Below are 1,153,433 nucleotides of genomic sequence, written 5' to 3'. Positions count from 1 at the left end.
CAAACCCAAGTATTCAAAATGAATGAGTCAGACCCCAACCCCAAATCATGACATAAAAAAAATGAATTCTTTTTCTATGCATTCTTTTTATATCCTTCTGAGACTTTGGGGTACATTTCATTCATCTTTTAAAGCTTTTCTCTGCAATCGTGTTGGGTAAAAGTTTTTTTTTCTGTGTATTTTTTTTATATGAAAGCTGCAATTCTCACATAATCACCTGCCTGTGCGAGCTGGAGCATTAAGATGACAAATGTCATGAGATGTGATAAAATCTCAGGAGTTGAAAATGATGGAAATGCTTCCTCTTTCCCCCTTTTATTCCATCAATGACCCCTTTGTCAGCTGCAGTTGGTGGGGGATGTGATGATGGAGCCACTTTGGTGGGTCTATTCCCCTCAAGCATCCTCCTATGGAGAAAGTAAGGGCAGCTTTGCAATAATAGAGTGGAAGGAGGCTGCCCTAGATCCACTGGAATGTGGACATAGGGTCAGAACCAGTAGCACAAGCCAAGCTACTGCACACAAACAGTGTTGAAATAAAAGCTAATTATGTTTTTGTTGCTATTCTGACAGTCTGCCAAACTATTACCAAACCAGGAAAGCAGGATGAAATTTTATGCACCTTAGTGAAATTAGCTATGCAAATAATTCTCCCGCATACCATGCACCAAACTGTCAATTACTAAAATCGTCACTTTAGAGATACTGTTATATTTCTTTTAAAATTCAAAAAATTTCTAACAATGAAACCAAATTTTAATTACACTAAGTTTATACAAATTGACTTTTGTTTGCCTGGGACTATTGTATTTAACTATAGGAACAAACATTTGATCTTCAATTGGCAATACAATGGAATATTTACTAACAGTAATGAACAATTCGCCTGCACATTACAGAATCCCTTCTGGTTCTGAAACCAAAATTTAATCCTTTAAACAGTGGTGGTATTATCGGCCACAAACCTCCTGGGGCTTTTAAGTGTCTGATTTAAATTAAAACCTTTATGCCACCCAAATAATTTCAAAACCAATTAAGATTAAAAATCACCTATAATAATTTCATACTTATTATTAAGCCTATAATTTTGCCTATCTCGCTTACTACTTTTGACTTAGCATTAATAACTCCTGATTAAAGGTGAGCAAACAGTCCAGGGTTTGTGGTTGTGAGCTGGTAATAGATTTGGAAAAAGGACAACCTCTTCAGGTGAATAATGGCTAGGAAAGTGAGTAATATACAGTGATTAATTGGTTGGACAAACTTAGCTTATCTTTTCTGTTCACAAGATATCTGCAGGTAGATCACCATTTCCTAAACAATAGTCATTATTTTAACTTATTCAACAGCTATCCTTTTGCATATTTTTGTTGTGTGGTTTGATCTTGACTATTCAAAATTAAGTCTGTGTTTCTTAGCTGTGACTGGTTAGAAAAGTTCCTTCATACTTTTCTTGTTTCCTGATTGGATGACTGCACAAGCATTCCCGGTATGAGTACTTACATGTGTAAATTTATGCCCTGATTCTGCAATGAGCTGTGTGTGGGCAGAAGTGTGCACTCACTGAGTCCCACTGAAGTCCATGGCCTCTGTGCAGATCCAAGCCTGTGTGGTGCTCTTTGAATGATTGGGACCCTCATTTCCAGAAATATCTGTGCCCATAATTCTATAATTTGTTTTCTGCAAATATTTGTGCCCGTAAAACTACATCACTTGTACATTTATGAGAAGTGAACAAAAATAGGGGTCAAGTGAAATTATTTTAAAATGAAAAAATATTCTAGGCCAGCTCCAGTTAAGAGTCTATGCAGTATTCACACTAACTATAACTTGTTTGTGTGTACAGTTAAGGGTTCCTCTTTTAAATGGTCTAACATCACATTCCATTATGTTTAGACTGTCACATCTGCTCATGATATGACATGACATTAAACAAGATGAAGTGAGTAATGCAGCTGATCACTGGTTGTCAACATAGGTCATGTAAATACAACTGAAAATCTTCTCAGCTGACAAAGCAGAACCTTTTATTTTCAAAGGTCCAAATGTCAGAATATGGGTAATTTATCATATTTCTTTCCATAATTTATTTTGGGTCTTAAATGCCATAGGCCAGATTCTTCCCTCACTCTGGCTCATGTATCCCCATTGACTTCTATCACTGCCTACTTGAGGTTGCATGAGTGTAAGTGATGGCAGAATCTGACAATGTGTATTTATTCAAGGAAGCAAACTACCAACATGGTTACTTTTACACACAGCAAACATTAAGAATAGCCAATGAAAACTGCAAATGCCACTTGAGTATGTCACTTGTTTTGCTACAAATATCAGTAAAGGATAAATATATGTGCAAGTGGTTTGTAGACAGTGAATCTGCTATGCATTCCAAGAAACTTTTACCATAGTGACTACAAAAATTCCTGTAAGGATGCAGAGATTAGATCTCATGTCTATACAGCCTAGAGTGGCTAACATTCCCATAGTGTCAGCAGGAGGCCATGCAAAGATGTTCCCTGGGAGCTCTGTAGAGAATAGGTGCTGCAAGGAGTAGGAAGACAGAGTGTCCCAAGGAAGACAGAGTGACAGTACTCTGCATCCCTCTGGTTGGCTAACCACCGTATTTAACCCCAGAGGGTGCTCCAGGAAGTTGTCTGGGCAACAACCCAGACTTCAGATGTGCTGTGACTCCAGATCTCACCTAGTCTCCTGATTTCTGGCATCTAGTTGTATTCTGACTGTAGCCTGGTACTATCCCCAGTCTCTGATTCCAGCCTGAGTCTGAGCCCGACTCTTGCTTATTGAACCTGGCTCTAGCGATTCCTCCGACCCCTCCTCACTGACTACTGTCCCTGACTTGTGGACTCCAGCCCAGATGTGACTGCTGCACCCTTACAATTCCACAGCAAAGAATCACTATTCAAATATATTTTGTTGCCTACCTAACTTTGTGATTTCAATGAAGATTTTCAAGAGGACACTGAAGCAAATGAATTAGGGAACACGCACAAATATTAGGGCAATGCCGAACTCTTAACAAAGAAGATTTCTTATAGAAAACAAACATTTTGAATTGTTTTCTTTCCACATCAGAAAATTAATTCCACCCACCCACTCTAAAAACTTTCTTATTTACACTTCAGCATTTGTGTTCAAAGTTGCATTATCTCAAATGAGAAAAGTTAATAACCTTCTAACTGGAGGCAATCTAGTTCTAGGTTAAACTTAAAACTGCAACCTGAGGGATCTGAGCCTCGAGAAGTCAATTAATGTTCTGCATGGGAGTAGGAAGGAGGAAGGGAGAAAAGAATGTGTGATCTGCTTCAGTCTGACATTAGTTGCAGATAGATCATAATTCAGACTTGACATTTGGGGTTACTGTGTACATTTCCAAGGCTTTTCTTTAATTAGACTAAGTTAAAGAGTGACACACTAAGTAAATCTCTTTATATGCTCCCAGCGAGCCAGAACAACCCATATTTTATATAATGAACTGAAATATAAAAAACAAGAATGAAGGAACTAGGAAAGAGGTTTAGCTGAGATGAGAAACCCTGAACTTTTGTGCAAAATTCCAAGTGAGCTCCAATCAATCTTTATGAGGTTCACAAAAATCTCATTGCAATTTGTCTAGTTTTTTTACTGTTTTCTGCTTCTTCATCTCCAGTTTCAGATGGGAACAAAAGCAGAGGTTATGAAATACCTTGAAAGAGACAGGAATTGGGAGATTTAAAGCCTGGTTGTGCATGCCCAAATTGTTTCTACACTGCATATTTTATATAGAAAACATTTGAACTTTAGGTGCCCAATTACATTACCACAGCAGTCTAAATGGGCCTTAGCCTAAAGGAGAATTTAGCCTTCAGTGTTTATCTAAGCCAGTTGAAGTCAATGGAAGTTCTGCTATTGAGTTGAAAGAGGCCAGGATTTCATACAATTCTCTAAATTCTTTAAAGTTTTCACCATTAATAATTTATATGAGAAAAGTGATGTTCTCACCAATAGCTGGGTTAATTTGGGTTCTTTTGTCAGTTTGCAATGCCTTATCTGCCTTCAGCACAAAATATTTGCATATTGTTCATGTTGCCAGTGATGAACAAGGTAGTAGACAATAGCAAAGCCTTCCCTAGACCACCAAGCAATCTTGTCTCTAAATGAACTCAGAGATCATGTAACTTTATCTTTGTAATAAAATATCTGTACCACGGGCCAGACCATTTGGAATTGAACGTAATAGACCAAAATGAGAGGGAAATGTATTAAATTCTTTGAGGTTTTATCCTCAGGCGCTAACCTCCCCAGATCTGAGTGAAGATAGTGGAGAATTATCTCCTGTTCTGATGATTGTAGCACTGCCTACTCTTCCTAGCAACTTACCTTGATCTACCCTCTCTAACTTGAATTACAGAGAAAAAACATCTTCAGACACCCACCCACCTCTCACCCTATCAATTGCAACATAGACTACAGATTTTTACAAACCAACAGCCACCCATCCCTTTTCTCCCACAGACCATCCTCTAATTTGCCTACCACTTATTAGTCAGAAATACCTGTGCCATCTCTTAACTTCCTATAAAGACCAGAGCCTTTGCCCTTCCTTATCCAAACTACACTGCATGTTCTAGAGTTCACCAAATACTAGATCTTCTCTTTAATGTATGGTGTAGAAACAATTATTCCTGCCTAAAACTCAGTCTGACCCAGCTATTCTCATTATTTGCATTTCTCTAGTTGCCTCCTTTTAAAGGTAAGAAACCCCACTGGCCAGATACTGACTGACAAAGTTTTAGGGTAACTGTATTTTTAAACTCTCTTCCATGATCCATTCCAGGAATGCTCTTCAGGTTTCACCTCTGTCTGGACAGGGACCCATATCCCACTCCCTTCTGACTGGGGGTTTTAGGCTGCAGCCCACTGTGGTTCACTGAGATATTTCCATCAAGCCAGTCTAGCTAATGGCCAGCAACTGAGGAGTTCTTTTCTCTTAAAGGACTATGACCAGTGTATTACCAGCAGTTACAAGTTACCACCCCACTTTTTCTCAGCGGAGTACATTCTTTTAAAGACCAACACATACCCAGAAAACATAAAAAATCCTTCAATTAAATGTTCTACATGCATACTAAATGTTCCAGAGATTGCCCATCAGTCCTGGTAAGCCAAAGTCATTCCAGCCCTTCACCAAGGATTGGGAACCCTAGGACCAAAGGTTCTGTCCATTTTCTGAATCAAAAAAGAAGACCTTGAGTTTGTTGAAACTCAGCCTTTTATGCTAAGACTTGCTTTGTGTCTCCCAGCCTCCTGAAACAGGTAAAAATCAGTTGTCACTCTCTCCATTCCCCAAGAAGTCAGGCTTCAAAGGCTGGATATCTACACAGCCAGCCTTGGGATTTTGCATTAATCACCTCCAGAGATTCCAGGTTCCACAGGAACATCCCTGTCTCCAGTGAGCCAGGAATACACAAATACATGTAACTAGTATTGGTACAAAGGGCTATGAATATTCTATAACTCATTCCATCTGGCTTTTTGAGGTTTTCATACTTTCAGTGTAAAATACATCATGGTCCCTCCCGAGTAGTCAATATCTCTCACATTGACTACATATTCACTTGCATCCCATTCACTGTCCACATATTGGCCACAGACATAAACATACCCTGCTTACTAAGCCAGGCCAGTAAAATACTTATTTACCATAGAAAATGTATTACTTTTTAATTAGGGTTCAGTGATTTAAAAATGTCAAAAGTTGTGTTTATGATCTAACCAAATTCTTGTTAAATAGAGTGGGAACGGTTTCAGAGACAGAGATAAGGTGGTTTGGGGAACATACAATGCCATTTTTTTTTCACATGCACATTTAAATTTTGAGATTATATTAACTAAAAAATTGTGTTTTGTTATTCCTTTAACTTTTTGTTCTATATTTTAAATGCTTAGTTTTGATTGTAACTGGAACAGATATAGACATAACAGGGACATTAATTTAATTTGACTATATTTTTTCTGGTAATAGAAAAATGTTTGATGTTTGACTGAACAATTTATTAGGTACAAATTCTGGGACTAATCCAGGAAACTGTTACTCTTGCAAGTATCCATTCAGAGTAGTCCCACTGTAATCAATGAAATTGCTTGCATGAGTAAAGATTATACAAGTGAGAAAGGTTTACATTAAGAAGGTGAAATGTGATATCAAAGTCTCATTTGTGAGACCCCTGACCCACAAATAGGCAGCTGAGCCTGCAACATTTGAGAGGCTTCAATTTTTTCCATGAAAATTCTTTGCCACCATTTGTGTGAAAAGCTGATGCAAAATTTAATGGATAATCTGTAGGGAAGATTGCATTATTTTATTTCAAAGGGACAGATAAAGTGAGAGAGGGAATCAGACACAGTGTATGCTTTATCACTGATCTGTAAGCTGTCCCCAAACATGAAGTTATGGATCGATGTTAGGAAAGTTGATGCTTATACGAAAGTCAGGTGCTGTTTCTTCACACAAAGGTTGTCTGAAATATGAAACTAATTGTCAGAACCATCAACATCAATGAGCAGCACTAACCAATTAAAGAAAGACCATTTGAAACAGAAAATCAGAGGCTCAAGTCACTATGAGGATTTTGATAGGTTGGTGATATTCTGCTTGATTTGATTTAATCCTGGACACAGAATACACCCTGTTCAAACAAATAAATATATACACATAAATAGGGTTACAGATTTCTTCCTATCCTTTAAATATTCCTGTGGGATGATTTTTTTTTAAGTTCGATGTAACAATGACACTACAATGGCACTAGTAAATGTAACTGAATACTGTGTACCTGATAAATAGATGCACTGCACACTGAGTTTGAGTTATGAGACCAAAAATTCTGCATGCACTTATACCCTGCCCAAGTCTTCTCAAAGAGATGTAAGTCAGTGCAAAATTTGATCCATTCTTTGTGTACTTGCAGGCTGGCTCTTAGTGGGAATGCCTCTTTCCAAGATCTTCATGTTTCTTGGGGAGGCAAAAGTTTTTATACAATTTGTTATTATCTCTTGTTATATCCATTCTCTGACCACATTATCTTGCACTGATTTAAGAGACTCAGTATCTCTAGAAGGGTTTTCTTAGAGCACCCATAACACAAGTTATGAGAACAAAAACATTTCCCTGCTGCAGCAGGTTGAGCCACATTAGAGATTCTTGCATTAGGTTAGGAAAGAGGAGAAGTCCCAGGAGACCATGGAACATTCTTATTGACTTCAGTGCAGTTGGACCAATTCAGTTACAGCACACTGTAATATCCAAATCTGGAGGTCACAAAATGCAAGGGTTACTGTGGCCAAGTCCATGTCTGTTAGAATGGGTGTCCAGTATGTTGGCCAGATATGGATGGATGGATGATATTTGCTTGCATCTTTGTTATCAATGTATCTATAAACAAGGAGTCCAGAGTGACAAGGAGGGGTTGTCATAAACAGATAGCTAAGGGTTAATGTCTCTTTCACTTGTAAAGGGTTAACAAACAATACCTGACCAGAGGACCAGTCAAGAGACAAGATACTTTCAACTCTGGGTGGAGGGAAGCTTGTGTGTGTGTTCTTTGTTCTTTGTCTTGTGTTCTCTCTGGGATCTGAGTGACCGGACGTACTACAGGCTCTAATTTTTTATTCAAGTAGTAAGTGCAAGTAGAAAGGCGGTTTAGTCTTTTTAATTGGTTTTCTTTATTTGCAAATGTGTATCTGGCTGGTAGAGTTCTAATGTGTATTTGGCTGGAAGTATTTAAAATTGTATTTCTGCTGGAGGAGACTTTTTCTCCAGTTTCTATAAGCTGACACACCCTGTAACTTTTACCATCTAAATTACAGAGACACCTTTTACTTTTTCTTTCTTTTTATTAAAAGTTTTGCTTTTAAGACCTGTCTGAGTTTTTTCCGCTTGTTGAGGCTCAAGGGAATTGAGTCTGTACTTAACAGGCAAGGAGAAGGGAGGGGAGAAGGGTGGAATCCCTCTGTTTTAGATTCATGGAACTTGAATCTGTCTATCTCTCCAGGAGCCCAGGGAGGGAACACCTGGAGGGGAAGAGAAGCGGGGGGAACAAACCTGATTTCTCAGTGTTGGGATTCAATGAGTTTGAATCACAGTAATCTTCAAGGGTAACCCAGGGAGGGAAAGCCTAGGAGAGGCACTGGTGAGGGAAAGAGTTTACTTTCCTTGTGTTAAGATCCAGGTGGGTCTGGGTCTTGGGGATCCCCAGGGAAGGTTTTGGGGGGACCAGAGTGTATCAGGCACTCCAAGTCCTGATTGGTGGCAGCTATCAGAACTAAGCTGGTAATTAAGCTTAGGGGAATTCATGCTGGTACCCCAACTTTTGGACTCTAAGGTTCAGAGTGGGAAAAGATACCATGACAGAGGTGAAACAAATGGCCTCTGTTCAGGGTGATGTTTGGCTGTTGCATAGTTCTTCAAAATGTTTTCTTCTTCTTCTTCAGATTTATATCACCTCCATCTTTTTGCAGGGTTAGCTTCAGCCAGCTGTGTGAAGGGATATCTGGAAAGTGGAGAAGTGCTTAATGGAAAATGCACATGGGGGAAGGGGGGGCAGAATGAAATCTGTGGAAAACCACAGGTGAAAGCTCTGCAGGTTGAGATGTAGTTTTCCATCATGACCCCTGGGATCAGTCCACGAGAAAGAAGGACTGGAACCATCTCATTGGGTTTTTATCTACCACAGCTGGTACCATGAGGTGAACAGTGCTTCATGGCTGACAAAGTTAAATGTGAGAGATAGTGGAGAGATCCTGTAGAATGATGGCTTACATTCTCAGAATCCCAAATAATATGAAAATATTCATAAACAATGTTTTTTGTGGCCCACACCAGTCTGAAGGTCAACTTGGAAGGGTCTAGGGTATTGCCAGTGAATAGGTACAGTTAGTGATGGCTCCTCACTATCTCCACAATTGTTTTGTGAAAAATGGGTGATTAAACAGCCATGAGATTCTTGTGGTATTGATACTGGGAAATACAAAGCAAGTAATTGAAGTTACAGAAATAAAATAAAAATAGTAATTTAAAAACAAAAACAAAAAAAAACCTTACAGCAACACACCACAACCAAATGAAAAAAAGGCCCATCCTATATCCTAGACAGATAACTCATTTTATGGTGTTTTGGCATTCAGTAGAGACCTAGATTAACTCCACCATTCACCAGCAAATATAATGTAGGTATTGCCCCAAATTTAATCTCCATGCATATGCCACTAGTCACATATGCCTATTTATTGTCATTATTTTAATGCACTTTAAAGATCAGCTTGTGTGATGTCATTCTATAAACTCTCCATGAAGAGAAGAAGATTGGCAAACTTATAGCAGAGAGATAAAAACTGTGTCCGTGAAAGATAGAAAGCAGAGATGGAGTCAAGTCTCAATCATTTGGATCCAGACATGACTTTTCTTAAAATTCCAGGGAAAGGGTATTTGTATCTGAGGTTTATATTTAGGGCCATTGTGACATCTAATATTTTTGAGGGAATATATTGTATTAAGTGTATGTATCACTGTGGGCCAGGGATTGTAAATATGATTGTGCTGTACTCCAGGAGAGAGGGTTACCACAGCTCCTTTAGCAACAAAAAACAGCAGGGGCTGATAAAGATGAATCACTCACATTGTAAAAACCTACAGAGAGGTACCACACCTGGGTGTGCATATATCGGTTAAAACTGGATTTCTAGAGACGAGAAAAACAAAGAAAGGGTTTTGGGCATAAAAGGATACATTTAAACCAACTCAGAGCCTTATTTCAGATCAACAAGCCTCACCTATCAGACTGATGGGCGACTTCTGGTAAGCTTTTAACATGTATTTTCTCTGTAATGCGTTACCTTAAGAACAAATGTGCTTGATTAGAAAGAGCTATATGGTGACTTGAAACTTCTGGCAATACATTTTTCATAGAACTTGGAGAGAGAACGCAAAGTCTTTAGGCAGAATGGCTTGCTGGAGATATCACAGTGTAAGGCAGGAAGTGGTGCAGCCTTAAAACCCCAGTCAGGAGGGAGAGTTGCAGGCTCCCAGCCATCAAGTATGTGCCCTTGAGGAACAACAGAGGGGGAATACAGGAGCAGTTACCCTGAAAGTGTGAGGAATCTAAGATTTCTCTACGAGAAATCAGGTGTTTTTAAACTGAATGCACTGTGGTCTCAATATTAGAATAATGCAAAAAATATATTTTTTACTTTTATACTCACCTATGTTTATTCTCTTTTAAAAATTGCTACTTAGCACATTGCTGCACCATTCCTTCTTCTATTATATATGCATCATATTTGCAGAAGAGCCTAGGGTCATGCCTGTAAGTGTATTTTTCCATTTTCAAAGCACATGCATTTGAGATAGCTCCATAATTCACATGCTAATGAAGATGATTCCACTATTTTTTTTTTACCAGCAATGTGTGGTAATGAACCTATGTTAATACAGCAATTTTGATCTCTGAGGTCTTTGCAAGCTATACAAGAGATCATTTCGTCCATTGTTAAAACACAGCCCTCTCTCAGCTGAGTGACAAACTATAATGGTAAGCAACAACATTACACAATTATTTAGAACTGAAAGTAAAGTCCAGCTTTTCTTAGTAAGGTTGGAAAGGGAAGTTATATAGATGGAACGTAGTTACTTGAGTTGGCATGTGACCAAGATAGATGGATTAACAGTCTTTTACCAAATTATCAGCAGATCTTTAAGAAGAAAAGCCTGACATGCAGATAGCATCTAGACCAAATCATGCCGTTCTTCACTGGCCTCTAAAATTCCACAAATTTGAGGAGTGCAGCTACAAGAGTTTCTAAGAGTGACGTTTCACCATCTAGAATGACTGAAACTACCAAGGTGGAGATAAATTACATTAATGGTCCTCTTCCCAGAGTCTTGCATAGGAGGGAGGTGTAGTCTCAGCCCCAGACACAAAGAAAGAAAGCTGATCTGAGAAGCAAAAAATATTGTGCTCTGAGGACACTTAAACCTGCCTTTGAACAATGATCCTTCTCATGAGGGGAACATGAATTCATTATGGATATGTCTACACTACAACAGCTACAGTGCTGCAATTGTGCTGCTGTAGTACCATACCGTATATCCTTCCTTCCTACATCACTAGAAGGGTTTTTTCCATCATTGGAGTTAATCCACCTCTCCAAGACATTCTGTTGCTCAAACTGCATCAACAGTGGGGGTTAAGTTGACCTAACTATATTTTCACAAATACCACAAGAATTTCATGGTTTAATCACCCATTTTTTAGCAGCTATGTCAATTTAGTTTTTAGGTGGAGATCAGGCCTATGACAAGGGATTTTCAGGGCAGACATGATATATTTCTTTATAATTTCATTTTATGGAATGTGTTTGCAGATGAGTCAAAAAATGGGTGTCAAATTTGAATTTATAGAAATATTTATTTATAGAAATTAGACAGAGAGAGAGTCTTTTCTTCATCAGTGGCCTAAATTCCAAGGAAATCAAGCAATTTTCTATTTTCAGTGTCAGTTACTCTATTTCATCTTTTTGATTAAAAATAAAAAACATAATTCAAAGAAAAAAAGAAAGAGGGAAGTAGTCATGGTAAACAGATTGAATTCCTACTTCCATCAACAAGAAAATGGAATTTCAAGCCCCACTGGATTTTTAGGTCTAAATTCAATACTTGAGGTTGCTTGTTTTAAACAGTATGATTTAGAAATTCTGTAAAATGTCACCATATACAGATAAAAGAGCTGCTGAAATAAAAGGCAATAAGACAAAAAACCTTCTGTTTTCTTGACCTTTTAAAAAGTATATAGTAGAGTGTATGGTAAAATTTGTTAAGGTCATGGTGCTGGTTCAGGTGTGAGTGGAACAGTCTTCAGAAATTCATCCACTTACCATTGGCCCATTTTGGCATGGACAGTTAATAAGGGGCCTTCCTCTGAACTGAAGCTCAGACTGCGTAATCAGTCTTGGAGATAGGATTTGTTTATTATTTATTTTTCAGTTTGCAGCGGAGGTAGTCTCAATTTCTACATGGATTTAATCTTAGTGTAGTTTGCTGGCTTACAACAAAATGAAGTGTAGTGCTGCATATATGTGGCATTCTGTTCAAAGAAAAAACAAGACTCGTATTACCTATCCCTCTATTAGCTGTGTAAATGTATCAAATAGTTGCAATTACTGTGTAAGTACATTACAAGGGGATATGTACTGTTAATTTAAGTAGCTGTCCAAATGTTAGAATGACAGCCCCTGAAATTTCTAAACTGAGACATTTGGCTCACTGTCCTATCTAGAGGAGCTGCAACAGTGAAGCATATGTTCATTTCCTTTTGTTTTTCCCAGGCTGGTTAATCCTTCACAATTACCTTACTCTGATTAAATGGAATTTCATTATTTTTCCTAACACAATCCTTAAAGTTTGTCCAATGCCTATTTTATTACTGTTTTTATTTCTTGTAGATTGTTGTTTAAAAGATAATCTGATTTACCTTTCAGTTGTTGGAAATGTGAAATATTTTAAAAACTGCCAGATCTGAAGGGACAAATCCCTTCACTCCTGCACACACACACACACACACACACAGAATAATTAACTGCATTGTGTAAAAAGGGGAGTTGTTGATGGCACTTAGGGGAGGGAAGAATAGTATAACTTTCATCATGTATTCAAAGCTTCCAAGCCATATTTGAAACATTTGATAAAAATCTCTATTTGCAATTTAAACACAAGCCTTCGTCTCTATTTGCAATTTTAACACAAACCTACTTCTCTGGCAAACTCAGGCTCCTTTCCAACCTGCTTGGAAGGAATATTCTCTCTTTTAATGTGTGTTTGGAGTGATTTAATTCCATTCTGTGATAAAGGATACAGAAAAATCATTCTAAGATGTAAGAATCTCAGAGAAGTAGATTTCAATACATAGCTCTTAACTTTGATCTGAACAGAGTGTTTTCAAGGTTGGAAGTGGGGGGGAGGAGGAAAGCCTGTAAGAGTGTTTTTCCACTCTAGAGAGCTTCTTCAGCTTCTATTCTTAATTAAACTCATAATTTTTCTTGTTGTGTTTCTTCCATTAGCACTTTATAATGTCACTCAGCCACATTAAACTTGTCACACATCTAGAGGGACTCCTAACGATATGCCTATTAATTCAAATTAAACTCACATATCACACACTCTCTGCAATTTGTAGTGAGCGAGGGATGCTAAAATTTTTGCTCATAATCATCTCCACATTAGCAGGGGCTTTTATTACATTCTTACCAACTTTTTCTTTCCAACTGGCATGTGGCAACTAACTCGTCCCAGGTGTTCTATGGGTGTGAAAAGGGAGTCAGGCTGTCTTCCAGTGACCTGGAACATAGTAGCTCTGGGTTCTATTCCTAGCAATGCAGTTGATCACCTGGAGCAGTACAACTTAGGTTCTTGTGCTTCTGTTTCCTTCTCACTCTGTCTTGTCTATTTAAACTGCAAGCTCTTCAGGACAGGGAATGTTTCACTTTGTGTTTGTACAGTTGCACAGAACAATGGGTTTTGATCTTGCTTAGAACCTATAGATGCTATTGTAATACAAGTAATAATAATAATAATAAGCCTTTACTATTATGTTCCTGATATGTTCCCTCTGATATAAAGCAGGAGTAGCTCCATTGAAGGCAATGGAGTTGCTTCTGTGTAAAATTGGTGTCAGTAAGGGAAGCATCGGGCCCTTGTATTCATTGATTTAGGGTAAGATAGGACATCTTCAGGAATGAAACAGTGTGTTATACCATAAAAATCACTGTTAGTTGAATTAATTAAAAAACTGCACTCTGTGCCTTAAGTGCTCCACTGAGCTGAGAGCTGCCACCTGAAGATGATATACCAGACATTTATGACATCTTTCCCACCTCAAGTTTTCAGGTTATAAGATTTATGATGAATTAGGAATTCAAGCAAGCATCTCCTACAGCAAAAACGTACAAGTTACAGGATCCTTTTTGTAAATCATGGGCCTGCTTCTTTTACCATTGAAGTCAATGGTAAATCTCCCTTTGACTTCTGTGGTACAGTCAGAGTCGGCCTGTATAATTAAAATGATTTTTGAAGTCCTTTTAGTTGGTGGAAGTTGTCATAGAGTTCAAAGATTTGTTGTAGGACAGCATCTGTAATTGCTGGAAGTTAGGTTGCTTTATGTTACTCAGATTTCAGTCTTTGTGCTTGGGAATTGTTTTAGCAACTCTTAAAAAGGTCTCCTGACAACATATGGATAGTAATAGTTTTATTTCCACCGAACAACTTTACTTTTATGTACATGTCACATAATTAAGTTAAATATGACTTTAAAAATATCAGATACACTCACTGTAAGGATGAGAACTTTGCAAGAATTGCAGGTATAGTGACTATTCAAGAGGAAGTCAAAACCTAACTATTTTCTGTCATTCAAAATGTAAAAATTACAGAGCACAGCAAATCCTATTCCACTCATTTGTCAATACTCAGCCTGAGCTGAAAGAAGAATTTTCTGGTAGGAAGCACTGTAGTACCACTTCTGTTTGAGTGGATTACTGCAATGAGCTTTGTATCAGACTGATGGTCTTCACTCTGGTGGCCCAATCCCACTTATGTGACAAGCTCCCATTATCCTCAGTGGTATAGGATCTGACCTAAAAGTCTGATACAAAGCCCACTGAAGTCAGTAGAAAGATTCCCACTGATTTCAATAGAATTTGATAAGGCCTTTAAGAGTAGGGCATACCCAACAGATTATATTAATTCAGTCTCATTTTTAAGATATAAAATAATGACCTGAAGAATGAGAACCTTTGCTAATATAGTACAACAATGAGACTATATCCACCATTAAAAGTAGCTATGGCGATTGGGGGTTTTCCTGGATGACTGGAAAAAGGCCCATCTTTAAAAAAGGGAAAAAGGAGGATCTGTGAAACTACAGGGCAGTCAGCCTCCCCTCAGTCCCTGGAAAAATCATGGAGCAGCTCCTCAAGGAATCAATTCCGAAGCACTTAGAGGAGAGGAAAGTGATCAGGAACAGTCAGCATGGATTCACCAAGGGCAAGTCATGCCTTACTAACCTAACTGCCTTCTATGACAAGATAAGTGGCTCTGTGGATAAGGAGAAAGCCGTGGATGTGTTATTTCTTAACTTTAGCAAAGCTTTTGGTACGATCTCCCATGGTATTCTTGCCAGCAAGTTAAAGAAGTATGGGCTGGATGAATGGACTACAAGGTGGATAGAAAGCTGGCTAGATCATCAGGCTCAATAGGTAGTGATCAATGGCTCCATGTCTAGTTGGCTGCTGGTATCAAGCAGAGTGACCCACGGGGTGGTCCTGGGGCTGGTTTTGTTCAATATCTTCATTAACGATCTGGAGAATGGTGTGGACTGCACCCTCAGCAAGTTTGCAGATGATACTGGGAGGAGTGGTAGATACACTGGAGGGTAGGGATAGGGTACAGAGTGACCTAGACAAATTAGAGGATTGGTCCAAAAGAAATTGGTGAGGCCTCATCGGGAGTACTGTGTCCAGTTTGGGGCCCCACACTACAAGAAGGATGTAGAAAAATTGGAAAGAGTCCAGCGGAAGGCAACAGAAATGATTAGGGGGCTGGAGCACATGACTTATGAGGAGAGACTGAGGGAACTGGGATTGTATAGTCTGCAGAAGAGAAGAATGAGGGGGGATTTGATAGCTGCTTTCAACTACCTGAAAGGAGGTTCCAAAGAAGATGGATCTAGACTGTTCGCAGTGGTACCAGATGACAGAATAAGGAGTAATGATCTCAAGCTGCAATGGAGAAGGTTTAGATTGGATATTAGGAAAAACTTTTTCACTAGGAAGGTGGTGAAGCACTGGAATGGGTTACCTAGGGAGGTGGTGGGATCTCCTTCCTTAGAGGTTTTTAAGGTCAGGCTTGACAAAGCCCTGGCTGGGATGATTTAGTTGTGGATTGGTCCTGCTTTGAGCAAGGGGTTGGACTAGATGACCCCCTGAGGTCCCTTCCAACCCTGATATTCTATGAAACACCTTGCTGAATTAGGGCCTTGATGCTGTAAAAGAAAATTTCAGTACCTCCACTTTAGTACTGATAGTAGCAGTAATATCTGTTGTTTGTTTTATAAAACTATATACAGTTAATGTCTGTGGCATTTTAAAAATATACAGTGCATTAAATGGTACAGTTTACTATTACCAAGCTATCCCTCTCTGCCTTGAGTTTAAAAATTAAGTAAATATGGAGTCAATGTTATCTATAGAAGGCCCCTTCATATACAGCTGTACCAAGGTTACCTGAAGCAAAGTCAATTTCCTTCATAGATGGTGAAAAAATAATGTACTATACTGAATGAGTTGCGTCCACCAGCATATGAATAATTGCATATTTATGCGAAAAGGAGGAGAGAAGAAAAGATAATTATCTTATGGAAATGGTTACTTCATCTCATTATTGGTCAGACCCACAAAACATTGGCACTCATAGGATTTTTTCTTACACAATTACAAATATTGCACAAATGCACTTGAACACATCTACAATGCATGCACTGTGGAAAGTTCTCATTTTTGAAGAATTTGCTTTAAAAATCCTTCTCCTTCAAATTGCATCTTGCTCTATGGAAAAAGAACCTGTTTTAAGCCTCCTGCTAGCTGGACTTGGTTCAAGCCTGACCTGTTTGACATTTTTTTATGAAATTGTTGGAATTAGTCCCATCTTTTGCATCTAGTGTATTTAGAGGGCAATGCTCTTAACTCTATTTTTTCTTCTGACTTAGTTTGTACTGGTGACTGCTGCACCAATAAGTTTGGGTATAAAGAAAAGGGCAGACAATGGTTTCCACTAGGAAAACCTGTAGAGCCAACTACAATCTGTAGGAAGTACTATATCAGGCAGGTAAGATAATAAAAATTCACTAGAACCTTCTAATAGACTTCATCATAAATAAGTGACCTTTCAAGATCTTGTAAGACTTCTTTTACTGGTATAGTGGAAATGCACAGAGGAGTCTGATTTATATACAAATACTTCAAAGATCAATGTGTTAGAAAATATAGGTGTTGTTTTTCAGGTTTAGAGTTCCTGCAGGAGTCATTATCTGTAGGAGATTAAATCTGTAAATTCATACAGAGCAAATCAATGGCTAGTTGTTCAAGTACCAGATTAAAATGATTAATGGCCATCAAGGGTTTAGTACTGTGCAGAGGCCTACAATACAATACATATGTTTCTGTTCATGCATGTTCCAGTTTTTTTACCTTAAAAGCACAGGAAGGAAGGTTAAATAACACTACCCCTATTTTTCATCATTCCTTGTGAGTACATCTTCTGGTACTTAGGAGAATTATTCTGCATGTGGATCAGAAAACCCATTTGTCTGATATTTTGATGCAATCCTAATTGTAGAGTCTTCCAGAGCTAGTACTTCTAGAAATGATATTGAATTTGTTATATCCCTTGGGCTGAAAGATACCATATTTGGAAGCTCCCAAGGGAAACAGATATTTTCCAGCTTCATCAGTGCCATTGGCTAAATCCTAACAACACCATTCTTTAATTGACAAGTAGTGAGGTTGCACAGCATGGATCTGTTACATGAAAAGGTACAATTTAGCACAAGATGAATTCCCTCTGGGGGACTTTGCAGCAGTGGCAGCATCTCTTCAATCCCTTAAACAGGGAGCCAGTTTACCAAGCAGCGTATCCATGCAGACTTTCAATTAATATTATACTATGGAAGGGGGGGAGGGTTAAAGTGCCCAGTAGCTGGTTTGTTAAACAGGAATTATACAAGGAGTCCATTATTGAGGTTTCCATAATGATGAAAAATTCTCCCAAGTGTTGTGTGTAATTATTGTCATGAAGCTGACATGAACAATAATTTTTGTGTAAACAAGGCATTGTCTTGCATTTTGCTAGTGATTACTAATTAAAATTGCCCTGTTATAACTTAAAGGAAAAAAATCATTTTGGTCCCTTGAATTGTACAGAATTACTAGAAGGTTTTCACTGGAGGATTCAGGATAGCATTAAATGATAACAAAAGTAGCTGCCGATAAGCTTTTAATTGCAAACCTTCCCATTGAAATTCTCCAGTTTTGTATCCCCCTCAGCCCATTCTGTATTAGTTATCTGTCAGTTACTTAATGCAGTCATTAATTGAACTAGAAACAAAATAAATGAGCTATTATTTCTTTTTTATTAAGCCAAAGTTACAATAAAACATTAACATACTACCAGGGCTTAAATTCTCCTAGATTATTTCCCAGAGCTCCCTATTTCCCACTCTCCTCCCCACCTCCCCACACATTCACATTCAGAGCTTGGGGCTTCAGCCCCAACCGGGGAGGGAGATGTACCATGGCTCCTGCGAGTCTAAAAATATTTACTGGAGCTCCACTCCAGATGGCTCTGACTGAATTTAAACCCTGCATCCTGCATTGTACATTACTTGTTACTTATTCAGGATCAGATTAATATTCAAAGAATCTGGCTAAATATTCTGGCTTGTTGGCTAAATATACCTCTTTCTCTGGAGTGCGCTAAAAAAGAGTGTTCAAATTTCTAAATATCTATCCTCTTTTTGGTGCTTCTCTTGAATATATATTTGATGTAAAATATTTTCCATAACAAAGATAGTCCATATTAAAATACATCACAATTCCAAAGGGAGAAGTCACATTTTTCCAATAATGTGCAATACAGAGTCTTGCTGCTAACAAAAAAGAAAAATATGTTCTGTCTGGAATGTAGATCTTTAACTGGAGCATTAAATAATCAAGTTAGGAGATCTCTGCTGTTTTGTTATAAGATGAATCTTTTTAATAATTTCATTACAAACCCACCTAATTCCCGGAAACAACCACCACATGTTCAGGTATGCTCCCCTTTCCCTGCAACCTCTCCAACAGAGCACCTACCTAGTAGTAGAAGTACGATGTATCTTAATGGGAGTCGAATGCTACACATACAATCATTTATAAAAATTTCCTTTATAAGGTAGACGAATTGGGCAAAATACAGTATTAAATGTCATGAAGTAGGAAGTCTAACAGGGTAGAAACCTAAGAGAGCCATGTATGCAATCATTAAACATTCCTGGTTAACAACCTTTGGTCATGTAGTCTCAGTGATGAACAGTGGAAAGCATAACTGTGCTGTTTACTTTGAAAAGATAAAGAGTAAGCAGAGAGAAATAAAGCAGAATGCTTAGGTCAATAACTACCATGTGTATGCTTTTAATGTTCAACCAGGCTGTGGAATCATACACCAGCTTCACACAGTCAAAGAGCTTTATGAGGTGGTTGACAGTTTGTGGCAATTGGTGAACCTAGCTGCATTCAACACTGGATTATTTTATGATTTTTATTTAGCTGATTGTCCTTAGATATGCTCAGATCAAAATCTAACAATCATTTCTCATTGGAAATGCCTAGCTCTTTGTCAACTAGATTTTATTCAGTCAGTAAACATGAGTTAACAGTAAACTACTTGTGATTTACTATTTAAACAGTGCAATAGATGCACGCAACACTTAAGGGACTATTGGGGGAGGGATAGCTTGGTGGTTTGAGCATTAGCCTGTTAAATCTAGGGTTGTGAGTTCAATCCTTCAGGGGGCCACTTAGAAATCTGGAGCAAGATGAGTACTGGGTCCTGCTAGTGAAGGCAGGGGGTTGAATGGGGACAAGGGTCCCCAGGGGTAGTCAGGAAGGAGGATTAGACAGGGTGGTAAGGGGCAGTCAGGAGTGGGGCTCCAGAGGTGATCAGTGGCTGGGACAGGGGGTGAGAAGGAGGAGGGGTTAGATAGAGGCCAGCCCCTGATTGCTTGGGGCCAAAAGTTTGCCCACCACTGATCTAGTCAGACCTCCTGCATAGTACCAGCCATAGGACTTTCCCAAAATAATTCCTAGAGCACATGCTTTTAGACAAACCATCCCATTTTGAAAGGCTACAATAATTCTGCCCTAAATCAGATTATTAGAATATTTTCAGCACCTACATCTCCAGCAAGAGGAGAGCTTCTGAAATGGTCTGATGACAGACAGTTAAACTATGTCTACACTGGCAACTGAATGACACAACTTTTGTATTTCAGAGGTGTTAACCCCCACCCTCACGTAAGACAAAAATTTTGCCACAAGTGCCAGTGTGAACAGCGAGTTGTAAGCAGGAGCACTCTCTTGCTGACAACACAAACACCGCTCATTGGGGGTGCAAGTTTCTTGTCAGCAGGAGAGCCAACAAACAGCAGCTACACTGCAACACAGCCGTGTCACTAATAGCTGTGTAGGCTAGACATAGACTTAATATCTTATTCTGCACAACATGCTTGCATCAGGAAAGATATGGAAAATGCAGTACCTTCAACATTGAAATTTAACATTGAAATTTTCTGCAGGAAAATGTTGGTAGTCTCTGTGCCTGTTTCACCCTCATTAAATGCCATCAACTGGTCACCAGTTCTTGTAGTGGATTTGTGGTGTGGACATCCATCCTCTAGGAACTGGATAGACTCTATGAGCCACCTCACACTGCCCTCCAGTTTCAATAGTTCCCTTCACAGGGCCCAATTCTGTGCTTTGAAAGACAAACTTTGTCAAGAGAAAATTCTGGTGAATTTCTAGTCATGACTAGACAGCAAAATTCGCCATAATCTGTTTTTTCAATCTGTTTGTGAAGTAGTAATAAACCAAGTTTTGATAAAACACAATACATGTTTAATGCACACACAGATCGATTTCTAATTTTTTGAATGAGCAGCCCAGAGCAGGCTTTCTAGTTAGGTCTTTTCTGGCCATAGTATAGTAACCAGAATAGTAACTAATTCCACATAACACAGTTTTGAAAAGTTGTCAGCACATCATTAAAGTGTACAGCGTTAGTGTGGGAAGCTGCTATCAAGTCCTCTAAAACATAAACTATTCTAAACATCAGTGATCTGCAGGATGAATTCAGACCCTCAACAATTGTTTGAAAGCTAACTTGGATAGATGTATGGAGCAGAAGCAATAAAGGCTCAGAAAAATATCTGTCTTTTTGACTAGGACAGGCTATTTACTAGCCATCTGCAACCCTCTAGAATGAATGGGTTCAGTTGCAACAAAAAAATGTTATTAATAAATAAGTTCTTAAAAAGCTTAAACTCTCCATTATTTATGGGAATTCTTTCCTTAGTAAAGTACAGTTTTGTTCGTTGAATTTGAAGGAACTTTTTTCTACGCTGTCATTAACCTAATCCAAGTTTTACCTTTACGACAGGTGTTCAGATTTTACAATACTATATACACACTATACTATATATTACATAGATTGCACAGGGTCTGAAGTGAGTTCAGTTACATGAAGGCACTAGTTAGTATGAATGATTACTGCATGATACTTGAATAATACTACATATTATATATTACTATTACAAAGTTCTATGCACTTTGAATCATACTGGTTGTTTTCTATGTAATTTCCCAGACACTTCTCCAAGTATATGTATGCATCATTAAAAAAAACCAAAACAAATGAAAAGATTGAGTCAAGCCAAAGCCTTGTTTGCAAAATGGAACATTTTTCTACATAATTAGCTACTAGGTTTTCTTTATATTTAACTTTAGGTGAGAAAGTTTAGAATTTAGCCAGCTTGAGTGTGAATATCTAACATAGACATTGAGATTTTTCTCTTTGTATTTTGCTAATTGCTCTGAAAGACTTTTTATTCAGAGGTAAACAATCTGTAAGACTTTTTTTTTTATCTAAGCAAAATTTCATCTTGGAGGCTAAATATGAATTATGAAGTTGTAAAGGACACAGGATGGGACTTTTAAAAATGCTTTTGAATACTAATCACTCCCTTAGCAATGGGGTTGCCTGTAAGTGGGAAAGAGTGAGGCATAGCATTCCATGACTGCAGCTGAAATTAAAAAGAACTGAACTATGCCAACTGTGAAAACCTAATGTAATTCTTATGTGGTAATGATCAGAGAGAAATTGAATTACCTCTACCTGCCTTTTTTAATAATTAGAACAGATGCAGAGATAAGGAATCTTAGTAAGTTTATACTGGGTCTGAATAGGCTGGTATTGAATTATTTGGGATAGACGCACCTACATGTCATGTGGCTTGCACTAGAAAAGTATGTGCGTATTAGTCATGTGTATTCAATATTATCTGACAGCTAACCCATAGAAGCTAGCACACTTTAAGGGGGCCCTGTTACTTCACTCGGAGAAAAACCCCAGTCCAGTAATGATCTTCTTGAGAAAGCATTTTCATATCCCTCCACCAGTAGTATTTCACCTGCTGCCTACCATGTTGTTCACTTGTCATTCACAATAAGATTCTCTACCATTATATACAACCAGGTGGAGTTTATTGTATATATCTGTTTAGTAGAAATTAGACACATGCCAGTATCATAAATGTTAAAGTCTTCTGCATAACAACTGCAACAAACCTTTCTATTTCTGTTATTGCCGCTGCTGGTTTTGGTTTTTTAAACCAGTGTTCTGGGGAGAAAGAAAGACCTTGCAATGTGGAGTTTTCACTTTTTTCCCTATGGTTGTAAATATCATTGCTCATCTTTGCCCGGTGACTAGCAGCAGAGGTAGAAGCACTAGTTTCATGCCCTTCTAATTCACTGTTGGTTGGTGTTGCTGAGCCTGGAGAACCTATTGGTAATGGGATAAAATAAACACTTTGTCTACATTTCTCTGTGGAGATTTTCCCTTTTCCTTTATATTTGAGACTAAGTTTTGCTCAGATGGCAGATGGCTAGATATATGGGACTTCATTTAAACATATAATATGCATAAGCATAGGGTAAATTGTAACGACAAGGCTGTGAGAGTAGCCTGTGATAGAAAAATGAAACACTTGATTAGACAATAGCAGAGGAGAAAAGGAGCTCAAAAGAGAGACAACGTTAAAAGTCTAGCACATTTGCTTAGTTGTATGCAGGGATGCAGAAAAAAAGACATTGTCCTTAAACTAAAAATAAAAGTATAATTTTAAAAGGAAGAATGAGAGTATATTGTATAGGAATGTGACATATTGGTAGCACAGTGTTTTGCAATTAATCAGCAACATATATAAAATAGTCTTTTCTGTAAACAAATAAATATGTTGCGACTTACCTAGGGTACAATCCAGACTAACAAATGTATCATTTTTTTGTTTTCTGTTTACATACTCCATTACTCTTTGGCAGCTTATCAGTTAAGACACTAAGCATCTGGCTCAAATTGCAAGTGCAGTATTCCAAAGACTTTATAAGATTATGAGAAGCATTAATTGTTTTAGGTCACACTTACAGGATGGGATGCTGTACTTTTGAAACCAGTGACATTGAAAAGGACTTAAGAGTCCTAGTGGGTAAACAACAGAACATGAACTCCTAATAGAATGTGGCATCTGAGACAGCTAATGCAATCCTTGGACATATAAGCAGCAGATTATCAAGTAGGAGTAGGGAGGTGGAATTATGGCATTACTGAGACCATTACTGTAGTAGTGTCTAGTTCTGGAGGCCTCACTTTCAAAAAGATGTTGACAAATTGTTAAGAGTTCAGAAAAGAACTACAAGAACAATTTTATTTCTGAAAGACCTGCCTCCTAGTGCGAAACTAAAGATATTTAGTTTATCCAAGAGAAGGTTAAGTAACAATTTGGTTATGGTCTATAACAGGTGTTGGCAACCTATGGCACACAAGCAGAAGGCAGCACACAAACTGATTTTAAGTGACACTCACACTACCCGGGTCCTGGTCACCGGTCTAGGGAGCTCTGCATTTTAATTTAATTTTAAATGAAGTTTCTTAAATATTTTTAAAACCTTATTTACTTTACATACAACAATAATTTAGTTATATATTATAGACTTATAGAAAGAGACCTTCTAAAAATGTTAAAATGTATTACTGGCATGCGAAACCTTAAATTAGGGTGAATAAATGAAGACTCGGTATACCACTTCTGAAAGGTTGCTGACCCCTGGTCTGCAAGCACCTACAAAGAGAGAAGATTTCTACTAGTAGAAAGTTCTTTAATCTAGTAAAGGCCTAACAAAATCTTATCGCTGGAAGCTGAAGTGAAATAAATTCAGACTAGAAATAAAGTGCAATTATTTTTTTTAACAATAAGAGTAATTCATCTTTGGAGCAATTTACCTAGGGATGTTGAGGAGTCTCAATAACTTGAAGTCTTTAAGTGAAAACTGGATGTCCTTTTAATAGATCTGCTGCCACTTAACCATACATTATGGTCTTGATCGGGTAGAATTCTATAGCCTGTCTTATATAGGAAGGAAGACTAGATTATCATAATGGTCTTTATTGGCCTTAAAATCTATGAATCTATTACATTTTTATGAGGCTAGGAAGGTGTTTCAACTTCTGGACCATTGTGATCTAAAAATCACAGGTTGAGATTCTAATTAAATTAACAGAAGGCATGTCTCTCAATCTCCTAAACTACCTTGCTCACAATCATACTCTTTCAAATTTACATACTAGTCACAAGTCTAATATGAGATAACATACAGTGGGGGACACCTAATATGAATGTTCTGATTTAAAAATATTTTCATGGTTTGAGACAGATTCCCAAGATGTATCAATAGAACACTTTCAAAACAAAAAGTGTGTCTGTGCTGCAAAAATCCACACATTTGATTGGGTTCTGGGGAAGAGTGTGGTCTGGATGAGAAATGAAAATGTTTACTTTGATTTATTGGCTGGCAGAATTAGTTTAGTTCCTATATACAATTATTTAATTCCAGCTGAATTAAAGCATTAATTATATATGAGTACATATGCTGCAGGGTGGTCATTACTATGCTATTTTAAGTTTAATTAATTGTTAGGGCACCTAGAGCTTTTTGTATGAGTATTTTTGCATTATTTTAATCTAAATAAATGCAATAAATACTGCTTCTTGAAAAATGCCTGTGCATGTGGAAGGCCAGAATGGATTTTATGTCAAGATATGTGACACCATGATCATATTCGCTAGACTGTTGTAGAAACAGACTCCTTGTTTCCCCTACTGAAAAGGTTCAAGATCATATCCTTTGTCAAAGAAACCTTGGTTGAGGCATTAACTATAACAAACTCCCTCAACAGACCAGGTGCACAATGGTCAAACTGAGTTTGATAGCCACCTATAAAGACAAGAAACAGGCACTTCCATTGCTTTTGTTTTAATATGGTAGCAATACTCCCCAGAGGACATGCAGGACAATGTTCATGAAGTTAAGGAGATTGCTCATAGTTCATTCCCGCATGGGTACTACTAGGATTTGTTTCGTCATGTTAGCACTTTTAAATGGATTAATATTGATATCTTTTGTACAATTAAACTGTCATTCAAAATTCTATACTCCTACTTCTATCATCTCACTGATAACGTCTGCACAGTATTGCCTTAGATCTGTCTTCCTTTACATTATATACGGTAAGGTAGGAAATTTGTGGGGGAGGGAGGGCTTGTCATAAACAGATAGCTAAGGGTTAACGTCTCTTTCACCTGGAAATAAGTATCTGAAGCACCTGACCAGAGGACCAATCAGGAAACAGGATTTTTTCAACTCTGGGTGGAGGGAAGTTTGTGTGTGAGTCCTTTGTTCTTGGTCTTCTGCCTGTATGCTCTCTCGGCTATGAGGGGATTTCTATTTCTTGCTTTCTAATCTTCTGTTTCCCAGTTGTAAGTACAAAGGATCAGCTAGTGATTTATATGGTTTTTTTTGTATTTACATGTCTATAGTTGCTGGAGTGCTTTGAATTGTATTCTTTTTGAATAAGACTGTTTATTCAATATTCTTTTAAGCAATTGACCCTGTATTTGTCACCTTAATACAGAGAGACCATTTTTATGTATTTTTCTTTCTTTTTATATAAAGCTTTCTTTTAAGACCTGTTGGAGTTTTTCTTTAGTGGGGAACTCTAGGGAATTGAGTCTGCAGCTCACCAGGGAATTGGTGGGAGGAAGAAGTCAGGGGGAAATCTGTGTGTGTTAGATTTACCAGCCTGACTTTGCATTCCCTCTGGGTGAAGAGGGAAGTGCTTGTGATTCCCGGCTGGAAACGGGGGAGGGTGGAATCCCTCTGCTTAGATTCACAGAGGTTGCTTCTGTGTATCTCTCCAGGAACACCTGGAGAGGGGAAGGGAAAAGGTTTATTTCCCTTTGTTGTGAGACTCAAGGGATTTGGGTCTTGGGGTCCCCAGGGAAGGTTTTTGTGGGGACCAGAGTGCCCCAAAACACTCTAATTTTTTGGGTGGTGGCAGCTTTACCAGGTCCAAGCTGGTAACTAAGCTTGGAGGTTTTCATGCTAACCCCCATATTTTGGATGCTAAGGTCCAAATCTGGGACTAGGTTATGATATGGTGTGCAGCGTAGTGGGAAAGATAGAATCCAGAAGCCAGTAGAAATATTATATTTTTCTTTTCTCTGCTAGGGGCTTTTAAGCAGAAACAGTTTGGGTTTAAAAGGAATCAGAGAGAATTTTTTTTTCTGCTCTCTCTGGCAGTTGTGGCTTGCATATTAAGCAAGAAACCATTAAGGAGCTGTTACGGGTCTTTTGTCACACAATAGCACTCCCATTAGGCGTCAAATACCAGCACTATATACATGCAAATAAAGTGGTTTTTCTGGTTTACTTTACATTGAAAACATTAGCTAAAGAAAGAAAGGGAAAAAGGCAATGTTGCTAGGCAGACCCTAGGAGGCAACAGAGCCTGCAGTTCAGAAGATAAACACCGGAGGGCACCCCAACACAAGAAAACAGGAACCATGCCTACCAAGACAAATATGGAGGCCGAAGAACAAATCAAAGAAGCTGAACACAGGCGAGAACTGGAAAAAAGACTACAAGAGATGGAGCTGAGAGAAAGAGAAAGAGAGGCAGCCTACAAAAGAGAGCAAGCAGCCAAAGATGCAGACCACCAAAAACAGCTGGAACTCCAGAGGGAAGCCCACCGACAGGCCATGGAATTAGAAAAGGCTAAGCAAAACACAGCCAACCCTAACAACCCTGTGCCAATGATTGTTCCACAGCACAGGAAATTTCCCACCTACAAGGCAGGTGATGACACCGAGGCCTTCTTGGAAAATTTTGAAAGAGCCTGTCTTGGGTACCGCATCCCTGAAGACCAGTACATGGTAGAATTGACGCCACAGCTCAGTGGACCTTTAGCAGAGGTGGCAGCTGAAATGCCTAAGGAGAACATGAACGACTATAAACTTTTTCAAACCAAGGCCAGATACAGAATGGGGATCACCCTGGATCATGCCCATCGGCGTTTCAGAACCCAAAAGTGGAAACAAGATGTGTCATTTCCCAAACACGCCTACTACATTGGGAAAAATTATGAGGCCTGGATATCAGGACACAATGTTAAAACCTTGGAAGAACTGCACCTCCTCATACAAATGGAGCAGTTCTTGGATGGTGTTGCTGAGGACATCACACGGTACATACAAGATGGAAAACCCAAAAATCTCGCTGAGGCGGGGGAGATTGGAGTCAGATGGATGGAAGTGGCAGAAAGCAAGAAAGCTACTGTCAAGGGTAACAAATACCCCAGGGGGCACACCGACCATAAACTCTACAACCGAGGACAGCCAAAGACCCCACATACAACCCAAGTAAAGCCACAGACGCCCTATTCTTCCACCTCACCAGTCTCCAGTAACTCACCTCGACCCAGTTTCCCATCAGATGGAAGATGCTTTAAGTGTAATGAACTGGGACATATCAAGGCCAACTGTCCAAAGAACACCATCCGAGTGCAGTTCATTAAACCACCATCACCCAAAAGATCCCCAGGCCCGGATGCCTCTCAAATACCCTTGGAGCGGAGGGAAAATTTGAGAGTGGGCGGAAAGAAGGTTACTGCGTGGAGAGACATGGGAGCACAAGTGTCAGCTATCCACCAATCCTTTGTAGACCGCAAATTCATCAACCCAAAGGCCCAAGTGACAATTTACCCCTTCATGTCACAAGCTGTAGACTTGCCTACAGCTGAACTTCCTGTCCAGTACAAAGGCTGGTCAGGAATGTGGACTTTTGCAGTCTATGACAATTATCCTATCCCCATGCTACTGGGGGAAGACTTGGCCAACCAGGTGAAGCGAGCCAAGAGAGTGGAAATGGTTACACGTAGCCAAACCAGGCAAGCTTCCAGACCCATTCCTGTTCCTGAGCCGTCCACAGACGCCCATTCTGTGTTACCAGAGACCCAGACAGAGGTAGTGGACCCGGATTCCATGCCTACCACTGAAACAGCCACAGCACCTCCAGTCCCAGGCCTGGAACTGGAACAGCAACCAGCACCAGCAATTGCAACCACATCTTCTAACTCAACGCCAGAGGGCACCAGCGAGCCAGAACTGGCAGAAGCAACATACAGCCATACCCAAAAGGCTCAGCCCGAGCCTGAAATACCCTCAGGTGCACCAGCGGAGAGTGGTTCACCAGCAACGGAAACAACCCCATCACCTACATCGCTTCCAGAGGGACCAAGCCCAAGTCCACAGTCTGAGGAAGAACTGGTGACCCCAGCCTCAAGGGAACAGTTCCAGACTGAGCAGGAAGCAGATGACAGCCTTCAGAAAGCTTGGGCAGCGGCACGGAGCACCCCACCGCCTCTCAGCTCTTCTAATCGATCCCGGTTTGTTATAGACCAAGGACTTTTATACAAGGAGATTCTTTCTGGTGGACACCGGGAGGAATGGCAGCCGCAAAAACAGTTGGTGGTTCCAACTAAGTACCGGGGGAAGCTCTTAAGCTTAGCCCATGATCATCCCAGTGGCCATGCTGGAGTGAACAGAACCAAGGACCGGTTGGGGAAGTCCTTCCACTGGGAGGAGATGGGCAAGGACGTTGCCAAGTATGTCCGGTCTTGTGAGGTATGCCAAAGAGTGGGAAAGCCTCAAGACCAGGTCAAGGCCCCTCTCCAGCCACTCCCCATAATTGAGGTCCCATTTCAGCGAGTAGCTGTGGATATTCTGGGTCCTTTCCCAAAAAAGACACCCACAGGAAAGCAGTACGTACTGACTTTCGTGGACTTTGCTACCCGATGGCCGGAAGCAGTAGCTCTAGGCAACACCAGGGCTAACACTGTGTGCCTGGCCCTAACAGACATCTTTGCCAGGGTAGGTTGGCCCTCCGACATCCTTACAGATTCAGAAGCTAATTTCCTGGCAGGGACCATGGAAAAACTGTTGGAAACTCATGGGGTGAACCACTTGGTTGCCACCCCGTACCACCATCAAACCAATGGCCTGGTCGAAAGGTTTAATGGAACTTTGGGGGCCATGATACATAAATTCGTCAACGAATACTCCAATAATTGGGACCTAGTGTTGCAGCAGTTGCTGTTTGCCTACAGGGCTGTACCACATCCCAGTTTAGGGTTTTCACCGTTTGAACTTGTGTATGGTCACGAGGTTAAGGGACCATTACAGTTGGTGAAGCAGCAATAGGAGGGGTTTACGCCTTCCCCAGTAACTAACATTCTGGACTTTGTAAGCAACCTACAAAAAAACCTCCGACACACCTCAGCCCTTGCTAAAGAGAACCTAAAGGATGCTCAGGAAGAGCAAAAGGCCTGGTATAACGGACATGCCAGAGAACGTTCCTTCAAGGTAGGAGACCAGGTTATGGTCTTAAAGGCGCAACAGGCCCATAAGATGGAAGCATCATGGGAAGGGCCATTCACGGTCCAAGAGCGCCTGGGAACTGTGAACTACCTCATAGCATTTCCCAATTCCTCACTAAAGCCCAGAGTGTACCATGTTAATTCTCTCAAGCCTTTCTATTCCAGAGACTTACAGGTTTGTCAGTTTACAGTCCAGGGAGATGATGCTGAGTGGCCTGATGGTGTCTACTACGAAGGGAAAAAAGACGGTGGCGTGGAAGAGGTGAACCTCTTAACCACCCTGGAACATCTGCAACGGCGACAAATCAAGGAGCTGTGCACTAGCTTTGCCCCATTGTTCTCAGCCACCCCAGGACGGACTGAACGGGCATACCACTCCATTGACACAGGTAATGCTCACCCCATTAGAACCCCACCCTACCGGGTGTCTCCTCATGCCCAAGCTGCTATAGAACGGGAGATCCAGAACATGCTACAGATGGGTATAATCCGCTCATCTACCAGTGCATGGGCATCTCCAATGGTTCTGGTACCCAAACCAGATGGGGAAATACGCTTTTGTGTGGACTACCGTAAGCTAAATGTGGTAACTCGTCCGGACGACTATCCAATGCCATGCACCGATGAGCTATTGGAGAAGTTGGGACGTGCCCAGTTCATCTCTACAATAGACTTAACCAAGGGGTACTGGCAAGTACCGCTAGATTAACCTGCCAAGGAGAGGTCAGCATTCATCACCCATGCGGGTGTGTATGAATTTAATGTCCTTCCTTTTGGCCTTCGAAATGCACCCGCCACCTTCCAGAGGCTGGTAGATGGTCTACTACCAGGACTGGGAGAATATGCAGTTGCCTACCTCGATGATGTGGCCATTTTTTCGGACTCCTGGCCTGAACACCTACTACACCTGGAAAAGGTCTTTGAGCGCATCAGGCAGGCCAGACTAACTGTTAAGGCCAAAAAGTGTCAAATAGGCCAAAACAGAGTGACTTACCTGGGGCACCAGGTGGGTCGAGGAACCATAAACCCCTTATAGGCCAAGGTGGATGCTATCCAAAAGTGGCCTGTCCCAAGGTCAAAGAAACAGGTCCAATCCTTCTTAGGTTTGGCCGGGTACTACAGGCGATTTGTACCACACTACAGCCAAATCGCTGCCCCACTGACCGACCTGACCAAAAAGACCCAGCCAAATGCAGTTAACTGGACGGATGAGTGTCAAAAGGCCTTTACCCAACTTAAGGCAACGCTCATGTCTGACCCTGTACTCAGGGCCCCGGATTTTGACAAACCATTCCTAGTAACCACGGATGCATCTGAGCGTGGTATAGGAGCAGTTCTCATGCAGGAAGCAACAGATCACAACTTCCATCCTGTCGTGTTTCTCAGCAAGAAACTGTCTGAGAGGGAAAGTCACTGGTCAGTCAGTGAAAAGGAATGCTACGCCATTGTGTACGCCCTGGAAAAGCTAAGCCCATATGTTTGGGGACGGCGGTTCCAGCTACAAACTGACCATGCTGCACTAAAGTAGCTTCATACTGCCAAGGGGAACAACAAGAAACTTCTTCGTTGGAGTTTAGCTCTCCAAGATTTTGATTTTGAAATTCAGCACATCTCAGGAGCTTCTAACAAAGTAGCTGATGCACTCTCCCATGAGAGTTTCCCAGAATCTAGTAGTTAAAAAGTGTTCTTAAAATGTCAGGGTCCCCAGGGAAGTTTTTTGTGGGGACCAGAGTGCCCCAAAACACTCTAATTTTTTGGGTGGTGGCAGCTTTACCAGGTCCAAGCTGGTAACTAAGCTTGGAGGTTTTCATGCTAACCCCCATATTTTGGACGCTAAGGTCCAAATCTGGGACTAGGTTATGATAGGGCTCTTGGCTTTAATGAATTTTGTTAAGCTTCATGTACACATGGAGGGATAGCTCAGGGGTTTGAGCATTGGCTTACTAAACCCAGGGTTGTGAGTTCAATCCTTGAGGGGGCCATTAAGGGAACTGGGGTAAAAATCTGGGGATTGGTCCTGCTTGGAGCAGGGGGTTGGACTAGATGACCTCCTGAGGTCCCTTCCAACCTTAATAGTCTATGATTCTATAACTCACTTTAAAGTCAACAGGAGTCCTTTTAATGACATCAGTCTGCCTCACAGCACTCAGCACCTAAATGTGCAGTAAAGCTAATAATTCATTAAATTAACTGACAATATTTTAATATATAACATCTACAAATATGCAAAGCCAAGGGCCACTCATCTGGCATGCTTTAACTAAAGTCACTTTGTGCCCTAGAATCCCATTTCATCCATTTATGTCATTTTCTTAGGCATTAAAGCTTCATATTTTCTTTCTAATAAAAATTCAACAAAAGTAAAACATCCAAACAGTGTCATTCACAACGTTTCTATCTCCTTATGCTTGACACTGCTAGCTTTATACGGATCTCCATAGCAAGAGAATTTCACTATGCTATGGCAAAATGATGAGAATATGCATTGTTTGAAAAAGAGTAAAGAAAAATGGCTTATTTTCCTATAAATTATGTTCATAAAGTAATTCATCCAAGATCATGAGTTCTCCTTGGACTGATTTTTAAAAAGAACAGATACGGAATAGTACTGTATTGGTGTGTTGTTCAGAGAGTCCAAGCATTTTTCACTTATCTAAGGCCCTGACTTTGCAAACACTAACGTAGTTGCTGAATTTTAAGCATGTGTATAAGCGTTTGCAGGATCTGGGACTAACTTTGTAATGGTAAAAAGATGCAGATAACAATATGGTGTATTGCAAAAGCTAATCCAATTTACTTTATACAGATACTGGTTGATAATTCCTTACAATATGCCTCTCTCTTTGATGGGCAGCAGGAAATACCCAGGTCTTGTTTGTTAGAAACAAGTTCAGACATATGAATATATTTTTTCCTATTATGTGCCTTTACCTAAGGTAAACAAGTCATTGTGAAATTACCTGTATTCCCGCTGCACTGTAATGTCATTTTCAGAATTACTGATTTCTAAAGATGTAAGACAGCACTTCCAGAGATGATAGAGGATGACCATGGTATGATCTCCCATTAGCAATCAAAATTATTGATGTTTACTGTAGCATAATATGACACAGATAAGTTAATATATTCAGTAAAAGATACCTGTTACAGCAGAAATATATTACTCATAAAAAGGATCAATCTAACATTCACAGTGCAAACAAGGTAATCTCAGACCATGGGGGTTTCTTTTGTGCACAGTTTTCTATGCAATTACACACACAAACTTTCTTTTTAAGGGGAGAACACTTCTGAATTATTGAGTGTTCCAAGAAAAGAAAAATGATCTTACTGATCACTGAGTATTTCACATTGATACAAGTCAGTGCTTTACAGAGCCAGGATCCTTCAGGATATTTGTGAATCCTAGATGTCGATTGACTTGTAAGGAATAGTATTACTTTATATTTACACTGCACCTTTCATCTTGATGGATCCAAAAGTACTTTACAAACTATATATTTTGCATGTAAGTCACTTCCTGCAAGCTAATGAAATGTAGTCCTTTCTGAGTTGGAATGTGACAGATGTTTAACAGCAAACAGCTACATCACAGAATTATTTAGATCAGGAAGAGTAGAATAATACCCTATCTGACTGAAATTGCAGGATACTGGGGATAGATAAAAATTATGCATGGGAAAATTGCCATAGGATCCTTAATGGCTACAGATGGTCAGGCCCCTTTTTTTTCCCCTCTGTCTCATTTAATTAAGCCATTATCAACAGCCCAGTGCCCGATCATCAGAGTAGAGTATACCTGGTGACCACCTTCGCTTCTTGCAGCACTTGGGTTTAACTTGGAGCCTTCCATCCAAGTTTTTACCAAACCAGAGCCTACCTATATGATAACATCAGTGCCCAAGATAATGTTTTCAAATACATACCCTGATTCAACAAATTACTTAAATATATGCCTAACTTTAAGCATATAAGTAGTCCCAGTTAAGTCCCAGGGTGCTCCTTACATGCTTTATCTTGCCTTGTTTAATACCTTACTGAATCAGTTCCATACTGAGACAATGATTATAATCTGAAATGGTATATATGATATAAATGTACAGTGTTCCTTTAATGTACATGCTAAAACTGAGTATGTTTTTTTTTAAAAAGATACTGTTTTCTGACAGAGCATCCTTTACTATCATGTCCAGAATTATTTGTATTTAAAATCTATTTTCAAAAGAAGTATAAGTATATTGGCTCCTCTGTTTACGTTTAGCAGTTTTTTTGTTTTGGTATGAGAAAACCACTAAAAGAACTCAGGCTCACCTCTCTTCCCTTTCTTTCTGTGCCTACTCCTGTCAGTTTCCTACTGCCTGTTTTATATGCTCACTTTCAGCATTGTATTACTGTCAAAACTCCTTTTGCAGAGCCAAGAGAAGCATACACAGTCATCAAATTCCAACTCTCCCCACCCCACAATCCAAAACTGACTGAATACAAGATGCTATGAATGCACAAAGTAAACAAACTGGGGGGGGGTGGGAGAAATATGTATCCCTCCCCATCTTTTTAAAGTTGTAGCGTCTAGCAAAAAGTAGCCCTGGTCTTGAGACAGGACTCCAAGTCACTACATCAGAGGTGGGCAAACTTTTTGGCCCAAGGGTCACATCTGGGTGGAGAAATTGCATGCAGGGCCATGAATGTAGGGCTGGGGCAGGGGATTGGGGTGTGGGAGGGGGTGCGGTGTGCAGGAAGGGGCTCAGGGTAAGGGGATGGGGCTGAGGAGGGGTGTGGGGTGTACGAGGGGGATCATGGAAGAGGGTCGGGATGCAGGAGGGGGTGCGGAGTATGGGAGGGGGGTCAGGGCAGGGGTGCAGAGAGGAGTGTGAGAGGGGCTCAGGGCAGGGGGTTGGGGTGCAGAAGGCATGTGGGGTGTGGCAGGGGGCTCAGGGCAGGGGGTTGGGGTACAGGAAGGGTGTGGGTACAGCAGGGGGTTGGGCTGCAGGCAGGGTGCAGCGGGGGCTCAGCGCAGGGGGGTTGGGGTGTGGGCTCTGGCCCGGCACTGCTTACCTGGAGTGGCTCCAGGGTGGCAGTGACATGCACTGGGCCAGAAGCGGTCAGCACCATGTCCCTGCGGTCCCTGGGGGGGGGAGGGTAGAGAGCTCCGCACGCTGCCCTCGCATGCAGGTACCTCCCCTGAAGCTCCCATTGGCTGTGGTTCCCCGTTCTCGGCTAATGGGAGCTGTGGGGGGTGGTGCCTGCAGGCGAGGGCAGCATGCAGAGCCCTCTGCCCTTCCTCCCACCTGGGCTGCAGGGACGTGGTGCCAGCTGGTTCCGGAAGCAGTGCGGGGCCTGGGGCACCACAGGGATAGCAACCCCACGGCCAGATTGAAAGCCCTGACGGCCGGATTCAGCCCACAGGCAGTAGTTTGCCTACCCCATACTACAGTAATACAAATAAATAATAATTAATAATACTTGTAACAAAGTTTTAAGATAATTTTCAGGTTGGGATTCTCATCAAGTGACATTAAAGCCTTGATCCTGAAAAGAAATATGCATGTGCTTAAAATATGCAGTATAACTTTAGTGAGGCATTTTTTTTCCATCCAGCGTCTGAGCCTGTAAAGCTCCGATTGACTTTAATGCCTCAGAATCAGGTCCCCAAGGAAAGTACTCACAGTGCACAAAACAAAGAGGTGCATACATTTTTGCACCACTGGGGCCTTAAACTTCATAGACTCTCCTTAACTGTGAGTGTCAGTGAGTCATATATTGTAGTTGGGGAAGTATTCAGTATCTCCAATATCTTTATATATATATATATATATATATATATATATATATATATATATATATATATTATAGCCTATATATATAATTAACTGCTTATATATATATATATATATATAATAAGCAGTTAATTATATATATAGGCTATAATAGTCTGATCTGGAGGAAGTGAAAATTTTCATAGAACTTACCTCCATTTTCAATAGTAACACTTCAGAGAAAACTCATTCTGTGTTCATACTGTACATTTCATCTTGCTAGACAGACTGTGAGGCAATGTTGTATATTTAATCAGTTTTCACATCATTTACCAGAAAGTGGCTTGCTGTATCTCTCCTCCTCTTATCCTTGATATCTCACACTCCACATACTTTTTCCAATTGTTCCCCCTCATTTCTTCATAAAGATTATGACATTAGCTGTAATTTTTGTAATCCAATTCCTGTCTAAGTCCACTAAAGCTTAATACGCTATAGCAATGCACACACAAAAAAAATATCCAGGAAAAACTTAATCTGCATGAAATATGAGGTTGCATAAAACAGACATTGTGTTGGGGATTCAGGCATCTGTACTGATTGTTACAACCTTAATTCTTATGGTGTGATGAAAATACTCACCACTTCACACTTCAAAGTCAAGAAAAGCTGCAATCTTGGAAACAGCAAACACTTCCCTAATTTCTAAGCACTTCAGGGCTCATTTCTGCAGATACACAGTCACATTTCACTGCGTGTCTTGTAGAATCGGTGCCCGTACATGCATATGCAAGCATCATAGCAGATTTTGGGACAGAATTTGGTTTAATATAAAGGCTCTTATACTCAGTATATCCCAAAGCAAGACATTAAATATTAGTGGTGCAGTGAGTGTAGGCATATGTCATAATTTGATGGATACTGCAATAGCTTGCACACAGCCCTAGTGTATCATATCAGTTATAGTGAGAAGGAGATGGCCAAGACACTTCCTGCTTTTTTCAAAAATACCGTAAAATTACTGAATTATTACCAGATCATGGACGGTTATAGAAACTAATGAATGGCGCTTTTGTTGCTGCAGCATCCCCACAGTTGTGCACGGCAGTCAGCAATAGGTGTAAGCCAATGTCCAGGATTTGGACGTGGAGTCAAAAATTTACACGGCATGTGAATGAGAAATGCCTCTTTCCCTGAGCTCCAAAACGAACCTTGTACAGAGCTATTGAGGAAATGTACATAAGTAATGGAGAATGTGAATTAGCCATTCACTATACTGCACACCCAAGAATGGCAAGGGTATTCAACCTTTGCAAGCAAGCAAGCAATATGTCTGATTTATGCTGTAGTGCAGGAGGAGACTATTGAAACTGTGATAAGGAATATTCTGTTTTGTAAATTTCATAGGGACCCATCCAGAAAGAATTTACAATCTGTATGGTAGCTGGAATTCCCTAGCTCCCCCTGTTTAGAGGGTTATGATTTATATGTAAAAATAGTAAAATCTAAAGTATAAAAATTATTTTAAACTATTGCAATACTATAATAATATTTTGCTCTTCAGTAACAGCAAGAGAATAAAAGCAAAAATGGAATGTGGTAGCAACATTTACAATATTTTTCTGCTATCATAAAACTCCATTATATTAGCCAAATTTCTGTCCTGCAATCAGTTTTGCAAATTAACAAAGTTCAGGTACAGGTCTATTTTGCAGTCAGAAATAGAGGTCTTCTCTCTTATTTTAAGCCACCAGTTTTCTTGACAACCTATTTCCCCTGTTTGATATTTTAAAGATTCTTTTGCACTGATAAAGTGTAATGGAGCCAGTTCAAAGTTTGGAGAAGAGAAAAAAAAGGCCAGCACTTTCCAGCTTTGGATGGTTAAAGTTAGGCACCCACTTTTTACCATTCGGATCTTTACAAAATTCGTAGTAATATTGGAGGACCACTTTGGAAGAATCAGTACCATATCATTTTCTTTTTCCAGTCACCATCACATTTTCTAGATTCACCGTGGGAAATATTTCAAGGATAATAAGGCAGTATAAACTAATTCTAAGAACATTGGGCCAGCTTCTCTAGGTACTTTGCAAGACCTGTTTAAAACAACCAGAGATCCCCCGCCCCTCAATCACCCTGTGTAGGAGGATCCTCCACTAGCATGATGGCACAGATGGCAATGGCAGATCGGCTGCTTCCTGTCCCAGCTTCTCCCCCACCTCCAGTGTAAGAACGAGGAGGAGGAAAGCTGAGGGACAGGGAAGCATGGTTAAGCCAAGCTTGACTGTGCCTGATCCTCTGGTGGCATAAGCTCCATTATGGAAGCTTACACCGGTGGTAGAAGTTAGAACAGTAGGAGCCTACTCTAACTTCCATCTGGACCAGGTGGCCAAGTATCAAGGAGTCGTAGCTCATTCCCAGCAGCTACCTACTGGAGAACTGGGGCGACTTCCTCTAGAAATTATATAAATGATACAAGCTTTTCAGCAACTGCTTTTTTTGTTTTTGTTTTTTCAGTTAATTCTATGGAAGAGGAGAAGGCGGCAGGGAGAGGTATCTTTTGACACTGGTGATGCTATGTGGTAGCACTGTTTTATTGGGTTGGGCATTTTTTATAATTCAGAATAACTCCAGAGGTGCAGGTCATTAAAGAATCTTCAACAACTTTTTTAATAGGCTACTTTGTATTTCCCTTCCTGTTCTAGATCATTAGCTTGTCACTATCTGTCCGTAGCCCTGCACCAGTGGCCATGGTACTTTAAATGTACGCTCTGAATTAAGAAGATTGAAGCTGGAGACAGAGTCTCCATAGCATGGATGAGAGTAAAGAGTCAAAGCAGGAGTAGCAGTTTCTACTATTTAAAAAAAAGAATACTTTTGTTTGGCAATGTAGCCAGTAACCAGACTGCAGACAGGGAAACACCTCAATTAGAAAAATACATAGAGACACATAACATAAATTCAGATTGCCAGATTGTCAACATATAAAGAAACTACTGTGAGGTCCCTGTTTAAGAAACCATTGTTTGATGCTGATTATACTTCTAGTTAGAGAGGGGAGTCTATTGAGTCTATACCATCACCAGTGTTAAAAGTCAACCCTGGCAATTTTTAGAATTTTCAGATTTCCTAGATTCTGGTTAGTCAGGTTTTGGAACAGGATTGGAAGTGGAAAGTGTATTGGTTGTGCTAGTCAGTGGATAATAATTACAAATTGATTTTATTTGCTTTATGAGCTAACTTTTATAGAACTGGCCATGTTTGGTTGGGGTGTCTGCAGTTGTTAATAGAGGTGGATAGAGTTTTTGACCAGTCTTGTTGATATCCATTTGGTGAGGTTCCAAAATGTAATTTTGGGCAATGCCCGTGTGCCCTGATTGTTCTTACATCTGAATACTGCAGGGGTTGATTTTTTCCACAGATCATTGTGTATATGAAGTTGTTAGGAGTGTTGGTAAGGTAATATGGTCTTCAGCATATTCACAATGCAGATGGTATTCGCTGAATAACCCCATCACATCAGGCGCAACTGAAGCAGAAGAATTAATAACCTAATATATTTGGGAAATCAGGGACTAGATGATGGCTAGCAGGCTGTGACTTAATTCATGCAAGGGCAAAATGGTCTCAGGGAGTTGCGCTGGCGTGAGTGATATGTGAAACTTGGTTGAAGAAATGCAGCTGCCATTTGTGAAAAAGGTTTGCGATGCTGGAGTTTCACTATCAAACGGTAGCTGTAGGCAGAAAGATGTTTCATCATCTACTTCTGTCTATAAGTGTGGGACTTTTCCTTTCTGAAACACACTTTTCTACCATTATCCATGCCTCTGTCACCTCCACACTAGTGTTCTAATGTGTTCCACATATGGTTGCACCAGTAAGAAGTTTAAGCTAGTGCAGAATGTGCCTACCTATCCATTGAGAGGTGCACCTTGCAGGGTACATATGACCCCAATACTCAAAGAGCAACATTGTCTCCTGATGACTTACCAGTGAAGTTCAAGGTGCTGGTTCTGACTTTTAGAAATGTCTGACAAACATGATTAGATTTATGAAGACAATTGGGTACGTGGGGAGATTGAAAAGCTTGAAACTGTTTAGTCTACAGAGAAGACGAATAAGAGCCATAATATAGATGAATAAAAATGGAATGGTACAGGAAGGCAAATTCGTAAACTAGATCCAGGGGCATACAATAAAACTGAAAGCCAATGAATTAAAAACTTTGAAAAAGAAATATATTTTTACACACGCATAATTAACCTGTGGCACTAACTGCTTCTAGATATCATTGACATCAGGAGTTGAGTAAGATTCAAACAGTGAATTAGAAATGGATTTGGATCATATATACATATAGCTACAGACATATAATACAGTATGTTAAAATTAGAATAGAAACACTCATATTCTGGGCATAAATCAACCATTAAGTGCCAGAAGCTAGGAAGAATTTTTTCCCTTCATTGACATCAGTGGAGCTGTGTCATTTTCAACTGAGGATATGGTTCAGAGGTAATATCCTGACCCCACTGAAGTCAATGAGAAAACTCCCCTTGATGTCAGTGAGATAGAATTTCACTCCCTGTGTTTAGCAAATGACAAAAGAGATTTCCCAAACCTATTGTTCTGCTGTTCTCTTTAGAGGCAACACACTCAGTGCCTATCCATACATATCGGAAAGGAGGGGGGAGAAAGGAAAAAGAGCATAGGCAGAGTGGGGGGAATCTGGGAGGTTGATGCTTTGCTTTTTTTTTTTGGCTGACACACACTCTAAGGCATATATAAATTTAAGATAACACATTTCCAAGGTCACAATGCCTCCAAGGCATTTATTTCAGCAATTCATAGCTAACTGCCTACTTACTAAATTAGATGGTCAATTTTGAAACACTTTGGTGTTTTCAAAGGGATATTTAATTTTGTCCATCAGAAATAAAAACCTTTCTTAAAATCTGTGTCCATTTCCTACTCAATTCTGCCACAATGATTTTTTTTGTTCTTGCTGTTGGTTTTTGTTTTAAAGCTTTTCCAACACTTTGGACCTCCTGTCAGCTGATCAAAATTAAAAATAGAGACTTATTAACTGACTCTCCACTGTGCAGTTCAGGCAGCTTCATTAGTGCTTCAGTTTATGGCCACTGAGCGAGCCACACTGCTGTAATTCTGACAGTCTATGGAAAGCCAATTGGGAGGCACAGGATGTGGGGTACACAATTTTGCACAGTTGCAAAGTTTTGATTGCATGAATTATGTATGAAGGCTGGGCTACTGCTGATGCTCAGTGGTGCTGGGAGCTCAACACAGGCGTAGAACAACCTACAAAAATAAAAGAAAGGAAAAGGTCATCATAATGCCAAACATCTCTCCATTATAGTCGCCCACATAATCACATAAAAATTGTCTGAGTGCTCTTCAGCTCATCTTGATTCTTTACAGGTATATTGAGAACTGAGGACGGGAAAAGAGAAAGAGATAGAGAAATCTTCAAGGCTCTGGCCGTAGATTATTGCACACATCAAGGTTTTCTCTAGCGAGAACACAGCAAGCATCTCTGAAAGCTCTCAATTTCACTTCACAGTAAGATGAGTCTCCTCTTTTCACCAGCTGTCTGTTCTGTCACACGTAACATTTTATTGAAGCTTTTGGGGCCCCTGACTCTCTGCCTCTTCAGATATGCTAAAGAAATTTCAAAAGCAAAAGGAGTGAGGGGAGCCTTGATATGATTTACAGTGTTTGCACATTATTCGAGTGACATATATATATTTTGTGAAAAGGAAAACCTTTGTTTGTTGCTGTTAATATTTATGCCAGCTCTGCTTGGCATGCTGTTGTGTAGAAAATGTAACCCTCTCCTCTGCAACATACACACCTGAATGACTGAGTTCCTTTTTTTGTCTATGAATTAGATTCTGCAATGATGCAAAGGCCAGAGTGATGTTCATTACTACTTCTGCCGATGCTTATGGGGTATGCAACTCCCATTGGCATCTGTGGGTGAAGTGAACCCATGTAAATGATGGCAGGATTGAACACTGGGATAGAAAATGAGTATAGCCATGTAACCTGCACCAATTGACTCACAGGGGGCTGATTTTCAGTTGTCCCATTCCTGTGCCTGGCATAGGGACAGAGGAACAAAAGGGTGGCTTTTGGTCACCCCAGTTCTCCTTGTATTCTAGGGCTGTGCCTGGCTCCCAGTGTAAGTTAGGGAAACCTCCACTTTTAGGGACCCTTTATGGGCCATTCTTTCTACTCATTATACCCCCTATGACATGAACTAGGAGCCGGGCTGCTGTAGACTCCTTAAATCATTTCTGCACTAGCCACAGTTCCTTGCACAGGGCCTTTCTCAGGCAACCATTTCCATCCCCTCTTTACTGTGCCAGAATAGCATCATGGGATCTTAGTGTAACTGAGATTCAGGCCACAGTGAGTGTGTGGGCTGAGTTTAATAGGAAAAGCCACTAACAAGATCATGTAAAACAAAATAAACCTTAAACTGTTTATATTGCACTCTCCTGGTAAGTTTTCTTGATTAAGTACCCTCATTATGCTCTCTCAGCATGTCAATTATACTCACTTTGCACACTTGCTGATTGCCGTATTGGCACTTGTTAGTCCTTTCCCCATTACATTGTCTTCTGACCCATTTACACAGAGCCAGTGATACCATTTAGGCCAACTAGGCGGTTGTCTAGGGTGCCAACATTTGGGAGCGCCAAAAAGTGGTGCCCCCAATTTTTTTTTAAAGTCTTTCAGCAGCTGCTGGGAGGGAGAGGGAGTCTGAGCTGCCAGCAGCCAGCCCAGGGGTTCCCCTGGGTCAGCACGCCGCCGCCGGCAGCCAGCCCAGGGGTTCCCGACAGCAGGGCTTCTGGAGCAGAGGTTAGTTGGGGTGGGGAGGTGCCAGACGGCTCCCCAGGGGCGGGGGGGCCTGCCATGGGGGAGGGAGCGCCTCAGAGCAGGGGGGGGGAAGCTGCCACAGGGGGGCACCTCAGGGCACATCTGCTGCAGGGATTGAGGGGGGCGCGCAAGGTGGCAGTTTTGCCGAGGGAGCGAAACTTCTTTGCACTGGCCCTGCATTTACACCACAATATATGATTCATAGTACCATTTACATCACTCCTGAATTAGCCCCTGTGACAGGGCAAGCTACTCACCACTCAGTGGCTCCTCCTGGCTTTTTCTGGGGATTAGCTCTGCCAGGCTCACACCCCATCCATCACTCTCTGTCTCTTGCTCACTCTGCGGCTCCTCAGGGAGCTGAAGCTTCCTCTTCACAACTTGGTCTTCAGGCCAGGTAACTAAGTGGATTCCCCTTCCAGGGTGGAGTCCTTCAAAGTCCTTCTGCTCAAGCAGCATCAGCAGTCCTCATGCCCAACAACCTGATCCTGTCACTCCTGCAGTGACCCAGGCAGTCTTCTAATTCACTGCCCCAAGTAGTACTGCTCTGCAATGGTTGGTGGGGAAACCCAGACCCACCCTCTGCTCTGAGTTCCAGTCCAGGTCCTTTACCAAGAAGTCAAGCTCTGCAGCTTATCTAACATTACTGCTCTCACCTCTGGACTATGTCTTACCTTGCTTCCACTCCTCCTAGTCAGATCTGACTCTCATAGGGTCTACTAGGCCCCAGGGATTCCTGTCTCTCCTTCCCTCAGAGAGACTGACCATTATCCTGCAATCTCTCCATTGCTAGTTTCTTAGCTTTATGTAAGACCCACCTGTTCCCTCAGAGGTGAACTTGCTTGCAATTAGTGACCTCCTCGTAGCCTAAATCTCTCCCCTGTTTGCTGCTGAATTGGTTGATTGAGCCTGCCTGGCATAATTCAGCTCTCTCAAGTCCACTATGGGGAGCCCACCACATCACAGCCCAAATCAGGAGTTTGCACAAGCTGCCAGATTAATCCCTGATGTAATTCTATTGACTTCACTGGAGCTATTCCAGGGATGAATTTAGGCCTAAATTTGTTTGGAAGATAATATAGCCCCACTCCAGCAAATCACTTAAGCACATGCATGTCAATTGGACTACTCACATGCTTAAATGTTTTGCTGGATTTGGGCCTATATGGATAAGACATGGTTTATTTCACTTAAAAATCCCCACCTTTCCTTTCCCCCTCCATAGCACTCAGTACCATCCAGAAAATCAGGTAGTTAAACTATTTGCCCCTCCTTTCCCATCTTTATTCAGTAACGATGACATTGACATCAGTTCGTATCTCAGAGTTAAGTACTGTAGCAAATTGTGTTAGGAAAGGACTGCTAAGCAATTGAGAGCTTCTAATGAAATGCAAGTGCTTCCTTAATTTCAAGACACTGTTTCAAGCAGATAACAGAGAAAAATGTCAACACAAATACACACTGTTGGAATGGGGAGAGGGTAAAACACTTGTACTTGGTCAGACTGACAACTTACTTTATGGTGAGTACACCTCTTTTTTAAAGTAATTCTCATTTAGTGTATGGTAGATTGGTCTTCTGTGAGGTCAGTCACCACAAATCCATTTCAGTGTGATTGCATTTTAGCTACAGTCATATTTCTCCTGGAAATCTTGCCAGAATCATCTGTTCATTTGGTGAGAACATCAATTTCCCTTCCTTCCCCTTCCTAGCTCCCTTTTATCTAGTATACTGTTGAATTCTGCTTTAAACCTTTCAAGCAGTGTATCCAAAGTGGTCTCTGCTGAGGAGTCAGCAGTACTTGGGAGTAAAGCATCTTATATCCCTCATGTAAAGGGATAATAGTCTGTATTCTTCTCACAGCAAACAAAAATGCCATAAATTCTGAGTTAAATGAGTTAGAAAAGTCCTTCTTCAGAAATGAAAGGCAAGAGCCACATTTTCAGGTGCTAGTTTGTCTTCTGAAGACTTATGTCTTTAAAATTCGGAGACTATTTACTGCAAATCTAGTCTTACTCAAAGCACAAAGGATTGCTTTAGAGCCTGCATTTGAAGACACTCCCCTCCCCACCACACCCCACCATGGTCGTAGGCCTGACTGATCTTCCATTCTGGGAGCAAATACAATGTGGGGAAGCAGCTATCCACCGTACTGCAGTGGGTCAGAATGGGGACAACATGCAGTAGCTTAATCTCTTGGAGGCCTGAGATATAAGAGCTTATCTGACTTCTGAAACACAGTGAGCTCGGTCTGCAGACCATTTCTGTCTTCCTTGGGATGCTGTGGTGGAAATCTGGTTTAAACAGCTAATTGGAGATTCCCCTAGCATAGGAGAATCCCTAATGACATAAAGCCAGTAAAGTTAGTTATACACCAGTTGCTCTTGCTCATCTGCTTTCATCTGCAGTGCAGGCTTGTTCTGAGAAGATAGAGGTAGAAGAGAGCATGACCTTAATGCACAATGCTCCAGTGGTTTTGAGAGATCAAAGCAGCGCCAGGAGACCGTTGCAACCAACATAGGTTCTAGTTTTCACTGAGGACCAAATCAGCGCCCAGCTGCCCCAGGGACAAGGGGGCATAAAGGTGGCATATCACTACACCTCCACAAAGCATAGCTCAGCTGTGCCTGTGGATCTGGTCTGGTAACTTTCACCGTGTTTATCTATAAGTGCCTTTTATTAATTGGAGGCATAAGAGAGCCACCAGAGAAAGGATGCCAACATTCACTGAGAGCCTTTCATTTAGTAGACAGGTTCCAACTTTTATTTAACAATTTCAGCTTTCACTTCATTTATAATAGTGTGCCAAAGCACTAACAACATTTTTGTGCCCATAGAATGAAGTGATGTGGCAAACATAAAATAGGACTAAAGAAACTTAGAGTGATATATGACTCATCAGCTTAGCCCAGTCCCTAGTGCCTAGTAATATATCTTACACAGTTCCAGGGTTTCATGTCAGAAGAGAAGATTCAGTAAGTCTGAGGTCATAACACTGACTCAAGGCAACAGCCCAGTAAGTGAAATTTTCATTAGAAGAGGGTGTAGACTTGGATGATATAAGGATAAAATGAGAAGGTCAGCAAGGCTAGGATGATAGAAAAGGATCAAATTGATAAGGATAACTTATCTTCGAGCAAGGGTTCAGCCTATAAATATAGGCAGAGTAGCTGGCTGAGGAGAAGAGAAGGAACAGCAGGAATCAACAGTAACTGAGAAGATGGTAAATTGGAACTAGAGGAGAGATTTTAAAGCAAAAGTCATATAATAATACTTTGTACATCTTTCATGAACGTGAAGCAGTTTACAAATATTAGGACTCATAACACCACTGTCAAGCATTGTATTATCCCTACTTACAAACAGGTACACCGAAGCACAGAAGTGATAAATTGCCTTCCCAAGGCTGTCAGTGAAAGAGTGAAGAATAGAACTCAGGAGTCCTGACTCCCAATACCTTACATTTCTCTCCTTATCAGTCTAGGTATTACAGTGACAGGCACATTGTAAATGTGATGGATTGATGGACAGCAAGATAGAAGGGAGTCCAGGTTGATATGAAAGCTGTTCTTTGTTTTATTTCAGCCTTCTTCACCCACCCATACTCAGAATGTGGCTTCTCTATGGACCGCCTTCCATCAGTACTTATGATTTCACAAATAATGGACTACTAATACTGTATTAAGAAAGCTCCTTTTAGGTTGTGTTCATAAGAGATGAGGCTAGGGAGAAAAGTGTTACTCCCAGCTTCAGGAACCATGGTGTTAACACCGCCACATATTCCTTCTGTAGACATCTCATAAGAACATAGGTAATTAAGGGCCTGACCTGGCACTCCTTACAAAAACAAAATCTAGGACTTTAGGAACGGGCCTTAACTATTCAATAGGCACGTACCTAAAGAAAAGCCTTTCAGGCTTATAAAACGTGGCTTTTTTATCTTAATAGGGACAGTTACTGCCTTGTACCTTGTGTTGTCATTTATAGCTGTACAAAGGGAGTGCAAATTAGCATAAATTGCTACCACTGTGATCAGATAGCATTTACACCTACCTTTGCACAGTTGTAAATGATTTTTATAATGAAAGAGGTGGAGAATTGGGCCCATTGCTATATTAACCATAAGATCTTTACATTGGGTTCTTTTGCCTATCAGAAAAGGACTACCTGGAGTAAAGGTGACTACCATTACAACAGTTTTTATTATTTCAATAATGACACATTGCGCTGACAAAGTGGGTATTCACTCATGAAACCTTATGCTCCAATACTTCTGTTAGTCTATAAGGTGCCACAGGACTCTTCATCACTTTTTACAGATCCAGACTAACACAGCTACCCCTCTGACACTTTTTCATAATGTTCTTTTAAACTTTACCCACATCTTCTCCTTAAATGTCATCTCATCTATTAATCTAAAATGTATCAGAAATATTTGGGCGTGCAATTATTGCATCTAGTAAGGATTATTGTACTTAACCATATATAGGTTTCTTATTTGGAAGACATGTTCATATATATATATATATATATATATATATATATATAAAATTAGCATTAATCAGTTATATATTAAATATGCAAATAAGATCATTGCAAGTGTCAATATTGACATTTCTCCAGGCTTTATTGGATGAGTTATTCTATCTGATCTAATGATTTTTTATTAGAATTCCTACCACCATATTAAGAAGAGGTGGCTAAATTAAAATGCCAGCCTGATGTGACCTTTCTTGATGTAATATCTGTATTATTAACTTCATTACAAGTAGAATTTTCTTGGATGTTGGGAAGTTTATAGTGAAGTTGACATACATAATGGATGATAGAATGTCACATTTTGTCATCATATTTTCTGAAGTCATAAAAAGAAACTCATAAAATTTACAATTAATCATTCTAACCACTAACAATTAAGAGTTATTTTACTAAACAAATTAGAATTTTTTCCTTTTCACCCATTTTTCCACATGCAGCATGTCATTTCGAAAAGCAACAGCTGTAACTTCCGAATTGCACCATTGTTCATGATCTCAGTGGCTGTTGTTGATTAACATCTATTGTTGCATTCTATGCTACTCTGTCCTGTGTTCTTTTCCAGATTTGCTCATCCCACCCAACTTTACATTTCCCCTCAACTCACACACTATCCTTCTGTCTCTTTCCAGCAGCATATTCACTCTGGCCCTAGGCCTGAAATTGATCATTCACAGGCATCTCATTCTGGCTGCATGGAGTCCTGTTAACTTCAGTGGGACCCTGGACAGGCGCAACAACTGGCACACTATCAGTTGAAGGGTCAAAGCCTCCCTAAGCTAGTGGCTATTCCATATCTTCTTTCTGCTGAATACTTGAAGGATAAAATTCTCCCAAAGGGTGAAAAGTTCCCTTTATTCCATGTCTTTTGTCCTGGTAACACTCTTCTTACTGAGAACTTGAACTTTGGTCCCATAGCCATTAAACATGCTGTTGTCCTTCATTCCAAACCTTCCTCCCCCTTCCCGCCACAATCAAACTTCAGTAACTTGCATACAGAATTACCAACATCCATCCTTTCATTGGAACAACTAATGTTCTCAGACACTTCATTGATGCTAGATTTTCCACAACAAATTAAATAAAATAGCAAAGGCTTTGATAACAGGTTTTACAGGGAAGTTAGCATTTGGGACATATGACAGTTTGATAGACTTGGACATTGAAGTTCTCTGTTTAACCCTACGCTAAATACACCAGGAACATGGGACAATGTAAGATCCAGTGGTTAACATGAAAGCCTGGCAGTCAGGAGCTCTGGATTATCCTCCCACAGACTTGCCTTCTTTCCTTGGGCAACTCACTTACCTTTCTGTGACTCAATTTTTCCATTGCCAAAGGGGGTTAACACCTACTTTACAGGGATGTTATGAAATAGGTTAATTAATTAATAGCGGTAAATGAGATCTTTGGATAAGATATGCTGTGGATAACAAAAGTATTATGAGTAATGCAAGCTTCCCCATCTAGTGACATCATCTATTTCCACAAGGAACCACTTCTTGGTCAAGAAGGTAGTTCATTCGGCTACTACACTGAAATGACTGAAACAAGAATGCCAGTTAAAGAGGTTATTTTTAGTGATGTGGACACATGTTCTCTAAAAATTAAAACTGAAACAACCAATCAATTGCTTAAAGGCTACAGAACAATCGTATTAATTGCTGTGCAAACAGGTGAAAGACTCCATATTTTTAAAAAGCTTGAATCATATAAGACTAATTTTAATTTCAAGACTCTTTCTATAGTTAGGAGGCCAATTCACTATACAGTCTATGTTAGGAAAGTTGGAATAAAATATGGCCATAACTCCTGAAGACAAAGTCCACTGGGGGAAGTTGTGGCAATATAAGGTGTCCACAGTGACCCTCTACCAGTGGATAGGAGGCCAGCACAACCCACATTATTAATATCTAGGCCAGCTGGGGATGAGCTGATTTGAGCATCCTCCTGCAGCAGGATATTTGGTCCCTAGTGGAGATTAAAGCTGCTGCTCCCTGATATAATGAATCCCTGTTGCTGCCCCTTGGACCTTGTTGGTGTAGTGATGAAATTTGCATCTTTGTGCAGTGATGAGGGGGAATCTAATCCAATCCCTAAACGTTACCTCATTTTTTCTTACTTCCATCCATTTTTTTATTGTCTGCAGTGATACCCTGTGTTCTGCTTCTAGGGAAGAAATATGGCTTCCCAATATACAGGGAATTATGCAAAGCAAGTAGTTGTAAACTCTACTCCTTTCCCTCTCCCTTCCCTTCTAAACATGGAAACTAGAGCTCAGTTCCAACCATGAAACTGTCACATGGTTATATGTAGGCCACTGAGATTTTAACAATGGCACATTTTTCATCACCCTGACATCCACCCTTTATGAGATGAGAAATCCATTCTTAACTACATTAACGGTGAACAACATTTTATGTACTATTCAGTAATGAGAGCTAATAGCATTACTATGTATATTAAAAGTCCATAATAAAATAATAATAATAATACCCTTAAGACTTATGAATATTAATAGAAATTTAAATCTTAATATAACCCACAAATTAATATTACTCATATTTATATCTACACCCATTTTAAAGCTTTAAAGCTCGCACAGCAATTATCCAACTAACAAAGATCGCCATTCAAAAGACTGCTTGGTTTGTAGGGCTTTTGTTGTTTTAATTATTTGCATGAGTATTTGTTTCAAGAGGAGTCCTCTGAAATAAAATTAATATCCAAATTTCATGTTTCGGGGTTATTAGTTAGAGTCAAAGACTGCAGGACCAATAAATAATCTCTGTTTTGTTTAGAAAATTTTTAAATATTTAATAACAGAGAAACAGCATGAAAGTCTAATGCATAGAAAAGAAATATAAGCAGATTTTGCAACACCTTCTACTAAAAAAGAAAAAAAAACACTTTGCACATTAACACCCAGTCATTCTGAAATTAGGCACAAAAATCTTACTTTCAGTTAAGCTTAAATGCATATGTATAATATATCAGTTCTAATTAGTTCAATTCTTCTAATTACGATCTGCAATTATAAGATAAATCTACCCATTGAGATTCATTAAACCTAGATTTTTGAACTGCAACTTCAATAATCTGCATTTAAGCAGCCCCCCACAGCCACTGACATCATTTTTCTAATCCTGCCCTGTTCCTCAGACTCACTTAGCAAACAAAACTCTTTGATGGAAGCTGTTTGGCGTTATGATAACCAGAGAGCTAATTCTTCTGGCCTCTTGCCTAATCTCCTTCAATAATTGCTAGAACTTCATATGGACTCTGCGCCAGATCTGTAGACTTACCTTGGAAAGAACATGAATAAAAATGGGAGCACACTGCCACTGCTCCTGCTGCTGCAGTTCTTTCCATGTGACATGGCTGACTTTTAAATGTGACATTTTTTCTCAGACAGCTGCAGAATAGAAGGGCATGGGTGACCAGGCACACAACCCTGCTGCTGGTATAACAGAAAGAATAAATGGATACTGTGGCCTGCATGCAGATGCATGGAAGGAAGGCATTCAGAACCTTTGCCACTCCTATGCATGCCCCACACAAGCACATGGATAATTGCAGTCCCTGTACTGAGGAAACGGTAGGGACTGCTCCTTCTATGTACTTCTTGGGGCCATACATGTCCCCAACTAGAGCTGGAAGATGTCACGACCATGAATCTCCCTTCACATGAGTCACAGAATGGGTTGGGTGTACTGTGGGGAGTAGCAAAATGATGCTGCAGCTTGAATAATATCCCTGCACACAGGGAAACATAAAGAAGTTGTGCCTCCCTTCCCCAGTTCTTCCTAAGATGGTGTGGATATACACCTCTTCCTTAACTGGGTCTGTACTCAACTTATACGGCACAGCTGTTATATTTCACAAGCTGATCAAGGTTTTGCTCATAGACTTAAAAAGGACCAAAGCAAAAGGCTCAGTTGACCTGTTTAAAGGTAAATTTGAAGTCATCTACCATGTGCCAACATAGATTTTGTTCCCTTGTGGCAATGGAAGGTATCTTGTGCTGTCTTATCTATTATAAAAGCCTATAAAAGTTCCTTGGTCCTCTCAGCCTCAATGCTTATAGATTTTCTACCTGCATCTTCAAATATGGATAAGGGAGGAAGGTGATCATGGATGGACTGGATGAACACTCAATGACCTTTGCCCAGAACAGCTCTAAAGATGTGAGCCTCTGCCATATTGTAGTGGATGCCTTCTAAGTGATACACCTGCTCATGAGCAGGAGGGACAGCCCATATTTGGAGGACACCACCCAAAGAAGAGAAACTCATAGCATTAGTGGTTCTCCTTGACAGAATGACCTTGTTTAATGTCTTCCATGCTATTCGCCCTCCATAGATGATCAGCCAATTCCATTTATCATTTTAATTAGGCAGCATCTTGCCAGTTCAATCAGGCTCAATTACTTTAGGCCTCATTAGAGACTGACATTCTGTAACAAGTGCATCTTTGAATAAGCAAGGTCAGATAGTACAGTACACAGACAGCAAGCACCTTTATGGTCCATGACAATATCGTGGATTTTGGAGAACTTTGTTTTAGAGCTATGAAACTTTCCAACTTTTTCTTTCATTTTCAGATTAAAAGAAAATGTATTCTGATTATATACCTAACAGTAACATTACTACACTTGCATTACAGCAGCTTCTACATATTCCTATCAGTTGTGCATTTAGACAGTAGTGATAAGAGGAACATCAACACTGCCTACAATCACAGGAACTATGCTGCGGAGTGGTATAGTCAATACTGGACTTTGAGGAATTGTAGTACTACAAATACTATACTCAAGTATTTGTGACAAAGAATTGTTATACTGTCAAAATTGTGATTGAGTGGGAAGAATAATTGACTGGATTAAGTATAAGTGTGCTTATCTAAACTCTGAAGCACTGGATAATATTTGAGGTTTATTCTGAAAAGAATTTGTAATAAAGTGAAACCATCTTCTCTTCCAGTGAAATAATTTTTTGTCACACAAAACAACTTTGCTATGGCTACATCTGCACTCTAAGCTAGCGCTGTGATTCCTTTGCTTGTGTACAAATATTCACACTAGCTCTCCTCAAGCTAGCATAAGTATAAATAGCAATGTAGCTACAGTTGCACTGGTAGCGGCAACAGAGGCATGTGCCAAATACAAGTCCCCAATGGCTTCCTATAGTTGTTCCTCCACGCTGTGAAGATATCTCAGATTTCCTCTCTCAGCAGTATCCATGTGATCTAACAAGTTCCTCCAACCCCCGTCAGTGCACCCAGAAGTGCTGAGCATTCCTGATTGTAGCGCCACAAGCTAGGTAGATTTCTCCTCTACTGGCTCACATGCCTGTTGCATTATGGCTGAGAAACCTTGCCAGTTTCTGCCCAGGATCACCGGCCATGAAAGGATACTCAGCACTCTAAATCTCATTCAGCTACTCTGGCCTTCTTATACCTCTAACTCTGCCACAGCCCTGTGGGTATACTAGAGTCCCTTCACACACACAAGATCTGTGGACTGGCCGATGCCAATCTATCTTACCAGACAGAAGTCCATTTCTTTCCCTTAATAAGTGTTTAGACACAATCTGTGTCATCAGGCCCTTCACTATCTGTTTCTCCAGTTTTACAGACACCACATATGGTGCCATTCAACACCGGTTTGAGGAGCCCCCACAAACCATGAACCTCGCTATAACAACATCCAGGGTAGACACACTCCTTCAGGGGACAGTCTCTTTTCACATTGGTCAGCTAAACATGAAACACACAACTAGGTTTCCCCTGCTACCTCCTGTGGGGTGCTCTCACTAGGCTGGTGAAATGACTTGGGGGGAGGGGCTCGATGTCTCATCTGGGCCCCGAAACTTAGGACTACCAGGATTCTTCCTCCTCATGTGTCATCTCTAGCCTCTGGATATCAAGATTTAAGTTCTTCCCACCTTTCTCTGGGTGATGTTCCTGATCTTGCCTACCACTCCGTCATCTGCCTCCAAATAGGCCATATGTTTTATGGAAATATGCTTATGAGTGTGAATATGATGTAACTGGAATATGATTTATGCAAAAGATCTCTTGTAAGGTATTTTCATTACAAAGTTTATAATCTACTGAGTATGTTCATCCTATTTGTATGCATGTATCATTCTTGTATCTGAAGCTAGAAATATGAAGTATAACTCTGAGAACCTATTGTGATTATGCAAAGTGTGGGCCATTAATGGCTGTTTAGAATTTTGATAGCTCCCATCAGGGCTGTCCTGGGGGGCGGGGGGAACAAGTGGGGCAATTTACCCCAGACCTCGGGCCCCGCAGGGGCCTCCACAAGAATGTTGGAGGCTCCCCCTTGCCTCCGCCTTCCCCCATACCCCTATGCCTCAGTGTGCCACATCCAGGAGTGGCCCTGGACAGCACTACAGCAGCGGCATGGCTCAGGCGGGGCCTGAGCTCCTCCCGCTCAGAGCCGTGTGGTCAGGGGGTGGGCTGCAAGCTCCGGGGGGCTGAGTGGGGGTAGATCAGGTCCCGCTGGAGTTACACCACTGCTACAGTGCTGTCCAGGACCACTCCCAGAGGCAGCGTGCTGAGGCTCTGAGAGGGGGGGAGGTGGAGATAAGCAGCATGGTAAGGGGCCGGGCACCCCTCGACCCCATCCCCCCCACAGCCCTGATCCCCAGCTCTGAGCCCTGCCCTTCTGATGCGGACACCCCCCCCCCAACCCAATCCCCTCCAGCCCTGACCCCCAGCTCTGAGCCTAACCCCTCTGAGCCAGGCACCCCCTGACCCAGAGCCCAGCTCCCCCCCAGCCTGGGCAACAGCAGCGCCAACCCCCAGACAGTGACAGCCCATTGGCACCAAACATCACCATCACCCAGCAACAGCCCATTATGTAATTGCAAATGTATACATACCATTAAAGCATTTAATATTTTTAAATAATGTATTTTGTGTATTTTCAAATTATTAAAATTAATTTTTGAATGTATTTCACTGGTTATTTTTTACATTTCCAAATACATTTTTACTATAGTTTTGCAACTTTTTTTGTATGGAAGGGGCCCCTGAAATTGCTTTTCCACAGGCCCCCTGAATCCTCTGGGTGGCCCTGGCTCCCACTGATTAGGACAATTGGTTGTAAATGGTTTATTTACCTGCAAGCCTTTCTGTGTCCGTATGAGCCAGCCCAGGAAGCATGGAGGCTGGAGTCTCACAGGACATGTGAACATGTCACCTGATACTGGAATCCATTTTAAACTTGGTGTTTTTCCATTTAGAAGGAGGGGTGGGGACCCAGAGAGACAACAGATTCCCGCCTTGTGCCAAAGCTATAAAAGGAGCGGAACAGAACAAAGGGGGAGGCCAGTCATAAGAAAACCCCTAGTTTCCACCTAAGATGTCTTCTGAAACTAACAAGGACTGTACCAGGGGAAAGGATTGGGACCAGACTAGGAAGGAGTCTAGTCTGTGAAAGAAGCTTATTGGAACATCTCTGAGGGTGAGATTTACCTGTAATTAGTTTTTTAATGTATTAGGCTTAGACATGTATGTTTTTGCTTTATTTTGCTTGGTGACTTACTTTGTTCTGTCTGTTATTACTTGAAACTACTTGAATCCTACTTTTATACTTAATAAAATCACTTTTGTTTGTTAATTAACCCAGAGTAAGTGATTAATGCTGCCAAAGACCTGAACGTGCCGTCCCAACAACAGATGGACTGATACCCCTTTCTATTGGCCGCCCCAGGCACCTGCTTCCTTTGCTGGTGCCTGGAGCCAGTGCTGCACAAGTTGGCACAGTGAGCTTTAGCTTTGTTTTATCCATAGCCATGATCCACCTTAAAGAAGCTCATCCTTTGCTTTGCTGTTGGGGGGGACAATCCTCTGAAGTCTTTCACAAATCAAGCAGTGCATTTGCATTTTTATTGTGGAAACATTATGGTTGATGTACTTAATATTCTGTTAGATATTACATTTGATGAAAGCACAAGATGAATTGTCATTAATTAAACACTAATGTTTTAAGATAAATCCTTTTGCACTATTTTTTTCAGCTCCTTGTTGTCTTAACTTTAAATCCCATCTGAGAGTTTAGTTTCGATTCATCTTCTATCCATCCCAGGTTTGTGTTTATGCAGTGTTCTTGTAAACATGTTGGTCCCAGGAAGAGCTCTGTGTAGCTTGAACGCTTGTCTCTCTCACCTACAGAGGTTGGTTCGATAAAAGATATTACCTCCCCCAAATTGTTTCTCTAGGTTTGTGTATGGTGAGGCCTGTGTAGTGGTCATTCTTATTTCTTGCAGGAATTAGTTCCAGAGCCTAGGCTAAGCTCCTGTGAAAGTTCTCTGTTTATTTGTTGGGAATTTCATGGTTCTGGCGGATCATAGCTGTTCTTGGAAGTCAAGGCTGCAGATGTACCTAGAGCCAGTCCCATGGAGGGCTTTGAATATCACTACAGAGATCTTGAACTAGACCCAATGAGGAGTTAATGCAAAGAGCTGAGTACTGGGGTGATGTGATTATAGCAACCTGTGTTGCTAGGCAGATGGATTGCTGCATTTTGTCCCACCTCAAGTTTTTCAACTAATCATTCTTAGATATCAGTTGCAATAAACAACCTGAAATTTACAAATACATAGGTCATTACAGCCAGATCTGAATCTGATTTAGTTGGTGTTCATCCTGCTTTGAGCAGGTGGTTGGACTAGATGACCTCCTGAGGTCCGTTCCAACCCTAACATTCTATGATTCTTTGATTCTATGATAAGAAGGGTCACAATTTTGCACAGTCACAGATGGAAATTGATGTTACTGCTACCATGAACATTTGGGTATCCAACGTTGCTTATGTTAAGCTTTAGCTGGCTGCTATGCATCCTAGTGCTGATTTCAGCTTGGCATTAGGAAACCAGGAGATGCTGTTGTTCTCCTTTTACATAAAGGAGAGATAATATGAGGTGTTGACCATGTACTACAGGTCCTTCATCTGGTGTTGTACTGTCTCACTCAATGGTTTCACACAGATGCTGAATAATATGAGGGAGAGAACTGAGTTTTGTAGAACTCTGTAGGTGAGGCTTTGTGAAGTTTAGTTCCTAACAACCATCCTGACAACCATCACATTCTGGAAAAAAAAAAAGACCTGTACCATTTCAGGGTGCTTCCATTCACCCTACAACCTCTGCAAGACAAGGCAGGACCATATAGTGATCAATGGTATTGAATACTGAAGAAAGAGCCAGCAGGATGAGTATGGATCTACTTTCCTTGTCTACAAACAGGAAGTAGTCACCAGGCAGAGCAAGTATTGTCTCTGTATTAGGGCTTGAAATCTGACTGAGAAGGATCCAGGATTTTGGCAACTGACAGAGGGCACTGGATTTTTTTTGGTTTTGTTTTGTTCTGATAGTAATCAGATTTACAAGGTCACTAACAGTGAGTGAGTGGTTCTTCGGTACTGATCACACTTGCTTGTATTAGTGTGATTCAGAGAGTATTTTCATCAAAGGAGAAGTTGACAATTTCAATTAGGAGAGTTCTACTATGTTCTCTATTTTCTTATACCAGGGGTCAGCGTCATAGATGCTGAACCTGATTGGCATCACAGCTTCCATGAATCCTTGTGTGACTGGGCCAGATTCTTGAAAGCAAATTGATGTGTGCCTGGTCCTACTTTTAACTTGTTACTGATGATGAAATAAGAGCCCATAGTGAACTTGTGTGACCCGCTTTGTGCAATAAACTGATAATTCCTCACAGCAAGAGAAGCTATGTTCTGTGGAGGCAAACTTAGTTTTCAAACTTTAAATTTACTTCCTCTTAATTTCATTGTATTTTTTCCTCTGTCATCACCCACATTCACTTATATACCCCATCATTTCTCACTGTACACCCCTGGATCTCTATATGACATAATTGGGCATCAATACTATTGATGTCTCTCTCCTATTCTCTGTATTTTATATATGCAATACTAAATAAGATTCGGTACAAGCTGTCTAAATAGGATTGTAAGGGAAATGAATTTAGCATTTTTTTACCTCAATCCTTAGCCAAGAGCAGATAAAAAATATATGCAACACAGCTCAGTTGACACAGTTTTTCATCTCTGCTGAGGAAATGCGCTGGAACAGATCCAGAACTAAGACTAAATTGTTTTACACCCATGAGATATTGGCTATTCCTGTCAGAACTGATGTTGTTGGCAGATGGTAGAGCAGCATGGGGAAAATTCTTGTGGAATTATCAGTACCATACCTGGAATGGGTGAAAAAACAAACAAGAGTGTGATGGAAAGAGAAAAGAGGAAAGACAGATGAAGACAGAAAGTAATGAAAAAAGAGAGTCTATTGAGGTTTACGCCAATCTTTCAATGAAACAATGCACGTGTATTTTTCTTGATATATTTATTATTTTTGTCTTGCACTGATATGTAGTTCTTTTGCACATGGACAAATTCACAAGTATTTCTGACATATCACAGAGATTTAAGTGCACAGTTGTCAGACTAAGAATATTTATGAACTATTCAGTCATAGAAATTCTTAAGAATTAGCAATAATAGTCTAAAAGTATATTGCTGCCTCTTGATGTAGTAGTAAAAAAATTAACACAAAACTTGTGCTGTTCTCCTGAGGTTAAAATTAGTATTCTGGTTTTGTGTGAAGTCTTTTGTTTCTGTGCTTCTCGTGATGATAAACTTCATCTAGTTTTTAATTACAGTCTGGAGACTAATGTTCCAAGTTTCTGTATTATCTTTAACACAAATACCATGTTTCACACTCAGACAAAGATTCAGCAACCCAAAAGTTAGTTTTAAAAGTATCCAGGGCAAAATGATTCTTAAATGGTTTCTTGTCTGCCAATTGTTTCCAGTTAAGGTGCAAGACAAGCTATCAGAGCATTTCATTTCTCGATGGTGACAATGGCTTTGGATCAAACTCTGAAGTTCGGTATCCATTTTATCTTCAGTTTTTACTGAGAAAAACCTCACATTGAAATCAATATACCAGTGATACTGAGAATCATGAGGAAGGACTACAAAATATTATAGGAGGAGCAGGTTCCTTTAGGGTCCTGCTGATTATTAATGGGGTTTTGGGTAGAAGCATTCAGCCCACTCCCCTGAAAATGATTCCTGTGGATTGAAAATAAGTGAACTGAGCTTATTCACCCTCTCCATGAAGAATTAAGGGGAAAGTCCAGACCAGCTACTATGGGAATATTGGGAGAGTATGTTTTTGAAGGGGAGGAGGGAAGGGAGAGAGTGAGAAAGGGACAGAGGGAATAATGTGATAAGAGAATAGTGAGGGATTACAAGGTTTAATGATCTCTTCAAGTGCACTCAGCCAACTACTATTAAAGTGAATGGGACTTTCACATGTTCAGATGATGGAATCATCATGTCTTGGGAATTAGGACAGGTGGGGAAAAACGAAAGACTGGAGGCTTGGATATAGAATTGGTTAAAACATTTATAACGTAACAGTGCTGATACCATCTCAATCTTTGATGGAAACCAGGTGGCTGACACACTTCCCTGACTGTTTTCCTGCCAGCCAGGTGGCAGGAGGACTGCCTGGTTCTCCAGCTGCCTGTCTGGAAAATCTAGCAAGTTGGCAGGGTCCCTGACTCTACAGCTGACCTGATCCTTGAGCTCCCTGGCTAGCAGCTGGGTTCCCTGGGCAGCTGGGTCCCCTGCAAGCCAGCTCCTCAAGCTACCCAACTGGCTGGCTGCTATGGCAGCTGGTAAGTTGGGCATACCAGGAAGCATGGGAATCCTGGGAAGAGGCATGTTTTGCTGGTTTTGCCATGAAATATGTTAGAATTGTCAATCCCTTGAAAATCTCTGTGCTTTTTTTTACTTTTTTCCCAAGTCAGGACAAAATATTTCTAAAACTTTGAATTTTTCATGGGATGGGAATTTCATTTCCTGGCCTGCTCTATCTGGAACTCAGCAGTAGAACAGACACCTTGGATTCTGCAAATGGAGGGAAGAAAGAAAAGATACTGACTAGAGCTGGTTAATACTGATCTCTTTTGTTCCCCTCAAAACTGGCGGGGGAGTTAGTTTTGTTTTAAGAATTATGAAATCTTTTGTTTTTCAAATAAAAATTTGTAAATTAAATGTCTCTGCAATTTTTATTTTGAAGTTTTTGTTTAGATTTTGTTTGTTTCATTTTTTGTGAAAAAAATCCCTCTTACAATTTATTTTTAAAATGTCCCTTTCTTTCCCCATAATTGGGGTGTAGGGGATAGAGGAGGCAGTAGAAGGTCCACTTCATTTCACTTTTTAATTTTTTTCCCACTTGACAAAAAAATGAAAGGATGAGATCTCAGACCTACTCTGCCTCTTCATGCCAGATAAAAAGGCCAAAGTGACATTAAGGGGCTTAAAAGCATCATATCCAGCCAGAGACGCTAGCCATGAGAAGGTTGCATCCTGAGCACCTCCTTGCAATCCTTTGCATGGGGGGCGGTCAAGGGGTGAGCCTAGAGACAGGAGGGCTGTGTCGCCAGAGTCAGTCTGCAGCATGCATGACTGAAGAGATTCTGGAAAGTGCAAGCAGCCCACAGGGCAGCCCAGGGAAGCTAGCCTAAATTAAACAGGCCACTAGGGCTGCCTAAGTTATGTCAGGTCCCATTCTAGCCTTTGGCATAGTCAAGGAAAGAGCACAAAGGAGACTTAAAACTGCATTTGCCAACCCCTTTCCCAGGATGGCAAGTTCTGTATAATATTCCTGAAGTGTAGGGCCGACTCCAGGCACCAGCTTATCAAGCAGGTGCTTGAGGCGGCCACTCCGGAGCGGGGCTGCACTTTCAAGTATTCGGTGGCAATTGTTCGGAGGGTCCCTCGCTCCTGCTGAACTGTTAGTAACTGTAGTGGGAGGTTGGGGGGAGGGGGTTCTCTCTCACTTAAAAAGAAAGTTTAAAAGTGAAGGTGTTACTTTCACTTCTGAGTGTCATCCTCTCAACAGCAACTCTTAAAAGTCAAAGCATTACTTTCTTTCACTTTTAAACTTTTCTTCTTCCCCCTCTTGTGCCTCCTTTCCCCACTTTTCTAGTGGAAAAATGAGACAAAAATCTGAGAGAAGATGACATAGCTCCACAATTTCAAAACCAAAAATTTCAGGATTCTCTTTAGAAAAAATTAATTTCAAATTTGTTTTCAAAATGAAAAAGTTATAAAAAACCATATTTCAATGAAAATAATTAATAGATTCATACATTCATAGATTATAGGACTGGAAGGGACCTCAAGAGGTCATCAAGTCCAGTCCCCTGCACTCATGGCAGGACCAAATACTGTCTAGATCTGATAGACATTTATCTAATCTCCTCTTAAATATTTCCAGAGATGGAGAGTCTACAACCTCCCTAGGCAATTTATTCCAGTGTTTAACCACCCTGACAGTTAGGAACTTTTTCCTAATGTCCACTGCTTCTTGCTCTATCCTTCGAGGCTAAGGTGAACAAGTTTTCTCCCTCCTCCTTATGACACCCTTTTAGATACCTGAAAACTGCTATCATGTCCCCTCTCAGTCTTCTCTTTTCCAAACTAAACAAACCCAATTCTTTCAGCCTGCCTTCATAGGTCATGTTCTCAAGACTTTAATCATTCTTGTTGTTCTTCTCTGGACCCTCTCCAGTTTCTCCACATCTTTCCTGAAATGTGGTGCCCAGAACTGGACACGATACTCCAGTTGAGGCCAAATCAGCGCAGAGTAGAGCAAAAGAATGACTTCTCGTGTCTTGCTCAAAACACACCTGTTAATGCATCCCAGAATCACATTTGCTTTTTTTTTGCAACAGCATCACACTGTTGACTCACATTTTGCTTGTGGTCCACTATAACCCCTAGATCCCTTTCTGCCATACTCCTTCCTAGACAGTGTCTTCTCATTTTGTATGTGTGAAACTGATTTTTATTTCCTAAGTGGAGCACTTTGCATTTGTCTTTGTTAAACTTTATCCTGTTTACTTCAAACCATTTCTCCAATTTGTCCCGATCATTTTGAATTATGATCCTGTCCTCCAAAGCAGTTGTAATCCCTCCCAGTTTGGTGGTATCTGCAAATTTAATAAGCGTCCAAACTTAAAAAGAATCCAGTCAGCACTAGAGTTGAGCAGAAACAGGGAGCAAGGGAAGACCATGATGGTGGTCATACAAAGATGGTGATTATTCTGAGGACAAGACTTATGCTAAACTACCAATTACTGTGTTATCCAAATTGATCAGAATTGTGACACCTAGTCTGATTCAGCCTTTTGTCTACTTCCAGAATACGTGGAAAGATTATACTGGAGCAATTGCTTCTACTTAAAAAGGAAGAAGGTTGAGGAAAGAAAATATTCAAGATTTGGGAAAACATCTAAGCTAAGTCTACATTTGGAGCTATGGATAAGATTCTCTCATAGACATACTCACCCTAGTTCTTGTGCTCTTGAGTTAGCACAGATATGTCTACGTGACCTGGGAATTACACCTTCAGCTCCAAATATATACTAAACTAGAGCAATCTAGAGGAGCTAGTTCTTTCTTGCTGCATAAGCTTGAATAGAAACCATCACTTGTAATTGAGTAAAGTTGGGTTGTTGATAGATTTATGCTGGTCATGTCAGACAGCTGATCCTCTAACCTTTCACACACACATTCTGGAGAAAAGTATTAGACCTCTGCATTCCCTAACAAACACAAAGACAAAATTAACATTGACTATATCTGTATAAGTGTACAAATCAATGAACATAAAAGATCGGTTGGACTAATATAAGAACATGAGAAAATGTATAGATATCTTTGTAAAGTCTGCAATTAAATTTTTCCTTCAGAGTTGGAAGGACTCCTCCCAATTACATGTAGATAACTGGAATCATTCTGTTCTTATGATATATAGGTGTGAAATAAGATACGTCTCCCAAAATTATATGATGGGCTCAATTTACGTAATGATGATGTGTGTGTACTCTCTATGTGTCTGCATTACTATATATTTTATGCAAAAAGAGCAAAAGCAACAAACTATGAAATACTTAGCACTGAATGCAAAGATAAGAAAGGAAGGAAAGAAGGAAATGCTCATGTGGGAAGCTGGCAGTGTTTGGCTAGAATATCCCACGTTGTTGACAGTTTTTGCACCGGCTAGGAATAAAGGTAGAAAGAGAGGACCTATGTTGTAGGTTAAACTGTCCTGAAACGGGAAACTTATGTATAACCACGCCTGGGGAAAAGGTTTGAGCAGCACTTATGCTATATTATTGTTAATGTCTGTGTTGTTAAAACCAGATCCCTGGAGGTGGGGAGATTTGTAATATGTCAAGTTGTTGTGCTGTAACCCATGACCTTATCTGAGGGTTCAAGATCAAATTATATATCATGTACTAAGGCTTATTAAAATTCTGTAAGCTAATAAAATGGAAACTATTGGAGTTGTAATGAGGGAAAAAAAACAACTTGGCAGCAAGCTAAGGGCCAGTGCAGCCTATAGTAGTTTAATAGTTAGACTGTTTTAGCAGAAGGAGTATAAGAGTTAGCATAAGCAACTTGACCTAAAGTTATAAGATTTATCAATAAGTGCTTTGTAAAAGAAAAAACAAAACAAGCTAACGCAAGAATGGCCATACTGGATCAGAGCAAAGGTCCATCTAGCCCAGTATCCTGTCTTACAACAGTGGCCAGTACCAGGTGCTTCAGAGGGAATGAACAGAACAGGTAATCATCAAGTGATCCATCCCCTGTCGCCAATTCCCAGCATCTGGCAAAAAGGGACACTTCAGAGCATGGATTTGCATCCCTGCCCATCCTGGCTAATAGCATAATAACCACAACATAATTTATTCTTCAAATAACAGATTTCTAAGGGATTTTTATTGTGTGAAGTTAACTGCATTCATGTATTGCCAACATTGGGAAATGTTTTAACACAACACTGTCTCAAATCAGAACCCCAATTATGGATACTTAGAAACCATATATGAGCAAGGGACTGACACTTAAGTGAATATGGTCACAGATAAGTAAATGTATCAAAAAGGTGATACAAAACCTGATACATTAATTACAAGTGGGACACCTAATGTAATTGAGAAGGCGGTTCAAAACTTCATCTGTTCTTGTGGTGTGTTTCCCTGACTGTTTCTTCTGTCTTTGTTTCTAATAGCCTCCATAAGGTAGTAACTATGTACATATGTCAACAATGGGGGATTGCTTTATTTTGTACCAGCCTAAGGCTGAAAGTGTACACAAGGCAAGGTGCCATTTTGCTAAACTTGTCAGATGGATAGCCATGTTAGTCTGTAACCATAAAAACAATGAGAAGGCTGGTGGCACCTTAAAGACTAACAGATTTATTTGTGCATAAGCTTTTGTGGGTAAAAAACCCACTTCTTCAGATGCATGGGTGAAAATTACAGATATAGGCATAAATATATATTGGCACCTGTAGAGAAAAAGGATAAATAGACACAAATCAGACATCAGGAATGGTAACATACAAAAGCCAGTAGGAGAACACTTCAATCTCCTTGGACACTCAATAACAGATTTAAAAGTAGCCATTCTTCAGCAAACTAACAAAAAGACTTCAAAGAGAAACTACTGAGCTACAATTCATTTGCAAACTTAACATCAGTTTGGGCTTGAATAGTGACTAAGAGTGGCTGGCTTACCTCAAAAACGATTTCCCCTCTCTTGGTATTGACATCTCCTCATCAATTATTGAGAGTGGACCACATCCTCCCTGACTAAATTGGCCTTCAACACTGGTTCTCCACTTGTATGGTAACTCCCTTCTCTTCATGTGCCAATAGATATTTATGCCTGAATTGGTAATTTTCACTCCATGCATCTGAAGAAGTGGGGTTTTTACCCAAAAAAGCTTATGCACAAATAAATCTGTTAGTGTTGAAGGTGCCACCAGATTCCTTGTTGTTTTTGCTACACTTATGATAGTTCATCTTCTTTTTCTATATTTTCAATTAAACTTGTCTGTATTAGCTAGAGCTTGTAAAGTCTCTGTGTGTTTCCTCAGTCTCAAACTCAGTAAACGTCCGATGTAGCCATCTGAGTAAAAGAACCTGTTCTTAGTGACAAATGCATTCACACCCCAAACTAATCCAAGGCTACTGCATGTTTGGTAAAAAGACTGGGAAAGCATTTGTTCACATGTAGGTAATAAGACTGGCTGAGTAAATACAGCAAAGAATGTTCATCCGTCACTGAAATGCAGCTATCTACAGGGTAGAATGGAGCTTTTATTTAGCAGCACAACACAATAGCATAGAGCAGGAAGGTAAGAAAAATTATGATCATGAATATCCACAATGACATTTTGGTGCATAATACATTTATCCCAAAGTATCCTTTAGGCAGAGTTAAGTATTTGGTAATTTCAACAATACAGTATTAAAGGCATTGCCTGTGACAATTTCTGTGTCTTAAAAGTGTCATTAAAGATGATAAGGCAAGGAAGGATATATTCAGTAGCTAAAGAATGGAAAGATGTGCTCATTTAGAGACAAAAAGGTAAGATACACAATTGCATGGTGATATTCTGGAAAAGAATCTCTTGAAATGCCGGAATAGTCTCCCACATTTTTTTCCTCCCAAATGAAATCATGTTTTTCTCATTGTCTTCATAAACTTTTTTTCAGATGTGTAAATGACCTGATTTGACAAGTAATAGGTAGTTAAACAATTTGCTTTCCATTCATCTGAACTGGTTTACAACAAATGTCCTCTGAGCATGAGAGAGGTTTTAGGAATTGATTACTTTCTACTGTACATGAATACAAAACAAGTAGCTGTCTTGTAATAATCAAGCTGGATTAAATGACCAGTCATGAATATCCAGAAAAGCATCTGCTATGTTTTAATTACCTGAATTTCAGGAAATGCACAGACTTATGGATTGATCCTGAGAGAGGCTGAGTAGATACAGGTCCTTCAGACATCCATGGGAATTGATTGTAATGAGCACCTCACAAAACTGGGAAATAATTTATTTTGAAATGTGTGTTGGTGTCAACAGTTGGCAAATATGTGGCACTGCATTGTGCCCCTTCATAATGCTGCCATGGAGAGAGGACCCTCAACTCTCATTAAAGTTAATGCAAGTTGTGGGCATTGAGCACCTGCAGGATCAGACCCCTCTGTCTCTGTTTTCCTTGACCATTAGCTCATTAACTACAATATGTGGAGACTTGTAATAATTACCTTCACTCCATAGCTAATGATTGGGAACAAGAATGGATTAGTTCAGCAATCAGCATGATAGGCTGTGGTACCAGCTCAGCCAATGACTCATATTGTGGCTTTGAGAAATTCACAACTTCTGTGTCTCTTTTTCACCATTTATAATGGGGCTGTAGGCAACAGGAAAATGTAGTGACACTGGAGTGATCAGGGGAACTCAGGAAGAGTGAAGGAAACTGTACAAATGAGAATGTAAGGAGAAGGAGGGAGCGTGGAGGAAAAGCAGGGTAACAGGTGGAAATGGGCTGAGACTCTGGGGGAGAAAAGGGTGTGGTGGGTAGGCAGTGGGGGGCAGGGGAGGGATAACAAGATAGGTTTGATATCAGTTGGTAAAAGGGTGACCAGCAGGAGTGTAGGAGATAGGCAGGGGCTGTGGAAGGAAGGAAGAAAGAATATGAAAGCCCAGGTAAAGTATAGGATAGTGAGGGTGAAGGAGATGAGAGGAGAAGAAGACTGAAGCAAAAGGAGATGTAAGGAAGGAAAATAAATTTAGCTGTGTCAAGCTCAGCCTTTAGGAGAGGATCCTTTTAGCAGCCCTGGGAAGTAAATACAAGCTAGGGATTCAGAAATTCACCTTCCAGCGCATAGTATGAAAGACAGTTCAAAAACCATGGGATTAAAAAAAAAATTCATGATTTTTCAAGACCATCTCATGATTGATTCTTTTGATGTGACTCAGGTTTTTTGGCTTCTTTGGTTTTTTGTGGGATTTTTGTTTGTTTTGATTTGTTTTACTCTTGAGTTAGGCAGTTGTGCAGGAATGTTGTGAAAATTAAATACTTAAGAGTCAGATTCTTCCACCTTTACTAATGTGGAGCACAACTTTACTCCATAGGCAACTACTCATACTATGTTTGTATGATACTTTGAAGATATAAACTGTTTAGTAATAGTAATTTCTAGCTGTGACCCTGGCCTTGACCCTGAATTATGATGGTATAACTGATAACTGAGATGGAATATGTCTACATATCATTGGTCTGAGGTGCACGATTTAATCCTGACCCTCTGAAAGGTTTAAGACCTGAAAACTGCTGATTCAGCAGACACACAAATGGGAGTCTTACAGTTTTGAAGAGGAGATTCCTAACAGGAAATATAATTTGCTGGTATATACTGAGATTTCAGGCATAAAATCTGATTTAGGGTATTTGGTAACTTCTTGGGGGTTTAAATGTATTAGTTTTCCTCTCCCTCAAAATCTTGGGCAATTAGAGATGGTACTGAGAAGCTTAGCTATCATTTTTATATCTTTCTGACTGTATAGCCATGAGACATGTAAAACTCTATCACATTCCTAAAATAGGTTTGCTATAATATTTGTAGCATATATCAAATACATGCTGCTATGGCATGGTATGAAGGGGGTGTTTGATGCTCATTTGGGATGAGCTGCATAATTCATTCATGACTTTGCCATTTCAGAGAGTCATAGATTATAGGGACACGTGGGACTATTATGATCGTGTAGCCCGAATTCCTGTATAGCTCCATAATTATTAGTTGTGAATCATTATTTATTTTATTGGCACAGCCTCTAGGGGTGCATCCACACAGTGAGCAGCAGCCTTCACCAGCAAGGTTAAGAGACTCTGGCTCAAACTGCAGTGTGACAAATAGTGGTGTAAATGTTCGGGCTGGGACTGTGGTAATATACCATGCCATACCATCTGTCAGCTAGGCTCTGAGATTCGTTGCCACTCGCTGTGCAGACGTACTCTAGGAACCCTGGCCAGTCATGGACCAGGCCTAGGTTCTGTACAAACACAGAAGAAAAAGATGGTCCCTGCCTCAAAAGAGCTTACATTCTATGTACAGTATCCTCCCAAATATTCAAATAGCATGGGGACATGGATTTTATTCAGATAACGGGGAGTTTGGATAATCAGAGGGCAGGAGTTATTCAGCATTGGGAGTGGCCTCCTCCTCATCTGAGGGCTTATCCGTCTCCTCCTCCTCATTGTCCCAGACAAGGGGCTCTGCTATGCCCAGCTCACTACCATGGCTGTAGGGCTAGAGAGGCCTCCCTGTGCTGCCACAGGATCAGTTATACCCAATCCCTACAGGCACAAAGTGTAGGGAAGGCTGTAGTCTAGGGGTTGGGGGCCACAGCAGAATTCTGGCCAAGAGCTTATGTGCCATCCCACCAGGACCGCGGGCTCCCCATTGCATAGGGTTACCAACTTTGAAATGCAAACCCCCCACCTCCCCGGCAACTCCCGAACCACCACCTGACAAGACAAGTCTGCCACAATCCCAACCACAAAGCAAGTCCATAACCCCCCTTTAATAGCCACTTGTGTTATCTCTTTAGATACTATATGTAGATAAAATTGATACCATCATTGATAAAAAATGGGTGTTTGTTTTTTCAGCACGTTTTGCCATATAGTTTATATAGTCTGTTTCATTTAACCAATTGTCATTGAATGTGTAGTTTCAAATGTGAGTTTTTTTTTTCCGGAGGTGTAATAGGATCACTCACACAATTGCCCTGATCTTCCACTATTTAATATGCCTCGCATATCATCTCACTCTTGCTTGATTCAAATCCTCTCTCAGGTACCAACGTGCAAGTGCAGCGCATGTGGGCAGACAGCTGCTGCGTTTTGATCTGTTATCCCCTAAACTGCAGAAGTAGGAGCTCTGCAGCATCTTTAGCTGGACATGAAAACTTTTAACATTCAATAACCCAGTGTATTGAGATAATAGTGCAAATCTTTAGACCAGTGATTCCCAAACTTGTTCTGCCGCTTGTGCAGGAAAGCCCCTGGCGGGCCGGGCCGGGCCGGTTTGTTTAACCTGCCTACCTACCGTAGCATCTAGTGGTCGCAGTTCACTGCTCCAGGCCAATGGGGGCTGCTGGAAGCTGCGTGGGCCGAGGGATGTACTGGCTGCTGCTTCCAGCAGCTCCCATTGGCCTGGAGCAGAGAACCGCAGCCACTGGGAGCTGCGATCAGCCGGACCTGTGGACACGGCAGGTAAACGAACTGGCCCAACCCACTAGGGGCTTTCCCTGCACAAGCAGCAGAACAAGTTTGGGAACCACAGCATTAGACCCACATAAAAAAAAAAACCATCAGAATAAATATATTTTTCTGGCAACTGGCAAATCCATTTAAAAAAAAAAAAAAAGGCCATGACGGTCAAATACTAGCCAAGTGGTAACCCTGCCACCACATGTTGTGTCTGCAGAGAGTCCTCTGCAGCTGAGTGGCCTACCACAAAGCCTCACAATTCTGGCTAAGGATACCTGCTCTAGTACGTGAATCTTTGCATTCTCTGAATTCCTTCCATGTCCCTCAGCATGAGATACAGCCTGAGAGACAAGGATGGGGTTCGGATAATAGGGTTTCAGACAAATGGGAGTATACAGTATAAGATAGGAGATAATACATGGATACAGACAGATAAGGTAGTACAAGGAAACAATGAGACAACAGCAATCAGCATGAGAGGCTGTGGTATCAGCACACCAGCTGATTCACCATTGTCAGGTTCTCTGTTGGCAGCATGGCAAAGGAGAGTTATAAGCAAAACTTCTTAACTGCCAAGGTGGTGAAACACTGGAACAAATTACCTAGGGAGGTTGTGGAATCTCCATCATTGGAGGTTTTTAGGAACAGGTTAGACAAACACCTGTCAGGAAAGGTCTAGTTATTACTTAGTCCTGCCTCGGGTGAAGGGGACTAGACTAGATGACCTGTTGAGGTCCCTCCCAGTCCTATACTTCTACGTTGTCATAAACAGATGGTTAAGGGTTAATGTCTCTTTTACCTGTAAATGGCTAAAAAGCTCAGTAAACCTGGCTGACACTTGACCAGAGGACCAATAGGGAGACAAGATACTTTCAAATCTTGGTGGAGGGAAGTCTTTGTTTTGTTTTGTTCGTTGTTCGCTCTTGGGGCTAAGAGGGACCAGACGTACACCCAGGTGTTCCCAATCTTTATGAATCAGTCTTTCATGTTTCAAAATTGTAAGTATAGCCAGACAAGGCGGATTAGTCTTATGTTTGTTTTCTTAACTTGTAAATGTGTTCGTTTTTGCTGGAAGGATTTTTACCTCTGTTTGCTGTAACTTTGAATCTCAGGCTGGGGGAGGAAGTCCCTCTAGTCTATATGAATCTAAATACCCTGTAAAGCATTTTCCATCCTGATTTTACAGAGATAAATTTTACCTTTTCTTTCTTTAATTAAAAGCTTTCTTTTTAAGAACCTGATTGATTTTTCCTTGTTTTAGAATCCAAGGGATTGAGTCTAAACTCACCAGGGATTGGTGGGGGGGAAAAGAAAGGAGGGAGGGTTAATTCCTCGTTTGTTTAAGATCCAAGGAGTTTGGATCGGTGTGAAGCTTCCCAAGGCAACCCAGGGAGGGGAAAGGAGGGAGGATGGTTTATTTCTCCTTGTCTTAAGACCCAAGGGGTTAGGGTCTTGGGTTCCCCAGGGAAGGTTTTGGGGGAACAGAAGTGTGCCAAACACTATATTTTTGGCTGATGGCAGCGTACCAAATTTAAGATGGTAATTAAGCTTAGAAGTAATCATGCAGGTCCCCACTTCTTGGACGCTAAAGTTCAAAGTGAGGGAAAAAACCCTGACATACGTTTAGAAGAAAGACAATGAGGTAGCTTTGTTAATGTTTATGGGGAACTTGTCCCATGCATGGGGGCAGCAAGGGAGAAAGCACAAAGATGCTTGCTTGATAATTTAATAAGAGTGCAATAAAGACTGGCATCACTGGCTGATTAGAGGTGGGAGTCAGCATCATAAAAGTATATGAGATGTGATAAGTAGCCATGAAGGTCCTTGAAGATGAAGACAAGTAAGCTTCTGTTTGATTTGATGGAGAAGGGGGAGCCAGTGGAGGAATGCCATCCAAACTCATGCCAACAAAATCTGTCTACCTCATCGTGCACTCTCTCCCTTGTCTGTTTTATATATGCATATACAAAACACATACGTATATTTATATTGACGTATACACACAAATCCAAGCACATGCAGAACACAAACAACAATCAAAAACTAGGATGGAAGTTGTGTGAGCATGGCTGTCATGCCTGCTAAGGACACCACACACCTATGTCTGATGGCAGAATTTAGATGTAAATGTCACTCCCTTAACAGCTCATAAATCCATATTTTGAAGTAAATACATTTCTTCAAAATATCAGAGTATACACTAGAAATATGTTTTAAACCCTCTAGTTAAATTTCTGCAAAGGATAGCATCTGAAATATTTACATTTTTTTTGGGAAAGTGTTTCACAGTACAGTAGCCACAAGTTCCCAGTTATATATTCTCTCACTGCATTTCTGGGCCATTGGGCTATTTAAATTCAATATATGTACTTTCATGCCTGTACTGAATATTAAACTGTGCTTACAAAATTACAGTTTTAGCTCCATCAAAGTGGGCTCCTTGGGATTTTTGCCTTGATAGTTTGATTCTTGCTCATTATTTGTCCATGGGAAAAGGGGGGCTTTGCACTTGATAGCTGGAGCTCAATTTACTTCAGTTAATCAGAGAGGAATTTTGCAGAATTATTTAGGAAGACATAATCTTAAACTCTGACAGGAGGGATGAAAAATAAAGATATGTTTTATTAAAATAAATGACCCTCTTTGTTAAACCGTAGTTTCAGTCACTTTCATTGTTACTTTTAATCTTTTTAAAAATAATCTTTTTGCATTTAATTAATTAGCGTTGATGTGCCCAGAAGGCCAAATATCTCTAAAATGCTTATTAAAATATTCAATATACATATAGGACTATAGCAAAGCATATCAGCCCCAATTTCTATGGGACATCAAAACTACAGATCTAAGATTGCAAAGGATCGAAACTGTGCTTCAGGAAAGAAAATTCCTGTGAGTGTTATAAGGTTCTTTTCTGCTCTTTAGGCTGTTTATTTAAGACTCAAAGCTTTTCCTCTCTGTTAACACAAACTTCATTTGGGGGCAATTAATTTATTAAGATAGAACCTACTTTAAAGTTCTTACTTTAAAAAAATCATTGCGAAGGATTTGTGTGTTAATGAAATGGCCCTCTAGCAATGATAATCTGGTGAGAACTCAGGCTTGGTCTTGTCTTTTCACTGGTTTTTTATCCCTCCTTTCTTTGTAGTGGGAGATAGGTGTCCTGAAGAGCTATCAATCACTCTGAGTTCAGCACCAGGAAAATAAAACCAAAGTCCAGAAAACCTGGACTGCCAGGAAGCTATAGGAAAAGTAGGATAGAAAAGGGAAGGCCTTCATAGCACAGCATAAAAATAGAAATGTCTGTGTTTATACATGAGGTTAGACTAGATAGTCTAATGGTTCCTAAAGGCCTTAAAATCTTGGAAGCTATTAAAATGGTTTGGCAAGAACAATCAGAGATGACTAAACATCTGGGTACCTCGGAATTAAAGGTTATACTATTGCTATATATTTACCTTCTTATGGGAGTGATAAACTCTGCAACTCTTTCTCACACATAGTCCTGTTCACTTCAGTTGAACTGTATTGCTCATTTAAATAAGGATTCAGTATCTTAATTGAATATTGTAGGATCTTTCCTATCTCTTTTTGGAGAGACTGCTTAAGGAAACAGGGTTCAAACTCACTTTAGTGGGCAGAAAAACTGTACCTATGAAAGTGGTTAATATAAAGCCACTCAAGAATCACTACAAATGTTTAGAATGTTATATAATTTAACATTATTTAAACCATATTAATAACTTGTTTGTATTGGAGAGGATACTGTAAACTGGGAAGATAATTTAGTGTCTATGAAATGGACCTAGAAGCTAGTGACAGAAAGTCCTTTTGACCGTGTCAAGAGTGCATCTAAGAACTTCCACCAGGCAGTGCCCATTGTCCTTGTAGTATTTCTCTGACATTTTCTTACATCTCCTGATATGAGGCTTTCCCTCTCCATCATCACCTTTTTATACCGATTAACCTTATTTTGGGGGGGGGGCCCGCGGGTGTCTAACTGGAGTTCTGCATTTTTTGTCTTCTTTTAAAAGAGAGGAAAAAGTGTTGTTTTTTTTTTAAATTTTAGCCTTTTGATAAATGATTTGTTTATAGGCTTCAGCCTTTGCCACTATAGAAACTTCACAGACACTTTCCTTTCTTTTATCACTAATAGGTATAATTGAAACGCAGTGGAGTAACGCTGCTTGCCAAGTAGATGTCATTGTTTCTGCTTTGCAACTGGACAGGCAAAAGGAGAATGCTTTCAGGACAAATAGCAAATTCCTGTGTTTGTCACAATCCTTGTCTGCATGGTAATACAGATATCCATGTGAAGTACAGCCATTCCCCAACATTTGTGTAACCAAAACCCCAAATTGCAAATAAATGTTCATGGAATAATGTATCTGGGACGCACTTAGATACTTCAGTACTATAGAAACCCTCAGATTGACAGAGATTATAGAGAATGAAAATAGGTTCACTGTAGCACCAGCAAGTGAGAGTAGTAGAGAGGACATAATCCATTGTGCATAACATTTTTAAAAGTGTTCATTGGAAGTCCACAAATGTTGTGAAAAAAATTTGGTAAGAAGCGCCCAGGATCCTAGAATGGAAGAAGGAACTACTTGCAACTTTTATGAGTTCGCATAGTCCAATATTAAACCAGTATAATGCTAGGTAATAGATTCACATGCATTCTAAAAAAATACATAGTAGTTGGAGGGGTAAAAGCCCCCTCAGCCAGTTTTCAGCTCCCCAAACAGCCATTGCTTTTATCGTCAGTTTCACAGTTTTTACTTTCTCCTCTGAATGTCAAATTGATAAACTCATTGATAGATGGCCAGTGAAATACTCCTGACACTTTAGGCTGAGAAGGACCTCTGAACTATGGCAGACAAAATTGTTTACAATATCCTCCTAAAACAGACTTCAGAAAATGAAAAATTATTCTGAAATGGGTTTTTTTATATCAGCCTATTAGTGCCAAAAGGAGCTGATCCTGTGCCATGCATGTGAAGGTTCCAGTCATCTGATGAAACTGAATATAGAGGCAGATACTCTTTCTCACAACATTGTAATTTTAATATAAACTTGTGAATGAAGCAAATCAGCCAATTAAGTGTGGGATAATAAAACTATTGCTATGAATTAAGACAATGAATTCTATTAGGAAACTTCACTTTGAAAATCAATTGAATGAAGATATTCTTTTGGGAATTCTTTATTTTGAAAAGGTCTGCAGTAGTACGTGGTTGGAAAAATAACTTCAGATACTTTAAAACTTCAAAGACGTTCTGATTGATGGGGATGTCAGTTTCCTCCATTTTACAATTCCCCAAATGCTTTTGTCAGTTTTGCATTAATTATATTGATTAAATTAGCACCTACTTGTACAACACATACACTCATATGCAAATACCCATGCTTATGAAAATGTAGGCATACACACGAGGGAAGAGCAGAGGCCCCCTCCCTAGCTGCCTCCAAAGTCTTTGGAAGAGCAGGGGCAAAGTAAAAGCTAGCAGCCCTTGAAGATAACTAAAGAGAAGTAAATGGGATGGGACCTGTATTTTGATGTAGGATATGATGTTTCACAAGAAGTGGGGACGTGCTCGGGTTGGAGTTTGGTTCTTGCAATCTAGTGGGTTGACAAGACAGGAATTCCTGAGTTCTGGTCTCTGCTATCGCACAGACTTCATCAGTGATCTTGGAAATCTCACCATCTCTTTTTTTCTTGGTTTTTCTGATAGAGATTATATTCCTTTTCATTCCTTTTCTGAAGTTCTATCCTCTGCTTTCTCTTTTTTCATTCAAGTGGTAAGATCTTTGTGGCAGGGAATGTATCTTACCTACCTAAAGTTCTGGATGAATTTATGGTGCTGTACAAGTGTTTAGTAATAATAACAGTCACAGGTCCAGCTGTGTTGTTCTGTTGGCATGCAAGGGAGCCAACACTACCCTTTTCAAGGTTGTCCTCTGGCAGGAGTCCACAAAACAACTGATAACTGGTTTAGGCAATCTAACATTATTTCTCATGTAATCATCTTCACAATTTCAGAACAAGAGCACAATATAAATCAACATATACTAACCAAAAGGCTTACATCTTGGGCAGATTTTGGCAGATGGAAAAAGAGACTAGACTATTCTGATATAGAGTCAAACATTATGGAAGCTGTTCTTTACCTATGATTCTGCCTAATTTTCATACTGTCGCCCCTGATGGATTCCATTAATTTTTGCCATTCTGTATTTATATTGGATATTGTCATTTATACCATTAATCATAAACATAATTTTCATAAGAACAGAAATGCCTTTTCTCAGACACTTCATTCTAAAATATAATTATCCAGACATCCTGCTGTTAATAGCATTGAATTCTAATTACTTCAAAATGAAGCCATTATTCATAAACTTCAGGCCTGTAACACATGTGTTTACAGTAGATGGGCATTATTACAGAATTTATCATTGCAGAGCACTTATTTGCTACAAGAACACATAACTGCTCCGTTCCTTAGTACTGGTTTTCTCTTATCCCATTAAGGGATGATAAAGTACCCAATTCTGTTTATTCATAAGGATGTGAGTAGAACCCTTCCCTCAATGACAATTGACATTTAGAATTGCAGCATATAAATTAACTGGTAAACTACATATATAATGATAAATAGATTTGACAACTCAAACTGGGCAACCAGGAAGATGGAACTGTTGAAAGGGACAATTTTGACATCTTTTGAAAGACATTGGTAAAAAAAGAATAGTGTTGTGCAAACATACTGACATTGCGGTGTCACCGAACTTAGGGGCTGGGAGAAGAGAAGACTATTGTCATTATGATAGGCAACCATTATGGTGCTTGGATTCTCTCCCATATCCACTCAACTTCCCAAGAACTCGGTTCGACTCTAGACTTCATCACTCAAGTGTCTTTATTTGGCTTACAGCAATGCTACGCTGAGCTGACCAGACTCAAATGTAGGCGGGTGAGTACAGAGTATACCACACATCCAAAGTTACAAAAAATCCCTCTCCTTTATATACATCACACATCCCATTACATTTACTATACATTACATTGCACCTTTTTGGATAGCCTTGGTTACTTTGCAGGAACCAATTCCTGTGCAACATTCTCTGCTCATGTATTGGCCATGTTCAACTTCCTCTTTACATCATTGCTACATTCCTAACTTGTCTGGTTCCTTGTTACCTTGTTTATAAATGGTTCCCTGCGTGTTCTCCCTCTCATCTTAGCTGGTTCAGACATCCTGTCTTTTTAGCCTAATGAGTTGTTTATCTCCATAATTCTGTCTTCAAGTAGTGAAGTTCCCCTCCATATTTTAACCACTCAGGCCAGACCTCAGCTACATTTGGCAGGTCTTTCTGCCCTACTCTTCAGTCTAGAAAATCACTTCCAGAAAAACTGTATAATTAGTGCCATTATTTCAGTCAGTCTGTGCCCAGGAACAGGGCAACTGCTGGACATTCAACTAAGTCAGGAAAAGAACAAAGCAAAAAACCAAAAGCAAAACAAAAACAAAATGTAAAGAAATACTCAAAAAAAGAACACGTAAATATATATATATATATAGAGAGAGAGAGAGAGAATGTACATATTTATTTAGAGCTTTGTGAAAAAATTCATTTTTTTTAAAAATAGGGTCACATTTTTGAGAAAACATTTGTAAACCAATTTATGCTATTTTTCAAGCAGCTTTACTCTTATTTCAGTGCTGATTGTCCTTGCTGAGTTTTTGTTTTGTTTGCTGAAGATTTTTTTGATACCTACTATTCTCTTTCTGTCTGTCTCTCGAGTACAGTAACTTGGGGGGAAAACAGGAAATAAACAAAATGTAAAACAATGGAGAGGTTATTCAATATTATTCAGTGTTTGTGCTGAAGTATAAAGGCAATGCAAAATGTGTGTAGAGAGAGGCTATGTGATCAAAGACTGGATACTAGGGTAAGAAATGAGTTCTTAAGGTTGTTCTTGGGAATTAGGGGCCCAACTCCATTAGGCTCCTTTGAAAAACCTAAATTAAGTCCTTTGCTGGATCAGACCCTTAATCAAAAAAATCTGGTCAGTACTTTTTTATTTTTAGGAAAGTGTGAGGTATATGGAACTTGAAGAACTCCATTTGGTTACTGTGCCTTTAAGGTATGGAATATTTCATGTAGCAGAGTTGCAAGAGACTTATTAGTTAAAAGTCTTTTGGATCTGAAGTTGAGGGTGGAGGCTGAACCAAGCATGGAGGGAGACTAGGTATAGCTTGCCTTCTTACTGTTCCAAATCCACTTATATTTTCTCATTTTTATTTTGGAGCAGCCTTTGTCATTTTAGTTAATTTAAAAAGCACATTGCATTCCAGGGCATATAACAAGGAGGGTGCTGTGTTAACTGAGCATTTGGGCTGTCTTATTTCAGCCTACAACAGAAACATATTTATACTGTGCACATGCCAAACATATTCCTCCTCAGTATGTTTGACAATCTACGTTACTCTCCATAAAATCTGACAAATTACCCTCAGACCTTAATTTGATTGGAATCTTTTAAAGAAATTTGCAGTTTGGAATTATCACTAAAGCCCTCTGAAAACTTCCTGAGGAATCAAGTGACATACAGTAGGTCTTTCAAAGGGAACTAACAAATATAGATAATTATAAAGAGCCTGTGAACCCTTGACCTCCATCTATTTCCTTGGAACTCTGGTTATTGACACCTAGAGCAATGCTTTCATAAAATCTTTTAAAAAACAGATTCAAAAATAGGGTTTTAATAATTGTAAAAATTAAGTAGTATCTTGAAAATATTTTCAATCAAAACAGCCTAAATCCCGATTCACATTGAGTTCCCAGTTGTGGACACATAGGTCTAATATGATCAGTTTTATCATACCATACCATCCCCTAGATGATGCTCATAAGGAAACCAAACAGACAGACAAAGTGGATTAATAACTATGGTTCTTCCTGAGTGCACAGAGAAGGAGGAGCAGATATAATGTCTCCGGCAGTAATGTCAGTAATTACTGGTTCCAGGTTAATACTTTGATTTAAAAAAAAAAAGATAGATAAGAGGTAATCTTGATTTCCTAGAACAAAGAGAAGGAATAAACTATTTTGGAAAAATACCTATAGGTCTATTATTTAAAACTAAAGAAATGAAACAAAATATGACCTTTTTAGCAGTAACACTGTCATGGACAATTCTTTATCTCTCCAGGCTCTGCAAAATGTATAGGCCTTATTATTGTCCCAGGAGACTTTTATTGGAGAGCTAAGGCTCTATATCATCATTTTATTCCCTTCATGAATCTGGTAACCATAGGGACCTGACCTACTGTATAAACTTAACATCATCAGTGTTTTGGACAGCTGAGATGTGAAAATTAATTGCTCTATAAACTTTACTTGCTTGATAGACTAAAACAGATATTCTGTGTTTATAGATATCCACATTTAAAAGGTCCCATTGTGCCACATCTTAAAACACATCCGTGAGATGAACTACCTGATTTATAGACCTTTCTGCTTGATATCAGGTACCGTACCAGGGATGGACTACTTAGAGAAAATATTTCCTGAATGTCTGCTTATTTACAGGCACTAAATTTAGCTGAACAGCACTCGAAAAAGTTCATGAGCATTTGAGTTGCCACCTCCTAACCATGTCCATTGGGCTCCCTACTGTAGGCCTGGCTTGACATGAGTAATTGGCCATGAGAGAGGCATCATTTCTTGGGAGACAGAATTAGGGAGGTCAGTAGAACAGGAGGCTGGAAACAGAATATTTGTACTAGCTAATATAAGGGGAACACTCAGGGAACCATTTGCAGTGGACAAGAGAACAATGAATAAGATAAGTCAGGAACATAAAGAGGAGGTAAAAAGTAAGTAATGCCTGGACAGGGATTGGTTCCTACAAAGCAGTCAAGCCAATCCCAAAGCCAGTGATGCAGTATAATAAATGCAATGTAATATATAAAGGAAGGTTTGCTGGGCACCTTTGTACCACCTTCCAAAGACAGTTTTCCCTTTTCCTCCCCTCAAGCTGCTCTCCCTTTCAGGTGGCATCCCCTCCTCTTTCATCGTGTAGTCACTATCATCAAATCCAAAAGAAGTCTGTTGGGTAGAGGAGGAATCTGCCCGGTCTGTTCTCCCGCCCCACTCTCCCATAGTGAAGCAGCAGAAGCAGGAATGATTACTTCCCTACCACTTTATGACAAAGGTGCATAATACTGTTCCTAGGCCAGCACCAGCTTAGTTGCCATATAGCAGGCATAGCACTAAGCACAAAGAAGGTGGCACAAAAACCTCATGGGCAGCCGTGTTGGCCATGAATTGACCTTGAGGCCACGTTGCACTGCTAAGACAGCTCAGATACTGTACATGCTATTAAGAAAGCTATTAATGTGCTCTTTCTTATGTTTAGGAACACCTCTCTTTCTTATGGGGACCCTGTCACTGAATAAAATTGGTTTTACTTCTGCAGCCAGTGACCTTAGGGTGCTTTTATCTTGGTACATCACATAACTAGATAGTGGGAAATTGCATTTTAGCACTGGTATGCTAGCAGGGATTCTCAAGGTCAGATTTCTCCTAATGGTAGGCATCTAAAATTATTCTGGAAGAGGAAACACCTAGAAAACCAAGGGCTTCAGAAATGGGCACTTCAAACTGAACAGTGCGCTGTACTATCAACATAATTGGTATAATCTTCAGGAACATAATATAAATATTTCCAGCAGAGTGCAGCTCTATTTGTTTCCCAAGTGCTGTCCTCTCTGCTTTAGCTCTCGTTCTGAGAGAATGTTTATGCTTAAATGGGGAAACAAATTAATGGATTGCCTAGTCCATCACTCTCCTATTTTCAAAGATCCCCATTACTGTAGTGTCTGAGCAGCTCACAATCTTTAATGTATTTATTCTCTTAATAGCCCTGTGAGGCAGAGAAATGCTATTATCTCTATTTGACAGAGGGAAAACTGAGACAGAGATAAGTGACCTGCCCGCAGGGAGCTCTGTAGCAGAGCAGAGAAATCCCAGCTAGTGGTCTAACCACTGGACCATCCTTTCTTTCACTAGCCCAGGCCCCTGGGACTCCAAGCTAATTCTGGGCTAAGAGGTGAAGTTTATATGGAAGCCATTTGTTAAAATATGACTCCATGTCATAGTGTGTTAAGTCACTCCCATTGTCTGACCTGCACCTCTGATGTGTGCCAATCAAGATTACGACAATGAATGGGTGGTAACTCTACACTGTGGAGCCTACCTCCTATTCCTCATTCTTGCTCCTCTCCTGTATTCCCACCTTAGTACCTGTTGAGAAGGCCATTACTCCAATGGAGTTGCAACAGATCCAAAGCTGCTTTCTATGCATCCCTCCTTCTGAGGGTTGTGAGAACTGCATAATGAATTGTGCAAAGGCTATGAAAATGAACGTGCTATCTTCACTTTTTGGAGAGTATTCCATTTTTTGTACAGGCTTTGTGACACTTCAACGTCTTCACAAACTGTTAATCAGGAAGTTGAGGCAAATTACTTTAACAGCGAGCACAGTTAAATGCCACTCATACTTCTTATTGGTTGTATCTGCATACAGCCTAGAATTCACCCATTATGTGTACCTATGGAATTATAAAAACATTTCCTGTATACTAGGTCTGAGCCACAAAGTTTATATGCAGTGTCAAACTTATCCAAAGTCTTTGGGTATTCTGATCTTGGCTTTTGGTTCAGAGGTATTGCATTAATGTGTATTTCCATTTCATTCTCACTACTGAGAACTTGACAGCATGTAGATCTGAATTAAAGTAAAATATGCCTAATTGTGCTCTTTAATAACTTAGCTCTAGCAAAATATGTAAGTCTACACCTACATAATATTCATATGACAGAAACATCCTTTCTTTCTGGATAACACTGTTTTGGGAAAACTGAGAATTTTGAATTGTTGGTTTGGAATAAAACAGAGTTTAGACAGCAAAACAGAAAATCTCATTTCCTTTAACAACCTTTGAATGAGCCTTAAGTGTAACAATTCTGATATCTCTCATCACAGATCCCATCTCTTTTTAAGCTTTTGATTATAGAAAAGCACTCTTCTGTAAACAGAGTAAGAGAAAGAAAGAGATGTTATTCTATCACTAAGATTTTTACTTTGTATATTCCATAAAAATACAGCGTTCGGGAGCAAGGGGTGATTTTATTTTTTTAATAGTTAGGCATGCTCCATCCACTGAAGCCTTAGACAAGTGGAACACCTCATAAAGTACAAAGCAAAATAGAGCAAAGATTTCACTTTTAAATCTCAGAATACCTGGATCAATAAATATACTATATTAGAACTTGCAAGATAAGTGTTATCTTTAGAAACTCTTTGTGCTTTTCAAAGTTGTATTTTTACATTCTTCTTTTATTCAAGCCATAGTTTCTAAACTTGGATTCCTAAACTTAGGCATCCAAATACATATTTAGATATCTAAATAGTGTATCCTGAATTTTCCAAGCTCATGAACACCCTCACCTTCCTCTGAAATCAGTCAGTGCTCATCACCTCTGGAAATTAAGCCTCCTATCTGAACACCTAAATATCTATGTAGCTATCTAAACTTAGGCACCCCAGTTTTAAAAATGGACCCTTATTACGTGCATACATTTACCAGAGCAAAATTACAGGCAACATCTGTTTCCTTTGATTCCATAACTGAGGAAACAGCCACCGAATTATACCTTCCTATTAACCACTCTCATCATCAGCCCATGCCTACCAAATATGCCGATGGTTTTAAAAAATATTTTTGCCATGAAATATGTTGTCAAATATATAAATACTTTTGTCTCTTTCAAAACCCAAACTTGCATTAAGTCAGATGTTAATTATTTCAGGCTCAGTTCCACTGCCCTGCCCTATGCTGAGTACTACCTCACACCATTAATGGTCTCATTGAAACCCTCCCCTTTTCCTTCCAGTGAAGAATAGAAAGAGTAAGCAGTGGATTCCATGTTAATTTCCCTAGCAGAAGGCAAAGATGGTGGTGGTCTTTAGTCTCTCCCCTTATTTGTATTTAGCCAGGTTGTCAGGTGTAGTTAGGGTGACCAGACAGCAAATATGAAAAATCTGGACAGGGATGGCGGGTAATAGGAGCCTATATAAGGAAAAAGATCCAAAAATCAGGACTGTCCCTATAAAATCAGGATATCTGGTCACCCTAGGTGTACTGGAAAATGGAGGCTGCTCCCTTCAGAGTTGGCACAGAAGAGCTAAACATTATTCCTGTGGCAGCCTGAGATCAGGTAGGTGCAAGTGGTATGAATCAGGACTGCTACACCAGCAGGTTAAGGCAGAATAGACAGGAAAGAAGAACTAGGAGCAGCAGCTGGAATATCAGTAGCTCTGGTTCAGGCCTTCAAAGGGGTCCCATTCCCTCATTAGCCTACAGAGAACATGTTGCTCACACTGGGCCTGTTGATGGCACTCATTTGTCCCCCAGCCTGATTAATTTACAATAGGATTCTCTGCATTATTTTCCATATATTATATTAATATCTTCTGAACCAGCAGTTCTATCTGTATGTATTCTTGTCTTTTATATCTTATTCCTATATACAGTCTCTCCTTCTCTGGAGTAATTGTTTAGATGAAGATTTTTTTTTTAATTTAAGTTCTATCAGTTGCTTTTACTCTGCCCTTACTCATGCAAATCCCCTCCAACTTCACAGCTGCTTCTTATATTATGGTTGTTCTGTACACAGAGGGCTTTAGTTCACAAGGCTGGCAGTGTCCTTTCACAAAATTTTTAGGAGACCTTTCAGCAATGGCCTAATAATAGGTAGGCTCAGTGGCACTTCTGTGGTCAAACTACATGAACAAATGGGTAGAGCTGCAACTCCTCTCATATTAATACAGGGGTAATCAATTATTTCTGTAAAGGTCCAAATTTCTTGATCAAGGTATAGTCAATGTCCAGATTCAAGAGAAAATAATATGAAAACAATATCAATAATGAAAAAATATTTTGCAGTCTGTTCAAAAGTGTCTGGAGGTCCAGATTTGGCCCATGGTATGCCTCTTGACTACCCTTATATTAACATATGTCTACATCTCTAAACACAATATATGGGAAGAATAAAAACTCTTTGTTATGTTTTGTACTTCTGGACACACAACTTTCTTTCCGTATGGGTACTCTGCACAGCACAATAGCTGAACAGTATTGACTGAACAGTAGTTTTGTATTTGTGAGTTTATCTTCTCTTTCAATAGGAATCTTTCCCTTTTGTAATCCCTATGTCCCTGGTATAGATCAGGGGCCAGATCCTCAGCTGGTGTAAGTCATCCTAGCTCCAGATAGAACTCTGTCATTTTACACCAGCTGACAATCTGGTCAAAGATTTGTATCCGGATGGATATCCCGACTTCCAGGTGGCCAAACATAAAAGTTCCGTAAGTTAATTGGGAGAACCACTTTCTGACACTTGTCATTATATGAAAATTACTTTTAGACAGTATAAATCCATTCACTTACAAATTAAATATCAAAATAATGGCCTTTTTATTTATATGTATATCATCTACTGATATTAAAAATGTCAGAAGGATATAGTGTCATCTCTGTACTGAAAGCTTCCCAATGTTCTAATTGTCAGCTATGTGTAACAGTGATGACCCAGGCACACTCCAAAAGTATCTAGACCTAAAAGAAATAAGAGCCAACACAATTTCTGAAGAAGTCTCAACTTAAACAAATTGCATACTAAGACTCCTGGGGCAGAATGACAATTAAAAACGTGTATTATGTACTATTCTCCTTTTGACTGAGGGATTGTGAGTTACAAGTTTTGCAATGTTGGGAATGAATTTCTTAAACTTATTTTATTTTTGTGATTAAAATACACTAATATATAACAGTAACACTATACAAACAAGTGCACATACTCACACACATACACAAAAGCCATTTTTGAGCAATTCCAGAGTTCCTGAGAGGAGACAAAGGAGGGGAAGGGAAAGGAAGGAAAGTCATACATCATCACTAACATAAATGTGAAGCTTAGATATTCACATTCATGAGGGCTTGTCAACTGAACTGAGGCAAACTCTGGTTGCCAGAAATACATTATGATATTGCAAGATGGCAAAGATGAAAACAGCACCAGAAATCTCTTTCTGATGCTATTTCATCCCTCTGAATGTCAAACAAGCTGTCTTTCGCCAATCTGCAGCTACACACATGCCATGATTACATACTGTGCATTCTGCCATGCCCAGAGGCCTCCCTCTCCCACCTATCCAGCCGTGAGGCTGCTTTATATCTGGAATGTCATTAGGTTCCCAACCAAATGGTGTGGTTTCTCAAACATATATTGTCTTTTCTAGGTGACTTGCACTGAAACTTAACAGGTATCTACTATGTGTTCACATACACATTCAGTGCAGCCCTCCCCTAGAATATCAGCAGGACTATTTCATAGAGCTCTCAATGGGTGTCCTAACAAGAGAGATCATTTTAAGATAATCTGGAAACTAGCTGGCACAATCACCACCCTGTTAACAGACCAGTGTCAACTAGGCCCAGTGTAAAGATCTACTCAAATATGGCTGCCGTTGTTAGTAGCTAAATTGGGAAATATTTGGAGTTTGTAGACTAATCAGTATAAGCCATTCAAATATGTCTGTGTTCTCCTAAAGTATCTCTTACAAAGTCATCAGTCATTTTTCTTCCCATAATCAAGACTTGTACATAGCTGATATATTCTTAAGTATAGTCAGAAATATAGCATATCATCTTATGCATCAGAATTTACACATAGTAAAAGTATTGGTCCAGAATACATAGACTAAAATAAACCAATTGAAGTTTTAAGTTATACCTTTTAGTGAGTCAAGTGAAAAATATTACCTGTCATATTTTGAGATTGTTTTCTTGTTCTTCGTTACTATGCTGAAATTGCTTTCCTAAGATTCTGAACCTGCGTTGACAATTTTTGGACAATGGCATTTACTGAAAGCTATAGAGTGGGTATTTTACTGACATTTCTTTTGAACGAGCTTTTTTTGAGGCATTAATAGAAATAATATTAATCTTTCCTCTTATTCTAAGTGCAAGCTGAGACAAACCTCAGCCTGTTTGACAGTGACACAGGCATAGTTACTGCTAGCCAATTCTTTTTTCATGTGGTCAGTTGTCCCTGGGAAATTCAAAATTGAAGTTTTTTTGGCTAATTGAAGTGGTTTCTAAATCATTTTTATATTCTGAGAAAGTTATCTCAATCTTGTATGCAGTCTTCATCTCTTATCTGCTATATGCAAGTGCAGGTTCTGTATATAATGGGATTTTTTTGAAATGCTGGGATTCTGCTCGATTGATGACAAATCAAAGGGACAATACTAGACATGGTACCTGGGTACCATTTCACATAGATAAGAGTTCAGATTACAGAAATAATTCACCATTACTGAATTTGTCAATCTCTGAGAAGATATCAGGTCAGAGATAGTCTAGAAAATGAATTTGTTGATCTGCAAAAGGGAAAAATGGACAATGAACCTTCCTGGACAGAGTTAAGTTCCCTTATGCAGCAATGCCAGAAAGTTTTCATCAAAGCTGCCATTTTCATTCATGCTTAATGGACAAAAGAGAAGAGCCAGAAGTCTTCATTTTAAACTCATTCTTACAAACTCAAACAATCCAAGATAAAATAAGGCCCAAGGTGAAATCACATAATCAAGATAACCTAGCCTTTTTCTGAGGACATATATTATCTGACAGTAAGCACATCAGCGCCAATAACATATTTATAAGAGAGTGCTATTTTGGGTTGGGCTCTGAATAAGACTAGTAAAATTTGCAAATGAAAAAAAAATGGAAAAAAATATTTGGTTCATTTCAAAAATATTTTTTGTATGAGTTAGACAGAAAGAAGAAAATGTTTTCCCCCTCAAATCTGATTTTAAACACAGCTTTAAGGATGAGGTGTGACATTTATAAGAACACTCAGGCCCTGATCCAAAGCTCACTGAAGTCAATAGGAGTCTTTCAAGTGACCATGTTGGGCTTTGAGAGGATGACTTCAGTGTTATCCTAACACTGCTCCCATTTAAGTCAATCCCCAAGAAGCTTAAGATCTTTCCCTCACTAGAAGTGACATCCCAACAGTAATTAATGTGGGATAAGAGAGTACTCATCAGACTCTGGCTGGAAAAGTTCTACAGAATTTAATAAGCCTTAAGAACCTGCTTCAAAGTTTCTTGAAGCCAATAGGAGTTTTCTCATTGACGTCTATAGACTTTGGCCCAGCATTCAAACACAAAGTCCTGTAGAAAACTACAAAACGTTTAGGGGCAAATGCTGTGCTAATGTACAGCAGGGCAACTCTGTGTAAGTCAATGGAGAAGCACTAATACATACCCATAGAAAAATTGCTCCATTGAATTTCATAGAGCAGGAATGTGACTAAGACTCAGAAATACTATACTCCATATATGGCAAATTGCAGCATATATCCCAACTGTCTAAAACTTTATCTTAAAAAATTACCTGTGTGTTAAGCAGCCCTGGTTCAGCAACTCTGATTGTAGCAGCTTGCTTGCTACAGCACAGCCACTCTCTGGTCTCCACCCACCTTAGTTACCGCTAGCCAAATGAGGCCAACACATCCCCAATCCCAATTTTTTCCCAAATCCGTCTTCCCTGAAGTGTCCAGCCATCTCCAATAAATAAAGTAATTTTGCTTCTTTGAAGAGATAAAAGCACATTGCAGCTTATTAACTTAACTGGGGTAAAACCCTCTTCCCTTCAAATACAGAACTGAATTGGTTTATTGTAAACATAAAACAAGTTTATTAACAAAAGGACTTAGGTTAAGTGATACCAGATAGAAGGAATAAAGTTAAAAAGAGTTACAAACAAAAGTAAAATACACTTCCTAATAGCTAAGACCTAACATAACAGCCTGTAGTCTTTGTTCAAAGTAGTTTATTTACCAGTCTTCTGTTCCCAGAGACTTAAATTTCCTTTAATCTGGTTGAAGGAACCACCTTTCTCAGCTTGCAAGGGCTTTGGCCCCTTTTGTCTGTTTCATGATGGAAGCCAAGATGGTGTTTTCTCTCTTTTTTTATCTTTCCAAACATATTGTTTTGTACCCAGGCTCAGGATGAGCTCATGCTCTTCTCCCCTTCTTGTGGCCTTCCCATCCTGCTACCGATTCATATGTAAATAGGGCTTCCATTGTTTTTGGTCACATCTTGTTTAATTTCACCGTAGACAGCTACATAGCTGCCATTTCTCCTGTCTGGGAGAAAACCTGTTTCTCCCTTTATTTAGTTGCAGACTTTAAAACATAATATCAGTGAGTATTCATAATTCTTCAGAGAGTGTTAATGTATAAATTTTATAATTATATTAATCAACAGTGTGTTATTAGCTTTCATAAAAGACGTAATGCATTTTAGAATACAGTCATATTGTATACATCTATTGATTCAATTACTTATCATTTGAGGTTCAGACCCCTAGAAGAGGCTATCTCCCCCATCTCACTAGGCTGAGGGCTTTCTTCACCTTTTATGTAAATGTACCTTCATTGTCTCTGCCTGATGACCAGGCTGGTCAGACAAACACACACTCCTCTGTCTAAAGCAGTGGTTCTCAAACTAGGCCGGGCCAGTTTGTTTACCTGCCGTGTCTGCAGGTTTGACCGATCACGGATCCCACTGACTGCAGTTCGCTGCTCCAGGCCTGGGGGCTGAAGGAAGCAGCATGGGCTGAGGGACGTGCTGGCCACTCTTCCTGCAGCCCCAACTGGTCTGGAGCGACGAACAGTGGCCAGTGGGAGCCACGGTTGGCCGAACCTGCGGACGTGGCAGGTAAACAAACCGGCCTGGCCCACCAGGGCCTATCCCTGAACAAGTGGTGGCCCTAGTTTGAGAACCACTGCTCTAGAGCAGACTGGACTTGTGCATTGATTGCAAAACACATTTTAAGAACACAATTCTAGCACATATCCATAACTCTTTGTACACATCTATACATATATCACTCAAAAATATTAATGATCAATGAGGTATTAGTTTTCCAGTAATATATTACATGCCACCTCTTGGGTATATATCATTAGTATATATTATTACAATAGTGTGTTAGGTATAGGGAGTACATGAAGCCTGACAAGAGTTGCTGACACAGAATAGTGAACCACTAATAGGCCTCTGTGTCACAGGCCTCTATTGTATTGGGGACCATATAAACATGACTGTCTCTGCCTCAGAGAGTTTACAAGCTAAAATGTGAGGATACTTCACAGTATAACTTCATTTTACTGCGGACTTTGCATCTAAATTCATTGACGCTCCCCTTGCTGGAAAAGAGTACAAGTTGAAAAACAATGGAGTTGAATGGAATTAAAAATATATGCTGAATATAATGCTGAATTCTTCTCATGACATACAGGTATGATTCCTGTTACTACTAATGGGAATTACATGGTCCACTTGAGAGAATACATAGTATCTGACTCTCCTCTATATTGCACTTTGTATAGTCATTTACAGGTGTGCACTCCTTTTGTGCATGAGGTTCAAGACAATGGCGAATTCAGTATACAGACCCATATTCTGATGCTTTCTTTGTCTTGAATGCTCTTTAGCTGATCCACACACAAAAATACCTGAGTAGGGCATTGCAGAATTCTCCAATCAGTTTTCTCTATACAGAGTCTATCTGCCTACTGCATCTTAACTGTACTGCCCTGTAGAATTTGATCTGTATAATCAACAAGCATAGATTCAGTGTCAACTGTAACTAGACATCAGTTAAGCTGCTGGTGTACTGAGACCACTGCCTATAATGTTGACCAATTGTTGTCTTCTTCTTGGTGATTTACAATGGTAGCCATTAAAATTCAACATTTGCCAATAACTGGTGTCTGAAATATCACCATTGATCTCCCATTCTATGCACAGGGAAATAATTGTGTCTCAGTGTTTGGTAACTCTGACTAGCACAGTCTAACTTTTTAAGATTAATTATTGTATCACACAATCTTTTATATTACCCCTACAGTTCATGTTGTTGTTATCTATTATTAAAATGTTAAGTGACTTATCTGCTTTCTTTTCATATTTTATGAGGCATATCTCTCATTTAGAACAAAATTAACTTGTTTTCAACAGAAACTGTGTTATCAAAACAGGGTTTTTTTAACTTTAAATAACTGGCAGCAGAGATGATGATTCCTAAAATACAACCCATAGAGACGGCTTTATTCAGGGTAAAGCAACTAGCCCTATTTTACTTCCCTGTCTATGTTTCTTTCTTTTAACTTTAAATATATGTTACTCCTGTTGAGAAATTGACACATTGTAAAAGCTAGCATTGCATTTGGGCCATGAGAAGTTGACAGCTATGCTTAGCAATACTGCACATATTTAACATTAGTTCTAACATTATGTCATTCAGTTAACAGTATTCTTATACTAGTATCATGCACATATTCCTAAATTAACTGAAACTCCACTGCTTTGCTGTCATGAAACAGCTCTTTCAGCATTCAGAAGATTTATGCACATAATTCCTACTAATGCTATCAGGAGTCATTCCTGTCAATCCCCTGCAATGGAATGGAAAAAAAAACCATTAATACTTTAAATCAGTTTTCATTTCATTATAACAAAATAAATGTTTAATTAGATAAATTCTCCAACAACTTGCCACTTCTTGGAGTTACATATGCTTAACAGGGTCATATAATAAACACTCTGTTTTCCCACACCCATCGCTTTCAGTAACATTTTCATTTGGGGCTGGAATTTTCCATGCTTGGGTTATATTCAAAGATGAATTATTTCAAAAAGTTTGAACAAAAATCCTTGCAACTATTTTTGATTTCCCCACAGGTAAATCTAAATTTAAAAAAAAAATAAACCCACCAACCTCTGATTCCATTTAAATCAGGTTACATCAAAAATAGCTTAGGTCTGAAACTTGAAATTCATCTTAGGGTACGCCTACACTACGGGATTATTCCAATTTTACATAAACCGGTTTTGTAAAACAGATTGTATAAAGTCGAGTGCACACGGCCACACTAAGCACATTAATTTGGCGGTGCGCGTCCATGGTCCGAGGCTAGCGTCGATTGCCGGAGCGTTGCACTGTGGGTAGCTATTCTGTAGCTATCCCATAGTTCCCGCAGTCTCCCCTGCTCCTTGGAATTCTGAGTTGAGATCCCAGTGGCTGATGGGGCAAAAATCATTGTCGCGGGTGGTTCTGGGTAAATGTCATCACTCATTCCTTCCTCCGGGAAAACAATGGCAGACAATCATTTTGCACCCTTTTTCCCTGGATTGCCCTGGCAGATGCCATAGCACGGCAACCATGGAACCCGTTCAGATTTTTTTTTTACTGTCACCATATGTGTACTGGACGCCGCTAACAGAGGCGTCACTGCAGCGCTACACAGCATCATTCATTTGCTTTTGCATGATAGCAGAGATGGTTATCAGTCGTTCTGTACCGTCTGCTGCCATTGTAAATTGGCAGTAAGATGACGGTTATCTGTCGTTCTGTACTATCTGCTGCTATCATGGGTGCCACTGGCTGAGGTTGGCCGGGGACACAAAGGCAAAACTGGGAATGACTCTCTGAGTCAATCCCTCCTTTATGGTTCCTAAAAATAGAGTCAGTCCTGCCTAGAATATGGGGCAAGTGTACTAGAGAACCAGTGTATCAGAGAGCACAGCTGCTCCGTGTCAGATCCCGCAAAAATGATGAGCTACATGCCATTCACGGGGGGTGCCCCTGCAACAACCCCACCCGTTGCTTCCCTTCTCCCCCAACCTTCCTAGGCTACCGTTGCAGTGTCCCCCCCATTTGTGTCATGAAGTTATAAAGACTGCAGGAATAAGAAACAGTGACTTGTTAGTGAGATAAAATGAGGGGGAGGCAGCCTCTCAGTGCTATGACAGTCCAGGCAGAACATTAAGCGGTGTGGAGGAGAGGAGCCCAGCATCCCGCTGCTATGATAGTCCAGGCAGTACAGAATCTTTTCTTTACACAGGAAAGGGAGGGGGCTGATGGAGCTCAGCCTCCAGTTGCTATGATGAGGACGGTTACCAGCTATTCTGTACCATCTACTGGGAATGACCAGGAATCATTCTTATTTTTACCCAGGCGCCCCCGGCCAGCCTCACCTGAGGCCAGCCAGGAGCACTCACGGACTGATGGTGATGACAGATAGCAGTCATATTGTACCTTCTGCCACCAGGGAGGGGAGAGGAGCTGATACTGCTCTTCACTGCTGCAGCATCACGTCAACCATCAGCATTCAGTAGACATAGGGTGACATTGAAAAAAAGTCAAAAAATGATTTCTTTCCCTTTTCTTTCACGTGGGGGGGGAGGGAGTAAATTGACGAGCTATACCCTGAACCACGCTGGACAATGTATTTGAACCTACAGGCACTGGGAGCTCAGCCAAGAATGCAAATAGTTTTCGGAGACTGCTGTGGACTGTGGGATAGCTGGAGTCCTCAGTACCCCCTCCCTCTCTCCATGAGCGTCCATTTGATTCTTTGGATTTCCGTTACGCTTGTCATGCAGCACTGTGTAGCCTGGAGATTATTTTCAAATGCTTTGGCATTTCGTCTTCTGTAACCGAGCTCTGATAGAACAGATTTGTCTCCCCATACAGCGATCAGATCCAGTATCTCCTGTATGGTCCATGCTGGAGCTCTTTTTTGGATTTGGGACTGCATCGCCACCCATGGTGATCAGAGCTCCATGCTGGGCAAACAGGAAATGTAATTCAAAAGTTCGCGGGGCTTTTCCTGTTTACCTGGCCACTGCATCCGAGTTCAGATTGCTGTCCAGAGCGGTCACAGTGGAGCACTGTGGGATACCGCCCAGAGGCCAATACTGTCGATTTGCAGCCACACTAACCCTAATCCGATATGGTAATACCGATTTTAGCGCTACTCCTCTCATTGGGGAGGAGTACAGAAACCGATTTAAAGAGCCCTTTATATCAATATAAAGGGTCTCGTAGTGTGGACGGGTGCGGCGTTAAATCGGTTTAACGATGCTAAAATCGGTTTAAATGCGTAGTGTAGACCAGGCCTTACACATTGTCTTTATCAAAGACCTGTCTCATTGATTCATTATGAAAGAAAATGACTGTTAATGGGACAAAGATATGACTATTTGAAATTTCATATCGGGACCAATCTAGCTCACAATGAGCTGGCAATTGTATTTAGAGTAACTTTAATTTTCCCAGTCACTCGTAGTGTGCCCCTAGTGTCCCAAGGGACAGGTGAGATTTTAGGTAAGTAAAGAAGCCAATGCAGGTTAGGATCCAGAAATCAAGTATTAGATACATAGGAATAATAGAAGATATTAACAGTGGGAATTTGCAATAATAGGAGAGAGATGCCAAGTAATTGTGTGAATAACGAAGAAAAATGATGCAGAGTTAGAATGGCGAGCAACAGTTTAAACTCAATGTGGCAGCATTAGTAGTAGAACTCTCTGAAATGTGCAACAGTATATGTATTAATTTACTCATGTGGGCCTTTTTTTCTGTCTAACACACCTCTCAATTGATTATTAGCATGATAGTTGTTAGAGTAAACTTATGTACTCCAGGTAGGGCTTTTCATATTATAAAGCATGAGAGAGAGAAAGGGAGCAAGAGAGAATAAAAATAGCCAAATAAAAACTTTACACCAGAAAACCCAGGTAGAAAAGGAATGCTGCCCTCCCAAGAAAATAGAGAAATGACAAAGGATCATAGAGAATTACACTGGCAAAGCAGTTATGCAGCAAAACATATATTTTCAAATTACAGCCAGATTTTCAAAAAAGCTCAGGTCCCATTTAGCACCTAAATGTAGTGGGCAGAGTTTTGAAACATCCTCAGCACCGAGCAGATCCCATTAATGAAAGTCAGTGTAAGCTGAGCACTATTCATAAATCTGCCCACTTCATTTTGATGTCTAAATGAGAGCTGAGCTCTTTGAGAAATGTGGCCATAGAACTGCAAATGAAATGTTCAAAACCATAAGGGCTGGATGAACAGGTGAAGCAATCTCATCAGGTATTGAACTTTCTAATAAAAAACACCAGCAATATGTTCTTCATCTTGCACCACTGAAGCCAATGAGAATTTTGCCATTGGCTTCAGTGGGTGCAGGATTCAGACCTATGCACAGAGATCAGTGAAACACAACAGAAACTGACAATTAATTAGATATAATTAAATGCAGATCCAAAGGAATAAAATTAGATGATGGCAGATGATATTAAAATAAAGCAAGAGGCCACACACACAAATATCCACTCTGTGATTCCCCTCCCTAGAGAAAACAAACTCTAGGTTGTTGTCCTATAATATATAGTAGATCATACATGTGCACAAGGAAATAAAACATAAAAAGGAAAGTTAACCCTCTGTGTACTATTAAGCAGAAAGGAACTGACTTCTGAACAACATAGAATTATGGATAAGCCCCAACTCCCCCATTCATTTTAGTTCCATGAAATTCCAGTGTATAAGAAATTATGAACCCACAATTGGCAAACAGATAGAGAATGTGGCATAATGGAAATTATGGGAAAAACAAAAATCACAGGAAAGGAAAGATAAATTGAGAAAAAATGAGAATCCTTCAAAAACTCCCAGAGATCAACTGACATGTCAGTGCAAGTCACAGCTTACAGAAAGCCAGCTAGCAGCAGAAGAGTCTTTCAGTACTCACAACTAGACCAGGAACAAGTAGAAAGATAATTAAACAATTTTAAGACTAGTGCTTCACTCCAGACCCTTCAGATAAGAATCATCATCGACAGGACAAAAAATTTTCTGTCATCTAGCAACAAAATCACCAGCTTAGCAGAGTAGCCAACTATAAACCTGATGCCTCGCTCAATCAGCTTTCTGCAAATGAAATTAAAATCAGGGCACTTCTAAGGTTTGGCAGCACAGAAGTCTTCCTATTCAGGATCTACTTACTTTTAAAAGTATTTCTTGATTTTTCTGGTAAGTTTAGAGTATCTTTGTGTTTTATCATCATATTGGTGAGAATATGTTGTCATAGGCCATGAGTGGTTCTTGCCTGCTAGCCTAGGGTTAAAAGTAGTCTCAGTCCTAAAGGTCCTAAAGGTATCTTTACATTTTAATATAAGCAAGAGGCATGAATGTTTTTTTTCTTCAAGTATAAAAAGGAAGGGTAGAAATGTTGTATGGTCTACAGCTCCCCAGAAGTTAGATGATATTTTATAAAAAGATACATCCTTATATAGAACATGTAGATTAATACCTTGTCCTGTGAAGAGAAAACTGATCCCTGAAAAATGACTAAAATTCATTTAAAATTATATATATATATATATATGAATGATTCTGTGTTTATGTGTGTGTGCATGGGCATGAATGCACTTGGTGAGATTATCTATGGGACAACCCCAGTGAGTTGAATTGTTCTTGTCAGCTCAGTTGAAAAGCTCCTACTTTAGAAGCTGGTTTATGTGAAGAAAAATTTGCTCTGAAATTCAAGATGATTTCTGTAATATTTATTACACTGCTAAAAAAGGATATCCCCATTTATCATTGGGATGGCTGATAAGAAGTGCTGTTTAACAACATCCTTTGTGATGAATGAGCATATCCTTCTTTCATATTAAAATAAATATTAAAAACAATATTCTCAAATCCTAGAAGAAATCTCTCTATGTAGTTTAATCAGAGAAGATGGAAGTCAGATTAACAATGCTGCTAGGAGCCGGTCTCAGCAGAAGCTTCATGATAGCTGTAATTATCCAAAGCACAAGTATACATTATTAGAGAGCTGCAGAGTGATTTTGCATTACAGTTATTGGTGCCAGTGAACATATGCTCCATGAATCACCCTAATGCCCTCTGGCTCTTGGCAACACATGGTCCTCTTCTTAGAAACTGGTATGAACCAGTCGCGGAGTACTACTCTGCAAGTAAGGTGAGGAGCAAGGAAGGAATCAGCTCCTTGAGGTTCCTTCCCTGTGCTGCTCTTGAAAAGGCACACCCTTGGCTTTCCTATCCATGGTAATTGTGGTAAAATTACCATCAAGCTAGTATGATGAGCCCCAAATTTGGCATCTACAATCAGCCACTCAGACCTCTGAAGGACATCACTGTGTTTAGCCCAAAGTTACCAGTGTTACACACAAATTTGGTGTCCCCTCATTTTTATTGCTGAAAATTATTTACATTAGAAATAAGGAATTTGGAAGTTGACTTTACAGAAGGAGTTGTTTGCATTAAAGAAACAAACTCTATCATATTTTCAGTTTCCCACATTAATAATTTTTGGGCATCCTGCATTTGCTAGTTTTTCCCACATCTGGGCCTTATCAGACTTGAAAAAATCCCTGCTAGCATGAAAGTGGCAAAAAGTGAATAAAAAAAGGGTACAATCGTGGTCAAAGTGAAATGTTTTTCAAAGTTACCAAACCATACCTAAGGCATATCTCTATTGTCTCCACCACCACTAGCTCTGCTCCACTGGTCAGAGTATTATGGAGGTGGAGCAGACTCCATGCTTATATGGTCAAACTGGCAGAGTAGCAGGTATGAGTTCCTACCTCTGCATACGATGATCCATAATCCAGAGTCAGGGATGTATAGAAAAGTGCAGGCTGAGGGACAGTTTTGCCCTTATGATTTAAGGATGACTATATTTTTAAAAATATATTGAGCAAAATAAAAATATTAATTTGACTGAAGTATGAAAACCAAAGTTTAACTGAAGACAACCTGGGTAAGAAATCAACAATGACTGAGAACTAATTGATAACATTTTCATATGCCTATCTGGATTAAGAATATATGTATGTTCACTGCCATGTTAATTCTATGCAAGCAGACATAGTACAAGCTAAGCACACAGTAAAAACTAATACATTCACTAAGTCTGCAGTGATGCCAAATACAAAAATGAACGTGTAACACTGTTTGGAAATTATATAACCTAGTTTTAGCCACCTTTTATGGAAACACTTTGATGTCTATCCTCCCCTCCCCAACTAGACTCTTTAACTCATCTTCACAAGCTCATAAAATGTGATCAGAATAAAATCTGGATGGGCTGCTCTTTATATAAACCCTTAAGGAACACAAATCTTTAAACAGCAACATGTACCATCTTGCTATAAAAAACCTCTGTAGGGCTCCTTTCCATGGTGCTATAAGAACTCTCCAGCTTTCAAATGACTGCATTAGCTTTAGTTGAGCAATGATGTTCTTTACTTTGAAATAGTTTGCCTCATCATTTCAGGGCCATCTATGTATAAATTAAAAGAGAATGAAAAATAACTAGCTTACAGTTGCTGTGGTGCTTGTACTAAATCTTGATGCTCAATCATTATTGCCACAAGTGTCCTCATTAAATCTCATTCATTGACATTCCAAGTAGAAACATTCTTTCCTGAAGAATAATGTCAACAAAAGCCTTGCTCAGGAGAACTACCTATGAAGAAATAACAAATGGAGATTGCAAAATTACACTGAAACTAGAGTTAAAACATGATGTTGGTCTGAGATTCAAACTGACAGACACGTCTTTGCCGGTTCAGCAGCTTGCTGCTTTTCAACTATTCAGTTGTCAATAATGAGTGAATCTAGAAATGGTTGTTGGCCCATTGGGTACAGAGAAGTCTGCAGAATTGTTTGTTTTTTTTAAAAAAAGGAAGGAAAATAAAACAAAATTGAGTGCAAAATCAGCAATGCCTTTGAAATTTGTGCGGCCTAAAAGAAAAGAAAGCAATGAATTCACTCTTCCAAAATCATGGAAGTAGAATGAGGAGAGACTCTAGAAGACATCATATAAGGGCAGAATAGAATTTAAATTGGACATAAGTGGTTTGACACAAGCATGGATTTCACCCAGAGTGAATTGCTTATAATGATTACTCTTATGTATTAAAAGATCACTGTTATTTATTATTGGCAGTGCAAGTCCTATATTTAAGGTTACCCACTGTTTCCCATTATAAGATCCTATTTTCAATTCCTCATAATCTGCCAAACTAACCATTTTGACTGAAATTTTCCATGCTTCATATCTCCCTCAGGCTTTTTTTTTTTTTTTTTTTAAACCAAGCTCTTGTGCCTACAGGCTTTGGAGTAGGGATTTATAGTTTGGTAGGATGGTCGCACTGATGTACCTATTATTGTCCACATAAAAGCTTGGCCCAAGTTATAGGCCTCAGAAAAATCTCAGTTTGCACACGTTCAGTAGGAATTGTGTGTTCCTTATTGTCTGGGTACCCAATGAGACATGCCAGGGACCAGATTTTCAGAAGTGCTGAGCACTCATGGCTGCATCTGAAATCAGTTGGAGCTGTGCTTTGAACATATAGTGTATTTTAAAAATGTTACGTACTCCAGAAAATCAGGCCTAGGTGTTTCAAGTTGGAAACACTAAATTAATGGATACTTGCAAATTTTGCCTCTTCCTGTGCCTCAGTTCCTTAGCTGTAAAATGGGACAATAAGAGCATCTACTCTCTTAGGGATATTGGGAAGATAAATTGATTAATGTTTGTAAAGACGCTATAGTGATGAGCACCACTGAAAAATTGTGGAGGAAATTATGGGTCCATTACAGGATTTGGTTGGTATAAATAAAGCCTAGGGCCACAGTCTGAATGAGGAGGGGAAAAAATATTGAATAACTACTCACTAACTAAATAAAACAGGAGTCCTGTGGAGATATGTGATAATGTAATTAAAGTATATAAATTATACTTATAATTTAAATATAAATTACTATAATGTAATTATAGTACATATGCACAAGGGGAGGGGTGAATTATGATTACCTGGGCATGCTTAAATTTGGCATATCCTAACTTTTGAGTACTTCACTTCAAAATAAAATTATTAAAGTTGCAATGTACTTCACAGAATCATAGAACCATAGGGTCAGAAGGGACCGCAAGAGTCAGGTAGTCTAACTCCCTGCCAAGATGCAGGATTTGTTGTGTCTAAACCATCCAAGATAGATGGCTATCCAGCCTCCTTTTGAAAACCTCCAGTGAAGGAGCTTCCACCACTTCCCTAGTCAGTATGTTGTAACATCCTACTGCTGTTACAGTTAGGAAGTTTTTCCTGAGGTTTAATCTAAATCTGTTATGCTGTAGTTTGAGCCCATTGCCTCTTCTCCTGCCCTCTGTGGCAAGAGAGAACAACTTTTCCTCTTTTTATGGCAGCCTTTCAAGTATTTGAAGACTGCTAGCATGTCCCCCTCAATCTCCTCTTTTCCAAACTAAACATACTCAGTTCCTTCAGCCTTTGCTCAGATGGCTTGCATTCCATCCCTTTGATCATCTTTGTTCATCACCTCTGGATCCTTTCCAGTTTCTCTAGATCTTTTCTGTACAGTGGTGACCAAAATTGGACACAGTACTCCAGCTGAGGCCTAACCAGCACTGAGTAGAGTGGTATCATCACCTCCCATGACTTGTATGCTATGCCTCTGTTAATACAAACTAAATTGCATTTACTTTTTTTGCAACAGCATCACATTGCTGACTCATGTTGAGTTTGTGATCCACTACAACTCCTAGATCCTTCTTAATAATGCTGCTGACAAGCCAGTTATTCCCCATTCTGCATTTGTGCATTTGGTTTCTCTCCCCTAAGTGTAACACCTCATATTTGTCTTTGTTGAATTTCATTTTGACAAATGTTGTTTATAGCCTAGTTCTCCAATTTATCAGGATCCCTTAGAATTGTAGCTCTATCCTCCAAGGTGTTCTCAACCTCCCTAGCTTTGTGTCATCTGCAAATTTTATCAGTACGCTTTCTATTCCTACATCCAGATCATTAATAAAGATGTTAAAAGACACTGGACCCAGAACAGGTCCTTGTGAACCGCACTCGAGACCTCCCTCCAATCTGACATCATTCCATTAATAGTTACTCTTTAACCAGTTATGTATCCACTTAATGGAAGTTCCACTGAGCTACATTTCTCCACCTCACTTATCAGAATGTCATGTGGGGCTGTGTCAAATGCCTTGCTAAAGTCCAGGTATATCAGGTCCATTGCATTCCACCAGCCACCAAACCAGTTACCTTGTCAAAGAAGGAAACCAACTGGTTTAGCATGATTTGTTCTTAGTAAATCCATACTGGCTGCTAGTAATCTCCCCTTTATCTTCCAGGTATTATAAAACTGAATGTTTTAAATATATTATAATATCATACCATCGATATATCATAAAACTGATAAAGTCAGGAGGCCTGATTTTCCAAGGTGCAGGACACTCACAAGTACAGCAGGAAATGTTTTGTCAAAACAGTTTTCCATTGAAAAATGCTCTCCTAATTAAGTTTAATTGTTTTCTAAAATCATATCTATTCTGACAAAATTTCATTTTGGAAAAAAATTGAAAAATTGTTTTGAAAATGTCTTATTTAGAAATATGTTGTATGCAGCGTTGTCATAGCTGTGTCAGTCCAAGTATATCAGAGAGACAAGGTGGGTGAGGTAATATCTTTTATTGGACCAATATGTGCTAACTTCTTATACTTATGATAAACTATCTGTTCGATCTTCTATTTATCTGTGACACTTTAAGTACCTTTCCCAGACCTAAAGAAGAGCTCTGTGTGGCTTGTCTCTCTCACCAACAGAAGTTGGTCCAATAAAAGATATTACTTCACCCACCTTGTCTCTCACTTTGAAATGACTTTTTCATTTAGAAGGTTGTATTATATTATATAATTGAAACAGAACATTTCAATTGACCCAAAATTATTTTCTTTATTTAGTTTTAGGAACATTTTTGAAAGTTTGCCTTTTTGTCCCAAATCAGGATTTTTTTCTTAATCTGAAAATTTTTCACAGGATGGAAAATCCATTTTCTGACCAGTTCTACTCAACTCCCATTGCAGTAAATAGAAGATGTAAGTGCTTCCTAGTGAGAGTAGGAGAAAGAAAAGAAAATGGCTTACTAGGTCCTCCCAAAAATATGAGAAGAAAAAAGTAAGAGTGAACTCTGTGAAGAAGACTAGATAAAGAAAGAATAGGGAAAAAAGTAAAAAACAAAACCTAAAACAGTGTATACTGTAGAAACACCCAGTCCAAAGCTTTCTGCTCAAGTGCTACAACACACCTGGAATTATTTTCTCATATCTACATTCAACTGTAAACTTCTTGTAATACATCCACCACTTGGGTATGAAGTGGGATGAGGAGCTGGAGATCCAAGTGAGAGATATTTTACCAAGTTGAAGGGACAATTCCAGAATGAGTTAAATATTCATACTAACTAAATAGAGCAGATGGTTCACTTTAAGTATATCTCAAGTCAGATAAAGTTTGCTATAGTTGATGGGCCACTTCACCTTGAATGGTCCCTTAGAATATGTATTAACTCTTACACTAAACTATCTGTTCCAACTTGTATTTAGCTGTGACACTATAAGTGCCTTTCCCAGACCTGAAGAAGAGCCCTGTGTGGTTCCAAAGCTTGCCTCTCTCACCAACAGAAGTTGGTCCAATAAAAATATTACCTCACCCACGTAGTCTCTCTTTATTACAATCACTAAGTCTCCAAAGATATTATCAGTGCACTGACTACCAACCCACAGCTTGTTGTGTTTTACTTAAACAATTTTATGGCAGCTTTGCATGCATAAAACAATAAAAAACTGTCTCTGCATACCCAAGACTCAGGATCATAATCTTCAATCTCCAAACAGCTTGCCACTTTACCTGGTGTTAACATTCACTTTAAATCAAACACAGTACTGGGTTGGGCTGGATTAAAATTAAAAGAAGTTTTATTAACAAATAAAATAGGATTTTAAGTAAGTTCAAGTATAAAAGATAAAGTTAGAAATGGTTGCAAGCAAATAAAAGTGAAAACAGGTCTAAAACATAATCTAGTATGGTACAGGCTTTGTTTAAGATAGCTTTTCTTACCCACAGTCTTCCAGCAAGACAATGGCTGATCTCTCCAGAAGCCCAAAGGTGCTGGTTCCTTTGTCTTCTTAGGTGAAAGAGAGAAATTGCTGACTTCTGCCCCTTTCTGTTATAGTCCAGTGAACCTTTGAAATGGATTCTTCTGAAGGTTACCCCTCAAAGTAAAGTCAATTCAAGCTGTGAGGATGGTGACATGGTCTGGTCATGAAGGAAAGTCCATGGCGTTTTTTTCCCCTTGCTGGTGTTTGCTAAAATGTAAATAGTTCTGTTTCCTACAATCTCCTCCCCTTGTTAGTTTGATGGTCTTGTTTACTGCCTTTATGTACATAGAGGAAAATCCATATTCCTTTGCTCCATCTCTTTTAACACCTTTATCTACGCAAGGCTGGACGTGCACAAGTCCATGGGTCCAGATCTAATGCATCCAAGGGTGCTGAGGGAGTTGGCTGATGTGATTGCAGAGCCATTGGCCATTAGAGTAAACTGAGTAAACAAAAGGAACCAGGTGCTCCAGGCACCAGCGGAGCAAGTTCATGCTTGGGGCAGCAGATTCCAAGGGGCGGCATTGGCTGCTTCGTCCGCCCCCGCAGGTTTTTTTTCTTTTTGGTTGGCTGCTCCGGCCACCCTGTAGGGGTCAGCAGTGCAGAGGAGAGGAGCGCCCTGCTGGGAGCAGTGCCAGGTCTGTAGCAAGCGCGCTAGGGCAGCTCGTGTCCTTCCCTGCCCGCCAACTAGAGTGGTGGAGCCCTCCAGGCAGGCGGCATGGCAAGCACCCGGCTGAAGGAAGCCCTGGCTGCCCTCCTTCTCTCCCCCGCTCCGGGGCGCATCTGCAGGGCCGGGAATCCCATTGCACCTGTGCTCCATCCATCCTGCAGGTTTGTTTGTCCCCCCTGCCTTCGCTGCTCTGTCCGGCCCACAGATTTGTTTGTCCCCCACCTCTTTGCTGCTCCAGCCGCTTGCAGGTTTGTTTGTCCCCCTCCCCACCTTTGCTGCTCCAGCTGGCCTGCAAGTTTGTTTGTCCCCCCACCTTCGCTGCGCCAGCCGGCCTGCAGGTTTGTTTGTTCCCCCACTCTTCGCTGCTCCGGCTGGCCCACAGTGTTTTTTTGCTTGGAGCGGCAAAAAAGCCAGAGCCGGCCCTGAAAGGAACAGATCTGTGGAGTAAAATTGTGCTTTTTTTATATACTCAAGTGCTAGTTAGAGTATATACACATTTTCAAATGTGTGTTTGTTTTTTAGCTGTCAGAATTATATAGAGAATAATAGATGAGACACCAGGAAATTACAAGCAGTTTTATTCTATTTCAGGTTCTGGCAGGTGATGTCACTAAAGCTGGATGATAGATGCCACTTCTGTTACTTGAAGCAACTTTTGTTCCTAACCTATAACTCAAAACTGAGAATTCTTTAACTGATGTCAGATAATAGATGTCTTCATGTATTTCTGCCAGCTTATTATATGGTGAAAGGAGCCCATGCACGAGTAACAAAAAAATTGCAACCAATAAGACAGATCTTTCTGAAATGAAAAATAACTGCAGTCAAATATTTAGAGGTGTTTCCTTTTTCCAGCATTCATTCAGTTCTCTCAAACCAGTGGAAAAATATTGCCTCTAACCAATAAAGAAACCAGAAGAATAGACATGTGGAAACATTTAGAATAACTGACATGCTTTAAAAATAAACATTGAGATTTTTTATCTAGAGGATGCTGTTTGGTGCTGGTGCTACAGGTGCTGACAGTGATGAGTGGTGTATCTTATAAGATGAAGATGAGAAACTATAGCACATTGAAAAGGCATTCTCAACATAAATTCATTCACACTATAGAATCAACTTAGAACCCTGATGATACACTGGGAAATGACTGAATGAAAAGCATTTATTTGTAGCCCCCAAATAAAAAACTCCAATTTATACACCCCTAAATCTAGAAGCAAGAGCTGGCCAAAAACAGGAATTTTCCTTTTTCTGCAAATGTTGATTTTTCAAAATACTCTAGGATTCCATGCCAAAAAACAATGAAAAGTTGAAATATGAAATGTTTTTACAAAGTGAAAAATTCTGAAAGGTTTGGAACTGATTTATGGAAACAGAAAATGTCAACTTTTTCAATTGAAATGACATGATTCAATTTGTTAAAATGACTTTTTCATGTTGAATCAATATTTGGAAATGAAAAATATCATTTTGTTTCAAAGCATGTGCTCAAATTGACATTTTTCTTTTCAATTGCCCTGATAGGGAAGTTTATTTCATTCAAAATATCTTGACCAGCTCTGCCTAGAATTCAGATGAATCAGACCTGAACTTTTTGGCATGGGACCATCTCAGCTTGTTTGTTGCCAAGCCAGTAAGAAGTATATGTGTACTATTTCTATTAGAATAAAGAACTATCTCATTCATTTTCTTCCATGAAACAGTCTATAAGCTCACAAGGTGAGAAGCACTTGTTACATTAATAAACTGTGAAATGTATGATTTTTTGTTTTTTATAATATTTTCATGACCATTAATGTTTCTGAACATAGGGCTGGAGGTGGCCATCTTGCTGAAAAAAATGATGCTGTTTGTTTCCAGGCTGCTTTATTAATGGCTTAACAAGCATACAAAAAGCTATAAGAGTAACAAAGACGCTGACTAGTGCATCCCTATGAAAGAAACTATCCTCATAGCTCAGATTCCTTGTGAGAACCAGCTAAACACATTATGGGGCATGCTGTGTATCTGTATATCTGTAAATAGTTAATAGATAAGCTGTCAGTAGGTAGTGATCAAGAATGTGTAGTATAGTTCCTAGGTTTTGTAGGGCCAGTAAAGCTTCTTGTTGTGCTCAGCAAATGGCTTCATCTTGCAGCTCTTAACATCAGCTGATAATAGACAGCACTTTACTACTCCTCTCAACAGGAGTACAATGCACTACCAAATAGCTGCTAAGTGTAGCATGCATGGTAGAAAGATGATAACTAAACAAGCTCCCAAAGACACTAACTACACCCTTTTGGGAATGCAGGCTAAAAGACTGAAAATTAGCTGGCCACATCACCTAGTTAGTCCTTTAATGTTATCTTGCCTTGCCTCTTCTTGTCCTGCCCCCAACCTGGTGCACTAACACAGCACAGACAAAAGATTTAGCTCAATAGTTTTCCTTAGACATTATTAGAACACATTGAGAAATGATTTACAGTCTCCTCTTTGAGCTTTCACGTGGCTGATGTCACAAATAATATCAGTTTCCCACAAAATGGCCATCCATCCCCCTAAATAGGATTAGAAATGCCAGTCATAATTTCAATGTGTTGTATAGGGAGAAATATAATTTTAATTGGGGATGAACTAAGGATTAGAGGGAATTCAGCAGGGTACTATAAATAATTACAACAAAGGAGAAATGGCTTCATGTCAGTAAAATCAAGCTGCATATAACTCAAGATACCCTATATTTTCCATGCTCTCCTGTGAATGGGTGGCTACTACTCATTCACATTCACCCCCAAACACACACACACAATGTTACCTTATTACTGTAGTACTCATATGACATTCTCTGTCCTTGATGTAACCCATTACTTCTATTTAATGATGATTGGCATCAGATTACTTTTTCTTCTGGATTGGTATAAAGATGTAATTTTATTGATTTATTACTTCCTCATTTTTTCCTCAAGCTTTAAACCTCCGTAGATGTTAATTAAGCTACCTCTATGCTTGGGAGTTTTTTAAGATTTTGTTTGTTTGTAGTTGGATTGTTTTTAAAAGAAAATGTTCATTTGTCAAGCAAGTTTCCTCAGTCTCACAGAGCTCTGCTTAATAATGAAGGCCTTGTGGAAAAAAATAGTCTGTGATCATGTAATTAAAGACTGTCTCAAAATGCACACCCAGATTGCACAGGCAACCTTAATTCTGGTGCTGTTTCCTAACTTTTAAATGCTTGACTTTACAACCTTAATAACATTCTTTCAATGCAGTTATTTTAAATGTAATAGCATTCAAAAACATTTAGGATTCATACTCCTAGGACCTGAACTCCTCCATTTATTCTCAAAAGATGTATAACTGTCACTGCCTGTACTGGACTTATCCCATACTACTTTCCAATTTACTTCAAGCATGATGTGCGGGAATCACATCAGAAGGTGAGCGAATAGTCCCAGGACTGGCTTTAAGAAAATGGTGCCTTGGGAGAACTGTCTTTGGTGCTCTTTAAGTACTGCTCCCCAAGCAATGGGCAGCAGGCAGAGCGGCAGCAGGTGGAATGGGTGGGTATGGCCCTTCTGCAGCCTCTTGACCAAGTGACCCCCCCCCCCCGCCAAAACCACAGTGTCCTAGATGGTCAACCACATCACCCATAGGTAAGACTGGCCCTGAATAGTCCAATCCATGGTTTTTTATTCTTTGGAGCAAGATTATCAACTAGGATGCCCATTGTGGTATTGGACTTTGTCATGTGGACATCTGACCTCTAGGTATTTTACTAAAACCACCACCATCACAGCTTTGGAGCTGTTATGTAATGATCTTTGATAATTTTAGGAACACTTTATGTGACTAAAGTTATATTGGCTTATTAGACTTTCCTGTATGAATGTATTGATTTAGGTTAATAGAGACTTGCTGGAAAAACAAGCAGGGAAACAACATGATGGTTATAGATAAGAAGCCTCCCAACCAATACTTGAGAGGCAATTACAAGACGATACTGGGAGCTAATAGATTAAATGGTTATAAACAGTTAAATAGTGACTTGGTACGTCGGAATGGAGGTGATCAAACCCTACATGGCTTAAGGAGTCTATAGGAAGCTTAAGCCTACGTGGATCCCTAAGAGGCAGAAGGTGAGATGCCTAATAATTTTTTTTCTGAAATACTTTGGTTCTAAATAAAACAAAACTTTGCTTTAAGAATGCCATCTGCTCGCTAGGTACCACTACATACTGGTCCTGATAAGCAGAACTGCAGGATCTGAACATAACTTGGGTCTGCTGAAGTAATCACAGTTAGTATACTGGGGACTGCAGCCTAAGTCCTGGTGAGAGAGTGGGAAAATGACATAATTTCATGAGGGACGTGAAGGCTTGTGGCATGATGCCTGAGAGGCAGGTGCACTCAGTGAAACCAGGAGGAGTCAGAGATGCAGTTAGACTGGTAACTATGACAACAGCCATCAGAGAAGGACAATGCTCAACCTGGGCTGGATTTGAAAGAGCAAGCTAGAGGTGAAAGGCCATATATACCATTAGCAATCTCCTGAGACTCATGGTGCCCCTTCAATGCTTTCTATAGATTAATGGATCTGTAGAATATTGTGAACAGATTTATGAAACATATAAAAACACTTTAATCAAGTTTCTAAGGTACTCTAAGGTGAACTTCTGGCCTCCTTGCTTTGCTAATGTCCCTTTGTGTGCTTATTAAAGGTATGTCTTTCCACTGAAAAAGGAAGGAAATTCATAGTTGAGCTTTTAATCCATTCTATAGTCTCTACTGGCTGAATGCTCAAGAGAAGTTAGGCTCCTAACTTCTGTTTAGATTCCTAATTTCCATTGAAATCAATGGAATATAAGACTAAATAGAAGATGAGAGCCTAACTCCTTGTGAGCATTCAGACCTACATCTGTAAATTAAATCACCCAACTTAGCTGCCCTTTGATAATATCTTGTTATGTTGGATCATTTCAAGAAATCAAACTGCCACTACAATTCAGACTTATTGCTGAAATTCCTGCTCCTGCTATGATCAACTTAATAAAAAGCATTAACTTTAATTTTAGATCACAGCTTTTTGAATCTTCATATTATCCTGTTACTGCCCACTGTATGAGCTTTAAAATATATAGTAAAGTCTTCTGACATATATATATGATGGGTTAATCTCTCTTTTCTGTGGTTGATAACACCATAATTGTCATAAAAGCAATGTAGTGAAATTCTGGAGTCTAGTGAAGTTGAAGGAATATTTGAATCTCTCAAATGATTGCTTCCAAACATCTGTTCTCTGGTCTGACCCTGACTCTGACCCACCTTGGTCAAGGCACTCATCTGTGGTCCCAAAGGATGCTGTGTTCACATTGTTGCTTCTCTTCACATGAACTGAAATCTCTTAATACATAGTATAAAGTAACTGACTTGTCTTTCATTGAGGCTTGAATTCTGTTTTATTTTTATGACTGGATTCTAAAATATCTTTTGCTTTTGTCCCTGGCCCCACTTCTATTTGTGTCTCCAATTGTAACAATGGGCTGTGAGAAGAGGTGAGATTGCTGCACCAGAGCCAGCAGGCTGGTTATAGTTACCCCAGCTGTAAATTTACAAGTACTTCTACTGTTTGTTGCAGAGTTGAGAGATGGGAAGTCCTTTGATCTGTGATAGTGAGAATGGGAAGAGGAGACAGGTCCTAGGAGTTTCCCTTGCCTCCATCAAACATCCAGGGCTTTTCTTTAATCACTATGGTTTAATCACTATGGAGAACCCCTGGGTGGGCATTGTTATACTCCTTCTCCTAGCAGGGTGTGTACTACTTGGAGAAGGGTGTATCCCTTCCTGCCCAGCAGTTTGTTATAGATTCCTTGAAGGTTTGGGTATGGATTCACCTGACTTGCCCTTGCTGTGTATCCCATTTTTGAGGAGTGTGATTTTTTTCCTCCATCCCTCCTTCATACTTCCCCAGTTGCTCTGGGTGTAGCAGGAGGGGAGAACAAACCCTCCTCTCTCCTCATCTCAGGTTGCCTTAAATCTGCTGCTGACCCAGGTCTGCAGACAAAAGTGCTGTTCCCTGAGAAATGGCAAAAAGGGAACATCAGTTGAAAGCTCCTAAATGTCTGAAATTAAAATTAAAATATAATATGTATGCGAGATTAAGGCTGACTTTTTACGCAGCCTGTATCATCTTTCCCAATAGCAGATCAAAGGGGTTCTAGGAAGGGAGTGCACAGAGATTCCCATCAGTTCTGCAATGAAGAAAAAATAACACATCTCCTGTACCTCAGTTAATATCATGGCATAACCAGGCATTGGCACTGTCTTACATTGAAAAGCAGCTGGTCTGATATCAGAAATTTGACTGAAGACATCATAGGGATTTATCGTTCAAACACCTATTACAATGATTTTAGGAAAAATGTCCTCATTTTCTGAAATTAAACAAAGATATTTGTTTAGAATAATTTTGACTTCATCCATTAAATGTATTTATCACTATGGTTGCAAAAACAAGCTGCCATCTATCGAAGTGTCTTTGAGCAGAATGAAAGATCTAAGAGAAGTGGAGTCACTGGCTGTATTAGATGAATGTCGGAAGAATTTGAAGAAACATGGGTCAAATAGGACAAACTGATGAAGAAAATATAATTGATATCGCTTTTACAGTATCAATAGGGATATTTATTGTGACTCAATCTACACTGCTCAATTCTACGGAATCTGTTAATATTTATACCTATCATCCTCTTGTCTACTACTAATGTATGAAAACAATGTGTGCTGTCTATAATTCATTAGCAACTTTTAAAAAAAAAATCAAAGAGTGAGATTTTGTCTGTTCTAAAGTGGACTCATTAGATCTCCATGACACTTCCGGTAAGAATAAGAATTTGTAAGTGTCCTTAGCTAGCATTTCCCCTTTATATACCATTATGCAATGTGCTGTGCTCTAGTAGACTGCTAAACTAAACCTCAGAGATGGCTGCATTTCAATGGCACTGTTTGTACATGTTATGTGTAATGCTTTTAGGTCCTTTGGAGTGAAAGGAGCTATATTTAAAACAAAGTCATTATACAAGAGGAAAAGAGTTGTTTTCATCATTTTCCTATGTGCATTTCCTCTTCAGAGATGTAGAGTTTCCGATCTCTCTTTCAAATCAGTGCATGGTCTCACTTTTTTCTCTTTTCTTTCAAATTTAGGAATCCTGAAGGTGTCTGGTTGTCAGCCCTGGGGATTGAAACCTTCTATTTATCCACACAACACAGAAACAAAGAAATGAGCAGAGCACACTTCACACTTTGCTGACAATGTTTCTCATCCCTGTGCAGTAGGAACTACCATTAAGGCTGAAAGGGAATTTTAATTTCTATGTTTATTGACTATTTTGCATCCTATTGAGACTGCCAAAATGGGTGAGAAATGTGACTGGTTTTTGTGATAACTTGCCACTATATGAGAACTGCATTAAGATTACTGAATCATTTTACACTGTCAATGGAACAACTGTCAGAGGATAGCAATTTCAATCACTACTGATTTGGGCTGGATTTGAATTTATGGCTTAGAAGTTAAAGGCTTTGTATCCCATTACCAAAAGTCACCATGGTAATACTGGGATGCCAGCATACCAAAGGGACTTCATTTCTATAGGATATTCAGTATGGATGACAGCTTTCTTTCAAGGAAAATGAATGTAAAAATATCACAACTGCTTTTTGATTAGGCCACTTTCCCCACAGTATGTTTTTTTCCTCTGCTTTTAGTCTTCCTTTTGATATCTTTACTTTTAATCCCAGATGCAAATGTAATAATCCTGGGTTTTCTTTAATCCAGAGTTGGCAACTTTAGAAGCATGCCAATGTAATTGGCAATAATTTCTACTTTTGTCATATCATGGGAATATCTCAAAGTTTTGACCATATTTTAAGAAAATAAGATATAGCCTACAAGCACACAACATGCAAGGAGAACAAAAGGATAACAAAATATATACTTGCAGACCAAAATATAATAAGAAATTCTAATATTTTTAGGCCCTCCAGCTTGACCCTGGATAATGAATGTCCCTTTAACATTGGCTGGGAGATTTATCTATTTGTTTGGTTTTCTTTTCCCCCAAGAAGTTTACTATTCTCTGCTCTTGAAAAGTGCTATTATTTTGTTGTTCTGACTAAGAGTAGACAAATGGTTATGATTTGAAGCAGAATTCCTCCCCTACCCATGACATACAATTCATTTGTGAAAAGGGACCAAGCTTCACAATACTCATATGTGATACACTGATCTATCCGTCTGCAAAATTATCACAATGTATTTATTCTTCCAAAATATTTAAAATGACATACTATATAAAGATGCTGTTATAGCATGATGTTCTTGGAAATGATTTTTTCCCCTGGATGTGTCTGTACCCCTATGTTCACCCTCTGTAGGACTATGATAAATCTTGTACAAAACATGCCTTCATAGAATCATAGAATATCAGGGTGGGAAGGGACTTCAGGAGGTTTTCTAGTCCAACCCTCTGCTCAAAGCAGGACCAATCCCAAGCCTTGTGAGGTATTATTTGAAAACTCATAATTTGCTGTTCATAATTGTTCTGGTAAAGTATGTATGACAACTTTATATGTAAAGTCATAAGAATATACTATGTGATATTACCAAGGGCAGCCACAAACCAGTTACTGAGAAACAACAGGCAAACTGATGCCTCAGCCAGAGGCCTCATACAACAAAATCACAATGGAACAGCTTGAGGTTCCCATCCACATGTCTCCTGTACCTCAGCTGGAGATGATTCTCAAAGAAGAGAGAGGCTATAAGAAAGGAGAGCAAATGCCCCAGATTATTTCTCCCCCTTTATCTCTACTCACAGCATGAACAACACTTGAAGGACAAAGGAAACAGCACTGAACTGGGGAGGAAAGTTTAGCCACTAACACGGCTAGAACATATGGTGAGAGAGACTTTTGCTTTGAATCCAATTAGCTCATTAGTTGTATTCTACCTTTATTTTCTTGTAACCAATTCTGACTTTTATGCCTCATTACCTGTAATAATTTAAAATCTATCTTTCTGTACTTAATAAATTTGTTTATTGTTTTATCTAAACCACTGTGTTTAGACTGAAGTGTTTGGGAAACTCCATTTGAGATAACAGGATTGGTGCATATTGTTTTCTGTTAATACAATGATGGACTTTAGATGAGCTTGTATCATTCAGGAGAGATCTGAGCAGTATAAGACACACATTGCTGGGGAAAAGTCTGGGACTGGGAATTTGCTGGTGTTATTCTGCAGTGTAATTCATGAGTGGCTGTCCATAGCACTCAGACAGTATAACTGGGAGTAACTTACATGCTGGAGGCTGTGTGTGAGCAAACCAGGAATGGTTGCTCTCACAGTGAAGCAGTGTGAAAGGCACCCCAGGTTGGAGAATTGAGGGGACACAGCTATTCATCAGTCCAGATTGTACCCTGAGTAATGTCACACCAGAATTAATTTGAATTCTTGGCTCAGTCTAAGGGTTCAATTATTTTTTTATTTAAATGGGTGTAGATATTCTTCAGAAACTCATTGACTTTAGTGTAGATTTACATTTATGTAAGACAGAGCAGAAGAAGGCTAGAGTCTTCAGGATAAGGTTTCCCACCTTTACTTCTCACTGGAATATGCATCTAAAGGCTATAGTACATACAAATGCAACTGATGGCCTGCATATGTTTTTGCTGCGCATTCCAGGCCAAACTTCACCCACAATGACAGCACGTACAATCCAACAGGATATTAATATTCAACAAATCAAGACTTTTAGAATGATACCTCTCGAGGCATACTTTGTACAAAACATACCATAATTATATGACAATTGTGAGTGGAGGGGTGCCAGGGTGTTGCTTGGGGGCACAGAGTGTCACACTCCTCATTTACTTCTATTCTCCTCATGATATGCTTCCTCAAGTAGTTTATTGTAGCTGGTAGAGGCAACTTTATACACCATACATTGCATTTTAGTTTAAATCTCCCTTTTCCCCATTATTGGTTCCCGGCAGCATCAGTCTGAATTGCTCTCAACTCTACACAAACTCCTAAAGGTCTATTTCCTAATTTCTGAAATAAAAAGGATACCAAGAAACAGAAGTACCTTTTCAGTTTGGATGTCAACGGAGACAAAAGAAATGGTCATCAAGGAAAAGCATTCAGTACACAGATATCACTTTCCTTGTGGGTTAAAAATGTCACATATTAAGAAGGGGAAATGTGACGACCTTAATTTCTGCAGCCGGGATGTCACTTGGTATTTTTCAGCATGCTGTGGTTTTCCCCCGAGCATGTTGTTTGCAACATATCAGCCAGTGAAAATGTAGTGTTTACAAATCAATGGTGGCTTTTAAAATACTATTATGATGCATTGAATTTTTGCTCTAATATGGAGTAAGAAGTGTAATGCAATGCCAATAATGAGGCTTAAATTAAGGAATCCTTTTTCTTCTGATTGGTACCTGCCTTTAACTTAGAGAGATGATATCTGGGTCACACTGACTATAGTGAATAGTAAGGGCACAAGCTAAATTATTCAGGGTATTCACTGAGGAGTGACTAACCTACTATTTATATACTTTCTGAATATATCATTATGTGTCTAGCTCAATTTGCAAGGTCCTATCTGAAGTCAATGGACTCCAGAGTATGCATTCTGTTAATCTAAAAAGCCTGACAACTGAAATTATTGGGTTATTGGGTAGGGTAGTTGAATAACCCAGGAAGATTTACCTACTGGTTTATGAGAATTTGGGCTACGTTGGTTAAGGAAAATATATTTATATGAAACAAGTGGAAGGAAATTACCTGGCTATATGGATTCTCTTTGCTGAATGTGCAGAAAATAGAAAAGAAGAAGAATAGACTTAAAAGACTGAATAGGGCCTGTCTTTTTATTAAGGGTCTTCTAGGATGCAAAAACAAAGCCTAAATCTTTGGGTCCCTGCACTTTTCGCCTATAGTGACAATATAACTAGAACCTCAAAGACTCTGCAACACGCCAGGTCTAAATTCTGTGGCAAAGCACCCTACTGTCTGTGTAGAGTAGTAATGAATGCTATGAGAATTCTGTGACCATTTTGATAGAGTGAGAAATCTTCTCAGAATATTAAATTTTAATGACATAACTCTAAAAATGAACCTTTATTGATGATGGCCCTGATCCTGCAAGCACTTTTGCACATGCTTAACTTTATGCACGAGTAGTGCCTTTAATGTAATGTCAATATTCATGCATGTAAAGTTAAGCACGTCTTGGTGCTTGCAAGAGCAAGGATCTACGTTAAAACTTCAATATTTTCTAATATTATTATTAAGTTTTGTCACAGTGCTTGCAGCTGTTAAAATATTGAGGAAGATATGCTCCCTGCCTCTAAGGTTAAGTGTACATTGCAGCTGGAGGTGTACTGACTAGATTGGGTAGTGTGGCAAGCTCAGGACAATTAGCTACCAGGAGAGGGGTAGTAATTAGTCCCAGAGGGGTTAAAAGGCCTCTCCCTATCCATTGAGGGGAGATAGCCACGGAGAAACAAGGTTCAGCTGGAACAGGGGTTACCAGGGAACTAATTAGCTTCAGCTGGCCCCAATTGCTGGGGACCTTTTTAAACCCTCCCTGGCAGGGAAGCAGAAAGGAGGAGAGAAGTAGAGTAGCTGCCAGCAAGTAGGTGCAGCAGGACTCTGAAACTCTTCCTGCAAGGCAGATTGCACTCTCCCTAGAAGGAGAGAAAAACTGAGCAAGGGACTGACTGAGAAGGGATCGGCCAGACCCTGTGCGACTGGGAAGGGCTTTTGCTTTGCCCAAGCCTGTGGCTCCAAGGCGGCAAGGGACTGAGCCAGCAGAGGAGAAGCAGGTACTTTGCAACACGTGGTGTCAGGAGTGGGATGCACTAGTGAGGGAGGCTCTGTGGCAAGCCATCACAGGGTAAGGTAACCCCCCACCCCCCCAAAAAAAATGGAGGACGTAGTGAAGGCATTGATGCAGGCCACCGCGGCTCAACAAGAGGCTACCAGAGTACAGGTGGCGGCCCAGCAAGAGTCAGTATGGGTCCAACAGGAGACAAACCAGCTGCTGATGAGCCAGGCGGCACAAGATCGAGCCACCCTGAACGAAGTAGTGAACCATTTGAAAGCCCTGACCATGATGATGCACGGGGCCCAGGGGACCCAGCTGCTACGGACGAGCAACTATTTACAGAAGATGACAACAAACGACGATATAGAGGTATATCTCCTTGCATTCAAGAGGATGGCACTGCGGGAGGCCTGGCCCCAAGACCAGTAGGCAGGTCTCCTGGCTCCATTCCTGTGTGGGGAGGCCCAGAAATCCTACTTTGACATGACCACAGAAGCAGCTATGGATTACCCTCAGCTGAAGGCGGAAATCCTGGCGAGGGCAGGCGTGACGCCAGCCATAAGGGCCCAGCGCTTCCATGAGTGGAAGTACCGGGATGACAAAGCACCGAGGTCCCAGCTATTTGACTTGATACTGTCATAACATAATTCCCAGATTTGGACCTTAGCGTCCAAAATATGGGTGTTAGCATGAAAACCTCCAAGCTTAGTTACCAGCTTGGACCTGGTAAAGCTGCCACCACCCAAAAAATTAGAGTGTTTTGGGGCACTCTGGTCCCCCCAACAACCTTCCCTGGGGACCCCAAGACCCAAATTCCTTGAGTCTTACCACAAAGGGGAATGAACTATTTCCCCCCCCTTCTCCCTTCCAGGTGTTCCCTCCCTGGGTTCCTGGAGAGATACACAGAAGCAAGCTCCGTGAATCTAAACAGAGGGACTCCACCCTCCCCGTTTTCAGTCCTGGAAAACAGAAGTACCGAGAGCTAATCTCTCTTCCCCCCTCACCCAGAGGGAATGCAAAGTCAGGCTAGTAAATCTAACACACACAGATATCCCCCTGAGTTCTTCCTCCCACCAATTCCCTAGTGAGCTACAGACTCAATTCCCTGGAGTTCCTCACTAAAGAAAAACTCCAACAGGTCTTAAAAAGAAAGCTTAATGTAAAAAGAAAGAAAAATACATAAAAATGGTCTCTCTGTATTAAGGTGACAGATACAGGGTCAATTGCTTAAAAGAAATATGAATAAACAGCCTTATTCAAAAGAACACAATTCAAAACACTCCAGCAACTAAACACATGTAAATACAAAAGAAAAAAAAGCAATAACCCCTATTGTTTTATGATCTTTGTACTCACAACTTGGGAACAGAAGATTAGAAAGCAGGAGACAGAAAAATCCTTCCCATAGCCGAGAGGGACAGACACAAGACAAAGAACAAAGAACTCACACCCAAAACTTCCCTCCACCCAGATTTGAAAAAAATCTTGTTTCCTGATTGGTCCTCTGGTCAGGTGTTTCAGGTTACTCCTTTCCAGTTGAAAGAGAAATTAACCCTTAGCTATCTGTTTATGACAGATACACCTTGCTCGGAAGTGGCTCCACCCCGAGACCCAAGGGCTGGAGAAGGTGGTGGAAATCCTAGTATTTGACAGGTGCATGAGGGGATTGCTGCCGGACATACGGGAGTGGGTCCGCCAAAATGATCCCTCCTCTTATAACACCTAGTTGCTCTCGTGGAGATACACTTAGCAGCCCAGGATCTTTCTCGAACCACCGGGGAAGGAAGGCGCCAGAATCGGAGACCAGCCTCTGCGCCGAGGCCCCGGTTTGCCTTAGCTCCAGGCTGGAAAATAGAGGGGAGGCAGGAGGCTGAAGAGCAGCCGGCCATCCCGGAGAGACTGGAGGACTGGGGAAGGAAGACTCGGGGGATAAATCCCAGCAGCCCAAAAAATAGGGGGCTGCCCCAGGTGGGGTATCGATGTTATGCCTGTGGTGAATTAGGGCATATTGCTGCCCAATGCCCTAATCTAGGAAAGCCTATGCAGTGTGAGCTGGGAGATATAGGAGGACCATGTGAGCTAATAAGTCTAGTCGGGGTTGCGATGGTCCCTCATAGATACACTCGGCCCGTTAAGATGAACGGCATAGAGACCACAGCCTTAATAGACTCGGGAAGTGCAGTCACATTGGTCTCAGGGAAGCTGGTCAGGCCGGGCCAACTATCTCAGGCCAAACGCTCGGGAATATCCTGTGTGCATGGGGATGTCAGCTATTACCCTACCATCCCCATACGCATAGAAGTTCTCGGAAACCCCACTAAGCTGATGGTGGGAGTAGTTCCGAAACTCCCTTACCCTGTCCTTATCGGATGAGACTTCCTGGGTTTGATGGCCCACTCCCCGGGGACAAGGGGGAAGAAAAGGAGGACCCTGGGACCCAAGGAGTGGCCCAGATAGGGGACCTTCTCTCCGCCTTGCATGAGTTTAGCCAGGATGTGTTCTTCCCACCGGGGAAGTCCCGGAAGACTCGAAGAGAACGGAGGGCGGATAAAAGGAGGGGGACGAGGATCCTGACCCAGTACCTGAAGTCTACACTGGCAGGAGAAAGAAGGGACTCAGCTGACAGCTGGACTGGGTCGGCCAACTACAACCCAACTGTTGGACCTGGTTCCCCAGAGGCTGTCTCCGAGGGGGAGACGGAGGTGGACCCCCCTCCCCAATTGGGGCAAATAGGGACTGCACTCGGGAATTTTGGCCAGGATCAGGCCAATGATCCCATATACCACAACATTTTTAAGGAAGTAGTCCAGGTAAATGGGGTCCCAGTGGAGGGGAGAGCTAGGGCCCAGGGCTCTATTACATGATTAAAAGAGATCTGCTATATAGAGTAGACCATGTTCAAGAGCAAGTCATAGAACAGCTCTTGGTCCCCCGGAAACATCAGAAAGCGGTAATGGATCTGGCCCACAGTCTTCTGTTTGGGGCCCATCTAGGGATAGATAAGACCCTCGATCAGATTCTACAGAGGTTTTTTTGGCCTAGTATTTATGCAGCCATCCGGTGATATTGTTCCTCCTCCCCGGAATGCCAAATACATGGGCCCCGACCATACTTAAGGGCCCCTCTAGTACCTCTGCCAATTATTGAAGTTCCATTTGAGCGAATAGCTATGGACATAGTAGGGCCATTGGAGAAGTCAGCCCGGGGCTATCAGTACATCCTGGTAGTACTGGATTATGCCACCCGATATCCCGAGGCCAATCCCCTACGGAATACCATGTCCAAGACCATAGCCAAAGAATTAGTCCAGATTTTTTCTAGAGCAGGGATACCTAAGGAGATTCTGACGGACCAAGGGACTCCCTTTGTTTCTAAACTGATGAAAGATTTGTGTACCATGCTCCACATACAGACCCTTAGAACATCGGTCTACCATCCCCAGACCGATGGCCTCATTGAACATTTTAATAGGACATTGAAAAACATGTTACGGAAGGTGATTAGCTGTGACGGAAAAGACTGGGATGCCCTGCTGCCTTATGTACTGTTTGCCATACAGGAAGTTCCTCAGGCTTCCATTGGATTCTCCCCCTTCGAGTTGTTATATGGTCGACACCCCAGGGGCATACTGGACCTGGCTAAACAAGACTGGGAAGAACAACCAAACCCGGGGAGAAACATTGTGGAACATGTGCTGCAGATGAAAGACTGAATAGCCCGAGTCACCCCCATTGTGCGCGAATACATGGAGAAGGCCCAAGGGGCATAACGGACATACTATAATCGTCAAGCAAGGTCCCGGAAGTTCCAGGTGGGGGACCGGGTGATGGTGCTCATACCCACAGTGGAGAGCAAACTCCTGGCCAGATGGCAGGGGCCATATGAGATAATAGAAGTGGTAGGAGAAGTCAACTATAAGGTCCAGCAGCCAGGTCGCCGGAAGCTGGAGCAGATCTATCATATAAATCTGCTGAAACCTTGGCAGGATAGAGAAGCTCCAGTAGTTGCGCTGGGGGCCCCATCCCCTAAAGGCAATCAGCCCAACCTGGTGGGAATATCCCCGGAGCTGACTCCAGAACAACAATCAGAAGTGATCAGTCTGATTAAGCGCAACCAAGATGTGTTCTCGGAAAAGCCTGGCAAGACTACTGAGGTTCACCATCACATCTTCACAGAGCCCCGAGTGAAGGTGAACGTCAAGCCATACCGGATCCCAGAGGCCAAGAGAGAGGAGATTAGGAAAGAGGTCAGGAAGATGCTGGCCTTAGGAGTCATCGAAGAATCTCATAGTCAATGGTCCAGTCCTGTGGTTTTAGTGCCCAAGCCAGACGGAAGTATGAGGTTCTGCAAAGACTTCCGCAAGCTGAACGAGGTGTCCCGATTTGACGCATACCCTATACCCAGGATAGATGAGCTGATTGACAGACTGGGAGGGGAGCGATTTATGTCTACCCTTGATCTTACCAAGGGCTATTGGCAGATCCCCCTGGCTAGGGTCGACAAGGAGAAGACGGCCTTTGCAACCCCAGAAGGACTATATCAGTACACTGTTCTCCCCTTTGGGTTGCATGGGGCCCCCGCTACCTTCCAATGGCTAATGGACAAACTGTTATGATCCCATGGGAAGTACGCAGCTGCCTATTTTGATGACGACATCGTATATAGCCCTGACTGGGAGACGCACCTAGAGAAGGTAGAAGCAGTCCTAGACACCCTGCGAAAGGCAGAACTGACTGCAAATCCCTCCCAATGTTCGATTGGGTTAGCTGAGGCCAAGTACCTTGGGTATATAGTGGGGAGGGGCGTGGTGAAGCCCCAACTCAACAAGTTAGAAACTATACAGAACTGGCCCCGATCACTCCGGAAAAAACAGGTCAGAGCATTCCTGGGACTAATGGGGTACTATAGACAGTTCATTCCCCACTTCACCACCAGGGCATGCCCATTAACGGACCTGACCAGAGCTCAGGGCCCAGACATAGTAAAATGGTCTGCTGCGGCTGAAGCCACTTTTGCAGATCTGCGGACAGCCCTCTGCGCAGACCCCGTACTAGTAGCCCCAGACTGGGGGGAGGAGTTTATCCTTCAAACAGATGCCTCTGAAGTAGAGCTGGGGGTGGTGCTTTCACAAATGGTGGAGATGACAAACACCCCGTCCTCTTCCTCAGTAGGAAGCTCCTACCTAGGGAACGGAAGTACGCCATAGTGGAGAAGGAATGCCTGGCAGTAAAATGGTCCATAGAAAGCCTCCGCTACTATCTACTGGACGGAGGTTTACCCTGGTCATGGACCATGCCCCTTTGCAGTGGATGCACCAAAACAAGGACAAAAATGAGAGGGTAACAAGATGGTTCCTATCGCTTCAACCCTTCCACTTCACAGTCCGACACAGGTCTGGAACCCAACATGGTAATGCGAATGGCCTGTCGAGGGTGCACTGCTTTCCGACCCAAGTAGCCCAACCCTGTAGCATTGAGCAGGGTGGAGGGATATGTGGCAAACTCAGGACAATTAGCTACCAGGAGAGGGGTAGTAATTAGTCCCAGAGGGGTTAAAAGGCCTCTCCCTATCCACTGAGGGGAGATAGCCACGGAGAAACAAGGTTCAGCTGGAACAGAGGTTACCAGGGAACTAATTAGCTTCAGCTGGCCCCAATTGCTGGGGACCTTTTAAAACCCTCCCTGGCAGGGAAGCAGAAAGGAGGAGAGAAGTAGAGTAGCTGCCAGCAAGTAGGTGCAGCAGGACTCTGAAACTCTTTCTGCAAGGCAGATTGCACTCTCCCTAGAAGGACAGAAAAACTGAGCAATGGACTGACTAAGAAGGATCGGTCAGACCCTGTGCGACTGGGAAGGGCTTTTGCTTTGCTCAAGCCTGTGGCTCCAAGGCGGCAAGGGACTGAGCCAGCAGCAGGTACTTTGCCACAGTAGACATATATGCTCTAGCTGTTCTTGAGTTTCTATGCTAACAATAGCAGTGTAGCCACACCACTTGGCATCGACCAACTGCCTGAGTACATGCCTGGGATCTTGGATGGGATTGTATTCAGGAGGCTTGCTATTTTTATCATGCCCACATCAAAACTGGCACAAACCGAGCTGTATATTACCCCTCAGGCTGCAGCGTACAGGGGTTGAAGACTGAGGGTCTTAAATCTTGGATTAGACATATACACAGGATGACCAGGAGAAGGTCGAATCTTAAAACAGTTCATTGTTTCAATTTTAAATATCACATACTGTTTAAATTGTAGAAAGGTTCTCCATAAGAGGCTACTTTATCATACCCCATTCCTTTAAGCTACTGTTCTAATAATTTAGACCAGGATTCTGCCATCCAAACTCTGGTTGAATAATACCTTACTCTATGAGCAATCCCAAGGATGGTAGAATCTGGCCTTCAATCCTCAACACACCTCTCCTTGCACTGTGCCTCCCACCACTCTAATACCATTGCTTCCCCCTTCCCCCCCACACTTCCTACTGTACATCTATGAATAGGCTAAAGTCTGCCAGGCATTCTCATGTTGAATAATGACTTAATTTTAGCACAGTCCTATTGAATAAATGTAGTAAAATGCTATTCAGTGAAAGTAAGGGTGACACAATCTAGCTCTTAGAGTATTCCATAGCACCTATCACATGTATACGTTCCTACATCCCTCTTATGACAGAAACCCTAGACCTCAACATGCCACTACTCCAGTCTTCCATAATCCTCTCCATTTTCTGGATGTCTCTGTGCTCTTTGCTCCCCCCACCAGCTCCTGTTCTCCCCAAACCTTTCCTCTTTGTGATGTAAGCCCACAAAGACACTACATTAAGAAAAAAATCCACAGGTGGATCCTGTTAGGGGAAGCTAATGATCTGAAAGAATGGACAAATCTAAGGGCTTGACTACACCCGAAACTCCAAAGCGCTGCCGTGGGAGCGCTCCCGCTGCAGCGCTTTGAAGTGTGAGTGTGGTCGCGGCGCTGCACATACTCCATCTCCCTGTGAGGATTAGCTTGCAGTGCTGGGAGCCGGGCTCCCAGCGCTGGGGCACTGTTTACACTGGCACTTTGCAGCGCTGTAACTTGCTGCGCTCGGGATGTGTTTTTTCACATCCCTGAGTGAGAAAGTTGCAGCGCTGTAAAGCTCCAGTGTAACCAAGGCCTAAGATGATCTACTTTGATGGGCAGATCACCACATGATTTTTGGGGCCAAGACCTTGAAGCTGAGGGGTCTTCCACACTTTTCCCCTCATTTCTCACTGGGTGGTATATCCCTGCTTCCCACTCAGTTCTGGATCATGCACACAGAAAATATTTAGCTTCCTCTTGGGCAAGTGGCAAATGCTTACATACTGAAGACAGAACCTGTGAGACAGGGAGAATAAGATGGAGGAGGCAGGAGGACAATTGTCAGAAAATCAGGACAGGGAGGCCAGAATGGCAATCCTTGTGCTGGCTGACAGAACTTGATAAAATCTCTTTATTACAAAGGGCAAGGTCCTAAACCCTTTATTCACATTAGTGAGCAGTTATTCATATCAATAGTCTCTTTGACTTCAGTATCTGCCCATCAGGGTGAATAAGAGGGTTCACAATATGACTATATATTTGTTTCCCAGACATGAAGCCAAATTGTGGGTGCCATGCACACAGAGGCCCACTCCGATGAAACTGCAGCAGGAAGGAATGCAGGGTGATTCTGGCACCTCCTACCATTGGCAGAACCCCCACGTGGCATGCTGTCCACAGCAGGAGTTGCAGAGGGCAGGCCTTAGTGACTAGATCGTGTGTTCCACATCTTTGCACATGTACATTTCCTAACCCAGCAATGAGACTTATGCATATCAATTCCCAGATTATTCACACCTCTCTCATGTATTACCTGCATCTGGATGTGGAGCAATTACTGGCAAATGAATGCACACTTCTAGAGTGATGTATATTGTACCCTTTTTGGTACGGCATGAAGACCCCACTACTGTGTATTTCATACTTCAATTTTTTTTTAAGAAAGGAAGAATATTTATAGACATTTATAAAGGCTAAACATGAGAAAGTAAAATGTATCTAAATCCCCTTATTTTATGTCTGAAAATCTACAGTAGCTATTTATCTGTTTCTTGTCCCTTGTATTTCTAAAGGTACTGCTAAGGTCTATTATGCAATTACCAATAATGGTCTATGCATGATGAACAGGAAATGATTTAAAGAAATTCAATTTTAAATTACGTGAAAACTTAAGGGCAATGTTTCCCTTCATTTTGATTGCTAACATTTATATTGAAAGTATCCTGAGAGGAAAACAACAGTTTTTGTGGACTGGACTTCCACAATTTACACATGATCTTTTCAAGATTTGGTTGTTCTCCCCAACAATAGCAACAAGCTAATAGCGTCAATGGCAAATATCCATTCCGCATGTGATAGGGGGTTAAAAACTTCCAGCAGGAAAAGCTCCATTCTGGAGAAATTGCTTGAGTTACCAATCAGAGAAGGAGCGTCTTCCATCTGAGAGTTCTTAAGAATCAGGGGTAAAAAAGGAAGCTGTAGCAGGCTGCTTCCCTTTTAGGGAATCTTTTTCTGCCCTTGCTGGTAGAGAACTTAGTTTATAAAACCTTAGGCTAGAAAAGAACTGTGTTTTTTATTTGTTTATCTCTGTGTTATTTTGGACATAGCTAATCCTGTGGGCCAAATTTACTTATCATGCCCTAGTGGAAAATGCAGTCCACATTTACTCCCTGAAGTAAAGGACTTGTTTTAGTTTATTTTCCCCTAAATGTAAGGAGTATGCTAGTTTTATTCCAGGAAATCAGGGACCTTTTTGGTTTTTGTTTCCTGGAAAGAAAGTCCCTCTTTCTCATGATCTTATTCTGTATGCTTACATGCTTTGGTCCTATGGCTCATGCTAATATTCAGATTCAATTTAAAACCATAGTGCACTCAGGCCCAATGTAGACATATATCCATATAGGGTGAATGAGCTTATTAGGCAAAATATGGTTTCTTGCCAGTACTATCAATGAATAGCTTGTCTTTCTCCATCTGATGATGCTTCTTTCAATCTTAGTTGAATTATCATATGTTAGTAATTTTCTATCTTACAGTTCTATCAGTTTCATCCTACTTAATATTAAACTCTTGAATACTGCCATTAACTCATTTAGGATTAAATCTTTTCTTCCATGCACACCCATTGAAGTCACCGAGAATTGATATATAACTATTGTTTTTAATAATTAGCACCCAATCATTGGAAAAAGCATAAAGCTCAAGTAAATGAGCAGCGCACTGAGGAAAATGTTCTTTAACACATTTTGGAATTCTCAGCCAATCCTGGAATAGCTGGTAGACAGCAGAGCCACAGATTATTAAAGAGAAGAGCAGATGTGAGTGCTGTTTCCTTCCTATTCAGTTTTGTGCTCGTACATCTACGTTGTGCATGAATCTTCTGTCCAATATTCTGCTCCCCCGACACACTCCCTCAGTTTACCCACAGTCTTTGTTTGTATCTGCCATGGGTTTAAACTCTGTACTGCAAAACATGGCGTTTTGAATTTACATGGCTAGATTGTAATCTTAGATTGCAAGCTGTTTGGGGCCGAGACTGTCTTTTGTTCTTCTCATACAATTCCTAACACAATAAGGTCCAGGTACATGATTCGGTTCCTGTATGCTGCCACAATACAAATAATTGAGGGAGTAGAATTTGCCTCTGTATCACTTCAAAGTGTTTTGGGATTCTTCTGGATCAAAGGTATGCTAAGCATACATTATTTAATTATTCTGCCTTTTGGAAAAACAATAAATATGTATCTTCTAAGGAAGTTCATGAAAAGATGGGGAAAATTTGGGAAACTATAATTTTGAAAGAGCCAACATGCATCATCCCAAAAGTGAACATTCTCATTAATGATGGCTCACTTTCCCCTTCATTTCCACCACAAAATGAAGCCAATTCCTTTAGTTCTATTTGAAAGTAATGTGAACTTCACTGTCAGGACCCCTCTAAAGAAAAATGTTCTTTTGGGGCAGCACATTCACTTGAATCTTTTTTTTTTTAATTCCTTTGTCATTGTTCCCTAGTCGTCACTACTTATTTAGAAAGACTGCCTCAGTCTAACAACCAAAATAAAAGGTACTGAACAGAATGAAAAATTATGCAGCTTTACTAAAAAGCAAAGAGTGAGTGACCATTTTGAGTGCCTACTCTGTTCCTTTGAAATCGTTTTCCAAAATGAGTTTCTTGAAGTCATCATTTTTTCAGAACTATAATAGAGGGCACCCTGTCAGCATCCTCTTCCTTTGTACGAGTTTATAGTTTTCCTTCCTATAAGCAGAATGCTAAAAGTTGTTACAGTGGACTGTCAGGGCTGCATTCATTTTAGGAGTTGGGCAAGATTCCAGGTTATTTATAAGTAACTCCAAGAGCTCACTCATGTGGAAAAATGAGTCACTCACTGTGTTCTAAAATGAGCATAGTTGCAACACATAAATGAAAACTGAGGAAAATAACATTATTATGTGACTATGCACTTTTTAAAAAATTAGACATACCAATGAATTTTTAGGTGACTTTTTTCCCCAAGATGCTATGTAGCCATACAAAATGCTACATTAAAATTTTCTTTTACAAACATTAAAGGAATGTTTATGCTTTTATGTTATAATACACTGAAATTAAAAAAAAACACCATTTGAACTGATACAAATTATACTATGGACACTTCTTTTCAGAGTATCCTCTGTAACGGATTCATGTGCTTCACATTGCAAATAAATCTTGCACATCATTCAGGAACCAGGATGAGAGCACTTGGCTTTCATCTTCAAAAATACAGGCTTCAGCCATTTGAGCTCACAGAGATCTCCACAGCTAGCAGCAGTAGTCATAATAGTAAGTTCCTTACCCTTTCTGTGGGCTAGCCACTAGAGGCAATACCACGCTTGGAACTGGTATTGTATTACATCATGCAAACAATCTTTACTCATACCATTTGTCCCATGGAAGTCATGGGAACACATGATATAAGGCTTACAAGATGAGGGCTCTTGTCAACAAAAGTGTCAATAGGAAATTCCTCCAAATAAACACCACTAAACCAAGCAAGCAAGCAAGGAATTAGATTCAAATAAATAATTTTCAACTCCTCTGAAAAAGCCATAGTAAACACAAATCTTGGAGCATGCCATGATATTTATCAAACTCAGGTTATGACTGACCATGGGGTGGAAGTGAATTCCTCTGAAAATAGCCTCTTCCAGGCATATGATGTATAAACCAGGGAGACAGTTAACTTCACTGTCCCAGCTGCTCACTGTTCTCAAGGTAAAGCATGGAGAAAATTGAAGTCCCTTAGGTATTCTGGAACTAAACCATAAAGGGCTTTATAAACCAAAAGCAATACTTTGAAATCTACCTAGAAACTGTACCTAAAGGCAGACAAGCAGACAATTGTGTTCCATGTTTATCTTGTACTTCATTTGTGAAACACGGCTAAATAAAGCCCCTGCAATTATTATTATTAGCCAAGATTTTCAAAAACAGGAGCCTAAAATGAGGTTCCTATATCCACATTCTAGCTTTTACCTGATTATCAAAAGATTTGACCATCCAACAGTTTCTACTGAAGTCAATCTGGCCAGATGAGAATTCACCTGAATACAGGGAAGCTCTCAGATAGGGTGACCAGACAGCAAATGTGAAAAATCGGGACGGGGTGGGGTGTAATAGGAGACTATATAAGGAAAAGACCCAAAAATCAGGACTGTCCCTATAAAATCAGGACATCTGGTCACTCTACTCTTAGATGGTGCCCACACAACCCCATAATCCCTTGTGCCACTCCTATCAACCATCCCTGTCTCCTGTACCATCTAGCCCTGGTATAGGAGGCAGGGAAGAATAAGGAGGTGGCATGGCCAAAGCATGATGCCCTCTGACTATGATCCCTGCATGTATAGGTCTAGTAATGCTCAGCTCAATCAGGGATGTGACCCCATTGTGCTAATCATTGGCACAAGCACATAATAAAAGACAACCTTTGTTCAAGTATTTTACAGTCTAAACTGACAAGACAGACAAATATTATTATCTCCTTTTACAAATGGAGAGTTGAGGCATACAGAGACCAGAGAAATTGCCCAAGGTGACACAGGAAGTCTTTGGTAGAGCTAGGAATTGAACCCACACCTTCTGAGTCCCAGTTCAGTATCTTAACAACAAAACTATCCCACAAAGCAGCCCACGTATTCACATCAGCATTACATACAGGCCTCTCAAGAAAAGTTCATAGGTCGATAATCATTAGTTCTTGCAAAGTACTGATACTTGCTGTTTCCTATGGAAGTTCTACTATATTTGCATGTATCCCCTATCTTGTTTCTGATTCCCTCTACTTTGCCATGTACCACATCTCCTTTTGTGCTCTCTGCTGATTTTTTCCACTAACAATTTACATAGGATCAGTTCTGGGTTGGGATGTCTCTTGACTGGGCAATTTTGCCTTGTGTTTGGATGACATCAGTTTTTCTCTGTATATCAAACCAATTTGTATTACTCAATTGTCATGGCAGCATGGGAGCATATGGCTCAATGTCTGTTGATTATCTTAATTGTTCATTAATTGGCTATTAATTGAGCCAACCTGCCCTTTAGTTACAATTGTCTGCAACTGTACTGTTTTTAATTATTTACTGAGAAATTGCTTCCCATCCTGTAAAAAACTTATACATTAAACGTATCCATTCTTTTTTTTTCTACCTTTTGCCACAATCACCATAAGACCGTTTTCATGGAAAAATGGATTAAACATTCATACTTGAAAATTACAACAAAAAGCGCAACCTTTCAATTATCAAATAAATATAATCAATGTAAAGGCAACAAACTACCTTTGGAAATCAACTTTCTGCAGGAAAATAATATTCAAGAAGCTTTGTTATTATGTTAAACAAATGCAGTGAACATTTAAAAGTTTATAACTGGAAAAATAATCCCTGAAAAATTTTGTCCTCAAAATTTGTTATGCTGTCAAAATAATTCCTTCAGCACACATAAAGAGAGGGAATATTACATATTCAGAATGTAATCACTGTAATAAGAAAAGTAAGAATTGTGAAAACAAAAGCATTGGCAACTTCACAATGAACAATATCCTGTTCTTTTTCTCTTCCAACAATTTAAGAAATTACAATATTCAAATTAAAGACTACAGGGAAAATTGAATGTCGCACATTCAAAGAAATAGCAGGATTCCAGCTGTTTCATCCCTAGTTATGTCTCTTGAGTTCCACACATAGTAATAGAATAGACCAATCAAATTCCTGTCTTTTCTTCCCATAAATTAGGTGATCTAATTGAGATGCTAGCATAGTCCTTCTTTTTTTTTTTAATTATTATTTTAAAAAGCATTCTTGAAAAGACCGGTAAAAACCTCACAAAAACATTTGTCCTGTAACATAATTAATCACATTGAGCAAAATCCTGCTTGCTTTAATCATACGTTTCCGAACGGAATCTGGATTTGGCCCCATTATGGCTCTCACGGTAAAGACATTAACAGAATGCAATATCTTAACGTATAATCATTATCGAAGATGTTGGGCTTCATCTAAAGCTGGTTGGGAGTCTTTCCATTGACTTCCATGTGCTTTGGAGCGGGCCTTAAGTCTTTTGTTTTCAGCATTGGCAGGGGAAGTCCAAACTTCCCTGCATCAGCCTGCCCCATCAGTGTATCACAGCTTAGTTCTACAGATGTCATTTCTAGGGCATGAAAGCTGAATTCACTCCTCAAATCCTGGGCCTCTTTGATGAGGGAGCCAAATGATATGGTAAAAGCTTTTTGTTTTTAATGGGGACTGTCTCAGCTCCACAGGGTATGCTATGCCTCTGACCTTTATATAGTCTCTCTGAGAGCATCCCCTTCATAGTGTTAGGCCCTGGACATCCACTTTTTACAGTAGGAAGACTCTGACACTCCAAAATTGGGTCCCTGGCATCTCTGTTTCTCATTGTGGCTCCTTCAGCAGATTCAACAGAGCTTGAATCCCTGTTGGAGATTTATCTGGTGTGGAGCTATACAACTAGCAGATGTTTGCAGGGATAGAGGACAGTCTTTTCGAAACAAGACACATTCTGCAATAAAGTATTTGGGATCTTTAGGCTAGAATGGTAAAGCAAAGTCTACCCACACATGCATACTTCCAGCACATCCTGCATCTCTTGCCCAAGTGTCCAAGGTTCAACCCTTTCTGCACTGGTATGTGCACTGTATCCATGCAGTAGGATAACTGGTACAATGTCCCTTAAAGAGAGGCATATTAAGGGACTTTGAAGAACTGGTTTGAGGGTGCACATGCATGTGCTGACCTGTGCTGCTGAGAGCAGTGAGTGTGTAAAAAAAAAATTGTTAACATAAGTCTGTTTTGTTTACCCTACCCTGTGTGTATCTCCATTCCTATGAGTAGTTTAACCAAAGACAATACAGCAGCAATCTTTTTATTAGTCTGCTTATACCTTAGTTCTTTGTTTCAAGCTCCAGTCATGTGGTTTTCACATGTCCTGTCCTCCTTGGCCAGAATCATTAAAATTAATGTTCATCCATTGGTCTTCCATTGTATTTCTATTCACACGTTGACTCTTCTTGACAGATTATTCATACCCTCTCAGACCTGTCTAGATAACTCCCATCTAGTCACTTCAAAGCTATCCTCAATCCCAGGCAAAAATTAACCCCTCCACACCCAGTAGGTAACAACACAAATTACTACCCATACTCTATAGGGACTACATACTGAAATAAATCTTTCTTGAACCCCATCTTCTGGCCTTCAAGTAACCCCTTGGCCTCTCCAAGCTCATCATCAGATACAAGCTCTCCACAGACCAGGACACACCAACTCAAAGCAGCCCCAGACCCTGACAGAACAACAGATACAAAACCTGCAGAAATTTCTCCACTGCTACCATGATCAACATTCCCCCACAACACATCTTTCAAGATCCATGGGTCCTATATATGCCTATCACAACACATGATGTACCTCATCCAGAGCACTAACTGCCCCAACAACAACTATGTGGATGAAATAAGCCAATCACTGTGCTCTCAAATGAACTCACACAGAAAAATGATAAAAGACAAAAACACCCTATCAGCTGCGGGTGAATACTTTTCACAAAGCTCTCACTCTCTGTCCCTGTCCTCAAAGAAAACTTGCACAACACCTTCAAAAGATGAGCTTGCAGCTTACATTTCATAACATGGACTGAATAGAACATGGATTTATGGTTTTTTACAAAAATCTGTAAACCACTAAACAGGGCTAGCTCTAGCATTTTTGCCACCCCAAGCAGAAAAACAAAACAAATAAACAAAAAAACAACCAAACAAACAAAAAAAAGCCGTGATCGCGATCGCTGGCAATTCTACCACCACTTTATTCTACAGCGGCAATTCGGCAGCAGGTCATTCGCTCCAACAAGGAATAAGGGACCTGCCGCTGAAGAGCCGGACGTGCCGCTCCTCTTCATTGGCCACCCCAGGCACCTGCTTGCTACGCTGGTGCCTGCTGCCTGCAACTAAACCCCTCAGCTTCCCCCACTGCCATGTCTGGAGAGGTGTTAATGGCCACTTGACTTGAACGATCCCTTAAAATAAGTATGAAATACTTACACTAAACAATCTGTTCCATCTTGTATTTAGCTGTGACACTGTAAATACATTTTCCAGACCTGAAGAAGAATTCTGTGAAAGCTTGAAAACTTGTCTTTCTCACCAACAGAAGATGGCCCAATAAAAAATATTGCCTCTCCATCTTGTTTCTCTGGGTAAACTGAGTCATACATACTTTTCCATAAAAACAACAGTGAAACTTCCCACACTCCCCACAGGGACATTTATGTTCTAGGAAATGGAATGAGATCATCATCTAATTTCATGCAGGTCAACTATACAGCCTAGTTATAATGTTGAGCACTAATGGCCGCAAGGCAGGAGGCCAGTTTTAAAATGCCAGACATACTATTGGCTTACAAATAATATACTGTTTTTTTATATATTTAGCATATGATAGAATTGACTGTGGATTAGAGGCATAATCAAATTGCAGGTATGTGTGGTGCACAGAGGTTGTGAAAGCGGTTAGTATGAAAACTGCAACAATATGAATGTAGCACTCTTTAATCCAAAACAACACTTTTCCTTTCAAAAGGAAAGAAATTTGATTCTAATAGTGTGCTCATCATTTCATGGGACAGAAACATGCCCTGTGACATGTGTATTAAATATCAGGCTACAATCCAGGCTAATGAGCAGCTGTGTTGCCCCTGCCCTGCAACACTGGTGCCTTACAATGCTTTGCTGAAGTTGCTCCCACCTGAGCGGCTCACAAACAGCCTTGCAGCATGCAAGCCACACGCTGAGTGTGTGTGTGCAACTGCAGCCTGCCAGGCACATTTGGGTTACACTCTGGATGTAACCAGCCTTTGTTATACTGCTGGGTGACACTTAAATACCCCCAGCCTTAGATTTTCCCCCAGAAATGTATGTTCTGTAATGCCCCACCCTCTCCTTGTCAATACAAGTTATATTAAATCCTTTATTTCATTAAAAAGAATAATATGCACACAACTAGTCACCCCAAATGGAGTTTCCCAGACACTTCAATTTAAACACACTGGATTAGATAAAACAATAAAACAAGTTATTAACCACAAAGACAAATTTTAAGTGAGTACAAGTAATGAAGCATAAAGGTCAGAAATGGTTACAAATAAAATAAAGATAAGACATTTACTAATATCTAACTTAACAAACTATATCATATTTAAGCAAAGTTTCTCACCATATGCTTTCAGCGGCCTTACTGACTAAACCCTGTAGGTCAGGACCCCTTCTCTCAGAGTTCAATGGAGCTGCCGTGAATGCAATGGGCAGGGAGATAGGGGAACATTGTGGGTGTTTGTCCCTCCTTTTTACAGTTTCAGTCCCTCTCTTGAAAAACATTTCCAGTTGGGCACCAAGAGACAAAGAGTCTGTGTGGAAGGATGTTCCTGGCTGCTTTTTCCTCACCTGTTTGAGCTTTCTTTGTTTCCCTCCCTGCTTGATGAGTCTGTTTACTGCTTAAATGCAAACTAAGCAGAGCACACATTCCTTTGTTTAGGGCAGACCTGTTTGCCAACCTCAGTTTGGGCAGGGCTGTGGGGTTTGGAACATGTGTTAATAATATTATACAAGAAAAGCTTATAACTGCACATACAATACAATACAATACAATACAGACCAGCAAATCATGAGTTTTCAAATGATTCCTCACAAAACATACTTTGTATCAAAATTATTACAATTGTACAGTTATTACAATAGTATGTAGGGTGTCTGTCACAATGTGTTCAATGAAAACAGCTTGAATATTAGACATAAATTATGCACCTTGAACTTCTCATGAACAAGGATACAGGCTGTGGCAGCTATTATGAACATATAAAATATTCAAAAGCTACTGTGTTGCCTTTACAATATTAGGTACCTACATGGGTTAGGGATTGTATGCTGGCTCTGAGGGGAGTTGCAGGTGTTTCCTGCTGGAACTAAAATCACTGGGGGTAATTAATGCAAGTCAGGAACTGAAGTGACACTGGGGAAGACCCCACTGGTAGGTTCTGAAGGACTTTAAAATCTGACAGGGTCTCCATGTGAAAGATGAATGGCTGCCTGGTAAGCTAAACTCTGCATGTTAGCTGTTGTTTTTAAGATATTTTCTCTGTAATGCTTTTGTTCTGAATAAATGGTACTTTGCTTCAAGAAAGCTGGTCTCTGGTAACCCTGCTATTGCCGCTAAAACAACAGTACTGAGGGTGCTGAAGTAAAGTAACACTTTCTGAGGTGATTCCAGTGAACTGAAGGAAAAATTACAGCCAAAATCCCCAGCCTAGATTGAGAGAGTCATAGAGCAATGGCTAGTGGCCTGAGACGCTAAGTGGGGTGCCCTCAAAGAGGCCGCAATGTGATCAGAGGTGCAGGTAGCTCAGGATCGGTGACACAAACAAAGAACTATTTGCAGAAATTATTTCAGGGAATATTTTTGAATAACAAGTACATTTGAGGACATTGCAATCTACTTATTCACAAAAAGAAGCTAAATTGGTTGAATAAATTATTCATTATGAATGACTAACCCAGCTCTAACTATTGTTGTTGTTAGTTTCCGAATGGATGTTTCCTTTCAAGTTAGAATCATTTTCAGATCTGTTAGAACAGCTGGGGTGAAATCTTCACTCTTATTCTGATCCCTTTAAGATGAGTAAAAGGACTGCCTTGGAGCTAGAAACTTCAGGTCTGGCTGGGAAAGGAGTCCTTTGGTACAGACACCATGGAGCACAGCCATAAAACTGCCTTCCACGGATCTCTTCACAAGCTTGGGCATACAGATCTGCTGGGGACAGGGCTGGAGGAAGGAGGGTTGAGTTGGGTCATGGGCATATGGCATTGAAGAGAAGGCTGCTATAACTTAGATGGGCCCTTAGTACCATTAAAGTTATGCCAAGGTGTCTCCTTCCCCAGATCACCCCAGGAGCAGAAGAGCACAAAGGTGGCTTAACCTTCTAACTCTGGGCTTAAATTTAGCTCCACCTCACACTTGGACTTACAGTTGGTACAACACACCATGCTAGAAAAATTCACTAGCATTCTAATATGTCTGAGAAACTACACAACCATCTGTAAAGGTATCTGAAGAATTTAACTTGAGTTGTTCCTGCAAGACCAACACCAATGATCAATATTCATGGACATCCTGTTGATCCATTGTAGGGGGGACAATTTAAGCTCTGCAGATTTCCCACTCATACTCCAAAAGGTGAAATAAGACAGTAACACAGAAGTCAAGAATATGTTTTCAAACTGAAGACTGACACTCTTGACAGGATGCACAAGGAGGAAAATATGCCCTGTAGTCACAGCATCAGGTATTCCGTAAGCAGAATCCAAAAGATCATAAAATACTCCAGTAATTGGTTGTGCCTCAGAGAAAGTATCGTCTGAACCATAGCTGACAAACACACGTTTTTACAGAATTTCTCTGTTGGATTGATGACCAACTGTTATCAATTATTTTTAATAGATAAAAAGTCATTATTACTAATACCATCGATACTGGCACATGCCATGCACAGTACAAATTTCAGGATTTGTGCAACTAAACTAAGGAGACAGGAAAGTGAAGAATTAGCTATACAGGTTTTTTTTTTGTTGCATTTATAGTGGCTATGAAAACAGCAGCTGTGGAAATGTAAGGTTTCTTTAACTGACAGCTGAGGAAGAATTTAGAAACTGATCATTAGGGTCATAGTATTATTCTATAATGTCCACCCACACAGTAATTAAATTTATTAATCAAAATCACATTGGATTAAATGAAGCAAACATTCCATATGACAACAGTATGTATTATAAGTAACACCTTCATTTTGGAAAGGTTCAATTTTTTTTCTAAATTAAAAAGGAATAAATCTAATTCCTTTTTAGTTTTATACACACACATCCACCCACACTGGATACTTGATATTTCTTATATTTTATGGCCAGCTGAAAGTCAGACTAATTGATCAAGGTAGTCCCTTGTGGTCTTAAAATCTGAGGGTGAAATTCTAGTCCCATTGACTTTAATGGGAGTGTTGCTCTGGACTAAAATGGATATAAATATGAGAACACAATAAGGAATATGTTTTGTGAAATGATACTGAAATGAAAAAGCAATAGCAATCATAGTGAAACAAACCAGTTGCCAGAGTGCTCTCTGTTAGGAGAAGTTTATAGGGAAATTTTTAATTTCTATGCCTCTGTTGCTAATGAAGTGCCTGTATGTATGTCTTGTTTAGTTAACTTTCCAGAGTCTTAGTTAATACCAAAACTCTCATTGAAGACCAGAATTTCACCCTAAGATTTTAAGGCCACAAAGAAATACCTTGATCAACTAATCTGACTTCCAACTGGCCATAACATTTAAGAAATATCAGGTGTCCAGTGTGTTCCCTTGAGTATTTGCTTTAAAATTTCATAACATTGATTTTAGGAATATTCCTTCTTATACTTCTCTATTACAAAAAGAGAATAGAAAACAGAAATGGAAAAATATCAGCACAAATGTGGGTTTGTTGTGTGAGAGTGTATGACTTGGCAATAACTTCTAAATAACCCAAATAATTCAGCATGGGGAATGTGCTACATTCTTACTATTTAAAAATGCAAGTTATTTTTTTTCATGTATTTGTTTAAAAAAATATAGAGATCCAGCAAACTGTCTGCAGCGTCTGATAAACTCTGACAGACCGCTCAGTGCTCAATAAGCCTTAGTTGATAAGTTTTCACTCAGGAGGTGCACTCCTTTTAGCCGTCAAGGCCCTGCATACAATGTGATGCATGAGAGCTAAATTATTCACCAAGACCCTAGTTTATGTCTAAGTGCTATGCTAAATTAAGTAGAAATTAAAAATTAAGTATAAAAACTGGAAATTATGAGACAATGTTAATTTATAACGAAGTCATTTGCTAACCTTCATTATTACAGAAATATTTCTAAAAATATTGCTCCAAATGAAAATGCATAACTAGTGCACATTATTTTTGCATCATAAGAAAGCCACTCCTACAGAGTTTAGGTACTCCCTGTGGGAGATGCTTCTCCCAGGCACCTATAAAAGCAGCTATTAACATTAGACATCTAAATCAGCAGGTCCAGATAACAGACATCTAATAGTTTTAGAAGAGCTGGCCAAGGAGATCTCTGGATCATTATATTTGCTATTCAATAAGTCTTGGACCACTGGAAAAGTTCCAGAGGAATAGAAGCAAGCTAATGTGCTAATATTTTAAAAGGGTAAATGGTATGAGCCAGGAACTTACAAGCCTGTCAACATGACATCGATCCTAGTTAAAATAGTGGAAAGGCTAATAGGGAATTCCAGAAACAGAGAGTTAAACGAGGTAGTGCAATTAATAGCAGTTAACATGGGCTGATGGAAAATAGATCCTATCAGACAAACTTAGTATCTTTTTTGATGAGATTACAGGTTTGGTTGGTAAAGATAATAGTGTTGATGTGACATAGTTAGACTTCCGTAAGGCATTTGACTTGGTACTGCACAACATTTTTATAAGTAACTAGAACAATACAAAATGAACATGGCACACTAAATGTATAACATCTTGCTAACTGACAGTCTCAAAATGTAATCGTAAATGGGGAATCATCCCTGACCAGATGTGTTTCTAATAGGGTCCTGCAAGGACTGGTTCTCGACTCTATGCTTTTTTATCAGTCACCTGAAAGAAAACATAGAATCATTACTGATCAAGTTTGCAGATGATACAAAGATCAAGGGAGTGGTAAATAATGAAGAACATAAGTCATTGATGCAGAGCAATCTGGATTGCTTGAAAAGCTGGGTGGAAGCAAGTGATATATATTTTAATACTGACAAATGTAAATGTATACATCAAGGAAAAAATAAATTAGGCCATACTTACAATATGGAGGATTGCCTCCTGGGTTGCAGTTACTCAAAAAGACTTGGGGGTCATGGTGGATAATCTTCTGAATATGAGCTCCGAGTGCAACTCTGTGGTAAAAAGAGTTAATGTGATCCTTGGATGCATAAACGGAAATATCAAGTAGTAATAGAGAGATTACATTACCTTTGTATTTGGCATTGGTGTGACTACTACTGGTATACTGAGTCCTGTTCTGGTATCCATAATCCAAGAAGGATGTGGACAAACTGGAGAGGGTTCAGAGAAGATCCATAAGAATATTAAAAAAATTAGAAAACGTACCTTATAGCGAAAGATTGAAAGAGGTCAATGTATTCATCTTATTAAAAAGAAGGTTAACGGGGGTGACTTGGTCACAGTCTATAAAAACTTAAATGGGGAAAATAGACAAGATAATAAGATGAGTGAGATAATATCTTTTATTGGACCACCTTATGCTGGTGTGAGAGACAAGCTTTCAAGCTTCCACACAGCTTTCCTTCAGGTCTTCTGATTCAAAGAATAGAAATTTGATATTTGAGAGCTCTTCAATCCAGCAAACAAAGGTATAACAAGATCTAATGGCTGGAAGTTGAAGTTAGATAAATTTTAGATTAGAAATAAGGTGCATTTTTAATAGTGAAGGAAATTAATCATTGGAACTACTTACCAAGGGCTGTGGTGACTTCTCAGACCGAATATTTTTCTAACAGGTTTTTAAAATGTTTAAGAAGCTTCATTTCAAATTAAATTAAAATCAGAGCCCCCCGGACTGGTGGCCAGGACCCGGGCAGTGTGAGTGCCACTGAAAATTAGCTCACTTGCCTCCTTTGGCACGTGTGCCATCGGTTACCTACCCCTGGTCTAGACTGTCAAAAAGAAAAATGCACACCTTATCAACAGAAAAGATTAGCAACAACATTTTAGCTGTGATTGTTCTTTGGCCTTTTATAAAACAGCACAAGGGTTAGCTGGAATTAAGAAAAACTGAAAGGAGTGGGTAGAGATTATTATTTATACTTATTTATATTGAAAAGAAAAAATCTCTGAATCAATCAACAAGTTCACATAGCTTGTCAATTAAATTTCATATATCTCTTACTGTTACCCTCATAATTTTCCCTCACTCATAGTGTGTGCTGTGATAAACCATCATATTTAGCATCAGGGATATGTATTTTTAAAACAAAACTTATGTTGTATGGTGAATGTTTTAATACTCTATATGTAAAGGAATGAAAAAGGCTAGGATGGCTTCCCTGTAGGGCAGATTTCAGGTGGTTTGGCTATCTTTTTTTTGAATTTGCATGAAGTGGGCTATATTGTGCCCCTAGATCTACAAACAGAAGGGACCTTCTGAATATGGATCTCTCCCCTTCTGAAGAAAAAGAGGGGAATAGGTAAACCTTTAATCACCATCTGCTTTAGTACAAGACTAATTATGGTGGACTGATTTGATGATCCCAGTTCAATGCTCTAGAACAAGGTGAAAGAACCACAGTCCTTGCCAATATGATTATGGGGGCAATTTATTCCTGACTCATTTTGTACCACAACTTGTCATAACTTTCCTACTCAGATCTGAACCTTAGAGTTCAGAACATGAGAAGCTAGCATGAAACCTCCAAACTTAATTACCAGCTTGGATCTGATATCGCTGCCACCAGCGAGAAAATTCCAGTGTCTGGCTCACTCTGGTCTCCCCAAAACTTTCCCTGGGGGACCCCAAGACTCAGATGCCCTGAGTCTCACTACAAAGGGAAATAACCCACTTCCCTTACCCCTCTTTACCTCCTCCCAGATTTCCCCGTCCTGGGTACTCTAGGATGTTCCCTGCTTCAAGTCCTTGAAACACAAGTACCAAGAGATCAAATCTCTCTCTCCCCTCACCCAGAGAGTACGCAAAGTCAGGCTTAGTAAATCTAACACAAAGAGATTTTCCCCTTCCCTTTGTTCCTCAGCCTTAACCAGTGAAAAAACTCAAACAGGTCTTAAAAAGAAAGAAAAAAGACATAAAAATGGTCTCTGTATCAAGGTGACAATATACAGGGTCAATTGCTTAAAAGAAAAAAATGAATAAACAGCCTTATCCAAAAAGAATACAATTTAAAACATTCCAGCAACTACACACATGTAAATACAAAAAAAAATATAAACCTATTGTCTTACTGTCCTTGTACTTACAACTTGGAAACAGAAGATTAGAAAGCCTGGAGATAGAGAGATCACTCTCAGAGCGGAGAGGGCCACCGAACCAAGACAAAGAACACCCACCCAAAAACTTCCCTCCCTTGACATTTGAAAAATCTTGTTTTGTGATTGGTCCTCTGGTCAGGTGTTTGGTTCCCTTTGTTAACCCTTTACAGGTAAAAGAACATTAACCCTTAGCTATCTGTTTATGACACAACTACACAAGAAACACAACCAAGTACTAGACATGCACTTATCTAAGACACCACAAGGACAACAATGTCATTTAGAGTTCCATGGACCACCAAGATTATTTTCCTACAAGGAAAAACTATTCCCTCTTACTCAAGCTGCTACATAAGACAAAGTGCCAGATGGATGTCTGAGGGTATTGAAATTACTTAACATGTGTCTCTCCACAGTACTCTGCAGTCCTAATTTTATTTGACTAGCCATAGGCCAATCGTAACAAAGAGAAAGAGAAAGATTGCTCTGCACCCCAAAACTCAGCAACTTTAAGAAGAAATATAAATGTTCTTGACTTCTCTATGACTGCTTCTAACTTTTTTATGTTTACACTCAAGTGTGATGATTTTACTTTGGCCTATGGGCTTCCTGCTTCTCTACGTTCACTCCTATTCCACACGTAATCTGTGTCATTTCTCATAGAAAAAAATATGAGTGGTGCTCCCTTTAGGCTTTACTCTGTGTGAAAGGGCATGTCACACACAGTTCTTAACAAGCTCGTGTTCTGTGCCCCTTTTATAAGTGGCTCGTTTCTCTGGGAAATTTGCTACCAATTGACTTCCCGTTTTAGTGGCTGAGTTTGTCTCTTAATACCATGGAGTTGCATTGAAAAATAGTGCCCAAGGGAATCATGATGATAACTGGGTTGAAAATCAGATCCTGTATCTCCAGCCAACCTGTTTAACAATTTAGTCGTCTTGATTGTGCAGTTCCTAGTCTGTATATTCTGGCCCTTAAATAATTAGGAATCAGAAGCAGGAAGGGTTCCAAGATAGACTTTACAAAAATAAACACATGCCCAAATGTAAATGTAAAAACTCCCAAATTTAATAGTGCACCTACAGAGGAGAGGCTTATTTCTTCCTCCTCCTTCAAACAAAATGCAGTATTATGTTTTTATTTATATTCTACTTATATTTTTTTCTTTTAAATGAAGGGGATGCTAAACCATGGGAAGGGCCAACATTTATATTTTAAAGCACATCACCTGGTACTCACCAGATACTGGTTCATTTTAAGATATTAATTTGCTGATTTATGGGGGGAAATGTTACTGTGAAGCCTACTGTGCAGATCCTGCTCACCTCTCTCTCCCCTAAGTCTGTCAACAAAGCCTTCGTTTCGTTGGAAAGATATTGAAGGATTATGGTCCCTCATGATTTGTGTTTCAAGAATTCTAATTGCAATTCAAGGATCTGTTCAACATTCTCTCTGTATAACGAAGAAGAGTATTACTCTTTAATCATTACTTGATGGATTACAATCAGCATGTCTAGACAAAGCGGGTTCATGTTTTTCTCCTAGAAAAATCAGTGAGCAACAATTATGCTGCTTGTCCATTTTTTAATTTGTATTTTGTTTTATTTTATTTTATTTTATTTTATTTTGCAAGGGAAGCTTCAGAAGCTTGAAGGCTCTCAAGAGCTAGAGATCTTGGACGAAGACAAATAGACCAATAACTCCATGCTTTAAATAGCTTCAAGCTATCTTGGAAAAATAAAACTCTTTAGCCAATGAGGTAATTACTATGGACTTTCCTTGGGTTTTTTTGCATTTGAATCCCTTTGAATATGTATGGGACATTCAAGGATTTGAGAGTCAAGAATTCCATTCCATGTATTGGTGATTACCCAGCCACTTCCATTCTCTCTCACATTCGTGTATTTATTTTGAGATGGCATAGCAATCACAACAGCTTATTTAAAAAGTCAAATGGTAGGAATCTCCATGCTTGAGTGAAAAACAAAACACATGTATTTCCTCATCTTTTGTGACATATTCCTTGATTTTGCAACTACCCAGCATCTTACTTAATAAGCTTGAATCCTCTATGTCCTATTGAACTTCAGAAGTTATAGTATATGCTGAGAATTTTTTTTAAAAAGCTTCTAAATGTACATGAGCAAACTTCTACCCATTAGTGTTATTTTTATACAGTTAGAGGCACCCAAGCTTTTGCACACTCTGAGATTTGCAATTCCTAATTTTGGGATATGTAAAATCTTGAGCAAACAACTCTGCAGGGAAATAAACTCAAGTGAACAACAGCAAATGATTGAATGCGCATATGTATAGGGCAATTTGAGATTACCTTGAAAATCTTTCCCTGTATGCTGAAACCATGACATTCACTCCCTTCTCCCATACAAATGTGAATATAGAAGCATTGTCAAGAATAGGAACCAGAATTAAAGCTGTGACCCTGGCATACCCCTCTCAGGACTAGTCTGTAGACACCAGAGCTATGAAATCACAGATCTGCTGATAATAACCTCACCTGGCCCTCCACCAACTCACTCTTAAGCCTCTCCATCTCTGTGTTACCTTATGCAACACTATTACAGAGCTACACTGCTTATATTGAAAGTTATTGAATAGCACATTGCAATTTTTATGAGAACACATATTCATTTATGTGAATTAAAATGGTACATATATTACAGGACATATACACATATATGCCAACATATGAAATATATAATATAATACATATAAAAAACACACATCCTCTCCTCTCTGCACAATAGAACCACAGTGTTCCTCTTTGTTGGGGGGGTTCTGCCTTTCCCTTGATGATGAGTGAATTTCCACCACTGAATATAAATCTATAGGTCCACAAAGAGGAATTAAGTTTCAGAAATGGGTACTTGACTTCTGCATCCTACTTTATGCATTTGTTTGCCGTGCAGTTACTGCAAATGTCATCTGGACACCTATCCAGACATTTACATGTGCACTCAGCCAATTTTGTATGTACATTTACAGTAAGAATATGCACAAATGTTTGCCCATTCATTTATTTATTTTGATATGTGGGGCCTCGAGACAACCCTGCACTTAAGGCATGGCTGTACTCTCTCTTTCAAAAAAGAAGCTATATAAGGACAGCACCTTCCAGCTGAAGAAAACATTTCCCATCATTGTTTCTTCAGAGTCATATCTGCACACTTATGTAACAAAAAAAATTTTTGTTACGTAAGTGTGCAGATATGACTCTGAAGAAACAATGATGGGAAGTGTTTTCTGCAGCTTTATTCCTGGTACAGCTTTACTCCTGGTAGAGAAGCTCTGCAGCACTGACACTCCTGAGAATGAGGGGTTGGATTACATTCTTTCTTGTACATCACCAACAAGAATTACCTACTGAATTCCTACCCATTACTTCTCTACAAAGACACTGAGGACAATGAGGTTGCACTGGTTTCACTGTAGATATAAACCTGAAAACAGTGGGGTAAACGAGGTCCTAATTTGTACCTCAGAAGCTGATGACACTGTGCACCTCAGTGTCCTATGATGTTACACAGGTACTCTCACTCATTATGCCCACATGAACCAGTTTTCAAAATGTAACATTTCATGGATTGCAAACTCAAATTAGGGTTTTTAGGAGAATTATTTCTAAACTCTGCCCAAGCTTCTGTTCTGAGGCATTCTCAGAAACTCAGCAGAATCAGAGTCCCAGTTTAGGGTCCTGCCTGTATATGTCACAAAGGATCTCCCCACTCTCATTCTCCACACAAAAATAATATTCCCTATGAGAGCAAACAAGCAAGTGAAGTGTGTGGTTGTCATTAGAGAGGGGTATAGATATCTCACCAGGCCAGGAGCTGCTAAGGACATGACACTGTCCTTACCCATTGATCTGGTCCTACAGAAGTACTGGCAGTTATGCCAGTTGGCTCACATTGCTTCCTCCTTTCATCTGTTTGGCCTTGTCTCTCTCACTTCTCCTCACAGGGATCATACTATTGCAATCACTGCTATTTTATTTACACAGCAGCATTGGGTCAATGGCATTTTAGGGGGCAAATAAAAGTACAGGTCCCAGGCCTGTGGTATCTCCAATCTAAAACATAAACTGAAGGTTCCACCCACTGAACAGAGCCTGTTCCTTATGCTGTACATGAAGACTACTCTTCGCACTTTGCATAGTGAGGATCTTTAACTGAAATTTGGCTTCTCTGTCCCCCACCCCTGCTGTGAGGGGTCCAACAAAGCAGCATCAGCATGAAGGGGCTTTGACTGGGAATTGAACCATAACACCCAAATACTAATTCTAATAGTGGATATTTGGTTGTTGGGAGGGGGATGGTGGTTAATGGTTGTTTTGATAAGTACCATTAGTTAAGAAACACAAAATAAGCTCTCATTATCTTCAAGTATTCGTGTGATGCAACGTGTTCAGTTTCTAACCTGTGACTTGTTTGCTCTGTCCACATTCAAGCTCTCAGTCTGTGGCTAAATGTTCTCAAAGAAACATAGAGTATGTATTTGTGTGTGTGTATGTTTTAAGTAGATCTGAATCAGTTTAGCTGAATTTTTTGCAAATTTCATTCACTTCATCTTCTTGGCATTTCATTATATTTTACGATCACAAAGTCAACTCTCCAGTAACAAAGCGAAACACGGCTCTTTGAAATAAATGTTGTCATTAACAAGCCATGCCAGGCACAGTGACAGATTTGCAGCTGTAATGAATAACATTTCCCTCAAAGTTCTCCTGTTTGACAGAAAAGCTGTGACATTACTGCAGGGAACACTGTTGGGAACTAAAAGATTGATTGATGCAAGCGGATAATTGAAACCTCAGTACTGTCACATGCATGTCAACCTAACAACCAAACTAGTACTCTAAGATAGCATTTATCATGTATCAGGCTCTCTGTGAATAAAAGACTACATGTAAGACTACACATGCACACATTGAAGACATGGAATATCTCTCAGTGAACATGACTTAGAGGCTTGTAGCTATGCCTTAGTCCAGCATAACAGATAAATCTTGGTTTTAAAAACAAAAATAGTTTAGGTAGCTGCTGGTGTATCAAGTTCCCTGGACTCAGCTGAAGACTTATGGTAAGAGTAAGTATATTTATTGATAGGTACAGAGATGAGTCATGCGATGAGTCATGGTGGACCTTTGAGACAGCAACTGATGCCATCATTGTCACACTTGAGTGCCTAAAATTAGACACCTTAATCCTAATTTAGTCCCCTACATGAGTGATCTAATTTATAGAGGCACTGAGCATTTGCTTATGAGATTTGCAAGTGACTAGCACTTGGATAAAGGTGCTTATGTTAGGTATCCAAAGAATGGGAATGGAGTGAGAGTTTTTTCATTGATCACACCCCAAATTTGGAAATCATGTCCTGAATGCTGAAGTCTTTTTCATAGATTCCAAGGCCAGAAGGGACCATTGTGATCATCTAGTCTGACCTCCTGTATAACAAAGTCCATAGAACTTCCCCAAAATAATGCATTAGGGAAGGGATAGCTCAGTGGTTTGACCATTGGCTTGTTAACTCTAGAGTTGTGAGTTTAATTCTTGAGGGGCAAAATCAGTATTTGCTCCTGCTAGTGAAGGCAGGGGGCTGGAATAATTAACCTTTCAGGGTCGCTTCCAGTTCTAGGAGCTAGGTATATTATCATTTATTATTATAAACCATATCTTTTAGAATCATTTTAGCCTGTTTCTATTTTTAAAAAATAACTTAACTAGTGTTTCTAACAATCCACGTGCAACTGAAATCTACTTCTTTAACATAATTTGCTTTCCTCTTTCTCACTTAATTTTGTTATTATAGGGAGATAATTACAGAAACATGGAAATAGAAGACAAATAAAAACCCTACATCGACCAATGCATATCTTCCTTAGGTCAGATCCTAAGCTGGTATAAACTCTTGTAATCATATAATTAAAGACAGTAGTATGATAATACATGTGGATGAGAGGGGCAATTTAACTTTGTATCCTCAGTTCTAGTATTTACTAACTTTTTAATGTTTGATTTTTGCAACCTTAGCATTCTTTTGACCTGTTCTGTATTTATATAAATAATACAATTTAAAGCCTTGATCCTGCATTGGTTTCCATTGGGACATACACCTCTGTCCAGATGGAATCCCACCGAAATCAGCAGACTCTGATGCAGGATGAAAATGCAACAAAGGCAGTGTGACAAACATTTGGAACAAATGTGAATGTAGGAGGGCTCATGAGAGCAGAAGTTCATAGGTTACATAAATTAAATGTCTGGATACTGTGTTGGTTTGGACGTTTTGTGTATTTTTTAATTTTAATACCTCTGCTTCTTTCTGTTTTTATTTTTATGCATCTGTCTATGTATAGTTTTGATACCTGTAACTATTTCTATCTAATATCTTTTGCCCTTTTCTGTTTTTTTGGTGGATTTTATACCTGTTTCTAATTTTTATTTTGTTATCTCTACCCATTTTTGTCTTGCCTGTGCTTATTTCTTTATCCAGGAGAATGAAGTTGGGAGCGCAGACTGTGGGGAGAACTTATCTGAAATTCAAACCAGCTACAGGAATTTGCTTTAATTAGGCTGCCCCCATATTAACATTTGATGACAGGTAGAGGAAATAGACCCTTGAAGCCAAATTCTGCTCTGTATACATTCATAAGGTAATATTTTCAAAAGCACTTAAGTGGCTTTCAATGGGACTTATTTTCAAAAGTACCTAAGTGACTTAGGACCTTTTTACTCATATTATTAGAGCTCTGTACCAGTGTGACCAAAAGCAATATTTGGCATATAGTTGGTTCCCCCTCAGTATCTTAGCAGGGATACGCCTTTCATCATGATTTACATTCCTTTTTTTTCAGGAATATCAATCCTTCTCCTCATTTCCTAATGTCTAACAGCAGCACTAGAAGTGTGAGCCCTTGATCCATTAAAATGGTAGCCAATCCACTGGACTCTTGCAAAGCAGATTTCCTCCACCTACACTTGTCAACTCTACAGTTCCCCAGGAAAGAAAGTTGGGTATCAAAGTCCCAGTACATTTCCATGTGCAGGTATTCCTCTGTACTTCTGATGCAATGACTGAATTTTTATTCAACAGTGGAATGATCCACTGACTTCAGATCAGGTGGGAGAGGTCAAGAAACACTTCTACGTCATTCTATCAGTGGTACTTATACAGCCCCACCACTGTAGTGTCTGAGCACTTCACAGTCTTTAATGTATTTATCTTCCCAACACAACAAGAAGGAAGTACTATTATCCCCATTTTACAGATGGGGAACCGAGGGCCAAAGAGGCTAAGTGTTTTGTCCAAGGTCACGAAGAGCAGAGCAGGACTTGGACCTGGGTTCCTAAGTCCTAGGTAATACCCTACCCATTGGATCAGATTTCCTCTCTACAGCTGACAGTTAAAAGTTTGACACTGAGCATCCCCCCTCGAAGAGGGATAGAGACAAAACTAAAATGGAGGTGGAGCTCTCCCCCCTAGAGCTAGCAGTTCTTCTCAACAGCCATCTACCACAGAAACACAAAATGAATGCACAAAATGAGTCTTGACCTTCTAATGTTTTTCATTAAAAGGATTCCCAGGATGTAGGAGCAATTTATATTTATTTATTTATATTTTTAATTTGATTCTGACTGCAAACTACTCTAATTAAAAAAAAAGTCCTTGGTACACTTTTGTGGTTCAAGCAGAGACTTCAGATGACTTATTTCCCTTGCTTGGAAAGAGCCAATACAACATAAGTTGAGATTGCAAATGAAATGATGCATTTATACAGTATATCTGCACTGCTGGGTAAAATGTGCTGTTACTTACAGTATATGGCTTTTTTAAAAAAATTATTGCATTAGCAGCATCTCCATGCATAATGATGGGTTTACACTTGAATAAAGAATAATTGCAAATAATGGGTCTGACAGCATGAGCGGATTAGAGGATTCAGCAACGGTTTGATCATTACAGAGAAAATACTAATTTAAAACCCAGTATTCCTTTCTTTGACTTTTATGCCTCATTACTGCAATGATGTAAAGAGTTAATTTCTGGCAAGGTTATTATTATTTTACATGGCTTTGCTAAGGATGTAATTCAGAGTCATTTATTAAGGTTCTTTCTGTCTCTAATGACATTTGGATTTTACGATCAGGGTGGCAGAAGTGTACCTAACTCTTCATTACTAATTTGTACACCGGTACCAACCAGATGCTAGGAGACTTGGAAGTCACTTGACATTTAAAGGAGTGCAAAGACTGGGGTCACAACTGTCTCTCTGCAGCTGTGTAAAGAGGAGGGCTTCCTGAGCTCTCTCCCATTCACTTGACCTACCCCATGATAGGAACATGTTATGAAATTAGCTCTTCTAATGATTTTTCCATTACCTAGTCAATCATTACATTAGATATAAGCATAGCAAATATATGGGCTCATAACAATTCTGTAGAATGAGATTTTCACTTACAATCGCTCATAAAAATTTCTGAACTACCAAGTATACTTTCAGTTTGCTATACTATTACCATTTAAAAACTATTTTGCATAGAAATTAGGAAATTAAAAGCTACTTGCTGCTCACAGAGGCAGGACTCTTCATAGCACATCCTCGTGGTCCATATAGTAGAGACCCTGTAGCTCAGAAAGCAATTCAAGGGATGCTGGTGGCTGCTTTTAGGGGCAAGAAGCACCATTTCCTGACCTGTCCCAGCTGTTATTTGTGTCAAGATCTCCTTAAAATAGTAGGCATGTAAAGGACACAAATGTATATAGATCACAGTACAATTTTGGCATGTGATCACATTCCAATACACCAGCTCAGTGGAGCAAACTCTGCCCTCACTTAACACCCAGGCCATCTCATTAATTTTCACAGGTGAAACTGGGGCAGAATCTGGACTACTGTTTATCCAATGAAATATTCACCACATCTGTGTCATACAGCTAGGTATTTTCACATCTTTGAGCTAGCATGGTAACGGTGGGCATTTCCAGATAAATATCTTGTAATACAAAATTGTTAGAAATAGCTAACTATAAAAAAATCAGCTATCTAAGGCTAACCAAATGGCTATGTTACAAGAGGACATGATGAAATGCATTGAAACCTTCATTTGAACGCTATGGCTCTTCAGTCCCCCCAAACATATAGACTGTAATTACCCCTGGTTCTTTATCCCACACAAATGAGGGAGAATACGTCTTGAATCATTCCTCCTCAACCCAGTGCCACTTTAGGAGGGAAGGGAGAGAAAAAATTGAAACTTCACTGAGAGAGGGCAACAAAAAAAAGAAAGAAGCAGGAAGACCAAAGTGCAGAAAATGAATCAGATTTGCAGACAGAGAAATGAAATAGGAAAGAAACTAAAGAAAAAGTGCACAAAACATAGGGCTAAATCATACAGCTCTTAATGAAGTCAGACAGAGCATTTCCTGAGTACAAGGAATGATTAAGGACTGCAGGAATTGGTGCACAAATTGAAATAATAGTTCAAACAAAGCTGAGAGAGAAGAAGCTTAGAGAGATTTAGAGAGGCCTGAGGGAAACTTGTAGAAAGACACATATATATGGAGAGAGAAAATTTTAGGGAAAGACAAAAATAGAAGGAGACAGGCTAGATCCTCAGCATAGCCTGATTTACCCCAGCTTAGGATCTGACACAGAGATGCAGACAGAATAATGGTAAATCAAAGATAGAAACATGACAAGTGGTAAAAAATATTTAATGTAACATCAGTAGCAGGGTAAAACCTTTACAATTGACCCAAAATATTACTTTATGTCAGGCTTTATTAGGTGTATTATTTTTAGCTGCTTTGATGAAAAATGTTACTTGGTATTTTTAAGGGTTGTTTCATTTCTATACTGCTCTAAAGGTAACACAGAGAAATTTTAAAGGTGTCTCAGAATATATTCCCATCAAATCTGCAGGTTTAATGTGTAAGGCTATGAATCTGTCATGGAGGTCACAGATTCCGTGATTTTATGAAACCTCTATGACTTCTTGAAAATTCCAATAATTCAGCCTCAGGCGGCAGGACTTGGGCTCTGGCTTCAATAAGTCCATGATTTATTGGTTATTGCCTGTGTCCTGTCCATGACTTATATTAAAAATATCCATGCCAAAATCATAGCTTTAGTAATGTCATTCCTCTTTACCCTGAATTTCTACATGTGATTCTTATCCATGTTATGTACATTCCAATATAATAATTTGTTAATGCCAAAAAAATTGATGTCCTGCAGTATGTGTCAATAAAGCTGTTGTAGGTCATCTGTTGGAATCAAGTAGACATATGGGTCAGTTCCTCAGCTGGCGTAAGCAGCTGCCTCATTTAGTGTACTGAAAGCACATGAGAGACAAATCCTCTCTTCTCAATTCTAGTGTCTAGGACTGCAGCTGCTGGGAGGAACAATTACAGGGAAAGTCCTGCTTAGCACTGGCAGCCCTGGGATAGTGCATGCTCAGTTGCTCTGTGTGGATGGCACATGCACAATCCAGTTGCAGCATAGGAGCTGGGAGGGGATGGAGCATGCTCAGTGCAGATGGAATCATAAGTGAATTAAGCTGCCAAATTCTAGTACGTTTCTCCTGAGCATGTGGGAATGGAAATTTTTCAAAGGTTTATAACAGTCAAATTTGGGCATATTTTCGCTGGGACAGCAAAACATACACCCCAGCACCAGAGCATCTTCCACATCAAATTTAATGCTCCTGCTACAAACCATAATGGCACTGAAATGGTTGTAACATTTTTTTAACGTGGGCAAAGAAGTGCAATATTCTCTAATGTTATTCTAGGAAAAGGTTGAATCATTTTATATTACATTTTCCAGAAATATTCAACCTCAGACAAACAACTGTCATAGAAAATTTCAGCCCAAATGGTTCAAGTTTGGCAAAGTTATAAGATCTAAACACAGGTCTTCTAATGGAAAGCACTGGACAATCTTAACCATAGGTTTCACAAGCTAGTCTGCCTGTAATAAACAATAGAAGTAGGGAGCTAATCTCCCAAAGTGATTTTTACAGAGCATAACAGGGTCCTGAAGCTGATTGGAGCATTTGGGCACTATTGTAATACACCTCCTAAAAATGATCATACAGCCTGCACTAATCCCTTCACCAGACAAAGGAGATAAATTGGATACGTGGAGGGCAGTAATAGATACAGTATGTTAACTTTGATATGTATCTACAAATACAGTATTAAACATGATCTGGATTGTATTTATTTTTTTATTTCTATTGCTGCAGTACTCATCAGCTTATATTTGTTTATTTTCTATAGTACTCATTAACTTATATTTATATTTTATTATGGTATATTTGTTGCTAAGCAGTTTGCACAAATTGCCTCATATAGTAGCAATGTTGACATACAAGGTATTGTTTTTAAGACAAATTGTCTTTACTGCAGACACATTTTCCATTTCTGAATTCCATTTTCTTGCATTTTGAGATGATTCAGGCATTTGTGTGTTTATTTAGAACCTATCCCTTACATGCAGGAATGTGAACTACCATCTTACCTCATGATAATACAAGATTATTTCACAGCTCTTTAAACAATGTCTAAAAAAAATTAAGGAGCATGAAATTTTTAAAAGTAATGCACAGGAAATGGGAGAAACAGCAGGAATCAAATGGAAAATCAAGGGGGAAGGAGGAATACAAACATAGCACTGAGAGCCAAGATTTCCAAGAGATGGACTTGAATGATTTATAGATGCAATTGTTCAAAATCCCAGAATTTATTTATTTGCTCCAAGAACTTAAATTGCAGGTTTTGAAAATAATTCTTAATAATTTTATACACCCATGTTGTGGACCTAGCTCCCTGATTACTCAGTTAGTGCTCATTGTGTGATAATCTAGCTTTTAGGATTTTTGTAGAAGGTATCAATATGGAAGGATTTGTCTTCTATCTGCCCCTGTGATACTCAAGTATCAAATGCTAATAAAGTTTTCAGTATATTTTTCCCTTCAGAATATAACTTCTATGTAGAAGCTATCACTCTTGTTTTGCGTAGTGGCCTAATAGTGTCGTGCACTGCTCTGCCAGTCGCTCAGAGCTGAGATCAATTTCTGCCCTTGGTCTCTGTCTCTTACATGGGCTATGAATGAGGTATCATTGATAGACTCTTAGAGTCATCTCATCCAATCATGATAGTGATATCTGCAAGGCAGGGAATGTACAGTAAAGGGGCAAAGAAAGGGAATCTCTAAGTTTCAACAAGGACAGGGTTGATGAGGAGTAACAAAGCTTCTTCCATGTTTGCAAAAGGAAAATCTTTTAGTTATGCTTTGGGTGCCTCCCACCCACTCCATTTCTCCAGTAGTGTGATTTGGTTATCTATCCTGAGAAATAAAGACATTAACCTTGTCATAACATTTTTTCCCAGATCTGGACCTTAGCGTCCAAAATATGGGTGTTAGCATGAAAACCTCCAAGCTTAGGTACCAGCTTGGACCTGATAACGCTGCCACCAGCCAGGGATTTATACAGTGCCTAGCTCACTGTGGTCTCCCCAAAACCTTCCCTGGGGGACCCCTAGACTCAGATTCCTTGAGTCTCACAACAAAGAGGAATAAACCATTTCCCTTCCCCCTCCTCCCCTCCTGGTGTTCCCTCCCTGGATTCCTGGAGAGATATACAGAAGCAAGCTCCGTGAATCTAAACAGAGGGACTCCACCCTCCCTGTTTCCAATCCTGGAAACATAAGTACCGAGAGAGCTAATCTCTCTTCTCCCCTCACCCAGAGGGTATGCAAAGTCAGGCTTAGTAAATCTAACACAAAGAGATTTTCCCCCTTACTTCTTCCTCCCACCAATTCCCTGGTGAGCTGCAGACTCAATGCCCTGGAGTCTCCACTAAAGAAAAACTCCAACAGGTCTTAAAAAGAAAGCTTTATATAAAAAGAAAGAAAAGGACATAAAAATGGTCTTTCTGTATTAAGGTGACAAATACAGGGTCATTTGCTTAAAAGAAAAAAATGAATAAACAGCCTTATCCAAAAAGAATACAATTTAAACATTCCAGCAACTACACACATGTAAATACAAAAGAAAAACAATATAACCCTATTGTCTTACTATCATTGTACTTACAACTTGGAAACAGAAGATTAGAAAGCCAGGAGACAGAAAGATCACTCTCAGAGCAGAGAGGGTACAGACACAAGACAAAGAACAAGGAACTCACACCCCAAAACTTCCCTCCACCCAGATTTGAAAAAGTCTTGTTTCCTGATTGGTCCTCTGGTCAGGTGTTTCAGGTTACTCCTTTCCAGGTGAAAGAGACATTAACCCTTAGCTATCTGTTTATGACAAACCTGTACTGCCTGTTCTTTTATATGTCTCCAAAACTATTTCAGAGGCGGGCGGAATCAACCAGTTTCTACGGTTTAACATGTCAATGCTTTAACATTTCATTTAGTGTCATAGGATAAACTGCTAATGTTAAGGTTTTCATGAGTTGCAGGACACAGCAGAGTATTTTATTATTTGTACATCTGTGATATAAAATCCTTTCTTGTAGTTATCATCCTTTCATTCACAGCCAAGCCCTGCCCCTGACTTCTTCAACAATGCTTTCTCAGAATGATGGGCTTGTTTGGAACCCAGTTATTGTGAGCTGGTGACGGTGTGGCACCATTGGTCAAGATGGTCTCCATATTGACCAACCTCCATTGACCAGAATGCAAGTCCAAAAGGACTCATAGCACCACCAGTAATGGTAAATACCCCAAAGAGGTATTATTACATTGGGGCAAGAGGGTGGCTTTCTTCACTGGATGATGCCCGGGAGCTGTGGATACAAGGATATAATAGTTGCTCCTCCTGTGTGCACGGCCCACACTTCCTAGAAACATTCTGCCTCCCTGTGTCAATAGGAATAATTCCTCCAGCAGGAGCAGCTGTTGCCAGGATACTTTACACTCAACTCGCCGTTGCCACGTTGACTGGTAAAGCCACGGCTTAGCCTTTAGAGTACTGCTTGTCATCCCACCAGATCAGATACCTACCATATTTCCAAAATCCTTCACAATGGAAACATGCAGGAGCCACCCACTATCTCATTTCAACTCTGAGGTTGCTTAGGCGAGCCATAGACCCATCTGCCATTTCAGAGGAATGGACACATTATAAATAATTCCCCTTCCCTTCCCTGGGCAAATGACAAAATTGCTGAGATACAGAAAAGTCAATTCATTTAAAATAACAAAGCAATCACCAGAATGTCCCATGGTACCTGACACAAACAGAAGAAGTCAAAGCTGAGTATCAGTCAACAGGCAGAATTGCTTATGAGTAGCTAATTATTTAAAGCGATAACAATATACACGTATTTTTTAAACGAGGCTCCATTTTATTTTTCCACTGAAAGGAGTTTGAAAATCATCTCACATTAAAATGCTTTTGTATACCAGGGAGCTGCTCACAAATTCAAAAACATTGGCAACCTCTCTACTGTAGATCTTTACCTAACCAGTCCCTAGGGAAAACCATAAACTGTAAACTGTCAGGGATGGATGAATCAAATTAATATATTTGTATAATAGCACAAATGGTGCAATTGTGTGAACTTGCTTGGGCAATACTTAACTCATGGATATTTGTCTCTCCAACACTGAATCGGGCCTGTTGCTACAGAGAAACAGTATCAAACTCCTTGTTGGGTGAGATCAACTAGGGAAGGGTCATCAGCTTGTCTGCCTTCAGCTTCCCTCTCTCTTGGCTCTTAATCTCCCCCAAAACTGTTCCAACTAGTGGAAGGAAGGGAGGTTATGATACTACTCAGTAGTTTCATCCATGGAGTGAGGGGAAAGAAGTCACTTAGATGCACCCTCCATAATGAAAGAAAGAATTAATTTTTGGGGCAGAGACCACGTTATGGTATAATCCCCCACTCTGAAACCTTAGCGTCCAAAAGATGGGGTACCAGCATGAATTCCACTAAACTCAATTACCAGATTAGAACCTGTAGCGCTGCCACCAACCAGGAATTCCAGTGCCTGGTACACTCTGGTCCCTACCAAACCTTGCCCGGGGACCCCCAAGACCCAGACCCTCTGGATCTTAACACAAGGAAAGTAAACCCTTTCCCTCACCATTGCCTCTCCCAGGCTTCCCCTCCCTGGGTTACCCTGGAAGATCACTGTGTGATTCAAACTCCTTGAATCACAAAACAGAGAGGACAATTCACCTTCCTCCCTCCTTCTCTTTCCCCCTCCCAGACTCTTCCTGAGAGAAAGTAATCCTGGCACAGAGAGAAATCAGCCTCTCTCTCCCTCTTCCTTCCTTTCTCCCCACCAATTCCCTGGTGAATCCAGACCCAGTCCCCTGGGGTCTCACCAGAATAAAAAAACAATTAGGTTCTTAAACAAGAAAAGCTTTTAATTAAAGAAAGAAAAAACAGTAAAAATTATCTTTGTAAATTTAAAATGGAATAGGCACAGGGTCTTTCAGCTATAGACACTGGGAATACCCTTCCAGCCTAAGTATACAAGTACAAATTAAAATCTTTTCAGCAAAATACCAATTTGAACTCCTTTCAGCCAAATACATATTTGAACTTCTTCCATCCAAATACACATTTGCAAATAAAGAAAACAACCATAAGCCTAACTCCCTTTATCTACCTAGTACTCACTAGTCTGAACTTATAAGAGCCTGTATTGGAGAGATTGGAGAGAAACCTGGTTGCACGTCTGATCCCTCTGAGCCCCCAGAGTGAACAACAACCAAAACTAACAGCACAGCACAAAAACTTCCCTCCCTCAAGATTTGAAAGTATCCTGTCCTCTGATTGGTCCTCTGGTCAGGTGACAGCCAGGCTTACTGAACTTGTTAACCCTTTACAGTCAAAAAGATATAAAGTACTTCTGTGCTATTAACTTTTCTTATCTGTTTATGACAGACCATCATTTTGTTCTGTTTGTACAGCACCTAGCACAATAGGATCCTGGTCTAGGACTGGAACTCCTAGATGCTGTGTTAATTCTACTACTAATACTGATCAATAATAACTTCCCTTCACCTTCTATATCTAATTCCCCTTCTCTCTGGGCTAAAGGAGATAAAGAGATGAACACATAATCTTGGTCAATCTACCAACTGAAGAGGATGAGTGGTGAAAATGTTAATCTGCTCAGTTCTGTCTGGACTTCTTATTATTGCAAAGAGGGACCCCCACAAAGAACACTCCTAGACACTTGCCCTTCTCCACAGGACTTCTCTCCAAGAAAGACTTCAACCCAACCATGCCTTCCCATAGAACCTGTTTCCGTCAACAGTCTGGTCCCTCAGTCAACCTCTGTAAGCAACTCCCTTAGCCAGAACAGTCTCCTGGGGACAGTGGTTTTGTGATCTCCTACCTTTTCAAAGCCTTCTAAGACAGTTCATTAACCTGCCTAATACTCCAATCTCCCCACCCATCTCTCCTATGGTACCTTATCATTTTGTTCCTCTTCGTGTTTTTCTCTATTTGGAATATATTCACTTGTGCTTGTATTGTTCCTGATATCAGTAACATATTGGAAGCAGCTACTGCACTAAGATATTGCTGCAACCTGATACTTTTTCTCTTATATAAAGGTCAAGAACAGACTTATTCTGTTTCTCTTGCTGACTCTTGGCTAATTACAATTCTTTACAATATTGATTCCTTGATGGGATTCCAATTACATCCCTTTAGTCTGTTACATAACTGATTTGAATCACTGAGCATCCAACTCCACAAGCACCTCCTAGGTTTATTGTAGGCAGTGGGGTTTCATGTATGTAACTGAGGGCAGAATTTGGCCCTCTTCCTTTTACACCACCAGTGGATTCCTCTACAAGTGACTGCTCAACTGTCCTTTTAAGTCACTTCATCTCTCGTTTATCCTGCTGCAGTGGAACAGAGAGGAGTGAATCTCAGGCAAGGATCTGGTCTTATAGGCTTTTAGAGTAATTTTGATAACATTTTATTAGTTCCAACCTGTTTAATGCTATAGAATCTTTCCACAAATATAGATATAAACAAATTCAACACAGGATAGGCCTCTTTTTTTGTGAGGCCTGCAGATTCCTCTGCTGTGTAGAATATCAAGGACAGACAATTTTAAGTGTTACATTTCTAGGCAGAAAGCACTACCTGAGCAAAGATCATCCTGCAATATCTCATTCCTAGAACACTATCCCTGACTGAGAGAATATGAGAGAGAGAGAGAGAGAGATTTCCACATTATAGGTTGGTGAGCCAAGAGAGGACCTGAAATGTAGGGAAAGGAAGCAGAGAAGTGGCAGAACAAATCAAGGGCTAGAGTAAATGAAGTAGTACTCCATCCCCAGAGTCCAAGTTTGTAGTCATTCCATGTACAGAAATCAATGAGAGAGCTACTTATGTCATTTCTACAGACTTAGAGCCTTACATTTAATACAAAGTACTCACTGCCTAACTTTCATTCTAGTGTTTGAGCAAAAAAGGGAGGTTGAGGAATCTCCAAACCAGATCTGAAGAGAGATGTCCCAGAGAAAAAACAGAGGCCCAGCTATTATCAAAAATAGTTCATTTAAAAGAGGATTTATCTAGCTATCATGCTAAGTGGTAAAACTCTCTCATGGAAGATAAAGTCCAGAAATAAACCCCGTTAATGCAGCATGCTTTCTTTTTAAATCTCAGTACCCTTTTCCATATCTACATTGTTCATTTGCATTTGAGTACAGATACAGGCATGGAAATCTGAAAATGCAGGTGGTATAGAGAGTTGGCTGGTGGTCCCTTATCATCTGAAAAGTGTGACTAAACCTTCTGTAACAAATAACTATTTAATCAAGTGAAACTCCTTTCATGTGGGAAAATCCTTATAATTGTAAATCTTAATCCTAATGTAGGATGGTAGGAAAGGACTGTCCCACAGAGAACTTTAAATATGGCTTTGAATAAATAATGGATTCAATCAGCTAAACCTAGAGTTACTATGGTTTCCTACTGGCCTGGTAAAGGGAGCGGTCAACATCATGAATATTATAATAGAGCTGTATTTTTGAAGTTATGGACTTTTTATTCATAGACTCATAGACTTTAAGGTCAGAAGGGACTTTCATGATCATCTAGTCTGACCTCCTGCACAACACAGGCCACAGAATCTCACCCACCCACTCCTGTAACAAATCCCTAACCTATGTCTGAGTTACTGAAGTCCTCAAATCGTGGTTTAAAGACCTCAAGGTGCAGAGAATCCTCCTGCAAGTGACCCGTGCCCCACGCTTTAGAGGAAGGCAAAAAACCTCCGGGGCCTCTGCCAATCTGCCCTGGAGGAAAATTCCTTCCTGATCCCAAATATGGTGATCAGTTAAACCCTGAGCATGTGGCCAAGACTCATCAACAGCACCCAGGAAATAATTCTCTGTAGTAACTCAGATCCCACCCCATCTCAGTTCCCATCACAGACCATTGGGCATATTTACTGCTAATAATCAAAGATCAATTAACTGCCAAAATTAGGCTATCCCATCATACTATCCCCTCCATAAACTTATTAAGCTTAGTCTTGAAGCCAGATATGTCTTTTGCCCCCACTACTCCCCTTGGAAGGCTGTTCCAGAACTTCACTCCTCTAATGATTAGAAACCTTCATCTAATGTCAAGTCTAAACTTCCTAGTGTCCAGTTTATATCCATTTGTTCTTGTGTCCACACTGGTACTAAGCTTAAATAATTCCTCTCCCTCCCGGATATTTATCCCTCTGATATATTTATAAAGAGCAATCATATCTCCCCTTAGCCTTCTTTTGATTAGGCTAAATAAACCAAGCTCTTTGAGTCTTCTTTCATTAGACAGGTTTTCCATTCCCCGGATCATCCTAGTAGCCCTTCTCTGTACCTGTTCCAGTTTGAATTCATCCTTCTAAACTTGGGAGACCAGAACTGCACACAGTATTCTAGATGAGATCTCACCAGTGCCTTGCATAACACCTCCTTATCTTTACTGGAAATACCTCACCTGATGCATCCCAAGACCTCATTAGCTTTTTTAACTGCCATATCACATTGGCATGTGCGCAGCATGTTTATTTTTAAAAAATAACTATATGTACATTAAAGAAAGATATCTATTTGACTCACTTCTTGTGGTAAATCACCATACTACAGATCTGAAATAGGAAACGCACTGCCAAGAAATATTAGGCTCTAAACATTTTAAATGAACTCCTTTTTCAGCTTTAAATTCCTCAGTTCCAGCTTAATGATCGGCTTATGGCCCATTTATTATGGTGGGCCCCTTGCCAGAGATCACTCCCACTCTGAAGTATGTATTCTGCCCACAGTGTGAACTTAAGGTTCTTTGAACCAAGTTGCCAGTTCTGTCATACACCACTGGGCATGTCTACACTGCATGCTTTTCTTGGCAGCATGTAGCATGTAGCATACATACTCTTGAAGAACAGGCATGAAGGGTTTGGGTATGTACACATCTAAAGCCATGTCTCACCAGCTACATTGTGTGACTGCAACTACATGAGTCAGTGAAAGGCTCTGGAAGAGGAGAGGCAGCAAGGAAAGGCTTGAGCAGTTCCCCACTGCTGGAGCCTTTCACTGCAGTGAGGAAAAGTTCTGGCAGGGAGGCAGGGGGCTGTAAGGAAAATGCTGCCAGAGCCTTTCCCCACTGCTGGAGTCTTTCCCTCAGGTGGGGAAGAGATCCAGCAGCGGGGAGTTGCCAGGGCCTTCCCCCCATTCACCAGAGTCTTTTCCTGAGATGGGGAAAAAGTCCAGCAAAGGGGAGGCAGCAGGAAACTGCATGGCTAAAAATAACAGTGTAGACAGGGAGGGATAGCTTGGGTGAGTGGAGAGCCATGTAGGGAGCATGTACTGGCATGTACTGATACATACAGGGGTGGCTCCAGGCACCAGCACAGCAAGCGCGTGCCTGGGGCAGCAAGCAGCAGGGGCGGCCTGCCTGTCGCTGTGAGGGCATCAGTCAGGCAGCCTTTGGTGGCACGCCTGTGGGAGGTCCGCCAGTCCCGCGGATTCGCTGCAATGCGGCAATTCAGTGGTCGGGTACGACGAAGGCGTGGGACCGGCAGATCACCAGCAGAAACGCCACCGAATCTGCGGGACCAGTGGACTGCCCGCAGGCATGCTGCCGAAAGCCGTCTGACTGCCATACTTACAGCAGCGAAAAACATAGAACCGCCCCTGGGTACATACCCCCTACATGGCTCTCCACTCACCCAAGCTATCCCTCCCTGTCTACGCTGCTCCCCTTTGCTGGAGTTTTTCCCCATCTGAGGAAAAGACTGTTGTGGGGGGAAAAGGCTCTGGCAACTCCCTGCTGCTGGATCTCTTCCCCACGTCAGGGAAAGACTCCAGCAGGAGGGAAAGGCTCTGGCAGCATTTTCCTTACTGCCTTCCCCTACCAGAACTTTTCCTCCCTGCAGTGAAAGGCTCCAGCAGTGGGGAACTGCTCGAGACTTTCCTTGCCGCCTTGCCTCTTCCAGAACCTTTCACTGACACATGTAGCTGCATTCACACTCTGGTGTGTACACAATCTGCTTTTCACTTCAGTGTGTAGCTATGCCTACACCACACTGCCAGCAATGGAATGTGGTGTAGACATAGCCCAACTGGGAATCCAGCAAGTAGCTTTCACACTGGGGACAACTCAGAGGCTAGTTCTTGAATTCATCATTGAAAGAGGAGAAGTTGTCACTGTGCATAGGAAAGGGAATCATTTATTAGGAGGGAAATTATTGTCATAAATAAAGTAAGATACTATAATATTTTTTCGGTCTAGTTTCCTATCTCCCTGAATCCTTGATATTAGAGATTCAAAAACTGGCTGTTATAGGAGAGTTCTTAGGTAAACTGATAAGTTCTGTGGAAAGGTTGGGAGCCATTGCTCTGTATACAGGAAAAAAAGCAAGATAATCTCCTTTACTGGGCTCTCTTGTACATACAGGCATCACTGCCTGCACTCCTTGTAGCTGTAAAGGGACCTGACTACAGTGGAAATATAATGGTATCACTGCACAGGGTCGGAAGCAAGACTCTGCGAACAACAGAGCTGCTCTACATGTGGGATCTTGGTATCTCAGCATGACGAGCAGTAGATCAGTAGCTATGAACATTATCAACAGATGGCTCTCTTCACTTCCAGCTTTAAACTGTTGTGTAGTGCTGCTGTGTCAATAGCTGCTTGTACTTTCTGACTCAGAGGTGTCTGCATTCTGGTGATGGAAGAATAGGATTCTCTATATGCAACTTTTAAAGCTGATAAACCATTTAGATCATACATATATGTATGGTATTATTAGTATCATCCTGGACCATCTCATCATTTCTCTCACTGCACAACACTGTTCCTTATCTCATTTGGACTCTGTGAAGAATGTTTCATAGGTCCAGAATCCACATGGAGGTATGGTCAGAGATGGGTTAGGAGAGTAGTGGGTAGATGGGTGAGTGGGGATAGTGCCTGGGGAACATGCATCATCCTTCTGTCCCCATGGAGAATTCCTAAAAAACAATACAACTGAAGAGTGCATTGTTTTTTCTCTTAACCACACACCCTATGCATCTCAGGTGGCCAAGAAGAGTCCTTAGAAGCATGACTTGAAGACACCCATTTTGCCAAGGTTAAGGAGTAAGATCAGCTGAAGAAACATAGGGCCACCAGGGTGAGGGGGGTGGTTCTTCTGAGCTATTCCAAAAGGAGCAACATCCTTTTGCCACACCCCAAAAAATGAAATGTTAGGAGAGGAACTCCATGAGAGGGTTCTCATGGAGATTTTTTCCATGGAAGTACATGATCCAGGCCAATATTTGTATATCTAAATAAGAATGTAAAACACAGGTTTTGATTCCATGGTATTTTAAAAATAAATTGAGAAGAAAAAAAATCTAGATTAATACTTTGTTGGATACTAAAGACAGTTCTTTTCCAATGTGCACAGTTCAGATTTAGATCTGGATCCAAACTAACCTATGTGTTCAAATGTGGGATTTTGTTTCAGTTTGGTCTAGATCCAGGAGCCAGCTACAAAGTCTGGGTGTAAATCTCAAGTCCTCCAAATTGTGGTTGGTTTTGCTATAAGCATTTGGTATAAATTCCTACATTAAGTGCAATAAAACTGATCACTCTCCACTACATTTGACTACTTTTTTCCCCTGGAGTTTCACTTACAAAATTAAATCTTCTGAGGAGTTATAGGTATGACAGATTACCTGATCCTTCCATATACATGCCTTTATTAATTTAGCTATCACGTCAGCTCCAATGAGCTCAACTCCATCACAATCATAAATCTTGCCTGGAGCAAACCCAATGGGACTTTTTTAATTATATCTTTACATGACACCATATATTCTTAAGTTTGCACACAACTGTTATTTTTCAGGTTTAAAAAAAAAACTAATTCCCAGGTTCAGGTTGTTCAGCAGGAGTTTAATTTTTGCTGCTCTGTTTTTCTTTAAAATAACAATCTTCATTTCCCTACCCTTCCTGGATGGTTCTATTAATATTATATGACACACTACAATAGAAATATGTCATTTCCGAATTTTTACTTAGTTCTATTTCTCCATTTATCATATTTCAATAATGACTTTGTAAGCACTTTAAAAAAAATCTGACTTAGCTAGCACCTTTCTTTCCTGCCGTCGTGTGTGTGTTTGTGAGAATTGCAATATTTGCTCGATCTCCAGCGGAACACAGAGTTACAGGTACAGCCACCAGGGACTATAGAAATGCTACTAAACAGGATGCTGCATTGCTAGCACTGTAGGTCCAGCTCAGTTGTCAAGCTTACTTTAAGCTGTGTTATTAATTCAACAAGTTTAAAAATATCAAATGTGCAACATACTGTCTTGGTAACTACTTGCTTCACTAATTAGGTACAACTGCATTAAGATAAAGCATGAAAAATGCCTTGAGCTTAGGGGACATTGTTACAAAGATTATATAGTTACTATGGAGTCCTGGAACCATAAAGCTTGTCACTCTTTGCAGGATATTTGTGATTCCTACCTGCATCATTAATAATAATAATAATAATAAAGCTCTACAACTGTCATGAAATCCACAAGACTAAGAGGTTGTATCTCTTTTCAGTGTCTCATTTTTCTTCCTGTTTACACATTTCTAGGCAGTCACTGTAGTGATTATGTTTTAAACATTCTACTAAAGTCTCATCAGGATAGTTTATGGTTTCACAAAGGAATCCAGTGCAAATATCAACAGCATGCACACACCCGCCCCGCTCCCTCCCAGCCTAAATGTCTTGGTGTTACCTTACTAACTCACATGAACTTAAGGTCAAAGCTTAAGTGTTTGTTTTGCTTTATTTTGTTTTCATCTTAAAGACTGTTTGGTGATACATAGCAGCATTATGATTTCCTGTGTTAAGACAGAATTGTTTGAATGAACTACATGTCCTTCATTTTGTCTTTAAAGGGATGATCCAAATTTCTGATTAGGTGAAAATCATTAGGGACAATTGAATTCCATTTCCATGGTAAGAGAAACATATTGGGTGGTGCTTTTTTGATATTATGAGGCTTCAATTGAACAAATATTATATATTGAAAATCAAGTGGTAGGTTTCCTTGTAATGAATTAGTTAGATTTAGAAATCAGTAGCCTTTAGAGTCTGAAATACATAATCAGTTGTACATTTGTCACAGGGACAATGCATTGCTTGTGCCTGGATGTGTGAGTGAAAGATTAGGCACACTGTAGATGAGTGGCCATCCTACAGTGTCTCTGGTGACCCAGGGTAGCCTTAAGCACAGCTTCTTGTCTCAGTTTCCCTTCTTGAATCTCCAAATAAACTCCTCACAGGTTTTTTCCAGCCCTCCATAAGTTCTGATTTATTAACTTAAACTTCAAAATTAAACTCAAAAGTCTTCCTTCCAGCCTTCAGCTGGGTATAGCCCAAACTGCCCATGTCCAGTTAGAGTCCATCCTGCCCTAATAGGTTACTCCCAACCCTTCCTAGCTGGAGCAGTTTCCTTGGTCCCAAGATCTTCCCTGCAGGGACCTCTCTCATCCTCTACAATCTCAATACAGTCTACTTGGCTTCCCCCTTCTGCAGCTACCTTCTGCTCTTTATAGGAAATTGCCTGATTCCTCTCACTTAAGGCTCATCCTGTAATCAGGATTGGTGCAATCCCTGGATTTCCAGCCCAAGAGCAAGTCACCCAGTGACACAGAGGAATGTGTGAATAAGATGCCAGACAAACTATGAAGAGGATCTCCTAGGTTACTGAGAGGAGTTGTAATCTTATATGATGCCACTATTGAACAATCAGAACATGGAAGGAAAATCATGTAAGGGAAGAGGAACAAGCAGTATACAGGCTGCAAATATAAGGGATAGATGTCTTTAGGCATAACCATGAGCAAGGAGAGCAGGAGGTGTTCAAACTGGAGTAGGCCCTGGAGCACTGTGACTCTGAGATGCAAGTTACAATGCCTCCTCTGCTTCCTCTTGGCTCCAAGGGGGTACTAGTTTATTGCTGGCCTGTACCAGCAGTTGTTTACTACTCACCTCCAGCTCAGCTTCTCTGGACATCAAAGTGATAAGTGTGGAGAAGCTAAGGTTTCATCCATTTTCTGTCCTTCTGTTCCACTCACTCTCTATTCACCTGTTTTGGGGGGCGGGAGGAGCAATGGGGTGAACAGCCTCACTTTCTATTCAGTACAGCTGATTGAGACATTTTCAGATAAATGTTTGGTGCATGGATTTGTTTGTTTTGGTTGATTGGTTACATTTGTTTGTTTGTTTGTTTTTACTTCTTTTCTTTTGTGTCAAAATATGCTGCTTTGTGTTGGCCAAAATCTTTTGCAGAGATGTATTGATTCTAATGTTTTCAGGAGGAAGGTTTCTGAGGTCCAGCACGAACTCTCCAGTCACTCCCAGAGAGAGTCAGACCAGAATGGAAAATCTGACTTTTTCAATCCAAAAACAGATGTTTCTGTGCTATTCTATTGAATGAAAACCTTCAAAAGGTTTTGTACTGCTTCCAGTCTGGAATGAAAGCAAATTTTGAAACCTTGAACACTGTGGTGAATTGGAATTGACATTTTCAGTCCACCTCTGTTCCTTGGGCCTGGACTGGAGGTCAGGTAGCCAATGTAGAGGCATGAGGGGGATTGTTACTTCCTTACTCCCTCTTCTCCCTTGTATGGGTATGTTGTCTGAGTCAGAATCTAGCTCCCAATAATCTGAACATGTTTACATTACTCTAATCTTAATGACAGCAAATTGCTCTGATTTTGTAATGAAACATTTCTAATTTACTCCCTGTTAAAATAAGACTTTGGGAGGCAGTATAATCCTGGCAATATATTTTGGTAAATGGAATCTTGGAAAATGCAATGCACCTCATGGCCATAATAAATCAATAGGAACTGTTTCAGTCTATAGGCCTATAATCCATGAACTAAATATGTTTGAAATACCATAATCTTGGAAGATTTAGATTTTAAAGGCATCAAGGGAGCTATTACAATCTAGTTTGCTAAAAACATCACTCAGATTCATCAAATTCAGGGCAATTCTATGCTAATGTGTGAATTATACTTTAACTGGCATGATATTCTAATTAGCTGCATGCTAGCTTAACTTGTAAAGGAGTATTAAAGGAGTCTATAGCCATATAGGAGTGATGGAGGGTGGCTGTGTGCTCTGCATTTCAAATATTTTAGCCCACTAAATGAGGCACGCTGTTAAAGACGGAGTCTGAGCATGAACTATGATTTGATTTGATTTTGCTGTTTTAATTTAGTCCATTATTTTTACCTTTATCTTTAAAAAAAATTAAATCATTTTAAAGCTTGGGTTTGGATCAGCTTAATATACATCTGTTTTATCAATAAGGAAACACATTTATAAATGCCACTATGGGTTTAAAATTCCTACACTACATATAATAACTGATTTCCATATCATGGTTAGTACAAAAATCCTTATATTACACTCACAATGCCAGAAGCTGTTTTCTGGAAAAGGGCTTTAAAACACTGCAATTATAATCAGGTTTATAAATTATGTTCTCACTTAATTACAAATGCTGATTATGTTTTTGTATGCTAGGCTCATTCCTAATATTATGATTTAATAAGGGGATCCATAAAAGCTATCTAGTTTACATGACCTTTATATGAGTCTGGGTCTGATATCAATATACAATACAACTATACGTACAAAATGATGGGGTCTAAATTAGATGTTACCACTCAAGAAAGCGATAATGGAGTCATCATGGATAGTTCCCTGAAAACATCTGCTCAATGTACAATGGCAGTCAAACAAACTAACAGAATGTTAAGAACCATCAAGAAAGGGATAAGATATTAAAACAGAAAATATCATAATGGCACTATATAAATCCAGGGTGTACCCAGAGCTTGAATATTGCATTCAGTTCTGGTTACCCTAGCTCAAAAAAGATATATTAGAATTGCAAAAAAATACACAGAAGGCAACATAAGTGATTAGGGGTATGGAACAGCTTGCATATGAGGATAGATTTAAAAGACTGGGGCTGTGAGCTTAGAAAGACACTATTAAGAGAGATATGAAAGAGAGCTATAAATTCATGAATGGTATAGAGACAGTGAACAGGGAAGTGTCATTGGCCCATTCGCATAACAGAAGAACCCAGGATCACCCAATGAAATTAATAGGCACAAAAGGAAGTACTTCTTATAACACAGTCAACCTGTGGAATTTGTTACCATGGGGTGTTGTGAAGACCAAAAATATAACTGGGTTCAAAACAGAATTAGATAAATGCATGGATGATGGATCCTTCAGTGGCTATTACACAAGCTATCAGGGATGCAACCCCATGCTCTGGATGTCCCTAAACCTCCAACTGCCAGAATCTGGGACTGGACAACAGGAGATTGATCACTCAAACTTGCCCTTTTCTGTTCATTCCCTCTGAGCATCTGGAGCCGGACATTGTCAGAAGACAGAATATTGGTCTGACCCAGTATGATCATTCCTGTGTACTTTTTAAAGGCCTGTTAGCTCAACCCATGTGAGTACTGTGCTCAAATTTCATTAATATTTCTTCCTCCAATCTTTGGATACTAAGTGGGGGAGAGACACAAGGCAATTGGCTCAATGTTATGGCCTGGAGTGGGGTTTTGAAGGACTGTCCCTCATTTATTTAGGATATTTTTATTTTTTTACTTAAATGTTTGTTTAGTCTACTCCAGGTACAGTGCTGGAGATGTCTGACTTGAATAGTGGAAGGCGAGAGAGCAACTTCTCTCTATATCCCCCAAACACACCTCCCTTCTCCCAGAGAGTGAATGCAGCCTCCCACCCAACAGCCCCTTTCCTGCTATCAGCTCCCTGTTTTTTTAGAAGCCCCACTTGTTCCCACAGAGGTAGACTTCCCCAAATTGGGGCTTTCCTGTCAGCCTTCAGCCTAATAGGATAATTGGCCCATCTAGCCTCCACTAACCTCTTGCAGGTGAGTGTGAAGTAGACACCCCCTCACAGGCCCTGATCCTGCAAACTCTTGTTCATCTGAGTATCTTTATTCATGTAGAGTTTGATCCAAAACCCATTGAAGTCAATGGCATTCTTCAGTCAATGGTCAGATTAGAGCCTCAGTATGGAGTATGCCCACTATACCTTGCTAAACTGATAGAGGGGCATAACTTGTCACAAATCATACATGCAACATTGGTTGGAGTTTTGCTTGTGCATTAATGGGAGATCACTTGAGACTATTTGCTCTGATGCTGACAAGTAGCAGTAAAAGGAAATGAGTGAAAAATATAAATCAATTAATATATATTACACACACACACACACACACAAACACAAATACCTAGAGTTACTTAGGGAGGTGGTGGAATCACCTTCCTTAGAGGTTTTTAAGGTCAGGCTTGACAAAGCCCTGGCTGGGATGATTTAGTTGGGGATTGGTCCTGCTTTGAGCAGGGGGTCGAACTAGATGACCTCCTAAGGTGCCTTCCAACCCTGCTATTCTATGCTATTCTACACACAAAGAATTCAAGGAAGGAAATATTTCTAAACAAAGCATGTTTTAAAAGGTGGGTTTGAAATTACAAGTCTTCTTGTACAGTTTAAAGGTCTTTAACTGATCTTATTCAACTAGCTACTTAGCTCTTATGGCAGTATTACCATAAGAACCCAGTCTTGTGAACTTCAAAATACCTCCATCATGGGTTTGACTGCAACAGGAATCAAAGCTGTTCAACATCTCATAGAAAAAAGCCCTAATAAATCCATCTTAAATAAATGAATTCAAAGTCACACTTTTAAGTTATTAATATAGTGGTAGCTGCAAAATCTTGTTTATTTTTGTTATTATTTAATATTAATATCAGGGCCTAAAGCAGGTTGGTGCTGGCCCAACTGTGGAAAGACAGCTTAGTCAGACGTGGGGAGATTACCCAGCAGAGGGAAATCCATGGGTGACATAGCATCACCACTGTATCTTCTACATCACCCTCCCTTGGCTGCTGGTGTGGCAGGTACAGCTGGTGAAAAAGAGAAATGGCTGGAATGTCCCTGTGATATTGGCAGTCCAGGTGCCAGCTCATGCCAAGGCCCCCATTACTCACTGAACACTGACAAATACATAGCTGTCTGGCTTACCTGTGGGTTAGTATAGTTAAAATAGATATTAGTCTTATAAGCATGTGTTTAATGTTTAGACTTTATGGAATGCTTGTAAGATGCTGCATGTATTAATCCTACATATAATATCTGTAAACCATGGTGTAAAGTTATATTGAGTGTTTGCATTGTACATCTTTGCAACTCATCAAGCAGGAAAAGAAGCATTCATTAAGGTAAAGTGCTCGTCCTGCAGACAAGATGGCCCACTGAAGGCAAACGAGGCTTTGTGTAGCATCAAAGGACAGAGACTTTATTGATTTCATTCCTCACTCCATCCAGGAAGGAGAAATTTGTGCATGAAGTTTGGAATCTGAGTTGAAGGGGATAAAAATCCATGAAAAGGAGAAACTTGGATCTTTATGCTATGTGAATTCTGAGGGGCAAAGATTCCTAAAAATAAGCAAGAGACCCCCTCCACCCCAAACATAAGCAAGAGATCCCCATGCTTCTTGGCTTGGGTCAGTCCTAAAAGGGGGAGGGGAGGAGCCAAAGTGCCCTCTCTGAAGGGCTGGCTGCTCCAGCAGTGACCCAGCTGCCCCTCTTCAGGCACCACAGCAGCAACTGGTGGGTGAAAGGTGTAATTGCTATACTTCCCCAGCAGAATTTATTATGCTGCAGGAGAAAAAAAATCTGCAGGGAACATGAATTCTGCACTGTCCCCTTCCCTCTGTTCCAGTGCTGGTGGTATATAGGTCCCACACGGGTAGGGTTAACCCCGCCCTCTGGCCATGTCAGTAATGCATGATTGGGAAGAGGCCTTTTAAAGTGAGGAAATTTCAGTTACTGGTGGGGAAGGAACAAGATTGCTGTAAGCTGAATGCAGGAGTGACTTCTAACACTGTGAAGGGAACTCTTAGGCAGGAGACCTTCACCCCAACCCCAAGGAGAGTACAGCGGACTTCCAGGGTAAGGCAGACAGGCTGAGTCTGTCTCTGAGACCCAGAAAGAGCAATTTTTCCAAACTTATGACATTGGTACATAAGAACGGCCGTACCGGGTCAAACCAAAGGTCCATCTAGCCCAGTATCTGTCTACCAACAGTGGCCAATGCCAGGTGCCCCAGAGGGAGTGAAGCTAACAGGCAATGATCAAGTGATCTCTCTCCTGCCATCCATCTCCATCCTCTGATGAACAGAGGCTAGGGACACCATTCTTTACCCTTCCTGGCTAATAGCCATTTATGGACTTAGCCACCATGAATTTATCCAGTTCCCTTTTAAACATTGTTATAGTCCCAGCCTTCACAGCCTCCTCAGGTAAGGAGTTCCATAAGTTGACTATGCACTGTGTGAAGAAGAACTTTCTTTTATTTGTTTTAAACCTGCCATCTATTAATTTCTTTTGGTGACCCCTAGTTCTTGTATTATGGGAATAAGTAAATAACTTTTCCTTATCCACTTTCTCCACATCACTCATGATTTTATATACCTCTATCATATCTCCCCTTAGTCTCCTCTTTTCCAAGCTGAAAAGGCCTAGCCTCTTTAATCTTTCCTCATATGGGACCCTCTCCAAACCCCTAATCATTTTAGTTGCCCTTTTCTGAACCTTTTCTAGTGCTAAAATATCTTTTTTGAGGTGAGGAGACCACACCTGTACACAGTATTCTAGATGTGGGCATACCATGGATTTATATAAGGGCAATAATATATTCTCAGTCTTATTCTCTATCCTCTTTTTAATGATTCCTAACATCCTGTTTGTTTTTTTTTGACTGCCTCTGTGCACTGCGTGGACATCTTCAGAGAACTATCCACGATGACGCCAAGATCTTTTTCCTGATTCGTTGTAGCTAAAATTAGCCCCCATCATATTGTATGTATAGTTGGGGTTATTTTTTCCAATGTGCATTACTTTACATTTATCCACATTAAATTTCATTTGCCATTTTGTTGTCCAATCATTTAGTTTTGTGAGATCTTTTTGAAGTTCTTCAATATCTGCTTTGGTCTTAACTATCTTGAGTAGTTTAGTATCATCTGCAAACTTTGCCACCTCACTGTTTACCCCTTTCTCCAGATCATTTATGAATAAATTGAATAGGATTGGTCCTAGGACTGACCCTTGGGGAACATCACTAGTTACCCCTCTCCATTCTGACAATTTACCATTAATTCCTACCCTTTGTTCCCAGTCTTTTAGCCAGTTCTCAGTCCATGAAAGGACCTTCCCTTTTATCCCATGACAGCTTAATTTATGTAAGAGCTTTTGGTGAGGGACCTTGTCAAAGGCTTTCTGGAAATCTAAGTACACTATGTCCACTGGATTCCCCCTTGTCCACATGTTTGTTGACCCCTTCAAAGAACTCTAATAGATTAGTGAGACACGATTTCCCTTTACAGAAACCATGTTGACTATTGCTCAACAGTTTATGTTTTTCTATGTGTCTGACAATTTTATTCTTAACTATTGTTTCGACTAATTTGTGCCGTACTGACGTTAGACTTACTGGTCTGTAATTGCCGGGATCACCTCTAGAGCCCTTTTTAAATATTGGCGTTACATTAGCTAACTTCCAGTCATTGGGTACTGAAGCCGATTTAAAGGACAAGTTACAAACCTTAGTTAATAGTAACTATTAGTGCTGGACTGTTGGCAGTACTGTAGACTCGTAATCCTTCCCCCCTTTTTCTTGGACCTCAAGGAGGGAGTAACCCTGAAGGCTTGGGAGTTTGTGACTGTCATTTTGATCTCCGGGCCAGAGAGACTTAAGAAGGCCCACAAAGGGCATAGCCCCTCCTTGAGAGTACTAGGGAAATAGGGCTGGTGTTATGATCAACCTGTGTAGATAACTGGGTCTAGTCAAGTTGCCCCACCCCCTGGGGGAGGAACTGCCAAGGACCCTGTTACAAATAGTCAGCTATTTTGTGACTATCTAAATGCTGTAATGTTAGCATTATTCTTTGTTTCTGCAATTGCAAATAAGATGCCCACCTCACTATGTCTTTCCCTTTAATTAGCAATTCCAGCATTTCCGATGCCCAGTGTCATGTGCAAAAGCAGAGAAAAGAATATTTTTTTAAAATCATCATATGATCTCTCAAAGGTTGATAAGACCTTTTAGAATATCATTAGCAGATCTGTCTTGGTCTGAACCATACTCAGGCTTTCTATGAACTTGGCAATTTCAGTAGAGGTGAAAAATACAATTGCTTCTAAAGAGCTTTCCTTTTATTTTTAAATGTACAGTCATTTGAGAGAATACAGATAATTTCTCTTTGCATTAAGGGAATCTGTTATTGTCCAGATTCCTGATATCGTTCATATATAAGCGTTCATAAAACTTCTTATCTCATTATACAGAAACTGGATAATCTAATTATTCTTAAACTTTTGATACAGTAGAGGAATTTGCCTGTTTTCTTGATATTAACCTCTTGGTTTTATGACTGCATTGAACTAAAGCCAGTTCTGCTAGTGTGAAAGTGAGGGCAACCCAGATGAATTAGATAATTTCCTTTTTAAGATTGAAATTTAGTTTGAGGTCTACTTAGGTTCAAACATATTCTCTTTCTTGCTGTCAGTGTCATTCCCTGTAATTGAGATGCTGATGTAGGCTCTGTCCCTGACATGAAAGTTTCTGAAGACAGGCATTAATTTATGAAAAGAAAGGATTTTTTGCATCCCATTGCCAGCTCTTTCTCTTAAACAGGACAATGCTACCCATTGACGGACATAAACAACAATTATTGTACATTCTGGAAGAAACAAATACTCTTTCTGGTAAAAACTAAGTAAAGGCATAGAAAAATATTGATCAATTCTCATTTGTTCAGATGGAGACATCATTTCAGGAATGCACTAAACAGAACAATGACAAAGTTAAGGGCCTATAGTCTGGCTCCTGAATCCATATTTAAGCACCTAAATTAAAACGATGTAATTTTTAGAGATGCTGAGCAGCCACAGTCCCCATTGAAATCAGTGGCAGCTACAGTTGCTCAGTATCTTTGAGAATAAGACCATGTGTGTTTAAGTGCCTACATGTGGATTTAGGCATACAACTTTGAACACTTTGGTTTAAGTGATGTATACTGCTGCCATAATTTGCAATGTTCTCGGAGAGGTTGTGGAAACGATCCATTGAAATGTTCACAATACAATTGAAATCATCAGCAGAGAAGCAAACATTAACTGGAACATATTTAGAAAAATCTCATGGGACATACATATATGAGCTAGACAATATACCATAATATGAACTATCATATTACTTTTCCAAGAGGCAGAGATAACTTCCTTTATTGTCACAAGAAGATTCATATGAAATACAATTACCCCCTCCTCTCTTTTCTTACTAGGTTATGACAGATGATGATTTTCTCCAAACTCCATCTATATAAAAGGTATAGAAAATAACTTTAATTTGATGATAAATCTGCTGTCAAAACCCTATGTATAGCATAGCATACTTCTTCTGTCCTCAAGGCTGCTTCACAAGGCCATCAAACCTCTTTGATTTCCACGAGGAGGTGACTTTAATATATCCAGACAGGCTGGTTTAACACAAAAATAGATGAATGATTCATAGTACCATAGAATAGACCACTCTAATCTAATATCATGAAGGAAACCAAATGTGTCATAGACAGATGATGAAGAAAACCAAGATGCTCTATGAGGTTGATCCCAAAGTAATGCAAATCATAGTATGTCAAGGAAGCTAAGGAGAAATAATTGCTTTTTAATTCTCCGACCCTTGAATTAAGGGGTTGATTAACTGTTACTCCCGACCTTGTGTACAAATCAGAAGGGAGACGTTGTACATTCATTTTAAATGGGCGCTGCACAAGATGCAGTGCAACAGAGAGCATGATCCTAGAAATATTAACGTGACAGAGAGGCATAACTATATGAAAAAGTCCATTTTAGTAGGTGCTTATATACCCCCCATTATTATAGCATAACACAATCTTTAATGTATTTACCTCACAATACTTCCAGTGTTGGGAGTGTTATTATCCTGTTACTTTATAGTTAGAGAACTGAGATACAGAGAGACTTAGTGACTTGTCCAACGTCATGCAAGAACCCTGTGGCAGAGCAGGGAATCAAATCCAGGTCTCTATATATGGCCCATTTCCACAGGGAAATCATTATTAACTAATTTACTGTGTCAAAATCAATAAAGCATAAAATCCAAGATCATTCAACAACAGCCCAGTTGGCATCTCTAATAATATTGCAAAGAAGAAAAAATATTTTAAAAATAAAATACTGTAGAGCTAAATAAAAAAATAGACAAACTACTTGACACATGAAACCTATCAAACATAAATATAAGAATGGACTATGTCTCACTCAGATGGAAGATTAAGAAAGGAAAGTGTATAGGTTTAGCTTCATTGGGAGGCAATTATGAAATAAGGCACTGTGTAAATTTAATGTTCATTAGCTATCCTACACTAGCTTCCCATGTAAACAAAATCATTGCACCTGGTAAAACCAACACCTATGTCAATTTTTGATCCAAATGAAATTCTTAGAATATGGAAATGGATTCCGAGTCCTGGTGTAAGTCTTCATTCCAGTGGGTAAATTCCAGGCCTTGCCTCACTTTACTATCCCAATAAGGAGTTTTGTGGGATATTAGCTAAACAAACAAACAGTAAAGCTATGCAGATTAAATAAAATGTGTCCCAGACTGTTGTTCCAGTTGATAGAAACTCCGTGTACTATAAAGAGTTTCAGCTAATTAAAGGAGATGCTCAATAAAAATGATGGGCGGTACATGTTTTAAAAAAATAAGGAAATGATTCATTATCTAATATAGAATTAACCTGTGGAATTCATTGTCTCAAGAAATCACCCAGTTCAAGGCCCTCATCTAAAGCCCATGGAAGCCAATGAAAAGATCCCCATTGACATCCACAGGTTTTGGATTTGACCTTGACCAAATCCTGATCTAGTAATGACTTCCATGATTAATCTGTTTACCACAGGTATCACAGCAGAGCCTGTCCTCTTTTTTTCCATGTACACAGTTACAGAATTGGCTACATCTGTCATGCAGGGTTTGCACGGGCCAGTCTAACATCAAGAACAAGACTGCCAGGAAATGAGACTTCTTGGACTAATTGTCTAATCAAGGAAAACAAGTTAACTCCTGTATTTGGTGTTAATATAATAGAAGGCCTGCATACCAAAAAATAACAATTATTTTGGGTACAATGGTTTCCACTAAAATGTTACCATTTGTCCACTTTTACCGCTTAGGGTTATCTGAGATACAGCACTCTTCATACAGCACTCAAGATGCCCACATGCAGATCTGGTCGCCCCATCTCAAATTAGATATATTGGAATTGGAAAAGGTTTAGAAAAGGGCAACAATAATGATTAGGGGTATGGAACATCTTCCATATGAGGAGAGATTAGTAAGACTAGGACTTTTCAGATTGGAAAAGAGATGACTAAGGGGGGAAATGATAGAGGTCTATAAAATCATGACTCGTGTGGAGAAAGTAAATTAGGAAATGTTATTTACTACTTCTCACAAGAACTAGAGTTCAACAAATGAAATTAATAGCAAACAAAAGGAAGTATTTCTTCACACAATGCACAGTCAACCTGTGGAACTCTTTGCCAGGTGATGTTGTGAATGCCAAAACTATAATAGAGTTAAAAAAAAACTAGAAAAGTACCTGGAGGATAGGTCCATCAAAGGCTATTAACCATGATTGGCAGGGATGATGTCCCAAGCCTCTGTTTTCCAAAAGCTGGGAGTGGGCAACAGGGATGGATCACTTGATGATTACATCCCTCCGGGGAACCTGGCATTGGCTACTGTTGGAAGACAGGATACTGGGCTAGATGGATCGTTGATCTGACTCAGCATGGCTGTTCTTATATATTGTGAAAATAGGAAATAATGGTGGTATCTCAAATACACCTCTGTGAAAACTCTTCACTGATGACTACTATACTAACAAAAGCCCCTTGAGATACATAAGGGACAAAGGGAAACTCACAATTTTTGGTCACCTTTTTTGCTGCAACAGTTCAAAACAGAAAAATGTCACCATTGTTAATAGTATAAAGCCTGAGTGCCCTGAAGCAAAAGTACCTGTCAAAATTGCAATCATGAAGGAAAAGGGTCAGCAGAAGGACATAGTAATCATATAGCAGCTCTTTGAAAATCCAGTTCAAATATGCTATAATTTCACTATTATACAAATAAATGCAATTTTTTAAAATAAGGAATTACAGCATAACACATTAGAGAGATGAACTGAGTTTACATTGAATTGAAAATCATTATACACCTGATGAATCCTGACTTGCAGTATCAAATTTGTGATTAAACATGAATAAAACCAAAGAAGAACTGCCCCTGAAGCTTACATTCCAATGAAAAAAAATTTAATTGTTTTTCTATATTTAAATTATCTTTCCTAAAAATTAAAATTTCTGTTTTTAAATGTTCTATATTCAAATTATTCATCTGATTTACTCTCCACTTCCGGAAAAATAAAAGTTGTACATATTGTCGGTACTAGCACAGGAATGAAAGAAAAATCTTCCCATGGTCCCATAAAATATAAATTAGTAGCATATGAACAGAATGTTTTCATGACTGAAAACCCTGAGGTGATCATACAATTCTGTAAACACCTTTTCACCTAAAGCAAAAGTATCCTACCTAAGCAGCCTCCCTGAGGCTGGCTGAGGGCCAGTTCAGTTCTCATTGCATTTTAAAAAAGTCTCAGTGCTACATTCTCTAGTGACTGCGTACAGTGCCCCCAAGGAGTTATCCTGGCAGCAGTGCTGCACCCACAGTTCCTTCCATTTTCTATGGCCCCTCAAAGGAGGGGAAAAGTTGGCATAGAACTGGAATAGTGTGTGTGTGTGTGTGTGTGTGTGTGTGTGTGTGTGTGTGTGCTTATGCACACATTTTTGGGGGAAGCACCATCACCTCTACAAAAGAAAACTGGGCCATAAATGCAGATGTGTTTGGCCTCATCATAAGGGGTACAAAGCTTTCTTTCCAAAGTTGAAGCCTTATGAGACTCTGCTTGTTCTGAAAAAGGAATTAAATCTAGATGTACTTTGTGAAAGTTCTTTCTGAGCCTGAAAATCTTTTACCAAAACCAAAAAGAGGCATTTATTGTTAAGTCTAGATAGGCATAACAATTTGGAAACTGTTTCATGGTTTTGTTTTTGTTCCATGCTAAAAGTTCACACCCACGCTCATACAACAGAACCTCAGAGCTAGGAACCCCAGAGTTATGAACTGACCAGTGAACCACTCACCTCATTTGGAACTGGAAGTACACAATCCAGCAGCAGCACAGACAAAAAAATAAATAAGCAAATACATGACAATACTGTGTGAGAGATAAACTACTAAAAAGGGTGGGGGGAAATTAAAAAGATTTAACAAGGTAAGGAAACTGTTTCTGTGCTTGTTTCATTTAAATTAAGATGGTTAAAAGCAGCATTTGTCTTCTGCACAATAAAGTTTCAAAGCTATATTAAGTCAATGTTCAACTGTAAACTTTTGAAAGAACAACCATAGCATTTTGTTCAGTTACCAACATTTCAGAGTTATGAACAACTTCCACACCCAAGGTGTTCGTAACACTGAGGTTCTACTGTATGATGCAAATTGCACCATAACTGTTCTGGAATTCTGATTTGCTATAGCACACATGAAAGGTCAGCTCTTACTTGGCAAAATTCAGTAGTAATCCTTCCTTCTAGCACCTACTAGAAGAGCATTTTTTAAACTGGGGATCCTGACTCAAAAGGGGCCACAAGCATCTTTCAGGGGGGATCATGGTATTACCACCCTTACTTCAGAGCTGCCTCCAGAGCTGGGTGCCTGGCCAGCAGCCTCTGCTCTCCAGCCACCTACCTCTGAAGGCAGCACCAAAGTAAGAGTGGCATGGTATGGGGGGGTCACTTTTGGAGGGGTCTTTGCAATCTGAAATATTTTCAAAGTGGTCCCAGCAAAAAAAAATTTTGAAAACCCCTGTACTAGAGCATTAGGCACTCTACAGATGGCAAGGAGGAACCAGGAGGAGCTGGGATCTGCCATGCCATATTCTGTGTACAGAGTGTTTTACATGCTGCAGACTCCTAGGAGGTGCAGCACTGGCTGTCTTCCTACTGCCAGCCTAAGAGCTCCAAGAAATACACCTACAAGATCTTCACCAAGCATTCTCAAAACCACAATACCCACATGAGGAAATAAGGAAACAGATCAGCAGAGCCAGACATGTACCCAGAAACCTCCTGCTGCAAGATAAACCCAAGAAAGAAACCAACAGAACTCCACTGGCCATCACATACAGTCCCCAGCTAAACCCCTCCAACGCATCATCAGGGATCTACAACCCATCCTGGACAATGATCCCACACTTTCACAGACCTTGGATGGCAGGCCAGTCCTCACCCACAGACAGCCTGACAACCTGAAGCATATTCTCACCAGTAACTGCATACCGCACCATAGTAACTCTAACTCAGGAACCAATCCATGCAACAAACCTCAATGCCAACTCTGCCCACATATCTACACCAGCGACACCATCACAGGACCTAACCAGATCAGCCACACTATCACCGGTTCATTCACCTGCACGTCCACCAATGTAATATACGCCATCATATGCCAGCAATGCCCCTCTGCTATGTACATCAGCCAAACGGGACAGTCTCTACGGAAAAGGATAAATGGATACAAATCAGATATTAGGAATGACAATATACAAAAACCTGTAGGAGAACACTTCAGCCTCCCTGGACACACAATAGCAGATTTAAAGGTAGCCATCCTGCAGCAAAAAAAACTTCAGGACCAGACTTCAAAGAGAAACTGCTGAACTTCAGTTCATTTGCAAATTTGACACTATCAGCTCAGGATCGGACTGATTCTGGCCTGCATATTTATACCTGCCTCTGGAAATTTCCACCACTTGTGTCTGATAAACTGGGTATTCACCCACGAAAGCTCATGCACCAATACGTCTGTTAGTCTGTAAGGTGCCACAGTACTCTCTGTTGCTTTTTACAAGAAATATTTTGACTCCTTCATGTACAATTCCTCCTAGAATTCAAATATGTATTTATCTGATGCAGAACTGAAAAATAGAAGCAATAGTGTGTAATGAGTACTTTCAATGTTTTCTTTTCCTGCTTCAAGGAAATTTTGGGCTGTAATAGGTTAAAATGATCGATCAAGGAATATCAATATCTTTGAAAGGACTCAAGTGGTGTAACAAATACTCACTATTTTTGTTTGCTTTTGATAGAATGCTCCACGTGCCAATGTCCTTCCTTAATCTAACCTTTTCCTTCTTTAGTTTCAGATTGTTATAATTATTTAGAGCCATGGTTCTTCTTAAACAAGCATTTATTAGAGGAGAAAGCAACAAACTACAAACAAAACAACCTGGCTTCCATCTTTGTTCCCAAAGACCAAAACCCTTCTGAAACTCCCAAGAAATACTTAGTGACCCAAACTGCAAAAACTGCAAGTAAATGTCACAGACTGGGACCATGGATTACACCCTTTCTCTGTGCACTGTTTTGGTAATTTATCCACTTTTTGTGTGACTATTAGTTGTATTAATATGTAAATTTCCTTTTGGAGGGGATTCATAAGAACACTGGCTTTATTTTCAGAACATGGGGGATTAGCCCCCTTTGTGTTTTCCTTGGCTTTTTTAAGTTTGTCAACTAAACACTATCAACAATGCAATTTCACCTTTTCATTATCTGTCCAGGTAAGCTTGTAATTCAATTCACAATCATAAATTGCCCCAGATTTTTTGGAAACTTGGAGCCGTTCCAGGAACTTGAACACATTTTGCCTTGAAGGTGGTCTGAGTTTTTATTTTATTTTAAACCTGCAACTAGTCCAGTGTTGTTGCTGTGGGCTGCACTGTGAACCTCACTGCACTATCTACAATACTAGGTGCTTAGATATTGTGATTAAAACACTCTGAGGCAATCTTTGAACCAGTAGGATGTTTAGTACAGGAACTTTTTTTTTCCATTTAATCCTCCCTCTCACCAACATTTCATATTCCCATTTAAACTAGGACTAGTAAATCAGGAAAATTAGTAAAAAACAAAAACAAAAATAATCCACAACCTGTTTGTGCCAGATCCTCAGCTGGTGTAAATTGGCACAACTCTATTGGTTTGGTTTTTTTTAATGATTATCTCACCAATAGATTGATCACTTGTAAATAAAATGTCTCCATTGCCTTTCTGTTTCTGCCCCTCTGCACTACGATTGCACTCTACTGTGACCAAGACTCATTATGCCACATTAGGCTTAGTACATTAATCTAATCAAGTGAGCTTCTACATTCCTGAGGATCAGAGGCTTGATGCAATCAGCATTCTTTTGAACTGCTCTTTCAGCACTTTCTGGAAGAAAAGCTGCTCTCTAGTACCTTTTAAATCTGAGACACTGACAAAATCACTAACTTGATGCTCACATGCTACACAGTCACAAAGGAAGTGTTAGTTTTGCTAAGCTTGGTATCACCTCCCATATATCACTTTTCTGTGACTCCTTTTCACAGGTGGCATTTGCTTTGTGTTGTTCAGAAGCTCTTTGAGAAAATTATCAAGAAGTAATGTCTCACTTCCTGAGCTTTTGAAGGAAGGAACAAGTGTAGCATCAGTTTCACGGTGCTAAATTACCTGCAAATCAAACCAAGTGCATCCTCTGTAAGGAAGAGTTTGACATTACATTCTGGCTGGGCCCTTTCTTTTCAGCCCAGGGGGAATGCATAAATCTATGAGAGAACTGCTGCTGGAAAAGTTTGAAAACTGTCCAGCTAAGTGATAGTTTTGTTTATATTGTATTTCAGGGGCCAGATTCTCTAATCAGATGTGGAGACTCTGTGCCATTCAGTTGCCAGAAATTGGCCTCAAATACCAGAAGAAAATTCCCATGGTATAGGGGAACTCCTCAATGGCCCAAGAGTGGCAGTTCTATGCCCTACATTTGACAGCCCTATATTTTAGGCCGGGGGCACGTCAGGAGGTGGTCACAGGATAAGGGAGAGCCTCACTCCATTGTGCCTAGCCTTCATAGGCTTAAGTTCCTTAGTGGTAGTAGCAAAACTTAGCCCTGGGATAAATAGTATCAGTGCTGGGGCTCCCTGTAGGATTCTGAATGCCAGAAATATCTCCCTGACAACCCCACTTTTACCTCTTTTAGCAGAGTGATGATGCAGAAGAGAATCTGCCTCCATAAATTTACTGTTTTGTCCTTACCTTGCTTTACATGACCAAGTAGATTTCCATGAAAACCAGATATTTGTTTCTTTGGAACATCATCTAATTTTCATTAATTTTCCATGGCTGTAACTGATTATATAAGGAGTAGGGCATAAATGAGTCAGGCCACTTGTCTTCATGCAACTCTCCCTACTAAAATGTTCTATCAAACAGGTTTATGCGTAGAAATATTTCCTGAAAAGGCTAATTCTAAGCGAATATTGCAGAATAGTTGAAAAAAGTCAATTTTGAATTAATAATCACAAGCATTGATACAGGAAACCGGATTGTAAGCTTTTCACACACATACAGTCAGTGAACAAAAATATTCAATATGACCTGTCCTACATGGCCAGTCAAAGCAGTCTGAATAACAAATATTTTAATGAATTCCCCACACGACAGACAGAACAAGAATTATTTGTATAAATGATATGGCACATAATTTCAAATAATGAATGAACCAGAGAACATTGAAATCTGCTTACTAAAAATTTGCAAAAAGAAAAAGAGGCATTTTTTTAAAGATGCATGTATTATGAGTGATTTCCCAGGTTTTCATTATCATGAAAGTGGCAAAAAGGGACAAATCCAGAGCCCTTCTTTATAGCTTCACAGGGCTCCTTTCCAAAAGAACCAAAGTGGTGGGTAGGGCTGAACATAAGGGTTGTAAATGGTGGGGCTGTTCCAACACACTGATGTGTTCTATTCTCTATTACTATTCCTTCCCAAGTTAATTATTTATTATTGTAATTTTTAAATGTGAAAAGCCTGTTTGTGCCTTACAAAACAAGTAAAAGACAAGTCCTGCTCCAAAGAGCTTACAGTCTAGGTCAGGGATTGGCAACTTTTGGCACATGGCCCATTGAGGAAATCCGTTGATAGGCCAGGACAGTTTGTTTACTTGCAGCATCCGCAGGTTCGGCTGATCGCAGTTCCCACTGGCTGTGGTTCACCATTCCAGGAACAATGGAGCTGTGGGTAGGGGTGGCCAGCACATCCCTCAGCCTGCTCCACTTCCCGCAGCCCCCATTGGCCTGGAACAGTGAACCACAGCCAGTGGGAGCTGTGAGCGGCCAAACCTGTGGACAAGGCAGGTAAACAAACAGCCCAGCCCACCAGGGTGCTTACTCTGGTGGGAAGCAGGCCAAAGGTTGCCAACCCCTGCCCTAGGTTAAGCTGCAATTGAGAGTAAATTGCAAACATTAGAGGTTGGATGATTAAAGTAAAATGAGTTGCATAAATAAGAATAACCGCTATGTTGGATTAGTCATGTACATGTATTAGTCATTCTTTAAATATACATATAATTCCAGATGATTCTGCTGAGCTTCATTTGTATGGGGAATTGAAAGAGGCAAGAGTGAAAGGCTGGCAAATTTTTGGAGAATGCACCATGCATACATATAGGAGAGAGTGCAAGCAAAATGAAATACCTATTCTACTGGAAAATTATTGGAACTATTTCATTTCGGCATAAATTTACAAAAAAAACACTCATGTTTGCACCTCCTGTTATATAAAAAATCAAAACACATTTTTCAGTATGCAATCATGGATGACTACATTCAAGCAGGTTGTAAATGTATGTGCAGCTGCATTTTGACAGATAGAAAAATCAAATATGGGTATAGCATACCAGGTATTTTTTCTATAAAACACATGCGCTTACATTAGTAGAATTAATTTAATATTTAGTTTCCTTTGATATTTAAGGTTTGCTTCACTTCTGCTTTTGAGATATTCTAATTGCATGAAACATTGGAAGTTAATCTGCTAGGGAACAGGGGTGTTTTTCTGACTATGTATATTACAATCATTGCAGTATCTAGGTGTCAGTATTTTCAAAGTACAGGCTTCAACCTGAATATATCAGTAAAATACCTGTAACATCAATAAAACTGGTCTCCTAATAACATGATGTGGAATCGTCTTTATAAACTGTGTTTTAGATGAAATAGGAAAACACATAATACTGAATGGCTGTCAGAAATCACACCAATATGTGAATATATTACCATTCAGTGATGTAGAAACTGCAAGTCTTAGAAATGACCAATATAAATAACCAACACGTTAATCCTCAAAAGGCACTTGTTCCTTGTGTCATGAAAAATTCCTTCTCTCAAGTGATGGAGTTGGTCCTGTAAATTAAATCTCTCAAGTAATGGAAGAAATAACCCATGACACTGGTGGGGGAAATTAAATTAGAGTCACTAATAGCAGGTCAGCATAGTCGGAGCAGAGGTAATGGAAGTGACCACATGAATGATAAGCAGGCTTTCACCAGCCTGTGACAACTGTCTCCCAGCGACTGTGACGAACATTTATTTATGTGGCAAGCAATTCACAGCCCAGACTCTAACATATTTGTAGTGCAGACCGACACTCCAACTGAGCCAGAGCATGTCAGTCTTTCTCAGCAGGATGTTCTAATTCCTTAATGAAGGCCATTAGGAGGAATAGAAATCTTTGATCCCCATTCCCTTGCTAAATCAATTTGCCATTGCTAGGGAGCTTTTTTTTGCTACAGTGCACAATCTTTTGAACCGGTATAAACACCTTTCTCGCACAGAGTACCTGAAACTGTTAAGTAACTCTAACTTTACCATGCAGTGCACACACACAAAACAAAAACCAACAGTACAGCCAATGGTTTATAATTGTAAAACTAGAGAGAGAGAGAGAGAGAGAGAGAGCACACTTCAATAGCACTGTGATTGCCATTGGCAAGATAACATATTATACTATTAAGCTAAAATGGAATCTTGCACTATATACTTCTGAAATTCAGTGGGTTATTTACTTCATAATACCTGGTCATGATCTCTGAACTTTTGATGTAAACATAATAACCTAATAAATAACACATGACCACAGAAAATATAGGCTTCTATAAAACACTGGGCTCTAGAATAGGGTCAGATTCTACTGTCTCTGTTCTGTGATTTAGAAACCATCCTGTTAAAGCACTCTAGCATTATTACAGAGTATTTCACTAACGGTTAACAATATGGATGGTAAAAATATGGATAGTAGAGCGATGAATAATGGAGTTCTGTGCAAAGTAAATAAATAAATATAACCTGCTGCGTATGAGCTCCTGTTTAGATAATAAAAGAGGCTGAAAGAAATGTGTGTTTACATTATCCACAGGATATATGAAATCTTAACCTTTAGTCATTATGTTAAAATAAACAGCATATTAAAATGGAAATTTCCCCAGTGTTACTGATTTGCAAAGCGAAATAATGAACTTCATATCCTTCGTTTATTCACTCTACTTGTATCCATTTAAATGGTTATTATGTTTGCTCAGAACTAATGATCATTTGGTGTTAGTATGTGATTTAAAAATCTAAAAGTACCACTACAAGAATAAAAGTCTACTAATCGATGCCAGTTGGAATGTTCTGTTTTTGTAGTACAGATTTGTGTCTGACAGTTCAAACTAATGGCACAAAACTGCTTCCTACTGCAGTGGCTAAGGCACAATAGGCCTGTTTATTTATAAGTGCTGAGCACTTCCAGCTTCTGTTGATTTCAGCAATGGGCGTTCAGCAATTCTAAAAATCAAGCCCTATGCAAAGTAACTAGAAAATCTAATGGTAACTATATGACTCTAAGAGTGTGATTTTCGAAAGTGCTCAGAACTGGCCCAGCTCTGTTTCCATTGTATTTTAGTGGGAACTTTTGAAAATCCATCATATTTGGGAATACTGTACCTGCATTTTGTATTTTTCCGTGGTCTTGATTTTCAGAGGTACTGATAACCCACAGCTCATACTGACTTCATTGTAAGTAGTAGGTATCAGTGCATCTGAAAATCAGAACCTAAGCATACAGTACAGCAGTGCTGGAGTCTTGAAAAAAACAAGTGCTGGAATGCAGGGCAGTGAGAGGCCCCAGGAGGGAACAAGTGGTCTAACTAGTGTCTACTAGAGGTAGCTGGGAGGAAGATAAGAGTAGCTGGGAAGCTGAGGGAAGCCCAGAGAAGCTGAGGGTGACTCCCTGCAGGGCTTGTCCTGTCCTGATCTCTCTGTCTGTAGCCGGTTCCTGCTTCCCATGGGAGGCTCCACTATCTGGATGGCTCCACTATGCAGCTCCCAACGTCACTCATCTTCAGCTCTTCCCTGTCCAGTCCTGCAGTGTCCCCAGCTCCCTCCACGCTGACCTGGCACTGACACCTACTGACTCGTAGGATGCTCTGCAGCCAGGGAGGGAAAGGAGCTGGTTGGCCAGTGCTGGGAGAAGTATCAAAGCATCATTCTGGCCCCTAAAAAACCCCCAGAAGAGCATTCCAGAGAGTTCTGGCATGACTAAAGCACTGCAGGTCAGACTTTTCAACAGATAAATATCCTCACAAATTTTAACCTAGCTTTGCAAAAACCTAATGAAAAGATGTATCCCACTTACTTGGCATTTGAAAACCCCTTCAGAATTGGTTTTTGGAAAGGAAAGCTGATATTTCACAGCTAATACCAGGCTGAGGGGCCTCTTTTACTCTTCCAGAAAAAAACAATGAAGAATTGCTCTTCATTTGGAAATCCTATATGAAACTTTTCCTAAAGTTTGATCTACCTACCAAGAAAACAAAGACTAAAGAATAATAAGGTGTAAAAAAATGTACATTTGTTTCTTTGTGTGAATTCTGACTTTAAAAATTAAGTAATATCTTTATTCATTGAAATAAGGTTTAGCAGCCTGGACATTCTCTAAACATTTTCCAAATCCAGCGTTGATCTAACTCTGCTACCATTGAAGTCAATGGGAGTTTTCTTATTTGGTTTAATGAGAGCAGAGTTAGCCATCATGAGCAGTTTGCAAAAGTCCCACCACCATTTTATTAACTTCATTTGCTTTTCTAGCATGAATGAAAAAGTAATATAATATTTTTAAGCTATGTTTGGATGGTTGCTATTCCCTGAGCAACAGATTCCAGATAGGAAAATATCTATCTTGAACTTAATTTACTACCATACTACTCAGTAGCCAGCAAAGCTTAATATTATTATTTCCATTACAATGGTAAATAGAGACCTCAAATGAGATGCTATGGAGCAGAGCTCAGCTGCCCTAGGGCTCATCTCCAGTTTAGGTCTTATGTTCCTAAAAGCTCATGTGTTACAGTTTCAGATAGCCACCAGCAGAGGTTAGGAGGGATTTTCCCCTTGAAATGTATTTTGGGAGTGGGTTTTTTTATGTCTCTCTTCTGAAGCTTCAGGGATGGCCAGAGCTGGAGATGGGACATTGGGCAGAGTGGACTAGTGCTTTATGGTGGCACTAAGTATTGTCTCTTTCTGATGCTTGGATGGCTGGTTCTTGCTCACATGATCATGATCAGTGTCTGATGGCCATTATGTTAGATCAGAAAGAAATTTTCCCCAAAGTCAAATTAGCAGTGACATTGGGTTTTTTTGCCTTCCTTTGCAGCGTGTGGGTGCAGGGTCACTGGCAGGGATTATCTGGGTGTCTCTCACTTAATCATTTCCTTACCATTGCAGGGGGCACAGGGGCATCTCAGTCCCTCCTAGTCTCTGCCTGCGGCACACAATAGTTTAGTTTTCTGTGGGCTGAAACACTTTGGTCTAATTTTAGTTGTTGGGTTCTAGGGGTGTTGATGGTCTGGGATATACAGGCGGTCAGATTGGACAATCTGGTGTTCCTTTCTGGCCTTAAACTCTTTGACTATAAAAGATCAGGATCCAGCTGTGCCAGGCACAGTACATATACACACAGACAGTCCCTACCCCACAGAAGTGGGACAGAGTAAGTATTATTGGGTCGAAGAGAGAGTAAGTGACTTGCCCAGCATTGCACATAGAGTTTGTGGAAGAGCTAGAAATTGAAGCCTGATTTTCTGATTCCTAGGTCAGTGTCTCGACCACAAGACTTTCCTTCATCTTTGACTATCCTTCATTAATCTTAGTTTTTAGAATAGGGCAGAGGTTCTCAAACTTTTGTACTGGTGACTCCTTTCACACAGTAAACCTATGAGTGTGACCCCCCCCACACACCCGCCTTATAAATTAAAAACACTTTTTAAAATATTTAACACTATTATAAATGTTGGAGCCAAGGCAGGGCTTGGGTCAAAGCTGACAGCTCGTATCCCCCCCTTAATAATCTTCCAAACCCCTGAGAGGTCACGACTCCCAGTTTGAGAACTGCTGGAATAGAGTTTCATTTGTCGTAAAGTGCTCAGAATTTGCCCCACTCTCTACTCCATCCATATAGAAATTCAGAACTGTCCTCTACTGAGCATATAAACAATATAATGGGCAAACTGTTCAGATCAATCTTTATTTATTATTAAAGAATTATTTATTTTTCCTCTAAAAAACTAAGGCAGAAGGTAGAAAGAGCAATGTAGAAAGAGCATTGTTTCCCTTAAGAAGAAAAGAAATATGCTAAAATTATTACTAAATGCAATACACAGTACTGGAAATCATTCTGGATAATGTATCTGCTCCTCCTCAGAACTGACCAGAAAGCACATAATTGACCGTATACTAGCTAATGGTTTTTATCTGACAACAGTCAGCATGAAAACAACTGATCAGCAGAACTTTGATGTGTGTCAAAAGGCTGTTGGGTAATATACTACAGATTACCATTGGAAAAGAAGAAATGATTATCAGGGACAAGAAAAAGGGATGAATATTGGTTTGTTTGTATTAATGTAGGCCTCAAAATTTACTGTAATTATCTATCAGGATAGGCAATGTACTCTGGCCCTCAAAAATTTAACTAGAGTTTTCTCTAAAAAAACCCTCAGAAAACAAGTGTTTGACCTGATGTATGCTCAGTTTCCAACATGAATACACCACCAAATAAAAATCAGTGGGTAACCAAAAAAGAGATTCTCTGCAATCTGACCATCTCAGGTTTTGATTGTCAGGTTACACAATCAAAAAAGACTTGGTTCTGGTCAATACCTGAGTGAAGAGAGTTCATGGAAATCTATGTGTGCAGTGGGAAGGTCTATGATTGATTCAGTATGTGTCATTCTTACCTTTGGGTCAGTACATTGAGCCAGTTCCCTGCTCTGGTGCACTTAGCAGCTCTAGATATGGAATAAATGTTTCAAAAGTGTCAAAGTGATATAAGAGCATTATTCCCATTTCCAAATGGGACTTAGGCACTGAGGGAACTTAAGTCCCAATGGCACTTAGTCTCCTAAGTCACTTAGCCTTTTTTTCAATCTTTTGCACATTGTTTTTTAAATGGGATGTATGACTAAGCTCTTGGTGATTTATGGTCAACAAGAAGCTCGTCACAATTTTTGCAGAAGTAGAGGTCTTAAATCGACGATCATGGCCAACTTTCAGTATAGGCTGTCAAAACATTAGAGCTGTCAAAAAAAATTTTAAATTGATTTTGATGGAAGACTGGTGTTTTGATTAAAGGGTTTTTTCTTTCCAAAAATGTCTGCTTTCTATGGAAAATTTTGAGTTTTCATCAAAATCTATTCAGCTAAAAACTGAAAGCTTTTGGCCAGCTAAAAACTTTGGTTTTTTTAAATTGAAATTTTCTGTGGAGAAAAAATAACACATATTCAGCTAGCTTCAGCTAGCTTCAGATTAGATAGTACCTATCCAAAAGTCTTCCTAAACTTTCCCTCAAATGCAGTATATTCTTCACCTTCTTCCCTGAACATTTGCGTAGTGTTGATTTTCACTGCTAAAACAAGTGTCACCATGTTCCACCCTCTAGAGATGGCTGTATTTTGTGGTGGAAGGTGTGTGAGGTGAAGTGATATTATATTACAGAGGCATAGTAACACCTTGACCATGCCTCCTGTTTGCACCAGGAACAAAAGCAAGCTGCACTGGGAGACATTGTGCTTCACCCTGACCCCTCCATAGGACAGTCATATATTTGCCACAATCTAGCCCAGAGAGAATGAGACAGATAATAATTAAATGAGCCACTCCTGAGTCCTGTCATTAGAGGTGGCTTCTGGAGCTGAGTGGTTTTACTACCAGAGACTATGTGTCCTTTCTTGGTTATAGAAGATTATAGCTATTTGATGACATTTAGGTTGATGCTGATGGAATGGAGAGATTTTTCAAAAATCAAGAAATAAAGCTGAAAATATAATATTTACATGAGCGGCTCAGAAGAATAAACAAAGACTGTATTAGGCACTGAGATGCAAATAAAGCCCATATGTATATATCTACCATATACTTCTAGAGATATTATGTGATTGTAAAATCTCATACTGTGTCACAGCAAAACACTAATGTTTGTTAAAATGCTATTTTGAGGAATGCTTGTGCCCATTGTAGCAGAAAAAGAGCCTGAAACATTAACCCTTGTATCAGAGGCCTGGTGTGAGGCCTGAGGCCTGAATTGAAGTATTGATCAAGCCTTGCTAATATAAAACAAAGTCAGCAAGAGACAGGTTGTGAGCAGGAATCAGACTCTGCCTGCATTCATACTCACAGAACTTGGCAAGAACAGGGCTGGCAGGGCTGGTTTTATGACCCACGAGGCCCGATTGGAATACTCGGCAGTGGTCCGGGGCTTCAGCGGTACTTCGACAGTGGGGGGTCCACTCCAGGTCTTCCGCAGCCCTGAAGGACCCCCTGCCGCCGAAATGCCGCCAAAGACCCTGGAGTGGGGCCCCCTTAGACATGGGCGCAGGGCCCTCTTCGGTGGAGGGCCTGATTCTGGGGAATCAGGGGAATTGGTGTAAAGCCGGCTCTGATGGCTGGTATTGCAAAAACACACACATTCCTGAGAATTGCTAGGCACAGGACACTTGAACAAACACATTCCAGAAAGTGGTACCAGAACACTCCGATACCAACATGCACCCCAAAGATAACAGGAACAGGTTGACCTTATCTTTAAGACAAGGTCAGGATGACAGTGTGATAGATAGAGATGTTTTGATCAAACCAACCTGTACAAGAAAGGATGTGTACAAATTGGAGAGAGTCCAGCAGAGGACAACGAAAATTATTAGGGGGCTGGGGCACATGACTTACAAGGAAATGCTGAGGGAAGTGGGCTTATTTAGTCTGCAGAAAATAAGAGTGAGGGGAGATTTGATAGCAACCTTCAACTACCTGAAGGGGGCTTCCAAAGAGGATGGAGCGAGGCTGTTCGCAGTGGTGGCAGATGACAGAACAAGAAGCAATGGTCTCAAGTTGCAGTGGGGGAGGTGTAGATTGGATATTAGGAAAAACTATTTCACTAGGAGGGTGGTGAAGCACTGGAATTGGTTACCTAGGGAGGTGGTGGAATCTCCTTCCTTAGAGGTTTTTAAGGCCTGGCTTGACAAAGCCCTGGCTGGGATGATTTAGTTGAGGTTGGTCCTTCTTTGAGAAGGCTTTTGATAGCATTCACAGGACAAGCTTATGGTACGTTCTGCTGGTATATGGAATTCCTTTCCATATAATCAATGTCATCCACAGCTTCTATTTCAACTTTACCTGGAGTGTTGATTATGGTGAGCTCAGTTTTGAAGTCAAAACAGGAGTACATCTGAAGTGTGTCATGTCTGCAAACCTCTTCAACATTGCCATCGACTGGGTAATGTGATGTACAACAGAAGACATGCCAAGAGGCATTAAATGGACACTCTTCTCATCCCTCTTCATTGTCCTATCACATACCCAACACCATATACAAGAAAAAACAACTTGACTCAACACATTCAGCCAGCAAATTGGACTGAAAATCATCTGCATTAAGACAGATATCATGACCTTTAATATTGCCTCATCATCCCCAGTACAGACAGAGGATTATGTTCTCACCAGTGTAGAAACATTCACATACTTGGGCAGCACCATAAGCCAAGATGGTGGAACAAGCCAGAACATCTGGAACAAAATCAATAAAGCCAGAAACACCTTCAGGAGCTTAAATACAGTCTGGAAATCATCAAAATACAACATCAAAACCAAAGAAGCTGAGAGTGACAGAAGGGTACAAAGACAATGATCAGTCAGGAAACCTCACCGATCATTGCCCACCAAGGTGCTGCCCTCTGTCTAAGGTCTGCATCCCTTTAATGCATCCACCACACTTCTCTGACTACCACTTCTCATCAGCTGTAGGGCCAGATCCTCAACCAGTTTAAATCAGTGCAGCTCCTTGGAAGTTAATGAGGTTATGTCAATTTACATCGGGTGAGGATCTGGATCATAAGCTATATATGCATATAGTGGTACTAGGCAATATTGAGTGTCTGCTTTTGTGTGCTAATGCCTGGAAATTTCCTGTATTACTTTGATTTCAATCATTGTTCTTTCCCCTTACCTCTTAAAGACAATTATGAAAAAAATGTTGCACAATAAGTGGTCCCATTAGGAATTCATTTGCTAGTTTTTTATTAGCGCAGATGATGATGAATTAATTTGGTATTCATGTAACTCTCATTTGCTGCCTCCAATAAGAATCCCTTTGTAATGCACCATTAGTTAAATGTAATACCACAATAAATATCCACCAAAAGAAAAGGAGCCCATATGTTACTTTAAATAATGAGCCAACAAAGAAGCCAGATTAGCACAATAAATTAATGATTGCTGTATTATGGTAAGAATATATTTCCTAGGTATCAGCTATTCAGGCTGCCACCATAACAAAACCCATGGACAACCAATTTTTTTTTTACCAATTTCATTGTCTCTGGAAAAAGCCCTAGAGCCCCAGCACCACTTCTGCACCTGGGAGATGATGTGAAACTCTACTTGTTCCATGGGTTGGAAATGCGCAGATCCAAAATGGGAGTATAAATTCAATGTTATGTTTCTGCTATTCTTCCTCGTTATTCAAGATTATGCATATTCAGGAAGGAATCTCTTGTTTTTGTTCTTGACATTTTTCATTATTTTCCCTACTGAAGTTTTTGGTAACTGAAGCTACTGAGACTCAATTTTCTATCTTATCAACCTGTACATTGGATGAATAGGGACATCAAATCCCTGATCTGATAATGGCATGCGCAAGGGGGTGGCAAGCAGGGGCACAGCCCCCTCAATCAGCAAAGCCAGAGTCCAGAACTCCTCTGGGGCAGGGAAAGCAAGCTTCTCTGGCCCCGAGAGCTGGGGAGGGAGTTCCACCTCCTATGGCTGCCACTGGAGAGCGAGCTCCACTGGACTGCAGGAGGAGGAGAGGAGAGCCAACTCCTGTGGTCCCATGGCCATGGGGGCTGTGGGGGAAGAGCCAGCTTCTATGGCCCAGGGGCTGCGGGGGAAGAGCCAGCTCCTATGGCCATGCAGGGGAGAGCCAGTTTGCCAGTTCCTCTGGTCCTGGGGCTGCACGGGGGGAAGGAAGGGGAAGGGAGTCAGTTCCTTAGGCCATGAGGGGCACAAAAGTTCCCCTTCAAAAGCAGCTAGGTTTTTATTTCTGTGCATACCACTACCAGAATCTGATTCAGTTTTTCATTCAGACAAATTCAAATTCAGAAGTGCATCCAAATGAGTCTGAGAGAAACTTATTTGGCCATTTTCTTCCCTCATACACATATAAAAGTATCACCCATTAACTCAGGATTAACACCAGCATCAGTGAGCATAGAATGGGTCACAGTGGTGCAGCATAAAGCAGTCTAATTTGTAGCTTACACTTTCTTACAAATAATGGTATTTCCATCTTACATCTGCTTCCAGTCTCTCTTCTCACAGCTAAGAAACACCTGTTTAGACACCCTTAATTTTGCTTATATTGACTGACTTAGACTCTCACTTACTTACCACCATAGCATGAATAGGCCCCCTTTGGAGATAAATATAACCTCTCAGTCTGGCTGTTATCTGAGCCTGTAACTGTTTAAAGGCTTGTGAAAGTAAAATCAGAGTAAGGTAGAGTGTGAATTGAAAGGGAATTAACTATTCCTGGTTAACTGCATGTTAAAATGTTTTGGATTAAACTAATTCAGAAAAAGCACTCTTATCCTGGAATAAAACCATGCACACATGGAATTAATCATAAATAGTTAATTAGGAATAGCTCTTCCAGAATATCTCCCTGTGTAGCCAAGCCATTAAGGAGTCTACAGCAGCATAATTCATAACCAAGAGAGACAGAAGGGAGGCGTATGGCAAGAAAAATTAACATACGAATGTGTAAATTAAAGTAACTTTACGCCTTATCCAACTTCCTAGTATGCAAGTAACATTTGCTAAGCTCCCCTCCCCAACATTACTCACAGATAGTTAAGTTGATCTGTAGTTTATAGGAATTAAATAGTATCCCATTAAATAGCTTGTGGGAACTTTAGTGGAGTTTTCTCTGTCATTTACCGCAGCAGCAGTGTATATATGTAGCTAAGTCATACGTGTTGTGTATAATTAGTAGACATGGTTATTTTGACCTCACTGTGTCAGTGTGGGTCTTTGATATTGCATTTGTTATGTAAAGAGCAAAACATTATGGAGAGACCAAATAACCAATGAAAAAAATGCTGGAGATTTATTAGAACTTAAGTATCAGAGGGGTAGCCGTGTTAGTCTGGATCTGTAAAAGCAGCAAAGAATCCTGTGGCACCTTATAGACTAACAGACGTTTTGGAGCATGAGCTTTCATGGGTGAATACCCACTTCCTCAGATGCATGTAGTGGAAATTTCCAGGGGCTGGTATATATATGGTAGCAAGCAAGCTAGAGATAACGAGGTCAGTTCAATCAGGGAGGATGAGGCCCTGTTCTAGCAGTTGAGGTGTGAAAACCAAGAGAGGAGAAACTGGTAGTTGGCAAGCCATTCACAGTCTTTGTTCAATCCTGAGCTGATGGTGTCAAAATTGCAGATGAACTGAAGCTCAGCAGTTTCTCTTTGAAGTCTGGTCCTGAAGTTTTTTTGCTGCAGGATGGCCACCTTAAGGTCTGCTATAGTGTGGCCAGGGAGGTTGAAATGTTCTCCTACAGGTTTTTGTATATTGCCATTCCTAATGTCTGATTTGTGTCCATTTATCCTTTTCTATAGAGAATGTCCAGTTTGACCGATGTACAAAGCAAACGCTAGTCAGAGATCTTATAAAAAAAAGATTTGATTTTTAGGGTGCATTTAAGAGATTCATCAGATAATGTATACTTACGAGCACTGGAAGGAAAGTTGATGGCAAAAGAACATGAGGCAGAATAAAAAGATCTTGGATGGATGATGTTGAATCCTGAGTGGATCAAAAAGATTATTCAGTAGACGATTGTGCAGAATCAAACCTCCAGTAATGGAGATGCCACATAAGTAGAGAGTAAAGAGCAAACAACACAACAGGATCCTAACTGTAGCTAAGAGAATCTAAGTGTAAGGTTACCTTACATATTATCTGAGAGTTTGGATTTGTGTGTTTTGCTGTTGGAGCACTCAAATTAAAAGAACTCCTTGTAGCTGAAGTCATATATAATGTGAAAATTTGCAGTAAAAATATTTATGGTCAAATATAGAATTTGTCACCTACATATGACATTGCCTGATTTTCAGTCAGGCTGAAATCAGCAGTTATGGCTGCTCAGTACTTCAGAAATCAAGCCTAAGTGACTAAGTTTGAACCATATTTTAAGTACCTCAATTTGAAAATATTTACTAAATGGGCAATTTAGTAAATATTTTCAAATTGAGGTATCTAAAATATGGTTCATACTTAGGCACTTAGGCTTGATTTCTGAAGTACTGAGCAGCCATAACTGCTGACTTCAGCCTGTCTGAAAATCAGGCAATTGATATAAATGCCTAAATATGGAATCAGGTATCTTATTTTGGGCACCTATATTCAAATAGGTTAGCCTGAAGCAATGATCTAAAATAGCATTGTAAAACGTTTCAGAGTGCTTTTAATCAGCAATACTCAACTTTATGATACACTCAGTTTGGAGAATACTTTGTGATATTTCTCCCATGGTATTGGATCCAGACCCACAGTGATGTCTGTAATCCACGCTCCTCTGTACATAGTGATACATGGCAAACAATAGCTGGACAAATAAGCCTACCAGCAGACTGTGAGCAGCCAGCAGCTTAGCAAAGAGCCTAAATCTTCTGCTTGATTTGCCTGGTTTTCTAGATAGTGTTGTGTTTATGTTTATGTTATTATACTGCTATGTTAATTACAGTATATGTTCCATTGTTCCTTAAAAATATCTATATAAAGAGAAGGACACTTCTGGAAGCTGCAACGGGCCATGTTGCTATTGGCACACTATGTTACAACTTAATTTGGTTTTCGATTTTTACCTGGCATGTACTAGAAAAAAAATTGATAAGCAAATCTCTCTCTCTCTCTTCCTGCCCCCATGCACTCTAGGCTTGGGGCAGGGGCAATGAGACCTAACTGAAGTCTATACAGAAATGTTCAGAAAAAAATAGTGAAAGCTGAGCCAGATCATACCTATGATGTGCTAAGCCTGTGTCCTGTGTGACACATTAGTCTTACATTATGCAGAATCAACCCTGAATTTTTGCAGCATTATCTTCCACCAGCTACTCCCCTTGGTCCACTACCACTTTGACTGGGGAGCAGAAGGTTTCTACTCTGGCTTCTGTATATAGCCTGTGGAATGCACATCTTGTGTGTGTGTGTTTCTCCTTTGTATGGTTTGTGGCACAAAAAAGGACGCTCAAGTCTGCTCTCTTTGTTCTCATGGCCTCATGCTCTGAATATAAAAAAAGGCTGGGTTTAATACATGCCTGCTGGACGTTTTAGCTTGCCTCTCAGCCTGCCATTTAACCAATGAAGGGTAACAAGCTCACCAGCATTTCCCAAGGAAGTTAAGAGGAAGCTGTTAACTAGAGCTTAACTCTCCAGCCAACAACTCACTACAGTTTCAAATTGTTTTCATTCCATAATCAGTCTGTATATATGGATCAGCCTGTGCCCCATCCATGGGGCTATTAATTTGCTGGTTGTAAAGATTTAATAGTTGGGCTGTGCTGGTGACAGCTCTGTTTGTGATACACATCCCCTCCCACAGTTGATAGAGGTCAGGTGTTCAGTCATAAAATTCAGTTCTCCTACATTTTATCAATCAGATTCTCTGTGTGAGTCAGTTCAGGTAAGATTTAAGGGAGGTAGTACAGCTTCTTCACATTAAATACAACAACTGGAAGGAGGAGTGAGCTTTACATCATTCCCTTAATACATCAACTCTTCCAGCTGATTGTTCAGGTTTAATGTTAATTCACAAATGGTACAAAAAGTAGGATACATGAAAACCCCGGCTCCTTCTTAAAGACAATAAAATAGCAAGGATCCTATTTTCTGAATCCTAGTTTTTTTACACATCATTGAAAAATGTCCCGTGGAAGTCATGAGACCATTGTGATTCTCTGTCTTTTTACTTCAGAACCAGACTCCAGTGGTTCTCAAGCCACTATGAAATCTGAATTCATTTCAGTAACCAACTCCCTCCTAGCTCCTTGGCTGTGTTTTAATTTAGTGGCCTTCTTACTCAAAAAGATTATTTTTCATACCTGGACTCATCATAAATTGTAAATTGAGTGAATTATTTCACAAATAGCAATATACAATATGCTCTGGCTTTCAAGTTTTGGTTGCACAGATTTTCTTTTCCTCTATTTTGACATATAAATATGATGGTGGCTACATCAGGGATGTCTGACAGTGAGCACTAGTTGTGAGAGACCAAGGGACAGGTTCAATGGTGATGGGAAGGGTGCTGTTAAGACATCAGGGTGTTTATTCTCCCTCTCCAAGAAAGGGAACAGAATTAGCCCACAGAGCCCACAGATCCATTTCTTCACTCCCCACTCACCTGCAGTAGTTCAAACTGCCAACCCACTACATTAAAGAAATGCCAGGGTCAGCCTGCTATAAAAAAGATCACATCAGTAGTCAAGAGAAGTGAGCTGAGCTACAAGCCAAGAACCAATAAATTCAAAACCCAGATCTTCTGCTGACTTGTGTCCTTAATATTTCTGTGTACTTCACAACCCTCATTCACCAAGGCTTCAAACTCCCAGCTGTAGCATTCACCCATTATACAGATAAAATAACCTGGAGGTTGAAGAAGGTTACTGTAAGCAAAGCTAGGAACAGAACACAGGTCCTTACCAGAACAGGCCTAATGCTTAGCCCCTTTACCACACCGCCTTTAGGTTACAGGATCATGAATTATGTGCTTGTTTAACTCACACTAATAGAGTATGTCTGTCCTCTAGTGACCAGACCACAGATCAACCCCATATAGAAGTTTATTCTCCTTTTAGGTTGAGTGGTAGAAGCTCATGCTTTTAGCTCTAGAGTCCCCAGATTCAGTCATTGCAAAAGACCCAAACAAGCGTATCATTATGCATTAGACCTAGTCTCCTCCCGGAGGCAGGAATCCTGCATCCTGACTTACAACATTCTAATATTAGTTCTCAAAGAGATGTATAACCCATTGCTAATGTATGTGTTGAGTTTCTGTCATAGAGGATAACAGCATTCCTTCCCACACCAGTTGTTCTGACAGGAGAAGTGATATGGGATGGCTCTGTGCATTTGAGGATTGAAACCTGCTGTTTACCCATCACGGTGAGAAACACCTGTAAGTTAGTGTAGGAACATGAAATAATTATTGAAATGATTTTATCTAGCAAAACATATGCAGAGGTGAACTTGGATGTTGTGTTTATATTTGTGTTACAGTTTATAACCCATACTATAGTTTTGTCTGAAGAAGAGGGAGAACAGTGTATAGGAGATTTCTGTCTGTGTACAGAGAGTGGAAAACCTGCCTGTGCAAACTCCAAAAAGCAGGACTTGATTTAATAAATGTATCTCTCCAGAAAGCAGCTTCATTCCCTGCTGTTAGCACTTATTAGGGAATGAATGCCTCAGGACACTGCCAATAAGCTTTAGAATCTTTCGCTTCTACGTCTTCATTAAGAGTACAGTTCAGTTTAATAGGGAATAAAGTCATTTCAATCTAACAAATGTTTGCTGGCTCCTGTATGAAACAGGTTTGGTGAGTCCCAGCTCCAATATCATTACTTTACTTTGCACTAAATGACAGGCTCAGCAAAGAGGCCAAGAAGTTCATGGGCCATGGAGCTTGCACTACCCCTATTACCAATAGAGGAAGTTTTGCCCCAGATGCTGGCAGGGCAGTGTGCGTGGGAATCTTGCCCTGCTACTGCTCTATAGGTGAAGAGGAGGGCTTCATTCACCAGGGCTTTGTGAGCATTGCATCCATTTCACATAATTTTTATTTTAAAGCTGGAGTATACAGTTGTATGCAAATTAGTTGCAAGTATGCAAATGCACTCATTAACATTTTTACATTAAATGTCACATGTAGAGCAGCATGAAATATGGCAGCGATTGACTGTGGCTACAGCTTTCCCTGTTTTCCATTCCTCTCAGTCCTTGCCAGCTGGTATTGCCTCTCCACTCTCACTGACCATTGCTGGGTTTTCCCCTGCTGCTGCATGAATGAGCCTGGTGGATGGGGTGGGGCCAGATATCATAACAGGAAGCACCCCTTGTTTGTGATTTGGGGCTAGATGCTATGAGGTAGCCCTAATCTTTATTTTTAAACTCCATCCAAAGTGAGTCTGCACATTGGTTGTTCAAATAGAAGATATATGGGCTGCATTAGTGAAAGGGAAGTTGTTGAGACTAAGAGGAACTTTTGTGGAAAGTGTACATGAGGTGCTGAATGACTGAGTTGCTTAGGCTATGTCTACACAACAGAATATGTCAGGAAAATTGATGTCTCTCAGGGGTGTGAATATTCCGCTCCCCTCGAACAACATAAATTACACCGACATAAGTGTTAGTGTGCACAGTGCTATGTTGGCAGGAGGGTTCTCTCCCATTGGCATAGAGCGTCTTCACCAGATGTGCTGCAGCAGCCCAGGTGTATCGGTACAACTGCTCTGCTGCAGCACTGTACATAGAAACACATCCTTAGTTTCTCACTTTTTACAGTTTGCCATGGTGGTCTGTTCAGTCCTACAAACAACTCAGAGTTGATAATGTGTTATTAATTTGTTTAAACCAACCAATTAATTAGAAGTTAATAATTTCTATTTGCATTTCTCCTGAATTCACCATGAAACCATCCCCTCTTTCCTGCCACAATGGATCAATACCTACAGCAACTGAATCAAATCACCATTCAGACCAGAAACATATCTGCTTGAAGTGCTGATGGAACAGAGTAGAAAAGGAAGAATAGCATATGAGTATAGAGAGAGAGAGAGAGATCAAACTGAAAGTTTTGTCATTTGCTAAAACACATACTACTAGATGCCAGAATAAAGCAGAGTTGTGTGATTATTATAGCTGCTTGCAGGACACCAGAATTCTCTGTAGACCCAATCCTGCCCTAAGATGACCCAAACTTCTCACCACAGTCCATGGGATTCATGTGCAATTTTGCACATACCCCAAGGGCAGAAGTGGGCCCATGGTAAGAGTTTGTTGCATGTAACTCAAAGCATATCTCAATCTTTACTTAGGTGCTTCTAAGACCTCTTTCTCAGTTATATTATAAACAATGTCTGAATGAGTTTTCCCCTGACAGCCAGTGATGAGCTGGGGAGAGAAGGCTTTTCTGCATTAACAGATTTCATTTACATGAACACACATCATTTGCCTAGGTATCCAGCGGACAGAGCTTTATTGCTAAAATGATCAATTTTGGCTGGTGTTGGGTTACAAACCACCTATTTTATTTTTCAACTGCTTGTTATTTACTCTGTTTTTCACAGAAGCCATCTGAAAAAGAGCAAACTAAGTGAAATTAATAATGTGTATATGATTGCTCTCTTATGCTTTTACCATCTTGTTTTACATTCCCTCCCACAGCTCCACAGGTCAAAAGATTCATCTCAGAGATGGTCCAGGTCTGCAACCCATATGTCAATCACTCCAATATAGAATTCTTTTCTACTGTTACACAATATAAAGTGATAGTTTGGTACTCCCAGGCATTTTCCTCATTCCATGCCCATTCAGGCTATCACCATTTAAAGCTGTCACACACAAAACTTATAGAAAAATTGAAATAAATGTTCCAATTAAAATCAAACACAGAACCCAAGAAAAATAATAGGTAGTGACGAACTTTCTGTTAATAAACTCTGCAGCTAATAAATACTGTCAGCTGTTTCTTTAAAAGACTTCTCTGAATGAAAAGCTCAAATCATGTTGCACGGCAGAATTGTAGGTCTACTATCCATCATGATAGCTGCAGCACATAGTGCTATAAACTCAGAAATGGCCATCCAGCTTGCTAGATTCTCACAAAATATGTCCAGCATCTCTCATCTGTCTCAGGCTTTGAAGGACAAATGCAGCCCATGCACCTTGGTAAAGGCAGTTGAGATGTAGGGTGCAATTAGAATCCAAATGTAAAAAGCTTTTATCTTTTGTGCATGGTGTATGTTTCTGCATGTGCACCCTATGTCATCTACGGACATTACACCTGAGTGTATTTCAGTAAAAGAGAGGAGGGGCATATTCCACTTACTACTCAGATTCTAGTTGCTCTTTTTAATAACATAGTCTAAAGGGAAATGGAGGGAGGGGATGAAGCAGCTCATTTTCATGAACCTCCTTTCCTGAATAAGTAGATGAAAATACATGCTGAGCAAACCAAGCCACAACTGCTGTTCTACTAGAGTGAAAATAGTATTAATCTGTCATCCTTTATCAAACTTTGATGATCATTAAACTAAGCAGACAATTTGTTAATGGCTACAATGCCCGATATGCCCTGAGAATATACAGGCAATAAGAGGAAGTGAACAATCCCAAATCCTGCCCCATTGCCAGTGGGAATTAATTTAATTGAGATAAACATGCTCGTGTAAGTAAATGGAAATTTCTTCTGCACAAAACCAGTTAAAAATCAACTTTTTATTTTAATTCATTGGAAAAGGCCAATTACATTGGCTGTAGTAATCACTCTTCTCTCCCTACTGATGCTTTAATAATTGTTAATATCAGCGTGTGCAAATACTAATTTAATTGGGTCTAGTTTACTCTTCTTAACTGGCATTTAGGTTTTAAGAGGAAAATGGCTTTTTAAATTTATATTGACAGTGTGTGTCCTTTGAGATTTTCACGTCCTGTTCTAGTTAACAACAAATGAAGATAAATACTGAACAAAGTCTGTCTCATATTCTTGTACTCACAAGCAGTCCTATTTACACAGTGTTTCCAATACCTTACAATTTATAAGCTTTTATTTATTTATTGTGATTAAATTCTAATTTTCTAGAGCATTTCACCATTTGCTTCTAACTTTCAGTGTATCAGCCAAAGAATAATGACCAGTGAATGGTAAATGGTATCTCAACAATTTACACTGAAGCTAATTGCTGGTGATTTGTGGGTCCAGCATGACAGTAATGACAAAAGAGGTGACAAAAAGGAATGTATTTCAACTGGCACTAAAGGAAGTATGAAAATGCCATCCTACATTTTATGTGTTTTACCTGACCCAAGTCAGCATCCCTCCTTTAAATCATTTTTTCAAATTTTATTTTGATATTTTCCAGCTAGCTAAATTAATCTGTTCAGTAAAGATAAGATAGTTGACTGTGAATAATATATTGGACATGTTGGACCAGAGATGACATGAAAAAGCATGATTACATGAAGGTTTTAAGAAACTAGCTCCTGGTTTATGAATAAAAAGTATATAAAAGACATTTAGATTTAACTAAGATTCAATGGAAAAGGCTGTAAAAGTTGAAAATGAAGTTAGTTCTGTATTATTATTATTCTTTTATTAGGTCGGAATCAGTCAGGCTTAAACATATAGTATGCTATAGTCAGCAGCTCCATCAGTGTATCTCAGTACTGACCTGAAGGTTTCAACCTACAGTGGAGCGTGCCAAGAGACACTTACAGACTACAGACTCATTCAGCTCTAAGATAACCTATTGCCTCTGAAGAGAACAGTATTGGGAATAGGTGGACAGCAGTAAAGTGGAGAGATGAAATCAAGAGGCTCATTTCACACTGAGTTCCTTGCAGCTATCTGACTGAAGGCATTTTTTTGTTGGCTCAGGTCAAGATCTATTTCAAACTCAGGTCGCTCATCAAGGTTGCAGCTGTGCAAGCTCTGAGCAAAAGAACTCCATTCACTGCATTTATCTAAACAACAGCAAAAGACTGGAAGGTGGAGTTGGACAATGCAATGGAATGCTTGTTCCCATTAGATCCTTCTGTAAATATACAGTGGGAGAGAAAAAGAGAACTAAACAGGATGCTGGAGAACCTACTTCTGCCAGGGGCTAAGATGGAGAAGTCCAAAACCTTAACTAACTGTCCAATACATAATGCTTGTTTCCTGGTAAGCCATATGCGTGATTTAGCCCATAGTACCAGAATACTACTAATGTACATGAAACTGCAGCTGGCCTGATTCTCCTCTCGCTAACACAAGTGTAAATCAAGAATAACTCCTGGGAAATCATCTAGAAACAGCAGGGAAAAGCTGGTGTAATTCACACTTGGATTCCCATATACAACAATACATTTTGTTCAACAATAATCTTTAGTTATCTCGTAAGTCCCAAACTAGGACATACATTTTGGTACTGCATTGATCTGGAAGTTGGGAGTCGGAAAAGACCCATTTCCTCCTCATTTACAGTTTTGGTCACATTCTCTGTTCTAATAAGGCTCCATTTGTGCCACTCTGTTGGCAGAAAGGGACAGTAAAGTCAGCTTAACCAGCTACTCCAAAATTGTCCTAGTATTAAGGGAGTCCCCAAATGGTCCACAATAGCCTTGAATGTAGGGGGACTGGTTCAGAAAAGGGGTCATGACAGGAATTTGTCTTTGGTCCAGCTTTTTGCAGACACTGGAAGAAATTCTTGGGCAGCACAGTGAAAGTTTCAGCAGCCATGGAGCAGCTCTAAGTTACACTCAGGACCAAATCAGACTGCAGCAGCCCTTGAATTGGGGAGCCACAAAATTAGATGTGGGACCCCTATCTGAGAAGCCTCTGAAACCTGGTTAGCCAGACCTCTATATCCTGTATGCTGGCTTGAAGAACTGCAAATCCCAAGGTGCTGTCATGGGTGCCCTCTGAGACTAGACTAAGCTTCTTGGGTCAGAGGCTTCTCCAAAGGTGGCTCCATTTTGTGTGCAGGGAGCTAGAAAAGAGAGGTGTTGCTCCCTTTGGGGTCTGGAGCAAATAAATCTATCACAGAGCCCTTTTGTTGAGTTGCCAGAGATGAAGACATGCGACTACAGTTGACAACTTGTTAGTGCTGAGCCCTAGCTCATGGGCTCCTTCTCTGCAGCTAGGCACTGAGACTAAAAACCAGAGGCTGTCGGTTGTACAGCAGATCTGACTTTGGCTTACAGACGATTGAGAAAAGAGTAAGTTAGCCCTGGATTGAAGATACAGTGTTAAGACTTACTGGGCAACTTAACCTGGTCACAATACAAAATTGCCTCAGTCCATCTTGTTTCACCTGGACTTCCTCTGTCAGACTTACAGAGTGCTGGCCTGAACTCCTGCTCACCCAGCATGCCAGCACAAGAGAGGGTCCAGCACTACACACTGAAGGGAGAGTGCACACTCAAGGGTGAGGTGTATAATGCTAATAGCACTGGTTAGGTTTGTGTTGCTGTTGAAAGCTGCAGCCATTAGCCGAACTATTGCAGTACCACCCACTGACCTGGACGGTACAGTTATAACAGTTAAGTGATATTAATCTGTTGCATTTTCCATTGTATGTTGCTAGGAAAACTTGTAAGTAAAATTGTGTTGGTTTTATTTTGGGTGTCTATTGCCTCTGTAAGACCTGTTATTTGTACTGTTGTTCCTGGGGGCAACTGAGGTACACCTACAGGTGTATACAGTGTCTGGCCTAATGGAGGCACCGCCAGCTCAGTAAGGGGACTACTGCAGAGGGATGACGAGAGAATTCCCACGTCATTCCCCATCAGAGCTGGGATCCTCAGGAGCTCCATTATTCTTCCTTCTCTTCCTTCCCTCATCATTGCCACTCCATATTCTCTTTCTTATTCACTGCAACAAACAAACAAAAGGCACTTTTAGTAATTCTTTAACTCAGCACTGAGCCCTTTCCAAAATTTCTTATTTGTGGAGCTTTGAATGCTGTGAGGTACACTTCTTATGGCCACTCTCCTTTCTCCCAGATCCTACATATCTCTTCTCTGTCCTTTCACCTGTGCTTTCCTCTTCAGGACACCAGTGCTAGGACCAAAATGCTACAAAACATTCTTTCTTCTGATTTACATTGTCTATTTACCCCACCATAGCCTCCAAATTTACCTCTCTGTCTCATTCCTGTGTCACATGGAGTTACGCTTCTTGGGAGTATGTGACTGGCTTCGCCTCACATGCTGAAAATGCACTATCTTGTGCAGGAGGGTGAGTTATTAAATAAGTATGACGCATTTTCAAAGTCTCTTTCTAGTTTTGCTGATGTGCTCCTCAAGGCTGCAGCGCCATTCTGCTCTGCTCCTGGAGCATCCCCACAAAGAGCATACTGGGAATACCACGGCCAACAATGTTCTCCGCTCCAATGTGGCACCACAGCATTTCAGCAACGCAGCATGTATAATTCTGTAAATTAAAGATGCTTTAGCAATTGAACAGAACATCATGGGAGACACTGGGGTTCATAACTCTGATTAACCTTAAACCCTTATTTTTCCCGTGTTCCTGATTTAAAACCCCATCTATGCAAAGGACTCCTTTTATGTATCAGACACAGCTCCATCCAGCCTGCCACACATCTCTAGATGTTAACCTGTATAGACTGCATATGAAATAAAATGTGGGAAAGATCTACAACTTCCCTCAGTACCTCCCCTTCTTTTCTTTCCACCATCATCCTCACTTACTGAAGATGAAGGTTACTATTAAACATTGCATTAATGGCTGTCAAATCAATCATGATCTTCTCTGAGTTATGCTAGACAGAAGCAACACACTTTATAAGAAATCAGAGAAGGGCTTATGCCAAAAGTGGATGAGATAATGTAAAATCACTTATACACGCACTCTGGAGATAGAACCCTGTTTAATATTTAATATAGTCATTAACCTGAGAACGGGAGGAAGAGGGTAATGGATGGCTTATTGCCTTCACCCACTGGACAAGGTTCTGAAGTGAGCCATCTCCCCTGGGGCAAGTATCATACATGCCTAAAATCTATAAAGAGGGTCACAGTTAAAAGAAGTTTGAACGGTCTCAAAATTCCCACAAGTTATTTCAAAATTGCAGGATGCATCCAGAATCAAAAGCAGAGAGATTAACCCTACCATAGATGGATGTTGGCTGTAGCAATCTAAATGCTCAATTAATTTATTATGGCAACAAACATACTGTAGCAGTAGAATAACCAACACAGCTAGAGAAATTACAGCAAATAATTAATTATTGAAGAAAACTACCTGAAAGAAACATTATTCTTGCCTTTTCTTCTATTTCTACTTTTTTCCCTGCTTGGATGACCCTGCCTTTTCTTCTATTTCTACTTTTTTCCCTGCTCTTGGGAATCACTTTGGAGTGACAGAGGTCCCTGAACCAAATTTCACAATGAGAATTCTGGGCTTACATTACAAAAAATAAAGACCTAAAGCAGTTTAAGCATTTAAATTTACAGGCAACCTTTTAGATACCCTGAATATTTTTACATAGAAACAATATGTGAAGAGTATGTATTCATGCAACATGTAGCTAAATTTATACTGTAATCATTATAATAATATAGACCCATCATTGTTGGCACAGGAGAGGTATAATTTGCACATTCTTGCCCCAGTGAGGGCTGCAGCTCCTATCTATTTAAGGTATTTATATTTCCCCAATTATCATGGTATCTGAGCACCTAATGTGTTTATCATCACAACACCCCTGAGAGATAGAGAAGTATCAGTATGTCTGTATTGCAGATGGGGAGCTGAGCCATTGAGAGACTAATTGATAAATCCAAGTTACCACAAGATGTCTGTGGTGCAGCAGTGACTTGAAGCCTGGTCTCCCAAGTCCAAGGTTTTCCCCCAACACTTTTTTCCTTCGCCTTTTTTTCCAATAAGGCTGGAGGAATAGGAGGTCCATAAATAAGCCATTCATCCGGTTTTGAACTGGACAGTCCTCTTTTTCTAAGTATCAGAGGGGTAGCCATGTTAGTCTGTATCCATAAGAACAATAAGGAGTCCAGTGGCACTTAGAAGGTTAAACAGATTTATTTGGGCATAAGCTTTTCTGGGTAAAAAACCCCACTTCAGATGCATCTGAAGAAGTGGAGGGGGTTACCCACAAAAACTTATGCCCAAATAAATCTGTTAGTCTTTAAGGTGCCACCGGACTCTCATTCTTTTTCTAAGGTTTTTTCCCTGTCCAGTACTGAGACGAAACCAGATGTGGTTTTGTCCAGTATCATGGATGGGGCAGACCATTCTGAAGAGTATGTGCCAGGGGGAGGAGGGGTAATGCCGTTCCTGGAAGTACTGGAATGTCCAGTATTCTGGGGATATGGCAGAGGCCACTCTACATGGGCAAGTTCATCCCAAGAGGAAGGGACGGGCAGTTTCCACTGCCAAACTTTCTCAAAGACTTCATTAAACAGAGACTGAAGTTAGGAATATGCTGAATCAGCTACCTCCCCCAGATGCCAGCACTGCTACTTGTGATATTGTGCTGGCTGCCTGGGGGCACCCTGACAGAGGGGAAATAGTAGCTATTTTCTATCACTGCAGCTTCATGATGGTGGACTCGGGTGGCTCTAGGCATTCTGCCACCCCAAGCACAGCAGGCAGGCTGCCTTCAGCGGCTTGCCTATGGGAGGTCCTCCGAAGCTGCGAGACCAGTGGACCCTCCGCAGCCTCACCTGTGGGAGCTCTGCCGAAGCCACAGGACCAGCGGACCCTCTGCAGGCAAGCCGCCAAGGGCAGCCTGCCTGCCGCCATCCCGGCGCCGCCAGAGCGCCCCCCGTGGCTTGCTGCCCCAAGCACGCGCTTGGTGTGCTGGGGCCTGGAGCCACCCCTGGATGGACTTCTCACTGCTGGGGCACACTACATCTGGAAGCTGGCATAGGCCCAGGATGCATAGGCCCAGGATGCAGGTCAAAAAAGGGACAATTTTTTTTTCAGACAAGTCTCATTTTCCTACCAGCTTTACACTGAATATTAATAGTATACTGTACACATTTACAGAATGCTACTTACAGACACACTCTAAATGCTACGTGACAACAAATAAAGTGTGATTTCTAAACATTAGGGTAAATAATCATTGCTTATTTTTCTCACAGTGAGATAAATGCCTGTTAGCTGTACTATTATTATTAATTAGTTGACAGTAGTGACCAAAGACCCTACTGAGGTCCTGTTGTGTTAGGTACTGTATACAAAACTAAACAAGGCATTTCCCTCCCTGAAGAGTTTGCAGTCCAAATAGACAAGACAGACATAAGAAGAAGGAATTAAATCCTGCTTACAAGCAGAAGTTAGGCTGATGATGGGTCACAGATTATTACATCCATCTATTGTATTTTAATGGAAGGATTCATTTGGGACCTTGGGCTATTACTGTAAGATAAACAATAAATAATCATGAAGAATGCAATCAAACTGGTGACTTAACTTGGAGGAGTCTATTTCAAAAGACCTTCCTTTCTTTAAAATCAAAAACGAAGCAGCAGTATTTTGAACACTGTAAAAAAGTCCCAAATAGAAAAAGAGTGATTTCTGACCTCCAAAGTTCAGCTAAATAATATGCATCGCTAGCTTTCAGGATATACCAAGAATCAAGCTCTGTAGGGAAAATGTCAGATTTTAAAAGATAATTAGAAATATTAAAATGCAGATAAGGTGACCAGTGGGATTTTCTATAGCCTCTGAGCACATTAGGTACCTAACTCCTATTGAAATCAAGAGGAGTAAAGCATCCTTGGTGCTTTTGAAAATCTCAATAGGGGCCTATTTGCATCTTTGAAAATCTTGCCTGATGGTCCTATTGACTAGTACATTATTTTGTTCCACCATCTCTTCTCCCAAGAAAACTCCAGCATGTTCATGGAGGGGGAAGTGGGAGGGACTTTGCTTTATTGAAGCCCAGTCCTGGGATTTGCTGAGCGTCCTGAAACCCTGTTGAATTCCAAGGGAGATGAGGTAGCTCCATGCCTTGAAGGATCAAGTCTCACATGGTGCAGTGATGTAGGATAAGGGCTGACACATCTCAGCGCTGTTTTAGCATGAGCCACTTCATCCTATCCTTATTATCACACTTATGTATTATGACTGTAGTGCCATTAATTTGTGTGGCACTTTCTAAGGAAATAAAGAGACAAGATCCCTGCCACAAGGAATCTGCAGTCTCAGTTGGACCAATACTGTAACACAAATGACAAGTAGTATGGGGAAAGGAAAGGAGGAAGCGACAAATGTAAATTATGAGAAGGGAATATTGCTCTGAAGGGAAGAATAGATGACTGTAGCAAGCAAATCAGTTTTTTGCACATTTATTGCTTACTTAGTTAATTTATTACCACAACCACAATAATAATATAACTGCTACTTGTTCTATAGAAGGTTAGGCAAGTGCAGACATTCATAATGCCAGTACAGGAAAGAAGCTGAAAGAAGAAAGTCTTTAATTTCTTGGTTTCCTGTAGAAAATATCCTTGCATTTCCTGCACGTGTTCAATTCCATTTCACCTTATGTCTCATCTAGCTCCAGCTGACATGAATTTGTAGGACTTCAGTTTACAGTTATTGGTATAACAAGATCCAATGACTGGAAGTTCAAGCTAGTCAAATTCATACTAGAAATAAGATGCACGTTTTTAACAGTGAGGGTATCTAGCTGTTGAAACAACTTACCAAGAGTTGTGGTGGATTCCCCATCACTGGAAGTATTTAAATACAGATTGCATGCTTTTCTAAAAGATCTTCCCTAGTTCAAACGGGAATTATTTTGGGGAAATCCCATGCCCTGTATTATGCTAGATGATCACAATGGTCCCTTCTGGGCATATAGTCTATAAATCTATTGATCCATTCTTTCCCATAAGTGACTTGAAAATTTTCAAATGACCATCAACCTGCCTCTAAAATTATGTCCACTGTTGTCCATAGCTAAACTCCTGTTCTGGCACAGACTCAGACATGCACTTACAAACTGAATTTGTTGTGTGCCAACCGAGTACTTTGATGTCTGCCTATTTGTGGGTACAGATCCATGGGCCAGATTCTCCAGCCTGGCCCAGCAACACTTGCTGCAGGATAAAAGGGCCAGGGAGGAAAAAATGGCTGTTAAGACACTTCTTTGCTTCCCCAGGCCTAGGGCTGGGTGTGGGTTGGTTCAGTCCCAACGTAACTTTCAGCAGCCACTATCCTGGCAATAACTGTCCCCTAGGGGAACATTTTACCGGCCAGGGATCAATGACGCACAAGTCTGTCTGGCCACATCACCCCTCCCACTGACGGCTATGTGCTTCACTGGCTTGCTGAACTTGTGGGAAGAGTGTAATTTCTGGATCTTGAATTTGATCAGATCATCAGCTGCCGTACCCTTGCCTTGCAGCAATGCTTCCTCTTTAACAAATACAAATTAAGCAACTGTTAGTTCTACATTGCGTATGGAAAACAGCTCCTCCAACAACACAGTGCCTGCTAACATCAGGCTGAGGCATTGCTTCAGTCCTAACTCACGGTTTGGCTGCACTGGTGGTGGAGGTGTAATTTCCAAATTGGGAAGATATATCCATGCTAGTTCTGATTGAGCTAGCTCGTGTACTAAAAATAGATGTGTAGCTGTGGTGGCATGAGCAGGAGGACAGACTAGCCCTCTGAGTACAAGCCCTAGGTATATACTCAGGCAGTTAGCCTATCCCACTGCATGCTAACTTGATCACAGCTAGCACAGGTATGTCTACCTGACCTGGAAATTACACCTCCATCTCAGAGTCTGATCCCACTCACAGAAGATTTCCACTGCCTTCAATGGGAGTTGGATCACTCCCTCAGAGAGCTTAAAGAATCATCTATGACTCTTCCTGCAGCATCTTGTATGTTTCCAGTGACTCTTTTTTCCACCAAATTCAACTCTGCTATTACTGCTATCTGATGCGATCACAGCCAAGGTGATACAGCTACATCATACATCTCTGTGGCAGTAGCCTTCAAATGAGTTCATTTCAGAGCTGCTTTGCTGCCCTGCTGTTACACTGAGAGTCACCTATTAGCGCTGAATATTCTGTCCTTCTTCCTAATAATGGACATTTTTCTCACTGAACTTTCAGCTTTTGTGCTTTGCTGAACTCTGCTATTTATTGTAGTAGGTATTAAGATGAGCACGTTGAGACACAGCAATATAAAAGCTATAAATCAGTTGCTAACGTTGAGAAGCTGTGGTTGAACTCAAACATTTTTATAATGGTTAAGTGAATCTAGAGTGGAAAAAAATTGTAATACACTTTTATACCTGTAATTTCTGCCCACATAAGAAAAAATGTTAAAGGAAGCTGAATTCAGAGTCAGAAGTAAAGTGGCCTTTACCATCAGGGATCGTTGCGTAATAATTTAAAAAGAAATAACACTGATGAATGATGAATCACAGCAAATCTCCCAGTAAGTTCAACATCTTTGTCCATGCTTACAGCAAGCAATGAGGGAATTTAAATGAAATGCTAAACTCTTAATGACTGGCTAAAAAAACAACCACCTCAGGGTGATATTTTAAAGCATGGCAACCAATATGGCTTGCTTTATATGTTTGAATGTTATGTTTGAAATTGATAGTGGCTTCTAATGCTGATAAAGCAGCAAAACTTTTTCGCTTGCTTTGCTATCACTAAATTTCTAAATTTAGAGTGAGCCATTCTGTGTGAAGAATTCTGTGAGCCATTCGTTAACATACTGTATAGTGCCAGTGTGTTTTTTACTCTTTTTGGATAGCAATAAAAGTACAAGTACTTTATTTTTCTAAACTCAATTTTTTAAAACTAACCAGATACTGTATACCAATTCTTACTGTAATTCAAAGCACCATCCAGTGCTTTGTATTGTTAAAAAAGGATTTCACAGCACTGTTTCCACACACCCCATTTATGTTAATTACATTTCACTGAAAGATAGTGTGGTCTAGTGGGTAGGACAACAGATTGCAACTCAGCAGAGCTGGCTTTTGTTCTTGATTCTCCCACTCATGTGCTGTGTGACTTTGGGCAAGTCACTTCACCTCTGTGCCCTTATTTAGCCCTCCCACCTCCTGTCTCTTTTATGCTGCAAATGCCTCAGGACTGGGATTGTCTCTTACTATGTTTGTATAGCTCCTAGTATGATGGGACCAATACAAGATGTGGCCTCTAGATGTTACCATAATAAAATAACATAACTGTAGCCCTTTTGGCAGATGGTGTCAGATATCTAGGATAAATATCTAGGGGTTCCTCTTAACAATTAAAAACAGAACCAGCTTGAGGCCCTACCTGGTAACCTGGGGAAACTAAACACCACCCCTAGGAGCAAGCACTGAGTCGAGGTATAACAAAAGAGCACTTTTATTAAAAAGGAAAGTGAACCCAGCATTAATTTGTGAAAACACCACAACCACAGTTCAAAAGCTTGTAACCAAAAGCAAACACCCACCCCACATTACGTTGAGCAGCATCCTTTGCCTCAGTGTCCCACCTTGTGGCATTGTGAAAGTCTAATGAATGAATGTCCCTTTACCATGCTTATAGCAAACAATGGAGGCATTAAAATGAAATACTAAACATGTCCTCTTTCCCTCCACTGCACTTAACTCACAGCTGGTTTTCCTTGGTCAGCAAAGACCCAGAGTTCAGCGGTTGCATTCAAGCAGGCTCCCCTCCCACCTCTGAAAGTAGGAGAGGGCATTGAGCAATGTTCATTGCTCCTGCACACCTCTGCACTGGCTTATTGCTACTGCTGCAGCTGTTTCCTCTGCTGCTGCTGCTTAGTGCTCACTGCCACTTCTGTCATGCTGTGTTCTGAGGTTTGGCCATTTAGCCAAGCTTTTAGTGATTTCAGCTCTCAGCAGTTTCACTGGGTGTAGGGAATCCAACTGCTAGGCAGCCTCTGTGTTGTCTTTTACTGCAACACTGTGGTTCCGTCCCCCGCCCACCCCCATCCATCTAAGCTTTTGCTTCTAGACCTGCTTATCAGTGATTCAACTCAGGTAATCACTGAACAGAAACAATGGACTCTCTATTGAGTCTAACCAGCTCTGTCCTCAAACACTGGAGCAGAGAGAGTCAATGAGTGTCTAGAACTCCTTCAGAAAAGACCACACTACCCCCACAGAAACAGTCCCCAGACCTTCTCTTTTTCACTGGGATTTGGTATTCCTATCCCTGCTTACAAAGTGAGTTTCAGTTTCCAGCATGGGACGACTCCGCAAGGGGACATAGAGGGTCAAGTGCCCTTCCCTCCCCCAGCAGCCAGCCCCAACGGGGAGTGGAAGGGGCAGAGCCAGACCTGGAGCGAAAGGGGTGAGGCCAGAGCCTCTTCTGGCCATGCTGGGATGCACAGCAGCTGCCTGGAAGAGCATCTGGCTGTGGTGTCAGGCTGCACTCAGCCCAGTCTCAGCTTCCAAGGACAGCGGTGGAGTGAGCTGGCGTTCCCCCTCACTCCCTAGCATGCTCTGAGTCAGCCCCTATCCCCAGAAGCCAAGCCTGGGCAGACAGCAGGCTGCCTCTGCCACCCCTCCCCAGCCAGGCTCTCTGGCAGCCAGCTGCTGCTACAAACAGAGCATGCTGGGAGGCAGAGAGGAGGGGCTCTGGCTAACTTGGCATGTGTGCCAGAAGCTGAGCCTGGGCAGGGGGCATGTCTACCACCACTGCCACCAGGGACTCTCTCAGGCAGCTGCTGTGCTGCACCGGGTAGCGTCTGGGAGCAGCTCAATCCTACTCCCCACCCATGCCTGGCTGTCAGTGAGAGCAACTGACTGTGCTGGGGGGGAACTGGTGCAGCAGGAGGACAGAGCCCCTCCCCCAATCCACACTTAACATCGGGTGGAGGGGGGCAGGGGTAGCGTGGGGGCCCCAAGGTGGAGGCGGGATGGGGAGGAGATACATGGGGAGGCCATGTGTCCTCCCGTTTAGCTGGTGCTCCTCCATACTGGTACCTCAAAACCAGCCCAAACTGATGATTTTCGCAAAGCTGCTCCGCTTGCTGAGCACCTAGGCAGAGTGTGTGTGCAAATATGGTCTGCTCCTGAAGTCTCTTTTCCCCAGTTTGTCAGGCAAGAGCTCGTTCAGACATCATTTTCATCACATTACATCACATTCATACAAAATGTATACCACAGAAGCAAGAGTTTGGGCAGAAGCAAGTTATAGAGAGAATGTAGTTCTATGTATCAGCCACTTTATTATCTTTACTTTTAGGGAGTGGGCCACACAGGATTCTTCCATTTTAATTTTCCATTACCATTCTCAAAGGACCTGAGCTGAAGGACTTGTCTACTCTGAGGATTTGCCTCAATTCCAGCCATTGGTGACCAGCCACTGAGACAGTTGCACTGATGCATCCTCCCTTTGGGTCACATCAAGTTAGTATTAAATTAAGATCTGAGTCTCCTCTGTACAATGCATTTGATGATTTAGTTGGTCTGTTCCATCACTAACCACTGTGATCCTATATGGAGGGCAAAAATGAGAATTCTGTACATGGAAATTGGGTTTTATACTCTGAGCCATAATTTAAGAAATTTTCCAACTGAACATATAACCAGAGTTCCAATAAATTATACTGACCTGCTTTTTATTTTGTTTCTAAACTCTGTAATGTAAATATGTGGAATACACTCAAAAGTAAGTCAAAACTAAAATGGATTATATTGTTTGTTTTATATAGTATTTTAGCCAAGAGCTCAGAGAGCTGCATAACCTAATAAAACATGATTAAATACAATAAAAAAGCATAATTAAAATACCCTCACTTATACCCAGAGAAACAAATCCAGTGGAGCAATGCAAAAGAATGAGGAATATGGGACGGATAATAAAACATGGGGCCAACAGTAATCATACTAAAAACACATTTGAATTAACATGTTCAGATATGTTTAAAGTGGGGAGATATTATGGCCCTGATTCCACAAAGCACTTAAGTAGATGCTTAATTCCATTGAAATCAAAGGGAGTTAAGCATACGCCTTTCTGAAGTGAACATAAGGTTGTGTTTAAAATTAAGCCTGTCTTTAAGTGCTTTACTGAATTTGGGTTTAAATGAGAAACATGTAATTTGATCAGTTGAACTACAAGCATGATGTATCCACAAAAGTGACATCTTTTGGCCTCAGTGAGAGATCATCTGTGTGACTGCTTAATAACCTTTCACAGATCAAATTCCAGGTGGCACTTTTAAAAATAGTCTATGTTCTGGTTGACCCAGTCTGATACACTGTCACATGCAGATTATCCCTGGCAGAGGCAGGAGAAATCTTCATCAGACTGGAGTGTGTGGCATCTGGTTAGGGTGTTAATGTACTAAATTACTTAGACCATGCCCTCCGGGCCCTGCTCTGGACTGTCCAAATCACAGAACACCTGTGGAAGAGCCTGCAAAGTGACATCTTCAGGGGCTTTGGTGGAGGTAGAAAACATAAAACACTCCTGCCTTACAACAACCCCTCCTTTGGCTATGTCTTTTCTGCCATATGCATGTGCATAACTTGCAGCCATATTTGGCCCCATAACGTTACTGAAACATAAAGGGTAGCATTTAACTTCTTAAATTAATGTTATTTATAATGGCAGTAAAATGAATTAAATTAAATTCTGTAGGTTACATATTTTAACTGTTATTATTATTTATTAATTATATAGCACCAGTAGAGTAAATGTGCTGTTTAAAATTACAGGTGGAGCTTAGGGGGGAAAGAACTCATTAACATAATTTTGTTACTTTCATGTGATTTGGATTTATTCCAGCACACTGAATGGACGTATCAAAACTAGAATATCTACAGGTAAATAAAAGGACTTCAGATCCTTCAAACACATTTCCATTTGAACTGAACTATTATGTTTCTTTCCTTTTGGATCTTGACCTGAATTGTCCCAGTTCTTCCATTTAAACCAACCTCTGTGGGGATTTAGCAGAGCATTTAATCACCCATTGACACATTATTGTATCTGCTGAGATATGCATTAAGAATAATACACATTGTGCAGAAAGCTTACTAAAATCCTTCCATAAAGGTGACATGGTTACCGCACCAAAAGGACCAATTCTAACGCCAATCTCTGTACAAAAGTACCATTAGAATGTTACTCGTGCAATGTATAATATGGAATGAAATCCATATTCAGAGCATTGTGAAATACTATAGAACTATTGTGTGTGTCAAGTAGACATATTTCAGACTTTGGAAACTGCCATTTCGACAATATTTTTGTCATAACACCAAAAGGGGTTAGTCTATGGTATAAAGACCCTGCAAAGTTCCATTCTTTATAAAGTAATCTTTTGTTAGAGAATTAAGGTAAAGAAATGCAAAACAGCATTTCAAAGCACTAATTGTACTCTTCCTTTCCTTACATATTATAACAGAAAACCAGCTAAATTTATGCAAATCAAATTCAGTTTAGAAGACACACACACACACACCACACACACACACAAAGACCAAAGTTGACTCCAGCCTGACAACTTCTAGATCATGTTGCAATATAATGTAAACAAATAATAGCAACAGACGTACAAGCACCGCTCACTATGGATATGTTAAACAGGGATGGGTGGTGCTATAAAGCAAAATTATCTATCATACTGAAACATTAGAATAATTAAGTATGAAATCATTGTGTCAGTAAAGAACTAAGGTACACAGGACCTGATCCTCAGCTTGTGTAAGGTGTCCATCGTTGCTCCATTGACTTGTACAGAGCTGTGACAATATACACAAGGTGAGGATTTGGCACATTAGGTGCCTCATGCATGGTTTGGTTGACAGAATCACAGAAGTTCCTATGATGAAATGTCCAGAAATGTGGCCTGGTTCTTCAAAAATTCATGGTCTCCAAACAGTTGCTGACCATCAGAAGGTACCACTGGAACTGATCCTGCTGCCACTCAAGGAATGGAAGAACTCCCTTACAACGAGTAGGAACTGGATCAAGCTCATGTAAATTAATAGGCATTTAGAGCACTCAACATTCCACAGAAGTGGGACTATGAGAGGATGTGATTCTACCCCTACCTGTTATGAGATAGAAGTTATATTGTAATCACACTTGTTGCCCTTCTCTCACCTACCTATGTACTCTGCTCCTCATCGAAGGTAATTAATTCCCTTATTTCACATTTAAATCCTGTTTTAAGTCGTATATACTTCTTCTGCCGTCCCTCTGCATAGGGATAGCAGCAACGAATCCTGTGGCACCTTATAGATTAACAGACCTTTTTTGGAGCATGAGCTTTCGTGGGTGAATACCCACTTCGTCTGATGCATGTGATACCAAAAGCAGTGGTTTGGCACAGTGAGTGTAATATGTGTGTGACGCACAGGAGTGCTGGTAAGAGATTCCTCTTTATTTCCTGACCACAGTCACACGACATAGTTCCGATAATGAAAGTTTATACCGTTGTCACATGACAGGAGTCAGTACTCCACTGGCTACTGTGTCAGGGTGAAATTTATCCCTATGCAGATATCAGAGGAGTAGCCGTGTTAGTCTGGATCTGTAAAAGCAGTAAAGAATCCTGTGGCACCTTATAGACTAACAGATGTTTTGGAGCATGAGCTTTCGTGGGTGAATACCCACTTCGTTGGATGCATGTAGTGGAAATCTCCATGGGCAGGTATATATAGGCAAGCAAGAAGCAGGCTAGAGATAACTAGATTAGTTCAATCAGGGAGGATGAGGCCCTCTTCTAGCAGCTGAGGTGTGAAAACCAAGGGAGGTGAAACTGGTTTTGTAGTTGGCAAGCCCACACACACAGATGGAATATAAACTGTCAGGAACAGTATCCCTGATGATACCACAGCACAACTGGTTGCTGAGCTCTGTGCCTTTATCCTCACACACAACTATTACAAATTTGATGACAATATATACCTCCAGATCAGTGGCACCGCTATGGGCACCCGCATGGCCCCACAATATGCCAACATTTTTATGGCTGACTTGGAACAACGCTTCCTCAGCTCTCATCCACTCACGCCCTTTCTCTACCTATGCTACATTGATGACATTTTCATCATCTGGACCCATGGGAAGGAGACTCTGGAAAAATTCCACCACAATTTCAACAGCTTCCACCCCACCATCAACCTCAGCCTGGACCAATATACACGGAGATCCACTTCCTAGACACCACAGCGCAAATAAGTGATGGTCACATTAACACCATCCTATACCGAAAACCTACCGACCGCTATGCCTACCTTCATGCCTCCAGCTTCCATCCCAGGCACACCACACGATCCATTGTCTACAGCCAAGCACTGAGGTACAACCGCATCTGCTCTAATCCCTCAGACAGAGATCAACACCTACAAAATCTCCATCAAGCATTCTCAAAACTACAATACCCGCACGAGCAGGGCCAGTGCTACCATTTAGGCAGCCTAGTCAATCGCCTAGGGCACCAGAATAAATGGTGGGCGCTGTTTTGCCGGAGGGGGCTGCAGGCGGCTCCGGTGGAGTTGCTGAAGTGGTGCCTGCGGGCGGTCCAGTGCTCCGCGGCTCTGCTGGAGCTGCCGCAGTGGTGCCTGCGGACGGTCGGCTGCTCGTGCGGCTCTGGTGGACCTCCCGCAGGCACCACTGCGGCAGCTCCAGTGGAGCCACGGGACCAGCTCGTGGGGCTGCGAAATTGCCATCCGCCTAGGGCGCTCAAACCCCTAGCGCCGGTCCTGCGCATGAGGAAATAAGGAAACAGATCAACAGAGCCAGAGGTGTACCCAGAAGCCTCCTACTGCAAGACAAACCCAAGAAAGAAACCAACAGGACTCTACTGGCCATCACATAAGTCCCCAGCTAAAACCCCTCCAATGCATCATCAGGGATCTATAACCCATTCTGGACAATGATCCCACACTTTCACAGACCTTGGGTGGCAGGCCAGTCCTCGCCCACAGACAACCTGCCAACCTTAAGCATATTCTCACCAGTAACTGCATACCGCACCATAGTAACTCTAACTCAGGAACCAATCCATGCAACAAACCTCAATGCCAACTCTGCTCACATATCTACACCAGCGACACCATCACAGGACCTAACCAGATCAGCCACACCATCACCAGTTCATTCACCTGCGCGTCCATCAGTGTAATATACGCCATCATATGCCAGCAATGCCCTTCTGCTATGTACATCAGCCAAACTGGACAGTCTCTACGGAAAAGGATAAATGGACACAAATCAGATATTAGGAATGGCAATATACAAAAACCTGTAGGAGAACACTTCAACCTCCCTGGCCACACCATAGCAGATCTTAAGGTGGCCATCCTGTAGCAAAAAGACTTCAGGACCAGACTTCAAAGAGAAACTGCTGAGCTTCAGTTCATCTGCAAATTTGACACCACCAGCTCAGGATTAAACAAAGACTGTGAATGGCTTGCCAACTACAAAACCAGTTCCTCCTCCCTTGGTTTTCACACCTCAGCTGCTAGAAGAGGGCCTCATCCTCCCTGATTGAACTAACCTAGATATCTCTAGCCTGCTTCTTGCTTGCCTATATATACCTGCCCATGGAGATTTCCAGTACATGCATCCGACGAAATGGGTATTCACCCACGAAAGCTCATGCTCCAAAACATCTGTTAGTCTACAAGGTGCCACAGGACTCCTTGCTGCTTTTACAGATCCAGACTAACACGGCTACCCCTCTGATACTTAGCTTTGGTATGACTCTTGACCAAAACATTTCCTGACTACAAATCTGCCTACAGTCCTCTCCACAACTTTGTCTGTCTACATCAACACTGCCTTTGATGTCGCTTATGCTGAAATACTCATTCATGTCTTCATTTCTACTTGTTGGGACTATTGCAGCACCCATCTCTACTCAACTCCCAGCTTTCTAGACTCCAGCATGTGTGAAATGATGCTGCCCACTTTTCCCACATACAGAAAAAAGTGGACTGCAGGATCAGATTACTCCATAAGCTTCCTAGTCATTTCAGGATTCAGTTAGAAACTGGTTTCCTTGTTTTTAAACCTCCTATAGATGTATTCCCCTGTACATGATGGATTGTCTTTCTCTTCACTCTCTGTGCACGTCTAACACTGGCCTCTTCTCTGCCCCCTCTACTCATTCTCATGATTGTTGGTATGGAGAACCTTATTGTCTGCATCTTCTGCCATCCGGAATAACCTTCCAGTATTTCATCACTTCTTCCATACATCAAAGATTTTCAAACATCACCTGTAAAAAAGTCTTGTTGTCACATTTACCTTTTCATTTTAGCATTTTAAAAAAAATCTAAATAAATAAATAAATCTGCCTCTAGATTTCTCTTTTTTTTCTGCTTTCTTTTCTCTTTTTTCATAGATTTATAGATTTTAAGGCCAGAAGGCACCGTTATGATCAACTAGACTGACCTTCTGCACAGCAACACAAGTTGTGGACCCTTACCCAATAATTTCTGCTTCAATTCCCTCACTTCTCTTTGACCCATTGCATAATTTTTAGAAATACATCCAATCCTTGTTGAAAGATTGAAAGCAGTAAAGAATCCATCATATCCCTAAGTACATTGTTCCAATGGTTTCTAACATTATGCCAATGAGTTCAGAGGGACCATGCACGTGAGTAAAGGCTACAGAACTGAGCTTTAGATCACTTAATAACAAGAGTAGAATTTGTCCCAACAGCTGAAACTTACTTAAAAATTATGTAAAAGAAATAATGGGATCCAGCTCATTTTTTCTTAACTGTGTTGGTTCTGCAGGGCTAATGTAAGTAAAAAGCGGGGGAAACTTTTTTTCACTCTGAAGTGAGCAGTTCACTCAGACTACACACAGAACAGAACTGGTCTCATGAATAAGAAGATGACATTTCTACAATCATTTTTCAGAGCAGAATGACAAGTAATGTGTCATATATGAATTAAAGTTAAAACAGAAACTTCCTTGGTAGGATCATGGATCGCAGAAGTTATAAATGGAAAAGATGTATCAAGTCAACTAGCTAATCCTCCTACCAATTCAGTTCCTAAATAAGGTATCTCATTCAGTTTTAATTAACTCAACTGATTGGGGGCTACAATTGGAGGGAGATTATTGTATAGCGGAAGAACCACATGGTGACTTGCCTGCCTGGTGCAAAGGTTGCAGATCTCTTGAGACATCTAGATAGTCTTATGTGTAGTTCTATGCAGTCCTGGGGAGGAGCTGGTGATCGTGATACATATAGGTACCAATGACATAGGGAAGGATAAGAGAGAAGTCCTGGAAGATAAATTTAGGTTGCTAGGTAAGAGATTGAAGTCCAGGACCTCTATGGTAACATTCTCTGAAATGCTTCCAGTTCCATGTGCAGGACCAGTTAGACAGGCAGAACTACAGGGACTCAATGCATGGATGAAACAATGGTGTATGGAGGAGGGGGTGAGATTTATTAGAAACTGGGGAAACTTTTGGGAAAGGGGGAGCCTATACAGGAAGGATGGGCTCCACCTAAACCAAAATGGAATCAGATCACTGGCACTTAAAATTAAAAAGGCCATAGAGAAGTTATTAAACTGAGGGCTGGGAGAAAACCGGCAGGTGCTGAGGAGCAAGTGGTTCAGACCGACACATCCCTTAGAGGAGGATCTATGAATGGAGATTCTCTATGTCCTAGTAAGGAAGGGAGGATGGAAGACAATAAAATAGAAGTAACAAGGAGTATGTTGGCACCTTAAGCTTTTGTGGGTAAAAACCCTCACTTCTTCAGGTGCATGGAGTGAAAGTTACAGATGCAGGCATTATATAATGGCACGTGAAGAAAAGGGAGTACCGGACTGCTCGTTGTTTTGTGGATACAGACTAACATGGCTACCCCCTGATACTTGACAAAATAGAGGTAGGATCTGATGAGAAACAGTCAAATGAAAAAAAAGTCCCATTCAATTACATCATGTAATGGCAGACAGCTAAAAGTGACAAGTTTTTAAAGTGCTTATATACCAATTCTACAAGTGTAAATAATAATAGAACACATTAGAGTACATAAGAACATAAGAACGGCCCTACTGGGTCAGACCAAAGGTCCATCTAGCCCAGTATCCTGTCTTCTGACAGTGGTCAATGCCAGGTGCCCCAGAGGGAATGAACAGAACAGGTAATCATCATCAAGTGATCCATCCCATTGCCCATTCCCAGCTTCTGGCAAACAGAGGCTAGGGACGCCATCCCTGTCCATCCTGGCTAATATCCTCCATGAACTTATCAAGGTTTTTTTTAACCCCGCCACAGTCTTGGCCTTCACAACATCCTCTGGCAAGGAGTTTCACAGGTTGACTGGGAAGTGAAAAATACTTCCTTTTGTTTGTTTTAAATCCGCTGCCTATTAATTTCATTTGGTAGCCCCTAGTTCTTGTGTTATGAGAAGAAGTAAATAACACTTCCTTATTTACTTTCTCCATACCAGTCGTGATTTTATAGACGTCAGTCATACATACCCCTTAGTTGTCTCTTTTCCAGGCCAAAAAGTCCCAATCTTATTAATCACTCCTCATGTGGCAGCCATTCCATGCCCCTATTATTATTTTTCTTGCCCTTTTCTGATCCTTTTTCCAATTCCAATATAGCTTTTTTGAGATGGGGCGACCACATCTGCATGCAGTTTTCAAGATGTGGGAATACTATGGATTCACATGGAGGCAATATGATATTTTCTGTACTATTATCTATCCCTTTCTTAATGATTCCCAACATTCCGTTTTTGACTGCCGCTGCACACTGAGTGAATGTTTTCAGAGAACTATCCACAATGACTCCAAGATCTCTTTCTTGTGTGGTAACAGCTAATTTAGACCCCATCATTTTATATGTATAGTTGGGATTATGTTTTCCAATGTGCATTACTTTGCATTTATCAACATTGAATTTCATCTGCCATTTTGTTGCCCAGTCACCCAGTCTTGGGAGATCCTTTTGTAGCTCTTCGCAGTCTACTGGAACTTAACTATCTTTAGTAGCTGTATCTCACTCCTTACCCCTTTTTTCAGATCATTTATGGATATGTTGAATAGGACTGGGCCCAGTACAGACCTCTGGGGCACACCACTATTTACTCTCTCCACTTTTTAAAGGATGTCTTTTTGGCTCTCACTGCTTCTTTGACTTTGTTGGTTAGCCACAGTGGCACTGTTTTGGTTCCCTTACTATGTTTTTTTTTAATTTGGGGTATACATTTAAGTTGAGCCTCTATTATGGTGTCTTTAAAAAGTTTCCATGCAGCTTGCAGGGATTGCACTTTTGGTGCTTTTAATTTCTGTTTAACTAATTTCCTCATTTTTGTGTAGTCCCCCTTTCTGAAATTAAATGCTACAGTGTTGGGCTGCTGTGGTGTTTTCCCTACCACAGTGATGTTAAATTTAATTATATTATGGTCACTATTACCAAGAGATCCAGCTATATTCACCTCTTGGACCAGATCCTGGGCTTCGCTTAGGACTAAATCAAAAATTGCCTCTCCTCTTGTGGGCTCCAGGACTAGCTGCTGCAAGGAGCAGTCATTTAAGGTGTCAAGAAACTTTATCTCTGCATCCCTTCCTGAGATGACATGTACCCAGTAAACAGGGGGATAGTTGAAATCTCCCATTATTATTGAGTTATTTATTTTAATAGCCTCTCTGATCTCCTGAGCATTTCAGACACTATCACCATCCTTGTCAGGTGGTTGCTAATATATCCCTACTGCTATATTCTGATTATTAGAACATTGAATTACTATCCATAGAGAGTCTATGGTACATTTGGGTTCATTTAAGATTTTTACTTCATTTGATTCTACACTTTCTTTCACGTATAATACCAGCACGACCTGGTATTACTGTATCCCATTGCTTATCCGCATTTCACCAAGTTTCTGTGATGCTTATTATATCAAGATTCTCATTTAATAAGAGGCAGTCTAATTCACCCATCTTATTATTTACACTAATAGACTGCTTACATTTTAAATATTCTTCTGTCAATCCAATTAATTCTAGTGATAGCACCTTTATTTCTAGTTATATACTTTTAAATGTGCAAATTTAAAGCAGCTAATACATTAGCTAATTCTAAGTGCTTCAGAAGGTGAGAGATTGATCATGCAGAACTGAGCCAGGCACAGAATAAACTCAGCAGTATAGCTCAGCCAGTATACTACATGTATACTTAGCATCACTCTACCCTCCTACGTTTTAATCCTGTGAACAGGGAGTGCACAGTGGCAGAATGGGTGGTGGATTTGAGAAGGAGACAGAAATGAGCACACAAGCTCAGTTACTTTCCCTGCTGTGTTCTAATGCATTTGAACCTAGGTCTCCAGAGAGGCGAGGCTAGCATAGCAACCAGTTTCATCACCTAACTTTCATTGTCAGTAGTTAAATTAAGAAAGGAAGAACTGGTAACTGGGAGACAGGTCAGCTGCATGCAGGAGCATGTTCTGTATCTGGGCTCCTGAAACACGTAATCTTCTAGCCCAGTCACGTGAGGAATCAGCCATCCATACCCACTCATTTGTGCCTAGGGAGGGGCTCCTAAAGCATGAGAACTTTGCCTGGCACTCTCCGTATGTGAGTTGCCTGTGTTTGCTGTCTGCACTTGGGGACTGACTCCTAGAGTGCAGGCTCTTGGTGATAAGCCACCTTATGATAAAATTCTGGCTCACCTCTTACGACACAAAACCAATCACATTTTTGAGGTGCCAGCTTGTTTATGTCTTGCTTTCAATGAAAATACTGGCAGTTTCCATACAGAAGGAAACAAGCATTTGTGAACTGATTGGCTCCATCAAGTGTCCATCATACAGCACTGCATAGGGGAAATAATTTCAGGAATTCACTGCCTAGGTTTCTAAGTTTAAAATTCAGCAAACAGAGCTGTAAACAGGGGAGTTTCAGAGGGAGTTCTGTTGGAGGAGCAGGTTTTTGTAGTTTGTGGATTGTATGGTGTATTGTGTGTGTGTGGAGGCTGCTAGGGGCAGTGTGCTGGGAGAGCAGCGGAGCCCTGATTAGGGGGCGGGGCTTACCTGATTAGGGGTCCTATAAAAGTAGCCAGCCAGTCAGGCAGCGGCACAGCAGCCAGCAAACAGAGCTGTAAACAGGGGAGTTTCAGAGGGAGCTTACAGGGGGAGGTTGCAGGGGAGACTAGGACAGAGGAACTGACAGGCTAGTTAAGGGACTGGGTGGTGGTCTGGTGCCTGCTGGGGGTTTGAGTTGTGTTGTGTTCCGTGGACTACCAGGCTTTAGATGGGAAGGCTATGACTGATACAGAGGTAGCAGTGAAAGACACAATGAGGATGACTGGATGTGGAAGCTGCGGCATGTACATGATCTTGGAGGGGGTACCTGAAAAGAATTTTGTCTGCATGAAGTGCCACCTGATAGAGCTGATGGAAGAAAAGATCCGAGGACTGGAGATGCAAGTGGAAACTCTAGCTGAGTTTAGAAGGGGGTTTGAGCAGATGATGGAGCACAGACACAAGGGGGCTGAAGGGATAAGCTCAGACGTGCAGATGGAAGCAGGACCAAAGAATTCAGAGGAGAGACTGCTGGGTGAGGATAGTGGATAGTGGAAGCATGTGACTAAGAGAACCAGGCAGAGGAAAAGATGGGCCAGTGAAGGAGAAATAGAACTCAGGAACAGGTTTGCAGAGTTGGAAAATGAAGAAGGGGCACAGCAGGTGTTCGCTGAAGGAAAGAGGGCAAGGAAAAAGAGAAGAGCTGATAGTCCTACAAGAGGAGGGGAGGAGTCAATGGAGGCAACACCAAATATAAGCCCCAGGAGGATTGCAAGGGTGATAGAAATCGAGAGGACTTGCAGCCAGTGGGTGCAGGGGATAGACCGGAGAATCACACTGTCACCAGGAAAAGGCAGGTCTACGTGATTGGAGACTCCTTACTGAGAAGAATAGACAGGCCTGTAATTAGAGCTGATCGAGAGAACAGAAGAGTGTGCTGTCTGCCAGGTGCTAAGATACAGGATGTGGACCTGAGGCTGAAAAGGATCTTAGAGGGAGCGGGAAAGAATCCGTTGATTGTCCTTCATGTGGGAACTAATGATACGGCTAGATACTCTCTGGAATGTATCAAGGGAGACTATGCCAGACTGGGGAAGATGCTTAAGGAAATCGAGGCTCAGGTAATCTTCAGTGGGATTCTGCTGGTTCCTAGAGAAGGGCAACAAAGGTGTAACAAGATTATGGTGATCAACAGATGGCTCAGGCAGTGGTGCTATAAGGAGGGCTTTGGGATGTACAGACATTGGGAAGCATTTACAGACAGAAGACTGTTCTCTCGGGATGGACTTCACCTGAGCAAGGAGGGAAATAGACGTCTAGGATGGAGGCTCGCCGAACTGATTAAGAAAGCTTTAAACTAGGAAGTTGGGGGAGATGGTTGGGAGATATCCAGGAGATCTCCACACCGGAATTTAACCTTGAGAGGGAAGTAAACAAAGTAAGAGGGGATACAGCCGTGGACAGAAAAATTGACACAAGGAGGAAGGGTAGTGTAGATAGCAGATTAACAGGTGATGCTGGTGGTAGAATGTCTGTGCCCAACAGGGTAAAGAATGTCAGTGAAGCCAAACGGCAAAAATTAAGATGTCTGTACACTAATGCGAGGAGCATAGGGAACAAAATGGAGGAACTAGAGCTACTGGTGCAGGAAGTGAAACCGGATATTATAGGGATAACAGAAACATGGTGGAATAGTAGTCATGACTGGTGTACAGGTATTGAAAGCTAAGTGCTGTTTAGGAAAGACAGAAATAAAGGCAAAGTTGGTGGAGTAGCATTGTACATCAATGAGGAGGTTAACTGTAAAGAAATAAGAAGTGATGGAATGGACAAGACAGAGTCTGTCTGGGAAAAATCACACTGGGAAAGAAAGCTACTAGAGCCTCCCTTGAGATAGTGCTTGGGGTGTGCTACAGACCGCCGGGATCTGATTTGGATATGGATAGAGACCTCTTTAATGTTTTTAATGAAGTAAACACTAATGGGAAATGTGTGATCATAGGAGACTTTAACTTCCCAGATATAGACTGGAGGACAAATGCTAGCAAGAATAATAGGGCTCAGATTTTTCTGGATGTGATAGCAGATGGATTTCTTCACCAAGTAGCTGAAGAACCAACAAGAGGGGATGCCATTTTAGATTTGGTTTTGGTGAGTAGTGAGGACCTCATAGAAGAAATGGTTGTAGGGGACAACCTTGGTTCGAGTGATCATGAGCTAATTCAGTTCAAACTAGATGGAAGGATAAACAAAAATAGATCTGGGACTAGGGTTTTTGACTTCTCAAGGGCTAACTTTAAAGAATTAAGGAAATTAGTTAGGGAAGTGGATTGGACTGAAGAACTTGTGGATCTAAATGCGGAGGAGGCCTGGAATTACTTTAAGTCGCAGCTACAGAAACTATCAGAAACCTGCATCCCAAGAAAGGGGGAAAAAAACCGTAGGCAGGAGTTGTAGACCAAGCTGGATGAGCAAGCATCTCAGAGAGGTGATTAAGAAAAAGCAGAAAGCCTACAAGGAGTGGAAGAAGGGTGGGATTAGCAAGGAAAGCTACCTTAGTGAGGTCAGAACATGTAGGGATAAAGTGAGAAAGGCTAAAAGCCAAGTAGAGTTGGACCTTGCAAAGGGAATTAAAACCAATTATAAAGGGTTCTATACAAATATAAATAAGAAGAAAACAAAGAAAGAAGAAGTGGGACCGCTAAACACTGAGGATGGAAAGGAGGTTAAGGATAACCTAGGCATGGCCCAATATCTAAATAAGTACTTTGCCTCAGTCTTTAATAAGGCTAATGGGGAGCTTAGGGATAATGGAAGGATGACAAACAGGATTGAGGATATGGAGGTGGATATTACCACATCTGAGGTAGAAGCCAAACTTGAACAACTTAATGGGACAAAATCGGAGGGCCCAGACAATCTTCATCCGAGAATATTAAAGGAACTGGCACATGAAATTGCAAGCCCATTAGCGAGAATTTTTAATGAATTGGTAAACTCAGGGGTTGTACTGTACGACTGGAGAATTGCTAACATAGTTCCTATCTTTAAAAAAGGAAAAAAGAGTGATCCGAGTAACTATAGACCCGTTAGTTTGACGTCTGTACTATGTAAGGTCTTGGAAAAAAATTTGAAGGAGAAAGTAGTTAAGGACATTGAGGTCAATGGTAATTGGGGCAAATTACAACATGGTTTTACTAAAGGTGGATTGTGCCAAACCAACCTGATCTCCTTCTTTGAGAAGGTAACAGATTATTTAGACAAAGGAAATGCAGTAGACCTAATTTACCTCGATTTCAGTAAGGCATTTGACACGGTTCCACATGGGGATTTATTAGTTAAATTGGAAAAGATGGAGATCAATATGAAAATTGAAAGGTGGATAAGGAACTGGTTAAAGAGGAGATTTCAACGGGTCGTACTGAAGGGTGAACTGTCAGGCTGGAAGGAGGTTACTAGTGGAGTTCCTCAAGGATCAGTTTTGGGACCAATCTTATTTAACCTTTTTATTACTGACCTTGGCACAAAAAGCGGGAATGTGCTAATAAAGTTTGTGGATGACACAAAGCTGGGGGGTATTGTTAACACAGAGAAGGACCGGGATACCATACAGGAAGATCTGGATGACCTTGTAAACTGGAGTAATAGTAATAGGATGAAATTTAATAGTGAAAAGTGCAAGGTCATGCACTTAGGGATTAATAATAAGAATTTTAGATATACATTGGGGACACATCAGTTGGAAGCAACAGAGGAGGAGAAGGACCTTGGAATATTGGTTGATCACAGGATGACTATGAGCCGCTAATGTGATATGGCCGTTAAAAAAGCTAATGCGGTTTTAGGATGCATCAGGCTAGGTATTTCCAGCAAAGATAAGGAGGTGGTAGTACCGTTATATAAGGCACTGGTGAGATCTCACCTGGAATACTGTGTGCAGTTCTGGTCTCCCATGTTTAAGACAGATGAATTCAAACTGGAACAGGTTCAGAGACGGGCTACTAGGATGATCCGAGGAATGGGAAACCTGTCATATGAAAGGAGACTCAAAGAGCTTAGCTTGTTTAGTCTAGCCAAAAGAAGACTGAGGGGGGATATGCTTGCTCTTTATAAATATATCAGAGGGATTAATATTAGGGAGGAAGAGGAATTATTTAAGCTTAGTACCAATGTAGACACAAGAACAAATGGGTATAAACTGGACACTAGGAAGTTTAGACTTTGAAATTAGACGAAGGTTTCTAACCATTAGAGGAGTGAAGTTCTGGAAAAGCCTTCCAAGGGGAGCAGTGGGGGCAAAAGACATATCTAGCTTTAAGACTAAGCTTCATAAGTTTATGGAAGGGATGGTATGATGGGATAGCTTAATTTTGGCAATTGATCTTTGAACATCAGCAGATAAGTATGCCCAGTGATCGATGATGGGATGTTGGATGGGATGGGATCTGAGTTACTGCAGAGAATTCTTTCCTGAGTGCTGGCTGATGAGTCTTGCCCACATGCTCCGGGTTTAGCTGATCGCCATATTTGGGGTCGGGAAGGAATTTTCCTCCGGGGCAGATTGGCAGAGGCCCTGGAGGTTTTTCACCTTCCTCTGCAGTGTGGGGCATGGGTCACTTGCTGGTGGATTCTCTGCAGCTTGAGGTCTTCAAACCACAATTTGAAGACTTCAATAACTCGGACATAGGTTAGGGGTTTGTTATAGAAGTGAATGGGTAGGGTTCTGTGGCCTGCTTTGTGCAGGAGGTCAGACTAGATGATCACATTGGTCCCTTCTGACCCTAAAGTCTATGAGTCTATGAGTTTAACAAATACAATTTGAGCTACAAGAGTCCATGCAGTTCTTTTGTTGCTCATAACTGCACTGCTTCAACAGTATATGGAAAGCACACATGCACTTTATGACTGAAAATACCAAACTGAGCAAGCAGCAAACATCTGTTCTCAGTTTTATCCTTTCAAAATTAATCTTGAAATTGTGAAATATGTGAATGGTATTGCAGAATTATGATGGTTACTATTAAAAGATTCAGTGTGTTCTAGTAGTTAAAACATGACACTTGGAGTAAGGAAATCTTTGTTCTATTCCTGCTTTTCCACAAACAAATGGAGTAACATTGGGCAAATCACATAACCTTTCTGCCTCAGAATCTCTTTCTATAATATAAGGATAATTCCTACCATGAGCTGTGTTTTGAGGCTTCATTCATTAATATTATTAAAGAAATTTAAGATCTTATGATGGAAGTCTTATGAGTCCAGTAACTCACCTAGAGGTTAGGGGTCTATGACAGGAGTGTGTGGGTGAGGTTCTGTGGCCTGCAGTGTGCAGGAGGTCAGACTCGATCATCACTATGGTCCCTCCTGTCCTTAAAGTCTATGTCTATAAGTAAGTCACTATGCAAGCATACCTGATACCACAATACCACCTAATGCATGTTTATAATAATAATAACTGAGTACACATTATATTAGTGTTAATAATATTGTGTACTCATTAATTAATATCAGTTAATTCATATTTGCCATTGGCTTTTATGTCAGAGAAACAGAATCACTGGTATTAGATGCTTTAAAATTCTTTCAGTAATACCTACTCAGATGGGAGAGAGAACACATGATGAAACTATGGTACCTGGGAAGTGTTACCCACAAGATATATCCGCAGTTGCTGTGCAAGGTATATTTGCAGTGCAGCTGCTGGATGACACAACATGCTTATCATGCTACTAGCAGTGTGTCTAGTAACTAAAACAAGGCACTGGGAGTCAGGTTATCAGACTTCTGTTCACAGCTCTACCAGAGAAATACTGTGTGTATGTCTGCAGTGCAATTAGATACCCTTGGCTGTTCTGTGCCAGCTGACTTGGACTCTCAGGCTCCATCTAGCAGTGTCCTAGAGCCCAGGATCCAGCCTGAACTCGGAAGTCTACACTGCAATTAAACAGCCCTGCAGCCCGAGCCCTGCAAGCCCAAGTCAGCTGGCATAGGCCACCGCAGGTTTTGAATTGCAATGTAGATTTAAGCTATGTGGCCTTGGACCACCAAGTCACTTAGTTTATCTGTTCCTTTGTCTCTTCATTTGGAAAATGGGGGTAATTATATTTATTCGCCTTGGTAGAGTGCTTTCAGATCCCCAGATGAAAGAAACTAATTAAGTGCAAAGTATTAGCATTGATTATTATTACTACTATTACATATTACAAGCAACGCACACACTTTCCCTTGTACCATGGAGAAGGCAGATTTGGTTTTATGGAGAGATAGACCAAAGTCAAGTTAATTAGCCCTATTGATTTTCAAAACATTGTCTGTCAGGACAAGCTTCCAGTCGCCAATCCTACAGTCACAAATAAGCTGCCATTTAAAATGGCTGGACCAATAAGATCATTTACACAGTGTGTTACAGTCTTCAGAACTATACCTTCTATATGCAGTATTCACTCGGGGTGAGTATCCCTTAGGGGGATTCCTTTCTGCACGCCACATTCCTAACAAATACAAGGCTAGATGAGAAAGCAATCTATAAATCCTAATGTCAACATGGCATTATTTGTACCCTTTTCTATCAAAACTATCTAATTATATACACACCAAGAAACACAATGCAGCACAGAGAGAGGGGGGAAGGGGAGAGCTTTTAGCTGGCCTTGACCCAGGCACTATCCCTATAGGTATGCTATGACCCACGCATGGAAATCAAAGCATACACTTCGGAGTGTATAGTAATTGGAGCACTAAGTAATCTGAATGCCAGTAATAGGCATGTCATTGCCTAACATAAGTAGAAGGGACTATATAAATAGGAATAATATGATATTATCCTATATACATTTTATATATGTTATTCAATGAGGCTCCAATTACCTGCACTGGAATCCCTTAGCTCCTATTACATGCATTGCTATCGCCAGTGCTCCAGTTTCTATGCTTTGCCCACTGTAAACCTTTCTGTATGTTTAATGATACAGCCCTTTATATGAACACTGCCACCACCACTGTCATCCTACCCTGTGGCTAAACATCAGATAGCTACTAAATAACTGCATATTCTGGGTGCTTCACAATTAGAGGAATGCCTGTGCTTCAACCAGATAATGCTCATTGTGTGTGAACATCTCTCACTATGACTTATTTCTTGCCTGTGTTAATGGGAAGGAATTCTAGTACTTTGGGTTGCAATATAAAATATGGGACAATTCTGCCGCATAAGGGATCAGAAACTTCTTTAGTCACTGAAATATCACAAGGAACAATTTCTCTACTGGTGTAATTCCACCCCACTTCACTGAAGTCTATAGTGAATCTGGCCAATTGTTTCTTTGTTTCCATAATTACATTTTACCACATTTTGAAGAGTGGGTAAGTATTTTTTTATGTACATTAGTTTTTTATCATTGCAAAAGGCTTTGCTAATGATAGGAAACAAATTCAAAACCATCCCCTACAAGGGAACAAAAATACAATGCATTGTAAGTGGGAGACACCCACACTGCAACCAATGAGCATCAGCAATAAGCTATGAGCACACATTATGTGAGCAAGTGAAAAAAAATGTCTTTGAGAGAATTGTAATGACTGCTCTGTTTTCACAGTATACTCATCTGATGGATCTTCTTCAGTTAGATGCTTAAATACTGTATCTTAGGTTAGTTGTTTTAGAAATGTTCAAGCATGATAACATCCATATCTAAAAGACCACTAAATTTTTATTATTAATTATTATTGTTAATAATAATAATAATAATAATAACACAAATGTAGTGGTTTGCTTACAACAAAATAAAATGGCGAATATGTAAAAATATATGCACTGAAATTTTATGACTCCCTCTTCCTGTGACTTATGGGTTTTGTGGATATTACGTGCAAAATTCCGGTCAAATTATTTCACCTCCTAGTGACTAGAATACAATGAGAGGTTGCACACTGTCTATAAAAAAGTGTTATATTACAAATACAATTACACATAAGTTAAAAAACAAAAACTTTTCTTCTTCCTACTGCTAGAAAATGACCAGCCAGAGATGAAATCCAGTACAAACAATACTTATGCACAAATACTGGTCTTCCCTGCCTAAAAGCCCAGGTAAATGGTTGCATCCTGCAAAATGCCATAAAACTAAGGCTACAGCCACACTATGAGCTAGGGGTGTAAGTCCCTGCTCATACACACATACTTGTGCTAACTTAGTGAGAGCTAACACCAGTATAAATAGCAGTGTAGCTGCAGTAGCACTGGTAATGGCAGGAGAGGCACAGATGAGCTGTGCTAAGTACAAACCTGCCTGGAATTGGTGGCTATCTACTCGTCACTGATCAGCCATGCCATTGCTGCTGCTACCAGTACTACCTCGGCTAACCTATTAGTTACACTCGCAATACATATCACCAAACTAGCATGAGGATATGTAGATGAGCAGGGGAATCACACCCCTAACTCTTAGTATAGGCATAAAGTGTGTGTGTGTGTGCAGAAGCACATGTAAGCCAAAAAATACGTATCTAGATCTCCAGGCTAGCCACTCAGAGCGGCAGCTTAGTGGAGTGCAGGGCTAAGGGTATGTCTTCACTACCCGCTGGATCAGTGGGCAACGATCGATCCAGCGGGGGTCAATTTATTGCATCTTATCGCATCTAGTCTAGACACGATAAATCAACTCCCAAGAGCTCTCTGGTCGACTCCTGTACTTCAGCTCGGTGAGAGGCACAGGAGGAATCGATGGGGAAGCGGCAGCAGTCGACTCATCGCAGTGAAGATACCATGGTAAGTCAATCTAGGTACGTCAACTTCAGCTACGTTATTCACGTTGCTGAAGTTGCATCACTTAGATCGATTCCGCCTTCCCCCACCCCTCCACGCCCCAGTGTAGACCAGGCCTAAGAGTCAGGAAAGCTGGGTTCTGTTCCAGACTCTGCTGCAAAGCTGATGTGTGACCTTGAGCAAGTCCCATCATCTCCCTATTCCTCCCAACTAGGCAAGTGGGGCTCATCAGCTGTGGCAGGCAATCTGCCTAGGAGTAGGAAAATGTCAGGCCTAGCCAGCTGGTTTGCAAAAGTTGTGCCAGTCATGTCTGCTCTATGGGTCTGCACAACTGGACTGGCTAATAAAACAAACTGAATCTCCAGTCCTTGTGCCAGCCCTGTTGAGGGGTAGGCAGGTCTCTATCCCTAACACAGACTTCCAGTTAGTTAGAAGTTTTTATTTTTATTGACTCATCCTTGAAAAGTAAAATGGGTTAAAATTACAGGATGAAAAGATATGTAACATCTCAAATTCTATGAGGTTCTCCTAATTATAAGTACAATGCATAGTCACAAACTAAACCCACGTTTACTGTGTCAGAGATTGGATGGGTTAGACCCAGTCTATTATAGATCTGTACCAAATGGGATAAATAAAAGGAGAATATTATTTTTAAGATCATTTAGTTCTATTTCCTGATTGATAGCAATCTCACCTCAATCATCAGTTATAAATTCATGTGTACCATTGTAGCGGTAAGCAACGTTATAGATTATCTGTGCAAATTTGCAATCTCGCAACAGATTTTTGAACATCCTCTGCAGTCCTCAGAGACTGGCTACTAGACAGAGCTGTTTGAAATAATGGAAATTTCCTTTGGCGGGTAATGTCAATAGTTTCCATTAACTTTTTGCTCTGGATTGGAATGAAAAATTGAAATATCCAAAATATTTGCACAATGAAAATTCCAAATGTTTTGAACTGGAAATGTCAAAACAGAAATTGTTGGCATTTCAACTGACACTAAGTATTTCAACATGAATATTTCTACTTAGAATCAATATTTCAAAATGAAATTTTCATGTCAAATAGAAATTTTTGAAATTTTTTTTGTTTTGGATTGACAGTATTTTTAAATAAAAAATTTTGTTTAGTTTCAAAATTTCACTATGAAATCAAAGTTTTGTTTTGATCCATTCATTTGAGAAACCTGAAATTTTAATTAAAAAAAAACACATTTTCCCATAGGAAAATTTTTCTTTCAAGCAATATTTACCATATCTACTACAGACCACTGTTGGCTACTACTAACCAGTTATGATTACTGAATCTCAGACATACTTCCATCTCAATGAAAACAAGAACACAGTCTGTATAGATGGTCTCTACAATAGCTACACATTTTTCTATATTACCTAATCAAGAACAAATGGACCATAAGGAAAAATGATGTTTAATATGTTCCCATCTTTCCACACTAATATATCATGGGTCAGCACCAGGTGTACTGGAACAATTTATATAGTAGGGGTGTTGAAAACCATTGAACCAAACTGTTAAGCCTGTATATAAAGGAAACCACTTCAAGACGGGGGGTAGGAGGAGGTAGCATCCCAAGCACCCCTAGTTCCAGCACCTATGGTCAGCACTGATCTGACTTGCACATTCCACTCTGGAGAATACCGTACTTCCTAGACTATCAATGAATGAATGACTCTTTTAATTCCTAATATTATCAGCATTACAGATCTGACAGCAGTTAATACTGAAACAGGAAGCAAGAAGTCACCAAAAATATGAGTATTCACTTGGGAGAACACTCTCAGTTTGAGAAGCCAAACTAAACTTAGCAGGATAATTCTATAACCTGCTCTGCAAACTAATATCTACAGTAGATGAGGAAATGTCATTTGTTTTCCAAGGGCATTATGAAGGATAGAATACTGCACAGCAAGTTGAGAAATTCTGCCAATGTTAAAGAGACAAGCAATAAGCAGCAATCACTTCTCTTAGCATGTTTCTGCTCCCTATGTTATGTAGCTGTTTTTGAATGCGGAAGAGCTTTAAGGTGGGACTTTATGTGAATATCAGAGATCATGATGCAAAAAATAGAACAGCTTTAATTAAACACTAGTCTAGGTCCAATGTATGCCCTTCCATATTTTTTTTTTTTAAATACTGTTTAATGAAACAAAAATTCATTATAATGTAGTAAAAAAATGTGGTTTTTTTCACAAAAATATTTGAAAAGTTCTGAAGATGAGATGCAAAAGACGAGATGTGGTGGTCAGGACAGAGTAGTTATACCCAATTATGCAGATTGTGGGAGAAAAGAAAATCATAGGAAGGAAAATTAAATAGTTAAGTGAACATAAGAAAAGAAAAAGATTAAAAAGAAGAAACAATTAAATGTCTGTAAACAGTGAAATAATTTTCCACACACTAAATAAGTCGTGAAATAAAAAGGATAAATGGATAATAAACATTAGGAGCTATATCAGGGATCGGCAACCTTTCAAAAGTGGTGTGCCAAGTCTTCATTTATTCACTCTAATTTAAGGTTTCGTATGCCAGTAGTACATTTTAAAGTTTTTAGGTTTCTCTCTATAAGTCTATAAGATATAACTAAACTATTATTGTATGTAAAGTAAATAAGGTTTTTCAAATGTTTAAGAAGCTTCATTTAAACTTAAATTAAAATGCAGAGCCCCCAGACCAGTGGCCAGGACCCGGGCAGTGTGAGTGCCACTGAAAATAAGCTTGCGTGCCACCTTTGACACGGCTGCCATAGGTTGCCTATCCCTGAGCTATATGAATTAGCGACAGCTCTCATTATAAATATAGGGAGGTTTCTACAAATAAATAGAAAATGTAGCATTTATAAAAAATTTTGATTGTGCTTTTAATCCTTGTGTTTGCAGGTTGATAAAAAATTAAGTTGGCTAAAACAATGAGAAATAAGAGTTAAATTCCTTTACTTTTTGAAGATCTAGTTGCTTACTATAGATAAGGAAACCACTGTATATAAAGGAAACCACTTCAAGATGGGGGGTAGGAGGAGGTAGCATCCCCAGCACCCCTAGTTCCAGCACCTATGGTCAGCACTGATCTGACTTGCACATTCCACTCTGGAGAATACCATACTTCCTAGACTATCAATGAATGAATGACTCTTTTAATTCCTAATAAAATCACTGATTGTGATTGTAGCATTTGAATTTATACTAAACTCTGTACTTTATCATGGGGGAATCTGGTATGGAAGGTGTGATCAGATTTGCACATCTCTAAAAGCTTAGTGTCTGTATTTACTATTCTTATGCCCACATACCATACAATTGGGTTATATTCTCCCTTCAGTCTTTGCATAAAATTCTATTGGCTTCAGTGGGAATTCTCTGCAAAGATATGTGCACTATACTTCAGCATTTTTATAGCTCTGGTATATGCCATCTTCTGACTGACCTATTTCAACAGGGCCTTCTAATTATAGCTTTATTGGATATAACATAAACCACCATCAAATGATACTTACAATGAACCAAATCTTAGGCCCATGAAAGTCAAGAAACTATAGAACCAAGCTGCTTATCCAAAATATTCTGATCCTAAATTCAGCGTACATAATATTTGCCACAAATATCACAACCTAATTGTGACTCTCAGTGTGTGACGTGCCTTTTCACTGCTACCACATCTCTATGTTTTTGAATTATCTTTCAGACCTGGTGTTCAGCAGGAGATACAACAAATGAGAAATGTTATTAATATTATATCTGCCACAGGTGAAGAAACATTACTTTATATTTCATTGTAATCCATTCATTGGTTTATGGACCCCAAGCCTTGAGGGAGTATTGCAAATCCATATAACACTTCTGAGTGCTAGAATTTGATTTTGGATCTCTGATTTATCTAAAAGATGTATAAAAAGCCATGTAGCCAGACAGCTTCTTATTAGCTACAACTATGAAGAGACTCAATAGACCACAGTAACGCTTCTAAGATCAGTTGTAACTTATATTCACAAAACTGATTAAATATCTTATTGTTTCAGCTGATAACAGATGTCCATCTATCTTAAACTTTTCGCAAAAGGCATCCATTTGGGTTCAAACTGGGAGCAGTTAGTAAATCACAAAGAGAACTTTTAGATTTGAAGATGTGAATATTCTACAGTACGACAGAACAATGTCTGGTTGTAATTTAAACACAGAGGCAGCTGTCATCCCTTCTCATGCTTAATTAAAGCACATTACAGTAATGTCTAGTGGATATCTGAGGGTGGAATTTGGCCCTAAGGAAGCAATGTTTGTAGTTACAGAAAACACAATGTGCAGTTGTTGCATGGTCTTAAAGACAATCTCTTTTCCCTTTACAGTCCCAGGTTTATTTCCAAGTATTTATTATTTTTATTAAAGCTACCAGCATTAGATACATCAAATCCACTCATTTCAGACACCCCTTGATAACTTGTCTGTTCCCCAATTGCCAGTCTTTCTTGCTGGGGAAGTTCTGCCAACTCAGCCTATTCAGTAGCCATCTTTATGAGTCACAACACGGCAGCTCCAGATGGAAGATAGGGCAAACTTCTCCCTGCAGAGTTATCACCAGTTCAGTTCCATCAATCAACCAGCAGCTGGGAGTGATGATTCATTCAGCAATTTGGACAGCTCACTCATGCCAAAAACTCAGTACATTATATCTTCACTCTGCCCAGCATCCATTGGGAAGGAAAAGGCTGAACCCCATCCTGGTTTTCCCACATGCCAGATCACTACATCCAAGCATCAGACCAACCTCAGGGTAGGGGATTTTTTTGTTTTATTGCTATAATTTGGCATTTTTAATTCTGAAAATGGTGCAACCATCCAAGTATGTGGCTAACATGTAAAATCTAGTCAATCCATCATCCATCCCAAGGAAAATGATGTGTTAAATTTCTTTGTATGGGAATAATAGTGCAATATTGGCAAGTCAAAGGCAAGGCTGGGGTAACATGGTAAGCAAGCATAGTGAATGCATTTGATTGCTCATACCCATTACGCGGTTAGTAGTCAAATGAGCTGGCTTGTGAATTGTGATAATGGGGAGAATCTAGTTTCCGCTTCTGTAAGTAGCAGACGTGGCAGGAGGTGACCATTCCTTGAGCCAAGATAAAAATTGAGAGTGAACAGTTGGAGCACTTTGGCAACATAGTGCTGGCACACAGCTCAACACAGCGCTACACACTGCCAGAAAAGGCCTGCTGGGCTTTACTGTCTGCCATCACCTGTGTATGTGTATGGCTGCAGAAGGCAATGCCTGAGAGGATATGAGAGTAACAAAATCATGTGCAAAACAAATAAGGACACTGAATAGTATCATATGATCTGTTCCAAACATAAGCAATAAACACCAGAGGACTTTTTAAATTGCAGTTCTGCACTGTTACTGTAAGCATTTCCTTTGAATTAATAATGCCTTTTAATGTAGCCTTAAGGTTTACCACAATAAGGAGAGCCTAGTTAACTGTGGGCTGCCACAATGGGCATTTGCATTGTAATTTTGGCATAACATTCCTACAGAACAAAATTCAAATGGGATTTCTTTATCCTTTCCTTGTTCCATAAGAGTAATCGCCAGTGTCGTAATATTGACTTTCTACTATCAATGCACCTGTGAGAATCAGACATCAGTTTAGGAATCAATTCAATTCTTTCTTGGCATTCTTAAGAGTGAAATCAGACATTTGTGAGGTAGAGGCAACTAAAATCACTGGACAAATCCAGATGCAACACAGTTAAAAAATCATGCACCATGCAAACCATGTACATTATAAGAGTCTATCTTTCATTAATATCCCATTAACTATGAAGTGCTGATCTCCTCCATCAGATTATTTCTTAGCATGCAATAGTATTGTGTTTACCTTAGGGACAGTAACTTTTTATCATAAGGGGAGAGTCATGGAGGGTGGAAGCCCTCTGTGAATAGAAGGGCTGAGGGATAGGAGGGAGAGCAAAGGGAGCTACTGAGGCTGAAAGCGGGAATCCCACTAGTTCCTACTGCAGTTCCTGTGTGGCTGGTACCCAATGCCCTGTGCTTTCCCATGCCCCTCAGCTGTTACTGCCCTGGGCACCAATGCCCAAGTTCAAGTGACTGTGTCCCTTTCCTGTTCCCCACTCCAGGCAACTGGCACATACGATCCTGCTACTCCCCTAAATGTCAATCTGTCCCCTCCGCACCCCCCAATATTTCCACTGTGACTGATTCATAAATGTATTCTAAAGACTCTATAACAGACGTGAGCAAACTCACTTGATCTTATTTCAAGCCTACTCTGACATTTGTGCCTTTAAAAGTTTGACCCAAATGTTATTCGGTTTGTATTCCTGTTAAGAGAGATGTGAAAAAGGAACAGTGAGAGGGCCAAAGAGAAAAACGTTCAGTGAAAAATAGGGCAATGTGGACAAAGAGACTATAGGGAAGTGGGGGAAAAGAAGAAAGAGAGAAATTTAAGTGGAAAACTAAATGGTGATATTTACCCATAGCATATAAAATGAATCCATTTGTGCCAGATTAGCTTCCTTGGAATTACTTTTGTCCTAGCACCTATTTAACTAGCAAACCTTGTTTTTGTGAGAAAACCTTGCATTAAAAAAAGTGCCACAGGGCTAAATTACAGGAATTAAATATTTGAGAACTTGAACTAAATTTGTAAAACCAAAAAGTATTTTGAGTGATTCATAAAACCTTTAAGTCCACAAGGTTCATTCCACTCTTAACATGGAACATTGTTCACTAGCACTAGTCCTGTGAGATGTTTTACTCACCTGGAAGTCTGGCTCCTGTCTGTCCAGCATAGTATTTTACTACTAATAAACAGGGATATCTACAACAAACATTAAATGGAAGGGCATCATATGAGGCACTAAGGCTGTGCCCTTGAAAAATGTGATTATTAGACAAGGACTTTGGACACCCTTGTACTGTCTGCTGAAGTTAAAAACCAGTAAGACCTTTGAATATTTTTTTTAAGGAGCTGCTAGGGAAACTGAGCAGACACAACTGAACTGAAACTCCAAACTCTCAGTCAGAAGCATTTAAAAAAAAACAAAAACCCTCTTTAGGATGATTCAGAATTTAACTAAGACAACTGAGTACTCCCATTTCTAAAAGAAGAGGAGGAAGAGAATACAGACTTTGTCCCTATTTTTGATTGCGCATAGCACCATTGAACAAATCTGCTTTAGTCTACTTACAAGGATCTCTTAAATTTTAATGTGTTTTTTTAAATTCAGTCTGCGTGCAAATCAGCAATGGTATGTGTTTGTTTATAGCTGAACACATTTCTCTGTTCCCACAAAACAGTGTTGTGCTTATTCTTAAGCCTTCTTCTCCCAAACCACCTGTCACAACTCAGAAATGTCATGTTAATGTTTTATGGGCAAACTCATCAGTGCCGTTTCTAGAAATGGCAGCATCACTTGAATAATTTACACCAGTATGTTTCTGCTCTACTTTTTTCTGGACTCTGTTAAGCTTCAATTGAGGGAAAAAAAATCAGACAGGGTAGACTGGCAAGTTGTCTGCCTCAGCACTGTGTGCCTTCTCCATCTCCTCCTTAACCAGAAAGATGGGAAACCCAATTCTTATCTCTGAAATCTTAAAGGCAGAGATTGGGTCAAAGACTAGCAGTGCTTTCCAATGTCTGGAAGAATCCAAGTGGGTAAAACTAGCTTGAGGAAAAACCTACTTTTCAACACTTTAGTGCTTAATATATCATTGAAAAATCAGTTCAGTAAAAACTAGAATGAGTCTACGAGGGAGTCTAGTGACTAATGCAGGGGATATGCAGCCAGGATCCTGGGTTGTTTTCCTGTCTGTTCTGTGACCTTGACTTGTACCATCCTACTCTTGGGTATGCTGAATCTACCCCATGTGTGGATTCCTTATGCAAGGGAAACCCTCAGCTGCTTCGTTAAGATTCCTTTGTGCTGTATTGTTGCTGATGCTATTGTTGTCTGACTCTAGAGCCCTACAGGCCTGCAAAATTGCGGGTATCAAAAATCCATTGTTCTGTCTATACCTAAGCAAAAAAAAAATACAAAAATCACTAAAAATATGAAGTGTAAAGTCTTGAAGAATAAAAATAAAAGGTAAAATGATAATGTTTAAAAAGTTACTCTAAAAATGTTTCCCAGAAGACTATTCAATTGGGATTTTTTCTTCAATATTGAAACCAAAATGCTGAACATGGCTAACATGGATTCCCATCTTTCTGGTTAAGAGGGAGATGAAGAAGGCACACAGTGCTGAAGCATCTGACGAAGTGGATATTCACCCATGAAAGCTCATGCTCCAAAACGTCTGTTAGTCTATAAGGTGCCACAGGATTCTTTGCTGCCATGGCTAACAAGTCATTTAACACAGAATTAATCAACCTGTTTTCTAAAGAATAGCAAACATCCTGCCAGAGAGAAAATGGGCATTTTCTAACTAACAATACTCATCTGAAAGTTGTAGAAAGTTTCCTGTGGTGTTTTCATATCCAAAGGAAGTACTTATAATGATAGTGTGCAACTGTAAATTTTAATTCTAGAAGGTAGCAGTTTAATTTTACTCATAAAATATAAAAGATAATAAAGTAGAGAGGTCAGCTGTGTTTAGCCTTGAAAAATACTACCATTATGATATAATTTTGATTTCAATCATAAGTTAACTCAAAATCAATTTGATGCTTGTACTATATTTAAATTATATTGCTGTAAAGCACATTAAGAAAGCAATGATGGAAACAATTATTCCACAGACCAACTAAGGAAGGGCCAATGCAATAAGCAATTTATAACTTTAATGTATATTTCCTGCTGTAAACTTTCAAAAGCCATTATAAATAAATCTTGTACAGTGTCTAATTGTAACTCCTAATCTAACTGTACAGGAGATTAAAGAACTAAATTATGGCTTTTCACCAATTCTTTCGGCATTTTAGATTCAGTCTTTAGAAACATTTTGTATCACAATTGATTTCTGAAGCCACGTCACTTGTCTCAAGGGAGGTAGGATGAGTAAGAAAAACTACATAGTGCTTCAGGATCTATAATTGGATGCATGCATAGATTAACTTTATATGCAATATCCACTGATTTACTGCCAGAAGCAGTGAAATCCCTCACGGTTGTACAGGGTAGGAATCAGTAAATACATATTTTCTTCATAATTGTTATAATTTGTTGGGGGGACAAGTGTCCCTGAAGTATTGCGGGTAAGCTGTTCTCAGTAGTCAGATTTTGTGTTAATATAGCCAGAAACGAGTGTGGTGTCTGGATAGGTCTGAATGATTGCTCTCAGATTCTCTCCAAGAGTTTATTGCACTTCAGCTGCTTCTTTCTAGCACTGAGTTTAGGTAGCAATCTGTGCCCCCACCTAGTGGGAAGTTTGAGAACTGTTAGCATATGAGGAACTGAGCACACTCTGTGAACACTTCCACTGGTTGCTTATTCTCTAAATTACAAAAAAAGACCCATGTCAAGCAATGTTAAAATTAGCAGCAATGTTCTAGAAAGCAGCCTTTCAACTAAGACTCTGGTTAAGATTCCCATGTCTGCTGAGGCCTAAAAACTTGAATATGCTTTTTAATAGTCTCTCAAAGAAAAAGTATCTTAAAAATGTGCACACAACCCTCAAGACCAAAGCAATTGATCTTATTGTTGTAACTTTTGTTCTCCCTTAATTTCTACCCCATTCCTATTGGTCAATTTCTCCTGAGAGGTCATGCCTTAATTTAGGTCCTAATCCTGAAAATAGTTCTGTAAATATAAGCCCTGAACCAATTCCTAATTGAAGTCATTGGGAGCTGGAGTGGGCCCTAAGTCATGCCTCATAGAAATTAATAGAACGCCATGCAGGAGTAGCTACAAGCATGGAGTAAATGTCTGCTGAGTCAAACCCTTAAGATATGTCTACACATCAAATAGGATCCAGGGTCCGCGGGGCTCAGAGCCTGAGTCTACAGACTTGGGGTTGCACTGTGGCACTAAAATAGCTATGTAGGTATTCAGTCTCAGGCTGGAACTCGGCTTTGAAGCCCACACCCTTCCCTATGTTTCAGAGCTCAGGCCCACCCCTGAAATCTACACTGCTGTTTTTCATGACATAGCGTAAGCCCTGCAAACTCGAATCTGTAGACCTGGGCTCTGTGACCTGCTGCTGTGGGATCCTGCTTGCTCTGTAGGCACACCCTCAGACAGTAAGTTTCTCTGGACAGGCACATTGCTTGGTTTGTCTGTAGGAATCCATGTACATTTATGGCCCTGTATAAATCAGAAATAAATAAACCTCTACAAAATATAAAGCCCAACACACTCATAACAGTCCTACTTAGGAACAGTCATTTTCAGAAGATTTTCAGTCTGAAAAAGCCTAATTTTTGTGTTCCAGACAGAATAAAATATTTTCCTTCTAAAACAACTTCCATATTCTTGGGCCTTGCGCACCTCTTGGATATAGTCCTAAAGAGTGAAGTTTACACCATTACAGAAGATTGATGCAATGCCTCCGCACCACTTAGGTTCTAATCCTTGTAAGCCAATCCCTTTACATGTATGCAGCCTTATTGTAGTCACCTGGTCTCGCCACAGGTGCAGGGTCCACTTTCATGGATACAATTGTAGGGCTGAGGCTTTAATGTGTAGCTAAAGAGGAAGATAAATGGAGCAGATAGCCTAACCTGGATGTTCTTCACTGCAGTGAATTTCACCCAAACTGAATAGCTAAAGAACGAAACCACTTCTTTTGTTGTTCATATCGTATCATTTGTAACTTGGTGTATCCTACATTTTTGTTGCTTGTTCATTTTAGCAACAAGTCAATAAAAATAAAATGTGAGCTGATCTAATGATGCAGCATGGGCCTCAATTACCAGGTCAGAAAAACAAGAGGATTAAAATTCAAAACATTTCATCCCTCCAGTTTTTCCTCAGAATTTGACATTTTGATAAAAATTGTTGCTGATATTTGAAAGCTTTCAATTTGTTCTATACTGAATCATGTAGAAGAGGTAAATATCATAAAGTATCTTTGGTTAGAGCTGGGCAAAATGCTGGATTTTCATATGGATCATTTTTTCCAAATAACTAATTTTTGTGAATTTTTTGACCTAGATGGATTCTCTCCATGGGTTGTAACCAGGCCCCCCCCCCCCCCGCTGCATCTACTTTTTCTCTTTTTTTTTACAGAAACTATGACGTGAAAATGTTGGGGAGCTCAAGTTTGTCCCAATCCCCGAGAAAAGCTCTCAATTCCATTTACAGACTACGTTGTTTGTAAAATTCTCTTCAAGCCTTAGCCTGAATGTGGATAGCAGGAAAAAGATGTTAAGAACCCCCTGCTCATTGTCTATGTGTAGGAAGGAGCACATTGGCTGTTTTCTCAAGTGGCTAGCCCTGGCTTGCTTCCTGTACATATTCCCAAAGCTCTACTAGCTCTTGTAGGCAGACATTGCAATGTAAACTTCATAACTCAGATTTGCTTTATTTGTGGCTAAAACTTCTTCACTCGCCACTAGTGCAAAGACCATCCCTGTCCCCCTTTGAAGTTGTTTATGTTTCATTCTGTCTGAGTCGAGAGTTACACAGATCTGCCTCTGAACAGGGACTTGTGAGGGATAAAAGCAGTTTTCAATCATGAAAGAACTTTTTTGTTTCTTCAAACATTTTGGGTAAAAATGTGCAGTTTCATTCTGAGTGCAGACTTGAGCCCTGATCTTGCAAAGACTTGTCTTACTTGACTTCAGTGGAACTACTCAAAGTTCATAAAATTAAACGGATCAGGCCATATTTTGCTCTGTGTTTCTTGTAGCATGGTGGTTGACTTACTTTCATTAGCTTTCCCCTTTTCTTACTGTCACAAATTTTATTTCCTTGTTTCTTTTTTTTTATATTTGCTTCAGTGCAACAGTAAGAAATTTTGTATTTGTTCTTGGTTTCAACTCAGGAGAATTGCTGAAACTCAACACCTGCTGTGATGAAAGTACCAGAGCTCAGCTGACGTGTAATGCTGCCTTCAAGTATTGAGCTTTATTGTTCAGGGGCTGTATTTAAGTTATCATTAGGCTTCGCTGGGTTTTAGGAATCAATATATTGTTACTAAAAATTCCCTTCCTGCTGAAATGTGATATACAATTTCTTAGGTAATGTGCTTTCCCCCAAAAAAAAGTCAGCTAGTTTTTGAAGAACACTTGAGGGAGGAAAAAAGTTTTACATGAAATAAAAAAGGCAGAACCTTTCTTAAAAAATGTGCTGATGATGTGGCTGGACCAGCTTTGGCCCATTTGGGGACAACCAGGTACCTGGTGCAACGTGAGAAAAAGAGAGATCATTGAGGGGGTGATGTAGCTAGGCTGTTTGTGTGTCATCTGAAAAGCAGATCTACCACTCCAAACCTAATCTGATATAATGTGTCTATCTTGTATGTGAGACCTGAGATAGAGTTAAAATAGGAGTGGTTCTGGACCTGCTCCCTGCTTGAGTTGTTGGAATTTCTTTCTGCAGTAACATTGAAGGTGTGCAGGCTGATTGTCTGGGTGTCTGCCCTCACTCCATGCACCGCCTCCACAGCTCCCATTGGCCAGCAACCACAGCCAATGGGAGCTGCAAGGGTGGCACCTACAGATGGGGCAGTGCACTGAGCCACCTGGCCGCGCCTCTGCGTAGGACCCAGAGCGGGGACATGCTGCAGGTTCCGGGAGCTGCTTGAGGTAAGTGCCGCTCAGAGCTTGCACTCCTGACCCCCTCCAGCACCCCAACCCCCAGTTCTGATCCCCATCTGCCCTCTGAACCCCTCAGCCCCACCCTCCTGCACCCCAGACCCTGCATCCCTAACCTGAGCCCTCACCCCCAACCTGCGCCCCAACCCTCTGTCCCACCCCAAACCCCCATCCCGCACCCTGAATTCTTCGTTTCTGGCATCACCTGAGCCTGCAGCCCCAGCTGAAGCTCTCATCATCTACTGCACTCCAGCCCCCCAATTTTGTGAGTATTTATGGCCTGCCATACAATTTCCATACCCAGATGTAGCCCTTGGGCCAAAAAGTTTGCCCACCCCTGCTCTAAACTGCAGGCCATCTGTCCAAAGACTTTTTTATAAGAATCAAAAGTAAAGTTCACAGCTTCTCTGATATTTAGGGTGGAAAATGTAATTTTAATTCTTCAGAGGTTCTTGAAGAATACGGAGCAGAACACAACTCGGAAGTCATCTTATCTGACTTGACATTTTTAAACTTATGTCAAAATGAGCTTTTGAAGGACTGCAAGAAATGATTTAATTCTATTTAAAAAACCCCTCTGAATTACATAAATAAAACATTACATAGAAAGGTGTCTCAGTACAATTTATGTGAAGTGAATTTTACAAGAGCTAGTCTATTGTAGAATAATTCCACTTATATCCTCCTGATCCGTTTATTCTATCTAAACATAGAAATCTGTCAAATTTTTTTTAATCTATTACTGTTTCTCACAACTAAATCCATTTTTTTCCCTCTATGAGCCAAGTAAAAACAAGTGCAATAGATTGCTTTGTCAGAACCTTGAACATAAAGGACCTCAAGAATCAAGTGCAATAAGTTAAACCCATTTTAGTGTGCACTGTAACTGGAAACGCTAACCTTGATGTTCCATTTAAATCAAGCCTTAGAGAAGAGCTCTGACTACAATTGGTATCTGTCATATAAATACAAATGGTTATGAAATGGATTGGATCTTCTTAGTGTATGTGCAACATGCCTCAGGTAGCACATGAACAGGATTCATCACTGAATTTGGTCCACTGGTTAGATCATTAGCTTCCAATGGGTTGGATTAAGGAAGCAATCTGATAGGAGGAGTTCAGCCAAGGTCTGTACTACACCACCACTAAGCAGGTTTGATTTCTGTCAAGGTCTGATCAACACACAAGTTGATCAGCTACATCTACCTAGCCCTATAGAAAAACGGAGGGAAAAAAATGGGTAGATGGCAATATTTTAAACTGCTCTATATTTTACTCTTTCTTTGGGGCCTAATTCTCCACTGCCTTGCACTTTCTAACTAGTAGTGAAAAACGGAGCTAAAATAGAATGGTGATGTGTCACAGCCACTTCACATAGGTATAAATGACAACAAAAGGCTGTAGAGAATCAATTCCTTTATGTTCAGTCACTTTTAGTTGAATAAATGCACATGCTTAGGAGCAGATTCTACCACTCTTATGTTGAATCCCACCTTATTCCCCCAGTAACTCATTAATTTCCATGGAATTTTTTTTATATTCAATGTGAGTAAGAGTGGCAGTCTAGCCTTTAAATATTTAGGAAGTTGCAGATTATTACATCTTGAAGAAACAAGAGTATGAGCAACCCCAAACTTTCCAGTCCATTCCAGAGCCAGATTTTATTTTGTGGTTTGGATCTAACTCTACAACAAAAAGCAAAAGGAAAAGATAAGAAGTGGTCCAATTTCCAGACTCTTACAGTCACAGGACATGGAGTGTCTGAGAAAGTGTCCCTGGGCCAAACGTGCTAGCCTCAATTCAGTGCTCTGGCTCAGGGAAACTTGACTGCAGAGCTGGCAAGATGACACAAAATCATCACTGTTCCTGGTGTGGAAGGAGCACCATCTCTTCAGAAATACAGTACAGTACCCATACCGTTACCCCTCCCACCTCAGGAGGAAGAGTTGAAATGGCCACAGCTTTGATTTTTCTAGGTTATTACACTATATCCCAGCACCTTCAAAATCCTCTGTGTCAGTCAGTACAGTTAGGGATGAAGCACACAAATTCCCTTACTAACTGCAAGCTTTAGACACCTACACAAACCCCAGGCCTACAATATACTTAAACTAAGTTAAACAAAATCATAGAAAAATATTGATTTTACTGTTTTTGATAGAAATTTCACAAATAAAAAAATCTATGTGGGGTGTAATTATACAGCAGTGAAGAAAAAACTTGTGTATGGTGGCAATGCGATATATATTCATATTTGGGGGAAGAGGATGGAAATTACAAGTTTATGAGCTCATAGCCTGTGTTGATCTAGGAACATGTTTCCTACATATATGTGCTTTTTCAGACATACTGGGTCACTCATTGAGGTGTTTAAGGATAGTATGGGAATCTGTCCATTTTAACCCAGCTACGCTGTCTAGCACAGAGGATCTGGGGCCAATCAATATAACTTTGAATTATGATAATTAATTTTTTGCGTTAGGTTTTCTTCTCTGTAAGAGAGTTTGATGCAACAGCTTCCTTGCTATAGAACTCTTGTTTATATCATTTGCTGTAAAGTTTATCTAATATAGGTGCTTTCTATAATTAAGATTCCAATAAGTCTTAAATGTCCCCTTTGATCTGTTCTTGATGATATGAATGTCCTTAGGAGTTAAGAGCCTCAAACTATGGGGCCAGTGAAGCCCAAAGCCAAGGACCCTTCTGAATTTTACACCTCTATAAGCATCAAGGGTGAAATCAGTTTTTAATTAAAATGTTTCTAACCTATTTCAGTGTCACAATCATCCTGGAAAAGCAACCTCCTCATCAGGATTGAAAGTTTGAAAGTGATTTTTTTTCTGAAAAATAATAGGCTTTCAAAAGTCAAGTTGTGCATGGGACCTGTTAAACCCATGGTTGTAAGGATCTGGGACTTGAATTTATGAGTTGGGGACTGCCTTAGGGTGACCAGACAGCAAGTGTGAAAAATCAGGATGGGGTGAGGGGTAATAGGAACCTACATGAGAAAAAGCCCCAAATATCAGGACTGTCCCTATAAAATCGGGACATCTGGTCACCCTAGACTGCCTCCTGGGCTGATGCTGCTATGGTCATCACAAGTTCCATCTGGTTGCTGGCCACTAATCAGTAGCTGAGCTTGCTTCAGTGCTGAGTAGTCAGTGTGAGCTCCTGTTACAGTGCCCAACACTATGTCCACTGTGCCTTTGGCCAAGCCATTTAAGCTTTTCTTCCTTCTCTGGAGATAGTAATGCTTTCCAACATCACAGGAATGTTATGGCAGTTAATTGGTTAATGTTGTAAAGTGCTTTACAAATGTAATTAGTATTAGGTAATGGTGGGGAGAGTAGGGTGAAAAACAAGGAAAGCAAGGAGGATAGTGAGATAAGAATACAAAGGGATGAAGAGGAAGTGGAGAAGAAACTATATTATAAAGGAAGGAGTTTTGGGTGGGCAACAGAGAATGGGGTGCATATGGAAAAGAAGAAGATGCTGCTTTCCAAGAAAAGAAGAGATGCGATAAAGAAAAGAGAAAGAGCAGATTAAAAATAGATTACAAATGAGGGGGGAAAGTGGGAGGTATTGAAATGGGGTAAATAGGCTTAATGTGGAAGGAGAAGAAAATAACAAGGAAATGGCAGAGAGAATAAGCAATGAAAGACATACAAATTTTAGGTTAGTGAATCTTTTCATTTATTTATATCTATTTTAGGATTTTCCTGGCAGACACCTTGCATGTCTGTTATTGGGAGATAGTAGTTAGATACTTATTTTGAGCCTATAGTATGTATAGTATTAATATTACAGACTACAATAGATTCTATAGTTCAATAATTGAAAATGAAGGGGAAAATATAGTTCACAATTATGCTGCACACAAAAGCCTTCAAGGTCTCGAGATTTAGCAGAAGTTATACACTTGGCTAATTTACCTAGAATTGGAAAAATTTTAAATGTTGCTAACAATGCTCAGACCCGCATATAATCAGTAGCACTCTACTTCTACCTCAGCAGACGAAGCTGTCCCTAATGTCATCCTATGCTATATAAAATAAATCAGATACATTTGGAACAGAGAAAAGAGAGAAAAGAAGCATTTTGCTGACCCTTCTCAAAAGTCGATGTATGATCCTAGACACAGTGCTGTCAAATGTGTAAGCTGAGGTTGGGAATTTTACAGAATCACTCCAAAATATTAAGGCCATGTCTATTTCATTATAAAAAATCTTTTCAGCTTCATGATTCTTAAAATTCATGGATTATAAAATGTCTCTGTGCACCTCGGTGGATAATTTAAAAAATCATTAGCATGTTAAACTTAGTTAACTAATGCTAATTGTAATTATTTCATAAGATAGACACTGCACATATATAAAGCAAAAAGTTTGTGTTTTGATGTTATTTTAATTCTTTTCCCAATATCTGTTTCATTTTCCTCTTTAGCAAAGGCATGTGCACTCCATGTACAATCAAACATTTAATATGGCTTCGCCAGCATTATAGTCACAGGATATTTTAAAAAGAAAAGAAAAGTCTCCAAGCACAGGTCCTGCTGTGCAACAAAGTAATCAGATTCCTTCAAAGCAACAAGTTGATGAGCTTCAGCAATCTAAGGAATAACAAATAACCATTCTAGCAGATAAACAGTGAAATGCAAAATGCTTATTGAGCAACAATCTCATCTGTTCATTTGTTTGGTCTACTATTTAAATAATAAATAGAAGAGAGCTCATTTTATAAAACAAACAAACAAATAATAAAGCCCCCTCATTTCAGTTTTCTTAATTTTGCAAGACAATGGCTGACATTGAAATCTCTAGTGTCCTGGAACATCACCATAGCCTTAGCAATTTATAAAATTCCTTAGTTTCATCTAATAATTTAAACTTCTCCTTCCTCATATTTTGAGGTGAAATTTATTTCACAGTTACCCTTTATACTATACTTATTTAACTGATCATTTGATTTTCTTCAGTCTCTGCCACAACATTCATTTTACAAAAGCATTTGCATCAATATAGGATGTAGAGTCCATATCATAATCTTCCAGTTTCCAGTGCAATGTTTCAAAAGTGGGCCGTCCTTTGGGCTCTGCATTCCAGCACTCCAGCATAATGTTATAGAGCTTATCAGGGCAGTTAGCTGGTTGAGGGATTCTGTATCCTTTATCCAGCTTCTGGATTACTTGGTAGCCCATCATACCTGAAATACATTTAAAAAAAGAAGAAGAAAGAGGAAATTATCAGAAAGTGGCTCAATTTTTGCATGCACAACTTTGCATGCACGTATCTCCTATGCATGCAAAATTATAATGTTTACATGAACAAAACCCAAACTGGGTGTCAAAATGGGTGTGTATGTGCACGTACAAGGACAGAGCACAAGATTAGCTATTGCAAGTGATTTGTGAGCATAAAAATGCACATGCACAAGTGGAGGGCCACATGTGAATCTCTTTTAAGACCACTTTTCAAAAGTTGTATGAATCTGTTTATTTTTTTGCAGATGTTTACCTGTGTATCAGTTTTGCTCATTAAAATGTGCATGTTTATTCCCAAAATGGCCAAAGTGTGGCTGAGTGACTAGCATATGGCCTATTGCCATCCTTTCCTTTAATATACAGGTACAGCCCATGGAAACTACAACTCCCAACATGCTAAACTGCTTGGATGAAACACACTACAAATCAGAACCTATTGTCAGTATGGACTGCACCTCTAAATTATAGTAAGAGTGGCTGCATATTACTCCTTTTGCAAATTAAATGCAGCACTCCGGCTCCTGGCAGTTACCAAATGTGGTTGCAGGATAGGGGGAAAAATAGGTGCCCCCAGTTTAATTCCTTCCTGACTTATAGTTCAGTGGGAATTTATAACATTCGCACCACACTTTCTAAAATTGCCATAAGGGCCCCTGCTAAATAACTAAAATAGTCACAAAGTTCTTCCAGTGAGAAACCTCTTGTTATAAAAGTTCTCATTTCAGAGTATGTGTTTGTTGTGTTAACACTCCTTGCTCAGTATTGCAATGTTTGGTTACGGAGAACAAGTAGTAGAACTGTTTGAAGTGTTGGTGTCACGAGCAGCCGTTGGCTCTGAAGTTTTGATGGAGGAAGCCTAACCAGCAGCTGTAAGAGGAAATGGAAAAAGAGTATGTGTGTAGAATAGATGTAAGCACCTTTGACCTGTGATGAGTGGACTCAAGATCTAAGCCGCTGGGTAAAGGGATTAGAAAAGCCATTGAGACCTACTGCATTTGGAACATTGCTTAGCATAAGCAATCAGATCATCTACTGGTTTTCATAATGACCTTTTCTCTTGACTGGCTACTGAGGAGATGGTCCTGAAAATGACATCAAGGAAGCAAACAATTATGGCACATGGACTTTCATTTTCAAATGTGAAGGTTCACATAGGCTATGCCCTTGCTAAGCATAGACCAGAGTGTGCTTTTATAAAGCAAAGATAATGGACCTTATTTTCCTTTCTATTTTCAGCAAGGGAAGTTTTTTCCTTGCTACTTGTTCCACAGAATGAAACCCATCTGTGATGGTGTGTCCACTCCTCCCAAGCCCTGAAGGGTAAAATAGGCAATGAACCTATAGGCTGCACCTGGAGGAACGCGCTAAGGAATAATTGGCTAATGAAGCCCAGCTGGGGGCAGAGATGGGCTAGGGTTATAAAACCAGAAGGCTGGCAACAGGAAAAGGCTACAGTCACTCTCTGGGAGAAGAGAGGTGTGGTTGGGGCTACAGAGGCAGGTAACTTACAGTTACTCCATCAGAGGAGGGAGTTTGGGCTGGCTAACTCAGAGGAATGGGAAGAGACAGAAGGTACAGAAGAGGCTCAGGAAAAGGGAGCAAGGAATAGGAGTGCAGACCGTGGCTGCTGACTAGAGAACTTCTGAGCTGGAACCTGGAGTAGAGGGCAGGCCCAGGTTCCCCTAGCAGCTGCTAAGGAAATGGCACCTGGGCCAGCGAATGGAAAGACTTCCTGAGACTGCTGGCAATGAGACTTTGACCTACTCCCAGTGAGGAACCACATAGTTGCCTTGCTGGAGATCCGAGTTATGAAAAAGGAGGCTGTAGTGAGAGAAAGAGACAGAGTGATGGAGTGAAACCGCTGGAAGGGATGTCGGGCTGACAAAGCAAATCCCCAGAACCACCAGAAGGCAATGCAGCCCAGCAGTGAGTAAAGCCACCCATCACACCATCAAAAAACTAAAACTGAATTTGCAAATACTCCATGCACAGGGAGCGGCAGTCTGGGATCATCTGAAATGGAAGTCATGGTGATTGAAGCAGAGGACAAAAGGCTGTGTAGGTATAGGGGGGGAATAAATTAGAAGTTCCCCTTCCTTGTCCCCTTCTCTGTCTCTTGTCCTCCTCTATGTTCTCCTCACCAAATAACAAATTATAATAACAAACTATCATTTTAGTGACACCATATGCTAAGGCAGGGGTTGGCCACCTTTCAGAAGTGCTGTGCCGAGTCTTCATTTATTCACTCTAATGTAAGGTTTTGCGTGCCAGTAATACATTGTAATGTTTTTAGAGGGGCTCTTTCTAAAAGTCTATAATATATAACTAAACTAGTGTTGTATGTAAAATAAATAAGGTTTTTAAAATGTTTAAGGAGATTCATTTAAAATTAAATTAAAATGCAGAGCCCCTTGGACCAGTGGCCAGGATCCGGGCAGTGTGAGTGCCACTGAAAAAATCAGCTCGCGTGCCGCCTTCAGCACGCATGCCATCGGTTGCCTACCCTTGTGCTAGGGTGACCAGATGTCCCATTTTTAAAGGGACAGTCCCGTATTTAAGCCCTCCTGCAGCTGCCCTGCTTTTTCTTAAAAACAGGCAAATTGTTCTGCATTTTCTGTCTTTCCCCCATCCCCATCAGTACTTGTGGGTCCTGCTGCTGGCCGGATCCCTGCTCACCAGCTGCCTACCCACCAGTGGTGAGTGGCGGGGGTGGGGGCCAGTGGCTGACAATGGGGGTTGATGCACAAGGCTGGTGGTAGGGTGAAGATGCAGCAAGAGGGGCTGGCTTCTCCTCTTGCTGGTCCGTCAGTGCAGCCCCTGCTTCGGGCCAGGTCTCGGCCAGCACGGCTCTGCCCCCATCCCATTTCCAGCCAATTCTGGAAGCAGCTCCCATCCCTTCCCTCCTGCACAGTGCCAAACAGCTACTGCTGGCCACATTCTGGTATGAAATCTGGGGATGGGGACCATGTGACTATGCATGGCCCTCTCCCCCCCCACCCCTCATTGCCTCAGAAAGACACAGTAGCAGGTACCAGAAGACGTGAGTCCATCCCAGGGTCCCAGCCAGGCATGGAGGGTGGAGACCGCTGGGCAGGGAGGGGAGGGTTGGTTGGTCTCACACACACACACTATGTGAGAGAGGTGTGCAAAAGTATGTGTATGTGTCACCTCTCCCCATGTGACCCCTTTACCTTAAAGATAAGAAGGTAAATAAAAAGAATCCAACTACACAATATTTCTTTTTAACAGGGGCTCAGTCAACTTGATGTTAATTTGAACGTTTGTACTGCATAGTTCTGATTGCTGTTGAACTCACTTGAATACGAGTAATTTTACCAGGTATCCCATATTCAGCATAGGGAAATATGGTCGCTCTACCTTGTGCTAATAATAGTTACTTTTCCCTGATAGCTACCCACACTACTAGAGACATATTCTGCTCTGATATTGTTAAATCCATTCTTGGCTAGTGCTCTTTTTGCTCAAATCCAGTCTATGCTTCTCTTTATGTGGGTTCCCCCCTGCAGTAGCCCAGAACTGGGAAAATAACAAAAACCCTCTTCTTCTCTTCATGCACTTTCTCCTTGCTGAGCCTATGCAGCATCTCATACTGGAGTATCTCCTTCCATGTGATACCTTCATAAAGATGGTCAACACAGGTCCACAAAAGCCACTCCCATTATACCTTCCAGCAGTGGTCTTGATTGGCCTGGTGTCCCAGAGGAATAACCAACAAGCTAAGCTATTGAACCACCGATTGGTACCAACTAACCAAGTCTTAAATAGCTGGAAACTACAGGTTCTAGAGAACTTTCAGGAGGTCTGGGACATCCAGCAGCTCTGAATGAAGGTCACCTAAGATGTTTTATTCCATATTTAGATTTTCAACCCTTGAATAAGCCTCCAATTCAATAAAGAAAAAAATTAAAAATAATCAAGTGTATCTAAATATTACTTTAAAATAAAATACTTACCAGGATAAGGCATCTTCCCATAGGTGATTATTTCAAAGAGAAGTATTCCAAATGACCACACATCAGACTTTATGCTGAATTTATTGGAGCGAATCGCTTCAGGGGCTGTCCATTTCACAGGGAGTTTTGTTTCATGCTTAGCTTCATATACATTTTCATTTTCTAACTATTACATACAAAACAGACCCAAGTTAGGATCCGATTCAGCAAAAGCACTTAAGCAGATGCTTAACTCAGCCCAGTTCAATCAAGCACTTGAACTCAGTGGGACTAAAGTATGTGCTTACGTCTTTGTTGAACTGAGATCTTATAGATGAGAAACATCTTTTTTCAACAGAAGCTTTTCTAAGCCACTTGTAACTTCAAGTGAGTACCCAGTATTGGAAGGCTTGTGCTTAATTATGGCCTGCTATTGTGAATTCTGAATCTGGCATGAAAGGATTCCATAAGTCTGCCAGAAATCGCAGCACAAGCATCATGTTGGCACTAGAGACTGCATGGTCAGACTGGCTTCAGGTATGATCTTCTATAAATAGAGGAGGTGATAACAAGTGCTATAATATTTAGAAACCTCAGTTTTGTGATTTACTGATGGCATTGAAGGGCTATTGACTTTGCTAATTACCACTTCACCAGTTTTCAAGCACTGAAAGACAGACCCAAACTAATTTTAAGTTGATATATTAGCTCAGTGGATGTATAAAAAATACATGGAGAAATATTTTTAGTAATGGAAGTTCTCTGGTGTTAATCCTTTACTTTCCACAGACCCACATCTACAGAGTTTAATTGCATGGACATCCAACCTTTGGGAACATTTTAGGATGTTTCCAATGCTTAAATGGAATCTAGGGCATATCATACATATCTTAGCCTCTGTCAGGTTTTTTAACATGCAAACTTGTATACAGATTATGCAGATCTTAAATAATAAATAATAACAAAAGTTGGATATGTTCTTTCCTTGCTGTTATGCCCTACACTTCTTCATAAGATTATGTCTAGCAGTTAGCATCACAGACTTAGGCCCAAACCCTCAAAGATATTTAAGCACTAAGATACCTTGAGGATCTGGGCCTTCATTCTTATCTGTATAAACAAACTATGGTTTCATTATGTTAATGTATATGTTTACTATGCTTCACTTCCTCTTAGGGTATAGAGGACTTTGTGTGGGCCCTCCTACACAAGTACTAGTATGGAACCTGAATCCACAATCCCTTGGCCTATGAATAAGAGTATTTCCAAATTAACATTATTGGGAATATCTTATATGGTGACTAGTTTAGAAATTTTCAATTTTAATACGAAATTTCAGTAACTGTTGCTTTCTCCCTCCACCTAAACACATACAGGAGAAAAATCCTTTATTAATACTCAAAATTCACATGTTCAGTTTAAAAAGCAATATATCTCAGTCTAAAAATATTCATAGTAGAGAAAAAAATGAGAAGAATACTTTCAGTGTCAGCTCAACATTTTATACCACAATAAGGGCATAATACCAGATCTTCAACCATTGCACTTGGTATGAAAACTAACTGTCAACAGAAGTTCTTTTATCCTTCCCAGAACAAAAATATAAATCAACTAAAATTAAAAAAAAAAACAAAAACTCAAAGCTTTGGATATTTTCAGCTACCTATTGAAATTCATAAAATTCCCTTTTAAACTGAAAACCATTCATTTATTAATTTACCCCCCCCCCCCCCCCCCGGCATCATGTTCAGCATGCCATAGTATAAAATTTTCTGAAACAGTAGAGAAAAATCTGATCTCTGTGAGGAACTAAGAACTCAGAGCGTAGCATGTTTGAACTGCTGAGCCCACACATAGGAATGAGAGGGAGCGGGGACGTCTAGAGAGGCCTTGCTCTTTAGTGATGGCTACCTGCGTTGCTGGGCCCTGCATCAGATGTCTGGGGAGGGAGAAGGGAAACAGCTGCCAAAGGGCTGCTACTCCCCAACCCAAGCAGGTTGATGAAGTATGGGAAGAATCTTGATTCCATTTCTGTCCATAACCCCTCCCTCACCCCGAACCTGCCACTACCCATGCAAAGGAAGAAGTAAGCTGTCAGCAAAAAATAGGCTAGCTAGCATACATAGGCACCAATTCCATGGGTGCTCCAGCCCTGGAGCACCACAGACAAAAATTAGCGGGTGCTTAGCACCCACTGGCTGCCAAACTTTCCCTCCTCCCCCAAGGGTCTCCTGCCCACTGGCAGCCCCATCAATCAACTCCTCCCCCTCCCTCCCAGTGTCTCCCAGCTGCCACAATCAGCCATTCTGCGGCATGCCGGAGGCGCTGGGAGGGAGGAGGAAGAGTGGGGACAAGATATGCTTAGGGAAGGTCATTGAAAGAGATGGGAAGGGGGCAAGGCAGGAGCAGGAAAAGGTGGGGCATTGGAGGAGGGGGTGGAGTGGGGAGGGGCCATGGGTGGAGCAGGGGCAGAGGCTTGGGGAAGGGGTAAAGTGGGGGTAGGTCTGTGGGCAGAGCAGGGGTGGGAAGAGGTGGGGTAGGGTGGGGGTTTAGGGGAAGGGCTGGGGGTCCGGGTGGGGGCGGGAGCAGAGGTGGAACATTCCCTTGGACAATTGGAAGCTAGCGTCTATGCTAGCATACCTCATTTCTCCTCAGCAAGAGGGAAGCAGGAAATGGATTGTGACTTTCAGGATCCAGCACTGCCTGCTACCCAGACTGCAGTGTATAGTTACAATCCAGTCCTAAATTAACATATCATTTTGTAAGGTATGTTTACATTGCAAAAGAGGTGTGTTGTTAAATCAGGTTAGCTATCCCAGCCATGTTAACTAACTCAGGTTAAAACAGCAGTGAAGACATGGCAATTTGGCTTTAGCAATTTGAGTTAAAACTTATAGGAGATCTTGGTTGAACTCAATCTGCTAACCAGAGCTAACAGACAAGATGCCTTGTCTTCACTGCTATTTTAACATGAGTTAGCTAAACTAAGTTCAGAACACATCCTTTTGTTTGCAATGTAGACACATCCTTAATTTTCTGAACCATTTTTTGTACAGCTGGAGTTCATGCTAATTCTCATAAATAAATAACAAAAAAAAATCCAAACTCATCCAAACCCACCTTAAAAACTCGTGCAAGTCCAAAATCTGCCACTTTGTAAACATTGTGTTCGCCCACAAGGACGTTCCTGGCCGCCAAATCCCGATGGATATAGTTCTGGGATTCAAGGTAAGCCATACCTGAGGCAACCTGAGCTGCCATGTCTATTTGTTCAGGCAGATGGATCTCTGAACCTGCATCATCTGTATCAAAGAAAAAAGGTGGGATTATTGTCAATATTTATAGTGTCTCTGTGAGTTCTCAAGTTATTTAAATGTGTCAGCTGTTGGGAAAGAATGGACCATATCTCCACTGTAAACCAAGAACATCAAGCTATGGAATAAAGTAGGAGTCCTAAAGAAGGGTAAAGGTTAAGCAATTGTCTGTAAAGGTATGAAGTTAGTTTCATGTCCCTTGAAAAACAACCCCCATTCAGCATCCAGATGGAGCTCTTTTAAAAGAGCAAATAACTAATGCAGCACTGGGTTTGAGGGTATATCTCAGATGGTTGAAGCACCTCCCAACAAAGTGGCACCTATCTATTTGTGGCAATGTAGATATTTGTCTTTCCAATAGGAAAATCACTCATCGTAAAATGTGCCTAACAGTTAATATTTGTAATCACTTTTGGCAACCAAAGATTAATGGAGGGTGAGGCAGAGCTACACATGAGAACTAGTGTCCCCAGACAAGTCTGACATAAAAATTGACTGGCTACAGTCAAGTGCAAAAGCTCCATTTTATCTTTAGAATCCACTTGAGTGGTTCTTACTGTTAGCTATGTTGCCTCAGTGATAAGGTTCCTTGAGTTGCCCTTAATGTATGTCTCCTTTCATAGAATCTTCTGAAACAGTATCTGTGCCATTTGTAAGATCAACAGCTTCCTGAAATACTAATTTAGCTCAGTCAGAGATGGTGCCCAAACAAAGTGCTAAAAGACCCCTGACCAGAGCAGGCTGGCTCAATACATTAGGGAAAGTAACCTGAATAACTGAGACCATAAATCAGGTACCAGGACATGTCATTGGTGAGTTACAAATTACAACTCAGATTCAGGCCTTTTGTAGCATACTAGGCCAGATTAACTGCTGCTGGGGGAGAGATGAATTTAGACACTTCTGCACTGAGGGTGATTAACCCTGAAGGAGAGACCAACTCATTGCTCTAGAGTCATCTCTCTTATGAGTGACATTTGAACCCAGGACCCACAGCATCAGAAGCATACACACAAATGCTTTACTGTAATAGGAAACATATCTGCATAGCATTTCACTTCTCCAAAAACATTCCAAATTTGAATAGTCCAAAGAAATGCTGCTATTCCAGTCATGGTTGGTTCTCTCTTTATATTAGGAATGTGGATTATCCTTCCTAACTGCCTTGGCATTAAAGACAAAAAAAAATCAACTGCAGTTGGCAGTCTGCTGCAGCTAATGATGTCCCACTAATTCATAGTGATAGTGGATAGCACTACCTTGAATCACTGTCTTCACTCCTGGCAGTTCATCTGCCTGAATATAGAGCATCTTGCAGCTGTGCTTTAGGAAGAGTGTTCCGCACTATGGTTTGCACTGTACTCTACGGTCTCTAAACCTTGAATTTCCTGCTGAAAGGCTGAATTTTAATGATTAAGTTAGCCCTGCCTACTTCCTCTTTGAGGTTAAACTGATTGTCATGATAATCCAACACTGAGATTATTTCCTTCTATTATTGAATCAGAAACTCTTCTCCTTCCCCACACCTGTGTTTAACAGAAACCATGACCTTTAAAACAGAGAGAAAAATTAAGCTACATGACAATTTACAGCTTAATGATACAACATCATGAAAATCTGTCAGCAGACTGTAGAACCATACAACGCAGTGCAGTTCTGCATTTCTGGATACCAACAGACACTAACTCTTATTGTTCAGTCTGTTGGACAAGAAAATAGATCCATGATGGAGTGCATTGCAGTTCAGGAGCACACGATATCTGAAGTGGAGTGACTAGGAGGATGCATGTGTTTTGGAATTATTCTATGCTTTTCTGAGAGTCACAATTCCCTTCCTCATCACTTCCAGCTACACAGTGCCCCATACTCATAGCTGATTGTAAATGTACAACTAGCCTTTGTTGATTTAGGTTTTTTATCAAGTATGTTTGAAAAAAATTGTGATATTAATGTGAGGCAATGCACTCAAACTATAGGCACTGGCAAATAAATTTACAAAACCTACCCATGACTTATTCTCTACCCTGCAAGGAAAATTTGACAGCTCCTCCTGTCCCTTGTTACTAACAATTTTAGACAAAACCATCTCTTTAATAAAGAATTTAGTACAGGAAATGAAATATTAAAGAAAGCTCAGGGATGTATCATGATCTCATCAATCAGTCACAATGTCTTATTCAATAGATAAAAGATAGGAGAGGTTCTCACTAACAGACATATTACCAGTGTGAAATTCAGTATTAAATATTTCCCCCATTTGAGACTGCAGGATTTGGTAAATCCTCATCAAATATTAAGAATGCAACAACAGGGCCACTGCACATCACAGCTGATACAAATATTCATACATTTAAGACAATTTAATTTATATCTATAATAGGAAAATATTGCTCTGTTGTGTTCCATTAATGTGCCTGGTGACAGCTCAATTAAAAATAATAATAATAAATAATACTTTTAAAGTATCCAGCAGTGTTCATCAGGAAAGATCCTGAAGCACGTTAACAAACTATGCATTAGGATTACTTGCCCATCACTAAAATACAGTCCTCTTTGTGGTAGAACGTGACAGACCACTGTGCAGGAAACACTGCACAAAATGTTTGAGGGGTGGGGAGGGGTTAAAAACAAAGAAAATGAAGAATACATTTTGAGGAAGGAGAATTTAGCCAGGGACAACGTGATCGCCTGATTTGCATTGTGCTGCATCATGCTATATTTACAACAAGATGCGGCCAGACTCAGTAACACACTGGAAATTACTGTTTTTCCTGGCTATCGAACGTCTACCGTTGTGGTCAACATCACTTCTTAAATGTTCAGGAATAGTGGGCAAAACTCTCTCCTGCATAGGTTATTCCCAAATACTGGAATGTCAATTCCATGAGTTTCAACCCAGTTTCCTTACTATTTTTCCATCAAGGATGGTGAGGTTTCACCTGCAAATACCAGCATAGGAGACTAGGGTTAGGCTTTCACTTATTATACTTGCTTATCTCAGGTCAATGAACTGAAGGCATAGGTAAGGCTGTGAGTCTGTCATGGATTCCATGACTTTCCAGGATCTTTGTGACTTCTGCAGTCAGCAGGTGCAACTGACCCCAGGGCTGCCTGAGAAGCTCAAGTGGCTTGGGGCCAGCCGAAACAGCCCTCCTCCCCCAACAACAATAGTCCTGGGCCACCCTCCATCAGCAGCAGCTGCCGTGGTTCTGGGCCCCCTGCCAGCAATGTCGGTGACAGATCCAGGCCAGCGGGGCTGTCCCCCGCCAGCAGCAGCGACGGCAGTCCTGGGCCAAGAGGTCCAGCCCCTGCCAGCGGTGGCAGTCCTGTGCTGCCCTCCTCAGCACCAGTTGCAACACCAGCAGGTGCCCCAGAGATACCCATCCTCAGCACCAGTGGGTGCCCCAGAGACACCTCCCCACAAGTACCAGTGGGTGCCCCAGAGACACCCCCAGCTAGGGTGACCAGATAGCAAGTGTGAAAAATCGGGATGGGGTGGGGGGAATAGGAGCCCATATAAAAAAAAGCCCCAAATATCGGGACTGTCCCTATAAAATCAGGACATCTGGTCAGTCTAGCACCAGCGGGTGCCCTGATGACACCCCCCCCTCAGCATCAGTGGATGCCCCGAGCCCCCCTCCAGAGCAGCAGCTGTGCCACCGGATCCCCAAGAATACTAAAAATTTTGTCACCAGGATATAGTAAGAGTCATGGACAGGTCACGAGGCCATGAATTTTTGTTTATTGCCCGTGACCTATCCATGACTTCTACTAAAAATGCCCATGACTAAATCTTAGCCTTAGGTATAGGAATCAACACAAAGCCCCAGGGCCACTATAAAGTGAGTATGACCCTAAACGTAAATTCTGTCTCCATCCTCCCCAATTACTTTTAGGTTGTTTGGCAAGTCAATGGTTTCTAAACCCTTTTCCCCCCCTAATCCCAATAAATATTACAGCCTTCATATTAAATCAGAGCACTGTACTCTTCCCCTTTGTTTAGCGCATTTACTAAACTGTAAGCTACAGTGCTATCTGAAACTAGTTTTTAGTCTCTTGCTTACTTTGAAGATATTCTAGTAGACTTCCATGTCTCATCAGCTCAGTAATAATATAAATTGGATCCTCTAAAGTGCAAACCGCATAGAGCTGTATAAGCTTTGGATGTCTAAGGTTCTTCATTATTTGTGCCTCCCTCAGGAAGTCCTTCGGATCCATTGAACCTGAAGCAAGAACAGAGAAAAAAAATCAGCTGATGTTAAAGGCCCAGCAACCAGGTGGGAATCACTAAGATTATCCTCTGTCTCTTTGTAAAGCACATCAGCACCACAAACCTTCAGTGTTACCAGAGAAATGAATCAGTGCAGCTGAAAAAAACAACTAGTAAGTGTAAAAGCAGCAAAGAATCCTGTGGGACCTTATAGACTAACAGACGTTTTGGAGCATGAGCTTTCGTGGGTGAATACGAAGTGGGTATTCATAACATGCATCCGACGAAGTGGGTATTCATCCACGAAAGCTCATGCTCCAAAACGTCTGTTAGTCTATAAGGTGCCACAGGATTCTTTGCTGCTTTTACAGATCCAGACTAACACGGCTACCCCTCTGATACTTAACTAGTAAGTGAAACATGTCAGTTGCCTGGGGGCACAGAATTCACGTGCTATGACCCCTAGGTGTATAAACGTTAAGGTTAGTCCTTATGGGGGTGGAGGGAGGGAGAAAGAGAGACATTTAATTTATAAAATAAGACACCACAGTACACGCCGTCTTGAAGAAACATTCGTGTTACTGTGCAAAAAGTCAGAGCGCTGAATAATTAAATACTGAAATTAAAGCTTCTCTCACACAGAAAACACTCAAAGACCAAAAACTGACTGTGGTGGGGTGTGTTATTCCTTTAAGGGACACTCTAGAGTTTACAGCCAAGGCAGCCTGCACATAATCAAGGAGCATCCTGCCCTTGGGGCTGTCCTCTTTAAATAGGAAAAGGAAGCTGAGCAAGGGAGAGGTAACTACAAGCTGTAGGTTCCGGGACACTAGCTTAAGCTGGGCTCTAGAAATTTTATTTTCTGAATACATGGTTGGTTGCTCTTACTCAAGGCTCCGAAATAAGGGCATTATGAACTGGGTTATGCATCACTTTCCCTAACCTGATGCCTTGGTGAAAGGGGGAAAGCCTGCCTGCCTCCTAGAAATAGGCTGGGATTGGTTGGAGTCCTTCTTAAAGAGCAGATGCTTTAATATTTTTTTATGTTTATTTTTTGTTAGTTTGGTATTTGATCTTCCCTCTCTTGGATTCTGTACACTGACTCAGGACTAAAACACCACACCGTGACTTTTGGAAACAGACAGAGTTGTCTTAAATGGCCTCTGAAATTCCTTACATGGCAAAATCAATTCAGTCTTGGAGTTTTACTCAACTTGCCATTGCTGCTGGATGCCCAAATATTAGCAATAGCTAGAAATACTTGTATCATTGTCAGTTACATAAATATTTGTGCTAGCCCACTTGGTTACAGACCTAACACCATGGTGAACCATTTGTTTATCACCTTCAGGCTACACTATTGCAACTCACTACCTTTGGAGCTGATCCTGAAGGGTATCCATTCAAAAGCTGCAATATGTGTGGCATGAGGTGTTCTGCTCTTAAAGTAAATTAAGAACATGACTCTTGTGTTTCACATTCTCGTCAGCTGCCAGTTCAATTCCAGACCCAATCTGAGGTCCCGGTCTCCATTTTAAATCCTAAAATAGATTAAGGGCAAGATAACTTAGGGACCACTAAATTATGAACTGCACTTCAGAGGGTCGCTTCACTACTACAGAGAAGTCTGAACTGAGTCTTCCCATAGGGCAAGACATGATGTTTTACAAAGGAATCTTTTAATTTAACTACTCTCATAAAATCACCCCAACGCTTTCAAGACAGCCACTGGGATCTAACCAGTTTAAAACAGCAACTGGAACAGAGATAGAAGTGGAGTTCTTCCTGCTAGAGCAGTGGTTCCCAAACTTTAACAACCTGTGAACCCCTTTCACTAAAATGTCAAGTCTCGTGAACCCCCTCTTAAAAAATGAATATTTCCAGGGATTTTCTCCTTTACCTGAGTATAAATTATAAAAGAGTGATCTTGGAAATATAAAATGTGTTTTTGTGACATGCTTATTACACACTATTTATTATTAATTATTATTTATCATTACAGTATTTTTATTACATTATGAAAATGGCAACACTCTTCCAAGACCTCACTTTCGTAGCTTGTATCACTTTGAATAAACCTGTTTAAAAGACAGGGCTCCTATGTTTCATCAAGGAGTATCAGATGTGAAACAGCATGAAGATATTTAAAAAGCCAACTCAAAGAGTTCCTCCTACACAAGCATTCAGGTCTTGAGCAGTCCAGGCAAACAACACACGTTACAAGAAAGCTTAAACTTGTGCTTCATAATAATTTTAAAAATAATACTAGCTGCCTATTTAATTTTAAAAACAGTAAAAAATATCCACCTCCCTTTCCACTTCTTATAAGGAGTCTTGAAGGTTAAATCTCCTTGGTGTGATAGATCTGCTTGCTTTGATCTGCGTAGCTCTTGGAAGTCTAGGGGTTCCGGGCTGCTAGACCCATGCTGCCCAGGGTCCCTAGGACAGCTCTCTCTGCTATTAGGGGATTTTTTCCCGAGAACCCCCTGTAACATTTCATGAACCCCCAGGGGTTCACGAACCCCAGTTTGGGAACCACTGTGCTAGAGGGATAACCATATACAGCTTAGATTTTATTTATTTTATTCAGATTTTATATATATATATATATATATATATATATATATATATATATATATATTTCCCTCTGGAATAAGTATAAATAGTCTCCATTGTTGGTTTGTCTATATATACTCCTTTTGTTTTCTTTTAAGACTTACTTCTTATTTAGAAATAACAACAAACCTTGCTGTTTGATCTCCTCAACTTTGTAACTGTTGCATTATAGTTAATCATAATAAGCAGGTAGGGATTTAGCCAAAAACAATCTGTCGTCATTAATATCCTAACTTGAGATATCTACTATAGCAGGATCAGAGAGATTGCCTGAGGTAGAAGTTAAGTGGTCTGTCACAGGGACTAGTCCCTGAGGGGATCAGGCATCCAGCATACCTGTAACAGGCTCTACTAAGGAGAATGAGCCAACTCAGATCCACTTATGGACTTAAGTAACTGGGTGACAAGGTGGCTGAGATCATATATTTTATTGGACTGGCTTCTATTGGAGAGAGACAAGCTTTAGAACTATGCAGAGCTCTTCTTCAGGTCTGGGAAAGGTACTCAGAGTGTTACAGCTAAATACAAGAAGGGCCACCCGGGGGGAAGGGGCGGGCAAGTGGGGCAATTTGCCCCAGGCCCCGCAGGGCCCCCCACAAGAATATAGTATTCTGTAATATTGCAACTTTTTTTTATGGAAGTGGTCCCCAAAATTGCTTTGCCCCAGGCCCCCTGAATCCTCTGGGCAGCCCTGAATACAAGGTGGAACAGATAGTTTAGCATAAGTCATTAGAACATATTCTAAGGGACCATTCAAGGTGAAGTGGCCTGTTATCACCCCTGTAGTGATAGGACCAAAAGGGAGGTTAGTGGGTTACAGATTGTTGTAATAAGCCATAAATCCAGTGTCTTTATTACGCTCATGATTTTTAGTGTCTAGAAAAATTATAAATTAAAGCTCACAGGCTCGTCTTTTGAAAGTATTGTGCAGGTTTCCTTTGAGAATGAGGGCTGAAAGGTCAGCTTTAGAGTGACTGTTTTGTGCAAAGTGTTCACCTACAAGTGATAGGGTGTCTTTGTCTTTTATCATTTTCCTGCGTGAGCTCATTCAAGAACGTAATGATTGTCTGGTTTCACCCACGTAAAACCTAAGTAACAGGGTGACAGTTAATTAAATATGGAGTACGTGGGCCTACTACAAGCTTATGAGGGCTCAGTCAGGAAACCTAGAAAAGAAGAACTTCCTGAGGAGAGACGCTCCTCAGGAAGCTGGACAGGAAGCTACACCCAGTGGTGTCTTCCTAGAGAACAGAGGCTCACGGAAGAAAGAAGAGGCCCAGAGAGAAAGTGTTCCCAGGCAAAGGACCAAAGCATCCCAAGGGAATGAACTAGGCCTGGGACCTCCTGAGGAGTCACTAGGGACTGTCTCAGTAAAGGACAACACATTGGGGAGGCAAGGGGGTAGAGACACTGGCATCTGGCTGAACACCCAGCAGAGATCCAAACTCCTGGCATGGAATCCAGCCTGGGAGTGCTTCAGGGCTAGAGGGACTAAAACATAAAAGTGATTACTGCAAGGGTAGAGTTCCAGAGGAGTATCTGATTGAAGCTTTCATCATGTTTCATGTTGTCGTTTCCTGTTAAATAAGTGAAACCCTCTAAAGAGGGTGCTCTTTAATATTGAAAAGCCTTCTTTGACTTATTTATGCCCAGGGTGTGGGGAAACTGAGACAGGGGCTCACCTGCCAACCACCAGAGTGACCTCCATGCTATCTACAAAGTCTCAGAAACAAAGTAAAATTTGCCCAATAAAAATAAACAGAAATGCTTGTTGCACTCAGTTTTGGTTAGAAGGTTCCTCTGGTAAATAAATTGCAATGCATTTCTTTGAGGAATATCACAGCGATTAAATATTATTGACATACTGTATGTCAAGTAGTTGGGATGAACTGAAGAAGAAATAACGAGAGAGTGTGCCAAGGAAATGGTAAAAAGAATTTCAGAAGCAGACAATTGTCCATGAAGTAGTAATGTTGTAGGAATGGTTTCAGGGAAGATGGAGGTAGCTAGCCTGAGAGGGATTATTATTGTTATTACAGTAGTGCCTAGAGGGCCCATTGTGCTCAGTATGGTATAGACAGATAGTAAGAGACAAGCCCATTCACAAAGACTTTACAATCTAAAAAGACAAAGGTTGAGAGTGGAAACAGACAAAGTGAGGTAAAGTGACTTGCCCAAGATCACACAGCAGTTCATTGTCAGAGCCAGGAATAGCAACAACATCTCCTGGCTACTGCCCTACCCACTGGAGTATACTATGTCTCAGATATCTGATGGACAGTTAGAATCAATAAGACCAGACTGTGGAGTGAATGATAACTTAAAGACTTACTGCATTCACTGTCCAAGAAGGCACTACTGTGTTCTGCTGCATCTCTGCAAGAAAGCCTGCTGAGTATGCGTTGCAACTCTTTCCCCGGAAGTGCCTAAAAAGTCACAGACTCTGTTAGGCAGAGTCAAAGATAAAGAAACATATAAGGGAGCAAATAAGGAAATCTCTGAAGAAAGAAACTCCTTCTACTACGTTTCTTTTAGAGTTGTTGTGATTACTGCTTGTTTCAACAAAATTCTGTAGTTCTAGGCCAACTGGTCTAAAGGCGAGTCAGCATAATCAGTGTGGCCTGGAAACAATAATGTGACAAGGGAACCCTTATTTCCCAGCTGTAGTGTCACTCATGGGCTGACAAAACCATAATTGCCAGAAGCCTGAACACTGCTGTTCTTGGCCCGCGTCTTGTAGTCCCTAGTGTAACTTTTCAACGCAAGATGGTTTATGCTTGTGCACCTGCATGCCCCCAGTGGACACTTTGTCTTTCTCCATACAATGTAAATAGTTACAAGAATGTGTTGCTAACACTTTCATTTGAGATCTTAAGTGACTGTGTCTTCAGTCACGCCCCAATAAACCTTCTTTATCTTCCTGTCTGTCCAAGATACATTGCCGTCTGAGATCAGAGAGATTACATTAAGAACCAGGATTGAAGTGAAAAGCCTTGACAAATGTTCTCCAGGGGTTTTATTCTTGGGCAGTACTATTTTCAGTGAATGAGGCTAATTTTGGCCAGGAAATAGATTTGCCATCTCATAGGAAAAAAAAATAAAAACAGTCTGGACAATAGCAGGGAGTGGCTGGTCAACACAGCAGAGTTGGTGTCAAAGCAGTGTATAAACAGTTGTGAAAAATAACAAGACAGCTTGTGCTGGCACCAAATAATGAGGCTGGCACCAAGTAAAAGAATTTCAAATAGTGATGAATTAATAAAAGATATTAAAGATGTTTCATAAGCCTCTGTATTGCTTTAATCAAAAGCCTCCAGTTTAAATAGGAATTTTCTGACTCTTTCAGTAAGGCTGATGGAAACCCTGTGTAAATGTAAAGACTATAGACAGATCATCTTGACATTTTGAAGGGCTCCATAATGCACCATTGGCAGGATCAGATATCAGTTTCCAAATGGTCAGGAAAAATTGATTCAGAATCCATATGGATTCATCTTCTGATCCTCCTAATAGTTCAACACCACAAGTTCTGTTATCCCCTTTAAATCCTCCCCCCTTTCCTCTGGAGACGCTGTCACTTCTTTATCTTTTATTCTATTGATAACTCCCCACCCCCCCCTCCATTACTACACAATAGATGTGTGACAATTTGGAGAATTTGTCTGTACAATTTATGAATTCTGGTTGTGTTCCAAAGTAATAATTATGAAATGATTGTATACAGGAGTTCCTCTATATGGAAGTGGAATTGACCACTTGCTGACATAGGGTACAGCATGTGCCTACCAAACCAGGGACAATGGCTAATTTTGAAACTTTAACTACTGTACTCTGACTAAACAATGGGTATGCTAAGGAGCTGAAGCTAGTTGCTCCAATTTGTCTGCATGATGTGGGGAGTGGAAAGAGTGAAAAATTCTGAAACAAGACAAAGGGACAGATGTGGTAAAGCAAGGAGGAATAAGGGAAAAGGCTTTTCAGAGGCAGAGGAAGCTTTGGGCAGGAGTAGAGTGACCAGACGATATTTAGGTGTTTGTCCCGCGTTCCGACCGAGCGTTGGTAGGGACACAATTTGTTCCAATATTTCGCTCCGCTGGGAGCACTCGACTTTTTTTTTCGTTCAGCTGGCGGATCCCCCTCCCTACCCCATGTGTCCTAATATTTTCTCCCTCTCATCTAGTCACCCTAGGCAGGAGAGAGGAAGAGAACAGGCATGCTTTCATGGAAGGGAGCTCTGGTGTAATAGCAGTACCAGACAAGGTCAGAAAATCTAGCTGCACTAGAGAAGGCTCCATGATTCTGATGAGAAACTGAGCTGCAAGGGAAGGATCCCAGATACCCCAGAGGATTCTGCACAAGCCCAAAAAACTACAGAGTGGTGAGGAAACTGAGGCAGAGAAAGTGCATACAGGTATGTTTATTATTTTATCTAGATCTGTGTATAGCTTGTGCTGTTAAATAAAGAGTAATTGTGTTTTAGAATCTCGTGCATAGTTTGTGTCTGCTTTCACTGTTGTGTACCCCTGAAGGTAAACTGCAATCCAGAAGGCTCACACCTTTGGTGGCATTCTGTGAAATACGCAGGAGTCACTGGGAGGCTTGAGGAAAATGGCACATGGGGTCCCACTGCCAAGATACACAGGGTCAGTACTGGATTGAGTTCCTAGAGGCCCAAAGGCAGGCACAGCACCTAATCTCTGCATAGCTCCAGCAAGCTACGGCACATGGGATTCAGTGTTTGGATCCTTCATCGTAGTCTGAGTATCCAGCAGGAGGAGCGTGACTGATCTGTGACATGTTACTGCACTCTTACACCCAACACAGTTTCATTCAGACTAGGGGGCCTAGGGTAAAATTTTCAAAAGTGACTTAGGAGCCTAAGTATAACTGTAAGTCAATGGGTGTTTATGGAATTCTTACCTCAAATTTTCTATGGCATCAGATTAGTAAGTGCTTTATAGACGTGTAAAATATAAATCCTTCTGAATAATTTACTATGTAAAAAGACAATTTATAAAAGGGATGATTTAAAAGGCATATATTTGACTCCACTCCTAATTCTTTTTATTGTTTGGGCATACCATGCTTAATGGCCTCTACTTTCTCTATTTTTACCATTGCCTTTTTGTCTCAGGTTTAAATGTTATATAGACATTAACAATCATTTTAAGGTTTGTCTATTTTTAGTATATACACCTGTCTGTTTAATCCCAGGCCTATTTCATTTTAACTCTGAACTAAGGAGTTGCACAATAATTCACTGTTTCTCCCTTTGTTTCATATTTCTGACCTGTAAGAAATGATGCATAATGAAGCTTGGCATAAGCTCAGTTTGGTGCTCACTTGTAGTCATCAACTGGTAGTTTATAAGTACCAGGAATAATAATCATTATAACACAAAGATAATAATATCTTACATTTATGTATCACCTTTCATCCTGCATTATTGTCCACATTAAATATTCTGAAACTACTTCCTTCATCACTGAAACCAAGCCCATTGGTGTGGAATGCAGCAATATTTTAAGACTGTGCAATAGTAGACAACAGTTTGATAGGAAGTGAGGAAGAATAAGGCATCCAACTGAAATTGCAGGGAGAATTTAGGTTGTGATAATCTAACTACCTACAGATTTTGTACAGGATATCAGCTTTATACTCCCTCTCCCCTCGCGAAAAACAAAAAACAAAAAAAAACCAGGACTTCCAGTATGTCAATGCTTGTTAACACCATATTGGGAAATGGGCTTAGGGAAAGGTTCACCAATACCACTTCCTGCAGCATTCTGGGAATTAGATTTTCTGCGGGCTGGGAAGTCTTCCAGCAATGGAAACATTTTTAAAGGATTTTTTAAAAGAATTGTTGAAAAACTGGAGTAGGCATAGAGAAGAGTCCCAAGAGTGATCTGAAAGATGGAGAAAATGCCTTACAGTGAGACACTTAAAAAACTCAATCTGTTTAGTTCATCAAAAAAAAAACTGAGAGGTGACTTGATAAGTATATAAGCACCTTTACCTGGAGTAGGTATTGGATCTGAAAGTGGGATAGAGAAAAGTTTACCAATGGCTAGAAACAGAAGGCCAACACATTCAAATTAGAAATTAGGCACATATTTTTAACACTGAATAATCATTGGAACAAACTATCAAGGCAAGCGGTAGATTCACCATCATTTGATGCCTTCAGGTCATGACTGGATGCCTTTCTGAAAGTTATGCTTCAGTCAAAGATAAGTCATTGGGCTCAATACAGGGCTAACTAGATGAAGTTTAATGGCCTGTGATATATAAGAGGAAATATCAGATGATATAATGGGCAATTCTGGCTTTTTATGCTACGTGTCTATGAAGACCATTATATCTCTGTATTCTAAGTGTGAAGAATCAGTATGTGCCCCAGAATACAACAACCTTAATGTCAAAACTCATGAACTACAGAGGCCATTCCCCGATTGCCTTTATATTAAGATGAAGTAAATTACCACATCTGGCTTCTGTTGAATTTTTATTAATACAAACTAAGCTTTTATTAATCTGATTAGGGTATTTAAAATTATTTAAATCAATACACCTCTACCCCGATATAACGCTGTCCGCAGGAGCCAAAAAATCTTACTGTGTTATAGGTGAAACCACGTTATATCGAACTTGCTTTGATCCACCGGAGTGCGCAGCCCCGCCCACCCCGGAGCACTGCTTTACCACGTTTTATCCAAATTCGTGTGATATCAGGTCACGTTATATCAGGGTGAGTGTACGTCTGATGGAGATTGCTGAAATTATGAAAGTAAGCTTTGGAAACTCAATGTGCTAGGAGATTAAAATGTGAAGATTTCAGAGTTAGGGTAGGACATTTTACAAAAAAATGTAATCCCTTAGAAAAATATGTTGTAGTGTTCTGAACACAGAATCTTGTTATCACAATACTTTGTCTTTACTGTAGAATATGATGATATTTTATAAGGTATATCAATAATAGAATCACAGGGCCAAAACCCACTCCCTGTGAAGCCAGTGGGACTCCTTCCATTGACTTAAACAAGAGCTGGATCACACCATAGAAAATAGAGATGGAGAAGATGAATTAAACCATCTCATTCATTTCCTGAGCCAGAGTAGAACAATATCTATAGTATATCACCTACGGCTTTGTCCAATCTAATTGTAAATATCAGAGGTAAAGTCTTCTAGCACTCCATACTGCTGTGCTTCTGTTATTGCCAGAGTTGCCACATAAACTATAGTTCTTTGCTAACTACAGTGTAAATTTTTCAATTTTATCTAACAAATCTGCTGCAGTTTATTTATGTGATCATCTTTTATTGCCTTATTATCTATGTAGCAATAAATGGATTCTGGGATTGATGAATCAGCAATGTGAAGCTGCAAGTGTTTAACCAATCTCCACAGCCCTTTCCTATGATAGGAACCAACCATAAACATTAAAACTGAAGCAGAAATGCCTTAGTTTCTTCCCGTGTGACAATGCGGTAGTATTGTGCTGTGTTTCTCAAGCTTTCCAGTGACACCTATTGGGAGGTAGCTGAGCAATAGTCAAGGGAGTGATCTCAGTGGAAAGGAGTAGTGTGGCTGAACACATGCAAAAATCAATCTCTTTCATGAAGGAATAAGGGCTGATTATCTGGGCTCTCACCTTCCTTGTTGTACAACGTAAGTAGTACCAAATGGAATTGGTATCAGCCAACCAAATAACTGAATGATCTATCATTCCTGATAGATTTTTAAAAAATTAGTAGGGAGAGTTCAGTTAGGACTAGGGGGACGCTGTGTTTCTATGTCGCTCTATCAGTTCTGATTCCAGGTTGGGAAGTAGTATTTCCATTTTACAGAGGAAGAGACTGAAGTAGAAAGCGGAAGGCCAAAATGTTTTTTTTTTAAACACGCTAATTTTGGATGCCCAAAGTGGCCATTGATCTTGGGTGTTCAACTTCAAATACTTTCCACCTGATTTTCAAAGGCGCTGAGCAGTGACATTCCCATTGTGGGACTGGAGATGCTGAGCATCTTTGAGCTTGGGCATTCAGCTCACTGGTCACTTCAAAGAACAGAGAGAGAGAGAGAGAGTGATTAGTCTTACTCTCACTGTACCTTAATTTTTGTCTGTGTGAAAATGGATGGCTTCCAGCATTGCCACAGAGAAAAAGAGATGAAATATTTAGTTAAAATAGTAGAAAAATCAAATATAGGGGCCACATTATGCATTCTGCTGTTAAATGCAGGATAGTGAGAGAAGTGGAATATCTGTTAACATGGCCCAAAATCTGTTAGAGGGGAGGGAAGGTAACGTGACATCATCCTCTCTTCAAACCCCAGTGAAGCTCCTTCAGGTGAATAACACACATTACCTATCTCATAGAACTGGAAGGGAACCTGAAAAGTCATGGAGTCCAGGTCCCTGCTTTTGCTAGCAGGACCAAATACCGATTTTGCCCCAGATACAAAAAAAAAGGCCACCTTAAGGATTGAACTCACACCCCTGGGTTTAACAGGCCCATGCTCAATCCACTGAGCTATTCTTGCCCCCTAAACTTGGGATGCTAAACTTGTTTTTCAATTTTGTTTTATAAGTTGCGTTCTATAAATCCTGGGTTCACAATGCAAAAGGTCCTGATAATGGATCATACTCGTCAAATAATCAGAGAGGCCAGGGTGCATCGTCAGGAGCCTACTGATTATGTGCACTTGAAGGATAGGGAAGAGGACAGACATCCCACACAGGCTAAAAATTTAAGTACCTCAATGGGACTTTCCTGAATCAGAACCATTAGAACCGCACAAATGCTTTTTGAATGAAAGAAAACATTATGATATCCCTATTTTTTTTTAAAAAAATGTTTATATCACCTATGCTTGGTTTTGTTATTTATGTGATTTGTGCCATCTGCTGGTAGATATTATTTTACAATGCAAAGGATACTTAAAATTAATTTTAAAAGTAAAGAAAAAATCAAACAGATGCCACATTATTCACACAAGGATATACAGTAGATAAACATCAGCAACTAGTAGAGTATGTCATAAATATGTAAAGTGTTATCACATTTCCAATCACTATTTAGAGTGTTTTACTCTGTATTACTGCTCTGAATAACAACAGAGATTTATACAAATACAGATTCTATAACAATAAAACTTTATAGCAATATAGCACCTATGCACCAGAAGGATTTCTACAGCCTACAGATTATAGATAAAATGATCACTTCACCTACTAATGAAATGCATCTACCTTTAGAGTGAAACATGGAATCCATTCTGTGCAAGCAACATTATATGATGGAGTGGGGAGCTTGTGTTGTGTGTGTGAAATTGAAGAACAAAGAATAAATGAAATAGCAGCAGGAGTTTAGGTAAGCAGAATATAAAACCTTAGTACAAAGTACCATGGAATCTTTAAGGATCTCAAAATAACAAACTCAATTTTACCTATTATCCAGAAGATGCAGGTCTTTGAAGATGATTAGATACTCTGTTTTTCTTTAAAGAGTTTTTACAAAACATGAAAGAGGGCTCTTGCCACAGCCTGACAATCTTAGCAATTCACAGTGATGTGTGACATACCTGGTTTTAATGTTTTGATTGCCACTGGTGTGGTATTATTCCAGAGACCTTCCCACACCTCACCAAATTGACCAGAACCTAATTTTTTCAACAATTTCAGAGAATTTCGGTCTATCTCCCACTGGTCTGCAGTTTTATATGACAAATCGAAAGGAGCGGGAACTTTTTTCTGGTGTAAAGAACCAAACACAAACATTAGATATTTGTTCAGCAGAGTGTATAATAAATCTTTGTTTAAAAATATGTCAGTTAAAGTTGCAGCTATGAGGAATGAAGTCTCCTTATAGAACACACAGATGATAAAGATAAAACACAAAAGAGAATGTAAAAAGCATCTACAAATCCACATCTTGGGTACTTCTTAATACAAAAAAATTAGTTGAGCTTCAAATAAAACTTTGAAATGAAAAAGAAGCAGTTACTTGATATTGTATGTCTTGAAAATGCTACAATTAGTCAAAGAGCCCTACATTTAAAAAAAAATCAACCCCCCTTGCAAGCTTTTTTGAACAATGAAATATTACCTGCATGAACCTGATGGTTTTGTCTTAGTAATACCTATAGACATCTAGAGTTATGAACTTGGCGATTTTATCTCAATATACAGAGCTATTCATAAATCACAAGTTGGCACATTCTTTTCCTCCAGCCACACAATTATTTGTTTAAAATGTCAGGGTACTTTATTATGAATGTGTCAGCTCCAAGAATGAAACAGTTCTGCGGTCCATGCAACTTCATCAAAGAATCAGGTTGTCATTTTGCAACCTTGCACCTTATGACTGATAACCAGCAGGTTAGTTTGAAAATATATATTTTGCACAATATAAAACTAACTTTACCTTTATACAGGGCTTCCTGAGCTTTACACAGAGGCCATCGCTGTTATTGGTGTAGTGGTCAACAAAAGCATTCAATGTTTTAAAAATATTCTTTTTGCTAAGAAAAAAGCCTTCTCCAGCCTCCTGTCGGATCCTGTAGTGTTTCACAACTGTTCCATCGAAGACTACAAAATAAATTGAAATATAAGCTCCCAGCTACTAAATATATATAGTAGTACAATATAGCTTATGGCTAACATTTTAAAACAGAGTAACCAAAGTCAGGTTCCTAAATGTATATTTAAGGACCTAATTTTCAAAAGTGCCTACCGCCCATAAATCCCCCAGGTGCCTAACCTGGAGGTGGGGACAGGGCCCCCCTCCAGCCGATGGAGACCCGTGTGCCCTTGTAATTGTTAGCACTGGACCATGTGAAGGTGGAGCCAAGCCAGAGCAGTGCATCTGACTTCCTGACCATGGTGGATCATTATGCCATATTCCTGGTCACCACACTCCTCAGGGAGATCACGGCCAGAGCAACCACAGAAGCCTTCTGGCACTACTTTGCCCAGCCCTATGGCAACCCTTCCACGGTGATCACAGACTAAGGCATGCCTTTTGAGTAACAGACATTTAAGGAATTGAGATTTCTGTATGGCAGCCACAAGCTAAGGATGACAGCCTACCACCCAAAATACAAAGCCCTCTGCAAGCAAGCCAACCAGACACTGCTAGCAGGGCTGAAGACTTTGGCAGAGATGTGGCAGAGAGACTGGCCTTCCTACTTGCTGCAGCTGACCTATGTGTATAACAACATGGTGTGCACCTGCACGTAGTACACCCCCTACTTCCTGATGTTCGGCATGCATGGCTGGCTGCCCATAGACATGGTCATGGGCATCCAGCCGGGGACCACAGGGAACCACAGGCTGGGGGGCCTCAGATTGGGTCCATGAGCATCACCGACACCTGTGTGAGGTAAACCAGATCATGGCTGCTAGTATGTTGCAAGCCCAAGACAGACAGACAGAAACAGAGCTCTGACAGACATGCTGGTGCCAGGCCACAGGTGCTGGCCAATCTGGTTCTGTTCAGCCAGCAGAGGTGCTCCAAACTGAACACAGCCTGGGTCCCATTGTCTGTGGGATCCCATACCTCAAATGGCCCAAATACAAGATTAGAGCAGAGTTAGCAAATAGAGTGGAGAAGCTGGTCCACTGCAAGATGTTCAGGCCTTGCCACTTTGAGCCTGAGCCACAAAACAGAGTGTAGGGAGATCTGAGTCCTAGTAGCCAAGAGGCAGGGCTGAAAGGAGTCACTAGGCTCCCACTACTGGGATGGCTCACATGGGGGCGGGATCCCCACTGGAAGCATCCTGCCTCTCATCCTGGTTCTGAGGCAGGGGAAGAGGGACCAAAATCTAGCCCTGAGACAAGAGAAGAGCAGAGCAGGGAGGAGTCACCTGAGCATGACTCTATGGTGGGAGCTAGGGGAAGAGCACAATGAGGCAGAAGCACCCTGAAGTCCTCAAAGATTGAGGGGCCCCCCTTCCCAACTGATACAGCAATGCTGAGGGTGGCCAAGCCACGGGGTATGACCTCCACCTGGGGACAGGTGTGTTTATGTCATGGCAGGTGTGAGACTGGGCAGAGCCCTTTCCTTTCTCCATCCTATCCCCTGTTCCCCCACACTCTGTGCAAACCTGACTGGCTGGGGGGAGTGCCACTCCAAAACAAGAACACAGAATTAATTATGGACCACCTGGGAGGGCTTGAGCCAATGAGCAGATGAAGGCAGGATGGAAAACCAGCCCTGGGAAGATTTGGAGAGAGAACAAAGAAAGAGGAGCAGGAGAAGTAGCTAGGGCAGAGTCTGAACTAGAAGCTGATTGGAGAAGAGCCAGCTGCTGTACTGGTGCTTGTACAGATGCACAGCCTGGAGCCTGGAAAGGACAGCTGAGACCATACAATTGGCTTGTCAACTTTCGGACTGAACAAAACTGAACACCTCTACCCTGCCCCGCTCACTCCATCTTCCCTGCTCCTTCTGTTGCTCACTCTCTCCCACCCTCACTCACAAGCTCATTTTCACTGGGCTGGTGAGGGTCCCTTTTCAACCGAGTGTTCAGTTGAAAACTGGAGACCTGGCAACCCTACTGTACAGCAAGACCCACCAGTCTGAGATCACATTTCTCACCAGCATCAGATTGCATGGACAGGTTGGAGTGACCCAAGGAGTGGACTGCAGTGATGTGCAGCACAGAGTCTGTATGTATCTATGCATATGGGGGTGGAAGCAAGGTAGTTTGTGTAGCCACTGCTAGAGATCCTGACCTGGATCTACTCCTGGCTTTGGCTGGGTTAGATAAAAGTGTTATTCTATTGCTAAGTGTGGTGCTTGATACAGGTGTGAAGTCTGACCCATTCAGAGGGAGAGTTGGGGTTTGTGCAGAGGCCTGTGGCTAGGACCTGGGACCCCTTCCCCAACACTTGGAAACCCTCGACCTGACACAAAGGTGCCTACCACCCATAAGTCCTCCTCAAAATGGTGCACCTTACATTTAGGTGCCTACATATGGATTTAGGAACCTAACTTCAGCCACCTGGATTGGAAAATTTCTGACCCATAGGATCTGACACATAGACATAGCAAGACATTTTTCCCTTGGTGGCTTATATTTCCCACCCTTTCAGACATGAAAGACACCAAAGATTTTCTAATTCAGCAAAGCCATTTCATCTGTTTCTAATATTTAGTTAATCAGTGTCAGCATTCCAAAGAGCCACTTCCAAATGACAGATATTTGAAAGCAAACACACACTGCATGTAAGCCAGGGATCTGAATGATTTCTCTTCTGCCATCTATTGATCAACTGGTGGAAAAGACCTCACGGGCAGACCTTATTTGCATAGACACATCTACTCTGCCTATGTGATCAATTTTGGCTGTTTTGGGTTAACATTTATTTAAGTCTTCAATGAAGGCAAGGCTGGATCCAGGCCCCAGCGCGCCAAGCGCATGCTTGGGGCTGCATGCAGCGGGGGGCGTGCTTAGGGCTAGAGCCAGCCCTGAATGCAGGGTTAATGAAATGTTGTTATCTTTATTGTATGATTAAAAGGAAACAGAGCTGTACTTAATTTGCGCCAGCTGAGATGTCATATAACCTGAACCTCACTTGTTAAGCATGGGGTAATGAGACAAATCCAAAGGAAGGAGAGGATGGGTGGGTGTTCCTATCTGATAGAGAGGACTGTTTAAAAGCTCTAGATGTTCTTTGATCCCTCTTCCCCCATGTTTAAACCCAGGGCCAGTGCAAGGAAGTTTCGCCTAGGGCGCGAAACTTCCACCTTGCACCCCCCACCCAGCTAACCCTGCCCCCCCCCCCACAGCAGCTAACTCAGCCCCCCACCTGGGGAGCCCCCCTGCAGCAACTAACCCCCTCATCCCCCCACGGCAATTAACCCCACCCAGGGAGATTCCCCCTGTTCCCCCACGGCAGCTAATCCCGCCTGGGAAGACTTCCCCCCCTCCCCAGCAGCTAACCCTGCCTGGGGAGACTTCCCCGCTTCACCACGGCAGCTAACCTTGCCTGGGGAGACCTTCCCCCACGGAAGCTAACCCTGCCTGGGTAGCCCGCCCCAGCTCACCTCGGCTCCGCCTCCTCCACTGAGCACGCCGACGCTTCTCTAATTCTCCTCCCTGCCTAGGCTTGCGGTGCTGATTGGAGGAGACTTAGAGAGGCGCTGTGTGCTCAGCGGAGGAGGCAGAGTGGAGGTGAGCTAGGGTGGGGAAGCTGTTTCCCTGTGCGCCTCCCCACCCTGTTACTGCGGGCAGCCCTCCCCGCGCGCCCCCTCACCCAGCTCACCTCCACTCCACCTCCTTGTCTGAGAGGACTTTTAGGTGCCCCCAACCACTAGGCACCCTAGGCGGCCGCCTAGTTTTGGGACTTTCTTTTTTACCCTGATTATATATGGCTGGATCATCATGACCTTTAATTGTGTCTTCATCCTTGAACCTTGTCTGTGTCCTGGACCCATATCGGGGATATTTCAAGAGCTGAATAACAGAATGCATAGGAAGACAAAAATGTTTTGCACTTCTTCCCCAAAAAGGGTTGGGCAAAGGTCTGATGAAACAAACTTAACTACGCTTATATTTATACTGATTATGCACATGCTTAAATATATTACTAGCTAATATGTGATGTATAGGTATATATGCTATCCATTAAATACATGATTAAATACATTGACCCAATGAAGCTTAGTGTATTTAATCATGTATTTAATGGACTTATTTAAAGGACCTATTAAATACCTATTTAAGTTCACCCAATCACTGACTCATCTCCTTATAAGTGACGGGAGTGAGAGGTAGCAGTAGCAGAGGCATTGCTCACCCATCCTCCCTCCACTCCCTCTCCCATCCTGGGCTGGAGATGAGCCATCCAACTCCAGACCCCCTGAAATCTGGGACTTCGCTAGCCTCGGACAACAAACCATGAGTGAGGTGCAACAGAGGGAAAGGGGGAAGTGTGGTGCTAAAGGCAAATTTGCAAATTTCACATGGCAAGGTGGGAAACTGAGGCAAAGGACTATGGCCCAAGATACAATGGCATGGGTGATTTACTTGTTGTTTGTGTACTTTTGACTCATAGTTGCTGTGTATTCTTAAATTAATGCTGTGCTCCCTCTCCCCTCAGTAAAAGTTTTCTTTTTGTTATAGTCAAGATTCAGTACTTGTGAATGGGGGAAGAATTGCCTATTAGAAGTACCCAATTTTTGGGCAGGGGCTCAAGCTGGATTTGTTCCATCATTTTAAGAAGCACCCCTAGATAGTGAACCTGACCCTACCTGGTAGAAGAGTTACATATGATATGATCTGACTTGGTGAGGTCCTAAGCACATGAATCCCCCACAGATGTCAGTGAGATTTGTGAGTGCTCAGCATGTGTGCAAATTAGCCCACTAATGTCACACTAGTTTATTTTTCTGTGGTAAATGTTTGCATTTCCATTAATAAATGCTTTGTTAATCACACTTTGAACAAAGGGCAGCATGCATTTTAATATTTTGCCTCTTTGTGGACCCTCCTGCAAGGGCTTCCACTACTCTTCAGTTGCTCTGTAAATTATGACCATGAGTTCTGAGGGTGGAAGATGATGGTGGAGGCTGTGGGAGGGTCTGTGTGTTCTATGGCACTGCTGCCCTTTTCCTAGAACCCACAGAGGACTCTCTGGTGGTTCTGGTTGAAAGGAGGAGGCGAGAGGAATGTGTAGCCTGTGTTTAGTTCCATGATTGCAGTTTTGTTCCAATCTACAGTGCAAGGAAGAACAGGGATGTATTCACATTTCTGTTTCCCATCACAGACAGGTTAGGAACTCCTTTTATAAAAGAATGTCAGTCAGCCAGGCCCCTGATCTGAGGGCGTAGAAGAGGGAGTGTCAGGGACCAAGAATTGGTGCAGAAGCAGAAACTTAACATGGATCTGCACATTTGTCCATGACCAAGACAACACTCCCTCCACTTTCAAAGAAATTATTTGAGATGAATTCTTCACGGGGGGGTTATGGGTGTAAGTCCCATCAGTAATACCACAGCTGTCAGCTACACTGTAGACATAGTGTAGTATGGTTGACCTGGCTGCCACTGGAGGATGTCCCTCTTTAATTCCCATTTGCCTGACATCCTTCTTTATCCCTCACCAAATTCCTTACTGCCCACTCCACCACAATGGGAGTGTCCCTGTTTTTTACTTGAAAAATATTGTCAGCCTGTGAGGAGGAAGGGGGAAATCAGAAATGGGTGGAGTTTCTTGCTACCTGCAGCCCCATCAGTTATTCTGGGCACCTTGCCGCTGCTAGGTGACATCACACAGTTTCCTCCCCATTAATACCTTCCCACAGAATGAATCTGAGGGTTGATGGTGGAAAAATCTGTCCGTTTGTACACTTAGTACACTTTTTAGGAACTACAATTCCAGCAAGTCAATATAATGTAATCTTGTTGACAAGTGGAGCCTCTTTTTTTTTTTAATTGGAAAAACAAATTAATATATATCTCAGTCCCTTTCCCCTCCCCTCCTAATGTGTGTACTTGTAATACAGTATATGGGACTCATCTCTAATTTGAAGATTTAAATATTGGGAAGACTCTTATTTCTCCTTTTGTCATGCTGATAAAGCCTTTGCATCATACCACACCATCATACCCTCATTATATTATATATACATACACAGGCAGGCATGTGTGTATGTTTGATATAAGTTCCTGCAATGTTAGAATCATTCAAAATGTTGTCAGTTAAAAGGTTAGCATACGGTGAGTTTTTCTCATCATTAATCCAATTTTAACTGAATAGAATATCTCCACCCGCACCCCCACACTTCCTTATGCAGGAATACATATTCGTATTGTCGCATGCGATTGCTAATAACAGCCACCAGAGGGCGCATAGATGCTGTTTAAAACAAGGGATTTTCTCTATATAAGGGTCAGAAGCAGATATATTTCCAGATCATAAAAATAATTAGACGGAATGAGCCTCAAAAATTGTTTCTTTCTAATATAGTATTTAAAATACTGAGTACATTTTGGTGATGCATAATTTGGGATCAGGTTGAAGGAAAGAACTTAAATAGAGTAATTCAGTAACAAAACAGAGAAAACAAAACATAGAAAGAGGGGAAAGAAGGTGTATTGACACCTTCCAAATACACTATAAACTAAGATCTGGGAGATGCCCAGTTTTCAGAACACTGTGGTAACTATCATCATTCACAGCCCTATAATGAGATTGTAGCGAGGATACAAATGTGACATACCAATTTCACTGGACCAGATTTATATGTAACATTTCAGAAAAGTATCATCAATCCTACTTTTATGGTTCTATTTCACTATTTCAGGGGGTCCAGAGAATGCTTTCTTGCACTGGGAAGCAAGACAATACTTTTGCCCATCCTGTTACTTTAACTGACTTCCTATTCTCTGTAGATGAAATTTGTTTTTGTGTGGAGGACCTGCATGTTTGAGGAGTTATTTATTTGTATTCTGGTAGCAAATTGAAAGCCCCAGGGTTGAGTATTAGGGTATGTCTACACTGGAAACTTCAAAGCGCTGCCACGGGATTGTTCCTGCTGCAACGCTATGAAGTGCAAGTGTGGTTGCGCACGAGTGCTGGGAGAGAGCGGAAAGCAGCAAGCGAGGGGGAGCCTTTGGGAAGGGGCAGAGTGGGGGCAGGAAGAAGCAGAGCAAGGAAGGGGCCTCAGGGGAAGGGGAGGAGTAGGAGCAGGGCCTTTGGATGGAGGGGGGGTGAAACACCCACTGGGAAAAATAAAAGTCAGCACTTACGACACCTTGTCTTTTTAATTTAAACCAAGACAGCCTCACAAATACAGACCAACAACAACAAAAAGCAACTTGGCAAGAGGACAGACCTCAAAAACTACAGCGCAACGTCTTCCCTCTCCCTTTGTCTGACCAGTCTCTTCCCCACCAATTTGCGCTGTCCTGGGACCACAAAAAAGACACATAATTGCCAAATTAACTTGACTGCTTCCACTCCCAGGACTGGGATCAGGGGGAGTCCTATGTTTATCCCTAGAAAGAGGGGGTAGGTAGCCCACATGGCCCAAGTCTGTAGGCAAGCAATAAACTCAGATTCAGGACCTCCATGCAATTTACTGAGGATAGGTATATTTGCCTTCTATAACCTAAAGTTTTAAAAGAAGGTTGTAGCAACAGGTGTATCTGAGTTTTAAATGTATGTATAGAAGTATAGCAGGTGCTTAAATGCATTGTCATTTAATGCAGTAAATCTTGCAGATATTATTATTATTCAAGAATAAGAGACAAGCCTCTTGCTGTTATTGGCAGTGACTCTCAATTAAGCTGAACACATCTAAATTATGGCTTTTAATTAAAAAGAGGCAATGCCTATGATGGCAGAGGCATATTTAAAAATTAATTTCTTTTACACCACATGCTAGACTCATCAAGATAAAATTCCTTCTGCAACATACATATTTTTAAAATATAAAAAAGATATGACAAACATCAAGCAGTTAGGATGATAGCAGCAGATCTCTATGACCAGTTAAAGTTTGATGCGATCTCAGTTTAACAATTTGTGGCACAGAAAAACCTCTCTTTAAAATAAAAAATTGAAGTTGAATTCTAACAATCTTGTTTGCCTTCTAAATCATTTACACAATGTGAGGTTTTTCCACAATGACACATTAGAAATGAAATGTGTTCATTTTAATGAAAGGCGCGCTTTTTTCCTCTTCCCGCCTGTCATCTAAATAGATTTGCCTATTAATCTCTCCTTCTTATACCTTTGGCTCCATTATATATTAGTGTGAACCTCAGATTTCAGGTTACAGGGGCTTGGGCAAAACTATTTATCTGTTTTGATCTTCGCAGAGTCAAATCCTCTGAGTTTTTTCTTTGAGCTTCAGATACAAATTAAACTCCAAACCAAAGTCAAACAGCTGAAAACACTGGGAGTTTCACATGGTTTCCACTCAATATAAATACATTTGTTGCAGGGACTCAAAATTATGTCTAAACTGACACCTCTTCTCTTGTGCAATAGTCAAATCGCACTTTGTAGAGGTCTTCAGTAAAGAAGTATTGTTGTACAATACTGAACTATCACACAATTAATAGAATTGGGTCGGAACCACAAACTTCTGAAACAGACCCATGCTTTTTTCAAAGTGTGGGGGTTTTCAGATCCTAGGCTTTGGTTCAGGGTCCTCTCTTATAATTCACTGGTTATGTATTATATGAATATAATTATGTATGTGTGTAATTATACATCTTTATAAACATCCCAAACCATAAGTCTGGGATGATCCATAAGGGTGCAGTTTCTTCTTGTTTTACACTGATCTCAATGTCTGAGCAACCTCAAGGAAATGGAAAATATCGCTATGAAATACTGGCTGGAGCTGCTGTATTTTGTTGCCTTTGTCAGCCTTGACAGGGATGTGAGATACTTTTTGATTGTGCTTTAAAGCCTAAGCTGTCTCCAGGTGACTTACCACAGCCAGAGTGTATATGGATGACAAGTTGTTCACTTTCCTAGCATCCTGACACATGCTTAAAAAATACTGCAATGTCTACTGCATTCCATTCCAGTAACAGCAAAATGCTTTACTGGGTTAATGTAATTGAGTGTGTGGAACCATCCTCATATAATGCAAGTACTGAAGAGTCACTAGATTACTCTGTGAGCAAAAACTGGGAAAGCTGCTTCCAGTACATCTCCAGGTATACAACATTATACCCCCACTGACAGTCTTCTCTTATAATTCTCTTGGCTTACATTTCTATCACAGATCTGGTGAATGGTGTCCAAGAAAATCCATCATGGGATAATATTTCATATTACCTATTAGGACTAGTGTTAAAAAGAAGTAAGGTTGGCTCCTGTAAGTAAAATCATGCTTTTCCCTATTTGCTAGGTAATCAGTCTATTTTCAGGCACAAATTTTACCAGGAAGTCCGTCACATCTCTTGAAGCCAGAAAGAGGGATCTTGAATAAATAAAAAAAATTAACCCTACCACCATAGATACAACTGACTTGTCACTGAAGATTGATCATGTGTTTCTGACATCTAGTTTTGCAAACCGATCCCACAAAAAGATCAGTTTAAAACTAAGGGTATATTCTAGAGATTCTACTGTTTTCATATCCTGTATAGATCTACCAAGTGCCAACATGTGTTTCATTTCCACTCTGAACCAGTAGGTGTACTGATGTACTACTCTAATGTGTTTGTGGCTCTTTAATTATGAAAACATTTCCCGTTTCAGAGCAGCTGGAACAATGAAAAGCAATAAGCACAGAAAGTTATTTTGAATTTTGAGCATATTAATAAAGAGCTAAAAGTTACTAAAGGCCTATGGCTCTTGCCAACTTTTATGTATCTCTTGGGAACAAGAGATTATTATAGATTTTAATTTCATTTTCATGCATGCAGTTTATTACTCTAGAAAATAAGAAAAGAAAAACAGGCCAAATGAAAAATTCTTACAATATTTCTCAAGGTAAAAAACTGTGATACCTGAAAGAGACAATTCGCCTTTTTTACTTTCGCTTTCTCGGATTAGGAAGGCTCCTTCCTGATTTTCAGGGCACAACAATTGTTTCTCTGCATCTGCTCGCGTGACTGGTCCAAAAAACCATCTAAACAAAGACAGAAAATTCTAGCATTGATTTTTACAAGTCAGCAATAATTAGCAGGAAAAACAGTTACACTGTGTCTACTAAGCATACAACATAGCATACATTATTTTTGCAAACAAGTAAAGGGAAATTTTGATACAACTTTATATTAGATTATTGAAAGAAACAAACAAACAGGACAACACATGTGGTTAGAAGATACTCTTTAAACATCTGAAGTAAAATCCTGACCACATGGCAGTCAATGCCAAAACTCCTATTGATTTCAATAGTGCTAGAATTTTATGCTTGATAGAGAGTCCTTACTAAAAAATAGATTCACCAAGATTATCTTTAAATAGCCCTTAGAAAATAATTGATGCCAAGTCTCCTTTGAATTACAGAGGGATATATGTTTTTATGATTAATCTTGATTTGTAATTTATGAATGCTAGCTGTACTGAATGAAATAAATTAATTTTTAATTAACTAAATTATGCTGAACAGATTCTTCACAATTCCAGTTCCTTGTTGATTTATGAAGTGACTAATTGGCAGTCATTTCAGGCCTGCTGCAGTGAGATAGATGAGCAAAAACAATGCCCACCTCATGTCACAGAAAATACTTGAATGGCTGACTATGTGCTATGAAAATCAGCTCATTTAAAAGCAGTTGTATAACACTCCTCCCACGCATAGCACCTCTGATTTTCATAAACTATTCAAATAACAATTCAGATAGAATGCTGAAAATGAAGTTTAGCTAATTGTGTTATTTGACAAGAATGTATCTAATGAAAAAATGAGATGACTGCTCATCAATTTCAGCTGGGATTACTGAGCTCCTAGCAAACAAAAAAAACCTCTGTCCACACTACGCTGTTAAACCGATTTTAACAGCGTTAAATCGATTTAATGCTGCACCCGTCCACACTACACTGCTCTTTATATCGATTTAAAGGGCTCTTTAAATCGATTTCTGTACTCCTACAAAATGAGAGGAGTAACGCTAAAATCGATATTACTATATCGATTTAGGGTTAGTGTGGACGCAAATCGACATTATTGGCCTCATTCTTTTACAGTAGCTACCCACAGTGCACCGCTCCAGAAATCAATGCTAGCCTCAGACCACGGACGCACACCACCGAATTAATGTGCCTAGTGTGGACGCGCACAATCGACTTTATAATATCTGTTTTATAAAATCGGTTTAAGCTAATTCGAATTTATCCTGTAGTGTAGACGTACCCCAAGATTATCACTCTCCCCTGCCTTTGATTTAAAAGGTCATGGAGTGTTATCGAAAAGTGGATTGTGTACCCTTTTGTGTCAATGTACGCAAAATACCTTGTCTGCAAATTACCAGTGAAAAGATCAGAAAGAGTCATCAACAAATGATGTTAGTACCTGGAATGCTTAGAGTAATCCAAAGGAATTAAGGAAATCAATAAAAATATATACTGAAGTCTTCAAAACAATATCATCCTGCTTGATTGATCAAACATTACAGTGTGAGCAATGTTTCTAGCATGAAGGAAGAGGAACTAAAAAAAGACATGCAGATGGGCCAGTCTTGATCTCATGCTAAACTGTATATTTGCTTTGGTTAACTATATATTGTTATATATACATTAACGAGTGTTATGTACAACTCTCCGATCATTCTAACCATCTGAAGGCCATGATATGCATTTGGAAAAGGAAGGAATCTGAATGAATAGCCAATATCTAGAATATATTAGTAAAATACTTCAATCTGTTGGAGATACAGTAATTGTTTGGTTTGATGGACCCTGGAAAAACAAATTAACCCATAAATTTGCAAATCCCCTGATTGACAGAAACACTGATCAAACCAATAAGGAGGAGACAAGGCACCAGTTCAGTTCAGTACTGAAATCCTACATTAAACGTGTGGCATCCCTGCGAAAGAGATTAGGACCACTAGGAATTCTAAATACTGGTTCCAAATAGAGCATCACACATCCAAACTGTGTAAACTGCAATTTTTAAAATAAGTAAACCCATATTTCCCTTTCAAGTCTATGGACAGTGGGATTTCACTCCAGTAAAGGTAAACAGAGCGATTAGTATTTTTAGGCAGAAAATGCATAAAAACAAGAGTTTAATTTCATATTACTTTCTCCTGTCTTAAAAAGGTGTTACATTTTGGCTGATAGCACAAATAACTACTACTATAAATCTAATGACCCCAAGATAAACACACAGCCCTCTATTGTTTATAAAACAAAATAGAACTAGAATAAACTGTGGTAATCAAATACAAACAAAATGCAATGTAGCTCTTTGGTTGATATTTTACATACAGAACAGTTAGGAAATTCAAATGGATAATCCCTAATTATATATTCTTATAGATATAAAAGTATTGAAGTAAAACGCATATTCCATAATACAAAGTACAGCAAATGCAAGTGGGATACAATTTATGGCTAAACTGGGACCCACATTTTCAAATTCCATTACACTTCTGTATGTAAAATCTCAGCCATAACATTAAATTAACATAAACCCTGCTATAGGAAAGAGTTTAAGCACATGCTCAACCTATAGCATATGTTCAAGTCCCATTAACTTCAGTGGGTTTTAAAGTGTGCTTAAAATTTAAGTGCACTTTTTGAATAGTCTTGATTTCCTGAATGGGGGCCACAGATAGTTTTGATTTTGTTTTATTGGAGTTTTTGTTTGTTTTACTTTATTGATCTACTTCTTTTTATGGATATAAAACTTTCCTATATGTGCCATTACCATAGTATATTTAATGGCAAAAAGTTGTCAGGGTCCTCATTTCAGGAATATTGATTTAAAACTTTTGATTACAAGGTCTTTTTCATGGCTGCTGGGCCACTTCATACAAAATAATATGACATCTAGATATTACAGTGAATCAGGAAATTGTAGGTGCCCATTCAATGTAGCATAATGGCAGATGGAAAGAGTCCCTCAAAGATTCAAAGTAGGCAGAAGGCAAAGGAGACCAAGAAAGTGTCACTAGAAGGGGAAATGTAACTGAAACTACTATTTTGGAAGGGAAAGCAGCGGGTACATCCCTTGTAGTCCTTCACTATCACAGCTGTATACGATTTGTTTAATGCAAATGGGAATCCCCATAAGGAATGCAATTTGTTAAAGCCTAGCTGAATAATTCTGATAGAAAGGGGGTCCAATTACAGAGTTACTGGGCATGCAGTCATTATTGTCCAGTGCCAGGCACAATATCAGGGAATAATAAGATAATCATTTATTATCCTTGCCCTTGAGATACATGTTTAGTTGTGATCCACTTTAAGTTCTTCGAAAAACACACCCAAATTCAAAGTGGCATTTTCATTTTAAATTGATGTTTAAATTCCTAGCATAAATCTCAACAGGCTCATTTAAAATGTTAGTAATGAAATTATATGAATAAAGGGTTTTAGTATTTTGCCTAGTCTACTTTTGTTCATCTTAAATTGACAGTACACCCTAGAGAGGGTATTAATGTGTCAAAGAAATTGCTTAGCACGAGCAGAGGTTATAAGGGAAAAGGAAGGTTATATCAAAACAGACCCCTTTAACAGAAGAACAAGCAAGTCAATCACTGTCAGTTATGCTCCTGACTTCAGGTGACCATTACTTTCTAGTTGCTTTAAATTGCTTTATTGTTAAGTCAAATGTCACACATCAGATTCACTGGAATATTTACATAGTGATTCATATGAAGTTTCAATCTGTACTTTCATATGGGCAGGGCTCACTGGAGGCTACCAGGTGTCAGAGGCTAGGACTCTATGTGGAGCTATAGGACTATTTTGCTGATTCAGCTGGTAACCAAATCAGTAGTCTCACTTGCTCTGATTAAGGAGAATAAAAGGTGGTGATCTGTTAAAACAGGAGAGGAAATGCAACATGCAAGTCCAAAGTAGAATTTTTGGGATGATTCCAAATGAGAGATAGTTGAGAATTTTCCAGCTAAATATTTGTTGCTGATGCTAGAAAATGCTGATTCATCAAAACAGGAATTGTTATCCAAAGAGAGTCATTTTTTATTAATAATTTGAATTTTTTTTAAAAAAGTTTCAAAATTGTTGAAATGCTCCACTTTGACATTTTCAAATGAAAAATTTAGTTTTTGGATTCAATACAACTTTTCATTCCAAAATTTTAGTTAATGGATAACAAAAAAAAAAGGTTTTAAATATATTCAAAGGTTGAAATCAAATCACAATGTTTTGAAATTATCAAAAATGAAACATTTCAATAGACCCAGTCAGAAATTGTTCTCAGATTATGAATTTCTGAAAAATTGAGATTTCAACTTTTTGTCCCAGTTTGAAATAGGAAAAATTAAATATCTGAGGACAGTAAAACTATTTCCTACCTAACACTACTATATATATCGTACTTTAAAATTTAAATATATAAATATTTAGTATTAGGTTTCAAGATAATATTATATAATTATAAAAGCTCTTGCACTGTCTGGTTTGAATAGCTTTAATACTATTAAAAATATATAACATATATACCATGATATTCAAAAAAAACTACCTTAAAAGAATGTTAAGGTTGCGAAATCAAGAATTCAAAAGCTGGAAATGCCAGAATTAGACCCCTTTGTGCACATTTGTTATGATGCCCTCTTTAATAACTAGGTCACATGTTTCCCATCTTTAGTGCACAAGGTGGATGATACTAACTGAATGAACAAGCAGCTATTGAAATATTGTTTTATTCTCATTGCTCAATGTGTGGCCCCATGCCTTCTTTACTGCCAAGCATGGAGGTGCCAAGGCTCAGCCCCAGCAAGCCCCAGCACAAATTAAGCACTGAGTTGAGTCCATCAACCCCATTTATGTCCAAAGTCCCTTACCAGCAAGGTATTCATGACCCAGAACTCTCTTCTAGAGCCAGAAACTCTTGGCACTGGCTGGGGAAAGAATCCCTCCTGTTGGGTTAACATCCCCCCATGAAGACCAAACCAGAAGGACCCAGGAGCATTCTCCCTACCTTTCCTTTGCAGGTAACCCCCCAAATTCCCCCATCCTTCCAAAAAAAAGGTCTTTTTTATGAGAACTTTCATTTCCTGCAGCCTGGGACTGTTCCTCTCCAAAGGATCCACTCTTCTCCTAACTCCCTTCTGCACTGGAAACAGGGTCCCTTTCATCGTGCCTAGGTTCTTCCCTACCCAATTAACTGGTTTCCAGTTATTCAGTGATTAATTAGTCTGAATTGCCTTATTTCCCCTTGTGGAGCCTATCAAAGATAGGCTGAGCCCCTGACCCTTCAGAGGACTAGCTACCTTCTGACAATGAGCCTTAACAACAATGATATACACACCAACATATTGGAAAGACCAAGAGCCCTGCAGATGTCCCTGTGGCAGCAGAAACTGTGTACTTCCATGGTTTGAGGTGAGAGGAGAGCTGAATTTATGTTATACAAAATTCTCTATTTTAAATGTAGTATGGAGATACAGGAGAGGGGCAAGGAGGAAGGGCGAGAGGAATGAGTTAATAATAATGACAAAGGAGTGGAGAGTGACACTGAAGGAGTGGTAGGAAGTAGGGGAGCAGATAGGAAAGAAGAGACTAAGGAGGCATGGAAGATTGCAGAGAAGCATATAGGAGGGGAATGAATGGCCTGTTAGGTAGAGGGGAGGGAGAAGGTCAGAGTTAATGGCCCGGGGGCCGAATCTGGCCCTTTAGACGTTTTAATCCGGCCCTCAAGCTCCTGCCGGGGAGCAAGTCTGGGGCTTGCCCCACTCCACCTGTGCCATGGCTCTGCAGGGCTCCGGGAAGCAGCAGCATATCCCGTCTCTGGCTCCTATGCATGGGGCAGCCAGGGGGCTCTGCATACTGCCCCCTCTCCAAGCGCTGCCCCTGCAGCTCCCATTGGCCAGCAACCATGGGGCGGTGCCTGCAGACAGGGCAGTGCACAGAGCCACTTGGCCATGCCTCTGTGTAGGAGCCAGAGAGGGGACATGCCACTGCTTCCGGGAGCTGCTTGAGGTAAGCACCGCACAGACCCCGCACCCCGACCTCCTCCAGCACCCTAACCCCCTGCCCCAGCCCTGAGCCCCCTCTCGCCTCCAACCCCCTTGGTCTCACCCTCCTGCACCCCAGAGCCTGCACCCCTAGCCAGAGCCCTCACCTCCACCCACACCACAACCCCCTGCCCCAGCCCAGAGCCCCCTCCTGCACCCTGAACTCCTCATTTCTGGCCCCACCCCAGAGCCCGCACCCCCAGCTGGAGTCCTCACCCCTTTTTGCACCCCAACCCCCAATTTCGTGAGCATTCATGGCCTGCCATACAATTTCCATACTCAGATGTGGCCCTTGGGCCAAAAAGTTTGCCCACCCTGTAATAGCCAATAGGAAGAAGGGAAAGAGTGTTGAAAGTAAAAGCTGAAGAGGTAGGCTCTGACATCACCAGTGTCTTAGGGCTCTGAGTTAATGCTGTCACTGTGCCTGCCAACTGAATCTTTGCCCTGTGCCTAGTAAGTGCTGCTTTCAGCAGAGATTTCATAGCCGCCCTGAGGGAACGATTTCATAGCATTGATTTCATTTGCAGGAAGGACATAACTATTCTCTCTTGTACTTCCCTAGATAACTCTTCTCTGTTCCTGTTGTTTACACTCTTCACATATGTGTAGACTTAACCGCCCTACTAGTTCCACAATCCAGAGCTCTGCTTACTTCAGCAAAACTAGCTACCAGTTCTCAGCAGAAGGTAGAGAAAAACTGGTTCTGAGTATGGTTTAAGCAAAAATACAGACAAGAACAGCCATTTCAGAAATTGTAATTAAAACCTGGTCAAAATATTGAAGAAAATGTTCATTTAAAATACACAAACAAGCCATAGAGATCTCTACTGATTGCTTAATTCCCATAATCAGAAACTATTTTGCCCTGAATGGAACTAGAAATTCAAGTTTTGAAGATAGCTGTTCAGGTCAATATCATTTAACCTTAGCTAAACACAGTGACTACACTCAGAATGGAAAGTGCTGAGTCATACTTGTTGCTCAGATTCATGCTGATGAAGAATGTAAATATTATGATAAATGAGAGGTATTGCTATGCATGACGTGTGGAAACTAGAGCCTCTTAGTCACTGACACCCACTGGATCTCATTGCCAAAGGAAGGTTATTTTAGTGCCAGGGTGAGGAAATACAGAAACCATGAGAATGTAGGAAGAGGCTTTGCTATTTTTCTCCCTTAACGCTGAGGTTTAGCTTTACACAGTTATTTGGGGAATAATTGTTAGGAATATGGCAAATCCATTTTTTTCTGGACACTTGGATCTTGGATATCCATTGTTAGTATGCATTGGCTACCAGATACAGATCAGGACACTCTTTTACCTTTCCCCTACCCATTGTGACTTCTCTCTCACTGCCTATACACCTCTCAGAAACTCCCCATGATGACCTCCTCCTATTCATGGTGAAAAGGAGTGCAGGTAAGAGTCAGTAGGGGAACTAGAAGATGTTTTTAACAGAATGGTATGTACAGATTGTGGTTCCCCGTTGCCCCCTAGTTAGCAGGTAAGAATTGATAAGCAAAACACTCCACTATGCAAAGACTAGTAGGTATAACCAATTGTCTGGTCTGTTTTCCAGATTGTGTTTTTCAAGAGAAAAATATTGGGAGCAATGATAAAGAAATGGATGCAAACTATTTTACCTAAAACATTATCGTTACCTTTTTGCCTTATAATACAATAGGAGGCACTGGAAACATTATACCTAGCATCAGAAAACAAACACTAAAAAGGTTCATATATGAGAAAGCATAGACAAAAAACAAGCTATGCAAATTAATTTTACCTTGAAATCTTATATCAGCAACTTCTCCAAGCCCCAGATTTGTATTAGGGCTAGTTTGTACCAGGTAGTCACAGCCATGATTAGTGAAGAATACCAAACAGCACCACCTTAGGGAAAGCTCCACAAATCTTGCCTCTTCCTCCAGCATTCACCACTCCTACTGGAGTGATGTGCACCTTCCAGGACATACACACAAAGGAAACATCCCTATATTCTGACCAAGCACTGTGCATCTAGCCCCATGCACCTGTGCTAGGATCAGTTAGAGCATGGGTCTTTATTTTGTTAGTTTCTTTTCCAGGAGGGGTTGGATAATGCAGCAGCTTTTCCTGCTTTGATTAACTGAATTGAAATGCTGACTTAGGTCACACTTGAAAATAGATGGTGATGGTTTCATTCTGTTCCACAACTAGACACATCACAAAATCAAAGCCATCACATCTGATAGTAATGGCATCTCTGCTCAGGAAAGAAAAAGGACTGAAGTAACAGGGAAGTTGTAGGACAGAGGTGAGATGTATTAACAGAAGAGTGCAGGAAAACTTGCACATTATTTGCACACAGGGGGCTAAATTCTGCCCTCAGTTACAACCATGTAGCCTCACCGAAGTCAATGGGATTTCAGAGATGTAAATAAGAGCCCAGCAGCAGAATGCAATGCAACTTATCCCTTACATTCTAAGCATTAAGGCCCAGACCCCAAAAAATGTTAAGGTGCTTAACTCCCTTACATTTCAATGGAAGTTAAGTGGCTACATATCTTTGAGGGGCTAGGCCTCACAAATATAAGGCTCTGAGGGAGAGGTATTCTGTTAGAAATCTAAGGTTTTTATTACAGATATTGTATACTCTAATACCACGCTATACCCTACATATATAAATATTCACTTTCAAATATGAGGAGGAGAACACTAGTGAAGATCAGCCTACTATACACATGGCCCTAGAAGGCATTCAATCTGGGTGTGGTTAACATGTGACCGGAGTGCCTATCCAAGGTTTATGAACCACTTAAGTCCCAGTTAGACCCTCAAAGTAGGGTTTAAATGAGAAGTGAACAGTCAAAGGTCTTGTGCGGGCTTTTTGCTAAGAGGAGTCAGTTTCATCCTATAACTGCACCACAGCCTAGTCACTGCTTTGTCAGAGGAAGTGTGTCATATTCATGTTTACACACCACTGGTTTGTAAATCAAATGAACACATCACAGAGAATTCAAACAGATACTCCTCTGGAACTGAACATTTAATAAACCCTCCACCCAGATACACCACTGACTAATTTCTATGCAGACCTTTGATATTGTTTCATTTTGGCATAGAAAAGTATTGCTCATTGCTGGAAAAAGACCCCAGAGACAGAGGTCCAGATTTTCTCATACTTACACTGTGTAGTTCCTTTCTGAACAAGTAGTCCCATTAATTCCACTACTCGCTTAGGCCTAGATCTGTAAAGGTATTTAGTCTCCTAACTTTGACTGATTTGAAGGGAAGTTAGGAGCCTAATACGTTTCAGGATCTGGGCCTTAAAGCCTGATTCTAATACCCCTTTCATTGAGTAGCATCTTATTCCACAAGTGAGCGTTTTGATTTCCACCAGACCACTTGTAATGTAAGGCAATGCTTCTCAAGTCGGGCCACCGCTTGTTCAGGGAAAGCCCCTGCAGGTCCAGGCCAGTTTGTTTACCTGCCGCGTCTGCAGGTTCAGCCAATCGCGGCTCCCACTGGCTGCGGTTCACCGCTCCAGGCCAATAGGGGCTGCGGGAAGTGGCGTGGGCCAAAGGATGTGCTGGTCGCCCTTCCTGAAGCCCCCATTGGCCTGGAGCAGTGAACCGCGGTCAATGGGAGCAGTGATCGGCAGAATCTGTGGACACGGCAGGTAAACAAACCAGCCCGGCCCGCTAGGGGCTTTCCCTGAACAAATGGCGGACCAGCTTTGAGAAGCACTGATGTAAGGAACTATTCGATATGCATTCCTATAGAGCTGTAGCAAGGCAGTCTGTCCCTTTAAGGATCTGCAGAGCCAAGGAGCAGCTAGCCCTGGCTAAGAAGAAACCCAGCAGATAAGTATTGGTAACCAGCTGATCCAGCTAAGCAGAAGATGATGATTGGCTCACACTCCCAGCTTGAAGATATATGTAAGGACCCAGCTCCTGTAAAAAATGGGGGAGAGGACAGAAAGCTAAATACTTCTTAGAGTAACTGCTGGAAGGTTACATCTGGATAGGTAGGCCCTTAGGCTGAGGAAGGGCCATGGCTCTGGAGCTACTGGAAGGTAGAGGATCCTGTGGTATCAGGCCAGGTCGATCACTGTTGTTACTTTTCCATATTGTTTGCATTGGTGTAAAAGAAGAACAAAAAATCTGCTTGAAGGCTAAAGCAGAGCTGGGTGTGTCTGATGGTTTTGTCCCTAAACTGCTGGACCCTCCGCCTCCCCAGACTACATAGGGTATCAGAATCTGGATTTGAATAAAGCAATGTTCAGTGTAAATGAGTAAAGGTGATGGAATCCGGACCTAGATAGGCGCAGATAAATATTTTTGCTACATCATTGAATAAATCTACTGTCATTGAAGAATACAAAAACTAATTGGCAGCATGGATACTATTCCATTCATATGTGTGACACCTCAGAGCTAAGACAGCAAGTTTTCCAGTTAAAAATATTTTGATGATCTCTATGACAAGCTTAGCCAGGCAACACAAGGTATGACCTTGTTTATAAGGATTATGGATGGTGAAACACTGCTGTGCCATACTTTTCATTAGCTGACAATAAAAATATATGTTGCAATTAGCTATTTAAGACTAAATTCTACGCTAATCTTCTTCACTGGGATTGCATGGAGAAGAAATCGGGACAGAATTTGGCCCTTGACATTGGTGTTCATACAAGAGTCATAACAGAGTTGTTTCTGCTGTGCTGTGGCCAGGAATACTGTTGTAAGGCCAGACTCAATCAGTATAGTTTAGTTTATCCCATTATCATCATAATTTATAGAAATTCACATATGATTCCTAGAAGTAGCAGCCAAGTCAAAGTGTCTCTTGCAACTAGTTTGAATTGGAATATTATCTTCTCCCATAAATCAATCTTGTTCTTTAAACTATGTTTGCAATCATCTGACTAATTAACAGTTCCATTCATTTTTCATATAATTCATCTGTCATTTCATGTAATTTTATTTGCTTTAAAGTCCTCACTTTTTGAAGAAGAAGAAACATTGTGTACAAAATAACACAGTATCCTTGCACAAAGTAGGGTTGGGTAAGTCACTTGTAACCTTACCAATTTAAGATAACAGAAGAAATCTATTACTGCACAGAAAAAAGAAACATCTGAAATTGGAATCTTGCATCTTAAAGGAAACTTTCAGCAAGGAACTGAGTGACTGGTACTTCGCAATATAAGATTATTTCCTATGGTATGATCTTCAATGCATTGTCCAGACTAGTTTTAAATGATTAGCTTCACTGATATTGAAATAGCTGGATTGTTCAGTTTGCCTTAAAAAGTGCAGTTCGAATTAAATTTTAATTATTAATATATGTATATTTATGTACATAATATCCTAAGCACCGGAGAATATTTACACATTCAAATATGCTGCAGTATTCAGGTTCCTATAGAGTTCATTGTTGTTGGCCCTTCTTCCTCAGAAGAGGGGTGGGGAATGAATGCCTGGATGAGGCGGCCTGGCTCCCAGCTGCCCCAGAGAGGGATGAGACCTTGCAGACGCCAAAGTGGGCGGAGCCGCAGGAGCCTGTGCCCGCCCCCCAGAGGTCAAGGTGCAGGGCAGGAAGTATAAAAGCCCAGCCCCGGGGCTCAGAAGCTGCCTGGCTGCTGGAGAGGCCAGATGCTGGTGCCCTAGCTCCCACTGGGGAGACCCCTGCCGCCTGCAACCTATCCGAGGACTGGCCGTACCTGCGGAGCCTGGATGCTGACCAGGCGCTGGAAAAGCCCCTAGGCCAGCCTGTACAAAAGGACCCCAAGGAGTTGCCCAGTTTACCCCTCACTCAGTATCCTGAGGAGCCCATGGTGTGGGACGCTGCGGAAGACACCACCGAGACAGAGGTACCGGTAGAGGAGGAGGTTGGAAGTAGCCCGGGGGCAGCCGACCCTAATCTGGCTGCAGCACACCCAGAACCAATGTCAGTGTGTTGCAGCCAGGATCCCCACTGACACAGCAGCAGGCTGCCTGCCTCTGTTAGGGCCCCGGGCTGGGATGTAGAGGAGTGGGCAGGCCTGTGTCCCCCTGCCACCCCACTCAAGGGTGGCAGTCTCCCCCTCGCCCTGACGCTCAGGCCCAGGAGCCTGGGCTTAATATACTGAACTGTTTGCTCAGCCCCTGCCTGAGGGTCTGAGCCTTGAACTATTGTTTGTTGCCCCATCCTGACCTAGGACCGGGGCTTAAAATACTGGAGAGCTTTAAACTAGGTTCAACGGGGACAGGTGAGCAAAGCCCACTGGTAAGTGGGGAACATGAAGACCTGGGAGATGGGTCAGAAACAAGAGGGAGCGTGGACTATAATGGTAGAGAGAAAGGAGGGTCAGGGCAAAACTGGGAGGCAAGATCAAACCAGTATCTTAGATGCCTATATACAAATGCGAGAAGTATGGGTAATAAGCAGGAAGAACTGGAAGTGCTAATAAATAAATACAACTATGACATTGTTGGCATCAATGAAACTTGGTGGGAAAATACACATGATTGGAATGTTGGTGTGGATGGGTATAGTTTGCTCAGGAAGGATAGACAGGGGAAAAAGGGAGGAGGTGTTGCCTTATATATTAAAAATGTACACACTTGGACTGAGGTGGAGATGGACATAGGAGACGGAAGTGTTGAGAGTCTCTGAGTTAGGATAAAAGGAGTAAAAAACAAAGGTGATGTCGTGCTAGGAGTCTACTACAGGCCACCTAACCAGGTGGAAGAGGTGGATGAGGCTTTTTTAAACAACTAACAAAATCATCCAAAGGCCAAGATTTGGTGGTGATGGGGGACTTCAACTATCCAGATATATATTGGGAAAATAACACTGCGGGGCACAGACTATCCAATAAGTTCCTGGACTGCATTGCAGACAACTTTTTATTTCAGAAGGTTGAAAAAGCTACTTGGGGGGAAGCTGTTCTAGACTTGATTTTAACAAATAGGGAGGAACTAGTTGAGAACTTGAAAGTAGAAGGAAGCTTGGGTGAAAGTGATCATGAAATCATAGAGTTTGCAATTCTAAGGAAGGATAGAAGGGAGTACAGCAAAATAGAGACAATGGATTTCAGGAAGGCGGATTTTGGTAAGCTCAGAGAGCTGATAGGTAAGGTCCCATGGGAATCAAGACTGAGGGGAAAAACAACTGAGGAGAGTTGGCAGTTTTTCAAAGGGACGCTATTAAGGGCCCAAAAGCAAGCTATTCCGATGGTTAGGAAAGATAGAAAATGTGGCAAAAGACCACCTTGGCTTAACCACGAGATCTTGCATGACCTACAAAATAAAAAGGAGTCATATAAAAAATGAAAACTAGGTCAGATTACAAAGGATGAATATAGGCAAACAACACAGGAATGCAGGGGCAAGATTAGAAAGGCAAAGGCACAAAATGAGCTGAAACTAGCTATGGGAATAAAGGGAAACAAGAAGACTATTTATCAATACATTAGAAGCAAGAGGAGGACCAAGGACAGGGTAGGCCCATTGCTCAGGGAGGAGGGAGAAACAGTAACAGGAAACTTGGAAATGGCAGAGATGCTTAATGACTTCTTTGTTTCGGTCTTCACTGAGAAGTCTGAAGGAATGTCTAACATAGTGAATGCTTATGGGAAGGGGGTAGGTTTAGAAGATCAAATAAAAAAAGAGCAAGTTAAAAGTTAGATGCCTGCAAGTCACCAGGGTCTGATGAAATGCATCCTAGAATACTCAAGGAGTTAATAGAGGAGGTATCTAAGACTCTAGCTATTATCTTTGGAAAGTCATGGGAGACGGGAGAGATTCCAGACGACTGGAAAAGGGCCAATATAGTGCCTATCTATAAAAAGAGAAATAAAAACAACCCAGGAAACTACAGACCAGTTAGTTTAACTTCTGTGCCAGGGAAGATAATGGAGCAAGTAATTAAAGAAATCACCTGCAAACACTTGAAAGGTGGTAAGGTGATAGGGAATAGCCAGCATGGATTTGTAAAGAACAGATCATGTCAAACCAATCTGATAGCTTTCTTTGATAGGATAACGAGTCTTGTGGATAAGGGAGAAGCGGTGGATGTGGTATACCTAGACTTTAGTAAGGCATTTGATACAGTCTCACATGATATCCTTATTGATAAACTAGGCAAATACAATTTAGATGGGGCTACTATAAGGTGGGTGCATAACTGGCTGGATAACCATACTCAGAGAGAAGTTATTAATGGCTCCCAAACCTGGAAAGGTATAACAAGTGGGGTTCCGCAGGGGTCTGTTTTGGGACCGGCTCTGTTCAATATCTTCATCAACGACTTAGATGTTGGCATAGAAAGTAAGTTTATTAAGTTTGCAGATGATACCAAACTGGGAGGGATTGCAACTGCTTTGGAGGACAGAGTCAAAATTCAAAATGATCTGGACAAATTGGAGAAATGGTCTGAGGTAAACTGAATGAAGTTCAATAAAGACAAATGCAAAGTGCTCCACTTAGGAAGGAACAATCAGTTTCACACATACAGAATGGGAAGAGACTGTCTAGGAAGCAGTATGGCAGAAAGAGATCTAGGGGTTATAGTGAACCACAAGCTAAATATGAGTCAACAGTGTGATACTGTTACAAAAAAAGCAAACGTGATTCTGGGATGTATTGACAGGTGTGTTGTAAACAAGACACGAAAAGTCATTCTTCCGCTCTACTCTGCACTGGTTAGGCCTCAACTGGAGTATTGTGTCTAGTTCTGGGCACCGCATTTCAAGAAAGCTGTGGAGAAATTGGAGAGGGTCCAGAGAAGAGCAACAAGAATGATTAAAGGTCTTGAGAACATGACCTATGAAGGAAGGCTGAAAGAATTGGGTTTGTTTAGTCTGGAAAAGAGAAGACTGAGAAGAGACATGACAGCAGTTTTCAGGTATCTAAAAGGGTGTCATCAGGAGGAGGGAGAAAACTTGTTCACCTTAGCCTCTAATGATAGAACAAGAAGCAATGGGCTTAAACTGCAGCAAGGGAGATTTGAGTTGGACATTAGGAAAAAGTTCCTAACTGTCAGTGTAGTTAAACACTGGAATAAATTGCCTAGGGAGGTTGTGGAATCTCCATCTCTGGAGATATTTAAGAGTAGGTTAGATAAATGTCTATCAGGGATGGTCTAGACAATATTTGGTCCTGGCAGGGGACTGGACTCGATGACCTCTCGAGGTCCCTTCCACTCCTAGAGTCTATGAATCTATGAATAAACTGGTTCCTCAGCCCCTGCCTGAGGATCTGAGCCCTGAACTGTTGTTCACTGTCCCACCCTGACCAAGGGCCTGGGCTTAAAATACTGAACTGATTGCTCAGCCCCTGCCTGAGGATCTGAGCCCTGAACTATTGTTTGTTGCCTCACCCTGATCTAGGGCCTGGGCTTAAATTACTGAACTGGTTGCTCAGCCCCTGCCTGAGGGTCTGAGCCCTGAACTGTCGTTTGTTGCCCCATGTAGTGAGGCGGCCTGGTTCCCAGCTGCCCCAGAGAGGGGCGAACCCCAACAGCGGACGTTTACACTGCACAAAAGGAGTTAGGTGTTCTGATGCTCAGCATCTTGGTGCCTGATTCTTAGACACCTAGAAAATTACAGGAACATACTGGGATTCACAAAGCCAACATTAGCATCTAGGCTCCTAGACAGTAAATGGAAAGAGATGGATGCATTAGGCCAGTAGTCACCAACCGGTCGATCGCGGTCGACTGCTTGATCCTAGAGGATCTCCCAGTCTATCACAATCTCCAGTAGGGTGACCAGACAGCAAATGTGAAAAATTGGGAAGAGGGGGGTGGTAATGGGAGCCTATATAAGACAAAGACCCAAAAATTGGGACTGTCCCTATAAAATCGGGACATCTGGTCACCCTAATCTCCAGTGGCACAGGCTCCCTGCCTACCCAGGCCCCATGCCACTTCCAGAAGCGGCCAGCATGGCCCTGGGGACCGGGGGCAGGAGTCTGCATCTGCGCGCTGCTCCTGCCTGCAAGCACCGATCCCATAGCTCCCATTGGCCTAGATCAGGTAGCTGTGGCCAATGGAAGCTGTGGGGGCAGTGCTTGCAGAGGACCAGCACATGGAGCCATGCCCCCTCCACCCTCCCTTCCAGCCGAGTGGGTACAGCAGGGGCGCGTTGGTCCTTCCGGGAGTGGCGTGGGGCCAGGGTAGGCAGGGAGCCTGCCTTAGCTTTGCTGTGCCACCAACTGGGAGCCGCTGGAGGTAAGTGCTGCCCTACAAGAGGCCACACCCCTTGGAGGCAGGTAAGGTTTTTCCCTGATGTCTCTATAGAAGAGGTACCAGAAAAGCCTGAAAGTAAATCCCTTGTGATAAAGATTCCTTTAAAACCATAAAGAGCATTTATAAGGTTGGGGGATTAAAAAACAGACGTCAACATCTAGTTGTTTAAAAAAAAAAAAGCAATACATGTAGCCAAACCCAGCAGTAGGAGCTAAGAATTATGTACATGTATGACAGTGACTTTATACACACAAAAACTGTATTAAATAATTTGTTGGGTCAGATTTTGCCATCTGTCATTATGCAGAACTCCCCTCTGTATACACATCCTTTCTAGTCTTATTTCCAGTAGCATGGACAGAGCCAGATCCCCTCTCAGATCCCACTAGAATAATCATCCAGTATATAATATGGAGGAATTATGAACCCTGGCAATCAGAACACTCCTTTTCTCATCTCTGTTATTAAGGAAGAACTGTGTAATCTGAGAATTCAAGGCAGTTCCAGTTCTTCCACCAGTCCAGTGAGTTACAGCATATTTCCTCAACTCAGTGGCAAACTCCAAACTGAGCGTAATAAGTTATCTGTTAGAAAGCAGTGTTTCTACAAGGGTGGTTTCCAGACTGATTATAGGGTTGCCAGGTGTCCGTTCTTTGACCCGAAAGTCTGGTAGAAAGGGGAACTTGGCAGTGTCCGGTTAGCAGTGCTGACACACTAAAAGTTTGGTTACTTGTGGTAACTGGTCTCTGTCTTTGGTCGGTGTGTGTGTGTGCGGGTGGAGGAGAAGAGGGCGAGAAAGCAGCAGCAGCTGCTGCTGCTGGAGAAACCATGGAGCATTTGAGATACCAGCAGTACCCCATCCCCCAGAGCACAGCTTTCCCTCCCCATCCTACCCCACTCACCTCCAACCTCGGAGTGCTGCTCTCTCTCTCCAATGTCTTGCCCCACGCCCCCCTCCACCCTTAGAGCCCTGCTCAGCTGGCAGGGGAGGGTGGTAGAGAGAGCAGCGAGTGAGAGGGGGAAGAGGGGTAGAGGGTGGAGCCTCAAGGGAAAGAGATGGAGCAAGGGAGTTTCTGGTGCTCAGTGTCCAGTTTTCACAAATGAGATAGTTGGCCACCCTAACTGATTTTGAAGACCGGCCTCCAGGTTCTCCAGCAAATAACTAACACTCCAGGTTCCCTAGCAGCTATATAATAAAAGTAAGAGAAGATTGTTTGTGGTATCTTGATATTCAAAAATGTGTGATTTGTCAGATTATTACAATGTTAAGCTATGATCAAGATATAATTGTCTCCCTGGGTGAATATTCACAAAAGTAGTAATTATCTTTCATGGATACTCAAATTGTCATTCAGGTAGTAATGTGGGAAAACAATGAGTAATCCTTTCTGGATAAATAAGCTACCTGTTCATCTGTGTTTACAACTGTTTCATATTCTCAGCTGTTAGCATTCATATTCCTGTTGGTACTTGGGAAAAGATAAAACAATAAGAAATCCTTTCACTCTCTTATTTGGAAGAAGTGTAAAGGGAACCCCCTCCCAACACCTACATTAACCAAGTCATTTCCTTCCCTGTGCCTCAATTTCCCCATCTGTAAAATGGGGGTAATGATATTGACTACCTTTGTAAAGCACTTGGAGATCCACTGAGGAAAAGCATTATAGAAGAGCTAGATTTTATGACCTCCAGACATGTCAATATTTTTCAAACTTAGGGGCCCAAAGTGAGGCTTCTAAGGGTGCTGAACACCTGCGGCTCTCTCTGATTTGTGAGCTCTAAGCACTTGTGAAAGTCATGACACTTCAATTTAAAGGCCTTGAATATGGGTTTAGGAATCTGTTTTTCAGCAACTAGGTTTGAAAAGTTGGGCTAGTGTATAATTTACAGTGCTAGTATAAGGAGATGCAGTGTCTTGGGGAACACTAATACACAACAGTTGCTTTTGTGAGGGCATATTAACTGGAATTACTGTAGGAAATTCCTCTGTCAAAGGAATGCAAATAATTAAATAGGCATAATGACTAAGTCAGATTGTGCAGTACTTTCCAGTGAAATAAATGAGATCTCTCTGCACAAAAGGACTCTGCTGTCACGTCCTGAGACTAACCAAATGTGGAGATTTAGAAAAGTCAGCCAATGACTCAAGTTCACAATTTTAACTGCTCATGACTGGGTATATTGTGTGTTACCAATACAGAGAGGTTCTTTATAATTCTACCAGGTTAAACAAATAATGAGAGGTAAGGTTCAGTTGATTGTTACCTGAAATTAGGTTTATTTCCTTTGGAAAAAATGTTTATGATCTTATAAAAATTCAAAATACTGGACTCTTCTCACTTATAGTATGGAGAATTGAGAAGCTTATAGCAATTTTCCTTCTAAATTCCTGATAATTTTTATTTCAATCCTTTGCAGTTATACTTGAATCTGAATGCTGAATATTTAACATTACTTTTCTTTTACAAAATCTTTAGGTAGTAGAATAAACTTTAACTTTAAACCATTTACCTTGTATTAACGCTTAATACAACAAAGGTCACTGAATAAAAGAGACTGTAGAATATCATTCAGTAATTACTTAAAACTGTGTTCTCTATCTTAAAATAACTTTTACATGTGTTAATGGATATCTCGCTTTTCTCTTTTTATATATATAAACACCAAGCAAAGCACTCATCTCTGCAGTACGTCCACCACATTCATATACACACAACTAAGAAATACTGATTATCAACAAAATTGAAATTATAGTTAATAATACATCTTCTCCCAGTCTATTTTCAGGTTAAAGTCCACAACAGTTTTGCAATATCTAGACAATTAAAAGGATGTAGTATGATGTACTAAAATGATTTCATAGTACCCATTAATCTGTATCCTAACTATATATTAGTACATATAATGTATAAAATGATATCTGTAAAATTACTCTCAGCCATATTCTGATCTATCCTTGGGATCTGCTGGCTGCTCGTCACATCTGAAAAATCAGCGCACTTATTTATTGCCTAAAATTTGGATTTAGGATTTCCACACACATTTTCTGAAAATCTTGGCTTGTACCCACAAGCAGGAATAAATAATTTTGCAATGTTCCAGCCAGTCTGCCTTTGGTCTTTCCCTCCTTCTGGTCTGTGAATGAGTAGGTGGCTTGAAGTAATAAACAAAAGAATGACTCTTCAGTTTCTACAGTCTCAATTTAGTTAATTTTTTCAGTATGTATTTATTCCTTGTGTTACACACACACACATCCAGAAACAAAAAACAGCATCAAAGACAAAAACTGAGTCACAGTAACTGCTATTATTCAATATCTGGCATAAGAATTTATCAGTGATATCACCCAAAATGTATTATCACTGAAGCTATTGTAATACAACACCCCGTTTCTATGGAAGCTGAAAAAAAAACAGGCAGCTAGGCCTACCAAGCCAACCTTCCCCCAACTATAAAGGGGTTTTGTTATTTGTTTGTTCCTTGAGGGACCTCTCTAGTTACATCTCTACTGTAAAAACTGAACATTTATTCCTAAACTTTGTTTCATATCTTTTAACTAGTTACTGATCCAGGAGAGGACCTTCCATCTTATCCCATGACTGCTTACTTTGCTTAAGAGTAGGATTGCCAACTTTCTAACCACACAAAACCAAATACCCTTGCCCTGCCCCTTCTCTGAGTTCCCACCCCTGCTCACTCCATCCCCCCTCCCTCCATCGCTCGCTCTTCTCCACCCCAACTCACTTGCATGAGGCTCGGGTAGGGGGATTGTGGTGCAGAAGGAGATAAGGGCTCTGGCTGTGGGTGCGGGCTCCAGGTTGGGGCCACAAATGAGAAGCGTGGGGTATGGGAGGAGGCTCTGGGCTGGGACAGGGAGTTGGGGTGTGAGAAGGGGTGAGGGCTCTGGGCTAAGGATGCAGGCTCTGGGGTGGGGCTGTGGATGAAGGGTTTGGGTGCAGGATCAGGCTCCAGGCTGGGACAGGAAGATTGGGTGCAGGAGGAGGTGAGGGCTCCAGGAGGGAGTTTGGCTGTGGAAGGGGGCTCAGGCCTGGGGCAAGGGGTTGGGGTGCAGGCTCTAGGAGGGAGTTAGGGTATGTAAGGGGTTCTGACCTGGGGCAGGGAATTGGGGTGTGGAAGGGGTTTGGGTTGTAGGCTCCAGCCGGGCGGTGCTTACCTCAGGCAGCCTCTAGTCCATGGCGCAGCGAGGCTAAGGCAGGCTCCCTGCCGGGCCTGGCTCCTCGTGGCTCCCAGAAGTGGTGACATGTCCCCCCCTCCAGTTCCTAGGTGCAGGGGCAGTTAGGGGACTCTGCATACTGCCCATATCCGCAGGTGCCATCCCCGCAGCTCCCATTGGATGGTTCCTGGCCAATGGAAACTGTGGAGCCAGTGCTCAGGGCGTGAGCAGCGTACAGAGCTATCCTCCAGTCATCTGGTATGGAGGCTGATTTACGTGATAGGTTACATACCACAGTTAGTAGTTCTGCAATTTCGTATTTGAGTTCCTTCAGAACTCTTGGGTGAATACCATCTAGTCCTGGTGACTTATTACTGTTTAATTTATCAATTTGTTCCAAAACCACCTCTATGGAAACAGCAACCTGGGACAGTTATTCAGTTGCTATATTAACTCCTTCATTATTTTGCTGTTACACACATTCACTGTAAGACAGTATTCTGTCCTGACTGAATCAAATTGTGTTATGAAAAGTACAGTTAAGTACACTATAACATGACTGCAAGACAACAGGCTTTAAAGTCATTTACAAAGTATCTATTTTAAGGGCCTTTTTCTACCACAGTCCCATTTTTATCACAATATGGCACTCAAAGCCATGCATGGTGGTCCCAATGTCAAGCGTTTCAGTTGATTGAGGACACAATGGCAAGTCACTCCCAAAGCATCTGATTATAGCTCTGCAGTGCACACCCTTCCATGCTTTATTGCTCAAGTTAATCTAATTCTTTCATGGATCTTCATCATCTCAGCTTTAAATTTGCATAGACTTTATATTACCAAATGTATTTAAAGTATGTCATCATTGGAGCAAGGGACTAAGATTTTAGAGCTTTTATGCAGTCTTTACAATTATAAATATTTACTACAGTGATAAATATTATGGGAGACTACATCTGGAATAGGTATGATATGAACACGGAAAAAAAATCATTTCAGCTCTAGAAATGTTGCTGGTCTTAGTGGCATTCCCTTTTTAAGTATAAGGCAGTGTTTTATAAAGTGTGGTGTGCAAAGGACTAGCCAGGTTTTTTGGGGAATACCGACAAGTTTTTCAAGTTTTCCGCAGTGTATCAGCTTCCATTTCAAAGAGAATCTCTAGCTGGTTTTGTTGTGCAGAAAACTTTGTGATCCAAGTCTAACCAAGGCACTAACATTTGCCTGAGTTTCCAGAGATCCTGAAACAATAGCTCTAATCTTGATCTATCCCGCACATTTCAACATTTGCTAATTCCGTTGATATGATATTTAACATTGTTAACTATTTCACTTCTCACATTGTCTAAGAAAGGAAAAGTACCATATTATGAAAATCTGCAAAATCATTTCTGAGAGGTTGCTCATTTTGGGTAAACCTTTAGCAATACAGGATGGGATTAGTGCAAGGATGCACACATTGGATTCATTATCCAGATGGAGGTGGGGGGGACAGGGATTCAGCTTTCAAAAGTTTGGGGAAAGTCAGTATAGGCAATATCTGTGGAACTGGTAATAGCTTTCAAATTGGATTTAACTTGTTAGATCTGTTCCTTTGCATGCACTTGGATTTATTTCCCCTAACATAGCACTCCGTTGTGTCTCTGGTGTTGGGATGAATGGATATAATACAATTTATGTTAGATAAATAGTGAATGGACCCTTTATGAGAAAGAGGGGAGTAGGGAAGACCCATAATGAGACTCTAGCCTTTTTCTAAGAAACAAAGGTTTCTCTGTAGCACTGCCACTCGCACGGCTTGATTTTTTGGGTCATTAAAATTAACTCTACAGCTGGGCAGTATTTGTTGTCCATAATAATTTTCACTATGTCGTTTTCTTGTTTAGTTAAAACAACTGGTGCTAATGAAACAAGAGCAGGTGAATTTGCGTTACTATGGCTCCTGTTTACAGTGCAGAAAAACAGTCAACACAGTGCAAAAGAGAGAGAGAGAATATACTCTTTGTCAGGGACATTTCTATACTTTAGTTCAGCTTTCTGGTCTCCCATCTAGAAATCTATTAAAATTGCTGTTTTCTTCTGCACAATTGACATCCAGCTTCAAGTAGGACCTTCTTTTACAAAGATAGAATAGATCTCTGAGTTTTTTAAATTTATTTAATGTTTCATTTCTTGAATTCCAGAAGAGTAATGTTCAGGGTGAAGACTTTGATCAGATAGAATAGAAAAAACTTCTCTCCAGCACATTCCAACTACAAATATGAAACCCTGGCTAGATAGTTATTTTGAGCATAGACCGAGATGCACAAAGAAGTAAAATACTGAAAGGCTTATTCAAGCACTGCAGCAGGTGACTTGTCATAGAGAGCATGCTCTACCTCGTAATACAAAGTATACTCAGGCAGAGTGAAATCCAGGTCTCAAAAAACCCTACTTTGGAAAGCCCTCTAGCCTCCTAATCAGAAATGGACTAATGATGAAATAAGCAACCAAACAAACAACTGTAAGGGCCTGAATGGGAGGAGACAGGAAAAAAGGGAAGCGACTGCATGCTCTAAACCTTGTGGATCCCTTCAGGTCACAGGACCAAAGTAGCTGATCCACTCTTCATTGGGCACTGCTTACAATTTCTTAGCAATTGTTGAAATGTGATACAATAAAATAAATTAATGGAGATATCCTATCTCCTAGAACTGGAAGGGACCTTTAAAGGTCATGGAGTCCAGCCCCCTGCCTTCACTAGCAGGACCAAGTACTGATTTTGCCCCAGATCCCTAAGTGGCCCCCTTAAGGATTGAACTCACAACCATGGGTTTAACCGGCCAATACTCAAACCACTGAGCTATCCCTCCCCCATGACTCTTAAATTTTTGAAGACTTTTGCTCATCTCCCATTAATGGATATCAGATGGCTAGCATACTGGACCATTTTGACATGGAGGGGAAATTCCACTCTGCTGTGCCCTAAACACAAACAAATTAATGGGTCGGTCCTTGTGCATTTTCAAAGGCCACATAACTAGTCAGTTTCCTCCCTTTAAAAGCTGCCTACTGCACTGATTGTTTTGTGACTCTCCAGCCAAACAAAATGTTGGAGGAATTCCCATCTTTTTACAAGAACAGGTGTTTTTAATAAAAATCAAGTGACAAGCCAAAGAAAACAAACTTAGCACTGGGCATACACATCCATATGCTAGAGGCACAGAACCTAGCAGAAATGTTAACACAAATCTCTCTCTGACTGTGAATGGGTGTCCACCTCACACTCGCCTTGAAGGATTTAATGGAGGCCAGGTGGGCCAATTAACTTATTGGACTGAAGGCTGATAGGAAACCATAATGAGGGGAAGCTCCGCTGTGTGGGAACAGGTGGAGCTGATAACAGAAAGAGGGCTACCGCTAGGAAAGGGAAGTCACCTCTTAGGAAGAGGGAGGAGGGTTTGGGAGCTGGTACTCCCAGAGAAAGGAGGGGAACCAGGAGATTTAGGAAGCAGTCCAAGGAAGGATTAGTAAGGACTGGGAAAGGATACCCATATCTGCTAGATTGAGGGTCCCTGGACTGGAACGTGGAGTAGAAGGTGGGACTGGGTTCCCCTGCCAGCCACAAAAGGCATTGCATAGACCAGGCACAGGCCATAAACAGGAAGACTGCCTGGGTCACTGTGTGGGTGACAGAGAATTGAAGGACGTACCCTGGAAGTGGGGGAAACATTAAGTAACCTGGCCAGAGGGCTAAGTCATGGAGAGGATACTGCAGTGTCTGGACTGAGAGAGGGGCCACAGACCTGAGAGATGGAGAGACAAACAACAGAAGGGGGCATCCACCTTGAGAGCCAATCCCCAGAGTGACTAGGAGGAAGCTCCACCCAAACAGTGAGTGGAGCACCCGGTGACACTAACCCATATTAACATAAAAAATCCCTATGCTTTGTTAATTATGTGATGGCAAATCCAGCACAGTACTGTAGCCATGGAAGTTCCCCTAGCTAAAGGAGCTAGTGCATTCTTCCTTCAGAAGAAGGTAAAGAGACTATTTTTGGGGGGAAATAGGGATGCATACACATTACACAGTACAAAGCTCAGCTCCTTAGAGTTGAGGCCAGAGTATCAGCCACAGTTTGGATCCTCCACAAGTGGAAGAGTGTATTGGAGCTTCAAAAGGGTACTTTAGATCTTTTTCCCCATCACTTCTCCTGCTATTCAGGCAGTGTTCCTGGACTTGGCCTACTACATAAGAAGTTTAGTGTAATGTTTACACTGCTATGCATTTAACTCCTCATGAAGTGAGATAACATAACTTATTGTACTACCAGTAGCATATGGATCATGTGCAACTACGTCTTAATAGGCATTTATTTATCTTTAACTATTTGATAAGTACTAAGCATTCCAAGTACAGCCTAATAGAACACACCCCTCTCCAAACATACCAGGTAAACCCTAATATTCCATTGATAGCAACAGAATGCTGTTAGTATAAGGAGCACTGCACATGAAGTAGAAGATCAGTAATGAAGGGGTTAAATTAAAAGGTCCATATAAAATTTAAGGGCCCCACTCTTTCTATCTATCTTTGGTATTTACATGGAGCCTATCACTACCATATTTAAGCACAATCTTCAGTGTATTTCACCTCACAAAATACATAGTCACACAGGAAGACTGTGCGGTAGGACTTAAACAAACAAAGTCCAAGGCTAGGGCACTAATCACTGGACCATCCTTCCTGTCTGTAGGATGAGAATTAATGGGGATTACCTATGTGGTAAGGTACCACACAGTATGAATAAGAGTGGCAAAGTCAATCTCTAAATGACTGTTTTAAAAAACAACAAATTTCAGTGAAACATTACGGTCATCCACGAAGCATTTGACATATAGGTTGGTGATGGTGATTATGAAGTACTCAGAGCAGAGAGGCTACAAACACAGAGAAATAATAATAAAGGGGGCTTTCAACTATATTAACTGGGTACATGTTACCTCAAGATGGAATGTAGAGATAAAATTTCTAGATGCCATTAATGACCGCTTCTTGGAACATCTTGTCCTGGAACCCACAAGGAGAGAGGCAATTCTTGTTCTACTCCTAAGTGGAGCACAGGATCCATCCAAGAGGTGAATACAGCAGAACTGCTCAGTAATAGTGACCATAATGTAATTAAATGTAACATCCTCGTAGGGGGAAAATACCAAAGAAAACCACCACAGTAGCAATTAACTTCATAAAGGCAGGGGCAGCTCTAGTCATTTCGCCACCCCAAGCACGGCAGCATGCAACAGGGGGGCGCTGTGCCGATCGCCGGTCCCGCAGCTCCGGTGGACCTCCCGCAGGTGTGCCTGCGGGGGGTCTGCTGGTCCCGTGGCTCCAGTGGACCTCCCGCAGGCTTGCCTGTGGATCCTCCACCGAAGCCACGGGACCAGTGGACCCTCCGCAGGTACGCCTGTGGGAGGTCCATCAGAGCAGCCTGCCACCCTCACGGCGACCAGCAGAGCGCCCCCCGCGGCATGCCGCCCCAAGCACACGCTTGGTGTGCTGGGGCCTGGAGCTGCCCCTGCATAAAGGGGAACTACACAAAAATGAGGAAACTAGTTAAATGTAAATTAAAAGAAACAATCACAAGAATGAAACGCCTGCAGGCTGCATGGAATTTATTTAAAAACACTATAATAGTGGCTCAAACTAAATGTATACCTCAAATCAGTATCAAAGTAATATTAGACAGACTAAGAAAGAATTTGGAGAGCAACTACTAAAAGACAGAAAAAAAATGCTGTTATGTTGTGTAAGTACATCAGAAGCAGGAAACCTGCCAAACAATCATTGGAGCACTGGACAATCAAGGTGCAAAAGGAGGACTCAAGGAACACAAAGCCATTGTAGAGAAGCTAAAAGAATTCTTTGCATCATTCTTCACTGCAGAGAATGGGAGTGAGATTGCCACACCTGAGCCATTCTTTTCAGGTGACAAATATGAGGAACTGTCTCAGATTGAGGTGTCAGTAGAGGAGGTTGTGGTACAAATTGATAAATCAAACAGTCATAAGTCAAAAGGACTAGATGACATTCACCAAAGAGTTCTTAAGGGACTGAAATATGAAACTTCAGAATTAACTGTGGTATGTAACATATTGCTTAAATCAGCCTATGTACCAGATCACTGAAGGATAGCTAATGTAACACTTTTTTTTTTTAAAGGCTCCAGAAGTGATCCTGGCAGTCACAGGCTGGTAACTTCAGTAGAGGGCAAATTGATTGAAACTATAGAAGAACAGCTATGTTGAAGAAGAGTCAACATGACTTTTGCAGAGGGAAATCATGCCTCACCAATCTGTTAGAATTCTTTTGATAGTGTCAACTAGCATGTAGAAAGGGTGATCCAGTTGATCTAGTGTACTTGGATTTGACAAGGTCTCACACCAAAGGCTCTTAAACAAAGTAAGCAGTCATGGGATAAGAGGCAAGGTCTTTTCATGGATCAGTAATTGGTTAAAGGATACAAAACTGAGGGCATAAGTAAAGGACCAGTTTTCACAGTGGAGAGAGGTAAACAGCAGGGTTTCCCCAAGGATATCTACTTGGACCTGTGCTGTTCAACATTCATAAATGAGCTGGAAAAAGGGAGATAAACAGCGAGGTGGCAAAGTTTGGAGATGATACAAAATTTCTCAAGCTGATTAAGTCCAAGGCTAACTGTGAAGAATTGCAAAAGGATCTCACAAAAATGGATGACTAGGCAACAAAATGGCAGATGAAATTCAACATTGATAAGTGCAAAATAATGCACATTGGAAAATATAATTCTAAATATACATATAAAATGATTAAGTCTAAATTAGATATTACCACTCAAGAAAGAGATCTTGGGGTAATTGTGGATAGTTCTCTGAAATGTGCAGCACAGTCTAAAAAGCTAACAGAATGTTAGGGCCTGTTAGGAAAGGGATAGAAAATAAGACAGAAAATATCACAATTCAATTGTATAAATCCATGGTATGCTCATGCCTTGAATATTATGAGTAGTTCAGGTCACCCCAGCTCAAAAAAGATACATTATTTGAAAAAGTACAGAGAAGAACAACAAAAATGATGAGGGGTATGGAACAGCTTCCCTATGAGCACAGCTTAAAAAGTCTGGGACTATTCATCTTAGAAAAAGAGATGACAAAGAGGGGATATGATAGAGGTCCATAAAATCATGAATGCTACAGAGAAAGTGAACAGAGAAGTGTTATTCGCCCTTTCACATAACACAAGAACCGGGGATCACCTAATGAGATTAATAAGCAGCCAATTTAAAATAAATGTAAGGTAGTTCTACTTCACACAATGCACAGTCAACCTGTGGAGCTCAGTGCCAGGTGCTGTTGTGAAGGCCAAAACGATAAATGGGTTCAAAAAAGAATTAGATAAATTAATGGAGGACAAGTCCATCAATGGCTATTAACTAAGATGGTCAGGGATGAAACCCCATGCTCTGCTAGTCCCTAAATTTCTGACAGTCAAAACATGGGACTTGACAACAGCTGATGGATCACTCAATAATTACCTTGTTTTGTTCATTCCCTTTGAAGCATCTGGCACCTGCCACTGTAGGAAGACAGGATACTGGGCTAAATGGACCATTAATCTGACTCTGTATAGCCATTCTTATGTTCTTAATCTGATTATATTCTTGAGCTGTACAATTTATCTAAGACTCTTCCCCTGCATACAATATCCTGAAACCCTAAGCAGGAGTCTGCTGCTAGGAAAGAAGCACAGATGGAAAAAGGCATTCTTGGCCATTCCTGCAATTTAAGCACTTAAAATAGCTGAGGCTCCCCTTTGTGAAAATGAGTCACAAAATATGGGCCAATTCTTCCAATTGGAGGAAGCGTATATAATCTCTGCTATTTCCCCTGGTTATTTACTCCAACCTAGCATCATTTCCTTAGACTTAATGGGACTGATTCAAAGCCAACTAGCTTTCATCCAAGTGCTATCTTGACTAGAATGGGAAGAAGCAGTCAACTGTATTGTCTGGACCCAGTAAAAGGGGGAACTATAGCCAAATGTCCTACTGAAGGCCCCAAAGTTCACCTAGCCTACATCTCTGGATAGTTCCGCATACATACAAGAAGGAAGAGAGAATGGAGTCTTGTGTTACCTGAACAAAAGATCTCTCGTGACAGATGTGTAATTACTCAACTCTGCCTTCTGTCAGAAATGAAAGAGCAGCACCATTTAGACTGAATTGGTCAATCTCTGACTGGGTCTATAATATGGCTGGTCAGAAAATTTCGATGTGTTGACAAAGGCTAAAACAACAGTATTTTGTAGTCAGTAATACAAAGGCTGCTGACAAATCTCAAGGTATCAGCAGAGACAATTCAATGTACTCTATACAGCACGTAGGTATATATTTTATAAACTGATATGATGGCCACGTGTGTACACACTCTTATGACACCAGAAAAGTGTCCCACCCTTCCTGTCCCATGGGGCACGAATACATACATATGTACTGCAATGTCTGTGACAGCAGAATGACACAGCAGCCTTTTCCAAATCCATACTGCCACTCAGTTGCAGTTGGTTGCTAAGTAAGGAGTGTGCTCAAGAGATATGCTATATGTTCTTTTTCCTACACTCAGACTTCTCCCACACTTCACAGGTAAGACAGATTTCTGCCTGGTAACATCTTGCCAATCTGAAACATTTTGACACCTGAATTTGTGTAACAGAAAATAAACTTCTATTGCTTTAGGTAGGGGTATCCTGCCCTTTGTCAGGAATGCTCTAAAGAATGTTAGCTATGCCCTGCAATCAGTAAAGACCAGTATTCTTTCCCTACTGCTGACATACTATTCAGACTCATATGGGCCAACCTGATAATGTAATACTGGCAAGGCAAACTTGTACTTCTCATTGTTTTTATAGAATTATCACTGCTTAATCCCCAAAAGATGTCTGTAGTTAGGACTTACACAAACAGAGATCACCTTAAAAAATGCTTCTCTTATTCTCTTTAGATGCACATCTTGCCTGAATCAAATTATATAAACTAGTTTACAAAGTTGAGATTTGAAAATACTAATCTCAGAAGAAATAATAGAAAAAGTTTAAAAAATACCCATCCGCACACAACTCCATAAACAAGTGATAGGTAAACCAGATTAAAATACAAATTAAAAAAGCTAACAAGGAAGTTAGTGACTGACCCACAACATTTCTATTTTAAGTCCTGGGAACAGAATATGTTCATATCACTGCATTTTAATTTAATAGGCATTTCATTAACCTTTTAAGCCTCACCTCTACCCCTTTTGTTTTTAAGTGAGGAGTAGAAAAAAAGTTTGCACCCTCTATACTTCTTTGTGAGATATAAAGTGGTTTGGGGGAATTTTCTGCTTGTTCTCACATTAGGAGTATCAGATCCTTGTCTACCAGTTTCTGTCTGTAAGGAGTTTTTTTTGTATGTCAGACTGGTTTTTTGGTGCTTGTTTGTTTTTGTTTTTAACTCCTACTTAACTCAAATTCTTGGCAAATATTTTGGAGGAAAGACTCTTAAGCAGAAACAGGGATAACAAAACTTGATGTTCTTTCTCTTTTGAAAAAGTGGAGAGGTAAAATTTAAAAAACAGTAAAAGAAAAAAATCTTGATACTCCAAATAAGGGCTATTCAATGCAAATTATGCATGCTGGAGGAGATTACAAAGATAAGAGGGACTTGGATAAATGAGATTCAGTTGAAAAACAATTGAAGTTGTTTTCACAGTATTTCCAGCTGTGGCAAAAAAACAGAAATCCTGGAAATCTTGCCAGAAAACCAGTTCTTGAAAGAGAGCAGAGGTCAGACTGAGCTGAATGTGAGCATACACGCACTTCTCTGATAGCCCCACACAAATGCTATTTCTGCAGATGGTCCTGAAGCGAGGCTTTTGAATCTGAATGGAGGAAGTGCTGTCTGATTGACTATAGGGATAGCAACAGTGGGCCAAATCCTGGACACTAAGGTCTCCAGGGTAGAAAGGGACCCTACACCTGTCCGAACTGGTCACTTGAGGGTTCTCCCAACATGAAAGAATCTTCAGCTGGTATAAAGCTGGTACAGCAGCAACTCAAGAGAGTTAAACCATGTCAGACTTCAAAGGTATGTTACTTTACTACTATAGCCACCCATTCTTCCTTTTCCAGACCATAGTTTAAGCCAAATTTTGAGCTCTACAGGGCAGAGATGTGTTTACACAGCACCATGCATTGCGTCTATGATGAGGTAGAAACAATCACAGATACCTTAGAAATTCACCCACAAAACATTAGGGTATGTTTAGTTTCCTAGCCTTTTAAATAATGTAGTGAGCTTGTAATTATTTAAACTGCAAGCTCTTTGGGGGCAGAGACCTTGTCATCTTACTCTTTGGAAAGCACCTAGCATATATGGTGCTTTGGAAAGCACCTAGCACTGATATATAAATAATAATCATAATAATTACCTATACCAGCTATGACCTGCCAACACTCTCACATACTTTATAAGGAGGTGATTAGGGCACGTGGGGAAGGGAAGCGATTTAGACTGAAACAAACATCTGGATACTTTGCCTTATTTTATTTATTTGGGGCTCAATTATGATCTCCTTATTCATATTAAATAGTGCCTTGCACCACTGAGACTACATGTGGAGCAAGGTTCTATTCAGTGTGACAAAGGATATGGCAATCTGATCCTTGTGTTAAAACAAGGGAAACGATTGAGCATTAGATGTGTGTTACTTACGGTTCAGCCTCAACGCTCTGATCAGGAGCTACATAGTTGGCAGGGATGTAGCCACGGAGCTTCTGTCTAGGCCGTGTTGAGGCACTGTCCAGGAGGAGGCTAGCATACCACCAGCCCTCCAGAGATGTATCCAGCACCTCTAGTTTATCTCCAGCTTGGAAGCTCAGGTCCTCCTTAGTGCGGCCCTGATAATCAAAAAGTGCTACAAACTTGTGGTGGTTCTTGGGTATGGGCAAAGGAATACCAGTTACATCTTTCTTTGTTGTTATCTGAGAAGTATTCTCTGTCTGGCAGTCATCTTTCACCCAGCCCAGGTTATCTTGGCCCATCCCCGTCTTATATCTCTCTCCCTGTCCGCCATCACTCTCTTGGAAGAGCCAAGGGGCACACTGTTCCATCCAAGTGCAATGTTTCCGGCAAAAGTTCCCCATGCTGCTCCTGTTTCTTTGTGGCTTCTTTTCTTCTCCTTATTTCTCTTTTCTTTTCCAAGTGGCAATATCTTTATACATACTTTTGCATTATCATCCGTTTAGTTCTTTGCAGGATATTTTTCCTCCTTTAGTACAAGATTAAATAAACTTTGCTGCAGCTGGAAACTTTTCTCTCCAGAGCCCCACTGAGAGCTCCTTTCAGGCAGCTTCAGACTCAGGAATGATACCTGAGCATTAAAGTACAATAGTGCATGTGGATGAATTGTTTGCTTCCTCTTCTGATTAAGAAAACAAAACAAGAAAGTGTTTGGGCCAAAATCTGGGAGCAACAGAAAATCATTGATCTTTTTGTCCTGCCAAAAGAAAAAAAATGTAAAAATAATTAGGAATCATTAGTAAATCTTAGTGTTGACTCTTCCCAAGTTGTACTGCTTCTGATAATTCTTTCTCTTGTCCCATATGGGTGCCTGCTCTGTGATCAACAGTGAACCTCTCGGCACATTCTAGCTCTTGGTAATGAATAACCAACCCGGCCAGCCTGTTGTTTTCACAGCCTGAGACGTGGCCTGCCTGAATATTTTTATTTACTTCCTCATTTGCTTTGGTTTCTCTTCTCGGAGGTATGTGAGTAGGATTCCCAGTGTCTCTCCGGTGCCCACACCTGGGAGCACAACTGCTGCTGCTTTCAACATGCAAGCTTACTTTGCTTTTACGTCAGGGCTTTAGAAATCCCCTTATTGTGCCTGAACTAGGTTTGGCACTTTACAAAAAGAAAAATAAATATTTCTTTGTTACAGTAGAAGTCATATATTTTAACTCCTTCCTCATTCTTTGACTTAAAAATTAAACGCACTAGCCCTAGAATCACGTTACATTGTTGAATTGTACCAGCCTTTCAGGATAAATAACTATTATACTAGAGAGACAAGGCAGGTAGGTAATATTTTATTAGATCAATTTCATAACAATATCCAATAAAAAATGTATATAGTGTTGTAGTGGTTGTGTTGGTACCAAGATATAAGAGATATAAGGTGAGGGGGGGGTGTGTGTATATATATATAATGCTGGTCAAATAGCAACCCCAATGGAAACAGAAAAGCTGTTCTTCCAGTTCATTTGCATTTATAAAACAGCCTTTGCCACAATATCTAGGCACTCTATGGTATTTGGACAGATTTGGGCAAAATAAGCACCTCGGACTAGATTCAGCATTGTGCTGAATAACATTTTGTGCTGGCAAAGCCTTAGAACATCACCATGTTACAGGGAATCACTGGGTAGTTTGTGCAGGGAATACAGGAATTCCAGCATGGGGAAGAGGCAGATTGGGCATGAAATGGCATAGCTGAGGTAAGCCTGCACTCCACAGTGACCAAGTAGGGGAACTGTTTGCAGCAGTCCTAGTCTGTGCTGCAGCCATCCCAGTCCCAGTAGCCCCTGAATGGCAAAGGCGGAAGATGGCTCCTGTCAGGCCCTGTGCCAGCAGTAACTAGGCTCATACATACTTCTCACATTTACCTCTGTTCCACACTGAATGTCTGATGCTGTAATTTTATTCCCATTACAAATAGTGACTAATAAACTGACAGGAAAATGAGAGGCCAGTAGGTGAGGTAATCCCTTTTATTGGCCCAAGTGGTGGGTTGTACATGGAGGTCCCCTTCTGATATGCTCATGTGACTACTGGTCAGTACTTCTATATCATGATGCCAGCTTTTCCCAAACTAGCACTAAAAATTTCCCAAATCTGGTGAAAAATTCCCAGATAAAGTTTTTTATTTCAAACTCAAGGGAACGTAATGTGTGTGTTTTTAATAACTATATAATATATATATTATATCCAAATTATTCTTATTCATTCAAGATATTTCACATTTATTATAATTTTTATACTTATAGACATGTTTTTCAATTTTAAATTTGTTACTTACACAGTAAATAAAATACTTAACACATGAGGAGTAGGATTGAAATTATAGAAAACAATGTATTTTACACAAATTTCACTAAAGTATTACAATACAGAAGTATTAATATAAAAGTATTAATAAGTACAGCATTTGCCCTGCAGTGTACTGTACATCAAAGCTCCTTTGAAAAAATAAAAAGTAAACATATGATTATAAAATAAGATAAAAAAGCAAAAAGAACAAATAACACTCTTCCATATAATTTTCCTTATTATTATAATCTCTGAGTTGTACTCTGTCAGGGGTGCTATCCCGCTGTTTTCGTTTCAACATGGACTGATCTTTGTCTGCTCCTGCGTCCTCTTCCTCTTCTCACCAGCCTTACTGGTCTCTTTATTCGTTTTTTACATTAGATAAAAAATGGAAAAAGAGTTCTGAAATAATTGAATACGATAGTTAGTATAATGTATATTTCAATTTATATTTAAATCAAAGAAGGGAACATATTACACAGTAGGCAAAGATATTTAATATCTGCCTGGCAGAAAGTGCTGTTACAAATTTTTGAACAGCCAAATGCTCTGGTCCACATTCTCTGTGCAACTGCAAGCACGAAAGACAAAATTTTAGAGATTTAATGACAGATCAAGAAACTAATCATAATCAATAAGTATTGCAATATATTTAATTATTGGAAGAAACCTTACCTAGAAGATAAATTTGATAACTACCTCCTCATTACCCACCAGCCAGCTATTGCTGAGGTTGGTTTGTTGTGAGTGCATGTGTGCACTTGTCACTTCACTTGTGCTGTCATGATATAGTACTTTGAAGCACCACCAATAGGAGAGCAGCACAGCCCAATTATGAAAATCACGTGACAAATATTCACCAATGGAAGAATGCATTTTGAGAGAAATTTAAAAGAAGCACAAATATTTTACTTTTTACGAAAACTTCCCAGAATTTTTGAGATTTCGAAAGTATTTTACTTTTTATGAAATTTTCCCAGGATTATTTAGGTTTTGAATGAAAATTCCCAATTTCCCAAGTTGAAACATTTTACTCAAAAATTCCCAGATTTTGGGAAATTTCCCAGGATATAGAAGCACTGCTACTGGTGAGCCTTGTGCTTAAGTTGGCCCTGTTCCAGAAATCACACACTTGATGATGAGTGATCGCATTTTGTAGATTAAGAAAATCAAATTGTTTAAATTATCAGCTGCCACCGGGGAGATGTTTTCCCTTATTGACTTGTTACCAAACATCCTCCCGCATTCCCAAGAGTAAGATATATACAGATAACCAAGTGGGTTAATTTTTTGTCAATTTCCCTGAGGGAAACTATATTTCAAAAACCAGTGTTACACTTCCTGGGGGTACCCAAGGCTATGAGGTACCTAGTGAGGAAGCCTTGTCTGTGCCTGCCAGGGATCAGATCCCCAATGCCACCAGCCATGGGCAACCTAAACATCTAGGCCTACTGAGGCCTAGCACTCTCTCTGCTGTTTAGCTATTGGCACACTCCAACCCCTGAGAAGAGACAGGAGGGAGCTGGATGTGCCACGGGAGCAAACACTAACACATGTGAGTGTTTCTTTCACATGAAAAGTCCTAAATTTTAAGGCCAAATTCTGTCCTGATTTTCACCTCATTTAAGCCAATTAACTTGAATAGTCACAAATAGGGCATGAGTCAAGATAGATTTTGACCTTTAATGTTTAATAACAGTAAACTGGAACATTTTTTTTCCTGATCCACTCTGAGGATTCAGTCCTGAATATGAAGCAACCAAATCCTCATCTGGAAGAATGGGTAGCTCCCATCTCTGATATCTTCAAATATAACAAGAAATTGAAGCTAATACACAGCCTTACCCACATAAGGAGGATATACCTCAGAATTTTTTTCTTGGTAACCGGTTGATTAAAAATAGAGCTATAGGATGACTTTAAAGCAATACCACAATGCCCAGTGTAACAAATGCCTCCTAACGTTTATTTGGAGACACAGAACAATAGCAATCCATATTTATATATTTAACTTTTTCCAGGTCATTCTTCCACAGTCAGAGATCTTTGGCAAACAATTAAATTCATTGTGAGTTGCAAACAGATTTTGGTCCCCCCTCCCCCCCCGACACACCCATTTGGTTTTTTTAGACAATTCCCTTTTGTGCCAAAAGGCATAGAAACTGACTTGGCTGCTTATTTATTGGCTCCTGTGAGCTATTTATTAAATCTCTCTGACCAACTGAGTTCACAAGAGACATGTTGTAGAATGATTTTTGTTACAGCATCTACTAGATTTGTTACAAAATTCTCTAGATATATTGTTTGAGGTGCCCTGGTTCAAATTACTGGCTGTAGGTCAGAACTGTCAGTTGGTCCTCAAATCTGGGTATTTCCCAAGTACATAACCAGTATATTTGGCACAATGTGAAGTTCCCTTCTAGTAACCATTTTGTCTTGGAGAGTTTATATTAGTGACTGGGTGTGTTCCTCCTGTCTTCTGTTCATTTGCATTTTTTATATAATTACATTCTGACTCCACAGCTAAGATATTATATTTGATTATATAACTGTCGAATTGATAATAAAGTATATTTGGTACTTTATCCTTAAATACCATGGTAAAAGGATACATGCAGGGATACTAGGTCAGATAATAGCTACAAGGGCAATCAATCCTCATGTTTATTATTATTATCTGTCATAAACAGTAATAAGTCACCAGGACCAGATGGCATTCACCCAAGAGTTCTGAAGGAACTCCAATGTGAAATTGCGAAATTACTGTGCATAACTGTAATATGTAACCTATCATTTAAATCACTTTCTTTACCAAATGACTGGAGGATATCTAGTGTGACACTAATTTTTAAAAAAGATTCCAGAGGCAATCCTTATACTTAGGTCAATAAGCCTAACTTCAGTACTCGGCAATTTGACTGAAACTATAGTAAAGAACAGAATTATCAGACACATAGATGAACATGATGTGTTGAGGAAGAGCCAATATGTTTTTTGCAAATGGTGAGGCATGATTTCCCATCTACTAGAATTCTTTGAGGGAGTCAACAACAAGGATGCCATTGGGAGGAGGGCCTGGGGGGCAGAAGCCTCCCTGAGTTTCATACAAGAAGTGTGCATGCTCCCACTTGGAGCTCTTAACTACAGCACAGCATTAGGCCCTGTCTACACAAGTTTCTGCACAGTAAAGCAGCTTTCTGCTTTGTAACTCCCGAGGTGTACACACTGCCAAGCCACTTAGTGCGCAGAAAGAGCAGTTGCAGGGCTGTAAAAAAAACACTCCAATGAGAGGCCGGGGATACAGCGCTGTGGTGCCAGTGTAGACACCATGGTCAATTACAGCACCGTGATTGGCGTCCGGGAGATGTCCCACAATTCCTGTTCTCCAGGGCCGGTGCAACCTATTAGGCGACCTAGGTGGTTGCCTAGGGCACTAGGATTTGGGGGGCGGCATTTTCTTCGGCAGCGACGGCGGTGGCTGGATCTTCGGCAGCCCTGGTCACCGCAGGAATTTTGGCAGAGGGAGATGGGGCAGGGGAGCGTGGGGAGGGCTACCTGCAGCAAGTAAGGCAGGAGGCGACATGCAGGGGAACTCCTCGCCTCAGCTCACACCTGTCCTGCCTCCTCCCCACGCACGCCATGGCTGCTTCACTTCTCCCACCTCTCAGGCTTGCGGCGCCTAAGCTGATTGGCACCGCAAGACTGGGAGGTGGGAGAAGTGAAGCAGCCACAGCATGCTTGGGGTGGAGGCGGAGCAGGGGTGAGCTGGGGCACGGGGGGGCTCAGGGTGGAGGTTTGGGGCAGGGGAGGGCGCAAGGTGGAAGTTTCGCTTAGGGTACGAAACATCCTTGCACTGGCCCTGCTGTTCTCACTTCTCTGGTCATCGGTTTGAACTCTACTGCCCTGCCCTCAGGTGACCAACTGTCATCCCCACCCCATAAATTCTTTGGAAATTTGAAAGTCCCCTTCCTGTTTGCTTGGTGATGCATGCAATGGTCTCAGCACACCTTTCCAGGTGCCCATGCCTGCTCCGCGCACCAAACGATGCCCTACTTGGAGCAATGCCAAGCTGCTGGACCTCATCAGCATTTGGGGAGATGATGCTATCCAGTCCCAGCTGCTCTCCAGCCATAGGAATAATGATACCTATGGACAGATTTCACAATGCATGACAGAATAGGGCCATGACCAGGACACGCTGCAGTGCAGGGTCAAAGTGAAGGAGCTGCGGAGGCAAACTGACATTCCAGTGCTGGGCCCATGAACTGCCAATTCTACAAAGAGCTGGACGCAATACTCGGCAGCACCCCACCTCCACTGCAAAGACCACTGTGGATACTTCGGTGGCTTGAGTGCCAGTCAAGAGTGAACTGAGACAGGAGGAGAAAATCTTGGATGAGGATGTGGAGGGGGAGGGGGACCCAGAGGCAGAGTATGACTCGGAGGTCAGAGATGCATGCAGCCAGGAGCTCTTTTGTACCCTGGAGAAGGATAGCCAGTCACAGCAGTCAGAGCTTGGCTAAGTGCAAACAGGAGACGGGGCCCCTGATAAGTGAGTCTGATTTTCGAAATCGCTGAAGCGAGTTGTTGGGGTAGGAGTGCAGGAGGGTTGCAGAAAGGAGGCTTGTTTCCCACCACAGTCTGAGAGGCAGAACAGGCTGTTGACAATCTTCTGCCACAGGTTCTTTGGCAGAGTTACTTTGTTTGTTTTCCCCATTAATGGTAGCTTTCCCAGGCCACTGTGCAATCGTTGCTGCACACAGGTGAGCCGCATAGGGGCCAGGGCAGAAGCTGCAGTCTTGGAGAAGACCTTCCCTTGATTCCCTGCTCACCCTCAGCAGCGAGATATCTTCCATAATGAACACATCCCATGGAAAGTGTGGGGACAGGAATGATTATCAGGCCCCCCCTACAGTGATGGCTCTTCCCTAGAGCCACGTGCCCAGTGTACAGCAGGGTCCAGGAAGAGCGATTTATGCTGCCCCAGTGGCTACTCACCATTTAGGGGGTCTTGTGGCTCAAGCATGCTTGCCAGGTGTCAGTGAATTAGTGACAGGTGTGTGAGTACTCGCTGTGTTTTAAATCACTGAATCAGTGGCCTCTGTGTTGCAAACAATACTGCTTCTTTAAAATGTTGTGTTTTAGCTTCATAGAGATGAGCTTAGGAGCCCAGCCTCCCTCTTTGTTATCGGAGGCTGAACAGCTGCGCAGAATTAGAAAGTGGCCAAGAAGAACTAAGGAGGACTTTCTGCGTGATGTTATGATGCACTCTGTGGCCAAGAAACAGGAATTGAAGGACTGGTGGGACAGTGAGAAGAGGGACCAGAAGGAGAATTTGGCATGCCAGAATGAAGCCACGAAGTGGCTCTTAAATGCTTAAACACCAAACGCTTAAACATTTCAATGCTTAAACACCAAGCAGATACACTCCAGGAGATACTAGCTCTTCAAAATGAGCAGCTCCGTGCCCACCCTCCCCTGTAGCTGCTGTCACAAAACTCTTTCCCATGCTCCTCCCAGACACCGCCAACACACTCTTATCAACATCCTGGCTCCAGTCTATACCCACAGCATTACAGTCCTCCCCCATCACAGTCCAGCACTGCAGAATCCCACTACCCTCTACACTCAACACCTATCCCTCTGCAGTTTGGCTCTGAAGTACAGTACCCACTGCAGTGTACTCCAAAGGAGAAGGTTGGATATGATCCCTGGACATACACAAATCTTTAGCTGTCCTGGGACTCCACCTACTCCTAGGACCTTCCATTCCTCCATCACCCTCACTGCTGATGTGGTTTTTTTTGTTTTTTTGTTTGACTCTCTCCTCCAGTTGTTGTTTTTTAATAAAATAATTGTGTTGGTTTGAAAGCAATCTTTATTCTATTAATTGAAAGCAAACAGAGCCCTGCAAAGCAACAGACAATTATGTTAAACCTTCATATTCCATCGTCTGCTCTAATCACAATCACCTCCTAGCATTACAAGCACAGCACTCTCAAGCATAGCAACAAATATTAGTGGCTTTCAGCTTCAGATTGCTGCCTCAAAGCATCAGGAATCCCTGATCCTTATGGCTCTGTGTTGTGCCCTGGTCTCTGGCTGTTGAAACTCAGTCTCCAGGCACTGAGCCTCAGCAGTCCAGCCCTAAGTGAATCTTTTACCCTTCCCTTCACAAATATTATGGAGCATACACCATGTGGCTATAAGCATAGGAATATTGTCATTGACCAGGTCCAGCTTCCCATAGAGGTAGCACCAGCAGGCCTTTAAACAGCCAAAATCACACTCAACAGTCATTCTGCACTTATTCAGCCTGTTGTTGAACCACTCCTTGCTTCTGTCAAGTTCCCTCATGTATGGCTTCATAAGCCATAGTATTAAGGGGTAGGTGGGTCTCCCAGGCTCAGAATGGGCATTTTGACTTCCCCTACGGTGATCTTCTGGTCCAGGAACAGGCCAGTGTTCCGAAAGATACATGTGTCATGCACCTTTCCAGAGCAACCTGCGTTAATGTCTGTGAAACACCCATGATGATCCACAAGCACCTGGAGAAACATTGAGAAATACCCCTTGCAATTAATGTACTCGGTGGCTAGGTGGTCTGGTGCCAGAATTGGAATGTTCGTGCCATCTATTGCCCCTCCACAGTTAGGGAAGCCCATTCGTGCAAAGTCATCCACAATATCACACACATTGACCAGAGTCATGGTCTTTCGGAGCAGGATGCAATTAATGGCCCTGCACTCTTCCATCAACATGAATCCAATGGTCAACTTTCCCCCTCCAAACTGGTTAGCGACTGATCAGTAGCAGTCTGGAGTAGCCAGCTTCCATAATGCAATTGCCACGTGCTTCTCCAGTGGCAAGGCAGCTCTCATTCTCGTGTACTTGCACCGCAGGGCTGGGGCAAGCTCATCACGCAGTCCCATGAATGGTAGTTTAAGGAATAACTCCACTGCCACTTGTGATGTATTGGTCAGAGCGAGCAGCATGCTGGCCAACAGTTTGGGATCCATTCCTTCAGCTCAAAGAGGCAGAGTGCGCTGTACACAAACCGTTGAAAGATGGCGCCAAATGCGGATGGAAGCACAAGGTTTGCTGGGATGTGAAGAAATGCATCATGGGGCATTGGGACAAGACCCAGGATGCCCGCAACCCACTCTGTCTTCCCACAACTCTTAGCGGCAGAAGAAGAAGAGGTTCTCTGTGGGATAGCTCCTCAGAGTGCAACGCTCCGAATACCACTGCAAGTGCCACACGTGTGAACATGCTATTGTGCAGGCAGCTGACAGTGTGAACACAAAACAGTGGATTCCCTTCATCAGTCTCTGAACAGCGCTGTAAGTCATAGTGCTGTAACTCTGTCAGTGTAGACATGCCCTTAGTGTGAAATGTAAGTTCTGCAGGAGAGATGTGCCCCTCCCTCAGGGAGTCAGTATTTTGTTTACTAACAGAGGCAGGATGATTAAGATAAGAAAGGGCTGGTGATTTAATTAAGGATCTGGAAGTATAGCCAGTAAAACAGGAATCCCTCTGTGGAGCAGGAGGAGGGGTTGTTTTAGAGATAACACAGGGGACCCAGAAAAAGTACAGTTAAGCCCTCTGAGCCAAGGTTACGTTGAGAAAAGGGGGAGATTTGGGGGCATATGTGAAAAGAAGGGGCCAAAATCTAGGAAAGGGCTAGCAGTGGTATAGAGCAGTTACCACTCTACCTATGGTACTTATGTGGCCCCATCACCATAGTATCTGAGCACCTCACAAGGTCTATCCTGTTTCTCCTCACAGCCCCTCAGTGAGGTAGAGCAGGGCTGTTATCCCCATTGTACTGGTAGGGCACTGAAGTACAGAGAGATGAAGGGGCCAGATTTTCAAAGGTATTTAGGGCACCTAGTGGGATTTCCAAAAGTGCCTAGAAGGTTAGGTGCCTTGTAAACCCCATTAGATGTCCAGCAGCATCTTTGGTTGCCTAAAAGGTTTTGAAACTATGTCCTAAAGTCATACAGAAAGTCTATGGGGGAATAGAACACAGGTCTTTCATGGCTAGCTCCCTATCCAGCAGACCAGCCTATCTCTCTGCTGAATGCTGGGGGGGTAGGAAAAAAAAAGAGGACTCTGATAGATGGGAGCAAAAACAAGGCAGTCAGTTCTCTGAGACTCCAGCAATCAATCCAAGGCAATTGGGATGATGTCATGGCTGACAGCATGAAAAGCAGCACAAAGGTCAGGAAGGATGGAGAATGAGAGCCAGATAAGAGGAGATCACTTAACCCCTGAGGGGTAGCAGGTTCTGCCCCATGCTGGGTTGTAGAGCAATGGCTGCTGTGCAATTTTACATTTTTATAGGTTCATAGATTCTAGGACTGGAAGGGACCTTGAGAGGTCATCAAGTCCAGTCCTCTGCCCTCATGGCAGGACCAAATACTGTCTAGAGCATCCTGGATAGACATTTATCTAGCCTACTCTTAAATATCTCCAGAGATGGAGATTCCACAACCTCCCTAGGCAATTTATTCCAGTGTTTAACCACCTAACAGTTAGGAACTTTTTCCTAATGTACAACCTAAACCTCCCTTGCTGCAGTTTAAGCTCATTGCTTCTTGTTCTATCCTTAGAGGCTAAGGCCTGGTCTACACTGGAGGGTGGGAGGGGGGAGATCGATCTAAGATACTCAACTTCAGCTATGAGAATAGCGTAGCCGAAGTCGACATATCTTAGATCGAATTAAAATTACTTACTTTGCGTCCTCATGGCATGCTGCAGTTCCCCCGTCAACTTTGCTTCCGCCTCTCGCCGAGCTGGAGTTCAGCAGTTGACGGGAGAGCGATTGGTGATCGATTTATCGCATCTACACTACACATAATAAATCAATCTCCGATAGATCGATCACTATCCACTGATCCGGCAGGTAGTGTAGACGTACCCTAAGGTGAACAAGTTTTCTCCCTCCTCCTGATGACACCCTTTTAGATACCTGAAAACTGCTATCATGTCTCTTCTCAGTCTTCTCTTTCCCAAACTAAACAAACCAAATTCTTTCAGCTTTCCTTCATAGGTCATGTTCTCAAGACCTTTAATCATTCTTGTTACTCTTCTCTGGACCCTCTCCAATTTCTCCACATCTTTCTTGAAATGCAGTGCCCAGAAATTGACACAATACTCCAATTGAGGCCTAACCAGCTCAGAGTAGAGCAGAAGAATGACTTCTAGTGTCTTGCTCACAACACACCTGTTAATGCATCCCAGGATCATGTTTGCTTTTTTTGCAACAGCATCACACTGTTGACTCATATTTAGCTTGTGGTCCACTATAACCCCTAGATCCCTTTCTGCTGTACTCCTTCCTAGACAGTCTCTTCCCATTCTGTATGTGTGAAATTGATTGCTCCTTCCTAAGTGGAGCACTTTGCATTTGTCTTTGTTAAACCTTATCTTGTTTACCTCAGACCATTTCTCCAATTTGTCCAAATCATTTTGAATTATGACCCTGTCCTCCAAAGCAGTTGCAATCCCTCCCAGTTTGGTATCATCTGCAAACTTAATAAGTGTACTTTCTATGCCAATATCTAAGTTGCTGATGAAGATATTGAACAGAGCCAGTCCTAAAACAGACCCCTGCAGAACCCCACTTGTTATATCTTTCTAGCAGGATTGGGAACCATTAATAACTACTCTCTGAGTATGGTTATCCAGACAGTTATGCACCCACCTTATAGTAGCCCCATCTAAGTTGTATTTGCCTAGTTTATTGATAAGAATATCATGCGAGACAGTATCAAATGCCTTACTAAAGTCTCGATATACCACATTCACTGCTTCTCCCTTATCCACAAGACTCGTTATCCTAACAAAAAAATCTATCAAATTTGTTTGACATGATTTGTTCTTTACAAATCCATGCTGGCTATTCCTTATTACCTTACCAACTTCCATGTGTTTGCAGATGATTTCCTTATCTTCCCTGGCTCAGAAGTTAAACTAACTGGTCTGTAGTTTCCTGGGTTGTTTTTATTTCTCTTTTTATAGATGGGTACTATATTTGCCCTTTTTCAGTCTTCTGGAATCTCTCCTGTCTCCCATGATTTTCCAGAGATAATAGCTAGGGGCTCAGATACCTCCTCTATTAGCAACTTGAGTATTCTAGTATTTCAGTATTTTAACTGAAAGCCATTTTGTTTTGTCATTTTTTGTTTTGATTTTGAGAAAAGGAAGGAATCAGACAGTGTCTTATATGTCTCAGATGCGTTTATGCCTCAAATTCTTAGGGTTTCATCTGTATCTTGGCCAATTCCAGAACAAAGAACAGAAATTGCATCCACAGAGTCCATAAAGTCAACGATTATTGCCATGATTCGTATTGTTCATGGGGCACCATCTATGTGCTCAACACTGTTCAGAATATGTCAGAAATGTAGTCCCTGAGCCAATGTGTATAAAATGTATAGCCTTGGATAAAATGGCTCAGATATTTAAGTATGAAGTGTATAGTTATTAAGCACATGTTAAAATCTAGGAGTGGAGGCATTGATGGCAATAAAAGATTTCCTGAATTAAGAACTAGAAGACCCTCCAACTTTCTCTCAAAAGGAATAGCTGCCTAGAGCTCCTGTGACTGTTCATTTTTCCTGCTTTCAGTGGCCCTGATATATCTCAAAGTCTCATTTTTTTCTCAACTTTAAAATGTGGAATTTTCTTGGTGTTTGGTTTTAAATATTCTCCTGTGAGAACTGCAACTCAATAACTGTAGTGTGTTGTTTAAGAGCCTTCTGGAGAGTAACTAGCCTTTAAATATAAGTAAAAGCAGTGTTGCCAGTTCTCATGATTTTGTCTTGAGTCTCGTGATAATTATTGGTTTCCTTAAAGCTCCATGAGCCAAGTGGATATGTGATTATTTCAGCCTTTATTCTTAAAGAAAAATGAAGTTTTTAGCCCTCGTGGCTGTGGAGAAAGCTTCAAAATGTGACCCCAGTCCACCCTAAAGGCTCAAAAAGCAGAAGGCCAATAAAAAGAACCCCAAATCTATTATTTTTACATAATCTCATGATTTTAAAGCCAATCTCATGATTTTTACTGAGCCTGATTCATAATTTTTGACCATTCAGGGCTGGCAATACTGTGAAAGTGACTTGAAAGTGTCAAATTCATTCCTGTTTAAGGTTACTTTCTAGTCTATTATTTGTAGAGAGGTAGCACCCCTAGAACTCCAGACAGGTGCAGTATAAACTGAAGGTGCCTTGCCCTAGTAGGATGTTTCCAAAGTTAAATGATCTATTCCACGCTGGTGAACTGCAAAAAGTGATAAAAAGTAATCTAGATTTGTTCTCAATATTTTTTGTTGTATTCAAGTCTTAGTAAAAAAGTAAGAATATACATTAAAATTTTAAACCTAACCAGTGTGCTTAAGTGACTTGACACAAGATGTGAGAACATGTTAGCATTAGAGCTGAGTGGGTATGCTATTTATTTATTTCTCTTTTTTATATGGGAATTAGATACAGTGCTCCTGTCAGCTAATTTCTAGAGTTTTCAGGTGCCTAAATAGCCCCTGGAATCGCAGTTAAAGTTGCCCCCCCCCACCAAAATCTGAAATGGCACCCGGGCAAGCATGTGGACAAGGGGGATCCAGTGGATATATTGTACTTAGATTTTCAGAAACCTTTTGATAAGGTTCCTCTCCAAAGGCTCTTAAGCAAAGTAAACTGTCATAGGATAAAGAAGGAAGTTCCTCTAATGGATCAATAGTTGGTTAAAAGATAGGAAACAAAGGTTAGGAATAAATGGTCAGTTTTCAGAATGGGGTGGTAAATAGTGGTGTCCCGCAGGGGTCTGTACTGGGAGCAGTACTGTTTAACATTTATAAATGATCTAGTAAAGGGATAAACAGTGAGGTGGCAAAATTTGTAGATAATACAAAACTACTCAAAATAATTAAGTCCCAAGCAGACTATGAAGAGTTACAAAGACTTCAAAAAACTGAGTGACTGGACAACAAAATGGAAGATGAAATTCAGTGTTGATAAATGCAAAATAATGCACATTGGAAAACATAATCCCAGTTATACATATAAAATGGTATCTAAACTAGCTGTTACCACTGAAATAAGAGATCTTGAAGTCTTTGCGGATAGTTCTCTGAAAGGCATCATTTGAAAACTAATAAATCACTGATCAATAATATCATGATAAAATGTATGTAGTAACATTATATGTAAACTGAAATTATGACTGAAGTGTGTTTACTAGACAAATCTGGGAAGTGAGTAAAGCTAAGGACAGGCTAATGCCTAGTAGCTAGGTGTCATCAAAGCTGATGGGCAATCACTTACCAAGTGGCCATTCTTTGGCAAGGAAGGGGGGCAGGAACAAACAGAACTGCATCTCAGCAAACAGCATGGAACCTCTTTCACCACCAGGCTCCTTCACTTCAAACTCATCAGGAAAATTTCATCTAGGGGAAATCCTTAGAAAAATGCATTTCAAAGGGTGACTGAACTGTAAAGGTGAGGGGCAAAAACACCTCGCATTCTCTCGCTATTCATCTCTCTCTCCTTCAGCTAAGATGACAAAAGAAACAGTGTGTGGCCTTTAGGAGCAGATCCTGACCCAAAACTTGGTCAGAAATATTGTTGGGAACCTGTGGTAAGAATTTCACCTTGAATCCAGTCTAGTTTAAGTTTAGAAAGCATTTTATTTCTCTTGCAGACATTTCTAACTTTAATGTCTTATACTTGTACTCACTTAAAACCTATCTCTTTGTAGTTAAATACTCTTGTTTTAGTCTTTAATTAAAACTAATCCAGTGTTGTGAATTGTTTGGGTAATATTATTTAAGTTATCAGACTGTTGTATATTGATCCCTAAAAGGGGCAATGGACCTAATATATTTGGACTAGACAGTGGAGAATTCACATTTTGGGGGGAAATTCAGGACTGGAAGTGTGTTGGGGTCACTCTGCAAGTGGTAACCCAGGCTGGTGGAAGCCAGAGTGTGCTGATATGTGGCTCGCAATACACAGACACTCAGAGTGTGACCTGCATGCTATTTGGCTGTTTGTGAGCAGCCCAGGTGACAGCTATAGCAGCAAGGCACTGTGACGCACCAGAGGTTGCAGGGTAAACCCCCATGGTTGCAGGGTAAATGACACAGCTCCTCACTGGGCTGGACTGTATCCCTTAATGTCATAGTCTAAACAGGATGTATACACAGCTTGCTATTTTAATTGAGATTTACACTTTAAGCATTGGTGTAACAATTTTAAGTGAGTCTCAAGTGTGGTGGCTGGGAACAATCATAGAAAGGCTGCAATTGTTGTTTTATTTGCTTATTTCAGGTATGGGAAATAGAAATAGCAAAGCATAAATATACCAGCACCAACAAAGCAGATATGAAGCTAGAACTGGCCAAGCTGGGGAGAGCAGAGTGACAAAGAGGGTGATCACCAAAAGTAAACAGCAGATATCAGAGCCAAGGAAAGGGAGGCAGGAAGGCAGCATCAGGAAGACACACACTAGCAGGCTGTGGAAACTGAGAGGCAAAGGAGGAGAAGGAAGCAGCTGCCCATCAATGAGCCATAGAGCTGAAAACCAAACAAGCCTTAGAAAAAGAGGAGTGACTGCATAATTTGGATATGATGGCAAGGCAGGGACACTCCTTTCATTCAAGGAACACTCAGCTGGGATAAGTTGTTCCCTGCATAAAAGAAATAGACTGTGTTGAAGAATAACTTACCACTTTTGAAAGGCTATGTGGGGTTCAGAAGGTTCCAGAGGCAAGAAAGTCCCCACCCTTATTGTAAAACTCTCTGCTTTAAATGTAGTCAATGAAATGCTAATTGGTGAGACTCTCAAATATCCTGAATTTTAAATAGCAGTTTTTCAAAGGAGGATTTGAAACCTGAAGTATAGCCACTGACTCCAGGGGTCCTCTGGGGCTCAAGTTTAGACATGAAAAAAAATCGTGGGTGACCAGCATGCACCAGCCACAGCTGTTTGGTGGTGCTACCAATCAACTGGGGGCAGTGCTCGTGGGAGGACAGAGAGCAGTGAGTGGGTGGGGCATCAGGGGATGGGGCAGAAAGAAGTGGAGCAAGAGTGCAGCCTTGGGAGTGGGTGAAGCAGGGGCCAGAAGGGGTGGAGCGAGGACAGAACATCTGGGGAAGGGGCAGTATGGGGATGGGACCTTTGGGCAGAGTGAGGCTGGAGCACCCCTGGGGAAAACTAAAAGTCAGCGCCTATTGCCTGAAGTGTATAGGTTGAAATTTAGAAATTTCAGGGAAAAGTGCCAGCAGAAGTCATACTGAGTATGCCTTTAAAATGTGTGACCTAATGAGAAAATGGGCAAGTGGAAAGGGGGCTAAGAACTATGATCGATTGTTTGATCTCTGCTCAAGAATGTTACCTAAGCATATGTGCTGAGAAGATCAGAGATGTATTACGGGATAAATCTTTATATTTTATTCAGGAAATAGCTGTATCCTGGCTGATTTCTTTGTGCAAGCCCAAATGTGTAATGAATGCAGGACACAGAAGGTGGAGCAAAACCTGGTGCAAGAGGGGGACCCAGTTTTATACCTGGGAAGAGGGAGGGAGCCTGGGATGGCACTCACCTCCTCAGAACCATTCTCCTCCTGGAAATCCCCATCACAGATCCTCTGCGCAGTAAAATGGCCCAGGAAGGTGAGAAATCAATACCCTAAGCTAAAAGAAATTAAGACAACACCCCATCCAGCCCATATTAATGCAGCTATCCATAATACAGAATCCCAAAAGATACCTTCATGTCCTCTGTTGCATTTTGTGGGGTCTGCCCCTGTGGGGATAGACATGGAACCTATTAAAATCACCATGGAGAATGGCAAAGAATGCAAAGGGTGGAGAGAAACTAGTGCCCAGATCTGTCTGGTCATGGAAAGCATGGTCCAAAAAGACATGTTACCTGGCCAGGAGACAAAGCTTCTGGCAATGGGGAAACATAAAATTCCTATGCCTTTTGCTAAGATTAATTTGGAATGGGAAGAATTAGATGATGACTGAAAGGTGGGGTGCTGAAAAGTATCCCTGTGGAAATGCTCGAGGGAATGATATTTTGCATATAAGATTGTTAATGTTGTAACCCATAGTAAAACAGAATATTGAGCTGGAAAATGGTAAAGACCCAGAAACTGCTAACAGGGCAGTGGAAGATCGCTCCAGCTCCACTGCAGCAAAAAGAATCAGTGTTTCCAGGTGTGGGAGGAGCTGAGGCCAGGTCCCATATAACAAAGGAAAGTAGCATGGCCTCAAGACTGGGGGTGAGGAATTAAACTGTTACTGTCCCAGTTGTCAACTGCCAGCATTTTTGCATATGAACAAAGGGCAGACCCCAATCTAGAGTACATAAGAGGGAGCTCCAGTGAGGGGAAACAGGGAAAAGTTTATTGAAGAGGAAGGGAAGGGAAACCTCTATGGAAAAAAATAAGCCCTGGAAAACTCTACAGCAGCTGGTTGTGTCTGCCCAGCACCATGGGAAATTAATGTTGCTAGCACATAGTTGTCCTTTTGCTAGTCATGGGGAGGTCGGAGTTGGGGGGGGAGGGCACAAAGAACCTACAAGATGTTTAAAAAAATTACTGGCCAAAGATACAGAATGACACGAAGAATTATTGCAGATCTTTTGAATTATGTCAAAAAAGGAAAAGACCTGTAAAGCCCCAGAAAGTTGCATCTTGCATCACATGCAAAGGACATAGGGTAACTTTCTGTTACCCTATGTCCTTTGTGTGTGATGCAAGATGCATTTTATAGGGTAGTAATGGTCATCGTGGGCCCTTTGCCACATCCCACCCAAAGGGTAAAGAAATATATCCTGGTAGTGGTGGATTTTGCTGCTATGTATCCTGAAGCAGTTCTGTGACAACATAGTGGCCGATGCTGTGACAAAAGCTCTTCTTACTATTTTTAGCGGCGTGGGTTTCCCTAAAGAAATTTTATCTGACAGTGAGTCAGATTTCATGTCTCAGCCATTCAGTGAGTTATGGAAATTGCGTGGGGGTGAAACAACCAACAGCTGCCCTATATCACCCAGAGACAATGGCCTGTTGGAAAGGTTCAGTGGAACTCTAAAATCTATGCTGAGTATTTATGCAAAAACAATATTTGCTTATAAGGAGGTGCCCCAAAATCAACCAAGTTCTCCCCATTTGATCTTCTATCAGGAAAGAAAGTGAGGGAACCACTAGATCTCATCAGAGACCCCTGGGAAAGGGACACTGTGGTAGAGGGAGAGCCAATAACTGAATATGTACAAAAGTTCACAAAATAGTTAAAAGACATGATGGGTATGTAAGGAAGTGGGAATATTCTTAAAGTTTTCTCTGAATACTGTGTGGGTGCCTCAGTTTCTCCTATGCATTTCTTAAGTATCTAGGTGGTGGGATAAGGGAGTGTGATTGTTGCAGAGCCTTAGAGGGCCAGTATGATGCTGTCTGCACAGAAAATGGCCAACACTCTGTCTCCTGGCAACTGATGGCTTGGGCCCCTCCCCGGCAAAGGTACTAACTGAAGGTGTTGGAGAACAAAGAGATCAGGTGGTCTCCTGGCCAGGGAAAGAGACAATGGCCAGAGGAGGGGCTGGAGAGTTTCGGTTTGGCGCTGGCTGGGGAGATGAAGCAGGGGCCCAGACAGGGCTCTGGCCTCTCTGGCCCCAAGATGGACCTGACTCAGGGGTCCTGTTTCCTGTACCTTCAAGCTCTGTTTTAGACCGCGTTCCTTTCGTCTAATAAACCTTCTGTTTTACTGGCTGGCTGAGAGTCACGTCTGACTGTGGAATTGGGGTGCAGGGCCCACTGGCTTCCCCAGGAGCCCCACCTGTGCAGACTCGCTGTGGGAAGTGCCCAGTGTGAGAAGGGGATACTGAATGTTCCGAGGTCAGACCCAGGAAGGTCAAAGCTGTGTAAGCTTCTTCCCCTGGAGACAGTATGCTCACAGAGGAGGTGTGCTCCCCCAGAGTCCTGACTGGCTTCGTATGGAGTAGTTCCACAGCATTGCCTGGTGACAGGGTATTGTAACGGGGTATTGTTCAAACTAATCTCAAGAGCGGCCAGTCCAAACAACCTACTTGTGAACAACCTTTTGAAATAGGGGGCTTGATGTTAGTGTTAAGCCCTGTGGAAAAAATACAAAATGCAAAACTCAGGAGCAGAAAAGAATCCTGTGGCACCTTATAGACTAACAGACGTTTTGGAGCATGCATGCATCTGATGAAGTGGGTATTCACCCACGAAAGCTCATGCTCCAAAACGTCTGTTAGTCTATAAGGTGCCACAGGATTCTTTGCTGCTTTTATAGATCCAGACTAACATGGCTACCCTTCTGATACCCAAAACTCAGGAGGACATTTTGTAGTAATAGAAGAGGTGAATGAAGATACATATCATGTTAAAAAGCCTCATGGTAATGCTACACTTTAGCTGGAACACATTGACAGACTGTAAGCTCATCACACCCGGGAAGCCACAGTAAGCATGATCTGTTGTGTTGAAGGGGAAACTGAGGCACCTCACCTCATTGATTTGATGGTTGAATGCTAAACTATCTCATCACTGAAAAGCATCAATATTTGCAGTGAGTCAACCCCAGCTGAAAAGGCAGAGGTGTTATCTGTGCTGCAAGAACACAAAAGTGTTTTCTAATAAGTCAGGGTAGACTTATTTGCTGACTCATAAAATCATTATGGCAAGGCACAAGAGCAAATTTGAACAGAAATACAAAGCATGCTGGACCTAGGATTAATTAAAGAGTCTTGGGCATTATCTGTGCTCATTAGCCATAAGAAAGACAACTCTGTAAAGTTTTGTGTTGATTATAGGAAACACAATGCTGTCACAGTGCCAGATCCTTATCCTATGCCTAGAATTGATGATCTGCTGAATTTCTGAAGAGCTGAGATACTTAGCTTTGCTTTTGACTTAGTTAATGGGTACTGGCTGATTCCTTTAGATCAGGAACAGCTAAACGTACTGACTCTCTGAGCTGCATATGACACTCTTCAGACATCCAGACAGTCTTCAGATGCTGGCGTGAGCTTTCTTGGGCTCAGGGCTTCAGCCCTGCAGGGACGGGAGCCTCAGGGCTTCATTCCCATGGGGTGCGCCTGCCAGGGCTCAGGGCTTCAGCCATGGGGGTGGAGGGAGGAATAGTGGGGCTACAGGCTTCTGATCTGAGGGTAGGTGGATCTCGGGGCTTCAGCCCCACAGGAGGTGCCTACCAGGGCTCAGGGCTTCAGTATGCCCTCCCTCCCATTTTTGCCAGGGTTTGCTGTCCCCATTTGGTCACATGGTGCTGCTGGGCCCCCTACCTGCATGGCAGCTGCTGGAACTGGCAAACTGGGAGCTGTGGGAAGTGGTAGTGGCAAACAGCTGGGAGGTGCAGGGAGTGCTGCTGCTTTTGCTGCTGCCTTTCCCCATGGAGCTAAAACCTGGGAGCTGCAGGGAAGGGCTGCTGAGGATAAGAAGGATGTGTGCCTGGGGGGGGGCATGACTGAAGCTGTTAGGGGGACCAAACCTTTAATCATGTCCCCCCACCCCCATCGTCTCAGCAGGCACCAGTTTTCTCTGGGAGAAGGTCATAGCCCCACCACCCCACTGCAGGGCAGAATCCCTGAGCTTCCCCTCCCGTCCCCCCATCCAGTCTGGTAGGTGGAGAATAGGGGTGGGAGGGGGGAGGTGAAGGGGGCTCTGCAAGTCTGTAAAAGAAGCGCATATGGTTCACAAGCCATAATTTGGCCACCCCTGCTTTAGATGATGATGTATAAAAAAGTCTGCTTTTGTCACTGATATACGACAGTGAGTTCACAATGTTACCATTTAGGTTAATTAACGGAGAAGCTACTTTTGAGGTGTTGAAAGGGTTACAGGACTTTGCAAAGGCCTATGTCAGTGATATACTGGGGTTCACCAACTCTTGGTCTGATCACAAGAAACACTTGGGAATTGTGCTGTCAAAGCTCAGAGAGGCAGCAGGCAGGCCAGATTATGAAAGCCTCTAAGTGTAAAACTGGAGCAGTCAGAATTCCTTAGCTGAGACACTGGTTACAGGGACATGGAAACTGTACATAAAAAGGGAAAAGAAAACTTGGTGGCAGATGCCTCTGCGCAGGAAAGAGGAATCTGACCTGCTGCTTCCGGGTCAGCCAGTGGCCAACCTTCCTGCAGCTTTGTAAGGGGGCAGAAGCCGAAGTGTGACTGTGTGGCTGGAAGGCTGCAGCTATACACAGACACTCAGAACATAACCTGCAAGCTGTTTGTGAGCAGGTCAGGTGGGAGCAATAGCAGGAAAGCATTGTGAGGCACCCTAGGTTGTGGGGCAAAGGTGACACAGCCCCTCACTGGTCTGGATCACACCCTGGAGTATCATACCATGACCTTCATCAACTCCCACCAGTCAAATGCATTTATATTGCCTTTTCCTCTGAACTTCAGAGGAATGTTATCTAGGTATCAGAGGGGTAGCCGTGTTAGTCTGGATCTGTAAAAGCAGCAAAGAATCCTGTGGCACCTTATAGACTAACAGACGTTTTGGAGCATGAGCTTTCGTGGGTGAATACCCACTTCCTCAGATGCATGTGGTGGAAATATCCAGGGGCAGGTATATATATGCTAGCAAGCAAGCTAGAGATAACGAGGTCAGTTCAATCAGGGAGGATGAGGCCCTGTTCTAGCAGTTGAGGTGTGAAAACCAAGAGAGGAGAAACTGGTTCTGTAGTTGGCAAGCCATTCACAGTCTTTGTTCAATCCTGAGCTGATGGTGTCAAATTTGCAGATGAACTGAAGCTCAGCAGTTTCTCTTTGAAGTCTGGTTCTGAAGTTTTTTTGCTGCAGGCTGTCCACCTTAAGGTCTGCTATAGTGTGGCCAGGGAGGTTGAAGTGCTCTCCTACAGGTTTTTGTATATTGCCATTCCTAATGTCTGATTTGTGTCCATTTATCCTTTTCCGTAGAGACTGTCCAGTTTGGCCGATGTACATGGCAGAGGGGCATTGCTGGCATATGATGGCGTATATTACATTGGTGGATGTGCAGGTGAATGAACCAGTGATGGTGTGGCTGATCTGGTTAGGTCCTGTGATGGTGTCACTGGTGTAGATATGTGGGCAGAGTTGGCATCGAGGTTTGTTGCATGGATTGGTTCCTGAGCTAAAGTTATTATGGTGCGGTGTGCAGTTACTGGTGAGAATATGTTTCAGGTTGGCAGGTTGTCTGTGGGCAAAGACTGGCCTGCCACCCAAGGCCTGTGAAAGTGTGGGATCATTGTCCAGGATGGGTTGTAGATCCTTGATGATGCGTTGGAGGGGTTGGAGGGTTATCTAGGTGTAACCACTCTCAAGGGATGTATATTGGACCCATGTTCCCAGGGAGGCACAGTGGATGACTCTGTCCTCAGAGTAGGTTCCAGGGAACTTCTGGAGTCTGGAGATCATTTCACAGGGGATCAATCCAGATGCTATCATGGAATAAATTAGACATTCTGAAAGGGTGTCCCTGCATGTCAGAAATCATGATGAGGATGGTCATGCCTAGTGGTCAGAGCCAGAGTCCAGCGCAGGGTTGGAGCAAGGCTGGAGATGGACTAGGAACAGGGCGGGAGCAAGAACAAGGCTAGAGCAGGCTAAGACTTGGGGAATCTATTGTCACTGTCAGGCAAGAGAGAGTTCCAAGCCCTGCAGTGACATCAGGGCAGACTGAGGTGCTGTTCCTCCTGTGGCGCTTATATACTTGCCCTGAGAGTCATCGGACCAGTTCCTGGCTTGTGGATTGGCTGGAGCCTAGCACAAGAGTGACTTTCAGCTAACACTGCACACTTTACCTTGAACATGCCCCTCTCTTGTAGGAATTTCCACGGGAGAGGTATGCGCCAGGGCCAGGTGAGGAATCGAAGGTATTATCCTAAAAATATCCACATCCCATTGATTTCAACTGGAATTATTGGTGCTCAAAATTTCTAAAAAAATCAGACCTTCATTCTTAATGGTTTTATACTGATCTATGAAATGTAATACTACACATGAAGAAAATGAATTAATACCCTGTTAATGAAGAAAATCTTATTTTTTTACTGCAAAAGCAAGACACAAAGTAAATTAAGTTTCATGTTAATATCTTGCATGCTCATATTTGTCAACCTAGGAAAAGCACTTAGCTTTTACTCATAAACTACTGAATATATCATAAGAAGCTGGGTGGGTCTTCGTTATATATACTTCAATAGACTGAACTCTATAGAGCATGTTTCTTGTTTCAGTTTATTTGCTTTACTGTGTGTCTCACACCACCTTTCTCCACTCCTCTCCAAAAACTGTGCACTAACTGTACTGCTCCTGGGTCTTATTTAATTAAACCAGATGAGCTAAAGATCTAAACCATCCAAAGAGATATGCTATTGGCTGTAGACTGATTACAGAAACCTTAATGACTGGTTTTATTGCTGTGCTTTATTACCAGTAGTTCTAGTCCTTCCATTGAGAAGGACAAAAACTTTCATAAAAAAGCAATTCCTTTTTCCTGCGTTCCTCTCACCCACAACCTTATTACCAACACGCGTTAGAAAGGATAGTGCATTTCTTATGGCAAGAGAGAGGTCAAAATGATCCTGTACAATCTGTATCAAACAGAATCTTCTAAACTTAGATGTTAGAAAAGTAAACAGACCAATTAGTCAAGGCTTGTTATTCTCAATTAATGTTAAAGGTGATTTCCATTTGCTATATTAAAAAATTACTTTGTCAATGCCATCAGTCATGGTATAATTCCCCACTCTGAACCTTAGCGTCCAAAAGATGGGGTACCAGCATGAATTCCTCTAAGCTCAATTACCTCCCAGCCTAAATATACAAGTACACATTAAAATCCTTTCAGCAAAATACAAATTTGAACTCCTTCCAGCCAAATACACATTTGCAAATAAAGAAAACAAACATAAGCCTAACTCGCCTTATTTACCTAGTACTCACTATTCTGGACATATAAGAGACTGTATCAAAGAGATTGGAGAGAAACCTGGTTGCACGTCTGGTTCCTCTGAGCCCCCAGAGTGAACAACAACCAAACACTAACAGCACATGCACAAACTTCCCTCCCTCAAGATTTGAAAGTATCCTGTCCCCTGATTGGTCCTCTGGTCAGGTGACAGCCAGGCTCACTGATCTTGTTAACCCTTTACAGGCAAAAGAGATATGAAGTACTTCTGCTCTATTAACTCTTACTTATCTGTTTATGACACCATCAGTTCAGAAGATGGCAAAACTTCAAAGTTTCTTTTAACACATATCCTGTATTGTGCTATAATATTCGCCTTACAAAGAATGCTCTCTGTTGTAACAAATCTTTTCTCTGATGAAAATTTCCCCTCATTCCATTAAACTAAATTCTAATTAAGCTAATATCAGCACTCCCTAGGCCTATTACAAAACAACCATGTTTAAATATGATTGTGAAACACACTTGTTTTTTTCTTTCCTGAGTGAACAGGGAAAAAATCATATTGGAAACATGTTAGGTTTTAATATTTGGTCAATAGAAAGACTAAAATACTGATTTCAGTGAGTCTGCTCATGGAATAAGGTACTATTCTACATGAGTACACATATTGGAATCTAGCTCATGTTACATTTTGGTGCACAGATAGAACTCTAGTTTATAATAGAGTCTGGGTCTGGCTGACTGTGTATTTGCTTTACCTTCTTCCATGATTGGTTCAGGCTATTAAGTTACTCTGAACCTCTTATGTCCTTTGAACTGATTATCACTGAAGTTTATCTAAGGAATTCTTATTACTACTTTGGCACATTTATTGAACTTCATGGAGTATGTACGTTGAGCACCTATTACTGTTATGTAGGGATATGGGGAGTGGTTGCCGAGGTCATTCTCCATTTTAGAAAATGGACTTTAGACTACAGGGATAAGGGAGTGAACAGCAGGCTCTGGTTGCTGTGTTATCTGATGTTTAAATACAAGTTTTCCATGCCTCACAGAAAAGAACAACACAGTCTGCATTCTGTAATTCTTCACTGGGGGAAATCAATATTCCAAAAGAATATCAGCTAATACTTCTGCATCTTTAGGCACAGGAATCAGCCAAAACTGGCACTTGAAAAGGAACATGTTTTATCTTATTAATGAAGATGAGGTCACAAAAGAATTAAATATCTTCTGGAATCAAGGATAAGATTAGTTTTCTGTTTCACATAGAGAAAACCCTCCATGTGGGATGGAAACTTTGTAATATTAATTTTTTTAAAAGGCTTATGAATGATCATTGAATAGTGTGTGAAATTAATACAAAATTACCAGTAATATCACTTTTCTTCATTTTCATTGTACATGCTTCTCTAAAGCAATCAGAGCCACCACTTTTACAGTTGTATTAAACATATTAGGTAATTTAAATATCCTGAGATAATATGCCCTCTCTCTGGAAAGCTCAGTGATACATTATGATAGTGTAAGTCAAAGAGAATTTTTAAATTTGTGGGAAGGGGTCTAGATAAATAAAATATTCAAGCAGTTTGCTATTTAAAGGAATGGAAAGATCAGAACATGTATACAGTCTCAGTTTTGTGTCTGAATTATAGCTTTAGACCACTTAATCTAGTAAACTATGTTGACTTTTTTGAAAATAATAAATATAAAATAAATTCAGTCTCATGCTTTATTATTGTCTCTCCAATTATATTTACTTTTGTCTGCCCTTCAAAATGGAATACATTTTCAGCTGCTTGTATTTCTACCGTTTTATAATCCCTTTAACCAGCACTTGCACTTTGTTCCTGTAATTTGCAAAATACCATTCTTTATTGCCATACTAAATTACACAAATAATTTTACCCCTCACAAACAAAGTAGTTTTGTCTTTACTGGTAAGTTGTTGTAATGGCAAATCTGTTTTTGCCTGATAGTCTGAAATCATAATTCCATCAAAACGTAATGTCCTCTCTGATTCAGTATTTTCTAACCTCTAAACTGTTAAGTAAATTTTCAAGAAGAAAAATCTGACCACTTCTTTCCATAAACCCTAATTCAGTAGTTAAGTGCTGTGCTGACTAGGGTTGGATTTAAGCACATGCTTAAAGGCTTTGCTGAATTGGGGTCTAAAATTGTCTGACAACATATTAACACAGAGAAATTAGGCTCTTTCAAGGAATGAGCAAATGTATGTGATTCTTTCTTCACCTATTTTTTCAGGTTGGAACAAACCCTGTTTTGATTAAATTTAATGTGAGTTTTGCTGCTATCGGGATTGGGCCACTATTTTTCATATCACTGTATGCCATTCTAAATGATATACTCTATACAATATTAAACTCTGCCATCTCAGTGATAGAAAATGTAAATTAATTTGTTGTCTGCAAAGCTGCTATACTGAATAGAGCAGTATCATCAATGGTGTTGTTCTCTAAGATATGAAATACTTTTAATCAAACCCATCTCCAGGTGGTGTAGATCTGATGAGTGGGTTGTGAGACAATCCTGGGTCAACATCACTCTGCCATTTCTTTTATAAACTTACTCTGGGCCTGATTCTGCTATGATGCTTTTATTATAAAAATGCATATCTGTGATGGGTCGGGATCGGAGAAAGCATGATGAGTTAAATTCAACCCTGGTGTAAGTCCTTTCACTTTGATGGAGTTACACAAGAAACTCATTTGGTTCAGTATCTTTATCTCCACCATTTGGAATTAGATCTAAGAAAGGCAAGCCAAAGGGTAACAGATAAAACTGACAATGAGGATGGAAGTAGGGGAAGAAATAGAGCATCGAAGAAAAATAATAGTAGTTATAGATGTGCATGAATACAGTATTTTTCCACTGACTGGAAAATCAGGATCCAGTCATGACTTTTGGGCACTTTTGGGAAGGTAGAATCTTACAAGGAACTAATAAATAGGTTATATGACAATTTGAAAGTACTGAGATATTGTATTTAGGAAGATTTCCTGCAAATTATTAAAATTAACTCAAATATAGGTGAGAAAAAAAATCCTCATCCTTAATTACCAACTAGGAAGTAACCAAATATTCATTCTTTTCTTATTTTTCCTCTGGGTTAAACTGTAGTGTTGGAAATCACTCTGCACCAGTGTAAATCATGTGTACACTAGAGTTTCACATAACTGGCTAAAACCTCATTGTAGACAAAACCACCTCTGTTTTAGGAACAGTAACAGAATTACCCATCTTCTGGAGCATAAATAGGACCTGTGGTTTAATACATGGTCATATAAATATTGCTAGCTTCCACATCTTACACAAAATTAAAATATATTAAAGTTACTTTTTTTTTATTCATAGGACCAAACCTGACTTCCGTTGTAATCCGTGGCAAAAGTCCCATGGTCTTAAATTACAGCAGGATTTTACCCATAACCCCTAATTCATTTATCATCCAATTTTCTTTTTTGATACTGGTAAACCAAGTGCCAAATCTGGGCAAGGCCATTGGCAATTAGGCATTAACTAAGAACTGACACATTCCCAGCTGGAAACCAAACCAGCTCACCTGTATGTTAGTTTTGTTCAAAATAGATATTAGTCTTATAAGAATGTATTTAGTATTTTGACTCTATGAAATGCTTTTAAATTGCTTCATGCATTAATCTCACTCGTGGGGAAGGAGCAGAGAACATGCCGTTGTATTCTATGCTATAAGGAAATCTGTTTTTCTCTAGGACTTTGAAAATGTTTGCTCTGAAGGAGCAACTTTCAAAAATTAAGTGGGTCATCAACAGACAAACGCTTTGTTAATTGCCCCCATCCACTCATGAAGAAGTATGTGCAGAAGGTCTTGTCCCATTGGTTTGCATGCTAGAAGAGGGAAATAAAAATAACTGACATGAAGATTTATCTTCTCTTTGCTGTTTAAACTCTCACAGGGCCAGAGGTCTCTAAACTGAAGCAAGAGATCTGCCAGGGTTATCCCTGGCTTTGCCCTGAAAGACATAGCAAATTGACAAATCACTACAACTCTGTCACTCTTAGGATTTAGATTGGAACTCATTTGTGCCTATATGTTAGCCTAATTTAACCTGTAAATAACTAATTTCTTTTTCCTAGTTAATACACCTTTAGACGTGTGTGTGAATGCACACTAGACTGGAGAATGCAAGGTGACTGTCTGTGACTCCATGGTAATATTGCTATAGAGATCCTCAGGACCGGCTCTAGACATCAGCAAACCAAGCACATGCTTGGGGTGGCACAATTCCAGGGATGGCACTTGTGATCTCTCAGGTTTTGGGGGGTTTTTGCATCGGCAATTGCACTCTTGGAGGTGTTCTTTGTTTGTTTGTTTGTTTTGCTTGAGGTGGCAAAAAACCTAGAGCCGGCCCAGGAGATCCTGGCCTGGTGAAATACAGTGATAGAGCATACCACCAGTTTGGAGTGTCTTCCTTGTTTATGACAGTCTGAGATGAGGAAGGCACTCACACTAGTGAGTCACTCCAGACAGCAGGATATCTTTATCAGATATCTTTGACTCATGTTCAGAACAGTCTTTACTGAAATTGTGTGAACTCATTATCCTCCTCAAATTGTTACTGGCATTCATCTGACCTCAATTTCCCCTCTGTTCTAAAGAGTTTATGGAGAATGTTTCATAAAGGAGTTTGTAAGGAGTCAAACCAATGTGTTGATATTTCTTTGTCATCTAATTCCAAATGGTGGAGATAAAAATACTGAACCAAATGAGTTTCTTGTGTAACTCCATCAGCACTGCCACACTGCCTAGCCTGCTTAATGGCCCATTGAGAGCCATCAGATATACAGCTGACCCACTGAAAGAAGGCAAATACACTTATGACTCAGTCCTTATGACCTATGGACAGAACTCTAAGGCTTTCAAGCCATGTGCTGGGCAGCTTTTTTTGGAACAAAGGAAGCACAGGCCGCATGGCAAAAAAAATATAAAAGGCAGGGGTCAGAAGAACATTTTGTATACGTGAGCAGAGTTTAAAATAAATTCTCACTGTACTGGACCTAGATGCTGATTGAGAGCCAGAGAACTGGAATGCAATACAGGGGCTGTGTTATTTCTTTTTTGCTTCTTGATAACCAGTGTAGGGATCAGAAGCACAGTTTGTGAGTGGTTGAGGAGAATAACTTCAGTGTTAGCCGCCAGTTTTGGGAGTATCTGCTCTCCCTTTTGCAGCCTGCCCTGACCTTGGCATTTCCAGTGAGGGCTGCACTGGGCACCCCGGGTCACAATGTGGACAGAACAGAGTGCCACAACTGCTCTAAAGTAACTTCATAAAATCTTTGAAAACAATGCAACATCATAAAATGTTGGGCCCTAATTTTACACTCAGTATGATCTCTGGAGCTCTCCTTACCTATCTGGTAAAATATAAAGAATTACACCCACCTATCTCAAAGCTTACCTAATATTTTTAAAAACATGTCAAAATTGTCTGAAAGGTGCTATGAATGCAAATTACTATTTTTCACAGCAAACTTTTTATTGACAGTACCCATGAGGGCAAGAGTTTGTGATATAAGAGCTATTCTTCCAAATGATCACAATGCATCTTGGGAGGAAAAAACCCATAAGCCTAGTTATACGTATATAAATATATATACAATTATACCTTAGAAATGTAGAACTCTGTCCTGCAGTATTACTTAATTTTAAGCACATGAGTAATCCCACTCACCTCAAGCCCCAATCCTACAATCAAATACATGGAGACAGACCCTTGCCCCTGTGTAGTCTCTCACTGATTTTAGTGCAGCTCCACATTGATGTGAGTTTTGCCTATCTGAATCCGATTGCAGGATCAGGCCTTTAATCTTTCTATATTTGTTATATGTTAGTTTTTCCCCTCACAAACACACACCTGGTATTTTCACAAAAAAGATTAAACTGAAAATTGAGATGGGGAGGGATAAAGTAAAACTGTCAGGGAAACCTAAAGGCATTAAAGAAGTTTGGCACAAAGATGTTTCATTATATAGTGATGCTGCCACCTTCAGGTTAAAAAAAATCATTTGCTTTTCAAACTTTGTACATAGTTATACAAAGGCCTAACATTAATGTGTGGTTGCTGAAATTAAATTTTAGACATTTTTATACAGCCCCAGTTTCTCAAATATTGTTGATACTCTCACTAACACTCCTTTTATTTTCTGTGTTAGGTTCCTAGTAAAATTTTATGTGCTTTGAAATTAATAATGTATTAAAGGAGACCATGAGATGTGCTGGAAGCAGCCAGTGTGGAAGAGATCAGTGTGTTAGTACAAAGAGAAATAAAATAGAAATAATTTAAAAAAAAGTCTTCTATCCAAGAATTTCAAATCTCTTTATAAATATTAATGAACACGTGCTCAACCCCTACAAATACTTACACACATGCTGTACTCACGTGTGTAGTCGTGTGTGACTTCACATTCTATTGACTTCACTTCAATTGAAATGGGTGCCTAACTACCTTAGGCTGTTTTAAAAATCCTAGACTAAATTCCCTGGTCAAAGATGGAGTTTTAGATAAAGGACTCCTAGAGATCTTGGGATATTTATTTATTCTATGCTCATTAAATGAATAAACTTTAAATGGCCAAATTATAATGACATTGAGATCATAGGTCAAATGCAAGATCTTATTGCAAATATAGGGAAAATTACTTTTCCAGTTACATATGGCACATAAAGGGCTGAAAGCATATTTGTTCATCTGGAATTGCAGGTTTAGTATAAAACTGGAATTTATGTGTAGAGGAAAAGACAAGCAAATCTTTCTGTGAGAGCTGTGCCCTAAAAAGCACTATGTACTTTTGGACTGAGACTTTTATCTAGCAGGATAAGTGCTATATAAGTTTAATCACATTAACCAATGGATTAAATGTCACACACTCAGAAGAGTAATTAGTATCTATAATCAAACATAAACTGATCATGGACTGAGAAAACTGCAGTCTGAAAAACTAGCAAAGAATCCTGTGGCACCTTATAGACTAACAGACGTTTTGGAGCATGAGCTTTCGTGGGTGAATACCCACTTCTTCAGATGCATCTGAAGAAGTGGGTATTCACCCACGAAAGCTCATGCTCCAAAACGTCTGTTAGTCTATAAGGTGCCACAGGATTCTTTGCTGCTTTTACAGATCCAGACTAACACGGCTACCCCTCTGATACTTGAAAAACTAGGGCTCTCATCCCTCAAGGAGCTCCATGTGGGTGGATCTTTGCATCTGTGTGGAACTCATTGTGTGATCGAGGCCTATGGCCAGAAGTTATGCTGAGAGAACATTGTTCCCATAGCTAACATTTTTATATAAACAGATTAGTTGAATTTCATATAGAGAGGTCACAAGTAAAGGGAATCCTTTTGGCAAAATTTTCCCATTTGAGCCCTATATGAACTCAGGACCCATCTGAGAAGAACAGATCATGCAGTGAGGTGAAATTTCAAGATTAACCTAAGGAGAAATAAACCTTGGGGAAAGCGAAGTTCTGAGCTGTCAGATAAAACTACAGAACTTCCTTTGAGGGTTGCCTATTACCAGGTTAATGATGTGAATTCTGATGACCCAGGTGAATACTCTGCAGCTGTATTACCTTTCACAGAACTGAAAATGGACTCCCACATTTTCTTCAAACAGACCAAACCCTAGAGATATGTTTTCCTTGTTTCTATTTAATTCACAGTTCCGTATGCCTGAAGTTTTAACTCATTGAATTCCCTTTTTCCTTTTGTTCTTAAATATCACAAGAACCAACTGTTTTAAGATCTAATGAAATAAAAGACAGTAGTGCAGTGGTGGGCAACCTGCGGCCTGGAGGTTTCCCACCACTACTCTAATGCTTTATGTTTTATATTCTGCAAGTACATGTATTTACTCTTTATATAGTCATCCAATCTACAGCACAGTGGTCCTAACATCTCTTTTGTATGGCTCTTAGACATGGACTCTTTATTGACGGCATATTGAACAGCTTGAGCAATTTCATCTGTGTTCCCTCCGCTTAATAATGAGAATTCACTGGTGGGACAGAGTGACCAATATTAAAGTCCTTAAGAGTAAACACAAACAGCATTGAGGAAATGCTATTGAGAGCGCAACTTAGGTGAGCTGGACATGACATCAAAATGGAAGACCACTGCCTCCCAAAACAGAACTTGTATGGAGACCTGAGGCAGGGCAAAAGAAATAAAGGTCATCCCTACAAGCACTTCAAAGATAACTTGAAGATCAGTCTCCAATGGGCTGGCATCAATTAAAAAAAACTCAAGCAAATGGCTCAGAATAAGACTCACTAGCCATCTCTGACAAAATCGGCATGCAACAGATTTGAATGCGACTGACGAAATCGTCTCCAGGTCGCACGTAAAAGACGCCACAGAGCTGCATTGTCAAACATCATACTGCGTGCATCAAGGTTTGGACTTCAGAGTCATATGCGTAGCCATAGATGAGAATTGGGACAATAGCAGCAGCAGCAGCGATGGACTACAGACAGCCATATAATATCTCATGCAACCTATAGATGTCAAGGAATATATATTTTTGATATCCAATTGTTCCAGTATTGCAGTGTGATGAATCTGTTCTTGATAAGGTTTCACTATGAACTTGCATATATAGGAGAGTTATATTCCTATAAGGTAAGATATTAATTTAAATTGATATATGTTGTTCAGCACTGGAAACAGTTCAATCTAACCTGGAAAACGCCACTCTTATTCTGGACCAAGAGTGTCCACATAGGGATTTATACCAGTTAAACTGTAGTGGCTTAATTGTTCTAGTGAAATTACACTGGTAGAGCTTCCAGCATAGACAAGCCCTGACATAAGCAGCAATTGTATGATGAAGTTTGTGGTGAAACAGGCACTGTGCGTAAAATCCTGGATCCCCATTGTTAATATTGTTTTGCAATTGACTGCAGTGAAGACAGGATTTCAGACTGTGTCTTTGGTAAGCAACTTTGGGAGGAAGGATGGTATTGTGGTTAAACCACAAGACTGGGACAGTTGAACTCTCTCCCAACACTTGTCACATTTCCTGTGTGACCTTGAGCAAACTACTTTACTTCTCTTTACTCAGTTTCCACATCTGTCAGCTGGGGATAATAATACTTACCTGCTTCACAGGGTTGCTGAAAGCTAGGTAAACTAATGTTTCCGAAATATGTTGAAATCCTTTGATGGAGAGTGCTATAATGTATTCTAAGGCAATATTATTATGTACTCCCATGAAAAGACTATCTCTTCCTCTCCTACTTCAATATCTAAGGCCTGAGTCTTTTTCCTGAAAACTACATATAGTTTCCTCAAACTTTTCAATCCACAGTCCAAAACATGTAGGACTTACAAGCTTATTATATTGTTGAAATTCAGTGTTTAAAGTCAGCATGTTAGTAAGGGCTTACAAAAACCAAACCAAAACTATGATTTAGTGCTAATGTACTAAGTTCTTCTCATTCACTTGCTTAGACCAGATAACATTTTTTTTAATGGCAAATAAAATACAATGAATCTTTTTCATTATTCTCAATCATTGTGGTGATGGAAAAGCTAAGGTTGTGTCTGGGCTGGCAAATTTTCACCAGTACCTTTTAACACACCTTTACAATATATCCTTTTGCACATATTTCAAAAGGTTTTTGCTTAATTTTAGAATGTAAAGGAATCAAAATTATTATTCTTTTTCCCGTGCATGGCATTGCAATAATCTTCAATTAAAAACAATATTTTCTGGCCATTCAGACCTCTTCATTTGGGCCTTGTACCTGCAAACATTCCCTCACACGCTTATAACATTTAGAGCTATGAGGAGGATAGAAATTCCATTTCACAAAACCTTTTACGTAGGGCTGTGAAGCAACTTAAAAAAATTAATCGCCATTAATCACACGATTAAAATAATTAATCACAATGAATCACACTGTTAAACAGTAATATACCATTTATTTAAATATTTTGGATGTTTTCTACATTTTCAAATATATTGATTTCAATTACAACACAGAATACAAAGTGTACAGTGCTCACTTTATATTTATTTTTAATTACAAATATTTACACTATGTTTTTCAATTCGCCTAATACAAGTACTGTAGTGCAATCTCTTTATAATTAAAGTTGAACTTAGAAATGTAGAATTATGTACAAAAATAACTGCATTCAAAAATAAAACAATGTAAAACTTTAGAATGTACAAGTCCACTCAGTCCTATTTCAGCCAATCGCCCAGCCAAACAAGTTTGGTTATAATTTGCAGGAGATAATGATGCCCACATCTTGTTTACTATGTCACCTGAAAGTAAGAACAGGCGTTCATATGGCACTGTTGTAGCCAGCATCGCAAGATATTAATGTGGCAGATGCACTAAAGATTCATATGTCCCTTCATGCTTCAACCACCATTCCAGATTATTGCCATCAGCACCTCCACTTCTAGATATTAACATGTGCTTAATAACTATACACTTCATACTTAAAATATCTGAGCCATATCCAGGGCTACACATTTTATACACATTGACTCTGGGAACTACATTTTCTGGCATATTCTGAGCACATATGGTGCCCTGTAAATAAGACAAATCATAACAATAATCGTCGACTTTATGGACTTTGTGGATGCAATTTCTGTTCTTTGTTCTGAAATTGGCCAAGATACAGATGAAACCCTACAAATTTGATGCATAAACACATCTGAGACATATAAAACACTGTTTCATTCCTTCCTTTTCTCAAACTCAGAACAAAATATGACAAAACAAAATGGTTTTCAGTTTGAATGTAAAATTGCACAGCAGCCATTGCTCTACAACCCAGCATGGGGCAGAACCTGCCACCCCTGGGGGGTTAAGTGATCTTCTCTCATCTGATTCTCCCTCTCTAGCCTTCCTGCCCTCTGTGCTGTTTTTCATGGTGTCAATCATGACATCTATCCCAATCTCCTGAGACCATTTGCTGGAGTCTCAGAGAACTGGCTGCCTTGGTTTTACACCCCTCTATCAGAGAGGCCTTTTTTTGCAGCATGCAGCAGGCTGGTCTGCTGGATAGGGAGCTGGCCCTGGGTTCTACTCCCCCCATGGACTTCCTATATGACTTCAGGCCAGTGCCTTAAGAACAGACTTTCAAAACCTTTTAGGCACCTAGGCATCTAGTGGGGTTTACAAAACACCTAAACTAGGCACTTTTGAAAATCCCACTAAGTACCTAAATACCTTTGAAAATCTGTCCTTTAGTCTGTGTGTCCCTCAGTGCCCCATTTGTACAGTAGGGATAACGGCATTGGTCTACCCCACTGAGGGGCTGTGAGGAGAAACAGGTTAGACCTTGTCAGGTGCTCAAACACTAGGATGATGGGACCAAATAACTATCATAGGTTGGGTAGGAACCTCTCTGTACCACTGCTTCCCCTAGTTTTGTGCTCTTTTCACCTATGCCCCTTTTCTGAATGTAACCTTGGCTCAGAGGGGTTGGCTGTGTGTTTTCTGAGTCCCTAAACCAGTCCCTAAACCAGTGGTTTTCAATCTGCGGGTCATGACTCAGTACTGGGTCGCGGAATGTTAGGCACTGTTCATGGTGGCTCTGGTCAGCACTGCCCATTGGGCCATTAAAAGTCCTGTTGGTGGTGCTGCTCGGCTAAGGCAGGCTTTTTCTTACCAGTTCTGACACACACTGTGCCTCAGAAACAGCCAGCAGCAGATCTGGCTCCTAGGCAAGGGGGCCACAGGGCTCCGTTTGCTATCCCTGCCCTGAGCTCCTGGGGGGGAAGAAGGGGGGAGTTCCTGACCGTGAGAGGCGCACAGAGCCACTTGCATACCTCTGCCTAGGAACCAGACCTGCTGATGGCTGCTTCCGGGGTGTAGCGTGGTCTGTGGAGCCAGGACAGGCAGGAAGCCTGACTTAGCACCGTCACCGCACTGCTGACTGGGAGCCCCCCGAGGTAAGCCTGCACTCCAATCTCCTGCCCCAACCCTGAGCCCCCCCAAACCTGGAGCCCCTTCCTGATCCTAAACCCTCATGCCTAGCCCTGAGCCTGCACCCACAGCCCAGGGCCCTGACCCCCTCCTGAATCCCAATCCTCTCCCCTAGCCCTAAGCCTGCACCCACAGCCCAAACCCCTCATCCTCAGCTCCGTTGGGTCATGGGCATCAACAATTTTCTTCAACTAGGTTGCCAGAATATTTTTTTGAAAACCACTGCTCTAAAACAACCCCTCCGCCCTCATCCCCACCCTCACCCTGGGGATTCCTGTTTTACAGGCTAGACTTCAAGGCTCTTAATCACCAGGACTCTATCTTAATCACCCTGCCTTTGTTTATAAACAAAATACTGACTCCCTGCCACAGGGGCACCTCTCCTCTGCAGAATTTACATTTCACACTAAGGGTATGTCTTCACTGGTGGCAGCGAAATGTGGCTTATGTAATAGCAGCATAGTGCTGGGAAAGAGCTCTTCCCAGCAGCACTCTTAAAAAAACCACCTCCGTGAGGGGAATAGATCCTACCAGCGGGGCACTGTCTACACTGGCGCTTTACAGTGATGAAACTTGCAGCGCTTGGAGGTGTTTTTTCACACTCGAGAAAGTTGCAACACTGTAAAGTGTCAGTGTAGACAAGACCTCCCACCTCCCCATTCCCCCAAATAGCACTCCGGAAAGGCTATAACATCCTATATATATTTTAACACCAATTTTTTTTAAGCTAACTTTTATATTGCTTGGCAAGGTACTTTCCTCTGGTTTTAGGAAGATTGGTCTTTCATGCTTTGTTATTTTACAAAGTCTTGTATATTCCCTGCAGGAAGTATGATGTTGGAGCCTGTGAGTCTCTCTTCTGACAGTCTTTCTCATGATGACTGGCACTTGGCTGTTTGGGTGGTGTAGTATTTTGAGGGTCTGTTCTGACATCCGTTGCTTGTCAGCCCTCAGGGGTGGCCAAACTTACTGACACTCAGGGGTTGGCTACACTGGCACTTTACAGCGCTGCAACTTTCGCGCTCAGGGGTGTGAAAAAATACCCTCCTGAGCGCTGCAAGATACAGCGCTGTAAAGCCTCAATGTAATCAGTGCCGCAGCACTGGGAGCACAGCTCCCAGCACTGCAAGCTACACCCGTAAGAGATGTGGTTTATGTGCAGTGCTGGGAGAGCTCTCTCCTAGCGCTGGCACTCCGACCACACTCACACTTCAAAGTGCTGCCGCGGCAACGCTTTGAAATTTCAAATGTAGCCACACCCTCAGAGCTACACAATATAATCTTCAGAAGTTCAAGAGCCAGGCATGCCTGGCGAGGCTCAGGGCTTCAGCTCAGCGGGAGGTACCTGCTGGGCCTTGGAGCTCCCATTCAGGGTGGCTCTTCAGCAGGATTGGGGCTGAAGCCCTGAGCTCCCCCACCTCAAGTCTGATAGGTGGGGAAGGGAGTGAGGGGCTCTGTGAATCACATTTTAACTGTAAAATAGTTGCATGCAGCTTGTGAGATGCAGTTTGGCCACCCCTACTACATACATTCAATGTCCTGCTGATCAAGTCTCAATGGAGTGAATATATCACCGTCCTCCACCTCTGTGTTTTTGTTTTGTGTTCCTAGGGGAAAGTACGTTTGCAGTTTTGATGAAATAACTTAGCAGTGAATTAGTATACATGAATGAAGATTTAGTTGTTCAATACATGTAGCTTAATTCAAATTGCATGATTTGTCCTGAGGAAATAGTTTAATCCTGATTTAAAAAAATCAGAAGGTTTTAAAAAATTAATAAAGCTTGGCCTTATTTTATTTTCCTTCTGGTTTCCGAATGTTTGAGGTTGCATTTAGATGACACTTTTCAAGCATTTGCAGCAGTCAGAACTAGAAGATTTCTTTTTAAAAAAAAAAGAAATTTAAGAGTGTCATCTAATCCCATGATGCCAGCAGCTGGGGCTTTAAGAAAAAACAACAGAATATTGCAAGACTCACAATAACAGGCATATTCAATATTGTTCTGGAACTGTACAGTCTGGGGTGAGGAAGGTCTCTGAATTCCTGGGGGCACTGAGACCATCACCAGTGATAGATAGGAGGGAGTAAACTCTCCCAGACAGCGCAGTGTGAGGAAGGGCCAGCCCAGCTGCGTTCCTCACCTTACAGCGAGCAGGAGTGAAAGTAACTTACAGGACTTACTGCTACTACCGGAGTCCTGAAGGAGGCATGGCCTCATCTGGAAGAGGTGTGGCCTCTCAAGATTTAAAGGCCCTGGGGCACCTGCTGTGGCTGGGAGCCCCAGGGCCTTTAAATCAACCAGGGGTTCCCAGCTGAAGAGGTGGCTGGGAGCCCCCCTGGACTCAGGGGCAAATTAAAGGGCCTGAGGTCCTGCCGTCCAGGGAACCCTGAGCTTTGCAGGGCTGGGGCAGGGATTTAAAGGGCCCAGAGCTCCTGCTGCTGAGAGGAGCCCCCACCCCTTTAAATCCTGGCCCCAGTCCAGCCGCCAGAGCTGCGGCTGGGATTGAAAGGGCTCTAGGCTGCCCGCAGTGGTGGGGAGCTCTGAGTCCTTTAAATTTCAACTGTGGCCAGGATTCAAAGGGCTCTAGGCTGCCCGCAGCCACGGGGAACTTTGCGCTCTTTAAATCCCAGCTCCTGCCCTGCCGCCGGATAAAGGGCTCTGGGCTGCCCGTCCCTGCCTCGAATTCTCCTGCGGCAATGGAAAGCTGCAGGGCGGTGCCTGGGGACAGCAGCTCATGGAGACTGCCTGTCCTGCCCTACCTAGGAGCTACTGCTAGAGGAGGTGCCCAAGGTTAAGCACTGAACCCCCCCCCATCCACTTCCAGTGCCTGCACCTACACCCCCCTCTCAACACACCCCCTCCATGCCTCCCAACTTTCCTCCTGCATCCCCCACACTCCTACCCAGAGTTTGCACCAGTCACCCTCTCCTCTACCCCGACCCCAGCCTGCACCCAGCACCCAAACACCCAGCACCCAAACACCCTCCCAAAGCCTGACCTCTCACCTCTTCTGCACCCAAACACCCTCCCAAAGCTTGTACCTGCACCCCAACCCCCTGCCCCAGCTCAGCGCCTACACTCCAGCCCCCACTCCCAGAGTCTTAGGCGGGGGGAGGGGGCAGGTTCTGTCTACTGCCTCCATCAGCCATCGCCCCTCTCAAGCTGCGTCTGAGTGGCAGTGGCCAGGCCGATCGGGAAACACCTGCATGGCCAGGAGCAAGTGAGCGCCACAGAGCAGCCGAGAGGGCGGGGAAAGGCGCAGCCGGCCTGGCGGCAGCAGGAATAACACCAGCGCCGCTTTCCTTCCCCTCGCCTGTCCCCGGAGCCGCAGCCCGGGCAGCAAAGACCCGGCTCTTCTCTCTGGCCGAGTGTGACGTGCTCAGCTTCGGCCTGGACCACACGCTGTGTCGCTACAACCTCCCCGAGACCGCCCGGGTGAGTGGCGGGGGCCGGGCTCAGCCGCCGGAGCTAGGCGGCGGGGGGAGCCCTGCCGCAGCCGAGCGGCTGCCCCGCCCGCGGGACTTCGCTGGGCTGCCCCGGGGCCAGCCCCGCGCCTGGGGACTCTTCCAGGCCAAGCCGGGCACTGCAGCGCTAGGGGAGCCGGGGCCCGGCTCTCAGGAGCGCTCCGGGTTCGTGGCGGGCTCTGACTTCCATAGCTGGTTTGGACCAAGTCCCTCGGTGTGTGGCCCCCTGCTCCGCGTGCAAGCGGCAGCTGGTGGGTTTGGCTTCCCCAGGGAGCCCACTGCCGCGCTCATTACAGAGACGCGGATTTGCTACTACGTCGCCTCCTCCTGCCTCTGAACACGCCGGAGAGAAGTGAGGCCCCGCCCATTCATTCGTGTGCTGAACGTTGAGCTGCCAATCTCAGCCCAGAAGTGGCTGCAATCCTGAGCTAGTTTTGTGCAGGGGTTGAGGAGGCTGCAGACGTCTGCTGTTAAATAGTTTTGCATTTTAAATTGTGGCCAGCTAGGCAGAATTATTTACCAGCACTTGAAGGAAGCAGGGGCCATTTTATCTCTGATAGGTTTTTAAAGCATAATAGTGACCAGGTGGGATGTACTTTGGGATCTTACATGAGACCAGCTGTACGGGGTCAGACCAAAGGTCCATCTAGTCCAGTAGCCTGTCTACCAACAGTGGCCAATGCCAGGTGCCCCAGAGGGAGTGAAGCTAACAGGCAATGATCAAGTGATCTCTCTCCTGCATCCATCTCCATTCTCTGACAAACAGAGGCTAGGGACACCATTCCTTACCCATCCTGGCTAATAGCCATTTATGGACTTAACATCCATGCATCCAGTTCTCTTTTAAACGCTGTTATAGCCCTAGCCTTCACAACCTCCTCAGGCAAGGAGTTCCACATGTTGACCGTGCGCTGCATGAAGAATTTCATTTTATTTGTTTTAAACCTGCTGCCTATTAATTTCATTTGGTGACCCCTAATTCTTTTATTAGGGGAATAAGTAAATAACTTTTCCTTATCCACTATCTCCACATCATTCATGATTTTATTTACCTCTATCATATCCTCCCTTGGTTTCTTCTTTTCCAAGCTGAAGAGTCCTAGCCTCTTTAATCTCTGCTCATATGGGACCTGTTCCAAACCACTAATCATTTTAGTTGCCCTTTTCTGAACATTTTCTAGTGCCAGTATATTTTTTTTTAGATGAGGAGACCGCAGCTGTATGCAGTATTCAAGATGTGAGTGTACCATGGATTTATGTAAGGGCAATAAGATATTCTTAGTCTTATTCTCTATTCCCTTTTTAATGATTCCTATCATCCTGTTTGCTTTTTTGACCGCCTCTGCACACTGTGTGGACATCTTCAGAGAACTATCCACGATGACTCCAAGATATTTTTCCTGATTCATAGCTAAATTAGCCCCCGTCATATTGTATGTATAGTTGGGGTTATTTTTTCCAATGTACATTACCTTACATTTATCCACATTAAATTTCATTTGCCATTTTGTTGCCCAATCACTTAGCTTTGTGAGATCTTTTTGAAGTTCTTCACAGTCTGCTTTGGTCTTAACTATCTTGAGCAGTTTAGTATCATCTGCAAAGTTTGCGCCCTCACTGTTTACCCCTTTCTCCAGATCATTTATGAATAAATTGAATAGGATTGATCCGAGGACTAACCCTTGGGGAACACCACTAGTTACCCCTCTCCATTCTGAGAATTTACCATTAATTCCTACCCTTTGTTCCCTGTCTTTTAACCAGTTCTCAATCCATGAAAGGACCTTCCCTTTTATCCCATGACAGCTTAATTTACGTAAGACCCTTTGGTGTGGGACCTTGTCAAAGGCTTTCTGAAAATCTAAGTACACTATGTCCACTGGATCCCTCTAATCCACGTTTGTTGACCCCTTCAAAGAACTCTAATAGATTAGTAATCTTGTTTAGATTAAATCTGCTATATGTATGTATGCTATTATTTATACCAACTTGGAGGCTTAAAACAAAACTACCAACTTTGGGCCCTGTCCTGTTCTAATTCAATGGAAATTTTTGCCCAAGCAAAGCAAATGGAAACCTGATCTACAATCAAAAGTTAAGTTGACCTGGCGATGTTGCTCAGGGGTGTGAAAAATCCACACTCCAAGTGACATAGTTATTTCAACCTAACCCCTAGTGTAGACAGTGCTAGGATGACAGAAGAATTCTTACTGCCTCTCATGGAGGTGGATTAACTACAGCAACAGGAGCAGGAGAACCCCTCCTGTCAGAGTAAGTAGTGTCTACATTAAAGTGCTACAGCTGCAGCATTTCAAGTGTAAACAAGCCCTCAAACAAATATTGGATGTTTTTAAACCTTATAGCTATAACACTCTTAGGGCCTGATTTTTATAGATGTTGAATACAGTGGCAGTTCCCATTGAAGGAAGTGAGAGTTGAAAAGCTTAGCATCTTTGAAATTCAGGCCTTTAATATTTTTTGATGACTTATCTGCTTATATCCTGGTGAATTCTTAGGGCCTTAAAATAAAATGTTTAGCATATGAGCATGCTGCATCTCTCTGATTTTAGCTTCAGAATCCATTGTTTTTGCTTACTGGGAGGGGTAGGTGGGAGGAATTATTTATTTTCATCTCTGTTTCATGTTGCCTTAATTCACAAACATTTTTTGAGGGTGAATTATATGTGCTGGAAAAACTCATTGTAAAATTTAGGCCTGGTCTACACTACAGAGTTAGGCCAACGTAAGGCAACTTATGTCAACCTAGTTATGTCAGTGTACACACCACTGCCTTACTCCCATTGGTGTAAATGACCTACTACACTGACATTATAATTCCACCTCCTGGAGAGGCATAGGGCTTGTGTGGATGTAGTTAGGACGATGCAGTGTCGAAGGAGACACTGCAGGTTACTTACATCAGCTATTGGCAATCATTCTTGTCAATTTCCTGGCTCCATGCCATAGCCAGGAAATTGACAAGAAAGCTGCTCACAGATCAGGCTGTCATCTCAGGGCGGGTGGGGGCTTCAGCTAGAGTTTGACTGCCGCCCATGCTCTCAGCTCCCTGTGCCCAGCCAGGCTTCTAGCTCAGAACCAGGCTGCCACTGTGGTCCTGGTTCTCCACTTCAAGCCAGGCTGCTGCCCAGACTCCCTACAGCTGGGCTTCTCACTCAGCCATCTGCCATGCTCCAGCAGGGAGCTGAGAACCAGGGGGACAGCTGGGCTCCTGGCAGGCAGCAGTGCATGGAGCTGAAAGCTCAGGCTCTCAGACCCCATACTGTCTTGCCCAGAGTGGGGACATGCCACTGCTTCCAGGAGCTGTGCAGAGTGGGGCAAGCCCCTGACTTTGCTCCCCAGCTGGAGCACCGGAGCAGGGCAAGCCCCGGACCTGCTCCCTGGTGGGAGCTCGAGGGCAGATTAAAACATCTGGAGGGCCAGATCCAGCCCCAAGGCCATAGTTTGCCCACCCCTACTCTAGGGAATGACTTGTTGAAAGTTCACCCCCCTCCCCTCGCCCCATGTACTGCTATACATGTAACACAGATGTAGCATACAAGTTTCACTAACTGTGTTCTCTACAGAGATTCAACTCTACAGTGTTTTGGCTTTAATATACTTTTGCCAGAATAAAAATGTAAATGCTTGCTGTAGAAATCTATTGTTAGAACTGAATCTGTTGTACTTAATAGAGCATAATATAAAGCTTATTTACTTAAATCTTGAAATTTCACCGTACTGCAGAAATAATGACAGTATTTTAACTGTTGCTGTGACTCAAATCATAATTATTTAGAACTCAATTATAATTAACATTCAATTTATACGCACAGGGATAAGTTGTGCTCTTCTTATATTAACTGCCTATTTTACTTATTGAGATTATCAGTAAGAGAAACTGTCCTTACTCACACCAAGTTTTTTTTTCCCCCTTCACTATTTTTCTCATTTGTAGCTTATATATGATAGTTTTGCCCGCTACCTGGTAACCGAGAAGGGTTATGATAAAGAATTGCTGACTGTAACTCCAGAAAGCTGGGACTTTTGGTAAGTATTTTAAAAGTTTTACTTTCTTGATGCCACAGTTTTTATGGGGCTGAGAAAATAACTTGTCTTATTGAAGAGACATGATTGCGAGTCCCACCAAAAGAACCTATCTTAAATTCCTAAATTATGGTTTTAAAAAGTCAAATTATATTCAAACAACAGGCTTCCAAAATAATAAATAGTAGAGCTGGTTGAAATTTGCTTAATTTCAGGCTTTCAAAAAAAATTGTCAAAATTTAATTTCTTTTAATTAGAATTCTCTCCTCTTGAAAATTTTGAAATTCTTCAACCAGCTCTAATAAAGACCTAACCCTTACATATAGATTTGCTTTCACAGATCCCAAAGTATTTTATAAAGTTTGCTAAATATCATTATCCTCATTTTATGGTGGGTGGGTGGGGAAACTGAATTGCATAGAGGTTAAGTGACTTTCTCAGATTCTTGCAGCAAGCAAATTGGGATCTTAGAACCCTCTGCATGAGTTGTTTTATCAATGTCATCACATGTGCATGTCATAAATTCCTTCCACTCTAATATTTTTCACTAGTGAACAGGCAAGATATTGACTTCTATAAAGACCTTGGTCTCTGGGCACTAGATTTGCCATTTAAAACCTGTAACGTGCTTGGATGCTCTGCAAGAACGAGGCCCACACACATTGTGAGTTATTTGGCTTTAATGAAGGTAAAGTGACACATTTGCAACGGGGACCCCGGGCGTTGCTGTCACTTTGGCGGGGAACCCAGCACCGAAGCTCAGCTCGGTCTGGGTCGGAGTCCAAAGACGGGACCGGGAGCATACAGCTATATAGACACAATACAAAAGCAACTCATATATATGCAAAAAGGGACTTCCCACAGGCTATGTCCGCCCCTTGGCCAAAGGCCAGGGACTGTCCATGGGCGGTGTACGCCCTTTGGCCTAAGGCCATACAAACTAGTTTCAACCAGTTAAAAGCAAGTTATAACTGGCATGCCGTGTCTTACAACGACTGGCCACTTAGCAAGCAGGGGCTTTCCACAAGGCCGCTGAGAAAGCGGAAATACCCTAGCTAGGCCGTGACACAGTCTTCCGCAGTCCCCTACATTACCCATTCCAGTTCCAAGGATAGATGCAATGTAATACAGATGCACATGTTGAATCAAAACAATAGCTAATATAGTAGTTTTACTTTGAGGCCTAAAAGCCTCAATAGTGTTTTCAATGTGATTTTTAAAAACGTGATCTTATTTCAGCTAAAATTCTGTTTGGTTGGTTTATGCATCTACAATGTTAGCATTTGGAGTGAGACATCTATATTTGGAGTAAGCTTTTCTTCCCAGAAATTGAAGAGAGAACTCAATTTGACAGGTCCAGGTGAGGGCAGAAATGAGTTCAGAGTCTTGAATATATAATGTATGTTAGAACTATGTACAGGTAACACACACACACACACACCAGTCCTGATGGCTATGCATGTGGTTGACCCTTGTGTCTACAAAAAGCCCCATTGACTTCAATGGGACTCCACAGAGGTTCAGGGGTTAGCCAGCATAGATCAGATTATATAGGAGGTCTAGGCATATGGTTCTACCAGATACCTTTATGCCTTAGATGACTTGTGAGGGATGAGAAGTACCAGCCTGGTATAAATACAATTTCAACATATATCCTTCAAGCAGTGTATTGCAGTCCCAACAAACCCAGCCCTCTCTTATCCCTGATATTGGTATATTAATATTGTGATGTTTCAGTATATGAAAGTAACTTGAGACTTGTTTTTATCATCTAAAAAGTAGCCAAACTGTCAAATTGGGTTCTCTCTTCAATTTCTGAGAAGAAAAGCTTACTCCAAATATAGATGTCTCACTCCAAATGCTAACATTGTAGATGCATAAACCAACCAAACAGAATTTTAGCTGAAATAGGATCACATTATTAAAAATCTGTCCAGTCTAGCTAGCAGTGAGCTAGAGTTACTACCTAATATTAACCAGTTAGCTGTTGTATTACCTTAATATTAAAAACTGGCTAAAATGCACATACCTTGGCTGTAGAAATTTGGTCTCTCATCCTCCAAACATTTATAATTTTGTTTATGTGTGGCCTCAGTGAAGTCAGTAGGAGTTTTGCAACTGACTTCAGTGTGGCTAGGATTTCACCTCATATGTTTACTTGCATATATAAAAGTTACTCACATGTGGAAATGTTTGGAAGATCAAGGCCTCTCTTTGTGTGGCAAAGTTGCATACTTGTTATAACTGCATATCATTTGGACAGTCTGATATATGCTTCATTATCTCTCAGATATAATTTCTTATCTAATCACTACTTTTCTTGTTTCTTCTTTTAAATAAAATGAATTTTAGCTGTAAAGGATTGGCATTGGATCTGGAAGATGGAAACTTTTTAAAGCTGGCTGGAGCTGGAACAATTTTGAGGTAATACTGATTAATTTTTATGGCTAGACAGATAAAAGATTGCATTCTTTTTTTAAATGCCAGCATCTGATAATTGGGACAACTATTAAATATTTAGAACACTAATCACCATATGTATTTATTTTTTACATTAGAAGCTAAGTGCAACATATGTAACTTTGTGCGCAATCTGTTTTAAATGTACATATGTAACTTTTTGGTGACCCATCCATTTTATAAATAATGGCACAATAAAAGTTGCTTTTATTTGCTAGTTTGGAACATCTCTCTTTCTTAACTGCTTAATGGTTTTGCTACTGCACTCCTTCATGATTTTCCTGCTATGTTAGTTGATGCTATCAGTGGAAATTGATGTACTACTTATTTTTCCAGACAGGACCCTGAGAGTGGGTACAGTTATTGAAACTAATTTTGCTTTGTTCGCCCAGTATGTCAAGCTACTATATTCATAGGCCCTGATCCTGTACTTACCTTTATGCACTCGCATTATTGTCATGGACTTCAATAAGACTAATCACAGTGTGCAAAGTTAAGTGCATGTTTATGTCTTTGTAGGGCTGGGGTCTAAAAACCAGTAGCATTAGATAGCTGGTGGACAAAGCCATTTGTCATTACTACCTATAAAAGTCATAGGAAAGTTTGTAATTTGAGTTGGTAAAACATAAAATGTTGCAAAACTCTGTTTTCCAAATTCAAAATTCAGAAATTTGCAAAATGTTTGCCTCCTCTACATATAATTTGTGTAAACACTGAGAATACCAACAAATAACTTTAATTGCAAATTTAAGAAGTGGGGTGAATATCCACAAACAACATGTCTTATATAATGTTAAGCTCCTCCTCCCTCCACCTACACAGTCATACACACAGAGTAATACAATTCTGATAGTTCAAAGTTAACACAGATACTACGTGAACATAAAAATGGCTATACTGGGTTAGACCAATCGTCCATATAGCCCAGCATCCTGTCTTCTGACAGTGGCCAGATGCTTCAGAAGGAATCAATAGAACGATCCATTTCAAGTGATCACTGTCCTCTAGTCCCAGTTTCAGGCAGTTCAAGGTTTAGGGACATCCAAAGCATGGAGTTGTGTCCCCGATCATCTTGGCTAATACCGTTGATGGAACTGTCCTTCATGAGCTTATCTAATTCTTTTTTGAATCCAGTTATATTTTTGACCTTTACAACATCCTCTGGCAATGAATTCCACAGGTTGATTGTGTGTTGTGTGAAGTATTCCCTTTCGTTTATTTTAAACCTGCTACCTATGAATTTAATTGGGTGACCCCCTAGTTCTTGTGTTATGTGAAAGGATAAATAACACTTCCCTATTCTTTCTCCATACCATTTATGATTGATATATTCCTTGCTCCACTGTGCCTAAATAGTTCAGGGCCTGAGGTGTGTGTTGTATGCTAAACAAGTGAAGGGAAGAATTTAAGCAGTGATTTTAGCACAATATGTAGAAGTCAAGACAAAGAAAATTTGTAAAAGACTGTCATATGTAGGGCCCTAGCAAATTCACAGCTGTGAAAAATGCATCACGGGCCGTGAAAACTGGTCTCCCCCATGAAATCTGGTCTTTTGTGTACTTTTACCCTATACAGATTTCACAGGGAAGACCAGCATTTCTCAAACTGGTGGTCCCAACCCAAAACTGCAGGGGGGAAAGGAGGAGTAGGGGGTCATGGAACTGCTTCCCTTACTTCTGCACTACCTTTAGAGCTGGGTGGCTGGAGAGCGGTGGCTGCTGGCTGGGCGCCCAGCTCTGAAGGCAGCACCGCCAGCAGCAGTGCAGAAGTAAGGGTGGCAATATCATACCATGCCATTCTTTCTTCTGCGCTGCTGCTGAAGGTGGTGCTGTCTTCAGAGCTGGACACCTAGCTAGCAGTTGCTGCTCTCTGGCCATCCAGTTCTGAGGGCAGTGCAGCCGCAGCGCAGAAGTAAGGGTGGCAATACCACGACCCTCTACAATAACCTTGTGATCCCCCTCCCTTCTCCTTTTGGGTCAGGACTGCTAGAGTTACAACACCTTGAAATTTCAGATTTAAATATATGAAATCATGGAATGCATGATTTTTAAAATCCTATGACCATGAAATGGACCAAAATAGACCATGAATTTGTTAAGGCCCTAGTTATATGGGAACATGACTCTTCTGGCACTATGGGAAGAGATGCTAGGAAAGACATTGGAGTGTTTGAGATCACAAAAAAGAGAAGTGATTTTTCTGAATGCACCTTAGCTTCTCTATGGAGAAAAATTGAGGTTTTTCATAAGCTAACTAATCAGGACAAACCTTTTACATACAACTGATGAGGATCAGAAACTGACTGTAAAAGAAGCAGTACTTCTGTAATGAATTCTACGTGGACATAGAACCTTCCTGCACTTAGCTTATCGCTGGATTAGAATCCTAAATGGCTGATCACACAGTACTGTCCAGAAAAAAATGCTGACATACTGCAGAAGGAAGAAATTGCATATTTTCCTTCAGATATGTTTGTTGGGCACAAGACATGGATTCCTGGCACTCCTGAAAATAATGTGACTGGGTCTATTATAGAAGATATCCGTATATGTTTGAAATTTAATATAAAAGATGGTCCTTTTCACCAAGGGCCTACAGGAGTGCTCAGTGCAGTTAAGAACTCTTACAAGGAAAAGGCTAGTGGTTATGATCTCAGTTTGGAGGGGCATATTACTAGCTGCAAAAGATATTGATTTTAATGGCAGAAAAATAATATTTTTTTCCAGATCTTATTCCTTTTAGTCAGACCAGAGGAAAATCATTTGTATCATTAAAGAAAATGTCCTTAGATGAAAAAGTAGATTTGGTAATCTTATTTTCAGCAAGGCACTATTGATTTATCAGAGAAATTCTGTATCTTCTGGGTCATGAGAGAATCAAGCCTGACATTTGAGAGAGACCTCTCCCTTTTCCCTAAGAACAAATTACTGAGTGGAGAGGAAATGGGAGAGAGATCAGTCACATGGCTTAGCTCAGTATTTGATTATTTATGACACACTTATGTGCACTGTAGGAAATTTGAATGATTTTAAATATTTTTAACCTTTGTCACGCAGTGCATCAATTAGGGCAAGTCATGGTACGAAGAGTATGACTCCTGAAGAGATCTTGGAAGTTTATGGCAGGAGGGAATGGAAACACTTTAAAACATTTCAGTGGAATGGTTTCCCACTCAGGTAAATATAAATAATTTCTTTACCTGAGACTTCATGAACTTGGAAACTGTTTTGGTTACTGCAATGCTTGCTGCTGTTATGCAGTTTTTCCTTTAAACACTTAAAATATTGTTAAATTAGGAAAACGTAAGGGACTGAGTGTCTTGGGGATTGCTAAAGAGATGTAATTTTTCACCTATAATTTTCAGGTTCATACTGAGTCCACGTCAAGCAATGAACAGAAGCTGTTAAGATTGACTTCTGTTTGCCCCATGTGAAACAAGTTGATGGTCTAGTTTTGGTTGTAAAGCTTTTCTTTGCGGTGGGTCGGTATTCCTTGGAGAGATACACTGAGACCACCTGTGACAGGTTAGGTCACAGAGACCCCCTTGGGACCGTCACCTGATGTGCTGAAATTACCTCTGAGCCAGGTTCCCCTGTCAGCTTGGGACTCCAGAACCCTGTCTTGTTGAGCTAGACACACTAGCCTGCTACAACACAGACCTAGGGTCTGGTCTATGCCCCCAAAGCCACAGACTTAACTGAAAACAAGTCAGCAGGTTACCTATCTCCAGCACCCAGACACCCAGTTCCCAATGGGATCCAAATAAATCCATTTTACCTTGTGTAAGCTTTATACAGAGTAAATTCATAAACTGTCTGCCCTCTATGACACTGATAGAGAGAGATGCCCAGCTGTTTGCTCCTCCAGGTATTAATCACTTGCTCTAGGTTTATTAATAAACAAAAAGTGATTTTATTAAGTATAAAACGTAGGATTTAAGTGATTTCAAGTACTAACAGACAGAACAAAGTAAGTCACCAAATAAAATTAAAGCAAAAACATGCAAGTCTGAGCCTAATACTTTAAGAAACTGATTACAGGTAATATCTCACCCTCTGAGATGTTCCAATAAGCTTCTTTCAGACTAGATTCCTTCCTAGTGTGGGCCCAATCCTTTCCCCTTGTACAGTCCTTGTTAGTTTCAGCAGACATCCCAGCTGGTAAGCAGAGGTTTTCTCATGACTGACAGACCACTTTGTCCTGCTCAACCCCCTTTTAAGCTTTGGCACAAGGCAGGAAACTTTTGTCTCTCCGCGTCTGCATCCCTCCTCTGAATGGAAAAGTATCAGATTTAAGATAGATTTCGGTATCATGTGACATGGTCACATTTCACTGTAAGACCCCTAGTCGCCATTCTTCCAGGGTTGGCCCACACCTACACAGGAAGGCTTGCAGGCAAATAAACCATTTACAACCAATTGTCCTAGTCAATGGGAGCCATCAAGATTCTAAACCACCATTAATAGCCTGCACTTTGCATAGTTACAATAGGACCTCAGTTATACTTCATATTTCTAGCTTCAGATACAAGAATGATACATGCATACAAATAGGAGGAATATATTCAGTAGGTTATAACCTTTGTTATGATACCTTATAAGAAACCTTTTGCGTAAAGCATATTCCAGTTACATCATATTCACACTCATAAGCATATTTCCGTAAACATATGAAGTGCAATGTCACACCACCATCTTGCATTATTTAGGGCAAACAGTCTGCAGATCATTACACATTTTGCTCATTGCTGACTCACTACTCTGGACTCTTGTCATTGACAGCCTCTAAGTATAAATGTAAAGGACTGCATGGGCCTAGAAGACTGAAATATTCTCTTCTCCGGGGGGGTGCTTTTTTCCCATTTCAGGAGGGAAACTTGCATTCATACCCTTTACCTATTTTGTGGATAAATAAGGGACTTCGGTCTTTACAGTCATCTATAATGTACACAAAGGTTTGATGCTCTGATACATTTTTTATTAACTAAAAAATAAAATAAACTTGGCCTCCTTTGGGAGCACTGATTTCACACAAAATATATAAGGATTTAAAAATGCTTAAGTCAATAAAATATAAGAGTTTGCAGGCTGAAGGTCATTATCTTATCCATAGTTTTACTCCTAGGTACTTCCATTTAAGTATACAGATAACTACCCAATGTGGGTAGTTATGTCTTTATATGTCTGCAGGAGTAGAGACCTGCTCCTCTGCAAGGCATAGCATGAACTCAGCCCCCAAAATGGGATTTTGATGTCTTCAAGCCACTTTTACACCTTGCATATTCTGGGCTGCTGTGAGGGCTGGAGAGACCCCCAGTATACTTAGTCCAAGATGCCCATCTGAGTTACAGCAGGCTGTCCTATGGATCACAGTGCTGCCTGGACTCTCCAAAGCACTGTAGCCTGCAGTCTTGCCCCTAACATGCCCCTACATCAGGACTTGTGAGGATGTTAGTAGTAATAAGCTCGATAGTATTCATCACAATACAAATTTTGACAGGTTTCCACGCCCCTTTTAAGGCTTATGTCCCGCCTTCCCACCCCCCGTTTCCGTTGGCGCAAGAGTGTGCCGCCGTCGGCCATTTTGAAAAAAGTGTGCGTGTATGTGTTTGACTATGGGGGAGTGTTGTGTATGTTTGTGCTTGGTGACATGAAGAGGAAAAGAGAGAGTTATGAAAGAATAGGAAGATAAAACTTAAAGAAAAAGGAAATATATTAAAAACTAGGTTGAAAAAGGGAAAGGCAAAACCTGTCTGGGAGGCCCAGGGTAAAAACTATTGACTACCCATGTAGGTTAAGAAAAAAGCTTTTAATATTATTAAATTTAAAAGAAAAATTGCCTGTGCAGTAAGCACAGGGTAAAAACTCTATAAAAAAGTGGCTAAGAAAATACAATAAAGCTCACGGTAAAATAAAAACAAAAGAGAAAATTTTTACCTTTGCAGTCTTTTTGTAAATGAGGCAGCTTTTCTGGTTTAACCCTAGTAAATAAAACACATTAAAACTAGTTAATACCAATGTAGTTTAAGAAAAAACGAGGTTTAAAAGGAAAATTGATTGATAAGCACAAGATAAAAAAGCATTGACTACCCATGTAGGTTAAAAAAAACATTAAAAACTAGGTTAAAAGGAAAATTGACTGTGTAGTAAGCACATGGCCAAAAACTATAAAAGGGTACTAAAAAAAAGCATTTAAAAAACTAGGCTTAAAAAAAGAATTGACCAAGGCAAAAACCTGTTTGGTAAGCACAGCATAAAAACTCTATAAAAAAGTGGCTAAGAAAAATACAATAAAGCTTAGGGTAAAATCAAAAAAATGTTTACCTTTGCAGTCTTTTTGTAAAACGAGCTAGCTTTTTTGGTTTAACCCTAGTAAATAAAACACATTAAAACTAGTTAGGTTAAAAAAACTAGGTTTAAAAGGGAAATTAGCTAAAGCAAAACCTGTGTAGTAAGCACATGGTCAAAAACTATAAAGGGGGTACTAAAAAAGAAAATTGACAAAGGCAAAGCCTGTTTGGTAAGCACGGGGTAAAAAAGCATTGAAACTATTCAATATCAGTGTAGATTAAGAAAAAAGAGAGGTGAAAAGAAAAAAGAGCACATGGTAAAATCAGAAGGAGAGAGAGAGAGAGAGAAGCAGGCAAAGTCTGTTTAGTAACCACAGGGTAAAAAAGTGAACAGAATCAGGGTGGGTTAAAAGAAAAACAAGCCAAGAAAAGGGGGAAAAAGGTCCTCTTTGCAAAGAGCACACGGTTGAGTCACAGAGAGAGAATTTTTACCTTTGCAGTTTTTCTGTAAAATGAGGCAGCTTTCCTGGTTCAAACCCTCTCAGGCTTGTTATCACCGCCTTTGGATCGGACCAATCAGAGGTGGTTTTACAACAGCGTCATAGAATTCATTTTCCTGAACCAATCCTAGTGTCCCAAGATTTTAAGCAAGAGCCTTTTAAAAACCGGCTATTGTCTACCAATGAGCACGTGTTTTTGTGTATAAAAACACGTGGTTTTGCGAGCGGGTTTTTTAACACAGAGAAACTAAACACAAAGGCATGTCCCTGTACAAAACACCTACAGAAGCCAAGAAGCCGGAATTGCCCCTGGGTGCACCAGTCCATGTTCAGAAGAGAAGGCCCCTTTACAGTTATTTTGCCAATGAGAAAGGGTTGTTGCCGAGCCCTACGTTTTATTCTGAAATAGAACTGAAAAAAGAGGAGCCACAGCCGTTTGTAAAAGAGAAAAAAGATCAAGTGCGAAAAAAATTGTCAGATTTGGAAAAAACAGAATTAAAGGCAGAGGTAAACCTTTTTTTTAATAACAAATTACAAAATGTTTTATAAAAATAAAGGGTTAAATATTTTTGTTTTTATAGGGGGGAATGGAAGAAGAGCCTATATATGAGGACATGGCAACCGAGGAACCGCAGGATAGCGGTGTTGAAAACCAGCCGATAGACCCCGAGTTATGGAAAGATGGCAATATTGTTACAGTAAAAGCTTTACCCGTTGTAAAAAAATAAAATAAAAAAATTATTGTATTTACACTTTTAAAAAAATGACTTTTGATTTTTTAACAGATAACCAAGCCGGGGCCATACAAGATTACTGCTTTGGTGTGTGACAAATGGCCAACAGTTGCAGAGACAGAAACACCCGAGGAGGTAAAGACAGCTTAACTTATTTGAAATATATATATATATATATATTTGTGTATGACACTAATTAAGCGTTACTATACGGTTGGTTTAATAATAGGCTGCTGAAACTATGATTGACGGAGCCCTTGCCGGAGGTGATTCAGAAACAAAGGACACAAACGGGGTGTCAATGGTAAAACCCAAAGAACATGGCGAGGTAAAAGTTACTTAAATAATTTTAAAAAAATATAAATATAAACATATATAAGAGCGGTAAAATAAAACTATATGTTTTGTGTTTAATAACAGGAAGGTGCTACGGGGTCCGACGGTGCGTCAGCTGAGGATGATGATAATTCAGAATAAGACGAGGGTACGACTGAGGTAGCACAAATAAACTGTAGGCTTTTTTATTTTAAAATTTTTGCAACAAAAAATTTAAAATATGTTTTTACAATGTTTTTAACAGACATCTTCAGAGGATAAAGAGAGGCGGCCTTTAAGCAGAACAACCGTAATATGTACCTGTTGTTTTTGTGTGAAGCAAGATGTTAAAAAAAAGTCTGTAAAAAGTAAGGAGACTGACCAGAAAAGCTGTGAAGAAGAAGAAGATGCCATTATGGTTGATATTATTAGAGCTGTTGTAGTAAAAGCCTTTTACCACTGTTTGAAAAAACAACTTTTGGAAAACTGTGCAGCCTGCGCAGTAAATAAGTCCAACCCTTTTAGTCACCCTTGTATTTTTTGGGATCGCTCAGAAGTATTTTACCAGCTTAGACGTATTTCTTCTAAACTGAACGTGGCCCAGCTTGTAAATATAATTATAGTTGAAGGCTACAAACTGAAAAAGCTTAACATAACCACTGAAACTATAACCAAAGTTGTTAAAATGATTAGGGAGGTTGCAAAAACATCTGACCCAGTTGCCTTGCTGGTAGACCTGTCAAAAGAGGTAGCCCCCGATATTGGCCGATCGGTGTGTAGCAGGGTTCGTCAAATGGATTATAAAACTTTTTACATGCAAGCTTGTGACCCTAGAGGCTTAAAAAATATATATTAATTAAGATGCATTGTAAAAATTTGTATTAGTTTTTATATTATTTTGCTTATGCGTTAAAAATGTATGTAATTGTACCATATATTACTTTGCTGCTGCTTTAAAAGTTAAATGTGTATAGACATTGTTGTGTTAAATAAAAACAAAAGCAGAAACAAACTTTTGTGTATACGTGTGTTTTAAAGCAAGACGGGGTAAGCATGGCAAAGTTGCTAAAGAAAATTTATTACTCACCCGAAAAAGTTGGTAGTTTTGGGGGCATAACACCCTTATTTCAGGCCGCTAAAAGACACCGTAAAACCTTAAGCAGAAAGCAGGTTTCTGCTTGGCTTGCGGATCAAGATGCTTATGCTTTACATAAACCAGCAAGGCTTAAATTTAAAAGAAATAAAACAGTGGTGTCTAATGTGGATACGCAATGGCAGGCAGATTTGGTTGATATGGCCGCCTATTCTAAACAGAATGACGACCGTAAATATATTTTAACAGTGATAGATATTTTGTCTAAATACGCCTGGGTGGTAACCCTAAAAAATAAAACAGGAAAAGAGGTGGCAGAGGCGTTTAAAGCTATTTTTACAATGGGGCGCGTGCCTCAAAAATTACAAACAGACTGAGGAAAAGAGTTTTTAAACAAAGCTTTAAAGAATTTGTTTAAGCAATATGGGGTACACCATTTTGTTACCAATAACGAAGTTAAAGCAGGAATCGTGGAGAGGTTTAACAGAACTTTAAAATCAAAGATGTGGAGGTATTTTACCGCCTGTAACACCTTTCGCTACATTGATGTGCTGCAGGCCTTCATAGACGGTTACAACAGAAGTTATCACAGAACTATCAGAGGGCGCCCAATTGACGTGACACAAGCTAATGCGCTAAGTGTGTGGAAAACCGTCTACTGGGGTAGTTTTAAAATAAAGACACAACGTGTAATTTTTAAAAAAGGGGATCACGTAAGAGTATCTAAAACGAAGGGCACTTTTGAAAAGGGCTATCAGCAAACATATACCAATGAAATATTTATCGTGTCAGGGGTTTTATTAAGAGGACAAAGACCGGTGTATGCATTACAAGATTATGAAGGGGAGGAAGTCGCGGGGTCTTTTTACCCTGAAGAATTACAAAAAGTAAACCCTAACCAGGACCGCGTTTACAGGATAGAAAAAATTTTAGCAAAAAAAGGTCGGGGAAGAAACAAATATTTTTTTGTAAAATGGAAAGGCTGGCTAAAAAATTTAATAGTTGGGTTAAAGCGTCTCAAGTGCACGACCTTTAATAAAAAAAAATGACTGAACAAAGTTTTTACATGACCTTACCAAGCAATGCCTCAGCGGGGGCTTTTCCTCAAAATACTAGTTCCAATTTTACAATACAACTAGCCAAGCCTTTAAATTTAATAGGGCGGTGGGATGTTGCTTTATCGGAAATTCATTATTGTCACTCTTGGAACACGCTTCTTTACGATACAGCATTTACGTTAGCATCGGAAAAAAAACTTCAAACCTACAACATGGATGCCGGCTATTATTCAAGCATTCACCATTTAATAGAAATCATCAACAAGAATATAGACAAAGATGCCGAAAAACCAAATGCCTACGTTATTTACAACCCTGTGACTAGAAGGGTTCAGTTAAAACCAAACGATGGAAAGTACTTTTTTTCCACAGGGGGTAAATTGGCAACAATATTGGGAATGCTTTCAAATCATCCGTGTAGGATAGCACCGTACCCCGCAGACATTACGGGGGGGTTTAACTCTTTTTATACGTGTACATGGACATAGTGGAACATCAGTTAGTGGGGGACTACTATGGGCCGCTGTTGCGCTGCGTTCCCATCCACGGTAGCAACAACGAATTTGTTACCATAACGTATGACAAACCGCATTACGTCCCCGTAAGTAAGCAGCATATCGGAACCATTACTATTGAAATAAAGACGGATCAAAATAAACACGTTTCATTTAGTTTTGGAAAGGTAATTGTTAAACTACATCTGCGCCCCAAAAAAGCTGAAGAATGGTGACTATGAAAAACTACGGGGACCCCTTTTTGTATAGAAACTACTACAAGGCCCAGGCTGGCTATGGCTTACCAGGATATCAAGGATTATCCGTTATGTACGGGGCAGGTTTAGGAGGGATATTTCGCAGTCTTTTTAGAAAAGCCGTGCCACTTTTAAAAAGAGATTTTGACATTATTAAACCCCACATGAAAACAGCCGCAAAAAATATAACCAAAGACGTCGTAAACCACGTGTCTAGCACAGTTATAAACAAAATAGGAGCACACATGCCACAGGAAAGTTCCAGTTTAGTGGTAATGAGAAGAAAAAGAGCAGCGTTGCGCCAGCCATTTAAAGGACCACCTAGACCCTTTAAAAAAAAAAAAAAGCTGTCAGAAGACGTCTTAGCCATATACCTAAAAGGTGTCCTAAGAAGAGGAAGCGTCGCGTTACCCGCGGTAAAAGGGATATATTTTAAAATGGCTTTTATTCATTGTGGCTCTGACGAATGCACCAAATCAGAACTGGATTTATTTCAAATAGCCCCCACACAAACCAGTATCGAAAATAGCTTTTATGTAGAGGTGCCTTCTTTGGCCGCTTTAACGGTAAACGCACCTCTTGAATTTTTTATTTCGGGACATGGGGATCATTACTTAGACCTTAACAACACGCTGCTGTACGTGTGCTGCAAGGTGATAAAAGAAGACGGGTCAGACATTGATGATGATGCCCGGGTGGCCCTAACAAACTACCCCATCGCCACTCTTTTTAACCAGCTGGATGTTACTTTAGGCGATCGTCTTATTAGCCAGAGCAACAATTGTTACCCTTACAGAGCCTTAATAGAGCTAATTTTAAACTACAGCCACGACACCCTCGCTACGCAATTTTCGACAGGCGGATTTTATAAAGACATGGCGGGGGACCACGAAAGCACCCTTTTGGTCGGCCAGGCCACTGAGGGGTTTATACGCAGGGCCAGACTAACGGCCAGCAGCAGGAAGCTGGATTTGTTGGGACCTTTACACAGCGATTTGTTTTTTCAAGAAAAACTACTGCTAAATGGCGTGGATTTAAAAATTAAACTAACACGTAGCAAAGATGTTTTTTGCCTCATGAGCGGGACTGCCAACCAGAATTATAAAGTACACATTATTTCGGCGTCCCTGTTTTTAAAGCGTGTAAAAGTAACCCCGGGGGTTCGTTTGGGGCACGCTGAAGCTTTAATGACCGCCAACACTAAGTACCCCGTAGACCGGGTAAGCATAAAGGTGTTTAGCATACCGGCCGGCAGTCGTGTCAGTAACCAGGAAAACCTTTTTTTGGGACAGCTACCCAAGCAGCTAGTAATCGGTTTTATAGATAACGACGCCTTCAGCGGCAGCTACGTTAAAAACCCTTTTAACTTTAAACATTATAACATTAATTTTGTGGCCTTGTATGTGGATGGCGAACAGGTGCCAGCAAAACCCCTACAACCCGATTTTGAAAATGGAAACTGCGTGAGGGAGTACATGCAGCTCGTGCAGGCTACTGGAAAATATGTAAAAGACCGATCGCTCTTAATTAACCGTGATGAATTTGCCCAGGGCTATACGCTGTACGCCTTTGATTTGACCCCGGATCAGGAGTGCACCGATCATTATTCTTTAATTAAAACTGGAAACCTGAGAGCGGAAATTCGGTTTGCAACGGCTTTGCCCTCTACGGTTAACATGATAGTGTATTGGGTTTTTGATAACATGCTCGAAGTAAATCATAGAAGAAACGTTCTGTTTGACTATATGTAATCATGAACACCGTGCAGCTACGAGATATTTTATCAAAGGACCCTTCTTTTTTAGATGTTTTTTCTAGCGACTTGCTTCCGAAAGGTTTTGTGTCCGGAAGACCTTTGGGGCTTATTGTTAACACTCACCCCCATAAGTTACCCGGGGAACATTGGCTGGCCCTTTATTTACCAAAAGGGGGCCCGGCGAGTTTTTTGACTCCTACGGTTTTTCCCCAGACAGTAACTTTTTTCCTAAGTCTATTATGACTTTTTTAAACCGTAACTGTGATAACGTTGTGTTTCATCAGAGACAACTACAGGACCCCCTAGCTGTAACCTGCGGTTATCATTGTATTTTTTTTTTTAAACAACGTAGTAAGGGTTTATCTTTTGATTGTATTTTAAAATTGTACACCAATGATTTACCAGAAAATGACCACTTGGTGGTGCGTTTTGTAAAAGGAAAAAGACCCGGCATGCCCAGACCAGTTTTAAACATGTTTCAACATGTTCAAACGTGTTTGTCTTGTCGTGTGTTTAAAGAGGTGCACCAATAAAACACAATTTTTAATTTTGTTTACGTCTTTTATTTTACATTGTTAACCAGTCGATTTTTCGTTTTTTAACAGGGACGTTTTTAAAAGGGGTGGTGCTACTTGTGGCCTTGACCTGCTCTAGCCCTATTTTTAGACGCTCTAAAAATTGTTTATTGGTAACATGCTCTACGACGGCCGTAGGCACGTTTAGCTCCGCCAAGGCTTTCATAAAAACATGCCACCCTTTAGGAGTCCTCTTGTTAGCGAAAGAATAAGAGCCGGTTACCCCCCTGACTAAATCAAGCATGTGAGACCCCTCAATCGCTTTCCCCCGGTACACAAAACGGCCGTTATCAGCCCAAGAAGAAACATCTTTACGCTGTTTAAGCTTATTTAACAATATTTCAGCTTTTTTTTTATAGCGAGGATTTACCCCCTCCAATACCTCCTGAATAACAAAATCCGATAAACCCCCCTGAACTTTAGGAGGTTGAAGCTCCTCTTGCTCTTGCTCTTGCTCTTGCTCGGGGGAAAAAAAGAGGTTTATTTTAGTCTTTTCCATTTCACCACGCTTGGCCAATATCAGGTATCTTTGCAGGACCCCCTCGTAGAGTTTAGCCTTTTCGTAGTTGGATAAACAGGTTCTTTGAAGAATGTCTTTCATTTCTGAATCCAATTGGTGAGTGGTTGTGGTTCTGATATTTTCCTTTATTTGTTCTAACTGGTGGCTAGGAACGAGGTACATTTTTTCAGTGTGTTCCATTATCTGTTAATTAAAAGGCTTGACAGCAGGGGGAGTGCAAAGCTTAACAAAGGGCCAATAAAGCCACCGGTTTGTTTTACAATAAGCTTTTTTCTTTTCAGGGATAGCTTTTTATCGCTTAGCTTTTTAATAATTTTTCGGGTTTTTTTAAGGATGCTTATTTGTCGAGGTTTTAGAGGAACATTTCCTTTTAAAGTGTTAAGCGCTATTTCTGAGATGGCCGCTACTAGGTCGTCAGAAGCCGTACAGAGAATAGCCTTTCTTTGAGGCGGCTTGGCTTTGATAAGAAATTTTAAAAGAGCCAGGTTTTTTTGCACACGGTTAGACATGTTTGTTCGGGTGGCGATTTTTTTTAAAATGGAAGATTAATAAAAAATAACTATTTTTATGGGTTTTTTAAAGGTGTATGCACAGGGCCATTCTAGGGGGAAAAGACCTGTTCTTAACCTGAGGTTTTCGGGCGTTGAAGTGTTTAAATCCACCAGCAGATACCCATAGGGGTTTTTGGTAGCGTCCTCAAAAGCCTCCAAAAAAACCTGTGTTTTACCAGGGTACATTTGCCGGGCCAAAGTGGTAATTTGTAGTTTATCGCGGGGGGTTTTAAAAAGAACCATATATTTAGTATTTAAATTAATTGTACGGCTTTTTTTTCCCTGACAAAACATATTTTGCACAATGTACATAATACTTAAGTTTTTGTGGTGTACGTATTTTGTAAAGGCTTTTTCAATTTCACCACTTTCAGAAGCAGACTCCATTAGATCATCTATAATAACCATATTCACTTTATTACTAGGAAATAAATGTTCATCATTAAAAGTATTAGGTAAACCTTCCAAAAATGTAATACATGAAAATTTTTGCAGCAACTCTGTATACAGTGGTTGCCAACAGCTATAACACCACACAATATTTTCAGGCATACATGATAACAGTTTATGACCATTTTCTAACAACTGCTTTATAAAATATGATTTTCCAGAATTTGAGGGACCACAAAGCAAACAGGAAAAGGGATGAACAAACTGAACATGGTTTTTCATAATAATTAATACCCGTACGGCAAAGTTTTAAAAGCCTCCTCGAGGGCTCTTTTGTCGTAAATGACTTTTTGGGTTTTTTTTAGAGTTCTTGTTTCTATTAACCAGTGTTTTTTTACCCTTACAATTCCTGGCTGCTGTATTACGATTTCTTTTGGGTCCTCTCCCTCGGGGTAATCCCAGATGAGTTCTTTTAAGCTTTCAAAATTAATTTTTTCACTGTTTCCTGAGTTAAGTGTGATTCCTTTTAATTTCATACAGGTTTTACCGCTGGACAGTTTGTACCCGTATGTTTTAGGTCCCGCGGACACAAACTCCACAATGTGTTCATCTGCGGGTATTTCGCTAGTTAAATCTCCTAAATAATCCCCTAGGGGTGGATTCCACTCCCCTTCTTTACTTACAAAAATTACAGAATCCGTATCATGATAAAGACACCGCTGCTGTAAACGATCTAACAAGTGGTAGAGCTCTAGCCGGGCATAAGCGGTGGTAAAGCACGCTATAAACACGTTAGTGTTGCTGGAATGGGTGCAGTGTTCTTTTGCGTACTTCCAAGACACTATGGCTGTGTCATCATCGATAAACTAGCACGATGACACATCGTAATAAGGTACAAAAACATACTTGAAGAGCTCGTCGGGGTCCGCTGACCAAATTTTCCCCACAAGGAATTTAAAAACAGCTTTGAGATTTGTCTTTTTGCGGGGTTTACCTTAATTTTGTTTAGACTCAGGCACACACCTTCTTTTTCACGGTACTCTTTAACGTACTGTTCTTTTTTAAATTTGTCCGTACATCAGTGAGGGAACCCCGAGGCCTCTTGTTTTTGTCTTAGGTGTGTTTTAATGTAGTCTGAAAACAGGGCATCTGAAGAGCGGTTAAAATGCCAGACTTCATAAATTTCAGCGATTCTGTACCCTTTGTTTAAAGCCTCCACCAACTCTATTGTGCACCAAGTCCCTGTTAAAGCCCTCTCCTCCTGACTGTGCCTGCAGGGGTCCTTTTGTTTTGTTTCTGCACAAAGGGCGCACAGGGGAAACATTAGTTTACCATCAACCCTGTATGGTAACACGGGAAAATACAAACCTCTTGGAGTGTACACTTTAACCTTGGCAATGCCAAAGTACTGGCAGATATCCCCAAAACCCTCATACACAATAACGGGGTGTCCCACAGGGTATTGTTTAGTTTTGTTAACAAAAGGGTAGAGACTGGTAAAATCGTAGTAATGAACCTGCTCCCCAGGCTCCGGTTTGTAATAAAGGCAAATGGCGTTTGTTCTACCACCGTAAAGGGCATCTCTAGGAACCAAAGGCTGTGGCAGCTTTTTTTCTCGTAAAAAATTTTTCACCCGGTTATCGTTTGCTAGCATAGCCTGCCACTCGTGTTCCCACACGGTCCTTACCTCAAACCCCTGGCTTTTTAAAAATTCAGCCTTAATGATGGTTCGGTTGTACAGCTGTCCGTAGGTCGCCTTAAGCAATGGGTTGTAATCATTTTCGCAATAGCAGATGCGTGAAAAAAACACCCGTTAAATTCAAAGACCGTGGGTTTACCAGCTATAACGGCGTAACCGTCCAAAAAATAGGACCCCGTTTTAAACTCGCCACCCTGCAAAGCGTGTTGAATGTAAATATTCTCAGTGTGGGCTACGTACATTAACCACTGAATGGCCGGCGTGGAATATCTCTTCTGCTGTTTGTGGTAATTGTCTAACGGCAAAAGGGCTATGGTTTGCGGTTTTAAAAAATTAAACCGGTACATGGCCATGCAAATCGAGGCTAATGTGAGGTGCTGAAAGGGATCTATACACTTAGTAACCACCTCCTCATTATCCTTTCCGGGGTTTTTAACAATTTGCTTTTCTGTCATTTTTATAACTTCGTTTCTGAACCGGTCGCAAGCCTCTCGCAAAATTTCAACATCTTTTTGACAATAATAGCATAGTTCTTTTTGAAGATCAAAGCTGTTTTGGCGATTGTGCTGGTACCAGTTTAAAAATTCCTTTTTTCCTTCAGGCATCATGTAGTCTACTCCAAAGTACTCTATTTCGGGCATAGGTCCCACATAGTTTTGATTTTTAACAGTGTTAAAAAAGTGCGGAAAGTACCCCTTCGCTTCCTCAAACCCCGTAGCTTTGGGTAACTTGCTAAGTTTCATGGGGAGAAAATTTAAAGAATCTATAAATTTAATGTCTAAGTTTACCACCATCACGCAAATAAGTTTTCCCCCTTGCATTAAGGTGCTAACAGCCATTTTTTCTTTAATTAACTGCCTAAGAATAAAATAATTATCATAACCTTTAGCGTTATGAGCAATAAAAGTGTATCCCTTAAAGCGCTTGTCTACAAAGGTTAAAACAAACTCGCTAATGCATTCTTCCCCCTTAAATTCCCAGCTAGTTTCTTTATTTAAATGCAAAGCATAAACATAATTTGGCACGTGTACCCCCGTTTCTTGCATACATTCAAAATCATAAAACACATAATCCTTTCCCTCTTCTGGAGACCAAATATTACACATATAACACTCGTGACCCTCTATGTTGTCGGTTTTTTGATAGCACTGGGGACACTTTTTGCTTGTACACTTGTGATTTTTAACCATGTAGAAGCCGCACTTATCGCAAAAACTTCTGTTTTTACAATCAACTTTACCGCTGGTCGCCAAAGCGCTGTGCCTTTCTAAACAGGCATCAGACCTGCAAAATAGCTTACAGCTGGGGCATCTCTTTTTTTCACCGGCCACTTTGAGGCACTCGGCGCTATTACACGTACGGCAGTGGTTTTTACAGGCGTGCTGGTGTTTGTGGCTATAGGGAGCGTAACAGTAGTTGCACAAATACGAGGTGCCTATAAAGGCTTTAATATTTAAAATGCCGTAATAATGTTTGCTATGTAACAAAACAAAAACAGTTTGGGAACGCTGTACACCCCCCGTTGTAAAAAAACACCAATTTCCATTTTCATAATACATAACGGTAATAGCTCTCCCCAAGCGCTCTTCGAAAGAGCTCACGTCTGTCAAGCTAATCGTTTTTTGGTCCGAAAACCCCAACTCCTGATGAAGGTGTTTGGCCCCCTCTAACAGCTGGGCATCTGTAAGTTTTTTATCTGATAGAAGACCCAGCACGCTACCGGCAAAACACAGGTTGTTACCCTGGTTATTTAAATTAATTAAATGTTTTCTTTTTTTTTCAATAATTTTACTGTACGTAATAGTTTTTAGGGGTCTTACAGACCCAACTCCACCAACCCTGTTTCTAATAATTGTAACAACCAGGCGTAAAGTTCCGGACCCCACAATCTCTGCGTTACTTTGCAACACATTAACGATGTTATTTAAAAAATCTACGGCGTTTAAATTTTCCCAAGGCCTCCGTAAAGAAAAGAGCGGGTGATTTAGCCTGGGGGCATCTAAGCGTAGCTGTACAAAATCTTCAGGGCCCACCTGATTATTAATATCATCTAGCAAATTTTGAATAGCGATGTCGATGGCCGCCATGGCTTCTGTGAACCCCGTTACTCTGTCCAAATTAGCAAAACGAAATTCTTGAAAATATTCATAAGTGTTAAACTCTCTTAGGGGTCTTATCCAGTGTCTTACACGCTCCAAATACACCTGTGGTGGTGTATCAGGAGCGGGGGAATCTGGACCTTCAGAAGAAGAAGGGGTGGGAGGGTCTATTTCCCTTTCTTGGTTGGGGGGTTGTTTTTTTAAAATAGCTTTGGCTTTTTTATTTTTTTGGCCAAAAGCCTTCTTAATATTTTAAATTTTTTCCATTTTTTTTCCAACTCCTCTTTACATTTTTAGGTTTCATGTTTAGTCACACTCTTCCTTCCCCCTTCAACGCGCTTTCCACCTTTTCAGTTAGTGCCCGGGTATCTGCTATTTTTTGGTCTAAAACCACCCTTTCTTCTGGAAAATTTTGTTTTTGAAACACCTCAAGAATTAGCTTTGAAAACTTTTTATCTATTAAACACTTTAGAGATGTACAAACACTAAACAGCTCGTTACAAGCAGCAACTGATGCGGCCAGCCCCACAGGAAGATTGTTATTTGTAGCAAGGGTTTTGCGGGTCCCAAAAGCCGGGGGGTTAACTTCTTCACCCTGCTCAAACCCACCCCTAAACACGGTTGCTTCTACAGAGTTGTTTGTCTTTACCTTTTTTAAAGCTAATTTATTTTGGGTCGGGGAGGCATAGGTCTGTTGAAAACTAGGGGCTTTAATTCCTCTGCCTCGCTTACCATGGTTCCTGGAAGTTGTAGAGGTAGCTTTGGGCGGTTCAAAAGCGGGGGGCCTGAGCCCCTTTCCTCCTGCCCTGAAAACGGATGCTGTTTTAGAGGTAGATTTTTTGGCCTTTTTTAAGGCCGGCTGGTTTTGTGCAATAAGGGATTTGGACGTGCAGGGCTGTTCAAAATCGGTGTGCTTAATACCCTTGCTTCCAACTGCAGGTGCCTCAGAGGGAAATCTTTTACCCCTCTTTAAAGGTTGCTGGCTTTGTGCAATAAGGGATTTGGACGTGCAGGGCTGTTCAAAATCGGTGTGCTTAATACCCTTGCTTCCAACTGCAGCTGCCTCAGAGGGAAATTTCTTGGCCCCTTTAAGCGCGCTCCCCTTCAACATTTCTTCTTGAGGAATAACGCTTGATAAGTCTGCCGATACACATAAACAAAATGTTTTTTAGCACGGGTTTTTTTACTAACAACAACAAACGTTCCCCAAATATATATATTTTAAAAACGTTTTTGCAGTAAGGGGGGCTAAAAACCGCGTTTAAATACAATGTACAAAATAAAACGCTCTTTTAGCTTACACCACCCTGGGGCGGTACAACGGCAACTTTTGTACAGTAAAACCTTTAAGGGTTCTTTTTCCTAACAATAACAAACAAGCCCCTAAAAATGCACACTATTTCCAACAACAGCTTTTTTTAAAAAAAAAAAAACCACATATTTAAAAAACAGTTCACACCTTCTTCTGTAATTTCAGGAAAACCTATTGGGTGGTTTTGACTTCCATCTTGTTCTAAATTTAAAAAATAAATTTTTTTAAAACCTTTTTTCTTAAAAATAAATTATACTTGTGTAGCATATTAATTAGCTTACCAAAATTTAAAGCTTCTAGCGCGGCATCTGGAATGTCAAGAAAAAAGGCCTCATCCTATTTAAAAGAAAAAATATTGCCTTTTAACTAAGCATAACGTTGGTGTAATACCTTGGCGGCCCACACAAATCATAGTAATGTTTCTTACCATGTTGTTGCTCCCCATAACGGTAGAAGTCTTGTATTAGCAATATTTCTTTAACAGCCTTGTTCAGTTTTTTTGTCCCCCTATTTATAGGTTTAAACCTGTTTTTTTAAAAAAAAGGTTTTGCGCCCCCACTTCCCAAAATTAATATTTAAAAAGGCGTTTCTTTAAAAAAACAGGGTGTGTAAAGGGCATTTTTCTAGGAAAAAAGGCGGGTGTGGGTTGGGGGGTGCCTATATACTTTAGCTTTAATGGCTAAAAATGTTATTTTTGTATAGTAAATGTGTTTAAACAGTTAATAAAAAGACTTTGTAAATGGTAATATACCAATTTACACCTTTGTAACCAAAAAGTTTTTAAAAACTGCAACCTGTATTTTTTTAATTTGTTTTATGGCCTTGGTTTTTAAAACAAAACTGCTAATTTAAAAATAAACCACGTTAAACTTTTACAAAACTTATTTTACATTGTTAGTAAGTTAAAAAATTTAGGTATTACTTTAAAAAACACATTTTAAAATGGTATTTAGCTTTTGTTACAAGGTAAAAAAAAAAAAAAAGCCAAAGGCTCTGGCTGTTTAGATAAGAGCGGAGGGGGGTTTGTCTTAGTTGGTTTTTTAAAAAAGGCGGGAAGGTTTTTGGCTACACACTTTAGCTTTTAAACTTTAATGGTAAAAAGCTTAGTTTTGATAGTAAGTAAGTTACTATGCTTTTTAATACCTGTTTTTGGCATTCTTTTGCTTTAAAAGAAGAGCTTGTTATGTTTTGTTCTTTTTATTTTTAATTTACTGACTTACAGAGGCTGTTTTTGCTAACAGCTGCTGCAAAAGCCTGCTGTTTTTACTTTAAAATGGCCCGGGTTAGCCTAAAATTAAAAAAAAACAACCTTTTTTTGTTACAACACATTAGTTTTATTGCCCTAAACTGTTTTTGCACACTTACATGTTATTAAAACACCTATGCCTAAATAAAGGCTATGGGTCTTCATGTAGGCTTGTCTTTTCAAGTGTTTTATTTGTTAAAAAGTGGGGAAAAAAGCAATCTTCTTCTTCTCTCTAATCCACTGGTTTACAAAATATGGGGACTATAAACCACCTGTTACTAAAAAACCTAGGGTGCTTCTGCATATTTTTTTATTACAACACATACAAAAGGATTGTCTTTTCGAGTCCTTATCCCTTTGTAAAACTTGATGTAACTTGTTAAAAAGCATGGGTCAGCAGCAGCCTTCTTATCTCTGATCCACTGACTCACAGAGGCTCCTTTGCTAACAGGGGCTTTGCTTCTTTGTCTTTCTAATTCAGTGGTTTACAAAATAAGGGGTTTATAAATTGTTTGTTACTAAAAACCTGGGGTGCTTCTGCCTGCTTTTTTTTATTACAACACATACAAAAATGTGTTTTATTTCTTTGCAAAACTTAAGGTAACTTTAACATGTTAAAAATAATGTATTACTAAAAGCTTGTGAATTTAACTTTTATAAAAAAAGCCCTTTGTAAAAGGGCTACATGGCAAAAAAATGCTGGGGGTCTGTTTCTTTAGATAAGAAAAAAACAGTTAAAAGGAAGGGGGGAGGAGGGAGTTGGCTCTTGTTTAAAATCTTGGGACTCTAGGATTGGTTCAGGAAAATGAATTCTATGACGCTGTTGTAAAACCACCTCTGATTGGTCCGATCCAAAGGCGGTGATAACAAGCCTGAGAGGGTTTGAACCAGGAAAGCTGCCTCATTTTACAGAAAAACTGCAAAGGTAAAAATTCTCTCTCTGTGACTCAACCGTGTGCTCTTTGCAAAGAGGACCTTTTTCCCCCTTTTCTTGGCTTGTTTTTTCTTTTAACCCACCCTGATTCTGTTCACTTTTTTACCCTGTGGTTACTAAACAGACTTTGCCTGCTTCTCTCTCTCTCTCTCACCTTCTGATTTTACCATGTGCTCTTTTTTCTTTTCACCTCTCTTTTTTCTTAATCTACACTGATATTGAATAGTTTCAATGCTTTTTTACCCGGTGCTTACCAAACAGGCTTTGCCTTTGTCAATTTTCTTTTTTAGTACCCCCTTTATAGTTTTTGACCATGTGCTTACTACACAGGTTTTGCTTTAGCTAATTTCCCTTTTAAACCTAGTTTTAAAATGTTTTTTTAACCTAACTAGTTTTAATGTGTTTTATTTACTAGGGTTAAACCAAAAAAGCTAGCTCGTTTTACAAAAAGACTGCAAAGGTAAACATTTTTTTGATTTTACCCTAAGCTTTATTGTATTTTTCTTAGCCACTTTTTTATAGAGTTTTTATGCTGTGCTTACCAAACAGGTTTTTGCCTTTGTCAATTCTTTTTTTAAACGCTTTTTTTTAGTACCCCTTTATAGTTTTTGGCCATGTGCTTTCTACACAGTCAATTTTCCTTTTAAACCTAGTTTTTAATGTTTTTTTTTAACCTACACGGGTAGTCAATGCTTTTTTATCTTGTGCTTATCAATCAATTTTCCTTTTAAACCTCGTTTTTTCTTAACCTACATAGGTATTAACTAGTTTTAATGTGTTTTATTTACTAGGGTTAAACCAGAAAAGCTGCCTCATTTACAAAAAGACTGCAAAGGTAAAAATTTTCTCTTTTTTTTTTATTTTACCCTGAGCTTTATTGTATTTTTCTTAGCCACTTTTTTATAGAGTTTTTACCCTGTGCTTACTGCACAGGCAATTTTTCTTTTAAATTTAATAATATTAAAAGCTTTTTTCTTAACCTACACGGGTAGTCAATAGTTTTTACCCAGGGCCTCCCAAACAGGCTTTGCCTTTGTCAATTTTCCTTTTAAACCTCGTTTTTTCTTAACCTACATTGGCATTGAATACTTTTAATGCCTTTTTTAGCAAATTTTTAACCTACCTTGGTATTAAATAGTTTTCACTCCCTTTTTTACCCTGGGCCTCCCAGACAGGTTTTGCCTTTCCCTTTTTCAACCTAGTTTTTAAAATATTTCCTTTTTCTTTAAGTTTTATCTTCCTATTCTTTCATAACTCTCTCTTTTCCTCTTCATGTCACCAAGCACAAACATACACAACACTCCCCCATAGTCAAACACATACACGCACATTTTTTTCAAAATGGCCGACGGCACCACACTCTTGCGCCAACGGAAACGGGGGGTGAGAAGGTGGGACATAAGCCCTAAAAGGGGCGTGGAAACCTGTCAAAATTTGTATGGTGATGAATACTATTGAGCTTATTACTACTGATGTTCACAAAAGGCAGCCTTGTGACTGTCTTCCTCAGTTCTGCACTGTGGAAATCTTCCCCCAGAAGGACTCATCAACGTTTTTAGAGCCCTGTTACATGACTCTGGCCCTTTTTGCCTGAACTGGTGAGGATCTCATCCAGAGGCTTAATATTTCTTTTTAAAATGTCAGTAATTTGCTATAGAGTAGCAATTTTCTATCGCCAATAGAATGATGTCCAGAAAAAGAGAGTCTCTCGAAAAAAATAACATGATAGTAGATTTGCCAATGGCCAATATCCAATCCCAGTAAAAACACAATGGGAACTTTAAAATTAACCATTTAAACACAAACTTTTCCCCCAGTTAAAATATACACCATAGTTTAAAACAACTTTTCTTTTTCTTTCTTTTGCAGCTAAATATTATTGCTATGATAATTATTTTGACCTGCCAGGAGCCCTTCTTTGTGCAAGGATTGTGGATTCTTTAGATAAGGTAAGAGCTACGTAATTTCAAGCTCAATTAATAGAAAAGAAAAATATTGCTACTTGTGTTAGTTTTTTCCTGTCTCTGCTCATCTCTCTTCCCTCCCCTCCCTAAACACACACAGTACCATGTTGAATAATGAATTGTCTTGACACTTATGCTAAGAAATGAAATATAAATTGGGTTGGACCTTTGCATTCCAATTTTACAGTGTATGTAGGTCTTCCTCTAAAACAATTGGGACAAATGAAGTGGTCAAAATATACTCTGATGGCACAAAGAGCTAGCATAAGAATAGTTAAGTGCTTGTCTGCCTTAGTTTTTCTTACAGTTAGAATGGTATTCCTAAAAACTAATTGGAAATTGAAATATGATCTAGTGTAACTCTTACAAGTGACTTGCTAACGAAGGCAGATAGTTAAGTGGGTTCAGAAGGTTAAATGTTCAAATTGAAAACTTTCACTCTACGCATTAACTCTATATGCTACACATATGTGTATACCTAGGAATACACCTCTAGAGGTGGAATCATTTTAAAGTTTTCAGGTGCTAAGCATAACCACTCATTAAATTCTAGATGACAGTCACATGAATATCTAGAGCTTTTTACTCAGACAAAAGTATAAGACAGTATATCTTAAATTCTTCCTGAAGGTAATGAAGAGCGCATAGAGGTTGAAGCTTGTAGATTGTTTTTAATAAAAAACAGATCCTTTCAACAGTAGAGTATGGTGGTATCCCTCTATTGCTATAGTTTAAGTCAATATGCTGGTTAATGATACTGTGATACAGGGCCGCCCAGAGGATTCAGGGGGCCTGGGGCAGGGCCGGGTCTTTGGCAGCAATTCAGCAGCAGGTCCCTCTCGAAGGGAAGGATGCGCAGCTGAATTGCCACCGAAGAATGAAGCAGTGGCGGTAGAGCAGCCTAAGTGCCGCCGACTGCTGCTTCCCCCACCTCCCCTTCACCACTTGCAGCGCTTGTATTCACTGGGCAGCGCTCCGAGGCTCCGGCAGCAGTTCAGCGGCGGGTCCTTCACTTGCTTCGAGTCTTCCGCTGCACTGAAGGACCTGCTGCCAAAGACCAAGAGCGAGTGAAGGCCTGCTGCGGAAGTACTGCCGCAAACCTGGAGCTGTCTGCCCTGCCCTCCCGCCCCCCCTCCCCCCGCAGCCCTGCTGCGATACTTAATCTCTTCTGAGCTTTATCTCTGTTTAAAGGAAGAGTACCCATTATCAGACTACCATAGTATCAGAGTGCCTCACAATCTTTGATGTATTTACCCTCACAACATCCCTGTTAAGTAGGGATGTACTGAAGCAGAGAGAATAAATTACTTGCTGTAGGTCACACAGGCGAGCTGTGGCTGAACAGGTAATTGAACCCAGATCTTGTAAGTCCAAGGCTAGTGCCCTAACTACTGGATCATTCTTCATCTCACTGTATGTGTTCACGGTATGCCGGGGAACCTGCTATGTATAATTGAGTTGGTGGTGATTATTCAGAATTTGAAATTATGTTACTTAGCTACTGGATCATGTTTTCATATTGTATATCGTTATTGGGTCAACTTGCTGAAAAAAGTCAATAAAATTCAAGTTAAAAAACTACAGCACTGAAACTTTCCAATCCCTGGAATATAAAGCCAGTGTAGGATAATGAACTCTCTACAGCAGCACTGCTCAGCTGCTGGTGTACGACCTGGAAGTGATGCATGAAGGATATCCTGATAGGTTGTAAATTGCTGGCTATCAAAGCAAAATAAATAAAAACCCGTCATTCCCCCAAGACCCAGCAGCAGACTATGTATAGGGCCCTCATGCAAATCCATGTTTGGAGTAGTAGACATTAAGTTCGTATTAACTGCCGAAGTATTGATTTTTCTAGCTCTATATAGTCCTGTAGCATTACGAATGGGTCTTTATTCCCATCTGAATACAAATTTGAGGTAACAGGTAAAGATCTCAAAGGCAGTCCCTTGAAATCTTGTTAACCATTATATCAAAAGCCATGCCAACCAAAGTGTTGAGAGGTTGCAACACTGCTACAAAAATTCATTGTTTAATACAGCAACACTATATCTCAAACATTAAGCTTTATTGAGTAGCTTAAAAAAATAAAACTATTTCAGACCATATTGCCTGCATGCCGCTGCCGTTTACCTTCTGTGACTGGTCATTATGAACATGGGAACATCTTTCCTCTGTGGTGTGTACTGACTGCTTGTTTGATTCTGGGTGTATTTCAAGGGACTAATTACAATCTCTAATGCTCTGGGATTCAGGTATTTAGGAAACTGCTTCTCTCCCTATATCCTAACATGGCAATTGAGATCAGCAGAGACACTTCTGCTGTCAGTTCCTAGATAGATCCTTCTAGGAATGGTGAGCGTATTTTTTTTTATGGGGGGTTCTTGTCTGTACAAATACTATTATCAGTGACAGCTGCTGTGACAATACTTCTGGAAATCTTTTAAAAAAGTAGTAACTGGGGTGAGAGGGTTCACTAGGATTTGAATGGAGCTATGCAAGTAGATTGTAAAGTCTTTTAGGAGAGTAGGAAGATATATTGTTTGCTGAATGTATGCTATAAAGAAAACAATTTGGTGGTGGAATGAATGGAATTAATAGTGTTAAAGAGAAGTTGTATACAGGGGCGGTTCTAGACATTTCGCCACCCCAAGCACGGCGGCATGCTGCAGGGAGCGCTCTGCCAGTCGCTGATCCTGCAGCTCCAGTGGACCTCCCGCAGGCGTGCCTGCGGAGGGTCCGCTGTGGAGCCGCGGGACCAGCAGACCCTCCGCAGGCATGCCACCAAAGGCAGCCTGCCTGCCACCCTCCCGGCGACCAGCAGAGCGCCCCCAGCAGCTTGCCGCCCCAAGCACATGCTTGGCGTGCTGGGGCCTGGAGCCGCCCCGGTTATAAATCACATTTGAAGGCTGAGTTTGGTCTTTGCAAGGATCTTCAAGCAGGAGGAGGGATAGCTCAGCGATTTGAGCATTGGCCTGCTAAACCCAGGTTGTAAGTTAAATCCTTGAAGGGGCCACTTAGGGATCTGGGGCAAAATCAATGCTTGGTCCTGCTAGTGAAGGCAGGGGGCGGGACTGGATGACCTTCCGGGGCCCTTCCAGTTCTATGAGATAGGATATGAATATATGAAGATATATCTATGAAAAAATATTTATTTTCTTTAAAGATTTGGATAGTTCCCAATTAACAAAATCAGGTAGGCATAGGAGGGGAGAATATTTTGATTTTTACAATATTGCAAATATATATTTTAATAAAAACACTGTCTTGCCTGTGAGCAATTCTTATTTAAAATCTAATGTAAGTTCTTTTATGTAAGTCAAACTCAGATAAGGAATAAGTAATGATCTTATTTCTACACTGTGGCAAATTGCCGGTACTGTTATGCTGGGTCTCACGCTTTCTCTTCTTTGGGGAAGGTTCAGGGCGCCATGGCTTGCCTCTGAACCAGTATTTTAATTACCCCACTAGTGTCCTTGAGGAGGGGAGTGGAGAGGGAGGGACTTGGGCCCACCCTCTTCTCCAGGTCCCAACCCAGGGGCCCTGAGGTTTGTGGTGAACCACTTGAACTAGCGGTTCCTTCCCCTGGGCTACTTCCCTCTCCTGTCCTTCAGCTTGTGAAGGGGCTTCTTGCCCTCCTTCTACACAAGCCAGGTGCCCCTTACCTAGAGTTTCTTTTGGATTTCTCAGCCCACCGCAGCACTCCTCCAAACTTTCCTTTTGTCTCTCTTCAAAACTGTTCTGTTCAACTCCTTCAAACTGCTCTCTGCTCCAACTCGCACACTGTCTGACTGAAGCAGGGGGGTTTTATCACATGGCTGACTGCTGGTGCTCTAATTGGCTTCAGGTGCTCTAGTTAATCTATAGCAAACCTTCCTCCCCTTGCAGGGAATAACGCTCCCTGCTAACACTCTCCTGCTGCCCTCTGGCCATGCTGTATCACATATTTCCCCCGCCCCCTGCTCAACACCAAGGGGTTGGGCTACTTGGGACGAGAGGCAGTGCTGTCGTGATAGGCCATCAGCGTTGCCATGTTGGCTTCCAGCTCTATGCTGGACCTGAAAATGGAAAGGCTGCAGAGAGAGGAACCACCTCGTCACTCTGGCTTTCCTCTCCTTGTTCCTGTGCATCCACTGGAGCGGGGCGTGGTCTATCACAAGAGTAAACCACTGCCCCAGGAGATAGTAGCGGAGAGTCTCCATAGCCCGTTTTATCGCCAGACATTCCTTTTCGGCAACAGCGTACTTTTGTTCCCTGGGGAGGAGCTTCCGGCTGAGGTACAAGATGGGGTGCTCCTCCTCCCCTACCATCTGGGAAAGGACGGCACCGAGCCCCACCTCCGAGGCACCTGTTTGTAGGATGAATTCCTTCTCGATGTCTGGGGCAATGAGTACTGGATGGCAGCATAGGACTGTCCGTAAATCTGCAAATGCTTCTTCTGTCACATCAGTCCACTTTACTATCTCGGGGCCCCGAGCTTTTATCAGATCCATTAATGGCCCTGCTCTTGTGGCGAAATGAGGGATGAATCTCCGATAGTATCCTACTATCCCTAAAAATGCTCTGATCTGCTTTTTGCGGATTGGTCGAGGCCAACCTTGTATTGCCTCCACTTTGTTCCACTGGGGTTTTACCAAACCTCTCCCTGCTACATGCCCGAGGTGTCTGGCCTCAGCTAGTCCTATCACGCACTTGAGAGGGTTAGCAGTGAGACCGGCCTTTTGCAAGGCTTCCAGCACTGCTTCTACTTTTTCTAGGTTCGTTTCCCAGTCAGGGCTATGTATGACTATGTCGTCCAGATAGGCGGCGGTATACTTGGCATGGGCTTGGCTTGCAATAACTTATCCATAAGTCTTTGGAATCTTGCAGGGGCCCCATGAAGTCCGAAAGGGAGGACAGCGTATTGAAACAGGCCATCGGGTGTAGAGAAAGCAGTCTTTTCCATGGCATCGTTGGCCAGGGGAATTTGCCAATATTGTTTGGTCAGATCCAGAGTGGTTAGGTATCGGGCCTTGCCTAACTGATCAATTAGCTCATCAATGCATGGTATCGGGTAGGCATCGAAGTGGGATACTTCATTCAATTTCCGGAAGTCGTTACAAAACCTCAGGGTGTCATCAGGCTTGGGGACTAGGACAATCGGACTGGACCACTGGCTGTGGGATTCTTCAATGACCCCGAGTTCCAGCATCTTCTTCACTTCCATCCTAATTTCTTCCCTTTTAGTTTCCGGTATTCAGTATGGTCTTATCATCACCCTTACTCCGGGGCTGGTGACAATATGATGTTGGACTAGTGTCGTTCGGCCCGGTTGTGTACAGAATATGTCCTGGTTCCGGTGGATCATTTCAATGACCTCTGTTCATTGTTCTGGGGTTAATTCAGGAGATATCTTTACCTGTCCCTGTGGGTCATCTGTCTGAGGTAGAGCTCCTCGAATGGCCAGACACATCTCTCTGTCATGCCAGGGCTTCAGTAAGTTGATGTGGTAGATTTGCTCTGGCTTTCAGCGGTCTGGTTGTCTAACCTTATACTTCACTTCCCCAATGGCTTCCACTATCTCATATGTTCCATGCCAGCTGGCTAGAAGTTTGCTTTCTGCTGTCGGTACTAACACCATCACCCGTTTCCCCAGCTGAAATCTCCATACTTTCGCCCGACGGTTGTAATATGTCCGCTGCGCCTCTTGTGCTTTTTCCAAATGTTCCCGTACTATCGGGGTTACTCAAGTTATTCGCTCTCTTATCTGTGTTACGTGCTCAATGACATTCTTTCCTGGGTTGGGTTGTTCCTCCCAATCTTCCTTGGCGATATCTAATATCCCGCATGGGTGGCGTCCATATAATAGTTCAAAGGGAGAAAAACCCATGGATGCCTGGGGGACTTCCTGTATAGCGAACATTAGATACGGTAGAAGGGTATCCCAGTCTTTTCCATCCTGTGCTACCACCTTCCGGATCATACTTTTAAGGGTACGATTAAATCGCTCGACCAGTCCATCTGTTTGTGGATGGTAGACTGAGGTCCGTATGGCCTGGATGCGGAGCAGAGCACATAAGTCTTTCATTAGTTTTGACATGAACGGGGTTCCCTGGTCTGTCAGGATCTCCTTAGGGATGCCCACTCTGGTGAAAACCTGTAGTAGTTCTTTTGCTATTGCCTTGGACGTGGAGTTTCTTAAAGGAATGGCCTCTGGATACTGCGTGGCATAGTCAAGGATGACTAGTACGTTTCGATGGCCCTGTGTTGATTTTTCTAATAGGCCCACTATGTCCATGGCTATCCTCTCGAAAGGGACGTCAATAATAGGCAAAGGTACTAATGGGGCCCGCAAGTGAGGTCGGGGGCTATGCAACTGGCATTCAGGGCAGGAGGCACAATAACGCTGGACTTCTGCACGTATCCCTGGCCAATAAAACCTTCTTAAGATTCTATCCAGGGTCTTGTCTACCCCTAGATGTCCCCCAAATAGATGACTGTGAGCTAACTCTAGTACTGCCCTCATGTGTTCCCGTGGGACTAAGAGTTGCTCTACTTCTTCCCCTCGTATTTGCTCTAGCCTGTACAAAAGATTGTGTCTGAGCACATAATATGGCCTTGGGCCTTTGATTTTTCCTTCCACAGGCACACCATTTACTTCCACTACCTCCTCCCTCACGTTCGCATATAATGGATCTTCGGCCTGGTCCTGCCCAAAAGTCTCACGTGCAGTACCGAACTGACCTAATTCTAGGGGGCCTATTTCTACTCTTCCCCCTGGGGTGCTCCCACTTGGGCTAGGAACCGCTTCCGAGTCTTCCTTGGCCTGAATTATCTCCTGGTCTCCTGAGCGGGTTTGCCTACCCACAAGGGAAGTTTTTTGATTCTCTGCTAGAATCCTGGTCCCTAATCTTTTATCTGCCCTTCGTTCTCGCCTAGACCTTTGGGGTTTTCCAGGGGATGAGAATAACTCTGGAGCAAATTTGGCAAACATTGGGGTGAGGATATCTGTAGTTGCCTCCATCTCAGCCTGGGGGTTGCTACCCTCCCCTGGCTCTATTGGGGTAAGTAAGCTCTCAAACCCGGGGAAGTCTCTCCCAATCAAAACAGGATAGGGGAGCTTGGGGACCACCCCTGCAGAAACCCTGGTAGTATTCCCCTGGATCTCAATCCGTACCAGAATTGTAGGGTAAAAATTCACGGTGCCATGTACGCACGTTACCCCTGTGTTTTTGGCCTGGGTTAGTTGGTCTGTTCCCACCAACTCCCCCGAGACCAGCGTGACAGCACTCTCAGAATCTATTAATGCTATGGTCTCAGGGAAGTTGGTGGGAACAGACCAACTAATGCTAAATACAGTTACCATTCATTTTTACTGGTCTAGTATATCCATGTGAGGTCATTGTGACCCCTACCAGGCCAATTAGGCCACATCGCTCCCCGTAATCACCCAGATTATACTGCATAGGTTCTTCCTTGTTGGGGCATTGGGCTGCTATATGCCCCAATTCCCCACACGAATAACACTGCCCCCTTATTCCAGTTGTCACCCTCTGCCTGGGGCTATTTGGCTGGCCCCCCACCTTTCTTCCCAAACCCCCAGATCCCTTCCTGGCCTCGAGCCATTCCTTGGTGTCTTTCCTCCCGGTTACAGTTCTCGACAGCCCAGGGCCTTGGGTTTGGGGTTGGCTTCCTGGATTGATGTGTCTCCCCGCCTGGGGTCTGGAACAGTTCACAGGCTGCCAGCTGTCTTTCCACGAGGGAGACCAACTCATCATAGGTAGAGGGATCATTCTGGTCAACCCAAGACCTAGTGGTAGCCCCCTCATATACCGGTCCAATACCAGTACCTCTATCTTCTCAGAGCTAAGGGCCTCAGGGCGTAGCCATTTCTGGGTCAGGTGGATCAGGTCAAACAGTTGTGATCGGGGTGTCTTGTCCTCCGTATATCGCCACTCATGGAACCTCTGGGCTCGCAATGCCGTTGTTACTCTGAACCTGGCCAGGATCTCTGCCTTCAGCTGGGAATAATCTGCTGCAGCCTCTGCAGCCATATCGTAGTAGACCTTATGGGCTTCCCCACACAGGAATGGGACAAGGATACCAGATCATTGATCTCGGGGCCAGGCCTCCCGCAGGGCTGCTCTTTCAAAAGCCAGGAGGTATGCCTCCACATAATCCTCCTGTGTCATTTTCTGTAGGCAATGGCTAGCCCGTACGGTTCGGGTCCCCTCGCAGTTGCGATTCTGCTCCATCTGGTTCACCAGGTCTTTCAGCAGGGCTCGGTCCTGAGCAGCCTGACTCATCAACAGATGATTGATCTCCTGCTGCATTCCAGTCATCTCCTGTTGGGCGGTTGCTTGGACCCGGGTAGCCTCCTGCTGGGCCGGGGTGGCTTGTATAAGGGCCTTGATCACATCGTCCATCTTAAGGATGGGAGGGTTTTGCCTAACCCTGGACTAAGTCCCCACCGCGCAGATCCCACGCTTGACACCACGTGTGGCAAATTGCCGGTACTGTTATGCTGGGTCTCGCGCTTTCTCTTCTTTGGGGAAGGATCAGGACACCATTGCTTGCCTTTGAACTGGTATTGTAATTACCCCACTAGTGTCCTTGAGGAGGGGAGTGGAGAGGGAGGGACCTGGGCCCGCCCTCTTCTCCAGGTCCCAACCCAGGGGCCCTGAGGTTTGTGGTGAACCACTTGAACTAGCGGTTCCTTCCCCTGGGCTACTTCCCTCTCCTGCCCTTCAGCTTGTGAAGGGGCTTCTTGCCCTCCTTCTACACAAGCCAGGTGCCCCTTACCTAGAGTTTCTTTTGGATTTCTCAGCCCACCGCAGCACTCCTCCAAACTTTCCTTTTTTCTCTCTTCAAAACTGTTCTGTTCAACTCCTTCAAACTGCTCTCTGCTCCAACTCGCACACTGTCTGACTGAAGCAGGGGGGTTTTATCACATGACTGACTGCTGGTGCTCCAATTGGCTTCAGGTGCTCTAGTTAATCTATAGCAAACCTTCCTCCCCTTGCAGGGAATAAGGCTTCCTGCTAACACTCTCCTGCTGCCCTCTGGCCATGCTGTATCACAACACCATTCTTGATTTCATTCAAACAATAGACAATCTTTTCTCTAAACAGTCTACAGTACTTTAATGTCGACGACATTGATTGGAAACAATAAAATTTGTAGTACTAGGTCATGATATCATGATCAATGAATTCAATAAGCTAGTGATGTCTACTCAATCTGCATATTCAAAAATGTGCAAAATTAAAGAAGCTTCCTAATACCTGAATAGCTGTTATATCAATTATTTTACTAACTACAACTATTGAGATTTCATCCTTTCCCTCTTCCTTCCTTCTCTTCCCATCTGCAAGGCTGAATCATGGTTTTGTTTCTTAGTAACTAAATCACATAGCATGTCTCTAGATAACATCATTTATTTGTAGTGTTCACTTTCACTTTATGCACAGTTGGGCAAATGATGGCCATTAATTTCACCAGAGAGACAATGTGGGTGAGGTAATATCTTTTACTGGACCCACTTTTGTTGGTGAGTGAGACAAGCTTTTAAGCTAAAGAGATTTTCTTCAGATCTGGAAAAGGGACTCTAGGATCTTACCTACCCTTGCAAGTTAAAGCCCATTAAATCAGTCCCGGGCTCTATAACTCCTGAGGTGTCCACCCTGCAGCTGGAGCGCTCCTGGTAATCCACCTCCATGAGAGCCATAGAGCTTCCAGTTCCTGGGCTGCAGCACCGGGGTGTCAGTGTGGACGATGTGTTGCATTATTGCGCTGTGATTGGCTTATGGAAACATCTCATAATCCCCTGAAGTCAAGTGGTCACTCTGGTCATTGTTTTGAACTCAGCTGCAGGCATGTGGATATCCCCTTTCAAAGCTCCATTTCTGGCATGCTTATCTCCTCCAGGACACAAAGCAAACCATTACTGTGGAATGCTCCTGCTGCAGAGACAGGTGTTTGTGTGTTTGTGAGAGAGAGGGGGCGGGGCGTGGGGGCTGATGTCTGGTTTCCCCCTTCTCCCTGCCTCTGTCTGAACTTACAAGAGAGCATGCTGACACACTTTGTCCCCCCAAACACACTATCTCTCCTCCCACATACACACAACACACTCCTTCTCACACTCCTCACCTCCTCATTTGAAAAGCAGCTGGCAAGCTAGTAGGACGCCCATGGAACAATGGGATTGCGAAACCTGCATCATGTGATGCTGTGCTTGCCCCATTAGGCATTGCAAACCTTTTCCAAAGCATGCTGCAGCCACTTGTACACTGAGATAACTACCACAATGCACTGCTTTCTGTGGCATTGCAAGAGCTGCTAATGCGGACATGCTCTACTGTCACAAGGAAGACAGTGTGAACACATGGTAGCGATTTCCCTGCTGGTGTCTCCAAGGGTCGGTTTAACTCTTGGCAGTCTACATCTGTAAGTTTAGCCATGCCCTAAGTTTAGTTGACAATCACTGACTCCTAAGTGCCTAAGTCACATTTGAAAATAAGACTCGGGCTTATAAAGGCAAGTCTACTCTTAAAATGCTGTATTGGTGCAGCTGCACAGATGTAGCACTTTAATGAAGATGCTGTAAGCTGATGGGAGAGAGCTTTCCTGTTGGCTTAGTTAATCTACCTCCCCGAGAGGTATTAGCTGTGTTGGCTAGAGAAGCTGTCCCACTGACATAGCGCTGTCTACCTTGGGGAGGGGGGGCGGGCTAGGTCAGTGTAACTACATTGCTCGGGGGTGTGGATTTTTAACCCCACTGAGTGATATAGTTATACCGATTATAGGTCTGTAGTGTAGACCAGACCTAAGTCAGAAAGGAGTAGCAATGCTGAATTGAGCAATGCCTAAATACCTTTAAAAATCTGGACCTGCGTGACTTGTCTAAGATGGCTCACAGTCTGGCAGAGCCACCTGATGAATCCTGATCTCGTGAGTCCCAAGCCGTAACACTTTGCTTTCAAATAATTGTTGTTTGTTAATGACGTTCACTTTATTTTTGCTCATGTAAAAACTGATACCTGACCTGTATGTTTGTTTGTTTATTTATTACTCTTACAGTATGTCAGACAGACAAAATACAACTTTTGGAAGGATGTGATTGCTGCTATACAGTATAACTATAAAACCTTAGCTTTTAAAGGTAGGCAAGTTAATTCAAAACACACTTACTACGGTAGGCTGAAAATATTTATAGGCTTGGCAGAATTCAATTTTTTTTAAATAATTTCACAGATAATATGTGTTTATTTTTAAGATATTTTTTAAAAATTTTGATCTAAATTTTCACAGTTGTGCAAAATTGTGGGTTTTAAGCATTTTTATTCATATTGGTTTAAATTTTCATAGTTGCAGGAAATTATGGGGAATCAGACAATAATTATTTAATGGCAGTAAATGTTGAGATTCAAAATTTAAAACTCTATAACCATTACATCACAAATTGTCAACATCACATGTAAAAATATACAAAGTAAATATTCTTAATCAGTCTCTCAATTCTCAAGCAGCATTTTACTTACTTTCCAGTCGATGAAAATCAAAATGTATAGACAGGCAAATATTTTTTCATAGGTTTGTGTCTCTATGGGGAGATCACCATTTCCTGTCATTTACCAATAAAAATCTAATCTGTCCAATCCTATTTATATATTTACTGAAGCAGAAACTTCTACATTTGCTTTGTTACTCAAATTGATTTTCATTAGAAATAAAAATGCATTCCATGGTAGAGTGGTTCTAAGCAAAATAACTGTTTAGTGTTGCAAGTGGATGATGCCAGAATGTGTTTCACAAATAATGACCAGATGTTCATAAATATACCTTTCTATATCTTCTAGCTTATATCTTCCATTGGGTGCATGATGTGATATTGGAAATTTGTGAGAACCTTTAGGGAATCAAGGAAATCTTCATTCAAATACACTATTTTCAGCAAGATCATTCATTGCAAACACATAGGAAGAAAAATACACTTTTCATTAGCTATCATACTTCTGCAGAATTTGCATTAAGAATCTTGTATTGCACAAGGCTTTGCTTCTAAATGGTGTTGATTATGTAAATTTCTGTGCAGTAGAACTTCTTTAGATAGCATTGAGCTGCACACATAAGGCCAAATTTCCAAATTGATCTCCAAAATTGTGCCTGCAAGTTACATGTTTCCATGTGCAAATACCTATTTGTGTATTAAAGTAGGGGGGCTCTGTGTACAAACAGATGAATGTACATATTTTGTGACTGAAAGCTTGATCTTTCATAATCCTATCAGTGGCAGTGTTTATTTTAGTACACACATACTTCTCTTTTACAACAGTCCTCCTTGGACTGTTGTACTAATTTAAATGAAATAAATTTAAGGACCTCAAGGAATTCATTTTGAAGCACTTGGAGGAGAGGAAGGTGATCAGGAATAGTCAACATGGATTCACCAAAGGCAAGTCATGCCTCACCAACCTGATTGCCTTCTGTGGTGAGATAACTGGCTCTCTGGATATGGGGAAAGTGGTGGACATGATATATCCTGACTTTAGCAAAGCTGAGGGGAGAGAGGGTCCAGAGTGACCTAGACAAATTGGAGGATTAGACCAAAAGAAATCTGATGAGGTTCAATAAGGACAAGTGCAGAGTCCTGCACTTAGGATGGAAGAATCCCATACACTGCTACAGGCTGGGGACTGACTGGCTAAGCAGCAGTTCTGCAGAAAAGGACCTAGGGATTACAGTCGATGAGAAGCTGAATATGAATCAACATTGTTGTCAAGAAGGCTAACGGCATATTGGGCTGTATTAATAGGAGCACTGCCAGCAGATTGAGGTAAGTGATTATTCCCCTCTATTCAGCACTGCTGAGGCCATATCTGGAATATTGTGTCAAGTTTTGGGCCCCCCACTAAAGGATGTGGACAAATTGAAAAGAGTCCAGCGGAGGGCAATGAAAATGATTAGGGGTCTGGGGCACATGATTTATGAGGACAGGCTGAGGAAACTGGGCTTATTTAGCCTGCAGAAGAGTGAGGGGGCATTTGATAGCAGCCTTCAACTACCTGAAGGGGGGTTCCAAAAAGGATGGAGCTTAGCTGTTATCAGTGGTGGCACATGACAGAACAAGGAGCAATGGTCTCAAATTGCAGTGGGGGAGGTCTAGGTTGGATATTATAGACTCGTAGACTTTAAGGTCAGAAGGGACCATTATGATCTTCTAGTCTGACCTCCTGCAAAATGGAGACCACAGAATCTCACCCACCTGTAACAAACCTCTGAGCTATTGAAGTCCTCAACTTATGGTTTAAAGACTTCAAGGTGCAAAGAATTCTCCAGCAAGTGACCCGTGCCCCATGCTGCAGAGGAAGGTGAAAAATCCCCAGGGCCTCTGCCAATCTGCCCTGGAGGAAAATTCCTTCCCAAAAACTATTTCACTAGGAGGGTGGTGAAGCACCAGGCCAATGAGAGCTGCGGGAAGCGGTGGCCAGTACATCCCTCGGCCCACGCCGCTTTCAGCAGATCCCATTGGCCTGGAGCAGCGAACCGCAGCCATTGGGAGCCACGATCGGCCGAACCTGCGGACACGGCAGGTAAACAAATTGGCCCGACCCACCAGGGGCTTTCCCTGCACAAGAGGTGAAACAAATTTGGGAATCACTGATCTAAACTCCTATAAAGCAAGCCCAAGTGTTTATGTCCATTGGATGAATGAAGAGGTAAGTGGGTAACAAGTTACTCGTCTCATAGGGATGTCTGTTCTAACACTGATGGAGATTAAGATTTCATAAAATGTACTCTCAATAGTACTACTTAATACCATTCTCCCCCTACTTTAAAAAAAAAAAGTAACTACCAGTAATTAGATTTGTGAGGTACATGCTGGCAAATTTCAGCATGTTTTACTTCAATATAAAGTAATTGCGAAACCATTGTCCGAAGATCATTTGTACTTGCCAATGGAAGGTTTCCCATATCCACTACACTGTGGCTGTTAGCACTTTCTATGGAAGTGCCAAATAAATTTAATGTATTGGCAACTAAATATAGCCTCTTGAAATGCTGGAAAGATGCTTTGAGAAGTCAAGCAGATTAATGATCTATCACAAGAGGATTACATATTTAAATCATTTGTTGTATAGAAAAGTGGTGAACCTAATTGGAATCTGTTCATGAATTATATTGGAATATGAGGAGAAAAGACCAGGCTGATTAATCAAAAAGGCCAGTGTGCGTAGAATTTTCAGTTTGGCTCAAGAGGAAGGAGAATTTATGTGGCATTTGGGTATTGTGTTTAGTGCCTATTATGTTGCCATTCAGCCTTGCAAAACTATTGTGAAAATTTACCAACACGCTCACTAAGTCTGCTTGGCCACTGTAGCATAAATCTTATTTGATTCTTCCAGAAGCATTGTTCATTGTAGGCAAAGGAATGACTAGAATTTTGCAAAGCTGTTGCATAATAATTTATTACAATTTATAAAATAATACATGTTGACTTAATAACAGACCAATTTAAAGATGAACTTCACTTTTTTATTAATACCTAAGTTTTATCAAATTTGGAAAACAAAATAGAAGTGTTTAGAAAAGAAGAAAAATAATGCTGGTTTCAAATTAATACAGTCACTGACTTTGGTTTCATAAAAAAATAACATAATCAAAAAATGGTAAAACATGGATTTTTAGCTTTTAGTAAGAGTAACACTGTCAAAGCATCGGTGTAAAAGCAACCTTCAGCTTAAAATAAACAGTAAAATCAGTTTTTCAGATTTATTTGACAAGCCTCTCTGATGCATACTCTTCTTTGAGAGCCATGCATGGACAGAAGAATCTTATATGAACAAAAGCCTGATCACATTGTTACATGGCTATTTTGTACATTTAACAACAAACAACAACAACAAAAACCATTAAAAATATTAACTTAGTTGATTTGCTCATCTATGTACCAATAACTTCCGTGCTGAGTACTGTATATTAGAATGATGAATGCTGTATCCAACAAATTAATGAAACATTAAATATACATGTGAACAGTAAATATGACAGTGTGATCTGTTGGCTGATTTAATTAGCTCTGCTAGGAATGTCTCAGATATGTCATTGAATAATGCACATTCCCAATTTTCATTAATTGGGAACTAATAATAAAGATATATGCTTTTTAAAGAAATAAACTTACTGTGCATGAAAAACAGTGTGGGTAAGAGACTGCCTCTAATGATTTCAGGTGATAAAGCTATTTTAAATTTAGTATATGCATGAATGCCTGTGTTTTGTTGCAGATCTATAATGCCAGTTTCTGAATTTATTGACAAAAACAGTTGTAACATATACTCAGAATATTAGTTAGTCTACAGCACCTTAGTTTAAAATTTGCTTTAAAATATTGCATTAGTGTGTTGCTGCAGATTATAAAATCACATTTCTAAAAAATCATTGCACAGACTTCTAGATTCACAATCTGAGTATTCATCTTTAGCCTTAAAAGCTTGGCTCTTCAGACATATAGTTTTTTTTAAATAAATCCTTCAAAAGATCACCCTTATCTAAAATAGATATTTACATTTAATTATTATAGTACAAAAAACTTGCTTCCAAAGTTGCCTTGTCCTTTCTGTCCATCCCTGTAACCTTTCTCCTTCACCCCCCTTATTGCAGAGAGCCTTTAAAGGAACAAAACCCCTTCTCTTGCAAATAGCTGGACAAGTGATTTTCTCTTTCTTTACTTCTATTTGATGAACTAATTTTAAGAGATCCCTCCAGCGAAATCAGTACCTTAGTAAGATATAAAATCCTTTGTTATGCCTAAAATCTTTGGAAACATATTTTTAAGTTGATGAAACTTCATAAACATGTCTATTGTTGTTATAACTAAGTAAAGTAGTGTTCCCTTTCTCTAAAAGCAATCTCTTGAAACATTTGTTATGAACACACTAAACTTCTGTGACTGATTAATTTAAAATAATGTCTTTGTTTCAGTGAGATAAATATGTAGTAATCTGGAATGATTACTTTCTGAAGGCTTAAGAGTACATTTAAAATATAAAATCAGCTTAGAAATACTGATTAAGAAAATGTAAAACAAAGAAGAGCTATATCATCTATTACCATAATGTTTAATGTTGTATTCAGCAGGACAGCTGACTTGCCTTTACTACAAAGTTTCTGCAAATAAAGCTCTGACATACTTCTAAAAATGCATAAAGTTACCCTGAAGCTTAATTTTGAAACAAATTCCCCTACCCTATCATCCTCACTTCCCCTTTGTGCCAGATAATTTGTATGACCAGTCATAGGTGTCACAGCATAGTCCAATTAAAATTATCTGAAAGAGGCAATATTAGCAGAGCTAAGGTGGGATACTATCATATATGAGCAAACAAGAATCCTGAAAAAGAGGAGTGAACATAATCAGAGGAATACAAGCCATTAGATTCTGCATTGGGCAACTGCAACCAGACTTGATCATTTTCCATGAGATCAATGACAGCACTTCCAGAAGCTTGGTCAAGGTATCCTTTCTTGTACTCATCATAAGTGTACATGATTGGTGAGCCATTTTTGTAGAGTGCGACCCAAACATTTGTTCCTTTTACATGTACATGGTAAGAAAAATAGTAAAGTCCTGGGATCCTACATGTGAAGATTCCTGTTCTGGGGTCATAATGTTGCTGTCTGTTGTACAAGATTTTATCAAATTTGATGGGCACAGTGGCCCCAGGGTAGGCTTTGGAGAGAATGGCAGAGAAAGCTGACACTGGCATTCCAGTTAGACCTTGATTTACTCCTGCTTTCATAAGAGGCATTCCTATGAGGCCTTGACTCTCTCCTGCTTTTATGTAACCATCTGGCATCTGTGGGAGTATTGCTTGTCCAGGAGGACCAGGTGGACCCGGAGGGCCTGGTAACCCAGGCTCTCCATTGTTGCCTCTTGGGCCTGGGAGCCCAGGTGGCCCCATAGGTCCATTTAAACCTTTTGTAGCAATGCCAGCTGGACCGGGTAATCCTGGTGCCCCTGGTTCCCCTTTACTGCCTGGAAAACCTGGAATACCTGGTGGCCCAACTGGACCTCTTATACCAGGTATTCCAGAAGGTCCCCTTGGGCCTGGCTCACCATTAAATCCTGGTGCTCCTTTAAATCCTGGTGCACCCATTGGACCAGGTAGGCCAGGTGGCCCTGCATGACCATTGTCCCCTTTTGGGCCTGGTAAACCTGGAGGTCCTTTAGGACCAGCAAGACCCTGCTCCCCGGGATATCCTGGTTTTCCCTGTAATCCTGGTAGGCCTCTGTCACCTTTAGCTCCTGGGTATCCTGCAAGCCCTGCAGGTCCTACTTCACCTTTAGGCCCAGGTAGGCCATTTTCACCCGGTATTCCTCTAAGTCCTTGAGGACCCATATTTCCAGGTGGTCCAGATGGTCCTGGTTCTCCTGGAACTCCAGCTGGGCCTTCATCTCCTTTGATTCCTGGAACACCGGGAAGGCCTTCAGGTCCTCTATGTCCTTTCATCCCTGGCAAACCTGGCTTTCCAAACCCTGGAAGACCTGGGGATCCAGGCATGCCCGGGGGTCCAGGCAGTCCTTTAGCTCCAGGAATCCCTGGCAATCCTGGTGGTCCATTTGCTCCAGGCTTTCCAATTCCTGCTGCTCCAGGTTCCCCAGGAAGGCCTTGGGAACCTGGGATGCCTGCCGGTCCTGGTGCACCTGGTAAACCCCGATCACCTTTCACACCTGGCTGACCTGGAAACCCATTTTCACCAGGCTTCCCTATCCCAGCAAGTCCAGGGGGTCCTGGGGGGCCTTGGGGGCCTGGGAGCCCTCTGTCTCCTGGGTGACCTGGAACTCCATATCCATTTTCTCCCTTTAGTCCGTTTATACCAGGAATACCTGCCTCACCTTTTTCTCCGGGGACACCCCGCGGCCCTTGTGCTCCTGGTGGCCCTTGTTCTCCTGTCTTGCCAGCAACAGAGATTCCAGCAGGACCAGGAATTCCAGGAGGCCCTTGTGGCCCTCTTGATCCTGGGAGACCAGCAGGTCCAATGTCTCCTTTTTCACCATTTAATCCTCTCTCCCCTGGTTTTCCTGGTAAACCTGGTAAGCCTGGCTTTCCAACAGCAGAAAATCCGGGTGGGCCTGGGGGCCCTGGTGGACCTTGAGGACCTGGATTTCCATAGCCTGGTGGCCCTGCTGGGCCTGGTTGTCCTCTTGGGCCAGCAGGACCTGGTAGACCAGGAGGTCCTTGTTCTCCCCTTCCCTGTAAACCTAAGACACACAATACAATCATTAGTGCAGTGTTTGCAGGTTCATAGCTTGTCAGCATTTTGGCTGACAGAGAGAAAACAAAATAGAAATGAAAATACTAATTAGTAGAATGTCTACAAAGATCAGTGTCTTTAAATTATTGCAAGTTCTAGTGGTTAGAGAACCGGGGATAAGACTCCTGGGTTCTACCCCCTGCAGAACTGATCATTTGGTGTGAACTTGCCCAAGTCACTTACAGACTCTGTGCTTCAGTTGACCCATGTATAAAAGAAACATAAAATACCTAAGGCAGAGTAGTATAGAGTCTAGACAAATATTTACCCAACCTTCCCATTACCCTCTTCCACCAATTGTCTACTATAGTGATCAGCACTGAAATAGTTAATATATCATTCCTTCCCTCACTGGAGTGCTCACTCATTAGGCTCGACAGCTAACACTGCAATGAGATGAATGGGAGGAAGGCACATGGGAGTTGCTTACTGACTCTTTGTTTCAGCCTATCTATTTGCAGGTTCATGAAGACTTCCACAGTGGTTTACATTTGGAAATTTATCGCCCCAACTGTGTGGGCTAAGAATATATTCATTCATTCATTTTTTTAAAATGAAAGCTTAGAGTCTGCATAATCTGAATATGTCAGGTGTGCTCTATACATATATTGAGCAATCTGGATTCAGTGTGTGGGCTGGGTGTTTGATACCACAGATGAAACTTGTGTGTACCACGAGCCCTGATTTCTAGCTGAGAGAGGTGTTTTTGATGTGGTTTCTGCCTTGCTAAAACATACTGAATGAGACCTATCTAAACAGACATTGTTACTAGTCTGTTTCACGTAAAATAACTTTTTTTTCCTGTGGTAGCTTGTTGAGAAGTGTGCAGTTAACTGTCTGTGTCCTATGCTACGTGTGGGAGCCAAATGAAAATGCCTCCTTCACCACTAAGAGATGAATCATGAAAAGATTTCTATCAATAAATCCTTTAGAGTGATCTTCTGACCTTAAGAATTAATAGTTCACACAGGTGATGAAATGCATAATAGGGTTAGGTCCAATTTAAAGCACACTGAAGTCAGTGGACAGACCCCCTGTTGGTTTCAGTAGGCTCTGGATCAGCCCCTTAATGATTTACAGAGGTGTAAGAAGGGACCTAAACCTGCTGAGCACATAACTTGGAGAAATAGGAAGTAAATATGTTACAGAAATTACTATTATCCATGATAGCTGCTGCAACAATACTTCTAGAAATCTTTTTAAAAAGAAGTATTCAGGGGAGAGGGAGGGGAGTTTCACTAGGATTTGAATGGAGTTATGCAAGTAGATTGTAAAGTCTTTAGGAGAGAAGGAAGATACATTGTTGGTTGAAACAACGAGGAGTCCTTGTGGCACCTGAGAGACTAACACATTTATTTGGGCATAAGCTTTCGTGGGCTAAAACCTACTTCATCAGATGCATGGAGTGAAAATTTCAGTAGGAGGTATATATATTACAGCACAGGAAAAGACTTGAGTTGTCTTACCAAGTGGGGGGTTAGCACTGACCTCCCACTTGGTAAGGCAACTCCCATCTTTTCATGTGCTGTATATTTATAATTGCCTACTGTGTTTTTCACTCCATGCACCTGATGAAGTAGGTTTTAGCCCACGAAAGCTTACACCAAATAAATGTGTTAGTCTCTCAGGTGCCACAAGGACTCCCCATTGTTTTTGCTGATACAGACTAACATAGCTACCACTGTGAAACCTGTCATTGTTGGCTGAGTCACTGTATGCTTACAGAAAACAATTTGGTGGTGGAATGAATGGAACTAACAGTATTAAGGAGAAGTTATAAATCGTATTTGAAGGCTGAGTTTGCTCTTGGTAAGGATCTTCATATCCTGTGGAAAAATATTCCCTTTCTTTAAAGATTTGGATAGTTCCCAATTAACAAAATCAAGTAGGCATAGGAGGGGAGACTATTTTGATTTTTACAATATTGCAAATATATATTGTAATGAAACCACTGTCTTGTCTGTGGGCGATTCTTATTTAAAATCTAATATAAGTTCTCTTACGTAAGTAAAACTCAGATAAGGAATAAGTAATGATCTTATTTCTACACAGTTCTTGATTTCATTCAAACAATAGACAATCTTTCCCCCAAACAGTCTACAGTACTTTAATGTCAAGGACATTGATTGGAAATTTTAAAATTTGTAGTACTAGGTCCTGATACCATGATCAATGAATTCAATAAGTTAGTAGTGTCTACTCAATCTGCACATCTGAAAATGTGCAAAATTAAAGAAGCTTCTTAATTCCTGAACAGCTGTCATATCAATTATTTTACTAAAACTACACCTATTAAGATTTAAGTCTTTCCCTCCTTCTTCCCTCCCCATCTGCAAGGCTGAATCATGGTTTTGTTTCTTAGTAACTAAATCACATAGCATGTCTCTAGATAACATCATTTATTTGTAGTGTTCACTTTCATTTTATGCACAGTTGGGCAAATGATGGCCATTAATTACACTAGAGAGACAATGTGGGTGAGGTAATATCTTTTACTGGACCCACTTCTGCTGGTGAGCCAGACAAGCTTTCAAGCTACACAGAGCCCTTCTTCACATCTGGAAAAGGAACTCTAAGAGTATGTACACTGTAAATCAACACTAGTGGCTGGCAGTTTTATAGCCCTTTGACCTGGGCCAGCCATGGGTGTTTAATTCCAGTGTGGACATACCCAAAGTGTTGCAGATTGTTTAGCATAAGTAGTTAACACATATTCCAACAGACCATTCAATGGAAGTGGCCCATTAACACCTCTGCAGTCATAGGGCAAAAAAGGGAGGTTAGTGGGTTACAAATTGTTGTAATAAGCCATAAATCCAGTGTCTGTATTAAGACCAGGATTTTTTAGTGTCTAGCAAAGTTATGATGTTAACTCCAAAGTTATGACGTCTTTTGAAGGTGTTGGGCCGTTTTCATTTGAGGATAAAGGCTGAGAGCTCAGCTATGGAGTGATTGTTTTGTGAGAAGTGTTTTTGCCCATAGTGATGTGATACAGGTTTTTTTCCTTTTATCATTTTTCTGTGTAAGTTCATCTGAGAGCATAGTGATCGTCTCATTTCTGCCACATAGTAGTTATAGGGGAATTTAGTGCACTGGGTGGAATACACCACATGTTGTGATAGGCATGTGTAGGACCCATGGATCTTGAAAGGTGTGTGGGGCAGAAGGTTGATCATCGTAGCAGTGGAGATGTGTCCAGGTTTTTTATCCGTTGTTCTGGCAGGGTCTAGTGCTGGCTTGAGTTGGTGTGCCCTGGTCTGTGGGGAGCTTGCTTGCTATGATGAGCATGGCAAGGTTGGGGAGTTGTTTTGAAGGGGGAAAAACCCTCAAATCGCACACCCCTAGTTGCCACCTGCCACCCAACACTGGAACCTATATGGAGTATCATTAAACAGTTAAAACACATACTTGATGAGGACCACATCCTGAAATATTTTTTTCCTGAATCCCCTTTTCTGGCCTTCAAACACCTTGTCGCTCTACTGTCCTAGACCAACACAGCTACAACAACACTGCAAACGTTAATTTCACTGTACTGTCATGCATAATGTAGCATCGCTTTTCTTTATTTTAGTTCCTTAGTATTATGCTTTTCTACAGAAAAGGGTTTGGTGTGTACGAATAAAGCAGCAGATGGAGCCACTCCACCATGTGTCAGATATAAATATAGAAATAAAGAGTGTTGACTCCCCAAGGTGCTGTTCGGGAAATTGCGGAATCCTGTGGGACTTTGGATGCTGATTTTTGTGGAATATCTATAGCACTAGAAATAATATAAATGTCAAGAGGATACTTCCGTGAGAAACTCCACAGTTTGCATAATGTCATACTCTTCAGCTGATGGATATGTAGATACAGAATACTGCTTTATGGCAAAAGTTGTTATGAATAGTTAAAGAAGGTGTGCAAGTAGAATAATAAAGTCCTCTGAGCAGATCAGGAAGGACTTGTCCCCGGGTGAGAACATTAACATTTGATTTGGAAAATGCTGCTAGATGGTGCATGTTGGAAGTGATCAGTGGAAACAAGTCTGAGTTCCACTGTGAATCAAAATATTTTCTGTTCGACAGTGGTGCTTACATAGTAGCTATAAATCAAATGCAGCTTAAATTTCAGCATCTTAGGTGTGTCTGTATGTAAACTTTACCTGCAATGTGTATGATGCTGTAGTATTGGAGCCTTCAAAGTTGGTAAGACAACTCCCACCTTTTCATGCTCTCTATATGTGTATATATTTCTCCTCAATATATGTTCCATTCTATGCATCCGAAGAAGTGGGCTGTAGCCCACGAAAGCTTATGCTCAAATAAATTTGTTAGTCTCTAAGGTGCCACAAGTACTCCTGTTCTTTTTGTGGATACAGACTAACACGGCTGCTACTCTGAAACCTAGAATAAACTGCTGCACAAGTGGCACACGTTATAAGTTTGTCTGGGATAAAGAGTATCCGGTATCAGACTAGAAAAGTTAGTATGTAGTCTAGAATTTTATGTGCCAGAAAACAAGCTGGAATAGGAGGGGAAAGCACTATACTGCTTAGAAGATATTTTGTGCTTGTTTGTCTATAAATATTTTCTCTTATTTAGTAATACGAAATGAAAGCATTCAGCACTTAGTTTAAAATAAAAAAATCCTTCATTCCAGTGCACAACTGGGGCATCTAAAAATATAGATGGTAAAGTATGAATCCTATTGGCAGAACAATATATAACAGGATATTGCTAGCGAATGAATAGCCAAATGGTTACCCTAGTTATATTACAGTTAAGGGGTACACTTTTTTTCCCCAAGAACTTTGCCAGCAACTTCCATTGATATAAATTAAAGTCACATAGCTATAGCCTGCAGAGCTCTTGTAGCATTTATACATAACTTTACAGCTGAATTCTGATTGGCTGTTGGGGCTTCTTTGCTGATGTTACCCATCTGTACATCTATAATGTAATCATGCGTGACATCAGCAAGTTTATGACCAGTTCTCATTCATGTAACATTCATCTGCATAGCAGTGATTGTGGACTGGGAAAAGAGTAAGAAAAGGTTATCAACAACTTTCTGGAGCTGCTTAGCAGCTTTCTCAGGGTACGTCTACACTACTCACCAGATCAGCGGGTAGCGATCGATCTATCGGGGATCGATTTATTGCGTGTAGTGTAGACATGATAAATCGCTCCCCGATCACTCTCTCGTCGACTGCTGAACTCCAGCTCGGCAAGAGGCGATAACAAAGTCAACAGGGGAGCCGCAGTGCACCGCAAGGACACGAAGTAATTTTAATTTGATCTAAGATATGTCAGCTTCAGTTATCTATTCTCGTAGCTGAAGTTGCGTATCTTAGATTGATCTTCCCACAGTGTAGACCAGGCCTTAGACTCTCTTTACTATTCCTAATGATGTTATTAGGCATTTGCCTATTTTCTTTTACCCTTTCTCTTGTAGCTAAAGCCAGAAATTTAATTTTTGTTGAGTCTTTTTACACAGATTATTTCATATCCTGAAAAACTGTTGCCCTTCTATTCTATCTTTCTCCAATCAGGTTAGAATAACTAGACCTTTGAGGTCATGTTGTAATATGGATCGCTTGCATCACTGGATGTTGTATAGAATCATAGAATATTAGGGTTGGAAGAGACCTCAGGAGGTCATCTTGTCCAGTCCCCTGCTCAGGAGCGGAGCCAGGGTTTCTGACGCCCTAGGCGGACGGCCATTTCGCGGCCCCCCGGTGGACTTACTGCAGTCATTTTGGCGGACGGTCCGCTGCTGGAAAGGCTCCAATGGAGCTGCCGCAGTGATGCCGGCGGGCAGTCCACTGGTCTAAAGGCTCCGGTGGACCTGCCACAGGCATGCCTGCGGCAGCTCCACCGGAGCCTTTAGACAAGTGCACCGTCCGCCAAAATGACTGCAGCAGCTCCACCGGAGCCTTTCCAGCAGCAGACCATCCACTGGCACGACTGCAGTAAGTCCACTGGACCCACGTGTCGCCCCCCCCCCCAGCAAAATAGCGCCCCCCAAAAATTCTGGCCCCCTAGGCCATTGCCTAGGTTGCCTAAATCGTAGTGCCGGCCCTGCCCCTGCTCAAAGCAGAACCAACACCAACTAATGCCTCTAGTAACTGTTTTTTTTTATTAGGGTGACCAAGTCAAATATTGGCATGCAAAGGGGCAGGGTGGGGGCAGAGGGGAAAAAAATAGCAGCAGAGCAAAAAAAAAAAAAAAAAAAAATCCCCCACCCCCGATTCCTCCTCCCTCCGCAAGCGCTGGAGGGAGGCCCAGGAGACTCAGGGGAGCGCGGGGCCGGGTAAGTGCGAGTGCAGCCTGGCCCCGGGCAGGCAGGCAGGCCTTGGGCACGGTACCTGGAGGGAGAGTAGGGGGTGGCCTGCGGGCCCAAGCGGCGGCTGTTCTCCTCACCTGGCCAGCAGGACTCGGGAGCAGCCGCTGCTACAGCTCCCGCTGCCGCGGGGGGAGGAAGCGGCCGCTCGCCGAGCTCGGTGGCTGCGGCTCTAGCGCCCACGAACACCCTGAGCCCAGCCTGGTGCAGGGACCCAGCGCGCACGCTGCGCCCGGCCCCTGGCCAGTCGCGTCTGGGCTGGCTGCCCAGCTGGTGTAATCCCGCGGGCGGCCCCGCAGTGGGGGCCGCAGGCCCCAGCCCCCCAACCTCGCTCGGGTCCCACAGGGGAACGAACGGGGCTGGGCTGCTGATGCCTCCACCGCGGGATTGCACAAGCTGGTCAGCCAGCCCAGACGTGGCTGGCCAGGGGCTGGGCGCAGCGTGCGCGCTGCTGGGTCCCCGCAGCAGGCCCGGGCTCAGGAGGGTTCGGGCCCGGGCGCCAAAGCCGCAGCCGCCAAGTGCCACGTGCTTGGCCGCTTCCTCCCCCCGCGGCAGTGGGAGCAGCGGCTGCTCCCGAGTCCTGCTGCCCAGGTGGGGAGAAGAGCCGCCGCTTGGCCCTCCCCGCCCCCCGGTAGCGCGCCTAAGTTTTCCCTGCTCGGAGCCAGACCGGACTCACACTCAGCCTGCCCCCGATCCCCTGCCTCTCCTGCGCATGGCGTGCTTGGGAAGAGGCGGGGATTTGGGAAGGGATCCAATGGGGGAGGGAAGGGGTGGAGTCGGGGCGGGGGAGGACGCGAGCCCTTGCGAGCTCGGGAGTCTTTGCATGTTTGTGCAGTGTCCCGGCGTAACATTGGTCCGGACGCGGGACAAACGAGCAAATATCGGGACAGTCCCGATAAAATCGGGACGTCTGGTCCCCCTAGTTTTGATGGATGCTTGATATATTAAATATGAATCCTAATTAGTGGTAGATTATTTTTTTTTCATTTCCCAATTTGAGTTTGAGTAAGGCTTTCTTCCCATCCACTTATTAATTATTTTGAACCTTTAGACCTCTGCATAATACTCGCTTAACCAGAAAGTACAGATAAATAGTTCAGTTTTTCTTCTCTAAAAATATATGACTGTACTTATTTGTAAGAGTCATGTAGGGAGAAGAAAAATCTGGTCCGTGTACAGTGTTTTTGGTATTCACTGGGCTTTGCCTTCATGTGTTGCCAGGAAAAGAGTGTTTAGCTGCCAAAAGTAAAAGTACAGTTTCTGCTTCTACATAATTACAGTGTAGTCCTGAAAAGATCATGTTAGTTTGCCCATATTACCACCTCATCATCCATTAACTTATTTAAAATAAGGCTGATGTTTTAAATCATACAAATAGAAAGCAATCTCATTACTGCATGCAGCAAAAATATTATAAACTGACACAAGTGTTGGTCTCCACTGGGAAGAGGTACTTGGAACCTGTCACTGTGACAGCAAAGTGGAGTGTACATTTTAACTGCCCCGTGCAGTTCCAGCATGCTGCTGCTGCTCTCGGGATTGCTTACTATTGAACTATGATATCCGGTAAGGTACAGTGGTAACCTGTGTTTTGAAACATAATCAAGTGATAACTGAAGAAGCAGTTCTAAGAAGAACTACATGGTATGGAAAAATCAGGAAGACTTAAGCCCTACAAGAAAAAGAAATAACCTTCAATGTAAGTTAGGTATGTGGTTATTTTTTAAACGTTACAGTTTCCTTTAATCATGGGTTAAACACAGATGGGACTAGTGGATGCAGCATACTTATTTAGTTAACATGAATTTGATACATCACAAGTATGCCACCCATGAATGCTGTTACAGTAATTAAATCCTGCATTAGGAAGGAGCATATAAGACAAATGTAATGTAAAATTTAGTCTTTTAGACTGCTCTGAAAAATTGCGGTAGTCCACCTAGGAAAAAAATTTTAATTATTCCAAAAGTGTTTCTTATGCTAGTGGGCAATAAGATATTTTCCAAACCTGCTCATATCACTGTCTTAATTGGTTAGTTCTATCTTCTTTACTCAATCTCTCTCTCTCTCCCTCGCTCTCTCTCTTTTTTTTTTTTAATCTTAAAATATACCAGTGGCTTGAGAGATTAAAAGAGCGATACAGTGCCTTTCCGTTTTAGGTCATCTGTATCAACTCAGGACAGATTTCTCACTAATGGCTGGCTGTTCAGTGCCCTCTATGATCTATTTGTGGTTACGGCCTAGCTTCTAGTGGATGTGTCCACATTGAAAACACACTTATCTTGTGAAGCAGTAGCCTGAGCAGAGGGGATATGGAGAGTGAATTATCTTTTCACCTCTAAAGGTGATCCTTCAAGATTAATGTTCAAGGCACATTGGCAGGACAGAAAGGGAGGGCACACACCGCTGCTCCCCATGCTCTATGTGTTCTGTGAATAGGGCTGTCAATTTGTCACCCTTCATGAGTAGTTAATTAATTAAAACCTATGAGAGGGTATTTTTTTAAGTAACCATAGAAATTTGAGAATCTAATACTCATTGCTTCTCTAAGTTAATATTTATATTACTTTTGGTTTAGAGATTCTAAAATTGTAGCCATTTCAGATTTCTTTGTTCTAAAGTATAACAAACTGTCAGCTAGAATGCATCTTAAATTCTATAAAACAGAGTAAGCAGAGTGAGATTGGGCATCAGAAGCTTAATTTGGAACTTCAGATTCTTTCAGTTTTACTTCTGTGTCTCATCTTTCTGTAGGGAATGTAACTGCAAGGGACACCCAGGCTGCTGTTCTTTTATCTTTTCCACCCATTCTTTCAAACTCATATATCCTGCTGTCTTCCTTTCCTGTGTTCAGTGTATAAACCTTGCTGTGACTGCAGCTTCTAACAGTGGCCAATTTGTTGCACAGAATTTGACACACAATTTGCACGGAGGTTGCATCAAGACCAGAGGCGGATTAGAGGTTTGTGTGACCTGGGGCCCTGGGCCAGAGCAAGTGGGGGCCCCTGCCGACCCCTTCTGCCTGCAGTGCTCCCCACTCCCCTCTCATTTCTGCTGGGGAAATTGGGTCAGGGCACAGGGGCTTCCCCTGCCTACTTGGCACTCCTGCCGGGGAGCGGGTTTGGGGCATGAGGGCTTCCCCTGCCTGCCTAGTGCTCCTGTGGGGGAGCAGAGTCAGGGCAAGGGTGCTTGCTCTGCCCGCCCAGCACTCCTGTTGAGGTGCTGCGGGCGCCCGAATTGGCTGGGGCCCCTGGGCATGGGCCTCAAGTGGCTAATTCACCATGATCAGGACCCTTTAGAATTATGCAAATTATTCATAACCAGATGAGGGGAAAACTGAGGCCAAAGAATAAAATGTTAACTATTGTTAGTATGGGAGTTTTATGCAGTTTCCTAGAATGCCAAAGGACAATACCTGAGGCCAGGGCTGGCGCTTCCATTTAGGCGGCCTAGGCAATCGCCTAGGGCACCAGGATTATTGGTGGTCGGCATTTTGCCAGACGGGGCAGCAGGCGGCTCCAGTGGAGCTGCCGCAGTCGTGCCTGCAGGCGGTCAGCTGCTCCCGCGGCTCCAGTGGACCTCCCGCAGGCACCACTGCGGCAGCTCCACTGGAGCTGCGGACCAGTGGACCCTTCACAGGCACGACTGCGGCAGCTCCACCGGAGCTGCGGGACCAGGGCATGGGGTGGTGAAATTGCCGTGCGCCTAGGGCGCTAAAACCCCTAGCGCTGGTCTTGCCTGAGGCACAGCAACATACACAGTTTAAAATATTGCTGTTGCAGTTAAAATAATTTCAAACAAAGCCTTAATACAAATAATTGAAACTTTCTTTAAGTGATATATATGGTGTTCAAATTATTGTTGTGCAACCACAGGGGAAAAAAAACTGGAAGTAAACCTCCCCTCTAACTACATGAATTCTACCTTTTAAATGTAGTAGAATCCAAAAAGAGTAAATTAGGTATATAAAGAGGGCAGTTTGGCAGTGTGGACTATGTGACTCTGGCCAAGTCTGCTCTCCAAATTACTCTGTAATTCAAGGAAACTTAGTGCAGGCCCACCAGGTGAAATGTAAGAGCCGAGTCAAGTGAATTTAATTCCCATAAAGGGTCAATACTCAGTTCACCGTGCTACACTTTCATACTGTGAAATCACTTTGGTTCTGTTCTAATTCTCCTTTATTTGTATAAGTTAGATGAAATAGACCCATGTCTTCACTCAGAGCTGGCTCTCCACACCCCTTCGTGGAATGTTACTTGGTTTGCTGATGTGAATCAGAACACTTGATTTTTCCATCCTCCACTCCCCTAGAGGGCCATGTTAGGCGATAGTTTACGTGGGAGCATTGCCATTCCCAGTAACAAATTCAGGTCAGTAAGTTCTGTACAAATCCTTAGGAATGATAGACACGTATCTAAAAATTGGTTAAGTGCGTCCTCTAGGGAAAGGCAAGGAATTTGTTGCCTTAAGCACAAAGTGTTAAAAAAATCAGCTTTTTGCCAGCAGATATCATTCAAGAATCTCACTTCTCCTACTCCAAGTATAATATAGGGGGAAAACTGGGATAACTATATGGCATCTGTTGGCAATTGTTGACTTTTTGAACTGTGACCAAAATACATTTCCAGTGATGTTCAGTGCACTAGCTGCATGGCAACATTTTGGCTCTTGTATAGACTTGCCAATGGAATGCTACCACTCAGGGCTCAAATTTAACCAGCGCCATCTGGAGCATAGCTCTGGTGAATATTTTCAAACCCGCGGAAGCTCTTACGTGTCCTGCATGGCTGAAGCCCTGGGGCTCCGGGAAATACTCTGTGAGAATTTAAGACTTGTTAACCCCTCACAGAATGTAGCTGCAAATGGCAATGCAATAGTTAAAGAAGGCATATTTGTGGACCCGAGAAGGTTGATATTTTCTTTACACAGAGGTTTAGAAGGGTAGAGAAAATCCTACCCCACTAAGAACCTAGAAGGAAGCAGTGTGTGCAGTTACTTCATTCATTTACACTTGTTAGGATGTTGTGTTACCCATCTCTTTGCATTTGGAGTTTGGAACATGTAACATTGCCAAGCCAGGACCTCTTCTTAAATCTAATTTCAAAATTAATATGTCTGTTTAAAATCCCAGTCCTTCTGTTTTGTAAAGGGAAGATGTATTAAATCATGATATAACAGGGCAGGTGAAAAGATTACGGGAAGCAATAGCTTTAACCAGGAAAACTGAAGTGTTGGTTGGCCACTTTTAAAAAAAAAAAATGTCTTGGCATGTATTTTCTGACACACAACGTGGTCTATGTACTCTGACCCTAGCCAGACCTTGTTTACATATCAAGTTCAGTGTGAGGAGAAAGCACAACCAGCAAGCTTGAGATTTTTTTTTTTAGAATTAGTTTTGTGGTTGTCCTCAACCAGGAATTTTGCAGACTTCAAAGTGGTGAACCAAAGTTCTGCAAATAGTATCATAATATATTTAGCAAATGATAATGCTGAACACACTCAAAAGAGGAGAAAATTATGTTCTCTGCCTGGGAAGTTGTTATGAGTGGGATTTGAAAAAAGAATTTCTAACATCGCCCAACTCTGCTCCTATTGAAGTGGATGGTAAAGCTTCCATTGACTTCAATGGGACTAGAGTTATGCTGACACTGAGTTCTTTTTTAGAATCCCACCCATCATTATTAGAATCAACTACTAAAATAAAATTATCGAGAAAAATAGTTAACACATGCCCCTTGTTAACAGATTCTACTGACCTTTGGATCCAGTGAAGGAGAGCCAGAGCTGTGGATTTTAAAAAAAAATGAGACTAGGAAATATAAATTAAGATTTACAGTTTGGGAAGGAAGAATTATCTAGGTTCTACTTCTGTCTCCTAGAAGTTAGGAGGGACCTAAACATTTGCCTCCTCCTTTTCCACTCCCTACCTTCTCCAGTCATTTTTTTTAATGTAAATTAATAGGTAAAATTTGGGGTGTTTCAGGAAAAAAACACATCTTTGACTCTGCTCAAAATCCTGAAGTTGACTGTCTGCATAGTGATGAGAAAAGTGGACAGGAATAATTCAAGTTTGCAAACAGAGAAGATGGGGAAATACATTCCAAAGGGCTGCCTAAAATCCTATTTCAAGAAGTATTTTCATACCAAAAAAAGAGTAAGGGAAGACACTATGGACGGTAGCCGATCCCTTGTTCCACCCTTTTCTGTCCTGGGACTCTCCCTACCCTACCACTCGATTCCCTAACCAAATCCCACGAAGTCCTCACCCCATGGGTTACAGAGGCAGCTCTCTTTGACCATCATGACAGATCTGTTAGAATGAGTGCCCTCCACTTGAGGAAGTGAAGAAGGTGGTCTTGTTCTGTCTTTTATCTGTCTTGCTTTTACAGGGAGAGACTAAAGATCACAGAATTGAGGGTTTCTGCTACTGAGCAGCTACTGGGATAAGTTAAAACAGAAGTGTATCTCGGGTTCTGTGAAGTAAGTCCTTCCCAACAAGGGAAACTAGCAAGACTCTGTTCATGAAACAAACAGCAAATTGAATGATAGACTTTTTATTCATTTTCTTGAGGGACATTATTATTTGGTAAGTAAATTCTACAGAAAACCGAATGACAAGTCAGTGAAAATCTGGACTGTAAACATAGCACAGTGGGTGTGTCTGTTAGTGAAAGTTAAATCACCAGCTGTATGTCTATTAATTACAGAAATTTAAAAGTCATGAGCAACATTTTTTTTGGTCAAAGGGCAAACAACTTGGTGTGTTTTGCATTTAAATTATTTTTAAAATGAGGTTTTTTAAATAAAATGTGTAAGCCACTTGGAAAAAGCAAAACAAAAACAAGTCAATGCTCAGACTGAGGGTACAGTAGCAGACAGGACACCAGTCAATACTCATGCCGAAGACACAGACTTTAAGACAACTTTTTACTGATAGCAGGAAGGATTTATGATCAAGATTGCTTTCCTGATCTCACACGACTCTTATTTGCAACTGCCACGTTCCTGCACAAGTATACAGATACATGTAGGTGAGCTATAACAAAGATAAAAACTACTCTGAAGGCACCCTTTGGTACAGTAGGAAAGAAAAGAATGGTCACTTCTGTTTTTTGGCATTTTCTGGCAGCAGAATTGAAGATCCAGCCAGGTACTAAATGCTTTGACAGGCAGTGTTCAGTACTTTCAATGCACATTGAGGATAATAGGATTTGACTTGAGGGTATTGATCAGGACTGGGTCCTAAATGATCATGTTGCTACAAGAAAGCTAGTCTTTTATTTTATCAGTTAATTTTTAGCAAAAATCTCCACTGAGGAGAAAATACCAGTGGGTAATGTGTGGAATCAATTATAAAACTTGATTTATTGGATTCTGATGATCCATTGTGGTTTTTAAATATCATGCTCATTTTAGTCTTATTCTTCAAAACTATTTGTATGTTGCATATGCAGCTAGGACACAAAACATTTTGGCATAGATGATTTAAAAAGTACTGGATCTTTGTGCAACTGCATTGACTGAACTTGCTGTTTTATCTAAAACACACACCTGTAGTAACAGTAGCATGCTCAGCAGGGCGGCTCCAGGCCCCAGCACACCAAGCGCGTGCTTGGGGTGGCATGCTGCGGGGGGCGCTCTGCAGGTCACCAGGAGGACGGCAGGCAGGCTGCCTTCAGCGGCATGACTGTGGAGGGTCCGCTGCGGAGGGTTCGGCGGCATGCGTGCTTGGGGCGGCGAAATGTCTAGAGCCACCCCTGATGCTCAGATATATTAATGGTGTTCAGTGTAGTGTTCTCATTTCATTTTTCAGAAATCATACTTTATTGAAACCAGTTATACTCTATTCTTAGTTATCTGATGTGAAATTTGTCAACAATTTGGAGAGCATTAATAGGTTAGTTTCTGCATGCTAGAGATGACTCAAGAAAGTTGTTTTGATTGTTAGTACTGAATGTTTGTTTCAATTTAACAGATACTTTAAAAAAAGAGGGCTTTCATATACCTTTTCAATAGTGATTTTAATATATATTATCTATAATCACACACTTCATACACAGGAGAGAGGAAAATACATACTTATAATAATCCCCTCAAAGTGTGTGTGAAGTGAGTTAAAAAATATATGACCTGTTCAAAAGAAGTATTTTTATAGTGCAGCTATAATTAAGCGTGTTTCAGAAGCATCTTTGTAAAACCAATTTATATTTCAAGTGTTTAAATTAGTCTGTTTTAATAAAGATGTGTATTATTCTCTAGCAGTTATGTTATAGGGTTATTTTCTTATCTCACTTCCATCACTGTAACTCAGATCACTTCAGTAAAGTTACCCTGGGTTTACAAATGTGGAACAGAGATCTAAATTTGGTCCATATATACTGAATTAATATTCAGCATTACTAGCTTTTACCATCGTTGAATTTTAAGTAAGGAAACAAAACAAATGTAACAGTAGAATATGATTGGACACCTACATTTTTGTTTGAATATTACAGCCAGCTGATTTATTAATGTAACTCCCAGTTAGTTTTTATTGCTATGTCCAGTTTGATTGCTTTTTTTAGAGCCATTTCCCAGGTCAAGAGCACTGATGAGCACTGAGCAGGTCTTTATATATGAATATATATGCTTCAAGAGTATTCTAAATGGTAATGGCAAAATTCAAAATCACTGCTGCTCGCATGCTCTCTACCTCTTCTTATTTAGTTGTACTATAAAATGGGAGTTTTCCTCTTTCTCTCATCCAGGAGAGTAGCATCTTCTCTCTCTCTAGACATGACTGTCAGAACCTGTCCCATTTCCATCTGCGGTGACATAATAGCCATTTAGAACTAAACAGTTATCACTGACAGTGAACAACAGTAAAACAACAAGAGAGATTATCTGTACTGTAATGAACACACGTAGGGTATAACTGCTTATAATATTTCTTAAAAAATATTTAACTTACCTTGACTTTTTACGTTAAATGGTAAGAAATGTGGCCCCTTCATGCTGGCTTGTTTTTGGTATCGTTCAGAAAAAAACCCATCACCGCCATGGACAATGTTCAGAGAAAGCAGCAGCAGAAAGGATATTTGTACCTGCATATTCCCCAATCTGTTCTGCATTAGAGAGGAAAAATACTTATGCAAATGATTGTTCCCTTTTTAAAAATAAGCTGATCAGTTCAGGATTTGCAGCAATGGACAAATAAGTTGTATTTAAAATACTTGACATTACAGATTCAGTACTGCTTTATACAAAACTGCTCCCAAATCTATGAATTTCTAGTGCATTTCTTAAAGTATACCTATTTTAGTCAGAGAAAGTGGTTAAATGTTTTAAATACATTTTTAAAGTATAGATATATAAAATCTGTAATCTTACCAGATCAGATTCTGTCCCATATGCTTCCAATCAACAGTTTTTAAATTGTTTATTAAATATAATCAGCATATTAAAATATGTAACAATTTAAATTCTTTTCAGAAAAAAAGTGTCAGTTTGCTATTAGGTTCTATAATGCTAGGTTTGGGAGCAGCATATCTTGACTCCTCTAGAATCAGGGAAAAGTCTCTCTCATATGCATTGCAACATGGCAGCATCGCCTCCTTCTAATTAACACTGTATCTATAAAGGGTAAAATCCTGACCCCATTGACATCAATAGTGGAATCCCCATTGACTTTACTGGGGCCAAGATTTCACCCTTAGCCTTTGGAAGTAATTTCCCTTGTGGCAGCAGGGACACTGGCACTTGCTCTTAAAGAGCCCCAGTAAACTTCTTTCCTGTATAAGGAAGGATTAGATTTTTATTGATAAATGTTGATTATGCCATACATACACAAACTGATGAAAACATATTTCCACTGATAATAATTGAAATTTGCAGATAGGCAAGATAAGAAAAATGCTGCTTGAAAACTTATCGAAGTTTGATTTAAGGATATTAACTTTGTATATTTAGAAATGATATTGACAGGTTTTATTTTAACGGTTATAAAGTTTTAATTTTTTGAATCTCAACATCTGTCATTAAATTATTGTCTGACTCTACTATTGTCTTACACTCCCCCCAATTTCCTGCAACTGTTAACATTTAAATAAATAACAATTGAAAAAAAATTGCTTCAAACTCCTAATTTTGCCCAACTGAAAATTTAAATAAATAAAAATAGGAAAAAATGAACAGAGATAATATTCATCTATCAAAATTTGAGAAAAATAATTAAAATTGAATTCTTCCAGACCTATGGTTAATTTAAATTGGAAGCCAAATGAAATGGAATGAAACCATAGCATACCAGAATAGTGTAGAGTTCCAAATATGTAGTAGCCTTTCAGTAGCCTATTGAGGTGCTCTTCCGCCACAGGTGCGCAGAACAGAAACTGTTATTTCAAGTATCCATCTGAGATATTTATACTTTTTGTTCCCTTGTTAAGTCAAGTTGCACTGTGTTTAAGCTCCTCCCTAAAAGTCATAAGCACTAGTAGGGAGAGGGATCTTGGGCAGGCATGATGGAACAGGTTGGAGTTTTTCTTACTATATGGTATTTCATGTGTCTTTGGTGAAACTATATTCATCGTGATTAACATTTTCTTAAATTATTTTATATCCCTTTTGTTTTCAGGATTGAGAGAGGTAGCACTGGGAAAAGCTTAAATTTGTAAGTGGGGTAGATACGTGTTACTTTTTAAAAAATGGATTTCTGCATACTTTTTTTTTTTTTTTGCAGATTTTTGTAAGGAAGTGTAGTTTCATAGATTGTGAACTTCTTACTATCTTGGAGCAACTACTTTCAGGGCTTACAATATGTCCCTTTTGTATTAATTAGGGATTCGTACAGTTCTGGAGCCATATGAATCACTTGTTGTGCTTGTGCATAAAAATGAAATTGAAGAAGTAAATTAATGAGAAAGTATTTATATGTGTGTTTCTGTTATGTTGTCTTAGATGTATAACACATCAAATAAATAGTCCATATATAGGGACTGTTTATGTGCAATGAAGTATCCATTCATAAAGAAACTTGAGTTATACAATATAATACCACTATTTCTATTTCCGTTACATTCAGTCTTATTAATTTATTGAAATAATTGATTTTATTGCATACTGAAAAATCAGACAAATGTAATACAAGCTTGCATTTATTTTTTTCTGAATTTTTCTATTTGCAGTAAATGACTTTTGTTTCAGGTTCTGGTTCAATGAAATGTTGTTTATGGTGCATTTCCACAAAGTTCCTATTTAATGGCTTTGTCTCATTATGTTTAAACCACCATTAATTTATTGTATTGGGTCAAATTTCATTACAGTTTAGTCCACACTTAGCAAATCTCTCTGTTTATTCAAAGTATAGATTAGCACTGGCCATACTAAGACCATTGAAATAATTTTTGCTATATTGACTATTTCTGCCTGTTATGACTTGTCTACTTGGTAAACAGTGACAGATGGTCTCACAATATTTCAGCCCCACTGACATCATTAATCAGTTCCAGATATCATGTAGTAAATTTCAGTTCCTGAATCATTCATGTCCCTGATTCTAAAACATGACATAAAAGCAGAAATAATATGGACATGAAGAAAATGACCTTCTGAATTTAGTGTGAACCTCCAAGGCTAAATGTAGCATGCAATATTACTTTTTAAAAGCATTCTTGATAAAAGTTAAATATGAACATTTCTAAAAAATCTATACATTTATAAATGATCAAGTTTTGCATTATATTATTGATTGATCTGTATGTTAATGCAAATGTAAGTAAGGAGTAGAGTCATGGATTCATGGCCTGATTCATGAGTATGCCCGGTACTGCTTATGTTTTTATGGAATGTTGCCCTCTAAAACTGTGGAGGTTATTAAAAAACAAATGCAAATAAAAGTAACTGCATTATTGTTAACTGGAGCCAAACATTCCTAATTTGATTAACTTGATCCCTTTTGTGGAGAGAGTGGAAGCTGTCTGATAGTCTTTCATTGGGGCTGCACAGCTGGGCATCCCTGCTGTGCCATCTTTCCCATTAGCACCTTCTCCGTGCTGGCATAGAGGAGTGTTCTGAGCCAGCTTGGACAGTAACTACTAGATCTATGCCTATGAGGCACTAGTAATACTAATAACAAACAGATTCAGTGAGGAGGGATCTCATGCCTGGTAGGCACAGAAGGGCTACAGCCACCATCCCAAAGGTTGGATGAAGTGGCTGTGAACAGGCTGCAGCACAGCTGCATGGCCTACACTCTACTGAAACTCAACTTCTGTTTAAATCATTGTTCTCTGCCCAGGTGACTTTCAGTCCTGGAAAAAAATAGGGCTTTATGGCAAATATCCTGAAACATAACTTACCACGCTGAAAAAAAATGATGGACTATCAAGTCTGGTATCGGGTTTGCAACTGTGCCGATATTCTTCTGAACATATACCGTTGTTGTGAATAAAGGTCATGATTGATGTAGTAAGTCATCTGATGTAGTATTATGTGGTATCCTTTCTCCATTCTTCTTCCCAGACACCCTCAAATAATTTTCTGTTCCATGTTCATACGGAAACTCTACTCTGGAATATGTCCTTCAGCATTATTCTTTATTAAGCTTGTGTGTATAACTAGGTTGGTGATTTTTAGAGGAGGCTTACATAGTTGAGTTGTTACTTCCTTGGTAAGAGCCCCCTATTTTCAGTTGCTTATAATTTTCAGAAAAACTAAATTTTGGACTGAAGTTGACCATTAAGTTTCTTATGCTGCTTAGTTTAGAAGTTAGTGTCATTGTACATTTTAGTGAGAATCCACTCAGCCATTACTCAGCATTGAGTTATACACCCAAAGCACAAGTATAAGGAATTTATTTTTCAGATGTTAAAACTGAGCAAAACCTACAAACCCTTTTTTGTTCAGGTAATTTCAAAAATAGTTTTGTTTTAAAATTTTGACTATAATAATAAGGAAGCCCTCCATGGAAAATGTTGCCAATCTGACAATATTGGGTTAAGAAATAAAGTTAGGAACATTTGGCTATAGTCCTGTGCGCATAAAGCTTCTTACATTCCCTGCTATTTTCTAGACCAATGCATAATGCTCCCCCCAGATAGGTACACTCCTTCTACAAAAGTAATATGCACCCATATTTAGCTGACAGTCTTGTTTCCTCTCATCCCACTTTACTGCCAAAAGGATGAATAATCTCTGTGTGAACACATGTGTGAATAAGGACAATTGTTGGGTGAGGAGACATACACACACATCTGTTCACTTTGGATTTATGCCAGACTCCACCCTGGAATGCTGCTTCATGGGGTTGTTTGGCTTAGGGTTTGGTTTGGTTTTTTGTGCTAGTGGAAAGCTGAGGTGGGCTTGTGGTTTTCTTCTTCTTCATGTTCCCCCTATTGCTGTGGGCTTTCTCTGGGTGCACTATCATGCCAGGATTTAGCGGTAAGCATACATGTGAAGTGTCCATATATATGCACACACTTGTGTATGTCTATATTCAGTAACAGCACATTAAACAAACACACCTGTGTTTATTTGAACACCACATCATGTAGACTGGCCACTTAAATACACTTAATGTGTATTTGCAAATTTGCATTCAAATACAGGTAACTTTTTCATGAACAAATAAGTCTTTAAAATACCAATTGAAAAGTTCGAAAAGTAAATAATTTTACTGCAATATAATATTCCCTGTTCTAAGTAAGAATAAAATTTGAATTTCCTTGGATAACAAGAAGTAATTATCCGAAAAATGCAGTTTCTTTTTAGCTGGGGATATACACTTTGTTATAGTCACATGATGTTTGCTTCCTGAATGAATGACATTATTCATAATTAAACACACGTTTATTTAAAGAAATGACCTTTATGGAATCCCCTCACAATCCATAAACCTAAGCCCATGTGTAAGTCTTTGCAGACTCAGAGTCATAGCTAGAAAAATGGTGTGGCTTTGGCCCTGATCCTGGAAGTTACTCTGTATGGATGGACCCCTGTGCCTGTTAACTTGAACAGAGTTCCACAAGGGCATGATGTATGTGTGTGTTTGACCTACTGCATCATCACTTGCAGGATTAGCATGACCAGAGGCGGATTACCATTTTGTGAGGCCCTGGGCCAGAGCAAGTGGGGAAGCCTATTGACTACCCCTGTGCTAGACTGTCAATATATTCAATATTTTTTAATTAACAAAATATAAATATTTTCAGCCAAGGGCTCTTTTTATCACAAAGTGTTGAAGCCCTTTCCTTGGTTAAAAATATTAGAAAGTCTCTTTAAAACAGGAAAACAAACTTCTAGATTATTTAGTCACACACTCTTCCTATCTGTAAACTGGTATAGAGTTTACCATAAGGAAAAGAGAAGAAAATATGGAAGTTTCTTGTTAAAATATTGGCAGCACATTGCTGGCCAAAGCTTGAGGGAATGTTGAGGCCATGCAGATGGCATGAAATAGCTGTGGATGAGTTAAGGACTTGAAGTACTTTTTAGTACTGCTACTCCTACTTTGAGCATGTCATATGTTCTAATTAAAAATGCAGACTAGCTACTTGGAAAGTGTGTGTGTGTGTGTGTGTGTGTGTGTGTGTGTGTGTGTGTGTGTGTGTGTGTGTGTGTGTGTGTGTGTGTGTGTGTTTTATCCAGGAGGATAATTTATTTATCTAACTAATTGTAAAATTAAATAGGATTTTTTCAGCTGTCGTCTTTTGCAGACTTGTATTTAATGGATGCTTGGTTAAGTTAATCTTGCAGGGCAATATTGTCTCCTCTGTTTTTAAAGCAGAACTCACCCTGGAATACCAGAGAGAGTCTGTTAAAAAAATTATGAGACTTCATTGACATATAGCTTGGTGTTTGTCATTTGTTAGATTCATGTCACTTATACTTTTATCGATTTAATTGCAGTTAACTCACACGATTAATTCAAAACAATTAATCGCAATTAATCACCGTTTTAATCGCATTTTTAATCACACAGTTAAACAATAGCTTCCCAATTAAAATTTATTAAATGTTTTTGAATGTTTTTCTACTTTTTCAAATATATTGATTTCAATTACAACACAGAATACAAAGTGTACAGTGCTCCCTTTATGTTATTTTTATTACAGATATTTGCAAAATATTTGTAAAAATGATAAACAAAGGAAACAGTATTTTTCAGTTCACCAAATACAAGTACTGTAGTGCAATCTTTTTATTGTAAAAGTCCAATTTACAAATGTAGATGGTTTTTGTTACATAACTGCACTCCAAAACAGTGTAAAACTTTAGATCCTACAAATCCTATCAGTCCTACTTCTTGTTCAGCCAGCTGCTAAGACAAACAAGTTTGTCTGCATTTACAGGAGACAATGCTGCCCGCTTCTTATTTACAATGTCACCTGAAAGTGAGAACAGGCGTTCGCATGGCACTTTTGTAGTTGGTATTGCAAGGTATTTACGTGCCAGATATGCGAAACATTCATATGCCCCTTCATGCTTCGGCCACCATTCCAGAGGACACGCTTCCATGCTGATGGCACTCGTTTTTTAAAATATGCGTTAATTAAATTTCTGACTGAACTCCTTGGGGGAGAATTGTATCCCTCCTGCTCTGTTTTACCCACATTCTGCCATATATTTCATGTTTTAGCAGTCTCGGATGGTCACCCAGCACATGCTGTTCATTTTAAGAACACTTTCACTGCAGATCTGACAAAACACAAAGAAGGTACCAATGTGAGATTTCTAAGGATAGATACAGCACTCGACCCAAGGTGTAACAATCTGAGGTACTTTCCAAAATCTGAGTGGGACGAGGTGTGGAGCATGCATCCAGATGTCTTAAAAGAACAACATTCCAATGTGGAAACTACTCAACCCGAACCTCCAAAAAAGAAAATCAATCTTCTGCTGGTGACATCTGACTCAAATAGTGAAAATGAACATGCGGTGGTATATACTGCTTTGGATTGTTATCGAGCAGAACCTGTCATCAACATGGATGCATGTCCTCTGGAAAAGTGGTTAAAGCGGTTATCACATCTGGCATGTAAATATTGTGTGACACTGGCTATGCCAATGCCATGTGAACACCTGTTCTCACTTTCAGGTGACATTGTAAACAAGAAACTGGCAGCATTGTCTCCTGCAAATGTAAACAAACTTGTTTGTTTGAGTGACCGGCTGAACAAGAAGTAGGATTGAGTGGACTTGTAGGCTCTAAAGTTTTACATTGTTTTATTTATGAATGCAGGCTTTTTGTACATAATTCTATATTTGTAAGTTCAACTTTCACGATAAAGAGATTGCATTACAGTACTTGTAATGAGGGAATTGAAAAATACTATTTCTTTTGCTTTTTCACAGTGCAAATATTTGTAATAAAAAATAAATATAAAGTGAGCACTGTACATTTTATATTCTGTGTTGTAATTAAAATCAATATATTTGAAAATGTAGAAAACATCCAAAAATTTAAATAAATGGTATTCTATTATTGTTTAACAGCACAATTAATCATGATTAATTTTTGTAAATCGCGCAATTAATTGCAATTAATTTTTTTAGTCTCTTGGCAGCCCTACTTTTACAGTTGTAATGGTGGCAGAATAAATGTCCTGCATTCGTGCTCACATGGAAGGGTGGTATGTGATTATTTTGGCACTAGATACTTGGCTAGTGATCGTTTACTTAGTCATGTAAGGTAACTTTTGACTATAACATTCCTTTTTAGCATAAGATTATTTTTAACCACGCACCACCCAGTTATATATTTATAACACTATTTCTACTAAGTCTGTTTACCTTCAGTTGTGCCAAATAACCAGTATGCAGCTTTAGGAAGTACTTTTGATAGTCTTATAAATTTAACTCAGTGACCCGAGTTTACTGGTCTCTATGACTGAGGAGGATTGCATTATTATTTAATTAATGTAATAGTGCCCAGAGGCCCCTGTGAGGTTTGCAGCCCCATTGTGCTGGGGATTGTACAGACATATGAGACAGTTACTATCCCAAAGAGTTTATAATCATAAATTAGGTACAATGCAGCAAGCGGGTGGGAGTATACATTGAAGAACGTGCTTTTCAGTATCTTTGAACACTACTGCTTGCAAGCTGCTTTTTCCCCCTTTCTGGCAATGCTGATCAAACTGGTGACTGAAGTAAGAGTTAATATCAAATTTCTTGATCTCAGTGAAAATTTTCCAATTTTGAGTTGTTTTTTTTTAAAATAAGACTTAAAAACATGCACATTGTTCAGGTAGTTAGGCTACATAACCCCTGGGTTTTTATCACTGTTACTCTGGCCCTCACTCCCACAGTAAGGCCTTCATCTGATGCCATAAACACTTTATAGGCTTAGGCCTGGTCTACACTACGCGTTTAAACCAAATTTAACCCTGCACCCGTCCACACAACGAGGCCCTTAATAGCGATATAAAGGGCTCTTTAAACCAGTTTCTGTACTCCTCCCCGATGAAAGGAGTAGCGCTGAAATCAATATTGCCATGTCGGGTGAGGGTTAGTGTGGCCGCAAATCGACGGTATTGGCCTCCGGGTGGTATCCCACAGTGCACCATTGTGACCGCTCTGGAAAGCAATCTAAACTCGGATGCACTGGCCAGGTAGACAGGAAAAGCCCCGCGAACTTTTGAATTTCATTTCCTGTTTGCCCAGCGTGGAGCTCCGATCAGCACAGGTGGTGATGCAATCCCAAATCTAAAAAGAACTCCAGCATAGACCGTACGGGAGATACTAGATCTGATTGCTGTATGGAGAGACAAATCTGTTCTATCACAGCTCCGTTACAGAAGACGAAATGCCAAAGCATTTGAAAAAAATCTCCAGGCTATGATACAGAGTCCATAGTACAGTGCTGTGTGACAAGCATAACAGAAAGCCAAAGAATCAAATGGACGCTCATGGAGGGAGGGAGGGGGGGACTGAGGACTCCATCTATCCCACAGTCCCCGCAGTCTCCAAAAAGCATTTGCATTCTTGGCTGAGCTCCCAATGCGTGTAGGGTCAAACACATTGTCCAGGGTGGTTCAGGGTATATCTCGTCAATTTACACCCCCCTCCCCCGTGAAAGAAAAGGGGAAAAAATCATTTCTTGACTTTTTTTCAATGTCACCGTATGTCTACTGCATGCTGCTGGTAGATGCGGTGCTGTGGCACTGAACAGCAGCATCCTCTCCCCTCCCCTCCCCTCCCCTTCCCGGTGGCAAACGGTACAGTACAAAAGGACTGATAGCTGTCCTCGTCATCATCCCGTGAGTGCTCCTCACTGGCCTCAGGTGAAGTCCACCGGGGGCGCCTGGGTGAAAATAGGAATGACTCCCGGTCATTCCCGGCAGATGGTACAGAACGGTTGGTAACCGTCCTCATCATAGCAACTGGGGGCTGAGCCCCATCAGCCCCCCTCTTTCATATCTAAAGAAAAGATTCTGTACTGCCTGGACTATCATAGCAGCTGGAGGCTGCCTCCTCGTCATTTTATCTCACTAAAAACTCAGTGTTTCTTATTCCTTCCTTCTTTATTACTTCATCACACAAATGGGGGGACACTGCAACGGTAGCCCAGGAGGGTTGAGGGAGAAGGGAAGCAACAGGTGGGGTTGTTGCAGAGGCACCCCCTAGAATGGCATGCAGCTCATCATTTCTGCGGTATCTGACATGGAGCAGCTGTGCTCTCTGGTTCTCTGATACACTGGTTCTCTAGTACACTTGCCCAATATTCTAGGCAGGACTGACTCTATTCTTAGATAAAATATAAAGGAGAGAATGACCCGGGGAGTCATTCCCATTTTTGTCTTTGCGCCCCCGGCCGACCTCAGGGAAGGCCAGCCAGGAGCACCTATGACAGCAGCAGACGGTACAGAACGACTGATAGCCGTCATCTCATCACCAATTTACAATGACACAGCAGACAGTACAGAACGACTGTTAACCATCTCTGCTCCCTTGCAAAGGCAAATGAATGCTGCTGTGTAGCACTGCAGTACCGCCTCTGTCAGCGGCATCCAGTACACATACGGTGACAGTGACAAAAGGCAAAACAGGCTCTATGGTTGCCATGCTATGGCGTCTGCCAGGGCAATCCAGGGAAAAAGGGCGCAAAATGATTGTCTGCTGTTGCTTTCACGGAGGAAGGAATGAGTGATGACATTTACCCAGAATCACCTGCAACACTGTTTTTGCACCCTCATGCATTGGGATCTCAACCCAGAATTCCAATGGGCGGGAGAGACTGCGGGAACTATGGGATAGCCACCCACAGAGCAACGCTCCAGAAATCGACGCTAGCCTCGGTACATAGATGCACACCGCCAAATTATTGTGCTTTATGTGGCCTTGTGCACTCGACTTTATAAAATTTGTTTTACAAAACCAGTTTATGAAAAATCGGAATAATCCTGTACTGTAGGCTTACCCTTATTTAACTTCAACAGAACTCCTTACATATGCAGAGTTACTCACATGCAAAGTATTGACCAGATCGAGGTCTAAAACTTGCATATAAATGGTAAGATTTTCAAAAGTACCTGTGATCCTAAGAGCCTAGATCACTTTTGAACATGGGACTTGCACTCCTGAGTCACTTAGGTTTTGTCTACACTACCACCTTGTCAGTCAGCAGTGTGAAAAAACACCTCCCTCCGACTGACATAAGTTTCACGGGCCAAAGTGCTGGTGTGGACAGCACTATGTCTGCAGGAGAGGCTTTCCTGCTGACATAGCTAATGCCCCTCATTGGAGGAGCTGTCATTATGCCAGCGGGAGAGCTTTCTCCTGCTGGCAAAGACCATTACATGAGAGACCTTATGGTGGCACAGCTATAGCGGTATAGCTGTGGAACTGTAGACATTCTAAGATTACAGCCCTGCCCCCTCAGATTCAGAGCCTTGCTGTCAGTTTACCAGTCTAGCACCACTAATTTGATCAGTACACCTCTACCCCGATATAACGCTGTCCTCAGGAGCCAAAAAATCTTACTGCGTTATAGATGAAACCACGTTATATCGAACTTGCTTTGATCCACTGGAGTGCGCAGCCCCTCCCCGCGGAGCACTGCTTTACCGCATTATATCCAAATTCATGTTATATCGGGTCATGTTATATTGAAGTAGAGGTGTATTGTCAGAAACAAGATGTGAAAAGATATCAGGAAAACATGTTCCTGCATTTTAGGTTTATTTACTCGCCGATTTTCCCAAAGGGAATCAGAGATTTAGTTTGTCATTCTTCTCTAGCTGTTAGGCTGAGTTCTTACATTCATTCTCCATGCTCCAGTGAGGTCTGAAAATGAAAGAAATGCTGCAGGAGAGACGATATCTAAACCTACACCCTTCTAGGTGAAAAAAATTCAAGCTACTTCCTTATGCACCACATAACTAGGGGACTCTTTCACATCAGTTGTCTGAAAACCTGGTAGCTAAAAATGATCTATTTTGCAAAGTGTATCTAGAATAGCAGGTAGGAAGCCTGCTGAATAGGTACATTTATTGGACTTTTTACCTGCTGTGGTTTTGACAACTGGCACAAATCTGAGGAGAGCTTCATGTTTAAAAACAGGTGCTGAAGTAAAACCATTTTGGGTTCAAGACTTTCTTTTAGGGCCAGAACAAATAAATGTTGTCTGAGTTTATTTTAAAAATAGAGTTTTTAAAACAGAAAAGTCAGACATTTTTAATACTGGTTTATTTTCTTATGTATAATAAAATATTTTGAAGAACTTCATTTTTGTTTGTTTTTTTGTGCAGCTTTCTATATTTTCTGTTCCTAATGCATTATGAGTTCAAACGTGGAATTTACTCATGCAAAATTCTCCGGTAAGTTTAATGGAAGTGTTGTAACTTTACACCATCAGTGCTAGTCCAGTGTGTGTGTTCCTTTTTGTAATAGAAGTGTGACAAACAAACAAACAAAAACACCCTTCCTCTCTCAGCATTGCCAACTCCAAGTAGTCAAAAATCATGAGTTGAGCCCAAAAACTCATGAGACTGGATTAAAGATCATGAGATTTCAAAAAAAAATATTTGGAGGTCTTTTCATTTGCCCTCCACATTTTGCACCTGTGGGGATTATGTTTTCGAGCATTTGTCCAAGACCAAGAAGGCTAGAAACATGTTTGTTTGTTTGTTGTAAAGGAAAGCTGAGTTTGTTTCATTGATGTGATTCCAGGGTCTAGAGCTTTAAGAAAAACACCAAATAGCATTAGACTCCCAATAAAATCATAAGAGTTGGAGACACTTTACAATGCCCAAACAAATCTCCTCTGGGGAGAGGATGAGAGAGAGAACGAACCCACAAGTGACCGATATAAGCAATGTCACTTAATGCACTACTAGAATTGTGATGAGGGTAGTATACGAAACTAGAATAGAATATGACACAAAATCCCATCATTATGAAGTACTTTCCTCTCCATAGTGCCAATGAGATGAAGTTTGGTTTTGGTTTATCCCTAGACTTTTCCTGTGAGACCACCATCTAGAATTACTCTGTCAGTGCATTGTAAGGATGAGTCATTTGTGTTTCTTGCTTGATCTTTTCAGTTGTTGTTTGAGAAGTAGTTTGCATTTGAGCCATATTTATTTCAGACTCTTCTGCCTATAGCATCTTGCTTTTGCTTATTTATACAGTAGATGTATATATGTTATGAGAATCTGCTTACAGGTATTTGACAGATATTTTTGTCATGTTATGATCATTTTCCGAAGCCCAGGCAGTGCCTAGACAGGTCCCATTCCAGCCTAGGGGATTCAGATGGTTTCATTTGTTCAGCAGTTTACTTTTGATACCAAAACACAAGAGAGTTTGTACGAGACCGAACTATATATGCTGGTTCCAATCACATAATGCGCAGCGGGAATACTAAAGTTAGGCCCTTATTGTGTGGCCCAGATGGATACTCATCAACTCCAGTGGCTACTCTTATATGCATTTAAGAGGAGTTTAGCTAATACTTGTTTTTCTGTGTGTCTCTTATACCTTTCACTTCACTCCATAGTCTCCTATGTCACTAAATGAAGTTCCTTACCCTTTCACTTGCAGCTCTTGAGATAGCCAGCCTCTGAGTACTTTTGAGAATGGAGGGCTATTAGTTTTATTCACAAAGAGACCAGGAATTGAGCGTGCTCCTTTTCCTTAATCTGCAGTGACAAAGTACATTGATGATATCTCCTTAGCAAGGCTGAGGACTTAATTTCCTGTTTAGGTTGTCTTTAATTTCTTGTTGGGGACATACTTCTTAAATATGGTAAGCAATGCATAACAATGACCCAAAATGAGGGACATAGAATTTATTTGGGAAACATGATACACTGTGGGATTAATTATTTTAGTGTAAATAACTCTTAAGTTTAATGATTCTTTATGTCTGATATAAATAATTGTCAATGATAAAAGTGAAAACTATAGGAAATAAGTGTGGAATAACGTTCTTTGAAATGAGCAATTTGTGTTGGGCACTTGGATTGTTGATGGATTTTATATGCTGGTTGCAGTATCAGTATTGTGATTTGACCATGTTACATTTAGAAATTATGGATTTAATTATATATAATTAAAATGAACTATAGGATTAGAATACTGCAGAATAAAAATTGATATTGTAATTACTATTAATTTTAAGTGTAGTTTGTGCTATTATTATTGCATTAGGATTTGGCCTCCATTGCTGTTAGGTTTTAGTGTTAAGAACATATTTATTTACCCTGGCTGAAATATTTTTATACCAAACTGAATGTTATTAACGACATCATGTTATTTACACACAAACATTACACTGTTTTTCATTGAGTAACTTCTCCTTTCAAAGCACCTGGAATGTATGTCAAGCAATTAAAAAAATAAATTGTGATTAATCATGCTGTTAATAATAGAATACCATTTATTTAAATATTTGTGGATGTTTTCTATATTTTCAAATATATTGACTTCAATTACAAGACAGAATACAAAGTGTACAGTTCTCACTTTATATTATTATTTTTATTACAAATATTTGCACTATAAAAAAACAAAAGAATTATTATTTTTCAATTCACCTAATGCAAGTTCTGTAGTGCAGTCTCAAAAGTTTACAAATGTAGAATTATGTACCAAAAAAACCCCTGCATTCAAAATAAAACATTGTAAAATTTTAGAGCCTGCAAGTCCACTTAGTCCTACTTCTTGTTCAGCCAATTGCTCAGACAAACAAGCTTCTTTACATTTGCAGGAGACAATGCTGTCTGCTTCTTGTTTACAATGTCACCTGAAAGTGAAAACAAGTGTTCACATGGCACTGTTGTAGCCGGCATCACAAGATATTTACTTGCCAGATATGCTAAACATTCTATGCCCCTTCATGCTTCAGCCACCATTCCAGGGGACATGTGTCCGTGCTGATGATGAGTTCTGATTGATAATGATCCAAAGCAGTGCAGACTGACACACGTTAATGTTCATTATCTGAGTCAGATGCCACTAGCAGAAGGTTGATTTTCTTTTTTGGTGGTTCGGGTTCTATAATTTCCTCATCAGAATGTTGCTCTTTTAAGACTTCTGAAAGCATGGGACACCCCATCCCAATCAGATATTGGAAGGTACTTCAGGTTCTTAAACCTTGGGTCCAGTGCTGTAGCTATTTTTAGAAATTTCACATTGGTACCTTATTTGCATTTTGTCAAATCTGCAGTGAAAGTGTTCTTAAAATGAACATTCACTGAATCATCATCCCAGACTGCTATGACATGAAATATATGGCAAAATGCAGGTAAAATAGAGAGACATACAATTCTCTCCCAAGGAGTTCAGTCACAAATTTAACTAACACATTTTTTTAATGAGCATCATCAGCATGTCCTTTTTATGCAGTCTGTTGTAAAACTAGGCAAATATATAGATGAGTATGTGTTCCCCTGGTTGAGAACCACTGCATTACACCATCTGGAGAGTACTTCAGATATCCGAAAACTCATGCTAAAAGAATAGAGCTTTTGTTTTTTCTGCAGCTTTTTCTATTCTCAAAATGCATTACCAAAAGATAAGATAAATCTTGCTAATGAAATAGTTGTGTGTAGACAAATGGATCCACTGTTCTGCCCTTTGCAATAGCATGCACACAGCTTTGGATGTACAAATTTGCTGAAGAAAAGGAATGATGGGCAATTATCTTATACATTTTTTTTCTCTTTCTGAAACTGGTATCTGATCTTAAACTTGCAGAGATGGACAGAGTGGACTTTGCTGTAAAGCTTCATTCTTCTATAACAATGCAGTTCATACTGCCTAAAGAAGCATTGCATTGCAGAGAGAGCACTGGATATGAATCCAAGCTTTAGGGCTCTGTGGACTTCTAGATCTGTTGATTTCTGCCAGTGAAAACCCAGGATGCTAGTTCCTGGTAGTGAAAAGTCCACCTGAAGAAGGTGCCAGTGATGCATGGTTCTTAGAACTCCAGCTTTGCCAGGGTTCTTGAGCTGTCTAGCATAGTTGCAAAACTTGAGTGGTCCTATCCAGGCAGCGGGCAAGGTGAAGGTGTCTGGAAGATCAGTTGATCCAGTGCATCTTGTGGGTAACATGTTCCAACAAGTGCACTTGTGAAACTCAGGCTGCATATTTTAAAGCTGCCCTTGTCCTTCTGTAGCTGAACCTCCTCTATAGGATGATAGTAGTGCAAACCCTACTGCTTTCTGCTTGGATTAATCACCACCTTTGAGTGCATGTTGAAAACTCACGCCTGCATGGGTGAATCAAACCTCTAATATGAATTTCCAAGCTCAAGACCTTCTGACTCAAAGGTGACAGTGCTATTTTTGAAGCCATTTTGCCATATTAGTCATCAGATGAATCTATATTATTTGCCACTAGGTTATTTCTTTGTTGCAACTCTTAATGCATAAAACTAAAAGGCTGCTGGAAACAAAAACATTTGTGTAGTGTGCTTGCAGTTTTATTACCTATGTCCCAAATAATTTATTGAAGCAAACAGTCTCCTGACTGCAGTGAAAATTAGGTGTAGGTAAGGATTGTAGGATCTAAATCCCTGGATAAACAACTCTTTCAATATATGATGAATGGGATGCAGTTAATTTGTGTACTGTATGGTCAGCTTAAATGTAAAATAGCTCAACTGAAGTCAGTGGACCTGCACTGATTTACACTATCAAAGAATCTGACCCAGAATATTCAGAATTGAGAGAAACAGGTTTGTGAAAAGAACATGAATCTTGAAAAAGGCAAGTACTTAAAAGTTATTCTGGGAATCAGGGTAGTGTATTGATTTAAGCTGTTCTCTGTAGAATCCCGACCTTATTTGTTGCAGAAGTTGGCAGGTGTGCATTGAATGAAGCAGGCAACTGTGGGAAGAGAAAAGATGGGCTCATGGTTAAAGCAGTTGAATGCTGCCATGGAGAACTGGATTCTGTCCCTAGCTGTGCCACAGAATCCCTGTGTGATGCTGGGCAAGTTGCTTAACCCACGCTTTGCACAGATGACCACTAACTGTGTGTTCCTTAATTTCTGGGTGCCTGAGTTGAGACTCCTGGGGTCTGATCTGCAGAAATTTTGAGCACTAACTGCAACTTGTCAGTGGGAGCTTTTCTCTGTACATATAAAGTGCTATATAGTGTTATGTAGTGTGCATATCAGGCCTTAGGCATCTCAAACTGCAAACTCAAAATTAGTAGTCACGTTTGACTTTAATCTCTCTGTGCCTAATTTACCTATGTGTATAATAATACCTCCTCTCTCCGCTGAAGTGTTGCAAAAATAAATCAACTAACATTTAGGGTTGCCAACTTTGTACTTGCCCAAAACCAAACACCCTTGCTCTTCTCCTACTCCAAGGCCTGCGGTGCAGGAGTGGGCTCTGGGCTTGAGTGGGGGGAGCCAAGGGGTTCAGAGGGGGCTCTGGGCTCACGCAGGGGATTGGGGTATGGGAGAGAGTGTGGGCTGGGCTGGGAATGTGGGTTCTGGGGTGGGGCCAGAAATGAGGGGTTCAGGCTGCAAGAGGGGGCTCCAGCCTGTGGCAGGGATTTGGGGTGAGAGCTCCAGGCTCTGGTGTGAGATTGGGGATGAGGGATTTGGGATGCAGGAGAGTGCTCTGGGCTGGGATCGAGAGGTTTGGGGTGCGGAAGGGGACTCAGGGCTGGGGCAGGAGGTTGAGGCACGGGGTTGGGGCACAGGCTTACTTTGGGAGGCTCTCGGTCAGTGGCACAGCGGGTCTAAGGCAGGCTCTCTGCCTCTCCTGGCATCATGCTGCGCCCTGGAAACAGCCAGCAGGTCCCGTTTCTAGGTGGGACGCCAGGAGACTCTCACCCACAGGAACCGTCTCCGCAGCTTCTGGCCATGGGAGTGCGGAGCCAGTGCTCAGGGTGGGGCAGTGTATGGAGCCCCGTGGCCTTTCCGCCTAGGAGCTGGACCTGCTGACCGCTTCTGGGGTGCAGTGCGGTGCCCCAGGACAGGTAGGGACTAGCCTGCCTTAGGCCCGCAGCATGACTGGCCGGACTTTTAACAGCCTGGTCGGCGGTGCTGATCACAGCCGCTAGGGTCCCTTTTTGACCGGGCATTCTGGTTGAAAACTGGACACCTGGCAACCCTACTAACATTTATAAAATACTCAGATTCTGTAGTGATGAGCACCATAAAAAATTCATGAGGAAATTAATAATTCTGTCCTCTGAGCACTGTTTGAGTAGCGTGCAGTAAATAAAGCCTATGGCCACACTTTGAATAGTGAGGAGAAAGCAAAATACTGAATAACTGCCCATTCAGTGAGCACCGGGGCAGGTCCATCTAATGCACTGAGTGAGACAGTGATCCCATGGAAAAAATAGTATGTGAGCATGCATCTGAGGAAGTGGGTATTCACCCACGAAAGCTCATGCTCCAAAGCATCTGTTAGTCTATAAGATGCCACAGGATTCTTTGCTGCTTTTACAGATCCAGACTAACACGGCTACCCCTCTGATATGTGAGCATGTAATTTAAGACTGTATCACAATGAGTGCACACAAGGAGAGGGGTGGGTTAATTAAGGTTCCACAAGCAACTTTAATTCTGGCATTTCCTGACTTTGAGTGTTTGACTTTGCAACCTTAATAATTTTCTTTTAATGTAACTTTTTGTGCGTAATTTCCTAGGTTTTAAAAAAAACAACTGAAAAAACAGAAATTTCATCATCTGGAATCATGTTGACATTCTGTGGCCACCAGCGGGGTTGGTACCTTCTATATCCACAACGCAAAACTCTGCCATTTGAGTAACTGATAGCAGTAGTACATTATTTATCCTCTCTATGGAGCAGCATTAGAAGCGGTTGAGGGTTCACAGCTATCTACTCTAAGCAAAGGCACTGTGAGACTCAGGAACTTTGAGTTCCTTTCTGGGTTCTGGAGGGTCAAAGACTCTCTTTCCCCTATTTCTCCTACTAATCTGACCTGTTTTTTTTTTGTTGTTGTTGTTGTCCCATCCACCTTGACTCTGTTGTTTTTCTCTCCTGACCCACCTCTAGCTTCTTAATCCAGTCCCAGGTTCCTGGTCAGGCCAGTCCTACTCTCCCCCATGAGCCTCCCTGTTTGAGTCCATTTTCCCCTCACGCTTCGCTCCCATTCTTTCCCCTCAGGCTCTTTTCCCATCCAGTGTCTCTCTCCTGGCCCTCCCAACCCTAGTTCCTTGTCCCAGTCTACTTGATCAGCCAGTCCGTGCCTCACAGACACCTTCCACCCATCTTTCCCATCCAGCTCTTCTTCCCTCTGTATTTGAGTGAGGTGGCATCCTTCTCTACTTGCTCTGGACCCCAGAGAGCACATTCAGAGCACTGGCAAAACAGGCTCCCTGCTCTCAATTCTGGTGCCAAGCAGTCTTCAGCAGCTGGGAGCAGAAATTGCAGGGAATACTCAGGCTCTCCATCCCATGGATGGTGCATGCTCAGTCACTCTATGTGGGTGGCGCATGCGTATTTGTCACATGTAGGAGATGTGAGCGATTGGAGCATACTCAGTACAGAGGGACTCATCGCCTAAATTCTCTGAAAAACTGTAGCAAGTCTCTACTGATCTTGTGCAAGCTGAGATTTTTCAAAGGCTTAGAACTTGGTGAAATTTGTGTGTTTTTTCATGGGACCGGCAAAAGGCTCCAGGATAGGCAGCAGGAATTTTTATCTTTGTACTGCACATCAAAACAGGAATTATTAAATAAAATGTATTTACTACTTGGCTGGATGCACAAAAAAATCCAAATGCATGGGTAAAAAATGCCCTATTGTTGCACTTAGTTTTATATAGCAATTTTTTATTGTAGAATTTCTCATACTTCTAAGCTTTTGAATTTCATTCTTAGTATAGCATCACCAATAACTTCAACTTAGAGTTTGAAAAACAAATGCAGAAAAATAAATCCACATATTTCTAATGGTGATTCATGGCTCACTTACAGCACACAATTAGATGGATTCCTTGGGGAGGAGGCACACTGTAAATTTCTCCTTACTAATGGAAATATCTTGCTTTTCATTTTGTGTTCAGCAAGAAAACTTAGAATAAACTGTTGCTGAGATGCTGCAATACGTGGCTGATTCCTTAGGGAAACACTTGTATACAAGATTGGTGGGAACCTTCTCTCTTTTGGACTCCATTCAGGGCCAGTTTAGAGAGACCTATAAACCCATAGCGATAGGATTTCTCAGACATACACACAGGCAGTCACTCTCTCTGCCCAGTCAAGGAGGCCCCATCTGTGGTAGTGTAATATTTAATGTTCACTCCAGTGCTGTATGTTGCTGATTTATGTGAAGCTTCAAGCTGGCTGTGAGCGCTGTGGTGATCATTTGATACTCCTGAAAAATGAGCATGTCTCCCCTTCTATGGCAGCCTTTCCTTCTAACTGTTTCCACAAATGTGTATGCAGCAGTTCTATAACCAATGTCTTGTCTGCTCATCTCGAGAACTGAAATAACCGCAGATCTTCCACAGCTGGCCTGCCAGAAGCATTTGAGGCAGGTCACACAATGAATTTAGGGTCTTGTATCTGAGACTTCTCATCAAATGGATGTGTATGATATACATATGTAGGCACCACAAGATCCTGAAAATATTGCTCTTCTCATTGATAAGCACTAAAATGCTTAAGGCTGTTTTGGTTGGCATCCAATTGCAGTTGTTAGAATACATTCACTTTGTACCCTGTGGTTTTCTCTAAATTACATATTTGGATCCCAAGAACAACATGGATTTGAGAATAAGCATGTAGGAAGCACTGGAATTAATAGTTTTTTAAATGACAAAGTCTTGCACCTTTTCAAGTACCTCACATATCATCTTGAGTAATATGTAGTAAGAGTTAAGGAAGCTGCCTATAAAGATTCTGAGACTATATATAATACATATATAAAGCAGAGTTTAGTACAAAATCTTGGGGTTTTTTCTTCTATTCAGTGAGTTTGTGGTGAGAGAGAGAGTCTCACAGTCTAAAGCCTCTTCTAAAATTTGGCCTGGTTGTTAAATTGGTAATGCTTTGCCATGTTTAAAACAGCCAAACTCCACTTTAGCAGAGTTGACTAGTCCCTAATACTTGCCATAATATGAAATTATTTTATAAAAATAATAAAATAAAAAAAGCTTTCTGTGTCCATGCAAACAGTGCCTCTACGTTTTCAAAATGGTTTATGGGGTTTTAATACTTGATTCCCAGTTACTCCAGTGGAAATATTTTGGCTAAAATCCCATGTTTGATGGCACCTTTGTGATAGCTTATTCTGTAATACAAGCATTTGAATAGGATGTTATGTAATATGAGTCAAGAGAGCAGAGAATGGTGATAAAGCCAGTTATCTGGGTGTATGGATAACAAGACAGAACTTGGGGCCCCATCAAATATGTATCTCATCCAGTTTTCTGTAGATTTTTGTTAAGAGAAGTAATATGCTTTTTAATCTTAAAATGGTAAATAATTAGTATTAATGTTGAAATAACTTGTTTTTAATGATGGACTATTGAGCATATTGTATACGATTGGAAGTGTTCAACAAAATGTAGAACAAATGTCTCATTGGAATAATTCTGTTTTTTCCCCCTAAATTCCTTTTAAGATTCCTAAATTCTGTGAGACTTTTGTAATGTGATTTAAACATGTATTTTTCAGATACTTTCTGTTTTCCTGTAGAAAAAAAAAACACCAAAGACTTTAAAATGCTGTAGCGCAGATACACTGATTCATGAACATGATAACTTAGGAATTGGAAATCTTGTTGGACAAATAAAATAGTAACATATTTATATTTATGTAATAATATAGTACGGGCAGTTTATAATGATCTTTTCAAACAAGAAATGCACCACAAGTTTAAATCTATTTAATATGATTTGTCTATTATTTGTTTATAGTCTTACTATACTATGCTTCATGGTTTTCATTACATAGTGATAGTGTGTGTGTGTGTGTGTGTGTGTGTGTGTAATTTATAGTAAGAATATAAACACCTAATAAGCAAATTATACCAAATAGATTTAAAGTTGTGGTGAGTTTTTTTTGTTTGAAAAGAGGATCATAAACTGTTCTTTGATAATTTCCCTGTTATTTGTAAAACACTTTCAGAAGTTAAAAATCAAATATCTTTCCTTCTTATTTTGCCATTTTTCTATTTAGTGTGAAAAAGAAAAAAAATTATAGCTGTATTTATATTTTCTCAGTTACATCACAAATAATATTACTGATTTTAATAAGAAGCTTTTGGAATATAAAACTGATTTTAAAAAGAAACAGATTTGTTGGGTAAGTCCTCAGAAAAAATCACAAAAAAAAAAAGGCACCCTGAATTATTTAAGAGTAGCTGTATTAAACAGCTGGAGAGTAAACAGAAAACACATTCTAATCTTTTAGAGAGTTATGCTGGCATGCAATGTCCACCATTAAGATATGTCAAGAGCAGCCAAGATTTAAAACAGTCCTCTGAAACGGAAGAATTTTAAATAATTATTCCACATAACTGTACAAATCATCATCTGTCAAGTCCCCCCTTTTTACTACTTAATTAATCTATTAGAAACATATGGTGCCATTGTATTAGAAAGGGTTTTTTTTTTCTGATTAGTCACAAGGCGTAGCTTTGTGAGAAATGATACTACAGATGTAATTTCAAGAGATATAAACTCAACTCTGAAATTCATTAGTTCTTTCTTTATGCTGCAGTTGCATTGCTTTAGCAAATGCCGGAGAATACCATAGATGAATTTTCCCCAGTACTTGCTCTGTGAGCTTCAAATATGTTCATGCTTTTAAATTGCCTACATAACTCAAAAACCGACACAAAAGTAAATAATCTGAAATATTGAAGAGTTGAACAAGGCTTATAATCTCTTACATTGTCTTTTGCTCACCCAACAGTACCATTCTCATTGTCTGTCCACTGCCTGAGCAATCCCCACACTTTCTACTGACCCGTGTATATACAATACTCTCTCCAAATTAATCTATAAAGCCACTCCTCTGTTTTCCGTCAGATCTGTCATTAAGACCCATTCTATTATGTTGCCTATGGTAAACAGCCAATGGCTAGGTATGTGACCAGTAAGAATTATTAGTATCATTACTGTTGTTTGTTAGTTTATAACTTAAACTCAGCCTACTAATTTTGTAATGATATGTTCTTGTCATTGTTACTCTGATCCTCCCTCCTGCACTCCCTCTTTTTTGTTTATGTCCACTTGCTGCAGCTTCAATTATAAACTCCTCAGGGCTGGGGTAGTCACTTACTAGATCAGGGATCAGCAACCCTTGGCACACTGCCCATCAGGGAAAGCCGCTGGCCGGCCGGGCCGGTTTGTTTACCTCCAGTGTCCGCAGGTTTGGCCAATCGCAGCTCCCACTGGCCGCGGTTAGCCGTTCCAGGCCAATGGGGGCTGTGGGAAGCGGCGGCCAGCACATCCCTTGGCCTGCACCACTTCACGCAGTCCCCATTGTCCTGGAACAGCAAACTGCGGCCAGTCGGAGCCTCAATCAGCTGAACCTGCAGACGCTGCAGGTAAACAAACCATCCCGGCCCACCAGTGGCTTTTCCTGCCACATGCCAAAGGTTGCCGATCCCTATACTAGATGTTTCTACTGTGGGGCCTGGAACCTGAATGAGGCTTTTGAGTGCTATTGTATTAAAAATAAGAATAATGAGACAATTATAAAAATGTTATTCTAGAAAATAATGAAGGATTTGAAGAGAGTTGAACTTTTGCTGTAGCATAAGCTCCAAAAAGGAAGATACTTTTACTGAAAGAATCAGTTCCAGAATTTTCTGGTAAATTTAGAACATTAACATTGCAGCCTTTAAATCTGCTCTCTGTAATCTCGATTTTTAAGGGGAGCTGCATACTGGCTCTTGTGAGTACTCTGAAATTCATTCTGCATTTGTAGCTCAGATGTTTTTACCAGTATATTTTTCCACAGAAAAAAATACTATTCTCCACTACCCGACTTCAGCAGGGTACCTAGGAGCAAGCTTCCCTTTGTTAGTGGGACTATTTGTGTGTTCTTAAAGTTAAGCATGTGCTTAGGTACCTTGCTGAATCAGGGCTTAAATGCTTCAAACTGAAATGAATATAAATTTAATTCAGAGTCCATAGCTTTATGTGGCCAAACCCCACTACTTTTAGAAATAGTTTTAATGCAGGTCTGACACAGGGATGATGACCTTTTAATACCTCTTATAGCTGTAGGTTCTTGTAGCTAAGAGAGTCTATAAAAGGGTAGGAGGAATCAGGGAGTCTCTTCCTCCCACTTCATCCATCTGTGGAAACTTTAAAATAATACTTGCATATTTTTCTTACAATTCTTTGGAGATTCATATGTGTAATGTATTCATTTTGCAGACAAACTGTTTACTTGTTTTTCAAGGTTGAAAGTATGTTTCAGTGGAATCCAGCTAACCCCCCAAAACATTAAACTTTTCACAGAAATTCTGCACTTTTAAACATTCATAAGTAAGAATGACTAGAAATGTTCCCCATTGCCACATAATCTCTGTCTTCTCACTCTGAACTCTTCTGACTTACCATGCTCCACCCATCCTTAATGTTGCTCTCTAGAATTTGCAAAGGTTAAAATAACAAATAACAATCATAATATCCTATTTTCTATTCAGGGTTATCACATCATCAGTAGCTTGTTAAAGCAAGGCTCCCGTATTGCAGATTTTATGGCATGGTGAAAGAGTGAAGTGTCTAGGGTGGGAGGACAGAAAGGGAAGGCCTTATACTGAGGAAGTTTAGGCATTTAGTTTCATCTGTAGAAATTTTTACGCATTACACTCTGAACATAGATAAATGTCTTTCTTTCACTGGTCCATTCAGTGCACTGTCTCATAATCTCTGCACCCCCTATGTTTCCTTTCCCATCCGTGACCTGCCACACACTATATCCCTTCTCCTTCCTCCTTCACAGTCTTTTATTCCAAGACTATGTAGCAGAACTCTATGCCGCACAGTGCAGATAAGAGAATGTACGTGTGCAAAACACATCTCACGTCTTGCAACTGTTAGAATTTGTCAGTTGTATGTGCAGATGTTAATAACTGATAAATGTGTCTGAAGGAGTTCCCCAAAACAAAAATGAATGAAAAGAGGCCATCTTCTGAAAATCAGGATCAATGAGAGAATGAAAATAAAGATGTGCCTTTCTAGTATTTCCAAACCTGGATATCCTCATGTGAAGTGATGTTGAGAACAGGTGTAAATAGTTGTTTTGCATACTTCATTCTCACTGAAAAATGCTTGACAACAGTTAATATTCCAAACCAATTTGAGAACTAACCTTTAAAGAGAATAATTTAAATAGAATTAATTTAGAATATTTAAACAGAATAGAATAAGGGCTTTTTAAAATGCTACAGCCAGCAAAATAAATCAACATTTTAGTGTTAGACCACAGAACCTATTGGACTGTTTATTGACTTAAGTTAGAATGCGCTCCTATAAAAAGGCTGTTTGAGAAAAAAGGCAAACAATCCTCAGACTTCAGGCAGAGCCAACATCTAATTTGAGTGCAAGTTTTGTATTTGCTAATTTTATCTTATTTCTGCAAGTTTCCTCCCCTACTCCCTGGGAACAGCATTCTCAGTCTAATGGCATAATAACACTTTGCTAACTCAGAAGCATTGGAGCTCATCTGTGAGCTTGCATTTTACTCCTGTCATGTTTGATAATAATAGAGTTTTCAATATCCTTTTCACTTTTCAGACAAAATAAAATCTACTCCTTGGATCTTAACTCTGTCATTTTCATAATTGCTCTGTGACTCAGGATTGTGATGAAATGACCCTGCAGGGATGACAGCCCAAGAATGTTCTCTGCTCTGATAAGGTCATCATTGGAATTCTGATTTACAGCATCAGGAATCTGGGAATTTTTAATTAATTCAAGCCCTTGAACTTCACAGGCAGTTTCTTCCCTCAGGCCCCAAATACAGACAGTTTATGGTCTGCCAGCAATTTCAAACTTGTCTGCAGTTGGTCAGTCACTTGATTTCTTCAGCTAGGCTTGATGTCAGTGGGACTAAAAATTCTTTTTACTGTTTGATAAACTAATACCAGATTTCCAATTGACTCCCAAAACACTTTATATGGGCCTCCAAGTTGTGCACCCCTGCACAGCTCATAGATTCAGGATTCATAATTTTTAAAGCCTGAGGGAACCAGCCTGATTATCTAGTCTGACCTGCATAATGCAGGCCAAAGGACCTCCCTCAGTAATTTCTGCATCAAATCCGTAACTTCAGTTTGAGCTATAGTATATATTTTAGACAGATAATGAGTCTTGACATAAAGACTGCAAGTGATGGAGAATCCATCACATACCAGGTCAGTTAAGTTGTTTGTTTACTTATATTTAATCAAGGGCTGGTCTAACTGCTCAACACTGTGGTTAAAAGTTCCAGAATTATTCTTGGCAGGAGAGTCTGTAATTAATCCACACAGAGGATGAGATCCCATAAGACCATTTGCTGTTGCAGGTGACATATTCTCTTGTTTGGCAGCAGTTTCTTTTCTTTTTTCTTTTCTTTTCTTAGCCAGATTCTGCACTTACACATCACGCAGTATCGTTACAGTTATTTGTTTGGATAAGGTGCAAAGAGAGCATATTTGAACCAACATGCACTGCTTGGTTTGATTTAAACATCTGCAATCTGTCAAAATGCCATATATCTGAAATGTAGAGCTTAATTCAAAAGATCACCCAATCATCACTCTCTTCAAACACCAATGTGCACCAGGAGGAAAAAAGATGATTTAGAATTTTTTGACACAACACAGCTACATACAAACAGAGTAATAGGAGAGTTAACACCTTTCCACCCCCCTCTTAGACATAACAGCTTGAAAGAAATAGAAGGAAGGTTGAAATATTCACCTTGTGGGGGGCAGGGAGTGATGTTTGGTTGGAAAGGAATGTACATCTTCCTGGAACCACCTTTTATGGGCAGCATACTCACAAGGGAAGGCTGCCAATTGGCTTGTGGCTACTGCGATGACCCTCCAGGAATACCGTCCTCTACTCTCCGATCCAGCAAAGACTGTGGTGGCCGGTGCCCTTTATTGTTTCCTAACTTCCCTGTTTTGTTTTCACACATGCAAAGTATTGCAACAAGTTTAGACTCTGTCAGAATTAGATTTTAAGTATTGTTAGGGAAAAGTGATGACCCCCTCCCCCACTGCTTTAGGCCTTTTAGCAAAGCTATGAAACTTACGAGCTTCAGCTAGGCTTGCTTTTCTGTACAAAGGGCATGCGAGGGCAGAGTGGTGCGGTCAGGGGCCCATGAAAGAGGAACTGGAATTGGATAAAGGGGAACCAGGAGATAGGACAGAAAAGCCCCGAGATCTGTTAAGTTACAACAGCTGAGCTTGCTTTCGGGACTACAGAAAAGGTGTTAGAACAGACAAACCGCAAACTTGGCTAGGGATAACAATAACAGGAAAAACCATATATGAAAAACTAATTATTAAGCTTGCTCTTGATTAAAGTTGTATTCCAAATAAGGCAATTGAAAATGTATCGAGCGCGTTACGTGTCTGCGGTTTTAGCCTTTATAAGCTTGGTAAAATTTGTTGAGAGCAGAGCAGTTTGCCTCTTGCGTGGGGCCATGCTGACTCTCCCTGCATATATGCTTGTACGAAATAAAGGAGCCTCAGGCTGTCTAATCCAAAATCAACCGTGTGGTCAATTTTCCACAACAGTATTAAAATACCTATATTGAGAAAAATAGTGACATGTGAAGAAGGGAGCACACTGTTAGTTGTCTAAATTTATAAATGAATGTATCGTCCTAGATAAATTTAGGAAGCTCTGATTTTAGAAGAAAGGAGCAAAGCTCACAGCACGTATCAGTGATGATTTCTTTTATGGACAACCCATGAAACATTCTACATTTTAAATTGTCTAATTTCTCATAATGTATTTCTTCCCTAGTTCCTAAAGTATGTCTTAGAAACTGGATTTGATGAGTAAAAAAGGTAACTACCTTAAGTAAAATGTGGAGACCTTGGGACAAATCCATTCTTTTTGTAAATGGACAGAAACTCTATTTCATTAAATGGATCTTACTGCAAGGCTGAATATGATCTAACATGTATCTGTTAGTTGTGTAACAGGTACATTAAAGTCCTAGATCTTCCATTCCCGCTAAAATAAAAATAGGAGTTTTAAAATGAAATGTTAACACATTCTTCTGAAATTAATGGGAGTTGAGGACGCGCAGGTCCTTGCAGGATTGGGGTCTATCTTGGTAGGAATTGTTTGCCTGGTAATACAAGTATATTACAATAATTTTAAATCCCACAAATCTAAATTCTGCCCTGAGTTCCTTGGGTTTCTCGGGCAGAATTTGAACCCACGTTCTTTCAATCTTTAGTAGCTTGAGCAAGGTGATACAGCAGATTTTCCAGTCTGGAAGAGCAAGTTGAAAGCAATGCAAAACCTTAGTGATCTCCGTTACTTCCATGAAGCACAAAATTTCATAATTCTGACCTTAAGCACCATTACAGTTTACAATTCTGATTATAATAACTTTTTTTGTGAGTATTTAAGTGCTTAGACTAAAATGTTTGATTTACACAGCCTGAGAAATTTATGTTTCAGGAAATGGCATACCAGTGGTAGTGACAACTGGCAAACTTATTACGCATCAGAAAATGTATACAACAGAAAGCAGTGACAGGATATTAAAAATCCTAACTCAGTTGACTTACAACGGATTTTCGGTTTTTCCTTTTTCATTATTTATTGATTTTGTTATAGCTTGTGAAATTTCTAGTATGTTTAATTGCTATATATGATGGACAGCTAGGAGGTCTTTGTCATATATATTAGTTGCAAGATATTTTGCAGGAAACAGCTTTTCTTTTGAGTTGAGTTTATCCACCATTTTTATTAACTTGCTCCTGCATTTTGGATTGTTTCTGAATATGAATGTACATTTATACAGTTAAAAGTTTAATTACATCTTCTGAATAATTTATTTAGGAAGGATAGAGTGGGCAAAAGGGCAGGTGTAGAGACACCCTTTCAAAAATGGCATTATCTGTTTCCAAGTCACTGAGAACTCAGAAGAAAATGATCTTGAATGCTTAGGGATTACTCTCCTAACATATAAAGCACAAGATAGGGTACTAGTTGGCATCTGCTACAGACCAGCAAATCACATTAGGGAGCAGAGTGACGACTTCCTTACCCACCTATCTATAATGTATAGGACAAAAAGCGGCATGATCATGGTGGGCTTCAATCTGAGTGACGTATGCTGGAGGTCTCATACTGCTAGTAGTAAAACATCCTTGAACTTTCTAGATATAATAGATGACAATTTCCTAACTCAAAAAGTGCTGCAGCTAACATGGGGGAATTCTTTATTAGAACTTGTCCTAATGGATAAAGAGGAACTGATCACAGAATAAAAAATTACTAGTAGCTTGGGTACGAGTGATCATGACTTGATCACATTTATAATGTGCTAGCAGAATTAAGTCCAGACCAGTAATATATATACTTAGTGTTTTAATAGGGCCAGTTTCACAAAGCTGAAAACAATCATGAGCCAGATAAACTGGGAGGAAGAATTTAATCAGAAAAAATTGAATAACTGCCAATCTTTTTAGAACACCTTACTAGATGCCCCAAACTGAACAACCCCATAATAGAGGAGGAAGGCCACACTGGTAAAAACCCACCTGGTTTAGACGAGAAGTGAAAGTAGCTGTAAAATTTATATATATACAATAATAACAAAGTGGGAATTGACAGTAATGAATATAAATTAGAAGTTAGCAATTATAGCAAATTGATAAGGGAAGCCAAGCAGCATAAGGCGATACTTTTTTAAATTTATTAGGAACAAAAAGAACCCTGACAATGGTATTGATCCATTACAAGATGTAAATGGTAGAATTATCAATAATAATGAAGAAAAGACAGAAGTATTCAATAAATATATCTGTTCTAAATTTGGGGAAAAACAGATTATATGCTCTCATATGGTGATAACACTCCATTCCATTCTGAATCTCTGGAGGATGTTAAACAGAAATTACTTAAGTTGGGCATTTTTAATCAGTAAGTCTAGATAACTTGCATCCCAGAGCAGCAAAGAGTCCTGTGGCACCTTATAGACTAACAGATGTTTTGGAGCATGAGCTTTCGTGGGTGAATACCCACTTTGTCAGATGCATGTGGTGGAAATTTCCAGGGGCAGGTATATATATGCAGGCAAGCTAGGGATAATGAGGTAGTTCAATCAGGGAGGATGAGGCCCTGTTCTAGCAGTTGAGGTGTGAAAACCAAGGGAGGAGAAACTGGTTCTGTAATTGGCAAACCATTCACAGTCTTTGTTTAATCCTGAGCTGATGGTGTCAAATTTGCAGATGAACTGAAGCTCAGCAGTTTCTCTGTGAAGTCTGGTCCTGAAGTTTTTTTGCTGCAGGATGGTCACCTTAAGGTCTGCTATAGTGTGGCCAGGGAGGTTGAAGTGTTCTCCTACAGGTTTTTGTATATTGCCATTCCTAATATCTGATTTGTGTCCATTTATCCTTTTCCGTAGCAACTGTCCAGTTTGGCCGATGTACATAGCAGAGGGGCATTGCTGGCATATGATGGCGTATATTACATTGGTGGACGTGCAGGTGAATGAACCGGTGATGGTGTGGCCGATCTGGTTAGGTCCTGTGATGGTGTCGCTGGTGTAGATATGTGGGCAGAGTTGGCATCAAGGTTTGTTGCATGGATTGGTTCCTGAGCTAGAGTTACTATGGTGCGGTGTTCAGTTACTGGTGAGTAGTAACTGCACACCGCACCATAGTAACTCTAGCTCAGGAACCAATCCATGCGCCATCACAGGACCTAACCACATCAGTCAGAAAGTTAATGTTGTGTCAGTTTTTAAAACTGATAAGGTGGATGGCCCAGGTAACAATAGGTTTGTCAGTCTGACATCAATCCCAGACAAGATAATGGTGCAGCTAATACAGGAGTAGATTAATAAAGAATTAAAGGAAATCAACAAGGGTTTACCCAGAATTGATCCAAAATAACATCAGAAAGATATCAAGTTATCACAAGTTTGGTTGATAAAGGTAATAGTGTTGATGTAAAATACTTAAACTTCTGACATTTTGATTAAAAAATTGAAAAGATATAAAATTAACATGGCGCATATTAATTAGATTAAAATTTTGCTAACTGAGAGGTCTCCAGATACAAGTGGAAATAGTGAATTGCCATCAAGTGTGTTTCCAGTGGGGTCCCACAGGGATTGGTTCTTGACCCTACTCTACTTAACATTTTTATCAATGACCTGGAAGAAAACATAATCATCACTGATAAAGTTTACACGTGACACAAAAATTGGGGCAGTGGTCAATAATAATGAGGATAGGTCATGGCACAAGCAAATAATATGCATTTTAATATAGCTAAATATAAATGCATATATCTAGGAACAAAGAATTAGGCCATACGTACAGCATGAGATACTATGTCTTAGGAAGAAGTGACTAGGGGGGTCTTGGGGGTCTAGGTGGATGGGTGAACATGATCTCCGAATGGGGTGCTGTGGCCAAAAGAGCAGATGAGGGTCTGGGATGCATAAACAGGGGAATCTTGAGTAGGACTAGAGAGGGTATTTTACCTGGCATTGGTGCAACAACAGCTGGAATATTGTGTCCAGTTCTGGTGCCCACAATTTAAGAAGGGAGTTGATAAATTGAAGAGGGGTCAGAGAAGAGCCATAAGAATGATTAGAGGATTAGAAATCATTCTTTATAGCAATAGACTTAAAGAGCTCAATCTATTTCTTTTAAGAAAGAGAAGGTTATGGTGTGATTTGATTACAGTCTATACGCGTCTATGTGGGGAACAAATCTTTGATAATGGGCTCTTCAATCTAGTAGAATGAATGTATAACACAATCCAATGGCTGGAAGTTGAAGCGTGACAAATTCAGATTGGAAATAAGGCATACAATTTGCCTTGTAATAAGGTTAATTAACCACTGGAACAATTTAATATGGGTCGTTGTGGATTCTCCATCACTGACAATTTTTAAATCAAGTTTGGGTGTTTTCTAAAAGATATGATCTAGGAATTATTTTGGGGAAGTTCTCCTGTACAACACAGGCCAGAGGTCAGACAAGACGATCACAATAGTTCCTTCTGGCCTTGGAATACATGAAGTGTGTTGCTATACATCACCATTCAAAAGTTAATGGATTAGAATATACTGCATTGTGTAAACTTAGGTTTTTCTTCAGAACCATTTTAGACGATGGATACAAATATAAAAATATAGAGGATGAAATCCTGATTCTTAAGATGTTAGTGTGTGTTTTGCCATTGACTTCAAGGGGGCCAGTATTTCACTCTGTTTGTTTTAAACAATTGGGTGCCCCTTTTATTACACAGCATTCAGATGTGCAGTCCTTTGGCATGTGATAGAGTGGATGTTGCCTATTTGAGAGAAAAAAGTTACATACGAACAACAGAATACTTTCTACCAGTATGTAATTGGTAGCACCTTTCTTCTTTTCCATTCCTTGAAACCCTGTCTTTTGAAATACCGAGGAAGGAAGTACATATCATTTATTGTTCTTCTTTAACATTTTTCCCCTTAAACAGGTAGCATCCTATGCCACCCCATTCTATCAGAAATACAAAAGGACTGTATGTTTGAAATACAGACGAAGGGAGTGCAGGTTCCTGCATTTATCATCACACAGTTGTGGTTTAGGGGGAAAAACCGTGTGGTTTTTTATTAACTATAACATACCATATTTAGACTACCATATTTTTTCATATTTTTATATACTGTGCATGCCATCCCAATGATCAGACATGTTTAGCTTATATGGTGGTGTTTGGGAGGAATAAAGTACAAAGACCAGTTTGTTCATTCTATGTATATATACTATTAAACAAGTCACAGCTGCTTATCTTCCATTACATGACTAGTAATGGATGAATACTCTAAATATGCAGAAGGGCTGAATTTTTCTACCCACTAATATTCCTCCAGAATTTATATTTATTCATTGGTATTTCACACTGGTGAATTAATTATTTTTTCTCTCCCTTGCAATGCTGACTGTATTTCCTTACAACGTTCAGCTAGACAACCATCTCGTAAGAAGCCCATTTCAGGCTAGAATGGTCTTAAATGGAGCATTTAAAATGGAAACTTATATGATCAATTACTTGACTCTTTGGATAACATCTCTTTTTTGTAGCTGAGTATTTCTTGTTCTTGCATATTTAAGTAATTGTAATCAAAATGCACAATATATGAATAAAATGATTGAGCATGCTTTTCCTTATATAATTCATGTGCATCAAAATTTACAAGATGCTAGCCATCTTTTTATTCAGTGTCTAGGCTCAAATTTAAATTGGACAAAATGTCAGGAAGTTAAATGACCACCATCAGTCAAAATTACATTTTTATGTGACAATTTTATACATGTGTGTGTAAGCAGAGTCAGGATAAGCTCTACCCTGACATCTGGTGGAAAGAATGTGAGAGAGTGTATTTGCATAGGCACGCCCACCCTATCCCAGACTGCCAAGCTGTGGGACTGCTTGGTGACAAATTGCTCACCCTCAGTTGGGTGGTACTGGCTAGACATGGGACATGGGTTCCAAAACCCAGTGAAGTAGAGAGGCTGGGGACAGGTATCTGTGCCTGGTGGTGCAGTCTCCTTGTGGAGCCAGAAGCACCAGTTGCACCCCCTCCTCTCTCCACTGTGGAATGTCAGAGTTGATTCTTTTTATTCCCTCAAGAATCTAAATACAGGTTACTGAGCTGAACGCACTTTGGGCTAATGGTGCACTAGCACTGGGGCTCCCCCACTAAGAGCTGAGATCACTAAGAGTTGAAATCACAAAAAAGCTGAAATGACTGAGCTGAGAGCACTGAGTACTGTGCTAACTAGTGGGGGAGCCTGAAGATATGCTGTGGAACAGAGCAGCTGGCGGAGTGGAGCAGTTGCGGGAACGGCTGGAGCGGATCACGGGACAGCTGGTGGCAGCAGAGCGGCTGGCAGAGCGGAGTAGCTGTGGGACGGGTGGAGCGGCCCACAGAGTGAGCGGAGCCGAGCAGTTTTGCAGAGCAGCTAATGGAGCAGAGCAGCTGGTGGAGCGGAGCAGTTCCTGAGGACGGCTGGAGGAGCAGAGTGGAGCAGCTGGTAAAGTGGAGCAGCTCGTGGAGAAGGCGGAAGCAGAACCCACGGAGAGGCAGGGCAGTTGGCCCTGGACCACGTAAGGTGCCCCTTTCTACCCAGGCTGGGGGGAGGGACCTCTACAGATAGACTCTCGAACTCTGGGGTGGCATTGACCAGAGACTTTTGGGTTGTTGGACTTTGGGGTGATTGGACTTAAAACCCTAAGCGGAAAAAGGACAGTGCCAAAAGTACTTGGAGGTGGGTTTTTGTTTATGGTTTGTGTTATAACCCTGTTTGTGGTGTTTCTCCAATGGGATGCCGCATTGATTCCTTCCTTTATTAAAAAAGATTTTGCTACACTCAGACTCTGTGCTTGCGAGAGGGGAAGTATTGCCTCCTAGAGGCGCCCAGGGAGGTGTGGTATGTGAGTGTCCCAGGTCACTGGGTGGGGGCTCGAGCCGGTTATGCATTGTGTTACTGAAACGGAACCCCTGGATACTGAACCCGGCCCTTGTTGCTGCCAACTAGAGGGGCAGAAGGGTTACATTTTTGGGGGCTCGTCCGGGATGCCTGGGTCAGTACCCCTCGCAAGCACTTGTTGAGTGTTCCACTGTATTGGGAAATAATTATGTTTATATTTTGAGGAAACTACTGTTTGTATAATGGCTAATATTTCGGGTTTGTTGGGCCCCAGTCCTGCAGCCTCTAGCTCAGGGGCGACAGACTCAGCCTATGATTGGGCAAAAGCACTGGGGCATATATTGGAAAAGATTGTGTTGGCCTATACTACGTCAAACTCTTGTCGTAAGTTAAGGTTATTTGATGGGGAAGAGGAGTTTGAACTCTGGTCGGAGCATACTACTGAAATGCTGCGGGAGTGGGCCGTACCCGATGTAGAAAAGCGACGATGTCTAATAGAGAGCCTTAGTGGCCCAGCATTAGATGTAATTCGCACCCTGAAGCTCACTGACCCTGAGGTCAGTGTGAAGGACTGCCTGGAGGCCCTTGATAATACCTTTGGGAGCGTAGAGGGCCCTGAGGACAGTTACTGTAAATTCATTAATTCCCGACAGCAAAGGGGTGAGAAAATTTCAGCCTATATACAGAGGCTGGAGAGACTACTTCAGAGAGCTGTTATGAGGGGAGCAGTGACTGCTGAGCAGATGGATCAGACCAGACTGGCTCAAGTTGTAAGAGGGACTCAGTATCGGAACCCAATCCTACTTCATCTCCGACTAAGAGAACGGCAGGAACATCCCCCAAGTTACTCCCAGCTGATAAAGGAGGTCAGGGAAGAAGAAGAAAGGCAGGAAGCCAGCGAGTGTTGGGAAGCCCAAACATTGGAACCAGCCAGTACGACGCCACCGCCAATGGCCAGTGTACTGATGGTGAGCACCACAGAGGAACTTGCCCAACAAATGCAGGTCCTGACAGAACGGATAGCTGAGCTGCAAAGCATCATTGACCGAGCTAAGATTTCCAGAAATAAGGAGCCTCAGACTGTGATGATAGAGAAGTCAGTATCTAGAGTCACCGTCCCACCTCGCCGAATGGAGAAAGGACACTTCTTTTGCTACCGGTGTGGTCAGGATGGGCACAGTGCTGCTAACTGCCATAAGGAAGAGAACCCCTCTTTAGTGTATGAAAAGCTGAGGATCAGTTGGGAGAGATCCAGTAGCTGCCAGAAGGTCCGGGGACGGAGACCACCTAGGCCTAGAGGATTTGAAGATTCCCCCAGAAGAGACCAACCAGCTGGGATCCCTGCAGGACTGATAGGGCCTCGAGCAGAGGTCATGGTGAGGATTGAAGGGGCAGAATGTAAAGCCGTGCTTGACACTGGATCTCAAGTGACTATTATATTTCAGTCATTCTACCAACAGATGCTTAGGCACCTGCCCATACAGCCACTGACTGGCATTGGTCTGTGTGGCCTCAGCATGGATGAATACCCTTATCAGGGTTATGTCATAGTACACCTGGAATTCCCAGAAGAGATTGCTGGGGTAAGACAGGAGGTGGACACTGCTGCTTTAATATGCCCTGACCCCAAAGGAGCCTCTGATGTGTCTGTGCTAATAGGGACCAACTCCAGCCTCTTTAGGATACTGGCCGATTACTGCAGACAGCAAGCAGGAGACCAATATCTGAATACCTTGGTGATACACACACACTGTGCCGAGGCTTACAGAAAAATTGAGGACACGAGAAAAGTGATGCCTGATTTGCCAGTCGGAGCACTGAGGTATGCGGGCCCGGTCCCTTTAGTGGTGCCTGCCATGTCAGAAAAGGAGGTGATTGTCAGGAGTACCTGCCTAAAAGGCAGTAAGGGAACATTAGCTGTGGTAGAGCAGCCAACCAAGGGAGGGCTCCCAGAAGGAGTGCTGGTTCTCAGCGGAGTCATAACCCTACCTGCTGAAGCCCAGGAGGAGGTGACGATACTGGTTGCTAATGAAACACGCCGTGATGTGTTTGTAAAACCAGGGCAGAAGATTGCAGACATTTTTGAGCCTGAAAGCGTTGTGAGACCCCAGTATGAAGCTGAAGTTCCAATGATAGATCCTGCGAAGTTTGACTTCGGGGACTCACCGCTGTCTGAGGAGTGGAAGGATCGCCTGAGGAAGAAGCTTTGCGAGAGATCCAAGGTGTTCTCACTACATGAGTGGGATGTGGGATGTGCAAAGGGAGTGGAACACCATATCAGGCTACAAGATCCCCGACCCTTCAGGGAGAGGTCTAGGAGGATTGCCCTCTCTGAGATGGAAGACGTGCGCAATCAGCTTCAAGAGCTGATCGCGAATGGTATCATCACAGAGTCACGAAGCCCCTATGCCTCACCCATTGTGGTCGTTCGTAAGAAGAGTGGAAAAATCCGGATGTGTATTGACTACCGCACCCTAAACAGGCGCACTACAGTTGATCAGTACACCATGCCTCGAGTACAAGATGCCTTGGACTGTTTGCTGGGTAGTCAGTGGTTCTCTGTGTTGGATCTTCGGAGTGGATACTACCAGATCCCTCTGGGTGAAGAAGATAAGGAGAAGACAGCCTTCATCTGCCCATTAGGGTTTTATCAGTTCGAACGCATGCCCCAAGGGATTTCTGGAGCACCTGCCACATTTCAACGTCTTATGGAAAAAGTCGTGGGAGACATGAATTTACTGCAGGTGTTAGTTTACTTGGATGACCTGATTGTGTTTGGAAGAACCCTGGAGGAACATGAAGAAAGACTTCTTAAAGTGCTCGATAGGTTGGAGGCATACGGTTTGAAGCTTTCAATTGATAAATGCCAGTTCTGCCAAACCTCAGTGAAGTATGTAGGTCACATCGTGTCCCAAGAGGGTGTGAGTACTGACCCCGATAAAATAGAAGCACTCACTACCTGGCCACGTCCCATTAACTACAGAGAACTCAAGACGTTTCTTGGATTTAGTGGCTACTACCGCAGATTTGTGAAGAACTATGCTACGATTGTAAAACCTCTGAATGATCTTACCAGGGGATACCAGTCCAACAAGAACAAATCTAAGACCCAGAATAAGCGAAGGCCTCCAAAGACTCCTTTGCAGAGACACTATGGCCCCTTCGAACCATTTGGGCAGCGGTGGGATGAAAGATGTGAGAGAGCTTTTCGGGAAATCATTACTCGCTTAACTCATGCTCCCATCCTAGTCTTTGCTGACCCAAGCAAACCGTTTATCCTGCATACTGATGCCAGTTTGGAGGGTCTGGGAGCAGTACTGTATCAGGAAGTGGAAGGCAAACGCAAACCGGTAGCCTTTGCCAGCCGAGGACTGTCTGACAGTGAAACTCGCTACCCCATCCACAAGCTGGAGTTCTTGGCCTTGAAATGGGCCATCACTGAGAAATTTCGAGACTACTTGTACGGTGCTCAGTTCCAGGTGTGGACAGACAACAACCCACTGACCTATGTGTTAACAAGTGCTAAATTGGATGCTACAGGCCAGAGATGGGTGGCTGCCTTGGCTAGCTATGAGTTCAGCATTCAATACCGATCAGGGAGGAGCAATGTAGATGCAGATGCCTTGTCCAGACGTCCGCAGGCACCTGACGTTGCTGTGATACCCACGGATGGCGTGAGAGCTATCTGCAGTGTGAGTCGCCGAGAGCCAGAGGCCCCTGAGAGCCTTCATGGATGTGTTGCTGAAGCTTTGGGCCTGCCCCCTGAATGCGTGCCTTCTGCTTCAGTGAACTATATTGCTTTGGACCAATCTCCCTTGCCCATGCTCAATGCGACTGACTGGCAGGAAGCCCAGCTGCAAGATATTGACATTTGTGATACACTACTTGCCAAAAGAGAGGGGCGAGGCCCAGCTGAGGTTGTCCCACCTACCCCAGAGGGTAAACTACTATTGAGAGAATGGACCAAACTGAAACTGATTCAGGGAGTGCTACACCGCGTGACCACAGACCCTCTACAAAAGCAACGGAATCAACTAGTGCTGCCGAAAGAGTACAGAGCCCTGGCCATGAGGGCCCTGCATGATGATTTTGGACATTTAGGGATGGAGAGGACCCTGGAGCTTATCCGTAGTAGGTTCTATTGGCCTCGGATGGCCGAAGATGTTCGCAGAAAATGTGATACCTGTGCTCGATGTGTTCAAAGGAAAACTCTGCCCACAAGGGCCGCATATCTGAAGAACATCACCAGCAACAAACCTCTGGAGCTGGTTTGCATTGATTTCTTGTCCTTAGAAGTGGACAAGAGGAATATTGGGAACATTCTAGTAGTGACCGACCATTATACGCGATATGCGCAGGCATATCCCACACGTGATCAGAAGGCCACTACCGTCGCTCGAGTACTGTGGGAAAAATATTTCTCAGTTTATGGATTCCCAGCCCGGATACACTCGGATCAGGGACGAGACTTTGAGAGTCACCTTCTGAAGGAGGTGCTGAGGATAGCAGGAATTAAAAAGTCAAGGACAACGCCTTATCACCCACAGGGTGATCCGCAGCCAGAGAGGTTCAACCGAACCCTGTTAGATATGTTAGGGACTTTGCGGCCAGAGCAGAAGGCAACCTGGAGCCAACATGTCGCATTTCTAGTGCACGCCTACAACGCCACAAAGAACGACGCTACGGGAGTCACCCCATATCTCTTAATGTTTGGACGAGAACCAAGATTACCCATAGACCTGTGCTTTGGTGTATCCGAGGATGGAGATAGCTATGACACTCACCAGCAATACCTATCCCGACTACGAGAAAAGCTGCGGGATGCTTATCACTTAGCTACATCTGCAGCTCAGAAGAATGCAGACCGCAACAAACATCGATATGATGCTAGGGTACGTCTGCAAGAGCTCCAGCCAGGGGACAGAGTCCTACTGCGAAATTTGGGTATTGCTGGCAAACACAAGATAGCTGACAGGTGGAAGGCAATACCTTACCTAGTGATGGAAAAGCTAGGAGACCTGCCGGTTTATAAGATCAAACCTGAAGAGGGTACAGGGCAGACCAAGACCGTGCACAGAAACCTTTTGCTCCCTGTGGGGGAATTGGTAGGCAGCCCTTATGAGATTGGCCACAACAGGGCAACTGGGCAGAACAAAGGTGCTGTGCCAAAGCCGCCTTCCAACGTGGACAGCCGGCTCCCTGCAGCTAACCTACCCCTACTCAGCACATCTGAGAGTGAGTCTGAGGAGGAAGACACAACCATGGTGTATCCTGGGATGAAGACAAGATTTCAGTCTCGATCCGCTGAATCAGAAGAGAGCACATCCTCTTCCGCCCTAAACCCTATGGCAGAAGTATTTAGGCCCATTCCTGACATCCCTGAGCCACTGGTGGGACCCCCGTGTAATGACTTACACAGACTATTGGACAGTGGTGACATACAGATGGAGGATGTCCAGAGCACCTGCGACCCTCCACTGTTAGAACTAGAAATGCAGGGGCCTATGCCAGTACCCGAGGGGAACTCACAGGAAACCTCCCCATCCATCACTCAAGAGGATGTCCCCTCTACCATAGCAACAGAGATTCTCAATAGGCGAGACAGGGTAATAAGACCAGTGAAACGGTTAACTTACGATGCACCTGGGGTGATTAGTGAGGAGCCTATACATTTAGCACACAGGTTTGTGAAAGCTAAAGTGGGCTATCTAATGCCTTTTGGAGGGGACCAATAAGTTGGTATAGTAGGGAATGTGATTTGTCGGGACGACAAATTCTTGGCTGGGGGGAGGATGTAAGCAGAGTCAGGATAAGCTCTACCCTGACATCTGGTGGAAAGAATGTGAGAGAGTGTATTTGCATAGGCACGCCCACCCTATCCCAGACTGCCAAGCTGTGGGACTGCTTGGTGACAAATTGCTCACCCTCAGTTGGGTGGTACTGGCTAGACATGGGACATGGGTTCCAAAACCCAGTGAAGTAGAGAGGCTGGGGACAGGTATCTGTGCCTGGTGGTGCAGTCTCCTTGTGGAGCCAGAAGCACCAGTTGCACCCCCTCCTCTCTCCACTGTGGAATGTCAGAGTTGATTCTTTTTATTCCCTCAAGAATCTAAATACAGGTTACTGAGCTGAACGCACTTTGGGCTAATGGTGCACTAGCACTGGGGCTCCCCCACTAAGAGCTGAGATCACTAAGAGTTGAAATCACAAAAAAGCTGAAATGACTGAGCTGAGAGCACTGAGTACTGTGCTAACTAGTGGGGGAGCCTGAAGATATGCTGTGGAACAGAGCAGCTGGCGGAGTGGAGCAGTTGCGGGAACGGCTGGAGCGGATCACGGGACAGCTGGTGGCAGCAGAGCGGCTGGCAGAGCGGAGTAGCTGTGGGACGGGTGGAGCGGCCCACAGAGTGAGCGGAGCCGAGCAGTTTTGCAGAGCAGCTAATGGAGCAGAGCAGCTGGTGGAGCGGAGCAGTTCCTGAGGACGGCTGGAGGAGCAGAGTGGAGCAGCTGGTAAAGTGGAGCAGCTCGTGGAGAAGGCGGAAGCAGAACCCACGGAGAGGCAGGGCAGTTGGCCCTGGACCACGTAAGGTGCCCCTTTCTACCCAGGCTGGGGGGAGGGACCTCTACAGATAGACTCTCGAACTCTGGGGTGGCATTGACCAGAGACTTTTGGGTTGTTGGACTTTGGGGTGATTGGACTTAAAACCCTAAGCGGAAAAAGGACAGTGCCAAAAGTACTTGGAGGTGGGTTTTTGTTTATGGTTTGTGTTATAACCCTGTTTGTGGTGTTTCTCCAATGGGATGCCGCATTGATTCCTTCCTTTATTAAAAAAGATTTTGCTACACTCAGACTCTGTGCTTGCGAGAGGGGAAGTATTGCCTCCTAGAGGCGCCCAGGGAGGTGTGGTATGTGAGTGTCCCAGGTCACTGGGTGGGGGCTCGAGCCGGTTATGCATTGTGTTACTGAAACGGAACCCCTGGATACTGAACCCGGCCCTTGTTGCTGCCAACTAGAGGGGCAGAAGGGTTACATGTGTATTACATGTAATCATAAAGGTGATTATACTGAAAGATTAAAGAAAGTATGCTTTTCTCATTTTTTCAGTTTTATGTTGCAAATTTGACTTGGGACTGTATATTGTAAGTTCACTGACTTGCGGATCATATATGTCCTTCTACAAGGTCTGAATGAAGGTATTTATCAGTTACAGAAGCTGTGATGCAGAAAGTGAAAGTGAAACTTAAGAGGCAGCTGAAAGGACCGTATGGAGAGAAAGGACTTGGGAAAAAGAGAGATGTTCCTGAAAATATTTCTGTTGTTACTCTTGAGTCTGCCAGCGGCCCTTCTGAATGTCACTGGGGAGAGGGGGAACTAATGTTAAAAATTAGTCCAATCAGAGGGCACTTTATCAGAAAAATCATTTTAAAAAATAGATATATAAATATATTTAGGGTTGCCAGGTCTCCGTTTTTTTATCGGAACAGCTGGTTGAAAATGGACCTTGGCAGTTCCAGTCAGTACCGCTGACTAGGCCACTAAATGTCTGGTCGGTGGCACAGTAGAGCTAAGGCAGGCTCCCTGCAGCTCTCGGAAGCGGCCAGCATTTCCAGTTCCTAGGCTGAGGGGCAGCCACGGGGACTCCATGCGTTTGCCCCTGCCCCGAGCACCGGTTCCACAGCTCGCTTCGCCCACCCCGAGCACCGGTTCCACAGCTTCCATTGGCTGGGAACCACAGCGAGTGGAAGCTGCGGGGGCAGCACCTGTGGTTGTGGGCAGCACTCAGAGGCCCCTGGCCACTCCTCTGCCTAGGAGCCGGACATGCTGGCCACTTCTGGGAGCCATCTGAGGTAAGTGCCACCCAGCCGGAGTCCACACTCTTCACTCCGTCCAGCACCCCAACCCCCTGCTCTAGTCCTGAGCTCCTTCCTGCACTTTGAACCCTTTGACCCCAACCTTGAGCCCCCTCCTATGTCCCAAACTTCTCATCCCCAGCCCCACCCCAGAGCCCGCACCCCCCGCCAGAGGCTTCACTCCCTTTTACACCCCAACTCACTGCCCCAGCCTGGAGCTCCCTCCCATGCCCTGAATTCCTCATTTGTGGCCTCACCCCAGAGCCCAATGCCCCAGCCATAGCCTTCCCCCCCTTGCACCCAACCTCCCTGTCCCAACCCGGTGAAAGCGAGTGAGAGAGGGGGAGAATGAGCAGCAGAGGGAGGGGGGATGGAGTGAGTGGGGGCGGGGCCTCAGAGAAGCGGCAAGGTCTCAGGGAGGAGGCAGGGCAAGTGTGTTCAGTTTTGTGTGATTAGAAAGTTGGCAACACTAAATATATATCAACTCTAGCCTCTTGTGTATGAATTATCATAAAATGTTTCATTATGTAACTATGCAAAAATGCAGTAATACAAATGCTAGAAATATCTAAAACAACAGAAAAAAGCTTCATATGTAAACATAGTCATTAATGTAAAATTCTTCCTCCACTTTCAGCTGGAAAAACTAATCTTCATTTTGCGTCTCCTATTATACTGCTGTGTGAAATTTAAGTAGTAGCTGTGTTCCACAGTTTCAGCCTCAGAGGTGTTGGTACTTCACTGATGGATTGAAGTGAACCCTGTTAAAATTTATGACCCATATCATCAAAATTGAGCTTTATAAGTTAGATACCTAAATCCTTCCCTACACACTTCCATGTAAATAAAGGCCTGATTTTCAGAAGTGGTGAGTATGAACTTTTTTTTTTCTAGTAAGGCATTAGGAGTTGTGGCTGCTTGCCATCTCTGAAAATCAGGCCATTTCTTTGCAAGTTTTGGCCTATGTATTCAGTTTTATAGATTCCCTGGGATGAAATCTGCCACAGAAATGTGAAGGCTCTATCATTATTTCTAAAGTAGACTATTAGAAGACAAAATGTGGTTTCTTTCTATTCTTCTTTTTATTATTTTCCAAATGGATTGTCAAATGGTCCACATCTGTCACTATGTAATGAAAGATGCTTTTCTAGTACATCCTCACCTACAACATCCTCCATAAGGTTGCCCATCTATCTACTTTCATTTCGTCCAGTCTGCTGTTTCCTAGTCCTGTCTTCTTAGTTCTCCATTCATTTATTCTTAGCTTCTTGCTATCAACTATGTATACAGTTTCCCTGTGCTCATCCACACCAAGCAACCTCCTTCTCTTTATTATTCCTAAAGTCTTTTTTATAAGCACTCTCTTCAAACAATTACTCCTTTCCTTCATATCATTAATAAAATCCCTCACTCTTCCTTTCATGCTGAGATGTCATCCTTTTTAAAAAAAAAAATTTGTTTTAGTATAGTGCAAGCTCTTTAGGCATGGAATGTCTGTTATTTATGCTTTTAATGAGATGGGCAAATGAATGGTGTTATATAATATTTTGTAATTCATTGGTGATGCCTCTGAGTGAACATGCATGGCATCAGCACTTTCCCACGTGAGGATGAGCGAGCGAACGAGAGAGAGACAGAAAGATGTATGATATAGCCTTGATACTGATTATAGACAATCTGGGTGGGACGTTCAAAAGCATTGACAGTCATCTTCACTGGGTGAATTCAGTTAGTTCATGCACAAGACTTAAAAACTTATCTCTTGGAGTAATTTGCACTTTAAAACATTGGAAAGAAACATATAATTGAAAGTATAGTTGAATGATATGCTTAAATTTATTTTGCATTTTGCAGATAAATGATTTATCTGCATCACTCACTGAAGAACAGCCTGTACATCTTTGCTTGGGAAGAGGAATATTCTGTTTTGTGCTGTTCATGAGACTTTACTTTTAGACGCCTTCAATTTTTTGCATTTTCAAATATTTTCTTGCTTTATTTTTCTTTAGAAGGCAAGCAAGTAATCTTTGATGGATAACTACAGCTGCACAACAAGCCAAAACCGTTCTCAGAATATATCTTCCCTGGCAGGACATCTTGTTTTAATTACATATTTGGTTCGGAGTTTGAAAACACAGAAAAACATTTGTAGCCAATATAAAAAGTTCTAAATAATTTTTTTTTGAAAAATATTAATTTATATATTATTTTGAATACACAGTCTCAGTTAACCCATTAGTTTTTCCTCTAAACAAGATTTTCCAGAAAGATGAGGACAAGTTGTTTCAGAATTATTCCAGGCTATTTACAGAGACAAATCACCTCCCCTACAATTGACAGGAAATAAAATGGCAGACACCCTGTGCTTTCCACCACACAGAATGTCTAGACTGACCGTTATGTTTGAGAGTATGGTCTACTTAATCATTACTCTGCCCTTATTGACAAAAGCCTTTCCATAATCAAAGGTTTCTTGTTGAAATAAAGAAGCTAAAAGAGTCTAAAGTGTACATTTTCAAACTAGAAAGTGAATTTATATAGTACAGTCTACGGCGGAAATAAAACTGTGGTAACAAAAATGATTCATTAAAGGGCCACTGTCAAGATTACTAGGCCTAAAACTTGACCTGCATTAGGTGTTGCACAGTATTTCTATTCACGGTGTTGACTGACATGGCACTGGGAAATTTTTCTGAAAGCAACCAAAACAGTTTTTCAAAAGTGGAAATAAAACCTCTTCTGTAGGTTGCCAACATATACACAAATAAATCCAAATGCAAGTTCTGTTTGTGATTGGGGTAATATTTCCCCCACCCACACTCATGTGCACCTTTTCGTAAACTTTTCATTGCATTGCTTGCAACTAAGACGGCCCGTAGACCAAATGTCACCCTAGGCGAGGAAGGTCTTTGGCACTCTCCCCTCCATTTGTTAATATTTGAATGCATTATTTTTTTTTGCATTTGTAGCCCATTTCACAACTTTGATGCATGATTTACATGCATGCTTTATCCCTGTTATGATAAGGCAATAATTTTGCATACTAGGAACTATAAATCTGTATTTATTTATGCCATATATAAGCAAATAAAAAAATGTTTCCTCTAAGCTTATAGAAACTTTTAAACTTTAAGAATAATTGAAATGTACTAACATCAAGAAATTGAACTGTGCACCAGTATTAAATAGTGTATAGTCAGTGACATCCTTGGAATGTGAACCCTTGATCCTTTAGTTCAAAAGGTCACTTTTCTCACTTTTACCCTTGCAAACTGAAGCACAGCATCATAGAGAAGCAAAGACTGGCCAATGACATTTTCAAACAATAAAATAGCAAGTGATGTCAGTCTCTCATCAGCTATCATTGATCAAAGATATGTTTTAATGAGACTGAGCTTCAAAAATCTGCACTCACCAATGATGACTGTGACCAGCATTGTGAGCAGACTCCTCAAAGCTATCCACACTTTAGGAAGAGTGTCCTTCAGCTCTACATCATGTATGAATTGTAGAACTTGGAGTTGGAGGTACTTCCCGTGTTGCACGATGTGATGGATGTTGTCCAATGTGACATAGAGGTCTTTATCATTGACGTCCAAACATTTCCCATGTGTTAGCATCCAGTGAAAGTCTGTACAATTGTTCAAGAGTGTTTTCCTATCTGCTGGCAGTTTACTAACATCACACAATAAACCCAGGTCTTTTCATGGTGCTTCATTTGTCCAAACCTTTCTTCAGTGGACACTCAAGCAGTGTCAGCAAGTGAGCAAAAAAACTCGCTCTTGATTTTTTCTTCTGAGCTTCCCATCATCTCATCTTTGCCATCGTAACCAAATTGTCTCCTCTTCTGATGGATATGAGTGTCCTTGAAGACAAGCACAACTCCTAAATTTTCTCCATTTCTTTGGCAGCAGTGATGGCATCTTCAAATCCATTGTTTCTGTAGGCCACAATGAAATCAAGGCAGCTTCTCATCAAAAGTAGTGCAGTCACGATGTCCGTCGACTGAGTTTGTAATGCCTTGCTTACAGTGTTTACTTGAAACAGCATATTGTGCCAAACCACAACTGAGACCAGAAATTTGAAGTCAGCTATCTGGTTTGCCTGACTTTGTGCCTCATTTTGGATTCCAGCCTTGGCTTTGCTCGACTGCGCCAGTTCTATCCTGGCATCATAAACCTTAGTCACTTGGTACCTCACTGGTCTTACACTATCAGTGTGGCTCTCCCAGTGAGTGTCACTTAGTGGCTTCATGGTCAGATTTATAACATTGTCCATGAGGATCTTCCACCTGATAGCTGATGCTGAAAACAGGGCGTATGTCCTTTGCAGTACTCTGAAGAGAGATTGAATCTAAAGAAGATGATGCTGCATCTGACACAACCAGATTGAGGGAATGGCAGCCACAAGGCCTGAGGAGAGCTCTTGGATTCAATACAAGGATCCTTGCCTGGACACCACCGTTTCTTCTCTTCATGTTCACACTGTTGTCGTAGCCTTGTCTGCAGCAGTCCTGAAGCTTTATTTTATTTTCATTCAGAACATTCATAAATAGTTCTGTTAGGCCTTTTCCTTTAGAGTCATTCACAGAGCAGAAACAGATAAAGTGTTTCTTTGCTTGGATACAGACATCCTTGTCATCAACAAATCTTACTGTAAATGACACCTTTTCACTGTGATTAATGTCAGGAGTGCAGTCCATTATTATGCCATAGTACTTCGGTTTGCTGAGCTGCTAAATATGTTATCAAGCACCTTCTTTGCCATAAGGTCAATCAATTCATTTTGAATTGTTTTGCTGCAGTAATGGTCCATAGCCTCTTTACAAACTACCCAGTGTAGGTGTTCACGCATTACATCATCACATTTCCCAAGGAGCTCTACCAAACCGATTAAATTACCATTACGTTCAGTGAACGACTTATCCAACAAGCCCTGGAAAGCCAAATTATTCTTTGCAAGGAAGAGGATAATTGAGATCAGATGTTTGAGCATGTTCCTCCAGTGCTGGGTTTCTACAACTGGTCTACAATTTTTGAGAAGTCGTCTGCTTCAGAGATAAAATGTGATATTTATTATGTATTTTGATGTGCTGAATTCAAATATGACAATTAAAACAACTGATTGGCTACTGTTTCTAAGATATTTAAGTTTTTACATTTTATGTCTATGTATATTGTGTAGATAGTAGAGTTTTAATCATAAATTGTAAACCTAGGTCTTTTCATGTGTTTATGGTTGCTTTACATGATAATATTTCACCTCTCCTGTTTATGTAACACTTTAAAAATCAGCAAAAAGGTTATATAAATAAAATTTATTATGAAACAAAAGGCAAAAAACTATTATGTACATAGTTTAATCCTATTCAGTGTCTTCTCGGAGCTTCTTGACTTGTCTCTTGTATTCATTAAATGGAGCATCTCTTGTCACTGTCCAGCAATAGTCTGCAAGCATTGATGGGCTCCATTTGCCCTGATAGCCTTCCAGGAGATTCCACTGCTGTAGTCTGGAGCCCAGCAGCTCTGCCTTACTCTTGGGTAGTTCCAAATCCCTGACAAGGTCATTCAGTTCACCTTGTGTTATGAGGTGTGGTTCAGAGGAGGAGGATGGGAGAAAATGTGGGTCCTGTGACATTGATGGTTCAGGACCAGGAGTTTCATCCTCTTCCTCTCCCTCGTCTGACTCAAGTGAGAATGATTCTGGTGCATCAGGAACCGGCAGTCCTTCTTCGTGGGGTACTGGGCGTATAGCTGATGGAATGTTTGGATAATGCACAGTCCACTTTTTCTTCTTTGACACACCTTTCCCAACTGGAGGCACCATGCAGAAGTAACAATTGCTGGGATGATCTGTTGGCTCTCTCCAAATCATTGGCACTGAAAAAGGCATAGATTTCCTTTTCCTGTTCAACCACTGGCAAAGATTTGTTGCACAAGTGTTGCAGCATATGTGTGGGGCCCACCTCTTGTCCTGATCTCCAATTTTGCAGCCAAAATAAAGGTGATAGGCTTTCTTAACCATAGTGGTTATACTGCGCTTTTGTGATACAAAAGTCACTTCACCACAAACATAGCAGAAGTTATCTGCACTGTTGACACAAGTACAAGGCATCTCTGCTCACTTTGGCTAAACAGAAATGTATGATTTCTAGAGCTGATATAGGGCAATTTGTTCAGCAGAGTGATGTAAGCTTCGTTACGATTGCATCGTCCATGACTTCTAGTAATTACATGATGCAATTCATATCATGTATGACGCAATACCAGCTTCAGATTGCATCATTCATTGTTTTGCCTAAAAAGCAAGTACTGTCCAAACCCAGGCATAGATTTATTCATAGATGCAGTCAAAGATGTATTTTAGTCATTTCTGGTTTAAATTGAGATCCCTTCCCTTTATAACTCACTTATCCTCCGCCATTCCCAAGTCAAGGGTCGTATATACTGACCCAATAGCATATCTTGAAAACTAGAGCCAAGCAACAATTTTAAGCATCATTTTCATTCTCAGTGACCCAGAATTAGTAAAGTTGGACTACATTTATTTCAGAAGCCTTTTGGCTGTAGAGCAGTGTAATGTGCTGGTTTTCTGCACCTGTGCATTTATTCAGATTGAGCCTGGACTCGACCTCCATCCATCTGGAGTAGATGGTAACTTTTCATGTTGCTTTAGAGCATTAGCTAAGTTATGCCAGTAATTGTACCCAGAAAGCACAAGTAACATTCTTTGTTTGTCAAGATTTGGCATTCTTGTGAAATATTTTGCAGCAAAAATGGAACAATTTTCTCATTTGATTTTGAGTAAAATAACCAACGCTGATTCAGTTTCTCACCATTCTCGAGCACTCTTTCACATTGACTTTGGAAAGTGTCACTTCTGATAATTTAGTGGAAACATCATAGCCTCAATTTTGCCTGGCCCATTCAAAATTGTACAGTCAATATTGGCAGAGTTTAGGATTGCCAGCCATAAAGCAGGATCTGATGTATCGATTTGTGTTGTGCAATTTTTCTCACTGTTTCTGTCATCATGCAAAGCTGATTCTTCTTTATCATTTCTCTCCTTTTCATGTGAGCCATATTCTTCCTTATCACTCTCCTTTATGCTGTCAGGAAAAATGGACAATACTTCATCATTTCCTTCACATTTCCATTCCTTCTCTTCAGGCAAATCTGCTAATTCCTTAGTAATAGGATTTCCATCATTTTTGCTTTACTCCTCAATTTCTTCTGCTTTAGGACAATCGCTACTGCCCAAGCCTGGATGTGTCTTTCTGTTTCAGATATTTTCCCATCAAATTTTCCCCTGGCTGCAAATGGATAGCAACTGAGATTTTCACTTCCTATACTGAGCTCCTGAAGGCTTTTGGGGGAGCATCTTTTCTTTTCTATGGGTGAAAACAGACAATGTTTGAGAGTCTATTTTCTTCAGTCTTAGAAAGATATCCAACATTACTTGTTAAGTGTGGCAAAAGAAGTAACAGTATTTCTTTTATATTGTTGTGTAGATAGGGGTTCGATAAATATCTCTGGTGTCTCATTAAATATGCCCTTTAGTCACTACTTATATTCTTCAAGACTCTTCAAGTCTTAAAACCCAAGTATACTTTCACAAATACACAATAAAAGAAGTTCACAATATTGCAGCTGGGCTCTCATTTCACTTCAGTTTGTTCTTATATCTCGGTGACTGACTGGTAACGCCCTGTCCCTTATATATCTGCAACAGCTTGGCTGACAACATTCTAGGATGTTGAAGGAAAATGTAGTTCTCAGAAAGTCTGGAAGGTTTCATGAGATTCTACAAAGGCCCAGAACATTCTAGGAGGTTAGTGAAAAATGAATCAACATATGGAATACCTGAACCATGTTACTTCAAACATTCTTTTCCCTTTTGTCACTAACAACAAAAACAATGTCCCAAGCCCAGTACCTCAGGTAGTCGCCTGGGTCACCTGCCTTTAAATCCAGTCCTGCTTGCAAGGGTAATTTCCAGTGGACTTTCTGGTCTTGCAATTTTATTGCAGTTACTGTGAGGCCATTTTGTTCCCTAGTAATTGCTGCATTACAGTAGTAACGCCCCTTAGGACATTTCCTATACTCTGTTTATGTGTCCCTCCCACTAAATCCTGCCTTCTGATATTTGCTCCACAGAGTACACTATATTCTGCAGATTATGTAGAACTGGAAATTAACAGCTGCCCAGGACACTAAGAGTGCTGGTTACTTTTAAAAAATCAAATACAGCAAAAACACATATGCCATTGAATATGAAGAGAGTGTAAAACTATTTTCAATATCGATAGTATATATATAAAACCATGTAATATGTTTTGCACCAAAATGGTGGAAGATAGAAATTTGAAAATTAGCAGAGAAATAACCCTCACTGAGAAGCACCTTTGAGTTTTTAGGTGAAAATAAATTTGGATTTGGCTGTTAGGAGACTGAAAATAATAATTTCAGTTTGCACAGTAAATTTTGAACAGAAGAAAAGGTATTTTATGGTGCTGGTGTGTATGGCAAATGTTAACTTTGTGGTGAGCATGCATAACTTATGATTTGCTTATGCAATGAGGCAGAGGACACCCTTGATATCACCTGCAGGTATCCATTACATTGGGTTTGTATATTTTCAGACCTATGTCACTGGATTAGGTGAAAGAATAAAAGATAAATTTCTCTGAAGCCATTGCAACAATAGAATTTGCCTTTCTATGAAAGTACTTTCTGTGTACCCTGTGGTCAGTCTTAAAAATTGAACTTCCTTTCTGGAGGAACCAGAGTTACTCCAGCTTTTACAGACAAGAAAGTGTTGGGGAAAAGACCATCACCCTATTGATTAGACCAGACAGCCTGAGGCTCCTTTTATTGATATATCAAAGTACAAGTGTGCACACAGGGAGGGACAGCGGTTTCCCATGCAGAGGGTAGGCTGCTCTGCCCTTACAGATTTTACTAAGCTGATAAAGATAAAAACCACAAAACGTCATACATTAATACAGCCTTATTTGGTAATTAAATTGCTAACACTGCAAACATAACTGATAATTTTCCTTATAAGGTATAACTATTGCAACTTCAGTAGAACTCTCTCACAGTTACCCTGTTATTGTTCTTTGGCAGTCAAGTGGGCCTGACTGTTCTTTTACACCTACTTGTGGTTTCTTTAGCAAGCAGATAGTTGCCACACTATAATTACTTAACGCTAAGATGGCTCCCAGGAGGCCTCTTGTCCCAAGGCCAGTTCCTTATTTTCTAGGCCATATGTCCTTATGTGCTCAATTCCCCAACCGAGAAAGGAGGAGGTTTTAATTTTCCCTATCATTCCCTCCTTTTGATGCCTTACTATAGCATCAAACTCCTAAAATTGAATATTCATCAGGTTTTGGATTTCTGAGTAAGGGGTTTCTTCCTCTTCGCGGGGAAACTCTAAAGAGGTATACAGTGAATGGTCTGGTGTATGATTTGTCAATGGAGGGGCTAATTCCCTTATAGGGGCTAGGGCCACCAGTTGCTGGGGGGCAGGCGGGGTTGATCTTGGGCGGGGACAGTGCTGGCAGCATACTTGACAGCAGCAATAACAAAAACAGAAATTTATCAGCAGTCCCCCTCCCAACAATACCCAAAGGTACCAAGGATGCTGGGAGGGATGGAGGACTTTTGTGACCTGACATAGAATATCCGTTTCTACACAGAGAGAGGTAGCTACGTGGGCAGTTTGAAAGGCATTGAGTTCAGTTTTATATATATTTTCAAGGAGATGGAATTGCTTTTGCAACTGAGAGATTTTCTGGACTTCTGGTAAAAGTGATAACAGAGAGTGAAAACAATCGGGCACTACAGAGGCCCAGTCAAAGGGGATCTGGAACTGCAGAGAAGCTTGGTATGATTTTTCAGTGGGCCAGTATATAGCGTGAGTACCTGAGTCTGTAATTAGATTAAAGGCTACATCATGTAAGACGGAAGAGTTAACATAGACACAGCTATCGTTGGCCTGCATGAGTGTTTGGGAGGCAAGGGTCATAATGCGTCCATTACCTTCCCAACACACATAATGATGGACCGTGATGATTTCCCCAGGCTTGAGTTTTCGTATGCATTGGAGTTGGGGCGGTTCCAGAGGCCAGTAGTTCCACAGGTTATCTAGTCCTATCCAGAGGTCGGGTGTCATGGCAGGAGCACTGACCAGGAAGTGGTTAGGGCCGTGGGGGGGGGTTGATTTCCCATACATCTTGGTGGATCACCCACTCCCACAAGCAACCGCCCCACGGACCCGGGAGGATGCGGTAAGTAGGGGCCCATACTCCTTTCACAGGCCCATAGGCCTGGAAGGAGCACTGTGAGCGCCAACATTTCCATCCCGAAAATTTCCAAGTGTACCTCCATGGCCATAAATCGGGCGGTACGCCTGAAGCATTAGTAAGGGCAGTGGGCCAGGTTTGATACTTAAGGTCTCTTTGAATGGAGGCAAGCATGACATTAAGGAAATCCTGTACCTCCAAGCAAGCATGATCCCACTGCAATGCCTTTCCTGCCTCAGTAGTCTGTAGGATCATCTGTTGAAGCGTGACTTGGGTGATGACACCGAGGGTGGAAATCACATGCAATTCCCCCACTGCTGCTTGCGCCTATGTAACTTGGGCCCCTGACATGAATCCCGCTGCCTGCTCCATTTTTCCTAGCCTACTTTCATGTTGTTGGGTTTTGTAAATGGTCCAAGCAGAGGCAGCGCTATTCACCCCCAGCCACAGGGTATCGGTTATATCTCTTTTCTTTCTAGTGGAACTACTCCAAACTTGCTGCTGCAAAAGTCTTAACACAGCCCCCTTGGAGCAGTTGGGATCATAGGCAGTGATTTGAAAGTGGGTTATGGGAAGAGAGAACTTAATAGTTCCCAGGGTGCCATTTAATATGGTCCATTTGAATCCTGTTAAATCTGGTTTCCCCATGGACTCATCCACAATTACTGATCCTGCACCTGGATGCCTTTTTTGGACATGGAGAAATTGACTGAGTGTGATGGGGTATATTGTATCAGAGTACAGGTTATGTTTTCAGTAAGAGGAAGTTCTTCTAGACAGCTGAATGCCACTGTAGAGAGGCAATATCTCTGAGTATCAACAGAAGTCTTGGTTACCTGAGTGACTAGAAAACATTCGGGGCCCTGTTCATCATGGGTTTGACAGAGGCCAGGAATTAACATTAAATCGACATCCTCTCCCCATCCCTGTATGAAGTAAAGGGTTTTGTGTGGGTGCCCAACATGATCTGGATCTGTAGTTATATTGACAAACGTGATGTCAACTGTTCCAAACATTTTCCATTCTACTACACGTTCATACACAAGATTCTGTACCGAGAAAAACAGCTTAGCTGCACAGTAGGAAAATAAGTCACTGGACAGGGATGGTCGAGGCCATTGCAAGATAGTGGAAATTTGGCCTACAGTAAAATGGAAGTGATGATGGGGCTTGTCACTAGTTGGAGTGTTGTCTCGGGACAGGCTTCGGGTACTAGGAATAGGCAGGGAAGGGGTCGTAATCACATGGTCTGGGTTAAGATTATTCAACAATTCCGGGATAGTTTTGCAGGAACTTGGTACCTGCGGTGGTTGGCACCATGAAGGGACAGGAATGAAACCCAAATGCCAATGTGTGCCACATTCATATTGAAATGCATCACAAGTCCCTCCTTGCCACCAAATAATATTACGTCTTTTCCATCACGGCCAATTTTTACATCCTCAGTGGTAAGGGGATTTGTTTTCTTTTCTCCTGAGATTGCTCGGGCTATCCTCGGGTTCCTCCGCGTTGTGATGACTTTTACTGCTCGTAGGGGAAGGTCTATGCCTTCTGCAAACTGACTTTCAGTTATTGGCAGCATTTTCGTGACATGGGTACTGGAACCGGTTCTCTGGGAAGTCCAGGTAAGCATAAAGGAATCATAAAAGTTGAGGAGAAACAAAAAAAACATGAGTACCGAGATAAACCAGATAGAGGGCATTAGCCACTTTCGTACCATGGCCATTTCCTTAATTTTTGCCCTAGGATCGGCCATTATAAAACTATATAGAGAAGCAAAACTTAATTGTCTTTAATGGTTGTCCCTTTTTCTGAGCTTGTATTTGGATTCTCTTCCAGGATGGTCTGATGCCACAGAGGGCAGGTTTGTCGGAACAAATGGGGCACTAGCAGGATCCAGGGGCGGTATCACCTTTTTACAGTGAGAAGCGTGTATCCAATTGGGAAGGCCCCGACACTTTACCGCAGTATACGTGGTCAGTAGGATCTGGTATGGACCCTTCCACCTGGGTTCTAAGGACGACTTGCACTGGAAGACCTTGCAGTAAACCCAATCTCCGGGTTCCAATGGATGACATGCAGTTTCAGCTGGATCTGGTAGGGCGCTCTGGACCTGTGAGTGAATAAATCTGACATGACGAATTAATGATCTGCAATATTCCAGCATAGTTTCGTCACTTAACGGTAAATCTACGCTGTGAGAGGACAGAGGTGGGGACACGGGCATTCTCATAGGCCGTGCCATGAGAATCTCGTGCGGGGACAACCCATGCTTTCGCAGAGGGGTATTTCTCATCCACATTAAAACCAAAGGCAAGGCATCCGGCCACTTCATGCCCATTTCAGCGCATAATTTGGCCAGTTTATTTTTTAAATCCCCGTTTTTTCGTTCCACCGCCCCAGCACTTTGGGGGTGGTGGGCACAGTGTAGATGTTGTTCTATATGGAGTGCCTTACAGATTTGTCTCATAATCTGTCCCTTAAAGTAGGTGCCTCTATCGCTATTTATCGAGGCAGGAAGTCCAAATCTGGGAACAAATTCCTTTAACAGTTTCTTTGCGACCGTTATTGAATCGGCTTTAGCACAGGGATAGGCTTCCACCCACCCGGAATACATACAGACACACACTAGTGCATACTCATACGAGCAGCATTTCAGCAAACTTATGAAATCAATCTGAAGTTTTACAAATGGTCCCTATGGCGGGGGATGCGCCGCCATAGTAGTTCGAACCGGTTGCCCACCGTTATGTGCCAGATAGATGGGACAGGAACGACAGTATTGTTGGGCTACGCCTGAGAATTTTGGAGCATACCAGTATTTGGCCACAGACGCAATCATTCCTTCCTTCCCCACATGGGCTAACCCGTGGGCTGCCCGGGCAAGGTAGAGGAGTAAGGCCAAGGGCACAACCAGGCAACCGTCTGGAGCACGCCACATGGCGTCTTCTGAATGCATAGAGCATCCAGACTGCTTCCAGCTATCCTTTTCCTCGTTGGTCGCTGACCTCTGCATGAGCGCCAGGTCCTGCAGAGACTCGGCTGAGGGGGAGGGCTGGAGTATACAAAAGGGAATCTCTTTAAAAGGAGCCAGAGACCCGGAAAGAGCCGCCTGCCTGGCGGCAGCATCCACCAGGACATTTCCTCGTGTAACATCGTCGCAGGGTTTCTGATGGGCTGAACACTTAACTACAGCAATAGCAGAGGGTAATTGAAGGGCTGACAAAAGGGCATTAACATACGAACTGTGGCTAATGGCCGCATCATTAGAGGTGAGAAAACCCCGATATTTCCACAGTTGTCCGTAATCATGCACTACTCCGAAAGCATACCTTGAGTCTGTGTAAATAGTGACAGAGGTTTCAGCTGCCAAGCAACAAGCTCTAGTAAGGGCATATAGTTCCGCAACCTGGGCAGATCTGGCGGTTGGAAGAGAAAACGCTTCTACAGTACCATGTAAATCACAAACCGCATAGCCCGCCACAAGTTGACCCTCCGAATTCCTCAGACATGAGCCATCTACAAAATAAACTAGTTCGGGGTTCGACGGGGGAACATCCTGTAAGTCAGACCTCGGGGCGGATAACTCAGCAGTTATGGAGAGGCAATCGTGGGGCTCTCTGTCCTCTATCGTAGGTAGGAGGGAGGCGGGGTTTAGCACTGAGCACCTAACCAAAGTAATATTAGCAGCATTTAAAAGAAGCATCTCATACTTAGTGAGCCGAGAATTGGAAAGACACTGAGTTTTGCCCTTTGTGAGCAGGGCTGTAACAGCATGGGGAACAGCCACGGTCAAGGGGCTTCCTAGTACAAGAGAGGCGGAAACTTCCACAAGTATTGCAACAGCAGCTACAGATCTAATGCATGGGAGTAATCTCGCAGCCACAGGATCCAGCGAGGAGCTAAAATAGGCAACAGGTCTATGCTTATCCCCATGCAGCTGTGTAAGGACTCCCTGAGCCAAACCCTCCCTCTCATGGCAATACAGAGTGAAAAGTTTATTATAATCAAGGAGGCCTAGAGCAGGAGCCTGAGCCAAGGCACTTTTGACCTGTAGGAAAGCCTCTTCTGCATCGTCAGACCAGGGAATGGGGTCAGGGACTTCATTCAGGGTTAAATTTTGCAAGGGGCGAACGAGTGAGGCATAGCCCGGGATCCATTGTCAACAGTAGCCTGCCATACCAAGGAATCCTCACATCTGCCTTTTTGTGCGCCGTTTAGGGATTTGGAGAATAGCTTGGATGCGTGAGGGAGACAAGCCTCGCTTGCCTGCAGAAATATCATGTCCCAGATAACATACTGCGAGAGAACAAAGCTGTAATTTGGCTTTGGATACTTTGTGGCCTTTTTGAGCTAAGGCTTGAAGCAAAACCAACATATTGGTTTTGGAGGCCTCCAAGGAGTCAGAGGCCAGCAACAAGTCATCTACATACTGGACCAAAACGGAACCCATAGGGAACCGAATGTCATCCAGGTCCTTCTTCAAGATCTGAGAGAAAATGGTGGGAGAGTCAGTGTAGCCTTGCGGCAACCTGATAGGTGAAAGCAAACAGATATTGGCTATCCTTATGAATTGAGATGGAAAAGAAGGCAGAGCACAAATCAATCACGGAAAAATATTGTGCAGTCGGGGGAATACAGGAAAGGATCGTAGCGGGGTTTCGGACTACTGGAAAAGTTGGGAGAACAGCAGCATTTATAGCTCGAAGATCCTGTACAAACTGCCAAGTTTGTTTACCGGGTTTCCGCACCGGCAGAATCGGAGAATTACATTCACTGACCGTCGGTACAATAACTCCTTGTTCAAGTAATGCAGTAATCACAGGACGAATTCCGTCCTTCGCTTGTTTGAAGAGAGGATTCTGCCTAATTTTGGGAAGGTGTTTTGCTGGGTTAAGACGGATTTTTACCAGCTGGGCGGAACCAATACGTCCAACCTGGTTAGCATGCTTGGCCCACAATGTGGGGGAAACCTTTGCCAGCAGTTCCTGTTGCAACAAGGAAGGGCTGGAGTCAGCATCCTCCGTAGTAGTGGTTTGTTCTGCCTGAAGGAGGGCCAAGACTTCGTTGTGAGCTGAATCAGGTACTTCCAAAAACACCCCATCAGGGGAATAAAAGATTGTACAATTCAATTTACATAGCAAATCCTTTCCCAAAAGGTTAACCGGAGAACACGGACTAAGGAGAAATGCATGATGGGCTGAGAGAGGACCGATAAAAACAGAGAGTGGGGACGAGACAAGATGGGGAATGGGAGTGTTACCCACACTTATCGCTGTAACCACGTCCGAAGAAAGGGGTACAGAGGGGAACTCTTGCGCTCTAAGGGTAGATCGAGAAGCTCCAGTATCAATCAAGCATGGGGTAGTAACACCATTTATCAAGCAAGAGATTGTAGGGCTGGTTTGATCGACTGATAGAAGGGGAGTGACGACGCTAGCAGTCTCCTGGCTCAGTCAGTATTCGAGTGGAGGCAGGGGTGGGTTGGGGTCTAACTGACAGCTAAAGATAGGGGCTTGGTTTGGGCTCCTTCAAGATGCAGAATGTGCTTGGGGGGGCGCGTAGGACAATTCCTGATATGGTGGCTGTCCTGCTTACAATAGCACAGCTCTTCCTATGGGGACAGTCGGTTTTCCAATGCCCTTCTTGGCTGCACATAAAACAGGCGCCGGGCCTGGACAGAGGGCTTACCTCAGACAGAGCCCTCACTCCTGCAATCCCCGGCACCGGGCCACATTTGGGAAACCGTTTACTAGTGTCCTGCATAGTCTGAATTTGTAAAGCCATAAGCTTAGACTCTGTCTCGTCCTTCTTTCCTTCCAGTTATCTGTGAAAGTGTTGTGCCGCAGTTAGAATACCGTCTAAGTCCTTTCCCTCCCAATCTACAACGTTAATTCTCAGTTGCTCACCCACCTTGGGCAGGAGACCCTGCACAAAGGCGGCTACTACGGTCTGTCTGGCAGTGCCTTCAGCATCCTCTATTCCCAAATACCTTTCAAACTCGTGCTTAAGACGTTCCATATAATCAGCGGGATTTTCTCCCTTATTCTGCTTACAGGCATTTATTTTTGTCCAATCCGTTTTCTTGGGGCAGATGGAGAGGACTTCCCTAACCAGGGCATCTCTCCGTTCCCCAAAGCATCCTGCGACAGGTTATCACCAGTGGCTGGCCATTCAGCCTTCTGGAAGAGGCGGTTAAGTGTCTCCCTGAGCAACATGGCCCTCAGGAGCTGATCCATTTCATCCCAGGAAGGGTTGTAACACCTTATTACCATTTGCAATTGTTCTTGGACTTTAACTGGATCCTCTCTAATCTTCAGAAATTTGTCTATTAAGTAGTACAGATCGCCTGGTGATCAAGGGGCATGCACAGTTACCAACCCATCTGGTCCGGGTAACTGTCGCAAAGGGTAGACACCAATACTTGGCATAGTCAGTACCTGTCCTTCCTTTAGGAAGGTCTTGAGGCGGGTGCATTGGGCGACCTGATCTGGTGATTTTAGGGCACCCTGATATCCTGGTGAGGTTAAGATATCTTTGATTATAGACAGTCTGCTCAATAACCGGCGTAAAGGCGATTGCTCTTCTTCGGGAGTCAGCTGCTCTAGATTTGCGTCCGCTCCCCGTATACCCATTGTCAGTCTCTCTGCCTCTACTGACAACCTAGTGAAATCTTCTATTTGCTCGGGCGTCAATCTTGGGCACCCAGATAACCCTGAGATTAAGGGGGAGTGGGGGGATGCAGCTGATGAGCCATCATGCAAGGATTCCTCTTGGGACGAGGAGTGGTCTCATGAGATCCCGACGGGGAGGTTCTCGGAGAATTATACGGAGGTGGGATGCCCCATTGTCGGCATTCCACTAACAGATCAATCAAATCATCGGACGGGGCCGTTGGGGCTGGTTTCGGGGCTGAGACTGTCTGGCATGGTCTAGAGGGGCAGAGGGGTACCGAGCCAGCTACTAGTGGGTTTGACAATTTTTGAGCATATCCCAATTTTTCCTGTGCTTCTTTTAATTGGACCTTTAATTTCTCCTGGGTGTCCTTAAGACCCCTCATTTGAGACTCCTGACATCGCTTTCCCATCTCATCATGCCACTCAAAATATGCATCAAACTGTCCTTGGGGCACGGCACTGGCAAGAAGTGCACCCTGCAGATGCACAATTTTGTCAAGGTCGAAACCTCCTTCTGAGGGAAACTGCAGTCTTGGGTCATCCCTGGTATACCACTTCCATTTTTTTAAATATTTACACGTCGACGGACTATGATGTACATACATATATGCAGCAGGTGTGCCTTTTGGTGAGATCGGAATCTCTTTGGATTCACCAGCCCCCATTCTCGTTTTCTGCCTTTTCGCTCAAGCCACGCACACAAAGGAATGCTTTTAGGATTACCACGGTTCTATCACCTATGGTCTCTCTGCCTGCCCTGGGCAGGGGAAATGGGAGTAGGTTTCCGCCGACCTGTACTATGGCAGGGACGTACAGGGAGAGAGGTGAAGGGTGGGGCGAGCCTTCCCAGGGACTTTTATCTTAACGGAAAGCTTGTGGTCCTTGCACGCTTCTCGTCAGCCCAGAGCACCAGCCTTCAAGCCAACGGTGCTTCTGTAGCTATCAGGTTGGTGGTACGGTTTCCCGGGGCTCCCCTCCTCTCTGAGAAGGGGAGGGAGCCTATAGCTCCGTGGGGCGAAGTAAGGGGACCCTGTGGTCCTACTGAGGACAGTGCTCATGGAGTGGTCGCAGGGTCATAGTTCGTGGAAGGGGAAGGGAAAAAGGATGGGGAACATGCCCGCACCTCAGCTAGGTAGTCACTTACCAAGGCCCGCCAGCTGGGAAGCTTCACAGTCTCTCCAAGCTCAGCTGTGGGGCTTGCTTTCAAGACACTCCTGGTCACGAGTTTTCGCTTCACAGGAGGCTCGGGGCGTCTTCCCACAGCTGTCACTCACCCTGGCCGCTCAGCCCTCACCCACACAGGCACATTTTTGGCATAGCCATCAAGGCAAGAAACCTTAAAACCCGGGTCCCCACCAATCCTGGTAGGAAGGGGACCCCCGATCAACTGCCAGGGTGTATTAACCCAAAAAGCGGATCAGGACTCTCCAGACCAAAAGGAGCGCGGTCCGTGGGTTGCCGGCTACCTTTAAGATACTTATACTTTATAATACGTTAAGATACCTTAAGATACTTTAAGATATCAGGAACCTTCCAAAACCTTAGGAATTTCAGAAAAGGGCGTCAGGCCTGTCTGAAGACTAAAGTTCGCTTCCAGAATGTGACTTACCCCAAGCTGGAGCCCCGGGCCAGTCCTCCACCACCAAATCCCAATAGAGATTCCAAAAGGTCTCTTACCTTTTAGGCGGGCCCAGGGTTTGGGCGGGGGAGCCGCCTGCAGTCCCCCGGCCCAGGGGAGCCGCCTGTGGAATCCGAGTCACGGCACCAAATTGTTGGGGAAAAGACCACCATCCTATTGATTAGACCAGACAGCCTGAGGCTCCTTTTATTGATATATCAAAGTACAAGTGTGCACACAGGGAGAGACAGCGGTTCCCCATGCAGAGGGTAGGCTGCTCTGCCCTTACAGATTTTACTAAGCTGATAAAGATAAAAATTGCAAAACGTCACACATTAATACAGCCTTATTTGGTAATTAAATTGCTAACCCTGCAAACATAACTGATAATTTTCCTTATAAGGCATAACTATTGCAACATCAGCAGAACTCTGTCACAGTTACCCTCTTTGGCAGTCAAGTGGGCCTGACTGTTCTTTTACCCCTACTTGTGGTTTCTTTAGCAAGCAGATAGTTGCCACACTATAATTACTTAACGCTAAGATGGCTCCCAGGGGGCCTCTTGTCCCAAGGCCAGTTCCTTATTTTCTAGGCCATATGTCCTTATGTGCTCAATTCCCCGACTGAGAAAGGAGGGGGTTTTAATTTTTCCTATCAAAAGAAAGAAGAAAGTGAAGGCGCCCATGCAAGTACACACATTGCTTTGACTGTGGAATTTTAGTGCTACCTCTGTGTCCACAGTGACTTGCTAATTCCTTATTTTTAAAATCTTTGGCCTGCTGTTTGTGTTCTTAAAACATGGGTATGCTGAAAGCCATTGAGACTGAATTTCTCTCTACATAAAACACCACAAACAGTGGCAATGTCAGTGTCACCCATACCAGGCGAGTATTGGATTTTGTCACTTTCTGGTGGCTGACCCTGATAAATGGATAAGAGACTACTAAAGCTGCCAGTTGGAGTTACTCCTGTAGCTCACGTGATAGAGGCTTATGTTTTTAGATCCTGAACCACATAAGTCAGTGAAGCTACTTGCATGATCAAGAGACAAAGGAAAAAACAAACTAAACAAACCCCGACATTCTCTACATTAATACAATCTTCAGGTTTCACAGTTTAAAAAAAATACAGAAAGGTGTATTTGATTTGTTTTTAAAATATGCATGGTACTATATCAGTACATTTGACAAAGAAAAACAGGAATAGAAAATTCTACAAATGTGTCTTTTGTCTGAATGCTGACTAGAGCTCTAGTGCCTGAGGGGGTTTGCTACATTTGTGTTTTGTATAAGGCCTAATTCAGAGCCCACTGATCTCAGTGGACTTTGGATTGGGCCTATAATAGAGCTGAATAAAGCTACATTATGAACAAGTCCCAGAACACTCATTTAACACTGGTATCCACTACCCAGATACACCAGTGTTTCTGATGCTTGATTTTTATTATAAATGTTCCTTCGTTTCATGTACATTGGCTTGTAACCCTTGTGGTATCAGCAAAGGGCTGAGGTTTCCAGAATAATGTGGTGGAGGTGCAGAAAATATCATTTATAATAACAATAGTAAAGCTAATAAGTATTATGTGCCTTCATAGCATAACAATTGCAATTCCTTTTGAAATGTTTAAAAATAGACTTATTAAATATCAAGTGGTATAAAAAGAAAAGTCTCTCTCTGTTAAGTAGAGCTGGTAGGAGAATGGTAATATTGTCCTCAAAATTTAAAAAAACAAACAAAAAAAGGAAACAGTTTTTCTTGTTCATTGAAAAACTGAACAGCCTCCAATGAAATGAGACTTGTGAAACATTTCTTTTTGGGGAAAAAGGTCTTTTCTCCATGTTCTATTTTTTAATTGTTTTCCTTTGATGGAAAAATGTCAACCATGTCTATTGTTAGTGAAACTCTTTGACCTCCAAAAATCATTGTGAAACCTCAAGAAGCCTTGGCATTGTGCAATTGCTGTCATTTTTATATTGAATGTTACCTGCTTTTTTTCCTACTCAAATCAGATGCCAGTTTAAAAACCAAAACAAACAAAACCTGCCCTTCAACCTAGGAAGAATTTTATAAATATTTTCCCATCACTAATATAGTCACTTTTATTTAGTTATATTTAGAAAAACTAGTACATGTTTCTTTCCAACTGGCCTTTGCTTATGAAATATAACATGTTTAGTTTGGTTGCACGAGCTTTAAAAGGATATGGTAGATAGTGGATAGACAGGATAGATAAACAGTGCCAAGCTAGCTGAATATACATATTAAACTGTGAAGATCGTCTTTACAGCAGGAAACAAAAAAGAAGAGAGCTGCTTATGCTTTCTAAATTAGAAGTATTACATTTTGATAGTTTCCTCTGATAATACAGAAAAGATACATGAATCTTATGCTTTTTTGATGATATTAAGACCTCACCACTGGAGGATGTTGATAGTTTGTATCATGTATTCATTCAGTCCTCAATCCTGTGAACACTTATGCACATGCTTAACTTTTTATGCACCTCCGTAGCCTGACTTCAGTGGGACTATTCAGATGTGTAAAGTTAAGCATGTGCATAAGTGTTTTCAGGTTCAGTGCCTAGAATTCCTGCTTTATTTAACAGATATAAAGTATTCAGCATCTTCTTAAATTCATTTCTCTTGACTTTTTTAATTCATTTCTCAGTTGGTAAAGCAGAAGTCGTAACAGTGGTATGAATATTACAGATAGACAGACTGGTTTAAAACAAAGAAAAAAACCCCAAACAACTGGCTCAAATCTAACCTGAGCTGATATTTTTATTACTGAGCTTTGCAAGAAATTAATTTAGTTTTTTTCTTTACTGTTCTTTTTCATAAACGTCTCAGTTCTTTTGAGATTAAAAGAATGAGTTCAGATTGGAACTTTCAGCAGTCCAGTTCACAGTCCGTATTGGCCTTGTTTTCTGACAGATAATGTCCACATTTGTTTCTGTGTGTGCATGTAATACATACCTACCTGTATTAACATATATATCATAGATATGTATTATATATGTTAAAATTATATTAAAAAATACATTATGTATATCAAAATTTTGCTCCTGTGCTACTTAATGCTGAAATCTCTGATCAGCTGTCAGTGCCACAACATGCTTTTGGGTGCTCATAGGATCTTCACATGGGAAGGTGAGGAAAATCTATTTTTGGTACTCAGAATAGAACTGTTTGCACACTAAATATGGTCATTAAACATCAGGCCTGTTATTTGCATGTTGGCTAATATTTATATTTGGTTGGGGATTTTTGGCTTGGGATTTATATCCAAATGCAACTATTGCCTTTAAAATCTGTTTGAGAATGGCACCTTTCTGTTGAACAGAAACCTATTTTTTTTTCTTTTCAGTCTTCTGAAGTGGACTGAAATCTATCATCACCCCAAACGTGAAGCTAAGGGCTATTAAATGGTGTGTGTGTGTGTGTGTGTGTGTGTGTGTAGGGGGGGGAATCGCTCTCTCTCTCTCTCTAATAATCCTTCATATATCCTTTATATATGGGTTCTAGCAATTCATAGCTGGATTTTATATGATGTCCACATTAAGCTCTAAGGCACTTCACTGCTAGATGGTCCTCATTCCAAAATTTAGATATGGAGAATGGTCTAGTTGTGCATTAGCTGCCATATACAAATTGTAATCCTACTCTGAACCTTCCACCAGATAAATCTAGTCTAAGAATTTTAATAGATCACTAATCTTTAGCATGTTAAAGACGTCCAGTGAAGTGCTGTCCTTCAAAATAATACAACGGGCAGTGGCTAGGGATGATGCAGAATGGTAATGCAATGATGATATAGACATTTGCAGATTGCTGTTGTGGATATATTACAGTCAAGTGGAATGCACAAAATACGTTCTGAGGGGTAGAAATGGGGATCACACAAAGGTGTTTGTGAAGTCACTGACAGGTGGAATATATAAATGGAGAGGAAGAGGTGCAGAGGAGTGGAGTTCAGTCCAAATCACTGAGGATCTCCCCAGTTCCAGCCACTTTAATTTCATTGTATTTATATTTCAACTTGTATTTATTCAATACATGTTGAAGCTCTTTATTAGGAGCAAGTGAAGATTGATTGGACCACCTCATCGAATCCAAGTTGTTGCTCCTTAGTTGTCTGCAAGTTTGCTGATGAATAGCGGTTCTTGTATCCACCCTCACTACTCTCCAAATTTGCATGTACTACTTACACAGTTAACTAGCCCCTATTGGTCTAGAGATCAAGACAGTTGAATTAGAAATGGAAAAACCCATGGCAATGGACAGCACAGTTACAGGGCCATTCATGAGTCTCTTTCTATTAATACTATGTATCTTCTCCAACATACTGTGGACATTCAGAGCCAGCCTCAGCATTTTGAGTTGTACCTGTGAAACAATTCACCCCTGCTCCATGTCCCCCATTACGCACAGGATCAGGCTTAAATTTTGGGAATGTTTATTGAGATGATTCATTGCTTCTCCTCTTCTCCTTCCTTTGTCTTTCCCCCTCCAAATATACATACCATCACAAGCCTCCTCTGCCACAGGAGAACTAAAACCCAGATGGAATTTGTACAGAGTTGTCAGCATTTAAGAAATGTCCCTTGAAATAGTTCCATGTAAGCTTGGGGGTCACTAAAAGGTGTGAAAGTGATTCTGATGAATGTTAGGTTATTATTTTTCTTCAGTTATTTAACTGGTGGATCTTGAGTAGCCAGCTCAACTAATTTAACAGAACTGTTAATAATCTATCTCTGTGACACAGCTTCATGAGCTTCCAATATGCTTTTGAGGATACCCAGAGTTGTGAGTCATTGTGTTACCTCTCTGCCTCAGCAGGAATGAGTTCTGTGCCAGCTTCCTGCCACTCTAGTCTCTTTTCCTCACCAACAAACTCCTCAAGGTTCTCCCAGTCAACTCCATGAACTCCAGTCCCCGAGCTCATCAGAGAAGTTCCTCTGCAATGCACAGACCCTGCTGCTGTGTGTTCACAGAAGATATTAAATTTATTGCTCTTTAAAGAGTCAATACATCACCGCTTATTAATTTAACTAGGTAAATATATTCCTCACTTCAAACACAGCACTGAGTTGATTTATAGCAAAAGTAAAACAAGCTTATTAATAAAAGAGCATAGATTCAGTGATACCAAATAGAGATAAAGGTAGAGGTGTTTACTAGGAAATAAAGAGAAAACAAGCATCTGGAAGTCTAAAATTTAATTTATCAAGATACAGTCTTTGGTAAAGATGGCTTCTTTTACCCACAGTCTCCTTTCCAACTTTTTACTGGCCAGCTTGGCCAGAACCCATCACAGAAATTGTATTGTTTGGTTTCTTTGTCTCCTGAAGAGAAGGATAGAGAAGGAGTCACTGTTCCTTAGATTCCTACAGGTTAGGAAAGCCTCCTGGGAACTCACTCTTCTGTGTCTCACTAGGGTGCAGGAGTTATGTTAATTTTCTGAGGGGTAGCCTTGTTAGTCTGTATCAGCAAAAACAATGAGGAGTCCTTTAGAGACTAACAAATTTATTTGAACATAAGCTTTTGTGGACTATAACCTACTTCTGAGGCTGAGGGAACCGGGATTGTTTAGTCTGCAGAAGAGAAGAATGAGGGGGGATTTGATAGCTGCTTTCAACTACCTGAAAGGGGGTTCCAAAAAGGATGGATCTAGACTGTTCTCAGTGGTACCAGATGACAGAACAAGGAGTAATGGTCTCAAGTTGCAGTGGGGGAGGTTTAGGTTGGATATTAGGAAAAACGTTTTCACTAGGACAGTGGTGAAGCACTGGAATGGGTTACCTAGGGAGGTGGTGGAATCTCCTTCCTTGGAGATTTTTAAGGTCAGGCTTGACAAAACCCTGGCTGGGATGGTTTAGTTGGGAATTGGTCCTGCTTTGAGCAGGGGGTTGGACTAGATTACCTCCTGAAGTCCCTTCCAACCCTGATATTCTATGATTCAAATGTTAATAGACTTAGAGGAAAAGTTTGAAGGATGTTTGTGTAAAGTAATGACTTTACTTTAAAACTAGATTTTTTTCCCTTTCCACAATGGGAATTCAACATTTGGGATCCTAAATATGTTAGAAAATGAAATAATCATGAAGAATCAAACAGTTAATCACCAAAAGAGTACACAACCAAAAAATCAGTACGGGACCGCTGTCAGAGGCCAATGAAAAAGGGTCAAAACTAGGGAATCAAATGACTGGAGGTTTTGAAATGACCCATAGCTGTACAAAAGTTCTAAGAGCTGTAAGAGAGATTGAGAGTTAGTTAGGGTACTAAAAGATCAATGAACTGGATCTGCATCATGTCTGAGTTCCCCAGTAGGAAGGAGTTGCAGCTTCCTTATCCCAAACTCTCTGGCAGTGTTATAAATGTTCCTCAATACCTTTCTAACTTGTGTCACCAGCAAAAGGTCCTTGGTGATCTTATGCCAGTGGTGGGTCAGGTGTTGTGGAGTTCCTCTTACATGTGCCCCCTTCTCTGACCTCCTTATGTTTTCCAACAATGCAATCCCTCTCCCTTCCCTTATACGGAGGTCTTGTGTGATAAGCTGGTGCAGGAACTGGCTTTGCTACCTTTAACAGCTTTTTGCCACTGGAGAGTGACCTTGTGCAAGAATACACCCCTTGCTGTTTCTTATCAGGTGACGTTTACTTGGCACTTCTTGAACAGTGGAAGGTGTACTTAGCAGACTGAAGAATCCAGCTCAGGGTGATAAACAGGATAATTGACTCCAAAAAAGCACCCAATTGGCTGATAAAATAACTTGTAAATTCTGATCATTCTTCTAATTTAATATTGTTAACTTAATTGAGCGATATAGTACATGGAAAATTACTTGCAACCTCTAAAAACTTCACTGATGGAGTGACCTTATACTGATGGAGTAACCTTATATCTCTTAATATATTTTTATAAATATCCAAGGTATAATGTGTGTCTTGTGTGACCTTGAATGAAAATTGTCATACAACTTTAAATATGTGCAGGTGACAGTATACATCAAAGAAGGCGTAGTGGCCTGGACAAGAAATTGCATATTTATCTTTATTTTGGTATGAGGCCAATACCTCTGGGAAGTGCATTAGGTTACAGATACAGGATAAACTGAATTTTAGGGCTTCTGTGTTCAATGATGTGGTTTTGCAGAAAATTAAGATATATGAATGGCAACTATGTTGTAAGACACGAATATACATAGCTTCCATGGTGGTGTGTCTCCTCCTCTCCCATCTCCCCATCTGACACTATTGTCTTTTTGTGCAAATATGACAAAACTGACAGCAGAAGAAGAGCCATCAACTTTGCATGACAAGCCATGCTAAACAACTTTAGCAACCTCGAAGTCTTGGGGCTTTGAATTTAGCAAGGCTGCATGCCATATCAAAGAAAAATTGCTGGCACATCCTGTTTAAAGTGAAAAGAGGCAATCCTGGTCTTCATGACAATCTGGCTGGGACTCCATGTTTATTTTCAATATTCCTGTACAAGTAAAAACTGTCTGCTAAAGATTACAGTGTGCTAGTTTTCTTATTACAAAGAGTTTGTTGTTTTTTTTTTTAATTACAGGTTGGCCCTTTTGTATGCTAGAATAAAATTTTATTGTATTTCATGGTATAGGATGTTGGGGGACTTAAGCATGAGCTGGAAGGGATGAATTTAACATAATTAAGTGCTTGGATGAATTTGGACTGTAGTGTCGCCACTCTTACTAAAGAGTGTTGCTGTCTTTACATTTTCTTATAGGTTCTCCTTTTTACTTTATTCTGGGAGTCATGAGTTGCAGGGGTGAATTTTTTGGTGACTGTTTTAAAGGTCACTATTCTTGGTGCAGGTCTCCATCTGTCTATTTAGAGACTTATGTTATGCTTATTACTATGGTGGTCTGAGTATTTCTGGAATTCTCTGTCTCATAGATTCTCTTCTCTATAAGTCTTTGATGGCTCTTTGTGACAAAGGAAGAACAGATGATGCTTCCTCCAGATCCAGTTAATTTTAAGGGACTAGCTAGGTTGGGTCATCTGATGTGGTCCCTCTCCTAGGAAAAGGGTCAGACCTTATGAAAAGAAATACTATTGCAATGATCCAATCAGTGTAACAACACTAAGAGTGAAATGTATTTTTTTGAATCACTACAGGATTAGTTGTTTTAAATAAGAGACAAAATCCAGGATCCAAACTGGAGCTCCAGTTCAACAAGGTACTTAAGCTGTGCCTAACTTAATGCATGTAAGGTGTCCTATTGAAATCATTGAGACTACTGAAACTTTTCAAGTTAGCGTGCGCTTAAGTATATGGCTGAATTGGGCCCTTGGATCTCCCTTGTGGCAGCAGAACTCATTGCCTCTGAGTCCCTCAGGCAGCTTAATTCTCCCTACACTAACACCAGAAGAAATCAACATACCCCTAGAGCCCCGACCAGGGTTATTCTATCTACTACCCAAGATCCACAAACCCGGAAATCCTGGACGCCCCATCATCTCGGGCATTGGCACTCTCACTGAAGGACTGTCTGGATATATGGACTCTCTACTCAGACCCTACGCCACCAGCACTCCCAGCTATCTCCGCGACACCACTGATTTCCTGAGGAAACTACAATGCATTGGTGACCTCCCAGAAAACACCATCCTAGCCACCATGGATGTAGAGGCTCTCTACACAAGCATCCCACACACAGATGGAATACAAGCTGTCAGGAACACTATCCCTGATGATGCCACAGCACAACTGGCTGCTGAGCTCTGTGCCTTTATACTTACACACAACTATTTCAAATTTGATGACAATATATATCTCCAGATCAGTGGCACTGCTATGGGCACCCGCATGGCCCCACAATATGCCAATATCTTCATGGCCGACCTGGAACAACGCTTCCTCAGCTCTCGTCCACTCACACCCCTTCTCTATCTACGCTACATTGATGACATCTTCATCATCTGGACCCATGGGAAGGAGACTCTGGAAAAATTCCACCATGATTTCAACAGCTTCCACCCCACCATCAACCTCAGCCTGGACCAATCTACACGGGAGGTCCACTTTCTTGACACCACGGTGCAAATAAGTGATGGTCACATTAACACCACCCTATATCGAAAACCCACCGACAGCTATGCCTACCTTCATGCCTCCAGCTTCCATCCCGGGCACATCACACGATCCATTGTCTACAGCCAAGCACTGAGGTACAACCGCATCTGCTCTGACCCCTCAGACAGAGACCAACACCTACAAAATCTCCACCAAGCATTCTCAAAACTACAATACCCGCACGAGGAAATAAGGAAACAGATCAACAGAGCCAGACGTATACCCAGAAGCCTCCTACTGCAAGACAAACCCAAGAGAGAAACCAACAGGACTCCACTGGCCATCACATACAGCCCCCAGCTAAAACCCCTCCAACGCATCATCAAGGATCTACAACCCATCCTGGACAATGATCCCACACTTTCACAGGCCTTGGGTGGCAGGCCAATCCTTGCCCACAGACAACCTGCCAACCTGAAACATATTCTCACCAGTAACTGCACACCACACCATAATAACTCTAGCTCAGGAACCAATCCATGCAACAAACCTCGATGTCAACTCTGCCCACATATCTACACCAGCGACACCATCACAGGACCTAACCAGATCAGCCACACCATCACTGGTTCATTCACCTGCACATCCACCAATGTAATATACGCCATCATATGCCAGCAATGCCCCTCTGCTATGTACATCGGCCAAACTGGACAGTCTCTACGGAAAAGGATAAATGGACACAAATCAGACATTAGGAATGGCAATATACAAAAACCTGTAGGAGAGCACTTCAACCTCCCTGGCCACACTATAGCAGACCTTAAGGTGGCCATCCTGCAGCAAAAAAACTTCAGGACCAGACTTCAAAGAGAAACTGCTGAGCTTCAGTTCATCTGCAAATTTGACACCATCAGCTCAGGATTGAACAAAGACTGTGAATGGCTTGCCAATTACAGAACCAGTTTCTCCTCTCTTGGTTTTCACACCTCAACTGCTAGAACAGGGCCTCATCCTCCCTGATTGAACTGACCTCGTTATCTCTAGCTTGCTTGCTAGCACACATATATATACCTGCCCCTGGATATTTCCATTACATGCATCTGAGGAAGTGGGTATTCACCCACGAAAGCTCATGCTCCAAAACGTCTGTTAGTCTATAAGGTGCCACAGGATTCTTTGCTGCTTTTACAGATCCAGACTAACACGGCTACCCTCTGATACTTAATTTTTGAGTGTTTCACTGTATTTCCATTCTACCTCATCATATTGGTCACTTTTACTGAGTTCGTTAGTGTGATAAGTGATTTGAATAAAGTAAATTTAAAAACAAATGTCAAAGGTCCTGATTTTCCAGCTAAAGGAAGCCCCAAGTTATGGCTCTTCTTCCGTCCTCTATCTGTCTTTCTCCCCATTAATATGGCATCATGATCACATTCAGGGATCCCTGCTGTATTATACTGCAATGCAACGGAGTACAGCTGAGAGCTATAACTATCATAGCTGTTTTGTTTTATTTTTCAGTGTGTATAATTGCTCTCCAAAGTCTACTTAATTACTCTGCTTTTTGGTTTTTTTCCAGGCTGTGACGTTATTGATATAAACTGGGACCATATAGAACATGGTTTGCAACCAAGGTCCTGTAGTGGCACCAAATCCTATGTAAAGGGGGTCATATAAGGTGTCGAAGACCAGGCTATGGGTTACTGGTTATGATTATGCTGTTTGTATGCCTGTATCATTTTGTAATTGAAGTTGTAAGTATTGGCTCTATACTGTCTATATTTCAAATTGGTGCTGCCGTTCTGGGAAACACCCCAGACAAGTTGGTGTTAGCTCTGCTTAGCCTGCTTGATGGCCCATTAAGGACCATCAGCTACACAATTGACCCATTGAGAGGAGGCAGATACGCCTTGTAACTCAGCAAAGTATGCGGGGACTTGCCCAAGTGACTCCAAACTCCATTTTGCAGTAATTTTCCACAGTAAGAACAAAGTGTTCTTACACCTGGAAGTGCCTATATAAGGCTGATGCCTCATCTCCATTTGGTCTTCAATCCTGCTTCTTACCTCTGGAGGGACTTTGCTACAAACAGAAGCTCTGCACAAAGGACTGAATGACCAATCCCAGCTGGGATGTTCTCCAGAGACTTGATTTGAACCTGCAGTTTACTCCATCACTGCTACAAGCCTGAACTAAGAACTTTGCCATTACTGTATGTAATTGATTCCATTTAACCAATTCTAGCTCTCATCTCTATCTTTTTCCTTTTATGAATAAACCTTTAGATTTTAGATTCTAAAGAACTGGCAACAGCGTGCTTTGTGGGTAAGATCTGATGTGTATATTGACCTGGGTCTGGGGCTTGGTCCTTTGGGATCGAGAGAACCTTTTTCTTTTACTGGGGTGTTGGTTTTCATAACCATTCATCCCCAGGACGGGTGGCACTGGTGGTGATACTGGGAGACTGGAGTGTCTAAGGAAATTGCTTGTGTGACTTGTGGTTAGCCAGTGGGGTGAAACCGAAGTCCTTTTTGTCTGGCTGGTTTGGTTTGCCTTAGACGTGAAAAAACCCCAGCCTTGGGCTGTGACTGCCCTGTTTAAGCAATTGGTCCTGAATTGGCACTCTCAGTTGGGTCCCGCCAGAACCGCATCATCACACAGGCATCTCCATTTCAGTCCATGTCCCAGCACTTCACAGTCAGTGTAATAAATTCTGACCCATCTTGAAAGCCCAATAGCAAGGATTGAAAAAAGAGGTGCCTCAAAACAATATTTTTTTTTAAATGCAACATATAGCCATAACAGTATAAAGAAGCCATTTATATGAGCCATTCAGTCTGTAGGATGATGAAGTGTGATTGTTAATATCAAACATTCTAATAAGTTCTTCAAAGCTGTCACAATAAAATGTTTTGTCCCGGGGTGGAGAAGGTACAGACTGTTCACCAAACTGTGGCCCTCAATACAGCTAATGACCACTCTCTCACTTTTTAATATAGAGATGAGGCCCTTAGACAACAGGTCCCAGAGTGCAGCGCTCCACCTGATCTGAGAGAAGGGAATTGTATGTTCTGACCTGTAGGATTCTCTTAGGCTTGGTCTACACTACGTGTTTAAACCGATTTTAGCAGCGTTAAACTGATTTAACGCTGTACCCGTCCACACTACGAGGCCCTTTATATCGATATAAAGGGCTCTTTAAATCAGTTTCTGTACTCCTCCCCGACGAGAGGAGTAGTGCTAAAATCGGTATTACCATATCGGATTAGGGTTAGTGTGGCCGCAAATCGATGGTATTGGCCTCTGGGCGGTATCCCACAGTGCACCACTGTGACCGCTCTGGACAGCAATCTCAACTCGGATGCAGTGGCCAGGTAAACAGGAAAAGCCCCGCGAAATTTTGATTTTCATTTCCTGTTTGCCCAACGTGGAGCTCTGATCAGCACGGGTGGGAATGCAGTCCCAAATCCAAAAAGAGCTCCAGCATGGACCGTATGGGAGATACTGGATCTGATCGCTGTATGCGGAAACAAATCTGTTCTATCAAAGCTCCGTTACAGAAGACGAAATGCCAAAGCATTTGAAAAAAAATCTACAGGCTACACAGTGCTGCGTGACAAGCGTAACGGGAAGCCAGAGACTCAAATGGATGCTCATGGAGGGAGGGAGGGGGTACTGAGGACTCCAGCTATCCCACAGTCCCCAGCAGTCTCCGAAAAGTATTTGCATTCTTGGCTGAGCTCCCAGTGCCTGTAGGTTCAAACGCGTTGTCTGGCGTGGTTCAGGGAATAGATCGTCAATTTACTCCCCCACCCCCACGTGAAAGAAGAGGGAAAGAAATTGTTTCTTGACTTCTTTCAATGTCACCCTATGTCTACTGAATGCTGCTGGTAGAAGCGATGCTGCAGCAGTGAAGAGCAGTATCCACTCTTCTCTCCTGCCTGGTGGCAGACGGTGCGGTAGGACTGGTAGCCATCCTTGTTATCAACCCGTGAGTGCTTCTGGCTGGCTTCAGGTGAGGCTGGCCGGGGGCGCCTGGGTGAAAATAGGAATGATTCTTGGTTGTTGCCAGTAGATGGTACAGAACGGCTGGTAACTGTCCTTATCATAGCAACTGGGGGCTGAGCTCCATCAGCCCCCTCCCTTTCCTGTGTAAAGAAAAGATTCTGTCGTGCCTGGACTATCATAGCAGCGGCATGCTGAGCTCCTCTCCCCCGCACTGCTTAATGTCCTACCTGGACTGTCATAGCACCGGGAGGCTGCCTCCCCCTCATTTTATCTCACTAACAAGTCATTGTTTCTTAGTCCTGCATTCTTTATAACTTCATGACACAAATGGGGGGAACACTGCCATGGTAGCCCAGGAAGGTTGGGGGAGGAGGGAAGCAACGGGTGGCGTTGTTGCAGAGGCACCCCCCGTGAATGGCATGTAGCTCATCATTTCTGTGGGATCTGACACGGAGCAGCTGTGCTCTCTGATACACTGGTTCTCTAGTACACTTGCCCCATATTCTAGGCAGGACTGACTCTATTTTTAGAAACCATAAAGGAGGGATTGACTCGGGGAGTCATTCCCAGTTTTGCCTTTGCGCCCCCAGCCGATCTCAGCCAGGGGCACCCATGATAGCAGCAGACAACACAGAAGGACAGATAACCGTCATCTCATTGCCAATTTACACCGGCAGCAGACGGTACAGAACAACTGATAACCGTCTCTGCTATCATGCAAAAGCAAATGAATGCTGCTGTGTAGCGCTGGAGTATCGCCTCTGTCCGCGGCATCCAGTACACATATGGTGACTGTAAAAAAAAAAAAAAGCTGAACGGGCTCTATGGTTGCCATGCTATGGCGTCTGCCAGGGCAATCCAGGGAAAAAGGACGCAAAATGATTGTCTGCCGTTGCTTTCCCGGAGGAAGGAAGGAATGACGACATTTACCCAGAACCACCCGCGACAGTGATTTTTGCCCCATCAGCCACTGGGCTCTCAACCCAGAATTCTAAGGGGCAGGGGAGACTGCGGGAACTATGGGATAGCTACGGAATAACTACCCACAGTGCAACGCTCCGGAAATCGACGCTAGCCTCGGACCATGGATGCACACCACCGAATTAATGTGCTTAGTGTGGCCGCGTGCACTCAACTTTATACAATCTGTTTTATAAAACCAGTTTATGTAAAATCAGAATAATCCCGTAGTGTAGACGTACCCTTTGTTGCGTCACTCTATTAAGGATAAGGGCAGCTACAGTTTGCTTGATTTAGTGTAAATTAAATCTGGCCTTCACACTCTGCAAATCTGCAAACTGCCAACATCTCTTGTAGTGCAAAGGTTAAGCCCTCCTGTGGTAGTACATATTCTGGAGGCACTGTTAAAATGATCTTAGGGTGAGTTGTGATGATTCCCTCAGAAAAGTTACGCTTTATAAATTCAGTCCCTATTGTAAATCTGTAACAGTGTTATTGTGAAGGTGCTCTGGAATCTTCATTGAAAATGTATTTTTTCTGTTCATGAGCCAATTTTCAAATCTTAAAACTCAATGGATTTTTAAATGGAGTGACCCTAAATAATTTGCTGAAAAGTTTCCACTCCAAACTAAGGATTAAGTGGTATGTAAAATTCAGTTTTTTTAAAAAGTTGCTGTTTTTCAGTAGAGCGTGATGAAAAAAGCATCTGAAACCACAGAAAGTTCCTCCCTCCCTTTTTGTCCATGTTATAAAAAAAACAAAACAGCCAAACTCATGCAGAAGAAAAATTGAAAGGAGAGGGGGAGGGGGAAAAGCTTAAATACCAATTGTCAGTTCAAACCATTTTTTAAGGTAAAATAATAAACCCTTAGAAAGGGAGTTTGTAGTTCATGGTTGGTGCATCCTTAACTTTGTGCCATAACGGGTGTAGTTTTTTTTACTCCTTTTGGAGCATTAGCATTGTTGAAGCATTTAAATGAAATAACTTGCAAACACATTGAAACATAACGGAAATTAAATAACATGTTTTCAATTAAATCTTTCAATCTAGCAGGTTCATCCCTCTTTTTGTTAACAGCATTGTACAAAGACACTTTATGTAACAAGCATCACTGAGGGGCTCTGGAATATTTTGAACCTAAGTCTTTTGAATTCACAGGAATTACCCTATGTTAATAACTCAGCAAATATTGTAATTAGGCTATTAAAAATCTATCATGTGATTAATCTGAAAGGAAAGTAGCACTGTTTTCAAATAGTCTAATAACTAGATCATAACCCATTATCAATTTGAAATGTATCCCATTGGAAACGTGAGGGGATTACACAGCAGAAATAGGGTTTTTCATTCTCTGTGTGTACATCACATGAAGAAATATTAAATGCATATGAAGGCTCAGTAAATCATTTTGCTATTCAGACACTGAATTTCAGATAAGTGGAATATTTGCTGGTATTTTTACATTTTATATTGTATTCCGAGACTTGAAAGAATGGAATGTCTTTTTCCTACTTGCAGTAACATTTATTGCTTCTTATTCAGCGCTTGCTAGTAAAGATAATAAAATGTGAGCATAAATCAGCCTATTTTAAGAGACATCTTGTTTTATATAATCAACTTAGATCAAATACATTTTGAAAGAAAAATATTGCACTGTTTTACATTCATTTCATCTGAAAATAACACAATTACTTATTCTTTTTTTTTTGTAACTGCCATGTATTTTAGTAATTCCCTCCCATCTTTCTGGATGTCTGACTACATGACTTCATTCTCATCCTACCTTTTAGCTGAGTGAAAGATGTCTTTAAATAGAGGGGAATGCCTGCTTGCTGGATGTCACGGAAAGTTGCCACTTTCTCGGAGAAGGGGTGCTCCTCTTGCAGCAGTCATGATTCACAGAATCTTTCAGCAGGCATTTCAGGAGGGTTAAAGTGAGGCAGCTCGCTAATTCAAGAGCCTTTTTTGGTAGCTTTTGGATTTTTTAACTTTTTATGCAAAGCTAAGCTGAATCATATGCTGGCTACTGAATGATAGATCTGCCTTCTGAGTCAGTTCCAGGAGTGAATAATTTTCTGTTTCCCAGCAGTTAAATGGCTCTATATGAGAGGTGGAAGGGGATTGAGGATTCTTGTTCATCTGATCCCAAGTGTTAATTTAAAGAAGAGTATGACATTTATTTTGGCATACATCTCTATGCTGGGATGGGATTAGTATGACTTGGAAAGCAAAATCTCTAGTGTTTCTAATTAATCAAAATTATTTGTATACTTTAAGAAGAAAACCCACTCTGTCATTATAGTGTCTTCCCATGTTTATTGCTCTGTTCACGTTACAGTATCAAAGTTCAGATTTCAGAATTGTTTGGATAATTCCTGGGAGGTCTTATTGCTGATTCTACATCTGTCTTCCAGCTTTGTGCTACTATGAGTTTTATATGTACAATGTCAGCCAGATTTAGGATGTACAGGAGCTTTGCCTGAGTAAAGAGTGATGGTCTTAAGAGAATTGACTATAGGTTTTAGAGTGGGACCCATGGAATAATCTCCTCTCCGGCCCCTCTTTCCTCTCTTCCCCATTTGAGCTGTCTGTTTTGGAACCCTGAGTATCTCCATTTGTCATACACTCCTCCGAAGCCCAGGTCACAGCTGTTAGTTCTATGATCAAAGAAGATTACATTGGGTTCTATTGTAAGTCCATCACCTTTTCTCCTTAATTAGCTGGAGATTGCATAGTCATATAACGCAAGGCACTTCTTTATCATCAGAGAAAGAGAGCTTTACCTCTGGAGTATTTTCAGGCTCTGGTTCTGGGAGAAAGAATAGGACCAGAAAATCAAACTTAAATCTCGTGAATGACAGTGCAGTGGTGTGCATTAACTGTGGATCACTGAGCTGATTTGGAAGTCTTTCCTTAAAGTTTCTATTTAATTTTCACATTTTTATAATGTGATGAAGTGGGCCTCATGAAATACTGCATCTTTAAGTGAGTGCTGATACAAAAATGAACCAAACACCATCGTGGTTGCTTTTATGTAGTATTACAAATGAATCATAGAAATTGCAGATGAAAGATACCATTCTTTTGCTAGTGCAGAATATTCCCTACGGTACATTCTTAGAGATGGGCCAAAACTGGAACTTCAGATCAGAATACTTGGGAATTTCAGATAGGTTTGGATTCAGATCCCCAAATTCAAACCTGCCTGCATGGTTTTGGTTTTATGTTGGATCCAAAATAGGAAGGGGTTCACTTTCCATTTCTGGTTCACATTTAGCCCAAATTTTGTCAGAAGAGTTCTGTAGAAATTCTTTTGTCCTCAGATAGAAGAAATTCTTTAAGAGCTGTTGATCTGCCTGATTGCCCTGTCAGTACAATGCCATCTATGTCAAACCCAGACTCTAGCCCTAATTCTGCCTAGAACTTGAGCTCTGTATTTAATGCAATCTAGACATGGCTTGGAACTCTGCCTTTCTACCCACCTTCATTTGAGTTTCCTTGAAAAATTATTCCAATTGGATGAATCTGAGTGGAATTGTCAATTTTTAACAAGACTATTTTGAAGTTAATGAGTGCAATCCTGGCCCAACTGAAGTTTATGGAAGTTTTGCTATACAACCTTATTTTGGTCCCCTTTTGCATATGCATTGTGGCAAAGCCTTTAATCACATGATCACACAGTATTTTATCCACATGGCACTCAGGGAATGAATCAGGGTTGGTTAGTGAATGAGGCTGGGATCTATAGGACCTTTGCCTCATTTGCTGAAGAAGTTGGAAGGTTTGTAGTAAACAGTGTGGATGGTTGGAGGAAGAGAAGGGTTGGTCTCCTGGATAAGACAGGTGAAGGATTCTGGCCCTGCTGCTATCACAGAATTCCTATGCAGAACAAGACTTTGCTCCTGATCTACTTGAGCTCAGTGGCAAAACTCCCAGTAACATCAATGATGCAGGATCAGGCTCCAAATCCTTTAAATCAAATGTGTTGCAGGTGGCAGCTAATTGTATGCTCCTCATTTTCTAAGTGCTTCATATTAACGCACGTAAGGGCCTGAGTTGTGGGAGTACTGAGCACTCACAACTGCAATTGAAGTAAGTGAGAACACTGCCCTGAGTGTATAAAGTGCCATGAAATGCTAAGTATTCTGAAAAATAAGGTCCTAGGCATCTTCAAACAGTCACCCAAAATGAGTGGACACTCCTGACCCTAGTGTCTCTGTGCCTCAGTTCTTGACTTATAGAATGAGGATGATACCACCTCATCTCAGAGGAGTAGGGTGCAGATAAATTCATTTAATGTTTGCCAAGCACACACCTATTAATTACAGTAATTAGTGTCACTGAAAAGCTAATGAGTAAATTGATAATTCCGTATTCAGAGCAGCGTGTGAAGGGTATGCAGAAATAAGACACCGGTCAGCATACTGAATGATGAGGATAAAATGAAACATTGAATAGCTGCCTATTTGGTGAGCGCCATCTGTTGTATGCACTGAATGAGGCAGGGGTCTTTTCAAAAAAATAATATTTGATCTGGTAATTAAAGTCTGTATCATAATGCAGATGAACGACAGGGCTAATTAAGGTTGCACAGGAAACCTTAATACTGACATTTCCTACCTTTTCAGTGCTTGACTTTGTAATTAATATTCTTTTAATGTAGGTTTCTTCTTTTTTCTTATTTAATTCATTTACTAAACTTTTTAAAAAGCAAACTGAAAAAATAAAATTTCCATCACATAGGAACACATTGACTCCAACATTGTGTCATCAGCAGGACTGGAACCTTTACATCCATAGCATAGATCTCTGCCACTTGAACTAGTGGAGCAATTGATTGTCATTTTATACATGGACCAGCCATAAATGGAGATGAACATGCCGTTTGCCAGTGGGATCCATAGGTATTTACTGATAGCAAAGGAATGTTGAGACTCAGGAATCCTGATTTAATTCCCAGGTCTGGTGGTTACAGACCCCTTTGCTCCCATTTCCAAGCCTGGCTCCTTCTAGTCTGCTCCCTCCAGCATGCCTCTGTCCATTCCCTCCCATCACCTGGCTCTTGTCAGAGTCTTTCTCTGCCACCCTCCCCTGGCTCCTGGCTGCTCCCATGCCTCCCTGATGTCCATATGTCTTCTCACTCCACTGCATTCCAGGTTATTTTCTTCTCCTCCAGGTTGATTGGGTGCCAGCAATTAGAGCATTGAGAGCATTTGAAAGATAATCTGTCTTTCAATTCTGGTGCCTCATGCCACTTAAGTCACTGAGAGGAGAAATTACAGCGACTTTTCAGCTTGGAAAAGAGAGAACTAAGGGGGGATATGATAGAGGTCTATAAAATCATGACTGGTGGAGAGAAAATAAATAAGGAAGTGTTATTTACTCCTCATAACACAAGAACTAGGCATCACGAAATGAAATTAATAGGCAGCAGGTTTAAAACAAACAAAAGGAAGTTCTTCTTCACACAACATACAGTCCACCTGTGGAACTCTTTGCCAGAGGATGTTGTGAAGGCCAAGACTATAATAGGGTTCAAAAAAGAACTAGATAAATTCATGGAGGATGGGAATGGGCAGCAGGGGATGGGATGGATTACTTATGAAAGTTCTGCTCAGCCCTGGAGCCTTGGGATGGAGTTTGCTGAGTTGCTCTGTGGTGATTTCAAATGTGTAGTCTGGTTGGTACATAGGAGCTTTGTGAGGATGGACTATGCTCATTATAGATGGAAACTTTGGAGAATTTTGCTGCTGAACCTAAAGAAGCCTCTACTGCACACTTGCAAACTGCAAATTAGGATAGATTTTCACTGGAATGTCAGAAAGGGCAATTCTTAACACCAGGGCAATGCCTCTGCCAGATTTCAAATCCCTCTCCAAAGCATAGCAGTGCTAGAGGTTCCCAGTGAAACAGTTGTAAAATGTTTTAACATCCAAGAGTCCAAAGTGGATTGTTTGAGTGGACAGAAGAGTGACCATAGTGGAAGTCATGAGGACTTCATGAGCCTACCAAAAACTTTAGTCATCTTTGCTAGGAAACTCTTTGCATGCAAGCACAACAGCAAAACATATATATATATACTTCTTCAGGAGGAGAGGTGCACTTATCCCAAATGCCTTCTCATTATTGGAAACTCCAACAAGAAAGTGCAACAGTGCTCATAGTGATTCCTTCTTGGGACACACAATTCTCTAACTGAGTAAGCACCCAGTGCCTGCTACATTTCTACCTCACAAGACAGGATCTGTTACCAAGGGCCTATTTCTCCATCATGAACCTGAGAGACTGAGCCTATCTGCCTGATTTTTGAGAGGAAACACTTAAATGGCTGTTCAGTCAGAGTAATCAACACTTTACTTGCTTCCACAAAGTATCTTTCTCAAAATTTTCACAAGTGACTATTGACTTTTGGACCTCAAGTTTTGGGTACCCAGTTTGAAAAACTTTAAAAGGACCTAATTTTCAGAAACTGCTTAACACCCCCGTTTGAAAGTCTAGCCTTTTTAAGGTGTCTCAGGTTGGCCATCCAATGTCACAAGCTAATTTTGAAAATCTTGGTCTAAATATGAATAAGATTAGAAAATTAATGAGGCAAAAGTCTTCCAACTTCTCCTTATAACAGTGTTGTTTTTTCCTTTGTAAAGAGTTTATTTGCGTGGAATCAACAATAGGCTCAGAACCAGACAGATTTTTAAAGTAATATATCTTTAAAATAATATTTGCACAGGAAATTAATTTGTGAGATGAGGCAAAGAGACAACAACACAGTGAGGGGTGAGAAGTAGTTGTAGAAGATGTGCCAATAAAAACACTTTGTTTCATGGGATCACTTGCACAAGCATGTGCTACCCCATTGTTTTACAAAAAAGAGTCTTCATTTCCTAGTGGATAGCAAACTGTGAACATCTACATGAAAGTAATATTAAAAGGCACATTTTCAGGGTGTTGCCTGTCTAGTTCCACTGTACTGAAAACTATTGCAGGGCTTAACCCTGGAGTCATTGAACAAACAAAACTCCCATTAATTGTCAGTGGGGGCTTTGTTCATATAACAGTTCAGCATTGCGCTATAAGGATATAACTTTAACTTGAACAGGCAAAGCAGTTCAAAATTAAGGCAGAAATGCTGTCCTTTGTTCATTTTGCTATGCTTAAGTTGCTGTTATTGAAGATTTTACCTGCCATATGTCTTGCACATCATGCTGAGTTAAGAATTAGTTTTCAGCCTTCAGTCTTGGCACCTTCTTTTGTTGGTTTATATTGGGTCCTTAATGTTATGTTGACATAGCAATTTATGAAGTTTAATTTTATTTACAAACAAATTAGATAATCATTTGTAGATTTCTATGAAGTTATATTAATGACTTTTCAGTGAGATTTAATAAGTATTGATGTACATTAACGTTAGAAAACATTAGATGTGCTAATGACTCATCTTATATCTACAAAAAGGCTGTTCCTGGTAAAAGATCTAACAGGATATATCCATATGCAGGTACCATTTGTAAGAACCGAATTTCATTAGATTATTAAGGTGTCTGTGACTGAAACTTACAACTTTAGTGAATATTGTAAGTAGCAGAGTGCCATTCCTGTGCTGTACTCAGGAGCTTTCCTCCTATCAATTCAGTTCTTTTTTCTTTTTTTCTCCTTTCTGTCACACCTCCCTCATTAATTTGGCTACTACAATACATTTTTGTCAAAAAGAACATTTTTGCGGCCTTCAAACTGGATTAATCTGATGTCTGGAAACTTGTTCCCAAAACTGAGCACTCTTGACTGATACTGTTTTAACCCTGACTGCTACATGTTCTGTCATCTGTATTATTACAGAGTAGTTGGCTGTCTTTGTGGGAATGGAAGCTTTCTGCCCTCTAGAGCCACATTGAGGGCCATCTCCTTTAGTTTCAATAGTATCGAAAGCTCAATACCTCTTGTTGGTAGGTAAACTTGATTGTTAGCCCTTTCCTTAACTTCAAATATTTTTTTTCTTTTTGCCTTCTAGAAAGGAGGGACAAACTACTAGAATCCCACACATCCTGGCCATACGTGCCAGGACATCCATTACTTCAGATCAATGATTTTTGGGTCTCTTCTCTATTCCATTGTAAAGAAGTGGCTTTGGGGTGATGGGGATTCTCCTAGCACAATGGAGCCCCAGTCTTGTTGGGGACCTCTGGTCACTACTGTAATACAAATAATAAAATAATAATTGAAAATCCATGGTAGTGATACAGGTCTACTGCATATTCTCTTCACGATACATGCATGCCACTCTACTGCCATTAAACTCTGAGGGTACTTACAGACTATCATGATGGCTTTGTTCTCTAGTGCAAGTCTAATGTGTTAGTCACAAAATAATCTTAAGTAGGTAATATCTTAAAAACTTTGGTATCACCATGATAAATAGAAAACTGAATACTGGCTCAGTCTCTATTTCTCTCATTCTCTCACTCCAAAACTTCTGTATTTTCCTTGATTCCAGAAGTCGTAGTAAGGGGAAAATAGTTCTTCTAAAATATATCAAATGTTTCATATTTAAATATACCATTTCACCAAAAATATGCTTAGACCATAGCTATTTTTTTAAAAACACTGGCTTACTTTGGAACACCATGGAACAGGCCTAATACTGTAATCATCTTGCAAAATCTTTGACTCAAAAGACATTTTTTTCTTCTGTGTGGTCTTTGTATTTCAGTGTGAAAGTAGAGAACGCTTTCCTTAAAGCAAACTTAAAGAATGCCATCTTTATACCAAGATTTTGTTTGATATACTGTACTGTAGGAAATGCTGTCAGCATTAACTTCTCAGTTGAACAAATTCTAATGTCCATCTTAACTGAAAAACACATTTCTGGCTGTTTTGTGCTGCTGAACAGCTCTGTAGAGAGTCATTGCAACAGAATGTAAGTTATAGCACCTTTGCTTCACACCTCCACAGCAGCACTGTGCTCAGCTCAGAATCAGGGCCAGGACTTCATAACTTCCTTCCTAAAATTAGTTAGGCTGATCCAAGGCTTTATATTGGTTCAATCTGCCTTCAGACTTTACAACACATAAAACTACAAACAAATTCTGAAAAATATGAGTGGAGCGGGGGATAAGTAGGATATCAGGAGGTTGTAGAAGGATGTAGATTGAAGCCGCAACGTGTAGCTGCTTAACCTAAATTAAGCAAGGTAAAATTAATTCATTCTTAGTTTCATGGGAATATCTCTTCACTTTCACTTTGGAAATGACAGAATAAAAAAAAGTGGGAAAGTTTACTCAGGAAGTGTGAAAATGCAAAATGTTTCCAAATATCTGCTCTGTTTAAAATCCTTTATTGAAACAGTACAATAGTAACATGGAAAACTTTTTCTTTTACTCATACAAGTAGGAAAGCTTATACACTAGCAAGTTTTCCTTCAGTGCTTTAAGGATAGTAAGAATTTTCCATTCTAAACCTTTCTGCCTGTTAGAAAATTCCTGCTAAAATATACCATGTGAATTAGCTTGGGTCTGTGGTTTGTTCACTTGTCAAATTGCTTATGTTTCATGACTGCACTTTCTTCCTTTCCTTTTTTTTTTAATAAAAAGTATTTACATTTCATCAAAAAATGGTAACGAGGAAAGGAAAAGTGATTCAAATCTAATACTTTTGATTTCATTAATCAAGCTGTTGCACAGTACCAAGATATTACAAAACAGAAAATACATGAGAGTATGAATTCTTTTTCATGTCACATAAGAACAGCCATACTGGGTCAAACCAATAGTCCATCTAACCCAGTATCCTGCCTTTGAGGCCTGGTCTGCACTACAGAGTTAAGTCGACGGAAGCTGCCTTAAATTGACCTGTTAATGTATGCATCTACACTACTGGGTCCTTTACGCCAATCTAAGTTGCCTCTAATGTAAACTTCTGTATTCCAGCTCTGTGAGAGGCATAGCACTTAATTTGATTTTCATGGGTCGACAGCGAGGTAGTGCAGACACAGCGTTGTATAATTTGACTTAATTGGCCTCCAGGTAGTGTTCCACAATGCTCATCTGTAACCACTCTGGAGATCATTCTCAACTCTGCTGCACTGCAGCCAGGTACACAGGAAACAGCCCCACCCTTACTAAAGCCCCAGGAACTTTTGAATTTCTATTTCCTGTTTGATCAGCATTGGGAGCATGCCAACTTGAGCACAGCTGGTCATGGAGACTCTACACCCCAAACGCACTCCAACCTGGTCTGCACAGGAGGTGGTGGATCTCATCACATGAGGGAGAAAGGCTACATGAGGGGCACACAGAAGTGCCATGTGAAAATAAAAGAACTTCACCAAATGTACTGTAAGGCAAGAGAGATGAACAGTCATTCTGGTGCTGAAACCCACATCTGCCAGTTCTGCAATGAGCTGCATGCGATTCTTGGGGATGACCCTACCAGTACCCCCAAAAGCAACATGGACACATCTCAGGTGTGTGAGTCTATGAACAACAAGGAGGACAATATGGTGGATGAGGAAAAGGAAGAGGAGGAAAATGGTATACAGGTGAGCGGTGAATCCATTCTCCCCATGAGCCAGGAAATTTTTTAACCCAGGAGCCCTGTGGATCTCAGGACATCATGGTGGCCGACCATGATGCCGGAAAGGGCACCTCTGGTGAGTATACAGTTCCAATCAAATTCCAGTTAAACTTTAGTGGGCACACACATTTGGTTTCATTGCATGTTTACTGTGAAGAAAAAGCGAGGTGCTGCAGATCTCTGTTTCCATGAGGCCACTCCAGCTGCGCAGAGGGTAGCCCTCGGAAAACACTGTTTATGAGGACTGTGATAGCGCAGGAATCCTCCATGGGGATCTCTAGGAAACTTTCATGGAGGTACTCTGCAATCCTTTGCAGAAGGTTTCAGGGAGGGCAGCCTTATTTATTCCACCATTGTAGGACACTTTCCCACGCAACTCCTAAATTAATTCTGCTGGCATCATGGCAGTACACAGCATAGCAGCATAAGGATCAGGTCTGTACTCAGATTCTTGCAGCATCTCCTCCCTTTCCACCTCTGTTACCCTCAGGAGACTGATATCACATAGGGTCACCTAGGGGAAATGGAGGAAGTCTTTATTAAAAGTACTCATACAGCAAACAATAGAGCGTGTAGACACACACACACACCCCAAGTCCAGATCGCCAAACCACACTGCTGCTAATGTACCTTTAATGTGCTCAGCATGAATCAGCATGTCATTCAAGTGGCTGATAGAAGACTGGGGTGGGCTTCCTCTGTTTTTCTCCCACCCTCCCAGAGGCCCCCCATGTGACCCATTCTTAAATGACATCCCATGTTGCTAGGGGGAAGGGTGATTTTCAAATAGCTACCTATGCTACTGACATGAGTCTTCCATAAACTTCAGGAAAAGTGCAGTCACCCCTGACTCAAGGGCCTACTCACCATGGCTGGAACAGTAAAACAGATCACTGAATGGGTAGGAATTCTGATTATGTTATGGCTTGCACTTAGTGTAATAAGGGGTTTGGATTTTTTTTAAATAAAAAAAGCTTTGCTCTGGAAACATTGTATGTGTTTACAATGGTTGCTTTCTTCTTTTCCATGTCTTAAAGCTGGAAATGTGTCCTTTGGCATGTCATCAATACCTGTACAGAGACTTTCGCTGACTAGGAGGAGGAGAAAGAGAATGTGGGAGGACGTGTTCACCAAGATAATCAATTCCTCAGGGGCAGCTGACACAGAGCTCAGAGGCTGGAGACTTTCACTGTCTGAGAAGTTAGACATGGACATAAAGAGCAGGAAAGTATCCCAGGAGCATGAGCTTGTGACACAGGATGAGATGTTTTAGACTATGAGGGACCAATCAGACACGTTTAGGCATCTGGTTGAGCTGCAGGAACAGAAGCAGGAGGGTAGAGTCTCTCTGCAACCCCTGCTGAACAGCCAGCCAGCCAGCATCACCTGGCTCACAACCTCCCTCCCCAAAAAGTTCCATGAGGTGTTGGGGGAAAGTCCATTATCCCTTGCACACAACTCAGAGGGAGGGTACAAGGAACAGAAGGTGCCCATTCACAGACCCTTGATGGTCAAGAATGCAGTGTTATGTTACACAGCTGATGTTGTTTCTCCCCTCCCAAGTTTATAACCCCTTTTTCCCAAGGTTACCTTTTTTTTCTTTTCTCTCAATTTACTTTTGTTAGTTAAATAAAATATATGGATTTGAAAAATAAATGTTGTTTATTGAGTAGAGGCAGGGAGATGGGGAAGGAGGTTTGGCTTTACAGGGACAGTGATGCAAGCAAGGTGAAGGTTTGGGAAAGCACAATGAAGACAAGCAGCTCACATTACTGTGACTCATTACTGAAACATTTTTTCAAAGCCTCTCAGACAAGCAAAGCCCCTTGCTGTGCTCTTCTTATTGCCCTGGTATCTGGCTGCTCAAAGAGAGCTTCCAACCTATCTGCCTCCATGCCCCACCCCGGCGGAAACTTTTCTCCCTTTGTCTCACAAACATTATGGAGCGCACAGCAGGCAGCTGTAACCATGGGGATATTGTCTTCAGAAAGATCCAACCTTGTTAGTAATCTTCTCTAGCACCCTTTTAACGGCAAAGGCACATTCAACCACCATTCTGCACTTGCTGAGCCTCTAGTTGAACCGTTACTTACTGCTGTCCAGACGGCCAGTGTATGGCTTCATGAGCCATGGGAGCGAGGGGCAGGCTGGGTCTCCCAGGATCCCGATAGGCATCTCAACATCGTCAATGTTCATTTTGCGGACTGAAAAGAAAGTCCCTCATTGCTTATGAACAGACCTGAGTTCCTAAACATGCACGCGTCATGCACCTTTCCCTACCATCCTACATTGATGTCAGTGAAACACTCCCTGTGATCCACTAGTACTTGCAACACCATTGAAAAGAATCCCCTTCGGTTTATGTACTCTTTGGCAAGGTGGTCTGGTGCTAAGATGGGGATATGCATGCCATCTGTCGCCCCACTGTAATTAGGGAACCCCATCACAGCAAAACCATCCACTATGTCCTGCAAGTTTTCCAGGCTCACTACCTTTCATAGCAGAAGTTAATTGATGGCCCTGCAAACTTGGAAAACAGCAGCTCCCACAGTTGATTTACCTTCTCCGAATTGATTCTCCACTGATTGGTAATTGTCTGGCATTGAAATCTTCCATACAGCTATTGCCACTTGCTTCTCCACTGTCAAAGCAGCTCTCATTTTTGTGTTGCTGAACTTCAGGGCAGGGGGAAACTCTGCACAAAGTTCTTGAAAAGTGGCCTTCTGCATTTGAAAGTTCTGCAGCCACTGCTTGTCATCCCAGACCTGCAAAATGATGCAGTCCCACCAGTCAGTGCTTGTCTCAGAAATGGCATTCAACCATATGCAGCTGCTCTGAGACTGCCAGCAGCAACTGTGAATTGTTTTTTCGAGTGGCTTGCAGCACGGCTGCTTGAAGGGCATTGCAATATTCCGCGTGGCAGTTCCTATCTCAACTCTCTAAATACTGCAGGAGAAGGTGTGAGGTGTTTGAGATGCTCACAGCAAGAGTGTATAACTAAGCATAATAAGGTGCAAAAGCCATAACATTTCCCATTGATATGAGGGAGGGAGGACAGTGCATCATGGGAGGCCAAACAATGTTCCCATTCTCCCTGTGACAATGTTTTAGTCCAATGAGGCATTGCAGAAACTTCTCAAAACACACTGCAGCAAGTTGTACTTTGGGATAGCTACCCACAATGCACTGCTTTGAGCATCGATGCAGGCGCTGCTAGTGAGGATGCACTCCATTGAGACAATGAGCATGGTATTGTAATGCACAATCAGCTAAATGAATTCGGAGGTTCGAAGTCAAATTACATAAAGTCGACTTTATTTTGTAGTGTAGACATGCCCTAAAAGTGCCCACTGCCAGGTGCTTCAGAAGGAATGAATATAACAGAGTTTGAGTGATCCATTCCTTGTCATCCAGTCCCAGTTTCTGTCAGTTGGAGGTTTAGGGAAACCCAAAGCATGAGTTTGTGTCCTTGGCCATCTTAGCTAATAGTCATTGATGGACTCCATGAACTTATCTAATTCTTTTTTGAACCCAGTTATACTTTTAGCCTTCACTGCATTTCATGGCAACAAGTTCCACAGGTTGACTGTGTTATATGAAAAAATACTTTTTAATGTTTGTTTTAAACCTGCTGCATGTTAATTTCATCAAGTGACCCTAGATGTTGTGTTATGTGAAGAGACAAAGAAAACTTTCCTATTCCATTTCTCCATACTATTCATAATTTTATATCCTCCTATAGTGTTTATACAGCTGTCTGTTTACCCTTCTGTATGTTTCTATTAAAATAAATAAATCTGGAAATAATATCTGTCATTCTGAATGTATTATAAAAATCCTCTTGTGGTGTATCAGTCATTATTCACTATTATTCTTCAATTGAGATCATATTAATTCTGAAAGCCAAGTATTTTTTCCTTAATTTATCACTTGTTTAATTGAAAATTATTTTATGGCTCATTTACAAACAAGTTGAAACTGCAATATGCATTTTTCAAGATAATAGTATAAGCTCTATCTGTATTACATGTGCTGTATTTTAAGATTCTCCAGTTATACAAGTTAATTATTATGGTTGTGGAATCCAGATTTGAGGTGAATTCTAGACAGGTATCTCTCTCTAGATTTTATAAGGCTGCTATTATCATGATATCTCAAATTTATTTCTTCCAGCCTTGATGGTAGGAACAAGCTTAAGCTTATTGAATTTTTTCATATTGTCAAATGACACTCTGCTGTAGAACAGTTTGCTAAACTCATGAATTTCAAGATGCACTTGTAAGCCAGTCTCAACATTTTTCTTTACAATTTGTTCATGCTTATTATTCAGAATCTAAGTGCACGTTTCAAGCATTTGATTGAAATCAAAACAAGTTTTAATACCCAACTTAAAACTGTAATAAATACTCTTAGGCTGAGCAAGAAAGCTACTGTCAAGGGGAACGATTACCCCAGGGGGCACACAGACCATAAACCCTACAACCGAGGACAGCCAAAGACCCCACATACAACCCAAGTAAAGCCACAGACACCCTACCCTTCCACCTCACCAGTCTCCAGTAACTCACCTCGGCCCAGTGACCCATCAGATGGAAGATGCTTTAAGTGTAATGAACTGGGACATATCAAGGCCAACTGTCCCAAGAACACCATGCGAGTGCAATTCATTACACCACCATCACACCAAAGATCCCCAGGCCCGGATGCCTCTCAAATACCCTTGGAGCGAAGGGAAAATTTGAGAGTGGGCGGAAAGAAGGTTACTGCGTGGAGAGACACGGGGGCACAAGTGTCAGCTATCCACCAATCCTTCGTTGACCCCAAATTCATCAACCCAAAGGCCAAAGTTACAATTTACCCCTTCATGTCACAAGCTGTAGACTTGCCTACAGCTCAACTGCCTGTCCAGTACAAAGGCTGGTCAGGAATGTGGACTTTTGCAGTCTATGACAATTATCCTATCCCCATGCTACTGGGGGAAGACTTGGCCAACCAGGTGAGGCGGGCCAAGAGAGTGGGAATGGTTACAGGTAGCCAAACCAGGCAAGCTTCCAGACCCATTCCTGTTCCTGAGCCGTCCACAGACACCCCGTCTGGGTTACCAGAGACCCAGACAGAGGTAGTGGATCCAGATTCCATGCCAACCACTGAAACAGCCACAGCACCTCCAGTCCCAGGCCCGGAACTGGAACAGCAACCAGCACCAGCGATTGCAACCCCATCTTCAAACTCAACGCCAGTGGGCGCCAGCGAGCCAGAACTGGCAGAAGCAACAGACAGCCATACCCAAAAGGCTCAGCCAGAGCCTGAAATACCCTCAGGTGCACCAGCGGAGAGTGATTCACCAGCAACGGAAACAACCCCATCACCTACATCGCTTCCAGAGGGACCAAGCCCAAGTCCACAGTCTGAGGAAGAACTGGTGACCCCAGCCTCAAGGGAACAGTTCCAGACTGAGCAGGAAGCAGATGACAGCCTTCAGAAAGCATGGGCGGCGGCACGGAGCACCCCACCGCCTCTCAGCTCTTCTAATCGATCCCGGTTTGTTATAGACCAAGGACTTTTATACAAGGAAATTCTTTCTGGTGGACACCGGGAAGAATGGCAGCCGCAAAAACAGTTGGTGGTTCCAACTAAGTACCGGGAGAAGCTCTTAAGCTTAGCCCATGATCATCCCAGTGGCCATGCTGGGGTGAACAGAACCAAGGACCGGTTGGGGAAGTCCTTCCACTGGGAGGGGATGGGCAAGGACGTTGCCAAGTATGTCCGGTCTTGTGAGGTATGCCAAAGAGTGGGAAAGCCTCAAGACCAGGTCAAGGCCCCTCTCCAGCCACTCCCCATAATTGAGGTCCCATTTCAGCGAGTAGCTGTGGATATTCTGGGCCCTTTCCCAAAAAAGACGCCCAGAGGAAAGCAGTACATACTGACTTTAGTGGACTTTGCTACCCGATGGCCAGAAGCAGTAGCTCTAGGCAACACCAGGGCTAACACTGTGTGCCTGGCCTTAACAGACATCTTTGCCAGGGTCGGTTGGCCCTGCGACATCCTTACAGATTCAGGGTCTAATTTCCTGGCAGGGACCATGGAAAAACTGTGGGAAACTCATGGGGTGAATCACTTGGTTGCCACCCCATACCACCATCAAACAAATGGCCTGGTGGAAAGGTTCAATGGAACTTTGGGGGCCATGATACGAAAATTCATCAACGAATTCTCCAATAATTGGGACCTAGTGTTGCAGCAGTTGCTGTTTGCCTACAGGGCTGTACCACATCCCAGTTTAGGGTTTTCACCATTTGAACTTGTGTATGGTCACGAGGTTAAGGGGCCATTACAGTTGGTGAAGCAGCAATGGGAGGGGTTTACGCCTTCTCCAGGAACTAACATTCTGGACTTTGTAAGCAACCTACAAAACACCCTCCGACACTCTTTAGCCCTTGCTAGAGAGAACCTAAGGGATGCTCAAGAAGAGCAAAAGGCCTGGTATGACAGACATGCCAGAGAACGTTCCTTCAAGGTAGGAGACCAGGTTATGGTCTTGAAGGCGCAACAGGCCCATAAGATGGAAGCATCATGGGAAGGGCCATTCACGGTCCAAGAGCGCCTGGGAGCTGTAAACTACCTCATAGCATTTCCCAATTCCTCACTAAAGCCTAAAGTGTACCATGTTAATTCTCTCAAGCCTTTTTATTCCAGAGACTTACAGGTTTGTCAGTTTACAGTCCAGGGAGATGATGCTGAGTGGCCTGATGGTGTCTACTACGACGGGAAAAAAGACGGTGGCGTGGAAGAGGTGAACCTCTCAACCACCCTGGAACGTTTGCAGCGGCAACAAATCAAGGAGCTGTGCACTAGCTTCGCCCCATTATTCTCAGCCACCCCAGGACGGACTGAACGGGCATACCACTCCATTGATATAGGTAATGCTCACCCAATCAGAACCCCACCCTACCGAGTGTCTCCTCATGCCCAAGCTGCTATAGAACGGGAGATCCAGAACATGCTACGGATGGGTATAATCCGCTCATCTACCAGTGCATGGGCATCTCCAGTGGTTCTGGTACCCAAACCAGATGGGGAAATACGCTTTTGCGTGGACTACTGTAAGCTAAATGCTGTAACTCGTCCGGACAACTATCCAATGCCACGTACCGATGAGCTATTGGAAAAGTTGGGACGTGCCCAGTTCATCTCTACAATAGACTTAACCAAGGGGTACTGGCAAGTACCGCTAGATGAACCTGCCAAGGAGAGGTCAGCATTCGTCACCCATGCGGGGGTGTATGAATTCAATGTCCTTCCTTTCGGCCTTCGAAATGCACCCGCCACCTTCCAGAGGCTGGTAGATGGTCTACTAGCTGGACTGGGAGAATTTGCAGTTGCCTACCTCGATGATGTGGCCATTTTTTCAGGCTCCTGGCCCGAACACCTACTACACCTGGAAAAGGTCTTTGAGCGCATCAGGCAGGCAGGACTAACTGTTAAGGCCAAAAAGTGTCAAATAGGCCAAAACAGAGTGACTTACCTGGGGCACCAGGTGGGTCGAGGAACCATAAACCCCCTACAGGCCAAGGTGGATGCTATCCAAAAGTGGCCTGTCCCACGGTCCAAAAAGCAGGTCCAATCCTTCTTAGGCTTGGCCGGATACTACAGGCGATTTGTACCACACTACAGCCAAATCGCTGCCCCATTGACTGACCTGACCAAAAAGACCCAGCCAAATGCCGTTAAGTGGACTGATGAGTGTCAAAAGGCCTTTACCCAACTTAAGGCAACGCTCATGTCTGACCCTGTGCTCAGGGCCCCGGACTTTGACAAGCCATTCCTAGTAACCACGGATGCATCTGAGCGTGGTATAGGAGCAGTGCTCATGCAGGAAGCAACAGATCACAACTTCCATCCTGTCGTGTTTCTCAGCAAGAAACTGTCTGAGAGGGAAAGTCACTGGTCAGTCAGTGAAAAGGAATGCTATGCCATTGTGTACGCCCTGGAAAAGCTACGCCCATATGTTTGGGGACGGCGGTTCCAACTACAAACTGACCATGCTGCACTAAAGTGGCTTCATACTGCCAAGGGGAACAACAAGAAACTTCTTCGTTGGAGTTTAGCTCTCCAAGATTTTGATTTTGAAATTCAACACATCACAGGAGCTTCTAACAAAGTAGCTGATGCACTCTCCCGTGAGAGTTTCCCAGAATTCAGTAGTTAAAAAGTGTTCTTAAAATGTAGAAGTCTGTTAGTTATATACTTAGGGGTATATGTAAAGGTGCATGTGTTGTATTAATCTGTTTATTTTCAAGTTCTAGAAGGAAATCGCCGCCAGTGAGCTTCCCCACTGTCTGCAATTTGGGGGGCGTGTCATAAACAGATAGCTAAGGGTTAATGTCTCTTTCACCTGAAGCACCTGACCGGAGGACCAATCAGGAAACCGGATTTTTTCAACTCTGGGTGGAGGGAAGTTTGTGTCTGAGTCTTTGTCTGTCTGCCTGCTTTCTCTGAGCTTTGGAGAAGTAGTTTCTACTTTCTAGTCTTCTGTTTCTAAATGTAAGGACAAAGAGATCAGATAGTAAGTTATATGGTTTCTTTTCTTTGGTATTTGCATGAATATAAGTGCTGGAGTGCTTTGATTTGTATTCTTTTTGAATAAGGCTGTTTATTCAATATTCTTTTAAGCAATTGACCCTGTATTGTATCATCTTAATACAGAGATACCATTTGTATGTATTTTTCTTTCTTTTTATATAAAGCTTTCTTTTAAGACCTGTTGGAGTTTTTCTTTACTTCAGGGAAATTGAGTCTGTACTCACCAGGGCATTGGTGGGAGGAGGAAATCAGGGGAGATCCGTGTGTTGGATTTGCTAGCCTGATTTTGCATTCCCTCTGGGGGAATAGGAAAGTACTTTTTGTTTCCAGGATTGGGAACAGAGAGGGGGAGTCCCTCTGTTTGGATTCACAGAGCTTGTGTCTGTGTATCTCTCCAGGAGCACCTGGAGGGGGGAAGGGAAAAAGGATTATTTCCCTCTGTTGTGAGACTCAAGGGATTTGGGTCTTGGGGTCCCCAGGGAAGGTTTTTCAGGGGGACCAGAGTGCCCCAAAACACTCTAATTTTTTGGGTGGTGGCAGCAAGTACCAGGTCCAAGCTAGTAGCTAAGCTTGGAGGTTTTCATGCTAACCCCCATATTTTGGACGCTAAGGTCCAAATCTGGGACTAAGGTTATGACAAATACCCAACTTAAAACTGTAATAAATACTCTTAGGCTGAGATTCTTGAAGATACTGAGGGGATTGGATGCCCAATTTGCATTTATTTTTAAATCCCATCTTCAGTCAATACCAAAATGTTAATGCTTTTAATAATTTTTTTAAGTTACTGACCTGACCTTAAATGGGTGCTCAATTGAGTGATTAAACCAATTGTTAAAAAAAAACAGCTGCTATTAATGGAAGCTAACAATGTTAGAAACCACTAGGAAAGGGATAGATCATAAGATAGAAAATATCATAATGCCATTATGTAAATCCATAGTATGCCCACACCTTGAATATTGCGTTCAATTCAAGTTGTCCCATATTAGAAGTGGAAAAGGTACAGAGAAGGACAACAAAAAAGATTGGTGGTATTGAACTGCTTCCATACAAGGAAAGAGTAAAAAGACTGGGATAGTTCATCTTAGAAAAGAGATGACTAAAGAGGGATATGACAGCCGTCTATAAAATCAGGAATTGTGTGGAGAAAGTGGATAAGGAAGTTTTATTTACTCCTTCACATAACACAAGAACCAGGGTCACACAATGAAAGTAACAGGCAGCAGGTTTAAAACAAACATAAAGAAGTACTTCTTCACAGAACACACAGTCAATCTATAGAACTTATTGCCATGGGATGTTGTGAATGCCAAAAGCATAACTGGACTCAAAAAAGAGCTAGTTAAATTCATGGAGGATAAGTCCATCAATGGCTATTAGCTAAGATGGTCAGGGACCATGCTCTGCATGTCCCTAAACCTCTGACTGCCGGAAACTAAGACTGGATGGCAGGGTGGATCACTCAATAATTACCTTGTTCCGTTCATTCCCTCTGAAGCATCTGGCAGCAGCCACTGTTGGAAGACAAGATACTCAGCTAGATGGACCTTTGGTCTGACCCAGTATGGCTTTTCTTATGTTCTTAAATGGTGTGACTAAAGCACAGGGCTAGCACAAAAGATACCAGGTTCTATTTTTGGCTTAGGAACCAATTTCCTGAGTGACCTTAGATAAATCACTTAATTTCTCTGTTCTTCAGTGTACTTACCTGTAAAATGGTAATAACACTTGGCTGCCTTGATGGGTCTTTGCAGGGATAAAATAAGGAAAAGATTCTTCGTAAGTGCAATAAGTTGTCTAACTTTTTTACATTAACTTCTTCCCTTTGCTCAGTGAGGTAGCAATCCTTATTATGGACCAATATCTGTAAATCTTTTTTATAGGAGCATGAACAAGTATGTCCAACCACAAATCTTCCATTTTGTTTTTATCCCTGTGACTTTCAAATGACCAAATACTAAACGGAAATATGATTAAGTACCTAAACTTATTCTCTTATTCTGAGACTTTGTTTGTCAATGTTCTGCCTGGATCTGCATGTCACAGTGAACATATAACCCTGTGGAAAGGTGCGTTTATAATGGAAACATAGACACAACAAATGCTAACTTCCATAGCCAGCAGGTGCCACTGTAATTCTGAATGGCATATGGTAAAATGTCATTAGTGGGATTTAATGTTTCTAAAGGGAAAAATAAAATTTTATGATTTATAATTGGCAATTCTTAACTTATATTGAATTGATTTACATTGGAAATGATTTATAATTATTTGGTGGTTATGTTGGGTTATTGGGAGTTTATGAATGTAACCCTTGTCTGAAACTTGCTAAACTGTGCTTCAAGTTGAAATAAAGACATCAGAAGTAAGTATTTGTCTCTTGATTGATTTAAAAACATTAATTTATGTTTAATTGTAAAAAGATGGCTATTTTCTGAAACATAAATTAAAGTATAGGTTCCAGTATTCATTTTAATTATGAAATTCAGGGCTCAGTGTTTGCAACAGTGAATTAAAAACATCCAGCAATATGAATGTACCAATAAAGCTTGAGAAAAAGAAGTAAGAAACTAATAATAAAGGAGGAAAACACCATGGATTTGATCTCTCAAAAACGAAAAGTTAGTAAAGAAGTAATACATCTGATCATAGTTCAAAGAAACAATAATATATTTTAAGTAGTATTTATTAAAATCACATTTTTGTAAAAATAAAAGTAAAATAAGAAGAGAGAATCAAATATTGGATTTGCTTAGATTAACAATTCCCCCCCACACACACACACACAAGAAAAACAATACCTAGGGCCTCATATTCTTGATTTTGTTTTTTTCATCAGCAGGGCCGTCTGTAGGGACTGGTGTGGTGCCTGGGGTGGAAGTGACAGATTAGTCTCTTCCAGGACCAATTGCGCCGGCCAATTGCATCGCCTACGGTGACCCCCAAAGTGCAGGGCCTGGAGCATGAGGGTCAGGGTAGAGGTGACAGATTCATCTCTTCGGGACCAACCACGCCGGCCAATGGCACGGGGCCCAGAGTGGTTGTCCTGATTCACCCTACCCAAGGGACAGCTCTGTTAATCAGAATTGATAAATCTACTCTTTCTGACAGATAACCTGTACAAATAACATTAGATATCTTGGGGAAGTGTGTTTGAAATATGTGTTAGAAATGGGATTTTTTTTTTTAAAAAAAAGAGGATAAAATTTTCCGAAGTGATTAAGACTTTCCAAAAGACATTTAGAGTCAAATTTTAAAAGGTATTTGGGCACCTAGTGGGATTCTCAGAAGTGCCTAGGCGCCTAACTCCCATTGAAATCAATGAGTTTTAAGGTCCTAGTGCTTTTGAAAATCCCACTAGGTGCCTAAATATCTTTAAAAATCTGTCCCTTAGGCATTTAGGATCCTAAGTATACTGTTCTGAGTCATAAAGAGATAACAGGCTGTCAGCAAAGTCAGTGTAAGAAAATATTATGGTACCATGACACAGTTCAGTAACAATTACAGAGCCACCGAGATAGCATTTGTCTAGGACAACTTCAATCATTTTTTATTTTCTTTGGCTGTTTGGTGTCCCATATGTAGCAGATGATGATTTCACTTGGAAGTGTGGTGGATTTTTTTATCCATCTTGAAAAGTGCCTTAGCAGGTGAACTTGTTGACCCATTTACTTTGTAAGAAGGGAGAAAAGATATAAAATTGATTAGTCATTTTGACTAACAAGAAACAAAATTGTACTACTTGTGCCTTCTTTTGTTTCTCCAAACTAATTGGATCACAATCTTAGCAGACCAAGTAACTCTGTAAATAAGCAGATCTAGTTACTAAGAATATAACAACTTTTTATTTTTCTGTAAAATCAAACATCTCTCATGTTTCCGTCGGTGACACACTGCTGCAATTTGTTGTTTCTCTCTTACACTAAACGGTGAGGAGAGGGAGTCATTTAATTGGTTCATTCAAATGTTTAGCCAGAGGGGTTTTGGAGGTTTCCTAATAAAATACCGAAGCTTATTCTCCCCTTTGCAAATATGAATGGAAGGGATGAAAATTGTGAGACAGATGGGATAAGAAGTAAGGTTATGGAAGTGAGTGAACTCCTCCCTGCTTCCATATCACACAGAACTCCTCCTGTTGTTCCAGGGAAATTTGTGAGAGGACATTCAACAGCAACTCTCTGAAGGATGCTTCCACACGCCCCTCTCAGTAGCTTGTGAGGACTCTCTGCGTCTCTTCAGGGTGCGTGTATGTTCAGGGGGAGAGATTCCAAGCTTTGTATGGCTGATGGCAGAACTCCCCTGTGTCCCATTGGACTCGTAGACTTTACTTTTGCCTTCTCTGTGGAACCCTGAAGCCCTTCCTGCGAAGGGAGCAGGTGAAGACCTGCTGGAGTTTCCTAGGCTTTCTGCTCCCTACTGTGGAATTTTCTGTGGGAAGGTACAGTGTAGCCCACCAGCAGGTACAGAAAATGAATACAGGTTCAAACCAAAGAAAAACTTTATTGGAAACCAAAACAGTTTTCAGAAAAGACACATCAGTGAAAATTGACTCTAATTTCTTGATTAAAAATGGGTTACATACAATAACATGCTTTTCAAAAGTGCAAAAAATATTTGCACACACATTTTAGAAAGGAATGACTGAGAATACTTGATTTAAGTGATTTTGAATTCTGGGTTTCCTGATATCAAAAAAGGCGGGAGGAAGGAAGAAAGAACTGAGGCCTTTGTTCCTTCTAAAGCGGCACTCAAATGGGTTTGGTTTGGTGCAGATTTCATTAATATAAAAAGGGTTTATTTTCAGTAACTGAAGCTTTTTCTATATTACCAGGGGTGCTGGAGATTTTCTTTTCATGGCTAAAACCAAGAAATCTGTCAATAGTATTTCGTATTTGTGTTTCCAGGATATTTTCCAGGTCCCTAATGGAGTCCTGAGGGTAACCACAGTTCTTGGCTATCATCATCTGTCATGTTAAGGCTGACATGAACAGAGCTTACTTTAGTGCCACTTGTAAGATGTCCAGTGACCAGGATTTCTGTGGAAACATCAGGCACTCTTCTTGCCTCTTTTTTAGGGGTCTGAGCATTTCCGCACAGTCACTACATCCTAGTCATTGCCAACTAAGGGAGCACAATTCTTGCTAGGTCTAGAATGAAGCCATTACTTTTTCTTGCATTAATGTAACTTGAAAACAGCTAAACTGCTTTATTTTGGTAAGAAAAAAATGCTGCTTAAACAAATATCTTGTTTGCTAAATTTAAGCTGGAAATGAATTATGGCCACCATTATAAACATCTGAAAATGAGGGGCATAATGGGAGCACCACACTGCTCTTAACTATATTAGTGGTTAAACAAACAACATTGAAATAAAACAGGATCTAGGGAAACTGAGGCAGCTGTCTTTTATCCTTTTTTTCAATGTACTAGCTGCTGCATTACTCCAGTTATATTTCAAAGTAAAGGGATCAACTCTGGTTTCATATTATTAGCTCTCAGAAAAATTAAGAGGACATGAAAGACAAAAAGGACCTCAGTTGTATATGTAAGATCTAAACATGTGTTAGGAACATATTATTTTCTGATGTTTTTAAAATGTGGAACATTTATGATACAATGATTAATTTCCTGACAATTGATCTCCCAGCTTATCATTACTATAGGAATTTAATCATTTGCTTTATGGATAGTAATAATTGTCAAAAAAAATCTGTAGTGAAGCCAGGTCAGTAATATTATAAAAGAATATCAAGCTGATAACTCAGATCGGGCTGTAGAAAATGATTTGAACTGCTCTGCTGGTAAATTTTGAAACAGCACGAAATAAGTCCTTTGGGATATGGGATACCTCTTGTTTCCAGCATGAAAGCCAATAAGTGGCATTAATGCCTATTCCAGAGGGAAACAGTTACTTCGAAACAGCTAATGATAACAACCATCAGATGGAGGGAGAGGAGGAAAACAAAAACAAGGAGGAGGGAGAGAACACTAAAACTGAAATCCTTTTAAGTCGCCTGTGTCTTTGCACAAACTATTTGCTTTATTAGGCTTTGAATAAAACCAAACAGGAAAAATCTTAGACCTGTGAAGATGCCAAAAATTCAGTGGTCTCTGGGAGTTTGACAGTTGAACTACTAGACCTATCTGGTATGTGAAACTGCTGGAAAGAATTGTTCCACTAAGGAGCCAGTGACGGTACTGCTGGATCTGAACTGTGTGTGCAGATTCCAGAGAGTCTGTTTCTGAAAGCTTAAAAGGAGTACGTGCAGTGATCTGAAATCTAATAAATTGATCCAGTCAGGTCAGATAAAGCTTCTTAATTATAACAACCTCTGAGAGGCTAACACTAGAAAACAAAGTCACTGCATTGATGAAATCAGGGTAGCATTTCTTCCATTTAGGCATATACTGCCAGATCCTTAAAACCCACTCTCATGGTATAAATCCCCACTCTGAACCTTAGCGTCCAAAAGATGGGGTACCAGCATGAATTCCTCTAAGCTTAATTACCAGCTTAGAACCTGTAGCACTGCCACCAACCAGGAATTACAGTGCCTGGTACACTCTGGTCCCCCCAAAACCTTGCCTGGGGACCCCCAAGACCCAGACCTTCTGGATCTTAACACAAGGAAAGTAAACCCTTTCCCCCACGATTGCCTCTCCCAGGCTTCCCCTCACTGGGTTACTCTGGAAGATTACTGTGATTCAAACTCCTTGAATCTTAAAACAGAGAGGAAAATTCACCTTCCCTCCTCCTTCTCTCTCCCCCTCCCAGACTCTCCCTGAGAGAGAAAGTAATCCTAACACAGAGAGAAATTAACCTTTCTCTCCCCCTTCCCTCCTTTCTCCCCACCAATTCCCTGGTGGATCCAGACCCAGTCCCCTGGGGTCTCACCAGAATAAAAAAACAATTAGGTTCTTAAACAAGAAAAGCTTTTAATTAAAGAAAGAAAAACAGTCTTTGTAAATTTAAGATGGAATATGTTACAGGGTCTTTCAGCTACAGATACTGGGAATACCCTCCCAGCCTAAGTATACAAGTACAAATTAAAATCCTTTCAGCAAAATACAAATTTGAACTCCTTCCAGCCAAATACACATTTGCAAATAAAGAAAACAAACATAAGCCTAACTCGCCTTATCTACCTAGTACTCACTATTCTGGACATATAAGAGACTGTATCAGAGAGATTGGAGAGAAACCTGGTTGCACGTCTGGTCACTCTCAGAACCCAGAGAGAACAACAAGCAATAACTAACAGCACACACAAAAACTTCCTTCCCTCAAGATTTGAAAGTATCCTGTCTCCTGATTGGTCCTCTGGTCTGGTGACAGCCAGGCTCACTGATCTTGTTAATCCTTTACAGGCAAAAGAGATATGAAGTACTTCTGTTCTATTAACTTTTACTTATCTTTTTATGACACCCACTTTTCTTCCAAAGACCCACATTACCTGGTGTGAGTGGAATTAAACTAATCCTGGACTGCAGACCCTGCCATCATGTCTTTAGCTGTAAGGCAGGAAAGAACATCTCAAACTTTTTTCAATTACATTTATTGTAGGTAAATGAACAGGCGGTAGTTTCCATGTTCTGCATTTCCTCTCTGTGGAAGGCATTTGGGGAGAGGGTTGAGTAGACTGAAAGTGCTGAATTAAAGCACTCGTAAGAGAGTGAACCTCTAGTTTAGTAAGTCTTTGAAAGATGAGTCCACAAACTTAGGAGCTAATGTAAGACAATGTAAGTATTAAAGATTCAAAGAAAAGGGAAATCTTATTAGTTGGTTTCCCTTCTAGGTAATTCCCTCCAGACGTACTTGTTAGGATAATCTGTCCAATGAGTGCATGCTTGGGAATATGGTCCAGTTGATGGCTGAGAAAAAGAGAGTTAAATAAAAAAAACTACTATGTAGATACTGCTGAATAAGTCAGGAGGCTGAAGAGAAGCTAGACTGTAGAGAGAGACCAAAGGAGATGAATAGTTCCATTAGGGCGGTTGAGACATTGTCGTTACTCAGTGTGTAACAAGAACCTGGAAATTAAAGTTGTATTCCTGTGACCTGCATGTAGTGAAGAACAGCTTCTAAAGCTAATACAGATGTGGCTGATAAGGCCAAATGAAAGTGAAAAATGTCAGTCTGCCATAACATAGCATGACCCCAACAGTGGTCCTACAGACCACTTAAATCATGGAACAACAAATAGGAGGAATAGATATGTGTTCCCCTTCTAAGACTTTGTAGTAGCCAACAGCAATCTCATTGTTAGTTTAAGGGCTGCTCTAACTTGTGCACAAAAATCTGGGCAGTTTAGCAATACAGCCTATCCAGTTGTCCTGCATCGTGAAAGGAAAACAGATGCCATTTTAACCATTATGTGTATGGATGATTTTGGAGAAGGGGCTGGAAATAGTCAGACACATACTGGAATTTGGGCCTCTGCCGCCAACAGCAGATTCCTAATAAATAATAATAATATAGAGTGCAGTGTTTCCCAGAGGCCATGCAGTGTTTGCCTCTGTTCAAATTTATTTTATTTTATTTTTATTTATTTATTTATTTATTGGCCATCTTGTGCCAATAAATGTCTAGGCCATCTCCTGGACAAACCACTTAACTTACTACGGCATTTGGTGGTGTACTTATATGCCAGCCTTATTTTCTTCTGCATTACTTTGAGAAAGAAAATGATATGGTCTTTAGGCAGTAAGAATTCAGGCATAATACCTGAAGCTAGGTAATGGCCAATAGGGAATTCTGATTATGTTGTTAATGTTATAAATGTTTAATTGATTCAATCCATCTGGCTGTGCACCTGGATATATACTGTACCATATGTTGTCTTTCACTGTTAACCTTGTTCAATTCCCTCATTATTTCCATTTGTTTCTGACACTGATGTTTTGCTTCTCATCTCACATTTGCTAATAAACTCTTTGGGGCAGGGACTGTTGTTTTTCTATGAGTTCATGCAGATCCTAGTAGGGGCCTCTGTGTGCTACTATAATATCAATAACACTACTAGTCAATTGCTTCTACTGTATTTGGAACACCATTAAATCTCCTTCATTTCCAGTACTGTATATTATATATTGTACAGTACTTTTCATGGATGTGGGTGGCCTGCATTCAATTTTGATCAGACATTATGCACAGGCTAGAGCACAAAGTAGTGCAGATGGTGTGCAGTATAATTCTTCTATCCTGTCAGAAGTATTCATTGCTATAAACAGTGCAAAAGCATCTGTATGAATTTCCTCCAGATATTTGTTGGTTTTGATGCTGTTTTACTTTCTAGAACATTAGATAAAGAAAAGTATAATTCCAGTCTAACAAGACACAGATGGGTAAATGTTGCTTTTAAGATTTTGGGCGGAAGAACAGAGATCAACAGTTGGCAGAGAAGTTTTATTTTTAAACTATTTTTCTGTGACGTTACAAAGTGTAGTAGATCACTGACTCTGCAAGAGTATAAGTTCTGATACTTTTCAATGACTTAATATATTGCTCATGTGAGATTTTTAGCTGTCAAGCACAAGACATCTGTGTAACTATTTATTAGATTTATTGAACCCTCTTCTGGCCAACTCTTTTAAAATTTATAATGATAGGCTGGCAGTTAAACCTAAAGTTCTGGAGCTCAGGTCTGAGGACTGTAACAAATTTGAGGCCACCAAAGACTACATTTTTCACTATGTTGTACTCTGTGAACCACCCAGAATTTCATATGACTTACTTATCTAGGTAATATTATTTTAAAAAGAGAGAGAGAGAGAGAGAGCATTTCATGAAAAATATTTAATATAAATTATTTTTTTATTTCACCTAAAATTTCTATTTTTTCAACAAAACACTTGAAACATATTTTATTTTTTCCAGATTTCATTTTGGTGAGAAAAATCCTACTCTCTAACATTTTATTTTCATTTTTTCCCACTGGAGAGAAGAAAAGGGCAATGGAGTATGTAGAAATATAGGCCCACATTGGACCTGAGTGAACTGTGGCTTAAAATTTAGTCTGGATGTTAGCATAAACAATAAGCTATCTAAACATGGTTTAAAAAAATAACAGTTCACCTATATGGTTCACATTGGAGCACAGTAGGGGCTGTAAATAGGGGCATTGCCAGCAGATCGATCATTCCGCTCTATTTGACATTGGTGAGGCCTCATCTGGAGTACTTTGTCCAGTTTTGGGCCCCACACTACAAGTGGGATTTGGAAAAGTTGGAAAGAGACCTATCAGAGGGCAAGACAAATGATTAGGAGGCTGGAGCATATGACTTATGAGGAGAGGCTGAGGGAACTGGGATTGTTTAGTCTGGAGAAGAGAAGAATGAAGGGGGATTTGATAGCTGCTTTCAACTACCTTAAAGGGGGTTCCAAAGAGGATGGATCTAGACTGTTCTCAGTAGTACCAGATGACAGAAGAAGGAGTAATGGTCTCAAGTTGCAGTGGGGGAGGTTTATGTTGGATATTAGGAAAAACTTTTTCACTAGAAGGGTGGTGAAACACTGAAATGAGTTACCTAAGGAGGTGGTGGAATCTTCTTCTTTAGAGGTTTTTAAGGTCATGCTTCACAAAGCCCTGGCTGGGATGATTTAGTTGGGGATTGGTCCTGCTTTGAGCAGGAAGTTGGACTAGATGACCTCCTGAGGTCCCTTCCAACCCTGATATTCTATGATTCTATGACATCTTAATTTATTCTAGAGGTGAAGAGCATCTCATTTAAGCATTTCCTTATTCCTTTCAAAGTGTAGGAAATCATGCCATTGCACTTTCCTAAGTGATTTCAGATTTGGCTCACACAATTTGGGTCTGAGCTCTCATCTTGGATTAAAGAAAAAGACATTTTGTTAGCAAGTGTAGGGTCTTTTTTCAGTCAAAGCACACTCTCTGCTGTGGAACTTGCTCCCTCTGGTGGCTCTTCAAGCCAGAATTTGACAGACTTCAGGACTCAAAGCAAAGTACCCTTGTGGTAAAACTTTAATCCAAGGTTCATGGTAAAGCCTATGTACTGCTAGCTTTGCTTCGCCCTACACCAAGTTACTTCATACCTTTTAAGTGTGAAGCTTGGTTCTCCCCCCTCTCTATTCATGTGCTCTCAGTTGAGAGCACACGGTATGTAGCCCCCATTTCCCTCCTATATTCAGAGCAGCAATCCAGGCTGCTATCATATGGCCATGAAGGAAGAGCCCTCCTCGTCCCTACCACCCTGTATGCCCACGGTAGGGCTAGGGTCAGTCTAGCTCAAAATTACATGAATCAACATGTTTATATTCGTTGCCCCCTCCCTGATGTCACACTGTGAGTATGTGCAAGGATGTTACTAATTTTGTGGGATGGCTATAGCAAAGAGAAGGGTTCAACATTTCACAGTGAACGTGGGCAGGCCTGTTTGTGAGACCACCCAGACTCCCCTTAGGGAAATATCCTATAGAATTTAATACTGAATAATAAACAGCCTATGTAATTTTTAAAGGGTAACATTCACTATTATCAAAAAGAACAGGAGTCCTTGTGGCACCTTAGAGACTAACAAATTTATCTGAGCATAAGCTTGGTGCCACAAGGACTCCTGTTCTTTTTGCGGATATGAACTAACACGGCTGCTACTCTGAAACCATTCACTATTATGTTACATAGTTCTTGTTAGAGTAATGTCTATATAACTCTGTTAGTTTCAATATTATTACATTCTTTAGGACTTTTTCATAAGAACAACTGTGAGCTTCTCTTGAACACTCTCAGCCCCATAGACCCAGATTAATTCAGCTGTTGTGGAAGGCCACAGAGAGAGTGTCAGTCCTTGGAATAGCCAGGGCTCCTCATATCCGGGAGACTTTTGCTTTGTCAGTTTTCCTAGTGAAATGTATATACTGCTCACTAGGTGGCAGTAACAACATATTACAGATAAAAGATGAGATTCTGAAATTCACTTTCAAATAGCTTGTGCTTGGGAAATTGACATTCCTATTTCCAATAATACATCACAGGACTGGGTGAGCAGCAGACAAAACGTTGAATAGGTACAATCTTGCACGTTAAATGTTTTAGAATCACACATACACATGCTGTGCAATGATGTAAGAATACACACACCAGAAATAGTAGAAGAGGTTGAAGGGGACATGTCTATATCTCAAATGGACAGAGACTCAAGAATGTTCAACTTTGATATAAACATTTCTGCCTATATATTTTTGGTTGCACCAGTTTTATACCTGATGGACCTCTTAGCTGATTGCTTGCAACTGAAGAAAAATACACCAGATATAGGGAGATTTAAAGGTCTCATTAGGAAATTTCACTCTTAAAATCATAGATGATTAGGGTTGGAAGAGACCTCGGGAGGTCATCTAGTCCAATCCCCTGCTCAAAGCAGGACCAACACCAACTAAATCATCCCAGCCAGGAATTTCTCAAGTCAGGCCTTAAAATCCTCTAAGAATGGAGATTCTACCACCTCCCTAGGTAACTCATTCCAGTGCTTCACCGCCCTCCTAGTGAAATAGATTTTCCTAATATCAAACCTAGACCTCCCCCACTGCAACTTGAGACCATTGCTTCTTGGTCTGTCATCTGCCAGCACTTTGAACAGCCTAGCTCCATCCTCTTTGGAACCCCTCTTCAGGTAGTTGAAGGTTGCTCTCAAATCTGCCCTCACTCTTCTCTACTCCAGACTAAATAAGCCCAGTTCCCTCAGCCTCTCCTCATAAGTCACGTGCCCCAGCCCCCTAATCATTTTCGTTGTCCTCCGCTAGACTCTCTCCAATTTGTTCACATCCCTTCAGGAGGGGGTGGAGGCAAAACTGGATGCAATACTCCAGATGTGGACTCACCAGTGCTGAATAGAGGGGAATAATCACTTCTCTCGATCTGCTGGCAATGCTCCTACTAATGCAGCTCAATATGCTATTAGCTTTCTTCACATCAAGGGCACACTGTTGACTCATATCCAGCTTCTCATCCACTGTAATCCCAGGTCCTTTTCTGCAGAACTGGCACTTAGCCAGTCGGTCCCCAGCCTGTAGCAGTGCATGACATTCTTCCGTCCTAAGAGCAGGACTCTGTATTTGTCCTTGTTGACCTCATCTAATTTCTTTTGTCCCAATCCTCCAAACTGTCAGGACACTCTGGTCAATATCCCTACCCTCCAGCATATCTATTTCTCCCCCCAGTTTAGTGTCATTTGCAAACTTGCTGAGGGTGCAATCCATTCCATCATCCAGATCATTAAGGAAGATGTTGAACAAAACACCAGCTGCCAACTAGAAATCGAGCTGTTAATCACTACCCATTGAGCCTGCCGATCTAGCCAGCTTTCTATCCACCTTATAGTCCATTCATTCAATCCATACTTTTTTAATTTGCTGGAAAGAATACTCTGGGAGACTGTATCAAAAGCTTTGCTAAAGTCAAGATATAAAACGTCCACCCCTTTCCCTATATCCACAGAGCCAGTTATCTGATCATAGAAAGCAAGCAGGTTGATCAGGCATGACTTGCCCTTGGTGAATCCATGTTGACTGTTCCTGATCATCTTCCTCTCCTCCAAGTGCTTCAAAATAGATTCCTTGAGGACCTGCTCCATGATTTTCCATGATTTTTCTTAAGCTGCTGTGCTAGCATTTGAAAAGGCAAATAGTTTTTTCTTTTTGCAACAATTGAAAATTCATATCATTTCCCCTCTACCCTCTGTCTTCTCAACTCACCCACTTTCTTCCCCTTCCAAGTGGCAGGTACAAAACATCTTGCAGAACTTCTTAATTTGACACTAAGAATGATGGATTTTAGTGTATTTTAAAGTTGTATTTTAACAATTTTGTCTCCCCTGAATTACTGCTGCCAATAGAGCCAAATAGAAAAACCTAATTAAAACGTGTGGTATGTTTTACCCATGCTGAGTAATATCAAAGCTTGTGTAGTGGCTGCATTGGTAGAATTTTTCTCTGATGGGGAAGAATGGCAAGGCCCAGGGAAACTGCCAGCAAGTACCATCCCACCTTAAACTCTGATTAAACCAAGCATTTGGCAAATTATGAAAGGTTTTTGTATCAGGAAAAGTGTAGAAGCTGCTGCTCTAAATATTTTGAACATTCAGACTCATTGTAAAGTCAGGAGGTGAGCAATCTATTGCAAATTCCCCTTTATTGTTGAACTCTTCTGGATGTTTCATATGTTTAGTAGTGTTCCTTTTTAGTTTCACTTTTATGAAGAACTTAGAAATGCCTCTTTCTTTTATATTTTCACTTTGTGATAAATATTTTTCAAAACATTATTATGGCTGTCATGGATTGTAGTTTCCTTCTCCCACTCCTTTCATTATCCAAGTGTGGACATGGCATATAGTCAACAAATTTAGGTAACAGCTGCAAAACTTGAAGTTTCATAGAAAACATCTAGAACATCATGCATGTATCTTAAGAAAGTTTGTAATTGCAATATCCAAGGGCCGTGCTGAACAAACGTTGCCATTGTTAAAATGAAAGTCCTTGGGAATGAGACAAAAATGTTCACCTGTCATAAACAGATAGTTAAGGGTTAATGTCTCTTTTACCTGTAAAGGATTAACAAACAGGGAACCAAACACCTGACCAGAGGACCAATCTTGGTGGAGGGAAGCCTTTGTTTGTGTTTTTGGGTTTTGCTTTGTTCTCTCTGGGTCCTGGAAGGGACTAGACGTGCAACCAGGTTTCTTGCCAATCTCCCTGCTACAGTCTCATATATTCAGAATAGTGAGTATTAAGTAGAACAGGCGGTTATAGTCTTTTTAATTGGTTTTCTTTATTTGCAAATGTGTATCTGGCTGGTAGAGTTTTAATGTGTATTTGGCTGGAAGTATTTTAAATTGTATTTCTGCTGGAGGAGGCTTTTTCTCCAATTTCTATAAGCTGAAAGACCCTGTAACTTTTACCATCTAAATTACAGAGATAACTTTTACTTTTTTTCTTTCTTTTTATTAAAAGTTTTGCTTTTTAAGACCTGTTTGATTTTTTTCTCCCTGTTGAGGCTCAAGGGAATTGAGTCTGTACTTAACAGGGAAGAAGGAGAAGGGAGGGGAGGGGGGTGGAATCCCTTTGTTTTAGATTCACGGAGCTTGAATCTGTATTGCCTCTGGATGAGGGAGAAAGGGGAGGGGGGGAAGGCACATTCCTCCCTGTTTTAAGATTCAAGGGATTTGAATCACAGTGATCTTCCAGGGTAACCCAGGGAGGGAAAGCCTAGGAGAGGCACTGGTGAGGGAAAGAGTTTACTTTCCTGGTGTTAAGATCCAGGGAGTCTGGGTCTTGGGGGTCCCCAGGGAAGGTTTTGGGGGGACCAGAGTTTGTCAGGCACTCCAAGTCCTAATTGGTGGCAGCGCTACAGGTTCTAAGCTGGTAATTGAGCTTAGAGAAATGCATGCTGGTACCCCAACTTTTGGACTCTAAGGTTCAGATTGGGGAAAGATGCCATGACATCACCTCATTAGGAAAATTATATGTTTTCTGTATATACTCTGAGGAATTTGTCACTTTTTTCTTCCAATAAAAATATTTAGAAAAAGTATAACTACATTCTTATCATAGTGAGTGCTTTGAAGCATTGGCTGGAGTTAGAGCTGCAGAAACGGGATTTCAGATCAGCTTTTTGGTTTGTACGCACCTCTGTTTAGAAAGGGAATAACGTAGAGTAAACAGACATATTTCTTCATGGTGAGGGAAAGATGAGTTTTTTAGTGTTTATTTAGATTTGTCGGCAAACCAACGCCCATGTTATGCTCTGGACATCCTTATATATTTTTCACAATTAATATTTAATAGAATGCTGATCTTTATCCAACAATCAATTAACACATTTGCCCCAGAAGATCTGGTAATAAAATAAATACAAACCCATCCACAACGGGTATCGTAATAATAAAACAACTTGTCCCACTCTGAGAATCAAGAAAGTCAACAAATATGGACTGTGATGTGCCAAGATTTGGCAAATTCTAGAGCTTGAGGACTCCTCATGGAGCATGACCAACCGACAGTTCTCTCTCTTCTGCCAAGGATGCTCCAGCTCCGTTGGTTCTACCCATTGTAACAATAGCAGTATGGCCTGCGGGGAGATACACCCCATATGCAACCTAGTTTTAAACTATTTAGGGCTTGAATTCTACCCTGAAACCTACTGAGCTAACAATAAATGGAATGAGAGTTTTGCAACAATTTTGTCCTATTTTTTGGTCACCAAATTTGATTTTTTTCTGACAAGATCTCCTAGGGGTAATCAGTGAAGATCCCAGAGTACTGATGTCATCTGAACCTGCAGTGAACTGCTATTTAATTCTAGAGCTGTTTGTAGCCTCAGGAGCATTTTGGCCTAAAGGGCTAATGCAATCATTGGATACATAAGCAGAAATATCAAGTAGGAATACAGAGATTATATTACTTCTGTATTTGGTGCTATTGCTCACTTTGTCCATTTCTGATGGCCACAATTCAAGAAGGATATTAATACATTGGAGAAAATCAAAAAGAGCCACGAGAATGATTAAAGAAATGGAGAGCGTACTTTATAGTGATAGACTTAAGGAGCTCAATCACTTAATCTTCTTTTTGTTAAGCTTAATAGGTGATTTGATCTGTCTACATTGGGAACAGAAAATTGATAACAGAGGGTTCTTTAGTCTAGCAGACAAAGGTGTAATATGGTCCAGTGGCTGGAAGTTGAAGCTAGTCAAATTCCAACTCAAAATAAAGTGCATATTCTTTAACAGTGAGGATAATTAACCATTGGAACAATTTACCAAGGGTATGGTGGATTATCCAAACCTAGATATTTTTTAAATCAAGATTGGATGGTGCTGCTTGTTTTTATGATATGCTCTATTTCAAACAGGAATTAATTTAGGGAAGCTTTATGACCTGTTTTCTATACAGGAGGTCAGACTAGATGATCACAGTGGTCCCTTCTGGCCTAATAATCCGTGAATCCTGTATTCTGAGGACATGACTTCTACCTGTTCCTCACTTCCCATCTTTCTACTTTCACAAACTTTTCTCCCAGTCTGCCATCATTATCAATCCCCTTCTCCCTCATTAGTGATATCTGTCCTAACCCAGGCTTCCAACATATAACCACACTTTCCTCAGCCTTCCCATCCCTGCTTCCCCTTTCTCCCTCATCTGTCATTATGCTGACATTTCCATCCTTCCCAATTGCCTTCTTTTGTTCGTTCTGCAACACCCATTCTAGCTTAAAATAAGAAAATGAGAAATACCAATAAGACTTGCACATAATAAACTGATCTTATTATGATGATCCTTGCCTCTTCTCTTTCCTATCTCCTTTTTCCCTCGCTTCCTTTCATTTCTGGTGTCCTATCTCAAAATAGATTGTAAACTCTTTGGGGCAGAAATATGTCATCTGTTTCTGCTGCAAGTTCATTCTAGCTGTTCATACAAGAGAGACTGATCTGCCACAGAAGGATGAGGTGACCTTTAGATGATTAGCAAAAAGGCCTCTTTCTTTTTCAATCCGAATACAAAAGTTCTTTGAGATTTACAGATGAGTATTGTTATTATTCATTATTACATGAAGACTTTTGTTTAAAATCTGTCTTTTTTTCTCAAATACACAAATAGCATCTGCAAATCTCTTTGTATGTAAAAATTACATAAATTGCATAAAATCTTAGTTGCTTTACAGTTTAAAAATGATATTGATAGCTAAATTATATGTTTTATGAATTGAAAGGGGGTTTAAATCACATTCCTAAATACTACTTTTAATTGCAAGAAGTGATTACCATCTCAAAAGCCACCTGAAACAAGCTATAAATTGGCAGCTCATAGCTTGTGGTATTTGGTTGAGTTCTAGAATGCATTTCTTCTCAGTCAAACCATACAAATGGTTGGTACGGTCCTTATAATTCAGTCAAGTAGCTAACCTTTAAGAACCATTAACGGCATTGAAACATATTGATTCTGAACTCCGGACTGACAGACATCCTGCCAAAAATAAATCTCCTTAAAAAACATGTGCACGTGCATTGAAGAACCGGATATAGCTGGGAGACAAGTATTATGGTTCTACAGGCCTGATCTAAAGCCAACTGAAATTAATAGGAGGGGTTTTTTTCCATTAATTTCTGTGGGCTTTTGATTAGGTCCTGAGAGGGAAATAGCATAACCGAGAACTCCAAGGGAAATGACAGTTTTTCCTCCCTCCTTCCCAACAGAAGTACTGTACAGTATTAGCACATTGAACTGGGTATCTGCACTTGCAGAATAAACTGAGCATTTGATGTCATGCTTGTAGGAGATCGAGAGTAGACTTAGGACTATGTTTGCATTACAGTGTTTGAGGAAAATTGACAAAGCTACAGTCATGGTGCATGCACATTTCCCTTTGACTTTAATGGGAGGTTTGCATATGTAAAGGTTTCAGGAACACTTATTATTGATTTTATACACCTCTACCCCGATATAACACTGTCCTTGGGAGCCAAAAAATCTTACCGTGTTATAGGTGAAACCACGTTATATTGAACTTGCTTTGATCGGCTGGAGTGTGCCGCCCTGCCCCCCGGAGCACTGCTTTACTGCGTTATATTCAAATTCGTGTTATATCAGGTTGTCGTTATATCGGGGTAGAGGTGTAATAATATAGGAGTGCATGGTGCTTCATAAAAATATATACACCCTTTAGAAAGATCTCTGCCTTAAGGAGTCTATTATCTGAGCTGCAACACAAACAAGTAAAAGATGAGGCATGAAGATATGAACAGAATCTTAACTGATCATCAATAAAGCTAAGATTGTGTCACGGATATTTTTAGTAAAAGTCATGGACTAGTCACGGGCAATAATGAAAAAATCACAGATGCCTGTGACCTGTTCTTGACTTTCACTAAAAATATCTATGATAAAATGAGGAGCCTGGGCAGCTGCGGGTGGGCTGGGAGCTCCATGGTCCCCATCTGCTGGCAGCTCCAAACTCTGGAGGTTCCCTTTGCTGCCATGGAGGCCGGGAGCTCTGGGGGTCCCTCCTGCCACCCATGGAAGGGGAGAGCTGCAGGGGTTCCCATGCCACCTGCAGAGGAAGAGCGCTATGAGGGTTCCTGCTGCCACCTGCCCAGAGTGTCTGGGAGCTGTGGGAGGTCCGCCTGCCGGCAGGGGACCCTGCAGCTCCCAGCCGGGGCTGGCTGAAGTCACAGAAGTCTTTGGAAGTCACAGAATCCGTGACTAAATTGCAGCCTTAATTGTCAGTGAAAGTTTAGACAAAAAAACCCAGAAGAACCTAGACCTGATAGAGAGATTTGAATGTGTAGAAGGAGTGCTTTATATAACTTTGGAAACACAATGTGAATCAATACAGATAAGAAATGTCTAAGTACTTGCAAATATCCTGACAATGTATTAATATTCTACTGTGCTAAACAACAGCCCTTTTATTTAGTTACATTACTATCTTTTTGTTCTTTTAAAAATGCTGTTGGAAAAAACTATTGAGAGACTGACTGTCTGGTTGTTAGCATAGCCTATATTTCAGGAAGTTAGATAAACTTGTTTAGAGACTGGAGTGGAAATTGAAAATCTGCCTTTGTTCCATGGAAACACACATTTAATAGAGGCTTTCACAAAACACTTATGTCTTTGTTTGTTGGGTTATGCTTTCTCCAACGATCACAAGATGAAGAGATGCAGACTTGATTGATTCTGATACTTCTTACTTGATTCCATTTTGTGTTATATAAAAAAAAAGGTTTTGACTTTTTTTGTGAAAGTTTTTGTTCTGTTAAAGAGCCAGGGATTGTCAGCGGGAGTTTTGGCATATTTACAGACATGTGAAAGCTATAAATAGACATCTAGGGTGAAAAGTTGGAACACATCTTTTGTTGTTGTTGTTGTCCCCACCTCCGTTCCCCTCTGACATTGACAGATGTTGGATGGGAAAAATTTTTAGGAGGGATATAATAAAATACAAAATAATCTATGTATTTTCTAGGAAACATATAGGTGATGAGCCATCATTTGCAGATCCGCTTGCACCCATTTTGAAGTAATATCTTTTTTTGGTTTTGAGCTTTGTTTCCTTAGAAGACACTAAAATTTATTTTTGACTGGGCACACATTTAGGGGTCAATCATGAGAGATTTTTGAAACTTTGACTTCTAAATGATTGTGTGCCTGATCCCAAGAGATGCACTGATGTCAATGGGGTTTATTGGATGGTCATCTCTCAGGAACAGTCCCTATGTGTCATATTTGTACTGTTTGCCAAAAGCATGGTATGACTCCCATATGCAGTGCCAATATGTTGTTTTATGTTCTCCTTTCCTTTGCTGGATATATCAAAACGTTGTTTTCTTCTCTATCCTTGTTACATATAAAATAAAATCATAACATGCTTTCTAGAGACTAAACCAACAGGTTAACCTCCTGCTTAAAGAAGTCATCCACCCAAAGTCCTTGTCAGAGTTTTCAACCAAGGTTGGCTCAAATTCCATTTTCATGAATGCATTTACTTCCTAGGTGCAAGGTGTTGTCTTTGCCTGCTAAAAATAGCCCCAAAGTTTACTGTCTTTGCTCATGGACAAGCTAATCTCCCAAGGCTTGTTTTTTTTTCCACTGTGTGCTCCCTTCCTGCTGATTTCACATCTCTTTATTAACATCTGACTTTCTATGCAAATAGGCATCTGTTGTGTTTGCTTACAATGCTTAATTTACATCCCAACAGAGGAAGAAGTGAATAAACATCTCCTGTCTAACAGAAAACCTGGTTTTCACCTCTGCAACTTGATACAGACTCTAAGACAATATTTTCAGTATATATGCATCACTCCTTACATAGTACCTGTATATACATTTCACAGTGTTGTTAATAACTACTGTGAGAGTGGTTTTCATTTCAGACCACACATAACGTTCTTTGATGAACCAGAATGTACCTATTGGAATCATAGAACTGGAAGGGACCTCGAGAGGTCATCTAGCCAGTGCTTCTCAAGCTATCTGATGTGGGGGACCAGCAATTTTTTTTTCCAATGTGCCAGGGACCGGTGCCATATTATTATCCTATTCGACGTTCTTATGAGGAAATTCGCTGTGGACCGGCAGACAATGGCTCGCAGACTGACACCGGTCCACAGACCACCACTTTGAGAAGCACTAGTCCAGTCCCCTGCACTCAGGGCAGGACTAGGTATTACCTAGATCATCCCTGACAGGTGTTTGTCTAACCTGCTCTTAAAAATCTCCAACGATGGAGATTCCACAACTTCCCTAGACAATTTATTCCAGTGCCTAACCATCCTGACAGTTAGGAAGTTTTTCCTAATGTCCAACTTAAACCTCCCTTGCAGTTTAAGCCCATTGCTTCCTGTCCTATCCTAAAAGGTTAAGAAAAACATTTTTTCTCCCTCCTCCTTGTAACAACCTTTTATGTACTTGAAAACTGTTATCATGTCCCCTCTCAATCTTCTCTTTTCCAAACTAAAAAAAAACATTTTTTTTCAATCTTCCCTCACAGGTCATGTTTTCTAGACCTTTAATCTTTTTTGTGGCTCTTCTCCATACTCTCTCCAATTTGTCCACATCTTTCCTGAAATGTGGTGCCTAGAGCTGGACAGAATACTCCAGTTGAGGCCTAATCAGTGCAGAGTAGAGCAGAAGAATTACTTCTCATGTCTTGCTTACAACGCTCTTGCTAATACATCCCAGAATGATGTTTGAGTTTTTTTGCAACAGTGTTACACGGTTGACTCATATTTAGCTTATGATCCACTAGGACCCCCAGATCCCTTTCTGCAGTTCTCCTTCCTGGGCACTCATTTCCCATTTTGTATGTGTGCAACTGATTATTCCTTCCTAAACAGAGTATATTGCATTTATGCTTATTGAATTTTATCCTATTTACTTCGGACGATTTCTCCAGTTTGTCCAGATCATTTTGAATTGTAATCCTATTCTCCAAAGCACTTGCAACCCCTCCCAGCTTGATATCATCTGCAAACTTTATAAGTGTACGCTCTATACCATTATCTAATCATTGATGAAGATATTCAACAGAACCGGACCCAGAACTGATCCCTGTGGGACCCCACTCTTTATGCCCTTCCAGCATGACTGTGAACCACTGATAACTACTCTATGGGAACGGTTTTCCAACCAGTTTTGCACCCACCTGATAGTAGCTCCATCTAAGTTGCATTTTCCTAGTTTGTTTATGAGAAGGTCATGCAAGACAGTATCAAAAGCTTTACTAAAGTCAAGATATACCACAGCTACTACTTCCCTCCTATCCACAAGGCTTGTTACCCTGTCAAAGAAAGCTATCAGGTTGGTTTGATACAATTTGTTCTTGACAAATCCATGCTGGCTGTTGTTTATCACCTTATTATCTTCTAGATGTTTTCAAATTGACTGCTTAATTATTTGCTCCATTACATTTCTGGGTACAGAAATTAAGCTGACTGGTCTGTAATTCTCTGGTTTGTCCTTATTTCCCTTTTTATAGATCGGAGCTATATTTGCCCTTTTTCAGTCTTCTTTGATCTCTCCCATCTTCCATGATTTTTCAAAGATAATCACTAAAGGCTTAGATATCTCCTCAGTGAGCTCCTTGAGTATTCTAGGATGCATTTCATCAGGCCCTGGTTACTTGAAGACATATAACTCATCTAAGTAATTTTTAACTTGTTCTTTTCCTATTTTAGCCTCTGATCCTACCTCATTTTCACTGACATTCACTATGTTAGACATCCAGTCTCCACCAATCTTCTTGACAAAGAAGTCATTAAGCACCTCTGCCATTTCCACATTTTCTGTTATTATTCCCCTCCAGTTGAGTAATGGGCCTACCCTGTCCATGGTCTTCCTCTTGCTTCTAATGTATTTGTAGAATGTTTTCATGTTATCCTATATGTCTCTAGCTAGTTTGATCTCATTTTGTGCCTTGGCCTTTCTAATTTTATCCCTTCATACTTGTGTTATTTGTTTATATTCATCGTTTGTAATTTGACCTAGTTTCCACATTTTGTAGAACTCTTTTTTTGATTTTTAGATAATTGAAGATCTCCTGGGTAAGCTAGGGTGGTCTCTTTCCAAGCTTCCTATCTTTCCTACGCAATGGGATAGTTTGCACTTGTGCCCTTAATAATGTCTCTTTGAAAAACTGCCAACTGTCTTCAATTGTTTTTCCCCTTCCATTTTCTTCCCATGGGATCTTACCTACTATCTCCTTGAGTTTGCTAAAGTCTACCTTCTTGAAATCCTTTATTTTGCTGTTCTCCCTCCTACCATTCCTTAGAATCAAGAACTCTACCATTTCATGATCACTGTCACCCAAGCTGTTTTCCACCTTCAAATTCTCAACCAGTTCCTACCTATTTGTCAAATCAAATCTAGAATACCCTCTCCCCTAGCAGCTTTCTCCACCGTCTGAAATAAAAAATTGTCTCCAATACATTCCAAGAACTTATTGGATAATCTGTGCTTTGCTGTGTTATTTTCTCAACAGATGTCTGAGTAGTTGAAGTCTTCTGTCACCACCAAGTCCTGTGCTTTGGATGATTTTGTCAGTTGTTTTTATAAAAGCCTCATCCACCTCTTCTTCCTGGTTAGGTGGTCTGTAGTAGACCCCTACCATGACATCCCCCTCATGTTTTTACCCCTTTTATCCTTACCCAGAAATTTTCAGCAAATCTGTCTCCTATTTCCATCTCAACCTCAGCCCAAGTGCATACATTTTTAATGAGGAGATACCCCTGTGTACCTCCTTGCCAGTTGGCATTAAGAAGTTCTTGGGTCACAGCTGAATCGAGTGTTGATTAAACTTTTAATTTCAGAGATAGCCATCAGACTACACAGCAGTCTAAAAAGGATTTATCGTGCAGTAACTACTTATTAGTGTACTGTGAAAAAGAGTGTCATGTTTAAACACCCTCACAGTCTTTCTTTTTTCATCAGCGTATATTTCTTACATAGAAGCAAGGAACTTCTTTTTCTTACTAGCAGCCTAATAGCAAATCCACAGATTAACTAAACATCACAGAATTGTCCTCAGAAATCAAAAAAGGATTTGGTAAGGGACAAAGAAAATATGTGCCAACAACATGTGATAAAACAGGCCTATTTACCTTAGAGAGAGAAGGTAATAAACTACTGTTCATATTGGACACCTGCCCTGCCTCTCCCTCAGTAGACTGAGCCAGTACGGGGCGGAATGTCATATAAGCATTTCTCTTGGGTCCCCATCAGTTCTTGCGTAATGATGCTTTCTAAATAAAAATGAAAGGGGTGGATGGCGGCTGAGCTGTCATATAGAGCACAGTACACATTACTAATGAAAGTCCAAAAAAATTACTTCATCTTCTGCAACAGAAACCTCAAGTTTCTTGTCCCCAACAGCATCCACACTAAAGAAAATAAACATTCTTTGGTAAATTTTTGTTTCATCGAAAAATAGTGGTCTTGGCTAGTTCTTAAATCAATACATAATACAGACTGCTGGAATGTACTTGTGTAACCCTTCTGCGCCTCTGAGTTGGCAGCAACAAGGGCCGGGTTCAGTATCCGGGGGTTCCGTTTCAGTAACACAATGCATAACCGGCTCGAGCCCCCACCCAGTGACCTGGGACACTCACATACCTCACCCCCCTGGGTGCCTCTAGGAGGCAATACTTCCCCTCTCGCAAGCACGGAGTCTGAGTGTAGCAAAATCTTTTTAATAAAGGAAGGAATCAATGCGGCATCCCATTGGAGAAACACCACAAACAGGGTTATAACACAAACCATAAACAAAAACCCACCTCCAAGTACGTTTGGCATTGTCCTTTTTCCCCCTTAGGGTTTTAAGTCCAATCACCCCAAAGTCCAACAACCCAAAAGTCTCTGGTCAATGCCACCCCAGAGTTCCAGAGTTTATCTGTAGAGGTCCCTCCCCCCAGCCTGGGTAGAAAGGGGCACCTTACGTGGTCCGGGGCCAACTGCCCTGCCTCTCCATGGGTTCTCCTTCCGCCTTCTCCACGAACTGCTCCACTTTACCAGCTGCTCCAAGCTGCTCCTCCAGCCGTCCTCAGAAACTGCTCCGCTCTACCAGCTGCTCTGCTCCATGAGCTGCTCCAGTTCTCTCTGCAAACTGCTCGGCTCCGCTCGCTCTGTGGGCCGCTCCACCCATCCCACAGCTACTCCGCTCTGCCAGCCGCTCTGCTGCCACCAGCTGTCCCATGATCCGCTCCAGCCGTCCCCACAACTGCTCCACTCCGACAGCTGCTCTGTTCCACAGTATAGCTTCAGGCTCCCCCACTAGTTAGCACAGTACTCAGTGCTCTCAGCTCAGTAAATTTCAGCTCTTTAGTGATTTCAACTCTTAGTGATCTCAGCTCTTAGTGGGGGAGCCCCAGTGCTAGTGCACCATTAGCCCAAAGTGAGTTCAGCTCAGTAACCTGTATTTAGATTCTTGAGGGAATAAAAAAAATCAACTCTGACATTCCACAGTGGAGAGAGGAGGGGGTGGAACTGGTGCTTCTGGCACCACAAGGAGACTGCACCACCAGGCACAGATACCTGTCCCCAGCCTCTCTCAATTCACTGGGTTTTGGAACCCATGTCCCTTGTCTAGCAAGTACCACCCAACTGAGGGTGAGTCATTTGTCACCAAGCCGTCCCACAGCTCGGCAGTCTGGGATAGGGTAGGCGTGCAAATACACTCTCTGAAATTCTTTCCACCAGATGTCAGGGTAGAGCTTATCCTGACTCTGCTTACACTTGTATACCCATGGCAAAGCCCACTGCGCTTTCTCACCCAGATTCCATAGAGAATCGGAGTGGTAACCTAGTTATGACTTGAAACTTTTCTCTAAGAGGTTTTCCTCAGTAGTAGTAATCCACATTTGGAAGAAAAAGCTCTCCATATCATGCTGCTGAATTAAGTAATTCTGTCTCTTCTCTTGTTGCTGTGCCAGCTAAACATAATCTGAATCTGTTGCTTTAAAAAGAAAAAAAGTCTGTAGAAGGTTTCAAGTATCAGAGGGGTAGCCGTATTAGTCTGGATCTGAAAAGCAGCAAAGAGTCCTGTGGCACCTTATAGACTAACAGACATATTGGAGCATGAGCTTTCGTGGATGAATATCCACTTCGTCAGATGCACGTAGAAGGTTTGAGTACATAACAATTATGAAACAGTATTATATTTAATATTTTATCTTTCTTTGAGACTACTGTTTTAAATATACATGTTTCCTCTCTCGTTAAAAGCTCAATTTCAAGTGGTTTAAATCTTTTTTTTCTTATTTTTTTTAAATGAAAAAATAGCATTACTCACATACCACAAGTCTAAATAGCGTCTGGCATTTATTATATCATTCGGCAAAGTTGACTACAGATAGTTCCATATAGAACAAAATGATGGACAACAACTATTCTTGTATTGATGATGATTCCAGGAGACATACAAACTGTGTGTTAAACTTTGTCTCATTCATGCCTCTTTTAGTAAACATTTCTATCTTAGAAAAACTAGCTTTGGCGTTTTTTGGTAATGACTTGTGTCTGCAGTGCATGAGCATATAGACAATATATTGTTTTAGGAAACTGTAGTAATGAATAAAATAGGTTAATGATAATGGTAAATTGACATAAAACAAGAGAAATCTTTGTCAGTCAGTCACATTAATGGATGGGCTAATTCTTAATAACTGATTAGTGTTATTTTCAGCGTCCAATATGCTTTTAGATGCATATGTTCAGAAGAATATGTTTGCCTGTAAAGGCCAAATTCTGTTTCTGTTACATCCATAAAATGGGTATTCATAACTCTACTAAGAGCAGAGGGTGGATTTGTTTGTTTATGCCTCCAGTCAGTGTGCAGTACATCAGCTGAGTAGCTCTCACTAGATTGGACTCAGGGGACCTGGGTTCTGTTCCTAATTTTGCCATTGGCCTGCTGGGTGACCTTGGGCATGTCACGTCATCTCCCAGTGCCTCAGTTTCCCCATTTGTAAAATGAGAATAATGATACTGGCCTCTCTTTGTAAAAATCTTTGAGATTTTCTGATCTGAAAAAGTGCTACATGAGAGCACAGTGGAATTATTATTATCATTAAATATTGTTAGGGCTGTCAATCATAGTTAACTCAAGCAATTAACTCAAAACAAATTGACACTATTAAAAAAATTAATCACTATTAATCACTGTTTTAATCACACTGGTAATAATAGAATACCAACTGAAATTTATTATAAATATTTTTGAATGTTAATCTACATTTTCAAATATATTGATTTTAGTCACAATACAGACTATAAAGTGCACAGTGCTCACTTTATATTATTTTTTATTACAAATATTTTGCAATGTAGAAAAGATAAAAGAAATAGTAAACAATTCTCCCCAAAGGAGTTCAGTCACAAATTTAATTAATGCATTATTATTTTAACAAGCATCATCAACATGGAAACGTGTCCTCTGAAATGGTGGTCGAAGCATGAAAGGGCATACAAATGTTTAGCATATCTGGCACGTAAATACCCTGCAACGCTGGCTACAAAAGTGCCATGGGAACACCTGTTCTCACTTTTAGGTGATGTAAACAAAAATTGGGCAGCAGTATCTCCCGTAAATGTAAATAAACTTGTTTGTGTTAGTGGTTCGCTGAACAGGAAGTAGGACTGAGTTGTCCTGTAGGCTTTAAAATTTTACATTGTTTTGTTTTTGAGTGAAGTTATGTAAAAAAAAAATTCTACATTTGTAAGATGCACTTCCACAATAAAGAGATTACACTACAGTGCTTGTATGTGGTGAATTGAAAAATGCTAGGTGGGGTTTGTTTCTTTTTTACATTGCAAATATTTGTAATAAAAAATAGTAATGTAAAGTGAGCACTGTATGCTTTGTATTCCATGTTGTAATTGAAATTAATATATTTGAATATGTAGAAAAACATCCAAAATATTTAAATAAATGGCATTCTATTATTTTTTTAACGGTGTGATTAAAACTTTGATTAATCACAATTAATTGTTTTAATCATTTGACAGCCCTAATTATTATTAATCAACTTTTATCAGATAAAATGATGACATGCATTAAAAAAACTAATCTGAGAAATAGTGTCATTGATACAGGAATGCTGTTACAGATCAGTTGGTGCTAACTGCAAGTTTTAAAAGTAACTGTAGATTTTGAGTGCTTCCATTTTTTGGTCTCCAAACTGAGATATCTTAAGATCTCTGATTGTCAGGAGACAGGTGCTCATCACTTTCTGGACACTAGGTCTATTTAAGTAACCTCAAATTGAATATCCAAAAATTGAAAATCAATACAGTGATATCTCATACACAAACCCTACAGTGCTTTTCAGGACAATAATTCATGATTTAAAATATGTGGGAAAACAAAAAATAAGAAAGGCAAAGCTGCGAAATGTATGTAATACCAGAGAGAGATAATTACATAATTTTTTTTGCTATTACGTCACATTGCTTTCTTTTCCTTTTTTTATGTAAATCAAGAATTAAAGCTCTGTACAACTTTTAAGATTTCTCTGCTTTTTTTATATCAGTCTTTTACATTTTATTTTATTATCTTTTATATTTTTGTTTATTTACTTTTGCCTATGGAGTGAAGGAAAAATTGTAAATATAGTTTGTAGATTGGCTGGTAGAAGATACTTATGTTTTTATTTTTCAGAAAACTGTGGGCCATATTTCCCAGAAGTGAAAAATGATCCAGTCAAATATTTACAAAGTTGCCCTGAGTCTGTAAAAAAGTGGCTGAGGCAACTGAAAAATGCTGGGAAGGTCCTGCTGTTAATTACCAGCTCTCATAGAGAACATTTCAGACTCCTGTGTGAACACATTCTTGGTTAAGTGTACTGTTGATCTCAGTTCATTTCCAGTTAGACCTCCCAGAGAGCAGTAGCCATGGTTAGAATTAGAGATGGCCCTGAGCAGTAAGGATAGAGGTTTGAACTTTCTCAGATGCAAGGAAGTATTTGGATCTGGGGTTTTGGTCTGGATCTGTTTCTAGTTAGTGTTTCACATTATCTCAGAACTAGGAGACCAGTAGTTTTGGGCTGTCCTTAAAACTATACATTTTTATAAGCAGTATTTCACATTGAATAACCAGTTTTTCTAAAAATAGGCCTTGTGGCTAAGGCACTGGCCCTTATTTCTTTATTAATTGTATTATGAATGGCCTCAGATGCCCAAATCTGGATAGGAGCCCTGTTATGGTAGGCACTGTACAAACATATGGTGAGAGGCAATTCCCGCCCTGAAACTCTTACATTAATGGCTATTAGCCAGGATGGGCAAGGATGGTGTCCCTAGCCTCTGTTTGTCAGAGGGTGGAGATGGACGGCAGAAAAGAGATCACTTGATCATTAATTGTTAGGTTCACTCCCTCTGGGGCACCTGGCATTGGCCACTGTTGGCAGACAGGATACTGGGCTGGATGAACCTTTGGTCTGAACCAGTATGGCCATTCTTATGTTCTTAGAAGGGAGGAGACACTGAGACACAGAGATGTGAAGCAACTTACCCAAAGTCACACAGCAGGTTATTGGCACATAAGAGTGGGGCCAGATGTGTGCACAGGCCTATAGGGCTATGCCAAGGGCCCCATCTGCTGATATCTTGCAATTGTAACAGAATCAAGACTTCCATTTTTTAAATAAAAAGTAAGTTTCTAGCCTTTGAGGTTGTGAAGAAAAGCTTGAAAGTGTGACCAGGGATTAACAGGTGCAGTGGTGTCTGCTTGAGTCTGAAACACAACCTAGAGATATAGTTCTGAGAAGTGTGAATGACCCCATGCATCTCAATAGGGTGTTAATTCTGAGGCCCACTGCTCTTGTAGGCCCTACTAACATCACTCCAGCAGAGGATTCTGTATATGACAAGAGAAATAGATTGCAGTGGCAAACCCTCACCATCCCACGCTCCCAAGGAAATATTTCCCAGTTGCTTGGGTATATAGTAAGGCCACTTCCTGCTGCCATCTCTATCTCTCTGGGAAGGGCCCCTGTTGCTCCTGAGGGGAGAAGTTCCCTTGTTGCCACTTTGGTAAGAAGGGGACCTTTTGCCACTTTCCTGCCTCTCTGGGAGTGTGTAGGACCCTTTATCATCATCATTCCATGTGGAGTGCAAGGCCATAGCATGGGGATGAGGCCACAGGGGACCTCATATCATGATATATCTAGAGGACCAGATTGCTTTACTCTTGTCCCAGGTCTCCCAACTCTCAATCCTTGAATGTATGTGAGCTACTCAGATACTATACAATAACCTTCAGAGAAGAGCCTATGAATAACTTATCATTTTTCTTAATGCATGGTTGCCAAAAAGATAATTGTGCACAGAAAACATCTATTTACAGTACTTAGGCAGAATAGATAATTTCACACACAGATGGTTCACTGCAATTAATTTGAGATATGCAGCTGCCAATGATGGCACCTATTTGTATCCACAGATTTTTCAAGCTAATAATATTGAGAATTTGGCTGGATAAGCCAAATGCCACCCAAAGTTAGTGGGCTTAACTCCCACTGAAATCTCTGGGACAAATCCATAAAGTTAATAATGGTGTAGGTTAAACACTGAGTGTAACTTCATTAATAAAACAGTTTTAGGTGGCAGCATATTGTAACTATTCTGCCTGTCAGTGGGTGTGCACCCAGTGAGTGTATTACATGTAGAAATTGGGTAGAAAAGAGATGATGCAGCAGGAAAAGCACAACTGATATAAAGACACAGCTGCATCCCAACAATAGCACAACTCATGCCATACCATTCACAGTGCTCCCAGGACTAAACAGAATCCTGGCAGCAACAGCTACAACTCTCTATCTCCTGCCACCCCTCAAAAATGAAAAAATCAGTAATACTCAAATGAGTAGTATAGCCAGGGACTGATTCTCTACTGCCATGCACTTTCTGTAGTCATTTATATCAGTGCAAGCACTCCCATCCATGCACTGATACCTGTGCCTCCCTTTAATTGGGTATGTAATGCTCTAATAGTTCTCTGCTGGTGTGCAAGAGATCTTAAAGACTACATGGCGCAGTGAAAAGCCTGCTACACCAACACTGCCGTACATAGCTATATGTGTCAGTGAAAGGCTGTGGCCGGGGGGAGACAGAAAGAAAAAGCTTTGGTAGCTCCCCACTGCTGGAATCTTTCCTTGCAGGGGAATACTACAGCAGTTGGGAGCTGCTGGAGTCTTTTCCTGGGGATGGGAAAGGCTGTAGCAGCAGGATGATGTGCTGCTAAAAGTAGCAGTGGAGAGGGACAGTCATGGCGTGGCTGAATAGAGAGCTGTGAAATGTATGTACTTGGGTGCATACCGTCACCCTTCAGATATGTCTTTATTCACCTGAATCATGCATCACAAGCTACAATTCTATTTATACCTATGCTAGCAGGGGCTATGCATGTATGTACTCTTCACACCACTGAAAGACCCGTGCAGTATAGACATACTTTACGTTGTCAATAGGGGTGATTTCCCTTGTTAAGCACAGCCCTCTTGAAAAGGTAGAGATTAGAAATGGAAGAACTCTACTAGGTCATCTTGTCCATTTCCATGCCAATGTAGGATTGTGGCCTTCAGTGTTTATCACAGTCCTATTTTAAATGAGTCAGGGAATGTGACTTCCACCACTTCCCTTGAGAGTCTGCCTGTTCCACAATCTACTCGATGCTACTGCTAAGAATTGTTTCCTCCTGTTCATCTGAAATGTTCCCTCGCTCTAGTTCATCGCGTAACTCCTGGCTGTACTCTTTGGCTTTTCAGTTCCCTCATCGTTGCTTGCACTGTAGAAACAAAGCATTTATAAATGGTTACCATGTCACTCCCTTAGTTATGATATAAAGCATATTTGTTCTTGGCTTCTGTTCTTGTAAATTGATCCTCCCCAACCCCTAGTATTCAGGTATCCAGAACTGTGTGTAGTATGAATCAGATGAGAGCCGTAGTACACAGTGAGCGTGATCTTGAGAGCAACCTCAGCTGAGTCTCACTCTTTAGTGGCACCTATCAAGTTGTGAGTACAAATGTCATTCAGACATCTACCAGTAAGTGCTATACCTGACTGCATGTGCAAATCAAGTATAGTGACTTCACTTGAAGTTTCTTTCATTTTAAGAGAGAGAGAGTTCTACCAGCATTCCCCATTTTAAGTATAGGAAACATATCTCCAGCCACTAGAATCTTTGAAAAAAGAAGAAAAAATTTAAATGTGTCCATTGTGTTATGTGATGTTGAATTGAACTCACAAAAAGAGAGCTAAAATGCTTTATAGAGACAGTCACAAGCTACAGATGAACAATTTTCAACATTGGTCATACTTCCTGCAGGAGGTTTTACATCTTGGACATGCAATGATAAAGTTTTTTGGCTTTTTTTTTTAAGGTAGGAAACAGAGAAGCAAACAAAAGCATAAAAACAACTAGAAGTCCGTTGGCACCTTAAAGACTAACAGATTTATTGGGGCATAAGCTTTCATGGGTAAAACACCCACTTCCTCAGATGCATGGAGTGAAAGTCACAGATGCAGGCATTGTTCTACTGACACCTGAAGAGAAGGGAGTTATCTCACAAGTGGAGAACCAGAGTTGACAGGGCCAATACAATAAGAGTGGATGTAGTCCACTCCCAATAACAGATGAGGAGGTGTCAATTCCAGGAGAGGCAAAGCTGCTTCTGTAATGAGACAGCCCCTCCCAGTCCCTATTCAAGCCCAGATTAATGGTGTAAAATTTGCAAATGAATTTTAGTTCTGCTTCTCTTTGAAGGCTGTTTCTGAAGTATTTTTTGTTCAAGAATAGTGACTTTTAAATCTGTTAGAATAGCCAGGGAGATTGAAGTGTTCACGTATTGGCTTTTGTATGTTACCATTCCTGATGTCCGATTTGTGTCCATTTATTCTTTTACATAGGGACTGTCCAGTTTGGCCAATGTACATGGCAGAGGGGCATTGTTGGCACATGATGTCATATATAACATTGGTAGACGTGCAAGTGAATGAGCCCTTGATGGTGTGGCTGATGTGGTTGGGTCTTCTGATGATGTCAACAGAGTAGATATGGGGGTAGAGTAGGCAACGAGGTTTGCTACAGGGATTGGTTCCTGGGTTGGTGTTTCTGTGGTGTGGTGTGTAGTTGCTGGTGAGTATTTGCTTCAGGTTGGGGGGTTGTCTGGAAGTGAGGACTGGCCTGCCTCCCAAGGTCTGTGAGAGTGAGGGATTGTTTTCCAGGGTAGGTTGTAGATCATTGATGATGCGCTGGAGAGGTTTTAGCTGGGGGCTTAACATGATGACCAGTCGTGTTCTGTTATTTTCCTTGTTGGGCCTGTCCTGTAGTAGGTGATTTCTGGGTACCCGTCTTGCTCCGTCAATCTGTTTCCTCACTTCCCCACATGGGTATTATAGTTTTAAGAATGCTTGATAAAGATCTTGTAGGTGTTTGTCTATTTCTGAGGGACTGGAGCAAATTCAGGTTAGAGTAAAAATCTCTCTTCTTTTTTTAAAAAAAAAACAACCTTTGAGTTATATTCAAAACAGTAGTTCTCCCTAAATCTGTTCCAGATGCCTTCCTTTGCCATCTACACTTGATCACATGTATCTGACACACTACACTGTCATGTTTGTTAATAAGATTAACATACATGAAAATCAGAGAGCGGAAAGAACTGTGTCAGATTTTAACTTCAGAAGAAACCTCTACATATTTCTATTGCATCTCTCTATAGTCATTTATCAAATCCAATCACTTATCTGATAAACTCCACTGATAGTTAATAATCTAAAGCATATGTCTCATAACTGTTGGAATGCAAATCTACTTTTGGAAAGCCTCTTATGATACATGTCAAAGGTCAAGTAATGCATTTTTTTATTCAGATCTGTACATCTGGTATACAATCTGTCTGATTCTCCTTTTATATTTGTTAGCATTTCAGCTCATTATACCCTGGCTGTACTTACTACTTCCTTCTTCCAGAATAAGGCTATCCAAGAATATTACTACATGGTCCCAGTTCGTGCAATATAATAAAAATCACCTCAAAGAAACATTCTAATAAAAATATATAGCATGTATATGCAATTTTTTAATTTGCTACTATATTCCAGCATTAAGATATAACTAGGTTTGGCAACATTTTTCCATTTATGTACTACTTCAAACTACTTTATATTTTTATAACCTCCTTCAGAGACTTTTAGAGAAGAATTTTTAACTCCATTTTACAGCTGAAGATAATTTAGGGACTGATGTGAAATGATTTGCTCAAGGTTGTAGAGGGAGCAGGGCCGACTCCAGGCACCAGTCAAGCAAGCTCATGCTTGGGGCAGCAGATTCTAAGGGGTGGCATTCCACCCAATCCTAGGGCTGCACAACTGCCCTATTTTTATTTTTATATTTGCTTTACCTCCGGGTCCAGCCACCCTGCGCCCTGGGTTTTTTTGGGTTTTTTTGCTTTGCCTCTGGGTCCAGCTGCCCTGCACCCAGGGTTTTGGGGTTTTTTTTTTTTTTTTTTTGCTTTGTCTCTGGGTCCGGCCACCCTGCGCCCTGGGGTTTTTTGGATTATTTTTTGCTTTGCCTCCGGGTCCAGCTGCACTGCGCCCAGGGGTTTTTGTTTTTTTTCTTGATTTTTTTTTTGCTTGGGGCGGCAAAAAAGTCAGAGCCGGCCCTGGAAGGGAGCCATGCTTGGAGTTAGGAGTATTACTCAGAAATATCTGGCTCCCAGTCTTGTACTAAGACCATTAGACTACATTTTACTGTCATCACTTTCACCTTGAAATAAATATCCATCCATAATGTATGCCAGAAGTATGGGACCAATAGCGCTAATAACAAATAGTGAGTTTTGCATGGAGGTGATATAAGTACAGATAAGTAGCTAGAAATAGCAAATGTTTCATTTAATATTATACCTGTCCTAACTGAGAGGGAAGCCACATCAGAGAGAGGAAAATGTGCCTACTAAGGGCCAGATTTTCAAATGTATTATGATGCTTAAAGATGCTGATAGGCACCTATTGGGATTTTCAAGAGCACCTAGTGACATCAATGCAATAGGCACCTGGGTGCTTTAAAAACCCCACTGTGTGCCTAGTGCAATGGAGCCTAGTCATGAACCAGAACTCCTACGTGCTATGGTAATGCAAATTAATAGTAATAATAATTAATATAATTAATAGAAGGATTCGGTCTGATAGGCTGTCTATCCAACATGCTTTCACTGTGATATATTAACTTAAAAATGGAAGAAAATGTGTGTGGGGAAATAGCATAAAAATCCCTATGCAAAGTGTCATGAAAAAATGTTTTACAGAAAACTGTTTTGATGGTCAGTCTTATCTACATGGCTTTATTTCCTTTTTTTTTTAATTGTTTCAAAGCTGTTTGACTTTTGTTTTGTTATTTCAGGAATGATTTTGCAGAGCTTTTCGATATTGTGATCACAAATGCATTGAAACCTGGTTTCTTCTCTCAGGCACCAAACCAAAGACCTTTCCTAACCCTTGGTAAGACTCAGTAACGTATACATCTCTTTCTTACACAGTTAGATCTAAGAAATGGGGGATCCAGTCTAGTAGATCTGCGGGTTAAAACTCTCTGACATAATCAAGCATTCAAATATCAAGTGGAAGGGAGAAGAGGTTCTAGATTGGTAGATTAGTTCAATTCCCAAGGCAGGCTACTTGGAAAGGTTACTGAGGAAGTAAAATTTGTAATGCTGGAAGCAACCTGCAAATATAATGAAAAATGAAGTAAAACAGAGGAAAAAATGTCAATATAATTTTGGGCTACATATATTGAGGTATTGCATGATTGGGCACAATGGTGAGTCATTTCTCTGCATTGCATAGGCAAGATCGTACACAGAATACTGCATACAGTTCTGGGACAATTCATTAAAAAAACATTTAAACAAATTAGAGGAAATTCAGAAAACAAACAAATACACCTACAAGGCTGGAGGAAATGATTTATGGGGAAAGTTTGAAAGTATCTAATATATGTAATTTGGCTCAGTATTGACTCACAATTAGCATACCATTCACTTAAAAAAATAAAAACAATCCCAAACTTTGTCGCAATGTAGTGAATTAGGTTATTAGACCAAGGCATTAAGGAATGGAGTGTACAAAAAAGGAAGGGCTTGTTAATCATCAAATGTGAATAGACATGTACAACAAGTCAAACAGTTTTGACTGCTTTTCATAAACATCCTCATGATTTGGTAACATTCTGAAAATTAAGCTTATGTGCAAAATAGCAGATTGGCCCAACTTCTAATGCAGTGCAAATCAGAAAAAAAAAAGGCATATAGAACTGTATTTTAGCATCTGATTTTGGAAAAGACTGTCACTCCAGATCCAAATTAATTTTACCTTTCAAACTCTTAAATTAAAACTGCAATGGCGGAGTGGCAACGCATAGGAAATACTTTCTAATGCCATATCTATTTATGAAGAAAAGTAATAAAAATTATCTTAAATATATATATTTTAAAAGAATGAGGTCAAATAGAAAGCTGTCAATTTGACAGTTTGATGTGAAATAGCACAGGAAGGAACTCAAATAAAATATGAATGAATAAGTAAAGACTTTATAAGTGGTAAGCTGTGAAGTTTAAAAGCATTTTTGCTAATTTATCTTGATGGAAATTGAAAATTAAGTATAACTCAGTTCAGATGCTTTTAAAATCATCAGTCTTCTCATGTCTAGAAATGGGAGTGTCATTCCCTGAGCCTTTGATGGTGGTGTTGTTTGTTTATGTTATACTAGTGCCAAAAGACTCCTGTCAGGATCTGGGCCTTATGGCAGTAGCCATTATATGAACACAGAATAAGAGTTGGTTCATGTTCTGCAGTGATTTCAATCTAAAAAAGACAGGAGAGACAAAAGAAAATAGACAATCAACAAATGAGTAATGTGCCCAAACTACAGAAGTTACTAGGTACACATTCTCCAACTTTTGTTTGCTTTGCTAGGGTTGTTTTTTTTTCCCCCCTCGTTTGACTTGATCTCAGATAAGAGCAAAATGGCCTCATCTTCAGAATGATGAATCAGAGTATTGATGATACTGTAATGGGGACAAATATTTCTAAAAATAACTTTGGAAATTTTAATAAAACATATTCTGGTGCTATAAATTGTTAATAATCTAAGATACTCTGTAGTGTTAATCACCTAAATAATGACTAGAAAAAAATATAATGTTTTTGGTTTTCTGATTAAAAAGTCAAAATTTTCTGCAGGATAAAAAACCTTTCTGAAAAGCTCTAGTGGAAGTCAGTTGGGCCTTACCAACCCCTTTCCTTCTGCCTGTGCTCCTTGGATGGGTTGCCTGAGCTCAGGTGGCTTCTGCCTAATGGCTTGTTCCTGCAATAAAACACCCCTCCTAAAATTTGGTAACCCAAGTAACTGCCTGTCTACCCTGTACCCAAAGTTGCTGGTTCAATGGGGCTGAGGAGAGGAAGATGATCAGGAACAGTCAAAATGGATTCACCAATGGCAAGTCATGCCTGACCAATCTGATTGCCTTCTATGATGAGATAACTGGTTCTGTGGATATGGGGAAAGCAGTGGACATGATATAGCGAAACTTTTGATTCGGTCTTCCACAGTATTCTTGCCAGCAAGTTAAAAAAGTATGGATTGGATGAATGGACTATAAGGTGGATAGAAAGCTGGCTAGATTGTTGGGCTCAACAGGTAGCGATCAATGGCTCAATGTCTAGTTGGCAGCCAGTATCAAGCAGAGTGCCCATGGGGTCGGTCCTGGGGTTGGTTTTGTTCAACATCTTCCTTAATGATCTGGATGATGGGATTAATTGCACCCTCAGCAAGTTCACAAATGACACTAAGCGGGGGTGAGAGGTAGATATTCTGGAGGGTAGGGATAGGGTCCAGAGTGACGTAGAAAATTGGAAGATTGGACCAAAAGAAATCTGATGAGGTTCAAAAAGGACAAGTGCAGAGTACTGCACTTAGGACGGAAGAATCCCAGGCATTGCTACAGGCTGCGACTGACTGTCCAAGGACCTGAGGATTACAGTGGATGAGAAGCTGGATATGAGTCAGCAGTGTTGCCAAGAAGGCCAATGGCATATTGGGCTTTGTAGCAGGGTGCTGCTTCAGACGCAGCTCATTAGCCCCTGCTCAGCCAGCCCCAATCAGGTGAAATGGATTGGGGCTGGGGAGAAGCCTGGTGCCTGGCCTCTGAATGAGCTGCACCTGTGGGCCTGCAGGCTCAAGGGCCATAAAGACTGACTGGCAGCCAGAGGAAGGGGGGAAAGGACAGCCAGAGGCACGGCAGTCTCCAGGCTGGGGTAGACTCCCTGTAAAGGAGGAGGAGGAGAGTAAGACCTGTAAATAGAATCACTGGTGGTGGGAACAGTGTTTAAATAAAAAGCCACGGGTGCTGCATCCAGGAGGCTCAGAGTGCTTTGTGGAGACAGCAGGGTGCTGCAGCAAGGGGGGCAGAGGAAGAGACCCGGTTACAGGCTGTATTAGTAGAAGCATTGCCAGCAGATCGAGGTATGTGATAATTTGGCACTGGTCAGGCCACATCTGGAGTATTGTTTGGGTCCCCCAACTACAGAATGTGGACAAATTGGAAAGAGTCCAGCAGAGGGCAATGAAAATGATCAGGGGGCTGGGGCACATGACTTAAGAGGAGAGGCTGAGGAAACTGGGCTTGTTTAGTTTACTGAAAAGAGTGAGGGGGGATTTGATAGCAGCCTTCAACTGCCCGAAGGGCGGGTCCAAAGAGGATGGAGCTAGGCTGTTCTGAGTGGTGACAGATGACAGAACAAGTAGAAATGGTCTCAAGTTGCAGTGGGGGAGGTCTAGATTGGATATTAGGAAACACTATTTCACTAGGAGGGTGGTGAAGCACTGGAATGGGTTACCTAGAAAGGTGGTGGAATCTCCATCCTTAGAGGTTTTTAAGGCCCAGTCTGACCAAGCCCTGGCTGGGATGATTTAGTTGGTGTTGGTCCTGCTTTGAGAGAGGGTTAGGCTAGATGACCTTCTGATGTCTCTTCCAACCCTAATCTTTTATGATTCTGTGATTCTATGATTCTACATTTCCCCATCCATCAGAAAATCTAAATTTGTCCCAGTTTTCTAATATTGCTGAGTCAATAGGTTTGTCCTGTTTCAGTGGGTTTCCGTTCAAGGTGGGCTCAAGTTACAAAATGAGAATCCTTTTCTTGATTTCAAACTCTGCTTTCCCCCGCGCCCCCTACCCCCGTGCAGGGGTGTTGAATCAGGTTCTTGATTGAGCCCCTACCTCATTTACATGTGGTGCTGTAGTAGTAGTTTTTGTTTCAAACTCTGGAGGAAAACCTTTAAAGAAAAGTTTTAAATCTGTCAGTCTTTCATTTTGAAGGAACCACTGTGTTCTATAAATATTTGAAGGAAGAGAACATAAAGAAGTTATTATCGGCAGTATGATACTGTATGAGCTGCAGGAATGATTTTTCAGTAGAAAATAATTTTAGAACTAATCCATTTGGAACCATGAAAGTTAATTTTGATTGTGCTAAACACGCACCATTACCTCATTTGTGTGAGTTTCAAAACATGCATCAATCAAAACGGTCAGAACATTGTATGCATCATTGCAAGATTTATGTAACTTTTTTTGTTAGAACCAAGGAACTAATTGTTGTTATAACAATACATTTTTGTTTATATAGTTCTTCAAAGAACTATGCTATAAATACAGTAATTTAAAAAAAATAAAAATCAAAATCATATTGACGGAATTTTCTTATGAAAATTAAAATCTTTAAAAAAACTCTTCTGTATTGATTTTAAAGCATTTATACTAAACTATACCTAACAAAATATGAACAAACAACAAACAAATAGGTTTATACTGCCATGCAGCTTCAACTCCAGAATACCTCTTCAAGGATCTTACATATGTCTGACTTGCACATCTATATTTCTTTGGATAGGAAAGAAATTGCTTGCATAGTACATGAAATTCACAAATTTTGACATTAATCTTATAAATGAAGTCTGATCCTCAATTGGTATAAACTGACATAGCTTCATTTAAATCATTACAAGTACCTTTATTTACAACATCTAAGGATTTGTCCCAAGATGTTCATGTAAAGCAACGTCTGCCATGTCAACACGCCCATCTTTTGAAAATGGGATATAAGAGCTTTCCATCTTTTTGAATGACTAAGGTCAGCTTAAATGAATTTTTTTTAAAGATTTTGTAGTTCTATGAATTGAAGAAAAACCATGGAGCAAATATGGTTCGGTCTCACCTGGTAATTTATGATGTCATACTACTTCAATAACATTGAACCACAAATTTATGATATCAGTACGTTGCTAATTAATATGTGCCTAGCACTAGTCCTTGAACAGATGTGCATGAGCCCAACAAATTCTTTATTTTTATTATTATTTTTCTCTTAAATTAAAAATGTCACAGATAACGCTGATCTCCCTGAGTAACTTCTATAAGTTTGTGCTAATGGGCATTTCCTTCATGGACCTAAATACTGCCATTATGCATTTACATTCAGTTTGTGGAACTCTTGCAGTTTTAGCTCTCAATTTTTCTGTTTTTCAGGTAATTGTGTGACTAAAAGTTGTACTGTGTGTGTGTGTGTAAATAAGATATAGATATGTATTGACTCTGGAAAAATGTTTCATTTTTAAAATTTTACTATACAAAAATGAGATGATATTTATGTGAAATATTATGGAATCATCCTGTGATAGATTTATTAATCATGCATCTTTGACTATCCCGCTCTCCTCCAACCAATCCATGTCAACCATGACTTTTTCTAGTTCTCCATACCTCTGAGCATCTTCAAACAGCTGCCATTTTCTAAAAGACCATCACCAAATAAACTTTTATTCTTCCCCAGATGTGGAATTGCTCTCTTAGATCCCAGCATTACCACCATCTTTCAAAAAATTTAAAGGTCCTAAAGGCCAGGACTGAAAAGACACTTTCTTGGGAAAGTCACAGTTTTTCTCTACATAAAAATGCACAAATTCAAAGGCCAATAACAAAAAATTGAGAAGGGGTATAAAACTGTGTTTCATTGTTTAAATCAGTCTCTAACTATTAGGAATTAGGATGAGACTTTCATGGGGAGCAGATTACCCCACATATACCTTGCCTTCCTCTGCAAGGTGACCATCTGCAGCTGGACACTGTCAGAGACAGGATAGTGGACTAGATGGACCCTGGTTCTGATCCAGTATGATAATTCTTAGGTTTTTGTGTTCATGTAGCTCAGGGGTCAGCAACCTTTTAGAAGTGGTGTGCCGAGTCTTCATTTATTCACTCTAATTTAAGGTTTTGCATGCCGGTAATACATTTTAACATTTTTTAGAAGGTCTCTTTCTATAAGTTATAATATATAACTAAACTATTGTTGTATGTAAAGTAAATAAGGTTTTAAAAATGTTTAAGAAGCTTCATTTAAAATTAAATTAAAATGCAGAGCCCCCCGGACTAGTGGCATATTGTGGGGCCATGCAGGTGCCCATAGCGGTGCCACTGGTCTGGAGGTATATATTGTCATCAAATTTGAAATATCCCATAATATACCAGTGCTAGAATCAATTTCTGATTCCAGTTGCAAAGCACTGTATCCAGTGCTGTAAAGGGATAATGTACTTGTTTCCATACCTAGTGGTTCATGGGGATTTGTTTCTGACATGCCTCTAATACAGCATGGCATTTTTCCCATCTTACCTTTTTGTAGCAAGTAGTTCGTTGGGTTCTTGGTGGGAAGCAGACTTTTAACGGTGGCTGTTTGATGTTGCACTGCACAGAGGCTTTGAAGCGGCTCCAGAGAAGATGGGGGATGAGAGTGCCAGTGAGGTGACATACAGATATGTATTGTCTGTCTGATCTATGCAGTATTCGTTATTGAAACCAAAAAGGAGCTTTACGGAGATGCTTCATAAAGACAAACTTTTGAAGTTCACAAGCTCTTTTGACAGTATGTATAATGTATGAGCACATGTTCTAAAATCCATTTGAGTTTTATATTTTCTGACATACACCAGGACAGGAAGGGCTGAATATGGGTCTTGTATACAATCTATATTGAACTCATTACATGAAAAAAAAATTTGTGCACAAACACATCATACACACTTAAAAATTCAGAAGAGGCTGCCAAAATCTAGCATGCCAGGCTCTCTGACAGTGTGTTTTTTTCCCCTCCCTTAGTTTATCTAAGATGAGCAATAAACTATTCCATTCACCATAGGGCAGCTGCATAGAGAGCTCAGTGTTATCCACAACAGCCTATCATGCTTTACATGGCAGTGTAAACAATTTACTCAAGGCCTTCTGGTTCCTGAAATAAGACAGGTTGTACATGCTGTAGACAAACAGTAAAAGACGAGGTGTGTATTGTCTAATGATTGAGGACATTTGCCCAACAAATATTTGTTTAAAATTGTTTGATGTTACGGGATAATAAAATTGTGGAAATCAACAGATGTTTGGGAAATGAGAACTGGGAATTGATAAACATCTTTCCAGTGTATGTTTGGTCAGTGATGATGGTCAGTGCATCCTTGCAAATAACCATGGGATAAGTGGGAGGGGAGGGTGCATTCAATGAATGAAAGTTAAATCCTTATGTTCTATTGTTTGTCAAATAAAAATTGTCTTAGTTACAATATTACTCTAATTTGAAGTCTGTTTATACATACACAGCGTAGACATTTAAAACATTTACAACTGGGTGAAATAGAGCTGGACTGGCATGTCCTCACATTCTTGTATAGAATTGTTGGCTAAAATACTTGATGGAAAAACAACCTAGTTTTTAAGAGAAGGTGTTAGGAGAAAGTGTTTCCTGTGTGCCCTGAAGCTTAAGTTGTTTGAACGAATGATCCAAAACGTGTGTGTCATACATAATCATGGAACGTGGTTGGTGGCCATGGTTCATAAAAATAAAAAAAAGTACATATTGAATACTTTGTTTACATTGTGGAGATAACAAATTAGTTACAGTAGAAGTCAGAGTTACAAACACCTCAGGAATAAAGGAAGTTCATAACTCTGAAATGTTGGTAACTTTGAACAAAACGTTTTGGTTGTTCTTTCAAAAGTTTACCACTGAACATTGACTTTATTCAGCTTTGAAATTTTACTATGCAGAAGAAAATGCTCCTTTTAACCATCTAACTTTAATTGAAACAAGCACAAACACAATATCCTTACCTTGTAAAATCTTTTTTCAAGCTTTCCCTTTATTTTTTAGTAGTTTATGTTTAACACAGTACTGTACTGTATTTGCTTTTGTTTGTTTATTGGCTCAGCTGCTGCCTGATTGAGAACTTCTGGTTCCAAATGAGATGTGTGGTTTACTGGTCAGTTTGTAACTCTGGTGTTCCTAACTCTGAAGTTCTACTCTAGATGTTTGTGGAAGTGGAGGAGAGGAGAGGGTGAAAGAAACAAAATACTACTATGAATATAAAGAATAACTCTAGATTACTAAATTCAGCTAAATCAATATAAGCCCAGTTGTAAAATAAGAGTTCCCATACAGGACTTTTGCATCAGTTTAAGTAACTCAATTTTAAAACTAGTTTTAGTTACATTGTTGCAAGTCTTGTATGTAGACAAGACCTAATAGTGTTACTGTGTGGTAGGGGAACCTTCTATCACAATATGTACTAACTGACACACTTTTGGCCATCTTAGAAGAGATACCAATGCACATTGAGAACACCGTGATATATTTCTTCTAGAATGGGATAGAGGAATGTTGATTCAGCAGTACTGGAAGGTCGGAGTCTCACTGCTTCTAATCTACCTATTCTCTGGATCAGTTAAGTTTCCAGTGCTGTTACTCTGACATTTTATACATACTAACTTCAATTTTTTAAAAAGTGACCAATTTTTTTTAATTAAAAAACTTCATGTTTTATTAGAGAGTGTCCAGTCTTTAAAAAAACAGATGTCGTGTTTTAGTGTTAGTTGTCAGTATCAAAATTGATATTATAAACTGACCCATAGATGGCATTCTCCAATGCTTATTCTTCTGTAGAAGGGAAAATTCAAGTAAATGTGCCAAGCCAAGTGTTTTATATTTGTTTGTATAGTGTTCAAAATAAAGATAAAAATTTCTTCATCCAAAAATCCAAACAGTGAAAAAAATAGTACAGTATTTTTTGCATAAAGACAGCAGGGGTTGCTTCAGCTGATTACCTTTGATATTCAATACTGTGTTTGGCACTAAACTGATAAGAAAATTACTCTAGGCTGATTTAAAAGATAACTAAAACTGCTGCTTTCAAAGGCTGGATATACACAATATTCCTTTTGTTAAGGCTGGAAAACATTTTTGGAATAAATTGCCAAGAGCTCTGAAAATAACATTAGTTCCCCCTGAAAAATGTATTTCTATACTGGAAGAATCTGCAGGATCAAATCATCACTATAGCAAAATCCTGTTTATTATTATGCATTATTTATATTACACTAGCTCCTAGAGGCCCCTGTCAAAATCAGAGCCCCATTTTGCTAGGTGCTATACAAATACATGACAAGAGCCAGTCTCCGTCCACAAAGAGTTCACAAATTCAAATAGACAAGAAAGAAAAAAAGTTGAGAATGCCGATTCACTGAAACTTGTTGTGGAAACTTTAATTGGGAAAGTTTCTCAGGTCCAGGATGGAATTTCTGGGAGGCATGAAGGGGAAAAAGAAGAGAGGCTAACAGACCCTCACAATAGTCAATAGACTGGTTTAAGTCAATACCCAGGATTAAGTCCCTGCTCCAACTCAGGCTGGTCTAACTCACATCCCAGATGAGTGCCCTAACCACGAGGACATAGAGTCAGTCTCTCTGGCCCAATAACTATTTAATTATTTATACGAAGTGGAACAACTCCCATGAGAGAGATTGAGATGAGGGGGAAGGGGTTATTCTATAGCCCAGCAGTTAGAGCTATTTGCTGTTTTGCGAGAGGATCTTGCTATTTCTGCACTGGAACCAAACCAGATTCTGACACCTCAAAATTTATTGCAAAATGAAATGATTGTTTTCTGGGCAGCTCTAATTATTACCCCTCTCACAGGTGGGAAACTGAGGCACCGAAATTAAGTGTCATACCCAAAGTCACATAGGAAATCCTGTGGCAGATCTGGAAATTGAGCTCAGTTCTCCTGTGACCTAGTCCAGAGCCTTAACCACAAGCCTAGCCTTTGACATGGAAATACTGCTGTGTTGAGGTGAAATATGTTTTCTCTTCTTTCCTCCCTCCAGATTTATATTTGAAATAGCTAAAAAAAGAATAGATTTGATGCTGGGATAAATAAAGAAAATATAACAGCAATTACGTCCCTAAGATCTTCTTTCTATAATGAAGTTATGGACCATTATTTTCTTTACACTTATGTACCATTTCAAAAATGTATCTACAAAAGATTGCCTGTTCTGTACTAAGAATTATTTAACCTGAATTTATTTGAAGGTGATGGCCTTCTTTGGCAGGCTTATTAGCCTAATGGAAGTGATGAAGCAGAAGACATGATGTATTTTTAAATTTAGTCACACTCTTGACCGTCCCACATGACACCTCATAAGGAAACTAGGGAAATATAGCCTACATAGATTTACTATAAGGTGGGTGCAGTATTAGTTGAAAGACCATCCTCAAAGAGTAGCTATCAAAGGTTCGCTGTCAATTTGCAGATGATCCCAAGCTGAGAGGGGATGCAATATCTTTGAAGGGCATGATTAAAATTCAAAATGACCTTGACAAATTGGAGATTTGGGCCTTGGCTACACTTGAGAGTTACAGCGCTGGTGGTGGCTTTACAGCGCTGTAACTTACTCCCCATCCACACTGACAAGGCACATACAGTGCTGTAGCTCCCTGGCTACAACGCTGCATGTACTCCACCTCAACGAGAGGAATAAAGATAACAGCGCTGGTGCTGCAGCCCTAGGGTGCCAGTGTCTTGGGAGTCCATCGATCCGATGATGACAAATCTGAGCAAATCGTCTCTTGTTGGTCTCATGGTATGCCCTCTTATGGCTATACAAGCCAATTCTAGAGGTGCACATTTGGCTGCAGATGGTGCATGGGAAGTTCGCAGTCAGTGGGTTGTGCGCTGCTGGTGCTCTGTGACGTTGTTCGCGTGCTCTTGTAGACGCTGGCAGCGGTCTTCCTCAAAGGCGATGCAGGTATTCCTGACTGTTGCACGCCACTGTGTTCTGTCACTGGCGACGTCCTCAAGGTCCCTGAGTTTGATACTGCTATACTGCAGATTGTCTTTGATGGTGTCCTTGTAACGTTTTCGTGGATGACCTATATGCCGGATGCCCTGGGAAAGCTCACCATAGAGAAGCTGGGGGGGGATTCTGTTGGCATCCATGTGACTGACATGACCGGTCCAACGTAGTTGTGATTTCATGATCATCATTTCGATGCTTGTCATCTGGGATCTCTCAAGGACTTCAAGCTTGGGCACTTTGTCTTGCCAGCGGATCTCCATGATGTTGAGGAGGCAACGCATGTGGAATGCTTTGAGCTGCTTGATGTGATGCCTATATAGTGTCCATGTTTCACACCTGTACAAAAGAGATGAAAGAACAGCAGCTCTGTACACAAGCAGTTTTGTTGACATCTGGATGTTGTGGTGGTTTAAAACTTTGACACGCAGATAGCCAAGTGCCTGGCTTGCTTTGGATATTCGTGCGTTGATCTCATTATCCAGAGATCCATCACTGCATATGACACTACCCAGGTATTTAAAGTTCTCCACTGCTTTAAGCTGAGTGCCATCAATGGAGATACTTGGGACAGAAGCATTTGATCCAGGTACAGGTTGATGGAGAACGTCTGTCTTTCCGAGGCTGATAGTTAGTCCGCAGAGTTGCGAGGCCTCGGCAAACTTGTTGACAATGTGCTGAAGATCATTTTCAGTGTGAGCCATGAGGGCACAGTCGTCAGCAAAGAGTGCCTCAAGAAGTAGTTTCTGGACTGTCTTAGTCTTTGCATTCAGGCGACGGAGGTCAAAAAGTGAACCATCGTGCCAGTATTTCAAATATATACCTCGATCCAGATCTTTCACTGCATGGTTGAGGACGCATGCAATGAACAGGTTAAATAAGACAGGAGCGAGAACACATCCTTGTTTCACGCCGTTGGTGATGTTGAAGGGGGCAGATGTGGCTCCATCAGACAATACTTCATCTGTCATGAAAAAAGCGTATAATCTGGACAAATTTGCCAGTGTAAACAGTGATTAATCTTACTACGCTGTAAATGACCTCCGGAACCTTTCCATAATGCTTTTAAGTAAAGATTACACTCTTTTTTTTGTTGGGATGCCTCTGTTTGTTTTGTTGTGAACTCGGGGCTCCTGGAGCTGCTTATCTAAAACACAAACACAGCTACTGTTTGCTCAAGCAGAGGCAGGCAGGGGGATCCTTTTGGAATGTTCACAACTAGTGTTTGCTTGAGGAGAGAAGCAGCACGGGGGGTGGGAGAGGGGGATCTGTTTCGGAGCAGCTGCTTATCTAGTCTGTGAGGAAAAAAACAAAGAGGGCTATTTGCATTTAGTGAATGAGAGCGGGGTGGGGGAAGAGGTCAGAACTTGCAAGGCAGGGAGCTGACACAGTGTCAGCTCCAAAAATCCACTCTCTCTGTCTCCCCCACACTCCCTGTCACACTCCATCCCATCCTCCTCTTTTGAAAAGCACGTTGCAGCCACTTGAATGCTGGGATAGCTGCCTATAATGCACCGCTCCCAGTGCCACTGCAGATGCTGCAAATGTGGCCACGACAGTGCGCTGATAGCTGTCAGTGTGGCTACACTGCAGCGCTTTTCCTACACAGCTGTACGAAGACAGCTTTAACTCCCAGCACTGTACAGCTGCAAGTGTAGCCATACCCTTGGTCTGGAGTCAACAACATGAAATTCAGTAAACACAAGTGGAAAGTACTGCACGTAGGAAGAAAAAAATCAAATGCACAACTACAAAATTGGGAATGGCTAGTCAGTAGTACTGCTGAAAAGAATCTAGGGGTTGTGGTGGCTCACAAATTGAATGAGCCAGCAATGTGCTATGCAGTGTAGCTGTAGCTGTGTCAGTCCCAGGCTATTAGAGAGACAAGGTGGGTGAGGTAATATATTTTGTTGGACCAACTTCTGTGGTGAGAGAGACAAGCTTTCAAGCTACACAGAGCTCTTCTTTACTCTAGGAAAGGTACTCCCAGCATCACAGCAAAATGCAAGGAAGAACAGATAGTTTAGCATAAGTAGTTAGCACATATTGTAAGTGTGTCTAAAATGACATATTGTAAGGGATCATTCAAGGTAGTGTGGCCTGTTAGCGCCTCTGCAGTCACAGGACAAAAAGATTAGGTTAGTGGCTTATAGATTGTTGTAATAAGCCATAAATCCAGTGTCTCCCTTCAGTCGATGATTTTTAGTGTCTTACAGAGTAATGAATTTAAGCTCCCAGGCTCATTTTAGACACATCTCGGATAAAATAATGTAGGTCACATTTAAAAGATGGAGGACTGGATGCCTCCTGAAAAGAAAAAAAAAATGCAGTATCACATCACTATTGTATAGCATGGTACCAGAAAGGTGAAGGATGAGTTTACAGATTTAGCCACCATACCAAGACACATAATACAGTGAAAATCTGTACAGATTGGACTTGATGGCTTTTTTTTTTCAACACGTCATATAATAATCCTTGAACAACTGCCAAATTCCACATGAAAAGATTCCTTGGAAGAAAAACAAGTTATTTACTTCATAAGGGAGAAAAATACCATGATTTGTGAAAGGAAAATACTGCTTTGACGTGGACAAAATCTCAGATAACAATTAATGGGAAAAGTTTGGTGTTATGATTTTACTTTATTGTGTAAGTGTTACTACAGGGACCAAAACCAACTGGGTTATTTGGCAAAGATACTGATAAACAGACAAATCACTATTTAATTATATTTAATTCATTTCAAAACTGAGACCATAGCCATTTATAATAAGGCAAGAGTAAAAGTTATATATGATACATTCCTGGAAGATTCAGGATTGGCAACAACTGCAAAGAGCTTGCTTTAGACAAAGTTTCCATGAATTTGCATGTGTTGGTTTTCATTAAAAAGCTTCAGAGTTTGCTTGTGTGTTCTTCCAAAAAGTCGGGCTTTTATTCAGTAAAATAAATTATTTTTCACCAAAAGCACTGTAGGCAACAAGTCTGTTACTTAAAGGAAGCTGTAATTACAGTTTCTTGTCATTTTTCTGGGAGTGAAAGTAACCTCTGAGGAAGAGAACTGTATTATAGTAGTGATCTAAGTACACAAGTAGGAATCATGAGGAAAGCCTGGATCTGCTCCTGGCTATGACATGTACCTGCCTTTATGTCCTTGGTCAAATCACTGAATCTCTGCCTCAGTTTCCCCATTTCTAAAATTGAGAATTAGCTAGTGTTTGTAAAGTGTTTAAGAAAAGGGGTCAGATCCTGGGCTATGATTCAGAAGCACACAAAGGCCATGAAGTTGGTGAAAATGGGAGGTGAGAATTTCTTGAGCATAAGAGAATCCCCAGTTGGTGTAGAACTGGCATAGTTGACTCTGTAACACTACTTCTAGCTTTCCCATCCCAATATAAGGGATATGTTTGCTACGTATATGTGCTTTTAAACTATTAATGATAGCTATTTAATGTTTGCTAATAGAAAATATATTTTACTAAATATTATGTGCCACTATGATTCCAGTTTTGAACTAAAATTGTGGATTTTCCTTTTTTGCTATTATAAACAAACAGTCTTGAGGATGAATGAGCCACTTAAATTTTTTTTGTACAATGTATAGGAACACAGGACTGGAAGGGACCTCCTGGGTCATCAAATTCAGTCTCCTGCTATCACAGTCAATCCCATCTCATAACCCTGTTCATAAATGTATCAAACTTCATCTTAGCACTAGTTAGAGGATTTCCCCCACTACTCTTGTTGGAAGGCTATTTGAGAAACTCACTCCACTGATAGTTAGAAATTTTCTTCAAATTTCCAGCCTAAATCTGTTCTTGGCCAGTTTATATCCATCTGTTCTTGTGCCAGCATTGTCCTTTAGCATAAATAACTCTTCACTCTCCCTGGTGTTTTAGCCATTGATGTATTTATAGAAAGCAATCAGATCTCCCCTCGGCCTTCTTTTGGTTAGGCTAATCAAGCCAAACTCTTTTGGTCTCCACTTGTATTTTAGGGTCTCTGTTCCCTGATCAAGCTACTACCCCTTCTCTGCACCTGCACCAGTTTGAATTAACCTTTCCTGAACAATTTCTTGAACAGAATTGTTCCAGGTCAAGTCTTGCCAGTGCCTTATACAATTGCATTAATATTTCCCTTTCTCTTCTGGAAGCATTTTAATTGATATACCTTTCTATATATACCTTTTTTTATTATTCCTTTTCTAAAGACAATTTAGATTTAAAAATCTTTAACATTAGTGACAATTTTAAATTTATAATTTAATGAGAGTTCCTGGGTGCTATGTGGTAAGAAAAAGCGTCAACAAGTAATTAACCGACAAGCATTAATGTTTTCCTGAGGAAGAGGGCAGAAACCTCTCTCAGTAGACCCAGATGTTAGTTTTCAGTTGTGCAAGTATCAACAATTATCAGGTTTCCTAGCTTGTTTGAAAGAACTTGAAACAAGAATACTGCACAACCTATAAATATCCAACCAAAGATTTAGGGATTTAGCCAAACTTTCCGGTTGTTACTCTTTTAGAACTTTCTGTTCTTATTTTTTTTTTAAGGGAACGAGGAAGAGTTCTTTAAAAATCAGTTCCAAGTCTGCATTTACTAACAGTTAAAACAGCAAAGTTGTCTAACTTTGTTTCCTTAGCTGCTTTGAAACCACATATTTTCCAGATAAAAGGTAAGAAACATTTCCCATATTCCCTCAGTAGCTTTGTTTCTAGACTTTGAGCATTCTTCAATGATACTTTAGCAGGCTGTTTCCCTATCTTGCTAGAATCAGCAGCAGTAGTACTTAGTGTACCATTATGTATTCGGGTGTGGATACTTCCTTTTTAATAAATGAGTCAGAGAACAGCATGAGCGGAAGTTAGCATGAACCAAAAGAAAACATAAACATCCCAACTATACATCTGAAATGGTGGGGTCTAAATTAGCTGTTACTACTCAAGAAAGAGATCTTGGAGTCATCATGGATAGTTCTCTGAAAACATCCACCCAATGGGCAGTGGCAATCAAAAAAGTGAACAGAATATTAGGGACCATTGGGAAAAGGATATAAAAATGCATGGTACACCCACACCTTGAATTCCATCTGCAGTTCTGGTCACCCCATGGCTATAAAGATATATTAGAATTGGAAAAAGTACAGCGAGAGGCAAAATAATGATTAGAGATATGTAACAGTTTCCATATGAGGAGAGATTGAAAGTAATGTGACTGTTCAGCTTAGAAAAGAGATGATTAAGGGGGAATATGACAGAGGTCTATAGAATCATGAATGGTGTAGAGAAAGTGAATGAGGAAGTCTTATTTACCCCCTGCACATAGCACAAGAACCAGGGGTCACCCAATGAAATTAACAGGCAGCAGGTTTAAAACAAACAAAAGGAAGTACTTCTCACACAACACACAGTCAACATGTGGAGCTTGTTGCCAGGGGTTGTTGTGAAAGTCAAAAGTATAAACACAGTCAAAAGAGAATTAGATAAGTTGATGGAAGATAGGTCCATCAATGGCTATTAGCCAAGATGATCAGGGATACAACCCCATGTCCTGGGTGTGCCTTAACTTCTCACTGCCAGAAGCTGGGACAGGAAGACAGGGGATGTATCACTTTGATAACTGCCCTGTTCTTTTCATTCCCTCGGAAGCATCTGGGACTGGTAGTGTGGGAAGACAGGATACAGGGCTTGATGGACCCTTAGTGTGACCCAATATGACTGTTCTTATGTTCTGACAAATTACGTTTTAGAATTATTGTTAAATTATTCTTGAGTGCACAGATTGTGGGGGGGAAAGCGCAATACATTTTTATTTTCATGAGTTTTGAATGGCCACAGAGCTATTTCCTGAGCAAGAGAGGCAGAGCAATAAGTTATATCAATAGCTCAAAATAAAGAGTGATCTTCCTCCTTCTGCTGAGAGAGATTTTACTTAAACCACTTTGTACTGCTGTTTCCTTTCTCTTCAATAAATTCTCTGCTGCCCCTTTTTAAGTTAATGGCTGTGCTGGCTGCCCAGTGTGCTTGGATGCATACCAAACCATCCCTGTTAGATACGACAGTGATAGGCAATCTGTCCCCAAGTGAACGGGGAGAGATTTTCACTCAGCTTTTGGCTCCTCAATAAACTCCCCTAAGTAACACTGCATGCTGTTTCTGACAGAGCAGTTGAAAGATATTTGGGGTTAGGGATGGGGGCGGGATGGCCTATGGGTTAAGGAACACGTCTGCACATTTCTGTGTATCGAGTGTATAACACCTTCCCTTTTCCCCCGTGTGCACTGATGAGTCATGCTTCTTGCAAAAAGAAACTACAAGGAACTTCTTAAATGATTAATTTCACAGTAAAAATTGCACAATTGGCCTTCCTCGTATTTCCGGACATCACTTTTTCCGATAACTAAAAGCATTTTGGAAACATATTTTTCACTAATCAAGCTATTTCTGAGATGTTAGCAAATTAATACATTGAAGTAACGTTTGAATTAAGGAACTTTCAAGAAAAGGAATAACATATACATTTGCATTCCTGTAATACAGAAGTTGGAGAAGATTCTAGGGAAATGACTTGCTGACTTAGGTAGAGAAAAGGCTTATTTTCTTATGAACAGACAAAACCGAGTCTTGTATTTATATTTCCTATTGTCTTGTGCATCTGATCCTTGGTAACAAGGCAGATTTGCATAGGAAACCTGAGTTCAAGTGCTTGATCATGTCCATTCCATATTAGGTGTGTGTGCTCACCACATGCTCCGGTAACAGAAGTTTTTCCCTCAGCAGTATCCATAGGGGACCGACTCCAGTGCCTTCTGGAGCGACGTGTACATACCATGGTATAAGGGGTGCCGCCGGCTCCCCTCACCCTCTGTTCCTTCTTGTCACTAGCGACACTGCTGGTACATCTGCTGCTTCGGCTATCGTTCTCGTTCTCTGTTCAAAAGAACTCTGTAGAACTTGTAGTATAGTTGTAGATAGTTGTTGTAACAGTTAGTTAACCTTTGTAGTAGCTCTTGAAGTTCTCATAGTCCCGAGCGGGACTCAGCCAGGAGATGGGGCATGATCAGGTCCCCTGGCTTTAAGCCCTGCGATGGCTGCAAACGGCCTGTGCCCATCCACGATCCGTATACCAGCTGCCTACGGCACATAGGTGAGGGGCACATAAGCAACAAGTGTCGTATCTGCCAGTCCTTCAAACCTACGAAGAAGAAGGAGTGCAGTATCCATGTAAAATTGCTCCTAATGGAGCTGACACTCACTACAGCACTGAAACAGCGGTCCGACTCCACACTGAGCACCACGGCCTTCATGCGCAGTGCTCAGCTGGTGCCATCCATGAGCCGAAACCACTCTCCCTCCATGGTGCCGGTCAAGAAGCCGAACAAGACTGAGGAGAAGATCTCCGACCTCCCGCAAGGGAAAGGAGTGGGCCAAGGGCGAGCCAACACTCCTACCGGGCAGCTCAGTGCCCCCTTGGGAAGTCGGGCCCCAGCTCAAGTCGAGCGGTGCAGCCCATCCCATACTTTGCCTGTGACTCCAGATAGCAGTGCAGGCCTCAGCCAGCTTCAGGTGCCATCGAGGCCCGAAGCCCTTCAAACAACACAGGAGATCCTGATGCTCCCAGTGCTGCCCACAATGGCTCCTGGGGTACCCCGGTCTTGGGGAAATCCTGCGCTGGGACCTATGTGTGTGTCCCCTCCTCAGCAGCACCATTCCCCATCAAAAAGGACGTCGCGCCATCACTTGCCCACGCAAAGCCATCACACCTCAGGAGTAGAGATGCAGGCTCAGCAGAGCCCTCTTTGGTCTCCGCACCAGCAGCACCGATTGAGGGATTTGAGGCATACCTCGCTGGTAGATTGGAACAGACCCTTTGATGTATATGCCACCCTGCCAGATCTCTGGGACCAGCCCTAACCATCTCCAGGGGTCCGGTACCAATCACAGGACCACAGATCGCAGGGCCGACATCACCCATCTGCAAGAAGGAGGTTACCCTACTCCAGAAGATCCTTCCAGCATATGGCCTGTAATAGCTCCTGGTTCCATTCAATATTCCGGTACCAGTGGAGTAACATGAGACGTGGATTGCAGATCCGCCAAATGCTGTCGGTCCCTGGGACTCCGACCAAGACATCTATCTCGCTCAGGACAAGTTGGCTTTAGGACGCAGCAACTGGCACCGGTCAGACAAGAGCCACCACTCCACCCAATTCTGGTTGGCCGCTACTGACCACTCCACATATAGCTCCGGCAAGGGAGCGAGGTTCCCTGACTGCAGGACAAGCCCTGGTAACTGCTGTGCCACCTACATCATCAGCACCAAAACCAGTCCTATGGCCCCAAGTGCAGTGGCCGGCGCCATGGTACCCGTGGAACCCTTGGGGGTTTACCCAACCTTCCCAGGCCACCTGGTCAGTGTTGGGAGCCTTGGAGAAGCCAGCAAACTCAGTATCCCATCCCCCTCCAGTGCTCGAGGCTTCAGGGGTAAGACCCCACAGGTCCAGGAGAACCCAGGAGAGCAAGCTGCTGGACCATCAATGGGTGTGGAGGTTCCTGCGGCACCAACATTGTCCTCATCATCACCAGATGAAGCTATAATAGGGACGCTCATTCAGTTCCTCAGGATGACGCCAAAGCGCAGCAGGAACTTTTGAAGAGGGTCGCTTCCAACCTGGGGCTTCAGGCAGGGGAACTAGAAGAGCCCTCAGACAGTCTGTTTGACATCCTATGCTCCTCAGCTCCTGCAAAGGTGGCTCTACCCTTTCAAGAAGGGGTTTCCAAAATCCTAATGCCCTGTGGCAGACTCCCTCTTCCCTGGCCCCTATTTCTAAGAGGGCTGAACACAAGTACTTTTTGCCAACCAAAGGGCATGAGTACTTATACTCTCACCCAACCCCAATTCCCTGTGGTCAAGGCAGTTAACTACAAGGATAGACAAGAAAAACCTGCGACCACCCCCAAAAATAAAGACTTGAGGAGACTCAGTGTCTTTGGACGTAATGTTTATTTGTCTTCCAGCCTTCAGCTGAGAGTGGCCAACCACCAAGCCCTCCTTGGCCGATATGACTTCAATCTATGCAAGCCATGGCTGAATTCGAAGGTTCACTCCCCAAGGCTTCCAAGAAGGAGTTTGAGCAATCCTCAATGAGGGCACGACCAGGGCCAGGGCGGCCCTCCAAGTGGCTCAGATGCCACTGATGTTGCTGCCCGCACCATAGCTTCCGTTATCTCCATGCAGCGAGTCTCCTGGCTGCTCTTCTCTGAGTTGTCCACCAAGTCCCAGCAGTCAACGCAGGACTTGCCCTTCGATGGCCAAGCCCTACTTGTGGAGCAAACAGACAGCAAGTTGCATGGCTTTAAGGACTCCCACAGCACCTGAAAACCCTGGGTCTCTACGTCCCAGTCCTGGCACATAAGCAGTTCAAACTGCAGCAGCCTCAGGGCCAGGAAGCCAGCCTCAGCAGGACCAGAACCACAAACGAGCCAAGGGTTACAAGCGCCACCTGAGCCACCTGCCTCCACCCTTTGCCCAGTCATGCACAACCCATACCAAGCAAGGGGCCAAACAGTCATTTTGAGGATGCGCCCGCGGGTAACCTACCAGCCTATTTCCCAAATCCATCTTTCTCAGTGTTCTCCAATCACCTTTCCCTTTTCTTCCCTGCTTGGACTGCTATAATTTCAGACCACTGAGTCCTCAGCACCGTGCAGCAGTGTTATACTCTCCAGTTCCTTTCTACCCACCTTTTCAAATGACCTTTCCTGTCCCTCTTCAGGGACTCTTCTCACAAGAGTCTCCTCATGCAGGAGGTAAAGGGTGTACTACAACTGGGTGCAGAGGAAGAAGTTCCTCTCGAGTATAGGTACAAGGGGTTCTATTCCCAGTACTTTTTAATCCCAAAGGCCAAGGGCAGTCTACAGCCCATCCTGGACCTGCGAGACCACCAGTACCTAAAGAAATTAAAGTTCCCCTCCCTGGATCCGGGAGACTGGTATGCCACCCTCGACATGAAGGATGCATACTTCCGCATAGCAATCTTTCAAGGACATAGATGCTTTCTCTGGTTTACAGTGGGGCCCCACCACTACCAGTTAGTGGTCCTCCTGTTTGGTCTGGTGATATCTCTGAGAGTGTTTATATGTTGGTGGTAGTGACTTACCTCAGGCACCGGGGTATCCAGATCTACCTGTACCTTGATGACTGGCTGGTCAAGGGCAGCTCCAGGTCTCAAGTCCAAAGGGATATTGTGGTGCTTCTGTCATAAACAGCTAGCTAAGGGTTAATGTCTCTTTCACCTGAAGCACCTGACCAGAGGACCAATCAGGAAACCGGATTTTTTCAACTTTGGGTGGAGGGAATTGTGTCTCTGTGTCTTTGTTTTTCCGTCTGCCTGCCTCTCTGAGCTTTGGAGAAGTAGCTCTACTTTCTAGTCTTCTGTTTCTAAGTGTAAGGACAAAGAGATCAGATAGTAAGTTCTATGGTTTTCTTTTCTTTGGTATTTGCATGAATATAAGTGCTGGAGTGCTTTGATTTGTATTCTTTTTGAATAAGGCTGTTTATTCAATATTCTTTTAAGCAATTGCCCTGTGTTGTATCATCTATACAGAGAGAACATTTGTACTTATTTTTCTTTCTTTTTATATAAAGCTTTCTTTTAAGACCTGTTGGAGTTTTTCTTTACTTCAGGGAAATTGAGTCTGTACTCACCAGGGAATTGGTGGGAGGAAGGAATCGGGGAGATTTGTGTGTTGGATTGCTAGCCTGACTTTGCATTCCCTCTGGGGGAATAGGAAAGTACTTTTTGTTTCCAGGATTGGGAACAGAGAGGGAGATTCACTCTGTTTGAATTCACAGAGCTTGTGTCTGTGTATCTCTCCAGGAGCACCTGGAGGGGGGAAGGGAAAAAGGATTATTTCCCTTTGTTGTGAGACTCAAGGGATTTGGGTCTTGGGGTCCCCAGGGAAGGTTTTTCAGAGGGACCAGAGTGCCCCAAAACACTCTAATTTTTTGGGTGGTGGCAGCAGGTACCAGGTCCAAGCTGGTAACTAAGCTTGGAGGTTTTCATGCTAACCCCCATATTTTGGACGCTAAGGTCCAAATCTGGGACTAAGGTTATTACATGAGTAGCAGCGGTGGGATATAGACAGAATCCAGAAGCCAGTAGGAATATTATATTTTTCTTTTCTCTGCTAAGGGCTTTTTAGCAGAGAGAAACAGTTTGGTTTTAAAAGGGAACCAGAGAGAATTTTTTTTTTTCTGCTCTCTCTGGCAGTTTGTGGCTTGCATGTTAAGCAGAAGTCGTTAAGGACTATTAACAGTCTTTTGTCACACAATAGCACTCCCATTGAGAGTCATACCAGCACTATATGAATGCAAATAAAGTGGTTTTTCAGGTTTACTTGACATTGAAGATTAGCTAAAGGCACTGTTGCTAGGCAGACTTCAGGAGGCAACAGAGAACCTGCAGTTCAGAAGATAAACACCGGAGGGCACCCCAACACAAGAAAACAGGAACCATGTCTACCAAGACAAAAATGGAGGCTGAGGAACAAATCAAAGAAGCTGAACACCGCCGAGAAATGGAAAAAACAACAAAAAGAGAATGAAGAGAAGGAAAAACAGAGAAAACATGAACTGGAGTTGGCAAAAGCTGGGCTGCCTGTGCCAGCCAACCCTAACAACCCGGCGCCAAATATTGCTCCACAGCACAGGAAATTTCCCACCTACAAGGCAGGTGATGACACCGAGGCCTTCTTGGAAAATTTTGAAAGAGCCTGTCTTGGGTACAGCATTCCCGAAGACCAGTACATGGTAGAATTGAGGTCACAGCTCAGTGGACCTTTAGCAGAGGTGGCAGCTGAAATGCCTAAGCACCAAATGAATGACTATAAACTTTTCCTAACCAAGGCCAGATACAGGATGGGGATAACCCCAGATCATGCCCGTCGGCGTTTCAGAAACCAAAAGTGGAAACCAGAGGAGTCATTTCCCAAACACGCCTACTGCATTGCAAAAAACTATGAGGCCTGGCTAACAGGAAACAACATTCAAACCTTGGAAGAACTGAACCTCCTCATACAAATGGAGCAGTTCTTGGATGGTGTTCCTGAAGACATCACACGGTACATACAAGATGGAAACCCCAAGAATATCGCTGAGGCGGGGGAGATTGGAGCCAAATGGATGGAACTGGCAGAAAGCAAGAAAGCTACTGTCAAGGGGAACGATTACCCCAGGGGGCACACAGACCATAAACCCTACAACCGAGGACAGCCAAAGACCCCACATACCACCCAAGTAAAGCCACAGATACCCTACCCTTCAACCTCACCAGTCTCCAGTAACTCACCTCGGCCCAGTGACCCATCAGATGGAAGATGCTTTAAGTGTAATGAACTGGGACATATCAAGGCCAAGTGTCCCAAGAACACCATGCGAGTGCAATTCATTACACCACCATCACACCAAAGATCCCCAGGCCCGGATGCCTCTCAAATACCCTTGGAGCGAAGGGAAAATTTGAGAGTGGGCGGAAAAAAAGGTTACTGCGTGGAGAGACACGGGGGCACAAGTGTCAGCTATCCACCAATCCTTCGTTGACCCCAAATTCATCAACCCAAAGGCCAAAGTTACAATTTACCCCTTCATGTCACAAGCTGTAGACTTGCCTACAGCTCAACTGCCTGTCCAGTACAAAGGCTGGTCAGGAATCTGGACTTTTGCAGTCTATGACAATTATCCTATCCCCATGCTACTGGGGGAAGACTTGGCCAACCAGGTGAGGCGGGCCAAGAGAGTGGGAATGGTTACACGTAGCCAAACCAGGCAAGCTTCCAGACCCATTCCTGTTCCTGAGCCGTCCACAGAGGCCCCGTCTGTGTTACCAGAAACCCAGACAGAGGTAGTGGACCCGGATTCCATGCCTACCACTGAAACAGCCACAGCATCTCCAGTCCCAGGCCCGGAACTGGAACAGCAACCAGCACCAGCAAGTGCAACTACATCTTCAAACTCAACGCCAGAGGGCGCCAGCGAGCCAAAACTGGCAGAAGCACAAGACAGCCATACCCAAAAGGCTCAGCCAGAGCCTGAAATACCCTCAGGTGCACCAGCGGAAAGCGGTACACCAGCAACGGAAACAACCCCATCACCTACATCGCTTCCAGAGGGACCAAGCCCAAGTCCACAGTCTGAGGAAGAACTGGTGACCCCAGCCTCAAGGGAACAGTTCCAGGCTGAGCAGGAAGCGGATGACAACCTTCAGAAAGCTTGGGCGGCGGCACGGAGCACCCCACCGCCTCTCAGCTCTTCAAATCGATCCCGGTTTGTTATAGACCAAGGACTTTTATACAAGGAAATTCTTTCTGGTGGACACCGGGAAGAATGGCAGCCGCAAAAACAGTTGGTGGTTCCAACTAAGTACCGGGGGAAGCTCTTAAGCTTAGCCCATGATCATCCCAGTGGCCATGCTGGGGTGAACAGAACCAAGGACCGGTTGGGGAAGTCCTTCCACTGGGAGGGGATGGGCAAGGACGTTGCCAAGTATGTCCGGTCTTGTGAGGTATGCCAAAGAGTGGGAAAGCCTCAAGACCAGGTCAAGGCCCCTCTCCAGCCACTCCCCATAATTGAGGTCCCATTTCAGCGAGTAGCTGTGGATATTCTGGGCCCTTTCCCAAAAAAGACGCCCAGAGGAAAGCAGTACGTACTGACTTTAGTGGACTTTGCTACCCGATGGCCAGAAGCAGTCGCTCTAGGCAACACCAGGGCTAACACTGTGTGCCTGGCCCTAACAGACATCTTTGCCAGAGTAGGTTGGCCCTGCGACATCCTTACAGATTCAGGGTCTAATTTCCTGGCAGGGACCATGGAAAAACTGTGGGAAACTCATGGGGTGAATCACTTGGTTGCCACCCCGTACCACCATCAAACCAATGGCCTGGTTGAAAGGTTCAATGGAACTTTGGGGGCCATGATACGAAAATTCATCAACGAATTCTCCAATAATTGGGACCTAGTGTTGCAGCAGTTGCTGTTTGCCTACAGGGCTGTACCACATCCCAGTTTAGGGTTTTCACCATTTGAACTTGTGTATGGTCACGAGGTTAAGGGGCCATTACAGTTGGTGAAGCAGCAATGGGAGGGGTTTACGCCTTCTCCAGGAACTAACATTCTGGACTTTGTAAGCAACCTACAAAGCACCCTCCGACACTCTTTAGCCCTTGCTAGAGAGAACCTAAAGGATGCTCAAGAAGAGCAAAAGGCCTGGTATGACAGACATGCCAGAGAACGTTCCTTCAAGGTAGGAGACCAGGTTATGGTCTTGAAGGCGCAACAGGCCCATAAGATGGAAGCATCATGGGAAGGGCCATTCACGGTCCAAGAGCGCCTGGGAGCTGTAAACTACCTCATAGCATTTCCCAATTCCTCACTAAAGCCTAAAGTGTACCATGTTAATTCTCTCAAGCCTTTCTATTCCAGAGACTTACAGGTTTGTCAGTTTACAGTCCAGGGAGAGGATGCTGAGTGGCCTGACGGTGTCTACTACGACGGGAAAAAAGACGGTGGCGTGGAAGAGGTCAACCTCTCAACCACCCTGGAACGTCTGCAGCGGCAACAAATCAAGGAGCTGTGCACTAGCTTCGCCCCATTGTTCTCAGCCACCCCAGGACGGACTGAACGGGCATACCACTCCATTGATACAGGTAATGCTCACCCAATCAGAACCCCACCCTACCGAGTGTCTCCTCATGCCCAAGCTGCTATAGAACGGGAGATCCAGAACATGCTACAGATGGGTATAATCCGCCCATCTTCCAGTGCATGGGCATCTCCAGTGGTTCTGGTACCCAAACCAGATGGGGAAATACGCTTTTGCGTGGACTACCGTAAGCTAAATGCTGTAACTCGTCCGGACAACTATCCAATGCCACGTACCGATGAGCTATTGGAAAAGTTGGGACGTGCCCAGTTCATCTCTACAATAGACTTAACCAAGGGGTACTGGCAAGTACCGCTAGATGAACCTGCCAAGGAGAGGTCAGCATTCGTCACCCATGCGGGGGTGTATGAATTCAATGTCCTTCCTTTCGGCCTTCGAAATGCACCCGCCACCTTCCAGAGGCTGGTAGATAGTCTACTAGCTGGACTGGCAGAATTTGCAGTTGCCTACCTCGATGATGTGGCCATTTTTTCAGACTCCTGGCCCGAACACCTACTACACCTGGAAAAGGTCTTTGAGCGCATCAGGCAGGCAGGACTAACTGTTAAGGCCAAAAAGTGTCAAATAGGCCAAAACAGAGTAACTTACCTGGGGCACCAGGTGGGTCGAGGAACCATAAACCCCCTACAGGCCAAGGTGGATGCTATCCAAAAGTGGCCTGTCCCAAAGTCAAAGAAGCAGGTCCAATCCTTCTTAGGCTTGGCCGGATACTACAGGCGATTTGTACCACACTACAGCCAAATCGCTGCCCCACTGACCGACCTGACCAAAAAGACCCAGCCAAATGCAGTTAAGTGGACTGATGAGTGTCAAAAGGCCTTTACCCAACTTAAGGCAACGCTCATGTCTGACCCTGTGCTCAGGGCCCCGGATTTTAACAAGCCATTCCTAGTAACCACGGATGCATCTGAGCGTGGTATAGGAGCAGTGCTCATGCAGGAAGCAACAGATCACAACTTCCATCCTGTCGTGTTTCTCAGCAAAAAACTGTCTGAGAGGGAAAGTCACTGGGCAGTCAGTGAAAAGGAATGCTATGCCATTGTGTACGCCCTGGAAAAGCTACGCCCATATGTTTGGGGACGGCGGTTCCAACTACAAACTGACCATGCTGCACTAAAGTGGCTTCATACTGCCAAGGGGAACAACAAGAAACTTCTTCGTTGGAGTTTAGCTCTCCAAGATTTTGATTTTGAAATTCAACACATCACAGGAGCTTCTAATAAAGTTGCTGATGCACTCTCCCGTGAGAGTTTCCCAGAATTCAGTAGTTAAAAAGTGTTCTTAAAATGTAGAAGTCTGTTAGTTATATACTTAGGAGTATATGTAAAGGTGTATGTGTTGTATTAATCTGTTTATTTTCAAGTTCTAGAAGGAAATCGCCGCCAGTGAGATTCCCCACTCTCTGCAATTTGGGGGGCGTGTCATAAACAGCTAGCTAAGGGTTAATGTCTCTTTCACCTGAAGCACCTGACCAGAGGACCAATCAGGAAACCGGATTTTTTCAACTTTGGGTGGAGGGAATTGTGTCTCTGTGTCTTTGTTTTTCCGTCTGCCTGCCTCTCTGAGCTTTGGAGAAGTAGCTCTACTTTCTAGTCTTCTGTTTCTAAGTGTAAGGACAAAGAGATCAGATAGTAAGTTCTATGGTTTTCTTTTCTTTGGTATTTGCATGAATATAAGTGCTGGAGTGCTTTGATTTGTATTCTTTTTGAATAAGGCTGTTTATTCAATATTCTTTTAAGCAATTGCCCTGTGTTGTATCATCTATACAGAGAGAACATTTGTACTTATTTTTCTTTCTTTTTATATAAAGCTTTCTTTTAAGACCTGTTGGAGTTTTTCTTTACTTCAGGGAAATTGAGTCTGTACTCACCAGGGAATTGGTGGGAGGAAGGAATCGGGGAGATTTGTGTGTTGGATTGCTAGCCTGACTTTGCATTCCCTCTGGGGGAATAGGAAAGTACTTTTTGTTTCCAGGATTGGGAACAGAGAGGGAGATTCACTCTGTTTGAATTCACAGAGCTTGTGTCTGTGTATCTCTCCAGGAGCACCTGGAGGGGGGAAGGGAAAAAGGATTATTTCCCTTTGTTGTGAGACTCAAGGGATTTGGGTCTTGGGGTCCCCAGGGAAGGTTTTTCAGAGGGACCAGAGTGCCCCAAAACACTCTAATTTTTTGGGTGGTGGCAGCAGGTACCAGGTCCAAGCTGGTAACTAAGCTTGGAGGTTTTCATGCTAACCCCCATATTTTGGACGCTAAGGTCCAAATCTGGGACTAAGGTTATTACAGCTTCAAGCCACTAAATGCTCCCTGGGCCTCCTGGTAAATGACTAAAAGTCGACGTTAGTTCCAGGGCAGAAGATAGAGTTAATCAGAGCGGTCCTCGACTCAACCTGTGCCAGAGCGTTCCTGGCACTAGAAAGGTTCCAGACATTGACAGACCTCATCGTGGAACTCTCCGCATTCCCCCAACTATGGCCAGAGTCTGTCTGCGTCTGCTGGGTTACATGGCAGCATGCATGTATGTTGTCCACCATGCCAGGCTCCAGATGTGGCCCATACAGCGATACCTGGGGACAGCCTATTCCAAGTCCCGGGACACCCTGGAAAAGATTGCTACTATTCTCCAGGCGATACTTACCTCGCTGCGATGGTGGACCAACCACAGGTCAATCCTGGAGGGAGTTCCATTTGACAACCCCCCTGACGCTATCGTATTGGTGTCGGACGCGTCGGACCTCAGCTTGGGGTTGCATCTCGATGACCTCCAGACACAGGGGATGTGTTCCCCAAAGGAGGCAAAGTTGCACATAAACATCAAAGAGCTCAGAGCAGTCCGGCTGGCATGCTGAATCTTCCTACCCCACCTGTCAGCCAGGTGGTGTGAGTCCTGATGGACAACACAGCCTCGATATTCTATATCAACAGGCAAGGGGGAGAGTGCTCGTTGGCTCTCTGCCAAGAGGCACTCCATCTACGGGACTTCTGCATCAGCCACGAAATCCACCTGGAAGATTATTACCTTCCCAGCATCAAGAATACACTGGCAGACCAGCTCAGCAGAGACTTCACCATGAGTGCTCGCTCCACCCAAAGGTAGCCTTTATGATCTGCCAGAGGTGGGGAACTCCTCAAGTGGACCTGTTCACCACCAGACAGAATAGGGAGTACCATCGGTTCTGTTCTCAGCGAGGTCTGAGCAGGGGATCCCTCTCTAACACCTTCCTTCTGTCATGGTTAGGGGCCTGATGTACACATTCCCACCGATCCCACTCATCAACAAGGTACTGATAAAGATCAAGAGAGACAAGGTGCAGGTTATCATGATTGTCCCAGCATGGCCTTGCCAACACTGGTTCGGCATGCCCATGAACCGGGCAGTGGCCCCTCCCTGACCCCTGCCCAACCATCCAGACCTGCTGTCACAGGACCACAGTCAGTTATTGCATCCCAAACTCGCAGCCCAGCACCTCACAGCATGGATGCTGCATGAATAATCCCTGAGAACGGACCTGTTCAGACGCAATCCAGCAGGTCCTCCTAGAGAGTAGGAAGCCCTCAACCAGACTGACTTACCTGGCCAAGTGGATGAGATTTTCCCACTGGGCTTCCGAGTGTGGCATCTTTCTCTTCCATTCTTCCATTCAGTTCATCCTGGACTACCTGCTTCACCTGAGGAACCAAGGTCTGTCACGCTTCTCCATTAGAGTACACCTCGCAGCCAACTCTGCTTTCCATCCTCTGATCCAGGGCCAGATGGTGTTTTCTCATGATATGATGGTCAGATTCTTGAGAGGCCTTGATAGACTCTTCCTGCAGTTGCAGACCTGTCTCACAGTGGGATCGTAACTTGGTCCTCTCCAGGCTCAGGGGCCCGCCCTTCGAGCCGCTGGGTTCTGCTCCCTTTCCCACCTGTCATGGAAAGTTGCTTTCCTGTTGGCAGTTGTGTCGGTGAGAGAAGTTTCTGAGATTAAGGCCCTGACCTTGGAACCACCATACGCGGTCATTTACAAGGACGAGCCTCAGTTGCGGCCACACCCAGCCTTCCTGTCAAAGGTGGTATCTATTTTCCATAAGGGGAGGGATAGCTCAGTGGTTTGAGCATTGGCCTGTTAAACCCAGGGTTGTGAGTTCAGTCCTTGAGGGGGGCCACTTAGGGATGTGGGACAAAATCAGTACTTGGTCCTGCTGCTGAAGGCAGGGGGCTGGACCCAGTGATCTTTCAGGGTCCCTTCCAGTTCTGTGAGATAGGCATATATTATATGAACCAGGACATCTTCCTTCCAGTACTCTGTCCCAAACCATGTAAGACCAGCAAAGAGAGACATCTCCATTCGCTGGACGTCCAAAGGGCATTGGCCTTCTACCTAGAGTGTACCAAGCCCTTCCAGAAATCAACTCAGCTTTTCATCGCCACAACAGAAAGGATGAAGGGCCTTCCAGGGTCCTCGCAGAGGATTTCCGAGTGGACAACCTCTTGCATACGCACCTGTCCCGCCACCGCCAATACTCAGAGCCTACTCAACTAGAGCTCAGGCGTCCTTGGCTACCTTCCTGGCACATGTACCCATCCACGACATTTGCAAGGCTGTGACATGGTCCTCTGTTCACAGGTTCAGAGCACATTATACCATTACGCAGCAAGCCAGGGATGATGCTGGGTTTGGCAGAGCTGTGTTGCAATCTGCACATCTGTGAACTCCTACCCACCTCCATTGGTACATCAGTGTGTGAAAAATATTTTGTGAAATTTGGGGTGACAGGTGTTATATCACTGTATGTTTTTACATCAGTGTATGTTGCTGTTATGTATGTTTTCTTACTAATGAGCATTCATGAGTGCCTTGTTCAGCTTTTAGGAGAGTATGCTAACGGTGCATGACAGCAAATCTAAAATTAAAAATTTTCAGAAGTGACTAGTGATTTTGGTTACAATCAGTTTTTGGGTTAGTGAAGTCCTATGGTTTCGGTAAGGGGCATGAAGAGGGGCCAGAGTGGTGTCCTCTTAGTGATAGGAATATTATCCATGCACTTTTCCAATGCATGGGATTGGCTGAATGATACTACTTGTGGGTCTTTCTTCCTCCAAATGGGATTTTTAGCTCCATCTTCATTCCTGGGGTTGAGATGTTTTGTCCCTGTCAGCCAGGTATACATTGAATGGCTCATGGTCGTCAATCTCAATGATGTCACTCAGCTGGAAAGAAAAAACATTCATACCCTTTTGGGTGGCATCATTTTCCTTGATACGTCCCGGTGTTCTGACTGTCATCTGTAGTAGCTATATAGATGGAGTTATGTGGTCTCAACCCAGGCTTGGGCAGGAGGTTGGCTACATGGCCACGTCTTGGGGTAGGGATGCCCTGAGGGATTCTTGGAAGTGCTCATAGCTTCAGAGCCGTGCTTTGTTGTGGAGCTGTGTTAGGCTCTGTAGAGACTAGATTTGACATCTTGTTTATATTATTCACCAGTAATTGCAAAATATCTTTTTCAAATATAAATAAATGCTTCTTTATAGGGGGATTGTGTAGAACCTCAATCCAAAGATCAGTTTATCAGGAACCAATTCCCAATCGACTAAAAATAAAGTCACAATTTGCTCAGTTTAGCTGAAAATTAGAGCGCAAAGATCATAAATCCAATTGAGAGAGCAGCTAGTTTGAAGAAATGTCTCCTCTGAAAACACTTTTTTTCCCCTGTGTGATGCCTTTTAACTCCTCTCACTTTGAATGTTAACATTATATGCTATTATTAATTCGGTAAAATATTTTTGGGATACAACTTTGAATTAAAACAGCCGTACTAACTACAGCTGTATTAATACTCATGACCTCACTAAGAATTCCTTTGGGCAAGAGGCTTCAAATGTTTTTCAGGTGGGAGATCTGTGACTTGGCTGAAAGTTAAAGTGTAGCAGGTACATTTTGAAGCACATGATGGGGTCAGGGACCCAAATGGCCCCTCCACAGAAGGATGTTCACCTGCTTATTCAAAAAGGGGTGACTTCTCCACCTGCACTCACACCCCTCAGAAGCCCCTTCATTGCAGCCGTGTGGAAGAGGCTCCATGGCATTTTGGTGCGGGACATTCTGAGACTCTATTATGCACTAACTCTCAGATTTCTGAGGTGTGTTCATTTCATCTCTGTGTCCTCCACCACTGCTGCTGGACCCAGCCAATGTCAACATAGCTCTGGAGAAATCGTGCTGCTGGTTGAGAAAAGGCCAGAAAAGTGGTTTCTATATGTATGGATAATGTCTGCCTAGCTGATCCCCTAGGCTGTGATGTCTTACACTCTGCAGACTTATAAGAGGGCCACAGCCCTTCCTCACGTGCAGATGTTTTTTCGGAAATTCCACCAAAGAAACCTCACAAAAATTGCCTGCCTTTCAGGTTCCCTCCCATGGCTTTATCAATGGGAAGAAGTAATTGACCCCAACGTTTTTGCTTATTCTGTACTTTCCATTCAGCACTTTAAAAATGTATGTTGTGTTCCTGTGATTTCTTCCTCCTTTGCCCTCCACCCCAAAATGAATGTGCATGCTATTTTTAAGGGAACTGAAAATTAGATCTAGATTCTGCCTGGAGAGAAGGAACACTGCGAAATTCAGTCCGTAGCATAGCAAATGTGTATTATTACTACTGTTATAGAATCATAGAAATGTAGGGCTGGTGGGGACCATGGGAGATCAGCTTGTCCAGCTCCCTGCACCAAGGCAGGAACAAGTAAACCTAGACCGTCCCTGACTGGTATTTGTCTAACCTGTTGTTAAAAACCTCCTTGATAGGGATTCCACAGTCTCTCTTGGAAACCTATTCCAGAGCTTAGAACTACCCTTCTAGTTAGAAAGATTTCCTAATATCTAATCTAAATCCCTCTTGTTGCAGATTAATCCCATTATTTCTTGTCCTCCCTTCAGTGGACATGGAGAACAACCTATCACTGTCCTTGTCAAAACAGCAGTTAACATATTTGAAGAGTATCTGGTCCCCCTTCAGTCTTCTTTTTACAAGACTAAAACATGCCCAGGTTTTTTTACCTTTCCTTGTAGGTCATGTTTTCTAAACCTTTTCTCGTTTTTGTAATTCTCCTCTGGCCTCTTCTTAAAATGTGGCATCCAGGACTGGACACAGTACTACAGCTGAGGCTTCACCAGTTCCAAGTAGAGCAGGATGTTTATCTCCCATCTCTTACATTGGACATTCCTGTTAATACACCCCAGAATCACAACCTTTTTCACAACTGCATCACATTGTTGGCTCATATTCAATTTGTGATCCCTTATAACCCACAGATCCTTTTCAGCAGTACTATCAGCTAGTCAGTTATTCTCCATTTTGTAGTTGTGCATTTGATTTTTCCTTCCTAAGTTCCTTCCTTGTCTTTATTGAATTTCATCTTGTTGATTTCAGAATAGTTTTCCAATTTATCAAGGTCCTTTTAAATTGTAATCCTCTCCTCCAAAGGGCTTGCAGCCCTTCTTAGCTTGGTGTCATTCGCAAATTTTATGAGCATACTATGAACTCCATTGTCCAAGTCATTAATTAAATTATTGAATAGTATTAGATCCAAGACAGACCCCTCTAGGGCCCACTAAATATGTCTTCCCAGTTTGACAGAGAACTTTTAATAACTACTCTTTAAGTACATTTTTTAACCAGTTTTGCTCTTCCCCCTTTATAGTCATTCCATGTAGACCATGTTTCCCTTCTTTGTTTATGAGAATGTTATGTGGGACTGTGTCAAAAACCTTACTAAAATCAAGATATAGCACATCTACATCTCCCCCCCGTCCACTAGGCCAGTAACCCTGTGAAGGTTGGAAATTAGGTTGGTTTGACAAATCCATGTTGGCTACTACTCATTACCCTATTATGTAAGCACCTGAGGTGCTTACAGATTGATTGCTTAATAATTTTTCCAGTATATTTCCAGGTGTTCAAGTGAGGCTGACTTCATAAATTCTCCAGGGGCTCTTTGTTCCCCTCTTTAAATATAGATACTAAATGTGCCTTTTCCAGTCCTGTGGGACCTCACCCATCCTCTGTGAGTTCTCAGAGATGATTGCTAATTGTTCCGAGATTGCTTCAGCTAGTACTCTAGGGTGAAATTCATTAGACCCTGCCCACTTAACTGCATCTAACTTATCTAAATATTCTTTAACCTGTTCTTTTCCAATTCTGGCTTGCGTTCCTTTCCCCTTATTATTATGAGTCATAATATTTATTATTTGTTTAACAACAGCATCCAGAGTCATCAGTCAGAGCCTCATTGTTGTCAGGACTTTACAAATGTGTAGTAAGAGATTTTTCCTTTGCTGAATAGCTCAAAGACATTGAGGGGGAAGGAGGAAAGATAGCTGTAGCAGTGATAGGAACATTTTCCTACATAGACTAACTACAGGCACAGTTAGGTCACCCTTATCCCTAGCCATTTTTATGTGGCATTTTCCTGTAAGCTGCACAACGGTAGAGCATTTTCACGAGCAATTTGAAGGAAGAAGGAGTTGCTTTACAGTCTGATTTAAGACTCCAGTGCAGCTCTGTGCAAGCCCAAGAGTTTGCCTCTGCACTTATCCTGCAGGCCTGAAGCATAAAGAAGCAAAATGGGACCTGTTTGTGCTCTGCACCCTGAAAAATAAAACCACTGACTTATGAGCCTAAATATGGTTAACTGTAGGTGCCTAAGACCCCATTTTTTGAAAAATTTGACTGAAGGCATTTGCGGGAGTTAGGTTAACCCACATTAGTTAAATCGGATTTGAATTGCTGTGAAGGCAGGGCAGCTTGGCTTTTAACTCAGGTTGGCTGCTCAAATCCAACTTCAGTATCCCCTGTAGGCTTAAACTTGAGCTGCTAACCTGAGTTAAAAGCAGAGTTGTCCTGTCTTCATCACTATTTTATTCCATGTTAGGTGACGTGGATTAGCTAATCTGAGTTAAGAACACACCTTTTATTTGCAACATAGACATACTCCCTGAGTCCTTATTCATGACCAATAAGCAGATGACCAGCATGCTACCTACACCTAAAAAGGAAGGTGTAATACTTTCCTAGAGAGCATAAGATAGTATTTTACCAAAGTAAATCAACAATAGCAGTCACTTAAGTCAGACAAAGAAAAAGCTTTGCTGATTCTTCTCTGTCTGTTCTCAGCTGGAGAAATAATGCCAGATGTTCCTCATGCAATGTCATAAACTTGCGACTCAAATTTCAAGGCAAAGTAGAGAGGGCATAGAAGTCTCCTGTGAGAAAGATGTTAAAAAATAAACTAAGAATACTGATTTTGTGAGTGAATTTGTTTATTTGAAATACACAAGTACCTGCTTACAGTGAATTTAGTAAAATTGTATTTTAAGTGAATCAGAATGAACTTCCCCAATTGTTACAATGCACTGCAATCGGCATTGCTATTCCAGTTAGTCAAGTTTTTCTGTAGATAAAAAGTGACTTTCATATAGGAAATTTCCACTGAAGTGATATTCCTCTAATGATCTTGGTGGGGATGTGGTAGTTACAATTTACAAACATGGTTTCCTCTTCTCTATTTATTTTGCTAGACTGGATACCTTTACACTACTTGTCAAGGCATGTATTATAATATGGAGCTAGGAATGTATGTAGCAGTGATGTATTAGAGACTTCAAACAGAAGTGAGCTGTTCTATCTAAATCACCTGAGAAATTCTTTCTGAGTTATCTGGACTGTTTGAAACTGTCAGCGCTTCACTCCTCCAGGTTGTAAGAATGCTTTAGCAGCATTAGCATCGCCATCTTTATATGACTTGCTTCCTGCTGAGGTAATATTTATAGCATTTCTGACCTTTGGATGAACTCCCAGGTGTTAGTAGCAACCAAATGAGGAATTTTCCTCTCTTCTCGTCTTGGGATGAGTTAGCTGCTGCACGTTCACAATAAGATACAAAGGAGACAGTTACAGTAACAAAAATCTAGAATACTTCATTTTTTTAAGCCTCCAGAAAATGAGCAACATTCTTGAGCATGGTCAAGTTGAAGCTACTCTCTAAAGGAGCACAGTTCCACTGTAATTTGTGTAATTAATCTGTTTAAGCATTTCAGGTTCAGATCTCTTATTCCTGAAACACCATCAGAGAGAAATTTTCATAATACTTTGGATTTCTGCAGTCCCTTCCAAATTCAAGGATTTCACAGTGATACGTAACTATGAATGAATTAAGCAGGGATAGCTTGCGGGGAGGGATAGCTCAGTGGTTTGAGCATTAGCCAGCTAAATCTAGGGTTGTGAATTCAATTCTTGAGGGGGTCATTTAGGAATCTAGGGCAAAAATGTGTCTCAGAATTGGTCCTACTTTGAGCAGGGGGTTGGACTGGATGACCTCCTGAGGTTCCTTCCAACCTTGATATTTTATGATTCTCCTTTAAAATAGATACATGTTGTTATTCCCATTTTACAGATGGGGAAACTGAGACTTAGAATTGAAGTTACTTTCCAGAGGTCTCAGAATGAGTCAGCAGCAGAGCAAGGAAAAGAACCCTGGTCTCTTACCTTCCAGGCTTGTCTTTTAACCAACATAAACTCTTCAGGGCAAGGACTGTCTCTCACTGTGCTTGTATAGTGCTTAACACAGTGGGGCCCTGATCTTGGTAGGAGCCTCTAGGTGCTCTGTAATACATATAATTAATAACAATAATACTTTCTCCAAACAGTAATATATTATCAATTATTGCTATGATACCAACACTGCTGTATTTGATAAGCATATTCACCTCTCTTTTTTTTTTTCATCAGTGTTTTAATGATTCAGCTGACAGAGAAACACTTGACTGATCCGCCTCTTATTGTTTCATACATACATCAATCCTTCTGGAGTTTCTAAGAATTCTCCACAATGGTAACGATAACTAAAAACAATGGAATAATTGCTATTAACCACTCTACTGTCCACCTCATTTTCCAGATCATTATACACTGAGCCACACCAATCTTAATACCAGTCACTTAGCCACCTTTCTGTTAAGCTTTCCATTTTGAAAAATGGTTACCTAGTTCCTCTTTGCTTCCGATCACTGAGATACAATTATGTAGTTCACTTTATTTTTACATGGGAAGGTGTGAGAGAGCCTACTTTGCCTACTGCTGTAGGTACTTGATTGAACTTGCCAGAACATTAACATGCAGCATGGATTATTTTGAAAGCTTTCTGGATAAAGAGAAGAATATTTGCAGAAATGTGCCCATGACTTAAAGCAATTCATAGAAAGCACTATCTCTTAAAGTAGTGGTGGGCAACCCATGGGCCACACATGGCCCATCAGGGAATCTGCTGGCGAGACAGTTTGTTTACACTGACCGTCCGCAGGCACGGCCACCTGCAGCTCCCAGTGGCCGGGAATGGCAAACCGCGGCGACTGGGAACTGTGGGGGGCCGTGCCTGTGAACAGTTGATTTAAACAAACTATCTCATGGCCCGCCAGCAGATTACCCCGATTGGGCCGCAGGTTGCCCATCACTGTTTTAGAGAGGACGTAATCAAATTCAGTTTGGATATTTAGAGTATATAAAAGAAGAGTATCCATATTATCTTGTTAAAAATGAGATTGTTTATTATTTTGCCATTTCAGAAAATGTCCATTTAACAAAATATTAATCGATTTGATGGCTCTCTACTTGCAGACTGTCTTATGAGTAGTTTTCGTAAATATGCATTTTGTTCTTGTCAATCTGAGAAACTCTTCTGGGGAAAAATCTAAAACCCTTGCTATCTTTAGACAATTACGTGTCTGAAATTTGTGGCCTCCCATTCAGCCATCCCTGCAAATATGTCTAAAAATATGCAGAAAAAAAAACAAATTTCCATAAGCATGACAACAAGATAGTGTGTCTAATTTAAAAAGTGTTTAAAATCTTCCAGGAAACTGTGAGGGCAGGTCAGGGTGAAAGGAGGATATATGGATAGTTTTAAAACAGCAAAAGCAAATGAGGAAATTCAGACAAATTGTTTCAACAACATTAAGGTTGAGTCACAAACCAACAATCAAAAGCCAGGAAATGCAAAGTGAAGGATAACATTCCACCTTTAATACATATCATTATATTTCTTTGGTTTTGTAGGGAGGATGAGAGGGAAACTGTTTCCACATGAATTTGAAGCAGAATGATGTTCTTAATTTTGGATTTCCTTGCTCAACCCAGTTTCTAGAACATCCCTTCTATAAAATTGTTTTGTCTGGGAATAATCATGTTTTTACTTAGATTTCTGGACCCACAACATTTGAAAAACATTTGCAGCCTCTCCTCATGTTTCTCTTTTCCCCATTACTACCTCTTTTTGTCCTCTCATCAGTGTACATATTATCCTGTTGTATGCACATTTAATGTTTTTTTAAACAGCTTTCCTTCCCCTTGCTCTACTCTGTCCCAAAAGTTTCACTTCACTCTGTCTCTGCGGGAACTGCTACACCCTGTAACTCTATAATGTTTGCTCTGTCTGTTCTAGACTGCTCTCTTTCTCCTGCTCTAAGGTATTTTGCAATTCTCAAACAATACTGTAGCAATAGACTGTATAGAATTACTGCTGTTCTAGATAAACCAGATCAAAACACTATATTGGCCTCTTTTCTTCTCTCTCTCTTTATTGTATAAAAAATATGGTATTGGGGCTGAGAAACAAAATAACCCCTTTGCTTAATCACTTCAGTAACCAATGCACATGCACTGTATTAGACAAGTTCACTTTCTGATGAGATTTCTATTTACAGTTTTGCAAAGGTCAGCAAGTTTGCTCCAACGAGAAGCAAAAAGATATAGTTGGTAATGACATGCTACTTAACAGAGATTTACACAAGTTTAGCTGTACAGACACCAGGGCAGGTGTCCAGAGTGGCTGGAGTTTGGGCTTACAGTCAGATCAGCTAGGGGATGGTGACTTTCATACTCTGCTAAGACTCTTGCTTTGCATCTTACTGTGAATGCACGGTGTGTAGATAGTTGCCTGGTTAGGAAGCACATATCACCTGTAGCATTTGCATCAATTTGTTTCTACACACTCTGTCCCTTGAGCAGGATGTCCCTTGACTGGAACATCAGGCATTAGTGCAAATTTTAGATATGAGATTGATGATGTTCACCTGTATGCACAATAGTTTATCACTTTATTTGCGCTCAGGAAGGATTTTTTTTTTCCTACACAGCATACTAACCTTGGTGTATAGAGTCAGCATTTAGGGTTGGCATTTAGTTCTGTCTCCATAGGTAGGTGTTGCTGTTATCTTTCCCTGGAATGCTGTAGCAACTGCCATAGAGTAGCTGATGACCTCCTCAATATTGTTTGTGTAGTTTTCTACCTCCTTCACTGCAACTTTTGGTTGAAGCATCTTGTGGTATGTTTGGATGGGCCTAATCTCTATCCCAAAATGTGGGTACCATTTTGGGAGCTGGTAAAGCTAAGGCATGAAAGGGGAAGGAGGAGAATAATTGTCATGGGAACACACCTCTGTCAGATATGGTTTGATCTCCCTGATCGAGAGTTTGGCTACATATTTGCAACTCCTCCTTTGATGGTAAAATAGGTTGAGGACTGTTCTGTAGGCTTCAGGGCATTGGTGGATAATTGAGCATAACATCAGGCATTATGGATAACATTAAGTCTGAATGAAAATCAATGCAGTTGCAGCCTGAGGCCTTTAAATCTCAAATATCTCTTTTGTTGGAACCACCATGCACAGCAGTGACAGTGAGCCATGCTCCCCAAACTTTCATCAGGTCCTCTACTACAACCTGACCTAACCTGAAACTTCTGATTAGTACCTTAACTTGAACCTCCTGCCACCTTCCTCTCTCCTGGATATGTCCTTCTTAGGCCTTGTCTCCACTAAGGGAGAAATTCGATCTAAGCTACACAGTTTGAGTTACGTAAATAGTGTAACTCAAATCGACGTAGGTTAGATCTACTTACTGTGGGGTCCACACTATACAATGTCGATGGAAGACACTGTCCCGTCGTCACCCCCTACTCTTCAATCCAGTGGAGTATAAGAGTTAACGGGAGAGCGATTTGCGGTCAATTTAGCAGGTCTTCACTAGACCCGCTAAATCGACCGCTGATGCATCTATCGCTGCTTATCGATCCCGTGGTAAGTGTAGACAAGTCTTTAGTGTCAAACTAGAATTATCATGGGTAAATAGGTACATCTTGTCATGCATCTCTTAAACAGTACCAGAAGAGTAGGGAGTTTTCTTATTGCTTTCACTAACAGTGGGAAATCTTGTTTTATGATTTCAGAGAATGATGAGGAGCAGGAGGCTCTGCCATCTTTGGACAAGCCTGGCTCGTATTCCCAAGGTAACGCCACCCATCTTTATGAACTGCTGAAGAAGATGACAGGCAAGCCAGAACCCAAGGTATTAAGCAAGAGAGGGGCAAGTTTATTTTAATAGAGCCACTTACTACCATTGATCTATTTATCACCAAATGAGCGTGAATTAGAACCTTATTACTGAATGTAGTGCTGAGTAATCCCATTGAATTTCCATGGAGATTACTTGCCGTACTTTGTGCTTCACCTAATAGTAAACATTTGAAGAAAATGCCCAGTAGATATTAAATCTGGGTCCTATTAGTTAATTTGCACCATAACTCTCCTAGTGCTGTTGTTGTCTGCATGATTATTTGTTTAGCAGTACCAATGGGCTTGTGTACAATACACAAGAATACAGTTCCTTCCTGCAGAGCAGGCAGTCTAAAAGATAGATATGTGCTGGGAAATCCAGTATTGAGGATAAAATAGTGGTTCTTGTATTTATTAATACAGAACAGCAAGGGAGAAGTTGACTAGTTACATTCAATTTCTAGGAATTATAGATATTTACTGCCTTTCTCAAAAAGAAAAAATAAATGTGGTACAGAATATATATCTGATTATGCATGCGTGTGTATATATCTATTCTGTGTGCACGTGTCTGTAATAAAACCTGTGTAATCTTTTCCTGTAGAGAAAACAGATGAACAAGGTTCCGTAAATAAAAACTTGGACCATTGTGTCACCCCATTCAATGGGTGAAATCCTGACCCCTTTGAAGTCCATGAGAGTTTTGCCATTGACTTCAATAGGGCCACTTTCACCCAATATATAGGGCTATACATGTGAGTACAACACAGAAGGTTCCATTCAGAAATAAAGAGAAATGATCAGAGTTTTCCTTTGTTTTAAATATTTCCCAAATGTGTTACATTTTTTTTAAAATTCTGTTTTATCTGCTTCTCAGTTTTACTTCACTGCTGTCTAATATGCTAGTTTAGTCAACCAAAATGCCCTAGCAGTGTTGTCCTATGTGCCACGCATATTGCAGTGTTCAATTGTAATGTCAGTGGAAGGCCAGGGCATGGAAGGTATTCAGAGGCAAACCAAGATGGAGTGAAAGGCCTGCAGTGAGGAGGCTTTTTTATAAAAAGAAACTAGATTTTAATAAAACATCCATTTCTTGTGTCCAGATAAACCTAGAGAAATTTTTATTAGGTTGTTTTTGAAGCTTTCTTTCTCTAGCTCTGAAACACAGTTGCTTGTGTTTTCCTCACACACATAGCACTTTTAATTTGCTGCCTCACTTTTAGGTTGTTTATTTTGGTGACAGCATGCATTCAGATATTTTCCCAGCCCATCACTATAGGAACTGGGAGACTGTCTTCATCTTAGAGGAGCTTAGAGGGGATGAAGTTATGATTCCTGTGGAGACTGAGTCTGAGCCCTTGGAGAAGAAAGAAAAATCTGAGATAAGGGTTTCTTGCAGCTGTTTCCTCGAACTAAAAAAAAAAATGAAAAAGAAAAGGTTAGAAATAATTATAGGACCACCTGAACTAAGTAGAATAAGAAGAAACCTACTAGTAGTGATGCAAGTCTTTTGGCAGTGCCTACATTTTTCATGCCCATTCATGGCTGTATCAAAATTGTGCTATCATATGACAACTAGACATCATAAGGCCTCTGTTTACAGCAAGGCAGCACTAGTGCCCTATGGGCTGCCATTTCCTGACACTAAGCTAGCTGAACTGTGGTTCAAGAAATGTGGGCTTTAGATTTTCATTCACATGAACCTTCCCTGCTCCCATGAGCCAAATCTCTAAACCTGCTTACCTTCAGCTCTTGCAGTGGAAGCCAGTCTTCTGAAATGAATTCAGGTGTATTCCACTGTGTATTACCACAGTCTGCTGATGTTTCCTATTCACAAAGAGAAGCTTCTCCGAGGTTAGTCAACTACAGCCCCTTTGACAATGATCTTAAATAAATAATTAAAAAAACACTTTCTAAGTTAAAGGTAGCTGGGAAGAAACTCCATTGATCCATGCCAGCACCATTATCTGCCCGAAACTCATCCAAAGAGATGCAGGGAGGATTGGGCTGTGGCCCCTTTCTTCTATCCACTGATCAGCAGAACTGCCAGGGAAGAAAGAAAAGAGCGTGCCGAACCTATGTAAAGGGTGGCAGAGCTGCACCTGCAGCATACATCCCCATGGAACTGCAGGAGGTCTGCTGCAGCAAGGCTCCTCTGGGTACCTACCCCTCCTGAACACAGGCACAAACTAGCCCTATACTTTAAGTGGGAGTGTGCCTCCCAGTCTGGGTAGAGAGACAGATGCTAGCTCTGCTTGAGCTGGCAAACTAAAAACAGCAGAGTGGATGTTGCAGTAGCACAGATGTCAGCACAGATTAGCCACTTGAATACAAGCCCCCCCAGCCCCCTGAGTCTTTATTTATTTATTGTGCCACTGCCTGTACCACAATGTCCACATGCTATTTTTAGTGCTCTAGCTCCAACAGAGCTAGCTTGTGTCTATGCCAGAATGGGAGGCACCCTCCCAGTTGCAGTGTAGACATGTCGTACTGTTCTAATATTCTCTTACGTCTTCCTTAGAAATTGGTGAGGTTAGAACTGTTTAGCTTCTCATGTTATAATCTCTAGCAAATGGGAAGACAGCGCTTCTCCATCTTGAGCTCAGATATCTGGAATTAGAGCTGTCAGAAAGTGGGGAAATAATTTCACAAAAAATGGTGAAATTTTAAAATTGTTTCCATTTCAGAGTTCAAAAATGAAGCACTCTCATTTGTGGGGGGGATATTTTAATCTAAATAGTTTTTTAAATGATTTGTTTACCTGCCTGAAACCGAGTTTTTACTAAACAAAACATTTCAGTGACAATTCCAATTTTGCAATAAATTTCATAGAAAATTTTGCAAAAAAACAAAAAAAATTGATAATACACTTCTACCCCAATATAACGCAGCCCGATATAACATGAATTCGGATGTAAAGCAGCACTCCGGGGGTGGAAGGGATGGCTGCACAGTCCAGCTGATCAAAGCAAGTTTGATATAACGTGGTTTCACCTATAATGCTGTAAGGTTTTTTGGCTTCCGAGGACAGCGTTATATCGGGGTAGAGGTGTATTTTTGAAAAGGCCATTTTTAATGAAAAATCTGTAAAAAAAAATTTCAACCTGTTCAGTTTTGAATGTTTCTTCCTTTGATATGTTCCTAAATACATCAGTGATACCCTTCTGACTGAGGATAAATAATGTTTTGTTACTTTTTGAAACTATTTTGTAGGGAGAAGTATTTCTTGCTATTCAAAATATAATTTGAGATGGAGACTAATACCAGTTCAGATATCTTTTTGTTTTTAATCTGGCCATGTTGCATATTCAAACACCCATCCACCCCCATTTTTGTTACATTTTGGAGGGAGAACGCGGGGAAAGGGTGTAATGTGAAAAGTAGATACTGAAATATGAGTTTGAGTGAAATGGAGTAAAAATAAGGATTGTTTCTCCACATGCAGTCCTTTTATTATAAATATCAAATATATTCCTCTGAACTACACTGTTTTCTAAACTGAGTTCAAAGAAGGGCATCAAAGTCAGTGAATAAGTAAAAAAAGTCATTAAAGTTCAGGTTCTTTCCTGTTTCACAGAGAGGCAAGAAGGAAGGCAAACACAATCTTAAGTCTTCTAGCAAGAGGAATGCATTACTTAGTAAAAAGGAAAAAAGAAAAAAGTCATAGCTCTTTGTATAGGTTGTTAGCAAAATATGGATTGCATTTATATTAATAACGTTTTTAAAACTACAAGCTTTACTGCACAAATTCCAGCTGTCTCTTAGGTGGAAACTCTGATTGCACTAGTTTTTCAAACTAATCCTTGCAGCTTTTTTTTTTTTTTTTAAATTCACCACAACTAAGACAGTAACTGCTTAGTAAATGGAAATTACTAGTGATTCAACCAAGTCTTCTCAAATATGTTAAATACATAGTTGGGATGAATCAGAGATTGTACATTTACTTCATCAAAACAAAGAGCCAACACTTATTCACAGTTCCTCTTCCTGTAAGTTTCTCGGAACCATAGCATAGGAAAAATTCTTAGTATGCAAATAAATTTCCTAGCATTGTATGATTTTTGGCTTTTATTTATTTGCACTGGATAAAAAGCATCTGACCTAACATCTGGTTTGTTCGTCAGAAGAAGCGCTTTCTCTGTATTTGCAATTATCAAGTAGGAAATTGAGACTTTTAGATAAGAATTTGATGTTTTGCTAAGGTGTAGTATCTGTGATAATAACATGCAGTGTCTCAGTCAAATGCCATCTCTCCGACACCGAATCTATGCTCAACTTATATCCACTGCTGGTGACAGCAAGTAAGCAAAGGCAAAATGAATTGTGTTGATTAAAGGAATCTGAACTGTGGGGGCCCATTGAAGGTCACTGGTATTATTGAATTGCCGTGCTGTTCACAGGGGTCTGAACAACAGATCACTTCCATATCTCTGCAATTGACTGCACAGGACTAACTTAACAGGACTTGTTCAAAACAATTCCCCTCAGACTCCTAAAAAGGTGGTGGGATTTTTTGGATTTTTTTTTAACTGTCCTAATCAACCTCTCCTATTAACCTTTGGGTGAAATGGGGAGAAAAGCTGATTCAAAGCTTTCACACAAATTCAGTTTGTGTGAAAACTGTGTTAAAATAAATTGTTGCTTGTAATTAATAAAATAATAATAATAATAATAATAATAGTTTTGGAGTAGTACCCACAGTGTGCAACATGCTGTATACACATATAACAGAAGGTGCATACCCTGTGGCTAAGAGCTAATAATCTTTACAAAATAAAAATGTTCTTACTTCCAATTTAAATAAACGTGGCGACTTTCCCCAATTTTTAGGTGTTTACATGAAGTTTGTAATAGTTGAGGGAAAACCGTTTTTCTAAATCCGAGGTTTTGATCTAAGACTGTCATGGCTTCTTTAAGGGATGAGGAAATTAATGCAAGGAATTTACAAAGCCACTTTTTCAGGGAACAAGAACAAAAACTTATTCTGTGGCCTCTTTTTTTTTTTTTTTTCCTGCTCTCAAATGACTAACGTATTTTTGGACCAAAGTAGTTTATGCCTGTTGTCTCCAGTATCTTTTTTTGCAGGTGCTCAGCATCTAGCAGGATCAGAATTCATGTGATTAAGGAAATTATTGTAATGTTACATCTTCTTTTCATCTTGGTTCACTCCCCTTATATTCTTTATAGAGACTTTGTAAATGACGTTTTGTTTATTTCCCATTCCTTCCTCTTTCTGTCTTCTCCTCTGCTGATCCATCATACTCTGGTGGAAAAGGCTGGTTCCTACTGAAATCCTAGGAAAAACACTAGCTGCAAGTATATTCACAAAGAAGATACAAATTTAATGAGTGCTCTTTTGTTTCCAGTTATATATAATGTTTCATCATTAAAAGAGTTAGAAAATTAAACAAAAAATACCCATCACTCACAACCTCAGCAGCCAACAACTTCCATTTTCATTAGTTATTTTGTCTTTATGCTCGTAACTAAATTTGTCATGCAAATCAGATGTAAAGTTGTGGTAATAGTTGTAGGTTTTTCAAGTGTGTGTTATAACAAAATTAGCAGTTCAGCTGCAAACAATAGACATTCTTCATGCAGCTCCTCAGTCAGTTCCAGCGTATCACAAATAATTAGTGTGTGAAATTAGGATGTCCCTAGGTTTGGGAGGTTGGCTGGTCGGTATGAGACTTTCTTTTTTCTCTTTCTGTATTTTAAAAGTGTGGCAGACTCCCATCAGTGAAAACTCTAAAGACAATTGGAATCTGTCCCAGAATTTTGAAAGAAATGAACTCTCAGCAGTTCCTCTGTGTGTAAAAATCAGACTATCTGACTATAGGAACGCATGTAGTGACAGGAAATTACTGACAGATATTGTGGACACCAGCAGTGAGCAGGACCCTGGAAACACTCATTTTACAGAGAGGTTGTCTAATAGTTAGTTGGGATTGCAAGCCGGGTCCCATGAGTTTTATTCCCAACACTCCCTCTGAGTGACCTTGGAAAAAATCACTTAATGTCTCCGTGCCTGTTTACCTATCTTTATAACGAGTATAATAATATTTACAGTAGCCACCTGGGTGGGATGTTGTAAGGCTTAATGAATTTATGTCTGTGAAGCAATATGATGTCCTTGGGTGAAAGGAATTATTATATTAGTGCATAACTAATTATTTATTGGACCGAATGGGAATTTTGTTTTAGAAATATCTAGTTATAGTTGTCACTAATCAAACACCTGATATTTACACAGTATTAGGGGCTTTTTCCTGTGTTTTCTAGGCCCACATCCCACTGCTGATCTCAATGGTCTGGCCTGCAGGATCAGCCTGAGAAAGCCCAAGAGCAGGCCTCCCTGCTTCAGGCAAGGCCTTGGGCCTGCCTCCTGTATCTCATCCACATGCCTTTAGTGAGCCCTAAACTTGGTACTAAGTGTTTGGAGAATCAAGCCTTTAATGGTACTGTAAGGCTTAATCAAGGACTGTAATGTTAAACTGATGTCTTTAGACTTACATACTATGGACCTGATCCTGCACTTAGCCCTCTCAGCTGGTGTAAATTGTCAGAACTCCATTGAAGTCAGTGGAGCTCTCACACTTTACACCAGCTGAGAATTTGGCTCTTTGCACTGTACTTTGAGGGCAATGGGACTATTCACAGTAGTAAACACTATGCTCAGTATCAAGTGTTGGTGGGACTAAGCCCTATGATGGGTAAAAGACAATGGTGTGGCATAAACATGGATTCCATATTTGTTAACCAAAAAATTGACACAGCTGGGAAATAATATTACTAAAAGATGTAATCATGGTACGTAAACAAGATACCTATAGATTTTGCTTTTCTAAATGTTTGATTTTCAGTTTCATTTTTTCCATCATTCCCATTCTCCTTTTTGAGTGTTTATATCTGTTTTCTTTAACTCTTCACTATTCTGACTAGAAAAAACCCCTACAACTCCGCTCTCTTACTGTTTTTATTTGCTAATCTACCATTTACAGATTGAGAAGTTAATGTTTCACCCGTGTTTTAGGACTGGTTCCCATTCAGGTCTTTCATATCACTCAGACTTTTGGCCATGTTCATCATGGACTAAAGACATCTTACTAAATATAGGGCCAGAATCTCTTCTGCTATCTTCTCCTTTTGACTAATCAGTTGATGCAAAGCAGCTGTAACTAGTCAGATGAGAATCCCCCCAGCAGTGAGGTGCTCTCAGCTGGAGTACAGCAGGTAGAGTTTGCTCCTGCATCAACTGCTCTCAGCCCCCAGTATAGAGGGCATGTTTGGAGAGGAGGAGGACAGGGCAGAGAACAGCAGCATTCCACCAGTTTTGGCTGACATATTATTCCTTAGGGAACCGTACAGAACTGATATAATTTCGAGCAGACCCTGGGCTGCTTCAGCTCAAGACTGGGGCTGGAGTAGCTGTGTTTTCAGAATCAGGGATCTGTAAACAACTTTCAGATTCCAAGCAGATCTTAGCACAATGAGAATCTAGTCCAAAGGCCTCTCCATTTACTCTTTTCATTTTAATATATAGATTGTAGAAAGAGCGCTACTTTGTAACTGCAGTTAATAAAGGCAAATATGATAGTAAGCATTCAGGAAGCTTTTCAGACGTTTGGGAAAAATAAATGTCTTGAATAAGCAGTCAAGAGGTCCTGTCAGAATTATTGTAATCAATGGTGGAATAGTATGGCGCAGTATTTTGAGGAAGCCTGTGAAAGACATGACCAGCAATCTGTATTTGGGACTTTGAAGGTCCTAGCTGGATATTCATTCTCATGGCTTCTGCCAGTTAAGGACAAAAATGGAAAATATTAATATATTGATGCACAACTTGAGCACTGGCATGAGCATTCTTGTGAATTAATAACTAAATCCCCACCAAGATGTAAACTACAAGTTAGTCCAAAAATGAACCCAAATGAAAATAGGCTGGTAACATTAGAGGACTTGATATTTGTAGCTGAAAAGTTACAGAATGATAAAGCGCCTGGTCTTGACAAAATTATATCGAACAGCTGCAGAGTGGAGGCCCAGATTTAGTTCACTGGTTTTACTGAGTTGCCTTAACAGCTTGGGAAACTGGTCACTTTCCAGAAGGTTTGGAAAGAGGCTGCATCATCATTTTTTCAAACAGTGATCAGCTTGCTCACACAATAGAGGAATAACATCGCTGTCAGTCCCAGGGAAGGGGTTTACAATCATACTACTGAACTGACTGAAATACTGTCCCAACCCAAAAATGAGAGACGACCACTGTGGTTTCCATACAAACCACGCTATATACGTTCTGTGGGATGTTATTGGCAAGCCAGACTGACAAAAGGAAGTTAACATTGCATTTATAGACTCAGTGCATCAACCACTGCTGTGGATATTGCTGCGCCAGTCCAAGGTGCCTCAGGACTGAGTGTACCCAGTGGAGGAAATGTACCATGGTTGCATTACAGACTTGTTTTCAGTAAATCAGTGGTACGTCAGGGATGCATTCACTCAGCAGCCTTATTTCCTATTCAAAGAGACTATCTGACCACAAAGTTGATTTAAGCCAAAGTAGGAGATGGAAAGTTAAAGATTCTTTAGAGGATCTCAAGTATGCAGATGATATTGCCTTACTTGGAGAGATTACTGACCAACTACAGCTAATGCTGGAAGAGCTGAGAAAAAATTAGGTCCTTGCAGCTGTGCCTGCTGAGTCTCCTGATAACCTAATGAGTCGGCCAGGCTGCCTGCCGGATGCCCTGCCTGATTGGCTGAGGAAGTCAGCAGGGTGGTTTTTAAGCCCGGCAACAGAAGTAGGTCATTGGCTGCTCAACACACACGTCCATGGACTCTCTGCCTCTCTGTGCTCTCCTCACTCCAAGCCTGCTCCTGCTTTGCTCCTTCAGTGCTCCAGCTCAGATCCTACCCTGCACCCAGCCTTTTTCCCATTCTTTCTCAGCCCTGCTCCTGCCTTCCCTGAGTCGAGGTAATCCGGCCATGTCCCGCGGCTCTGATTCCTGGCTCAGACTCTGTCTCGACCCTTAGCTCTGGCATTCGGAGTCTGACTTATGTTCTGATCTTCAGCTCTGATCCCCAGCTCTGATTCTGCTATGAGTTTGGACTCTGGCCTTTGGACTCTGAGCACTAGGCCAGACTCCTGTTCCAACCAGTAAGCCTGATCACCTGTGACCTGATTCCCTGACAGACTCTGTGGGACTTAATATCCTTATCTGTGGTGATAAAATAAAAGCTGTGGATGCCTCTTATAAAACAGAAAAGAGTGATCTGCTGACGTGCACCCAGATGCAATAACATTGAATGGATGAATAGTTTTACATTAGGAGGCTCTATAACTGAAGAAATCACATGTCAGATCAGTCTTGCATCAATGACAGTTCAGTATCTTCAGAGGCTCTGTGTGGTTGGCAGGATGTCTGCGTGATAACTAAGATATGAGTGTTCAGTGCAGTACTGATGACAACCCTGCTATAGAGCAGAAACATGGCCATAAAAAACAGCTGAGGAGAGGAAACTAAACAGTTTTCAGTTCAAAAGTTATGGTGTATGTTAACATCCATTGGTTTGATTTTGTTTACAAATGAGGAGATACTTAGACAATCCCAGAAAGTTGCAGTCTTGCACCAGTTGAGAACAAGTAGACAGCAACGGTAGGGTGTCAAGGTTTTTTCCCCCACTTTGAACTTTAGGGAACAAAAAGTGGGGACCTGCATGAACACTTTTAAGCTTAATTACTAGTTTAAATCTGGTATTCTGCCACCAGCCAGAATTTAGTGTCTGGCACACTTTCTGTTCCCCCAAAACCTCCCTAGAGAACCCAGACCCAAACCCCTTGGGTCTTAAAACAAGGAGAAATTAACCATCCCCCTCCTTTCCCCCCCAGACTTTCCCCTCCCTGGGTTGCCCTGAGAGGCTTCACACCGATCCAAACTCCTTGGATCTTAAAACAAGGAGGAATTAACCATCCCCTCTCCTTTCCCCCCACCAATCCCTGGTGAGTTCAGACTCAATCCCTTGGATTTTAAAATAAGGAAAAATCAATCGGTTCTTTAAAAGAAAGCTCTTAATTAAAGAAAGAAAAAAAGTAAAAGTTATCTCTGTAAAATCAGGATGGAAAATGCTTTACAGGGTACTCAGATTCATATAGACTAGAGGGACCCGCCCCCCCAGCCTTAGATTCAAAGTTATAGCCAACAGAGGTAAAAATCCTTCCAGCTAAAAGACACCTTTACAAGTTGAGAAAACAAACATAGGACTAATCCACCTTGCCTGGTTACTACTTACAATTTTGAAACATGAAAGACTGATTCAGAAAGATTTGGAGAACCTGGAATGATGTCCCGTCCCTCTCAGTCCCGAGAGTGAACAACGAACCAAACCAAAAAGCACAAACAAAGACTTCCCTCCACCAAGATTTGAAAGTATCTTGTCCCCCTACTGGTCTTCTGGTCAGGTATCAGCCAGGTTTACTGAGCTTCTTAACCCTTTACAGGTAAAAGAGACATTAACCCTTAACTATCTGTTTATGACATAGGGTCATGTCCAATGTACAGAAGAAGGTACACTTTTACAGTATGTTTATAGAGGTGAGGTGAAAGGAAGGAGAGCACAAGGCTCTGAATGTAGACCATGAATGTAGTTGGAAATGCAATTTTTGAGAGTTTTAAGATGCCTAAAACCTCCCATATTGACTGTTGCTGAAGGAAGAAGACTTGCAAGGGATGAGTCAAGATGGAAATCCTTTCCCCACCATAACCAAGTGGATCTGCTGCTGCTTCTTAGGATTAGAGGCAAACTGTTGCTGTCCATATGGCTTTGGAGGTCAGACACTGGTTCTTAGAGGCTGTGGGATTTTTGCTGCCCAAATTGACATAAACAACATCTAAGTTCCTGTCAGTGGTTTACTAATATATTTAACTGCAAAAGTGAATGAGCAAATCTTTTTACTGCAGAAAAAAAATCTTATAATGTTGATTTATCTGGGATAAATGAGGGGTGAGTATAAATTGCTAATGTGGCACCTCTTCACTGTCAATCTTTCCTAAACACTCTTTTTTGGGGGGGTGGGGGGAAGAGAGATAAATGGGTGAGTGTTTTCCTGAAGAATCTTCTGTTTTACTGCATGAAGAATATAGGATGGTAATGAGTGACAGGACTGCAAACTATTAGCCAGGTTCTGAATAGTACAGCCCATGGATATCAACCAGAAATCTTTCACTCTGCAGGGGGAGTGTGTGGAGCAAAAACATTTCTACCCCATTCCCACTTCTACCCCCCCCACCCCACCCCACCCCACCCCCCAAAAAAAGACTGCTGAGAAGAACTATTCCTGGGCAGGGGGCCTAAGAACAAGGCATGCAGGCAAAAATTTTTACGCATAATCCATTGGCTGGGCGATGATCCTGTCCTTAGTAACCACACACAATACTCATGATCGTGCTAAGACTGCCTGTACATTGAGGCTGTGTGTGGGGCTGCAGCAGGTCAGAGTATGGGTGCATTCTAATGCTGGTTTTTGCCTCCAATTTTTTGAACCATATGTGGGGGTATTAGTTACTAAAGGGTGTCCCAGATTCACTTAGCAATTAAAAGTTCAATTGTGACTTAATCACAGCCCTGTCTTCTGCACTGGAAGGCATTGTACTTTAGGAAGGTACAATGCCTTCCAGAGTTTGCTGCCATATAAGGGGAGCAAACCCAGTGTTTACATTCTGTAAGGGTGTGCAGTGTACACTACTTAGAATGGATAGGTAGCTCCATTGCCAGATGCTGGTGCTAGTGAGTGCTAGCAAGAACAGCCCTTGTGTACAGGAGAGTGCAGGGATTGGGATTGTGTCCCATCTGTGTGCAACAGACACAACCATGTTGGAGGCTCTTGGGCCTTCCTCCCTTTTGCATTCATGTGGAAGCCTGACAAAATCTGCTAGAGCTGGTTGACTTTTTATTTTTATTTTTCAATTCTTTTGCAACAAAAATCCCTTTTTACCAGCTTTAATTAATTCTGTTTTTACTTAATGATTTTTTTATTCATTCAAGATTTAGCTTTCAGATGTTCTTGTTGTTCTTACTATAGGGTTTACAGGGAATATCTGTAACTTTGCAAGAAAGAAAGAAAGTCTGGGATTGTCTCTGGAGCGAAAGCTGACGTTTTTATCTTATTCATACTGGTCCCGAGAGATATTAAATGTGAAGAATGATTCAAATATTTAACCCACAACCTGTTGCTGAAGAGGATTTTAATTAGGCATTGCAGACACCTGTCTCTTCTCTTATCCCATTGCTGCTCTGTGATCTGGTTTGTTTGAAATGCATTGCTGTCATCACTCTTGTAATGGGTGTGCAGGTGTGTTTATAACATAAATTACTTCCAGGTCTAGTATTAATGAAAATGAAAATGTTTGTTGGCAGTCCCAACTAAAAGACTGAAGTATGAAGACTTAACTACTCTTACCCCCTACTGCTGGTCACTCTAGGTCAGATTTGCGGGCACACTGGTGATGTGGTGAAGTGAAATCCTGTCTCACTATTGCTTTCTGCTTTCCTGTTCTATAGTTAAGAGGATTTCTCTCTCCAGGATTGCCAATCTGGCATTCTTCACAAGCACAAATAATTTTTAAAGTCTTCATGGTTATTGGCTAATAGAAACTTTGGGAAATGTAGATAGCTGGGTTTGTGATGACTGGGAGAACCGTATGGTGACTTGTCTGCCTGGTGCGAAGGTTGCGGATCTCTCGAGGCATCTACACAGACTTATGTGTAATGCTGGGGAGGAGCCGGTGGTCTTGGTACATGTAGGTACTAATGACATAGGGAGGGGTAGGAAAGATGTCCTGGAAGTCAAATTTAGGCTGCCAGGGAAGAGACTGAAATCCAGGACCTCTATGGTGGCACGCTCAGGGCCAGGTAGTCAGGCAAAGCTTCTAAGTCTCAATGCGTGGATGAGATGATGGTGTAGAGAGGAGGGGTTTACATTCATTAGGAACTGGGGAAACTTCTGGGATTGGGGGAGCCTATACTGGAGAGATGGGCTCCACCTAAACCAAAGTGGAACCAGACTGCTGGCACTAAACATTAAAAAGGTTGTAGAGCAGTTTTTAAACTAGGAGATGAGGGAAAGCCGACTGCTGCAGAGGAGCATGCGGATCAGACACAGACTTCTCTTAGGGGAGAGTCTGATGATAGAGAATCTCCAGGTTATAGTCAGGAGCAGAGGACAGAAGAGGATAATGTAAGGGCCGGATCAGATGATAAACAGTCACATAAAGAATCTCGCACATCAGAAAAGGGCAGACAAATAAACGGGGACAAGTTATTAAAGTGCTTGTACACAAATGCCAGAAGTCTAAATAATAAGATGGGTGAACTAGAGTGCCTCGTGATAAAGGAGGATATTGATATAATAGGCATCACAGAAACCTGGTGGACTGAGAGCAATCAATGGGACACAATCATTCTGGGGTACAAAATATATCAGAAGGACAGAACAGGTTGTGCAGGGGAAGGAATGGCACTATATGTGAAAGAAAATGTAGATTCAAATGGAGTAAAAATCTTAAGTGAATCCACATGTTCCATAGAATCTCTATGGATAGAAATTTCTTGCTCTAATAAAAATATAACGTTAGGGATCTATTATCGATCACCTGACCAGGACAGTAATAGTGATGATGAAATGCTAAGGGAAATTAGAGAGCCTATCAAAATTAAGAACCCAATAATAGTGGGGGATTTCAATTATCCCCATATTGACTGGGAACATTTCACTTCAGGACGAAATGCAGAGATAAAATTTCTTGATACTTTAAATGACTGCTTCATGGAGCAGCTGGTACGGGAACCCACAAGGGGAGCGGCAACTCTAAATTTAATCCTGAGTGGAATGCAGGAGCTGGTCCAAGAGGAAACTATAGCAGGACCGCTTGGAAATAGTGACCATAATACAATAGCATTCAACATCCCTGTGGGGGGAAGAACACCCCAACAGCCCAACACTGTGGCATTTAATTTCAAAAGGGGGAACTATACAAAAATGAGGGGGTTAGTTAAACAGAAGTTAAAAGGTACAGTGACTAAAGTGAAATCCCTGCAAGCTGCATGGGCACTTTTTAAAGACACCATAATAGAGGCCCAACTTCAATCTATACCCCAAATTAAGAAACACAGTAAAAGAGCTAAAAAAAGCCACCGTGGCTTAACAACCATGTAAAAGAAGCAGTGAGAGATAAAAAGACTTCCCTTAAAAAGTGGAAGTCAAATCCTAGTGAGGCAAATAGAAAGGAGCACAAACACTGCCAACTTAAGTGCAAGAGTGTAATAAGAAAAGCCAAAGAGGAGTTTGAAGAACGGCTAGCCGAAAACTCCAAAGGTAATAACAAAATGTTTTTTAAGTACATCAGAAGCAGGAAGCCTGCTAAACAACCAGTGGGGACCCTTGACAATCGAGATACAAAAGGAGCGCTTAAAGACGATAAAGTCATTGCGGAGAAACTAAATGGATTCTTTGCTTCAGTTTTCATGGCTGAGGATGTTAGGGAGATTCCCAAACCTGAACTGGCTTTTGTAGGTGACAAATCTGAGGAACTGTCACAGATTGAAGTGTCACTAGAGGAGGTTTTGGAATTAATTGATAAACTCAACATTAACAAGTCACCGGGACCGGATGGCATTCACCCAAGAGTTCTGAAAGAACTCAAATGTGAAGTTGCGGAACTATTAACTAAGGTTTATAACCTGTCCTTTAAATCGGCTTCGGTACCCAATGACTGGAAGTTAGCTAATGTAACGCCAATATTTAAAAAGGGCTCTAGAGGTGATCCCGGCAGTTACAGACCAGTAAGTCTAACGTTGGTACCGGGCAAATTAGTCAAAACAATAGTTAAAAATAAAATTGTCAGACACATAGAAAAACAAACTGTTGAGCAATAGTAAACACGGTTTCTGTAAAGGGAAATCATGTCTTACTAATCTATTAGAGTTCTTTGAAGGGGTCAACAAACATGTGGATAAGGGGGATCCAGTGGACATAGTGTACTTAGATTTCCAGAAAGCCTTTGACAAGGTCCCTCACCAAAGGCTCTTACGTAAATTAAGCTGTCATGGGATAAAAGGGAAGGTCCTTTCATGGACTGAGAACTGGTTAAAAGACAGGGAACAAAGAGTAGGAATTAATGGTAAATTCTCAGAATGGAGAGGGGTAACTAGTGGTGTTCCCCAAGGGTCAGTCCTAGGACCAATCCTATTCAATCTATTCATAAATGATCTGGAGAAAGGGGTAAACAGTGAGGTGGCAAAGTTTGCAGATGATACTAAACTACTCAAGATAGTTAAGACCAAAGCAGATTGTGAAGAACTTCAGAAAGATCTCACAAAACTAAGTGATTGGGCAACAAAATGGCAAATGAAATTTAATGTAGATAAATGTAAAGTAATGCACATTGGAAAAAATAACCCCAACTATACATACAATAGGATGGGGGCTAATTTAGCTACAACGAGACAGGAAAAAGATCTTGGAGTCATCGTGGATAGTTCTCTGAAGATGTCCACGCAGTGTGCAGAGGCGGTCAAAAAAGCAAACAGGATGTTAGGAATCATTAAAAAGGGGACAGAGAATAAGACTGAGAATATATTATTGCCCTTATATAAATCCATGGTACGCCCACATCTTGAATACAGCGTACAGATGTGGTCTCCTCACCTCAAAAAAGATATTTTAGCACTAGAAAAGGTTCAGAAAAGGGCAACTAAAATGATTAGGGGTTTGGAGAAGGTCCCGTACGAGGAAAGATTAAAGAGGCTAGGACTCTTCAGCTTGGAAAAGAGGAGACTAAGGGGGGATATGATAGATGTATATAAAATCATGAGTGATGTTGAGAAAGTGGATAAGGAAAAGTTATTTACTTATTCCCATAATACAAGAACTAGGGGTCACCAAATGAAATTAATAGGCAGCAGATTTAAAACAAATAAAAGGAAGTTGTTCTTCTCGCAGCGCACAGTCAACTTGTGGAACTCCTTACCTGAGGAGACTGTGAAGGCTAGGACTATAACAATGTTTAAAAGAGACCTGGATAAATTCATAGTGGCTAAGTCCATAAATGGCTATTAGCCAGGAAGGGTAAAGAACGGTGTCCCTAGCCTCTGTTCATCAGAGGATGAAGATGGATGGCAGGAGAGAGGTCACTTGATCATTGCCTGTTAGGTTCACTCCCTCTGGGGCACCTGGCATTGGCCACTGTCGGTAGACAGATGCTGGGCTAGATGGATCTTTGGGCTGACCTGGAACGACCGTTCTTATGTGAGGGTGTAATTTGAATCCATAGCCAGGGAATCTTTATGTGGTTTCAGTAACATGTAAGATCAATAACATTGACCTTTCCAAGTATCAGAGGGTAGCCGTGTTAGTCTGGATCTGTAAATGCAGCAAAGAATCCTGTGGCACCTTATAGACTAACAGACGTTTTGGAGCATGAGCTTTCGTGGGTGAATACCCTTGCATCTGAGGAAGTGGGTATTCACCCACGAAAGCTCATGCTCCAAAACGTCTGTTAGTCTATAAGGTGCCACAGGATTCTTTGCTGCATTGACCTTTCCTTAACTGCAGGCTGAGTCTCTTCCTAGTCAGATCTGGAACTCTGGTAATCAGGCATTTGGGGATGAGACTGGGAGCTTCTTAAGCATATTCACAGAGTAACCATGGTATCTTTTTATAAGGGTACAACTGAAGGACAAAGCTTGGGAGTTCTCAAATTTGAGATCAAGGTTTGGTTTTACAATCAAGGCATCCTTTTCATTTGGAGATTACCACAATGGGAAAATAATAAAATATGAGAACAAAAAATCCCCTAATATGTGGCATGAAGGCAGCTATTATATTTAACAACTTTTGTTTTGTTTGTTTTTGTTCTGTTAAGAAGTTTGGGCTCTAACCCTAAGCCTTGTTTTCTCCCTATAGAGCTGTACAAGGGAGAAATTCCAACTTCAAGATGGAACAGTTCTCTCGCTTGAAGAATGTCAGTGCATTTCCTCAGATTACAATTTAAATTGCTTAGTGAATCCGGCATAAAGATCCACAGAGACAGGAGTATGATCTTTTCCCCCTGCCAATAAGCAGGGCCCTGACCTGTATACAAAGGCTTGTATGTGCTTTTTTGAATAATCAGCTGGATAATTGGTATGGCCCTCGTGTGCTTTTTGCACCTTTCCTCCAGCTGGAAAGTGAATTTTCATTTGATAGATAATCTAAACTGAACTCTAAATTTCCCTTAAAGATTTTCTTGGAAAGATATTATTTGTGTACAAAGCAAACCAAAAAAGCTGTCTTAATGAGTGAACAAAAGAAGAGCTCAGCTTCTGAGTGACCTGCTATATTTGAAAACTAAAAGTGTTAGCTATCTCTGCTCATTCTCGGCAACAGAGAGAAACAAATATCTAGATCTGAATATGCCAATCAAACTCATTTTTTTCCTGCAAAATAGATGAACTTAGAGAAAGTAGCACCAAGGAGTGCTAAAAAATTATCCTGGTTTGCTGAGTCAGTTTAAGCTGTTGAATCAATAGATTTATCTTGGTCAAAGATTGTTGATGTCTATCGGTATGTCTACACTGCAGTTAGACAACCGTAGCTGGCCTGTGCCAGCTGCCTCGGGCTCACAAGGCTCAGGCTGTGGGGCTGTTTAATTGTAGTGTTGATATTCAGGCTGGAGCCCAGGCTCTAGGACCCTGTGAACTGGGAGGTCCCAGAGCTCAAGCAGCCAGAGCCCAAATGTCTGCACTGCAGTTAACAGCCCCTCAGCTTGAGCCCTATAGACCTGTGTCAGCTGGCACAGGCCAGCTATGAGTGTCTAACCGCAGTGTAGAATATCCTGAGTCTGTCTTCTGTTGTGGTCTCAGTGTGTATTGTCAAATTTCTTATCTCCCATGGTTAATTGCAATGAGAGATCATCAGGGGTCATGACATAAATGTATCTGACATGACCCCTGTTGTGATCAACAGTTATTCCAACATGTTCCAAAAATTGTAAGAAAGCACTTGAGTGTAAAACGAGGTGCAAAAGTTCACAAATCTGGAGGCATATGTTGAGTTGTCTGCTGTTCTCTGCTATGATGGTCTGAAATTATACTTTGCACACAAATGGCTTTTGCAGATTTATTGTAGTGTGGTTTGCAATTTTGCTTAACTTTTTGCAGAGGCCTGCTGGAGTCTTTTCTGACTGCTGTGGTAGAATATGGCATCTCTGAAGGTGAATTGCAGAGCAACAATAACAATAAAATCAGAAAAAATGCTTAATACACCTCTACTCGGCTATAACACGACCCGATATAACACGGGTTCGTGTATAGCACGGTAGCAGCGGGGCTCAGGCAGCACTTTAAAGGGTCTGGGGCTTTGGCTGCTGTGGGGAGTCCTGAGACCTTTAAATCACCGCTGGAGCCCTGTCGCTGCTACCCTAGGGGTGCGGCCGTGGGGCTTGCCGGCAATTTAAAGGGCCCGGGCTCCCCGCAGCAGCTGGAGCCCGGAGCTCTTTAAATCACCGCCGGAGCCCTGCCACCCTTACCCCGGGGCTGAGGCAGCGGGGCTCGCCGGTGATTTAAAGGGCCTGGGGTTCCCCACAGCGGCTGGAGCCCAGAGCTCTTTAAATCACCGCTGGAGTCCTGCCGCCCCAACCCTGATATAATGGGGTTTCAGCTATAAAGCAGTAGGGATTTTTGGCTACCCACGACTGCATTATAGCAGAGTAGAGGTGCACATGTTAAGTCTTTAAGACTTATATATAGAGAGAGAGTATCAGATCTTCACTTTCTGTGAGAGGACCTGAGTAGTAATTCCCAAGAGCAGGGAAGGATGAAGGAAGGATGCTGAATCTTAGATAATCAAAGTAATATTTTCCCCGTGGTTACTCCAACATTCAGCATACACTCTCTCCTAAAGTGAGAGAAGGCAGAATGGTAGCTGAGGTTACAGCCTCATGCATCATGATGTCTCAGGTCCTCCAGCAAAGAGCGAGAAGTAAGGTATTCATATTACCTTAGATGGAAAAACAAATTGAAGAAAACAATGTTTAAAGCAGACTTTATATGTCATAGAGAACCAGTTAAGAGCAAAACTGAAAGGTTTGGGGCGGTTTTGGTGTTTTTTCCCAGTTTGCTTTTTCAGTCATGTTGCTTGTAAGAAATAATAGTTTTATTAAGAAAATAGTGGATAGCTTCAGAACTTCTTAAAATAATATTTGTGGGATAAATAGAGAAGGAAGATACAATATTGACTAATTAGAACGATTGAGTTTATGTTGGGGTTTCTAATTTTATTTATTTATTTATTTAATTTCAGGGACATCACCCAAAAGCTCCTTATTCAGTATCTAAACAGTGGGGCTCTTTGTGGACAGCATCTCAGGATTGGAAAGTGCCGAGGAAACCTTAACTAACACATGGTCTTGCAAATGTATCAGCGCTTATAGCACTACTGCAATTCCAAGACCTGAAACAATGTCAGATAAGGAAGACTGTTCTTATTAGTGAATATTTAAAGTGTCCAGAAGTAATGCTTTTACACTGTAGATACTACCTTGAGAGAAAATCTATTTTCAAAACTCATCAAAACTAATTTTCTTGATAACACTCAACAGTAAACGGCCAGTCACTATTAATTATTTTGATGGTTATTTTCATAATAATTGTAGGCTGAACTAGTTTGGTTTTCATAGGTGCCTTTAAATATTCAGACTTCTATCTGATTCTCTTTGGTTTGACAATGGGGCTGGATCTTTACTGAAGGATTTCTTCTATTTCTTGTTTTTTGCCTGGTCTTTCTCACAGAATTTTGCTACATCTGCTCTTAGTGCAGAAGAAAACTAGGAGATATAGACACAAGCTAAGTTAGCCTTTAAAAAAAAGCCAAAACTATTTGTTTGAGTTGATTTATCTTTTCTGGATCAGTTCACTTTCTCTTTATCTGCAAAACAGGCCTGTCACCAGCAGTGGCAGTATGTTTTAACCCTCACCTAAAAGGCTCCCTCTCTAGAGATGAGAGGCAAGTTCAGAGTCGAGGTTCATTCAACCATCTGTCTGTCTATTGAGACTGCCAACAACGGTGCCAGTTGTGGTGGATTTTTGATATTATCACATGCCTAACAGAACCTGGACTGAGACAACTAACTCATTTCATTTTGTTAACCAAACAGCATCTTATATGAATAACTTTGCATTCACAGTAGACTTGAGCTGGATTCAAAAGATTGATGACTACTAGTAGTGGTGAAGAGTTCTGCTTCCATTATCAGTCCTAGTCTAACCCATTCAATTTCCATGCTGAATACCCTTAACACTTCGTATCTTAAAGGGATACATAGGTCATTGTATAAGTGTTATGATTAATTCAAAAAAGTGCACCATTTAAAATCCTCTTGGCTCAGTGCTGTCTATTTCATGCATAAAACGAAAGAATAACTAGTCTGAGAGAGAATTCCAGAGTTACCAAACAAAGTTAATTCTACAGCCATTGCCAGCACAATAAGCTGAATTACTACTCACACTTACAAAGGTTGATAATGTTTAGGAATCAGCTAAAGATACCACTGAATAGTTCTGTGCCACTATATTCTGAGAACGCAGCTACATTATAAGGATATTACAAAACAATTAGCCTACTACAACATAACTTAATTATATTCTATCCTTTGATGCATGGCAAAGTTTCTGTCATTCCAAAGGTAAGTGGCCCAATTACCTCTAGCCATGAAAAGAACTAGGGGAAAGGAAACCTCCGTGAAGTTCCCCTCACAGCGTTTTCCCTGATTCATTCTAGTGGGTAGGGTTTGCATACCCTTTGACAGCATTTTTGTCTTTGGATGCAATGGGTCCTGGGGAAATCTGCAGGGTCAGCCCTGTTTTGAGGCTACTTTCCCCACTCCAGTTCCCTGAAGACACAGCTCTTTTTCCTGGGCTGGCAAAGTCTCGAAGGGAGATTTCCCACTTCAGAAGGTGGGGGATAGCACAAAGGTTAAGGCTGCTTTGCAGGCCTTAGAGGGCAGTGCATTGCACTGCACACTGACTCTCCCTCTCCTAGTCCTTCTGCACCTGTGGATTCTCAACACTGCAGAGGGCTGCATCCTGGCCACATAGGGCGAAAGGATTGTGTGTCATGGAGCAGTCCCTCAATGTGATACATTTTAGGGAAATGACGACTCTGGAGACTAAAACGTAACTCAGGCACATGAACTAAGGGAAAGATCAAAATCAACATTTTTAAACTTTTAAACTGCACATTATAGTAGAGGATAAGTAAAACTGTATGAGAACTTTATACACTTCTTCAAAGAGAGTTTTTAAAAGGTCCATTCATTATTTGATGTTGGGGAGGTTATGACCCCACTGCAGTGACTTGTCTGACTGACTTTAGGAGAAGCTGTGTAAGTCTTGTTTGTCTTGGCTGGCCTAACCTTGATTTTTTTGGCAGAGATTGTAAGTTCTGGCTTTGCTGCATTTGTTTTGGAATAACTAGCTAGACGACCAGCTAGATGTGGTTGATGTGCTCGATGTGCTCTGGAGTGCTTTCTTTTTCCCCTCAGGTATTCTAAGTGCCAACAGTATGCTTGGTCCTGTCATGTCACAAACACATTGGCCATGCCTGAAGGACATTATCATTTAAAAGCAAAGATCTGACAGAAATGTTCATGGAAATCCAAAGAATGACTTTATCACAGGATGGCTGGCCTTTAAGGGTTCAGCCTGTGACAGATCAGCTAGCCTTCCTCACCGCCAGCTGATCCTAATTGCCTGGAGATCATGTGGCTCAACTTAGATATCAGACCCAGCTGCTGGGGGAGAGCTGGAGATTTCCATAAAGAGCAAGGTGAGCTTAGCTGGAGTCAGGATACCCAGAAAAGAGGAGATGGGACGTGTCTTCTCTCTGAGAAGCAGCCTGAGGGAAGGCTGAGAAGTGGAAAGGAGAGAGGAGCAGACAGGGTGAGCTGGAAGCCTGACTGGAGACAGGTACCCGGATGAGCTGCAGCCTGTCTGAACTCCTGTGGGAGGGGAGGAGTGGGCCAGCTCCTGGCTATTGGGGTTGTTTGAGGCATAAGAGCAAATGCTGAGTCATGGGAAAGACTATGAAGGCTGAACTGTGCTTGTGAGGAAGACAAGGCCTGTTGGGGCTAAAGATTCAGTTCTCATATTTTCAGTTGGATTTCAATAAAGAATTTTGCCTCCCTGGAAGGAGCAGGACTTTGCAGAGTGGTCTGGCTGGAGGGATAGAACACTTGCAGCTGGAGTAGGCCAAAAGACATGGGGAAATTGAGGTAAGGGTTCTGCAATACCACATCTGGCCAGTAGAGGACAAACTGAAGTGGCAACTCTACCAGAAACTTGTGGACTGTTTTTTCATAGGTTCATAGATTCTAGGACTGGAAGGGACCTCGAGAGATCATCGAGTTCAGTCCCCTGCCCTCATGGCAGGACCAAATACTGTCTAGACCATCCCTGATAAACATTTATCTAGCCTACTCTTAAATATTTCCAGAGATGAAGATTCTACAACCTCCCTAGGCAATTTATTCCAGTGTTTAACCACCTTGACAGTTAGGAACTTTTTCCTAATGTCCAACCTAAACCTCCCTTGCTGCAGTTTAAGCCTATTGCTTCTTGTTCTATCCTTAGAGGCTAAGATGAACACGTTTTCTCCCTTCTCCTTGTAACAACCTTTTATGTACTTGAAAACTGTTATGTCCCCTCTCAGTCTTCTCTCATCCAAACTAAACAAACCCAATTCTGCCTGCCTGCCTTCATAGGTCATGTTCTCTAGACTTTTAATCATTCTTGTTGCTCTTCTCTGGACCCTCTCCAATTTTTCCACATCTTTCTTGAAATGCAGTACCCAGAACTGGACCCAATACTCCAGGTGAGGCCTAACCAGTGCAGAGTAGAGTGGAAGAATGACTTCTTGTGTCTTGTTTACAACACACCTGTCAATGCATCCTAGAATCACGTTTGCTTTTTTTGCAACAGTATCACACTGACGACTCATATTTAGCTTGTGATCCACTATAACCCCTAGGTCCCTTTCTGCCATACTCCTTCCTAGACAGTCTCTTCCCCTGTATGTGTGAAACTGATTATTCCTTCCTAAGTGGGGCACTTTGCATTTGTCTTTTTAAAATAGTGAGTATTAATCCAGAACAGGGACAATGTTTTAGTAGAATTGGTTGATACGTCTTAAACAATTTCTTTTCCTTAAAAAATTGCTTTTTTTACCAAAACAAAATTTTCCATCAAAAATTTTCAGCATTGTTGAAATTTAACATTTTATCACAAAAGCTGTTGAGGTTCTAAATTTTCATCAAAAACCCTATTGAAAATGTTATCAATAACTGGATTTTGTAAATGAAAATTTTCCATAATGTTTTTTATCATTTTTAATTTTTAAAATAATTGGGGAAAACATGAAAAAATGGGGGAAAATATGGGTGTGTTTTGAAAACTTTGAAACAACAGCAACTTTGAAATTTAATTTTTCTCATTAAAATAGGTTTTCAGTTTTTGACTGGCTCTACTATGCCTTTTAGGAGTTATACCTAAAGATTTTACATATATAAAAGTAATAGTTCAGTACTCAGTTAGCAAAATAGCTACATTACTAGAGCCATTTATTGAAAAGTATTTATAGGAAAGGTCTTTTAAAGTAGGTGATGCTGTGAGAGCTTTTGCTTTATCCCATACAATCAAAATATAAAGCTAGTTGCATGTTTTAATAGGTAAAATGAGTACTTTGCTGAAGAAAATAGTTTGGTGGCATCTTTCAGTGATGGTGTCATATCTCCTTCAAAAAGAGTTTTGCTTCATCTCTATCCCCATTTTATTATAATAATACTCTATATATAGCTATCTTTCTATTTCAATAAAAATCATTGTTCTTTTTACTTCACTATCCTCACTTTCAGAGATATTGAGGTTTTAAATGACAGCGACATGGTGTGAGTTCAACAGTGGGGACAGAATTCTAAATTCTAAGCTTGGCTGTGGTACTGAGTATGTCTACACGGCGATAAAAGACCCATGGCATGGACATGGCTGGCCCAGGTCAGCTACTCAGGTTCTCAGGGCTTGGGCTGCGGGGCAATAAAATTGCAGGGTAAACTTTTGGGCTCATGCTACAGCCTAGGGTCTAAACGCATGACTACACTGAAATTAAAAAACAGCAGTTGGCCCATACCAGCTGACTTGGCATTGCAGGACTCGGGCTAAGAGGGTGTTTAATTGTGGTGTAGACATTCGGGCTCAGGCTGGACTCAAGCTCTGGGACCTGCTCCCCTCACAGGGTCCCAGAGCTCATACTCAAGCCCAAGCCTGAACATCTACACCTCAGTTAAACAGCCTCTTAGCCCGAGCTTGAGTCAGCTGGCACATGCCAGCTGCAGATGTTTAATTGCAATAGACATATATAAGACTCAGCAAGGGGAGAAGGTCTCCGAGTCCAGGCCCCAACCTGAGCCTGAACATCTGTGCTGCAATTTTATAGTCTCACTGCCAGAGCCCCGCAAGCCAAAGTCAGCTTGCCTGGGCTCTGAGACTTGGTTCTGTATGGTTTTTATCATGGTGTAGACACTCCCACTGACTCAGTAGCTCGTACCCTCAGTTTCCCCATCTGTAAAGTAGGAATTGCTACATATTTTTATTATGTATAAATAAAATGTTACTTAAAACATTTCCTTCCAATTCAGATACCTCTCATCCTCGTTTCCTCTCCCTTCAACTCTCCCCTTTTTTTCAGACTAGCTTTTTAAGATGTTAACTTTAATTAATTAAAGTTAACTTTTGTTTTTTCCATTCTGTTTCCCACCACTTGTACCAGCTTCAATGTGGAGCATTTTTGGTTGCTCCTCCAATCATCTGGGTGAAAATGACAGCAGATAATAGTATGACCATCCCATTCTCTTCAGCAATAATCTGGGTTGCTCATTGGTTAAAAAAGAAAATATTCTCTTACTTTGGATTTTAGCTGATTCGATCATTGCCTCTTAAAATAGGACACCTGTCTTATTATTCCTTAATCATAAAACAAAGAATCATAGAATATCAGGGTTGGAAAGGACCTCAGGAGGTCATCTAGTCCAACCCCCTGCTCAAAGCAGGACCAATCCCCAACTAAATCATCCCAGCCAGGGCTTTGTCAAGCCTGACCTTAAAAACCTCTAAGGAAGGAGATTCCACCACCTCCCTAAGTAACCCATTCCAGTGCTTCACCACCCTCCTAGTGAAAAAGTTTTTTCTAATATCCAACCTAAACTTTATTTATTGTTAGAATTGCCCAGAGGACCAAAAAAAAGTATTATGTGGTGAGCCCCAGGTATCTTCTTTAATTTGCAATGAAACTGAAATAAAACTGTGAAAGTGTTATTTTAAGATATTATCATCTTGACTTTTAAGCATTTTTAAGGAAGTCTTAACTAAACAGGTGAGTAGCATTCTGAATTGTACCTTTGATAAAATAAAGGGGAACTGAGATAAAAAATAATTATATTTATATAGCAGCTCAGCTCAAAGGGGCAGAAATCACTTCTATGAGCTAATTCTCACTTGCTTCCCCTAGTAGGTAGGGAACTATTTTGAAGATTTGGAATCTGAATCATACAAAGGTTAAGTGGCTTGCCTGTGATCTCACAGAAAGTGAGAGGCTGGGAAAAGAATAGGAACTGGATGCCTTGATTTGCAGTCAAGTCCCTTAACCAGGAGGTGAACCCTCCAGTCTGTGCTCTGTCTTTATATCTTTCCCCAATTTCAATTTCAGTCAGTTTCCATTCACATTCTCCAAAGAGAAGAACAGTGGAGGCCATATTTTCAAAAGCAGCCTCCAAAATTATATGTACAGATTTGCATGCCAGTTTGTACGTACAGATTAGTGGCTTTGCATGTCTGAGGTTTTGCATAAATCTGGGTGTGTAAAATATCACCTCCTTTTTCAGAGGCTGGGTTTCAGTCACTTAGAAAACATGGCTTTGACATCTTGTGTGGTGTGAGGAGTCTCTCATTCTCACTTTTTGCTGTTGACTTTTGATCATGTTACCTATTATCCATTTAAATATATGCGTGTCCTGTTCAGTGTAGCTATTCCATCAACAATAGCTGGTATTATATATGGAGGATGTCAGGTCTAAACAATATATTACTTTCAAGCAAAGTATTTTCTTATTTCAAAAAGCCACTAAATGCCAAACCATTAGTAGTGCCAATGCCACTGTTTTAAATTTTGACCAGAAGACTAATATTTTTCTTGGTCCCAAGGTCTACAGCAATGGTATAAACTATCATGATTTTATTGTGAATCTCCCTGCATTTGATGTTTATCTTATAGCCCCAGCTTCCAGAATCCTGTGATTATATAAGAGTCTGAGACTGAGTTCTCTCACTCACTCACGCTTTTTAAAAAATTTCTAGCTCTCATGGTTGCAGAGAGAAGCTTGAAAATGTGAAACCTAAAGGCCCCAAGCCCAGAAGCCAAATAAAAAGAACTCAACATTTATTAGTTTTTACAAAATCTCAGAATTTAGGCCAATCTCAAGATTTTGGGGCCTGTCTCATAACTGTTGAATGCTTGAGGTTGGGAGTACTGCTATAGACAAGGAACAAGAGAATGAGCCACCTGGAAGCTTTAAAATAGTTGTGGTTTAAAGAAGAATTAGTGGAAAATCTAGATATTTTCTGGGTGTAACCTTAATTTTACATTTTATAGCTGTTCTTTTAAAATGTGACCATTATTTTATATTAGACACACGTTTCAAATCCATTCTCATTTGGGTTTAGGAGGATAATGCGTATGTTTGAAAATCTAACAAACCATCTAAAATCCAGTCATGTTGTGCCCATGTAAGTGCATAAGTATTCCTTCATGCCTTATCATTATTGCAATAAACTGATGGAAGAGCAAGATCCCAGTTGGTGGTATAATTTGTCAAAGCCATCTCTTTAAAGGTGCCGAAGAGTGTATATTCTGTCTCCCAAAATATACAAAAGGTCTAGGGGGGGTCACTCTGCTTGTTGTGTAAATGTGATGATAAAATTGCCACTGAACCATGTCAAAGAAGCTCATGTTTCTGCTTGGAGCTGCAAATTATGGGTGTGATAGAAAACAGAAGACAGATGTACCTGGTATAGTAGAACTATTCTAGATTGCACCTCAGACATCTGCACAATTCCATATTTTGCACCAAAAAATAACTGTCCCACATCTCTCCTTCAGTAAATATTTAATAGCTGAGTAGTCTCGAGAGATCTCATATTGCTAAGAAGTCATTAATTTTACTATTTATTTACTGGTATACTAGTGCTGAAAACCACAATAAACTGCTTTTTGATAAAAGCAAATGTACATTAAAACTGGCTTGTAAAGAGTCCATGGGTCACCTTATTAAAGAAAATTTTTGAACTATTTGGTATGATTCTTTGAGAATTACTTTGAACATAAACAATAGGTTTCCTTTTGTTTGTATTATGATTTATTAAATCCTTTTGGCCCCATACAGATGTATTGACTTGTGCCCCTGGAGGTCTTGTTAAATCATGCATAACCCTAAAGATTACTTCCTCGCCACTGACTGACAGAAATGTTCCTGTAATCTTTCTTCTGCACTGTGACATGTCAAAGCATAGCCACCTCTAAACGATTAAAGGGGTAAACATATGGGCCACTCATTAAGGAGGGAGAACCACTGAGTTATTTCCACTTTAATGTTATCCTTTAACTCAGGCAGTATAATTTCATTTTCAGGCTGTAATTGGGTCCTGACTGGATCCCAGAGCTGTAGGATGGTGCATATCCTTTAACCAGACTTGAAGAATTGTTTTTCTCAGTATCCTAAAATGTTACTGGGAATGGTTACAGCCTTTATCTCGTCCTATCACAGAATGTACATACTGTGGGTTGGTGTACAGCTCACCTCTCCTTGATTAACAAGATAACTCAAAACAACTCCAGGACAAAGCTTCTCCCAGTCATGACTCTTGTTTAGGATTTCTCCCTTTATGGCTTCTCAATCACAATCTAGCAGTCTCCTCCTACTTCCCTTATATCCAGGGTAGCATTAATGAACCACACCTGCCCCAATCAGCATTCCTCTGCAGGGTCCCAACTCCTGCTGAGAGGGTCTGCCACTCTCTTACAATTACTTTCTACAATTAAGTCTTCACTGCAGACTTAACTCAGCTCATGCTCAGCTACTGTTTTTTCTCTTAACATGCTCTGTGTTCACACATCCACAGCCTATCAATGCCACAAGGCAAGGCAGCCATCACTCCCTGAGCTGAAGGGAAGAACCCAAGGTACCTATTAACATGTATTGCTACTTTGAGGTAACTACAATAAAAATACACAGGCCCAGGCAGTCACAGCTATCCTGACCTTATGGTCCTCCAGTTCTTTCCCGTAAGCCCCCTGGAAATTCATGCCTGTATACCACTTTGCCATCTACCTGTGCTCTGGCCCCTGACCAGAAGTTGACTATCAATCTGCATCTGCACAGCATCCTACCTGAAGTTTACAGATTGTCTGCTTGCAGTTTCTCCAGCTTCATCCATCTCCAGCAAGACAAAGTCCACTAACAATCCTGTGGAACAGTGAAACTCTTACTTAGGCCAGGTTTGGGTTATAGTCTTTTGTAGCATTGATATGTCAGTCAGCAGTGAGATGCGGTGTGCTGGCAAAAGGTCCTAGCATAGATTCAGTTCTACTGACAAACAGTGCATTTGTTAGTATAGATTATTTTGCTTAGGGGTGGGCTGAAATAATCTATATCACTCTTTTGCTGGTATGAGTTGGAACCAGTGTAGTGTGCCAGTGTAGTGTACCTGCAAAGCCTTCCACGTGTAGACCTGGCCTTAGGTTTCAAACATTCAACTTCATTTTCCCCCCATCGCTCGATGCTCAGACACTGCCTTAGTGCCTGCAGTTGAGTTTTTAGTGTCCACCATTAAAACCTTGTTAAGCAGTTCTACAGGCTGACTCATTCAAGCTTTAAAGCCAGATAAAGATAGAAAAATACAAGGTTTTAAAAGAACTTTCCCCTCTCTGTATCTTTTTTTTACCATACAGATCATTAAGAGAATGTTGTTGTTTTCTAATTTTCATTTAACTCATTTTATTCTATATTTAGTTATATTAGTTATTTTAATTCCTCTTTTCATTTATATATATCCCAAACAAGAAATATACTGAAGAAATTTATCTCTTAATTAAACCTCATCATTTGCACAGAATTTGAATTATGTAGGAGATGGAAAGTGTGAGGGAGAATGTTCCTTTTGGACCAGTCTGCTCCTTGGCCATTCCACTTTTTCCCCACAGTACATCTTTGGAGAGAAAAACAGAATCTACATTCTGCTTGGCTGTCTGTCTTATTTCCATATCCTGTCATACCCCAGGCCATTTCCATGTTTGGTTGTTTTGCATTACATGTCAAAAGCAGCAGAGTCCTTGACACCTTATAGACTAACAGACATACTGGAGCATGAGCTTTCGTGGGTGAATACCCAATTCATCGGATGCATTGGTATTCACCCATGAAAGCTCATACTCCAATACGTCTGTTAGCCTATAAGGTGCCACAGGACTCTGTTGCTTTTACAGATTCAGACTAACATGGATCACCTCTGATACATGTCAAAAGGAGACATCCAAACCAAAACATGATATCATGTTCAGGCTGGACTCACCCAGGATGCTTCAAATGCTGAAGGCATCCTGTCCTGACTTATAATTAGTCTGCATTTTTCCCCTGGCTTATATACTTATATTATATTTTATATTATAAAATATATTATATTTTAATAATCTCCTGCCACTTGACTGCACTCCCATGCAATTCTACCTTTCTGCTGCTGGCTGGTCATTGTCTTCTCCTTGAAGTGTTAGAACCTAGCATACTACTATACTATGGATTGTGGAGCATCCAATATCCAAAACATGTCTGGCATCAGCATTTCAAAGAGGAGCAGCAGCAGCAGACAGCTAGGCAGGGAAGGAGGGCATATATGGGTCTAGCATTGGGATACTTGCCCTAAATAGGGAACACACCAGCAAATGTAACTGCATGAGGAACATAGACTCATAGACTCATAGACTCTAGGACTGGAAGGGACCTCGAGAGGTCATCGATTCCAGTCCCCTGCCCTCATGACAGGACCAAATACTGTCTAGACCATCCCTAATAGACATTTATCTAACCTACTCTTAAATATCTCCAGAGATGGAGATTCCACAACTTCCCTAGGCAATCTATTCCAGTATTTAGCTACCCTGACAGTTAGGAACTTTTTCCTAATGTCCAACCTAAATCTCCCTTGCTGCAGTTTAAGCCCATTGCTTCTTGTTCTATCATTGGAGGCTAAGGTGAACAAGTTTTCTCCCTCCTCCTGATGACACCCTTTTAGATACCTGAAAACTGCTATCATGTCCCCTCTCAGTCTTCTCTTTTCCAAACTAAACAAACCCAATTCCTTCAGCCTTCCTTCATAGGTCATGTTCTCAAGACCTTTAATCATTCATGTTGCTCTTCTCTGGACCCTCTCCAATTTCTCCACATCTTTCTTGAAATGCGGTGCCCAGAACTGGACACAATACTCCAGTTGAGGCCTAACCAGCGCAGAGTAAAGTGGAAGAATGACTTCTTGTGTCTTGTTTACAACACACCTGTTAATGCATCCCAGAATCACGTTCGCTTTTTTTGCAACATTATCACACTGTTTACTCATATTAAGCTTGTGGTCTACTATGACCCCTAGATCTCTTTCTGCCATACTCCTTCCTAGACAGTCTCTTCCCATTCTGTATGTGTGAAACTGATTGTTCCTTCCTAAGTGGAGCACTTTGCATTTATCTTTATTGAACTTCATCCTGTTTACCTCAGACCATTTCTCCAATTTGTCCAGATCATTTTGAATTTTGACCCTGTCCTCCAAAGCAGTTGCAATCCCTCCCAGTTTGGTATCGTCCGCAAACTTAATAAGCGTACTTTCTATACCAACATCTAAATCGTTGATAAAGGTATTGAACAGAGCCGGTCCCAAAACAGACCCCTGCGGAACCCCACTTGTTATACCTTTCCAGTAGGATTGGGAGCCATTAATAACTACTCTCTGAGTACGGTTATCCAGCCAGTTATGCACCCACCTTATAGTAGCCCCATCTAAATTGTACTTTCCTAGTTTATCTATAAGAATATCATGCGAGACCATAACAAATGCCTTACTAAAGTCTAGGTATATCACATCCACCACTTCTCTCTTATCCACAAGGCTCGTTATCCTATCAAAGAATGCTATCAGATTAGTTTGACAAGATTTGTGATTTACAAATCCATGCTGGCTATTCCCTATCACCTTACCACCTTCCAAGTGTTTGCAGATGATTTCTTTAATTATCTCCTTCATTATCTTCCCTGGCACAGAAGTTAAACTAACTGGTCTGTAGTTTCCTGGGTTGTTTTTATTTCCCTTTTTATAGATGGGCACTATATTTGCCCCCTTCCAGTCTTCTGGAATCTCCCTTGTCTCCCATGATTTCCCAAAGATAATAGCTAGAGGCTCAGATACCTCCTCTATTAACTCCTTGAGTATTCTAGGATGCAATTCATCAGTCCCTGGTGACTTGCAGGCATCTAACTTTTCTAAGTGATTTTTTACTTGCTCTTTTTTTATTTTATCTTCTAAACCTACCTTCTTCCCGTAAGCATTCACTTTATTAGACATTACTTCAGACTTCTCAGTGAAGACCGAACCAAAGAAGTCATTAAGCATCTCTGCCATTTCCAAGTCTCCAGTTACTGTTTCCCCCTCCTCACTGAGCAGTGGGCCTACTCTGTCCTTGGTCTTCCTCTTGCTTCTAATGTATTGATAAAAAGTCTTCTTGTTTCCCTTTATTCCCATAGCTAGTTTCAGCTCATTTTGTGCCTTTGCCTTTCTAATCTTGCCTCTGCATTCCTGTGTTATTTGCCTATATTCATCCTTTGTAATCTGACCTAGTTTCCATTTTTTATATGATGCCTTTTTATTTTGTAGGTCACGCAAGATCTCGTGGTTAAGCCAAGGTGGTCTTTTGCCACATTTTCTATCTTTCCTAACCATCGGAATAGCTTGCTTTTGGGCCCTTAATAGCGTCCCTTTGAAAAACTGCTAACTCTGCTCAGTTGTTTTTCCCCTCAGTCTTGATTCTCATGGGACCTTACCTATCAGCTCTCTGAGCTTACCAAAATCCGCCTTCCTAAAATCCATTGTCTCTATTTTGCTGTACTCCCTTCTACCCTTCCTTAGAATTGCAAACTCTATGATTTCATGATCACTTTCACTCAACATACTTGCACCCAGGACCAGCACTTAAGTGGGGAAAATAAGGCTGAAAGCTTGCCTGCTCACATTGGAGGAGACAAAATGGGGGTGTCTGCCTGGGATGGAAAGATGGGTAAATGAGTGTCTAAATTGTGGGGTCTGCATTGGGGAAGTGCATAGTTGGGGTCTGGAGAAGAGTGTCTCTGCTGTGAGGACGGTGGTTGCAGATAATTGCAATGGGAAGCAGGCATTTCTGCTATCACCTGTGCTTTAAGCATACCGTCCTGCTCTCTGTCCAAGCCTGGTGACTCCCGGCAATGTTTCAAATATTTCCATTGTATACAGCAAATTTGGGAGCAATGGTCAATTAGGTAATGGGACTCATGTGACCTATTTGATTTCCACCTCAGCCATAGACTTTCTAGTGTGACCCCAGGCAAGTCACTTAGGGCAGGTCTACACTAGAAGCTCTGCATCGGCACAGCTACATAGATGCAGCTGCGCTGCTATAGCGTGTCTGGTGGAGACACTGTATGCCGACAGGAGAGCGCACTCCCATCGGCATAATTTCCCCACCTCCGCGAGAGGCGAATGCTATGTTGGTGGGAGAGTGTCTCCTGCCAATGTAGCACTGGTGCGGACAGTGCTTAGGTTACTGTAACTTGTGTTGCTCCAGAGAAAGTGTCTTTTCCACACCCCTGAGCGATGTAAGTTAGATTGACTTAAGCAGTGGTGTGGACCTGCCTTTGGACTCAGATTTTTAAAGGTGTTTAGGCATTGCTGCTCTCAGTGTTGGAATGCCTAACTGATTTAGGAAGCTACATCTAATTTTCAAAAGGGATTCAGGCACTTAAGGTCTGGGCCTTAACCTACTTTGGGCCTCATTTCCCTGTCTGTAAAATTAGGACAATAGCACTTCTGTACATAACAGGGATGTTGACGATAAAATCCATTACTTATTGTGAGACTTTCAGATACTGAATTGATGAGAGCCATATAAGTAGCACAGAAAGAGATCTTTCAAAGTATACTGTGACAAAGTTCCTCCTCTACCTTGGTGGGTCCTGCGCTTATTTGGCAGATTTGCTCACCTCAATGATCTTCCCCACAGTCTGGGTCAACTTTTCCTGTGTCTGATCAGGAATTGGGAGGTTTGGGGGGAACCCAGGCCCACCCTCTACTCCAGGTTCCAGCCCAGGGCCCTGTGGATTGCAGCTGTCTGTAGTACTTCTTGTAACAGCTGCATGACAGCTACAACTCCCTGGGCTACTTCCTCATGGCCTCCTCCAAACACCTTCTTTATCCTCACCACAGGACCTTCCTCCTGGTGTATGATAACGCTTGTACTCCTTAGTCCTCCAGCAGCACACCCTCTCACTCTCAGCTCCTTGTGCCTCTTGCTCCCAGCTCCTCACACACACTTCCCCTCCTCTAGCTCCCCCCTCCCTGACTGGAGTGAGCTCCTTTTTAAACCCAGGTGCCCTGATTAGCCTGCCTTGATTGGCTGCAGGTGATCTAATCAGCCTGTCTGCCTTAATTGCTTCTAGCAGGTTCCTGATTACTCTAATGTAGCCCCTGCTCTGGTCACTCAGGGAACATAAAACTACTCACCCAGTGACCAGTATATTTGCCCTCTACCAGACTCCTGTACCCCACTGGTTTGGGTCTGTCACAATACTTACACATTGATTATGAAAATCCACAGTGATATTTTCTAGCCTGCATATCGCTTCAGAGAGGGGGCCAAAACATTTTTCTTCAATTTCTTTGTGTTTCGATTCATTAAAAAATTAGGAAGAACTTTGTTTGCATGTGGCATGTTTTTCCTTAACTGCTAGGAAATCTGATTTGCTCCCCCTTTGTCCCCTCTCCCCCTACTTTTTTACTTTTCAATATAAGGGTGTGCATGCAGCACTGGTGACTGTCAGAGCTGATAGAAAGAATGTTTCACTCTTGCTGATTTCAGTGTTTCAGAAGCTTTGTTTTAACAGGGCAGACACCTGATCTCCTGTTTAGGAAAGCACTGGAACCTGCTGGTGAGAAATAATTGACATCAGATAAAATCCATTTCTGATTTTGCTTTTTGCCACTGGAATGCCACAGCTCTTTGAGTGTAATGAAACAGAAGTAGCTCCTCTTAATTCGTGGTCGTGAAGAAGTTTGGTGTTTGAAAAGACCCATCCATGCTATATTTTACATGTAGAAAGACTACTCCCAGTAGAGAGAAGGTGGGTGAAGTAATATCTTTTACTGGACCAATTTTTGTTGGTCCAATAAAAGGTATTACTTCACTCACCTTGTCTCTCACATCCTGGAACCAACACAGTTACAACAACACTGCATACAGCTCCCAATAGATCATCTGACAGTTCCCTCATTCTGCAATGATAGTTCATCTAAGCATGTTATTCCAGTAACACCATTTACTACTTTTGTCTTCAAACTCATTTTTATTTAAAAATGGAATATTTTCCACCTTTTTCTTCAACAACTTTTAAATCTAAGCAAAGGTGGCACTATATGGGGCAGATTGTCAGCTAGTGTAAACCTTCATCATAGCTCCATTAGAACTATAACTATTTACATCATCTGAGGATTTGTCCCTATCTGTATAATAATGTTACCTGGAGATAAAACTCTACGTTATGGATAAATGGTTTCAGGACTTGCCACTCTTCAGCCTTTTGATCAACTTTTCTAAGGCCTTCCTGAATGATTTCCTCATTTAATAATTTCCTGTTAGAGTGACAGGATTTTTACTTTTTTCAAAATAAAGTCCACAGTTACAGGGTGCATTGAAGTGTCTATATAGTTGATGAGGATTTCTGTATAATAATATGGCGGATATTTTTGGATGGAGTTACAAATTGTCCCTGCTGTTGACTGTTTAAAGTTGTGACAGTTTTGTTTGCCCTATGGACTGGAATGGCATTGACCTCAGAAACGGAAAGAAGGAAGTTCTGTTTTTTGCATAGCTTCCTATTCCCCATGAGGAACGCTGCTGTAGTATCAGAGTTAAAAGATGTTGGCTTTGCCTGTACAGGTCAATAGTGCAAAATGATTCATAACTTTCCTCTATATACTTCAGAAGAAGACTGTTTTTGTCTCAGACTGTGTTTTTTATTGGAAAAATACCTTCCCATCTGCAGAGCTTATTTAAGATTATTTTGGTTTAATATACCAGGTTGTTCCTAGGAAATCTCAGAAAGGATTGAGACTTAATACTTAAGTTTACCCAAGCAGGCCTTGTGTCTAGATTAGGTTATAACAGTCTTGTATGCATTTACTTGAATCTTTTACTAATCACTCAGAATAGTACTTTTTCTTTCTCTGTGGATATGGGGCTGCAATGCCAACAACTTTAAAATAAATAAATAAACAGCCTGTGACTCTGATCTGACTGGTTTGTGAGATGTACCAGCACACAGTGACTGATAAGGATTCAGAGATCCCTATCAACCTCTTAATAAATGTGGTATCCATTGGCATCACCTAAAACAGTGGTTTTAAAGCTTTTTTTCTTGTGACATAGTTGAAGAAAATTGTTGATGCCCGCGACCCAACGGAGCTGTGGATGAGGGGTTTCGGGTGTGGGAGGGGCTAAGGGCTGGGACAGAGGGTTGGGGTGCAGGAGGGAGTCAGGGCTTTGGGCTGGGGCCAGGAATGAAGAGTTTGGGGTTCAGGAGGTGGCTCCAGGTGTGGGGAGGCTCAGGGCTGGGGCAGGGGATTGAGGTGTGGGGTTGGGGCACAGGCTTACCTTGGGCAGCTCCCGGGCAGCAGTGCAAGGGGGGTGCAGAGGCAGGCTTCCAGAAGAGAGCAGCAGCAAGTCCAGCTCCTAGGCAGAGGTGCTCAGACAGCTCCACATGAGTCACACCCGCAGGCACTGCTCCCTCCTGCCCCCAGTTCCCATTGGCTGGTTCACCAGTGCGGAGCCAGTGCTTAGGGCGGGGGCAGCGTGTGGAGTCCTGGGGCCCCCCTGCCTAGAATCTGGACCCGCTGCTGCCTGCTTCAGGGGTGCAGCACGGTGTTGGAAAAGGTAGGCACTTGCCTGCCTTAGGTAGGCAGCACTGCTGACTGGACTTTTAACATGCCAGTCAGTGGTGTTGACCAAAGCAAGGCAACCCAGTGCCTGACATGCCACGACCCAGTACTGTGTGACGACCCACGGTTTGAAAAACACTGATCTAAAATATGTTAGCAGTGGAGCCTAGACACTGTAATGAACATTTCCATCTTAATAAGTGGAATTACACTTACAGTGATCACTGTTCAAAACTTAATCATTACCATGGCATTTGCAGCACTATTACTATGATAATCCATGTTCTCTAAGTAAACTAAGTATGGGAATGCAGAAATGACTGGTTGAGGTTCTGTGGCCTGCATTATTCAGGAGGTCAGACTAGGTTATCACAATTTGACCTTAAAATGTGTGAATGCTTTCATTAGTTAGTTAGTTGGTTCATAGTAATGATCAAGTTGCTAAGGTTACTTACAGAGTAAGCAGTGTTATTCACAGTTCACTTGAACTTTGCACTTACCACAGCTGATTTGGGAGTAAAGAAGAGAGATATATAGAGTCATGATAAAATATCTTCTGTTGGTTTTCCCAGAAATGTATCCCTCTTTATCAATTAAGTGAAATGAAAGAGGATTTCATTACCTCAACCCTCGTCTGGATAAATAATAAAATGAAAGTAAATTGCAGTCCAGTTCCTAGTTCACATTGCAAAAACCACCATCACCATTGGCACTAACTGGCATCCTTTGGGCAATCTGAGCTGAAAGGACAAAAATTAGTGTCTGCACGATCTACTTCGTACTGACCATTAACTTCAAGAGGAAGATGGGGGACAGAGATTTTAAACAATAAATAAATACAGGAATTAAGTCACCTGGCTGTTACCATCCCTTAAATCTGACTTTTACTCCTTGTAAAATAATAGAACAAATAATATGAGAAAAATTAGTAGCTATCTAGAGGGTAGTGCAAACATGAACAATGAGCATCTCATCAGACAAACCTGGTGAACCCCTCCGAGCCTGGTATCATCCGCAAACTTTATAAGTGTACTCTGTATGCCATTACCTAAATATGTAGAAAGATTCACTCTCACTGTCCAATCTATGGAGAAATCTGTTCCTTAGAGAAAAAGTACCTGTAGATTTCACTTTGTAAAATGCTCAATCCAGACCTTTTTCACAAATGCATAATTTACCCAAACAAGGAAATACTAAAATATTGCATAACTAGGGGGATGGAGAGGAAGAGGTGGAAGGAATAAAACTGCAAGTTTCCTCCTGTTTTTGCTATACATAAAGTGATGTTTTTATACTAGTGGTAATGGATGAGACTATCCCATTTATGCATAGTATAACTTTCATTAACACAAAGGGCTACATTTTCAAATGTGGGTACCTTTTTTTCACCTCCAAAAATTTATTTTCCATCTGTTGCCCATGAAAACCTATATTTGCATGAACAAATGAGTTTTTGAATGTGCAGAATTGATTACCCTGTGGGTTAGTACTTGTTCATGCTTAGTGCAAACAAATGTTCATTTTCATACACAAAAATAAGTTTTACACATGCAAGGGGTGCATGAACAAATGTTATTGGTGCCATGTAGGTGACCTTATTTGAAAAGTTGGTCCAGTGTTTGTGTGAGCAGTAGATAGACAACCCTACCCTTAACGCCTAGGCTTTTCACAAAATACCTTGCTTTGTGTTTGGCAGGCATGATGTCACATTGTTACAAGCCATTATATGTCTTGTTACCTTTTGAAGAAGTTTTTGTGTTCAGTGTTTGTTTCTAAAAACTAATCTATCAATAAATATCAGCAAAGTTATAAGGTTGAGCTTGCTGATAAGTGGTAAGTGCAAAAAATTTCCTGCCATAAAAAAATCTCCCCTCCCCCCAACTCCTCACCACAGCCCCCCAACACACACACACACAGGTCACATTCACTTTGCTCCTTGTCAATTTTACTCTTGGGAGAGACTCAAAGTTGACGCCAAAGTGAAGGAGTTAAGGAGCAAAGGGCAAATGTGTCAACAAATTCTCTATAATCCTTCATTTCTGGTACATTATAAAGATGCTGAGAAATTCCTGCTTTGGGGTTTTGTTTTTTTTTAACTTTTTTGTTATTTTGGAAGCTGTCAAAAGTAGAGCCAAGAGGCAGTAATTTAATCTGGGCCATCAGCAGACTAGAAATTCAACCCATCTGTCCTTCAGCTGTTCTCAGGGCTGGCTCTAGAGATTTGTTGCCTGAAACATAAGGTGAGGAAGAAAAAGGACACGTGGCAGGAGTGGCAGGAAAACAAAATTTCACATCCCAGGGGATGTTTGAGATTTAGCCAAAGCCAGTGGAGGTGGCAGTGTCATCTGAGTCCCTCTCTATGGTCCAGCCTGGTCAGTACATCTCTCAGGATTATAACAGTGATGGTCTAAGGTCCCAGGAGAAGTTGGGGGTGGCAACTATGATGATGAGACTTGCTCCTTCCCCTTCTCTTGTCTTTCACTCAGCCAGAGTACCCCTCTGCTTTGCCTCCACCTGTCCTTATTTCCCTCCCCGCCAGTGTCTTTTTAAGGACTCCAAAAGGGAGTGATGAGTAGAATAGCCCTCTTCCTCACTATTTTGTCCACCAGTTAGGAGTATTTTCCAACACGCTGATTTTGAGTCACTGATTTCTGGTTCCACACTTCTCTTGTTTACTAAGCATGATTTTAAAACAGTCCTTGAATTATATCAATAGGCCCTTTTGTTTGGATAAACCTAGTCTCTTTGTCTCCTTTTGCACCTTTTCTCCACATTCATTGTTATAGGTTATTGTGACATTTTATGAACTTTAACTCACTTTTCACAGTTAAGCTCAAAATTAGGGTAAATTGGCAGGCCCAGTTATTACACCAGGCTCCGTGATTCTGGAATTTACTCCCTCCTCTGGTCTGGAATAGCCCAGTATAGTCTACAAAAAATACCCAACCTTTTCACTTGAGTTCTTTGGGAAGAGAGGGAGTTGAAGTTGGGGGGCAGTGTCAGGACTTTATTTCATTATTTATTTATTCATGTGTGTCTCTGATTATAGTCTCTGTCATTTATATGGGCATTCATTTGTAATTGTTTATTTACTATAAATTAGATTTTGGACAAAATGTTCAACCCTGACTGCCAGAAGTAAGGCTCCTAAAATGTCATAGTTAGGCACCTAAATATACATTTGGCCTTATTTTCAGAATTGCTAATTTACAAATCCCATTGAAGCCAGTGGGAGCTACAGAAACTCAATGTCATTGAAATTCACAATATTTATATTTAGAAAACTAAATATGGATTTAGGAGGCTAACTTTAGGCACCCCAATTTGAAATTGTTGACCACATATATTTGTAAATGTCTAGAATTTAAGCTAGGCACACAAATAAAATAAATCTTATTTAGTCAGGAGAGAGAAGACTGAGAGGGGACATGATAACAGTCTTTAAGTAAGTATAAATGGTTGTTATAAAGAGGAGGGTGATAAATTGTTCTCCTTATCCAGTGAGGACAGGCCAAGAAGCAATGGACTTAAATTGCAGTAGGGAGATTTAGATTAGACATTAGGAAAAACTTGCTTACTGTCAGGGTAGTTAAACACTAGAACAAATTACCTAGGGAGGTTGTGGAATCTCAATAATTGGAGGTTTTTAGGAGCAGGTTAAGCAAACACCTGTCAGTGACTATCTAGATAATACTTAACCTTGCCTCAGTGCAGGGGACTGGACTAGATGACCTATTGAGGACCCTTCTAGTCCTACATTTCCGTGAGTCTATGAAACTGGGAAAACTAGATAGCAGTTGTCGCACTGCCCCTGTAATATGGCTTGAAAGCAAATAATTAAGCAATCAATTTGCAAACACCTAGAAGATAATAAGGTGATAAATAACAGTCTGCATGGATTTGTCAAGAACAAATCGTGTCAAACCAACCTGATAGCTTTCTTTGACAGAGAAACAAGCCTTGTGGATAGGGGGGAAGCTGTAGATGTGGTATATCTTGACTTTAGTAAGGCTTCTGATACTGTCTCGCATGACCTTCTCATAAATAAACTAGGGAAATGCAACCTAGATGGAGCTACTATACGGTGGGTTCATAACTGGTTGGAAAATCATTCCCAGAGAGCAGTTATCAGTGGTTCACAGTCATGCTGGAAGGGCATAATGAGTGGGGTCTCACAGGGATCGGTTCTCAGTCCAGTTCTGTTCAATATGTTCATCAGTGATTTAGATAATGGCATGCAGAGTGCACTTATAAAGTTTGCAGATGATACCAAGCTGGGAGGGCTTGCAACTGCTTTACAAGATAAGATTAAAATTCAAAGTTATCTGGACAAACTGGAGAAATGGGCTGAAGTAAATAGAATGAAATTCAGTAAGGACAAATGCAAAGTACTCCACTTAGGAAGGAACAATCAGTTGCACACATACAAAATGGGAAATGACTGCCTAGGAAGGAGTACTGCAGAGAGGGATCTGGGGTCATAGTGGATCACAACCTAAATATGCGTCAACAGTGTAACACTCTTGCAAAAAAAAGCAAATATCATTCTGGGATGTATTAACAGGAGTATTGTAAGCAAGACACGAGAAGTAATTCTTCCGCTCTACTCCACACTGATTAGTCCTCAACTGGTGTATTGTGTCCAGTTCTGGGCACCACATTTCAGGAAAGTTGTGGATAAATTGGAGAAAGTCCATAGAAGAGCAACAAAAAAGATTAAAGGTCTTGAAAACATGACCTATGAGGAAAGATTGAAAAAATTGGGTTTGTTTAGTTTGGAAAAGAGAAGACTGAGAGGGGACATATTAACAGTTTTCAAGTATGTAAAAGGTTGTTACAATGGGGAGGGAGACACATTGTTTTTCTTAACCTCTGAGGATAGGACAAGAAGCAGTGGGCTTAAATTGCAAGGGAGGTTTAGGCTGGACATTAGGAAAAACTTCCTAACTATGTGGGTGGTTAAGCAATGGAATAAATTGCCTATGGAGGCTGTGGAATCTCCATCTCTGGACATTTTTTAAAAGCAGGTTAGCCAAACTCCTGTCAGGGATGGTCTAGATAATACTTAGTCCTGCCTTGAGTGCAGGGGACTGGACTAGATAACCTCTCAAGGTCCCTTCCAGTTCTATGATTCTATGCGAGACACATCTTGGGTTATCAAGCTATGTTACAAGGGTAGTTTCACAACCAGAAGGAAAACAAGTGAATGGAAATTTAGGCAAACTTAAAAAAAACCTAAACACTATAGTAAACAAGGAGTGCAGAGGAAAAGGAGACAGAAGAGAAGGACACACAGTGAATGAGTATCTCCATGATTGATTGATTGATTGGTTGGTTGGATGATTGATTGTGTATGTTAAAGACATCCGGGATGACAGAAGGAACAATTTTTGATGCAATTCATTATAAAAACAAAAAGTAAATATATGGCACAACAAACAGTTTAGGGACAGGAAGTGAGGTCCGTTATATCCATCTGTAGGGTGAACACAGAAAGACAGAATTAAATACCTGAGTTGGAATTGGGCCAGGATACCAGAGCCTGAAAAAATAAATTCAACTCTATCATCCTATCTAAAATAAAGACTGGAACATAAAGAAAATCCCATCCACCCTTTGGAACTCCCTCCCCAACCAAAACAAGAGGGCACCAGGTTTGTTTGCATCTGCACATTTGGATGACGCATATCCTCCACTCTGACTGCTCTGATCCTAGGAGCAACAGGGTGTTGAATTGTGTAAGAATTCTGCTTTCCAAAAGCAGGATTGTTGTCAGTGTCAGCAGCCCCAGTCAGGAAGTGTGCAGGGATGGTATGGCATGTACTGCAAATTAAGGCAACAGTTGGGCCTAATTATTTAATCCTTGACAAAGCATTCCTTTATAATTAAAGGCACAAAATGCATTTAATACTGACTATTACTGTAAATACTTTCCCCTCTCTGGAGGAAATCTTGACTGAGGTATCTTGTGCCATCATGACTGTTCCATCAAAACAACAAAGCTGTTCTTAGTAATATAGTTTAATTACAATTCAATCTCATCTTAAAACCTATATTTCTTTTCTGTTTTACCTATGCTCCTTTTTTCTCCCTCTGCTACTGCTTTTATAGTTTTCTGATTATTATTTTCTATAATTGTTTTCTCTAATTTATATGGTTTAACTGTAACTCTGATATATAATTCTGAACCTGGATTATGTGGTATGTGTGCAATAAAGGTCTCTGTAAAGTTAATTACTCTTCAGTAAAATATTTATACAAAATTTATTTTTCTAGACATCAGTTGTTATAACAGCTCTGGTACACATACTAGATCAATATCTGCCTTCAATGACTCTTTTGTATTCTCTGCTAGGTACTTATTAAGATTACATGGGTTGTCAGTGAAGGCAGAATTTGGTCTTACACTCTCAAAATGTGGGGTACTACTACATTTCTACTATGTAACCTAATACATATGATTTTATTAATGTTTCTAGAATGGATCAAAATACTAATGTGTTAATTTTACCCCTGGTTGAGTATAACCTTAAAGCTATAGATCTGAATGCTGCCCCTCTATCTGCTCATAGATTGATTGTGAGTCAGAGCTGAGCTTTCTTTTGTTGGCTAAGAATTTGTGTTTCACAGAAGCAGATCAGCTAAAACTTAGATAACAAAACAAAAAAATTCCACCTCACTCCTACCACACTCCAAAATGAGACTTGTCAGTCTTGTAACTCAACTGTTCAGAGATAAGCTTAACTGGTAACTCTTTTCCTTACCAGCCAATACACTGAAGAGCTAAAATTTAGCTCTGGTTTCTTTAATTTTGAATAGCAGGAAAGCACCATTTTCTTGTTAATAGAAGACGACTTTGTACCCTTTCCTATTTATTTTTCTGTTTCTAATGAAATATGAACACCGCTGAGAAGGGCTTAGCTAACAGTAGGATTGAATAGCAAGGATGCAGAAAAGAGAGCTTTTACACAGTAGAGAGATATTTTCATTTATTCAACATTCTTCATACAATAAGAATGATGATTAACCTCTGCCCAGTCAGAAATTCATTTCCTAGGAAGCCCTGATAGAAAATGAAAGTCAGACTGAAAGAATGTCTAAGGTCAAGGCTGATGTGGGGGAGGAGGAGGAGAATAATGGGGGGCAAAAGGGACCATTTGACCTGAGTTCTCCCCCTTGAGAGGGCCCCCAAAATGATGAAAGGTAGGAGCTGGATCAGGGATACACTTCCCGCTAGCAGTGGACCAGAGCTCCAAGAGAGGCAGGACCAGGCATGGACTCCCAGCTGTCCGCAGGGCAACGTTCCGCCATCCCCTCAGGGAAGCTAGTAACCCCACAGGTCTGAGCCCTCCCGTCTCTTTTTAACTCTTTTGTCTCAATGGTAATGTTTTTTGGAAGGGTGAGGGCCTCAATTTAAGATTTTGCCCAGGGCCTCCAAAACCTCTGCGCAACCCTGTTTAAATTTGGGTGCATTTTGAGAATGTCACAACAATAGCTGCGAAACAAGAACGGATGATATTCATGATTTCTTCTTGCTTGTTTTGGAATGGTAACTTTCTGAGGATCAGACTGTTGAAATAAGAAGAGGAGTGGTGATTCTGAGCATGAATTTATAATTGTTCCTAGATGGTAGATGCTGCAAATGTTTGGTTTTGTATTAAAATAATTTTTAGAATTCTTGTGACTGTGTATTACCACAGTGATCGAGGAACAAAGCTACCAGTATCAAACTGAAGTTAAGTAAACTCCTTAATGCCAATGTGTAAGGTGGCTGAAGATGTCAAACAAGTACGTAGTCATGCTGTCCTATTCAGTTCTAATACCAATGAGCACACAAGCTCAAAGATTTAAGAAAAAAAATATGTACTTCTATTCATCATAGGCTTTTTTTGGATGTGATAGGGGCCATGTAACTAATCAGAACTTGATATGTTTCTTTCTTTCAGATTTACCACTGGATTATAGATTTACCCGATTTTCCTCAAATAGCTTGGAAATTGCTGTTTACTACCCGAAACCTCCAAGGGCATTATTATCAAATGGTGAGCCAGTGACTACAAAATAGATCATATTCCACTTTTTCTTACATACCCTTGCCGTCCTTAACTAACTGCTGTCACTTGCTAATTGGTGAAAATACTATGCAATGGTCCATAAAATCAAGTGATGAATTTAAAAGTGGACCCACATGCAGACTTGCGTGTTATTATAGTACAACTGGAACAGAGGAGCACTGAGTACTTATATATACATCTTCCTACCAAGCTACCTGTCAGAAGTGCATTGAAACTAATTTATCCCAGATTACATGCTAAATTCACACCATTTTGAAGGACACTGTCTACATTCCCTATTTAAGGCCACAGCAACTTCCACTGCTACAGCAATTCGTGAGAGAGCTGATTGAGGAGGGCATAAAAATAGGACAAGAACACACAGTACCAAATGCTGTTTATGATTAAAATGTAACTTATACATAATATAAATTTATCTTTACCTAACTCCCCTCATTATCACAGTATCTGAGTGATATAATACATCCAATCTATCATACATTTATTGTCTCAACACTTCTGGGAATGAGGGCAGTACTATTGTCCCCATTTTAGAGATGAGGAACTGAGGCACAGCAAGACTAAAGTCAGGATTTTTAAAGGTATTTAGGTATTGCTCTGCTCAGTGTTGCAAGTCTACATGACTTAAGAGCCTAAGTTTTATTTTCAAAAGTGACTAAGGCACTTAGCCTAAATTCCATTGATTTTTCAATGAGAATTAGTCTCCGAAGTCACTTAGGGCCTATCTAAACTGCAGTTAGACACCTGCAGCTGTCCTGTGCCAGCTGATTGGGCTCTTGGGGATCAGGCTAAAGGCCTGTTTAATTGCCGTGTCGACATTCAGGCTCAGGCTGCAATCCAAGCTCTGAACCCTCCCAGCTCACAGGGTCCCAGATCCTGGCCTCCAGCCCAAGCCTGAACATGTATACTGCAATTAAACAGCCCCTTAGTCTGAGCCCAAGTCAGCTGCCATGGGCCAGCCATGGGTTTTTAATTGCAGTGTAGACATACCCTTTTGACCAGATTTTTAAAGGTATTTAGGCATCTAAAGCTGCAGATAGGTGCCTAGTGGGATTTTCAAATGCATATTGGCACCTAACTCCCATTTATCTCAAGCAACCAGTATAGATTATACCAGTTGCCCTAATGAAATAAGCTGCCCCATCAATAGGAATTTTTTGCTGGCATAAATGAATTTAAACTTGAAGTTTTGCCAGTATAACTGTGTTGGTCATGGGTGTAATTTTTTTCAAACTCCTAATGGACATAACCATGCTGGCAAATCTTTTAAATGCAGACTGGGTGCTAGGCTAGCTGCTGGACCATCCTTCTTCTCAGTCCAGAGTAACTAATTGATATGAGTGGAGTTACTTCAAATTTACCCTGGTTTAATAGCCCGGAATTTGGCCATTTATTTCAAAAGCAACATGCCTATCTATAACTCCCAGGCAAAGGCAGTAGCAGAATATCGGATAAACTTCCTTAGAGGGTAGGATGGCTATTTCAATTAGCAATAATCTTTCACTTCTAGACTTCCGATTTGAAACAAACAACTGTTACATTGTTATCTTATGTCTGCCTGATGTTCTACATGGAATAAATTAGTAGCCTGACTCCAGTTCCCTGCATGTTTGCATTCCCACAGTATAGGACAGTTCAAATGCAGAAATTAGAACACAAAAAGAAGCATTACGTCTTTGTTACACAGAAATCAGCCTGAACTATCTTGTTTCTATAACCTTTGTTTTAAATTTATCTACTCTAGTGTACCCACAAGATACCTGCGCCTTTTCAGTTGGCTGTGTGCTTAGCACTGATGGGTTACCTCAAGTTATACCTATAAAGAAAAAAAATGAAAAGAGTTTTAAAAAATAAAGAAAACTAGAAATGTATCCCTTATAGGAAATATGAGTTATAACTAAAAGTGAGATAAGAGAGTTCTGGTCTCTAAAAGTGCACTGCTGCTCCCTGTAACCTATAGGCTAAAAAGCTAGCAAGGCTGGGATGTTACTTGTTTCTCTTTAGCACCTAATAATCCCAGTAAAGAGAAGAACAATGATGCTCAGTCTTCTTTTCCCACTCCCCTTTCTCTCCCGCTCCAAAGGGTGAGATTTTCAGATGCTGTAAACTGGCATAGTTCCTTTGGGCTGAGAATCTGGCCCCAAGTCTACATATTTTCTGTATTAAGTAGAGATGGACTTAAGTTAAAATCTCAGATCCAGAACTATGTGATTGTTTGAAATCCAAATCTGGATCGAGATACTGATTTTTCAAATGATTTCCAATTTTATGGGCCAAACCAGTATCTGGCACCTTCAGGCTTTCATGTTCTGATTTGAATTTTGTTGCATGGTTCCCTCTCCTGGGTTTTAAGCATATAGAGTTATAATCCTTAAAACAATCATTGAGTCTCAATGTCTCAATGGGTAAATAGTATTTCCTCATCTAGAAAACAGTATGTGCCAGTTTCCAAACAACCCAAGTGTGGACTTCACTCTAAGAAACACAAACTTCTGTGCAAATGTGGACTTGCTTAGAAAGAGAGGCAGTGGTGGCTAATGATGGAGACTGTCAACACCCATTCACTCGTGCCTCCTGCTGAAGATGAGCAGATGTACACAATAGCAGAAGCAGTGGTGAAACAACAGGGAGTTACTGCTGAGCATGGCTTCAGCTATGATTACATGGTGGAAAGAGAGAGGACCATACTGCCTTCAAGGCTAATGGTCTGGAGGTGGGAAGGAAAGAGTTTGAGCAGATGAACTTTGGGAAGGACAGTGGAAGCTCTGGAGAACAGAGAACTCTTGAGGGAGTGATATGTGAGATGAGGAGAAGAGAGTCATGGGACCCAGCGACACACTTTGGAGAATTTCTATTCTATTTCAGGTTTTGTTTTTTAACCTGTAACTTGTCACATTTCTGTGGAATCCAGATGAAAGAATACTGAAGAATGTTCATAAATGCAGTGTCCACAATACTGTCTTCAGTATCTGCAGGTGGACCCCAGGGTGATATGGTTTAATAGCTAATGAAAATTAAAGTATCTGGTTGTATGAACTTGAAAGTCGCAGCTTTGCTAAATAAAACCTCTGTCAACATTTGTTTTGGTATAAACAATGTCTGTTTGAATTTGAAAATAAAGAAAATTTATTTCTGAACAATTTTCTCTGAATTCATGGTACTTGGTAACCTAGCAACAGCAAAAGAAAGATGAAATCGTTAATAAAAAGTGCAAGTAGATTTAAATGCTACAACCCTAACATGGCACAAATTGTCATGCTCAACATGAATATCTGGATGAGCCAGTGACCAAGGCCCAGTGGCCACCAGTGCAAAATAATACCTAAGAGAAGTCAGTTTTAACTTCATAAATGGAACCCACTCATTGTTGCTTATTGAATTAAGACATGTTTCTGGTAACTAAAGTTTTATTGGAGAAAACCTTTCAAATTCTTCTTCGTTTGTTTTTCCGCCACATCCATTCCTGGGCACAACAGGTTCTTTGGTTGTTGAGAGCTCCTGAGTTCTCCAGCTATAGAGTTTGCCCTGCAACTTGAGCAGGAAGCATGCCCTAAGGCAGCAGCATCCAGACCAACTCCTAGGGGAATTTCCAGGGGCAGAGCCCGTGGCCCAAATGCTCAATTGCAACTGTATAAATCTAGAATATAGCAATGCAAGTCAAAGCTGAAATTGACCCACCACCTCTGCCCAGCCCATCCATCATACTTGGGAATTGGGCTATGGGCTATGATGTGATGGGACTACAGCATATGATCATGGTCTGTCCATGTCCCAGTGGTGTTGGGTTTCTATCCATTGATGAACATGTTGTATAGTCCAAAGATGTATTCCTGGCTGACAGCTCAAAAACTGGGGAGCCAGGAGGTGAGTCTTAATCAGGCTGATGGTTACTACCTCTCCATTACATTCAGGGAAAAATGGAAGAGGGAAACGTTAACCTTTTCACCTTGACCAAATAATGTTGCTCCTTACTTGTAATAAAATTTAAAGGAACTCTGTTCTGACGTCTAGTCTCTGGGCCTGACACAGGCTGGATCAGCCCAGCCTACAGCCACTTTACACACCATGTAATCGTTGGCTAAGACTAGGTCACCAGTTAATGAGACGGCAGTAAATCAAAGTGATTAGCCTGCCTTTTCCATAGGGAAACAGCACTTCTTCTATAAGCAATGTCATAAAGAAACCCCGGCTCTTATTTCTGGGAGCTCTAATCTCAGGGATCCTGAAACTAGCACAGGGTATGATAACTTCCCACCTATTAAAAAAAAAAAAAGAAAAGGAGCATCCATGTCTGGCCTTTTCGTGAAGTTTCTCTCGACCCTGGGAATGCAGTTACATGTCCTGAGTTTCATAGAACTGTTAGCCAGTTTGTACCCTTATACCGCCAATAGGGAGAGAGGACTTTACCTTCATCACCACACCCTTATTCAAAAAACAGTTAACTATAATGTGCAATATCTTTACAAACAATAATGTGTAGCCTAAATAGTGTTGCTCTATCTTTAAATTTCACAGATTTCAGATTAAATAATGTGTCAAAACACATGAAATTAAAAAAACAAAGTTAGTAAAGAGATGCCAGCAACCAGAGCCGAACTATTTCCCACCCTGAACATCAATATTGAACCGTCACAGCATAGAAGAGGAATGCAGCAAGTGTAAATATACTTCTTCTGTGCATAGTGTGTATGTTCATCAGTATCTTGTGTTTAATGAGTTTCATTCATATCACTTTTTAGAAAGAAGGCGTTAACCTCTGATACAAAATAAGAAATAGCCTACAAAATACAACATAGCAGCTATTGATTTGCTATGAAGATGCTGTTTCCCTAGGCAGGGAATCTTTATTTGCAGAAGTACTCTTAAGTACAGTGCTTTGAAAACTGCATATGTTGGCAAAATTTGCATAAAAGCAGTGCCTCAAGGCAGCCAGCTAGTACTCAGTCCTACAGAAGGAACAGTATGGTGTTAATATAAAAATTGCTTTGCTCACTTGGCAGATTAAATGCCTGATTTTTTCAACCAGGATAAATTACTTGTTATGCACATATATGGAGGAAGATTGTAATTTCGTTTTAACTCAGTTAGCATTAAGAACTGAAAGGAGACTAGATCAGGATGTCTACAGCTAGCTGGCCCCAACCTTTCTCCACTCCCTTTTCAGAGCGTAGAAAAGTGATTGGAGATAAAAATTGAGGTAGAAGTTGGAATTAATCTGCAAAATTGTTATCTTGAACTATTACCCACATGTAAGCAACCCTGGCAAATTGTGAAATACTTTTAGTGATGCCGGAAGGATGTGAGATTGATAGGAACATTGAGGCCCTCTCTTTCCTACAGAGCAGCTACAGACATGCTGCAGCTGTACAGGCTTCTCTGTGCACTATGCCAATGTGCCTCACCTCTAACCTAGAGAAATAACTTCCAGGAAGGGAAGTACACTATGTGTTGTTAATGCCCATCCAGTCCTTACCCTCTGTGTAGGCTGCCAATTATTTTGGTGTGTTTGCATACCTGCCCATCAGAACTGCATGAGGACCACTCTCTGCCAACCTGAGCTGGATTTGACCTGCACACGTAAGGGTCAGAGGCTCTACATATTCTGTTACCAATCCCTGGAGCCACCCAGATGCCTGTAATAAACTGCTTTTCTGAGTAAGTGGAACATCTGACGGCAGATCTGAGACGTCAGTGAACCACAGGAAATATCCATGTAAACCCAGAGGTTTGTATTTCATGTCCCTCTTATGCAGGAAGCAAATATTGCTTTTATTTTCATTTAGCATAAACAGTCTAAATAAATAGGAATAGTGATTAGAAACAGGATAATGAAAAATAAGTTGAAATCCAGGCAGTTAGACAAACTCTGGTATTGCCATTATAAAAAAAAAGTTTGCCATTGTATAATTTAATTGCTTCTTTATAGCACAGGCTGAGGAATCTTCCATGCATAGCTCCAGGTATTAAAGCAAGCAATACTGCCAGCATGCCTGATCATTTGCTTGAGTTTATGGCAAAGGTCTGAGGTAAATCTGTTCAGGATATAGTAGGTACCCATGGTATCTCTTTGGCAAGCACTGCAAGGCCACAAAGATTTCAGAGTTGACCAGATGTTATTGTTACTATAAAGACTAACATCTGAAGCCGTATCAGCACTATAACAAAGCTATTTTAATCAGAACTACCCCGGAGATCCCACCTGCTTCCTGCTCACCCTCGCAGAGTTCATACATGGTTTTCTCTAATGCTTTTGTGACACAGTTTAAAATGCTTGTTGTGAGGATAAAAGCCACTTTAAAACCATGCTATGGTTTTGATCCACTTGTCCAAATTAGAGGGTGGAACACACAAAATGGCAGTGGCACAACTGGAGATACAAATTATAAACGTTATATAGAATTCTCAGCTGATCTGTTCAGACCAGATTCTATCAAGCAGTCAGAAAGTTACCTATTTTGGGGGTTAGCACTAATACTTATCTCTATACAGAACAGCGACATTGATTTTTTTCTCCTAATAAGTTAAAGTACAAAGTAACCAATCATGAAATAGTTTATCCTTGCCAGAGAGGAAAAAGAGTGGGTGCCTATGCCCAAAGCTTCTGTGGATGAGATTTTCAAAAGCATCTATGTGATGTAGGAATGGACTTTCAACAGGACATGTTCTCCTAAATCACTAGTGCAATTCGAAAAATTCCACCCTCCATGCCTAACAAAATGATAGTAAAATTTTCAGAGGTTTTTTTAAAAGTCTAAGAAAAGCCTCCTTTCATCAGCTGTCATGAATACAATGAGTGGGTCATGCACCAGTCTCTGCACTGGCCCTGACGATATATTCTAACTCTGCTCTTGCTGTGCCTCAGAATTATAATTGAGAGCTGTAGTTTCCACCCACTATTGCTTTACTATAGCATAACCTGAGCCAGTATGCAGAACCATGCACATCATTCAAAATAAGCCATCATATGTGATAGCAAAAATGCCAATGCAGTTTTGAACTATGTGGGCAGAGGCATTTTATCACAGAATACAGAGAAGATAAACCTTCTTTATATGCTATTGGGCAGATCACACCGAGAATATGGCAACCAGATTCCAGGGCAGCAGCCAGAGCAGCTGCAGCAGTGATGGAGAGAGCTAACCAGGCTGAACATCTATTTCCTGCCACTTCCTAATATGGCTCAGCTCACTCATACATAGGGCAAGGGCCCCCATCACCTGAGAACCTAGAGACTGCAGCAGCACTGGGCAAGATCACCCCTTCACCACCTACAGAGCAGCCTCCTGTGTCATCATGTGTGTGCCCTGCTCATTGCTGTTCACTGGGTGGCCTGATTGCTGTCAGGGAGGTACTTGTGGGATGCAAGTGGGTGAGTGATGTCAAAATGGAATGGAAGCATGGCTTGGCGAGTGGGCAACCATTTAAAAATGGCTGAGGATTGAGGGTCAACAACAAATAACATTGGTGGGCAAGGGGATGGCTTGTATATATTTTGGTTAAAATAATGAAAACAATGTATGCCTATCATAAGCCTGCTCACTTTGAAGGGTGTGTTTTGCCTGTTTTCCCTAAGCTTTTGTTCTGCCTTTTACAGACCACATGGAAAGTGCCTAGCACACTGTGGACCCTACTGTCACCATGCCTCTGTGGGGCCAGTCAAAGTGACAAATTCAGGACAAACTGCCAAGAAATAGGTTTATTCTATCATTAGATTATACCAAGCCAGGAAGCAGGGCTGGCTCCAGGCACCAGCGCAACAAGCAGGTGCTTAGGGAGGCCAACGGAAAGGGGCAGCACATCCCGGTTCTTCGGTGGCAATTCAGCGGTGGATCCCTCAGTCCCTCTCAGAGGGAAGGACTGGTGCCAAATTGCCACCGAAGGATGAAGCGGTGGCGGTAGAGCTCCCGCGGAAGTGCCGCCGATCGCGGGTTTGGGTTTTTTTGTTTCCTTTGTTTCGCCGCTTGGAGCCGGCCCTGCCAGGAACAAAAGTGAACTTCTGTCTCACCACACTAGTTAAAAAGAGGTCAAAAATGCAGTCTCCTTAGGCATTCCAGCCCTTGGCTCACACCCAGAAACTGGACTATATGATAAATAGTTGCTGAAAACCAATTTAATCAGATATAGAGTCCTTCCAATCCCAAGAGATCAGCCACTTAGGTCAATATATAACTCACATCTTACCCAATAATCATGCTGATTATGCCAATCCTTTAGTAACTAAAAACTAAAGGTTTAGTGATAAAAGAAAAGAAGCAACATTATAAATTATTAAGAGATCATATATATACAAGTTATTTTTCAGTGTTCGTAGATCAGAATCATAGAAATGATGGAATAAACTGCTAGCTTGCAAAAGTGTCTGTGTAACTTACCCAAGCATACTGGGGAACATCAGTCCTTGTTCAAAGCTTCCTTTTTAGAAATCTAGTACAGAGAAATAAAGATAAAATGGAACTATCTCAGCGTTTCTTTTATATCGTTTGCCATGTTCATAGAATTTTACTGTCTCAGACAAAGTTCACAACCTCTGTTTGTGGAACGTTACCGGCCACAGATGGACTCCAGGGTCACATGAACATATCACATGTCCTTACATGGTTTGATGACTCACAGGGGAAACCATTGCCCATATTCTTGCTAAGGCGTCCACCGGAAGGCTTACTGGACTAGTATGAGTTTCTTCTATGGCCCATAGTTAGAGTGGTGCCCTTAACTGGCCATCAACACATAGTTGTCTGGCCTTGATGTAAATCTATCTGGTGGACATCACCCAGGAATACAGCACATGCAATGTTCCCTCTAATTTTTTCCATTTATGTGCTGGATAAATTTTGTAAAGTGCGTCAAAGTATATGCGGCTGTGTGCCACCAGTAGAAATCAAAGACCTAGACAGAATATATTAAAAAGTTAAAATTAAAAAATTACCATAGGGATAATTACTCCAGCCAGGACAGATTAGGCATTTTAGAATTCACTACTCAAAGAATTAAATTTAAGTGTAAGAGAAATAAAATTATTCAGGCTGTTGATTAATTGCAGTTAACTCACATGATTAACTCAAAAAAATTAATCTCAATTAATCATGCTTACAACAATAGAATACCAGTTTAAATGTATTCAATATTTTTGGCTATTTTTCCACATTTTAAATATTTATTTCAGTTACAACACAGAATACAAAGTGCACAGTGCTCACTTTATATTATTTTTTTATTACAAATATATCCACTGTAAAAATGATAAACAAAAGAAATAGTATTTTTCAATTCACCTCATACAAGTACTGAAGTGTAATCTCTTTATCATGAAAGTGTAACTTACAAATGCAGATATTTTTTTTTTGGTTACATAACTGCACGCAAAAACAAAACTGTGTGAAAATTTAGAGCCTACAAGTCCACTAAGTCCTACTTCTTATCCTGCCAATTGCTAAGAAAAACACGTTTGTTTACATTGACGGGAAATACTGCTGCCTGCTTCTTATTTACAATGTCACCTGAAAGTGAGAACAGGCATTTGCATGGGACTTTTGTAGTCAGCATTGCAAGGTATTTTCATGCCAATATGCTAAACATTCATATGTCCCTTCATGCTTCAGCCACCATTCCAGAAGACATGCTTCCATGCTGATGATGCTCATTAAAAAAAATAATGTGTCAATTACATTTGTGACTGTATTCCTTGGGGGGAGAATTGTACGTCTCCTGCTCTGTTTTACCCACATTCTGCATATATTTCATGTTGTAGCAGTCTCGGATGATGACACAGCACATGTTCATTTTAAGAACACTTTCACCACAGATTTGACAAAATGCAAAAAAGGTATCGATATAAGATTTCTAGAAATAGCTACAGCACTCAACCTAAGGTTTGAGAATCTGAAGTGCTGTCCAAAATCTGAGAGGGATGAGGTGTGGCGCATGCTTTTAGAAGTCTTAAAAGAGCAACACTTTGATATGGAAAATACAAAACACAAACCACCAAAAAATAAAATCAATCTTCTGCTGGTGGCATCTGACTCAGATGATTAAAATGAACGTGCGTCGGTCTGCTCTACTGTGTATCGTTATTGAGCAGAACCCGTCATCATCATGGACACATCCTGTGACATGGTGGTTGAAGCATCAAGGGATGTATGAATCTTTAGCACATCTGGCACGTAAACATCATGCAATGCCAGCTACAACAGTGGCATGTGAACACCTGTTCTCACTTTCTGTGAAAAGGGGGGTATGTGAACATCTGAATTTTCAAGACGTTGCAGTGAGACTTCACTTTGTACGCATCCTGGAAATTGGGGCCAGAGAAAGTGATGGCTAAATGGGAGCACTGATTAATGTTAGTTTGTAAAGTTTACCGGAGTGTGAGTGCAGTTTGCACTTCCCAGTGGACGACAGTGTAGCCAGTTAAAGACATCACAGTTTGGGCGGTTGGAGAAAAAGTTGAGGGCATAGTTTAAAAAATAAGGTATGATCAAGTTGTGCTAGTGTGAGAAGCCATACACTGATCAGTTCTGTGCTGTAGCAGAAAATGTTCTCCCTGTGGAGCTAGGGGACAGCCCTAGAGTGATGCTTGCAAGCAGAAAAGGTGCATTTTAGGGTTTCAAGTAAAGGCCAATCCGAAGAGAAGGAGGGAGCAAGAAACAGGAGAGCAGGCACAAGAGAGCTAAGTGCTGCAACAGCTGTCATACAAGGAAACAAGGGGCAGATTAAGTCTAAATGTAGGCCTGGTTCATGGTAATATAAAAATAACAGAAATTACTTTGACGACCAATATTGTCTTGAGAAGGCCACACATTGTAGATCAGAGCAGCACCAGCACCTGACCGCCTACAGCGACTGTTGAGCACAGGAGGAAAAAGTCACTAGCAAATGTTCAGATGACCAGGGGCAGTGAGGTGTATGAGCCCATTGTGCCCAGGCTCCAGCAAATTCAGGGCCAGGGGAGACCTGCTCCACCAAAGCTTGGAGCCGGATCTCTCTCCTGCGTGCCTCCCGCGAGTGTCCCTGCCTGCTCTGGGCAGCAGTCAGCTGTCCCCTGCAGTTCCGCACTGCGCTCCCTCACCGGCCACAGCTGGCTACAAGAGAGCAGTGCCGGGGGCAAGCTGTGGCGGCTGCTGCACCTGCGAAGGGAGGAGGTGCATGGCAGCCTCCCCCCTGCAGGCATCTCTGAGTTGACTTAGGGGGGGCTTATCCTGGCTGGACCTCCTGAGCAGCAGTCTGGGAGGCTTGGGTGAGTTTCATGCCTGAGAGGGGCCTTCCTCCCCCAGAGGTCACTGCTGCTGGTGGGGAGAAGGCTGGAGAGAGTTCTTCTCTCTGACCCCTCACCCCAGCTCTGGGGCAGCCTGCTTGCAGAATCGCAAACTCCTCATCCCTGGCCCAGCCCCCAGCCCGCACCCCAACCCTCTGTCCCAGCCCTAAGCCCACAACCAGCACCCAAACTCCATCTCAGAGCCCGCATCCCTCCCGCATCCAAACTTCCTCCCAGAGCCCACACCACAAACCTCCTCCTGCACCCAAACTCCCTTCCAGAGCCTTAGGCAGGTGTGTGTGTGTGTGTGGGGGGGGGCTTGGAACCATTCTGGGCACCACCAAAAATTATACAAACCTGCTGCCTTGACCATGCCTTGACAGAACTTTGAAAAACTGTGACAGGATGCAGACTAGCTGATTCACCCACACTCTTTCTGTATCTCAAAGCCTTTTCAGGGGTTTATGTCAAACAACTGTGCCAAGGGCATGATGCGCTACTGTGCCCTCTTTACCATTGCTGTCCTCCTGCCCACAGTTTGGAGAATGTCCATGTATGGACAAGAGGGCCTCCATGGCACCCCGCCCTCACTCAGCAGCTTTTTTACCTTCCTGTGACTGAGCTTGCTGGTGTTGCTGTTTCACTCCTTCACTGAAATCTGCTGTAGTTTATCTCTACATCTGACTTACTACCTATCTGCAGGCCTTAGCTTCAACCATCGGAGAGAACAAGCAGGAAGAAAAAGAGGGAAACATAAAGCTGAGAAGTGGCTCAATTTACACAAAAAGAAGAACCATTGGGGAAGGTTTCTAATGTTCCCCCTTCCAGCTAACAGTACTACTGCCTTGGCCACCATGGAATAGGGCAACAAGAGGCTAAGCTAGAAGAGTTTGAAGAGTGTGTGAGACAGACAAGATGGAGAAAGGTAAGTGATTACTTATTTATTTTCATGTATGTGTTTTTACAGCTCCATCAGTGTTCCTGGCAATTTACAGAGAAATAAAAATCCAAGGTCTAGATTCTCCTGTATGGGGTGGCTGCTTTGTCACACTGATAGTGACATCTGGTCTTAACCAGCCCTGGGAAGATCATCTCAAGAGGTGCACAGCTCCTGCAGAGACTCAAACATTACTCGCCCTCCTTGTACTGACATAGCACAGGAAAGGGGATCTGGCCAAGATGCCCCTAGTAAGGCTGAGGATTAGAATAACTTGTTGTAAAGAGCAGCCTTCAGGTTGTGCTAACACAATGCAGAGGGAATAGCCTATGCAGAGCAGCAGCTGGATCAGGGGAGTGCAAAGGTGACCTTTAAGCTGTCTTTACCTCCCTCCCTCTGATTTGCACTCTACAATTTGGTTGCAAAAAAAGCTGTGGCCCAGTGTCTCTTCCTGACAGGATTTAGCAATATGAGTTAAGATATTATAAGGCAGGGATTGGCAACCTTTGGCACGCGGCTCGCCAGGGTAAGCACCCTGGCGGGCCGGGCTGGTTTGTTTACCTGCTGCGTCTGCAGGTTCAGCCAATCGCAGCTCCCACAGGCCGCGGTTCACTGTCCCAGGCCAATGGGGGCTGCAGGAAGCAGCGTGGGCCAAGGGATGTGCTGGTCGCTGCTTCCTGCAGCCAGTGGGAGCTGCAATCAGCCAAACCTGCAGACGCAGTAGGTAAACAAACCGGCTTGGCCCGCCAGGGTGCCTACCCTGGTGAGCTGCATGCCAAAGGTTGCTGATCCCTGTTATAAGGAATGATCACATCTATGAAAGGGAAGGAGGAGGAAGTACAAGGATTCTAGCACAAAGATATACAGTTGGTTTGGTTATTTAATGTGAGGGGTTTGTACCTTTCTATTTTATTTTTCAATATTTCTCATAGGCATCATGGTAGATGTGCTTTAAGCTGAAAGTGGAGCCAAGGCAACTCACATCAGGAAGGAGGTACTTGGAAGAAGACACAAGGACACAAATAGGAGAGAGAAGCGAAAGGCCTGGGTAGTTGTGTGGCTTGGGCAGCAGGAATGACAAAAAGGTTGGGGGTGTAACAGGGTGACTTGCCCATGGGCTGGAGGGCCTGGGGCTAAGCCAACCCTGATTACAGAACTAGCCCCACCTCTCAGGAATCAGGGCCTTCCAGTAAAAAAAAAGAACCATGTTTAAGTGCTGACAGGGTCCAGGTCAGGTGGGGGAAAGAGCTGGAGGGAAGAGACTGTAAGGATCAACAAGGATCCGCCAGGGCCCTGGCTCAGCATGGGAGAGTCAGAGCAGGAAAGGCAGCTGACAGCATGGAGGAAAGCTCTCCAGGCAGGGAGGCTTTGGAGGGACCTTGGGTAACCAGAGAAGAGACTTGGAGACCCAGAGACAAGGTAGGAAATGGCTGAGGGAAAACTTGGGTAAAGGGCAGTACAGGACTCTGGGCTGGAACCCAGTGTGCAATACAGTTTTGTTTTCCACAGTATCATTTAGGGAAACAGTATCTCAAAATGTATTTAATTTTAATAGGACCTTTCCAAATGTAAATAGAACAACGTAACCAGAGGGGAAGAGAAATTATGACATTTTCCGATGAAATTTGAAAGTAGAGAGGGAGACGGGTGATGCAGAGAGACAGAAAATCTGTCAGAGATGACAGGAGCCACACCAAGGAGGACACCAGCACTGAGCATGGCAAGATTGTGTCAAATCTCAGAGAAGAGGCCTGTGCTGGCAAAGAGGAGTCAAAAAAGACATGGCTCAGATTCCGAGCTGTTCTTTGCAGTGCAGCCCCTGGCTGGGGGAAGTAGGAAAGTAGCTGTGAGCTGAATATTTTGTCTCTTTAAGTCTGGAGATAGCTGGAGACTAGACTGGCTCCCAGTGAAGAGTTGCCCTAGAAGCTTCTCTAATTTTTTCTTACTTCAGCAGCTCACTAGCCATCCAGCAGCCTAGAATAGTGCAATGGCTCTCTGGCTACTCATTCACCAAACTGCCCCTCTGTCACATACCAGGGTGCAATCCAAACCAGTGAGCGGTTATGTCACTGCCTGCCCTGCAGCCTTGAGTGCCTCAAAGTGCTTTACCAGTGTAGCTTCCAACCTGGGCTGCCCACAGACAGCCTGCTAGCAGGCAGGCCACACTCGGAATGTCTGTGTATAGCCACAGCCCTGGTCCAGCAACTCTGACCCCAGCAGCCTGTCAGTAATTCACCAGTCTGACTTCCACCAGCCTTGGTTACTACTTGCAGGGTGACCCCAATGCACTCCCTGTCCTGAATTTCCCCAAAAATGTGTGGTCTGCACTGTCCAGCCATCTCTTGGGGAGTTCAGAGATTAAAGGTCCATTGCCCTGTAAAGGGTCAATATTCAAAGTTTGCTACTTACCTGGAGTTACCCAAAGGGTTTAGTTTAAACACTGCACTGGATTGCTTTAGATTAAAAATAAAACAAGTTCATTAACAAAAGAAGATAGGATTTAAGTTGAATACAAATATAAGGTGTTAGGATATAGATATTCAGGCCTGTCTGCAAAGGCCTGTACTTTAAGACTTCAGGTGTATTCTTATCACTTAGCTAGTTATAGAGGTATAAAAGAAAGAATCAAAATCACTGTCTGTGTAGTGGCCTTCTCTTACTGTGACAGTCTGAGGCCTGGTTCTTTAGCAGCCATAAACTGGGAAATGTATGGTCACGTCCTCTCATTCCAAACTAATCATATTAAAATAAGGCAATCTGGGACTGTTAAGAAGGTGATTCGATCTATCACCTCCAGAGAAAGGGAAGAGCCTAGAAGATGTAAAAGGAAACTTAGTTTGATCGCATCCTATCTGGCAAGAACTCACTTATCAATAGACACAGCTGGAGAACCCTTATGTCTGTATAGGTGTAGCTGTGAAATCCTCACTTCTGTATTGTTTTATATGTTTATTTGCAAGGTCTCTGTCTGGTTCTGTGATTGTTTCTGTCTGCTGTATAATTAATTTTGCTAGGTGTAAACTAATTAAGGTGGTGGGATATAATTGGTTAGCTAATCATGTTACAATATGTTAGGATTGGTTAGGTAAATTTTAGTAGAATGATTGGTTACGGTATAGCTGAAAATATTACTATAAAAATTAGGGGCAAACAGGAAGTAAGTTGGGATTCGAAAATAAGGAAAAGGAACTTGAATTTAAGCTTGCTGGAAGTTCACCCCAATAAACATTGAATTGTTTGCACCTTTGGACTTCAGGTATTGTTGCTCTCTGTTCATGTGAGAAGGACCAGGAAAGGCTAAGAGTGAAGGAATAAGCTCTCTAACATAAGGCATTAAAATCAGAAATGGTTACAAGAGAAATTAAAATAAAATGCTTCATAGTAACTAAACTTAATGAGCTAGAATTGGTTCAAGGTAAAATCCTTACCATAGTTTCCCAGCAGCAAGGCTGACCACATTCTCAGGTCAGGATCCCCAGCCTCTCCTCTCCCAGCCCAAGACCAAAGGGCTGGTTCCTTTCTCTTGTTAAGTGTGTATGTGAAAGAGATCATTTGAAAACTAATAACTTGGTGGTCAATGATCTCATGGTGAAATGTATATAGTAAAATTATATGTAAAGTTCTGAAATCCCCCTGTATAATGTACTTAGGGCTTGGCTACACTGGTGCTTTACAGCGCTGCAACTTTCTCGCTCAGGGGTGTGAAAAAACACCCTCCCGAGCGCAGCAAGTTACAGCGCTGCAAAGCGCCAGTATAAACAGTGCCCCAGCGCTGGGAGCGCAGCTTCCAGCACTGTAAGCTAATCCCCACAGGGAGGTGGAGTACCTGCAGCGCTGGGAGCGCTCTCTCCCAGCGCTGGAGCTGTGACCACACTCACACTTCAAAGCGCTGCCGCGGCAGCGCTGTGCAGCTCTTAAGTGTAGCCATACCCTGGAAGTAGACATGGGTTCATTCCAGGCTGTGTCATTGCCCCATGAGCCTGCAGCCCTTGACTGTGGCTGGTCTCTTCATTGTGCTAATAGTGTTGTGAAATCCAGCAGAGCTGCAGGACCTACACAAATATTTGTCTCCAGAAGTTAGCTAATCTTTTCAATACAGCAGCGAATCAGACTTCCCACTATGAATAACCTGATTAAAATCAGAAACTACAGCTTTTACATTTCTATAACAAGAATCCTAAGAAATACTTTACAGACTGTGCAGTGATCAATGTCACTCACCCACTATTAAAATGCAACCACCTCTGGTGAAGTTCAGCAATCATTCTACCTTAAGCAACATCACAGAGTAGATTTCTGTCGAAGAATATCCTCTGGGAAAATGTAGGTAAACAGAATGTATTTATTCAGTTACTCTACCAGAATGTGGCCAGGAAAGAGTCTTTTCACATGTACAGTAAATTATGTGATCTTGATCCCACTAGAAGAGCCTGAGAGTGATAAAATTTTCAGCCCTCCATAGCTGAGAAATACCGAAGAATCTGCAACCAAACACAGCTTAAAGAAGCAAGACTACAATTCCAAAGTATTTATTTTATCCTCAGTTTTATTATGTATATAGTACACAATAAACACAATGCCAGGCAGGTCTGATTCAACTAAGATGGCACAGTTTCAGTCATACATTGGGGAACAGATGTATAACTTGTCATCCGAACACTGAATATGAGTTTTAAAAAATTCGTTGTTGGAGTGAACTTTTGGTTTGTTTCTTTGTTGGCTTAGGGAGGTTCTTGGTTTTGGATGAGAAATTCTACTTCATCCATACAGTATGGTGACTGCCAGAGATGGATATTGAATATGAATGGATTGAACTTTGCAGTTTAACATCTATGTTGTTAGGTGTCATTGATCAAATTAAAGTGATCAAAAATGCAATATGAGCAATGTAGCATTGACATCTCACATTTTGGCTGCAATAACCCAAATTGCTGTGATCCAGGAGCTGAATCTAGGTTTTTGTGGTGCTCCTGCTCCAGGACCCATCAGGGTCTGGAATGTTATGTTGAAAGTAGGAGTGGCAGCCACGCTTGTTTTCTGCTGGTGCCATAGAATTTGGGAGTGAAGGTCAAAAGTCGATTCGATCCAGTAGGAGCCATGTGTTGGATTTGGGATCTTGTTTCAGGGGGACAGGCCAGTCCTCGCTTACAGACAGCCCCAAAAACCTGAAGCAAATACTTACCAGCAACCACACAACAAAAACATTAACCCAGGAACCAAACCCTGCAACAAACCCCGATGCCAACTCTGTCCACATATCTATTCAAGGGACACCATCATAGGATCTAACCACATCAGCCGCACCATCAGGGGTTCATTCACCTGCACGTCTACCAATGTGATATATGTCATAATGCGCCAGCAATGTCACGCTGCCATGTATATTGGCCAAACCGGACAGTCTCTAAGCAAAAGAATAAATGGACACAAATCTGACATCAGGAGTCATAACATTCAAAAACCAGTAGGCGAACACTTCAATCTCCCTGGTCACTCAATAACAGACCTAAAAGTGGCAATTCTTCAGCAAAAAAAACCTTCTAAAACAGACTCCAGCATGAAACTGCAGAACTGCAATTAATTTGCAAACTGGACACCATCAGATTAGGCCTGAATAAAGTATTGGGTCATTACAAAACCTAAACCTAATTTCCTCAATACTAATTTACCTCTACTGTTACTCACACCTTCTTGTCAACTGTCTGAAATGGGCCACTCTCATTACCACTTCAAAAGTTATTTTTCCTTCCTTGGTATCCTGCTGTCAATTGAGTTGTCTCCTTAGACTGACCTCACACTTGGAAAGGCAACTCATATCTTTTCATGTATTTATACCTGCTCCTGTATGTTCCACTTGATGCATCTGATGAAGTAGGTTCTAGCCCACGAAAGCTTATGCCCAAATAAATTTGTTAGTCTCTAAGGTGCCATCAGGGCTCCTCCTTGTTTCTGGGATTTTGTGGCACCCATGTACCAGAATGCAACAGGGTCCAGAATTTTTAGGTGCAGTAAGAGTGTAGACTTGTGTTAGAAGTTAGACCTTGGAAGCCTAGGCCCAAAACCTGGTTGAATCAAGAAGGACTGGGGAGCTGCCTGTGGGATTTTGCCAGGCTTAGCCTCCCGGGATTCCTGGGGGTCTGGATGGGGTGGTGGTGGTGGGGCACTAGGAGCAGCTAGACTTGGTCTCTGTGCGGGGATCGGGTACAAGCAGCAGCAGGATCAGGGTAGACCCAAAGGAGCTGGAGTTGTGTCCCCTGCTGGCCCGCGGGCCGGCATGTGCCTTGTTTGCGCTGCACCTCGGGGGAGGAAGCGCCCTGCAGGCTCAGCAGGGGTGGGGTCACGCTCTGCTCGCCAGCCGGGAGGGAGGATGTCCGGGCCCAGGCGGGGGAGGGGGTGGGCGCGGGGGGCTCCCCAGGCGTTTCCCCTCCCCCAGCCGCACTCGGTGACGTTGCGGTTTCCTCCCTCTGCTCTGGCGGCGCTCGGGTGTCCCAGCGGCGCCTGCACATCCCGGCTCCGCGCGCCGCGTCCGGCCCCAGGCGCCTCCGTCCGCCCCGCGCGGGGATGGCCCGGCCGACTCGATGAGCTGGGCGCCTCCGGAGCGGCTCCCCCTGTGGCTGCCGGGCGCTGCGGCCGCGCCCGGGACGGGCTGAGCAGGAGACTCGGGGGCGAGGTAAGGGGTGAAGGGGGGGGGGCGGGAACTCGCCCCTGGGCTTGGAAGTGGAAACTTTCTGGGAGCCAAGCGTCCGGCTCCGCCGCGGGCGGGGGGCTCCGCTTGTCTCCCGGCTCTGCCCCTCGCAGCTGCTGGGGGGGGCTGGAGAAGATCGGATCCATTGTCCCGGGAAAAGCGCAGGGGCTCTCGAGCCGCGCTAACCCCACGGCAGCCGCTGCTGCTCCGGGGCGTCGGGCAGTGAGTCCGGGCGAGGGGCTTGTTGTGGGGCTCGGGAAGAGTTCACCAAAGTGCGTGAGCCGTGCTCCGTTGGGATGTGTTGTGTACCGCAGTGCCGGGACACGTGTGCGGCTGAGCCTGACCGAATGCTGGTTCTCGGCAAGCCTGGAGCTGAACCCCCTCCCCCCAGCGTAGGCAGCAATTGCATTTCCGAATAGTTCTGTGCAGCCAGGAGTCCTGTGGCATGTTTTCTTTTTGACAAAGTGCTTCCAGTCAGTGATCTCCCTCTACCTGGAAATGTGAGGGGGATTGACACATCCAGAGAGAGGGATGGGTTGGTTTGTTTTTCATTTGCAGAGGTGCTGTGGCCACCAAAGTGACCTACTGACTCCGATGTGGCTCATCACCTTTGGGAATCAAGCCAGTAGAATTTGAGTAGAAATGTCAGTTTTCCGTACCTGTCTAAATCAGTTTGCAACAAACCACTTGGGAAGTGATCCTGAGGGTCAGCGTCCTCTCAATGGTCTACTCCAGTGGTTTTCAACCTTTTTTCGTTTGCGGCCCCCTAAAAATTTTCGATTGGAGGTGTGAGGCCGTTTGGAAATCTTAGACCTACTCTGTGGACCCTCAGAGTTGAAAACCACTGGTCTAGTCAATGGCTGCTCATTACCACTTGAGACATTCAGCACCTTACAGAATTGGACTGTATTAGAGAAATGTTGGGTGGTTAGGTGGGAACAAAATGACTAAAAGTAGTACAAAAGCTTTAAACTTTGGAGCTTTGTGCTCTTCTGTAGCACCAAGAGCCCCCAAGCTCTTTACAGACACTAATGAGTTAAGACTTATAAAATGCCCATGTGAAAGGAGAGCATCCTTGTTTTGAAGCTAGGGAAACTGAGGCACAGAGCAAGAGCATGATTTGCCTGAGGTTGACCAGCTTGCCATTTTTGCTTGTTATCAAAAATGTTTAAGTGCTATAGGACCATTATTACTAGATCATCAATTTCATCCCCCCATTCCCATGATGATGGTGGGATATATTTCCTTAAAAGAAGAGAGATCGCATACTGTACTAAATTTATAATATCCTGGAACACAGGCATCAATATCTGGTGCTCCAAAATGATGTTGCAGCAAAGTGGTTATAATCCTTACCTTTCTAGCACTACAGATTCTTCCATGTCAAAACAATGTGAGTTCATAAAGACTCAATATAATTATTTCTCTGGATAGTGAAGCTGAGGTAGAAGCTGTTTGCTAAACTGTCCTTCAGACGTACACAATAACAGCATGTTTTTTGGTTGCCACAGAAAGGCCAGTGTCTTTTTCAGTAACATTAAAGTTTTTTGACACAATCCAGCAAAAACAAAGAAATTCCAGGCAAGAGGTGGCTCATTGGCTGTCTTTATCATACTATGTTGCCAATATATATTGCAGCACAACAAAATATTTTAAAGGAACATAATCTAATAGTTAAAGTTCAAGATGTGGAGTCAATATTTAGATTTCTGCTTCTAAAATAGTCTTGTCGGGTCACCCTGGGGCAAGTCACTTCACCTCTCCAGGCCTCTGTTTTCTCCACCATAAACAGGGATGTCTGTACTTTTCCCATCTCACAGGGTTGTTGTGAGGTTTAGTCAGTGTAATGTTTAATAATTGCTTGGAGATCTTTGGATGGACAGTGCTATTGATATGCAGAATCTCATTTCAACTTTGAATCCACTTACAAGTGATCATTGCTTACATGCCCTTTTTGTGAGCTAAGTAATATAAAGATTCTAGCACAAAACAGCAAAAGTAAGGAAATCTCAAGCTAAAGCTGACGCTCTATCTCTAAATTGCCCTGAACAGCAAAACAAAGGGGTTTTAAAGGAATACATTTTATTGGTCCAAAGTTGTTAGAGCTAAATAAAACAAAAACAATTTTAATTCCTAGCAATCTTTTCTATTGTTTTTGCCAAGTACAGAAGCTCTTATCTCACATTTATCTGGCTGTATAGCTTGATGATTTTGTTTGTTTGTTTGTTTTTGTTTTTGGTAGAATCACAATGTTTGATATCACTTTGTATTGTCACCAAAAGAATGACTTTGCAAATTGAGCATTGTGTTTTAATGCAAGATCAGTTAAAAGAGAGAAGAGTTTATGAATCAAAGAACCAGAGCTTAAAGCTTTAGCTGAACTTTCAAGGCACTTCACACCTCACAGACTGATCTAACTATAATTGGAATAGTAGTAAACAAATCTCTCCAATTCCGGAACAGGAAATAGATATGTATTAATTACTTGTGGGCAAACCACATTGGTTGGGTGCATCTAGCACAATTTGGATGGTATACGAATAAAAATAACAATAATGAAAACAGTAGACAATTAGAGTTTAGATATAAAGTACCAGGACTTTAGGATTAATAACATTTTATCCAGATCTCTAAACCTATTGAAGTCTTCTGTTCATTCGATTTCACTTGCTCAAGAGAATGATAATGGGATAGAAAGCCTTTCATCAGAACTCAAGCTATAAATCCAGTTCAGGTCATTCCCACTGTGGAATGGCTGTTGGGTGACTTGAGTATGATAGTTTCAGTTCCTAGTGAACAAATGTTCTTATTTATTACCAAGGCCTAGTCTACCCTTAAAAGTTTTGCCTGCATTGCTACACCAGCTAGGATTGTGGGGGTGGGGGGGAAGAGATCACAGCCTAACCGACATACCTGTGCCACCAAAAATCAAATATAGATGCAGTTATTCTGTTCAAAAAAGCCTTTTTACTAGTATATCTTGTATTGTTCAGGAAATTGGTATAAGCTGTATTGGTGAAATCACTCTTTTGCTGGTATAAACTGCATCTCCACTAGCCAGATTAGGTATGCCTACTTAGCTATACATGCAAATCCGTTCTAGTGTAGACAAGGCCTAATTAGTAGTCTCAGCAGAGAGAACAAGTATTGAATGGGATTATAAACAGAACTATCCTCCCCATACAGAAGCAGCAGAGTCCTGTGGCACCTTATAGACTAACAGACATATTGGAGCATGAGCTTTCGTGGGTGAATACCCACTTCGTCGAATGCACTCCATACAGAAATGATCCCTCTAGGTCAAGATTGAGACACATTTCGAGGATTGCATGTAGAAACTTGCACAGTTCGTATCCATGATATATCCATTCACTGAGTAGAAAGATTTTCGTTCCCGCTGCTGTCAGTCTGGTGCCTTTAACTAGCAATACAACTATTCTTGAAGGATATAAAACACTTTCTCCAAACCATTTTGGTTGATTGGTTTAACCTAGATAATACAAAAAAGTTGATTTGAGAAAAGACTGACCTATGTTGGAGACCTTTTCTTATCCCTTTAAGTAACATTCCAGCAACAAGTTTGTCCTAGCCTGTTTTAAAAAATTGCCTCGTCTACATTATACACAGAGCCATATCAAGAACCAGGTTACAGCAGCTTTGTGTTACAAACTTGGTACCAGTCTGTATTCTGGAACTTAACTGCATTTAGTAACCAGGCTGAATCTAAGTTATTTCTTTATAACTCCTCCATAAAAAGCAACTCAGACTAATATGAGGCATTTAAGTTTTGTTTCAGATGTTTTTATGAGCACTAGTCATAGCAGAGCTAGGACTATAATCCAGGGTGAAATCGTAACTCCACTAAAATCTCATAAACTCATAGACTTTAAGACCAGGAGGGATCATCATTGGAGCCCTGAAAATCTGCGGCTATCCGCATTCGGGAAGTGGCGCAGGCCAAAGGATGTGCTGGCCACTGCTTCCTGCAGCCCCCATTGGCTTGGAACGGCGAACCGTGGCCAGTGGGAGCTGTGATCAGCCGAGCCTGTGGACATTGCAGGTAAACAAACCATCCTGGCCTGTCAGCGGATTTCCCTGATGGGCTGCATGCCAAAGGTTGCCGATCCCTGATTTAGACCAACAGCTCTCAAACTATGGGACGAGCCTGCCAAGGGAAGCGTGGGAATGTGCTAAGGGAGGCACGAGCTATGTGCTTTATTTTATTTTTTGGGTTTTTTTGAAAAGTTGTGGCTGTCAGCCCAGGATAGTTGGCGCTCGTGCAGAAGGGCAGTGCACACTGGAAGGTGGGGATAAAGGAGATAACTGGAGCCCCGCCACTTAGGCTCTCTTTCCGCTTGCCCAGTGCCTCGTTGGCAGTGGCTCAAGTACCCCCTCCCAGTTCCTTCTCCCGGAGGCATCCCAGGCTTAAGCTCTCTTTCCTCCTCATCTCCAATCCTTACCTGGAGGAGGTAGGGCTCCGGCTGTCAGCCCTGGGGTGGCAGCAGCAAGGCAGAAGTAAGGGTGGCAGTGGGGCAATAAATCAGCTGTGAACAGTGATATTGGTGAATATCATTTTTCACATTGCCATTCTTACTTGTGCGCTGCTGCACACTTCTGCGTCTGCTGTGAACAGTGATATTTGCAAATACAACTTTTCACATTGCCATCCTTACTTCTGTGCTGCTGCTGGTGCAGCGCCTTCAGAGCTGGGCTTCTGGCCAGAATCTGCTGCTCTTCATTCTGCCTTCAGAGCTGAGTGGTGGTATATGTACTTGTGGGTGGGGAGGGAGTATAAATGACTACAGACACAAAGAAGGGGAGCCCAATCAAATAAGTTTGAGAACCACTGCTTTAGACTGTAGGCTCTTTGGTGCTAGGACTATATTTTTGTTATGTGTTTGTGCAGTGCCTACCATGACAGGGTCCTAATCCATAACTGTGGTTTATAGTTAATAAATAACATGTGAATGTGTTTCCAGGATTATAGCCTTGAATGTTATCAGGGCTTGAGAACACGGTTAAAACATACTTTGGGTCCATCCTAACTGAAAGACTAAACATGTTCTAGAGTTTTCTTCTATTAATCTTAATTTCTCTGGAAAGATTTTACAAATAAAAATAACTGTATTTTATATCCTGAACTACATACCTATCCCTTAATAAGTGACTTCAGTTGAGTCTGAAGTAAAAAGTATTAAGGCTGTGTGATTCAGGACATCTTTCTCTGTGTTTGTGTAGTTTTACATTTTTGATGGTGACACTGATTGATGTTTCATTCAACGAATGCAAATATTTAAACGAGTCTGCACTAGTTGGGAATGAGTGCCTTTAGGAGTATCCCAAAATGACTTATTCACTCCATGGAGCGTGGGATAAAAGGGCCTAAATGGAGTTAAGGATAATAATGTTAGCACAAGTAGGAGATTACTGAAGGAGCATTTCAATACTAAGTAAATATTATATTAGAAAAAAAATCAGTTGTTGGTGTACCAACAATTTAAATCTTGTTTTGAAACTGACAGAACTTTACAGTTAATTTTTTTAATATAGTGCGCTTCGCTTTTATTGCTCTATATAAACGGTTGTAAAATGACAAATTATAAGACGTGAAAAAATAACTGCAAGAAGTCTACATACAGAGAAAATGGGCAGATTAAAAATGCCTAAAATAAACGGACTAAAATACATTGCGGTAGCTATTTTACCAGTAGCATGTTGCAAACTTTTTGCAACCCTTAGTTCTTACCAGTGTTCCTTCTAATTTTTCCCACATGTGTGCGGAATGATGCATCACCACCATATTTGTGCATAGAACAAAATTCATGTGATGAGGGTGGGGCCGAGGGATTCGAAGTGTGGGAGGGGGCACAAGGCTGGGGCAGAGAGTTAGGATGCAGGGGTGTGAGGGCTCTGTTTGGGGGTGCGGGCTCTGGGGTGGGGCCGGGGATGAGGGGTTTTGGGTCGCAGCAAGTCTGGGGCTGGGTTGGGACCGGGAGAGGGGCGCCCCTCCCCCAGCAGGTCCCAGCCGGGCAGGTTCATCAAGCACCTGTCTGGCGTTTAATAGCCTGCTGTGTGGCCATGCAGTTTACAGGGAACTTAGGTTTTTATGAGGTGATATTTCTTGCAGGGCTGCATACTACTCTAAATACATGGAGAGCTCAGTGCATAATTTAAAACCATGTATAAACTTAATTTTAATTAGCCAGTGAAATTGTTCAGTATTACATATATCAAATATTATTTCCTTAGTATTGAAAAATATTGTCTCTGGTTGTCTTTTATTTCTCTGTATACCTCGTAGTGGGATATAAATAGTGAAAAACCAACTTTTTTCTTAGTAAGATGCCTTTGCAAACATATTAGTTGTAGTTGAGATTTATGGAGATGAATTAAAAGCAAAGTTCAAAATGCTTGTCCATATCCGAAAACTCTAGGATGACGATGATAGATTGCTAATTTTGGAATGTTAGTGCAGAGGAAACATGCTGTGCCTGTATTTGACTTCCTGGCTTTCATACTGTGGGTTTGCATATCGTGTGTACAGTGTTTCAATACAAATTATTTTCTCCAGCTAAAATGTATTTGCTTACAGAACAATAAATAAATCAATAACATTTGCCGTTTAACATTTTTTCTACCCAGTGGACTCTACAGCAGGGGTAGGCAACCTATGGCACGTGTGCTGAAGGCAGCATGCAAGCTGGTTTTCACTGGCACTCAGGTCCGAGGGCCTCTGCATTTTAATTTAATTTTAAATGAAGCTTCTTAAACATTTTAAAAACCTTATTTACTTTACATACAATAGTTTAGTTATATATTATAGACATAGATAGAGACCTTCTAAAAACGTTAAAATGTATTACTGGCACGCAAAACCTTAAATCAGAGTGAATAAATGAAGTCTTGGCACACCACTTCCAAAAGGCTGCCGACCCCTGCTCTACAGTAAAAGAAATGAAGTAATGGCCCATAGTAGGCCATGTAAGGTATATTGTGAATCAGGAAGTTGTGCTTTTGAACTCTTCTCAGTATTTTATTCTCCTATTTGGCACTGGACTGAAGTTTGGTCACTGGTTTTGCATGGTTTAAATGGGTGTGGGGAGGGAATGAAACAGAGGACTTCTTCTGACTGTACTGGAACATCTGAATTTCTTGCCCCATTGTCCCATGATGAAGTTCTGAAAAGAACAGAAAATACCTTGTTTCTAGTGCTGTTTGAACTGTGTAAGTATGGGAAGTCTGAATAGTTAGGTTATAATTTGTATAGAATCAGGTGGTACTTTTCCTGGGCCCTCTCTGTGTCCTGCTTAATTTGCCATGGGGTACATGCACACATGTGGGAACTGCACACATATCCAGGAGTTCCCTTTACCTGTATTACAGTGTTTAGCTCTTAAGCTCTGTTGATCTCAGACCAGATTGGTTGATTGCTCTTCCATGTTTAACTCTGTTTTGCTAAAATATTTAAACCAGTATTAAATCACTTTTTTAATGGGAAAATAGTGAGGGGGCTTGCTGTTCAGGCTAAACAATTCTCCAGTCAATATATGGAGGATTTACCAGTTATTTCCATTACCATCAATGAGACTAAATTGCAACATGTATTATACGGAAAGATTTGCTTAATTTTTTGAAGATTGTGGGCCAAGTGCCAAAAAGGAAATTTCCTAGCCTACCACGACTAGTGACCTAGCCTACAACCACTTGAGAGAAATAACTATATTATTGGCAGTTATCAGCAGTTGTGCAAAAGGATGTCTATGCATGCCTGTTTAGGGGAATATAATACACTCTGCTGTTCAGACCAACATAAGAAAGCAGCTGTTATTGGAATTAGATAATTTTCCACTCACATTTGCACAACTCTTTTATCTGATTGGCTGTGAGTGTATGTTTTCAAGATTTGTATTTTGACATTGTTGCTTTAATAGGCTGATATTATCATGCAATTTAAGTTATTACATGGGAAGTGTCGTCACTGTGTAATTCAAGACAGGATTGGGGATGGACTAACGCAATATATTAACTTGAGTAGTAGAAGCTATCACTATGAATAATGTATCAAGAAATTATGTATTTATTACAATTAAAGAACAGAATGACAAAAACAATATCTCTGAAACTCAAGAGCCCCTTTTTAGAAGACACGTTCTCTTGCAGAACTTGACATTTTTCATTATGATGGAAGAGAGTTTCATTTAAAACTATGGTACTGTTTCAATTGTATCACTCTTCTGAGTGCTTAGTCTCCATCATGTACATCTGCTCATATACGAGAGTTGAGGGTGCTAGCAAGGTCTTAGGTCACTTCTGCTTTTGGACTTGTAGAACATTATTCTGCAGTTGTCATGCCAGCCAAACTTCCACTAAAGTTTAGTAACGTTTTTTGAGCACAATGACTGTATAATCAGTCCCCAAAGTTAGTTCCAGGACACTCCAAATAATTCCTATTTTGTAAAGACACCATGAGGGATCTAGAAGATCAGATTATTTAAAGGGTTTTACCATAAATGAGGTGAAATTGTATAGGCAGGGAACCTTGTGGGTCTCCACCCCTCCCTCTTCCCCTCCCCATCTTGTGGAGCTCAATGCTGGAATTTTCTTTGCATGCACTTCTAACTAGAGTAAAGCCTACCTCTTGTTTTATCTTAAATGCTGTATCAAACTAACTTTATTTGGAGGACTCACAATTTGCACATAGCAATATTCAGCTCCATAAGGGCCATCAATGTTATGACACATTTTGGCTACAGTTGAACATCCGTCCACTGATTGTGAGTCACAGGAAACTGTCCTTTCAAACTATTGAGAAATTGGTACATTAACCTTTTTCTTGGCCAGTTAGGCATTTGCCCTCTTTTTATACGTGAGTGTATCCGTGAGTGATTTCCTACTAATTAGGCAAAGAAAATTCTTTCCCCAAAATGCTGAATGGCTTTCTAAAGCTTAGCTTCCAAGTTGTGTATGGCGGCTATGTGGTTTCACATTCTGAGACAAGATTAAGGGAAATCTCTTAATTTAAATAATAGTGTATGATAGGATCCCAATTATCTGACTGCCCGGTATCCTAACCTTTCTGTCTAACAAACTGGCAGCATGTCTGTGTATTGATTCTCCCCACTGATATCTGATTGAATGAGCTGCCAATTATCTGAACAGATTTGGAATTGCCTGTTGAAATAACAGCTGTGCAAGTAATAAGGTTTTTTATTCATTTGCAAAATAACTTGATATATTTCTGTAATGTTCATTATTTTAGAAAAAAAAGCACATTAGAGAACAATACACAAACAATATAAGTCAGTTGACTGTCCTGTTAAAGGGTATTCAGCTTGCAGAAGTTAATTTTCAAAATAAATGAATTCTACTACAATAATTAAATTTTGCTATATAAATCAATCCATTTGTAGTGAATCTAAAACATATGTGCTTTTATTATTATAATTGTTAGTATTTGGGGCCAAATTTTATCCTTTGTCCTTACATAGCACCTTACATCTGAAGATAGATATAAAAATAAATGAATTTACCCTTTAAACAACCATGTAAGGTGGGAGAAAATTATCCCTATTAGACTGATGGAGTACATTCTAAAATGTCAAGTATCAGAGAGGTAGATGTGTTAGTCTGGATCTGTAAAAGCAGCAAAAAGTCTTGTGGTACCTTATAGACTAACAGATGTATTGGAGCATGAGCTTTCATGGGTGAATACCCATGCATCCCATGCATCCGACGAAGTGGGCTTTCACCCACGTCCAATACATCTGTTAGTCTTTAAGGTGCCACAGGACTCTTTGCTGCTTATTCTAAAATGTGTTGACTCTTTCAGCTAGGATGGACCCAGAGTGCATTTTAATTGTGTTCCTAAGCCCAGAAGCCCCAACTGAGCAAAGCACTTAGGCAAGTGATTGTGTCCATCCCTATTCAGTGGGGTTGAACTAAATAGTGTTGCCAACTTTGTAATATTTAAAAACTGGACAATCCAGGAGGAGTGCCGGAACTTCCCCTTCCCTACCCCTTCCGCCAGGCCTCAACCCACCCTGCCTCTTTCCCCGAGGCCCCGCACCTGCCCTGCCCCTTCCCCCTGAGGCCCACCCCACCATTTGCTCCTCTTTCCCCCTCCCTCTGTCTCTCACTGCTTTTCCTCTCCCACTCCCTGCGTGGGTCGGAAGGGATTCACCTGCAGAGCTGGGGCTGGAAGCTGCAGCCACCCAATGCTGGTAGGAGGTGGCCTGGGCTGAGTAGGGGCTGGTGCAGGTGATGAATTATACCTCCCCTGCCCACAGTAACCAGATGTTGGGTGTCCGGTCAGTAGATTCAGTTGAAAATGGGCCACCTGGCCACCCTATCAGCAAAGCATGAATTGGCCACGTACTTAAGTCGCTTTCATTTCACTGAGACTTAACCATGCATTTTAGTGCTTTGCTGAACAAGGATAGATTTGGTTCATCATGGGCTTAAGTGCTTTGCTGAATCATAGACAAAATGATTCGTCTGATGGTAAAAGAAGGTCTGTGGCAGACACAGGAATAAAACTCAGATCTCCTGAGTCCCTGTCCTGTTCTTTGTTCACAGTACCACCTTTCATTATCATAGCTTCTTCTCAGATGAGTGCCTATATTGTATCTGGATGAGGAGAATTCATACTTCATGATATGGGAACATAACTCAGATAATGTGGGTGTCATGGTATAATTCCCCACTCTGAATCTTAGCATCCAAAGGATGGGGTACCAGCATGAATTCCTCTAAGCTCAATTACCAGCTTAGTACTTGTAGCGCTGCCACCAACCAGGAATTCCAGTGCCTGGTACACTCTGGTCCCCCCAAAACCTTGCCCGGGGACCCCCAAGACCCAGACCCTCTGGATCTTAACACAAGGAAAGTAAACCCTTTCCCTCACCGTTGCCTCTCCCAGGCTTCCCCTCCCTGGGTTACCCTGGAAGATTACTGTGATTCAAACTCCTTGAATCTCAAAACAGGAAAATTCACCTTCCCCCCTCCTTCTCTCTCCCCCTCCCAGACTCTCCCTGAGAGAGAAAGTAATTCTAACACAGAGAGAAAATAACCTTTCTCTCCCCCTTCCCTCCTTTCTCCCCACCAGTTCCCTGGTGGATCCAGACCCAGTCCCCTGGGATCTCACCAGAATAAAAAAAACAATCAGGTTCTTAAACAAGTAAAGCTTTTAATTAAAGAAAGAAAAAAACAGTAAAAATTATCTTTGTAAATTTAAGATGGAATATGTTACAGGGTCCTTCAGCTACAGACACTGGGAATACCCTCCCAGCCTAAGTATACAAGTACAAATTAAAATTCTTTCAGCAAAATACAAATTTGAACTCCTTCCAGCCAAATACACATTTGCAAATAAAGAAAACAAACATAAACCTAACTCGCTTTATCTACCTAGTACTCACTATTCTGGACATATAAGAGACTGTATCAAAGAGATTGGAGAGAAACCTGGTTGCACGTCTGGTCCTTCTGAGCCCCCAGAGTGAACAACAAGCAAAAACTAACAGCACACACAAAAACTTCCCTCCCTCAAGATTTGAAAGTATCCTGTCCCCTGATTGGTCCTCTGGTCAGGTGACGGCCAGGCTCACTGAACTTGTTAACCCTTTACAGTCAAAAGAGACATGAAGTACTCCTGTTCTATTAACCCTTAACTATCTGTTTATGACAGTGGGGTTATATGGAAAACTGCAACTACACAGCTCCTTCCGAAGTGGAAGGAGAAGAGGAGTGGGCCCCAATTTTGTCCTAACTTTGTGCTCCTGCTTGGGGAATCTCAACCCTGAACTGAAGATAAGAAATTGACAGTGTTCATGTCTTAAATGGTGAGCCACATCCAGTGTGCTAATCTTATCAAATAGTTAGAACAGCTCCTGGAGAGCCTCTTTTGGAGCTTAAATGAAAACTGATCCCCCTGGCAGAACCTCCAAGAGAGGGCAGTGGTTGTACTGCTATCTGACCTTCCTAGGGGGGAGACACAGTCTGTCATGGTGGTCCCAGTGTGTATAGGGCTGCATAACCTGTAATTTCTTACCATTATTTTTTATCATTATTTATTGTTTTATCTGATTTTATTCTTGCAGCTTTTAATGTTCCATGATCCTTAAAGCCGTGTGATTGTTTCCATTATTACTATCGTTATCAGTGCTGCTGCTTCCAAGGATTCCAATGAACCCTGCTAAGATCCAGGGTTTTTGTCTTGCCTTTTGACTGTTTATTCACTTACACCAACCTTTTCTCTGTCTTCACAAAACCCAAATAAGTGGGTTTTGGGCAGGGATCCTCTGTGTTGGTTGGTGAGGAATAGTCCAGACCCCTACCCAGGTTGTAGAGTCCAAGGGACTCTCCCTGTTGTATGCAGAACAGTTTGAACAGGGGTGGGGTGGAGTGAAAACATAGTTGGGGAGGCAACCTGGTGACAGATGATGTGGAAAAAGCTGAAGTACTCACTGCTTTTTTTGGCTCAGTTTTCACAGACAAGGTCAGCTCCCAGACTGCTGCACTGGGCAACACAGTATGGGGAGGAGGTGAGCAGCCTTCAGTGGTGAAACAGCTTAAGGACTATTTAGAAAAGCTGGACATTGGGGCTGGCTTTAGACCTATTCCACCAATTCCCCCAAATCGGGCCCTGCGCCTAAGAGGGCCCCGTGCCCAGTGAGAATCCCTTCCCTAGCTAGAGGCTACTTTCAAATTTTTACTCACCTGACGGTGCTTCAGGTCTTCAGCAGCAGTTCAGCGGCGGGTCCTTCGCTCGCTCCGGGTCTTCGGCACTTTGGCAGTGGGTCCTTCGGTGCCGCTGAAGACCTGGAGCGAGTGAAGGACCCACCACCAAAGTGCTGCCAAAGACTCAGAGCACCACCTGGTGAATACAAGCCCCACGTGTTTTTTCACATGGTTTTTTGTTTTTTAGTCATCCCTGCCAGGGCTCCATCGAAACTGTTTGAACTGAGCTCTGCACTTCCTAAAGCCGGCCCTGCTGGACATGCACAAATCCAGGGGTCCAGATCCAATGCATTCAAGGGTGCTGAGGGAGTTGGCAGATGTGATTGCAGAGCCATTGGCCATGATCTTTGAAAATTCATGGGAATCAGGGGAGGTCTCAGACGGTTGGAAAAAGGCAAATATCTTTAAAAAAGGGAAGAAAGAGAACCAGGAGAACTACAACCTCACTTCAGACTAGATGACCTCCTGAGGTCTCTTCCAACCCTAATATTGTATGAACAGTGAATCCACAGAGACAGTGATCCCGTGGGCTTGCCAGGATCTTACCCCATTGACCCTCTCCATATTGCTGTGGATGGTGCCTCCATAGAGAATAGAGTCTAAAGAAAGGAGTATGAACACCTTGTGACCTGCCTGCTCCCTTACATAGCTGCTGCTGATTTGGAGCCCCTAGATACTAATGAAAAAGGAGACATGATTTGGGTCTTTTTGAACTTTAGAGACAGTATGTTGTCTTCTCTGCAGCTTAAGAATATCCTTATGATCTTTTAACATTTTACTCCAGGATACATGAAATATAAACAGGAATGATTTTAAAGTACTGTTTTTACCAGTATCTGCTGACTTTCTTCAAGATCTTGATTTCTGAGTATAATGAAAGAAGATGAGGTTTATCCTACACCAGCCTGTCTTCAGGTCAAACAATCTTGTATGATGGTTACTGTAAATGTCTGAGGGGGAAAAAAGGTTCGTATGGCATTTATATTTCAGTTCCATTCTGAGAAATTTATGAAGGGGGGAAATGATGCATGGCTTGTATTGACTGATGTTAATGGAATGGTAGGGTACTAGGAAGATGTGATCTACCTTGCAGAGATCCTGGGAAATGCTCCAGTATTTTTTGTGGTGTTTGTTCAGAGAGGCTCTCATTTAGGAAGGCACTTAAGCACACATATGTAAGCAAATGCTTAAGTCCCATTGTTGTTGTAATGTACTTTCCTGAACTGGAACCAGAGAGAGGAATGAAGGATTTCCCTATTGAATGGCTGTGTCTTGCTTTTTTTGTGGGCAGCAGGGTGATTTCTTGTAATGTATGACTGTGAAGAAAACATTTCATTCTTCCTCTTATTCTAGAATCAGGAATTGTTGCTTGTTCTTCAGAAATTCTTTCTAGTTTATCTTTTGTTTAATCTTTTTTTTCCCAGATCTAAAGAATTAAAAACTTTTGGAAAACTATGGCTTTTATTATGGAAACAGTCCTTCAGTACTATTAGGAAACCAACATCATGTTTGAAGCATGATGTACTGGTTTGGTTGGTTCTTAACTCCTTCCTGTCAGAATATTCTATTGCAGGAATTCATTGTTTACAGCTGGTTGATAGGATTAGTCTTAAGCGTAGCTGGATAAACCTGTGTGTGCGAGAGAGAGATTCGATATAATAGAAATAGTCCCCAGCAATCTGCACACTTGCTCTATCATAATCCTTTTGTCTAAAAGACACAGAATTTATTCATACAATGTAACAAAACACAAGTGCTCTATTCATTTTTTTCCTCCTGTTACTTAGTGTTAAAAGAATTATTGTGCTGGAAACAAGTGTCTGAACTAGAATTCTTAGATTATTTTTATCCTGGTGGCACACATGAAAGAAGAAGCACAGCATGGCCAAAACTTAAAAGCTGGGTTCCTGAAGTTAGGCTCCTAAGTTCATATTTAGACACCTGAATCATGATCTGATTTTTCGAAAGTGCCCGGTACCAACAGCTCCCTCTTCTTTAGGGCTCCAGTCCAACAAAGCACTTAAACACATGTGTAACTTTAAGCACATAAGTAGTCCCATTGACTCTGAATGTGCTTAAATACCTTTTTGAATCAGGGCCTGGGTGCCTAAATATGGATATGACATAGCTTAACTTCAGCTTTGAAAATCTTGGCCTCTCTGTGTATGTGGGGTTGGCGGGGAAGCAGGGGGTAACTGTGTGCTTTAGCTTCTTAAGATTTTTCTTTCTGTATCTATGAACCACGTTTTCCTTAGAAAAATCATTTTATCTTTGATTTTGGCTGCTAGTTTCCCTCAGCCTACTTCTCTTTTTAATAATTGAAAATTAGTCTTCATTATTTACATAAAACTGTCTTTCTTGGGTCTGCTTTCTATAACCTTTCCCCGCTGAAGAATTTCAGGAATTCCCTGATTTTCCTCCGGGGGATCTTAGCCTTGATTTGTCTGAAACCTGGAGCTAGAGAGCTAGTAATTTTCAAAAAGTAACTACCTATATTTAAATCTGTACAGATTTGTCATTTAAACCACATTTTAAGGCAGCCATTTATTTAGGATTTGCTTCTTTAGTGTCTGGTAATAAATCTCCACATGCAAAATGGAAGGCCCTTTAAAATAATAATAAGAAAAAAACTCCACACACCCTACGGGCCATTTATTTCATGTGCTTTGCCAGGACTCTGCTGCTTGCTTGCTTTTTTCTTTTTTAAACGAAGACGTGTCAGAACCAGAGGCCTTATACACAGTATAAAATGACCCCAGCACAAACCTCTTGCATTCCAAAATCTTTACTCCACAGCTGGTAACATCAGCCAATCCAGCACTCAGTCTTGGCTGCTGTTAACATAATCTCTGCTTCTCTTTCCCTCCCCCACCTTAGCTAGCACAGTCAGTGATGTTTTACATTAGGCACAGTCATAATTATTCTGATTCTTAGGAAGTCAAGAGTTTAAGCTCTATATTGAATTGTATCTATCTGTGTATTATGTCATCCTCATCACTCTGGAATCTGAGTAAAGGTGTGTTTGTGGGAAAGGGCCTTTCCAAAAATGTACCTTCCCTGATTTTAAAGTTGGTTGCTCAGAATGGGTTTTATCTGAAGTATCAATGTAAAAATGATTTAAAAGCCACCTGTACAGCACATGTTTTCTTATAATTCCAGACTGAATCAGATTTCTTGTGAAATATGCTGTGATGACAACTGTTGTCCAATGAATTGTGTCTAATGGCCCCCTTTCACTCTTGTTTGTCATCCCTAGGATATTTTAAAGATGGTTTGGCTGCCATTGAGACTTGGAGATCTGATGCCACAATGAGGACTCACACACGGGGGGCTCCCAGTGTGTTTTTCATACATGTGGTTTGCTTTGCTTTGGCCTCCAGCACCGATGAGAATCCAAGCGCTGTGATTCCTTTTGTCAATGCCAACTACGACAGCTACCCCATGCTGTACTTTTCTAAAGGAGAGGTGGAGGATTTGCGGATCAAGGCTGCCACTACACATCAGCACATTGCAGCTCGTCTGACTGAGGCAGTTCAGACCATGCTGTCCAGTCCCCTGGAGTATCTTCCTCCCTGGGATCCCAAGGAGTTCAGTGCTCGGTGGAATGAAATTTATGGCAACAATCTGGGTGCCCTGGCAATGTTCTGTGTGCTCTACCCCAAGAATATTGAAGCCATAAACATGGCCAAGGATTACTTGGAAAGGATGGCGGCTCAGCCTAGTTGGTAGATTTTTGTCTTTTTGTTCTTACTGCGTAAACTTTACTTGGAATTGAATGAGTGAAGGAATGTGTGAGAGTATGTTAGTATAAGGTACTGACTTTTATATTTAACTTGATATGCTTGTCTTTTCTGAATATGCCAAATCATAATTCAGTTGTCTGTATACTTAGTTTGATAACAAATAATATTGAGAATTAATTTTCCCTCTATTAGAAATGGTGCACCAGCCACTCTTTAATCTCCATTGAGCATTATCTGTTATAAATAATTCTAATTGTGACAGAATCATCAGATTTACAATCCTGGAGTGACCTCCTGGCTCTGTTGAAGTCAATAGGGGGAATTCTAACTTACTGCAGTGGAGGCAGAATTTCACCCCAGGTTTGTGCATGAGATGTTGGGTGGCTTTTTATCTTTGCCAGGCATGAAGGGCTGGTCTCCACTACACTGTTAGGTTGAGGTAAGGCAGCTTAAATCAACCTGCTTATGTCAGTGTCTACACTACAGCCTTCCTCCCACCAATGTAAGTGACCTACTACTCTGACATCATAACTCCACCTCCATGAGAGGTGTAAGGCTCATATCAGTGTAGTTAGGGCAAAACAGTGGCTGTGTAGACACTGAAGTTACTGATGTTGTATGTCTTGTCAATTTCATGGCAGGAGCTGTGAAATTGACAAGAAAGCCTGGGAGCCCCCACCCACTCAATCCCCTGAAGAGCTGTGGGGCTGGACCCTGCTCCCCGCTGGGAGCCAGGACAAGAATGGACCCCACTCTCCCAACAGGGATCTGGCTGGACTCCCTCTTAGCTGAAATTGACATGGCTGCCTCGCTCCTGGTGGGTGGGGGGAGAGGAAGAGGGGGGAAGACCCTGCTCCCCAGGGGCAATAAGCCCTGGGCTACTTCCCCTCACCTTCTGACAGGGAAAGGGGAAGCGAGAAGTCCTAGGCAGCTTCCCCACACCCACTTATGGTGGGAAATAGGGAAGCAAGAAGCCCTGGGCAGCTTCCCTCCTGCTCCTTACTGCGGTGGCTGTAAGTCGACCTAATATAGGTTGACTTATGTTTCTAGTATAGACATAACCTAATAGAGAAAAAAGATTACTTTCAGTGTAAGTAAGGGTTTCAGATTCTGTCCTTTAAGACCAGTAGAGGAAGTGCAAGATAATATTCTTCATCTGTAAGAGTTAATACTGTATATAGATGTCTTTTCCAGTGTTTAATTTCAAATTTCATAACATTGTCTTAAATAAAAACAACGAGGAGTCCGGTGGCACCTTAAAGACTAACAGATTTATTTGGGCATAAGCTTTTGTGGGTAAAAAACCCACTTCTTCAGTCGACTTAAATCAAATCCGTCATTCAGAATGACACGTGGCATTTGCTTTCTTGATTAAATACTGTATGAAATGTCTAATTTGTCAAAGCTTTTCATTCCTGATTTGCAGCACCGATATAAAATACTGTTCTTGAACCTGTCTTGTACACATCAGATTTTCAATTAATGAGGCATTATGAAAAGATAATATGTCTCTTGAAGAAACTTTGGTTTTGTTTGTTTGCCTGGTCTTGTTTTCCCTTTTGAAATTCATTTATCTTTCTTACTCTGGGGTTTTTATGTTTTGACTGGTATTTATGTTTGAGCGACTGTGCTATGAATATAGAGTGAAAGGTAGTGCTTTCTTCTGTTGCTTGTTTTCTTTTCATTAATATCTGCAACATTCATTCATCCCAGACCTAGGGAAAGGACAAATAGGCAAATGCATACCGCTTTGTAACAGCTAGTGATGATGGTTGCTAGACTACTAATGGTTGGGACAGCCAGATTAGCCTAAACCTGTTGAGGGCAAAGATGCTGCAGGTTAGCAAATGAGAACCTGGGACAAAGGAAACAGGATTGAAAGAAACAAACCTGCAGAAACATCAGGAGAAAGAGAGCTAGCCAGGGAAGATCTTGATCTGAGTTGACTAATGAACCCCATGTTATTGTGAGCTACGTTGTTTATGCTGTAGTTTATAGTAGTTTTTGTGCCCGTGTTTTTGTTTGGTCTCTTTTCCCAAGGTGGGGGTGGGGGGACTAAATCATTCTATTTTCTTTTTAAGCTGTCTGGACTGGAAAATCTTTTTTCTTTATAAGCCAACTGTGCTGCTTGGTCTCTGACAGTCATCCTACACTCAATATGTAACCTCTGCTGTGTAGAGCAGTTGTTGATTTTCCTGTATTTTAATAGTAAGTGTCACTTTAGATCATGGTTTAACTTTTAGAGGGAAAACATAATGGATTTACATTGCCTCTTAAACCTTGTTGCGTTTTCATACACTGTGCAGAGTTAATATTTGTCTCCCTGTGCCTTCGATAGCAGTGTGTTCTGAGGTCAGTGCTTCCCCTTTCTTTAATCACTGTTCCTTATAGTTACAAGTGACAGACACAGAATAAAAGAAAATGACAAATAAGATTATTCAAGATTAACATAAAAACTATGCGCTAATGCCTCTGAGCCCACATGGAGCAGCATGCAGGATTGGGGCTGTAGCTCTACAAAACTAGGCTTGGCAGAATTCAAAAATATCCATCAAAATTCTAATGTTTATTTTTAAGCATTGTTTTCTATTTTTATCTATTTATATTTTCACTTTTGTGGAAAACTATGCAAGGGGGATGGTCAGACCATAATTTAATGACAGTAGATGTTGAAATTCAAAAGTGAAAGCTTTAACTGTTGAAACACAGATTGTCAGCATCACATCACAGGTCAAAATACACAACAAAATGTCTTCAAATCAAATTAAGTTTTCAAGGAGTGTTTTTCTTACTTTGCCTACATTTTGTACATATTGATTATTATTTTTTCATTGGTTTTCTGCATCTATGGTGGAATAGATGTTTGTCAACATTTACTGATTAAAAATATAATCCTTCCAAGCCCAGATAAAACCCTTAGGAGAGGTGAGATAGAGAAAGAGGTGAATTATATGCAGGAAAAATTCTTCACTAGTTGCTTTTTAATAAAAACCAGTGACGGTTCCTTATCAAAACCTGTCATTGGCCTGCCCTGACCTAAACCTATTCAGAGTACCAAGCAAGTTATTTTTATTTTTTATTATTTATAAGGAGTCTTATTAAGAGTCTGTCACCCTGGAGATGTCCTCTGGGTCTCTCTACAGACTCAAAGGAGTCTCAGGAGGAATTTAGTTTGACTGTGAGCCCAGTCCTACCGCATGGGTATCCCATGACTTGAAAAGCAGCAGAACTGCTGTGGTACTGCTGCATCATGAAGTGAGAGGGTTAAAAAACCCAACAAACCCTATCATGGTGGTCTAGGAACTAGAACAGAACAGAGTGTAAGTGGGGGAGTAGGATGCAGAGATTCTGCACTGGCTGGGCGTTGTGGGAGAATGCCACAGAACAGAAGCTTTAGCCACACACCACAAAGGGGATTTTTGGGAGAAAGATAGTGGCATGGCAATTAGGTCCCCAAATACATGGATCAACAAAATTAAAAATCACACATTTAGTCTTTTAAACTTGGGAAAGGATTCCGTTCCCTGATTTCTGTAGCAATTTACTGCACAAAACCCTTTTTCTCAGGCCTTGCACTCGGGGAGAGAATTTGGCTCTTGAGCTATTCAAGATGTCCCAGCTTTCACTCTCTCTGCTACTCGGCAAATCATGGAAAGCAAATGCGTTCTTGTTGTGACTTCCCTCTCCCAAGTGAATTTGGGAGCCTTGGATAGCCATGGATTGCTACAGAGATGCTATGCAAACAAGTCTTCAGATTCCAGTGTATCCACAAGATCCACTAAAGCACCACAATGAAGATGACAGTTGACAACTTCACTCCTCTGGCACAAAGGAACTTCATACAATAAGGGTAAAGCTCATCTGTATGGGAGACAAAGTTTCTCGAGATCGTTCTCGCCACCTTTCACTCCAAGGGCACATTTGTTTGACTTTGCTTTCTCAAACATAAATACATAGCAACACATGCTCCACTGCACACACTTTTCCCCCCTTGAGAGAGAATGAGAGAACAGACACATGACAGATTTTAGTTACATTGCTTAACATACTATTGGACTACTAGATGGGGCTCTGATACTACACTGAGGAGCATGGTAGATGAACCTATGCAGAATAGAACATTGCGTGCACTATCACAGGAATGGAGCTTCAGAAAACTTGGACCTGTCTTGCTATAGAGTTTATTTAAATATACCTAATTTGCTTGGAATTATGGAAGAAAATTATCTTTCTTGTTGATATTAGTACAACCTCACTGATTTAATAAGTGTGAGGTAAATAACATTGTTTCTTTTAAAATGTCATTCTGTCATTGACAGGATTCATCTCAATATATTGGAATGTTTCAAATCTGGCTTTCTCAAAGTTTTGTTGTTAGCAGCTTGATTTCTTCTGCTGTTACATCTGGGTTTTGCTTTGATTGCTACGAAGATGACACTGAATCTGAAAATTAACACCCTTAATTTTTAAAATTGTAAGTGAAGATCACTTCACATAAGTGTTTAAGATCTACCATAAAACGAAAACAGGAGTTTTGGTGACTTTGGCCATATTTAAATAAAATAAGTGTGATTCTAAGTGCCACAGGCTTTATTCCAGGGCATGATGGAGTGTACTGAGAGTAAAAATTGTCATTTTAAAATTTCATTCTTGTGTGAATGAGGCTCTTTCCATTGTTTGAATATAATTTATTTTTTCCATAGTATAATTATGATAAAATATGAAACTGTTATATAAATTACAGAAAACCTAAGTGTCTAAGTGATTTTATCTTTTTATTACAGTGATGAATTTATAATATGTAATAAAGAAAAATCTTAAGTCAGTTCCCATTCAAAAAATCTAAACAGAAAATTGAACTGTTGGTTACAGCAGGAAATATTGGTAGCATATTACTGACGGCTACCCTGATGAAGGTTATTTTTGAAGTAAACAAAAAGCAACTATTAATGGAGAAACATTGTCAATCATTAAAGAAATAATATGAATGCAGAGGATCCTTTGGAATCTAGTAAGGAAGAAAGAGCACAACAGAAAGTCAGTCTTCCAACAGTTAATCAAAAGATACATTTTAAAAACGCTTGTACTGGGACATTAAGAAGATAAAGAGACCCCATTTATCCAAATAATTAGTTTGGTTTTCGTGGGATTTGACTTGAAATTTGTCTGAAATCTCAGGAAAAGTTTGTCCTTTTATTTAATCCATAGTATATTGTTTGGGGAACCTCTTAAAGAAAAGAGGATAATTGTGGAGGTTATAGATTAGCTCTCTGGCATTTTATCTGTCATTAGCTTCTAGAATTTTTCCTAGCAAGAGCGCATTTTTGGCTGACGGGATATGTAATAGCAATTATTTCCATATGCTTGCTATGCCTATTTCAGAAATGAGTTATGTAATTAGAGACCCACATCATGTAGACATAAGAGTCTCATCAGGTTTTATATTTTAAAGCATTTCTTTTTAACCCAGCCAACCTTAAAACTGTGCAATCCTATGCCCTTTACTTTCACAAGTTCTCTGTCCTTATTACAGTGAGATTGGGCATTCTGAAAGGCAAAATCTGTGTAGCAGAGGTCAAAATATTTTTTTCATTGTCCGCAGGCCATTTTGTTAATGCAAACATTTCCCCATCACATTCCTTAGCAGAGAGTGCAATCTGAAGATACGTCTTACTTGATGGGCCTTATATGTGGAAGAACTGTAGTCACGCAAATGCAAACTTTCTAACGAAACAGTAGTGAATGAGGCAATGACTAACAAGAGATTATGGTATTGCAAATCTCATCCCTTGTTAACTCTTACCCCATTAGCCTTTTGGGATACCTTGTTCAAAGTTATGGAGCCCACCATACTCTTTCCATCAATTTTCAGGTTCTGTTCAGTACAGAATTCACATATGCTGAAAGGAGATTGCACCATGACCATAAAGTTTATGAAGGTCTCACACCCGCAGGACTATCTCCTGGACTCATAAGTAACCGCCACCAGATATATTCAAATAATGGTCAACTAGTTTTTTTTTTTTCATAAGATTGTGTCATGGAAACTTCTGTAAGAGAGGCATGGAGGATACAGCAATCATTTGGCCAGTCCATTTCTTAATTTAAAAAAAAATCCTAAAAGAATCTAGAATTTTTTTTAAAAGTAAATTTTATCATAAGGCCAAAGTGTTTCTTCATATATTTGCAACAGGCAGCTCAGCTTGGCTCACTAAGAAAGAATGGTTAAACTGATATTGAGAGTTTACAGTACAGCTCATTTTTGTGGCATGTCTGGTATAAACATTTGCTGCAAAGTACCAGAAAGTCTGTTGAAATAATAAAATATAATATCTGTTTCTGAAAGGAACTGTACCTTGTTATGGCATTCAACACTAGTAAAATAAGCTTTATAACATATGAACACAGAAGGTTTATGATTAATACTAATTATAACTACAATTTCCAAACAATCGTTCTTCTAATGAAAGTCAAAAATCTGGAATCTCCCTGCATGTGTAGATAAAAAAAGAGAAGAGGGTGTTTGAGTGGCATGAGAGTGGTTTTAATGGCAATGGAGGAAGATGAATGAGAGGGGAATAGAGGAGTCTCACAGATCCAAAAAATAATGGTTAGTGTGCTCTCCCCTCTCCCCCCAGACAGTCTAAGAGCTACATTATAACCAAATTCTTTTTGTTTTGAAATGTGCTCTAGAAAACTTAAATTAGTAAGGAAAGTTGCATTTTGCCCTTTACATACGGCCAATGCTGATTTCCCACCCCCCACGTTTTGAAGTGAGCTGAAGTGAACATGACTATTAGTACTTCCTTCGTCTTTTGTGTACTAGCACCATTGTGAGCTTGTGACTGCTGCAGCAGAACTAGGAAAAGGAGCATGAGCACATCTTTTTTTCCCAGGACCCCACAGAAATAGTAATGTGCAATTTTTGTAGATCTTTTTTATTTTCTCAGAAGCTACCCCAGCAAGCTACTGAGCATCCTCTGAGAGGTGCTGAAAATTCTCACACTCCATTGTCTACGTTAAGCATTAAAGGTATTCAGCACATTGCAGGATTTACTCCTTTAGGTATGGAATGTGATTTCTTTAAATTAAACACCAAAGGACACTTGCTACCAAGATATAGAAATATTTAAGATCAGCCAAATTTGGGGGATTTATTGATATGTCCCTTTTCAGTTTTACATTGGGTATATTAACATAAAAAGGGTAATTTTAAGGGGTAATCAGAGGTCTGATCTGAAGCCTATCAAAATAAATAGGTATCTTTTCATACACTTCATTGGATTTTGGAATGCCTGTGAAAATTAATAATTCAGGGACTAATGCAAACACTGGTAGGTTTTTTTTAGTTTGGTCTTCTCTTGCATAGATAACCCAGGTCCTACCCTTCTTTCTAACCCCTGTCTCTCTTTCCCTTCTTGTACTGTCAGAGAATTCCTCAGATACTTCCCTAGTCACACAAGTCCTTGGGAACTTCTGGAGACATCACAATGTCTAGATAATACCCATTATGTTTTGTCTTAGTTTTCAGAAGAATGATGTTGACAATAAGCTACTATGAGGCTATCTTGTGAAGCCCTAGTTTCAAAAACAGAAGTGCACTGCATGAAGATTATTCAGTAAATCGTTTCTAAAAGTTTCTTCTTGATAGTGCCTTAACTAGTTAAATCAATGAGAGAGCTGTATATGAATGTGAAAGAATGAATATTTCTAAATTAAAGCAAATGCATCAAAATGTTTGAAGGGTATAAAATAATTCCATAGCAATTCAGGTTAGAAGTTTTTAATCTACTTTTTCTCTGCTAATATTTCTTAGTGCTGCTAAATTTTGGCCTCACTACAGATTAGAGAAAATGATGGAGAGACTAAAGAAAACAGTTTCTGAAAAGAGAAATGGTGGCTTAAGGGAGCAGAAGCCAACTAAATATGAAAAAGAAGTTGGTAGCCTAATAAAGAGGAATTAATGTTTGGTAATACATTAGTTGGCACACTTTGTCCTTGAGTGAATTTAAGGCCCCTTAATGGTGTTTACTGGGCACTGGAAATGCTGTCAAGCAATGAAGCAGAGACCTTCTTGACTACTCATGGTCACTTAAAATCTCATGGGACATTTCACAAGAGTAAGAATATTAATGCCAGTGTCCTACGCATATTCTAACTAAGTTATGCCTATCTAAAACTTCCTCTAATGTTTTAAGTGGAGATGGAATCCATCTTCACTACTTCCCTTAAAGAGTCAACCTCTGATTACTCCTATGGAATCCAGTTAATTAAATTGCAGTGCATGGATACTGATGGTCCCATTTATGTCAGTAGTCACAAGGGGATTACAGGTCTGGGCTCTAACTTTTTACCTTACAGCTTATTGATTCTTAGAAGATGTCAAATCCAAAATAGATGCCATCTTGCACCAGGCCAGACTCTTGAAAAGCATCTAAGAAGCAAGTTGTTTCAAGCAACATTACTTATATAAGATTGTCAGTATTTCCCTTCCGTTTTACAGGCAGGAGCCAAATCAAAAAGTTGATTGTGTCAACTTCTCTTTGTTTAAAATAATGCAACAAAGATTTCTTATGAACTGAAAATAAAGAGCCTTATGTTAGATAGCTGAACAATATTATAAATTCTTTCTTCCTGTAAAGTTTGGCAAGCTTCCAATAGGTGCCTCTTCTAAATGATATGCATTTTTGTACTACAGTATCATTTACCATATATAAGCCATAAGTATATTTTTGTTCATTTGCCTCTATTTATAAGGATACATTTAAGGCCTATGAATGAAAGCTGTTCTGAGTCTGTTCAAAAAATTCAAGTAATCCTTCCTTCTTAATTGCATGGACTCTAGTATATTTTGGATACATGTCTTGCCTCATCCAAAGTTTACAAAGAGTTTACTATAATAGTGGTAACTCCTTAGAATAAGTTTTCATGTTTGTGTGATCTCCTTCATGTCTTCCTTCTGTTGCCATCTCTAAAAAATATCTATTCTCCTTTCTTTGGGAAGTGTAAAGTAAGTCCTAATTGCATGGCAGATTCTGGAGCAGTAAGAGTAGTTCTAAGAGATGTCTCTTCCTTCTGAGTTTTTCTGTTAAGACTTCTCCCAAGCAAAAACTGTGGATGACTCTGTTTAGCCAAATACTCAGTAAGATTATGGTCACTAAGTGGTTCATCCTGCTTGCTGTCACTTTTTATTCGTGGCAAGATGATAGAGTTGCTGTTATTCAGGGATATCCCCTCCCAGGGATATTTTTAACCTCTCTCTGAAGATATAAATACATCCAATATTTCTAATTTAATATTTTAGTGTTAGGTGGTAGATTGACAGCCCAAGAGACAAAATCTGTTTATCCACAGAACAGGTGCAGCACAGACAAATAATTACAACTTTCCCCATTCTTAACCAGCAGTGTGTTTTCCAAATCATAGAATCATAGGACTGGAAGGGACCTCTAGAGGTCACCTAGTCCAGTCCCCTGCACTCATGGCAGGACTAAGTATTATCTAGACCATCCCTGACTGGTATTTGTCTAACCTGCTCTTAAAAATGTCCATTCATGGAGATTCCACAAGTTCCCTAGGCAATTTATTCCAGTGCATAACCACTCTGACAGGAAGTTTTTCCTAATGTCCAACCTAAACCTCTCTTGCTGCAATTTAAGCCCGTTGCTTCTTGTCCTATCCTCATAGGTCAAGAAGAACAATTCTTCTCCCTCCTCCTTGTAACAAACTTGAAAACTGTTATCATGTCCCCTCTCAGTCTTCTCTTTTCCAGACTAAACAAATGCAATTTTTTTCATAGGTCATGTTTTCTAGACCTTTAATAATTTTTGTCACTCTTCTCTGGACTTTCTCCAGTTTGTCCTCATCTTTCCTGAAATGTGGCGCCCAGAACTGGACACAATACTCTAGTTGAGGCCTAGTCAGCATGGAGTAGAGTGGAAGAATTACTTCTTGTGTCTTGCTTACAACACGCCTGCTAATACACCCCAGAATGATGTTTTCTTTTTTTGTAACAGTGTTACACTGTTGAGTCATATTTATCTTATGATCCACTATGACCCCCAGATCCCTCTCCGCAGTACTCCTTCCTAGGCAGCCAGTTCCCATTTTGTAATGTGTGCAACTGATTGTTCCTTCCTAAGTGGAGTACTTTGCATTTGTCCTTATTGAATTTCATCCTATTTACTTCAGACCATTTCTCCAGTTTGTCCAGATAACTTAGCATGATGTACAAGCTTGTTACCCTGTCAAAGAAAGCTATCAGTTTAGTTTGACACAGTTTATTCTTGACAAATCTATGCTGACTGTTACTTATCATCTTATTATCTTCTAGATCAGGAGTGGGCAAACTACAGCTTTGGATCCGGCCCATGGGATTTCACCCCTCCGGGCACAGTCCCCCACAGCTCCCATTGGCAAGGGCAGCGCATGTGGAGCCCTCCATCCCCCTCCTCCCCACCTCCAGGGGCCACAGTGCTTCCTGGAGTGGCGCGGGTCTGGGGACAGGGCAAGCATGCAGGGAGCCTGTCCTGGACCCGGTGCGCGCCGCTGCTACCCCAGAGCCACTTGAAGTAAGCAGCGCCAGGCCGGAGCCTGAACCCCTCCTGCACCCCACCTCCTAACTCCCTGCCCTAAGCCTCCTACCTGCACCTTGCACCCCAACTCCCTGTTCTGACCCCCTCATACACTCCGCACCACTCCTGCGCCCCAACCCCCTGCCCCAGCCCTGCATACAATTTCCCCACACAAATGTGGCCCTCGGCCCAAAAAGTCTGCCCACCCCTGTTCTAGGTATTTGCAAATTGATTGCATAATTATTTGCTCCATTATCTTTCTGGGCACAGAAGTTAAACTGACTGGTCTATAATTCCCCAGGTTGTCCTTATTTCCTTTTTTATAGATTGGCACTATATTTGCCCTTTTCCAGTCTTCTGGAATCTCTCCTCTCTTCCTACTTTTCAGTGATAATCTCTGACGGCTCAGATATTTCCTCAGTCAGCTCCTTGAATATTCTGGTGACTTGAAGACATCTAGTTTTCTGAGTAATTTTTAATTTGTTCTTTTCCTATTTTAGCCTCTGATCCTACATCATTTTCACTGACATTCACTATGTTAGACGTCCAGTCATGACCAACCTTCTTGGTGAAAACTGAAACAAATAAATCATTAAGCCATTCCCACATTTTCTGTTATTATTTTCCCCCTCCTCATTGAGTAATGGTCCTACACAGTACTTGGTCTTCCTCTAGGAATCGCTCTAGGAATGAGAGGGGAGTTCAGTTTCCAGAACCATATAGTGGTTGACCATTTTCTCTTCTGTGACTTGCAGCAAGGGTTCCAGTTGTTGTGATGCAGATGTTTGTCCATCAAGAACTGTCTTCATTTATATAGGTCACTAAGGCCATGTCTACACTTGGAGCTGCCTATGTGCACCACATAGCTCATGATAATCGGCTTAACATGAGTCCCAGTAACACCGTTGGATTATTTTTTTCCTGCAGCCTGTGTGAGGCAGTAACATGATGATATTCTCTGACATGCTAGGGATCCACCGGAACCTTGTCACTTGAAAGATGATATATCTGCCAATGATGACATATCTGTGAATATTCATTGTAACTCATGCCATGCTAGATATGTGAAACAGCAGTGAAGTGATTAAAGTGTATGGGAGATGACAGGGAGCAGTTTGCTAACCTTTTAAAATAAAACCCTTCTACTGTGCCTACCACAGTTACCTGGAATTGACATCACCGTCCTCCATTATCCTGTTTTTATGGTTGACTGCTTAGAATGGGATGCCGACCTCTTTAAATGTCTCTAACTATGAGTAACCCTTCTCCCCTCCATGCCCCAAAAAGTCAGATGCAAATTCATTTTTAAATGAGTACATCATGAACCCTGACCTCCAGATATATCATCACAAAATATTTGTGCATTCATTTCTACAGTATGTCAGCAGCAACTCCCTTGGTGCATTTCTTTAGGAGCTAGGTGTTCCATCTGGGCAGTGGACCTGGGGGTTGCAGCTGTCATTTAAGAAATGTGTCACCTGGCTAACAGATTTTTTAGGTTTCAATTTGGCTTAATGTGAGTCACATATTTGTTGAAGTTTCATGAGTATCAGGGCAAGTTTAAATTTCCTGTGCTGCTTTTGTACTTTACTTTCTGTGTTAGAGTCTGCGGGTCAGATCCTCAGGTGGTGTGAATTAGAATAGCTCTATTGAAGTTAATTACATTAATGGAATGCTGATTTAGCAGCTAAAAATCTGGCCCATGAAATACAAGCTTCATCATAAGTATAGAGATTGGCTCTTTTCCATGACTGTTAAAGCAGTGTGTTAAGTTTGATCCTCTTTGATTTGATACTTTCTGTTGGAGACAAGTTAGTGTTTCATTCTTGTTGTCGGGCAAGTTACTATTTAGTGTTATTGCAGAATGATTTAGTTTAAGCTTGGGCAGGTACTCTACTGATGTAAAGTTTGTCTTGGGCATGTAACTACTTGTGTCAATGTTGTCTACTTCAGCTGTAGAATCTAGAGGAAGTTTCTGACAGACAGAAAGGCAAGAACTTTTATATATCAAAAAGCCAAGTTAAGTTCACTGAAAAGGGAGCAAATCTGACCCTCTCCTGGGTAGCTGAAATTCCTTATTTTGTTAAAAAACATGTTTGTAATGAACTCACATTCACTCAAAATGTTTTAATATTTGAATTAGTAGTATTCTACACTTCATGCAAAGTAATGCACATTGGAAAACAATCCTAACTATGCATATAAAATGATGGGGTCTAAATTAGCTGTTACCACTCAAGAAAGAGATGTTGGAGTCATTGTGGATAGTTCTCTGAAAACATCCACTCAATGTGCAGTGGTAGTCAAAAAAGCGAACAGAATGCTCAGCATCATTAAGAGAGGGATAGATAATAAGACAGAAAATATCGTATTGCCTCTATATAAATCCATGGTACACCCACGTTTTGAATACTACATGCAGATGTGGTCGCCCTGTCTCAAAAAAGATACATTAGACTTGGAAAAGGTTCTGAAAAGGGCAACAAAAATGATTAGGGGTATGGAATGGCTGCCATATGAGGAGACATTAATAAGAGGGACTTTTCAGCTTGGAAAAGAGACGACTGAGGAGGGATATGATAGAGGTATATAAAGTCATGACTGGTGTGGAGAAAGTAAATAGGGAAGTGTTATTTACTCCTCATAACACAAGAACTAGGGTCACCTAATGAAATTAATAGGCAGAAAGTTTAAAACAAACAAAAGGAAGTATTTTTTCACACAACGCAGAGTCAACCTGTGGAACTCCTTGTCAGAGGATTTTGTGAAGACCATGACAACAACAGGGTTCAGAAAAGAACTAGATAAATTCATGGAGGATAGGTCCATCAATGGCTATCAGCCAGGATGTCCAGGGATGGTGTCCATAGCCTCTGTTTGCCAGAAGCTGAGAATGGGCAACAGGAGGTGGATCACTCAATGATTACCTGTTTTGTTCATTCCCTTTGGGACACCTGGCTTTGGCCACTGTCGAAAGACAGGATACTGGGCTAGATGGACCTTTGGTCTGACCCAGTACGGGCCATTCTTACGTTTCTTATGTTGATTCTAACCTAAAATCACCATAGTAGAACCCAGATACTGTGAACTCTAGCAGTACTATTACATTTATGATGAAGTATGGCGAAAGATTGCCAAATTGTTTACATTGATTCCAATATACAAGCTGTGATTGTATTTAAAGATGCTTCCACTTACAGTGAAGTTGAGCTTTGAACTTAGCTCTAAAATGGTTCCCTTCTCATTAATTTACTGTAGTTCACCCATTGGCCCCTGCCATATTTAAGCTGTTCCAGGATAAGGCACTTACAATGGCACCTCTGCCTCCTGAACACAGACTGAGCTTTGAATGTGCAAAGATCTAGTAAGAACCAAAATAACATGATTTGAAAATGAGGGGGTCTCTGAATACTTGTTCAAGGGTCTGTACACTGATCAGTTGTTCACGACATAGAGGTGAAAACTCTGGGATTCAGTATGCAGTTTTCAGAGTGGTAGCTGTGTTAATCTGTATCAGCAAAAACAGACATTACAAAACCTAAACCTAATTTCCCCAATACTATTTTTCCCCTACTGTTGTTCACACCTTCTTGTCAACTGTCTGAAATGGGCCACTCTCATTACCACTTCAAAAGTTATTTTTTCTTCCTTGGTATCCTGCTGTCAATTGAATTGTCTTGTTAGTCTGACCTCACACATGGTAAGACAACTCACATCTTTTCATGTATTTATACCTGCTACTGTATTTTCCACTCCATGCATCTGATGAAGTGGGTTCTAGCCCACAAAAGCTTATACTCAAATAAATCTGTTAGTTTCTAAGGTGCCATAAGGACTCCTCGTTGTATGGAGTTGTACACCATAGCTGGAAAATGTGTATAGCATTTTCTAGTGTAGACAATGTTTAATAGTCACATGAGGCACCTTCTGTGTTTGATAGAGAAGAATTCACCTTCTGAGCTCCCATGCTCTGTTGGTGTAAATTAAATTTTTCGTAAAAGCAATCTGCACCCAAAATGAATTAATGGGTCTAAATTCTGTCCTGAATTGTACATCATGCAATTCCATCAAAGTCAATGGTATTTCATGAGATTGTTAGTCAGGCAGAATGTAACATTTAAAGTACAAAGAAATCTATCTCTTTATTAATAAGATCACATAGTTCAGAGTCATTTTAGTGCAAAAGAAAGATGCAAAAGCATATAATGGATTAACCAGACTTCCCAAGTTTTGTGGCTCTAAGGAGACAGTAAAAAAAAAAAAAAAAAAAAACACCCTAGATGTGTGCAGACTTGTTCACCTAAGTCAGTTAGCGTCTCAGTTAATTTATTTGGAAATGTTTGCAGTTGTCAAATGGAAATGATGAGTTTCTAGGGAAAATGTGTAAAACCTTTGACTGTAAGGGCTACAGTTCTTCTACACTGAACAACTGCAAACTCCAGTGAGAAACTTTGTTGCACCTGGCAACAAGCCCTGGTTACTAGATTTAGAGTTTGATTTGGCAGAAAATGACAGAAGTTGTTGAGGAACAGAATGTACATGTAAGGATTTGGGAAAGGATAATAGTTAAGGCATCGTCTTAAAGATAGTCAGCTCCACCACACCTTTAGTTGTCTATCTTTATATTTTAGAAAAGGGATAGAAAGTAAGACAGAATATAATTCCATTATAGAAATCTATGATGTGCTCACACCTTGAATACTGTGTCCGGTTCTGGTTGCCTCATCTCAAAACAGATATAGTGGAACTGGAGAAGGTTCAGAGGAGGTCAACAGAGATGATCAAGGGTGTGGAGTGGCTTCCATACAAAGAGAGATTTAAAAGCTTAGAGCTGTTCATCATAGAAAAAAGATGATTAAGGGGGCTATGATAGAGAGAGGTCTATAAAATTATGTGTGTGGAAAAAAATGAATAGAGAAGTGTTATTTACACTTTCACACAATACAAACAAAAACGGGGTTACCACCCAATGAAATTAATAGGTAGCAGATTTAATAAAAAACAAGAGGAAGTACTTTTTCTACACAATGCACAATCATCCTGTGGAACTCATTGTCATGAGATGTTCTGATGGCCAGAGGCATAATTTCATTCAAAAAAGGACTGGATAAGTTCATGGAGGACAGGTCCATCAGTGGCTGTTAGTCAAGATGATCAGGGATGCAACCCCATGCTCTGGGTCAACCCTAAACCTCTGACTGCCAGAAGCCAGGAGTGGAAGACTGGATCACTCCATAATTGCCCTGTTTTGTACAATCCCTCTGAAGCTCTGGTATAGGGTGCTGTCGGAGATAGGATACTGGGCAAGTTGGACCATGGTCTGACCCAGTGTGGTAGCTTTTATGTTCTTAGTGACTCCACAGTATTAATTAATGAATGAGTGTACAGTCTTCTTTAATCATATTCCATCAGAACCTCTAGCATACCTGTTTAGTCTGCTATTTATAAAAGTTTAAGTTGAAATCCTGGCGCCACTAAAGTCAATGATAAAACTCCCTTTAGCTGCAATGGGCCAGGTTTCACCCCTCCTCTCCCCTCCCTCCCTCCCCCCAGTAAATGTTCAAAATGTATTTTTATAAATAAAAAACATTGTAAGGTGAATGAGTAGAGGTTAAAGAGAACTGAAAGCTCTGCAAGCAGTTGCTTATTTCTCATAGCAAGTATTGATATTCAGGATATATTCCTTCAAACGCTGCTCTGCAAAACAAGTCTGAAACGTACATGATCCTATTGATTATGAGAATCCTTTGCTCTGCAAATTTTTCCCTGCTTAAATTTAATCCTTTGTTAGGCTTAGCATAATTATTATTCTTCACACAAGCAAATCAGATTTTTGAATAATAGCATTTTATTCCAGCTATTTCGTGTATTTGTTTGAATTTTGTATTTTTGATTATTCTAAATGTGTACATTTGCTTTCATATCGATAGGCCAAAGTCTCCCTTACTTACTCTGGCATAGCTCAATTCCATGACTGTTTGATGGCCTACGTGAAATACAATAGTGGCCTGAATCTACTTCCTGGTGGACAAGGTGTCCATGTTGCAAAAAACTCATTCACAGTTGGCACTCTTCTTGGCAGTCTTAACAGAGAGTCCAAGAACTGATTGAGCATGGAGACTTCTGGAAGTGGCCCCTCTAGGTCAGGGATGAGCAATATTGGCAGTTGTGAAGGGGAACACTCACTGCCAATACTGCTTAGTGGTAAGGCTGGTGTGGCAAGTTGACTTCCTCACAGGCATTCCCCTTTTCCACTACTGCTCCACCCTGCAGTAATCTGTCCTTTCAGTCACTCAGCCCTTTGTCCAGGTCACATTTTCAAGTCCACCCCTTTCAGGATAGATAAAAGAAGAGTTCAATAACAGGTAAGCCTTCAGGACCAAATGAAGGATTCAGGGTTTCCTCCTTGGCTCATGGTCTTGTGGTCTAGAACTTTATATCTTCCAGGTCTTCCCCCAACTAAGTTCCCCACTGAGGGGTAGATTCCTGTAATGATCCCTCTTTAGGGGGTAGTCAGGAAGCCCAGGCCCACAGCCTCCACCAGGCTCCAAATTAGAGCCCAATGGTAGGCACTTAAGTTGTGCACCACGGGGTGCTGTGCAGCTCTTTCTCTGGATCACTTCCTACTAGTCCCCTTTCTTCCCACAGGGTAAAGTAAAAGATTGAACATAAAGATGAAATTCCTGACCCTCAGAGAATCAGTGATCTCTTTGCACACTTGGTTAGGCCACCATAGCCAGGTCTCAGGCAGCAACAGCTCCTATGGAGTTCCTTCCCAGGAGCTGAGAGTGCAAGTCAGCTCACTTGCACTGTCTGCCTGCTAGTGAGCTACTTTGCTTCCCTTTTAAATTTCCTCCTCCAGCAGGGTTGCCAACTTTCTGATTGTAGAAAACCACATTAAACCACTGCCCCGTGCTTTCCCCAAGGCTATGCCCCTTCTCCAAGACCCCAACCCCACTCACTCCATCCCCCCCTCCCTCGCTCACTCTCCCCCCCCACCCTTGTTCACTTGCTCATTTTCACTGGGCTGGGGCAAGAGGTTGGGGTGCAGAAGGAAGTGAGGGCTCTGGCTGGGGGTGTGGGCTCTGGGGTGGGGCCGGGATGAGGGGTGTGGGACGCAGGAGAGGGCTCCAGGCTGGGGGATGGGGCTGAGGGGTCTGGAATGCAGAAGAGGATGAGAGGTGTGGGCTCCTGGAGGGAGTTAGGGTGCAGGAGGGGGCTCGGGGCTGAGGCAAGGGGTTGAGGTGCGGGCTCCCTGAAGCAGCCGATATGTCCCTGCAGCCCTTAGGCAGAGGTGCAGCCAGGCAGGTCTGCGTGCTGTCTGTGCCCACAGGCTCTGCCACTGCAATTCCCTTTGGCCACAGTTCCCAGTCAATGGCAGCTACGGAACCAGTGCCCAAGGTGAGGGTAGCACACGGCGCCTCCCTGGCTGCCCCTGCATCTAGGGGCCAAAGGGACATGCTGGTTGCTTCTGGGAGCCACACATAGCCAGGGAGCCTGCCTGCCTTAGCCCCACTGTGCCACTGACTGGACTTTTAGCGGCCCAATCAGCAGTGCTGACCAGAGCCGCCAGGGTCCATTTTTGACCAAGAGCACTTGGAGGAGTGGAAGGTGATCAGTCAACATCGATTCACCAAGGGCAAGTCATGCCTGACCAACCTGATTGCCTTCTATGATGAGATAACTGGCTCTGTGGATTTCGGGAAAGCAGTGGACATGATATATCTTGACTTTTAACAAAGCTTTTGATAAGGTCTCCCACAGTATTCTTGCCAGTAAGTTACAAAAGTATGGATTGGATGAATGGACTATAAGATGGATAGAAAGCTGGCTAGATTGTCAAGCTCAAAGAGTAGTGATCAACAGCTCAATATCTAGTTGGCAGCCAGTATCAAGTAGAGTGCCCCAGCGGTCAGTCCTGGGGTTAGTTTTGTTGAACTGGATGATGGGATGAATTGCACCCTCAGCATGTTCGCAGATGACACTAAACTGTGGGGAAAGGTAGATACGCTGGAGGGTAGGGATAGGGTCCAGAGTATCCTAGACAAATTGGAAGATTGAGCCAAAAGAAATCTGATAAGGTTCAAAAAGCTCAAGTGCAGAGTCCTGCACTTAGGACTGAAGAATCCCATGCACTGCTACGGGCTGGTGACCAACTGACAAAGCAGCAGTTCTGCAGAAAAGGACCTAGGGATTACAGTGGATGAGAAGCTGGATATGAGTCAGCAGTGTGCCCTTGTTGCCAAGAAGGCTAACCGCATATTGGGCTCCATTAGTAGGAGCATTGCCAGCAGATCGAGGGAAGTGAATATTCCCCTCTATTCGGCATTGGTGAGACCACATCTGGAGTATTGCGTCCAGTTTTGGGCCTCCCACTACAGAAAGGATGTGGACAAATTGGAGAGAGTCGAGCGGAGGGCAGCGAAATCAGGGGGCTGGGGCACGACTTACGAGAAGAAGCTGAGGGAATGGGGCTTGTTTAGTCTGCAAAAGAGAAAAGTAAGGGGAGATTTGATAGCAGCCTTCAACTATCTGAAGGGGAGGTTCCAAAGAGGATGGAGCTCGTCTGTTCTCAGTGGTGGCAGATGACAGAAGAAGGATCAGTGGTCTCAAGTTTCAGTGGGGGAGGTCTAGGTTGGATGTTAAGAAACACTATTTCAGTAGGAGGGTGGTAAAGCACCGAAATGGGTTACCTGGGAAGGTGGTGGAATCTCCATCCTTAGAGGTTTTTAAGGCCCGGCTGGGATCATTTAGCTGGTGTGGGTCCTGCTCCTGAGGTCTCTTCTAATCCTAATTTTCTATGATTCTATGCCTGGCAACCTTATCATCCAGCTTCTGCAGGCTTTGCATGTGCAGCAAGATGGGGCTACCTGGGCCCAGAGAAGCTCTTAATCCCTTCCTTTTCAGTGTGAGGTTTGTATTCCCCATCACAGCAGGTCAGTATAGAATAGTTTGCACTGTTTCTGCCCATGTAATACTTGCTCTGGAAAGATATACTGTGCTATCATAGAAGACCCCAGAAGACCACCACGCAGATACTTTTCACCAGCATTAAATTCACTTAAAAATAAAAGATTGTAACAAACATTGAGAAGAATATTAAGTTTATGTTATTACTTTCAGATTAGAGGTCATCCTTGAAATTTACCAGTTTTACCTCAGATAAATGGATATTACCTCAATACCTGTAATATTACCTAATTTTCCACATATCTACTCCTGCAGCAAAACCTAGAATACTTCAGATACTGAGGTAAAGATATCCATTTATCTATGGAAAAGGAATTCGTTTATTGAATGCAACTAATGAGCTTTTAAGGATGACTACTGTATCTATTTAGAAACAAGTGAAATGCTCCAGAGAGACTTAATAGATAGTCCTATGATGTATGTGTTAGGAACATACATCATAGGACTGGAAGTGACCATCTGTGTTATTAAGTCCAGTCCCCTAGTATTTCAGGCAACCCTGTCCTATAAAACCCCATTCATAAATTTATCAAGCTTCAGATGAAAACTAGTTAGGTTGTTTCCTGTTGGAAGGCTGTTGAACTCAGCATTAGGTACTTAATTTCAAAGATACTGAGATACTTACACATGAAAGCCTGGTGAAAAATCTTTGGACTTCAATTTATTAATTGACTTTTCTTCTTTGACAGGTTAGTGAAGGATGCTCCATGGGATGAGGTCCCTCTTGCTCACTCTTTGGTTGCGTTTGCCACTGCTTATGACTTCTTGTACAACTACCTTAGCAAGACTGAACAGGAAAGATTTCTTGAGGTGATTGCTAATGCCTCAGGATATATGTATGAAACATCATACAGGCGTGGATGGGGTTTTCAGTACCTACATAACCATCAGCCTACCAACTGCATGGCCCTGCTGGCAGGAAGCCTGGTTATGATGAATCAAGGTATGCACTAATCAGTGGAGACATTCTTTTTAAAGTGTGTTAGTCGCATTTGTAAGTTATGAATAAAATCTCAAGAACTGATACGAGTATGTATTCTAAGTTGTACATGTTAGTGCTCAACCTCTAATTCAGCCATGTGTAAACGTGCAAGTGTATGTATCAGCTAAAGTACAGCTATATTCAGCATCTTTTTTTTAATTGTTGATTACACATATAACTCTACTGGTTTTCATTCATATGTATATATATATATAAATCAGTTACACACGGTGTAAATTGTACAGATTGTTGTAAAGGTGAAGATCAATAATTGTCAAATCACTACTTGTAGGTATTAAAACAAATGTGACCATCCCAAGCATCCAAGTGTAGGCTCTTCAAGTCTTTCTAATTCAGGCTAAGTGAATAGATCAGAAATTCCTTGGGGTGGGGGCCATCTTTTTGTTAAGCATTTGTACTGTGCCTGCAGCTGATCACTGATTAGGATACCTTACCCTCCCTACAATAGTAATAGTAATATACCTAAGGGTTTTTTTTTCCCCCCTGACATATAGAGTGTGAAAGTTGGCTTTATCTAAGTAGGTTCCCTAAATGTTCACCCATTCCTCATAATCTACTCTTTCCCCTTTGTGGTAGCTGAGGGTTGTCCCCACTTTCTCTGAGAGTAAAGAGCAGTAACTATGGTTTGCATCCAACAAGGTTGGCATCATGAATCTATCAGAATTTGCAGTTTGGGCTGAACACTTGATGTGAGCATGTGGCTACTATCATCTACTTTTAGCAACTTCAAATTCTTTTAGGAATTGGTAACATGAAACAAATATTACTTTTGAGTTAAAATTAGCAGAATAAATCTGTCCTAGATAGTGACTAAAATTAAATTTAGGAAGAATTTTGATTTCTGTAGTTTATATCTGTAAGTTTCCAAAAAGTAAAAAGAAAAAAAAATTATTGTAGTATTGCAGTATAGTTTTAGATTGTCTTTCTAGCAATACAATGCTGTTTAAAAATGTATTCTCTTTTAGCTTATGATAGAGCAAACAAATAGGTGAGGTAAACACATAATTATATAAAACTAATTTATTTTAATATTATGACTTTCAGGGCCAGCTCCAGGGGTTTTGCCGCCCGAAGCAGCCAAAAAAATTGCGATCTGTGGCAATTCAGCGGGAGGTCCTTCACTCCGAGTGGGAGTGAGGGACCCTCCGCCGAATTCCTGTCGAATACCTGAAAGTGCCGCCCTGCTCCGGAATTGCTGCCCCAAGCACCTGCTTGATAAGCTGGTGTCTGGAGCCAGCCCTGATGACTTTATACAATGTGAATAACATACCATATGTAAGGAGTATTACAGTTGCGTCTAGAGGACCCAATTAAGATCAAGATCCCATTGTGCTTGGCATTGTGCAAACACCTTGTGTTGAGTCCTGCTCCAAACAGCTTACAGTCCTAATAGACAAAATAGACAAAGGAATCATTATTATCTCCATTGTATAGATGGGAGGGATTGTCACACAGAGAGATTAAGTGGCTTGCCCAAGGTCAGACGTGATAGTTGTGGCAAAGCTATAATTGAGCCCAGTTCCAGATGCAGTCTAAGTATTCAATAAATTATGATCTTCTGAGTTAAAATAACAACTCAGGTTGTTTTGAAAAATATTTGGATAACCAATAGGCTGATACATAATGTTCTCTAAAGGAAAACACTGATTCTCTTTTCACATTTGACTAGAGATGGTATTAAATAGCCTACTTGTTCCTTCTTATACACTGATGTGTAATAGATTGATGGGATGGAATAGTTGTAAACCAAGTAACAGCCACCTACTGTATGTTTCAGGATGATAAATGCACTGTTACTACTGAACCATGAGACGATAATTCTCCCTAGTGTGATATTTTAGATCAACAGTAAGGGTACATGTTAGAAATGCTAAAGAAATATTAACAACCAAAATATTTATTGTGGCTTTTATGTCACAGCACATAGTAAGGGTGATGTGCATCACTATAATGGAGGCATTATATGTGTTAGGATGGCACAATGTCTCTAAGATCATTGAAGGGAGTTCTTACAGAGCAGTCACTAATGCACCTTTTAGCATGGTATAGTATGTGCCAGCTGCCTGCATCAGCTGATCTCTGCTAGATGATGCAGAAATGAGTGGTGCTCCACATTCACATACCTTGCTCTCTTTGGAGACTCTACTGCTGCCACTACTAGTCTCTCAATATTTGTGTCTGGGTGCACATTTTGGCTGACTCATGGGCAGATGGCACAATGTGGGGTTTCCTTCACCTTCTCCCCACTTGTTGAACAAGCCAAAAGGGACCAGAATGATAAGACCTCTGATAATCTTTTCTGGAGAAGAAATCTTTACATGTTTAGATAGTACAGTATTCTAAAAATGTACATAGTATGGAGCATCTTCTACTATGTAATATCATTTAATTTCACTTTAAGTTTAAACTTCTTGATTAAGTATTCTTATTGTTAATGGTCATTCACATCTGTTAAGCACCCACCCATCGGTGTGTGCATTTTGTGAATGTTTCAGTTGTGGCAATCAGATTGCTAAAAAATAAATGACTCAGATAATTCCATTATTGGAGCCCTCTGGTGGAGATGATAGATTTATTTGCATTCTGTTTTAATTTCAGATGCATGATCCCATGTGGCAAGAAATGATTCTCACTATGTGTGTATTGAGCATAATAGGGACATCTTTCTTGGAAGTACAAGATGTGCTTCCCTTATTTGTGTCCTTGCTTAATAACAATTAGGTGTTGGCAGATTTTCTTCACTAAATTAAGCTTGAACTCCTTTGTTCATCAAAAATTAAAATCTGCATGCAATCAGTTTTATTCTCACCCTACAACTGCAAGGAGATGGCAGACTTAGGTCATATTTTAGGACTGCAGAGGTCATACTTTGGAGCACCCCTGTTTTAAAAAAATCATATGCTAGAGGCACAGTATGTTATAAAGTTGTGTCAGCTTTATCCACATCTTCCTCTTTCAGGCTATCTTCAGGAAGCGTACTTGTGGACTAAGCAAGTGCTGTCAATCATGGAAAAGTCTATAGTCCTGCTGCGAGAAGTTACAGATGGATCCCTCTATGAAGGAGTGGCTTATGGCAGCTACACCACCAGATCTCTCTTTCAGTACATGTTTCTTGTCCAAAGGCACTTTGACATCAACCACTTCAATCACCCGTGGCTTAAAGAGCACTTTGCATTTATGTATAGAACTGTCCTGCCAGGTAGGTAGCTTGGATTGATAAAGGAACATCTGCTAATTTCTAAATCAATTACAAGTTTCACAGTTAAAGTACAATTTTATATAGCTCAAATAGTGCAGCATTCTGTATGTTTTTATATACCTGCCTGAAAATGACAGTACTGTTGTCTATTAAGTGCTTGCCCTTAGAATTGGTCAAAAAATAAGAAAATGATTTTATGAAGAAGTTTAACATTTCAAAGTTGCTTCTATCTTTGGAATGGACCCATTTTCTGTTTTGGATTTTTTTTGTGTGTGAATTTTCTCTTGATATATTTTCTTGAAATTTTATCAGAATCATTTTCAAAATTGTCACTGAAAATTTTCTCTTACCAAAAATCATTGCATTGAAAACAAAGTTTTTTGGAATGGAAAAAATTGATAGGCATTTTTACAAAAATTGAAAAAGTTTTCATAACATCAGTTTTTCCCCAAGAAGTTTCATTTAAAGAAAAAGCAATTTTGACTAAAATATTTTTCATGTAAAAAAATATTAGCTAGCTCTATTGGTAGGGTTCTCAGTGCAGTTCAAGGAGACATGGGCCATATTGTTCCAGTGTGAGTGCCTAAGGTTATACAGATATATAACTATTTAGGCACCAGTGATGGGGCCTGCATTTTGGCTTATGTCATTGTGGCATAGAACTACTGTCAGAGTTAGTTAGTGGAAAGGAAAGCTACCTTTGCTGGCTGAAAGTTTGGGAAGGTTAAATGGGGAGAGATGTCCCTCAGATACATGAAAGAGAAGTTTGTTTTTCTGTGGAAAAGTACCAGGAAAAGAAAATTATTAGGACTGATGGGCAAAAGAGTAACTACCTTCGGGCTCTCTATTAAGTTATACATCATTTGTTTCCTATGCTCTGTCAAGTTCTTTGTTTTCTGTTCAGTGAATATATTTTCTGGTATACATAGTATGATCATGGGTTTCTGTTTTTGAGGTATTCCATGTGTTCTAGTGGTAAACTGTATTGCTATTTAACATCCAAAATACGGGACTTATAATATCCTTTGGGTAGGTCAAGTCTTCTGCTGTTTCATACAGCACAGTGGGCAATGACTATGTTCAGTAAATAATAAGAAATACACCTCTACCCCGATGTAACGCGACCCGATACAACACAAATTCGGATATAACGCGGTAAAGCAGCGCTCCAGGAGGGCGGGGCTGTGCACTCCGGCGGATCAAAGCAAGTTCAATGTAACACAGTTTCACCTATAACGCGGTAAGATTTTTTGTCTCCTCAGGACAGTGTTATATCAGGGTAGAGGTGTAGTTACTAGCTTTTAATTTAATAGATATCAAAGAACTTTGCAAAGGAAGTTCATCATTATTCTCATTTTAGTGAGGAACAGAGATGCAAAGTGACATGTCCAAGGTTACCCCACAAATTAGTGGCAGAGCTGGGAGTGGAACCTCGGTCTCCTGGGTCCCAATCCTCTCTGTGCACTAGACCATGTTATGTCTTAGTTACTTTAAAGTTCTGTGTTTACTCAGGAGCGGCGCCAGGGTTTTTGGTGCCCTAGGCGGGGGTCCTTCCGCGCTCCCGGTCGTTGGCGGCAATTCTGCAGCAGGGGGGTCCTTCTGCGCTCCGGGTCTTCGACAGCAATTCTGCGGTGGGTCCCAGAGCGAGTGAAGGACCCGCTGCAGAATTGCCGCCGAAGACCTGGAGCGCGGAAGGACCCCCCGCCTCCGAATTGCTGCCGAGAGTGGCAAAATGCCGCCCCCCCAAATCCTAGTGCCCTAGGCGACTGCCTAGGTTGCCTAAATGAAAGCACCGACCCTGCGTTTGCCACTGTATGAAATGGAGGAGACAGGGTCCCTGCCCTAAGGAGTTTCCAATCTAAAAGACATACACTTGATGACCCAGAGGAAAACTCTATCTTAGACCATAGCAATGAGTTGTTGTATTTTGATAGGTATGTGACAGCATCATTCACATAGGTGCAATAACATTGGGAGGTTTCATGAAAAGAGTTTTAAGGGATTTAAATGGGAAGACTTGGAGCCCTGTGGACTGCAAAAAGATGATGTTCCAGAAATAAGGTGCAGCATTGCGGGGCAGGGAGGGGTGGGGTTTGGCAGAAAGCATGAAGGCAAGAATGGGAGAAGGCTACAAAAGTAGTGGTGAAATTAGTATCTTGGGCAGAGCAAAATGAGAGAGGACAAAAAAACACTATGATTAAGCACAGACTTAGGTAGGCATAGAGTTGCACAGAGAATGAGATGCTCAAGTTTAACATGGAAGGCAAGTGGAAGCCAACAGAAGAATTAAATGAGAATGAAATTACAGTAATGAAATTGGGACAGAACCAAGGAATGGACATGCATTTTAGCTACATGGGTCATCTATTTTAGGTGTTGTGGGAATAGAAGAGTCATGACATTTAAACAACTTGGATGTGTGGAGACATTAGATAAAGTACTCATGAAGTATTTTGCAAAGCAGCTATAGGAGTGTGAACTGAGGAAAGATTTAAAAAGGGAGAATGGGAAATATAGTAATGTGGAGAGAACTTGAAAAGTTTGAGGTTTGCTTCAGACTGGATAAGTAGTCCAAAATTCTGTTCCTGCTCTGAACTTTTTCTGAGTTATTGTAACTTCTTGAGTTAGCAAAATTAGACTGGAAATCTTGTAAGAGGCAGCACAGTTGCAAACTTTCTGGTACTTTCTCCTCTGATCAGGCTGCAATCATACTTTTGTTTTGAAGTCCCAGCTGGAATTAAAGTGCGGAGATGTAAATATGAAAATTAATTGTAAAAAATGTAACCAAACTTTGTCAACTTTCAGAAGAGATTTTTGTTCTAGTTGGGCTCAAGTTTGTAATGAAGACTTATGTTGGTTCTTTCTGTGTCCAGATCAGTTCAGCCTGCTGTAAATACAAGTTTAACCTCAAACTATGGGTAAAAATACAAAATCCTAACTTGGATGGATTTGAGGGGCCAGTTCTCTGCAGTCGTAAATGGGCATAGTTCTGATACAGTCAGTGGAGCTATGCTGATTTACATCAGCTGAAGATTTGGCCCTGTATTCTGAATACCACCCAGAAGGCAAGAATACCTTTGACATGGCAGCACACACCCATATTAGAAGAATGGCTCACACAGACTCCACATGATACCTCAGGCATCTGCTTCAGAAAGATACTTAAACAACAAAGCACACTTGTTTTAGTTTTTTTCAAGGTATAGATTTCATTTTACCTTGAGGAGCTTCTGTGAGCTGTAGTTACTTTTAAAGGGCATGGATTGACATAAGAAAAACAAAATCTGTAAACTGATACTATCCTTTGTGAGAGGTTAAAGTGAAGAAAGGGAGGTGGATGGGGCCTTTCTCCTTGACATTTCTGTATCACTGTGCTTTCTTTAGTTTAAGAAGAAAGGCGAGTATTAAAGTATGCTACAGCAATGGGAAAAAGCTACTGTATAACCTGACTGTGGGTCATTCAAGAGTATGTCTATAAATACTTTAAAAGGGTAAACCCATTTGTAATGCTTGGCTTCATCATCCTTACTTTACAGTACAAGTCTTTGATCATTTATTTGCTTGTTCTTGTGTTCCTTTTAACTTTTTACCAAGGATTTCAGAGAACTGTGGCAATTGCAGACTCCAACTATAACTGGTTCTATGGGCCAGAGAGCCAGTTGGTGTTTCTAGACAAATTTGTCATGCGCAACGGCAGTGGAAATTGGTTGGCAGATCAGATCAGAAGGAATCGAGTGGCAGAAGGCCCCGGGACTCCATCCAAAGGGCAGCGGTGGTGCACTCTTCACACTGAATTTCTCTGGTATGAAACAGAATGAGTAGGCTTCAAAGAAACATGGCAGCTGCTTGGCATTAATCAAAAGCCATTAACTTCCGTTTTGTAATGAACTGTACAAATTGATGTTATGCTGGTCATATACCTGTGTCTAGTCTAAAAGAGACTCAGAACTTCTTCAAGCCATATAATATATAGACGCATACAACACAGGTCTTGTACAGAACTTGTTTTCCATCTGTTTGTTGGCAATGCTTTTAGTTGCATTGTTGTAGACAACCATTTTCAAAGAGAGTGAAATTCTTGTACCAAAGTTCCCACATGAGTTCTTTAACAAAAAAACAAAAAATTCTTCCACTCATGTTACGGCTTATTGTGTGCTTTGGTAGTTAGTTACAAACCCATTGAAAACCCAGTTCCTTCTTTTAAATGCAATTTAAATGTAAATTTCAATGCTTAAAGAAAGAGAGAAACATAGATTCTTTTAAAAATGGTACATACATTAGCATGTAAGCAATGTTAAAATGGAAAAAAAAATCTGGAACAGGACTTGAGCCACATTTTCCACATAACTTACAACTCAGCCCTAATTTGTAAAACTAGATCATTCCATTGCAGACAAGAAATGAAAATCTTTTAGGGCCTTTAATACATCCAGTTCTTGCTCGTCAATAGTGTGTGTACAGATCCAGCGTTTAAACTGGCATCATGTTTTTCCCTCACAGTGGCTCAACGTGTATTTCTTGCATATGTTTTTGTAATTAAGATATGTACATTGAGAAAATTCATGGCTTGTTGGCTCCCTCTGGGTGCTGTGCTAGTTATATATTTAGTGCAAGCTCCCTTTCTCCTCCTCATGCACTCAAGGACCCCTAGCAAGTCTGTAGTTAAAAGAGACTCCTTCCCCTGGGAAGATACCTTAACATTCAGGAGTGGGATGTTTCAGTGGATTTGAGTCACAGAAATAAGCCCTAAATGTCCTGTAACATGACTACTTGAAAGACTCCCACTCTTCTTGTGCCACAGTGCTTCTATTGCAGTCAGCAGAGGCACTTGCATTGAAGTCTCCTGGATTTAATAAAGAAAGGGGGTCGTTGTAGAGCATTCTCCACGAGGGGCCATTGGCTGTGGAACAAGCTTCCACCTTTGGTCAAAATCACTGAGAGTTGTTGTCCTACCAGATATATTCCAAGGCCTGTCTTTGTGCCAGGGCCTGAAGGGGGTAGCCATTAATTAGAGAGATGTATTCTGATGAGGAAAGACTTTTTCATCTGGTTGTGTTAGAGATGGAGTTCTTGCTAGGGGATTGATGCTGGTTTTGTTTGTTTTGTTCCTTTAAATAATACCTGAAACAGTATGTAGCTGCTCATATTAAATAGAAGGAAATAAAAAAATAATTAATCTTTTTTAGGTACGATTTCTTTTTAAACTGAAGTGTATTACTTTAGTTTATATACCTACTGTCTTACAAGTTTGTCTTTTGGCTAGGCAGAGGATAAGATCATTTAAAAAAAAACTGGGGGATTATAATTTATTTTCAGTTTATTTCTAATCCTTTTGAAGAGTTCAGACTCTCCATATGCTTCCTTTCCTGGGAAGTCTGGAAATTACACCTTGTGCATGATAGGAATTGAGTTTCTTGTAATTGAGTAGACAGTATATGAGGGGGCACACTCTTCTGAGAGCCTCCTGTCATTTGAGTGCAAACTTGAACTCTCTTTTTTCTGTCAGCTGTCGCCCTCATCAGGCAGGTCTTCACTGGCTCAGCCCTCTGGCTAAGTCACACACAGTTTAAAACAAATGAACCCTTTCCAAGGTGAAAAAGGGCCTGTCACTGTGCCCTTGTCAGTTTCTGCAGCCCTGCCTCTGGACTCAGTTCTCAGCCCCTTCTGGGCTAGCTTTAAGTCTGTGTCTGTTCTGGGTTAGAGCAGTAACCCCAGGGCTTTCTCTCTGGAAACACTTTGCCTTTGATGGTTCTTATTGCCCCACCTCTTCAGCTGGGTCACTCCTTCAAGTCCAATCCCTTCCCAGGATAACAAAAAGTTCAACAAAATGCTTGATTATTTTCAGTGTCTTCAGCCCCATGTGCGGGCGCCTGTTTAAATTCCAGCCCTTTGCTTCGGTTCCAGAACTAAACTGGCCCCTTCCTCGGGCTTTGCCAACTTTGCCTTTGGCCTGTGGGGGGTCCTGGGCCCACCCCCTACTCCGGGTCCCAACCCAGGGACCCTACAAATAGCAGCCACGTCCTGCTTCCTTTAATAGTTGCTGCTGCTGCATTCCCTGGGCTGCTTCCCGCTCTGTCCCATCACCTTTATTACCTGCGGGTTATGGTCCTTGCATTCTCTGTCTGTTCTCTGCCTGAGCAGGGTCTTTCCCAGGTCTCCTCACCTGGAGAGTTTCACAGCCCTCCAGTCCTTCCTCACTCAACCAGCAACTGGACTGCTCAGGCCCGGTGGCTCCTTTTAACTAAGACAGCTGTGCTCTGATGCAAGTGTAAACTGTTATCTGCAGACTAGCATTAAATTAGTTATTAAAATTAAGAGGACTGCAGTTTGACATGGTGGGGAAGATGAGTATGTTCCAGTGACCCTGAGAGCTATAACAGTAGGAATTTAACTCCTAGTAGGGCTACCCAAGCCAGACAGTTCAAAGGATAGGGACCAAATGAAAAGATATGCAGTCCACTTTTTCTCCAGGCTGGAGCCAACAACCTATCCTTGTAAAAATGTTACACTGTAGACAATTCTTTCTTTTAAATATTGCAAAATATCTTGAGTTTTGAATAGGTGCTGGAAAATCAAAATAAATAAAATAATTCTAATTTTAATGTTTAAGTGTAAAACCATGTTCTTTGTCTTTTGGCAGGTATGATGCAAGCTTGCACTCCGTACCTCCACCGGATTACGGTATTCCAAAGCTGCATTATTTTGAGGACTGGGGAGTTGTAACATATGGAAGTGCATTGCCAGCTGAAATCAACAAGCCCTTCCTCTCCTTCAAATCTGGAAAACTGGGAGGTCGTGCAATATATGATATTGTTCATAAGAATAAGTACAAAGAGTGGATCAAAGGGTGGAGGAACTTCAATGCTGGCCATGAGCACCCTGATCAGAACTCCTTTACCTTTGCTCCCAATGGTGTACCTTTCATAACAGAAGCCTTGTATGGGCCAAAGTATACCTTCTTAAACAATGTGTTGATGTTTTCTCCAGCTGTGTCAAAGAGCTGCTTCTCTCCATGGGAAGGGCAGGTTACAGAGGACTGTTCATCAAAGTGGTTGAAATACAAACATGACCTGGCTGCAGACTGCCAGGGGAGAGTAGTCGCCGCTATGGAGAGAAATGGAGTGGTTTTTATCAGGGGAGAAGGAGTGGGTGCTTACAACCCAAAACTGAAGTTGAAAAACTTCCAAAGAAACCTTCTACTTCTGCATCCCCAGCTTTTGTTGCTTGTGGACCTAATTCATCTTGAAAATGACAGCCCCCTGGAGGTAGCCACCAGCTTCTTCCACAATGTGGATGTGCCTTTTGAAGAGACTGTTATTGATGATGTCCATGGGGCTTTTATTAGGCATCAAGATGGGATATATAAGATGTACTGGATGGATGACACTGGCTACAGTGAGAAGGCTACTGTTGCCTCAAAAATGTATCCCCGAGGCTACCCATATAATGGAACAAACTATGTGAATGTTACAACCCACCTGCGGAACCCAATCACCAGAGCAGTTTACCTCTTCATAGGACCTTCCATAGATGTCCAAAGCTTCAATGTCCATGGAGATTCTCAGCAACTGGATGTCTTCATAGCCACCAGTGAGCATGCCTATGCCGTTTACCTGTGGACTGGTGAGGATGGAGGCCATTCTGTCTTTGCACACATTACTGCAGATCGCCAAAAAATTCTATTTGACCAAACCTCTACCATAAGGAACTCTGCTGTATCAGAGGTGAAAGATTATGTTCAGATTGTGGAGCAGAATCTTCAGCATTTCAAACCTGTCTTCCAGCAGCTTGAGAAACAGATTCTGTCCCGTGTGCGGAACACAGATAGCTTTAGAAAGACTGCTGAACGCCTGCTGAGATTTTCAGATAAGAGACAGACGGAAGAAGCCATTGATAGGTTATTTGCTATCTCCCAGCAGCAGCAACAACAGCAAGGCAGGGCAAAGAAAAGCAAAAAGGTAGCCAAAGGCTACAAGTTTGTCGATGCCGTTCCTGACATCTTTGCACAAATTGAAGTAAATGAAAGAAAAGTGCGACAGAAGGCACAGACTCTGGCACAAAAAGAGTTACCAGTAGATGAAGACGAGGAAATGAAAGACCTTTTAGATTTTGCAGATATTACTTATGTGAAGCACAAAAATGGTGCATCAATCAAAGGCCAGTCTGGCCTGGAACAAATGGTGAGCACTGCTCGAAGCAGTGCTCCATCGATATCGGCTTCTTATACCCGCCTCTTCCTAATTCTAAACATTGTTATATTCTTTGTCATGTTGGCAATGCAGCTGACCTATTTCCAAAAGGCCAAGAGCCTACATGGTCAAAGATGGCTTTATGCAATACTTTTAGCTGACAGCTGTGTATTATTGTGGCTGTATTCTTCTTGTTCCCAGTCACAATGTTAGCAAAAGATCATGTACTGCTTGACCTGTTTATGGTCATATCAGTCTATGCAAAAGAATTAACCCTAATAGGGCCATAGTTTGTTTTTTCCTTTTCTGAAACATTCCAGGAAACAGCTAAGGGAAGGTTGATTTCACCCCATGAGGGAAGAGGGGAAAATAATGCATTTTTGAGAGACCTAAGTGTTCTTCATCTGTGCTTTGGTTGCGTTTGACATCTGAAGAATATTATGCTTTGTTCATTAAAGCACAGTCTGTGAAACTGTAATTAATTTCTACCAAAAAAAAAAAAAAGAGCCTTCTTTAAGGGGTGATTTGTTTCCTAAGATCCTTGATTTTATACACAATTGTTTTTGCATAGTATTACTTTCAGGCTTCTAAAGATGCCTATGACAGGTAGGTAGGAAATGGTTTTCCTGCTCCATGAAACTGTTTGAGATATCAAAAAAAGTTCCTGTTCCAAATTGGGACATAAAATGACCAAACCTTGAAAATATCCACCCCCCCAAAATTTGGGGTTTGAAAATGTAGAAACAGGACATTTTGACCATTTCATAACATTTTTTCCCCAAAATTTTTCAAGTTGAGATTTGTTGAACTTTCAAGGGAGATTTGAAGAAACCAACTCTGTTTCACAAACAATTTAGGTTTTGATGAATCATCATTTTTCAGTGGAAAAAAAGGTATTAAAAATTCTCAACCAGCTCTAATGCCTATAGACATAACCTTACAACAGAGTTATTCAAATTTAAAGGGCATAGGAAAGATTAACAAGTTACAGTCGGAGGCAAATAAGAAGCAAACTTTATTATTTCTCATTATGAGAAATCCCCTTCCCATTCGCCAGACCAGATGAAAACTGGAAGATGAACCCTGATATGATCTGCTTTTGATTTTACAGGGTAACATTTCTCAAACATGTTCATATGTGGAGCACATCTCAATAGGGAAATTGACTCCTATAGGTCCTCTTCTTCTGTTTGCAATTGCAAAAAACCACTTCCATCACCACCACCACCACCCTGTGGCAATCCCAGCAATTGCTTATGTGGAAAAGCTGTGTTAAGAAAGTATTTGATGGGAGGGGTGGGGGGCGGGTTAGCTCTCAGGGTGATTATATAGTTGGAAACAAAGAAGAGCCAGAACCATGTGACCAGCCAGTTCTTCACTGACCACCAGCTAGCGCTCTGCAAATCATTGGAGGCACATGGATCATTAATTTGGCCATCATTGATATGGGGAATACTGTGGCTTCTGACAATGAGTTTGACACCTGCATTAATTAAACTGAATTTAAAAAATCATAGATGTCTGTGAGGTTTTCAGTATGGAGAGGCTATAGAACTGGTGTATTTTACTGTATGTCTTTAAAAAACAGAAAAGCATTTCTTCTCATACATTTTGTTAAATAAACAAATCATAATTGTTTCTTATGCATAGATTTTTTTTCTTTGTTGACTGGAATATTTTCCCTGATAATTTAAACAATTCAGTGGTGTTCATTAGCTCCTAATTCACAACATATAATATTGAGGGATGGCTCTCTCGAATTTCATCACTTGGGCCCTTGATATTGATGTTTTTTCTTCAAATGGTTCTGGCCAAGGGTGGGGACCTTTTCATGAAATAAAAATATACAGCTGAATATCTTAAATTAATGGCCTAGGATGCAAACTAACACTTTATAAGATCTAGAAAATGTATAACAACACTTACCATTTAATTTCAGTTTCCCATACTGAGGCAAATTCTGCTTATGTACAGAAACCAGAAGTCTCTTGAAGAGCAGCAAAATAAATTGTCACCCAACATTATTCTTCATAACTATGCATATTGCTTTCTTCTGAGTTGGATTATAAATTGGTCCAATAATAGGGTGTTGAAGCAGCTGGTAACATTCAATAGATCAATAAAAGTGCTTAAAAATGGCATGTGATTTTCTGCTCAATGAAAATTTGTTTATTTCTGCATTTTACATTGAACAAATTTAGAAGAGGGGCAGAAACAGTTGTTGGGTTGTTTTTATTTTCCTAGAGACTGTTCATTAATTTTTAACTCTCGTGTAATATTAATGGTCATTAAATGTTGAATCTTCAGGCAAATGTGTGTTTTCTGTTTCTTAGTTACTTGGGGTTCAGTTTTGCTCTCTAGATACATTACTTAGTGGAAGCAAGGGAAGGGTTCCTGATCTGCTTGGCCTTTGGGCACTGTGCCCCCTGCACACCCATGTAAGTACTAGACACAATCTGGCCATTGTTTTATTGAAATGAGATCGGATTTAGAGAGTAGTACAGAAATCCAATGGGCAGAGTTTGTATTTCCTGAGCCATTACAGAATGTGCTTCGTGACCCCTATCAAGAGGTCAGTAAAAGCTGGAGAGAGCATGTATGTGTTTATATGTAAGCATACAGTAGAACCTCAGAGTTACAAACATCTCGGGAATGGAGGCTGTTCACAACTCTGAAATGTTTGTTACTCTGAGCAAAACATTATGGTTGTTCTTTCAAAAATGTACAACTGAACATTGACTTAATACAGCTTTGAAACTTTACTATGCAGACAAAAAATGCTGCTTTTAACCATCGTAATTTAAATGAAACAAGCACAGAAACAGTTTCCTTACCTTGTCAAGTCTTTTTTTAAAACTTTCCCTTTATATTTTTAGTAGTTTATGTTTAACAGAATACTGTACTGTACTTGGTTTGGGCTTTTGTCTCTGCTGCTACCTGATTCCAAATGAGGTGTGTGGTTGACTGGTCAGTTCATCAACATGGCTGTTGTTTTCTGATAGACTGGACTCTACTTAAAACTGATGTGAATTGTTCACACAGAAGCCAGTTTCCCAAACCAAGCTGACTTTATATATGGCTTCAGTTATCTCTTCGACACATAGAAAATGTTTGTTCTGGCCATTTTTCAAACATTTACCTCCTCCAGTGTCCCAATCCCTTCACACAACTGTGCTGTAACTATCCTAAAATTTCCCAGGGGGATCTGTTGTAGTCATTTCAAGTGTTTGTGATAGTTGGAAAAGAGGGGTGGTATAAGGGCAATTTTCTTTTTTTAGCACACAGCTTGGGTCAGTGTTAGTCACTGAATTAGGGAGTGGGGCTCTTTCTAATCCTTGTCGCATTAGTATGAAATACCACAGAGATCCCACAGGAGGGTCCTGTAAGTCCACAGCAGCATCAGTGGCCATCTTCCTGGTTCCACCTAGACTTTTCGTGATGGACAATGTTTAGTGTTACTTTTTTCATTTCTTTTAATCATTATTTGGTCTTAAGTAAGCAAAGATTTGTCTTGTTTCCGACAACACTGAAAACCAAGCTGAAATATGTCTGCACATGCTATTCTGTTTAATTGCTTCTTGTAAATGTGTAAAACCTTATATTTTTCTCTGTTCTCTAAGGCCCCAGTGAATTCATGTATACATGAATCCATATTCTCTCTGATTTTATGTATGAGAGAAATGCAAGAAGCATGAAAGTAATTAACATGGCCTAAACTCCATATTCTATCTGATTTTACATATGAAAGGGATGCGAGTAGCAGGAAATTAATTAACATGGCCCAAATTCTGTGAGAGGAATGAAGGAAATGACTGTGGTATTGTTCTTCTCTCCTTCTGACCCCAACAAATTGCATGTTTGGAGTTTCATGGGGTTTGGGGTTATAACTGGCCAAAAGGAAAATTATTTGTTTTCCTTTTCCCAGCGAGCTCACATTACCAATTATTTCCACAGGTTTCTTCTGTGCACAGTTCCAGTTCCGTAAGGGAAAGAAACGAAGGCAAGGAGGCATGGTAGCATGACTCCAAGTATATGTGCCCTGAGAAAGCCCCAAAATCTGCTGGAAGGATTGAGTGAAATTCTGTGGCTTGTGTTATCTAGGAGGTCAGACTAGATGATCATAGTGGCCCCTTCTGGCATTAGACTCTATGAAATTGGTAAACTCTTTTTCAGTTCGGATGTAAGCTTTTAACTTGTGACAGTAGAATTTGAGCTCAGATCTCCACAATTGAAAAGCTAAGTGGATGAATTCACTGAGTTAACTAGTCTTTTCTTCTACCTGGTCAACATGTCGGTGCGCATACGCACCCTGACCCACTTTTATGCTGTGAAGACAGTAATGGCAGATTACTTCAAGTGACGAACTGTTAGGTGAGTACAAGGTGTATGTGTGAGGTTACATATGCCCCTGGTGTTGTTCTGTTGCTGCATTTCCATGGTGTGTAGTAGAACTAGATAAATTCATGGAGGATAGGTTCATCAATGGCTATTAGCCGGGATAGTGTCCCTAGCCTCTGTTTGTCAGAAGCTGGGAATGAGCGACGGGATGGGTGACTTGATGATTACCTGTTATGTTCATTTCCTTTGGGGCACCTGGCATTGGCCACTGTCGGAAGACAGGATATTGGACGAGATGGACCTTTGGTCTGACCCAGTATGACCATTCTTATGTGTACTTCATTTCTGCACCTAAGTGTATGGCAGCCTGCCCAGAGCCTCATGCTTACACAGGGAAACAGCACTCATTTTGCTTAATGCAGTTTTCTGAAAGTTTCTGTTGAAAATCACTGGGAAATTGTCCAGCATTTGAAATCAAAGCTTTTCAGTGTTAAATTATAAATGTGACTCTAGTGACCTGATTTTCCTGTCCTTATGCCGGTGGAACTTCAGTGATTTCAATGGCATTACTCCCGACTTACCCAGAGATAAGTGAGGGGGAAATCAGGCCCTGAGAGCATCGGGCTGTTGCAGCTGTCTCTCAATATTGTGTCCTGAGTTGCATGTGGAATCCAGAAAGTGACTTGTGAGGAACTAATTCTCCCTCTTTTCATGTAGAGGGCCCCTTGAGAGGATGTAATTTCACACTCTGTTTAAGAGAATAAAGGACTGAGGCCTATTTTATGTGACAGATTTAATGTTTATTAACTATAATTGATCCCCCTCACCCTCCAAGAAAGCCTCCATGAATACTGGTAGTTTGTTTCAACTGCTCACAGAGAAATACCATATTAAAAAGCAAAGAGAAAGAGAGAGAGTTCCTTTAATGCTGCAGAGCAGGACTGAGCCGAGAGGTTCCAGGGAACATACAACAACCATTTTTTAGCATAGTAAAATAGATATGACTGGCACCTTCCTGAAAGTCAGTCTTCCTCCTGTAGCTGTCTGCCCCATTGTTGAGTGCTTAATGGTAGACTGACAGTCATTCATGGTTTGTACACTGTAATTATCCTTTTTTCTCCATTTTTGCTGTCATTGTGGGGTATAAATCCTATAGAGCCTTGAGTACTCAGAGAAAGACCAAAACCAGCTTAAAAGCTGCAGAGCCACTGTGTGAGGAGACCAAATCAGTGGTGACCCCAGTATGCAACACTGAGATCTACAGTGAAACAGAAGGAGGTGAGTGAGATGTGTGTGTTGGAATATAGGATGGGCCAGGCAGTATGTATATGCCCATACTCAGCAGTGGCTGGATGCAGTCCAGCGGTGCAGATATTGCAAGCCCTACTTCCAAGTAGTTCATGTGGGCACAGCACTTTTATTCCTATGCCTGGAATGCCTTCCCTCATCCAATATAACATGCAGCTTACTCTCCTCCTTCGAACTCTTCCCTCAAAGCATACCTTTCATCACAGTTCCCTAAATAGCAATTTTCAACTTCCCGTCAATCTATTACTTAAAAATTACTAGGAAAAAAGCAGTAAATCTTGGAATTAGTTTATGGCACCGTCCAACTAACTCCAGAACGATATTCCATGTCCTCTTTCCACCATTCCCCTATGATTCTTATTTCCCTCAGGATCCTGTCTTGTGTGATCATCTTATTTTGTACGCTCTTCCAGGCAGGGATTGGTAAATCCTGAAATCCTTGTCCCATTGAAGTCGATGGGAGTTTAGACGTTGATTTTAATGGGGCCAGGATTTCACCCCGTCTCTGTACTTGCTATCTAAGGTGAACACCACTGTATACAAATACAGTATATATAAATGTTAAATAATATTAGGTAGGCTTTACTAGTGGGCTCAGAATTTGTTCCTAGGATATTAGAATGTTATTTCAGAACAAATTTCTCATGTCCACATTTTTCCTCAGGCTGGTCCTTTTTTTTTTTTCTTTCATAAATGATCGAAAATTCAGTGTAAAGTGGATCAACAGGTGAAATAGTTTGTTAGAACAAAACTGTTTGTTAATAATGTACAATCTACTCTTAGTTTGGATAGCCTCTTTGTTGGGACACTACTCAGAGAACTGATTTGGCTTAACCATATTGAATGGCAGTGCTTACTGCTTACTTTGTATAATATTCGCATCAATTCTGTTGAAAGAGGGCCAACAATTTAAATACACTTAGCCATGGATTAAATAGATGTGAAATTGAAATTTCCTGCCTTTTAATACAGAAATGGCTGGTAGCTGGGATGTCTCAAGCAAGAGGAATCTACAGGGTCAACAGGGTAGTTTTAATGTCCTTTTTCTTCAGTGTTTCTTTGAGACTTAGTATCATATTTATTTGTCATGAAGCCCTTGCATTCTTCAGCCTTCTAACTGGATTAATCTATTTGTGTCTCCATTCAAGCCAAGAAACTGTTAACCACAAAAGAAGTGTTGTGAGTTCACTGAGTAGAATTTTGGCCATTCCTTGGGAGCCTAGTAAAAACCAGAGCTATGGCCCTAAAGAAAGTAATTTGATGGTCAAAAAGTATACAAAACCACTTTGGGCAGTTTGAGATGAGGGAAGCAACAGGTTTCCTTTTCCAGAAGTGCATTAGCTCAGAAAGAACCCGTGAGATTTTGTACAGTTCTTGTGCCTATACCAGCCATCTGTGAATAGATACACCTATTTTACTGTCTGCCAGTGCCTTAGCAATAAATACCCTTCATTTTACAGCCCAGTCAATTGGATGATCACAGCTGCTCTGAAAGAGTACTATTTTCTTAAGATGTTTAAACAGAACTTTTGGTATTAAAAATCAGCAGGGAATGGATAGAAATTTTACAGGTGTTTGCTTGCTCCTAATCAAGAGAATGTCTGTCTTAAGAACCATGAAAATGTGAGCACTCATTTGCAAGCTAGTTTTTGTCTAGCCCAGTCCTATTTCCGCTGAAGTTAATAGGGGCTGACATCGGTAGGAGCAATACTGACATCAGGAGGAAAAGAATTGGGGCCAAAGTATAAAGATTTGGTTCCCTCGTGTCTAACTCATTATGGCTTACCATTGATTTTAGTGACATTCTTCATCTGTCATTGCAGACTATATCTCACTTACCTGGATTAACAGAGATAATGAATTTATATTGTATATTCTGTACTTCTGTAATAAGATTATTATGGGTTTAATTTTGTAATCCTTTTACCTGCACTCTATATGATGCCAACCCTCAATAACTCCATGGGTAAATATGTATGTGTTTAGTATTTTCTCCAAATTTAACCTTGACACAAGTTTTTAGCATGTAAGCGTGTTGTTTTTAAATCCAGTTACTGACCATTTTCACTCCATTTTCCTGTTATTTTACAGGGCCGCCCGGGTTCAGCATTGTTTTAGGGGGCAGAGAAATCTGGTGCTGAGACCATGAACAGAATCTGGGTTTCTTCCTTGCCCTGGCCCTGACTTGCATGATCTGGGTATGTCACATAAAGAGTTGTGCCTCTTTTTCCCTATCTGTAAAACGAGGATAATACCCAACCCAGAATATTGTGAAAACTAATGAATGCTTGTGAAACACTTTTTGAGATCCTCAGATGGAATTGCAAATGCTCCATGTTTTCATTTATTTATGTATTCTTTATGCAATAATATCTGGACATTATAGAACTGAGGTAGAAAAAGACTTGGAGCCTTAGAAAGACACCACCCAACTTAGTCTAGGCAATTTTTTAAAATAAATTAAGAATACTTTCCAGTGCAATACCTGTCCCTGAAGCCCTGCTAACTATTTTTGATTAATATATTTTCGTCTTTTTTACAAATGATTTTCTCTACCCCAATCACTGTGTCTAATGCCAGGCGAAACGGACCGACTGACTACCTATATGGGGGAAATAATGGAATTGCACACAAAGTGCTTTCAAATAAACAAAGTAAACAAAATTATCTGGTCTTTTTTTTAATCTCTTTCAGTTCTAGTAATCTTAGGTTTCTCCTAAAAATGTCTCCAATGTAAACCTTCCTTGCGAGATTCCCCGCACCTATACATCAGATTTTAAAAATCAGTGTAAACATGAAGCTATCACCTGGAGTTCATTTTAAAATACAATCAGCTTCAGAGCTCAAATGGAATTATTTTTCTTTTCTGTACATATGAAAAAAAATCCTTTACATTTTTCAATACTTTCATTTGACAAAATAAAGAGTATTTTTAGAAGGCATGCAAGCATTTCAGGGGCATGGGGACCCAGTGGGTTAGCCCATTACCTATTGATTTCTGAATCCCATTGTTCAAATCCTGGTTTAGATTAGAACTGAACCTCAGTTTGTTGCTCTCATGCTGGTCTCTGTTTACCTTAACACGAGTCAGACAAAGCCATCACAAATTTGACACAATTCACCATGAATGGTGTATGCCTGGAATAACAAGTGTATTGCAAGCAAGGAATGAGACACATTGGTAAAATGATGTGAGGAAGCATGGACAGGGGCCTGCCTTAAGCAAGGGACATTTCTCTGCAGTGAGTATTAAATTCACTTACATGAGTCTAAAAACAGCTGTAAACATCCTTAGCGCTCACCATAATTAAATTAAAAAAGGTGAATGCACACTATGCAAGTAGAAATATATATTAAAATGGAATTAAATTGTGCTTATGTAAGTAGGCTAATCCAGTGGGAAGGGGGCTGAAAGATTTGTGGTAATGTCCAGTCACCCGCATTTCCTTCGACAAACTAGAACTTCCCGGTTAAGTTATCTTTGTCCCTAGGTTTACTCTAGAAAGCTGCTGCTGCTAATTTCCTTTTACTGACAAAGGTGTATGTAATTTTTTCCAGGAGAATTTCAGTTAGGAGTTTCTTCCATGCGGTTAAATGTCAGATCTATAAGTTTTCTAAACTTGTCAAGTAGAAATGACTGACATCTGTACGCACCCCTTCAAGGGCAACTCTAAATGCTTCATTTATGGTCATTGGGGTAGATCCAAGGGTAGTGGTTTTCCTCTTTGTGTTTTAAAGACCAACGGAGAGGCTTTCAGATGTCTTCTTTGTGCTTTACAGTAGATATATATTAGTTTAATGAAACATAGGGAACCAGAGAGAAATATTACATGTATTTCAAATGAGTCAGAACCTTACCCTTTAGCCAAAAGAGTAGCTTTTACATCAAAGGAACAAGAATTCGCTCATAATTAACCCACAGCCACTACTGAATGCATCTGAAGAAGTGAGCTGTAGCCCACGAAAGCTTATGCTGAAATAAATTTGTTAGTCTCTAAGGTGCCACACGTATTCCTGTTCTTTTTGTGGATACAGACTAACACGGCTGCTACTCTGAAACCATTCATGAGACTGTGTTTCTTCCAAGTTTCCCCAGCACTGGTGGGCAGCTCTCACACTTGAGGATTTTAGAACGTCTTTAGGGGCTCCCTTACTGCTGAGGTAAGGAAGATGAAGCTTTATGAAGCTGAAGCTCCATACTCTCCTGCATCTTGGTCTGGACATTGGGATTATAATGGGGGCTATAAACCAGGCTGGATTGTTAGTACTAATTAACATTAATGTTTGAGTGAAAGATCTTTCTGCCAACACGTCCATGTAAAAAAATTGTCAGGGACTGAAAGCTTTTTCTGAGGCACAGAAGGTTTGACTGTCAGAAGCTGGGGCTGAACGACAGGTGATGGATCACTCGAAAATTGCCCTGTTCTGTTCATTCCCTCTGAAGCATCTGGCACTAGCCACTCTTGGATGACCTCATACTGGGTTAGATTGGTCTGCCCCGTATGGCCTTTCTTGTGTAAAGAAAGTTCAAATGTTTGCAATCTGATAAACTTCCTCAATTTGGATTTTCTTTGTGTCTTTTCAGGGAGAAAACCAACTACTTTTGCCAGGGGCCAAAGACCTTCAAATCAAAACAGCAGCTGCGTGTTGGTTGCAGATTTATTAACACCCAGACTCTCCACATTAATTCACCAAGGAAAGGCAGAGGGTGAACTGACAATCATTTTTGTCTATTCGAGCAGGTTTAGTATTTTCGAAGCCATTATTCGGGCTGAAGTTCACCCTTATGCAGAGAGCCATTACAAGGCATAAGTCTTAAGTCCCATGTAAATTTTCAAAATTGAGCTTAAGTGAGATTTAAGTGGCCCACTACACAAGGGTGAATTTGACGCCTTTTCTTTTTGTGAGCAATTTTACTTTTACTTTTTTGTTCTTCTTCTAGTGTATCTTCTCTTAGGCCCTGATTCTTCAAATCATCTCATACATGCATAACTTTATTCATACAAGCTGTCCCATTGAAGTCAACGCAGCTACTCACATGACTTAAGGTATGCAGGTGGGTAATTTTTTGAAGGATCAGAGTTAAAGCCGTTTCAATGGTTCTTACTTTAAGTAGTGAATTTCTGAACTAGAGGAAAGCACAGGACTGGAAACTGCAGGTGATTTTCAACTGCACTGAAGTTATGACATAATAACATAAACCAATCAAGAGAGGAGTGTAATATGAATATATTGAGCATGATGTTACAGTTGTAAGGATATCATGAGACAATCAAGATTTGATGTAACAAAGAGAAGAAAGTGATGTTATATGGCACATTCATAAAACCTTAGTATCCCTCCCCAATTCTAATCACATAGAAATAACTTGATTTTTTTCAAATACTTAGTGAATATTTTTCACCAGGACCCCAGAAGACATTCAGAATCTCACAGACTTACATATGTCACCTGTGGATTCTGTGTAGATCATACAGTAAATACCTTATAGTGTTGGTCCCTGTGGAATTACTGGACTCATTCCCCACCCTCCACCCCAGCTATTCTGCTGTTGTTGGAGCTGACTTGTGATGTTAGAAGAGCAACAGGAAAGGGAAGGGAAGGGGGAAATCTGGTGGAATACTTGCATAGTCAGATAGCTGGTTTAGCACCCTTTATTTCCCTGTGAAAAGACAAGCTCGATTTTTGCAGAGCTGAGCTCTTGCTCACTGCTGAAACCTTCCTCCAGGCGTACATTTGATTTTGTAAACACAATTCCTACCCAGTTCTGAAAATAAAAACTACTAATACACTTAATGCCCTAAAATGCCAACAAATGTAAGATAGAGATGCACAGTTATAGTGCTATTTCTCAGGCTGCTGCTCTGTTGAATATTAGTGTTCTTTAGCCATTGAGCTGCATGATACTTTCCAAACACGTAAGACAAGTGGTTCAATCATAAACTCAGAATAACTCCCTAGATTGCACTAGCTGGGGTTGTGGCCCCGTAGGAGAGGTAAATCCGCCTGGATGGAAGGTGCAGTGGTACAAGCCACCTGTAACTCTTGCTCTGCTGGGGGACAAGAACCTGGCTGACTCAGGCCCATTGAAGACAATAAAAGTTTCGCATTGCTGTGAATGGAGGCAGGATCTAGCCAGATCCCAGCCAGGAGATACAAAGATTCAGCAGGTCTTCTGAGCAGATTCCACCAACAGGGCTGTTATGGGCCACAAACAGATTTGAAAGCTACTTACCCCTGGAAGGAATCACTTCTCCACCAGGTAGTATAGATTGCAAGCTTTCTGCCTGAAGAAGCCAGTCTCTTTCTTTAGTCTGTGCCTATGCCTCCATTGCTTATCTGTAAAATGAGGGGAATACATCCTCACCTTGCACAGGTGGCGTGAACATAAAATCCGTCAGTGATTGTGAGGCTTTCAGATTCTATGTTGATGATGGCCGTATTAGTACTACCTAGAATGAATGGACGGATGGTTTGAACTTGAAGTGAGCTGAAATAGGAATTGGGGATGGAATGTGACTTGACCAGAGCAGTCAGCAAGAATAACAGATTTAATTATAGTCAAATATATCAATGTTTCCTCTGCTCTGACTGAAAATAACATTTTTTAAAGGTTTGCCGTGGTGTTGTAGCTGTGCAGGTCCCAGGACATTAGAGACACATTTTTTTTTTTTTTACCAAAACGAATTGCCAGAATTTACAGAAATTTGAATTTGTGATCCTACCTAAGATTTGATCCTTTAAGGTTTTCCAGTTTTACTTCCTGGAGTCGGATCTTAAACACCTTCTTGAATTGAAATTACTGGTATTTTTTTTTTATTTATAAAGGAAAAAAATTAAATGAAATTAGTTTTTGACTTTTCAATTTGCTCAAAGTAGTTGATCTGAAACAATTTTTGTTTTCTGGAACTTCCAGAGAACCGAAAAATCCATTATTAGCACAGGTCTAGTCCCTTTGGGGTCTTGGTGGAAGCTGTTTATACTGTTAAAGTTATACTGTTTACAACTGCTAATGCAAGGTCTAGCCTTAGTTCTTGCTGCACAGCAAGAACTGACTCAGAGCATGGCAGTTCCCCCTCTCTCCAGTAGAGTGACCAGATATCCCGATTTTATAGGGACAGTCCCAATTTTTGGGTCTTTTTCTTATATAGGCTCCTGTTACCTCCCACCCTGTGTCCTGATTTTTCACATTTGCTATCTGGTCACCCAACTCTCCAACGAGAGTGGTCTCTCCACTTCTACCGTTACCGTATTTAGTGAAAATGTGGGTTGTTGTTTTTTTTATCTTTTTCACTAGAGAGCTCCCTTCTGCTTTTCCAGAAAACTTGGTCTTGAGATCATGTTTCTTTGTAACTGTAAAAAAACTGCTGAAGTAATGCCCTGAAATGATGATGTTAATCCCATGACCATAAATACTCCCCTTGCATGAATATTACTTGCTGTAGAAATTCGCTTTTTTTTAGACACCAAAGGTGTTAAATCTGTGCAACTGTATCTGTCACAGTGATGAAATATCTTTCAGTCTTCAAACAGTGATGCTTCCTGATTGTTGTGGGCTGCTGTACAAGTCTGAACAAGTCTCACAGAGTTTCCAGAAGTTCTCTGGCCAAACAAACAAACAAAATAGCTCTAATCAACACCCTTCACAGATGCTTCATGTCTGTCTTTTTAATGTAAATTCAATTATGATCAAATGTGCTCACGGCATGAAAATTGGGCTGAAGGAATAGCAAATACCAAAGAGGACAAAATCAAACTGCAGTGTCACCTGGGGAGATTAGAGCAGGAGAGACTGCAGATAATAAGGAGAGAGCCGATAACAATACATGCAAAGCCCTGTGACCGGAAAGAGCAGCTTCACCCATCACTTTGAAAGGTAGTTAATTTCACCTTGTCTATTTTACACTGTTATCTAGCTGCTGCAGGGAAAGTGTAGAATTTGGATTGGTTTGCTAGTAGATTCTCTTGTGGATCATCTGTTTTAAGAAGTGGCTCATGAGATGAAAAATGTTGAGAGCTGCTTTAAACTAGCCCTATTCTTGAATTAAGGGGGAGGGCAGTTGATTCTCCCCATCACACTCCCCAGAAGCCTAGGGTGTTAAATGGAATTCGCTATGAAGAGATCCTGCTCCCCATAAAGCCAACTGCAAAACTAATTGTCTTCAATGGGAGTAGAAGCAAGTCCTGTGCTACTGTTATTCCCATCATTCCTGGCCCCCTCAAACACTCTTCCAGATATTCAGAGTTCTGGTTCCACCCTGCGCTGACAGTTACCTATACTTTAACATCGACTGTGGCATAATAGCCCTTGTAAATGACGAGGAATTGGCCAACCCTGAATAGGAAGGAAGAAACAGTATCTCTTATTAGGGGATTACTTTACGCACCAGTCACCCCCAGCTCCATAACACAGATGTTAGCATACTGGCCTCCTAAACCACTGATCACAAATCTAAATCCCAGTAGCAGAGCCATAGCCAGCATGAATAAAGTCTGTGACAAGATGTTGAGAAAGGCCTGTGATAGGCCCAAAAGAAGACGTGAAGGCTAATGACACCTCAAAGTAGGGCGACAAAACTATCATGTAAATACAGTGCATGGTCCAGAGCCAATTTACAGCAGCAGGTAAAGAATATGCTATTGGGTCAGGGGTTCCCTCTACAAATATGGGACCTCAATCCTCAGCTGTATTCTTCCCTGGGTGGGGATGAGAGATGCACTGTTTGCACCTCTCCATTTTTGAGGCCGGCCCAGGGCTGCTCTGAACTATAGTCAGCCAGGAATGACCCAGAGGACCTGCTTGCTAGCTGGGAATTGCTGGAGTACAGCAGCATGTCGGTCGTACTCCTTTCTTCTTAGGGTATAGCTACACTTGCAACTTCAAAGAGCTGCAGTGGGAACGCTCCCGCGGCAGCACTTTGAAGTGTGAGTGTGGTCGTGGTGCCAGCACTGGGAGAGAGCTCTCCTAGCGCTGCAGGTACTCCACCTCCCCGTGGGGATTAGCTTGCAGCTCTGGAAGCCGCAATCCCAGTGCTGCGGCACTGTTTACACGGGCGCTTTACAGCGCTGTAACTTGCTGCGCTCAGGGATGTGTTTTTTCACACTCCTGAGCGAGAAAGTTGCAGCGCTGCAAAGCGCCAGTGTAGCCAAGGCCTTAGGAACAAGCTGAGCACACACTCTGTGCCAGGTCCTCAGCAGAGATCCAGCTGCTTTCTAGTGCTGTCACTTCGTAGAGGGAGCAGAGCAAGGCCCAAGACGGAGCCTAGTGTCTGATTGCTGAATTAGAAAATGAACATATATTTCGGCATGTATATTCCCAGAGTGCAGAAAAATATTCAGAAGTTCTAATGAACTTACATTTTAACCATTAAAAATTTCTGTCCATACCAGGCTTTAGAATTCATTATATCTTATTCCCAAATAAAACACAGTCCTTTTACTGAGTGCAATTCCTACAAGAACATTTTCCCTAACTGTGCTTTTTTTGTTTAAAGGTGGTAATAGCTCCTGTTTTATTTAAACAATTTCTACAAACATAAGGAGAAATCCTAGTCCCACTAAAGTCACTGGAAATTTTGCCATTGTCTTCAATGGAGCCAGGATTTTCCCTACATCATTTAAAAATTAGACAAGGTCAAAATTTGTTTTTATTTTTGCTTCATGAAAAATAAATATAAAAACTGAGTTTTGTTTCGTTCAACATTTTTCACAATTTAATGGGGGGAGTGAAAGGGGGTTGTAACATTTCAAACCTGAGAAAACTAAAAAAAAAAAAAAAGTGACAGTTTAAATTTCTTTGCTCAAACCACATTTGGGGGAGAGATAGCTCAGTGGATTGAGCATTGACCTGCTAAACCAAGAGTTGGGGGTTCCTTCCTTCAGGGGGCCACTTAGGGATCTGGGGCAAAATGAGTACTTGGTCCTGCTAGTGAAGGCAAGAGGCTGGACTCAGTGACTTTTCAGGGTCCCTTCCAGTTCTATGCGATATGTATATCTCCATGTAGTTAAATATTTTATATTTAAATTTTTACAGAAAAAAAATCAACAAGCTCTATTAATGTGTGTAATTCTAAAGTGAAAGGAAAATGAATACACCACTGTTGGTAAAACTAAGGCTAGAGCTGCATAAAAGGATGCCTGTTACCAGTCAAGAGGAATGAACAAGTAAAAATGACATGTAAGTAACTATTTTTGTGACATTAACACTTAGCTTTGCTTTTTGTTAACATAAGAACGGCCATACAGAGTCAGATCAAAGGTCCATCTAGCCCAGTATCTTCCGACAGTGGCCAATGGCAGGTGCCCCAAAGGGAATGAACAGAACAGGTAATCATCAAAAGATCCATCCCCTATTGCCTGTTCCTAGTTTCTGGCAAACAAAGGCTATGGACACCATACCTGTCCATCCCGGCTAATAGAGATTGATTGATGGATCTATCCGTTTTTTCGTTTTTTGGAACGCATTTAAATTATTTAATACTGTTGTGCAGGAATGCCTACAATCTCTGGGATAGTCTCTGTTTTGATATTTGGAGAGATTTATCTTGGAAAGGCACTAAATAATAGGGGGAAAACTCTTGTCAAGGTCAATAAATCATCAATCAACTATCCAATTATGTTACTGGCTCATTGCCAATAATCCTTTAAAATAACTTCCAAACTCATAATAAATTCAGAAGTAAAAAGTCTTTTAATTAATGGTATACATAATATTTCTGGTGCTTTTTTAAAGCTCCCTGTCATTTTGTTTTGTTCTGTTTCAACACCCGAGCATGGCAGAGATTGCAAAGTGATGCACTAGCACCATCTAGCTTGTTTTCTAAGCATGCAACACTTATCCAAAAATAAAAATAACTGGAAGGTACTTTATGTGTTTTAGCTTTAGGCTCATATACAATCTTTATATATATACACACACACACATATATATATTGCACTGAATAAAGGATGTACATATAAGTAATATGAATCGATCACAGTCACATTCTAGCTAACTTTTTTTAAAAAATAATATTTTACTAAGCTTACTATACCATTCAGAGGTGTCAGGATATGTTTTAAAAGTGAGGGGTAGCACCTCTGTAAGAGAGTCCCAAGTTAAGATGTGTTTGTATGTGTAACATACATTTTCCTCACCAGTCTCTTTTGTATTTCTCTTTTAGCAGTGAGCAACATGAAATCTTAAGCCGGTTTTTAATTCTCCTAAGCTTTCTGTTCACCATTTTATTTCGCTTCACCTTTTTATGGCTTGTCTTTGTTTTAGTGTCTCTCATCCTACTGAAGTCAGTAGGCAAGACTGGACCAACAGGCTTTGCACCACATTAATGATCTGTGGATTACGGTCCTGGATTACTGGTAAATTAGCATTATCAGCAACTTCTACCAACATCCCTTTGTTTTTCATTAATCTGATTTCTTCCAGGCACACAGACATCTTGGGTTTTATGATGGAGAGGCTGTCAGTGAAGAAAGAGTTATATAGTTGGCTACCATTCATGCATATTGATGGCACCTAAATCTGTGCCATCTCTCTCTCATGATCTCACCCTCACAGACAACATGTTAAAGGTGATGAGGAAGAAAATGGAGCCTTCTGAAACTGCATGTGTTAAGGAGTCTGTATGATCTCAGTACCATCACCAAAGAGGTCTGTTTGCTGCTAAAGGGCAGAAGATTACTCATGTATTCAGTAGTGCCAAGAGCTTTGTTGGTTATTTTGGCTTGTTACGTGGAACATGGATTTGAAAAGCCTGACACTTGGAACAGGCTCATGGAAGTTACCTAGCATTATGACATGATGTTGGTGGTGAGTTTATATTTCAGCATAATACATTTTGATCCTTGTACAGAGGTTGATATCCTGTTGCCTTCCATGTTCCATTCATGCAAATACAGAGCTAGATTTTGGATACATGATTTTACCGATGAGGATGTTAAAGTGTCAATAAAAAGGGCACTTCTAAGGTAGGTCAATGTTGTCACATGGGCCTTGGCTACACTGGCGCTTAACAGCGCTGCAACTTTCTCGCTCAGGGGTGTGAAAAAACACATCCCTGAGCACAGCAAGTTACAGTGCTGCAAAGTGCCAGTGTAAACAGTGCCCCACCACTGGGAGCGCGGCTCCCAGCGCTGCAAGCTAATCCTTATGGGGAGGTGGAGTGTGTGCAGCACTGGGAAAGTGCTCTCCCAGTGCTGGTGCTGCAAGCACACTTGCACTTCAAAGTGCTGCCACGGAAGCGCTTTGGAGTTTTGAATGTACCCAAGCCCTCTGTGTAGCAGTGTACTATTAGTCCAGCTATTTGGTTCATCATACTATTTATTTAGCATTGATTGGTACACAACCTTTTGATATATAAATGTCTAGGGATGCAATTGCAAAACAACATGGTATCAGCAGGCCTTGCTCTGCATACGCTGTTAGTGTGTATTTGCCATCTTTCAGACAGCGCAATTCCCTAAGAACATTAATAGTCACGTGAACCAGAGCAGAAACACACAGATGTTTTGACTCATGTTTTAAAGAATTCCAAAGACCCAAACTCAACCAAAAATAATTGAACCAGAATCAATGTTCTAGCACCTTCGTTAAACAAAGGAATAAACTTTAAATAAGGTAATTAACCTGCAAAGCATGAATTAGACTGTAGGTGGCACCCCCAGTTGCTCCACAGTGAAAAGAAGGACTAACCTTCGGAGAACTAAATGAAGAGGGATGTTTTCTGTTGTGCTAGCTTTACTATTCTATAGTTTTTTATTTTATGCTCTTTTTTTCTTTTGAAACAGACTTGTAGAATGAACCCTACATTTATTAGTCACAGAAAAAGTGCAGCATGAGCAGTGATGATCCAAATTGCTGTATATCATCTCACCAATACCTCAGGCCCATTCGTAAGGTGTGAGACCACCTCACCCAGCAGCCAAGAGAACTAACAGGGTGGGAAGTTTTAAATGGCCTGTGAGAGTAATTACTTCAGCATAAATACCAGCATTTAGGATCTAAATGACATGGAGTCACACTGCTGATGTAAAGAGCTTCAAATTCATGTGAGATAGTGCTTCTTTTGATCTTAAAATTATGAGCAAATGGTTGTGATAGGCATGATCATAGCAACCACTAGGTCTTGGTTCTTCTGTATGTCATATAATGAGGGTCTTGGGAGGGTGAGTGGCATTGCCAGGAATTTTGATAGTAAGATGTTATGCTAAGTTTCAAAAGTGTATTTTCCTGGGAAGTCAGAGTTACATCCCTCTACACCCGGGGTAGGCAACCTATGGCATAGGTTCTGAAGGCAGCATGTGAGCTGATTTTCAGTGGCACTCACACTGCCCAGGTCCTGGCCACCAGTCCGGGTGGCTCTGCATTTAATTTAATTTTAAATGAAGCTTCTTAAACATTTTAAAAGCCTTATTTACTTGACATACAACAATAGTCTAGTTATATATTATAGACTTATAGAAAGAGAACTTCTAAAAATGTTAAAATGTATGACTGGCACCTTAAATTAGACTGAAACCTTAAATTAGAATGAATAAATGAAGATTCGGCACACCACTTCTGAAAGGTTGCCGATTCCTACACTACACAAACAACCCACAGAATGTTTCTCCTTTCTAAACACCAAATGTGTAACAATGACCTCCTAAGTGTGCAGCAAAGATCCAAAACAAGGACTATGCAGCCAGGGGGCTATTAAAGCTCCTGTCTTTAAAGCTCCTTTGATGCTTAGGATGTCAAGAGGCTGAGGCATGATCTAGGGAAATGGAAACACTGCTTCTTTGGGGGTGAGAGCCTAGGAACATGTCTTCAAGGGAACCATCCTCTCCTCAAAATCTAAGGATCCCCCCCACCCCGATTTCTCCCTTATTCCTCCACTCTGCAAATCTCTTCTTCCTTCATACCACCAGATTGACCTGCTTCCCCCTAGTCCTTTTGTGGTGCAGGAAGGTTGGAAAATGGGTCTCCCACTACACTGCACCACAGCAGCTGGAGCTTCAGAGGAAAGCACAGGCTTGAGCAATCCTAGGGTCAGGCTTTTTGCTGCATTGGTTGATTGCAGCCCTAGCACAGGCTGTGTCTGCTCTGCTCAGCTTCCTGAGCCACCTGGAGGCTAAAATGGTAACTCAGCAGTAAAAGTAGTTGAGGGCTTATTCCTAGGGTGACCAGATGTCCCAATTGTATAGGGCCAATCCTGATTTGGGGGACTTTTTCTTATATAGGTACCTATTAACCCCCACCCCTTGTCCTCATTTTTTACACTTGCTATCTAGTCACCCTAGTTATTCCATTTGTTGCTCCAACCAATACCTTCCCGCTTCACCCTCCCCAAAACAAGGGTTGCTCAGCTTCCTCCGTCAGAGGCCGCTGTCTGCTCTTTTAATAGGAGGAGATGAGGAGACAAGAACAGAGGGCAGAGAACAAAATACAGAAACTCTCTGACTCAGTCTGAGCAGAGAAGCAGAAATTTGCGACAAGCCCAGCAGGCTATGCAAAATTCAGAGCACTTGTGGTACAGTAACCACACTGTTAAACGTGATTATTACGAAACCAGATTATGACATGCTAAGACCAGCCCCGGGCCAAACTACAAGTCCAGTTCTGCAAAAATATTACTGCTGTACACACAGCTCACTCCTGTGAGTAGTAATAAGGCAATCACAACTAATCCTAGTGGAAGACATCAAGCTTGTTACTAAGTAGGGTGACCAGGAACATTCAGTCGAAAGGGATCCTGGCAGCTCCGGTCAGCATTCCTGACCGGGCTGTTGAATGTCTGGTTGGTGGTGCCACACGGAAGGGCTAAGGCAGGCTCCTTGCTAGCCTCCGCGCTGTGCAGCTCCCAGGAAGCAGCCAGCATGTCCCAACTCCGGCTCCTATGCATAGGGGCAGCCAAGAGGCTTCGCAAGTTGCTTGCACCTCAAGCACTACCCCCACAGCTCCCATTGGCCGGAAACTGTGGCTAATGGGAGCTACGGGGGTGGCGCCTGTGGATGGAGCAGCGCGCAGAGCCGCTTGGCCACGCATCCACGTAGGAGCCGGAGGGGGGATGTGCCGGCTGCTTCTAGGAGATGCTTGAGCTAAGCGCCACCTGGACCCTGCACCCTTGACCCCCTACCAGGGTTGGGGCTTCCCCAGCACTGATTCCACCTCCCACCTTCTGAACCCCTCAGTTCCAGCCTGGCGCACCGTCCTACATGCCAAACTCCTCATCCCCAGCCCCACTCCAGAGTCCACACCCCTACCCAGAGCCCTCACTCCCCCCACCACATCTCAACTGCCTGCCCCAGCCCTGATCCTCCTCCCACCCCCAAACCGCTCATTACCAGCCCCACTGGAGAGTCTGCACCCCCAGCCAGAGCCCTCCCCCCACGCACACATCCCAACCACATGCCCCAGTCTGAAGCTCCCTCCTGCACCCTGAACTCTTCATTTCTGGCCCCACCCTGGAACCCGCACCCCCAAATAGAGCCCTCACTCCCCTCCCGCACCCTAGCCCTCTGAACCAGCCTGTTGAAAATGAGTGACTGAGTGAGTGGGGGTGGGGAGAGCGAGCGACAGAGGGAGAGGGGATGATGTGAGTGGGGGGCATGGCCTCAGATAAGAGGCAGGGCCTCAGATGAGGGGTGGGGCAAGGGTGTTTGTTTTTGTGCGAGTAGAAAGTTGGCAGCCCTATTAATAAGTGATGGCTAAATGAGGATCTAAATTCTAACCATTGTTTTGTTGGTTTTTGTTTTTTTAATAAAAAATATATTTTAAGGCCATCTACAATACATAGAAGGATCTGTGGACTTATATGTCCAAACCAAGCTTGCTAAAGCTTTGGCACATTTCTGAGACATACTAGAGATCCAGCCTGCAGTTCAAGCCAACTGAACTTCAATCATATCAGACAACAACCATGTTGTAACTGGGTCCCCCAACCCAGTTATACATTTAGTGTAGGCCTCTGTTATGCTGAGAGTTACTGGTGACTGTATCGATCACAAACTGCTTTGAGTCTGAGTGTAAACACACCCTTCATTTATCATAATTGTCAGATGAGTTAACCAGGACCTAAGACAAAAGAGGGTTGTGGACGCACCAAAGAGTTTGGGCTGAGAGGGGGTTTTACTGAGTATTGTGTGTGGGATGGATGGGTGTGGGTGGGTAAAAAAGCAGAACACATACACACACACACAAAGAACAAAGAGTGATGCAGAGTAAAGCAAGAAAGCCAAGCAATGTCCTGTGAGCATAAGGTATAACCCTGGAAAAGCTGGAGAGAGACTTTTTGGGTCTGGTGTTTGCTAAAGAGGCTTGGAGCTGAAAGCTAAAAAAAATGCTCCTTTTGTTATTGATTCTTTCTGCATTCAGAGACACAGGACTGTGGACATCCTTTGCAAATAATACACAAAATTGCATCAAAGAAATAATTGCCTATCCCCAATTTCTCCTCTCAACTGGAATATTACCAGGGCTGTGAACTTTGACACCCAGGCCAAAAGAGGCAACACCTCAGTTTAGATCTCGGCATGATCTAAAGCATATAGTGAGCCTGTTTATGATATAGTTTGGCTCCATCTAGCCAGAGGCCAGATCAAAGTATTCTATAACTAGAGTTAGTCAAACAATACAAAAAATACTTCATGATGTTTTTGTTTCTATTTTATTTCCTTTTTCCTTGACATTTGAATTTTTGACAAAAACCTTCCTAAAAACATCCAATTTTGGGAGGGGAAATTTTAGCCTCCTCTACTTATCAGTCACAACCAAATTGATCAGCCATTGTGAGACTCAGGCATTCTGGGGAAAGTATATGTAAGATTTAAAGAAGCAATGATGGTGGCGTGGGAAAAATAACAATAGCAGTGTGGGTTTCGTGTGCTATCTGCCTGCTGTTTCCTGTAAGTTCAAAAATGCAGAGAAAATGCTCAGTGGGTATTTTCAGATGTTTTCTCCTACATTGCGCCACCTTCACTAGACCGGGAGAAAGTGAAACCTTTCTGTCTGTTTGTGAGAGTTGTGGGAACTAGAGACCTCACATCCTCTTCCTTTTGTACACATAATCAAGTGAGATTTCATCCCCCTCAAAGGCAAGGGCACCAGGCAGCAGCAGGGCAGGAGATGGAGAAGTTTCGCACTGTGTTGGATTTCTACCTCAGTCACCGGAAGGTGCTCAGTTACAGCGCCGTGTCTCTGCTGACCGCAGGCAGTGAGCGTCTCTTCTCAGTCGTGGTGTTCCAATGCCCCTGCAACTCCTGGAACACGCTCTACGGCTCTGTCTTCCTGCTGGTGCCTGCCCTGATCCTCTTCCTTCTTGGCTACCTGCTGAATGTCAGGACCTGGCGGCTGTTCACTGGCTGCTGCGCCCCAGGCAAGTGTTGCTGCTGCATCCATAGGAGGCGCTGCTGGCGCTACTTTAGGGTGCTGTGGCTGGTGACGGCGAGCGCTGCTGTGGCCCCGCTCACCTGGATTGCTATGGCCCTTCTTGGGGCCAACTTCTATGAGTGCGCAGCAAGTGGGAGCAGCCTGTTGCAGAGGCACTTGTGCCAAGGCAGAGGGACCCAGTGCCATGAGCAGGTGGCCAGAATACCCTGTGGTGGGACTCTCTCCCAAGAGGGACAGACATTTGTGAGCCTTCGGGCTCAGTCCCAGGTACGGTCTCTTTGATTGATCCTATTGGCTTTTGTCCCATGGAGGTGCAATGGACGCAGAGTGATTTCTGGAAAGATGGAGAGGCAACATAAGTAGGTCAGTTAAAGTAGGTGCTGTCCCTACAGGTGCCACCTCAGCTTACTTATGCTGATGTGATGGCCTAGGGATGCAGCCTCAAGACTATGATATGAAAAATAAATTTTTGCACTTATGTAGTTAGCAAAATATTCTAAACTGGCTAAAAGAAAGGTAATATGTTGTTAGTTGCATCTCCCACTGCAGTCTGTATTGCTTTCTACCATTTTGGCCTGCTGTAAATCTGAGGAGATTGTTCATAACGATGTCCATGCCTTTTCCTTTGAGGCAAGTTGAGAATAAGCCTGCATGAGCAGGGAACTTGACTGGATGTCACATAATTGGGCTTTCCCATCTGTAGATTTTTCTACCCATTTCAAAAGAGATGTATATTGAATTTCTCTTCTCTTTTTCCACTTACTTGCCTCTCTTTAAATCATGAACCCTTTTAAGTTCAGTTCCTATGCATAAGAGGCAGCTGGTGTTTATTTAAAATCTTTCATTACAGCAGAGAATTAGCATTTGAAAAAGGATGTATTGAGGGTCTGACTGTGGGGCCCCCAAGTTTGAAATCACAGTCAATTTCACACTCATATTCCAGAAATAGGATTTAATTTTTGTTTCCCTGAAAGCAAAGTAGCTATTGACTGTGGAGAGCTGAAAAGGAAGAATGTGTTTGTTTCCCCCTTCCCCTTTCTTTATGATGTAAAAAAGAGGCCTACAAAGTTTGGGGACTTTTTTGTTTGTTCTTGTTTTAATTTCTCCTGTTTTCTTCCATTAGAAATCCAGGTTTGATCATCTCCTCTTTTCATTAGAAGACTATAAGACTTTGACTTCAATAAGAAAACAGGGTGTATCCTTAACTGGAGTTTGCTAACTAGAGGCAAAATCCCAGTAAAGACATGGCAGTTTGTAGTTTTTGCATGAGTAAGCAGCTCAAGTTAATTACTCAGAGTATGGCAACACTTACAGCTGTACAGCGCTGGGAGTTACAGCTGTCTTCGTACAGCTGTGTAGGGAAAGCGCTACAGTGTGGCCACACTGACAGCTACCAGCGCTCCAGTGTGGCCACATTTGCAGCATTTGCAGCGCTGTTGGGAGTGGTGCATTATGGGCAGCTATCCTACAGAGCACCTCGTCCCATTTTGGTGCCGTGGGTTGTGGGAAGGGGACGGAAGGGTGCAGGTCACTCCGCTTCCTGTCCCAATGCCCTGTGATGTATCGCTTCACATCCCAACAGTCACTGTTTTTCCGTCCACGTTTGGCGCCATTGTGACTCTCCCAACAGTTTCTGTGCAGCGTGATTTCTGTGGGAAATGGAGCCCGAACTGCTGAAGACTTTGCTGACGAGTGTCGCCAGCGCATCTCGTTTGGCAGTTGAGCTATTCCTTCAGCTCCAAAGTGACAGTGAGGAGTCCGACGATATCGAGTCGCCTGATGCGTGTGACACTAACTTGCTTGTGGCGTTCACGGAAATGCTCAGCACCGTGGAACGCCATTTTTGGGCTCGGGAAACAAGCACTGAGTGGTGGGATCACATTGTCATGGAAGTCTGGGATGACAATCAGTGGCTGCAGAACTTTCGGATGAGAAAAGCCACTTTCATAGGACTGTGTGCTGAGCTCGCCCCCATCCTGCGGTGCAAGGACACAAGATTGAGAGCTGCCCTGCCAGTGGAGAAGCGGGTGGCTATTGCAGTCTGGAAGCTGGCAACTCCAGACAGCTACCGATCGGTCCCCAACCAGTTTGGAGTGGGAAAATTGACCATTGGAATCGTGTTGATGCAAGTTTGCAGGGCCATTAATTGCATTCTGCTAAGAAGAACCGTGACTCTGGGGAACGTGCAGGACATTCTGGATGGCTTTGCAAAATGGGTTTCCCTAACTGTGGAGGGGCGATAGATGGGACGCTGACATAACCTTAGTCCCAGATTTGGACCTTAGCGTCCAAAATATGGGGGTTAGCATGAAAACCTCCAAGCTTAGTTACCAGCTTGGACCTGGTACCTGCTGCCACCACCCAAAAAATTAGAGTGTTTTGGGGCACTCTGGTCCCCCTGAAAAACCTTCCCTGGGGACCCCAAGACCCAAATCCCTTGAGTCTCAAAACAGAGGGAAATAATCCTTTTTCCCTTCCCCCCTCCAGGTGCTCCTGGAGAGATACACAGACACAAGCTCTGTGAATCCAAACAGAGTGATTCCCCCTCTCTATTTCCAATCCTGGAAACAAAAAGTACTTTCCTATTCCCCCAGAGGGAATGCAAAATCAGGCTAGCAATCCAACACACAGATCTCCCCTTGATTTCTTCCTCCCACCAATTCCCTGGTGAGTACAGACTCAATTTCCCTGAAGTAAAGAAAAACTCCAACAGGTCTTAAAAGAAAGCTTTATATAAAAAGAAAGAAAAATACATACAAATGTTCTCTCTGTATTTAGATGATATAATACAGGGTCAATTGCTTAAAAGAATATTGAATAAACAGCCTTATTCAAAAAGAATACAAATCAAAGCACTCCAGCACTTATATTCATGCAAATACCAAAGAAAAGAAACCATATAACTTACTATCTGATCTCTTTGTCCTTACACTTAGAAACAGAAGACTAGAAAGTAGAAACTACTTCTCCAAAGCTCAGAGAAAGCAGGCAGACAGACAAAGACCTCAGACACACAATTCCCTCCACCCAGAGTTGAAAAAATCCGGTTTCCTGATTGGTCCTCTGGTCAGGTGCTTCAGGTGAAAGAGACATTAACCCTTAGCTATCTGTTTATGACAGACGCATATTCCTATTCTGGCACCAACCCAGCTAGCATCCGAGTACATTAATCGGAAGGGGTATTTCTCTATGGTTCTCCAGGCGCTTGTGGATCACCGTGGGCATTTCATTTACATTAACACAGGCTGGCCTGGAAAGGTGCATGATGCACACATCTTTCGGAACAGTGGTCTGTTCAGGAAGATGCAGGCCAGGACTTTTTTCCCAGACCAGAAGATCACAGTAGGGGACGTCGAAATGCCCATTGTGATCCTTGGAGACCCCGCTTACCCATTAATGCCTTGGCTCATGAAACCGTATACAGGGAAGCTTGACAGGAGCAAGGACCGGTTCAACTACAGGCGGAGCTGGTGCAGAATGACTGTGGAGTGTGCTTTTGGCCGTTTAAAAGGGCGCTGGCAATCTCTGTATGGGAAGCTAGACTTTGGGGAAAGCAGCATCCCTGCGGTTATATCCGCGTGCTGTACCCTCCATAATATTTGTGAAGGGAAGGGTGAAACATTCAGTCAGGAATGGATCTCCGAGGTTCAATGCCTGGAGGCTGAATTTGCACAGCCAGAGAGCAGGGCTACTAGAGAGGCCCAGCACAAGGATACAAGGATTAGGGATGCCTTGAGGGAGGAGTTTGAGGCTGAAAACCAACAGTAGTGTTTGGTGCCTTGCACGGGAGTGAAGTGCAGTGGTTACTATGTTAGTAGGAATGTTTTTCCTGAAATGATTTGCAGTGCATGTTTCTTTCCTGGGCTACGGTATCTTTCACTTTCTGCAATAATAAAGACTGTTTTCAAAGCCAAGAATTCATTTATTGAAAAGAAAACTTTCTTGACAGACACACAACTAAAAGGGCAGGGGTATGGGGTGGTGAACTGTACAGTCACAGGTGTGAATATGTCCTGTCTGGAGTGCTGTGCAATGATTGCTGCACTTCAGAATGCCTATAGTGCATGGTGATGGGGGTTGAGTGCAGAGGGTAAGGGTCATAGTTCTCAGGGCTGGTTGGTGAACGTACAGGTGTTGGGGGCAGCTGGTGATGGTAAGAACCTGGATGCTGGGGAAGGGGGTTTGGAGCTGACATTGGGGCACAAGGGAAAGAGCTTTGGGACGGGGGGGTGCTGGCACAGTAGTGCTCTGCCTGCCTGGCTGCGAGTGGCTGGATAGAGTCCGCTTGGCGCGCCAGGATGCTTATCAGCTGTTTTGTGCTTTTCTTCTTAGCCGCTGCATTTCTCTGGCGGATCCTGCTTTCCCTTTCCCTCCACTCCTGCAGTTTTTTACTCTCTCTGGCAGAGTGATCCATAACTGCTTTCAGCATGTCTTCTTTGCTTTTTCGCGGCTTCTCCCTGAGGTTTTGTAGCCTCTGAGCAGTGGATGATACGGGCAGTCAACTAGTCAAGGACACTTTTCGAAAGGCAAAAATTGCAACAGTTAAAACAGGACACAGGCTGCATTGTTTATAATCGCACTCAGACAGTTATTCCCACACAGTGAAGGAGTTTACAGTCTTCACTTTAGCATACTTTTCCCATACCAAACAGAGCGCACATAACCCACAGGAGCCACGAAATGGTGAGTAAGGGAGACTGATTGCTTCAGGGATGTGAAGGGGTTTCTGTGCATTGGGGAAAGCAAACTGCTCAGGGGGCATCTACACTGAACAGTCTCCCAACATTTTCCACAGGAGTTAATCCTGGAACATATCTCGCTGCTGCTGGTCACCTGGGAAGAGCAGGAGGGTCTTCTACAGCAATGTGGATTCCGCCTTGGCCCCTACTCAGCTTGCCTGTGTGCATCAATGGTCCCCCCACCCCTCGTGGCCCAGTGGCGCGGACGCGTTAGCCTGACTGGGACAAGGACCACAGTGGCTCTCCCTATAAACTTGCGCAAGCACATTGCCCACGCTCTGGCTGAAACTTTTGAAGAGAGTACCGAGGCCGATTACCGCGATGTGATAGACTACATCAATGGTCTATTCCACATCTAGGCATGCATGCATGCAGCCCTAACACCCCCCCCCTCCTCTCCTGAAACATTTCTATCCTGAAAATAGAAGCCACTTATTGGGAACCCGCTCCTCTGCTTGTCCTTCACCAAGTACCGGCTGCTGAGACTGGCTACCTTCCTCCTGGCTCGAGAAGAGCTCCTGGGCTGCATGCCTCCTGGGACTCTGGGGTGTCTCCCTCCACCCCAGTACCCTCACTCTTGGTTTCCTCCCCCTCCTCCTCCTTCTCCTCCTGTCCCCCCCTCTCCCCGCCCCCCGCTCTGAGGTGTCCATCATTGTTGTCAGATTGGCAGTGGGGTCACCCCCAAGTATCGCGTCCAGCTCTTTGTAGAAACGGCAGGTCGTGGGGGCAGCACTGGAGCGGCGGTTTCCCTCACGGGCTTTGCAATAGGCACTCTGCAGCTCCTTCACTTTAACCCTGCACTGCACCGCGTCCCGGTCATGGCCCCTTTCCAGCATGGCCCCTTTCCAGCATGAGATCTGCCCATAGGTATCGTAATTCCTATGGCTGGAGCGCAGCTGTGACTGCACAGCTTCCTCCCCCCAAACACTGATGAGGTCCAGCAACTTGCCATTGCTCCATGCTGAGGCTCGTTTGGCACGTGGAGGCATGGTCACCTGCAAAGATTCTGATTGCACTCCACACCTGGCTGAGCAAACAGGAAGGGGATTTTTAAAATTCCGGGGCTTTTAAAGGGCGGGTCACCTGAGGCCAGGGCAGTAGAGGGTGAAGTGATGAGCAGAGTGGCTGAACAGGCATTCTGGGATACCTCTGAATACTCTGGAGGCCAATTACAGTGCTTTTGGTGGCCACACTGGCGGAGCAGCGCTGCATCACCACCGCTGCAATCGTTATACCCCAGGCAGAGCAGGAGTACAGCCAGCGCTGCAGCCAGGGAGATGCAGCGCTGTATGTGCCTTGCAAGTGTGGATGGTGAGTAAGTTGCAGCGCTGTAAACCCACCACCAGCGCTGCAACTCTCCAGTGTAGCCATACCCTCAGTTCCCCCAGAGGCAACTTGTGTGAAAACTAAAGACTGCCTTGTCTTCACTAGGATTTAACCTTGAATGAACTGACTCAAGTTAAGAACACACCTTATTTTCCCTAGTGAAGATGTGGCCTGTGGTTGACTAGAGAACTAGATTTGTGAAATTAGGGAAACCATGTAACTGAAGTCTAATTAGTTGAGATGGGAAGAGATTTTTAATCAGTTAGTTTAACATCCTTTGTTTTTTATCAGCACCTGTTTAATTCAAACGTGTCAGAGAAAAGAGTTGACAAATTGGTCAAAGAGTTAGCACACTGTTCCTTCAAGTAAGGAACTGGGATGGGAAAGGTACCAATCCATATCTGTGAGTCATGCAAAAAACCTGGCAAAACCAGGGGAGATAAGATCAGCTATTCCTGATATTTCTACGGTAAAAAAAACAAATAATAAACCAAACAAAAAAGATTAGACTCTTATTATTTATTATTATTATTTTTAATCAGGTCTTTATAGCTAACTAAAAAGCAAAAAGGGATACAAACCCATTTTTTCTTTGATGGTCAACTTTAAATATTATAAAAATACATTGGCTTTTTTATTTGTAAGACTCAATCTGTAGGAGGTCTTATATGAGAGTGGACACTATTAACGTATCCCCAGTCAGCATTTATAGCCATTTCCAACAGAATGTTGGCTAGAAACCTGAACCCACCCACAGTCAGGATGAATTATTCTCTTCCAACCCCAAAATCTCATCCCAGGCCCTTGAAGTTTAGCAGACTTTGCTGGGATTGTTCACATACGTGGGGTACCCATTGTCCACAGACAGCACAGTGTGATGGGCTTTTCCAGCAGTGACCGCTTATTGATCCCCTGTCTAAAACAATGTTAAACTGCATATTCTTATCCAGGAACTTTTGATGCTCCTAATCATTTGCAACCTTCATTGATCCATCTGTATGTTCCCCCAGGTGCTAGGCTGGATACTGGTAGCAAGCATCATGGCTTTAGTACTGACTGTCACATGCATCAACCGCTGTCATTCTCCAGTCAGTTTTCTTCAGCTGAGGTTCTGGAAAATCTACTTGGAAAAGGAACGGGAGGTTTTTGAGAGGAAGGCCAAGGAGCATGCAAGCAAGCTGGCAGAAAGGAACCTGAAGTGCTTCTTTGAGTTCACTGAGCCAGAACCATTTCAGACACCCAGCAACAAAGACTGGCAGCAGATCTCATCTTTGTATGCCTTCAATACTAAAGGACAGTATTACAGCATGATACACAAATATATTAGTGCAAACAGAGGCACCAGCATCAGATCTACTGCAGAAGATGTGCTTTCTCCTGCTCTAGGATTTGTGGATGGCACTGATTTTAATGAAACGGGGACATTATAATGAAACAAAGAAATTCTAATTTTGTAGCATGGACAGTTATGTAATTCTGGCCACATAAAAAGGGTCTCATTCTATGCACTGATCTCTTGTTGACATCAATGGGACCTATGTGCAGAGTCTTCAGGAGAAGATGACCCATAAAGTTTGCAGCATTATTTTTAATGGATTTTCTTACTTTTACTTAAGTGCCTTTAGTAAACTACATATTTCTGGGTGGTGGTTTTACAATATTTTTATCCCTTTGACTCTTTCAAGTTATGATATTAAATAGCTTAAATCCCAACATCAAAGACAAGTGTTTGTGCTGTTTTGAAATATTATAAAGCACTTACTAGAAATATATATTAGCTAGTCTGTCAGTTCAGAACATTTGGTAATTAGAGTCGCAAGACCAAAGTTTTACCCTTGTCATTGCTTGCCCATCAAAAACAATAATACTATATTTTTTTTAAATTAAGAAGTAGTTTTCTAGGCTTTGAGCCATAAGCAAGTTCCCCACAAGTGTGCAGAGAAAGAGGGAATGTTGAGTGTGTCTTTGTATCAATGAGCGGGTGCATTCTGATGAATCACGTTTGAGAAGCTTGCTGTTAATGCTGAAACAGAGGGTCACACAAGCCGTTAATGTGCAGCAATAGTCAAAATAAGTTAACAGAATGTTAGGAGCCATTAGGAAAGCAATAGATAATAAGACAGAAAATATCATAATGCTACTGTGTAAATCCATGGTACGCCCATGCATGCAGTTCTCATGGCCTCATCTCAGAAAAGATATATTAGAATTGGAAGAGGTACAGAGAAGGACAACAAAACTTACTAAGGGTATGGAACAGCTTCCATATGAGGAGATATTAAAAAGACTAGGACTTTTCAGCTTAGAAAAGAGACTATTGAGGACAGATATGACAGAGGTCTATAAAATCATGTCTGGCATGGAGAGAGTGAATAAGGAAGTGTTATTTACCCCTTCAAATAGCACAAAAGCCATGGGTCACCCAATGAAATTAATCGGCAGCGGGTTTTAAACAAATATAAGGAAGTACTACTTCACACAACACACAGTCAACCTGTGGAACTTATTGCCATGGAATGTTGTGAAGGCCAAAACTATAAACTTGATGATTGTCTGTTCTGTTCATTCTCTCTGAAAGCCCTTGCATTGGCCACTATTGGAAGACTGGATTCTGGGATAGATGGACCATTAGTCTGATCTAGTATGGCCGTTCTTATGTTCTTATAGGAGACCAAAGAAAGTCAGGAAAATACTGAGCATGAATCTGAATATATAACCTAGTTTATAAATGAAGTGACATGAAAATACCTCTTGAAGGATAACTTCAAGCAAGCGGTGGACTAACCTGTGTCTGTGTCTGTCTTTAGTCTGCAAGCTATCTAGGAAAGGGTCATCCCTTCAAATAATATGTAGTTCCAATTATGTTGTGAACATTCAGTAAGTAATAACTCTAAATCAGTGGTTCTTAACCTGGACTGCACTCACCTCGGGGGTGGGGGGAAGATACGAGATTCCCTTTCTAAGAGTGTGAGACATGCCAGATTTTTTCAGAAGGTAAATCATAGAAAACACAAATTAAGCACAGGCATGTAAGTACAACTACTTTGTTTCATCAAACCTATGTATGTATTAACATTATACATTTTTTAACAATTACTGTAATATACAAACAAAAATATATCTAGGTTTAAGGGGTGCGAGAACATATTTTGATTTTTGATAAGGGGTGCAAGAACATATTTTGATTTTTGATAAGGGGTGCAAGAACATATTTTGAGAACCAGGCTGTAGTAAAGGTTAAGAACCACTGCTCTAAAGTTTGACCCAGAGTTTGGTTGGCTGGACTGAAATATGCGAGTGTTACTATTTGTGTACAAGCAGAACTGCACCATAGTAGTGAAACTAAAAACTTCCTTTGTGGTAACTTCAGTTCTACTTTACAACAGTCTGAGTTGATCAGAGATTTCAACATAGTCTACTAAGTTGCTCCACTGCTAGTATCATGCTGCCCAAAGATCAATCTCTAAGGTCTGAATGCACAAAATGAGTTAGGTGCCTGAGTCCATTTTAGGCACCTAAGCCCCAGTCTTGAAACCACCATGATGCACAAAACTCCCACTGAACCCTGTAGAGACCTAAACTCACTTGATGCCAAAATTTTTGCAATAAAAGTTCCCTGGGCACCTATGTTTCTGCCTCTGGGTATGCACACTGCTGCCTACCTCTCAACACCTGTATGTCTATCTCCCGCTGAAACCCTCTGACCTGCAGACCAATTCACAAACTGGGGAAGATAGGCATTAGTTCACCTACTTCATCCTGGGTGGGGCCCAATCCAGTAGGCAGCCTGAGCAAGCCAACTGGATCAGGGCCCTCAGGTGAGTTCACACAAAACAGCAGGGAGAAGAATGTTAGGAGCCAAACTCAGGCACCTATCTCTGAGACGATCCAGGCTTAGTGACAGCTCCCCTCCTAGCAGGCTGGCTTTTGTGGATTGCAGTCTGAGGGTATGGCTACACTTGAAACTTCCGAGTGTGGTCGCAGCGCCAGCACTGGGAGAGAGCTCTCCCAGCGCTGCACGTACTCCACATCCTCCACGGGTGTAGCTTGCAGCACTGGGAGCCGTGCTCCCAGCGCTGCGGCACTGTTTACACTGAGGCTTTACAGCGCTGTATCTTGCAGCGTTTAGGGGGGTGTTTTTTCACACCCCTGAGCGCGAAAGTTGCAGTGCTGTAAAGCGCCAGTGTAGCCATGGCCTAAGGCACCTCTCTCTCCCCATTCACTGTCAAGGAACTCAGGCACCTAACTTAGGCTTTGTAGTGATTTTCAAGATGGCTAACTCCTTTTGTGTATTGAGGCATAAGCCAGCAACACTTCTGAAATCAACACTCAGGAAAATATACTTTCAGTGGCGGCAATCCAATGCTTGATTAATTTTGTTTTTTATACAGTCTGGGTAAAGATTTTTAATGCTACGAAGATATGCATATACCTAGCCTAGCCACACACTAATAATAAAGTGATTAAAAATATGCAGTCACTATAATTAAACAATAGTAATGGCTGAGTAGGAGGGCATTTTCTAGCAATTAATAAGCAGCTTCGGAATTGAGGGTAGAAGGTGATGTTCAGCACCCTTGAAGTTCAGTTCTACTCTGAAAAGTTACATTGTAAAAATGGTCCCTAGATCATTTGAGAAACAACCCTAAGGCCATGGCTACACTAGAGAGTTGCAGCGCTGGTGAGGGGGTTACAGCGCTGCAACTTAGGATGTGGCCACACTTGCAAAGCACGGCCAGCGCTGCAACTCCCTGGTTGCAGCGCTGGCTGTACACCCGGTCGAGCCTCGGGTGTAGGGATTCCAGCGCTGGTGATCCAGCGCTGGTCAGCAAGTGTGGACGCCCACCAGCGCTTTTATTGACCTCCGGGGTATAAGGAGGTATCCCAACATACCTTAGAAGCCTCTCTGGTAATCATGCACACTCCACTGCCCTGGGCTCAGCTGACCCCCCTTTAAATGCCCCGGGAATTTAAAAAATCCCCTTCCTGTTTGCTCAGCCAGATGTGGAGTGCAATCAATCATTCAATCAATCAGCAACCATGCCTCCACGCCCCAAACGAGCCCCAGCATGGAACAATTCCGAGCTGCAGGACCTCATCAGTGTTTGGGGTGAGGAAGCTGTGCAAGCACAGCTGCGCTCCAGAAGGAGAAATTATGATACCTATGGGCAGATATCACAGTCCTTGCTGAGAAGGGGCCATGAACGGGACGCGTTGCAGTGCAGGCTCAAAATAAAAGAGCTGAGGAGTGCTTACTGCAAAGCCCGTGAGGGAAATCGCCGCTCAGGAGCTGCCCCCACAACCTGCCGTTTTTACAAGGAGCTGGATGCCATACTTGGGTGTGACCCCACTGCCAATCCTAGGAGCACGATGGAGAGTTCAGAGCAGGGAGAAGTGTGAGAGGGTGTAGAGGAAGCCGACACTGAGGCTACTGGCGTGGAGGGAGACACCCCGGAGTCCCAGGAGGCATGCAGCCAGGAGCTCTTCTCAAGCCAGGAGGAGGCTAGCCAGTCGCAGCAGCTGGAAGTTGCTGATGAGGAAGAAGCTGCGGAGCATGCTCGGGGTAAGCAGATTTTTATGTTTTGGGAGAGGAGGGTTTGGGTTATGGCTGCCTGCATGCATGCCTAAACGTGGAATAGCCCATTGATTTGCTCTATCACGTCTCTGTAATCGGCCTCGGTAATCTCTTGAAAAGTTGCAGCCAGAGTGTGCGCAATGTGCTTTCACAAGTTTATAGGGAGAGCCACCGTGGTCCTTGTCCCGGTCAGGCTAACTCGTCCGATCCACTGTGCAGCGAGGGGTGGGGGAACCATGGCTGCACACAGGCAAGCTGCATAGGGGCCAGGGCGGAATCCACATTGCTGTAGAAGACCCTCCCTCTCTTCCCAGGTAACACGCAGCAGTGATATATCTGGCAGTAGGAAACCCTGTTGAGAATTTAGGGATACTTGAGTGCAGGGCGCCAGGTTCGCGGTCCCCCCCCCCCCAGCCCCGCGGTGCGTTCCGGTCTCCCCACCTCCTTCCAGCACGTAGCCAGCCCCGCGGTGCGCTCCAGTCTTCCCCCTCCCCTCCTTCCCAGCAGGCAGCCAGCCCCGCGGTGCCCTCCGGTCTTCCCCCCCACTTCCCAGCAGGCAGCCAGCCCCGCGGAGCCCTCCGGTCTCTCCCCCCCCGCTTCCCAGCAGGCAGCCAGCCCCGTGGTGCCCTCCGGTCTTTCCCCCCCCTTCCCAGCAGGCAGCCAGCCCCGCGGTGCCCTCCGGTCTTCCCCCCACCCTTCCCAGCAGGCAGCCAGCCCCGCTGTGCGCTCCGGTCTTCCCCCCCTTCCCAGCAGGCAGCCAGCCCCGCGGTGCGCTCCGGTCTTCCCCCCCACTTCCCAGCAGGCAGCCAGCCCCGCGGTGTGCTCTGGTCTCCCCCTCCCCCTTCCCAGCAGGCAGCCAGCCCCGCTGTGCGCTCCGGTCTTCCCCCCCTTCCCAGCAGGCAGCCAGCCCCGCGGTGCGCTCCGGTCTTCCCCCCTACTTCCCAGCAGGCAGCCAGCCCCGCGGTGTGCTCTGGTCTCCCCCTCCCCCTTCCCAGCAGGCAGCCAGCCCCGCGGTGCCCTCCGGTCTTCCCCCCCTCTCCCAGCAGGCAGCCAGCCCCGCGGTGCCCTCCGGTCTTCCCCCCCACCCCCTTCCCAGCAGGCAGCCAGCACAGCTGTGCGTTTCCCACGCCCCTCACCAGCAGGCCGGCAGTTACGCGGACCGCCCCCCCCCCCGCCAGCAGCTCGCCACCTTCCTGTTCACTACTGTCCCCTGTGCAGGACACCAGCTACCTCCTGTACCCAGTGCAGATAAACCCCAGTGACCTATCAGTCAATTCCCCCTCCCAGGTGCAGTCGGGGCAGAAACACTCACCCCATTGCTCGCCATGCCTTCGCTTCCCTGGCCTGTCTGTGTTATGTTAGGTATGTGGGAAGGATGCTACAAAAAGTCTAAAAACTCCTTCACTGTGTGATAATAAACAATGTAGCCTCTGTGTATTACATGTTTCTATCTATGTTTTTTTTAGTGACCTTGACTAATGCAGCCGGATCACCGGCCTCACGTCGCTTGCAGAACTTGAGAAAAAATCCGCGAAAATCAAAAGAAGAATTGATCAAAGCAGTTATGATTCACTACAACAGAGAAAGTCGGAAGACGCAGGAATGGAGAGAGAAAATGTATGAGTGGAGGCAAACAGAAAGCAGGAGAAAGGAATTGGTTACCAAAAAAACCTCAAAGCAGATGATAAGCCTCCTGGCTCGCCAAACTGAGTCTTTCGAGTCTCTCGTAGCCATGCAGGCAGATCTGTACCGTGGTAACCCACACCCCTCCCAAAGCTCTCTTTCTTGTTCCCCAGTATTTGCACAAAACACCTTTCTCCAGCAGCCAGTTTCTTATTACCCCCAGCTTCCCCCAACACCTGTACGATCACCTACCAGCCCTGATAACTACAATTCTTACCCTGTGCACTCCACTCCCATTACCCTGCAGCATAGTAATCCTGAAGTGCAGCAGACATTGAACAGTAATCCAAACAGGACACATTCAAACCTCTGAATGTACAGTCCACCACCCTAACCCCCCTGGCCTTTTATGTACTGTACTTTGAATAAAGGATTTTATGGCTTTTACAATACGTTTTATTATTGCAGGAAGTGGTAAATATTGTACCCCAAGGTAGAAAGGAGCACAGCAAAGGCACCAAACATTACTGTTGGCTCTCAGCATCAAATTGCTCCCTTAAGGCATCCCTAATCCTTGAAGCCCTTTCCTGGGCCTCTCTAATAGCCCTGCTCTCTGGCTGTGCAAATTCATCCTCTAGGCGTCGAACCTCGGAGGTCCATTCCTCACTGAATCTTTCACCCTTCCCTTCACAAATATTATGGAGGGTACAGCACGTGGATATAATAGCGGAGATGCTGCTTTCCCCCAAATCTAGGTTCCCATAAAGACACCTCCAGCACCCTTTCAAACGGCCAAAAGCACACTCCACAGTCATTCTGCACCGGCTCAGCCTGTAGTTGAACCGGTCCTTGCTCCTGTCAAGCTTCCCTGTATACGGTTTCATGAGCCATGGCATTAAGGGGTAAGCGGGGTCTCCAAGGATCAAAGTGGGCATTTTGACGTCCCCTACTGTGATCTTGCGGTCTGGGAAAAAAGTCCCGGCCCTCAGCCTCCTGAACAGGGCACTGTTCCGAAAGATGCGTGCATCATGCACCTTTCCAGGCCATCCTGAGTAAATGTCAGTGAAACGCCCACGGTGGTCCACAAGCACTTGCAGAACCAAAGAGAAATACCCCTTGCAATTAACGTACTCTGATGCCAGGTCAGGTGGTGACAGAATAGGAATATGCGTCCCATCTATTGCTCCTCCACAGTTAGGGAAACCCATTTCTGCAAAGCCATCCACAATGTCCTGCACGTTCCCCAGAGTCACAGTTCTTCTTAGCAGGGTGCGATTAATTGCTGTGCAAACTTGCATCAGCACCATTCCAACGGTGGACTTTCCTACTCCAAACTGGTTCGCCACCGATCGGTAGCTGTCTGGAGTTGCCAGCTTCCAGATTGCAATAGCCACCCGCTTCTCCACTGGCAGGGCAGCTCTCAATCTCGTGTCCCTGCGCCGCAGGGTAGGGGCGAGCTCAGCACACAGTCCCATGAAAGTGGCTTTTCTCATCCGAAAGTTCTGCAGCCACTGCTCGTCATCCCTGGTTTGCAGGACGATGTGATCCCACCACTCAGTGCTGGTTTCCCGAGCCCAAAGGCGCCGTTCCACGGTGCTGAGCACGTCTGTTACTGCCACAAGCAATTGAATGTCTTGAGCGTCAGGCTTTTCAATATCATCGTCTGACTCCTCACTGTCACTTTGCAGCTGAAGGAATAGCTCCACTGCCATGCGTGATGTGCTGGCAACATTCATCAGCAAGGTCCTCAGCAGCTCAGGCTCCATTTGTAACAGAAATCTCAGAAATCGCGCTGCAGACTCACAATGCTGCCAAAATGCTCGGAATGTGTAGCAAAGCACCACGGGGCGTTGGAACAGGAAGCGGAAAGACCCGCACACTTCCTTCCCCTTCCCACAAGCCACAGCGCCAAAATGGGACGAGGTGCTCTGTGGGATAGCTGCCCACAATGCACCACTCCCAACAGCGCTGCAAGTGCTGCAGATGTGGCCACACTGCAGCACTGGTAGCTGTCAGTGTGGCCACACTGCAGCGCTGGCCCTACACAGCTGTACGAACACAGCTGTAACTACCAGCGCTGCAAAACTGTAAGTGTAGCCATGGCCTAAGTGCGTATTGAGGATCAGATCTGCTTACTTGTGTGACAGAAAAGATTTTGCTGCTCTTTACTCCTGTTAGCTTTGGGAATCTGGTTCTGCCTAATCATCAACAGAATTGGTACCCAAGTTCCTCCAGAACTGCATTTCTGGTGACTGTGCATGAGCCAGAAAAGCCCAGTTTGACTTTGAGATCCCAGGTTGAATTTACTAGGTTGCCTCTCCATCCTCTTCCCCCTGCTCCATTTTTTTTACTTGTAAACTGGGCACATTTAACATGGAAACCATTAAGACACAATAAATATTGAAATCCATAGAACTTCTTTTTTAGTCACTTTAAAAAGAAACCAGAAAAGAAGAGCCTAGTTTAACTGACTGGAGATGCCTGGCCTGGAAGACTATATTCTTATTGTAAACAGTGAAACTATAAAAATATAAATAAAAACTCAAATCAGTGATTTTTTGTGTTGAGAAGTCAAAAATGTTGAGAAGTCAAAAATGTTCCCCCCAGATTCAGTACTCTGCTTAGGGTTTTGGTCTTCCCAGCAGGTAAAGACCAGCACAGTAACAAGACAGTGTATTTTCATTGTGCCTTTAGTTTGTGATACCCAGTAAATGTCATTCAGTTAAAAATGCCCTACCTTTCTCTGTCACATATGAGTTAATTTGCTCATTAACTACTAACAAGAGTAATTCTATTATAGATGGTCCCACCGTGCAAGAGGGTGAAATCCTGGCCCCACCGAAGTCAGTGGGAAAACTTACATCGACTTAAATGGGGCCAGATTTTATTTATGGAGTATATAATAGAATCACTCATAGACCCATTGATTTTAAGGTCAGAAGAGACCAGCATGGTCATCTAGTCTGATCTCCTGCACATTGCAGACCACAAAACCTCACTCATCCACTCCTGTAATAGACTTCTAACCTCTGGCTGAGTAACTTAAGTCCTCAACTCATGGTTTAAAGACTTCAAATTACAGAGAACCTAGTTTAAACCTGAAATAACCTGTGCCCCATGCTGCAGAAGAAGGCAGAAAATCCCCAGGATCTCTGCCAATCTGATCTGAGGGAAAATTCCTTCCCAACCCCAAATATGGTGATCAGTTAGACCCAGAACATGTGGGCAAGACCCACCAGCTGGACACCTGGGAGAGAATTCTCTGTAGTAACTCAGAGCTCTCCTTGTCTAGTGTCCAATCACCATCTATTGGAGATATTTGCTGCTAGTACTCACTAATCAGTGACATGCCATTGTAGGCAGTCTCATCATACCATCCCCTCCATAAACTTATCAAGTTCTCTTGAAGCCAGTTAGATTGCTTACCCCCATTACTCTCCTTGGAAGGCTGTTCCAGAACTTCACTCCTCTAATGGTTAGAAACCTTCATCTAATTTCAAGCCTAAACTTGTTGATGGCCAGTTTATATCCATTGTTCTTGTGTCCACATTGGTGCTTAACTTAAATAACTCCTCTCCCTCCCTGGTATTTATCCCTCAGATGAATTTGCAGCGAGCAATCATATCCCCTCTCAGCCTTCTTTTAGCTAGGCTAAATAAGCCAAGCTCTTTGATGCTTCTTTCATAGGGTAGCTTTTCCATTCCTTGGCTCATACTAGTAGCCCTTCTCAACACCAGCTCCAGTTTGAATTAATCTTTCTTAAACATGGCAGACTAGAATTGCACACAATATGCCAGATGAGATCTCACCAGTGCCTTTGTATAATGGTACTAACATTTCTTTCTCTCTACTGGAAGTACCTTGCCTGACACATCCTAGGACTGCATTAGCCTTTTTCATAGCCACATCACATTGGCAGGTCATAGTCATCCTGTGATCAGCCAATACACCCAGGTCTTTCTCTTTCTTTGTCACTTCCAACTGAGATGTTCCCCAGCTTATAGTAAAAATTCTTGGTTTTTGTCCCTAAAATGCATGACCTTGCACTTTGCACTATTAAATTTCATCCCATTTCTATTACTCCAGTTTACCAAGTCGTCCAGATCTTCTTGTATGATATTCCAGTCCTCCTCGTTATTGGCAAGACTATCGAACTTTGTGTCATACGCAAATTTTCTTAGTATACTCCCACTTTTTGTGCCAAGGTCAGTAATAAAAATGTTAAATAAGATTGGTCCCAAGACCAATACCTGAGGAAAGCCACTAGAAACCTATCTCCAGATTGAGAGTTTACCTTTCAGTATGACCCATTATAATCGTTGTTTAAACCAATTCCTTATCCACCTTTCAATTCTCATATTAAATCTTCATCCTCTCCAATATAGCTAATAATTCCCATGTGTAAATGTATCAAATGCCTTACTAAAATCCAGATAGATTAGATCTTCTGCATTTCCTTTGTCTACAAAATCAGTTACCTTCTCAAAGAGGGAGATCAGGCTCATCTAGCACAATCTACCTTTTGTAAAACCATGTTGTATTTTAGCCCAGTTATCATTAACCTCTATGTCCTTTACTTTCTATTTCAAAAATGTTTTCTAAGACCTTCCATACAATCAGGGCTACCCCCGGGGGGGAGAAAGTAGGGCAATTTGCCCTGAGCCCCGCAGGGGCCCCCACGAGAATTTTGGAGGCTCCCCCTGCGTCCGCCTTCCCCCATTCCCCGGCGCCTCAGTGCTCCGTTCCCAGGACTGGCCCTGGACAGAGCTAAAGTGGCATGGCTCTGCTGGGGCCTGAGCTCCTCCTCCGGTGCACTGAGGCTCCAGGAGAAGGGGGAGGTGGGAGTAAGAAGCATGGTAAGCCCCTCTGAGCCGGACACTCCTGTGATCCCCCGCTCCAAGTCCAGCCCCTCTGAGCCAGACACCCTCCTGACCTCCCCCCCTACAGCCCTGACCCCCAACTCTGAGTCCAGCCCCTCTGAGCCAGACACCCCCCTGACCTCCCCCCCTACAGCTCTGACCCCCAACTCCGAGTCCAGCCCCTCTGAGCCAGACACCCCCCTGACCTCCCCCCCTACAGCCCTGACCCCCAACTCCGAGTCCAGCCCCTCTGAGCCAGACACCTCCTGACCTCCCCCCCCACACAGCCCTGACATCCTGCTCTGAGCCCAGCCCCTCTGAGCCAGACACCCCCCTCACTCCCAGCTCTGAGCCAGCCCTGTGAACTGGGCACCCCTTGATCTGGAGCCCAGCTCCCCACTGAGCACTGGACAACAGCAGCACCACCCCCAGGCAGCGACAGCCCATTGACACCAACCATCGTCATCACTGAGCGACAGCCCATTATGTAAATGCAAACGTATACATACCATTAAAGCATTTAATGTTTTTAAATAATGTATTTCATGTATTTTTAAAGTATTAAAATTTAATTTTTGAATGTATTTCAGTGGTTAGTATCATGTATTTGGAAATGTAAAAAATATAGTATTGCAACTTTTTTTTATGGAAGGGGCCTCCGGAAATTGCTTTGCCCCAGGCCTCCTGAATCCTCTGGGTGGCCCTGCATACAATTGAGGTCAAACTAACAGGCCTGTGGTTTCCTGGATCATGTTTTTTCCCTTTCTTAAAAATGGGAACTATATTAGCAATTCTCCAGTCATAGAATATGACCCCTGAGTTTACAGATTCATTAAAAAGTCTTGCTATTGGGCTTGCAGTTTCATACACCAATTCCTTTAATATTCTTGGATGAAGAATTCCCCCCTGATTTAGTCCCATTAAGCTGTTTGCATTTGACTTCCACTCAGATGTGGTAATTTCTACCTTCATATCCTATTGTCATTAGGCATCCTGCCACTCTCCCATAGTACTTCGTTAGCCTCATTAAAAATGGAGGCAAAGTTTTGTTTAGGTGTTGAGCCATGCCTAGATTTTCTTTAATCTCCACCCCATCCACATGCCCATCCTAGTGGGCCCATTAAACACACAACACCCACAGTCTTCTAGATTATTGAGTCTATTCTCAAACCAGTAAAAGGTATAGTTCCACCCCCACTGTTGGCATTTGGTTTATAAAATGCAGGAGAGGGGGCTATGGAATTACAGAGTAAAGGAAACAACTGTTATCTGTTAGCTTAGAATGAAAAACCACATAAAGTACTTAATGACAAACCAATTTATCAGTAGCATGGTGACAGGTTTCAGAGCAGTAGCCATGTTAGTCTGGATCTGCAAAAAGAACAAGGAGTACTTGTGGCACCTTAGAGACTAACAAATTTATTTGGGCATAAGCTTTTGTGGGCTAAAACCCACTTCACGGGATGCATGAAGTGGAAAATACAGTAGGAAGATATATACACAGAGAACATGAAAAAATGCATGTTGCCATACCAACTCTAACAAGACTAATCAATTAAGGTGGGCTATTATCAGCAAGGGGAAAAAAAACTTTTGTAATGATCATCAGGATGAGAGTGGATGGGTCATTACACAAAGTAATGTAAACACTATTTGCCCAGGCTAATTTTCCCCCTACTGTTACTCACGCCTTCTTGTCCACTGTTTGAAATGGGCCATTCTGATTATCACTACAAAAGAAGAGAGGGACTGACGGACCCGCCGCCAAATTGCCACCGAAGACATGCTGCGCCTTTTCATGGGCCGTCTCATGCACATGCTTCCTTCACTGGTGCCTGGGGGTAGGTCATTTAGCTCCTTTGTCCCCAATATTAAAGTAGGACAGTTTTCCCCATCATTATAACTGGAGGAATTAACTGTATTTATCTCACATAACTATATGGATTCCGTGCAGTTGGTAAAGATTATTAATGATTGCTTATAAAGTGCTTTGAAATCCTTGGATGAAAGGCAATATGTAAGCACAATGTATCATAATCTATGCATGCGGAAAGACTAAATGTTCAGACATTTCTGTGTGTTGGTGTGAGGAACTTCATTCCCTGGGGTATAAAATGAGACATACTGACAATGGAGAGAGCCAGCCTACAGAAGGAGAGTGCTCTGGACGTCAGCTCACTTAATTCTTCACTTCAAGAACAGCAATGTTGTTGTGATGCTGTCTAACAGGTTGCCAGCTCAGACCAAGGCAGTAGGCTAATTCACTTGCATGCTAAGAGAAATCAAAGGAGTGTCAAAAGGCATTGTAATGTGATCAGGCCAATTCACTTATGTATTAACATAATTCAAAGGAAATGTGATGGTATTGTCTTAATTTATCTATAACCTGTTGGATTTTCTTACATTACAGTTTATATTATATATATATATATATCCCTGTACTTCATTAGCCCTAGATCAAAGGATGTATTACTGTTTAGATGAGAATTTACTTAATGTGTAAAACTGCATGAAAGCTAATGAAGGATTGTTTCTGTCATAATGTCCTTCTGCCATATCATCAGGATGTGTCTTACGTGTGATAAAATGTCAGTACCACTTGTGTTTGGGCGATACACAGCACACAGTCACAGCATGCTAGTTAAATGAAAATTTTGTAATGGCCATACATTCAGGATCAATGCAAGACAGGGAGGGTGTGATGGGGCGTTCACCCCACACTAGCGCTGAAGGGGTTAAGAGAGGCCAGTTAGCCGTAGGCTGCGCCTGCTGGGGAGCTAAGGGGCAATGATAGTAATTGAGAATGAAGCTCACCTGGGCAGGAACAGGCAGGGGGTCTCCTATAAAACCTAGGAGCTGAGGATAGAGGAGGCAGCTGTGAGGTAAGCCTGCAGTCACACACTCTGGTACTAGGTGGAGACTAGAAGCCTGAAAAAAGGGCAGTCCAGGGAAGGAGCAGCAAAGTCTAAGATAGTATAGACCTGAACTGCTGGTTTGAGGGTCCCTGGACTGGAACCCAGAGTAGAAGTTGGGTCTAGGTTCCCCTACCAGCCACTGCAGGAGTGGCAGAGTTAGTGCACGGATATGGAGTCTGCCGGAGACTTTGTGGAAAGAGCTTCTGATGAGACCCTGGAAGGAGAGGATGCGTGTGACGTGGCCAGAGGGTTAAGCCAGGAAGCAGAGACACTGCAGCTCCTGACTAGTGAGAGAGACGCTGCAGAGCAAGTGACTGAGGCAACGGGCTGATTGGGGTGCGGACTCCCCAGATGAGCTACGAGGAGGGGCAGCGAGTGGTGAGTAGTAGAATCCATTGCAGAAGGGGTAATTTCAGCTACCAGGTTTTCTCTTAATCATTATTTATTATTTCATAGCTATTTTAAATAAGAAAAAAATTCTATGGCTAATATAACTGCTCAGTAGACACTAAGGCTCACATTGCTCAGAGTGATCCAAAGGAAATAGCCAGAACTAGTGAGCAACTATAAATTGCATAGGACAAAACTGAGCCTGGTGCAAGACTGGTCTACTTGCCCACTGACAAAGGAAGGGCCTGCTGTATGTGTGCCATTTGAAGCAAGATTTATTAATGATGATGAATGACTGTTCACTTCATCTGAGCTGCCCCAAACCAGAGAGACTTGTTTTTTTCCTTAATAAAAAGCTCCACCCAAACAAGTGCTAGAAATAGCACTTGTCCCACTGATAATGCCTCACTTTTCTCCTGTTTTGTGGGGTTCATCAGTTCAAACATGGGTATCTCCCAAACAGTTCTCAAATTCCTCAGTAGCCAAAAGAAAGCAATTGGTTACAGTTTGATGGGACTGCTAACAGTGGGAAGTGAACATTTATTTTCTCTTTCTGCATTTAAATGTCCTTGCAGCAACAAAAACTATACGTATGGGCTGGTGTATCTCTTTGTCCCAGCCTTGGTACTACTATTTGTTGGGTTTGCGTTGAATGGCAGTACCTGGCAGCTCTTCACAGGCTGTTGTGTGAACCCCAGGAAACGATTTCCCAACGGGAATAGCTGCCATTTTTTTCATGCCTTCGGCGAGATCACCTTTAAGGCTTTTGTAGCCCCTGTGATGTGGCTTTCTGTGGTTTTGCTCAATGGGACTTTTTATGAATGTGCCATGAGTGGCTCAAAAAATCTGAAGTACCTGGAGATGCTTTGCCACAATAAATCCAACAAGTGCTTGGAAGAGCTTCCCAAAGTAGCATGTGGCCAAACTTCTCTGTCCTCTTGGGAGACTGAGGAGATCCTACTAACACTTCAAGCGGAATCTCAGGTAAGATATCATTTTAATTCAATCATGCTTTGTGTTATCCTTTTTTTTTATCATGAGGCCCTAAAATCAAGTGTCCAGAGAGTTTAACTATAATTTTAAAAAATGTCAAATACATATTTCATTGCAATGCAAGCAGGATTCAGACTGCGTTTTATGGGAGTGTCAGAGAAGTGAAATATCCAGCGCCTCAGGCAGATTTCTGTAAGCAGCATAGCACACCAAGGTGTGGAAGGGTTTGGCAGCTCAGAAGGGCTTGATAGGATATTTGCCAACAGAGGGAGGTGGGAGAATTTTAGCAATGTGGCTAGAGAATTCAGGTTGCTTGACGTTTTTGGGAAGAGGGCTGAACAAAAGGTTTAATCAAAGTATAGGAATGGTAGGCAGGGTTTCGAGGATTGGGAAGGGAAAAGCCTAAGCCTAACCCTAACCCTTCTATTCATCTTGAAGGGTTTTGGGACAGTGGTTGGTCATTTTTAGGGTAGTTCATAATACAACAAGGCTCCTCCAAAGTGTACGGCCCCCAGGATTTTTGCAAGCCTTGGGCTGACCCTGAAGGCAACAGTAGAACAACAATGTTAAACATCTGGAGACAATTCTTTTGGAATAAAGCTTTATTGAGTTTAAAATTAGGAAGAAAAACATATGTGTACCTTGTTAGAGGGCTCATGCCTTTGAATAGGCCTCATTTAGACTTTCTCTTTTTTTAATAGCAAGATATGAAGTACCCCAGCAATTATTTTAAATTGTGCACTTCACTTTCAACCATTTAGTAATGTAGACAAACATTCCGTTAGTTTATCTGTACATACAATAATCATTCTAAATATATATAATAATGTGTCATAAGAATTCATTAATACTTCAGACAGTAAGATTTATTACATGTATTTTGGATTTATACTATTAGGGCCTGATCTAAAGCCCATTAAAGTCAATGGGAGTCTTTCTATTGACTTCAGTGGGCTGTGGATCAAGTCCATAATCCCTATGTTTAAAGTGCTGAGACTTAATTTTTGGTTAGAGCTGTTCAAAATGTAAAGGTATACAGAAAAATAATATTTACATAGCTGTGTAGATCATATGATCCTGAAAATGACATCCAATTTAATCTCTGACTCTACTGATGGTCCTTACAAATTCAGGGCCTCTGCTTGTGAATAGAATTGACACTTGGTGGATCACTTTATTTTCAAAATCTTGTATTTTATTATCACTTTTCAAGGTTTTTATACTGAGCATTTAAAGAACATAGTCTCAGTGCAACAGTAAGAACCAGAATAACACTAGTTCTTCTCAATCTAATTTGAGTTTGCGATCAGCTTTTTTATTATAGCCTTTTCTTTGTTCTTCGATACCAAATTATCCTTTCTTTAACAGGTCATAGGGTGGTGTGTGATAGTTTCTGCTGCTTTTCTGTCTTTGTTGATCACTTGTTATGGTCACTGCCAATCTAATACCAGCCATCTCCAAAAGATGTTTTGGAAGATCTACACTGAGAAGGAGAAGGAACAATTTGAAAAATATTTTGAGGACTATGCCACCAAATTGAGCGAACGAAATCTGAAAAGCTTTTTTGAGAACAAGAAACTGGAACCCTTTCCCATGCCAAATTTCCGGGCCTGGGAAGAAGCTTCTGCTTTGGACTCTTTCAACATTAACCAGAAGATCTTCAGCACACTTCATAAACTAGTGGAAGACAGCATGAAAGAAAATGATTCCAGTGAGGCACAAGATACAATGGTAAACTTAGGTGAAGGAGAAACAGTTTAGCTAATATCAGCTTTCATTAACATTATAATTTAATATAATTCACTACATTTTTCACTTTTCAGTCTTCATTTCTGTTTTTCTGGTAATGACCAGTTTTCTGCCATAATTTCTCTCTCCCACCAAACTTCTATAGCACCTCCTCAGGCAAGATGGCAAATGTCTTCTGAGCTCTAATAGCACAACCCAGGACTCAATACAGTTCCATGAGGTCCATTGTCCTACACAGACTAACAAAATAGCTTTCCAAGGGATGTTCCTCTTCTCTCATATGTGTCTACTGTGCTCATGTTATTTAAACAAAACAAATACACCCTTAATGTTACTGTTTTTCATAAATGAAATTCTGTCATTGTCCTTCTTTCCTAGAATTGGGTATGCAACCCAAAGACAACCAGTGAAACAGTAGAATTTGATACTGTTCAGCTTCATTATGCTTGGTACTGAGGCCAGCGGTTACTAATTTGAATGTGCTGTCCTTTGTTAACTACCTTGTCTGCTTCTGCATACATCTTGAAAGGAGTTAAAGTGTTGTAAATGTGGAGCAGTCAGTGTACATTAGGCTTGATCCTTCACCACTGATGTCAATGGTAAATATTCCATTGAGTTCACTGGGTTGAGGAACCGGCAGACTGAGGTTAGCTGAATTTTTATACTCTGGGATTTTTAAAGGAAATGGCCTTTTCCCTCTTTTGAACCTGTAAATATTTTTTTCATACTCTACATGAGACCTAAGCTCTGCACCACTTAAGTCTCACTAAATTAATCAATGTACAGGCTTTGTCCTGATCCTCAGCACAAAGAAGAATGTCATCCTTTATAAAATGTGAACTCTAATGGATACTTTTTTCTTTTTTTAATTATGCGTTAATATTTTTTGTGCTTTGCTTTGTCCTGCCTTAGCACATAATGGACATACTCTGTATAATGAGGGAAAAAATGAAAACTGAAATTAAAGCGTGTGTGTGTACTGGCTTTTTGAAATGTACTGTGAATAAGTTGATGGGGAAGAACTTCAGTGGGGATTCACTAGTAATTGAGTGTTTTGCTGAATCAAGGCATAAAGTGGAAGCTCCTTGCTTTCCTACATTGAGCCCTGCAGCAAACACGAAGTTCATTCATTTCTAACAATTTTAGAAGATTTGGTGACATGGCGTGAAATCTTGGCCCCATTTAAGTCAGTCGCAAAACTCTCATTGACTTTAATGTGGTCAGGATGTCACCAATAGTCCCTGCCACTTAAGTCCAGGGCCCTGCACAAACAACCTATTCACATCACATTGCAGGATTGGAACCTAACAGACAAAAGAAGATGGGAAAGGGAGATGAAGGACAAGTGTTTCAGTAACAGGGTCATATGTTTACTATGGGCAGCATTTTATTGATTGATTAAGACTGATTATTTTGCATTGTAATAAAAATAGGGAATTCTGGCTCCTAGAGAGAGGCTAAGAAAGGAAGGTCTAGTGGGTAGGCCAGTGGACCAGGACTCAAAACCTGGGCTAAATTCCAAGCTCTGCCACAGGTTTCCTGTGTTACTTTGGCAAAACACTTAATCTACCCTGTGCCTCAATTTTCACTACCTCCACACCTCACTAGGATTTTATAAGGATTAAATCAAGTAATGATTGCGAGGTGCTCAGAAACTGAGGTGATGGGGGCCATGTAAGTACCTCAACAGAAAAGAATTGGTGGCACAATAGTGTTTGCATTTTTTATTACAGTTTGCTTGGGTGAAGCTCATATTTAAGATGACTGTGCATTAGAATACATCATGCTTTTTCAGTTTGCTAACCATCTATGTAGTCTCAAGAAGAACACACAAGTTAAAGCTGCACAAGGTGCTTAGTCTCAAACAGCATCCATATTCCATTATTTAGAAAAATTCTCTATGTCTGCTATATGCACCTGAACAAAACTGCATATTGTCATGTTTACCTACAGAAAACCTGATCCCAGTGGAATCACATCTCTGTTTGATTTCAGTAGGAGCAGATTGGGCAAAATGAAGGAAAAACCATAGTCACAAGTGAAACAAAGGAAGATGCATTGGAATGAGAAAGTGCACAATTTATAGCAAAACAATTTCTTGTTCACAATCATAAGGGCTAGAATGAAAAGCATATCAGTACAAGCACAGTTCTTTATGTCTTTGAAGCATCACTAATGAGCAAACTGGAAAATACAATCACATTTCTAATGAAAAAGAACAGGAATTAGGATGGAGATTTGGGGCCCAGTCACACACTTGTTACTCAAGCAAAACTTCTGATGAAATCAATGGGATTTTCCCTGTGAAAGGAGTAAAGGACTGGTCCTTTTTAAGAATGTATGTTGAATTCTGCGAGGTGGTGACAGTACATTTTGAGTATATGCTCTGACTGTCTTTACCACTCTAAGATGTAACTATACCTGAATCAATGAAGCCATTGCCACTGTGTGGATTTTCTTCCGAAATAGGTAAAAATGGGCAAATTGTAAGTTAGAGAGGATTCCTTCTATCAGCTTCACTTCTTTCTTTTGTGCTTCTTGTCTTCGACCTTCTTTGAAAATATAATTCCTATTTCCGTCACATCGTCACCCTTCAGTCTGTCTTGAACGAAGGTAACTTCTGCTGCTAAGTGAACCTGGAGAGAAACAGGCCCGGTCACTTCATTTAAAGTAATTTTTCTTCCTTTTCTCCATTTAGTTCATCCAGCTGTTTATTCCCACCACAAGAGGGGCCTCTTTCTAAAGTTTCACTATAGAGGAATTCTATAAAGAACCTTAAGAATTGCACAACGCATTTGAGTTAAAAATATATCCTTCTTATGAATTGAAGCATGTATACAAATTTCATTCTGCTAACAATAAGCCAGTATTTTGGTTAGTAGTGCTTAATGTCAGAATGGTGTTTTGCTTTTTTCTGAGGACTGAAACATAAAACAAATGAGCTTCATATTGTGATCTCAAATTCCTGCCCCCCCACGTAGTGAAATGATAACACTTCTGTTAATACCCTTATAAAATGATATCAGAATCTTGAGATTGATTTACAGCCCTGTACATGAAACTGTATTCTTATAGTACCTAGGAAACATATATTATGTGGCAAATTAGATATTGTTTGTAGGAAAGAAGTTTGTGGACAAAATGCATCCTTGGTGCAGTTCTACTGTCTTCAGTAAAGTAATACCAGAGTTGAATTTGGCCCTGCAAGTTCAAAATGATGTGAGTTATGACTTGTTCTGTTGCAGCTTTTGTAAAAGCTTAGATTTGAAAATAAAATATATAATGTTCTTTGCTGTACCATAACTTATTTCTGTTACTATATTGAGCCAAATTCTTCTGTTACCCCAGTATAACAATGGAGCAACTCCATTTATCTGGAGAGAGTAATTCTGAATTTACTGTGGTGTAAACTGAGAGCAGCTTTTCACTTGGTATATTTGGTGGGGTGCAGGAGTTGCTATTGCTAAGTCTGATACTGAGATTAAATATTTATAAGTGATATTACATTTACTTATCCAGTGGTTCCATTTTCCTATATCTATAGGTAACAACAGAGATAAGAAAGTTCAGTGTCCAGTTCTTTACCATTTCCAGGGCTCCTCTAATAACACCACACAGGAGGTTACAGTAGCAAAGTGAACATCGTCCTGCTGGGAGCTCCTCCACAAAGTCCACTAAAGGGTTCTTGTCCAGTATTAAGAAGAATTCATTTTCTGTTGTTTTACTGCAGCTCACACTAGGGGTAACCCCAAGGTACATCTTGAAAGCAACCTGTAAAGGGACAAAAAAATGTGCCACTTGAAACTATTTGTGTGTAAGACAGGCTAGAAGCTTTTAGATGCTACATTCTATTGTTCAGCTTACCAATGAGAATAGAAGTAAGGGCTGAGGGCAGGCAGAGAATCAGGGAGCTATGGCTGGCGACCTGACAGCTTCCCACTCTGCTGTACCCCACATAAGCTTGACACAGCAGAGAATCTGGGCCTATATTGGATTCCAAATAGTGTAGTAGAGGGGTACTGATTCCCTCCACATACAGTGGTTTTAGTCTGAGGTTACTCCATTGGCTTCAGCAGAGTCACACTTCACTTACGCTAGTATATGTGAGATCCAAATCGGGCCCAAAACTTTTATGTATATTTCTGTAAACACTGATGATCATTGCTCAAGAATTCCCATGATCATCTAGTATGTATTTCTGTTGCATTCTCATGTGAAGCTACAGTCAAAGAACAGGAATGATAACTGAGATTGTGATTTTATTTGACAACAGAGCATTGTCTATATTGCAGGTTACAATACAGATTAATAATACTGTAGATATGCAAAATCTGCTTTGCCAGTAGCTAGTCCCATATGGGTATATTTGTGAGGAAGGATCTACAATGACATCATCACTTTATCTAGGCTGCACTAAACCAGCCTCTAGCTGGGTATTTTTCTTCTCAAGAGCTCCTCCCTAATATATTGCTATAAACTTCTGCACAATAAACAAAGCCTTATTTTTTGTCTCTTTTATGGACATCAAACATGGACGGTATCCAAACCTTTCTGAAATTCCTTATGAATAGGAAAACTGCCATTGGTTACAGTTTTATGGCTCTACTGACAGTGGGAAGCGAACGTTTATTTTCTCTCGTTGCTTTCAAGTGTCCCTGCAGCAATGAAAACTTCATCTATGGTTTGGTATTTCTCTTTGCCCCAGCCTGGGTGTTGCTAGTTATTGGGTATTTCATGAATAGCAGGATGTGGAAACTTTTCACAGGCTGCTGTCTGAATCCCAGGAAAATATTCCCCAAAGGCAACAGCTGCCGTTTCTTTTATGTCTTTGGACAAATCACCTTAAATGTTCTGATAGCTCCTGTGATGTGGCTTTCTGTGGCTTTGCTCAATGGAACTTTTTATGAATGTGCCATGAGTGGCTTGAAATATCCAGGGTACTTAAACACGCTCTGCAATAACAAATCTATCAGGTGCTGGGAAGAGCTGAACAAAGTAGCTTGTGGCAAAACCACCATGTCCTCTTCAGAGAGTGAGGAGTTAAAACTGACACTTCAAGCACAGTCTCAGGTAAGAAATTCAGAATAACTGCTTTGTTGTTTAGAATAAAGTTTTGTATTATTCCTTTGATTTATCAGCACGAGATCCTAACATCAGGGCTAACATAGTAATTTAAAATCAGAATGCCTGTACAGTGCAACAAAACAATATAGAATTGGCAAGGTGCAGATTCTATACACTTGCTCAAGTTGAGTAATGTCTTATTCCTCAAGTAGATCACCGAAATCAATGTGAGTAAGAAAATTCGAATCAGAAAGTTTGTTTCTTTAGTGAAAGAGAGTGACTCTTGGGAGAAGAGTGTATTGCATTGCTAGAGAAGGCTGAAGTAATTAAAAAGTCATTAAAAAAGTAAAAAAAAAAAGGGGGGATACTATCAGATTTTTTAAATCAATTATAGATTTTTAACTCTGTTACAAATAGCATCTTAGATTATTAAAACCAAAACTATTTTTAAACAGCTGATTTCCTGTGAACAGTTTATAAGGCTTATTTCATTTTGCATTTCTCTCATCTCGGATAATGAAAATGGACTAGTTAGTTTTACTTTTATATGAAGTGTTTTTATTATATGAAGGAAAATAGAACTATAGCAGTTACAGTGAAATAACAAAAACCATACAAAGGTAAACCATATTACTCACTCATATCCTACAATTCTATTTTATATTTGTTCATTGCTTTGTGATATAAGGAAACTCAGTGAAAAAGAACTAAAGAAATTAAAAAGAGAAAGGAAATGAGGGAAAGATGCATCCCAGGTTACTGCATCCCAAGCAGAAGAAATTTCCTGCAGAGTCAGAAAATGATCATCATACGACAGTCATATCAATCTATAACAGTTGCCAATGCTGGAGACAGTTTAATTTTCAGGTCCTCATGCACTGGAAGAATCCTGCAATGTATGGGTTACAAACAGTGCAGGGGGATATTTTATTGTTCACAAAAATCAGTGTCCAGAAAATTAGAATTAAAAGCTTGGATGTGTGTCTACTGGTCTTAAGTCGAGTATGGGGGAAACAGTGAAATTCATCTGGCTAGCTAATTGTGCATGAGCAGCTAGATCATAGAACCAGAGAGTTCCCCGTGTCAGGGGGAGCACTGAACTGCTAAAAGGATAGATTATATGGGGAAAAGTTCATGTCACAAATTCTGCCAGTTAGTACAACCATGATTTGAAAATAAGCATAATGAGGTTGTTCTTTAAAAACCTCTCTCAAAATTTTTAGTCAATAAAAGAACAAATGGTTCATCAGCATTCTGGTTCATCCAGGGATGTGATCATTCCCCTCTATTCGACATTGGTGAGGCCCCATCTAGAGTACTGTGTCCAGTTTTGGGCCCCACACTACAAGGAGGATGTGGAAAAATTGGAAAGAGTCCAGTGGAGGGCAACAGAAATGATTAGGGGGCTGGAGCACATGACTTATGAGAAGAGGCTGAGGGAACTGGGATTGTTTAGTCTGCAGAAGAGAAGAATGAGGGGGGATTTGAAAGCTGCTTTCAACTATCTGAAAGAGGGTTCCAAAGAGGATGGATCTAGATTGTTCTCAGTGGTACCTGATGACAGAACAAGGATTAATGGTCTCAAGTTGCAGTGCGGGACATTTAGGTTGGATAGTAAGAAAAAAAAATTCACTAGGAAGGTGGTGAAGCACTGGAATGGGTTACCTAGTGAGGTGGTGGAATCTCCTTCCTTAGAGGTTTTGAAGGTCAGGCTTGACAAAGCCCTGGCTGGTCCTGCTTTGAGCAGGAGGTTGGACTAGATGACCTCCTGAGGTCCCTTTCAACCCTGATATTCTATGATTGTATGATTCTCTGTTTCACACTTCTGTGAGCAAATTGTTTACATATTTCTCTCAGGTAAATACAGATTTTACCTGGTAATTATTTTTACATGACAGGTTGCAGATCTCCATATCATCACTATTAAAGCCCTCTGGAGAATGATAATTCCATTTTACAGCAACATTTGAGGTCTTCAAATTTATGAAAACACACATTTTTGCACAATGGAATTCTGTCAACTGAGCATTTCAGTTTGGAAAAGCTGGGGTATGTTTGTGTGGGGCTGGTGGTTAGAGCACTGGCCTATGAGTTGCCGGCTGAAATCCCGCAGGAAAGGATTGGTTTCTACAAATCTCCCAGTACAAAAAATGTTGACAACAAAAGTCATAAAATTGTCAAAACAGGATGTTTTGACATTTTTAGAAGGAAGTTTCAGGTTTTTTGTTTGAAATGGCTTTTGTTTTGAAATGTTAGTTAACTTATACTAAAAAAGCTCATTACAAATTGAAATAAAACATTTTGATTAACCTGATACGCACCTTTTTTTTCTCCGTATTATTGGTGTGTGAAAATTTTTATGCTTTTGACTTTCCATCCCATTTCAGGATGGGAACAGTTTTTGAAATCTCAAAAATTCTCATGGGACAGGAAAGTGGTTACCCACCCAGCTCTAGTGCTAATTTACCCTCTTCTACCTACATACATTTTCCTTGGTGTGAGGAAATATACTGAGCAATTTCAAACATATTATAAACCCATATATTTCTGTGATGAAATCTGCACAGCTGAGACCTTGATATCATCGTCTCTATCCTAATTGGTGAGATGGATTTATATAAGTAAGACACCATTCCTGCTGGAGGTAAGCTTCATTTTTAAAATAATGCTGTGCATTTTTTAAATGCTTTGGTTGATCATTTTGACTTTTCTTGGGTTTCTACCAGTCAATTAAGAAAACTATAAAAGACACAGGATGGTCTTGTGGTTAGGGCAGTGGACTTGGATGATCTAGATTCACTTCCTGTAATTGTTGACAGGTCACTTAATAGTTCTCTGTGTCAGTTTCCCACTGGTAAAATAGTTCCTTTCTCCCACCCTTTATTTGTCTTCTCTATTTAGATTGTAAGTTGTTTGAGGCAAGGACTGTCTCTTACTATGTCCATGTATTGCACTTTTCTCATTGAAACCCTTGTCTCAGTACGGATCTCTAGGCACAACAGTAATACAAATAAATAATAATAAATTTAAAAACCACACAGATCTGTGGCAAAATACAAAATGTAGCATATTCAATATTCTTGATCCTCACTTATCGCATATTTTATTGTTTTTTCTCCAAATACAGAACTCCTGTTGACATCAGTGGGAGTTTTGGGTACAAAAGGAATAAAAAGAAATACACATTATTGGTCTACACTGTGGCTAAGAGATGCACTCTGTGGCTGGGAAAAGAATACTGTATCCTAAACACAAAGAACTGTGACTCTGTCAGTTATTCCTGATCTAAGTGCAATTTAGTTTCAGGTTTTTTGAAGTGCATGGCCTGTTTATTTTCTTTTCCAGGTTCTAGGATGGTGCATCATAGTCACTACAGCTCTTTTGTCTCTGTTAACCACCTGTTGTGCCAGGTGTCAATCTAAAATCAGCCACCTCCAAATGAAGTTCTGGAGGATCTACATAGAGAAGGAGAGAGAACAATTGGAACAACTTTTCCAGATATATGCTACCAAACTCAGTGAACGAAACCTGACGAGCTTTTTTGAGAACAAAGAACCGGACGCCTTTCCCATGCCAACCTTCCGGGCCTGGGAAGATGCTTCTCAACTCTACTCTTTCAACAGCAGTGAGCAGCACTACAGCACCCTTCATAGACTGGTCGAAGATGGCAAGAAAGACATCAGTGAGGAAAGAGAGACAATGCTGGACTTTGTAGATGGGCAGGAAATAGTATAGCTAATGTTCAGCCTTTATAAATATTTTGCTAATGTGATTTAATTTTAACAGTTTTAATCTTTATATTTATAAATATAGTGGCCTCTCTTTCTCCATTCTTTCTTTCTCTCCCAATCAGTGGCATGCCATCTATGAGTGCAATGCACACATTGCATCCCCAACCGGCTGTGCGTCATTCAACTGGCAGCCCAAATCCAACCTGTGGGATGATTCCAGTCCAGCCCCAAAATGGCATCCTCTGCACAGCTTGACCTTGCACATACCATATATGTGCGGTCATGCTGCATGGAGTATGCCATTTTGGACTGCCTATGGCATGCAAATGAGTTGTTGCATCATGCCATACTAAAACTGTCATGGCACACCATCATTACCAACTATATGCTTGCTCAAGAAAGGTGGAAAGAAAGTTCTTCTGTGCTTCAGACTCCTAATCCAAACCTCACTGGAGTCAATGGGAATCTTTCAATTGACTTCAGTGGGCTTTGGATCAGGCCCCAACACTATAAAGAAATCAGCATAGATTTTGATTAGATGATTTGTTCAATGTCAACAAATACAATAGTTCTTTGTATACAACACATAGCATGCCATATCATTTCAATAAAGAAAATATCATAAGTTGGTTATTTAATTTAAATAATGCATTGTTGTTGTTTTTTCTCCCATTGGAAGTCTGGGAATCCTTCCTTTGTAAAGATAGAAAGCTCCCATTTCTGCTTCCGGAGGGTTCTGCGATGTTGGGACTTAAACATGTCACTGGTGCAGGAATATAAAATCTTGTCTGCCGTTGGCCTTGGTCCAGTGGAAAACTGAAGGGGTGAGAGGAAATTCCACATATAGAGAGAAAAGAAATATTTTTGTGGCAGGCTGATTTTATTGAGTGTCTGCAGCAGCTAAAATGTTGGAAAGTTAGAATAAGTCTGGAGTGAGATGAATTAGCAGTCAGAGTAATGGTGAGGTGACTGTGGTATGGAGGTTCAAAATAAGTGCATTAATCACATAGCCCTGTGATTTCTCATAAGGATTTTGAATTCATAACCACCACATTTGGTGACCCATGTGGTGGGTCACAACCACATTTTTCCTTCTTTAGAATTTTTAGAAATATTGTAAAAACTGAACACAAAGCAGCCATCAAGCTCTTTTCCCTTGGGTGACTGGCAGGCTTTTACGTAGCACCTTACCATCAATCTCCTCAATCAAGAAAGAGATCATATTTCTGCACAGATGAACTGTTTTTAAATCAGACTCTTAACAGGTAAATTTCCTCCAATCCTCTGTTCTGTTTTCAGTAAATATATTCACTGTGATCAAGGCAAGGAAATTTCTATTCTGCATTCACATTTTAGTTCCTTTTCCCCTACAATATCCAAGAGTATAATACACATGTAAGATCTAGTACTAATATCTATTTGGGGTTTTTTGTAGAGAAGTTAGTGATTTAAAGCAATTGCAGGATTAGTAAAAAACGGGTTAATACAGACTAACACGGCTACCACTGAAAACTGTAGGATTAGTGTTAGTTGTTGGTGTTAGTGAGACTGATTATCCTCATCTTGTGTGAAGATCCTGATATGGGCCATTAGTAACAATTAGCAGCAGAGACTATGGAGGCAGCAGCTTTTAGGAAAAAAAGCTATAGCAATTCTGTCATGCATGTTATCACATATCAGGCCATTCTCCTTATCTACTCAGTGCTAGAGAGCCCAATGAGCCAACCTCTCTGTGGTAGCAAATGAGTGCGGCTTAAGTAAAGTTTTAACAAACTATGTACACCACCAAAGAATTTGGTTCTATAAAGTACAATAGTGTAAAAAATAATTGCTGCACATCATAAGCCAAATCCTTCAGTCCTTATTCGGTCATAGAGTCAGCTCAATACTGCATAAAATTATTCATGAACAAATATTCAGGCAACAACTGCAAGTTCAGTTTGACACTTGCCTTTTATTTGCTTTCCACAAACATTCATACAATTTTTTATGTACCAGTCTGTTCCTGGTAAAAGAAAACATTGGAATACTTTATATTAGTACTGAAAGTGTCTGCCTGTAGACACAGATACAGATATGGCTTCCATCACTTTAGTATCTGAGCATCTCTTTACAAGGCTCTTCTGGGATTTGAGACTCCTCCAATCAGGATGCAGAATCAATATCATGTTTCTTAGGTGACAAATCTCACCTTTGAACAGCAAACCAAGAATAAGTGAAGGAATAGTCATGGTTAACAGTTTGTGAGAAATTTACAAGTTGAAATATATTTGTATAAACTATTAATGGAATAATTTCAGTTAACAAATTCATTCAAATTGAAGTCTCCTAGTGGATAATTCTTGAGCTGAAAAAGGGCTTAAATTCATTGAATAAATTATTTGCTGAAAATAGTTCATCTAGTTCTAGTCAGTCTTCACTCAAGCAAAATTCAGCTGTTACCAACATGAATTCTGCATAAGTAAGCACTACAGAGTACAGCCCTAAAGCTTGTGCTTATGTGATAAATCCATATTGAAACAGATCCTCAGTCAAACCCCCAACAAGTGTGGGCTTTTGTGCTTTGGATGTTCTGGGAGGAAAATAATGGATGGCTCACATGGTCTTTGGACCACCTAGATAGGGTGACCAGACAGCCAGTGGGAAAAATCGGGACGGGGGTAGGAGGTAATAGGCACCTATATAAGAAAAAGATCCCAAAATTGGGACTGTCCCTATAAAATCGGGACATCTGGTCACCCTACACCTAGAAGACTTGTGGAGGAGGCAAGGAATGCATGTGTACCTTAAAGCAATCAATTTGGGGGCTATTGCCCTGATTCAGGAAAGCATCCCCGTTCAAGAAAGCACTTAACTTTAAATATGTGCTTAAGTCTCATTGAAGTAAATGGGATTTAAGCACATGCACGTACTTAGGTGCTTTTTCAAATAAGTCTAAGCACTGATTTGTCATCCAAACACCATATCTGCGTTTTGACAGGAAATGTTGATGAGCTCCTTCACTTTCTAACAAGTAGGTGAAGCATAGAGACTTCCAGAAATTCAGGTACATCATAATGAATTTTGTCTTACTACACTAATTTTAGATTACAATTATTTAACCTGGAATGGTTGATATAGAATGTGTTAATCTTTGAAAAAGTGGCCATTCCTTGAAAGTCATAAAATCCATAGGGTTTAAGACCAGAATGGACCATTAAATCATCTAGTCTGACCTCCCATATATAACAAGACATTAAATTTCATCCAGCTATCCCTGTATTGAGCGTAATGACTTGTAGAAAGCACACAGTAAACATAAACCTTTACAACTATAGATCCAGTCCTTCAATGTTTACTCTGAGCTCCAGGGAATGGGAGAGAGGTTGCCTAAAGACTGATTAAGGATATCAAGAATAAACACTTAATAAGAAAAATGTATTAATTTTGTCTTCAAGGTTGTTTTTTTACATCAAACAGATTCTCTTTTAGCATTTAACATGTACAGAAATGGATACTCAGCAAAGTATAATTCACTAGGAGTAAAAATTTCAAAAGTGCTTCATCCCGGGCAAGAAGCAATGGGCTTAAATTGCAGCAAGGGACGTTTAGGTTTGACATCAAGAAAAACTTGCCAACTGTCAAGGTAGTTAAGCACTGGAATAAATTGCCTATGGAGGTAGTGAAATCTCTGTCATTGGAGGTTTTTAAGAGCAGAGTAGACAAACACCTGTCAGGAAAGGTCTAGTTATTACGTAGTCCTGCCTTGAGTGTAGGGGACTGGACTAGATGACTTCTTGACGTCCCTTCCAGTCCTACACTTCTATGTTTCTATGATCCCATTTTTCTAAGTGATGTAGACATTCAGGAGTCAAAATCTCCTCAATGCCTTAGTCCCTTAGTCATTTTTGAAACTGGGACTTTGTCTCCTAAGTCACTTAGGCACTTTTGAAAATTTTACTCCAACCTTTGGTTCTCTCTCTGCACTCCCCCACAAAATAAATAAATAAATAAAAAATCTTTAGTTTCATTACAAATCGCCATTTGGCTACTGGGAACCTTCTGCTGAAAATCAGTTGAGTGTCCCTCAGTTTGAAGCATACGTTTTCAATTAAAGGTTTCAGAGTTGTTTTCAATTAAAATTGACTATGGCACACAGCCTACGGAGTCCAGCAAGCAGATGCATCAAACTCTGCTTTTATGAAAATTGCCTCTAAAGAAAACTTTCAGTTGCAACATCTCCCTGCATTTGCTGGACCTTAGGGACAAAAAGGATGACTGAAGACTGAAAATTCATCCACAGAAAGTTAGTGGGACATATCCCTTTTACAGATAATTTTGAGATCAAAGTGTATTAGAAAAATGATCAAAGCCTCATTAATACCCCAGAGAGATAGGTATATGCCATTATCTCAATTTTAAAGGTTGGAAAACTAAACCAGAGATGTTAAGGGCTACAATGTAACTTTACAATATACCCAAGCTAAGGGGCAGCGCTTAGCTGAGTCTAGGTGGCCAACTTTTTAATCGCACAAAATCGAACACCCTTGCCCCACCCCTTATCTGAGGCCCCGCCCCCCACTAACTCCATCCCCCCTTCCCTCTCTCATTCGCTCTTCCCTACTCTCACTTGTTCACTTTTACTGGGCTGGGGCAATGGATTGGGTACAAGAGGGGGTGAGGGCTTCAGCTGCGGGTTCGGGCTCTGGGGTGGGGCCAGAAATGAGGGGTTCAAGGTGTGGAAGGGGGCTCTCGGCAGGATCTGGAGGTTGGGGTGCGAGCTCTGGGGTGGGGCTAGTGATGAAGGGTTTTGGGTGCAGGTGGGGGCTCTGTGCTGGGGAGTGGAGCAGAGGAGTTTGAAGTGTGGGAGGGGGCTCCAGGCTGAGGTGGGGGTGTGCGGAGTGGGAGGTGGTATGGGCTCTGGGCTGGAGGTGTGGGTTCCAGGGGTGAACCCAGAAATGAGGGGGTCAGGGTGTGGGAGGGGGCTCTAGGCTGGGGCAGGGGGTTAGGGTGTGGACTCCGGGCGGCGCTTACCTCGGGAAACTCTCTGGCAGTGTCAACATGTCCCTTCCCTCCTAGGCGTAGGGGTGGCCAGGCAGCTTTTCATGGTGGGTGCTGCCCCTGCAGTTCCCATTGGCTGTGTTTCCCAGCCAATTGGAACTGTGGAGCTGGCACATGGGGTGGGAGCAGCATGTGGAGTCCCCCCAACTGCCCCTGCATCTTGGAGCCAAAGAGACATGTCGACGCTTCCGGGAGCCATGTGGAGCCAGGTAGGGAGCCTGCTAGCCCTGCACCATCTAGACTTTTAATGGCCTGGTCAGCAGTGCTGACTGGAGCTGCCAGGATCCCTTTCTGACCAGACAGTTCCATCAAAAACCGGACCCCTAGCAAGCCTAGCTGAGCCACCTCAGCAGCAGTCCATTGACAAAACAGACTCAGAGTCAGAATTCCTCCCCGCTTTGCTCTGGGTAAGGAGTAAGTTACTTCATCCTTTTTCATGAAGTGCCCTACGTATCCCACACTGTGTGCCTGGCTGGCTACTTGGCTGGTGAAGAAGAAGAACAGGGCTAGCCTGCCAGGTCACTTCTAGTCTCTCTCAGTCCTCTCTCCTTCCAGTGTGGAATGGAGACCACTGGGTAAGTAGCTCCTGCTCTCTCCTCAACATCTAGAGCAGCAATCTGAGCCAAGCTGAGCATGGGAGTAAAGTCTGTGAAAATCTAGTCGTGAGTGATTTGTAAAGGGCATGTCCACATTGCAAGTGAAGGTGTGATTATAGCATGTGTAGGCATGGTAACATCAGTAGTAGTGAAAAAATGGTGCTGGAGCCTAGCAACACAAGTATATACCAGGGTCCCCAGAAGACTTGCACTTGGGAGGTTAGCCTGGCTGAAGCCCATGCCACCACATCTGCCTACCTATGCTACAATCACACCAGCACTTGCAGTGTAGACATACCCAAAGAGAGTCAATGGCAAAGTCAATTATAACTATGGAGGTCCTAGCTCTTAGATTATTAAACCACTCTCTCTAAAGTGGATTAGAATGAAGTTTCCATTTTCTGAAATCAAGATGGTAAAAAATAAACAATACCTAAGAATATAGGAATGATCTGATAACATTTACAGCTCCTATTTTCTAAAGCTGATCAAAACCAGAATTTCTGCCCCACAGGAACTTATATCAATATTTTTCTTCATTCCAAATCTGGACAAGAAGTCAACATAAAAATGTTCATGGAACCAAAAGTTCTGAAAAATTTTGATTTGTGAAAATGTCAAAATATTTTGGTTCACTTTGTTGACTGGAAACAAAATCTTTTGTTTCTGGTCCTTGGACAAAGGTAAATCTACATCTGCCTGTGTTGCCTCATGGGAGTTATAATTCAGATGTCTCAGCCTCATGCCCTCATTCTCTCCTATCAGCTGGGCTCCCCAGTCAAACTACATTTCCCATGATGCATTGTGGCCATGGGACTCCCATGATGCACTGCAGCAGCTCAGCCGGGGGAGGCAGAGAGCAGTTTATTCTGGGAGATGAAGTGTGGGTGGGGAGTCTGGTCCATATAGGAGACAGGGGAATGAGGCACCTGAACTACTATTCCTATTAAGTACTGTAGTGGTGCAAATGGATGCAGAGATGAATGTGGACCTACTCAATACAAAAGAAAAAAATAATTTCAGAAAAAAACCAATATTTTCCCATGGAAAATGTCAGTGTTGTATTAACCATATTTTTCATTAAAAAAAAAGTTCCCAAGCAATGCTATTGTTTGCCCTGTTACTAGACCCTTCCCTATAACAACACATTTTTCTCATTTAATTATCAGAGTTCTGCTAAACTCTTCCCCTGCTTTGTATCTCACTCTCCTCTGTCAATCTCCGAGCTTCTGTTATTGAGGAAAGTAACCAGTTAAATCTGCTAAGTGCCTCATATGCTTTGCATTTAGTCTGAGCTGTATTTCACATTAGAATATTTTGTGGCTTTCCAAATTCTTTTGCTGAAATTTCCTGTGCAAAGCAATTCGCAAAGCAGAACTCACATGGAAACTATATAGGACAGTGGCTATTAACTAGTAAAGGGGATTAAAATAAGAAGGTAAAACATTAAAACTATAAAAAAGTAACTGAGAAAAGCTTAGGACTTCACAATAAGTGGATGGAATGTGAGCTAGAATAAGAATATTTGAAGAAATCTAATTAATAGCTAAGAAATGAGCCTTATATTTTCACCCCAGTGTGTGTCTGGCCACAATGTTCTTGAAAGCTACCCTGTCTAGTTCCTTTGAGGGTGAAAAAAGGCAACCTGTGGTTGGGGCAGTGCTCACTTCCAGGCCATCCTCATGTGGAAGAGGTTTTCGACTCCCCAAAATTGAGGCAATTTTACAAAACTGAATTTCAACCTCCCTGTGCCTGTTTACACATATGCAAAATTGGAGAAATAATAGAACTTCTCTGACCACCTCCCATATATTTATGAATTTACCATGACATCACCCTTGTACAGGGCTGGCTCCAGGCACCAGCTTAGCATCCAGCTATTCAGCGGCAATTCGGCGGAGGGTCCCTCACTCCCAGTTGGAGCGAAGGACCTCCCGCTGAATTGCCGGAGATCACGATCGCAGCTTTTTTTTTTTTTTTTTTTGGCTGTTTGGGGCTGCAAAACCCCTGGAGCTGGCCCTGCCCTTGCCAAGGAATCGAACACACACACACACCCCTACCCAGCAGGGCATTCTTTAACTACAAGACCCTTCCTAACTGCTGAGAACTCACTTCATTAACATTTGTAAGATGCCTAAGTACAATGCTGAGTAGCTGAGGACAGGTCTACACTTAAAATGCTGCAGTACACTTTAGTGAAGACGCTACCAGAGGAGGGCTCCCGACATCATAGTTACTTTACCTCCATGAGAGGCAGTAGCTATGTTGACAGGAAAACTTCTCCTGTCAACACTGCGCTGTGTACACCAGAGGTTAGGCTGATATAACTGGGTTGCTTTCCACACACCTGAACGACATAGTTATACCAACAGAAGTCTGTCATGTAGCTTAAGTCTTAGAAATGCCTATAAATAAAAAATAGCTTGCTTTGGCATCCCAATATATGTTACTAGGGACTTTTCACTAACACTGCATACTGGACCATACATATAAACAATGGCCTAAAGTGAAGAATGGTTGCAATAAATAAGCTCAAACCATGACATTAGGATTCAGATCAGAAAGCAGAACTATAACTGACCAAAAATAAATAAATAAATAAACTGCTGAGAAGGCAAAAGGCTGCTGGCCAAAATCACATATTTTGCTGGTATACTTTTCATTCTTCTCAAGTACTTTTCCCTAAGCACTGTTTGGATGCAATATGACACTAGAAAGGCTTTGGCATGTCACTGCTGTATCCCCGGATTAATACAAGTCTCATTACTGCTTGCAGTACAGTACTTCACTTTGCAATTTACGACTTAGCAAATTACCTTTCATGTGCATTCTTCTTTTTCTCAGAGGCTGCAAAGCAATCATTTTTTAATTTTTTGTTTGTTTGTTTATTTATTATGTAGCATTTCAGAGCTCCAGTTCAGGTCTGAAGGTTAGCATTAAAAAAGATATTTTACACAGAGTGCCACCTAGTGGCAGAACAGTATAATACAGTTGGATATATATCTTCCTACTGTATTTTCCACTGCATGCATCTGATGAAGTGGGTTTTAGCCCACGAAAGCTTATGGCCAAATAAATTTGTTAGTCTTTAAGGTGCCAGAAGTACGCCTGTTCTTTTTGCTGATGCAGACTAATATGGCTACCACTCTGAAACCATTCCATTACAGTATATCTTCCTGTTTAAGTTCTACTTTCCTAACATTTACAATATTTACACTATCACTAGGGTGACCATACGTCTTGTCTTGGCCGTGACAGTCACCTTTTTAAGACCAGTCCCAGATAGCCCAACTTTTTTGGCAAAACTGGGCATTTGTCCCATTTGCTCTTGCCAACTGATCAGTCCCACATGGGGGGTGGGAGGAAGGAGGATCAGGCAAGCCTCATGCAAGGGAAGAGGGGGCTGCTCGGGCAAGCCCCGCATGGTGTCCCATTTTGTGTGTCTGTCAAGATTATTTTTGGTAGCTGTTGTTGTCTCTTCTCTGACACTGGTCTCTATGTGTCCACAGCACCCACGTATGCATTTATGTCGTTGTAATAAGCCATAAATCCAATGTCTCTGTTCAGAACATGATTTTTAGTGCCTAGCAAAGTTATGAATTTAAGCTCACAGGCTCATCTTTTGAAGGTGTTTTGCAGTTTCCTTTGAGGAAGAGGACTGTTCGGTCAGATCTAGGGTGATCACTTTGTGAAAAGTGTTCACCCACAGGTCATAGGGCATTTTCATCTTTTATCATTTTCCTGTGTGAGTTCATTTGAGAAAGTAGTGATTGTCTGGTTTCACCCACTTCATTGTTGTTGGGACATTTATCTTTGTAAGTTGTTTCTGTGATGAACTGACCCAGGCAGTTCAAGAGTACCTCCAGGGTTAGTTAGAGCTGTGTCCGGTAACTTCAGCTCTGGGAGGGGTTCAAGGTAATTGTAAGTTCCTTCTGAGATGACTGTAACATCATCTCTTGAGTCAATTTTAAAGTCAATAGTCTTGCCATGACCATTCAGTTTCACTGTCCAGGCAACCTCTATGTAATCACAAGTTATAGGTCCCAGAAAAATTGATTCCTGATTGTCTGTAATATGAGTCAACTCCTTGACTGCTCTGGTGTGGCAAACTGCTGCAAAGTGTCCGTATTTCATGCATTTATTACACTGTGTGCCTTGGCTGGATATGCATCACCTCTTGGGATATGGATTTTTCCATTTCTTCTACATGTAGGCTGGAATTTGTCCTTTTTAGCTTGGGATTTCTCTCTCCTTGCCTCAGCAGTTTTATAATAATGACTTTGAACATTCAGAAGTCTGTTTACAGTTTCTAAGCTAGTTTTAGGTTTTTCAAGTTTGTCCTGTTGCTTTAGGTTTTGCTGTCTCACCAGCTCACATTGCTTTGCTCTCTATGTAACTGTGGCTAGGGTTAAATCTCTCTTCCATTGTAGCTGCTGTAGAAAGTTTTTATCTGTTAACCCAATAGCCAGCCCCTCTCTGATATCTTCATGTTTTGCATTCCCAGAATCACAGTTTTCAGCCATTGTATGCAGATCTCTTATAAAACATTCAATATTCTCTGATGGAAACATGTTCTTTCATAAATCACATTTCTCTGAGGTATAAGGTATGGCTCAAACATAGCCAGAACCCTTTCAAATCATCTTTGTGACAGTCTTCAGTAAAGTCAAAGGATTTAAAGACATGCTCTGCCTGCGTCCCTATAGCATAAATTAAAGAAGATACCTGAATATCTCCAGTTTCTTTGCACAGCTTGGTAGTAATGCAAAATGTGGCAAAATATTGTTTGCAGATTGTCTATTCTGAAGATTTACCAAAACTGAAGTTCTCTGAGGCATTGAAGAGTGGCAGGTTGATGAGATCCTGCAACTTTTGTTGCTTTGTTCCTTCCATTTCTGTTCTTAGTTTACTTCTGACACCATGTTATGTTCCTGTTCCAGATATGGACTAGTCATAGAACTTGCTTATTTGGACTCGATGTGTTCATCATAAGATCTTTTAATACTCTTCCAGGTATGGCTAAGGCTAAGGCTAGCGTTAAAGAAGGTATTTCATACACCGTGCCACCTAGTGGCATAACAGTATAATATAGTTTAGCATTCCATTATACCCATCATGGATCACAATCCCACTGTGTTGTACAAACACAGAACAAAAAGATAGTAACTGTCACACAGAGCTTACAATCTAAATATAAGACAAGAGTCAACAGATGGGTGTAGGTAGATAGGGGAATACATGGAAACAATGCCTACCTTACAGAAGGCTACTGCAAGAAATATTCCATTAGAAGTGATTTTCAAACTGTCTTCCAATATGAGACTCTGTATGGAAGACTAGCCAACTAAATAGTGATGGTATAGGAGACCCCAGACCACCGTCTAGAACCCTTAGTTCAAGGGGCATGTCAAGAGCAGGAGGGAGTGTTGCCAGAGTGCCCAAGTTAGCAAAACTGCCAATAGGAGGCTATTGCAGTCAGAGAAGATTAGAGTCTTTCTAAGGCTGCTTTGACTTTGACCAGGGGTTAACTGGGCCCTTACATGTTCCCAAGATCTGAGAAGTGTTAAGGTGGATTTGCCCCTGCCTCATATCCTGTGGCAAGCATGGCTTGGCTAGACTTCCAGATTTCTCATAGCTGACTGCAACATATTTACAATCATCATCTTTGTTTTATTCATCAAAGGAAGAAAGAATAGAATTTTAGCAATGTTTTGAAATGCGATCTACCTTATTTCTCATTCTGTTCATGGCCGAGTTCATTTGAAAAAAAAATCTCTTCTACTTTGAATTGGATGGATCCACACCAAAACTTCAAGTACTAGCCTTCTGAAATTTTATGGAATGTGGTTAGAGTCAAATGTCAGCATCCAAATTGCCCTATAATTTTGATCTGGGTTGGATCTAAAACTAGGCACCTATTTTCTAGATCTGGTTTGGATGCAGCCCGTGGTGTTTGAAATCTTACAGGATCAGCTGAAGGATTTCTGATTTTATGGAGCAAAATCTCCCAAGACAAGATCACCAGATTTCAGAACTTGGCCTAATTCATCCTCAAACCCAAATTCTAAACCTTAGTCAGAACCTAATTTGGATCTGGATCCAGACTTGCACATCGTCTCCTTGGCTCATCTCTATTTTCAATATATTTCTTCAACTTTTCCCCCCTTTCTTATCTGGCCAGTCAATGACTGGAATATTCATTGGATTTTTAAGAAAGCGAGCTATTCTTTTACTTTTATGAGGGTCATTGCCTCTTTTTTTCCATTCCAGTGGTAGCCATGTAGCAAATATGTTCTGTCACAGGATCCCATGACATGGGGATTCACTTCACAGCATGGAAAATTGATGGAAGAAGGGTTTACTTTGGCTGATCATCACTCTCTTTTGGCCCCATACCAAGTTTAAATTAGTAGTAACATCTAGCTACTGGCGTCTGAATTGCTAGACTAATATTTTTAAATCCTCACTCATACTAAGTGGCTGTGTTAAATTCTGTCCTTCTCCCAGCGGTTATGATAGGGTTGGCAGAACAAGTTGTTTTGGTGCTCATCATTTGAAGCTGCTTGTTTTGTTTAATTTCTTCCCAATTTATAGTTGCATCTAACAGTTATGGCCTGATCCTACAGGCTCCAGTTTTATTTTCTTAAAGACTGCAGGATCAGAGCCATAATGCTACATAATGTTGTCCCCAATTGATTGCTGGCTCTAACAATCATAATAATTGATCCTGATTTAGTTTATTTAATCTACAGGGTCAATCAGTGCATTTAGATTGTGAAGCAGAGAAAGAACTGACAGGGATTTGTAGGGGATCTTAATACATGACAGTCTCTGTTAGCAAGATTTAGGCTAGATGTAACACTACTAACGTGAGATCTGTAGAAGTGAGAATTGTGTGAAGTGAGTGGGAAAGAACTGTGGGAGAAGTCATTGCGACCTTGTGTCGATAATAAGGAATGTAAACTGGCGTCTAAATAGAAGTGAGAAAAATAAGATATCAAGATGGCCTATGTATAAACAAAATGCAGCTGTTGCTTATTATTGTATGTAACAAAAAGTATAAATGCTTGCTGTAATTGTTTACTAGTGGAGAGACCTGCCTGGAACTGGGGCGACCCTGTGTCCTAGGGCACTCCCTCCCTTTATACAATTGTAAAGAGAAAATAAAAGTATCTGACTCTGCTGCACCCAACCAAAAAGTGAGAACTGAGTTTTTCTCCGACATTACCAGCTAAAAATGTAAGTACCTTGCCTGTTGTTTTTAGCCTGGTTAATGAACTAAGGAATTAACATATTATATAAACAGCTAATTCAAAAAGTTGTGTAAACCTAAACTAGCAAATTGATTGCATTTACCTGAGATTATCCCTTTTATTTCCATTTATATACTAGTTATTTTGGAGAAATTCCTGATTATATACACATCAAGAACACTGTAGAAAACCAGTGCTCAGATTGTTGTGCTGGTTATAATTGCCAGAATTTTCAGAACATTAAGTTTTCAGACATTTAAGAACATTAAACTGCTATTTTGTAAACAAAGATTCACAAGTGTCTGTCAGTTACTTAATCTTATTTTCTTACTCACTGCTAGAGAGCCCTTCTGTTAGTATGCTAAATAGTCTTGATAGCAGTTGATAGCAGAACCTGTCATGAGGAAAATAAAGTCCTTTCCCTTGTTCCAAAAGTTAGTCTCTCTCTACTTATATTTGTTTTGTTTGATCAACTGTACTATACAATAAAACAGGGAAGAAGAAATAGGCAGAACTTTGGGTAACTTCAAATACCCAGTAAAACCAGAAAAATCATCTCACATCTGGTACAAATATTTGAAACCACAGAGAAAACAAAGGAAAATGCATCACACAGAAAAAAGAAAAACAAGCATAGAAGAATGTGACCAGGCCCAGAGGCCAATTTGAGGGACTTTACAACACTCTTCGTTTCATGTGCTGACAACTTGGAGTTGCTTTATGCAATATAAAGGTGTCTATTTTGTCTTCTATATCACAGGGGAGATGTGATTGTTACTTCAGTAACATGGCTCACAGTCACACCAACGGATCATAGTGTGTGCAGTGAGTCACTTTGGCTCTATGATTTGTTACAGGGTATTTGGCAACATCAGCTGTAGTGAATGCAAAAGAGATCCTCTCTGTGTTTCCATACGAGCAGTTATGCAAAAATCCTCAGAGGTATTTAGGCACCTAACTCCCATTGAATTCAATGGGATTTAGGCACCTAAATACCTTTAAGGATCTGCGCCTTAGTCCCTCCATGGCCAGCATGAAAGATATAGTGATTCTTGACTTTCCATATCAGTCACATTATTCATTATATTGCTCAGCAACTGTCCTGGATGCCAAAATAACAGAGAGGATCACATGTCACATAACTTAGTTTCTATCATGTTGCACAATCAGTATCTTCAGCTAAACGTTTGGCCCGAGATTTTGCCACCTTTACTGAACTCGAGGAATACCTTACTCAACAAGTGGTCTCACTGAAGTCAATAGGGGAATTCATGGAGTAAAGTACCAGGCTAAATGTAAGGGCAGCAGAACTGGGTCCTTTGTGATTTGTTTACCTATTGTTTTTGTTTGGTTGTTTTCTTTTGCTCTATTAACATTTGACATGACTGTGATGGAGTAGGGGCTGTCTGTGTGGGGAATGGGAGAGCAGGGGAGGACTTTAGGGGATGGACGATACCGGAGCCTGTAACCTGAGCTAGGTAAGGGAGGGGAAAGGTCAACACCTTTGCCCGGGAAGGAGGACAAAGGAAGGGAGTGGCTGGAGGGAAGCAGTTCTGAGTGTGGGCTTGGGGCTGTGTGGGCGGGATTCAGGGTATCCTAGCTAGGATCCAAGCACCCTAAAAGCCCAGAAGGACTCGATGGAGGGGTCCTGACTGTGCCTGCAAGCTCTGCTGTAACCTGTGTTCCTGTTGTCCAATAAACCTTCTGTTTTACTGGCTGGCCAAGAGTCACTGTGGGTCCCAGGAAGAGGGGTGCAGGGCCGGACTCCCCCACACTCCATGACAATGACACATAGTAATATGACAATCCAGGTGTATTCTCCTGAAACTCTGTATAACTTGCAGGTCCACTGCTTTCACCCAGTCATGGAAACATACTAGTTTTTTTCCTGTTTCTTACACATGTAATGGAGTCTCATAATTTTGACTATGAAAGAATCTCAGAGTTTGTGTATTTTTTCTGAACTGAATGTTTATAGATTTTATAGCCTGTCAAATTAAAACTGCATGGGGAAACCACAGTATGATTGGGCTGGAAGCAAAATGGCAATATAGGTTGTGCTGCTTTGGTGTAGACACATTGTTACTGTCAAGAGGCATATCAGCTTTAGGCAAATACAGAAATAGCATCTGCTGTACCCTTCCCATTTGTCACCGGGTCTCCCTAACTGTTTTATTTTTATATATGAGAATTATTTTGTTTTCCAAATTGATCCAGTTAGTGCCAGTTATAGAAGAGATTTTTGTGTGGTGGTCATATAGTTTAATTGAACTGAGCCTCAAAAGCTATCAAATAGTTCTCAGGACTGTTAAAATGTAAAAGTGATTTAACACTTACATGCCATGGACATAGGATAGTCTGGGGAATATATATGTTTGAAATATTGTAATAAATTGCTTATATTAGGTCCAGCCGAAATTTTTTTTAATCTGATTTAGATTCACCTTTTCTTAATGCATATTTGGGTTTCCTTTTGCAAGTGCTTAGAAAACTACACACATTTAATGTACTAGGTTGTATGATTTGTGCATATTGCCCTCTACTGGATTGAAAAGGACAATGCCTGTCGGATGGGTAAATAGCAGGTGGAACAACATTAACCCACTAAGTAGAAAGAAGCTGGTGTTCTACAGATGAATGGGTTCTAGTCTATGCTGCTAAATCTATAGGATTTGTTTAGCTGCTGTTCACAGGCTGTATATTATGGATCATTAAAAACAGTCATAATTGTGCCGAGCCTCATATAAATTTACCTCACCAAATGATAAAATGGAAATAAAACCCTGATTTAACTTATTTTAGCAATAAGTGGTTCCCAGCTCAGAGATTCCAGTCCATGACCAGCTAGTAAACAATCTTTTCTTCTAAAATGCTGTTTAAGTGTTATTCTCTGACCAAAGATCATACAAACATCACAATATGCAACAGCTGAAAAATCTCCTTTAAGGCTATGAAAGGAACTTAAAGGAGACCATTCACAAAATAAGAATCTGATTTAAAAGTATAAGTCATAGGCATATTAACAACTAAGGGCTAGGTCATCTTCTAGGCTGAGGAAACCTATACAAGGGACAGGGAGCCCTACATGTTTCCTCTGCTAGAGTTTCCAATGGACAGTTTTCTTTGAGAGGTGAGATTTGCCCTTGGAGACATAAACCATGTGTGCAAAGGGCCATGTGTGCAAAGGGCCTGTGCCTCTGGACTGCCTCCCAGCTTTTCCCTAGCCCTCTCCAATCCCCATGGTAGTATCAGAGGGTCCTTCTCCAATGACCCTGAACTCCCTACCTCTTAAAATAGAATTCCATACCATGGAAGGAGAAAGCACCTGAACTGGATACATTATTCAATAAGGAGGGCTTGTGGGGAGTAGGGACAGCAAGCTGGTAAACACCATTCGTCAGACCCTGTTCTTTTCCAAAAATTATGAGATGCTATGACACTGACAGACCAGCTCAGGCCAGCACTATAGGCCAATTCACTTGTGTGTGAATATCATATATATGTGTGTATTAGCATATAGTCAGGCCAATTAACTTGTGTGTTAATAGAGATCAAAGGAGATATTGATCATATTGTTGTCACCTATCTATATCTTGTTGTTTACTATTACAACACATTTACATTATGCATGCCCGGTAATTAAATTACCCTAGATCAAAGTGTGTGTTAATGGGAGAGTATATTCAGGTGTTAGAACTTATGAAAACTAATGGAGTGTTACTTGTATTGTTTTCACTTACCTATTCCTATTATAATGTAATGGCAGGCATTTACATTATGTATATCCCTGTAACTAAATAACTCATTGAATGCAAATGAAGAAGAGTGCTAAATTCAAAGCAATTGGCCACTGTGTGAGTAAACCAGGTGTGAAAGTAAGGCGGTACGGGCTGGTATGGCATACCAGTAAAAGGTAGCTACCAGTACCGGCCCATACCACTGATTTTAAAGTGCTGCCGCAGCAGCACTTTAAGGACTCTACTTACAGTACTGTCCTTTTTGCGCCCCCCCATCGGTGGCCCTGCTGGGTCCCTACCAGCAGGGCCGTATATGGGGGGGGCACATAAGGGGCAGCAATGACCCAGCCAGGGTGGGGGAGGGGGTCAAAAGAATTAGCTGCCCTGGGGCTGTGATTTAAAAGGGCCCGGGATAGCAGCAGCGCTGGCCAGAGCCCTGGGCCCTTTAAATCGCTGCTGGAGCCCCGGGCGGCGCGGGTTAGGGAGCACAAATGGACTGGCTGGGGGACACTGACCCTCCCAGCCCCACCCCTTCTGCCCAAGGCCCCGCCCCTTCCGGGGGGGAAGGGCAAGCGGCCCCATACCGGTAAGAGCTCCATTTTACTTTCACCCCTGGAGTAAACATACGTATCAGACTGTTGTCTGTGAGAAGATGCTGTAAGTACTGATACAAGGAGAGATCCTCTATCACTGGACTGTTTGGTTTCTAACAAAGCAGAATAAGTGAATGAGAAGATGGAGATCCCCTGAGATATTCTGAGTAGCCCTGAAGGACTTTTGGCAAACGCAGTTATTGCATCAGTGCCACCATTTGGAACTACAAACTGTGACTTACTCATATTTTATCTGCTTTAACCTCTCAATAACGCTCATTCCTTTTTCTCTGCTAATAAACCTTTAGTTAGTTAACTATAGAACTGACTGCCAGTGTTGTTTTTGGTGTAAGATCTGGAGTACCAATTGATCTGGGGTAAGAGACTAGTCTCTTGGGACTGAAAGCAACCTGATATGGTGTGGGTTTTGGTTTTAATAATCTTTTACCGCAAAGTTCTGTTTGTGGCAAGATAGACTGAAGGAGCTAAGCCTTCCCTTTATATTGTTCTTTACAAAGTGTTCTCACTAAAATCGAGACCACTTAAAATGACTTGTCACATAATCTGACTGAGTCGCAGGTCTGCCCGGGCTGCTTTGCACCATTGGTGGCCAAAATCTTACAGATCCTGTTCGCTGCAGCATTACCCCTATATACAGGAGAACTAATCTGTCAACAAATAGAAAGGTAACTACTTTATTTTTTACTTTTCATTTTTATATTTTTGGGCTTCACTTCAGACTTTCAATTGCCCCAGCCTGATATTAGCAGGAAATGTCCTCCCTATCCATTGTGATTGCTTCCATTTAGAATAGCCAGCAAAAGAGCTACAGTCTTGACACCATTTGGATAAGTACCTGGGCCTCAACTCCTAGAGTTGACAGCAGTGAGATTCCACACGAGCACAAGGATATACTGTCATGGCTCTGACAGCAGGGTCAAGGCCTTAGTACCAAACTGTTCACCATTACTGCATGATCCAAGCATTTTTAATAATCACTATGTATAATCAGTATATGTGTAACAAGGATCCAATATATTTCTTACAGTAAATTTTCAAATTGATACTGGTCATTAGCTGCATTAAACTCCAGTCAACACCTAGAAAATGTGATTCTACTTCTCAGAAGTTCAAATATGTCTGACAATAATGTTCATAATATGCTGGATGGTTTTAGGCCAACAGTCAATGGGGAGGAAGGGTGGTCCAAGGGCTCGGGGCACCAGCCAGGGTGCAGGAGACTGGGGCTCCATCCCCTACTATGTCAAAGACCTTCTGTGTGACCTTGGGTAAGCCTCTCTGAGTCTCAGTTCCCCATCTGTAAAATGGGGATAATAGCTTTCCCCTGCCTCACAGGAGTGTTATGAGGATAAATATATTAAAGATTGCCAGGTGCTCCAACAATGTAGTGATTAGTACCTTAGATGCATGGAAAATAAGATGTCTCAATTTGTGTCTCTCTGTTGCTTTCAAGAGTAGAAAAACAGCTGAATACTTCAAACACATCCCTCAAAAAGGAACAGGAATCATAAAATATCTTTATCACCTGATTCTTTTGAAACACACATAGCACAAGGCACTATACGCAGGACATTTTGTACACACTGTTCATTCAGATACAAAGAAGAGATGTGATATCTGGCTAAAATATTTGGAAGGAGACAGGGACGTACTCTATATGCATGTTGACTGCATACCAATGCCTTAGTAACAAAAGTATAGTATATTTGTAATTACTAATGTACATTGAGTGTCTCCTGCATAAATAATTGTTTAACATACTCACCAATTAGTGCAAACCTGAGCGTTAGAGTATGACCTTTGACAGATGTCTCTGTGCTTCTTGTTGTTAAATATATTTTTAAAAGCTGTTAACTGTAACTTTATATTCTAATAAAACAACTGCATTCAGTGTGGGAGTATAAAAGACAATGTATTCATGGTGTCAAGTCCTGCTTGCCTTACTCACATAATCTCATATGGCTAACATCCCTCTGTGTAGATATTTGAATTCGTACCTATTTGAACCAGTACTTGGTTATGATAACTCCTTTGGGGAAACATAGTACCATGTGTTTTTAATTTTAGGATCCAACTAAAAGGTTAGTGATTGAATATGGACCTACTATATTGAATTTCCTGTTTTCAAGCATTTCTGAGTTGAAATAAATCAGTGATGCTATGTAAGCGGAAGCCAATGTCTCCTCAAGAGACTTAGCCCCACTGAGTCATTGAAATATAGGTAAAAGCCAGTGCTGCATAATGGAGCTATGGGAAGGTTGCTCATGAAAGTTAAAACATGCTTAAGTGTTTTGCTGTATCAAGCTCTTGGTTAGAATTCCATTGCCCTATCTGTGTGGGCCTACTGCTAGTATTTTGAATGTAGTGGGAGAGCTCAAAGGCTGACAGTTCACGCAGTATCACAGCACACTGAGAGCTCATCAGGCTAGGACCCAGAACTGCTGCTGCTGCTGCTGCTCTGAGCAGAATTAAGTTTGTGTGCTGTTAGCTGGATGTAAAAAAGTTCTAAATAAGGGAACTAATTTGATTAACACCAGGAGAGCTTGTGTTAATATGAAGAACATCACACTGTCCTGTTCTTCTACTTTGTAACACCTTCATTTCAGAGTTAAACATACTGCAGAGTTAAGCATACTGGTAGATGGACTAACTCTGCTTTGGAATGAACTGGGTAGGAGATGAGGCTAGTATAGTCTTCCCAGCAGCTGAGGACATCAAATGATACCAGAGTCTAGCTATTTTATTCTTATTTACCTGTGCAATCACGTCTACAGTTTCAGAATAGCTACGGCACTTCCTCACAGCAGAGCGAGCCAAAAAGTCTTCAACCAGCCTTATACCAATGTCATACCCCCTGAGGCAAAGAAAAGAAAATTGTTCAGCTTTGCATGTAACTTTTGTCTCCTCCCCTCATGCCTTTCTCTAGTCTCACTCTTTCTCTGTGCAAAGCAGCTGCATGAACTGGATCTGAAAAATGCTCTGGGTCCTGAATGAGGTTGTATTCTGAGACGTGGAGATTTTACTGGGCCTAATTCATATATACACTAAGGCCACTTTACATCATGCTGGCAGTGTAAAGTAGGCCTGCTCCTCATGTCATGTAAGGGGTCTTAAAATTTGCCCAGATATAATTTATGCCCATTTTAGGGCCTCTTTGTGTGACTAGAGTGGTATAAAGTGGCCTTAATGTAAATGAGAATCAGGTCCTACTATCTTGTCATTACTAAAACCTAACCACGGTTAGTGCCATCTTTCCCCATGTCATTCTCTGAAGTCGGATCTCTAAAGGGGTTCCTCTGAGAAGGCCATTACACACTGAGCATACAGATTGACCAGCTGGAAATGTGATGACACTAGTAGACCAGTGTTGTCTCTAATTTTTTCCATCCATGTGCAGAACTAATTTTGTTATGTGAACCATATCAAGGTAATGTGCGAATGTGCATCACCAATAGAAACAAAAAAACCTAGATATAATATATATTTTTAAAAAGTTACCACAGGATAATTACTCCAGCCAGGACAAGTTAGGCATTTTAGATTGCACTACTCAAAGAATTAAATTTTAGTGTAAGAGAGAAATAAAAATTATGAAATGCATAGACCAGTCAAAAAACAAAAACAACACACTTTGAAAGAAGTAACAACAACAATAATACAAGTATATGTTGGGAGATGAATGTGAAAGACTGTGTGTGGTGGGATGGGAGACAGAGACACACACAGTATGTGTGTGTGTATGAGATAGAGACACACACACACTGTGTGTGAGCCAGAGAGACAGACATACACACACACAGTGTGTGAATGAGCCAGAGACACATAGTGTGTGTGAATGAGCCAGAAACATACAATGTGTGTGCGTGTGTGTGCGCATGAGAGAAGAGAGAGAGAGAGAGAGAGAAAGATGTGTTGGCCCTTTAATTATGCTGCCTTTTTAAGTAGATCAGCACTCACCAGTCTGAAGCCTGCTTGTTCAGACACCACAGCAGACACCAGCAAGCTCCCTCCATCCCACTCCTGAACCCTGTCCTGTCCTCCACCCTGCTCTGTGGAGATGGGATACAGGGACAGGTGGGTGTGGGAAGGGGGCTCCCTCCCCACCCTGAACAGCTAGCAGGAGGCTCCCAGGAGCAGCTGGCCAGGGGCTCCAAGGCAGAGGACAGGAGCAGCATGGCAGTGAGGGGGCACCTGAAGTGCACAGCATTTGATAGACTGCTGGACAGTCATGCGGCCACGCAGCTTAGAGGTAACTTAGTAGTAGCCTCATTGCCCTAAGTGTGGTGGTTTGGCATACCCATGCGTAGTCTGAGGGACTGACTCATGCTTTTCATGACATTTGCTTGGAGTGAAATTTGCCAATTTTAGATTAATTGAAGCATGTGTGAAGCAATAGATTAGTTAACAACAAATAATTACAGAAACCAGTAAATAAAATGGTCCCAGTTAACTGACCTTCACAGTGAAAATGTTGCAGTGTTTTAAAGCAGTTCATTTCTGTGTTTTGGCCTGGGTAGTTGAACTTGATCACAAGTGGAGTCACATTCTGTTTTGCTCTATTTAGGTTTTTTTTTTTTTTTTTTTTTTTTTTACCACGTTCATTGCCATGGTACATTAACACTGCATGGCATGTCTCCTTGTTTCATGACTGGCTGAGCCCAGCCTACCTGGTTAGGCAACTTGGCAGAAGCCATTTTAACTGAGGTTTTCAGAAAGTTATGTTTTGTCTGAGCTCCTGCAATAAACTATAATTTATATATTACAAAAACAAAGGGAACATTTATCTGACCCTCTATGGTAGCCTTCCCCTTAGACTTGAAATTCCCTGACTCCTGACATGGCTGTGATATTAATGTATTTATTAAGAGTACTTCAGTAGTCTGTCATTGATAAAAAAGGTACTTCTCCATCAGGTCACATAATTTGGGTTACCCAACAGGTCGGGCCAGAGCCCAATTTGTCCTAGGCATCTTGGCTTATCTGCCTGGCACAGAAATTGCAGGTTGCAGAGGTCTTGTCCCCTGCAACTTCTCTGAAATGGCTCACACAAGAGAAGAGTTGGTCCTCCCATTCCTGCATATCTTCTTCTTCTGTTGCCCCTCTTCTATTATATACCTTCTCCCTATTCTCTGCTGCTCTCCTTCTCTTTCCTTTTCTTCTCCTCCTCCTCTGAAATTCCTTCTCTACTTTCTCTTCTCTCTTTTTTCCTAATAATATGCTCCTTCCTCTTGATCTCCCATCACCATAAAAAGAATAGCTACAGTGTCTGTTATGCAACTTCACAAAATTAGTTGTAGTTAGGCAAAATGCATTTTGCATTTAACCAAATTTAAATTCAATTAAACTGTTCACATAGAACTGAAATTCCAGACAAATTAGATGGACAATGTAAAAAGGATGTAAAATCCTTCTCCAAATAAAATAGTTTTTTTTTTAAATTCACTGCAAGCCTTCTGAAGATAACACTGGCTATTAAATACAGAGACGCTCTGAACTATTCCTAAATTATGGCAAATATTGTACAGGAGGCTTTGTAGAAGAAAAAGTTAATGAATGTAAATGCAAGCACCTGGACCAAGCTCAGAAATGCTTTTATTGATTTTTTTCCCATATCCATCTAATCTTAATTGTTTCTGAATCTCTTACACTGTTCATTATGGGCCTTATTCAAAGGCCACCGAAGTCAATGGAAAGTTTTCCATTGATTTCAGATCAGGTCCTATAACAAGAAGTCTAAAAGTTATACCGTACCCAATGCCATGTTATAACAAAAAGCTTTCTGGAAGACTAAGGTTCAAAATAACACTGTGTGATGTACCGGCAAGCCATGAAATATTTATTTATTGCTGGCCCATTTAGCTAAATATCACTATTAGCTGCACTAGTAAATATTGCATTAGCCTTTATTAAAATATGTACATCACCAATACAAGAGAGTGCTCAGTTTATTTTTAAGTTTAACCTTTGGTTCCATAAAACAAATGGTAAACTAAAGTGATAAGTTGTTGTCTGACAACCTGTATATAGCAGAAACACAACAGCCATATTATTATATCTATGTGTATAGGCCCTGCTAGGTTATAAACTTTGCTTCCAAAGCTTTGCTGCTTTCATCTTCACTAATGGTACTGCATAAGCAGAGAAGTAAACCAAAATAGCCCTATTGGCAAAAACTTCAGTAAAAACACTAGGGGCTAAATTTATAGAATTATGTTAATTGTGTTAAACCAATGGTGTTAAACCAGGGAGGAGTTTGTTCATCAAATGGAAAAGAACACAATTTGGTAGGAAAAAAGCTCATGTAGTAGGAGAGAAGTAAAGTACGACTCCACACCTCCCAGTATGAACCTTTTCCTATTTCTACCACAGAACTTGCAAAGAACCTACCTAGAGCGTGCTGAAATACATGATACTGATTGGGGCTGGGTGAAGAATTAATATCAAGTGATTGATTCAATGAGTTTTGTTTCTTTTTTCTGTTTGTGAGTAGATCACAGTTTTCTCAAATGGGTGCTGTTTTGAATAACTGTTGTGAATAACTATTGGCCTGTAACTTGTTTGCAAGCACTTTATTGTATGTCTGATATTCAAAATTCTAGTTGTTTTGATTGAATGTGTAGGTCACACGGTATGTTTCTGTTTTCCAAATGGATGAGCTTAACTCTTAGAATCAGGTTTTGTTGATAACTAATTCAAAAATTGCTTCTGGCAAATTTTCTACAATATTTTGTATTGTTTTCTATTATGGTAATCCCTAGGAGCCCTGGTCATCGACCAGAACCCCATTGTGCTAGGTGTTGTACAAACACAGAACAAAAAGACCATCCCTGCCCCAAAAGAGCTTATTTGTTTAAAATTCATTGCCATGGTGAACATTCCTGCCATTCAACTTATCTGCTAGTATGTCCATGGAAAACAATCAAAGGGGGTCTGATGGGTTCTAGGAGCCTGCACAGAACACGGGGCTCTTCTCCTGAACCATCTTCTGATAAAGTTTATTGTAAGTGCCTTAGTGTCAAGGACTCTGTCTTCATTTGTGCTTTGCATGGTCCCAAACACAGTTCTGTTATTCAGCAAATAATAGACAATAAGAGGGTGGAGGAAAATATACAGGTAGGTGGACATCACTAATGCTAAGCTGGATGTGTAATGCAGAATAAACTTGTTACTTACATTCTGTCTAGATACTTGTTCACATCTTCATCCTTTTCGTAGTCCTTACACACCTGGGCTACCAAAGCCCCATAGGTGAGCACAAAGAGTTCTCTGCTCTGTCAAACAAAGGGATAAACAAGCATGGATATGGTTTGAGAATAAAACAAACTAGGCTCAAACTCTTACTGCTCCTCCTAACTTCATATGGTATAATAAATAAATAATTGGAATAAATTGGAATAAAAAGCCCAACATTTATCTTTATAGGAACCTTCTGTCTATGGACACACAGCCACTGATATCCAGGGTGTGGGTTCAGTATACCTTATTTTATTATCATGCCTCGCTTAGGCCCCAGTAATGCCAAGGGATCTGTGCAGATACCCCTTATGCATGCCTGGAATACCATTTGCAAGACTGTGGTGTTTCTAATCTCATTCTTTTTTATGACTATAGCATCATGTTTGAATTTTGGAAGGAAGAAGGGTTATAATACAAAAAAGTAAATCCAAGTCTAATGGCATTCAGGATTATTGAAGCAATGCATTATTAGATCTTTTACATGAGTAAAAGCAACTTGGACGGTGAAATTCAATTGCAATAAAAAGGCACAATGGTTCTGAGTCTTATCATTTACAGCTGTGCACAGTGAATGCAAAATGGATGAAGAAAGCGGTCAAAGCTGAATAATAGTAGCATTTTACACCCACTTTGCACTTATTCTATACAGGTGTAAATGACAAGGAGAAGCAGATGAGAATCAGCCCCAGAGTCCTCCCCTTCTCTTACAGATATCTAATAAGAGGCCAATATTTTTAATTCTTTTGGTCAGTAGCTCTTATTCCATTCTTAGTGTTATTGCACCTCCAGATTCCTGAACTGAAGAGTTTTATCCTTACACTGTTTCTGTCACACAAATAAATATATCTAATACTTTCCACTTTTAAGCCAGAAGTCTGTCCTGCTGCTAATGCTACCTGCTTCTAAATCAACAATTTAGGTAATGCTACCTTAAATCAACAAGGTAGGAAGGCAAATGTCTGAACTGGCCAGGAAGAGATGGTATATTCAAAGGGATCTGATTATTCCCAGAGGATTTACGTATATTTGGAAAAATGGACCTTGACCTACTAAACTGAGGTAGAAGGAGTCAACCTGCATCTGCACTAGGGAAAAGGCTGAGGTTAGTTACAACATGCGAGCTAACCTTGACCAGTTTTCCAGAGTAGACAAATTCAGAGACACCAACACTCAGTTTCCATGGAAGTTCACTATAGAATGTTCAGAATTCTACAAAGCTTGGGTTCTGTGCTTGCTGGTTTACACCAAGGAACCAGGGGCCTTCCATGGCTGAGAGACTTCCCTATTCATACCATACCTGGGCTCTTAGGAAGAAAGCAGGATTGCTCAGACACATACCCAAACAATACGGCCATGTAAAGTCAAGTATAAGGGCTCCTACCACCTTGTACATCTAAGTGTACATATTACAAGAGAAAATTAAAGAGTTAGGCCCAGTCTACATTTGAAAGTTGTACCAGTATAACAAATTTGGTTAGGAGTGTGTTTTTTGTTTTTTTGTTTTTTTTACACCAAAATACTTATACTCTTAGGCTACGTCTTCACTACCCGCCATATCAGTGGGTAGCAATTAATTTCTCAGGGATCGATATATCACATCTCATCTAGACGCGATATATCGATCCCCGAACGAGCTCTTGTTGACTCTGGAACTCCACCAACGCGAACTGCAGTAGCGGAGTCGACAGGGGGAGCTGCGGACGTCGATCCCGCGCCGTGAGGACGGTAGGTAACTCGATCTAAGATACTTCGACTTCAGCTACGCTATTCACGTAGCTGAAGTTGCATATCTTAGATCGATTCCCCCCCCAGTGTAGACCAGCCCTTAGTGTGGATGCAGTTATATCAGTATAAAGCTGCCTTTACCCGTACAACTTATTCCCTTACCAGTATGGGAATAACTATTCTGATATAAGCACGTTAATTCTGATAAACTGTGTCCACTGTAAGGGGCTGCCCCCCTTTTTACTATACTAGTGCAGTTAAAGTGGTACAACTTGTGTGTGTAGGCAAGGACTTATATTGTGCTCTTAGGCACAGCCCTGAGTACAGGCTGGTGAGTAAATGGCACCAACCTGTGAGTAGCCCCAGAAGACCTAGTGTCTCAGAGATGCCCCTTTGGGATACATTTCCTCCTTTGCTCTGGGTTGGGGGAAGGGGGTGCAATTTATTTTTCCCCCTTCTGACTGGCTCTCTCCTCTAGCCAGTGAATAGGGGCAGTGTGGAGCTGAGCTCTTCCCAGTCACTTGCTCATAGAGGAGAATATCGAGAGAGCAGGGATGAGTGCATCAGACCTAATCCAGACCCCGAACTTGAGTAGGTCTTTCTTATTCAGTTGAGCTCTTACTTAACCCTGCTCAGCTGAGTAAAACAGGAGCACAATCGAGCACTTTCTGGCAAGAATGAAATTCCACCTGCTGGATTGTTCCTTCATTAGTAAAGGACTTTGTGAAATATATCAAATGTAGAATCATAGATTATTAGGGTTGGAAGGGACCTCAAGAGATCATCTAGTCCAACCCCCTGCTCAAAGCAGGACCAATCCCCAAATGACTCCGTCAAGGATTGAACTCACAACCCTGGGTTTAGCAGGCCAATGCTCAAACCACTGAGCTATCCCTCCCCCCGTGTAATGTTTTGTGAGGACTTTAGAAAAAGCAGAACAATTCTGTCCTGGAGGAAAAGTTCTGATGATTTTTTTTAATGAAAATGATATTTGTTTATATTTTAAACACCTTGCACACCACGTGAATTTCTGAAAAATCTAAAGGAATGGTAGGAAACACAGTAATCTAGATTTGCTGCATACCATGTGATGTGCTGAGGCAGAGGATGAGATGCTTGGTAAATGCCAGTCCTACAAGATAAAAAGAAGTAACGAAAAATGATAAGGGTTCGCACAATTCTTTATGTGGCTGCTGATGGAAAGTTAAAATAAAGAAGCAAAATGTGATTGACTGAAATGTAAATGCAGTTGAAACTTTAAACAGAAATTTAAATCACATTTGCAGGAATAAACCTCAGCACTTTGCACGATCTGGTCCTGGACTAGGGTTCTTAGTTGCTACCACAATGCAAAGTATCTGAACAATAGTAATTAAAAAAATCTCAGCTAGTACTTGGAGCCAAGGTGAAATAGTCTCTTTTTGTCCTACTCTGCTATTTAGGTTCCTCATGTCTGTGTCACATTTTTATTGCTGGTTAGTTCATTCTTTTAAAGAAAAAAGTTGACCCTGGCTGGAGCTCTTTTAAGACAGACTTTGTCAAGGGCTTGAAGACAGACAAATATTTGTGGTGCCCAACAACAATAGACTTGGATTCTAGCAGCCTTGGGCAGGGAGCATATCCCGAGAGTGTACCCCAGCATTTGGCGGTGTTTGGGACAGGACAGAGGGAAAGGCCAATGGATCTACATGGATTCTCCTGTCACAGGCACTAGACTGGCCTCCTTGGGTTGCACTCCATTCTGGAGGAAAGGTTTCTGCTTTCCTACTCCTGGAACGTCTATTGCTCGCCCCAACCTATACCCCTTTTACTACCCTTGGACTGGACACTGTGGACAGTATTTGACCCATAAAAATACAGAGCTCAATTTTGTTCCCACGTAAGTCAATCAAACAGGATCAAGCCCTTCCTGCCATATAACCTGATTATTCCTATTGGCTTCAATGGGAATTAGTATCATTTTATTTATATATGGCAGTGTCTGACAGCCCCACCTGAGTGCCGGCCCCATTGTGCTAGGCTCTATACAAACACATATTAAGAGACAGTCACTTCTTCAAAGAGCTTGTAAATAAGACAACAGCCAAAAGGGGAAACAGAAGCAACTTGAGCAAGGTTACACAGCAGATTAGTTGCAGAACCCAACTCTTCTGACTTCTAGGTCAGTACCCTAGTCACTGGACCACACTGTCTGTCAATGGGCTTACATGTAAGAGAAGAAGTAAATTGCGGTATTAACAAAAGCAGTGTTAATTTAATCATGTATACTTGGAGTCTAAATGCTGATTGCAAAGAGTTCAGTGTGAGTGGATGTCTGCAGCCTATGGGGAGCTCATTGCTGAATCAGGTCCTTCATCTATGCTCCCTTTAGCTTTAGTCAGAAGCTTCCATTTATTCATTAATTTATTTTACTTGTCTGCATGAAAGAGAAAGATCATATATGGACTGGTGCACTCAAGAGCTGTGCTTGGAGCAACATGAAACTCTGCCAGTGCATCTCCTTTCTGATCGGAAACACCCCATTTCTTCTGATCTTGAGCAGAGACTACTAGTTGGGCACATCCTGTTGTTATCCAGACCTTTTCACAAGAGACTAAACTAGTGCTGATAAATTCATTTTCATTGATGATCAAAGCTTTATTTTTCAAAATAGAAGGCTAGCGCCCTACGCCACTATGCCAAATAGCACCCATTAAAGGTAATTTTGAATAGCAGTTAAAAACTACATCATATCAAAAATGGGTTGGTAGAACTGAAGACAATTCACCTTAAGTTCCTAACATAAACAAGGAAACTTCCAATCTGTACTTCTGGGCAAACTTAATTAATGGGGAAACCCAAAAATGTACATCCTTGTACATGCATATTTGGCTGGCAGGCTCCTGAACAAAAAGTTAGAGCCAAGTGTTCTTAGGTTTTCAACAGTTGGCTATTTCACCCCTTAAAACCACAGTCAGAGAACTAGAGAATAATTGACAACTTTGGTTTTCCAGACCTTTAGTGCAACAGAATATTCTTTTTTTTTTTTTTTTATGCTCATGCACGTTAAGAAATGCTTCAGGGATAGTTTCCCATGACAAGTCTTTAAGTCGACTTTGGAATATTAGGAGAATATTCACAGATACTGCATTTGATCAAAATACTGAAGAAGCATAATAGTTAGAACAGCAAAAGGCATCATTTTGTCTGTGTATCCCCTACTAGATGTAATACGGTATTGTGCAATCAATAGTTCCTCATTATGGGACAAATTCAGGTCCCATAGATAGCAGTATGAGTTTTACATTGTTTTCAGTGGGAGCAGATTTTGGCCTTAAGGACCAGCTCCTACTCTGTGAAGTGCAGGTGCACTATTTCCTGTCCCTCTAATGCAAGCAAGAGTGTAGGATCTCTCCCAAGCACTAGAAAAGAAGACTGGCCTCGGTGCTGGCCAAGCACCACACAGCTCCAAGAGGGTGTGGTCCACCAGCAAGGAGGCATATTTAGTTCTCCAGCTGGGCAGCTCAGATGCTGCAGCTCTGCCTAAACCATCTGTCCCTGCAATTGCAGAATGGCTCATGCTAAGTGCATGACTGATACTGCTCTGCTCTCCCCAAAATGAGGGCAGAGTTCTGCCATCAGGATTAATCATGTTCCGGACTAGGGCTGGCTGAAAAAAACATTTCATAACACAGTCACAGGCAGGAGAAATTAGAATGTTTCTATAGCAAATGTTAATGTCAATTGTTTCACAAGTACTTTTAATACCAAGATCTGATTTTGTAAAAAATTAAAACAAAAAAACACTCTTTTAAGTCACAGCATTGGGTGCTCACAAGAGGGTTAATATTTTCATTGAAGCCATAAATGTCTTCAGTGCAGCCATTCTAAAATGGACAGATTCATCCCTCAGTACATAGACTAACTAAAATTTGGTTCACTGCTCCACTTTCTAGCTAGTCTACCATCATGATTGTACAAAACAATACACTTCAATAAAACAATAGTTAGCTATAACTCCATGTGCAGTAATATTTATATATTTAAATAAGCCTTACTATTTTGTGATTATCTTGTCTTCTGTTCATTGGCCGTGACATGTTGCTTGAATAATGATGAACTGTGTGATCATTGGTTTATATCTTTTTTTCTTTAAGAAGCATTTTCCCCGATAGTAACTGTATTTCTTTCTTCACCCTTCCAAAAGTTTTCTCATCTCTTCTGTTCTGTTCTGTCTTTGCATTAGATCTGTTTGCTGCACTCTGTGCTGTTGCTGACGCTCCTCCTATTTGCTACAAGCATTAAACCTTTCAGGAGAAATTTGATTGGCAACAGATCTGCTTCTGAGTATAACAACCTAAATAGCTGCTCCATGCCTAAGAATGAATTGTAATCCAAATACACAATAGCTGGATCTCACTGTGTGAAATCAGGCCAGACAACACCAAGTGATTCTAAATTCTTATGCTCTGAGAGATAACAAAGGTGGTCTATTGTTCATGCCAGCTTTTGCTTTGTAAAGCCAAACAAAAGCTTCCACAGTGGAAAATGAACACTCAAGTACAAGATACTGTTGAATAAAGCAATTGTTCTTTAGATTCTTTTCAAGGATAAAATCAAGGAGCTATATTCAGCTGCAGGTTCTATCAGCTTCTGCTGGGCTACTATTGAAAGGGCCTGGTAGTTAGAAAGACTGCCTAGAGAGTAGATGCAGGTGCTCCCTCCTATAGCACCCCTCCTCACAAGGCACCCCTCCTATAACATTACAGCAGTGGTGCCCAACCTGATTACACAGGAGGGCCACATAAACCTAGGCACAACCTTGTGTGGGTCAAACAGATTTTACATATTCTAATAAAATTTAAAGTAGGGTTGTCAATTAATAACAGTTAACTCATTCAATTAATGCAAATTAACCAGATTAAAAAAAATTAGTCATGATTCATCACAGTTTTAATTGCACTGTTAAACAATAATAGAATCCCAATTGAAATTTATTATAAATATTTGTGGATGTTTTTCTACGTGTTCAAATATATTGATGTCAATGACAACACAGAATACAAAGTGTACAGTGCTCACTTTACATTATTATTATTTATTACAAATATTTGCATGGTAAAAAAGATAAACAAAAGAAACAATATTTTTCAGTTTACCTCATACAAATACTATAGTGCAATCTCCTTATCGGGAAAGTGCAACTTACAAATGTAGAATTATATTTTTTTACATAACTGCACTCAAAAACAAAACAATGTAAAACTTCAAAGCCTACAAGTCCACTCAGTCCTATTTCTTGTTCAGCCAGTCACTAAGAAAAACAAGTATGTTTACATTGATGGGAGATAATGCTGCCCACTTCTTATTTACAATGTCACCTGAAGAAAGTGAGAATAGGCATTTACATGGCAATATTGTAGCAAAGTATTTATGTGCCAGATATGCTAAACATTCGTATGCCTCTTCATGCTTCAACCACCATTCCAGAGGAACCCTGGGGAAAGCTCTTCTGTAAACAACATCCCCCCTTGCAGAAGGGCATTTCCCTTTCACCTGGGCAGAAAGTGCCCTGTTGGCATAGAGGGGAATGAAATTTGCATCCTCCTGCACTAGAAGAGATTAATTTAGTCCATTTTACAAATTTAGTTTAGGGTCAAATTTAGGTCATGGTCAAACATACATTTAGAAATATACAGGGCGACTATAATCCTTAATGGGCCAGATTCTGCTACCTGCACTTATGGTGAATAGTATCTAGCTCCACAGATAGATAGTCCCATTGACTCCAGTGAGGTAAAGGGTAGTGGTATCTAAACTACTATGAATGAAAAATTTTTCACAAATTCATTTTCCAAAATATTCAATCCAGTGTTAAGAGGCAAGTAAATATTCCCCTTCAGGGTTGGAAATGTAAGGGAACGTTCATTATAAATAGTAGTAATAATAATTAAAAGTAAATTAGGGGTAAAATTTTCAAAATGCCTAAGTTCCATCTTCAAAAGAGTTCTAGGGCCAGATTTTAAAAAGAATTTGGGCACCTACAGATGCAGATAGGCACCTAATGGGTGCCTACTTGCCTACCTCCCACTGCAGAGAAACACACAGAGTTACATTTTAAAATATATTACAAATATATTATTCTAACAGTGCCCTTTTATTTGACTCAGATATCATTATCTTTAATTCCTGTTAACTACTGTCATAAAGTAAGCTTGTAAGCAGTGACAAACCAAAGAACTAATAGAATGTCTACTTTAAACCTGCACTGTTTGTGTCTCTCAACATTAGCTTTGTCCCCAATTCAGAACAGGGCCTATGAGGGGGGCGAGGGGAGCCGGTACAAATGACCTGGGCCCGGCTTCCCTGGCCCTGTTTAGCCGGTCTGCCCTTTCGGGGGGGGTCCGAAATTTTTTTTCAGTGGCCCTGGATCAGATTATACAGGGATAAATGACCTGAATGTACTTGGTTCACTGGCAGGCTTCAGTGCATAAAGCCTTGATACAGCAGAGTGTTTAAATACATGTTTAACTTTGAGCAGGTAAATAATCCTGCTGAAGACACTGGGACTGTTCGTGCACTTAAAGTTAAGCACATGCTTAGGTGCTTGACGGGATTGGGGTCTAAATAAGTGAAAATGTTCCATTTGATTAGAAATCAGTAAAGTTAACAATGAGTTAAAAGAGCCAAATTAATTTTATCATTACCCATTCCTTCTTAGTTGCCTCTTTCCCACTCATCTTTTATGCAAAGTTTTAGTTGAATATACTGGGTAGACAGCATTAAGCAACACCAATATCTACAATGTTTTGTCACAAAGCAGAATGTGAACAGCAGGTTATTTCATAAATTGGGAGAGACATTTCCCTTCTATTGTGCAGAACTATTTTTAGGAGAGTGTAGGAGGAGAATTCCTATTGGGGGAAAATATCTTTTCTTATATGATTGTGATACTTAATAAAATCTGTTGCACAAATACCTGATATGGAAATCTGCATTTAGTCTAGATGAGTTACAGAACTCATCATTTTATGATCTGTTAAGTCTCTGTTATAACACAATACATCTGAAAAGTTATTAATATTGAACTATATTGTAATGACAGAAGTATGTATGAATATATATGTGTGTGTCTATATGCAATCCTCTGTTGTTGGGAATAGAGGAGATACAGGCCCTTTACTCCTCTGCACAGTGGTTCTGGGTTGGCTTGACTGATCCAGGGGATACTTGGGCTGCTAAGCCACGGATTGTGAAGAGGAAAAGGGGGAATTACTTAGTTCCCACTTCTGCAAACACTTTGGCACTGGTTTCAGAGAGCTACCTCAGTATCAGATGTGCTATTTGATTTGTATTCATTATTGGATCCGGACCTAAAGTAACATTACAGCTAAAGATTTCTGACAGTGGACACTTTGTTTTAATGCACACAGTTTAAAACAAAAAAAAAAAAAGCCTGTGAATTACTGGAGGGAGGGGATGAAAATAATTTACTTACAAAAAGCACTTAAGATTATGTCACAAGCCAACAAAAATAGGAATGTGCAGACATAAGGGGGAAATGTAAAAGCAGACTTTTAAATCCTGCTATGCAAAATGAGAGTCATCTTACCAGCTTGCGTATTGCACAAAATCATGGCCTTGTGTTGGAAAGCATAGGCTTTAGTAAGTTTCTGTCATCTTTAACTGGACTTCCATAGTTTTGCGGGGCTTTGTCACAATGGCCCTAGAATTATGTAAATGAAAGTGTTAAAGGCGAATGTGATGGCTCAAATAATACCACTGGATAACCATTCATTCAGTAAGTTATAAGGGCAGGCACTAAAACTGTTCATAAAACTGCTTGTTTTTCAGTAGTAGAATCCCATCCCAATTACTGAAAGGAACTGTTTCCCAGTTGTGCCTGCTTAACTTTGGGCACAAGATCAAAACTTCTCTCCCACCACAAACTTCAGAAAGAAAATAAACTGTATTTCATTTTAAAAACTAGTCCTAAAAATTATCCTAAATATAATAGATCCTACAACTGAATCAGCACAAAATACTCAGGAGCATCATGTGAACAGATACTATTGTATATATCCAGTTATACATAAAAGGATGAATGACTTTCAATCTACATTGTTTATCTTGCAATTATGCCGAAGAAAAATGTACACCAGAGTGCATAACACATGTCAGAAATCTCTGCTTTGTTGGGAAAATACATTGTATGAAGTTGAAAAATTCAATATGCAGTAGTCCACTGTGTCTATGAAAGCTCTCCAAACATTAGACAAAATACAAAAGCTAAGATGTTATGCAAACAGGTTGGGAACTAAATGATTCAAGTGATTGGTAATAGGATAATGACACCTTTCACTTCTAGGCTGCTGGTTTGTAGTCGCCCTCCATTGTTAGAGGTCTGTCTGATCTGTGAGGTAGATTCAAGCCACTTCTTAGGGACCAGGTGTTTGCATTATGAAAACATATCTATTAATGACCCTTAATGGGCATCTTAAGTTCAGTCCTAGTAGAGAGGTGAAGGTTGGCGTGGAGAACATATGACTTCTTAGGTATGGTCTCTCCAGAACAGGGTTGAAGCAATTTGGCAAGCCAGTGTGAGAAAGCTGGCACTGCCCAGTGTCTATACTGTAATGGTCTGTGGAGGATTTCAGTCATCAGCCACCAGTGCTGCCAGTTCAACACACTTTATGAGCACTAAACTATGTCCAAGCCCCCGCTCCTAACCCCCCTCCCTCAAAAAAAGTCTGCCAAAGCTCAAAAAATGGCTGAGTCATGCATCAGACCATCCACCCACACCAATGATACTGTAATAGATTGTCCGATTAGAGAATGCTGCTCATTACAAAGCCGAGAAGAGCAAAATCGGGATGGGGACGGGGCAATAATAGGAGCCTATATAAAAAAAAGACCCAAAAATCGGGACTGTCCCTATAAAATCGGGACATATGGTCACCCTAGTACCACTGAGTTATTGTGGCTCTGGCCAAAACACTTGGACTGTGTGTTGATGAACAGTCATTATGTATAGAAGATCATTGTTTAGCCATATTCTGCTCTGTATACAGGAGCCAGGAGTAGGGATTGTGCTAATCTGATCTAAGTGAGCATGACTTTGTGTGTGTGTTTTTTTAAATCTGTAAACAAACAAAAGCAGGGATTTTGCAGACTCAAAGATTTGCATATAAGACATAATCAGTGTGGGAGATGCAGTATGTTACCAATTGATAAGTCACTTCTTCTGGCTTTTCCAAGAATTAATTAGCTGTAGTGTAAATGTATCTGTGACTTATATGCAGCATAGTAGCAAAATGATGCAATGTTTAGGGTTAAGAATAAGCTGTATTTGGGTGTGAACACTTTTTTATTAGCTTTTTTTTTTTAATTCATGGAGATATCTCTACTTGATTTTATGTTTTATAAACTCTTATGTTTACTAACCCTGAATTAACATGACTTCCACCTCCGAAAATAAAAGTCCAAATATTTGAAATTAGTGATTGCTTTTTAGAGACGGTTGATATTTTGGGATTTGAAATTTGTTTATAATATCAAAAATATTTGTTAATATAGTAGTCATTACAAATACTAGTTAGCCTCTGAATTCATCTGCCAAGGTTTACAGAGAACTGTATTACTGAGAGAGTGGTACTGTTGCTAACAAAAATGCAATTAGCTGGTTTGAGATGGCATGTTTTTTCTCTTCTTAAGTGTATTTAGACTGGTGCAGAGTAAGGCACAGCTTTCAAAAGAACTTGTGACTATCAGAAATCAATAAGATGGCATAATAACTATGTCTACTGGAGGCTGAGTCACCTCATCCAAAATCAATTCATACTTTATCTGTTTCACTTTAGAGCTCAAACTGTCTTTTTTCTCTCTCCTAAAAGCAGCTCCTGGAAAAATTAGAGCTTGTGAAACAGATGGAGAAGAGTATGCTAGCCATAATCACAGCAAACCGATTTATCTTAAAACCGTTCTATATACAGTATTGCAGGTGTGAACAGGGGTCATTTACCCACATACAATTGCTAAAATGCTATTCACAGTCTGAGCCAGGAAATTCAATATTAACTCTATGGGTAAACTCTGACCTTGTCTTGGTCCATTCTACATTTGTAACTGATATGGTAAATATGACCAAGTAATTCTAAGGTACTTGACAGGTTGCTGTGGAAGTTCCCTTGCATATTTGTCAATGCATCTTAATCCTGACATTTAGCACAACTGCTTTTTCACCCTGGAGTCAGCCTGCCTGCCAGCTTGCTGGATAGACTTATGATATGGACCTCAGTTTTTAGCATTATAGAAATGAAGGACTAGAAGGAACCTCAAGAGGTCATCAAGTCCAGCCCCCTGCGCTAGGGCAGGGCCAAGTAGACTTAGACCATCCCTGACAGGTGTTTGTTTATCCTATTCTTAAACACCTCCAATGATGGGGATTCAACAACTTCCCTTGGAAGCCTATTCCAGTGCTTAACTATTCTTATAGTTAGAAAGTTTTTTCTAATATCTAACTTAAACCTCCCTTGCTGCAGATTAGATCAATTACTTCTTGTCCTATTTTCAATGAACACAGCGAACAATTGATCCCTGTTCTCTTTTTAATAAGCCTTACCCTGCCAGAAGACTATCAGCTCCCTGTCAGGATTTTTTTCCCCTCAAGACTAAATATGCCTGTGGGTTTTTAAAATCTTTCCTAGGTTTTCTAAAACTTTGACCATCTCTAAGGAGGGTGCCATCCCTCCATGATCTGTATGTGGAGAATCCTCTCCCTCTTGGATCTCAGCTCCCCTGTACAGAGTGGTATTCAACTGACTTCATGGCACCATTTCTTCCCTGGCCCCCAACTCGCACCATTCCCTTGACCAGGATTGCATATAGAGGCTCCACACAGAGGAAGGCAGCTAGAGCAAGGGGATGAGGACAGGGCCAAGAAGGACACCCTTGATCCCCATGGCATCCAGTAAGAGGTTGGTCTGTGTCTATACCATCAGCCCAGCAAGGAGAAATAGAGAGGCCAAGAACTGTAGCAAGTGAACAATCAATTCTTTAATTAGCCCTGCTTTTGGGGTGCTACAAGGTGGTTCAAAGACACCAGGCACTTCTCCTACTCCATTGAACAGTTGTAGTTCAGACAATGGAAGCTGCTGCCATGCAATAAAATCCTCCCTCCTCCCAACAAACAAACTGTGCCCAACCAGAAAAAGCTTGTCTTATTCAACTTGATTATTCTATAAGTGAACCCCAACCTACAGAACTCAGTTTGGTGGAATTAGATCTCTATTAGAAACTAGGTTCTCTGTTAGATCATAATCCACTCTTTTGTGAGGAGGCCAGGGACAATGCAAGGATATTTTGCGCCCTAGGCGAAACTTGCACCTTGCGCCCCCCCTTTTCCTCCCCTTACCCCGGAGCATCGCTTATTATAAACTTTCAAATATGAATACAGTGGAGTCACATCTTATGTGGGGGTTAAGTTCTAAGGTCAGTGTGTAAGAGGAAACTCGCATATAGTGAAAATTACAGTACACACACTATACACTGTATGCAGTAGAAATGTGCTATCTGTAGCAATTATTTATACGTATAGATTGTAAGAAACAGCTTTTGTAAAAAGATGCTGCTTCCCCCATAGGTCATGTTTTCTAGACCTTTTTTTTTTTTTCCTCTTCTTTGGGCTCTCTCCAATTTCTCCACATCTTCCTGAAATGTGGTGCCCAGAACTGGACACAATACTCCAGTTGAAGCCTAATCAGCGCAGAGTACAGCAAATATCCCAGAGTGATGTTCTGTTCTTTTGCATAGATCCCTTTCCAGAGTACTCATATTCAGTTTGTGGTCCAGATCCCTTTCCGCAGTACTCCTTCCTAGGCAGTCATTTCCCATTTTGTGCGTACGCAGCTTGTTATCATTCACAAACTTTATAATCAGCAAAGAGTCCTGTGGCACCTTATAGACTAAGACGTATTGGAGCATGAGCTTTCGTGGGTGAATACCCACTTCGTCGGATGCATATTCACCCACGAAAGCTCATGCTCCTTATAAGTCTGTTAGTCTATAAGGTGCCACAGGACTCTTTGCTGCTTTTACAGATCCAAACTAACACGGCTACCCCTCTGAAACTTTATAATTGTACTCTGTATGCCATTATCTCAATCATTGATTAAGATTTGAGTAGAAACTTATCCAGAACTGATTCCTGGAGAACCCCACTCATTATGCCCTTTCAGCCTGGCTCAGCCCTTTCAGCCTATGAATCACTGATAACTACAGTTGGAACTGTTTTCCAACTAGTTTTGCACCCATCTTATTTTAGCTCCATCTAGGTTGCATTTCCATAGTTTGTTTATGAGAAGTCATGGGAGACAGTATCAAAAGCCTTACTAAAGGCAAGATAGACCGGTCCTACAGATAGCATTTTCACACACATATATGTGTAAGAAACTGCAATCTGTAGAGATGTGCTACCTGTAACACTGCAATCTGATGAAGCTAATTCCTACAGATAGCAATTTCTTACACCGTAGGCATGTGAGAAATTGTATGCAATTGAAAAGGCGTAAAGAGGCCATCCTAGTGCAGTGGGATAATTCCTTTTACTTGAAATAAAAGACAAGCTGAGTATTGATGTACTAAACATTTGAAGCAATTTGTAGCTTCTGTCATAGTGCATTCTCCCTTCTATTAATACTGTAATTTTCCCTGCCCTAAAATTACCTTTTGATGGATTTGTTTGTATTTTCAACTAGTCCATAGGTTTGTGGATGGTATGGGTTGGTGAAGCTACATTGTATTCCCAGATTTTTGCACATCTCTAGGTTAAGCTGAAAGGAAAAAACGTATGCCATAAACTTTCCTTTGGACAGGTTTGGTGTGTAACCCTAACCCTAACACCTTACATGGCATGCTTTATATCAAGGTCGGCTCTGATTTTTTTGCCACCCCAAGCAAAAAAAAAAGGGGGGGGCAGGCCCACCGGAGCAGCAAAGCAGGGCAGGGAGAACACAGCAAGGCTGGAGAGGCAAAGGGAGGGAGGGGAACAACACAAAAACCACGCAGCTGGAGCAGCAAAGGGGGGGAAGGGGAGGAGAGGAGGGAGGGAAACAATGGCGCAGCCGGCAAAGCAGGGGAAAAACAAATCAAAAAACCCTACATGGCGGCTGGAGAAGCGGGGGAAAAAAAAAAGCAGCTGTGCCGCCCTAGGTTTGGGCGCAATGCCACCCTGTAGAATCTGCCACCCCAAGCAGGAGCTTGCTCAGCTGGTGCCTGGAGCCGGCCCTGCTTTATATGTAAGATCACAATTTATGAAAATGAGGAATACAGGGTTGTCATGGTATGAACCCCCACTCTGAACCTTAGCGTCCAAAAGATGGGGTACCAGCATGAACCCCCCCTAAGCTTAATTACTTGCTTAGAAATGATAGAGCTGCCACCACCTAAAAATATAATGTTTTGGGGCACTTTCTGGCCCCTAAACCCTTCCCTGGGGACCCCAAGACCGAAAAACCCCTTGGGTCTCACAACAAAGGGAAATAAACCATTCCCCCCTCCTTTCTTCCTCCCAGATTCTCCCCTCCCTGGGTAACACTGGGAGATCCCTGTGATTCAACTCCGTGAATCTCAAAACAGAGAGGAAATTCACCTTCCCCCCCTTCTTTCCCCCTCCCAGACTCTCCCTGAGAGAGAGACAGTAATCTTAACACAGAGAGAAATCAGGCTTTTCCTCCCCCCTTCTCTCCTTCCTCCCACTAATTCCCTGGTGAGTGCAGACTCCCTCCCCTTGGGTCTTACACAAGATAACCAAAAAATCAATCAGGTTCTTAATAAGAAAAGCTTTTAATAAAAGAAAGAAAAAAGTAAAAGTTGTCTCTGTAAAATCAAGATGGAAAATGTTACAGGGTCTTTCAGCTTATAGACACTAGGGAGAATCCTCCCCCCAGCACAAATACAAGTTGCAGCAACAGAGATACAATCCTTCCAGCAAATACACATTTGCAAATAAAGAAAACAAACAAAAAGACTAAACCGCCTTTCTAACTGGTACTTACTAAATTGAACAGGAGAGGCTGTTTCAGAAACTTGGAGATATCTGCTTCCATGCCTGTCCCTCTCAGAACCCAGAGAGAACAAAGAAAAAACCCAGAAAGCACAAACAAAGGCTTCCCTCCACCGAGATTTGAAGGTATCTTGTCTCCTGATCGGTCCTCTGGTCAGGTGTTCCAGGTTTACTGCTAGTTAACCCTTTACAGGAAAAAGATATATTAACCCTTAACCATCTGTTTATGACAAGGGTACACTCCCCCAAGGAATAGAATGTCACACATTCATTTTCTGATATAGCTGTAAAACTTCTCTTAAAAGTTTTCTAAATAAATCACTGTTTAAAAATGTATACTGTGTACCTTCCAGAAATGAAACTTATATCTAACTCTGAGTTGTGAAGAATATGTATTAAGGCTAAAACAACCAACAAGAATGCACTTTTATCTAGAAAACCATGATTAAATCGAGTCTTCCTGACTAATGATTTAAATTATGATTTAAGCCTTATGTACATGTTTATTACTCAAGAAATCTTAAGTGACACTTTCACTGTATGACAAGATGCTTAGTCACCATCCTCAAAATACCCATTAGACAAACACTTGATATCACACACATTTTTGGAGAAAAGAGAACCAACCCCACATTCCTATATTTTCAGGACTGTTTAAAAGATATTTGGCAAGTGGAATTTCATGGCTATTGCATGAAAAACCCTTAATGAAAGTCTGAACATTTAAAAAGAAATCTTTATTAGTCCCTTTCCACTGCATAGTAGGTCTTACAGTCTATTAAAAAAAAAGTTGAATGCACACAAAATATTGAGAGTAGTGAAAAACATCATAAATAATATGTGAAATACTTAATTCCTTTGGAAAGCAAGCTTATAGGCAGAAAATCTACCACTGTGCTTTACACAGACTTCTACTTCTGTCACTGTTACACACGCATAAGGAGCAAAGAGATATCACCACAAAAATTACACTGAGAACTGAGGTACTCACATGTCACCTCATTGCGCTCTCATTTAATTTTTGAGATGTTTTCTTTAGCCTTTGTCTTCACTGTTAAAAATTAACTTGTGTTGTTTTCATTAGTTTTATTAGCAGTGAGAAAAAGGCCTATGTCTGCATAATGAGGACACAAGGTATATTATACACACTTGGATTATTTTTCAGTGGTTGATAATGTCAGATCCTTCTCATTCTCACTAGGCTGAGCTGAGCTGAAGTATCTGTCTTCCCATCATCCTGATTGCTGGGACAATCACTTCTCACTGTTCAGTCTTTGTACCTTGAGTGTTTCCAGTTGTTCTTGTAAGCTGTCATTGTTCACCTTTTTTTTCTTCCCCTCAGTCTCTGGAAGGCTCTTGTGCTGTCACCTGGGTCAAACAGCACCCACTGTGTAGAGGTATCTGATCTTGGTCAAATAGTCCCCATCATATAGCACTATCATTCAAAGGTTCCTATTACACATAGTTCCTGGGGTAATCTGTCTGGCCTCATCCAACAGAGCACATTTGAAATACAGAGACATGGTCAATATTTCTAGCCTCAGATACAAACGTTACATGCATACAGGTTGGATAAACACAGTCAATAGGTCTTAAGTTTTGCAATGATACCCCACATCAGCCATCTTGCATAAAGTATATATTATCTATGTCATATTCAGATCATAAGCATATTTTCATTAAGAATGTAGAGTATGTCACACTCCACATGTATGTTTGCTGATCTGCAAATAGTAAAGGAGCATGCATCTTTGGGTGCAAACGCTCATGACAATAGTGCAGAGCCATGCAAGTTCCATGATTCTGTGTGAGATGGCAGACAGTGAGGAGGGCCAGGCAGGTTTTTGGGTTTAGAAAAAAAGGTGTAAACATTATGTATACGTTTATGTACAGGATACATATAAAATTAGTGGATAGTTAACAATGCATTAAAAGAAGTTGGATCCCGTGGCCACAACCACCCATCTGACCTGTTTGGTACCCAGCATACACTCCCAAACCAAAGCTTCCCAAAATACAGTGGGATATCTATTCATGGTGCACCTCACTCTGAATCTGTACAAGTGCTACTGGTGAGTACCCTGACTGCTGAGACAAGGAGTCCAGGAGGCAGGCACACAAGTGACATAGTAACTGTAAAAACAACAAGGAGTCCGGTGGCACCTTAAAGACCAACAGATAAGGTGCCACCAGATTCCTTGTTGTTTTTGTGAATACAGACTAACATGGCTACCTCCTGATACTTGACATAGTAACCATAGTGACTCTATGCTGACATAACTTGAGTTAACCCACAGTTAAAGTGTAGATATGGCCTTAGGTACATTCAGGGGCAGCTCTAGTCATTTCGCCACCCTAAGCATGGCGGCATGCCGCGGGGGGTGCTTTGCAGGTTACCAGTCCCGCGGCTCCGGTGGACCTCCCGCAGGTGTGCCTGCAGATGGTCCGCTGGTCCCGCGGCTCCATCGAAGCCGTGGGACCAGCGGACCCTCCGCAGGCACACCTGCGGGAGGTCCACCGGAGCCGCGGGACCAGCGGACCCTCCGCAGGCATGCCGCCGAAAGCAGCCTGCCTACCGCCCTCCCAGTGACCGGCAGAGCGCCCCCCGCAGCATGCCGCCCCAAGTACGCGCTTGGCGTGCTGGGGCCTGGAGCTGCCCCTGGGTACATTAAATGTTTGGGAGAAGTAACAGGAAAGTATGAGGGTAGACTAAGATTCGTTTAGGCTCAAGGCATTGGAACTGGCCTTACTGCACCCTACAGGCTCAGAAACAAAGAGGCACATAAAAAAATATCATTTATTAAAATTTGTTGACTCGAGGGTGTATAACTCATGATTTTAGAATTCTTGTGGTTGTAAAGGTATCTTGGGGTTGTAGATGTGTGTTCATTATATTTTGAAAGGCAAAACTATGAATGGGTTGAACAAAGAATTAGATCAGGCCCTCAGGATAAGTACATTGGCTATTAGCCAAGATAATCAGGGATGCAGGCCCATGCTTTGCATATCCTTTGATTGCCAGATGCTGAGAGTGGACAATAGGATGGTTCACTGAGTCATTGCCTGGTCTGATCATTCCCTTAGAAGCACCTGGCATTGGCCGCTGTCACAAGACAGGGTACTAGATTAGGCGGACTATTGGTCTAACCCATGATGGCAGTTCTAATTTTCTGCAAAAATTACAATAGATTTTTTTCCAGGGAGAAAGACGTTATAGGAGACAGTATACTGCCTTTATTGAATATTTGAGAATCAAGTTGTACACAATGGCATGCGAAAAAACACTAAGGCTAGACTGAGAGGCTAAATAACAGTTGCAAAAATGCAATCTCCACTGGTGGATTGACTCAAAACAAAATTTTGACACTAGGCCAGAATTTCAGTCAGCTCAAAAATGAGAAGAAAAAATTAAATTTAAAAATTCAGGGAATTCAAGGAATCCCAGCAGCAGATGAAACAACTTGGAAAATTGCTGGGAGACTCTATGCAATCAGATATAGTGATAAGTGATTCTTTGTTTCTGAGGGGATATGTTTCACTGAATTAAATCTCAGGGATTATCTACACAGGCAAGTTAAAGCACTCTAAAATCACGCCCCGGGGGTGCAGCAAGTTTGATCACTTTAGAGTACTAGTGTGGACAGGCTCGAATCCCAGTACTCGGAGCTAATCCCCTCATTGATGTGGATTACCAGAAGCACTGGCACATGCGGCAGCACTTTGAATTTTGTAGTGTAGGCATAGCCTCAGTAGGTTAGATCAGACAAAGAGGAGTTGCATTGACTAGGCATTGGGATGCCTGTGCCTTTAAGAACCCAGCCCTGGGAAGCCGATGCTGAGAGGTGCTATCTGTGTGATGGGAAATAAAAAAAGCTGCTTTGCTCCCCATCATTTTTGCAAACACGGGTGTCTCAATCCCACTGGGGTAACTGTTACCCACTGTGCCCCTGCCTGTGCCAGGTTTTTCCCTCTGTCATCCTCCGCCAGCACCTCACCCCTCAGCCCTAATTTTGCCATTTAGCCCCTCTCCTACTGCTGCCTCCAGCTGCTTGACCCCCCTAACCAGTCAATTTCCACCCCCTGCTTAGACCCTGGCCAGCCCCCTGGTCTGATTAGCCCCCTTTGCCACTTTTTAACCCCTGTAAAAAGCAGTCAGCAGATTTTTTACGGCTAATAAGGGCAGGGTGAAGGGCAGTGGCTTCAGCAGATGTTACTGAGCATGCTCAGTTTGTGTGACCATACAAAAAAGCCACTCTGCTTAAATAAAAAAGCCTCTTGCCCCGCACAACCAGGGCCGTCTCCAGGCACCAGTGCAGCAAGCATGTGCATGGGGAGGCCAAGGGGAAGGGGCAGCACATTCGGCTCTTCAGCAGTGGGTCCCTCGATCCCTTTCAGAGGAAAGGACCTGCTGCCGAAGTGCTGCGGATGGCAACTTTTTTTTTTCCATTAAAAAAACAGGAGTGCTTGTGACACCTTAGAGACTAACAAATTTTTTGAGCATAAGCTTTTGTAGGCTACAGCCCACTTCACTGAATGCATAGAATGGAACATATAAGAAACATATATATATATATACACACATACAGAGAAGATGCCGTACCAGCTCTAAGAGGCTAATTAATTAAGATGACCTGTTATCAGCAGGAAAAAAACTTTTGTAGTGATAATCAAGATGGTCAATTACAGACAGTTGACAAGACGTGTAAGGATAGTTATCATAAGGAAATAGATTCAAGTAGTGTAATGGCTCAGCCATTCCCAGTCTCTATTCAAGCCAGAGATAATAGTATCTAATTTCAAATCAATTCAAAGGCAGCAGTTTCTCGCTGGAGTCTGTTTTTGAAGTCTTTCTGTTGCAAAATTAGCAAAGAATCCTGTGGCACCTTATAGACTAACAGACGTTTTGGAGCATGAGCTTTTGTGGGTGAACACCCACTTTGTCGGATGCCACCTTCAGGTCTGTTACTGAGTGGCCAGAGAGGTTGAAGTGTTCTCCTACTGGTTTTTCAGTGTTATGATTCCTGATGTCAGATTTGTGTCCATTTATTATTCTAGGGTGACCAGATATCCTGATTTTATATGGACATCCCGATATTTGGGGCTTTTTTAAATATGGGCTCCTATTACCCTCCCCCCCATCCTGATTTTTCACACTTGCTATCTGGTCACCCTTGTTTATTCTTTTTGCGCTTGGGGTGGCAAAAACCCTGGACCCAGCCCTGCCCCCAACAAACTATTTTGCAAAGCACTGGTGTCTCAGTGCCACTGGGGTAACTGCTACCCCCTCTGCCCCTGCTTGTGCCAGGGTTTTGCCCTCTGACAGCCTCTCACTCCTGGGCTTAACTTCACCTCCCCCCTGTTCCTGATTTTTCCCTTTAACCTCTTTCCTAATGCTGCCTCCAGCTGCTTGACCCCCTCCCAGACCAGTAAATTTTCACCCCCTGCTCAGACCCTGGCCACCCCCCTCCTCCAATTCGCCCCCTTTGCCACTTTTTAACCCGTCAAAAGCAATCAGCAGAATGTTATGGTTAATAAGGGCAGGGCTGAAGGGCAGTGGCTTCAGCAATGAACTGAACATGCTCAGTACAGTAAGTAGCACATTCCTAGGGAGAGCACTTTACTACACTGCACCTTGGCACCATCCCCAGGTTCGCCTCTGCAACAGGGCTGCCCAGGGGATGCAGGGGGCCTGGGGCAAAGCAATTTTTTGGGGGCACATAAATAAAAAAAAGTTACAATTCTATAGAATAGTCTCGTGGGGGCCTCTGTGGAGCCTGGGGAAAATTGCCCTGCTTGCACCCCCGGGAGCCCTGCTCTGCAGTAGTAGCACTTATGAGCCAGAATATCTGAATTTTGCAGGTCTGATGCCCCTGCAAAGCCCCGATCCGCCCCCTGCTGCAGATCTCGCCAAGCACCGGCTGGAGGCCCAGGCTCGTCCCCGCCCCTTGCCACCGAATCACTCCCGTTCCCCCACCCATCACGGCCAGGCTGCCCTGACGCCAGAGGCGGAAACGAGGAAGACACGCTCCTGCGTCACGTGACCCCCGGCGTAGTCTGCAGCCCCCGTCGCGCTTTAGCGCCCCCCCCCAACACGTGACAGCCAAGCCTCAGACCTAACACAGCCACTGACGAGTGGCGCTGGTTGCGTCCCAAGGGCGGGGCAGGGAAAGGCAGAGCAGCGAAGGGGGAGGGGCTGTCAGTGACAGAGAAACAACCAACAGTCAGTCTAGACTTGGACATTAATGTGGATTAAGGCAGGGTGTGAATTTTAGGCAGGTTACTACTCCCGATTGACTCCTTGCCAGATACTTTTATTCCAGAACAAAAATGCTCTATTCTGAATTAGTTAATGGTGGGGTGGCCACTGCGACATTCCCTGCATAAAGGATGAACTGATACTTCCAGAAACGGCGTGGGGCCACCCCTGCTGGCTGAGTTTGTACATACACCAGTGTGTGGGGGCCCTCTTTTAAGAGCACATCACTCCCCCCCCCGCGACCCCACAGACGTGATTTTGCCTGCATGGTGTTTTTGAAGTCACACTGTCCAATGCCAGACAAAACTATCTCCGATTTTGTCCAAGTTTTGTCTGGCATTGGACAAAGCGTGTCAGATTTTGTCCAGGTGGGGGGGGGGATAAGGCACCCCAAAAGAGGACTGACGCCTGACTCCAAATCGGATGACTAGTCTCGCTAGTTTACACTGGTTTAAAGTCCTTCAAACTGAAACACTCTTATTCGTGACTGTGTGCACGCATGGAGTGAATCAGCAATAGCTCTTCCCGAGTAATTTCCCGTTTAAAAGTGGATTAAGATGAACCGGAACAAGCGTCCACACGGAGCGCCTGTTACAGCTAATCCAGAGTCACTCCACGTGTAGACAAACCACACGGTGGAGGGGAACTGCCGGCTGCCTAGGTCAGCTCAGACCTGCCCGGTCGAGAACAGAGCTGGGAATGTGTCACGGCTTCAGCTCCTCCCCCTTGCCTGGGGAGCAGCCCCGGCAGCCGCCGCCGCGCGGAGCAGAGTGCGCCTGCGCGGCCGCCCGGGTGGCTGGGCCGTGGCGGAGCGTTCCATGGCCGGCGGCGCGGGACCATGACCGATTACAGCGAGGAGCAGCGCAACGAGCGGGAGGCGCTGGAGTCCATCTACCCGGACTCGTTCACAGGTCAGCTGCGGCGCCGCGCGGGGGGAGCCCGGCCCGGCCCGGCCCGGCCCAGGGAGGTGGCGGCTGGCGCAAGCTTCCCTGCAGCGGGGCAGGGGTGGACGCGGGGCCCGCTCTGTGCACGGCGCGCAGCTCCCCAAGCGCCTCCCGGCTGCTGCTGCTTCGTGGCCGGGCAGGGAGCCGCGGGCTGGGGGCGGCGGAGCCGCTCTTTGTGTCCCAGCGCTGGAGGCAGCAGCCACGCACCTAGCAGCGCCCCCTCCTCCCCACCTTGGCCCGTGCAAAGAGGGTCCAACAGGTGCGGGGTCCCTGGTCCTCTTTAAATACGCCGGTTACACGGCACAAGCCTCGTGGGAGTGCTGTGGAGTTACCTGGCTTCCCCGGCGCGCGGGGCAGCGCACCCGGGCTGACTCCCCTGCCACCTGCCTCGCTGAGCAGAGCGACTGGCCCGCGCTGGGTTAGTTCTCACTAGTCCCGGGCTGCTCCCGGCCCCTCCGTAGGTTCCTGACCTTGAGTTGCTTTTCGTGTCGTGTGTCAGTCCGGCTTTTGTGGCACCCCTCGTTGCTGGTAGGCCACAGCACTCCTAACTCACCCTGCTCCAGCAGGAGGCCGGGGAAGCTCTAGGGCGAGCACCTTTGGGCGAGCTTTTACAAGCAGGGCTCTTGTGGACACCTGGGTGGAAATTAAAGACAAAAATGAGTTAACTTGATGCCCTGTTTAGCTTTCCTTCTTCGTTTCTGATCCTCACCAGGCATGTGGCATTGCTGAGCAGGTAACAGATGCTCTCCTTGCCTCCCTACTTGTTGCATTACCAATACCTGCCTCTTTTTTCATAGTTTCACAGGCCAGAATGGAGCATTGTGATAATCTAGTCTACCCCCCTGTAAAACACAAGACAGAGCTTCCCCCAAATAATTCAGTTTTGCTTATTGCTTTGTAAAGACCTGTGAGGTAAAGGAAGTGGCAGTAAATCCAAACTCTTCTTATTCTAGACTTAATTAAATGTGCAAGTGCTGGGGTTCTTTCTTTTTCAGATTCTTATTTAATTGTCTTGCTGCTTATGTCAGCCTTTTAAAATCTGTGCTGAAGTTATTTTAGCTTGTTGTTAAGCCAAAGTTATTACCAGTGACTCAAGATGCAGAATCCTTGAACATAATGAAGTCATAGATCAAAGCTGTAAAATGCCATTTGACCTGAGCCAACTCTCACTGCCAGGATTTCCTCAAGCCCAGAAAAAAGTATATTGTAGCTTGCAACAGCAACAACAGGGCTTAGGTCGGATTTTAAGATTTTTGATGAAAATTTGTTCACTTGCTTATGCTCCTGAATAATCAGTTGAATTTCACTCTGTCTTCCCAGTGCAGATCCAGAACATGGGCTGTAATAGAGTCCCCCTGTGGCCATTACTCCAGGCAAAGTGCTACAGCCTCTCTGAAAAAATTGTACAATGAACTGGAACCACTAATATGCAAAATTGTGGGTCTCATGCCCATCCTTCTACCCAGATTATGTACAGTTGTCAGAGACACCCCCCCTTGTGGTGCTGCTCTTCTAGGGGCTCCCTACATAGTCCTCATAAAGCAGTGGTCTCAAACTTTTGTATTTGTGACTCCTTTCACACAGCAAGCCTCTGGGTGCGACCCCCCCTTATAAATTAAAAACACATTTTTATATTTAACACCATTATAAATGCTGGAGGTGAAGCGGGGTTTGGGTTGGAGGCTGACAGCACATGACCCCCCATGTAATAACCTCATAACTCACTGAGGGGGTCCCAACCCCCAGATTGAGAACCCCTGTCATAAGGTGTGTAACTGATGGTTAAGACTTGGGTTTGTGGTCTTAGGTTAATTTAACTTCCATCTCTAAATTGTTCATGTCAGCAATTAATTGCCTACACCTGTCATATCACTTCCAAAGTTAAATTGCTGATTCTTTGAGGCAGGATCCAAGCATTTCTGTTTTCTCTGAAAAGTACTTCCCACTTTTCCGGTAGTTTTTTAAAAATATCTATAGGAGCTTATTTCTATTTTGTAGAGTTGCTACATATTCTTCCTATAATAACAATAGAAATGCACCCTTTGCAGTTCTTCTGCTCATCAGTGAGGCTGGTAGTGAATAGGTAGTGAATGAGCAGCTGCATTTAGACCCAGCAAGCACCTGGTATTCAGTATGCATATAATTAATTCATAAACCGACATATTAACAGAGAAAAACTTAATCAAAATTAGATTTGCACTGTATCTATATCCTTTTGGTGAACAAACATTTTGTGTGAGATACATGTACACTCTGTAATAGCAGAAGAACAAAACAGACATTGCATCATCAAGAAGAGAAAATTCTTAATCTAGAGAAAAAAATTAACGTATTGGAGGCTTCTTAGAGACCTAAAGATGTTCCGGTTTAATGGAATACTAGGAACAAGGTAGCACCAATATGCTAGTGAAGAAAAGGTGTCAGACTTTAAAAATCTCTCATTTATTTACTATTTCTTTTTTTTTTTTTTTTTTACAGTGTTATCAGAAAACCCAACAAGTTTCACTATCACAGTGACATCTGAAGCAGGAGAAAATGATGAAAGTAAGTTGGTCATGGGGAAAACTTTTCTTTATAACTTTTAAAATTATAAGGCCTGATTGTTTTAAAATATTATCCCAAAAATCTGTGTCCTTCGTGTTATCTCTAATAGACATAATGTGAAATAACCTGCTGTGGGAAATCTGGTTGGCCTTATGTAAACGGCTCTGAATATCGAGTAAGCCTACAGCGGTAGTTGGTGTTTCAGAATAGTTTACAATTATGTTTTCCTAGATCTGTTATTTAAGAACTCTGAATCTACTGTTAATATGTTCTGATCATTAGACTTGCCCAATCAGAACAATTCCTTGTGATGTTTAAAGTATAGCTTACTGTTACCTCTAGAAATGTAAAAACAACGAGGAGTCCTTGTGGCACCTTAGCCCTCGTCCAGACTAACCCGCGGCATCGGCGGGTTAAAATCGATTGCTCGGGGATCGATATATCGCGTCTAGTCTGGACGCGGTGTATCGATCCCCGAGCGCGCTTACATCGATTCCGGAACTCCATCAATCCGAACGGAGTTCCGGAATCGACGCGGAGAGCCGCGGACATCGATGCCGCGCCGTCCAGACTGGTGAGTACCTCGATTTTAGAAATTCGACTTCAGCTACGTTATTCTCGTAGCTGAAGTTGCGTATCTAAAATCGATTTTAATTCCTAGTCTGGACGTGGCCTTAGAGACTAACGAATGTATTTGGGCATAAGCTTTCATGGGCTAAAACCCACTTCATCAGATGCATGGAGTGGAAAATAAAAAGGCTAAATTTGTTAGTCTCTAAGGTGCCACAGGAACTCCTTGTTGTTTTTGGTGATACAGACTAACAAGGCTGCCGCTCTGAAACCTGTCACTAGTAGTTGTTTGTTGGTTGGGTGTGATCCTGCTTCTGTTGAAGTCCGTAAGAGCATGTCCTTAATCATTAAAACATGACAGTCTATGTAAAGTGTAGATTTGAAGTGTATAACACAGGGGTAGGCAACCTATGGCACGAGTGCCGAAGGCAGCACACAAGCTGATTTTCAGTGGCACTCACACTGCCTAGGTCCTGGCCACCGGTCCAGGGGGCTCTGCATTTTAATTTAATTTTAAATAAAGCTTCTTAAACATTTTAAAAACCTTATTTACTTTACATACAACAATAGTTTAGTTATATATTATAGACTTATAGAAAGAGACTTCTACAAACATTAAAATATATGACTGACACGCAAAACCTTAAATTAGAGTGAATAAATGAAGACACGGCACAGCACTTCTGAAAGGTTGCCGGCCCCTGGTATAGCAGTTCAGAACTGCAGGAAGCTCTGTCAGTCAGTCACAATAATGGTTCAGTATGTCTTCATATCACAGACTAGCTGCTCAGTACTCAGTCTCTGGTCACTGTACAAATGCTGACTAGGGTATTTACAAACCAGATATTGTGGTACAAATAGGCTATATAATGGTTTGGTGCAAGACATTTTTTTGGTGGCATGATGGACTAGATTGGCACTGAACTGGGAGCAAGGAACTCCTGAATTCTAATCTTGGATTTGCTGCTGGCCCACTGTATAGCTCTGGACAAGTCACTTAATCTCTCTGCCTTACTTTGTTCTTTAAAAGGTGATATTGCTTGCTGATCTGTAGTACCTCAAAGGAGTATTACGTAGACTAATTACTGTTTCTAATATGAATTGAACATGTAAACAGCTAGTAAGTGCTAAGAATTATCTCCTGTGTAATGGGTAACTTTTATAGCACTTCTGAGGGTTAATGATGAGTTGAGATTCAGATATTATATTCAAACCAACTGTTGTAATTACAGCATGTATGTAAGGTGATAGTTCCATTTTTAAAATACTGTTTTTATTTAAAAACCTGTTGTGGATTGTTAGAATAACTATTGTTTTGTTTAATATAAACTTTAACATTAAGAGTTAATATATATGAAGTTTAAGGCTGTCACACTAAGATTGCCTTTTGTACCGTAGCTGTTCAGGCAACCCTTAAATTTACCTATGGAGAAAAATATCCAGATGAAACTCCACTTTATGAAATATTCTCCCAGGAGAACCTTGAAGATAATGATGTCACAGACATATTAAGCCTTCTAGCACAACAGGTAAGGCAAATTAAGAATATATTGACTCTCTTATTGATGTCATTTCACAAATCATTGGTTTGGGAGGTGAATTAGGGACAGTAAATTCAGATGCTAACCAAAACTTAGAAGCGCATATGTCTTATGAATTGGTTTGTGCATTCTGCTGTGGGGAGTCACCCTGACATCAACTTGAGTTTAATTTTCCAAACCCTAAGACTTTGCTTTTTGACCGTTATAAAAAGTTTCCTAGTGTATATTTAAAACAAAACATTATGCTCTTTTTTTTTTTAAATGCCATGTAAGAATAATAGTTCAGTCACATAAAAATGCATGATCAAGCTTCAGAAATGGTGATGTTTAAACAAGGTACAAAGAAGAGGTACTAGGCTAATTGGGTTTTGGAGGGCCTATCTTATGAGAGCAGACTAAACGAGCTTGGCTTGTTTAGCCTGTGGCCTGGTCTACACTACAATGTCAGTGGCTACTCTACAGCCTTGTTTTTGACAATGTAAGTGCCTACTACACCGACATAATAACTCCACGTCCACGAGAGGCCTAGGGCTTGTGTTGGTGTAGTTAGGGTGAGGCAGTGTCACCCCGTTACTTACTGTGGCTGTTCGCTGTCTTGTCAATTTCATAGCAGGAATCCTGAAATTGACAAGAAAGCAGGGCAGCTAGAGCAAGGGGCAAGAAGCTCCAAGTAGCTTCTTGCCCCTAGGAGGGAGTAAAGCAGTCTGCTGGGGGCAGCCAGGTGTCCAGTAGGGAGCTGCCAGCAGAGCTAAGAGACTGGGTTCTCAGCTCCCCACACTGTCTCTCTTAAATTGGGAAGAGCTCCTGGTGAGGACACTCGCCATCAACCAAGGAGGGTAGTGTGGACATATACCACCACAGTAATTTCTGTGGTGAAGTTGACCTAACATAGGTCGACTTATATTTCTAATGTGGAAGAAACGAACTCCACTCTCAGGTTGGAAGCAACAAAATCAGAGAGAGTTTTATTCTGGACATGCAGTTGCAAGGGAAGGACACAACTGACAGAAAGCATCTCTGCCTCAGTTTCTCCAAAGTACAAGCAAAATCATACAAGCATATATACCTCTTTGTGACGTCCATTAATTAAAAACATCTGCATTTTATTTAGGCTATTTGCTATCTATTCCAGTATTTTTTCTTTCTCTTCTCAAACATCATTATCTCAAGGCTAGGTTACACTGACTGGTCTACTGTTTTACACTCGCTTCTGATGTAAGCCCTGCTTCTACAGATCTCGCAATATTAGGCTAAGACTTGACAAAATACTTGCTCTGTCTCTTATACTTAAATGACTGCACTTAAACCCTCTCTTTCTTTCCCTGCTTCCGCACTAGTATAGATTTACCCTAAGAAAATGAAGTCTGCAATGGGATCTGATTGCTTCCTATAAATACATGAAAGGGATAAACACCAGCGAGGATGAAGGGCTATTTAGTCCTTTAGAACAAATTGGTATTAACTGGCCATCAACAAATTCAGGCTAGTAATTCGAAGGTTTCTAACTGTCAGAGAAATGAGGTTCTGGAACAGCCTCCCAATAGGAGATGTGGGGCAAACAAGTTAGTTTTAAGAGAGAGCTGGACAAATTTACAAGTGGGATTGTATGAGAGAGTTGTTTGTGATGGTGGGGAGGCAGGGCTTGGCAGCCGCAGCCCTGAGGATCATTTTTGGTTCTTGTCTGATATTCCTAAAATCTCATGCTCAAGGGCTTCAGCCAGTCACTTGTCCAGATCAGGAAGAGATTCCCCTATCTCCCCCTCCACACCCCATTTTTTTCCTTTTCGTTTTCTCTGAAGCATCAGAGATGGCCATGACTGGAGATGGGACGTTGGATCGTGTGGGCTAACTGATCACTATATGTGGGGGTGGGAAAGAATTTCCCCCCAAGTCAGATTGGCAGTGACATTGGAGTTTTTTGCCTTCCTTTGCATCGTAGGTGCAGGTAGCTTGCCAGGATCATCTGGGTATATTTCACTTAATGAATATCCTGTCATTGCAGAGGTCTCGAGCACTGGTCCCTCCTATTCTCTGCCAATGGCACATAATAGTTTAGTCTACTGTGGGCTGTAATTCTTTGGTCTAATTTTGGTTGTTGGGTTTAGTGTGTGGGTGTTGGTGGCCTGTGATATACAGGCGATCAAACAAGATGATCTGGTGGTTCTTTCTGGCCTTAAACTCTGAGAATGACAAAGTAGGGTTAAGTTGGCTCCTGTGTTTAAATTCACAAACACAACAACAAAACTCTAAATACATTGTTTAACACCTCTCTTGCGCCACAACTTTTGCTTGGCACAGATGCCTTTGATTGTATTTAACAGTTTTGTGTAAGTAAGTTGCCTGATTATTAAGACTTCCAAAATAAAAGAGAACTCACTAGGTCTTTGGACAACTAGAGTATAAGGAAGTATTAAGGCACTTAAGAAAGAAACTAAAAATCAAGACAAGATCTTGCTACTAACTGTGAGCTAGCTGAACGATTCTAGCATGCATGTTTCTGATAGGACTGGTAACAGCAGTGAGGACTGGGGACAGAGTGCTGAGATGCGGCCTTCGCTACCGTATTGGCTTGTGCAGGTAGTTAATAAGCACCTGTGAGTATGTCTACCCTGCAGCTGAGAGTGAGCCTGTAATGGCCGTACTGTAATTTTTAGCAGCTTGGGCTCTCAAGCCCACCGAACCCCTTGGGTCTGAGCTTGAGCTATAACCTGAGTCTCCTCCAGAGCCACAGTGTCCACGTCGCTATCTTTACTGTGATAACTAAGGCTCCGTTAGCACAAGTCAGTCTACTGGGCTGGAAGGCTTGCTTTGAACTGCAGTGTAGACAGATCCAGAATGACTCTAGGACAGTAGGGAGTTCTGTCCCCAACTGCTTTAAAATTATTTAATTTAACAAACATGTTCAGGTTTTTGTGGTTAATTAGCAGCACCCTGTATCACCTTCCTGCCAAAAGTGCAGGCTATAATCAGACGGTATTAATAACCTGTTGTGAAGATAGTAATTAGGGACATCAACGTTTTTAACCAATAAGTATCAATCTTAATGGTTTTGGTTAATGATTAAACTCCGCTGCCAGCTCTGCATCCGAGGTCCTGGCTGCTGGGCTGGGGTCCCGGCAGGGGGAATCTCACATAAAACGTGGGAATGCTGCAACCCCCCCCCCCCCCCCGCACCCATAGTTCCCCGCCTATGTGAACTCCTTAACGGTTGATCATTTAATCAATAGAATTTTAGTAAGTTTAATGGTTACTATTTTTAAACCCTAGTAGTGACCTGAGAGAACAGTGCTGATGTTCTGCTGCTCTTCCCTCCTCTCTCACCTGGGATCATTTTAAGTGGCTTAAACCCAGTGAAATAAATTTGACTAAATTTCCAAAACTGGTGCAAGGCAATTCAGCTGTGAAACTTGCATTCCTATAGGACTAAGCATAAACATTTTCCAAACAGATGTACGGTGTAACCTCTCTCTCCACAACGATTTTGCCTAGTGAATTGCCTGTCTGGGGCTGCTGCCTTTTATGTTGCAGGCAGAAGAGAACTTGGGGATGGTGATGATCTTCACTCTAGTGTCAGCTGTACAAGAGAAATTAAATGAAATAGTGGATCAAATAAAAACAAGGCAAGAGGAGGAAAAGAAACAGAAGGAAAGAGAAGCAGAGGAGGCAGAAAAGGTGGGTGAAGTATTCCATTTTCAACTAACAGTTTTCTGGTTTTCCTTCCTAAAGCTGCTGTGGTTGCTGTACGATTGGCTAGTAGTAGAATTGTCCCAGACACACACAACTAGCAGAACCAGAAGCAATATTTAAAACTTCAGATGTAGCTACACACTGAGCACAACTTCATTGTTTTAATAAATCATAAATATTGCACTTTCCGGGTTGAATCTTTCTGGTATTAACTGAATGCATAATAGCTTCTGGCACTGCTTTAAAAGCTTGGGGCATGTGCTCTGACCACTTTACTCCCTTTGGACCCCCAAACAGCACAGAGAGTGGACATTGACATAATCCCTTTAGCCAAATATTCTTCCTTGAAATGAGAGAGTGCCCACTTAGTGCAGAGCTGGCGTTAACAAGCTCTATGCCATCCTCCGTGTGGCTTCCATTTTAAGTGGAAGGAAGGGATAAGGAAAAGAAGGGACTAGAGTATATTGGATTACCCTCATACTGTTCTCACATGTTGAACAGTCCCTGGGGCACTGAGGCCGGCTGTTCAATTTTCTGATGCCTCCTCTCCCTCCTTTATAACATGAATGCCACCAAGAAGAGGGGTAATGCCACTCCTCTGTCAGTCGATTGACTTGATGGAAAGGAAGTTGAATGGCTCAACCTCTAGTGTCAGCCACACCCAATAGTCTCTTCACTGTAGCCCAGTATTTATTTGCCATCACTAAGTAGCTCTTCCCATTCTCAAGATGTGTTAGAAGAAATTCCGCCACTGAATTTTCACTTCTTTCGGTAGCAGCTAGATGGTTGTAGGACTCAATATCCCTTCAGTTTGGATCCCATCACTGGTCTGTTCACACACACATGCTCTTTGGTGTTTGGTATTTACACCTCAGAGTGCACAGCATTTCTGAAATCCCACATTATGAGGTTTGGCTGTGGGCTTTTACAAGCATAAAGCATTCTAGAGGCCCCATAGTATGGAGGAATGTGATTGCACAGCAGGATCACTATGTAGTTTCCACATGAGGGTGGTGGTGGAAGGAACAATTATTCTCCTCTCCCTCCATGATATAGGACCAGCAAGACTCCCCCTCTATTTCATCCCTCTGTGGTACAGATATTAAATATAAACTTGTTCTATGGTTTTAGGAATTTTAATAGCAAATATTCATATACAAAGCATATCTGTCCATCCTTGCCACTCATGTACCTGCCCCTTGTTCATTGTGACTTGACCTAAACCACTAATAAGGTACACTACCTTTGCATATGCTGCTTTATCTTATTGGTATTGCATTATAGATCTAAATCAAAACAGGGATTTTCTACAGTAGTTTTCTGTGAATAAATATGCAAGCTATACGTAAAAAGCAACAAGAATGTCACACTTTTCACTGTCTTACTGTAGTGTGGGTTAATTTGCTATAAGAAACCTAGTTAAAATTGGTGCCTAGTAGTTATTGCTTCTTGGCATACAATAATTTCAACCGTAAAGAGAGTATTAATATTCACTCTTGCTTTGCCACCGAACTCTTAACTGTTTTTCTTTTGCAGCTATGTTTCCATGGCACCCCTGTTACAATCGAGAATTTCCTAAGCTGGAAAGCAAAGTTTGATGCAGAGCTCCTAGAAATTAAAAGAAAAAAGATGAAAGAAGAGGAGCAATCAGGCAGAAATAAATTAAGTGGTATGACTTTGCAGTTTTTCTCCAAGTTGGCCAATTTATCAGACCAGAATGTCAAATAATGAAACCATGTCCAAGAGTTTTAATTTTTATACTAAAAGATTTGTCAGATGCCAATGAATGTCTGATTGTTAACAGGGAAGATTTATCTTGTAAATTGAGCGTTAGCTTCTTATTGTTGTGCCTTAGAAAAGAGGCTTGAGCATTTATGTTGGTGCAAGTGTGAATCCCGAATGTTTCCATTTTCCACATGAAACCCATTCACTACATCAAGGACTGGTGAGGAAAATTGGAAAGGGGAGGAAAATGGAGTGTGATACAATAGGATAGTCTGTATTGAATTGGAACATATAGATTGCCAGCTCCACATTAAATTATTCAGCTGAATGTAGCTGTTGGTATTGTTTCTGGTTTGTTACTACAAAGTAGTTGATATATTTGTTAATGCATGAGACAGATAACCAGTATAAAGAAGAGACTATCTCTTGTGCTCTAAGAAGTTTAGAAGCAGAGTTTGGTGGTGTTGCAATATTTCTACTGTTCGTATAATTTTGTTTAGTCTGCCCATATGCCATAAGGGAGGCAAAATTGATATCAAATGGGCAAAGTCTGAGTTACCTGTAGGAACTATCTATGGAGGAAGAAATCTTCTCCCCCAGACAACTGTACAGGTTGCATGTGGCTGCAGCAATTACCTCTGGAGAGGAGTAGTGATTGTGGCCTGTCATTGACCCCTTCCCTCCAATGGGATTACAGCCTCATAGATCCATATCTTCTCTTTTTAGGACCATGCTGGCCCACTGAAAGTATCCACTCTATGTTTAAAATCAGGGCAGTGCTGCAGAGCTTGGCTCCATGGCACAGAAAGGGTGAAGACCATATAGAGACTTTCTGCTGTCTGGCCTCCCACACAGCTGAAATGCATCATTTTCATTGCATTTAAGCCTATTTGCTTGTGCATGAAGAGAACCAGGGTTGTGCCAACAAAACAAATACTAATGGTGTAGCTTGTGTGGAATAGGTTGATATCAGAGATGTGGTTTCAGAGCCTGAGGTATTGACTTGGATGAGAGTTTGACTGAATAAGGACCTCTGGATTTGGCTCCTGAGTATCAGAGTTTTTTTGCAGTATAGTTGTAGCCATGGGAGTCCCAGGATATTCAGGAGACAGCGTGGGTCAGGTAATATCTTTTACTTGACCAACATCAGTTAGTGAGAGAGAGAAGCTTTCGAGCCACACAGAGCTTCTCATGTAACTTGTGAGGATATATATTAATTTATTAGGCTAAGTTCATGGAAATGTATGTTTGAAAGGATTTTGCTAAGTCTGACAGGTTTTCAGAAGCCATGTGTAGTAGCAATACAAATATAGATGTCTTTAGCAATTTAATATGAATATTAAGCATGTTAAATGGTTTTTGAGTAGATTGTAGAATCAGTAGAAAATGAATTCCATTAAATTCTCGGAAGATAGATAATGTGGGCATGGAAAGATTCATGTCCATTTTTATAAAAGGTTCCATTTTACTTTACATGGACACATGTAGGAAGGGGAATCAAATATATGCTGAATGCAACAAATATGGGCCTGATTGGCCCAAGTCAGTGCATGGAGACAACGATCTGACCTGTTGTGCATAGATGTGATGGATCCACAGCACCATATTCTTCCTTCTTGACACTTCAGGAGCATTGTGTTCGGCCTCCAGGCTGCAGGCAAAACCAGAGGAGACAGTAGGGGTGTATCCCTTATCTCAGCATCGGTTTCACCTGAGGCCAGGGCCGCCCGGGCCGGGGGGCGCGGGGGCGGGAAAGACAAGTGGGACAGTTTGCCCCAGGCCCCACAGGGGCTCCCAGGAGAATATAGTATTCTATAGTATTGCAACTTTTTTTTATGGAAGGGACCCCTGAAATTGCTTTGCCCCAGGCCCCCTGAATCCTCTGGGCAGCCCTGCCTGAGGCTGCATTAATTCTTGCATAGAGCCCTTTTGCAGGGCCTGTTTCACCTGTAAGGGAAGGAATCCCAGAGAGATGGACAACACCTGCCCAGAAAGCTTAAAATTTAATAGGCAAAGAAGTAATTGGTCCAAGTATAATTTGAGCAAAATGCCAAAGGTACATAAATTATCAAATATTACTTTGATGTTATTTAAATATCAAAATTCTAAAATACTCTTACAAAATTTCATGTTACATGATTTTAGTAACTACATTCCAAGCTATCACTAATTTTAATATTTATTATTCTTTTTAGGAAAACAGCTATTTGAAACCGATCATAATCTTGACACATCTGACATACAATTCTTAGAAGAAGGTAAACTTCTGTTTTTTTCCCGTATTATTTGCACTATTGAAAGATTTGATTTGAAATTTGACTAAAGTTCAAATTGTGTAGCTTAGTTATGGTTAAGGCTAAGATTTTGTTGCAGTTGTTTTTAGTAAAAGTCACAGAAAGGTCACGGGCGATAAACAAAAGTTCACGGAACCCATGACCTGTCTGTGACTTTACTAAGAATAACTGGGAGGGCAGAGCTAGGTAGAGGAGAGGAATGGAGTCCCAGCGGCTGCAGCGGGGTCGCAGCCATTGTAGGGGGACACAGCACCTGCTCTGGAGCTGGCCACAGCTGCAGAATAGGGTGTGTGGCCCCAAATGCAGCTGCTGCCAAGCCCTGGTCACAGTAGGGGGATGGGGGGAGGGATGGCTCCACAGCAGCCACTAGGCTGGGGCATGTGGCCCAGCTGCAGCCCCTGCCAAGCCTGGCATGCCACAGGGCTGGGGGGAGGGTGTCCACGGTGGAAGCCACGGTGCTTGGGGCAGCAGGGTTCTGATTCCAGCCAGCCCCAGTTGAAAGGCAGGGGCACACAGTCCTGCTTCTGACAGCATAGAAGTCACAGAGATCCGGTAAAGTCACTGAATCTGTGACTGTCGTCACCTCCATAACTAAATCCTAGCCTTAGTTGTAGTTAAAAGTTGTCTTAAATGTTTGTTTAATATGGGGAGAACTTCTTAATTAGAAATATTGTGAAGTAGTGTTTTTTAAAGAAACAAACCAAAAACACTGAGAGCATTAGCAAAATATATATTCTTCAAAACCAGTTTTTTAAGAGTTTTAAGTTAAACCAATATAATTTTCCCATGTGACTAGGGCCTTATTAACTCAGTCAGTTGATGCACAAGAAGCAATAGAATTCAGCTGTCTTAGCTTTCTTGACTCTTTAGGTCTATCAGAAGTAAAAAACAGTAAAAACTTCTTTTGCCACTGATATTGGCAAGTAAAACTCTGAATACAAATTGGGGAGTGTGTTTTTATGCTGGTTCTGCCATGTTGATGATGATGTCAGCAACTTTATAGCAGAAGAATAGACCCCTATGCACATTTTGTTTAAAGGTGTTCGGGTTGTCACCAAGTTTTGTTTTTCATGTAAATGACCTTTACTTTAAAGCATTAACTTCTAAACCATACAGTGGTCCTAGTTTAGTGTGCATCTGGTCCTGCTCCTGTCAGTGACAAAACGCCAACTGACTTCAGTAAGAACAGGATCTGGTCCTAAATAAGGATGTTGCTCTGGTGTCTTCTACCATGGGCACAACTGAGGTGTGCATGACAACATGAGAATGAGTAAGAAACTGCGGTTTAGTTTTAAATAACTCCACTTTAATAGAGTGCCATATTGTAACTCTGACATTAATACACAATGGGAAGGAGGTGGATAAATCTGAGACCTTTTCTATATTATTACCTTTTAACTGAAAACAGAGACCTCCTGTAAAATATGCACAGGTGAGAAATATAAGCTTGGAATTGTTTTAAGAGGCCAGTAGATGTCACCATTGTTCCATGCAGACCCAGCTTTGACATACTGGAGGTTTTATCAGTCATTTATGTAGCTGTCAGAAGGAAATATGAAAATGTACAAAGCTGTACGGTATCTCTATGGACTAGTCTACACTAGAAGTGCTAAAGTGGTGCAGCTGCATAGGCTGCATAGTAGTGGGTCTGGTGAAGACATTCTATGCCGAGAGAGCCCGCTCTGTGAGAGGTGGTAGCTGTGTCCACACTGGCACTTAGGTCAGTGTAACTTAACATTGCTCAGAGGTGTGGCTTAGTCAAACCCTGAGTGACATAAGTTATACCAACATAACCTGTAGTGTAGACAAGCCCTATGACTTGCTATGACCACCATTGAAACCTTGAAACAAGGTGGTGGTGGTGGTGGGGGGGTTTGTTGGCATTTTTTTTGTTTGGAAGTACAAGTGTTTGAATTTTATCTGCTCTGCCTTTTCCTGTTAGACATCATAACTGATTTAAATGTAGAACTCTTGAATATATTTTTCATGTTTTTTCCATAAGTCTAGCCTTAGCAGTTCCTTAAAATATGGTTCTTTTTTATGTGCTTAACCAGTAACAAGGAGTCAATGTATGAAAAAGGGTGGTTGACTTTAAAGAAAAAAGTTTGTCAGGTTTTGTTGCTTCCTTGTAAATCTCATATAGCTTTGCAATTTTTCCCTCTGTATAAAGTAACTGATACTGCTTCGTGAGCTAAATTCGTTTGGAAAAATTTAGACTGTTGCTTGATGTGCTGAGAAGAGGGAGGCTTGAGGCATTTGGAAAGATCTTATGCTGGTCTAACCAGCACTCCTCTAAACTGCTGTAGGTCAGATGTTCTCAAATAATATTCCAGTAGTTGCTGTCCTGAAAGCGACATGTGGCATTATGTTAGATGTAGATTTGAGGTGTTGTGTTTCTAATATTCCCATAGGCCCATATTTTGTACATAAGTGTAGAGTAACTTCATACATGTCATCCCTTTGATTTTATTTATTTATTTACTTACACTTGTGTTTGCGAGATTGGGGCCATAGTTCCAGCTTCCAGGAATTTATCTTAGAATAAATTGGATAGTTTAGAACAATTGCCATCTCTTGGAACTAGCAGTGGTAACATCAGTTCATCAATGGGCTGTGGATATTTTACCTGTGTCACAATCAGCTTTGTTAAGCACTGGGGTGGGGAAAGCATCATTATTCTAGTTAATAAAAAATTAGGAGGTGATTGTTCTTCCATCTATCCCCATTCTGTTCAAGTCAACATGTATGAATCAAACAGTAAAGTTAATTAAATTTGGACCGGCAACATGGAATAACTTTAAATAGTTGGTACCTGGGAATTGTTCTCTGTGGTGAAGCAGAGGACACAAAGGTTCTTAGACAATCTGATCTTTTCAGCTAGCTCAGAGGGTTTCAACCTTTTTTCGTATGCGGACCCCTAACAAATTTCAAATGGAAGTGCGAACCCCTTTGGAAATCTTAGACACAGTCTGTGGGCCCACAGGAGTCCACTGACCACAGGTTGAAAACCACTGAGCTAGCTGATAGAGAAGTAGCAGAGCAACGTGTCTTTCTTTTGTATTTGAAGAATGAAGGGAAAAACCCCTCATTTTCTTTTTGCCGTTTTCATAAAAATCCATAGTAAAACACCATTTTGTTTTTTTTTCACTCTTACAGCTGGAAACAGTGTGGAAGTAGATGAATCCTTGTTCCAGGAAATGGATGACTTGGAGTTGGATGATGAAGAGGATGACACTGATTACAACCCTGTTGGTTTAGATAGTGACTAGACTGAATTTGCTGAACTGGCTGTGTCATTAGTATGCATGGATACGTGGGGAGAAAGGCAGTCAGGAAAGCCACAGTATCTGTGGCTCTACCATGCATGTATTGGTTTTCATTTTTGAAGGAAAAAACTTTTAATTTCAGGAGAATACTCTTCTGATGACTTGCATCATAATTAATAAATTGACTTTAACATTTCAAATGTGAAATGTTAGGCATATCGTTAATCTGTATGAAGTCTAGAAACCTATACATCTGTTCTCTCTCCCTTCTTACCTCAGTAACTGCCCTTGAAGAGATCAGACATGCAAGATGACAAGGTGCTAGAGCAGATGCTGTACGTGCCACAATTCAAATGTGTGCTGAGCATCTATTCTGTTATCTTCAACCTGAAATATGTGTGGAAGTTCTGGTGAAGAAATGGGGAGTGCTTACTATAAAACTGCTCTATTTGTGGGACTCTACAGTGCATCAGATACAATTTATTAATAGTGCTTCTAACCACTCTTATTCATTAACGGCTATAGAGAGACGACTGGTGGTGACCTTCCAACTTCATACCACCTCCTCAGAGTTCCATGTTAGATGATATCCTTCCTCTTCCCCATACTACAGCAGCACCAATAACACTGCTGATGTTAAAGATAAAATAGTTTCTACGTTATAAAGGTGGTTTGATAACTTGGCCATTTCAGATTACATAAAATTGACATCTTGGATATGATTTTTTTAAAAAAGATAAAACCAGAGCAGTGAAAACCCTTTCATTCTTCTTGTTTTCAAATTTTAACTTTTTGGCCATAATCCAGACAAAGAATTTGGATAAAGTTCTAAAGGAGATGAAGGCCTTAAAATCATTTTCAAAAGTTAGATGGATCTGTTTGAAAGGCAACTTCTCTTTTGAACTTGTGCAGTAATTAGCCCTATTGAAAATCTTATGAAAATAATAATTTAATGAATTGGACTTGTTTTCTACAATCAGCAGAGTACAAGTCTACGCCATTGTAGTTAAACTTGAGTAACAGTTCAGAATATTGTGTCTCTCTTAGTAATTACAAGGTGTCATGTTGTCTAGATGTGAATCTAGTTGGCATTACCACTGTTGAAGCCAACCATTGTGAAAGTCCGTTAGTACAAGATAGAGCACAAAGATCCAGCCAAGCTTCAGGAACCAACATGCAGATATTAGCCCAGCTGTTTTCTTGGCATTACAGTGTCATCAGTGGCTCTGTGCTTTGCTGCACTGTTTTGTGTTCCACAATAGTATATCTAGGAGAAGAGCAGTAGGATGGCTGGAAGATCACAGGCTGTGGAGAGAGGTGAGAAATGGAAGACTGTTGCTAATGGGAGAAAGATGTAGCATGTCAATGTGGGTATAAGAGTAAGGAGGATGCTGTATTCGGCTTATAAAAAGGAACAGGAAAACATTTTAAATGAAGAAATAGAGGAAAGAGTGAATAAACCAAGGCAAGAGATATGAAGCAAAAATGAATAATTGAAATGTGGCAGGGAGGAGGGGAGGCTAGCAAGACATGGAGGGAGGGGAGAAGACACTATTCTGTTGCAACTCCTCTGTGGTTATAGATCAAGCTGCAATAGATGTTTTCTACTGGTCATCAGTTACAAATGAAAATCCAAGGATCTCTGTGTTGCTAAATATTTTAGCAGGTTTACTTCTTGTTTATGAAGCTATGGTCTCTCCCCCTCTGATGAAAAAAATATTCATAATGTAATATAACATTTTTCAAAGATAACTTGCTCTTTTGTATAAAGTAGTTTGGGATACTTTGTACAAAAGGAACTAAGTACAAGTATGACTTGTTAGTGTGTGAGTGATTGTTCAGACAATAACTAGGCATGAAGCTAATTTCAAGAGACAGGATAAATCAGGAACAGGGGTTGCCATGCTTCTAGATGATAAAGGGTTCTGTGCGCACTTCAATTTTAATGTATTTTTAGTATGACTATTTTAGCTATCAGGGTTTCAAATAAGGTTTTTTGGTTTTTTTTATGCAGATTGTTTACTGCTATTGCCACATTTGTTTTGAGAACTAGAAATATTTAACTTTGTTACATATTTAGAAGTGAGACACTTCAGCCCAGAAGATCTTATGTAGCATGATAGTGTCACATTCTGGGGTGCATTTCAGACCTGTGAGGGCTCGCATCACTGCTTGGCCTGCACCCTTGCGTGCCTCACAGTGCTTTACTGTTGTAGCTCCCAATTTGGGCCACCCACAACCAACCTGCCAGCATGCAGGTCACACTCTGAGTGTCCACGTATAGCTACAGACTTGGTCCAACAACTCTGACCCCAGCAGCCTGTCAGCAGCAGGCCAGCCACATTCTGACTTCCAGCAACCTTGGTTACTACTTTCAGGGTTACCCCAACACACTCCCAAATTTTCCCCCAAAACATGTGTTCTGAGCTGTCCAGCCCTCTTTTGGACTGTTCAGATATTGGAGGTCTTTTGCACTTGTAAGGGGTCAAAATTCAGCTGTTTGCTAGACTCCTGGAGTTACCAAACAGTTCAGTTTAAACACAGCACTGAATTAGTTTGTTAAAATGAAATTAGTAGTTAAAAAATGAAATAAGTTAAAACCTACCTTGTTAAGATAAATTGAGTACACGTATAAAGTATTAGTCAGAAATGGTTACAAGAGAAATAAAGACAAAATGCCTTCTAGTAGCTGAAATTTAACAAGCTACACTTGATTCAAGGTAAAACCCTTACCAGAGGTTCCCAGCAACACAGATGACCATATTCTCTGGTCATGGTTTCCCCTCAGAGTTAAAGGGGTGGTTACTTAGTCTTTCTTAGGTGAAAGAGTGACAGAGGTTGGGGCCTGGTCTACACTAGGCATTTATACCGATTTTAGCAGCGTTAAACCAATTTAACGCACCCGTCTGCACAACGAGGACCTTTATATCGCTATAAAGGGCTCTTTAAACCAGTTTCTGTACTCCTCCCTGACGAGAGGAGTAGCGCTGAAATCGGTATTACCATATCGGATTAGGTTTAGTGTGGCTGCAAAGCGATGGTATTGGCCTCTGGGCGGTATCCCACAGTGCACCACTGTGACAGCTCTGGAAAGCAATCTGAACTCGGATGCACTGGCCACGTAGACAGGAAAAGCCCCGTGAACTTTTGAATTGCATTTCCTGTTTGCCCAGCGTGGCGCTCTGATCAGCACGTGTAGTGATGCAGTCCCAAATCCAAAAGGAGCTCCAGCATGGACCGTATGGGAGATACTGGATCTGATCGCTGTATGGGGAGACAAGTCTGTTCTATCAGAGCTCCGTTACAGAAGACGAAATGACAAAGCATTTGAAAAAAATCTCCAGGCCGTGATACGGAGTCCATAGCACCGTGCTGTGTGACAAGCATAACGGAAAGCCAAAGAATCAAATGGACGCTCATGGAGGAAGGGATGGGGGGGGACTCAGGACTCCAGCTATCCCACAGTCCCCGCAGTCTCCGAAAAGCATCTGCATTCTTGGCTGAGCTCCCAATGCCTGTAGGGTCAAACACATTGTCAGAGGTGGTTCAGGGTATATCTCGTCAATTTACCTCCCTTTCCCCCCGTGAAAGAAAAGGGGGAAAAATCGTTTCTTGACTTTTTTCAATGTCACTGTATGTCTACTGCATGCTGCTGGTAGACGCGGTGCTGTGGCACTGAACAGCAGCATCTTTTCCCCTTCCCGGTGGCAGATGGTACAGTACAAAATGACTGATAGCTGTCCTCATCATCCTGTGAGTGCTCCTGGCTCGCTTCCGTGAGGTCAGCTGGGGGCACCTGGGTAAAAATAGGAATGACTCCCGGTTATTCCCAGCAGCTGGTACAGAACAGCTGGTAACCGTCCTCATCATAGCAACTGGGGGCTGAACTCCATCAGCCCCTCCCCCCTTTCACGTCTAAAGAAAAGATTCTGGACTGTCATAGCAGTGGGATGCTGGGCTCCTCTCCCCCCACCATTTAATGTCTTGCCTGGACTATTCTAGCAGCTGGAGGCTGCCTCCTTCTCATTTTATCTCACTAAAAAGTCAATGTTTCTTATTCCTGCATTCTTTATTACTTCATCACACAAGTGGGAGACAGTGGAACGGTAGCCCAGAAGGTTTGAGGGAGGAGGGAAGCAACGGGTGGGGTTGTTGCAGGGGCACCCCCTAGAATGGCATGCAGCTCATCATTTCTGTGGGATCTGACACAGAGCAGCTGTGCTGTCTGATACACTGGTTCTCTAGTACACTTGCCCCATATTCTAGGCAGGACTGACTCCATTTTTAGCTATAACATGAAGGGAATGACCCAGGGGGGTCATTCCCATTTTTGTCTTTGCACCCCCAGCAGACCTCAGTGAAGGTCAGCCAGGAGCACCCATGACAGCAGCAGACAGTACAGAATGACTGATAACCATCATCACATTGCCAGTTTACAATGGCACAGCAGACAGTACAGAACAACTGGTAACTGTCTCTGCTACCTTGCAAAGGCAAATGAATGCTGCTGTATAGCGCTACAGTACCACCTCTGTCAGCGGCATCCAGTACATATACAGTGACAAAAGGTAAAATGGGATCCATGGTTGCCATGCTGTGGCGTCTGCCAGGGCGATCCAGGGAAAAAGGACGCAAAATAATTGTCTGCTGTTGCTTTCACGGAGGAAGGAATGAGTGACGACATTTACCTAGAATCACCCGCAACACTGTTTTTGCACCATCAGGCATTGGGATCTCAACCCAGAATTCCAATGGGCGGGGGCGACTGCGGGAACTATGGGATAGCTACAGGATAGCTACCCACAGTGCAACTCTCCAGAAATCAACGCTAGCCTCCGTGCATGGACTCACACCACCGAATTATTGTGCTTTGTGTGGCCATGTGTACTCGACTTTATACAATCTGTTTTACAAAACTGGTTTATGTAAAATCAGAATAATCCTGTAGTGTAGACGTACCCAGGATGTGATCCGTTGGGGGTGTTTTTTGGCCCTCACTTTTATAGTCCAGTCACTCTTTGCAGTGGATTCTTCTAAGAATTCAAACAGTAAAGAAGGTGACATGGGGTCTGATGGTGTATGCTGAAATGCAGATTCTCCCCTGTGTATGCTGAAATGCAGATTTGCCTCCTCTGCCATTTCCCCCTCTTGCTCTCTCAAGGACCCTATTTACTACTTATATGTACATTGAGGTAAACACACATTTCATTGTGTAGGATAAACCCATTGAACAACTTTTGCCGGTGCTGGGCTGGGAGGGTTTGAACATGTGCAGACAGTATCATACAAGGGGGGTTTATAAAACTTTACATATAAAGTTGTTACATGTAGTAAGAAGACAGCCTGAAACATAAGGCCTTGTATCAGAGGCCTGGGATAAAGTAATGCTGATATAAAGCAAAGTTAAGTTGTGAGCAAGAGGCAGGCCCTGCTCACAGAATCTGGCAAGAACAGGCCTGATATTGCAGAAATGCATATTCCTAAGTAGTGCTAGGCCTAAGACAATATACGCAAACGCATTCCAGAAAGATGGTCCCAGAACACCTTAAGATAACACCCCATCCTAAAGATAAGGTCAGGATGACAGTATGATGGATAGAGATGTTTAAATCAAACAAATACAAGGTAATGGGTGGTACCCTAATACATTAGGGGCAATATGTAGTTTGTTTGCATTGGTGTATAAAGATGTATCTTAGAAGGAATGTCTTTGGCCAGACTAGGGATCAGTGGAAAGTTCCACCACTGACTGAGATGCATCCATTGTCATGAGCATACCTGTCCTAGTATCCTTGTAGAGTCTGCCAGGTGCTATTACTGTGCTTTGTCAACAATAAACCTGGCTGGGTGCCTTTGCTATAAACAAGTCTTGTGGTCTGATTGGACAGTTAGCCAGTACAGCAGGCTCCAATCTATCTGGCCAGAGCCAGTGCAGCACACAGAAAGAACACACACGAACATCTGCTGACACTACATACATTTTAAGATATTTTTGGCCAGAAAATTACTAGTTTCCATATGATACCTTACAAAGGATGTTTTGTACAAAAATAAATTACAGTAGTGTAAGGTGTGAATACAGGGGTGCTTTTGGTCACAGTGACAGAACAAGATTATCTGTTCATATGACTCAACTACTTGTTTAGAAAGGTTTTAGTAGTCATTAGGGCTGTCAAGCGATTAAAAAAATTAATTATGATTAATCATGATGTTAAACAATAATACCATTTATTTAAATAATTTTCGATGTTTTCTACATTTTCAAATATATTGATTTCATTTACAACACAATACAAAGTGTATGGTGCTCACTATATTTTTGATTACAAATATTTGCACTGTAAAAAACAAAAGAATAGTATTTTTCAATTCACCTAATACAAGTACTATAGTGCAATCTCTTTATCATGAACGTTGAATTTACAAATGTAGAATTATGTACAAAAAATACCCTGCATTCAAAAATAAAACAATGTGAAACTTTAGAGACTACAAGTCCACTCAGTCCTACTTGTTCAGCCAATCGCTCAAACAAGTTTGTTTACGTTTGTAGAAGATAATGCTGCCTGGTTCTTGTTTACAGTGTCACCTGAAAGTGAGAACTGGCACTGTTGTAGCCAGCATTGCAAGCTATTTACATGCCAGATGTGCTAAAGATTCGTATGTCCCTTGATGCTTTGCCCACCATTCCAGAGGATGGGTCCATCTGATGATGGGTTCTGCTCGATAACAATCCAAAGCAGTGTGGACTGATGCATGTTCATTTTCATCATCATGAGCCAGATGCCACCAGGAGAAGGTTGATTTTCAGTGGTTTAGATTCTGTAGTTTCCACATCAGAGTACTGCTCTTTTAAGACTTCTGAAAGCATGCTCCACACCTCGTCCCTCTCAGACTTTGGAAGGCACTTCAGATTTTTAAACCCTGGATTGAGTGCTATAGCTATCTTTCGTAATCTCATTGGTATCTTCTTTGCATTTTGTCAAATTTTCAGTGAAAGTGTTCTTGAACAATCTGTGCAGAGTCATCATCCGAGACTGCTATAACATGAAATATATGGCAGAATATGGATAAAACAGAGCAGAAGATGTAAAATTCTCCCAAAGGAGTTCAGTCGCAAATTTAATTAACACATTTTTTTTTGAAGAGCATGATCAGGATGGAAGTATGTCCTCTGGAACGATGGCCAAAGCAAGAAGAGGCACGTGAATCTTTAGTGCATCTGTTATGTACATATCTTGTGACCCCAGCTACAATAGTGCCATGCAAATGCCTGTTCTCACTTTTGAGTGACATAATTAAAAAGTGGGTAGCATTAGCTCCCCTAAATGTAAACAAATGTGTTTCTCAGCAATTGTCTGAACAAGAAGTAGGACTGAGTGGACTTGTAGACTCTAAAGTTTTGCATTGTTTTGTTTTTGAGTGCAGTTATGAGTAAAATGAATAAAGCAAAAAAATCTTATTTTTGGGAACTTTAAAGAAATTCCATATTTCAAGAAAATGAAAGAAAAAGTTCAGAAAAACTAGAATAGACTGGAAAACCTAATTATGACCACACACTCCAATGTCAGTTCTGTAAAATCATGTGAAATACAGTCTCCAGTCTTACAGATGATTTAAGTAAAGGGCTTCTTTTTAGTGTCATTCCAGACTAAAAGAAAGTGGGAGTTGTGGGTTCTGAGACTATGGAGTTAAAATTGTCATTTGGGGTCTGAAATCACAGTTGCCAGCTTTAATGCAGTAAATAAGCACCCCAACTTTCACTATAAGCCAAAAATCAAGCTAATCCCATTTTAAAACAAGCCAATCCCTAAGAACCCTAACATTCTATGTGACTAGACTTCCCCCTGGCTGAATCTGGGACTGTGATGGGCCTGCTGTGCACCCCTAACTCTCTCTCCCGGCTTAGCCCCTGCTTGCTGGAAGCCAATAAAATAAAAAAAAAAGAAGCAACAAGCTGCAAGCTACAAGCCAAACACTTAGTCAACAAGCAAGTCACAAGCCAATTAAGCCAAAAACAAGCTGAATTTCTGCGTTTTTTTTTTCTTCATGGGTTTGGCATGTCTGCCTTAAATGTCTCTCTTTGAAATCAACTGCAAAACTCCAATAGTTTTCAGTGGGCACAGGGTTGAGCCTCAGAGGTGTGCTTAGTGCCAGTTTATACACATCAGCAGATGACACAGGCATCTTACTCAAAATCAGGGGTAGGCAATGCCTTCGCTATTGGGATCTTCCCAATCTCTAGGCCACCCTAGCAGAAATGTTCCTTTGTACGGTTTAATCCCATGCTCCCCCCATAGGGTTTTAACTGCCATCTTTATGCTGATGACACTCAGATCTACTTCGCTACCTCTTTTTTTTCCTCCTTCCATTTATCCTGTCTTCCTTAATCATGCTGCTGGTATAAAAAAGTTGGAGTGAAAGTGAAAACTACTATACTATCATTTGAATAGTTTTACTGTTGAGTTATTTAATTCAGACATACTCAGGGAATGTGAGTCATATTGCCATATTTTTATTCAGACATTTTGAACTCTTTTCACATTTCTAAGAACAACCCTGTTTTGTAATCTTTCACTAGTGGTCAGACTTCAGGTCAAAGGTAAAAGTCTAATCAGGTTGCACACCAGCTGTAAAGAAAATATTCTGTTTCTAGGAGTGAATACCAGTCTTGTCTATTTAAGTGGAAGGCAGCAGTGTGGGCTTGTGTCTGGGAGCAGCAGAAATAGAGCAGAGAAGGTAACTATTTTATTATATAACATATTAATAAAACATATCCATCAGTAAATCTGTGAATGAATTAAATATTTTATGAGCTTCAGCAGTGAACTGTATATAATGGAAATATTTTCCAGCACGGCTCTTTGGCAATAAGCTGAGTGGCATGTGAATCTGATCCTGAAATGCTTTTTTTGGTGTGTGTGGTTATCAAACAAAGAAGTCACAACAATGTGTGTTCAAGAGTTGACTGATGAAAGTAAATGTAATTTAAGCCATCATTTGTTTTACAATATCAGCATGAGGATGGAGCTTTTAACTGGTACTTGATACTTCCTGCTATGGCAGCAGAGGTGGATGGAAAAGTTAAGAAAGAAACAGGTTTGTGTACGAGTATAACTGTTGCACCTGGCTGGCCTGATGCCATTCTACACATCAGTGCTGGAGTTTGAGATTTGTAAAGAAAGTTTATAACTCCCGTACTCCTGCATGAGTGACCACCCTAGGCCAGCTCTTTTGCAGTGTCCATCAAGCTGAAAACTTCTGTAGAGCTTGTAGTGAAGCCTGAAGGGTAAAAGGAAAAGGGAAAAAAAATAGCAGGTACTCAGCATGCACCAGCAGCCCCTAATCAGCTCCTCCCCTCACAGCCCTCCAGCCTGCTGTTGAATAGCTGTTCAGTAGCATGCAGGAGACACTGGGGGAGAGGAGAAGGAGCTGGGGCGGGAAGAGATGGGGTGGAGTGGGGGTAGGAATAGGTGGAGCGGAGTAGAGGAAGAGGCAGGGCCAGGGTGTGGGAAAAGGGGTGGAATCATAGAATATCAGGGTCGGAAGGGATCTCAGGGGGTCATCTAGTCCAACCCCCTGCTCAAAGCAGGACCAATCCCCAACTAAATCATCCCAGCCAGGGCTTTGTGAAGCCTGACCTTAAATACCTCTAAGGAAGGAGATTCCACCACCTCCCTAGGTAACCCATTCCGGTATTTCACCACCTTCCTAGTGAAAAAGTTTTTCCTAATATCTAACCTAAACCTCCCTCACTTCAACTTGAGACCATTACTTCTTGTTCTGTCATCTGCTACCACTGAGAACAGTCTAGAACCATCCTCTTTGGAACCCCCTTTTCCACATCCATCATGTAGTGTGGGGCCCAAAACTGGACACAGTACTTCAGATGAGGCCTCACCAATGTCGAATAGAGGGGAAAGCTCACGTCCCTCAGTCTGCTGTCAATGCCCCTACTTATACAGCTCAAAATGCCATTAGCCTTCTTGGCAACAAGGGCACACTGTTGGTTGACTTATATCCAGCTTCTTGTCCACTGTAACCCCTTTCTCCTTTTCTGCAGAACTGCTGCCTAGCCATTCGGTTCCTAGTCTATAGCAGTGCATGAGATTCTTCTGCCCTAAGTGCAGGACTCTGCACTTGTCCTTGTTGAACCTCAGATTTCTTTTGGCCCAATCCTCTAAATTTGTCTAGGTCACTCTGTAACCTATCCCTACCCTCCAGCATATCCACCACTCCTCCCAGTTTAGTGTCATCTGCAAACTTACTGAGGGTGCAGTCCACACCATCCTCCAGATCATTAATGAAGATATTGAACAAAACTGGCCCCAGGATCGACCCTTGGGGCAGTCCACTTGATACCGGCTGCCAACTAGACATGGAGCCTTTGATCACTACCCATTGAGCCCGACAATCTAGCCAGCTTTCTATCCACCTTATAGTCCATTCATCCAGCCCATATTACTTTAACTTGCCAGCAAAAATACTGTGGGAGACCACATCAAAAGCTTTGCTAAAGTCAAGGAATAACACATCCACTGCTTTCCCCTCATTCACAGAGACAGTTATCTCCTCATAGAAGGCAATTAGGTTAGTCAGGCATGACTTGCCTTTGGTGAATCCGTGCTGACTGTTCCTGATCACTTTCCTCTCCTCTAAGTGCTTCAGAATTGATTCCTTGAGGACCTGCTCCATGATTTTGCTAGGGACTGAGGTGAGGCTGACTGGCCTGTAGTTCCCCGGATCCACCTTCTTCTCTTTTTTAAAGATAGGCACTACATTAGCCTCTTTCCAGTCATACGGGACCTCCGCCATTCATTATGAATTTTCAAAGATAATGGCCAATGGCTCTGCAATCACATCCACCAACTCCTTTAGCACCCTTGGATGCAGCACATCCGGCCCCATTGACTTGTGCTAGTCCAGTTTTTCTAAATAGTCCCAAACCACTTCTTTCTCCGCCAAGGGCTGGTCACCTTCTCCCCATAGCATGCTGCCCAATGCAGCAGTCTGGGAGCTGACCTTGTTTGTGAAGACGGAGGCAAAAAAATCATTGAGTGCATTAGCTTTTTCCACTTCCTCTGTCACTAGGTTGCCTAACTCATTCAGTAAGGGGCCAACACTTTCCTTGATTTTCTTCTTATTACTAACATACCTGAAGAAGCCATTTTTCTTACTCTTAACATCTCTTGCTAGCTGCAACTCCAAGAGTTATTTGGCCTTCTTGATTTCACTCCTGCATGCCTGAGCAATATTTTTATACTCCTCCCTGGTCATTTGTCCAATCTTCCACTTTTATAAGCTTCTTTTTTGTGTTTAGGATCAGCAAGGGTTTCACTGTTAAGCCAAGCTGGTTGCCTGCCGTATTTACTATTCTTTCTACACACTGGGACGGTTTGTTCCTGCAACCTCAATAAAGATTCTTTAAAATACAGCCAGCTCTCCTGGACTTCTTTGCCCCATGGGTTCCTGCCCATCAGCTCCCTGAGAGAGTCAAAGTCTGCTTTTCTGAAGTCCAGGGTCCGTATTTTGCTACTCTCCTTTCTTCCTTGTGTTAGGATCCTGAACTCGACCATCTCATGGTCACTGCCTCCACTTTTGCTTCCCCTACTAGTTCTTCCCTGTTTGTGAGCAGCAGGTCAAGAAGAGCTCTGCCCCTAGTTGGTTCATCCAGCACTTGCACCAGGAAATTGTCCCCTACACTTTCCAAAAACTTCCTGGATTGTCTGTGCACCGCTGGATTGCTCTCCCAGCAGATATCAGGGTGAGTGAAGTCTCCCATGAGAACCAGGGCCTGTGATCTAGTAACTGCTGTTAGTTGCCAGAAGAAAGACTCGTAACTGCTGTTAGTTGCCAGAAGAAAGACTCGTCCACCTCATCCCCCTGGTCTGGTACTCTATAGCAGACTCCCACCACAACATCACCCTTGTTGCTCACACTTCTAAACTTAATCCAGAGACTCTCCAGTTTTTCTGCAGTTTCATACCAGAGCTCTGAGCACTCATACTGCTCTCTTACATACAGTGCAACTCCCCCACCTTTTCTGCCCTGCCTGTCCTTCCTGAACAGTTTATATCCATCCATGACAGTACTCCAGTCATGTGAGTTATCCCACCAAGTCTCCGTTATTCCAATCACATCATAGTTCCTTGACTGTGCCAGGACTTCCAGTTCTCCCTCCTTGTTTCCCAGGATTATTGCATTTGTGTATAGGCACTTAAGATAACTCACTGATCGTTCTACTTTCTCAGTATGAGGCAGGAGTTCTCCTGTCTTGTGCTCTCCTGCTCATACTTCCTCCCGGTATCCCACTTACCTTAGGGCTTTGGTCTCCTTCCCCTGGTGAACAGAGTGGAGTGGGGGTCGAGCACCCCCCAGGAACTCAGGATGTCAATGCCTCTGCATAAGCTACTTTACATGGACCTAACTCTGTAGTGTAGGTCAGACCTAAGTCATATCACTGAACTTGCATGTGCAATTATTTGTATTGAGCCTTGTATGTTGTCTAATGACACTAACAAGGGCTTTTTTTCCCCCCCACATACCTACTCTTCTTTGTTAGTTGTATACCACAAAAAAAAAAAAAAAAGACATTTTATGGAAAGCCTTAAAGAGAGAGGCCTGGATATCAGTTTGCTTAATCTGGTAAACTACATGGAGATTTCTTAAAATCTGTTCCAACTCAAATACTGTACCAGACATATGAGGTGAAATCCTCTAGAAGGTTATTTTACTTCCATTTCATTGTCTTTCTAGTCTCTGTTGGAAGGGATGTAACCATGCTCCACTGGCACATATGTGGCATGATGTCACTGATTTACAGGTGAAGAACCTTATAAAATATTGTGGCCAAAAATAAAATCAAAGAAAACTCTTGAGAGAAAACTCCCTCTCTCCTATTTTGCTGAACTTATGTTACTAGACAAGAGGGACTAGGGGAAACATATTAAACAGGGAAATAGAAGAGAGAGAATCAGAAATAAGATGGTGTGAACAAAATACCAGACACAAAATTAATTGGAATGCACCTCATTACTCTGGTTGTGCACAAGGACTAAGTCATAGCTCATGGAATGCACTGGACTTAGTGGTGAGCTCCTCGAGTAGCTCTGAGTTTAAGTGCCTATTTACATGGATTCTGTGAAGTTAGAAAATTCATTAAAGCAATATTGGTGCCTGACAATACCAGACACTTGTACAAGTAAATAACTCAAAGATAATGTATTACACAGCACTTTTAACTGCAAAAGATATTCTGTTTTCATGCCAGTCCCTAAAAGTGCCATTTCTACACTGTCATTCAGTTTGCTGTTTTAGTTAAAATATATTTTCCTATCAAGAGGAGATCTGTTTTATTTATATTGTACTGAAATTTTTGTCCTGAAGGATAGATAACACCAAAATAAAAATGATATAAAATAATGTTTTTTAATCTGCAGATTCTTGACATAGGAGTGAAACTGAGTTAACAATGGAGCCATCAGAAGAATTTTTGTTCAAACATAAAGAGTTTTATTTCCACCCAGGCCATGTTATACCTGTTGTGTATTTGGTTGTCATGGTTTTTGTTCTTATGGCAACTGAGTTAAATTATTAGGGGATAGCCCAGCCAGCTTCGGCTGGTTAGGCGAGCTCTGTGTCTGTAAACAAATGGTAGTTTTATTAGCTGTCTGCTCTCAAGTGATTTCTTCCTAAACCGGCTGCCCCCCAGGATATAACAAGTGGCGACGGAGGATGGGATTCCAGTGCTGCTCCAGTAACAGAAGGAAGTAGAAGTCAAGGTAAAGAACAAACAAACAAAAAAACTGCTTGTTTGCACTGACTGTGAAAGTGAAACTAAAAATCATGGCTACTCTGACCGGGCCACTGGAACCTTTTGATGAGAATATAGAGCAGTGGCATGTGTATACTGAGCCTTTTGAGCTTTTTGTTATTGCAAATGACATTACAGAAGCGAAGAAAGTGCCAATATTCTTAAGTGTTGTAGGGGCTAAAACCTACTCCCTGCTACGCAGCTTACTACACCCTGTTAAGCCTGAGACTAAATCTTACAGTGACATCGTGGAACTCCTGGGGTCCCATTTTTCCCCAAAACCACTGGTAATTGCTGAAAGATATCGGTTCCACAAAAGAGACAAAAAAAAAAAAGATGAAACAGTTGTACAATTTGTAGCAATTTTTAAAAAGCTAGCAGAACACTGTGAATTTAAAAGAGATGTTAAATGATGCCCTGCGTGACAGGTTAGTGTGTGGCCTGTACAGTGAAGCTATACGGAAGTGCCTACTGACAGAGGCTCAGCTTACATTACAAAAGGCTGTTGATATTGTTGTCTCCATGGAACTGGCTACAAGGAAGGCGCAATACATCGGTGCATCCCCTAGGGTGCAAAAGGTGTCACAAGAACCTACCCACAAAACTGTGCAGAGTCAAGAATGTTACCGCTGTGGTAAGCCGGGTCACGAGGCATCAGAATGCTGGTGTAAGGACCTGGTGTGTCGACACCGTGGCAAAAAGGGACACAATGAGTGTGCCTGTAAACAAAAGAAAAAGAGGCCTGTGGTCTGGCCGACAAAAAGAGGAATCCTGCATACCCTAGAACAGACCCAGGATGATCAAGGTGACACCTCATCGCAAGAGGAAGAGCCACTGCATGTTTTGTCTTTGGCGGTGGGCTCACATGAATACTGGGTAACCCCGTTGTTGGATGGCAAACCTATACGGATGGAACTGGACACCGGTGCAGCCATCTTACTGGTCTCCGAGACTGTGTATAAAGAAAAGCTACATCATCTTCTGCTTAAGGCAACAAAAACTGTTCTGAAGACGTATACAGGAGAAGCTGTGCCCATGTTGGGCACTATTGATGTTAAGGTGGAGCTCAATGGACAGGCTGCTAAATTGCCACTTATCAGAGGGGTGGCCGTGTTAGTCTGGATCTGTAAAAGCAGCAAAGAATCCTGTGGCACCTTATAGACTAACAGACGTTTTGGAGCATGAGCTTTCGTGGGTGAATACCCACTTCGTCAGATGCATGCATGGGTATTCACCCACAAAAGCTCATGCTCCAAAACGTTTGTTAGTCTATAAGGTGCCACAGGATTCTTTGCTGCTAAATTGCCACTGTTTGTGGTGAGAGGTAACTACCCAGCCTTAATGAGTAGATCTTGGCTTGGGAAGATTCAGCTGAACTGGGCAGAAGTGCACTGGATAACTAAAGAAGAAACCAGTCTAACCCCTATGCTAAGGAAACATGCTGCTGTTTTTCGGGGTGATTTGGGAAGTATGAAGGGATTCACTGTGACATTGAACATTAAACCTGACAGTCCACCAAAATATCTGAAAGCCCAAACTGTGCCATATGCCATCAGGCCAAAAGTTGAAGCAGACCTGGAGCGCCTGGTCACCAATGGAGTCCTAATACCAGTTACACATAGCTCATGGGCCACTCCTATCGTTCCAATAGTGAAGAAAGATGGCTCTCTCCGGATTTGCAGTGATTTTAAAGTCACTATCAACCCAGTGTTGTGTGCAGAGCAATACCCGCTTCCCCGCATCGATGACCTCTTCGCAAGCCTGGCTGGGGGACAAAAGTTCAGTAAGATTGATCTGAGTCAAGCATATTTACAGATGCACGTCGATGAAAAGTCCCAAGAGCTGTTGACTATTGTGACTCATAAGGGGCTTTATCGATACTGTTGCCTATCCTTCAGAATAACATCTGCTCCTGCCCTGTTCCAGAGGGCTATGGACCAGATCTTGTGCGGCTTGTCAGGAGTTCAGTGCTATCTGGATGATATCCTGGTCACTGGAAGGAATGAAGAGGATCACTTAAAGAATTTAGAGGCTACCCTACAAAGACTGGAAGAGTATGGCCTACGAGTTCACAAAGACAAGTGTGAATTCTTCAAGCCCTCTGTTGAATATTTGGGACACATCATTGATTCTGCAAGTCTTCATAAGGTCCCTGCAAAAGTTAAAGCTATTGTGGAGGCTCCCCCCACCTTTAAATGTAAGCCAGCTGTGCTCATTTCTAGGACTACTGAACTATTATGGAAAGTTCATCTCACAGTTGGCCACACTGCTAAAACCACTTCATGAGCTCCTGGGGCAGAGCAAGGCCTGGAAGTGGACGGAAGCCTGTGATGTTGCATTTAACAAAAGCTAAGGATGCATTGCTAAATTCTGATGTTCTAATGCACTTTGATCCATCCTTACCCCTACAATTGGCCTGCGATGCCTCCCCTTATGGAGTGGGAGCAGTCGTGTCACACATTATGCCTTCGGGAGAAGAGAGACCTATTGCTTTTGCTTCACGCACTCTAAGCAAAGCAGAAACTAACTACACCCAAATCGAACGTGAGGCATTAGGAATTGTTTTTGGAATTCGGAAGTTTCGTCAGTACCTGTTTGGGTGAAAGTTTACTCTTCTCACAGACCACCGACCTCTGATGTCAGTTTTTGGACCCTAAACAGGCATACCCCCATTAGCTGCTAGTCGTATACGATGTTCGGCATTGTCACTTTCAGCACACACATATGAAATCAAATATCGGAAATCCACTCTGCACGGCAATGCAGATGGGCTCTCAAGGTTGCCTTTCCCCGTCAAACATCAAGATAGTGCCCAAAAGGAAGTCTTCTACTTTGAACAGGTAGAGAATACACCCATCACTGCTACTCAGATAAAGAAGGCAACTCGCATTGACCCAGTATTGTCCCAAGTTATGGACCTGGTGATGCATGGAAAATCTCGACAAACCTCTCCGGTCTCACCCAACCTTGTTACCTACATATCCAGGAGGACGGAGTTATCGGTCCAATCTGGTTGTTTGTTGTAGGAGAGACGTGTCATTATTCCATCACCACCACTGAGATCACAGATGTTAGAACAGCTACATTCCAGTCACTGTGGAATAGTGAGCATGAAGGAAATTGCACGAAGCTATTTTTGGTGGCCTTGTTTGGACAGTGCTATTGAAGAGAAGGCAAAAGCTTGTATGTCATGTCAGGGTGTGAGGAATGCACCCCAGTGGGCACCCCTACACTCATGGGACTGGCCTGAAAACCCATGGCAACATATTCACATTGACTTCGCTGGCCCCCTTGAAGGAAGCATGTTCTTGGTGGCAGTAGATGCCCATTCTAAATGGCCAGAAGTCTCTATAATGCAGTCCACTACTGCAGAGAGTACTATCCAAAAACTACAGGGACTCTTTAGTCGTTTCAGTCTGCCAGAACAACTTGTGAGCAACAACGGACCGCAGTTCATCTCTCAGGAGTTTCAAAATTTAATGAAGGCAAATGGGATACACCACATCCTGTCAGCATCATATCATTCATCCACCAATGGATTAGCTGAAAGATTTGTGCAGACAATGAAACACGCTTTGAAATCAGCAAGGGGACAACACTCCATTCAAAAGCATCTGGATACCTTCTTACTTTCCTACAGAAACACACCTCATGCTACGACCCAGGCATCCCCGGCCTTTCTAATGATGGGACAACAGCTGCACACTTGCTTTGATCTGCTGAAACCTTCTGAACCTCGACAAATTGTGCAACATCAGCAGCAATATCAAGTCATCAGATGGGCACCCAGAGCAAAAGACCGAACCTTTAGCCTGGGACAGCCAGTTTTGGCTTGGAATTATACTTCCAGAGCTAAATGGGTTCCTGCCACGATCATCACTCAAACAGGACCTGTTTCCTACACAGTCCGGACTGCAGAGAATCTTACCTGGCGGCGACATGTAGATCAGCTGTTGCCAGGTCATGCCAGTCCTCAGGACACATCTGCAGTTGAGTGGTCTGACTTAACCTCTTCTGGTGAGACACCGAATCACCTGTTCCTGACTGTTCTCCTCCATTACTGCTGGCGGCTGAGATACCCCTTTGCCCAGCATGAGCTGATACCACCTCCTCACCTGTTCGTGCTGCGGACCCTGAGCCCATGGTACTTTCGGGTGCAACACCACCAGAAGTTCGCTGTAATCCACCTAGAGACAGAAGGCCTCCTCATCGGCTGGATCTTTAGCTAGGGCGAACCCATGGTTATGGGGCAAAATAATCCCCAGGGTTTAGCCGGGAACGGAGGCAGTCTACCCTCTTTCTCTAGTCTAGTGTGTGTTTTATTTAGAGGATGTTCTTATTGGGGGAGGAGGAATATGTTTTGTATTTGGTTGTCATGGTTTTTGTTCCTATGGCAACTGAGTTAGATTATTAGGGGATAGCCCAGCCACCTTCGGCCGGTTAGGAGAGCTCTGTGTCTGTAAATAAATGGTAGTTTTGTTAGCTGTCTGCTCTCAAGTGATTTCTTCCTAAACGAGCTGCCCCCAAGGATAACAGCACCTGAATACATAGATTCACTGGAGGATTTTGAAATCAGAGACAGTGATGTATTTGTTGTTACTTATCCAAAATCAGGTAAGACTGATTGCTTGATTCCCTCCGCAGATTGATCCCAGTCCTGTCACAGACTATTCAAGCCGAACTACCAACTACATGTACTCAAGTGATCAACATTTTTGTTCAGACTTTGCAGTGATATATTTTCTTGAAATAAGAATAGCACCACTTCTAGCCAAAGAGTTTTGAGAATTACTTGCAGCTGAAGAGTTAAAATGTAGCAGAACCAGTTCCTCTGTGAGAAGCTCAGAGAGAAGGACTCTTTACCCCATTGTATACTAAATATTGTAACACAGCTTTTGACACTGACCAATTCTGGCCACTAAAGAACCCTTGACACTTCTTAATAGAGAATTCCTTGTATCGCTGAGATGTCATGTAACATGCACAGAAAGGACAGATCAATGTGAGCCTTCTCCATGAAGCCTGAAGTAGCACTGGTGCTCTTCCACTGCAGGGGTGGAATGGGGTACTTAAAAACTCTCAGAACAACAATATACAGGATGCTTTGGATAGGGCCAGTGAATTCACTGGCTATTACTGTTATGTACAGCCATGCTGCAGCACTGAGGCTACATAAGAGGGAGAAAAACTGTCTGTATTAATCACCGTTTCCGTGGGGAACCTGAATACCCTAGGTACAAATATTTGAAGATTTAGTTATTGACCAGCACATAGACAGATATGGGTTTTTTAAAACTAAAATGTACAAAAGTATAATGCTGTTTGGATTCCCATCCCTGCTGGATTATGGACTCCCTTTAACACAAATTTTTGTACTTCATGTATAATGTAAAATGAGACACAGTTTTGAAGAGATTGTGATTATGGCAAATTATTACATAAAATTAGCATCAAAGCTGTTTCAAATAAGGCTATTTTCTTTCCCAGGGACTGTGTGGACACAGAATATTTTGAGCTTGATTTATCACAAAGGCCACCGAGATGGAACAGAAAATATAAAAATAATTGACAGAGTGTCATGGCTGGAGTATAACATACATAATATGGATTATGTCCATCGTCCATCACCTTGTCTCTTTCCTACTCACCTGCCGTACTATTTAGTTCCAAGAGATCTGAAGAACAGGAGAGCAAAAGTAGGTGATACTATTTTTACAATTTAATTAACATTACCCAGGAAAACTGGTAGCTTTCACCAATAAATCAGTCTAAATCCTCAGGGCCAGACTGTCTGTCTTCCCCACAACAACCCTTCCAAAAGCAAATCTCCTCTGCGTGGGGATGGGGCTCACTTCCTCCATTCCATGTCCCTAGACCCAGCCAAAGAGGGGAAAACAAGTTCAATCAAGACCTCAGGACTTCAGTGTCCAGTTTCAGGGGAGAACCCATTTTTCATGGAACTGCTGTGCTTGGTCTCTGAAATGGAGCCAAGAAATGGAGCTGCTTCTGCCTCATCATGACAGCTCCCTCTAAAAGAGGCGTTAGTGATGGGTTATGATCATTACAGTCTGCATGTCATATTGTAAATTACAGTGTTTTTGTTGTGGTGGTGTATGTAACTATGTAACTGCAAGCTCTTACGTTATTTATGTTTTATGTCTCCTGCATCTTTAAACATCAGGAAACTTCTTGCTAAGGATAGGGGTGGTGGACTGTGCCAGACACAGCTCAAGAGGAAGGATCTTCCAGGGTCAGAGATTCACACTGAGCTGTCTCTCATGGAGATGGTTGCCCTGCCCTGCTGTGTTGCTTTCCTTAATCTAAATGGAAAGTCATTCACACCGAAGGTGTGCAGTGCTGGCCTGTGAGAATTGCCTTGTGGGAGCGATGCCAATATCTTACATTGCTACCTGGATCTCCCATGAAAGGTGGCATGTGCTGTGCACCCACTTCCCAGGAGACTCCCTTCACAGTCACCCTTGCAGCTTCCTTATCTCTGTTGCAGTAAAACTTATAAGATGAGCAGATGCATGGTACAGAGCTTGCACCACATGAGCTCCATCAGTGCAACCTCTCAATCCATAGGAACCTTCCTCCTGATTTGCTTTATAGCTCACCTCCATTTCCCATGCAGAAAGAGTCCTTAAAGTTACAGGGACAGTAAAAGTAAATGGAACAAGAACATCTCCTCACCTGCACATAGCACAATTTTATCTACAGAGATTGGAAAATCTTGTAGTGCTTCTGTATATTTTACAGCATGTCGTGCGTGGGGAGCGCCCTGGAGCCGCTGCAGTTCACACCACTAGCCTGTCGTAACATTTTTTCCCAGATCTGGACCTTAGCGTCCAAAATATGGGTATTAGCATGAAAACTTCCAAGCTTAGTTACCAGCTTGGACCTGGTATCGCTGCCACCAGCTAAGAATTATACAGTGCCTAGTTCACTGTGGTCTCCCCAAAACCTTCCCTGGGGGACCCCCAGACTCAGATGCCTGAGTCTTACAACAAAGGGAAATAACCCCCTCCCCTTGTTTCCTTGGTACTTCCTCCCAGGCTCCCCTTCCTGGACAACCCTAGGAGATTCCCTGCTTCCAGTCCTGGAAACACAAGTACCGAGAGATCTAATCTCTCCCCCTCACCCAGAGGGTATGCAAAGTCAGGCTTAGTAAATCTAACACAAAGATTTTCCCCTTGACTTCTTCCTCCCACCAGTTCCCTGGTGAGCTGCAGACTCAATTCCCTAGAGTCCCCACTAAAGAAAAACTCCAACAGGTCTTAAAAAGAAAGCTTTATATAAAAAGAATTAAAAAGGACATAATATATAGTCTCTGTATCAAGGTGGCAATGTACAGGGTCAATTGCTTAAAGGGAAAAAATGAATAAACAGCCTTATCCAAAAAGAATACAATTCAAAACCCTCCAGCAACTACACACATGTAAATACAAAAGAAAACAATATAAACCTATTGTCTTACTATCCTTGTACTTACAACTTGGAAACAGAAGATTAGAAAGCCAGGAGATAGAAAAATCACTCTCAGAGCCGAGAGGGTCAGACCCAAGACAAAGAACAAAGAACTCACACCCAAAACTTCCCTCCACCCAGATTTGAAAAAGTCTTGTTTCTTGATTGGTCCTCTGGTCAGGTGTTTCAGGTTACTGGTGTTAACCCTTTTATAGGTGAAAGAGACATTAACCCTTAGCTATCTGTTTACGACACCCCCCCCCCCCAAATCAGACAGTGGGAAACATCACTGGCGGTGATTTCTTCCTAGAACTTTTGAAGCAACAGATGAATACAACACATATACCTTTACATATACTACTAAGTATGTAAAAGTCTTGTAGTTTACATATGATGGACAATCTTTTAACCGGTGTATTTTGGGAAACTCTCACGAGAGAGTGCATCAGCTACTTTGTTAGAAGCTCCTGAGATGTGCTGAATTTCAAAATCAAAATCTTGGAGAGCTAAACTCCAACAAAGAAGTTTCTTGTTGTTCCCCTTGGCAGTATGAAGCCACTTTAGTGCAGCATGGTCAGTTTGTAGCTGGAACCGCCGTCCCCAAACATATGGGCGTAGCTTTTCCAGGGCGTACACAATGGCATAGCATTCCTTTTCACTGACTGACCAGTGACTTTCCCTCTTAGACAGTTTCTTGCTGAGAAACACGACAGGATGGAAGTTGTGATCCGTTGCTTCCTGCATGAGAACTGCTCCTATACCACGCTCAGATGCATCTGTGGTTACTAGGAATGGCTTGTCAAAGTCCGGGGCCCTGAGCACAGGGTCAGACATGAGCGTTGCCTTAAGTTGGGTAAAGGCCTTTTGACACTCATCATTCCACTTAACTGCATTTCGCTGGGTCTTTTTGGTCAGGTCGGTCAGTGGGGCAGCGATTTGGCTGTAGTGTGGTACAAATCGCCTGTAGTACCCGGCCAAGCCTAAGAAGGATTGGACCTGTTTCTTTGACTTTGGGACAGGACACTTTTGGATAGCATTCACCTTGGCCTGTAGGGAGTTTATGGTTCCTCGACCCACCTGGTGTCCCAGGTAAGTTACTCTGTTTTGGCCTATTTGACACTTTTTGGCCTTAACAGTTAGTCCGGCCTGCCTGATGCGCTCAAAGACCTTTTCCAGGTGTAGTAGGTGTTTGGGCCAGGAGTCTGAAAAAATGGCCACATCATCGAGGTAGGCAACTGCATATTCTCCCAGTTCTGCTAGTAGACCATCTACCAGCCTCTGGAAGGTGGCGGGTGCATTTTGAAGCCCGAAAGGAAGGACATGAAATTCATAAACCTCTGCATGGGTGACGAATGCTGACCTTTCCTTGGCAGGTTCATCTAGCAGTACTTGCCAGTACCCCTTGGTTAAGTCTATTGTAGAGATGAACTGGGCATGTCCCAATTTCTCCAATAGCTCATCGGTGCGTGGGATTGGATAGTTGTCCGGACGAGTTACCGCATTTAGCTTACAGTAGTTCATGCAAAAGCGTATGTCCCCATCTGGTTTGGGTACCAGAACCACTGGAGATGCCCATGCACTGGTAGATGAACGGATTATACCCATCTGTAGCATGTTCTGGATCTCCCGTTCTATAGCAGCTTGGGCATGAGGAGACACCCGGTAGGGTGGGGTTTAATTGGGTGAGCATTACCTGTGTCAATGGAGTGGTATGCCCGTTCAGTCCGTCCTGGGGTGGCTGAGAACAATGGGGCGAAGCTAGTGCACAGCTCCTTGATTTGTTGCCGCTGCAGACGTTCCAGGGTTGTGGAGAGGTTCACCTCTTCCACTCCACTGTCTTTTTTCCCGTCGTAGTAGACACCTTCAGGCCACTCAGCATCATCTCCCGGGACTGTAAACTGACAAACCTGTAAGTCTCTGGAATAGAAAGGCTTGAGAGAATTAACATGGTACACTCTGGGCTTTCGTGAAGAATTGGGAAATGCTATGAGGTAGTTCCCAGTTCCCAGGCGCTCCTGGACTGTGAACGGCCCTTCCCATGATGCTTCCATCTTATGGGCCTGTTGTGCCTTCAAGACCATAACCTGGTCTCCTACCTTGAAGGAACGCTCTCTGGTATGTTTGTCATACCAGGCCTTTTGCTCTTCCTGAGCATCCTTTAGGTTTTCTTTAGCAAGGGCTAAAGAGCATCGGAGAGTGTTTTGTAGGTTGCTTACAAAGTCCAGAATGTTAGTTCCTGGAGAAGGGGTAAACCCCTCCCATTGCTGCTTCACCAACTGTAATGGCCCCTTAACCTCGTGGCCATACACAAGTTCAAATGGTGAAAACCCTAAACTGGGATGTGGTACAGCCCTGTAGACAAACAGCAACTGCTGCAACACTAGGTCCCAATTATTGGAGTGTTCGTTGACGAATTTACGTATCATGGCCCCCAAAGTTCCATTAAACCTTTCGACCAGGCCATTGGTTTGATGGTGGTACGGGGTGGCAACCAAGTGGTTCACCCCATGAGTTTCCCACAGTTTTTGCATGGTTCCTGCCAGGAAATTAGATCCTGAATCTGTAAGGATGTCGGAGGGCCAACCTACCCTGGCAAAAATGTCTGTTAGGGCCTGACACACAGCGTTAGCCCTGGTGTTGCCTAGAGCTACTGCTTCCGGCCATTGGGTAGCGAAGTCCATGAAAGTCAGTACGTACTGCTTTCCTCTGGGCGCCTTTTTTGGGAAAGGACCCAGAATATTCACAGCTACTCGCTGAAATGGGACCTCAATTATGGGGAGTGGCTGGAGAGGGGCCTTGTCCTGGTCTTGGGGTTTTCCCACTCTTTGGCATACGTCACAAGACCGGACATACTTGGCAATGTCCTTGCCCATCCCCTCCCAGTGGAAGGACTTCCCCAATCTGTCTTTGGTTCTGTTTACCCCAGCATGGCCACTGGGATGATCATGGGCTAAGCTTAAGAGCTTCCCCCGGTACTTAGTTGGAACCACCAACTGTTTTTGCGGCTGCCATTCTTCCCGATGTCCACCAGAAAGAATTTCCTTGTATAAAAGTCCTTGGTCTATAACAAACCGGGATCAGTGAGAAGACCTGAGAGGCGGTGGGGTGCTCCGTGCCGCCACCCAAGCTTTTTGAAGGCTGTTATCTGCTTCCTGCTCAGTCTGGAACTGTTCCCTTGAGGCTGGGGTCACCAGTTCTTCCTCAGACCGTGGACTTGGGCTTGGTCCCTCTGGAAGCGATGTAGGTGATGGGGCTGTTTCCGTTGCTGGTGAACCGCTCTCCGCTGGTGCATCTGAGGGTATTTCAGGCTCTGGCTGAGCCTTTTGGGTATGGCTGTCTGCTGCTTCTGCCAGTTCAGGCTCGCTGGCACCCTCTGGTGTTGGGGTTGAAGATGGATTTGCAAGCACTGTCGTCAGTGCTGGCAACGGTTCTGGTGCTGGCTGCTTTTCCACTTCCTGGTCTGGGACTGGAAGCACTGTGGCTGTTTTCATTGTTGGCATGGGATCCGGGTCCACTACCTCTGTCTGGGTCTCTGGTAACACAGATGAGGCCCCTGTGGACGGCTCAGGAACAGGAATGGGTCTGGAAGCTTGCCTGGTTTGGCTACGTGTAACCATTCCCACTCTCTTGGCCTGCTTCACCTGGTTGGCCAAGTCTTCCCCCAGTAGCATGGGGTGGAATAATTGTCATAGACTGCAAAAGTCCACATTCCTGACCAGCCTTTGTACTGGACAGGCAGTTCAGCTGTAGGCAAGTCTACAGCTTGTGACATGAAGGGGTAAATTGTCACTTGGGCCTTTGGGTTGATGAATTTGGGGTCGACGAAGGATTGGTGGATAGCCGACACTTGTGCCCCCATGTCTCTCCATGCAGTAACCTTCTTTCCGCCCACTCTCAAAGTTTTCCTTCGCTCCAAGGGTATTTGAGAGGCATCTGGGCCTGGGGATCTTTGGTGTGATGGTGGTGTAATGAACTGCACTCGGTTGGCGGTCTTTGGGCAGTTGGCCTTGATATGTCCCAGTTCATTACACTTAAAGCATCTTCCAGCTGACTGGTCACTGGGTCGAGGTGGGTTACTGGAGACTGGTGAGGTGGAAGAATAGGGTGTCTGTGGCTTTCCTTGGGTTATAGGTGGGGTCTTTGGCTGCCCTCGGTTGTAGCGTTTATTGTCGGTGTGCCCTCTGGGGTATTCGTTCCCCTTGACAGTAGCTTTCTTGCTTTCTGCCACTTCCATCCATTTGGCTTCAATCTCCCCCGCCTCGGTGAGATTTTTGGGTTTTCTATCTTGTATGTACAGTGTTATGTCCTCAGGAACACCATCCAAGAACTGTTCCATTTGTATGAGGAGGTGCAGTTCGTCTATGGATTTAACATTGGTTCCTGATATTCAGGCCTTATAATTCTTTCCAACGTAGTAGGCGTGTTTGGGAAATGACACATCTGGTTTCCACTTTTGGGTTCTGAAACGTTGACGGGCATGATCCGGGGTTATCCCCATTCTGTATCTGGCCTTGGTTTGAAAAAGTTTATATAGTCGTTCATTTTCTCCTTAGGCATTTCAGCTGCCACCTCTGCTAAAGGTCCACTGAGCTCTGGCCTCAATTCTACCATGTACTGGTCTTCAGGGATGCTGTACCCAAGACAGGCCCCTTCAAAATTTTCTAAGAAGGCCTCAGTGTCATCACCTGCCTTGTAGGTGGGAAATTTCTTAGGATGTGGAACCATAATTGGTGAAGGGTTGTTAGGATTGGCTGGAGCATGCTGCCCAACCTGCGCTAACTCCAGTTCATGTTTTCTCTGTTTTTCCCTCTCTTCCCTTTCTTGTTGTTGTTTTTCCATTTCTCGGCGGTAGGCTGCCTCTTCTTCTGCTTGTTTCATTTTGTGGGCCACCTCTTCTTCTTGTAGTTTTCTGTGGTGGGCTGCATTTTTGGCGTCGTCTTGTTTTTGTAGCCTTTCCATCTCTTGTTGGTGAGTTGCCTCATTTCTGGCCATTTGTGTTCTTAGTAGTTCTATCTGTTTTTCCACTGCTTCCAGCTGTACTGCTTCTGGTTTTTGTGACATTCTGGTTCCTGTTTTCTTGTGTTGGGGTGCCCTCCGGTGTTTATTGTCTGAACTGCAGGTTCTCTGTTGCCTCCTGGGGTCTGCCTAGCAACAGTGCCTTTTTCCCTTTCTTCCTCTAGCTAATCTTTTAAATGTAAAGTAAACCAGAAAAAACACTTTATTTGCATGTGTATTGTGCTGGGTACTTGACTCACAATCGGAGTGCTATTATCTCACAAAAGACCCTTAATAGTTCCTTAATGGTTCCTTGCTTAATATGCAAGCTACTGCCAGGAGAGAACAGAAAAAAATTTTCTCTCTGGCTCCTTTTAAAACCAAACCCTCTCTGCTTAAAAGCCCCTAGCAGAGAAGGAAAATATAACATTCCTACTGGCTTCTATCTTTCCACACCACTGCACACCATATCATAACATTTTTTCCCAGATCTGGACCTTAGCGTCCAAAATATGGGTGTTAGCATGAAAACCTCCAAGCTTAGTTACCAGCTTGGACCTGGTAATTGCTGCCACCAACTAAGAATTATACAGTGCCTAGCTCACTGTGGTCTCCCCAAAACCTTCCCTGGGGGACCCCCAGACTCAGATGCCTTGAGTCTTACAACAAAGGGAAATAACCCCCTCCCCTTGTTTCCTTGGTACTTCCTCCCAGGCTCCCCTCCCTGGACGACCCTAGGAGATTCTCTGCTTCCAGTCCTGGAAACACAAGTACCGAGAGATCTAATCTCTCCCCCTCACCCAGAGAGTATGCAAAGTCAGGCTTAGTAAATCTAACACAAAGAGATTTTCCCCTTGACTTCTTCCTCCCACCAATTCCCTAGTGAGCTGCAGACTCAATTCCCTAGAGTCCCCACTAAAGAAAAACTCCAACAGGTCTTTAAAAGAAAGCTTTATATAAAAAGAGTTAAAAAGGACATAATATATAGTCTCTGTATCAAGGTGGCAATATACAGGGTCAATTGCTTAAAGGGAAAAAATGAATAAACAGCCTTATCCAAAAAGAATACAATTCAAAACCCTCCAGCAACTACACACATGTAAATACAAAAGAAAACAATATAAACCTATTGTCTTACTATCCTTGTACTTACAACTTGGAAACAGAAGATTAGAAAGCCAGGAGATAGAAAAATCACTCTCAGAGCCGAGAGGGTCAGACCCAAGACAAAGAACTCACACCCAAAACTTCCCTCCACCCAGATTTGAAAAAGTCTTGTTTCCTGTTTGGTCCTCTGGTCAGGTGTTTCAGGTTACTGGTGTTAACCCTTTTATAGGTGAAAGAGACATTAACCCTTAACTATCTGTTTATGACATAGCCACAGGAGACCAGCACCCTCACCTTGTGGCTGGGCCAGGCGGGCTTCAAGTGGGAGACATTCTTGCTGTGGCGAAGCAGCCTGAGCCATCCAGAGACTGCGGCAGAGCGGCCAGAAGCAGCAGGGAGTCTGTAGAGGGCAGGGCCCGCATCCTGCTCTCTGGGGCTCCGCTCCCTCTGGGGCTGCCCTGCCCTGGCTCCTCACCCCTCTCCTCTGCCCTTCCGGGTCCCAACTGGTCCTGGAGGTGGGAGCCCCAGCTGGAGGGACCCTGGGCTGAGGCACAGCCTGGGAGCTCCACTGCTTACCCCAACCCTGCCAGCGCCAGACTGGCTGGAGGTGAGGGGGGAGCGGATGGAGTCAGCACTGGTGGGGGGAGACCAAGGCTGGGGCAGTAGGGGGTGTGGGTGGGGGGGAAAAGAGAGCCCAGCACTGGAGCGGCAGGGGGTGTGGGTGGGGTGGGGTGGGGTGGAGAGCCCAGCGCTGGGGCGGCAGGGGGTATGGGTTGGATGGGGTGGGAGGGAGAGCCCAGCGCTGTGGTGGGTGCGGGGGAAGAGAGAGAGAGAGCGCCCAGGGCTGGGGATGCAGGTGGGGGAGGGCACAGGTGCGGGGAGGGGTGAGAGCCCGAGGCTGAGGTAGGATGGGTCAGCCAAAAATTTTTTTTGCTTGGGACGGCAAAAGACCTAGAGCTGGCCCTTGTCCAGGGGAGCAGCATAGGTACATGCATTGCACCAATAAAGTGCAAGTTGTCTTGTGTATCTCAATTGGTTCTTCACTCTGAAACCTAACCATGAAGATTTCAATACATTTCAACTCCACTTAGGTGCTCAGATAACACAGGTGAGGAGATAAGGTTGAGCGCTATGCAGAGAACACACAGAAGTAGTTTTCTATTAAATTTTCTGGTTTAGTAGTGTTCCACAACTGTTATGCCTATCCTGCAATCCCAAACCACTACTTATACCTTCCAAAGAGCCAAGAGACTCAGCTGTAACCTCTCCAGCTCCTGAGTTCTCTCTTAATATCTCTGACAATGCAACATTCTCACTAAGGCAGTTTATGGAACACTGAAAATTTAAGTGCATAGTAAAATAAACTCTACACATTCTTCTGTTATGGTAATTAGGGTGACTCTCTCATCTGCATAGGATCTTTTGGCCCTGAATCCAGCCTCTTCTCCCCTAAGCTTTGAATCCACTGCCTCTTATGTCCTGTGTAGAATCACACTACAGATGATTTTCCTTACAGAGAGTAGTGTGACTCCTCTCCAGTTATTGCCGTCAGTGAGATCACCCTTTTTAGGTACTCTGCCAACGATTCCATGTTTTCACTTGTCAGGAGGGGTCTCTTCTCCATAGAACTTGGAATAGTTCTGTCAGTTTTATTAGGGATTGTAGGGTCAAGCTCTTTTAGCTTTTCTGCTGTGATTTGATCATGTCCTGCCATTTGGTTGTTTTTCAGCTTCTTAACTGCAGCCTGTATTGTTGACATCTCTGTTGCATCAGTGTTAATGCCAAGTAGATTATGTTCACGTTTCATCAATATCTGGTGTTAAGCTGGGGCTGACTCTGTTGAGGACTTGTCTGAAATGCTCTGCCCATCTGTCATTCTGTTACGCCTCAGTTGTAAGCCTTTTTTCATCTTGACTTTTTATTGGCCCATTTCTTATTTGAAAAGTCCACACCTTTTCACTGCTTTGTCTGCTTTCTTCTCCTTTTTCCTTTGCTTTTTCCAATATTTCGTTTGTCTTAGCATTCAGGAGTTTTCCTTTCAGTGCTTTTCTTTCCTTGTTGAGATGCAAGGTCTCTTGGCTTATCCAATACTTGCTCTGTGTGTGCTGATACCAGGTTGTGACTGCTGCAGTTTGAATCATGTTGTCTCAGAGGACAGTGCATTTTTCTTCAAGTCCAATCTCTATCTCACCTGCCTCTGTCTGCACCCTAGATCTGTTCCATAGTTCATGCTGGAATTTCTCAGAGCACACTTTTGTTTTCAGTTTTATATTATTGATTACTTTGCTGTGTTCTGTTTAAAGTTGGTCTTTCTCCGTTTTAATTTCCGTTTGGCAATGCAAAGATTTTGGTTGCTCCTGTCATCCTGGGCTTGATGTGCCCTTGCACCTTGGACAAATGACCTGACTCTCAAACTGATGCTGATGCAATTGATTTCTTCTTTTGTTTTGCCATGTGTCAAATTCCATGGTTCTTTGTGTATGTCTCTAGAAGGGACCAGGGTGCTTACTAAGTCAGACAACTAGCACAATTCACTGAATTCCAGGTTTCCTTCATAACTGATATCATTGACAGCCTGCATAGACATGTATTGTGGAATATTCTTCAGTCCTGTGAAATTCCAACTAAACCTTCAACACCATCCTGGCCATGTACAGAGATGCAAGGTACGCTCTATAAGAGTGGACAACCTGACAAGAGAGTGGTTCATTGTCGACACTTATGTGAAACAGGGCTGCATTTTATTTTTGCTGTTCTTTGGCATTTCCATAGACAAGATAATGAAGAAGTATTAGTAACACAAAAACTGGTACAGAGATGCCAAAGCCTGGAAGGCTTAGACTGAGAAGCTACTGAGCAATACCCTAGAAAAGCTACAAACAAAGACAGACAACCTGGCAAAATCTGCAGGTCAAACAGGGCTCAGAATCAGTTACCTTGAAACTCACATGTCAAACAGTAACTTCATATTAGAAGGCAAAAACATCAAGAAACTGAAATAATCCATTTACTTGGGCAGTACTATTCTAGCCATCAGGAACATCAAGAATAAGGTGACATCAAGGTTAAGAAGAGTGTCCACCTCATTCACTAAATTCAACAACATATGGACATCAAAGATATACAGTACCAAAGCAAAACTGAGAATTTTCAACTCAAACGTCTCAGTGCTAACGTATGGCTTTGATAGCTAAAGATCTACTAAAATGTTAAACAGAAAATTAGATGCCTTCAAAAATAAGTGCCTACAAAGATTCTGGACCTTGAATGGAGAGACGTCATCACCAATAAATATATCGTAGAAATCACCAGGCAGCAGTTTATTTCCACTAGAATTAGAAGGAAGTATTGGGCATACATGGAGCATGCACTTCAGATGCCAACACACAGAGTCCCACATAAAGCTGTCAAATTGAAACCAACTGGGTTAGGAAATGATGGTGCCCAAAAGGCCTTAAAAAGAACCCTTTTCAGGGAGGTCAGAATAGTTGATCATAACACCATCGAGCAGTTGGAAGTAGTATCAAATGACAGAGAGGAATGGAAGAGATTAGTTTCACCCTGAGGATCAACATTGACATGATTATTTTGCCCCTGTATTTGGCCCTGGTGTCCAGTTCTGGTGCCCACAACTGAAGAAGGATGCAGATAAATTGGAGAGGGCTCAGAGAAGAGCCGTGACAATGATTAAAGGAATAGAAAATGCGCCCTTTAGCAATAACTCAAAGAGCTTAATCTGTTTATTTTAACAAAGAGAAGTTTAAGGGATGACTTGATTACAGTCTGTAAGTACTGTGATCGACCCAGGCCGGTTGGGAATAGCAGAGTAGTAGAAGGGAGATATACTGGCCACTGGATAAGCAGTTTTCTATTCCCTGAGTGACCAGAGCAGAGGCTTCTCCAGGCTAATGAGAACACCTGACTCCAATTAACCTGCTAAGAGTCAAGTGAGACTGTTAAGCACCTGACTCTAATTAAGACCCCTCTGATGCTATAAAAGGGCTCACTCCAGTCAGGCCAAAGGGAAGCCAGGGAGCCAGAGGAGAGGAAGTGCGTGTGAGGAACTGGGAGCAAGAGGTGTGCAAGAAGCCGAGAGTGAGTAGGCATAGTGCTGGAGGACTGAGAAGTACAAGCATTATCAGATATCAGAAGGAAGGTCCGGTGGTGAGGACAAAGAAGATGTTGTGAGGAGGCCATGGGGAAGTAGCCCAGGGAGTTGTAGCTGTCATGCAGCTGTACCAGGAGGCACTCTAGACAGCTGCAGTCCACAGGGCCCTGGACTGGAACCCGGAGTAGAGGGTAGGCTTGGGTTCCCACCAAACCTCCCAACTCCTGATCAAACACAGGAGGAATTGACCTGAACTGTGACTTCTATCTGTTTCCTGACTCACAGGGTGAATCTGAGAGGTGAGCAAATCTGCCAATAAGCGCAGGACCCACCAAGGTAGAGGAGGAACTTTGTCACAGTACCTACATGTGGAACAATCCATCAAGAAAGGTATAATACAATTCAATGGCTGGCAGTTGAAGCTAGACAAATTTAGACTGGAAATAAGGCATAAATGTTTAACTGTGAGAGTAATTAACCACTGTAACAATTTATGAAGGGTCATGGTAGATTCTCGATCAATGACAATTTTTAAATCAAGATTGGATGTTATTCTAAAAATATATGCTTAGGAGTTATTTGGGGGAAGTTTTATGGCCTGCCTTATACAGGAAGTCAGACTAGATGACCACAATGGTCCCTTCTGGCCAGAGAATCTATTAATCTATGAATCTATCAATTTAATTCTACGTTTGTGATCACTAATCCATCAAAAGTAATGGAAAATATTATCCATAAGTAAATAATCCAGGACAAAAGTGCAAATATGTTGTGCTGGGTGCAAGTACCATTCTATGGTGCCAGTGGATTCTAGAGGTAACAGTACAATGTGTATTAGTTATCATGTAACGGTCTGTCTGTCTGTGGAAAAAACAAAACTTGTCCTCAGATCCCTAGATTAGAAGATGGACTTGGCTTGGCCTTTATCTCATGTTTAAAGTGAAAGATAATCCAGGATAAGTCTGTGAATAAAAACAGGAACTGAAAAAGTCTCTGTAAGCCCAAATATCATCCCAACAGCAGAGCAAAGAGAAGCTGAAAAAAGGAAGTCTGCTCCATTGATTCTGCAGCCATGCTTGTGAGAGTATTAGGATGCAAAAATGTCAATAACTGAATGGTTTGTTGGTTTGAGATCCTTAACATTTATTTCTAACATATTTCTCCTTAATAAGTACTGGCTGGATCACATCAGAGGCTGGTCCACCCACAGGGAGGACTTCAATATTCTCTTCCTTACTATGAGGAGAAGAAGAAGGTGAGACCAGTCAATCAGTTTATATCTGAAAGAAACATAAATAAAATGCCTCAATTTTTCAGTCAGATTTTGCCACCTTTACTCACATTGAGCTATACTTTACTCTGTGAAGAGTCGCGTTGAATTCACAGAGTAAGGTACATTGCTCTCATTGATTTCAATGCAAGTACTTGAAAAAGTACTTCTCAGTGTGAGTAAGGATGGAAGAATCAGAACTGTGGGGTGAGATGTTCAGAAGCACCAAAGTAAGTTAGCTGCTTAACTCCCACGGACATTCAATAGCACATAGGAGCCTAATTCACTTAGTCACAAGAGGTATCATTTGCTTCCTGGTGAAGAATATCTGCTGGATGTGAGTACAGTTAGAAAAGAGAATAATCTTACTTTACTTCATTTCCTTTTCTGCATAGCAGGATGGCTGCTACACAACCCATCGCACGAGGCATCCTAAAGGGAAAGAAGAAGTTTTGTTACATTTTAGAACTTCTCAAACTGCTTTCAGAACTAAAGATGTTTTGTCAAAATGTCATTTTTTTGCAAAATTGAAGATCATGTAATTTTTTTAATGAAAAATAATATTTTATTGCACTATTTAGAACTAGATTTTTAGTAAATAAAATATTTTAATAAATATTTTGATGTTTTCATTAAAGATACCTATGTGAAATCTGAAAAGTACAGAACACTTCAAAATTTCAATTGTTTTATAGAAATTAGTTTTTCACTTTTCTACCAGCTCAGCTAGCTTTTAACTCCTTAACAACTTCACCTAGCTTAGCAGAAGTCAGGTTTAGACTACTTTCAGTGTCCATACATGGATTTGTTCTGGTTCAACTAAATCCATTTTAAACTGATTTTAATCTGACTTCATAAATAAGGTCAGGAGTATCTGCGTGCACCTCTTAGCTAAATAGGTAGCAATGCAGCAGCATCCTCTCAGTTGACTTCAGCAGGAAGCATGCTGATAGTAGCAGCAAGACTGATTAACAAAGCGAGGAAAGACCCTTCCCATTAAGAGGTCCAACTCCTGATATCTATATTCATAGATTCCAGCACCAGAAGGGACCACTGTGATCATCTTGTATAACACTGACCACAGAACTTCCCCAAAATAATTTCTAGAGCAGATCTTTTAGCAAAATATCCAATCTTGATTTAAAAATTGACTCTGATGGAGAATCCACCATGACCCCCTGGCATATTGTTCCAATGGTTAATTACCCTCACTGGTCAAAATGTAACCCTTATTTCCAGTCTGAATTTGTCTAGCTTCAACTTCCAGCCCCAGGATTGTGTTATATTTTTCTTTGTTAGACTGAGGAGTCCATTAATAAATATTTATTCCCCATGTAGGTAATTATAGACTGTAATCAAGTCACCTCTTAACCTTCTCTTTGTTAAATTAAATAAGAACATAAGAATGACCATACTGGGTCAGACCAAAGATCCATCTAGCCCAGTGTCCTGTCTTCCGACAGTGGCCAATGCCAGCTGTCCCAGAGGGAATGAAGAGAACAGGTAATCATCAAGTGATCCATTCCCAGCTTCTGGCAAACAGAGGCTAGAGACACCATCCCTGACCATCCTGACTAATAGCCATTGATACATTGAGCTCTTTGAGTCTGTCACTGTAAGGTATGCTTTCTAATACTTTAATCATTCTTGTGATTATTCACTGAACCCTCTTCAGTTTATCAACATCCTTCTTGAATTGTGGACTCCAGAAAAGGACATAACAGGGGTCCTTCTGCTTCCAAAATAGGTTGCCACAGACAGACCAAAATACAGTTAGCCAGAAAATTATGACAACCTTTGTCTTAAATGGTGCTAGCAGTTGTAATCAGTCACAGAAATGAGCCTCTCTCTCTTGATTAGGCCATGAGAATGGGTTGGTTAATGAAGGAATTTGCAGTGGCTTAACTTGCTAGTCACCTGTCCGTTTTTAATGCTGCTATAGCCTCTTGCAGTGAATTAAAATCTTGCTTATGAAGTAGTGTAGTAAGACTTAAGGTGTTGGAATAGATATTAATTTTATATATATATATATATATATATATATATATATATATATATATATATATATATGTGAATAGAAAGGAGTAGTTAAATGATTGGATGTGTGCCTGTCTTTTTAGCCTTGCTGTAAATTGTTACAGAAATTGCTATAACTAACCCAAGGACAAAAACACTAATTATCTAAGGCCTACAGAAACAAAACAGAGAGTCTGTACCAGGGGGTGATAAGGACTTTGGGAAACAGTGCGGTTTTACCACTAACCCTTTCATCCCTTGGAATTTTGATTGTGCCTATATAAATCTTGTAGTCGTGTTTTTTGGCAATGTAAAGGGGGAAGAGAAAACAGAATAACCTGTAAATCAAACATGTTTAACTGGAATGTGAAAACATTGAATTGTAAGCATGCTGGGTGAGTGGAAGTGAGTGTCTGTGACAGGTAAATGATCGATCAGGAAATAGTACCAGCCAAACTCAAAGAAGATTCACACCTATCTGTTGGCTAAAAATAATGCAGGAAACCGGATGATCCCGAGAGGGCAAGCTGGAATCTGCCCAAGGTGCATCAAGGAAAAATAAAAGATGACATACGCGTAACACTTGCCGTCATGAATGTACCATCCGCCGGTCAAGCTGATTGATGGCTCTCTCAATCATGACAGAGCAATTCCCATAGACTTACATTAAACCAAAAAACCTATAAAAATAGAGCCTGGGGACTGTGATCTTTGAATCTGGTTCTGCAACCACCCTCCAGGAGCTTCAGATGCGCATCTGACAATGGCTCAGCTCCAACCTTGTGTCCAGGGCACCTGGCCAGTGACTTGGCATGAGCAACTGAAGGCTGGTAACTATAAGTGATCATTGCAGAACTTGTGCGAATGGTTGTGTGAGTGAATGCTTTTAACAGCTGTCAGTACTATCCTGTTGTATTTGCAATAAACTCGGCGATTTGCCTTATCCCTCTTATAAGATCCTGCTGGTATAGTTTTATTAGTGTAACAAAGGTCTCAAATAAGAAGTTATCTTTATCCTTTAATGCTATATCCATGTGCTCACTTTCCCTTTATTTAAGTATCCCATTATCCTTTACGCTATCATTTTATTTATTTAGTTTTTATTTTTGGAATTCAGGAAACTTACTTTGAAATAATGTTCATTTCAGGATGTCAGAGGCGCTGTGCTGAGAATCTGCAAATTCTTAGGAAAGCAGCTAAATGAAAAAGAGCTGGACATTGTTGTGGAAAAGGCTACATTTGATCAAATGAAAACTGATCCCAGGGCAAACTATGATTTGTGGCAAATTGCCAGTACTGTTATGCTGGGTCTCGTGCTTTCTCTTCTTTGGGGAAGGTACAGGGTGCCATTGCTTGCCTCTGAATCAGTATTTTAATTACCCCACTAGTGTCCTTGAGGAGGGGAGTGGAGAGGGAGGGACCTGAGCCTGCCCTCTTATCCAGGTCCCAACCCAGGGGCCCTGAGGTTTGTGGTGAACCACTTGAACTAGCGGTTCCTTCCCCTGGGCTACTTCCCTCTCCTGCCCTTCAGCTTGTGAAGGGGTGTCATGGTATAGTTCCCCCACTCTGAACCTTAGCATCCAAAAGATGGATGAATTCCTCTAAGCTCAATTACCAGCTTAGTAGTTGTAGTGCTAACACCAACCAGGCATTCCAGTGCCTGGCACACTCTGGTCCCCCCAAAACCTCACCCAGAGACCCCCAAGACCCAGTCCCTCTGGATCTTAACACAAGGAAAGTAATCCCTTTCCCTCACCATTGCCTCTCCCAGGCTTCTCCTCCTGGGTTACCCTGGAAGATCACTGTGTGATTCAAACTCCTTGAATCTTAAACCAGGGAGGAAAATTCACATTCCTCCCTCCTTCTCTCTTCCCCTCCCAGACTCTCCCTGAGAGAGAAAGTAATCCTAACAGAGAGAAATTAACCTAACCTTTCTCCCCACCAATTCCCTGGTGAATCCAGACCCAGTCCCCCGTGGTCTCACCAGAATAAAAAAAACAAACAATCAGGTTCTTAAACAAGAAAAGCTTTTAATTAAAGAAAGAAAAAACAGTAAAAATTATCTTTGTAAATTTAAGATGGAATATGTTACAGGGTCCTTCAGCTATAGACACTGGGAATACCCTCCCAGCCTAAGTATTCAAGTACAAATTAAAATCCTTTCAGCAAAATACAAATTTGAACTCCTTCCAGCCAAATACACATTTGCAAATAAAGAAAACAAACATAAGCCTAACTCACCTTATCACCTAGTACTTACTATTTTGAATCTGTAAGAACCTGTATCAGGAAGATTGGAGAGAAACCTGGTTGCACATCTGGTCACTCTCAGAACCCAGAGAGAACCACCAAAAACTAACAGCACACACAAAAACTTCCCTCCCTCAAGATTGGAAAGTATCCTGTCCCCTGATTGGTCCTCTGGTCAGGTGACAGCCAGGCTTACTGATCTTGTTAACCCTTTACAGGCAAAAGAGATATGAAGTACTTCTGTTCCATTAACTCTTACTTACCTGTTTATGACAAGGGGCTTCTTGCCCTCCTTCTACATAAGCCAGGCGCCCCTTACCTAGAGTTTCTTTTGGATTTCTCAGCCCACCACAGCACCCCTCCAAACTTTCCTTTTGTCTCTCTTCAAAACTGCTCCCTTCAAGCTGCTCCAACTCCCACACTGTCTGACTGAAGCAGGGTTTTTTATCACATGATTGACTGCTGGTGCTCTAATTGGCTTCAGGTGCTCTAGTTAATCTATAGCAAACCTTCCTCCCCTTGCAGGGAATAAGGCTCCCTGCAAACACTCTCCTGCTGCCCTCTGGCTATGCTATATCACAGATGCCATGCTAGGCAATCTCCTGGAACCAGGCAAAGGACATTTTCTTCCCAAAGGTAAGGCAGAAGCAGCCAAAGCTAATAAATATTTAATCCTGCAGATCCTGGCATAGGATGTGTTGAAGCTAGCTGTCTAGGACTTCCAATCACAACTTTACATCCCCAGAAAACAGGTGGCTTTCAGGCACTAAGACTGCTGAGTGAGGTTGTATTGCTGTGTAACAATGCATCAGACACCACGTCTCACAGATTAAAAGAGAGCTGCACTACTTTGCTCAATGCAATATCTTAAATGTATTGCACTGAGCAAAGTAGTGCAGCTTTCTTTTGATCTATGAGAAAAAAGTGTCAGGGGTTTGTGGTCTTCTTATACTACTGAATGGGGGGGGACCTAGCCAGATGGTGGTGGGCACTGTGGTATGGAAAAGTTAGAGAACCACTGCCTACCATTTAGTACAGCATTGCCTGAAAAGAACGTTCAGAGAAGCTCATTTCTCTTAATAGTAACTACTTCTTCTAAAATTTGCAGTGAAATAAATTAGTACAGGAAGATGATAACTGAGATGTATAAAACCACTGGTTCCTAAAACAGAATTAGTGACATTGTTTAAAAATACTGCATCAAATTAGTTACACTGCAGACGAAGTTACACTGAGAATAAAATTGGGCCATTATGATTTTCCCAGGGACACAGCTGTATTCTACAAAACACAGTCACAGTTTTTGCCAGTGGCATGTGTTTTATCACATGGGCAGCACTCTTTAATAAGGCTGCTGACATAGATAAGATGTAGAACTCCAATTTACAAAACAGGAGGGTGTTTTTTCTGTAGTTTACCCACACCTTCAGGACTCGAAATGTACCACCAAAGCCCTAGAGAACTACATTCTGGGGAGATGAGAGAGGAAGGAAAGGAGGAGAAAAGGAACTGCACCGAACTAGCAGCATTCACAGCCTCTTACCTGCACAAGCAATATTCAAATGATAATAAAATGTCCAAGTGGCAGCAGAGCATCTAACAACCAATTTCTCTTCTGTGTCTCCTGCCCAAGGGACCGTTGGAGACTGGATGAACACAATGACTGTGGCACAGAACGAAAGGTTTGACCATGTTTTTAAGGAGAAAATGAAAGACCTGTCTTCCACGTTCAACTGGGATACTAATGACAACATATAGGCTGGTTTCCAGTTGGAAAGAGGTGAAAGTGCACTAAAGAGAATGAAAATAAGTTTTTGTCTCCAATGTTCATAAAAATCCATCATTCTATGCAAATTAAAGATTTTAAACGTGCAAAAATGTTTACTTCTTACATGTATTTGCACATCACCATAGTACCCCAGTTCTCAGCTATGAAAAGGTGTTACATACTGTCATGTTCTGGGGTGCAATCCAGGCCAGTCAGTGGTTGTATCCCTACATGTCCTATAAACCAGGATGTCCTATAAACCAGGATGCCTTAACTGCCCTGAGGCTGTGGCTGACAGCCTGGATACCAACAGCCAGCAGACAAACATGCAGTATCCTGAGTATCTGCTGTGCAGCCCTGGTTCAGCACTCTGACCCCAGATGCCCATAAGCGGCACCAGGGATTTTGCCACCCTAGGCGGCAGCACTCCTCCTCTGAGCATTCAGCGGCAGGGGGTCCTTCCACTCTGCATCTTCGTGGCACTTAGGTGGCGGGTCCCGGAGCGAGTGGAGCACGTGCCGCCGAATTTCTGCCAAAGACCTGGAGTGGAAGGACCCCCTGCTGCCAAATTTCTGTTGATGGCAGCAAAATGCCACCCCACAAATCCTGCTGCCCTAGGCGACTGCCTAGGATCGCCTAGTGGAAGCGCCGGCCCTGCAGCCGCCTGCCTATGACACAACCACCCTGCTCTAGTCTGAGTCACCTAATTACCACATGCAGCAGTGACCCAAACACACTCCCAGTCCTGAATTTTCCCAAAACTGCTTTCCAATATCTAGCCCTTTCCTGGACCATTCAGAGAGATATTAAGGTTCATTTGTTCCTTTAACAATATTACCCAACAGCTTACTACATTAATCAGAGCTGACATTCACTTCAGCCCTGCCCTGCCTAGCAGACATTTTGGTAACATAATTTCCAATATGTTTGTTATTTTGAATTTGTCCCCTGTATTCACATCAGACAATAATATCATTGATCAGTATATGTGATGGGGTGTACCAACCCCGCACTGACCCAGCAAGGGTTAACCACTCACTTTGGGCCCAGGAGGCCACACCCTCTCATCCTTGCTGGGTATACTCCAGGTAGAAGCAGTATATAAAAGGGAGCAGCTCAGTTCAGTCAGGGCTGGCTGTTGGAGGAGAGTGGATGCATGTTAAAGGCTCCAGTCAGGAATCCAATCGAGCCCCAGACTATGGAGGTTGGGTACCCACAGAGGATCAGAGAGATGGAAAGACACTTGCTGTGGAGGAATCAATGGTAAATAGGAAGCCTGAAGCCAGAACCAGGGCTACTGTTTCCCTGGGACCCTGAATCAGGACCTGTTAGAGCAGGGCAGGCCCAGGTCTCCCTACCACTCCCTGTGCCTACCACTAGGACTCCCTGCCCTGAATACAAGGGCTGCTGCATAGACTGGCCAGTAGGCCTCACTGCCCTGAACACAGGAGCAGGTCCATAGACTGTGGCTGCTAGGCCTCACTGCCCCAAAGGAGAGGAGCCACATTGACTGAAAGGGGGTGTTCCCCCTTCTTTCTCTCCGGATGGTCTGATATTCTGTGAGAGTATGTTATTAGCTTTTCATTGCTATCTTCCATGACACCTTCTAGAGTTAATTCATAAGTAAAAAAGTGATTTTATTAAATACAGAAAGTAGGATTTATGTGGCTCCAAGTAGTAACGGACAGAACAAAGTAAGTCACCAAGCAAAATAAAATAAAATGCGTAAATCTATGTCTAATCAAACTGAATACATATAAGATCCTCACCAGTTCCAGAATGCTCAATTTTACAGACTCATCTCTTTGTAGCCTGGGTCCAGCAATCACTCACACCCCTTGCACACTGTCCTTTGTTCCAGTTTTCTTCAAGTATCCTGTGGAGGGGCTCTTGCTTTAGCCAGCTGAAGACAAAATGGAGGGGTCTCCCATGGACTTAAATAGACTTTTTTGGGGGTGGAGACCCCCTTCCCTCTCCTATGCAAAATCCAGCTCCAAAATGGAGTTTTGGAGTCACCTGGGCAAGTCACATGTCCATGCATGACTGAGTTCCTTACCAGCCAAGCCACGCTCCTGGAAAAGCCCAGATGTGGATTGGTGTCTCCAAGTTCATTGTTGGCTTAAGTGTTTCTGGACTGGCCACTTACTGAGAATAGTCTTTTCTCAGGAAAATGACCAACTGCTTCACTACAGCCTACTTAGAATCAAACAAGTATGCAGCCAATATTCATAACTTCAAATACAAAAATGATACATGCATACAAATAGAATTAATAGATTCAATAGATCATGACCTTTACAGAGATATGTTACATGGCATATGTAGTATAAAACACATTATAGTTATGTTATATATACATCCACATTCATATGCATATTTCCATAAAGCCTTAAGGGAGGTACCATCACACCTGCTTTCTGTGAATCCCCACCACTTGTAGCATTTCAGGACCTGCATCCCTCCTGGACCCCAGTGCCTATTATCATGGGATGCTGCCCCAAAGCAGTGCCCCCACACTCTGGGTCTCCTCTCCCAGGGGAACCCCAACCACCTATACCCATTTTGCCTCAGTGGCTACTGCCATTCATCATCTAGCCCAGGGATCATCAACCTTTGACACGTGGCCCATCAGGGAAAGTCACTGGTCGGCTGGGATGGTTCGTTTACCTGCAACGTCCACAAGTTCGGCCGATCGCAGCTTTTATGGTCCGCGGTTGGCTGCTCCAGGCCAATGGGGGCTGCAGGAAGTGGCAGCAGCACATCCCTCGGCCTGCACCACTTCCCGCAGCCCCTGTTGGCCTGGAATGGTGAACTGAGGACAGTGGGAGCTGCAACCAGATGAACCTTTGGATGCTGCATGTAAACAAACTGTCCTGCCCCGCCAGCAGCTTTCCCTGATGGGCCGCGTGCCAGAGGTTGCCAATCCTTGATCTAACCGCTTCTCTCAGGGGCAAACTGCAGTCTGTAATGGCCACTCATCACTGGCAAGGGAGTTAGACCTGCTCCCTTTCTAGCTCCAGCTGCCTCCCTGCAACCGTAGTACCTCCCCTGGCCTTTAGAAAGGCCTCAGTCTGGGGACTCACCAGGCCAGAGCTCCCCAGCTCTGCCTGCCCTTCCCCAGCCTGGCTCTGCCTCAAGTACCTTGCTTGCTCTGCCAGGCAACCTGGTCCTCTCTGATCTCCAGCTGAAGCAAGAATCTCTTCTTTCTCGCTCTCTCAGCCTGCCCTTTTATCAGGGCCAGCTGTACCATAATTGGGTGCAACCACACTTGTGGCTGACTACCCAACCAGCCTCTCTGGGCTGCTATTAAGCCCTTATTGGAGCTGGGTGACCTCCCCACAACAGGTATATTCAGCTAGTTAGGCCAGCTGAAACTCACTACCAGATACCAATGTGCCCTTTACCATCTTGCACTGGGATGCTGTTAGGATCACACATATAATACACTTAACTACACACAATGCCCTCCCCTGCACCCACACCACCTCTACCCTTGACATGTAGAATAAGTGTTTATAAAACCCTACGGTAATTGTAGTCTCTCAGTGAAGTAGTATGTATTTTGATAGGATTTATTTTAAGAGCTAAACAAACTTATGAGACTTCTATAGACACTTGCCTCTTTTTATTTTAATTGGCGTTGTATGTCTAATCCACCATGCATGGAACTAGAAACTTACCCATTATTGTCCATCTGAGTCACTGGTGAAAGCCTTTGTTGGTTTGACTTGCATATTACAGATTTCAGCAGCCTTCGTGGAGAATGCTGCGCTTGTTTTTAAACACATGCCATTTCTAAACTGTGGATTCTAGAAGTACTGTCATGGAAAATCAGAATGGCCTAAATTCATCCTTGATCTAACTTTGATTGCAATGAGTATTTCTAAATAATTCCACCAATTCTGTTTTAGGCACCAATAGCCCAGCTCAGTTCCTATCATCATGTAGTGATTTTTCCCCTCACAAATGTTAGAGGGGAAACTGAGAGTAGGAAGTAGTTATTGTTAAAAGTAGCATGAACTTCTCTGAACATCCTTTTCAGCCAGTGCTGTATTTGATACAAAATGGTGGTTCTCCACCTTTCCCATTTCCATTCCAGTCCCCCACTTCCATCTGTTGGGAACCTCCTCTCTTGTTCAGCAATATTGGAAGAGCAGGGTGGATGCTAACACCTGATATCTACTCATGACTGAGAACCTAAGCTGTAAGGGATTTGACATGGCTAAAAGCCCATCTCCTGCTCTCCGACACAAGAATAATTTCTTAGATTTTATTTATTTGGCTAGATTCATGCTCTAAATAACTCCTGGAAGTATAGGGCACCTGAGCTGATCTGCCTCACCTTTTGTGAAATTGCACAGAAGCACTAGATAGGATTGCTTCCAGTTTTCTCCTACTGGTCACAGATTAACTTTTATAAATGGTACAAAGTGATTGTTACCATCCAAGGGAGCTTGTAAAACAATATTTTGTCAAAACATGTTACTGTATATTTCCCAGCTCTGTTCTGTGGACACTGACAATGTTGCACTCAGCAAAACAGTGGAACTTTCTTTTCACCTTTGAGAAATGGTGCCTGGTGCTTTGCTATCCAATGATAAAACCCCAATCACAAATCATACTGCCACAAAACCAATTCTTACCTAAAGACAGAATATTCTGCTTGTGACTGGAAGTCCTAGGCAGCTAGCTTCACATATCATGTGCCAGGATCCTCAGGATTAAATATTTATTACACTTGGCTTCTGCCTTACCTTTGTGAAGAAAATGGCCTTTGCCTTCCCCATGAAGATCATCTACCAAGGACTCATTTTGCCCTGGGATCAATTTTCATGTTATCAAATGTAGCCTTCTCCACAACAGTGTCTAGCTCCTTTTCATTCATCTATTTTCCTAGGACACTCAGATTTGCAGCTCAGTGCTTCTGAGATTCTAAAATAAGCATTATTGTGAAATAACAGTTTCCCAAATTAGAAAAGTAAAAGAGCCAAATAAATAAAATGATAGAATAATGGATACTAAATAAGGGAGGGAAACTGAACCCTTCCTCTTGGCCTACTAAAAGAACATAGGTTCATTTCTGTGAACGAGAATATTATTTCCATCAGCATTTTAAACAAAGGCTGTCATAATTTTCTGACTTCCTGCATACTGTAGCCACTTTGATTAAGGGATCTATCTATTTTAGAGCTACATGAAACAGGAAACATCTCAGGAACTGGACCTCTTAATGGGAAGGAACTTTCCTTGCTTTTTTTATCAGCCTTGATGGTATTCTTCTCAACGCGCTCCCTGCTGGTATCACCGGAGATACTGTTTCTGCTTTTTTCCCTGTTTAGGTAGGAGGTGCTCTCAGATACTCTGTTTGTTCATATGTTCAGTGTAATTAAAAACCATTTGAAATTGATCTAGCTAATCAGCACAAACTCCTGTGTTGATACTCTTACGTGAGTTGGTAAGGAGTCAAAAGGTAGAAGAGCTGGCCTTACCTTCATCTCCTCAGAGGTAAGGAAGAGAATAATAAAGTCATCCCTATGGGTGTACTAGCCTCTGACATGATCCAACCACGAGCTAGCAAATACTTATGAGAGGGGAAATTAATAAAAATAAATGTTAATGATCTCAAACAGAAAAATAATTCAACTCTTGACATTTTTGCATCTTACTACTCTCTTGATCACAGCTCCAGAATCAATGGAGCACACTTCCTATTTTCATCCTTTTTTCCATATGATGTTGCGAGAATATTTGGCCTCTTGGAGGTTTAACTCCAGTTCCTGTTTTTATTCACAGCCTTATTCTAGTTTATCTTTCACCTGAAGCATGAGATCAAGGCCAAGCCATGTCCATTTTCTAATCAAATTATTTGAAGATAAGCTTTGTTTTTTCACAAACAGTTACATAACTAATACAAGTTGTACTTTTACCTCTAAAATGCACTGTTATCAGAACGATACTTTAACCTTGTACAACATTTTTATACTTGTATATCCTGGATCATTTATTTGTAACTAATATTTTTCATTCCTTTAGTGGGTTTAGTGATCACAAGACTAGAACTAAATTCCTCCATATTAACATCCAAAGTCCAATGTACTTTGTGGCAACTTGGACTAAATACTACAGCAAGTATCTTCATGGTTTCTTCAGAAGACCAGTGTGGAAATCAAAGTTCTTCAGCAGCTTCAGAAATGGAAGAATTTTACTGAATTAAGTAAGAAAATGAACACAATAACAGCACAATATTCCTGATCTTATAGATTTAGTTAATAAATTCAATTTATATTTTATTTTATTTATTATTTCCATCCTTCCCATGTTAATTCTGGTGTGCAGGGTAGAAACTCTTCTATTCCTCTCTATCATTTGCTGCTGCTTTCGTCTGCTATATGGTGTTAAAATGAACTATTTAGTTCTCCCTGCCAAAAGTCTTTCTTAAGATCTCTCTTGGGCACCCACCTTTCCTCAACCAGTTGGTTTCCTGTTGAGAGCTTCATATGTGTATTGTCATCTGAAGTATATGCCCCCAATACATGCAATACTTCTTTCTAATTCTAGTGAAAACAAGCTGCTGGCTGGTGATTTCTCATATATATTCCTCGCTGATGAAGCCTCTTCATCCAGTGTTCAGAAACTTTGTAGACACTCATTTTCAAAGGCACCAATTTTCTGTGTAACGTTTTAGTAGATTACCAGCTCTTGTGGCCATATTTAGCACTAAGATTACATTTGGGTTGAAAATTCTCAGTTTTGCTTTGGTTCTATATTAGTTTGATTTCCATGTGTTGTTGAGTTTTGTGAATGCTGTGGATTCCTATTTTCCTATCCTTGATGTCACTTTCTTCTTGAGGTCTCTGTTGGCTAATATGGTGCTGCCCAGGTAGATGAACTGTTCTACTTTGTTGTTGTTTTTGCCTTCTACTCTGATGTTACTGCTTGATGTCTGAGTTTCCAGGATGTTTGTTTTAGCATAACTGATTTTGAGCCCAGCTTGGCCTGCTGTTTTTGCCAGGTTGTCTGTCTTTGTTTGTAACTTTTCAGAGATGTCACTCAGTAGTGCAATATCATCAGCAAAGATGAGGTCTTCTAGCCATTTGCCATCAGCAATGACCACAGTGTTTGCATTCCCAAACTGAAATTAAAATGGCGGTCTACACTATACACTTATTGCGGTATGACAATGTTGCTCAGGGGTGTGAAAAATCCACACCCGTGAGCAATGTAGTCATATAGATCAATCACCCCTGTGTAGACAGTGCTATGTTGACAAGAGGGCTTCTCTTGTTGACATAGCTACCACCTCTCATGGAGGTGGAGTTCTTAGGCCAATGAGAGAGCTCGCTCATGTTGGCTTAGGGCGTCTTCACCAGAAGTGCTACAGCGGTGCAGCTGCGCCAATGCAAGTTTGTAGTATAGACCTGCCCTGAGAGAGCCCAACCTTAAACAGAAAGTGGCAAAGAAAATTAATAATATACAAACTGAGTAATATAAAACTGAAAACAAAAGTGTGCTGTGAGAAATTTCAATGTGAACAGATTCGTGATACTGGCAGAGGAAGGTGAGGTAGGGATTGGAACTGAAGAAAAATGCACAGTCCTCTGAGACAACGTGATTCAAGCTGCAGCAGTCACAGCTTGATATCAGCACACACAGAGCAAGAACTAGATAAGCCAAGAGATGTCACATCTCAACAAGGAAAGAAAAGCACTGAAGGAAAACTCCTGAATGCTAAGACAAACAAAAGATTGGAAAAAGCAAAGGAAGAGTAGAAGAAAGCAGACAAAGCAGTGAAAAGTGTGGACATTTCAAATCACGAAATGGGCCAATAAGAAGCCAAGATGAAAAAAGGCTTACAACTGAGGTGTAAGGGAAAGAGAGATGGGCAGAGCATTTCAGACAAGTCCTCAACAGACTCAGTCCCAGATATTGATGAAACATGTGAACATAATCTACTTGGCATAAATATTCGTGCAACAGAGATGTCAGCAGCACAGGCTACAATTAAGAAGCTGAAAAAGAACAAATGGCAGGAGATGATCTAATAACAGTAGAAAAGATAAAAGAACTTGAACACGCTACCCTAATAAAACTGACAGAACTGTTCCAAGTTCTGCGGAGAAGAGACCTCTCCTGACAAATGAAAACATGGAATCATTGGCAGAGTACCTGAAAAGGGTGATGTCACTGACGGCAATAATTGGAGAGGAGTCACACTACTCTCTGTTGTAGGGGAAATCACCTGTAGTGTGAACATAAGAAGCAATGGATTCAAAGCTTAGGGAAGAACAGGATGGACTCAGGCCCAAAAGATCATGTGCTGATCAGATAGTCTCACTTAGGACTATCATTGAAGAATGTGTAGAATTTATTTTACTGTGTACTTAATTTTTCAGTGTGCCATAAGTTGCCTCAGTGAGAATGTTGCATTGTCAGAGATATTAAGAGAGAAGTCAGGAGCTAGATAGGTTACAGAAAAAAAAAAAGCACAAATCAGTAGCAGAGACAGGATTAAACCACTGCAGTTCTTGGATCCCAGAAACCTTAGATTTCTGGCTATATAAATAACCTGCAAGGTGAAAATGTGGCAGCCTCAGATAAATTTAAGGTACACAATTAACCTACAAATCTGTGGTTTTATAAAAATTGTTCTTGCTGCAAGTAACTCTAAAAATTACTATATCTGAAAAACTTTAGAATAAGTATTTATAAAATATTTTTATCCTGTTTTTAAAAATATCATGTTTTTCTGTCTTTGCCAGCACTTTCTGTACAGTCAGTGGCATTATTGTGCTTCCTTAGTTGTACAGATCCTCATGTACATGTGTACATGTGTACTGTATACAGGTGATAGTACCATTGATATCAATGGTATTATTCACCGTTGTAAAGTTAAGCACGTGAGTAAGTGTACTTAAAATCAGGTCCTCAAGTTTTTTCCAATTTTTTACATGAGTCTTTCACACAGCAAGAGAGGAGCAAAAACATTTTAAAATCTTGGGAAATGTGATAGTAAAAAGCACAAAAATTAATAGGGAGTGCACTTTCAGGAGTATTACCTGAAAAGAATTTAAACTTTAATAAATAGATTAAATTTTATGTTCCTTTTAAATACAAACACTGTTAAGTCAGCAGTAGTTATTTATTTATGTGTAGTTTGGTATTGTGAGGGAAAATATGGTGGGCTTACAACTTTGGCCAGGCTTTTAGGCCTAAACTTTGGATAAGCTCGTTTCTAGGCTGTGTTGAATTTTGGTTCAGCTTGTCTCTGTGTATAAGGGGCAGAGAGGAGGGGGAGAGAGTGATGAAAGAGTGATGGAAAGTGTGTCAAGGGGTAAAAGGAGTCACAGTGGAAAGTTCCCAAAATGGAACAATGGCTTCGTGTGTATAAAGGGCATGAGGAGGCAGAGTGATAAAGTCCCCAACTAGCATAATTTGCAATAGCCAGGCTTATGAAATATATAACCACAACAGTTACGTTAGAAAGGTCGCTGACCACAAAAAAACAGACAGTAAGTAACGGGGAGCCTAGTGGGCGAGATGCTTGTTTTTGCTTTTGTCCTATATTAATTTTGCAATATATTCCAAATAAGCTAATTAATATGGAAGTATATGTAATTTGTCTGTGGTTTTAACCTTTATAAGCTAGCTAGAAATTTACGGAAGACAGAGCATGGGCCCATGCTGACTCTCCTTGCATATATGCTCATATAAAATAAAGGAGCCTCAGGCTGTCTGATCCAAAATCAACCATGTGGTCATTTTTCCACAACCATATACTGGTAAAGTAGATGAGTCAAAACATATAGTCAGAGTAGATTCCCTAGGCCTGGTCTACACTACGCGTTTAAACCGAATTTAGCAGCGTTAATCTGATTTAACCCTGCACCCGTCCACACAACGAGGCCCTTTATATTGATATAAAGGGCTCTTTAAATCAGTTTCTGTACTCCTCCCCGACGAGAGGAGTAGCGCTGAAATTGGTATTGTCATGTTGGATTAGGTTTAGTGTGGTTGCAAATTGATGGTATTGGCCTCCGGGCAGTATCCCACAATGCACCATTGTGGCTGCTCTGGAAAGCAATCTGAACTTGGATGCACTGACCAGGTAGACAGGAAAAGCCCCGCGAACTTTTGAATTTCCTGTTTGCCCAGCGTGGAGCTCTGATCAGCACGGGTGGCCATGCAGTCCCAAATCCAAAAAGAGCTCCTGCTTGGACCGTATAGGAGATACTGGATCTGATCGCTGTATGGGGAGACAAATCTGTTCTATCACAGCTCCGTTATAGAAGACGAAATGACAAAGCATTTGAAAAAATCTTCAGGCTATGATAGACAGAGGCCACAGAAGGGACTCAACACAGTGCTGCTTGACAAGTGTAATGGAAAGCCAAAGAATCAAATGGACGCTCATGGAGGGAGGGAGGGGGTACTGAGGACTTCAGCTATCCCACAGTCCCCGCAGTCTCCGAAAAGCATCTGCATTCTTGGCTGAGCTCCCAATGCCTGTAGGGTCAAACACATTGTCCGAGGTGGTTCAGGGTATATCTTGTAAATTTACCTCCCCTTCCCCCCGTGAAAGAAAAGGGAAAAAAATCGTTTCTTGACTTTTTTCAATGTCACCGTATGTCTACTGCATACTGCTGGTAGATGCAGTGCTGCGGCACTGAACAGCAGCATCTTCTCCCCTCCCCTCCCCTCCCCTCCCCGGTGGCAGACAGTACAGTACAAAATGACTGATAGCCGTCCTCATCATCCTATGAGTGCTCTTGGCTGGCTTCGGTGAGGTTGGCTGGGGGAGCCTGGGTAAAAATAGGAATGACTTCTGGTCATTCCTGGCAGATGGTACGGAACGGCTGGTAACCATCTTCATCATAGCAACTTGGGGCTGAGTTCCATCAGCCCCCTCCTTCATGTCTAAAGAAAAGATTCTGTACTGCTTGGACTATCATAGCAGCGGGAGGCTGGGCTCCTCTCCCCCGCCACCGTTTAATGTCCTGCCTGGACTATCATAGCAGCTGGAGGCTGCTTCCCCCTCATTTAATCTTACTAAAAAATCAGTGTTTCTGATTCCTGCATTCTTTATTACTTCATCACACAAATTGGGGGACACTGCAACGGTAGCCCAGGAGGGTTGAGGGAGCAGGGAAGCAACGGGTGGGGTTGTTGCAGGGACACCCCCTAGAATGGCATGCAGCTCCTCATTTCTGCGGGATCTGACACAAAGCGGCTGTGCTCTCTGGTTCTCTAGCACACTTGCCCCCATATTCTAGGCAGGACTGACTCTATTTTTAGATACAACATAAAGGGGGTCATTCCCATTTTTGTCTTTGTGCCCCCAGCCAACCTCAGCGAAGACCAGCCTGGAGTACCCATGACAGCAACAGACGGTACAGAACAACTGATAACCATCATCTCATGGCTAATTTATAATGGCATGGTAGACAGTACAATAGGGATCGTAACTGTCTCTGCTACCTTGCAAAGGCAAATGAATGCCACTGTTTAGCACTGCAGTACCGCCTCTGTCAGCAGCATCCAGTACACATAAGGTGACAGTGACAAAAGGCAAAACGGGCTCCATGGTTGCCATGCTATGGCGTCTGCCAAGACAATCCAGGGGAAAAGGGCGCGAAATGATTGTCTGCCGTTGTTTTCACGGAGGAAGGAATGAGTGACAACATTTACCCAGAATCACCCGCAACACTGTTTTTGCACCATCATGCATTGGGATCTCAACCCAGAATTCCAATGGGCGGGGGAGACTGCGGGAACTATGGGATAGTTACGGGATAGCTACCCACAGTGCAATGCTCCAGAAAACAACGCTAGCCTCGGTACATGGACGCACACTGCCGAATTATTGTGCTTTGTGTGGCCGCATGCACTTCACTTTATACAGTCTGTTTTACAAAACCGGTTTATGTAAAATCAGAATAATCTTGTAGTGCAGACGTACCCCTAGTAAGAAAGAATAATTTATTTCAGATAATTTGCAAACAGAAATATTTTCAGACAATTTTAATAGTTATAGTGTTTACTGAGTAAATCTAACATGCATTGCTGCACACCTTGAGCAATTTCTCCAACAATTTGACGCTGAGACTCTCTGGAAAACCACACAGACAGTTAAGCCTTGCAGTGGTGCACGCTCAGAACAGCCAGCCACAAGGCATGAAAAGAAAAAATTGCCTGCACTAATGTTTCTCAAGAACCAGTCTATGGCAGTTTCCTTGCCAGTCCCTTAGATTTCCCTGAGACAGTATATTAAAAATATACCTGTAAAATGGGGGGGTTTTTTACTTGCATTTTACATCACTGTATTAATTAACTTATTTCAGAATTTTTGAAGTGTTTTGTATTTTTCAAAGATGTGAAATAGATATCTATTGAAAACATCAAAAGTTATTAAAATATTTTATTTGCTGAAAACCTAGTTTTCAATTAATGAAAAACATCAATAGAAATTGCAATCAAATGTCATTTTTCACAAAACGTTATAAAATGACCTTCAGTTTTAATCAAAATGTCATTTTGATTAAAAAATCTTTAGTTCTAAGAGCAGTTTGAGAAGTTCTAAAATGTAGCAAAAATTCTCCTTTCCCTTTAGGATGCCTCCTGGGATGGGTTGTGTAGTGGCCATTCTGCTATGCAGGAAAGGAAAGGAAGTAAAGTAAGACTATTATCTTTTCTAACTGTACTCACATCCAGCAGATATTCTTCACCCAGAAGCAAATGATACCTCTTGTGACTACGTGAATTAGGCTCTTATGTGCTATTGAATGTCAATGGGAGTTAAGCAGCTAACTTACTTTGGTGCTTTTGAACATCTCACCCAATGGTTCTGATTCTTCCACACTTACACTGAGAAGTACTTTTTCAAGTACTCGCATTGAAATCAATGAGAACAATGTACCTTACTCTGTGAAATGAACGAGTCTCTTCACAGAGTAAAGTACAGCTCAATGTGAGTAAAGGTGGCAAAATCAGACTGAAAACTTGAGAGATTTTAGATATAAAGTGATTGACTGACTAGCCTCACCTTCTTCATCTCCTCAGAGGTAAGGAAGAGAATATTGAAGTCATTCCTGTGGGTGGACCAGCCTCTAAGGTGATCCACCCATGAGTTAGCAAAAACTTATGAGGAAGAAAAATTATAGAAATAAATGTTAAGGATCTCAAATAGAAAAACCATTCAATCATTGACATTTTCGCATTCTAATACTCTCACAAGCACAGCTGCAGAATCGATGGAGCAGACTTCCTTTTTTCAGCTTCTCTTCCCTCTGCTGTTGGGGGGATATTTGGGCTCACTGAGATTTTGTTCCAGTTCCTGTTTTTATTCACAGCCTTATCCTGGATTATCTTTCACCTTTAACATGAGATGAAGGCCAAGCCAAGTCCATCTTCTAATCTAGGGGTCGGAGTCACGTTTTGTTTTTTTCACAAACAGACAGATAACTAATACACAAACATGATAACTAATACACATTTACTGGCAGCACAGAATGGTACTTTCACGTAGCACAACATGTTTACAGCTTTATGTCCTGGATTGTTCACTTATAGATAATATTTTTCATCACTTTTGATCGATTAGTGATCACAAACCTAGAATTAAATTGATAGATTGATAGATTCTATGGCCAGAAGGGAGCTGTGGTTATCTAGTCCAGTGTTTATTAATGACCTGTCTGTGGACCGGTGCCAGTCCATGGCAGCCTCCTTGCCAGTCCCTGAGATTTCCCTGACACAGAATCTTAATATTTAAAATGTGAAGGTTTTTTTTGTACTTGCATTTTACATCACTCTATTCTTTCAAATATTTCTCAACATTAAAAAATAATAAATAAATAAATAAACGATCTGGGTTGCCATTCGTTGCCATGGTGCTGATATGCAAAGCATGTTCACATGTATTTGTTGGAAGGAAGTCAACAGAAAACTGTGAGCAAAACGTAAGCTCTACTACAACTTTTACTTAGCTAAATCACACAATATCATTGTCAAAGCAATTACCTCTGGATCGATTTTTCAGAACTGTGGTTTCTGGAGCAAGAGTGGTCAGCATGGGGGAGAAAGGATGACCCTGCCAGATGACTGGTGCCTCCCCATACTGGAGGGGCATCCGCTAAAGGGGTGGACACATGACCTCTCCACGTCTCCTCCCTATCCTGCCCACAGATTGGGACCTCTACGCTTGCTCTGTCCTCCTACTGTACTACCTCCCCTGGCACGTTTAGCTGCTCTCCCTGGCTGCCAGGCCTGGGTGGGGAGCAAGACAGAGCCATTCACAGTCGTTGCTCCATGCAGCGTGGCCAGCTGCTTGGGAGAGAGTCTGGCTGGGGAGTAGTGGCAGCGGCAGAGGTGTAGCGAGCGCCCTCCACACCCTCCGACCGGAGGGGGGCCCCGCAAGGAAGGGGGCCCCTAAAAGTGGCAAAAAAAATGTAAGATATAACTAGGTAAGTGACATTTATTGACGCTATTGCACAATCCATGTCGGTTTTACTGACAAAACCGTGAAGTCATTATGATACATCATAATGCTATTGGCTACATCAGTTGTCTGTCGGTCAGTTTCAAATTTTAGTTAGACCCATTCAAAGAATGTGTATTTGCGTTCATAATGTGGTCGGCGGATAAATGTTATTAATTTAGTTGTTTAGTTTTTTATCGTTTCCAATGCAGAAATGTGCTTTGTGATGTCTAAGAGAATGTATAAGAGAGGAGCTAGTAAACGAAAGGCAGCAAAAGATGCCGAGAAGGAACTTGAGAAAATTCCAAAGTTGTCAACGTATTTTGAGCTGCAATCCAACGTAGAGGTACAGGCACATGAAACGGACAGCGCTAGCAGCGACGAATCGTATCCAGAAGTGCTTCAAATGAGGTCGAAGGTGAAGCCAGTTGTTCTACCAAACAAACCGTGAAAGATATTCCAGCTGCCGCCGGGAAAGAAGTATATGAAACTGAACCACTGACTGATGATCCAGGAGATTGGCCGTCTATAATATCGGACAGGCAAGTGTGTGACATTGTTGCACATGGCCCACCGCAGCAGAATGAAAGTTACGAATTTCCATTTAATGAGGAAAGACGGAGGTTCACAAGTACTCATTTCTATCGAACCATGGCAATTGGAGAGAAAATAAGACGTTCATGGTTAATGTACTCAGTTCAGAAAGATGTCATTTTTTGTTTTTGTTGTAAATTATTTGGCACTGGCGACATAGCGCTACGTCGTGGAACATCTGCTTGGAAAGCACTGTCAAAAAGACTTCAGCAGCATGAAACAGGCAAAGGTCATCAAAACTGTATGGTGAAATGGTTTGACCTTCGGTCAGGCATAGTAAACGGTACATCTATTGACCAACTCGAATTGCAGGCTTTTCTGAAAGAAAGAGATTTCTGGAGAAATGTTGTCAAAAGCATGGTTGGTGTCGTTATTTTCTTGTCCGAAAGAAACTTGGCATTTCGAGGAAGTAATGAAAACCTCGGCGATCCTTCGAATGGCAACTTTTTGGGACTGTTTGAATTGCTTGCAAAGTATGATACTGTCCTCAGCAAACTTTTACAGAGGATTAAGAAGGCAGAGACACATGTTCAGTACCTCAGTCCACAGATCCAAAACGAGCTGATTCAACTTGTTGCCAGTAACATTCAAGAGGCCAACATAGTGTAGCTTAAAAAAGCAAAATATTATTCAGTTATTTTGGACTGTACTCCCTATGTGTCACATGAAGAACAGATGTCTGTGGTGTTACGCTTTGTTGAATGCAACGGTGAAGATGGTGTCAATATTCGTGAAGCGTTTGTTGGTTTTCTTAATGTTCATGATACAACTGGGGAGGGCTTATTGGAAGTGTTTCTTGAAAAGGCACACAATTTAGGAATAGACATTGCTGACATGAGATGCCAAGCTTATGATAACGGTGCAAATATGAGAGGAAAGAATAAAGGAGTTCAAGCCTGCATGCTAGAAATAAATGACCGTGCCTTGTATGTACCATGTGGAGTTCACACTTGGAATCTTGTGATCTCAGACGTGGCAAAGTCATCGAAATATGCCGTTGACTTTTTCAGTCTGATTAACAGAATATACGTTATCTTTTCTTCTTCACCTTCACGTTGGGATATACTTCAAGAACATATGCCAATATCTGTTAAAGGGTTATCGGACACTCGTTGAGAGTCAAGAATTGACGCTGTGAAGCCATTGCGTTATCACCTTGAAGAATTGTGCAATGCTTTGTCATCTTTGCGAGAATATGCGCTCGAAAAGAAAGATGGCAATACAGCAACAGAAGCTAGTGCCCTTTTAGACCATGTTACTACGTAGCCTTTTGTTCTGACTGTGTACATGTGGTACGATATACTATTTCACGTCAATAAATCCAGCAAATTAATTCAGTCACCAGATGTGTCAACTGACATACTGCAGGCAGAAGTCGGTGCTACAATGAAGTTTTTGGAAGACTATCGAAATACAGGATATAACTCTGTGGTCACAAATGCACGTGAAATAGCAGAGCATATGGGTATTGAGCAGGTGTTTCCAGAAACCAGGGTGTGACGTAAGAAGAGAATGTTTGATTACGAATGTGCTGATGATTCGAGTCGTCTTTCTGCCGAAGAAAAATTCAAATCGCAGTTCTTTCTTGTTCTCACTGATCAGGCCATATCTTCTGTTTCGTCACAATTTGACCAACTCGTGGAGTGGTATAAGTTGTTTGGATTTCTGTACAACACTAACAGCCTGAAGCAGTGTCACAGAGAAAATGAACTGGAGAATCACAGCAAAAATTTTGAAAGAAAAATGAGAGATATTGATGCCAACGAACTCATAATGGAATTGAATCGTTTTATTTATGTCATCGAGAAAGAGAGAGGACTTGTCACGGCAAACAATTTTTTGACATATATATACAAGAACAGCTTTCAGGAGATATATCCGAATCTTTGCATTTGCATCAGAATTCTTCTGACTACACCAGTTACTGTCGCTGGTGCTGAAAGGAGCTTCAGCAGAATGAAACTGATCAAGAATATCCTGCGCTCAACCATGACAGATGACAGGCTTTCTGTGCTTGCAGTTATCTCAATCGAAAACAAGATTGCCAGATCTCTGGACTATGATGCATTGATTAACCAATTTGCGGAGAACAAGGCTCGAAAGAAGCGCTTTGCGTAAATACGGAATACATGTACACTGTAGGCCTATGTATACATAATATGAACCCTGTATATTGTATAAAATAAATACCGCATTCCAGTTTCTGCATTGTAAGAGGCCCCGGACATATGTTCAGAGGGGGCCACGTTCTTTGTTGCTACGGCCCTGGGCAGCTGCGGCCTGTTCCCTGTCCGGGCTCAGCTTCCAGGAACAGGGGCTGACTCTGAGCATGCTGTCAGGAAGAGGGGGCTTCAGTTTATTTGGCCACTGTCCCTGAAAGCTGAGCCTGGGTGGGGGCAGCCTGATGCCATGGCCAGGGGTTCTCCCAGACAGGCTGTGCTGCACTGGGGGTGTAGAGCAGCTGGAAGAGGTTCTGACTCTGCCCTTTCCACTCCCCACCCAGGTGGCTGCTTGGGAGGCACTTGACCCTGCATGCCCCCCTGCCTTATTGGCCAGGGCTAATCCCCAGAGTGATCAGGAGGAGGTGCCACTAGTGGTGAATGACAAAAGGAAAAAAGGAGAGCAGCAGAATACAGGCCCTGGACTTCAGAAAAGCAGACTTTGACTCCCTCAGAGAACTGATGGGCAGAATCCCCTGGGAGGTTAATATGAGGGGAAAAGGAGCCCAGAAGAGCTAGCTGTATTTTAAAGAAGCTTTATTGTGGGCACGGGAACAAACCATCCCAATGTGCAGAAAGAATAGCAAATTTGGCAGGCAACCAGCTTGGCTTAACAGTGAAATCTTCGGTGAGCTTAAACACAAAAAGGAAGCTTATAAGAAGTGGAAACTTGGACAGATGACTAGGGAGGAATATAAAAATGTTGCTTGAGCATGCAGGGGGGTAATCAGGTAGGCCAAAGCACAAATGGAGTTGCAGCTAGCCAGGCATGTGAAGGGTAACAAGAAGGATTTCTACGGGTATGTTAGCAACAAGAAGGTCAGGGAAAGTGTGGGTCCCTTAATGAATGAGAGAGGCAACCTAGTGATAGATTATGTGGAAAAAGCTGACGTACTCAAAGCTTCTTTTAGCCTTGGTCTTCACAGACAGGTCAGTTCCCAGATTGCTGCACTGGGTAGCACAGTATGGGAGGAGGTGAACAGCCCTCAGAAGTGAAAGAACAGGTTAAGGACTATTTAGAAAAGCTGGACATGCACATGTCCATGGGGCTGGCTGCATCTGAGGGTGCAAAGGGAGTTGGCTGATGTGATTGCAGAGCCATTGGCCATTATCTTTGAAAACTCATGGCAATTGGGGGAGGTCCTGGACAATTGGAAAAAGGCAAATATAGTGTCCATCTTTAACAAAGGGAAGAAGGAGAATCTGGGGAACTACATACCAGTCAGCCTCACCTCAGTCCCTGGAAAAATCATGGAGCAGGTCCTCAAAGAATCCATTTTGAAGCACTTGGAGGAAAGTGATCAGGAACAGTCAACATGGATTCACTAAGGGCAAGTCATGCCTGACAAACCTGACTACCTTCTGTGATGAGATAATTGGCTCTGCAGATATGGGAAAAGCGGTGGACGTTATGTACCTTGACTTTAGCAAAGCTTTTGTTATGGTCTTTCACAGTATTCTTGCCATGAAGTTAAAGATGTATGGATTGACTGAATGGACTATAAGATGGATAGAAAACTGGCTAGATTGTCAGACTCAACAGCTCAATGTCTAGTTGGCAGCCGGTATCAAGCGGAGTGTCCCAGGGGTCGGTCCTGGGACCGGTTTTGTTCAACATCTTCATTAATGATCTAGATAACAGCATGGATTGCACCCTCAGCAAGTTGTGAATGACACTAAGCTAGACAAATTGGAGGACTGGACCAAAAGAAATCTGATGAGGTTCAACAAAGACAAGTACAGAGTCCTGCACTTAGGATGGAAGATGCCATGAACTGCTACAGGCTGGGGACTGACTGGCTAAGTGGCATTTCTGCAGAAAAGGACCTGGAGATTACAGTGGATGAGAAGCTGGATATGAGTCAACAGTTTGCCCTTGTTGCCAAGAAGGCTAACGGCATATTGGGCTGCATTAGTAGGAGCATTGCCAGCAGATAGAGGGAAGTGATTATTCCCCTCTATTCGGCACTGGTGAGACCACATCTGGAGTATTGTGTCCAGTTTTGTGCCCGTCACTGCAGAAAGGATGTGGACAAATTGGAGAAAGTCCAGTGGAGTGCAACAAAAATGATCAGGGGGCTGGGACACATGACTTATGAGGAGAGGCTGAGGGATTATTTAGTCTGCAGAAGAGAAAGGTGAGGGGGAATTTGATAGCTGCTTTCAACTCCCTGAAGGGGTTGGGGGGGTCCAAAGAGGATGGAGCTAGGCTGTTCTCAGCAGTGGCAGATGACAGAACAAGAAGCAATGGTCTCAAGTTGCAGTGGGAGAGGTCTAGGTTGGATATTAGGAAAAACCATTTTACTAGCAGGGTGGTGAAGGAGTGGAATGGGTTACCTAGGAAGATGGTGGAATCTCCATCCTTAGGGGGTTTTAAGGCCCAGCTTGACAAAGCCTTGGCTGGGATGATTTAGTTGGGGTTGGTCCTGCTTTGACCAGGGGTTGGACTGGATGACCTCCTGAGGGCTCTTCTAACCCTAATGTTCTGTGATTCTATGAATGGACACCATGACACTGGTGGAGAACTCAGGCATCCCCTCTGTAGGTGTCTCTGCTAGCCACAGGATGGACTGTTTTGGGCTTTCTGATTTTTCTGCCTTCTAAGTAAGGCTTCCCTCTCCCCTCCTAGTGGGGGGCCACTCCCTTTTCAGGTGTCCTTGTCTCCCACAGGCATAACACTGCTTTGGCCAGGTTTCTGGCCCTGGTACCTCCCTTCCTATCCTGCTGCCTCGGACCTCTGCTAGCTTCTTCCCACAAGAACTTAACTAGAGCCAGTTGCTGTTCGGCCAGCTGGGCCAGATAATTCCGAATGTACCAATGTGCCTCCCACTGTTTCTGTTGGTTCACCAGCACCTGCTGCAGCAGACCCTAGATCCATCCCTGCTGTTTGTCACCCCTCTTTCCACTAGGGAGGTGACTCTGGAGTCTAGCATGGGAGGTTATAAGTGCTCACTGCAAAAAAGCCTTCCGCTTACTGTGGCTTTATTGTCTTTCCTTTTTTCCACTATGACTCTACATGTTCCCCTTGTATCAGGGTGATCATGTGTCCATGTTCTCCACCAATGCCACAGAGTCCACTCACCAGAAGAGGCACACTCCGTAGATTATAAGCTTTGTAATGATACCTTACAAGAGATTGTTTGCGTGAAGCATATTTCAGTTACATTATATTTAAACTCACTAGCATATTTTCATAAAATCATATAGAGTGCAACATCACAGGCACCTCCTCCTGTCCACTCTGGAGAATCTGTTCTTTCCAGGTATGAGGTTCTCTTGTGCTACTTGTTGCATTCTCTGTTGCTTCTCTCTCACACTCACTGTTTAGAACTCAGGATGCTCCTTCTTCATGACTTGGCCCTTTGGCCAGGTCACTATATGTGTGGTACTCCAGAAGGGAGTCTAAAGGTCTCTCCTGACAAATGGGCTCAGGCAGTCTTCCCAGTTTCTCTACCAGCTGCTGAGGAAGTGACACTATCTGGTCAGTGAACAGGAAGACTGCTTGAGTCCATTTGTCAGGATAGTTCCCCTTCTGAGGTACCAGAGTGTAACACATACAGTGACCTGGCTGGAGGGCCAAGGCACAAAGGAGCACCCTGAGCACCACACAGCAAGAGAGAGGCAACAGAGCACATGGTAAGCAGCAGAAGAGGGCCTTTGATGTGGAAAGAACCAATTCCCCAGAATGTCCAGGAGGAGGCGCCACTAGTGGTAAGTGGACCCCATGACAGGCCCCCAACTCCCTTGGGGAGTTAGAACCTAAATACATTTGAAGATCTCTGCCCTTGTTTAGTCTTTAAACTTTTTTAAAACTATCTATTTATCTGAAAAGGATCAAGCTATTGGTAATAAAAGCTAGTAACAGCTACAGGACTGTATATTCATATTGATTCCTGCATCTTTGCTGGATTCTTCTGTTGTATCTTCTGCTAGCAAATTCATGTCTTTTCACTGGGACTGTGTTGAAGGTCTTAGGTTCAAATGATGGTAATAAACAGACAGGTGGGTTATTACACTCAGATTCTGTGTGGCTCCATATAAATTGTGCAATTAATAATTAAAATGTAATAAAAATGAACTTCACTCAATTTTTTAGCAAAAGCTATATATGTTAATACAAACTCAGTATGGTATATCCACAGATTTTTTCTCATTACTAAACTACCTGAAAGTAGGTGAACACACTTTACAAAACTGGTTAGATCATTTTTAACTAATGTTCATCAAGGATTAAAACAGCTTTTTCTTACTCCTGTCCATTTCTGCTGTTGCCCTTTTGAGGTGTTGCTGGTGAGAAAAGTTAGAATGAAAGTGAGAACTACTATGCTGTCATTTAAATAATGTTTGCTATTGAGATGTTTAATTCAGACATATAAGTGGAATTTGAGGCACATTCATTACTGTTTTTTCACACAGACAATTTGAAGTCTTCACATTTGTAACAATTACTTTATTTTTAATCTTTTACTAGGAGTCACCCCTCAGTTCAAAGGTCAGAACTGATTAAAAGAAGAAAGGCTAATGAGATCATGAAACTCCAATCTGATTGTGCACCAGCTGATCTGGAAGTAGTATAAATATTTGCCAGTTTTTAGGACTGAATATCAACCTTGTTTATTCAGGTGGCAGCAAGGAGTGTGGATGTGTGTCAGGAGAAACAGAGAAGAGAAGGTAAACATTATACTGTAAGATAATGCTACTGAAGTTTTTGGTGGTAAATTTGTGACTGACGGCAGTATTTTATATGATTGAGTGAAGGTGGATTGGATGCAGTGGAACTATTTTTCCATTACTGCCCTCTGGCAATTAGTTGAGGGGCATGGAGTCTGTTCCTGAATTTACTGTATTTTATTTTTGTGACCATTCAGCAAAGTGTTGTTAAGGAGCTGATTAATGAAAATAAACGTAATTTAAGCTATCACGGCATTTACAGTATCAGCAGCATGATGGGGCTTTTAATTTGTAATTGAGTCAGCACTCAGCTTTGGTCAGTCTGAGCCACACTGGTATTTCTCATCTCTGCTGTCTGATTGTCTGTATCAGCACTTTTTGTATAGATCCTGCTGCAGCAGCAGGGTTCATGGAGAAATAGATGTTTCTACAAGTGCAGTTACTGCACCTAGTTGGCCTGCATGCCTATCTGTATAACTATGCTGGAATTTGAGATTTCCAGGAAGGTTTTATAACTCTTCTCCTCCTACATATGGGTGACCATTTTCGAGCAGTCCTTTTGCAGCGTCCATCAAACTGAAATCTTCTATAGATCTTGCAGTGCAACCTGAAGGGTAAAAGGAAGTTGTGTAAATCTTTTAAAAGTTGAAAAAATAATAAAATTGGCAAGGTGGCTGATTGCTATAACAAAGTAGGAAGTGGGTATTCACCTACGAAAGCTCATGCTCGAAAACGTCTGTTAGTCTATAAGGTGCCACAGGATTCTTTGCTGCTTTTTAAGTAGGAAGGAGAGACTCTTCAAGATGAGTGCACCCCTGCTGGGTGAGAGCATATCATTGTTTCGTTTTCCAGGTTCGATTTGTCATGTGACTCAAGTATTTTATCATACAGTGCTATCCTATGGACACATCTATTTCTAAAAACAAACTATAAAAACAAAACAGTCATTTCTCAGCGTGATTTAAGAGCTCCATTACTTAGCAGGGAGATCAGCAGATTCATTTGACAAAACCAAAAATATAAACTCAAGGGGAACATTTTCTGAGGCCCCAAGAAGGAAGGGTTCTCTGGAGATTGCATATTGGTATGTTTTTGTTCCTAAAGTGCACTGGGTCACAATGGAAAGCAAAATGATAAACTCCCCAAGTCTGGCTCTTGTACCAGGAGACAAAGTCGGTCAAACTTCTCCCCCTTCCACCACTCCCACTCCCCACTCCCTCTTCTTGCTGCTCAATCTTTCATTTCCCAGCTTGGCAACTTTGATCTGAATTTCAAGAGAAAAATGAGAGTTCTCAGAATTTTTTCTCCAGATGCACCTCTAGTCTGTTAGAAGTAGTGTAGATCATGGATTGCTATGGACCTTGTCAGATGAAATATTACTAAATTACTTATGATATTCAAAGGGGTAGGGGGAATGTGAGTATAGAAGAATTGCAACAATTCCTGCTCAGAAAGTCCTTCTTTTGCAATATATTCTAATCTGATACTTTTCCTGAAATATTCAATAGTGAAACTGAATTTTGTCTTGCTGATACAAAAAATATGATTCTTGTCAATAACAATGATCTGCATTTTTTAATTTACATTTTATTGAATTTTTTTTTTACAACATTAAGGGGAGAACAAACCAACCACCAACAACAAAAGTAAAGGAATGGAAAGGAAGGGGGCAGGGAGAAGAATATTTTGCATCTCTGCAGACAGCTATAAGTGCTGATAGAAAGAGCTTGGAGTCCTGCAAAGTTGGTCGAAGGCCCAAACTGCAATGGGGCCCATGGGAAGCAATTTGCAGTTGTCATTTGCTGAGCAGAGCTCAGCCAGCAGGCAGTCAATGTCAGGCCAAACACATTGTACACAACCTAGGAGGGCACAAATTATTTTTCACATAAATACTGGAATTTTACAAAGTTTCATGAAGCCATACAGGAGATGCCTTTTTTTTCCTCATTGGATGATAAGGTACATGATTTGTAACCTGGTTGGACATTTCAACTCTTTGCCAGAAGCATGGGTCACTTTCTGATTGGCACATAGCGGTGTTGCCAGTAAAAGGAACCAGGTCACACTGCTCAGCAGAAAAGAGATAAAATGCTCTGTGTTGTTCAACTTATTGCTCCCTGAAGCTGAAACATCTGGATGAGAGAGTATGAGCGGACAGTGAGAGCACCACCTGCCTGGTAACAAGGGAAATCTTGTCATGTATCCTAATAAACTTGAAACCAATGAGGACTTCTTGTGGCACCTTAGAGACTAACAAATTGATTTGGGCATCAGCTTTCATGGGCTATAACCCACTTCATCAGCTGTGTGATTTTGTGGGTTATAGCCCATGAAAGCTTATGCCCAAATAAATATGTTAGTTTCTAAGGTGCCACAAGGACTTCTCATTGTTTTTACTGATACAGACTAACATAGCTACTACTCTGAAACCTAATAAACTTGCTTTTTAAAGTCCTTTCTAAGGAAACAGCAGCAAAATCTGTAACAAGAATAGGACAGCAGCTGTTACAATACCTTGAGTGAATCACCTGAATTTCCTATCTCAGGAAAACAATCACTGCAAGTGTGAATCTGAGCTGGAGAAATCACTATGTAGTTCCAATTGATAAGTGCCTGAATTTTATACATGTATTGCTTACTCCTGTGACAGCTTGATTATGTTAAGCTAAATGCTTGTCAGAAAGAACTTATCTGAGTTAAAACCCTCTGAAGAACTCAAATGTATGATGTGAACCTTTTTTACTAACAAGTTTCCTCTCAGTTGTCTAGAAATTACACTAAATCAATAAGTAATTGAGAGCTAGCATTGAGGCTAATGACAACTAAGTCTAATAACGTTTGTAAGAGGAAACTGTTCTTCCTGACACCAAACATTACTGTGAGATGCTTACCCCTGAGTATTTCAAAGGGTTCAGCCTAAAAAAAATCAAATTTTGTTGTCAAGAGACTTGATCGCTCCTCAGACAAAAAGAGGAAGTGTTGTATTGGCTGGGTCAATTTTTGTTTAAAGTAGCATGAAAGTTGAGCTTAAATTTCAGAAAAATTAGAATCGCTTCAGAATTATTACATTATAGACTCATAGACTTAAAGGTCAGAAGGGACCTTTATGATCATCTAGTCTGACCTCCTGCACAACACAGGCCACAGAATCTCACCCACCCACTCCTGTAACAAACCCCTAACCCAGGGGTAGGCAACCTATGGCACAGGTGCTGAAGGCAGCACACAAGCTGATTTTCAATGGCACTCACACTGCCCAGGTCCTGGCCACTGGTCTGGCAGGCTCTGCATTTTAATTTAATTTTAAATGAAGCTTCTTAAACATTTTAAAAACCTTATTTACTTTACATACAACAGTTCAGTTATATATATTATAGACTTAGAGAAAGGGATCTTCTAAAAGCATTAAAATGTATTACTGGCATGCAAAACCTTAAATTAGAGTGAATAAGCACACCACTTCTGAAAGATTGCCAACCCCTGCCCTAACCTATGTCTGAGTTACTGAAGTCCTCAAATCATGGTTTAAAGACCTCAAGGTGCAGAGAATCCTCCAGCAAGTGACCCATGCCCCACACTGCAGAGGAAGGTGAAAAAACCCCAGGGCCTCTGCCAATCTGCTCTGGAGGAAAATTCCTTCCCAACCCCAAATATAGTGATCAGATAAACCCTGAGCATGTGGGCAAGACTCACCAGCCAGCACCCAGGAAAGAATTCTCAGTAGTAACTCAAATCCCACTCCATCTAACATCCCATCACAGTCCATTGGGCATATTTATCTGCTAATAATCAAAGATCAATTAATTGCCAAAATAAGGCTATCCCATTATACCATCCCCTCCATAAACTTATCAAGCTTAGTCTTGAAGCCAGATATGTCTTTTGTCCCCACTACTCCCCTTGGAAGGCTGTTCTAGAACTTCACTCCTCCAATGGTTAGAAACCTTTCTCTAATTTCAAGCCTAAACTTCCTAATGTCCAGTTTATATCCATTTGTTCTTGCGTCCACATTGGCACTGAGCTTAAATAATTCCTCTCCCTCCCTGATATTCATCCCTCTGATACATTTATAAAGGGCAGAAAGTTTTGGATTTAATTTGTGCTACTCTTGTGTGTGTAAGTGACAAACGTTGGCAATGAGTATTACCTGAGCAAGGCACTTCTGAACAACACTGACATTCTTTAAGAATGAAATTGCTTTGTTTAAATCTCCAAATTCTACCATAGAATTGTTTAGTTGAACTCATGTGAGCAATTCCATCATTTCATTGGCATATGAACTTGATTGAACTAAATAAGGAAAAGGATCTATAGCTCCATGCTGGTAGCAAAACCACTGAATCATAATATTATAGAACTAGGATAAAAATTGCCTTTGTAATAAGATTTTGATAAGACCTTGAATAAACTGTAACCGATTAGTTATTGCTTGAAAATTTTAACTATCCCATGCTGAGATCAATTTCTGAAGTTGTGAACATCTTTATTTTGCTTGTTCACTTTAAAAGCAATTTTAGCTGATCAAAACTCATAAGTTTATAATAATTCTCCAGTCTTTGTTTTAACTAAGGAACACAGATCCAAAAAGACAGTAAAACTTAGGAACAGTAACTAGTTAATTACATTATTGAACCAATGTATGTCTTGCCTTTCTCACACTTTGGACATGCAATTGCCTCTTCTGAGGCTATTCTGTTGTCTATTGGCTCTGTTTCACATACCCGCTGTTCTTTGTTAGCCGTGCCCTACAAGAAATACATCTATTATTGGGAAGCCTGAGGGGGAGAGATCTGGGTATTAGATGCACTTCATTTGATAAAATAACTACTTGGAGATTTCTTAAAACTTGTTCCATTTCAGACACATATGCTGAAATCCTCTACAGGGTTTCATTTACTCCTTCCAATCTCCATCCATGTCCTGAACTCCTCTCTCTTTCCCCCTCTTCCATCTCTGTTGGAACGGCTGTAGAAAACATGCTTCACTGGTACATATGTGGTAACAATGCTACTGACTTATGTCACAAATCTTATGAAATATAGTAGATGAGGACAAAGAAAACTTGAGAAAAAAACAAAATTCCTCTCCTTCCATTCCATTTTGCTGACTTTGTTATTGGACAAGAAGAAGAAATCTATTAAATAGGGAAATATGAACAATAGAGAGAATCAGTAACAGAAATAATATGTGAACAAAATTCCAGACACAAAATTAATTTGAATGCAGCTTGGTTTCTCTGGATGTTCACATAGCCCTTAGAAAGCATAAGGCTCTGGTGAGCTCCTTGAATAGATCTGATGTTTAGTGGCCATTTACATGGATTCTGTACAATTAGATAATTCTTTTTTTAAAAAGTTTGTGTATAACAACACTAGATACCTTGTACTAGTAAATAACCTGGAGAAACATCACACACCACTTTTTCCTGGGAACAATATTCTGGTCTCATACCAGTCCCTAAATATGCCATTTTTATGCTATCATTCAATTTGCTGTTTTTGTTGTTCATTTTGCAATCAGATAGGGAACTGTTTTATGTTGTAGTGAATTTTTTTTCACAAAAGATGACAGCAAAACAAAGGTTATTAAAATTATGTTCTCTTATCTGCAGATTCTTGATATATAAGAGAAACCTTACCAATGGAGCCATCAGAAGAATTTATGTTCAAACATAAAGGATTTTATTTCCAACCAGACTTGACTAACTCTGAATATATAGATTCATTGGAGCATTTTGTAGTCAGAGACAGTGATGTGTTTGTAGTTACTTTTCCCAAATCAGGTAAGACTGTTATGATTTTCGTAAAGGGAAATAAGCAATCTGACTTTTGTCTGAAACCTTTACTGACCCCCTTCCTACTGAGCACCATTGTGACCTATGTTTGGTGGTAACATTTGTCAGAGCTTTTTTAACTAACTAACTGTTTCATCCAGCAAAGAAGAGTTTTATATAAAGAAAAATTGATCACAGAACTAAAATGTATTGGTAACATCGATACAAGGGATCATGACTTGATCACATTTGTTAGGTGCAAAAGGAATAAGGTCCAGACCAATAATATATATACTTGGTGCTTCAAAAAAGCCAGTTTCACAAAGCTGAAAATAATTATGAGCCAAATCTGATGGGAGAAAGAATGTAACTAGAAAAAATGAGAATGGGAATTGAGAATTATTTAAGAACATTTTACTATATGTCCAAAAAATCCACAATCGAGAAGATTAAAAAACATGGTCAAAAACCAACCTGGCGCTCAGGGGAAGTAAAGGCCACTATTAAAAAATATATATAAAATAAATGGAAGAAAAGGGAAACTGATAGTAATGAATATCAATCAGAAGTTAGGATTTGAAAATTAATTAGGGAAGCAAAAGGGTACCAGGAGAAGTTTGTAGCCAGCAGAGTTAAGGACAATAAAGTATATTATGAACTAAAAGAATGCTGGCAATGGTATTGGTCTATTACTATACGGAAAGGGTAGGATTGTCAAAAACAATGCAGCAAAGGCAGAAGTGTTCAGTACATAAGAACAGAAATACTGGGTCAAACCAATCATCCATCTAGTCAAGTATCATGTCTGACAGTGGCCAGTGTCAGATGCTTCAGAAGGAATGAACAGAATAGGACAATTTTGAGTGATCCATCCATCCATCCCCTGTCACCCAGTTTCAGCTTCCGGCAGTTAGAGATTTAGGGACACAAAGAGTATGGGATTATGCCCCCAATAGCCATTGACAAACCTATCTTCATGAATTTATCTAATTATTTTCTGAACTCAGTTATACGCTTGGCCTTCACAACATTCCCTGGCATTGAATTGCACAGGTTGACTGTGTGTTGTATGAAGTACTTCCTTTTGTTTGTTTTAAACCTGCTGACAATTAATTTCATCAGGTGAATCCTAGTTCTTTCATTATGTGAAGGGGTAAATCACACTTACCTATTCACTTTTTCCATATCATTCATGACTTTATAGATCTGTATCAGACCCTCCCTTTCTAAGATGAACACGTGCTATTTACCTCTCTTCATTGTGAAAACTGACCATTTAGTCCTACCCTTTGTTTCCTATCTTTAACCAGTTACTGATCCATGAGAGGACCTTCCCTCTTATAGCATGACTGATTACTTTGCTTCAGAGTCTTTACTGTGGGACCTGTCAAAAGCTTTCTGAAAGTCCAAGAATACTATATCGACTAGATCACCTTTGTCCACATTTGGTGATCCCCCCTCAAATAATTCTACTAGATTGGTGAAGCATGATTTCCCCTTTACAACAGCCATGTTGACTCTTCCACAACATATTTTGTTTATCTAGATGTCTGATAATTTTGTTCTTTACTATAATTTCAACCAGTTTGCCTGGTACCGAAGTCAGGCTTACTAGCCTGTAATTCCCAGTATCACCTCTGGAGCCATTTTTTAAAAAATTGATGTTGCATTAGGTATCCTTCAGTCATCTGGTACAGAGGCTGATTTAAGCTTTAGTGTATATATACCATACATACAGATATATAGTAGTTCTGCAATTTCATATTTGAATTGCTTCAGTGCTCTTGAGTGAATATCTTCTAGTCCTGGTGACTTATTACTGTTTAATTAATCAACTTGTTCCAAAACCTCCTCTCCTAACACTTCAAACTGAGACAGTTCCTCAAATTGGTCACCTAAAAAGAATGACTCAGGTGTGGGGATCTCCCTCACAGCTTCTGCAGTGAAGACTGATGCAACAAATTCATTTCACTTCTCTGCAACCACCTTGTCTTCCTTGAGGGCTCCTTTTAAACCTCAATCATCCAATGACCCCTTTGACTGTTTGACAGGCTTCCTGATTATTTTGTACTTAAAAAAAAAGGTTAGTTTTTGTGCCCTTAGTTGCTCTTCAAATTCTTTCTTAGCCCACTTTATTATAATTTTACACTTGACTTGCCAGAATTTATGCTTGTTTCTATTTTCCTCACTAGGATTTGACTTCCAATTTTTAAAGGATGACTTTTTGCCTCTAACCACCTTTTTTACTCTGTCTATCCATGGTGTTTTTGTTTTGGGCATTTTCTTGGATTTGTGTGGTGTGGTTGTTTTTTTTTTTTAATTTAGGGTATACTATTAGTTTGAGCCACTATTGTGGTGTTTTAAAATAGTCTCCAGGAAGTTTGTAGGCACTGCATTCCTGTGACTGTTCTTTTAATTTCCATTTAACTAGCTTCCTCATTTTTGTGTAGTTCTCATTTTTGAAGTTAAATGCTACTGTGATGGGTTTCTTTGGACTTTTCCCTCCTACAAGAATGTTAAATTTAATAACACTTCTTTTCTGTATGTGGGGGAAATGCCAGATGATAAAGTTATATCATATAAAGATGGTGAAATAGTTTCCATTCCAACAGTAAATCAGAAGAGTGTTACACAGCAGCTACTAAACTTAAAGATTTTTAAGTCATCAGGTCTAGCTAACATGCATCAATGAGTTTTAATAGAGCTGGCTGAATAGCTTGCTAGACCATTAATATTGCTTTTCAATAACTTCTAGAGGATTGGAAGAAAGCAAATGTTGTGCCAATATTTTAAAAGAGTGAACAGGACAAGCCAAGTAATTACATGGATACCAGGCAAAATAATGGAACAGCTGATACAGGTCTTGATCAATAAAGAATTAAAGGAAGGTGATATGATTAATGCCAGTCAATATGGATTTGCAGAAAATAGATCCTGTCAAACTAACTTGATATCTTTTTTTGACGCGATTACAAGTTTGGTTGACAAAGGTAATAGTATTGATGTAATTTCTGTAAGGCATTTGACATGGTACCGCGGGATATTTTGATTTTTTTAAAAACTACAATGTTACAAAATTGACAGAGCACATGTTAAATGGACTAAAAACTAACTATTTGGCAAGTCTCAGAATGTAACTGTAAATGAGAAATAATCGTTGAATGGATATGTTTCTAATGAAGTCCCACAGACATTGGTTTTTGGCCCTATGCTATTTAACATTTTGATCAATGTCCTGGAAGAAATCATAAAATCATCACTGATAAAGGTTGCAGATGACACAAAGACTTGGGGCGTGATTAAAAAATTAAAGGGACAGATCACTGTTAAAGAACGATTTGGTAAGCTGGACTCGAACATAAAATGTCTTTTAATACAGCCAACACTAAAGTTATGCATCTAGGAACAAAGAATGTAGGCCATACTTATGGCCTGAGATACTCTATCCCAATGGTTCTCAAACTTTTGTACTAGTGACCCCTTTCACACAGCAAGCCTCTGAATGCAACCTCCAATTGTAAATTAAAAACACTTTTTAATATATTTAACACTATTATAAATGCTGGAAGCAAAGCGGGGTTTGGCTTGGAGGCTAACAGCTCATGACCCCCACCCCATGTAATAGCTTCATGACCCGCTGAGAGGTCCTGACCCCCAGTTTGAGAACTTCTGCTCTATCCTGTGAAGCATGACTCTGAGAAAGATTTGGTGCTCATGATGGAGAACAAGGTGAACATAAATTCCCATGGGTCCTGCAGTAGGAATGGGGCTCTTCCACTTCACAGATGGAGTAGGGGCCCTTGGAGACTCTTGCAGCAAAAGTATACAGGGTGGTTTGGGTGACGCCAGTGGATCTACCACCACCCCTGATCATTCCCCTTCAGGCACGACATTGTCTATTCTATTGTATTCTATTCTACACAGGTTCTCATACCATGCTTATCACTGTAGTGTCTGAGAGTCTTCTAGTACTGCATAAGTGATGTGATTAACTTCTGTCATATGTTGTTTGTTCTCTTCTCAACAACAGGATTTGTTAGTAGCTTTGCTCTGCAGCCCAGGATTAGGTTATTTCCCTGTTCCCCCAGGAACCATACACATCTCTCTCGTGCCCCACTCATCTACTTCAGCTGTGTGCTAGGGACCAGATTTGACTCCTAATGTGTAGTTGTATAAATTGCTCCATTATGGTTCACAACACTCTGTAGGAGCCATAGAAACAAAAGAGCCATTTCTAACACACTTTTAACAGGAGATTTCCAGGGCCCATTTCATGATCAACACAGAAACACAACAATGAATTTACACTGAGTGGATATCTGAATATATTAGATAAAGATATTTGAAAATTTAGTTACTGACCATCACATATATACAGTAGTAAAATGTACAAAAATTAACAATTCCCTGCTACACTTATGAACTCTCTAGAGTAAAACAGAGTATATCTTTAATTTTCAATTGTTGCAAGTATTCATACTTTCTTTAATAATGTAAAACCAGTGTGGCTTTAAAGATATTGTGTTTGTCAGATTATTGCTCTAATTTAAAAAAAATCATCAAATCAGTTTCAAATAAGGTTATTTCCTTTCCCAGGAACTGTATGGATGCAGAATATTTTGAGCTTGATTTATTATGAAGGCCACCGGGATGGAACAGCAAAAACTGAAACAATTGACAGAGTTCCATGGCTAGAGTACAATTTCAATAAAATGGATTATGACAGTCGTCCATCACCGCGTCTCTTTTCCAGTCACCTGCCATACTATTTAGCTCCAAGAGATCTGAGAAACAAAGAAGCAAAAGTAGGTGATGCTATTTTTATAAAGTAATTAAAATTAACCAAGAAAATTCATTGCTTTCTCTAATAAATCAGTCCAAATTGTCAGGGCTGGGTTGTCTGCCTCTCTCCAAGAACCCTTCCAAAAGCAACCTTCCTTGAGGGATAGGGGCTCATGTTCCTCCAAGGCTCCATTCCATCTCACTAGACCCCAGCAAAGTGGCGGGTGGGGGGTGGGGGTGGGGAAGGCTGGCAGAAGAAACAAATTGCAGTGCAACCTCAGGACTTCAGTGTCCAGATTCAGTGGAGATCCCATTTTTCATGGAACTGCTGTGCTTGGCCTCTGGGCCAAACTGCTTCCTCCATCCCATGACTGTTCACCCAAAAGTGGGGGTTATGATCATTGCAGTCTGCACTTTTTCAATTTATATTAGAAACAATGTGAGTGAAGTAATATCTTTTATTGGACCAACTTCTGTTGGTGTGACAGAGACAAGCTTCTAAGTTTTATTACTTCACCCTGCTGTCTCTCTCATATCCTGGGACTAACACAGCTCCAACAATACTGCATATTCCATGCATAATGTAAGTTAATGGTTTTGTGGTGTATGTAAATATAAGCTGTTACATTCTCCATGCAGGGGATGTTTCATGTCTCCTGCACGTTTATACATAAGGAGACTTCTTGCCAAAGATGGAGCAGTGGAAAGAGGGAGAGGGAGAGGGAGACGAAGAGAGAGGTGTGTGTGTGTCCCTGAGCTAACTCTCATGGAGATATCTGACCTCTCCTGCTTGTCCTTAGTCTCAGTGAAGGTTAATGGTATCCCTTTAACGTATCTGAGATTGCCAGTCTTTTTTTTAATCTTGCAGGTTATTTATGTAGCCAGAAACCCTAAGGATGTTGCAGTTTCCTATTTTCATTTTAGCAAACACGCATTCATATTTGAGAAAGTACCAGATTTTAATATTTTAATGGAGAGGTTTTTATCTGGGAAAGGTAAGGTTTCATTTACTGCTAAAAGGCCAAACCCTGCTCACTGAACACAGCCTGAATAAAGTATCCATGTCTGTAAATTATACAGAATGTGGTGCTGGTCATAAATCTCCCCCTTAGATGGGCGTGGGGCTGTGGGGAGGGGCAGTTCTGAGGCTGCAGTGACTGCAGTAGGATCCACAGCTCGTTATACAAATTTGGTGTGTAAAATTAGTCCAGAGGATCTATGTAGTCACATACAATGCACCAATAAAGTGCACGTTGCCTGATTTAATTTATCTCAATTAGGTATTCACTCTGAAACCTAAAAATGAATATTTAAATACATTTTGACAATTAAGTGCTGAAATAACTGAGCTGAGCAGATGCTAATAAACACTGTCCAGAGAAAACAGAAGTAGTAAGATGCTGATCATTTTAGTAGAAATATCCAACTATTGTGCTTAGTCCACAATCCCAAACTACCACTCATACCCTCCCAAAATCCAAAAAGACTCAGCTGTCACCTGTCCAGCTCCTGAATTCTCCTTTAATTATTTCTAACAATACAGTGTTCTCTCCATGACAATTTAAGTTCATAGTAAAATAACTTGTTTGTTAATAAAACCAGGAATAGTTTATATTTAATTCAATAAAAAAACCTTCCATTTTTTGCTGAAGTTGCTGCAGACTCTCCAGTTTGCCACACTGGAGAGCTGAAGAAACGATGAAGATCCTCGCTTTGGACTTTAAGTCAGGTTGCCACAAAGGACACAGGTTATTGGATAATACAGTGGCGTTTAATTCTAGGCAGCTCATAAAAATATAATAGAAATTATCCAAAAGTAAACTATCCAGAGCAGGGATTGGCAACTTCCGGCATGTGGCCCACCAGGGTAAGCCCCCTAGTGGGCCGGGCTGGTTTTTTTACCTGCTACATCCACAGGTTCAGCCGTTCGCAGCTCCCACTGGGCCAAGGGACATGCTGGCCACCGCTTCTAGCAGCCCCCAATGGCCTGGAGCAGCGAACTATGGCCAGTGGGAGCTGCGATCGGTCGAACCTGCAGATGTAGCAGGTAAACAAACCAGCCTGGCCTGCCACGGGACTTACCCTGGTGGGCCACGTGCCAAAGGTTGCCGATCCCTGAACCAAAGCATCAAAGTAAAAATACTGGGTAAAGTACCATTGTATGAGGCCAGTGAAGTCTAAAGGTAAAAGCACAACTTGTTAGCTATGTAACTGACTGTCTGTAAAACCCAAGTCAGGTGTAAGCCACAAAGGGATCTTTGGTGTCCAACTGCCACTTTAGGGGCCTAAACACAAAATTTAGATTCTCACAAGCCCCATTCAGCTGCCATCTAACTCTGTAGGTGCCTAAATACCCTTGATGCCTAATTTTCCCCTGGCAAAGTCCCCTAGGAGCCTCCATTTCTACCACTGGCATGTGCATAGGTATCTCAGTCCTGAGCAGCTTGGTTCATTGCACACGTGGTAGGCTTCACAAAGTAGGTGGTCCCCTGTCTATCTTGCCCATGGAATCCTATCCACTAGGTAAGCTCAGAGGCCACCTTAAAGACCATCTGCCATGTCTGGACCCACATGACAGCACACCGAGGAGAGGTTTTACGCTATCACACAGGGGTTAGAGCTCTTAGAGGATGTGGGATACCCTGGTTGAAATTCCTGATTTCACACATGTCCTCACTACTGGGTTATGGGGTCTTCTGGGGTGAGACAATTTCTTCAATCTTTCCTGTTGAAGTTTTCTACTAGTCTTTAAAGGAGGGACTTGAACTGTTATTCTCAGCCCTGCTTGTGACAGTATTAGGGTGCTAAAGTGTTGATAATTGAACTATTTTGCTCTTAAAGATCATTAACGTTTGATTATTTTTTCCCCCCTGTAAGTACTTGCTAGTTCGTGGTTTGATCATGTCAGAGGCTGGTACACCCACAGAGCTGATTACAATATTCTCTTCCTTACTTATGAGGAGATGAAGAAGGTGAGGCCTGTTGATATCATTATATCTAAACACTAAAGCCGCACAAACTTTGCATCTGTGGGCCAAGGCTGCCTTGCATCCTTTCCTTCTCCCCGGCTCCCAGTGTCCCATTCTTCTATCCCCTTTGTCAGGGACTCTCTGCAACCCGCCACTCCCACTCACCCAGTTATGCCAGAGGCTCGGTGTGCCTCACTTCCATTCCCACTCATCCAAGCCAGTGCGCTTTGCATCCCTCACTCCCACCTCTCTGGTATATCCCTCTCTGTCCCCATACTATGGTTCTCTGAGCATCTTAGTGATGTTGACCTAACTTTTAAGTGTAGGCCAGGCCTAATGCCTCATTTCACTCATCCAATAAATCAGTCAGATTCTGCCACCTTGCTCACACTGTGACTCCTCATGGATTTCACTGACACTCCTTGAAAAAATACTTCTCCATGTCAGGGAAGCAGAATCAGGACCATAGGATGAGATTTTTCCAAAGCATCCAACTGAAAAATGGGAGGTTTCTGAGTTGGCCGCAGAACTCCCATTAACTTTCAATAGGAGTTAAGTGTCTAAGTCATGTAGTCACTTTTGAAAATTCCACCCATAATCTCTTGGGCTGCATATTGTCTGCATTTAACATACAGTGAAATATATGCTATATTATATAATAGTAAAATAAGGAACATCTGCTGAAATAATGAGTAGAGTTGTTTGGGAAAAGAGTCCCCCACCCCTGCCTCCACCCAAATGTGGAAAGCAAAAAATAAAATATTTTGTCAAAATTTCTCCTCAAAACTATTATACTCCCCTGCACACACATGCTGCTGAAACCCTAAAACTGAAACATTTTCTATTTTTCATTAATTATAAAATAACAAAAACTACACACAACAGCAATTAAAGGCAACTCTAATAATTCCTTTTTAAAGACAAAAACAATTCAATAGAAATTTTTTTGAAAAGCTCGAATAATGAACAAGTTTATTCACACCACCACAGAAGAGTAATGTGATGTGAAAGCTGAAAATGGAGAAAAGAAAGGGAATTAGAGAATTTTTTCTCAGTAAATGACTGGCCTGGGGAGTGGTGTTTGCCCCTACACATGCTTGCAGGGCTTAATGAGCAATACAAGGCAATCAGTGAGTATGGAATACTGCAAGAGCACAGGGAAGAAGAAAGGGCAAATTGAGTCTGACTTTCCCAGTGGAGTCAATGTGACAACCTGATATCTATGATAAGGCAAAGTGGGTGTGCGAGATAATACCTTTTATAGGCTCAATTTCTGATGGTGAGAGAAACAGCTGTGTAGCTCAAGAGCATGTCTCTCTCTCTCTCCCCACCAGAAGATGGTCCAATAAAAGATAGTACCTCACCCTCTTGTCTCTCTAATATCCTGCTGGAACTGACCCTTCTACAACAACAATGCATACGTAATATCTCTGGAGGCAGCCCAGGCAGTCTAATCTACTTCTTAGTGAAGAAAATATGATGAATGTGACAACCGTTGGAGTAGTTAACTTGCTTTATTTCCATTCCTTGTCTGCACAGCAAAAAAGCAGCTACACAACCTATCTCAGGTGGCATCTTTAAAGGAAAGGAGAGTATTTGCTACATTTTACAGCTTCTCAAACTGTTTTGATCAGAATGCATTTTCATCAAAATGAAGTATATTGTAAAAAAAATTTTAGATCCTCTCAATTTTTTTGAGAAACATGTTGTTATGTAACTTTTAATTGAAGCTTTCCATGTACTGAAAACCCAGTTTTCAAAAACTAAAATATTTCAATAACTCTTTTAAAGCTATCTATTAAAAAAACTTTTAAAAACACAAAATGATCCACTTCAAAGATTCCAAAATGGGAACAATTTCAGCAGTTTGAATTTTTTAGAAATTAGTGTTTCATTTTTCTACCAGCTCAGCTATATTTGATTCCTTATCAACTTCAGCTAGATCAGCGGAAGTCAGGTTTACACTGCTCTAAGAGGGGCCACTCAGAGGATATGTTGGTTGAACTGAATCAATTTAAAACCAATTTTGCTTTATATTTAAAGAGAAACAAAGCTTAGATGAGTGCACCTCTTAGCTAAATAGGGAGAGAAGTGCTGACACTGGCAGGGAGCACATTGAGAATAGCATCAAGACTGATTAATAAAGCAAGGAAAGGCCCTTCCCTTTAAGAGGTCCAACTCCTGAGATGTATCCTTCTACTTCCAAACCACAGCTATGAGACAGACTCTTTGCTCAGAAAATTGTCAGGCTTTATCACATATGTTAGCAATAGTATTCTCACACCCAGAAATGAGCTTGTTCTCTCTTGGTAGCCCATGAGGAAGGGTTACCTAAAGAAGAGACTAAGAACTCTTCTTGCTACTCACCTGTCAGGATTTGATGTTGCTGTAGCCAGTGACAGTGAATAAAAATCTTTCCTATGAACAGTGTGATAAGAGGAGCACCTTTCATTCCACGTTCAGTTTCCCACCCTTATTGAAATATCCTATTATCCTTTATTCTCTCTCTCTCTTTTTTTTTTTATTTAGCTCTTTTGCTTTTCTAATTTTGGGAATTGTTAAATTGAAATAATGCTCATTTCAGGATCTCAGAAGTGCTGTGCTGAAAATTTGTGACTTCTTAGGAAAACAGCTGACTGAAAAGGAGTTGGATGTTGTTGTGGAGAAGGCTATATTCGATAACATGAAATCTGATCCCAGGTCAAACTACGAGGACAAAACATGTATCTTGGAGAAAGGAAGAGACCATTTTCTTCGCAGAGGTAAGGCAGAAGCAGCCACTTGGATTAAATGCTTGTAACTGCAGATCCCAGCACAAGATGTGTTGAAGTTAGCTGTCTAAGACTTGCAATGACAAACAAAACTTTCTGTCCTTAGGTAACGATTGGCTTTGTGGCATTAAAGTTTGGGAAACAAAGCCCCACTCACAAAGGCAGGGAAAAAAGATCCACTATTTTGCTGGGTGCAACACATAAGTATTTAGAATTCTGTGACACCTTAGAGACTAACAGACGTTTTGGAGCATGAGCTTTCGTGGGTGAATACCCACTTCATCACATGCATCCGATGAAGTGGGTATTCACCCATGAAAACTCATGCTCCAAAACATCTCTTAGTCTATAAGGTGCCACAGGATTCTTTGCTGCTTTTACAGGTCAGACTAACACGGCTACCCCTCTGATACATAAGTGTTTGTTTGCAGAGCAGATCAGGGCCAACAAATAGTAAAGTTTGAATGAAGAAAAAAGTCAACATTTCAAAAAACTGAAAAATTCACTTCATACCATCTATAAAAGTTGAGCTCAATCCCCCCCCCCCCCCAAAAAAAACCCACAAACCTTAAAATCTGTCAAGTATCAGGGGGTAGCTGTGTTAATCTGCATCCACAAAAACAAGAAGAAGTCTAACAGATTTATTTGGGCATAAGCTTTCATGGGTAAAAAACCCACTTCTTCAGATGCATGGAGTGGAAATTACAGATGCAGGAATTGTTATACTGACACATGAAGAGAAGGGAGTTACCTCCCAAGTGGAGAACCAGTGTTGACAGGGCCAATACAGTCAGGGAGGGTGTAGTTCACTCCCAGTAATTGATGAGGAGGTGTCAATTCTATGAGAGGAAAAGTTGCCTTTGTAGTGAGCCAGCCACTCCCAGTCCCTATTCAAGCCCAAATTAATGGTGTTAAATTTGCAAATAAATTTTAGTTCCACTGTTTCTCTTTGAAGTCTGTTTCTGAAGTTTTTTTCGTTCAAGAATAGTGACTTTTAAATCTATTATAGAATGGCCAGGGAGATTGAAGTGTTCACCTACTGGCTTTTGTATGTTACCATTCCTGATGTCCAATATGTGTCCATTTATTTTTTTATGTAGTGACTGTCTGGTTTGGCCAATGTACATGGCAGAGGGACGTTGCTGGCACATGATGGCATATATCACATTAATAGATGTGCAGGTGAATGAGCCCTTGATGGTGGGCTGATGTGGTTGGGTCCTGTGATGGTGTTGCTAGAGTAGATATGAGGACAGATTAGGCAACGAGGTTTGTTATAGGATTTGGTTCCTGGGTTAGAGTTTCTGTAGAGTGGTGTGTAGTTGCTGATGAGTATTTGCTTCAGGTTGAGAGGTTGTCAATTATTGGGAGTGAACTACATCCACCCTGATTGTAATGGCCCTGTCAACACTGGTAACTCCCTTCTCTTCATATGTCAGTATAACAATGCCTGTATCTGTAACTTCCACTCCATGCATCTGAAGATGTAATTTTTTTACCCGTGAAAGCTTATGCCCAAATAAAACTGTTAGTCTTTAAGATGCTACTGGACTCCTTGTTGTTTTGCTTAAAATCTGTGAACACCAGGAGAAAATGAAAGTCTAGTGCTTCTGTGCAGCTTCATAAATGGTGAGTTCAGATGCACTACAGCTTTCAGGGATAATGCAGAGCATGAAATAATCCAATTAAAATCTAAAACGATTCTTGTGCTTGAAAGGAGGAGTTGAGTTTTTAATCATGTTGTATCCTTTATCTTGGAGGTTCTCAATTTGGGATTGTGAATAGATGTTACAGGCTTGTGATGAGACTGTTCTTCTGATATTGCTAAATAGGAGGTGATCTTACCTAGAAGGGAGTAGGGCCCTGGAATGGAAACAGGTGTCACAGTATGGAAAAGCAGAAAACCACTGCCAAGTGTTAAGTACAGCATTATCTGAAAAGGATGTTCAGAGAAATTCATATTTCTTCTAACAATAACACCTTCCTGTTCCCAATTTCCCCTCTACCATTTGTGCCAGAAAAAATCAGTACAAGATAGTAACTGACTTGTATAAAGCTACTGGTGCCTAAAACAGAATTGGTGACACTGTCTAGAAATATTGGGTCAAATTACTGCCATTGCTGTCAAGTCATTGGCCCATTAACATTTCTCTACAGGGACACCACTAGATTCTACAAAAAACAAAATCAATTTTCACCAATAGCATGGTTTATCAGCGGGACAGCGTTTTCAGTTAAGGCTGCGGACATCTGTAACATGCAAGTCACATGATCAAAAGCTTCCACCAGCTAATCAGAGAAACAATAATGGTATGGTGGACAGCACACATAATTCTAAATTTAAAAATTGGAGTCTGTGCTATATTTCAGCCACACTCCAGATCTGGAAATGTACCTTCAAATCCCCAAAGACCTAGAGAGCTACACTTTGGGGAGATGAGGTAGGAATGAAGTGAAAAGGAACTGTTCCCAACTAGCAGCATTCACTGCTTCTTACCTGCTGCACAAGCTTTATTCAGTTTATAATACAAAGTCCAGGTAGCAGCAGAGCATCTAAGCACAACTTCTCCTTCTCCTCCTTCCATCTCAGGAACTGTTGGAGACTGGAAGAACATAATGACTGTGGCACAAAATGAAAAGTTCAACAAGGTTTTTAATGAGAAGATGAAAGACCTGCCCTTCAAGTTCATCTGGGATCTTAATGAAGAAATATAGGCCGATTTCCAGTTTGAAAGATGTGCAAGTGGACTGAAAGTCTTGTACAAAATGTTCAAATTAAAATCCATAGCTCTGTGCAAGTTCAAGACTTGAAACTAGCATTTTTCCCTACTAATTACATAGATCTACACGCTCATCATCACCGTGGTGTATGTATATATAGGAAAGACTTATTTTAAGAGCTTATTTTTAGGCACTGTGGCAGATGAGAAGAGATTTGGAGGCTGGGTAGTAGCCTTATGGAACAAACCAGTGATGGGTAATTTGAGTATAAGGGGCAACATAGAAGAAGGCACAGATCGTTGTGTGAGAAACTGACATACAAGCAGATAAGACCTAGTATCACAGCAGCAGTGAAGGAGGAGAAAGAGGAAGGATGCAGGAAAGAGAGCAGCTAACTAGAGAGAGGCACAGTTCTAAAGGGCCATAAAGGGGAGGACAAGCAGAAAGAATGAAGCCATGAAATGAAAGGAGCTAATGGAATGATTTAAACACAGGATTTATGGGCTAAGAATCATCTGCAAAGAAGATATCAAACTTAGGCCTTGGCTACACTGGCACTTTACAGCGCTGCAACTTTCTCGCTCAGGGTTGTGAAATAACACCCCCCTGAGCGCAGCAAGTTACAGCGCTATAAAGCGCCAGTGTAAACAGTGCCGCAGCACGGCTCCCAGTGCTGTAAACTAATCCCCACGGGGAGGTGGAGTACGTGCAGCGCTGGGAGAGCTCTCTCCCAGTGCTGGTGCCGCGACCACACTCGCACTTCAAAGCGCTGACACGAGAGCGCTCCTGCAGCAGTGCTTTGAAGTTGCAAGTGTAGCCATACCCTAAAACATAATTTTATATGGGGCTGAGTGGAACAGTGTGCAATTGGGCAGGGCTGAGGGGAGGCATTTACAGTAATCAAGACAGGAGATAAGAGGAGCCTGAGTGAGATTTCTTGCTATGTACACAGCACAAAGAGGCTAAGGCCATGGCTACACTTACAGTTCTGCAGCGCTGGTAGTTACAGCTGTGTTCGTACAGCTGTGTAGGGCCAGCGCTGCAGTGTGGCCACACTGACAGCTACCAGCGCTGCAGTGTGGCCACATTTGCAGCATTTGCAGCGCTGTTGGGAGTGGTGCATTGTGGGCAGCTATCCCAGCATTCAAGTGGCTGCAACGTGCTTTTCAAAAGAGGGGGGTGGGGTGGAATGTGACAGGGAGCGTGGAGGAGACAGAGAGAATGGATTTTTGGAGTTGACACTGTTCTCAGCTCCCTGCCTTGCAAGTTCTAAGGACTGGAAGACACACAGTGCCTACCTTCAATCATTTTAAAAGTTCTGACCCCCTTCCCCCACCCCTCTCTCATTCACTAAATGCAAATTATGTACTCCTAAATAGCCGGTAGACCAGATAAGCATCTGCTCAACACAGACTTCCCCCTCCCCCTCTGCCGTGTGAGAGTGCTGTTTCTCTCTTCAAGCAAACAGCTGTGAACATTCCAAAGTAATTCCCCTGCCTGCCTCCGCTCGCTCAGCAAACAGGAGCTGTGTTTGTTTTTTAAATAAGCAGTTTGGCTGAACTCCGAGCTCTCCCTTTCTTCCGGTTTGTTGTGGACAGGAATTCTGGGATACCTCCTTATACCCTGGAGGTCAATGAAAGCACTGGTAGGGTCAACACTTGCTGACCAGCGCTGGATCACCAGCACTGGAATCGCAACACCCGAGGCTCAACCGGGTGTACAGCCAGCGCTGCAACCAGGGAGTTGCAGCGCTGGCTGTGCTTTGCAAGTGTGGCCACATCCTAAGTTGCAGCGCTATAACCCCCTCACCAGCACTGCAACTCTCTAATGTAGCCATGGCCTAAATCTTAGATGGTGCAGAGCAGTATTTCTCAGCTAGTCACAACCTTTGCGGGGAGGTTGTCACAAAAGGCAATCAGAGGTCTAGATATGTTGAAAATTTTATTATAATTTAAAGCAAAGAAAAATCTCACTGCATGCACAAGCTTACCCTTGAAGGTCAAGTATTCTCTGTCAACCTCTGGAAAAAACAAACACACATCTTGTTATCACAACCAGTACATTTACTATAAGAATAAAAATGTATGGACAAGCTGCATTTCTTTAAACTTCAAATCAGAAGTCTCCAACCTGAAAAGTTTTAGAGACACTGCCACAGAGGAAGAAGAAGAAAGAGTTAAATATTGTCTGGGTGTGGGGAGCAATAGAAAACGAGGCCAAGACAGTTCCTGGGTTTTAGGCCTAAATCACACGGAAGATTGGGAGTTTATGTTGACTATGAGACACCCAAGAGGAGATGCTGCAGATACTGGAAAATATGTAGGATAGGATGGAAGGAAACAGACCACCTTCCCCCCAGCCCCCAAAGTTGTGACCTACCAGTCTACACTGCCACATTACAACAGTGGAACTTGCAGCACTCCGGGTATGTTTTTTTCACACCCCTGAGCACAAAAGCTGAAGTGCTGTAAAGTGGCACTGGAGATAAGGCCAAGGTCTTATCTGCCCATATGTCAGTTTCTCACACAATGATCTGTGCCCTCTTCTATGTTGCCCCTTACACTCAAATTGCCCTTCACTAGATTGCTCCGTAAGACTACTACCCTGGCCTCCAAATTTCTCCTCATCTGCTACAGTGCCTAAAAATAAGCTCTTAAAGTAAGTCTTGCCTAGAGAGAGAGAGAGAGAGAGAGAGGCTGCACTGTTTTGCTCAGTTCAACATTGTAAGTCTCCACAGAATAGAGCTGGGAAATACAGTGACATGTTTTGGCAAATATATCTATACACACAAGCTCTCTTGAATGGTAACAATCACTTTGTGCCATTTATGAAAGTTAAGATTTCCTCCCTCAAAATTAAAATCTGTGATCAGTAGGAGAAAACTGAAAGCAATCCTAGGCAATTTCACAAATGGTGAGACAGATCAACTCAGGTGCCCTATAGCTTCCAGAGGTTATTTAGAGCATGAATCCAGCCAAATAAATAAAATTTAAGAAATTATTCTTGTGTCAGATTTCTTATATCTTAGGTTCCCAGTCATGAGTAGATATCAGGGGTTAGCATCCACCCTGCTTTTCCAGTACTGCTGAACATGAGAGGGGGTTCCCAATGGATGGGAGTGGGTCCCTGGAATGGAAATGGGAAAGATGGAAAACGACTGTCTTGTATCAAATACAGCACCGGCTGAAAAGGATGTTCAGAGAAGTTTATACTACTTTTAACAATAACTACTTCCTACTCCCAATTTTTTCTCTAACATTTGTGATGGGAAAAAAAACACTACATGATGATAGAAAGTGAGCTGGGCTACTGGTGCCTAAAACAGAATTGGTGAAATTATTTAGAAATACTCATTGCAGTCAAAGTTAGATCAAGAATGAATTTGGGCCATTATGATTTTCCATGATGGTACTGCTAGAATCCAGTTTAGACCAAAGGCACGTGTTTAAAAACAAGTGCAGCATTCTCCGATAAGTCTGCTGAAATCTATAATAAGCAAATCAAACCAATAAAGGCTTTCACCAGCGACTCAAATGGACAATAATGGATAAGTTTCTAGTTCCATGCATAGTGGATTAGACATACAACTCCAAAAAAAAAAAAGAAAAAGGAAAAAAAGAGATGTGTCTATAGAAGTCTCATAAGTTTATTTAGCTCCTAAAATAAATCCTACCAAAATACGTACTACTTCACTGTGGGTATGTCTACACTACAGGATTATTTCGATTTTACAGGAACCAGTTTTTGGAAACAGATTGTATAAAGTCGAGTGCACGCGGCCACACTAAGTACATTAATTTGGCGGTGTGCGTCCATGTACCGAGGTTAGCGTTGATTTCCGGAGCATTGCTCTGTGGGTTGCTATCCCATAGTTCCCGCAGTCTCCCCCCACCCATTGGAATTCTGGGTTGAGATACCAATACATGATGGGGCAAAAACAGTATCACGGGTGATTCTGGGTAAATGTCATCAGACAATCCTCCCTCCATGAAAGCAATGGCAGACAATCATTTCGCGCCCTTTTCCCTGGATTACCCGGGCAGACGACATAGCACAGCAGCCATGGAGCCCATTCAGCCTTTTTTCACTGTCACCATATGTCTGCTGAATGTTGCTAACAGACGCAGTACTGCAGCGCTACACAGCAGCATTCACTTGCCTTTGCAAGTTAGCAAAGATGGTTACCAGCTCTACTGTACTGTCTGCTGCCTTGCAAGTTAACAATGATGGTTACCAGTCATACTGTACCATCTGCTGCTGTAATGGGTGCTCCTGGTCAGCCTCGGTGAGGTCAGCTAGGGGTGCATGGACCAAAATGGAAATGACTTCCCAGGTCATTCTCTTCTTTAAGTTTTGTCTAAAGAGAGAGTCAGTCCTGCCTAGAATATCAGGCAAGCCTACTAAAGAACCAGAGAGGCAAACGACCGCTCCAGGTCAGAGCCCCATACATCCTGCAGAAATGATGAGATGCATGCCATTCTAGAGGGTGCCCACCTGTTGCTTCCATCCTCCCACACCCCTCCTGGGCTACCGTGGCAGTTATCTCCCCATTTGTGTGATGAAGTAATAAAGAATGCATGAATAAGAAACAACACTGACTTTATTGCCTCTTCAAGCAGAGATCAAAGGGGGGAGGGGCGGGCAGCCTTCAGCTGCTATGATATTCCAGGCAGGAGTGAATCTCCAGGAGACAAAACTTAAAGAAGGGAATGACCGGGAGTCATTCCCATTTTTGCCCAGGCACCCCCAGCCGACCTCACCAAGGCCAGCCAGGAGCACTCACAGGACGACGATGAAGGATATCAATCATACTGCACCGTCTGCCGTCCGCAACAGAAGGGAAGGGGATGCTGCTGTGTAGAGCTGCAGCACCACGTCTGCCAACAGCATCCAGTAGACATACGATGACATTGAAAAAAGGCGAGAAATGATTTTTTTCCTTTGGTTTCATGGGGGGGGGCCGGGGTCTGACGACATATACCCTGAACCACCTGCAACAATGTTTTTGACCCGTCAGGCTTTGAGAGCTCAGCCAAGAATTCAAATGGTTTTCAGAGAGAGTGGGAACTGTGGGATAGCTATAGTTGTCAGTCGCCCCTCCCTTTGTGAGTGTCCATTTCATTCTTTGGCTTTCTGGTATGCTTGTCTTAGCTCCTTAAGTTTCACGCAGCACTGTGTCGAGTCCCTGTTGTGGCCTCTGTCCATCATAGACTTGGAGACTTTTTTCAAATGTTTTTACATTTCGTCTATTGGAATGGAGTTCTGATAGAACAGATTCATCTCGCCATAGAGATATCAGATTCAGTATCTCCTGTACAGCCCATGCTGGAGCTCTTTTTTGATTCTGGGCAGGAGCAGCGCCAGGCTGGTGCCCTAGGCAGAATTCAGGGGGCATCATTTTGTGCGCTTCCCACGGGGCTCGCGGGAACTTCTGGTTCCACTTCCATCATGCCATCGAAGAAGGACCCTCCTCCGAAATGCCGCAGGTGACAGCGGCAGTCATTGAGCTGCTCAATTGCCTGCCGCTGTTTTCTGCGGCATGTCGGCAGAAGGTCCTTCTTCAATAGCGCGACGGGAGTGGAACCGGAAGCTCCCGCATGCCCCGTGGGGAGCACACAAAATGCCACCCCCTGAATCCTGGAGCCCTAGGCGATCGCCTAGGGTCGCCTAATGGAAGCGCCGGCCCTGATTCTGGGACTGCATGGTCACCTGTGCTGATCAGCTCTCCATGCTGGGCAAACAGGAAATGAAATTCAAAAGTTTGCGGGGCTTCGCCCGTCTACCTGGCCAGTGCATCTGAGTTCAGATTGCTGTCCAGAGTGGTCACAATGGTGCACTGTAGGATAGCTCTCAGAGGCCAATACCATCGAATTGTGGCCACACTAACCCTAATCTGAAATGGCAATATCGATTTCAGCGTTACTCCCTTCATCGGGGAAGAGTGCAGAGATAGATATTAAGAGCCCTTTATATCAAAATAAAGGGCTTCATTGTGTGGATGGGTACAGCATTAATTCAGTTTAACTCTGCTAAATTAGAAATAAACTTGTAGTGTAGACCAGGCCTGAGATACTATGATTTCAGTAGAGTTTTGTCAACACTTATTCTACAGGAGTAGAGGTGGTGTGGGTGCAGGGTAAGGTATTGTGTGTAGTTAACTGTTTTGCATGTATGACCCTAACAGCATCCCTGTGGAAGATGGCAAAGGGCACATTGGTATCTTGTAGTGAGTTTCAACTTGCCTGACCAGCTGAATGTACCCTAACCAACTAATGTCATAACCTATGGCTAGGAGGTATCATGTAAGATAGCAATGAAAAGCTAATAACATACTCTTACAGCATATCAGGTCATGAGGGGAGAAAGAAGGGGGAAAACACCCCTTTTCAGTCAATGTGGCTCCTCGCCTTCAGGGTAGCGAGGCCTAGCAGCCAGAGTCTATGGAGCTGCTCTTGTGTTCAAGGCAGTGAGGTCTACTGACCAGAATCTATGCAGCTGCCCTTGTATTCAGGGCAGAGAGGCCTAGTGTTAGACACAGGGAGGGGTAGGGGGACCTCAGCCTGCCCTACTCCACCAGGTCCTGATCCAGGGCCCCAGGGAAACAATAGTCCTAGTTTTGGCTTCAGGCTTCCTATTTACCATTGATTCCTCCCCAGCAAGTGTCTTTCCATCTCTCTCATGCTCTGCAGGTGCCCAACCTCCATAGTCTGGGGCTCAGTTGGATTCCTGACTGGAGCCTGTGACATGCATCCACTCTCCTCCAACAGCCAGCCCTGACTGAACTGAGCTGCTCCCTTTTATATACTGCTTCCACCTGGAGTATACCCAGCAAGGATGAGAGGGTGTGGCCTCCTGGGCCCAAAGTGAGTGGTTAACCCTTGCTGGGTCAGTGCGGGGTTGGTACACCCCATCACATATGCTGATCAATGATATTATTGTTTGATGTAGATACAGGGGACAAATTCAAAATAACAAACATATTGGAAATTATGTTATAAAAATATGTCTGCCAGGCTGGGCAGGACTGAAGTTACCCCACCCTAGACAAAGGAATGCGGTTCTGCCACCCAGAAGGTACATTAACAGACAATGGGAAAGCAATTTTCATAGAAGGTAAACAGGATCATCAAGCCAACAAGGGGAGAAGATAACCACACAGCATTACAGACGCAGGAGATTGTAGGAAATAGATCAATTTGCATTTTGTATACACCAGCAGGGGAAGAAATCAGCATGAAATTTCCTTCGCAGGAGACTCCATGTTACCTTCTTCATAGTTTATGTTGAGGGGTTACCTTCAAAAGAATTCATAATAAAGGTACACTGGACTATAAAAGAAAGGAGCAAAGAACCCCAAGTTATGTTTCATGTAATAAGACAAAGAAGCCAAGCCCATTGGACATTGTGGGAGGTCCTGATCCTGACCTGAAGGGTGGGCAGCCATCTGGCAGGAAGGTAGTGTTGTAAGACTTTTAGCCTGAAGAGAGGCTATAGCTTTTGTTAAGTCTTAGTCTCTAGAAAGCATTTTGTTTATAACCATTTCTAACTCGATCCTTTGTACCTGAACTCACTTAAAATCCAAACTCCTTTGGTTATTAAACTTGCTTTACTTTTAATCAAAACCAGCCCACGACTGTGTTTGATTTAAAGTGAATATTAACTCAGGTTAATGTGGTAAGCTGCCGGGTAGTGTATCTTTAAAGGAACAAATGAATGGTCTCTCTGAATGGTCCAGGAAAGGGAAAGATATTGGAAAGCAATTTTGGGAAAATTCAGGACCGGGAGTGTGTTTGGGTCATCGCTGCATAAGGTAACTGGGTGACCAAGACTAGAGTGGGGCTGTTGTGTCATAGGCAGGCAGTTGGGTCAGATCACTGAACCAGGTCTGCATAGCAGACACTCAGGATACTGCATGTTTGTCTGCTGGATGTTGGTGTCCAGGCTGTCAGCCACAGCCTCAGGGCAGTTAAGACACCCAGGTTTATAGGACATGTGGGGACACAACCCCTGACTGGGCTGGATTGCACCCCAGAACATGACAGTATGTAACACCTTTTCATAGCTTAGAACTGGGGTACTGTGGTAATGTGCAAATACATGTAAGAAGTAAACATTTTTGCATGTTTAAAATCTTTAATTTGCACAGAATGATGAATTTTTATGAACACTGGAGACAAACACATACTTTCATTCTCTTTAGCGCACTTTCACCTCTTTCCAACTGGAAACCAGCCTATATGTCATCATTAGTATCCCAGTTGAACGTGGAAGACAAGTCTTTCATTTTCTCCTTAAAAACATTGTCAAACCTTTCGCTCTGTGCCACAGTAATTGTGTTCTTCCAGTCTCCAACGATCCCTGGGGCAGAAGACACAGAAGAGGAATTGGTCGTTAGATGCTCTGCTGCCACTTGGACATTTTATTATCATTTGAATATTGCTAGTGCAGGTAAGAGGCTGTGAATGCTGCTAGTTGGGTGCAGTTCCTTTTCTCCTCCATTCTTCCTCTCTCATCTCCCCAGAACGTAGTTCTCTATGGCTTTGGCGGTACATTTCCAGTCCTGAAGGTGTGGGCAAACTACAGTAAAAAACACCCTCCTGTTTTGTAAATTGGAGTTGTACATCTCATCTATCCTTTGCGGCACTAGAAATGTACCCATTGGCGTCCATTTGATTAGCTGGGCAAATGTTTTAGTGATGTGACTTGCATGTTACAGATGTCAGCAGCCTTATCAGAGCGTGCTACCCCTGTGAAAAAACACATGCCACTGGCAAAAACTGTGACTGTGGCCTCATCCTCCCTGATTGAACTAACCTCATTATCTCTAGCTTGCTTGCATATATATACCTGCCCCTGGAAATTTCCACTACATGCATCTGACAAAGTGGGTATTCACCCATGAAAGCTCATGCTCCAAAACGTCTGTTAGTCTATAAGGTGCCACAGGATTATTTGCTGCTTTTATAGATCCAGACTAACATGGCTATCCCTCTGCAGTGTAACTAATTTGACCCAGTATTTCTAGACAATGTCACTAATTCTGCTTTAGGAACCAGTGGTTTTATACATCTCAGTTATCGTCTTCCTGTACTGATTTATTTTGTTGCAAATTTTAGAAGAAAAATTGGCAACAGGAAATAGTTACTGTTGAGAGAAATATGAGCTTCTCTGAATATTCTTTTCAGGCAATGCTGTACTAAATGGTACGCAGTGGTTTTCTACCTTTTCCATACTACAGTGCCCACCACCATCTAGCTGGGTCACCTTTCTATTCAGCAGCAGTACTGGGTTTACCATGGTGCCAATGGCTCCCTGGCACCAGGCCCATGCTCCGAAGGGGCCCATAACATCTGCTTCCTCCCCTTCCACAGTGCTGTGAGGGGCTCCGAGAGCAGGGAGCAGCATCCTGTTTACCACATCGCCCAGCATCCAGCCCCGGAGAACACCTACCCCCACCCTCTTCAGGCCCAGCCAGCCCCTGGGGCAGGCAGGCAGGCAGACAGCCTCTCTCCCTGTGAATATGATACACCATACTAGGACCCTGATACCTGCGCCACACCCAGAGACAGGCAACAACACTCCAGCTCTCACCCTCTGCCTGCAGGCACAGGGATCTAGCCAGGTAGCTGAGAGCCCAGTAGTTCCTTGGCCAGTTCCCTACCTGGAGAGCCAGCCCTGAAGCAGGGAAGGAACTAAATTTCCCAGCATTCAGTTGGCAGCTATCAACAGGAAAGGGAGCAGGGAAGCTGCTAGGGCTGGTGAGACCCGATGCACATTGGGGTTGCTGTGAATGGGGAGCTGACTGCTAGAAGGGGGTAGTACTGTGAATGTGTAGAACTGATAAATGAAATAGTTTTTAATTGTTCACTTTATTAATGTAACTTCTGTTCACCATTCACTACACTTGCCTACACTGTAACTTCTATTCCATATTGTAATTCAAACCCCATTTTAAAACACTCACTCCATTTTGTAAAAGCTTCCTCCAACCTTCATTTTTGCAAACCCTGCTGTAATCTTATTAGTTTAATTTAGATGTGTGAATGAGGTATGTATGAATGACGGAATCAACCTCCAGCCCCAGCCTGTCCTGATAAGATAAAGTTCAAATACCAATGGCTGAAGACCTAGACAACAGCCCTAAACAAAGTAAGAAGCATCCACCCTAAAAAGAAAAGGACAACAGAACAACAGAAGGAAGATCAAAGCCAGGTCCAAGGCTGAAAGTCACACCTGCAATTGATGGGTAATCAATCTAAACCCAGAGGCAGCGTGACACAGCAAGACCTATAGACTTTGAATCCAAACTAAAAGCCTATAAAAAAGAAGGGTGAGATGAGAGACTCTGGGTAACATTCTGCTGCCAACATGGAAGGACATCAGTACCTGCCCAACAGAGATCCAACTTGTCCTTGTGCCTGGCTTTCCTGGCCAGTTAGCCGCCACAAGCTACGAACCCAAGCTACAAAATCAAGCTATGAACTTAAGCTATCTTCAGGACTGGTAACTATGCAGCAGCTGCAGAACATCTGATGGATGTGTGTGTGTGTGTGTGTGTGAATGTGTGTGTGTGTGTGTGTATAGGTATTAGGTATAATGTGTGTGTATAAGAATTAAGATATTAGTTATTAGTCATAAATCAAATTATCATCATAATAAATGTGGCATCTTTGTCTTGTCCCCTTTAATAAGATCCTGCTGGTTTTTACTGGTCTAATATAATTGGTATAACAAATGGGGAACATATATGCACAAAGAGTAGAAGGCTTTGGCCCAGCTGTCACCCTCAGAAGACTTCCCCAGACTGGATTAGGGATGACTCTGCTGGCAGCCCTCAAAGAAGGAACTGAGTGGAATGAATGGACAGTGCACCTCTATCTGAAGCCTTGCAAGGGAGGTATATGGAACCTCCCCACCTCCTGCCCCCTGCCAGGAGATGTTAAAATGATAGGTAAGGGAGAGAAGGATGTACTAGAGGACCTGGGCAGCTTTAAGTACAGTACCAGGCACACAGGAGGATCTGAGTCACGGAAGCAGAAATTGGCTTTTCCTTTCTAGATTTATGTGATATTCAGAAAGGGAATTTAGAACACGCCTTCCAGATGTGAATACTCTCTAAGTTCAGGCATGCTCAAGTTCAATTTGTGCTGCTCTCTATTATTTCATTTCTCCCAAACCAAATGCTGATCCACTGTAATTTGCTGTAGAAAACGTAGGATAAAATTGAGCAACTTTTTGAGCAACCAGATAAACTCTTTCCAATTCTAACTCAGACTGGCATTGCTATTTTCAACAACCATTACGGGTTGTTGTAATTTTTCTTTTAGTTTTGTTTGTTTAGAAAGAAAATGATAGTAAATTTTGCACTGGCAAGTTCCCCACAGAAACTAAGGCCTTGTCTACATTGCCACTTGCAGCGCTGAAATTTTCTTCATTCCAGGGTGTGAAAAAACACACCCCAGAGTGATGCAAGTTTAAGCACTGTAAAGTAGCAGTGTAGATAGTGCTGGGAGCACTTTAACGTTTTTCTACTCTTAGGGTGTAGACATACCCTAAGAGTAGAACAAAATAACTTTTCCTCATGATGTGGGCAGGGCCGGTGCAAGGATGTTTCGCACCCTAGGCGAAACTTCTACCTTGCGCCCCCCCCGTGCCCCCGCCCTGAGGTGCCCCTTTCCCCACAGCAGCCCCCCCCTCCGCCCTGAGGCACCCCCCTTGCGGTAGCTCCCCACCCCCATCCTTTGCCCTGAGGCACTCTGCCACCCCAGTTCACCCCTGCTCCATGCATGAGCACGAGCACCCCATGGCTGCTTCACTTCTCCCTCGTCTCCTAAGCTGATTGGCGCCGCAAGCCTGGGAGGTGGGAGAAGTGAAGCAGCTCACCCCTGCCCCACCTCCTCCCTGAGCACACTGTGGCCACTTCACTTCTTCCGCCTCCCAGGCTTGCGGTGCCTAGTGCTCGGGGAGGATGCGGGACAGGGGTGAGCTGGGGCGGGGAGTTCCCCTGCGTGCCGCTCCCCCTCCCTTACTTGCTGCAGGCAGCCCTCCCCGTGCTCCCTTGCCCCAGCTCCTTCCGCCTAAATGCTGGCAGTGACCGGGGCGGCCGAAGATCCAGCCGCCACGGTTGCTGCTGAAGAAAATGGCGCCCCCCAAATGCTAGCGCCCTAGGCAACTGCCTAGGTCGCCTAAATGGTTGCACTGGCCCTGGATGTGGGACAGTCTTATAGTATAGATCCAGATATCTTCCAATCATACAAACAGAACTTTACTGCAGTTCTGTAATTGTGCGGGAACTAGTCCTGCATTCTGTGCACATCGAAAATTCCTGCTGAATTCAGAAGTACCTTGCTTTTTTAACCATACCACCTGATAGTTTCAGCCCTTGCAAGCTAAGCAGGTTTACATTTAGTAATTGGGTGGGAAGTCTCTCAGAAATAGTTAAGTGCTGAAAAAGGTGTTGATTATTCACTAGGTAATGTGAGACCCGCCTATTTACAATAGTAAACCTGTGCAGCATAGTTTTAGGATGCACTGTGCTCCTAGAGTCTAGAATGGAGTTCTTTGCTTCTATACACAGCCCATTAAAGACAGGGCCGGCTTTAGGCCGATTCAGCCGATTCCCGGGAATCGGGCCTCGCGCCCAAGAGGGCCCTGTGCCTTAGGCGCCTTTTTAATTTTTTTACTTACCCTGGCTGAGGTCTGCTCCAGGGTCTTCCATGGCCCCGCTCCCCTGACCAAAGCACCGTTGAGAGCCCGGCAGCCCCACAGCCCCGCTCTCCCAGCTGGAGCTCCGACTGGAGCGTGGCAAGCTGCCCCCCAGCCCCAGCTGGAGCTCCGGCTGGAGCGCGGCAAGCCCTACCCTGCAGCCCTGCTCTCCCGGCTAGAGCTCTGGGCCCTTTAAATAGCTCCCAGAGCCCTGGGATAGCGGGGGGCTCCGGGGGCTATTTAAAGGGCCGGGGCTCCAGCTGCCTCTGCCACCCTGTCCTTTAAATAGCCGCCAGAGTCCCGCCGCCCTCATGCATTCCCCAGGGCTCCCACGGCTATTTAAAAGGTCCGAGGCGGGGTAGAAGCAGGGGAAACCTGGTCCCTTTAAATAGCCCCCAGAGCCCTGGGATAGCAGGGGACTTGGGGGCTATTTAAAGGACCGGGGCTCCAGCTGCCTCTGCTGTACCCCCTGCCCTGCCTGCACCAGCCCCGCCCCCCCCCGCCTGCAGCCAGCTCTGCACCCCGTGCCCACAGCCAGCCCCTGACAAACCCGCTGCTCTGTCTCTAGCCAACCCCTGCCACACACCCTGTGGTCCTGCCCAAAGCCAGCCAGTCCCCCACACACCCTGCCCTGTCTCCAGCCAACCCTTGCTGCACCCCCCTGCTTGAAGCCAGCCAGTCCCGCATTCCTCTGTCTCCAGCCCTCCCAACCCCTGCTGCATTCCCCTGCGGCCCTGCCTGAAGCCAGCCCGCCCCACACCCCCCTGTCTCCAGTGAGCCCTGCACCCCTTGCCCTGCCTGCAGCCAGACCCTACCTCTAGTCATCCCCTGCCCTGCCTCCAACCAGCCCCATGTCCACTGCGGCCTGCAGTTCCCAGGGCAGTAACCCTGCACACCTGATTCAATGAAGGGGGCAGGGAGCAGCTGGGACCCACACATGTGTACACCTGCAGGGAGTGGCGGGGACCCACACATGTGAAACAGCAGTCATTCATAACCAATCAACAGCATATATGATGCAATGTACATAATATACAATTGTATTATTTATATAGTTATGGAAAGTAAATAATACAGGGAAGAAATGGAAGGCTTTTTTTTTTATACTTTTTTTTTTTTTTAGTCATCCCTGCCAGGGCCCCGCCGAAAGTGTTCAAATTGGGCCCCACACTTCCTAAAGCCGGCCCTGATTAAAGACAATGTAAAGACTCCCACTGACTTCAACAGGCTTTGGGTGGAACTAGTTATACACAGGGTAACTCCACTGCCTTCATAGGGTCCTGGTCCCAGAGCAGGTGGGGGCAGTGTGAGCTTGTTGCAGAGCTGCTGCACAGGGATGGGGAACCTCCTGGCACCCCAGCCTCTAAAATCATCCAGGTTGTACCTTCTGCATGACTATGTATTGGCTGAGGGGTGCATGGGAATTCGGGGGCCCCTGCTGCAGGTGAAGGGCATCTCAGGTACTTAAAGCCATGGCCTGAAGTAGGGAAGCGCTTTACTGCAGAGTCTGTAGCTGCCTAGGGCCAGCATTGAGGATTGAGACAGAGTCCCTAGTGCTGCTGTTGCAAGGTTCAAGCATGCTCAGCCTTGGAATTGCCACCCCTCCTGCAGCTAGTTGGTGCAGCTGTCTCAGGCTGGCATCTGGCAATTAGTCCCATGGCTGTAGCCAGAGAAGCAACAGGTGCCTCTCTGACTACGGGGGGCCGTTAGAGCTAGGAGGAGATAAACTGGAGTTAACCTCAAGGAACAGAGATCAGCAGTAGGAAAGGAATGTCAAGAGAAACAGGGAAAGAAGAAGCAGGTCAGACTTGTAGGGGGAGAATAGGACCTGCTGGCTGGAGAGCATATCCAAGATGGAAGGGAAACAAGCATGGGGAGAGGTGGTGGTGACCACATAGTGGAATAGAATGTAGATGGGAGCAGAGGGAGAAAAAAGGCTGGTGACTTTCAGGTTCCCAGGGGCTAAGTGCTCACTGAGCCAGGGTTGGGGAAATGGTGTTTGCAAGTGGCCTGCTCAAATGGCAGGAAGGGTGCTGGGGAAGGGATTTATCAGAACTGATCAGGCATCTGCTGGCTGTGGAACTTTACTGAGCTGAGGCCAAGGCCACGTACAGTGACTGGTGAAATAAAGAGGTACTGGAGACATGGCTTCCTCTGAATTAGGAAGGAGATAAATCTGTAGGGGGTTTCCCTATTCATTATGAAAGTGCTGTTCACTGTGGACACTAATAAACACACATGGGTACAGCTCAGTGAGAAGAACTGGGGGCTGAAAAAGCTGTGTATGGCAACACACAGTTTTGCAGAGGTGCGTGACCAAAATGAAGAACATCTCTGAGATCCAGTACCAGGTATACCGTGGCACCAATGGCACCGCCAGATCAGGCCCTCACTCGGCAGAGACTCATAAGACCGATTACATGGGGGCCTACAAATATGTCTGGCTCCGGGCCCACAAAAGGTTAATTCGGTCTTGTTCAGCAGTATCAGAAGACCACAAACCCCTGACATCTATTCACAACTCTCCCATATAAGGACTATAACATGAAAAATACCTCTCTCCTCTCAGCCACCAGAATAGCCCCTTAGATTTTATTTCTTTGGCTAATTTCATGCTCTAAATAACCCCTGGAAGCTGTAGAGACAAAATCATTTCCAATGCCCACCATGTGTGAAGTTTCTCAGAAGCACTAAACAGAAATACTTTTAGTTTTCTCTAATGTTCACATTTTAATTTCTTGAAGACGACCCTTCCCTTTTACATGTGATACAAAATGAATGTTACTCAGGGCCAGCTCTAGGCACCAGCTAAGGAAGCAGGTGCCTGGGGCAGCAAATATGAAGGGGCAGCAGGTCTTTCTTTTTTTTCTTCCTTGGCGGCAGTTCAGTGGCAGCTTTTTCATTTTTCCTTCTTCGGCAGCACTGCTGTGGCCATTTTTTTTTTTTTGCTTCGTTGCTTGGGGCAGCAAAAAAGTAGAGCCAGTCCTGATGTTACCCTCCAAGAGAGCTTATTAAACATTTTCATTTTTAAAAAAATATTGACTTTTTTTCTCACAGATCAAAAGAAAGCTGCACTACTTTGCTCAGCAAACATTTAAGATATTGCATTGAACAAAGTAGTGCAGCTCTCTTTTGTTGTGGAAAATTGACCACATAGTTGATTTTGAATCAGACAGCCTGAGGCTCCTTTATTTCATACAAGCATATATGCAGGGAGAGACAGCATGACCCCACGCAAGAGGCAAGCTGCTCTGCTTTCTACAAATCTTACCAAGCTTATAAAGGTTAAAACCGCAAAACGTAGCACACTCGTTACACATGTTAATTGCCTTATTTGGGATATAATATTAAAAACAAGCAAGCTGACCCATTACCTTTCCATCTATGTTTTTTCCTGTTATTTGTCATCCCTAGCCAAGTCTGCGGTTTGACTATTCTAACACCTTTTTTGTAGTCCCGAAAGCAAGCTCAGCTGTTATAACTTAACAGATCTTCTGGTTCCCCTTTATCCAATTCCAGTTCCTCTTTTTGGGGCCCTGACCACATCTTTCTAACCCCGCATGCCCTTTGTACACACAAAGTCATTGTTCCATTTTGGGAACTTTCCACTGTGACTCCTTTTACCACTAGACACACAGAAGCAACTTTTCTTCATTCTTTCATTACTCTGTCCCACTCCTCTCTTCCCCTTATACACAGAGACAAGCTGAACCAAAGTTCAACACAGCCTAGAAACGAGCTTATCCAAAGTGTAGGCCTAAAAACCTGGCCAAAGTTGTAAGCCCACCGTATTTTCCCTCACAATTCTCCCTTTGATGGTTTTTCACCATCACCTTAGCCTACATTCTATATTCATAAATATATTAATCTTTTCCTTTTCTTCTTCCCCCTTTCCTGCATATCCTCATACACATTCATCACTGCTTCTAGCTTCCTTTTTTTCCAACTATTGTCATAAAGTTCATTAACAATCATTAGCTTCACTCATTGTTGTGCATTGAACCTAGCAGGTTTAGGACTGGGCAGGCAATGATAAATGCATTCATTACAACAGCAACAATAACATAATCCCATACCAAACAATAATAAAAGCAATAACATGCCTATGGCAATAAAACAATGAGGTTGATATTACTAAATGGTTTTAGTTACGAAACACAAAGCATCATATTTGGTACATAAATAGACACACTATAGGCTGTGTGAAAAGCATTCTTTTCAATTTGATATATATTTTGGAGTATATGAATTTGCCATTGAAGTTCAGAAATTTTCTGTACTTCTGGTCAGACTGCAAGCAAATTCTGGAACCAGTCAGGCAGTAGGGTAGTCCAATTAAAGGGTATTTGAGGCTGAAGGGCTGATTGCTGATTAAAATGCATGTCTTGTAATATGGTGGCCTCTACGAGCACACAACTGTCATTAGCTTAGAGAAGCAGGTGTCCTGTCAGGGTAGTTTCTTGTTCTATACCCTTCCAACAAAAGCCATCATTAACTTTGACAACTTCTCCTGGCTTCAGTTTACGTACACACTGAAGCTGTGGGGTTCTAATGGCGAGAGCATCCATTGGTTTCCTATTTCAATCCAAATATTGTTATTTTAGGAGCACTGACTATGAATTGGCTAGGCATATCAAGTGGCTTGATTTTCCAATTTCACATGCAGCTTCTTCACGGATCTGGGAGGATTCGATATGTGGGAGCCCACACTCCATTAACCGGTCCATATGCTTGGAAGGAGCACTGTGAGCACCAGCACTTCCACCCAGAGAATTTCCAAGTGTGCCTCCAGGGCCATAAATCAGATGGTATGCCTGAAGCATCTGTAAGGGCAGTAGGCCAAGCTTGGTGCTTAAGATCACTCTGAATGGCCATTAGCTGGTTGTTCAGAAAATCCTGCACCTCAGAACAAGCCAGATCCCACTGCAATGCCTTCCCTGCCTCAGCAGTGCTTAAGATCATTTTTCTCAGTAAATCTTGGGTCAGAGAACTAAGGGTGGAGACAACATGCAATTCGCCCACTCCAGCCCATACCTGGCTCATCTGCGCCCCAGTAATAAGATTGGCGGCCTTTTTCAATTGGCTTAATTTTTCATCATGCTGTTGATTTTTTTGTAGATATTCCAAATTGCAGCTGCGTCATTAACCCCATTCCACAAGTGTTTAGCCAAGTTTCTTTCTTTTTTTTCTGTCTTTCTAGAGGAAGCCCAGTTCTTTTGCTGTGCCAGCCGAATGGCACACGTTAAATTATTATTTACAGGAATAATTTTCAGTACAGGTAAAATCTCCGCTGGCAGAACAGACTCTTTGGGTATACGTTTGATTATTTACTAGTGAGGCTACTGATTGGCTAAGATTTAGAAAAATATTACTTTCCCATTCCACCCTAAGTTCGTTAGAGAGGAGAGGTTAAGGAATGTTAAAGTTTCATTTTCAGGTAGTTTTGGCTAGCTTCCGCAAGCTATTCTTGTAGTCTTAATTCACTTAGCTGTCCAGCAGTGAGGCAGCAAGGGAGAGGTTACTAGCATAATCACCTTGCTTGCTTGGAGGCTTTATTAGGTCCTCAGGTGGAGAGGGTGTTTTCTTAGCAAGATTAAAAGGCTCAGTGGGTCTGTCAGCAGACAAAGGAGAGGTTACCAGCTCTTTTACCTTGTCCTTCACTCGTGCTGTCTAGAAGGAGCAACAACGCCAGAAGGAAAGATAGACCAATCATCAGTCGGAGAGCCAATACAGTGAGAAACATGGGCAGGTAGTCAATTCTTGGCACTTCACAGCAGTGTTGGTAATCAACAGGATTTGATAAGGGTCTTTCAGCATGGGGCCAGGACAGTTCCTCTCTGGTGGACCTTCATGTAGACCCAGTCTTCTGGTTTCAGCGAGCGGCAGAGCTACGGTATATTAAAAGACCTAACACATTTCATTAGCGCCTGGCAATAATTAAGCATTGTGTTATTTATTAAATGAATGTCCATCTGAGCCAAAGCCAGCAGGGCACTGTCGGTATCTGCATTGGGTGCCCTGGTAGAAATTTTATGAGGGCTGAGTACGGTTTTTCAATTGGGAGTGGCCCTCAAAGGGCATTTGGCCACACTGGATCTGTGAAGCTGCACACAACTTGGTTATAATTTCTCCAGCAAAATTAGGTTCACAATCACTGTTGCTACTCACAGGAATGCCAAAGTTTTACAACAGTTTTGGCCTTTGCCTTTTTACAAGGAAATACATTACTAAAACTAACACATACTTACAATTACAACATTTAAACATTTGAATAAAATTAATCTGCTTAAAATATTTCTTTCTTTACAAATATCCTTGCTGATTGCAGGCAAAACTGAGGAATTACTCAAATTACTCCCCATATTTTCCTGTATTTGTTTTATAGCCAGGTTAAGTTTTAATGGCTTCTATCTTTTTAACTTCTGCTTTTGAATACATGTTGATTTGAAATGGAAAACACAATCCATTTTGGCTTCCCTTTGGCAACGTGACTGTTGATTACACAGAGCCACCTTAAGGCTTAGTGTGGGGTACTCACTACAGCTTCTATCAACTATTTGTTACCAAAACAGATTTAAAATCTTTTACCATTGTCCTGACCTTGACAGCCCTGTTGCAGCCACAAATTTGGGTTGTTTTCTTGTTTTGTTTTGTGTTCTGGCAAAAGTATTTTTTGGTTTTACAACCCAAAACAACACCAATTCATTATAAAACAAAGATTGTACACACCAGGAGTGTTCTTTAGCAAATTTGACTAACCTTTTTCATAGTCAAAAGATTTTACTTAAATAACCTTTTGCTATTATTTACAGACATTTCCAAAGAAACCAAGATTTTTCTTTTCATAACACCTTCTTTTAACATTTGTACATAGTTTTACTGCTTAATTTTCTCCAATAACTACAGAGTTAACTTTTAACTTTTTTTTTTCTTTTAACTTCCTCAAACTGCGGTTGCCTGCTTGTTTGGGCCCGATCCTTTTTTCTTGCTGCATTATTTCTTTCCATGGGCACAGGCATTGTTTCACTACCAATTTAGCAAGGAGGGTGGGCTTTATGACTTGCTCCCCTTTTTCTATTTATACACAACTATTTACATACACACATTACATCTAGATGCATCTTATTTAATAACAATATTTTCTCTATATCCGGACTTAATACAATCTTTCCTTGAGGGATAACAACCCCTTAGCACCAGTGCATTGTAAGAAAGGATAGTAGCAGGGTTCCAGACAACAGGAAAGAGAGGGAGAACAACAGCATGAACAGCACAGTAAAATTCCTTCCTCGATCTAGTTTGAGAGAGGGTTTCACTGCACTTTGGGAACTGGACTTGCTGGGTTTAGGCAAATTTCAGCCAGTTGGGTAGACCCAATGTGCCCAATCTGGTTGGCATGACAGCTCACAATGCCCACAGGGAGGGAGTGACCTTAACGAGCAGTTCCTGTTGCAATGAGGAACGGCTGGGCTCGATCTTCTCCTTTAGACTGTCCTTCTGCAAAACTGCCAGGACCTTATTGTGAGCAGGATCAGGCACATCCAGATACACACCATTTGGGGTACAACAGATTGTACAATTTAATTTACACAGCAAATCTTTTCCCAGAAGATCATCAAGTAAACAAGAACTGAGGAGGAAAGCATAACAGTTAGACAGAGGACCAACAGAAATGGTCAGAGGTGAAGAAGTGCAGTGGGGCACAAGATCATTGCCCACCCCTACCGTTTGTGGAGCGGCAGGGCGGTAGGGACATTCACTTCAAGAGTTGGTTTAAGTTTGCCCAGGTGGGGTTATAACAGTGCATGACACTGTTTGAGGGTTAAATGTACAGGCTTTTAATTCTTAGGGCACTTGATATTCCTTATCCTTGGGGCCGGTGGGGGCTGGGCAGCAGCTCTCTGCCTAGTTCCTAGGACCATAATTTGAGTATATGTACATGGCAGGAATGCCCTTCTCTGGAATGGGAATCTGCTTAGATTACCCCTTGCCCCATTATGGACATCTGGCAGACAATAACAACCCAGCTGACAGGCATCCTCAAAGGGCTAAATATAAAACACTTAACAGACAGGCTAGCACAGTGGACAAAACGTACAAAACACGCCACATTTACCGTGTGCCCTTTTGCCTCCTGTCACCATGAGTCAGGGTGTAACTCTCAATCATTCCAGCATTCACACCAAAAAGGTTGGACATAAAGGTGCGGTCCCTGCACACCCTCCTTCAGCACAGAGAACCAGCCCATCTTCAAGATAACGGTGTCGGTTACTCTGCTGCCTCTGAGTTGGCGGGCAGTTTCCCGGGGCTCCCCCTCTCTCTGAGTGGGGGAGGGAGCTTAAGGCTCCAGGGGGGAAAACAAGAGAAAGGGACCCTGCAGCCCTCACTCATTCACTGCAAGCACTGGCACACCTACAGGCTTTTAGCTCCAATTACTGGCAGCTAGTTTTACGGCCCCTCCACTGTCTGCCTATTGCTGATGGGAGCCTTGGCCAACCTTATCTTTAGGGTTACTCCAGGGTCACTCACTTCCCCGGGGTCCATAGTGGCTCCTACCTCGGGGGGTTCCAGCCATGAAACTATGACAGACACAAACAATCTTCACAACACAAGAATTGGAAAGGACTTATCTCTTTTAATTGTGCGGTACCATTTTTTCTGTTTCTTTATACCGATTAAAATACACATCAAATTGCCCCTTAGGCACTGCATTGACAAGAAGTGTGCCCCGCAGGTGCACAATCTTGTCAAGGTCGAAACTCCCTTCCAGGGGAAACTGCAGTTTTGAATCATCCCTGGTATACCAATTCCATTTCTTTAAATAGTTACATGTCGACTGGCCATAGTTTAAGTACATATAAGCAGCAGGCGTGCCTCTCAGTGGGACCAGAATGCCCTTTGACCCTCTGGTCCCCATTTTCAATCAACACACTTTCACTCAAGCCTTTCGCACAAAGGATGTTTGCTTCAGGTTGCCACGACTATCTACACCTGAATTGGGGTGCTTGGACCCGCCAGTAGCTCCACAAAACATAATTCCTATTGTGCCAGTAAATGCATGATATGTTGAATGCTGTTCAGCTGGCATCAGTTTTCTCTGATTTTCTGAAAGACAAAAAAAAACCAGAGATCTACCCCTTCTGGGCAGTCAATCATCGCTTAAAATATACAAATACTCTTGTTGATATCAGGCAAAACAGAGGAATTACCCCATATTTTCTTGTATTTGTTTCATAAGCAGTCCAGGTTTCAGTGGCTTCTACCTTATCAGTTAGATAATTTGCATTAATACAGATGCCTTCTGGCTTGCTTCTGGATCCAAAGCTATTCACAGCTTAAAGATTCTTACCTTAAAAGGGACATAATTAACATTACCAGAATCTGATGGCTTTTTACTACTAACTCCTGCTTTCAAATACTGGAAGGAAAGCACTTCTTATAGTGCCCCTTAGAGCCTAACAGGATTTCAATTACATAGCACTGTATACATTCTTTAGCTAATTCGACTAAATTGTTCATAGCCAAATAATTGCAATCTAATCATTTCTTTGCCTGAATTTATTTACAAACATTTTAAAGACACCAAGAACTTTCCTCTTTAGCATTTTTACAAAGTTCGACTGCTGTTCCCTCCAGCAACTACAGAGTTTAACTTCTCACTTCTTCCTTAAATCACTTGCTTGTCTCCCAACAGCCACTTTTATCAACTCAAATCACCATTCCAAGTATTGTCCTGGGTATTTGAAATCCCCATGCTTATACTTACTTACTCCTTCCTTCCACTATGCCCTCAAAATTTTCCAACCTGTTTTCCAATCTCTCTGTCTGTGGCCTGCCCACTTGGGCCCAATCCTGCTTTTCTTGCTGAACCGTCCCTTCCATGGGCACCGGCTTGTTCCACTACCAGTTTAGCTAGGAGAGTGGGCTTCTCAACTAGCCCCCACCCTTCCTGGTCTCTTCCCTTAAACATTCTTACTCACAAGACTACTCGAGTCCTCCCTCGTGAGGCTTGCCACCTGGGCAGAAACACATGGCCGATTGGTGTTAACTATTCAATTTCCTCTTGTAGCAAACACACTGCTGTTATGGCATATGCTGAGCCCAAATGGTTAAATTTTGACAAGTCCCTGAAGGACCGGTACTTGCTTAGCCAGGGCTTCCTTTTCTATTCGGAAGTCCTGTCTCAAGGCTTGCAACTTGCCCCGGGCGTAGGTTTGAGTTGCTTCCTGGTTCATGATCTATGCTCTTAATTGCTCAATTCTAGTTATCAAGAACACATCTCTTCCCTTTTCTCCAACTTCTCTATTGTCCAGTCCTGCTACAACTGGGGTAGATCCACTTGCCACCCTTCCCAGTCAACCAGGGTGGAGAGAGGAATGCTAAACCCCTCTCCAGTTCTCAGACTTACTGCAACTGAGAGTGGGCACTCCTTTAATCATGCAATCCTCAACATATAACATCAACAATACCAAGCAACGCAAACATAAAAATAACAAGGGTAAAACAAATCGATGGTGTAAATTCTGCAGGGCTCCCCGCTTCTCAATTGCTCACCAAACTGTGACAAATTTCTGTTACCAATCTATCCCTCGTGTCAGGTGATCAGACTGAGACTGCAGGACATTGGGGAAGATAAAGAAAACACACCATATGACTGAATTTTAAAGCTTTTAAAATAATAAAACAACAATGGAGAGTGTTGGGAATGCTCCCACATCACTCAGGAAAAACATTAATGCCCCAAGCCATTTTCATACTCAGACATGTCCAGACTGGCCACGTCTGTGTATAACATTCAGAGAAGGGGGAGAGGTGGATGAGAGATTATCCTGTATACAGCTTGTCCAGAATTTCCAACATGCTTCCGCTCTTGGGAGGGCTGTTCTTTTACACCCTGGAATCTCCTGCAGCATCTCTTTCAGAGATTCCAGTCCAGGTCGGCTGCCTGTGGCTTCTTCAGTGTCACCAAGCCACGCCAGCTCCGGGGTCACAAAGGCACTCTGTTGGATCTCACTGGACAGTTAAGCTTTGCAAATGTAATCTCAGTACTGTAACTTGTATTGCCTTTGGTTTGCCTCTGTCTATATTTTTTTTTCACAGCCTACTGGGGCCAAACGCAGTTTTTCTTTGTACTTAGCATAGTCTGCGTTGATTCTTGACCTTGAACGCAGAGCAACTTTCTCTTTATCTCTGGGCCAAGCTGAATTTCAAAATAACCTATTCCTTTCCTCAATAGACAAATTGCTCACACTGTCAGAGGCTTTTTTGTGATTAAAAGCTCCTCTTAGATGTATGATCTTATCTAGATTGAAGGTACCTTCTAGTGGGCATTGTTTAGATGGATTTTCATGCGTGTAAAGATTCTAATTGTCTAAATACCTGCAGGTTGTTGGACCATAATGTACGTACATGAAGTAAGATGGGGTACCCTTAGGGGGTGAGCTGGAATGCTTAGATTGTCCCCTACCCATTTTCTAATCACACACACACAGGGTGGATGCCCTGTCCACGCTAGTGGCACATAAACTAAGGGTCTCTCCCTACAGGGTACTCACACAGGAGAGGCTAACAAGAATGGCCACGACCTTCCTACCTCTCCCTTCAGCAAAGAGGGTCGGCTAGTCTCTGGGAGACGGCACCGCTTACTCTGATTGCATTCAGTGAAATGATCAGACTGTCAGTAGCCCACACGGAAAGGAAAGGGGGAGGGAAGATGAGTTCACATGCTCCTAGACCCAGGTAGCTTCCTCGCTGGATGATGCCAGACCAAGTCAGCCCACTGTGGGTCGGATCTTCTAAAGATCCTCTAGTTACTGGGCTTGCGTTAGAGTAGTCCTGGTCACAAGCTTTCACTTCACAAGGTACTCTGGGCGTCTTCCGGTAACAGTCACTCACACTGGTGTGTACACACACACACACACACCCCAAGGCCTTTATTTCCAAATACCACGATGCATCTGTACCTTATGTCCAGACCCAATACCATGAGGTGGTATGACAACCCCTCTTGAGGCGGTAAAAACCCCTCAGCACTGGTGAATACCTAATACATTTCCCTATGCATTACCTTGTTGGCCAGCCCAGCAGTTTCCCAGTACTGCTATAAACTAACCTTATTGGGGCCTTTCCCCAATACCACTTTGCATCTGATCTTGCTGCACAGTAAATAAGTTCAGATGGCATGAGCCTAACAGAGACAGAAGACCCCACGGACAGTCCTCCTCTGATACCCCAACAGAGATTTCAAAAGGTCTCATACCTCTCTTGTGGCGCCATGGGGTTCGAAGGGGAACGATCCGTAGCAGCTGCCTGTGTCTCAGTAGGCGTTGCCATCCCGGACGAGCCCCCAAATTGTCGGAGAAAAACTCAGTTCTTGCTTTTTGTTTGGGTGCAGCAAAATCAAATACTTTATTATTTCTCCAGCAATTGCAATAGAGGGAGGGAGTGCCCTAGGACACAGGGTCACCCCAGTCCCGGACAGGTATCTCAACAGGTAAACAATTACAGCAAGCATTTATACCTTTGTTACAGACAATAACAAGCAATAATACAGACAATAATAAGCAACAACTGCATTTTGTTTATAGGCCATCCTGCTATCTTATTTTTCTCATTTCTGAAAGGCGCCAGTCTACATATTTGGTTATTAGTGCAAGGTCGTGACAACTTCTCACACAGTTCTTTTCCACTCACCTCACATTATTCTTGCTTCTACAAGTCTCATGTCATTAGGGTTACAGCTGGCCTAACTCTTGCTAACAAACTGACATGCATTAAGATCCCCTACAAATCCTTGTCAATTCTTTCCCTTCTTCCACACTATCTACACCTGTGGGAGGGTGCTTGGACCCGTAAATGGTTCTATGGCTATCTACACCCCACCCACATTCAGATGCTTGGACCCGTCGGTGGAAGGGAAGAGGTTTGGGTGAAGGATAAGAGGATAGGGTCACACACATCTAGACCCAGACCTAGACAGGCTCCTCACCGGGCATGCCATGCAGAGGAGACCTAGTCTCAGTCAAGGTCCTCACAAACATTCCAAGGTGTGGTTGTGGGGCTTGCTTTTGAGGCACTCCTGGTCACGAGCTTGTTAACTTCGCAGGAGGCTCTTCCCACAACCATCACTTACACCGGTCTTGCGACCTTTATCTTCACTCACACACACACAGGCATGCAAGTCAAAATCCCGACATAGCCGTCAGGGCAGAAAACAGGATCCGGCCAACCATGGCCAGATCAAACCTACGGACCGACAGGAACTAGTCTGAGGCCTACCGAGCCACACTCAATGACTCTCCCCGGGGAACAACCAGGTCCAGGTGAACAGAACTGGACCAACCCAGGTCCCGGTGAACAGAACGGGAACAACCAAGATCCGGATGAACAGAACCGTATCGAAGGGCATCCGGCCTGTCTGATGAATTAAAAGTTCAGATCCAGCTCATGACTCACCCAAACCCGGGGCCTACGTGTGATTGGAAGTCCTAGGCAGCTAGCTTCAACACGTCCTATGCCAGGATCTGCAGGATTAAATATTCATTAGCTTTGGCTGCTTCTGCCTTATCTTTGCGAAGAAAATGTCTTTTGCCTCGTTCCAGGAGATTGCCTAGTGTGGACTCGTGTTTGTCCTGGGATCAGTTTTCATTTGATCAAATGTAGACTTTTCCACAACAACGTCCAACTCTTTTTCATTTAGCTGCTTTCCTAAGAATTTGCAGATTTCCAGCACAGCACCTCCGAGATCCTGAAATGAACATTATTTCAATGTAACAGCTTCCTGAATTAGAAAAATAAAAGAACTAAATAAATAAATGATAGAGTGAAAGATAATGGGATACTTAAATAAAGGGAAACTGAGCACAGGGATATAGCTTTAAAGAATAAAGGTGACTTCTTATTTGGGACCTTAAGTCTTACTACACTACTTTATAAGCTAGGTTTTAATTCACTGTAAGAGACTATAGCTGCATTAAAAACTGACGAGTGACTAGCAAGTTAAGCCACTGCAAATTCCTTCATCATTAGCCAACTCATCCTCATGGCCTAATCAGGAGAGAAAGGCTCTTTTCTGTGACTGTGATTACAACTGCTAGCACCATTTAAGACAAAAGGTGTCATAATTTTCTGGCTAACTGTATTTTGGTCTGTCTGTGCCAACCTATTTTGGAAGCAGAAGGACCCCTGTTGTGTCCTTTTCTGGAGTCCACAATTCAAGAAGGATGTTGATAAACTGAAGAGGGTTCAGTGAATACTCACAAGAATAATTAAAGCATTAGAAAACATGCCTTACAGTGACAGAGTCAAAGAGCTCAGTGTATTAATGGCTATTTGTCAGGATGGGCAGGGATGGTGTCCCTATCCTTTGTTTGCCAGAAGTTGGGAATGGAACACTTGATGATTACCTGTTCTGTTCATTCCCTCTGGGACAGCTGGCATTCACCACTGTCGGAAGACTGGACACTGGGCTAGATGGACATTTGGTCTGACCCAGTATGGCTGTTCTTATGTTCTTATTTAATTTAACAAAGAGAACGTTAAGAGGTTACTTGATTACAGTTTATAATTACCTACATGGGGAACAAATATTTATTAATGGGCTCCTCAGTCTAGCAAAGAAAAATGTAACACAGTCGAAGGGCTGGAAGTTGAAGCTAAACAAATTCAGACTGGAAATAAGGTTTACATTTTGAACATTGAGGGTAATTAACCATTGGAACAATATGCCAGGGGGTCATGGTGGATTCTCCATCACTGTCAATTTTTAAATCAAAATTCAGAGGGGTAGCCGTGTTAGTCTGGATCTGTAAAAGCAGCAAAGAATCCTGTGGCATCTTATAGACTAACAGATGTTTTGGAGCATGAGCTTCTGTGGGTGAATACCCACTTCGTTGGATGCATGCTCATGCTCCAAAACGTCTGTTAGTCTATAAGGTGCCACAGGATTCTTTGCTGCTTTTATAAATCAAGACTGGATATTTTGCTAAAAGATCTGCTGTAGAAATTATTTTGGGGAAGTTCTGTGGTCAGTGTTATACAGGCGGTCAGCTAAGATGATCACAATGGTCCCTTCTGGCGTTGGAATCTATTAATATATATATCAGGAGTTGGACCTCTTAATGGGAAAGGTCTTTCCTCGCTTTGTTAATCAGCCTTGCTGCTACTATCAACATGCTTCCTGCTGAAGTCAGCTAAGAGGATGCTGCTGCATCGCTACCTATTTAGCTAAGAGGTGCACTCAGATACTCCAGACCTCATTTAAAAAGTGTGACTAAAATCAGTTTAAAATGGATTTAGCTGAACCAGAACAAACCCATGTATGGACACTGAAAGTAGTCTAAACCTGACTTCTGCTAAGCTAGGTGAAGTTGTTAAGGAGTCAAAAGCTAGCTGAGCTGGTAGAAAAGTGAAAAACTAGTTTCTAAAAACAATTGGAATTTTGAAGAGTTCTGTACTTTTCAAAGATTTCACATAGGTATCTTTATTGAAAACATCAAAATAGTTATTAAAATATTTTATTTACTAAAAACCTAGTTTTGAATAAAAAGAGAATTGTGGGCAGCAGAAAACACTATGTTGGGTACATAAAATCTGGGGAATACGTGGGTAACCAAACAATTAGTAAGCCAAAATGTAAAATTTCAACAACAAATAAATAAATTAATGGTACAGCAACTATCATCAGTTGCCAAAGGATGAAGAACAGCAGTAAAGGTAAACTTCCAGTTAACACATTGAGCAGGGGACCTGGTAACATGGGTGGGGGATGGTTTCAAAAAACTAACATGGGAAAAAATGTGTGTAGGTATTCAAAACGCTCAGTTAGTAATGTTAATAAATATTATAAAAAAGCTTGGTTAAAACAATGGCCTTCAGTATTAAATCAAAAGATTAGCCCATATTTATCCACAGTTGCAAAAACATACCCATCTACCTAAAAAATAACATCCCGCACTGTAAAAAAAAGTTCTTGAGTAATTGTTCCTATAGTACTTAGGAAAGAAAATGCAAATAAGGTGGTCCCCTTAACCCCTATGGAAGTAACTAGGAAAGGAGGAGCGCATTGGGAGCCACTAGGAAACAGGCCAGGGGGAGGGTGGAATGGGGTAATTTAAACTGTCATCACATTAAGCAGTTGTATATAAAATATTATGTATGCCCCCCTCCTTTAACTATGAAGAAGCAAAATAAATGGCCTATTGCAAAGAGGGGGCATTTAGGGGTAATGTATATGGGGTACGGTGTATTCTGTTGGGAATGTATGCCATCCTGCAATATAACAGTAGAAGGCAAAATCCTTTCAGTATATAACCAAATTACAAATTTCTATACGCTGCCACCTAAACTATGGTGCACCAATGAATCAGTAAACTTAAATCGTTGCAAACAATCAAATCAGCACCTACTACCCCATGCCGTACCAAGTAGTTAAATTGGTTTAAACAATAGGAAATTTCACTGTAAATATTCAACAAACACACAATATAAACATAAGTACAGAAAAATTATAAAAGCAATACGCTGTAAGTGCCAACAGTTGGACACACTTACAATACACACTACAAAATGGCACTGACAAAATTTTAACTCTATCAAAACACAAAAAGCAGTGTTTTTGGTGGTGGCCAAAATGTTAGACCATACTGCAGTGGTCAGAACTCTCAGTGTTGCTGTAAATTATCATAGCAGCTGGTGTATTGTTAATTGTATTTGTGTGTGTTGCATATAAAAACAATCAAGGGAGGCACAACCCCCTAGCAAACAGCCACTTATTATAACCTATAAGTAATGTAGTAAATCCTCCCCCTCAGTGTACTAAACAGCCCGAACCCAGCCTTCTTGGGCCCACTATAATAAAAAGCCTAAAACGCTAATTAAAATAGGTGTGGTATACCTGTACAAAAAATGGTGCAAAACATGGTACTGCACAAGGGGCAGTAAAACAAATAAAGCATCAACACCTTCCACATTAATGCCTGGCCCTATCAAAAAGTGTGTCGCCATATGTTCTGTGCTTTTCCAGAAAAACCTGGGCAGAAAAATCCCAAAAGAAAAAAAGGAGTGGAGTGTTAGGATATAGATATTCAAGCCTGTCTGTAAAGGCCTATACTTTAAGAATTTAGGTATATGTTTATCATTAGCTAGTTATAGAAGTATAAAAGAAAGAATCTGTGTAAGGGCCTTCTCTCACTGTAACGGTCTGAGGCCCTGTTCTTAGGCCAATGCCTTTAGCTAAGAGGCAGCCATAAGCTGGGAAGCGTGCGGTCACATCCTCACATTCCAAATTAGTCGTATTGAAATAAGGCAATTTGGGGCTGTTAGGAAGGTGATCCAATCTATCACCCCCAAAGAAAGGAAAGAGCCTAGAAAATGTAAAAGAAAATTTAGTATGATAGATTTCTGTCTGGAAACTACTCACTTATCAATAAACACAGCTGGAAAACCCTTATGTCTGTACAGATGTGGTTGTAAAATCCTCACTTCTGTATTGTTTTGTCATTATAGTTCCCATTTTGCTATGTTTATTTGCATGGTCTCTGTCTGGTTCTGTGATTGTTTCTGTCTGCTGTATAATTAATTTTGCTGGGTGTAAACTAATTAAAGTGGTGGGATGTAATTGGTTAGCTAATCATGTTACAGTATGTTAGGATTGGTTAGGTAAATTTTAATAGATGATTGGTTAAGGTATAACTAAGAATATTATTATATAAATTAGGGGCAAACAGGAAGTAAATTAGGATTTCAAAATAAGGAAAAAGGAACTTGGATTTAAGTTTGCTGGAAGTTCACCCCAATAAACATCAAATTGTTTGCACCTTCGAACTTCGGATATTGTTGCTCTCTGTTCATGCAAGAAGGACCAGGAAAGTGGGAGAGTAAAGGAATAAACTCTCTAACAGTTATTAATATATTTTATTTACTAAAAACCTAGTTTTGAATAGACAGTGCAATAAAATATCATTTTTCACAAAAAATTACAAGGAGATCTTCAGTTCTAAAAGCAGTTTGAGAAGTTCTAAAATGTAACAAAACTTCTCCTTTCCCTTTAGGATGCCTCGTGGGATGAGTTGTGTAGCTGCCATCCTGCTATTCAGGAAAAGAAATGAAGTAAAGCAAGATTATTCTCTTTTCTAACTGTACTCACATCCAGCAGATATTCTTCACAAGGAAGCAAATGGCACCTTTTGTGACTAAGTGAATTAGGCTCCTATGTGCTATTGAATGTCAATGGGAGTTAAGCGGCTAACTTACTTTGGTGCTTCTGAACATCTCGCCCTACGGTTCTGATTCTTCCACCCTTACTCACACTGAGAAGTACTTTTTCAAGAACTCACACTGAAATCAATGAGAACAATGTATCTTACTCTGTGAAATGAATGAGACTCTTCACAGAGTAAAGCACAGCTCAATGTGAGTAAGGGTGGAAAAATTAGACTGAAAAATTGAGGCATTTTATTTACTGTTTCTTTCAGATATAAACTGATTGATTGGTCTCACCTTCTTCATCTCCTCATAGGTAAGGAGGAGAATATTGAAGTCATCCCTGTGGGTGGACCAGCCTTTGATGTGATCCAGCCAGGAGCCAGCCAGTACTTAGTAAGGAGAAAAATTATAGAAATAAATGTTAAGGATCTCAAACAGAAAAACCATTCAGTTATTGACATTTTTGCATCCTAATACTCTCACAAGCATGGCTGCAGAATCAATGGAGCAGACTTCCTTTTTTCAGCTTCTCATCCTTCTGCTGTTGGGATGATATTTGGGCTCACAGAGACTTTATTCCAGTTCCTGTTTTTATTCACAGCCTTATCCTGGATTATCTTTCACTTTAAACGTGAGATAAAGGCCAAGCACAACATATTTGCACTTTTATGTCCTGGATTATTTACTTATGGATAATATTTTCCATTACTTTTGATGGATTAGTGATCACAAACGTAGAATTAAATTGATAGATTCATAGATTAATAGATTATTTGACCATTGGTCAAGGGACCATTGTGGTCATCTAGTCTGACTTCCTATATAAGGCAGGCCATAAAACTTCCCCCAAATAACTCCTAAGCATATCTTTTTAGAATAACATCCAATCTTGATTTAAAAATTGTCATTGATCGAGAATCTACCATGACCCTTCATAAATTGTTACAGTGGTTAATTACTCTCACAGTTAAACATTTATGCCTTATTTCCAGTCTAAATTTGTCTAGCTTCAGCTGCCAGCCATTGAATTGTATTATACCTTTATCTACTGGATTGTTCCACATGTAGGTACTGTGACAAAGTTCCTCCTCTACCTTGGTGGGTCCTGCGCTTATTGGCAGGTTTGCTTGCCTCTCAGATTCACCCTGTGAGTCAGGAAACAGCCCAGAGACTTTCCCCTCTGATAGAAGTCACAGTTCAGGTCAATTCCTCCTGTGTTTGATCAGGAGTTGGGAGGTTTGGTGGGAACCCAAGCTTGACCTCTACTCCAGGTTCCAGTCCAGGGCCCTGTGGAATGCAGCTGTCTAGAGTGCCTTCTGGTACAGCTGCAGGACAGCTACAACTCCCTGGGCTACTTCCCCATGGCCTCCTCCCAACATCTTCTTTGTCCTCACCACCGGACCTTCCTTCTGATATCTGATAATGCTTGTACTTCTCAGTCCTCCAGCACTATGCCTACTCACTCTCGGCTTCTTGCACGCCTCTTGCTCCCAGTTCCTCACACGCACTTCCTCTCCTCTGGCTCCCTGGCTTCCCTTTGGCCTGACTGGAGTGAGCCCTTTTATAGCATCAGAGGGGTCTTAATTAGAGTCAGGTGCTTAACAGCCTCACCTGACTCTTAGCAGGTTAATTGGAGTCAAGTGTTCTCATTAGCCTGGAGAAGCCTCTGCTCTGGTCACTCAGGGAATAGAAAACTGCGTATCCAGTGGCCAGTATATCTCCCTTCTACTACTCCGCTGTTCCCAACAGGCCTGGGTCGATCACAGTACTTACAGACTGTAATCAAGTCATCCCTTAAACTTCTCTTTGTTAAAATAAACAGATTGAGCTCTTTGAGTTATTGCTAAAGGGCGCATTTTCTATTCCTTTAATCATTGTCACGGCTCTTCTCTGAGCCCTCTCCAATTTATCTGCATCCTTCTTCAATTGTAGGCACCAGAACTGGACACCAGGGCCAAATACAGGGGCAAAATAATCATGTCAATGTTGATTCTCAGGGTAAAACTAATCTCTTCCATTCCTTTCTGTCATTTGATACTACTTCCAACTACTCGATGGTGTTATGATCAACTATTCTGACCTCCCTGAAAAGGTTCTTTTTAAGACCTTTTGGGCACCATCTTTTCCTAACCCAGTTGGTTTCAATTTGACAGCTTTATGTGGGACTCTGTGTGTTGGCATCTGAAGTGCATGCCCCATGTATGCCCAATACTTCCTTCTAATTCTAGTGGAAATAAACTGCTGCCTGGTGATTTCTACGATATATTTATTGGTGATGACGTCTCTCCATTCAAGGTCCAGAATCTTTGTAGGCACTTATTTTTGAAGGCATCTAATTTTCTGTTTAACATTTTAGTAGATCTTTAGCTATCAAAGCCATACATTAGCACTGAGACGTTTGAGTTGAAAATTCTCAGTTTTGCTTTGGTACTGTATATCTTTGATGTCCATATGTTGTTGAATTTAGTGAATGAGGTGGACACTTTTCTTAACCTTGATGTCACCTTATTCTTGATGTTCCTGATGGCTAGAATAGTACTGCCCAAGTAAATGGATTATTTCAGTTTCTTGATGTTTTTGCCTTCTAATATGAAGTTACTGCTTGACATCTGAGTTTCAAGGTTCTCTGTAACTGATTTTGAGCCCTGTTTGACCTGCAGATTTTGCCAGGTTGTCTTTCTTTTTTTGTAGCTTTTCCAGGGTATTGCTCAGTAGTTTCTCAGTCTAAGCCTTCTAGGCTTTGCCATCTCGGTACCAGTTTTTGTGTTACTAATACACTTCTTCATCATCTTGTCTATGGAAATGCCAAAGAACAGCAAAAATAAATTGCAGCCCTGTTTCACATAAGTGTTGACAATGAACCGCTCTCTTGTCAAGTTGTCCACTCTTATAGAGCAACCTTGCATCTCTGTACATGGTCGGGATGGTGTTGAAGGTTTAGTTGGAATTTCACAGGACTGAAGAATATTCCACAATACATGTCTATGCAGGCTGTCAATGATATCAGTTATGAAGGAAACCTGGAATTCAGTGAATTGTGCTAGTTATCTAACTTAGTTCTTGTAAGTACCCTGGTCCCTTCTAGAGACATACACAAAGAACCATGGAATTTGACAGATGGCAAAACAAAAGAAGAAATCAATTGCATCGGCATCAGTTTGAGATTTAGGTCATCTGTCCAAGGTGCAAGGGCACATCAAGTCCAGGATGACAGGAGCAATCAAAATCTTTGCATTGCCAAACTGAAATTAAAACTGAGAAAGACCAACTTTAAACAGAACGCGGCAAAGAAATCAATAATATAAAACTGAAAACAAAAGTGTGCTCTGAGAAATTCCAGCATGAACTATGGAACAGATCTAGGATGCAGACAGAGGCAGGTGAGATAGAGATTGGACTTGAAGAAAAATGCACTGTGCTCTGAGACAACATGATTCAAACTGCAGCAGTCACAGCCTGGTATCAGCACACACAGAGCAAGTATTGGATAAGCCAAGAGACCAAGCGCTGAAAGGAAAACTCCTGAATGCTAAGACAAACGAAATATTGAAAAAAGCAAAGGAAAAAGTAGAAGAAAGCAGACAAAGCAGTGAAAAATATGGACATTTCAAATAAGAAAATGGGCCAATAAAAAGCCAAGATGAAAAAAGGCTTACAACTGAGGCGTAACAAAATGACAGATGGGCAGAGCATTTCAGACAAGTCCTCAACAGAGTCAGCCCCAGCTCAACGCCAGATATTGATGAAACGTGAACATAATCTACTTGGCATTAACACTGATGCAACAGAGATGTCAGCAATACAGGCTGCAATTAAGAAGCTGAAAAACAACCAAATGGCAGGACATGATCAAATCACAGCAGAAAAGCTAAAAGCTTGACCCCACAATCCCTAATAAAACTGATAGAACTGTTCCAATTTCTATGGAGAAGAGACCCCTCCTGACAAGTGAAAACATGGAATCGTTGGCAGAGTACCTAAAAAGGGTGATCTCACTGACGGCAATAACTGGAGAGGAGTCACACTACTCTCTGTTGTAAGGAAAATCATCTGTAGTGTGGTTCTACACAGGACATAAGAGGCAGTGGATTCAAAGCTTAGGGAAGAAGAGGCTGGATTCAGGCCCAAAAGATCCTATGCAGATGATAGTCACAGTAATTACCATAATAGAAGAATGTGCAGAATTTATTTTTCTATGCACTTAAATTTTCAGTGTTCCATAAACTGCCTTAGTGAGAATGTTGCATTGTCAGAGATATTAAGAGAGAACTCAGGAGCTGGAGAGGTTACAGCTGAGTCTTTTGGCTCTTTGGAAGGTATAAGTAGTGGTTTGGGATTGCAGGATAGGCATAACAGTTGTGGAAAACTACTAAACCAGACAATTAATAGTAGAAAACTACTTCTGTGTGTTCTCTGCATAGCGCTCAACCTTATCTCCTCACCTGTGTTATCTGAGCACCTAAGTGGAGTTGAAATGTATTGAAATCTTCATGGTTAGGTTTCAGAATGAAGAACCAATTGAGATACACAAGACAACTTGCACTTTATTGGTGCAATGCATGTGCCTATGCAGCTCCCCTGGACTATCTTTGCAGAATATCTCTATTGTGAGCTGTGAATGATACTGCATTCACTGCAACCTTAGACCCCAGATTGTGAGGTAGGGGCCAGGATTTTGACCAGCTCCATCTTCTACGTAATTTACCCACTCACTAGTTCATTCAGGATGTGGTCAGTGAGCAGGGCTTAGCTTTTTAGCAGTAAATGAAACCTTACTTTTCCCAGCTAGAAACCTGGTATTGTCTCAAGTTTGAGTAAAAGGTTGGAGAAATGAAAATAGGAAACCACAACATCCTTTGGGTTTCTGGCTACATAAATAACCTGCAAGGTAAAAAGAGTGACAGTCTCAGTTATATTAAAGGGACATAATTAACCTAAAAATCGGTGGTTTTATAAAATTGCTACTGATGCAAGTAATGCTAAAATCATTATATCTGAAAAGGGTTAGAATAAGTACTTTAGTAAATAGTTTATCCTGATTTAAATGAATGGGATTTTTTGTGTGTCTTTGCCAGCATTTTCTGTACATTCAATGGCACTATTGCACTTCCTTAATTCTAAAGACCCTCATGCACATGTGTACTGTATACAAGTGATAGTACCATTAACCTCAATGGGATTATTTACTGTTGTAAGGTTAGGAACATGAGTACTTAGAATCAGGTTTTCAAGTTTTTTCTAATTTTTATATGGGTCTTTCACACAGCAAGAAAGGAGCAAAAACATTTAAAAAATCATGGGAAATGTGATAATAAACAGCACAAAAATTAACAGGGAGTGCAGTTGCAGGTGTACTATCTGAAAAGAATTTAAACTTTAATAAATTGATTTGATTTTGAATTCCTTTTAAATACAAACACTGTTATGTCAGCAACAGATATTTATTTGTGTGTCGTTTGGTATATTGATAAAGTATTTCAGTGAAAAACATATCATTCAACTAGAATCCTAGTAAGCATGAATTTCTTGCGCTTTCAAAAAAAAGTGCAGCTAGAGATATTTTTAGAGAATTGTAATGGATACAGTGTTTAAAAAGTAATGCTAACGTGCATTGCTGCACACCTCAATCAATTTCTCCAACAATTTGGAGCTGAGAATTTCAGGAAAACCACACAGACAGCTTAGGCATATGGTGGTGCACACTAAGAACAGCCAGCCAGAAGCCATGAAGAGAAAAACTCCTTACATCATCAACATAGTCTTAAAATTGTGAAAACTCACATGAACCCTGTAAAATATACAGAAGCAATACAAGATTTTCTAATCTCTGTAGTAAAAATTATGCTATGTGCAGCTTAGGAGATGTTGTTGTTCCATTTACTTTTACTGTCCCTGTAACTTTAAGGACTCTTTCTGCATGGGAAATTGAGCGAGCTATAAAGCAAATTAAGAGGAAGATTCCTATGGATTGAGAGGTTGCACTGATGGAGCTCATGTGGTGCAAACTCTGCACCATGCATCTGCTCATTTTATCATAGGTGTTACTGCAACAGAGATAAGGAAACTGCAAGGGTGACTGTGAACGGAGTCTCCTGGGAAGTGGGTGCACAGCACATGCCACCTTTCATGGGAGATCCAGGTAGCAATGTAAGAGATTGGCATCGCTCCCACAAGGCAATTCTCACAGGCCAGCACTGCACACCTTCGGTGTGAATGACTCCGCATTTAGATTAGGGAAAGCCATGAGAGACAGCTCAGTGCGAAACCCTGACCCTGGAGATCCTTCCTCCTGAGCTGCATCTGCCACAGTCCACACCCCTATCCTTAGCAAGAAGTTTCCTGATGTTTAAAGATGCAGAAGACATAAAACATGGATAACATAAGAGCTTACAGTTACATAGCTACGTACACCACCACAACAAAAACCCTGTAATTTATAATATAACATGCAGACTGCAATGATCATAACCCATCACTAACGCCCCTTTTAGAGGGAGCTGTCATGATGAGGCAGAAGCAGCTCCATTTCTTGGCCCAGAGACGAAGCTCAGCAGTTCCATGAAAAATGAGATCTCCACTGAAACTGGACACTGAAGTTCTGAGGTCTTGATTGAACTTGTTTTCCCCTCTTTGGCTGGGTCTAGGGACATAGATTGGAGGAAGTGAGTCCCATCCCCATTCCCAGGGGAGATTTGCTTTTGGAAGGGTTGTTGTGCGGAGGACAGTCTGGCCCTGAGGATTTAGACTGATTTATTGGTGAAAGCTACCAGTTTTCCTGGGTAATGTTAATTAAATTGTAAAAATAGTATCACCTACTTTTGCTCTCCTGTTCTTCAGATCTCTTGGAACTAAATAGTACGGCAAGTGAGTAGCAAAGAGACGAGGTGATGGATGATGAACATAATCCATATTACGTATGTTATATTCCAGCCATGGGACTCTGTCTATTATTTCCATATTTTCTGTTCCATCTCGATGGCCTTCATGATAAATCAAGCTCAAAATATTCTATGTCCACACAGTTCCTGGGAAAGAAAATAGCCTTATTTGAAACAGCTTTGATGCTAATTTTATCTGTAATGTCATGTAAGAATGTGCCATAATCACCATCTCTTCAAAACTGTGTCTCATTTCACATTATAAATGAAGTCCAAAAATTGGGCTTAAAGGGAGTCCATTAATGCAGTAGGGATGGGAATCCAAACAGCATTATACTTTTGTACATTTTAGTTTTAAAAAACCCATATCTATCTATGTGTTGGTCAATAACTAAATCTTCAAATATTTGTACCTAGGGTATTCAGGTTCCCCATGGAAACGGTGATTACTATGGGTGACTAGATGTCCCGATTTTGGGGGCTTTTTAAAATATGGGGTCCTATTACCCCGACCCGATTTTTCACATTTGCTGTCTGGTCACCCTAATTACTACAGACTATTTTTCTCCCTCTTATGTAGCCTCAGTGCTGCAGCATGGCTGTACATAACAGTAATAGCCAGTGGATTCACTGGCCCTATTCAAAGCACCCTGTATACTGTTGTTCTGAGAGTTTTCAAAGTACCCCTATTCCACCCCCACAGTGGAAGAGCACCAGTGCTACCTCAGGTCTCTTGGAGAAGGCTCACATTGATCTGTCCTTTCTGTGCATGTTACATGACATCTCAGCGATACAAGGAATTCTCTATTAAGAAGTGCCAAGGGTTCTTTAGTGACCAGAATTGGTCAGTGTCAAAAACTGTGTTACAATGTTTAGTATACAATGGGGTAAAGAGTCCTTCTCTCTGAGCTTCTCACAGAGGAGCTGGTTCTGCTATATTTTAACTCTTCAGCTGCAAGTAATTCTCAAACCTCATAGGCTGGAAGCAGTGCTTTCTTGTTTTAAGAAAATATATCACTGTGAAGTCTGAGAACAAAAATGTTGATCACCTGAGTACATGAAGTTGGCAATTCAGCTTGAATAGTCTGTGACAGGACTGGGATCAACCAGGAGAGGGGGAGGGAAGGGGAGGATTGTCCTTTATTTTGTTGCAGTAGAGATGCTGTCTCAGTGCAGTCTGAGGTTTTGTATTTATGTGAAAATTCATTAGTCTGAGCATTCACACCACCTTCCATTTCCATGAACTTACTATTTCCAAAATATTGCTGACAAATATTTCAACAAAGGTGAATAAAAATAATTTGCTACTACAGAAACAAATACACGTGGTTTATTACAATATATATTTGTGAACAGCTTTTGGCAATATTTGCCCAGTTCTAATATATTTTGCAGATTATAACAAGGAAGCTTACGTCCAAATAAATCTATTAGTCTTTAAGGTGCAACTAGATTCCTTGTTGTTTTTGTGAATACAGACTAACACGGCTACCCCCTGATACTTTGCAGATTAACGCTTAGAGGTAACCTTCTGCCATTGCTTAAAACATAGGGATGAAACTGAGATAATGTTTCCAATAAAATGTTGGCAGGTAAAAGATTTTGCACTGCTACCACCAAAATAGGTCATAAAGGTGGTCAATAAGCAGTGGGGTGGTGGGGGTGTGTCAATTAAGGTTTCAGACAAAAGTCAGATATGATTTTCTGAAAGGGAATCAAGCAATCAGTCTTACCTGATTTTGGATAAGTAACAACAAATACATCACTGTCTGATTTCAAAATCCTCCAGTGAATCTATGCATTCAGGTGTAACAAGGTCTGGCAGGAAATAAAATCCTTTATGTTTGAACAAAAATTCTTCTGATGGCTCCATTGTTAACTCAGTTTCACTCCTATGTCAAGAATCTGCAGGTTAGAAAACATTATTTTATATCATTTTTATTTTGGTGTTATCTATCCTCAGGACAAAAATTTTAGTATAATATAAACAAAACAGATTTCCTCTTGATAGGAAAATATATATTAACAAAAACAGCAAACTGAATGACAGTGTAGAAATGGCACTTTTAGGAACTGGCATGAAAACAGAATATCTTTTGCCGTTAAAAGTGCTGTGTAATACATTGTCTTTGAGTTATTTACTTGTACAAGTGTCTGGTATTGTCAGGCACCAAAATTGCTTTAATGAATTTTCTAACTTCACAGAATCCATGTAAACAGGCACTTAAACTCAGAGCTACTCGAGGAGCTCACCACTAAGTCCAGTGCATTCCATGAGCTATGACTTAGTCCTTGTGCACAACCAGAGTAATGAGGCTGCATTCCAATTAATTTTGTGGCTGGTATTCTGTTGGCCCCATCATGTTATTTCTGATTCTTTATTTCCTATTTCCCTGTTAATATATTTCTTCCAGTCCCTCTTGTCTAGTAACATAAGTTCAGCAAAATAGAGTGAGGGAAAGGAGGTTTATTTCTTCTCAAGAGTTTTCTTTGATAATTTTATTTTTGGCCACTATATTTCATAAAATTCTTAACCTATAAATCAGTGACATCATGCCACATATGTGCCAGTGGAGCACATTGGATACCAGGCTGGCCTTACCATGAGGCGAACTAAGGCGGCCAGACTGGGGTAGGTGGTGGGGGTTCCACTAGGACCCAGAGTGTAGAAAATTGTGTCTGCTGCTGGTGCATATGTATTGTCTCTGCTCTAGATGCACAGAGATGGTAGAGTGCTGTGCTGAAGATAGGAAGGCACAAGAGACATAACAGGCAGGGAGGAGAAAAGGTGAGAGGGAATAACAGAAAGCAGCAGGAGCTGCAGGGAGAGAGAGGAGAAGGAGCCTCTTATGTACCCCTCTAGCACCCCCAGGAGCCTGGACTGATTAACACCAGCTCCTCAGGAAGCTTCCTGTTTCCTGCTGCTTCCCTGAACCCACTTGAGGAGAACTGACAGTCAGCTGAAATAGTAGGAGCCAGTTAGGCTGTTAAGATACTTATATCTTCCCTCACTCAGGCCCTGCTACCAGCCTGCTTATTTGTCCCCTTCAGTTGAGAGTTGAAAGCCACTATAGCTGGCACAGAACAGCAGTCATCCCGTTTTGCAACTAGGTGCAGTTTCTGCCACACAACATAACCATCTGTGCTCCTGCTCAGGAATTGCTGCCGCCTGGTCCATGGGGTTGCAAATCAGGAGGGATGGGGTCTGTGGTCGAAAACACTCACAATCTGCTTCCTCCTGGCTAATGTGCCAGATTGACCTATTGGACGATTGAGGCACGCTCTTTCACTTTTTTGTGTGTGAATACGTGAAAAGGGAGGTAAGGTTTGGGGGTACAGGGCATACCCCTGACCCCAAGGTGATAACCAGAGTGGCCCCTTTCATTTTTTCCTCTGGCTTCCTCCTTGCTTATTTCCAATGATTTGGCTGCCTATGCACCTGTCACTGGTCTGGGGATGGTTGTGCACCTGTCACTGTTCCATGGGGTTGCAAATCGGGAGGGATGGGGTCTATGGTCAAAACACTCACAATCTGCTTCCTCCTGGCTAATGTGCCAAATTGATCTACTGGATGATTGATGCACGGTCTTTCACTTGTTTGTGTGTGAATAAGTGTGTGGGTACAGAAGGGTTTCATTGCATCTTCTCTCTTGGCCCCAGCTACTGTTCTCCCTTCTTGTTGCATTGATAGTGGGTGGTTGTGTCTCTCCTTTTTTTTTTTTCTAATCATATATGCTAGGGACAGTCTTGTCCTCTTCTCCTCTCCTGATGTTAGGGTAGATGCAGGCAGTGCAAAATGTACTAGAGTCATATAGTAACTCAAATGCACAGCTGCATTTCAATGATCTGAGGTTTGAAGAACAATGTGGAACTAGCTATTCTCCTTTGACTGATTGCTCCTCTGTATTCCACGGTAGGTGTGCATGCTCGCCACATGCACTGGTGCCGGAAGTTTTTCCCTTAGCAGTACCAGTAGGGGGGAGCACTGCTGTGACCCCTGGAGTGGCGCCTCTATAGCGCGCTATAAAGGGAGCTGCACACTCCCTCGACTTTCAGTTCCTTCTTGCCGCCAGTGAAAGTAGTTAGAACTTTGTGCTCCAGCCTTGCTGTAGCCCTTCTAGTAGCCTTAGTAATACTCCTTTTCTCCTTAGTTGGATAACTTCTTTAGTTTGTTGCCTGATGCGGGGCATGCCCCGTGCCCCAGGCTTTAAGTCGTGCGACTCCTGTCGCAGTTCTATGCCAAGAAGCGACCTGCACACTCAGTGTCTTTGCTGCTTGGGTGAGACTCACGTAACTGATCGCTGTAAGATCTGTTGGTTGTTGAAGCCTCGAACAAAATTTGAGAGAGATATCTGGCTCCAGATCCTGCTGATGGAATCTGCATTGGCCCCAGCCCCGGCCCCGGCCCCAGCATGCCGATCGGACTTGGCACTGGGTGCCTCATCCTTGGTGCGGAGCAAGGTGCCCTCCACCAGTCGGCACCACTAACCTGCTGAGAAGCAAGGGAAGACTCAGCGGCGCCAACAAAAGGACAGAGGTGAGGCCGGACCTGAGCTGGGCAGCCCACAAATCTCCCTGGGACCCAGACCTCCGACTTGCACTGAGCAGAGTAGTCTGGTCCCATCTGCAAGTGCCCCTCCCGCAGTGAGAATGCCATCGACGCTGGAGGATGCACAGGCCACGCGTGACATTCTTTCTCTCTCAGTGCTGGGTGCACCACCCGAGACGGGCCCCTGGTCCTGAGGGAAGCTGCCTTTGGGAGCACACCAGCTCTCCCTAGCAAGACACAGCCCACGCTCCAAGGACTGTGGGCCCATTTGCTGAGGTCCTCACATAGCTCGCGTCAGTCCTCCACTCCAATCAGACTGGCTGACTCGCCTGTGCGGGAGCCTCGAAGGTCCTCCATTCCCCATCGGGAGTGCAGGAATCGAGACAAGCGGTGTCGACACTCCTCTTTGGATAGGAGCTACAGGAGCAGATCCCGACACCATCTTTATGGACACTCGGGCTTGAGTGCCCGCTCTGCTAGACACGATAGACGGAGCTCTCCTCGGGCGTTACCGGCACTGAAGCATCGAAGCTACGATCACCGGGACGACTATGAAAGCAGCACTTCGGTCAAGTACCGCTCCTCATTGTCGTCAAGGTCCACATCTCAAGGTTGGCACTGGCATGACCATAGATGCTCCCGTCGCTCCTACGGCACCGCTCGGCAGCCTGCACCGCTCGGCACCCAAGCCAGTCAGTGGCAAGGGGCACTGTGGCAGGGCCAATGGTGTCAATGGACAACGTGGCCGCAATTGCCTGCCCAAGTGAGACCCTGCTCGGTAGCCGGGGCATCCCAGACCCATTCGGTGTCCCCTCTAGACAGAGTCAGAAGTCGATGGGCACCAAAGTGGCGGCACTGGGCCCGGACTCGGTCTTGGGAGTCGAACCCGCGGCACATCCTGACGCTCTGGTAGCCGGATCGGCCCCCTCGCCAGCACTGGAGGAGACCATAGCAGCACCTCCATCCGCTGTACAAGAGGACTTAAAAGCTCACCAGGAGCTCCTCAAAAGTGTAGCCTCGAATCTCTAACTCCAGGCTAAGGAGATGGAGGAGCCATTGGACACCCTTTTCAATGTTCTGTCCTCCTTGGCACCAGGCTGTGTGGCCTTACCCCTTCACCAAGGTGTGGCCAACATATCGACTGCCCTGTGGCAGACCCCAGCTTCCTTGGTGCCCATCTCCAAGAAAGCAGAAAAAAAGTATTTTGTTCTGGCTAAGGGACATGAGTACTTGTACTCCTACCCGACACCTAACTCCCTAGTGGTGGAGTCAGTCAACCATCGGGAACGCCATGGCCAGCCTGCACTCACCCCCAAGGACAAAGACACCAAGAGACTTGATTCTTTTGGCAGGAAAGTTTATTCTTCTGCGAGCTTTCAACTTCAGGTGGCCAATTACCAAGCCTGTTGCCATGAACGCCCCACAGTAAATAAAGTTTGTGTTCTGCAACCATTTCTCTCCGTTCCGAGTGCAGTGGTCCCATATAATGTCGGACCAGTGGTCCTCAGAATGATTTCCAGGAGCTACACGTTGCAGTTCACCTCACCTTCCCTCCATTACTCCCCGCCCCTGGAGGACCTCTGGGACAAGAAACATGCCGCCCTCTTAAACCAAGAGTGGCGAGCCTTCTCAACCTGGGTGTGGTGGAGAGAGTACCAGCGGAATTTCAGGGCAAGGGATTTTACTCCCAGTACTTCCTGATCCCAAAGGTAAAAGGCGGACTCCGGCCCATCATCGACCTGCAGAACCTCAACAGGTTTATGGTCCATTACAAGTTCCGCATAGTACTTCTGACCTCCATCATCCCCTCCTTAGACCTAGGGGATTGTTTTGCATCCCTGGACCTCCAGGATGCATATTTCCAAATCCATATTTTCGAGGGTCACAGGCGCTTCCTCCACTTCCTGGTAGGAAGGAACCATTACCAGTTTCTGGTCCTCCCCTTCAGCCTTTCCATGGCCCCCATGGTTTTTACCAAATGCATAGCAGTGATGGCAGCCCACCTCCGGAGGAACAGGTGCAAATTTTCCCTTACCTGGATGATTGGCTTCTCAAGGGCAGCTCTCAGTCCCAGGTGCAGGCCCAGATGCAATTCCTGCTGTCCACATGCGCGGGTCTGGGCCTTGTGGTGAAAGAGGCCAAGTCCACGTTGGTACCGGCCCAGCACATACACTTCATAGGGGCTCTGCTAGACTCCGTAGAGGCCATGGCCTCTCTTCCCTGGGACAAATGCGAGACATTCACGACCTTCCCCAAGGGTGTGCCTTCAACTTCTGGGTCACATGGCAGCATGCATGTCTGTGGTGTGATATGCCAGATTCAGAATGAGGCCCCTCCAACTCTGGTTGGCCTCCCAGTATTCCCAGTCCAGGGACAGCCTGGACAATGTAGTCACGATGCCACCCAACGTGCTGGTCACACTGCAATGGTGGTCCGTCCCGAGCAATATTCTAAACAGGATCCCCTTCCAGGACACCTCTCCCTCACTAGACTTGGTGTCGGATGCCTCGGACCTGGGCTGGGGAGCCCATATAGGGGACATTCAAACCCAAGGCAGATGGTAGACTTTGGAATTGTCCCTGCACATAAACGTCAGGGAGCTCAGGGCAGTACACCTGGCTTGCACAGTGTTCAGTTTGCACCTTCGGGGGAAGGCGGTCAGAGTCCTCACGGACAACACGTCCGCGATGTATTACATCAACAGGTAGGGTGACACATAAGAACATAACATAAGAACATAAGAGCAGCCTTACCGGGTCAGACCAAAGGTCCATCTAGCCCAATATCTGTCTAACGACAGTGGCCAATGCCAGGTGCCCCCGAGGGAGTGAACCTAACAGGCAATGATCAAGTGATCTCTCTCCTGCCATCCAGCTCCATCCTCTGACAAACGGAGGCTAGGGACACCATTCCTTACCCATCGTGGCTAATAGCCATTTATGGACTTCACCACCATGAATTTATCCAGTTCTCTTTTAAATGCTGTTATAGTCCTAGCCTTCACAACCTCCTCAGGTAAGGAGTTCCACAAGTTGACTGTGTGTTGTGTGAAGAAGAACTTCCTTTTATTTGTTTTAAACCTGTTGCCTATTAATTTCATTTGGTGACCCCTAGTTCTTGTATTATGGGAATAAGTAAAACTTTTCCTTATCTACTTTCTCCATATCACTCATGATTTTATAGGCCTCTATCATATCCCGCCTTAGTCTCCTCTTTTCCAAGCAGAAGAGTCCTAGCCTCTTTAATCTTTCCTCATATGGGACCCTCTCCAAACCCCTAATCATTTTAGTTGCCCTTTTCTGAACCTTTTCTAGTGCCAGTATATCTTTTTTGAGGTGAGGAGACCACATCTGTATGCTGTATTCGAGATGTGGGTGTACCATGGATTTACATAAGGGCAATAATATATTCTCTGTCTTAATCTCTATCCTCTTTTTAATGATTCCTAAGATCCTGTTTGCTTTTTTGACCGCCTCTGCGCACCACATGGACATCTTCAGAGAACTATCCACGATGACGCCAAGATCTTTTTCCTGACTCGTTGTAGCTAAATTAGCCCCCATCATATTATACGTATAGTTGGAGTTATTTTTTCCAATGTGCATTACTTTACATTTATCCACATTACATTTCATTTGCCATTTTGTTGCCCAATCACTTAGTTTTGTGTGATCTTTTTGAAGTTCTTCACAGTCTGCTTTGGTCTTAACTATCTTCAGCAGTTTAGCATCATCTGCAAACTTTGCCACCTCACTGTTTACCCCTTTCTCCAGATCATTTATGAATAAATTGAATAGTATTGGTCCTAGGACTGACCCTTGGGGAACACCACTAGTTACCCCTTTCCATTCTGAGAATTTACCATTAATTCCTAACCTTTGTCCCTGTCTTTTAACCAGTTCTCAGTCCATGAAAGGACCTTCCCTTTTATTCCATGACAGCTTAATTTACATAAGAGCCTTTGGTGAGGGACCTTGTCAAAGGCTTTCTGGAAATCTAAGTACACTATGTCCACTGGATCCCCTTTGTCCACATGTTTGTTGACCCCTTCAAAGAACTCTAATAGACTAATAAGACATGATTTCCCTTTACAGAAAACATGTTGACTATTGCTCAATAGTTTATGTTTTTCTATGTGTCTGACAATTTTATTCTTAATTATTGTTTCGACTAATTTGCCCGGTACCGATGTTAGACTTACTGGTCTGTAATTGCCGGGATCATCTCTAGAGCCCTTTTTAAATATTGAGTACCGAAGCCGATTTAAGCACAGGTTACAAATCTTAGTTAATAGTTCCGCAACTTCACATTTGAGTTCTTTCAGAACTCTTGGGTGAATGCCATCTGGTCCCAGTGACTTGTTAATGTTGAGTTTATCAATTAATTCCAAAACCAGATCTAGTGACACTTCAATCTGTGATAGTTCCTCAGATTTGTCACCTACAAAAGCCAGCTCAGGTTTGGGAATCTCCCTAACATCCTCAGCTGTGAAGACTGAAGCAAAGAATCCATTTAGTTTCTCCGCAATGACTTTATCGTCTTTAAGCACTCCTTTTGTATCTTGATCATCAAGAGGCCCCACTGGTTGTTTAGCAGGCTTCCTGCTTCTGATGTACTTAAAAAACATTTTGTTTTTACCTTTGGAATTTTTGGCTAGCCGTTCTTCAAACTCCTCTTTGGCTTTTCTTATTACATTCTTGCACTTAATTTGGCAGTGTTTATGCTTCTTTCTATTTGCCTCACTAGGATTTGACTTCCACTTTTTAAAAGAAGTCTTTTTATCTCTCACTGCTTCTTTTACATGGTTGTTAAGCCACGGTGGCTCTTTTTTAGTTCTTTTACTGTGTTTCTTAATTTGGGGTATACATTGAAGTTGGGCCTCTATTATGGTGTCTTTAAAAAGCGCCCATGCAGCTTGCAGGGATTTCACTTTAGTCACTGTACCTTTTAACTTCTGTTTAACTAACCTGCTCATTTTTGCATAGTTCCCCCTTTTGAAATTAAATGCCACAGTGTTGGGCTGTTGAGATGTTCTTCCCACCACAGCGATGTTGAATGCTCTTGTATTATGGTCACTATTTCCAAGCGGTCCTGCTATAGTTACCTCCTGGACCAGCTCCTGCCCTTCACTCAGGATTAAATCTAGAGTTGCCTCTCCCCTTGTGGGTTCCTGTACCAGCTGCTCCATGAAGCAGTCATTTAAAGTATTGATAAATTTTATCTCTGCATTTCGTCCTGAGTGAAATGTTTCCAGTCAATATGGGGATAAATGAAATCCCCCACTATTATTGGGTTCTTAATTTTGATAGCCTCTCTAATTTCCCTTAACATTTCATTATCATTATCACTGTCCCGGTCAGGTGGTCGATAATAGATCCCTAATGTTATGGTCTTAGTGGAGCATGAAATTTCTATCCATAGGGATTGTATGGAACATGTGGATTCACTCAAGATGTTTACTTCATTTGATTCTACATTTTCTTTCACATATAGTGCCACTCCTCCCTCCCCTCCACCCCCGCACGGCCTGTTCTGTCCTTCCGATATATTTTGTACCCCGGAATGATTGTGTCCCATTGATTGCTCTCAGTCCACCAGGTTTGTCTGATGCCTATTATATCAATATCCTCCTTCATCACAAGGCACTCTAGTTCACCCATCTTATTATTTAGACTTCTACCATTTGTGTACAAGAACTTTAAAAACTTGTCCCTGTTTATTTGTCCGCCCTTTTCTGATGTGTCAGATTCTTTTTTATGTGACTGTTTATCATCTGATCTGGCCCTTACATTATCCTCTTCCATCCTCTGCTCCTGACTATAACCTGGAGGTTATCTATCATTAGACTCTCCCCTAAGAGAATTCTGTGTCCGATCCACATGCTGCTCTGCAGCAGTTGGCTTTCCCCCATCTCCTAGTTTAAAAACTGCTCTACAACCTTTTTAGTTTAGTGCCAGTAGTCTGGTTCCACTTTGGTTTAGGTGGAGCCCATCTCTCCTGTATAGACTCCCCGCATCCCAAAAGTTTCCCCAGTTCCTAATGTACATAAACCCCTCCTCTCTACACCATCGTTTCATCCACACATTGAGACTTTGAAGCTCTGCCTTCCTACCTACCTGTGGAACTGGGAGCATTTCTGAGAATGCCACCATAGAGGTCCTGGATTTCAGTCTCTTCCCTAGCAGCCTAAATTTGGCCTCCAGGACATCTCTCCTACCCTTCCCTATGTCACTGGTACCTACATGTACCATGACCACCAGCTCCTCCCCAGCACTACACAAAAGTCTGTCTAGATGCCTCGAGAGATCCGCAACCTTCGCACCAGTCAGGCAAGTCACCATACGGTTCTCCCAGTCATCATAAACCCGGTCATCGACTCTCCCATTACTAACACCTGCCTTTTCCTAGCAACTGGAGTTCCCTCCCCCGGAGAGGTAACCTCAGTGCGAGAGGCAACCCCAGCACCATCTGGAAGCATGGTCCCAACTATGGGAAGGTTTCCCTCTGCTCCCATTGACTGCTCTGCTTCCCTGGGCCTTCCATTCTCCTCAACAGTGCACGGGCTGTCTGAACGGAGGTGGGACAATTCTACAGTGTCCCGGAAAGCCTCATCAACATACCTCTCTGCCTCTCTTAGCTCCTCCAGTTCTGCCACCCTAGCCTCCAAAGTCTGTACGTGGCCAGGAGCTCGATGCACCGACTGCACACATATGCCATCTGCCCACAGGGCAGGTAATCATATATGCTATACTCAGTTCAATAAACTGGATAGCCCTCACTCTGCTGCTGGGCTTCTGCCTGCATTGTCTCCTAGTTAGTGAAAGGGTTTTTTAAAGCAAGAGGTTTTGAATGTAGTTTGGTTCATAGGTTTTAAGGGGACTAAAGGGTCACGTATAGAACCAGCACGGGACCTTGCTCCCTTCCCACTCCCCTTCCAAACTCCCTTGTGAAACTCCCTGTTAGCAGCTCCTGGTCACTTGTGCGTGGCTTTATAAAGCCCTGGCCTGTGTGAATGCCCCACCCACTGATTAAGGCTCAGCCAATTACCAGAGGCTTCTAGCTTTCAGACCTTCCTTTGAAGCTCACAATCTCCAACTGCCAGCCACAGCATACGGTCCTTCAAACAACCAAACAACCAAACAGACTGACAAATACAAGCTCAGCACACAGCAAGTAACTCCCAAACACACACTGCAGACAGTCACTTACCCCAAGGATGCTGTATTTGCTCCTCCTTCACCTGGAGAACTCCCTTGCAAAACTCCCTGTTAGCAGCCCCTGTTTGCGCTCCTCAGCCCTGTGCCAGGAAGCTCTGGACCTCTTGGAGTTTTGTATAGCCCACAATATCTCCCTACGGGCCTTCCACCTACCCGGCGCACACAATGTGCGAGCCGATCACCTCAGCAGGGCATTTTCCCACCAATACAAGTAGTCACTCCACTGGGAGGTCGCCCATCAGCTCTTCCAAGAGTGGGGAGCTCCCCCGGTCGACCTCTTCGCTACTGCCCAGAACAGGCGCTGCCCCCAGTTCTGCTCCAGGGCAGGGGTAGAAAGGAGGGCGATCTTGGATGAATTCCTCCTCCGGTGGTCATTACAACTGTTCTATGCCTTTCCACCCTTCCCCCAGATAGGCAAGGTTCTGCAGAAAATAAGGGCAGATAGGTCAAGGGTTATCCTCATAGCCCGGGATTGGGCCCATCAACATTGGTACGGGACCTTTCTGCAGCTTTTAGCAGCCCCCCCTGCGAAGGCTGCCGCTTCTTCTGGACCTCCTCTCCTAAGAGAGGGGATGCCTTTTCCATCCTAACTTGGCTACGCTCCACCTGACAGCGTGGCTGCTCCATGGTTAAACCAGGAGGAGGGAAGGTGTTCGGAGGATGTGCGACGAATCCTGCTGGAGAGCATAAAGCTGTCCACACGGTGGACGTACCTTGCCAAATGGTCTAGGTTCTCCAGGTGGGTGGGGGAGCGGGGCACCTCCCCATCATCTGCATCCCTCCAGCTTATTCTCGATTACCTCCTGTCCTGTAGGACCCAAGGGCTAGCTCCTGCCTCCGTCAGGGTTTATTTAGCAGCCATTTTGGCCTTCCACCCTCCGATGCAAGGTCAATCAGTGTTCTCCCACCAGACGACCCTCCTGTTTTTTAAAGGGCCTAGATCTTGCATTCTCGTATGCCAGGGCCCCAGTTCCATAATGGGATCTGACCCTAGCGTTATCCGGCCTCATGGGTCCTTCCTTTGAAGCCTTGGCCACATGTTCCTGGTCCCTATCCTGGAAAGTGGCATTCTTGGTGGCTATCACTTCAGCCCGTCAGGTCTCGGAGCTTAGGGCCTTGACCTCGGAACCCCCTGTCATGGTATATTTCCCCAATCTGAACCTCAGAGTCCAAAAGTTGGGGTACCAGCATGAATTCCTCTAAGCTTAATTAACAGCTTAGATCTGATAAGCTGCCACCAACCAGGAATTCCAGTGCCTGATACACTCTGGTCCCCCCAAAACCTTCCCTGGGGACCCCCAAGACCCAGATTCCTTGAATCTCACAACAAAGGGGAATAAACCATTTCCCTTCCCCCTCCTCCCCTCCAGGTGTTCCCTCCCTGGGCTCCTGGAGAGACATACAGATTCAAGCTCCGTGAATCTAAACAAAGGGATTCCCCCTTCTCCTTTCTTCCTCCCAGATCTTTCCCACCCTGGGTACACTAGGAGATCACCGTGATTCAAACTTCTTGAATCACCACACAGAGAGGAATGATACCTTTCCCCCCTCCTCTTTTCCCTTCACCCAGAGGCAATCCAGATTCAAACTCCGTGAATCTAAAACAAAGAGGAAATTCACTTTTCCCTTCTCCCCCCTGCTCTCTTTCCCTTCTCCCCACCAATTCCCTGGTGTACACAAACTCAGTTCCTTTGAGCCTTAACTAGGAGAAAAAAAATCAGACAGGTCTTAAAGCAAAGCTTTTAATAAAAAGAAAGAAAAAAGGTAAAAGTTTATCTCTGCAATTTAGATGGTAAAAAGTTACAGGGTCTGTCAGCTTATAGAAACTAGAAAGAAGCCTCCCCCCCCAGCAAAATACAATTTAAAATACTTCCAGCAAACTACACATTTGCAAATACAGAAACAATCAAAAGACTATAACCGCCTTTCTTACTAAATTACTCTCTATAAAAGACTGTAGCAGCGAGATTGGCAAGAAAACTGGTTGCCCGTCTAGTCCCTTCCAGGACCCAGAGAGAACAAAGCAAAACCCAAAAAATACAAACAAAGGCTTCCCTCCACCGAGATTTGAAAGTATCTTGTCTCCTGATTGGTCCCCTGGTCTTGTGTTTGGTTACCTGTTTGTTAACCCTTTACAGGTAAAAGAGACATTAACCCTTAACTATCTGTTTATGACACCCCCATATACGGTTTTCCACAAAGATAAGGTCCAGCTTCACCCACACCCCGCTTGTCTCCCGAAGATGGTCTCTGCCTTCCATATGGATCAGGACATTTTCTTACTGGTACTCTGTCCTAAGCACCATTCCTCCAGTGAGGAACGCCACCTACACACGCTAGACATACGTAAAGCGCTGGCCTTCTACCTGGACCAAACCAGGCTGTTCAGGAAGTCCTCGCAACTATTTGTTGTGTCGACCAAGCGGATGAGGTGGCAACCAGTTTCCACCCAACGCATTTCCCACTGGATCACCTCGTGCTTATGCACAGCCTTCTATGTTGCCCTCGTCCCTTTCCAGGACATATGTAGTGCTGCCACGTGGTCATCTGTCCACACTTTTTCCTCGCACTATGCGATTGTCTCCCAAGCATGGGATGATGCCGGGTTTGGTAGGCTGGTACTCCGTCCCGATAACCCTTAAACTCTTACCCACCTCCATCAGGTATAGCTTTGAGTCACCTACTGTGGAATACACAGGAGCAATCACTCGAAGAAGAAAGGACAGTTACCTGTTCCGTAACTGGCTTTCTTCGAGATGTGTTGCTCATGTCTATTCCACACCCCGTCCTCCTTCCCCTCTGTTGGAGTTTTCTGGCAAGAAGGAACTGAGGGTGAGGAGAGTGCACAGTTCCCTTTATAGCGCTATAGAGCGCCACTCCAGGGGTTGCAGCTTTGCTCCCCCAGTATGGGTACTGCTAAGGGAAAAACTTCCAGCACCAGTGCACGTGGTGAGCATGCACACCTACTGTGGAATAGACAGGGGCAACACATTTCGAAGAACAAAGGATGTCTAGATTTCATTCTTGTAGTAACAGAACTGGTGATAGGAAAGCAGGAAGAGGGGTGTGTGTGTGTGTGTGTGTCTTAAATTGGTTAAGTAGCCTAACATTCAGTACTCAGTGTTTCAAAAATGTTAGACTGCCAACCTGTGTTGTAGAGATGTCTTCTGTTTTTTAAAAAACCCATGAATAAAGCTACTTTAAGGGAAATTACTGCTTTGTCCAACCCCGAAGAGCTATGAGATCTTTGCTCACCAATTCTCATAAAACTTGTATTTGTTATGCCTTTTCAGTGACTTTAGTATTACAATCTATTATAAATAAAGTGCATTTCATTGATTAATTTTAAATGAAATTAGTAACCGGAAAAAATGGCTAGTATTTTTTTAAAACCTGTGCCAATTATAAAGTATTGTATTCTGTCATTTACTTTCTAGAATCGAAAGTATATCTAAGTATAATCTGACATTCTCTTGCAAAATGCCGGCTTTGCAAACCCTTCTGTGGCTGGATCATTCTTGTGTTTTTATTTTAAGTACAAAATAAATATGTATAACAAATTTTAAAGTATGTAATTAGTAAAGAATGTAATTTGATATGTTGGGTGGTACCTCTTTTTATGTGTTTGCTCCCCTGATGTTAGAACCTGGCTATGCCGCTGCTGTAGAGGGCTCATCACGCAGCAGCTGGGGGCCACCATGTGGGCTCGGCAGGGCTGCTGGCCACTGGGCCAATGGGTGTGGGTGGGCTGGCTGGGATCTCGGGAGTCACGTCGCAGGGATCTGCCCCGCTCCCCAGCACTGCTCCAGCTCTGAGCTGTCTCCACTGCCTAAGACCTGTGGGGTCCCACCTGCCTCCCCAGGGGAAGAGCTACCTGGGACTGGTGCAGAGGCTGGGCCAGTCTCAGCTAGTCGCAGGGGACAGTTGGGGCAGGGGGGAGGCTCAGCTGGGTCCTGAGGGAGCCTGGCCCGGGTAAGCTCTGCTCCTGCTCCAGCCTGGCTGATTGCACCACTCCCAAGGGGCCGGAGTTATCCTGCCCCAGGACCAGCTCTGGCTGCGTTGCCAGCTCAGCCTGGCAGACACAGTCACCTCCCATTAGGGCCGGCTATTGTGGCTGGGGGTTAGAGTGTGGGAGAGTAGGTCTCTAGTGGGTCTGGGGGGGTGCTGGGCAGTGGGGGGTGGGGAGATCTATGTATGTCAGGGCCCTGGGAAGTGTGGGGGGTCTGTGCGGGACACTGTGCAGTTGTGGTGGGGGGGCACTGGGCAGTGAGGGGATCCGTGGGGGAGTGGTCTGGGAGGGCACTGGGCATGGGGTCTGTGGGGGTTTTTGGGTGGTGTGGCACTGTGCGTAGGGAGTCAGAGGGGTGCTGGGCAAGGGGTTTGTGGGGGTCTCTGGGTGGTGCAGCACTGGGCATAGGGAGTCAGAGGGGTGCTGGGCAGGGAGTTTGTGGGGGTCTCTGAGTGGTGTGGCACTGGGCGTAGGGAGTCAGAGGGGTTTGGGGCAGGGGGTAGCATGGTGCAGCATGGGCCCACCCCCAAGGGGAAGAAGCACAATGGCAGTGCTGGGCCGGGGTGGACAGCGTGGGTCTGGTAGATCCCCGTTTGCAAACAGTGCCCTTGTACTGGGCTGGGTGGAGTGGGGCTGTCCCTGCCATGCCATGACCCATCTCCCATTGCCCCTGGCCAGTCCCTTGCTCTGAGGACTCTGCCCCCCTGCCCCATGTCCCCATTAACCCAGTGGGGACCCAGAAATATGTTTAGCACTGGGCCCACAAAAGGTAAATCTGGCCCTTTTTGGGGTGCAGGCTCTGGGATGGGGTTGGGGTGCAGGAGGGTTGCAGGCTATGGGGAGTTTGAGTGAGGGGTGCAGGCTCTGACCTGGGGCAGGGGATTGGGGTACAGGAGGGGGTGCAGACATGTGGGCTTTGGGAGAGAGTTAGCAACTCAGCACGTTGTATAAGAGAAAGGAGCTGCAGTGATTTCATATAGACATAGAAAGTGATAGAAGACACTTCTACATAGTAAAAATGTGAAAGGCAGAGTTTGAGGGTGGGAGGGGGCGTCTGTACAATATTTCACCGCATTCAGTCTCCACCGCATTCAGTCTCCTGGCTGGAGCAGTAACGTAGCCCCACAACACTTGTATAGGATAGAGAGGAGCTGCGGTGGCTAAGCTTTGACAGTCTAGGAATTGGGCTGCCTGTGCCTTTAAGACCCAGCCCCAGAAACCCGCCCCCTGCTCCGGGGCTGACATGCAGCGTCCTGGGAACAGAACGAAAACAGCCTCTGTACCCCCCCAAACCCCCAGATTTCGGAGCACAGCAGATGGCTCATCCCGAGGGGTCACTGTTCCCCCTCTGCCCCTCTAAACGGGAGGTTTGTCCCCGCACAGGGTCTGGCAGCGTCTCCCCCCACCCCCGGGCTTAACCCCGGCTACCACCCCCCTACCCCCGATTTTTCCCCATCAGCCCCTCTTCTGCTGCTACCGACAGCAGTTTGATCCCCCCTGGCCAGTAAATTTCTGCACCCTGGCACCCCCCCCCCCCCCACGCACTTTGGTGCTTTTAAACCCCTGCAAAGAGGAGGCAGCAAATCGTAAGTAGAAGTGAGGGCAGAGAGAGGGCAGTGGCGACAGAGAAGGTCACTGAGCATGCTCAATTCATGTGCGCATGCTCAGTGCAGCCAAAGTAGGGAATCGGGAGCAGGAGCTGTTTCTGTCCTCACACCCCTCTGGGGCAGCATTCAGAAAAAGAAAGCAAGTCCAGGAAGCGTTTCTATCTAAGCAGGAAGGAGCTCTCCTGAGATACATAGACACAAAAGTTCACGATGAGCCTTCTTGCCCCAGTGAGGATGTGAGTGGTGAGGAGATGCCTGATCTTCCAGTTAGTCAGAGTGCAGGTGACCTGGCAGCTACTGCAGCATCCAAATCTCCATCTCAAATGGATGTAACTATGCGTATCCCTAAAGAGAAGAGGCACAAGAAACAGCTGCTGCTGAGTTTAGTTCCTTAAATCTAGATAATCCAGGACTGTGGACCCACTTGAGCAGTAGCCTGAGGGACTTCCTTGTACTGCATGGGCCATAGCAAGTGAAAAATTTCATGTTCCCCAAAGACAATGAAAATAGAAGTTTCCATCCAACACATTACTGGTGTGATGTGATCCCAATGGTGACAAAGTGGATTAAAATAACCTTCTAGAGGATTTCACCTTGCATGTCTGTTACAGTATTTGAGTTGGAACAGGTTTTAAGAAATCTCCATGTAGTTTACCAAATTAAGTGAATTGATACCCAGGTCTCTCTCTTTAAGGCTTTCCAATAATAGACTTTTTTTGGTGGTATACAACTAACAAAGAAGACTAAGTATGTGGGGGGAAAAGCCCTTGTTAGTGTCATTAGACAACATACAAGGCTCAAAAAGAGTAATTCATAGAATGTCAGGGTAGGAAGGGCCCTCAGGAGGTCATCTACTCCAACCTCCTGCTCAAAGCAGGCCCAATCCTCAGACAGATTTTTGCCCCAGATCCCTAAATGGCCCCCTCAAGGATTGAGCTCACTGTTGGATTTAGCAGGCCAATGTTCAAACCACTGAGCTATCCCTCCCTCCCATGTGAGTTCAGTGACATGACTTTGGGAGGGGAGGGGCCTTGGCAGAAGGGGCAGGGCTGGGAGGGTCTGCAACCCCCAACCAGCCTATCCACTTGCTGCATGGCCAGTGTCCACCGGGGCTCCAGTGGCAATTTAAATGAGCCCTGGGCCCTTTTAAATCACTAGCCTGGGCAGCTGCTCCTTTCACTTCTCCCCCGTCAGTGGCTGCGGGGGTGGGCCAAAAGGCACAATGACATTAAAGTGCTGCCACGGGTCCTTTGCTGTGGCAACGCTGGGTATAAACTGGCAGCCACTTTTTACTGGTACGCCGTATTGCCCCGTACCGCCTTACTTTCACCCCTGGGCAAGGCCTACACTCAGAGTTAGGTCCACGTAAGGCAGCTTATGCAGAGGCGCTGACATCCTGAGTTCCAGGGGGGGTGAGGGTTGGCCCCCACTCCACCCCTTCCCCTAAGCTGATTGGTGCCGCAAGCCTGGGAGGCAGGAGAAGTGGAGCGGCGACGGTGTGCTTGGGGAGGAAGTGGAGCAGAGGTGAGCTGGGGTGGGGAGCTGCCGCATGGCTCCCCAGGCTGGGGGGGTGGGAAGCTGCCGCAGGGTTTGGGGAGGGGACGGAGCAGAGGTGAGCTGGGGTGGGGAGCTGCTGCATAGCTCCCCAGGCCGGGGGGGGTGGGGAGCTGCCGCAGGGCTCGGGGAGGGGACGGAGCAGAGGTGAGCTAGGGTAGGGAGCTGCCGCATGGCTCCCTGGGCCATGGGGGTGGGGAGCTGCCGCGGAGGGGGGGGCCTCAGGGCAGAGCGGGGGAGCTGCCACAGGACTCAGGGAGAGGGCAGAGCAGAGGTGAGCTGGGGTGGGGAGCTGCCACACAGCTCCCTGGGCCGGGGGAGAGGGGAGCCTCAAGGTGGAGGGGGGCGGGGAGCTGCTGCAGGGCTCGGAGAGCACACAAGGTGGAAGTTTTGCCTAGGGCATGAAACATCCTTGCACCGGCCCTGTGCCTATGAGCTTATGTCAAACTACTGATGTCAGTGTACAGACTACAGCCTTGCTTCCACCAGTGTAAGTATCCTACTACACTGACATCATAACTCCACCCCCCTGAGAGTGTAGGGCTTATATTGGTGTAGTTAGGGTGATGCAGAGTCTGCACTGTGTTATCTACATCTGCTTCTGGCTGTTATTCTTATCAATTTCACAGCTTTGACAAGAAAGGCTGATAGGCTCCTTGCTGTAAATCCAGTGCCCAGCTCACAGCTTAGGCTGTCACCCCACGGCTGGTGTGGGGCTCCAACTGGAGCCCAGCTGTCATCTGGGCTTCCCACACTGGGCCAGGCTGCCACCAGGGCTCCCAGCTAGGAGACCAGCTGCCCCCTGGCTCCCGCCTCCCAACCAGGCTACCGACTCCCCACTGGGAGCCTAGCTGCTGTCTGGCCCCTCGGTTCCCTCCTGCCTGGGCTCCTGGCTCCCTGTTCCCCAGATGGCAGCCAGCGAGGAGCAAGGATTCTAGTCAGCAGCTAGGCTCAGAGCCCGGTATGCAGCTGGCCTCAGAGTGGGGATCCGGGAACCAGAGTGGCAGACGGGATCCCAGCAGGGAGTTCCCTCTGGAGCTGAGAGCCTGGTGCTCTCAGATGTCCACGCTGCCCCTCTTAAGTTACTGCAAGCACTCCTGGTAAGGACATGCCCCACAGACAGAAGGAGGGTAGTGTGGACATAAAAAAAAAATGCAGCAATTACTGCAGTGGCTGTATATCAATGTAAGTTTGTAGTGTAGTCATGCCCTTAGTTGTTACCAAGCAGGAGGTGCAGTCACTGGCCAGGAGATGGCAGTCCTGCTCACAATCTCTCTTATCCAGATGTTTCAGCTTCAAGGAGCAACAAGTTGAACACCACAGGGTATTTTATACATTTGCTGTTGGATGGAGTGACCTTCTTCCTGGCAAAGCTGATGCAGCCCAGTTAGAAAGTGACTGTACTTCTGTCAAAGAGTTGAAATGTCCAGCCAGGAGACAAGTTGTGTTCCTTCTCATCATCCAGTGAGAAAAACACAAGGCATCTTCTGTATGACTTTGGGATGGGGTGTGCACTCCACACCAACCCTGATAGAGTTGATGGGGGCTGAGAAGTGGATTAGATTACCTGGTGTCATCTGTGAAAGGGAGGGCCAAGGTTAATTAAGAGTAAAGCCCAACTCAGGGAAAGGCTAGGGGCAGGGCTACTCAGACAGACCAGGCTTTAAAAAGCCCATTCCTAAGTGACCACAGGAGTTTTATAAGGGAGTTGTGAAGGGGAGCATTGTAGGGGCTACATACATGTAATATTCCTTAAACTTAATCCAAAAACCACACCCTGATAAAAACAAAACAACAACAAAGGCATGAGCTGCAGGAATAAAAGGAGAATGCAGGCAGAAGCCCAGCAACAGAGTTGGGGCTACCCAGTTTATTGCACCCAGTGCAGCATGTATGATTACCTACCCTATGGGCAGGTGGCATATGCGTACATTCAGTGCAAAGCGCTGCTGGTCCTCAGAGACCATTGTGGCAAGGCACCGTCTCAGTCTGTCAAGCCTCAGCTGTTTTTAGCTCTGGTGAGATGGGCTTGGGGTAAAACAGTCCCCACTGGCTGCACAGGGGCAGGCAGTCTGTCCTTCTCTCAGCCAGTGTTTTAGGGCTTGTTTTTCCTCCCTTATGGGAGGGAATACAGCCCCCCCGAGGCTTGGTCCCCTATTGCTACTCAGGGGGAGAAGAAGAGTGTGAGTGCACCCATGCACTCTCTCTCCTCTTAGCCCAACAGGAGAGGATTTTAAAAGGTCTCAGGCAGCCCTTAGTTGGAATCAGCTGATCCTGATTGATTTCTGGTAGCCCCTTCTCAGCTGATCCTAACTGATCTCTAGTAGCCCCTTCTCAGCTGAATCCTCTCTCTTGAGAACCCCATAAAATGTTCAAAATGTTCAATTTGATACTATGTTTTTTGTTTTGCCCAGTGAATCTGCTAATCTCCCTGGAGCTTTTAAATCAGATTGAGGAATAATGTGTTTGTTTGTTTGTTTACAGTTAGATGTGTCTGTGGAAAAGCACCCTGTGATAAAATAGTTGAGTCATAAGAGCAAACAAACCTCATTCTACTACATAAATTAGAAAATAACTCATAATAATATGCTCTCACCCAGCAGTACTGCAATCACTTTGAAGATTCCCTCCCTTCCTGCTTTCTGAATGCAATCAGCCCCCTTGCTAATTTATTTTATTACTTGCATTATTTTTTTCCCAACTTATAAAATTTCAACTTCCTTTTACTCTTCAGGCTGTACTACAAGCTCTACAGAAGTTTTCAGCTTGATGAACACTGCACAAGGGCTGGTCTAGGGTGGTCACTCATATGCAGGAGTACGGGACTTATAAACTTTCTACAAATATCAAATTTCAGCAGTGATGTGTAGAATGACATTAGGCCAGCCAGGTGCAACAGTTGTACTCGTACACAAACCTGTTTCTCCCTTAACTTTTCCATCCACCTCTGCTGACACAGTAGGAACTATCAACTACCAATTAAAAGTTCCATCATCATGCTGATATTGTAAAACAGATGATGGCTTAAATTACTTTGAACTCTTTAACACACACTGTTGAACTTCTTTGTTGGATAACCACACACACCAAAAAAAGCATTTCAGAATCAGATTCCCACGCCACTCAGTTTATTGCCAAAGAACAGTGATGGAAAATATTTCCACGGCATACAGTTCACTGTGGAAGTTTATAAAATATTTAATTCATTCACAGATTTACTGATGGAGATGTTTTAGTAATGTTATATAATAAAATAATATTTACCTTTTCTGTGCTATCTCTGCTGCTCCAAGACACAAGCCCACACTTCTGCCTTCCACTTGAATAAACAAGACTGATATTCACTCCTAGAAATATAAAAATACTTTCTTTACAGCTGGTGTGCAATCTGATTGGAGTTTTATGGAAGTGGTTTGTTTTTTTTTTTGATTTCTTCCAACCTTTGACCTGAAGGCTGACCACTAGTGAAAGATTACCAAGCAGGGTAGTTCTTAGAAATATGAAAAGAGTTCAAAATGCCTGAAAAAAAATAATATGACTGCAATTTTCTGAGTATGTCTGACTGTTCAAATGATAGCATAGTAGTTTTCACTTTCACTCCAACTTTTTCATAGCAGCAGCATCATTAAGGAAGACAGGTTAAATGGAAGGAGGAAAAACTATTTGTGCTTTTTGTCCCTGATGAACTATATGAAAATTATCTATTCACAATCTTATAGATTTGAAAATATGTCCACTTACTTTCACAGAATCATAGAATATCAGGGTTGGAAGGGAGCTCAGGAGGTCATCTAGTCCAACCCCTTGCTCAAAGTAGGACCAATTCCCAACTAAATCATCCAAGCCAGGGCTTTGTCAAGCCTGACCTTAAAAACCTCTAAGGAAGGAGATTCCACCATCTCCCTAGGTAACCCGTTCCAGTGCTTCACCACCCTCCTAGTGAAAAAGTTTTTCCTAATATCCAACATAAACCTCCCCCACTGCAACTTGAGACCATTAATCCTTGTTCTATCATCAGGTACCACTGAGAATAGTCTAAATCCATCCTCTCTGGAACCCCCTTTCAGGTAGTTGAAAGCAGCTATCAAATCCCCCCTCATTATTCTCTTCTGCAGGTTTAACAATCCCAGTTCCTCCAGCCTCTCCTCATAAGTTATGTGCTCCAGCTCCCTAATCATTTTTGTTGCCCTCTGCTGGAATCTATCCAATTTTCCACATCTTTCTTGTAGTGTGGGGCCCAAAACTGGACACAGTACTCCAGATGAGGCCTCACCAATGTCGAATAGAGGGGAATGATCATGTCCCTCGATCTTCTGGCAATGCCCCTACTTATACAGCTCAAAATGCCATTAGCCTTCTTGGCAACAAGGACCCCCTGTTGACTCATATCCAGTTTCTCATCCACTGTAACCCCTAGGTCCTTTTCTGCAGAACTGCTTCCTAGCCATTCGGTCCCTAGTCTGTAACAGTGAATGGGATTCTTCCATCCTAAGTGCAGGACTCTGCACTTGTCCTTGTTGAACCTCATCAGGTTTCTTTTGGCCCAATCTTCTAATTTGTCTAGGTCCCTCTGTAACCTATCCCTACTCTCCAGCATATCTACCACTCCTCCCAGTTTAGTGTCATCTGCAAACTTACTGAGAGTGCAGTCCACACCATCCTCCAGATCATTAGTGAAGATATTGAACAAAACTGGCCCCAGGACAACCCTTGGGGCACTCCACTTGAAACTGGCTGCCAACTAGACATGGAGCCATTGATCACTACCTGTTGAGCCCAAAAATCAGCCAGCTTTCTATCCACCTTATAGTCCATTTGTCCAGCCCATACTTCTTTAACTTGCTGGCAAGAATACTGTGGGAGACCATATCAAAAGCTTTGCTAAAGTCAAGGAATAACACATCCACTGCTTTCCCCTCATCCACAGACCCAGTTATCTCCTCATAGAAGGCAATGAAGTTAGTCAGGCATGATTTGCCCTTGGTGAATCCATGCTGACTGTTCCTGATCACTTTCCTCTCCTCTAAGTGGTTCAGAATTGATTCCTTGAGGACCTGCTCCATGATTTTTCCAGGGACTGAGGTGAGGCTGACTGGCATGTAGTTCCCCAGATCCTTCTTCTTCCCTTTCTTAAAGATGGGCACTTCGTTAGCCTTTTTCCAGTCATCTGGGATCTCCCCCGATTGCCATGAGTTTTCAAAGATAATGACCAATGGCTCTGCAATCACATCCACCAACTCCTTGAGCACCCTCAGATGCAGCACATCCGGCCCCATGGACTTGTGCTCGTCCAGTTTTTCTAAATAGTCCTTGTAATAACCTTAGTCCCAGATTTGGACCTTAGCGTCCAAAATATGGGGGTTAGCATGAAAACCTCCAAGCTTAGTTACCAGCTTGGACCTGGTACCTGCTGCCACCACCCAAAAAATTAGAGTGTTTTGGGGCACTCTGGTCCCCCTGAAAAACCTTCCCTGGGGACCCCAAGACCCAAATCCCTTGAGTCTCACAACAAAGGGAAATAATCCTTTTTCCCTTCCCCCCTCCAGGTGCTCCTGGAGAGATACACAGACACAAGCTCTGTGAACCCAAACAGAGTGAATCTCCCTCTCTGTTCCCAATCCTGGAAACAAAAAGTACTTTCCTATTCCCCCAGAGGGAATGCAAGGTCAGGCTAGCAATCCAACACACAAATCTCCCCTTGATTTCTTCCTCCCACCAATTCCCTGGTGAGTACAGACTCAATTTCCCTGAAGTAAAGAAAAACTCCAACAGGTCTTAAAAGAAAGCTTTATATAAAAAGAAAGAAAAATAAGTACAAATGTTCTCTCTGTATTGAGATAATACAACACAGGGTCAATTGCTTAAAAGAATATTGAATAAACAGCCTTATTCAAAAAGAATACAAATCAAAGCACTCCAGCACTTATATTCATGCAAATACCAAAGAAAAGAAACCATAGAACTTACTATCTGATCTCTTTGTCCTTACACTTAGAAACAGAAGAATAGAAAGTAGAACTACTTCTCCAAAGCTCAGAGCAAGCAGGCAGCCAGAAAACAAAGACAAAAACACTCAATTCCCTCCACCCAAAGTTGAAAAAATCCGGTTTCCTGATTGGTCCTCTGGTCAGGTGCTTCAGGTGAAAGAGACATTAACCCTTAGCTATCTGTTTATGACACGCCCCCCAAATTGCAGACAGTGGGGAAGCTCACTGGCGGCGATTTCCTTCTAGAACTTGAAAATAAACAGATTAATACAACACATACACCTTTACATATACTCCTAAGTATATAACTAACAGACTTCTACATTTTAAGAACACTTTTTAACTACTGAATTCTGGGAAACTCTCACGGGAGAGTGCATCAGCAACTTTATTAGAAGCTCCTGTGATGTGTTGAATTTCAAAATCAAAATCTTGGAGAGCTAAACTCCAACGAAGAAGTTTCTTGTTGTTCCCCTTGGCAGTATGAAGCCACTTTAGTGCAGCATGGTCAGTTTGTAGTTGGAACCGCCGTCCCCAAACATATGGGCGTAGCTTTTCCAGGGCGTACACAATGGCATAGCATTCCTTTTCACTGACTGACCAGTGACTTTCCCTCTCAGACAGTTTCTTACAGAGAAACACGACAGGATGGAAGTTGTGATCTGTTGCTTCCTGCATGAGCACTGCTCCTATATCACGCTCAGATGCATCTGTGGTTACTAGGAATGGCTTGTCAAAGTCCGGGGCCCTGAGCACAGGGTCAGACATGAGCGTTGCCTTAAGTTGGGTAAAGGCCTTTTGACACTCATCAGTCCACTTAACTGCATTTGGCTGGGTCTTTTTGGTCAGGTCGGTCAGTGGGGCAGCGATTTGGCTGTAGTGGGGTACAAATCGCCTGTAGTATCCGGCCAAGCCTAAGAAGGATTGGACCTGCTTCTTGGACCGTGGGACAGGCCACTTTTGGATAGCATCTACCTTGGCCTGTAGGGGGTTTATGGTTCCTCGACCCACCTGGTGCCCCAGGTAAGTCACTCTGTTTTGGCCTATTTGACACTTTTTGGCCTTAACAGTTAGTCCTGCCTGCCTGATGCGCTCAAAGACCTTTTCCAGGTGTAGTAGGTGTTCGGGCCAGGAGTCTGAAAAAATGGCCACATAATCGAGGTAGGCAACTGCAAATTCTGCCAGTCCAGCTAGTAGACCATCTACCAGCCTCTGGAAGGTGGCGGGTGCATTTCGAAGGCCGAAAGGAAGGACATTGAATTCATAGACCCCCGCATGGGTGACGAATGCTGACCTCTCCTTGGCAGGTTCATCTAGCGGTACTTGCCAGTACCCCTTGGTTAAGTCTATTGTAGAGATGAACTGGGCACGTCCCAACTTTTCCAATAGCTCATCGGTACGTGGCATTGGATAGTTGTCCGGACGAGTTACAGCATTGAGCTTACGGTAGTCCACGCAAAAGCGTATTTCCCCATCTGGTTTGGGTACCAGAACCACTGGAGATGCCCATGCACTGGTAGATGAGCGGATTATACCCATCTGTAGCATGTTCTGGATCTCCCGTTCTATAGCAGCTTGGGCATGAGGAGACACTCGGTAGGGTGGGGTTCTGATTGGGTGAGCATTACCTGTATCAATGGAGTGGTATGCCAGTTCAGTCCGTCCCGGGGTGGCTGAGAACAATGGGGCGAAGCTAGTGCACAGCTCCTTGATTTGTTGCCGCTGCAGACGTTCCAGGGTGGTTGAGAGGTTCACCTCTTCCACGCCACCGTCTTTTTTCCCGTCGTAGTAGACACCGTCAGGCCACTCAGCATCCTCTCCCTGGACTGTAAACTGACAAACCTGTAAGTCTCTGGAATAGAAAGGCTTGAGAGAATTAACATGGTACACTTTAGGCTTTAGTGAGGAATTGGGAAATGCTATGAGGTAGTTTACAGCTCCCAGGCGCTCTTGGACCGTGAAGGGCCCTTCCCATGATGCTTCCATCTTATGGGCCTGTTGCGCCTTCAAGACCATAACCTGGTCTCCTACCTTGAAGGAACGTTCTCTGGCATGTCTGTCATACCAGGCCTTTTGCTCTTCTTGAGCATCCTTTAGGTTCTCTCTAGCAAGGGCTAAAGAGTGTCGGAGGGTGCTTTGTAGGTTGCTTACAAAGTCCAGAATGTTAGTTCCTGGAGAAGGCGTAAACCCCTCCCATTGCTGCTTCACCAACTGTAATGGCCCCTTAACCTCGTGACCATACACAAATTCAAATGGTGAAAACCCTAAACTGGGATGTGGTACAGCCCTGTAGGCAAACAGCAACTGCTGCAACACTAGGTCCCAATTATTGGAGAATTCGTTGATGAATTTTCGTATCATGGCCCCCAAAGTTCCATTGAACCTTTCCACCAGGCCATTGGTTTGATGGTGGTACGGGGTGGCAACCAAGTGATTCACCCCATGAGTTTCCCACAGTTTTTCCATGGTCCCTGCCAGGAAATTAGACCCTGAATCTGTAAGGATGTCAGAGGGCCAACCTACCCTGGCAAAGATGTCTGTTAGGGCCAGGCACACAGTGTTAGCCCTGGTGTTGCCTAGAGCGACTGCTTCTGGCCATCGGGTAGCAAAGTCCACTAAAGTCAGTACGTACTGCTTTCCTCTGGGCGTCTTTTTTGGGAAAGGGCCCAGAATATCCACAGCTACTCGCTGAAATGGGACCTCAATTATGGGGAGTGGCTGGAGAGGGGCCTTGACCTGGTCTTGAGGCTTTCCCACTCTTTGGCATACCTCACAAGACCGGACATACTTGGCAACGTCCTTGCCCATCCCCTCCCAGTGGAAGGACTTCCCCAACCGGTCCTTGGTTCTGTTCACCCCAGCATGGCCACTGGGATGATCATGGGCTAAGCTTAAGAGCTTCTCCCGGTACTTAGTTGGAACCACCAACTGTTTTTGCGGCTGCCATTCTTCCCGGTGTCCACCAGAAAGAATTTCCTTGTATAAAAGTCCTTGGTCTATAACAAACCGGGATCGATTAGAAGAGCTGAGAGGCGGTGGGGTGCTCCGTGCCGCCGCCCATGCTTTCTGAAGGCTGTCATCCGCTTCCTGCTCAGCCTGGAACTGTTCCCTTGAGGCTGGGGTCACCAGTTCTTCCTCAGACTGTGGACTTGGGCTTGGTCCCTCTGGAAGCGATGTAGGTGATGAGGTTGTTTCCGTTGCTGGTGAACCGCTCTCCGCTGGTGCACCTGAGGGTATTTCAGGCTCTGGCTGAGCCTTTTGGGTATGGCTGTCTGTTGCTTCTGCCAGTTTTGGCTCACTGGCGCCCTCTGGCGTTGAGTTTGAAGATGGGGTTGCAATGGCTGGTGCTGGTTGCTGTTCCAGTTCCGGGCCTGGGACTGGAGATGCTGTGGCTGTTTCAGTGGTAGGCATGGAATCCGGGTCCACTACCTCTGTCTGGGTCTCTGGTAACACAGACGGGGCCTCTGTGGACGGTTCAGGAACAGGAATGGGTCTGGAAGCTTGCCTGGTTTGGCTACGTGTAACCATTCCCACTCTCTTGGCCCGCCTCACCTGGTTGGCCAAGTCTTCCCCCAGTAGCATGGGGATAGGATAATTGTCATAGACTGCAAAAGTCCACATTTCTGACCAGCCTTTGTACTGGACAGGCAGTTGAGCTGTAGGCAAGTCTACAGCTTGTGACATGAAGGGGTAAATTGTAACTTTGGCCTTTGGGTTGATGAATTTGGGGTCAACGAAGGATTGGTGGATAGCTGACACTTGTGCCCCCGTGTCTCTCCATGCAGTAACCTTCTTTCCGCCCACTCTCAAATTTTCCCTTCGCTCCAAGGGTATTTGAGAGGCATCCGGGCCTGGGGATCTTTGGCGTGATGGTGGTGTAATGAATTGCACTCGCATGGTGTTCTTGGGACACTTGGCCTTGATATGTCCCAGTTCATTACACTTAAAGCATCTTCCATCTGATGGGTCACTGGGCCGAGGTGAGTTACTGGAGACTGGTGAGGTTGAAGGGTAGGGTATCTGTGGCTTTACTTGGGTGGTATGTGGGGTCTTTGGCTGTCCTCGGTTGTAGGGTTTATGGTCTGTGTGCCCCCTGGGGTAATCGTTCCCCTTGACAGTAGCTTTCTTGCTTTCTGCCAGTTCCATCCATTTGGCTCCAATCTCCCCCGCCTCAGCGATATTCTTGGGGTTTCCATCTTGTATGTACCGTGTGATGTCTTCAGGAACACCATCCAAGAACTGCTCCATTTGTATGAGGAGGTTCAGTTCTTCCAAGGTTTGAATGTTGTTTCCTGTTAGCCAGGCCTCATAGTTTTTTGCAATGTAGTAGGCGTGTTTGGGAAATGACACCTCTGGTTTCCACTTTTGGGTTCTGAAGCGCCGACGGGCATGATCTGGGGTTATCCCCATCCTGTATCTGGCCTTGGTTAGAAAAAGTTTATAGTCATTCATTTGGTGCTTAGGCATTTCAGCTGCCACCTCTGCTAAAGGTCCACTGAGCTGTGACCTCAATTCTACCATGTACTGGTCTTCGGGAATGCTGTACCCAAGACAGGCTCTTTCAAAATTTTCCAAGAAGGCCTCGGTGTCATCACCTGCCTTGTAGGTGGGAAATTTCCTGTGCTGTGGAGCAATATTTGGCGCCGGGTTGTTAGGGTTGGCTGGCACATGCAGCCCAGCTTTTGCCAACTCCAGTTCATGTTTTCTCTGTTTTTCCTTCTCTTCATTCTCTTTTTGTTGTTTTTCCATTTCTTTTTGGTGCTTTTCCATTTCTCGGCGGTGGGCCGCCTCTCTTTCTCTTTCTCTTATTTCCATCTCTGTTTGTTTTATTTCCAGTTGTCGCCTGTGTTCAGCTTCTCTGACTTGCTCTTGGGCCTCAATTTTTGCCTTAGAAGTCATGATTCCTGTTTTCTTGTGTTGGGGTGCCCTCCGGTGTTTATCTTCTGCACTGCAGGTTCTCTGTTGCCTCCTGAAGTCTGCCTAGCAACAGTGCCTTTAGCTAATTTTCCTTTTCTCTCTCTAGCTAATGTTCAATGAAGGGAAACCAGAAAAACCACTTTATTTGCATGCCTATAAGTGCTGGTACTTGACTCCTAATGGGAGGGCTATTGCATGACAAAAGACCCTTAACATGCAAGCCACAAACTGCCAGAGAGAGCAGAAAAAAAAATTCTCTCTGGTTCCCTTAAAAAACCAACTGCTTCTCTCTGCTAAAAAGCCCTTAGCAGAGAAAAGAAAAATATAATATTTCTACTGGCTTCTGGATTCTAGTCCCACCAGCTGCACACCATGTAATAACCTTAGTCCCAGATTTGGACCTTAGCGTCCAAAATATGGGGGTTAGCATGAAAACCTCCAAGCTTAGTTACCAGCTTGGACCTGGTACCTGCTGCCACCACCCAAAAAATTAGAGTGTTTTGGGGCACTCTGGTCCCCCTGAAAAACCTTCCCTGGGGACCCCAAGACCCAAATCCCTTGAGTCTCACAACAAAGGGAAATAATCCTTTTTCCCTTCCCCCCTCCAGGTGCTCCTGGAGAGATACACAGACACAAGCTCTGTGAACCCAAACAGAGTGAATCTCCCTCTCTGTTCCCAATCCTGGAAACAAAAAGTACTTTCCTATTCCCCCAGAGGGAATGCAAGGTCAGGCTAGCAATCCAACACACAAATCTCCCCTTGATTTCTTCCTCCCACCAATTCCCTGGTGAGTACAGACTCAATTTCCCTGAAGTAAAGAAAAACTCCAACAGGTCTTAAAAGAAAGCTTTATATAAAAAGAAAGAAAAATAAGTACAAATGTTCTCTCTGTATTGAGATAATACAACACAGGGTCAATTGCTTAAAAGAATATTGAATAAACAGCCTTATTCAAAAAGAATACAAATCAAAGCACTCCAGCACTTATATTCATGCAAATACCAAAGAAAAGAAACCATAGAACTTACTATCTGATCTCTTTGTCCTTACACTTAGAAACAGAAGAATAGAAAGTAGAACTACTTCTCCAAAGCTCAGAGCAAGCAGGCAGCCAGAAAACAAAGACAAAAACACTCAATTCCCTCCACCCAAAGTTGAAAAAATCCGGTTTCCTGATTGGTCCTCTGGTCAGGTGCTTCAGGTGAAAGAGACATTAACCCTTAGCTATCTGTTTATGACAGTCCTGAACCACTTCTTTCTCCACAGAGGACTGGTCACCTTCTCCTCACACTGTGCTGCCCAGTGCAGCAGTCTGGGAGCTGACCTTGTTTGTGAAGACAGAGGGAAAAAAATCATTGAGTACATTAGCTTTTTCCACATCCTCTGTCACTAGGTTGCCTCCCTCATTCAATAAGGGGCCCACACTTTCCTTGGCTTTCTTCTTGTTGCTAACATACCTGAAGAAATCCTTATTGTTATCTTAACATCTCTTGCTAGCGCAACTCCAAGTGTGATTTGGTCTTCCTGATTTCACTCTTGCATGCCTGAGCAATATTTTTATACTCCTTCCTGGTAATTTGTCCAGTCTTCCACTTCTTGTAAGCTTCTTCTTTGCATTTAAGATCAGCAAGTATTTCACTGTTAAGCCAAGCTGATCGCCTGCCATATTTACTATTCTTTCTACACATCGGGATGTTTTTTTCCTGCAGCCTCAATAAGGATTCTTTAAAATACAGCCGGCTCTCCTGGACTCGTTTCCCCCTCATGTTATTCTCCCAGGAGATCCTGCCCATCAGCTCCCTGAGGGAGTCAAAGTCTGCTACTACTTTCAGGTAGTTTATTCATAAAAGGAGAAAATCCTTTGATATACAATATTGACACACATATATCTATATCTTTTTGTAAAATAGTGAGTGATTATTATGAAATTTAGTTCCTAATTACACAGTTTAAATATTACCAAGCAGAGTGTGTGTAATTACCACTTTCATGGTTTAAACCTAGGCCCTTTGGTACTGAACACACAGACCTTTACCACTACAGCAACTCTTCTGGGCCATGGCTATGTTTGTAATTAAGTACATTGTGGGGGGTTTTATCTGCCTTCAGCAATCTGCAACAAGGGACCCCTGATCAGTTCATAGACACCACATTGTTATCCCGCATTCAAGTCAATGTTACCTCCCATCTTTGTGGCCTCACAGCATGGTGCTGTTTCAGTATGAGCGCTTAGCATTCTGCTCAATCACTGCTCTGTATGCATTCTGGGATTTTTTCGTGCTGTGAATTGTGAGACTTAGCGTCAAACGCTTTAATTCTCAAGATGCCTCTTGTTTTCATCCCCTCATCCTTCTTATGTTTGCAAACCAGCAGCATTTTCAAAGCAAGTTCTGCCAGAAAGGCAGCATGGGGGAAATTGGCTAATGCTGCACTTCTTATGATGATGAATGTAGCCAGGCAGCCGCATGCATACCTACAGTTGTGCAATGAGCTCAGAATCAGGAATACAAGGGCACCACCTGAGGAGGAGGAGGCTGATACTGAGCAGAACTTTAGAGCCCTGGCCTGCCCAATTGCAGGCATACCCCTGTCTACTTAGAAAGGGGAGAATGCCACCAGTGGCACTTTCTCCAGCTGACCAGCTTCATTGATGTACGGAAATCTAGAAGTGAAACAAGTCAGCTCTCTGTAGAAGCTGCCAGGGAAAAGTAGGCCAGCAGAGCCAGGAGCCACCCACACAGACAGCTCCTGCCCCTGTGAATCATTCCCCAGGGGGTGAGAGTTCTCACCCCAAGCCTTGGCATCCTTTAAGAGACAACATATGTAAAACAGAAGTGATTGCATTTTATTATAATATTTTTTTCCTGCTGGGAAAGCAGTTTTTATTAGCACTTCACTTTTACAAATACAACACAGAACTGTGCCAGATTAACTTAATATGTGTGTGTATGTTTGGGAAAAGATACGAAGACATCTCTACATATAAAACAATACGTCTAGGTCTTCCAAGAACAATGGTGTAAGTAGCAGGCTCCCATTATAGAAAACTGAAATACTGATTTAAGGGACAAATGTCCAGTGAAGAGAGGCCCTTGTCTGTGTATTCTCAACTGTGCAAGTTGCTACTTTGAGCGGGGCGCTATTGTGCAGCCTTCCTGGCCAGATCCAGTTTGGCGTTGCAAAATGGAACTAAACACACATCGTCACAACATAGCGTTAAGGGACTGACAAATTCACAGAAGAGGGGAACTTCAGAGATAAAAGATGATGCTCCACTCTTCATTCACCTTAGTGAGCTAGAGCAGCAGGAAGAGGTCAACACCTCAGAACTGTAGATTAAATTATGTAAACTGAGATACCTGAACACAAACGGAGGAAACCTCAGAATTCCCTTGTGGTAAGGACAGATATCAGACAATTACAATGATTAAGACAAGGTCTTATTTGATACTTCAGTCAAAAAGGCAACAACCTTGTAATAAAAAAGGTGAATACGTGCCATTTTAAGTTAGTTGTGACAATAGAGGACACATTCCCTTTGTCAAAGCAAGTTACACAATTTCCTCTGCAAGATTCCCAAAGATATGCCTCACCAACTGACTCAGGATAGAACTCATGGAATCATGACAAGAGCAATAGTTGCCATTAGCCACCCCAGACACAAATTCCTGTTTCTTCTTTCCCTGGGTCAGTGTATCTTGGAGCAGTCAGTCCTTTTCAGGCAAATTACAGTCATCCTTTGACAGTAATAGACGTGTCCTTGCATAGTCCAGTTTAAATGGAAAGCTGAACGATTCAAATGCAGAGATGGTCAAAGCTGCAAGGCAGGTTTCTAAACTGGAGCACTGTGGATAAATTGGTAACCCCCTTATCAGCATTTGTACAACAGTAGTTTACGTGGCACCCATTGTTGTGGGATCTTAAAAGAATTAATATGAGACATTCAAAATCCCAATAATAGAGACTAAACAACATGCTCCTCTGCTGCCAGCCTCCCTATGACTATCATGGCTACGTCTGGGAGCTACTGGCTGTTGCAGACATTTTTCATTTAAAAATTTTAGTACAGCATCAGTGACTACTCCTTCTACAGCACCAAAATCAACATTATAGTGCTTCAAAGCCTTCACTTTCTTGCTCGTTTCTGATAGGGGATAGTATGAGAAATTGGAAGCCAAAAGAAATTTGAAAATGCTGTGAAAGGGGTAACAGATAGAATGGAATGTTTCATGCAACCTTCTCTGTGGTATTGCTACTGTGATTCCATGGATTTCCTTTTATCTATTTCTGAACTTATTGGCAGTGTTACCAGCTGCCCTGTTCTTACCATGTTATGGGACAGGGCGGAAGGCCTGAGCAATTCTCTCTCTACTCTTCTCAAGTTTGGATACCTTAGTTAAGTGCCTTAATTTCTTTCACACACAATAATCCTTATTTATTTGTTTGTTTGTTTGATTGCCAAGAAAACATAGGGACTTAATTTTCAGCACGCACCAGGGGCCTGATGTTCACACTGGGTAATGACAAGAACAAGCAGTTATTGTTCAAATTCTACTATTCATGTCAACAGTGCTAAATGTTTTTCCCTCAGTTCTGGAATTCCATTCCCACAGCCTTTTTCCCAGTCTTGCTTTGAGCTTGATGTGGTGAGATGTTTTCAAATGATTCCTACATGGCATATGATACTTGAGTCTGTGGGTGCTAGCTGGGAGCTGATCTTACCACATGATGGAAAGGAGAGAATAACTCAAAGGTGCAGCACTAGCAGGCTGCTGATGGACTAAAGGTGTTACAAGGGTGTGGGTGCAGTAGAGTCAGCCTTGTTATTAACTTCATTTTCACAGCTTACAGGTTGAAAAAGGGGGTGCATAGCAAAAGGGAGTGAGGAGGAAAGCCAGACTAAAAACTGATGTTCACTTCTGCAGTCTGCATTTGCTTTGGACCACGTTAGAGTTGCGTGTGCACAAAAGGCGCACACATACTTTTCAAAAAGGCCATGGGAAAAGCCGTGCTCTTTTTTGAAAGGCTGGCAACCCCAGAGTTGGTTTGGCAGTGGAAGAGAACTGCAGGCTACCTTGGAAACAAAGAAGGAATGACACTGTCAAATAATCTCAGGGCTCAACTGGAGCATGACCTTTGACTCAAATTCTCTTTTGTAAAACTTGAAAGTGTTCACTGCAAGATAAATCAAATACTGCAGTAGCATCAAATGGGGGATTCAGAGCTCGCAGCATTTTAAATTATCTTCCTGTTTTGTAATGGATGTGTAGCATTTTAGGCCAGGCTTGACATGAGTAGTGGACATAGATGAGGCCTTATTTCTTGGATGACAGGAATAGGGAGGAAAATGAATCAGCAGGCTGGAAACAGAATGTCTGTAGCAGCTAAGATAAAGAGGGACACCCATTTCAAATGGACAAAATAACAACACACTGGGATATCTAATGTTTAAAGTTTCTGGGTCCAGGGACGGATGCTGCAGTGTTCCCACTTCTGCAGTTTGTGATAACAGATCAAAACGGTTGAAAATACAGCAACTGTCTGCCCACCAAAACACAAGTGCACCTCATGTGTGTGGGGGAGGGTTTGAGTCACACAAGAGTGAGGCCAACCATGCAATGTTATCAATCTTATCTACATGTATTATCCCTCTAGTTACTATAAGTGGCTGTTGAAGGGGCGGGGGTTGCAGAATTGTCTTGTGGTTGAGGTTGCAGTAAGCTTGCCTTGGGGAGTGGGGTGCCAGTTCTTTTGAATGTCAAAGGTGCTAATCCTAGGTGGAGGGAAGGAGAATGGTGGACCCTGGTATAGGCGGGAGGGGAGAATGGGGACAGAGAGCCCAAACCCCCTGGCCTGGAGAGGAGAGAAGAATGAGGGTTTGCAGTGGTCCTGAAATAGGGGGGAATAGAGGGGTGGCTTGTGGAAGGTAATGGAGGAATGTAAGGCCCCATTGGTGTGTGCAATGCCCTCAGCCTAGGGAAGCAATTCAAACCGCAGGATCACACATTTCATCTCCATTTGTCCCATCCTATATTTCCTCCAGGAACTGCTGCTTCTATTTTAGAGCTCATTATTTCTTCTTTGTTGCTCTGGAAGTGGAACTGGAGGATGTACAGGAAGGTTATTCACTGGGGGCAGAATTTCAGAAAGAACTGACACTGAAATCAAGTGCATAGATTAGTATTTTTGTAGTCGTGACACTAGAAGTCCCAGTTAAGATTCAGAGCCCCATTGTGCTAGGCATTGTACATATACACACTAGGAGTCGGTCCCTACTCTTAGGTGTTTACACTCTAAATAGGTGGGGCACAGTGTCACAGGCACCTCTCCTCACTGCAGGTGTCGCCTCCCTTCCTGGCTGCTCTAGGGATTAGCTCTTTCTGCCTAACACCCTCTTCTTGCACTTCCCCCGTCTGTGTCTTTCTCTCTCACTCTGCGGCCCTCTCTTGTGTCTCAGGTGCTGCCATGCCTCATCTTTGCAGCTTAGCCCTCTGGCCAAATCACAAGAGTCCTCCCCTTCCAGGGTAATATCTACGTCTTCCTCACCATTCCAGACAGGTCTTAAGTCCACTGCCTGGCTGGTCCACTCCCTTAGTGGCTAGGACACATGGTCCCAAACAGCCTCCAAGTTCACTGCCCAGATTGTGCCACTCACTCAGTGGCTGGTAGGGGACCCCTCTACTCTGGGTTCTAATCCAGGGGCCTATTTCCAGCCGTGAAGGCCTGGACAACCACAAACCTTCCTGCCACCCCCCTGGACTACCTCCTGCCTTCTAGCCCACATACAGAGAGCCTCACATTTTGGTCACCATCCTAGAGTCCAAGTGACTAGGCTTTACAATGAGTAAGTGTATAGATGGGATCAGGCAACCCCGTATTAGACTACAGATAGAACAGTCCTTCTGACATACTTGCACAGGGACACTGAACCCATTTAATCACAGACCCTAATCCCTTCCCTGGCCTGCCTCCACAACAGCCTTCCATGCCATTCCACACAAGACTGAGTCAGAGACTTACTCCACAGGCCACCTCCTGGCCACTCTGCCAGCACCTCCCCTGCTTTGGGGCTTAAATAGTTTAGCAGGCCTGTACACTAGGCTAAATTTCACTCACTTAAGGACAAAAAATATATATATATTGCAGAGTTTGCTCCATTTTGACAGTAAATAGAACAAACTGCCCAACCTCCTCAACCTGTTTGTTGTCCAGGGTCTTCTCGAAATCTTGTCCTCTCTTAGCTTTTGTGACTCAGTCCTCTTCCCTCTCCAGTCACTCCGTCATTCAGAAGATTCTCTTCATCAACTCGCCAACTGTCTGTGGGGATTTCACAGGGCTCTGTCCTGGGTCCCCTCCTCTTCTCCCTCTATACCTTGGCACTGAGCTGTTTTATTTTCCCTGTTCAGAATTAGCATAGCAGGAAGGCTAGTCTTGTTAGCCATGTAGTCGTTTCTTGTGCTTTGCTGAATTAGCATCTGTATTTGGAGGGGTTAGTGGGATTTAATCTTGATAACAAAAAGCGTTGAAAGTTGTATCTCCTTTCTGCTTATGTTCTTATATTGGCCCACAGTATTCCTTTTGACAATTCTACTGACAATACTTCTTTTTCAAATTTTATAAAATTCACTAGACTTTAAACCTCCAACAACTACATTGAATTTTGGTCTTTTTTAAGAATTACATTTTCTAGCAATGGCACAGCTGTTGAATGAGACTAGGAGAGCTGGCACTTGGGTATTTTACAACATCAGCTTAGTCCCACTGAGAGAAGACACCATCAAAATTTGATCTGGCCTTTGAGATTAAAAGCCCAGTAGCTAGTCAATAGACTACTTATTGATATTCTAAACTTAAGAAGGAGAACAGACAAAGTAAACTTACATAACCCCTTTGCGCAGACAGCATTCGAAAGCAGCACCATGCACATGGGACTATTGTGACTCACACAAACAGGGACGACTATCCAGCATTGAATGCAAAGGGCTGAAAATGCCACAATATCAGTCATTTTGCAGAAGACTGCAGAACAAAATGGGTAATAGAGGTAAAACCTATGTATGACATTTAAGGCCTGCCAGAAAGCAATGATTCCATCTCACCAAAAATGTCAAGGTTTTGAAATGCCGTTTCCATTCCAATGAGGAAAGGAAATGAATAATCAATATTTTTCATGAAAAGTTTATGAGAGACAAAGAGAGAGACCCCAACATAACCAATAGCCCATCTAGTACTTCGACCATACATGTGGGATGTGGAAAACACAGGCCTGCAAATCTGAGTTTCCTATTTGCTAAGTGATTGCCTTAACCACCAGAGCAAAAAAAAAAAAAAATTCAACTGGCTCTAATGACAATGAAGAGTCTTTCTTCCTAGGGTAAGTCAGTTTTTAGGACACTTAACTATGGATATCAAATTTGTTAATTAAGACACACTAGTTGGGTGGGAAGGAATTAATGGGTGCAGGGTTTCCAGGTTCAACAACTAGTAAAATTAGGCCAAATTCATTGGCTTAATGTAAAGTTTTGCTTGGGCTTTTCAGACTGTATCTGAGAATTGTGTGAAGAGGAGGGACACAGGTCAACCCAAGCTAGCCCAAATCCTCCTAAAGGTTCACTTTCATAATGAAACCTAAGAACAGATATGTCCTGGTTACTGGTTTCATTATAAAGGCTTTGCCTCGGTTTACATGAGACTTGATAACATTGTGAAAGACCCGATTCCTTTCCATTGATGCCAGCACTTCACATCTCACTGTAATTCTATGGTGTGACTAGATTTGATCTGCTTGGACATGTTTATGGTTCTGTACATTAGCTGTACAGATATTGAAAAGCCTCACCTTAATCATTTCCTCATAGGAAAGGAAGAAAATATTGAAGTCATCCCAGTGTGTATACCTCCCTATGACATAGTCAAACCATAAGCTTCCCATAAACAAACCAAGAAACAGACGTTAATTAATGATCTGACCACTGCCTATTCCATGAGCTATCAGTGGGATGTTTGGGTTTATAAACTGGACTGGATGGACACTGTGAACTAATTGGCTGATTTCAGCTAATGTAATTATCTTTCCAAATTTAATTACACTCATGTTGGGATTACAAAACCTTTTTCCCCAGTCAGATCCCAAAATGCCACACCCAAGCCTGCTGTAAATATTAATGTAAAAATGAAAATACAAAATATGTACTAGGTATTCAAAAAGACTCTGCCATTCATCTTTCACACTCTTTCTCTCCCACCCTGTCTCTTCCCCCATTCTGTTTTTCCATCCTCCCTTTCTTTTCTCTCTTTTCCCCTTTCTGAAGCAGGATTTCAAACAATATCTCCACTTCACCCCCTTGCAAGCCATGGCCACCAAGGAAAATTGTTACCAAAGTTCCAGTCAGTCACATTTATGCAATCCCACTGATAACAGAAGATTACACAGGGGTGTGGGAGATCATAATTTGATTTGAAGAAACTTCATTCCACTTGAATGCTAATAAATACAGTTTAGTGCTTAAGTCTCTGACTGAGTTTACAGTGGTAGCAGTTATTAAAACATAAAGCAGAACTTATCTGTAAACTGAGTATATGAAAAAAAAAATTGAGACACAAATAAAACTCCCACAATACTATTTTTCCAGTAATTTTTCTGAGTAAAACTGCAATCTCAAACTCAGATATCAGGTCGTAGCATCACCAGAATAAATTTTACAATAAAGTACTTTTCCCAGAAATTCTCGTCTAATTTTACAATGTTTGTGAATGACATTTCCTTTTATCATAACAGCCTACACCTGGAAGATGCATCAGGGCCTAACGTTGGGACTGTGGGGCAGTAAGAAGGTCAATCAGCCAATTATACTGAAACCAGGACATAATCCATTTTATTATGTACTGTAAGAACTTCTTGATTTATCAGAGATGTCCTGGAACCACGTGGGTTACAGCTGATAAATTTGTTCCAAAATCTATGGGTATCCAAAGCATTCTAATGAGAAACTCTTACACAGCAAAGGATTAAATCTGAATTTAAAGTTTTGCAGGAAATGGATAAGCGGTTGTACACTAAATAAAAGTTCTGTAGTCTTTACATTATGGGAAACTAGCATGAATAGCTGCTCTTTGGCCTTGAGGGGCAAACGAAGGCAGGAATTATTGCAAAACTTCAAAGACGATTTCAAAGGCTCACTGAAACACTCAGCCAAACCCTTCATCCCCAGAGGGAGAGATTATAAACACCACCTTAAATTGAATATCCAAATCAGGGAGTGTTCCTCACCAAAAAGGAATAAGCTCCGGGGAAAGCCAGCTTTGAGGATTTTTTAAGATTCGCTGGGCACCAGGGGGAAAGTTTCAACGCCAAGACACATTTTCAGAAAGCAATGAAGAAACAGAAAATTAAAAACCATCATGGGCACATTTTTTATTATGAATTTATCAAACATTTTTTCCAGGTTTGAGGGCTGGTTGCAGGGGTGGGTAGACACTGAATTTGCTGGAGTAAAGTGCGAGAGCCCATTTGGGTATGCTGACGCACTCTGGGATGAGGCGGAAGAGGCAGGTCAGCCCTGGCATCAGCATCATGAGAATATTGCGCACCGATACGTAGTTGTAGACGGGTTTCCCATCCACATCACGGAAGCGGTAGCGGCGGGCGAGGTCTGGGGTGAGCACCACCTTGCCGCTGAGGCACATGATGGCGGGATCGGACGCCAGGCCCACTACGCACTTGCCACTCACTTCGGGGCTCTCCGAATTGCCAATCATCTTCTGCAGCAGCACATCCCACGAGCCTGAGCCCTCGGCTTCCTTCAGCACCGCCTCAGTGCGGACAAGGCCTGGCCACAGTGTCACGCAGGCCACGCTGTAGGGGCGCAGCTCGACGGCACAGTCAGCAGCCAGGCGGTCACAGGCGGCCTTGCCCACACCATAGGGCACGTTGAACATGTAGCGCAGACCGCCGGGCGAGGAGATGAAGACGATGAGGCCGTGCCCGGCCGGCACCATGAGGCGGGCGGCGTAACGGGCACAGAGGTAGTGGCCCCGCAGACCTGCATTGTTGATCAGGTCCCAGAGGGTGGCCGGGCTCTCCCAGAAGGGCAGCCCCCGCTGGGCGCCGATGGCATCCACCCCGGAGAAGGCGTTGGCTACCAGCACGTCCAGCCGCCCGCCCTCCGCCTGCTGCAGCCGCTCGAACAGCGCCGCCACCTCCTCCTCCCGCGACGAGTCGCACACCACGGGCACGCAGCGCCCGCCCCGGGCCGACACCTCCTCCGCCGCCCGGAGCAGCTGCTCCCGGTGCCGGGCCGTGATGTACACGGTGGCGCCCGCCTCCGACAGCTGCAGCGCGATGCCCTTCCCTAGGCCCCGCGAGGCGCCGGTCACCAGGCACACCTGGCCCGCGAGCCGCCCGCCACTGGACATGCCGCCGCTGGCGCGGGAGGGCGCTGCCCGGAGTCGGCCGAGAGTCGGTGCGGCTGCACCGCAAAGCAGGGAGAGCTGCGGCCGCTGAAGCCCGGTTTAATCCCGCCTCTCCCGCGATGGAGCCAGGGACGCGCCGGAAGTTTCCAGCTCAGACAAGCCTCCCTCGCCTACAGCTAAACGCCGACCTGCCCCGCTGACACAAGGGGAGCGGCCCCTGCGCTGGAGACACCGCTTGGCTCAGGCCAGGCCCGTTCCCCCTGGCGCCGGAGCACGGCTGGGGGCTGCTGGGATCAGCCCTCCGCTATCCCCCCTTCCCTGGCCGCACGGGGATGGGACAATAAGGCTCCGAGTCAAAGTCCAGCCACCCAGAGCTCCTTGCAGGAGCACTACCCCCCCACCCCCGGCCCCACCCTAGCTGCGCCGTCACACCACGAGTGAATACTCAGACCTTGAAACCCCCGCATTAGGAAAGGCTCTATAGGCAGCACTGGAACGCACCCAACACTTTGAAAGGAGTGACAGATTTGAGTTAATCCTCTACTATTTTACTACAGCTTCTGAGCTCCACCTTTGACATTTTTTTTTTTCTGCAACACTAATTCATGTGAAAAGCTGGAGAGGAAATAGAAGCAGCAGCTCCAGGTATATAGTGCATGACCATGTGACACAATTTCTCATCTCAAAGACAACATCATGGATCTAGGAGAACAAGAACTTTGCAATTGTTAAGGCAGTTAACAATTACACAGATACACTAGCCCTATAGGGTTGCTCCTATACAGAAAGGGTGGTTATTAGAATAGATACTAATAAAAACTGGTAGAAGAGTAAATAAGAGCCTTGGTAAGCCATACAGCAGTAACACATTACAGTTAAAACCTTGTGGTACTATTGCCACTCAGGAGCAAGTCACTATACTCTTCCATACTCCAGTAAATTGACCAGATTCCCCACTTTATTATGGTACACGGCTAACATAAGGCCCAACCTTATATCCCTGCAGGGTATAGAGTACACAACCATGAAGCCGATAAATAGTTACTAAAAAATTAACAGGACAAACTTATTTTTTTGGCAAGGTATAATTAAAAATGCTGAAAAATATTAACACATTATAAATAAGATGATTGAAAAGCTGTCTAAATGCATTTAAAGTTTCACATCCACGGAGTTCCAGAGAAAAGTAGTAAATAGGCCACCCTTTAAGGAATCCTCTCTGCTGTGAACAGTTGAGAAGCCTGGCAGCGAACCTTTAAAAGAAAATTAGATGCATTCAGAGAACAAAAAATACACTTAACATTTACCTTATGTAATTCTGAGCATTAAGTAATTTCAAAACAGTATTATAAATTAGTTTAAAAAAATTATACGTATTAAATAACTGTAACCTGAGTTAAGGTTACCTATTTCTTTCCATTATAAACCTTGCTTGCAGTTGCTTATAACTTTACCAAACTTTAGACATTCACGCTGAAGTTTTTCCATGCTGGGTGTGTCTACCTTAGGCTGAGGGTTTAAATTTCAACTGAAAGAATGAGATTAGGGAAGTAGTTATTTTGCCTATACTAAAAAATTCATATAACCATTTTGTTGAGAAGCTCTAGCACCTCCATGTGGAGGGGGGCACCTGGTGTCAAAGAAGTGCCTTTTGTTAAGGGTGATTGCCCAAAAAGTTCACCCCAAATTTGGCCAAGTTATAAGCCACTGAAAAATTTGTTTGGATGTGCTCAGCAGAGGCCTATTAGAGTTCTAATCGATGGAGCACTGCATCACTAATGGTCTGGATGATGGGATGGATTGCACCCTCAGCAAGTTCATGGATGAGACTAAGCTAGGGGGAGAGGTAGATATGCTGGAGGGTAGGGAAAGGGTCCAGAGTGACCTAAACAAATTGGAGGACTGGGCCAAAAGAAATCTGATAAGGTTCAAAAAGCTCAAGTGCAGAGTTCTGCACTTAGGATGGAAGAATCCCAGGCACTGCTACAGGCTGGGGACCAACTGGCTAAGTGGCAGTTCTGCAGAAAAGAACCCGGGGATTACAGTGGACGAAAAGCTGAATATGAGTCAGCAGTGTGCCCTTGTTGCCAAGAAGGCTAACGGCATACTGGGCTGCATTACTAGGAGCACTGCCAGCACATCGAAGGAAGTGATTGTTCCCCTCTATTCGGCACTGGTTAGGCAACATGTGGAGTACTGCATCCAGTTTTGTGTCCCCTCCCCCCCCCCAAGGATGTGGACAAATTGGGGAGAGTCCAGCAGAGGGCAACAAAAATGATTAGGAGGCTGGGGCACATGACTTATGAGGAGACCCTGAGGGAACTGGGCTTACTTAGTCCGCAGAAGAGAAAGGTGAAGGGGAATTTGAAAGCAACCTTCAACTACCTGAAGGGGGGTTCCAAAGAGGATGGAGCTAGGCTGTTCTCAGTGGTGGCAAATGACAGAAGGAGGAGCAATGGTCTCAAGTTGCAGTGGGGGAGGTCTAGGTTGGATATTAGGAAAAACTATTTCACTAGGAGGATGGTAAAGCAGTGGAATGGGTTACCTAGGGAGGTGGTGAAATCTCCATCCTTAGAGGTTTTTAAGGCCTGGCTTGACAAAGCCTGGGCTGAGTTGATCTAGTTGGGGATTGGTCCTGCTTTGAGCAGGGGGCTGGACTAGATCTAGATGACCTCCTGAGGTCTCTCCCAACCCTAATCTTCTATGATTTGTACTGAAGGAGGAGAAAACAACCTGACTGGAAATCAGAGGGGCAGGGGAATGGTAGGACTTAAAGGGTGAAGAGCAACAGAGGGGGAGGGGGAAAGGGACAGACAGGAGATACAGGGGGAAAACAGTCTAGTCTAACCACTGAGTACACTCCCCTCCAGAACCAGGAAGTGAACTTAGGTGTCATAAGACTATATTTCTCTGCTCTCGGCCAATACCAGCGTGAAACAGGCTGGTGATGTGTCTCTCATCCCCCACTGGTTTACATATAAAACAACAACATATTGCTACAGCCTTAATCTTAGTGTAAACAAGATCTAATTAAATTCTCTTGACAGTTTCAGGTGGGTCTGGTATTCTTTGTTTCTGAGAAGAGCTCAGTATTCTTTTCGAGAAAATGCTGTATACATGTAAAATATTATGTACATACACAAAGTTGCAAGCTTCACAAAACTGATGTAGGAAACTGTTTTTAAGAATAGTAGAATTAGTATATATATTTTGGTCGTGAATATTTCTTTAATTAGAATTACAAGAACTTGAACCACATGAGTATAAGAATGTGTATTATTGTGTTTTGAAGATCTTACTTTTATCTGAAGAATAAACAGATGGGTGTTTTGTTTTGGGGTGTTTTGCTGGAGTGTGAGGTGGAGAAATATGAAAAAAAGATCACAACACATCCAGATTATCAACTGTATATATCCAGAGTGGTTAAGACAAAAGATTAATTCTATTATGTTTCTGTGTATAGAAACTTTTCTGGAATACTTACAACTTTCTCCTCTGGTGAGAGCTTGCCATCTACAGCCACTATTTGGTACTGTTTATCTTTTAAACTACCCACAAATTTCCGAAGTAGTTTGAGACTGGTATCATCATTGCTTTGTTTTAACAGTTTCTGCATTTCTTGGGATGGACATCCTGGGTCAAATATTAGTAAACATAATGTTCTATTCTTCCTCTCTTCTATTCCAACAATAGTACGGCTATGCCCTAATTTCAAAACAAAATAATGACAGTAAAAACTCGCATAAGATACTAGGACGTCTTTTATCCCTTTATTGCTACAAGTAAAAAATGATAACATTTTATTTAACAAGCTATTTGCCAATGAAAAGTTTATATCAACCAGTTCAAACCCCAAATCTGGCCTTGAGTTGACTAACAATTTTAATCTGATGGGAATTTTATTTTATATATTTCTCTTACTTATAACAAATAAGATTAACAGGAAATAAATTGGGAAACTTCCTGCATACAGGGATGAAGGAGGCAGAGAATATGAAATGTCATTTGAAATAATACCATGTTATACAAATATAATAAAATTCTATACAAGAGATCAAGAAACTAGTACAGATTATGCTGACCTTGGTGCTGTATGTAGATAGGTGGTTTGGGGGTACACACAACCTTTGTACCACCTTCTCTGTTTGAAGAATAGTAGCTCAAAACCCATTCAAATAAACGAGGGTGTGTACCCAAGGGGCCAGTTGGCTTGTGAAAGTCAATGATTTGACACCTACAGGAGATTTAAGATGAAAACTCAGAGTATTATAGTAAGTCCAGGTTTTTTCTTTGAATGGTTTGTACTGTCTAGTCTTTATTCTGTAATGTCAGATACACTTATCACTGCCTTTACACAAATAGTACTAGCAGTAGTTTCATAATTGCGTGGAACCAGAAACAGACCACAGACCCTGCTGGTCTGGAATGGCCTGATGACAGTTCAGCCAGATACCTTCATATTATGCTTAATTTTTTTTTTAAAACTAGAGCAAAAGCTATACTTGAGAAGCAATGTGATTTCTATTGCCCAAAACTGTGAAAAAAAAATCCCTTCAGTTACAAATGTTCTATTCTTAGTCTCAGCACAAATTTGGGGAGTTTATGAAAATCCTTTCACCTTCACCTTGAGTTATCCAAAGTGGCAGGAATACATCATATTTTAAGTTTGAGTAGTAAATTGAGACACACGCAAATCAATAACTGCACTTAAAACTTTTTTCATAAGACTAGACTTCCATTAGGAAGTGGCTGTGAAAGTTTTAATAAATGTGAAGCTTTACTTAAAGTGAGTTTTATGCATAGGCAGTATGGAATTTTACTAAGGCCTTGTCTACCCTGCCACTTATGTCGATGTAAGTTACGTTGCTCGGGGGTATTAAAAAACCACACACCCTTAAGCCATGTATCTCACATAGACTTAATGCACCGCATTATGTTAGCGGGAGAAGCTCTCCCGTCGACATAGCTTCCATCTCTCATTGAGGTAGATTAATTGCATTGATGGGAGAGCACTCTCCCATCAACTTATTGTGTCTTCACCAGACTGCTAAATCGATGCCGCTGCATTGATAGTGGTGCCCATTTAGCGCCGTAGTGAAGACATCCTCTAAGTTCTAAGCTGAATAACTGCCTGCAGTTCTATGCAGATTCACAAATTGTGTGGTGCTTTAACTAAGGACTTCTCTATACCACAAAATTAGGTCAATTTAACTTAGGTCTCCCTACAGTCACCTCAGTAATTCAATTGGCTGTTGGTGTCCATACTACCCTCCTTTTGCTGGTGAAGCGTATCCTCACCAGGAGCACTTGCACCAACTGAATTGGGGCACTGACAGCCGCAAAGGGCTCACACCTGGAACCTCCATGCACCTAAGGGTGACAGCTCCCAGCTGTGAGCTTAGTACTGGGCTCAATTTCACAGCCGTAAGATTGACATTCTCATCAATTTCATGCTGTTATTGTCTCTGCTCCACAGGGCTCTCAGCCTGGACAGCCTGGTTTCCACCTGGGAGCTTTGCAGAGAGCTTTGGCTCTCAGTGCAGGGCAGCCTGGCTCACAGCTGTAGCTGTGAAATTGACAAACTGTAAGCCCTCCACTGGGCTCAATTTCACAGCATGGTGCCTACCAGCCTGAAATTGACATTCTTGTCAATTTCACAGCTACAGCTGTGAGCCCCAAAAGCCACTTTAAAGGAACACAGTGTCTACAGGGACACTGTGTAGCCCTAACTACACCAACATAAGGGCTATGCCTCTTGTGGAGGTGGGGTTATGAAGTCGGTGTAGTAGGGCATTTACATCGGCGGGAACAAGGCTGTAGTGTGTACGCTGACATAATTAGGTCAACGTAAGTTGCCTTATGTCACCCTAACTCTGTAGTCTACACTAAACTTCAGTCTTATGTGCATTTAAAGATCAGTCAAGTTTAAAGCCAATGAAGTTGCATAAGTTATACAGCTCCAAAAGCAGAGTGCCTGGTTCTCACTCTCATGGAAAGGAATTTAAAATAAGAAACCAATGGCCTAAATTGGTTTGAGTGTGCAGATATACAAAACATAGCACATGTATAGGCTAAGGATTTTGGCATCTCCACCACCTTCAAAGCTGATGTGATGTGAAGAGAACAGACAGAAGTGTGGTCAATTATTAGCTCCGTAATTATAAAATTAGACAAGCAATACAGTGTACTATTGTGTTACTGCTCAATATGTTTAGTTTGGAACTGAAAACATCCCTTATTTTTAAAACATTATTGAAAATCTTCACGTACTTTAATCTGAGACTGGTTAACAGAGAATAAATTTCACATGCTCCTATCCATGCCTTGGTACCATGTAATCTATTGTTGAAGTGAGATGCTCCTTGAGGATCAAAACCTTCTTTCCAAGCATCTTCAATCATGGACTGAATTTTTGGAATACAAGGAATTAAAGTAATATCTGAAACAAAAAAAGCAACATTAATCTTGCTGATCTCATAAACTGAAGCAGTCTCTTATTGCAAAAAATGCAACTAAGGGTATGACTTCACTACCGGACGGATCAGCAGGCAGCGATAGATCCAGTGGGGATCGATTTACCATGTCTAGTCTAGACGCGATAGATCTACTTACCACAGCGTCTTCACTAAGTCTGTCAACTTCAGCTACCTTATTCACGTAGCTGAAGCTGCGTAACTTAGATTGATCCCCCCCCACCCAGTGTAGACCAGGCCATAATCTTAATCAGTGTTTCATTTATAAAAACAGAAATGATAGATAATAAAAAAGCCTTAATGTGTTACAAAATACATTTATCTTTTTAGCTCTTTACTCTAAAATATTAATTTCAGTTGTGTCTCCTTCAGTATTCAGTCTTCTTGTCTCAAATTTGTTCCTGAAAATTTGTAGAATATCTGCTAACGATAAAGAAAGTATTTCATAGATATCACTAACCTATTAAGTATCGCAAAAAGTTTACACTCCCTGATTTCTAATTAATCAGAATGTTGTATGCAGAAGTTAACATTCAAAATGGTAACTCACTGTACATACCTCTCAAACAGTCATTATACATGCCATTGCTCAATAACGAAGAAAGCAGCATTTGAAAGTTCCTGTAGCCACAACCCCAACCTTTGTCTCCCAAAGATGAGTGGAAGTGATCCACTCCTGTAGAAAGCCATACACGTCTTACATCTTTGATTTCATTTTGATAGTACCTGCAAAGTGCTTCAATGACTCCTAAAAGATAGGATATAAATATTAAGCCTACACAATGCACAAGTTAATATTCTGTAGGGGCAGGTTCTCTTTATCTAGGAGCAGGTTGAGAGATCAAAAAGACAACACAGGTCAGAACTGATGAATGAGCATATAGCAGTCAGTTAAATCATGAACTTAGGTCATGTACAGACAGACAATCTGGCCATTTCATTTCTCTCCCACCCACCTAACTTGATGAATCAACATACTTCTGATATATTTTAAAAATCTGGCTGAGCTTTTCTGTTGCAGCCACATCAAGTGCCTTTTCTAAGATCAATATAGCATCATTGCATGAAAATATAACAGCATATGTATAATTGGTAAATTGTGAACTACAGAAATGATACAAGAGATGTGACTAACTACCACTAATTACGTGACAAGTAATTCCAACAGACAATGCTAACACTCTATCCCCATTATGTTATCCCTTTTCAACCATGAACATCCTTATGGATACTATCGGTAATCCTCCCTCACTTCTTCCAGACCCTCATTTTTTTAAGGCAGTCCTTGAACAATTACTCACCAAGCAACATCCCCCAAAGTAATGTTCAAGAAAACAATGGCATAGAATTCAAACGTTCAAAAATTAGAAAAGTCACTCATTGTGGTGTGCCAAGTCTTTCCTTGCTGCATAACAATAATTTTCTTGGAAGTAGCTTTGCATTCATTTAAGTGCCTCATTTGTTGTTCTGCCACAAACATTACCCCTTAAAGTTTAAAAAGCATTGCAGTTCATCTTTAAGGTCTCAAATTTTTAAGACTAAGTTGTTAATTCCAATTAATACAGGTGGAATTAAAAGCTAAATTTTAACTATCGAGGCCTGAATTGAAGTTTCTGTAAGCACTAGTTGCTAACTATAGCTGAGGTAACAAAACCTTGAACTCTGGTTTTGGCAGGTAAATAAAATGAATGGATTTTCAATGCCTTTTTAAAAGGCACTGGTAATTTTTAGTACACTTAACATACTGAACGTAGTTTAGGATCTAAACTTTAGCATATTAAATGCTAACTGCATTAGGTACTAAGTAAACATCTACCACTGAAGAATCTTTTCCTGGGCCCTCCAATTAGGAGAGTTGAAGTTGTCACCAAAAGAATCACTGCTAGAAAACAAAAGTTGCCAGTAGGATAAACTTTCAGTGGCATAAAATGCAAGGAAGTGTTAAGGAAAAAAATACAGCTGAGTATAAAATAAGCCATTCTGGTACCATGTTGCTGTCTTTTCGCTATCATTGGTACATACTGTAACCATGCCACTGAGCAAGCACTACACTGTCTTCAGGAGAAAGTGAACGTTATTGGTGATGGAAGGTTAAATAAAGAACCTTACGGAATTAGCTGAGACCCTGCTAAACATAAACAGAAATGTAAATGACTCAACCTCAAAAAAAAGACCTGAAAATGTAGGGGAAACCCTATTAGATCATGCGTAATCCAGACAAGCAGGCAGAGGGCCAAATGGACAGACCAGATAGCTAGATTCCAAATTTTTAGGGCCATCGATCGCAGAAAGATGGGAACAAACAAGTCAGGAATGTGCTGGGCTTTACCTAATTAATAGCTAGTACAAATATCTAGGGATATCCAACAGCTCTGAATTAAGGCTGAATATTTCTCTATCTAGCTCAGGTTCTCGACCTGCGGCCCAATCAGCATAGAACTGTGACCCACGTGACATCCTCAGGGCTATGTAGGTAGTATTAGATGCGGCCCACAATGGTAAATAGGTTTAGAACCACCGGTCTAACTAAATACATGGAACAGAAACTGAGGTGAGCTACATAGTAGTAACTAGACAGAATGAGAAGACCAACTACATGAGTAACAACAAGAGCATATTAGGCATAGCTGCAGTCATAGCAATGCCATCACCACAACTTTTGGTCTCTATCAATCTGAGCCGAAAAGATGAAAGGATCCATGCTCCTCCAACAACACAGGTTAAATACTGACCCGAGGTCTTTGTTTTCCCATCATCTACTCCAAAAGCCAAAGATTCCATCATGTCAGCTTTTCTTTTATGATATTCAGAAGGCTGCATCCTTCCCCTAGCTACTTCCCTTTCCATATTCTTTAGTGACTGCTGCTTGTAGCCTCCAGCACTATCCAATCCATATTGTCTCTGTTGAGCACAAAATATGAATAATTTTAATGGGCTTCTTCCTGCTGATTATCATTGTGAATAAAAAAGAATGCAATTAACAGGTATTGTTCTGAACAAATTTACAATGATTTGGAAATGCTCTTAACATGGAACTAATTCTGCCATGTGGCATTTTGTGCTCTACTGCAGCTATGTCAAGCTTGAACTGATAACACCAGTCTGCCAGAAAGCACCTTTCTAAGTAAGTGTTTGAGTATTATTGGACTCTAGCATACAAAAATAAATTGCAACACATGAACATTATTACTGAAATTTTTATGCTGATTTAAATTCATAAAGCCTACCATTGTTATGAGCTTTTACTGAATTTGGACCTCTCAAACTTCCATTCTCAGAGGAGTTAATTTTACATTCATACTTCATTATGTGACAGCTACTATACAGAGACATGACATAGCCACTTAATGCAAATAAATAAAATTAAATAATAATAATACTTAACATGTATCTAGTGCTTTGCATGATCAAAGCACTGTATAGATATTTAACTAATTAATTTTCAAAATATCCTTGGGAAATGATTCACATTTCACAGTTGGGGAAAATGAGACAAAAGTGAAATGACCTGCCCCAAAGGCCACACATCAAGTCAGTGGCAAAGCCAAAATTAGAACCTAGTACCTCCTGACTCCCGAACTGCCCATTTCTCCAAGACCACATTACCTTTCCACAAAGGCAACTATGAATCTCATCATGACTTAGAGACTTCCTAACAGAAGCATTTTCCCCAGCTTATTCATTTTTAGTGAGATTCTGACAAAGGTCAATCAGCCAATCAAAACAGTTGAGCTTTTTTCTTCTTATATACTCAAATTTCATTGGTCAAAAATATGTTAACGGTGATGTGGTAATGACTGTAGCAATGAAGTATGACCTGCTGATAGAGCTGCTTGACTAGAGTTTTTTGAGTTAGATACATGGTAGCTATGTTTATCCCACTCTAAGCCAGAGCTTGACTGCTTTTTATTATATTGCTAGTCATGTATTATAATTTATTCTTACACTATAGATAAGAAAAGCATGACTTTCTCTTTATATGGTACAAAATGCACTGCGCCTATAGTACATCACATCTGGGATACTACCAAATTTAATCATTTCATTCATTGCACAATATTTATCACAGAGATACATAACTATGAAAAGCAAGACTATTTTATCAGTCATGGAGAAGGGCTCCAAGTTTCACCTTACTCAAATTAATCTGAATTATAATATGAAGTTATCAAAACAAAAATAATCTAAGTTTCTATTATAGCTGTTCAGTTTGTTATTACTGAATTGCTAGCAAATTGTGTCATAGGAAATTACCAGGCAAAATATGTGAAAAACAGCAAGATACAACAGCAAGATACAAATAAAGAGTTATGTGAAGATGCTATAGTGAGAATGCACAAAACACAACTCCAAGATACTCAGTTTGTGGTTGCAAAATTTTTCAGTGGTACCGTTTGGATGCCATGGAAAAAATGTACAGTACCCGGAGTTTTTGGAATTCTTCTCTTTCTTCTAATCCTTGCTGTCTGTCTTCTTCATTCTGGAGCTGCTGAGCCAGTTCCAAATCACTTAAACGTCCACCTGCATTTATATCTACTGGTATCATATTAAAAGAAGAGAAGATGCATGCACGTTTCAATAGGTTGACATAAATATATATATATTTACCTATAGCAATGTGCTTGCATAGACATAGCTGGGTAGAGGATTAAATAGTGAATGCTAAGATTAAAATGTTTGCTTTCTGTATACTGACAACAAAAGAATTAAAGCAGACATTAGGCTGTGTGTAGAGTTCATTTTTGAGGAACTGAGTGGGTATGCCCTGGACAGCTGTATAGTGAACTGTAAGGGACTCTTGTGAAGCTAAGGCATCTGTGGATTTGGGTTATGTCTGGATGATAAAGCATGTGAACTGAATTTGTCTGGAAGTTAACTAGTGTTTCCTTGTTTTTTAGTGATTGCATTGACAGGAAATACATTTGAGTGAACTTAACTGTAGGATAACTCTTTTTGGGAAGAATTCCCCTATTTTACTAAGTTATTAACAAAAAACTTTAAACAGAATTGGTGTAGGTGTGATCTGATGCTATGGAGGATTACGGGCACTGTTACCTGACAAGCAGCACTTGTAAATGCTACCAAGAAGGCATCTTCTATGTCTGAAAAAAATTCTCTTTTAGTTTGCTAGAGAGGAGCCCCAGTCTGTTGGACTTTACTAGTTCCAAAAGACCAGGACTCCCACAGACAAACTTTATCAGATCCATGACAGGTTGGGTGGCATGGACTGAAAGCGAGAAACAAGAAACCTGGTGTCAGGGACTGAATGGGAATCTGTTAGAAAGCTACAGAGCTAGGGAACCAGAGAGGCCCACATAAGAGGACAGAAGTAACTGGTCAGTCAGCACCAGCTCCTACTCTTGGCAGAAAAGAACTGTGACTTTACCATAGGAAACCTATGTATGTGAAATTTAGAGTGTGTGTATTTGGACTGATATGTTCTAGGGAGTTGGAAAAAACATGAGGTAAACAAGGCTAGTTTTTTTAAGTGTCTCATAATAAATGCTTTAATTTTCCCTAATATGTACACTACATCTGTTTAGTGGTTCCATAAAAAAATAAATTGTGATGGTTTGCAGTAAGTGTAGTTTGTGAAAGTGACCTGTAAAAGGGAATTACAGGATTTTATCTCTCGCTTATTGACTAAAGTTTAGTGTAACCTTAAGTTCAGCGTTGATAGTGGCATCTGCCTAATAAAGTAAAAATTTTTCTCGTACAAACTTAGACAAATGCTTGAGAAGTTCAAACTATCTTTTTCTTGATTTGCTTTGGTACCCATAAATAAATATAAATGAAGTATAATACCAAGTTTTCATGTACCTTCTGAAAAGCGGTGCTCTTCTAAGTGCAAGTCCACATGTTCCTGGAGAATCTGACAGTTTGCACAGACAAGATCACACATTGGACATTCATATAGCTGTTGTCCATTTCCTGTATTTAAAGAAGAACTGATGAACAATGCTATTCTTTGGTATTTCATATGAAAAAAAAATAGTTGACAGTATACACCATATTCTGAGAGGGATATTCAAGCTGACAACAGTGATTAATTTTGTATTGACAACAAAATAATTTCCTACTAGATAACCCAATGAACTGTACAGAGTAATTATACTTAAAATGGATTTATATATAATTTGTATGTTAAGAAAATTAAACTCTTCCCATTTAAGCTATGACAAGTCTGTTGGTGGAAGGATTCTCTTTTTTTCTATCAAATAACTGTTCATCAAGAATAATATCCTGCCCCATTTAACTTAATGATCAGAATTTGTTACCAATTCTTCATTTCAGAGAGAGAATGTTTAGCTTGAAACATCCATTCAAAGGCAAAAGAAAGAAATGTCTGCTGTCAAGGGAAAAACCCATGTTTCCAAAATAACAAGTGTCCAGCCCTACAGTTGTGAAACCAACATGCAAAGGAAAAACAAATCAGTTGGTAATTTTTCTGCTTTATTATGTATAAAAGAGGTGGGAAGTTTTACCTATCACTACCCAAAAGAGATTTTTCCTGCTTATTTTTTTTTAAGCTTAGAAATATAAAATATATTATGATTGCCTACTGTTTTTGCTAAAGATCTCCTTGGAGGACCAGAAGACTGGAATGGGGAATTGCTTATTTCATTTACATATACAGGATACTGTGATGAATCTTTAACAATGAACTTTTCTTATAACTTTTAATCACTTCTTTTTATTTTAATGTGTTGTTAAAACCAAAAATAGTTTTACAGAGTGACAAAAATTCACTTTCCTTTCTCAATTCTCTTTCTTGGGACATACTCAATGTATATGAGAATTAATAAATGGAGCACTGTTTTTACAGGAAAATGGCGATGAGTGATGCTCACCATGAGTAAAAATTCATAACTGTTAGAGACAAGGCCTTTTATGCTCCATGGACCTACATTCAGCAACAAAGGTACGCAGCACTTTAAAATTCTAGAAGGGCTTCTTTTAAGTGTGTGTGTCTGTGTCTAAAATTAATGGAAGATGTACTCATCTTATACACAAATCAGCATAGTTGTGCCTCCCCCATCTTATTTTTATTAAATTCTAGCATTTAATGTTGTCATGTTTTCATTTTTTTTCCAATGCCACAAATTTTTGTAGTAATGGTATACAACTACTGTAGAATTTGTCAGGAGTGAAGCTGCAGGTTTAGATAGTTTAGAAGGGGCTATTGTGGAAGCATGGAATACAGTTCGGAACTGTGAGATACGCACATTAGAGGAATGTTTCTGCTGGAATGATCTACAATTTAATAGTTAATGTTGATATTTAAAGAGTCATCTTCAAGTGTGAGAAAGACACTAAGATTGATGGGACACACTCGGTTCATTTTTCAAGGCAACCTTTGCTCCTATAAGGGCTAAAAATAACTTAGAAAAAAAAAGACAAAAATGAAAGCTAAATTCTGAAGCTCATATCTACATCAAGGGATGGATTATATGGCAAATCCTGAAGCCATGAAAGAACTGGCTACATAAGACCTTGAAACGCTTACAGCTCCCACTGCTCACTGTACTCTCAAACATCAGATTGAGATATACAGAGTTGGAGCTATTGACTGGACATTGGAATATACGTAAAATGTTACTTTATAACAGATAAATGTATCACTGTTCCTTAGGACAGCTTTCTAAAACTGAAGACAATAATGTACTGCAGTCACTCCAAACACTCTTAGAAGAATCATTTCCTGGCTGAGATGCCAGGACTAAACATATTTGAAGCTACAAGAAACTGAATATTGGTGTTCAGAATAGAACTCCATTTCAACTTTTAACTACAGCATAGCATTTTGACTATACTAAAATTAAGACTAGGGTTCCTGGATGCTCAGTCTTCACCTTTGTCCCTTCTCTCTTCCAGGCTCATGCAGGACACTGCATCCACTCCTATAGCTTTCCCAGCTCTCTTCCTCAAGCTGAATGCCTTTTTCATCTCAAGCATTAAGTGTGCAGGAATAGCTTGATAGTTTCCAGTCAAGTATGTCACTTTACTTTGTCAACTTCTGGATCTTTTTTATGTCTTTAGTTTATACACCAAATAGAAAGGTAATTTAATCTGTCACACAAAAATCCTTATCCTTTGTTGCCACTATTTTAAATATCACATTTTTGCATGGCTAAGTAGTACCATAACCCCAGTAAGTGTTGTACTTAGTATTCGGATACATACACATCACCCATAGCCAGCCTTCAAACAGTCATGCCCATGCTTAGCTTTAGGCATCATGGTGCCTTCAGCCATAGTTAAGCAGATGCAGGAGTACCGGGTAGGGGAGCCTGTCTTGCGTGAGCTGATTAACTGCTAAGAGCTTGTCTACACTTGGGGCGGTGTGTAGGCTACACGTAGCTACACCTGGCACGGTAAGGCAGGCAACATCCACACTTCCCCAAGCCGCAGGGCAAGGCTCTGGCAGCGGGGCACTACTCTGCTAGATAGCCACGGGGGCGGCACGGCTCGGGCGCGTAGCGAGCCGTGTGTACAGGAGGGCTGGGGTGCATGGGTCTCTCTGCCTCACCGGCTGTCCATACCCGTGCTGGGGCGTGCGGAGCCGGGCTAGGAGCAGATCTACCCGGGACACGGAGCCCCACAGGCTGCCTGAGAAGAGACCCAGCAGAACAGGGGGACCCGCCCGCACTCACCCGGGGCCGGCGGGTCCAGGAGGTGGCCGTGCCGGGACCTCACGTGCGCCTCCACCTGGCGGCCCGAGGCGCCGGTCTCCCCGCAGAAAGGACACTGGGGCGGGCCGCCAGTGGGGGCGGGGCCCGGCTCGGGGTGCGCGCTGTCCACGTGAGCGCGCAGCTCGTCGTAGCCGGGCGCGGAGAAGGAGCAGAGCGGGCAGCGGGACTCGCACTCCAGGTGCGCGCGCAGCAGGTGGCGCCGCATCTCCGGCTCCGTGCGCAGCGCCTGGCCGCACAGCTCGCACAGCAGCATGGCGCGGGCAGGCCAGGGACCGGGACAACGGCCGCTGATCACCGCTTCCCCTCTTCACCGGCAGGTTTCATTTCTGCTTCAAAAGCGCAGCGCATGCGCTGTAGGAGTCGTTCAGCCGCCTCACGTCATGACATCACTAGAACCATCACTTTATCCCTGGTCCCGAGAACTTCCGGTTTGAGGGGGTCAAGTTGTTTTTTTTCTCCCGTCTGCTACCTAGGCCCGCCCCTCACAGCGGGCCCCTGCTCTTTTCTCTTCTCGGTGCATGATGGGACTTGTAGTGTTTTTAGGCAACGCCGGCTCTTCACTGACTCAAGCTTGGTGCGCAAGGCCTGCTGGGAAAGAGGGACTCGGCGGTGGGGCTGAGGCCGCCATTTTGAATTGCGAACCTGCGCGGGCGCCGTTCTGCGCTCCGGCGAAGCGCAGCGGACTCTTCTGAGCAGCGGGAGCCACCGCCGCATCGATGGGTGAGAGGGCAATAGGGGAGCGGGGTGCTCCCGGCCCGGCCGGGCCTCTGGGGGCCAACAGCGGAGCTCGGTGGCGCCTGTCACCTTCCCTGGGCTGGCGGCTGCGGATCGGGCCCTTCCTATCGTCTCCCGGGTAGCGCCCGGCGCTGGGAGCGGCAGCGTCGCGCTCGCTCGGGACTCTCGCCCTTCCTTGCCCGCCGAGGGCGCTCAGCGGAGCAAGAGCCGGCGTCCCCGGGAGTCCCCAGCGGTTGGGTCTCCGGGCAGGTGCCAGGAGGGCGACCCGGGAGACTCCCCGCGGAGCTGGCGCAGCGGGCCAGGGAGGGGGCTGGGCAGCGCGGGGAGCCCCGCATTGTTCGTAGCCGCTGGTTTCTTGTGGCCGGCACCAGAGAACCGGCCCTGCCCTTGAGCGTGGTCCCTTCCCCCGCCCCACCTGCGTTCGGATGGTCCCATCCCAGGTCAGCTATGAGGCTTTGGTTCCGGAATGTTTGGAAAGTAACATCACGGCCCCTTTTTATTTTAGTTACACCGGCTCTTTGCTGTCTGCTTTCTAAAGGCACTTGCCCTCACCAGAGATTTTGGGTGGACTTCATATGGGTTGGATTAGAAGCTGTATTTCAGAAATATCTTGAGCCAAACCCATGTAACACCACTATTTTACAGGGCTGACGTGGGGAAATCAGGGTATAACAGTATGCCTAGGAACCCCGTTCTGGGTGTCATTCTGCCGGGACCTGTCATTCTGCCAAACTGCAAAGATGATAGTGTCTGTGTCAAAGATATATGCAGTGTTGTTATAGCTGCATTGGATCCAGAATATTGGAGAGTCTAGGTGGATGAGGTAATATCTTTTATTGGGCCAACTTCTGTTATTGACAGGTAGAAGCATTCAAGCTGCACTGAGCTGAAGAAGAGCTCAGTGCAGTGTAGGTAGAAAGCTTGTCTCTTTCACCCACAGATGTCTAATAAAAGATATTGTCTCACCCACTTTGTGTCTCAGAGAGTTTATTATCTAGGTGTCAGGATGCAACAGATAGACAAAACAGCCAGGTGGGTGGAGGAATGAGGTTACAAAATGAACAGCGTTCAGCAGAAAATGGCCTGAATATGTTAATTAGCAAAAGCCTGGGCAAAGAAGTTTTTACACCATTTCTTGGGAAACTTGGGCTTTATTGTTGGTGGGAAAGAATTCCACATATGAGTGCTTATTGTGGTGCCTTGAGCATCACCTTTGGGTGGTTAGTCACTTTTCAGATGAACTTTTTAATTGTGTGAAAAAGGTACCACCTTACTCAGCAGACCTCCTTACATGTATTCAGTGTTGTTTATTTCAATAACAAATATCAATCCCTTTCAACTTGGCAGAGTGGTTGCTGCTAAGAGATGAGGGTGGGATTTAATTTTTTTTTGCACATCAATAGAAATTTTAACTATGTTACTAGTTTAAAACTATTGAAGGCAATGGGTTAGAACAGATATCACTGACATCTTAATTTGGTCTCTGCAGGACTGTTGTTAGTGACGCAAGGAAAGGACCCAGGTGGATACTTGGATCCAAGGTTGTTTGTGTGGTGGGCATTTAAGAAAAACAAACTTGTAAACAGTACAATTAGTATGTTTAGACATTAACTGATAGTAAACATCAATTTGTAATTTTCAGTCACTTTTCACCTTAAAAATGCCCTCACTTTGATGTACAGTTAGCTGGTTATATTTGAGAGAGAGATGCAATCTCCCATGCCTGTTTAGGAAATGATACGCAATAATCAGCACTTCAGATTTCATGTTGAAAGTGACTTGCAGTTGTTTCACAGTGTAATTTGCTTTTTGCAGCTCACCTTCCTCATAAGGCTGGCAGCTTCATTTTGCAGTAGCTGAAGTGCCCTTCACGGTTAATCTTGGATAGAATGCGCTGCAATAATCTAAGCTAGAGTTTACAAAATATAGCTAAGTCAAGTCACTATATTCTCACTTTTTGGTATTTTAGCAGTATTCAAAATGGGCTAGGCCAGGGATAGGCAACCTATGGCATGCATGCCAAAGGCGGCACGTGAGCTGATTTTTCAGTGGCACTCACACTACCCGGATCCTGGCCACTGGTCCACGGGGCTCTGCATTTTAATTTAATTTTAAATGAAGCTTTTTAAACATTTTAAAAATCTTATTTACTTTACATACAACAGTAGTTTAGTTATGTGCTATAGACTTATAGAAAGAGACCTTCTAAAAACATTAAAATGTATTACTGGCACGTGAAACCTTAAATTAGAGTGAATAAATGAAGACTCGGCACACCATTTCTGAAAGGTTGCCAGCCCCTGGGCTAGGCCCTGCCCACAAACACAGGAAAACACAGACTGTGCCCCAAAGGTTTATAATCCAAGAGAGGGCACTTAAGACTCTCAAAATACAGATTTTTGGAGAGTAAAAATCGCATTGTTTGTTTGTTATAGACATGATGGCAAGCCCAGGAAAAGATAATTATAGAATGAAAAGTTACAAGAACAATGCACTGAATCCTCAAGAAATGCGCAGACGGAGAGAAGAGGATGGAATCCAGCTTCGGAAACAAAAAAGAGAAGAACAAGTAGGTTTCTAACCATAAAATGTAATAAACATGGTTTTCAAGTGAGAGCTTTCCATTCATAAAGATTTAGTTTTACATAATGTTCACATAAACAGACTGATTTTTTCAGTAACTGTAGCTGTTTACGGATACATACTGAAGTTCTGGTTTCTAGAAGAAAATAAAGACAGTAGAAAAAATTTTGTTTACATGTAAAAAAAATTAGAAGCAGTCTACTAAAGCATAAATATTACAGTTGAGGTAGATTTATCTCCAATATATAAATAGATACAGGAGACTAATATATTACTCTAGGTATATTGAGGTGATGATGGTAAATATTGTATATTATGGTAGTGAACTGCATTAAAATAACATATTAATTTTAGTCAGTTACTTTGTAATTAAAAAGTAATTTATCTAATATGTAACGGCCAAAAAGAGTACATCCATATCTACCTGGAATGTACAAACTCAAAATAGTGCAGGAAAATTAGCATAGGTAATCAAAGAAATGGGTAGATATAAAATTGACATCCTAGGACTTTGTGAAGTTAGATGGAAAGAGCAAGGTATGATAACATCTGGAGAAAAAGCAATATATTCAGGTGGAACTAAACATGAGAGGGGTATAGCAGTCATCATGAATAGCACTACAAAATTACTTATGAATTGGCAGCCAATATCAGATATGCTACTGGCAGCTAGATTCCACTCTCGGCACATTAAGTGCACCATAGTCCGGGCGTATGCTCCAACAAACAATGCAGATGAAGAGGACAAAGAGAGTTTCCATAAGGAATTGAACAAATTGAAAATGAGAAAAGTACCAAACCACAATCTTGTCCTGGTTATGGGATATTTTAATGCCCGGGTCCGAAATGAAAGAAGAGGTTGGGAAACAGTCATTGGCCTGCATACAACTGGAACAACGACAGACAATAGCACAAGACTTCTTGAATTTTGTGCTGAAATCAATCTTAGCATCTGCAATTCTTTCTTCCAATATAAAAATATGCACAAAAAGACCATGGATTTCACCAGATGGCCGTACGTAAAATGAGATCAGCTATATCAGTGTTGGTCAGAGATGGAAAACATCAGTGTTAGACAAAAGAGTATTCAGAGGAGCAGATATTGGGAGAAATCACTATTTGCTGAAAGCAAACATCAGATTGAAGTTTAAAGTGTTTAAAAAGAAAAAACACAGACTCAGATTATTCCATACACAGAAACTACGAGATTGCAGGATACAAAGAGTACCAGATAGAGGTCAAGAATAGGTTTGAGGCCCTTAAAGATCTTGAAGAAAACGAAGTGGAAAAATACTGAGATCTTTTCAAAACAGCAATGCTAGAAGCAGCTGAAAAGATAATTGGTAGAGAGGAAGCAATAGAGAACAGTGGATCTCAGAAAAAACATGGAAAATTATAGACAAAAGAAGAAAACAAAGCAGTAAAGAAACAATGCAAAAAAGATAAGCAAAATTGGATAGAAAGTAAAGCTAGTGAAGCTGAAGAAGCGTGGGAAAGAAACGATACAAGAACAATCTACATGATTTGAATTTTGATCCATATCCTGTTAACTGTTTCAAGAAGTGTCCCAGTGAAAGAGAAACGAGGAGAAATTTTGAAAACACAGGAGGAACAAGAAAATAGATGGGTGGAACACTTCAAAGATGTGCTAAACCAACCAGGACCAATTATGAGACTGGAATTTAACAATGATAAACCATTAGACCTAGATATAGATGTATCTGAGGTAAAAATCAAAGAAGTAAAAAAAAAAAAAAAAAAAAAAAAAGCATTGTAGAAGCTGAAAAACAACAAGGCACCTGGTTTGGACAGCATTCATTCTGAAATGCTTAAATATGGAGGCGAAGATGTAGAATCAGTCTTCTGTTTGTTGTGCAACAAAACATGGACATAGGAGGAAGTGTTGTAAGAATGGACCCTCGGCATCATAATCAAGTTAACAAAGAAATGTGATCTAAATAATTATTCAAACTGGAGGGGAGTTACACTTCTGTCTGTCACAGGAAAAGTATTAACAGCAGTCCTCCTGAACAGAATTAAAGGAAATATGGATACCATACTAAGTGAACAGCAATCTGGATTTAGACAAGGGAGATCATGCACAGATGCTATTTTCACCCTGAGATCAATTATGTTCTCAATAATCCAATTCCAAGGCAGTCTTGCAGTCAATTTGTGGACTTTCAAAAGGCATTTGATGGTGTAAACAGAGAAACAATGTGGAAAATTGTGGAACGATATGGATTTCCAACAAAATTAATTAACATTATGAAGGTATTTTATGCCAAGTCAAAATGTTGCATTAAAATGGAAAATAGATCGAGTAAGCCATTCAGCATCAAGACACATGCAAGGCAGGGGTGTGTCCTGTTGCCTTTTTTGTTTATGCTAGTTGTCAACTACGGATTAAAACAATGTGACAGTGATTCATGTGGCCTAAAATGGAAAAATTCAAGGCTATTTGATCTAGACTTTGCTGACAACCTGGGTCTTATCAGTGAAGATGCCATCGGACTACAAAAAAACCAAGTAAAAGAAGTAATTGGAGTAGATAGGTTTGAGATACAATACAAAGAAATGTAAAGCCATGTTAATGGGGACTATAGGGAGAACAGAAATCAAAATTGAAGGAGAGAATCTGGAGAAGGTAAACAATTTTACGTATCTTGGAAGTACCATCAGCCAAGATGGTACTAGTTCTGAGAAAATAAGAATCGGGAAGGCAAACGCTGCATTTGGAAGACTCAAACGTCTCTATCAAGACAAAACTGGTCCTGTACGAAGCAGTTGCTGTCGCTATCAAAACATATAGCAGTGAAACATGGCAACTTACCAAGAAAGATACGCAAAAGCTGGATGCATTTCATCACAAATGTCTGAGAAGACTATTGGGAATAACATATAGAGATAGGAAGATGAATGAAGAAGTCAGAAAAATTATTGGACAAGGCACTCTGTCACAGTATACAAAAGAAGACATCAGTGACTGGGACATATACTGAGAATGGAGAAAAAACACTTACCAAATACCGCCCTTGAATGGAAGCCAGAAAACACAAGAAGAAAGAGAGGAAGACCATGAATAACATAGAAACAAACAGTTCTGAATGACATCTAGCACCTCAGCATAAAGTGGGAAGATTTGGAGAGAAAGGCAGTTGACAGGCAAGGACGGCAAATGTGGGTAGCCCAGTGTGCAGCAAAGCATGGGCTAGACTAAAGGTAATATGTAATTACCATATGTAAAGAGGGCACAGAATTTTTTACCAAACTTTTTTTGGTTCAGAAGATCAAGGAAAGCCTACTGTAAACTAGTGCAATAAGCACCATTAGACCAGTCTTGGTGACTTTAAAATGTCTTTCAGTACACAAAACCATTGAGAAGTTGGTTCACATTATATACTCTCCATTTCAAAATCTCTTTCGAATTGCAAGGAATAAAATAGGAAACTATAAGGAAAGGGAATTGGGTTTCTTTGTTTTTTTTCTTATCCCTCATATATTTTTAAATGTTTTTTCTAATTTAATAAACAGCAGACTTCCAAGGTGAAGCCTCTGAAGCACATTAGCTCTTTCTGGATTACAAATACTGCAGGGGTGTTTGGGTTTTTCCTTTAAATTCCTAAAACTTTATTTTAAGATCCCCAGTTTCATGGGTGATTGGGGAGAAGAAGGGAGACAGTATACAGTCATTGTTAAAGTTCAGGTTTATTTGCAAATGGAGACAATACTATCACTCATCCTAATCTGTATGCCTTACTGTTTCATATGATCCACTACTTTCTGTGAAGTTTGAGAATTGGTGAGAGGTTTTGATGACTGCTTTGGAAATTTATTTTCTTCAAACTTTATAAAAAAAATCTATAGTAGTTCATCCTTCTATATGCTTTGCATATCTATCCCATAAATTAAAATAAAACACACAAAACAATGTAAAATTTGACACATTTTTCTTTGTTTAGTTATTTAAACGCAGAAATGTTTCTCTCCTGGGAAACGAAGAGTCTATGGTGGAAAGCCCCATCCAGGATCCTGATGTCAGTTCTACTGTACCTATTCCAGAAGTAAGTAATACATAAATACATTTAAAGTATTTTTACAAATATGCTTAAAACTGCAAACAAGATACCATTTTTACATTGTTCAGGAAGAAGTTATTACAGCTGATATGGTGCAGATGATTTTCTCAGATGATCCTGATCAGCAGCTCACAGCAACACAAAAATTTAGAAAACTGCTTTCTAAAGGTAAATCAGCGTTTTACTTTTTTAATGCTGCTTGTTTTATGTTCATATAACAAGTATTAGTCGCATTGAATTTATACATCTTAAATTTGCAACTTTAAAAAATACGAGCTTCTAGCTATGTTTAAATCAGATGAGTAGTCACATTCATTCGGACATAATGGCGAAACACAAAAAGATTCATTACAGTAATGTTAAGTCTTTCAGATGAAGCAACAAAAGCAAGGACTTTGTGATTAAAGGGATCTAGGGCAGTGATTGCACACTTACCAGTGCTCATGGCAATGCTTGAATTCGTTGAACAATTTTGATTCAGCTGCTAATGTTAAAATACACTTCCAGTTTATTCTAGCTGGGATTGTGGCTGATATCATAGTGGCGTCTGTCTCTAATGCTGATTTGTTCCTTTATCTGGAACATGATACACAATCGACTTGTTCTGTATAATCAGATCTTTAGCAAAAGTGAGTCAGATGTTATAATATTTAAATAATTATACATCCTGAAGAAGCCTAGAGAACTGAAATTATTAGGAAACCATATTCAATATGTTTATGCCTACTTATTTAAAGTATCTATCTATCTATCTAACCATTACTATTTTGGTATTCTCCTGTTGCGTTATTTGTATTTGATTTCCAAACTAAAGTATTCAATCTTGAGCATATTTTTGTAAAGTACCTTATTTTTTGTAGTACAAACTATAATATATAGCTACAAGTTGCAATTGGATTTTTGGATATCTTGCTTTATTGGTATAGCAGTTGATAAAAGGAAATATATTTACACAAAATGCAGTTACATTGTGGCAATGACTTTCACAAACTATCATTGAAGCCAAGAGCTTAGTAGGATAGGAAAAGAACTAGACTTCTATATTGATTTATGAAAACATTGAGTTGCATTAAATAAGAATAAAAACTAAATTTGGGATGGATATGAATTGTTGTGCTTTAGGGTAATGGTCCACAAACTTTTCAGGGTCATACCCCTCCTTACCTCTGAGGCCGGGAGGTAGGCTGGCACAGAGGCTGAAACAGACTGTAGAGAATGTGCTATTCCCAAGGGAAAAATAGATTTCCCCCCCCCCCCACCTCTGTTATGTTGTAATTTTAGAGGTTCTCTGTAATAATAGATAAGTTCATAGAAAATTCAGATGTGTAGTTTTTAAGTTGATGGTTTCCCTTAAGCAATTATCTAATAATTATTTCTGCTAGATAATAAATAGCTGTACAATCTACTATTCAAGTAAATCCGTGAACCTTCCTTCAAAGGTGCATGTTTAATTATGTTACTTGTATCTGAAGAGTCCCCAGGGCACAACTTGTAGACAAAATTTCAGATTCTGACATTTGGAAACATTCTAAACAGAAGTGGTCGAATAACATTAGCACATCAGGCTGTGATTTTTAACAAGCTGTATATGTAGTCTGACTTTTACTGGATTCTGAGTTATTGTCTTTAATCTCGTGATTCTGGATCTTCATTGCTTTGATTTTTACTTTTTGGATATTGGTGAGTCGGATAAGTTTTAGCTGAACAATGGTTTGCTTGAAAAGCAGACTTCTCTCTGGATTGCAGTTGGGATGCTAACAGCAGCTTCAGACCGGGTAGCTGTTTATGGCTCTTCAGTTTTGAATACATAGCTATGAATAGTAGATTGTACAGCTATTTATTATCGAGCAGAAATAATTATTGGATAATTACTATTAGCTAGTAAAAGGAAGTAATGAACACTTAGAAGGAACTTCTCAGACTGATTATTTTGAAGACATTGCCCTGAGAGATTGGCACAAAGTAAACGGTGTTACAATGAGCTGATTATAGGCCATCATGCAGGGGGCTTGACATGGTACCACAGGCTATACACAGTAAGGTACTTAATACACTACAGTAGTTTAGTGGGGCTGTATCTAAGTGCTTGTCAGCAGGGAAGCTAACAACAGGAAAGCAAAATACCTAGTGAAGGAGCATAGTCTCACATTTGACCTGATTAAGTTAAATTGAGTTTGGATCTTGATGTAAGTGATAGGCCCGAAGCATGTGACCAGTAAGAGTGATTTGCTTGTTAAACTTCTAGTGACCCTGAAAATACAAGTGTTATCTTATTTAAGATTTGGGCTAAGCAATAGAAATAAAGAAAACATGGGTCAGTTGGGCACCAGGTGTGGTAAATGATTAATTAGAAATGCTTAGTTCAATAGCTAGGAAAAAATATAGCTAAGTGAGATAAGGGGAGAGAGCTTGAATTCAGTGTGTCCTAAACTGCTTGAGCTGACTTTAGTTAAGATCCAGTAACCAGCAGTGACATTGCTTGTTTGTGTCTATAAAGCAAGGTTGTCTAGCAGTTCTTTGAGTTTTTCCTTACCACTTTGGAGTCATCCCATGATGGGAATGTGTCTCCCTAACCTGAACCTGTTGTAAGTAGTTTGGCTAATGCTTAGGACTATATTGTTGCTTGTTATAGAATATGGGTGTATATGCTTATATTTATATTTTGGATTAAACACACACCAAGTGGCCTTTGGGACTAATAAAGGAATGTTTATGTGGAAACTGAGTAGTAGTAAACCTTAATAAACTTGGGAAATTATGTCCAACAGCTAGGTTGTAAATTTAAAGCACAATAGTTTTTCTGCACTAACTTCCCATGTAGATGCTCTTATTCTTCACTAAGAGTGTCTTTGTGCACTTTAATTTTATCTACTTCAAATAGCTATTTCAGGCTTTTTCCCCTGGACAAACAAGACGTAAGATAATAAATGAGGGAACTAATTTTATTTGACGTTACAATTATGGCAGGAATTTCCTGAGAACTGTGCTCAGTAATCTGTTTTGTTTTATTATGATGTAATTTAAGCTATTGGCTTTCATTTTCATTAGTGCAAATAACCTCCTTTTTTCCCCTAGAGCCTAATCCACCTATAGATGAAGTGATACAGAAACAAGGAGTTGTGCAGAGGTTTGTGAAATTTCTAGAGAGGAATGAGAATTGCACTCTCCAAGTGAGTGAATATTACTGATATTGACTTAGGTTTGGGAATGGGAAAAAACCTCCAGAAAACAAACTGGGGAGAATATGGCTTTAGAATTGGATTTAGTAATATGTGGCCATCAGGGATTTGTATTCCAGTTGCATGAGATGCCAGCTTATTGTCACTTACTAGAAAGCCTGACTTGGCCCTCAAGAGACTTCCATGCTAGTCTCCCTATGTTCATTTTATCACATTCTCCTTCTATGTGAATGGCATTTAGTTCAAGAGAGCCCTCAAACTGAAATATCAGAAACATTGGCATAGATGTATAAGCAAGCTGACACAGCATCTGTCAACACTGTCTGGTTTGAAAATATTTTTGTGACCATTAACTTCATTCACAAATCTTGTAAAAGAAAATTAGGTAAAAATGGTAAATCAAAAAATTTCTGTTTGGCCCTCCAGAAAATCTTTATGAAGTTTTCAGCAAACAATGGAAATACACCTAGTTTCGCCCAACACTTGCCACGTGGAAAGCCAGACTAAGGGCATGTCTGCACTACAAAATTAAGTTGATTTAAGATAGGTCGACCTACAGCCACCGGAGTAATTAAGTCATCTCTTCGTATCTGCGCAATGCTCTTCTATTGGTGGTGCATGTTCCCCCCTGGAGCTCTTACACTGACTTAAGTGGGGCATTGTGGGGACTTCGGGCTGTCAAAGATAGCAACAGGCGATGTAAGCAATGCAGTGTGTATGACGATGCTGCGTTGACCTAAGCACTACGCCTCTCACAGAAGTGGAATTATTTGGTCGGCGTAGTGGGCAAGTTAAATCAGTGGGAGAAATGTTGTAGCCGAGACACACAGGTAAACATAAAATGCCTTATGTCAACCTAACTCTGTAGCATAGACCAGGCCTAAGGCTTTGTCTAACCAAGAAAGTAGCACCAGAATTAATTTGAAGCTAAACCTGGTTTAAACTGAAATTAGTGTCCATTTAGGGGTTTGCATCTGTTGAACTAAATTGATTTAAAATGACTTCAATTAAATCAGTGCAACTTTCTTGTATTGTCAAAACCTAAGAGCTTGTCTACACATGGAGTTGTTACTAATTTAACTCCATGTATGGACAGTCTTATTCCAGAATAAGACTGTCCACGCATTTAATTAAATTAGGAACAGTGAATCAGGGATAATGCCATGTATTGAAAAGCCCTAATAATGTAATCAAACCAACAACTTCCTTTACTAAGATGCTTAATAGGTACTAGATTATTTAGTTAATGCCAGTGACTTTCTTCTTCGTAAAAGCATAGTAATGGAGAGATTTATTTTATTATCAAAAAAGAAAAATGGAATTGAATAATCTGATAAATTCCAAATATGTAAAATCTACTCTGTTTTAATATGTTTGCTTTCCCATTAATGACTTCTGTTTTGTCTTTCTCCTTCAACAGTTTGAAGCAGCTTGGGCTTTGACAAATATAGCATCTGGAACTTTTCTACACACCAAAGTAGTAATTGAGACTGGAGCTGTTCCAGTTTTTATTAAGTTGCTTAATTCAGAACATGAAGATGTACAGGAGCAGGTACATATTTGTGTTTTTTGTAATTTCTAAATAACTGTCCTTTCTCTGTTTCCTCTGTGTATGGTTTAAAAAGTTTTGAGTAGTAGAATGTGTACTAGTTTATTATGACTACAAAAATAAGGCTCCACACTGTATGCTCCTTTTTTCCATCTCACGAATGTCTACCTTCTTTCTGTGCTGCCCCTAATGCTTCCTCTTTTCCAGCCTCTGTCTTTTATCTCATTCTGTTTCCTCCTAAAAAACTTATTTTCTGATGTGATGTTTGCAAGGATCTTAAGGCATAGCAACAGAGAAAATAAAATAACTTCATGACCAAGATATCCATATACTTTCTTGAGTTACCGCATGATCTTGTTTCCTTATCTTTCCTCTTAACTTTTCTCCGCCCCAGTGTGTCTTGCTGAATTTAGGGTGTGGCATTTCAGAGCAGGGACTGTCATTTACTTGTTTGTAAGATGCCTAGCTCATTTTGGAGTGACTGAAAAATAAGCAATAATAGTTCCTGATCTAACACATCCTATATAATGACTCCATTTTAAATAGCTATGTGCAATTGAGTTGCTTAACCAAAGGGAACTTTATCCTTAATTGCATATAGATAGAGCCCTGCAAGTTCGCTGATATTCATGGACCATTTTTGGAGATCGCGGATCAGACGCAGATACAACATTTTTATTGTTGCAGAGAAATTATCTTTTTTTGGTGGAAGCATATTCACATTATAAAATACCATTCATTAGGGATGTAATTATTAATGTGTTTGAGATTTTTGTACAAATATATGGCCTTTATAAAGTTTGTCTAAAAGGCTAGCAAGCCCTTTCTTGGGTGTAATTTATCAAGTATACAAGTTTGATTTGAGAGAGTTGTACAATGAGAGGATTTTCTTTTCTAGAATGTTCAGGTAATTATAATTATGAGCTTTTTGACGCCATCATTGGAATTTGTCATGAGAGGAATACATAATGTATAGTCTACACTATAAAAGTATTTTAGATAAACTTTTATTGTGTTTATATTAGCTTACTTTGTTTTCCAAAGGCAGTGTGGGCTCTTGGTAATATTGCTGGTGACAACGCAGAATGCAGAGATTTTGTCTTAAACAGTGGAATACTCCCACCACTCCTGGAGTAAGTATTTAAACTAATATTGTAAATAAAACACAGTTCTAGACGATAGGAACCATGCACTACAATTTATTGATTGTGTGTGTGTGTGCGTTTTAAAAAAATCTTTACATAGGCTTTTATACTTTTTATAGGAAATATTTGAATGTAGATTGTCATTTTTGCTTTACTAGCTCTTAAACCAATAACACCAAAAATAAAAAAATCTATATCTATTCTAACACTTGGAATATCTAGGCTTAATTTGTTTGGATTTTGTAATTGATTTATGAGTGGCATGGTATGGTATTGCCACTCTTAGTTCTGTGGTGCTGCTGTTGGAGCATTGCCTTCAGAACTGGGCGCCTGGCCGACAGCTGCCACTCTGGCCACCCAGCTCTGAAGGCAGCGCAGAAATAAGGGTGGCAATACTGCAATCCCCCTAAAATAATCTTACGACCCCTTGCAACTCCCTTTTGGATCAGGACCTCCAGTTTGAGAAATGCTGGTCTCTGTGAAATCTCTGTAGTATGGGGTAAAAGCACACAAGACCAGATTTTGCGGGGGGCGGTCAAATGTCGTGGTCCGTGACGTGTTTTTCGTGGTTGTGAATTTGGTAGGGCTCTCCATATAACTCCTTTAATATTATCCATACATAAATCTCATGATTATGATGACTGGTGAGCAACTGCCTCTCAGTAGAGACCTCGTATGCCATCTGCAAGTTCTTAATATGAATATATGCAACATAGGAATCCCTGTAAAACTATGCACCCTCATGCCCCCAGCCGGTTGGCACCAAGAGGTTCCTGGGTTAGAGTTATTCAGGAATAGCTGTTTTGCTTTAAATTTGTACCTTACTTTAGTCCAAATAAACTTTCAAATGTAGAGGAGCTCCAATGGTTTGTTAAAATAAATAACCTCAGCACTGTACAAACAACTTGAAAATGTCAAACACAGAACAATGTATCTGTCCATTCCTTCCCAGTTTTTGCAGCCCAAATATTGCAACATTGTTTACCATTTTCAAACTTAAATGCTTAAAAAGTAAATTTAGATTTAAAAAATTATTCTAGTAACATTGGTAGCAATCTTTTTAAAAATAGCTCAGCTTGAATGTGTTCCTTAAATGAAAATACCTGTGTTAATAAGAGAGAGGTTCCCAACTGCTGTTCCTGGCTCCTCCTTGTAGCAGCCGCTATATTGCATTACAAGAAACTCAATTAATTACCTTCCTATTATTTTTCATGTAAGTAGTTGCTGTACTTGCCACCGCAGTGTTGTGTGATTGTGAATGAGGAGAGAGATGCTATACAATAGTGCAGGGGTCGACAGCCTTTAAGAAGTGGTGTACTGAGTCTTCATTTATTCACTCTAATTTAATTTAAGGTTTTGCATGTCAGTCATACATTTTAACGTTTTTAGAAGGTGTCTTTCTATAAGTCTATAATACATAACTAAACTATTGTTGTATGTAAAGTAAATAAGGCTTTTAAAATGTTTAAGAAGCTTCATTTAAAATTAAATTAAAATGCAGAGCCCCCTGGACCGGTGGCCACGACCCGGGCAGTGTGAGTGCCACTGAAAGTCAGCTCTTGTGCTGGTTTTGGCTGACGTGCCGTAGGTTGTCTACCCCTGCAATAGTGTAAGGGAACGTGTCTCTTGTGAACCACATAATCTATTAAACTGGTCTGTGCCATGAGAATATTTCAAAGCAGGCAAAAGTCAGTGTTTGCAAGAAGAAAGGAGTTAAACTAGTGCAGGGAGATAAGAATTATTTCTAGACTTCTGACGGCATTAAGAATCCTAGGAAAACAAGGGAATACCACTCCTTGGTAATGAATTTATTTGGATATTTGTTCTCTTCCTTGGCAGATTGTTAACAAATTCAAATAGACTTACAACAACTAGAAATGCAGTCTGGGCCCTCTCAAACCTCTGTAGAGGCAAGAATCCACCTCCAGACTTTAGTAAGGTATGTAAGGTATCAAAATATTTCACTTTTAAGGAACTTACAAAATTTGAAGGGGCACTACACTTGTAATATGGTGTTCTCATACAGAGAAGAATCTTCTTGTAGTCAACCCAGTCAATCTCTGGGGTAAAGAATTTTTTGTTATGAGAAGACATGTTTGCAGTAGATCATATTATCTATTCTTCTCATTCTGAGCTTGTTTTAAATTAAGTCTTCACCAATAAATAGTCGCCATTTTGTGTGACAACAGAAAATGTAGATGTTACATTAGATGCAGAGCATTTCTGCTGACCTTAATGCAAGTGCGAAGAGTATTGATTCGTTCGCTATCTGAAAACCAAACCAAATCCAGTGTGTCTAAATAAGGTATCGTAATCTTTTATGATGCTTTCTATAAACGAGGGAATAAACTATTAAAAGTAGTTGAAAAGTGTCCCTTAATTTTTCGTCAACTTGGTCTACAGTATCTTGCTAGGAAACAAGTTTCTTGTATTTTGCTGTAGCTCTTCAGCAGAATAGTATTAATGTGGTGATGTTTTCACTTTGAAAAAGCAATCCATCTTTGTATTGTAAGTATTTGTTTGTCAATGAGGAAGATATTTGTATCATTATCCTAAAGCTTTTAAATAGTTTATTTAATTAAAAGTAAATCAGTGGGTATTCTGGAAGAGGGGAGGGAAGTGAGGTCAGGACTTTTGGAGTTTAGTCTCAGTTCTGCCATTGGCTTTTGTGACCTTGGGTAAATGAATTGCTCAGTGTGTCTCAATTTTCCCTTCTGCAAAACTTTTCTCATAGAGTGTGAGATTGATTATTAATTTTCTACTTCAATTTTACTCTTGTGTGGGGATGTTAACAAAATGGTGAGTAGTTTCTCCATCTTGCTATTCCAGTTTATAAGATGCTGCCTTCAATAATAATCCTTTCTGGTAGCATAGAACAAGAATGCTCTTGGCTGCTTACTTACTCCCTTCTCTGGGCAACTGCTTCTCTGAGTAGTTCCTTTGCCCGTCCAAATAGCAGCATTAAAAGGAGATAGAGGAAGCAGAAGTCTATAGCAACTGTCAGCTGAAGAGAAAAGGACTCATAATCCCTGCAAAGAACCCAGTATTCCCAACATTGACCACTGAAGGGAAAACTGAGGGGTGAGGTGGGGCTACAACTGGCTGCTTCTTCAGACAAACTGCTATGGAGAGGTGATAGGAGGAGGTTGGGTTCCAAGTTCTCCCCAGAGAGACTGCAGGTGAATAGGAACTGAGATCAGAAGAAATTTTCCTGGCTTGGTTCTGTAAAACTCAGTAGTATATGGTCAGCTGAAAAACATATGATCCCTTTTTGTAAAGTGATTATTATAATGTTATTCCTTCAAGTGGGTAGGCTGAAAAGCAAGCCTTACTTAATAAATAAATTCAGAAACACACAATAAATCATTTCCTTTTCGTGCAAAGACTAACATTACTGCATGGTTGTCTTTGTAGCAGACTGTGATAAAAGTAATTCCTGCAGAGTTCTGATTTGGGTTTATCAATCATCCTTAGCCTCTGACCATGGAACAATCTATTCTGAGATAGTAAGCCTACTCTACTCACCATACAGTGCATGTAATTTAATTCACATTTTTCTGTTAGCACAGGGAAAACAAATTTTAAAACAAAAAACTAGAGGAAACATCTAATCATGTATACTTTTTTTTTTTTTTAACCTAGGTTGCTCCTTGCTTAAATGTTTTATCAAGACTGTTATTTAGCAGTGACCCAGATGTATTAGCAGATGCTTGTTGGGCCCTCTCTTACCTTTCAGATGGACCCAATGATAAAATCCAAGCAGTTATTGATTCTGGAGTCTGTCGAAGACTGGTGGAACTTCTTATGTAAGTGGCTTTAGTCAAATCTCTATTTTAGGATGTTGCCAACGTGAGCTCAAACTGTGGGCCTACAATATTGATGGGCTGTCCTCCAGAGCAGTAGTTCTCAATCGGGAATGCAGAGATCTTCCAGGGTGTACATCAACTCATCTAGATATTGTATTTACCTAGTTTTACAACAGGCTACATAAAAAGCACTGATTAAGTCGTTACAAACTAAAATTTCATACAGACACTGAATTGTTTATATTGCTCTCTATATATAATAAATTGAAATATAAGTATAATATTTATATTCCAATTGATTTATTTTATAATTATAATAAACATGAGAGAGTACATTTTTTATTGTTTAAAGGAGGTGAAACTTGGGGTATGCAAGACAAATCAGACTCTTGAAAGGGGTACATTAGTCAGGAAAGATTGAGAGCCACTATTCTAGGGTTACTCCATTTTTTTTTCTGTCTTCTCTTATGGCCCATGTAAAATGCCTATCTCTTTGGCTGAGAAGGACTGGACATAGCTTTAATCTAAGCCTTTCAGTGCCACTTCTGGCTTGGTCAGCTCCTTGAATTTTTCCTAGGTTGCTAGTGAAAGATGCTTCCTCTGCAGCACTGGCAATCTGGAAAGCAAGGGATTGTGCTTGAGACATGAACTGTCCTGAAAACTTCAGGTTTTGAGTTTTGTATTTGTTTTCTTGCTGGTAATATTAAACTTTAACGGGTTCACTAGCAGAAAGATAAACAGTTAATGGGTGCATAAATCCCAGAATAGACTTGTGCTATTTTCACGTTTTCCCAGTTTACTAGGTGGACAGTTCATAGTCTGCCAAGAGAGAAAAAAACAAAAAAACTCTACACTTTGAGACTGCAGAATAGCAGAGTACGAATCCTTTAGTTGCTCAGTCAGCACTACTCCCTATGAATAGATGGCTAGGATACTTTTAGGGAGAGAGTGTTAGACATGTTTTTTTTTCCTTTCATGATTGATGAAGGACAGTTCAGTAGACTCTTGTCCTAATTGGTAGTTGCAGGAGGAGCGGGGGTGTCTCCATGCTACTGGTTTGTGAGAACAGAAGGGCGTCTGCCTCCCAAAACACTAGTTGGAGGAAGGGGACGATCTTCATTTTCACTGCCTCTCTGTTTAGGCTAGATGGCTACTTCAGGAATTTTGCTCAGTGGATGATGTCATTCCCAGAGGCCTAGTTATTCTGTGAAATTCAGGCAGGGTGAAGTCATTCATGTCCTTGATTTGTAGACATAGCTTTCTCTGTGACAGACTATCACTGTTGCAACTTCCAAAGGGAAATCCTTCCTTTTAAAATAATCAATTGGTTGTAACAGCTATGGAGGAGAATTTGGCCAAACAGTGAAAGATTGCAAGAGATGGCTTTCTGTTGCCATGGCCATACCTTTAAATCCTATCTGAAGCCTAAACCCTCCAACTATAGTTACTGTATAAAGTTTGGCAGCCTCAAGCAGTGTAACATTTCTACTGTCTCTAGGCACAATGATTACAAGGTGGTGTCTCCTTCATTAAGAGCAGTTGGAAATATTGTGACTGGTGATGATATTCAAACACAGGTAAGAGCAACTTCTAACTTGAGAAATATAGCTAATTTGGAAAAGAATATAGAATATTTTTGGTGTAGGAATGAATTGTGCTATTCAGAAAACTGATTAAGGCTATTAATTGCATTCACATTTGTCCAGGGCTGCCCAAAGTGGGGGACAATTTGCCCCGGGCCCCGCAGGGGCCCCCATGAGAGTTTTTTGGGGCCGCTGGAGCGGGGTCCTTCACTCGCTCTGGGGTCCCCGGAAAACTCTGGCGGGGCCCGGGCCCCCGGAGCTTCTTCCATCTTGAGTCTTCGGGGCACTTCGGCGGCGAGGCCCGGAGCAGAAGGATCCTCCGTTGCTGAATTACTGCTGAAATGGGGGCCCCCGCCGCCGAGGACCCCAGGCCCCGTAAATCCTCTGGGCGGCCATGCATTTGTCTAGCAACGGGTGTTCAGATACTGTAGTGAAAGGGGCCATATAAGAATGTAGAGACATTCTGTATTACCAGTCTGACAAGATATTAATAATTTTGGCCAAGGACTTTTACACGTAATTGCTGTGAGGATAAAGTTAATTTAGTCATTCCAGTTCTATGGGTAAAATACTGTTTCATTTTTAAATGTTACTCTTTTTTGTTCTTCCCAGGTATTAACATAACACGTTTTCAGTAATTATTAATAGAAGTCATCTATATAATAATGGACTTGGACAAAGTATCTTTAGTAGCCGTTGTAGTTGCTTTCTTAGACACATGCGAACTGATTCAAAACTTCCTCTTTTTCTCCATAAAAACTTCATACAGAAGTACCAAAGTGAACTGTAATTATGGCTTCTACTTCAGTATGAACCTTATAAATCACAAGCAATAGACCAGGAGTAGGCAATGTCTGGCACAGGTGCCGAAGGTGGCACGCGAGCTGATTTTCAGTGGCACTCACACTGCCTGGGTCCTGGCCACCGGCCTGGGGCAGGATCCGCATTTTAATTTAATTTTATATGAAGCTTCTTAAACATGTTTAAGAGCCTTATTTACTTTACATACAACAATAGTTTAGTGTTATATTATAGAGTTATAGAAAGAGATCTTATAAAAATGTTAAAATGTATTACTGACACACGAAACGTTAAATTAGAGTGAATAAATGATGACTCGGCACACTACTTCTGAAAGGTTACTGACACCTGCAATAGACTAATGTTTTATATTAACCAACACTTATGGAATGGCTGTGTGGAAACTACTCCATTTTTGTATTTATCTGTTGCATTTAGGTGGTACACTAATTATTTGTCCATGAACGTGTGGTCCCGCTTGTGCGAGGTTTCCTAAAGATTAGTGAAGTGATGACATTGAATTTGAGGCTGCGCAGATAGTCATTCTCTGCTTTAAATAGCTCACTATCTAAAAGACTTAGAGAAGAGAGGGTTGATTTAAATAGTTATGTGATTTTATTGGGCCTTACAGAAGTAAACTTTTAGGAGGGATTTAAATGGAATGGCAAGGTTCTGTAATGCACTATGGATTAAGAGAGCATTGTGTATATAAAGATAGCATGGAAAAAGGCTCAAAAAAGAGAGAGGTAATATAATTGTGCAGGCATCCAGCGGTGGTACAAAGTACTTAAATTTGATACTGAGGACAAGAAAGAGCAGGTGGAGAGATTTGACACAGGAGTTGTTCAGTAAACAGGCTGGCTAGAAATAAAATTTTGATCACTGCAGTTTTGGACTCTCAAAAGGGGACCAGTATAGGTTTCAGGGATGCTAGAGAGGAGGAGATTACTGTAATCAAGACTGGAGATGTGTATGCCCTGGACAAAACTGTAAGCATGTAGAATAGAAAGGAAGGCTGATGCTTTCTAAAATGTATAGAAAGTGTCAGGATTTTGTGACAGCGTGGGTGTGTCAAAAGAAAGGGGAGGAGTCAAATGACAAGGTAAAGGCCTGAGAGATTGTCAAAAATAGTGAAAGGAGGAAGAAATAGGGGGCTTAGGAGGAAAAGCAAGAAACTGTGTCTAAATTGAATTGATGGTACTGCATCGGTCAGATGTCGAGTGATTTTTGAGTTGCCATCATATAGATATCGAATCTGTGGAGTACATTCCTTCCCAAAGGATAAGTAAAAGACAAGACCAAGCAGAGGGAAATGCACACACAAGGATGGAGGGAAAGATATACTGCTAAAAGAGACTGAAGCAGTAATTGGCAGCAGAAGGAGAATCAGGATAGGGCCACAGAAGTTGAGGAGAATGGTTCTGTAGGAGTTTCGTTTGCATAACCGAGTGCAGAATATGGCACTTAATAGTTAATTATTTGTGCATTGAGCATTATTATTTGTGTGTTGGGGGGAGGGGGGAATGGTACCTCCATTATTTCTGCCTTTCTTTAAAAAAAAAATTGTCATTGGCATGTGCATTTATTTGGTTTTTGGATCTAGCTTCAGTAACTTTAGCTTCAGTAACTTTAGTGTAACGTAGGCATACAGTTGCCCACCTAAGTTATTTAATAATTTGTATACTAGTCTTTCAGCTGCTCCTTTTTCCCCGCCTCTCCATAACAGCTTTCCTATTTTGGCCTAATCAGCTGCACCTCTCCCCAAATCACCAAATTATCTGTTTCTCTTTCTGTGGCGCTATGCTGTCATTAAACACCTTCATTTTAGAATACAGTATCTGATAAGGTGCCATAAAGTATTAAACTATTCTTATAAAGCCTGTCTTTTTTTAATTCACCTGTAAACTGTGAACTGTACCTTTTTATGTTGTATAGGCAGAAATTTTCAACTTTCAAATTATTTTAGGTAATTCTAAATTGCTCTGCATTACCCTGTCTCCTTCATTTGCTGAGTAGTCCTAAGGAATCCATTCGAAAAGAAGCATGCTGGACTGTTTCTAATATTACTGCAGGGAACAGAGGTCAGATTCAGGTAATGAAATGTTAGTAATATAACCATCTTCTTCTGAACTAGCACTTAGTGCTTTTCTCTTGGAAGGAAAAATATAGTTAACATATTTTACCCTTCCATTTTGATTTTAGTTCTAGTTACAGTTTTTTATATTTGTTTTTCCCAGCCTTTGTGGCGCTTATTAGAAATTCTAATCTAAGTTTACAATTAATTACATAAAAATAAAACCATGTAAATATCTGCATTGTTTTTGTGCTAAAGATACTGATTCCTATTTTGACTTTTAAAAAGGGACTGATAATTAGTTAATGATTATAAAGTGAACTGAAGATTTAAAAGATGTTGAGTTCTTAAGTATTATTGTTTGCAAAGAATATTTACTTGCAAGTGCTTCCTTACAAAGTTTTAAATGACTGATGCTTAAAAATGTTTGTGTATTTTTTGCAAAGCTCCATAAAGTGTGTATTACAGACTGGCTTTGGAGTACGGAAATCTTCTGGGGATGTACAGGATTTTTATATGCAACATTCAGAATTATGTACTGGATCTGTTTTTCCCAGTTATTGAAAAGCAAATTGAGTTTAAATGCTATTTCTATGTTAAAAGGACATGATTAAATTCGACAAACATGAGAGATGCAAGGGAAGCTTATAAAATATTTTTTCAACAGTATTAATATGACAGTTGCTGTTTTTCCCAAGTTAACTGTGTTAATCTCTATTAACATAATTCATGAATTCTGTCAACTGAATACATGTTAAAGGAGCTTGATGTGGCTGATGGTGCATTATAGCATGTAGATAATTCACTTCAGTGAAAGACTTAAATTTCACATAATTTAAATCAAAATTTTCTGTGGGAAGATGTCTGTTTTGATATTTTATTTTTCGTTTTGGCACAATCAAAAACAGTTTTGTTGTTTCAAGTAGACTTGTAGATTCAAAACATTTTTAATTTAAACCTTCTTGATTTTGAAATTTCTGGGGTTTTGTTGTTTTGTGAAGTTTTTCAATATTTTTACTTCCTGTTTTGATTTGATATGGAAATTTAATTTCAAAATCTCAAAATTTCCCACAGGAAAAAAATACCATTTCCCAAGCAGCCCTAGTTATCACCATGAAAAAGCCTTGTAGTTCCAGATTGAGGTATTGCAATTTTAGTGGAACTTCAAAAAACAAATTGGTGAACAATATGCAGTGTAAAGATACATCTTTACTAACTAGCAAACTTGTGAAAGACTTGTTTTTCTTGTTTTGCACAATGATAATCAGCCTAGTATGTATTTGCACATTTTTAATCTCTCAGACATCTAGCCTAAGTGTTCAGATATTATTATGACAATACACCATTTTAAATTGTCAAATTTTCATTTACAACTTGCAGCCAACATTGCTTCAATGGCTTTCTGTAATTAGTTGAGCGGCCCTAATGTGGGGACTGAGTGTAGTTGTTCATATTCTAAGTTTTTTTTGTTTTTTAAATACATTTGTAGAAGTGTGGCTTTTTGTCACAAAAGTTCTCCCAGCTGGCTGGTCTGGCTGAGGCTAAATTATTTTAATCAAAGTTTTTTAACTTCAAATCGAAATCCTAGATTTTCAGCAACTTTGTCAGGACTCTATCAGGGTCTTAAATATGTTGACCCAATCTAAATATCCTTATTCAAAAGGTACTATTCTTTGTACTATACTTTTGAGATTCTCATATTGAGGCAAATCTATAAGTCAGATATTCTTCAGAAAGATACTCCAGGACCAACCTGAATATAAACTAGTGTGCACTGGAATCTTCACATGTTAATAGACAATTGCTTATTGGTGCACTCTTAAAGAATGAATATCTTTAACAACTAATTTCAAAATAAACAAGAATTAGCTGACAGATTCTACCGAGTGGTGGTATTCTCTATTCTGGAAACATCTTTAATGTTCTTTCTCGCATTTATATTAACTTGGTTGTTTTTGCTACCATTGAAAGCCTGTTGTCTAATGTCACTGTTTCTTGTTTTAGACTGTTATAGATGCAAATATTTTTCCAATATTGATTGGCATTCTTCAGAAAGCTGAATTTCGCACCAGAAAAGAAGCAGCATGGGCCATCACTAATGCAACATCAGGAGGTACTCCTGAACAGATAAGGTAATGAATTAGAAGTTGATTCAGAGGAGTATTAATATGTGAAATTCACTTAAAGTTCATCTGAAAATAACCCAGTGAATTGAGACACAATTAAGAATTCTATGATGATTTTGCCACTTACCTTTCTCTTTGACCTCAAATATTGTTTTCTTAAAGAGAAAATTCTTAGTCCCATAATTGGATTCTAGCAAAATTCACAATAAATTCCTAAAAACAAAGCTGTCTTCTTGGAACTAGTTGTTGTCTTTATACAGTGATTTTTTTTAAAGAAAATGGGTTGTATAAAGTATGTGTGAAGTTTTGGGGATCACCCAGACTAGTACAGGGCTCTGTCACCTCCTGCCCTGTAACCTGGAGTATCTTTACGCTGAGCAACTTTGGTTCAGATCCCTGACACCAGTAGCCTGCCCACAAGCACAAGATGTCACCCTGGATTCCAACACCTAGTTATTCCTTGCAAGGTGATCCTAACATCCCTTCCAATCTCAAATCTGTCCTCAGAGTTCTTTGCTACCAGACATTTGGACTTTCCTTCACTGTTTTGTCAGTGACACCAATCCCCCAGACACATCTTACTTTAGTTCACACACTCAACATAGTTTACAAACTGGACACCTGTTTGGGGTGAAAATAAAAGAAAGATTTACCTAATAGAGAAGGGAAAAAAAAACACAGTTTCAAGGATAAAATAGTAAGGAATAGCAAACATATACAAGTTACACAGAAAATAAACAAAGATACAACCTCAGGCTTTAGAGTAGCAAATTCCCAGTGTACCATCTAGTCTTAATCGAGCATTTCATGGACAGCACCTGTCAAATGACTGTCCCTCAATTTCTGGATACTCTTCAAACCCCTTTTTTTAGAAAGTGTGGGAGGGGTTTTTGTTTGTTTGTATTTGGTTTTTGTTTGGGGGGGTGGGTTTGTTATGAGTTTGAAGATTATGCAGATTGGGGAAATTCTAGCTGGGATGTCTCATTGTCTTCCCATTAAATCACTTGTCTGTCTTGGGTTGTATAATGCTAGGTGCTTGGACCCAGTCTCCTCTGGTTGTGGAATTTAGCTTCTACCTGCTTGACTGCCTACTGCCCCTCTGTGAAGTGGAGCTGAATGTTGCAGCATAAATTATTAACATTGTTTGTTTTTATTTATACACAAATACAAAAAAACAGTCTGTATACATAATTCGTAATGACTGTAAAGTTCAGAACGTTACAAGCTTTCATAAAATACCTCACACAATATACTTTTGTAGCACAAACTTTGTACATAATAAGCAGTTGAATCAACTGATTCTTTGGGATTCAGTCCCCCAACCACCATTCTTCCCTTAATGTGTCTGGACCCTGATTGTCACAGTATGCAACTGAATTAGCAGCACAACTGAAATACTGTAATTTCACTCAGTGAAATTCAGCCTTGTGAAAGCTCTGAACACTGAAGTTGTTAATCCCCCACAAAGAGTTCTGCTAATGTCATAATTTCAAAGCAAAATTTGAGCAGTTGATGAACAGCAAGTGTGTATTGCAGCCACATGAAACTGGGTCATGCCTATTTATTGGGAGAAATTTAAAAAAATATATTCTTGACTCCAAGTTCAGGCAGTCATGTTACATAAAATTTAAGAATATTGTTTTTAAATAAACGCCCGACTACAGCTGCAAAATGTAGCTTAATTATTTTGAATCTGTTTAGACTACTTTAATTACTGTATTACTTTAATTCTCTCTGAGACTTCTTTCCACTCAGCTTTCCCAGAACTCAGTTTGACTCCAGTTTTTTGTCACTTAGGTATCTTTACTTGGCATAAGGGAGGGGGTGGGTGAGGAGAGTATCATGCGTCCAAAGGTGCATAGAAAGCTCTTCCTTTATATACTGTTACACATTACATTGCATTTACTATAAATTGCATACCTTTTGGGATTGATTTGGTTCTTAAAAAATAACCAATCTCTGTTCATCATGCTCTGTCCACATGTGACACATGCTTTATGTCCGCTTACCTTCCAGGCTTACCTTGTCCATTGTAAATGGTTCACTGGGTGTTCCCCCTGCCCCCCCCCCCTTTATATTAGCAAGTTACAGACATTCTGTGTTTTTAGCTTACTGACCTATTTATCTATCTGTTGCGAGCCTGCTGATCCATTTACCTGCCCAGTGTTGTCTCCCAAGAAATGAGGCCCCACCCATTTTTAATTACTCATGTCAAACCAAGCCTCTAACTACTAGGGTATTCCCACAGATAACTATCTGTGTTGTTATGATGGTCTGACTTGGAAAAATAGCTTTGATCTCTTTAGTGATAGAACAGAACCAAACTTTTTTCTGGTTTATCTGAATACCTATAGCTGGATTATTTGTTAGTTTAAAGGATTTATTGATAATATGTGACTACCCTGGTAACTAATTCTATAGCTGTGTTGTAAACAGTCCTTTTAAAGCAAAAATGGCACGTGCCACGCAAATAGTCTTATTTTTGTGAAACCAAAAGTGTGCTAAGTACTTATATATTTCCTGGAAACAGTTAAACCATTTTGCACCATTATAGCCACTAAATATTCTAATCAGAATGCTATAAAAATAAGGTATTTTTTTAAAATTGTTCTCACAACTTAACATTTAAAAATATTATACCCTTTATTTTAAATAAAACTTGATGTGGAGTCCTCCTGAAACTTTGATTGTAAGTTAAATATTTGTTTGGTGCTATAAATACTCTACACATTACAAAATGCAGAAAAAGGTATGGTCTCTGTCACACAGAGCTTACCTCTTAAGTACTCTGCACTTAAATAATGGCACCTTGAGGATTTCAGAGTGCTTTATGAACATAATTAACTAAATTTCAAACAACCTTGTGATGTAGGTAAGCATTACTGTCTTAGTCCTGCTGATACAGTAGGAACTGAAGCACGAAGGTGGTGACTTCCCAAGGTCACACAGGAAGTTTGTGGCAGATTTGGGAATAGAAACCAGAACCTCTGAATCCCAGTCCTTTGCTGTAGTTACAACATCCTTCCCTTTTTGGTAGCTAATGTTCAGAATTAGAATCATAGACTATCAGAGTTGGAAGGGACTTGAGGAGGTCATCTAGTCCAACCCCCTGCTCAAAGCAGGGCCAATCCCCAGACAGATTTTTGCCCTAGATCCTAAATGGCCCCCTCAAGGATTGAACTCCCAACCCAGCAAAATTATTTAAATGCATTCTGTTCATATTTTAATGGGTTGATACTGAATTGAAAGAAACATTCTTGTCTCTTTGAAGAGACTTGCCTAGAGCTTTGGCCATTACGTACTACTCTTGATTCGAGAAAAGAGGATGTTGCATCAGACTGTTACATATGGGAGAAACATTCTTATATAATCAGAAGTATCTGAAATGCATGTTTTTAGAACAAGGTAGAATCATGTATAAAAGAGATTGGATTATGTAAACATTTTCAAACATCAGTTATAAGTAACTGTTGTATTCCTGTCTCATTAGGGTAAACCAAGGTTTGACTGTATTTCAGAGCAAGGTTGCCTTCATAGGTTATAGAAATGCTCTTATTTCAGCAGGTCAGTTACTGTTTTTAGCAGAATTCAATACCATAGAAGAATGGTGTCAAAGTTGTACTTGATTATCAGTCCTTCTTTTTTCCTCCCTTTTTCCTCCATTACAAAGGTATTTGGTAGCATTAGGTTGTACCAAGCCTCTTTGTGACCTCCTGACTGTGATGGATTCCAAAATAGTGCAGGTGGCTTTGAATGGACTTGAAAATATTCTGCGTCTTGGAGAGCAAGAATCCAAACAAAATGGAACGGGCATCAATCCTTACTGTGCCCTTATAGAGGAAGCATATGGTAAGCAATTATTTCTTATGAAGTGTGCGCTTACAGTTGCCTTATTTGTAACTGAAAAGGGATAATAATGTAAAACACTTTGTTAATGTAGTTACAAGTTACTTGGACCTACTATTTGCCATACCAGTTTCTAGCCATATTTCAGACAAAACTAAATCAATATGCTGGAGTTAAAATTCAGCAAATACCTAATTTAAGGCAGAACAGAACAAAGAAGAGTTCTTAAAGTCCCAAACGTTAGTAAGCCAGAAACTCACAAGTAAAATCAGATCGTATCTATGAAATTTAGGCAGATTACTTTTGGTTTCACAAAGTTAGTGGTAAAAATAGAATTAATGTTGTTATGAAAACTAATCTCTTCCATAAGGACCTGGCTAGCCAAAATTGGTCTTTGCAGCTGCTCTACTACAAAATCTATGCAGGCTTCTCTGTGCTTCAGAGGTGGCTAATAATTCTTTTGTCTTCAGTGACTGGGGAATACCTGATGAGATATTCCATTACTCATTTTTCTGTAGAGCAAAGTCTCTGATTTCAATGAACCTGGATGGTAGGTTGGGAATTGGGCTTTTAAGATGAAGCAGGTTTACGGAATCCTCTTGACAACCTAATATGGAAGCAGAATAACTTCTGGGTCTCATAATGTTAATCAGATGGGGAGAATTAAAGGGATCTAAGTTGAATTTGTTCTGCCTTGGCTGTCAGGTTTATGCCTAAAATCTTCAGCCCTTACTATGGAGAGACAAAGGAAAATAACTGGATTAAATGGCATTTTTGAGCTGACTTCCAGAACATACCTGTCAACCATGGGACAGCAATAAATAGGCTATTCACAGCCCATAAGATGTAATAACTACACCCTCACACCACAAAAAGATTGAAACTTGTCTAAAAACATTACAAGTTTTCTACCTGTCCCATGTCCATACTTCAGCCTTTCTTTATTCACCCCTTTTTAAAAAGCAAGAATAAGTCACTGGACTTTCCTGAGTAGCCACAGCTAGGAAAATATAAAGTTAGACAGAAACCAGTATTGGAGGAGGGAAACTAAGTTCTTTTGGAACTGCAACATGGAACTAGGGATATGTGGGGGCTTTGCTGGCAGATTTTTTTCATAAATCACCCTGCTTTCAGAATCCGTATTGCATACTAATATTTTTTAATTCTGTGTAAGTAGATATTTGAGCCTCCTTCTGTTTTGCTTTTTTTCACATTAATTTCATATTGTTTATAAACTGTCAAATTGAACTGAAAAGGTAAAAGGAAAACCAAGTCTGCAAGTACATGATTGATACATTCTCTTATCAGGCTGTTGGGAGTATTTTGGCATAGAAGAAATGCACCTTGTTTTTAAAATAATAATCCTGGAGTACTCAGGGCTAATGTGTATCAGTGATTTTACAGATTGGTTCAATCTGGGTTGTTTTTCTCTTAAACTAGAAAGCTCCAATTTATTTCATATTAAAACCTAATTCACTGATTCATTCATCACACAACTTAGCGATAGTATTCATTTATGTGCTTAACTCTATTTTCATCCTAGCTTTGTACTGTTGGATTTAGAGCATGTCTTTCTTTGTTTTTAAATTTAGGACTGGATAAAATTGAATTTCTTCAAAGACATGAAAACCAAGAGATCTACCAGAAGGCTTTCGAACTTATAGAACATTACTTTGGTGTGGAAGAAGAGGATACCAGTATTGCACCTCAGGTGGACGAGAGTCAGCAACAATTTGTGTTTCAGCAGCAGGAAGCACCAATGGAAGGATTTCAGCTATAACTATTAAAGTGAAGACAAGGCAAAAATATAAACATTTTGTAACTTTTCAGGGGTCTCCTCTTCGTGGCCAAAGTTAGAGGAGAGGCTGGAATGTGTTTTGCAGAACACAGATAAAGAAGCAGCCCGTGCACTGTTGTATCTAACAGAAAGTATAACTTTTCATTCAGTGTTTTTGGTTTTGGGTTTTTTTGTATTTGTGTGTACTTCATATGTTCAAAACCTAACTCTGTGAGTAATCAAGTGATTTTAACAAGAATAGTTAAGCTTGAATAATAACTTCAGTAGGATTTTAGGTAGTGGTTCTGAATTTTTCATGCAATTTCTGCAACTGCAGTAAAGCTGTTGGCAATTGCATTTTGGCAGTAAACTTGACATGCTCAATCTACATTAAATCTACCTCTATATTGAAGCAAAAAAGTTGCTTCAGAACTAAAGCATGAAATAAAGATGAGCTTGTCAAAAGCTAAATTTAGAATGTGAAAAATATTTATTTAAATTGTGAAATGTAATTTTATGCATTATACTTTGCATAGAGCATAAACCAGTGAAATATATTTATAAAACATTTAAAAGCATAATGCAGATTTTTGTTTAAGTATATACTGTTTAAATACCAGATGTAGCTTTGAATATGTGACAAAAAAGCTGTTCTGCATTATGCGGTTTTCAAGGTGTAATCACCAGAGAGCTGGCTGGTCATGTGATGCTGGCTCCTTATTTCAAGCTGCTAAACAGCATTAAAGATAAGCTACAAATAAAATACTTTGCTGTGTAAGCAATTGCTGAAGTTGCCACAGGGATGTTGTGATTATAAATGAGAGAGGAGGTAATTTGTGCAGTTGTAAATGATAGGGGAGATGGTTTATGTGACTATTTCCATATTAAAATGTGGTGGTAATATAAAAGTTCGATAAATCTTGCAATATTTGCCTTTCTTGAAACATTTACTTATTTAAACAAAGTTTAGACTGTATGTATTGTATTTGTAACCAAATATGCTACTGATTTTTGATTTATTTTTTTAAGTCAGATGTCTCCATTTTCTTTATTTTAGGCAAAGCTGTAGAAATGTGCCCAGTTATAATCCAAATGTGCTGCAACTAAGGGGAAAACCAATCTCTTTTCCATTTGATTGAAGGAAAAAGGTTTGCTTTGTTGTAAATATCAAGTATATGAACACCAAAATGGATCTGAAGATGTCTGCTAAATATTTAATTTCTAAAACACTTAATGTTTGTTTGCTACTACCCGCTAAAAGAAATATATCTTAAGAATTTGAAACAATTCTTCTGTATGCTTTGAAAACCTACATTAGATTTTTTTTGTATATTCAAAATGTCTATACCACACTGCTTGATCTCACTTACCAGTAGCTAGTCTGAATTTGGATTAATGAAAATGTATAATTGTGGTTAAATATGTTAGTTAAATACTGTGTTGAAATAATAGTGAAAGCTTTTTTGAGCTATGAAACTATTTGAACCATGTACAATAGTTGAAATTTCAACAGTTAAAATCACTCTTCCCATGGTAGTGTGCTTGTCTCTAAACAAAATGTTGATACACTGAAGAGCCAAATTAGAGCATGGTATCACTTATTGTATACTGTGTTCTGGATTTAAACTTGTTTATAAAATGTGCAAATACTGTTTTCAGTTAAAATTCATAATGTGTTTTACTTTGAGACTGTTAAAGCACTATATATTGTGTAGTAGTTTCAAGGTGGAAATTGAAGCAGATTTTATAAGATTAATAGTCATTTGTGACTGTTAATATGTTTAAATAGCAAGATTCAATTCAAAAAATTCATCCTCACTAGAAATTCTTCTCCTGGAAATAAAAGGTATGTTATGAGGAAAGGAGTGAATATAGGTGTGCGGTTACTTTGCAGATTCTGTGTAACAAAAGATTTAGCAAACACTTTAAACCTAGATTTGTATAGAATACAGCAAGTTTGAATACTGTGCACAATGCTGAGCCAAATTTTTCTTATGTTTGAGAATTGTATTTGTGCTCTTTTTTATAATAGAGACTTTACTATACTGGCAATTTTTGCATCGTCTCTTTAAAGTTCAGGGTAATTATATTGGAAATTTACAGGATTACCGGTAAAATTATGATGATTTCAGTGTTCTTTTAGTGCAAGAATAATCATAAGTATTCAGGTAACAGGGTATTCCACTGTTTCTTGCAAACATTGTTTTGATATTACATAAGCCAGCTGTGCCTGCTTTTTTTTTGAGGACCCTGTTGTAGACACAGCATTTATAAGCCTCTTCAGTTAAGCCAAATCTAAACTTTAAAAAAAAACAAACAAACCCTAATTAAGACTTGTAAATGGATGGGGGGTGGGAGGGATTTCAAGTATTATACTTATTTGAGAGGATTACTTTGTGGATATATTATTGTGTAGGTCTGAATGGTTTAAAGTGACTGCACTTTATGTATGTAAATACAAATTCAAGCCTATGGTATATTCAAAGTAGTGCTTTTAGTGTAAATAGGAACTAAGATTGATGGACTTTGGTTACTGAAAGGGACACTAGTTATTTAATCTCAACCTTTGGTTAATCCTAAAAGTGTTAAATCTGGCATTATTCTATCATGTTGCGCTGTGTGTGTGTGTGTGTGTGTGTGTGTGTGTGTGTATATATATATATAAAAAATCCACCAGTCTCACTGGGAACACTGTTTTTTTTTAAATAGATATTGTTAATGAATGATCATGGAATAAGAATGTTTTCACAAGTTAACAAAACCTGTTGTCAGAACTGACACTGATGGCATCAGTGATGCTTAGGAAAACAATGACGCTGACAGAAAAAAATCAGCTCTGCTCTGTGGAAAGCATTTAGGAGTGGGGGGATTGAGTGGCTGTGTTTGCTAAATAGATTTTTTTTCCATACTGGTTTTATCCAAAAAGCTATTACAAGTTTTGGGGGTTTTGTTTAAATAATAGAGAAAGTACTAAAGTGTCCCTTTCGTTATGCAGCTTGTTCCAAAAAACAAGTGTTTTTCAAAATAGTGTACCAGTTGTTCTGTTTGAATTTGAATTCTGACAAGTTAATCTATGCAAATATGCCACATCTGTTTGTTTCATAAACTGTTTGACACTAAATCATAACTAATTTTCTACTGAATTATTATCATAGCACTTTTTGTCTTTAAGAACTTTGTTCATACTGCTGTTTAATTTTGTAGTATTTTCTTTAAACACTATATTGCTAGCAGCAATCAAAAGAGGAAAACAAAAAATAGTAATGTTGGTGCAGAAATAACTTAACTGTACTGTAGAACAAGTTTGGAAAATGATCTCTACTAGGTCTATGTGTAAAAGATGCACTATCCTTTTTCCTCCATGGTCAGTTACCTCAGTTGGGTTTTTGTCTTACAAAAATTAAATCATAAGATTGAAGTGAGACTTTTTTTAAAGTTCAGATTGATATGCAGGGTAAAATGCCTGCTGCTTAGCATGAAACCAGTGCAAAGGTTAATTGAAATCTTTAAATGAGAAATTTTTTCATTCTCACTCATGCCGTTATAGTTTTATGTAATGTATCAATCTAAAATGCCTATATTGACTGTAAGTAGACTGATAGTGCATCTTTTAATCCAGACTGGAGGCCTGTTATTGTATATCTTTACAAACCAACACATGAAAAGTATGCAATATTATGGAATGTTTCAGTTCAGAATACTATACAAAAACTAATAAAAGCTATTTTACAGTGGTGAGTGTATTCATTAGTATTCTAAAATTAGTCCTGATTCTTAGAAAATAGCAAATATAAATACAATCTCTATACTAAAGTAAGAGCTGAATTCAGTAAAAACTGTGGCTGACTTCCATGCTATATAATAGTGTGCCATGCTAGAAAAATCAGCTTTATGGAGAGGGGTTAAACAAAATATTGCATGAAGTGACTTTTAAAACTAGCCTTGAAAATATCTTCTCCCTAAGCATCACATGCCTCTGACCAACACCATCCTCCATCCTTTCTTCATTTGCAAAATTAATGGGAGCTCCCAAGAGTTTTTGGAGGCGAAGTCTATAGAGACTAAAATGCTGCTTATTGTGTTTTTAGTTTGCAAAAGAACTAAGGCCTCGTCCAGACTAGGGGAGGAAAATCGATCTTAGATACGCAACTTCAGCTACGTGAATAACGTAGCTGAAGTCGAATATCTAAGATCGAATTACTCACCCGTCCAGACGGCGCGGGATCGATATCCGCGGCTCTCCATGTCGATTCCGGAACTCCGTTCAGGTTGATGGAATTCCGGAATCGATGTAAGCGCGCTCGGGGATCGATATATCACGTCTAGACTAGACGCGATATATCGATCCCCGAGCAATCGATTTACCCGCCGATACGGCGGGGTAGTCTGGACGTGGGCTCAGTAAACTTTAGCAAGACAACGTGGGTGAGGTAATATCTTTTATTGGATTGACTTCTGTTGGTGGAGGAGACAAGCTATTGAGCTTGGTCCAATAAAAGAGATTACCCCTCACACCCTCTCCCTAATATCTGGTACTGATACAGCTATCACACTGCATAAGTAAACTGTCAGTTCAGCCTGGTGTAGTAAACAAGATTCAACAGAGATACTGTAGTGATGCTATTAATTTTTCCAACTACGTAGTCACTGGCTTCCCTAGTATTTAAATGATTTGTGGCTTGCACAATTTTTTTAGTATGCTTTTAGTATGCTTTCATTTCTTTAATATATAAGTTCTGAAATGGTGGTTCTTGTCAGTAATACAATTTTGTGTCTATAGAAAAGTGTCCAGAATCAAATCTAGCAGGAAGAGATTTCAGGACAGGGTAGGTGATGTATGTGTTGTCTTTGTGGACAGTTACATATTTTTATCAAATTGAGGCAAAAAAAAAGTCTCTCTTGAAACTGGAATTATTAGAACTTTCTAAAGATTTGAACTGACCTTGGTCATCTGCTGCAAGTACTGAAAATATCTCTGTGTAATGTAGAATAAGACACCCTATTCCCTTTGTTCCCAACATTGTTGGGCTCCAATGTATTGATGTTTAACATAGCAGTCTGCTAACTAGTTAGACAGTCACTAATTATGCCAAGTAACATTTGTTTTTTGTGGTGTTTGCTCCTAGTAGCAAATCCACAGTTTTTAATAGAAATATTATTTAGTCTTAAACTCTGATGATATTGCAGCCTTTTCACACCACTTGGCTTTCTTTGCTAGGTTCCAGCTTGTTAGGGACTCTTGTTCAGCCTGCAAAAATAAAACATCAGCTTAAGAGTAGTGTCCTGTGAATCACTAAATTACACTTAAGAAAAACCTTGCATAATGGTAGTAGCTAATGTTTATCTCATGCTTCATGAATACAGGTTTGTGGAGGGAGAAGCGTTAACTAAACTACATACATTTGAATTAAATTTGAGTCAGTAGCAACAATTTATCTATATACAGTATCTATAGATATAGAGATCTCTCTATATCTACATATATATATTTTGTAAATATTTATGGAACTTATCACCTTGTTTTTTAAAAATACATGGCAACATACCCACCCTTCTAGCTGATGCAATCACAGCAAAGCAGGCGATAATTGTGAGGCCAATCATTAGATAACAGGCTTTTACTCGAGCTTTGTTCCTTGCAATGTCCAGCATTTCTGGCCTACAATTAAAATTGCATTGAACAAAATTAGCATGAAACATCAAGAAGTTAGTTCAGCAAACCACAGATAGAACTTTGGTTGGTCTTTTTTTTTTTTTTTTAAAACAAATTAAATACCCTATAGGAATAAACTTCCAGCTGCTAATACGTGACCATTGTGGGCTTGGCATTTATTACTTGGCATTGTCTAACTATTGACTGTTTTGCACAGTAGGACCTAATCCATCTCTAGTTGTAAACAATGCAAGACAGATTTGAGATTTTTGATCTTTCCTATAAATATTTGCAGTGATTGAGACAAGCAGGGCGTAAACTACATTAAAAGTTATTGGTCAGTAGTGATGTGGTGAATTTCAAATACTTCCACATATATGAAAGGATTCTGTTAGAAGGGAACTGGCATTGCTTGATGTGAGGAGTTCTCTTGACTGTTCTGAAATAGATGCATGTATTAGTTGTAATACCTAAACAGCACTTCAAAAACTGCTTAAAGTTTTGACCGTATCCAATCTACTATAGATCTGGGATTTCACATATTTGATTATCTTAATAAAACTGATCAGTTTCACACCATCATGGGTTTTAGTTTTATGCATCATCCGTTTATTTTTAAAAGGATAATTTTGGTATTAAATTAGCATAGGCAATATTTGCATGCTTTCAGTTTTGCATGCCTAAAAAAGAACAGATCATGCTGGCCATGACAGAGGTAGTGTGATTTGTTGACTCCATGGAGCATAGACAGGTCTTTCCTTGAAAGGTGTTTGCCATGCTTACATTCAAATACAGCTTTTTACCTACCAGAAAACCCAACACCCTCTTCCCTCCTTATCCTAGCTTTCAATAATCCCACCCCCTTGCTTCAGATCTCCTGTCACTTGCTGGTTCTCTCCTTGTTCTCAATGCATACATTCCTGATTTTAGCTTTCTCTGCTTTCTAATTCCTGTAATAATTGGGAACCACTAGTGGACCATGCACTAAACACATGCTGGGAAACAGAAACAGAGAATCTCTCCAAAACACGCACAAATGGTCTCCCAAGTTTGATTTCACCCTTTTGCCTGCTGGATACAAGGCCTGGAAACAGTATTCTGAAAATTACCCTTGCATCTCCAGGATTGGGAACCATAGGGTTAGAAAGGACTGCAACTGTCATCTAGCCCAGTGGTTCTCAAATTTATTTGATGTTCCGCCTCCTTTGTCTGTAATAGTTTATGCCACTGCCCTCCCACCTCCTGCCACACAAGTGCATATGCTGCCACCTTGCTTTGAAGGCAGAGTGGAGAGTGGTGCCTGCTGGCTAGGCACCCAGCTCTCAAAGCAATGCCATTGCCAGCAGCACAGAATTAAGGGTGGCACTGCTATACCATTCCACACGTACTACTTTGCTGCTGCTGGCCACAGTGTTGCCTTCAGAACTGGGTGCCCATCCAGCAGCTGCCACTTTCCCAAAGCTTTTCATGCTTCCCCCCCCCCATCCACCAGAATACATTACTGCCCCCCAGTTTGAGAACCTGTGATTTAGTCTAACCCCTTGCCATGATACAGGATTTGCTGTCTAAGCCATCCAATTTCATCTGTTCACTTTTTGCATTAAATGGTCTCTTAAAATTCAGTTTAGTTTTAACTGGCTCTTCATTTTTTTTTTAAATACATTCTAAAAGGCATCCCATATGAAAAGAGAGACTTTTAAAACTTCATGTAATGAGCTTAGACTACAATTTAACACCTTCCCTTCAAAAATAATCCTGTGAAGTGCACAAACACAAGAACCTGACAGCATTACTAGCAGACAAAGCATTTGGTAACAAGCTCTGCCAAAATCTACCTTAACATATAACATTTTTGAAAGGGAAAGGGTATAGTGAAATTGTGGGGCCTACAATGCTTCCCATCAGCCCATAAAATCTACACCACACACAGTGGCAGATCTTACAAGCAACTGAGCTTACTGTAAATGAGGGTTATGAGTTGAGGGTGTAGTGCACCTCCAAGGGGATTGTCAGGGCTTGCAGGTTTGATCATTGGTGTGAGGATACTGTAGCTGTATTTCATAATGCTAAACATATTAGGTATGAGGTCAAAACCAGACTAGCACATAAAACTATTAAATCTAGGATCCATTTGGAGCAGCAGAGGCCAAAATATAAATTCATTACTTGTTTGCCTTAATGCCTTAATCATATTTTACAGTGCACTAATTGAAGCTGTTCTGAAGCAGAATCCCACTTCCTACCTGCTTTCTGCCACTGTTTCAAGGAAACAGACCTAATTATGGTTTTCTGTAGTCTTTCATTAAGGACTGTATCTCTCAATCCTTACTCAAGCCAAACTCCTACTGAAATCAGTGGAGATTTGTTTAAGCAAATCTTGAACAAGGACTGCAGGATTTGGTCCTTAATGCCAAATATCCTACAGGAGCAGATTTTACTCACATGTAACATTTGCTTTGCCATTGCAAAGGGCCATTTTGATAGCTAAATCATTTTCGTTTTTAATTGCTTTACATTTGAATCTTCCAAAAATACATATTACATTGCTCTCCTATTTCTCTCTAAAGGATAACTCTCTTGTACTGAAGATTGAGTGTGATTTTTTTTGACCCTGTTGAAGTCACAGAAGTTTTGCCACTGACTTCAAGAGGTCAGGATTTCTCACTAAGGGAGGACATTCTGACAAGAGTGTAGGGAACAGCCATGAGATTAATATCAGACAAAAGTTGGGGCTATTGTTGCTTGCAGAGATGCTCTTGCTTATTTTCTCAGCTGCAGTAGGAATGAAACTTGGGAACAAAGGAAACATCCTGGAGTCATCCTTGAAACTCAGGTATCAGTGGGGTAACCGTGTTAGTCTGGATCTGAAAAAAGCAACAATGAGTCCTGTGGCACCTTAAAGACTAACAGATGTATTGGAGCATAAGCTTTCGTGGGTATGTCTGACAAAGTGGGTATTCACCCATGAAAGCTTATGCTCCAATACATCTGTTAATCTTTAAGGTGCCACAGGACTCATTGTTGCTTTATCCTTGAAACTGCCTCTTAATAAAGTCCAATATGTTATATATGGCCAACCAGGGATGAAGGCTGGTGATAAAAAGTACAGTTCTTCTGTGGATTAGTTACATTTTGTATCAATGAGGCTGAGGAATGAACATTAACTAATGTTACATGAACTTCACATTTATATTCAACTACTTAGGGAGGGAAAAGGGAGAAGAATTGTCAGTGACATGAATTGAGGTGGTTAGCGGGGGAGCAATATTTCGACATCAAGACTTACTCTCAGGGTATTCAGTATTGTCCTAGAAATACTTCTTTTTAAGTACAGTATTTTTTTTAACCGGCAGTAAGTACATGCTTCCCTCTCTCCTCCCACCCTCTTTCTCAAATACTTCCTTGCCTTGTAATAAAGTGTGTGGAATGGATGATCACTAAATGATGACATGAAACAAGTTAGAAGATATATTTTGTTTATGTAGTCCGTAAACAGAAAATAACATTTACTGATACAGTCTTCCTCTGATTACACATTAGATAAACCAAGCAAATAAACAAGTTGGTCTGTAAATACAACCAAAGCTCAAACCACTGCTGCACTTAAGGCCAAATCCTGTCTGCCTTGCTCAGGGGCGTAGTTCTGTTTACTTATGATGATGAGCACCGGGTCTTGGCTCTTAAACTGTAAAATCATCTAAAAATACCTGAAATCCTCAAGGAAAACTTGACCTTTCAAATGTTGTAAAACATTGACAGATTCAAACTTTTGGGGGAGTTTGAAAAGGCGGAACCGTCTTTTCAGCCTAGTAAGCTTCAGTAGGAACCAATAATGCACTTACGGGATCCTTGAGGGAATCTCTTCATCAGTCTTGAAGCGTCCTGTCCACATGAGGATTTTTTTGTCAAAGTTGGAAGGTTTGTAACTACCAGGTACTTTGTACATCTTCTTAGCTGAAAGATAACCAGAGAAAAGCACCTCATCACTTTGTGCACTGGAGAGGTAATGGGATTGGTGGGGAGTGTCCCTAGCCATGGTCCATCTCTGTTACTGGGTTCAGGACTTTTTTTGTTCTGGTTAAGACCTTAACCTTTACTCTTGAATAACCTTTCTTGTACCTCAAATCATTTATATTCTCTATGTTTGCAGTGGTGGTGTGGCCAAGATGGTTCCAGGATACTAGAGAGACAAAATGGGTGAGGGAATGTCTCTTACTGTACCAACTTCTGTTGCTGAAAGAGATTGATTGGAAGAAGAGCTCAGTGGAGCTCAAAAGGTTCTCTCTCTCATTTTGGGTCACACTTATGGATCGGTGTAGAAACTGGATCTACCAGGAATCTGCTGATTTTTGTACCCATGTGGCTGAATTGTACTATCAGCCTAAAGAACAAGCCTGTCTGCTCCTCAAAAATTTAAACCTTGCTGCACTATGGCACATGAGTATTGTAAAACCTTGTTTCCACACCTGGCTCCAGCCAATTTTTAACCCCACCCCCAATGCTAAAGCCTCATCAGAGAACAAGTTTGGCTGCTTCCATTCCAGCAAAACCATCCAGATGTTAATTCAGCCTGGGTCTAGGACAGCTCCTTGAACCCGGATCTGGTAGCTGGATCCTGCAAGACTTTGGCCCCAGTCACCCAAATTCCACTGTTTAACAGGAGAACGTGTTCAGCTGTTTCTGCTGCATCTTCAAAATCCAGTCCCAGTGGCATCCCAGTGTATCAGCACCTTAAACTAGATACTCAGACTGAGGCTCCGGCGCCAGGAGTGGCTCTTCAATGTGTTTCTTGTGGCTGTTTGCAGGACATGATATTAAAAAAATGTGATTTAATTATTAATCAATCTGGATCCTTTTAATATGTTATTGTAAAATACTTGCTTAGACATTTTGCTGTGAGAATAAAGTGGGTGTGGTTCATTTACGCCCCCTTCTCCCCCCCCAAGGAATTCACACTACTCTGACTCTTTTGGGTAATGTTGACCGCCAATTTGGCTCTTGAACTGCTGGGGTCCCACTAGCACTGCCTTAAATGCTCAGATCAAGCTGCTGCATCTTGGCAAATTTTGGCCCCAACTCCATAAAGGTGGTCCTCAAAATCGAGAACAAATGCCTCTACTACTCCATCATCAAAAGGTAGCCCCCATGCCCTCTCCTCCTGGGGCAGGCGGCAGGGTGGTTTTATTGGGGGGGGGAGGGAAAGTAGCCTTGTTCTCTATGTTAACGGTACAGTTTGGGGGCTTGGGTCCAAACGTTGGCTGGATCGAGGCAGCTCCCGCGTTTATTCTCTCTTTCTCACCCCCACCCTTTACTGGCCTGAAGCAGAAGGGAGATCCGGAGCGCTGGGCAGAGCTGCAAACACCCCGGTCGGACACGTCCCAGCGGGGAGCCCCTGGTGCTTGCCAGGGTCCTGGGGCGGGGTGCAGCGTAGCGGATGCAAGCAGCCGGAGAGGAGGCGAGAGGGTCTCTGTGAGTCACAGCACAGGGGAGCCCCGGGCTCCCCGTTTACTTACCCGAGCTGATGGCCCCTGGGCTTCGGTTGTGGGCGCTGCTGGAGGAAGCTGCAGTGGCCGCGATCCCACGGGCTGCCGGCCTGAGCAGGCGGGCGTGCAGCTGCCCTTCGCCCAGGAGCCGGCCCAGGCAGGCGCGGCTCCCAGCTGCCGCCAGCATGGCAAGGACCGCGCTGCTTGGCTGCCGCCTCCGAGCCGGCTGAGGCTGGGCAGGCAACGCGGAGAGGGGATCCCGCACCCCCTGCAGTCCAGAGAGCAGCCGGCACCAGCTCCAGCCCCTGGCAGCCTCCCTGCGACCGCCCCCTCCTCTGGGCCGGGGACCGCCAGCCTCTGCCCCCACACCGCTCGCTAGCTCAGCTCAGGACTGCAGCCCCCTCGGGATCTGCCTCCTCCCTCCAACCCAGCGAACTTCACCAGCCCCCAGGCACTTGTCGCCCCCTCCACCCGCCGTCCCATAATGTCCCCCATGGGAAAACTGCTTGTCCTAGCTGCTGCAGCTCTGGTCCAGCAAGCACGTGGCTGGTGCTTCCCTCTCACCCCTTGGGAAATGCTGCTGCTGCCACTTCTCTCATCTCCTGTGCGGGAAGGAGGGAGGGAGCTGTTTCTCTTCGCTTATTAGGATGACCCATCTCCATGTGCCTGCCCTGTGGGCCGGGAAGCGTGACTTCTTACCTGCTACCCCCTCAAACTGCGGTCCCCAGCAGTTCTCTCGGTTCTGCTCCGATTAGCTGGATCTGATGGGTGTGAGAAACCAGGGAAGGTTTTGCTTCCTGCTGGGCCAGGGTTGAGAGGGCTGATCCAGGCTGGCAAAATGTGAAGGAGAGAGAAACAACAGCATTTGCTACACACTAGTAAAGTTGTGTGGTCAGAAAATACTTCACACCAATGTGGGATAGACTCATTGTAAATTAGCAAATGGGGTAAGGGAGAAAGGGGGCTGAAAGTCAGTGCCTGCACATCAGATTTCCGTCTTGCCAGTCATGTAGTATCAAGTAACTGTCCCAGTGTGCACAATGCCTAGAAAAATGGAGGCCTGATTCTTGAATGGCACCATTAGCTGCAACCACAATTCAAATAATAACAATAGATCCTGTCTCTGCATAAAATCTCACTGCTGCCATTCTAGGAAAATGCCAACAGCAGCACAAATAAAAGGTTTGCCAACATGAGACCTCATCATGTTCCCATACGCATGAAATGACCAACAAGAAAATTTAGATATTCTGTTTAAAAGGGACTCATAAATCACCTTCTTGCCTCTAGCAACTAGTGCCAGGGCAGTGTAAAATGCCCATTAGCATGCAAAACCAACAGCTAATTTTCCGAAACGTCAAAATAACAGGGCTAATCTCAATGTTGTTAAATTATGTTTCTAGCCCTTTGCCATGTAAAAATAGTCTTGTGAATGAAAGTTAACAGACTGCAGGGACTGAAAACACATCACTGATTTTTCCTAAAAATCCTGGATTATTCATTGTACCCCTTCTGCCACCCATGTCTGGCCTTTGTCATTCTATGTATCTCATGGTCACAGATCCCTTAGTCATTGGAAGGAACCCCACCAGTTTGTGACTAAGGGAGGCAGTGCCGTGCATGCTGTAACTAATAGCAACAATGCTGCTTCATGCAGCCTCCCAGCAGACTTTTCCCTTCTGAGAGGGGTCAACTATCTCAGCAGGTTATCACAGTGCAGCTTCATTGCTGTCAAAGGTCTTGGGAGGTGATAGTGAGTTTCCATGCTTAGTTTGCTTGCTTGTCTGCTGTGGAAAAATATCACAACTGGCAAAAGGAGTCACTGTTTGTCAAATGGCAAACAGTTCTTTAGAACACAGGCTGTGGGATCAACCTAGCAAAAATTGTTCCCAAGGTTACTCTCCCAGAGTTTTGCTGCAGTAAAAGCCTGAGGCTGGATTCTCAGCCCTATGGTGGCTCTTTTGTCTCCCTCTGGCTTTTCAAAAATCTGCAAAGCCAGCTTAGCTGGCCAGCTGATGATTTCTTTTCTGTGATCCAGAGCTGATGCAGTTCCTGGTGTAGGGACATTCCTGGGAGAAATGGGGGAGCTCTCTATGTCCTGATAATCCTATTGCCAGACAGTCTCTTTGGGGCAACAGGCAGCTTGGCATAATTTAGAGCAGTCCTGCGGCTGTAGGGACCAAAGTGGCCTCTTGCCTGCCCCAAGACTGAGGGAACCCAAAGATGGCATAAAGCCACCTTCCCTTTCACCCCTTGCCCCTCACTGAGTGCAGCTCTCTAGACTAGAAAATCTAGCCTCTGGTACACAAGGGTGTTATAATTCTGGCTGCTTTATGATAGCAGCCTTAGGGAACTCCTGAAATCTTCAGGGTGCCGTAAATAGCCTTTTTCTTCACTTTGCTGTTTACAGGGGAATGTAGAGCTTCACATGTCTTTCCTATGATATCTTCACCTAATAAAAAAACAGAGAATAGTTTCCACATAGAAAGCAGTATGCTTAGTACTTCCTGCACAGGAAACCATCTGCTTTATATCATGGATGGAAGGAGAGTTTTTTGTTTTATTCCCCATGCATGCACACAGTACATTATTTGTGTACATCCTAAAAGAGCAGCCCAGTATGCCCAAGTGTCTTTTGCAAAAATTGGAGATGGGTTGAAAATGCAGCTGAGGAAATGACATGGATTTTGCATTATTTAGTTCCTTGCAGAATTTCCTCATGTAGTTTTCCTCATAATTTGCTGCAGAAGTAAACCATTTCTCTCCATTCTATGGCACACAAACTAACTTTTTCTTCAGATGTGCTGCAAATGGAACAGTGCTGCAAGATGAAATGACCTCCTGGTCAGCCATGATGATGCATTTCTTCCAGTAGGAATTTTGATGGCAAAAGTTTTTAAAAAAAAGCTGCCAATGGAAGATGCCCATGGATATTTTGTACCAAGAATTTCTGTTGATTTAATCAAATTAATAATATGTTCCACTGCTGAGTGAGAGAAATGTGTTCCATATTTTTCATTCATTTGGCTCCATTTAGGAAGTCCTCTGGTAGCCAGAGCACAGTTGGAAAGCAGCACCTGAATGAAACCACCCTCTTGAGTCCATCTGCCTCCTGGCTCTAGCAAACTTGTATGCTACATCTCTTTCCTCACCTTTTACATTAGAATCCACCGCTGGTAGCAGAAAGAGATGTGGAACAAACCATTTTCATTTTTCAATACAAAGCTGAATCAATATATCCCATATGCTATACTGTCACATACATCACTATTTCTAGGATATCACCACTTCTCTCAAGGCTCAAAAATGCAAATTCTAATGAAATACTTCTACATTTATTTCAGATAAGTACTTTTTACCTTTTCTGCTTTTACAATGCTTGACAGAGCAAAGAGGTGCAGTATAATTGGAGGGACCTCAGGCAATGGTAGTAGGTAGCCAACTTTCTACTCACACAAAACCAAACACCCTTGCCCCACTGTGACGAGTTCAGTCACAGAGACCCCCCTGGGACTGTCACCTGGTGTGCTGAAATTACCTCTGAGCCCATTTTCCCTGCCAGCTTGGGACGTCCAGAACCATGCCTTGTTGAGCCAGACACGCTAGCCTGATGGTCCACACCCCCAAAGCTGCAGACTTAACTGAAAACAGCTCAGTAGGTTGCCTATCTCCAGCATCCAGATACCCAGATCCCAATGGGATCCAAACCTCAAATAAATCCATTTTATTCTGTATAAAGTTTATACAGGGTAAATTCATAAATTGTCCTCCCTCTAGGACACTAATAGAGAGATATGTAGAGCTGTTTGCTCCCTCATGTATTAATCACTTACTCTGGGTTTATTAATAAAAGTGATTTGATTAAGTATAAAAAATAGGATTTAAGTGGTTTGAAGTAGCAACAGACAGAACAAAGTAAGTCACCAAGCAAAATAAAGCAAAAACACGGAAGTCTAAGCCTAGTAAGTTAAGAAACTGATTACAGGTAATATGTCACCCTCAGAGATGTTCCAATAAGCTTCTTTCACAGACTAGACTCCTTTCTAGTCTGGGCCCAATCCTTTCCTCTGGTACAGTCCTTGTTAGTTCCAGCAGACATTTCAGGTGGTAAGCAGGGGTTTTCTCATGACTGACAGCCTCCTTTGTCCTGCTCCACCCCCTTTTATAGCTTTGGCACTAGGCGGAAATCTTTTGTCTCTCTGGGTCTGCACCCATCCTACTAAATGGAAAAGTACAAGGATTAAAATGGATTTCGTTATCAGGTACATGGTCACATGTCACTGTAACACCTCCTAGTGTCTATTTTTCCTGGGTTGGCCCACATGTACACAGCTTTGAAGGTAACAACCATTTACAACCAATTGTCCTAGTCAATGAGCACCATCAAGATTCTAAACCACCATTAATGGCCCACACTTTGGATAATTACAATAGGACCTCAGAGTTATACTTCATATTTAGCTTTAGATACAAGAATGATACATGCATACAAATAGGAGGAATATATTCAGTAGTTTATAACCTTTGTTATAATACCTTACAAAAGACCTTTTGCATGAAGCATATTTCAGTTACATCATATTCAAAAGTATACTTCCATAAAGCATATGGAGTGCAATGTCACACCCACCCCCTCCCACACCCCTCATCCAAGTTCCCACCCTGCCCTGCCCCTTCTCTGAGGCCCCGCCCCCACTCACTGCCTTCCCCTCCCCTGTCACTAGCTTTCCCTACCCTCACTTGCTAATTTTCGCCAGGCTTGCTCAGGGGGTTGGGATTTGGGTGGTGGGGGGAGGGCTCTGGCTGGGAATGTGGGCTCTGAGAGGTCAGACATGAGGTATTCAAGCTGCAGGAAGTGGCTCCGGGCTGCAGCAGGGGCTTGGGGTGTAGGGGGGTGAGGCTCTGGCTGGGGGTGTGGGCTCTTGTGTGGGGCCAGGGATGAGGGATTTGGGATAGAAGAGGGGGATCTGGACTGGGGCAGGGAGTTGGGGTGTGGGGGGGTATGAGGGCTACAGCTGAGGTTGCAGACTCCAGGGTGGGGCTGGGGATGAGAGGTTTGGGGTGTAGGGGGGTGCTCAGGGCTGGGACCGAGGGGTTCGGAGGGTGAGAAGGGGATCAGGGCTGTGGCAAGGGGTTGGGGCATGTGGGGGTAAGGGCTCTGTCTGGGGGTAAGGGCTCTGAGATGGGGCTGGGAATGAGGGGTTTGGGGTATGCCACTAACTGTACTTTTAACAGCCACCAGGGTTAACGGACTTTTAACGGATGCTGACTGGAGCCGCCAGGGTCCCTTTTTGTCCAGGTATTCCAGTTGAAAACCAGATGCCTGGCAACCCTAAGTGGTAGCACCTCACTTTCTTATATTCTCTGCCTGTGGCACGCACCAGTTTGGTCTAGCTCAAGCTGTTAGGTTCATTTGGGGGGTATCTGGGTGAAATTTAAGGGCCTGTGATATACAGGAAGTCAGACTACATGATCTAATGGGCCCTTCGGTCCTTAAATTCTGTGAAATGATGGAAGATCAGTTGTATTTTTAAAAGTTACAATTTACATTTGTAATACTAATTAGTATCTCTATATCAATTGAAACAAATATATGTAGATTTTAGAAGAAATGGGAAAGAAACCACTGCAAACAGCAGCACACCACCAATAATAATGCAACTTAATTTTGCATTAAAAATATTTCTAATACATCAGCAAAGAGGCAGATCACTTTAACAGTTATTAGGCAGCACTAGAACTTCCTTGTCCAGCACACACAGACAAAACACAATATTAATGCACCACCAGATGGCAGCAGCACAAAAATTACATAAAACACTAGTTCAGCAAGTAGGATCAATATTGGTGAAATGCATCTGGAATGCTAATATGGCTTATTGCCTTTAAAACAAATATTGAAGTGCTACCAAACAGTTCACCCTAATTTTCTCCACTGGTGAAGGGTGAGGTAGGCAACTTCTCTGAGTCTTATAAATCTAAATATGGGCATAATCTTAACTGTTTCTGAAATCAAATGTTCAAGAGCCACACACTGTGGCCCTGACAATTGTGGAAAAACTTGAGCACTAAAGAACAGTAAAGTAGAGAACTAACAGCAACCCCATAAAGTATAACCATAATTAAGTAGACTGTACGATGCAGATTGCTGTATGTCACCCCACTTCATAGAGTATCTCTTTCCTCAAAAAGCTCCTTTCAAAAAATGTACTTTGTAGTGATGTCCCGAAGGTCAACAGACTTTGGCTGTTTCAGACGAAGATGAGGGAGGTTGGCTTCCCCTAACTAAGAATGCTCTAATTGGTTCAAGTAGGCCCAGGCTGGACAAAATTGAGTTCGTCATGTTGAGACACTTACCACTTGGAAGGATGTTGCAGCAGTTAGGGAGCTAGCCTAGGATTAAGAAAACCCAATTCTGTTCCCTGTTATGCCACAGACTTCCTGGGTGATTTATGACAAGTCAATTAAGTCTAGATCCTCAAAGGTATTCAGAGCCTAAATCCTTTTAAGGATCTAGGCCTTTCTCTCTCAGTTTCTTGTCTGTCAAATGGAGATAATAGTACTTTCCTATCTCACAGGGATATTGTCAGGATAAAAACATCAAAGATTATGAAGTCCTCGTATCCTGCAGTAATGGGGGCCATGGAAACAACAAAAATTCACTATCAATGGAGCCTTCCTCTGAGTTTTCCAGGTTAGTAACATTAGTTGAACCTTGTGTCTGAAATGCTGACTGGAATAGGTATTAAGATCTGCAGCAAAATGGACAGCTCCCAAGGTACAATTTTTCTTGTATTGTCCTGTTGACATAACAGTGCACTGTTTTGAATGATCATGTCCTAGTTCTTGAGTACTTGCCCTCCCCTATGCTACATGTCAACATGGACAGCTATTTTTGGATCAATCTATAGTCAAGGGAAAGAGACATTAAATGCCTTCGTATCTGAGTAAATTTTATTTCCAAAATCAGAGTTTAGTCAGGTAGCATGTAACTTGTACAATATACATTATGTATATTTCAAGGGTTTTTTGTTTTTGATATTTCCCCCCCCCCCCCCCCCCCCCCCCGGAGATCTTGTGTATTGTGATTACACTGGTCTACAATTTTTGAGAAGTCGTCTGCTTCAGAGATAAAATGTGATATTTATTATGTATTTTGATGTGCTGAATTCAAATATGACAATTAAAACAACTGATTGGCTACTGTTTCTAAGATATTTAAGGTTTTACATTTTATGTCTATGTATATTGTGTAGATAGTAGAGTTTTAATCATAAATTGTAAACCTAGGTCTTTTCATGAGTTTATGGTTGCTTTACATGATATTTCACCTGTCCTGTTTATGTAACACTTTAAAAATCAGCAAAAGGGTTATATAAATAAAATTGATTATGAAACAAAAGGCAAAAAACTAGTATGTACGTAGTTTAGTCCTATTCAGTGTCTACTCGGCGCTTCTTGGCTTGTCTCTTGTATTCTTGAAATGGAGCATCTCTTGTCACTGTCCAGCAATAGTCTGCAAGCATTGATGGGCTCCATTTGCCCTGATAGCCTGCCAGGAGATTCCACTGCTGTAGTCTGGAGCCCAACAGCTCTGCCTTACTCTTGGGTAATTCCAAATCCCTGACAAGGTCATTCAGTTCACCTTGTGTTATGAGGTGTGGTTCAGAGGAGGAGGATGGGAGAAAATGTGGGTCCTGTGACATTGATGGTTCAGGACCAGAAGTTTCATCCTCTTCCTCTTCCTCATCTGACTCAAGTGAGAATTATTCTGGTGCATCAGGAACCGGCAGTCCTTCTCCGTGGGGTACTGGGCGTATAGCTGATGGAATGTTTGGATAATGCACAGTCCACTTTTTCTTCTTTGACACACCTTTCCCAACTGGAGGTACCATGCAGAAGTAATAATTGCTGGTATGATCTGTTGGCTCTCTCCAAATCATTGGCACTGCAAAAGGCATAGATTTCCTTTTCCTGTTCAACCACTGGCGAAGATTTGTTGCACAAGTGTTGCAGCATATGTGTGGGGCCCACCTCTTGTCCTGATCTCCAATTTTGCAGCCGAAATAAAGGTGATAGGCTTTCTTAACCATAGTGGTTATACTGCGCTTTTGTGATGCAAAAGTCACTACACCACAAACATAGCAGAAGTTATCTGCACTGTTCACACAAGTACGAGGCATCTCTGCTCACTTTGGCTAAACAGAAATGTGTCCCTTTGCAAAATCAAACACTGACAAATAAGAGAGCATGACACTGTATGATTTCTAGAGCTGATATAGGGCAATTTGTTCAGCAGAGTTATGTAAGCTTTGTTATGATTGCATCATCCATGACTTCTAGGATAACATGATGCAATTCATATCATGTATGATGCAATACTAGCTTCAGATTGCATCATTCACTGTTTTGCCTAAAAAGCAAGTACTGTCCAAACCCAGTCATAGATTTATTCATAGATCCAGTCAAAGATGTATTTTAGTCATTTCTGGTTTAAATTGAGATCCCTTCCCTTTTTAACTCACGTATCCTCCGCCATTCCCAAGTCAAGGGTCGTATATACTGACCCAATAGCATATCTTGAAAACGAGAGCCAATCAACAATTTTAAGCATCATTTTCATTCTCAGTGACCCAGAATTAGTAAAGTTGGACTACATTTATTTCAGAAGCATTTTGGCTGTAGAGCAGTGTTATATATGGCTCCAAATCGCAATCGTTTAGTGGCTTGTGCTTATTATAATAAGCTAAGAGAGTTTTTGTCATTTAATTAGCTGTTATTTCATTCCCCTAACAGAACAACATCCCGCTAACTTCAAGCAATGAAAATTCCATGCTGGAGCTTTCAGTGGTCATTATAATGTTTAAGGGTGGGGGCAGATGTGTATGTGTGTGTAACTCCTGCTGCTGTTACAAGTGCATGTCTTTAAAAACATCCCAAAACATCAGTTATCATTGTGACAATGAATGGCAAGGTCCTTCCACACTAAGAGAGTGGAGGTTGTTTTAAAGAAAACAGCACAATCTGTTCAACATTACACAGCCTGACACACAGACAACAACCCCATAGGTAAGGTTGTGCTGAGACTTGGACTTGACTCAGGAATAAAATCCTTGTTTTTCACACTTTTGTGGTGGAAATGCGCCTCCAAAACTGACACATTAACTCAGGGGTTGGCAACTTTTCAGAAGTGCTGTGCTGAGTCTTCATTTATTCACTCTAATTTAAGGTTTCGCTTGCCAGTCATACATTTTAACGTTTTTAGAAGGTCTCTTTCTATAAGTCTATAATATATAACTAAACTATTGTTGTATGTAAAGTAAATAAGGTTTTAAAAATGTTTAAGAAGCTTCATTTAAAATTAAATTAAAATGCAGAGCCCCATGGACTGGTGGCCAGGACCCAGGCAGTGTGAGTGCCACTGAAAATCAGCTCACGTGCCACCTTTGGCATGTGTGCCATAGGTTGCCTACCCTTGCATTAACTCGTCCTAGAACAACTGAATGGTCTATTAGTTTTTTGTTTGTTTGTTTTTGGGAGCCGGGCAGTGCCTCCCTTTCCCCCCCCCAACAACATGGCCTTGGGGGAGAACTCTCAAGAGGTGCCAGCCAGACTCTAGCTGGTTGCTACAGAAGAGGGACCTTTTTCACCTTCAGTCAAAACTGTGGAGTGTTCTCTTTGAAAAGCCCTGCTAGGCCTATGCTGACTGACTATTTCCTCCAACCTTCCCTCTCTCCTCCCTCCAGTCTCTTCATCTCAGCTTCACTCCACACATGCCCTACTTACTGTCTTCTCCCCTGCCCTGTCCACCTCACCCCCTTCCCTTCCCTTCTCTTTCCATTTAGCTGATCCTCTCCTAACTAATCCCACCCCCAATATTGACTCATTGTTTCCTTGTACTCACCCATCTGTCTGTACCCATTGGTTGTCTTTTGTCTTATACTTAGATTGTAAGCTCCTTGGGGTGGAGACTGTTCTGAGTTTGTTCAGCTCCTAATACAACAGGGCTCTAAGTCCATGACTGGGGCTTCTAGGTGCTATGGGAATACAGATTATTATTAATTATTATTATACATTGTCCTTGGCAGAGGAAACATTTAAAAATACTCCATTTTTGAAATTGAAGTCTTAGTATCTCCCCCTTTTTCAGCTCCCCCTAGCTAAGGAACCACAGTCTCCATAAACTGCATGGCACACACACATAAGGTCTAATGACTTCTCCCAGATAGGCTGCTTTGGACATTTCCACACATCACTTAACATAATTTGGCATATCCTTTACTAGTTCTACTAAGAATAGCCAGCAGAATTGTCAAGTCTTATCAGCTACATTGTTAGACTTACAAATGGTGCCTTGCACAGAACTGGGGAGCCAGGGAGGCAGTCATGGGGCTGGGGAGCAGAAGGCCATGATGGGGGATTCAGTGCCTGGGCAGGACACAGATATGTGTGAAGGGAGAATGGCCCTGGAGGGAGGAGCAGTGGATGGGCTTGAGGCCTGGAGGTTTAGCAGGGCACAACTCCTCTCCATTCCTCTTTGGCCACCCATGCCCCACATCTCCCTCATGCTCTCCCCATAAAAATCTGCCACATCCCCCCCAACTCCCATGCCTCCCAGAATGGATGCTTGCCCTGCTAGGCTAATCCTACAGCTCCCTGCTCGAGACATGTTACCGCTATGACCCTCCCAAAACATATTGCTCCCAAAATCTCCCACAGAAGGAACACAAGGCAAAACAGGGAGAGAACAGATTAAAAAATACTGAGATAAATTAGATGTGTTCAAATCAGCGCGACCTCATTAGATTCACCCCAGGATACTTACGGAACTAGGTGAAGCAGTCGTGGAACCATTAGCAATTACCTTAGAGAACTCCTGGAGGACGGGTGAGGCCCCAGAAGACTATAGAAGGGAAACATAGCACCCAACTTTGAAAAAGTGAACAAAGAGGACCTGGGGAATTATAGACCAGTCAGCCTAATTTTGATACGTGGAAAGATACTGGAACAAATTATTAAACAAGCGATTCATAGACTCATAGACTTTAAGGTCAGAGGGACCATTATGATCATCTAGTCTGACCTCCTGCACAATGCAGGCCACAGAATAGACGATAATAGGCTTATAAAGAATAGCCAGCATGGATTTTTCAAGACAAAGTCATGCCAAAACAACCTAATTTCTTTCTTTGACAGTTCTAGTGGTGGGAGGCAGCAGTAGATGTGATATAGTAACGCTTTTGACACAGTTCCACATGACCTTCTTATGAGCAAATTAGGGAAACGTGGCCTAAACAGAATTACTATAAGGTGCACAACTGGTTGAAACATAGTAGTCAAAGAGTAGTTATCAATGGTGTGCTATCTAACTGGGAGGGCATACTTAGTGGGGTTGCACAGGAGCCAGTCCTGGGTCTGGTACTATGGAATATTTTCATTAATGACTTGTATATGGAGTAGACAGTATGCTTATAAAATTTGCAGATGATACCAAGCTGAGGATGGGGGGGCAGGGGGTTGCTAGCACTTTGGAAGACAAGATTAGAATTTAAAATGACCTTGACATATTGGAAAAGTGCTCTGAATTCAACAAGATGAAATCCAATAAAGGTAAATGCAAAGTACTTCACTTAGGAAGAAAAATTAAATGCACAGCTACAAAAAGGTGTTGCTGCTGAAAAGCATCTAGGGGTTATAGTGGATCACAAAATGAATATGAGTCAACAAAGTGATGCAGCTGCAAAAATAACCTGATATCATTCTGGGATGTATTAGCAGTAGTGCTATATGTAAGACCTGGGAGGTAATTGTCCCACTCTACTCAGCACTGGTGAGACCTCAGCAGTAGTACTGTGTCCAATTCTGAGTGCTACACTTTAGAGATGATATGGATAAATTGGAGAGAGTCCAGAGGAAAGCAAAAGAAATGAGAAAAGGCTTAGAACACTTGACCTATAAGACAAGGGTATAAAAACCGGGCATGTTTAGTCTTGAGAAAAGAAGACTGAGGGGGGGACCTGATAATAGTTAAGGATTGTTACAAAGAGGACTGTGATGAATTGTTTTCTATGTCCGAAGGTCAGACAAGAAGTAATGGGCTTAATCTGTGGCAAGGGATATTTGTTAGGTAATAGGAAAAACTTTCAAACTCTAAGGTAGAGTTAAACTCTGAAATAGATTTCCAGGAAAGGTTGAAGAATCCCCGTCATTGGAGATTTTTAAGAATAGGTTGGAATAACACCCATCAAGGATGGTCTAGTTATACTTCGTCCTGCTTCAGTGCAGTGGACTAGATGACCTCTCAAGATCCCTTCTAGCTGTACATTTCTATGTTCTCTATGGTTTAATGTGTTTTCGCCTCATGGCCTGCCCCCTTCTTCCCCCCGCACACCTTGCCCCTGTCCTCAACCACATTCAGCTTTTAAACAATATGCCTAAAATACACTGATATGTATGGGTGCAAAGCACTGGGGCTTTCTATGTTTGTTCTGTGTTTGTACGGTGCTTAGCACAGCAGGGTCCTGGTCCATGACTAGGGCCCTATGGCACTATGGAAATACAAGTAATAATAATAATTAATTTTAATTATTAATAAATTTGAGCTAAATATTCTTTTTATTCGAAGCTGAGCAAAAATTCTGAGGGAGAGATAAGGAAATCAAACAAACAAACACTGTTTTAAATAATACCTTTTATTACATTAATCATCTCATTACCTTATATGTTCAAGACATCCTAGTCTTAAAATTTCTGAAAGCAACATACATATATGCCTACAGTGGCCTTCAACATGCCTTTGGCTGGCCAGACGCTAAGAAATGACCAGCTTAGCATGAGCTTTGTTTCTCTCTTTTTCATGAGTTTTGCTGTTGCAGAAGCAACTAAACTCCAGCAATTTCAGATTTACAATACAAAAGGTTTTACATTCAGAACAGAATTCTTACCACATTGTGATGTGTGAGCAGCAATCATATATACAATTATATATACACATATACTTTTAATCAGGCTCAGAAATTGTATGCACAATTACTCATTCCTGAACATAAGTTGCACCTGTATAATTCACACTCATTATAAATGAGTGTACTTTTTCATGTCAAAATCACTGTGTTGTATATGCTTATATTGAAAGTGATCTATAATAAGAAAAACAGCATACTGAATTGCCTATTTTATCACAAAAATCAAAGGTTTGTTTTAATAGACACTGTTAAAACACTACAAAGGTATAATAGAAAAGTATTCATTTTCATGTTTAGTAGATTGCTAATAGAGATGTAAGTAAAATGACACTGGAATCAGTGGGCCTGATTTTGATCTTCCTTGTCTTCAAGTTACTTATGATTTATGCTTGTATAAGTGCAAATGAGGCCCACTATCCCAAAGTTATATTTACGAAATCTGTGAAATTCTGGACTACCATTGCATAGAAGTTAAAATATAAAGTGATATTTTCCAATTTTGCAGGTTAATGGCATAACTAACCAACAGTTCCTTACAATCTTATTTAATATCAGTCAAACTTTGTGCTGTTTCTTGGTGTCAGAAAGAATTCATTGTCATTTTTCTTTCAAGACTTCTTTACTAGTATTATAAAAGCTAAAATTTTCATGACATTTTTCATTGATCCCAGCCATCGAATGATTTATCCAAATGAGATGAGGGAATTCTTTAGGGTTGAAGTAAGTGCCATTATCATGTTTTAACACAGAGTTTCCTTATTTGGAAAAAGATGACACCCCTGGACAAGCAATCCGGTACAGGTTCTCTTGACATATTCTTCCCTCCTTATGCATGGGAGCTACAGTCTGTGTGTGAGGATGTGGGGGAGAGAAAGGGACTGACAACAAATGCAGATACAGAACTGTGGGGAAGGCTTTCTTTTTGATACAAGTCTGTCTCTTTCGTTACTTATCACCCTGGCGTCTGAGCACTTTCACTCTCCTCTTTCTGCCTGAGGATAGGATGTGATGTTTGGTGGTGGTTAGTTTTTGTGGGGTTTTTTTTTTTTTTTGGCCATCTCCTGAATTGTCATGCCAATGTACAGCTGTTTATGCATCCTATGTGGGCGGGACAGGGCCTTGTGGAGAGCCCAGGGGCAGGAGACCTGGAGAAGAGCTGGCTTCCTGAAATTACTCTTTCCCTATCTAGCTGCTCCAATGCTGCACAGTCATATGCTAGACAATCTCTTCCTTGATATTGTCCCAGCGGTATTTTTCGGAGGAACATTCTCTCTTATCAGACTATGTTTGGAGACTTCAGAGTGGCAGTTGCCATTCACAGAGGTTTTTTCAGCTTTACAGCAAGAGTTTGTGATGGGATACTGGGGGGTGGTACAGTTAGACTCCAAAGAAATTTGGCTTACTGTAAGGCAGCCTGCACTTTTGGAGGAATAGTTGTAAATTATTTTGAGAAATGCAGATTTTGTGTTTGTTTCTTGCTTATAAAGGATGATATAGCACTTAGGAAGGAAGGTGCAGCATAGGATTCCATAATTTGATATTAAAATAACAGTGATCTCAACTGCTGGCCGGTATTTACCAAACGTAGTTGTATAGACAGGGATGAATGTAATCCAAGCTATGAAGTAAATGAGCATGCCAAAGGTTATGAATTTAGCTTCATTGTAATTCTCAGGTAATTTCCTGCCTTTAAAGGCAAATATGAAGCAAATAAAGGCCAGAGCAGCTATGTAGCCTAACATGACCCCAAAAGCCACAATAGAACCTTCATTACATTCCAGTATAATAACTCTTCGGATAAAGAAATTTTGCTCAACAAAAGGGCTTCTAAATATTACCCAAAAAGTGCAAATGACAACTTGAATTCCGGTGCAGGTGACCACAATAGGAACAGGTTTGTAGAAACACTTCAGAAAATTCTGTAATTTTGGATCAAAGCTGAAGGCCAGTAAAATTTTCAGTGACTTCATTAAAATACATGAGATGCAGAGTGCGAAGCTGATGCCAAAGAAAGCTTGCCGGGTTTTGCATTTGAATTCCTTTGGCTCACCAATGAAAAAGCCAGTGCTAGCAAAAACGAGGAAGTGGCAGAGGAGAATAACATAACAAACAGTTAAACCACCTGATGCCTTTACGACAGGGGTAGCCAGGTTTCTAGTAAATATTGTGCTAATTGCAAAAATCAACACAACTCCGAGGCCAGAGAGGATTATTAGCAAAATAGCAAACGAGTCATTCCAGCTGAGGTATTCAACTGTCTTTTTGTAGCATGTAGTACTGTTCACAGGTGACCAGTGAGTTTTGTTGTTGCACAGAAAGCAGTAATCCATATCTAAAAGGAGAGAAGTGGAGATTACTGAGCAAGCCCAAAGTAGGCCAGTTATCAGAGATAGAGGGTTTATTCTGAGCTCTAGAACAGGACAAATGTTGTTTTATCTGAGTCCCAAAATAATACCCTTTAAATTAAACCTATTACCTCCTGGATACTTGGAACTATAATTCCTCTAGAAATTTTATTTCTACTGTGTGGGAAACTTCTGAATACTCTACAGTAACTTTCATTTTACAGACACCTTTTCAAAATACAATAGTGAGGAGAGACACTACTGTAGTTTGCCCTTTAGAAGTCTAACTTTATTGTAACTGGGCTACCTTTTGGCACAGCTCTGTTGAACATATCTGTAAAATTCTTTGCAGAGAAATTTTGCAAATGCTTTGGTTTCTATGAACAGCATAAAAAGAGAGTAGTTTACTGTTGGTTGCTATCAGAATGTTCAAAACTTATGGTATTGAACAATTTCTTAAGATTACTTTTTTCCTTTCCCTCCTCTACTCTTCACTCCCCATTTTTAAAAGCTTTATTAAAACTAGGTACTGGTACAGAAGGCAGTATTGAAGACCTCATCCTACATGCATCTAGGAGATATTATTGTATACTCTAACCTGACAGTACTCTCATTATAGACAAAACATGTTTGGTAACGAAAACTAACAGTACTTATATTGAAATGGATGTACTGCAGAACGATTACAAGGACCCTGTTCTAGTTTTCAGGAGAAGTGATCCAGAGATGCAAAATTAGGCCCTGATCCTATCATTGGATCCACGTGATTAATCCCCTTTACCCAAAATGATGCCTCGATGAAGTCAATAGACCTCCACTTACATGGATCCAGTTGTAGAATGAGATCCTAAATTTGGGGCTATTTGGATTGGAAGTTTGATTCAGTTCATTAGAGAGGTCAGGGTTAGATAAAGGATCAATTTGGAACTGTATCTGAATTTTCTTAAAGTTCAAGGGTGTTTGGATCCAGATTTTGGGCTCAAGCCATTTCTACCTTAAACAGAATCATATACGGTAGCAGGACTGTCTCACAATCCCAGAACAAACCCAGTGAATTGGGGCATCTAATCACCTTCGCTTTGGAAGAACTGATTTTTTAAAAAACATGTAAACTGAGTTGTGTGCTGAATATTCCTGCCCTGTGTATTTAGGGCACTGAATGTAGACAAATATATTTATTTCATTACAAGTTTTTTCCAGATTTCCAAAGCATATACTGTACATGAATAAAACAAATGCTTTATTTGGATCATAATTCATTACCTGCCTGATTAGTATAATGGTCTTCTGGGCAGTTCACACACTCATAGCAGCATGTGTGCTTACTTGCTGAAACCTTCTTCATTTGCCCTGGTCTACATTTCCTGGAGCATGTTGATTTAACTGTCTGCAGTGTTATGGAGAAAACAAACAGAACACAAACTAGGCACAAAATCACTCGGGTCATTCTACGGTTTGATCAAACTCTTTGCTATTAAACAGCATTTTAATACAACCTACAAATGACTCTGTAAACATTGCATTGTAGAGCTCCATGTTTATTGTCCCAATACTTTTTATATGTTTTCATTTTACAAGTAAAAATATGGGGGAGTTTGTAACTGATAACTTCGCAAATCCCTTAAGTCATTTTTGAAAATGGAACTTGGGCTTCTAAATTATTTTGATGCTTTTAAAAATTTGACCTGTATCTGACCTTTGGGTAATTTCTTTTGCATCATCTCCAGTAATATAGGTTTTATATCAGATTAGGTGTTCAATCACAGCTGGGCAATCACATTTTGCTCTCAGTGTCATCTGTGCAACTCCTCTGAAGATAATAATGTTGCCCAGGTGTAACTGATTGGGCCTGTTTCACGCACAATCCCAAAAAACAGCAATGGGGTTGGACAACAGTTCTATTGATAAGGCACCAGAAGGAACATAATTTTAGTACGCTCTTTTTTAGCTGTGTTGACTCTGCAAGGCTAATAGAAGCAAAGAGCAACAAAGGCTTATTTTTGTCACTAAAGTGACCATAAATGAAAGGAATAGATGCTTTGCTAAGAAGTTGACATTTCTACTAATTACTTTTTAAATTAGAATGACACTATTAAGTTCTTCAATAGAAGTCTTAGGACAGATGTAACTTGTAAACTGTCCAGTAGAAAAGCATCTATAGGAGGAGCTGGATCTCAGCAATGTTTCAATTGAAATAATTGAGACCACTCGCAGATCAAGGTATTAGTCAGAGTAAACCAGAGTGGCAGAATCTGTCTCTAAAGTAATAGAGCATTTGAACCATGACATCCGGGAGGAGTCTTCACTAATAATACTAAGTACATGTGAGGTGAGTATTAAATACATACCCCAAGTGCTATATTCTGCAGGAGAAGGGCAAGGGCATGGAACAAACTTCCCAAACCATATTTTGTTCACTAACACTTTCACATTTTACAGTACAAACACAGTGTGTCCTTCAGATACCTTTAAATTCAGAAACTCCATTTCTTTCTCCTCATCCTTGAAGATAAAGTCATCTTTCTGCAGGTCATATTCTGCTATCTCAGTGATCACCATGCGGCCGCTGATTTCCTTCCAGAGAAGTACATCATATCCCATGTTAAGGTCTCCTTTGGCATCAAAATGAACTTCTTTTTCATTGTCATTGAATGTTACTTTTTTAAGTTCTTCAAGCAGCTGTAGCAGTAAAAATAAGCAAACAAATCAATTTCCTTTTAGTTTGGTAAAATGGATCTAGTTTATTATTTACATGATTGCATAAAGATAAGATATACTGCTTTTAGGAACATAAAAATCTTAAAATCAGAAGGAACCATTATGATCATCTCATATGACCTACATAACACAGGCCATAGAATTACATTAGGCAGGAGGCCAAACAAGACAATCATACAGGTCCCTTTTGGTGTATATACATAAAAAGCAGTTTTCTTATCATTACTTTATATAATCACACAAATACTCATGTTATTGCGTGTCCAGCTTGTGACAGTTTGGTACAATAAGGAAGGGAGAATATCCTGCTAACAAGCAATGGAGAAGGCTTTCAAGAACAATCTTCTTGTACAGAACTTTACCTGGCTGATGCCAGCCATTATTGTTCAGCTGTATCTGAGGTAGAGAGGGACAGAGTTTAGACTCAGATATGGATCCAGATCCAAACTCTCCCAAAGCTCTGGGATTGTTCAGATCCATATCCAATTCTAACATTTTTCAAATGTGACTCTGATTAAGATGAGTCATCTAATGCCATGGTTACAGGATGGGGCTGAGAAGGAATTTTGAAGTTAACAGCCTTTCAAGTCATTACATTTTCTTATACAAACACCTTCTGTTTGAATACAATCAAAGAACCATTCCTTCAAATACAAATGTGTTAGGCCAGTTTCTGCTCTCAGTTACTATAATATAACTAGCGACAAAGAGTCATGTGGCACCTTATAGACTAACAGACGTATTGGAGCATGAGCTTTCGTGGGTGAATACCCACTTCGTCAGACGCATGTAGTGGAAATTTCCAGAGACAGATATAAATATGCAGGCAAGAATCAGTCTAGAGATAACTTTTTACAGATCCAGAGCTACCCCTCTGATACTAGTGTAACTATAACTTCATTCATGCTACACTGGCGTAAGTGCAAAGTTTATCTTTAATAGAACTCTGCCTAATTTTCACTGGTGTACATGAGAGGAGCATCAGGCCCTAAGTTACTAAGAGGCTGAGGCCAAAGTTTCAAAAGTAGCCTTTAACTTTGGGTGCCTCAGGTTTTTTGATGTCTAACTTCAGACACCTTATGCCTGATTTTCAGAGGCACTGAGTGCCTAGAAATCCAGATGTAATCAGAACTCAATGCCTCTGAAAATCAGGCCTTTGATGTCTGGGTACCAGAAACAGAGAAATCCCAAATTAGAGACCGCTTTTGAATAATTGTCTCTTTCTGATTTGTCTAGAATCGTATGTCAACTGGAACCAGTTAGTTGCAAAGGCTGAATCTCCACTGACCTTATGGTTTCTCAGTACAGGGAGATGTGCTAAAGAGTCCGTTTCAGCCTAAACTTTGAATATGCCTGCTCATGGACTTAAGCGTGAACCCTAAGGGATACATTTTCAAAGCAGTGCATATTAGTCAATTGTCACAACTCCCTCTATGTCTTGGCCTCTAAACATGTTAGTTCCTATGTCCTATAGGTTTTGGACTATACGTTCAGCTGTGATATGAATGCAATTTCACTGCAGTTAATAAAGTTGTAGCCAATTATACCAGGTCCTTTGTGTTTAAAAGTTTATGTAAAAAGTTGATGTTTTCTTCAATCTCTATCATGTTTGACCTGCCCTGACCTGGGATAACAGGTCACAACAGGTCAGGGTGCTTCAGAATTTGTTTGCCTTTTAAATGATCTTTGTTTAACTATCCCAGTAAAAGTGTGTAGAAGTGAATAGGCCTGACCAGGTACTTCGGTAAAAGGTCAGGTCAGGTTTATTTGTCTGATTTCTCCTACTCTTTCCCCACTCCACCCACCCCCAAAACCAGATGGGTATTAGGCAGAATACTTCACTCATCCCAAAGATAACAGGGCCTGCTTTTCCTGTCATTCACTCCAGCGTAAAATCAAGATTAACACATACACATACAAAAGAATGGTTTGCTTCAGTTTGACTTTCAGGTGAAGGTTCGTGTCAGATGAAAGACAACTGAACCCAGGCAAGATGGAGGTAATGTTGGAAGGAAGTGGGAAATGCTTTGAGTAACTTTCTTCTTCTCTAATAATCCTATCTATCAAGAGCATCCACTGCATATTGTTAAATTGGTATGCAGCCTCAGATACTAAAGTAGTGGCTGTTTAACGTCTTAAAAATAGATTGATTAGATTGTTCTGATTATATCTAAGATGTCTGACCAATCTCTAGTATACAAATTTTGGTTTAAATTGGCATAGCAGCGGTGAAGGAAGGACTAAACATATACCTATGTGCCTCAATTCAGGGAACAGGTTTCTGGTGGGAAAGAGTAGGTTACACAGTAACAAGAGGACAGAAGTGCACAGTTAGTGAATATGGGTAACAAAGAAGAACTAGAGAATGAATGGTGTTCATAGAGGAGGAAATGCAGAAGTATCATAAACATACTTCCCAGGGAGCAAAAGCAATAGGATTCTTGCAGTCTCTGTCTTTGCACAGCTCCCGTACAGCATATGCAATAGCATGGACTGCAAGCATAGTACTTTGGATAAATCCTGGCTCAATGTTGGCCATCAGAAAATCATCTCTCCAGCTCTGACTGCACATCCCAGCCTCATAGATCAAATTCTCCTGAGAATAATTTGAAATGCACTTGTTCAAATCCTGGTCCTCCACATGTGCGCAGGTTGACAAAAGCACACTATATTCTTTTAAGAACATGTTGTTTTCAGTGGGTTGCAAATGCAGGGTTTTCAAGAAGTCATGAAACGTAGACATGTTTTCACTTTTGTATGCAAATCCCACGACTGTTCCAAGGTGCTTGATGTTGGGAATGGTAGTAATCTTGACAGCAGCTGACCAGTTATCACATGCAATCCAGATTTTATGTATGTTCCTCTCAATTGCTTTTCTAAATAATTTTGTTACATGGAATTGTCTGAGAAAAACAACGATTACATTTACCCTGGTTTCCTGGACAATCTTCTCGAGTGCTTGATTAACTTTGGCATTAATGGTGCCATCGGAGAGATAGGCTGGCAACATTTCTTTAAAAGCAATACAGACATTGTTTGCCATGGCCTGTATCCCAAAGCTGTCCAGAGCAGATCGCCCATAGTCATCATCAGTGGCTATTAATCCAATCCAGTTCCATCCAGACCTGTGGATCAAGCGGGCCATTGCTCGCGTCTGATAAAAATCACTAGGCACAGTGCGTAAGAAGGAAGGAAAGCGGATTTTGTCACTGAGGATTTCAGCACTTGATGCGTGACTAACCTAGGAAGGGACAGAACATTTCAGTTACAGAAACTGTGAATTCTGAGTAGATGCCAAGAGATCCCAAGCTGTGCTTTGAACTAAAGGTTTAATCCTCAGGTGTGCCAAGTTTGAGCCTGATGCAGCTGTGCGTGGGAGACGCAAAGGTGGCTCTAAGCCATCTTTCTGCCTCCCCCAATCCTGGGGCTGGCTGGGGGCTTCAGAGACATTCCCAGCAGCCCAGGATCACCCAGTTCATCACACTCCACCTCCACCCTGTCATGACCTGAACCTTCCTCCTCCCTACCCCTTTGCTGTCCCCAACATTCCCAGTATGTTAGACAATTGGCATGGGTGATTCAAAGCCGGCTGAGGATTCCTCCATATCAGGGGAAAGAGCAGCTGACTATTTAGGGCTGGTGTGAGGACTCTGGGCCAGATTTCTAAAGGTATTTAGGGAACTAAAGATGCAGACAGGTGCCTAGTGGGATTTTCAACAATGCCTAGGCACCTATCTGCATCTTTAGGCATCTTAATACCTTTTCGGTTCTGGTCCTTTGGCCTACTCTGGTGGCACAAAGGGATCTTAATGATGGCTGAGGATCTGGTGTTAAAAGAAGAAATGACAACTACGCTAGTACTGTCATTTTATTTTACAGATAAACTTTGTTCAGATTATGTCAACCTGCTGTTAAAAAATACTAATCAACATTTTTGGAAGTATTCAAATAGTTACTGTTCAAACTGTTGATATCCTTAGTCTTTGTAGGGCACAACTATCACCAAGCCTGGAAGAACCATTTGCACAGATACATATTCATTTATCAGAACTTTAATTAATTTTAAATAAATATACAATCTCAATATCTACTGGAGGAACATCCCTGAGAAAATAGTAGCAAATAGTTGGAAAGTGTAGTTCCAGAAAGAGTGAGACAAACTCTTTTATAAAACTAGTTGATGCACTGATTCCATGGAATATAACTCAGATAGCTATGAGTGGAAAAGTTTAACTTAAACCAAAGTAACTTTTAGTCCCTGTTTGTCTTTGGGGATTTTCCTTTGCACATATTCCCTGTCCTCCTAGGCATCTTAACTGTCAAAATAAATACAAACTTGCCAACAAGGGAAGGATGACCAGGCTGGTTGATACCAACTATTATTGTTGTTAGTTGATTATGGAAATTAGTGATGGGAAAAGCTTTTATTAGGTCATCTTTCCCATCTCCCTATGCCAATGTATGATTTGTTCCTATAACCTGCCTTTTGATTAAGATCAAGTTTAGGATCAGTTTAGTATCTGCCCAATAGGGGAGCTGGAGAGCACGATCCCTTCCTATCATTGCAGAAGAAGGGATTTAGTGATCTTATATGTCTTTTTCCTATCTCTCTAATTACTATGTCCTACCATATAGTCCGTACTGTTAGCAGTATATTCAGGACTAGATCCTGGCCCCCAATTCCTCCCCTTTTGCACCACTGGAGCATCCCAAAGGCAGATACTGAAGCATGTGCCTAAATTTAAACATGTGAGCAGTCTCATTGATTCCATTCCAGTCTCACGGATTCCATGTCAGGGATGGAGAAAGATATTTGGCTGCAGGGAGGATGTGGCTTGGGCACCATGTGCTCCACCAATCCTTGGATGTTCTACGGAGCGGGAGAGGAGAATTTCCAGATTTATCCCCAAACTAGATCTTCATCTTTTTTCAGCACAGGACAAGACACTAACACAGTCACCCCAGACTAAGTAAGACACTCATTGACTTCAGTGGATTTTGGATCAGGCCCTCAGTTTCCCCAGCCTCTCTAGTTAGACAGATTGGGCCAAATCATCATGTGCCACTGCTCTGTGGTTTAGAGGGCAAATGAACAACTCCTTAAAGCTCTTGCTTTATGTCCTTCCATTGAATAACTGAAAGAGAGTGACTGCAGTGTCAGCCCTGGCAGCACTTTCTGTCTTTGATTCCTGAAGACAACAGACAAGTCTTTGGGCCAAATCCATATGTGCAACTATCATTCATTTCCACTGGCGCAGTGCCTACTTATACCATTGCTAAATTTGGTCCTCTATTCAAAATGAAAATATTGCCTCAAACTTACCAGTGGGATTAGTTGCAAGTTCAATAGCCTTGAAACTGCCATTGCTATTTCAGAGTAGCTGGAACCTATGACAGCCTTAATTCTTGGTATGTAGTCTGAATAGTTACATTTGTATTCTACTGTGTCCTTGGAAGCATTGAATTTAGCCAGGAACCTCAAAGCTGCTCCCATGGCTTTTGTAACTTCTGCACAAGTGTCGTAGATTTCATAGCCCAGTTTAATTCCAGATAACAGTGTTGAATTGTTGATCATTTCAATGCCATGTATCATCGCAAGAGTCTGAAGAAACACTTGAATTTCGAAACTGTCATGAAACAGAATTGTTACTTTAGTAAAGATTTGCAGAATCAAGGCTGGAACAAAAGCAGTTCTTTAACCCCTGACATTTACTAAAATGAAATGTCAAAATTGTTATTGCGTGTGATCTGTTTGGTTTTGGGGAAAAATATTAAATTTAGTTTGTTTTGTCTCACATTCAAATGTGAGATTTAGGAAGCCAACACAAAACCTTTAATACAATGTAAATAAGAATTTGCATGTCATGGAGAAGCAGAATACACCTTGCTATTCAATTGTCAAACTATATACATTAATGGGCCAGATCCTCAGCTGGTATAAATCAGTAGAGCTCTGTCGAATTCAGAGCTCTCTGCTAACGTACATCACCTGAGGATTTGGCCATAATTTTCTGTTTGAAGCATTTTCCTTCAACATACACCTGATGAGGAAGTACTTTTTCCATACAATGCACAATTAACCTGTGGAACTCATTGCTGTAGGATGTTGTAATGGCCAAAAGCATAATTGTTCAAAAAAGAGCTAGATAAATTCATGGAGAATAGGTCCATCAATGGCTATTAGCCAGATGGTCAGGGATGTAACCCCATGCTTTGAGCAATCCTAAACCTCTGACAGCTAGAAGCCAGGAGGGGAAGACAGGGATGGATCTCTCCAAAATTACCCTGTTCTTCGAATGCCCCTGAATCTCTGGTACTGACCACTGTCCGAGACAGATACTGGGCTAGGTGGACCATTGATTTAACCTAGTGTGGCAGCACTAACGTTCTTATGGTCTTAAACAGAAAGAGAAAAGACTCTAGGGAAATAACCATTTCTAAGACTATAATCTGAAACCCATATAGCATTTGGGTGGATGCTCTTAGGGCCTGATCCAAAGCTCATTGAAGTTAGTGGCAAGTTTCTCATTGGATCAGACTCTTAATCATAAGTAGAGACGTGCAAAATATTCACACTAAGACTACCTCATCTCCGCTCTTGGCCAAGGTTCTGTAAGGTTCACAAGGCTTTGAGTGAAGCTGGAATCAATTTCAAGTGGAGCAATTTATGAAAGATGTGGAGAAATTGGAGAGGGTACAGAGAAGAGCAACAAGAATGATTAAAGGTCTAGAGAACATAGGGTGACCAGATTTTATAGGGACAGTCCCGATTTTGGGGTCTTTTTCTTATATAGGCTCCTATTACCCCACACCCTCGTCCTGATTTTTCACACTTGCAGTCTGGTCACCCTAAGAGAGCATGCCGTATGAAGGAAGGCTGAAAGAACTGGGTTTGTTCAGTTTGGAAAAGAGAAGACTGAGAAGGGACATGCTAGCAGTTTTCAAGTATCTAAAAGGGTGTCATCAGGAGGAGGGAGAAAACTTGTTAATCTTAGCCTCTAAGGATAGAACAAGAAGCAATGGGCTTAAACTGAAGCAAGGGAGGTTTAGGTTGGACATTAGGAAAAAGTTCCTAACTGTCAGGGTGGTTAAACACTGGAATAGATTGCCTAGGGAGGTTGTGGAATCTCCCTCTCTGGAGATATTTAAGAGTAGGTTAGTTAAATGTCTATCAGGGATGCTCTAGACAGTATTGGTCCTGCCATGAGGGCAGGGGACTAGACTTGATGACCTCTCAAGGTCCTTTCCAGTCCTAGAATCTATGAATTTATGATTTAGCATCAAAATTGTTCAAAATTTGCAATTTTGTATAATTGTGATGCAAAACCAGGTGACACCTTAATATTTCAACTGATGTGCACTTTCAGAGTTTGTGTTCCTTTGAACCCAGAACTCAAAGTAAAAACTGACGGTTTGTACCAGGATTTAAAAAAAAACAGCATATAGGAAAACCACAGGGTCTGACAAAGTTGTAGTCATAAAGAGCTACTAGGACAGGGGTGGACAAACTTTTTGGCCTGAGGGCCACATCAGGGAATAGAAATTATATGGCGGGCCATGAATGCTCACAAAATTGGGGTTGGGGTGCAGGAGGGGGTGAGGGCTCTGGGGTGGGGCTGGGGATGAGAGGTTTGGGGTGTAGAAGGGTGCTCTGAGCTTGGATTGAGGCGTTTGGAGGGCGGGAGGGAGATCAGGGCTGGGGCAGAGGGTTGGGGCATGCGGAGAGGCTCAGGGGTGCAGGCTCTAAGCAACGCTTACCTCAAGTGGCTCCTGGAAGTAGCAGCATGTTCCTTTTCCGGCTCCTACACAGAGGTGTGGCCAGGCAGCTCTGCACGCTGCCCTGTCTGCAGGCATTGCCCCTACATTTCCCATTGTAGCACGGCTATTGGGGCACATAGGAGACAGAGCGGGGGCATGCTGCAGCTTCTGGGAGCCCCATGATGCGGCCTCCGACCCTGCTCCCCGGGCCGATTTAAAACTGCTCCTGGGCTGGATCCGGCCGTGGGCTGTAGTTTGCCCACCTCTGGTTTAGGTAATACTTAGTCCTGCCTCAGTGCGTGGGATTGGAGTAGATGACCTATTGAGGTCCCTTGCAGTTCTATGATTCTATGATTTTCCCTTTTGCAGACCAAATCATAATATCCTTGCTCAGTCCTTATTCAGCAAAAGTACTCACTGAGAACTTTGATTAATGAAGAGCTTCGGTATCTGGCTATAGATTTCGGGCAGAGTTTTGAAAAGTATCTGAGTGAGTTACGATCACTTGTCCCATTGAAAGCCATTGCTCCTAATTCATTAGGTACTCTTCAAAATCCCACCCTGAGTCTTTTATGAAATTCAATAAAATTCAATTTCAAGGATCTCATTTTGAATATATAAATGTTAAAGAAAAACCAGTACTTTATGTTTCAAACACACATTATTTTTCACTTGAAAATGGATTATAATTTTACACACTTCAAACGGCTACCTAATTTATGCATTTATTTTGCTGTTTGTTAATGTCCTATTCATAATACTCCTAGTAGACCATCCCTGACATGTATTGTTAAAATACATTCTTAAGGCTGTATTCTTAAAAACCTCCAATGGTGATTCCACAACCTCCCAAGGCAATTTGTTCCAGTGCTTAATTACCCTTGCAGTTAGGAAGTTTTTCCTAATGTCTAACCCAAATCTCCCTTGCTACAGTTTAAGCCCATTACTTCTTGTCCTGTCCTCAGCGGATAAGGAGAACAATTTATCACCCTCTGCTTAATAGCAAATTTTATGTACTTGAAAACTATTATGTCTCCCCCTCAGTCTTCTCTTCTCCAGCCTAACCCCCCAAACCTTTCCTCATAAGTAATATTTTTAACCCTTTAATAATTTTTGTTACTCTCCTCTGGACTCTTCTCTAACTTGTCCACATCTTTCCCAAAGTGTGGTGCCCAGAAATGGATTCAGTATACCAGCTGAGGTCTTATCATTCCTGAATAGAGTGGAAGAATTATTTCTTGTGTCTTTTTTACAACACTCCTGCTAATACATCCCAAAATGATGTTTGCTTTTATTGCAACAGTATTACATTGTTGCAACATATTCAGTTTGTGATCCACAATAACCCCAGATCCTTTTCTGCTATACTACTTCCTAGGCAACCATTTCCGATTTTGTATTTGTGTAATTAATTATTCCTTCCTATATGTAGTACTTTGCATTTGTCTTTATTGAATTTCATCCTATTTATTTCAGACCGTTTCTCTAGTTTGTCTGGATCATTTTGAATTCTAATCCTGTGCTCCAAAGCACTTGCAACTCCTCCCAGCTTGCTATCATCTACAAACTTTATATGTATACTCTCTGTGCCATTATCCAAATGAAGATATTGAATAGAACTGGATCTAAGACACTCCCTGCACACATCCCTTGATATGCCCGTCTAGCTTGACTGTGAACCATTGATAACTAGTCTCTGAATACGGTTTTCCAACAAGTTGTGCACCCACCTTATAGTAGATTTGTCTAGGCTGTATTTCTCTAGTTTGCTTATGAACAAGTTAGGTGAGACAGTATCAAAAATCTTACCAAAGTTGAGAAATTATCTAGTGCTTTCCCCCACTCTCATCCACAAGATTTGTTACCCGGTCAAAGATTATTAGGTTGGTTTAACATGATTTGTTCTTGATCAATCCATGTTCACTGTTACTTATTATCTTATTATCTTCTAGATGCTTACAAATAGATTGTTTGACTATTGATTATTTCTTCCATTATCTTTCTAGATACCAAAGTTAAGATGACTGGTCTATAATTTCCTGAGTCCTTATTCCCCTTTTTATAGATAGATAATTTTCCAGTCCTCTGGGATCTCTCCCATCCTCTGTGAGCTCTCAAAGATAATTGCTAATGGCTCTGAGATCTCTTCAGCCAGTTCCTTAAGCAGTCTAGGATGTATTTTGTCAGGGTCTGCCAAGTTGAACATCTAACTTGTTCTTTTCCTATTTTAACCTCAGATCCTATCCTATTTACACTGATATTCACTTTGTTAGTCGTCCAATCACTGCTAACCTGTTTGGTGAAAACTGAAACAAAAAAAGGCATTTAACATTTTGGCCATTGCTGTGTTTTCTGTTAGTGTCTTTCCCTCATTATTGAGTAAAGGATCTACTCTGTCCTTGGTCGTCTTCTTGCTTCTAATGTATTCATAAAATGTTTTTTTATTACCCCTTGTGTCTCTAGCTAGTTTAATCTCATTTTGTGCCTTGGCCTTTCTAATTTTGTCCCTGCATGTTTGTGTTGTTTTTTTTAATATTCATCCTTTGTAATTTGACTTAGTTTCAACTTTTTGTGTGACTCTTTTTTGAGTTTCAGGTCATTGAAGATATCCTGGATAAGCTAGGTAAGTCAACATGGTCTCTTCCTATCTTGTCTACTCATTGGGATAGTTTGCTCTTCTGCCTTTAATAATGTCTCTTTTAAAAACTGACATATCTTCTGAACTTTTTTTCCCCCTTAGACTCGATTCCCATTGTATCTTACCTATCAATTCTTTGAGTTTGCTAAAATTGTCCTTCTTAAAGTTCATTTTCTTTATTCTGTTTTTCCCCTCTGTCATTCTTTACAATCATGAACACTATCCTTTCATGGTCACTTTCACCCAAGCTGCCTTTCACCTTCAAATTCTCAACCAGTTCCTTCCTATTTGTTAGAATAAAATCTAGAACAGCCTCTCCCTTAGTCAATTTCTCCACCTTCAATAAAAAGAATGTACTATGATTTAGAACATATACAATATACAGTGCTGGCCAATACAACATATTCAAATGATATACACCTTTACCCCAATTAACACTGTCCTCGGGAGTCAAAAAATCTTATCGCACTATAGGTGAAACTGCTTTATATTGAACTTGCTTTGATCTACCAGAGCGTGCAGCCCCGTCCCCTTGGAGCAACGCTTTACCGCGTTACATCCGAATTCGTGTTATATCCGATCTCATTATGTCGGGTTGGAAGTGTATTATTATATGACCAATACTTAAGTTACAACAATGGATTTTAGGCTCTTTGGAGCAAGGACTGTCTATTTGTTCTGTGTTTGTACAGGGCCTAACACAGTGGGGCACTGGTCCGGGACTAAGGTTCTTAGGCACTACTGATAATAAATAATAATACTTTAGGGTACTGTTTAGGCAAATAGCAAATCAGAGCTAAAATGATAATTGAAATGAAAAAGATTACTCATCCCCAACCTCCAATGCCATTTGATTCCAGGGGTAAATAGATCCAGGTGATCAGAGGAAGAGTTACCCCAAGTTCAGCTGGTCACAGTATCTTCTGGGGAGCATATTATTACACTACTCTGTGCTCTGTACACACACACACACGCTTACTGGGAGGATTCACAAGACTAACCTGTTTTTAAGAAATAATTATTCAGAAATGCAATTTATCAAGCATTTTTGATGTCTGCTCATGAGTGGTTTCAGTGATATCATCTTGGTGTTTCATTTGTATTATTTGCAATGTTACTCACCCAGCACAATTCTGAATCACTGGTCTCATGGGGTGTTCTTCTGGATGTAGCATTTTGCCATGAACTGAAAACAAACCTCCGATGACAATGTCCCCGGGAGAACTGGCACCCACAAAATTGTCAGTATTCTGGCAAGAGTGGGTGATATCAAAGCTGATCACAAAGCAGGGGATCAACAAACCAACTAATGCCATGTTTCTGTTTCACTTGCTTACTAGCTGCCTTGAGTCAATTAAGCTAGCTACAGTGCCAACAACACTGTTCCTATTTCACCTGTAAACAGCAGCAAAGGAAAAGGGCTGCACTGAAAGCTAGTCACACCTCGCCAGATGCCTGTGTTTAGTTCAAAAGGCTCATGTTATTGCCCTGATGCCACTAATGCAATACTCTTACAAACAGCTGAGTGAGAACCCTGAAATAGATTTATTAAAATAGATGGGATGTTGGACACAAAAATTCTGTGTACTTACAGTAATATATTATTGGGCTGTATATGAAACATATGTCAAATATTTTGATGTAAATTTGGGATACTCTATCAAAAGCATATCCGGAATATCTTCCAGCCCAAGGCATATGAACATCAAGCCGTGTAAAATACTAGTAGAAATACCATATCCACAATTTTGCCACAAAAAGCTTTAAAGGCTGGATCTAAAACCCATTGAAGATATTGGAAAGAGTCCCATTAACTCTAGTGCTTTTTGGAGCAGGCCCTGAAAGAAGAAGTTGTCTCCAGACTGCATTTCCTCAGGGCCATTTTCTGAGAGCTTTTTCACATGTTGGTTTAAAATACATGTTTGGATGGGCTTGATCCAAAGCCCAGCTCCCATTGACTTCAATGGGCTTTGGAGCATGTGCTGAGTAAGTAAAGGGCCAGATCATGCCCTCTGCCTTTTCAGCCTGGCATTTTAAATCAGTAAAATTCAAGCTGGTTTGAACTCTATTTTGTTTGAAGGAATGTATGTATCATCTCTTCTCCATTTGACTCTGCAGAAATAATCTCCATGAAGATGATGGCTCTGATTTGTGAGTGGCAGGGAATAGCCACTCTCAGCAACAACACTTCCAGCCAAATCCACAGGACTATATCACATGGAATCTCACTTCATGCCAATAGCTAGCCAACTGTACAGCACAGAGGCACTCAGCCTCCGTGTAAATGTTGCTACCATCAATAATTGCCCGTGAGTGTGAAAAAAACAAATTAGAAGGTTCATTTTGAAACTCTGTCCTAAATTTTCCGGGCTTCCATGGAGTTTTTGTGAGGAGGGCATTATTGGACCAATATTTGGAATGGCAGCCTGGATTTTGTTTTTCTCACCATAATTCTGAGAGTAGTTATACTGCCAGTGGTTTCAGTCTGTTATTGTGCCCTAATCCTCACTCTGTGGGAAAATTCACAGAGAAATATATGCTGTAAACACTAGCATTAATTTTGGAGAGGTTTTCTGTCAGAAATCTTCAGGTTGCCAAGGAGGCCATATACCATGGTGATGAATTAATGAGAACTAAAAAGGTTGTTTCTTGGCTTTACCCAGCTTCAGGTGGCTCTGTCCCCTCAGAATTCTGCCAAGCCCCAAATGTAGGGTGCTCCGATGAAGGGGTGTCAGAAGGAGGAGAGGATGGTTACATCCACTCCACTTCTAGAATTTTTGGCCATGCATATATTAATAGTAAAGATGGAGGGAAATTAAATAAATAAGTCATGACAACTTTTGAAAACTTTGAAAATATGCTCATTTCAAAGTTGTGGAAACAGACCTGATTTTTTTTTCAATTTAGTTCACAAAATGTTTTTATTTAAGATTTTTGATTTTCAGTTTTCCCTCTCTTTCTCCACCTTTTTTCACTACCCTCTTTCCATTCTGAAAAGCAGGGAAATGGGCTAAGAGAGGAAAAAAAACAAATTTTGGCTTGTCAGTTTTCATAAACCTCATAAAATTTAGAAAATAATTTTTGATGAAATTTTCTTTTAAAAAGGCTATTTTTGTTAAAGGTATATTAATGATTAGCATATGGTTGCTCTCTGTTAATGTGTCACAACTACTCACTATCCTACTTCCTGTGGATCAGAATCCAAGTGATGCTACTGCACAGATAGCACCATAGCCTTAGGATACAGAGTAGATAAAACTCATCAGACTTGATTTTTCTTGACATTGGCAAACTTATTTTTGTATCTTCACAATAACTTCTCAATACATAGCCTATTTTGGTAGTGTGCCAAATCACTATGAAGAGAATTGATTCAACTAGGTGTTGATCAAATGCAATTGTAATATGAGAATGTTGTTTTTTTACATAGCAGACATATTCAGCTAAGCAATCACCTTTTCCTTGCTGACATAAAGACTTAAATAGGATGCACTTTGTATTCTCAATTTGAACTCATAGGCTTAGTTTCAGCTTTCTCATTAGCCTCTTAAAAATCCCCATTCACAATACTGATAGTTGATTTTAGTTTCCAGTGGCAAATATGCATGTTAATCTCCACCAAAGTCAGCATTCTACCTCATTCTTTGTTATATAATGTCACACAGTTTGCCTCTTTCCATTTTATATTCAGACTGCCTGTTCATGGCCTATAACGACAGCAGACTGCAATTTCTGAAGTGCTTATGGCAAGCACAGATGGGCAGATTCTCATTTTTACTAATTTTACATTGCTGTAACTCTAGATATTTCACTGGTATTGCTCTTAATTTACGCCATGAGTCGATTCAGTTGAAATTAAATGGAATGATAATCAAAACCAGTTCATCAACTGTGAGTTTTGATTTCAAAAGGGCAGACTTTGGAAAATTAAGGGAATCAGTTAAAGAAGACATCTGATCTCCGATTCTCAGGTCAGTTCACAGTCTTGGTGTCCTTTTGGATTTCTCAATGTGATGGGATACAGAAGTAGGCTATAACTCTTTAGCGCTCCCTCTGGGAGAGGGTGGGCACAGCTCTTGTCTTGGAGGCTGGAATAAATGCCAGGTGGATTAGGAACTGAATAAAGGGGAAGAGATAATGGGTTGTGTTGAAATGTGATTATCAGGCTAGAGGGAGGTTACCAGTGGAGTTCCTCAAGGGTGGGTCTTGCAACCAATCTTAGTCAATATTTTTATTAATGACCTTGGCGTGAAAAGGAGTGTGTGGTAATGAAATGTGCTGCTCATACAAAATTGGGAGGTATTGTCCTTACACAGGAAGATCTAGATGACCTTGAAGACCAAAGTGAGAGAAATGTGATGAAATTATCATGCACTTGGGGTCTAATAAGAAGAATTTCTGCTACAAGGTGTGGGCTCATCAATTTTAAGCAACAGAGGAGGAGAGAGACCTAGGGGTGTGGGTCAATCACAGGGTGACTATGAGCCAACAATGTGATGTAACTGTAAAACTAGCAAATGCAATCCCAGGATGTATCAGGCGAGGCATTTCCAGAAAGAGGGAGAATACAATAATACCATTGTGCAAGGCACTGGCAAGACCTCATTTGAAATACTGTGTAAAATTCTGATCATTCATGTTCAAGAAGCATTAATTTAAACTGGAACAGTTTAACTGAACAAATTCAGGCTGTAAAATGAGAAGAAGTTTCTACCCATCCGAGAGGTAAGGTTCTGGAACAGCCTCCCAATAGGCATTGTGGAGGCAAACAACTTAATTAGTTTGAAGAGAAATGGACAAATTTATGAGTGCAATTCTATGACAGGATTGCTTGTGATGGTAAGGGCCAGGGCTCGACAGCCTTTGGGATCACTTTCTGTTTATATCTTATGTTCCTAAAAGCTCAGACTTCAAGGTTTCAGATGCCCACCTGCAGGGATCAGGAAAGGATTCCTCTCCTACCTCCAATGTGCTCTGTTTTGTGTTTGTTTGTTTTGTTTTTTATCTCCTTCCTCTGAAACATCAGAGATGGCCACGTTCGGAGATGGGTCACTATATGGGGAAGGCCAGAGCTCTGAGGTGTACCTGAGCATTATTTCTCTCAGGTGCTTGGCTGGCTGGTTCTTGCTCACATGCTTGAGTCTTACTGATTGCCTTATGTGAGGTCAGGAAGAAATTTCCCCCCAGGTCAGATTGGCAGTGACCTTGACTATTCTTCACCTTCCTCTGAAGCATGTGGAGCAGGTCACTTGCCAGGATTTCTGGGTGTCTTTCTGGATGTCTCTCACTCAATTGTTTCCCTGCCATTTCAGGGGCCTGAGTTCTGGTGCACCTTGGTCTTGCCTATTATCTGCCTGTGGCACACAATAGTCTAGTCTCCTGAGGGCTACAATATTTGGGTTTAATTTCAGGTGTTTGGTTTAGCGTGTGGGTGCTGGGTGGTGTTGGGGGCCTGTGATATACAGGAGGTAAGACAGGGTGATCTGGTGGAACCTTCTGGCCTTGAATTCTATGATTCTATGACTCTAAGTGAGATCTGAATCTAGGCCTGAGTTAGGAGCTGTGTTGGCATGGTATTTTGCATAGGTATTCTTACATATCTGTTGCAGCCTTTAATTGTGTTTAATCATTAATGATGATATTATGATCCACCTCCATTTGCTTGGTGTAATGCCATACCATTGCTCTGTTTATAAGGATTGTAATATAAACATCACGGGTGAAAGCATCTCTGTGGCTGGTGCTTTCCAGCTTGCAATACATCTGCCACATCCCTGAGGAGGGTTGTGGCAAACAGAAACACTCAAGCTTTGTCTGTATTGACAAACCCCAGCTTGATCACATATCTCTGTTGCACGTTTCCCCATATATTTGCTGGCAGCTGGTGAATCTTTCTTGGTCTGTGGTCATTCTTTCCTCTTCAGCTAGTACGTTCTATAGCTAGGTCCCACTGTCTTCCAGGCCCATGAAGTTCTGTCTCCCAAACCCAGGAATCCCCCTGTGTTACTGTCACGATTTCAGTGCAATGTAGCTATCATGGGAGGACATGGTTGTGAAGCAACACAATTTAGGACTAATTTCATGTAGGGCTTTGAATATCAGGACCAAGACCTTGAACTAGACTCTGTATTGAATATGGAGCTACTGCAGAGAGAGAAGTAACCCATGTTTCTAAACAGATGGACTTCTCTATTTTGTACCAGACAGAGCTTTATGAGGGTGTGTAGATTCATTATTAGTTCTGAGCTGCAGTAATCAAGCTTGGAGGTCACAGATGGGAGCGAAGCTGAGCCCTGATTAGGGGGCGGGACTCCTCTGACTAGGGGTCCTATAAAGGTAGCCAGCCAGTCAGACAGCGGCATAGACAGCTGCAGCGGCACAGGAGCCAGCAAATAGAGCTGTAAACAGAGGAGTCTGAGTGGGTGTTTGCAAGAGGATTTTGAGGGGAAGACTAAGAGTCAGGCAGAGGAACAGGCAGGCTAGTGAAAGGAGTGTGTGGTGATCTGGCAGTGTTTTGGTGCTCATTGTGGGGTTGTGTTGCTGTGGATGGTGGTGTTTTGGTTTGGTTTATGTTTCCCAGACTAACAGGACTTAGGTGAGAAGGCTGTGAGAGATACAGAGGCAGTAGTGGTAATGACCCAAGCTGTGGAAGACACAATGAGGATGACTGGATGTGGAAGCTGCAGCATGTACATGATCCTGGAGGGGGTACCTGAAAAGAGTTTCATCTGCATGAAGTGCCGCCTGATAGAGCTGATGGAAGAAAGGATCCGAGGACTGGAGATGCAGATGGAAACTCTGGTTGAGTTTAGAAGGGGGTCCAAGCGGATGATAGAGCAAAGACATGAGGAGGCTGAAGGGAAAAGCTCAAACATGCAGATGGAAACAGGACCAAAGAACTCTGCTGGGTGAGGAAAGTGGACGGTGGAAGCATGTGACTAAGAGAACCAGGCAGAGGAAAAGATGGGCTAGTGAGGGAGAAATAGAGCTCAGGAACAGGTTTGCAGAGTTGGAAAATGAAGAAGGGGCACAGCAGGTCGTTGCTGAAGGTGAGAGGACAAGGAAGAAGAGAAGAGCAGCTAGTCCTACAGGAAGAGGGGAAGTGTCAATGGAGATAACAACACCAAATATGAGCCCCAGGAGGATACAGGATGGGTTGCGGAGGATTGCAAAGGATAATAGGAATTGAGAGGACTTGCAGCCAGAGGGAACGGGATAGACTGGAGAATCGCACCATCACCAGGAAAAGACAGGTCTACGTGATTGGGGACTCCTTACTGAGAAGAATAGACAGGCCTTTAACTATAGCTGATCCAGAGAACAGAAAGGTGTGCTGTCTGCCGGATGCTAAGATACGGGATGTGGACCTGAGATTGAAGAGGATCCTAATGGGAGCAGGAAAGACTCCACTGATTGTCCATCATGTGGGAACAAATGATACATCTAGATTCTCACTGGAACATATCAAGGGAGACTATGCCAAGCCTGGGGAAGATGCTTAAGGAAATCGAGGCTCAGGTGATCTTCAGTGGGATTCTGTCTGTTCCTAGAGAAAGGCAATAAAAGTGTGACAAGATTATGATGGTCAATAGATGGCTCAGGCAGTGGTGCTATAAGGAGGGCTTTGGGATGTATGGAGGGCACTGGGAAGCATTCATGGACAGAGGACTGTTCTCTCAGGATGGACTTTACCTGAGTAGGGGAGGAAATAAACTTCTAGGATGAAGGGTGGCACAACTGATTAAGGGAGCTTTAAACTAGGAATTTGGGGGAGATGGTTGGGAGATGTCCAGATAATCTCCATGCCAGATTTTAACTCTTTTAATTTTTTTAATGAAGTAAATACTAATAGGAATTGTGTGATCATGGGAAACTTTAACTTCCCAGATATAGACTGGAAGACAAGTGCTAGTAGTAATAGTAAAGCTCAGATTTCCTGGATGCAATAGCTGATGGATTCCTTCACCAAGTAGTTGCTGAACAACAAGAGCGGCTGCCATTTTAGATTTGGTTTTGGTGAGTAGTGAGGACCTAATAGAACAAATGGTTGTAGGGGACAGCCTTGGTTCAAGCGATCATGGGCTAATTCAGTTCAAACTAAATAGAAGGATAATCAAGACTAGATCTGTGACTAGGGTTTTGATTTCAAAAGGGCTAACTTTTAAAATTAAGGAAATTAGTTAGGGAAGTGGATTGCTCTGAAGAATTTGTGGATCTAAAGGCAGAGGAGGCCTGGATTTACTTCAAGTCAGGGTTGCAGAAACTATTAGAAGCCTGCATCCCAAGAAAGGGGAAAAAACTCATAAGCAGGAATTGTAGACCAAGCAGGATGAGCAAGCATCTCAGAGAGGTGATTAAGAAAAAGCAGAAAGCCTACAAGGAGTGGAAGATGAGAGGGATCAGCAAGAAAAGCTACTTTCTTGAGGTCAGGAGATGTAGGGATAAAGTGAGGAAGGTGAAAAGCCATGTAAAGTTGGACCTTAGAAAGGGAATTAAAATCAATAGTAAAAGGTTCTATAGCCATATAAATAAGAAGAAAACAAAGAAAGAAGTGAGATCGCTAAACACCAAGGATGGAGTGGAGGTTAAGGTTAATTTATGCATAGTCCATTATCTAAACAAATACTTTGCCTCAGTCTTTAATGAGGCTAATGAGGAGCTTAGGGATAATGGTAGGATGACAAATGGGAATGAAGATATGGAGGTAGACATTACCACATCCGAGGTAGAAGCCAAACTCCAACAACTTAATGGGACTAAATCAGGGGGCCCAGAAAATCTTCATCCAAGAATATTAAAGGAACTGGCACATGAAATTGCAAGCCCATTAGCAAGGCATAGCGGTCGGAACCTTCATGCCTCCAGCGTCCATCCCGGACACATCACACGATCCATTGTCTACAGCCAAGCACTGAGGTACAACCGCATCTGCTCTAACCCCTCAGACAGAGACCAACACCTACAAAATCTCCACCAAGCATTCTCAAAACTACAATACCCGCACGAGGAAATAAGGAAACAGATCAACAGAGCCAGATGTGTACCCAGAAGCCTCCTACTGCAAGACAAACCCAAGAAAGAAACCAACAGGACTCCACTGGCCATCACATACAGCCCCCAGCTAAAACCCCTCCAACGCATCATCAAGGATCTACAACCCATCTTGGACAATGATCCCACACTTTCACAGGCCTTGGGTGGCAGGCCAGTCCTTGCCCACAGACAACCTGCCAACCTGAAACATATTCTCACCAGTAACTGCACACCGCACCATAATAACTCTAGCTCAGGAACCAATCCATGCAACAAACCTCGATGCCAACTCTGCCCACATATCTACACCAGCGACACCATCACAGGACCTAACCAGATCAGCCACACCATCACTGGTTCATTCACCTGCACATCCACCAATGTAATATATGCCATCATATGCCAGCAATGCCCCTCTGCTATGTACATCGGCCAAACTGGACAGTCTCTACGGAAAAGGATAAATGGACACAAATCAGACATTAGGAATGGCAATATACAAAAACCTGTAGGAGAGCACTTCAACCTCCCTGGCCACACTATTGCAGACCTTAAGGTGGCCATCCTGCAGCAAAAAAACTTCAGGACCAGACTTCAAAGAGAAACTGCTGAGCTTCAGTTCATCTGCAAATTTGACACCATCAGCTCAGGATTGAACAAAGACTGTGAATGGCTTGCCAACTACAGAACCAGTTTCTCCTCTCTTGGTTTTCACACCTCAACTGCTAGAACAGGGCCTCATCCTCCCTGATTGAACTGACCTCGTTATCTCTAGCTTGCTTGCTAGCATATATATACCTGCCCCTGGAAATTTCCACCACATGCATCTGAAGAAGTGGGTATTCACCCACGAAAGCTCATGCTCCAAAACGTCTGTTAGTCTATAAGGTGCCACAGGATTCTTTGCTGCTTTTACAGATCCAGACTAACATGGCTACCCCTCTGATACTCAATACATTTTGTATGTCAAATTGCATATTGATTTATCTTATATTTGTCTGGGTCGTATGTGGTAAATTAGCTGAATATTTTTTTTTCATTATTTACCAAATTCTGGCCACCTATTGTCACAACTTAGGTATTCACCCGCTAAGAGTGACATAAGCATAGTCACTTAGCACAATATTGCATTGTGACCAGAATCTGATTAGAATCAAGCCAAATATCAGCATGCAAATAAGTGAAGGCGTGGATCCACTTAGCATCTCAAAAATGGAATAACTTACTCAGATGCTGTGCACAGCATGATTTGTCAGTCAAGTTTGACAGTAGTGTACTTACACTGATTTGCATGTGGATCACACCTACTTTGGGACTAACCAATCCCAGGCAATATTCCCTTTTCCTACATGCATGCTTATTAAATATTGATGGCATAGCACATACTGGTAGATTTCTATATTGGTAGTTTTTTTCCCCAAGCAAAATCGCAGTGCAATCACTGTTCATTACGTAGCCTTTTGCACCAACAAATGCCACCCAACGTCTTGTTTTGTATAAGTGTTCTTGTAAATCTCTTACCAAAATTATATCCTCTGAAATATGAACAGCTTGGAATTGAAGCTAGCCTTTCCCTTGAAAAGCTAGTGAGAAAGATTCAAGTGTCTCTTGGGTAACACATGGACACTTCACACATTTAACTTTCAGGGGCCTAACATTGACGATTGCATCAAGTATACAATGAGATTACAGTTTTGATCATTCAAGACTAGTTAGCAATTATGGCTTGTGGCTTAGAAGCAGGTGAGAGCTGGAATTTCTGTCCTGCCCTGTCTGCAACAAGCTAGTCATTTTTACACAGGAGGATTAGATTTAGAAAAGGAAATCCTTGTCTCCTTATTTTGGAAAATGAAAGTTGACAGAATAAACATTACACATAATTTGATGGTATTTATAAAAAAATCCTGAAATGATGTGAACAATAACCTAAATTGCTTGGAGTTCCTCCCTTGGACCAATACTGTGCAAAACATTTTTGTGGATAGTTGGATTAAACTTTTATTTCTAGCATTGTATCCTACTGCTGGTTATCTGTTGCTGCTTGGATACCAAGGTGCTAGGTGCTTAAAAATACTTTAGCCAGATAAATATACCTAATCTACTAGTGTAGAATCAGTTAGATATTTGAAAAATCCCCTTTTCATTGATGCATTTTAATTTTTACAAACAGGAAATTTACAAGGTGAAAATCAGATCAGGAAGCCCCTCTAGCATTAAGAGATTCCTTGTTTGCAGAGAAACAGGAAAGGTTTCTTTAAGAAATATCAAGCCAGTTTCTGGTGTAGAAAGATGCAAGCCAAGAGCTAGAGGATTTGTAAAGATATTCTCATTGCCTCTCCTAGGCAAAAGTGATGCTCATTCAAAGGACCTTTTTTTGTGAGCTGACTTTGGAAGCCAATTGAATTGTGGACCGTGAACTTAACCAAGGAGCTTGGGGAAAAGACTTGCTCTTCCTCACTGGTGGGCAGAAGAAGTGTTCAGGGAAAGCTGGAGTGACCTGACAGACCCTACGAAAATGTTGGAGACTTAAGACAAAACATCTGTTCCTTGGAGTAACTTGAAAGAAGAAAGGGATGATCACAAAGGATTCTCCATTTATGTGAGGAGACACCCAGATGTCTCCTAGGTGATCCCAAAAGTCTGTTGATAATTTCTGACAGAAATAACTTTAGATCCAGGCCAGTAGTTAGTGAAATGCTTTTCTGGTCTATGAAGGAATGGCTTTCCTTCAGTTTGATTATCTCCTCTTATTCTGGCTTGTGTAGAATTAAAGGATTTTGGCATTTCCAGTACTGGTGCAATCACCTGAAGCAGTTGTGAGACACTCCATGTTCAAACACACAAGTGGTCCTATACCATTGCATAAGTGTGACCAATTGCACCACCTCTCAGCAAGTTTTATAAACTCCTCTACCCACACTGGTTCATTCTGAACCCGGTCAGTGTTCGTGGGAATGGGAAATGAAGGTACTGTGGCTGAACAGAACATTTGATCCCCTCTCAGCAAATTCCTACAATGATCCAGCCCATTTCTCTGATAGCTCAAAGCACAGACTAAGTCACCTCTCAACCATCCCTGCACAGATTCTATGCTTGTACGCTGTTGCGATTAGCTCTGCTCTTTTATGCCAGCCCCAAAAATCTGTCAGTGTTAAATGTTTCCACTTTGGATGAGTGCAGTCTGGACATGCAATCATAAATAAACCAGGGAGGTCAAGATGACAAGTAAGCTTTGTCTCACTGTGGCCTTGTACATGAGCTCTGCTAGATTTTATCTGTCCTGTGTACATGATCTCCCAAAGTAGCAGTGACTGGAGAACAACAGAAACCAAAGTCTGAGCCAGTTCTTCCCTACTCTGCTGTTGTAACTGGTTGCAGCTGACTCAGCTGGTCAAGGCAGTTCTAAGAGTATGTGATTATTTGCTCTTTAAATAAAAATGAAATGTATATTGCAAAATATTTGTTGCTCTGAAACATTCTGGTAATATCATTGGGCTTTCTACATTATTTGCATAATATGGATTCCTTGGTAATTGTTTTGTCTTAGAAAAAGTACATCACCATATGATGCCCTTGTACTTAAAAAGCTATGTGAGAGCCAAAGTCAGCGTTTTCACCATGTAACTCTCCATGGCAGGCTGAGTTTAATAGCCTGTGGAGGAGCAGAGAACATGACTTACCAACTCTGTGGTATTGTCAGTGCCATTAAAAGCCATAACCCCTCTTTGTCCAGATGCACTCCACTCCCAAGAACTCTGGTCGTGACTATGTGGAGTTCACACAGAGAAGTATCTTTGCAGTGAGAAGGAGCTGGATATGATTCCAGTTAGATGCAGCCTCAGCTTACTCTGAAAAATGTTGATTACCACATGTTGATCTTCTGCTTCGTCCATCTTGTCCATGGCCACAACTGCAGGGTTGAGCTGGTTTTATACAGAAGGTAATTTTATCTGACACTAACTTTGGGGGTACACTATATCAGCAAAAAGAGAGAGACTATATTGCAGAGGATCAAACAACAATAGGTTTGCAGCATCTGTCTGCCCTTGCAATTGCTTTTAACAGTGGAGAGTCCTACAGTGCATATTGTATCCCAGGGCCAGTTTCTTTTCTGTAATGCCCACCCTCTGAGATACTGTAGGACTTGTGGGAAGACGTTTTAATACCATTTTCTTTCAAACATAATCACTGTTTAATGTAGTTCTTTACAAAACAATGTGCAGTAAAACTCCAGATCCTCAGCTAAGCCAAGCATATGCTCAGTGCAGATGGGAGAGTGGGAAAGGAGGCAGGGCCCTTGGTCATTTTCACCATCTAGAAGAGCTGGTCGACATCTCTCATTCAAGGCTGTGCGCCTAGGCCCAGGTGAGTCCTTAACATATTTTGGAACACAGCAGGACTGAAGAACAAAATCTTGTCATGTGTTTATACTCTAATGTTCTTCTGAGTTGAGAGGGATGAAAACCCACTAACATCTGTCCTGCATCTGTTCCTATACAAAAATTAAGACCCCAAGAAAGAAAGGATGGTCTTGGGATTAAAGCACTGGACTGGGCCTCAGGAGAGCTGGGTTCAGTTCCTAGTTCTCCCATAGACTTCTTCTGTGACCTTGGGCAAGTTACTTAGGCCCAGACCTCAGTGGGAGTTAGGTGACTAAATTCCTTTGTGGAACTAGTGTCTCTGCCTCAGTTCTCAGCTGCAAAATGGTATAATAATACTTCCCTTCATCTATCTTGTCCATTTTGATTGTAAGCTTTTGAGGGCAGCGATTGTCCCTTGCTATGTGAAAGTACAATGAAGCCCTGACACAAAGGGGCCTCTAGCTGCTATTTCAATAAGATAATAAATAACAATAATAATAACAACAACAATATGGTAAGAGAAACTATACACATTGATCCAGGCCCTGGTGTAAATCAATACTGTAAAGGGAGGAGATTAAATAGTTCTTCTATTCATGTTTGCGTTTGAGCAGGGTTAAAGACTGGCTATTTTCCCACCACCGTACATGTTTTGCCTTTCAAAGGGTCTGTTTAAAAAAAGTGTTAGCTTCTTACATCACTCCCTTGATCTTGAGAGTACTGTAAATATTGTGGTTTCATAATCCCTAGTCCTTTAAAGGTTCATTCAGTACAAATGTCAGCTTGTGAGTGCTGTTGTCTACACTCTGCTGATGTCCCTATTATTGCTCTGGCCAGCAAACTACCAATGGGTATATGTCTTCCTTACAGGGCCCTTCTGAAATCAGTGACGACTGTACACTTGCCTGAAAGGCTCCCAAGCAGTGAAAATTAAGGACCCTGCTCTTGCAAGTTCTTTCTGGAATCACTATGAGCTGAAGGTACTCCGGGTCTCCCAGAAGGTGTTCTGTACCTCACAGATACAGGTCCAAAGGTCATAGCCTTGAATCTAGTGAAGAGAAGATAAGGTCAGGGTGAAATGTGAATGTTCATATGTGTCTAAGGCTATGTCTACTGCACTACGAGCTAGGTGTGTGATCCCAGCTCACATATGAGCTCGATGAGAGTTAGCATGAGTGGAAATAGTAGTATAGCCGTGGTGTGACAGGCAGTGGCAGTGGTGACACAGCTTATCTATGCTGAGTACAAATCCACCTGGGTATGTACTCAGCATGGTTGACCCATGCAGTCACTGCCCATATTACCACAGCTACACTACTATTTATACCCACGTTCGCTCTCATCAAGCTATCACGAGCAGAGGCGAAGTGTCTGAAGGGGGACATGGGATTCACATGCTCCCCAAGATTTGCTGCTTGGTTTGGACTGAGCATGCTCACACAGACTGAGCATTCTTAGTAACACTGTTGAAGCTGGCTGCCCTCACTCTGCCCAAAAATTCAACCCAGAAGTGGCAGCAGTGGGCAAAAAATACTGTTTTCTATATTAACATCACTGTTGAATTTAGCCCAGAGCCATTTGACTCAGTCCTTTCAAACAGACAAGCAAGAAGAAGAAGAGAAATAGAAATATATTCAAACACTCACTTGTACATACTGGTAACAGTGTAAGCTTGTTTTAAAAAGTGAAAATTAAAGTATGGAGCAGAGGACAGTCTATTATTTTGATTTTTTGACAGTCATAGAAAGTAAAAAATCCTCCATAGTCAGATGGAGCTTGGCTGAAAATCAAACACATTAATTCCTAAAGAAACAAACTCAGTTTTCAAGGTAATTAGTTTTGTCCTCTAGGCCCCTGTCACATGAGTTACATAATGGGAAAATGTATAATTTTTGTCCTTGTAGACTTAGTACTGTAATATCTATGCTAACATGATGCTGTCTTGTGGGATGGAATCACCCATGATCCACAATGCTTTTGCTACAGTAAACTCTGTGGAAGGCTGGGATGGTGGAAAGTCTGCCCAATGGAGGGTTCTAATAATGCTATGAGCTGTCAATCTTCTTTTTGTGGGTGAGGCCGGGCTTGTAGTCACCCTGTGCAGTCCCTAAAGTGGTCTGCTCTGGCAGTCAGGACATGTGCTGATATAGTACATCATCAGTGCAGCCTCTATTGATTAGGCTCCTATGAAGCTGTGAGAGATTAAAGCTTTCCCTTTACAGAACCACTAGGGGAAAGATAGTGATAAAAATAAACCCCACCTCTACCAGTTGCAATATCCTTCGCTAATGAAGGGAGGCAAAGTTTGAACTTCCATTAATGGGAATGATTACAGCCCTTTAAAAGGGAAAGGTTACACCAAGGATATGTCGTAAGGTCAAACAATGTCTTAAATAAGTTCACATGCTGTTTCTAATTTTTCTTCTCTACGTAATACATACAAAAAGCAAGTTAATATAATGTAATATAATATCTGAACGGCAAAGTCAAGTACTTGAAAACTAGGATGCTCCAAAACTAAGGTTGCTTTCATGCTGTGCAAAATATATATTTGTTGTGATACAGCCTATAATCATGTGTACACATTCTATTTTTTTCTGCAGGACAAATCCTGACATATTCAAAGGCCACAAGTCACCTTCAGACAGTAAAGGGTAGAGAAATGGAAGCCAGTTTTTACAAATATAGCCCATAAAATCCAGGTGCGGCAGGTGTGATTCAAACACAAGATATTTGATTGTTTTCTTTTCAGAATCAATCACCCAATTTTATTTACTTTACCTTATCTCCTCTCTTCTCAGAACAAAAACAAGTTGATACAAAATGTGCTTGTTCCTTGAAACATCGACAGGGTGCCCAACTCCGCAAATTAATACACATTGATCCTCAATCAGACTTAGGGTCCTAAGGCCCAGATCCTCAAAGTTATATAGGTGCCAGCTCCCATTGACATCAATGTGAGTTAGGAGCCTAAATACCTTTAAAAATCTGGGGCTATGTAAGTCACTCTGAAGAATGGGATTTAGACCTCTAAATCACTTTGGCACTTCTGAAAATTTGACCCAAGTTCTTCATTATTATTGCCTTTATGCTTTTTTTGTTAAAGAACTGAAAAGACACAGGTCAGATAATAAGGCTTGTGTTATAAGGATAAACACACTTCTGCAAACAACATACAGCCAGAGCAGGTGACTCCAGTAAAAATTCCTTTGAGATAAGGTAGGTACAGATTTCCTGAAAAAAAACAAACAAAGAATTTGCAGGAAACCGTTCTGCTAAGAGACTACAAAGAGAGGAAGGTATGGCAAAAAATCAGTAGATAGTGTTCCATTCAAATGCTCTGTCTTACAGATTATTATAAGCCATTAATTAACACATTAACTTTCTACATCTGTTTGGAGTGCAGGTACTGGAGAGTTCTAATTGCTCGCACAAAGGAAATATTTCAGTATTACCTTTGGCTAGTCATAATGTAAGTAACAGGTTATTGTGTTAGTTCATTTCTACTAAATAGCAACTAACAAGAGATTATCTTCAAAGCCACAGTTATAACAATACATAAAATCACCAATGAAAATGTATCCTCCTTTATTCAGGATATACTGGTTGTGGTAAAACACATAATGGTTAGAAATTCAGTTGCAGACCTGTAGTTGTAGAACCTTTGGATTACTCTGGATCTTGGTATTGCATCTACTTGGAGCCATGCTCCTGTGCTTATTATATGTGGAAAAGCCATCCGCATTACATTCATAACCTGTAAGGTGAAATTCAAAGCTAGGGAAGAAGATGCAATTCCTGGTTAACCAAAAGATAATAAGAACTGGTTAGAGTCAACGATGGACAGAGTTGCAGTGGTAAAGAAAACACATTGGAGGGAACAACTGTGCATCATTTACAATTTTTGTTCCACAAACATTTGGCTGAAAATTTGCACTATTTCAGTTAATGCATCTTCACACCCCTGACATTTAGAGTATTCACTATTTTGATGTCAAGAAGTTGAATGTTTTTAATGCAGAAGTCATTTCCCCATAAAAATAGGCCCATTTTCTCAATCCCTTATTTTTCTCAGAAGATTTGCTTAGCTTAACGATATCTTCTGCAAAATGGGCCCATTTTTCGATTTGCAGCTATGTACAAAAAGCTTTCATCCCCAAGTAGTTTTGCAATTTGCTATAAAGATTTTGCATCATCTTGCAGCAAATGGAGTTCACTGGCAGCAAACCAGAGAAGCATTGAGAAAAAGAATAGCTGGAAGTTTGAAGCCTGGGCATAAGTAACTTGACCCAACAACAGAGATGATTACTGGACTCGGGTGCTTGGCCATCTGTTCTCCTAAACTCATCATGGTTTCCATCTTCTCACACTCATGGCTGTTTACACTGATTTCTAACACTCACTTGGGAACTTCATGTGTTTTGTTTTGTTCCCAGTGGCAGGAGAAAGTATCATCATATGGCAGTATGTAGACACTGTACATATATTCTAACTTGAAACTAAACTGTTTGATTTAAATGGAACTGCAACTATGATTTCACAACCAAGGGCTGCCAGGCTGGCCTTTACACTAATCATGAATGGCTTTACTCAGGACCAGCTCTAGGCACCAGCAAACCACGCACGCGCTAGGGGCGGCACAACTGCAGAGGCGGCATGGCGGCGTTCCCCGGGGCAGCTCTCTGTGGATTTTTATTTTGCTTTGGCAGTTCGCTCCTGGTAGGTTTTTTTTTGTTTGTTTTTTTGTTTGTTTGCTTGGGGTGGCAAAAAAAACTAGTGCTGACCCTGGCTTTACTGGTTCTAAGTGTTTCATCTACCTCAAATATATTGTAATGAGAATTCCTGAATTGGTTCCTAAATATTAGCGGCCAAAGTTGGTTCTTATTTACATGGGTGCAACTATCTTTTACCTGAATTCATATAAATTGATGGTTGAATTGAGTTGCCTGCATGTAGGCGCATTATAAATTGAAAAGACTTATGGATTGACTAGATAACGTTTTTGTTTTTAAAAGTGTTAACTTTAGTATTGCCAGCACAAATCGCAAATGGTAAAGAAATCATATTAGAGGGAATACTGTGAAACATGCACAATTTTTGGTGAGATGAATCCTGAGATATATAATAATAAGACATTGAGGTTCTTTTATTTGCTTTTTGGTGTTTGAACCTTCAGAGTGCATGTTTTCAAACGTTTCTCTGCAAGCACGAGGACTAGAAACTTACTTTTAAAAAAAATGAAAGCTGAAATTCTCACATAACAACATGACTCCAGGACCTGGGTCATAAAAAATCACTAGCACTTATGCTTCAGCTAGTCTGCTACTGCCCATAGTTTCATTAATTAGTAAGAAGTTAGGAAACAGTAATCCAAATTCTGCTTAGTCATAGCAGAGTGACTGAGGGTTTGATCCTGCAAGGTATTGCACATCCTCAATGCTCATTGATATCATGGGGGGTTGTGAGTGCCTACCACCTTGCACCATTGGACCTGAGAGATTTACACTAGCATCATGAAGGTAAAACAGTTCAGTAAATTGCAGAACAGACCAAACATTCCCTCACCAGGTTTCAAAACACAACTAGGGTTGCCAACCCTGTAGGATTGTTCTAGAATCTCCAGGAATTGAAGATTAATCTTTAATTAAAGACAATGTCATGTGATGAAACCTCCAGAAATTCATCCAGCCAAAGCTGGCAACCCTAAACACAATATGATCTAATTATTTAAAATGGACTTTGAAGATAGCTTTGTATAATATGGCAACATAACACTGATATTATTTCAAGATACTTTCAGTACTAATGGAAGAACAAAAAGGAAGAGAGCAACATTGACGTATTATATTACATTTTTTCAAGTGTCTTGTTCAACAGCAGCAATGAAAACAATTACAAAATTATTTTGTCATGCTTATTGTGTCATGTACTCTATAATCCTATAGCATTGCTCAGTATATGTACAACAAGCAGTGTCTCTACCACACTCTTCTGCCACCCCCAAATCGCACACATACAGTAACCACGAACTACTATCAAAGGGTCATTGGCAGGTTGATTTAAATCTAAAATGTAGTTTTTGTAAAAAGCAAGAGGTTTTACAAAACTTAACAGCAATAGAAACACTGTCATGACACTTCATGTTTAAATTCCGCAGAAGCAGTTTTCTATTTGGATTGACACATTCCAGTACAGCGCTGGCAAACCAAATAGCATAGCACTGTTGTGGTAGTATTGGAGCAGAAAGTGAATCTGAGTTGAAACAAAAGTGAGACTTGTTATCCTATGTATCTTTGTCTATCCGTCTGTCTGTTCCACTTGAAATACACTCATTACCTTGGAGTCTAAAGGTATGGCTACACCGCAGCTGGAGGAATGACTACAGATTGTGTAGACCTACTCATGTTAACTTTTATCTATGCTGAGAATAACAGTGAAGACCTGGCAGCAGGAGTTTCAGTGTGGGCTAGCAATACGAGTATTTACCCACGGTCCCCCACATGAAGCTTGTGCCACTGTAGCTTCACAGCTATTTTAAAGTTAGTGTGAGTATGCCTATAGGCGTTGCAATCACATCTCTGATTGCAGTGTAGACAGACCCTTAAAGCCTTATTGTTCAAGCTGCAAGAAAGAAACAAAATCAATAAATCACCTATAAAGATGAAAAGTAAAGTAGAGGTTATAAATACATCGGTTAGGTTTTATCAATAACATAAGTGGGGGCATTTTAAACACATGCTTTTTAATCTGACAGTATTCTTTTAAATTGGACAACCTGGAGGAGACGGAAATGCCTATTAATTTCATACTAGTATATGTAAGGGCCACGTCAGGATTTTGTGAAAGGCGAATGAACACATGGACTTGCATCTTCCATTAAGCTTTCATTCCCGGCTGCTCAGAATCACTGACATCATTTTAGGATACACAACTGGATAACAACTGGCACAATGGCATATTAATGCAGGGGTCCATGGGGACTGCATAGGAGCTGGAATGAGGGGTGCTAACGCACCCCCTGGCTTCAAGTGGTTTCCATCATATACAGCATTTACAGTTTGGTTCAATGGCTCTCAGCACTCCCACTATACAACTCTGGGGGCCTGTGCCCAGGGGTCCCAGCCAATATGGGCTCCACCCCTTCTCCTCCTACTCCTCTTTTCCCTGGGCTCTGGCCAGACTGGAAGCCAGAGCTGCCAAGGGAGCTCATATCACTGTGGGGAGTCCCGAACCCGCCACCTTCCCTTGGTAGGGAGCCAGGGGGCCCAAGATCAGCCTCCAGTCTGTGTCTCAGCCACCTGGAACATGCTGCCCAGGGCAGCTGAAGGGTCCAGGGGTGCCCGCAGTGACTTGGGCTCCCTGGGCAGCTGCCGCAGCTCTTAACACAGCCCTGCTTTGGCTTCGGGCCTAGCCAGGGAGTGGGGTCTTGGGGGGAGAGAAGGAGCAGTGAGCGGGGCCCTATGGCGAGGGAAGTAGGGGCAGGGGAAAAGTTCTTTGTGCCCAGAGACCCAGTAAATATTAATCCATCTCTGGGTGTCTGTCCACCTCCCACCACCCTGTCATAACAATGAGTAACACTGCTAGAGTGCAAAACTGCAGTGTTTTTTACCTGGGGCTCTTTGGCAGTGATCAGTGCCAAGGATACTACTACCAGCACTAAAAGCCTATTAATTTTGCAATAGCATGTAAGGCTGGGAACTCCCAAGTTCAAGCACTCTTAGGCTGGGCATTGCTTCCCGAATTCTCTGGCATTGGAACCACGGGCAACTCAGACACTAAAAGCCAGAAATGAAACAAAGACACAATCAAAGAGGCTCTGGATAAAAAAATAGTTTGAAATTAATAGCCACTGTTTTAAAACAACGTTCTAATTTCATCCTGTGGGATGGAAAAACAAAAACATCTCAGACAAGGCTCCCTTGAAGAACAACTGGGTTGATAGGATTCAACGCAGATGCTTTGACCCTGACTGTCTCTTTTTCCCCATCTATCTGGTAACTACACATGCACACACAGGCATAGCTTCTTATTACAACTCACACCATTGTTGGGAGCCTTCACCTGGGCCCTGGAGAGCTGACAGCTCTGTCACTCCTAGAGGTGTTTCTCCAGAACAGGGCTAAAAAGAGATTGGTGCAGAATTGTGGGGAGACTATTACTTCAGCATCTATCACTGCCTGTTGTGTGGTAAATAAAACATCATGCAAAATTCTGTCCAAAAATGCACATGCCTGTCTTCAGTGGGAGCTTCATCTATGCATTTAGGGCTGAATTTGGCTCCCTTGTGTTTAATCTCATCCATCCAGCATTTTATTAAGCATTCAGTTCATTTCAATGTCTAAAAATAAAGGAACTAAGAGTGCTAGTCTCCTCACACTCCCATCTCTACAAAATGCAGTTAGATACTTTCTAAATGAGAGGCAGTGTGATCTAAGGATGGGACTGGGAATGAACAACTCCACAGTACTAACCCCAGTGTTACCACTAACTTGCTGAGTGACCTTGGGAAAATCACAATAGAATTGCAAAGATGTAACCCGGGCTGTGTCTACACTACAAGCTAGGGGAGTGATTCCCTGCTCATTGGCACATACTCACACTAGCTCTCCTAGAACTAGTAGGAGTCGGAATAGCAGGGCAGCCACCATAACACAGGTAGCACCATGCTGAGTACATACCCACTGGCTTCAGGCGGATTTGTACTTGGCACAGCTAAGCTTTGGCTCTGCTGCTACTAAAGATGTTACTGCAACTACACTGCTATTTATACCTGCGCTAACTTGATGATAGCTGGTATGAGTATGTGTAAATGAAGAGGGAATCACACTCCTAGCTTGTAATGTCAACACAGCCTAAGAGGGGATGGGTTATCTTCCTTATTTGTAAAAATGGGATAATGGTACTAGATCGTGAGGATTAATCTTGTAGAGCATCTGCATTGCTTTGAAGCTGTAAAGTGCTAATATTATTATGTATAATTCAATTCATAAAACAATCAGTTTTGTACTTGGCTACAGAGATTTCCAAGTGCTTTTTTGCCAAGTTTTAAATCCTCACATAGTTTTCTTGGGACCCTCTTTTTACTCGTATTTCAAAATCAAGATTCACAGACTGTCCAGATGGTAGTGTGAGTCCTTGTGCTATGAGTTTTTCAGAGAGTCTATGAGGCTGAACCCATCCTCTGAGTTTCCCACCGTGAGCTTCATTCCCATGACAGCTTTCATGTTTACTAGGCCTAGTACTTGTCCAGTCTGTTTGTTTATATTCTTTTAGATTGGTAAACAATGACTTTGGAAATGCTTCCTTTTTAATGAAGTGATATTGAACTGGAACTAGATAAATCGGGAGATAAATCATTGTTTGTTCTCAGCAAGTTTACATATAAGAAAAAAATGCTGGAGAAGTGTAAGACGGAAAAGCTATCAAACCCTTTCTTTTAAATAATTGCCTCTTTGAAAAAAAGATCAATGAATTAGGTTTTGCTGAGGGTTGATCTTGGCTACTATCTCTTATTCCCAGGAGGAAAGTGAAGAATGTTCTTATGTGAAGAACAAAGGAGATTATGGGGTGGGGAGGGAGGGCTCCTCCTGATTTCAAGTAAGTCAGCCTAAATCAGTGGTTCTCAAGCTTTTGTATTGGTGACTCTTTTCACATAGCAAGCCTCTGAGTGTGACTCCTCTTTATATATTTTATATTTAACACTGTTATAAATGCTACAGGTGAAACTGGGCTTTTTTGGGGGGATGTTGACAGCTCACGACCCCCATGTAATAACCTCACGACCCCCTGAAGGGTCACGACCCCTAGTTTAAGAACCGCCTGTTTAAATCATTCATATAAAATTATTGTGGGTTAGATCATGCAGCCTTTACTCACATTGGTGCATGCTCATTGTCACAACAGAAGAGTCCTAAGATAAATTTCCAACACCTGAATGCTCAGTCTTCTGCAGATTCCTTGAGCGCTGAGGCCATGTGCATGAGACTCTTCCAGTGACTTTTCATGTACCCTTTTTTTTATGATCAGTGTTGCTGCTAACATCTCTTTTCTCCCCATGCTGCTACCAATTAGTTTTACACCCCTGTCCTTGATGCATCCAGCCACTTTATCAATTAACCGTTGTTTGTAAAGAACAAGGTATTTCTCTTTCTTGGGCAAAAAAATGTCCTGGTCCCTTTTCACAGATATCAAGATACACTGTAATTGGCTATTATTTGTATTACATTAACACCTCAAGACCTCCCCCAGAATAAGCCAGGCACTGTTCATACACATAGCAAGAGTATGGCCTGATCCACACTACACAGTTAAATCAATTTAAACAGCGTTAAATCGATTTAACGCTGTACCCGTCCACACTACAAGGCACTTTAAATCGATTTTAAGGGCTCTTAAAATCGATTTCTGTACTCCTCCCCAACGAGAGGAGTAACCCTAAAATCGATATTACTATATCGATTTAGGGTTAGTGTGGACGGAAATCTAAGTTATTGGTCTCATTCTTTTACTGTAGCTACCCAGAGTGCACCGCTCTGGAAATCGATGGTAGCCTAGGACCATGGACGCACACCACCGAATTAATGTGCCCTAGTGTGGACGCATAAAATCGATTTTATAATATCGGTTTTATAAAACTGGTTTTAGTAATTTTGATTTTATGCTGTAGTGTAGATGTATGTCTCTGCTGCAATAAAAGACCTACAACTGACTCAGGCCCGTAGGGCATGGGCTGTGGGATCATAAAACAGCACTGTAGATGTTCAGGCACCAGTTGAAGCCTGAGTTCTGAGACACCGCAATAGAGGAGGGTCCCAGAGCCAGGCTCCAGCCCGAGCCTGAATGTCTACACTCCAACTTGATAGCCCCTCAGCTGAAGTCCTGCGAGCCCAAGTCAGCTGACCTGGGTCAGTCACAGCTGTGCTGTAGGTCTTTTATCTAAGCATAGACACATCCTGAGAGGCATTTCCTGCCCCCAAAAGCTTACAAGCTAGAAGGACAAAAGGGAGAATAAATCAGCATTTTACAAATGGGGACTAGAGAGATAAAGTGACTTGTCAAAAAGAAAGCAGGATGTGCATGGTGGGGGCAAGAATGGAACTCAGTTCCCAGTTTAGCACCTTAACTGCATGCTCATCCTTCTTCACCATGCATCAAAAAATGTGTCTAGCAAACTTTGACACACAGTTTGCAGACAGATAAAAATGATGATGAATCACTGGCCAGACTCAAGTCACCTGTGATTCTGAGGTTTGAGTCAAACATTTTACAGAGCTCTTGTGATTACCCGTGAGCAGAGACAAAACAAATCCCCACTAAATGTACCGTTTTGTTACGAGGCACAGTGCTGAACAGCAGTTCAGAAGATTGAAGCACAAAAATACCTTTAATTACAACATGATTCAAATGGCCTATAACTACAGAGTACATCAGGTTCCGACTGCAGCAGGCTGTACTGTTAAATTTGTTATCCGACACAAATCTGCCATTCATTTAGTCTGTTGATGAGACACAGTAATGGCCTCTCTGATGTTTTCAAAATACTTCCAGACTGAACAGATGGTGCTGAAGGAGTTCCAGTTAGAGGAATAGCCTAGTTGAGGCTGGCTGTGACTAAGAGAATATTTTACCCTGTGGTTTGGTGCATAAACAGAAAGTAAGAAAGAGGTAGGCTTGTTGCCCCATTGTCCATTATTACATTACTTCACAGGCAGCTGTGAACCTAGACATTGCTGTGTATTTCTGAGGACTATAGTAGTTAATCTCCCACCCCCCTTATTTTTGCTCTGCCCATCTCAAATCCCACAATCCTTTTCAGAGTGTGGGATTAGAGTCGTAGCAAGGAATTAACCATCTCTATTTCACTTATCCTCATCTCACCACTGGGCCTGCATACCCCAGTGCTCAGAAACTTTGAAAGCTAAGCAACTTTTCTTTACTTTTAAAGAATAAAAGAAGGTATTTCTAACCAGGATTTGTTTTTACAGCTCTGGTCCCATTGTCATATGGATATCAGACCCAATGATCTTGAGGGAAAACAAATGTGTTTTCATCCAGAGCACTGTACTTCCATGACAGTTTGTACAGAGTAAAGTGAACATACATTTAAGTGAGAGACAAGGTGGGTGCTCTAACCATTACAAGGTTCAGGGGCATCTGAGCAGGGATTTTCGTGAATCCCACTGGGTCCTGATTCTGAGATTTAAGTGCCTAAAAGTGTCAGGTGCCTCAGTCCTTTTGTGAATTTAGCCCTACATGTCATCTAGTGGCAAATGCTGACCTGTTAATGACAAGCCCCGTAGGTGGATAACATGAACAAAAGCAAAACTTTGATCAAATTATATTAAATTTTGATCAAACTCTGAGACTGGCTGGCATATGAATGTCTTTATTTCTCTCCAGGATGACAAATATCAAAGGATGTGCACCTCAGCCAGAATGCAGAAGGGTAAGTCAGCGACAATGAGTGTGAGAGAGAGGTTACGCAAGAAAAATGGCACTTTTGCCCTGCTAACTAAGGGCCTAATCCAGAGCTGAGTGAAATCAATGAAAAGTCTGCCATTGATTTCAGCTGGTTCTGGATCAGGTCCTAAGACCCAGATACTTAAAGGGAGCTAACATGCACTGATTTCAATGGGAGTTAGGCATCTGATTCCCTTTGAGAATCAGGCCCTAGCTAAGCAGATATATAAATGAAATGTAAAAAGGATTTTTCAGATGAAGTAATTGACAGGACACACAAAATAACCAAGTATTGGCCAGTCTGATGTCATTCTTCTTACTTAGCAAATTGCCACCCTTGAATGTTTCCATTTGTGCAGTTTATGTTTACAAGCGCTTAGGAGCACGTACTTGGGAGCAAGTGCTTAGGGGCATGCATTTGTGTTAAGCCCAAAAAGATTTTCACAAAATTTGGCAAAGACAGGTATCTCTTCACTGAAAAAAAATGTACATTCCGAGTGAAGCACAGATCGTTTTTATCTTACCTCATGACCACACTTACACGATACAGCTTATCTAACTCATGGCTGGGAGGAAGGGTGGAGGTGCTAAGAGGCTAAAATGAACTAATTTTTGTTAATTAATGTTCAGATTCTCAAATGGAAGGTACCATAGAAGAAAAAATACAACACATCTCTCAAAGCATCACCCACATGTTTTTATATATATATTTTTAGATTGTTAGCCACCTCAGCTAGAGACCATGTCTTCCTTTTTGTTTGTCCAAGGCCCAGCGTAAAGGCCCTGTTGCTGACTTGGATCTCTGTGTGGAGGAGAGGCTATGGAAATAAAAATAAAAAATAATAATTCACATTGTGTAGAATCTCACTTGAAAAGGGGAAAAGAAATGTTGTGCACATTCCTGGATAAACAAGGCTATTTCTCCACTTAAAAGAAAATCAGAGCAGAAAATGAGAGAATGGATCAAGAGCAAGAAGGAAATAAATGATCAGACATCACCATCTACTGGTGATCAGTGTTTATTCCGAAGGAAGCACTCATAGTTCTATGGTGAATTAATTTGCCCTCTAAGTCTTTGATTTTGTACTAATGATAGGTGGGATTAAATTCTCAGAGATTATTTCCCCAGAATCCCACGCGCCTCCCAGTTGGGACTCCAGGCTTCAGCTGTGAGGTGGGGGATCTTGGGGAGTTAGTCCTGTGGGGTGGTGAGGGTGGCACTGGGGCCAGGGTATTTAGCCCCTTGGGGGAGTTCACGGGGGTTCAGGGCTTCAGCCTTGCAAGAGGTGCTGGGTTTGGGGCTTCAACCCTGTGGGGTGCACTCAGGACCTATAGGAGGCGCTGGGGAAAATATTTACTGGAGCTCCACTCCAGACAGCTCCAGCTGAATTTAAGCCCTGGATGATAGTCTTCATGAAATGGTTATCAACTCAAGCACTATGTTTTTGGATCTTCTTCTGAAAACACTATTTTTAATATTGAGGGGGGAAGATTGCCCAATCAGGTATTACCAAGACAAACATGAGAATGTAGCAAGTTCTTTGTGACACCATGGAGAGCATTAGCCAGCCATCAACATGGCCCACTTTTTCAGCTTTTTAAAAAGAGGGGCTCAAGAGCATTTTTTGCTAACAAATTTACTTTAACCCACAGTGTATATAGAGAGCTTGGAATTATAACATTAATCCTGCAGGGGGCATGTGTTAACTGTTATTCCAAAGCTTGCCAAGGAATAAGAAAGACCCATTTGTTTTAATTATGTGTTATAATCTACAGTGGTAAATTGAAATGTCTAAAGTTTTCCTTTCTGCACCCGCATGTGTGTATCCACGTGTGCATGTGTGCACACACACACACGGTCTCCTTTAAAGTGAACTTGGATGACACTTGGATTCAAGACTATTATCTTCTTAGCCTCTTGCCTGCACAGAATCCATTTATCTATTTCTCTTTTATTCAAATTCACTTACATGCTTTCTGTACCTGTGTAATCATGGACATGAAACCACCAAAATTCAACAGATTTTAGATGTAGTTTTGGGAAAACTCCCCAATGAGTTTGACCAGGTATAACAGGATGTGGACAAATTGGAAGGGGTTCAGAAAAGAGCTACAACAATGATTTGAGGTCTGGAAAACTTCCTTACAGTGATAGACTAAAATAAAAGATCACTCCATTTAGTTTATCTAAGAGAAGATTGAGAGAGGATTTGATCACAGCCTGTAAGTACCTCCATGGGGAAAAGCTTTCTGATAGTAGATGGCTCTTTAACTTAGCAGACAAAGACATCACACGATCCACTGGCTGGAAGTAGAAGCCAGGCAAATTCGGACTAGTAATAAGGTTCAAATGTTAAACAGTGAGGATAAATAACTCTTGGAATGACTTACCTGGAGGTGTGATGGATTTTCTGTCACCTGAAGTCTTCAAATCAAGGATGGCTGCCATTCTAAAACATATGCCATAGCTCCACCCTAAGTTAACGGACCTGAGGTAGAAAGTGCTTTATAAGGTTCTATTGCCTGTGTTGTTGTTGTGGATGATCATAATGGTCCCTTATGACCTTCAAATCTAGGAATCAATATATTCTGTGACACAGTGAAACTAAATGCTGCAGCCAGGCCCCCATTACTCCAGGTCTGAATTTGGCCTTTTTTGTATAAAATACTGTGGAAACATGGACACATATGCTGGCAGTGGAGAAAACCTCCCCTTAATTCAGTAAGAGATTTGGAGTTCATTTTTACAGTACACTAAATACTGTGGAAATACTGCCAGTTTATATGCCCAAGAAATGTCCTTTGTGATCTGATCGCACCCAAACCCTCACTGTATCACAGAAATAGGATTCAAAGCACAACGTTGAAGACCTCTCTACCACTCACTTCGATGAGTGGTGTAACTTGCTGATTTTCAAGCCTAAAAAGCAACTAAAATTATATGTAAATGTGTAGAAATCACAACCTTTACTCCAGGCACTGATGGTCATTGATCATCTTCAATAAGTCAGTGGGCCAGAACTAGTGTAAACTGGCATAGCTCCTCTGAAATCAATGAGCAACGCTGATTTATATCAGCTGGGGACCTGGCCTTTCACTTTAAACATTATAATAGTGTGAAGTTGAACGTTCTGTACATTTAAAGAGCTATAAATATATTTGGAAAGGAATAAGTGTTTGATCATGCCAAAAAGTAGATGTTAATAATCCAGAAGTCAACACCATATAAAAATGTCTATTGTAGTGTATTTGTCAAGGAAGGATATAAAACAGTTTCCATATACTTCTGTCAACATAAAAAAGTTACACAGGAACAAATCAATGACAAATTTTATTTCTATTACACATTTATCTTCCACATAGTTTTCAGTTCAACACGCAGGTTCTCTCATCTAGCTAAGTCAGACTAATGTAAATAAAGATCAAAACATTAAATACCACATGCTGTGCTGGCAACATTAGGAAGAAAAGTTGCACCTATTTGGTAGGTTCCAACTTCTGAAAGGTGGCATAAAAAGTATATCACATACAAATTGTGCACCATAGTTCTAGTGTGCCCACTGAACACATGGGGACTATTACACCCTGCCCAAACACAAGTAACTGAGGAATTTTTCAGGATTGTATCCAAAATCTGTTGAATTTTGGTGGTTTCATGTCCATGAGTTTCACCAGAAACCACCACCAGAAGTGTAGTCACAGAAACCATGACAGTGACTTTGAATGGAAAAAGAATAAATAAAGGGGTTGTGGGCATACAGGCTGCTAGGAAGATAGCTTTTGACTCACAGCGTCATCTAGACTTCATCCAGTACAGTGTTGACTGAAACTGGCATCCTGCTTGATCTAGTGAACCCAATTTTCAGATGCGATGAACACTCAAGCCTCAAGCTGAAGCCAGTGGGAGCTGTGCAAGTCCACCTACTCTAAAAATGTACTCCTCTCTCCCTGGAGAAAAGATGTTTGCAATGTAGTGAAGGCAATCTGAGTCAGCGTTTGGGGAAAGAAGTGAAATCAACCTTATTGCATTACTGGCTTCAAAACCTTATTATGTAAAACATGAAATATTGTGTTCTAGAAATACTGCTAGGTTAGTCTCATGAACTTCTAAAACACCATTCCAACATCTGGCACAAGGGAATGCACCATAATGTAACATGATAGTCTGTCCATACCTAATGCATTAGTTAACTGAATACTAGTGTGCTCAAATCTGTGTAGTATGCAGAGGAAGACACAATCTTTGTTCCAAGGGTCTTAGACGAGCATAGAGTTTGAAATTTTAGCCAAATAAAGACCACAGACTAATGATGATGCAGGTCTTTAGTATCATTTGTAGATTTGTTTCTAGCATAAATCCATCTTGAAAGGCTCCATGGAAAGAGTGAGATTTTCTAAGAAACAGATCTATTTAGTGCAAAAGAAACAGGAAGCTTTTCCAGACTTGAAGGAAATTTTGGAAGAAGGCCCAAAGATAAGAGTGGTAACAGATGGTGATGATAATATGTTTTCCATACACAAACACACAAATAACCAAAGACAAAAACATGCCCTTTCTGTCTTTGTTGCTTTTGAGATTGTATCAAACAACAAAGAACAAATATAAATTTCCAAGAGACAGAGAGAGTGAGACAGCACACAGTGCATTACGCACTTTGTAAGACACCTTTTCAATTGCCTCACAGTGCTGTTCCTCAACAAACAGGCAAGAAGCCTCATTACATTTAAGGTGCAGCATGTGGAAAATGGAATCATAACATCTTGCCTATGTTGACATATACACTACAAAGAGGAGTGTTTAGGTTGGAGGCTTAAGTGGAGTGAGTAGGTGGAAGTGAGTACAAATATAGGTGGAGGCAGCATTGTCTAGAGCCTTGAAGTAAAGGGATACTAGCTCAGATATGCTGGGGAAGGCCATGGGCCTCCTGTACCTAACTTGGTAAATTTTCAAACAAGCACCTTTTCCCATACTGCCCCTCACACTTAGGTGGTGTTCCCTGGGAATAGCCACAAAGATACTCAATTATCCACCTTCAAATCTCCCCTCAGAATTCTCCTTTGCTGTGATGCCCATAAAGATCTTGCCAGTGGTTAGGCTGTTGGTGTGATGAGACCACTGTCTATCATGCTGACCAATATCGTCTCACTGTTTCCTTGTACTCCCCCACCTGTTTGTCCCCATATGTTGTGTCTTGTCTTATATGTAGATTGTAAATGCAAAGTAATGCACATTGAAAAACATAATCCCAACTATACATATAAAGGATGAGGTCTAAATTAACTGTTACCACTCAAGAAAGTCACTGTCAGGGCCAGCTCCAGGCACCAGCTGAACAAGCAGGTGCTTGGAGCAGCCAAGGGGAAGGGGTGGCACGTCGGACTCTTTGACGGCAATTTGGGGGTGGATCCCTTGGTCCCACTCAGAGGGAAGGACCTGCCGCCAAAGAAGAAAGTGGAGTGGTGGAGCTAGCGTTGAATTGCCGCCGATCACAGCTTTTTTTTTTTTCTGCCACTTGGGGCGGCTAAAACTCTGGAGCCAGCCCTAATCACTATGGATAGTTCTCTGAAAACATCCACTCAGTGTACAGCAGCCGTCAAAAAAGCAAACAGAATGTTGGAAATCATTAAGAAAGAGATAGATAATAAGACAAAAAAATCATATTGCCTCTCTCTAAATACATGGTACGCCCACGTCTTGAATTCTGCGTGCAGATGTGGTCACTCCATCTCAAAAAATATTTATTGAAATTGGAAAGGTTCAGAAGAGGGCAACAAAAATGATTAGGGGTATGGAATGACTTCTGTATGAGGAGAGATTAATAAGACAGAGACTCTTCATCTTGGAAAAGAGATGACTAAGGGGGGATATGATAGAGGTCTATAAAATCATGACTGGTGTGGAGAAAGTAAATAAGAAAGTGTAATTTACTCCTTTTCATAACACAAGAACTAGGGGTCACCAAATGAAATTAATAGGCATCAGGTTTAAAACAAACAAAAGAATATATTTCTTCACACAATGCACAAGTCAACCTGTGGAACTCCTTGCCAGAGGATATTGTGAAGGCCAAGACTATAACAAGATTCAAAAAAGAATTAGATAAATTCATGGAGGATAGGTCCCCTCAATGGCTATTAGCCAGGAAGGTCAGGGATGGTGTCCCTAGCCTCTGTTTGCCAGAAGCTGGGAATGGATGACAGGGGATGGATCACTTGATGATTACTTGTTCTGTTCATTCCCTCCGAGGCACCTGACAGGATACTGGGCTAGACAGGATACTTTGGTCTGACCCAGGATAGCAGTTCTTATGTTCTTATTTATGGAACAAGGACCATCATTTGGTTCTGTGTTTGTACAACGCTAGCACAATGTGGTCCTGGTCCATGACTAGAACCACTAGGCACTACAATAATACTAGCAATAATAATAATAATGCCTTGGAATTAGGGAAATGTTGGAATTGCAACATAAGGAAGTCAAAGGAGAAGTGAGAAAAGATTATTGCAGATAAATAAGAACTGCTGTAAGAACAAAACTCAGCCAGAAGAATTTGACTGGAGCCATTCATATGTGAGTGATACCAGTTATAGCATACGCTGCTGGGGTGACCAAGTGAAATCAAGAGAAGAAGAAAAGATATGGACAGGATGTACATCTGATGTTGCGATGGAAGAAAAGGTCTGCTATCTGTGGAGGAAGCAATTGACAATGAAGAGTGCAACATCAAAATATATAGGGAGTCAGCCAGAGCAGAGATCATCTGATTGCAATAACAAGCAATGGCTGTCTGTGTATCCCAGCCCAAGAAAGCATTAAAAAAAAGTAGAAAACTAATTGTCAAAGACAGACTTGAAAGAATTATGCAGAAATCAATGCGCAGAAAGTGGCGGAGAGAGATTGAACAGTTCAGCGATTAACCAAGATTAACAAACTCATGGCTTGTAGAAGGCTACCTCAAAAGAGACACAAGGTGGGTGAGGTAGTATCTTTTATTGGACCAACTTCTGTTGGTGAAAGAGACAAACTTTCTAGCCAACACAGATCTCTTCTTCAGGTGCAGCCAAATACAAGATATTACCTCACCTGTCTTTTCTCTCTAAAATCCTGGAACCAACAGAGCTACAGAATACACTGCAAACCTCAAAAGAGAGACAGAGCCTTATTATGAGTGCACATGAGCAGTCTTTAAGACTTAATTATATTCAAAACAAAATTGACCAACAGAACTGCTCCCCAAACTGCAGAATGTGTTCCGAAAAGGAAGGGATGGTGGAGCACATACTGAGTGCTTGCAGGAGCCTGGTTGGGACAGAGTAGGACAGGCCCAACAAAGTTAAACAAGTGTCTTCACTGGAGCTTCTGTGGCAAGTACAGATTCAAATGAGCCATGCAGAACTACAAGCACTAAATTGAAAGTGCTCTAGAGAATGAAGAAGCCAAGATTTTGTAGGATCTGGTAATTGTCACAGACCAAAGAGTGCAGGCGTCACAGGCCAGACATAGTGGTTGTAGAAAAGAAGACAAACAAGCCCATGTTAATTGATAGTGATGTGCCAGCAGACAGAAACATAAAAAAGAAACAACAGGAGACAGTGAGGTATGAAGAATGCTGCCACAAAGTGGAACCATTACAGAAAACTAGAACACAGATGATCCCTGTGATTGTTGGCGCTCTTAGAGTGATCCCAAAAGGTATGAGGAGCAGCTCAAGGACATGTTAAGAATACAAGACATCACTATCAGTGTCCTCCAGAAGACAGCCCTGTTAGACATTGTGAGAACTTTAGGGAAAGTCAAAGGAGAATGAGTGCATTTGAGCACCTAAAATGCAGGAATTCTCCATAGGGTTTAATAACACTCCTGACTCCCCAAATCTAAGAGGTTGATTCAAGGTCAGGTGCTATTGGTGACTCATGGGGACAAATTTTAGATAGTAGCTTTCCCCTTTTTATGCATAAAGATCTTGGAAGTTGTGAAGGCTATTTTTTAAAAAGAAATCCCCATGATGTAATACTGAAGAAAAATAACAATAATCTGGGATCAACATAGTTTAAGCCAGAGGTTCTCAAACTGTGCTCTGTGGACAACCAATAGTCCGCGAGCTCCATTCAGGTGGTCCGCAGATAGTTCCCTCTAAGGTGCATGCCTGGGCGGAAGCACACGACAGAATAAAGGGCCGCGCAGGCATGGCTCCACTAATTAGGGGCCTGGACCCTAGAGAAGATGCACATATAAGGTGAGGTGGTGGCCTTGGGGGAAATAAGGGGTGGATGGGAGGGGGCAATGGGCTGAGAAGATGGGATGGGGGGAATTTCGGATGTGCAAGGCTGTAGTGGTCAGAGAAAGAAGCAACTTTCCCCAGCTCCAGGGCTGTGGTTGCCAGGGAGAGACAGCCCTCTTTCCCAACCACAGTTCAGGGGCTGCCGTAGTAGGGGGAGAGAGGGCACATCCTTCACATTAGAAAGGTAAGACTAGTGATATTAAAATATGAGTTGTGTGCTTTTATTTGTAGAACAAAAAAGTTCATTATTATTAAGGTTTTTTTATATAGAGCTTTTATCCAAAGCACTTTAGAACAGTCAGCTAACAGTACAAACAACATTGGAAAGATCATTAAATGGTCTTCTGAGACCCTCACCAATTTTCAGGTGGTACGCGGAAAAAAAAGTTTGAGAACCACTGGTTTAAGCAAAGAGAAAGTAACAATTTTTGCTTCGGCACACTGGCTAGACTGGAAGGAAGCTGGCTGGCCTGAGACAAGGCAGTTCAGGCTGGAGTAGCCAAAGAACAAGATGGAGACAAAGGCAAGAATGAGGGTTTTAGCCCCAGGAATAACATTAAGGGATTAGATTTTGATGAAGTTATAAATGCCAAATGCTTTCAAGCAAGCTATTTCTACACACTGTAATATAATACTCCAAGATAATTTTTCCTTCCATACATTAGTATATCAACATATATTTTTCAAAAACCCTATTGGAACTAATTTAGGCTTATTAAAGTGCACTGTCTACCTAGCATCAGCAAAGAATAACTGACAGTTAACTATTACCTGTATTTATAAAAACTCTCCCTTATTTTGTTTCTATTAATTATAGATTAGACATGTTTGCTCACATAATGTGGCACTGGATGAGATGCTAGTTCTCATACACTCGGTGTGTGTTTACTTAGGTGCTGTAGTCTATCCTATTTTCTTTCTTTAGTATTGCAAACATATGCTTAGTTTTATGTTAAGCTGGCAAAAACCACAGGACAATCTTTTACTGGCTTTGAAAAGACAAGTAGATGGCTGTTTATATGAGCTAGACCAAGGTTACTAAATCCATTGAGCATTTAGATTTGCTTAAATAGCTCTTAAAAGTCATTGCAGACTTTAGGTAAAGCTAATCAAAGCAGTGGCTCTTTTCAGTGCGCTCGCTCTCTCTCTCTCAATAGGCCAAATCATGACTGAACTGGAGCAGGTGTATTAAAAGAAGACACTCTGCAAAGGAGGTAGTCATAATTGTCTAACTGCACCAAGGATGGGAGCCAGCTGGCCCCTAGGCCTGACTGATCACTGTTTCAATCCATTTTACACTGCCGTAATCTTGTTGATTTCAGTGGAGTTACTCTCAAAGGAGAATCAGGTTCCTGCACAAGGAGTTCAATTTTGGGTACCTCATTACCAGAAAGACATAACACACTAGAGTGTGCTCAGAGAAGATGGATACAAATAATTAGGTACTGGAAGGATTTATTTTAGAGGAAATGTTGAAAGAGCTAATTACTGTGGACCAAATCCCAAAGTATTGTCTCAGTGATGTGAATTCTCAGTGACGTCAAAGAGCCCCATTCATTTCTCAGTTACACCAGGCAATGCAGTTGCACCAGTGAAACTAGGAGTTGAATTTGGCCTGTGTCATAAACAGATAGCTAAGGGTTAATGTCTCTTTCACCTGAAGCACCTGACCAGAGGACCAATCAGGAAACCGGATTTTTTCAACTTTGGGTGGAGGGAACTGAGTGTTTTTGTCTTTGTTTCTGGCTGCCTGCTTGCTCTGAGCTTTGGAGAAGTAGTTCTGTTTTCTAATCTTCTGTTTCTAAGTGTAAGGACCAAGAGATCAGATAGTAAGTTCTATGGTTTCTTTTCTTTGGTATTTGCATGAATATAAGTGCTGGAGTGCTTTGATTTGTATTCTTTTTGAATAAGGCTGTTTATTCAATATTCTTTTAAGAAATTGCCCTGTATTGTGTCATCTTAATACAGAAAGACCATTTGTATTTTTTCTTTCTTTTTTATATAAAGCTTTCTTTTAAGACCTGTTGGAGTTTTTCTTTACTTCAGGGAAATTGAGTCTGTACTCACCAGGGAATTGGTGGGAGGAAGAAATCAAGGGGAGATTTGTGTGTTGGATTGCTAGCCTGACTTTGCATTCCCTCTGGGGGAATAGGAAAGTACTTTTTGTTTCCAGGATTGGGAACAGAGAGGGAGATTCACTCTGTTTGGATTCACAGAACTTGTGTCTGTGTATCTCTCCAGGAACACCTGGAGGGGGGAAGGGAAAAAGGATTATTTCCCTTTGTTGTGAGACTCAAGGGATTTGGGTCTTGGGGTCCCCAGGGAAGGTTTTTCAGGGGGACCAGAGTGCCCCAAAACACTCTAATTTTTTGGGTGGTGGCAGCAGGTACCAGGTCCAAGCTGGTAACTAAGCTTGGAGGTTTTCATGCTAACCCCCATATTTTGGACGCTAAGGTCCAAATCTGGGACTAAGGTTATACCATGGTGGCAGCGGTGGGATGATATAGACAGAATCCAGAAGCCAGTGAAAATATTTTATTTTTCTCTTCTCTGCTAAGGGCTTTTTAGCAGAGAGAAACAGTTGGTTTTAAAAGGGAACCAGAGAGAATTTTTTTTTTCTGCTCTCTCTGGCAGTTTGTGGCTTGCATGTTAAGCAGAAGTCGTTAAGGACTATTAACAGTCTTTTGTCACACAATAGCACTCCCATTGAGAGTCATACCAGCACTATATGAATGCAAATAAAGTGGTTTTTCAGGTTTACTTGACATTGAAGATTAGCTAGAGAGAGAAAAGGAAAAAAGCACTGTTGCTAGGCAGACTTCAGGAGGCAACAGAGAACCTGCAGTTCAGAAGATAAACACCGGAGGGCACCCCAACACAAGAAAACAGGAATCATGACTTCTAAGGCAAAAATTGCGGCCGAAGAACAAATCAAAGAAGCTGAACACAGGCGACAGATGGAGATAAAAGAAAGAGAAGAACAGATCAAAGAGGCAGCACACAAAAGAAAACTAGAAGAAGAAGAGATGGCCTACCGAAGGAAACAAGCAGAAGATGAGTTGGCCCACAGAAGGAAGCAAGAAGAAGAGGAGGCGGCCCACCGCCGAGACATGGAAAAACACCAAAAAGAAATGGAAAAACAACAAAAAGAAATGGAAAAACAACATGAAGAGAAGGAAAAACAGAAAAAACATGAACTGGAGTTGGCAAAAGCTGGGCTGCATGTGCCAGCCAACCCTAACAACCCGGCGCCCATTATTGCTCCACAGCACAGGAAATTTCCCACCTACAAGGCAGGTGATGACACCGAGGCCTTCTTGGAAAATTTTGAAAGAGCCTGTCTTGGGTACAGCATTCCCGAAGACCAGTACATGGTAGAATTGAGGTCACAGCTCAGTGGACCTTTAGCAGAGGTGGCAGCTGAAATGCCTAAGCACCAAATGAATAACTATAAACTTTTTCTAACCAAGGCCAGATACAGGATGGGGATAACCCCAGATCATGCCCGTCGGTGCTTCAGAACCCAAAAGTGGAAACCAGAGGTGTCATTTCCCAAACACGCCTACTACATTGCAAAAAACTATGAGGCCTGGCTAACAGGAAACAACATTCAAACCTTGGAAGAACTGAACCTCCTCATACAAATGGAGCAGTTCTTGGATGGTGTTCCTGAAGACATCACACGGTACATACAAGATGGAAACCCCAAGAATATCGCTGAGGCGGGGGAGATTGGAGCCAAATGGATGGAACTGGCAAAAAGCAAGAAAGCTACTGTCAAGGGGAACGATTACCCCAAGGGGCACACAGACCATAAACCCTACAACCGAGGACAGCCAAAGACCCCACATACCACCCAAGTAAAGCCACAGATACCCTACCCTTCAACCTCACCAGTCTCCAGTAACTCACCTCGGCCCAGTGACCCATCAGATGGAAGATGCTTTAAGTGTAATGAACTGGGACATATCAAGGCCAACTGTCCCAAGAACACCATGCGAGTGCAATTCATTACACCACCATCACACCAAAGATCCCCAGGCCCGGATGCCTCTCAAATACCCTTGGAGCGAAGGGAAAATTTGAGAGTGGGCGGAAAGAAGGTTACTGCGTGGAGAGACACGGGGGCACAAGTGTCAGCTATCCACCAATCCTTCGTTGACCCCAAATTCATCAACCCAAAGGCCAAAGTTACAATTTACCCCTTCATGTCACAAGCTGTAGACTTGCCTACAGCTCAACTGCCTGTCCAGTACAAAGGCTGGTCAGGAATGTGGACTTTTGCAGTCTATGACAATTATCCTATCCCCATGCTACTGGGGGAAGACTTGGCCAACCAGGTGAGGCGGGCCAAGAGAGTGGGAACGGTTACACGTAGCCAAACCAGGCAAGCTTCCAGACCCATTCCTGTTCCTGAGCCGTCCACAGAGGCCCCGTCTGTGTTACCAAAGACCCAGACAGAGGTAGTGGACCCGGATTCCATGCCTACCACTGAAACAGCCACAGCATCTCCAGTCCCAGGCCCGGAACTGGAACAGCAACCAGCACCAGCAAGTGCAACCCCATCTTCAAACTCAACGCCAGAGGGCGCCAGCGAGCCAGAACTGGCAGAAGCACAAGACAGCCATACCCAAAAGGCTCAGCCAGAGCCTGAAATACCATCAGGTGCACCAGCGGAGAGCGGTTCACCAGCAACGGAAACAACCCCATCACCTACATCGCTTCCAGAGGGACCAAGCCCAAGTCCACAGTCTGAGGAAGAACTGGTGACCCCAGCCTCAAGGGAGCAGTTCCAGACTGAACAGGAAGCGGATGACAGCCTTCAGAAAGCGTGGGCGGCGGCACGGAGCACCCCACCGCCTCTCAGCTCTTCTAATCGATCCCGGTTTGTTATAGACCAAGGACTTTTATACAAGGAAATTCTTTCTGGTGGACACCGGGAAAAATGGCAGCCGCAAAAACAGTTGGTGGTTCCAACTAAGTACCGGGAGAAGCTCTTAAGCTTAGCCCATGATCATCCCAGTGGCCATGCTGGGGTGAACAGAACCAAGGACCGGTTGGGGAAGTCCTTCCACTGGGAGGGGATGGGCAAGGATGTTGCCAAGTATGTCCGGTCTTGTGAGGTATGCCAAAGAGTGGGTAAGCCTCAAGACCAGGTCAAGGCCCCTCTCCAGCCACTCCCCATAATTGAGGTCCCATTTCAGCGAGTAGCTGTGGATATTCTGGGCCCTTTCCCAAAAAAGACGCCCAGAGGAAAGCAGTACGTACTGACTTTAGTGGACTTTGCTACCCGATGGCCAGAAGCAGTCGCTCTAGGCAACACCAGGGCTAACACTGTGTGCCTGGCCCTAACAGACATCTTTGCCAGGGTAGGTTGGCCCTGCGACATCCTTACAGATTCAGGGTCTAATTTCCTGGCAGGGACCATGGAAAAACTGTGGGAAACTCATGGGGTGAATCACTTGGTTGCCACCCCGTACCACCATCAAACCAATGGCCTGGTGGAAAGGTTCAATGGAACTTTGGGGGCCATGATACGAAAATTCATCAACGAATTCTCCAATAATTGGGACCTAGTGTTGCAGCAGTTGCTGGTTGCCTACAGGGCTGTACCACATCCCAGTTTAGGGTTTTCACCATTTGAACTTGTGTATGGTCACGAGGTTAAGGGGCCATTACAGTTGGTAAAGCAGCAATGGGAGGGGTTTACGCCTTCTCCAGGAACTAACATTCTGGACTTTGTAAGCAACCTACAAAGCACCCTCCGACACTCTTTAGCCCTTGCTAGAGAGAATCTAAAGGATGCTCAGGAAGAGCAAAAGGCCTGGTATGACAGACATGCCAGAGATCGGTCCTTCAAGGTAGGAGACCAGGTTATGGTCTTGAAGGCGCAACAGGCCCATAAGATGGAAGCATCATGGGAAGGGCCCTTCACGGTCCAAGAGCGCCTGGGAGCTGTAAACTACCTCATAGCATTTCCCAATTCCTCACTAAAGCCTAAAGTGTACCATGTTAATTCTCTCAAGCCTTTCTATTCCAGAGACTTACAGGTTTGTCAGTTTACAGTCCAGGGAGATGATGCTGAGTGGCCTGACGGTGTCTACTACTACGGGAAAAAAGACGGTGGCGTGGAAGAGGTGAACCTCTCAACCACCCTGGAACGTCTGCAGCGGCAACAAATCAAGGAGCTGTGCACTAGCTTCGCCCCATTGTTCTCAGCCACCCCAGGACGGACTGAACGGGCATACCACTCCATTGATACAGGTAATGCTCACCCAATCAGAACCCCACCCTACCGGGTGTCTCCTCATGCCCAAGCTGCTATAGAACGGGAGATCCAGAACATGCTACAGATGGGTGTAATCCGCCCATCTACCAGTGCATGGGCATCTCCAGTGGTTCTGGTACCCAAACCAGATGGGGAAATACGCTTTTGCGTGGACTACCGTAAGCTAAATGCTGTAACTCGTCCGGACAACTATCCAATGCCACGCACTGATGAGCTATTGGAAAAGTTGGGACGTGCCCAGTTCACCTCTACAATAGACTTAACCAAGGGGTACTGGCAAGTACCGCTAGATGAACCTGCCAAGAAGAGGTCAGCATTCGTCACCCATGCGGGGGTGTATGAATTCACTGTCCTTCCTTTCGGCCTTCGAAATGCACCCGCCACCTTCCAGAGGCTGGTAGATGGTCTACTAGCTGGACTGGGAGAATTTGCAGTTGCCTACCTCGATGATGTGGCCATTTTTTCGGACTCCTGGCCCGAACACCTACTACACCTGGAAAAGGTCTTTGAGCGCATCAGGCAGGCAGGACTAACTGTTAAGGCCAAAAAGTGTCAAATAGGCCAAAACAAAGTGACTTACCTGGGGCACCAGGTGGGTCGAGGAACCATAAACCCCCTACAGGCCAAGGTGAATGCTATCCAAAAGTGGCCTGTCCCACGGTCCAAGAAGCAGGTCCAATCCTTCTTAGGCTTGGCCGGATACTACAGGCGATTTGTACCACACTACAGCCAAATCGCTGCCCCACTGACCGACCTGACCAAAAAGACCCAGCCAAATGCAGTTAAGTGGACTGATGAGTGTCAAAAGGCCTTTACCCAACTTAAGGCAACGCTCATGTCTGACCCTGTGCTCAGGGCCCCGGACTTTGACAAGCCATTCCTAGTAACCACAGATGCATCTGAGCGTGGTATAGGAGCAGTGCTCATGCAGGAAGCAACAGATCACAACTTCCATCCTGTCGTGTTTCTCAGCAAGAAACTGTCTGAGAGGGAAAGTCACTGGTCAGTCAGTGAAAAGGAATGCTATGCCATTGTGTACGCCCTGGAAAAGCTACGCCCATATGTTTGGGGACGGCGGTTCAAACTACAAACTGACCATGCTGCACTAAAGTGGCTTCATACTGCCAAGGGGAACAACAAGAAACTTCTTTGTTGGAGTTTAGCTCTCCAAGATTTTGATTTTGAAATTCAACACATCACAGGAGCTTCTAACAAAGTTGCTGATGCACTCTCCCGTGAGAGTTTCCCAGAATCCAGTAGTTAAAAAGTGTTCTTAAAATGTAGAAGTCTGTTAGTTATATACTTAGGGGTATATGTAACGGTGCATGTGTTGTATTAATCTGTTTATTTTCAAGTTCTAGAAGGAAATCGCCGCCAGTGAGCTTCCCCACTGTCTGCAATTTGGGGGGCGTGTCATAAACAGATAGCTAAGGGTTAATGTCTCTTTCACCTGAAGCACCTGACCAGAGGACCAATCAGGAAACCGGATTTTTTCAACTTTGGGTGGAGGGAACTGAGTGTTTTTGTCTTTGTTTCTGGCTGCCTGCTTGCTCTGAGCTTTGGAGAAGTAGTTCTGTTTTCTAATCTTCTGTTTCTAAGTGTAAGGACCAAGAGATCAGATAGTAAGTTCTATGGTTTCTTTTCTTTGGTATTTGCATGAATATAAGTGCTGGAGTGCTTTGATTTGTATTCTTTTTGAATAAGGCTGTTTATTCAATATTCTTTTAAGAAATTGCCCTGTATTGTGTCATCTTAATACAGAAAGACCATTTGTATTTTTTCTTTCTTTTTTATATAAAGCTTTCTTTTAAGACCTGTTGGAGTTTTTCTTTACTTCAGGGAAATTGAGTCTGTACTCACCAGGGAATTGGTGGGAGGAAGAAATCAAGGGGAGATTTGTGTGTTGGATTGCTAGCCTGACTTTGCATTCCCTCTGGGGGAATAGGAAAGTACTTTTTGTTTCCAGGATTGGGAACAGAGAGGGAGATTCACTCTGTTTGGATTCACAGAACTTGTGTCTGTGTATCTCTCCAGGAACACCTGGAGGGGGGAAGGGAAAAAGGATTATTTCCCTTTGTTGTGAGACTCAAGGGATTTGGGTCTTGGGGTCCCCAGGGAAGGTTTTTCAGGGGGACCAGAGTGCCCCAAAACACTCTAATTTTTTGGGTGGTGGCAGCAGGTACCAGGTCCAAGCTGGTAACTAAGCTTGGAGGTTTTCATGCTAACCCCCATATTTTGGACGCTAAGGTCCAAATCTGGGACTAAGGCCTGATGAACACTTTGACTGAGGGTACGTCTACACTACCCGCCGGATTGGTGGGTAGTGATTGATCTATCGGGGATTGATTTATCGTGTCTAGTGTAGACGCGATAAATCAATCCCCAATCACTCTGCCATCGACTCCTGTACTCCACCCTGGTAAGAGGCGGAAGTGGAGTTCACAGGAGACCGGCGGCAGTCTACCCTGCGCCCTGAGGACGCAAGGTAAGTTGACCTAAGATACATCGACTTCAGCTACACTATTCTCATAGCTCAAGTTGCATATCTTAGGTCAATTCTCCCCCCCCCCACCCAACCCTCCCATGTAGACCACACTTGAGTAAGAATAGAAGTATAAACTGAGGCCTGGTCTACACTGGGGGTGGGGGGGAGGTCGACCTAAGATACGCAACTTCAGCTATGAGAATAGCGTAGCTGAAATTGACGTATCTTAGGTCGACTTACCTTGCGTCCTCACAGCGCAGGGTCAACTGCCACCACTCTCCCGTCGACTCCACTTCTGCCTCTTGTCAGGGTGGAATACAGGAGTCAACGGCAGAGCAATCGGGGATTGATTTATCGCATCTACACTAGATGCGATAAATCTATTCCAGATAGATGAAGCACTACCCACCTATCCGGCAGGTAGTGTAGACATACCCTGAGTCAGGATGTCAGGATTTGGTCCTGTGTGTGTAGTTTGAATGATGAGTGATAACTGCTGAGTAAAGACTGAGGGGAAGGGGACATGGTAGCAGTTTACAGATGTATGAACCATGTAACTATTAGGATCAGAGAAATTTTAGAGGGTCACAGAAAGAGTTAACAAGATGAAAGTAAATAAGGGAAGATTTTGGCTGAATATGATTTCCTGATGGTGAGATCTATTAGGCCATGGAATAATATCCAAAGGGAAACAGGGAATACACTCTCACTTGGGACACTTAGAAGTAGAATGAACTAATCACTAAGAAATGTACTAGTGGGAACAATCCTGCCCTGGCAGAGGAATAACTGGGATGACCCCATAGGCCTTTTCCATTTCTAAATTCTGTCATTCATATTTCACGCTGTAGCTCCGATCCTTTTGGCATATATGAGTGCAGATAGGGCTTGTTTGGCAATACCACCTGTGTTGCGCTGATACTGTGGTCATGAGGAAAGGCTGAACATCAACTTCACTGGACACCTTGTGTCATCTGACACCTGTGCAGAGCGGGTAGAAACCACTGAAGTTAGAATGGTAGTGTTCTGCCACTTGGCACAGATGTGAAAGATGCCATGAATTGCAAAGTAATGGAGATGAGACAATACACACTGCAGCAGCTGATCCATGAATAACATACCCAGTGATGGTCCAACACTGCAAGCTGGTGCCAGTGAAGAGGTGGGGCCCTGGCTCTGCCCTCACACTTCCCCTCCTTTGTCCTTACCACAGTCAATGCTAAAGTCCCTTAGCCCTGGTACGCCAGAAGTATGATGAACAAAGTTTTACCTTGTGCAGGAACAAGGCGTAGGCAAAGCAAAACTCTTTGTCCCTCTTCCCTTTCTGGCACACCAGCCCAGAGCTAGGAAACTATCTAGTGCTCAGCTCATGTTAAGTTTGCATTCGTGTAAGAGCGCTGCTCTCCAGAGGTGGGCAGGAACTGGATTTCCCATTGCACAGGAAATTCCATGATTTCAATATTTGTCCGATTTGGAATGGAACCTGAACATAAAAAAATCAGAAATTTCCTGTGAAACAAAATTCTCATCAATAAATTAATAAAATAATTTTGGATGGATGGAAATGTCTCACTTCAATAAAATCAAAATATTTCATTCTGATTTTGACAGTTTGATTTGTTTTAATTATAATTTAAAATAAAAGAAACCTCAAATCAAAAAGTCATTTTGAAATGAAAAATCAAAACATTGAGTTCCAGAACCAGCCAAATGGGGGAACGTTTGATTGTGTCAGAATGCTTCCTGCCCCTGCCCCCTCCCCATGTAATGTTGTTGAAATCAACACATTTCTCCAGAACGTTTCCCTTGCTTGCATCCAGTTGGAATTTTCCAATGGAAAACCCTTCCGACCCAAAATTCCCACCCAGCTCTATGCTCTCCCTTAAAAGGCAATGCAAATACAAGTCATTTTAAAGACCCACAATGAACTCCCAGTAACAGTAGGGTGGGGTCAGAGCCCGACCTTTAGGGAATGGCGTGTGTGTGTGCTCTTTCCCTGATCCCTGGCCCTGTTCAGTTAGTTGGCCCTCTGGGAGGAAGGATATGACCCTGGACAGCTCGGCAGCCTGCCCTGACTTGGCTGCGCCCCAGTGCCACTTGTTTGCCAGCCTGGTTGTAAATTTCTTTGCCTCCACCTGCATGACCGTGGGCACTGGTGCTTCTTCTGAAGCCCTTGGGTGCTGCGGGGACCACAGCTCCCGCCCCCGCGTTGGAGATATGAAAAGCGGACTAGAAACACAATCAGAAATAATTGTTCTGCGGGATTAACCATTAACCCTGCTCCAGCTCTGCTCTCCGCCGGGCCCCCTCACTCACTCCCCCGGGGCCAGAACCAAACCGCATTCAGTCCCGTCAGTGACGTCGCACCCCATGTAGTTCACACGGCGGCTCCCGCGGAAGAGGGCTCCTGGCTGGGACCTGCCCCTCTGCAGGGAGGGATGGGGGAAGAGCAGCGCTCCCGGGGCTGCCGGCCAGCATAAAGGGCGTGCAGGCAGCTGGGCGTGTGGCGCGTGAGGCTCTGTGAACGAGGCCGATCTCACTGGGACAGAGAAGCCATGCAGCCTCCTGGGACTATAGGTTAAAGCAAACTGCCCCCGACGTCCCTCTCCTGCGGCAGTCACTGCTCCGTGGCTGGGGGCTGGGGTGGCTGATCTGCAAGAGTGGCAACCAGAGACAGACTCCTCCAGGGCACCAGGCTGCTTGGAGGGGGAGGAGGAGGAGGGCTGGCCCGGGGCTGATGTACTTGTCCCTGCCCCCTGCGACCCCAGCCCTGCTGAAGGCGTGAGACGCCTGCCTGTCCCCGGGAGGGGGCTGCTACTCGCATGGACGCGGCTGGGGAGATGTGCCAATGAAGAGCATGGCTAAGGCGCCGGAGGGAGAAGAGGAATCCTTCCTGCAGCCCTCTCAGAAGGGGTCTCCCGGGCTCCAGGAGGATTGCTATGCGGGCCTGCTGGGGAAGGCCTTGCTCTCCTATCCCGACCAGGGACTATGCGCCCCGGTGCTGCAGCGAGCCAGTTCGCTGGACAGCAGAGAGCAGGGCGACCTGGAGCCTGGGCTGCCCATTGGGATCAAGTCAGGTAAGAGCGCTGCCCCTGCAGGGGAGCTGCTGTGTACCCGTCCTCTGAAGAGCATCGGATCGTGCCTCTGTCTATCCGCTCTCCGCTCTTACCTGCAGGCAGAGGGTCTATTCAGTGTCTCCATAGGGCGGGTGCGAACGGCGGGTTCCCTGCGCCCCAGGAATCTTAGCTAGAAAGGTGTAGTCCTGGATCTGAGATTGTCTGTGTCATCTCAAGGCCGGGAGTGTAGTGCCTGTGCTATACCATCCTGGCACACACAACCGGTCACATTACACAGATATCGTTCGTACTTGGTGATTGTATAGATAGATTAGGTGAACTCGATAGATCTATCTACCTAACCTAATTCATCTCAGAGTAAAGATTATATCTGTGTAATACACCCGTGTGCGGGTATCTAGATCAACGTACACAGAGAGATATAAAATCAAAGGAAGGGAATTCAGGATTGAATCAGGGAAATCGAAAATACTCTATAAAATGGAAATGTGATAAACAAATGTAATGATGCAATTGGGTTTATTTTCTTTTCCCTCTGACACTCAGAAATACATTTTAACAGTGAAGCCCTTTCCTCGGAAGAGGAGGGTACAGATATTCATGACAGGAAAATAAAATCCTTCGACAAAAACCTGTCTCCGAAGAAAACCATCACGCAGATTATGAAGGATAAAAAGAAACAGACCCAGCTCACCCTTCAATGGTAAGGCTCTTACCTATCTACACACAGAACACTCCTGGACTACAGGGAGTTTCTTTCTTTCTTGAGGGGAAAGCTAATAATTATTTACAAAGTCTGAGTGCATTAGGGTGGTAAAATCGGTGCAAGAAAAGCTTTCCCAAAGGAAGTTACTTTACTACTTGCAGAAAATGCTTCTATTGCTGTATATTGGTAAAATGAATCAACAATTGAGATTTCGAGCCACAAAGGGAATTTATGTATTTGTTAATCCAATAATTAAATTGGTCTCTGTAGCCTATTTTCACAATATTTGCCATTTAGGCTGGTGCTGTTTTGAGGGGGGAAAAACGATCTAAAAACATGGCTCACAAGATATCTGAAGTAGATTTGCTAGGAAGAATATAGGTGGCTTTTATCAGCTTTAATGCAGACTGCAGTACAACGTGGTGGGACTCATTTTAGGACCGACCCTGTCTCTGGAAGTGTAAACCTGTTCACGAATACTTTCAATGCTACTAATTTATCGCAGCTGAGCATACAGTCTGATCCAAAACTCCGAAATAGAAATCAGTTGGAAGCATAAAGATTCCAACAGAAATATTCTCTTCTGGTTACCCAATAATTCAATATTAAGCAGCGTCTGCTTTACAGCTGCCGAGCACCAGTTTATTTCAGTACGGTACTGTTATCCCTACCTCTAAAAATAAATAGCCGATAACCTTGAAAAACACGAAGACGAGTGATTAATTAAGACATACATTCGTGAAAGGAGCGGTTAATTGTCATGCCTTTGGTAGTTTAACTGAATTGTAATGCAGCTGGTCATTGTTCCCAGATGGGAAATCCTGATGTTACAGTGTTTTATTTAGCTAAAGAGAACACCCACATAACAGCCCTTATTTGGGAAATATTCCCTTTGGAGCATTGTTGAAGTCAGGGAAATCTCCCACTGAAGCCAGCGAGATCTTTGTTACAAACTGCAGATCTAGCCCTAGATTACTTTCTCTGACAGTGAAAAATCATATAAAGTAAACAGGACTGCATTGCTACCGCAGATTTCTCAGGCTAGTTTAACCTAGGGAGTGAGATATAAACCGATTCAATAGAGGTTTCTACAGAAAGTCATTTTATGCATGTATGTAATTTGAGCGAAGAGGAAGCTGTTATGTGGGAAAGGTACTGATAGTATGAAGGGTGGAAATTGGCCAGGGGTGAAATACCTCCCAGATTGCGAGCTCACAGGTATCCCCACACGTCATATTCACCTAGTACAAGATAAAAGGACCAGGCTTCGTTTCATTCCTTGGAGTACCACCTTGGTGTCATCACTGCTAGCTTCTGTGTCACTTTTAAATGAAGTGGCAAGCTATTAAGAGATGCAGGCTCACACCCGTTCAAATACGAGTCTGGGAAACAAAAATAACTTCTAGATGAGGTTGTGCCTGAAATCCAGTTCAGCCCCATTTCCAGTTTCTCCTAACGCTTGATTTTTAGACAGAAGTAGCATATTGAACTAGTCCAGGCAGGGAATCAGGATCTAGATTTAGGCTCTGGATCAGTCAAGAGTGATTAGGTTAAAATGATCCTTGGGGGTAAATCATCTATTGCATTTCGGTGAGTAACACCAAGGAGGGATTCTTCCCATTATTTTGCAGTGGTGATTTAATTTTCTTTCTTGCTGGAGATGAAAGCTGCAGGGCTCGTTGTCATACGTAAAGCACAGCAGTTCAGAATAAGCCTTTCCACTCCTCCATCTTGCCGAAGCTGCTGTACAGTAAGTTACTGACTAGTCAGGTGTCGTGAGAGCTCTCAGTAAATTTTGCAGAAAGGGCAGTGGAGAAGAATGGAGGGAAAACGAAATGGGGAAACATAAGGGTGTGGCTTTTCATTCCAGTTATTGTTTTTACTCTGTAGGCTGGAAGAAAACTACATCGTGTGTGAAGGAGTTTGTTTACCGAGGTGCATCCTTTATGCACATTATTTAGACTTCTGCAGGAAAGAGAAGCTAGAACCTGCCTGTGCTGCAACATTTGGGAAGGTAAAGAGCAACTGTCCATTGTTTGTTAGACTAATTCTTCTACAAAATCGTGTTTAACTCCTCCCATGTTATCTTGACTCTCAGAAATGAACAAATCCTTATGCTTTCTACAGCCCCTGCACCTTTGAATTAAATTGGGTCCAACTAAACCTACATTGCTCCCTCTGAACAGGGACTTAGACAACAACTTCAAAGGGATGAAATTAAGATTCTTCTTGATTTGCACTGTGAAATCGGGAAGAGACGTTCTCTCTCTGGGCCTTTGCTTTGCAATGAGATGGATGTGGTTCTTCATATAAAAGGTGCAGACTGTGGGATCTGGTATAGAACACAGGGCTTTATACCTGGCAGCCTTCAGTGCAATTAAAGAGAGAAATGCTGTGAGGTTCACTAGGAGAACAGTTAAGAGCAGAATGAGTTTCTAAAAGGGAAACTATTCAAACCTCCCATTCAACCTCCCCCACCCAATTAGTCCTAAAATCATTTAATCAGAGTCAGAGATATGGACTTTCCAAATTAAATCCCAGACAGTTAGTGAAATAGAAAACCAAGAAGGCATCACAGATCAGTTTTGTAAAACACCACTGATCCATTCAGTTTGCTTACAAAAATGCATTAGTCTAATGAAACAATGGTAATGGAAATCAACTCCAGATCACAAAATGTTCACTCCTCACATTTTGTTACCTGCATTGGATGTATTTGAGGAGTTCCCATCTGACACTGATTAAATGACTTCAGTATTATTGGGAGAAACAACTTTCCCCTTAAATAGAACTTTTATTGTGAATTTTACTTCCTCATCTTATGAGATCAAAGGACTTTTCATTTTGTACATCTACTGCCTTAAGCCTCATAGAAACAATTATTGGTGAGGAAAGATGATTAGGGCACTAGCCTAGGATTTGGGAGACAGGGTTTAAGTTCCTGCTCTGCCACAGACTTCCCGTGTGACCTTGGGCAAGCCACTTAGTCCCTCTGTGCCTCAATTCTTGAGCTATAAAATGGGGATAATAGTACTTCTCTCCTTCACAGGAGAGTTGTAAGGATAAATACATTAAAATTGTGAGGCACTCTGATACTGTGGCAATGGGGGAGGGTCATTTAAGTATGAGAGAGATTTGTGTGCCTTAGTCTTCAGATTGCACATTTAAGATGAAAAATCAATCCATTACAAAACAAAATATCTAAGGGCCAAATCCTGTCATCCTTATTTAGGATTAATGGCAGTTTTATTTGGGCCATTTTTTTTTATTTTATTTTTTTTTATCACTGTCTTGTCAGGTTTCCAGTAGTATTGTATAGTATGCATCAAGATGAATCCTGAGCGATTGTGTTTGAGTCGTCAGTGAAAGGGAATTGGAGCCAGGCCACCTGCATCTTATTTCTAGCTTTGTCTCTGACTCTCTTTGCAAGCTTAGAAAAATTACTTGCCCTTCTGTGCCTCGGATTTGTAATAACACAACTTCCCACTGAGTGAAAAACTAAACCAATCAGTGTTCACAACGTGCTTTGAGATCCTAGGTTCTATTTAAATTCAAATATTCACCTGCAGAGAGTGGCATAGCGTACCCTGTGGATCTGTGATACCCCGTCAGAGGGATGGAAAGCATTCAGTCATTTTATCCTACTGTCAATGGAAATCCCTCTGTCACTGTATTTTATTCAGGCAGAGATTACAACCAATAAGGAGCACCTCACTCCCATTCCTGGCCACAATCCCATTGGAAAGCATAGACCCTGCTCCCTGTTAGCACCCCCATTTGGCACTATCTGTCTGCAAGGGAGTAGGTGGGGGTGAGGACATATCTCTTCTCCCCCATATATATCAGCCAGCAAAGCGGGCCTGCCAGGGAAAGGAGCACCCACTGCATCCTCTTCTCAGGTAACAGAGCTGTCCTGCTGCTGGCTTGAGTCAGTCTCTAGATCTGACATTGAGGCCCCAGCAGATGCAGTGGGGCTAGGAGTGGGTGTTAAAAGCTACCCCCACCTGCTGAAACATTTTAGCACAGTGTAATGTCATTTCTCATGTGGGTGTTATTAGATCTCCCCAGCAGTTTCCTCCCACCCTGAACTGCTCAGGTGGGACAGACATGATTTTAGAGTCCTGGCCTGCTGCTGGACTGAGGTGGGGTAGTTCTCTCTGAGCTGGCTTTCTCCAGCCTTGGAAGTATTGCAGCTTGGGGCCGGGGGAGTGAGAGGAGCCATCACAAGGGACCATTTGCCCCTTCCCTATTTCCCATGGTCCCCAATTCTGTCATCCCCTCTACACAGCCTTGACTCACTCCCCTGCTGCTTCCTTCTCTCCTCCCCAGTCCAGAAGCACTCTCAAGTACTTTCAGTCCCCTGGTGCATTCCCTGGCCCGGCCGCTCCTCTTTCCATTTCCAGTGCAGACACCTGGTACCTACCTTTCTTCTCCAGAGCCTAAATACCTTCCAGCCCATATAGGCCTGGTGCCTTCCTTTCTCTCCTAGAGCCCACACACACCATACAGTACCTGCCGGAGTAGAGTCCCTGCTACTGGTCCTTTCGTTCCACCTGACAGCCTCCCTAAAGGCTTGGGGAAAAGGATCCACTGCAGCTTAAGTGCAACCCATTGAATGGGTTTCTCCCAAAGATAACTAGTTTTTGTGGTGACACGTAAGAGCGAGACTGGGAAGGAGATCGTGTGTGAGTGTGTGTGTGCATGCATGCGCACGTACAGGCTTATGGGGAGTTCTAGAGTTACAAAGTGGGATGACCTAAGGTATTAAACCCCCTAACCTCTCAAGTCACCTCTACGCTGGGCTCTAGAAAGCATAAGCAGTTTGTCTGATTGTTTGAGGATCTTGATAGCATTGAAATAACACTTCTTATCCATGAATCACAAATGTAAGTCTTTGGTCTCTGCAGTCTCCTCTTATACTACAAGTCTACCCTTTATTTTTAATATGTTCAGGAGTAAATATTTATCCACTGCTCAACATTTGCTTTTTCAAGACAAACTTTTCAGAGCTGCTGACAAAAGAAACATGCCCTTGCGAGAAACTAATATGCCTGACTTTCTTATTAGACCATTCGCCAGAAATTCCCCCTGCTTACCACACGGCGGCTTGGGACAAGAGGCCATTCAAAGTAAGGCACAATTATCCAAGTATCCACATAACGTATGGGCTGTACAACATGCAATACTTCTGTGTCTATATTTTATGCATTAAGCCACAAAATCTGCATTCAAATTGCTGGGGCTACTGATGACATTTTGTGTGTGTATGTGTGTGAGAGAGAGATGGAACTAAAAACACTCTGAATTTTAGAAAAATTATTGCATGCATGATTTTTGAACGTAATTGCTTTTTCCCAGATTTTCCATTATCTTTATAATGTCGTGGATTTTTTGTGGCGTTTCCAAACTTTTGTCAATATTTGTTATACTTGCTCATTTTTGCTGGGAAAATTGCATCACTGAATTATGCTTGTTATTATTCCAGTCTGCAGACCTGGCAGCTTTTCACTCCCATTTCCAAATGACAGTAAAGCTTCAGCTGAAACTACTAGGGACAGGCATTTAAGGCTAAACCTAGAAGAAAATATACAAATGACCTTTGTTAAGGACAGTTTTAGAAGGAGTTCGAGAAGTTCACAATTGTAGCTGCAGCCTTCTTCAGTCTAATCAACCAGTTGATTTGTATAGCTGGTATGTGGACTGTTGTGCTTCAGGATCACAGCATGTTGGATTTTTACATGTGTGTCTGTGATAAGTAAGTATGATGCCTAGTGGGTAAATGATGTCAGTGTTCGTCCTGTACTTACATGTTTAGCCCTAGGCAAAGCAGGTGTAATATTATGGTGAATCTCATGGTATGACATCACCTTTTCCTTTTGAATATCCCAAGAGCTTTGAGGAAGTGTGATTGAATTTCCCCAATGTGGTTTTGGTTTAAGAATGTAAGAAGTATGTATTTCCATGGATTGTGTATGTTCTTAAGGATGTAATGAGCTATGTAGTGAATGGATACACTAATACATGATGAAAAAGCAAATTGGATAGATGCAGGGTGGTCTAAATGATTCCATGATGCACAATCAATGAATCAGGTATTTCAATAAACTCTCTTCCATTCAAAGTAAGGCACAATTATCCAGGCATCCATGTAGAGTATAGGCTGTACAACAGTGATGTAGGAAAAACTTTCTTAATGATGCAACATTCTGTGTTGTTTGAAGCTGACTGTCTATGAGGCTGTGCTACAGGGGAAGACTTGAGATTGTTAATGTGACCATAAAAACTAACTTCCATACTTACCAATATTTGGGTTTTGTAAAGCTTACACTTAAATTAGAATTTTGAGGATGTCAAAAGTGAGGGGGACACTTTTTTGGGGAGATGGGGTTTGGTTAAACTTCATTGTTCTTTGAAGGCATTGTTCAAAAAAGTTAGCAATCCTCAACCTTGTGTCCAGTTTAGTCAAGTTCTTATCTGTGAATTTCTATTGGCTTCAGAAGAAGTTTTTCCTAAGAATGCCCATGTTGCTATGAGGAACATTATGGGATATAAATGGTATCCATGTTTCTGTGAATATATCTATCTGCACTAGTCCATAGTTATTCAGGCCCTTATTCAAGGAAGTGCTTAAGAATGCATGTGCCTTCAAATACAAGTGTTGTCCCAGGATTACTCTCATGCTTAAAGTTAGGCATGTGTTTAAGGGCCTTCCTGGATCAGGGTATAGGAAAATAGAATTGACTCAAAGAAGAGATCACAATAAATTGATGGTTTATTGAGGTAAGACTGAAAAACAGAGACAAGTAACAAGGAAAAAATTAACAAAGATGGAAAACCATAACAATAATACTGATAAGAAAACTCTTGGGGAAAGACTCCATGTGAAAAATTCTTACCTTCCTGTTTAGTAACCCGTGAAACAAAGCATGGGAAATAAAGGTGATTTGCAAAAGAAAAACATAAGGTTGTGTTCTTCTTGAATTATTTATACTATATGGCCTGAAGGATGTTTGGTTGGTTGTTTTTTTAAGGATTTTTTTCCCCTGCTGCTCATTTTTTTAATTTAGACTTTATCTTAGAAATATCAGGAATGGCAAGTTGGTTTCCTGGCTTTTTGGAGAGCTCACTGGAGATGTCATATATGGAATTTAGCTTTAGGGTTTAATCAAAGGTGGGAATGAATTTCAATTTCAAATAGTTAATAACAACATATTTTTTCTCTCTTGAGTGTTTCTCAGGCATTGAAGTTAAATAAGCATTAACAAAACCAAAATGAACCAAAGTGTTTTAAATAGTCTGAATAAAAATCACTTCCCATCTCTACCAACTCTACTACACTGGCCTCATTTCTCTCATGTCATAATCCTACCAGTTTTCCAATGATCTGTAGAGTTTTCCAGGAAAAATAGGGTAGACAAGACCTAAATTTCTATTGTAAAATGACAAGAATGACAACACTGTCTCAGATTAGTATATAACAGTCTGTAAGCGCTTTGGGGCAGGGACTGTGTCCTTTTGTGTGTTTGGGCAATGCCAAGCATAATGTGGCTGCTCCCAGAATAGAAATAATAAACAATAATCACCATGATCCATGAATTACCTGTTACAGCTACTCAGGAAAATGTACATACTGTGTAGAGTAGACACACAGGAGATGGTGTTTGAGCTCAAGTTACATTTTAATTTCTTTGTAGACTTTGATCGATGTTAAATCTTAGCTTTTATCCATCATGTCTGAAAACTATTATCTTATTTATTAGGAGTGATTTAGTGGGTTAATAAAACTGATATGGCAGCTGGCCTCGTGATAACAAGTTATTGCAAGTCCCTGAACAGCTTAATCCTATCATTTCCTTATCAGCCATCATTTGTGTCAGTGTACGCTAAAATCAGGGCGACTAGTTGCACGGGAACATATGTTCCAGCAGACCTATGAAATAAAAAAGGAAAGCAGTTTAGTCTGTTTCTTTTTATAGTTCTGTTGAGAAAATCAAGAAATAAATCCTTCACCATCATGGATCTTATTTTATTCCTAATACATCATATACGATATTGTAAATATATAGCTATGCAGTTGTATATTTTCTATAATGAATGAGAATTCCACATTTATTGGGAAAGAAGGACTATTTTTGTAGGAGGTTAGTTTGAAAATAAAAAATGGCAAGTGTTTGAAGTTACTGAGAGATTTTGGATATTAGACTAAGATCAGAAAAGTTGCTTTAGTGGCAGAGTGCAAATGAGCAAGTCAATGGTGCATATATTATAATGCACTTAACATTTTTTAAATACGGGTGATATCTCTGTATAACATTTTCTCTAATCCAATGTACAACTCTTGTTATTTAATTGCTAAATGCTAAAAGTTCAATTTTTTAGAACATTTCATATCAAATACTCCCGACTCTTAAATCTCATCTAAAATAGTTTCAGTTCAATGGGAGAAAAATGTCCATGACCCCAGAGTGAAGAGTTTGCATCTGAACTTTGCCCAATGTCAGGAATGTTCAGATCTAGAAATCTGGTTCGGGCCCATCTCTTTAATATAGAATATATGGAATTCAATGGCTGAAAGAAATTTCATGACTTCTAGCCATAACAGAGATCAGATACAGAAGTTTATGCTATGGAGGTAAAATCCTTAGCATTATGACATTGACTGGTGTTATTAGGGCCTCAACCACCCGTTGATATGATTTTACATAGCAACTATTGGTCAAAAACAATGGAATGATTCAAGCAGGTGAACATAGTTCTGAGCTATGTTAATGCATCTTTAAAATTGGCCTGCTCACATGTACTTAGTCACATCACCGATCCTCAAACTAATATACTCATGGCAAAGAACCAAGGGACATAGTGATAAGGTAGGTGACAAAATCTTGCCCTTCTCAAGGGTCAATGGGTACCATGGTGTTTTGGTGGAGTTACCTTTACTCATAAATTTCAGGTAAACAATGAAAGCAGTAATGACCACTTAGCAATGACCACTTAGCATCACATTTCCTTAGCTATAAAACCTTGACTGCTGACAGCAAAGCCTGCCATCAGCAGAAGTAGTACTTCAGCTGGGATTTGCAAAGCCAACTAGATAATTTAGACACATAACTCTAATCAAAATTGCCTTTCATGGGAGTTGTATCTAAATCCCCATGTCAGCTTTGAAAATATAAAACCTTCATCTTTTATTGCTCCTAGCCTTCCTCGTCCCTCAGGAGAGCAAACAGTGAGAATACAATTTTGTGCTAAAAGGAGCAACGGTGCTGAGTTGGGAATGCTTATCAACTTATTCAGAGACATCATCAAAGAAGTACCACTTTGTGGAGGTAGCTCCTCTACAAAACACTTAAGCGCATGCTTAGTCTCACTGAAGTCAGCAGGACTACTCATGTGTTTAAAATAAGTATGTGCTTAAGTATCACACTAGATCAGGGCTCAAATTACTTTGCAGAGCATAGCAGTTTGGTATAGATATACTGTCCGTTGGTAGATTAGGATCTTCCGTAGCATCACAGGGATCAAGTATTTCATTAGTAATTGCATCTATTCCAACACATTGAGGCTTATATTGGTAGTAACAGGTTCAACAATGGTTTTCAACATGATATTGGGTACATTAAGTTCTTTTGTTACACTGGGAAATGATGGTCTAGCTCTGATGCACAGACTGAAAGGTCAACCCTTTTCTTGAAAAGGTTTCATTTAAAACCTCTGTGATGCCATAAAATTAGGGTCTCTTTCGCCTTCCAGGACTAATATTGCAATGCTGGATCACTTCCAAAGCACATGGTCCTCTTCCTCTTCTCCTCCATAGGATAGTTTATGGTGCTTTTACTTCTTACTTTAAAAGTGACTTTAATACTTTGAAAAGTGTATGTATAGGGATCCTGTTACTAAGGTGGGAGTATCGGGTAAATGAAATTCTGTAACGCTGGTATGGAAACACTATGCTATTACCTCTCTTAAGCTTCTGAGTACATGTACAGTAAAAGTTTCCAGGAGCCTACATGGTCTCAGACTGAGCTAAACCCTTCAGATTGAGCTAAGCTACAGGAAGACTGGCAAGATAATATATAGAGAAAAGTGGAGTATGGCCTACAGCTCCAACACTTTCTCACCACCGCTTATCCAGTGACTCTCCAGATTGTACCAGAGCATAAGGACATTGGAAAATCAGAAGACACAACCCCTTTTTGTACCCTTACCTAGAATCAGGGCCATTGAACCTAGACATCTGTGAGTCCACATAGCCTTCCCGCCAGTGCAGGATTGTTTCGTCTCATACATTTACTAGAGTTTTGTCCAGTCTAGTTATCAATGTGCCACATGATGGGACTAATCACCCTGAGGTGGTTATTCTTCCTCCCTCCACTCCACCTCTTCTGCCTATCAGGGATCTTGCAATTGCCCACCAACTCTAGTCCTTAAGAATTTCTCCATCTAATTGTCCCTCCCTCCAGGTATCTCCTTCCTTACTGAACATTTTTTAAAACATCAGGGATGCAGGGGTTAATATAGAGAGTTTGTAAACCAGGTTATAACTTTGGGATCCTTCTGGATGAACGGTGCTATATAAATTTAAGCTATTAGCTTTTATAGATGAGGAAATGATGTTGATGTAAGTGATACCAATGTGACACTAATGAGCCATTTTTAAACATATTACTACTTTTATTGTTTATACTTGACATATATAAAAGGGAGTCAATCTAAATTTTCCCCTCAGTTAAGCTGATGCAACTCCACTGAGTTTGGAGGGTTACGCCAATGCAATTTAGGCCTGGTCTACACACAAAGTTGACTAGTTTAACTAAAAGTTGTGATTCTAAACCAATTTACTTAAACCAGTGCAACTGTGTGTTATGTCAAGAGTGTCCACTTGATGGGAGTTGCACTGATTTAACTAGTGAATCAGTGCATGCACTGTGGATGGGCAAGGCCTAAGAGAAGAATCCAGCCAATGTGAGGATTCTGGGATAGTATTTCTAGATATGGGCAGAAGGCTGAAAACTGACTCACAGGGTAGACAAGAAGCATGGTTGTTGTTTCAAGCACCTCATCTAATTGAAGATGCTGCAGCATCACACCGGGAAAGAAGTAGTCTGAAAGGTAAACTGATTATAAACCATTTTGAACTTTCCAGGGACTTAGATACTACAGTGATGAGCATGATATAAAAATCTAGATAGATGGACCAAACCTAACACTTTAACCTTCACCGGGAAGCAAACTGAAAGCCACTGCTGACTATGGAGCAGAGATGAGATATAACCTGGCAGGACATAACATTTAATAAGTGGGGAGTTGCATTCTGCACCAGTTGAAATTCTAAGTGGGTTTTCAGTGTATCCTGGGAAGTGAAGGAAGTAGGTTAGCTGTGGTCTTTGGGCCAAATCTTGAATACAATGGTAATATTCTCATTGCCTTCAGTGGGACCAGGATCTGTCCCAGTGACATGACAAATCATTTTAATTAAAATAGATTCTAAGGAAAAGTTGAATTAAGCACTAGTTTAGTTCCCTGTAGACCTTTATGTGTGTCCTCCACAAATGTAAATAGCCCTTTTCTTTTTCACAGGTATCATTACTATGGAATTGGCATTAAAGAAAGCAGTGCATATTACCACTCTGTGTATTCTGGAAAAGGGTTGACAAGGTACAGTAACGTGATTTCTGACACTAAATCTCTGCCACTGTATTTTGAAATGATGTTCAGCAATGATCTAATTTTAATCTTATTTATCTATGTAAGGTAGTCATAGGACACCTATCACTGTAGTATAGAGGCACCAGTAATATTGTTTTCTCATGTTTTTAATATCCCTGGTTTGGGGAAGTCATTTACTCCCAAAAATCCAGGGTTAAATTTTTGGACACAGTGGGCCAGATTCCAGCTGATGTAATTCAGCATACTTCCACTGAAGTCAAGGGAGCTATGCCATTTACACCATTTACACTAGCCCACTAAATTTAGAGTAATGAAGCTCAATGTTCAGAGCATTTTGCTTACACGTATTTGTGTGGCAGTCTTCTGCATTTGCCACCCATTGCAGCTCACCATTGTGACACTGCCAGGGAATGGTGTGAAGTTGGCACCTGTGGGCAGGAAGGCAGGTTTCAGTGTAGATTAATATTTACTGGTTCTTTTTCTGGCAAATATCAAGCAAATATCAAGCTGAAACCTAAACCAGAAGCTCTAATTATATTTATTTAAGGGACAGCTAACAAGATCAATAAATTATGACAGCTGCATGTTGGTTTACCAAACAAAGATTAATAGTTCCTAAAACAAATGTCTCAGTTCACATATGGCTTGAATGAAGGCTTTCATTGTCGATGCAAATACAGACATGATTGGGATTGTGTTAAAAGGAAAGGAAAAATGAGTTCATGGGCATATATAGAAAATTCAGCCATGGCAGCTTCAGGTTATCGCCCAAAGTCCCTGGCATAAGAAATAGGGCTCAAAAGAAAACATAAGGCTAATGTTGGCATTGGTCATCTAAAGAAAGGGGGATCTTGCAGTTGCTGGGTATAATAAATCTGAACCTGCCATTTCCTTATCCAGCATTTATCAAGGGTTGTGGGGGTGTTTTTGGCACATTTGTAGATGAGATTATTTTGTAATGCAGAATTATCTTGAACAAATTGCTCATTTAATTGAGTGAGAGGCACAAAAGGGACCATATCACTAATGGCCCTGGGCAGTATCTCAGCCAGAGCCATGCACCATTAGGTTCAATCCTGTAGCCTTTCAAGCTCCATTGCTGCTGAGTGAAAGAAAGTGGAGTTAATGCAAAAGTACCCAGGTTTTCAAAGGAGTTTAGGTGCCTAACGGTGCAGATAGGTGCCTAGTGGGATTTTCCAGCACTAGCAGGCGTCTAACAACTATTGATTTCAGTATGAGACTGAAGTGCCTCGGCACTTTTGAAAACTTCACTAAGCACCTTTCTGCATCTTTAGATGCTTAAATACCTTTAAATATCTGCCCCTCGCACCCCCGTCCTTCGAAGGAGCAAGCGTAGCACACTCCTACCAATAGCACTGTGTAAAGAGCAGCTTTAGCTTGTGACTGGGGCTTTGGAGGAACATATCCAGCAAAAGCTGCCCAAGTTATGTGGTGAATTGGTGGTGTCCCCTTGTTGCTCTGTCCACAATACACATCTAGCTGTGAGGCCACTTAGCTCTATCTCTGTAGGCAATGGAGTTCTTCTGCCCACCCACCCTTTCTACTTGCCTTCTGGTATCTGGCATCAGACATGAGATTTGGAAGGAACACACATTTCCCCTTTCCAAGACACTCACTGCCACTCCCCTGAGCCATTTCCTCTGTGTCTGGCCTGTGCAGGCAGAATGCCTTGGGTCACCTCTCGCCATGTCAGCTCCGCTCCCTGTCCTCAGCACATCTCAATGGCTTGAAACCACAATAGCTTCCCATGTCACTATAAAACTTCATGTTGTCATTGTAATCTTACCACCTTGCAGCTAAAATAAGGGGGAATTCTATTAGTTATACAAACCACAACTGACTTGTTTTCATCATTGTGCAGATCCTTGTAAAACCTTGCAACCCGGGATTCCCTAACATAGTAGATATAATTCAACTGAGTTTTCTAGTGACTGCACCTAGGGCTTGCTTCAACACCCAATGAAGCCAATGGGAGTCTTTCCATTGACTTCTGTGGCCATTGGACCAGGCCCATAGTACACAGAAAGGTGTCTATACTGTTACATATTCCTGATAGTTATTAATGAGGTTTTTTTCCATCAGAGATACATCCCTCTTGGACTGAAACCATTCTGAGTTCTAGGAAAGTAGCTAGTTTCTGGCAAACACTATTTTATGCTATTATCGTTCTTCTCAAAGGGGAAAGTCTAAACTCTTTTTTCTTTCATTTATTGTTTATTACTCTTATTCTCTGCTAGGGCAGTTCTAAAATATTCTAGATTTGGGGCGAAATGCTTCCCTGACTTACAAACTTTTGTGAGGTTCTGACACAAGTTTGAAGTCTGAATGGAACCTGGGTCTTAGACTTTTCTGATTGGTCACTGCCCTAAATTCTTCACTTTTAAAAGACTGTCTCCCATGGCTTTAGTGATGTTCTCAGGAGCTTGGAGACCAGTAGAAGTTAAGGAATGGAGCTAATTGTCCAGATATGTTTATTTTTCAGGCTTACCATGATCATTTTTCCATCCAGTGCAGTCTGTGGGGGAGTTGTTGTTGTTTAATTAAAATAACCACAATGCTCAATTTTGATGTATTAATACAATCTATTTGTTTTTAAAAGGTTTTCTGGAAGCAAGTTGAAGAATGAGGTAAGCACTGTGCCCTCTTTTCTCTTATTTGTAGTCCCATTATTCATAGTAGAACTATTGAATAGGGAGTGGTTCCCCCCAGCCCCAGTTTGCTTGAAAATTTCAACAGTGCATTATAGGGTAGGAGCGGTGCCAGGGTTTTTGGCCCCCTAGGCGGGGGTCCTTCTGTGCTCCTGGTTGTTGGTGGCAATTCTGCGGTGGGGGGGTCCTTCTGCGGCTCCCGGTCTTTGGGGCACTTTGGCGGCAGGTCCCAGAGCCAGTGAAGGACCCGCCGCAGAATTATCGCCGAAGACCCAGAGCGTGGAAGGACGCCCCTCTGCCGAATTGCTGCCGAGAGTGGCAAAATGCCGCCCCCCTCCCAAATCCTAGCACCCTAGGCGACCGCCTAGGTCACCTAAATGGAAGCGCCGGCCCTGCTGCTAAGCATGTGGTCCCAAGAATAATCCAAATGAAGTTAATGGGATTACACTTGTGAATAAGGGTTCTCAGTGTCAGGGTTGTATAGTCTAGCCTTGGGTGTCTGAGACCAGGCAGTCAAGTTTCAAAACAAAACTAAAATGAATGTGACCAGACAGGATTTAGTGAACATTTTGCAACCCTCCTTCCATTAAACTATATACCTGCTCACTGTCTTGAAAATATCATAGAATCATAGAAATGTAGGACTGGTAGGGACCTTGGGAGCTCATCTAGTCCAGTCCCCTGTACTGAGGCAGGCCTAAATAATAACTAGACCATCCCTGGCAGGTATTTGACTAATCTATTCTTAAAAATCCAACAATGGAGATTCTACAACCTTCCTAGGCAATTTGTCCAATTAGTTTTTGCAGAAAGGATTTACAAAGATTACATGAGATGTCACTCTCACCTGCAACACGGAAACATTGAAAAGATTTTAAAATCTTATAGGTACAGACTAAATGAAACTTGGATGAACATTGAGTGCCAGGCACCTTGTTTACCTCTGGTATGTTTTATCACATTTTTTAGTATTTTTTCTTTATGAGCAGATATCAGAAAACTCTTTTATCTAACCCAGTTAGTGTGCCATTAGAGTCTGCATGGTTAATTAGGCTGATAATATTGCTGTCATTATCTTAATGTTAAATAGCCATTAGAAACAGATGGTATTAGAATGAAAAGGCAGGTGGCAATGGGTTAAAATATCAAACCTAGAAGTGGGATACAGTCATATAAATCCATTAGCACAATGAAATGGTGCAAATGTTTTTTCTTTTAAAAAAAGTTTATGCACTAATTTCTTTTAATCAAAGCTTTTAATACATTTAATGGGTAATTGCATAATAAAGGCACCCAGATTGCTCCTGTTATCAATTTAAAAAAAAATCTTGATGCTGATAGGCAATTGGAAAACTGCAGAAATATTGACTCAAAACAGTGTTTTAACTGTCTAATGTTTACGTCAATACATAATTTAAACTTCTATCATTTCTTTCATTTAGCTCTTTATCTGTGTTTGAATAGGTTGATGGGACAGGCAAGGTGCAGTTCAAATAACATATGTCTGTCATTCCTTGTTTTCTGTTTTGGTTTTTTTAATGATAAAGTAAAGACTGTTTGGAAGTCTGAAGTGTTCATTGAAATCTAAATTTAAGGAATGCAAACGCACAGCCTCAAATGAAACAGATCAGTGTAAGAATGTAAGTCAGGGCCGCCCAGAGGATTCCGGGGGCCTGCGGCCGTGGGCGGCAGGCGGCTCCGGTGGACCTCCCGCGGGGGTGCCTGGGGAGGGTCTGCTGGTCCCGCGGCTCCGGTGGAGCATCCGCAGGCAGGTCCACCGGAGCCGCGGGACCGGCAAGCGGCAGGGGGCCCCCCGCGCGGCGAACTGTCTAGAGCCGGCTCTGTTCGGCGGCGGGGGGCCCTTCCGTTCCGGGACCCGCCGCCGAAGTGCCCCGAAGACCCGTGGCGGGGGCTCCCCGCCGGCGAATTACCGCCGAAGCGGGACCCGCCGCCGAAGTGCAGCCCGCTCTTCGGTAATTCGGTGGCGGGGGGCCCCGCCGCGGGTCTTCGGGGCACTTCGGCGGCGGGTCCCGGAACGGAAGGGCCCCCCCCCGCCGGCAAAGACCGGGAGCGGAAGAAGCTCTGGGGCCCGGCCGCGCAAGAGTTTTCCGGGCCCCCTGGAGCAAGTGAAGGACCCTGCTCCAGGGGCCCCGAAAAACTCTCGGGGGGGCCCCCGCGGAGCCCGGGGCCTGGGGCAAATTGCCCCTCTTGCCCCCCCCCCCCGGGCTGCCCTGGTCTAAGTCAAAAGGTTAAAAAACAGGGCAAATAAGTGGTGGACACACTTTGCTTCAGTTCTTGGTATTCTGAATTCATTGAATTTGAGACTGACTCAGATTGTTGAAATCTCTACATCTGCTTCAGTGGACACAGAATTACACACTTTTCTGTATTTCTTTGCACTATATTTATGTACACCCATTAAACTTGCTAATTCATGCTAGGGTGAAACACCCATATGCAGAGGGCTAGAACAAGGCCAATTTAAGTACCACTTACATTCTCAAATCAGGATTTAAATGTGCTGGCCCAGTACCCAGGCTGAATCCCACCCAGTAGTAACTGAGGGAACCCATTCAGAATGAGTGGATTCCTAAAGGTGAAATTCCTCTCATTGCAGAAGACTGTGCAAGGCTCTGTGCACTGAGGACTAAGTGAGGCAGAGAGGGAACACGGGGACTTGTGCAGGCAGCCTGACCAGGGGTAAATGTAATCCTATATGAGCAAACACTATTCAATAAGCCAGGAGTGCATCACAGAATGTACTCTGTCCATTTATCTTGTCCACTATCATTTCATTTTCCTCATGGTATTTCATAATGCAGCACCAAGTGTACTGTGGTATATATTGTAAAGCTTAGGAAGTCTTAGTAATGTCATACTTTACATAATACAGGGTGCTACTGTTCAGTCTTTGCTGAAAAGTGGGCTGAGGCAGCTAGGTTTTTGTGGGAATTAGAAAGTCAGCAAACTAGTGAAGTGTAGATTTATCGTACAGTCAGTATCTGAACGTGCAGGCTTGTCATTGTTTCATCATCTGCACCTGCTGTCGCTCTGAAAGGGAAAGGCTAGCATCAGAATTTGGGGCCACAGTTCTAGCCCTGAAAGCTTTCCTCTCGAGGTATAGCCAGCACCTGTGCTACCTTTAGATGTGATCCTGCCGGGGCTTACAAGAGTCAGTTAGGTCACTGATTGAATGGGAGTCCTGTAGGGAACATCCAGGGACTGAAGGAAGTGGTACTGATAGCCCAGAAGGGAGGCATTTTCCCCTCTGAGTTAGTACTGAACCAGTGCCCCTGCAGGGTAATTGGCAGCATAGTGTTCTGAGAATACTATCCTCCAAGGAGATGTAAGCCTGATGTCATGACCCCTTGTGCTAGTTAACAATCCCACAACATTTCTCTTTTTTGGTAAGAGAGAATTGACCTTAGTGTCCTGACCAAACTGCAGCTTAGTTAAGTGTGTTTTGCCTCTCTGTACTATCTCCAGCATGAATTTATTCTTCACTTCCTGCCCTTACACGCAGTCCAGGAGACCTCAGTCAAGCAAAACAAGGGACTTCAGTGCTGGGCTCTTGAATTGTTGCGTAGTACTGCAGTACATTTTTAATGAACTATGGTCACACACCCCTCCAGACACCACTATCTTCAGCAGGGATTGAACCAAAAACACAGGCCACTGCCATTTGACTGAAGGAGAACCCCTTCAGATGTGAGAAAGCAGCAAGGCACAGAGCTTAGTTCAGCTCTGGGAATCACATGTATGCAGGTTAGACTGCTCTGGGAACCATTATGAATGAATAGGCGCTTACCTCAGAAATGAGCAAGGAGCAGAGCTGCTCTTTCACTTATCCTGCCGGTGTGAACGGAAGAAAAGGTCTTGGTATTTACAGTCTCATAAGTGTTTCAGGAGGCAATTCAAGTCTCACTGTGAAAACTCCCACTCATTTAAATGCAATAAGATTGGGCCAGTGCTTAATTTGTAACAAAAGAGGTGTATTTTTTTTTGCATTCATAACTGATGCAGCAAGCCCAGAAGTACCAGGGCTATGAACTGCCAAACCTAGGGGTGTTGGGGCTCCATCCTGGCAAGCCATGGCACAAATTAAGCATTGGATTGAACCCACACTTTCTAAAGGGTCCCTTCCAGAAAAAACAATGTGTCTAATTAATCTCTGATATAACTCAGTTAAAGTCAGTGGAGCTGCACCAAAGATTAATTTGGCCCAGTGCGATCACCTGGTCTTACAGAGCTTTGTGTATGTTTTATATATGTCCGTTTAAACACAAGAGATTCTTTGAAGCCAGTAGAATTCTATGAAGTCAGTGAAGTGATTCCAGGTTTGTACAACTGTGAAAGCAAAATTGGATGGTGCTTAAAGTTAGGCACATGCTGAAGTATCTTACTGAACAGTGACTCAAGTTTTGAAAAGAATTATCTGACTTTGGAATTTTGGAAGAATTATCTGACTTTAACCAAAGTTTTGGAGCCTTTGGGAGTCTCATGAGATATAATATCAGTTAAATACTAATTGGTGGTGGTGGTGTTGGTAGTATTACCTATTTCTAATTTTACTGTATTTTTACACATTTCAGGGTGGCTTCACTAGGAAATATTCTCTTAGTTCCAAAACTGGAACACTCCTTCCAGAGTTCCCCAGTGCTCAACACCTTGTGCTTCAAGGGTGTATTTCTAAAGAAAAGGTAAAATGGGAGATGCTTCTTTCTTGACTTGCAGACCAAAAACTGTCAGAGAACTTTTCTCCATATCTCACTCAGCCTTTGAGGATCACAGTATTGACATGAAAGAGCCAGAAATGTCCACAATCAAACAGAGTTGACTGATTTATAGAAGGGGCAAACCTTTACGAATGTCGATTAACTGGCTCACCATTGGAAAGGTGGTTGAATTATTTACCTATTAACTGACCTAGTATTTTACAAACTGATGGTATGTAACAAGGGGAGGGAAAAACAAACAAATAGTTGGGAGCTGTATTCATTCCAAATGCCTTCGGATTTGAAAGTCAATTTTTACTGATTAGATTGGAGCAAATAATTCACAACAAATAATTAGGTGAAATTTACCTTTCCCCACCTCCCCTCATCAACTGTCTATGAACAAATCACAAAATGACATGTGTACTGATTATTTGAAATTACTCATGAATTTTGTAGCAAATAATTCTTGGTCACAATATTGTTTGAACTGCACATTTGACTGTAGCTTTGGAAGTCTGTGCTGTGTTGCTCAGTTACAGAAGTCCGATGGTATTGTTGCTGTTTCCTGAATGGATGATGTATGTAATGGAACAACACAGTGTACATTAGAAATTGTGAATTTTACAAGTCAATACACAATATTACCCCATCCCCATGTGCACTTTAACCATCCAATAAAAAGTTCTGCATACATAGCCCAGGGGTTAGTACATGTATGATAGGTTTCAGAGTAGCAGCTGTGTTACTCTGTATCTGCAAAAAGAACAGAAGTACTTGTGGCACCTTAGAGACTAACAAATTTATTTGAGCATAAGCTTTTGTGGGCTACAGCACATGTATGATGTGTCTGATCCATGTAGGATATGAATCTGTTAAAAGGACCCTAAATTGCAGAGCTTAGATCTTTAGTGCAAGCTGTAAACTCTGAAAGTTGCTGGTTCAGTCCTGGCCAAGTTGGTGGCTGCTGTACTAAGATTAGGGGTCTCTGAAGGCTTTCTGAGACCCTAATGGCCACTGACTGGCTGTTGCAGTGCTGCCCATCCCCCTTCTGAGCCATCCCCTCAGAGGAGGAGCTGGTAGGCTCATGCCTACTTGTTCTGGAAGAGGGAAAGGAGTGGAGGCCTTGAAAGACCTTGTGCCTTTGTTATGAAGAGCGACATGTAAGAAGCCATTTGCAGTGCACAACAAGTTTCATTGGTCCTCTGCAAAATCCAAGACCTGTGCTATATATTGCTGAGCGCCACCTACTAGCATATAATCCATTAGCTAACTATGTACGTATGGATAGATGTCTCTCATATATAGACCACTCTTGTAACAGCAGTGTCTGAGGACAGCAGGGGGTGCCTGGCATACTCAACTGGCCTGCTCCCTCTGACCTGCTGTTGCTGCCCCACTTTGACTCCTTTCAGGGCAACAACAAAGCAGAAGCTTCCAAGCTGCTTTTTTGGCTAAAGAAAAATATATTTGCTACAGTTGGGAAGTTGTATTGAGCATGGGCAGCATGTGAACCGTTGGCCTGGGGATGCTAGCCCCCAACCCTGCCCCTTCCACACCCCTCCCCCTGCTGGAGCCCAGAGCCCCCACTGCCACCACTGGCCCCCTCCCCAGGCTAGTGCACCCAGCCCCAGAGCATCCCCAGCCCCTGGAGCGCCCATAGAACTGGCAGTACAGCTCCAGCCCCGGAGTGCTGGGAACATGGGATGCGTGGCCCCAGCGCCAGCCCCACTGCACATGGGAAGAGCCGATTTGCAAAGAGAGAGCAGCAGGAGAGGGACTGGGGCAGAGCGTGGGCGGGGCTATGCCTGTCTGTTTGGGTAGACACATCCTCTCACAGCCTATGATACCCACCACCCATGATATTAAGAGTTTAAATCAATTTAAGTTAAACCAATGAAAACTTCTTCTGTAGACAGGCTCTCAGTTGTGGTTAAAATGAGCTGTAATACAGCCTAGTTCAGCCTCTGCAGATGGAGCTAGCCAGGTAATAACCACATCAAAACCTGTGCTGAAGCCATGGGCACTGTTTTGGCTGTATTGACAGAATCTTACTGACTGCTGTATCATAGTCTGACTCTTGGAGACAGGGAGGAAACAAATATTGCATCCAAGACAGCTGGAGAGCTATGAAAATGTTTACAGGTCCAGAACAGAGCTCAAATAGTATCTGAAAATGATAGAATAGGATCACCCTTTCTAGGTTTTTTAAGTGAAGGAAATGCCCAGAAGCTCCTCAGATACCATGGTGATGGGAGCTGCTATAAAAACCTACACAGATAGATAGTTAAAATGCTAAGAAACTTAAGTGAGTGGAGATTCTGAAGGTGTAGAAGCTGGCATTAGATGTTACAACTAAACTGGGTTGAAATTTTCAACGTTTGATTTTTTTTGATGAAAAATTTTCAAAATTATAAATTTCTACACAGAATTCCATGAATACATTGTTGACTCTCCCTTTCATCCTCCAGTTGTAGCTGTGTGAAAGTCAGCAGGTTCATTTCACAAAGTGATCTGTACATATCTTTTATTTTTGTTTCTCTTGGCACATTCCCCTCTCTTCCCTACACCAAAAATGTGCAGAAACTAGGGCTGTCAAGCGATTAAAAAAATTAACCACAATTAATCACATGATAGAAAAAAATTAATCATGATTAATCTCACTGTTAAACAATAATAGAATACCATTTATTTAAATATTTTTGGATGTTTTCTACATTTTCAAATATATCAATTTCAATTATAACACATAATACAAAGTGTACAGTGCTCACTTTATATTTATTTTTTATTACAAATATTCGCACTGTAAAAAGCAAAAGAAATAGTATATTTCAATTCACCTAATATAAGTCCTGTAGTGCAATCTCTTTATCATGAAAGTTGAACTTACAAATGTAGAATTATGTACAAAAAATAAATGCATTCAAAAATAAAACAATGTAAAACTTTGGAGTCTACAAGACTACCCGGTCCTACTTCAGCCAATCGCTCAGACAAACAAGTTTTGTTACATTTGCAGGAGATAATGTGGCATGCTTCTTGTTTACAAATGTCACCTGAAAGTGAGAACAGGAGTTTGCACGACAGTGTTGTAACTGGCGTTGCAAGATATTTATGTGCCAGATGCGCTAAAGATTCATATGTCCCTTAATGCTTCAACCACCATTCCAAAGGACATGTTTCCATGCTGATGATGAGTTCCGCTTAATAACAATCCAAACCAGTGCGGACCAAGCATGTTCATTTTCACCATCTGAGTCAGATGCCACCAGCAGAAGGTTGATTTTCTCTTTTGGTGGTTCGGGTTCTGTAGTTTCCGCATCAAAATGTTGCTCTTTTAAGACTTCTGAAAGCATGCTCCACACCTCATCCCCCTCAGATTTTGGAAAGTACTTCAGATTCTTAAACCTTGGGTCGAGTGCTGTAGCTATCTTTAGAAATCTCGCATTGGTACTTTCTTTGAGTTTTGTCAGATCTGCTGTTAAAGTGTTCTTAAATCAAACAACTTATACTGGGGTCATCATCCGAGACTTCTATAACATGAAATATATGGCAGAATGCAGGTAAAACTGACATACAATTCTCCCCCAAAGAGTTCAGTCACAAATTTAATTAGTGCATTATTTTTTTAATGAACTTCATCAGCATGGAAGCATGTCCTCTGTAATGACGGCCGAAGAATGAAGAGTCATATGAATCTTTAATGCCTCTGGCACATAAATATCTTGTGATGCCAGCTACAACAGTGCCATGCGAACTCCTGTTCTCACTTTCAGGTGACATTGTAATTAAGAAGTGGGGAGCATTATCTCCTGTAAATGTAAACAAACTTGTTTCTCTTAGCAATTGGCTGAACAAGAAGTAGGACCGAGTGGACTTGTAGGCTCTAAAGTTTTACATTGTTTTGGTTTTGAGTAAAGTTATGTAACAAAAAAACCTACATTTGTAAGTAACACTTTCAGGATAAAGAAATTGCACTACAGTACTAGTAAGAGGTGAATTGAAAAATACTGTTTCTTTTGTTTATCATTTTTTCAGTGCAAATATTTATAATGAAAATAATACAAAGTGAGCACTGTACACTTTGTATTCTGTGTTGTAACTGAAATCTATATATTTGAAAATGTAGAAAAACATCCAAAATATTTAATAAATTTCAATTGGTATTGTGTAACAATGTGATTAATCACGATTGATTTTTTTAATTGTGATTAATTTTTTTAAGTTAATCACATGAGTTAACTGCAATTAACTGAAACCATGCAAACCTGAATTCAATCTGGGCCTTGATATTTTGGAAAGTTTCACAAACCGTAGCAAACTTTCTCTGAATCTGGATGATCAGGTAAGCTTTGTTTAAGGTCAGGCTTCTTTGGAAATGTTTTGCACAACTCTAGTTACAAATATTACCCATTTTTCAGACACTGGGACAAATTCCTTTGTCAGTCACACCTCTGCAATCCCATTAAAATCAAGGAGCAATACACTAGAGATGAATCAGCTGCATGAGATGAAAGGAAAATTCTGCTCTTTAAAGCTTTGCTCTTGAAAGGTGATGATTAAACTTTGACCCAGTGACTGACAGCTTTTTTCCCCATTTGTCCACCCAATGATGTTTCAAAACACTCCTAGACGCCTATAGTAGCCTAATGATTAACTTGTACTACTCTTGGGAATTAATCCTACTTTCAAATATGTGGGTCTACTTCACCCCTAACTTGGGTAAACTGGCAGCTGACTATGTAAACTTTCAAAATATATTCTGCACATCTGATACAGGATTGGGCCTTAAAAGTGTTGATGCAGAATTAGAGATGGGAGCCTCTTTCATTGTTATCAGTTCTAGAGCTATACCTACAGTTTTCTGAAGGTCGTGCACTTTCATTCCTTTTATACTAGAAGGTTGATATACTGTACTTCAGTGCCAGCAAAAGACAGCAGAAACCTACTTCGTCACAGCACTAAAGGAGAGTGGTAAGAGATCCTATTTAATCTTTCTGTCTTCCAAAACAGGTAGATACCCTTATCATGATGTACAAAACACACTGTCAGTGTGTCCTTGACAATGCAATTAATGGGAACTTTGAAGAGGTGAGGCTGTTTGAATACACATTCTTGGTTATATAGGCATAGGTAGCAGAAAAGACATGTTTTGTCTCTGTGTTTTGTTTCCTCTCCCCAGATTCAGCATTTCTTACTACATTTTTGGCAAGGAATGCCTGACCATCTTCTTCCCCTGCTTGAAAATCCTGTTATCATTGACATCTTCTGTGTTTGTGACTCAATACTCTACAAGGTGAGTTAAGCATTTGGTTGTGTGGATAATCTGGGTCAATCTACAGCTATTTAACAGGAGGTGTTTGAGTAAAAATACAGTGCAGAAGTTAGAACAAGAAGATTCCTGAGGCCTGACTCCCCTCCATCACACCTCTGTACATCAGCAGCAACTTCACTATAATCATTAGCATAAAACTGGTTGCAGAGCAGAATTTGTACTGACTTCATTCCCTTCTCTGCTACCTACTTGCAGTGTGATATTGAGTAGGTCCCTTAGGACAAAATCCTGAGGTTCTTACTCAGGTTTACTCAAGGAAATACACAGTAACTTCATTGTCTGAGTAGGACATGGATAAAAACTTTTATACCGGTATTTTGATATCCATATTAGGAATGGTATTTATTTCATTGTTTTTTGGGGGAAAAAAATCACTCCCCTTATCGAAATAGTTAAATCAGTCTAAAAACTTTGTGGAGACCAGGCCTGAGGGAGGCCCTTAGCATTCGGTATTTTATCTCTCTTTGATTCAACTTTTTAGCACCTGTAAAATGGAAATAGCCTCTTTCAGACACCTGTGTGGGAGCTGTTGGGTGCTGAGCTCTTTTTAAAATCTGGCCTTTACTTAATTAATAGCTGTAAAGCTCTTTGAGATCCTCAGATAAGAGACATCACATAAGTACAAAGGATTATCATTATCTTCCTGATAGGTTTCACAGTTGCTACTGGAAATCAGAAAACATCAAAAGTAGTGTTTGTGGCAAATGGAAAGGTTTGGGCCTACTTAGCACTGCGTCTTTTATTATAATTTATTTTCATTTCTTGACTGGATAAAAATATGAAAAAAATCTACAAGATGCAGGGAAAGCATTTCATAGAAGCGTATCAAGCAGCAAACCGAGCAGCAACTTTTAGATTCATGTCAATTGATGAAATCAATAAAAAGTGTAGGAGGTTAATATGAAGATATGAATTACTGCTCTTGGACTGTGCCACTTAACATCAGTTCCAGATATAGAACACGTTGTGCCTTGAGTTTATCGTGGGTTTTCTGCTTAAAAACATAGTATCTCCATAAGTATTGGTTACAAATTAAACTGAGATTGAGCTAAAAGGGAAAAAAGTACTAAAAGGACAGAATTCAAAATCTGGAATAGTGGAATTCCCCAAAATGTCATCACATTAAAAAATTTGCTATTCCTTCTATGTCATTTCCCCTAGTTCTCACTTTCAAGAATTAAAGGTGTTCTTGGCATTACAATTGTCAACATAAACTAGCATTTTATTTTATTATTATACCATTAAAATTATTAGTAGAAACAAATTTTGTTTTATTATCTGACATATAAGAAATCCTGTGTTGAGCCAGTTAATTAAAACCCATCAGAGAAGATGATATTCAGTGCTGTTTCACCCCAATTGTTCCACCAAGGGACTAGAATCCTGCCCCCCATCAAACCCCTACTTGAGGTTGAGTCCTGGGACCTGCACCAGACCCTGAAAATCCTCTGCGCTCCACCCATACAAGAGGAAGGATGATCCAATGCTTAGAGGCACTAGCCTAGGGTTTGGAAGACCTGAGTTCAAGTCCTTTCGCCAGTACAGACTTCCTGTGTGACTGTAGGCAAGTCATTTAGAGTATTTCTATGCAGGAAGTCTCTGAGCCAGCATCCCTCCCTCGACTTCAGAACCTGAGGTCCAGCCTGAGTTACAGTGTCTACAGAGCCATGTTAGATACTGCAGTGATGTGGACCATACACGTACCTAAGGTATTTCTAAGATAGAAGCAGGGCTCTGTGCTCTACAGACAAATTGTGAGAGAGAATCCCTGCCCCAAAGAATCTAAATAGTCAAGAGAGGCAAAGAGCAGGAAAAGGAAGTATCAGTGACCCCATTTCACTGAGGCAAACTGACTTGCCCTAGGCCATGGAAAGAGTCTGTGACAGCCGGAAATTGAACCCAGCTCTCCTGTAACTCCCAAACCATGCTTCCTGTCCATAGTGTTAACATAGTTTAACACTACCAGCTGGTTCCATAACAATAATCTCGGGTGTGACAAAAACGGGGGAATTTTTGAGACATATCTGGTGCAGACCTCTATGAAATGCATTATTATAACTAACTGGGTGTGCCTCCCTTGATCAGAATAAAGGCAGCAGATAAGAAAACATGAAAATGACGTGAGCTTCAACTTTTACATTAAAATATCCAAAACTAGCAAAGGAAAGAGACCCCTATTTTAATGTCCAGTTCTTTTCTCATTACCTGGATTTTTTTTCTTAAGAGTCACGAGGAAAGATTCAAAGAGGTGTAAATGGAAGTGTCCTCCAGGAACTTACAATAGGAATTAAATTTCCCAGAAGTTAAATTTTCTTTGTATGAATGTGTTGACAGTGGAGGTGTAAAATAATTTTCTATTACCTTGTTCCAGGTCCTCACAGATGTACTCATCCCTGCAACAATGCAAGAAATGCCAGAAAGGTGGGTACTTGACAGTTACTAATAATACTATAGTCTGGGTAATTGTTAGGCAATCAAATGCTCCAAAGAGGGATGGAGTGAACAGTCAATGTTACAATAGAATTCTAAGCTTAGAAGACTTTTACTCAGTTAAAACATTAATTTTAAGGACCTTTCTAAAATGGTACAGTACAGAACAAAATACAACCTGAACTGATGGACTGTATAGTTGTAGATCTGTGTGTATTTTTTCAAAAATATTTTCAAATCTGACTCTGTTGGTATGTTGCTCTCTGTTTCTGCTGCTGTTTTTCACATTACAGTTGTAATCAAAGTAGACTGAATGATGATGCCATTTTAAAATTTCCAATTATAGGGCCTAGCCTTCCAAACCCTTATTTATGTGATGGCCCTGTGAAATCAGTGGGACTACTCAGATGACTGAGGGTTTCAGGGTTAGGCCTGTAATCACTATTGCCACTGTGGGACAGATCTTCTCTTGCACCAAGCTCCTAGGAGAGTGGTGAGGAGAGAGCTGTCAAGGAGCCAGTTATGGCCCTTATTCTAGGTGCCAATTTCTACCACCTACAGAATTATGGCAGCCTCAGGCCTGCTCTAATTTATACCAGTTGAGTATGATACCTCTGGGTACGTCTACACTGCATCTGGGAAGTGTGATTCCCAGTGTGGGTAGACAGACTCCTGCTAGCTGTGCTCGAGTTAATGCACTCAAGGCAACAGTTTGTATGTCTCTGCCATTCTCCTGCCATGGCCTATATCCCAAGAGTTAGCTAGACCATCTAGTTGAAAGAGGAGCTCTCAGCTGGCCAGCTAAGGCCAGATTCCAGCTCCTTCATACTACCTGAGTGGCACAAAGTAGCCAGTTTGGGGAATGAAGGGAATGAAGGTAGATGGGGCAGTCGCTGGAGAGGCAGATAGGTTGAGTGAAGGCTCTTTGAAGACAAAGGAGACTAGAAAATGCTGGTTATGTGAGACAAAAGCTAAATTTCCACTATTTTCAGAATACTATCATGGTTCTTGCATCACACCCATCACCATGATATCTAAGTACCTGCCAACAATGCCTTAAGAATGTGACTAGTATCTGTTATAAGTAGATCCTCTCTGTTTTTCTCCCTCGGGGGAAAAATTGTTGGAGATTATTTGTCTGTGTAGGTCTATGTGCTGCTGTTGTCTCTGATGGCCTTCATTATTCAAGATGTTCCCCTTAAACTGATGCAATGCAATGTTTTATCATAATGTTGACCTTTCTTTAATATATTGTTTTTATTGTAGTTTATTGGCAGATATAAGAACTTTTGCTAAAAACTGGGAACAGTGGGTTGTTTCATCTCTGGAAAATCTACCAGAAGCTCTGGCAGATAAGAAACTGCCTATTGCACGAAGATTTGTTTCCTCTCTGAAACGACAGACATCATTCTTACACCTAGCTCAGGTAAGCTTTGGAGACCAGAATGAGAATTTGAATCACTACAAAACACTGTAGAGTGAAAGGTTAATGAAAAATCTTCCCATTTTTTTGACTAGCTATAGTCATTGGACCCATGAGTCTGCTACCATTTCAGGTGACAACACTGTAATCCCCACATGATTTTTCTTTGCAAATCTTTCCATGCTTTGGCAAGCACATTATGAAGTGGAATAAAAGGGTATTTGTTTATGCCCAAAGTGGAAAGTATCAAATGATCTTTCTCCCCATGATGACTTTCTCCGTGCAATGGTTAGTGAGTTCATCACCTTTTGGATTAACTTGTGATTTACCCATGTAAGTGGTGCTAGCTCTGTACCAGTAACATGCAGTCATTCACAATTATGAAATACCATCATCTTATTATCTGGTGTATTATATCAGAGGAAGCATCGTCTTGTGGTTAAGACACAGGATTCTATTCCTGCCTCTGCTACAGACTTCCTGTGTAACCTTGGACATGTCATATAATTTCTCTGTGCCCCAGTTTTCCCATATGTAAAATGAAGACAATAGAAACATCACAGTGGAGTTGTAAAAGTACTCTGAGAGTCTCTGATGGAAGACACTTCAGTAGAACAAAGTATTATAATGTATATGTAACTAAGAATGGGGAAGGCTAAGAGTTAGTTAATATGGAGTTTGAATCAATTCTGACTCAGTTATGGCAGTTCTATTTGGTGAATGTTGAAATAATTGTATTCTTGCGGTGGTATCTAATCATGAAAAAGCCACATCATTCCTCAGCCTTGAAAAAAAGGAAGGAAAGAGCTCACGATCCTTCCTCTTCCACAAATTATTCAGTTCTTTCCACCGGTGCAGATTTTAGTATTTAACCCTATGGTCTCTTGCAGATTGCCCGACCAGCCCTCTTTGATCAGCATGTGGTGAATTCCATGGTGGCTGATATTGAGAAGGTAGATTTGAATAGCATTGGGTCTCAAGCTCTTCTCACAGTCTCAGGAAGCATGGAATCTGATGGGGAAGTCTACACTGAATGTAAGTCTGTGGTAAGATATTTTGTAAAATACAAAAAAAAATCTTGCATTTTTATGCTTAAATAGTTAGTGTGAAGATGGACTGAGGAAAATGTCTTTGCACTTACAGGTTTTGAGTTTCCTATGCTAATTCAGGATTCACCTCCAGAATTTAAAAAAAAGCCATTAAATGGTCCCAATGTGTCCAACAAAAGGAGAAGCTTTTACCAAATTCTGCAAGCAAATATCAATCTTGAAAATGATTTAACACAGTTTTGTCAGCTATTGGCATCCCAACTGGACATTTTTTAAATGGTGGTTCAGAAAACGATATCTATATTATCTGATAATTGTCAGAACTCTTTTTAAAAGTTAGCCACCATCTGCACAAGTCAACACAGCTGATTAGTTTCTGAAAAATGTCTCTTTAACAGCTCATTTGATAGTGAAGATAGGGCATAAGGGTTCTAAAGAAACACATCTAAAAGCATCTTTAATAATTGTAGCTGTATTTAATAACTACTAGAGCTAGATTACATTGTTGTTGTTGAAAATGGCCTTTTTTCTAAAATAAAGAATGTCAGTAAATATATCGTAGACAATGTCACAAAAACTAGATAATGGAAACAGCAAAAAAAAATTGAATTTTTTCACACAATCGTTTTTCTATTTATTTTTACCTGTTCTTATAGCTACTGGCTCAGAATAAAGGGATTTAGCCACCTTCTCCTCAGTGCCTGAATATACTATGTGGTGACAAAAGAAACTTTTTAATCACTTAAGGAGCATGTTGGTCAAAAACTGGCAGAATTGAGAGCAGCAGCATCTGTGTTCTTCTACATTTTGTTGCTTTGATCATGAAAGGTTGAACAAAGTATATGTTCTTCTTCCTTTTATTAAAAAATGCCTCACAATCTAGTCATATTTTCACTTTAATTGCTCTTTTGTTCTCTTTTTATTTATTTACTATTTTCCTTTCTGTTCTTGCTCTACTAGCAGAGTGGAAAGAGAGATTAGCTGGGAATTCACTGGACAGGTAAAGAGACACTTTCTAGAAAAGGAGAACCTTGGAAGGGCTAGTAGCTTAGTTTTGCTGTCGAGAACCTAAGAAGTCAGAGAAACCTAAACCACAGTGAAAGTCATCCATTGTTTCGATCACCCATATTACAGTATGATAAAGCTGTTCTTTGTCCTGTTAAATTTAGAATTAGACATGGTTCCAAGAACAGATCCTGAAACTAATGAAAAATGTCAGTATCTCAGTGTGTGATTTTATTTTATGAGAAAACTCTCCATTTTCTTAAAGTCTCCCATAATTTGCAATGTGGAAGAGCTTTTTAAAACAAAACAAGCAAACAAACAAAAACAAAAAAGCTAACAAATGAGAATGTTTGCTTCCTTGGTGAATTTTTCCATTCTTTCAATGCTCTAATTCTTTCCTTTCCTTTCCATGCTACAACATTGTCAATGACTGGTGAGTGGCTTTCTCTCATATTCAGAGGAGCGAGCAACGATGTGTTTTCCTTTTTACATGGTAGATGACTCTATTACAGTGTTCCAAGAACTGAAGGACCTGCTAAAGAAGAATGCCACTGTGGAATCATTTATTGAATGGTTGGATACTGTGGTTGAGCAAAGGGTTATCAAGGTACCTTTCAACTGCTCTGTCTGATTCAGGGCCAGATCCTGCTCCCCTTAATCATGTAAGCAAAGTCCCACTGACTTCAAGGATCGGATTTTCAAAAGCACTCAGCATTGGGCTAACTGCTCTCCTTGAAGACAATGACTTTTCAGTGAGACACATCCTCAGCTGGTGTAAATTGTCATCAATCCATGGAAGTCAATGGAGCTATGATAATTTACTCCAGCTGAGGATCTGCTCCAATAAAGTCAGAGTTAAGCCAGTGCTTCTGAAAATCCCGCCTCAAGTGTTTTATATATGAAAACCTCAATTATATATGACTATGACATTGAAATCAGCACTTCCATAATGATGTAAAAATAAACAAAAGATACACACCTTACCTTTGTATATATGACACCAGTGGGACTGCTCAAATGAATGTGAGCAAGATTTGGTCCTCAGAGATGCAGATCTTTGTTTCTTTTTAAATGATATTTGAGTGACATTAAGTGTGGTGTAAGATAAAGTAATAGATGGAATCAGCAGTGGCTAATCTGCAGATGAATTTATTGTATGAAATGAACGACCGCATGGAAAGTGCCTCATTGTGATTTTAGGCTGAGTGCACTAGTATTACTCAAGATTTTCATGGGAATTATTTTTTATAGTGAATTAAAAATCTTTTGCAAAGCAAATTTAAAATAATAAGAGCAGGGCTGGCACCAGCTTTTTTGCTGCTCCAAGCAGTGAAGCGAGGAAATAAAAAAAGATACAGTTGATCAGCAGCACTTCAGTGGTAGCTCAATCGCGCTGCTTCATTTTTTGGCGGCAATTCGGCAACGGGTCCTTTGCCCCCTCTCTTCCTCTTTGGAGGCACTTCAGCACGGCAGCTCAAAGAGGAAGAGAGGGACTGAGGGACCCCCCGCTGATTGCTGCCAAAGACCCGGATGTGCTGTCCCTTTCCATTGGCCGCCCCAAGCACCTGCTTCCTTTGCTGGTGCCTGGAGCCAGCCCTGAATAAGAGTAAAGATTTGTGTACAGTTAAATTAAGATCGTTATGCTTGTCTGTTACCAAACACACGTATATTTTCAAAACAAAATAGTTTAAATTTGGGTCTTCCTTGCCTGTCAAGACTTGCATTCAGAGTTCCAGGTTATATCTGAAATAATAAATGACATCCTAGTTTGTGACTCATAAGCATCTAGAAGAACAGAGAGATGAGGAAAATTCATTGCTTCAGGTGATAGTGAGATCACTGATCTCAAGTCAAACACCAAATCAAGCCTTTTCAGTGAGAGAGGAACTTTTTTCTATTATTTTTGTTTGAAAATATAATGGTTTGTAATGCTAACATCTTCTGTCATCATACTGAGCTCCTTAACGTAAGTGGGTATGTTAAAGGAAGGCAGTGTGATCTAGTAGCTAGAGCACTGGACTTGGACTCAGAAGACCTGGGGTCAATTCCTGACTCCGCCACTGACCTGTGGGTTGACCTTGGGCAAGTCATTTCCCTTCTCTGTGCCTCAGTTTCCCCATCTGTAAAATGGGGATAATGATATTGGCCTACTTTGAGAGCTACTGATAAAAAGCATTATATAAGAAATAGGCATTGTTATTATTAAGTACAATGCTGAATAGAGCCCTTAGAGATGAATTCAACCCTCAGATAATATAACAGCCATACTGAATCTGACCAATGGTGCCTCTAGCCCACTATTCTGTCTTCTGACAGTCACCAATGCCAGATGCTTCTGAGGGAATTAACAGAACAGTGATCCATCCCTTGTCATCCACTCCCAGCTTCTGGCAGTCAGAAGTTGAGGGACACCCAGAGCATGCGGTTGCAGCCATGACCATCTTAGCTAATAGCCATTGATAGCGCTATCTCCATGAACTTAGCTAATTCTTTTTTGAACTCAGTTATAGTTTTGACCTTCACAACATACCCTGGCAACAATGTCCACAGGCTGACTGTGAATTGTGTGAAGAAGTACTTCCTTTTTGTTTGTTTTAAACCTCCTGCCTGTTAATTTCATTGAGTGACCCCAGATTCTTGTGTTTTGTGAAGGGGTAAATAACACTTCCTTATGCACATTCTCCACACCACTCATGATTTTAGAGATCACTGTCGTATACCCTCAAGTCATCTCTTTTCCAAGCTGAGCAGGCCCAGTCTTTTTAATCTCTCCTCATATGAAAGCTGTTCCATTCCCCTAATCATTTTTCTTTCCCTTCTCTGTACCTTTTCCAATTGTAATATATTTTTTGAGACAGAGCGACCAGAACTACACCCAGTAATCAAGGTGTGGGCGTACCATGGATTTATAGAGTAGCATTATGATATTTACTGTCTTATATACACAAATGCACAACTCCCACTGATTTAAGTGAGGTTTGAGCCCTCTTATCTGAAGGCAGAATTTGACTGTTACAATCTAAAATGTGGTGCGGGATTTTCTTTTAGACAATCAGTGATAAACAAGGAAGGCAGAAAAGATAGGCGATCATCCCCCCTTTAGCATCTATTATGTAATATGATACAAAGGCAAACAGGTATGGCTTCCAGGGTTGTTTTCCCAGGGTTAGGAAAAAACAAACCCAACCAACAGTCTCCTGTAGGAGCTGAGATTAGTTGAGTCAGAGCTAATCATTTACAGAACATGTAATCCTCCCATTGCCCTCTACCTTCTGTTCATGTTAAAGTGCAGTCACTGTCAAATTCACAACACCGCTTCTTTCTGTTTGCAGAAGTGACAGGTTATAATGGTAGCACATGGAGCAAAGCCCTGTCAGGGTGAAGTGACAACAATGAGCCGCTAGTATTAAAAGCCCCAGAGTTAGGATACTAGATACACCATTTTGTTGTTTGGCAAGAGAGAAGGCCCACTGAATATTATACATATGAAGTTAAAGTACAGGGACCAATTTCACCTCTTTGTTTGTATGTGGCATTATACAGTGCAAAGAGTTTTTTCTTCTCTATCTATACATGTGTAGAGCAGTATTACTATCTTGAGTGCTAGGACAGGAGCCCAGCAGAAATACCATCCAGCATATCACAGCCCCAGGGGAGGCATGGCCGGATCCCCAGCCCGCTTGCACTAGAGAAGGCGCACACTACTCCTTTCTGAAGTACTAAGTATGTACAATGCAGAGCGTGTCTCACGCAGCCAAACTGTCCTGCCAGACTGGCCAAGATATCCTGGGAACTGCCAAGCACACACCACTTTCCTGTCCCCCCTGCTGTGTTGTGTGGCCTCATGCAGAAGCTGAATAAGATTCCCTGTGAGTAGGAGTCACCGTAGTTTACATATAGAGTCCTGTTTCTTCCTTTCTCTTTTAGGCAAGCAAACAAAATGGGAGGTCACTGAAGAAGAGAGCTCAAGATTTCCTTCTCAAGTGGAGCTTTTTTGGTGCCCGAGTGATGCATAATCTCACCCTAAACAACGCATCAAGTTTTGGTACCTTGGGCTTTATTAAACCCCTCCTTTATGAACTACTTGCTTGGCATGCTATCCAGACTTCTCAAGCATGTGGAATTGTCTTCTGGCTAATGTTTCTCTGACCAGAGCCCAAACGATTATACTACATACATTGCCAACTGCATTTTTAAAGAGCGTTCTTAGCAGTAATTAGTTGGTACCCTAGGATTAATATCAATTTTTAAAGGTTTGATATTTCTTTGTCATTTTTGAGCTAGTGCTAGGAATTAATTTCCCAATATGTAAACTGGAGATAATGATACTGACCTCCTTTGTAAAGTACTGAGATCTAAATAACAATAATAATATCACTAATAATAATGATTAAATGTGCTATGTAAGAACAAGGTAATATTATGATTATTTAACTTGGCAATAAAATACACAATCATATTCCCCAAGATAAGAGGTCCAGATAAGTGATTTTAAATGAGAATAATGCATGTGAATCAGTTTGGCAAAAATAATTGTTTTTCACATCAAGCCATTTACAAGGAATTTAGCAAAATATATTTATGGCTTAGCTCTGGGATAATAGACATCAAACACAACGTCCTGCTCCTATTTGCTTTAAGGTCTCAAGTTCACACTTCATATATTTTGAAGCTTTTAACATTTTAACGTCCTTCAAAACGGATATTTCCAAATTTTTTCAGCATGAAGTGAAAAATCACATTACAGTTAGCACATCATTTCTCAACTGATCTCTGTATTGGATGTTAAATTTTTATCTTTCATTCAAAGGATATTTGAAAAGATTGTAGTGGGAGATCTGTTTTAAATGTGGTGTTTCCTTGAAATCAGCTCCAAGACTCTGTCGACCATTGTCTGGTTATTTAGTACAAGACAAACAGAAATAGAGCAGAGTCAGGCTCATTCTAGCGGAGTGCAGCCTTATCTACCTCCAGTGTGTGCCCTCTTCATGTATAAAGCATGTCTCACTTTCATCAGTATTTTTCTTTGATGTAATTAGTGGCCAAATAGCCTACAGGACAGTAAACATATTGAGCTAGGTGGGCCAGTGCAAACAGAGATTAGAGCGAGAAGTTAGGCACTATTTCTTGTTGGTCTTGGCAGGTCATTTAAAGTCCAACAATTATTTGTTTGTTTCACTTGCTTCTTGTAAAGTGTTGAGAGATGGTCGCAAAGATAATTTTGCTACACTCTCTCTTCTCTCCCCCCCTCCCAAGGTTCTTTTCATTTGATCCGTATGCTACTAGATGAGTACATCCTGCTAGCCATGGAGACTCAGTTCAACAATGACAAAGAACAAGAACTCCAGAATCTGTTGGACAAGTATATGAAGAATTTAGGTAACTTGATGGTTACGCTTCATTCCTTTTGTTCTTATTTATTTATTTAAGTCCTACTCATGAAAATACTTATGCACATACTTAGCTTTTAAGTACACAAGTTGTCTCGCTGACTGCAGCTGGACTCCCCATAAGCTTAAAGGTAAGGTCTTTAGAGGACTGGAGCCTTATTTTACCCTTAGGGTACATGTACACAGCTATAAACACCCATAGCTGGCAGGGGCAGCTCCAGGCCCCAGCGTGCCAAGCACATGCTTGGGGCGGCATGCCATGGAGGGCGCTCTGCCGGTCGCCACGAGGGCGGAAGGCAGGGTGCCTTTGGCAGCATGCCTGCGGAGGGTCCGCTGGTCCCGTGGCTTCAGTGGACCTCCCGCAGGTGTAACTGCGGAAGGTCCCTCAGGACCAACGGACCCTCCGCAGGCATGCCTGCAGGAGGTCAACCGGAGCCGCCTGCAGCCCTCCCGGTGAGCGGCAGAGCACCCCCCGTGGCATGCCGCCCTGCTCGGGGCAGCAAAATGTCTAGAGTCGCCCCTGATAGCTGGCCTGGGTCAGCTAACTCGGGCTTGCAGGGCTCCAGCTGTGGCGCTGGAAAATTGCTATGTAGACATTTGGGCTTAGACTTGAGCTCAAGCTCTAGGACCCCGCAAGGGGGGGAGGGTCCCAGAATCCAGCTCCAGCCCAAGCCTAAAATGTCTACTCAGCAATTTTTAGCTCCACAGCCTGAGCCCCACAAGCCCGAGTCAGCTGACTCAGTCTGGCTGCGACCATGTTGCAGGTCTTTTATTCCAGTGTAAATGTACCCCTGGTGAAGTATTAACATGAGCAAAGGCCCAAAGGGAATTTTAAAAGAGCATTTTAAACATTCACAGCTATCATTCTACATCAACATTGACACTTTTGTCATACTCCAGGCACTTTGCTGTGAGGTGAATAAAGCTGAGTAAAGCTCAAGAAATTGCATTTGGACCAAATTCAGGTCTCATTTACACCATATAAATCCTAAGTCCTGGGTTCAATGGAGTAGCTTTGGTTTTACACCAGTCTAAATGAAATCAGTCTTCAGCTTTTTGTTTCTTGATGGTCAAATTCTGCTCTTTGATACAAGCAGTTCCCATTGATTTAATCTGAGGGGGGAAACTGGCCTTTTAAAATTATTCTTATTCAGCTTTACAGAGTTCTGTGCTATGCAAAATTTGCATTCAACTTGGGCACTTGGGTGAAACTTGAGGACCTGAAGTGAAATCCTGGCTTAATTGAAGAGAATAGCAAAACTCCCATTAACTTCACTGGCGCCAGGCTTTTCCCATGGTGTGCAATGAACTTGAGAAGTACTGAAGAGAACAAGTACTTTTTGCCAGGCAAATCTATAAAATGTATGAGCTTTATGGGCTTTTGAACTCTCCTTCTCCACCTTTCCATATGATTAAGGATTAAATGTTATGAGCCTAATTCATTCCTGGTGTAACTCAATTGACTTCATGGCTGGAGTGTTTCCACATACTTCAATGACATTTCCAGAGGGGTGAATTTGACCCAAATAATTACTGGTATTGCTTCATTTAAGAGCAGTTCTTCTGTTATGATGTAGGTCTATGGACATAGAACACAATGAAAGGCATTTGAGCAGGGAAGGGGAAAACTAGGGTGACACTAATAAAGTTGCATATATTGACCATGTAAAATTTGAAGACTTTGTAGGATTTTTGTTTTAAAATAAGTGACCAAACAATGTTAATGAATCACTAATAAGCCCCTTGTGTTCTCATCAGCCGGTTCACATGCTGATGTACATGGACAGTGAGTTTATGTGCTCTATATGTATACAACAACAACAATCAAGAATTTTCTTATACTTTTCCAGATGCAAGTAAAGCTGCCTTTACCGCATCACCAAGCTCTTGCTTCCTAGCAAACCGCAACAAAGCTGCTACTCTTCCTAGTGACACTTCAGTCAAAAATGAGTGCCTTGCAGAGCAAACATATGTGTCATTGTCAGCCAACCAGCACAGCAGTTTATATTCTGGTTTGAATCCCTTCTCCACTGGGGACAGTGAAAATATGCAGCTAACAGGTATTAATCAGTTTTTAAGCATATAGAAAATAATAGAGTAATAAGGAATAGCCAACATGGATTTGTCAAGAACAAATCATTGCAAACCAACCTAATTTCCTTCTTCTATAGGGTTATTGGCTTTGACAGGATTATTAAGAAGAGGAAATCTGTAGCCATTATATATCTTGATTTTAGTAAGGCTTTTGACACATTCCCATATGACATTCTCATAAGCACATGTGGTCTATATGAATTTACTATAAAGTGGTTGAAAGACTCAAAGACACAGGTGCTGGCTTTTGTTTTTCCCGCTGGGTGCTCCACCCCCACTCTGCCCCAAGGCCCCGCCCCTGCTAGGCCTCTTCCCCTGAGGCCCCATTCTCACTCCACCTCCTCCTTCCTCCGCTCTGCCACCTCCCCTGACGTCGCCCTGCCCGCCATTCGCTCATCTCCATCCTCTCCCCCAAACACCTCCAACCAGCCACTCCCCCATTGACAGCCAGCCCTGGGGCCCACCGAACAGCTGATTGGCACCCAGCCCTGGCACCTGACGAACAGCTGATTGACGGCCAGCCCTGGGGCAGCAGAGCGACTATGGCTGGTGGGTGCTGAGCACCCCCTATTTGTGTGTGTGTGTGCTTGAGCCCCAGAGCACCCACAGAGTTGGCACCTTTGCTCAAAGAGCAGTTATCAGAGGACTTATGAAGTGGATTCCTGCAAGGGTCTTTCCTGGATCCAGTACTATTGACTTGGCTAGTGAAGTAGATAGTATGCTTATAAAATTAGTGAATTACACCTAGCTAGGAGGGGTTGCTAGCATTTTGGAAGACAAGATTACAATTCAAAATGACCTTGACAAATTGGAGAATTGGTCTGACTTCAACAACATGAAATTCAATAAAGACAAGTGCAAAGTACTTCACAGAGGAAGAAAAAAATCAATCACACAACTACAAAATGGGGAATAACTCAAATAACTTTAAATTATCTAGGATTATAATGGATCACAAATTGAATATGAGTCAACAATGTAATTCCATTGCAAAAAAAAGTCTAATATCATTCTGGGGTGACAGGAGTGGCATTATATAAGACACAGGATGTAATTGTTCTGCTCTATGCAGTACTGGTGAGGCCTCAGCTGGAGTAATGTGTCTAGTTCTGAGCACCACACTTTAAGAAAAATGTGGACAAGTTGGTGAGAATCCAGAAGAAAGCTACAAAATGATTAAGGGTTTAGAAAACCTGAATTTTGAGGAAAGGTTAAAAAAGTCGGGCGTGTTTTAGTCTTAAAAAAAAAGTAGACTGAGGAGTGACCTGAGAACCGTCTTCAAAACTGTGAAGGGCTGTTATAAAGAGGACGGTGATCAATTGTTCTCCATGTCCGCTGAAGGTAGGAGAAAAAATAATGGGCTTGATCTGCAGCACGAGAGATTTAGGTTAGATATTAGGAAAAACTTTCTAACTATAAGGATAGGAAAACATTGAAATAAGCTTCCAAGGGAGGGTATGGAGGTTTTTACTGGAGGTTTTTAAAAATAGGTGAGACAAATGCCTGTGAGGGATTGTCTTGTACACTGGTCCTGCCTCAGCTCTGGGTGCTGGGTCAGATGACCTCTCAAGGTCTCTTCCAGCCCTACATTTCTGTGGTTCTATGCATCAGGCTCTTCTTTTTACTGATACCATTGCTCTTTGAGTCTATAGTTACTAAAGGGGGGAGAATATTGTGTAAACTTTTTGTAATCAACTGGTGGTTGTGTTATGGGTCCCCCTCGAAGCCAATTCACAGAGGATATGAGTTGTTACAGTCACTAGCTGCAGTGCATTTGCTCTGGAGCTGGGGCTGGAGCAGCTCATGCTTTTAGCTCTAGAGTTCCCCAGTTCAGTCCTGGTATATTAGCCAGTAGAGGGTGGCTGTCACATTAAGTGGAGGCACCACTGTGGACCTCAGATGCTCAGGAGGAGCTTCCTTTGAGCAGTGGGTAGAAGCATCATTGTCTCAAACATTTGAGATCCACAGCAGTTTGAATACCAGAGGTGCCCCCCTCACCATTTAATGTGATAGCTGCCATGTTGGCCAACACACCAGGGACTGAACTGAGGGCCTCCAGATCCTCTGCAGAGCAGCATAGTGAGGAACCCATAACACACACTCACCACTGTGTTATATATACAGTTTTAGAAAAGCCCACTCTAGTCAGCATCTGAGAATATCACAGCATGAACGCTACCTAACACTCATGTTTGTTTATTTCAGGTCAGCTGGAGCTCTCTCAAAGCTCTGGTCATCTGATGACTCCACCAATTTCCCCAGCCATGGCCAATCGAGGAAGTGTTATCAACCAGGGTCCAATGGCTGGGAGACCGCCAAGTGTAGGCCCAGTGTTATCCACACATTCACACTGCTCTTCCTATTCAGAGCCCCTTTACCAGACGTTGTCACAAACCAATCAGAGCTATTATGGAAGCAATTCCAACTACCAGGCCATGTTCAAGCCCCAGACCCCTACCCCTTCAGGAGTTTATCACCACAGGGCAGAGCACAGTCGATTTGCAGCCTTGAGTGAGCAGCAATTCTCCAGAGACTACTTCAGTAGCAGTTGTGCTGTGTCTCCATACAATCCCAGGTCTCCCTCCAACTACGGTCCCTCCTCGACTACACAGGACACACACAATATGCAGTTTTTGAACACTGGGAGCTTCAATTTCCTGAGCAATTCAGTGTCTGCTGCCTGTCCAGGAGCAACATATCCCCCTAATGCTTCCAATGGTATTAATCTTTATAAGCATCTTCCTTTCTCTTGGACTATCTATTTATATCCAGAAGCAATACTTGCTCATAAGGTGTTCTTCAGTTCCTGTTCATAACTTCTATCCTCCTGTGCACCCTGACTGGTTGCCACTGCTTTGATGAGACAAAGCAGCTATAAAGCCAGTGTAACTACTTACTTGAGGATTGATTTCCCGATTCCTACTGCCCAGGGGGATACCTGGGTGGCACAGATAGCAAAACAGAAGTGGCTTAAAGCAGTTGCAATTCAGAATTTTGGTCCTAGTGTGGATTGCTGTGAACTTAAAACAGTGGCCATGTCCCACCCCAGAGATGTGGTCAGTGAAATGATTCCTGTTGGGACTGTGACTTGTAGATCAGTTTATGAAGTGATTTGGGGTCCTTCAGGATGAAAGGCACAGCACATATGCAATACCATTATAATTAGAATTTTCTTTCCTTGTATTTTTTCTTGACCATACATTTCAAAATCTATTTACTATTATGGGTCAAATTTTCAAAGGGGCATAACTGAATTAGGGATATGAAGCTGAGTAGTTGCTCCTGTGACTACTTAATTGTAGATGAGATAGGATTGACTCTGACTTTACAGTGAAAGATTCACTCTGTGCCAAAACCTTGGGCAAGTTCTTAGAATCTCTTCTCTCTTCATTGCACATTGATAATGCCTTAATGTTTAATAAGCTGTGTGCCAAGGAATTCACTAAGTTACTGTAGCTAGTTAGGGAAAACTTAAAAGAAGTGGATTTTACATAATGGATTTATTATGGCATAATGACTACAACCAGTCACTTGTAGCTAATTTATATTAGTTCTATAAATAATCCTTGTTTAGCTTTTCATATACATATTCATGAGAACAAAACAAGGATAAATAGAAAATGAAGATGCGGTTTTTGGAACTAGATCCAGATATTTGAGCTAGGGTTTGAAGTTTGAATTCAAGGCCATATAAAAGTTAGTGGTTTGGTTTGCATTCCACAGTACCAAATCCTTGTAAGAGTGGCTGTTCTAGTTAGCTTTTCTCTACAGCCTGACCGGAACCAGAAAATTGGCCCCTTCTGGATTGGAGCTGACCTGGAACAATGTATTTCAACTTGGAGATGCTAATCCTAGACCGCCTAAAATTCAATTGGTTCAGTTGCAAGCGTTTGGTTTTGACCCATCTCCATTTTTGCACTTCAAGAGCATGATCTGTCAGTAGTTCTCAAAGCACTTTACTAGCATTAATTAATTGAAATCTCACAGCACTCCTGGGAAGTACTATTACTTCCATTTGACAGACAGGGAAATGGAGGCACAGAGGGGTAATGGATTGCCTAGGGTCGTGCTGATAGGCACTAACAGAGATGGCTGTAGAATCCAGATCTTCTGACTCCCAATCATGCAGTTAAGCCACTAGAGCAACCTTTCTTTTTTATGCAGTTATTTTATTTTACTTTTTGTTTTTTCCTGTCAATAGGATACTATGGAAACAACATAAACTACCCAGAATCCCACAGACTTGGCTCAATGGTGGATCAGCATGTTTCTGTAATCAGTAGTGTAAGCAGCATTCGATCACTGCCGCCATACAATGACATTCATGACCCACTCAACATCTTAGATGACAACGGAAGAAAACAGGCAGGCTCATACTATACAGATTCATCATCTTCAATAGTCTGTCGGACCCCCATAAGTAAGTACCTCTGATGATCAAGCAAGCACTATGAACCCGGTAACACCTTAATACAGTGTAATCTGTACACCTTTGCCAAATCCTGTAGTCCTCACTTAAGGCAAAACATCCACTGACGTCAGTGAGTTTTTCCAGAGTGAGAACTGTGTGATCCCAAGGTGTTTGGAAAGGTAAATATTAAGAATAAAGGACTAGTTCATCCCCCTTTAACTTCATGGAAGTCAGCTGCATTATACAAGGCCTCATTTTTGATTCAATATTATTAATGGGGTCAGAAGAACTGCAACGAGGATGTAAATCACAGCATAATTAGACTCTATATACATAATATGTATTTGCTTCTAGACCCCAGCTATTTGATTTCCTTTCCTCACTTTTCTGCATATCTTGTGCAATAAACTGCAACAGATGCAAGAATGATGTCTTCTATTTTAGACAAATCATGTGTAGAACTGGAAGTTTTTTTGGTTCAAAAATGCCAATTGGGTGAAACTGAAACTGTTCAAGCTTCAGTGAATCTCCCAACTCAAAAGGAGAAGGTTGAGGAGTGGCTTGATTACAGTCTGTAAGTATCTGCAAGGGGAATAAATACTGAATAATGGACTCCTCAATCTAGCAGAGAAAGGTATAACACAATCCAATGGCTGGAAGTTGAATCTAGACAAATTCAGACTGGAAATAAAGTGTAATTTTTTGGCGATGAGAGTTATTAACCACTGGAACAATTTATCCAGGGTTGTGATGGATTCTCACTGACAATGTTTAAATCAAGATTGGAGGTTTTTCTAAAAAATGTTCATTAGGAATTATTTTATGGAAGTTCTGTGGCCTGTATTGTACAGGAAGTCAGACTTAATGACCATAGTAGTCCCTTCTGGCCTTGGAATCTATGAATTTATGAATTCACATGACAATAACACAAACATTTTTGGGGAAAAGTTTCTAAATTGCCAAAATATCCAATTTTGACATTCAAAACAAAAAGTTTCAGATTTCTGAGTCAAAATAACTTTTCATTTAGAAATGTTAGTGATTTACACTTTAAAAAGGTTTAAAATGTGGGTGGGGGAAGACTGACATTCAGGCAAAATATTTTGATGTTATCATGATGAAATCTTTCCATTTACTCAAACTGAAAAATATTTCTGACAGTTCTTGAAAATTTCTGAGGAGATTTTGATTTTTTGTCACGATTAGGATGGGAATTTTTTTCTAAATCTCAAAGATGCTCTCAGGAAATTTGTTTTCTGTTTAGCCCTAATCACATGTCACTTGCACTCTATACTAGAGCATGCCTTTTCTTGAAGTTTCCAAAACCATTGCAGCCTCAGTCTTGATAATTTTTATTGGTGATATTCCCTTTTTTAATGGTTAGCAATATTCAAGACTTAACAATATTGAAATGCTCATGGCTGTCCTCCACACGTGGTTGAATATGACTATGACCGCCCCATCTCTCGTTCTGGCTCCTTCTTGCCCACTTTCTCTGGGAGAGCTGCGTCTGTCTGCTAGTTAAACTAGTTTTGACTAAAAGGGCCATGATTTTGAAATATGCAAAAAATTTTGTGGAACTGTGCACTAATTCTGTGGATGCACATGCCAGTCAGATATCCCTGTCGGCAAATCTGAAAACACTTAATTTGCTATTGACACATACAGTCTCCTGATTGTGAGAACAATCATGTTAATAAGCGTGAGCAACAATTTGGCCAAGACAGTCAGACTAAAAATGATTCCCCAAATCTAGGAATGGGCAGCTGCCCACTCATCCTGCCACTTAACTGTGCCCTTGTTCTTTTCCTTGCAATAACTTCTTAAAGAGCTGTATTACCTGTGCCAGTCACAAAGAAATCCCAAAACAGAGTTGAACTATGGTTCTTCTGGAGACTTCCACTGCTGGCTGGCTTCTTTAAGAGAAACTTCAGCATGGAAAAAACACTCCAGGGATTGTCCTCATCAAGAGCCTTTTGTGTCCTGTGATATTTGCCAGCTGGAAGGTTTGATTTTTTTACATCTAGAGGCAGTGATGAAGTCTGAGGTTTGGTCAACACTGTCATCTTATGTTGGTATAACTACGTTTCACGGGGTGTGGCTTTTCCATGATGCAGTTGTACTAACCAGACTCCTGGTGTAGACATGCTATGTCGACAGGAAGACTTCTCCAGTCAACTTAGCAACTTAGCTGATGGGAGAACTTTTCCCATTGGTGCAGGTAGCATCTTCACTAAGCGTTACAGCGGCGTAGCTGCACTGGTGCAGTGCTGTAAGCGTAGACAAGGCTTTAAGAGTCAATACTGGAATGACTGATGCTAGATGGGGGAGGAAGAAGAATAGCAAACATGCTTCATTTTACATGCCTTGTGTTAGAGATGGGCTCCTGCTGTGAAGTTCAGCTGGATTTGTAACATCCTAAAAATTCAGGGATGTTCCTTCAGATCTGGGATTTTAGGTTGTCCCTTTAGAAAGAGGGGAGCCATTTGGGAAATTCATATCTGAATCCAGAGTGGGTTCAGATTTCAGCCTCCCTTCCTTCCCCCATTACCCATGTTTAGGGAGGTGGCATGTCTGAATACTTTAGGCTTTTATCTAATTAAAGTAAACTGTATAATAAGATAGAGAGAATCAAACAGAAAATGTGCAGTGACACTTTCCTTTCTTTTCATAGCTTCAAATATGCAAACTGCAATATCTACATCCTCCTCCCAGTGCATGTACGGAACTTCTAACCAGTATCCTTCTCAGGAAACGCTAGACTCCCACAGACAGCCCAATAGAGAGATGGTGTCATCTTTACCACCAATCAACACTGTCTTCATGGGAGCTGCTGCTGGAGGCACTTGAATTAGGAGTGGCATTTTTTTTTTTTTTTTTACATTTTTCCAGTTCTAGCCTCTGATGGTTTTGTTAGTCGTCAAATCCCATCAATGACTGGGATGAAAAAGTATTAAAAATTGGTCTTAAAGAACATATCCTGAAGATATTAACACCCAAACAGAAAACAAGCTGTATTCAGATTGTGTCCTGCACATGAATTGCTCAGAAATTGTCATCATCAATGCGGTTCTGAAGTCATAACTTCAAAGTGAGCAGAAGGAACCAATGATTCTTGCAAACACGTCTCAGCTGTGAAGAAACAATTATTCCAATTTTTAATTTATTAAATACACCGCTTCAGTCTTTCATGTAAACCTTTTTTGTATAAAAATTGTTTATTTAATGCCTGTGCTGCTTGTTATTTATTAGGATTGCAGAGTCACTGTTTACTTTCTCTTGTTTGACAAATAGTCAAATGTATTTTTTCTACCTCCTATGGAAATGTTTACAAGGTCAATTTTTTACTGCTTCAAATCAATCTAAATCAAAAATTCTTAAGTTTTCTACTGTTGTGCATTAAAATGTCAATTTCAAATGCTTAGAGCCTTATGCTCCTACTTATGTTAAAGTTAGAGTCCACAAGAATTAGCCATGTTATAGGGCAATTTTTTCTTTTAAAATAATACACCTCTACCCCAGTATAACATGACCCATTATAACACGAATTCGGATATAATGTAGTGAAGCAGTGCTCTGCAGGGGGGGGCGCTGTGCGCTCCGGCAGATCAAAGCAAGTTCGATATAACGCAGCTTCACCTATAATGCGTTAAGATTTTTTGGTGCCCAAGGACAACGTTATATCAGGGTAGAGGTGTAATAATAAAACTTTCAACACCTTTCTTATTTAAATCCCACCTTTAGGGACTGCAAACATTATCCTCTAAATATTTCATACTATTGCCTGATATTGTTGCCAGATAACTGAAATTAAATGGAAACTGTGCCACAAAATCTCCTGGAATTCTGAAAATTTTTGTGCTGTATGGGTTCAATCCAGTGCTGATTGAAGTTAATGGAATTACTGTCATTGTCTTCAGTGGGCATTTGGCTAGGGCTCTGTGTACCCAGCATGAATGTAGTGGAGATGATCAAAACATTGCAAAACTCCAGTTATGCTTTAATAACTCTCCCTTTAAAAGGGTCACAATTCTGTAGGAGTGTTTGTGGAGGGGGCAGGCAGCAGAGCTGGATTTAGTGGCAAGCAACCTGGGATGCCGGGCTTGGGGCAGGGGGCACCATTTGGTCTAGGGCTGGCCCAGCTCATGAGCCTCTACATACAGCATTTTCAAAAATTCTATAGAAAGGGGGCTCAACAGTGAGTGGAGGAAGGAATTTATTGGAGCATCTGTTCCTACACATGAACAGAGCAAAGAACAGATGCAGACGCATGCAAACCACGTATCAGTCCTGAAATGGGCTACAAATGCAATGAAAAATAAGGTATTCAAATATTTAACAAATGGAGGGGAGGTGCTAAAGACGCTCCCTTCTTGGGGCACCATTAGGTCTGGGGCTGGCCCTGGTGGGAATAAACACATAACACTAACCTGTCATCATATCAATTTAAGAGGAGACAGTATTACAGTCCCCCATTTTGACTGGATGAAATCCGCGAGGGTTCATCACATGACATAATATTTAATTAAAAATTAACCTTTAATTTCGGGGACTACAGGACAATCCTGGAAGGTTAGCAACCCTAGACAGTATCAGAGGGGTAGCCGTGTTAGTCTGGATCTGTAAAAGCAGCAAAGAATCCTGTGGCACCTTATAGACTAACAGACGTTTTGGAGCATGAGCATGACCCTAGACAGTATCCCACAGAAAGGGTCTCAAGCCACAGCATTCAGATTTGGACATAAATGCAAATTTCCCAGATTTAAGGGGCTGTTTGGTTTTATTGGTCCAGTTCAACCCATTATACACAACTCAGATGAGGATTAGAACTTCCCCATGTGCTGAAGCCACTGGGTTTTTATGGTGGTGTGAGGGTGAAATGGGATTATGATGCTGTATTCAGTTTAGTTCCATCTCATGCATAACGGTTTTTCTCTTTTTTTTTTAACCATATCTTCTGTCATGGAAGCCTGATTGCAGCAGAAAGGCAATAATATAGGCAATGTGAGTGCACATTTATCTGCTACGGTTTCATAGCATAGAAAATAACCCTTGTGAGAAACATCCATTTAACTATCAGGGAGCAAAGTAACACACACCTTGCATTTTAAACACTGCAATAAAGAAGTGCATAAAATAGAAGCCTCCGGAACAAACCGTAGTACTACTTAGCGTACCCCCCTCCAGCACTGGAGTCCATAATGGCAACTGAGCTA

The 1,153,433-nt window shown here is 41.6% G+C and overlaps 17 protein-coding genes, 2 long non-coding RNA genes and 2 pseudogenes across 27 annotated transcripts; 12 read left to right on the top strand and 9 right to left on the bottom strand.

Moving 5' to 3' along the window:
* Positions 1 to 245,567: 245,567 nt before the first annotated feature.
* FRK (fyn related Src family tyrosine kinase) lies at positions 245,568 to 313,983 on the bottom strand. Its single transcript, XM_050949702.1, has 8 exons — positions 313,028 to 313,983; positions 281,725 to 281,846; positions 271,669 to 271,832; positions 270,827 to 270,995; positions 258,483 to 258,641; positions 254,225 to 254,406; positions 251,126 to 251,291; positions 245,568 to 247,093 (listed from the first exon to the last, which is right to left on the bottom strand). The coding sequence occupies exons 1-8, from the start codon at positions 313,456 to 313,458 to the stop codon at positions 246,882 to 246,884; spliced, it is 1,605 nt and encodes a 534-aa protein (XP_050805659.1). The 5' UTR covers positions 313,459 to 313,983; the 3' UTR covers positions 245,568 to 246,881.
* A 38,081-nt stretch (positions 313,984 to 352,064) lies between these two features.
* NT5DC1 (5'-nucleotidase domain containing 1) lies at positions 352,065 to 630,175 on the top strand. Its single transcript, XM_050951616.1, is given in 16 exon segments — positions 352,065 to 352,158; positions 352,514 to 352,803; positions 356,788 to 356,879; positions 359,229 to 359,300; positions 362,405 to 362,486; positions 362,488 to 362,512; positions 383,028 to 383,107; positions 394,181 to 394,262; positions 539,085 to 539,265; positions 545,829 to 545,926; positions 585,645 to 585,763; positions 586,974 to 587,138; positions 605,090 to 605,132; positions 605,135 to 605,249; positions 616,801 to 616,805; positions 630,057 to 630,175. Coding segments are annotated over 16 exon segments (1,662 nt in total).
* Positions 366,910 to 367,343, top strand: LOC127049352 (uncharacterized). Its single transcript, XR_007773952.1, has 3 exons — positions 366,910 to 366,994; positions 367,089 to 367,187; positions 367,280 to 367,343. It is a non-coding gene; the product is annotated as an uncharacterized LOC127049352 (long non-coding RNA).
* Positions 378,635 to 379,551, bottom strand: LOC127049351 (uncharacterized). Its single transcript, XR_007773951.1, has 3 exons — positions 379,406 to 379,551; positions 379,126 to 379,179; positions 378,635 to 378,806 (listed from the first exon to the last, which is right to left on the bottom strand). It is a non-coding gene; the product is annotated as an uncharacterized LOC127049351 (long non-coding RNA).
* COL10A1 (collagen type X alpha 1 chain) lies at positions 399,135 to 493,277 on the bottom strand. Its single transcript, XM_050949605.1, has 3 exons — positions 493,052 to 493,277; positions 416,697 to 416,850; positions 399,135 to 401,366 (listed from the first exon to the last, which is right to left on the bottom strand). The coding sequence occupies exons 2-3, from the start codon at positions 416,833 to 416,835 to the stop codon at positions 399,472 to 399,474; spliced, it is 2,034 nt and encodes a 677-aa protein (XP_050805562.1). The 5' UTR covers positions 416,836 to 416,850; positions 493,052 to 493,277; the 3' UTR covers positions 399,135 to 399,471.
* On the top strand, positions 485,639 to 905,248 carry LOC127049179 (uncharacterized). The gene is made up of 2 exons (XM_050949709.1): positions 485,639 to 487,460; positions 905,223 to 905,248. Exon 1 carries the CDS (start codon positions 485,781 to 485,783, stop codon positions 487,317 to 487,319), a length of 1,539 nt encoding a protein of 512 aa, XP_050805666.1. The 5' UTR covers positions 485,639 to 485,780; the 3' UTR covers positions 487,320 to 487,460; positions 905,223 to 905,248.
* DSE (dermatan sulfate epimerase) lies at positions 648,947 to 699,786 on the top strand. Of its 3 annotated transcripts, none has more exons than XM_050949516.1 (6): positions 648,947 to 649,043; positions 665,053 to 665,521; positions 685,773 to 686,026; positions 689,046 to 689,285; positions 692,880 to 693,087; positions 695,926 to 699,786. In XM_050949516.1, exons 2-6 carry the CDS (start codon positions 665,106 to 665,108, stop codon positions 697,685 to 697,687), a joined length of 2,880 nt encoding a protein of 959 aa, XP_050805473.1. In that variant the 5' UTR covers positions 648,947 to 649,043; positions 665,053 to 665,105; the 3' UTR covers positions 697,688 to 699,786. The 3 variants fall into 3 exon arrangements, with proteins under 3 accessions (XP_050805473.1, XP_050805474.1, XP_050805475.1); XM_050949517.1 differs by lacking the exon at positions 648,947 to 649,043 and adding an exon at positions 652,976 to 653,118; XM_050949518.1 differs by lacking the exon at positions 648,947 to 649,043 and having other exon boundaries at positions 665,431 to 665,517.
* On the top strand, positions 720,156 to 729,681 carry CALHM6 (calcium homeostasis modulator family member 6). The gene is made up of 2 exons (XM_050949851.1): positions 720,156 to 720,752; positions 727,561 to 729,681. Exons 1-2 carry the CDS (start codon positions 720,222 to 720,224, stop codon positions 727,978 to 727,980), a joined length of 951 nt encoding a protein of 316 aa, XP_050805808.1. The 5' UTR covers positions 720,156 to 720,221; the 3' UTR covers positions 727,981 to 729,681.
* On the top strand, positions 742,357 to 744,685 carry LOC127049255 (calcium homeostasis modulator protein 5-like). Its single transcript, XM_050949867.1, has 2 exons — positions 742,357 to 742,896; positions 744,274 to 744,685. The coding sequence occupies exons 1-2, from the start codon at positions 742,357 to 742,359 to the stop codon at positions 744,664 to 744,666; spliced, it is 933 nt and encodes a 310-aa protein (XP_050805824.1). The 3' UTR covers positions 744,667 to 744,685.
* TRAPPC3L (trafficking protein particle complex subunit 3L) lies at positions 744,736 to 783,991 on the bottom strand. Of its 2 annotated transcripts, XM_050949937.1 has the most exons (6): positions 783,688 to 783,991; positions 780,735 to 780,782; positions 777,863 to 777,960; positions 773,444 to 773,543; positions 748,240 to 748,425; positions 744,739 to 747,290 (listed from the first exon to the last, which is right to left on the bottom strand). In XM_050949937.1, exons 1-6 carry the CDS (start codon positions 783,727 to 783,729, stop codon positions 747,171 to 747,173), a joined length of 594 nt encoding a protein of 197 aa, XP_050805894.1. In that variant the 5' UTR covers positions 783,730 to 783,991; the 3' UTR covers positions 744,739 to 747,170. The 2 variants fall into 2 exon arrangements, with proteins under 2 accessions (XP_050805895.1, XP_050805894.1); XM_050949938.1 differs by lacking the exon at positions 780,735 to 780,782 and having other exon boundaries at positions 744,736 to 747,290.
* On the top strand, positions 749,161 to 754,104 carry LOC127049252 (calcium homeostasis modulator protein 5-like). Its single transcript, XM_050949864.1, has 2 exons — positions 749,161 to 749,724; positions 753,064 to 754,104. Exons 1-2 carry the CDS (start codon positions 749,185 to 749,187, stop codon positions 753,451 to 753,453), a joined length of 930 nt encoding a protein of 309 aa, XP_050805821.1. The 5' UTR covers positions 749,161 to 749,184; the 3' UTR covers positions 753,454 to 754,104.
* Positions 800,711 to 816,725, top strand: RWDD1 (RWD domain containing 1). Its single transcript, XM_050949893.1, has 7 exons — positions 800,711 to 800,858; positions 803,370 to 803,435; positions 805,404 to 805,534; positions 809,075 to 809,218; positions 810,770 to 810,902; positions 813,154 to 813,216; positions 816,409 to 816,725. Exons 1-7 carry the CDS (start codon positions 800,786 to 800,788, stop codon positions 816,519 to 816,521), a joined length of 723 nt encoding a protein of 240 aa, XP_050805850.1. The 5' UTR covers positions 800,711 to 800,785; the 3' UTR covers positions 816,522 to 816,725.
* On the top strand, positions 829,990 to 855,302 carry LOC127050083 (amine sulfotransferase-like; annotated as a pseudogene).
* Positions 882,910 to 896,279, top strand: LOC127049274 (amine sulfotransferase-like). The gene is made up of 6 exons (XM_050949888.1): positions 882,910 to 883,051; positions 887,639 to 887,847; positions 888,693 to 888,819; positions 890,702 to 890,796; positions 893,378 to 893,555; positions 896,155 to 896,279. The coding sequence occupies exons 1-6, from the start codon at positions 882,910 to 882,912 to the stop codon at positions 896,277 to 896,279; spliced, it is 876 nt and encodes a 291-aa protein (XP_050805845.1).
* LOC127049327 (amine sulfotransferase-like) lies at positions 904,519 to 935,951 on the bottom strand (annotated as a pseudogene).
* Positions 935,952 to 974,302: 38,351 nt separating this feature from the next.
* DHRS1 (dehydrogenase/reductase 1) lies at positions 974,303 to 975,838 on the bottom strand. Its single transcript, XM_050949836.1, has one exon. The coding sequence runs from the start codon at positions 975,326 to 975,328 to the stop codon at positions 974,342 to 974,344; it is 987 nt and encodes a 328-aa protein (XP_050805793.1). The 5' UTR covers positions 975,329 to 975,838; the 3' UTR covers positions 974,303 to 974,341.
* A 190-nt stretch (positions 975,839 to 976,028) lies between these two features.
* On the bottom strand, positions 976,029 to 990,751 carry ZUP1 (zinc finger containing ubiquitin peptidase 1). Of its 4 annotated transcripts, none has more exons than XM_050949714.1 (10): positions 990,453 to 990,751; positions 987,619 to 987,729; positions 986,222 to 986,334; positions 984,531 to 984,699; positions 982,358 to 982,546; positions 981,596 to 981,764; positions 979,408 to 979,559; positions 978,810 to 979,030; positions 978,625 to 978,672; positions 976,029 to 976,578 (listed from the first exon to the last, which is right to left on the bottom strand). In XM_050949714.1, the coding sequence occupies exons 1-10, from the start codon at positions 990,742 to 990,744 to the stop codon at positions 976,531 to 976,533; spliced, it is 1,512 nt and encodes a 503-aa protein (XP_050805671.1). In that variant the 5' UTR covers positions 990,745 to 990,751; the 3' UTR covers positions 976,029 to 976,530. The 4 variants fall into 4 exon arrangements, with proteins under 4 accessions (XP_050805671.1, XP_050805672.1, XP_050805673.1 ...); XM_050949715.1 differs by having other exon boundaries at positions 986,222 to 986,331; XM_050949716.1 differs by lacking the exon at positions 978,625 to 978,672.
* Positions 990,752 to 991,113: 362 nt separating this feature from the next.
* On the top strand, positions 991,114 to 1,023,508 carry KPNA5 (karyopherin subunit alpha 5). Its single transcript, XM_050949695.1, has 14 exons — positions 991,114 to 991,211; positions 993,662 to 993,795; positions 997,772 to 997,873; positions 997,957 to 998,056; positions 1,000,964 to 1,001,058; positions 1,002,488 to 1,002,619; positions 1,003,661 to 1,003,749; positions 1,005,601 to 1,005,700; positions 1,007,404 to 1,007,567; positions 1,009,066 to 1,009,144; positions 1,011,918 to 1,012,043; positions 1,014,030 to 1,014,157; positions 1,017,822 to 1,018,000; positions 1,019,590 to 1,023,508. Exons 1-14 carry the CDS (start codon positions 991,208 to 991,210, stop codon positions 1,019,775 to 1,019,777), a joined length of 1,620 nt encoding a protein of 539 aa, XP_050805652.1. The 5' UTR covers positions 991,114 to 991,207; the 3' UTR covers positions 1,019,778 to 1,023,508.
* Positions 1,023,509 to 1,024,669: 1,161 nt separating this feature from the next.
* FAM162B (family with sequence similarity 162 member B) lies at positions 1,024,670 to 1,031,269 on the bottom strand. Its single transcript, XM_050949959.1, has 4 exons — positions 1,030,941 to 1,031,269; positions 1,029,270 to 1,029,381; positions 1,025,325 to 1,025,433; positions 1,024,670 to 1,025,022 (listed from the first exon to the last, which is right to left on the bottom strand). The coding sequence occupies exons 1-4, from the start codon at positions 1,031,095 to 1,031,097 to the stop codon at positions 1,024,930 to 1,024,932; spliced, it is 471 nt and encodes a 156-aa protein (XP_050805916.1). The 5' UTR covers positions 1,031,098 to 1,031,269; the 3' UTR covers positions 1,024,670 to 1,024,929.
* Positions 1,031,270 to 1,044,289: 13,020 nt separating this feature from the next.
* On the bottom strand, positions 1,044,290 to 1,060,650 carry GPRC6A (G protein-coupled receptor class C group 6 member A). 3 transcript variants are annotated; one of them, XM_050949524.1, is made up of 6 exons: positions 1,060,457 to 1,060,650; positions 1,054,262 to 1,054,565; positions 1,051,352 to 1,052,179; positions 1,048,687 to 1,048,899; positions 1,047,484 to 1,047,607; positions 1,044,290 to 1,046,207 (listed from the first exon to the last, which is right to left on the bottom strand). In XM_050949524.1, the coding sequence occupies exons 1-6, from the start codon at positions 1,060,648 to 1,060,650 to the stop codon at positions 1,045,084 to 1,045,086; spliced, it is 2,787 nt and encodes a 928-aa protein (XP_050805481.1). In that variant the 3' UTR covers positions 1,044,290 to 1,045,083. The 3 variants fall into 3 exon arrangements, with proteins under 3 accessions (XP_050805481.1, XP_050805483.1, XP_050805482.1); XM_050949526.1 differs by having other exon boundaries at positions 1,051,868 to 1,052,179; XM_050949525.1 differs by lacking the exon at positions 1,048,687 to 1,048,899.
* Positions 1,060,651 to 1,105,084: 44,434 nt separating this feature from the next.
* Positions 1,105,085 to 1,151,918, top strand: RFX6 (regulatory factor X6). The gene is made up of 19 exons (XM_050949996.1): positions 1,105,085 to 1,105,320; positions 1,105,867 to 1,106,023; positions 1,107,917 to 1,108,040; positions 1,111,094 to 1,111,155; positions 1,117,604 to 1,117,681; positions 1,120,314 to 1,120,341; positions 1,124,955 to 1,125,062; positions 1,130,094 to 1,130,171; positions 1,130,263 to 1,130,376; positions 1,132,787 to 1,132,836; positions 1,134,112 to 1,134,271; positions 1,135,159 to 1,135,303; positions 1,136,835 to 1,136,929; positions 1,140,250 to 1,140,367; positions 1,141,579 to 1,141,701; positions 1,143,563 to 1,143,772; positions 1,146,012 to 1,146,524; positions 1,148,008 to 1,148,226; positions 1,150,892 to 1,151,918. Exons 1-19 carry the CDS (start codon positions 1,105,092 to 1,105,094, stop codon positions 1,151,065 to 1,151,067), a joined length of 2,787 nt encoding a protein of 928 aa, XP_050805953.1. The 5' UTR covers positions 1,105,085 to 1,105,091; the 3' UTR covers positions 1,151,068 to 1,151,918.
* Positions 1,151,919 to 1,153,433: the final 1,515 nt, after the last annotated feature.

This window comes from Gopherus flavomarginatus, chromosome 4, assembly GCF_025201925.1.
Source record: "Gopherus flavomarginatus isolate rGopFla2 chromosome 4, rGopFla2.mat.asm, whole genome shotgun sequence".
Taxonomy (NCBI): domain Eukaryota; kingdom Metazoa; phylum Chordata; order Testudines; family Testudinidae; genus Gopherus; species Gopherus flavomarginatus.
The sequence above is the reverse complement of the archived record's forward strand: the minus strand, read 5'-3'. Positions and strand labels throughout refer to the sequence as shown.

What these genes read in the sequence shown, in the direction of transcription:
- COL10A1 (XM_050949605.1), bottom strand. Translation starts at nt 416,835, where the DNA reads ATGCAGGTACAAATATCCTTTCTGCTGCTGCTTTCTCTGAACATTGTC. An exon ending in ATTTAACGTAAAAAGTCAAG is followed by an intron (nt 401,367 to 416,696) that starts GTAAGTTAAATA and finishes TGTGTGTCTTAG; the next exon opens with GTTTACAGGGAAGGGGAGAA.
- KPNA5 (XM_050949695.1), top strand. An exon ending in ATGAGAATTGCACTCTCCAA is followed by an intron (nt 1,001,059 to 1,002,487) that starts GTGAGTGAATAT and finishes CTCCTTCAACAG; the next exon opens with TTTGAAGCAGCTTGGGCTTT. An exon ending in ATACTCCCACCACTCCTGGA is followed by an intron (nt 1,003,750 to 1,005,600) that starts GTAAGTATTTAA and finishes CTTCCTTGGCAG; the next exon opens with ATTGTTAACAAATTCAAATA.
- RFX6 (XM_050949996.1), top strand. Translation starts at nt 1,105,092, where the DNA reads ATGAAGAGCATGGCTAAGGCGCCGGAGGGAGAAGAGGAATCCTTCCTG. An exon ending in GGTGTATTTCTAAAGAAAAG is followed by an intron (nt 1,125,063 to 1,130,093) that starts GTAAAATGGGAG and finishes CTTCCAAAACAG; the next exon opens with GTAGATACCCTTATCATGAT. An exon ending in TTGAGCAAAGGGTTATCAAG is followed by an intron (nt 1,136,930 to 1,140,249) that starts GTACCTTTCAAC and finishes TTTCTCTTTTAG; the next exon opens with GCAAGCAAACAAAATGGGAG.
- ZUP1 (XM_050949714.1), bottom strand. Translation starts at nt 990,744, where the DNA reads ATGCTGCTGTGCGAGCTGTGCGGCCAGGCGCTGCGCACGGAGCCGGAG. An exon ending in TTAACCAGTCTCAGATTAAA is followed by an intron (nt 979,560 to 981,595) that starts GTACGTGAAGAT and finishes AATCTCCTGTAG; the next exon opens with GTGTCAAATCATTGACTTTC. An exon ending in TCTCACCAGAGGAGAAAGTT is followed by an intron (nt 978,673 to 978,809) that starts GTAAGTATTCCA and finishes CTCACACTCCAG; the next exon opens with CAAAACACCCCAAAACAAAA.
- FAM162B (XM_050949959.1), bottom strand. Translation starts at nt 1,031,097, where the DNA reads ATGCTGGCGGCAGCTGGGAGCCGCGCCTGCCTGGGCCGGCTCCTGGGC. An exon ending in CCCAGGGGCCATCAGCTCGG is followed by an intron (nt 1,029,382 to 1,030,940) that starts GTAAGTAAACGG and finishes GTTATCTTTCAG; the next exon opens with CTAAGAAGATGTACAAAGTA. An exon ending in GAGATTCCCTCAAGGATCCC is followed by an intron (nt 1,025,434 to 1,029,269) that starts GTAAGTGCATTA and finishes TTTTAATTGTAG; the next exon opens with GCCAGAAATGCTGGACATTG.
- DHRS1 (XM_050949836.1), bottom strand. Translation starts at nt 975,328, where the DNA reads ATGTCCAGTGGCGGGCGGCTCGCGGGCCAGGTGTGCCTGGTGACCGGC.
- FRK (XM_050949702.1), bottom strand. Translation starts at nt 313,458, where the DNA reads ATGGGGAACTTTTGCCGGAAACATTGCACTTGGATGGAACAGTGTGCC. An exon ending in AGGCGAATTGTCTCTTTCAG is followed by an intron (nt 271,833 to 281,724) that starts GTATCACAGTTT and finishes TTTATTTTGTAG; the next exon opens with TCTTCGATGGAACAGTTGTG. An exon ending in AATCAAAACATTAAAACCAG is followed by an intron (nt 258,642 to 270,826) that starts GTATGTCACACA and finishes TTCTTGCTTCAG; the next exon opens with GTTCAATGGATCCGAAGGAC.
- GPRC6A (XM_050949524.1), bottom strand. Translation starts at nt 1,060,650, where the DNA reads ATGGCATTAGTTGGTTTGTTGATCCCCTGCTTTGTGATCAGCTTTGAT. An exon ending in TTGCTTTTGCTCCCTGGGAA is followed by an intron (nt 1,048,900 to 1,051,351) that starts GTATGTTTATGA and finishes TTACTGCTACAG; the next exon opens with CTGCTTGAAGAACTTAAAAA. An exon ending in TGGAGTTTCTGAATTTAAAG is followed by an intron (nt 1,047,608 to 1,048,686) that starts GTATCTGAAGGA and finishes ATAACACTGCAG; the next exon opens with ACAGTTAAATCAACATGCTC.
- RWDD1 (XM_050949893.1), top strand. Translation starts at nt 800,786, where the DNA reads ATGACCGATTACAGCGAGGAGCAGCGCAACGAGCGGGAGGCGCTGGAG. An exon ending in CTACCCGGACTCGTTCACAG is followed by an intron (nt 800,859 to 803,369) that starts GTCAGCTGCGGC and finishes TTTTTTTTACAG; the next exon opens with TGTTATCAGAAAACCCAACA. An exon ending in AGCAGGAGAAAATGATGAAA is followed by an intron (nt 803,436 to 805,403) that starts GTAAGTTGGTCA and finishes TTTGTACCGTAG; the next exon opens with CTGTTCAGGCAACCCTTAAA.
- TRAPPC3L (XM_050949937.1), bottom strand. Translation starts at nt 783,729, where the DNA reads ATGTCACGGCCAATGAACAGAAGACAAGATAATCACAAAATA. An exon ending in GACAAGATAATCACAAAATA is followed by an intron (nt 780,783 to 783,687) that starts GTAAGGCTTATT and finishes TTTATCTTGTAG; the next exon opens with GACTGGCATTTACCAAGCAT. An exon ending in CTGCCTCAGCACATCACATG is followed by an intron (nt 777,961 to 780,734) that starts GTATGCAGCAAA and finishes TTTGTTTGACAG; the next exon opens with AGCAGAGAACTCTTTGTGCT.
- LOC127049255 (XM_050949867.1), top strand. Translation starts at nt 742,357, where the DNA reads ATGGGTATCTCCCAAACAGTTCTCAAATTCCTCAGTAGCCAAAAGAAA. An exon ending in CACTTCAAGCGGAATCTCAG is followed by an intron (nt 742,897 to 744,273) that starts GTAAGATATCAT and finishes TTTCTTTAACAG; the next exon opens with GTCATAGGGTGGTGTGTGAT.
- LOC127049179 (XM_050949709.1), top strand. Translation starts at nt 485,781, where the DNA reads ATGGACTCTCTACTCAGACCCTACGCCACCAGCACTCCCAGCTATCTC.
- LOC127049252 (XM_050949864.1), top strand. Translation starts at nt 749,185, where the DNA reads ATGGACGGTATCCAAACCTTTCTGAAATTCCTTATGAATAGGAAAACT. An exon ending in CACTTCAAGCACAGTCTCAG is followed by an intron (nt 749,725 to 753,063) that starts GTAAGAAATTCA and finishes TTTCTTTTCCAG; the next exon opens with GTTCTAGGATGGTGCATCAT.
- LOC127049274 (XM_050949888.1), top strand. Translation starts at nt 882,910, where the DNA reads ATGGAGCCATCAGAAGAATTTATGTTCAAACATAAAGGATTTTATTTC. An exon ending in AGTTACTTTTCCCAAATCAG is followed by an intron (nt 883,052 to 887,638) that starts GTAAGACTGTTA and finishes TTCCTTTCCCAG; the next exon opens with GAACTGTATGGATGCAGAAT. An exon ending in TGAGAAACAAAGAAGCAAAA is followed by an intron (nt 887,848 to 888,692) that starts GTAGGTGATGCT and finishes TTAATCTTGCAG; the next exon opens with GTTATTTATGTAGCCAGAAA.
- CALHM6 (XM_050949851.1), top strand. Translation starts at nt 720,222, where the DNA reads ATGGAGAAGTTTCGCACTGTGTTGGATTTCTACCTCAGTCACCGGAAG. An exon ending in GCCTTCGGGCTCAGTCCCAG is followed by an intron (nt 720,753 to 727,560) that starts GTACGGTCTCTT and finishes ATGTTCCCCCAG; the next exon opens with GTGCTAGGCTGGATACTGGT.
- DSE (XM_050949516.1), top strand. Translation starts at nt 665,106, where the DNA reads ATGAGGACTCACACACGGGGGGCTCCCAGTGTGTTTTTCATACATGTG. An exon ending in ATGGCGGCTCAGCCTAGTTG is followed by an intron (nt 665,522 to 685,772) that starts GTAGATTTTTGT and finishes CTTCTTTGACAG; the next exon opens with GTTAGTGAAGGATGCTCCAT. An exon ending in CTTCACACTGAATTTCTCTG is followed by an intron (nt 693,088 to 695,925) that starts GTATGAAACAGA and finishes GTCTTTTGGCAG; the next exon opens with GTATGATGCAAGCTTGCACT.